Source organism: Pezoporus occidentalis, unplaced genomic scaffold, assembly GCF_034315485.1.
Source record: "Pezoporus occidentalis ecotype Australia unplaced genomic scaffold, CSIRO_AGI_Poc_V1 ctg2, whole genome shotgun sequence".
Classification (NCBI taxonomy): domain Eukaryota; kingdom Metazoa; phylum Chordata; class Aves; order Psittaciformes; family Psittacidae; genus Pezoporus; species Pezoporus occidentalis.
The window spans coordinates 5,448,475-6,601,907 of NW_026913855.1; the positions used below are offsets into that span (position 1 = coordinate 5,448,475).

The following is a 1,153,433-nucleotide window of genomic DNA, read 5'->3' on the forward strand; positions in this document are numbered from 1 at the left end:
CAACATGGAACTTGCGCATAAACTTTGTGTTTCCTAAGCCTTGCTTTGGGGTTTAATGGGATTCTTATAAAAGCATGGGCTGGAAAATGCTAATCAGAGGGATGGACTGAGGAAAGAAAAAAAAAAAAAAGAAGGGCAGTGAATGGAAAGATCTGATGAATGAGATGTGCCATCAAGAATTAATAAGAACACAGTATCTAGAAAAGGGGAAAGTGACTTTCGAAAGAGAAAATATCATTAAAAAAAAGGTATTGGCAGTTAAAATGAGAGTTTCTGCCTGTCATGACATCTGCACTATGCAACATACATTCCTATAATGTAAGGATTTGGTAATGAACAAACTATTTTTGCCAGTTTACTTGCAGACCTGTGAGTTGCTGATACAGACTATCTGAAATTGAGTTGTTGCAGATGGCTGCCTTCAGAGAAAATACAGGTGCCTTTGCACTGAGAAGTACACAGTCTAAATAGCACCCTCTCAATAAAGAAAACATTGTTACACTCTTCCAGGAAAATTTGCAAAAATATTGTTCAACCTTCAGCATTCCTTGTGGAGCTTTTTCTTTTCAGGATTATGTGCTACTAGAACAGACAAGTATGTGACATAATACAATCAAAGAGGCTGCAAAACTATACTTTCTTGATATCCTAATAAGAAATACTTGCTGCTTGTTGAGATACATATTTGCATGTCCCCTTAGCATGTACTAAGCACAGATAGCTGACAGTTTTTTTGTCACCCAGGTATTTATCTTAATTTTTTTTTTCCTAGGCTTTTTATTTACTCACTCAAGTGATTCAAAGAATCAGTTGAGGGTGGAGAAATTCAGGTAAAATCAGAATCATAGAATAGTTAGGGTTGGAAAGGACCTTAAGATCATCTGGTTCCAACCACCCTGACATGGGCAGGGACACCTCACACTAAACCATGTCACCCAAGGCTTTGTCCAACCTGGCCTTGAACACCACCAGGGATGGAGCATTCACAACTTCCCTGGGCAACCCATTGCAGTGCCCCACCACCCTAACAGTAAAGAATTTCTTCCTTATATCCAATCTAAACTTCCCCTGTTTAAGTTTGAACCTGTTACCCCTTGTCCTATCATTACAGTCCCTAATGAATAGTCCCTTCCCAGCATCCCTATAGCTCCCCTTTAGATACCGAAAGGCTGCTATCAGTCTAAAAAAAAAAAATAATCAGTCTAACTTTGAACAAAGCAGACTCAGTTCTGTGAGACTCTGGACATAAAGAGATTGGGTAAATGCAGTAACAAATTTTACAAAAAAACCCAACTTCTTTCTCTAATACCATGCGGAGGACTGGACAGCAGCTGCAGCTAGAGCATTACATTTGCTTAAAAAAATGTAAGTGACCTCTAGAGAGTTTACAACCACATTGCACACCCTTAGAAAGTAAAAATCAAACTCTTGTACTTTTTTTAACACAGAATAATCTTTCTCCGTTGTTTGCCAATATTTTGAATCTGATTTATCTGTGAACTTTCAGTGAAAAAGAGGTCTCAACCCTTACTCCATATGTATATTCCTACTGCATCTTTGGCAGTTAATCTGGGATTTATGAAACGGTTGAGTGAACTGGCTTAGCAATAACAGCCAATGTTTCTTTCATTCCATGGGTTAGTTTTCCATTGCATGATTTGAAATGGCCTCCACTGAACCAACTTATTCTTCTGTCATATTCTTCAATGGAATGCAGAACAGAACAACGTCATGCTCCTGGAACAACACAAGATCATTTCAGTGCCCCTCTACTGTTTGAACCAAACTGAATTGAATTAAATTAAAAGGACCCTCTCTCAGGACTAGGGGACCCTGTCCCATATGTTTATAAAAAAAAAAATAAATTATTTGTTTCACATTCTTCCAAGTGCACTTTTAAGTCATTTTATTGTGCCATGTACTTTTGCCTTTCTGGTAGTAGATGATGATCAGGCAGTGACTGACTCCATGTCATACTGCCTTCCAGTTTCTGAATTTCTGAGACAGCATCTGCTATCTCCCACCATACCTTTTGGCGCATCTGGTAGGTGTGATCTCAGGTAGTCTCTCAGTACATTTCTTACACACCTGTTTTCGGGATTGCAGTCCTCTCAAACTCAGTTAGCTTTCCATTGACCACAGCAGAGTTTTGATAGACAAACTGCCACAGAATTTGCTCTGCAATGTGTTTTCTCTGTCTAATAGGTGTTCTGTGTACACCTGTATGAAATTCTAAGGTTCATCTTAGTTTGCTATAAAATCCCAATCCATAACACAAAACTGTTGACTATCACAGAAATCTTCTGCAATTTAACTTTCAACAGATCTTGTGCCCTTCATCTTTTTATTTATCTTTGGATTGAAAGAGCTAAAAATTTTGTTCTAGTGACTTTTTCCTATTCACATAGTTTTTCTGATGTCTTTCACTTTTGAAAAGAGAATCAACCCGATTCTAAATAGAAAAAGTTGAAGTAAAACAGAATGTTATTTTTCTTTTATTAATGTAAATTACTTTATTTTCTCAATTTGAAAATTAAACCCCAAACCATTTTCAGTTCCTTCTCTTTTTCTGAATTGATACTAAACTGAGATTTCAATAATTCACACAACTCGAGGCTTAAGTAATTTCTTGTGAAGCTTTTATGTTCATTAGGAGACAGTAGTTCCCTACTGTACATAATCTCTCTCCTGTCATTTCTGTGAAAGAAAATCTCTCATCTTCAATCTTCCTACTACAGGATGCTAATCTGTCTATCATCAGCCCTACATACCACATGCTATACACTTGAAAATGCATTTCTGAGCTAGCTGCAGCTGTAGTTAAGACATATGCATTCCATCATCAGGGGAAAGGCTTTCTTATCTAAATGCAGTCTTTTCAGTTGGAGCTTTTCTTGACCTATTTTACTTTGAGGTTTTTTTTTTCATTGTTAATATTAAAGTATAAAAGTTATATGTGTTTATTTCATTCTAGATAAATGACTTAAAAGTATAAATGAGTTTGAATGTTCACATACTTTGACAACTTACTGCTTTAAAAATACTAAAATGAACCAGCAGATGTTGGCAGAATTACAGTAATGTCATTCTGCAGCTTGGACATAAGTTAAGCAAAAGTACCCACTTGATAGCAGACTTCAGTTTACCCAATCCAATAAATCTCCTTAAGTGTTTTGGAGAAATAAAAATCTGAATAACTCCAAGTCAAGAGATTGGATATTAACAGAACAAGGGAGCTTGCAAACTATATGAGATGCAGGTGACAGAAGACGCACGCAACATAAATCTGGGAACAAATCACAGAAAAAAGGATCACCAGACTTGTTTGCATTAAAGTCAAGAGACAACAGAAGTACCTGAAAAACTGTTGGAAGACGAAAGGATAGGACATCTGATTGTAGTTTATTCATAACTGAGGAAAAATGGAGTGAGGGAGTGAGCCATTTGGTCTTTTTTTTTTTTTTTTATGCTTTTGTTTTGATAGATGGAGGAAAAAGATTCATTGTTTATATAAGCATTTTCATCAGTATCTTGACATCATGACCTCAACATTTTTATATTTTCCGCAGATATGTGAAGTCTGCAAATGACGCTTTCTATTACCATGCCATATATTTATTCAACCTAGAGAAATAAAAATTAATTTTTAGAGGCTTCCTACCTCTACTGGCCATTCCATGAAATCCATCTAACTATATTTCCTTGTCTGGTAGGTATTTTGAAGTGTTTCAGAGCTGCAGTGTGTTTTTAAAACAGCACTGTTTAGATGCTGTATTTCTCTTCCCTCCCTGCCATTCTCCCTGAAAAGAAAAAAAAAAACAGAAAAAATCTAGAGTGGGCAGAATTCTCTCAAAAATTCAACCTGAACAGCCATAGTATTTCTACACAGCATAGATAAATTTTAGCTTCGAGGTAGATTCCTAATTTAAATGAAATCTTTTCCCTCAACTGTCATTCTGTAATTCATGTCTTTTTTTATTTTTTTGGCCTGTCCACCTCTTTTACTTTTTATCAGAAGATACATATTTTTCTGAGAAATTCACATTTTTCAGATTTTGCTGACAAGCCAAGCCTCCAAACCTATTGTAAAGATTAGATAGAAGGCCATATTATTCTCTCTGCTTCAATAAAAAAAAGAATTTTAGTGAGATGGGTGAGGAAAAAAGCTTTTCTTTTTTCTAATCACCTTAGCTATGGAACATTTTTTAAGGCAACCAAGTGTCAATATAAGAAGCAAGGGCTGAGTTGTGTGGTTAATTTAAATTTTAAAATAGTCAGAAATCTCCATGACATAATCAGTGAATTTTGTTCATATGGAAAGGTTGCCCTCTTCCTTCCTCTGTCTCACAACTATATCTATCTACACCATTTCTCACTGCATAAATGGCTCTCTGAAATGATCTTTTCAAGGACTTTAGACCAAGTTCATTTCCTGTACAATATTCTCCTCAGTGGCAGTTCTTCAGTTGAAATGCAGGTTGTACTGGGTGCTCTGTGTTTAGCAAGCATCTTTGTGGCACGCAAAAGTGGTTTACTGCCTGAGATGATTGCTGTAATGTGTGCTTTGTTCAGTAAAGATTCAATTGTGATTGATCCCTGCTCAGTCTTAGAAATGAGGAAAGCTCGATCCCTTTATATCCACCTGAAGGCAGAACTGAGATGCATATTAGAGAGCTGCTAAAGTTGCAGGAATATAAGGGAGCTCTTCCCGGTGCTATCTTAGGAGAAGAAACTCTGTGAAGGACTGGTTCATTTTTCAAATCAGAGCTGGCAGAACACAGATAGATGGGTCTGCCACACCCCAGGAAGCTTAATCTAGTCATTTATCCATGGCATTTTATAAACCTTTGGATGTCAAATAACATGGTCTTACAAAAACGCAGATCTTCTGCTCGTCTCCTTGAACTCAATAGGATTTTTCTACATAGTTCAACTAGGCCAAGATTACACCAGTGTTAATGTTTTGGTGTTACTTGAAGGGAAAAAAGTGGTGTTCTTAAGTTCTTTATGCTTTCTCCAGTTAGAAAAAGTAACATGCTGAAATGAATTGCAGCTCTTATAAATGAGAAGCAAGCAAGAATGAACAAAAGAAAAGAGAACTGCAGTTTTCAGTGTCTTTGTCTTTTCTAAGAAGCAAAACTCTCTTCATACAGTGCTGTCCTTGCTCACTGCAGATAGCGGTTGTTAGCTTTTGTAGTTGTGTACCTTAGAACTTTTTCATGGGGTATTTTATTTCACATACTTTGCTAGCAAAGCTAGAAATTTTATTCAAGCTTAGAACACCAGAGATAAATGGACTTTTAAATTAATTTATATATTAACAGTGTGAATATGAGTGGCATTTACAGATCTAATGTGTATAATACTTTGCTTTGGGTGGTAACCCATTATTTCTCTCTTCTAATTCTTTTGTCCTATTTTTCCATTGAAAATGATTGCTAGAGTCTGATAACTCAAAAGCAAAGAATTTTTCACTGTTCTTAGTAACCTGCAAAATACTTTGTCTTTGAAAAGCTTTATATTCTATGTTGTAAAGACTGTAATTCTTTTAAGTTTTCAGATGTGATTCATATTCCAGAATATCTTTATATGTTACCTTCTGCCTTTATCTTTTTTCTTTGCTTTGTGTTACCATCATGACTTTATAGTTATTAGAAACCTACAATCCCTTCTCATATTTTCTTGAAAATAATATCTATCTCAATAGCATAGTATAAATGTGTGTCTGTATACAGAAAACACCACGCATTTGTAATATAGCTATTAAAAGCATCATAAAAAGCCACTTTGAAGAATGAACTTTCTGCATTGTTTCTGAAGGATTTATTGGTAATTCTCTGGTATGTGGAATTGGGCTTCATATCCTGTAACTAGAAAACAGTATTTTAATATTAAGAGTAAAAAACAGTTACTTCAGAGTCTGTAATTTGAACTTTCTTGCTGTATATACAGTATGCTACCCTCTCTTAGGTCCCAAAGTAATGTTCAGATTTCATACATGTAACGCCAGTATTTACTCTCAATTCTAAAATTATTTGACAAGTCTATACTGACCTTAATGGTTCTCTCTGGATACTGCTAACTGTAAAGCAATATTAAGTGATGCAAGGAGCCCTACAGGAACACCTTTTCTGCAAGCTAACTTCAGAGAATTGTGTATCTTGTTTGTGATCCTTCACACAGTCAGTCACTTAGATTCTTTTCCTCTTTGTCAATCCTCTTTCCCAATGACTGAAGTGCAAACCAAATGGATGTTCACTGGCTGTGCTTCAGCACAACCAATGCAGAAATGAGTCCTAAAAGTGGTTTACTATTATTCAAAGGATCCATGAGCCCATACCAAGTAAATGGTTCATGCCTTGGTAATTATATGGAAAAGAATACATGGATGAATGTAGCGGATTTCATTAAACACCAAAGCAATTTCTTCTTTCCATTTTTTGAGTCCAGCCCAGATTCTGAACAAGTACGCTATGTTATGTTTAATACACGGAAGTATTTTAATATTTTATATTCCATTTTGTAATACTAGTGAGGCCTTCTGTTGGGAGTTGCTTAAGTATAAATAAAGATACATTGTGACAGACTTCCTCTTCTCCCCTTTTAGAATAAAAGCAGTAAGCAAGGCTGGGGCAACTTAGAGGCAATTAAAGCTTACTTTTCAGATACAAATCTAGATGAATAAGAAAATTAGGTGTGGCCCTTAGGTTGTGACAGTTTAACAGTACAGAACTTTATTGTACTTAAGGGTGGCTTATTAACAACACATTATTTGTCTTTTCTAAATTGACATCATGTATATGTAACTTTTTCTCTGTTGCATGGTTTTGACAATTCTTATGCTAATTATCCCATTATCTCAGATTCTGCTCTGAAGCAGTATTCACAGAAGGATTCAGAGATTTGTTTGTCAGGAACTCAACCAACTGAAGGAACTGGACCACATTGATCGCGTGAACTTCAACACACATGAATACATAGACTTGTACCTCAGACAGAACAGCTCAGTGAGGTCTGAGGATCCAGATTGTAGGCAGCAGCTATGATAAAGAGAATCTGAGAGTTTTGGTGGATGAATAGGACATGAATATACAATATTTCCTTGTGGCAGTGAATTTCAATCACACACTGGGCTGCAATAACAAGTAAATAGTCACATGGACAATGGCTGTAATTTCTTCCCTTCATTTAGCACTCGTGAAGCTACACTTATTGTTTCTAGCTTTGCATGTATAGCAGGAAAAGAATGTTGAAAAACTGGAGCAGGCTCAGCAGAGTGTCACTATACCTCAGTATCGTCAGCGGGCGGTAGCATGTGACGTACAAGGAACTTCTATGGGAACTATGTTTGTTTAGCCTGGAAAACAAAAGGCTATTAATATCCCATTATAGCTTTTCACTACCAAAAAGATGGCTGTAGAGGTGGAGCCAGACTCTCAGGTCCACAGAGCAAAAGGAAAAGAGGTCAAAATGCCAGAAGTTACAATGGAGGAAATTCCAACAGGACAAGAGGAAAAAAATTTTTGCAATGAGAAGCCCTGGAAGAGAGTCCCAGCGAGTGTGTGGAACCATTATCCTTACAGATTTTCAGAATTCATCTGAACAAGGCCTTGAGCAACCACATCTAAGTTTGTATTTAGTGCTCTTTATGCAAGGGGTTCCACTATACAACAACCAGAGGTGTCTTCAACCTAAATTATACTGTGATCTTTACAAGGAGTTGGTGACCTGTGACCTGGGGACAACATCCATTTCCTGTAGAAGTATTTTGTGTAGGGCAGAAAGTTGCAGGACCAGCCATGGTAGAATAAGGATGTACAGTTCAGAGACAACAGTATAAATAGAGAAAACAAGAGTTTGTCAAGGTCTGACTGAATAAAACCCAGTATCAGAAATATTTTGTTTGTGATCCCAGAGTAAAATTAAAATTCAAATAAGGTCAAGCACAGTAATCAATTGGTTAGTTTATTATAAAAAAATAAATGTTATAAAAAAGGTAGCAATAAGACAGATCAGGAAAAAGGTAGAAATTAAGCAAGAGTTCAGAGTGCAAAGAGAGATAGTCACCACCACGGATCCAGGGCGTCCCAAGGGTCTGTAGTCATCTTCTTTGGTGGTGGGTGTCTCTCAGGGTCCATAGTCACCATCGGACGTGAGTGGCCACAACAGTAATTACCTTTTTCCCCTTTTAGTATGTGTAGGCTTGGTGTTCCAGTTGGATACATCTACAGAGGAAGATAAATTTAGTCAGGAGGACTTGTAAGTGATTGAGATTTTATGAACATGAATAATTAGAGAGTAGAAGACAAAGATGTTCCTGGGAATGCTGAGGGTCTGAATTTCTCTGTCTGATCGTATTGAAAAGTAAAAAAAAAAAAAAATATCAATCAGGTTTGGAATGAAATGACATTCTTTAAATAAACATTTGTGAAGATACATCTAAAATAAATTTTCATTTGATACTGCGAAAGTGTTAGTTTGGGAAGTCATATGAAGTAAGAAAAAGCACTAATGTAAAAAGAACAGACATGGTTCCGTGTGATTGCAAGCCTGACTAACACAATAAAGATATAAACTGTTGTTTTATTAGAATATAAAACAAATATCATTACCCATTTGATCTCTGGTAGCTCTGAAGTCAATCTCTACCGTATTTGTTTCATGCATGTATGATCTGCCATGATACTGGAAGGCACTATAACACTGAATCATCAGCAAATAACACTTAAGAGCCAGTTAATTACTAAAATACTACTTCAGCTACTTGAAGATATCATGTGAAACAAACTTTTTAGTGTTTCTTCAGTACTTAAAAATTTGCAAAGAGTACTTGTTGTGGTTTAACCCTGGTAGGTAGCTAAGCACCACACAACTGCTCACTCACTCACTATCAGCGAGATAGGGGAGAGAATCAGAAGGGCAAAAGCAAAAAAACTCATGTGTTGAGATAAAGACAGTAACCCTACCTCCTCACCACCACCATCACCTAAAAAAAACAAAAAAAAAACAAAACCCCAAACCATAGAAAAACCCAACACCAAACCCAAGAAAAACAGGTGATGAAAAAAACCCAAAACGATTGCTCATCACCAGCTGACCAATGTTCAGTCAGACCCAGCAAACTTAGCTCCCCAGCTTTACATGCTGAGCACTACATCATATGGTATGAAGTACCCCTTTGGTCAGTTGGGTCAGCTATCCCAGCTGTGTGCCCTCCAAACTTCTTGTGCACCCTCAGCCTATTCACTGGTAGGCCAGAGTGAGAAATAGAAAAGGGCTTAAGCCATGATAACTGTGTATGCACTGTTCAGTAATAACTAAACCACCAGTATGTTATCAACACTGTCTTCACCATAAAACACAGCACCATATAAGGTACTAAGAATAAAATTAACTCTAACCCAGCCAAAACCAGTAATTAACTCATAAAAGCTTTAGAACAAAAAGTGTTTCTCGCAATAATAAGCAGATCATACATGATATAGAGAGAAAAAATCAGAGGCATAGCCATCTCAAAGTGCTGACTGCTTCATGGTCCAAGCAAATCTTGAATTAACAATTGCTGAGTTGAGTTGGGTACTTCATTTTTTCTGCTACTGCGATAATAAGAAATGATGTTTTCTATTCTCCTAAACATAGCTGTTATTTTTCTTCAGAGCCTTGGGTGACATGGTTTACTGGGAGGTGTCCCTGCCCACGGCAGGGGGGTTGGAACTAGATGATCTTAAGGTCCTTTCCAACCCTAACTATTCTATGATTTTATGATTCTATGAACTTGTCATTTTGTTCCAAAGTGTGCTGCATGCTAGTGCCTTCAGATAACATGTGAAGCAGGAGTATCAAAGGATGACAGCTTACCTATACTGTAATGGTTATTTCTATTTTAAAGTTTTTACTTCAACTGCACTCCTACCATTTCTTCTTTCTGTGCTTTGTGCAAGCTGAACTTCAGCACTAACTTTGATAGTTCATGTAGTTAAGTAGTGAATAGCTGATTGTAATGTAGGTCAAGGATTATTAACTTCACTTGTTTTTTGACTTTAATCCCTTTTCCAAGTTTAATTACCAGAGGTGGTTATTAGCTACTTCATTAAAAAAAAAAAAAAACAAAACAAAAAGCACAAACCTCTGCAGAGAATGAAAAGCCTTATATTTAAACAGCAGGGTTACAGATCAAGGAACTCCAAGTCAGTTGTCAGCTCCACCACAGTATTATGCTAATGTGAAGTAGTTAACAAAACAAAATACACTGTATATACAAGCCTAGTGCCACATGTTCTTTCTGGAAGGAATGGTTGACTTACAGTAGCAAACCTTTTCTTCTGCCCTTTTATCTTGCATAGGGATTTTACTAATGCAATGAATTCTATCCTCAGCAGTAGTGAATACTACCAGCTGTGCAGATAACTCCTGACTTCAGAAGGGCTGAACTATCCATCATTCTTAATGCTTATTGGTGCATAGTATATATTTCTGCTCCCTAGCTACTGACTCTGATCTAATGCTTTCATCTGCTCCTATTTCATCCCATGCACATTTCCTAAATAGTAGCTCTGCATAGTTCCAGTACCTGCCCACTCATTTTTGGTCTGGTTGGTCTCTAGGAAGTTTTAATAGGTCTTGTTTGTGAAAGATCTGTGCCTCTGGGTCCTACTGACAGCATCACATAACCAAGTTCTCTTTTGTATAGCTGGTTGCAAGCTGTTTGGGAATTTTAGATGAATTCTGTGTTGACCATAGACTCCTTCAGGAAAGGGACTTTTCTAGGTGTTCAGCATCAAGTAAAAAATTAAGTAGTAAACTTAGCTGTTCCCTCAGGTTGCCACTGTATTATAAAACCATGTTCACACAAATTTACTTCGAATCCACAATTTTATGCGATTTATAGTAGTGATGAGTCTGCTAGATGTACAAAATTCAGCACAGATTGTAAGTAAGAGAACTTATACAATTGAACCAAAATACATTTAACAAGCCAACTTCCTTATCATTTAAAAACAAACCAAGTGACAAAGTATAAATTGGTTGATCAGTTTCAATTAGCAAATTGCCACCAGGTGTCTTCAGCTAATTATCAGGAAAGAGTAGTTTTGCGCCTTCCTTTTTCTGTAAGTTAAAAAAAAAAGACAAAGTTCAAGTTTCTGTTCATAGTGTAAGAAAATTCAAACAATATAGTAGATTTGGTTTTGACTGTAATAGAAAATCTGCTTAAAAATATCCTGTTTAAAATATAGTATGGAAGAAAGGTCTGGCCTTCATGAAGTGAGTGAGCTGTAGTCAGGAACCAACAATCAGAAGTTTACTGCCAAAGATATTTGGGAAAGGCATCGTGCAGGTTTGCCCTAGGGCTTAACTTTTAATTTGGAGTATTATATGGTGAATCTGACAGTCAATCTGTCATTTAAGAGTTCAGTGCATGGTGGATAAGATTCTGAACAAAGAATGACAATTTTTAAGAGTGAATCAAAAAGGTTTTCTTGACGGTAGCAGTACTTAAGAAAACATGCAATAGAGTGGCTTTTGTTTTGTAGGTATATCTTCTAACACTGAGCTGTTTTTTTTTTCCTGGTGTTCTGCTAGGCTGTGAAGAGAATTTTTAATTTGTATTTATTTATTTTTTTTTTATTTGATGGTTCAGGGCTGAGAAAAAAAAAATCTGATTTTCTCAGCATGAACTGTGTTTGAAGCTGAGGAGAAATCTGAAGTCAATAGTTATGAACTTCTAACTGCTGTTGTAGTTCTAAGACAATGCAAGAAATTTCATGGGTTTGTGCTTTTAGTTGTATACTTGGACAAAGAACTAAATTTGCTGATGTCTGTGGCTCTAAAACTGATGCAAATACTCAGCCTTACCAATTGACTACTTCTAGGTCTTCATAGAGAAGTTCTGTCTAGTGCAAGCTATATTTAAACTGCTCTTTTTTTTTGTATATTCATGTGCCCTGGTGTCTAAAGTGATTCCCAACTGGCTGTAGCTGTTACACTATCAGTGTATTTGGAAACACATGATTTTAAACAGGAATCTAAAAATTATTCTTTACTAAATGGCTCTGTGGGCCTGAACAAATAGCTTGGTTCTTGATCTAGAAAAAGACTTCTGCAACTGCATACTTGTTGTTTGGTCTTATGGAGGCTAAAGTCATAGTGGTTGATTGGATGAGTTTGGATATATTTGCTAGCACTTGAACTCTGTTATTTGTGAGCTAACTGCCAACCATAAGGCCAATATGCTGAAGCCAGCCATAAAGCCAATATCCTGCCACAGCAGGGTAGCTCCCACAGTTTGGTGCTCAACCCAGTATATAGCAGTTTGTCTTTAATACTGAGAGATGCATCCCTAAGGGAACTTGGTTTTAGGAAAATATGAATTTATAGATTATTTATTGGAGTTATGTTTTAAATCCAGCTGGTAACTAAATACCAAGCACTTCTTGCTCAACTCTCCCCTTTCCCCCAGCCCAGGTGGGAAGGGGAGGAGAATCAAAAGAATGCAAACCTTGCTGGTTGAGATAAGAACAGGTTAATAACTAAAATAAAATGTAATGCTAATAGAAAGAATACCAACCATAACAATAATAATAATACTAGGAAACAACCAGAGAAGAAATGAAAGCTTGGAAAACAGTTATGCACAACACAGTTGCTCACCACCCACTGATCAATACCCTGCCCAACCAAGTAGCTATCAGTCCCTTCTGGCCAATTCCCCCCAATTTATATACTGGGCATGATGTGCTGTGGTATGGAATATCCCTTTGGCTAGTTTGGGTCAGGTGTCCTGTCTACTTCCTCACAGCTTCTTGTGCCCCTCCTCACTCGCAGAGCATGAGAGACCAAAAAGTCCTTGATCGGAGTGAGTGCTACTTAGCAACAACTAAAACATCAGTGTGCTATCAGCATTGCTCTTGGACTGAAGCCAAAACCCAGCACTGCACCAGGACTAGGAAGAAGAAATGTTACAGCTGAAACCAAGACAATTGGAAAATAAGGGAATTTCTTAAGCACTTTGACTAAGCTTCCTGCCATATCCACATATACTTGATGAAAAATTATTTAAATCAAAGACTAATTTTTACTAGACTGTGTGATAATAAACATAATAAAATAATGCACCTTTTAAAAAACATAGTTGTGTGAATGTTCCTGGCATTGTAAATATATGGTCAATCTAGCTGGAGAACTGAGAGGGTTGCTAGAGGTGGATGAGTAGTTATCATTAGCCACAGCTGGTATTTCTTCTCTGCTTTGCCTACTCAACATGTAAAACATCATATATCCACCTGAAACAGAAAAGACATTGGCTGTATTGGAGGATTAAGCTGTGTGGGAGATAGCCACTTTGAAGGGGTTACTGTTGTTTTTTTTAAAGCCATATTTTACTTTATTTTTTTAATCACAAGTTTAACTTCAGTTCATATTGTGATATATTTTACTCTTTAGTAAAAACTTAACTTCAGTCATTCGTTACACATCCTTTTAACACATTCTGATTTTCTACAAGCTCATTTTCCCTTTGCTGTTCTTCAGCAAGTTGGTTTAATTCATCTTCTTTTAACTCTAGGTGAATCCAAGTTCTTAAGTATCTGTCTCTAATTAATCAAACACAACAGTTTGTGCAAAAATTAACACTTGAGCTTTTTTTTTCAGAGCTTTAAAACCTTTGAATTCATTGCTTTCAAACACCATTTGTTATATTATTAATTCTCAAATCCCATGCCACAAGAATGTATTCAAGGGCACCTTGCATGCTGAAGCTCTGCAAAAATCCATGCATTGATGATTTGTGTGATTTGTCAATCACTTTAAATAAACACATCAAAGCTTGTTGTAAATAAATAATCCTAAATTTGCCAATTATTCCTTGGTCTAGCAGTTGCAAAAGTGAGGTAGTGTTTGGCAAAAAACAACAAATAGAACATTTGGATGCAAATTGCAAAGATGAGATAGATGTCTTGGTACATTAACTAGAACCAGTAAGGCTTTAAACATCAGTTTATTCACACAGCGACACTGCCCAGTATTGTAGCTAAAGCAGTCCATTAAGCAGTCTTTGTAACTTGGAAATTAAGCCAGGCTTTTGTGTCAGCTGGTACTGAACATGTAGGTGGTAAGCTTAAGCCCTTACCCACCCTTCAATCTTATAAATGGTAAACTAATACAGGACTATACTCAAAGTTACCAGCAGCATTGCTGCACAATGTTCAAGACTGTGAAGACCATCCAGTTTTCATTTTGAAGTTTATATTTCTCAGTGACAACGGTTCTTCATGGTACATGTGTCCAAAAGTCCTGTTGCACTCATACTGAATATCTGTTGTCATCTGCAGCCTCTATCTTTCAAAAAAGATAAAGCCTTGAGACTGGCACTTTCTGGCTGTGCTGTAAAAGCTGGTATGAAAAGACAGTCTCTCCTAATCACCCTTTTCATCCTTTACTGACTTGAAGATTCTTGTTTGTTGAAGTGCTATTATATTATTAATGTAGTTAAAACTAAACTTTCAATGCTTCTGCAAAATCAAAGTAGAACTTACTAGCACATGGTTCTACCTTCCATTTGCTATCCATGGTGAAGATTTTGTTTTTTTTTCCTTGAACAGCAAAAATCTCTTCCTGTCGTTGGTTACATTCATAGATAAATCACTGTTTTGCACTGAAATCTTTCTCAGTGATTCCATTCTTACTGCATTGACCTTATGCTAGATTCAGTCACATTATGACAAATGGCAGGATCAAATGATATTTCACTGTTCACAAGACCCTGCAGCATTATTAACTTTCTTTCTAATAATGGTTATGGCTTTTGTTAGTATTATCTGTTGGGGTTGACATACACTTCTCTTTTAATCATATATCTAGGGAGTTTTGAGTACTTTACACTGAGGTACTCCAAATCAATCCCTATCTCCTAGAATATGTGCCACCAACTTGAACTCCAAGTTTGTATTTTACCTGATGAACATGTCTCTTTCTGTGCTATTGTGATGCTTTACTTTTTTACTCTCACTCTTTCTTTCTTTGTAATATTTTTCCCAAACAGCTCCTGTATTAATCTTTGTCAATACTTGAATTTGTTTTTTGTTTGGTTTGTTTGGTTTGGGCTTTGTTTGTTTGTTTGTTTTTTTCCCCCTGTGTATTAAAGGTATTTCTCAGGTGGTAAATTAGCAACCAGAACTGTTTTTTGGAAGGAACTTATGTACTTACGCAGGTTTAGGCCTAGTTGGTTTAGTCCAGAAGTCAAGTGGAATGAATTACAGAATCATACACTGCAGCAGCTGAATTTACACTTATGCAGTTCTGTGGTATCACTGCCCTAGGGAAAGGTGGTTTGGAAGGTGTTGGAAGACGCTTTAAACGTCAAAATTACTTCAGTTTGCTGAGTCTGCATTAGCAAAATGTTGTGAGAGGTAAATTGAAAACTGAAGATCTTTCAGGTGGGTGAGGGCAGGAAAGGAGGTGTCAGTTGTTAATGTTACCTGTGACTTAATCTATGCTTTAAGTAATAGTGGTGATCTGGTTTTGTCTCCTGATCTGTGAGGGATGGTACAAGAGTGATTCCTCTCTTATTTCTCTGTTATCATAACTGAAAGGTCACAACTGGAGTTGTACTTTCATATTTGTGCTATTTCCTACCAATATTTATGGATGTTGGATACATGCTCCTTATTGTTCTTTAAATCTTCACCTGGTGCTCAAGGTTACTTTCTTCTGGGGATCAATAACACCCTTTCATGGTTTTGCTTATGTTGGGGCTGGGGTGGACAGAGGGTGGCTTCTATTGCCTTCCTTGCTTTACATTTTTTTGTGCATCCTACAATGTTATTATTACACATAAATATACAGAGGGTGCAAAATTCAGCTTCATATAACTTATCTGGTTGCTCACAGTGTGTCTAAAAGTGTCACTCCTTTATGCAAGAGATTACTGGAGTGCTGGAGTCACCTTGGTGTGTACAAGTTAGGAAGACATTACCTGAAGAGCCAGATGTGTCACATCTGATGAGGGCTTAACCTTAGCAATTTTTTTCATAAATGAGTAGAATGAAAAAAAAAAAATAATTCCTAGAAAATATAGCATAATCGCCAACCTAGCGACATGTGAGTCCTTTTGTTGCTCTGGCTTTTAGCATCCTTGTGCTTGTTTCTTGTCTTTAAATAAAGATGATCATGATAATCTTGGTGTAAGCCACGTTGCAAAGAGAATAAATGTGTTGTGCAAAATGAGTAAACCCATCTGGGGCACTAAGATACTGTTGAGGGCTGTGTGGGAACTGAGGATAAGAGACCTGAATCCTAAAAGCAGTTGAGATGTCTTTTCAATCTACAGTTAAGTGAGAAAATACAGAATCTGCTAACATCATACTTTTTAAAGACAACACTACAGTTTTCTATTAAAATACAATCTTCAACCTCTCTTACTCAAGGAATTCCCCCTGCCCAGGAGGGAAAATATGATTTTGGGGGGGGGGGGGGGGGGTAATAAAATGTTCAATATTATCAGTTTCAATAGGACACATTAAAATCTCACACTTGATCTTTGTGTCAAAGTTTGGAAAATACTGAGAGGTTTCTTGGTGAGCTATGTGTTATGAATTATAGGGTTTTTACCTCACTTTGAGTACCAATTTGCTAATGACTGTACAAACATTTCAGCCAGTGTTTGTATGATGTCTGTGATCCTGTTTCTTGATAGCAATCACAGTAAAAAGGAAACCTTACAGAGTTGTGAAATTCACATTATACTTGTAGTGTGATATCCATGTGCATGGCTTTTGTTGACTGGTGTCACTAAAGGGACTTCTGTGTTTAAAGAAATGTGTCCAATAAGGTCACAGTCTGGCAGAAACAGTAGGGGAAGGGACCAGGCATGTTATAGAATCCTAGAAAGGTTTGGTTTGGAAGGAAACTTCAAACAGAGTTTAAAGTCAGAGTGTCCTGGGTTCAGCGACACTTGGTCAGAGTTACAACTAGGTCAATGAAAATTTTCTGATTTTTGCTTCATTCTATCTTTTTGATTGCTTCCTAAATAAGGATTTCATTCTGCTGACAACTTCATTCTGAAGACAATAAAATTGTTGGTGTTTGTCTCCAAAACTGAAAACAAAAATCCTTAATTTCTAATATTTAAAATTAAGAAACCCTACAACTTTGTGCTGTGGGGTCTAATCTCTGGTGGATTCTTAATAACTTGATAGACCATTTTAAAGGTGCTGATGTCCCGTGACACTTAAATAATCCCTCTTCAAAATAAACTGCTTTCATAATAACATACTTAATTCCATTTAACTAAATCGAAAGAAGCACAAGTTTCCTAACTGCAAATTCAATGTAACTTTACGTCACAGGACTGCATTTCATATCCATTCATTTTTATCTGGCAGTATACTATGGGTTTACATAATTATAATCTTTCCTGACACTGTTTTCACGAATTCTTCTTTCAAAAAATTGCTTTCTATCTGAACAAAAGAAATAGTTTCTGATCATTATTCTCAAAGCAGATAATGCTCCAGACCAGCTAAATTCACCTGGAATTTGTAAAAAAAAAAAAAAAAAAATTGGCAGAAATATCCTTTTAATAGTGATTTCAGTACAGCCTGGATATATAGGTTATGACTTGATTTTTGAAGTTTTTTTGAGTTGCATGAAATCCTCCAAAATATGCAGATATCACCCAGAGAATAAAGGGGCTTTTGTTAGCTAAATTCTTCAAGTTCACTGCAGATGGAGGGAGGATGGGTTTACAAACTTTTAACAAACCCTTGGATGAACTTTATTACTTTTTCAAGTGACAGTCCTTAGGAAACTGTTAAACTGGTTTAAGACCATTGAAATATTAAGTTCCATGGTTTTGTCTAGTTTGACTTCAACATACCTTTAGTAACATATCCTGTACTTGAGTCAATCCTGGTAAGTATAGCTGCAATGAGATCTGACAAGATACTGTATACCTTTGTCTGTTTTATATTATCATTTGACTTTTATCTGCCTCTTTTCCCCACAGAAATTATGTCCAAGCCTCTAGGGGTCTTCACACTTTCAATGGCTATTTTCTTTCCCCAGCTTCTAGATGTTGGAACTGCTTAGTCTATATAAATTTTATAAAATCTTCTTGGATTGAATTATTCAGAATACAGATTGGTGATGTTTTCTTGTGTACTGAAGTTTGCATTTCAGTCCTCATCAAAGGTAGCCAGAGGTAGAGCCAAGAAAACTGGAACATCTCTTGTGCTTCTGAGAACTTAAAATAATGAACATTCCAAGGTATCCTGACTTTAAAGTAAAGCCTCTTGTACTTTGATTTCAGCTGTAATGAAACTAGAAAGGTAACTGCATATGTACAATGTAGTAAAAAGGCTAACTTTTATTGCTGATGTAAAGGGGAAAGACATCCACTCTCTGTTGCATATATAGCTTGCATGAAGTGTATAAAATGAATTCCAAGATAATTTTCACATTTTACTGTTCTCAGCAAACCATTACATAGAAAGCATTTTTAACAACCTCTCCATGTGCTTATGAAGAGGCATGTCTTGCTGTGAAGATTAGCTGAAATATTAATAGAAACATTTTCACTGAAGATACTACTAGTTATTATTTTTTATTTATTAAAAACATGGAACTACAAAAGTTTTTTTTTCTCTTGGTTTTGGGGAAGTGAGGGAATAATCCATCCCTCAAAAGAAATAAATGAAAAGGTGCTTTTAATGAAAAAATGATAAATAAGAACAGCTTTGTACCCTAAAATGTTAATTAAAAAAAAAAATCCTCTTTCTTTCAGTCACTATTCTCCTAAGAATTAGTCTTCTGAACAATTTCAAAATTCCCTAATGCAAGCAAAATCATGACATTATAAACAAAACAACAAAAACCCACAAAAACTCCACCAAAAAAAAACCAAAAGCAACCAAACAAAAAAACCCAAACCTGAAAATATTCCTTCTAACTTCCTTCTTCCTATCTCATTGTTTACACTTGTTCACCAACAGAACATTGCTTTATATACTCTATGCACACACCCATTAAAATACTGCAGCCTCTTGCCTTTACAAAGTAAAGCTTCTCCCCAGAAGAGCCCCAACTAGGGCACAGAGGGCAGGGAAGAACAACAGTGCAACCAGAAGATGCAGAAAGGCCTTAGTCTGCTCTGAACAGGGATCACCAGATAACATACGCGCTGAAGGAGCTCAATTAGCACTGCCATCAGTTAGAATAGGACATTTACTCACACAGCAGCTGCTCAGGTCCACTACAAACCACTCTTTCTAGGACCAGTTAAATCAGATTTCCAGCAGACCTCCTCATGCATTTGCATATGGAAATGATCCTCAGGGACATGCTCCAGAAATTGCTTCAGGCAGCACCTTCATCTTCTTCCTCATACAAGATACGCCAGACAAAGTAACCAGAATTTTTGGTTATGTAGGGTCTCTCCCTACCTTTATTCAATAACACTGTGGGATTAAAAGAATAAAAGCTTCCACCTGATCAGATCAGTAGTTTTATTTCCACCTGGTAAAAATAATGATTGCCTACCAGCAAAGCCCAGCATGGATGGGAAAGACAGACAGACATGAATGCCATTAAATATAGGAAAAAATAAACTATATGCAACAAGAAGAGGTATATTTATATAATGAAGAAAATCTTTATATTCTGTGTCATTTCTTGCCTGTGTGAAACTTCACTGGAACTCCAATATATTCAATATATCTATCTCCTACATTACTTTGGCTGGTTTTTGCAATCATAAGTGTTATATACTGTTCAACAGCAAAGATAGGTAAAGACACCCAGTTGTAGGAGATGGGCTTGTACTGGGCTGCATATGTAGTTTAGATAAAATCACAACTTTCTGCTTTTGATTCATGAACAGCATAAAGACTGCAAGTTATTCAGAAGGAGAGGGATTGCAAGAACTAACAGTGCCCCTTGTTCATGTTTAATGGACATATAGGAAAACCAGGAAATGGGATGTCTGAGTGAACTTCGAGTATTTTGCGTAAAGCAGGACATGCTTATTAAGACAGGCTTGAGAGGATAAGGCAGTGCATGTAAAACTTCAGGTCAAACTTGTGGAGGTGTGATCACTTAGTAGGATGGTCAGGATAATGCTTTGGAGTGATCTGCAGTGTGCAGTTTGGAGGTGGGCAGTTGTCATGAGAGAATTTCAAAATACTGGTTTTCAGGAGCAGAAGCTTTCGACACTCTTTCCTTAGCATTTCAGGTTGGTGGCTAGGATTAAAACGGGGAGAAGGAAAAAAAAAGTGTTCATCACTGTCCTCAATCCTAGTTAATACAAAAGCAAGAATGCTTAACTATTTTCTGCTTACAAAACTCCATCTATCTATCTCCTACGTTACGTTCAAATACTGGTTATCACTGTCTCTTTAAAACAAACAAACCAAACATTTTGCAGGCTGATGCAAATTACTGCATTATGATATACTTGTTTTCATTATGTTTTTTCAAGACTTTCTATTAAAGTTGATTCTAGCTAATAGTCACTCTTCCTCAGAATAGTTTTTTCCTCTGGTGTTTTTTACCTCTGGAGGGGGGCTGGTGGAATTCACATTACTGGCAGGGGATATAAAAATACTCCTTTTTCTAGGCAGAAATAGGTGAAAAAGCAGGCTGATTTAGAGATGCTGAGACATTTTGTGACTACTTGAATACGTACAGAATAGTCTAAAGACTGAATACAGGCTACTCAGTTTAAGTCTAAAGTGTCAATGGTAACCATGGTAAGGTACAAACTGGTCAGACCTCTAGGGAACAGGTTCGTACTGCCTGGGGCTTTGATGGATGGTTTGTTTTAGTAAAATAACCTTTATAGAGAACTTGTGGTTATCTGGCCAAATTTTCATTATCTTTAAAAGCAGGAAGTGAACACAACTCTATCAGTCTGTACAGTGAGGCTTAGATCAGTGTGCAGATTCATTGTTTTAAAAGTTTGTATTAGTTGAGAAAAGACAATAAGAATCTTCAGTTCTTTTTAATAAGCAGAAATGTCACAGACACAACTTCATGGCAGAATGCACTCCATTGCAGATCATACTGAGATATTTGGATAAACTGCTAGGTTGCTAAAACTGGGGGTAATTTGGTTTTATATCAGACTGGAGGAAAAAATACTATAAAAAAAAAACCTCAAAAACGCCAAAACAAACCACCTTGCTGCCTTCCAAAAATGTATTGACATATACTTGTCATCTCAATCATTCTTCTGTGAAATAGTTGATGATAAGCAATTTTAGAACAATAGACTCATTAGCAAAAAACATATTAAGTGATTATAATTGCAGATACAGAGATTAGACTTCATGCATGTTTAACTCAAAATGTAAGGATTAAAAATTCTAATTAGATATTAGGGAATACTCATGCAGTAATATCAGATTAGCTAAGAAATTTATTCAAATCAGATCAACATACAAGGAAAAGACAAAAGGAATACACAAGGGGGGGGCACAAACAAAAAACCTGTTCTTTGCCATAAAATGAGTAAGCAATCCAAACAGGTTTATTTCAAACTTCATTAGACATCTATAATCCATTGGATTACTTTAAATTATATTTATACTTTGAAGAGCTTCTTGGTAACCATATACAACTTTTCTAAAGGCGATTTATATTTGCAGGAAATTATTTTACATTTAAATATTCTTAAAGTGTGCTAGCACTCAAGCATTCTATATATAAGCACACTTTCTAACAGTTTGTTAGCTAAAAACTCCTTATATACAGATTTTTATTTTTTTTTTAAGAATACTCCCCTTAGGAAACTGCCTAAGGTGAAAAAGCACCTGCAGGTGAAAATAGTGCTTATGTAGAGAATACTCTCTTTGAGTTTAGATAGCCACAAGAACATCGGTGAGGTATTCATCACTTTTTCCTCAGGAAAGAGGTATATGAAATCACCTATATTTTATTGTATCAATCATTAGCCTAGTAATTTGGTTTGAAACCTGCTAAGTGGTTTTGTGCTTTTGTTTCTTTAAAACAACAGGAACTTTCCTATTGCTTGTGATGCAAGAAGAAACAGTCCCTTAAGACCTGCAACTTTACTTTTACACAAACACAATTAATATGTTATGCAAACATATGTTATGCCAGCAAAGAGCTGTGCAGGTCACCGTATCTAAGTGTGGAAGTATATACTTGTCTCCTCCTTTGTGCTGAACCTGTTTTGAGGTTTTTTGAGTAGACACCTGGGTCTTCACACGTGTCCCTCAGATGCTTAGCAGCCCAATCTTTCTTGCTATGTTCCTGCATACTTCTACTATGACTTTTGTTGCAGATACCAGAAATTGTACATCACAGAGGAATTCAAAAGGCCATGCTGTGTTATGAAAAGCTCTAATAAGAAGACATATTGCATTATTTTAGCTCTCTTTTATCTGTAGCATGACCAAATTTTTATCTACATGTTAAGCTTGCTGGAAGGTAACCTTCTGAAACTGCAAATGGGTCTAAATATAAGAAAATTAAGGATAATGTATTCAGAAAGTGCCCTAAACATATTTAATGCTGCCCATAATCTTAGATCAGAATTGGCTAAAGACAGCTTCAAGCCTGATTGTACAAAGGACAAAATAACACTTTGTAAACACTGAAGGCTCAAGGTAACTCAGGTGCATGTCTTACCCTTCATAAATAGACTGTTGTGACATAGAGTGTCAAATGGTTCTTATGAGGTAGAAGAATTGTTTTTTAATAGTTATTTACTACAATATTTAGTATTGCTTATCAGAGTTCATCTAGCATCATCTAATTCACCTATGAACACAGGCTGTTGGCTGGAACCTTAAACACTTGAAGTCTTTGCTATGAAAACCAGTAAACCTTGCTTTTTCAATCCTGTTCCCAAGGGAGGGAAAAGATTAATGTACATCTTCGTCATGTACATCTACATCATTCATATTCTGACCTTAGATTCTGCTTTCAGAATTTCAAATGCCTGGCGGCAGGAGTATGGTGTGTGGAACACTACTCTGACAACAGAGCAGTCACTAAATCAAAACTGTTTGTTTTGGGAGTTTCAGTTTGTTTTTTTTTTCTTTTGTTTTGGTAGTTGGTTTGTTGGTTTTTTTTGTTTTTTTTTTCCCACTCCTGCAGTGTCACACTGAAGGATTAAAGTATTATACCTGCTTGTAGCTCAGCAGCATATTATTATAATTAGTATAGCTCTGTTAAAGCAAGATTTAATATACAAGCACAAAATATGTTAAGAACTATCACTGTTGTAAATAGTTATAACTGTATTTTGAAAATACTTTTCTTTCATGCAAGTTCAAGGTAGTTTAATTAGAGTTCAAATGTAGAATACAAGTAATGTTTGAAACACTTGGTAATTGAGTGTGATTCATTTTCTCAGTAGTGCTTTCTTAACAGGAAGGAGACTGGGATTTATGCTGTGTAAGATCTATTGTGAATACTGATGTCTGATTAGCATAATCATTCACTCAGTCACCATTGTTCCAAGCAAGTTCAGTAGAAAATGCTCCTTAATGTCAGCAGAGTGAATAAGGATACTTTGTTAAGAATATATGCAGGATAGGAAGCGGTCAGGCCAAGCATTTCTTCCTTCAGCTACTATTAAATTCAAATTCTGTTCTTGAACAGTCCATCCTTGTGTTAACTTTGCATTTCCTGGTGTTCTCCTACTGTGTGTAGCTCATGTGTAAGAAACATGAAGTGAGTTGTTGCAATGCAAAGTAAGGTTCTTATTCACCAGTGGTTCTGTGTCAGATACAAACACCTAATGGAAAGAACCTAATTGAATTACTCAAGCTCATGCATATTTCTGCACATTCTAACAATATTTGTAAGAGTTTCTAGAGACCAAGTCTCTACACTGCAAAATGAATTCACTTGGATAGCGTGCAAACTAGCAAAAGTTTCAGTCACAGATTTCTAAAGGCTAAACCAGCCTGGAGAGACTGTGGTTACTCCCAGATATAGGCTTGGTCTCGCTCAGAAGGTGATCTGCCTCCTCTATGAAGTTTTCTATCATCTCGGATGACGGTCATTATAAGTACTTCACAATAAAATGATATGAGTGCAAATGCTTTTGGGTTTTCCTGGATTAGAAGAAAAATAAAAAATTTTAACAGGTATCTAAAAGTCAGTGTAATTTTTCATGTGCTTTATGAGATTCTCTTTTCATTAAAAGTAGAGATGGCTTTGAATTCAGGATCCCGGCATCTGGAAATCAGTTACAGTTAAAAATACAAAAATCTGGGCTGGAGGTCAACAAATGAAAGTGACAATAGCCTACTGTCTTTATCGCTCCCTTGGATTTCACAGGTAACCCATGTATATCTCTGTCTGTACACAGCTTGATGCTTTGTAACTTTGGTGTCCTGACTTTCTGCAGCGAAGGTGTTAGATGATTGCTTTTTTTTTCTTTTGTGGCTTCAATAGGCTTGAGCACATGGTTCTGTGATGCCTTGGCAGCAATGGACAATCTGCTGGCTCTTCCCTTCAGAGGGTGGGAATGTTGTAAATATACAACTGAATGTGAAAGCCCCTTTGAAGTTCAGAGCAGTAGTTAAACAATAGAAGTTATAGGAACATTTCTTTTTTTCTTTTTTTTTTTTTTAACCTATCTAAGGCAGTCAATAGAGCATTACAGAAATTACTGAGGTGATACTGCCTTCCTGGAACCCAAAACAGAAGGCTACCTCTGTGAGGTAAGGGATAGAAATGCAATTCTTAAGTTTAGAGTTTTGGTAGGGAAATTGCGTTTGTGTTTTGTTTATTTGTTTTTATTCTTCAGATTTGTATTAAGGAACTATTTGATGCTTGGGTAAATTCAAAATTGTCAGGAACCCTACCACCCTTCTAATGGCTGCTGTTAGGGCATTGCTCTGGCAAATATTTTGTAACTTTGAGGGCTGTGGGCCGAGGATTATTGAAGTGAAAATTTATGCTTTGACTAATTTCAAAATTGCCTCTGGACTTCCTAACAGTTCTCAGTGTCTCTTTCTCCATTGACTTTTTTAGCAGTTCTTTACAGAATACCTGTATAGACCTCGCTATTATAAACTCCCCAAAAGAGACTGAAGGGTTTTCAAGATTAATAAAATTCAGCTTAAAAGTACTATAATACTTTGTAAATGAGGGCAACTCAGCTATTTGGTCAGAGAGAACAGATATTCAGAAGTCAAATAATGTTTTTCATCCACTCACTGTGCCTTTACAGGTGAGTCACTAATTTCAGGCTTGGTTTCAGGCTATGCATTAACTTCTTGATCTGCAGTTAAGTGAAGAATTTCCTTTCTAGTCCCTAGAAAATTATCAGTTGCCTCTGAGATATAGCTGTTTTATTTTCTAAGTGTTTCTATCTTGCTAGCTCCTTGTAAGTAACATACCCTGCCATCTAAATATCTCTCTCTGTGGATACTCATAAGTCCCCCAAGAACAGTCCTCCCTTCTTCCCAAGGGCTCCATTGGACTCATCTCTCATTGTAAAAGGAATGCAATACAAGCTGAGGTAAAATAAACCAGGCAGTACCTGTAGCACCAACCCAAATGTTACCAGTCAGTAATTTTGTTGTGTCAAGGGTGTCTATTTACAGCATAGGTTTAATATATTCCAGTTCATGTTGTCCTCAGTGGGCAAAAGGTAGCTACAGATATTTACTGAAAGTTCTTAATGTCAAATACTTGCCACTCACCTTAGCAGCTGCACTATCCTTTAACAGAGTGGAAGGAGAGGAATGAGTTAGCATGGCAGGTATACAAGGATTAAGATGTAAACTGCATTTTTTATTACATACAAGTTCAGTCATCTGGGTAGGTTATGTGAACGATTGTTAGAACCTGTGATAATCAAGGCTGAATCTGGTTTGGTACTTCTTCTTACAGAAAAATGAAGCTTGATTTAAGCTAAATTGTTATTTTTAGGATAATAAAATTTACCTTTTCTCAAACTGTCTTAATACTACATGACTTGTAAGAAAATGCTATTCACAGCTGATTATTTTCTAGACCTGAACAGTGGAACAAAACCACCCCATTGTCTTTAAAGTGAAAAAAAAGGCTGAATTTTTTATAAAGAACAATTTATTAGATTGACTTATACTATATATATGATCTCAGTAAACTGCTTTCATCCTCTATTTATTATTTTTACAGGACACAAGGAGTATTATATTAAAGTTACATAGTCAGTGCACTTAAAATTTTCCAGCACCAGCACGAGCAGCTTCAGATCTTGTTTTCTTGAAGTGTGGGTGACCATGTATGAAATGACATTTCCTGGGTCTGTGCTCTTCAATAAGAATTTTTGGAAATTATGTTAATTGCTATTCTGCTGAAAGAGTGCATAAAAACAGAATTACAGAATTCCTTGAAGTACAGTTTAAGCTTCCATTGTAAGGTTTAGCGGAGTTACATAATGTCAATTGTTGCACAGCCTTATCTTGTGATAAATTGGTAAATCTAAACCAAGACTTCTTGCAGAGGTGAAGATTGGTTCTATAAGTAAAGACTGTAATATTGGGGTAAAATAATCCTTGGCTTTTGTTATGTAAAGCTTTACAAAAGAAGAAAAGTGTCTTTGCCTTAGAAGTCTCAAGTTAGATTTCTTCCCAAATGTTTTGCAGTAACTTTTACAGCCTTCATTCATGCTGCTAATCCTATAGTATGTTTACCAAGTTAACACTTTGAAACAGAAACAAGAAAAATAACACAGATTGCCTGGATTGTAATGGGGAATGATCTCTATAAAGAGATTACTGACAGAAAGGAATATGTGAGCTACAGGACAGGGGAGGCTGTGTGAGGCACACACTTGGGTATATTAAAGTATGCTGTGTTTTGACACTAAACATAGTCAAGAGCAGAAGCATAAAGATCCTACCAAAATATTTAATATCTTCAGCTATTCTAAATAGAATTTGATACTTGAAAATACCTTCTGAAAAATGTTTGTGGTTTAAACTGAGAGGCACCTGAACACCACACAGCTATTCGTTCAGTCCTCCTCCCCCCACCAGTAGGATGGGGAAGAGAACAGGAAAAATGGCAACTCATGAGTTGAGAACAATACAGAAAAGTCGGGGAAAATAATAACAAAAGAATATACAAAACAAGTGATGCACAACACAATTACTCATGATCTGCTGACTGATGCCCAGCCAATCTCTGAGCAGCAGGCTGTCTACCTTTGCCAGCTCCCTCCAGATTTATTGTTCAGCATGATGTGGAATATTCCTTTGGTCAGCTGTGTCCCCTCCCAGCTTCTTGTGTATTCCCAGGCTCCTTGCTGGCAGAGCTTTATGAGAAGCTGAAAAGACATAGAATCATAGAATCATAGAATAGTTAGGGTTGGAAAGGACCTTAAGATCATCAAGTTCCAACCCCCCTGCCATGGGCAGGGACACCTCCCAGTAAACCATATCACCCAAGGCTTTGTCCAACCTGGCCTTGAACACTGCCAGGGATGGAGCATTCACAACCCCTGGGCAATCTATTCCAGTGCCTCACCCCCCTTCTTCCTTATATCCAATCTAAACTTCCCCTGTTTAAGTTTGAATCTGTTACCCCTTGTCCTGTCACTACAGTCCCTAATGAATAGTCCATCCCGAGCACCCCTATAGGGCCCCTTCAGATACTGGAAGGCTGCTAGGAGGTCTCCACGCAGCCTTCTCTTCTCCAGGCTGAACAGACCCAACTTTCTTAGCCTGTCTTCATATGGGAGGTGCTCCAGTCCCCTGATCATCCTCGTGACCCTCCTCTGGACTTGTTCCAACAGTTCCATGTCCCTTTTTATGTTGAGGACACCAGAACTGCACACAATACTCCAGGTGAGGTCTCACAAGAGCAGAGTAGAGGGGCAGGATCACCTCCTTCAACCTGCTGGTCACACTGCTTTTGATGCAGCCCAGGATACGGTTGGCTTTCTGGGCTGCAAGCGCACACTGCCTGCTCATGTTCATTTTCTTATCAACCAACACCCCCAAGTCTTTCTCTGCAGGGCTGCTCTGAATATCTTCTTTGCCCAACCTGTAGCTGTGCCTGGGATTGCTGCGACCCAGGTGTAAGATCTTGTACTTGGCATGGTTAAACTTCATCAGTTAGTAAGAGCTGTGAAAATATGGGAAATGCAAATGGAATTCCCAATGTTGAAGGAAAAAGTGGAGTGTTTGACTTAAGCTAACTTACATTAATAAGGACTCAGGAGGCTCTATTACTGATGCTGTGTTAACATTATGTCAAAGCAGAAATGGGAATAATTAACTGACCTTTTTTGCCCTTTACCTGCTACTTCGAGAATCCTGTTTTCACTGGACATTTGCAATGATTATGTTTAACTAAAATACTGGCCTGTTACAGGAACAAGCTGGTCTTCAATTCTTGTACAAATTTATTTCTTTGGTGCTGTTATAGGCTTAAACATGTATTAATATAAAAATGGACTCTGTCCTGTGAAACTGATTCCAAATTTATGGTTTCATATTAGTAGGAGAGCTGGTTGGTAGAACTGTAATGAAGGAAAAATGTTGAGATGAAGCACTTCTAATAAATGACAAATGGATGTTCAAGCTACCTTAACAAATGAAGCAACCTTGAATTGGTTATAAATAAGGCACACTGTTCTGTTGCTTTTGTGAGACATGATGTCTTTTCTGTAGAATTATAGAGTGGTTTGGGGTTGGAAGGGTCCTTAATTCCACCTAGTTCCAACCCTCCCATCTTTGAGCACCTTCCCCTAGGCTACATTGTTCAAAGCCCTGTCCAACCTGGCCTTGAACACTGCCAAGGATGGGGCGTCCATAACTTCCCCACGCAACCTGTTCCAGTGTCTCACAACTCTCATAGTAAAGAAGTTCTTCCTTAATGCCTAATCTAAACCTACTCTCTGTCAGATTAAAGCCATTCCTTCTTGTCCTGTTCCTATGTGCCCTTGTAAAAAGTTCCTCTCTAGATTTCTTGTAGGCCCCATTTAGGTACTGGAAGGCTGCTATAAGGTCTTCCCTGAGCCTTCTCTTCTCAAGGCTGAACAAGCCCAGCTTAGTCAGCCTGTTTTGATAGAAGAGGTGCTGCAACTCTCTGATCGCCTTTGTGGCCCTCCTGGACTTGCTCCAGCAAGATCATGTCCCTCTTACATTGAAGTCCCCAGAGCTGAATACAGTACTGCAGGTGCGGTCTCACGGGAGTGGAGTACAGGGGCAGAATCACCTACTTCAGCCTGCTGGTCATGCTTCTTTTGAAGCAGCCCGGCATACAGCTGGCTTTCTGGGCTGTAAGTGCACTGCCAGGTCATGTTGAGCTTCTCATCCACCAACACCCTCCTCAGGGCTGCTCTGAAAACAGTCTCCACCCAGCCTGTATTTGTCCTTGGCTTGTACTTCTTTTTTTTTGTGTGTGTGTGTTTGTACCTTTTCCCTGCCCCACTGCAGGGTCTGCTACATTAATTAACATGAAATTAAATTTTCCCCAGGTCAAGTCTGGTTTGCTGGTGATGGTAATTGGTGAGAGATGTCCTTGTCTTTTCTTAATCCACAAGTTTTCTTCCATCTTATTCTCCCCTTCAGAAGTCCTGTGGAGGAGGGAGAGAGCAGGTAAGTGGGTGTAGAATATTTATCAATTTTACTTTCCATCCAGATTCATTGAACTTAAAATTGACTGAAGGACTGGAAACAAAGAACCATATAGTGACTAAATGTGGGGACCAATTTAAATTGCAAACTGAGAGTTCATTATTCCTTTCAGTAAAGATCTAAACAACCACATGCAAAATGTAGCTTTATAATAACCCTGAGTCTAAATGGCAGTGCAAATAAATCTTCACGTGATGGTAAATCAGAAAAAAAGCACAAGCTATTGATTATTTTGTTGCTTGTGAGAGGGTGAAATTTGCAGTAACTGAAAATGCTTAAATTTTATAGGTGAGTACTCCAAAATGTTTCAAAAAAAAAAAAAATTGGAAAGACAGCAGCTATGCTCTGCCTGTAACATCTGGATTCCCTTTTCTTCATTGAACTGTTATAAAGGAATTCTGAAAATGCCTTTTTTTTTGGGGGGGGGGGGGGGGGGGAGAATAGACAATACAGGAAACACCCCTTACCGAAAGTTTGATGGAAGCTCCTAAAAGCTATCATAAGTTCTTTTATAGGTTGAGAGATTCCTTGTTGACCTCAGAATGTATACATTATTACGGCCTATAAAGCAGCTGTAATTGAGGCACAGCTGTTGGGGGGTTCTAAATTGTTGGGAACATACAAAATCATTAGTGGCACAAGTATGGTTCAGCTGTTTAAGTCTTTGGATGCCTTTCTGTATAATTTGTTTTTTAGAATGCAATATACACTCTCTAGTTAAGCAATAAAACATCTTGAATTAGATATTCTAACATCTTAGGGTGATAGTAAATGTAATAATTACCAGTATACAGCTTAGTACAGGCTCTGGTACTAATAAGGACACTAGATAAGTGCTTAATCAGCTGCAGGTAGATTAAAACCTTGACTGGCTGGTAAATTAATAATTTTTGCTTGATCAGATAAAGAAGTGAGCTGTAAAAGCAGAATATGTTGAAGTTTAACTTAAAAAATAAATACATGAACTGCAATAATAGGCTTGAGGTTTTCATGTGCAGGAAGTCTCATATTACATGAAATTTCAGCATTTGCTTGGTTTAGTATTCATTTAGCAAAAGTAGCACCAAATCTTTCAAATAAAATGAAGATCTTGGACTGTGTGTGAGGTATAATACCACTGCCTCCAGCTTCAGCCGAGATTTCACCAGGCTAGCAGTCAGCTGTGCAATGATCAAACTTCTGGAAAAGACCACACCTGTGGGATAGGCAAAAAATCCTCTCCTATTTTCTATGACTCAAGGCTGTAATAGGCAACAGTGACTAATCAAGAGGAAGCTGAAGAAGAGGGAGCTGAGAGCAACTCCACCCCTTTATTTTTTCTAGGGAACCAAAGGAATTATGATGTTTTTTATTTCTCCAGAGATGAGACTGGAGTGAGCATTGCCTGGCCTGACTTCCAACACAGTCATGGAAAGAAGCAAAAATAACTCCTAGTAGCAAAGGTGAGGGCTGGTAGGTCAGAATTAGTAGGAAGAAGTGTTGTGAAGTTTTATTGAAGGTTAATTTGATGCTGGAAGGAAGAATTACACTCTTTCTGTACTGTTGCTTCTCTCCCAGGAGCAGTAGCTTACCTCTTGCTGACAGTAAATTCGCTTCCTCTAGAGGAAGCATGCAAGAGAAGAATGGCTACTTTAGCCATACTCTCTACAAACAGCCCATACCATATGGGCCCCATACCATATGGGCAGCTTCTATTCATTGTGGGTTTTCAAGGGAGCACTGCAGATCAGTCCCTGTTACACTGTGGTTAGTTACAGTAAGAAGGGGAGTTACTGATAATGCACCCCTGCCAAAGGGAGTGGGAGGAAGAAGGTGACTGAGGGAGAAAAGAGAGGTAAACATGAGGAAATATCCACTCCAGCTGCAACAGCTGCAATTGTCCTCTCCATTAGGGCTATGGAGACTGGAAAGGCAGTTTCAGGATCAATCACCTGTAGGAAAGTTGATTTTATTTTTTAAATCTTTTTAACCAGAAGATGATTTTTTTTTTTTTTAATGTAGTGATATTTCTTACAGTTTTTAGAAAATGTTTCAACTGTTGACATGGAAGTAGCTTAAAATAATTTATCTGATTAGTTTCTCCCTTATACACTTTGACAGCAGATATAACAATGTCCTAATTCATGCTTCCTACTTACTTACTAAGAGGCTTCAAACTCAGCATGCAATGAACCCTACTGATCTGAAACACTGAAAGGGGAAATTATTATTGGTGTTTGAAATATCTGTTTAAATAGTGATCTTATTCACCAGGGATACTTTGTTTTTAGTTTCCTAATTAATATTGCCTTGGTCCTTTTACAACTTTTATTTTTGAATCAGGCCTGAAAATAGTTTTGTGCAAATACGAATGGCTTCTAAGTAAAACAGGGTACTAAAATACTTCTTTGTAGTATCATAGAATCATAGAATAGTTAGGGTTGGAAAGGACCTTAAGATCATCAAGTTCCAACCCCCCTGCTATGGGCAGGGACACCTCCCAGTAAACCCTGTCACCCAAGGCTCTGTCCAACCTGGCCTTGAACACCGCCAGGGATGAGCGTTCTTGAAAAAGTATGTATTTAATTTGCAGGGGGTTTATATGTAACTAGCATATTTCCTTCAGCATAGTTGTCATAGGGTCGTTAGAGGATTTGAAAAGCAGAAGATAACTAAAAAAAAAAGAAAAAGGTTTACAACTAGCTTACATTGATATAAAAGATCCCTTTATCATGGAAAGATTTGTTCTACATCTTAAAGGGCCACCTCAGTCAGTTGTTGGGCCCTGCCATTCCTGGCAATTCTTCAAAATACAACAAAATCTCTGATGGGGCTACATCAGAGCTCTACATACACAGCTCTACTTCAGCATATAACATTTTTAATAGTACTATATTAAGAGAGTTCAATGAGAGTGAATATGGATTAGAAGTATCTTGATGAAATAAGCTTTGTTTAAAATTTAACTCTGACAATAATTATCCATCAAATACATTCCCAGAAAGTAATCTTTAAGCCCAAAACAATCTTCAAGGTTTTTTTCAGATTGGAAAATTATTCACCTAAAGACATGAAAACTGTGTCAAACTTAACCTCACTTTTTCAGCCATATAGCAGACCAGATTTTTGGACAACATAAATTGGAACTATTTTATTGACTGTATGGAGCACACCAATAAAAGTTTGTGCCTAAAAAATAGTGGTGTGTTAACATAAAGCTGTGGAACTGATCAGCCTGACAAATACATTTCTTTGACCATCTTAGTGGATGATGGAAAACTGTGAGTGTTGTCTACCTAGACTTTGGTAAAGCCTTTGACACCATTTCCTACAGCAATCTTCTGGAGAAAATGGCTGCTCATGTCTTGGACAGGCATACTCATTGCCGAGTAAAAAGCTTTCTGGTTGGCCAGGGCCAAAGGCTTGTGGTGAACTGAGATAAATCCAGTTGGCAGCTGGTCACAAGCAGTGTTCCCCAGGGCTCAGTACTGGGGCCCATTCTATTCAATATCTTTTTAAATAGTCTGGACAAGGTCATTGAGTAAACACAAAGTGGGTGGAATGTTGATCTCCTTGAGGACAGAAAGGCTCTACAGAGAGATCTGGACATGCTGGATCGATGGGCTGAGGCCAGTGGTATGAGTTTCAACAAGGCTAAGTGCTGGGTACCCCCATGAAATGGTACAGGCCTGGGGAAGAGTGACTGAAAAGCTGCCTGGTGGCAAAGGATCTGGGGGTATTTTTCTGCAGCTGCCTGAACATGAACCGGCTTGTGCCCAAGAGGGCTAACAGCATCCTAGCTTGTATCAGAAATAGTGTGGCCAGCAGGACCACGGAAGTGATAGTCCCTCTGCACTTGGCACTGGTGAGGCCACACCTCAAATCATGTTGAGTTTGGAGCCTCTCACTACAAAAAAGACATTGAGGAGCTAGAGAGTGTCCAAGGAAGAGTAAGGACACCGGTGAAGGGTCTAGAGAATCTCTTATGAGGAGTGGCTGAGGGAACTGGGGTTGTTCAGCTTGCAGAAAAGGAGGCTCAAGGGAGAGAGACTCCTGAAGTACCTGAAAGGAGGCTGCAGTGAGGTGGGTGTCTTTCTATTCTCCCAAGTGATGAAGTGAAATGGCATCAAGGTTTGCAAGAAAAGGTTTAGATAGGAAATTAGGAAAAATTTCTTCACCAAAAAGTTTATCAAGCATTGGAACAGGCTGTCTAATTAAGTGGTTTAGTCATCAACCCTGGAGGTATTTAAGACTTGTAATTGTGGTGCTTGGGGGCATAGTTTAGTGGTGAACTAGTTAGAGATAGGTTTAAGCTTGGACTCAATGATATTAAAGGTCTTTTCCAACCCAAATAATTCTATTCTATTCAAATATTTGTATTATTCTCACAAACTTATACTTCAACATTAACTGGAATTGTCATGACAGCAAAATCACTCTACTTGGTAGACTCTGATACTGTTATTCATCCATGCAAGATGATTTATACTAATGGAAAAGATACGTATGTATCTGATGGTAACTACTGCATGTAAATACTAACATGATCAGGTGATACAAGAACAAAACTTATCTAATTTTTTTTTATGAAATAAACAAGCAAACTCCTTTTTGGAAGACTAATGAATATTTTTACTGGGATTGACCTTTTATAGTTCTCACTATCATAATAAGAGAAAATATCTTGCATTTTATAATAATAGGTTATGATACATCACTCTGGATACAGGTACATCTTCTGCTCTGGGACTTTATACCTACTGTTTACCAACTAGCCCATTTAAGTTAGAGAACGACATTTGTAGCAGATAATGGAATGTGTCCAGGAATACTAGCCTCCAAGGTATCTGAAGCTAAAACATTGAGTATGAAATATTGGCTGTATTCAACAGAAAATACAGTACTCTGTTGTTGAAATGCAGATTATTTTGCCTTTTCTACGGTTTGGGATTTTAAGTATTTTTATATCATTTTCATATTAAGTATCCTTACACCTGGATGTGACAAATACAGTATGGCCTTTGCCTTGTAAGTAACTATTTTTCATAAAAGTGTTTTCTGCTTTTCTGCTTTTATTCTAAACTTAAGCTAGAACATTCAGATAAAGAACAGAACATGACATTTTTCTTTTGATTTGACTTCTTTTGGTTAAATCTTGGATTTGGGTCATTTAAGGTGGTAAAATAATTCAATAATAAGCATCAAGAGAATACAGCTTGCTGAAGTCTTGTATGTGGGGTTCAAGCACCTTGTAAACTGTTTTCTCATGTTCCTCTAAGTAGGTGCTTCTGTAAGAAATTCATTTTCAGCTCCTTTAAATAACAACAACTTAAAGTAATAAATCTGTGGGATTTCCTAGCAGGAATCCTTGTGAATTATCAGTAGTCTTGTAAGCCTGAATTCCAGAACGGTACTGCATATTCTTCGTAGGAGCTTAACTGTCTTCTCATTGATACAAAATGGCAGAAAGACTAGATTCAGAGGTCACAGGAAGGATATTTGCAGAAATGTTTCTCTTACATTTCAAATACCTTTTTTTCCTTTTTCCCAGCCTTTCCCTCATTATAATAGGATAATTTGTGATATGCATCTGGTAGTTTTTTTCTTTTCTTGAGAAGTCATTATAATGCTTCCATTTCTAACCTTCATTTATGTTCCATTGTGTCCTACTGAAATGATTTCCTATTGCACACATTCCCCAGTTCAGATACTTTTATTATTGTGCCCTTTTCAATTCACTAAGGACACCTTTACAATCTGACAGAAACATAATTCTTCAAAACAGAGGTGACCTAAATCTTAAGGAGAAATGTAGTATCATTTCCCAAGAAGATTTCTATTTCATTCCGTGATCCTGCAAGATCATTCTTAAGTATCACTGATATGAAATTGTTATGAAATGAATTTCCCATGAAAGTGACCTCTTGCCCAGGAGAGATTAAACTTTTGCTTTATATGTATCATCCCTTCTGAGTGAGAATTATGTCACAGTGCGCTGGGAAACAATATTGGGACATATTATTTTACGTTACACTGGGTTGGAAAAAGAACACTAAGACATACTTTAAAATGGATTAAATAATTTCTGCTTCGGTTAGTATTTATGAACATATCTAAAATAATACAAGAAACACTTGGAAATCATTTGACATACAAATATTCCACATTGCTAAAACTGCAATACCAATGCAGACAACAAAAAAATAATAATAAACATAGTTTTGTTTCTTTAGTTGTTTGTTATAATGAAGTTCAGTGCTGTGATCATGGGATCTTATTTTTCCTGTGCATTTCTTTTTTGGTTCACAGAACGAAGTCTTTTCTCAAAGTGGTCTATGTTCAAGTATAACCCTCAACTGCTTTCTGAACACCACTTGCCACTTGCACCCTGTTTGAAAATTGAGTTGAATTTTTTTAGAGTTTTCTGTGATCGCCATGTCTGCTTCCAAACTAACTTGTTAGCAATACCATTCCAAAGTCCAAGTCTTGGTATCCCTATGGCATAGATTACGATACAAGAGGAAATTTAGGTTGGAAACACACCGTAGGCATCTTTGTAGCCATTTTGTTTCAGTCATTTTTCTACCTTGGTTGTTTGGGTTTTTTTTTCAGTATTATGGTGATTACATAGGTTCAGAACACTGCTTTCCCTTGAACTTGACTGAAACAGGGAATGTTTAAAGACTAATGTATAAAAGTGCTGAAGATCAGATCTCATACCAAGAAGAGGCAATACACAAAACAGACTGTTCTTGCTGCCCTCTGAACAGTCACTGAGAACAATTTCTGAGCTGGGTAGCCTCAGACACTTGCTTTTTGCCTGTGGGAATAGGGGTTTATTATGAGTGGGTTAAGTTACTTAACCTACCTTGCATCCGAGTGATCTACTGGAGTATTTTCTTCTTTCAGGAATGAACTGGTTCTTGTGCACTAAGTAAAAGTTCTCTTCTGGGTTCACTTTCCTTGTTCCCTATCAAACTCCATTCAAAGGTTTTCTCTTCTTGCTTTATTGCCTGCTCCTGTTTTAGCCTGACCCTGTAATAGTAGAAGTCAACTGATAGTGGAAAATATTTATGTACACAATGATTGTGGGAGGTCTGCCATGCTTTTCCTCTTCTGCTAGCAGATTTTAAGCCAAAATAAGGTTGCTAAAATTGGTCCTGTTCTTCAGGCAGAATGTGTAAGTTTCTTATACACCTATGCTTCTTCCTAATTCTTCCTTCCCCTAATGGCTCTGCTGTAGTCATTTAATGATCCAAGTGAAATATTTTATCAGTGTTGCAATGGGGTATCAAAGTGTGTGTAAGAGCACAGGAATTAAGGCAACCCTACAGACAAAAAGAGACTTTCATTGGCCAAAGCTTTAGGAAAATTTTTATTAGGTCTTAATTTACCTGATATAGGAGAAGGCAATGGTCTTAAACTGGTGGAGTGAAATGTTAAAAAGTTATAATAGAAGACAAGTCACTGTCACAGTTGTACCAGATAAATACTCTTTATTTAGAAAGCCATAAAATGAAAGCCCCTGTGTACTCAAATGCAAATTTACAAAAATTGAAGAGTGGAACATAAAGAAGATATTTAGTTATAAATTAAAAATGTTAAATTAATACCACACAGGTGGTCCATGCATATTTTTATTTAAAGTAAAAATTCAGTTACCATGCTCTTTCAGTATTGCTTTGCTTTCTTGAACCTAAGCTTTCTCAGAAATGGAAGTTCACTCCTGACCAGTGATGGAGGTGGAAAAGCTCCTTTTGCATGAATGATACTTGGAAATCCTACACTCATGAAGTATTTACTCCAATAGATGTTTTGGCTGTCCCTGTTATGTTTTCATTCTGTTTTGCATAACCACTGCAATTGCATCACAGCTATGTGTATAGGATGTTGAAGCAGGTTTGCTAGTGATAACTAATGTTATACTGATATTTATCTCTGGGGGAGAAGTGATTATTTGAGACAAGCTCCAATGTATGAATGGTTTGTATGTAAGCATTATCATTTTGGTTTCTGTTAGACACCTGTCCTGATTCTGCTGTTGTAATAACTGATGTAGATATGACAACCTAAAACAATATTAGGGGTTTTAAACAAGGTGGTGCTTGAGTTGGAATTAGGCAATTTGAAGAATTTTTTATCAAGGATAATTTGGAGATTATAAAACATAATTATGGAAGTGCTTGTTTTGATACTCCTCACTTGGAGAGGTTACTTATTTCAAATTACTTTGTGCTAGTATTGCTGAATTCAGTTCTGTGTGTACTGGAACTATGTGATTTGAAGGCAGATCACAGTATTGTACTGCTTTTTCTCTCCAAGTGCAGGATTCTGCTTCAGTAAAACTAGAAAGAAAAGTTGGTTATGTTAGAAAAATATTTTTCTCCTTGTTGTATTAATTTAACACTCTAATCACTTTTGGATAGTTTGACATGAATATTTTAAGCTAAAAAGATCCACTAGAAATAAGTAGAATTCAACAAAATTTGGAGATAGATTATGAATACCTGAAACTAGTTGGGTTTCCTCCTACTTGCTTTTACTTATTCCTCTTCTGTTTGCTAAGATCAGTAGTGGTAATGACACTGTTTTTATATCCACTATGAGGAAAAATTTTGTACTGATCACCAAGATGTGAGACTATTGATTTACCAGTTTAAGTTGTTTCTCAAGAAAAAAATCCTCACATGGTAAGAAACTGAGTGAAAGATATAGGTAAATTAAGTTTAGATTTATAAAATTGTTTGATTAATGTTGTCTTAATTTTCTTACTAAATATATGCAAAACATGCACATTTTCTTACCAAGTTCCATATAGACTAAAGGTGCCATGCATTTGATTGAAGTGTTAGATGCAGACATTATTAGAGTATAATTTGGTGCATTCATAGTATTCCAAAATGTTTGTGGATTGTGAAGAAATTGGAACAGCTATGTAATTACATTCATTCAAATTAAGTGGTCCATGCTTTCTGAATGCTTTACATGTAGCTCTAATATAACAGAATTCAGAACTATACAGTACGGGACACTGTTGTGGTTTAAGCCCAGACGGTAACTCAGAACCACGGAGCCACTCCCTCAATCCCTGCCCCTGCTCCCAGAGGGATGGAGAGGAGAATCGAAAGAATGTAACTCCCACGGGTTGAGATAAGAACAGTCCAGTAACTAAGGTATAACACAAACCACTACTGCTACCACCAATAATAATAATGATAAGAGAAATAACAAGGGGAGAATGCAACCGCTCCCTCGCCAACTGATACCCAGCCCAACCTAAGCAGCGATTTAGGCCTTCTGGGTAAATCCCTCCAGTTTATATACTGGTCATGATGTGCTGTGGTGTGGAATACCCCTTTGGTTAGTTTGGGTCAGGTGTCCTGTCTCTGCTTCCTCCCTGCTTCCCCTCCTCCCTGGCAGAGCAGAAAGTCCTTGGTCAGAGTAAACATTACTGAGCAACAACTAAAAACATCAGTGTTATCAGTGTTGTTCCCAGGCTAAAAGTCAAAAACACACTACTACACCTGCTGCTAAGGAGAAAAATGCTGAACCCAGGACAGTATCCACCCCTTATGCCATACCATTTACATCATGCTCAGATCCCACATTTTTCAAAATACCATAGATTTTGTCTCATATGTATATATATATGCATGTATATATGTGTGTTGTTCCCAGGACAGACACAAAGAGTGCTATTTTTTTTATTGTATTCTTTAGAAGTAAACCAGAATTGCTCTTCTCTGATGTGCTCCCTGTTTCATTAGCGGCATTCTTGATGCAGTTGCTGAAGTAGAATTTAAGCCAGATGAAATTAATTAACTGTATAGATATATATGACATCTGAGGAAAAAAATTCTCCTCGCTCATATTTTGGGCAAACTTCAGGACTGTTAAAATGACCATGGAAAAAGGTGAACAAGAAATGGAAATGAATCCTGACACTTATTTTTATGTTGAGCAGCTGTGTAAGAGTCTGCATCTGCCAGTGCATGTTTTGCTGATGGAGGGTTTTTTAAAAACCAAACCAAACCAAACCAAACCCTAAAGAAACAAGCAAAAAAACCCTAGCTCCTCTTACACGTGTTTTCTTTTTCTGGATAAAACCTCAATAATTTTACATCTTTTTGACTCTGCCTTTAAACATTGCTTTACTCTCTATGGTTAGTTAAGTAAAGATGTTAAAAAGAACTGTTGATACCTTTTCACCAAGTTAGCTGGATCCCCTGACCCTGGACTCTTTCCAATTAGTCAACATTTTCTGTGTACTTTGACCCCAGTACTAAGCATTTTTATAGACATAAATTCATAAGCATTGAACAGAGCAGATTCATGTCTGTTCTCTTGCTGTCCTTTATATGGCTAGTGTTTGGCTGCTATTAGGATGAGTTAGAGTTGCATTTGGCTAGCTGTTTTTTACTGATTACTACTCCTCAGCAGAGGACTTTGGTTTTGTTCATTAAATTCTTGTTCACACATATTTCCAGTGTGAGTTTCACCTTTGCTCTCAAGCTGATCAGTTGCTTCCCCTATTTTGGTGTCATGTGCAAAGCCGAAGAGGGTGTAATGAGGTAATTCATTCTGACATCTGGGTTGTAGATGGCATTGATGAAGAGTACTGGTCCCTTGTTAGGGCAAGCATTGAAGCTTGAGGAACACCACTCAGCTGACTGCTAGACAGACACTGAAATGGCTCTCTGAATCTTATGATAGTTCTCTGAACCTTACAATCTCTGTTTCCTCTGCACCTTGTAGTCTGCCTCTGCAATCCATATCTCCTCAGTTTGGCTAAAAGAACACTGTAAGAGATAATATTGAAATATTTTTTTCAAGTCAAAATAAGCAATACAAAGTAAATACCTGCCTTTCACTTATCCAGTTGCTTGTCTTATAAGGCAATAAGGTGAGTCAGATACAGGATTTGTTCACGGTAAATCTGTGTGGATGCTTCCATGTCCTTCATGTGCCTAGAAATGGCTTTGAGGCTGTCTGTAATCTTGGGGATGGAGGTGTGGCTAAGTGATCGTACATTCCAACATTCTTCTCTGTTCTTCAGGAGTCTGGGGTCTTTCTTGTTCTGTTAGTTCCCCTGTCTTTCCTCAAGATCCTAAATTCTTCCATATGCATTTCACAACAGCATAGGTTGTCAGTGGCTGTCACAACATCCCTTACCAGTTCTTTGCATGTAGTAGAGTAGAGCACCTTCTTAGTTGGCTTACACCTACTTTCTTGGGGTGGGGGTGAGGGGAAATGCAAAACTTCTGGATTGCTTCTGCTGCACAGTATTGGTTTCTTAGTAGATATCAGAGTGATTAAAGTCCCCTGTGAGAGCCAAGACATGTGACTGGAACATCTTCCAACTGTCTGAATAATGCTTTGCCTAACTACTTTTTGGACAGCTGCCAGAGCCTTTCATTAACAACAGCTCCCTGTTTGACTTCTCACAGACCCTGTTTCAGATTTATCATGCCACAGGAGAGCGCCACATATTTTTGTTTCCTTATGTAGAATGCAATAATTTGTCTTCCCTTTTTTTCAGAAAATTATGTATCTATCTGTCTCACAACTCCATTAATGAAAAGTACCCTATTTTGCCCTTTTCATTTGCTGTCCCAACTTTGTCAGGTATTATATCTTATCCTTGACATCAGTCTTTTCTTTGAAGGTGATTGTGTATTTGTAGAAGCCAAAGCCCTTTGCCAGCTGCAAAGCCATGTGTTGACTGACAGAATATATCTGGTTCTGCTGTAGCCTTTGATTTCATTGAGACTCTCCCACAGACCCCTGTCCTCTTCACCTGAGTCCTTAGTCATATAACTGCCCTTGACCCTAGCCTTCCTGAGCAGAACTGTTCATGACTATGTGGTTGTAACAGTGGGCAACAGGAAGCAGCAACTTCATAGCTAGCTGAGTTCCAGCAGTCTCTGCAAGGTTGAGGATCCAGGCCCTAGACAAGCACTAAACCTCCTTGAAACAGAAAGTGTGATACGAAGATCAGCTTGTGTGCAAGGCTGCACCTCTTTCTGCATACTGACAAATGCTTACAGCCATTTTTTTTTATATGTACACATTCTTATCAAGCTAAGCCAATTATTTCACTGACCCTAGTGAAAATGAGCCCATTTAGAAGATATAATTTTCCTTGCCATGCCTCCCCAAATAGAAAATGTATTTTCTCCCACGATTCTCCTTAAGGAACCGAATGATGCCTTTCACATGACTGGAGACTTCTCTGACTAGAAATAACTTTATGAAAACTGTTTTTGAGGAAAGATGAGTTGCTTCTTACTGTTTACACTGTTTATATGCCAGTCTTGCAGACAAAATGACATCTTCGGTATTTCAGAGATTGTTGTTTCAATCCAGGACTCCTAAAATGTAATGGCTGTTCTTCTTTCGAATCTTTTTACTTCATTGCAGCTTGTAAAACAGTATAAAAAGCATACTTAATTTCCTGCCACTTCAGTAAAAGTGCAGCTTGGCCTAGACTTTTGAATTAAGAGGTAATTGAGTTTCAGGCATAATAAGTATGAAGGGCCAGTTTTTGTGATTCATATTGGCCCAGACTTCTGTTTGATGTTAGTGGAAGCTTTACGAGATAAAGGACTGAAATTTTAGACCTTGTGCTACTCAGCCATCTGCATTTGAACATTTTGCTGTAAGTAAGTGGTCTTTCAATCTGTTTAGGTAGCAGAATAACTGGACTGAACTTGTCTGCCTATGGAGCTTTGAATTCTCTGCATTTAGGAAAATGTCTGGTTCTTTTAGCAGGTGAAGTAAAGACTTGGTTTCCTATAATTAGGAATCAACCTCAGAGTTTTAGCTCTTGACGCTAAGTAAGTGGCTTAAAAGGCAAGAAAGTAGGAAGTCTTTAAAACTAAACTTTTAATGGGAAAGACTAGAATATTCAGACACTCTGTCCCCATTCTGCTGTCACTGAGGCTGAATTAGGAAAGGGAATCCTTCTGGGAATTGATTAAAAATCAGAAAATTAGTTATGAAAATAATTATTTCAAGAATACTGTTTAGTCACCTTTTTTTTTTTTTTAATTAGGAAAGATGAGGAATAACTATGCTATGCTCTGAAACTCTTTAAACAGCTCTACAAAACCACTCTGGTAGTCTTCAAACACTGAATTATATTCCAGCAACATAACATTTCCACTACAGCTTTGAAAGAAAACTACTCTTGTAAAAACTTTTTCTGTTTTTATACTCAGCTACCTCTGTCAGCTGAGCCAAATACGCTGTAGATAAGCCAGATCATTTCGGCAGTCATGGTACAAGAATGTCTCCCACACTGTTCACTTACAAATATTGTGAGAAAGAATTATCTATAAAAAGAAACCTGAAATCCACAGATTTTCAAATGGAAAGTGAGTGTCAGGACTGATACGTATGCAAAAGCTAACTCTTGTATGAGTCCTGTTAGCTACAGAAGTTGAAGGATGAGCTGGTTGCTCAGGAGATTTCCAGGAATTTGTTTTTTCTACCCAAAGAATCAACCATCGGCATTTTCTTACAGTGTGCAATGGCTATGTGTTTTTTAATTCTAGGTGATTAAGGACTTCAGACCATCAAGATGTTTACTTAATATCTGTAATGTTTTTCTTCTAGTTGACTTAGCTTTTCCCAGAAATATGGCAAGCTTGATCCTGTCTGTTAGAACACTGTTGTCTGTTTAAAACTCTCTTCTAGAAACTGTAGATCATTCTTGCAGTCAGTCACAAAAAGTGAGATCTGAAAGACCTGATACCCACTAGTGTGCAGGTAATAATTGGCCTTTAGTGAATAGTTGTCAATGTAAATACTAAAAACTTTATTAACTTTTATAGGCTAGGTAGTTTGTAGATCTTATTCTTTACCCTGAAAAACTACAGATTACTTCATATGTGATTCTTCCGTTAATTTTTGGGGGGATAACATCTGTGTTCTGTTTGTATATGAATCTTTCATATTATATATGCAAAGTTAAAACTTGATTGGATACGGGGTTTATAGAAATCTTCACTGTCAAGAAGTCCGTTATATACAGTATAGCTAGTGGGACCATATATTTCATGAGGTAGTCTTCAGATGCTATATGTCAGTTCTGTGATATTAAATATTTTTTTTAAATTACTATTTTTAAAGTAATCATCATGAAAGTTAGAAGTAAGTAGGTGTCTGTGTTCTGTGTATGGTTGGAAGTAATTTGCAGGTAGCCAGGAAGCAGGCTAAAAATGTGCCTTTAGCAGTAAAAAATGCCTTTATATGCCAGTTTATTAAGTTGGAGTGTTTCCAGAAGGTTATAATAGCATCTTTCTTAACTACAATGAGGAAGTTTTGATACCTCATTTGAGAGGTTTGGTTATTTTGATATTAAGTTATTGCCAACCTGTGGAATTCTGATAAAATACATCTAAGGGACTCTTCGTTAGAGAATGTAGCAATATGACAGAGGGAAATGGGTTTAAATTTAAACAGGAAAAGTTCAGGTTATTTATAAGGAAGACCTTCTTTACTGTGAGGTTAGTGAAGCACTGGAATAGGTTTCCCAAGGAAGTTGTAAATGCTCCATCCCTGCCAGAGTTCAAGACCAGGTTGGACAGAGCCTTGGGTAACATGATCCCTTGGGTGTGATGCGTCCCTACCCATGGCAGGGGTATTGGAACTAGATGATGTGAAAGTCTTTTCCAACCCTAAGCATTCTATGTGACCATAATATTAACAAACAGAAATTACTTAGATATGAGTGAATTGATTATTCAGCAGTGAAAGACACTTAACGTGCTGTAAAATATATGAATATGTAAGATAGATGACATAAGATATGAAGTACATTTAAGAAATAGGGGGGGTTGAAATTTTTCCATAGAGTGATACCCCTCCATACTTTTCTGCTGTTCTAAGGAGTTTTGTGTAAGATTTGTTATAGAGAATGCTGTCTTGATTTTGGACATTTTTGTTATAATGTCTCTTAGTCTATGACTTGACATTAATTGTTAATAATTTTACAGTGTCACACATACTGAAAGTAACTGTAATGGAGTACTTAAGCCTTATTTAATAAGGCTTGTAGGGAAAGAACAGCAGACAAACCATAGGAATTCTATTTGCTAATCTATCTAATGCATGTACCTCTTGGATGCTAACAACTTGGTTAAATATACTACCAGGCCTGAGAATTTAGTCCTTCCTACAAGATCTATGCTTTGATCTTAAGCTTTGAGTGGTGAGTTTAAGATGATTTAAGATCCAAACATGACTTTTAGTGTTAAAAAGTTTGTGAAAATCAAAGATTAAAGTGGACTGAATAGCTCCTGAATTTTGAAAAATTGCCTTCTGTTAGTTATTCTGGATTTTTTTATTTTAGCAGAATGAGCAGTAGAACTCCAGTCTTAATATAGAAAGGTGGAGATCCAGGAACCAAGAACAACAGCAGGACAGTGATTAAGGAGGAGAGAACTGTCTTGTTTTCTGGCAAATGTTTTCTAGATTGCACACACTCCAGGAAAGCAGTAGAGTCATCGTTTCACAGAATAAAAGCTTCTATTAAAACTTGCGTTTTTCTGTTGAAAACAGTGGAGGTGATGTGGCTTAATAAAGGACTAAAGTGTCTAGATGTGTTATAACTGGAGACAGGATGTCTGATTGGAATGACCAACAAGGAAGCAGACAAAGAGAAAAAAACATTGAATCCCACTGCACCAATCATAACTGACAGGGGAAAAGCTCATTTAGGTCTGCTGAGAAGTCTTTGTGTTTCTTAGGAATGGAAGGAAAATTTTTCTAGTTTGAATGCTAGAAAAAAAATGTTTATTCAGGAAGTATGTTGTAAAGTTAAGATGAATGATCTGATGTATAATTTCTCTTAAGACTCTAAACAGACAAAAAAAATAAATCACAACCTAGGAATTTTCCATTTATACTGAATGAAGACAATTCTTGTGGTACTCTTAATCGTGATAATACCTGAATGATGAATTGTCATAGAACTTGCATAAACTTCAATATAAGAATATATTGAATTATCAAAGCAAAGTCCAAAATATGTCTCCAAAGGGCAGTTAGTCTTTATCTGTATTAAAGTAGATAACATGTTTTTCTCCTTCCTGTCTGAAGGTGAAAAAGGAACTAAGAATGTTTCCAAAACTATATCCAAGACTTAATCTTCCTTGATCTGCTCCCTCATATTTTTTTATTCAGCTTTAGGCAGAGGAGGAAGAGGGCTTGAACTCTCACATTATAGCACTTGTGTGTGTGTGTTTTGGGGGTTTGTTTTTTGTTTTTAAAGAAGAGAAAAGCTGAAGAATCACTGAGGAAACCTGTTTGAAATTGAAATTGAAATTGCTAATGAGAAGTGACCATCTTTGGCACATGAGCCTAAGGGGATTTTGGGACTGTGAGAGACTTAATATGTGAGAGTAAAAGAAGCTGGAGAAAGGAAGAAATCTAGGGGAAGTGGGGGAAGAAGCATGGGAAAATGGAGAGACAGGAGGAAGTAAGATAGGAAGGAAAAGAAGTTCAGTATAAATATCTGGTCAATAAGTCTATCTGGCTAAGTACTGCATTTGATCACCAGAGTCTGTCATATCTGCATGTTAAGTGTTATTCCTGTTTTCCACAGTGAGAAAACCGTCTATTCTTTTTATCTGTGCACTGAGGTCTATATGCCAGTAACCGTAAAGAGTGTGAAAGTTTCCTATGCATGTGTACTTCAGTAGCTAATTTCAAGCCAACTTAGCTGCTGACTAGGATAAGAGGTCTTGGCAGAGAGGTACTGGAGAGGCAGTAGCTTTGAGGTCCATACAGTGGAGAGACGAGCAGAATAAGACTCAGCTATGTAGCTGGCCAGGTGGTCCTTTCAGTTTCTGGGGCAGACTGTCTGACAGTCAGCTTCTGAGAAATCCATGTGTCTGGGCCAACTACGGCGGGGTAAGGGAGGTGTGTAAGTATAAAGAGGAAGTCTGAGTAGCAGCAAGAGGAGTGTGTCTGCAAACCCTGAGTGCTTCTACATCCAGGTGTTAGCAAGTGGAGAGATCAGAGGATCTGGGGTTAGCTACTGAATAAATCTGTTTTCTAAGGCCATCTGCATATATATATTTATACATGTATTATATATATATGTAGAGAGAGGGTCATCTAGCAACATCCATCCTGATCTGTAGAGGAGAAGCATGGTCAAGAATCTGTGCTATTCGGTTTTGAGTGCTGTTTTCAACTCATGCTGTTCTGTGGTTGGTTTTGTGTATGAACATGCCTGCTGGGTGGGATGTATATTGAGCTACAGATACTGACGTTACTTCTACAATCTTCCCACTCATAAGATAGACAGTAATGACAATTAATAGTAGTAAAGAGTAACTGGAAATATAGGAGGGAAAAAATGCACAAACGACTATAGGTTACCACAGCTATTAAATGTAGGTGAATTAAACAGGTTGTGAATACATGTATATTGAATGGCAGAAAGCCTCCTGATAATGGCTTGTGTTCAGAGGTAGTGACGCAACACTCTCCACTGTACAAGGGCTTCAGCTCAGTTATAATGTTCACAAAAAATACAGGAGCCTTGCATAGCTGGTCTGTAGTCAATTTAGAAAAGGGAGTTTATCAGTGTAAAACTTTATCTTCCAGATAAATTAATTTGGCCAGATAGATCCTGTGTGAGGTCAGTGATTTATATTTTTTTTTTATTTCTTTCTTTAGTTGCAACTTTTACTTTCCAAAATCTTATGTATTTATCCTGACTTATGCGAGAACCGAATAAGTCTTATGTTCTAGCTTCTCTCAAGTACTAGAGCACTTCTGGATGCATTGTGCCATGGCAAGGGTGAAAGTAGAATTATAAATCTGCTTCCAAACTATTTCTGTGCCTCAAACTTGTGTTCATAATTACTGAAAGAAACTGATGTTGACACTCCTGTAGCATGAAACTGAATAAATAGATGCATTATCTTCAGACATCTAAAAAAAATATAAAATTAACCTAACTTTTTGTAGTTTTTCTGCCTTATAGTTTTAATTATATCTTCACTCTGTGTCGAATGAACTCCAATCCAGGGAAGGTACCCATACTGTGAAGTAAAATTTTGGTTTGATGAATGTTCCTGCTAACAGACAACAACAGAAGTTAATAGCTGAAGGAACTGCTCAAGCCAGCCAGCTGAAGTTAATGCTTCACATGAACTTCGTCTTCTTTTTGTGTGAACGGAGCTCACACAAAAGACAATTGGGGTGCATCAACAGTGAGCAGACTAGAAAGAGAAAACAAGTTTTTATTTCCCTATTCTGTAATCTTTAAAGTTTCTGACTTACTGTTTGTGTATTGTTGAGCAGGATCTTGGAAGAACAAGGAAATGAATGGCCACAGCCACCATTTGTATTCAAACAAACAGAAAATACTTTTTTTTAAGTGTTCTGAACTGTACCCACACTCCTGCACAAAAAGCAATGCAAAAATGCTTTCTGATTTGCTACAGATAACAGATGGTGTGAAAGAAGTCTGTTATACATAATATTCAGCTTCCAAATCTCTTCTTATAAAAGGATTGAATAAATATCCAGTGCAGATGATATTTTATGAAACAGATAATCTCCCTAAAATAGAATTTTTTAGAGCTTTCTATTTCCTATAAGTATATATATGTAAACAAAGTAAGAAAAAATATTTCAGCTCTATTTTATGGAGCGGGAGTATGTGAGCTACTTTTTTAAGCATTTTTAATTTTTTCTTTAAGTTAAGTAGAAAACATGATGACGATTTAGATGCAACATTAGAATCTTTGAGTTCCGTATTGTTCCTTTCATTACCGACCACTTTTTTTTTTTTACTGTATCTCATAGAACACTGTTTATGGTTTGGTGGGATCTTTTGGTTTCAGGGGGTTTTGTTTGTTTGTTTGTTTTTTGTTGTTGTTGGTTTTGCTAGAGTCTTACTATCTTAAATATTTTTTAATGGGGGTTAAGAAGCTTGTTAGGATGACCAGATTTCTTCAACTGTAGAACAATGGTGCTGGCATAGTTTACGCCATATGATGTTCAGGTTTAATTTGATTTTGGTTTGTTTGGGGGTTTTCTGTGTCTTCAGTTTGGGTTTTGTTGGGGTTTTTTGGGTGTTGGGATTTTTTTTCTCAAATATGAGAATAATTTTGTACAGATTGTTGATAGCAATTAGCCATCTCATTCTCTTTTGTTTTAGTGGTTCACAACTGTCATTCTGATTGCTGTTATCCATGTCTAAACTGTGGTGAGAATGGTAGACCTATATATTCCCAGCAAAATTGTTGAGAGTTTAAACACTCAGCAGTTATCTAGTGTGTCACCCTCCATTGCTTCCACAATATCTGTCTCTTGAATGATAAGTAAGAGGTTTCCTCAACTATTGTAATCAAAACTTCCAGGTTGTGGTTTTGTTGGGTTTGGGTGGTTTGTTGTTTTTTGTTTGTTTGGGGGTTGGTTGGTTTGGTGGGTTTTGGTGTGTTTTGTTTGTTTGGTTGTTGTTTGGTTTTATGTTTGTTTGCTTGTTGTTGTTTTGTTTTGTTTTCCTTGGCAGACGGACTTTGCTTAAGCTACGAATTTAGGATCAGGATTATGTGGTGGGGTTTGATAGGTTTTTTTTTTTCAGCTGTCTATATGGTTGAGTTTTGTAAAAGCAAAACTGTCTTGCAGCTAGCATTTTAGTCTTGTAGGTACACAAGGAAAAAGTATTTTTGCGTCAGTGAGCTGAAAGAATTGTGCTGGACAAGAAGCAGGAATACTCATTTGTTTTTAAATGAGGAATTGTTTGGTGAAATTTGGCAACTGCTCTTTAATAATTATTTCACATCCACAGGTAATCTGAAAGTCCATTGGAGGATCAAATGTCTAAAAACTAAGATCCCTCTTGTCCAGAATTTAACTGTAACATTTTAAAAATAAGAAAAACTTAAATACAGTGCTTTCTCACACCTTGATGGAATATTTGTCACTGATATAAGCTTGTTTATTAAATCTACCTCGTCAATCCCTGTGTGTCATTGGCAGTCCCAACTAGGCATATTTGGCATTAAGGAAATAAACAAATGCTTAGAGCTAATAATAGCACTGCCGAAATCTGATCCTGCTTAACTGAGGATGTCAAATGTGAGCACAGCTGGTTGCTGTAGATAGTACAATATACACTCCAAAAAGCTACTGAAGCAAAAGGTCTTATAAGCTTTTTACAGTTAGTCTTGCATATTGTACAGAGAATAACTGCAGGATGTGATTAGTGAAAAGGAGCTACATATTCTTAAAAGAGCAATCATTTTTCCCACACGAGTCAGAAAGCTGTATCACAGCAAGTAATGCATTATCGTTTTTTAAAAATGCTTGCAGTGAAATTATCTTAATGTTCGTATTCCATGTGGTTTTTTATGCTTCTTGCCATGGTGTGAGCATTCAAATGTACTCACCTGTGATCTGGATGACAAAACACATCTTTTTAATTCTGGACTAAATTATAATGCTCTTGAGGTTAAAATCACATCTTTGTGCCTAGAGAAGCCACATTTTAGACTGTCCCTTTAACTGAAGCCTTCTATAATTTCTTACAGAAAGTTTCTGCTTTAGCTAGATAAAGATAGTTGTCAGGTAGGCTCTACTGCTCCCTGTTTGTCCCTTGAGTGTCCTCCCTTACAGTTTCACAGAGTTCTATACCCTTTATTTTCCTTTTCCAGATTTAAAAGCCAGGTTTTTGTATTTCCAATGAGCTTCATTTCTACTTCCACTGGAGCGAGTGGAACTTCTCATTAAGTAACATAGCTCTTCCCTAATGAAGGAAATTAGAATTTGAATCTGTGAGAGGAAAAGCAAAAGTAGTTCTCTCAAATATGGTAAGTTCTTGTGTGTGCGTTGGGTGTGTTTGGTTGGTTGGTTTATGATATTTTTGGGAGGTTTTGTTTGGTTTCTGAGTTTGCTTTTTTTTCTGGTTTATGGTTTTTGCTAGTTGTGTTTTTTCTCTTAGAAAATTAGAGTGAAGGTTTTCTTTATGTAAAAGGGAATGCAAATTAGTAGGAAAACTGAGGTTTCTTTTTTTTTCTTTTTTTTTTCTTTAATATAGTCTGTCATGGTTTAACCCCAGACAGTAAGTAAATACGCTGCAGCTGTTCGCTCACCCCCACTTTCTCCCCTCCCCAGGTGGGATGGGGAGGAGAATAAAAGGAATGTAACACCCTGTGGATTCAGATAAGAACAGTTTAATAACTGAAATAAAATACTAGATAATAATAATATTAACAACAATAATAATGAGGGAAATATAAAACTATAAGGGAAAAGGGAAAAAAAAAAAAAACAACAAATGATCAACATCAGTGATACACAGTACAATTACTCACCACCTGCTGACTGATACCCAGCCCAACCAGAACAACAATCAGTCCCTTCCAGGTAACTAGCTTCAGATTATACACTGGGCATGACTTGCTGTGATGTGAAACACCCCTTTGGCTAGTTTGGGTCAGGTGTCCTGTCCTCTCCCTCCTGGCTTCTTGTACCCCTCCCACTGACAGGGCATGAGACTGAAAAGTCCTTGATCAGGGTAAGCTCTACTTAGCAACAACTAAACTACTGGTGTGTTATCAGCATTCTCAGACTAAAGCCAAAACACAGCACTGTACCAGCTACTAGCAAGAACATTAACTCTGCCCCAGCTGAAACCAGGACAAGTCTGAGTCACTTTTTAATATTTTATCAATTAAACCTACGTTGAGGGAGAGAGAGCTGAGAAGTAGGTATTTGCTAACTACTTTTGAAGGATGGAGTCGGGAGGATGTACAAAGCTATTTAAATTATCCAAACTTCTAAATAAGGTGTGACTAATAAATCACTCATAACTTCTTGATCAATAACGGGAGAGGAGGGAGAACGCCTTTGCTTTTCATGTAATATTATACATTTCATCTGCATAGATATTGGTAAAATAAAGTGGAAATAATAAAAGCACAGAAAATCTCCAAGTAATCAAAGTATGCTGCTGTCATTTTTTATTAAGATCACAACCTTCAAAGTACCAGTAAAATCTGTAAAACCAGCAGAACAATTCTTAAGTCTTGATCATTTAGTGAGTTTTTTTAGTATTAAGAAAAAAAATGTTTATAGATGGATTTAAGAAAAGTATGCATTTAAAAAAAAAATGACATTATTCATGTGGACAAGTGTGAGAGAGCAAGGAAATGTGCAGTGTCCTATTAATAGAGCATATACATTCATTCAGGCAACATATAAAGGAAAAATAATTTTTAGAGCCTTTATTCACAATTGTGGTAAAGCCAAGCCTTTTCAAAGACTGGTAAGGCCAGATTAGATTGTGCAGGAACCTGTGAGATGTTGACTAATTAGAATAATGCAACCCTCATTTTTACTCCTCAAGGTCTTGGAATTTTCCTTTTAGCCTGCCATCACTTGCTCTAGTTCTTTGCTCTTCATGTTTTCTAGAGAAATAAAAACCTGCCCATGTAGTAGGTCTCCAGAAATGCGATGTCGCATGGTTTTGGTTTTTGGTTTATGTTGGTTTGTTTTTGGTTTTTTTTTTTTAAGTTCAGCAAGACTGCTGTAGGTTTGAACGAGTGCAGTATTTTTATAAAAAGAGAAAATATGTGACTGTAATTTGAAGTCTTGGGACTTGCCACGGCTTCATACATGTGGTGCTTTGAGATTTGTCCCACTGAGGTTCTAAATGGGATTCTTCAGTAGGAAAGGTCCTTCCGAGAATGGGTTATCTGACAGTGGAGGGCTGACAACTAAGCAGCAGGTAAACAGGTAAGACCTCACCTAGTCACTTGCTCTCTCCCTCTCAGCAGGATTCAGGAGAAAATTGAAAGGACAAAGACAAGAAAATCCAGGGGTTGAAATAAAGTTTAATAGGTGGCATAAAGCTGTGTACATAAGCAAAGACAAATGCTGTAAACATATATGTTTCCATATTTTCCTCCTTTCTCTGAGCTCTTATTGCTGAGCACAATGTCATGTTTATGGAAGTCACATGGTATTGCCCAGTTTGGGTCAACTGTCCTGGTTGTGTTCCCTGACAGCTTCTTCATTGCTTCCAGCCTATCTGCTGGGGAGAAATAATGGGCAGGGGTAGAGGGACCCTAGGCACTGTGCACACACTGCTCAGGAGTAGGAAAAACACTGGTGTGTTATCAGTGCTGGGCTTATCACAAATCCAAACCACACTAACATACAGGCTGCTATGAAGAATATGAACTTCCAGACAGATCTGGTATGCTGTCCTGAGATCAGAATGATCTGCCACTGCTAAGCCATCCCTCATTTCTTGCTCAGCTGATGCAGCACTTAGCAGTGATTCCTGAAGTCTATAGTTTTCTGGGAAGTTGAAGGATTCCTGCCTTTAAAATCTGAGACAAGAGATTCCAAAGTTGAGCATGCTGTTTAGTTAGGTTAGCTAGTTGAGCTACCTACCTATGTAGTTAGGTAGATAGAATCATAGAAAGATTTGTGTTGGAAGACATCTTTAAAGGTCACCTAGTCCAACCCTCCTGCAATGGACAGGAACATCTTCAACTAGATCAGGTTGCTCAGAACCCTGTCCAACTTGACCTTGAATGTTTCCAAGGATGGGGTATCTACAGCCTCTCTGGGCAACTTGTTCCAGTGTTTCATCCGTAACCGAAAGTGATGTATGTTTTAGCTTTTTTTTTTCGTTTGCTTGCTTTTATTATGTTTTTTTTACTACTTTTTATAAATGGAATGATTTTACCACATCTATATAGGAAATTATATTAAAAAAATATTTTTAAGTACTACTAATGGATTTTGAGTTTGTCTTCTGAATAATTTGATCTCTTAATGCTGAAGAAAGAATTACTGATGAATACACATGACTTCCTCTTTTGAAATTCATTCTTTTCTCCTTTATCATCTAACTTTCATCTTAGCTGAATCACTGAGTCAGTTCTAATGGTAGACTTCTTCCAAATATGAAAGGAATTACTCATACAGTTCCTCCTATTCCTTTTTGTTTTGAGGATGAGAATGCTGTGGACCAAAATTGTTTGGAAAAAATATTCCCCAAAACCTACAAGCACAAGCTCCTACATGAATTTTCCATTGCATTACTGCTGACACTACTTCATGACTTAATCTGACTAAATACACTGTTGAAGTCCAGTTCAATCTTGTTTCTAAATACTATGCTACACTATAAAGCAACACTAGTTAATTCAGTAACAATTATTTTAATTGGTGTCTTATTTATGGTTTTGATTTTATGACTTACAGTTGTCTGTAGAAAGTTAATTTGAGTTTGTCACAAGTTAGATAAATTTCAAAGAGAATCTTTGTATCATTTTAAGTGAGCTTTACCTATGTTTTCCAGGTTGAAGAGGAATTTTGAATCTTTTTTTTATTTTTAACATTCCGTCTAGGCTTATTCAAAGCACATAAATACATGTGTAAATGTGAATGATCATACCATATTTAAGCATGTATTGAGACAGAAACTTCACCTAGATTCTGCAAACTTCAGCAGTATCTAAGAAGTAGGGCCTTCTCTGATATGTCATTGGTGGCAGTATTGGGTGTCAAATCAAATTTTCTGCCTGTTTGTTTCCTTTGTTAACTTTGTGTCACTGCTGCGTTGTATGTACAGTAACTCTTTTGGATCAATGTTTTCATATTTGATAAAGAGGAAATGTGTTTTTATTAAGTGGACTTAATAATATGCTCTTCCAGCAGGTGCATCAAGCTATTGCATAGTTGCCCTGAAGCTTTCCACTGGGTGTTGAGGAGAGAGAGAGCTGGTAGCTCAGAGAGCTGCTCTGAGTAGCTGAGAGCTGCTGGCCCATGAAGACTGAGGCAACAAAGGCTCTGATCACCCACCTTCACCTTGTTGTGTCCTTCACTGGGCTACCCACCTTGCTCTGATGCAGGACTGTGCTTTCTGTGGTCTTCTTGGTGACTCACATGCTTAAGGAACCCCCTTTTGTTGCCAGATGTGTGCTGTTTGCAATTTTCAAGTTGAGCCAACCTGTAGCAGCTGCTCCAAAGGAACAAAGGACCGGACAAGAGGAAACGGCCTCAAGCTGTGCCAGAGGAGGTTTAGACTGGAGGTTAGGACCAGTTCCTTTCTCAAAGGATGGTCAGGCATTGGAACAGGCAGTGGTGGAGTCACTGTCCCTGGAAGTGTTCACAAATCATGTAAATGAGGCCCTCAGTGACATGTGTTAGTGGTGGCTTTGGCAGTGCTGGGGAACAGTTGGACTTGTTGACCTTAAAGGTCTTTTCCAAGCCACTTGATATTATTCTATGATCTGTGAAGACTGACCAGCTCCTTGAGACATCTTTGTCCTTTGGGACAGACCTGAACAGCATCCATCCTTCCAGTATCTGAGCAGGCTGGAGCACATTTTCCCAAACCTCAGTGTCTGCCTCCTGCTGCTGCCATTCCTTACAGCTCTCTGGGTCTTTAACCTGCACCAATTTCTGGTCCCTGCAGCACTTCCTACCTGCCAAGTGGATGCAGAACAGAACATGTGGGTAGCAGTGGTTAACTGGAGCCATGTCCTTGTTGACTCCAGTCAGTGAGTTAGTCACTATAAGCATCAGTTATTCTGTGCTTTTGATTTATTGGACAATATGTTTGTAAATAGCCCAAATTGTCATTGTAAAAACATGCGACAGAAACAGTTTGTGTGTATAAGTTCTAACACTTTGTTATTTTAGACAAAGGAGAAATCTTGATGATTTCATTTCTCTTGATAGTTTCATCTGCTTTCATTCTGAAACATGTCATTTCTACAGTTCTGGACTCTATTTTTTTTATTATTATTATTTTACTTTTGCAGTCTTACACATTTTTTTTACAAAATGAGTTTTCCTAAAATTGTTTGTTTTTTTTTTGTAGAAGGAGTTAGCGTAGGTGTGGGTGTTTGTTTTATATTTAAACTTAAATCAAAAAGAATGCTCTTGCATTAAGGGAAAATAAAAATCATAAAACTAGGCATGGTTAGAAGATTCAATTATCTGTGTAAGGGAAGTCCAGACCTTAAAAGTGTTAGATAAGCGTAACCCACGTAGTTTATGTAGGATTACATGTGCCATTCTTCCAGTTGTCTTGCCTAACATTTGATAGCATTCTGAAATTAAAATTCCCAGTGCCTTTACAAAGAGAGAAAATAGGAGCTAGAGAAAGCTAAAATCATGTTTAATAATAGCTGTGCTGTTCATTGTGTGACACACCCTGAAGCTAAAAAAGGAAGAGTTGAACATATTTAGCAAAATAAAAACTCAGACTAAAAATATCATGAAACTGGCTTGCACTATGTCCTAGTGATACAGTACAGTTAAGACATATTTTTATGATACAATCTTCAATATATTCTCTTTAAGGCATTTTAACCTTTCAGTGCTTTCTATGAGAATTCCATCAACTGAGACTCAAACTGCTTCCTGCTTCTCCTTGGTTTAGTCCTTATATATATAAGAAGATACTGAAACATATGAAATGCAGCATTACTTTTCTGATACCAAGCTTGCATTTATTTTTTTATCCTTGGCAATTTCTGTGTTATTGATTTTTTTTTATTATTTTTAGTGTGATGTTTGGACACTTTCTTTATTTCCTTTTCAGAAAATGTATAAAATGCATGGTTTCTTTGTGAGAAGAGAACTTTGTAGCAAACAAGAGGTCAGATTGGTGATAACAAACATTCTCTAACGGCAGTATTGTAGTGTGGTCACCCTTGACTTGGGAGAGTTATAAACTAGGCCACATTTCTAGCTAGTGTCAGTCTCAAAGCATGTTTTGTCTTGTTCCTATATTACCAACTGTGGATTGTCAGGTACAAATGATAATACTTTACCTCCATAATGAGTAACTAAGTGTAATGGTTCTGTATGGTATCACCCTTGCAATACCATTGTTTTTATGATGAGTTAATGCTGCCTCTGTTTCCTTTCATTGTTCATTCCTGCAGTACCTTGTAACTCTATTGTGCCTCTGGGGAAGATGAAGACGCTGTCTTCTTCCTGAAGCAGAGGGCTTGGCACATAAGTGTGTGACTTTAAGACCAAGCAGAGTGTCAGGAACTTAATTCTATTTAGAACTGAAGTCCAGCATTTTATCTAACAGCTCTAAGGATCAGTCCTGCTGAATAACACCAGATACATATCTAACATAGATCTCCTTCCCCCTGCCCAACAGGAATCCAATTTAAAAAAGACTTTGAAGCAGATCTACCTACAACTGCAGTGGACTTCCAAATGAGACTGAAAAACTTTTAATTCAGCCATTTTTATTCATATAGAACTTGGAATATTTCTTTTTGCTTGTTTGTTTGCTACCGAAATCTCAAACTGGAGAAGACAAACTTTAAAAACAAATTTTCTAAAATGCAAGCCTATCTCTGCCACCATGCAGCCTGGTACTTTGTTTAGTTCTCCTTCCATTCTATGATATTGTCTTCTTCATCTGAGTCTTTGCTGTGTGTTGTGTGCACCTTGCTGCAGTCCCATAGTCTGAGTAGACTTACTCTCCTAGCTCCTTGTTGTCGATCATCAGCAGATGTTATACCAGCATTTAGCTATAGGAAGTGGCATATCTTGTACCCATCAGCTAATGCATTTGGAAAGTCATGGTTTTGATGGAAAAAAAATAAATTAACTGCTGAATTTTTATAAACAGTCATTTTATAATATTTTGACTCATGGTCAAAATTCAAATGTGTTTAGGTCTATGAAAACAGCAGCTGAGGAAAAATAACCAGCAAGATTCACTTTCTATTTGAATAAAGTGGCCAGGTTTGAATCTCTGTGTAGTTCAGGCTGGTCGCAGGAAAGGTGCATGTTACAGTGCTCTTCTCTAGTATCCTGTATTTAGCTGCCCTTTTGGAGATTGAAGATAGTACAGCACCATGCAGGATTAACCTGTTTTTCCTTATAAAAGCAGAATGTTTTAAAAGGGACGTTAGTTACATTTTTTCTGAACAGTAACCCATTTCCCCTTTTTGTTAATGGTACCAGCAAATCTGGAGGAATTGAGACTAACAAAGAATTCAGGTAGCCAAACTGTAGTTGAAAGAAAGTATGCATGTGTCCTCTAAATCTCATTCTAACCCTAATTTAAGATCCTGCCAAACCTTACATTTTTGGGGTGAGGCATGATCTACATGGGGGAAAAAAAATGACCAACAGAAAAAAAAAAAAGAAACAAAAATGACCTCAGTAAATTGACATTTTCTGTAGTGTCAAAGGAAACTATTTAATAAATTGGCAGATATGCTGAGCATCTGTCGTGGTTTAAACCCAGTCAGGTAATTCGTTCACTCACTTCCCCCCCTTTTCTTGCCCTCCCCCTGCTCTCGGAGGGACGGAGAGGAGAATCGAAAAGAATGCAACTCCCACGGGTTGAGATAAGAACAGTTTAGTAACTAAGGTATAACACAAATCACTACTGCTACCACCAATGATAATAATGATAAAGGAAATAACAAGGGAAGAGAATACATCATCTCACCACCAGCCGACCGATAACTCGGCCCCCCCCAGCCCGACCAAGCTCTGACTGATACCTCCTCCAACCCTGCAGTCTCCCAGCCCTTCCGGCTAACCCCAATTACATCCTGGGCATGACGTGCTGTGGTATGGAATACCTCTTTGGTCAGTTTGGGTCAGGTGTCCTGTCTCTGCTTCCTCCTGGCTTCCCCTCCTCCCTGGCAGAGCATGAGGCTCACAAAGTCCTTGGCCAAACCAAAACATCGCTTGTTATCAGCTCTGTTCCCGAGCTGAAAGTCAAAACATTGCACTGCACCAGCTACCAAGAAGGGGAAAAATGACTGCTACTGCTGAACCCAGGACAGCATCATTACCTAAACTTTTTGCGTGTGCAAGGAATCAGGAGGGATGATCCAAAATTCATAAAACACCTTTCAGTAATAGCAAGGCTGAGGCACAGAGCCAGTTTTAAAAGCTATTTGGATCCATAGTGAAAACTAAATCAAAATTATCATTTCTTATTATGGTATGGAAACTTCTGTGCAGGCACAAAGAAGGTGAACACCATAAGAAACATACACTTTTTGTATGGGTGAAGAAATTTCTGTGAAATTTAGTGCAAAAGCACTAAATCACTGATAAGATCTGAGGTTCCAGGCTTGCTGAAAGTGGATTCCAAAGGTGAGGAATGATCACATACCACCTCAGTGATTTTGGTGAAAACTGAACAAGAGTTTGGCAGGGTAACACTGTGCAGGAATTAATAGCTTCAACTGAATCTGCCTTGGGGTTTTCGTTACAGTTGTAGCAAGATAAACTGCAAGGATATGCTTTCAAAATAAGGCTACTTTTCAAATCATGTCTACGACTGTGACTTAATTACTGACGGTGATAATGTCTAGCCTTCACTGATTTCTTACCTTCTGTTTTAATTCTGAAAGAAAAAATTAAAAAATAAAATACAATTAGAGTCCAATTCATCTCACTTATCCAACTGATCTGTACTCTCAGTGTTTGAAAATTTAGTCATCCTCCCTTTCTTGACCTCAAGAAATCTAACCGGCTTTAAGAAGAGGTAACACTTGTTTAAGAAAATATAAAAAGCTTTATTGGAAAGTAAAAACTTGGTCAGTTCACAAAAGGGCAGTTAAAGTGAAAAAGAGTTAAAGTGATAATTCTATTCTTTTTTTTTTTTCATGTATCTATCTATATTGCATCTAGTAATCTAGCTTTAAATGGTCAGAGTAGAATGTCATTAAGAAAAATAATCAGACTTTTTCATGAATTGGGAAAAATGAGATTATAACAGTGTTTGCTGCTGCTGTAGTACAAGTTGCTTGGCATTTTCATAATAATGTGGGTACAGAAGTTTATAACTGGTTATATTAGATCTTCTTTCAGTCAAAACTTGAAATAGGTCAGATTTAAACTCCCTGCAGAATATTTGTGATGAGATTTTTATTTTTTTTTTCTCATATACACATTTGGAACATGAATCAATATCACGTGTAACTATATCTCATCCCTATTTCACACTTAATGGCTTTTAGAACAGATTTTATAAGAGAAGCTCTGTAGGAACAACTAGTTGGAAATGTCTGTGTGTATTCTTTTTGTTTTTTTTTTTTTTTGCTGTCCTTGCAAGAAATCTCTTCATATTCAAAACCATAGCTGATTCATGGAAAGCTATTTCTCCTGGTGAGGATCTCCACAATATTTTTGATACTCTGAAACTCTTCTGGGCTGCCAGTATCTTGGTTTTAATAAAGTCTTACAAGGAGTCCATTGGTTCCCTCTTCCTTAGATTTCAGTGGATGAATTCATATGCCTTTATATGTGTGGGAATGGATTAACACAAACATTCTCAGTAGATATTAGGATAATGGACCTTGTCTGCAACTAGGCAGGATCTACGCCGACTTATACTGCTTGCTGGCAGATTAGTTCCTCCAGAGTCTGTGATTTAAGTAAGTTATGATTTCATTTGGATAGATTGAAATTTAGTTCTTCTTGTGAGTTTCAGTTTCATGTAAAGATTCCAAGGGCATACTCAATAGATATTCAGTAATTTGGCAGTCCTGCACTTCATGTAGCTGGACCTCAGCCCAAACTAATAAATTCCATTTACTGCATAAGGTAACCTCAGTGTGCTTTATTGGAGACAGAATTTACTAATCTATTAATGGATATTTACTTTTGGAGAAGACAACAGATGTCATATTTTATAGAATAATGGAGGCCATGCTCAGCAACAGTAGTTCTTTGCAAGCCCTTGCAATCTAGACATTGCTGTCTTTTGGGGGTTTGAATTTCATTCTGCTTTTCCTAATTGTTGTGGTTTAAACCCAGTCAGGTAACTCATTCACTCACTTCCCCCCTTCTTGCCCTCCCCCTATTCCCAGAGGGATGGAGAGGAGAATCGAAGAGAATGCAACTCCCACGGGTTGAGATAAGAACAGTTTAGTAACTAAGGTATAACACAAATCACTACTGCTACCACCAATAATAACAATGATAAAGGAAATAACAAGGGAAAAGAATACAACACCTCACCACCAGCTGACCGATAACTTGCCCCCCAAGCCCGACCAAGCCCCGACCCATACCTCCTCCAAACCCACAGTCTCCCAGACCTTCCAGCTAACTCCCAGTTACATCCTGGGAGTGCTGTGGTATGGAATACCTCTTTGGCTAGCTTGGGTCAAGTGTCCTGTCTCTGCTTCCTCCCTCCTGGCTTCCCCTCCTCCCTGGCAGAGCATGAAGCTCACAAAGTCCTTGGCCAAACCAAAACATCGCTATCAGCTCTGTTCCCAGGCCGAAAGTCAAAACACAGCACTGCACCAGCTACCAAGGAGGAGAAAAATGACTGCTACTGCTGAACCCAGGACACTAATTCAGCAACTTCTAGTTGTGTTTTTTCCTGTCTAATAAACTTAATTTAATTTTAGGAAGCAAATGCACCGATTGTTTTTTTTCTGTGTCAGACCACATACTTGTGATTTTGGCAATGATAGTAATCAAAAAGTAATGAAACTTTCACTTGTATTAAGTTGTTTTGGCAATATAAGGGGTTCCTCAAACATATGTGTTGTCTTGAGGCTTCAGCCTATCATTAGCATACTGGAGTCTGACTTTACCAAAAAGCCACAAAGCTTTTCATTTGTGGCTTATTGCTGTGATCAGATTGCTAATTCTGTAACAGAGCAGCAACCTGTAGAACTCCTTAGGCCAGAAGGGTAGTACCCTGTCAACTGTTTGTCTTTGAAGGCAGCTCTCTGTATTTCATTTTTGTGCTTCTCTGTACTTGACTAACAAAGCTTTTTCAACCTCTCAGCAGTTATGAAGCAATCCACTGTAATTTACATGCATCAAGAGTATGAGTAACTGTTGTTAGGAGGTTCACAGAACTTCGGCAGTGGTGAAGGAGTTTGAAAGAGTGAAAGAAATCCTGTTTGTTATCTCACAGGTTGGCTGTGTTCGAAGGTCTTGGAGGTTGATTGCAGTTGAAGGCACATGTGCATGTGCATGTACTGGTAAGACAAGCAGGCAAAAGACTAGGCTCTGCCCTTGAGGGTGAGGTAAATGAATGGACTTTGGGAACCTATTGGGTGTGGTGTGAGACTGCATAACACTGTGAGAAGCTGACATAGCTACTGCTATGAGGAATCACATGATTTCAGTTACATAGGGAATGTCTGAGATTTGGAGATGGTTGTAGGGGAGTATTATGAGACCTTGTGGGAGCACTGTCCTGCAAGAACAGCAGTAAGTAGCTTTACCAGTATTGCCATGAAGGACAAGGTGACCTAGGGAATAGTGTCAGAAATATCACATCTGAGTATGGGTGAAGGCAAACTGGGACTGATGCAGGGGGAAGTAGTTAAGGGCAGGTTGGTTGTCTGGGAAGACACCAAGGCAGAGAAAGGGAAAGATAGGGGGTGGCAGGGAGTGGATGTACAAGCATGAGAAAATGGAAAGAAGATATAACATGTCAGTAACGTGTAAGAGGCTGCCAGTCAGTACATTTGGCTGACAAAGACCCCAGGACCTGGTCACTTCAGTCTATTCTACCTTCTTAATAAACCATGTTCTTAACTGTTTTTCTATGTAAGGTGTTCTGTACATGTGATGAAAGGTCTAAATACAGCAAGTGAAGGGACTGCAATTGTGTGTTGTATAAAGGTTTAACACTGGAGAATTGGCTGTGAGTCACAGGATGGGCAGGTCTACAGCCAGCAACCAATTCAAATTTCCCTAATGAATTGCAATTCTGTGTGCATATGTATGTGTAACATGCTAGCAGATGTCAAATTGGACTCAGGATGATCTGCATCTGGAAAGACTGAAGGTCTGAAGGATGAATACGGAGTCTGTGCTGGTATTTGAGACTGTTGTGGGTTAACCCTGGTAGGCAGCTGAGCCTCACGCAGGCACTTCCTCACTGCCCTGAAGTGGGATGGGGAAGAGAATTGAAAGGTTAAAACTGTGAAAACTTATGGGCTGTGCTAAAGACAGTTTAATATTGAAATCAAAATAAGGATTTCATTCACTATTCCTCATTGGCAGGCAGATGTTTAGCCATATCCAGGGAAGCAGAGCTCCATCATAAGTAACATTTGCAGGAAGATAAATGTCATAACTCAGTGTTGTCCCTCATCTTCCTTCCCTTCAGCTTTATATGCTGATCATGCCATCATGGAATATCTCTTTAGTTGGTTGGGGTCAGCTGTCTCAGCTGTGTTCCCTCTGAGGCTCTTCTGCACCCTTAGCCTACACCTGGTGGGACAGTTTGAAAAACAGAAAAGACCTGGATGCCAGTAAGTATTATTCAGCAGTAAATAAAACTTCCCTATGTTGTCAACGTTGGTTTGGTCACAAATCCAAAACATAACACTATACAAACTACTATGAAAAAAACTAACTCTATCCCAGTGAAAACCAGTACAGATGCACCACAAATGTAGCTACACTCATGAATCATTGGGGGGGGGGAGAGGGAGTCTCTGGGGGAGTGTTTGTATTTTTTCACAGATGGACTTCAACCTTGTTGTGGTTCAAATCCAGCCAGACAGCTCGTTCACTCACTCCCCCCCTTCTTGCCCTCCCCCTACTCCCAGAGGGACGGAGAGGAGAATCAAAAAGAATATAACTCCCACGGGTTAAGATAAGAAGAGTTTAGTAACTAAGGTATAACACAAATCACTACTGCTACCACCAATGATAATAATGATAAAGGAAATAACAAGGGAAGAGAATACAACACCTCCCCACCTGCTGACCGATAACTCGCCCCACCCTGCCTGACCAAGCACCGACTGATACCTTGTCCAACCCTGCAGTGTCTAACCCTTCCAGGTAACTCTCAGTTACATCCTGGGCATAATGTGCTGTGGTATGGAATACTTCTTTGGTCAGTTTGTGTCAGGTGTCCTGTGTCTGCTTCCTCCCAGCTTTCCCCTCCTTCCTGGCAGAGCATGAGGCTCAGAAAGTCCTTGGTCAGACTAAAACATCAGTGTTATCAGCTCTGCTCCCAGGCCAAAAGTCACAACAGCGCTGCACCAGCTACCAAGAAGGAGAAAAAATGACTGCTACTGCTGAACCCAGGACAAACCTTAACAGCTGAAAAGGAAACAAGACTTGATGGTTTTGATTGAAGTATATATTGTTGATGTTTAAGCAGGTGTGGTAAAAGTACTGTCTGTGTTGCTGTCTATGTCAGAACTTTTGAGTGTGTTAGAACTCTTTGTTTGAGCGTCTCTTTGAAATAGGTCCTGCTTCTGGCAAGGAACAAGGGCAGCCACAGAGGGAAAGGAGAGACCTCCCAGGCCTGAGATTTTGTCATATGAAATGTCAGCAGCTGGGGTGAAGGAACAGTCTGGGTCCTGGCATCCACTGGATTCAGATTCTTTTTCTGCAACACCCTCAAGTGACACTACTTTTTTTTTTTTTTTTCACATTCAATGTTCTGAAATAGGAATTCAGTATTTAGGGGAAACAATACTACTGCTGTTAGCTGTGCTTCTGCTGGGGGATGGCATATCATCGCCCAGAGGAACAAATTGTTCAACCTATTCTGCTCAGTACGCTAAAGCAATATTAGCATCAGTGGTTTACAGAGTGGGAAGAAACCTCTTTCTGAGCTTGAATTTTACTGCATGCCTACTTTCAACAGACCTTTAATCTAAAGAAGCCTTTTTTGTTGATCCTGTGAACAGGTGATCCAGTCTTCCTTAAGTATTTACTATCTTTCAGATAAACTTTCTGCTATCACTTTGACAACAGCTACTGAAAATCTGGAAGTATTATCCCATATTATAAAAGAAAGCCATTACTTGCCTTACCAGATTTAGTAGTTGTGTATGAAACAAATTTAGCTTATCCAAACAAAGCCTGCTGTACAAAATAAGGACCTGTAAAAATTCAGACCTGCCAAATTCAGAACAACGAAAAGTAGTTTAGAAAACATTCCAGAAGCTTTAGATAAGGTGCAATCACTGCTGAAAGTCTTGCAGGAATAGAAAATCCATCAGTTAACAACTCCAGATTGTTTTACAGGGTGGCTTTCACTTCTAGAAAAGGGCCATTCAACTGACCTGCAATAAAATCATTTTCACACATTAAAATTTTGTTCTTGCTCTCTTTCTAAGCATGCTAACAAACATTTCTTCCTGCCTCAGCTACACCAAGGAAATGGTACTTGAGTCACAAGCTTGTCCTTGGTTTGGTAGTACCTATATAAATCGCAGTAATGGTCATGTAACAGTGAAGATAGCGTAAGCATTCCCGTCTTGGTATCTTAGAAAGCTCCATTAGAAAAGTAACTGATGAAAGCTCCATTAGAAAAGTAACTAATGAACCAAGCTAGGTAAGCAGAAAACAAAACTTCTTTACAAGTACAAAGGATATGATTGCTAATATGAAAGAATTCTTACTGGAGGAAAGAAAGAAGTCTAGGGAAATAGCTTTTCCAAATACCTGCAGAGGTTTGCCTTGGTTATTCCTTACAGTTTGTCTGATTTCAAGATAGGCTTCTAAATAGCTTACAAACTGAGCTCTAGAGCTTTCTTTCCCTTATGCTGATGTGCCTCAGGGGCTTATACAAATGGTGATGTTTCATAGTACAAGATGGAATATGCTTTCAGAAATCAATTAATTCAAGATATCAAACAGCGTTTGGCTAATTCAAGATATCGGAGTGTTTCTCTCTTACTCTTTTGACTCTTTTCTACCAAGTGTGGTCTTTATGGGTTGATGTTATAGAATTATGTATGGAATTTTGCTACTGTGGATTTTGGACTCATGTTATTTTCTGATCTTTTCAGCATACATCTGTACTGTGTTGAAGCACTGTTGCCTCTGGAAATAAGATATGCCTTTTTGGGAGGTGGGTTAAGCAGATAAATGTCAAAATAATTTAGAATGAACATGTTAGCAATATAACTCAAAAGATCTGAGTGTGTGTAATAGACTTTAGATTTTAAAGATTTTAAAGAGAAATAATATTTTGTTTCTATTTTAAAAGTAGACTTGAAATAATTGCTATTTGTTAAAATGTCATCTTAATAGCCAGAGATGTTACTAACGAATCATTTTTTTGCTGTCCTTAGCATCTTCAGAAAATCTGTCTAAACATCTATGTAATTATTTATGCTACTAATGATTTTCATTTTCACTCTGTTCTTTACAATTTGGCTTAATCACATTAACTTATGTAATGGTATTTTAATGCTCAATTTTTTTTGAGGATTAGAGGTCATACCCTTAGCTCATCATGTACTTAAGAACTGGTTTGTATTTAATGAAAACAAAACCTCCTTCATTTGTTGTTCCTATGGTGGAGACCTTTTTTTAAGAAATCTGTTACATGTTAGATAGCAACCTCCTTAATCTGTACTGAAGGGGTGTGTAAGATTCATAAAAGCAATATCTGAAATATTGCAAATATCCAGAATCATTGCTTATTCTATAATCTCATAACAGCAACAAAAAACATCACCCAGAACATATATTTAGTATATGTATAAAATAATACTTTCAGTCTATGTCTGAATAGTATAAAATAATGGTTTTGTCATAGTTGACATTTATGTTCAAAAACACATTCAAGTGATATTCTGATGTAGCACTGTAATTTATTTGCCCTCGAAATTATTTTCATAGTGTAAGTTGAAAAGCTTCAATCCAGACTTTGATTTATTTAAATTCTGAGAGACCTACAGCTAAATGAAGTAAAATAAAAAACTGAGTCTTTGCTAAAAAATAATGACAGATAAAAAAGCAAGAATGAGTTGAGAGATTAACATTGGAAAACATTCCTGCCTTCAGCCATGTTCCTGTAGTTTGAGTTTATAGGCTTTGAAGGCAAGCATGAGCATCTCAGAAATCAAAGTTCTCAGAGAAATGTTTTGTTTTGTTTAATTAGTGGTGTGTGAAGAACTTGTTATTTTTTGTCATATTTCTGCTGAAAATAGCCCTTAAATGGATATCCTACATCTTAGGATGTACTTAAGAATGTACAACTTAAGATTGTACAACTTAATCAATCAATTTAAGAATGGCTTCATGAAGGAGGAGAATTGCATGAAGGAGATAGAAAACAGGAAATTAGAAAGGGTGGCAAATTGAGGAAGATGGAAAACTGGGGGAAAAAAATTGAAGAGACCATAGCTAATTGCCTTTAGGAAAACAGTTATGTTAAGCAGCAAGCTTATATTGGTTTATGTTTGTTAATAAAAAATGTGTTTTGGTTTGCTCTACTGCTGGTTTTGAAAGTTTTCTAGGTTAGAGAAATTTCTGGAGCTCTTCTTTCTAACTTTATTAGTGCTGCTTTCTTCCAGAAACCTCCCTGCTTCGATTTGTCTAGCTACAAATGTGAATATGTCTCTATTGAGCTTTTGGGTTGAATTAATTTAAGCTAAGATTTCTTTTTAATGTACTTCTTCAGTGAGGTTTTAACTGAAGGTTATAGCTAAATTAACTTCCGTTGAATGACTTTGTTCAACTAACTTTCTACTTCAATAAGTTATTGGCAAGATTGCCTGTGCAGCACCCCAAATGCTTCTCTAGGGCTCCGTCAGAGTGGATTCCGTGTTAGGAACTTGACCATAAGCTCTTTGTAACAGCACAGAAAGCTAAAAGACTCTTAATGGCAAAACCAGCTATCTATTTTAATGGTGATACAAGCTACCATAACTATTATAGTCCTTTAGGGAACTAATATTATCATTAGAGAAAGACATGAATATTGATGTAGGCTGAGTGGGGAAGCAGTGGGGAAGCACTCGTGGGAGGAATAAATATCTGAATAGCAAAATTATGGAAAAAGACTGCTTAAAAAAATAAATGAAACAGCTTTTAATAAGAAAGTGCCATGTTGCCAAAATGAATATATTTTTATGGAGTTATGTGGATAGATATGCACATATACATATATATGGATGTATGTACATATATATGCAAATATATTATGCGTATATAAATATGCATAAAACATGTTTTCTAATAGTGTCAAAGCAATATTAATATTTTATCTGTGTGTACTGTGCAATGGTAACTATTTAATATCATTCTACATTAAGCCATGAGTTGTATATTGCACAACGACAATGTTTTCAAGCTATCAAAATATGTCAGTAACATATATCAATTTTAAAACTTTGCAGTGGAGCTTTTCATGGAATCATATGGAGAAAGTCATTCTTCTGCATTTTTAGGTTGATTTGAAGCAGACAAATTTTCAAATGTCAGAGGTCTTCTGCAAAATGAGCTTGTGTTTTCCAACCACAGTTAAATGAGTTTTGAGTGCTCTGATATTATTGTCTGTGTTTGTTCTAATTATTTATTCCCAGATGGTTTAGAGAGGTCAGGTGCATGACTATATTCTTTTCAGAAAGACATCTGGAAGTATCTCTGAAAGAAGTGACTTGCAATTGAACCAGGGACTGGAAGAAAATGAAATTTTTGCCATTAGTAATAACTACTTCTTTATGTCTTGTTGATTAATATTTTGTTTGTTTTATCCCATTGAAATCTTGTGACTTGTGGTTTTTTGTCTGTTTTTTTTTTTAAAAATTTAACTGGCAGATATGGTTTTAAAAGATGGAACATTTGCCACAATACAAACAAGTTGAGTATTTTAGCATGTTAATGACTGAATTATTTTCTGTGCATTAAAAAAGGGTTACAAAAAGGAATGAAACTTTGTACCCACGATGAGTGATCTCTCCCTGTCCTTATCTTGATCCATGAACATTTTGTTTATTTTTTTCTCTCCCCTGTCCAGCTGAGGAGGGGGTGATAGAGTGGCTTTAGTGAGCACCTGGTGTCAACTGTTGTGTTTTGCTTTTTGGTTTGGGCTTTTTTTTTTTTCGGGGGGGGGTGGGGTGGGGTGGTGGTGGTGTTTGTGTTTTTGTTTTTTTCTCTTCCAGCTCTATGATCTGGAGCTTGCATAGTTTTATAGTAGGTGAATGCTTTACTGATGTTATCTTTAACTTTGAGCAAGCTATGTGGTTTTGTTTGGCAGTCTGGAAACTCTGCATCTGTTTTGGGGTTTTATTATTCTTTCTGCTGGCGATGTGAGAAGAAGAATCCAGACCAAATTATAAAAAATGGGTAAGTAATAGGAGACTGCATATGTACTTCTTTTCCCAGCCTGCAAGGCTTTCTCACAGAATTACCTTGTGTACCTGGAAGGCACGTAGGATTGTACTGAAGAATCACAATACTGTGAATTGAAGACTTGCTTGTTGTTTCCACGACTGTTATAACTTCAAGTTTCACTGTTCCTGAGACTACTTTCATCCCTCTTTCCCTGATACAGGGCACTTGTGTGGACGTGTTCAGAGTCTACTAAGGCCAGTAGCATCTGGTCTTTGGTTTCACTGTTAGAGGTATTGATAAGGTGCTAAAGTAACAACCTGTCCCATCTGCCTATCTACAGTGGAAGATGTTTAGGTTATGTCAAGATCATCATTTTCCCTCCCTAACTTATCTGCTAAGCATGCAAATCTCAACTATATAACACTATGAAGAAGAGCTCTCTGAATTAAAATCTCCTTATGAGGGTGAAAGGCTGAGAGAATATGGTGCCATTTTGCTAACTCCAGGGGGCTTTACATGAATATGTGGAAAAACTTTGAAAACAAAACAATGTATTAGCAATGACTGACTTTAACTAGCACTGTTTTATCAATTGTTCATTTTTATTTCAATGGCTAGTTATAACTTCTTTTTTCCTATTAAGGAACAACAGCAGTAAAAATTCATATGCAAAACTTTAAAAAAATACCCAAATATCTGTAATACTATGTGCATGTTAATTCGTTTATATCTGCAGAAAGACTTATCATAGACTTATCATAGCATAAGATTTTTTTCATATGCAGCTGTTGATTCAATTTTTTTAATGTTGTTGTCTAGTTGCCAATTTTTTTGTTTGAGCTGCCTGTCAACAGTGAAAAGCTTGCAGAAACCCCAAAGAAACAAAACCCCCAAACAAACAAAACCCCCAAACAAACAAAACCCCAAACAAACAAAAGTTGGCTTGCATATAGTGGAGTTATCACATGAACTTGCTTTAAACTTTATTTGACAGTGTTTCATTCTTGACATTAAATTTGTTTTTCCAGCAGAAATTTCTGTTACCCAAGGAAGATAATAGAAGTCCCTATTACACTGTAACCAATCATTTGTTGGGGAGCATGGCCTCTGGTCTCCCTATAGGTTTGACAGTTGAGCACCTCTTTCTTGACCCTGTCTCCTTATCAACATTTAATCTCAGATATCCAAAAGGCCATGCCAGCTAAATAGTAGAGTGGTCTGGGGACAAAAGAAGCTGTTGTGCTTGAGTCTTCCTGAGAAAGTGAGGCATGTATGTTCATTTTTTGGCTCTGCTGATTTTCTGTGTGAAGTAGGGAATAGATGTTCTGTCTGTCTTACCTTTCAATCAAAAAAAAAAAAAAAGAGAAAAAAAGTTCTGTGCCTTTTTGCTACTCTGTAAATTAATATTTATGAAGTGCCTAAAGTGCTATGCTGAGAAAGGGAGGTATGTGAGGTAGTTCTAACAAATGACTGCAGCAAGTGAATGTAGGGTTTGTTGCTGGCTTCTTTTTTTTTTCTCTTGGAATGAAACTCAATGTTTAAACCAAAAACCATACTCTTGAGAATGTGCATTATCACGTAGCTTCAAAAATTTGTATACCTTGGAACCGCAGCAGTTCTGACCCTGAGCTGAAGTGCTTGTAAATTCTTTTATTTCAGAGAAGGTAGATATTTAAACCAAGTAAATTTCAGAAATTTGACACTTCTCTGTGTACATTTCCTGAAAGGCTTTAACTGAAGTTTTTGAAGTGGGCTTGATAGGTCAGGGACACTACAAAAACCAATGGCAGTCTTAAAACTTTCAGGGCAGAGAAAGCAGCATACTTCTTTGCTCTACTTTCATGAGCTAAAAATGTTGAAGTTTCAGTTTGTATTTAGAAAGGCTTTACTATGTTTTATACTGATGCAGAGAGTTGACCAATGTACAGGGGGGTTGTACAGGGGGGGTGTACAAGGGGGTTAGAGGAGTTTCCTTGCTTAAAGAAAAGTATTGTCTGTTGTAAATGCCTGCTAAGCAGAACAAAGGCACCTGGTCCTATTGATAAGGAAGAGCAGACACTTGGTCCTATTGATAAGCAGCTATTGATAAGGAAATGCAGACATTTGATCCTATTGATAAGCAGCTATTGATTAGGAAAAGCAGAAGCCTGAATCTACTGATAAGGGGGAGAAGCGGATGGTTTATGGCTGGGATACCGACCAAACCCTAAGGCCATATGTGAAGACTGAAAGGTGAAAAGTGCAAGAAGAGGAAGACTCATTTACTTCATCTTGAAGACCCCTACCCACAGGAGGAAGACTCAGTTACTTCATCTTGAGACCCCTCCCCATGACCAGAGGGGGCACTGCAGAGGACCTTCTGGCTCATTATAATACGAAGCGGGGATAGGACATGAATATGTATAGGCGTGTTGTACAACCTTATGAATATATATAACTTTAGAGAATAAAAGTAGAGGGAAACAACACTGAGGTACGCATGACTTTGAGGAATTATCCCCGTGCATCTCAGCGCTGAATAAAAAGCATACCTACTTTACAACTTTAAGGAGTTGTGGAGTCAGTCCGCGCATCAATACAATGACTGATTTTATACATTAATTTAATGTAAAATATATCAGATGCCAGACTTCTCACAGTGATGCATTGCAGGAAAAAAATTACAATGGGCACAAGTTGATAAAAAAGATTTAGATTGTCTGTAAAGACATTTTCACCCTGAGCCTGAGTAGGAGAGTCTGTGCAGACTCTATTCTTTAAACTTAACAAGATCAGACTGGAGAAAGCCCTGAACAATCTGGTCTGATCTCAAAGTTGATCCTGCTTTGACTTGGGGGTTGGACTATGGAACTCCTGAGGCCCTCGAGCCTGAATCTGTTATCCATTAAATTCTATCGCATTAAGTTCTCTATCATTTAATCTTTTTTGTTTTGGAATAGGTGGAATGTGAAGAATTTGAGGCTGGAGGATGGTTTGTTTTATTTTGCTGGTGTCTTTTGTTTGTTTGTTTTTACTACCTTGCAAGAAGAAAGGTCCTGTTTCAGTGGGGCACAGTTAACATTACACTGACTTCTTTGACCTATATCCTCTGATATTTCTAAAAGCAATAGCACAGCTTCCTTGAGGCTTTTGTATTATTACATGTTCAGATTTTCACAAACATTTTTCCTTGTGATTAAAGCCTGTAGTGAGACTTCTGGGTGTTGCTTCACTAAGATAGGCTGCAGGCATAGGAGTGCCAAAACTTTTCATAGGGACACTGCTAAATCCTGAGTAAATGAACAGGGAAAAGAGCCTATTTTTAACAAGCATGTGTATGGAATAGTTTCTGTGTTCCTACATACATCCACTTTCCCCCTTCTTCCAATTCTCTTCCCCAGTGCAGAAAGAGCTTAGAATTCACAAAGGACTTAATCTTGTACTATGAGCTGCTATTGGTTTAGACTGAATTCTGCAGCCTGAGACTGGAAATAGAACAGTACAATGAGCTTTAGACTGTATCTCTCCATTTTATAGCAGCCCAGATATCCCTGCCTGGCTGATTGCAACACCCATGCTACTCTGCAAAACAACATCAAGCTATTCCAGAAAGCATAATTGACTTGCCTTATATTTGCTGACATTAAAAAAAGAAAGCATTGCATGATGGAAGAAGTGGTTAAGGAAAAACATCAGTCATGCACACTGCTAAGTGAGAATGTGTTTTTATGCGAAAGGATAGCATAGGCCCAAGTTTTCCTCTCTGCAGCTCCTGGGAGCTTGCGTTAAACATGTATAGCTGAGGATAGATTGGACCTGTGTGACTGCAAAGCAAGTTTAAATGATTCTAAGGAGACAGAGCTCATGTTCAAAACATGATGTGGTAATAGCTGGATTATTTTTCTCCCTGTTCTCCCTTTCTAAGGCTAACTTTTGCACAATTGGTATGTATTTTTCATCAAAATTGTCGGACCAAGATAAAGCCTAGGCTTCTCTAAAGTCTATTTCTTGTCTGGTGAGGAAACAGGGAAGTGAAACTTTACCTATTGGCTGAAATAAAGTACAAATACAGCTCTGACAATTCCTAACAGGGTGCTTGTTTCCTAATCACAGACAGTTCTGAATCTAGGAATGAACCAGGGCTCAGTTCAAGCTGCTGCCTGCCTATATGCTTTTTAAAGATATTGTAAATCAATTTTAGCTCCCTGCGCAGTGCAACTATGTCTACACATATGGTCTCACACTGATCTGATTATTATGCAAGTCATATGTGATTTTGGCACTATTAACAGAGTTCCTGTGGATTTTAGAGTAGCTCAGAAAACTCTGAATCTTACAGCTTCATGTTATTGCTGTAATTGCTTTTGTTGAATTGTGTGTTACGGGCAGCTCAGGCAAGCAAACTCCTCTTTCATTATTCCTTAAGCAAGGATTTGCAGTCTTTGAGGAGAGAAGAAATTAATTTAACTGTTATTCTTAGCTACCTTTCTTTCAACAGTGGTGTTTTTGTATGAGTAATTGACAATTTTATTCTGAAGTAACAATGTTGAATTTTCAACCAAAAATTGTAGAGGCTGGAAACTGAAGTGTGCAAATAGCTCTTCTTCCACAAGTTTCAACCATCTGGTTGCTTTAAAGAAAACAGGAAAAGAAGTGCCTTAGGGGGTGAGAAATTAAAATAAAAATATTTTAGAAAGAAAAACATCAACACTTTAAAATTCAGCTTTTATCTTTTCCTCAGTGTTAAGACATCTCGACTTGTAAGGCCTTTATTTTCTGCTTGCATCTGAACTGAATGTTATCTGTATAGTATACAGTAAATAACATAGTGTGGCACAGGCGATTTACAGCAATGACTTTATCCTCTGTGCAGTCGGCAGGTTTTATTCATTTTCTGCCTCTTCCACAACTTGCTGCAGTGATTCTGCAAAATTGTTACAGTTATAACACAAAACAAGAAAAAACATTTTTATTGTTTTTTATCTCTATTCATTGGGTACTAATTTCATTTCACTGCAACATTAAAACCTATACTGACAACAGAGGAATTCATTCTTCGTTTAGCAAAATGCTGAAAGTACATTAGTATTTGATGTCTGCACCACACTGTTTTCTGTAGTTTTTGTCTTGCAGTTTATATCTTTGAAAGCATTTTTTTTTTTTGCCTCTTAACAATGGAAGACAAATAATGAAAAATCTGATTGGGTTTTGATATTTTCTTTTAAACAATATGTGCACATGAGTAGCTTTTATTCGTATATACCAGCATTTGTGAAACTTAATGCTTAAAACCATTGGTCTAATACAATTAGTGCACACAAAAATCAGCCAGTATACTAAGGTGTTGTAAATCACAAGCTAGATGGATTTGCAGTACCTGAAGACCATAGATAGCTTTCACATGTAGAAAATAGATTTCTGTGTGAAGGGTAGTATATCTCTGTCAATTTCCTACTCATTCTGAGTAAACTAAAACCAAAATATCCTCCTGTTGTGGCGCTAATGAATTAATCTGAAATTTCTTTATTTCCTATCAGTCTACTAGCACATTTCATATTGGCAGAACTTTATCAGGTTTCAGTTAAGTATGTGGTTTGACAGCACCATTTTCAGCATATGCATTTGTATTTAAGCATGTACTGGCAAAGCAGCCTGACTTATGCTAAATACTTGCCAATTAAATCAATTTCTGTATAGTTCCACACATCCAAAATATCTCAATGTAGGAAATGTAAAACAGAAGCTATCTATGTAAACTGTTAGTTTCATTTATAAGGAGCCATAGATAAACTTATGATTATGTAATATGTATAATAATTGGTCATAAGCAGCCATTTCATATTCTAAATAAAGATGCCTTTAGTGTTTTCTTCTATTACTAGTTTTCTGTTTTCTACAATGAAGGAAGAAAACCAGGACATAAAGAACAGCATATTATTTCAAGATGTTGCATAGAGGAAAGCATTTTCTTTCAGTGGTGATAAATGTGTCTGAAAGTAAGCTAGAATAGTAAGCAAAGAAACAGTTATTCACCGGGTATACGTATTTCTTCCATCTGGTGCATTATTTTCCAAGCTCTCTTCATTTGGCTTTCAAATGTTAGTTAACAGATTGTCTAAAATTTTTGTATATTTTCTTTGCAGACATTCATAATGCATATGATTTTCAATATTCTCTGTAACATTTAGTTGGTGATTTTTATTTCAGTTTGCTCATCCTGATTTTCCAAAACAATGAATTTTTTAAATAACTTATTTCTTTTCAAGATCAGGACGTGATGGAATAGAACTTACGTCAGGAACTAGTCAAAAAAGCCCTGATCTGTGCAGACTGAGGTTGAAATAAAAGTAGAACAGATAAGTCTTAGGAAAAGTTCTGTTATCTGACACTGGCACTTTGCACAATACACAGATAAACTATGCAAGCTAGAACATAATGATAGGATCCAAGAATAAATTAGTTTTGAAGGAACTTTTCGTGATCCAAACTCATTCTTTTTTAAGCAAAACTGGCTAAGAACTTGGATATAAGTTAAATAGTGGCGTTGTCCAGTCAGGTTTTTGAGTGTCACTTAGAAAGGTAATTCCACAATGCCTCTGGACACCTAACCAATAATTTGACTGCTCCTTCAGTGGAGTTGTTTTTTGTTTTGTTTTTCTCCTCAGATGAAATTGGAATTTCTCTTGCTGTAATTTATGGTGGTTGTTGGTTTTGGTATTTTTTTTCTCCTCCTCCTGCTCTTTACCCCTTTGGAAGCCTAAGCTTTGTCTTCTCTGTAATCCTTTTCTGCCTTTCTGCAACCCCCAACCCCACACTCATTAGTGGTAGAAGTCTGCAGCTGTTTTTCCCCTTCAGCTTCTGTGTTTGAAGCTAAACAAACCAAGTTGCCTTAGCCTGTCCTTCTGTCTGGTACTCCAACCTCCAGTCACCTTGATGTGTCTTCTGAGCTCTCTGCTTTTAGCTGTCATGGCTCTTGAAAGGGGAAAAAGGGGCATTTGCTACTAAAACCCTAAATAACTAAAAAGTACCACAGCCAGTGACTGTATGCCTATTGTCTGGCAAATGAAGCCTTTTATCACTGCCTATTGTCTGGCAAATGAAACCTTTTATCACTGCAAGGCACACTTCTCAGCTTCTTTACCACAACCCCCAAGTCTTTTTTCTGTAGTATGAAGTGTTGCAAAGCTTATTCTCTCCCACATGCAGGGTCTCCCACATGCAGGGAGAGAATAACCCTTACATTGGCACCTGGAAGTTTGTAAGATTTCTCTTGGTCCATTTTCTCAGTGTATCCACATCCTTCTGCAGAGCTGTTCTCCCCTCCAGTCTGCCGACTGCTCCCCTAATTTGAAAATATCTACAAACCTAGTGAGGGTTTTTCCCTTTGGCTGGGTCACTGAAACAGGAATTAAACTGCATATGCTCAAGTATTGACCCAAATGCAAGTTCGACTGAGTCGCTGGCTGTTGGTCCAGCAAGCCTTTCCTATGCTGCGTAGCCTTGAGTGTGTTTCCATGACATGGCTATGAGGCTGCTCTGGAACACTTCTTTGAAAGCCTTGTTAAAGTTTAGGTAAGCAACAGTCACTGCTCTCTTCCACACTACTAGAATTATTAAGAAAAAGCATCTTTGTATCTTCTTGTGAATTACTTGTTTTGTGTAATTATGAATTCTTTGAACTTTATTCAAGTTGTTCACAACTATGCTTAGGCAATCTAAGTTGTATCTGATTGCTAATTAATCAAGTCAAATTGTTAAATTGTGAAATAGCTAACTGCTGTAAATTGATACAGGCTAATACAATCCAGAAAATCATTGGATTAAAAAGGTGGCTGGATTGTGGTACATAATATATATATATACTTTTTATCATAATACCCAAATGAAAATTCTGTGGGTGTCTGAACTGAAGGAAATGGAATCAAGGCCCTAAATACTGCACTGCCAGTTAGTATGTGATTCGGCTTACTGCGTTCTATCAGAAATACTTGTATGTGCAGTCTGGCATATGAAAACATTTTTGGCATATGAAAATATCCAAACTTTTTTTTCTTTTACTTTAGCTGTCAGGCATGCAAGACAGGATTATTTTTCTTTTAAGTATGGGAAATAACACTTTGTATGAAGTATTTCTTATGCCAAACACAGATGACCCTTAATATTCCTTTAGAGGAAGGAAAGATTGTTGTTCCTGTATTTTATTTCTTTAAAGTTTTCCTTTCAAACACAATTATTACACATGATACTTACCATTTCAGATCATAAAGCAACCAAAGATATATAAACTTTGGATAAATGTTTCAAAATTTGTATAATTATATAATAGTGTATATATTTGTATAATATATAATAGTGACATTTTATGTATGGTGACAATGCAGTATTCAAGAATGTGATCTTTATAATAATTGAATATATATATACACCACATTAATGTGATCTTTAACACTGTGCAGTGATATGTATAATATATGGATGAGTGTCAAGTTCATCTTTTCTCTAAAAACCTTTATTTCCTATATGACTGTATTAAACCAGCAGGTCTTTATTTGCATGTTATTTCTGAGCCCTTTCTGTATGTTTATAATTCAGTAGTATTGATGCTTTCTATTTCTGGTATTTTATTCTACTGCTCACCACTCCCTCTTACTTAAGAGCACTCTACACCATGAACCCCACTCCTGCTGATGCAGCTCTGAAGTACCTGAATGTGCACCACAGTTCCATCTCTAATGCAGTACTTTGTGTATTAACTAAATTATGTATATTACATTCTTCATCTGAAAAGAAGTAAAAGAACTCTGATTTCAGTAAGCAAGCCAGTACTGTAGATATTCCAGTTTTTGTCAGAACTTCAGATGTGGAAGCTTATCTAAAATGCAGAAGAAATTTTGAATATGTAAGTCATCAGGAGTCTGCTCACTTGCACAGTCCCTAGTACTTCTAAACTTTCTGGAAATTCCTTGTTTAGGTTTTAAGGAAGAGGTATTCTTGTTTCCCTGTGGGATTTATTCCACTTGCTAGGAATTCTTCAGCTTTCTATTAACATGTACACGCATACCTTGTTTTCTTGTTCCACAGCTTTCTGTGCTGCTACTCTCTCAATGCCCTAACAGCAGGGGAGTGCTGAAGAAAACATTTTACGATCATATTAGGATTATTTTACAGAACAAAGGGTACTCTTTATTGCTGGTGACCACTGATTTCTGCAGTGCTTTATCTTTGTATTATGGCAATGCTTTATAGCAATCATCAAGACTAGTGGTGGTGTGCTACCAGTAGGCAGTGGGAAGCACATTTGTGAGATACTAAATATTTGGTTTAGCCTCACATAGGAAAACTGGAATTGGCTTTTGCTCAGTGTTTATTCCTTTTCCCTTCACCTTGAAAATTATCTACCTTTTGTAGTAGCAGTGCCAGAAAAGTAGTCTTTCGAAGATGATAGCAGCCTCAAAGCAATGCTGTTTCTTAATGCTCATGAGTCAAATGCTGTCCTACAATCTTGATATTTACCATCTGATCAAGTGATTGTCTTCTCTGTCTTGATTTTGTTTTGTGAGTAATAATTCACTCCATCACTGAGACTGTCACTAAGTACCGTAACAAGTATACTGAGAGTAAGATCTCACCTGTAAAAGCTAAGACAAGAGGGAATTCAGTAATAAAGCTTGTTTGTGTTCTTCCTCCATCACTTGATCTCCTACCTTGATTAGCAGCAAAGGGTTTTCCTTCTTCTTGCTTTGTTTACGGAGTTGTCATAGGAACCTTTCTTGTTTGCAATCACATTCCTAGTTTTCTCCCACTGATCTTTACTTTCCTGCTGTTGATCAGGTTTGTTCGATACTACTGTGTAATTAAACAGTGTTTGCATGATGTAAGATTTTCTTTCTCTACAATTGGATTTATTCTTCCGTGTTCCCACAGCATAGATGAGTGCTTATACCTCTGGGAAGAGGATGGTTTATCATATGTTGTAACCTTTTACAGACAGAGGTTAGGCTCCCTTCTGTAATTTTATTTCATAAAAAGATTTCAATGCTGAACTCTTCTACTAGTTTTGGGGGAAAAAAAAAAAAAAGGAAAAAAAAAAAAAAAGACATGATAAGAATCAGGATTAAAAGTATAAAAGCAAGCAGAAAAATGTGCCAGTTTGGTTCAGAACTAGAGATCAGGACTGAAGACAAGAAAATCTCTCTCATATTGGAGTAATAGTTGTACTGCTGAATGGCAAAATCTACTTAAGACTACTTCCAATATGTTGCAGTCTGCAGTTCCCAGACCTGTAGACTCATTCACTGACAGAAATCCAGCATGTAATATGTTTCCATATGGTAATTTCGATCTCTTATTTTTTTATTTAAGAATGTGAGCTAGTGAGGTGATACAGAAATACATGCAGCTTTGTAGTGTACTTGATGGCCTAAACAGTTCAAAAGCTTGTAATCTCAAAACACTTTCGCACACTTTTTAGACAAGTACTGCAAGAAGCTAAAACCATAGGCAATGGCAAGTTTCAAGCATACTGAGTAGAAAAATGAACATCATGAATTCTCTCTGGATGTAAGTTCTGACCATTTTAATCTCAATTCTGCTTCATTTTTTCCTAGTGCAAGCATTTCATTCCAGTTACTTTCATAAAAAAGAGGATCTGACCATGTGACCAGGTGTTTGGTTTTTTTTTTACTTTTGTTGGGTTTTTTCGTTTGGTTTTGGTTTATTTTTTTCCAAATATCCCTTTGGTTACTGCAAGAGTCACCTCTTGCTCTTTTTGTCAATATCTTTGTCATTACAGAGAACAGATGTCAAATGGTTTTATTTTGGTTTTATGTGAACTAGCTTAACTTGGTAGTCACTGAAAATCTTTATTTTTTTAAATTCTAAAATATAGTGAAGGCATGATAGTTTCATAGAACTCAAAAGGCAACATTTCTGCTTTTGCCTTTTTTATACTTTTATCTCCCATACTATAAATCTTTCACTCTACTGTCTTGTTTCTGGTGTAGTTTTACCCTTATTAATACAGGTATAACTTCAACAAATTTAATAGTCTAAAACTTCTTTAACTGTATCTGTCATTCTAAATTTGAAAACAAGTGATATTTGGGTAGATTGCATAAGCACACAGTTTACTGGAAGAGATGTCATATACCAATGTCTTATCTTTATTCATTTGGTAGAATTCAGAAAGGTTGTCACTGCAATGTGTGATGTAACTAATGTGTCCCTATGGAGGTAGTGTCAGCTATTTATTATTACGCTTCCTATTTCTGCTAATGATATTGACCTGCTATTAAAGTTAAACTGAATAAGGTAGAAACAGTTATATCAACAGCAAGATTCAATCTAACAAAGTTAATAGAATTTTCTGCAGATTTTACAGAACTCAGCATCCTAGATTTTTCTGAATGGTGGTTTGGAGAAAGGCATTAAAGCAAAATAGTATGTAGTTTCATCAGAGTTTCTAGAAAAACTGCCTTCTCCCATACTGTAAAAGGATGTTTGTGGTGCTGTACAAAGAACATACTTGTGCTCTTATAGAGCTAATTATGGGTCTGCCCTATCAAATTTGAATTTCATGTTTTTTTCAGTGAGGTGCTGTTCAAGGTGATTAAGGATGCATAATCTTTTTCAGTACGATGTATAAACTCATTCTGCTTCCACTTCATGCCTCCCTTTTTATGCTTATACGCCAGCAGTGTAACATTAACCTCCCTTTTAATTCTAAAATATTAACGTGTAGCTCTGTGCAGTAAAGAAAACCAAATCATATGCTCAGAAATTGAGACACTGGTCTACAAGTGGGTCAGAAAGACTTCCCAGCTGCAAACAAGGACACACAAGAGATGAATCTTGAAGGTGTCTTGTCACTTTTTATGAAGCACCAGTAGCTGCTGTAGCTGGAAATAGGATCAATTGGTAGCAATCAGATACATTCAGAAGGTTTCAAACTAAAATATAATCACTGCCTAATCATATCAGAGAAAAACAATTGTAGTCTTCCCCTCTTTTTCCTCTGCAATGAGAGGCTGATTTACTAATCATCTAATCAAGTGCAGGACATGGTGCTTGAAATGCCAATAAGACATTTGTATTTCTGAAGACGTGGTGAGATTTAGGAATACACCGTGGATAGTGTCAATGACTTGCACATTAAGTAAAAAAAAAAAAAAGTATAATCTTTGGAAAGTTCTGCATCTGAATGGGATTTCTGAGACCTTCTAAGACATTGTCCTGGGTTCAGCAGTAGCAGTCATTTTTTTTTTCCTTCTTAGTAGCTGGTGCAGTGATGTGGTTTTGACTTTTGGCCTGGGAACAGCGCTGATAACACCAGTGTTTTTAGTTGCTGCTTAGTAACAGTCTGACCAAGAACTTTGTGAGTCTCATGCTCTGCCAGGGAGGAGGGGAAGCTGGGAGGAAGCAGAGACAGGACACCTGACCCAAACTAGCCAAAGAGGTATTCCATACACAGCGCGTCATATGGAGGATGTAAACTGAGAGTTACCTGGAAGGGCTAGTTCACTGCAGGGTTGGGCTGGGTATCAGTCAGCGGGTGGTGAGGTGTTGTATTCTCTTCCCTTGTTATTTCCTTTATCATTATTATTATTGGTGGTAGCAGCAGTGATTTGTGTTATACCTTAGTTACTAGAATGTTCTTGTCTCAACCCGTGGGAGTTACATTCTTTCAATTCTCCTCCCCATCCCTCCAGGAGGTAGGGGGAAGGGGGGAGTAAGGGGGGGGGAGTGAGTGAGTGAGACTGTGTGGCTGACTGAGTTTAAACCACGACAGACACAGAATACAAAAATAAACAAAAAAAAGTCTTCCATGGGTACAAGGGAAATGCAATCTAAGACCTAAATATATGTACAGAAATTAGATCCATGGTCTTCTGCATGTCTGTAGTAAGTGATCAAGATGCTAGTGGAAAGTGACTGGCATTTGTAAAAGTATAGTAAACCTGATTTTTTTCTTTTCTTTTTGGTTTTGTTTTTTTTTTTTTCCTCTCTTCAAACCTTGATTCTCTTGGTTTAGATTTTTCTTCAAATATTCTTTCTAAAGATTTAAACTAAAAATAATTTCCAGTAGTGTAACTGGTTAGAGTTAAAAGGTTTCTGAAGGTATTTTGTAGTCCTTTCATGTGCATTATAGAACCACTATGTTCAGAACTCCACACGCTTTAATGTACCCAAGCATCAGCATTTTTTCCACTTTAGCTTTGAAAATTTAGCCATGTTAAAGATTGGTGCTGAAAAATTTCTCACTGACCTCTGTGATAACTGGTATACAGCAGGATGCTGTCTTTCAAAAAATACCCAGAAATCTTCTTTTTTTAAAATATTGGAAGTTTATATGCCATTTCAAAAGAGACACACACAAATATTTAATAACTATAACTTCTATAACTTTAATTTTTCTTTAAAATGTAAGAAGCTTTTAACTGCATGATCACATACTAGGTTTTAATAGCCTTTTTTCAGTGTGTAGGCTGGGCAGTTTTAAATTAGTAAACATGAAGTGTCCTTATTGCTTAAGTAATGGCCACAGATATCTTCACACAATTCCAATATGATAACAAAGTTATTCCCTTTCATCCATAGATTCCAACTCTTTAACTCATTAATCTAAGACTGAAGGTTTAGTTTAGTCTTCACAACAGTCCTGTGAAGTAAGGCAGGTCTTGTTTCTCTGTTCAGCCTTTTCAAAGCAAGGACAACAAATATAGTTTAAATTTAGATTTAGACATGAGGTTGGAGGCAGAATATTTTTTTCTCTCTAACTACCTAGCATGTATAGAATGTTTCTTTTAAGCATAGTTCAAATTTAAAAAATTCAGTTTTGAACTTTGAAAACACAGATAATTAAGAATCCTAGTGGTGTCTAAACAGTAATGGTTGTAAGAGTTTGAATGTAAGCACAAATTGCTATAAAGTAGTTAAAGGTCTGATGTTACAGGAAGCCAGCTACTTTGAAGTTGTCTTTCTATAGTGAATGTGATATATAATGATATTTCAGGAATACTTTTGTGAAATAGTGATAACACTGTCATAGGCATGTTGTTCCCAGAAACTGACAACTGTGTTAGACAAATTTATAAAAAACCAAGCATAAAATAATATTTGCTGTATCTGCTTATTATTTTTTGCATAAATTTTGTACTTTTTTATAGTTAATATTTCAGTTCTGCTTTAGATAGTAAAAATTTAAATATAAAAATTATCATTATTTGAACTGCGTATTTTTGTGAACTTATGCCAAATGAATGGGTAGGGAGTGCTTGGGGTTTATTTGGTTTGAGTTTTGGGGTTTGTTTTTTTTTTTTAATTGATAAAAATATTACTATGAATGGGAGAAGGAAGGAACTCTCCAAAGCTATGGAAATGTAACTGTCTGGCTTAATATGCATTTCACAAACATTGCTATTTCTACCTTTTTACCTGAAATTATGGATGCCTTGCATTGTGCAGTATTGTTATTGTTTTGTGGGGTTTGTTTGTTGTTTTTTTTTTTGTTTGTTTGTATGTTTGTTGGTTGGTTGGTTTCAGTTGTTTGGTTGCTTTTTTTTCCTCCAACTACCCCCAGAAATTTCATTTGTAACATTTTGATGGTGTGAACACATGCTAGCTAGCAGGAAACTGTGGTGTGAATTGCTGGTCCTTTGGAAATCTGGCAGCTCATTCTCTTACCTAATAATATTAGTAAGTTGTTCTGACAGCCAGATATGGACTGCACTGGATGTGCCAAGAAAGAGGAGAAATACACCCTCCACTGAAGGCTCTGGAGAGGTGAAAGAATTAGAAGAATTGAAGATAGTCTTTTCATGTTTAGACTGTGAATTCTATTAGTGAATAATAATAGAAGTGATAATGGCCACTTACTGCCTGGACGGCCACCTCATTTACATCAATATTGCTTTGCTGGCTGCAGTGTCCCATTCACATAAATGTGTAAATGGAAACTCTTAAGAATAACAGTTTAACTGGCAGTCCCGATGTAGATAGGTTATGAATATTTTCCTCCTCTTATTTTAGATTGCTATAGAATGTCACCAAAAATGTTTTTTGCTGTTACAGATATTTGAATGAGGCCATTAAAAAAAAAAAAAATCTGTCTTGTGATCAGCTGCAGAGGGTAATGCAACTGTAATGATAACCCTTCTTGAAAATAACTATTTGCCATCTAGCTCTTGCTGTGTTAGCTAGCTCCTCTCTGCACTACTGAGAGTGTTCTAGGAGTCAATTTAACAGTTTGTATACTTTTCTGCTGGTGTTAACATATGGTTAATAGGTTTACTGAAATTCACTATGAAGATTTGCATACTGAAAACAATTTTTAATACAAGCAGAGATTATTGCTTAGTAGCATCCTTGGAGTGAGGTCAGGGTGACTCCCCCTGCCTTCAGCTATTTAAGGGGGCAAGAGTGCTGAAAGGAACACCCAAACTATTAATGGGATGGATTACTGTGTAGTCTATGTGAGACTTAATCCTGTCTGTCCTGCAAATCAACTGGACCTAGAGAGAGGAGGTTTTGCATTACTCCCTACACTTAATTCACCTGGTAGCATATCAAAATCTGCTGGGGAAATGAACTAAGTTTAACATCTGAATCAGGGAACCAAACTGTCACATTCTGGGTGAGATAGCTACCTGTGGTCAACAATCAGGGATTAGAGGAAAAGTTCAGGCTGTATATAGACTCTATGGGAGTAATTGTATTTCAGCCAGATGGTTGGACTTTCCTAGTCACAGGTAGTTCATTGTAATGGTTTCCATTTATTCATAATTAAGTAAAAAGTTTATTTTACTGAACTGGGAAGAGTACCAAGGGCAATTCTGCCTGCTTTCTACCTGCCCACCATGTAAAAGTATATAGAGTTTTCCCTGGACTAGCTTCTTCTGACTATGATGAAAATCTAAGGAGTTACTTCATAATTCTTTTACTTCCCCTTTTTGTCCAGAGGTTTGATTCTAACTTCTTTTCATGTACATTGGTGGTAACTCTCTAGGAAGACTCCCACTGAGGACACTACACTGTGTTTGCTGGAGCTGGAAACTCTTCCAACCATGTTTATGTTTTATAAAACATAACTCTAAAATGGGTTGGCTTCCTGGTGATATAAATCAGCATAAAATCAATTTAAATTAATAGAACTTGTTGATCATTAATAATTGATCTGGTCCAGTGGGTCAAGTTTTCAGAAAGTGTTTTCTTTTTTTGTGACCTTGCTCTGGCAGTTGACAAGGTGCTTGTGTGTGTGTGTGTGTTCGTATGTGTGCGTGTATGAATCTATGTGCATATTTACTGGTAGGTGACTGAGGAAAATAGTAGATTGATATCTGTGAATAGACTCTCTGTATTGCATGAGACTCTGCTGTCACAGCAGTTGTCCAGATGAAATCCTATACGTTCCAGATTTATAAGTATGCAAATACATGATTTGATGTCTTCAGTATTTATTTTGCAGAATGTTGAAGTTGTGCGTGTAGTATGGATGGTTAGATTTGTGACTTCTGAATTTAAGTGGCAGAAGATTGTTCATGAGGAAAATTCTAATTACAAGTGAAAGAGGCTATTTTTATAAGCATTAAATATTAGTGGGGGAGGAAAAAAGGGAGAAAACCTTGTTTGGTATGTATCTGTTTCCTGTTTTAGATCTGTTTATGGCTTTTTGATCTTACAGTGCTCCCACATCATCTGCATCATATTTGTGTTGCAAAATTTTGTCTTAGGCATCTATGTAATTTTGGATGTAGGTTTTCAGAGCATTAAGAAGTTTTTTGGTGTTATTTCAGATTAATGAAGTATATACAACTTCAGCACGTTTTCCAGTAGCCATATGAAGGCTACCTCCTTCCCAAGCAAATGCTTGGGACATTACAAACTTACAAAATTAGTACAATTCTATCATTCACTATTCTATCATTCACCATTTTTCTTAAAGGACAAAAGAATTGAACCCTTTTCTAAAACCAACATACTTTCCTATCTTCTAAGGGGTATTTGCTAATTATATAAATATACAAATATACATTATATACAAATAATTTTTTTGTTTTATAAAATGAATTGTTTTTTTTTATAGCATATCCTGGGATGAGAGGGGAAGTTTAGTGGATTTTATTTGGAGGGTTGTTTTTTTGTTTGGTTTGTTGTTTGGTTTTTTTTTTCTCCCTCACAAATCCCTGAAATGCTGACAAGGCACAGTAGTTCCAGAGACAGTTCCTTTGTTCATAACATTCACACATAATGTTAGCTGCCACATTCTTTTTCAAAGTTTTGAATGAAGGGGATAATTTCTGCTGTTTAAATTTCAGGGAACAAGAACTGGATCAATATGACACTGAAAACTGACATTGATACAGCAAACAGACTGCTAACACTTGGCAGATCTGATACTAGCATGCCTATATAAGTTTCATCTGGCATTTCTTTTGTCAGTGTGAAGTCTGCTTAAATGCACAATTTCATGGCTGGACAGTTACTGTCCTTGGCAGAAATTATTTTCAATGGTGGTGAAAAAAATTATTGGTTTACCAGCTGATGCTCAGAGGTTATAACTCTTGACAGAATATACATATTCCATCAGATTCTTAAATTTTCAATCCAGTATCTGTGTTTACTGATAGAGGTTAAATAATGCTACTGGATCAACAGGTAGCTAATTGTGCTTCTGAGATAATTAATTACATGAAAGTGAATTGCAAAGTTTCTTTTACTTCTTTTTTCCTTGAGTGAACAGCCAAGATTTTTTTTTCCCTATGTATATAATGTATATATAAGAAAACTCACTAATGGTTCTTAAATAGCTAATAAAGATGAAAAATTGAGATCCAATGTAGTATTTCATCCTTGTGTCCATTGACCTAATATGATATTAGTGTCTGCTAATAGCCTTACTGGCTCCATGAGAAGTTCCTGTGGCTACCATCTGGGGTTTTGCTGTCTTTTAATCTAAGCTTTTATTCGTGTGAATGCGGCAGAGGATCATGAGTCCTCCTGTTAGGTGTTTGTTTTAGACAAATTTTCCTTGCCACGGAAAGTAGTTTATGGAAAATCTGACTCCTTAAGTTTGTTCTGAACAGAATTTTTTACGTTTTACTGTCAAGATGTAGTAGACATGGTCTTCATCAAACTCATTAGTGATGATACTGATCTAAGATGTTATCTGTTAACTGTATTGAAGATAGGTTTCCATTTTAGTGTTGTCATCACAGTATCACAGTATCACAGTATGCTAGAGATTGGAAGGGACCTCGAAAGATCATCTAGTCCAATCCCCCTGCCGGAGCAGGAACACCTAGATAATGTTACACAGGAATGTGTCCAGGCGGGTTTTGAATGTCTCCAGGGAAGGAGACTCCACAACCTCCCTGGGCAGCCTGTTCCAGTGTTCTGTCACCCTCACCGAGAAGAAGTTTCTTCTCAAGTTTAAGTGGAACCTCTTGTGTTCCAGTTTGTACCCATTACCCCTAGTCCTATCATTGTTTGCCACTGAGTAGAGCCTGGCTCCATCCTCGTGACACTCCCCCTTTATATATTTATAGACACTAATAAGGTCACCCCTCAGTCTCCTCTTCTCCAAACTATAGAGACCCAGCTCCCTCAGTCTTTCCACATAAGGGAGATGCTCCACTCCCTTAATCATCTTAGTTGCCCTGTGCTGGACTCTCTCCAGCAGCTCCCTGTCCTTCTTGAACTGAGGGGCCCAGAACTGGACACAATATTCCAGATGGGGTCACACCAGGGCAGAGTAGAGGGGAAGGAGGACCTCTCTCGACCTACTAACCACCGCCCTTCTAATACACCCCAGGATGCCATTGGCCTTCTTGGCCACAAGGGCACAGTGTTGGCTCATGGTCATCCTGTCGTCCACTAGGACCCCCAGGTCCCTCTCCCCTACACTGCTCTCTAACAGGTCGTTTCCCAACCTATACTGGAACCTGGGGTTGTTCCTGCCCACATGCAGGACTCTGCACTTTCCCTTGTTATATTTCATCCAGTTATTCCCTGCCCAACTCTCCAGCCTGTCCAGGTCTCGCTGGATGGCAGCACAGCCTTCTGGCGTGTCAGCCACTCCTCCCAGCTTAGTGTCATCAGCAAACTTGCTGATAGTACACTCAATTCCCTCATCTAAATCATTGATGAATATATTAAATAATACCGGTCCCAGTACTGATCCTTGAGGCACTCCACTAGTTACAGGCCTCCAACTAGACTCCGCCCCATAGACTACAACTCTCTGGCTTCTCTCCTTCAGCCAGTTCGCAGTCCACCTCACTACCTGATCATCCAGTCCACACTTCCTCAATTTAGCCGTGAGGATGCTGTGGGAGACTGTGTCAAATGCTTTGCTGAAGTCAAGGTAGACCACATTCACCGCTCTGCCATTATCCATCCACCGCATTATTTCCTCATAAAAGGCTAAGAGATTGGTCAAACATGATTTCCCCCTGGTGAAACCATGTTGACTGCCCCTCATAACCCTCTTATCCTTGATGTGCCTTAAGATGGCACCAAGGACAAGGTGTTCCATCACTTTCCCAGGGATGGAGGTGAGGCTGACCGGTCTATAGTTACCCGGGACCTCCTTCTTGCCCTTTGGAACCTCTTGTGTTCCAGTTTGTACCCATTACCCCTTGTTTGAAGACTGGAGTGACATTTGCCTTCCTCCAGTCCATCCTCGTGTCACTCCCCCTCAGGCACCTCTCCCGTCTCTCACCAGGGCAAGACTTGGTAAAGATGATGGCAGGTCCCTCTCCCCTACACTGTGGTTCCCCAACCTATACTGGAACCTGGGGTTGTTCCTGCCCAGATGCAGGACTCTACACTTTCCCTTGTTATATTTCATCAAGTTATTCCCTGCCCAACTCTCCAGCCTGTCCAGGTCTCGCTGGATGGCAGCACAGCCTTCTGGCGTGTCAGCCACTCCTCCCAGCTTAGTGTCATCAGCAAACTTGCTGATAGTACACTCAATTCCCTCATCTAAATCATTGATGAATATATTAAATAATACCGGTCCCAGTACTGACCCTTGAGGCACTCCACTAGTTACAGGCCTCCAACTAGACTCAGCCCCATAGACTACAACTCTCTGGAGCCATGGATTTATGGATGTCACAGATTGCGTGAGGATGCTGTGGGAGACTGTGTCAAAGGCTTTGCTGAAGTCTAACCCATTCCTCATCGACTAAGGCTAAGAGAGTCGATTTCCCAAAAAAAGATGATGGTAAAGATGATGGCGACCTGATTTCATCTCAGCAAGGTCTCAGGGTTACAGAGCTCTTCAGGACTGCTTGCAGCAGAGTAGACAGAGACAAAGAAGGCATTCAGTAACTCTGCCATCTCTGCATCTTCTGTCACCAGGGCACCCATCCCGTTCATCAGTGGGCCTACATTGCCTCTGGTGTTAGTTTTGTCTGCCATATATTTGAAAAAGCTCTTTTTGCTGTCCTTGACCCTTCTTGCCAGGTTTAATTCTAAGGAGGCCTTAGTCCTCCTAGCTGCCTTCCTACATCCTCTAGCAGCAGCCTTATATTCCTCCCAAGTGGCCAGCCCCTCCTTCCATGACCTGTAAACTCTCCTCTTCCACTTGAGCATACCCAGCAATTCCCTATTTAGCCACGCAGGTCTCTTGGCCCTCTTCCTTGACTTCCTACGTGTCGGGATGCTCCGATCTTGAGCTCGGAAAAAGCAGTCCTTGAATATCAACCAACTATCTTGGGCCCCTTTACCTTCAAGCAGCCTTGCCCATGGGATTTCCCCTAGCAATTGCTTGAAAAGGCCAAAGTTTGCCCTGCTAAAGTCCAGGGTTGCAATTCTACTTGGTATTCTACTTGTCCTACCACACAAGATCCTGAACTTCACCATCTTGTGGTCGCTGCAACCAAGGCAGCCCTCAACCCTTACTGCTTCAACCAGATCCTCCTTGTTAGTGAGGATGAGATCCAGCAGCGCTCCTCTCCTGGTCGGCTCATCCACCATTTGCAGGAGGAAGTTATCATCCGTACACTGGAGGAACCTCCTGGACTGCGGCTGGGTTGCTGAGTGGTCCTTCCAGCAAATATCAGGGAAGTTAAAATCCCCCACGACGACCACGGCCTGTGACTGTGAGGCTGCTCTCAGCTGCCTGTAGAAGGCCTCGTCAACTTCCTCACCCTGATCCGGTGGTCTGTAGCAGACACCTACAACAGTATCGCCCCTGCCAGCCTGCCCCTTAATTCTCACCCACAGACTCTCAACTCGCTCGTCATCTGTCCCTGGACAGAACTCGGTGCATTGTAGTTCCTCCCGCACATAAAGAGCAACCCCACCACCCTTCCTGGCTGGCCTGTCTTTCCTGAAAAGGACATAGCCCTCCATGACTATATTCCAGTCATGTGAGCTGTCCCACCACGTCTCTGTAATAGCCACCAGATCATAGTCTCCTGACTTAACACAGGTTTCCAACTCCTCCTGTTTATTTCCCATGCTGCGCGCATTGGTGTACAGACATTTCAGGGAGCGAGCTGAGCACACCGATGTCACCCTAGGATTGTAGGAGGCCTCCCAGTCTTCATTAATTCTGGAGCGCTGCCCCACTGGGGCAAGGCCAGCTACAACCCCATCCCCCTTCGAATCTAGTTTAAAGCTCTCCAAATGAGCCCTGCTAATTCGTGCCCCAGCATCCTTTTGCCTCTGTGAGACAAACCTTTCCCACTTGTCATTGTCCAGACTGGTGCCCTATAAAACCAGCTGTTATCAGAGAATCCAAAGCCCTGCCTGTAGCACCAGTCTCTAAGCCAATCGTTCATGAACTGAATCTTCCCATTCCTTCCCACATCATCAGTGGAAGATGGAAGGAGTGCGGAGAAGATCACTTGAGCCCCAGACTCTTTCACCATCCGCCCCAAGGCCCTGTAGTCTTTCTTCATCCCCCTCAGACTGCGGGAAGCAGCTTCCTCCCCACCTGTCTGGAAGACCAGCAGCGGGTAGTAGTCTGTCGGGTGCACCAGGTTGGGGAGCGCCCTGGTGATATCCCTGATCCGGGCTCCAGGCAGACTACACACTTCCCTATGATGAGGGTCAACTCTGCATATCGGGCCCTCTGTTCCTGTCAGAAGGGAATCCCCTACTACAATGACCCTTCTTTCTTTCTTATCAGAGGCAGTCTTGAGGTGCAATGTCGACCCCCTTTTCCTATGTGGCCTTGTGGGCTGGCCCTGCCCCACATTCTCACCTACCTCTCCTTCAAGATCCAGGGCCTCGAACCTATTACGGAGGGACACCTGGGGAAGCAGGGCAGGAAGGGGGGAGGGTTTCCCACGACGTCGAACCGGAACTCGCTTCCAACCCTCGTCGTCTTTTTGGTCCCCTACCTCTGCGCAACAGCTACAGGGCAGGGGCTGTCTCGGGCCATCCTCCTCTGCCTGAGAAGGCAGGGGATCCTTCCCCTTTTGGGGGGTATCTCCCTGGAACCGTTCCGACTGGCACGCCAGGGAGTTACTCCACCAGTCGATCTCTCTTTCGCACTCCCTGATAGTCCTCAGAGTTTCAACCTCTTCCTTAAGTCTTGCCACCAGGCTAAGCAGATCTTCTACCTGCTCACGCCTCACGCAGGTGGAATGCTGTCCTCCCTCCCCCGGCAGCAGCAGGCTCTGGCACTCCCTGCATCCAGAGACCTGAACAGCCACGGTTTGGGACGGGGTCTCTGTCTGAGTTGCTGTAGTCAGCTTACTGCAAGCTCTCTTCCTGGAGGCAACCATATTGGTCTGCAGTCTGGGACACCAGCAACACGACCTGCTTGTTCCTCCCGGCGCCTGGTGGGCAGCGACCGGTTGCTGCCCTCTCTGAGGTTTTTTCAAGGCAAGCAGCAGGGAGTGGTCACCGTCACCGTGGGAACGCCCCCGCCACGTCAGCCTCTCTCTCGCAAGGGCTGCTGGGGCTTCGGGGATCGGGAGATGTTGGGAGCCGCGATGTCTCTGCGCTATCCCCTCTGATTTTCCTTATCTCCGTTGACCCTCGTGGTCGCTGAAGCGTGCCGGCTGTGGCTCTAGCTAGGCTAGCTCCGATCAGCTGACATGTGTCAGACTTGCCGTTGGAGAGGAAAGGATACAAGGAATGGAGGACATAAAAAGAGAAACCTTGTCTAATACAGAAGATCTTCTTCTCCCTCGCTGTGTAATGCTCCTCCCCTTTTCCCCCCTCCCCAGCAGATAGCTGCTGAATTGGTCTGAAGGGAAAAGAGCTCTCTCAGAAATTAGGGAAAGCTGTCACAGATGTTGAATCCCCATAATCTGCTTGGCTCAGGCATTGACAAAATTGCAGATTTTATGCTGTGTTAACAACGATACAAAACCTGGGGAAAGACCCACTGACTCCGGAATTTTAAGTCTCTCCCTAAAGACTTGCAGTTGGATTTGGATTCAGGCAGCTCTAGAGAATCACAGAACTTTGTTATATCCTATTCTTAATGTGTTCTTTATGCATTCTATTATGAGCTGCTTTTGGTTCTGACTTTTATTCTTTATATTAGCTTTGGGAAGGTGTCCTGGGTTTAGCAGTAGCAGTCAATTTTTCTCCTTCTTGGTAGCTGGTGCAGCGCTGTGTTTTGACTTTCAGCCTGGGAACAGTGCTGATGATACCGATGTTTTTGGTTGTTGCCAAGTAATGTTTACCCTGACCAAGGACTTTGTGAGTCTCATGCTCTGCCAGGGAGGAGGAGGGAAGCTGGGAGGAAGCAGAGACAGGACACCTGACCCAAGCTAGCCAAAGAGGTATTCCATACCACAGCACCTCATGCCCGGGGGGTTAACTGGGAGTTACCCAGAAGGACAGGGGATCTTCTGGGTTGGACTCGTTTCTCAGCGTGTGGTATCATATTCTCTTCCCCTGTTATTTTCTCTTATTGTTGTCATTGGTGGTAGCGGTGGTGATTTGTGTTGTACGTTGGTTGCTGGACTGTTCTTGTCTCAACTCGTGTGAGTTGCACTCTTTCGATCCTCCTCCCCATCCCTCCGGGAGCGGGGAAGGGGAGAGCCCCCAGGGGGGGCGTGCCTCTATTGCTTCCAGCCTGGCACCACTCCCTGGGAGTGAGTGAACGAGCTGTCTGGCTAGGGTTTAAACCATGACAGAAGGATAGTCTGTTTTCTTGTCACAGTTGTTACACTCATGTTTCAAACCCTTTAAAGAAGGATATCAGTGTGACTAACAGGATGTATGCTTCCAATAGCATTTATTAGTATTTGAAATATTGGTAAGGGCTTGGCCAATGCTAAATGCTTAGAAAAATCTTATTTGTAGAATCCTAGAATGGTTTGGGTTGGAAGGAAACTTAAAGATCATTTAGTTCCAATCCCTCTGACACAGACAGGGATTCCTTCCACTATACAAGGTTGCTCAAAGCCCTGTCCAGCCTGGCCTTGAACATTTCCAGGGATGGGGCAGCCACAGTTTTTCTGGGCAACTTTTTCCACTGTCTCACCATATTCATACTAAAGAAGTTCTTGCTAGTGTCTAATGTAAGTCTGCCCTCTGTCAGCTTAAAGACATTGCCCCTTGTCCTGTCACTACATGTCCTTGTAAAAATTCCCTCTCCAGATTTCTCCTAGGCTCCCTTTAGGTACTGGAAAGCTGTTATGAGGTCTCTCTTGAAACGTCTCTTCTCCAGGATGAACAACCCAAACTCTCTCAGCCTGTCTAAAGTTTGTTCAACCAATTACATTTTATTGCCACAATTCCATTTGAATGCCAGGAACAGCTAGAAGAAAAAACTTTAAAGACTGGAAGCTTTCATCTGATCTGAATCTCAGTTTCTTCTGTTAAAGCTTGAATGGGAGAAGATTAATGTAACTTTTTCCTCCACATTTTGAGTCAGATTGGGTGATGAGTAGCTTTTATAGTTAATACTCGAATTAATTGAAACTTTGAAATGAAAATTGAAAGCAAAACTGTATACTATTTAGGAAATACTAATTCTGTTTTAAAATTAAGAACATCATAATATTCTTTAAGAATATTGGAATACCTCAGAGTTACAGAATGAGGGAAATAGCAATGTATTAAAACATGTGCGAGGGAAACAAGCATTCCAATTGCAGTACAAATGAGCTATTACTATTTGTCTTGGATGGCTGTGATATACAGGAAGATTCACTGCATTGTTCAATCCCCAGAAGTAACTAAGACCATGAGCATAGGATTCTCCTCTTAGTGTGCAGTGGGAAAGCATCCAGCTTCAAGTACATATCCTGATTGCACAGTGATTTTTTATTTTTTTATTTTTTTCTTTTTTTTTTAGTAAGATTAAGACCCAGTTCTTCACCAGCCCCAGTCATTTTCTCCTGATGATGCTATGATCACAGCAGAAAGGATGGCAGGGCACCTGTCCCAACTGTTTGAAAGACCAGTACCTCATATGTTCCAGTAGAGTGCTAGCAGCCGAGTTAACACTATCATTTCACCTTCTATCCTTAGCTGTTGCAATTCCCTTCTGCTGCTCCTTTGGATCTTCTCCCTTGTAATTTTCAAATTAGTTGTTTTTTCTTTGGTGTAGCTTATTGTGCCACTCCTGCAATTGACAAGAAGGGGAAAAAGTAAAGGTTTGGAGGTTAAATATGATATAACGTAGTGGTTTTTTTTTTCCCCAGGTGAAAGTAAGTTAAATTTCCTTTTTTTAACTTTCACTAGAAAATATTACATGATTGTGTCTTAAACTAGAAGTTGCAAGAAGCAATGGAGGTTATTAAGAAACAGGATAGGTGGACCACTCGGTGGATAAAGAACTGGCTGGATGGCAGCACGCAAAGAGTTGGGGTCAATGGCTCAATGTCCGGCTGGAGACCAGTAACGAGTGGCGTCCCTCAGGGATTGGTGTTGGGACCGGTCTTGTTCAACATCTTTGTCCATGACATGGACAGTGGGATTGAGTGCGCCCTCAGCAAATTTGCCGATGACACCAAGCTGTGTGGTTCGATTGGTAAGCTGGAGGGAAGGAATGCCATCCAGAGGGACCTCGATTGGTAAGCTGGAGGGAAGGAATGCTATCCAGAGGGACCTTGACACGCTTGTGAGGTGGGCTGATGGCAACCTCATGAAGTTTAACCATACCAAGTGCAAGGTCCTACTCCTGGGTTTGAGCAATCCCAGGCACAGCTACAGGTTGGGCAGAGAAGAGATTCAGAGCAGCCCTGCGGAGAAGGACTTGGGGGTGCTGGCTGATGAGAAAATGAACATGAGCAGGCAGTGTGCACTTGCAGCCCAGAAGGCAAAACATATCCTGGGCTGCATCAAAAGGAGCGTGACCAGCAGGTTGGAGGAGGTGATCCTGCCCCTCTACTCTGCTCTCGTGAGACCTCACCTGGAGTATTGTGTGCAGTTCTGGTGTCTTCAACCTAAAAAGGACATGGAACTATAGGAACAAGTCTAGAGGAGGGCCACAAGGATGATCAGGGGACTGGAGCACCTCCCATATGAAGACAGTCTGAGAAAGTTGAGGCTGCTCAGCCTGGAGAAGAGAAGGCTGCGTGAAGACCTCTTAGCAGCCTTCCAGTATCTGAAGGAGGCCTATAGGGGTGCTGGAGTGGGACTCTTTGTTAGGGACTGTTGTGACAGGACAAGGGGTAACATGTTAAAACTTAAACAGGGGAAGTTTAGATTGGATAGAAGGAGGAAATTCTTTCCTGTTAGGGTGGTGAGGCACTGGAATAGGTTGCCCAGGGAGGCTGTGAATGCTCCATCCCTGGCAGTGTTCAAGGCCAGGTTGGACGAAGCCTTGGGTGAGATGGTTTAGTGTGAGGTATACCTGCCCGTGGCAGGGGGGTTGAACTAGGTGATCTTAAGGTCCTTTCCAACCCTAACTATTCTATGATTCTACGATTTTATAAATATTTGACTAATGCAACTACTTCTCTGAACTAAAAAATATCAACCAAAGTGAAAGCATTAGTGTTTCTCCAGGATTAGCTGTGGGAGTAATTTTCTTAAATGTTTTCATTAATGACCCTTATATTAATAACAGGGAAACATTTTCAGCATCAAAATGAAGTTGGAGGACACAAAAAACAGGCTGATATATTACAGAGAAAATGTTTTGCTATTAAATTCTAGATGTCTGCCATTAGATTTTTGTTTTCTTTTCTTTACTCTTATTCCTGTTGTCATTCAGGTTTTTTTTCCTTCAGAGTTCCTAGAAATGAGGGACTACAAGAAGGTCTTTGAATACTGGTGCAGTGATTAACTGCCATTGTGGTGCATCTGCAAATAGGGAAAAATGCATTCCCTTTGGTGTCTTGACATATTAGAAGAGCTATAGCACCCTTTTTTTTCTTAAAAAAAAAAAAAAAAAAAGGAACAACTGATGTTATTAAGTTCTTGACAAAACAAATTTTAAAACATTATGTTAGAGGAGAAAGAGGAAAACCAAAATCAAGCTGAATTAGCTTCAAGTGCAAAATACAGTCAGAAGAGTAGTGACCCAGCAAATTACCTTGGACTGAAAATTCTTGACTTATTTAATAAACTAAATGCTAAGAAGAGATGTGAGTGAAAGGCATGGGTATATCAGGCATAAATACTGGGAATAAAACAACTAGTAACTATTTAGCTGAAGAGCCATGCTGACACTCAATAAGCAGGTTATGGTTACCCTGAATAAATGTAATTCAGAAATGGGAACATTGCTAGTTTTTTGAGCAAAGAAATTCTAGAATAGTCCCCTACCCAATGTGATTGTCGGGAGGGAAGCTGTAAGTTTAGGGTTTTTTTCCATCATTTTTTTTTAACCCAAGTTGGATTAGATTATGAAAGGGATTTATATGGACCAGTGTGTTCCATAGCAAGAGACTCTGCTTAGGAGCATGAGAGGTCTTTTCCAACTTCGAGATCTCATGATGGTGGTCTTGCTCTTAGTTTCACTATTGTGAGTAGACCAAAGACCGACTGTAGAGGAAGTTTCAGGCAGAATACAGAAAGACATATTAATTGGAATGTTTAAGCGTCTGGGAACGCTGGGAACAGCAATAACATTTCAGACAATATTAATTGGAATTTTTATGTGTCTTAAATACCTGGGAACAGACAATAACAGTTCAAGTCTTACAGATTGACAATTTCAGAAATACACAAGCTAATTCTGCAAAGAGAATTTAACTTCTTCAATTACTTATGTTACTTTTGAAAATGTTTTCATCATGACATTCCTGCTCTGTACAGCAGCAGTGGTTAATGATGGGCTACAGTATGCTTTAAGTTATAAACTGCAAAAAAGTTAAAATGTCTCAAACATTCCAAGCTTCATCGCTAACAACTCTATGTGTGCTCCCTAATTGTTCATGTGCTGCTAGCTACTTATCCCTGTTGGTCGGTATTATGATTTCAGACTAACAGCTCCCTTTTTATCAAAGGAGGAGATTGTGATGCTTTTGATTAAAGAAGCCCTGAATCATTAAAGCGCTTAAGTAAAAACACTTGACCCATGTACTGGGGGAAAGGGTGTTTGTGTTCTGGATTTTTTCCCCTGTATGCATGATGAAGTATGTATTTAACTTTAAATGGATGTCTAATTCCATTTAGCTCAGTTAAACTCATGTTCAGGGTTAAACATCTACTTGTTTGTCTTTCTAGAATATGGTACAAGGTGGTATTTAAAGTGTTAACACATAATGCTACTTCCAACTGTACAATCTGTCATTTAAATGCTAAAATACAGTGCAAGACCTGCAGAAGTGCATATGGGAGCATCATGAATAGCAAATGAATCTATTTTGATCCTTGATGGATGTTTCAATGAATAACAAATGAGTTCACAGTGATTGGACACAGAAAGTGTTAGTGATGTTTTTTTTCCCCTGGCATAATAAAGGAATAATCTTAAAGTGATGGTATGAGACGGTCTGTGTTTAGTTGCCTCCATACTGCTGTTGGGCTATTGACTTTTCTTTAACTGTGCTTCATGCTATTTAAAAAAAAAAAAAATCCTCCATGTTCTATAATGCTCTTCTCTCATTAAGGTTTTTTTTTCTGATATGAAGAAATTAACAGGTATACATTAAATATGCATGCATTATACTACTTTCCAAAGCACTCAAATCCATCAAACTTTATCAGATCTTTAGTTATATGTTCAGACCTTTCTTTTGAAGAAGTAGGGAGTAATGCTTTTACTATTGATCCCCTGCATAAAGCAAAATGTTTTTTAGTTTTCAGAAAAGAGAGAGAGGGTAAAGAGCATAATTTTGTTCTTGGATCTCAAATTGTTTCATTACTATAGCAGAAATATAGCTTGGAGTAGTGTCCAGATATCCCACTGTCTGGCAGTCAGGTATTTAAGTAAAGCGTAGAAGTCTGTGATGGATATGTAGTGATTCTTATCAGAAAGTGCAGTGTTAACTTTTTTGTTCTCTCCTTATTGCCAAATTAATTAGTTGGCTAACTAGTGCATGTGCTTGCTGACTGATTTGCTCATACAAATCTTTCCTTACAGACTTCGCTAGTTGCATATGGAAAATTGTTAGCATATGAGTTTAAATGGTTGATGCTTTATATCCTCACAGTGATTCAAGCTTAATACATTATCTTTGAACACAGTTCTAGTGTTAGTTTCAAATGATTCTATAATTGTTTGCTCTAAGGGACAACTTTTGTAGTCAAAGTTTTCACAGAAATATATTGGTCATTTTGCTGTCCAGGTGCAAAATCCAGCTGCAGCAGCTTCCTTTAATTGCCAAGCAACCAAGAAGGAAATATCTGCTAGTTATGAATACGTTCTGAATTGATAATTGCAACAAAATAATGCTATGCCTGTTCAGCTGAGAAGTAAGTCAGAAGGCTAAAGGCTGTTGCATGTCACTCATATTCACTGCTGATTTATTGCTGCCTGTAAATTCAGGTTACCCATTTTGCCTCAGTAAGACACAATATATAAAATCATTAAAAGGATATAAATTTAAATGTTAGCAGGTGTAAAAAAAGCATATAAATATATCTGTACACTCTTTTTATGAGATCATGAATTGCCATGCACAAAATGACCTTTTTCTACAATTAGATAGCAAATGTAGTACAATGTGTGTTGCATATACATTAAACACTCCTGACCTTTCCAGAGGAGTCAGTTCTGCCTTATTAGATCTACTGAATTTTGCTTTTGCAAATACAAGGACTGATTAGCCTCCTGTTATCTTTATAGCAAGTTAGCTGTATTTCCACTGTACTCAAAATAATCAACATGCTGGAGGGAAAAGATGCCATCCAGAGGCTCCGTAAGGAGCTTGACCAGCAGGTCGAGGGAGGACATTCTTCCCCTCTACCCTGCTCTTGTTAGACTCCACCCTGAGTACTACATTCATTTCTGAGGCTCCCAATATAGGAAGGACATGGACCTGCTGGAGCAAGTCCAGAGGAGGTCCATGAAGATTATTAGAGGGCTGGAGCACCTTTCCTATGAAAACAGGCTGATAGAATTGGGCTTGTTCAGCCTAGAGAAGAGAAGGCTCAAGGGAGCCCTCATAGCAGCCTTTCAGTACAAGGGTGCCTACAAGAAATCTGGACAGGGACTTTTTATGAGGGCATCTAGTAATAGTACAATGGGGAATGACTTTAAACTGAAAAAGTATAGATTTAGATTAGATGTAAGGAAGAAATTATTTACTGTGAGGGTGATGAAGCAATGGAAGAGGTTCCCCTGGGAAGCTGTGGCTGCCCCATCCCTGGAAATGTTCAAGGCCAAGCTGGGTGGGGCTTTGAGCAAACTGATCTAGTGGAAGGTGTTTCTGCCCATGGCAGGCAGCTGGAATTAGATGATCTTTAAGGTCCCTTCCAACCCAAACCATTCTATGATTCTAAAATTGGTCTGAAACTATTGAGTATAAGAACAGATAGCATCAGGATGCATATACTGAACCTTTAGACTTTTCTTCTATTATGAGAAGACAGATTATGTAATTCCAGGATTCTGAGACTCCCTCATTCTCCCACATATTCTGAACCCATAGCCTGACCATGCTATACTGCACAAATGTAGCATATGCTGTGTAGCTGGGGTTTTGTATGTTTCTCCTTTGTACAGAGGGTATGTACGGACTCAATGTAGCTTTGATAACAGTCTCAGGGTATAATTTATGTACCTTTATTCTATGCAGATAAGAAAGTTTACTCACAGTTTATACTTACAAGTAAGTTTAATTTACCTTTTCTGTTTTGGACTCTGAGTTGTCTTCAGCAGGAGGAAAACGGATGTGAGAGAAAAACCACCAAGTCACTTGAAGAAGTGCTTGTGTGAAATGCCTTTAAGCTTGATGAGTTTTGGCCACTCACTTTACTTCAAGTTGTCCTGGGTTCAGCCGTAGCAGTCATTTTTTTCCTTCTTAGTAGCTGGTGCAGTGCTGTATTTTTGATTTTCAGCCTGGGAACAGCGCTGATAACACCAATGTTTTTAGTTACTGCTCAAATGTTTAGTCTGACCAAGGACTTTGTGAGTCTCATGCTCTGCCAAGTAGGAGGGGAAGCTGGGAGGAAGCAGAGACAGGACACCTGACCCAAACTACCCAAAGAGGTATTCCATACTACAGCACATCATGCCCACTATATCAAGTGGGGGCAGTTACCTGGAAGGGCGAGATCGCTGCTCGGTCAGGCTGGGTATCAGTTGGCGGGTGGTTGTATACTCTTCCCTTGTCATTTCCCTTGTCATTATTATTATTGGTGGTAGCAGCAGTGGTTTTGTGTTTAACCTTAGCTACTGGACTGTTCTTATCTCAACCTATGGGAGTTACATTCTTTCGATTCTCCTTCCCATCCCTCCAGGAGCTGGGGGAAGAAGGGAGGGGAGAAGTGAGAGAAAGGTTGTGGGGTTCTGAGTTATGGCTGGGCTTAAACCACAACACAAGTGCTTCTGCTTCCTTCTGTGGTTTAATCACCAGGACTGGCTATATTGCTGCTGTTGTGCTAATATACAGGTTTCATATTTCCTGCTTGGAATCCAGAATTTGTATAGGAGAGGTGTTCCATTTTAACATAGATCAATGTCAAGAGACTTTATTATGACACAGTCTTACATAAACAAAATCAATAAAGATAGGAACTTGTTTCTGGTTGGTAACACCTTATTAAGTGGTTGCCTATATGTCATTATAAATGTTTTCTATACTTTCAGTAAGCCTATGTGAAATATGAGAGCATTTGTTCCGCTAAGGTGATCAGATCAAGAATGATTCTAGTGGCCAGAGAGCCATAAAGAAGAGGGAAAGCTATAAGCAAAATGCAGACGCACAAAAATGTGGATGGCATTTTCTCCATTAGCCATTGTCTCAGACAAAAAATCTCCAGCCACTAATTGACAAATCATTAAGAAACTCCAGGCGTAATCTTGGAGAGGGCCAACCTGGCCCTTGTAAATGGTAAATTACATTGATAGCAGGCAAGAGAGCCCAGAATCAGAGTCATTAGAGAGGCAGAGGGCCCCTGCTGGTGTCTGAGACATCTGCAAATGTGAGTATGCCTGTAAATCTAGAGAGTGAGGGCATGTGTTTTCTATAGTGAACTTCAGTCTCAATAGTCAGAGAGGAGGAAGAAGATTTGGCTGTCTGTACTTTTATGTGAGTTCTGGTGATGTAATATGTGGGTATTGTTAAAATGAAGTGCCTTGTGCAGCCATCTGTGCTAGTGTCTTCTGTGTATATGTGTCCAGGATACATGAGCAGCCTTGCTCCTGACAGAACTGTGCAAAGCAGAAAGCATCAGCTGCATTGTTTTGCCTTGGAAAGAGAGACCTCTGGATGCTCCTGGCTAGGCCCTGGCAGAGGCCTGTGCACACCACGTGCCTGAAATCACTCTGGTAAATTCTGCACCAGGTTACTCACATGCATTCAAGTTCCTGTCACCATGTACATCTTAATTGAAAATATTTACATTCTTGTGGATGATGTTATATTATAATGACAGGAAAACTGAAATATTTGATGAGTGAAATGAAGAAAAGTAAAAGATAATGAGATACAGTAAAACACAGTTGCATTGATATTTCTGTGGAAAAGACAAAATTATCTAATTTAAGTTGGTGATTGACAGATTTGATAAAATAAGCACTGCTGCTACATCCTAATGCATGCAAGATAAGGAATAGCCAGATGCTCCAGAAATTCAAGATCTTGTAAATTTATTTTAGTGCTTCTGTGTTTATAGGACAGGTTTTGTGTACAGCATTGAATAGAAGAATAGTATTCATGTAATTTAACTGACAGCTGAATGATTATTTATTTAACCATTCTGAACAGCTTCCAAGGTTTTAGAGAAAGAATTGTATATTTATGAAGGATTATATAAATGTACAATCTGTTGATACTCAGTTAATTAATACCTTGGAGATGTGGCCTTAACATCTGATAAGTTAAATTCATGATATTAGGTTCTGTAGTATGAAAGCGAACATACTGTACTACATCAGCCTCTGCCAATGGATAATTATCAATAGTGTAGATATTTGATGTAGCTATTCAACAAATGCAGCCTTTGTGCATGTTCAGGAGTTCTCTATTTCTTGCATGGATGCACATCTATCTCTATGCAGATGTACATGTGATTTTAGCTAATAGTTCTTTCTATATAGCTGCTGAAGTTTGGTTTGGGCATTTGAAAATCATTACGTGTTTTTCAGTTAATGATTTCATCTATTTTATTCCAGTTGCCTAAGTCTGTGTAACTGATTTAAATGGCCAGTATGAAACTTACCATAATTTTTCAGTTAATATGTAACTCAAAACTAGGTTTGGATAAATATTTGGATGTTTAAGCTTAAAATTCATTAATCTGAGCATTCATTTCGGTCGGTTTCTAATACTCAAATATTAGAAGCAATTCAGAGTCAGGAACCATGGTCAAGTGAAAAACAGCTTTTCAGATTAAATGTATGTTTGCAAATGCTTTTCTGCTGTCCGCTGCTTGTTGAGGCGTGCTGCTTTAACCCAGTTTACTCCTCCCATTATCACATAGCTGCAGTGTTGCTTTCTCACTCCAGGTGAATTATTTATATTGAATTCATTTCACTTTTTTTTTCTGAAAAAATACTGCCAGGCAAAAAATTTTGCAGCTCAGAGCAGCAAAGGCCTGCATCAAGTCTGCTGTTGTTTTCTTCACAAGTCCCTAGTGTCTAGCATGGGGATAGAAGTTGGATAAACACTAGTTTTAAGACACTGGGGGGAGGGGGGGGGAGTTTCTCTGTAGTTTAGCAGTCTGGTGCTTCCACACTGCTCCTAGCTTCCTATAGGACCCACAGGCATTTCGTATCAAGCCCACACAGTCCTTCAAGTTAGAGCAACTTTCTGTTCACAACAAGCCTCTGGGATGAATGCATGAAAGTACCTACCCAGGTATCTCTGGACAAGATAGCACACAACTTTGTAAGTATGTGAAATGAGCTTTGTTTAAATACACCTTCAAGGTTATGTTATTTGCCCTGTAGTGGGCTTACTGTGGCCAGCAGCCAAACCCCCACAGCCTCTTGCTACCTCTCCTCTCCTGTGGGATGGGGAGAAAATGGAAGCATAGCAAGAAGTCTTATGAACTGAGGTAAAGACAGTGTAATGGTGAAGCAAAAGCTGCACGCACAAACAAAGCAAAGGAGGAATTCACTTGCTGCTTCCCACCAGCAGGCAGATGTCCAGCCACTGACTGGGAAGCAAGGCTTCAGTATTCATAAAGCTTTCTTGGGAAATCAAACACCACAACCATGAATATCTCCCCTTCTTCCTCTTTTTCTTGAGCTTTCATTGATGTACATGATGTCATATGACATGGGATATGTCATATCCCATGACACCTGGGTCGGAGCAATCCCAGGCACAGCTACAGGTTGGGCAGAGAAGAGATTCAGAGCAGCCCTGCGGAGAAGGACTTCAGGGTGCTGGTCGATGAGAAAATGAACATGAGCCGGCTTCAGTGTGCGCTTGCAGCCCAGAAAGCCAACCGTATCCTGGGCTGCATCAAAAGCAGCGTGACCAGCAGGTCGAAGGAGGTGATCCTGCCCCTCTACTCTGCTCTTGTGAGACCTCACCTGGAGTATTGTGTGCAGTTCTGGTGTCCTCAACATAAAAAGGACATGGAACTGTTGGAACAAGTCCAGAGGAGGGCCACGAGGATGATCAGGGGACTGGAGCACCTCCCGTATGAAGACAGGCTGAGGAAGTTGAGGCTGTTCAGCCTGGAGAAGAGAAGGCTGCATGGAGACCTCATAGCAGCCTTCCAGTATCTGAAAGGGGGCCTATAGGGATGCTGGAGAGGGACTCTTCATAATGGACTGTAGTGACAGGACAAGGGGTAACGGGTTAAAACTTAAACAGGGGAAGTTTAGGTTGGCTATAAGAAGGAAATTCTTTCCTGTTAGGGTGGTGAGGCACTGGCATGGGTTTCCCAGGGAGGTTGTGAATGCTCCACCCCTGGCAGTGTTCAAGACCAGGTTGGACGAGGCCTTGCGTTATATGATTTAGCGTAAGGTGTCCCTGCCCACGGCAGGGGGGTTGGAACTAGATGATCTTAAGGTCCTTTCCAACCCTAACGATTCTATGATTCTATGATATGACCCATGGTATGATCCCATGATATATCCCATGATATGATCCCATGACCATAAAAATTGGTCAGTCTGGGTCAGTTGTCTCAACATCTTGCCCACCTCCAGCTTATTCACTGAGGAGGCAGAGTGAGAATCAGGAAAACCCTTGATGCTGTGCAAGCTTTGCTCAGCAATATACTATACGATATACTATACCAAAATACTAGTGTGTTAGTAAGACTTGTTTAGTCACAGGTCCAAAGCACAGCACCATATGGACTTCTATGAAGAAAGTTAACTCCAATCCAGCTAGACCCAGTACAACTTAAATGATCAGGTTTTCAATGTTAGAGTCTATTTCCCCTTTAAGTAATTATATGGAGACCGTTATCATATATGTAGAAGTTAAAAACATGCAAACACCTTCCACACTTTCCACAAAACTGAAGTCAGAAAAGCATTGAATAATGCTGACTTTTATTAGTCATCACCACAATTTTAAGAATGTTAAGTAAAAATATGTATATGAAGTTTTTTAGTTTGTACTTCTGTCCACGTAAAGGCTATACGTGTCACTCAGCAACTCATACTTTGTAAAGCCTTAGCTCTGTTAGATAAAAGTTTAAACTTTGTTCTGCACTTCCTTCACCGAGTTACAGGAGTAACTCAGGTAAAATGCAAACAACAGTTAAAATGTACAGTTAAAATAAACATCAGGCACTGGCACTAATATTTTGTGGAGTTTGTTCTTTTGCATGTGGAAGTTCAGCCCAAACTCTACCTTTTTCTTTGGGCAATATTTGGATTAACTCAGAAACCTTTTTTCATACAAATGAAATGAAACTTCCTATACCAAATTTTGCAAGCAGTCATGGGAAAGCTACAAAAATTGGACTATTCTTGACCTGTAGAGAAGTGACAAGAATGAATTACTATAGTGTGAATTTACTTTCTGTCATCAGGTTACTCATGTGAAACTGCCATTTTGAAACTTGTCAAATTTTTTTCTTGATAATGAGAGAGCCTTAAAAGTTTCATTTCATATTGATGGCTGGAAAGGTTTTGTAGTGGGTTGTTTCAGTTGAGTAGTTCCAGTTTTTTTATGGAGAGCCTAAAGTACAGACTAATATTTTTTTTGCTCTTTAAGAAAGAACAGTTGCAATATAATTGTAAGCATGCGTAAAGAAGGAAGTTTAAAAGTTTGGCTATTTTTCCAAATTTCCTAGAAAGAGGTTGATGTAAAGGTTACCCCTGGACTCCAGCAGCATTTTAAAATGTGATCTCTGATTTGAAACATGTTGACAGTGGTTAATGTGATTGTATGTAAAGTGTAATTTGGTGGAAATATAAAATATAGATTCTCTGTGCAAGTTAAATTCTATTATTTGCATAAGTCAGGTATATATGTCATATGATGGTTGGAGAAAACAGCACTTACTGTATCTAAATAAAATCCTAGAACTCAAGAAATGTGTTGAATCTTTCCAAATACAATTCATAGCGTTTGACAGTTCAAGAAAAAAAAGAAAAAAAAAAAATCTGTCTAATGCTTAATGCCATCTATTTACATAATTCAGAGAAGTTTGGGAAAAAAAAACAACCTTGAAAAACTTGTAATAATAACAAAAATAATAATAAATGTCCAGAAATTATATGTAGAAAATTAGATATAGAGATAAGCTAAAATACAGTCAAACCAGAAAATAGTATTTCACTGGAAATGAATTTTCAGAGACAGGGTAAAAAAGAGAGACAAATACAACTGGGCTCCTATTTTCCTCTCTAAGACTAAAATGGTGTTGACTAAAACATCACAGGCAGGCATGGAGAAATAGAAAAGTAGAGGTATAAAGGAGGATTAACACTGACATTGAAGAGAGGAAAAAACCCACATAAAATTAACAAGATAATGGGTTTTACTGTAGTTATAACATGCAAACAGTTTATGTGTGTATAGTTGAGAGCAGCTACTGCAATAGTACAATTGCTCACCACCCATTGTCCAATACCTAGTGTGTCCTGAACAGCGATCAGTTCCTTATGGGTAACTACCCCCAGTTTCTATACTGAGCATGATGTTCTACAGTGTAGAATATCCTTTTGGCTAATTTGGGTCCGCTGTGCTCTCTCCCAGGTTCTTGTGCACCTCCTCACTGGCAGAGTGTAAGAGACTAAAAAGTCCTTGACATAGGGTAAGCATTTCTTACCACACTGATGTTTTAGTTGTTATAAACATTACTCTCATACTAATGCCAAAACAGACACTGTACCAGCAACTAGGAAGAAAGCTAACTCTACCCAAGCTAAAACCAGGACAGGCAGAAAAGTCTATATTCGGTGCAAATGTGTGAGCCAAATGCTCTGAGCAATTCACAGTTAATTTGTGCTATTCTAATTTTTAATCATGAGCAGCTCTGCTATCTTCCTATAAAGCTAATTTGCTGGATGCTGAGGGTGGAATTGGTATTGACCTAGTGCACCTGGAGACTACTAAACTTCAAACTTTCTTAAAAATTAATCTATCTTGAGAGCTTCTTATCTCCTTATTTCATTATTATTAAGAGAAACAGAAGATAGTAACACTGGTAATAAATTAGAAAACAGACTCAGGTGGGTGTTTAACTCTGTGTATAATTCACTGTCAGTGGCTCATTTCAACGTCCAAGACTTTTGTCAGCATGAAAAGTGTTTCCAGGCATCAGCAATTGCTGCTGAATTTGAAGCAAAGAGCATGCTGCAAATGAGCAAAAGGTGCAATGAACAATGTAACTAGAATTAATATCTGAGCAGACAGTTAAGTTAGCAGAAGAACAGTTAGAAAACACCTGTGGGTATCACCTAAAGAAAGCATCAAAAACTACTTCGGTATCTAAATAGAAAGTGACTCAAACTAATGTATGGACTTTTTACAGAATTTCAAAGACATCAAATAATACAGTTTAATAATGCAATAATGAATTCTTTTAGGAATGTTGTCATAATCCAAATACTAAATCTATTTGGACTTTTGGACTTTTCCATCTTTTCCACCAATGTCATGTGGCCACACTATTGAAGATTAAGGTATTGCTAAGTGCTTTTTGAACTGTCATGAAAATCTGGAGGTGTCATTCTACTACAATCCAACTACAATGTTTACAGAATTATTTTTATTAAAACCCTCTGAAGAACTACCCTTTTCACATAAAATGAGTAAATAAGGCACTGATTATTAAAAAGTAAAAAAAAAAAAAGAAAAAAAAGAAGTCTTAGAAGTCTTGTTTGAGAGTTATTCTGTTGATTTCTCAATCCTTGAATGTTATCTGTAATCTGCCAATGTGTAGAACAGTTAAATTAAATGATGTCAAAAAATAAAAACTGGAAAGGTTTCAAGCTGAGTAATGAACACAACACCAAATTTCTTTCCTGTGTTCCTGGTTTCAGCTGGGATAGAGTTAATTTTCTTCCTAGTAGCTGGTATAGTGCTGTGTTTTGGCTTTAGACTGGGAATGATCCTGATAAGACACAATGTTTTAGTTGTTGATAAGTAACGCTTACCCCAATCAAGAACTTTTCAGTCTCATGCTTCAAGGGATATTCCACCCCATTGCATGTCATGCCCAGTATATAAACTCAGGGGAGTTATCCAGAAGGGTCCAATCACTCCTTGGGTTGGACTGGATATTGGTCAGCAGGTGGTGAACAATTGTGTTGAGAATCAGCTGTGGCGTTGTGTTTTGCTTTTTTTTTCCTTTCCCATTTTGTTTTCTCTCTCCTTGTCGTTTTCCTTATCATCATTATTATTAGTAGTAATATTATATTGTACTTTAGTTATTAAACAGTTCTTATCTCAGCCCACTGGTTTTACATTCTTTTGATTCTCCTCCCCATCCCAGCCAGGGACAGAGTAAGGGAGGGAGTCAGCGAGTGACTGCATGGTACTTGGCTGTCGGCTGGGTTCAACCATGACACTGGATTTATTAACATGACTAAAGAAAATGTTCAGTCAGAAAACACAATGATTATGATGGGTTTGGCTGTGGTAGAGTTACTTTTCTTCATGGCAGTTACTATGAGGCAATGTTTTGGATTTATGCTGAAAACAGTGTTGATAATACAGGGATGTTTTCATTACTGCTGGGCAATGCTTACACAAAGCCAAGGCCTTTTCTGCTTCTCACCTTACCCTATCAGCCAGTAAGCTGGGGATGCACAAGAATTTGGGAGGTGATACAACTGGGACAGCTGACCTCAACTGATCAAAGGGGTATTCCATGCTATATGATGCAATGCATAACACATAAAGCTGGGGAAGAAGAAGTAAGGGGGCAGGCACAATGATGGTGTTTGTCTTCCCAAGTAACTGTTACGCATGATGGAGCCCTGCTTTCCTGGAGATGACTGAACACCTGCGTGTTGATAGGAAATGGTTAATGAATTCCTTGGGTTTGTTTTGCTTACGTGTGTAGCTTTTGCTTTACCTATTAAAATGTCTTTATCTCATCCTTGAGTTTTCTTTTACTCTTTGTCCTGGGTTCAGCAGTAGCAGTCATGTTTCTTCTTCTTGGTAGCTGGTGCAGTGCTGTGTTTTGACTTTTGGCCTGGGAACAGAGCTGATAGCGATGTTTTGGTTTGGCCAAGGACTTTGTGAGCCTCATGCTCTGCCAGGGAGGAGGGGAAGCCAGGAGGAAGCAGAGACAGGACACCTGAGCCAAACTGACCAAAGAGGTATTCCATACCACAGCACGTCATGCCCAGGATATAACTGGGAGAGTTAGCCAGAAGGGCTGGGAGACTGCGGGGTTGGAGGAGGCATGGGTCAGAGCTTGGTTGGGCTTGGGGGGTGAGTTACCGGTTGGCTGGTGGTGAGATGATGTATTCTCTTCCCTTGTTATTTCCTTTATCATTATTATCATTGGTGGTAGCAGTAGTGATTTGTGTTATACCTTAGTTACTAAACTGTTCTTATCTGAACCCGCGGGAGTTGCATTCCTTTCGATTCTCCTCTCTGTCCCTCTGGGAGTAGGGGGAGGGAAAGAAGGGGGGGAGTAAGTGAACAAGTTACCTGACTGGGTTTAAACCACGACACTCTTCTGATTCTCTCCCCCTGCCAATGCAGGCGGAGTGAGCAAGTGATTGTGTGCTGCTTAGTTGCGGCTAGGGTTGTACTACAGAAATTATGTTCCCTGGTTTCTCTTGGTTTTACTGGACAACTAGGACTGCAGTAAAATCAGTATGACTTGTAAGAAAGAAAAAAGTGTTCATCTAGTTATGGAAATGGAAAAAAGCTTCTTCAGCTCAGGTACACAAATCGTTCCTGTGAATTTCTTTACCATCTTGTTCTCAAATGTTAAAATCACAGTTATGACAGTTACATAAAAAAGAAAAAAATACAGACAAAGGGAAATTAAACTTTGCAACTGGAGGTAGGGGCCAAGGGTTCATGTCAATCAGAGCCCAGATGACTCTGGGAAGAGTCACACCTGGAATCGAACATTCTACATAAACTTAAAGAAAATATCAAATATGTTTGAGGTGTTTTCATAGAATCATAGAATCGTTAGGGTTGGAAAGGACCTTAAGATCATCTAGTTCCAACCCCCCTGCCGTGGGCAGGACACCTAACACTAAATCATATAACGCAAGGCCTCGTCCAACCTGGCCTTAAACACTGCCAGGGATGGAGCATTCACAACCTCCCTGGGAAACCCATTCCAGTGCCTCACCACCCTAACAGGAAAGAATTTCCTTCTTATAGCCAACCTAAACTTCCCCTGTTTAAGTTTTAACCTGTTACCCCTTGTCCTGTCACTACAGTCCCTAGCGAAGAGTCCCTCTCCAGCATCCCTGTAGGCCCCCTTCAGATACTGGAAGGCTGCTATGAGGTCTCCACGCAGCCTTCTCTTCTCCAGGCTGAACAGCTCCAACTTTCTCAGTCTGTCTTCATACGGGAGGTGCTCCAGTCCCCTGATCATCCTCGTGGCCCTTCTCTGAACTTGTTCCAACAGTTCCGTGTCCTTTTTATGTTGAGGACACCAGAACTGCACACAATACTCCAGGTGAGGTCTCACAAGAGCAGAGTAGAGGGGCAGGATCACCTCCTTCAACCTGCTGGTCACGCTCCTTTTAATGCAGCCCAGGATACAGTTGGCTTTCTGGGCTGCAAGCGCACACTGAAGCCGGCTCATGTTCATTTTCTCATCGACCAGCACCCTGAAGTCCTTCTCCGCAGGGCTGCTCTGAATCTCTTCTCTGCCCAACCTGTAGCTGTGCCTGGGATTGCTCAAACCCAGGTGTAGGACCTTGCACTTGGCATGGTTAAACCTCATGAGGTTGGCATCAGCCCACCTCACAAGTGTGTCAAGGTCCCTCTGGATGGCATTCCTTCCCTCCAGCATATCAACCGAACCACACAGCTTGGTGTCATCGGCAAACTTGCTGAGGGCACACTCAATCCCACTGTCCATGTCAGCAACGAAGGTGTTAAACTGGTGTCCACCTGGACATTGAGCCATTGACGACAACTCTCTGCGTGCGGCCATCCAGCCAGTTCTTTATCCACTGAGTGGTCCATCCATCAAATTAATGTCGCTCTAATTTAGTGACAAGGTTGTCGTGTGGGACAGTGTCGAATGCTTTGCACAAGTCCAGGTAGATGCTCTACCCCTGTCCATCAGTTCTGTAGCCCCATCATAGAAGGCCACCAAATTGATCAGGCAGGATTTCCCCTTAGTGAAGCCATGCTGGCTGTCACCAAGCCAGCATCTTAAGTTTTCTTAAGATATTTTTTTATGTGTAAGATAAAGATTAACTATTTTCCTTCTATTAAATGACATAGAATATGTAGTGGCATTGTTTGTTTATTCTTGACCCCCAATTATTGGGAATTATTCTACAAATACTGAACTATTCTTCGGTAATGTTGCTGGGGAAACAGAGTATGATTCTAAAGTAATTCATCTACTAAAGTTCACCTTAATTTAATGTATTTGTATAGATAATGAGAATACTGGCTCTGTTCATTAACATTTCAAATCTCATTTAAATGTAAATTGTAATATTCTTTTTTTTATGCAAGAATGGGTAGTTAGTGTCATTCATGAGTAATAAGTAATTTGTTCCTCATTAACCATAAGAACAGATAAAGATATAGATCAAATGTGGATAGCAGATGTAGTTAAAAATGCTCACCTGTCTGGAAAGGGAGTTTAAAACAAGCATTCATTGTTTTTATGTAATTTTATAGTTTTAACTTGGTTCTAATTCAAAATACAGAATATTTTATTAACTGTCTCTTTATTCATGATGAGGGGGTGAAAGTACAAAAATATTTTTTCTGAGTGAATTACGAGATACAGTATGAAGTTTTTAAATATTGTTTTCATTTGATTCAAATTAAGCCCATTTATAATTCAAAGCTCTACTTCCAGATATTCTTCAAAGCACTGTAAGAAATACTTAGAAATAATGAAGGCTGATTATGCAATATCTTTATTGAAAAAAAAAATAAGTCATCCTATTTTGACTGAAAGATGGTCTGATTTCCTATTGATAGGAGAGTTCTTTATTGCTATTTCAAATTCATTTGATAAAAACTTCTTTATAAAACCTATGACACAAATCTGTTGATGGTCTAATCCCTGTTTGTTCCTGAGTGAGTAGCATATGCATATTTTAATTCTTTCCATGCTCTCTTTGAGAAATCTGATCTAATGGAAGATATCCCTGCCCATGGCAGGGAGGTTAGATCTAGAAGTTCTTCAAGATCCCTTCTATTCCAAACCATTCTATGATTCTGTGATCCTTAACACAATTGTTATTGCTCTCAGCTCTTCATCTGGTAAATGCTGGTCAAGAAATGTCTCAAATCACATGGTAACCAAAGCTTTCCATTCATCTGATTATCTTCATAGTCACTCTAAGTTTGTGTCAAAGTAAAAATTAAGTAATTCTTACACTAAGGATGATCAAAAGGTATTCTTATAAGGACAACCAAGAGATACCACATATCACTAGATGATAAGCCTATCACAAGTGCCTTTCATGATGGCATTTATAGTACTCTCTTTCTGCTAGAAATAACTTTTAATATATATATTTGCTTTTTACCTTTCAAACATTTCTTGATAATCTGATATTTCTCCCATAAGATTTTCTAAATTTAAAAGGAGGCTGCCTTTTTTATAATTCTGCATTTCTTCTTTCACTTTTTCAAATGTAGGCATTAAAATTTACTTTTTCTAATCTTAGAATCATAGAACGGATTCATAGAATCATAGAATCGTTAGGGTTGGAAAGGACCTTAAGATCATCTAGTTCCAACCCCCCTGCCATAGGCAGGGACACCTAAACCATATCACCCAAGGCCTCGTCCAACCTGGTCTTGAACACTGCCAGGGATGGAGCATTCACAGCCTCCCTGGGCAACCTATTCCAGTGCCTCACCACCCTAACAGGAAAGAATTTCCTTCTTATAGCCAACCTAAACTTCCCCTGTTTAAGATTTAACCCATTACCCCTTGTTCTATCACTACAGTCCCCAGTGAAGAGTCCCTCCCCAGCACCCCTACAGGCCTCCTTCAGATACTGGAAGGCTGCTGTGAGGTCTCCACGCAGCCTTCTCTTCTCCAGGCTTAACAGCCCCAACTTTCTCAGCTTATCTTTGTATGGGAGGTGCTCCAGTACCCTGATCATCGTTGTGGCCCTCATGAAACTGATCTGGCTTATGTTCCCAGTGTGGTCACCGCCTTTATACTTTGAGAGGTATATAATAAAAGTGCTTAACAGTTACCCATCTTTTTTTCTCCTTCTTGGGTGGTCAAGCTGTGAAGGAGACATACTTTTACCCTCCCAGTCCTCCCCTCAGACCATTTACAGCATCATTTGAGAGTTTTGAAGTTTTTTGAATGGCCTTTTAATGCTGCTGAGACTTGTTTGCTGATTGTGATGGGGATCACCATGTTGGCACGCATACAGAGTGTATTTTGCCCACGACTAATTTCAAGAGTTAAGCAGAGTCAGGTTTGGGTCTTGTCTGGGGTCAGACGACGATATAGGAGTGTCCTGGGTTCAGCAGTAGCAGTCATGTTTTTTTCCTTTGTGTTAGCTGGTGCAGTGCTGTGTTTTGACTTCCAGCCTGAGAACAGTGTTGGTGAAGCCGACGTTTTCAGTTGTTGCTAAGTGATGTTTACCCTGACCAAGGACTTCGTGAGGCTCATGCTCTGCCAGAGAGGAGGGGAAGCTGTGAGGAAGCAGGGACGGGGTGCCTGACCCGGGCTAGCCGGGGAGGTATTCCATACCACAGCACGTCATGCCTGGGGTGAGGGGTAACTGGGAGTTACCCGGAAGGACACGGGCTTCCGGGTGGAACTCGCTTTCTTGGCCGGTGGTATCGTATCCTCTTCCCTTGTTATTTTCCCTTATCAGTGTTGTAGTTGATAGTCGCGGTGGTGATTTGTTGCTGGACTGTTCTTGTCTCAACCCGTAGGAGTTGCACTCTCTCGATCCTCCTCCCTGTTCCTCCGGGAGCGGGGAAGGGGAGAGCCCCGGTGCAGGGCAGGGGGGAACAACACACGGACCTCGATTGTTGTCAGCTCGGCACCACTCACTGGGAGTGAGTGAACAAGTTACCTGACTGGGTTTAAACCACGACAGTTCTTTTTGGCGCCCAAAGTGGGGCACGAGGGGTTGAGATAAGAACAGATCTGACTGGATTGATAGTCACTCGTCACAATGCTGATTTATTGGCTCTCAAGGTTGTTCCTCTTGATCTCACAGTTTCAGTATATGATATCTTACGTCCATCCGGTACTTGCTGTATTAGTGTTTTTCAAGTGTGGGGCTTGGGCTAAGGTTTTTGTCCCATTGTACTTTATGGTAATGACTTGTAATACAATAGAATCATTGATCATGAAACTGATCTGGCTTATGTTCCCAGTGTGGTCACCACCTTTATACTTTGGGAGGTATATGATGGAGGTGCTTAGCAATTACACATCTTTTTTCTCCTTCTCAGGTGCTCAACCTGTGAAGGAGACATCCTTTTACCCTCCTAGTCGTCCCCCCAGACCATTTACATTTGAGAGTTTTGAAGTTTTTGAATGGCCTTTTAATGCTGTTGAGACTTGTTTGCTGATGGTGATGGGAATCAACATGCTAACACGCATACAGAGTGTGTTTTGCCCACTACTGATTTCAAGAGTTAAGCAGAGTCAGGTTTGGGTCTTGTCTGGGGTCAAATGACAATGTAGGAGGACCGAGAGATTTTCCCTGAGGCTGGACAGCCATGAGTGGCAGGGTGTGTGGGATAGTATGGGCAAGTATCTAGGTCAGTGGGCCCCTCCAGTACTTTGGAATTTCACTACCGAACAACTGCAAAATCCAGAAGAATTAGTAAAACACTTAAATGAGGTGTGTGGTCATTCTGGCCATACCAGAGATGGACAAATCATGGCAACGTGCTGGGGCTTGGCCTATGCTTACAGGGCCTTGTTCAACACTATCCAGCACCTTCAAAAGGAAAAGAATATCAGCGGATCTGAGGGCAAAGCGACAGTCGCTACTCAAACTTTGGCTGCAATGAACAATGCAGCTACCCCAGGGGCAAGTACAGCAGCTGCTCAAACTTCAACTGCAGCAGACAGCGCGGTTACCCCAGCTCCAAGCACAGCAGCTACACCACCCCCAGCAACAAGTACAGTCGCTACTCAAACCACAGTGATAATCACTGCAGCCAAACCAGAGGACCAATTCGTACCAATATCGGTTGCCCCTGTACGCAAGAGAACAAGTAAAAAGGAGGCAAAAAGGGTGAAGCGAGATGAAGAACCAATGAATTCACCACCCGGTCCAGAATCTGATCAGGAGTCATCATCACATGACGAAGAAGAAGAGGTAACTTCTCGACCTCGGACCTCAACCGAGCTGCGGAATATGCGAAAAGATTTTACCCGTCAACCAGGGGAGCACATCATCACCTGGTTACTCCGATGCTGGGACAATGGGGCCAATGGTCACGAACTAGAAGGTACAGAAGCCAAGCAGCTGGGATCACTTGCTAGAGAAGGGGGAATTGACAAAGCAATTGCAAGAGAGAAAAAGTCCCTCAGCCTTTGGAGGAGGCTCTTGGCAGCTGTGAAAGAAAGGTTTCCGTACAAGGACGATGTTGCGAGTCGTTCGGCCAAGTGGAATACTATAGACAAAGGCATCCAGTCTCTGAGGGAATTGGCCATCGTAGAGATGCTCTATCACATCAAGCCAAATAACGGGGATACACCTATAGATCCAGATGAAGTTGAATGTACACGACCCATGTGGCGAAAACTTACACGGAATGCACCGTCATCATATGCCCATTCATTGGCAACAGTAACCTGGAATGACATAGTACCACTAACAGTGGATGAAATGGTTCATAAACTCCGAGAGTTCGAAGACAATCTCACCCCTTCCATCATCTCAGCTGTGAAAAAACTGTCCCAGGACCTCGAACAATTGAGGGACGATCTATCTGATTTATCCAGCTCTTCACGTGTACCAACACACGTCTCAGCTATTAACAAAAGGCGTCCTATCGTTCAAGAGAGGAGATACAGAAGGTATACGCCACGGGGTACCCTATGGTTTTACCTGCTGGATCACGGAGAAGACATGACAAAGTGGGATGGAAAACCAACTTCAGCTTTGGAGGAACGGGTGAGTGAACTGAAGAGGGGAGCAAGGGCCAAGACTGATCGTCCCATGAGAGCTACGGCTTCAGTCTCTGGTGAGCAGTTTCCCAGATGGAATGGAAGAGCTGATTTTACTCCAGCTCCTGTGATAACGAAGAATAATCCCTTTCACCATGACTTAAGTGTCCAACGCTGTGACGACCGTTAGAGGGGCCCTGCCTCCAGCCAGGTGGAGGTAGGGGACAATCGGATTTACTGGACTGTGTGGATCAGATGGCCTGGCACATCAGTCCCACAGAAGTATAAGGCTCTAGTAGATACCGGTGCACAGTGTACCCTGATGCCACCAAGCTGTCAAGGGGTGGAACCCATCTATATTTCTGGAGTAACAGGAGGATCCCAAGAGTTGACTGTGCTGGAGGCTGAAATCAGCCTGACTGGGAGGGAGTGGCAAAAGCACCCTATTGTGACTGGTCCAGAGGCTCCATGCATCCTCGGCATAGACTACCTCAAGAGAGGGTACTTCAAAGACCCAAAAGGGTACCGGTGGGCTTTTGGTATTGCTGCTTTGGAGACTGAGGAAATTGAGCAGCTGTCCACCTTGCCTGGTCTCTCAGAAGATCCCTCTGCTGTGGGGTTGCTGAAAGTTGAAGAACAACAAGTGCCAATTGCGACCACAACAGTGCACCGGCGGCAATATCGCACCAAGCGAGACTCCCTGATTCCCATCCATCAGCTGATCCGTAGACTGGAGAGTCAGGGGGTGATCAGCAGGACCCGCTCACCCTTTAATAGCCCCATATGGCCAGTGTGAAAGTCTAATGGAGAATGGAGACTAACAGTAGACTATCGTGGCCTGAATGAAGTCACACCACCATTGAGTGCTGCCGTACCGGACATGCTAGAACTTCAGTATGAACTAGAGTCAAAGGCAGCCAAGTGGTATGCCACGATTGATATTGCCAATGCATTTTTCTCAATTCCTTTGGCAGCAGAGTGCAGGTCACAGTTTGCTTTTACTTGGAGGGGTGTCCAGTTCACTTGGAACCGACTGCCCCAGGGGTGGAAACACAGCCCTACCATTTGCCATGGACTGATCCAGACTGCACTGGAACAGGGGCAAGCACCAGAACACCTGCAATACATTGATGACATTATTGTGTGGGGCGATACAGCAGAAGAAGTCTTTGAGAAAGAGAGGAAAATAATCCAAATCCTGCTGAAAGCTGGTTTTGCCATAAAACGGAGTAAGGTCAAGGGACCTGCACAGGAGATTCAATTTTTGGGAATAAAATGGCAAGATGGACGTAGGCAGATCCCCACAGATGTGATCAACAAGATAACAGCAATGTCTCTACCAACTAATAAGAAAGAAACGCAAGCTTTCTTGGGTGCAGTGGGGTTCTGGAGAATGCACATCCCAAATTACAGTTCAATTGTAAGCCCTCTCTATCATGTGACCCGGAAGAAGAATGATTTTAAATGGGGCCCTGAGCAGCAACAAGCCTTTGAGCAAATTAAACGCGAGATAGTTCATGCAGTAGCCCTTGGACCTGTCCGGACCGGGCCAGATGTAAAAAATGTACTGTACACTGCAGCTGGGGAGAACGGTCCTACCTGGAGCCTCTGGCAGAAAGCTCCAGGGGAGACTCGAGGTCGACCCCTCGGCTTTTGGAGTCGGGGATATAAAGGATCTGAGGCCAGCTATACCCCAACTGAGAAAGAGATACTGGCAGCCTATGAAGGGGTTCGAGCTGCTTCGGAAGTGATTGGCACTGAAGCACAGCTCCTCCTGGCACCCCGGTTGCCCGTGCTGGGCTGGATGTTCAAAGGCAGGGTCTCCTCTACACATCATGCAACTGATGCTACATGGAGTAAATGGGCTGCACTAATTACACAACGAACTTGAATAGGAAATCTCAGTCGTTCAGGCATTCTAGAAGTCATCATGGACTGGCCAGAGGGCAAAGATTTTGGAATGTCACCAGAGGAGGAGGTGGTGCGCGCTGAAGAGGCCCCACCGTATAATAAACTGTCAGAAAGTGAAAAGTTTACTGATGGATCCTGCCGTATTGTGGGAAAGCATCGGAGACGGAAGGCAGCTGTATGGAGTCCTGGACGACAAGTTGCAGAAACTGCTGAAGGACAGGGTGAATCGAGTCAGTTTGCCGAGGTGAAAGCCATCCAGCTGGCCCTGGACATTTCTGAATGAGAAAAGTGGCCAGTACTTTATCTCTATACTAAGCCTCTTTGGTATGGAGGACAATGGTTGAAGTATAAATACGGGGAGGCCTGGCAGATTGACTATATCACACTGCCACCAACCCGCCAAGGCAAGCACCGTGTGCTTACCATGGTGGAAGCAACCACCGGATGGCTGGAAACATACGCTGTGCCCCATGCCACTGCCTAGAACACTATCCTGGGCCTTGAGAAACAGATTTTGTGGCGACACGGCACCCCAGAGAGAATTGAGTCAGACAATGGGACTCATTTCCGGAATAACCTTATAGATATTTGGGCCAAAGAGCATGGCATTGAGTGGGTATATCACATCCCGTACCATGCACCAGCCTCTGGGAAAATCGAACGGTACAATGGGCTGTTAAAAACTATACTGAGAGCAATGGGTGGGGGAACTTTCAAGCATTGGGATACACACTTACCAAACACCACCTGGTTGGTCAACACCAGAGGATCTGCCAACAGGGCTGGCCCAGCCTAGTCAGAACTTTTACATATTATAGAGGGGGACAAAGTTCCCGTGGTGCATATGAAGGATTTGCTGGAGAAGACAGTCGGGGTCATTCCTGCTTGAGGTAAAGGCAAACCCACTCATGGGATTGCTTTTGCTCAGAGACCTGGATATACTTGGTGGGTAATGCGGGAAGATGGGGAAGTCTGATGTATACCTCAAGGGGATTTGATTTTAGGGGAAAACAGCCAATGAACTTAATTGTATGCTGTTGCCTACTGTGTAATACTTTTATAACTCATCAACTAGATGTCTCCAGGTCACCAGCGACTAGCCCTGACTTCCCTCCAGCCATCATCCCAACAGAGAATGAACTTTGATAGAACTGGATGAGTTCCGCAGTAAAGGAACAACGTGCATCAGAAGGCAACGATCCAATAGTGCACACAGCCTTTCCTGCCCTGAAAGATTGTTACAAGAGATGGAACCTGACATCATGGACCAAATGGACTCGGCAGCATTATAGGGATTGGTCCATGCACTAAGAAAATGATCTCTTTCTCTTGGTCTCTGTGTGTGTATGTGGATGTATATATATGGGAGAGCAATGGCATATTGAAATGTGGGATCTGAGCATGATGTGAATAGTATGGAATAAGGGGTGGATACTGTTCTGGGTTTAGCAGTAGCAGTCATTTTTTCTCCTTCTTGGTAGCTGGTGCAGCATTGTGTTTTGACTTCCAGCCTGGGAACAGTGCTGATAATACCGATGTTTTCAGTTGTTGCTAAGTAATGTTTACCCTGACCAAGGACTTTGTGAGGCTCATGCTCTGCCAGGGAGGAGGGGAAGCCAGGAGGAAGCAGAGACAGGACACCTGACCCAAGCTAGCCAAAGAGGTATTCCATACCACAGCACGTCATGCCCAGAGCGGTAACTGGGAGTTACCCAAAGGACACGGGATCTTCGGGGTCGGCCTCGTCTTTCGGCGAGTGGTATCATATTCTCTTCCCTTGTTATTTTCTCTTATCATTGTTGTCGTTGGTGGTAGCGGTGGTGATTTGTGTTGTACATTGGTTGCTGGGCTGTTCTTGTCTCAACCTGTGGGAGTTGCATTCTTTCAATTCTCCTCCCCATTCCTCTGGGAGCAGGGAAGGGGAGAGCCCCTGGGGTGGGGGGACGCGTGCCTCGATTGCTTCCAGCCTGGCACCACTCCCTGGGAGTGAGTGAACAAGCTGTCTGGCTAGGTTTAAACCACAACAGTCAGGCAGGATTTCGCCTTAGTGAAGCCATGCTGGCTGTCACCAACCACCTTGCTGATTTTCATGTGCCTTAGCATGCATTCCAAGAGAATCTGCTGCAAGATTTTGCCAGGCACAGAGGTAAGACTGACTGGTCTGTAATTCCCCAAGTCATCCATTTTCCCCTTCTTGAAAATAAGGGTTATATTTCCCTTTTTCCAGTCATCGGGAACTTCACCTGACTGCCATGATTTTTCAAATATGATGGCTAGCAGCTTCGCAACTTCATTTGCCAGCTCCTTCAGGACCCGTGGATGGATTGCATCAGGTCCCATGGATTTTTGCATGTTCAGATTTTTAAGATGGTCTCAAACCAGTTCCTCTCCTACAGTGGGCCCAGGGCCTTCATTCTCACAGTCCCTGTGTCTGCCTTCCAAGACCTGGGTGGTGCGGTCAGAGCCTTTGCCAGTGAAGACTGAAGCAAAGAAGTCATTCAGAACCTCAGCCTTCTCCAAATCCTGTGTAGCCAGTTCTCCCAAGAGCTTCCTGAGGGGGGCTACATTCTCCCTAGTCTGTTTTTTATTTGCTATGTACTTGTAGAATCCCTTCCTGTTATCCTTAATATCCCTAGCCAAGTTTAATTCTAACTGAGCCTTAGCTTTCCTAACCCGGTCCCTAGCTTCCCAGACAACATCCCTGTACTCTTCCCAGGCTGCCTGTTCTTGCTTCCACTTATTATAAGCCTCTTTTTTCATTTGAATTTTCCTCAGCAGCTCCTTATCCATTCAAGGAGGTCTCCTAGCCCTCCTGCTGCACTTCCTTCTACAACTCTTCTTGTTCCTATTAAATAGGAGAATAATGAAAAATTTCTGAATTTTCTAACAATCATTTTAAGATTAGGTTAGTGATTTCTTTTTAATAAATGCATTTAAATAGTATGATTAACTCACACTCTTGCAATTTTAGTTTTTCAATAAACAATAATATTGAAGAAACTGGAAATCTTTGTTTCAGAAGTGACCAACTTTTTTTCAGCTATCTGTAATAAATAAATCTTCATCTTCTGGAACCCGATGTAGCACTTACATGTTTATGATGATTTCCTCAGAACTTCTTGAGCTCCTACAATCACCATATACTCCATATTTGGAAAACTTTTCCAGATTTGGTCTTGATGGGATCTGTCTGCCACTTGATCTTTATGTTAATACTGTTCATCCTTGAGGCAATACTTTTCTCCCTTGTCTGTAACTCAGACTTTTCAGATCAGTTTGATGAACTGGAGAAAGTTTTCCTGGAGAAAGTTTCCTTTTCCTTTATGATGTATAATAAGGCTTATTTTTTTTCCCACAACACAAATTCTTTTGCCATTAATAAAAATAAAAATAAAATTGTTGCTTTTAGATCTTCGTTTCCTCCTTTTTGCCTGAAGATACTGGCAAGGCCTTTGAAGGAAAGAAACATTAATGTCACATGAGGATACTACCTGAGCCTCAGCCTCTAGAGAAAGGATATTCATTTATATTTGTCATGTATTTAAACTTAATGATTTATGCAATATGCTGGTTTCTTTTGAAATAATTGACAGTTCTAAGATCCCTTGAATTCAGTAGAAAGGTACATAGCTCATCTGAGCTCAGTATATATTGATTTTGCCCATTGTTACCTGAAGGAAACATATAATCTAATTATAGTTTCTATATGTGAGGTAATTGCATTGAAGAATATGGTGGGAACAACAGCTATATAGAAACATGAGTAATAGGCAAAGTGAAAAGGGGGAGTTTGGTGAAGCCGGTCAATTCACCTGCATCTGTGAACTTTGAACAACTGGCACAGTGCTTGCCACAGAAATTCATGATACTGCTTTATGCTGTGCAAGTCATGGTAACATTTTAACAGTTTACAGTAGCTTCAGAATTGCCTTGCATAATATTAGTATTAGCTTTGAGATGTGCCATTGGAATTAGTGGAAATGTGACAGTTTATATCTGAAACAAAGCATTTGTGAACAGGTCTTAAGTTTATTGCAACTGTGATACAGCTGGAATTATATTTTCCAGTAGGTATAATCATATTGCAAAATGGTGTAACATTTGCTAAGCAGTGACATGAGTAGAAGCACATGCTTTGCAATATTGTGTAAGAGGAATACTTAAAAAATTCAATCAGTAGCAATGGTTTTAAGAGGAAAATAATTTTTGGAAATGCTTAAAGAAGCAGTAAAAGTCTTTAAAGTTACAAATACTACATATCTCGGCCTGATGGATTTTTTAATGTGGAGGACATAATCTTGATCATTGAGAAAATACTTCAGACAACAGCAGCCCCAAGTCATGAACAATACCAGAGTAATTTTGTGCAGAAAAGCAGTCTGAGACATAAAATAGGCCTGCTGTTTTTACTTCCTTTCACTGTCGAAATCATCTCCATTTTTGCAGAGTGATGGTGAAGACAGTGTAATAAACTAGCAAATCAAACAAAAGCTAAATTTAAATTGTTACAAAAGATGAATGAGAAAGATAATCCCCATCCCAAGCATATGTGGACACTACCACAATCTGCCAGTTTTGAAAGCAGAACCCTGACTTCCTCAGAGATTGAACCAATGTGCAGAGGGAGGGGAAAAAAGGGCTAGCTCCACCAAAACTAGTGAGTGACTCATTTGTCCGCGCATGCTGGTTTTAATAAACAGGCTTCTGTTAGGAAAGCTTTTGCCTTCTGTTTAACTTCCGTGACTACCTAGCTTGTTTTTGCTGGCAGAGCCTCTTATTTAGCAAGCTGAATACAGAAGAAGTTGTGGTTGAATATCTACTGTACACTGATGAAATGCTTTCTGATGTGTCAGACAAGTGGTGGAACTTCTGGAAAAAAATTTGGGGCAACATGTATTGTTATATATGTATTATTTGTTGTAGGAAACATGATATATGTAGAAATTATTTTATTTAAAATAAAAAGACAGGCCAGGAGGGACAGGTGGGAGATGAAAAAGCCCAAATCCCGTAACTCTACAAATAGTACATTTTGGGGAATTTTTCAAATTGAGCCAATCTGCCATAAGTTTATGGTGCTTCTAAGATGAGTTGAGTAATTTGAAATGAATGACATGCTACAACTGAATATTCTGTATTTATGACTTAGGGAATTAGAGATCTGGGACGTAAACATTTTCAGACTGGCAAATCAGGCCAGTTTTAAGCTTTTAAATGGAACTTTACTACCTTCTCTCATGAAAAACACACTTCTGGTTCGTGGCAGTTCTTGCAGCATATTGGTGGTCATTGCTACATATAAAAAATATATACTTTAAAATATGTGTTTTAAACTAGCTTTGAATGTTCAATAGCATGCAGATGATGCTATGTATTTAGTAATGATGTTTGTGGTTCTTGATGGTCCTTAGTGCAGCGATCTGAGTGATCAGGCTTGAGAGTGTTTTGATGAGAGGAGTCAGAAACGGCATAGGCTTACCTCTTCCTTCTGTTGTATGTCAGATGTTTTTATGCCATTTCTGTCCTCCCCAGAAGGGGAGTCTGCTGATCTCTCCTTTGGTTTGCTTTTGTCTTGCCAATAATTAGAGCAGCATGTTCAACAGGGTGTTATGTTTATTTGTGCTCCCTTTGTTTACCTTGCCTTTGCCTGACAAATGTTGTTACTTGAATGCCTTCTACCTGCAAGTCCATCCATCTGCCTTTACCTCTTTGGTTTGCATACTTACCTAAATTTTTTCTGACTATGCAATCACAGTGTTACAAAATACTTACATGTTATTGTTAGCTACACAATTTTAGTATGCTTGTATTTGGGTTTAAGGCAGCTTTGTATTAATTGTATCCTGATCAGTACATTCATAATTTATAGATGCCACAGGCTTTCTCAATGTATGATTGGAATAAAGCTTTCCCATTTGGAAGAATAAAAGTTTTCTTTAATTCAATAATATTTTGACACTTACAGATGTTGTAACCATATCAGATATCAAATTTTCTGTCATCCTCTAAGCAGGTTTTAAGATCATAGAATAATTCAGTATTAAAAAAAAAACAGACCCAAATGTGCAATGTTTCAAAATATTAAGAGTATTTTTTTTTTTTTTAGTTTACCTTTAAGGCAGAGGGAAGAAGATTTCTATTAGCTGTAAAATAACCTAGTTTTGTTCTTGTCTGCTTACGTTTCTGAAGACACTCTTGTTAATGCAGGTGGTTAATAAATAAATAAATCTCTAATGATATATATCTGGGATGTCTTCAACATCTAGATAGTATATCAACCCTTCCAGCATCTAAAATAGGTCCTTAAATTTGTGCATTGGTGGGTTGGGCAGGGTCTTGATTTTGCTTGGTTTGCTCTGTGGATATCCTCACACATATGCACTAGACAGTTTGAAGTCTAGGATTGTAAGATAAATTGCAGAATCATCCAAGATAATTACTTCAACAGCTCCAAAGTAAGCAGCTTTTCCTTCTCTGTCACTATGTTTCAGTTACATCAGGCACAAACATCCAAAGCAAAACTTAAGTTTCTTATGAGAGCATTTGGAGGATACAAAGCAGTTGCTGTTCTTTCTTTTCTTCACATTGAACCCTAGCTTTATCACCTTTTTATTCCAGATTTGTTTTAATGTTCTGAAATTGTTTGTTCTTATTGTGATGAAGGACTGTTTTGTTGAAGTACTGTGGCTGCTTGGCAGATTGTTTTACTTGTTCCAGCCTTCAGGAATATTAAGAAGTGATAGCTAGATAGAAGGTTAGAGAAAATTCTGGCAAAATAAATATTATTATTTCCTCAGCATAAACTGTCAGATGTGCAACATTACTTTTTTGAGATTAAATGAAAAAAAAAGAGTTTGTAAGTAGTATAGCTCTTTAGGCAAAAGAAAATGTTATTATTAAAGATATTTACAGTCAGCTGATGTTCTCTGAAAAATACCAAACTAGTTCCTCAGTGCTGTCCGTAAATACAACTACATTAACTTCCACAGCCCTGTGTCGGTGCGCTATGTGGTACAGAGAGGCTGTTATGCCATGCAGCTGCTCCCCCTGCTTTTGTCTCAGGGCCTTCACTGTTTCTCATTAAGATTTTACATGGAGATGATACAAAATTGAGGGTAATTAGTATGGGGCTGAGAAAGCAGCTGTATTACTATTTCTGACTTCTGCCTGTTCAGTATAGAATTGAGTATTTCAAACAAGTAATTGCTATGTGGTTGTTTCAAAAGAGCATGAAGAGATATTTAATAGCACATGGTCATTAAATTTTTAGGCCTCTTAGAAACAAATTCAGTATGAGATTTTAAGACCTGAGGATCTTGGAGGACAACAAGTTGTCCATGAGCCACTAATGTGACTTTGTGGGCCTTGAGAGGTTAGGTGTTCATTTAAGCCTTTCAGGAATTCCTCAAACATAACTCATGCTCCCTTAGACAAGAATAAGGCTGTTATTAAAAAAGTCTCTTAATAAACACAGCAAATATGTCTTTCATAACTTCATTTTAGGAACCATATTCTACCTTTTATTTATCAACAATCAGTTTTATGAGTGATGGCAAGAGGAAAAAAATCAAACAAGACCTTTTCTGCTGAGAGGTTTTTAATTTTTCTTGATTCTTGACTCAGCTACAGTTCACACATCCAGAAGATCAATAACCATTCACTAAAGGACAACTGTAGTCTTGTAGGTAAGGTCATGTAGAAGCATCAAACTGGGGATAGGCGTAGTTTGTAGAGATATATTGATATTTTAATGAATAGCTTGTACAATGCCAAAAAGATGGCAGGGGGAGCATACAAACTATGTGATCTGCTTATTTTCTGTCTACGGAGCTTCTATCAACATCTGACTCAGTAGGAATAGCAAAAGTAAGATTAATTACTATAAAATAGTTCTAATAGTAATTGAAGTGAAAGGAGTAGGTCTGTATGTTCACAAAAGTGGTATAATGGTGCACTAACGTACTGAGATTTTTTATAAACACTGTGGACAATTTGGCTGATGCACTGGTAAAGAAGATCGCTACTGGTGCTGCCAGGAAAAAGCGGCGGGTCGTAGTAGTAGGGGGCCCTACTTTGAAAGGCACAGAGACACACATCTGTTGGTCTGACCCAGTCTCAAGGGAGGTGTGTTGCCTAACAGGGCCATGGATCAGGGATGTTGCAGAGAGGCTGCCTGCTCTAGTAAGTCCCACTGACTATTACCCACTTCTAATGATCCGTGTGGGTGTCAGTGCTATAGATAGTAGTAGCCTGGAGAACATAAAGAAGGACTACGAGCCCTGGGAGAGGTGGTTAGGGGCTCTGGAGCTCAGATCGTCTTTTTGTCAATTCTCCAGGATAAAGGGGAGAACCCTAAGAAGGCTACGAGGATTGGCCAGGTTAATAAATGGTTAGAAGGGTGGTGTCATAGTCAGGGGTTTGGGTATCTTGAACATGGGACCCAAGTTAGTAGGCCAGGTCTACTGGGGGCTGGTGAAGCTGGTCTAAGGGGAAGAGCAGCTTTGGTAGAAGGCTTGCCAGACTGGTCAAGGAGGTTTTAAACGAGATGTGTCGGGAGAGGGGGGCATCATTCCATCCTAACACAACAAGTCAGTTGCCAGCACCTATAATAAATGCTTGGAGCAATGAACAGATATTTCAGACGCTCCGGCTAATGAGCCAGCTTCATCTGGAGCTCAGCTCAGATGCCTCTATACAAATGCCCGCAGCATGGGGAACAAACAAGAGGAATTAGGGTTCTGTGCATGTCTACGGGGGTATGATATAATAGGCATCACAGGAATATGGTGGGATGGCTCCTATGACTGGAGTGTTGGAATGGAAGGTTACATGCTCTTTAGAAAAGACAGGCCTGGCACGCGGGGAGGGGGAGTTGCCCTTTATGTTAGGGGTAGGCTGGAGAGTACGGAACTCTGTCTGGGGACAGGTGAGCAGTCAACAGAGGGTTTGTGGATCAGGGTTAAAGGGAGAACAGCGACGGGAGACATTACTGTGGGGATCTGTTACAGACTGCCTGATCAAGGAGAAACTGTGGATGAAGCACTCTATAGACAGATAGGAACAGCCTCACGCTCGCAGGCCCTTGCTCTTGTGGGAGACTTCAACCACCCTGATATCTGTTGGAGAGATGGTACATCCCAGCACAAGCAATCCAGGAGGTTCCTCGATTGTGTAGAAGACAACTTCCTCCTGCAAGTAATAGAGGAGCCGACAAGGAGAGTGACCTCGTGCTCACCAACACGGAAGGGCTAGTTGGAAATGTGATGTTCCAGGGCAGCCTTGGTAGCAGCGATCATGAGATGGTCGAATTTGAGATCGTCAGGTGTCCTGGGTTCAGTAGTAGCAGTCATGTTTCTCCTTCATGGTAGCAGGTGCAGTGCTGTGTTTTGACTTCCAGCCTGGGAACAGTGTTGGCGATATCAATGTTTTTGGTTGTTGCTAAGTGATGTTTACCCTGACCAAGGACTTTGTGAGGCTCATGCTCTGCCAGGGAGGAGGGGAAGCTGTGAGGAAGCAGAGACGGGGCACCTGACCCAGGCTAGCCAAAGAGGTATTCCATACCACAGCACGTCATGCCCGGGGTGGGGAGTAACTGGGAGTTACCCGGCAGGACATGGGCTTCCAGGTGGGACTTTTTTCTTGGCCAGTGGTATTGTATTCTCTTCCCTTGTTATTTTCTCTTATCATTGTTGTCATTGGTGGTAGCGGTGGTGATTTGTTTTGTACATTGGTTGCTGGACTGTTCTTGTCTGAACCCGTAGGAGTTGCACTCTTTCGGTCCTCCTCCCCGTTCCTCCGGGAGCGGGGAAGGGGAGAGCCCCTGGGCCGGGGGGGGGCACTCGATTGTACTCAGCCTGGCACCACTCCCTGGGAGCGAGTGAACAAGCTGTCTGGCTAGGGTTTAAACCATGACATCAGGACAGTGAGAAGAGCGTGCAGCAAGCTCACAGCCCTGGACTTCAAAAGAGCAGGCTTTGGCCTCTTCAGGAACATGCTTAGCAAGGTTCCATGGGATATAGCCCTAGAGGGCAGGGGGGCCCAAGACTCTTGGTTGATATTCATAGAATCATACAATCGTTAGGGTTGGAAAGGACCTTAAGATCATCTAGTTCCAACCCCCCTGCTGTGGGCAGGGACACCTTACGCTAAATCATATCACCCAAGTCCTTGTCCAGCCTGGTCTTGAACACTGCCAGGGATGGAGCATTCACAACCTCCCTGGGCAGCCTATTCCAGTGCCTCACCACCCTAACAGGAAAGAATTTCCTCCTTATATGCAATCTAAACTTCCCCTGTTTACGTTTTAACCTGTTACCCCTTGTCCTGTCACTACAGTCCCTAGCGAAGAGTCCCTCTCCAGCATCCCTATAGGTCCCCTTCAGATACTGGAAGGCTGCTATGAGGTCTCCATGCAGCCTTCTCTTCTCCAGGCTGAACAGCTCCAACTTTCTCAGTCTGTCTTCATACGGGAGGTGCTCCAGTCCCCTGATCATCCTCGTGGCCCTTCTCTGAACTTGTTCCAACAGTTCCGTGTCCTTTTTATGTTGAGGGCACCAGAACTGCACACAATACTCCAGGTGAGGTCTCACGAGAGCAGAGGAGAGGGGCAGGATCACCTCCTTCGACCTGCTGGTCACGCTGCTTTTGACGCAGCCCAGGATACGGTTGGCTTTCTGGGCTGCAAGCGCACACTGCCAGCTCATGTTCATTTTCTCATCAACCAGCACCCCCAAGTCCTTCTCTGCAGGGCTGCTCTGAATCTTTTCTCTGTCCAACCTGTAGCTGTGCCTGGGATTACTCAAACCCAGGTGTAGCACCTTGCACTTGGCATGGTTAAACTTCATGAGGTTGGCATCAGCCCACCTCATAAGTGTGTCAAGGTCCCTCTGGATGGCAGTCCTTCCCTCCAGGGTATCAACCGAACCACACAGCTTGGTGTCATCAGCAAACTTGCTGAGGGCACACTCAATCCCACTGTCCATGTCAGCAACGAAGGTTTTAAGCAAGACCGGTCCCAACACCGATCCCTGAGGGACACCACTCGTTACTGGTCTCCAGCTGGACATTGAGCCATTGACGACAACTCTTTGCGTGCGGCCATCTAGCCAGTTCCTTATCCACCGAGTGGTCCATCCATCAAATTGATGTCGCTCTAATTTAGAGACAAGGATGTTGTGTGGGATAGTGTCGAACACTTTACACAAGTCCAGGTAGATGACATCAACTGCTTTACCCCTGTCCATCAGTTCTGTAGCCCCATCATAGAAGGCCACCAAATTGGTCAGGCAGGATTTCCCCTTAGTGAAGCCATGCTGGCTGTCACCAAGCACCTTGTTGACTTTCATGTGCCTTAGCACGCCTTCCAGGAGAATCTCCTGCCTGTGAAGGTTATTCAAGGATCACCTGCTACAAGCTCAGGAGTGTTGCACCCCAACTAGAAGGAAGTGCAGCAGGAGGGCTAGGAGACCTCCTTGAATGGATAAGGAGCTCCTGAGGAAAATTCAAATGAAACAAGAAGCTTATAAAAGGTGGAAACAAGGACAGGCAGCCTGGGAAGAGTGCATGGATGCTGTCCGGGAAGCTAGGACCAGGTTAGGAAAGCTAAGGCCCAGTTAGAATTAAACTTGCCTCGGTCTTCACTGGCAAAGGCTCTGACCACACCACCCAAGTCTTGGAAGGCAGATACAGGGACTGTGAGAATGAAGACCCTAGGCCCACTGTAGATAGGATCAGGTTTGAGACCATCTTAAGAACCTGAACACGCACAAGCCCATGGGATCTGATGCAATCCATCCGCAGGTCCTGAAGGAGCTGGCAAATGATGTTGCTAAGGCACTGTCCCTCGTATTTGAAAAATTATAGCAGTCAGGTGAAGTTCCCGATATCTGGACAAAGGGAAATATAACCCCCATTTTCAAGAAGGGGAAAATGGATGAGCTGGGGAATTACAGACCAGCCAGTCTCATCTCTGCGCCTGGCAAAATCTTGGAGCAGATTCTGCTGGAAGGCATGTTAAGGCACATGAAAACCAACAAGGTGGTTGGTGACAGCCAGCATGGCTTCACCAAGGGGAAATCCTGCCTGACCAATTTGGTGGCCTTCTATGATGGTGCTACAGAACTGATGGACAGGAGCAAAGCAGTTGACGTCATCTACTTGGATTTGTGCAAAGCATTTGACACTGTCAGCAAGTCATCCTTGTCTCTAAATTGAAGAGACATCAATCTGATGGATGGACCACCCGGCTGATAAAGAACAGGCTGGCTGGCAGCATGCAAAGAGCTGTAGTCAGTGGGTCAATGTCCGGCTGGAGAACAGCAACAAGTGGTGTCCCTCAGGGATCGGTGTTGAGACCGTTCTTGTTTAACATCTTCATTGCTGACATGGACAGTGGGATTGAGTGTGCCCTCAGCAAGTTTGCCGATGACACCAAGCTGTGTGGTTCAGTTGATACCCTGGAGGGAAGGACTGCCATCCAGAGGGACCTTGACACACTTGTGAGGTGGAATGATGCCAATCTCATGAAGTTTAACCATGCCAAGTGCAAGGTGCTACACCTGGGTTTGAGCAATCCCAGGCACAGCTACAGGTTGGGCAGAGAAAAGATTCAGAGCAGCCCTGCAGAGAAGGACTTGGGAGAGTTGGTTGATGAGAAAATGAACATGAGCTGGCAGTGTGCACTTGCCGCAGCCCAGAAAGCCACCTGTATCTTGGGCTGCATCAAAGGGAGCGTGACCAGCAGGTTGAAGGAGGTGATCCTGCCCCTCTCCTCTGCTCTTGTGAGACCTCACCTGGAGTATTGTGTGCAGTTCTGGTGCCCTCAACATAAAAAGGATAGGGAACTGTTGGAACAAGTCCAGAGAAGGGCCACGAGGATGATCAGGGGACTGGAGCACCTCCCATATGAAGACAGACTGAGGAAATTGGGGTTGTTCAGCCTGAAGAAGAGAAGGCTGTGTGGAGACCTAATATCAGCGTTCCAGTATCTGAAGGGGCCTGCAACGATGCTGAAGGGGGACTCTTCGCTAGGGACTGTAGTGACAGGACAAGGGGTAACAGGTTAAAACGTAAACAGGGGAAGTTTAGATTGGATATAAGGCAGAAGTTCTTTACTGTGAGGGTGGTGAGGCACTGGCATGGGTTGTCCGGGAAGTTGTGAATGCCCCATCCCTGGCAGTGTTCACGGCCAGCTTGGACAGAGGCTTGGGCGACATGGTTTATTGGGAGGTATCCCTGCCCATGGCAGGGGGGTTGGAACTAGATGATCTTAAGGTCCTTTCCAACCCTAACTCTTATATGATTCTATGATTCTAATTACAAGTCTAGATTTAAAAACAAGCTTAACCCAATGCCTAACTAAAAATTTAAATATGAAACTCTGTTGTCAAACCAGTTATTATATCGGTTTACTCAGAAACACTTCTATTTGGACAAAAAATTAAATTTGCAGCATCAAACAATGAAAGGGCTTCAAGTAATGAAGAAACTAATATCTTCCTGCAGAAAAAAATTACCTTTGTGAAAAGCTCCAGTGTGTATTATGATAATGCTAATATCTTTGCAAGACGTGGATTTCTTACAATATTCAGTGGACTATCAGCTCAACAGCCCAGTGGCACTTTGTCAGAATTCTTTAATAAGAACAAGCAACACTTCGTAATTATGAGATTAAGGAATGTAGAAAAGAATACAGGTTACGAAGGAAAACGTGATAAATGTACATCCTCATGGGGAGGAAAAATAACAAAAAAGAAGTAGCTACAGTGGTATCATTAAGTGATTCTGTAGCTAAGCTGTCATTTCATTTGCTGAAGACTCAAAAGATGGTCTTGGATAGATCTCTTAATAATGCTGTGTTGTCCAAGGATAAAATCAGGTGGACCCTGATGTAGTCTTTACAGATGTGTAGAAAAGGCATAATCTAAAATAAAAGCAACTCTGGAAGGAACCTGATCTGTCCAGCTTGCTCCTCAGATCTAAAAATAGATTGTTTTAAGCATGTTTACATGGTGGCAAAGTTCATCTTTTCATTTGGAAAATTAACTTTTGTAACACCCTTCCATAATTCACCAGATGACTTCATGGACGCTTTTCTAGCATTTAGTCAAACTCAAGTCTTATAATATTCTTCAGCACAATGGTTATTTCTCTCAGACCTCCTTAGGAACTGCTTTTTGAAATGGTCAACTACTGAAGGCATGAAACATCTTCTACTGCTGTAGTGGATTGTTATATTCTTTGGGGGCTGCCTTCACAAACTGGCTGGAATTTGCTTAGGATAACTTGCATATTTTTGTACTGTCTACCTAGAGCTAAAAGTAGTACCTGAGCAGGCTAATATGGGAAGAGCTGGCAAATCTCATGTGGAACACATAACTGTCACACAGCTCTGCAAAGGCCTAAATGATGAGCAGATTTAACTTCTCAACAACTGTTGGGTTATTAAGGTGTAGAAAAATGTTTATTGACAGTGACTGGAGTATCCTTTCTTGGTATACTGTACGTATTGGAAGAGTTTTGTGTTGTGTGATGATCATAGAATTTACGGGAAAAAAGTCTGTAAGAGGTGGCAAATGTCAAGTTACACTCACATTTTATAATTCTACAGGAAGGTGAGAAAGTAAGGAGCCTTCCAGTATCTGAAGGGGGCCTATAGGAATGCTGAGGAGGGACTCTTCATTAGGGACTGTAGGACAGGACAAGGGGTAATGGGTTAAAACTTAAACAGGGGAAGTTTAGATTGGATATAAGGAAGAAATTTACTGTAAGGGGGATGAGGCACTGGAATGGGTTGCCCAGGGAGTTTGTGAATGCTCCATCTCTGGCAGTGTTCAAGGCCAGGTTGGATGAAGCCTTGGGTGAGATGGTTTAGTGTGAGGTGTCCCTGCTCATGGCAGGTGGTTTGGAACTAGGTGATCTTAAGGTCTTTTCCAACCCTAACTATTCTATGATTCTATGATTCTATATACAAGTAGAAAATAAGCATCAACACAACAATAAAGAAAAATATCCCTTTTATTTGAAAAACTGTGGAGCACAGCATAAGCATATTTCACACACTTGTTTTTTGGTGGACCTGAGGAAGGATTTAAAAAAAAAAAAAAAAGACAAAGCAAAAAGAGTAACATAGCATGTGATGTATTTGTTGCATTAGTTAGAATAGAGGTACTGATTCACAACATTTGATTGCTTAAGAAGTCTAAAAGTATTCTGCTGTCTAGGACCAAATACAGTATATTAACATTCATAGCATTATTTTAGCAGCATATTACTATTATTAACATTATATAATCCATTATTGTAATATTATTAGCAGCTATTCTGCCCTTTGCACAACAGTTTTTCCCCATTCCATTGAGGAATATGAGTATCTAATTATTGAAAATTATAACCATCACCATAACTTTCCTTTATCAAGATAGTATGTTTAGATTGAGTCATTGATGCAACTTGCTTTTCAAGGTCATACCAAGTACCCGTTCTTCAGAAAATTTCTATAATTTACGAATTAAAATTTATTAAGATTTCTTTTTTTCTTTTTCAGTTCCTTCCCCCCCCCCCCCCTTTTTTTTTTTCCTTTATTCTGGAACTGTTTCTTCTTTGTAGTATGGTTATAATATAGTGGGACAGAATTTTCTCTTGGATTCTTATGAGTTCATCAATTGTTAATGAAGGGAAAAAAAAAATCCCACAAAGGTCTAAGGTGAGGAGATATTATAACTGGAATCTTTTAAAAAAAAACAACAAAACAAACAGAAACCAACACAACATTTTGTGTCTATTAACATATATTCTTATTATTTGTCATATTTCAGTTCATGTAGTAACTGAAGAAAATTTATAATCCTGTTATGTAGATCAGATGATTTATTACTCCATGAGACTGTGTAGTTTTGTATAAGAAATGATCAAATAAAAATGACAGATTACCATCTCTAGTATATTCTTAATGTTTTCACTTGGACACTTCTTATGCATCCTTGAAAAAATGAGCGGTGGTTTAGTTCCCTGTACGCATTTGACGCTTCTTATGTTTTGACTGTCATGAAGAGTGTGATGATTGGTCTTTGCCTCCAGTAACTTCCCAAACATCATCTGATCCTATTTACACTAACATTCTTTCCTTCCTCATCTTTATCACTGTGTCCTATTTTATGTTCTTGTATGGTTACAAGGCAGCTTGAAGTGGATATAATATTTCTAATTATTTGGTTGAAGATACAGTTGTATTCTGTAGTGTCTATCTTGAGGATACTGTAATTATATGGGATCCTCTAAATATCCAGCAACCACCAATGCCAAAGACCTGGCTGTGCATTGTATGGAAAATTCAAACATACTCTCCCATAGTGTGTTAGGATAAACTAATGAAAAATTTCTCTTTCTTTGCACTTTCCCATCTTCACATCTCAGACATCCTGAGATGGTATCCAGACACAGTTGTTCTCTCACTTTTCCTTTATCCATCCAATTAACTTTTTTTTAGGGTGGGTGTAAGCGGCGAGGAGAAGCAGACAGGCCAATCCAATATGGGTGATAAGCAACTTCTAGTTTATTTGTGACGCAGTTCACACATATATAGGAGTGGTATTCAGCCACTCCTTCTTGGCATAACAGTATTGGTTAGCCCCCACAGCTTCCTCCACATTCTCCTCCCAGGTCCGGTCTCCAGCCACCTGTGGGGGCCACCCCCTGCCTTGCTTGCACAGTCCTCCAGAACTCTATGGTTCTGCTCTTAGAGTCATTCTGCAACAATTCCCCCCTTTTTCTTTGTGCAAGCAAGGCATTATGGGTTATTCTGTTCACCTGTTTTATCACACAACTATAAACAAGTCTAATAGCTACGATGATTAACCTAACAATGATACATAAGTGCAATACTTTAAACAGCAGTGTTTGACTCAACCTGTAATGCCCTGTGAAGACAACCATCTAGTTATTCTTAGGATATTGCTCATTTACTATTGCTGGGTAAGCTGAGCCAGGGTTCTCAGCTGTGCGTGCATCGAATTAGCATAATCAGAGAGACTCATACAACACATTCCATCAAACTCTTCACATCCATGTCCCTGTTCCAACAACAAAAGGTTCTGCAGTGTTGCATGTCTTACAGAGTCAACATTAAAACAAATCAGGAATTGCCTTCGATGTAGAATTGTCTGCTTAGCAACTCAGCAACCCAGTCTGCTTAGTTGAGCCAAGGCCCCGGCTGAAGCACTTACAGTGATTTGGCATATTATGATTGGATACATGTTTTGAAGACCCTTAGTGACTAACATATAATTGGTTAAACACAGGTGTGAGAACTCAACCTTGAAAGCTTGCCAACAGTCCACAGTTCTCATTAACTTGGTGAATTCCAGCCTCTTATCTTGCTTGCTTAAGCTTCTTCAGGCCTCCCATGGCCTTGCTGTATCTTTCAGGATTATTCAAAGTTTATGTACCAATTATGCATTCTCCTGTGAGAACACTGTCTCCACATCTTCCCCCCTTTTGTTTTATCCAGTAACAAGTTGCTACTAGAGCAAGGCACACATTTACATTAGCAGAGTAACTATTACAGGGTGCAGCAGCATGTTAAGATGCTGATGGCAGTGAAGGACTAGCCAAAGAAATTTCTTACCAGTGGAATTCTCCCCCCCTCTTAATTTGTTCCATCACCTGCTTTATAACACTACCATTGTATTAAAATTTTTCTAGCTTTTGCCTTAGCATTTTCTAGCAGCTACTGCAAATTTCCATACTCTAACATCTCTTTTACAAGTGACAAATCTATACAATACAAGGTGCAGTTTCTTATTAGCAACTAGCTAGTAAATACAGGTGGTTTTATACACAAAATCACAACCTCTAATATAGCTACTTTACAAGCACACATATTTAGGATGTTACTCAGTTGTCCCCAAGTGATGTTTTGCAGTTATTTGTTCTTTCTCTTCCTCTATCTCATTCTGCTTGGGGTAATCACAGTCAGCTCCTGTAGCTGAGGCATCAGGTTTATCCATTCGTCTGTCCAGCTCATGGCAGGGCTTCACAAACTTTGCACAGTCGCCATGGACCTGTAGGCAGGAGGGCACAAATATACCCCCTCCCCCAGGTTATCAGTTCTTCAGTTCTTGAGAAGCAGACAGGTTAAAGTTAAATGTAACATCATTACTCTCTCTCTCCCCCTTTTTTTTTTTTTTTTTTTTTTTTGCCCCTGCAAAAGCCATCATTACTCCCACTACAGTCCCACGTACAGAATGTGGCACAAGGACCCTGTGGAGACTAACAGCAAACCAGCTCCGAGAAGCATCATTGCAGTGCGAGGTGGCAGGCTCAACCTTAGCAGGCGTCCCCGCAGAGGCTCTGCCTCCCCCACATTGTATGAGGCTTGGGCTTTTATACTGACCAAAATGCACACTCATTCCGACACAGGTGGCCAGCCTGTGCTGGAAGAAGTGGCCAGCAGTATCTACAGAGGTCTCCAAGGGTTGATAGAAACCTGGACATACTTATATTTACCAACTTCTAGTACATGAGTATCACAGAGAGACTGTATGGGCTCTCCCTGTCAATTGCAAGAAAAAATCATAACATATACAGCTTGAGTATAAGAGGATTTTAACGCATACGTGGTCACTGTTTGTCAGGCCTCCTTAACTATTTTGAGATCAAGAGCTTCCCACTCTTTAGCCCCCTGCTGTGTAGTAAACACAGGATATGCAGAAATGCCCATTGCAGAAAATTCCCCAGTAATGATCACATATTTGGTTACCCATTGTTACAACTGAGCGTCTCCAGGGCCAGTAAGTCTGAGCAGACCGACCCGGGAGACAAAGAGTCAGGGTCTGGAAGCAGAGGATATAAATCTGGCTCGGATTCGGGGGCTGATCCTGCGCCGAACTCGGGGTCTCCGTTGCTCGCAGCTGTGTCTTTCTTATCAGATGTCTCTCGTTCGGTATGTGGCCATCTGCAGACCTGGCTCCTCCGTGACTGAGTTAAACATTTTTTTCACTCTAAGGCGTAGTGGGTTGGAGAGGCTCGCGGTTCCTTTAAATCTCCCGCTCGCGCATGATCCCTATTTTCTACTGCGTGCTTCACAGTGGCGCCGCAATCGATCCGGCGCCAAGGCACCGCCCTCTTTCTTTCGGATTTCTCGACATTTATCATGCGTATCCCTTCTAATATACTTTCTCTGTCCTTTTCAAAGTCCCTACTTTCGGAACTGGGGTGGTGGGGGAGCAGGGGGTTACACCTCCTCCGCGGCACCTTCTGATGAAGGAGGGGGAGAAAAGGAAGGGGGGGTGGGGGGTGGGAAACCCTGTGCTCCCGCGAGTTGGGTAAAACGAGTTGTAATCTTCCCCCGGTTTCAACCGACCGGGGACGTCTGTTCCTAGTTTCTCCGTTGCTACCGCGGCAGTTTTCTTTTCTGCCTTGTATCTTTTTATACAGTTCATTACTTCCCTCCGTGGTTTACCGAGTTTGCCTTTTTATAATCATTAAGCACAGAGTCAAATAGTTCATCACCAAACTTTTGCCACTCACTCTTCTCAAATATTGCATTAGGATCTGCAAAAGAAATCTCTTAGCCTTCCCTAGCCACTAGACCTGCTAGCTGCTTTAGAGTCTCAGGCTCAATTCCCCGCTTTTATAAAAAGCACTGTAAAAAGTTCAGGGCTCAGTTCCCCGCTTTTATAAAAAGCACTGTAATAAGTCCAGGGCTACCTCTCGGTCCATTTTCATGGCCAGCCTTTTCCGGATCGTCTTCTTCTGGGTCGTCCTGTAACCTCGGTCTCTGGATCGGCCTCCCGACGCAGCAGTGTCTGGTTCGCCCCAGCGGCGGACTTTTTCGGTTAGTCGCAGCACCCGGGTCCGTCACGCCACCGCAGCAGCATTGCCCGCGCTGCCCGGCCGCTGCTGCCGGCGCCGCTCTCTCGCCGTTCCGGGTCCCCGTCGACTGGGGCCCTGTATCCCGGGTCCCCGCTAGTCGGGGCCCTGTATCCGGGTCCCCGCTAATCAGGGCCCTGTATCCTGGGTCCCCGTCGACCGGGGCCCTGTATCCGGGTCCCCGTTAAACCGGGGCCCTGTATCCCGGGTCCCCGTTAAACCGGGGCCCTGTATCCCGGGTCCCCGTCGGCCGGGGCCCTGTATCCCGGGTCCCCGCTAGTCGGGGCCCTGTATCCCGGGTCCCCGTCGGCCGGGGCCCTTTATCCGGGTCCCCGTCGACCGGGGCCCTGTATCCCGGGTCCCCGCTAGTCGGGGCCCTATATCCTGGGTCCCCGCTAGTCGGAGCCCTATAATCCGGGTCCCCAGCGACCAGGGCCCTGTAATCCGCGTCCCTGTTCGGGCGCCATTTGTAAGCGGCGAGGAGAAGCAGACAGGCCAACCCAATATGGGTGATAAGCAACTTCTAGTTTATTTGTGACGCAGTTCACACATATATAGGAGTGGTATTCAGCCACTCCTTCTTGGCATAACAGTATTGGTTAGACCCCACAGCTTCCTCCACATTCTCCTCCCAGGTCCGGTCTCCGGCCACCTGTGGGGGCCACCCCCTGCCTTGCTTGCACAGTCCTCCAGAACTCTATGGTTCTGCTCTTAGAGTCATTCTGCAACAGGTGGGAGGTGAAACACCAACAAAACCGCAAATAAAAACCCCAGCCACCTTCTTCACCTTCTTTATATATTACAATATGTTTAATAAAAAGGTGTGATGGTTATTATAGAATTTACAGCAGAAGTTATGAATTCTTCTCATAAAGCACAGCGCTACTATACCTTTCCTAGGAAATTTTTGTCTAAAATATGCCTTACAGTTTCAAATGATGAATGTAGAGGAGAAAGAACATACATAGAATATATATTTAACATACAAAACCATTGGTAAAGTTAGGGTACACTACTAATGAATTATTGCCATGTTAGCACCTAGGGCATTCAGCTAAAAGCAGTAGTCTTCTCTTTGTTCAACAGTGTTGAGCCATAGAAGGAAGCTTCCTATTGAATCATAGAATCATAGAATCGTTAGGGTTGGAAAGGACCTTAAGATCATCTAGTTCCAACCCCCCCTGCCATGGGAAGGGACACCTTACGCTTCATATCACCCAAGGCCTCGTCCAACCTAGTCTTGAACACTGCCAGGGATGGAGCATTCACAACCTCCCTGGGTAACCTATTTCAGTGCCTCACCACCCTAACAGGAAAGAATTTCCTTCTTATATCCAATCTAAACTTCCCCTGTTTGAGTTTTAACCCATTACCCCTTGTCCTGTCACTACAGTCTCTAATGAAGCATCCCTATAGGCCCCCTTCAGATACTGGAAGGCTGTTATGAGGTCTCCATGCAGCCTTCTCTTCTCCAGGCTGAACAGACCCAACTTCCTCAGCCTGTCTTCATACGGGAGGTGCTCCAGTCCCCTGATAATCCTCGTGGCCCTTCTCTGGACTTGTGCCAACAGTTCCATGTCCTTTTTATGTTGAGGACACCAGAACTGCACACAATACTCCAGGTGAGGTCTCACAAGAGCAGAGTAGAGGGGCAGGATCACCTCCTCCAACCTGCTGGTCACGCTCCCTTTGATGCAGCCCAGGATACTTTCTGGCTTTCTGGGCTGCAAGCGCACACTGCCAGCTCATGTTCATTTTCTCATCAACCAACACTCCCAAGTCCTTCTCTGCAGGGCTGCTCTGAATCTCTTCTCTGCCCAGCCTGTAGCTGTGCCTGGGATTGCTCAGACCCAGGTGTAGCACCTTGCACTTGGCATGGTTAAACTTCATGAGGTTGGCATCAGCCCACCTCACAAGTGCGTCAAGGTCCCTCTGGAATTGTGGATTGCTTAAATAGGAGCTGTTAAACTACATTAAGAAAAAGATGTAAACAGTAACTCAATCAAGATCATATTCCAAGCACTGAAAGAATAGGAAGTAAAAGGCAGATTAAAAAGATATAGATTTATTTTTTGAGACAATAAACCAGCATAACTCTTGCTGCTTCGTTCTAGAATGATCCATTCCAGTACTTTCACTTTTAGCATTGTCTGTTTAATATAAATACTGGAGAAGCTGTATAGTGAAGTGAAAGGAAAAAGAAAATATATGTGGATTCTGCAGTTCCTATAGAATTTACTCTCTGAATTGGCCATGATATTAAATACCAAATAGTCAAGTTTCACTATAAAAGCAATCCTATTTTTCTTGCACCTCTGCTGTCTTAGAGTTCTTTTTTCTTCATTCATCTGCTTATAAAAAGCTTGGTTTTGTTAAACATTGTTGTTTGTCTCCTTGTTTTTCAACCAAGCAAGTTTAATTAAAGAACAATTAACTGTTTTCATGGATTCTTCTGTAGATTTTACTTTCTTTTGGTGTTTTTCTCATATGACTTGATGCTCAAGCTGTAACATATGTCTGTAAATCCTTTTCAGGACTAATTTGAACAGAAAAATAGAAAACAACTTCTAACTTGGAGGTTATATTATTGTAAGCAGAGTACTTTTTTGGTTTGCACTGTTTTTGTGTTTTTGCAGCTTGTCCAAGTTTCAATTACATTAGACAACGCTAGGAACATATTTGAACCAGAAGAGTTTTCTTGTTCAAAATTTAAAAAAAAAAAAAAATAAAAGCACAGTGTAATTAGCACTAAATATTTTCTGTGTTAATTCTAGTTTTCTCCTAATCAAACGGCATAAACAAGTTTCTACTTAATGGGGGATTGCAAGCAAGTAATTGTTACCTACTCCTCTGATCTAATCTGGTAAGCTTCAGTGGATAATCAGACCATCTGCATTTCTCCTTTCAAACACATTTCAGATGTATTTAGCCATATATTGTTCCCCCTATATAACAGTCAGCATAGTCAGAACTGTGTAGAGCAACCTATTTGCACAAGTTTGGAAGCATTACAGAATTCATGCAGCCAGCATGCATCAAAAGTGTGTTTACAACTGTACTTAAAAAAATATGTATCTTACTCTATATGAAGGCAGGCTCCCAGGCCTGTTTCCCTTGCATGATAGGGGACTGTTTTGCAAATGCCAGAATCCACCACTTGAACAAAACAATAGTTACAGCAATGGCTGGCCTGCTTTCCCATGAATACTGCAAAGCTGGAAACTGCTCCTGATTTCAAGTTGTCTATAGCTATGCCCATAAAACACTATATGGAGTGCCAGGGACTTTGTCCAGCATGCTAGCCTCACAGTCCCAGAGAGTAAGGGGCTGAAGACCTAACTTTAAAATGAGAGTCTGAGAGCAACCCAAATATTTGCCATAGCTAAAGCCAGATCATTTGAAAATGGTTTGTTTTTTTACACTTAAAAGCCAGTCTACAGCATTTTGACAATGCTTAAGGCCATTTAAAACTTACAAAATGTTTTCCTGTATAAGTCATATTAATGTCAAGACTACTGTACCTTAGGTGTATAAAAAGGGACATATAATTTATTTTTTTTGTATGGTCTCCACTCTTCCTTGGGGGGGGGGGGGGCACAAAATTACAAAATGGAATATATGTAAACTTTTAAAATCAGTTTTAAGTAATGTTAAGTCTGATGGCTTTGTAATAGCTATGGAAAATTACTTAGGTGCATGAGACACATAAACAAACGTAGAGTACAGCTAGAGAACATACTGAGAACTCTTGTACAAGATAAATCATTATAGTTGACATAGTTTTAAGAAAAACAGTCTAGAAGAACAGGACACAGGGATAAGGAGTATCTGGGAATGGCAGGTGTCCAGGATGAGATACAGTTAAACCAACTGATAAGTAGGAAGACAGGAGGATTATTATGTCTCTGCTGCTAACAAACCAATTAAGTTGGTATATAAGGCTGCCAGAAGTGATGAAGATTGCTGGAAGAAGTAAACAACCCTCAGAGACCACCACCACAATTTTGTACGCATGTGAGGAACTTTCTGGAAAATAATGTAATCCATACGTAACTTCATGAGTATGTATGTATGCCCAGGGACTATATAAGGACAGCTTGTGTAGCAATACGGGGATACACATTAGGAGGAGCTATCCCCCATGTCTCCCAGTGCTGCAATAAAGAACACCTGCTTGTCAGCTTGAAAACTTTGTTGGCAGGTTTGTTCCTGGAGTTTTCTCTGAATCACCTTCCATTGGAACAAGTCAGAAAGCATTCAAAAACAGGTAGGTGCTCTATGCTAGTTGAATTCTGCGTAAAAATAATTAATAGTTGGGGAGGCCCTAAAACAGAAACATGGCTTTTATACAATATAGTCTGCTCTGGTGTAATTCATTGCTGAATAAATACTGAATAGTTCCTTTAAACTTTGTAAAATGTGTTCCTTTATACAAAATATTAATAGAGGTCATTTCAAAGCCAGGGGACTCTTTTCCTTTCTTTTTTGGTGTGGAGCAAGAATTGAAAATGATGTGGAATTATGTTTTACTCATAGCTGGCATTTAGTTCCCAACATGTGGCAAATACTGAATTAGAAATTATTTATAATTTGGAATGAAAACAAACTCCTGGGAAAACATAGAATAGCACTGGAAAGGACCTTAAGATCATCTAGTTCCAACCACCCTGCCATAGGCAGGGATGCCTCACACTAGACCATATTGCCCAAGTTTCTGTCTAACCTGGCCTTGCACACTGCCAAGGATGGAGCATTTACCACTTCTCTGGGCAACTTGCTCCAGTGCTGCACCACCCTTACAGTAAAGAACTTCTTCCTTATATCTAACTTGAAGTTCCCCTGTTTCAGTTTAAATCCACTACCCCTTGTCCTATCGCTACAGTCCCTAGCGAAGAGTCCCTCTCCGGAATCCTTGCAGGCCCCCTTCAGATACTGGAAGGCTGCTATGAGGTCTCCACGCAGCCTTCTCTTCTCCAGGCTGAACAGCCCCAACTTTCTCAGCCTATCTTCATACAGGAGGTGCTCTAGCCCCGTGATCATCCTCGTGGCCCTCCTCTGGACTTGTTCCAACAGTTTCATGTCCTTTTTAAGTTGAGGACACCAGAACTGTACGCAATACGCCAAGCAGGGTCTCATGAGAGCAGAGTAGAGGGGCAGGATTACCTCCTTTGACCTGCTGGTCATGCTTCTTTTAATGCAGTCCAGGATACAGTTGGTTTCTGGCCTGTGAGCACACACTGCTGGCTCACATTCAGTTTCTTAACAATCAACACCTCCCAGATCTCCAGCACCTCCACAAGGCTGCTCTGAATTTCTCCTCCACAAAACCTGTAGCTGTGCCTGGGAGTGCTCCTACCCAGGTGCAGAACCTTGCACTTGACTTGGTTGAACTTCATGAGGTTGGCATTGGCCCACCTCTCAAGAATATCAAGGTCCCTCTGGATAGCATCCCTTCCCTCCAGCGTATCAACCAAACCACATAACTTAGTGTCACCAGCAAATTTGCTGATGGTACACTCAATCCCACTGTCCATGTCAGCGACAAACATGTTGAACAGGATTGGTCCCAGCACCCACCCCTAAGGGACACCACTTGTTACCCATCTCCATTTGGACACTGAGCCATTGACCACAGCTCTCTGTCTGTGGTCATCCAGCCAGTTCTTTATCCACCGAGTGGTCCATCCATCAGATTGATGTCTCTTCAATTTAGAGACAAGGATGACTTGCTGACAGTGTCAAATGCTTTGCACAAATCCAAGTAGATGACGTCAACTGCTTTGCTCCTGTCCATCAGTTCTGTAGCACCATCATAGAAGGCCACCAAATTGGTCAGGCAGGATTTCCCCTTTAGGGAAGCCATGCTGGCTGTCACCAAGCACCTTGTTGATTTTCATGTGCCTTAGCATGCCTTCCAGGAGAATCTGCTCCAAGATTTTGCCAAGCACAGAGGTGAGACTGACTGGTCTGTAATTCCCCGAGTCATCCTAATTTTCCCCATTTTCTTGAAAATGGGGGTTATATTTCCCTTTTTTTCCAGACGTCGGGAGCTTCACCTGACTGCCACGATTTTTCAAATATGATGGCCAGTGGCTTAGCAACTTCATTTGCCAGCTCCTTCAGGACCCACAGATGGATTTCATCAGGTCCCACAGACTTGTGCACATTCAGATTTTTAAGATGGTCCCAAAGCTGATCCTCTCCTACAGTGGGCCTAGGGTCTTCATTCTCCCAGCCCCTGCATTTGTCTTCCAAAACTTCAGCAGCATGGCTAGAGCAAATACTGAAAACAATTTAGGATCAGTCAACATCTTTTGTTGTTGTTTAGTGTTTTCATTTACATTCTTGTTGTAACTGTTTGTAAAATGTTATATATATATAAACTAAAAATAGAAAAGCTGAGGATTAAGCTTTTTTCAGAAAAGCTCACTTCAGGGTTTCTTGCAGGAATGGAGTTTCTGAGCCTTAGAATATATAGCTATATAATTTTCAGTACTTTGTAAAAAAACAATGGACAGAAGCTGACAGCAGAAGCTGCTAGTATATTTAGAAAATGATGTTTGTCCACGGGAAGTTTTGATTTCATTGAAATAGTGCATTTCCTTGTAACATCATTAATATGAAAAAATGTTTAGCATATTATAAATAATATCAGTGTATATTTGATGCTTGTATGTTTCATTAAGACAATGCTAGAAGTGAGGCTTGACCTCTTATCACATTTACCAAGACTGTAAATCACTGAATTGCCCGTGATATGTGCAAGGTTAATAGCACTGTATATGGAAAGGGGAAAAAAAAAAAAAGCCCCCTTCTCTTCAAATTACAACAATTGCATTAGTTTGGTGCTCAGAATAAGTTTGACCTGTGGATAAGGTTGCAGGCTAGGATTTTAAGAAGACCCAAAGGGAGCACAGTGCTTAAACTCAATGTCGTTCAATGAAAGTTGGTATACATTTGAAATTCTTCTCAGCATACAATTTTTTTGTCACAATATTCATGGTATCCACATTAAAATTCAGTCTGAGATAGCTCTGTTACTAGTTTGGAGGTACACTAACACAAAAACACATACACAAAAAAAAGGCTGGTGTATGCCCTGGAAAAAAGGAGGGGTATTTTTGACAGTGTGTTGACCCATGTGTGTTGGTTTTTATCCCATTTAGTTTATGGACTAACAAAACTAGCAAAGGAGTGGAATGTGGGAATAGTAATGCATTCCACTTCACACGAAAGAAGTGATCCTTCCAGTTACACTACTGTCATTTATAAAATAAGGTGTATGTATACTCTATTGGACTTGCCATTTGGTTTTACTGACTGCCACTTGAAGTGTTCATTAATCTATCTGCCTGACATCACCTTTTTCAAGCATCAGATCTCTCGCATATTGTTGCTTTTGCTAATGCTTATCTTTGTGTATTCATTTTTATGGTGATGACGGACATTATGCACATGTGTAGTGCTCTGATAGAGGGCTGCTACCTTGCCATGCAAATGACAGGCTCTTGCCCTTTTTTGATTGGGAATCTCTTGCAGTCATCAGTGTGACAGCTTCTAAAAGCACCAGTGAATCAACTAGAAATTCATTGACCTTGGCTGGAAATAATATTATCAGGGATAATTTCAGATATCACCCAGGTAGCTGTGTGATCTTTCAGAGTATCTGATCTGATAAGCAGTTATGCACATGGATAACTTTACTGATGTGCCCATTTGTTTCAATAGGACTGCCTATCTGAATAAGTAAACCAGACTCTTTTGTGTGGAAAAAGCTGCACATTTCCCATGAACTTTTCATCCAAATTGATGCATTTATGTGTGTTCAATTAATTAATCTTTGCCTAAGTTTTCCCATGCACTGAATAGGAATAATTAATCTTTTCATGCTGAGAATGATGCTTAATGATACTCCCTAAAATTGACATAAAACTACCAGACAAGTGAATTTTATTATTTTTGTTTTAATGCAGGTTTAAATTACTGTAGTACAATTTGATCTTCACGTGGGAGTTTGTGTTCATTTGGCGTTGGGTTGCTGTAGAGCTTATTCAGGTCAAATACCGGTTGTAGTTATCTTGTACCTCTGAACCTGCTGAGGCCCAGATGTAGGGCACAGCGTGTAATAAAGACTTCAGACTAGAGACACAAGTAAAAGCATTCATGCAAGAAGCAAGTTGCTGTGAGGTTCATGCCTTGAAGGAAATGATTGTGGTTTTATATCCAGTTTCACGATTGCTTCCTCACAATACCAATATCTTCAAAAGTAAGATGAGTGAAGATAACACATCCTGTACAGTTCAGAGGGTAGTTTGGATCTGAAATGCTGGCTACACAGGAAAAGCAAGCACTGTGGTCTAAACTGTATTCAAGTCACGTTAGTTAATCTTTTCAAAGCAAGATCCTTTAGTTCTTGAGGGGTCTTAACAGAATTCATAAATAGCTTAGGCTAGTTATCTATTTCTGTGGAATATAGATGTACTGGATATGCCATAAAGTTCTTTCTAAAGCATGAACTGCATTACAAAGCAAAGATACTTCAAATAACACATTCTGAACTCTATTTGGTACAGTTACAATAAATACTATTTTCACTTTTTATCATTAAAGCAGTCTGCTCACCTCCTAAACTCCTTTCCCAGCCATTGCCAAAGCTTCCTTTTTTGGTCCTTTATTGATCTGTGCTGACTCAATTATAATTTGTGCTTCTGTTTGCCCTGTTTTTTCTGGCACTGGCACTGTCATGATGTGTTCATGCCTCCGTTTTTGCTTTTATCACCTGTAACAGCTTGTAGTATTACTCATATTCACATGGTACTCCTGTAAATACTGATGAATAGGGATCTCATGTTCTACAGGTAGTGAGAAAGGAAACGCATATATGTATGCATTTGACTAAAATGCTATTAGCTGATGTAGTATCTATTGTAATAAAAAAAGAGCATAATTCATGATACATCATTTGAGCAAAACAATTTGTGACAACTTGCAATATGCTACTACTTGTCTGCACTATTAATTGTATAGAAATTTGGCAGAAAATAAATCCCTTTGTGTTCCAGCCAGTCCTCAGAGGTCAGAGGGGCTGAGTGCAGCCAGGCTTGATTTCTGATTATAACCAATTCAACACTTTACATCCAGAACTTTAGCAATTACAGACTTGTCAATAGTGCAGTTTATTAAAGCAACAAAAATACAGATACAGAATTGCTGCTGGTAAATTCACTAATTGCATTAGCACTAAAATCCAAAGCTAGCTAATGATTAATTAAGCTCCTATGGAAAAATAGCCACTTGGTATTTCACTAAGCTTAGCTTCACACAGATATTCTCTGACATAGTAAAAAATGCTAATCTTACCAAAGTGGCACGCCTGCTTTAGGGAGAACAAACCCATCTACTTGTCCACAAAGTAAAATCATATTCTCATCTTCTACTATGGAGGAGTTCAAACGCCAACTTTATACTTTTCAGAGAAGCAGAGTTGAGGCTGTAGTGAAATTACCTATTGTTGCTGTCGCAGACGGTGTGGGAGGCAGCCATGTTCTCATTTTGGGTGTTTATTAGGTGTAAATGAGCAATAACTATAGTCTAGGTTACCTTCAGTCAGGCTGCTCAAGGGTTTTGAGTTTTTGCAAGGGCAGAACAGAACCGTGAAACACTAACAGGACTCTCTCTTCCACTCGACTGAGGCAAAATAAAGGGCCATTAGCCTAATGAGCCCCAGCAGCAGCCCATTATTCCCATTCAGGGTGTTGCCGTTAACCCCTTCCCATATCAGGTGTCCTTATTTCCACAAGTACTTTGTGGAGCAGGTTTTGTTAGTCAGGGTGACACATTCTCCCTTAGGGCTGTCACCTCTAGTCCAGAATGGTATTTCATCTGGTGCCTGTACTCGAGCATGTCAGTTCACCAAATCACGTGCTTAAAATCACACACACAGCACGTGGCTGGATGTCGAAGTGGATCCTTCCCTTACCAAAGTTCTGTTTTATTCAAATGAATACTTGTTCTGAGGCATTATGCTCACAAAGTAATGAGCTGCATAAAGAGAACTGAGGATATATCTTTGCTACATTCAACATATATCATTAAAATATACTTTTGCTGAAATTTAACTGATTCTATCTTTAAAATACCAGTTCTCAGCAGCAGAACATTGTAGAAAATTGTTTGCCCTTTTATAGGTATCAAAAATGGTCTAAACATTTCCTGTTTTACATTACAGCCCTTCAGAAGTCACATCGTAGAAAGTACAAATGTGTAGCTTCATAATGGTTTAAAAATGTCAGCTGTTGTGAACTTTATATATCAGAATATGCAGTATGGGCAGGCTGCTCAGTATTCATGTAAAATTTTGTAGCAGTACTAGGCTTCTCAAATTAGGTTTTCTGTGTTCACTTTGCAAGAAAATTCTTGTTTTTGCTTTAAATATAATTGAGGTAAGTTTTCCTCTTGAAGGAACTTATTTTTAATGCAGAGGCTACATCAGGTGCAATCCCAATTTCACCATTCTTTTGGAAACTAGAGTAAGGTTTTACAAACTGTAATCATGCTTATTTAATTACCTGTTTTCTTCAGTGACTTCTGAGTGTTCCCCAGGCAATAAGCACTGCCAATTTATAGTCTTTGTCTCATATTTTTTCATCTTTTCTGTACATTAAAATGTAGCATTCTGCAGTACATGATAGTGATCAACTTCAAAAGAAGTTATCATAACAGGGACAGTTTATTTTATTTGAAGTTGGGAAAAATCTATAGGAAAGCAAAGGCAATTTAATACCTCTGGCTTGAAGTAAGCAGGCACCTATGACACTGTCATAGCATTTCTATTAAAATGGATTTTTTTATTTTTTTATTTTAAGAGATAACCAGGCTTTTTTGAGAAAACTTGATAAAACTGCTTGTATAGTGCAGGTCATTTCTGATGCTTTTCTTTGTTTTGTGTGGAGGTTTTAGTTTTGTTTTAAATGCAGTTTTCAGCTTCAATATACATACATACATGTATACATACAGTATATACACTAGGACATATTACGCAGCAAGAAATTATTAATTTTATTTAAATGAGCATTTAGGGCAAGAATGGACACAATATTAAGAATTTTCTTGGCTTTAGAAATTTCAGTTGTCAGTTGCATTCTTTAGGTCAGCCAGAATTCCATAATTTTCTTGACTCTTGTCTGTGAAAACAAATAATTCTGTAATCTAGTTTTCATGTTAAAAAATGAAAGAATAAAAGACACTGAAAGTGGTATTCTTCTAAGGGCTGGGGTGATAGTTTAATGGTGTTGATTGCTTGTGGAAGAAGATAGGGTTTAGAAACATTTGGAAAATGTTTTTTTGGCTAATATCTAGATGTCCATGAGGAGATGTCAGAACAGGTTTCAGCTGTGGTCTTAAACCAGAATTAATCTTACTTAGCCTGAAACACCAAGGTGAAGTTTAAAGTTTCACCACAGATCTTCCACAGCTGTTTCACAGAGCTGTGTGCTTTACAGTCTGATTTATTTTGTTTGTACTACAGCTCACTGGGGGAGGAATTTTTTATTTTCTTCAATTATATGAGGAGGTTCAGATGACTCAGTGATTAATTTAGTTATCTCCATTCAAAGCTCGGTAAGACTAATCAAGGCTTCCATCATGTGACCTTTCTGACTGCAGCAAGGGTTAAAGCTTTCTTATGTTCCTCAGTTATTTTTACTCGTGATGAATCACTGGAGCAGAAAAGATGATCTTTTTATTTTTTCTGTATTTGGGAAATTCAGCACATAATGGATATAAACAAGGTAGTAACCCAAGTTTCTGAGTGCTTTTTGTAAGGTTACTTTGCTATTTAAGAAAATAACTAGTGTTTTTTTTCCTGGAGCCTGATTTTTACTGATGTTATGCAGTAATGATTTCAGTGGCTTCAATCTCCTTCTTAGTCAAATAACATTAATAAGATGAATAAATCTGAGGGGCTTTTTTAGAAGAGACACACAAACCACAGTTGTATTGTTGGCATTGCAATCATTGCAGCTACAGATCCAAAATAAATAGAAGTAAATCTGTGCGGTCACTGAAGCTGATATTGTTGTCTCACGTATACAGTGAAATCCATGTATCTGGCAAAGTGCATTGTGAAGCCTGAAGTAATCTCATGTGGAGGAATCTGCTTTCAAATAATTTTTCTTACTCATGGTAATTGTGTATTTATTTTGATTGGTCTTCCACTTCACCATTCTACCATATGTTTTCACAGCTAGTGATATTTATTTTTATTTAAAGATTAAGATTATTTTCAAGATAAATTTAACTTTTGGGTCATTTAGGCCTAGACTGTGGTACAGAAAACTCCTAATTCTGCTGAGTTGCTATGGCTTAGACTCCTAAATGGCTTTGGAAATTTTGGTCCATACAGGTAGTATTTTGAACTATTTTGAGTTATATTGTGTTACAAATCTGCAACACAAGCAATGTTTTTCCCCCAAGTCTGTTTTTTTATTTATTTTTTCTTTTGCTACTGACACAATAGCCAAATGGTTCTTCTTGTTGAAATACAATTGATTATTTGTCTGACTGGCCTGAGGAATTAGCTAATTCATCGTGACTAGCATTTGTGTAGCAGCACTGGCTTTTTCTTGGTTTGATTAGCTCAGTCAATATTCATAGTTTTCTTAAATATACTGAAATATATATGCTTTCTGTAAAATGGTGATGAAAGACAGCAAAAGCAATTATATGAAGGTCAACATTCATCTTTTTGTGCTTTTGACTATTTTGGATACCGGTGCAAATACTGGCTTATAGCTGTTCCCTTTGCTGTACTTTGGGAACTGTGTTAACACCCCAGCTCTGTTTTTACAAAGATCGTTTCCTCTTCCATCTGCAGAGATGCATTTGAGGCCTCCAAAGGCAATGATGGTGTCCCGTGGGAGTTCTACAATGTAACAGGTTGTGGTGTCACTGCTTTAATTCTTTCCAGTTATTTCCTATTGTAACTTCATTATTAGACCTTGTTCCATTTTACCAAGTCAAGAACTACTGATTTCCTAACCTCTTTTGAAGCACCATATTCATATAGATCCTCAATTTAGTCACTGTTTTGTTTGTACTCCTGTTATGTGAATGGCCCACATATAAAGGCTAAAAAAGGCACTGAAGATATCTCCTGTCACAAGCAGAATGACTTTTTAGATCTCCAAATCCGAAGAAACAGACTTCATAGCTTTTCTCCTGTTACAGAAACAGTGCACTGTACCCTCTTTTGGGGAATCCTCAGTGTATGAAGTAATGAGTACTTTGATTAAAGTACTTTGGCAAAGACCAGAGAGATATCTCTCTCTAATTTTGGGGAAGTTCAGGGTATCCAGTGCTTAAAGCCTCTGGATACATTGAAAAATAGGTGATTGCCTGGACAATGCTGTTAGCATCTTGAAGTTTCAGGTTTCACATTTTCTTTTAAAACCTGAGCCATAGCTCTTCCATTATTAATTTTCAGGGGCAACATGGTATCTGTCTGAGCAGTGCTAAGAAAAAAATATATTTAAACAAAAGAACACTAAATGGTAAAGGCCTCTGAATTAACATACAGGGAGTCTGTGGGCATTTATGTGTATACAGTCTTATAATCTTTGCAGCACTTGATCATTTCCTACATGAATCTCTTAGGGTGCCTCAACATGGATGAATACAGTTACATATCTAATTCAGCCAGTCAGAAATAAGCTTCAGTCTGTAAGCATTTTAACTGTTAGTGTAGCTCTGTCCTGAACTACTGCACCTATACAGTGGACCCATTAGGTTGGGCTTAAGGCAAAGTCATGTGTTTACTCAGCTCCTGGGACAGTAGTGAAGCTCTTCCAGATGTTGCCGGTCTGGGGAGTTTTAGTGTCTCTTGAACTGAAGTCCAGCTTTGAGTTACTGAGTGGTTCAGAATTTTGCAAACTGTTCCTAGTAGTGGATCTACATTAGTAATTCAGCTTTACCAAGGAGCATCCTACTGAACTTCCTGGATGTTCCCACTTATTGGGCTTTAGTTTTGCCTCACAAAACTATTTGGGTGTGCTTGAACTGTGTTTTCTGTGCTAATTTAAAGCAAAAGAAGTACTTCTGGAGTGAGTTTGGTGGTCTTCAATTGCTGGTGAGTGTTGCTTCCCTGCAGCAAGTCTGGAGCTATTCTGAAGTACTCTTCTCACTCTTCTTCATCCTCCCACCCCTGTATCTATGTACTATTGATTTTTAGATCCTCAGCACTAATAGTTTTTTCCAACACCACTAGCTCATTGCACTGTGCTACTTTGAAATACAGACACAGTCAAAATCATGATTAGAGTTGTTTTATGGCTTTATCACCACAAATATTATAGGGCTATTGGAAAGGCTTGTTTGAAGTGGGGAAGAAGAGAATGTGGAGGAAGGCACTGTTGATTATTTAACTGTAAGTTCCAATTTTGCACCTGGACTTTTTGGTAAGATCTGCCCTTGCTGTGATAGGGAGCCAGATGAACAATGAAATGAGTGCCCTAACTTTAGGATGTAAATTGTAAAGAGTATGCTGTTTCTTATCTGTGGTTCAACCATCAGTTTAACTGGGGTTTGTATAATTTCTGAAATACAGAAAATACCTGACAACTGAGAGTAAGCAGAAAGGACTAGTGGCTGCATATATGTGAACAGACAGTCTCACTGGTCTACATTTTCTAGATTATTTGGGTTCTAATTGGGTTTTGGGGGAAAATATCAATCAGCATGTGTCAGGACTGCATGTGCTTCTTCTGTAATGTTCTCACAAGTATTGATACATTTTCAGTTCCAAAAACAATGTGATTTTTAGCTTTTCATGACTAGAAAATGTGAAGTTCTGTGAGAAGGAGAGTAATGAAAGAATTTAATTTGTTTGAAGCCAATGCCTGCCACAGATTTGCCTCATGGAAACAAGGCATTTTGCTGGAAGCTGAAAGAGATTGTTGTTTACCTCTGGTATCTGTTCCAGAACTGGGAGATTTAGGTAAATCAAGTTAGCCATATAATGTATCTTGTTACTTTTTCTTAACTGTGAGTCCAACAAGCATGGCCCTAAGTAAAATTATTTCTTGTACTAGACAATGAAATATTGCCACATTTTTATGGTGTTAATATTGTAATATTCAGCCAAGAGTCACTGTAGTGAATTGCTTATTCATTAGTATATTTTTAATACTTTATTTTTCTAAAGTCATGGTTTGTACTCTGACATGGATCTTTAATATTATAAAATGTGACAAAGTGGATGTCAAAATACATAGTTGAAATGAAAACTCAGGTTTGACCTACTTATTGTTCTTGTATTGTCTTCCTATTGCTTTTTTCTTCATAATAACACCAAAGTGGTATAAAGATTGAAATTTGTTTTAAAAACATACTAACACACTCACATTATGTATAAATATGTGTCAGTCTAAATAGAGGTAAAGCAAATCATAGAAGGAGGTGATTCTCCTCCTCTTCTTTGCTCTTGTGAGACCCCACCTGGAGTACTGTGTGCAGCTCTGGGGCCCCCAGCATCAGAAGGGCATGGACCTGCTGAAGCAAGTCCAAAGCAGTGCCACAAAGATGACCAGGGGGCTGGAGCACCTCTTCTATGAAGACAGCTTTAGATAGTTGGGCTTGTTCAGCCTGGAGAAAAGAAGACTCCAGGGGAGACCTTAAAGCAGCCTTCAATTACCTAAAGGGGGCCTACAAGAAATCTGGAGAGAGACTTCTTATAAGAGCAAGTAGAGGTAGGACAAGGGGAAATAGCTTTAAATTGAAAAAGGATAGATTTAGATTAGATATAAGGAAGAAATTCTTCATTGTGATGGTGGTGAGGCACTGGTTTCCCAGAGAAGCTGTGGCTGCCACATCCCTGGAAGTGTTCAAGGCCATGTTGGATGGGGCTTTGAGCAGCCTAGTGTAGTGGAGGGTGTCCCTGCCCATGGCAAGGAGGTTGGAACTGAATGATCTTTAAGGCCCCTTGCAAAACAAACTATCCTATGATTCTATGATACATTCCTAAATTTCAGAAGATAAAACTGTTCTCATGTCCTGTAGACTGAAGCAGAGAAGAAACTGAAGAGTTTAACAGTTTTATGGTTGGTTTTTTTTAGGTAAGTTTTGAATAACTGTTTAATTTTACAGGTATTTCTGACCTTTGGTTATATTCCATTTATTTTAACTGCAGTTAAAACCACTTGTTTCCTTTCACTAGGAGGGGAGGGGAGTGTCAAAACAAAATAAAGCCCCCTCCACTTTACAGCTTCATTATTTTATTCAACCAGAAACCCTAAAAATAACATCTTCCTTTGTTTCCAATGAAAATTAAGATCAGTGTAGTGCACAATTTAATTCAGTAGCTAACTTCAAAGGGCTATGTAGCCATCCATTTCCCCTCAATCTCTTGGAACCTTTATTCAAAGTGTTGTAACATTTCTGTAATGCCTATCATGTTTTGGTTTGCTTTACAAAAAAAGAAATAAACAATTCACTGAGTCTGCAATTTATTTTTTTCTGTTTGTTCAAAGTTTGCAATCATCAACTTAAAGAGCCAGTTTGGATGTTGGCATGCTGTAAACTCACATTAAAACAGTAAGTAGAGATTGTAGTTGTAAGTATTGAAACTGAAGATGTAGGCAGGGAAGCTGTTGTTAGAGTTGAAGATGATCTTAGATCAAAGGCGAGCAAATTTTGTCACAATATTTTTGGGAACTTCTAAGGTATAAGGCATTATCTCAGCTGGCATAAGTTGGCACGGCTCAGCTTGCAGATGAGGAAGGAAAGGATCATCAGTGCGTTTCTGCCACTCAATATGGATGATTTATTTAAATGCATGAAGTCACAGGAAAATTATAGGAAGCAAATACCACATAGTAAAATCTGAGGTCCTTCTCATTGGATTAGCCTTGTATGGGAACTCTGGCAATGCGACAAAGCCATTCTGGCTCAGCCGCTCACACAGGAGTCATAAAGTCATAAAGACTAGAGCTCTTCTGGCAGAGCAGATGAATCACTTCTTATCAATTCTAAGACTGCAAAGCAGCAGTCAGTAGCAATGAACAGCAGGTACCAAAGACCAAGAGCCATTTGCTTAAGCGAAAGAGAGAGGGTTGTGATCTAATGACCTAAATAACCTGTGCAGTCAGTGATGGTACACAGATCATCCAGGTGAATTTTTTAAAGAAATGCATTAGTAATTGGGATGCCTATCAGCCACAGATGTGTTAGAGGTGACAACAACTGTAATACTGTGGAAATGGATTTCAACAACTTTGGTTTTGGTTGTCCCTTAGTAAATGAGTTTGCTTTTCTTCTTTGTAAACATCTATTTCCCTTGCAGGCTTTCTGCATTTCATTTTTACTTGTCTTTGACTTAGCAGAAGACTGGCCTGGCCACTGGATTGTCATCTTGCAGAAGTATATCACCAGATAAGAATCCTGCTTCCTTTAGAGGAAGAATATTGGGGTAGTGGCAAAGGCTATCACAAGCTAAAACTGACAGTTTTTCAGTTGCTTTGGAACTTTTTTGTAAGAGTGACCATAAGAGTCTGTTTCATACTTAGGTAAATCATTAAATGCTTTAGATGATCTGGTGTTGTAAAAGCAGAAACATGACCTTTGTGTATTGCTATGTACTGTCCAGTACTCTCTAGTAACCAGACAACTGCAATGAAGTAAGTTGCTGCTTTTTGCTCTCTTCATGAAAGCAAGCTAAAGTATCATTTCTCTCTGGCTTGAGATGGTAATTTTTCCCTTTTACTACCATAAATAAAGAACTGAAGAATCTTCAAGGAAGCTGGATTCAGCACTTGTTGAAATGAATGGGACCATTTCTGTTGACATCTTCACTGGGTTTTGGATCATATAAGTGGTTCTTTTCTGAGATAAAGCATTATTTTAGTCTCTCAGCTTAGCTCACTGGCTCCCCTTTTCTCCTTAATACAAAAATATATCAAGCAGCTCAGAAGCCTATAAAAGATTAATAGGTATATCATCAAAAGTCTGGCAGTTCATGAAGAATGTTTTTTGATCAGTTGAGAATACATGTTTTGCATACCAGGTGATACTTTCAGGAGGGCAGTTGTCAGTTATTTAGTATGGATTTACTCAAATTATCTGTGCTAAGCAGCCCTGGTACTGATGGCTTGTGTCTGTTTTTGGTTCCTTGAACTTTAGTCCTTCTCTACTGTATATTAACTGTAAACAGTTTCCAGATTTTAGTTCAATTTTGTCTCACAAAGTAGCTTTATTGCAAGATCATGAATGTACTCAGTTTTAGTAGTGGACTATATGCAATTACTAATTTTTGCTATAGATGCTAATGAAGTACATTTTATTTCATATACGTGTATCGATTACAGGCCAAATAATAGGATTTGTAGATCACTTTGCCAGTTCAAAATCCATGTAACTCTGAATAACAAGAAGAATCTTAAATGCAGATTAGAACTCTGTATATGTGTGTCTAGGAGTGTTTTTTGCTACATGCCTACACATATTGATTTGACTTTCAATACTGTTTTGTATAAGACATTGTAGATCGTTTTGCAAGAGTTAATTATAGTTGGAAATTTTGCACACATAATTATATTAATCATAGATGTTGACTATTAATCTAGGAGCATATTCATCTACTGAAAGGAAATTCTAAGTTACAAAATGTACATATGTCCTGGGTTCAGCAGTAGCAGTCATTTTTCCCCTTCTTGGTAGCTGGTGCAGTGCAGTGTTTTGACTTTCAGCTCGGGAACAGAGCTGATAACAAGCGATGTTTTGGTTTGGCCAAGGACTTTGTGAGCCTCAAGCTCTGCCAGGGAGGAGGGGAAGCCAGGAGGAAGCAGGGACAGGACACCTGACCCAAACTGACCAAAGAGGTATTCCATACCACAGCACGTCATGCCCAGGAGGTAACTGGGAGTGAGCCGGAAGGGCTGGGAGACGGCAGGGTTGGAGGAGGTATGGGTGAGAGCTTGGTCGGGCTGAGGGGGGGCAAGTTATCGGTCGGCTGGTGCTGAGATGATGTATTCTCTTCTCTTGTTATTTCCTTTATCATTATTATCATTGGTGGTAGCAGTAGTGATTTGTGTTATACCTTAGTTACTAAACTGTTCTTATCTCAACCCGTGGGAGTTGCAGATTCTCCTCTCCGTCCCTCCGAGAGCAGGGGGAGGGCAAGAAAGGGGGGGAAGTGAGCGAACGAATTACCTGACTGGGTTTAAACCACGACAACATAAGAAGCGTACACATTGCAAAATATGCCTGAAGGTTAGTGTAACGTATTAGCAAGTTTATAGCTATTTTGAGGTACTCACCTTCAAGTGGTTTGGTTGTCACAGATTGGGACCTAAAAGTTGTTGGCCTTCTGAGACCTTGCATGTCATATACAATGTTCTGTGGCTGTTTAAAGGGAGAGAAACCATGTCTGAAATTCAGAGATGGGCTGTTTTCTTCCTCAAAAAGCTTTATTTCTGTAAGTATTAATTTCCCTGAGTAAAAAAGTATATGTACATATAATTTAAAATAATATGTATAAAATTTATATAATTGTACAGAACGTCTATATTCTCTAGCAAAGTAAAAATGCTAGCATTAGTAACTAAATAAAATTTAGCAGATTACTAAAGAAGTGGGATTATCTGATATGGTTGGAGCACAATCCCTGTTCCATCCGCTCCATCCCTGGCAGTGTTCAAGGCCAGGTTGGACAGAGCCTTGGGTGACATGGTTTAGTGGGAGGTGTCCTTACCCATGGCAGGGGGGCTGGAACTAGATGATCTTAAGGTCCTTTCCAACCCTAACTATTCGGTGATGTTATAATCTTCCCATTTGTACTTGTGGTGCACTAAAGTTTTTAAAAATAAATTAACACGTAAAACTTGTTTAGTTAGTGGCTTTTCTTGAACCTCATCATCCACTTTTTGCTGCACTCCCACATTAAGACTTCAGGGGGAGTAAGGGAATGCTTAGGTAACTGAAGTACATTGAATGTAGTTAGAATTGCAAGAAAAAATTATAGAACAAGCAAATGAAAAAAGAAGAAAAGAGAAATAAAATTATTCTTATTAGTATGCGTTTATAAAATATAGCAGGCTGTATTATGTATGTGGAATTGGCACCAAGCAACATAATTTAGAGAATAAATGGTATGGGCACTTTACAGTTCCCAGCCAGACAATTCCTCTTTCCTAATACTGCTTTTTATCATTTCTTCTTTCATAGCACAGCAGAGTAAGTAGTTTATTCTCACCATGCTATTTGATGCATGTTACTTGGTTTTGCTTTTGTTGCTTCTACCCTGTGTATAAATATGTGTGGAAGATGCGATACATTTTTGTGGACTAGTTGCAATAACTGCCATAAGAAAGCACAAGAATGGGAACAGATTGATGTAATAAGAAAAAAGGGATCTAATTTGAAAATGTCTTCATCTCTGAACAAGAGAAACCTTGTTTCTTTCAAAGACGATAAATGTACGCCTATTATTGATTGTGATCACAAAAATAATGAGTGTATCTGCCTCCACTACTTTGAGGATTATGGGAAGTGCTTGCAATAAATCAGCAATACTGTTTGTGTTTGAAGCAGCTGAAAATAATACTATGCCACTGACAGAAGTTTCTTATTTCAAAACAGTGCATTATCTCTTTATTAAAAAATAAAACTAAAGTGACCTGAAAGTCCAGATGTTGAAAATCAGTGTAACCCAGACTAATGATAACAGAATATTAAATTTTGGAATTCTCTCAGTTCAAATGCTAATAACGTTATATTGTGATCACAGAATACGAACACGGTGAAAAAAAAATTTTGCTTAAGTGTTAAAAATGAAAAATGTTACTGGCATTACTGTAACTCAGATATAATGGTTAGCACTTAGACAATGTCACAGCAGAATAATGGCCCATAGACAGTTTGCGTGGCTAATGTGTAACCAGCACCATTATCTCACCTTAAACAGTCTGATTCATCTATAGCTGTAATCATAGCTGGAGGATTCTAATTCAACAATTATTTTCCAATTAATAAAACCTGTACCAGGTAGGCATGATAGTCATTGGCATATGCTGATGCTACGGACTTTGTGGTAACTTTAGCATCTTCTTGTTTGCTGTGAATTACTATTTGCACTGCCTTCACTACATTGGATGTGTTTTTCCAGTGGTTTACAATGCTGTACCAGGGAAGTTTTAGATTGGAAATTACGAAACCTTTCTTCACTGAAAGGGTAGTCAGGGATTGGAGTCCTCCCTGCAGGTTCCAGGGAAGTGGAATCACTGTCCTTGGAAGTATCCAAAATCCTTGTAGATGAGGCGCTTAGTGACATTGTTTCGTTGTTGACTTTGCAGTCCTGGGGTAACGATTAGACATGATGATCTTAAAGGCTTTTTTCAACCTTGCTGATTCTGTGATTCTGACACAAGCTTCCAAACCTAAGGAATATTCTTTTCTAAACTATTTGTTTACTAATGTTTCTGCATCAGTGGTGTTAACTATTTATTTTTACTGTCCCTGTCTTCTGACTTTGGCTTTCTGACTGTTGTTTGTGCTCAGATCAATGACCAAAGGCCTGAGCATCAATAGAGTACTATGAAATTATGCATAACTGATTTAAGTTAAAATCTAACTTTAAGAAGCAGCTTTTTCACACAAAATGATAGATACTGCAAGCCAGAAAAAAATACGCTGCAATGTGTTCAAATGCATCACATCCACTCATGACAAGCACATGCTGAAGTGTTTCTTTCACAGTATCTGTAAGCCATTTGTCTTGTATATGTGCACATACAAAATTATACACCAGCCATACTGCAGTTGTCCACAACTGGCAGTTGCACTGATATGATATCCAGTGTTGGATTAATCTTTCAGCCTTGAAAGTTTAATGAAAATAAATCATAGTTTTATAGCTTTCTTGATACAGGAAATTAATATTTTGGTAGAATTATCAGACATTGGCAATTTGTAACTGAGTAAATCATCAATGACATCAGTGTGTAGTGGACAGTAAGATGTGAATTGTCTACTAAAATTAGTGGAGAAGATTTAAAAGACACTGACTTAAGAAATAGCATGATTTACCAGGAAATTGTGGTAAGATCTTTAGCAGAAAGAAATAAACATTTTCTTAACTCAAATCACTGTGTATTGCGTTATTAACTAAAGGATTGTGCTTTCCAGAAAGGCTAGCTTGAAAGAGATTTGTAGTGAATGCTAGAAAATACTGTTACCTTCTGTTTCCTTATTAGTGTAGCCAGCATGATATAGGTGATTTACACAGCCTTCTGTAACCTTGGAATGAAGGTGGAAGGCAAAATACCATTTGGTTTGGGAACGCTTCAATGACATTTTTCCAAGTATTCTGTGTCTTCCCAAATACAAGCACTATATTATGCCTATCTTTTAATAAAGTTTAGTAAGTTTATTATTGTTTCTTCAGTTTTATTTTCACATTATTGACTGCAAATCACTGCAATTTTTTTAGAACTGTGTTGAATACTTTTAAGAATTAAAAATGAAACACAACAGGTTAGAAATGTGTTGCAGCTCCATTTGTACATTAGTGAAGAAAAAACTGAGAATGTTTTATCCCAGCACCAATCAGAAAACAAATAAATAAGTAAAGCAACACAGAAACACCATCACAGCTGTTAAAGATGCTCCATGAAATGCACAGGTTAGGTAATCCATCTCATATAATTCAAAATATTGAACCCTCAAGCAAGATACTGTGAAAATTCACACCCTGTTTACTAGAGACAGCTAAAGAAGGGAACAACTTGCTAGAAAAAAAAATATATGAGCCAAGACAATTGGTGTTAATCCCTTCCTCTAATGGATTTTAAGGAGAATCAGTGGTGTGGAAGGACACTCAGAAACTCTTGTTTAAAAAAAAAAATATTGCAAATACTTAAGGAAATAGATATTTATGTGTATATGTAAGGGAGTGTCTCTCTAGGTATGACTGTACGTAATTTCCTCTGGTACCTATGAATTATATTTTGAGGTTATAAAGTTCAATGGAGAACTTTTACCTGAAATACATAATCGTAGTGATGTTATCTATGCCTGAAAGTTTTTGTTTATTTTTAAACTTGCATTTAATTTTTTCCTGCTTTGTTGAATAATTGAAGAGAGCCCTTTGGATCTTCAAAATTTGCGCTATATTCAAAACTGTAGCTTTAGATTTTCTATTTTCTTTAGATTCCTGCATTTTTCAAGTCACCTAATCAATATTTTACATTGCCTTAATATGTTGCCATTTTACAATACTAATTATCCAGTAACAAGACCAAAATAATAATGAGATTTCTGCTTCCAAATCAAGGAAGTGGAAAATAAACTGACCTAAATCGGAGCAACTGTTAGGTTAAAAATAAATAAATAAAAAGGAAATTTTTATGACTCAATTGACCATGCAGTCATGAAAAAAAACACAAGGATTTGATGAAAAATATTAATACTGAGTTTAAGAACAGAATACATGGATATTTGCCAAATGAATAAATAATAATGATTAAAAAAAAATTTTTTGCTATTTAAGGAAAAGGAAGAAAAGATGGTGTTCAGCAAATTGAAACTGTTCAGGGTTTTTTGTCCTTTTTTTTTTTTTTCAATTGTCTTTGCTCAGTTTAATGAAGGAAAACAGCTCAATTTTATCACAGTTGGATTCCATCCCTTGTGTTTCACTCTGATTACTTTCTGTATAGAAGCAAGTCAGGAGAGTTAAATAATATGATAGAGATACTAGTGAAGGAAGCCAGATGGTGACATCTGCTCCAAACATACTAGAATTTCAGCACTGAAGCTGTTTTTAACAATGCATATATTTCATTTTGTTATATTCTATGTAGCTTGAGAGAGAGAGAACATTTTCATTGCAATCTAAGGTCTGGAGTTTGATGTTATTATCAGATGACATTTTATGTATGAATAGTGCAAGATAAGCCGGTCTTAATAACCTTGAAGACAGGGTTGGCAGCTAGTTTTTAGTGAGAAGTAATGCTCAGTTTACAAATATGGAAGACATAGAATAATATTGAAATGAAATCACTTAACAACAGTCCAGATAACCTTTCTAGCCCATTAATGACTGAAGAATGAAGGGTTTGAACCTTAGGAAATATCTTCACTCAGATACAGAAACCAAACCGCAGGACAAGTTTGAATGGTGTCTTTCTAAAGCACCATGTGGTTGCTTGCCCAGTTTACATGTCTTTCTTAGATATCCCTTCTGCTTTTGAAATTGTCTGCTCAAATAGTTTTGAGTTGAGGGAAAAAAATTACATTACTTAAAATCTACGCATCACAGAATCACAGAATCCTAAGGGTTGGAAGGGACCTCAAAAGATCATCTAGTCCAACCCTCCTGCAAGAGCAGGGTAACCTAGAGTACATCACACAGGAACTTGTCCAGGCGGGCCTTGAATATCTCCAAAGTAGGAGACTCCACAACCCCCCTGGGCAACCTGTTCCAGTGATCTGTCACTCTCACAGTAAAGAAATTTTTCCTGATGTTCACATGGAACCTCCTATGCTCCAGTTTACACCCATTGCCCCTTGTCCTATCACTGGACATCACTGAAAAAAACCTAGCTCCATCATCCTGACACTCACCCTTTACATATTTGTAAACATTGATGAGGTCACCCCTCAGTCTCCTCCAAGCTAAAGAGTCCCAACTCTCTCAGCCTCTCCTCATAAGAGAGATGTTCCATTCCCTTAATCATCTTTGTGGCTCTGCGCTGGACTCTTTCAAGCAATTCCATGTCCTTCTTGAACGGTGGGGCCCAGAACTGGACACAATAATCCAGATGCAGCCTCACCAAGGCAGAGTAGAGGGGGAGGAGAACCTCTCTTGACCTACTAACCACACCCTTTCTAATGCACCCTAGGATGCCATTGGCCTTCTTGGCCACAAGGGCACATTGTTGGCTCAGGGTCATCTTCCTATCCACCAGGACCCCCAGGTCTCTTTCCCCTTCACTGCTGTCCAGCAGGTCAGCCCCCAACCTGTACTGGTACATGGGGTTGTTCTTCCCCAGATGCAAGACTCTACACTTGCCCTTGTGGAATTTCATCAAGTTCCTCTCCGCCCAACTCTCCAGCCTGTCCAGGTCTCGCTGAATGGCAACACAGCCCTCTGGTGTGTCAGCCACTCCTCCCAGCTTAGTGTCACCAGCAAACTTGCTAAGGGTACACTCAGTTCCCTCATCCAGGTCGTTGCTGAAAATATTAAACAGCACTGGTCCCAGCACCGACCCCTGAGGGACTCCACTAGTCACAGACCTCCAGCTAGATTCTGCCCCATTGACCACAACTCTCTGCCTTCTGCCTTCCAACCAGTTCTTGATCCACCTCACTACCTGATCATCAAGCCCACCCTTCCTTAGCTTATCTATGAGGATGGTGTGGGAGACAGTATCAAATGCCTTACTGAAATCAAGAAAAACCACATCTAGCGCTCTACCATCATCCAGCCACCTAGTTACTTGCTCATAGAAGGCTATAAGGTTGGTCAAACATGACTTCCCCTTGGTAAAACCATGTTGGCTGCTCTTAATGACCCCCTCATCCTTGATATGCCTAGAGATGGTGTCAAGAATAAGTTGTTCCATCACCTTTCCAGGGATGGAGGTAAGGCTGACTGGTCTATAATTGCCTGGGTCCTCCTTCTTTCCCTTATTATAGACCGGCGTGACATTCACCATCCTCCAATCCTCAGGCACCTCACCTGTTTCCCACGACTTACCAAAGATGATGGAGAGTGGCTCAGCAATGACCTCCGCCAGCTCCCTCAGCACCTGCGGGTGTATTCCATCCGGACCCTTTGATTTATAGATGTCCAGATTACTTAACTGATCCCTAACCCAATCCCCATCTACCAAAGCACACTCCTCCTTTATCCTGACTCCTTCCGGGGCTATAGGAGTCTGGGTCCCCTGGGGAGAGTCTGCAGGAGTAAAGACAGAGGCAAAGAAGGCATTCAACACCTCTGCCTTCTTTATATCCTCTGTCTCCAGGCCACCCACCTCATTCAGCAGTGGGCCTATACTGTTTCTTGTGTTAGTTTTATTCGCTATGTATTTGAAGAAGTCCTTTCTATTGTCCTTTACCCAACTTGCCAGATTAAGTTCCAAGGAGGCCTTAGTTGTCCTAATTGCTTCCCTACATCCTCTAACAGCTGTCCTATATTCCTCCCAAGTGGCCAGCCCCTCCTTCCATAATCCATAGATTCTCTTTTTCCATACAAGTTTGCCCAGCAGTTCCTTGTTTAACCATGCTGGTCTCCTGGCTCCCCTACTTGACTTCCTACTCACTGGGACACTCTGATCCTGAGCTTTGAAGAAGTGGTTCTTGAATGCTGACCAACTATCTTGAGCCCCTTTACCACCTAGTACCCTTTGCCATGATACTTCCCTTAGCAACTGATTGAAGAGGCCAAAGTTTGCCCTTCGGAAATCCAGAAATGTGGCCTTGCTAAGTATTCTATTCCTCCCACACAAGATCCTAAACTCCACCATCTCATGGTCACTGCAGCCCAGGCTGCCATTGACCGTCACTACTTCAACCAGACCCTCCTTGTTGGTGAGTACCAGATCCAGCAACGCTCCTCTCCTAGTTGGTTCGTCCACCATTTGCATTAAGAACTTATCATCAGTGCACTGGAGGAACCTCCTAGACTGTGAATGACTGGATGTGTAAGTCTTCCAGCAAATATCGGGGTAGTTAAAATCCCCCATGAGGACCAAGGCATGTAGTCGTGAGGCTGCTTTCAATTGCCTGTAGAAAGCCTCATCAACTCCTTCGTCCTGATCAGGAGGTCTATAATAGACCCCCACAGCTGTGTCACCCGTACCAGCCTGTCCCTTAATTCACACCCACAGACTTTCCACTTGGTCCTCATCCCCCCCTGGACAGAACTCAACACATTCCAGTCGCTCTTTCACATAAAGAGTGACTCCACCACCTCGCTTTGCTGATCTATCTTTCCTAAAATGGACATAGCCATCCATAACCACATTCCAGTCATGGGAGCTGTCCCACCATGTCTCTGTAATTGCCACCAGGTCATAACCTTCAGACCGCACACAGACTTCTAACTCCTCCTGTTTATTCCCCATGCTGCGTGCGTTGGTGTACAGGCATTTCAGGGAGCGAGCTGAGCACGCTAGTGGCACCCTTGGAAGGCGGGAGGCCTTCTGGTCTTCATTCATACTAGAACATTGCCCCACTAGTTCAAACCCAGCTACAACCCCCTCGCACTTTGAATCTAACCTAGAGCTCTGTGAGTGAGCTCTATTAACTCTTGCCCAGGTACCCTTTTTCCCCTGCAGGACAGGGTTGAAACAACTACACTTTCCATCAAATGAAACAATAGATTGAGAGTTCTCCCTAGTCTGCCATTCTTCAAGTCCTAGCATGTTTCTCTTGGGCTTGTCCCCAGCAGGCCCAGTTATCTCCCCTTCCCCCTTCCTACCTAGTTTAAAGCCCTGTCAATGAGCACTGCTAACTCCTGCCCCAGAAACCTTCTCCCCCTCTGGGACTGATGTATCCCACCTGCCACCAGAAAACCAGGTGTCTCATATAGCAGCTTATGATTGAAAAACCCAAACCCCTGCCTTTGGCACCAGTCCCGTAGCCATATATTGATCTTCAGTCTCTTGCTATTTATCTCTTCACCTTTGCTTGTAACAGGTATGGAGGCAAACACCACTTGTGCTCCAGACCCTCTAACCAGCCCTCCCAGGGCCCTGAAGTCTCTCTTCATTGCCCTTGCCCTGCTTGTAATAATTTCATCACTGCCAACCTGAAAAACCAGCAGCGGATAGTAGTCAGAGGGCTGCACCAGATCAGAGAGTTTCCTTTTAACATCACCAATCCGAGCCCCAGGTAGGCAGCAGACTTCCCTGTGGGATGGATCAGGTCGACAAATGGGCCTTTCTGTTCCCCTCAGAAGGGAGTCACCCACCACAATTACTCTTCTTTTCTTCTTCATTGAGGAAGTTCTAAGGCATGGGGGTGAGTGCCCTAGGTGACTTACTAGATGGATCAACCCCTCCATCACCATTTACCTGGCCCTGTAGTTCCAAGACCTCATACCTGTTACTCAAGGGCAACTGGGAGGAAGGAAGGGATTGCAAGGGTTTTCACTTACCTCTCCGAGGAGGGAACCTCCCTCCATACTTCCTTGTCCCTTAAGTTTACTCCTTCTGTCTGATGGTAGGAGGGAAGGGGATCTATCACTTGTTCAACCACTTCCCTCTGCCCTTGCCTTAGGGTGTGGCTCCACCAATCAATTTCACTTTCACACTCTCTGATAGCTCTCAACCTTTCAACAGCCTCCCTCAGTTCAACCACCTGCTTTAGCAGGTCATCTACTTGCTGACACCGCACACAAGTGATGTCACTGGCTCTCTCTGATAAAAGTGCCAGGCTCAGGCATTCACTGCAGCCAGAGACCTGCAGGGCCGCATGTCTGCAGGAAGGCTCAGTCTGGGTACCCACGTTATTCCTAACTACAGGTTTTGATCGAGTGGTGACCATGATCTATCTGGTCCATCGGTCCGTCTACGTCTCTCTGCACAAGCAAGCAGTCCTTCCTCCTCCTGCGCTCCAGTCGAGTCCTCTTGATCAGGCGGTCACCCCACTCGCCTGCCCGCGCAAACTGCCTCTCCGCGCAAACTGCCTCTCCGCGCAAACTGCCTTTCCGCACTCCCGTTCGCTCGCGCTCCCTGTGCGGGTTTTTAACCTCTCACAGCTGCCAACGAGCGTGCTGGCTCCGCCCCCGGTGAGTCAGCTGCTCGCGAGAGCTGAGCTGCCGGCTCCTGGGCAAGTCCTGTTGAGGACTTGAGGCTCCCTCCTCAATGGCTTTTGTCGCTCTGAGTTGAGGCTCCTGGACGCTGATCTCTCCCCGCTCCACTCCGGTGTTGCAGGCGTCCTCTCTCAGTCTACTCACCTCAGCAATTCACACGCATGGTAGTGTTTTATGTTTGTCTTCCTGCAGCGAATACTTTCTCTACTTTCTTACATTTCATTTCCTGTATAGTACCTCAGTTCCTCATGATCTTTGAGGTATTCATTCTCACAACACCAAGGTGAAAAAAGATGGTAAAGAAAGTCAGATGATCTGAGGTTTGCACAAAAGTCAGTGGAAAAGAATGAGCTTGATTCCCTGATGTGCAAGTCAGAGTGTTAAATGAACTTTTTTTCCATATTATATAAATATTTTTTTTGAAAAACAAATAGTCCAGACCTTATGTTGTTTAAAAATAATTTTATCTTTTTTTTTTTTCCATTGGTAAAAAAAAAGTAATTTCTTAGAAACAGCCCTTCTAACATTATGCATTGATGGGTTATGTATAAGGTGTCTCACTGAAGTAAGGAACAGCCAGTACATTTGTTTCAGTGGATATTATACAAAATACATAATGCATTATGAATTATTTTGAGGAAAAAAAAATGTGAGTTTCTAAACCAGGTCATTTATCATTGGCTGAGATACAGTTATTTTACAAAGTTAAGTCATGTATAGAGGTGAAATTGTGACCATCCTAAGCATTAAGCTGGCTAGAAAATGCTAACTTTTCCTGGGAGATAGGGAATCAGCAGTGTGGGTCAGTCATACCTTAAAGAGGAAACATTACACAGCTGCAAGTTGGTGATATTATCGTGGGCTCCATATTAGGAGTGCGCAAAAAAGCTGAAGGAAATATTTGAGAAAGTAATGAAGAGATTTCTTCCTTACCTTGGGACTGAGTTATATACCAGAGTGAAATAACAGGCCAAGGAATGAAAATAAAGCCTTATGAAAAGCCAGTTATCTCCTGTTCCTCAAGCTAGCTTTCAGAAACATAGGTCAAAGTTTTGTTACAAATTTTAATTAATTTTCTATGTAAAAGACTTTGCTATAAAACAGGAAAGGACTCAGTTTGAATGACTGTGGTGTGAGAATCAATATATTTATTATAAACAAGTTTTGCCCAATCTAAGAGTTGACTTCCAGGAAGCTTGGGAGGAATGGGCAGGGTAGGGCAGAGAGGGAACCATTGTCAGTGCATGTTCCAGGACGTGATTAAGCTGAATTATACCTAGGTCCTTGCTTTCTAAAAATTAGTGATCTAGATGCTATTTGTAAAAGATTAGAAGAAAAGAGTGGAAGTATCTCTAAATTACACTAAAAATCATCCCTTTCTTTCAGGCAGTGTAGACATCTGCTGCAGGCAATCTATAACTATGGAGTACATGAGAGTGATGGTAGAAAGAAGTAATTCTGTTAATCCTGAACTTTGTGAACAGAATTAATTTTTTGCTTATTCCCTTTTACTGCAACAGAATGATGTGAGTACAGAAGCCATCTGATAACACTTATATTCATAGGAAAAGGTATTGCAGCTTTCATCCATTTCTCCCATTTCAATGGGAGAATGCTGGTTCCTTCAGTAAATAAAAATATATATATAAAAAAGAAACCACCAAAACCACACACACACACGAAACAAAAACCAAAATGAACCAACCACCAAACCCTGCTGACTATAAGCTCAGGAAGGAAACTGACTTCATCCTGAAAAGAAAGCCTTGCTCCTGCTGTATTTGCAGATTTTTTTAGTTTATTTAAATAGGAAAGAAAAAAGATTAAAAAAATAAAATCACAGATTGTGCTATCTTATTTGGAAAATTTCAGTCCTACAGATGTCAAAGGAGCTGCTTCTCTAATTTTACCTTCATTATGAAATGCCTTAAGGCACTAGCTGTGCAGTATCTTCACTGTTGCCTTATGAGCAGCCATTGCTTCTGTGCTGTGGATCTCTTAAGAAAAGGCTGCAGTGACTTGTAAATAATAGATACAGTTGTTTAGTGCTGAACTGAGCAGAAATCTTTCTGAATATTGAAAGCAAAGAGAGATTCAAACACATCATTTTACTTTGGCTTTGTGGAATTTTTGTATGTAATTTTAAAAACTTAAGGGCCACCTTATTAATCCATTGTGCGGTATTTCGCAAACCTCTGCATGCACTTTTCTCAGAAAACAGGGAACATGTATAATTAGACTTTTATGGAAAAAAAAATGTTAAATCAGTGTTCATCAGAACTTGATTTTGGATGCATGTCTGTTTTCTTGGGCTGTTCACACTGGAAGTAGTAAATTGACAAAGAGGAGGGATAGTGAGGGAGGGAGAAGCAGAGGATATGGGTTTGCAGGATTTGACAATAGGGTGCTGGAAAAAAACAAGTGAGTGAGTGAAATGGTATGGAAGTGAATGAAGTTTCTGAAACACTTTACTGGCTCTGGCAAACAAGCTGCATGCACAAGTGCACGATATTCCCAGTCCAACCAATTTCTCTTCTGCCCCCAGGCTCTATCCTCAAAGACAGGCAGGGGAAAGAAAGAACTAATTAAGATACTAAAGAAAGGCAGACAACAATGTGAGTGAAAAAGGATAGCAGCAGTGGAGAGAGAAGAGGTAGAAACAATATTTGTGGTATGATTGCTTCAGCAGAATCTTTCATCCTATGATTTATTGTCTTTATATACTATAAGATTCCTGTAGTAAGAGTAGAAAAAAAGACAAATTTGGGCATTAAAAACTGAGATAAATTAAATATTTTGTCTTCTTAATCAGCAGCAAATATTGTGTTCCCCTTGTTAGCCTTTGGATCACTTGTTTGAAGTACACTGAAATTGATACCAGGTAATCTGTGCTACCTAGATATTTTGCTTCTGGTTAAGGAAAGTGACACAAAACTTTGGGAGTTAAAGAGAAAGTATGTGTAGAAATGCTAAAAACTAAGTTATTTGTTGTTCTTTTTGATATTTTTAATCTGCATTTCAGTTTCATAAGATGTCAGGTATAACAAATCAATGTGAATGTCTTTTTATAGAATTGATATTGTAATGTGTGGGGTTTGTTCATCAAGAAGTTTGGGGGGAGGGAGGCTCTCTGTGGCTGTCATTATGTGAAACAATACTCCTTTTTGATTCTGTAACTGTTGTACCCCGTAAGTAATGGGGGGGAGGTCAGTTGTATTGTTGCACAGGATTGTGAGAGAGAAAAGAGGGGGGTTGGGTGGCTCGAAGTGGTGTCTTGTTGCAACGCTTGTGGGGAGGGGGCTGCAATGGTGAGGAGGCTGGCAGTGGACGCTTCTCGAAGCCTCTGGGAGCTTCTCGAAAATTCCCAAAACTTCTCGGCGATGAGACCCCTGGAACAAAGGGAACCAATGGGGAAGAGCCATGTCAACATCCGAGTGAGGAGGGGCGACAGGATTGGCTGGGGCCTCGAACCGAAAAAAATAAAGGACCACCTCCCAGAGACCGCGTGTGCGTCTTGGGCGGAGAGGAGGACTCCCCGGCGCACCCACCGCTGTTTTACCTGCTATCGCTTACTCAGTTTAATAAAATTTATACTTTAAACTGAAATTGGCTATAACATTGATAACAATATTTTCCATTAACATACGTAACACAATAAATCTCAAAAAAGGTCTTTTATCTGTTCTGACACATTTTTTTTCCTTTAACGTATAGCCTTGCCAGAGAAGGTCAGAAGAAATAGTCCTTTAAAAAATGTGATGTTCATATTACGCACATAAACTACTAATGCTAATGTTGCTGGCAAGGACCTTAAATCAGAACATCATTCTGCTGTTTTCAAGACCATAATTTCAATCTGAAATAGTTATTGTCAAGATGACTAATAATTACTCCTGATACACTGGGAGGAAATCAGTGTTTGAAATAAAGAATGTGGAACATAGACATGTGGAATGGAAGCCAGAGTCTTTTGTTACCTTAATGAAGTGCAGGATGCAGTGGAGTTCTTCATAGAAGCAAATAAAATTATGGGGTCAGAGCTCAGGCAGGAGAGTGTGAAGAGCAGACCTGTGTGCTGCTAGAGAGGGATCTAGTATGCCAGACTGTTATTTCGCTGGTTACTGACGCAATGCTGCAGTCAGGGGATTGGGGGCATTTGTGTAAACCTGCTTGGAGGCAGGGTGTCAAGAGGCAGTGCCAGAGACGCACAGGAATCCCCTCTGCCTGATGGAGAGACTGCCAAGACCTCCACTAAACCATATCACTAAAGGCCTTATCCATGGGTTTTGAACACTTCCAAGGATGGTGACTGCACAGCTTCCTTGGGAAACCTGTTCCAGTGCCTGACTAAACTTTCAGTGAAGAAATTTTTCCTAATATCCAACTTAAACCTCCCCTGGCACAGCTTGAGGCCGTTACCTCTTGTCCTGTTGCTTGTTACTTGGTAGACTGACCCCCACCACACTGCAACCTCAGGCAGTTCTAGAGAGCAGTAAGTTCCCTCCTGAGCCTTCTCCAGACTAAACAACCCCAGTTCCTTCAGCTGTTCCTTATCACACTTGTGCTCCAGGCCCTTCACCAGCTCCCTTGCCCTTCTCTGGACCCACTCCAGCGCCTCAATGTCTTTCTTGCACTGAGGGGCCCAGAACTGCGCACAGTATTTGAAGTGCGGCCTCACCAATGCCAAGTACAGGGGGATGATCGCTGCCCTATCCCTCCTGGCCACACTGTATCTGATACAGGCCAGCATGCATGTGAACAGAGGTCATCCTGAAGTTTTAATCTGGGGACCAGAGAAGAGAAATAGTATTAATTTCCAGAAAACAAACAGAGACTGGATAAACCATATGAGAGAGATCAATACCATATACACTTTCATATAAACTGAGTGGAAAGCTAAGTTTTCAACATGGCAGATAAGTTTTAGCACTGAGCTGGAGTAGGGATCTCATAGTCGGTAAAGTAGATCCCCTGTACTAGACAAACCGCATTCCTGAATAAACCTTCCTTCTTGACAGGCCAGAGTACTCGGTTATCTTCCACAGCTTCTGAAGAAGGTAAAAACTAACCTTTGGGAAAAAGTGCTGAACTCACTCATGAAACAATCCTTTCATCTGCATGGAAGAGACAAACTATCAGCCTAATGTGGAAAATATATTAGGAAGAACATGTACTAATGCATGTATGTGCCTTTTCTAGACATAGTAAAACACATTGCTGTTTTCCTAATAAATAGAATAGTGCTCTTTAAGCCAACGAAGGCTTCAAAGTTTCCCAATCCTAATCTTTCACTTTCAGACAAATTTAAGCACATATCAGTGATGTTTGTCACAGTAAGATACTTGTGTACAGCATTGTGACCCTTGCTGAGTTGTATTGTTTGCACTGTTGTGTTCATGTTTTGATCACAATTTTTGTTTAAGCTGGGCTGTACTGCAGCTTGATCCTGACTGACTCCTTGAGCCTCTGTACAAGGGCAGCGCCTGGCATGCGCTACTTCCACTCACTTCAGTTTTATAGCTTTATTTCCTGCTTCTAATACCAACAATTTTCAAAAATAGGTGGTCCCAGGTGATCATAAGTAATCCTTTGGATTGAGGCAGACAGCTTTATTCTTTTTGCTTGGCATGTTTGCTCCTGTAAAACCTTTGGCAAACCTCAATTAGGAGTTTTGCCTTCTGATGCTTTCAGCTTCAAAAGGGACCTGACTGCATCCTGTCATCATAACAGGGTATGAAACTATGATAACATGTTTACCGAGACAATTACCACTTTCAGCAACAGTTCTTTGTGTCACAGGGCCTTTCTGTCCTTGGCTTATCAGGGTTGCAGTTTCTTTTTTGTGAGATCTGTATTGCCGTGAACTCAAGGACTAATTGATTCTTCAGGACTGCTCAGCATGAATGGATCATGCATATACTGACCCGCATCAGACTGCTTATCTCATCTGTTATTTTTTTAAATTAGAGAAGATAAGGTTATGTTGCTTTACTTTTGCCAAATAAAGTTAAATATGAAAAGGTTATTTATAAAATTAAAGTAAAAACAAGAGAAAAAGGCCACCATGAAGAAAAGTTGCAGTCAAGGAAACAGTGTTATGACTCAGAGCCAAATTAATGGTTTGCTTCAATTGCATCAGTTATGATGAACAGGAACAAAAAAAAGTGATAGCTAAAAACCACTTATGTGACAAGTTAAGGCAGAACTCAGTGCAATTACTATGTTTCAGTTGAAATGGTGTAAACTATTTCTCAAAGAGGGAAATAAATGGTATGTGAAACTGGGTATACAACAAAGAATTAAAAACTCCCAAAAGTCAGCAATAGTACTCCGAGACTCCACAAAGACAAAACCCAGGCATTTTGTTTAAAAAAGAAATAAATTTGTAAATGCCTTTAGTCCTATACAGAACTTTAAAATGATGCTTGAAGGGAAGAATAATTAATGGGTTGAAAGTAAATGAGCTGAAAAATAATGTTTACCTAAATAGATCCAGTGTAACCTGACCTTATCACTGATAACTGGTGTTGTGAATTAGATTGAATATCTGCTCTTTTCGGGCTTCTGAACAGTGCTTTAAGGCCTCATGGGAAGTTACTAGCAAAGATGAAGAATTGAGGAGTTGATATGAAAAATATTTGAAGCAAGAAAGAGACAACTGAAGTAATGACTCTAGTGGCAGGAGAAGTCATAGGCTATAGGGTGATTGCTTGTAGGAGGGGATTTTTGGGGGTTCATTTAAGATATAGTTAAAAAAGTTTTGTCTTTTTTTTTGTCTTTTTTTTCTTTTTTAATTAGGTATTTAAATTTGCATTAGTGTAGGGGAAAAAATAGTATATAAGTGTGCTAACAAAATTTGCTGTTAAAAGAACCTAAGAAGCATTGCAAACGTAAAGATAGAACTGGAATATCACTGAGAGGTGTAGGACCTTGAGAAATTAAGTAATAAAAATAGTGAAAGATGTAAAAATACAAAATACAGAGTCATGCATTTGAGAGCTAATGAGAAGAACATCTGTTATACCGTATTACTTCACAAGGTAGAAATGAAAGGGATGTAATTTCAGTGCTTGGTAGTTAATTTTTGAGTGGTTTTGAGTTGTTGTGATGTGACATGGAAATGGTAAATACAATTCTAGGCATACTAGAGAGGCTTTTTGTAGAGAAAGGAGAGTTTTCAAGCTGTTGTGCAAAGCACTGATGGGACCTCTGGAAGACTGTTTAAAATTCCGGCCACTTCCCTTCATGAGAGATCAGTTTCAAACTAGAATTGATAAAGAAAATGTCACTAAAATAAAAAGAGAATGGGAAGCCCATCCCTTGGGACAACTCTAAAAGAGCTTGGCTTCTTTGTCACAGAAAAACAAAATGTGAAAGTGGATATGATTTATTTCTGTGCACTGAGGAAGGGAAAAACATTAGAAGAGAAAGAGCTTTTGAAGCTTAAAAGGCAGAAATTACTTTAAAGCAAATTAATATAAACAGGCCATGAGTAAAGATATTGTGTAAATGTAAAGACCCCTCAAAGGGTTGAAAGGGTGCAAATATGCCTGGACAATCAGATCTGGAGAGAAATTACCAATGGTTCACCAACAGAATGGAAGGAGTTATCCAGTGCAGTTAAGATTTGATTGTGATTGTACAGGAGTGTAGTCAGTGACCCAAGAAGTCTTTTATTCCTGTGTTTCTCATTACCCAGGTGATATGAATCTGTGAGAAGCCCCTTGAGCTTTTCTGTGCTAATTAACAGTGCTCCAATACTATGCATCTTTCAGCAAATCAGCTTTGCATTTTAGGTAATTAAGTTCAGCTAACCTCACTGCAGTGAGCACTGGCATCTGGGAATCTTTCCTTATGACATTTCTCCCTTTCTCTAAAGTTTTAAAGTATTTTTGGAAAGCTGTCTTTCTTCAACTTTGTGACTATCTAAAGAACATAAGCACATATTCAAAGCAACTAACCTCTTATACATGTATATAATGTAGAAATAATTATACTATAATATCAATGTAGGTGACAAATGCTAAAAATATTGTTCTAAAAAGGTTCACCATGTATATTGTCTAATTACTTTTGGTGTCATTTATTTCAGGCTGCACAAATCTCTTTTTGTGATTATTTCTTACATTTGCTTCACAATGATACTTCTAATTGTGTTACCGGGTTATTTTTTTCCAGTTGTACTTGCCAAGAAAAACTTTTAAAATAAAGTCACTTTTTATTTTCAGAAATATCAGATTTCCTTACAAGCAGACAGAAAGCTGCATGAAGTCTCATAAAATACAAAAGGGAGCTAATATTCAAACCAAGCAGAAAAATGTGTTTATTGTGCTTCTTCCAGAAATCTTGTCATAAAGCACAGAGGTGTGCCTGATCATTGCATTTCACGAGAGGAAGTTGGTCAGAAAATGCTGTAATTCTGCCTCTCAGAATAAGATAATCAATATTGCCAGTTGATGGAAACTTACAGGTCTGAGATTTTAAAGCCTAGTGCTGAAACTGATGTTTCATTCTGGCCTTAGAAACTGGAAACACAATAATTAATGTTTCACACATACATGGTTTGGATCATGAAATTACCTTTTTATCTACATATCAGGCAAGGGCAAGAATGTAGGAGGCAGTGCCATGTCTGGGTACTGCAGGGGACAATGTATTCTGATTCAACAATGCATGTTAAGTAGACAGTGCTCCATCCCATTATTTTTTTTCCTTGTTTGGGGCAGTGGTTGCTCTCTTCTATTTCAGGTTCACTCAGAACATTAGTTCTGCATGCTGCTATAGAGTAAATGGTGAACACTGAATTGAATCCTGCGTTATGTATCTACTTCACTGCACAGCACAAGGAAAGATGCAGCACTGAACACAATGAGCCTGCAAGAAGAGGCACCAAATGGAAAGCACTGCGTGATTTCCCAGCAGGTATACCTGCAGTGAGCTGCCGTGTAACTGTTGATGAAGTAGCCAATTTGACACATGCAAAAGTAAAATCAAATTAGAAGCACATGACTGAAATGTGAGCTTGCTCAGACAAAACAAAAAGCCTGCTGGTTTTCTAGAATACTCTGATTCAGTCGTTAACAGTGAAAAAGTCCATACTAAGAACATTATGTTTCACTCAAAATGTTGAACTCTCTGAAAACAGGGCCTGAGCAAAGCAATGTTATTGGAGTTTTTAAAGAACACTTCTTTTAGAATTAGGAAAGAATTAAGAGCTTTTTCTTGGGAAAAGCATGTGGACAGCTGTAAGAAGTCAGTTGTTCCTGGCTTTACTAGTGTTTATTGTGCTATTAAAATCTGTGTAACCGATTTTGTGAGTACAGCAATCAAGATTTTGGCCCCATATGCCTGCTCTGTAAACATCAGTGTTACAGCAATTAATATAATACTGAGTAGCCAATGGCATGTGAAAGCTTTAGTAAAATTGTGTTTGGAAGGCTGTTCCTTTAAAATGTAAAACAAATGACTCAAAGGAAATGAGAGTTGTAGGTGGCAGAGAGAAAATCAATAAGCCAGAAAACTGTAAATGATGTGGAAATAACTTCTTTATGTTTTTCTGTTTTTTCAATTTATAATTAGCACCAGTACCAGCTCTGTGAGTGGAAAGAAAATAAATCCAAATCTAGAGTGTTGGAATGAGCTACTTTCTCCTCAACAAATTCTAGTTTTTTTTCTATGAAACTTTAGATCATTTTTTTTAGATACTAATGTGAAGGTTAGGGTTTGGATGTTTTATTAATTGTTTATTTTCATGTTTTCTAACTTATCTCTTAATTTATTTCGTTGTCACCAATTTTCAAAAAAAAAAAGTCCACCAATCCTCATGAATTTCCATCCAATATTTCTATTTTAAAGGATGAGATATATTTTTAAAATATGTACTGAAAATCATTCAAATATTGGCAGACTGTTCTGATTTCTTATGAGGACTTTCTGGTGCCTCTATTTTTTTATGTTCTATAACATACTTTAAACAGTCATTCTGCAATCTTTATAATACTGAGAATAGGGAAATTCAGGACTATACTAAAGGCATTAACTTATAAGGGATGCATTTTTAGTCATGACTTCATCAACCTATATAAACCTATGCTGGGTGTCTGTATAATGAAATGATATAGGAAAGTAGTACCTCAAGAGAATTACAGAGACTGTTCCAGTATATGGCTGCTGATACAGAGACGATGGCAAGGAAGATTGGCCCCTTCTTCATAATTTCAGAACAGCAAAGGGTGATCACGAAATGGGCAAGCATGGTAAGTCTACGTTACTAGGTGTAGATCTATGAATGTTTTCTCTCTTCCATAGTTTTCTTGGTTTTCATCTGTATAAAAGGGACTTGCTATGCACATGTGGCTCTGAGAAAGAAGTGAAGAGGAAGTAAAGGGTTTGGGTAAGGGAAGTAGGGGCTGGATGAAAAACAAATTCAGCATTCAGCTTCCTTAATAGTCACTGAGATGAAATGGGCTAGACCTCTCCCAGCTTCCTTCCAGCCCCTTTGTAGGATGCAATCTATCCAATTCTGAGGACAGGTTGATAGGAAGTATTTGTACTGGTATGCAAGAGCAATGCAAAATAATTATTGTGGATGGACTGATGCAGAAAATTGGCTGAGAAGATAAGTAGTAATGCCAGACCTGTTTACTTAACTGTGATTAACAGTGAGGATGCTGGATCATGGGGGCATGGCTATCTGTAGGAATAAAATGTATATGCAATATTAAAAGGTCACCATAGGGTTGTTGCAGGGAGATCACACTCCAATCTGGCTCATCCTGGTTTGCTTATTTCCAAACACACAGGAAAGTGTTTCTCTCACAGACACCACACAAATATCTGCAGTCCCCAGTTCTTTTAAGATTTCTGTGGGAAACCTTCAGAGTGAGGCTCTGGTGTGGTGTGGAAGAAACATAACCTAGTACAGCAAGATTTGGTGGTCAGTGAACCTGCAGAGAGACAATATATTTGTGTTCTGAACCTGTTAATGGAGAATTAGGAATGAATTAACTGGATGAAAAATTTAATTAATTATGTCAAAATGGAGTGCTTGAATAAGCTAATTAACTAGTCAGGGATTTTATTCTTAACAGGAGCAAATATGGGTCTTCTTTTAAGTCTAAAGAATGTGCGAAGTATAGATCAGAAGTTGGAACTTTGAGGTAAATTTAGCTTGCTTCACTAAGCACAAAACATCTGGCAGCAGATCAAAGTCTTCTTATATTTATTCACTTGATAGTCATTGATTTTTGGTTATCTCCATGTTTTAATTCCATAGAACAGCCATAAAGAACTGTATAAGGACAGGTAGAAAGAGATCCTCATTTGTGAAGCTGACTGAAATCGATGAATCTCCAGATATCATCTGAGGCCTCAGCCCACAGGATCCTTCATCTGAAGTGTCATAAGACACTGGTTATAAACCTTTTGGTGTCTTTTTCTGATCTCTGATTAAAGTAGTATGGAGGTGCTTCTGATGTAAATATTCACATTATATTACAAATCTGTGTTTTGAAATTCTGGAGTTCAAATTGTGAACAGACAGCTCAGTTGCAGAGATAGTGGTGAAACTTAAAACAAAAAAGTGATAAAGAATAAAGAGAAAGAAAGAGCATATAATTGCAAACATGTACACTCATTTTTGCTGACTGTTATTCCTGAAGAAGAAACAAAAAAAAGAAACTAAAATGAAAAAGAAACAGGAACTCATTTTATACAACAATAATTCTAGAAATGTTGGTATTAATGGAAAAAGGATGACTGATTTTACAAATAAGCTTCACTTTTGAAGATGTGTTAAGCTGGAAAGTAATTGGAATCTGTGGAGCATAGATAACCAACGAAATGCTACAGTTGCAGTCCTGACCCTACAGAATGGGAATTTTGCCATAGTTTAATTGGGGCTGACATTTTATACAGTGCTTCATCACTATCAGTTCAGAGATCTACAAATGATTGTACCACTTGGAGTTTTTCCATTGCTTTCACAGATCTTTGAATCAGACCCATGCTGCAGATGCATCATTCTTCTGTATGAGGGATAATTTCACACGCAATTTTCAGACCTATCAGAACCTTAAGGGAGGTTGGGAAAGAGCATCTATGTCTGGACAGAGACCTTGAGATATGAGCAGTAAAAGGATTTTGAAAAACACCACTATGATTTTTTCTTGGTCTTAAAATTTATATAAATGTAGTCCCTTATAACTAACTTGCAACAGCCAGCTTGGCTAGAAAAAAAACCAACACTTTTCGAGTGAATTGAGCCACCTCAAGAGTTTTTGCATCAGCCTTATCCTGCATAACTCCTATTAGGCTAAATGTGGCGTATTCCTACTTTCCTTTCATACAGGGAGCATGTGTTATCTATATGGAAGCATCAGTTTTGTAAGAGTCACTGAGCTAAGCTCAGCTGTTTACTTAAACATGCTGAACATGAAGTATCAAAATAATGCCTTGGACTCTGAGAGGCTTTTCCCCTGTAAACAGTTACGTAGAGCTCAGTCATTTGGTGGGATTAGGTCAAGGGTGTTCACTAACTCTCAAGACAGAGGCTAGATACTCAATTTGACTAAATGAAGACTACTTCTTGTAAATCTCAGACTTTAAATATTTGTTCATCCTGGAGAAAAATGAACTACTACTCTGAACCTGGTTGCTAGATTTAGCAATTTGATTCTTTTTAAGACTAGAAAGCAAATGCTGCAAATAGCCAAGAAAAGGTACTGTAACAGCTATTATTGTATATCCTACATTATCACACTGTGAACACCTGCGTTTTTCTTCTGTGACTTCAAATAGATAAAAGATGCCAAAATAAGCTCTCTGGTTTTATGCAGCAAAGTGACTTTAAAATTTATTAACTCTTGGTCTTTTCAATGGATTTTTTTAATGCAGTCACAACATTTAGCCTGAAAATACAATCCTGCTAGTGTCCTCTAAATAGATTAGTTCACAAAGATAAAACACACACACCAAAAAAGTCTTCTAGTTGCTGTTGAGGAAAAAATAATTTAGTTTAATTTTGGATGTCTTCAAATGCTGCCCATCTATCTTTAATTGTATAGCATTATCACTATTCACTATTCAGTCTATTCTTGCATAGAGAATTGAAACATCTTTCAAGTTTCCTCTGAGGATGGATTAACAAGATCTGCTGTGACATGACTTGATTAATTAATGAGACTGGAGTATTCTTTGGTGCTTATGTGCTGTTCTTGAACTTCTTAGATGGGAAAATTCTAACCTTCAATATTTTAGAAGCCAACTGGGTAAAGCAAAACTCCTGTATGACCTTCACTAATAGTAAAACTGAAAATTCGTTATAGAATGTACCTGAATAGTTGTACATACTCAAGGTGACTTTTTCTTAATATTTGAAAAATGAAAATGCACATCATTAAAGTACAACATACAGGAAAAGACTTCATAGACTGTTCATAATTAGATACCTCTTTTCTTTCAGCAGTCTTCTACAAAAATAAATAGCTCTTGTGAGTGCTGCATTGCAAAAAGTCATCTCAGCCTGTGTACACACCTCTAAGGAAATAGAGAAGGTTCTCAAAGTTCAAATACAAGATGACAGCTAGAATACCCCATCCACTGACCCTGCTTTAGAAACTTCTTGTCCATGATTGAGTACCAGGTTAGGTAAGGAAGTGTCAAGAGCCATGTCTGTGATGCACATGTGAGATCCACATTTTAATGCCACCAGGTCTGCCTATCTCACCAAGAGACTGAGACTGGTCTAAGACAATCAGATTACTTCCATTTTGCACATGGCTTAAGGCTATCTTCAGGCACAGCTGACAGAAGTAATAGAGATCTGGGTTTAGAGACCTGAGACTGGTGTAAATTGAATTGTTTATGGAGCTTAGTTGCTTTTGTCATTAAGTCAGCATTTTAGTGGAGGCTCTCAGGATCTCTAGTTTGCATATTGGTGCTAAGATTGGCAGATAGTTTTTCACCTTCTATTCACTCCCTGCTCCCACCAAAGAAATCCTTTGTGAACCTAAGCTCATTGTCCTTACTATCTGTACTCTTCTCAACAAATTGATTCTTGGTATGAGAGTGTAAAAGTTAAAAATATCTTGTGCAGTGAAAAGCAGAGTTGAAAATTAGATTTGTTATCTAATCAAACAGCGATCAAAATAATTGTTGCTATTATATACAAAGGAAGGTGATAACTATGTAGTGTACATTTCCTCCTCAGAGAGCTTTTGAAAAAATTAATAAGATTAACATTGTGGATGCAAGCTGGTTTTGCCTTCGCAGATGCCAGACAGCATTAGCAAAAAGAACCAGATGTAAGTTCTTTAGCTAATATCATTAGACCTCTTCCCTCCTATGTGTCAGCATGAGATTCATTTTAATGAAATTAGACCTGAACACATCCAACAGTCCTAAGTCAGTAGTAGAGCTGGGAAATAATTTATAATAGGTGACAGAGAACAGCTATAAAATGCAAGCTACATCTAGGGAGATGGGAAAAAATGAATTATTAGCAACTGATGGCCACCAGTACTACTGATCTCAGAAGAATAATATTCACTGGCAGGCGTAGCATCAGTGGATGAGTATGCATTGCAAGGACCTCTTTATATGAGTCAGGTCCTTTGTAATATCATGGAAAATCTGAAGTTGTCTTTGCTCCTCTTAAATTTGGAGTATGAGTCATGCACTGCTATTAGCTGGTCTTGATATCCATACTTCAATAAATAGTCCCATATCAGGAACACAAATAGCCCCACAGAAAGTGCTGTTTCACACAGACTGGACAAGTATTGTTACAGTTATTACATATCTCTCTTAAAAAATTTCTTTAGTCCACCAACTTCTAAGCATTTACAGGCAATTTTCCTTCCTTGATGTGGTTTTATGTGAATTTGGGATAAATAATCACTAAAATGTTTCAAACTTATCGAAAATAGGGATGTAGGGATGTCAGGACAGCAGGATTCTAAAACATATTTGTATTTTTATATATTGAAGAGCAAATCCTACCTTTATTTAAAAAAAAAAAAAAGGTTTTAAGGATCAAATGTTCTGAGCTAGAGAAATGGCATTAAATTAGGGATGAGCATGTTGTTATCCCATGAAAATCTACCCTGACTTTAAAAGTGATAGTTTAGACATGATTACTGCTTTAACTATAAAGTTCCTCAAAGGCTGTGCCTAACCTGCATGTTGTTAAGCCTTATACTCAAAAAGATTTCCATTGAAACTATAGCTGTACAGATCTGTGGCTTTGAATGTCTTCATTGAAAACAGTGAACCTCCACCACTTTTAGCCTCCAAGGAGCTTGCTTCTGGGTATGTGCATCGTGGAGGAAAGATGCCATAACAGTTCACTCAGTGACTATCATTCAGGTAACTCTGCATTTTGCCTATTGTTAGAGATCTCTGTACTACAGAAAGAGAAAGAAGCCATCTGTTAAGGCCTTCTTTAACATGAGACCACCTTGCAGTCTTCCACCTTCTCCACTGCATACATTGAAACCTGTTCAGGAGCTTAAAAGCTCTGGGCAAGTGTCCTTTATAATGTAGTCTCATTCTGCCTGATTATGGGCCCACTTTTAGAGTATGTGTTTTATGATGAAAGCTGTTATTATATAGTCACATAAAATCATGAAGGATGGGACCTTAGAAGGATACCTAATCATCTTCCTGCTCCAAGCAGAGGTCTGTTTTTGCAGGCATTGAAATACACAGCAACTTCAAATGGCAAGTACCCATTCCGGTGCTTTATTATTTAGAAGTGAAGAAAAAAACTGAAAAGTGTTTTCTCTAGGTCTGGTACCTACTTCAATTTATTACTGTCCTATCTTCCCACATCACTGCCATACAATGCTACTTCTTAATAGCTGCCTTCATATATTTGAAAACAGTATTATCTTTCCATAATTCTTCTTTTCCTTAGTTTACATAGCCTGATCTATTCAGTCCTTTCTTATAGGCTTCTCTTGGTGTTTTAGACCTTTGATCAGTTTTGTTTTCTCTTTTGGACTTTCTTCACTTGATAAAAAGCCAGAAACTGTGCAAGCCAACTTAATTTGTGCTTTGCCTAATTTTAAATGTTCACACTCACAACCATAAAAGAAAGATTTCAGTAGTTGCCAACAGTGTAAAGAATATTTTGAGTATTAAGCACTGTAAGTTAATGAAATTCACTTCTGTGCTGTTGGACAGCACACAAACTGATGTATCATTTAACCCCCATTTTACCATCTTAGGCAATTCATGTGTGTTTCATGAGAAACCAGCTCTGCTTATGTAATTCAAACCAAACTAGGACTGAAACAGTTTACTTATTTTCTAGTTGTAATTAACTGGCAATCAGGGAAATACATTCAGGATCAGTACCTGTAACACAACAGGCAAGCCATTATATCTGAAACTAACAAAATGTTAATAAAAACCTACAGATTTTTAAGCATCGTTCTGAACATTAAGATTAGCTATAACCTCCAAGTGTTCTAAGCATGAACATGCATATAATCAAATGCATGTTCCTTGCCTGTCTCCAGGCAGTGTATGTTACCAGCACATTCCCCTTTTTGGAGGTATAGAACAGGTTCTCCAACTCTTACGTGGAGATTTTGATGCTCCAGCTCTGTGTGTAGCCCTGATGCTTCCTACGACCTGGTGACACACATGAACACCTCACAGGAACCCACACACCAACTCGGAGGTGTGGGTCTTCACATTCTGTGCCCTACACATGCTGCTCTAACTGTATGCAGGCTGCTTCTGGCACCCTACAGGCAAAGATTGTGATGCTTGTGGGGTGGCTGCCAGCAGTGTCAAATTACAAGCTGACTGCTGCTGTTTCCAGTTCAAACTCTCTTCTCTATGTTATAATTTCCATGCTGCTTATCTATCTTTTCAAGCTGTCTCCACCTTTATTTCTGAAGTCTCTCTGTAATTCCCATGTTATTGTTTTAACTGTCTGGTGTTTGTATTCCAATTTAAAAAGGCTGTTGAGATGCCTTTGTGTTTGATTGACCCATACCACTTACATTCACATTCTTATTTTAAAAATTGCTGTTATCCAGGCCATTTGCCAAGGGTGGACCAGGTGAGCACTCCCATATATATGTTTCTGAATTTCAGACTTACCAATCACTAAATATGCATTATTGGACTAAGGCTCATCTTCTAAATTTGGAAGATGTGAAATTTTAATTTTATTAATTTTTACTTTTATTTCCCCATGCACACTCAAAGTGGTGCAAATTCAAAACATTCTTCCTTAATATTGAACTATGATGCTTCAAATAACTTTCACAGACCCAGGTACTAGGTAGAGAAAGAAAAAATATTTAAGATTGTCAAGATCTTGAGGAACAGAGTAGTTTGTGGTATTTTTTTTTATTATAAAAACAGAATCTGGGCACAATCATGTTACACTGTTAGTATATTCCGATAATGAAATGGCTCCGTGTGTTGTTGACCACTGCTTGGTTCATTCAAACTGTAAGAGGATCACCTTAAACACAGTCTAAGGTGAAACACAGTCCTGGTTGTTGAAGAAAAATGTAAGATTCACAGCCTGTATCAGTACTAGTCACTGTTAAAGGAGGCTTGATTTATTTAGCTCTCAGATCTCTCTTTTCAGTCTCAGAACATATATCATCATCACTAGTTAATTAGACCCGTCTTATCCAAAAAGGAGCATAAGGAATAGCTAAGAATGACGACAATGAAACATGCAAAGACATCTGAGCAGTTACCATTACCAAATAAGCAAGAAAAAAAGAAAAAAGAAGAGCAATAATCAGTCTTTTTATCATTTGTCAGTACCTGGAGAATCACCATGTGCAGGCTGTTCTTTGTGATTGAAAAGTGTGAATACTAAGGAGTGAAATTTTCTCATATTCTCACATTCTGGGAAGTCACATTGCCATGTAGGCTATAGAGGTCTAAAAATGCTTTGGATTTGTAATTTAATAATGGAATTTGGTCTGTGACCTTAGTGTTACAAATGATCTACATGTGTCTGCGATAACATTGCATCTACAGTTAAAATGGATTACAATAACAAAATCTTTAAGTCTTCAAAAACAGGTCTGAAAAGAACAGTGCCAATTTGACTGCATCATTTAGTCCTGATACAAATCTCTTCATTTCTTTTTTTTCCTGGCAGAGGTCTTTGTAGGGTCCCATGTCTTCAGAGCAGGAATGGTGAGGAAGCTAAAGACCATGCATTACGATTACCCTGTCTTGAAGAATTTACAGTATTGAGGACATTAAAGCCTAAGATGAATGGCCTTTTCTTGGAACTCATCAAAGGCTCTTTAATAAAGTATTACAAGAACAACTAACCCTCTGGGGACTTGGTCTTCAGTGGGTATGCACAACCAAGAGAGCTGAAGCCAGTCTGAAGCTACAGAATAGGTGGATGTTAAAATTGCTCAGTCTGAGTGGTTCATTCACAGGTGAAGGGATTTACATTCAGTTTAGAAAAGCAGATTTGGAGAAATCTACCATTTGTTCAGCAATGGATCTCATTGCTACCTGTTCTTTTCCCAAGAGATCCAACAAAATCTTTCCCAAAGAAATATTTTTCATTGAGAAGACCTCTTCCACCAGAATTTCCCAGAGAAGAAAGGGACTGGTTGTCCTACAGTTTGGAATTAGCCTACACAAATCACATGCTTGCTTTAGCAGGTGACTTTTTCCTAATACATGACTAAATAAATAGCAAGTAAAGGTCTTATGCTCTGTGTGATGAATTAAAGATTTCCTAAACAAGATTAATTCATTAATGTAAATTATTATCAATTTTTCTTAAGGAAATTTGCCTGAGTACATAAATCTCAAATATAAAGAGACAATCTTATAAGGCATTGGATATTCTTAGATCCAGATGGGAATGCTCAGTGCTGATGAAAATCAGGCTAGAAGTTGCAAGCTCTGAAGATTATTTAGGTATATCATTATCTAATTATGAAGATGGTATTTAGATAACTTTCAGCATTAAGATCAATATAGTTAATTTTTAACATCCAAAGTTAATATTTTTTAATATTAAATTCTTACACTTTTAGCAACAATAGATGTAGAACACATATTCATATAAACATGTAAAAATTATGTTAGATAGGAGTTAAAGGTCCATTAGTGTTAAGAATTTATGATTGGCCTGCTTCTTTCAATTTTCTTCATTTGAAAAATAGAAATAGTCATATTAAATACAGCCCTGAAATTCAGAAAGTGCACTAAGGTCCCTCAGTATGCTTTTGAATTGGCTGCCCAGTCCCTGCGCAGAATCAGATATTGTTGTTGCTTTGTTTCCTGTTTTAAAGAAAAGTTCTTCATCAAAATGACACACCGATAGCTTCTTTTTCTATCCCAGAGATAGCAAGTTACTATTATTATTATGTATGGAAATACTAAAATACAGATTGAGACACCCAGCCCTCTATTTACAGAAAAAAAAAATGAAAGCAATCACTTCACAAGTTCCTAGTGATAGCACACAACAAAACTCAGTTACTTCATGCAGTTTTGTGCATGTTCAAGTATTTTTTGTGTGTTTTATTGAGCCAGGGTGGAAGGCTTTAAACATCAGTGTTTAAGGTTTTGATTTTATTGCCTCCCAGAGGAATACAATCTCCTTCTCCACTGCTGTGTGGCCTGGAATCCCGTTGCAGCATCAGGAGTGAGGCTTTCATCTCCTGCAGGGGCAGGTGCTAGCCATTTTTCTAGTTCATCAAGGCTTGCAAAAGGACACTGAAAGATGCTGAAAGTTTATCAGCACAGTTAAATGAAGAGTAGCATTAGTTTTTATGGTGTGGATTTGAGACTGAGTAAAAACCCAGATAAAGCCCACTGAAATGAGTCATTGTCCTCCGTGGCTTTCGCCTCACCTTCCTCAGTATTTCAGCATTATGAACAATTGTTGCTTTAATAGCTTTTGTGTAATTTGCATATAGAAATCTATCCCTTGGGCAGTTTTCTTTGATACTGAAGAATAAAGGTGTTTGGTGTCATGGTCATGGGCTAAATGACATCTTGAGTGTGTTATACTATAAGTAAGTAATAGCTGCAATCTTTAAGACAGAAAAATGGTAATTATGACTTAGCCCTATGGGTTAGTGTTCATCATGTCCAGCACTTCAGAACTACTGAACTCTGTTGCAAGTAAAGTAGGAAGGGTAAATTACTTCTGAGACAATTGTTTTATATAAATGTATATCACTATATTTAAAATACTTTCTTACAAGCTGTCTACTCTTGGTAAGGGAAAACTCACTGAAGAGATAAATAGCTGCATAAATGATGGGCAAATGACAACAACTGATGTTTTGTGAATATATCTTCAGTGATAATGGAAGTTAGCTTTTGAGGAGGTAACATAAAATTTATCCTGGCAATGTTCTTGCTATCTTGAGTTGCTGTGAGTGTCCTATGATATATGTGAGTATCCTGAGAGAAGATAATTTCTACTGGCTTGCATGCCTATTTCAGGATACTAGTCCTGTGCACTACTGTAAATCCAATTAGTCAGAGAATCTTGAACCAATAATTTCACTTCTCTGTGCCCATTTCTCATGCCACTTTTTTTCCCTCTGTCTGCATTGTGAGAGCTTTGCTAGAGTATTTATATTATTTAACTGTGACTTAGAAAGTGCCTGAAATAAGAACTCAGCTCAGGTACTGTCTTTGGGCTTGCAAAGGAAAATTAGGATCCTGACTGAAAATAACTATATTTCACCAAGTTCATAAGTGCTTGGTGAAACTGGGCTCTCTTTATTTTGACTTCTTCCTCCACTGATAGCAGAATTGGTGACTGAGGAACTCAGTGATTTTTTTTTTCAAAAACACACTGTGCTTTTCTCAAATTAGTTAATTTTCAGTAACACTAGAGGATGGTTATATGCTTAAAGTCTCTGAAGGAAGGTGAAATTATAATGTAAGAAGAAATAGCCAGTATATTTGCTTTAATTCTGCCTCAGGTTATATATAAGCACCTAGGTACATTTTTGAATCAGACACCCAGAGGAAGGGGACCCAGTCTCCCATCTCACAGTCTTCACTCAAGAAAAACCTTACCATTCTACTTGCCCAGATACAAACTTCCTAGCTGATAGCTGTAGAAAGTGAGAAATGGTAGTATGACTCCTCATAGCTGTAGATTTTGCCTTATGCAATACTATTTCCTAAAGCCATGATTGCCCAAAGGTGTTTGTATACAACTTTACATAAAGAAACAAAGCGATGAAGTCATTCACAGTGCATAAAGCTGGCTATACACGAATTCTGTGCAGAATGTAGGACAGGGTGAATTGCTGTACTGAATGTGCACCAGTCTCTGTGGCTGGTATAAAACAAAACTAATAAAAAAAATTGAAAATATTTTTCAAAACTTTTAATGTCTTTTAATGTATCAGCTGGTTTGTGGCTTATTTTATTTTTTTCAGAGGCATCATCCTTTCTTTCCCCCCCCCTTTGTCTGTAATGTGGAAATCAAAGTTTTATGTAAAAACCTGTAACATTATCAAGGTGCCTCCCAAAAGCACCAGTGCTAGCAACCATTTGTCTCATAGCTTTTACAAGATGTCAGCAAATGTTGGACAACTTTTGGCTCAGTTCTAGTCTTCCATCAGATAATGCCACTGAAGATAGAAAATCTTTAATGTTAGTTTTGATAGCAATTTTAAGCACAAGATCTACAATAACAAAAATAAGTTGCAAATCCACATTTTTTTTAATTTCAAAAAGAAAAATTCTTGTTTAAAAGTATGTTGCAGAAGAGACATCTTCCATCTTCTTTCTTTGTTCCTCTGTATTTCAAATGTGCTGATATATTTCACACCTTTTTAATAAAAGTGTTTGTTCTGCACCTTTACAAAACCATTGAATGGTTCTCAAACAGAGATATGTAAAATTCAATCTATTATTTTTAATACTGCATTTCAGACATGGGCATTATTATCCTGTGAATAAAATAAATGAAGTCCATATTCTATAGATAAGTTCTTTATTCTATTTTTTAAATTAAATAATTTGTGTATTGTCACACTCTCCTTAGACAAATACTGACTGTTAGCTGAGACACAATACAACACTACTAATGAGAAAAAATAACAGTAACTGTACATACTGCTAAATAAGAAGACTGTTTCAAAGTATTTTTGAAGAACCATGATTTTTTTACCTGTATAATCCTGTGAAGAAAAATTAAAAAACTGATAAATTCTTGCAATCTTTTCAGAGATAAGAAGGAACTATGTAGATGGTAATACATCTTCTGATAATGCTGGCAAACTCATTAGTGTACTGTGATATCCATTATACAGAACATCATACAGATGAAAGCTATTAAATGAGAAAATGGTCTTGAGCTGTGTCTCAGTAAAGGAACTGTGATTTATTACTCAAATTGATAAAAGTAAAATGAAGGGTAAATTGTACTTATGATGCATAGTGGGGAAGTTCTAAGCCTTATTTAAGTACAAACCAGCACTCTGCCAGTGCTTCAGTTACAGAGTGACTGTGCCATTGAAAAGTTAGTTTCAGCCTTAGCATGTTTGCTGACTGACAGACTTCTGTTGAACAGGATAAAAATGCAAGCAATGGAGGAAGGAAAGTGCTGGTAAATGGGTCTGCACAAATGACATTAAAAAGTGCCTAACAGTATGATATGCAAAGGTTCACCCTTTAAAGAGCCTTAAAAATTACAAATACAGTACAAGGGCTGTAAAATCAGAAACTGATAAAGTTCTCTTAGCCTGATGTTATTTCCTCTAATCAGGAAACAGTGGGTTTTTTTTTTTCCTTATTTCTTTCCTTATTATCTTACTATCTGGACTTTGGAATGATGTATAGTAATTAAATATCACCAGCTTGTTACTGCCTTTCTTTTATTTTGCATCTTTTCTGCTAACTGCCCTTTCTATTGCTGAGTGATCAGTAGGAAGCATCTGGTACTCAGATTTTCGTCTTCTACTGTGCTGAATCGTGTGCTCCTTTATGCAGTATTAGATACTTGAAAATGTGTCTTTCATTTCCTGAGTATTTTCCAAATGCTTGCCATCTCAAGAAATGCAGCAATAATATACGGTAGCTATGCCATATATTTCACAGAGTACGATGTTGTGTTTTCTCAGTATCAGGTCTAGCATTTCAGTGAATTGTAGAGGTTTGTTCTTTAACCACTCACTTTCCATTTTGCACACCTCATAGTCCATATATATATTGCAACTGACCTGTCAAACCTCACTAGTAGCTGTGTATTCTGTGTTTAGGTTTCAGCTGACCTTCTGTACTCAGGTGTATAGAGTTTATGCTGCTTGTAAGACTAGCTTTAAAATCACTGGGATTGTTGTTCAATGCTCATTTAAACAAAAATCAGTCTTGCACAAGCTCATTTCTCCCACCAAACCTTAATAGAAAGTGATGATTTGTGTCACTTCATTCTTCTGATCTGGTAAATCCTGAAATACAATTTTTATATTTATTTTCCCCTCAGCCTGCACTATTCCACTTCTGATTACTGTTGAATTGTCTGAAGACTTTGATGCAAAGACGTGAAGGTTTTAGTACAGGTTGGTAGGCATCTGTGTGCTACTTGGGAGGCTGTGTCTTGCTTGCTGTATGTGGTATCATTTCTGCCTGTTCAGTTGTCTTATTCTCACCTTGCAGTGCCATGAGTCACAGCAGAAGTGTACAGTCATCATCAGCACTATTTAAAAAGTGTCATTAGAAGTTTTCTAATGGCTTATTATGAGTGCTTATCCATCCCCTTTAATTATGGAATCGTTATGTTAAAAAAATCCGCAGTCAGAAGCTACTCTAGCAGCTGAGTGTTTTCTCCTCTTTAGCTGTCAAGGGTCTAAGCAGCATAGGCTTCTAGCTGTGCTTCAGTACGCTGCTGAAGCATTTTCACATTCTCATTAAAGCAGTTTTTTCTGTATATGGCCTCGGTTAACGTTTCTCTTCACTCTGCCAAATGTCTTCTTGTGGGTTTTTGATCACTTTCCATGCTATTTCAGTGCGCGCACATTATCTCAAAGACTCACAGACCTCAACAGGGCAGGAGCAAAGCAGAGAATGCACTGTTCTCAGAAATCATCGGGCAGCATGTACATTCTTTGGCTTGGCCTTGCTCTTAGAGGTCACAATATTCACAAATTTATCACTAAATATGACAGAACTGCAACCATACATTTGCAGTTGATATATGAATGCCGATTTGACTGCATGTCCTTCTGTCTCCCTCATCCAGGTTCCATATTGATAAATGCAGTTTTCAAGACCAGCCACTGCTGTGCTCAAGCCAAGATAGAGAGGTTAGAACTGGTTTAGTTCTAACTTGGTAGTTACATTTTGCCCATGAAATTTGAAATTTCCTTTTCATAAAAGTATAACTCAGGAAACAAACAAACAAACAAACAAACAAACAAATCCCTCTTCGTAAATTAAAACTTTTTGGTTAGAGAAATCCCTCCCAACAGTTCAGTCAGTCCCTATACAGGCTATGTTTCTTTTTTGTTTGAAAATGATAAATCTCCATCTGTGTATAATAACTGACACACTGAATTACAAACAAATGTTTTTTTTCTCATCAGATTTCTTCATCCCTCAAAAAAAATATTATATCATTTCAGTTTTATTTTAAGTGCTTTGCCAATATCTGGAGCAACAGCAAGATAAAGCTCTCAGAATTTTATACTTTAAGCACAGAATCATTTGAGGTTTAATGCACATTTCTAACATAAAGTAAGGAAAGATAATATTCCTCTGGTTCTTAAATAATCCATGTACATTTCTTTTCAGACTGGAGCCCCTTAATAGCTGAGTAGGACACCATCATGTCTTCAGGCAACTTGTATTATATGTTCAGTGACTGTAGTTTAAGCTAAAACATCAAGATTAAGCTCTCCAAAACATTTTAAGGGATCTAATCTCGTTATATTCAGGATGGAGAATCTCACTGGGATCCGAGTCCCTACCACCCTTAGGTGTGTTTAAAATACTATCCAAATTCCCCATTTTATAAACATCAATTGGGAAAAAATTTACACTAATGGCTTTAAATTTATTGCTTACCTGGTTTCTGGGTCACATTTCGTAACTTGTAATCTGAATTATCTTCTTTCCTTTAATGTCAGTGAACTATTCAATACTTCTTTTTTGCCATCACTAGGAAACCATTCAAAGCAGGTATCCAATAGGCTTACTTGAGATGGACCTAAACTACAGCTCCAACTTAGACACTTTTGCCTTTTGATGATACTTGTAAAATCACTAGAATATAGTTAGGAGAATTATCTTACCTTGATTTGAATTTAATAAAGGTGTTATGTTTAAAATTAGGTTGATTTTTAAATGTTAAATGTGCAAATGTCACTGGAAAGTTGATCATGTCTAAAAGTCAGATATTTTAGTAAGTGAGTAAATGTAAAAGAAAGTACCAGTCCCTAGGTTTTGCTAATGGCACTGTACTATCTCCATACAGTAGAAAATTTTTTAATAAGTATTGTTATCATCTGTCCATGATATTATGGTCTGTATACTGAAAAGACTCCTAGGCTGATATGCTTAATGTTACTTCTCTGAAGGTGAATGTGGACTAGCTTCTGAGGTAAGCAAGAGAGGAGAACAAAACCAATCTGCAGCCCCTACACCTATGGAGGCTGAACCTAGTGAGGTAAGCTCTTAAGCAGGAAACAACTGTATCACATTTCTTTCATCTGAACCACTGAGTTCTTTTATGGTAATGGAATTTGCTAATTCTCCTAGTTTTTCAGTCCCTTAACATCTATAAGTTTTCACCAACATGTCATTAAAAATGCTCCTCTTATAAGCAGGAGTTATTCTGTGGTGGAAAGTTCCTAAATTGTGTAGACAGATGTTTTTGAAGACCTTTTACTTTTTCCAGAAGATAGATTCTGAGCCAAGAAATGTAACATGAACAAAATTTAAGATGCAGAGGAAAACAATTTAAGTAAATATTTGATGAAGTCTTACTCATGCAGGAACATCTAGGCAATAGTAAATGTTAGCATTATTGTGGGATGGAAGACAGATATTAGCTATTAGGTGTGGTTTGGGAATAATCAGATAGGACATATCTTGATGCAAAGATAAAATTTAGGTCACCAGATACACTGTCATTATGCCTGTTTTTAACAGTGCTGCAATCAGTTTTCAAGATGCTCATGCATAAGTAAGTATAGAAGCCTGAACTTTCAGATATATCAGATAGTCCTTTTATGATCTGACAAATTATAACATACTAAAAGTAAATATAATTTGTCATCAAAGGCTCAGACATCAAAGCACAGTGTACTGATATTGAAAATTTACTTATCTTGTATTGCTAAAGGTAATTATCAGAAAATTACACTTCATTTAGTCTGTGTACTGAACAAAAAAGCTTTAAGAGGCATTTTTTTCATACTATATCCTTTTAGCAGCAAGAGAACTGAGTACAACTAACATCATCTCACAAATGATAATGAGTTTTCCAATTTATATGAATAAAAATGTGAAGTTGTAATAAATGCAATTACCTCTCTGACTTAAAAGTCATTTAATATTTGCTGAGCTCTAATTGAAAGGTTTACATTGCTTTCGCTTTTCTTTTTAAAGTAATGCCATTTATGCTAACTATAGAACATTGGTATTTATGCAAAATAAAAAACTAATCAAGTAAAACTTGATCAGACACCCCAAATGAGGTGCTCCACCTTTTTTTTTTTTTTTTTTTCCGAATTAAAGATATTTGCTGACTCTGTTCACATGACACTTAGGACTTGATCCTGGACAATATTTCTCCATATTTTCATGTGGAGAAGTAACAATTGTGGTGTTATAAACGTAGGCACAGTTTTTATGAGAAGAGTGATAAGGCCACAGCTTTTATCCTCATGAAATGGTGATTTTGACACAATAAAATTTCTGTTTTAATAATCCATCACACTAACTGTTAGAATGTTCCATGGTGTTCAATAGTAAGTATTATGGTTCAGCACAAGTGTCTTAAAGGCCAGCTACCTATATGTCTCTCCATTTCTAGGGAAACATGCACTGTGCTGACACTCCAATCTGTTATATCAATAATTGTAAGTCACCTTGTAGCTGATGTCCACTGCTTTCTGAAGTAGTTTCTGAAGCAGTTTCTGAAGCATCACATGCTTTGCTCTCTTTTGCTGTTTTAATCAATACTGTGTGCTGTAGTGTCTTTCCTCCATTTTAGGTCATAGAAACACTGACATGAACATGATTACCTTTAAGCACTTTTAGTGTAATTTATAGCATATTTTTCATGCACTGCAGTCTTATAACTGCCTCACCTTCCCCCCCCCCAGTAGTATATTTTGGTAGTATAATGGTAAATCCAATGCTGTTGATTTCTCTTGAAAATCCTTTCTAGTCACCAGCTACAGTTCTGAAGAATTTAATCTGTTTGTTCCATAATTCTTAGTATTTGCACTTCTTCAGCTTACCCTTTTTTCTTCTTTCTTTCCATTTCTAGGTCCCTTTTTACTTAGTAGTAAATTAGTAGTCACTGGGGTTTATTACAGACGACAGTATTACATATCAGCTCTCTCCTCTGAATCTAGACATCCCACAGGTCTCTCCATCTACTATGAAGCTAAAGTAATTATCATCAAATCAGTCTATTTCTAATCCAATACATATTTAATTATATATGTATCCTGATTTCAGCTGTGATAGAGTTAATATTCTTCCTAGAAGCTGGTATAGTGTTGTGGTTTGGATTTAGGATAAGAATAATGTTGATAACCCACTGATTTTTTTTTATTATTGCTAAGTAGTATTTATACTAAGTCAAGGATTTTTCAGCTTCTCATGCCCTTCCAGCAAGAAGGCCCAAGGGGCACAAGAATGTGGGGGGAGATACAGTCAGGACAACTGACCCAAACTGGCAAAAGGGATATTCCATACCATTGTGGCCTTATGTTCAGTACATAAAGCTGGGGGAAAGGCTGCTGGGGAACACTACTTGGGAACTGCTTGGGCATTGGTCAGCAAGTGGGGAGATATTGCATTGTGCATCATTTGTTTTGTATATTCTAATTATTTTATCATTATTACTGTCATTATTTTCTTCCTTTGATGTCATTAAACTGTCTTTATCTCAACACATACATTTCCTCACTTTTACAATTCTCTACCACATCCCACTGCAGGTAGGGGAGTGAGCAAGCAGGTGTGTGGTGCTGATTTGCCAGCTGGGATTAAACCACAATAATATGCTCACAGAAAATTGCAACAAGGCAGAATTAGAAAAACATCTTCAAAATACTCTGTAGTTTGTTAGTGAGCACATATGCATTAAAGAACCAGATGACTCATACAGAAAAAATATTTGAGCTAGTTTCCCAAACTACTGTGCACTGAACTCCTGGATTAAGCTATACCTTAACATCTCAGCAGATCTTGCTCAGTTTGTATTTTTTCAGTCTGATCCTATAGTTGCTTGGATGTACGTGCAAATCATGAAATCTATCTAACTAGAAGAACTAGTTAACAGTTGTCAGTGAGGTATGAAGGGAACTACAGACCAGCCAGTCTCACCTCTGTGCCTGGCAAAATCTTGGAGCAGATTCTCCTGGATGGCATGCTAAGGCACATGAAAATCAACAAGGTGCTTGGTGACAGCCAGCATGGCTTCACTAAGGGGAAATCCTCCCTGACCAATTTGGCTTTCTATGATGGGGCTACGGAACTGATGGACAGGGGTAGAGCAGTTGACGTCATCTACCTGGACTTGTGTAAAGCGTTTGACACTGTCCCACACGACATCCTTGTCTCTAAATTGGAGAGACATCAATTTGATGGATGGACTACTTGGTGGATAAGGAACTGTCTGGATAGCTGCATGCAAAGAGTCGTGGTCAATGGCTCAATGTCCGGCTGGAGACCAGTAACGAGTGGTGTCCCTCAGGGATCGGTGTTGGGGCCGGTCTTGTTTAACATCTTTGTCAGTGACACAGACAGTGGGATTGAGTGCGCCCTCAGCAAGTTTGCTGATGACACCAAGCTGTGTGGTTCGGTTGATACACTGGAGGGAAGGGATGCCATCCAGAGGGAACTCAACACACTTGTGAGGTGGGCTGATGCCAACCTCATGAAGTTTAACCGTGCCGAGTGCAAGGTCCTACTCCTGGGTCAGAGCAATCCCAGGCATAGCTACAGGTTGGGCAGAGAAGAGATTCGGAACAGCCCTGCAGTGAAGAACTTGGGGGTGTTGGTTGATGAGAAAATGAACATGAGCCAGCAGTATGAGCTCGCAGCCCAGAAAGCCAACCGTATCCTGGGCTGCATCAAAAGCAGCGTGACCAGCAGGTCGAAGGAGGTGATCCTGCCCCTCTACTCTTCTCTCATGAGACCTCACTTTGGAGTACTGTGTGCAGTTCTGATGTCCTCAACATAAAAAGGACATGGAACTGTTGGAACAAGTCCAGAGAAGGGCCACAAGGATGATCAGGGGACTGGAGCATCTCCCCTATGAAGATAGGTTGAGAAAGTTGGGTCTGTTCAGCCTGGAGAAGAGAAGGCTGTGTGGAGACCTCCTAGCAGCCTTCCAGTATCTGAAGGGGGCCTATATGGATGCTGGGGATGGACTCTTCATTAGGGACTGTAGTGACAGGACAAGGGGTAACGGGTTCAAACTTAAACAGGGGAAGTTTAGACTGAATATAAGGAAGAAGTTCTTTCCTGTTAGGGTGGTGAGGCACTGGAATGGGTTGCCCAAGGAAGTTGTGAGTGCTCCATCCCTGGTGGTGTTTAAGGCCAGGTTGAACAGAGCCTTGGGTGAGATGGTTTAGTGTGAGGTGCCCTTGCCCGTGGCAGGGGGTTTGGAACTTGATGATCTTAAGGTCCTTTCCAACCCTAACTATTCTATGATTCTATATAGTCACTCCAGATTTATACAGCTTGGTTTTTAGTGGAAACATAAGGAACTGCTTTTCATAAATGTGAAGGAAGGAGTTACTAAGATCAAAAGCCAATCAGATTACCTTTGAAAAATAGAGTATAAAGATGTATTTTTCCTTGATCTTCATCTTCCTCTCTTTTGCCTTCCCTTCCCCACCCCCCATGCAAATGCTTATTTAAAAATTCTTCTCTGTTAAGTTTCCAAAGATGCATATTTTGACAATGATTCATTTGAGGGACTGAAGTCTTTGTTCGGGTAGTGATTAAATGTTTATCCACTTGACTTCTAAAGTTCACTTACTGACAACATCCATAATCAAAGGAAAGACTGTATATTCATCCATGATATGAAGTGAGTTTCTTAAGCATTAACTTTTGTAACAGCTATACAGCTTACTCCATTTTGTCTAACCAGGCTATGCTTTTACTTGAAGTTAGACAAGAAATTAGGTACTTGGGTGAATCAGGACCATAAATCTTATAAGAAATTTAGTATTGTCATTGGTTAAGCAGCTGATTGTTACCCGACAAGCATTAACTGTATTTTTTATGCTGATGGTGATGCACTTTATGCAGATAATTAAAGAAGAGCTTTGATTTTCATTATAGGCTTAAGTATCTTCTCAATACAGATTCGACTTAATAGAGCTATTTGCATGCACATTTGATTGATTGATTTGGAGGTTTGACTTGCAAACAAATTGACATTGTTAAAGTCATTGATGGAATTACCCTGTATTTCCTTATTTTATTGACCTACTGAAATATTGTCAGCACCATAACAAACCTTTTAGCTAAGTTCTAAACTTGAATCAATAAGTTTATTACTGTACTGTTCATAGAATGATTAAACAATACCAGTTTTAAGTGGTTTTCACTGAATTTATGAATTAGCAGTATGAGATTTTAAATGATAAATTAGGGCTTGAATGTTAAAACAAATAACAAAGTATTTTCTAAATAGATGTGTAAGACCAAAACAAAATACAAAAGCAATTTGTGTTTGAATTTAACAAATAGAATAATTTTTATACCAACAATTTACAATTCTGAGAAACAATTACGCAAAGATTGCATGACAGTAGTTTAAAGAACTGTTCACCCATGTGATAATTTTTTGGTGCAAAAAGTAATAGGGACATATGTACATTTCAGCTGTGCAAAAAGGCTTTAGCACTGGATTTATTCTTACATATGTTAGTGGACTATTTGGCTCTTGTTTTTTAACATATTTTTATTTCTGGTTTATTTGAGTAAAATAGTGAAGATAAAAAGAAAGGCTTGGGCAAGCCCTGGGTAGGAGGATTTACAAATTTATCTAAGCAATGTAAATGTTCAGCACTCAGTAGTCTTTCTGACATGACAAACATTGTTTGTAAGGATCTTGTTGGATTTTTTGAAGAGTATAGCTGATTGATAGAAAAAAGTATGTTGAAATTACTGAGTGATATCCAGGTGAAAAAAGTGAGATCATTCAAACCAAAGGAAACTGAAATAAGGTAATAAGATGCATAAGATAATAAAGACATATATCTCACTAAGGTGCTTTTGCATATTTTCCAAATGCATCTGTATAAATCCCTGAAAGTGATCTGTCCACTTGTCATTTTGTAAAAGCCGTATTTATTTCAAGAACAGAAAGTTGTAAAATGTGAGGAATGTTTCTTTGAACTATTTTACCTAATTAATTGAATAACTCATTCCTCTGAACAAATACAGTAATATGTAGGTGTGAAAGTACCTCTGTGGAATATCTTCATGTTAATCTCCTCAGCAGCATGTTAAAGCAGATTAACATCAAACTTTCAATGAGAAATGGCAAACATTTTTTTTTTTTTAATTTTCCAAAATGCTTTAAAATTAAGGCTTCAACGAAACATGAAATTTTTGTCATTGGGTTCAATGAATGCAGAATTTCATGTATAAATCTGGAAAATAATTCTGAGCATTCAAAAAAATTCAAAACCAAAGAGAACAACAGAGAAAAAGAAAAGTCATAGAATCACAGAATAGTTTGGGTTGGAAGGGATTTTTAAAGGTCATCTAATTCCAACTCCTCCATGCCACATCTAGTCCAGACCCTGTCTGGGAGTAACCTACAACTATAGGCTGCCTTTTCTTCCTCATGCAGGTGGTCATGATACGGGGAGCAGGCCTTTCTGACCTTGGCAACACATCAGGTATAGATGGACTGTCCTCCATATCATCCATTCAGAGCCTCGTTCTTGTACTCTGTACACAAATGGAAGCACCTGGGAAGGAGAGATGGGCAAGGAGAGGGTTCACCTGCTGCCCCAAGAGTGGACTTGCTACCATTAATTCCTTTCTTTTAAGCTACTGACTCCAGCCTGGCTGGGGGAGGACACAGGATCCCCTTGATTTTATTCTCTGGTGGCTTTTCCTGTTTCTATCTCAAGGAGGGCACAGCATGGTTCTACTATTTTATCTCTTTCTCAGACTTCCTGATGCTCCTTAACTTTTCTACTTCCTCTCATAACTCTACTGCCAGGCTGAGCAAATCACTTACTTGATCACACAGCTGTTCTCTCTACTGCCATCTATTACCAGTGAGTCTCTGGCATGCGGTGTAGCCTGAGACCTGGATGGCTGCCTGTTTTCATGGGAGCTCTGTCTGGGTTTCCACATTCATTTTGGTGAATGCAGAGGACATAGGTTTCTGCTGGGTGGATACCATACCTAAGCTCCTCCTGAGAGGGTGATGACTAGCAACTGAACTCACCTCTTGAGTGGATAGATTCACTATGCCCTTCTTGCATATCCTTCCACATAAACTGCCATACAGCCTTCTGCACCACACCCTGGCTGACATAGATTCATGGAATCATAGAACAGTTAGTGTTGGAAAGGACCTTAAGATCACCTAGTTCCATCCCCCCTGCCATGAGCATGGACACCTCACACTAAACCATGTCACCCAAGGCTCTGTTCAACCCAGCCTTGAACACCGCCACGGATGGAGCATTCACAGCTTTCTTGGGCAACCCATTCCAGTGCCTCGCCACCCTTACAGTAAAGAACTTCTTCCTTATGTCTAATCTAAACTTCCCCTGTGTAAGTTTTAACCCGTTACCCCTTGTCTTATCACTACAGTCCCTAATGACATGCCACAACCTGTTTGCCCTCTCTGGTTGGATGGACATTAGATTACTTATAAGAAAAAGCACACACTGTCTTTTCTAGTAATTGCTTGAGGAAAAGTAATATTGAATGCTTTTTTTAGTGTAAATAATACAGAAAATGAAGTAGGTTGAAGATACACATTCACATTTCATTTGAAATACCTTAGCATCACCTTAAAACACTGAGGGGAAAAATTGGTTTGATATGAATGCCATTCTGCGTGGTTTTCCCTACCTGTATGTAATTGAATTGATCTTCATTAAAAAAATGAAAATATATAAAGAATAAAAGTTATTAAAGGCTAAATTCATGTTTACTTGTAATTTCTTCATTTATCCCTTAGAAATCTTTTCTGGTGTAGAAAATGGTTATTCTACACATACTCCAGGCCATGGGCCTGAGCTTTTAAGGCATATTTAGCAGATATAAATTGCACATCAAATGGTTGTCTTTAACAAGTTATATAAATCAGGACACAGATTCTACCAATACCAATAGCACTGAATTACTGTAAATTCACTGCTACATGAGAAGAATCTAATAAAATGGGCATTTGTAATGATTTTATCTGCGTAATAGTAGATGCCTTTGATTGTAAGGGCTGCTAATCCATTTTATATGTGTTTCTTGTTGATTGATTAATGGGCTACTGAGACAACTTTATCAAGAAGACAATAATATTCTCCATGAAAAAATATATGTTGATTTTAACTGTCTTTAAAACATTTTTCTCTGTGGAATAATTCAGAAAAATATAATAAGAACCAAACTGTTTATCGAGCAACAGGTTATCTGTGGTGACTGGATTAAAGGCATATAGATTAAAACTTTTCTTCATTCTCTTTTCTCAGTGTTTTTGCTATTCCAGCACCATTAATAAAAGAGAAGTCACATGCTAAATGTGATGATTTCCTGCCATTATTTTCTTCCTACTGATATTCAAGATAAAATTTTAAAGATGGTCTTGAAAAAGAGAGAAAATTCTGCAATACTCATTAAGAGACAAACGTCACAAATATTAAGTAAATAATATAATGAAGTAATTTTCCTATGCTTATCTTTATTTTTGTGTTTAATTGCCAGGAACATATCAGCAAGCAAGGTTTCCAAAAGCACACATGCACCTTTGAAAGTCAAAGGCCAGATGCTACAAAACATTCCAGTGCTATTCATTTAAATGCAGCTACAAGAGCTTATATTAATCTGAAGATTTTCCAAGAATTTTATGCTCAGAGAAATGTCTTGCGGGGATGTTTAATCAGGGAAAAGAAGCAATTTACTTTGACTTATTGGGTCAGTCATAATCAACAGGTGCATCTCGAAGATGTGCAATCCATAAAGCAAATTTTTTACAAAGACATTTGTTGAATAAATTTTTGTTGAATACATTTGAATAAACAATTCATTACGGAAAACTATGGTCTGCTTACAGATTGTATAAGCAGAAAATGATTTAATCATCTAATAAATAATTTGCTAGAAATTATTCCTTCTTCTATATTACCATCTCAGATTTCCTCAAAAATTAGATTTTGTCAACTTATTTCCACATAATTACTAGTCCCTTGATGGTACACACTATACTGAATTTTAAGTGGTCTTAAAAGATAACTTGAGATATTTACCTTGCATGTGTTGCATTTTATCATTAAAATAATTTACATCTAAATAAAGAAGTTGATGCTGTGTTTTTTTTTTTGTTGTGGATAGGTTCTGTTCAAATACATGCATTTATCATTCAATGTTCAGTTTTAACACCTAGTAAAGGCACTTGAATGTTTGTTGTGTTTTTCCAAAACCTCAGTCATAGACATACATTATAACCCTGATCGAGTCAGTTTAGTCGGACACCAGTATCACAGTGTAAAAATTAAATACTTCACATGCCTAAAAAAAAGAAAAGATAAATAATCAGGCAATAACTTTGGCTGTAGTCATAGGTCTGTCACAGTAAATGGCAAAGCAGACTGTAAAATTTTGTGTTGGCCGTTTATTGAGTAGACAGCGAGTACAAAATGGCATAACAGTATCCATATACCTTCTGTCATCAAATTCCACTAGGCCAAATAGGTTGGATGCCAGCCAAATGATGCCCATACTCATTTTCACTGATAAACAATGTTAAAAAAATATATAAAATTATTTTTAATTTTGTTTTTGTAATGAGCTGGTGATTTTTAGGCTGTCTCTTCCACTTGCAGAGCTAGTTTTGTTTTTTTTTTTCCTTTTCTTCCAGGTTATGTCATCAAAATGACATTTCTCTTTATCTTTGTGGGTTTTTACTAATAATAAGATCCTTGAGGTTATCTTATTTTGGTAGAGATGAGAATATAACCTAATAATAAAGAGATAATAAACTGGCTGCATAAATCTGTTTCCCTAATATGTTTTTCCCTTTTGTGTGATATATTGTGAAGTGATATATTGCCCTCTTAATTCAAACTCTGGAAATATTTAGTGATCTAACTTACCTGCTTCAGTACATAATAGAGGAAAGTTTAAAAAAATATTTATGTTTTCTGAGTCATCTGGAAATCTTAATTAAAGAAAATCCATCAAGCCCACTTCACTCCTCAGAAAGTGATTAAACACACTTTCCACTCTGATAATTATGCTATTCAACGTTTTTAACTGATTAAAGCCCCTTAAAAAAAATATATTATAGACATGTTCTACTATGTTTTAAAGGGAGGGAGGGAGGGAGGCAGGCAGGAAGGAAGGGAGGGAGGGAGGGAGGCAGGCAGGCAGGCAGGAAGGAAGGAAGGGAAGGAAGGGAAGGCAGGAAGGGAAAATAAAATAAGCCTTCAGAAAACTGGGGAAAAACATATTAATATATTTCCAAGTAGATGTGGATTGCAGTATTTTTCTTTTTTTGCCAGCATTCAGGGGGGTGGGATCCATAATACTTATCTTTAGATGTAATTTTATGTCTCATTAGTATCTGTGAGCTACCATCTATTTTTGTATGTATTTGCCTCATATTCATGCTCCCAAGTTCTTATAAGTAGAACTTCTAAAGCCAGGTCACAAAAGAGAAGATGATGTGAAGGCTGGAAGAGATTATGAACCCATTCTGACCCTAATGAAGTCAATAAAAAGCATCTTAGTGACCACAGTAGACTTCGAATCCTTATCTAACACAATTGTGATGCATAATCTAAGCTGCATAATATTTTAAACCTAAAAAAAAAAAAAAAGAAAAAAAAACCAACAACAAAAAAACTCTAAAAAACAGCACATACACAAAAAACTTAGAGAGCATCAGGGTGGCTTATATCTGCCAAAAACCCCAAGATGTAAGTAGGATAAGCACCTTACTGTGACATCCTTGCTGACTCATGTTTAAACAATATGCAAAAGCCCCTGTAAGTCAATACAGGAATGAAATTGACTGAGCTCTTGGTACAAAGTATGTAATGAGAATGAGACTTTAACTACCAGACAATCAAGGTCTAACCCAATTCTCATAAAAATCAATATGAAATTTATGTTTTACCTTATAATTTCCTTTGTTGAATGATGGGGTCTACAGAGCTACAATAATAAGGTTTTGCTTATAATATTGGAAACGAGACTGTAAGTTAATGTCTGTGAAAATGGGCACCACAGTCCTGTGGCAAGAGCTGAGGCTTTTGTACAGTTCCAGAAATCACTATACTGTCTTACAAGGATAGAAAAGTAGTAGATTAATATTACAGGTATTTTTCAAAGTCTTGAGGTCACATGGTCCCCCTTCTAATGGCATTTGTTATGTTTTCTTAAATTACTTATCATTAATTTGATCTTTTAAGTGATCTTTGAAGTGTTTGAAGTTAATTACTCATACCTTTTGATTTATTTTTATATGTTGAAGGGATCATATCTGCAATGCTCTCTCACATTTGAATTGCTTGTGTAAGCATATGAAAACTCTAAAAGTGCCAGATGACAGTTCCTGAATATTTATTTGTGTTAGCTTGTCTCTCTCCCTCTCCTTGCTTCAGTAGCCTTCATAACTTGTAGAAGAGGACTGAGAAAATATATCAGCCTGGACTGAGCCAGCAGTTACAAGAGTATGTTGTTTGTATGTGTGTACACTTACGTTTACACTGCTGGTTGGAATTAGTGAATACACTTAGTGGGACATTTTACTTTTGCAATATAAATATCTTTCCTCCATAGAAACAGTGAGTCACTCAGCTAAGAGAAGGGGACATTATTGTTATCTTAAATTAAAGATACTAAAATAAGCATTGTCTGGTACTTATTATGCAACAAGAGGCTTTTGCAGACTGAAAGCTGGACACAGAGAGGAGTATGTAGTAGGCAGGAAAAAGGGATGGGGTATGAGACTCCTTATTGCCTTTGGTTCTTCCACATCTGTGCTACAGTCCCACTGCTCCTCACTTGCTTATTGTTAAGTGCTATAGGGATTAGTGAGGCATAGAAACCTAGTACAGATACTGGATACAATAACATGACCAGAGACTAATAACATCAGTTGTAGTCTTCAGTGGAAATTGGCAACAATAATGATATTTTCCTAGGCTTGCTTTCACTGACTCATTGAGATTAGTATTGTTAACTCGCAACACAATTTTACAGTAGATGAGAAGGAAAAGTCTAGTAGTCTAGAAATATGGTCTAGTGGTTATAGACTACTTTTGAAAGTGCAGAGAGGAGCGTTTCAGTTCTCTTAGGTAGATGTTCCCATTTTCTGAAAGGGCAGGGGATGCTAGGAAGAGGAGGAAGGAGAATTATATTTGAAAGGAATTTTATATTTCATAAATTCTAGCAGCTAGTGGACAAGGCATTTGGCTTTCTAGTGCTTTCAAGATTGGCAAGATTCTTTTGCTTTCGGTCATACTCTAATTCAAAACACTGTGAAGAATTAGCGGCCCCAATAACTCATCTCCACCAAAGCAGCTTTTGCTGTCAGATTATTTTTTTTTGCCTGTGTAAAGGTGACATCTGGTTTGAAATCCAAGCAAACGTGTAGGGTCTTTAACCGTGCTCCTGAGTGTCAGGAGTTTCATTAATGACTTTAAATCCTATCCTACTGACAGAAAGTTAAACTTAGAAGAAACAAATCAACAGTTTACCTGTTGGCAAATTAGTTTTGCTGCATTATGTTTGATAAAGCATATTGCTCAGCAGTATATCTTGAAAAGTATTGCACATTTGTCTTTAAACAGTTTAAAAACATCAGCTTTCTTTCCTCTTCTTTTTCTGTTCTTTACTGTACTTTTCAAATATCTTTGCAGTTTTCTTTGCTGCCTCAGTGCACACCAATGCAACACCAATTTGATGTTATTATCAAAGTCCTGGAAATAAAAGCTGCAGCAAGCTCTTCGCTGGAGATCTGATCTCTAACAAATAAGCTTGTGTCAGTGCATTTAAAAAAACCCTGACTCCATACTTCTGTTTTCTTCCCAATAGGGTTTTGACAGAGATGCAATTAAAAAGAGAAAATCAATCTGTGCCTTGCTGTCTGTTTTCTGAAGAATGGCACTGAGCTGCCAGGGCGTGAAGGTGTGGTGTTGTAAATACAGAGAAGTCCTCGTTCATCCCACTTTCCTCACTAGTCTGTAAATGAGTCTGATTTATTAAAGCATTAGAATGAGAGGGAGGAAGGCCTGAGAGAAAGGGCAGTGGATTTTGTTTTAGCTGACTCTGATAATTCAAAGCATGTTGTGTATTGTTTCAAAAGTACACTGTAAATAAAAAATACTTACAACCACCAGGGATCACTTATTTTCTGATTTTCAGAAAGGCTGAATACCTGTCACTAGGTAGAAAGCTTTAGAAATTCCAAAACGTGAAAATCAAAACTTTATGTATCTTTTTTTTTCTGTTCTGAATGTGAGTTTTGAAACAAATGTCAAAAATGTTGGTCTGAAACTGATTTTGAGGTTCATGCATTAGGCCAATTATGAGATTCCCAAACCTGTGAAGTACTTTTGGTTCCAGTGCAGCAAATGTTCTTATGTCCACGTGAAGTAACTTTTACCTTTTCAGTACTCCTATTGAGGTCATTGATACATTGCCTTGAGAAACTTACACAACTATGCACGTTTCTGTATAACAACGATTTTTTTTTATTACATAACAGTTAATTCTACACTCATCTATTAGTTTCAGTCCAGAAAATCAAAACCATCACCAAGTTCTGGTAACTATACAGCTGAATTTCCTAATCTTGTGATTTAAAAACAACCATTTTCCCACTTCTTAAAAAGAAAAAACATTCAGAACACTGCTTTTAACAGCACCAGCTAATGACCCATAACAGGGTTCTGTTGCTTCAGCTCCCTTAGGATCTCTGGATTCAGAATTAAGACTTTGAAGGCTTGGGCCCATTGTTGCAATTTTAAAGGGCAGTAACATTCTTAATAAACATACTTAATGCTTTCCAAGTGGATAAGCATGTTGCTAAGTTTAATGCTGTAAGAATCTAAAATAAAGCATACTAAATTGTCCATGTTTCTTCTTTTCAATCCCATTTTATTTAACTGACTCTTTTTTTTTCTTTAGATTGCAGTACGTTTGCACAATGCTGCTTAAGTGTTATTTGGTATGTTGGCACAGATACTTCAGAGTGAAATAACTGTAAAGTCCTCCCTGAGTGTTGCAGCTTGCCGAGTGAGAAGTACCATATGTCTAAATAACTTTTGTGTCCTCCCAACCTCAAGCAAGCCCATGAGCTGTTATACTTAAGACAGCTCTCCTATAGCGTGCCCTGGGAACTGTATAATGGCCCAGAAATTTTATGTTGGTGACCCCCTACCATACACCTCCTTTCTTGCCATGTCCCAGCAGCAGACTGTGGCAGAGCACTCCCTGGTGGTGCAGGCCCAACACCTATGTGCCAGAACAGTGCTTGATGCAGACACAGTCATGCTGTGGCAGTCGGTGCTAGTGGGGATGGGAAGAGGAGCTTAAGGTCCTGTCAGTCTCTTCTTCCTACCTCTCCTCTGTGAGAGGTGAAAGAAGACTGGCTGGGATGAAGGCATGGCTGGTTTCACCATTATTTCCTGCATGCCCTCACCTAGAGGCTCCCATCTCACCTGGAGCAATGATTTGAGATTCCCTTCCTTCTTCTCAAACCCTCCAGCAGCCATAAGAAGGCTCATACAGTGTTTATTGCCTGTAAACACTGCAAAGACATGTTTTTTTAAAAATGTCTACAGTTCCTCCTTTAACTAAGCATCCACACAATTAAAATTCTTATGACAGAATGTCGTAAGTCTACCAGGCAGGTAAAATGATGTAAAATTTTCCTAAATTTAACAACAGTTAAGTTCAAATTTATTTATTTTCCTGTTTATGAGTTAGATATAGTGCAACAGCCAGGCTAAATGAAAGAGACAATCAAAGGAGTGGATTATGCTAGGATAAAGTTGCTGGATGTGTCTTCTTTTTTTCATTGAAACTGCAGTGTCTCTGAAGTTTTTAAACTTGCCAGACACTGCCACTAACATCTGAATGCTTTTTGAAGGCAACATCTAGATATTTACTGGTAACTATCCAAATTAGATCATCAAATATGAAATGTTCTCAGTGTATGCAAGATTGTTTTTTTAAAGTATCATACCTATATATATATATATATACACACACACATCTATATAGAGAGATGTTTTATGCATATATAAGTATACATATATACAAATATGGGTTTATGTGTTTTATATATCCAAACATATGTAAGAAATTATTTAAGAAAGGGGGCAATTCTAAATGTTCAGTTTTACTAAGATTTATGCATTGCTGGCCAAAGCATTAGACAATGTTGTATCTGTGCTTATATGTGCACTCTGACTTCGGGTCTACTGCAGCAGTTTATTTCCTGCACTGAAAGTGATAAAGGGAGTCATACACTGACAATGATTAAAACCAGAAACAACATGATCAGGTCAATAATACCCAATTACATAATTTTTTTGTGCTTCAATATGAAATTTAATTGAAATGCTGTAATTAATATTGAAATAGTATAGCAGAACCTTCAGACAGTCTGAAAACTGAGACAATGTGTTTACATATACTTTTAGTCACATACCAAGTAAATGCTACAAGCTATAGAAAACAAATTTATATTATCCTTCTTCTAAAACAGGAAAATATATACAGATAAGGACTATATTTTATTCTGTTTGTCCATACACAAAATATACATGAAGGTTAATGCCAAACCCATCAGTAATAAATGGCTGTACCTATTGTAGATATTACAGTTTATTTTTATTTGGGATTTAACATTTTAAATTTAAATAGATGACTTTCCATCACAATAAAAAACTTCAAATATGCAAATATAGGAAATCACTTTGGAATTCATCCTTCTGCTGCCCCACTTCCCCTTTTACACACTGATTCTTGACTCTGCTTTCCAAAAGAGTCACAGCCTTAGTCAAATCTTCTGATAACGGTTGCTGAAACTTAAGATCTTACAAAACAATCTTTGGGAAACTTATGACTTAGATTCAAAAAATGCAGGTGACCAGGATATGTCTCAAAGCCTGTAGCTGGACCCTATATCTAGACCTGTGAATGTCAGACCTCATCTGGTTGATGAGTCTAAGTGCAAACCCAGTCAAATCCTATCCCACAGATACCCAGGGTTGCACAGGTAGCAATCCTTCTTGGAGAAGGAAGCCTGCCCTCAAGAGCTGGAAGCAACTATTGAAAAGCTGAAAAAAACATTTTCCTCAGTCTGTTCTCCTAGCTGGGACATCAGCATAGGGCAAAGAGGCAATTACTCCTATAGCTGTGACAGCTATGTAATTGCAATTCTTTTATACATGCTTTTGCATCATAACAGGGAGCTGGAAGCTATCTGAATAAAGAAAGTCTACAACAGTGTTTTATAGAGACAGCTTGTATAGTGTACAATTAATCCCTTCTAGTAATATGAGTATTAAACAAATTTATTCAAGGAAGATTAGCAGCCTGTTGGCAGGACTTTTAATTAAATAATACTAAATAACTTAGACTTATAATTTTCCCTGCATCTATAGTGTATATTTCTCTCTGGGTCAGAGACTGTCCTCTGTGTTCATAGAATGCCTACACAAGATACCATTCCAGTGAGTTCTCTAGACATATATCTTCCATTTCTGCAACCATGTGAGCTCAAAATTTACTTTTCATCCTCACAGTCTTCTGAAAGTAGTTGAAGAAAATAGTATACAGTTAGTTTGGAGTTGTCAATTAAAAGATTCATGCTTCAAGCCATTATTTATTATTCCTCACTTTCCTCCAAGCAAATTTATTGTAAAACTTTAAAATACATATTTAATCTCAGGTTCTGTAAATATAAATAAAATGCATAAAATGTATAAATTAATGTTTGTAAAATTAAGCCCATAAGAATTGCCCTACTGGATGTGATCCACAGCCAATATTCTGTCTGACAGTAGACGGTAGAAGGAGGATACAAGAAACCCTTAAGTAAACAGCTGTGGAACAATCTGTGCACATTAAATCAGTTCCTCATGCCTAGCAGTCAGTAACTGACTTACACACAGTAGCATGATGTGTAAAATTAATTTTGTTATTTGGGGTAGGATCATGCATAATAAGATGTTCTATTGTTTTATGACAAGATGTCAATTGTTTTATGGTTTAATGGCAGTTTTCAATTGCTTTAACTGTTTCATTTTCAACATTCTGATTTATTAACTCCATTTCTGATCAATCCATTTCAATGTTGCTTCAGGACATGCTTTTTTATTATGATGCTGACTGGGTCCTGCTATGCCTTAAGTCTGAGACAGTTTAGGAAAGGTAGACATATGCCTGCCTTCCTGTGAATATTTGCTAAACTGAACTTAAGCTGTGTGTCTTAAGCAAGGTCCTTGTTTCTTTCTTCTCATCATATTCAACTTCACTGTGAACATCAAGTAGCGGAATGAGCCACTGTCCCTTTTGGAATTGCTAGCACAGGTACAGGAGATGGAAAATTTGTCTTCCTTGAGACTCATCTAGCAGTCATGATGGTGTATGTGGCTAACTATACTCAAAAGAAGTAGTGAATATGAAATCCAGAAATATTTGTTGTGACCTTTGCTAGCTAGTGTCAGTTATTCAACAAAATTGATGAAAATCTTTGGTGTATGTCAACACTCTTGTTAAATGTTGCCCTATTCGTAGGGTTTGTGTTGTAACATTAGGATTGCTTGAACTAAATCTGTAAATACTAAAGACTAGCTTCAATGTGGAGATACCAGAGAAGCCTACAGTAAAATGAAAATCCCAAGGGAAATTTAGTCAGAAGCTAATAGGACTTAGGCCAATGCTCTGAGGGACCATTTGAAGATGTGAAACTTTATCCAGTACTATTCATGCACAAGGAGGCTGCTAGAAAAATAGGGATTTCAGAAAACTCCAGACCAGCAAACGAGAACTGGAATACCAAAGGTAAAAAGTTGATACTTTGACTCAAGCACTCAGGTATGTAGATAATATGAGAAGAAGATCCCAGATCAAAAGAGGCAAGCTAAGATCGAGTTACATTTGGCTCAACTTGTCGCAGCAGCAAGTCAACAAAGGGGGCACTGAAGGCAAGAGAGTCAGGTATGGTACAAGACTGTGCCTCAAAATTCAGAGAACTACCAAGGACATCTTCCATGTGGACTTCCAAGAGTATAATTTACACTATGTATGGACATATTTTTAGTTGAAAAAATAGCCCAGTGTGATATTGTATAAAGGCTGTACATCATTTCAGCAGGTCCTGTCAGCTCAGATATGGTGTTCCAAGTGCTGTGGTAATGCTGCTCTTCTCTTGTTCATCCACTTCTGACTACACCATGAAATAGAAACACTCTTTGGGAGGTATTGCAACTTGTGTGTTTGTGAGCTACAGATTGTTCTGAAGTGGTATGAGGTGAGCGAAATGTTAGGAAGATGGCAGCAGTCTAACATCAAGAAGCAAAGTGATTATATTAACTCAATGTTTGGCAGCAGAGTAAAGCAATGGTTCTTGGTGCCTTTCTATCTGTTTGGAGAGACTGATCCAGTTTAACAGCTAGGAAAAATATGCACAGTAAGGAGATTCAGAGGCAGGGGAAGAAGGAAGAAATAAGGCAAAAAAAAAGAATTTAAAGGATGACACTGATTTTCTTTGCACGGAACACAAAGACATGGCAGACTGGTGAATACTTGCAATTGAGCATTACTGTGGACAGAAGGAAAAAAAAGTAAAAAAGGATGAGATTGCAAGACTAAGGAGCTGTAGTGACATTAAAGGGAGTGGCAATAAATTGAAAAGTGTGGATGATTTTATCCCAAAAATGTAAGTATAAGGGACAAAGATTGCTTCAAGAAAATCACAAAGTTGCAGTTGGTATGAATAGCCTAGAGCGAATTGAATCTGTGTCGTGGTTTAAACCCAGTCAGGTAACTCGTTCACTCACTTCCCCCCCTTCCTTGCCCTCCCCCTGCTCCCGGAGGGACAGAGAGGAGAATCGAAAAGAATGCAACTCCCACAGGTTGAGATAAGAACAGTTTAGTAACTAAGGTATAACACAAATCACTGCTGCTACCACCAATGATAATAATGATAAAGGAAATAACAAGGGAAGAGAATAAATCATCTCACCACCAGCCGACCAATAACTCGGCCCCCCAGCCCGATCAAGTTCTGACCGATACCTCCTCCAACCCTGCCGTCTCCCAGCCCTTCCGGCTAACTCCCAGTTACATCCTGGGCATGACGTGCTGTGGTATGGAATACCTCTTTGGTCAGTTTGGCTCAGGTGTCCTGTCTCTGCTTCCCCCTGGCTTCCCCTCCTCCCTGGCAGAGCATGAGGCTCACAAAGTCCTTGGCCAAACCAAAACATCCTTGTTATCAGCTCTGTTCCCGAGCTGAAAGTCAAAACACTGCACTGCACCAGCTACCAAGGAGAAAAATGACTGCTACTGCTGAACCCAGGACAATCTGCCAAGAAAGAATAAGCAATATTTCCAACAGCAGACTGCTCAAGTTGAACGTGTCCTCACACTATTCCATGTGGCAGTCATGAAGGCCAGCATCAAAAGTTAAATATTAAGTCACCCGTGACAAGGATGTTGCAGTTGCCTACATATCAAGTGAAGGACTGTGGGTTTGTAAACATAATATAGTACAGCAGATGCATAGGGAGATCATGATGAAGTGGCATAGTAGAATGGTATGGCATTGATCTGATGTGCTATTATTTTGAATATAAGTATTCTTCAAAATTCCTTTCCTTTTGGTGTCTTTTGTTGAGCTGTCTTCCCAAATGCATAGTTTTTGACAGAGGGAAGCAACGCTATGATCATCCAGTCTTGCCTGTCTAGCGTAGGGTAGAGAATTCCTCTTTCTAGTGGAATACAAGAAAAAAATATCCTTTGTTTTTGCTGAAAAAAAATATGTAAGTCTACCTTCTGATTTACTGGATCACATTAATGTAGGTATTCATACCTTTTGAGGAAATTCCCTCACTAATAAAACAGTTCTGTGCTTTAGCTCAGTCTCTCTGCTAGCACAAAGCAAGATGAATAGAACAAGAGTAAAGGTTTAGTGTAAGGATCTCATTTTCTAACACCAAAGCAAAGAATGCAACAATAATGCACACCAAAGAACTGGCAGTTGTCCCCAGTAAAAATGCTAAATAATGTGTATATTCATATGGGCTTATTTCTTTGGTTACAGTCTGAGAATAAAGCGTAATCACTGAAGGTGAAAAGGCAAACTAGGAAGAAAGGAGATTATCTTGCCTTCAGAAGTTCCCAAATTTTCAAACTGTTTTAAAGTTACAGGGTCTAATTAGTATAATTCATACTTCATATAATCCTTTGTAGCTTCTTCAAAAGATGCTTCACTTGTTGGATTTCCATGCCTTTGAGAAATTTCTGGCAGTTCCAGGAAAGAGAAAAACTATTTATATGAAAAAGCAAATATAAAGGCAGGAAAGAGTTTCATGAACCATCTCGAAGTCTGATGATGATGATGATAAAATCAGAAATAAAGTTGAACTAATAAAGTGAAATAGGAAGGCAGTTGGAGAAGCTATCAAAAGCAAATGAATATTAGCTGTTTGTAGCTCGATGCACAGTAAGTCCCCCAGAATAAGAACTGAGATATGATGATTTATAAAATTCTACATTAAATCTATTATCTTCCTGACCTATTCCAAAAGCCTTTATTTCCTTTCTAAATGGTTTAAAGGCATTATTTTCAAACATTTGCAAATATGCCAACATACACAGTTCTGATTACTTATGAAATTAATGTCTTTTTTTTTTTTACTGCACTGCTGTTTCAGAACAGATCCTACTACCTTGCCACTGTAAAACTATTTTGGTTTATCTCATTAGAATGGAGAGTGGTCTGCTTTTATGTAGTTCAATGGCTGATGCTGATAGCATGAAGTTTAAAAATATAAAGTCTTTATTATGTGTATGGTTATTCATAAAGTAATACTTTTTATATCTCTGATTCTGGAAAGAAGCATGACTACAACCATAAAAATTCTACACACAGAATAAAATGGTTTATTATGTTCAAAAATTAAGTTTCCTAGAGCTTTTTAACTTTAGAATCTATCTCCCTGTTGAAAATGGCATCTTAAGAGAATTCAGAATTGCTCCAGGCTTCCCAGCCTGCATATGGAGATCTGACTCCTCATGAAGAAATCTGTTAGATGATCTGCAACATATTCAGCAGATAAAGTGTTTGCTTTCATCACTGATCTTCCTGACTGGCAGACGATGTGTAAACAGGATGATTCTAGTCTGATGGCTTATTACATATTTACATGAGGATGATCAAGAAGAAAGTTCCCTTTAATTAGACAGTGGGACTGTGGGGGGTCTCCTGCATACTTGATTTCCTCCAGAGCAAGTAATTTAAATCCCATGGATCCTTGAAGCTCAGTAAGCCTGTTGGACCCTGACAAGTGATTCACTGTCCCACAGAGGCTAAAATAAATGTAGTTTGAATGTATTTTTTTTCTCCAAAATGTGAGTGTTATGCAGCTTTCTACCAACATTTCTTATTTCTTTTTCTCAATTTAAGGACCTGTAGATAACATGCACATAGTAAGTAGCTAAAGTGAGGTAAATTTAGTGAACAACAACACTTTGATAACAACTATGATAACTTCTTGACATGGTTTTTTAACATGACTTCAAACAGATATATATGAAGCAATTAGGCATTCAAGATCTGTGAGCCGCAACATTTTCTCATTTATACCTTTGTAAATAATTGTGTGAGTTCTACTATTGTAAACTTGCAGGAGCTACTCAGGGTCTTATAACAATATAACAGCTATCCCACTATTATTCACACTAAAGGATACACTTCTCTCCCCTCCCCCACCCCAAAAGATAAAATATATTCAGTAATATCAATTGATCGGTTCTCAGTAACTAATAATTGAAAGACAGAAATAAAAAGAGTCTCCAGCATACACAGTGCTATGTGGATATTCACTTCAGAAAGCATTTCAGTAGTTATGCAGCACAAGTCATAGAAAGGTGAACAGCAGGTTGTACAATCTCTGCTGCTGAAGATCTCTAAAAATAGATCAGATAAATGTCTCTCAGGATCAACACATGTGACGTTAGAATAGGAAAATGAAGTAAATTGCCTATTGCTATCATTTCTAACCACATTTTTCCATGCTATATATGATTAAACACTCCATTACCTGCAGACCTTCAGAATGGAGGGGAGAGAAAAATCCATAAAGAATCATATGTGAACATAGAGCCACAGACTGTCAGATTTGAGTTCCTGTGCTTGGAACAGCACAGGGACTATTAGTGCCATTTGTCTTAAAGACATATCGGCACTCAAACATGGTCATGGTTTCCCTTAAATTACCACATACCTGTCTAAACAAAACCTCAGTTAATATCCTATAGCTCCCTAAAATATCAGCCACTTAAAATCTCAAATAATGTCTTGATTTGGAAATAATCAAAAATAGCATGGGACAGAAACACCTGGAGGCAGTAAGGATGGAGGGGTAAAATGAAGTGGGGAAATAAAAGTTGGAGAGTCTAAATCTGCTTATTTCGAAGATACTGGAATGAGTAATCAATGAACATTTCAATAAGGAGAAATGCAAATGAAGCCAAATTTTCTATAAGTTAATTTTTCAAAGTTGATCTATTATGCAGATTTTTTAGTGTCAGTGAGGGGTAAGGTCATATTAAAACCTTTCCACAAAAGGGGACACTTCTAGGTCTCATTTCTCTACTCATTTTCCTGTTTTCATTAAACTTGTAGGGTTTGCTGATTAAATAATTTGAATTTGGCTGAAATCTGTAGAATGTAACAGGTGGACACACAGACTGATTGTATGATTGCTCCCTTATGAATTTGGTAGAAAAAAGTACTAGAGTGTATGGCTAAATTATCAAATGAAGTGTATCAGTGGCCATTTACTGAGATGACTTGACATGTAATGGCTCATGTCCAGGCTAACAAACTATCCAAAAGATACTTGTCATAGGTAAGACGTATCCAAAAGCGAAGTACCTCTAAGGGTGTGATAATTCTTTATCCAGGTATTGCCTGGGAGAGTGTAGGTCAAACAATGGCAGGAACTATTTTAACAACTTAGGTAACTGAGTTACGGTGTATAGAAATAACCTTCACATCATTTAATTTGTTAGTGTAGTCATAGGCAGTGCTTCCCTGATGCAAAGGTCCAAACTTTTTCTACATCTTAGGCAATAATTTATTTGAAAAACTTTACTTACTATAAAGCTTTCCCACTGTGTCGTACAGCTTATTCCACTATAAAATTTCTAGGATATACATAAGTCCACAGTTTCTCATTCTGCCTCTTTAATTCCCTCAGTTTACTGATGATAGAACCAGTGATGCCTCCTGCATGAAACTGTATGATATAATCTGTGACTGTCAGCACCTCCCCTAATTCACTTTGTTGATGTTCTGCATTAGAAACATCTCCTTATATATAAGAAAACACTACTTCAGAAGAAATCTGTCTCATTCACTAGGATTTCCAAGACATGGAATGTGTCTTTGATAGTTGTCAGAATTTTGATTAAGCCCAGGCTCTGGAGACCAGGAACTAACCCACTTATTTTATAAAATTATGGCACTTGCTTGTGTAGCAGAACTTTAATTATCCTTGTGCTGGCTTTTGGTGTTTGGTTTTATCATTCTTTAGGATTTGGTCTGTCAGCATGGTGACCCCAAAATATATAAAAACAAGAAAAAAAAAAGTATATAAAATGAGTCTTTGAGAAACATTGATGTGTAGAACTGAGAAAATCAAGGAAAACTGAACTCAAAGTTGCCTAAGTAAAAATAAGGGAGAATAAATAGTAGGGCTTAACAGGCATTTGCACCAATTTATAGAAACTGAGAATATGCCCTTAAAAGACAGACAGGATAGAAAGGATTTCTGTTTTGTTAACGTCAGCAAGCAGTGATTGTCACATTGCCTTTTCATTAGCTTTCTCTAAAAACATTTATAAATGGTAGTAATCATCTGAAAGCATTTCAAAAGCTCTTGATAGAAATATTTTGTCACCAGTTTAGATAAAGAAAGCAATAACTTGAAACACAATGGGCCGACTTCCCAGCTAGTAGAGTTTACTACTGCTCCAATGACTTTCACAAGTACAGTTTGAACAAAGTGCTGTAAGTCCAGTAGTGCTAGGGTTCTCAAAAAATTGTTAAGATTCATTCATGTTGGTTTGGGATTAATATGTACTAATGTGATGCACCTGTTTTCTTAATTAGCTGACATTTTATGCTTTAGGAAAAGAAGGGAAATGACCTTAATGAAAAAGTAAAATAATCACAAACAGTATACTCGAAATGTAAAGTCAATTTTTTATTGCTAAAAAACATGTTAAAGAATATTTTTTTTCCTAATAACTAGAGAGAAACCAAATTCAATAGGAGTCTATAGGAGCTATTTCCCTGAGGTTACCTAACGCACATGACTTCCATTTTTTTTTTTTTTAAACATTTTGATTTTCATGAAGGAAACAGGCTGGATGACATCTGGATCACTCATTTTGTGCAATCATGCATTTCACAGCCCCCAGTCTTGTTTTTTTCATTAAAACAGCCTTCGTCTCTGTAACATGAGGAAAAGTCAGATTTGAGGACTGGTTAGTGGAGGCTTTGAGAACTAAAGACAATCTGTGGAGCTAGCTGGACATGGCTCTGTGATTGGCTGTTTCTCTGTATACTGGCTTTCTGTCATGTATGTAATGACATACAGTAATGATGTCGTGTGTCATAGCATGGTCCATGCATTCTTTGAAACATATTGTTATTTGTTGCCCTGCTAGAAAGCCTAGAGGGATCCAGGGCCACTGATGAGATTTGATTAAACATTTGGGCACTGCTCCTTCCCTGTTCCCTTCTAGGACTCTTTGTAGGTGGGACTTGTTTTAACAAAAGGTAGCAGAGGATATGACAGTGTAGTGATGACTTGAATATGTTACTTTGAATATGTTTGCTAAAGAGCTTCTGTTACTCTCTAATGCTTCAGGTGAAGCCTCAGCTCTTCCAGAGCTAGCAGTATCACTGCAAGTGTTAGTGAAGTCAAGATTTCATTCTCTGGATTATGCATCATCTATATCGTACAATGCCATTGCCTTAAAAACTTTTCTGGTATTTTATAGTATGGGGAGTGTGGATACATATGGATTGTCAAGTATGTAAACAAGATACCATGAACTCTTTCGGTTTGATATGAACTTGTATTTTTAATTTATTTATTTATACATCATTTATTTTTTCTATTAAGGAATCATCACAAAATTAAACAAATTTTTTAAAATTTATCTGTATTGGGAACAAGCTAAGCTACACAAGACTCTGGGTTTTCTTTAAGTCTTGGTAATGCAAATTATATATGAAATGCATTTGTCTTTGTACTCAGACATTCTAAAGCTCAATCAGTGGTAGGCCTTTCCTTACAACAGCCCTGTCCCTTGAGATAGGATACATAAGAAGCTTTGTAAACGATATTTCATTTGACTTGGACAGGGCATTCACCCTCTTGAATTATATTCTGTTGGAAAGAAGATTATGAATTAAATGGAATATACGCACACTTGCTAGCTCTGTTATTAATGCATAGCTGGCTTAGTCCATCATGTCTACTCTTTTACAGGAGATAAGAATGGGCAGAGACCTCCACAGCATAGTTCTGAGCTGCAAAGACAATTCAATAAGCTTTCCTGTCTTTTCTCCCTTCTGGATCTGTTACAGATTCCTTTTATTAATAGAAGGAACTAAAGAAAAATGAATTAAAATTCTATTCCTCCTACTAATATGTAATACAAAGGGGAAATATTGTCTAAAATGTTTCAGCTGTTTATTGAAGGAGACTAGCACATACATACACAAGTGTGTTTCTATATGAAATTCAATATATTATGATGGTTTTAGTAAAAACAATTACCAGATGATTTACAACTCCTACACAGAGTGGCTAAAGCTAGTTGTAACAAAAGATCATAGCTTTGTTAAACACAGCCTGATAAATACTATAACATGATTACAGAATTATTGTCTTTGTCTGGAGTGGAGCAAACTATCATTACAGTCATAAACCTGTACTGGAACAGCGGCAGATTTAAACCGGGCATCACCAACCGTTGCCGGTCAATTGCTGAGGTGAGTAGCTCGAGAGAGGACGCCTTCAGCACCGGAACGGGGGGGGGAGATCAGCGTCCAGGAGCCTCAACTCAGAGCGACAAAAGCCATTGAGGAGGGAGCCTCAAGTCCTCGACAGGACCTGCCCAGGAGCCGGCAGCTCAGCTGACGAGAGCGAGCAGCTGACTCACAGGGGGCGGAGCCTGAAGCAGCGGCACCAGCCCTGAGTGGGTAAAAACCTGACCCAGGGAGCGCGGCGAGGCAGTTTGTGCGGGCAGGCGAGCGGGATGGTGAGTACTCGCCGAATGACCAGGGCCCGGTCTGGGAGCTCTGCTCTGGCTGCCCTGGCGGTGGCCAGCGTAGGCACCCAGACAGAGCCGATGAGAGGGGAGGCTGCAGTGCAGAGCTCGGGGTGTAGAGAGTGCCTGCACTGGTCTGGTGAGGGGAGGGTGCACAATGGGCAGGGCTGCACTCGGTGCGCCCTGGTGGAGGTCCTCCTGCAGCAGGTGGCTGAGCTGCGGGATGCTGTTAATAGACTGCAAGATGTCAGGGAAGCTGAGAGAAAGCAGGAATGCTTGCTCCTGGCCCAAACTGTGCAGGGGCCTCGAGCTTCACCTCTACCTCATGAAGGAAAGAAGAAGGCCATTAACCTGGGAAGCTGGGAATTAGGAGGAAAAGGACAATCAAAAGCAAGGGTCTTCCCCCTAAATCTGTTGTCCCCACGCAGAACCGCTTTGCTGTCCTGCAGGGGGATAATGAGGAAACACACTCGAGCCAGAAGCAGCCGGCTGATGCACTGGTAAAGAAGATCTCTATTGGTGCTGCTAGGAAAAAGTGGCGGGTCGTAGTAGTAGGGGACTCTACACTGAAAGGGACAGAAGCACTCATCTGTCGGCCAGACCCCATCTCAAGGGAGGTGTGTTGCCTACCGGGGGCATGGATCAGGAATGTAGCAGAGAGGCTGCCTGCTCTAGTAAGTCCCAGGGACTATTACCCACTCCTGGTGATACATGTGGGTGTTAGGGATATAGATAGTAGTAGCCTGGGGAACATAAAGAAGGACTACAGAGCCCTGGAGGAGGTGGTTAGGGGCTCTGTAGCTCAGATAGACTTTTTGTCAATTCTCCAGGGTACAGGGAAGGACCTAAAAAAAGCTAGGAGGATTAGGCAGGTTAATAACTAGTTAAAAGTGTGGTGTCATAGTCAGGGGTTTGGGTGCCTTGAACACGGGACCCAAGTTTGTAGGCCAGGTCTAGTGGGGGCTGGTAGAGCTGGTCTGATGATAAGGGAAAGAGGAGTTTTGGTAGGAGGCTTGCCAGACTGGTCAAGGAGGCTTTAAACTAGATGTGTTGGGGGAGGGGGGCATCATTCCATCCCAGCACACCCAGTCAGTTGCCAGCACCTATAATAAATGCTCGGAGCAATGCAGAGATATCCCAGCTGCTCCAGCCAATGAGCCGGCTTCATTTGGAGCTCAGCTCAGATGCCTCTGTACAAATGCCATTAGCATGGGGAACAAACAAGAGGAATTGGAGATGTGTGCACGTCTACGGGGGTATGATATAATAGGCATCACAGAAACATGGTGGGATGGCTCCTATGACTGGAGTGTTGGAATGGAAGGTTACAGGCTTTTTAGAAAAGACAGGCCTGGCACGCGGGGAGGGGGGAGTTGCACTTTATGTTAAGGATAGGCTGGAGAGTATGGAACTCTGTCTGGGGACAGGTGAGCAGTTAACAGAGAGTTTGTGGGTCAGGGTTAAGGGGAATATAGCTATGGGAGACATTACTGTGGGGATCTGTTACAGGCCGCCTGATCAAGGAGAGCCTGAGGGTGAATCACTCTATAGACAGATAGGAAAAGCCTCACGCTCGCAGGCCCTTGTTCTCATGGGTGACTTCAACCACCCTGACATCTGTTGGAAGGATGGTACGGCCCGGCACAAGCAATCCAAGAGGTTCCTCGATTGTGTGGAAGACAACTTCCTTCTGCAAGTAATAGAGGAACCGACAAGGAGAGGTGCCATGCTTGACCTTGTGCTCACCAACAGGGAAGGGATCGTTGGAAGTGTGATGTTCCAGGGCAGCCTTGGATGCAGTGACCATGAGATGCTCGAATTTGAGTTCCTCAGGACAGTGAGAAGAGCGTGCAGCAAGCTCCCTGCCCTGGACTTCAAAAGAGCAGACTTTGGCCTCTTCAGGAACCTGCTTTGGAAGGTTCCATGGGATATAGCCCTGGAGGGCAGGGGGGCCCAAGACTCTTGGTTGATATTCAAGGATCACCTGCTACAAGCTCAGGAGTGTTGCATCCCAACTTCCCTTCTGGAAGTGCAGCAGGAGGGCCAGAAGAGCGCCTTGGATGGATAAGGAGCTCCTGAGGAAAATTCAAATGAAAAAAGAGGCTTATAATAAGTGGAAGCAAGGACAGGCGGCCTGGGAAGAGTACAGGGATGTTGTCCAGGAAGCTAGGGACCAGGTTAGGAAAGCTAAGGCCCAGTTAGAATTAAACTTGGCTAGGGATATTAAGGATAACGGGAAGGGATTCTACAGGTACATAGCAAATAAAAAACAGACTAGGGAGAATGTAGGCCCCCTCAGGAAGCTCTCAGGAGAACTGGCTACACAGGATTTGGAGAAGGCTGAGGTTCTGAATGACTTCTTTGCCTCGGTCTTCACTGGCAAAGGCTCTGACCAAAACACCCAAGTCTTGGAAGGCAGATGCAGGGATTGTGAAAATGAAGACCTTGGGCCCACTGTAGGAGAGGATTTGGTTCGAGACCATCTTAAAAATCTGAATGTGCACAAGTCCATGGGTCCTGAAGAAATCCATCGGTGGGTTCTGAAGGAGCGGCAAATGAAGTTGCTAAGCCATTGGCCATCATATTTGAGAAATCATGGCAGTCAGGTGAAGTTCCCGGCAACTGGAAAAAGGGAAATATAACCCCCATTTTCAAGAAGGGGAAAATGGATGACCTGGGGAATTACAGACCAGTCAGTCTCACCTCTGTGCCTGGCAAAATCTTGGAGCAGATTCTCCTGGAAGGCATGCTAAGGCACATGAAAAACAACAAGGTGCTTGGTGACAGCCAGCATGGTTTCACTAAGGGGAAATCCTGCCTGACCAATTTTTTGGCCTTCTATGATGGGGCTACAGAACTGATGGGCAGGGGTAGAGTAGTTGATGTCATTTACCTGGACTTGTGTAAAGCCTTCGACACTGTCCCCCAAGGACAACATCCTTGTCTCTAAATAGGAGAGACATCAATTTGATGGATGGACCACTCGTTGGATAAAGAACTGGCTGGATGGCTGCACACAAAGAGTCATGGTCAATGGCTCAATGTCCGGCTGGAGACCAGTAACGAGTGGTGTCCCTCGGGGATCGGTGTTGGGACCAGTCTTGTTGAACATCTTCATCACTGACATGGACAGCGGGATTGCGTGCGCCCTCAGCAAGTTTGCTGATGACACCAAGCTATGTGGTTCGGTTGATACACTGGAGGGAAGGGATGCCATCCAGAGGGACCTGGATGTGTGGGGCAAGGGCTCAGAAGGCCTGTGTGTCTCTGTTATCAGTGGCTAGGAAGACCAGGCTGTGTATATATTCTGTGAGTATGTATGTCAAGCTGGGATACTTAGCAAGTAGGATAAGTGTCTTGGGAACCAGTTATTGGAGTGGCCGTAAATCTGGGCTGAATAGCAGGGAGGGTGACATGGTTTGAGAGTAAGCTGCTGGAGGGAATGACTGCCAACAACTGCTGGACAGGCTGAGTGCCTAGGGAAAGCTACTGTCCTCAACAAGTAGAAAATATATGCATATATAATATGTTTATATTCCCACATAATGCATGTATACATTTCTCACTAATGAACCTGCATCCTGAATTGCCACGAAGGGGGACAAGATTTGTCCATTTGAGCCATCTGTGTTTGTATGAGTGCTTGTCTTAATTTGTGTAGCTACCTTTGTATATGTATGTATATTGGGTACAGTCTGACTGTGCCTGTTGTGCTCATGCTCAGCCCTACTACTGACTGGACCTAAGGAAACGGACCTGCAACAGCCTCACTTCTTTCTGCCTAGTGGATTCAGAAACCCCTCAAAAATAGCTTGATGTTAACTGGATGTGTCACATAAATGTGTTTGACATCCATAATATTTTCAGTGAGCAACTGGCTGACAGGTTGGGCTCAAAGAGTTACAGCAAATGGGCCTATATCAGGCTGGGGAGCAGTCACCAGTGGGGTTCCCCAGGGCTCAATTTTGGGCCCAGTGCACTTTAACTTTTTTGCAGATAATCTAGACACGGGAATCAAGTCTACATCAAGTAAGTTCACTGATGGTAGTAAACTGGGAGGAGCTATGGGCTTGCTCAAGAGCAGAGACGCCTTACAGAGAGATCTGGATAAATTAGAGCTGGAAAATTGCCAGTTGTATGAAATCTAACACGAGTAAGTGCAGGATTCTCTTCTTGGGGTGTGGTAATACTGGTTATACGTACAAATGGGGGATGAGAGGCTGGAGAGCAGCTCCACAGACAGAGACCTGGGGGTCTGAGTTGATGGCAAGTTGAATATGAGTCAACAGCATGCCCTGTTAGCCAAAAGAGTCAACTGTACCCTGGGGTGCATAAAGTGCAGCATAGCCAGCCAGCTGAGGCAGCTGGCTGTCTACTCTACAGTTCACTGGTGTGGCTCCACCTCATGTGCTGTGTGCAGTTTGGAGCACAGGAATATAAGAAGGAAGTCAAAATATTAGAGTGTATCCAGAGAAGTAGAAATGGCCTTGGCTATGTGTAAGCATTGCTCAACAATAACTCAAAACATCCATGTATTCTTAACACTGGTTCCAGCACAAATCTAAAACAGCTACTATGAAGAAAATTAACTTTATCCCAGCCAAAACCAGCACAGCAGATTTGTAGCAGTGCTGCACTTTGCACTGGTCTAAATAACCTTCTTCCTTACCTTTGTCAAACATCTGTACCACCAGTCAAACTACTGTTTTGCCAATGTACTTACTATGCCCACATGTGAGAAGCACCTGCTCACCCAGACATGTTTAACAGGAATCAGATTTCTGCATACTCCCAATTGCTGAAACAGGGCTGGCAGGTGCCTGTAGACCTGGCCTGAATCTCTTCAGCCATCTGGTGCATGCTGGTTTTGTAATCCCAGATCACGCCAAGATTTATAACAAAAGGATTGGCTTTACAGATGGAAACAATTGATAGTAGTGGCTTTTTGCACAGGAATGCAAAAATCATAGAGTATAGTTTCTTTCTGCTGACAGCTTCCTCGAGTCCCATCTGGCATTCTGTGTGCTCTGATTAAACCCATATACCATTAGATACAGTGACACATGCTAACAGCTTTTATAGCTTGTGATCCAAATACAACTAGCAAAATCTTTCCTGAATAGTAACTTCTTTCCACTTGAATATCTTCTATTTATCTGTCTGAATCTGAAAGTTTCTTCCCTTTCTGCATTTTAAATACTTTCTTTTATTTTTCTTTTATTTTTCTTCTTTTTTAAACAATTTCATGACGAGTTTAATTACAGCGGACTGTTGAGTTTCAGTAGGACTTCCATTTGTAGACTTTTTAAGTGAGTTACTTTGGACATTGTTTCATTATATTATGTCACTAAAGTGATTATCCTTTGAAGGGGAAAAAACCCATCATCTTCTGGGATTTTTTTTATTTTTCAACCATTTAGACTACAGTTTTACAGATTTTTAACAAAAATTCTGATATCATCATATATACTTCTTCAAGCTTAATCATTACTGAGTACATGGCCTTGGTAACAGATTAGTTTAATTTTTGCAGTATTTATTCAGTCTTGGGTATCTATTATTCTGCAATCTTCCTGATATGAGCGAAAAAGGATTTTTATATTTCTATATATGTCCACTTCTTGATGAACCCCAGATACACTGATGTGTGATTCCTACTTAGGATTAGCCCATTTGTTTCATATGAGAAAGGGTTGAAATTGCCTGACCTATTTTTATTAACTAACTTTCTCACTTAACTGTGAGCAACTTTCCTCCTTTTCTTTATTTCCCTTCACCTTCCTACTCCTCCACATCTAGCTATCGATTTACAACTGCTGCAGGGCCAGCATTTCTCAGAATATATAACAATGGGTGGTGTTTAATCAAAAAGCAAATAATAAAGGGAACAAAGGCTTCAAAATCAAGCTTTTGAGATAAAAGCCAGGTGAAAAAATCCATCATCGTACAGTATAAAATGTAGGTGTTCTGCAGTGTGGATGTTCAATCAGCATTACTCCATGTCTCTTGCAGAGAGGACGGCTTCTACTACAGTGCTGATGCTAACCCCAGGGCCTTCCAGATCTGCCTTCGTGTGTCTGTTTTGACCTTTCCTTCTGTGGCTGCTGGGAAGTCATTTGTCCATTCTCTTTTGCTCACTATGACTGAGGTTTGCTGTTGATGGAGTTTTTTTCATTTAGTTTTGTTTCAATTTTTAAATGGAGAGGAGATAAGTTGGAAAGCAATGCCATGGCCCCACAGTGACAGCTTTTGCTGTTTCTCTGCACTGTGCTGAACACAGTCATTGAGGGGAAGGGAATACTACTTTTCCCTGGCCTCAGACATTTTATTTCATCATCTATGATGGACTTGATACAAACCTTATGCTTTCCAAAAGCCTATAAAAACAGATAATTACAGTAACTTAGAAAACTTAGTCAAATCAAAACATTCTTTAGTCAGCTAAAGCAAGATGCTACAGGGGAAAAAAGGGTTTAAACAAGAAATGGATCTCTCTAACACTGCAGTCTTTCCTGTCAGCCTTCTGTAAATGCACCTTTGCTGAAATGTCTTTGTGTCTATATTGAAGAAACTTCATACTGTTGCTTTAACATGGCTTCTGTGTGCATCTTTCAGTGGTTCTGTAAAAGAACCGGTAAATTTTGAAGGTTTGCAGGATACATTTTAGAAGAATGAATGTAGTGAAATAGTTGTGTTAATATTGGTTTGTGGGATTTGCAAGTACAGTATTTCTGGAGGTCACATCTCAAATGAATTTAATTACTCCAGTAGGGTGTTTTTTTGCAGGTAAATAAGACCAAGTAGCATCAGGATGACAAAGGAAAGTCATGTTGGTATATTATAAGGTATGTCATGGGACAACACTATACAAAATGAGTCTTTTGTCTATGCCTTTTTTTAAGCCCTACATTTGTATTTGCATTTGCATTTAACACAATTATGTGTTTCTCAGGATCAATCACTCCTAATTTAAGGGTGTAACTGGCCAGAGCTGAAGGATATTCAAGGCAGATTGTTGGTATTTGTTGCTAAACTTACAACAGCTTTGAACATAAGTTGCAAAAGTTCAAGTGCTAGAAAAGTGTTAGCCTGCTTTCACTGCTGAGGTTGCAGGATACACAGGATTAATTATCTTAATTTGACTGAAAGCACAGCAGTGGTAACATTATCCCCCAGTAAAATAAGAACATGTTTAACTTATTATTGCTTGACTAAACTGGTATTATAGGCTTTCCCCTCTGCATTTGTTAGAGAAAAGTTATTTGAAATTTTCTTACAGATTTCCACTTGTGTGGAAAAATGTGTATGTAGAGGAATAGCTAAGAGTGCTCTTTCAGAAACAATGGATGGTTTTGTTCAGCTTTCAAAATACATTCAATAATACTGCCTGTGAATATGAAGAACTGAAAATGCACAAACTTCACTGATTTCTATCTTTACCTTATGAAAACCTGGTGTCTGAAATCCATTGCCTATTTTTCTACACATATATAAAGTATGTGCATTAATATATATTGCTACCATATACTGTATTCTTGTAGTGAAAAATATAGATGAATCTTTTGTTTGCATGTTATGCTTTCTGTTGGCTCTATTATTAGTAATATAGATTACAATTTACTCCTTAGATATCCAGAAATGAGGGAGACTTGGGAAGTACAAGAATGCCTGAGTGTGCCCCCAAAAAAATCAAAGCTAGTCATTGAGGTTCATTCATTTAATAGTATTTTCTACTATATATATGATAACTTGAGGAGTCAGTGACTTCTTTCTAAATCTTTGACAACTGGCTACAGACCTACCAGCTGTTAACAGACATCACATCTTAAAATAAGTTCAAGTAAAATTAGTATTCTGCTATGCTTAAAACAGCAGGGTTTCTATCATTTTTTACCAGATGGTGGTTACTTCAAGGGGAAGAAATGAAAGCATGGTATATTGTCTTTTTTATCTACCATACTCTACAGAATCAAAAATGAGCAGTTAGTTGGCAGCAGCTGAAACACAAAAACCTGTTCTTTCCAATTCTTTTGCAGCATGTGTTATTTCAAAGGTGAAATACCATACCAAGCATGAAAAACAAGTTACTAGGGTTACAGAAAAGTGACCATACAGGAATGTCCTTTGACTGAAAAAACCCTAAGTTATGCTGCAGAGGATCCCAGTATTAAGAACAGTATTTGAGAGAGGGCAGCCGAAGTGGAAGGTATGTATCAGTTGATATATAGCATTTCCAACAATATAGGTCATGTACATGATCTTACATTCTGATGATTTACGCACACACACACACACAAAGTGTCATTCAGGCTTTTGCTTATCAGTGTAGGAATAGTAGATAGCTGAATGCACAGCACTGATAAAGACAAATAAAACCACATGGCTTTGGCATGCCACAGAAGTGGTCATCATATTCACTTAGAAAACCCTACCACACACTGAAAACTTACCTTCCGATCAATCCAAATCCAAAAATGAACTGATAGTAATATTTAGAACCAAAATGCTCTTACCATATGTTGTGGTTTAAACCCAGTCAGGTAATTCGTTCGCTCACTTCCCCCCCTTTCTTGCCCTCCCCCTGCTCTCGGAGGGACGGAGAGGAGAATCGAAAAGAATGCAACTCCCACGGGTTGAGATAAGAACAGTTTAGTAACTAAGGTATAACACAAATCACTACTGCTACCACCAATGATAATAATGATAAAGGAAATAACAAGGGAAGAGAATACAACACCTCAGCACCAGCCGACCGATAACTCGCCCCCCAGGCCCAACCAAGCTCCGACCGATACCTCCTCCAACCCTGCAGTCCCCCAGCCCTTCCGGCTCACTCCCAGTTACATCCTGGGCATGACGTGCTGTGGTATGGAATACCTCTTTGGTCAGTTTGGGTCAGGTGTCCTGTCTCTGCTTCCTCCTGGCTCCCCTCCTCCCTGGCAGAGCATGAGGCTCACAAAGTCCTTGGCCAAACCAAAACATCCTTGTTATCAGCTCTGTTCCCGAGCTGAAAGTCAAAACACTGCACTGCACCAGCTACCAAGATGGAGAAACATGACTGCTACTGCTGAACCCAGGACATTATCCACCCCTTATTCCATACCATTCATGTCATGCTCAGATCCCCCATTTTCAATATACTCTTATCTTAGTGCATAGACCAGTCCCTATAAAGCTGCTGAGTCCATCTGGTCCATGATGTTAGGCTCCATCTCTTGTAGCAGTCAGAGCAGGAGAGACTGTGTGCAGTGTTCACACTCGTGAATAACATGGGCAATAGTGTCCATTGCTAAGTCCACCCCTCGATCATGAGTCCATCTCTGTGTTGCATCTCTGCTCTGCTGGCCTGAAGTGCATTGGGCCCACCAGGCTCAAAATAATTCACTGTCCCCTTCAGCAGTTTCTGCAGCTTGTTGCTGGGGACTCCACACAGCTGCCTTCCATCTCCGACGCTTCCAAAGCACTGGAGGGGCCCAGTGGACTAGATACTTGCCCATACTGTCCCACACACCCTGCCACTCATGACTGTACAGCCTTGGGGAAAACCTCTTGGTCCCCCTATATTGTTGTCTAACCCCAGACAAGACCCAAACCTGACTCTGCTTAACTTTTGAGATCAGACAAAATGGTTGTGGGTAGAACACAGCCTGTGTGTGTGCCAACATGCTGATCCCCATCAGAATCAGCAGGCAGGTCCCAAGGATACCCAAAGGCCATTCAAAACCTCCAGAACTCTCAAACGATGCTGCTGTACTTGTCACTGGGGCTGGTGTAGCTGCTGTGCTTGTCACTGGGGCTGGTGTAGCTGCTGTGCTTGTCACTGGGGCTGGTGTAGCTGCTGTACTTGTCGGCTCTCCCACCGCCAGCTTCTCTTTTCCTGAGCCCAGCTCTTCCTCCTCTGCCTTGCTGGGAAGTGCTGCGTGGTCTCCTGCATCCTCCTGGGGCTCGGCGGGCGGCTTCCGGGGTATGCTCTCGGCCGTCGCGGGGCTGGGCTCGGCCGCGGGGCTCGGCTCCTCCGCGGGGCTGGGCTCGGCCGCGGGGCTCGGCTCCTCCGCCGCCTTCTCCCGCTGCTCGGCAGCCGCCTCCTTCCGCTCCTCGACCGCCCCGACCTCCTCCACCGGCAGCCGTCCCCTCGCAGCCTCCGGCCCCGCTCTCGCCGCCGCTTGGTCCCCGGGGCCGCTCTCCCGGGCCGCTTCAGCTGCCGCCTGCTCCCGGGGCCGCTCCCCCCTCGGCTCCCCGCAGCCTCACGAAGATGGAGAGTAGGGTGAGGGCCAGGACGGTGAAGAGCAGCCGGACGGCCAGGTACAAGTCCACGGCCACGTCCGTCCCGCCCTGCTGCTGGAGCCCGCCCGTATTACAAGCCATTGCCATAAAGCACAGTGAGACAAGAACCTTAGCCCAGGCCCCATACTTGATAAACACTATCACAGCAAATACCGGCTCTACGTAAGTTACAACATTCTGAAGCTGTGAGATCAAGCGAAACAACTCTGAGAGCCAATAAATCAGCATTGTGACGAGTGACTATTAATCCAGTCAGATCTGTCGTTATCTCAACCCTTCGTGCCCCACGTTGGGCGCCAAAAACAACTGTTGTGGTTTAAACCCAGTCAGGTAATTCGTTCGCTCACTTCCCCCCCTTTCTTGCCCTCCCCCTGCTCTCGGAGGGACGGAGAGGAGAATCGAAAAGAATGCAACTCCCACGGGTTGAGATAAGAACAGTTTAGTAACTAAGGTATAACACAAATCACTACTGCTACCACCAATGATAATAATGGTAAAGGAAATAACAAGGGAAGAGAATACAACATCTCACCACCAGCCAATTGATAACTCGGCCCCCCAGCCCGACCAAGCTCTGATCGATACCTCCTCCAACCCCTCAGTCCCCTGCAGTCTCCCAGCCCTTCCGGCTAACTCCCAGTTACATCCTGGGCATGACGTGCTGTGGTATGGAATACCTCTTTGGTCAGTTTGGGTCAGGTGTCCTGTCTCTGCTTCCTCCTGGCTCCCCTCCTCCCTGGCAGAGCATGAGGCTCACAAAGTCCTTGGCCAAACCAAAACATCACTTGTTATCAGCTCTGTTCCCGAGCTGAAAGTCAAAACACTGCACTGCACCAGCTACCAAGATGGAGAAACATGACTGCTACTGCTGAACCCAGGACACCATATAAAATCTGTGAGCTAAATCCTTGGGTTTAGCAAATATGTACTCAATCTTTAGTATATATAGTGACGAAGCTAGAAAATGTCACCTTTTAATTTGACCTTTGGGATAAATTTGGGTGCATCATTCTGAAACTTCACTGTTTTAGAAAACTAACATAAGCTAAGAAATCATTTGAACTTGGATTATTTTTTTTTTTTTGTCCTGAGAGAGCACCCATGGGTGCAGAAAGCTGAATATCATGGAAGTACCTGAGGCACAAATATGCATACCAAGAATTTGCTGATAGAGGATTTCAGTAAATCCTCCAGTACTCATGATGTCCTGAGGATATTTTTTTTACTTTTTTGGGTCACTAATTCAGACATGAAAAATGGTTTGGATTAAAATGAGACCATGTCAAAAGTTTGTGCTTAATTATGCCACATTGCAAAATGTACCCGAAGGTGATTGCGTGACTTTAGCAAGATTATAAATAGCCTTACGTGAGACAAAGGTCTTTGAATATAAACAAACTAAAAACTATTAGTGTTTATTATAAACATTAGGTTAAAAAAAATACTACATAGCAATACTCTCATAATTACAACAGTACAATATTTCAAAAACTGTCAAAACAAATGCAAGCACAATTTTTTAAAACAATCATCATGTTTTGGCAAAAACTTGAAGTGATGTATTATGATTGTGAGGCAATCTCATTGTTCCTTAGACTATATTTTCTTGAGAACTTCAGGAAAAATTGCTATATTTTTTCACTGAATCAAATTTTCAGTATCTAAGGGGTGTAGGTTTTTTTTTTTTTTGCTTGTTTGTTGGGGGCTATTGGTTGGAGTTTTTTTTGAGTTATGTTTTGGTTTTCCTCACGTAGTGCTTTACATACCACATTTATGAGAGTGTGCAGTTTAATCTAAAAAAAAAAAAGAATTCTCCAACTAATTTGTAAAAGGAAAATTTTGGAAAAATATAAACAGGAGGCACTCTAGACTGAAGACAGTACAAATGGAGCACTACGTTTTTATTTTTATCTAGCCATTTATGTCACATTTTCTTCTTTATGATTTAGAATACTGTAAAATTAAAATTGAAAAGTTAATAATGTTTTGATTGCAGGAGAGCACAGGAGTGAATGCATGTCTAAAATACCTTCTTTACTTTTCAAGAACATACTTTGTGTTATATAAAGAGACAGAGAATGAGCTAATCAGAAGGTGTACCTTTGTCACTGTCTTCTGTTGTAGCTGAATTCACAGCTCAGAAAGCAAGCTTGATGTATACAGAGCAGATTTCAGCTGCAGAATAAGCATAGCCACAGACAAGCTAGACAAACATATGCCTTCCATACAGTATGAAAGTTATATTTGCCTAAAAAATATGATATCATGTATATTTCACATGTAGTCACCTAATTATCTGCACCTAACACAAATGGGATTCATTCCAGGACAAGGAAATGAAGCAGAATGGTACTTCTGGATGATCCATCCAGTGAACAGAAAATCTGACTAATTAGAAGATCCTACCACCTCTCTTTAAAGGAAAAGAATGATAAAATAGTTTTGGTGCTCCCCTAAAGATCTATCCTTTGTGTTGTAACAGGTCCTTGTATATCTTATTCCTACGCTCCTCACAAGGATCACATATTGATATATTTTTAAAATTAACATGCAACCTTCAGGAGACCTGGGAATGTGCCATGTAAGCCTGCCTGCCTACTACAGTGTGCAGCCACATGATTTACTTCAAGGCTGACCCAGTGTTTGCATGAGATCTGCTCATGAATAAAAAAAATCTGAGCACAGCAAGACAGAAAGAGAGATCAGGACTCTAAAAAGTGACTGTCACTGTGTAGTCTTTTGGGAATTTAAGTTATAGTCTTGCCTTGGTCGCCACCAAAGCTACTCATCTGTGGCTTAGGACACTGAAAAACACTTCCTGCAGGCCAGAGGTCATGAACGGCATGACATCCTTTTATTCAAAGAGAAAGAAGTCATTTTATAAAGAAGATGAAACCTACCAATAGCCAAATTTTCCTAGGACCTAAGGATTGTTACATAAGTTAGCACTTTTTACTCAGATGGGAGGTATGGCTGTTTTTTTAAAAAACTTTACCCTTCTAGCTAAACAGATTGATAGTTACACATGAATTTGAAACAGAAAGCCATATTACAGAAGAAAACACACAAAAGCTCCAAATAAAATAAAAACAAACAAAAAACCACACACGCACAAAAAACAAAAAAACAACACCACAACAAAAAACAAGCAGAAATGTTTTCCAAAAAAACTAATTCAGTAAAGAAAATATACACCTTTCTTTGCTTGGAGATGTTTTAGACATAAAATGTACCCCTTAGCCTATACCTGCAAGAAACAGTCGAGGTTTTTTTAACAGTAGGTAAATTCTAATCCGAAAAGAATAAGATAGAGGGCTCAAAATTTGCCTGATATGTTTAAATGCAATACGATTTGATTGTACTTTTTAAGAAACATCTTTCACTAAACATATAATTTAATAACATGCAATCAGACAGGATTATTGCTGTGATTTCCAGCAAAAAACTTCCATGTAAGTGTTTTTTAAGGCCAAAAGAGACCTTTACCTAGTCTGGTCTGACCTCCTTGGTATCATAGGCCGTTAAATTTGTTAGCATTTTATGTTTGGGCAAAAGTATAGTTCAAAAGACAGTAAAAAGTTCTACATTAATGAACTATGGAGGAGGTCAGTCACTTAAATTGGAGAAAAATGGCTGTAAATATTAAAAATTAAAAAATTAATATCCTGTCTAAAAATAAGAAGACTGAATATAGGCTAAGTCAGCTTCTATTCAGAGTGACATATATCCCAATTTTAAACACTTTCAGGGACAACGATTTTCAATTTCACTTTTTCAGCTTTTTTATACATTCCATAGATTTATTCCATAAGGCTCTAAAATCTTCAGGTTTGGCTTATACTTTCTGTGTTTTATGCTCATGTTGTATGTAGCAAAATTAATCTTACATGAGCAGTAATGTTCAAACTAAGGAATGATAGTTTATAGCTATAATATATAGAAAAATAAGCATTGAGTAATTGTTACATATATTACATGTGGAATCTCTTTAACATGGCATGTATAAAGTCATAATAAAGTTTAATTTTTTTTACATCATCTTCCCTCCCAATTTTTTTCCATAACATTAATATTGATCGACTTTCTCCTATTGAACAATATTAGTATAACTGGTTTACAAAGAAATATCAATCTGATTCACTTCATAACTTTTTCAGGAACCTGTTAATGGGCAGTGTTCCATCTGAACTGTTGAAGTTGCTAGAGAAAAAGGAAACAAATCTTTTAAATATATAAAGGATTTGACATATGTTAAGGGAACTATAGCATGTATATGAACATCCAGGTAGTCACCAAAATGCATGTGAATGAACTCACATTTTCTTATAGATAAGTCATGGCATATCTGATAGCTCAGAACATCTGTATATGCAATCTGTATGTTGTCTGGAAAGCAGATTCATGCCTAGTGTGCAGTAAACCAATGCTACACACTGAGGAGAGACACTGCTTTTATTCTGCACAGGGTGCTCAGTGGTACATTTCCACAAATGAAGCACACTAATGCTGGCTTCATAGATTTACATACAAAAGTTACAAGGCAGTACACTCCCAGTTACAATGATTGGCGGTAATCTACATATAATTATAGTATTTGCAGGGTAATTCCTTCTAACCACTAAGCATGCTCAGAGGAGGCATCTTCACCTATGCCAGGGTCTTTTCGAACTGTGGATGTGATTTTTAATATCACAATGAAGGCAGTTCATTTTAGGACACCTTATAAGTTAGTTCTTTTGCTAAGTTAGGCAACTGAATGGTCACTTTGTCAGATAACTCATCGTTTAGTCTTACCAATGCCAAATGTTCTCCTTTGATATTTTGAACAAGAACAGGATCTGATTGTGCCCATGAGTTCCTTATTGTTTCAAGAGGTTCATTTCATCCTAGGCCCAATCCCAGGCCCATATGTAACTGTGGATACCAATATATCAAGCAATATAATACTAGTTCAGTGGTAAGAGAAACATAAACTAGGCTCTCCCTTTTCCCTTCAAAAAAAAAAAAAACAAACCAAAGCAATCAAAATCCAAAGATGACAGACAAGTTATCAAAATTATGAAACTTGAAATAATTCATGTTGAATTTTGTCTTTTGTTCAGAAGCTTTATGTTCAGTAATTGTTCCATTGTTAAACCTAGAATGTTGTGAAATTCCTGAACTGGGGCCAAAGTTCTTTTATGAATGATTCCTGATAATGATATTCCCAGTACTGGTATTTCTCCTAACTACTTGTTAGTTAGCGCATAGCTTACTTTTTTATGCAACAGCTTATCTCCCTTTGACTCTCAGAAAATACATGGCCTCACAGGCCAGAGGGCTTTTTTTCATAGCTAATGCAATACAAATGAGCATGAACAAAGCCACTCTCAATTTAATCCCTGTAAGTTTCTATTTTAGCTCCTAAGGGAAAAAAACTATCCTGAGTACAAAGCACACAATCTGCATCCTTCATATTCATGGTTCTTAGAGTTACTCTGTGGTTGAAATGGTATATGGATAAAACAATGAAGCAGATCTTTTTGTATTCACCAGAATAAGTTATGTCCCTTGTTGGTCACTGCTATCAGAGCTCTGTGGTAGATATGTTCAAAGTGCTGTGCTGCTGAGATTGTGATTAATGTCAGTTATCAACTTAGACTCTCAAAGTGACATAAAACTGATGGCAATCAGCATGTTTATCTAACCACTGATGTATGACACATAAAAAATGGGGAAAAATGTTAATGCATGCTGAGCTTCATTAGTAGATTAAACTTTAAAAAGCATTTGTGGTATATTTTATTTTGTGATGGGTTAATTATAGTGCTTTAAGCTCCTTTAGCAAGTCATTTGAATATTTTAGCCCCATGTAAATGAGTGGCATTTCATAGCTTAACCTATTACTATGTCAGAGGTTTAAAGTGTACAGTGTGAATAAAAAAAAAAAAGAGCTACTGACCGTAGGAAACACTGAGGACATGGTCACAGAACTTCTTTCTTCACCCCTACCTCTGTCAGTTATCTCATGACAATTGCTAACCTAGAAGCATTTTTTCCTAGTCCAATTTCATTTCCACTCAGGTGTCTGAGCCTGATTTCCCTCATGCTTGCAGGCAAATCTATCTGTTTTCAATTTTAATCAAGGATAAGAAGGAATTGTAAATAAAATGGATGGCTTAGCAAGCAAGGCAAGGGGATTTCTTTTTTTTTATATTGATTTGCAAGATTAATTAGGTACTTTGTAAAATAAAATGAGGCCCAACATAAATGCAAAAAAATATCATCTGTAATTTTTTGAAAAACTGATTGGAAGATAAATCCACAAAATCAAATAAATAATTCCCTGCAAAGTCTATCATCATTCAACTAAAATGATCAAATACGCTAAATAGCAGATGTGCTCTTATTTTCCTCTGTTGAAGTAACAAAATTTGCATTCATTTTGCTTGAAACCAAAATGCTACAAGCTGCACATACAAAAATGGGGTTATACTAGTCCAAAGGCCAGCAAAAAAGTTAACTCTTAATTCAAGATAGAAATTGAAGCACAACAAAAGCATCAGCTATTACAACTGATAGCCCAGGAAGCAGGCCAAATGTCTATGTCCTTGACTACATACAAAAAGAAATCTATACATGATATATGTAAAGATAAAATTACTGTATGCTCAATTGTAGAATTCTGATCCAAGGCAATTTTGCCAGGAAGCACTTTTCAGAATAAATGGATATTTCCGTATCTGAGGGATCAGTCTTGCCGCTGCCATGGAAACAAAAAGAATAAATCCCATGCAAGGTTTTAAAATGCATATTGGTGACATCAGGGATTAAGGAAAAGGTAGAACAAGCTAAACTAATATGTACCAAAGACTTGTGTACGATATGCAAAATGTCACTGAGTCCCTGCTCTGCTCATTTATTCCTTTATTTAGTATGAATTAATTAGTAAATTATTAGAACATTTCTGATTTTAAACACAATGAATGCAGCGCCCCTGCTACTTTGCTTCATGTATTTGACATTTCAGAAGACTGCATACCAGTGCTGAATAAGGGTTAGATTTTCAGAGATGTATGACCTAACATACACAACAGTGGTAACAGCTGATGCTGTTAGTAATGCTTTTAACACTTTTAATGATATTAGCTGTTAGCAGCTAACTATGTTATGTACCCATGAACTCCTGTCCCTAAGCAATCATTTTTCCTTTTTTTTTTTTTCCCACCAAAGCTGACTCTGCAGCAGGGTGATCCCGTGTTGCTCGTTGCAGCTGCTGGTTCCAGGTTCAGGACCCTTTTGCAGATTTGCCCTCCAGCAGCATTCTGTCTCTTCCCATTTAAGAGCAGAGGTTGTCCCTTTTTACTGCATCAGCAAGCATCCTTTTTCAGTGTCACCTGCTTTCCTTCTCCCATCTTTCACTGACAGGCCAAAGGGAGGACCTGTTACCTACTGAAACCATTAGCAGCAGACCTTGACTGCTCAGAGTCCTTTACGGTCTTTTAGAAGCTCAGTGGGTACTATTCAGACAAAAAAAACAGCCATATCAGCTGCCTTCAAGTAGCATGATTGGGTCAGAAAGAAGCAAAAGCAAAGCATCCTCTGAGTGGAAAAGTCATCACTTCTACATATGATAGAACCAAATCCCTGGCTTCTGCCAGGAAGGGTAGGGTAGAATCAGGGTATGGGAGAGGGATGTGGTACTGCAGTCTGAATGATCATGTCATAAGTTGCTGGTGTACATTATCACTTCAGTGGCATGTTACCTCCCCCTGACGTGAATATTAACTTGTCAACAGAGCTGGGAGATGACTAACAGCTCCCTGATAGATAATCACTGTTCTTTGTGTCAAGAAGTTTACAGGTGCAGGAGAGAAACCATTTCTTTTCTGCATTCCCCAGGCAACATATCAGGACAGTACAGGAAGTCAAGGCACTTCAAACACCGTAGTGTTACTGAAGTAAGTTTTTCTTCCCTGACTACTCTCTTGCCCACTGATGCAAAGAACCAGTAACTGCACATAGCGATAGCAAATTATATCTTCCCTGTAGCAAAATGAAGATTCAACCATAGTCAGCAACTTGGTGCAAGGTGGGGTGTGTAGATGTTAGAAAAGCTTCCAGATAGCATTTCCACCTTGAAATCTGTTGCAGCAAATTAGAGGCCCATGTAACTCAATAATGCTGAGCAGCACAATTTCCTTTGTGTGCAGGTATGATTTACATTACCCTGGACAAGACTTTGGTGCAGTTGTTCATGATGTAATCCTGTAGTCTAAACATTAATTGGATGCGTATCTCTAAATTTCTATTCTTTCTTCATTGGCTTTTGATTCAGCAAAGCTATGTGGACTCTATGCATTCAGCATGTACACCTATAATGGTGGCACAATCATTTTGAAAATGGCATTACAGAATTTTGTTCGGTGAGATTTGTGAGCATTTTTTGCTTATCCTTTATAACTGTTAAGATTTGATGTATATAAAAGTTAGTTTTATTCCATTTGGAACCTCTGTCAATCCAGAAAATTACAAAAATGTAAAACTGAGAATAGCTTCGATTGTAATATTGTCAATCCCCCGTACCAGCTAAGACCAAAGTTATCTGTGTCAGATATGTTAGCCTAATGTAGTAGCATTTCCACAAAACTCATACCAGTGTTTTACTGGTATACTGGTATAAGGACTTTTTTTTTTTTTTTTATCTACCCTGAATGATCTTTGTTTCAGTTTAATCCTAAATCTTCCTGTTCTGCTCATCACAGACATGGAACCGTATGTTTATAGAGGGCCATTCAGAAAGGTAGCAGAGGACACCCTTCTTTGCAGGAGCTTGTCATGTATCTGAAAACTGCTATGATGGCTTCTCCTCATGCTCTTCAGTCTGGTCTTTTCTAGACCAAGTAGTTGTTATGAGTTTTATTCCATATTTACCTATGCCACATATTGTCAACGTATGTTTATTTTTATTTCTCTTCTAGTACTCTCTTTAAGTCATCTATTTCTCTCCCAGCCTACAATTTCCAAGGCTGAATGCAGTACTCCCCCCAGTGACCAATATTTTATGAACATCTTAAAATGGAATGTTTTCTGGTTTTCACAGACAATACCTCCCTTGTTTGTATATTTGAGTATTGCCTTTTTTGCCTCTTACAGCATTACCTTCTTGATATCTGCTCAGCTTTGTGACATACTGTAATGTCCAGGTCCTTTTCAGCAGTACAACCAGTTGTCCTACATCCTTTATATTTGCAGGTGATTACTTCCACCTGTATTTTATAGATGTACCTTGAAGATCATAGAATCATATAATCATAGATTAGTTAGGGTTGGAAAGGACCTCCAGATCATCTAGTTTCAGCTGTCTGCTATTGGTTTATTGTTATGCTTTTATCCCTGTCCAGACATCTGTCCCATTTCTTTTGTCCCTCATCTTCACCTTTTCAGTTAGCTCCTTCCAACTAATTGGTGATTGGTTTTTTTCTGTTTTATTTTTATATTAAAACGTCACCACTGATGAGTAACAGGAACTTGCTACATAGCATTTGTCCTTTTATATTTTGATCTTCAGCAGATGCCTCCATAGTTAAGTCTTCTTTAACAATAGGAGGATGAGTCAGGCAGTTTTAAGCTTTTTGAACTATCTGTGATTTCTTGTCAGGGAAATACGAGTTGTATGCTTTAGTATGCAGGCTAGGAAAATCCCTATCTAGTAAATTTGATAAATAAGAGTAAGTCAGTTATCTCAAGACAGGGATCTGTTGCCCTGAAAAAAACAATGCTTTAGATGAATTACTTAATATTTTGAATATGTGCCATATTTATAAAGTCACAAGATTCATAAAATGTGTTCTATTTAATATTCGTCTCACACGAACAGTATGGTTCATGAAACAATGTAACCATATAGGAAGGAGGATAAATACAGTATTATTTGTCTTAAGGTTGGTTCTATAGTTACAAATCCTCCAGGTTCTGCTTCTTAATTAACACTATTATCCTGTTCCGAAAATCACCAGTAAGTCTTGTTCAGCCGATTCTGATTTCAAGTAGCATATTGGCAGCTGTGTTAGTGCTTTCCTTCTGGTATTAGCCAGGCTTTCATCAATCCTAACTTCCTCTGCATTTTGGATTTCAGAGTGAACAGTTACATCCTTGACATGCAAAGGCATAACTTTTTTTTTTTTTAAAGCTACCCTTCCCAAATAGCTCACACCACTTAATACAAAATCACTTTAATTTGAATAATTTCTCTAAATGTCTGTTATGATTATCATCATATTATCATTCTATATTAAAACTTTACTACCTTCTTTTTATTCGACATAAAAGGCACCAGTACACATAGCAGCCAGATGGCCAGAGCTGTTGCTAATCCCAGTCTTCCTTTTTGTTCTTCCTATGATCTTATTGCCAAAATTGTCTGGTTATTTTTCTGTTTGAGTGACTGTTGCACATGCTTATCTATGGTCTTTTACCTCCTGTCACCAGATGCAAAATTAAGCTTCTCTTTACTAGAATACTGGGCTAAGCTGCAGAGAATGTGGTGAAATGAGAGTTCTCTTTTTCCCTTTCTTTTATCTTCCTCAGAGAACAAAGGTGGAGATTAATTGAGATGGTAATGCATCATAACATAGCTAACGTTTAAAAAATAAAGAAAAAAAACAGAAACAACAAAATAAAACAAGGACACATTATCCAAGTAAGACAGGAGCCTAGGACTAATATATTCTTTCTTTGTCTCTATATCATTGTTCAAATAATTTACCAACTAAAAAATCTTTCAAACCAAAACCAACAAACGAAACCACACAAAAAAGACCTTTCTGTTGATTCAGGCCTTTAGTTTTAGTCTGCTATTTTCATTAGGAAATTTTCAGGCAAAAGAAGTTGTTTTTTTTTTTCCCCCTGAAAATTCTTACAATTGCCTTTCTATGGAGAAAAGGCAAAAATTACTCATTGTAAAATTTTAAAAATTACATACTGTTAGAAAAAGTGGTTTCATGCAATAAATCCATATTATTTCATACAAAAAGAACAGAACCAAAATCTGTGTTTCAAAGCGCATTAGTAAAATCTAAGTATTCTGCAGGACCTCTGGACCTCACAAATTAAAGTAACGCTGTTTAACCTCTTGCATATAAAACATTGGACAACCAGAACTTAATAAAAGAAAATAAATTAATTCTGTTGGAAAAATACCTCAAAGTAAAAAAAAAAAAAAAGAAAAGGTCAAAGTGGGAAAATATAAATGACCAGAACCCAATTGGTTTGTTGAAAAATTAGTCTTGCTACATATAATGAAATAAAATTAAATACAAGGTAAAGAAACCAGGAAAAAATGTTGGGAGAAAACGAGAGTATGTGACTGTAAGGGATTTTTTTGTGTTTGCTTTCATTCTGCCTTTTTAGAAAGATCAGTAAGTGAATCTTAGAACCTGTTTTTAATTTTGGTATTGGGTGCAATTTTTCTTTAAGGCTAGGCTATTATTTAATAGTTAGTGCTCTTATAAAAAATACTTGAATTATGTGAATTTTAGTGTTCATTTATAAGTAATCTTTAAAATTGTCATGTTTGAACAAATCAATTATTCTATGCACATGTATGATTTGAACTGTAAGCTGTTCTGAAACTGCATTTTTAGCAATGAGGTAATTATGGATTGTGAACTTTCCAAATGAAGCTTAATGCTATGATAGAGATTTATTTGATTAAAGATACAGTAGTGGGGTTAAATTAATTTCTGATTTATCTAAATGAAAGTGCATTAATGTTAGCAAGAACAGAACCTGGTTCACTATATTTTCAAATACATTCAGCCTATCTCCTTATCATTCTAAGAATTAATATGTAAGCCTCTGCACAAAAATTATTTAAAATATTTTGTAAATTTAATGGTCTTTTTAATCTAATGTTTGTAATCATACACAAGTGTGTCCATATGAGTGCATATTCAAGCATGCACAATATAATAAGAAAATAATATTTAATCTTTTAAATTTATCTATTGGAGTACATATAGAAATTATTATTTCTTACACTTCAAATTTGTAAATTCTAAGTAAAATAAATCACATAAAAAGCATTGCAAAAAAAGAACTTGCATTTTTTTACACACCATAATATATATTTAATTTTTATTATAATGCTGAAGTTGCAATACTATATAGTTGCTGTTGCTGAGAAAACTCTTTCCTTAAAGCTCATGATTTCATGTGTGTTTCATATTTTAATATCCTTTGTCATGAAGTTTCTCATGCCTTTTGTTAATCCATATATTTACTTAAAAATCTAAGTTGTTAGTGTTCCTATCTGGTTATCTTGAGTTTTGAAAAAGAATATGTCCTGTACACACAAGTGTGCTTGTCAAATGGAAAGTAGAATTGCTGAAACAGAATCAAAAGTCTCCATATTTGCTGTTTTTTGGTGCTTCCAGAACAAATTACAGTTAACAAGTAAAATCATGTTTTCGTTCCCTCTGTTCTCTGTTTTTGCTCATCTCTCATCTCTCTTCTTGCTACCACATTCACTTACCTGTTTTGTCTTCACAGAATCATAGTTAGGGTTGGAAAGGACCTTAAGGTCATCTAGTTCCAACCACTCTGCCATTGGAAGGGATGTCTCACCCTAGACCATGTTGCTCAAGTCCAACTTGGCCTTGAACACTGATGGAGCATTCACTACTTCTTTGGGGAACCCATTCCAGTGCCTCACCACCCTCACAGTAAAAAACTTCTTCCTTATGTCTGACTTGAACTTCACCTGTTTAAGTTTGAGCCCATTTCACTACAGTCCCTAATGAAGAGTCCCTCTCTGGCATCCTTGTAGGCCCCCTTCAGATACTGGAAGGCTGCTATGAGGTCTCCACACAGCTTTCTCCAAGCTGAACCGACCTGACTTTCTCAGCCTTCATGCGGGAGGTGATCCAGCCCCCTGATCATCCTCGTGGCCCTACTCTGGACTTGTTTCAACAGTTCCATGTCCTTTTAATGATGAGGACACAAGAACTGGACACAGCACTCTAACTGGGATCTCACAAGAGCAGAGTAGAGGGGCAAAATCACCTCCTTCAACCTGCTGGTCACACTTTTTTGATGCAACACAGCACACATGAGTGCACACTGCCAGCTCCTGTTCAGTTTCTCATTGACCCCAAGTCCTTCTCTGCAAGATACTTCTTAGATTACTTTTATTTTTTAACTTCTGGTACTCATTTTTTAATTTCTGAGTATAAGATATGGAACCTGAGTATTTTTTAACTGCTATTCAACGAATCTTGAGCCTGAAATGCAAGCTTTTCAAGTCTGAATCTCTTTTGAGGAACATTTTTGACTGCTAGTGTCTGGAGGCATATAATTTTTAGATGTGTTTATGGTTTTTTTTCAAATGAAGCAATATAAATATTCATAAAACCTCTGTATTTTCATTGTGTTCAATTTTCTTCTGTTGTGTATTTTATCAGTACAGCATTTTAAAAAATTGTCTATTTTTTATTCTAGACTAAAACTTAACATTAAGTTGAACTCTGAATGGTAAGAGGGGGAGAAAAGTTATAAAACACAAACAGTGCAGGCCTCTAAATATTACCTAAGATTGCTTTCCAGTGTCATGATTTTATAACCCAATATCTGCCAGCCTGCCAGACCTAGGAAGGATTGCCATCTCTCACTGCAAGGGAAGACTTTCCTCTTTCTAATGTGATAAAGCATCCATTCGAAGTCAGATGGCTCATGAAATACTGAAACTTAAATCTGTCATTAATCCAGGATTTAATATTGACTGCATAACAGGACAGTGTAGGTCTCTCATTCCTTCACTTCTTGATCTGAGCTGCAGCTGTACAGAATGGAGAAAGAGAGAGACATTCATATTTGGAGAGAAAGGAAAAACTATTTTATACTGGACTCTGAAATTTCTCATGAAAAATGTTAAAAGTTAATTTCAAACACTATTATTATTATTAGGGATGAGCAGTATGTAGACTCTTCTAAAATTTTCTTCAAAATCAATGTAGGAATTTTGGAGTCTTTTTTTTTTTTACCCTACAGGATAGAGCTAGTTAAAAATAGAAGGATATAAGAAACGCCTCACACTAGAATATGTTGCCCAAGGCTTCTCAGCATTCAGTTATTAAATACTTAGATCTTCTTCTAGCGACGTGTAAGTAAATTCATAAAAACTCAGCATGTACATAATTAAACATATCAAGTGGTCTTTTCATAATCTACTTAACAAAATGTAAAAGACATCCCTGACCTCACATTAGGCTTTAAGTCCGTGGTTATATATCTTTACACTATGTACATAATGAAAAAGTAAAGTTGCAGTACCTTAGATAGGTTTAGCTTTGTTGGTTCTTTTTTGTTTGTTTGTCATGCCATAGGCATTTGAGCATATTAGCCAGGTGGGTTTCTTAATGTATGTATATATCTAAATAATTAAATAAATGATGCTTAGACATTCCTGGGCCTGCTAGGATTATGCTTCAGAGCAAATGCCTGTTGTGTGGCAAAGGTACAATAAAGATTTTGTGTACATCACACTAGTTAAAAGAAGGCATGATTGACATATTCTGCTTGAAGAAGCCTTTGCTTTGGGATTTTTGCACTGCAACACAAACGGAAACAAACAAAAACAACCCTTAAAACCAAAACCAAACAATAGCCTTCTCCCTCATAGCATTTTTACTCAACCACACAAAGAAACACAGTTGTCCTGTGAGGGTGGATGTATATGTGAATATTTAACTGCCAAAACCTCACAGGTTTAGGAAAGCATGTACATACCAGAATGTGTTAATAAAAAACAGGGTGCTTATGTTTGTGTGTATAGAGGAACAACCTGCAGTACCCTTAGCCATTACTTTAGATACTCCATATCTTTTTAATTCAGTGTGGTGACTTTCTGTTACTTAAAGCTCCAGAAAAAAAAAGCTGTCCACTAGGCTCATAAAAGGAAATGTCATTTCACCACCTGATAATGTTTAGTAAGTCTAATGAACAGGTGCCGTAATTTATTAATATAGAATAATTTGCTTTTTTGTAGAATCAATGTCTTCTCTATATTGCAATAGCTGTGGTCTACTTCAGAATTACCAGGGCACCTTCTGCACTCCATTCCAGGGCTCTCCAAACCTGTGACTGTGCACACATACGATAAACCACACCATGTTCCATCTGTACCATTCTGAAAATATTACATTCCTTTCTGTCTCCTTGGTTTTCAGTATACTTATTCCCCTTCTTGCCACTCATTTAACCTTTAACTAGCTCCAAGATACACTGCTTAATTATGATCATAGCAGCAAGTGACCTAAAGGCTCTTCTCTGGTTAAGAGGACTGACTTTTACTTGATTTGTCTGCACCTCACAGTTTTTGACTACTAGTCCTTCTACAGGGGAAGTGAAGAAACTTGTTTTGTTAAAGCAGAGATAAAAGAAATAATAAAATGGTAATAATAAGAATAATGAAAAAGACCAGCTTGGTAAAATTATTTCCTGCTGCCTTTGCAGACTTTGTCAGTTGTACTCACCCTTAATTACTCCCTGCAGGTTGACTGACTGAGCAGCAATAGTGTGAGAAACAGCCCACAGAGTAGAGCGAGGTTGGTGTTTCACGTTTACCAACCACCAGACATGTTATGGCTAGGGAGCCCTTTCAGCTCTGACAAAGTGATGCTGCTTAGTAATATCCAATCTGCTCCATGTCTGGAGATTACACTGGTAAGTACCATTTACAAAGACTAAAGAATTAACTGCAAAAACGAAGAGGACATAACAAATGGAAAGAAAAAAAGAGTACACGTATGGTTTTCCCAAGTAATTTTACTTCTGTACATAGAAGAACTTGGTAAAAGGAATAAAAGAAAAAAAACCCAAACAACAAAACCAACAACAAAAAAACTAGTTCTGTCAGATTGGAGTTCTTTATCAAATTTCACCGTATCAGATTCCACGGGCTGGATGTTCCATTTGGGAAAATGAAAACGGAGAGAAGTTCATGTCCATTTTGCAGGTTCTGGCATAATAGCTTTTCAGTGTACCTAGGTTAATCTCCTAATGTAGAAATTTGTCAGAAATTTTGCATGGTTCATATAATTATTAATCTTTAATGCCAGACACTGAACTTCTGTGATTTGGCTTATATTTCCTGAGTTTAGAATACATTGCCTGCATGTTTTCATGACTGGAAACATTTGCATATTCCTATGTAAAATGTTTAGCAGGCCTACATCCCTAACTGAAGGCAAAGTTTTCCTGAAGAAAAAAAAAATGAACAGATGTCTTAAAAAAACCCCGAAAACTTTAGGAATATCCACCATACTTTCTTTCTTAGCTTGGAAAGCTTTATTGAAAGAGCAGGTGAATTAGCATGAAAGTGTTTACACAAAACAGAAAAGGAGATAGATACAGACATACAATTGCATGCAACTTCAGACAGCATCCTTGGAAGCAGGTCTTTTTTAAATACTGAGAATGCTACCACACTGCTTAGAAGGAAATGGGAAGGCTGAATACTAAGGAACAGTGTTTTAAATTAAAAGTTTTGTACATCAGAACATACAGTGCAACAGAGATTTTAGAGTGGTAAAATGTAATTACATTAATAAAACCATGTCTCTGGGCTAAATGTGCAAGGAGGCTCAGGTTAAACTAACCTATTTAATGTATTCATGATGTGTGTTGACACTTGAACATGAAATAGTAACAGATATGGGGCAAAACATATGGTTCAAGGATACCCTTGAGAAATTGAAGGAGCATTTTTGTCTCCTCTAGGGAATACCCCTAGAAATCTGAACCAGAGCAAAGGATACTGGCACAAGATTGAATGATATCTAATCTTGGTTCATAAATAGTAGTCATAAGAGTTATCTTTTGTTGAAAGCTGTTCTCTACTCTTGCAGTAGTTCTGATTCAATTTTGAGTCATTCTTCTCTGACTCCTACAAATGCTGCTTAACTTAAGAGAACAGAATTAAGTGCCATTAACATCAATCACAGGCGATCCAAAAGGGAAACCTAAAGCAGTATTATGAGTATTGAAATGCTTCAAAAATTGTGAGATTTTCTAAAATAATTACTTTGAGGCCTTTCATTTTCCATAGTTTTTTTGTTTCAGTTTGTTCTAGTTTTTACTTTTAAGGAAAATTTCTGCATCCAAAACCACATGAAATCTCTTAAAGGTCAAGTCCCATCTTAAACATGCACACAAAAAGATATGAAACTTTCATTCTTTAGGAATTCCACCTGCAGTGCTTACTATCCTGCATGTTTTTGATATCATTCCTTCCCCTCTTACATACTCACCTGCAGCATCAGCAGTGCTTCTCTCTAACTCTGTGGTGGGTTGACTTTGACTGGCAAAGCTGCTTTATCACTCCCCTCCTCAATTGGAGAGAAAATATAATAAAAGACTTGCAGGTTGAGATAAGGACAGGGAGAGATCATTCCAGAGTTACCATCACGAGCAAAATAGACTTGACATGGGGAAAAATTTCAATTTATTGCCAAGCAAATCAGAGTAGGATAATGAGAAAATAAACCCAAATTTTAAAACACCTTCTTCCCACCCTTCCCTTCTTTCTGGACTTTACTCCTGATTTCTCTGCCTTCTCCCTGCCAGTGGCACATGGGGACAGGGAATGGGGGTTTTGGTCAGTTCATTGCATGTTTTCTCTGCCACTCCTTCCTCCTCATGGGGAGGATTCCTCATACTCTTCCTTGCTCCAGTGTGGGGTCTCTTCTATGGAAGACAATCTTCTACTAAGATCTCCAACGTGAGTCCTTCCCACAGGCTGCAGTTCTTCATATGGGTCCTTTCTATGGGGTGCAGCCCTTCAGGAACAGACTGCTCTCGTGTGCTCCAGCATGGGCTTCCCACAGGGTCAGAGCCTCCTTTTAAGACCATCCTCCTCCTCATGCATGGGGTCCTCCATGGGCTGCAGGTGGATATCCGCTTCATCACGGACCTCAATGGGTTGCAGGAGGACAGGCTGCCTCACCATAGTCTTCACCATGGGCTGCAGATGAATCTGCTCCGATCCCAGAGCACCTCCTCCCCTCCTTCTTCACCGACCTTGGTGTCTGCAAAAGCTGTTCCTCTTAAATATTCTTACTCCTCTCTCTGCTGCTTCTTCTACAGCTTGTTTTTCCCCTCCCTTCTTAAATACATTATCCCAGGGGCAGTCCCACTGTCGCTGAAGGACTAAGCCCTGGCCAGCAGCAGCTGCATCTTGGAGCCAGATGCCATTGGCTTTATTGGACATGGGGGAAGCTCCCAGCATCTTCTCATAGCTGCCACCCCTGTGGAGCCCCGCTACCAACACTTTGCCATGCAAACCCAATACAAATTCTTAGAGACCCAGTACCTAGTTTGTATTCTCCTCTTCCCCCACCCAGGTCAAAGAGGAAGACCCATTCTGCATATGGTCATAAATGGTCTTAGCATAATTGAAAATCAAAGCAGATAGTAGCATTTTCATTAATTAGAGATGCTAGCAATAATGCGTAAAGTCTGACAGCTTTGCATTACTGTTTCATAAAACAATGAAATACTTTATAATGCATAGGTTTGTGATAAATAGAATAATAACAGCTGTCAGAACTGCTAAAGTATAGTCTCAGATAAATAGGGAAAGCACTCTGCTAAAAATAAGGAAAAGGAGGGAACCGTAATACAAGTATTTTGACTACAAGAGTTGGAAAGAGTAAAACCTATAGCAGGCAGGGGTCAGAAGGGCGGGCAGATGTGAGGTTGGAGTAACCCCCTTCCAACACTTCTGACAGTACAACAAAGAAATGAAAAATTCGGATTCACTGCAATCCTTGAGAAAATCAAAGATTGTCCAAGTGCCCCAGGCAGAGTCAAGTTTTCCAGAATAGTTTAAGTAGAGGGCAGGTTAGAACGAGAGGAAAAAAGGGCACAAGCTTTATTAATTTTTTACCTATGGAGGTGTCAGAATATGAGTTAATATTACTTACATTTAGCTGTTATTTTAGAACATTTTTATTTGCAAGTAAAAATTTTATTTTTCCTAGCTGATGCTCCGAATACTTGGAACAGTTTGTGACAGTCCTTAAACACATTACTGCTGGTAAAAGAGAAGCCTCTAAATAATCCCTAAGCAATTTAATTTGATGTTATTGATCTACAGTTTTTAATTGATTTGAACAGCATTACAAGAGCAGCATTCTGTATTTCGACATTTGAATTACTGTCTTGTTACTGTGCTGAAGTCTAGACACTGTCTCAGTTTCCAAAGGGCATGGGTGTCTCTGATGATGTCTTTCTACAGAACAGTACTGATTGATTCAGAACGAGATATTTTTGCCTGTTCTTTGATAACCTAGTCCGCACAATCACCAACTAAAATTTACCTGCTTATGTAGTGTCTTACATTTACTGCTGTTTTCATGGTGCTTTATCTTTGGAGATGGATGCATGACAAAACCAGGCAACCAGTAGAAGTGGCTCTGGATCATGGTCAGCCCTTTGCTTGCTGGCTAGCCCAAATACAGGGAAGCCTCTGCAGACCATCGGTGATGGTGGGTGCCTGCCCCAAGAAGCCCCAGCCCCACTGTTTTTTCCCAGAGCATTTTACAACCCTATGACTGGACTCAAAACCTGCCTCACCTGACCAGCCAGGAGGAGTCATTTTGGCCTTCAGGTCAGCTCTGCCACAGCATCCAGGAACACATGCAAGTGTTGCCTTTACAGGGATATATGTCATGTGGAATCATGCCTTGGAGCCAAAGTGTAACAAAACTGATGGTTTTCAGGTGGCTCAGTATTATTGCCCTTCATTCCATTTTCATAAAGTCCCTGTGGGTTATAAAAGTGACCAAACTACTAAGATATCTTTATGTTACTAAACATCTGTAATCATTATTCCTTGTACTGGTACACAAAAAATAATGGAATAGGTGATAAGGATTTTAGTACTTTTTTTAAAGTGTTAGTGTGCCTGTATTGCTTGCAACTTTTGTTTCTATTTCTTTTCCCATTCTTATAATAAGTTTTATAAGTTTTTGGTCATTATTTGTTAATATAACCTTTCTTATTTCCAGACACTGCATTTATTTTCCTATTCTTTTTTCTGGACCTCTTCCAAAGTTCCTTAATGGAAAGATTACCATTGCCTTAAATGAGCTTTCAGTATCTGAATCACTTATTATTGACCTTTCATTATCTTCCTACCATTCTTCATTGTCATCTTTTTATATCTGTTTTTTTAATTTTTCTAATTCATGTGTTCCTCTGATTCTTCTGAATAAGAAGGGTATTACACTTGAAAAATATAAGTATTGTGTGTATTATGAAAGACACGTCGCATACAAAACCCCAGAATTCTATTCTTAAGGAAGACACCAAAACCTCAAACCTAATTGAGCCACATGTCGAACAATACTCTTATTATCATTAGTTTTTCCAATCATACTGAGAAAAAAATATAGGAGTAGTATGTAACAGTCAGGAAGGCTTTAAAATCTATACATCTCTGGTGTGGTTAAATGGTTATTTTTACATCAATTTATTTTCACGAGAAAACACCGTTAGATGCATTTGCCAGAATCCAGAGGTTGTTATCTTTACAATGACAACAGAGATTCCCTGGTTAAGGAATTAATTTTTGCTTCCCTTAAATCATCATCCTTTCCATTCCCTTACTGTTCTTTTTGTCTTCCCCTTACTTATCCTTTTTGTCTTCCCCCTTTCCCTTATGACTTCCTTAACCTATTTAACCTTCCTTAACATATTCCTGCCCCTCTACTCTGCTCTTGTGAGACCTCACCTGGAGTATTGTGTACAGTTCTGGTGTCCTCAACATAAAAAGGACATGGAACTGTTGGAACAAGTCCAGAGAAAGGCCACGAGGATGATCGGGGGCTGGAGCACCTCCCATATGAAGACAGGCTGAGCAAGTTGGAACTGTTCAGCCTGAAAGAAGAGAAGGCTGTGTGGAGACCTCAAAGCAGCCTTCCAGTATCTGAAGGGGGCTATAAGGATTCTGGGGAGCAATTCTTCATTAGGGACTGTAGTGATAGGACAAGGAGTAATGGGTGGGTTAAAGCTTAAACAGGGGAAGTTTAGATTGGGTATAAGGAGGAAGTCCCTTACTGTACAGGTGGTGAGGCACTGGAATGGGTTGCCCAAGGAAGTTGCGAGTGCTCCATCCCTGGCAGTGTTCAAGGCCAGGTTGGACAGAGCCTTGGGAGACATGGTTTATTGTGAGGTGTCCCTGCCCATGGCAGGGGGGCTGGAACTGGATGATCTTAAGGTCCTTTCCAACCCTAACTATTCTATGATTCTGTGTATTTAAACCACAATCCTCTGATAAAACTTTTGAAAAAAATATCTTCATGAAGGCAAAGAAAGTTAAAAAAAAAACAACAAAACAACAAAATACAAAAAAGCAACAACTGATGACAGCATGAGAAAAATATGGTAGGATTAGTATCTGTCATAATACTACAATCAGGAAGAATTAGTGCCTCATTTATTGTCAAAATGGAGCATATGGACAGCATAGTGTGTTGTCATCTGAACATGGTGTTAATTAAAGCAAACATTATCTATTTGTAAAATAGATTGCTAGTTGAGAATCAAGGATTTTTCAGAGGTGAATTTAGGACTCATTGTGTGGTCTTTAGCCACATAGGTTAATCAGCAGTTTTCCACAAATAAACATTTTCAGTTCTTTATATTTCATGTTTATCTGAAAAGCCTTTCATGCATATTGGGCTTATCCTGTAAGCTGTTCATTATGTAAGTACTTAGTAAAAGAGTGGTTCATAATAACATGAATAGGCAAATATCTTTTTAAAGGTCTGTTTTTCATGAGTTGGACTTCTTCAGGATCACATTCCAGTGTAAGAAATCAATGAAAAAGATGTAAATAATATTTCTGGGAGGAACTTGCCAACATGAAGAAAAACATTAAACTGTACTACTTAGCTATCACGCTCATATAACAAATATATGACTAATACATTAATATGGAGCTTACAGGGGCTAGCAGAAGGAAAGTCACAACTCATGATTGTGCATTCTGGACAATACCAATACAATCTTCAGTAAATGCATAACAGCAATAGCCTCTGAGGTACTGTTTGAAATAGTGAGGAAGAGAATTACAAATATATTTCAATTAATTCAATAACAATTTCATTAAATTCTGTAGTAATACTAGATGTTCATTTAAGATTATAAATTTCTACTGGGCAGAAATGGCAGAAAGACTATATTTTAGCTTGTGACACACATTTATGGAATTTTGAAGGACAAACAGCTCCTGTTGGTCCTCATGGTCCATAACCTTATTTCAAGTAATGCTGAGCTCAACATAAATTTGAATGTAGCAATCAGTTCTTTATCATTCCAAGTTTTCAGGATTCCCTTCATTTTCCTCTTATAAAAGTTTGCTTTATAAATCATTTTAGCAGCTAGCTGTTTCAATATGGCAACTATACCATCACATGTAGCTTGACAAGCTGTTTGTATCATTGTCATCACATTCTGGAAAGGTATGTCTGGAACATATGTAGAACATTCCATGGGTGTAATTTGTGACTCTGAAATTCAGGGCCATTAGGTTCTGCAGGCAGTTTGGCATTCAGCTGACACTATTGCTCAGGAAATGGAGCACCTCCTTTTTCAGTTCCAGAATATCCATTTGCCTTTTTTATTTGCCTGTAAGAGGGAAAGAGAAATATTTCAGAAATAGATTACTGTATATCTTTATATAAGCCTTAAATCTGGCTTCCTGAGAACTTTGATATGTTCTGTAAAAGATACATTATGTGCCCTATTTATGCTTGTAACTTTAACTCACGCTGTGTAAATTAGAAGACAGACTGTAAAAGACTAAGTGCAAACTGCAGATTTTTTTTCTTTTATTTTTTTATTTTCCAAAGCTGAGCTTGTCTTTAAAGTGTCTTTTTTCATCTTTATCTTGGGGCAGTAGTGCTTATTAGAATATTAGGTCAATCTTCTTATAAATATGCCTTGTCATTTAAACCTTTCTTTTTAATTTTCCTGGTTGGAAACATCACTGTTACCATTTTCTGTTCAGTAATTATTATAGATTCACTTATAAAGACCAATCCTGAATTTTTGATTTGATACAATGCCTGGTCAAAAACAAAAAGAACAGTATTTGTGTTCCCATTTCACCCTCCTCCCCTCTCCCCCAGAATGGGAAATTGTCCCATGGAAGTAGTACATGGAAGCAGTTTTTATAGTTTATTACAAAAAATGGATTTAATAAACAATTTACAATTCTATTATGATCTTTTTGGTGAACATTGGTTCTATGAGAGTCATTTCTTTTAGTAACCATCTCTCACTTTTTCCCATCATCTACTTTTCCTTACAGACTTATTCTTTTCCAAATGTCATCTAGTCTGACCGTTTTCTTAAAACAATTACTAAGGCTTCTGACATGGATCAAAGAAACACAGCCCTTTCTTCTTGCTCCTGTAGTCTCTCAGTGCCCTGTGTGGCTGAAATTTCATTCTCAGTGATGGGCAGGTCTTTGTTTCTCTTGGCTTTTTCAGTGATCTTTACTCTGAGCTATGGAAACTCTTGATCTATTCCTTTTATCTGAAATGCCATCAGAAAGACCTCTCAGAAAAATTGCAGCCATCTTCATCCAATTTCACAATCTGTGTATGTCCATTAGTTAATGAGTGTTTGTGCATTGTAAAAACAAGACTCACCTTGCTTTTTTGTTGTGATTTCATAAAAGATTTAAATAAAGATATTATCAAGTTGTTTTTCTCAGAAAAACTCTTATCTTCCTCTAACACTCTTATTTGTTGCCTTCAAAATTGTATAGCATAAGGGAATATAATGACAGATAAATGATCTAAATAATTAATGTTAAACCTCCTACGCTACATGACTCAACATCTGGTACATTTACAAGAAAACATTAGAATTTTTATGAGAAGAGTCTCTGTTTATTCACTGTAACTAATGTTTAGATCTAAACATACTGACAAGTTTGTTAAGTTCAGCTATTACCCTGTCTCCTCCAGGGCTAGTTCTGTAAAGGAAACATGACTGCATGTCTTTTTTTAAGCTGCAAGGAAAACTTGACCACATGTCTTTATCAAAGATGCATGTTCTCATTGACATATACCATATGGAAATCTATGTATATTTTAGGACCCAGTGTTGTCAAATCAATCTCACTATAAAATAAGCTAATATTTTCTATATTAAGTAATAAGAGAAAATATAATGGGACATGATCAGAAGATACCTTCAAATCCATTCTGCAAATATTATGCTTTCTTGAAAATGTTCTGATAAATAGTGAAACAATAAAACGTCTACAAAATGAAGGGATTTAAAATGCTTAATCAGGTGCTGATGGAAATAGTTGTAATCCTTTTCAACAAATATGAAAATCTACCTGTAAAAGAAAAATTAACACAGGGCCTAAAAATGAAAAGAAAATCACCAGCATAAATTATTTTCTGTGAAGAAATGTAAATTCTAACATATTATAGTTTATTATGGATTTGCTATAAACTGTACAGTGAATGGGTTATTATATACCACTTTCTAACTGAATTTGCCTTTCCCTTGCTATTCTCTGACCAATATTCTAAAGAAAATCTTTAAATACATACAGCACACACTTAGATAACCCTAAAACAAATTTAAAATATCTCAGATTTATTAAAATCTAAGTGTTGTTTTTTTTCTTTAAATATAAACCCCAAAACTGGCAAGCAGATGAGCTACTACAGACACAAATGAAGAACCAAAGTAGGAATCAGAAGGGCAAAGTAAGGACTGTCCACCCTTAACAAAACTCTGACATTCACAGCAACTGATTTCCAAGCACCTTTTCCCTCTCTTTCTCACATACATCCTTCCAGGTGCAATGTGTGGTTTTTTGCTTTAATATGAGTTTAAAGAAGAGGGGAAGCGGGGGAGGGGAGAACCTGCTAAATTGCATACACACATTTACAAATTATAAATATAACTGTTTCCTGTTACTTTTAAAGTACAGATTTGTTTTCATGCTCCTCTGATGCTCACACCAGCAATCACATACCCTCCCTTAACAAAATATCTCTTGTAGCCTGTGTACATTACTAACCATATCAGAGGCATGAGGCATTCAGAGCACTACTGAGTTCTTAAGGGCATTATCTGCTAATGCGTTTGATATAGATGAATCCAAGCCTAAATCATAAATCTTCCACTGTGCATCTTAAAAACGTAGGCACATTTGTATTGACATAATTGCAGATTTTAAAAGATAGTTTAAAACCAGTTTATGCAGATTATACAGAATTTACATACAATGCTTCCTGAAATTTTCTGAACTTTAAGATACTAGAGCATAATATAATGATTTGAATGTGTTTCTCTGCTGGATGGCTAGTCTTGAGATACTTCAGGTCTAATAATTCTGTAGTGATACATAAATTTTTCTTTAGTATTTACCCGTGTAATTTTTCTTAATCCCACTAATCTGTTCACTGCTTTGACATTCAGTTACCAAAAGTGACTAAAATGCTGAGTATGTTAAAAACCGTTGAGAAAGGAAAACTCACTGTCTATCATGCAAAAGAAGAATTTACAGTATTTGGAATCTAGACCATTTTACCAATTTTATTCTATTACAGAAATGTACATACACACGGACACCCCCTCAAAAAAAAAAAAAAATAAAAATTGAAGGTACTCTTAAAGAAAATTCTCCTATTTTCCCCAGAATCTGGAAAAAATAAAGATGACTAATAGGAAAACTGGTGCAGGAAGTGCTCCATCTCTCATGCACATAGGTGAAATATTGTCATGGATTGATAGAGAAGGAAAACATTTATTTCTGCATTTTTTTTCTTTACTCAGCAATAACATTACAGCCAAGTGAGCAGAAAAGTACCCATTTTACATGGAAAATACAGTGCTTCCTTTGCTTGCCTTTCTTCCTAACTGGCTATTAAATGAGAATCTGTAATAAACCTTTCTCAGCATTCTTAACCTCTCGTAGAGGAGCTGTTAGAAATTATACTACTGTACTATATTAACAGGAAATCTAAAGTTTTGTGGTTGCATAATTTTTCCCTGACCTTATATTATAAATGTGTTATTTTGTTAGCTGTAAACATTTGGGGTTCACCTATGTTTCTACTTCATTTTATCAAGTTATAATGGGTTGCTATACTGATTAGAATGAATCACAGAATAAGAGAATTGTTTTTTTCATTTCCGTCACCAGCAATGGAGTCCTAGCTATCTACTGCTAAGTGGTACAAGCCATTTCATTTACATGATGACATATGAGAGCTATAAGCTTTCATTAAAAAGGAAATTATGGAGTACTATAATTTTTTTTTTCTGTGCAAAAGGTGTTCTTATTTAAATAGTTTCAAATTTATAGAATTATGTAGTAGCTCTTCCTCAACTCCAAATACAACCAAAGACAAAGCAAACAGCCCCACAGAAATACAAACCCAACAAAAAAAAAAAATCTAGAATATTGAATGGAGCAAGTTATTGCAGAGGTACAAATGGGTCAAGTTAAATGTACACAACTCCAGTGAAACCTTTCTTAGCTTTTGCAGATTCCCATTTTTCATCAGAGAAATACACGCCATGCTTCTGAAAGAGACTAAATAAGGGACAAAGACCAAAAGAAAATAGTTGTCGTTAACCATTTGAACTTAGAATCACAGTAATAGTGTGAAAACAATTCTGGAAATGTTCCAGCAAGGATGCACAGGAAATTAGTACCTGGAGTAAGATATTTTTCAGGAGAGGTTTACCTGAAAAAAAAATAAAATAAATATGAAAAACATCATTCCCAAAGTAGTCAAGTATGTACTGACGACACAAAAAGAATTGCTTCTGAAATCTGTATCGTTTTACATGCCTTTTGCCACATTAAATATAGGAAAGGGTAAGGTGGATTACCAGCCTGCTTATGTATCATTTCAGTTATTAATACATTATTTTGGCACTTTAGGAAAACAAATATTTCAAATATAAAATATCCTCTTCTGTCAGAAGCTTTCTCAGCTTCACACAAAAGCTTTATCAGCTTCACACAAAAGCTTTCTCAGCTTCAGAGAGGCTGAGTATTAAGCCAACTGAGACTCAGTTAACTGCCTTAGCTCCAGTGGCAGTTCAGAAGTACATGAATGTTAAAAAGTAAAAATACGAACACTGGCCAAATGTGAAGAAAAAAGAAGCAGCAATCAGAAGGGGGGAAAGAGGCTGAGATATTTAAATGGTGATTGGAGCAACCTGGTAAAAGAAGGATCAATCCTATCTGAGGGAGAAAAAGAAAGGAAAAAGGAGCACTGAGTTATTCAGAATTCCTCTTCTGAAGAGAAGCATGGCTGGGAAATAGTCTAATAGAACAAAAAAAAAAAAAGCACTGAATATTCATCCTAAGAGATCAAACAGACTGTGAGGCAAAAAGAAATGTTTCAACACATACTGTAAATTCAGTGATTGATAAAATGGGTTGGGCAGGAAACAAAGTGCTTTATTTCCTTTAAGGAATGTGCTGCTGATTTTTATTAATTTCAGTAAGTCACATGTACTTACTATAATTTCTAAGCATATTATTCAGAGAAAGGGACTTTTAACTTATTATTTCCAAGGTTATAATCTGGAAATGTTTTCCAGCCTCTCCTCAAAGTTAATTTTCACATTTTCAAGATACATTATCCCAGGTGAACTCTCATTTCTGATTCCTATAGGGGATTAGCTCTAAGCAGACAGTTAAAACTCTTGTCCCTTTTGCTACCTCAGTTTCTTCTCCTCCTGTTTTTATGAGAAAATCAGTAGCTATAAGCCTCCCATTACAGAGTGTTGGTCAGCAAGAAAGCCACGTGGACATTAATGTTTATTAGCAAGCTTTTTAGCAGAGTAATAGCTAAAGTGGTCTAAGGTTTAAAACTCTCTAGTGCCAGCTGGAGAATCAGAAAACGTGTATGAGGCTTTAATTAACTATAAAATCTGAAGTGAACGGCACTGCATGATACCTGGGGATTTCAGTGAAGAACATACATATGTTCTCTCTGCTAATTGAAGATGAGATGCATTTTAAGGGATTACATCCCTTGAGGTTGCAGAGCCAGAGAGAGCAGAAGATAGGAGAAGAATTTTAAAGGCCTAAAGTAAACTTTCTGTTAATGGTGTGCCCTTTGCAAGCAAAGTGTATTAACAGTTACTTTTTAAGCTGATTAACTGCATGTTGTGTAAATTTTATATAAAATTGGGAATGTGGCACAAAAAGGATGTTTATATTTTTTCTTCCTAGCCATGAATTATTAAAATTTAAAGTCTTCTTATAGGTCTGTGACAAAGCTCATATTTTCATATTTTGTTTTTTTTTCTTTTTCATTTAGCACTCAGAACTTTTTCTTTTTTTTTTTTCCTCTTAAGATGTTATAGTAGATTAAATGGAAAAGAAACCAATCCTGGCTGTAAACTCATCTAAAACACAGTGGACAATTACAACAATAGCAAATTGTCTATTCCAAACATGCACAACAGCTAGCAGATTGCATGGGGATTTCACTTTGCAGCAGGGACAAATTACAGTACATTGTCTGAAAAGGGGCCTTAAAGCCCTTAATTTTTAGTAAGGGATTCCAGCCCTCTCCTCCTTTCTTCTTCAAGCTTAGCCATTGGCTTTCTGGCAATCAGTTGTAGTACTTTCCCCTCCCAGGCTTTTTGCCACACACTGGGAGATAGATACCTAAAAGAGCAAAGAGTCTTGTCCCTGGATTAAGTAAGATTTTTTGGCTGCTCATTCCTCCACTTACTGCTGCCTTTCTAGGATGAGAAGGAAAGAAAAAGTGAGATGAGCCACTGCCTCACATCTTTTCCTCAGGGTAAGACTGTGCAATCTGGCATCATTCAGACTGTATTATAAAGTGACTTATATTGAAAAAAAAAAACAGAGAAGCAGCTGAAGTGTTATGTAAAAATGCTTCATTTCATTAATTTTAGATTTGATACAATATTATACCACCTCCTGAAGAGTGTTGACATGTTGAGAAGGGCACATTGAAAGAGCAGTGGAATATGCTTTTAGGTGCAACAGAGGAAGTAGAAGTTTTCAGAATATCCATCATGGTTGAATTCCACTGAGGAGCAAAGCCAGTATTGTGGATAGGAAAGCACTAGTATATCAAATTTACAGGAGGAAAAAAAAAAACGCATGAAGGGGCTACAAAAATGTGGGGAAGTGGAGATTAAGTTTAATTAAATCCAGTTTCTCAATTAAATACATTGGTCAGGGATATGGGGGAGAAAGAATTACATGAAAGAACCTAGACAAACATTTCTCCACTGTTTCTCCAAATGGGAGGGTGGCAGGCTTTTTTTTCCTGTTTGTCTTTATCCGTCACTTTTTCCCAAATCTGGTGTATGACTAAGATAAGTAACCACCGAATTTGGGTGTGTACCTACCATGTTGATCCAAGTCTCTCACATGGAAATGGGCTGTAGATATGTAATATTTTGCAAGCTGAATGCAGTTCTAGTGCACAGCTTACACAAGCTGAATGTGCATTTGACATAGTAGTGGTTGCAGTAAGCAAGGCATTGCTCAATGTGCAGCATTTTTTGAAACATCACAGTCAGACCACCTGCATATTTGGAGCCCTTTCTTGTAGCTTCTAGATAGAAACGAAAAAGAATGCAAGATTAATAAATTAGTAAAATAAATGAGCAAATATATTTATTTACAATTCACTGGGAAAATCGAGTAATTAGCATGCCTTCCTTTATGTCATCAAAGCAATTGCAATTTCTCTTATAGTTGAAACAGTTTAGGAAAAAACATAGAAAATATTGCCAACTAAAGTAATATGTGGTTGCTGGAAAAGCAGTAATTCTGTTAGGATATACCAATTTTCCATATTACCTGTTATTTCATACAGTGTTATGTTACAAAAAAAATAATATAAGGAAAGTGGAGAAATTGAGTCTCTCTGTATGTTCAGCACATAAAATATTGAATATCTGAAGGAGAAACTGCTTACATTTCCTTTGTATGAAATGTGTGAGTCATAGAAGTTGAACACATAAAATAGCTCATTTAATATTTAGCATAAGTACTCCTGAGGAGGTTAATGAGCTGACTACTATTAACTTCAGCAATGCTATACAAACACAGGATGTGGTACCTAACCTATAGACTCATAACAAAATTATTTCTGGCCATATTTCTTGCATCCTTAATTCTAAGTGAGAGAGAAATAATATATTCTGGATGCTCACCGTGCACTATGCATTACTGCTTTTATAAACACTGGAGAGTGACAACTATTTGGCTCTTCCTTTTGTCTAGACTTCTTTATGGACATTGAACCTCTGACGTAATTTCTTTTTGCTCAGAATTATTCTTTGCTGTTCATTAGTGCTATTGCTATTTACCTTCTTCCTGTATAATGGTGGCTTGACAGACAAATCCTGTGATAACTGACCCTAACTGGTAGAATTATAAGATTTTCCTTCATAGATTTTATTTTAAATATAATTGACACCTGATGACTGGCTGGCCATGTGATTACTTTTTTCATTTAGGTATTACCTCTGGAGCAGCCTCAAGAGCAGTTAAGTTAAAGTGGGATTTCTGTGGCAGGGGTGCATAACATGACAGCGTAGTGCAGCACATGGGCTTCTGCCTGATTGAAATCCCTGACTATGTGATGACACAAGGCTCTTTTGAAGCTGAAATCAAAAGGTGTTTCAGTGATCAAGGTGTGAGTCCATCCTGCCTCCAGTAATAAAGCACTGAGATCTCCTAGGGAGGTCTCCTATACTTTTTGTTCTCTTCTACCTTTGTACCATTTGCAGGGACCTGTCTGCCCTTGTTAGCTAAAGAATAAATGTTTCATGTTTTTCAGACACGTGGTGACTATGGTATGAAACTTGCATACCATAGTCTTGCAGTTCCAAGAAAACTAGACATTGCTGTATTAGATTACAGTTTGGCAGTTACTGAACTTGGGAGCATTTCATTCTTTGCATCTCATTTGGGTAAGGCAGGATATCCTTTGAGCATCAATGACTCTGTCAGAAACCAGGGGCACATTTACATATCATTTGCATGCTGTAAATAGTTATGTTCTCCTTATGAATCTTACATAAAAACTGCATATCATCTAGCATTATGTGCAAACAAATAAAAAAAATTTTTAAGTTTTATTAAAGATAAGGAATTGGATTAAGTGTTGACATGCTAAACCTTGTTCTACAATCAAAACCGTCTTGATTTGGGTGAATACTTAGATTAAGGTAATGCTGCCATTATAATAAGCAGTTAAACTTTCCAGACACTGAGAAGGTACAATTGTTACTGACTTTGACATCCTAAAACAAAGTTAAAAAAAAGAAATCCTAAAAAGAGTTTTAAAGAAAAGAACATCCAGGAATAGAAATTATAATTCCTAAAATCAAGACAAACCTCTTTTTGAGAAGTAGTAATATATTTTTACTAAGAAGGAAAAATAAAAATAAACTTTCAGATACAAACTGAAAAGGTCTTGTTTTATGGCAGGTCTATACTCATACAAGTATCAAGTTACTGAATGAAAACTTAACTGTGGTATTTTTCTTATTTCAAGATTTTAAATTTGGCCTCTTTTTTAACAATTCCTTAAGGAATTTTTAGCACAATTTGTGTATATTATAAAAAACTGTTATTTTGGAGTTTTTTCTTATTTTTTCTCTCTTTATTCTGTATGTTTAATGGATCCAGTTTAATGGATCCATTTGAATGTTGTCAGATACTAGAAACTAAGTCTTGATGTATTCACTCCGAAGTAGCACATCCAGGCAGTGATTAAATTTAAAATTGCCTATGCAATATTTCAGCTGTGCACCTCTGAAGCAAGTTCCTGATTGAAGCTCTCCACAAAAGTGACCTTCTAGGTTTTTCTATTGCACAAATTACATGACTCACAGTACTCAGAAGACTGCTGTTTGCTGTCTTACCTTACCAACTAACTACATCTTTCTGCTGTAAAGACTCTAGGTGGAACTCCTGAAGGTACATACATAAAGTCTAAGCAGGCTAAGGGCCCCAGTGGCCTATGGCAATAGATTAAAATTAGTTTGCTGAAGCTGATAGCATCACTAAGTGTCTCCCCATTACCCTGCCAAGATACTGCTACTCCAGCACAGTCATAACTGATCTAGCCATTTATTCCAGGGTGGGGTGGTAAGCATTTTCTGCCGTGCAACTTCAGATGACACCCAGTATCTATTAGCATGCTAAGGCTCACAGTAAATAATTAAAAAAAAAACCCAAACAACAACACAAAACAAAAAACCCAACCCAAACAAAACAACAGCTAGAATGATCTGGAGTCTGCATTTTATTGTTTTGTTTTGTTTTTTTTTTCTAGTTAAGCCTATATTAAAGGCCAGATTATTTCTGTCTTACGACAGAGCAGAATTTAGCCCTTTTGGCCACTTCTGCAAAGAACCTATAATTCCAAAATTGTTGACTCTTACATTAATGCTATGAATATCATAAATGTTTGAGTAATTTAAAGAAAATCCTGTGGTTTGTTGTTCTTGTTTTTCATAGTCAATACTCTTCTAAAACGTTTGATGACTTTCTGCATTTACTTCAGTTTTGTCACATGTTAGTATTCTGTAGTTCCAAAAGAGGATAAAGAAAGAAGACAAACTAAAGAAAATATGGTAGATATAAAAAATATTCCTGAAGAATGAAGAATGTTAGGACCAAATTATAATCCATTGTTAGGAAACAGGGAAATGAAACAGCAATATATGAAGAAGACAGCAGTGGGAAGCAAAGCAGTATAAAAGGAAGAATCCTATGCCTTAAGTAATCCAAATTCTGTTAAATTAAGAAAAAATTACATTAAAAAAAAAACACAACAAAACTTTTGGGTTCTGCTCTATCTCTACACTTTTTACTCTTGCCAGGTTCATTCTTTCTTTGCAGCCTAATTGTAGAAATAATATTTAAATAGTAAAATAAAAAAATAAAATAAAATAAAATAAAATAAAATAAAATAAATAAAATTAAATAAAATAAAAAAATTAAATTAAATTAATAAAGTGAAAGCAGATTTTTAGACAGACATTACATTGTAATGCTGGAAGCTTTAAAGAAGGCACAAGTGTCTCAAGGAGAGAGACATAGGTACTGGAGAAAATAAGAGCAGGATCAGGGCTGAGAATTTTAAAGGAAAAAGAGAGTTCTGGAAATTCATTTTGAAAAAAAAAAATAGATGAGGAGCAATATTTCAAAGGTGAGCTAACAGCCCTGACTTGAGCAGGCAGGAGACCTGTTATTGGGAGAGGAAAATAGATTGATACTGGATATTACACTGAAAGTGGGTACCCTAGGTTGTACTAGGAGAGTCCCCCGTGAACTTACAATTTGTTCTCTGTAGTCTTTTGACAGCCCCAGATGCTTGACATCATTCTTTTCCTCTTTTCTGCTGGCATAGTGATTTTTCTGTAAGGGCACATCTTTTCTTTACTTCTTTGCATCTTCTTTGCAACTTTCACCACTTTTCTTTGTAACTCTTAAGAAAGAAAAAGAAGGGCCTGAGTAAAAAGGTTTGGCAAAATGATCTCATGATACTTTAACTCTTCTTCAAAAGACCAATCATTTTTGGAGAACACAGAGCCATCTGCTGTAAGTTTTCTTATGGCAATATTATTGACCAAGTCTCCGCATAAAATCTTGGAGAAACATCCTGGTTCTCTGATGAAGAAAAATGAGAGGAAACTGATGTCCAAACTAATATGTGTAACATTCTGCCCCATTCTGTGCTTCTGCTGAAGACATATAGTGGTTGTATCAAACCAAAACAGTTGCTAAATGCTTTTAGCTTTTTTTTTTTTTACATGCATTTTTGTGTATGCATTTTTAATTCTGCAATCTTGTACTATTCTTATTCACTGAGCAGTAACAAACACAGGTAAAGTATATTTGTTTTAGAAGAGAGATTCTATACTTTGGAATCAATCTCAGGCTGCTCCAGTACTAAGCCCCCTCTGCTACTGCCCACAGCAACAATGTAACACTGGTTTCTTGTAAGATTGCTATTTCTGAGATCTGTCATCAGCTGTAAGGCTCTTGCCCTAACACATCTTTGGAAAACAAGACTATTTTTCTTTTGCTGCTCATCCTGGCATGATGTATTTCAATGATTCTCTATACTCTGGAGGTAGTAACGGCACACTTTGTTTCCTCTGTTTCCTCTGTTTGTTCAGCTCTTAAGTGCAACCTGCGCTCCAGTAAGTACACAGAAGAAGTTTTCACTTCAGGGAGAGCAAATTTTCTTCATTGTCACTACAAAGTGATTGATATTCTTCAAAATACTACAGTCTATGCTGATGACATGCTAAATTTTAACTTACTTTCAAAACAAAGAAAACAGGAATACTCTCATAAAGATAGGGGCAGTATGTTATCTGCTATCACTGTAAGGCCATTACGTTGAACAAGCAGAAAATATACCCTTGATTATAGAAGTTCATTGAAACATTTTTAGCTTCTTTATTTGCATGCAAAACACATCCTCATATTTCAAAGTGACTGAAAAGAGTTAAGAGAAATTCACAAGTCTGGTTTTCCTTATTGATGTGATGGAAATCTTTTAATAAAGTCTTATTTTTTTTTCTAAGAAAACATCTGGATATGACACACAATGATAATAGATAAAGCAACAGCAGATGAAATGGTCATGAACAGAAAGTAAGTGGTTTTGTATTTGTGATGCATGGTTGATTATACGCATGTGTCTGAAGAGTTGATTAGACTTCATAATGTAGCTGGTGCATCAGCATCCAGAATTTAAATATATGATTATATAAATTAGAAAGTGAACAACTCTAAAAAGTCATCTCTGTGATGAAGTCATGAAGGTGAAATCTGTAGCGTGTAAGTTTATCTGTAACAACCAAACCAAGGTCAGAATGCCGGTATTTGCACTTTAGGAAGTTTTCCCTCCTTTGTCCTTGAGGCCCAATTACGGACTACCTCTCCCTTCTCCTCTCTCATGGGACCCGTGTGAGGTGCTGACCTTTCTCTGTCTCATGTCTTCTACTCTCAACATCCTACAGTCCTACAAACTCCTCCTCTTTGACAAACCTGCCTATTTCCCAGAAAAAAATGCAATTTCCTCAAACACCAAGGTCATTCCACAATAGCTGCAGAGTCAGTGATGAGGTTGGCAGGGACTTCTGCAGATTATCTAATCCAGCCTGCTGTTCAGGACTGGGTCCAGCTGGCTTTTGGATGTCTCCAAAAATGGAGAATCTACGGCCTCTCTGGATAACCAGTGCTTGATCACTCTCCTACTGAAAACCTCATGTTTAAAGGAATTTCTTGTATTTCAGTTTGTGCCTATTGCCCCTTTTACTGTCATTGGATGCCACCGAGAAGAGTCTGGCTCCTTATTCTTTACTCCCATCCCTCAGGGATTCTTGCACATTGTCAAATTGGGCCACAAATTCCACTCTTCTAAAAGGGGTATAACACCACTGGGAACAGCTGAGTCAAACATAGCTGCTGTCACAGATCGCTTCAGGTTTTGTTTAGTTTGGTTTATTGTTTTTTGTTTTTTTTTTTCCCCAAGTCCATTAAAACACAGCTATCTTATCTGACAATTTAAAATGCGAAAAATTAATTGTTTCACCAGCAGCCATATGTCTGTCCCCTCAGAGCAAAGCTTTCCATAAGACTTTTACTTCCTGATAAATATCTGTTGCAAGGTACCACTGGGGTGTAACATCCAGTTAGAATTTCTAGACTTCTTCATTCTCAAAGAGACATGCCTACTGCTTGTTTACCAAGGGAGATTATACATAGGTCCCTGGTAGCATATATACTATAATAACCCATAATAATACCATATCAATAGCGTAATATCAGTAATGTCAGTTAGCAGTTCCCTCAGTAATAATCTCCTTGTATAACCAAAGATCACAAAATACCTTTTTGTAGGCTTCTTCTCCCTACACTTCAAACAAATCAAAAGGTCTTTGTTGATGTATATATCACATAGTGGGGCATATATGTCGATGTTCTTCAGCTATTTAATTCCTGATATTGTTTGCTACTTCTCCTAAATATATGACTAGGCAGAAGCAACAACAATCAAACCACTGAAATTGAGCAACAGTATCACAAAATTAAAATCTTGTTACTCCATTTGTTAATTGACATGTCAACAAGCAAAATCAGCTAATATTTCCCCATTTTACACATGTGCAACTCTTAGGAAAAAATATTCAACAGAAGCATTTCAGTGGCTAAGACATAAACATTTATGCCAATATCACAAAGATTTATAGATATGGAGGACTTGGTGAGAGAGGACAAAAAAAAAGTCATGAAAGCAAAAGTTTGGGTTGGTGATCCAAACCTATGGGAGGCTTTCTTATTTGGATGTAGAGACATTAATTTCTGATAATAACCATCTCTTTTTTACTTCAGTATGATGAAATATTTTCTGGACACAAAAACCCCATGGATGTAAAATGTAAAACAGTGTGAATGCTTCCAATTTCAGAACTAGAGAAGAGTTTCCCAAATATGCACAGGTAAACTCAGCTATGCAAATTCAGTTGGAAGTAAGTGAATTTGCAAAAGCTAATATTGACCAGAGATATGATGATATCGTATCAGTTCTTGAGGCCTCTGTAACTATTCCAAATGTAATAGAAATGTGAATTTAAGACAGTTCCAGGTGCATGGTTCTGTTTTCAGCCACGATCAGCTGATTACTCATCATCATCTGTTGCAAGCCAGCTGTCAGCTCACAGGGAGAGCATAGAAGTCAGTTTGGCTGCGCAAACAAGAGTTATTTCTGAACTGAATGTCAATTGATTTCCAAAGCAGTGAAAGTAATAGAAGTGGTGATGTCAGTACCAGCAATCAAGCTGCACTGAGAAGCATTATTTCACTGCCCTAAATCATATTAAACCGTGGCTTTGATTAACAATGAGACAATTTCTGTTCCACAAGTTCAGTCTTCTACTTACATATTAGGATAAAACTGTGTTATTAGTAGATCAGAAACAGAGGGAAACTGATTTCAAGAAATCCAGTATAATGACTTCATTTGTCTACTTTTATTGAAAAAAGCATTACTGGGTTATATTCAGTGTTTCCTTTTCCCAATGTCTTTATATTGGAGGCAGGAGAATGCAAAAATATATCTGTTTGGGAATACCTCAGCAGATATAGGTGTACTTATGCAGTGGTGCATAGGTTCTGTAAATTCTGATTCACTTGGTCTCACATGCCTGTAGATCCTATTCATGAAAGACAGCTCGATTGCTTTGTTTGGGAAAAGCTGATCATAATGGAAATGTACAGAGCAACTGTACATTGCTTGAAAAATAGGTAATTACATCCATGAGACTCATATTTTTGAGAAAGGCACAAGAAAATTTCACAATAAGCAGCTACAGCTGAACTTAATTCTTAGCTAAAGTTTCTTCTCTGAAAATCAGAAGACAAGATACATTCTGAATCATAGGAATTCAAGGTATTAATATTTCAGTCAGTATGATGTAACTATGGAAATTTTCATAAACTCTTATCATGTGTTTCAGTGGTACACTGATATGGGTATACTACTAAATTTTGTTGATCTAATGAAATTTTGAGGCAGAAAAGTTCACAAAATAAGTATGTGCCACAAAGACACATATTTTTAAAACACGTTCTGAAGCATCATGGGATCATAAAATCATAGAATCATAGAGTTGTTTGGGTTGGAAGGGACATTAGAGATCACATAGTTTCAATGCCCCTGCAAAGGGCAAGACTATATAAGCTTAACTGAAAGGTTTTATTATTTCTATTTTCTGACAGCAAGATTGCATTTACATTCTAGGAATGTCTAACTTTTGCCTGTCTTCCTTGTCCTGTTTCAAGTAAAATTATTAAGAATAATCATACTAAATTTTTGTATGTTATCATACTTCTGATGCAATCTGGTTTATTTACATTCAAATATATATCTTTTAAGGTCCATATCAAAGGACAGTATCACAAGTGGGAATATGCTGTTGTTTTTTATCATCTAAATTATGTAAAAATTATTCAGGCATATTTATTTGTTTATCCTTCATTTTAGGTTTTATTTAGTCTTCATTAATCCTTCTGTGGTTCATTTCTAGAACTGCAGTGAGAAAACGTTTTTGCTGAGCAATCTGGAGAGGAATACTTTTGATCTATTTCATATTTGATATGTGAATGTAAATTTTTTTTCTCCTCACTAGATGCTTTCTTGCATTTACAAACAGAAAAATTCACATGCCAGCATTTTGCACACTTCTCCAGCTTTACTGGATCCAATAATATCTTCTGGTTTCTATTAAATGGGATGCATACCAACCAATTTTCATTAGACAAACCAATTTTATGATAATTTTCTGATGATGACACTGAATTATAGCTTACATATATTTTTATATTATGTCTGCATTTATGTGGACTCTTTTTATCAGTGAAAGAATTCCACTCAACTACATCATTACAGGACTCTGAGTAAGTTCAAAGACACTAGTTGATGGCTTTTTGTTCAGTATTTTACCACGTAGTAAAAAAACACAAGTGGATTTTGAAACGAGAGTTCTTTCTTTTTATCATTTACAGAAATAAACATGAGGTAGAGAATGAAGAATGATTTTGGAATGCTAAAAAGGAATTTTTCCAGCTTATTATCTGTCTTGCCAAGGATAAAATGTCATGTTTATTTTCAGCATTTCCACTGAGCTTGGGAACGTTTAACAAGCTAAGCACATAACTCCGGATACCATTGCCCAAACTTCAGGTGCTAACCATGAAACCGTAAGTAATTTTTCTTTTTCTGTCGTTTTCTTTTTTTTTTTTTAAAAAAAAAAAAAAAAAGTTAAAATTACCAGTGAGTCACTGTGTGACTAGCATAGAAAGCAGACATTCTTGAAATTGCTTCTGCAGGCCAGAAAACTGGGTCACAAACTCAGAAATCAAGATGCTACTAGAACTAAAGGCATATGGCATAATTTTCATGCTTTCTAAAAGTTAGTGTGTTAAGAAAAAACTTTTACTCAACACTGATTATTTTACAGCTTAGATGGTTGGCATATTGCAAAACTAACTTATATTGAGATGACTTGTTTCTTAACAAGATTCATGATTCCAGACTACATAGGATAAAAAGTGTTTATGCTGTCTTCAGTCTTGAAAATCTTCACATTGCCAGGAAATAAATAGAGTTCAACTGTTGGGAATAAAGGGAAGATTCTATCTTATCTACGTTTCCATTTCACCTGCTGTATTTCCAATTTGTCATACTTTTCCTAACAGAAGGTACCTATTACTCCTCTTGTGCGGGAAAAAAAAGGTGAGTCATTTGTGTTTGGACAGTGTATGCCTCTGAGTGCAAAGGTATGTGCCTTCTCATTCTATACTGCATGTGTGAGATACCAGATAATTGCTGCCATGGTTACAGTACTATTCACTGGCTCCATTTTTCTGAATATTGTCATCCCATGCTTTGTAGTAGTAAGTGGACTGACTGTTATGGTGCCTTATGCAAGATAGAAAATGGCACTTAGTATTATGCTGCTATGTAAAGAACATTTCAAGTATGTCTACTACTTAAAAGAAAACATCTTAGTCATTTAATCCAGAGGGAGTTCTTTTTTTCAACTTGTACCATTTTTATTGAAACTGATAGTGTCTGTGTAGGCATGAAACAGGCTTGACCTAGGCCCAACCAAACCAAATCAAACCAGACCCTGGAACAATGTCAAAGATCAGAGAAATCATTACTTGTTTATTCTAATTTGGACTGGTAGATGGAGTTTTCCAACAGCACATAGTCTCCCTAGTGCAGCTCAGGGACCCCTGAGTGAAGCATTCATGGACTAACTGCAATCCTATAGGCCAGTAGAAGCCCTGTATAGTATTTCTTGATATTAATTTTCAGGCTATGGCCACACAGCTGCACGCTTTAGTAGCCCCATTATCTTAGATACCACATAATGAAGGGCAAAGTCTTAACTTGTCAGAGAGATAAAAATAAAGAACATAATTGTGAAAAGAAATGTTGAATATATATATCTAAATCTAAAAGAGAACTGTACAACTGAAAAGCTGTATTTGTCGTACAAAGTGTTGTACAAAACCACATTTTCTAAGGTATGTAATTTAACCTAGATGTAATCCTCTTAGTTCTTCCTGCTGATGTTTTCCTTCTATCCTTTTTGTTCTCATGGATTGAAGAAACTAAATTCTCATGTCTATTTCTTCTTTCCTTTGGATTGAGAAAAGGAACCACTTTCTTTCAGTGGCAGACTATTACATTTTAAAACATACATTTCCTTCACTGAGTGCTTTTTGCAGAAAAGCTGAGCCTGCAGGATAAGAAACAGATGGAAAAAAAGTTTGGTAAGCTGTTCCTTCCTTAACATTCAGTAGATATTCAGACAATTTTTGATGAATTTGCACAGCTATAGGGAACAACATATATTATGATGTAAATGCCATCAATATGACATATGCTTAAAGTTCTGTGTATAAATAAATAAAACATATTGAAAAGCCTGCTGCTTACCCCAGCTGTTTATTTCTCACAGTGTATAAATGCCAGAGAAAAAGCAAAAAAAAAAACAAAACCAACCCACCCCACCCTTGCTTTGGCAGTGTTTTTATATTGAGTTTGAATCATAAAGCAATTAAAAATCTTAAATCAAGATTTCTAGCTGCATTCAGGTCATGTACCATAAGTGAATTTTTGCATTTGTGGGTGAAAAAGATGCAGAACCTTTTACACCAAACTGACAGAAAATTACATCTTTCAGGATAGCATCCTGACTGAGAGAAGATATATTTTGCTAGGATCTTTTGAGGAACTCTTGATATTTCTTAGATTAATCAATGTAGCAATTCAATACCTTATTTGGACTAGTGGAAAAAGCTCTTAAAAACTGGTGCAGCTGAGGACTAGTAGTCCCAGAGTCTGTGGTCCAGCACCTGGGGGCTGGTAGAGGCAGTGGTCTCCCTTGCCATTCTCCTTGCATTTCACCGCCAGTGACCAGAAAGAAGGAAATAATCTAATCTGTGATCAATGGACTGTGGCCAAGTATTCAGTGTGACAGGCTATACTGGATAGGTTTTGGAACATTTGCATCTAGAGAAACTCTTCATTATAACAAATCCCCTGGGAAATTGCTACTAAAATTAAACTGGCAAATCACAGAACATAAGTATGCCCAAGATGATATGTTCTGCAGTGTCTGCTGCTAAAATTCCAGTGACAGAATGGTGGTCCTTATCCTCTTTTAACAATATCTTCATCATTTGGATTAATACAGCACAGCTGAAGAGTAAATCATGGCTTACCGTGTCTCAGGAACATATGCATTCACCTAGAACTGGTAAGCATTACTCTTAAAATTTTCAAAAAAAATTATATTCAGTGAAGCTGATACTTTCATTATTGCAAGGCTCCTTTGATGAATTGTCAATTTCCATATTCCATGCATTTAAGAAAAATAAATAGAGCAACTAAACCCTCACTTTATAAATGTGCTCCAGTTTTCTCTGCTCTTTTTAATACTAGTGTCCTGGGTTCAGCAGTAGCAGTCATATTTCTCCTTCTTAGTAGCTGGTGCAGTGCTGTATTTTTGACTTTCAGCCTGGGAACAGTGCTGATAACACCGATGTTTTTAGTTGTTGCTCAGTAATGTTTAGTCTGACCAAGGACTTTCTGAGTCTCATGCTCTGCCAAGGAGGAGGGGAAGCCAGGAGGAAGCAGAGACAGGACACCTGACCCAAACTAGCCAAAGAGGTATTCCATACCACAGGACGTCATGCCTAGTATGTAACTGGGCAGTTACATACAGTAACTGGGGGCAGTTACCCAAAAGGGCTAGATCACTGCTCGGGTCAGGCTGTGTATCGGTTGATGGGTTGTAAGTGGTTGTATTCTCTTCCCTTGTTATTTCCCTTATCATTATTATTATTGGTGGCAGCAGCAGTGATTTGTGTTATACCCTAGTTACTGGACTGTTCTTATCTCAACCCATGGGATTTACATTCTTTTGATTCTCCTCCCCATCCCTCCAGGAGCGGGGGGAGGAAGGGGGGGAGTGAGTGTGCTGTGTGGTTCTGGGTTGACAGGTGGGCTTAAACCACGACACTAGGGTTAGATTCTTGTCAGCTTTTGGGTGTTATTCATAGGTTTGCCATCACCTGACCTGTAAAAAGAGCCATGGCTCTGTGTACATAATGCAAAGAAATAATCAATTTACATTAAAAATTTCATTTGTGTTTACATCTGTAGCATAAACACTAATCTAAGGAACAGGGTAGTTAATACTTGAAAGGTACATTTGGTTTCATGAGACAGTGTTGGAAGGGCTGCGTTTGTTTTTTACTTTATTATTAAAGCCAGAATTTGCACAGTGAAAAGAAACTTTTTTATCTTGTAAGGGATTTGTTTTTCCCACCAACTTCTTTTTCTTTTTTACTGCTTCCTTTCAGCAAATTGTGTGTTTTAAAATTTAAGAGTATTAAAGAATATTAATAAATATAAGAGTATTAAGAATATTAATCAATTCTAGAAGTAGAAAAAAGATCTAGATTTTCTATTTTGAAATGCAGTGACTATAATGTAGAATCATAAGATTAAGAAAGGCCTTAGTTTAGTTCATAATCTTTCAAGGAGTCTGAGCTCCATGGAGACAATGGTGAGCTCTTTATACTAAAATTGGAGGTTGAACAACCTTCTGTAAAAGAGAAAGAGCCTGCTGCCTAAAGTCTGGGAGTTAATGCCTAAGTAAGTTCTTCATGGCTGATTGCCTTCAGAGAAAGATTTGAAGTGGCTGAACTCCTTTTTGCAGAAAAATATTACATTAACAGTTCTTCCTTCATTCCAACTAGAAACATGTGCCTAGCACTACTTTGATCACTTTGCTTATTTTTTTTAGTTTCCTCTTTCTTCTTTGATCATCTTTACTTTTTCAGTGATATACTCATTAGTACCATACTGCTGAGATGGTAAGGAGATTGGAGCATCTGATAGATGAGAAGAAGAAAAGGGAAATGGATCTGTTTAGTGCAGAGGAGGGGTGACTAGGCAGGGATCGAACTGCTATTTTCAACTACCTAATGAGCTACTATAAAGAGAAAGGAACAGACTTCAGACATTAGTTGCAAAAGACAAATTCCAACTAGATAAGTAAATAAACACTATAAAAGTAGATAAGGACTGGAAGAGAAGCCCAGACAGGCCATGAAATCTTAACCCTTGCAGTTTTTTATAATTCAATTGGGCGCAGCCTTCAGCAAACTAAGTGAACTATGAAGTTAGACCTGCTTTGAGCAGGGGATGGACTAGGTGGATCACAGGTGCCTTCTGAACTAGCTTGTGCCATCACGTAAGTAACAATGCAGACACAACCCTGTGGCAAACAAACAAAAAACCACAAACAAACAAGTAAACAAATAAATAAAACTTGATGTCATCATTTCTTCACAGATTTTTTTTTTTCTGAGTTAAAATGGTAACCAAGTGACTAATTTGGAGGATGGAATTTTGATCTTTCTGCAAATAAAGGTTAAAAGAGAACGTTCCAGTCTGCATTTCAATTAGAGTGATTATGACTTTTTTTTACGTGAATTCTAACACAAAATAGGAATTTAGAGCCAGCTTGCTATTCTGAGTCATGAATCCTTGTTCTGGCACATGGGAGAAAGCAAATGGAAGAGTCAGAGGTTGCCCCTTTGGGCAGCAGTGCAAATTCATGCAAAATTAAAGTGGACAGTAGTCATGGCCTATTTTTTAGGCTACTGGTGATATTTTGTATTGGAGTCTCAGAGCAGCTTGTATTATCTTCTCTCAAATGATGACTAAAAAGAATGCATTTCACACAAAAACAATTTATATAAGGCTGATGCCAATTGCATTCAACTGTCAAAAGGATAACTCTTCCTATTCTGAGTTTCTGCCAATTGGGACAACATATGAGCTGTATCAAATGCTGTTATGCATTCATAGTAAGAGATTACAGTTCCAGCCCTTTATCCCTTCTTGATATTATAGGTACCAATTTATAGTCATCTCAGCCTAGAACTCTTAGAGTTCTGAAACCCATGGTAGAATCTGCCAGCACATATCCTGAAAAGGTGAAAAGAATCTGAGTACTTTGATATCTCAGATGAGACACATTGAGTTCTTCTAGTTACTTATGAACATTTGCATGTTTCTTGTATCTGTTTTACAAGCAGTTACCATGTATTTTGTGTATAGAAAATGTAAATTGATGATAGTGTCTTAATTCTTTTCTACAAAGTGAGAAATGTTGAGAGATACAGAAATCCTGAACTAGGTGTTTCAAGAAAGAATAATAAAATGCTAGCCTTATTTAGAAAAGAATCAGCAACACAGGATGTTTTCTTTTAGAAATCTTTGACAAATGCCTTGTAACCATAGCAATGATTTCGGAGACAGCAGGCGTAGCTAAAATAGATTAAATTAATGTGCTAGGCTCACTTTCGCACAGCATGTTTCACTGTAATTGATTACACTATAGGCAAACTTAAATTACTAATATCAGTGCAGATAGAAGAAAATGAATATTTAATAAAATCCATTTGTGCAATTGTAATAAATTAACTTATTTGAATAAACTATAATTTGTGATAAGCATTTAAAGAATTTTTTCTACCTGGAATACATTTTTGTGGAACCCGTAAGTATGAAAATAATAAGACAAAAAATTAACAAAGGAGAAAAAATAATTATGCAAACTTATATTCATCATTTACTTATAAAGATTCAATAATATATTTGATTTGAAAAATAACTGCCACCCAACTAATACTTTAAGCTTGGTCTTGCAGCTGCACAGGCTCTTTAAATGTCTTGCTTTTTAGAGAAGCAAATCACCAAACCAATATCCATTCAGTTTTAACTGTAAAATAGAGAAGAATTCATCAACAAAAAACTGTAACTGTGATTAATGCCTATAGCTGAGCAAAATCTATGGTTCTAGGCAATACAAAACCTTTATTTGCAGGTATTCTTAGTAGAATAAATACATATGTGTCCTGTGATATAATTAGACTTAGAATAATCAATAAAAGAAATAATTTTGATGGGGTAGTTCTAGTGTCCAATCGTGAAAGGAAAACTGGAACACAATATAGAAAACCTGAGTAGATGACAAGTATAAAAAAGCATCCCAGCAACATAGATATTACTAGGAACATGGTATAAACAACAGAGGAAAGAAAGCAGCTTTCTAATAGCAAGAATTTGGATTGACCGTTTTACTTCTTAGAAGCCTATTTCTTATATTCTGCTTTTAAAACACACTTAAATTTTATATCATTTTCCTCTTCTTACTATTTGAGGAAGCTGGTGGACTTACTATAAACTCCCATTGACTTCAACAGATCTGTGATTTAGCTTGGTAAATATTTTGTGCACAAGAGCCTCAGAAAAATCTCTACAATCTGTACACTCAGCCTTTGCTTCAGCTTAATTGTTGGCTCTTTATTTCATTACATTAATTTGAATAATGACTCATCATCAGTTCAGATTTTTCAGTTTTTAAGAGATACTGTTCTTTGCTCGATTAGTCAGTGTAATACCAAGTGAGCACAAAAGAGAGGACCAAGCAGATGAACAACAGATGTTTTACCAGGGTTCTTGAACTTCTCACCAATTTTGCTTGTGTAACAACCCCTTCCTTTGTATTCCTATGTAAGTTAAGAAATAACAGGGTTGAAATTTATGAAACATTATATTGTCAGTACTCACATTCACTGTAACTTAGTACTATTTTTTTCTTTTTTACATAAGCTGATACAGTTCTGCGATCTGTTTGTAAACAGTGCTGTAGGGAAAAAAATAGTTATTTGAACTTTTATAACTTTGTTATTTCAGATAGGGACCACACTGTATGTATTATCCTATCATTCATAATGATTCTGCTCATTTCCATATAGCCTTTTGTAACTGCATGTTTCTTTACCTGTATCATTTGTCCTTAATACAACAGCCGAGACTTGTATATCTATGAGGTAAGAAAAAGTTTCAAGTGAAATATTCTTCAGAAATTTGAAATACTGACAAGACCCCCACTGTAATTTAGAGTTAAGAAAGGGCTTTTAAGATTTCCAGTGAGTTGAGTGATGGTACTCTGTACAAAGACTCCTTTTGATTTTGCAAGGTCTGTTGTATTTATTTAAAAGACTGGTTTAGAAAAAAAAATCCTATGGGAAATAGAGCTGCATGAAGACAAGAACCCCTGTAGTACAAATTTAATTGACTTCCATTATCCAAATAAGCTGGATAATTTAGAAATTTGTATCTGCATGAAATTGCAAAGGAGGTTGATTATAAGGCAGAAACTGAGGAAAATTGAGATAATTTATTTATGCTGAGAAAATCACATTACATTTTATTAAATAAAACCCAAAATAATAGGGGACAAGCTTTGTCCTCCTCAAACAATGGTGTTCTATTAATTCACATATATGTGTTCTTCAAGGGAAGATTTTTTTCTAGTGGCTTCTCAATGCTAAGCATTAAATATCAAAATGAGATATTAAAAAGAGGGAGAAAACCAGGAAAATGTTAGATAACAAAATAAACCCAGATTCCTGAAGTGGAGATGACCAATTAAGTGAGAAGTATTTAAGCTATAAATGAACAGTCACTAATTTCAGCCTCAAGGGAAAGGTCAGACCATTTCTTGAGGTAGAATCAACAATTTAGATTCAAACACTTTTGCTTACGTAAAAATAGTAGGTTTCATTTGCACCTTCTGCCTTTCTTTTGTATAAACAGAATGAAGTCAAAAGCAGTGTAATAAAGGCTGGGCTAGCAAGCCGAGTGGGAAGAAATCGGCACTCTTCCTGTAACAATCAGAACATAGAAGAGTTGCATAATTTCTCATTTCGCATTTACATGCAGGGATGGTGACAATCTTTTTGTGAGAGTGTGTGTGTGTGTGCACGCGCATGTGTGTGTGTGATTTCTGTCACCTGGTAAGACTGCAGGTGTTAGTTTGTGATTACTAGTGATTGCAGTCGAGTTCTGGCTGTGCTTAGATGTGTATTGAGAAGGCATGGTTCGTAGCCTCATTCTGTCAGTCATTGACCTGAAGTTTCAACAAGCCTTAAGAAAACACAGTGTTCTCTTATTAGGTGATGAGTTCATTATTGTTTTAAGTGACCTTTTGTAGCATTGAAGACGGGCAAAAAAAGACTGTCACAATTCCTGGTGCTAGAAGGTTTAGAATGTTAATATTTATGCACAGGTTGAAATTTAAAAGTTCAGTATATTTCTGAATGGATAGTCAAGAAAAAAAAAAGGGTAGAAATGTAAATGAATTGAAAACAAGGGTTGTTCAGACTTTTATTCAGGCAGTTTGCCTAGTTTTCATGAAGATAATGGATTTCAGATAAAGCAAAGTCAATCAAAACAACAGATATAAGTTATCCATCAAAGAAAAATAAGCATATTTCCACAAAGAACAGATGCAGTGCACTTAAAGGCCATAAATATCAAGCTAACTGCTTCAGTTAGCCAAGCTGATACATCATTTTTTACCAGAGAACAAACATAAAAATAAACTTACAGAAGGCATTTATCTTTGCAAAAAGTACTGAAAAGCTAGTATACTGGATAAAAGGCTTGAAGTCCTAGATGAAGGTGGTTGGACCTAGATGATCTTAAGGTCCTTTCCAACCCGAACTATTGTATGATACTATAATTCTAAGTCAATGCCAAAAAAAGTGTCTATTTTCACGACTAGGGCCGGGATTTCACTCGTAAATTCATAAGCTCCAATATACAGACTCACAGAATCCCTGGCACTGGAGGGGATCCAGGCCGGATCGGATAAAGCAGGTCGCCCAGGATCTTGTCATTGAGTTTTGAATACCTCCATGATTGAATACCTCTCTGGACAACCTATTCTAGTGGTTGGTTACGCTCATAGTTTAGGTGTGGAATTTCGTGTGTTTCATCTTGTACCCATTGCCTCCTGTCTGTTCACTGAGTACCACAAAGAAATTTTGGCTCATCCTTCTGCATTCATTTCTACCAGATATGTATACACAGTGATAAGATCCTCCTTAGCCTTCTGTTTTCCAGGCTGAACAGTCCAAGGTCTCTCAGCCTCTCCTTGTATGAAAGATATTCCAGTCTCTGACTATCCCTGTATCGTTTTGCAGGTTAGTCTGAGCGACAGCATATAACTGTAGAGACTCTGTCCCTGAGTTGAAGTATGAGAGTATTAGAAATTTGCCAGGGATTTTGCCAAGGATTTACTGATTCTTTCTGACAATTGTCCTCATCATCACTCTGCAATTTAGAAAGTACATAGAAGAAAAAAAATAAAGTGCAACTGCATATGTTTAGTTGTTTCTGTAGTCTCACCTGCAGTGAGACTTCCTGAAGAATTAGGGATTTTTAGGAACTCACGTGAGTTCCAGTTTGCCATGACCTAAACTGCTTTTGAGATTGCTTTTGATTCACTATCTCTCCTTATACTGAGTAAATACTTATGGTCCAAGAGAACAGTAGGACATAAAGGACACAAGGACACCACTGGTTGTGGCTCAATGTCCAGCTGGAGAACAGCAACGAGTGGTGACCCTCAGGGATCAGTGTTGGGATCGGTCTTGTTTAACATCTTTGTAGGTGACAAGGACAGTGGGATTGAGTGTGCCCTCAGCAAGTTTGCCGATGACACCAAGCTGTGTGGTTCAGTTGATACGCTGGAGGGAAGGAATGACATCCAGACGGACCTTGATACGCTTGTGAGGTGGGCTGATGCCAAGTTTAACCATGACAAGTGCAAGGTCCTACAGCTGGGTCAGAGCAATCCCAGGCACAGCTACAGGTTGGGCAGAGAAGAGATTCAGAGCAGCCCTGCAGAGAAGGACTTGGGGGTGTTGGTCGATGAGAACATGAACATGAGTCCGCAGTGTAAGCTTGCAGCCCAGAAAGCCAGCCGTATCCTGGGCTGCATCAAGAGGAGCGTGACCAGCAGGTTGAAGGAGGTGATCCTGCCCCTCTACTCTGCTCTCGTGAGACCTCGCTTGGAGTACTGTGTGCAGTTCTGGTGTCCTCAACATAAAAAGGACATGAAACTGTTGGAACAAGTCCAGAGAAGGGCCACGAGGATGATCAGGGGACTGGAGCACCTCCTGTATGAAGACAGGCTGAGGAAGTTGGGTCTGTTCAGCCTGGAGAAGAGAGGGCTGCATGGAGACCTCATAGCAGCCTTCCAGTATCTGAAGGGGGCCTATAGGGATGCTGGAGAGGGACTCTTCATTAGGGACTGTAGTGTTTTTAGACAAGGTGTAATGGGTTAAAACTTAAACAGGGGGAGTTTAGATTAGATATAAGGAAGAAGTTCTTTACTGTAAGGGTGGTGATGCACTGGAATGGGTTGCCCAGGGAAGTTGTGAATGCTGCATACCTGGCGGTGTTCAAGGCCAGGTTGAACAGAGCCTTGGGTGACATGGTTTATTGGAAGGTGTCCCTGCCCATGGTAGGGGGGGTGGAACTAGATGATCTTAAGGTCCTTTCCAACGCTAACTATTCTATGATTCTATGATTCTATGATTCTATGACACGTGGAAGTCATAATGCCTTTAAATGCCTTTTAATGCCTTTAGAGGATGAATACTTTTAAAGACATTGTGTGCCACTAGCCCTGTGCAGCTTAGCCCTGTGTAAATCTTTTATAGTCATTTTATACATCTTTTATAGTACAGCTGGGCTGTGCCTAGTTGAAGAGTCAGGGAGGTGGAGAGAAGGGGAGGGGAAGAAGGACTGAGGTCTCAGCTCGTTATGGGTTTTGAACATAGCTGGGCTGTGCAACAGCTGGAATTGGATCTCTGAAGTATTCTTGTGTTTATTGTTTGAATACTTAATATCCTGATTTAATATCCTTTAAATATTTTGAGAATACTTTTGAAACATTTGTGACAAATACTCTGTCTTTAAAGTATGGTTGTAAATGGTGCTTTAAAATACACTGTAAATGATCAAGGAACTCACTTTCTTTAAAATTGATAGAAAACAGGACAGAGCTTATAACGAGAAATTGCTTTCTCTTAAATGACACAGTGAATATTTTTTTCATCAAGGGTAATTTCCATAATTAAAAAGAAAAAAAAAAGAAGTTAAACTTCAGTAGTTTGACACATCTGGGTGATGATCTGCACCTAAGTTTGACTGTCAAATACCCTATCACTAGGAAAAAATGAATGCAAGTTTGCACTTTGCAGAGTAGATCTGTGTTCTTGCTGATGAAGGGGAAATTAATAAAAACAAAGACAAAAAGCAGTCTAACTAATAAGCATTCTTGTTATAGAGGTGATCTGTGGAAGGTACAGGCCGTTTTCTGTAAACTGCAAGCAGAAACTAGAAACCACACAGTATAAAGGCTGCCTTTCATACCCAACTGTCTCCAGTCTTTCATGAAAGTAAGGTTATCTAAAAGAAAACTATTAATTACACTGTATATTTCCACAAATGCCTAACTACCTTGTTTGAAAAAAATATGCCTACAAATCAGGAAACTAAAATGCACACTTTCAAGAAGGAAATGCAGAATTCTTATTTAATGCTAAAAAAAATGTAAAATACTGTGAACAGTCTCCCCTTTTCAAAGAAATCTTTCTTACTTATCAGCTGTAATCCTAGAAGTATGCAGGCTGGATTTACTTTGCTATATAAAGATTTCTACTATATGTAAATTATCATAAATTCAAGTTCTTGCATGTCAGGATCTCTGCCTCCATACAATATTGACATAAGAACAAAATGAGATACAATATCATATATTTATTTGTATACGTTTAATCTTAGTTTAGCTTATTGTCCTGGGTTCAGCAGTAGCAGTCATTTTTCTCCTTCTTGGTAGCTGGTGCAGTGCAGTGTTTTGACTTTCGGCCTGGGAATAGAGCTGATAACAATGATGTTTTGGTTTGGCCAAGGACTTTGTGAGCCTCATGCTCTGCCAGGGAGGAGGGGAAGCCGGGAAGAAGCAGAGACAGGACACCTGACCCAAGCTAGCCAAAGAGGTATTCCATACCACAGCACGTCATGCCCAGCATGTAACTGGGAGTTAGCAGGAAGGACTGATAGACTGTGGGGTTGGAGGAGGTATGGGTCGGGGCTTGGTCTGCCTGGGGGGGGGGGGGCAAGTTATCGGTTGGCTGGTGGTGAGGTGATGTATTCTCTTCCCTTGTTATTTCCTTTATCATTGTTATTATTGGTAGTAGCAATAGTGATTTGTGTTATACCTTAGTTACTAAACTGTTCTTATCTCAACCCGTGGGAGTTGCATTCTTTTTGATTCTCCTCTCCGTCCCTCCAGGAGTAGGGGCAGGGAAAGAAGGGGGGAAGTGAGTGAACAAATTGCCTGACTGGGTTTAAACCATGACACTTATACACATAGTCTTTGTCTTAGAGTAAATTACGACTCAAATTGAAACTGTATGCACCCTATTCCTTCTACCAGGCAGTAACTGAATATATAAAAAAACCCACCACAATTCCTGTGCAATATTTCAGTCTGCCCTGATTAACCATGAGATGTAAACAGAATGCATCAACACTTATGTTGCAAAAATGTAGCTATTTTAAAGCTCTATGACATTAAAATTGCATAATTCTTTTCTTTTTTTTTTTTTTTTTAGGAAAATAACATTTTGGGTGTGTTTTCCTTCCTGGTATTCACAATCATTACACATTTTCTGACTTCTCAGTTGAGATAATCAATTATTCTGCAAATCCCAGAATTTCACTTTTTTAGCACAGTTAAAACCCATCCTTACAGAGTAGAACTAGCCAAAACAGCAGAATTACCTTCCAGGGAAAATTTGCCAACTGGAAGATTAGTTCCACTCCAAAATAGAGTGGAAAGCTGAAATTTTAAGATGTCTCACAAAAATGAAAACAAAAACATTAAACCAATTGCTTTACACATGTAAAATATAGGTTATCATATAGTTTAATAAATTTATTACAATAAGAAGTTAATTTGATACCATCTTATTAAACACATTAAAAGAATAATAACATGACTTATAAAAAAAACTTTCTTGTATGTAATATACAATACAAGTTGAGTCATTAGTGAAAAACTGTCTCAACTTCCTCATACAATCTTATTTTCAAATGGAGAACTGGTCCATTCCTAAAACAGGGGAAAAAATAAAATAAAAAGAACATTTAAAAGAAATATAGCCTTCTTTTCTGGGTATGCATTTGGTTTCTGACCCAGCATTTCCTCAGAGTCCAGTCCCAGTGGGTGTCCTCAACTTCCGCTTAATCAAGAACTGACAGATTACCCCAGCAGATTATGAAGAGCAACCTGTTCATATCTGCTTCATTTTAACAACCTGCTGAAAACTTTGTCTGTAAGTACATGAACAATGAAGACAGGAAGATTTTTGCCCTAGAGTGTTTGCTCTTGGAGCCTCCAAGGTCCAAACTAGGTGGCTTCCCCACCCCCAAACATGACAGCAATTTATGTCACAGTTTCACCTCTCCTTTGTAGATATGCTTTTCAGAGAAGGAAGCAAAGCAAGCTTACTGTCATTAAAAAAAAGAAAAAAAAAAAAAAAGAAGCTAATGAACCAAGGGAATTGTTTTTTGTAGGAAAAGTGTAAATCTGTCTCAGCACAATTTTCACAGAGCCCACCTAAGATAGTATAACAGAATGAGAGGAGGGGCACAACAAATCCTACTAGACTTCCTTTTTGCTGAAAGAAAAAAGAAGCCTACACTTTTATCTACATTAAGGATACGTTTTCAAAGGGTTGTTCAGGGATATAGCTGGAGAACTTCCATTAACATTGCTGGGAGTTGAGAGGCTTTTTCTTTGTGCTCTGCTTCGAAAACAGACCTCTTTGTGGTATAGGCACAGACACTGTTCTATAAATACTGTCTCTCTCTTTCTCACTCTCTCTTTTTTATTATAATAGTCACTGCTAAACAAATAGGCTTTTGATTATGATCTCAAGGAAAATTTAGCTCGTGTCTTCATGTAGTACAATATAACATACGAAGTTAATTAGGGTCAGAGTGCCCAGCTTTTATAATACTAACTATTAAAAAGGTGCCGTAAAGGAGTATCTATTGAATTTTATATGCTGCAAAAATTCACTGTAAAAAAAGATAGTAATAAAAAAATGGAACAGTGCAAATAGTAGAAAGTAAAATATTTTAAGAATCCTTTCTACACAGGTGAAAGCTCCTATCACATTTCAAATACCTCTTAATTAAAAATCAACATTTAATAATCAAGTTATATGAAGCTGATCTTACTGATATTAGCCTAGGGATAATTAACACCATCTTAAAAATGTTTGGTTGTTTTTTTTTCCTCAGCCCTGTTAGAAACATCATAATGTACTCTCAAGCATGTAGATTGAAGGCTAAAATTTAATTTGTCCCTCTGATGAATGTACAAGATACATTGTTTCTGAAAAGTATGAAGAAGGTACACTGAAAGGCAAATCCAAAGGCAATAAAGACCTCACTGATCATATTTCTTCAGAGACCCTAGTCAATTAGATAACTGTGACCTGACAAGCAGTAAAGAGCTGGGATAATTCCACTTTCCTTGCAAGTGAGAGGTGAAATGAGGAAAGAGACAAGGAATCAGTTCACCATTGGTATCTGCCAGGGCCTGCTTTGCTCATGGTTACATGGATCTCATAAGCAGCAAGAGCTTTTGACAATACTTCATGTAGCATATAAAATATGTCATCCTGGAAATCCAGATGCCAGAAGGTGCTGAGCTATTCGAGTAACTGGCAAGGGCCTACAGTAGCAGGAAGACACAATAGTTTAGCTAAGAGATTAGAAAGTGAAATTGTCATATATAAGTATTCTTTTTATTATATAGTGAGCTCTTACACAATTTCTAAACACTGTTAATGAATGCATTTATTCCCCTCCTGTCAAGGAAAGAACTGGCTAACAGGATTGTAGAAAAAAAATGAGCTAAATGGGAAATTAGAATTGCAGCTGTACTTTGGACAAAAACATTTCAGAGCATTTCTGAGTTCTTTTCTCCAGCAACATAAGGGACATTTTTCAAAATGTAACCAATTTAGAATGCAGAGTAAAAGCAAAACATTTTTAAAGGACGATTTTCACATAAATATGCTTTCATACATCTCTCACTGAAAGACATTTACTGTGTAGTAAAACAAGACACAGTGAGGTTTGTTACATTTTCCAGCATACCCAACCTCTTTTTTTCCTGAATTAACTGATTCTTCATGACAAAAATAGCTGGGGGAAACATAATAAGCACTCAAGAAAGTGAATACTTCAAAAGATAGAGATGAAAAGATCTTAAATTATCTTAAAGTTCCACTACTGACATGTGACAGATATAAATCACCTTCTACCACCAACCAAGGGTTTAATTTCAAAATATGTTTATGGCTATCCAGATATACAATTGTAAGGCTAAAATATTTAATCACATGCTTGAGCTGGGATTTTTTCTAAACAGAATGCAGTGACCAGTTTTAATTAACATTCAGTACAGGCACTTCATCTTAATCCCAGAAGAGTTTCAAAGCTCCTTAAAACAAGCAAACAAAAATACAGACACAAGCGTTGAGCCTTCAGAATAAGACTTGTCAGCATTTCTCAAGTTTAAAACTCTAATGAAAATTTTTCATTTGAAGTGTGTGTGTGAGGAATGTTTCATAACATTTTGTGATTAAAATATCAGAAAACTCTTCCTCTTTCCCTCTCTTTCTAACTAATAAATTCTCACCACTTAAGACTTTAAGGACAGGCTTCACTTCAAAGAAAAGACAGTGAATGTGCCCTTGAAAACCTTTAAACTAAATTCAGTTGAAAAAAGGTGGCAGAAAGGGAAGTTCAAAAGCAGGGGGACTCAGGAAATTTAGGAACTTTTTATAATACTCAGAGGAAGCACTAAGACCTGCAATCAAAATAATCATCCAACTTAAACATCTTTCACATATTAGCTTTTCCTCCAGAAAGCTTAATAGATTTGATTCTGTTTAGCTCAAGCCCCTCTTCAAGCTCACAGCATTTTCATTCTGGATATAAAAACCAGTCCTTAATGGAAGCCTTTCATAAATAAAGCATTGAATTCTGAATGCAGCTAACTTATAAGAATCAAAGTTTTGAAAATATTAGCTTCTTTTCTCTATTATTGTACTTCTGTATAAGTATGTAATAATATACTCCTATCATATACTTAAAGCTCAGATATCCTCAGTACTAGTTTCTGTCATAAAAACCCTTCCTCCAGTCCTCTGTTGTTTGGGAGAAGCAAGTCCGCTGTGATATTTCCAAATATGTGCACTGTGCTGTAGGTGGCATCCAAAGGGTTTGCAGAGAGAAGAGGGTTTACAGGCATGGACATGTTTCCTAAGTCTACCCTATTTCTTTTCTGTGATCACGGAAAAACTGGATTTTCTCTAGATCAAGAGAACAAAGGTGATTTGAAAATTATCATATATTTGTAAACTTTTTGTGACATTTATATACATAAGAGACCTACAATTTTGTTTTGTTTTCATAGGGAAAAGTAATCCATATCACTGTAACAACTTGATTAAAGAAAACCAAACCAAACCAAGTTACAAAAAATGTTTTGAAGATCTAGATTCTGCCAGTAATTCTGACATCAGATAATGCAAATTACTCTAATGAATCCTTACTACATAAGTGCAAGGAGAAACTGTACTGGAGCAGATGATATTTAATTCAGTATCCTGGTTTTGATGGCAAAAGACCCAGACACTGCAAAAAGCAGTTTAGAAAACAGAAGTAGATAGTCACTCTAAATCAAAAGGTAGAGAATTTTTTATCTAGAAACCTAAGCTTTAGAGTCCCTTGTTGCCATTGACACAGAACATACAATTTTGTACGTAAGGATAATGAGAAAAATTAAATTGTGGTTCCACAGCTCTACAAGGAAGGAAAACAATTACCTGTGTGCTCTGATACATTCTTCTGTACCCTTATGTTTAGTTTCACTAGTTTGAGTGCAGCATTTTCCCATTTCTGTATCAAAATCATCCATGTTATAAAAAAGTATATACTTTTACAGTTCAGTGATATGCAGATGAGCATGTATGGGTGCAGTTGGTGCTCTTACATATGAAAAATCAAACCTAATATTTACAGGTATCTGGGCTGGTCCCAGAGACCATGGGCTATAATGCTTTGAAAAGAAATTTGCCTCCACATGCTTAAAAGCTTTTGAGGGATAATTGAAGAGATTATTGGTAGGCTTTTAAAGTCCTCTGGTTCAAAATAACACTTGACCATGCTAGGAGCCCCACAAAGTGCTGGTTGCAAATTCCCCCGCTTTCTCAAGGGTTGCATTCTCATATATATGTCTTACCTTTCATAGTAACAAAGGTTTATATACCTCATTTTGACTCAAAGTTCTTCTTAACCACCATCAAAGAACACTAAATTCCCTACCTGCTTCTAAACTGAGTATCATCCCCTTATTCTAGAATGTTCCCATGGGTCATTCCTGAATATCCTGGTTTCACCAGTAACAGTTTTCTTCTTCCTAGTAGCTGGTGCAATACTGTAGTTTGGCTTTAGCCTGAGAACAATGCTGGTAACACACCAATGTTTCAGTTGTTGCTAAGTAATGCTTACCCTGACTTTTTACCCTAAGGACTTTTCAGTCTCTCATGCTCTGCCAGCGAAGAGGGGCACAAGAATCTGGGAGAGAGAAGAGACAGAACACCTGACCCAAACTAGCCAAAGAGGTATTCCACACCACAGCACATCATATATATAAAGTAGGGGGAGTTACTCAGAAGTGGCAGCTTGCTGCCCAGGTTGGGCTGGGTGTCAACAGATTGTGAGCAATTGTATTGTGCATCACTTGTGTGATGCACACAAGTGATCAATAAACTTGTGTTTATGGCACAAAAGTGAATAGTAAACTTTTCCCTTTCCCCTTTTAGTTTTATATTCTCTCCCCAAATTATTTCTGTTAGTAGTAGTAGTAGTTTTACATGATACTTTAGTTATTGGGCTGTTTTTATCTCAATCCTTGGGGTTTACATTCTTTCGATTCTCCTCTCCATCCTGCCCAGAGTGAGTGGGGAGGGGTGGTGTGCGTGAACAAGCTCTGTGGTGCTGAGCTACCAAACGGGCTTAAACCACTGAACCACATGGAGAAAGATGGTATACTAGCTGCTCCTGCTAGGACAGCACTAGGATGTGATGAAACAGTATCTTTACCACATATGTGCATTTTTCATCTAAAGGTACATTTATGCTTGAGATGTCAACATCTCTCAGGGGAAGGAACAGCCAGAAGCAAATAACTGCAGAGTCTTGAGGAAACTGAACTTACCCATGAAACAGAAGATCTAATAAGGCCATAAAAACAAAGTCCTTAAGAACATACACTAACCTGTCACAAGATTGTACTAAGCTTTAATACAGAGACAAGACTATCACAGACAGTTCTTACCTAAAAATTGCAAAGTGCCATGGCCTGAAACGTCTAGTTTACCCCACTTTATATATCTCTAGCATGAGTTGTTTGAAGTAAAAAAAAAACAAAAATTTCAGTGTTTCTTGGGTTTTAGTCAGTGTTTCCTTTTCAGAGTTGCCAGCTCACACCCTACTTAAAAATAAAGGCTTCCAAATGGAAGTTTCTATTGCATAAAGCATTTTATCTTGATAGAAAAACTATTGATTAGATTGGACATGTATTGAGGGGCATTTGTATCATATTTAACAATACATGTGAGAGGCAATTATAAAATATCAGTGTTGGACTTACTGCAGATGTGTAAATGACTAAGGGTCAGCCTCTTTGGATAGATTTTCCCCTAGGTAAGAAATACACTCCAATAACTGTATTAGGCAGTCAAGCAATTGTAAAGAGTGAGTTTCCAGTTGTTCTGATTGGATATTTTCATGTCCTTTTCTCAAAAAGAAGACAGTTTTACTGAAAGATATAATACAGGGGGGAGGGAGAGAGGGACGGAGGGAGGGATGGAGGGAAGTAAAAAAAAGTTGACATTGTAACACAAAAACACATCCAGAAAATACTGTTTCTTTTTGTGTTGCAAAGGTTTTGGTTGGTTGGTTGGTTGGTTGGTTGGTTGGTTGGTTGGTTGGTGTGTGTTGTTGTTGAAGGGGCGTTTGCATACTATTATGAACACCAACTAAACTGCGTCCAAAAGAGTTAAGCACAGAATACAAGGAAAACCAAAAACAAACAAACAAAAAAAAAGCATTGCAAACCATTACTTCCAATCAACAGCTAGAGTATAAAAGTTTCATGTATAACTTTAAATTGCTTTCTCCTTCATTCTTTTGCAGCTGGTGTGTTTTAGTATTCTGCAGTTGGTAACTTTAACATCACACAATACACCCAGCTAACGAGATCGCAAGAACATTGTGCTCCTCCATCATTTTTTTATCAGTGATAGTCCATTAAAAGCGGTAACCCTAAGAAGTGAATTCCAGTCTCAAAACTTTTGCATGGTCTTGCATGGGAAATGGTCTTCCCTAGGCTGTTAATAGATAAGATGGATGCAACATTTTGTGACAGTTCAAGACACTGGCCTCCAAGCACTGTTCTGAAACCAACAACAAACCTATTATCTCCTTTTAGAAAAGGCTTTTTATCCAGCACAATTAAGTGCATTGTGTGCTCTTGCTGGGAGCTCTAAGCTCATCTTCTAGGGTTACATCTATCCTCATGGATACGACACCCTTGTCTTCTAAGATTTAATGAGTTTCTTCTAAGTGAATTCAAAGGTTTTTGAAATGTATTTTTTTTTTAGTCGTATAATAATTTATAGATAGCTGGAGGTACCGAATGAGATCTTCATTCATTAACTCAGAAAAATAGAAAGGTCATATTTAATACTGAAGTTTGTTGTACATTCTTCACTAGAAAAAAAATCTAAGTTTTGAAAATATGGGTCAGATTCTGCCCTCCATGAGCCTACCATGTGTGATATTATTGATTTACATCAGTGAACAGAAGCAGAATTTGCTATAGTTAAAATATATGTGCTACATCATTTAAACAACAAACCATTAAAATCCAACCTAAAATAACTATGCAAGTTAACTTTCTCATTAAATGTACCAAGATTTGACCTATACTGTCTGTCAGAGGGATACCAGGTAGAATCTCAATGAAACAATGGCAAGTAAGCTTAGATAATGAAAAGCTAGGGAAAAGAATCTAACTCATATTTAAGTAAAGCCAAAGTCAGAGCTGGGAATTACAATTCAGGAAAGAGATCTTGGAGCTGTCATTAGCAATTTTCTGAAATCATTAGTTCAGTGTGTTGTGTCAGCCAAAAAAAGAAAAATAAAAAAACAAAATAATTCATAAGATAGACAGTTTGTTGTTTTTTTTTTTTTTTCTTCTGAATAAAACCTGTTTTACCCCTCTCATGAATATGGTGTAGAAGACTATATGTGTCAGGAAAGGATAAACAAAATTATCATAGACTCATAGAATATTTTGAGTTGGAAGGGACCCTAAGATCATGTAGTTCCAACACCCCTGCCACAGGTGGGGATACCTTCCACTACAGCAGGTTGCTCAAAGCTCTATCCAACCTGGCCTTGAACACTTCCAGGGATGAAGCATCCACAACTTCCCTGTGCAACCTCTTCCAGCACCCCTGCACCCTCATAATGAAGAATTTCTTCCTAATAGGTAATCTAAATCTACCTTCTTTCAGTTTAAAGCCATTCCCCTTTGTCCCACCCCTACATGCCCTTTAAATTTAAAGTCCTTCTCTAGCCTTCTTGTAGGCCCCCTTAAGGTACTGGAAAGCTGCTTTAAGGTCTCCCTGGAGCCTTCTCTTCTCCAGGCTGAACAAGCCCAACTCTCTCAGCCTGTCTTCACAGGAGGGCTGCGCCAACCTTCTGATCATCTCTGTGGCCCACTCTAGACTCGCTCAAGCAGGTCCACGTCCCTCTTATGTTGGGGGACCCCGGAGCTGAATGCAGTACTGCAGGTGGGGTCTCATGAGAAAAGAGGGGGAGAATCACCTTCCTCAGCCTATGCAAACACACACTGATGACTCATGTTGAGCTTTTCAGCCAACACCACTAAGTCTTTCTTCTCAGAAAACAGGAGAAATTAATCCATCCTCTCAATCTATTCTCTGCTCTCAATCTGTTCTTTGCCCAGCCTGTATTTGTCCTTGGGTTTGCCTCAACCCACATGCATGATCAAGAGGATGAAGCAGCTGCTTTAGACAGACCAAAATGCTAAGATAGTTTGGAAAGGAGACAGCTGAGAGAGACAGGATTAAGATTTACAAAATCATGAATCAATTGATCGAGTGAAAATTTAACAGTAAAACTAGAGTGCAGTGGAAACTAAAAGGAGATAGTTTTAAAACATAAAAGTAAACACTTTATGTAACAATAAGCAATACTCTGGAACTGGTCAATCGCTGAGGTGAGTAGCTCGAGAGAGGACGCCTTCAACACCAGAGCGGGGGGGGGGGATCAGCGTCCAGGAGCCTTAATTCAGAGCGGGCAGAGCTACCGAGGGAGCCTCAAGTCCTCGACAGGACCTGCCCAGGAGCCGGCAGCTCAGCTGACGAGAGCGAGCACCTGACTCACAGGGGGCGGAGCCTGAAGCAGCGGCACCAGCCCTGACTGGGTAAAAACCTGACCCAGGGAACGCGGCGAGGGAGTTTGCGCGGGCAGGGGGGCGGGATGGTGAGCACTTGCCGTATGACCAGGGCCCGGTCCGGCAGCTCTGCTCTGGCTGCCCCGGCGGTGGCCAGCGTAGGCACCCAGACAGAGCCGATGAGAGTGGAGGCTTGTGGTTTAAACCCAGTCAGGTAACTTGTTCACTCACTCCCAGTGAGTGGTGCCGAGCTGACAGCAATCGAGGTCCGTGTCCCCGTCGTCCCCCCCCCCCCCCCCCCGGGGTTCTCCCCCACTCCCGGAGGAACGGTGAGGAGGATCGAAAAAAAAAGTGCGACTCCCACGGGTTGAGACAAGACCAGTCCAGCAACCAATGTACACAAATCACCACCGCTACTATCAACTACAACAATGATAAGGGAAAATTACAAGGGAAGAGAATACAATACCACCAGCCAAGAGAACGAGTTCCACCCGGAAGCCCGTGTCCTTCCGGGTAACTCCCAGTCACCCCCCACCCCAGCCATGACGTGCTGTGGTATGGAATACCTCCCTGGCTAGCCCGGGTTAGGCGCCCCGTCTCTGCTTTCTCACAGCTTCCCCTCCTCCCTGGCAGAGCATGAGCCTCACAAAGTCCTTGGTCAGGGTAAACATCACTTAGCAACAACTGAAAATATCGACTTCACCAACACTATTCTCAGGCTGGAAGTCAAAACACAGCACTGTACCAGCTACCACAAAGGAAAAACATGACTGCTACTGCTGAACCCAGGACAAGGCTGCAGTGCAGAGCTCGGGGTGTAGAGAGTGCCTGCACTGGTCTGGTGAGGGGAGGGTGCACAATGGGCAGGGCTGCACTCGGTGCTCCCTGGTGGAGGTCCTCCTGCAGCAGGGGCTGAGCTGTGGGATGCTGTCAATAGGCTGCGATATGTCAGGGAAGCTGAGAGGAAGCAGGAATGCTTGCTCCTGGCCCAAACTGTGCAGGGGCCTCAAGCTTCACCTCTACCTCATGAAGGAAAGAAGGAGGCCATTAACCTGGGAAGCTGGGAATTAGTGACAAAAAAAAAAAAAACAACAAAAAAAAAACAAAAAAAGGAAAAGGACAACCAAAAGCAAGGGTCTTCCCCCTAAATCTGTTGTCCCCACGCAGAACCGCTTTGCTGTCCTGCAGGGGGCTAATGAAACACTTGAGCCAGAAGCAGCCGGCTGATGCCCTAGTAAAGAAGATCTCCATTGGTGCCGCTAGGAAAAACCGGCGGGTCATAGTAGTAGGGGACTCCACACTGAAAGAGACAGAAGCACTCGTCTGTCGGCCAGACCCCATCTCAAGGGAGGTGTGTTGCCTACCGGGGGCACGGATCAGGGATGTAGCAGAGAGGCTGCCTGCTCTAGTAAGTCCCATGGACTATTACCCACTCCTGGTGATACATGTGGGTGTTAGGGATATAGATAGTAGTAGCCTGGGGAACATAAAGAAGGACTACAGAGCCCTGGGGGAGGTGGTTAGGGGCTCTGGAGCTCAGATAGACTTTTTGTCAATTCTCCAGGATACAGGGGAGGACCTAAAAAAGCTAGGAGGATTAGGCAGGTTAATAACTGGTTAAAAGGGTGGTGTCATAGTCAGGGGTTTGGGTGCCTTGAACACGGGACCCAAGTTTGTAGGCCAGGTCTAGTGGGGGCTGGTGGAGCTGGTCTAAAGAAGGGAAGGAGCAGTTTTGGTAGGAGGCTTGCCAGACTGGTCAAGGAGGCTTTAAACTAGATGTGTTGAGGGAGGGGGGCATCATTCCATCCCAACACACCCAGTCAGTTGCCAGAGCCTATAATAAATGCTTGGAGTAATGTAGAGATATCCCAGCTGCTCCAGCCAACGAGCCAGCTTCATTTGGAGCTCAGCTCAGATGCCTCTGTACAAATGCCATTAGCATGGGGAACAAACAAGAGGAATTGGAGATGTGTGCACGTCTACGGGGGTATGATATAATAGGCATCACAGAAACATGGTGGGATGACTCCTATGACTGTAGTGTTGGGAATGGAAGATTACAAGCTTTTTAGAAAAGACAGGCCTGGCAGGCGGGGAGGGGGAGTTGCCCTTTATGTTAGGGGTAGGCTGGAGAGTATGGAACTCTGTCTGGGGACAGGTGAGCAGTCAACAGAGAATTTGTAGGTCAGGGTTAAAGGGAATATAGCTATGGGAGACATTACTTTGGGGATCTTTTACAGACCGCTTGATCAAGGAGAACCTGTGGATGAAGCACTCCATAGACAGATAGGAAAAGCCTCACGCTCACAGGCCCTTGTTCTCATGGGTGACTTCAACCACCCTGACATCTGTTGGAAGGATGGTACGGCCCGGCACAAGCAATCCAAGAGGTTCCTCGATTGTGTAGAAGACAACTTCCTTCTGCAAGTAATAGAGGAGCTGACAAGGAAAGGTGCCATGCTTGATCTTGTGCTCACCAACAGGGAAAGGATCGTTGGAAATGTGATATTCCAGGGCAGCCTTGGATGCAGCGATCACGAGATGGTCGAATTTGAGATGTTGGTCGATGAGAACATGAACACGAGCTGGCAGTGTGCGCTTGCAGCCCAGAAAGCCAACTGTATCCTGGGCTGCATCAAAAGGAGCGTGACCAGCAGGTTGAAGGAGGTGATCCTGCCCCTCTACTCTGCTCTTGTGAGACCTCACCTGGAGTATTGTGTGCAGTTCTGGTGTCCTCAACATAAAAAGGACATGGAACTATTGGAACAAGTCCAGAGAAGGGCCACAAGGATGATCAGGGGACTGGAGCACCTCCCGTATGAAGACAGGCTGAGGAAGTTGGGTCTGTTCAGCCTGGAGAAGAGAGGGCTGCATGGAGACCTCATAGCAGCCTTCCAGTATCTGAAGGAGGCCTATAGGGATGCTGGAGAGGGACTCTGCATTAGAGACTGTAGTAATAGGACAAGGGGTAATGGGTTAAAACTTAAACAGTGGAAGTTTAGACTGGATATAAGGAGGAAATTCTTTCCTGTTAGGGTGGTGAGGCACTGGAATAGGTTGCCCAGGGAGGCTCTGAATGCTCCATCCCTGGCAGTGTTCAAGACCAGGTTGGACGAGGCCTTGGGTGATATGATTTAGCATAAGGTGTCCCTGCCCACGGCAGGGGGGTTGGAACTAGGTGATCTTAAGGTCGTTTCCAACCCTAACGATTCTATGATTCTATGATTCTATGATTCTATGAACTTGTTGAAACAGTAAATTTAGAGGTAGACACCATCAGCAAGTTCCACAAGCTTTTAAACAACTGCATGGACATCAGGGACAAGGCAGATATGTATGTGCTCTCTGACATTTCTCATCCAATAACTGAGGATAGTGTTAACAGGCCCTCCAAGCTTGTATGTCTCTGTAGTGACAACTTCTTTGACACTGTTGGAGAGTGAATGTTGAGCCAAATGGACCCCATGTCCAATCCAGTGACATGTCTTCTGGGAGTTCTTCTGGAGTAACAAAGAAAGGAAGGGCTTCCTGCCTGATGTGGGAATAAGCTACAGACCTTCCTTGGAAAGCGGACTGAAAAGAGAACGTTTAACTGGAAGTGACCATTATCGTGCTGAACAGCTCTAGTAATAACTCCTGTTTTCCCCTCAATCTGCTAAAGACTTTTTTGCTTTCCCCACAATATCAGAAAGTTTAAAGAGGTTTAATCACCAGCACATGGTATATACCTATGTTCATTGCATTGACAGCCATGATAACATTGTTCAGTAACAAGCAGTCAAGAAAATCTCCTTGAACTTCAAATGCTAGGTAATAAGTTGAAGAACTTCATTAAGAGCATTTTATAAATACGTCTAACTGAAATAAATATAACATGGAGCTCATATTCAAGAGATATGTTTGAGAAAGGTCATTGCTAGCTTTAGTATAGTTTTTCAATTTGCATGTACTATACTGCTGTGTGTGCATTTCCAGAATGCCCACATGGATAGGGCAATAGCCTTTCATTTTTAAGATAAAGAAGTTAATAAATAGTTTTTTATAAATAATAATATTAAATTATTTTATAATTTAGTATTAATATAAATTATTTTATAAATAATTATATTATTTATATAATATTTAATATATAAATAATTATATATATTAATACAAATAAATAATAGTTTTAATAAATAATAATGTTAAATTATTTTATAAGTTATTGTATAATTTAATCTTAATATAAATTATTTTATAAATAATAATATTTTTTTCCAAGCCATTTATACCTTTGAAAAACAATGCATTTTAATGCTAACTTTCAAAGTGCAAAACAACACAATTATTGATTAAAGCATTAAATACCTTGTAAATACATAGCCTATGTAGTTTTTTATGGAAGATTAAATTCATTCCCATTACTATCTTGTTCTTAGACATATTCACTAATAACTCGCAATGCTGTAAATGAATGAGATTCAACTATGACACTTCACAAGAACATAAAATGCTTTTGCACAAAAAAGCAATTAAGATTCCCCATATTTTCCCCTAAGTTACTCCAGCGAAAAGTCAGAGAATAGGCTGCTTTCTGTGTTCCTGGGGTGTTTCACAGTGCCCTCAGATGAATGCATTCGTCAGCACAGAAGACTATCTCTCAGGGTGTCTTGTAGAACATAATGAAGGAAAATAACACTACTTATCGAAACACTTTTCCTTTAGCTGTCCACATGAACGGTACACAAACCCAAACAAAACATTTCATTTAAAGCAAGTTTTGCCATGTGTTTGTGGAGGCAATATATCAGGTCCCAGGGTTATCTGCCAGTGGGAGCAAGCACAGAGGAAAAGCTAGAAGCAGGAAGTTCTGGAAAGTTTCAAGTAGGATTTATGATTTTTTTTTTTTTCCCTTAAGATAAGGAAGCACGGTATAAATGCCACTGTAGCATGACTAATGTAGCGCATGTGTTCCATATTGATAATGTGGTATCACCCACTTCAGGAGGTCTGGTGAGACTCAGGTTGTTTCAGAGGAGAGCTATGAAACTGAGAAGTAAACACTGAACATTTTTCTGCTGTCTTGATCCTTTCATATTGTGGTGACCGTTTGTTTGCATTAGCAGTTCGAAGACATCTATGGAACTGCCCGGACAGAATACTGAGTGACGATTGCGTGTAACCTTTAACTGGTGCCAGGACAAGCCACACTTCGACACAGCCTCCTTCTTGTGGAATTAACCCAAACAGATTATTTTCATGGACTCAGTTTAGATTATTAGGCCAGAAATCTGAACTCATCAAAGAGGCTTTCTACTATCTCCACAAGTTTAAAACTACAACCAAGTCTAATGCTAACATTGTGAAGGTAGACAGAGAACAAAGTAGTTTTTAAGATATGTTTATTAGTCAAGGAAAAGTGACGGCCTTTTTATTTTACCAACACTGTAGTGAAATATAACAATTTTATATTTTAGACCTGAGACATTGAATAGACATTAACACTTTTTCATTATTCATTGAAGTGAGTTAACCAAACATGCTTTGCATAGCTCCTGTATAAAAATGTCAGGGCAATCATTTTCTGTCACAACCAACAGGAGCTGACACTCTGTGCCTAGCCCTTGTAACTAAACCACCTAGAAATTAAAAGTGTATTCATAAGTATGTGTAAATAATATTAACTTGCTTTTAATCCAATTATAAGTAAACTAAAGTAATTTAACAACAGTATACTCATATTTTGTATCATGGCCTAGCCAGACACAATGTATAAGCATTTTAGTAAGTGAACAAGCATTTTACTAATTATATAAGCAGTATGACCACAAAGATTCAAACAAAGTGGGGTGTGGTGGCATGTAAAGGGCATCCAATTAACACAAAAGTACAAGACAGAGAAAAATACAAAGGAGTGTAAATAGGATGTGCTGGATATACAAAAGGATAACTGGCAACATAAAGGAAACTCAGCAGAATTGGGACAAATTAGACTCCCCTTTCATGGGGGAGAGGAGAATGGCATAAAAACATCAGACATGAGTACAGAAAATCAGAGAAGACAAAACCACTTTGGTTTTGCCCTCTCATCAAAGAACTCTCCAGCCTGATCTCTTGGATGTCAGTGACTAAAAATACCAAGAAGCAGAGCATTTGTTGCCAGCTATACATCATTAGCTCCATGTTATTGAATACCCCCTAGATAATTCAGAACATAGGTATAAAAGACTAACAGTTTTGCATATGTAGTGATCATGTTTAACAATTTTAAGTACAACTGTAGCAAGAAGTGTGCCACTGTAAAATTCAGTAAAGTTTGAAAACTGGCCTGATTTGTCAGTCTTCGGAAGAATCTGATCACAATAATCTCTTGATTACCTAAGTGATATCTATAAATCTAGTTACCCCTGTATTCAGTTGCAATATGGTGATTTTGGAGCTATTTTCTCCGAGTCTTACAATAAAATTTTATTTTGGTACCTGATTTATTTTTATAGGTGGGAAATGGATTATCAGTATGCAAAGTAACACATATCAGTATAATAAGCACGTTGATTTGCAGTTGCCTTGCAGTTTAGACTTTCTGTTGTATCAAACAAATAGATTTGATATAGGGTGCAATTCTTACCTTGTTTTCCCCCAAAAAAAACCCTGTATGTTGTTTCAGAACTACTTTGTATGCAATGAAGTTTGCCAGACTACAACTCAGCAAGAATGGTTGCGATATTGCTTTCATTTTATTACCATTGGCAATGTTAGGGTAATTAACTAATTAATATGGTAATAATATTAGCAAAAACATCAGATGGGGATTAATTAGTCATACTAAATATCTCATATTTCATGAGTTATTTTATGGCCCAAGAGAAAAGGAAATTAAATGAAGGGTTTAAAGCCTGGTTAGTAAGTATTTCTGCTCCTTTCTCTTAAAGTAACACATTAAATGATGTTCCTCCTATATGAAGAGTTGGAAAAAAATAGTTTTTTTTATTATTTAGGGATAAGTACTAATAGAATATAGTTATATATTTATAGAAACCCGTTCTGCAACTGTTTATCTAACTATATATGGTAATCCATCTCTCCACAAAATGGAGTAAAAATAATTGACATTGAAAATGACTGAATGTCACTGAAGAAAACATTTTCAATGGAAAATAATTATCATGTCACTACTAATATAAAAAGGTATTTAAAGAGAATCAGTATCACTGGGTGAACATACATTACAGAGCTTTATGAAATGCGTTTGGAAATTGAAATCAAAATAGAACATGAAAGCTCTTTTTTCATATATCTTTGTGTTTAATAGTAATGAAATATGTGAGACCAAGCTTTGGATGCTGAAGACTCTTATTCAGTAAGTAGGGATAGCACATGCAATGACAGTTCCCTCTGAGTACCTTATCCATAATAACTACGTGCCTGAACTACAGAGAGGGGATGTGGTGCAAAATGGATTCTATGATTATCATGAAAAACCTCAATATTTTATCTTTTATTTGATATAGTGATTGGGATCATTTTGAATTACAGTATTTTACCAGTTTTTTGGTAAGATCAATGGAAACACCCCATGCTGTTTACTGCTTGGCATAAGCCAAAATGAAAATCTTCCAGGAACAAACTCAGCAAATCACTTCAGCATTAAATAAGTTTACTAGAATATAAGCACATGAATCACTTCTTTAGAGCGTACACATCAATGATCCTAACCTCTTTTACTTTGTTTGAATTCTTGATTTTCAACTTTTGCAATGATCTCTGTCATCACTGACTTCATTGCAAGATCATAGCCTAGAACTGCCAAAATTGAATCAGGATTTTTGGGCCATCAGCTTTGTTATGCAGCAACAAAAAATAATATTCAAGACTCTCAAAGCCTTGACAGCACAGTGAAAGAGGTTTCATAATGAGTAACACAGGAATAAGTCAACTGAATTGCTGGTTTTATATTTAATTAATGGTATTTTTGTGGATCGGGGGAAGGGCAGAATATTATTTTCTGGAACTAAAATTCCAGTCTCTGTACTAAAAGGCTAGAGGGAAACACTTGCAGAATTTAAATTAAGATTTTTATCAGTCCTAAATATCATACTGCTAGATTTAAAATCTGCCAAATCAGTCTATTAAGACTAGAAATGTAAAGGACTATAGTAAAAGTAAAGCCCTTAGACAAGGCTGTGGTCCAGGAATGGTGATATAAAGCCTAAAGAGAGGGTTCTTGGATAATACTCTCTTTCCAGTGAAGCAGACATGTTACAGCTGTCTATCAAGCCTAAAATTGAGAGTTCTGGAAGTAGGAAGTTAATAGAAAGAGTTTGGACTGACTGGAGTTTAAAATAATGAATTAAAGAGGTTAAGCATGCTGGCAGCAAGACAAAATATGAGGAATTGGCTGTATCTGCATTCCAGATCTTTGCTTCTACCAAAAAAACCTTTATTTTTCCATGAAGTTTTCCATAAATGTCATCATTATGCAGAATCATTTTTTTTGTATTTTGCATATAATGTGATATAGTTGTTACCTGTAATTGTGCTTCCTAGCAGCCAGTGAGTTGTCAGAGACATTCTGATATGAAATTTCATAATCAATACTTCAATTTCAGTCCAAGTCAAAAAACAGGTCAAATTCAGACAAATAGCAACAACGTCAAATTCCTCTAGATATCCATCAGTAATATCTTGCTGTCCTTTTAAAGGGAAGCAAGAATGAGGAATAACTCTCTCCACTTTGCACAGTTTAAGGCTTCTGCACTTGAAAGGCATGTATCTTTCTTTATAGGGTGGAACAACGTGCCTTGTAGGTGACTGCTGCTGTGCTTAATTTCTTGCTGAGCAGGGCTGTCTACTGTCTGTTGCTAATAAAACCATACAAAAGTAAAATGGCTCTATATTTCTGAAGGAAAAAAAAAACGTAGTGCTAATAAAATTTTAAGTCATATGCAATCTGTCATTGCTGTCTCTCAAGAAGTAAATTGGGAGTAAAATTCTTACTAGCCTAGAGATCTCTTCCCAATCTCAAAAAAGTGTTTCAAGTTAAAAGTTTTTTTTGAAATCTCAAAAGCAAATTAATTCCTCTAATAAGAGAGGGACTCTGGCAAGGCAAATGTTAACCTTTTTCACAGCACATGTGTACACATTTTTTGATTCTTAATATTTGCTTCAGATACCAGAAGTGTCTCTGGAGAGTTTATTACACTTGATTATTCCACTTAAGTATTCATAAATATTTATGCACCAATTGATGTTCTTGATGTAATCTTTCAGTAGCTGGTGCAAATATGTCACTAAAAAGAACAGTGAGAGAATCTGCAATTAGCAATTAGTGATTCAAACATATTGTGAAAAGTTGAAAATCTCACATGTATAAAATAAGTTTCTGCATTAAATATACAGATTTATATGTTTAGTTTCGAAATGGAAATCATCATCAGAGAGCTAAGTCTGTTCTCTCACAACTGAGTTATGAAGCTACCTTAATATGAAAAAGCATAAATGTTCACCTGAATCAGCTTCCAAAACTTTGTTTACCCAAATAATATGCAAATTTTCCATGACTGTTCCTTTCCTTTTAATTTTTAATCCTTTCTTCTGATACATTTATACTTATGTTGACAAGTCTTACACAAACAGCTTTGTATAGTATGCTTGCCAAGCACTTCTATGTTCTTGAAGTATATTATGTCATACAAACTCCTGCCAATGCATTCTGTTTGCTTGATTTAGAATTTTATGAGCTTGTTAATATTTTCATAGAGGTAACAATCAGACATTATCATTCTGCTTTTTTTTTTTTTTTTTGAGAGGAACTTCACATGCAACATGAAAGTAGGTACAAAGTATTACACCATAGTTTCCTTTCTTGTGTCATTTATGATCACATACAGCAGTGAGTTAAGAAGCACTACTCAGGCAGGCCATATGTTATCACATTTTGTCTGGAAGGAAAGCATGTGCAATCATATTTTTTAATCAGTTGTGTAAAATGTATGATTGGATTTTTATTTAAAAAAAAAATATCATAGTATCTAAGGTCCCCTGCAGAGAAGGCCTGGGGGGATCTGATCAGTGTATGTAAGTATCTGAAGGGAGGGTGTCAAGACGATGGTGCCAGACTCCTTGGTGGTGCCAGGCAATAGGAGGCAACAGGCATAAAATAAACCAGAGGAACTTATTTACTGTGAGGGTGATTAAGCACTGGAATAGGTTGCCCAGAGAGGTTGTGGAGTCTCTTTTCCTGGAAATATTCATGAGCCATCTAGACACAATCCTGAATAACGTGTTCTAGGTGATCCTGCTTGAGCAGGAAATTTGGACTAAATGACCTCCAGTGGCCCCTTCCAACCTTAAACAATTCACAGGCTGCCAAGGCTCTGTGGTTCAGTTGAGTGAAGGTCTTCACCCTGAAAATGCACTTACTTTACACAGTTAATGTCCCAATTGTCTGTGACTTGTCCTTGAGTAGATCTTAACTAAATGGATATGTCTTGCTATTATATTGTCTCAAATGTACAGATCCCCTTCAGTTCCAGCTTCAAACACAGGCAAAAGAAGTAGCATTGATTACAGCAAGCTGTCTGCAAGACACCACAAAACAGAAGTTACAAAAACGTTAATGCCAGAGCCTTGAGAGAAAAAAAGGCATGCTGCTACTGCTGTGGTTCTTGTTCCTCAGGGATCTGCAGCTTGTCAGGTGCTCTCCACAGGGAGGCCTGATGGCGCTGGCAGCTCTCCTGTGGGCTCACTTTTCTTGCCTACTGCAGCAAAAGCCTTGAGCTTTTGCAGGGCTGTCACCAACACCACATTGCTCACTCTGTGGCTTTGAGAGTCAAGAAATTCAAAGAGACAGCAGGTCAAAAATATTCTTTCTTTTTTTTTCTTTTTGTCCCCAAGGCAACAGATGTTGCAACTAAGAGTGGTTTCTAGATACATTAGGAAAATCCTGGCTTTATAATAGGTGGGCAGGTAGTTGTAATAGGCCTAAGTCTTTTGTTCAGGCAGTTGCAGTCTTAGCAGGTTGGTAGCCACTAAGACCCCTTTTAGTGATTGTTTTCTTTTGTACTATATAGACAACTTCTCTTACCTCCTATAATTTTTATCACAAAGAAAAATGATGTCTTTTTAAAGTAATATGTTTGGAAGGTGGAAACCAATCATTTAGGACATGGAAAACATATTTGTTGTGAAGTAGAACTGTTCTTCCAAGACAAAACATAATTGGTCCAAACTTTAAAACATCCGTTACCTCAGTGATCACAAACTATCCCCTCATTGCACAGGTGACAAGCCAAGGGGCAAAATACCTTACTTGAACTTTCGTTCTTTCTGGTGCATGATGAAACCATATTTAAGTGCTCACATTCAGATAAGCAGTTTTTCCAGCTTTTTTATACTTCCATAGACCATGAGAAATAAACTGAATTTGAGAATCTCATCCCAGGAATTGTTCAGGAGGAGGATTATTGCATCTGTTAACTTGTTTTGGATTGGATATGTTAATATACTTTCATTATGGTTATACTATTTCTAGCTCTAACTCACTCAGAGCTATAGGCAATGAAGCGATCGTAACAACTATCATTTGAGGTGGCAAACTCTGATTCAGGAAGGATTATTTGTATGTGTTAACAGAGTTTCTATTTCAAATCTGATGTCACAGCAAAAGGGTGGGCTTTTTATTTATTGCTATTCTCTCATTTACATAATGTAAGTTATAATCAATGCAGTATTTTATTGCAGATTTGAAGCATAAGTGTCTCATCTATAAAATTAGACAGTGAAGATCGATCCTATATACATCTTTCAAATGTTCATGAAAGGCATGAATAATTGTCAGAAATTCAGAAGATTCATATGTCAATTGAATGTCACTTTGGGACATAAATTCACGGCATCCTCTTTGGAGATTTACAGTCATATTCCAGTTTGGCATTACATACAACTTCAGCAAGGGACGAATAATCAGTAAGCATATCCATATTAACCAATTTTTGGATACTCTTCTGTCAAAAGGGCAGATATAATATTACACTGACAAGAGAAAGTCAGTGAGGGTCCAAATGATTTAACATAATGGATAGATGTTTTGGCTAAGAAAAGTGAGTACCTAAATGAAAAGAGAAGCAACAAGAACACAGTTAAAGAAAATACTTTATATGCAGGCAGAGATGTACAAATCTATATCATGAAAAAAAGGTAGATGGGTTCATCAACTTACACAGTGAACAGATTGTTGATGAAGAAGCTCTTTCTCATCAAAAGGTACATTTCTGTAACAGCAGTGAAGAAGTAAAAATAACAACAGAAAAAAGAGTGGCGTAATTGATATTATGAGCATTCTGAAAAACACTGTGAAGAAATGGGTTTGTTCATCACAAATATCTTTGCTAGTTTGAAAATATTAAGAATTCGTGACCTCATAGAAGGAGTAATGTTGTTTAGAAAACATGAAATTCAGTGTACTGAAAAAATGTTCAAGAGTCATAAACTAGAAGGAAGGTTACATCTTGTCGGAAAAAACAAAAAAACAAAAGGGAATTTATTGCTTGTCCAAAACGCTTTCTTAAAGACATAAAGATGGAATTGAAATTATCCAAAACAAAACTATCAGGAATGCAAACAATTTTAAGTAAGGCAAGTTTATAGTTGAAAGATGACATTTAAGTGTTAATGAGCCATAGGTTCTTTCCCTCTAAAAACTGACTAAAGATTCAATAAATGTAAATGCTCCAGCTAGAAGCTTTTTTAAACACTATCATAAGGACAGAAGAAGTGCCCAGTTTATTAATCTAGGTATAATATATATTCATATTCCTCATTCAGGATTGTTAATCACAAGTATGAAAAATATTTTGGATTGAACATGCAAAATGTGAACACTCAAGAACATCCTGAACACTCTGAACATTTTTCATGTCATTGAATTATCACAGGGACAGATATAACCATTTAATTCCACAACCAGTATTCAACCTTTTCTATACAGAAAGAATTCCATCTTGGAATAAAATTGACAGATCTGAGGACAGAATGCTGTCTCATATAGAGGAAGTTGTTTGTCTCCTTTTACTAGATCAGCATCCAGAAAGACATTAGCTAGTACTGCAAAAAGAAAGTATGGATTAATCAATGCAACTATATTGTTTCTGTCCTATTAAAATGCTAAGAAAGGATTGAAGTTTCTCCATTTAACATACAGGAAAAGAATACTGTCAGCATAGTGCACATAATAAAGAGAAAAAAGATTGACATACTGTTTTCTATGTCTGTTTGCCTCCACAGCAAACTAATCCCAGACTTGATTTATGAGATAATCCCATGGCTGGTGGTGTTACTTTAGTTAGCTCTGATAAGAAATTCTATCTGTTCTACTGTTCATTCCCCTAAAATAAATCTGCCCTTCATAACCAGCTGTTATGAACCAGTCACTGGAGAACATGTAAGTGCTGAAGTTGTATAAAAAAGACTTCCTAGATTAACACAGAGTGAATTTTCTCCTTGTCTACATGATAATTATATTGCTAATGTTGCCCACTTGGAAGATGCACTTAAATGTATCAGCATTGCTTGATACAACATCTGCTAAGTGCTTTTTGATTAAGTCTTTTATAATTGCTCATTTTCACAAAGCATGTATCTATTTGAAGGGCACCTCAGTTATCAAAGAGAGGATGCTAACAGAAGCTTTTCACTATTTCGGATTTTTTCACACCAATTTGATATTTTGTTTAGGTTTATGAGAACGGAGAAACAAGTTTTGGATTCTCTGTGTGAATCCCACCCATTCCATGATTCTCTGAGTTTTGATATATAATCTCAAATATGTGCTATGTGACTATGCACAGATGATGGATACATTTCTCAGATACTCATCTTGTAAGCTTCTTGTCTCAGACTGGAGAATCTCAATATATCAGATAATAGAAATGACAGCAAACAAAAACTCTCAGACTACAGGTCTTAAGCAGATTTTTTTAATTGGTACTGCTTAATTCCTAAGCAATGAAGAACTTTTATGAGACTGCTGAGAAATCTGACATAACTTAGTAACACCTTAATAATTCCTGTAAATCTCTAGGACTCTGGCATTTGAAAAAACAGAGGACACTTTCAAATCTTGCATGAAGTATTTAAGAAAACTGAATAATCCAGTGAGTAATACCTGAAAGACCTTGCCAGTCTATCAGATGGTAAAATAATCCCACCAGATGTTGTTGATAACTTAATGAAGACACTGGGTCGATAAACGCATCATGATTTTAAAAGAGCCAACTCAAGTGTGAGATGATTCTCATCCTCCTTGCAGATACTGTATAACCAGAGGTCCTTACAATGTTTTCAGATATCAGCTTAAAAAATTAAGCAGTTGTGAATATCTCAGGAAAGAAATTTATATTCAAAACAATCAGGAATGTATTTAGAAACACATTTGCTGGAGCTCAAAGCACATGGTGCGATATTTGAGAAATACTGTAATCTTTTTCTTTAGACATCAACAATATTAGGCAAAACACTGAGAAACAAACATTTTTAGGTAAAGGGATAGTATAGATTGTGAACCATATAGGAACCATCCCCAAGTCCTATATTATATCAGCATCCGGAATGCTAACACAATATAGAACTGTCAGAACACCCCTGGTGACTAGCAGGTCAAGAAAAGGATGTAGGCCAAATAACAAATATAGAACTCAGCATGCACTGGGAAACATTAATAAAAGATGCTACAATATGCAAAAAAGAGCCAGCATAAACACTGTTTTCAAGGAAAAAAGCTGCACATCAAAAGGTCCAGCAATAGTGGAATCATTTGTGCATCTCCACCAACAAATCAGGGTTCAACAAATTATTTGTTGTCAGCTATAGAAAAAAAAACAAGAATACAGAGATAAATTACGTGGCAAGGATCAGTCACATGTAACTTAGAATCATAGAATAGTTAGGGTTGGAAAGGACCTTAAGATCATCAGTTTCCTACCCCCCCTGCCATCAGCAGGTATGCCTCACACTAAGCCATGTCACCCAAAGCTCTGTCCAACGTGGCCTTGAACACCACCAAGGATGGAGCATTTACAGCTTCTATGGGCAACCTGTTCCAATGCCTCACCAACCTCACAATAAAGAACTTCCCCCTTATATTCAATCTGAAATTGCCCTTATATTCAATCTTGAAATTCAAGCTGTTTAAGCTTGAACCCATTACCCTTTGTCCTATCACTACAGTCCCTAATGAAGAGTCCCTCTCCAGCATCCTTATAGGACCCCTTAGGATACTGGAAGGCTGCTATGAGGTCTCCACACAGTCCTCCACAGGGCTTCTCTGAATCTCCTCTCCGCCCAACCTATAGCTGTGCTTGGGATTGCTCTGACCCAGGAGTAGGACCTTGCACTTGGCATGGTTAAACTTCATGAGGCTGGCATCAGCCCACCTTACAAGTGTGTCAGGGTCCCTCTGGATGGCATTCCTTCTCTCCGGCATATCAACTGGCCCACACAGCTTGGTGTCATCAGCAAATTTGCTGAGGGTGCACTTAATGCCACTGTCCATGTCACTGACAAAGATGTTGAACAACTCCAGTCCCAACACTGACCCTTGAGGGACACCACTCGTTACTGGTCTCCAGCTGTACATTGAGCCGTTGGCCACAACTCTTTGTGTGCAGCCATCCACCCAGTTCTTTATCCACCAAGTGGTCCACCTATCAAATTGATGTCTCTCCAATTTAGAGACAAGAACTAATAAAACACTAATCTTGGAAAATTGAAATTTCTGGAATCTTCTTAGTCAGAGAAAAACTTATGTTATTTTGCATGTATAGCGTGACACAAATACTAACACTAAATCAATCATAATCACTGCTTTAAACTTTGAGTGTAGTAATGATGTTGGAACACTGACTCAGACAGGATTTTTACATTAACAAATGAGACAACTTCCTTAGCATCTATATATGCAGAGCACTGACTGGATTGCACTGTTTTCCAGTTTGATACTGAGAGTACTCATGCAGGAAAAAGAAACTTGAGAGTGCACTTCAAAACAGATCTTTCCAAGTTTAGATAACTTCTTGGGGAAGAATTAGGAAATTATTACTCGTTTTTTAATCCTAGAGCTGTACCAATGGGCAAAACCTGATTCGGAGAAAATTCCAGGAACAAACTTGCCAACAAAGTTTTCAAGATGACAAGCAGGTATTCTTTTTGGCGGCGCCGGGAGACACGGGGGATAGCTCCTCCCAACGTGTGTCCCCCCATTGCCACACAAGCCCTCCTTTTATAGCCACTGGGCATACATACATATTCATGAGGCTATGTATGGATTACATAATTTTCCAGAAAGTTCCCCGCATGCGTACAGGATTGTGGTGGTGGTCTCTGAGGGTTGTTTACTTCTTCCAACAATCTTCATCACTTCTGGCAGCCTTTGAAGCATGATAGTCATACCGGTTTAATTGGTTCGTTAGCACCAGAGACATAACAATCCTCCTATTCTCCTACTTATCAGTTAGTTTAACTGTAGCCGATCCTGGACACCTGCGGTTCCCAGATACTCCTTATCCCTGTGTCCTGTTCTTCTAGACTGTTTTTCTTAAACTGTGTCACAACTATAACGATTTATCTTGTGAGAATTCTCAGTATGTTCTCTAGCTGCACTTTATTTTTTTCTCTATGTATCATGCACCTCAGTAATTTTCCATTGCTACTGTTACAAAGCCATCAAACTTAACATTACTTAAAACTAATTATAAAGGTTTCTATATTCTATTTTGTGATTCTGTGCCCCCTTGTTTCAAACCATAAATGACATTCCTAGATTTTCTGTGCAAAAATGGACACAATTGACTTTAGACAATTTCTGACATGTAAAGGGAGTTTGTTTCCACATGTGGATTATCAAGAGGAATCTTGGAAATGAATGCCGTGTGAGCCCATCATACTGATTATTAGAAGTATGTCATGTCTGGAGCCAAAAGAAATGAAGATGTCCAATGGGTAATTGCATCATCAGCATCTAGTGTTCCTGGAACTTATATGTGTCCACTACTAATGAATAATTACGTATTAATAATGTAGTCAAGTGATAGACATATCAAGCTGGAAATGTGTGCCAGCCAAATTAAGAATAATGGAGGCTGCAGATGACTGATTAAGTGAAGATTTGGATAAGAAAGAGAAGGAAAAGAGTAATTATGCCTGAAGTATCCAGTCTTTACAAAATGCCTGTAAGAACAACTAGTATGCTTGCTTTCCTTCTTGATGGTATACTTAAGCAAATAACATATGTTTTCAATTTTAAGTGTTACTTTTTGAACAATTAATATGTAAAGTCTGTCATAATATACAAATATATCAGATGGGACAGTAAGAAAATACTATCTGCTGCTAAGCAGTGATTGAATCAAAGATTTTATTTTAAACAGAGTCTGTTGGCAGATTTCTTTGTAGAACTTTGTTAATTTACCATCTCAGGTAGTGAAATTTCTGTTCTCAAGTTACTAATTTAGGTTTTAAAAATGCTATGTAATGCTATCACTATGTAGTCTAGGTGTTTATTGTAATGCACCTTGCCTGATCACTATGCCTACAGGTGAATCCAGACAGGAAAATCTGATAATGGCATTCATTAATATTGGTGGCAAGGCTCTTATGACATTAAGATAACTCATATTGTTATGAGGCTTCCCATTAGAATCATAGAATAGTTAGGGTTGGAAAGGACCTTAAGATCATCTAGTTCCAACCCCCCTGCTGTGGGCAGGGACACGTTATGCTAAATCATATCACCCAAGGCCTTGTCCAACCTGGTCTTGAACACTGCCAGGGATGGAGCATTCACAACCTCCCTGGGCAACCCATTCCAGTGCCTCACCACCCTAACAGGAAAGAATTTCCTCCTTATATGCAAACTAAACTTCCCCTGTTTAAGTTTTAACCCATTACCCCTTGTCCTATCACTACAGAAAAACAAAGATCTTTCCCTTTCCTCTAAATCGTGGCTTATTATTTAAGTCTTTCTACAGAAAATATTGCCTCAGTTGACAACATGTGAGCTCAAGCAATTTGAAGAAACTTCTGAAGACCAATTTTAAATTGAAGGACCATCTTAGCATATTTTTATATAAACCCTATTACCCAGTCAAACAGTGGTCCTTTCTAACCCAATCCAATAGTATAAAAATTGTTATGCCCTATTACCAAGAGTACTGAAAGAGAGATAATATCCATGCATCCTGGGTATGTGTCATTGTTGTTAATGAAACCTTGATAAACAACATCAAGCAAATTGCAGCTGCTTGCTGCAGCTGCTCTTTACTGTAAGACATTGAAAAGAACTTACCAGATGCCATCCATTAGGGATGTATGTACTTTAGACATATCTGATGACAAGCTGCTTGAAAATTTTTGGCTTCAGATAAGGAGAAGAGAGGAGGAAAGAATGACTCCCAAATTAAAAAAAAAAATCTTGTTTTAACTTACATGAACACAAACCTGTTCTTCTGGTACTTAGGATTGCTGATTATAATGACTTCTCCACTAGGATTTCCTGACTTATATACGTTATCAATTTTGAATGAATGATTGGCTTAAGACAGAAAATGACACATACCTTGAAGATGTGTGTATTATCTACCTGCCTGCCTATGCTCGATATTTCTTTAAAGATACTTTTTAAGAATCCACAGAGTACTGAAAGCTTCAGTCAAAGAGGAACATTTAAAAGCATCTCTTCATGAAATATATAGCTCCTCATGAAGCTGAGAATGCAAATGGCACTAGTACTTTAAAAAAAAAAAAAGAAAAAAGCTATCTCTAGAGTAAAGTCCAAGTAAAATCCAGTGCTTTCTAGAAGATGTGCCATTACAAAGTTCAAGTATTTTTAGGGAGAAAAAAGATGTATCTATCTGTAACTGTGAGAACCAGGAGTGTATGTTGGCCATGGGGACCAGTTTAGTGTGGGAGGAACTCTCCACTGCTGTTATGTATTGTCTGGCCATGACCTGGGTAAGGAAGGGACCGGGAGGATCTGGACCATACTGCAGAGCAATCCCTGCCCTCAGAGTAGCCATATCTGATATGAAGAGTAAGAAAATCTAGTGGCACACAGCTAGCCATAGGCAACATGTAATCCCTTTGCTGGAATCCCAGTGCAAGCTGAATGACCCATCCACTCTGACTAATATCCCAGGTATGACTCAGTGGTTTCAGGAATGCTTTAGCAGAGACGCAATTTCCAGTGTTGTATTAAAACAGTAATACCTCTAATATACATTGTCCTGGGTTCAGCAGTAGCAGTCATTTTTCTCCTTGGCAGCTGGTGCAGTGCTGTGTTTTGACTTTCGGCCTGGGAACAGAGCTGATAACAATGATGTTTTTGTTTGGCCAAGGACTTTGTGAGCCTCATGTTCTGCCAGGGAGGAGGGGAAGCCGGGAGGAAGCAGAGACAGGACACCTGACCCAAACTAGCCAAAGAGGTATTCCATACCACAGCACATCATGCCCAGGATGTAACTCAGCACATCATGCCCAGGATGTAACTGAGAGTTACCCGGAAGGGCTAGGACTGCAGGGTTGGAGGAGGTATGGGTCGGTGCTTGGTTGGGCTGGGGGGGGGAGTTATCAGTTGGCTGGTGGTGAGGTGATGTATTCTCTTCCCTTATTTTCCTTATCATTGTTATTATTGGTAGTAGCAGTAGTGATCTGTGTTATACCTTAGTTACTAAACTGCTTTTATCTCAAACCGTGGGAGTTGCATTCGTTTCGATTCTCCTCTCCGTCCCTCCGGGAGTAGGGGGAGAGCAAGAAGGGGGGGAGTGAGTGAACGAGTTACCTGACTGGGTTTAAACCACAACATACATATATTAAGCAAATAGGCCATTACTTTCTGAAATAAAATAAAGGCAATCTCCTCAGGAATACTGATGAAACATTTGATCTAAGTGCTTAGGATGCAGGATAACAGACCACAAAGTCCATCATTAGCCTTTTAAAATTTAATTTCCATATTAATATGAATCAAATCTTCAGAGATTTACAATTGAGATGTTGGTCAGCATTTCATTGCCAATGCTCCTTGTTGCTCTGAGAACAATAATTGTATCTCAATGGTATGGCAATAATACAAATTATGTTTAAACAAATGATGCTTAAATACAGAAGAACGAAGAGAGCTGATTGTACCTTTTATCTTACTGTTTTTAGTGTTTATTAAATACTTATTAAATGTGTGGTAGTTTTGTCTACTGTGAAGCATTTTTTTAATACATAAATGTTTTCCATTCAGAATTAAACTCTGTATTACAGTGCTCCTTATGATTATGGTCTTATACATTGTCATCAGTTTTAAGGTCTTTGGACTGAGGTCAAGTGCTCTAGGCTGGGGAGTGTGTTACAATGCTTTGTCGGATAGAAGCCAGAGCGCTTAGCATCCTGAGGTTGTCTCTTGACTTGCTTTTCAATGCATGTTTGCCCCAAGGGTCACAACGTCTGATCATTCAGGTCAGCATCCTTTTAAACTGTGTTACAGCTCATCTATGGATTGAATGCAATACTTATCTGAAGTGGAAATTTAGTTGTTGTAAAAGGGGAGTTAGTGGACAGAGACCAACACCACCTTCAAACCTGGGACTAGGAAGCATTGCTGAATGCTTTTAAAAATCCCTGGTTCCATGGTGTGGTGGTTAACGTGGGCTGGCTGCCAGACACCCACAAGTGTGTGTGGTGCAGGGGGATGGTGAACGGGGAACTGCGGTCAGCCCATAGCAGCCCCTCTCTGCCTCTCCTTCCTCCTCACGCTTTTCCCTGCTCCAGCCTGGGGCCTTCCCAGGAGCTGCAGGGAAACCCTGCCCCGCCGGGGTTCCTCCCGGTGCCCCAGGGGGATCTCCACCGGGCCCCCGGAGCCCCTCCTGCCCTCCTCCCACTCTGCCCTCGGGGCTCGCAGGGCTGTTTCTCACCCGGTTCTCCTCAGCCCCGGCTGCCGGGCACCGTTTGCCCTTCCTTACCCAAGGCTTTCCCCTAGGCCTCCGCCCGTGGCTGAGGGGTTCAGCTCTGCCCTGCGGTGGGGCCGCTGGAGCCGGCTGGGACCGGCGGTGTCCGGCACCGGGCGGCACCGGGCAGCACCGGGCACTGCGCGCAGGGGACGCCCGGGCAGCGCCTCAGGGCTGGTAGCGCTGACAGCGCATGGGCACCTGCAGCCGGTACACACGGGTATCTTTCTACAGACTGCAACAGACTAAAATCTTCTTTAAAAATAATTACATAATTACAGGCATCTATGTTTCCAGTCTCCTTTTCAATGTCTGGTAGGGATGTGTGATGGAAGGTGAAATAAGGCATCAATTTCACAATTTTACAATTTCAGGAAAGACTTTTCTGAACTAAATGAAGTGTCATACATTCTATAAAGCACTCAAATCGCATTATTTCTCTCTCTGGTTTTTGGAAGTGGAAACAGTTGTACACTACTTAAACCAGTGTGAGTATCTGACTCCTAGGGCCCTGACTACAGGTGATTCATTTGGCAAATATTGTCACCTAAAATGTTGAAGAAGAAAAAAAAAAAAAAAGAAAATTTAAGGTTTTCAGACTGTTCATCTAAATAACAATAATAGTTGTAATGAGTAAATTCCTGTTTGTTAATCAAATCTTGCTTGCTTAAGAGTTACTGGAAAATTACAGCACTTCGACATTTTGCTTATAGACCACAGGCGTCTGGTAAAGTAAACGATGTATGGGTGGAAGGAGATAAGGAGCCTTCCTCCCCACATCCACCGGGAGGCAGAATGAGACTCCTTACCAATAGGTCACACAGACGCAGAGGACGCCAGGAGGTGACACGTCTATCGGATGAAGAAGAGTATAAAACCAGTGACTTTGGGGAAGTGGGTTGTGCGCCGTTGGCGGAGCAGACTCCCCAGCCGCCCAGCGCTGTTTTGCTTGCTGTCGCTTGCTCAATAAACCAATTTGATTCATTGGTCTGGCTCTCATCAATTTATTTGAGCCACATTCTATAACAATAGAAATACCCCCCACCCTGTTCTCAAAATAATCAGTGACAAATGAAGGTTCCTCAACCAAAGTCTTTATTTTAGGGTTTCTTTTTTTCCACTAAGACATGTATATGTGACAAAAAGACTGCAAGAAAACATGTTGTGCTGCTAATTTTAAAGATGTATTTTAGTAACACAGTACAACTTTACATCTAATAGTGATTCAAGTTTAGTGGTCAGCTTAGATATCGGGTTTTGTTCTAGTTCATGAAGTTAAAAAGTATTTTCCAGCAAAATCAACAACCATCCTTTTGTCAAGCAAATGGGACTGGCATTGTCCTCAGAAAATCCTGTAGAGACTTTTTACAGTTAGTATTTATACAAAGAAGTAAATAAATGGAGAATCTTGGCCTTTGCTTTGGCAAGTATGTAGCCAAAGAATGGTCCACAGCATGCATACAGACCAGTTTCTGATCCACTGTACTCTACTGTCATTAAAGTCCCTTCAGATTGACATTTGGCTCTGTTTCACCCATCAGTACCAGTATAATTCTACTGACATCCAGCACAGAGCAAAACCTGATGCAAGAGACAGACAGAGGTTCTTTCCTCTCTTCAACAGGTTTCATAAATATCTAGCACCACAGTTTCAATCATAGTTTTCAATTTTATTATCCTTTTATATGTAGGTAGTGTAAGCTAAACAGAGAAATTGCACTTAGATAAGTAATAGTAAATGAAGACTTTTCTAAATTGAAGTTTCTCTATGGGAGTAAAAAAATTGGTTTAGATTAATAAATTTGACTCTAATAAGAATATTTTAAAACATCCATTACAGGTTGTTCAATATGTAGCTCTACGTATTGGTGATATCATGGTGCTAAGCATACAATGCTGTTTGGGTTTCCTGTGGTCCCAGACTTTCCTAGACAGGTTCTGACATTAGTAGATGTATTTTCTGATAAAGCCATGTCATACAGAACAAGAAATGGAGAAGAAAAGCATGAAGTATGCCCTTATGCAGTGATGTGGCAACACATCAGTGTTCAGCTGAACACCAAACTCAGTTAAAACAAGGAAGTATGTAATTTCTAAATAATTTTTTTTTTATCTCTCAGAACAGTCTGGCCTATAAAAAAGTTTGACTAGTTGAATTAGACTGACATGAATGCCACTATCTCAGGACTTCCTAAGGGAAGATACAGATAAAAAGATTTCACACGAACTGAATTTTGGTTCTATTTAAATGCAGAGACAATTAAAATTAACAGAGTCCACAAACTGAATCCCTTTTAAAAATGCAAATATAGCCACTTTTTTTTTCTTTTTACTGAAGCAAACCCTTAATTCTGCAGCATGTCACTGAGAATTTGCAATAGCACATGAACTCCACTGAAAAAAAAAAAAATTGCCTTCGTCTTGGATGATTTAATCTGTCCCACACAGTCTATTCTTGCTATTTTAATGACAGAGCAATGACACTTGCTCTTCTCTTTGATATGTCATGCAAATTTAGAATTTCAGCTATGATATCAAATGCAGGGTTTTTTTTTTTTTTCATTAACTCAAAGCTGAAGTAAAGAGCCCTTAGATTTTTACAGACTATTATTTTTTTCAGTTTGGGTACTCGTGACTCCTGTTAGCTGGAAGGTTAGCATTACTTCCTGTAGTGTTGCACATCCCTTTCTGAACTAGCAGATTCTATAACAAACAAGAGATCCTCTTCCAGCATTGCACTTCATGTTCCTTTGAGTATGTTCTTATAACTGAAGTACTTTTATCTTCATATCATGATTTTCTCAGTCTGCTCCATATAAATACACATATTTCTACAAAAGGATTTAATTCCAAGTGGATTATAATGTTAGATTAGTCCCAGCCAAGTGGCAGGGCAAAACACTCCATTTCCTGCAGTCACTTCAATTGTAGAAACCAGGCCTTACTTCTAGAAAAAGGAGCAAGGTTTCTCAGCACAATAGTGTAAGTTGAGTGTTTCTGAAGACATTCTCTTGGCATTGTCAGATTCAGCAATTTCAAGGGCATACATCTCAATTTTAAAATATGTTTGAATAGGTACAGATATGTAAAAACACTGAACTATGCATCCATATAAAGATAGTAAACAGATCTCTCAAAAGCATCGTGTTTGCGAGACTTTCATTTTTTACTTCTAAAACAATATCAACAACTTCTATGGTTTACTCAAAGCTACAATTAAAAATGTTTTCAGAGGGTTTTGGGGGGGGGGGTCTGCTGGGGGGTTGTTTTCGTTGCTTTTGTTACATCAGATTTTATGCAATATGTGAAATAAAAGTTCACTACTGCTGTGAGAAAGTCCATGTCATTACTGGCATTCTGTCAGTACAGAAAAAATTAGAGTCTTGTGCAATATTTATATATGCAGTTATTTAACATCCAAATAAATCGGAGGAAAATGAAGGTCACAGGAAGTTATACTGTATGTGATTTTTTCCGTTGTGGTGTTTTCCATGAAGAGAAGCTCCAGTGATGAAAATAATTTGTAACAAAGGGAACAACTGCCATCTTACAGGATAGCATGCATCCATGTGCACACACCTTTTGCTAACACAGCAAACAGGGACCCACAGCATATGCTGCTCATTCTGCCTTTGTGCTCATGGCAGTACCCCCATGAGCCACAGCAAAGCCATCCACCTCCCTCTGGGCACAGCAAGTTTAAAGGTCCTTGGGAGATCTGGGGAGAGAAGCACTAGAAAAGCTCATCCCCCATGGATTTCTGGGGTAAAGGTTGGACTTGATGATCATACAGGTCTTTTCCAACCTAGCTGATTCTATGACGTGGAAACAAAGCTGGCACTCTGTATAGCTGGGCTCTCTCTTTGCCCTGACTGTGACAAGAGGAGGGAAGTTGAAAAGATTGATTCTATGGCACTCAGAAAAGGAAGGCAAAGTGAAGTGGGCTCCCCTGACCAGTTTTGAGGCAATTCAAAGAAATCAGGCAGTCCCTGGGCACTCCTGGACTGCAGAGGATATCCTCTCCCATTCACTCTTATTCAGGTAGAGTTGAAATACTGATCATTCTACACACTGAAAACAGGTGCTACCACAGCTTACTGAATAGCCTCACATCATTCATGCTTCATTTTGGCACTTTGGACAGGGATGAAATTCACTTTTGTGAATTTTGATTCAATGTGAGAGTCATGTTTTAAAACAGAAGTGAAATATCTGGACATTTAACAGTCAGCTTTTAATATATGTGGAATAGTGCAGATATCATCCTTGAGTGCTTTTTTTTTTTTTCTTCTTAAGTACAAGACATAATCTTATATATGTCCTCGGATTTAAATTCAGGACATATTCCTTCTAAAGTAAATTAGTGTCTCTATGAGATGATGAATGAATTGAAGTAACCCATCTTGACAGAGAAAGATATCAGCTTAATAATTTGATATTTTATGTTCTTTGTTATAATTACTTTTGCTTCAGATTAATGAATTCCATTTACAGTAGCAAGCTAGCAAATGAAAACCACTGAACACAACTATGAAATATAATGGAAAGATGAGACTATCTTGTATGCAAGGAATAAATTGAAGCTTTGAAGAGTCATTATTTACAAAAAAAAAAAAAAAATCATGGTGTAACTTTTGTTAAAAAGAAATCTTTTTCCCTCAGAAGAATCAAATGCACTTACATTCTTGAAGACAATTACCAAACCTACAGAAATGAAAAACTAAGCTTTCAATTTTCTTCTCGAATCACTCCCCTTGTTTCCACTTATTTTTGTGTATTGTGTGTATTATGTCCTTCCTATCTCTCTGTTTTATCTGAAGTGCAATTATTGAAATAAAAAAGAAAAAAACCTCAGTATTTTGAAACAAACTTCTGTTTCTATATAAACCTTTACTTGTTTAGAAATGCATGGCCTCATCTCCTGAGGAATGCATGTCTCTTTCAAATAGGGCCCCCTTGTAACAGCTGTTCTGCAGCCTAAATTGGCTGAGTGCTGCTTAATAAAGACATTATGCTAACAAGTGAAATGGAATGGATCTGTAAGCTGAAAAAGAGCAGTACCAAGGAGCTGGGACACAGGGCTGAGAGTGAAGGCATCAACACGAAAATCAAATGCCACAGGTAGAAGTGGCCAAAGTCAGACATCTCCAGACTAAAAGGCAGCCAGTAACTCCATAGCAACCAGAGTCTGAGAGAGGCAGGTTTCCAGTGAAGAGGAAGCAGACAGCTCCCCAGTTGTGATTCAGCAGGTTCTGAAGTGGAGAAGCAAATAACACAGAAGAATAAGCCTACTGCTGGAAATATCAGAAGTCCAGTCATTTTACCCATTTGTTTGTCCAGATTGAAAAAAAGCAGTGGCTAGAATAGTGAAACTATGATGTATGTGTAAATATGACCTGTGTATGATATCCAAGGTCCTGGGATATCCTTCCAGCCAGCAGCATCTGACCTGAAATTTAATGGGAAAGATCCTAATACTATCTGAGACCCCAATTCATATGTTACTGGAAAGGCTACCCCCCTCAAAAAAACCAAACCAAATCCCAATGGCACTCATCCCCACCACACCCCAAGCAACCAAAAACATTCCAGGGAAAGACTATAGAAATAAACTTTATAACACAAGGCAGAGTGGCAAAGACCAAAGGACAAAGTTTTGTATATGTAGCTAACAAAACGGTATAGAAACAGACTTCATGCTGGTATGGAATTTCACTGTGGCAACAGATGTTAAATACTACCTGTCAGGCTGTAAAAGGGACTAAATCAGATAATATACATTTCTGAATGAGAGAAAGTAGTGGTAGTGTGGAGTTACTCTGTGGACATTAGAAAACTATGTTTTCCCAGTAATATGGGCTCTCAGAACTACAAAAATATACATACTCTGGTCCAAATAGCTGAAAACTCCCTGTGGCTAGGTGAGAAAAGGAGCATCTGACTCCATGCCCCAGAGCTCAGCACACACAGGTGAAAGAGTAGGAGCCGCCAGCACCCAGGACTGCTTTTTTCTTTAATCCACAACTGTTTAATGTGAAGTACATACTATCCTGGGAGCAGTAACCACAAGAATAAGCAACAAGACTGTGTCTGCTTTTCTGATGTTTGTGTTGCTGAAAGCAGTGATATATACGAGGAAAAACAGGGATGTGTGCTATTCATTTTCACCTTTTCTTTAATGTGCCTCATCTTATCATCTGGGAGTATCTCCATTATTTCTGGGATACTGCAAGCACTGTTTTTGTCAGCTTCTCTTTTTTTTCTGTGAAGTTCAGGTACAAAGAGGGGAAGATTTCATTTCAGCATGCTGATGCTCCCTCTCCCTGTGCAATTGGAACAGAGCTTACCATTTCATTCTTATACCTATTTTTTGAACTGTCTTAGCAGTGTACCCATAGGAAACCAAAAGGAAAAAAAAAAGCGGGGGGGGGGGGGGGGGGAAAGAGGAAAAAGAAATAATTTTTCAACCAGATGCTTAACTCCCTTTCCTGCATGGACCTTTTATGACATTACATGCAATCTGACATCGGACACTTCCTTGCTTGTTTACAACAGAAAATGGTGCCAGATTTATGCAGTAAAGTCTACAGTGAAGTGCTATTTCCCTGACATTTAAAGGAGAAGATACAGCATAAGGAAATTTGTGAAAACAGTTATTAACTGTACTGTGGTTTCTTGCAAGGTTTTGGTAGCAAGGGTGGTTTCTGGGAGAAGCTGCTAGAAGCTAGTATTAGCTGGTTCCAAGGTGGACCCACCACTGGCTAGTATCAAGCCCATCAGCAACAGTGGTAGCATCTCTGGGATACCATATTTAAGGTGGGAGAAAAAACCTGCTGTGGAACAGCAGCTGGAGAGAGGAGTGAGAATATGTGAGAGCAACAACTCTGCAGACACCAAGGTCAGTGAAGAAGGAGGTTAGGATGTGCTCCAGGTGCCAGAGCAAAAAGAACCCTGCAGCCCATAATAAAGACCATGGTGAGTCAGGCTGTCCCCTTGCAGCCCATGGAGGTCCACGATGGAGCAAATATCCACCATCAGCCTATGTAGGACCCCATGCCAGAGCAAGGGGATGCCCGAGGGAGACTGACCTTGTGGGAAGCCAACACTGGAGCAGTTTGTGAAGAACTGCAGCCCGTAGGGTGAAAGACCCACTTTTCAGAAGTACATGGGCACTGTCTTCCATGGGAAGGTGCCCATGCTAGAGCATGGGAAGAGTGTGGAAGGAAAAAGGAGCAGCAGAGACAACGTGTGATGAACTAACTACAATCCCCATTCCCCATTCCCCTGTGCCACTGGGGGGAGGAGGTAGAGAAATGAGGAGTGAAGTTAAGCCCAGAAAGAAGGAGCGGGTGGGAGGAAAGTGTCTTAAGATTTAGTTTTTATTTTCTCATGATCTTACTCTTATTTGATTGTTAATAAATTACACTAATTTCCCCAAGTTGAGTATGTTTTACCCGTGACAGTAAGTGGTGAGTGATCTCTCCCTGTCGTTATCTCAACCCATGAGCCTTTTGTTATATTTCCTCTGCTCTGCTCAGTTGATGAAGGAGTTTGATAGAGTAGCTTTGGTGGGCACCTGGTACCCAGCCAGGGTCAAACTACAACATTAACCATGTATGATTCCAAGCTCCTACCAGATCATGAGTGATTTGGAGTGGGGGGGGGTGAGTCATGGTGATACTCCAACACAGTGGCCAAAAAGAAGAAAATCAATCGTGTTCTTTAGAGTCCTAATATGCAAATTTCATCAACAGTAATGTAAGAAGTTTGACTACACAGAAGCCTCGGTTTCTTATAAGCTGTTCTTCAAGGCATATCTTTTCTCCCAGCTTGCTTGCAAAGGGGAGGAGGGAAGGAATTGAATTCAAAATACTATAGCTGTTCAGATGGCAAGTCTTGTTAGGTTTTGGTCATATTTGCTTTGGTAGAACTGTCAGTGGTTAATCGATCGAGCCTGCTTAGTACTACTAAATGTATTTAAGTTGGTCAAGGGCATTGTAGCTTAGGATGGGCTGCCTTTTATGTAGCTATTATAAACCCACTGCCATCAACTTGCAGAATTTTGCAAGTCTCATCCTGTTTCATCATTATCCTAAATCCCCAGCTCTCAATTCCATGTGACAACATGAGAATCTCAGGATTCATTTTAAAAGTAGCATGAGTTTCAGTCCTTGTAGGGCGTGGAGAAAAGTTCTTTCTTGCTCTTTTGAAAAAAAAAAACCAACCCACATTCTGTTATTTTTAAGATCATGATTACTAAGGAAAACTCATCATGGTATTGCTTTTAATTAAGGTTTGACCAAAGTTCTAGTCTAAAAATGTACTTAAACTAAGTATCTATTCAATCAGCATTATATTTTCAATATGAACATATGCTTCTGCTGCTGAAATTCAGTTAACAAGACTGATAAAAAGGAAAAGGGTTTGCATAATGTTTGTGAGAATCATTGCCACAGGAACTCATTGAGGCAAATACTACAGTTACTTTCTAAAGAGGAGTGGATAACTAATAGCATTGCTAAGAATCCATGCCTATGCAAGCTAAGATGATAACAAAGTAATCAGATTTCATGCTTGAGGGTGTTAGCTAATCGCCTGCAGAGTTTTGGCAATGCACAATTGGCTGAGTGCATCTTATTTATTTTTATGCTTGCTCTGAGACATGAGTTATTCACTGCCACTTTCAACCTCTTACTGGACAAGATAAACTAAATGGTTTGTTCCAGCATGATGAACTCTATGTCCTCTAATAAATGTTATCATAAATATAGCAAGCCATCCATTTTAAGACATTGATAAAATGTACATTATAGTGTAATAACTGGTTAGTGGGCACGTGTACTGCTGCCCTCTACTGAATTACAACCATAGGCAAGGGAATGACACTTGTTTTGTGTTTCTGACTCCATGGGGAAAAAAATGTTACCTTTACTACCTGTATGCTACCTTTGTGCTCAAGTAGATGTCAAGAGAAGAGCAGGAAAAGATGTTTGTTTTTCTTTTTTTTCCCCCAGAAGAAAAGGTAAAGAAAAACCACAGAAGATACTCTTATGTTTTAGGCATGAAGGTGAAAAGACTCTTTTCTGACCATATCATCACCTAGTCCCAAAAGCACCTGGTGGAAAAACTTCTGCTTCCTTGTCAGCCATGTCCTTTATAGGCAAAAGAGATGGGACCTCTGATCATTGACACAGAGGGGAATAAACTGTTCCTCACTTTTTGAAGCAGTCATCTCTTCAAAGCCAAAAAATGGTCCTGATCAAGATTAAAGTAAAGGGGAAAATAGAAATCTAAGGGCTTGAGAGTAAAAATTCTGAAATTAAATACCCAGAATTTAAAAAATGAAAAAGGCTTTGAGTAAATAACCTTCTTCCTACAATGTAAAATAAAAGGTGCAAATAAACGTATTTCCCTTCTTGTTATTGCACTTGTTCTAATTCATTCCAGAAAAGTTGGACATAAAAGTGATTTTTTCCTCCCAGCATTTAGCTGCGATGAAGTAAGGCACTCTTAGAGCCCAGGATAGTAAAAACAAACCACTATTGATAGTGCTTGTTCAGTAGACAATACTCAGTAGCACCTAAACAGTGTATAGAGACATGCATTGTAAAGCCAAGAAAGACTGGCGTTAGTTCCCCTAAGGTATAATACCTAACCCTTTTTAGCAGCTTGACATAATCTTTCAAACTCATAGTAAAATGTGTCCTTGATCAGTCACTGTGTGTTAAAACTGAGTTTGACGTAACCTCTTTAGACTATATATCGATGCAGTTTCTTATATGGTATCTTTATGATATAAATTAACATATATTTTGTCTTTCCTGTTGTCCTGCTAACAGATAGCTCATGCAGACTTCACATATTCTAAGACACATTTAGAAATGACAGATAAAAATAAATGGCAGTGTATATTTTTATAGTCTTGCACACTTCACTTTTGTCAGTTATATTTCAACAGGTGGAAGGTACTTCACCCTTTTAACAACATCCATTAACATTTTATTGATTTAATTGTATTCCAAGTCATTAAACAAAATGTCTCTAATTATCATTAGATAATGAGCAAAATACTATGCAAACAGGAACCAAACTGGCTACAGAAACTGGAGTGTTTTCTTTAACCTACAATGTGTTATTCATTAGGTCTCACACAAAGAAAAATTATATTATTGATTTAACAACATGATTGATTTAAAACCCAGGGGACCAAACAACCTTCTGGAGTGCTGTGTATTATCAATCCTTTTATTCTGTGGGTAGCTGCATAAAAACTGCTTCACATTGAGCTTCTCTCATCTGGCAAAACATTAATTTTGAATTCAATCTATACCTAGTTCATTTTTTCCAGCTACTGCTTAGATAGGATATAATACACATTTTCCTGCAATTTAGGACAATTTAGGTGAGTTAAAAAGCCATAGCTGAAGAAACCATTTGAAAATGTTGCTCTTCTTTTCAATAGTGCTCTATTATAATAGGCTGTCAGGTAAAATGTAGAAATGAATATCCCAGAAAAGCACATCAAGCCCAGTAAAAGAATTTTAGCTGCTATCTACCATTTTGTCAACTGTTTGATGATCAAACATAGCTGTCTTTAAAGAAGCTGAATTTAAGGTACTGACAGTCTAGTCCCACAGAATGGACCTGTGTTGTGAAGAATCATAATGCAGGTGTAAGTTGCCTATTCTAAAACATATTTAAAGCAATATGGAAGTTGTTCAAAGTATTTTTCTTTTGCACTGCCACAAGAATGTGCAGGAGAAATGTAATTAATAAATTACATTACTTAAATTTACAAATTAATACACCTCAGTCTGTCAATGTTCTCTTTATCATTTCATTGCTGTTCTTTTACCCTCAGAAGAACCATATGTGTGCAGTTACCAAAGGATACTCAGCTTTCACAGTGGACTCTGTATCAAAACCCGAAGATATTATAAACATGACAAATTATTTTCTAATGGACATAAATCATGCCTTCAGCTGGAGTCAGAAAGCACAGTGGCAAATGGCGAAGGACTTCAGTGCTTTATCAGCTCATGCCTTCAGACACATCTCAGCAAACAGCGCATTCATTCTTGGACCTCTAGCCAAGGCTGAGGTCCACACTACCATCGATACGTGAACTAGCTAGCTTTATTTGCATGTATTTGCACACAAATATTTTACTGCAGCATAGATGCATGCACACATATGCATGGTATTAGCAAGAAGAAACTTGTTGCCTATTTTGCTCAGCAGAGACAGCCTACTTCAGCTGTAACAGCCTACCTGCCACCAGCTGCTGCATGAAGAATGGCTCATTTAACAGCACAACACAAAACAGCTGCTCTTGACTGCTCTTCTGCTGGAGGTGCCATTTATGATTGAAATTACTGGAAAATGAAAGTGCTTGTGTGGCCAGGTTCATCCCTTCAGAAATTCTACTGTAGCCCAGGTACAGTACTGCAGACCCATTTGTATCTTCCTGCGGGACAAAGTGTTAGGCTCAATGCACCTAAATAGTTACAGGCATCTGCAAAGTTGTTTAACTCTTGTATACTTGGCTAACAACTGAGAAAAAGTCAACCAATTAATAAAAAGCAACAAGAAAAGATACAAGCCTCCACAAGGCTTTCTTGGGCATATGAAGTTCCATCCCAAAGACAGCAGAAACAACTTATTCACCACTAATATTCAGCTAAATTCAGCCAAAAATAATGTTGAAAACACAAAAGGACCTGTCAACAGTGGTAGCTATGCATATTCACAATTCTCACTAGAACTGAATGTAGCATCAGTTCTGTCATGCATTTGGTGCACTTGCCTTAGTGCTTTTGAGTGCAGTTACTTAATAGTGACCTTTTAAGCTTCTGAATTCCCACAGCTTGGACTGAGCAGCCTCAGAAAGACTGCTCTTCTATAAGCTACTCTTACTCTTCCCCTAGTTTCAATTGCATCCTACACCATTTCAGAAAAGGCACCTCTTAGGAATGAATTAGTAGCTTTGAGTTTCACTCCCTTTGGAGTCTGTTAGAACCAAAATGGCATACAATTCACAATGCTTTTACAAAACTAGTCATTACATGTATTGATTTTTGCTAACCCATCGCTTAGACACAGAAAGCTGTCCCATAGCAGCCTTTTTTTTTTTCCCTAGGAAAAATAAAAAGCTGCAGAACCCCATGTATTTTACCTTAAAAATTCACTTTTTCAGTCAAGGCCTGAAAGGATAATGATGGGCTAGGGAGACAGTATTTATGAGATAAAGAGGCAAACCAGTCAAGCTGGAATATAGAAGTCTGCATACTTTAGCCCTCACACACTTCACAAAAACTTATCTAGATCTGGATCCAAATTCTGCAGCTCAGTCTCTCTTTTCTCTTCCTTGACTTTAAAAGCCTCTTTTAACTAAAAAAAATTCTGCTGTGATAATAATGCTCCACCTAGTGGAACTAAAACCTTGATATATTGTAACACTACAGTACAAACTTGGAGAACTCTCTCAGTGCCTAAGCAGTCCTTTTTTCCAGTGATAAGAAATAAGTGCTAGTGTGACAATTACAGTATAATGCCAATTTAAGAACACAAAATACTGTCATTTTAAAATATAGTGAACAAAAAGAACAAACCTTTTGGGGAACTGACATAATTATGACTCCGTGGTACCGATATACTTAAAATAACTACCTCCACAAAAACATTTCTTAATCATTGATTATATTTTTTTAAAAGAGTAAGTAGAGAAGATCTGTCAGATCATGTTGTCTAAAACTAATATATTGCAGGTCAGTAAATTTCACCTACTTGTCTCAGTATCTTTTGTTTTATTAAAGCATTTTTGATTTTGTTGTAGTGCCTGAAGACCTCAGGAGGGGATTGATATCCCATTGTTCTTTATGTTGGGAACAAACAATGAAGAACTAATTTTCCCTTCAAAGTTCATAATGTGTTGTGATTTTTCTCATCACACAGGGTGTTCACAACTCTAACAGCAAGGTGGGTGTTTTTCATTCCAGAGGGCATTTCAGATGAAGATGTGTATGGAACAGCAAGAAGCTTTTAGGAGCCTCTGAGGGAGAAGTGTGAGGTAAGGTAGGGAAGAATCATTCATTATGACATCCATTGGAAAAATATCTGCAGTACATAGTGACCTTGTATCTGTGAGAACTTGCACGTACTCTAAATCAGTATCAGGCTCATGAATCTTTTTGATAAATTAAAAAAAAATAAAAACCACAACAAAAAAAATTACTGCAGTGTCTTGGAATTTTAGTACTCCAAGTAGCCTATATGGGATCACAGTGAATAGGTTACACAGCTTTCTATACTGCAGAAAGAGTTTTATTCATCGAGAAGGGTGACAGATCCTGCTGAAAGTCAGTGAGAATTTGTGGTGCTTTCCTCCTCTGAGTATCTCTCTTCACTTCATGTTCCTAGATTCTTACTGTTACACAAGGAAATGCTAAAACCAAACCAAAACAAAAGCTAAGCTAAGAATCTGTAGAACATTATACATATGTATGTATGTATGCCTGTAAACATACATCAACATACTCCATAGTGCAAATCCTGGACAGATTGGTGTCTGGGGTTTGTTCTCATGCTGTGATTTGTTTTCAAACAATGCTTACACAACCAATAAATTACATGACTTCAGGACAAGTGAGATAAAGAATCAGAAACCTGCAGGGATATTCAAAGCTCTCCAGAATAAAATGCTTGTTTTTATTCAAACAGAATGCGTCTTCTCTTCTTTCCCTTCCATGTTCCATTGTCCATCCTTCATCCTCCTCAAAATACCCTCTTCTTCAAGATCTCAAATATCACAACTCCCTGGAGTAGAGGCAAAATTTACAGAAAATATACATAAAAAGCGTTTTTGAGGCAGCAATTTCATTCTTATTAATGATATTTCTAGCCTAGGTTCATATTATATCTATCTCCTTCCATCAAGGTAACTGTCTTCAATATCAGTCATTGAACTTGAAGCTCACACAAGCCTGCTATGGGACTACATAGCAAAGAAGGAAGATTTGACTCTGCATATAGAAATATGCAGGGGAAAAATTACCATGAAGAAAGGTAGGGTATGAGCACTACTTTCTCTGCCCTAAGTCCTCATGCATATATGTATAATATGCAGGAGGGATGAGATAGCCTAGAACTTTCCCATTAAGAGACACCACTGTTGTTGCACAGCATGTCAACAATGTGGTTAATAGTTACTTTTGCTCTGAGGCTCCTGAGGTTTATTTCTACTTGTTCCAAAGAATAATCGTGGTACAAAATCTGCCCAGTACCAATGCAAAGACAGGCAGTTTCTTTATGTGAATGTGGCATTGCTCCATCCCACAAGGTAGAGAGCGAAGTTCAAGAAAAAAAAATGTAGATGTCCTTTATTATAGGAAAACTGTGAACCTCACTTGTGAAACTTTCTGGATCTCTCTGTACCAACCCTTAGCAGGCTGAAATAGCAGCAGTGAACCTCAAGTCCTCAGGTCACATGGCACTATTCTACTCATGTTACATGGATACACGAATGTTACATGGATCTGAACTTCAGTCCCTGTCATACTGATTAAAATGCTGAAATTAACACCTCTTCAGGCTTCCTGTTTCAACAAGAACAACAAGAACAAATAACGTTTTCCTTCTAAACTTTATTTTATAGGGAATGTTGCAGGTGATTTTATATTTATTTACTGGGTTTGCTCCTCATCTAGCCTAGCTGCCATGGTGAATCAGAGGGAACCAAAAGATATATGACTTTGTTTACTCTTAATTCCTCTACATTCAGCAGTAGGGGAAGATAATTATAATATGAAACACTGAAAAAGTGAAACCAAAGACACCAGATGTCCTTTAATTCCCTAGGGTTTTCTTGGCAGAAGACATTATTCCCGGTACATGTGAAAAAATCTTTTCCTACAGTTTAGAGAGATAGAAACCCTCCATTTTGCTTGCATTGACTGGAAATGCCTATCTGTAAACCCAAAGATGACAAAAAGTTTTGTTTCAAAATTGCCTGAAAGCTAAGGTATGAAAGGCCATACTCCTATGGCCTGTTTACAAAGCTAGAAAGTACTGGAGAAAAAAAACAGACACTGGTGTACTCAACCCACAGACAGGGAGCACCACAGATGAAGAAAGCTGAAGGCATGCCAAGTAATTTTACCTTCATGTCACACTTAACAGTGAAGAGTTATTGCTTGGACACTGGCTACTTCAAAATTACTTGCTCTGAACATTCACTACATCTCTTGGGTGAAGTAAGTGCCATTTTGTCCCTGATTAATTTTATGGATTGAGAGAAACTAACTGATTATATAGGTGCCATATTGATTTGTCTGCTGACATGGGTAATGATTTTAATTGTGCCTCTTTGTGCTAATTACTTTTGACTAACAGGGCATCAGTTCACTAGGATCTGTGCTTCACTTACTGTTGCATTTCAACCAAATATTTTAGTTTCTCATTCCGTTAAATTTGAGTGGATTAATGTAAGACATTCAGCAATCAAGAAAGTTCAATAAACTGAGGAAAATGGAAGCAATTTAAGAAAAGCAACTATCTGAAATGAACATGTAGACATCACAATGATTTGCAAACCAAAGCAAAGATGAAATCATCATTCTAATTAAAACACAAAAAAAAATGTGAAATAAACACTAAAAGCAAGATGCATTTTGTGGAAAAAAAACAACAAACAGCAAAACAACCAACTAAAAACAACCAACCAAAAACAACCAACCAACCAAAACCAAGAATCCCAAAATGTCAGGAAGAGATTGGAGATACCAGCAGCAATGATCAGGTTGCTCCCTGCACTTCCATCTTGCCATATTTTCCCCTTCAGCCTCTTCTTTCCTTTCTGATATAAGAACAGCAAGATAAAGTATTGCAGGCAAGGATTATGAACTTTCTTGCTCCTGCAGTTTACTGAGGATTAGAAGGTTGTTAACTTGTGTCTGCAGACTGCTCTACGCACGCTATGAGTCTGCTCTAAGAATTGAGGCGCAATTCTGTGTGTGCTTGCTTCAGTTCAGCCACATGCTGAAGAACTGCTATAGAGGTCAATCTTTTTCCCAGTGTGCAGTCCCTTTCTCACAGCTCTTCCTGTTCTTTGCCAATACCTCTCCCCAGCTGCTGTGACAGTTCCTAGAATTCAGTACCCTTTTCTTCAGGTCTATTGAGATGCTGTCCAAATGAAACTCAGCCTTCACCCACTGAGGCACAATTGCTATCTTCCCACCTGCTCTTTGCCAGCTGTCTGTATTGTGGGTTTTTTTTTCAGTTCTTGAGCTGCATGAAAAATGAAGACATCACTGTTTTTTATCTGCCTAAATGGTGTTCTATCACATTCTTGATAATTCACTCATATTTCAGGTATAAAACTCCTCAAACCTCAGACCTTATTCACCACAGAACAAGACACAGGGATTCACCAGGAATTCATTAGGCAACTTATGTGTTTAGATTTTCTTATTGATGTACCTATGAAAGTTGAGAGGTACTTGATACTCCTACAGTTTCCCTCATAGAGGTTGTCTTCTTTCTATAAACGCAGTGTAGATATTCTTTGTACGACTTAATACATGTGATATGTATGCATTCAGATGTTAAGCTGAATTTATGGCAAAACTCTTTACCAAATACAGTAACACAATAAGAATTTTTACACTAGCGGAAGATATGTTTGCAACTATGGGCATAGTTATTTTTACTAACTTTGTCTAGATCCCCTAAGATTGTAATTATTATCATATATTATTTACTTTCTTGTTGCTGTTATTAACTTTGAATAGATAACTTTACCACTATTCACTCAATTTTATTAGGCCATTATATTTTTATTACTTTCCTAGTCTTTATTGTTATTGCCATCATGCAAATGGCTTGCACTGCAAATGTCTTCATTATCAGTAAAAATTGCAAGGAAACAGAGAGCTCTTTGGTCACCATTTAAAAATAAATAAATCATAAACTATGCTTAGTAACTCAGAAGACTGTATATGATGGACCAAAGCAAATACCTAACTTCCAGCAACCTTGAAAGAACAATCCAGCAACCTGTGGATACTCTGCCTGCAATGTCAAAGAGAAAATTCACAGTAGCCTGATTCCATCCCTTGAGACCACATTCTAATAAGAGAAGGTAATCACCCATCAGACTGGTACGCATTCTGTATCTTTATTATATCCCTTCATGCTCTTCTCTGTATCATTATAGCACCTGTGTCAGCTGACAAAGCACACTGAACACATATTATATAAGAGCTTCTATTTTTATCAGTCGTGCTTTATTAATTTTTATTCGGTCAAGCATGTATCTAATTTTTATTTTTCAAAAACTTAACCTTGGACAGAGAATCTACCATGTTGTAAATACACAGAAACTTCTGAACAGCCATAGCTAAACAGCTATGATTTCATGAAGGGGCTTAATATTCATGTTATGTGGAAGAGGCGAATCAGAACAGTTTTAACTGTCTTTATCTGGAAGGGCTTTCTAATTTTCTTTGAATAGGTAATTGTTTATGCAGGGGTTCCCCACATTGATTAGCTTTTCCTGAAGGCTTACTCTTCTTTGCTTTAATACTGCCACTGACTTGGTTCCTGTTTCCTGACCATAGCCCCTTTTTGTTTGGTTGGTTTTGGTTTGGTTTTACTTTTGGGATTTGTTGGTGTTTTTTTCATTGATGGCAACTCATTCTGTAACATGCTTTTTTCTTTGACAAAGTGTATGTCTTTTATTGCTTAAGCAATAAAGCACACATTGAATTAAATCATGGACCTGTCTAATTCCAATAGATTTTTAGTATTTGAGTCCTCTAGCACATCTTTTCCCTTTTATCAGTTCCTTGAATCTTAGATTGTCATCTACAGATGATCTGATATTTAGAACCAACACACACACATGTCCTGTTAACTCCTATGCAAGACATCTGAGTTTGCAACATAAAGCAGTTTTTGTAATTTCATCTCTACTCATGAAACTCAGAAAGAACTGGGAAATCTATCTTCATACCTTACATATTATTGTTTGTCTGGAACAGTCCATGTATTTAATGTCATGTTTGCAATTTTTCAATAACAAAAGGAAAAAAACGACATATATAAAGCAACTTCAAGCAAAGTAAGAGTGTTCTTTATATATTTTGTCTAGGTAAGAGCTAATGGGATCACACAATGAAGCAGGTTTATCTCTTCTGTTCGATCATCTGTTATACATTCCACAAACTAAAAGCCTTCCTTCTTCAGCTACTTCAAACACCATTTACAGTGTGGAAATTTCAGTTATGTTCCACATTTTTAAAGACAAATGCCACAAAAATCTCCTCCATTTTTTTTAAAAAGCCAAACCATTCTGCAGTGCTGAATAGTGGACCAGCAAAAAAGAAAGCATTTTATACATGCTCTGGTGTCTCAAAACTGATGAAAAGGGCAATCATACTTGCAAATGGAGAGTGGGAGAAGGGCATAAGTGGAGAGAACATTCTACTATGCATATACTACTGTAGCCAGAGAGGGTTTTGGTTCTTTCTGAGATTTTAATATTTAGTTATTTAGTCTGTCTCCAAGGCCTTTCAAGCTGGACTCATATAATAGTGAAGCTTTCCAATAGAAAGGATGTGTGTATAAAGGTCAAAAAAAAAAAAAAAGTTTGAAAAGTTTGAAAGAATTCTAGAAATACCTTCTAATGAAAAAAAAAAGCAAAAACAACAAAAAAAAAAACACCAAAAAAAAACTAAGAGAATGAATAGCATTTTTATGTAGTAGAGTATCACATTTTGAAAAAGACAGAACTCACTTGTGGATTTCCAATTTACAAGGAATATAATTATTTCAAAATGAATGGTTTTGAAAATTTTATACTCTACTACAACCTCTCCATCCATCTATCTTGAATATATATTATTCGCTTACTGTGGATCTTTTTTAAATATATCCCACTAAATTAGTTGGCCTAGTACATCATATATAGAATACAGCACTCAGTATTAAAAGGCCATTACCACCAGAAACAAAACATACAACAGTATCCCGTGTTATTTTCAGGCAGGTTATTTTATTTTGAATATTTTCAAACCTAATAGTTCAGTAAGTTTTGACTGGGATTCACTTATGAAATTTTTTATATCTCAGAAGTACATTAAAGTACTTTTAAAGTATTAAAAGATATTCACTGTCTCATTAAAATTAAAGTATTTTTAATGGTGATACAACTGTTTCTCAGCATTGGCAATTGATCACCCTGAAACACTCACGTAGACACTAACGCACATAAAATAGAATAGAATAGAATAAACTAGAATAGAATAGAATAGCCAGGCTTAGGATAATTCTAGGATGTAATACATTATTTCAGTTGGAAGGGAGCTACAACAATCAGAGACTCCCTTTTTACAGGAGTCACAACGAGGGGTAATGGGCACAAGTTACTCCTGCGGAGATACGACTGGACACAAAAGGAAAATTTTTCACAATAAGAGCAGCAGCCATTGGAATAATTTCCTCAGGGAAGTGATGGATTCTCCAACACTGGACACCTTTAAGATTCAGCTGGACAGGGTGCTGGGACATGTAGTCTAGGTCATGCTTTGCCTAGAAAGGTTGGACCAGATGATCCTTGAGGTCCCCTCCAACATGGTATTCTATGTTTCTATGATCTAGTCCAACTTCCTGACCAATTCAGGGCTGACTAAAAGGTAAAACATATTGTTAATGGCATTGTTCAAATGCCTTTTCAACACTGTTAGGCTTGTGGCATAGAACACTTCTCTAGGAAGCCTGATCCAGTGTTTGATCACCCTCCCAGTAAAGAAGTGCTTCCCAATGTCCAGCCTAAACCTCCCCTGGTACAGCTTTGAACCATTCCCACATGTCCTATCACTAGACACCAGGGAAAAGAGATCTTCAATCAGCATATCCCTCTCCACCTCCTTAGGAAGCTGTTGAAAGCAATGAGGTCACCCCTCAGCCTCCTTTTCTCCAAACTAGACAAGCCCAAAGTCCTCAGCCATTCCTCATAGGACACTGCTTTCAGCCCTTTCACCAGCTTTTTTGCCATCCTTTGAATGCATTCAGGGACCTTCACATCCTCCTTAAATTGTGCTGCTCAGAACTGCGCACAGTATTCAAGATGAGGCCACACCAATGCTGAATGCAGCTGGCCCTAGAATTGAACTCTGAGGAATACTGCTGGTGAGCGGTTGCAAGCCAGATGTAGCCCCATTCACTACAACCCTTTGAGCTCTGCCCTTCAGCCAGTTCTTCATCCAGCACATCATGAACCCACTAATCCCAAAGTTGGACAGCTTTCCCAGAAGGACATTGTGAGGGACAGTATCAAATGCCTTACTAAAATCTAGAAAAACTGCATCCACTGTCTTCTTTTCATCCATGAGGCAGATGACCCTATCATAGAAGTGTATTGGATTAGTTAAAAAGGACTTTCCCTTTGCAAGCCCATACTAGACTGACGATGTAAATTTGTTCAGATAATTTATTAACTATATTTAGTTTTAATTGACATAAAAAGTTATGTACAAGTCCTTCAGCTCTAGTAAAAGAGAAATACATTATCTATATTATCTTTGTTCAGTGCACTCCGGGTTCAATGCAAAACCTATGGAAGGTAATTCAAAATACTCCAATTGCCATCAGCTGGGTTTGGGACTAGTCTCTTAAGTGTGTGCCTATATTTCCTGTTTTTTGTGGGTAGGTTAAATGATGTTACCAGCTTGCTCAAGCTAGAATGGATCTGGCATGCTTTTGCAATTTGTCCCCTAGTGGGTATCAGAATGAACTGTTCTGCTTCTGTTGGAACTGTACTCAGTGTCACGAACTTAAAAGATTCAGACATGAGATGTTGTAACTGGAAAGCTCAAAAGTCATAGGTGTGATTTTCTATCTCATGCTCTATCTCAGCCGTTTGTTTTTGCTGGCCATGAACTCATTAAGAGCTGAATTACCAGAGTGGGAAAACAATTCTGATTGATTTCAGTAGTGATGATATGGCATCAGTCACCTGTAAAGTACTGACACCTGCATATAGGATTAAAATGTTAACCACTGGAGACTGTTTACTGAAGAGAATCACATTAACATAACATTTGACATTCATGCCACAATGATGACAGTCAAAGAAGGCAGAAAGACAAGCAGATCATATTTGATGTCTTTCTCCATATGTTGTCAAATATAAAACCAAGCCATTTATTTCATCTTTTCATTAAGCACAGAGGTGAGTAATGCAGTCATTCGAGCTTTAATTTCTAATCTACATGGCTAGAAAGAGCAAAAAAGATCAGAGAATAATTGGAGTTAGCTCTGTACATAACAGGTGCCAAGGGAAAATTGTTGTAACATAACATTTCTGAAAGGTTTCCTTAAATGTGGCCTTTCCTGGGAGAAAAGAGGGAAATCCAAGAGGTATTCTGAGTACTTCCCCTGAGTGTTACAGTTCAGGTTCCAGAGTGATACACAGAACTTTCCACTCGATAGTCCTATGATTTACACAATCTACCGAATGCTTTGTTCCCGAATTAAGGACAATGCAATCTACAGTATACTATGTGGCAAACATTTTTCTTCTTTTGGAGATACACAGTATGGTAAGGGTACCCTGTTTAACTTCAGTTTAAAATTGTTTCTTTATATGAATCCATAAAGGACCCATCTAGATGAAAAATATCTTTCTTTCTCTAACATTAATAAATAGAGTGAAATGTCAGCTTCAGTACTACTGAGTTGTTTAAAATCAGCTAAGGCCCTGGTTGTCAAATTTTGTTCATTGAGATTTAAATACACCGGTCTGGCCCTGGAAATTATGTTTTATGCTGGTTACAAAACTGCAAGACTGAAATTGCCTTTAAAGCCTGTCAAGGCTAAAGTTAGGGAAAAGTAATGTTTTTAAAGTACAGTAGGTTCAATAGATTTTTTTTTTTTTAATCTATAAGCTTTTCTTTGCATCTATTATTTATGACAATTAAATGACTTATTAATATTGAAAACTAATGCAAACTACTGTATATGGTTCACTTCTTCCGCTAATTAAAGATTTAATTTTTTGAAAGGAAGTAACACTAATGCCAATTGTTACAGTGCAAAGTCCTTTGAGATGAGGCTAGAATAAATGAGTGCTTTGCTTCCATAAAAATAGTTGCCAACAGATTGTTCAATTAATTTGCCACATAACTTTAAATCAGATGGTTTCAGTACTTGTTACAGTTACAGAAAATATCATTGAGCATGTCTGTACTCTCACCCTGAGAATAATCTCAAGGTTATATTTCTTCCCATCCAGACATCAAATCTAGAATCACAGGGACATGGAGCACATAGTTTTCCCATGCCCCAATAAACACTTCAGGATATCATTATTAATGTGTTAAATGTCTTACAATGTTTCCAGTCATGTTCCACAGAGATTTTTCTCTGTTATGCTTACAGGAACTGTGTAAATGAAGTCAGTGGGATGTAAAGCAGGTAAATGTGGGAAGACCCCATATTCCCAGTGTACTGTTTTTGGCTGGGATAGAGTTAATTTTCTTCATAGTAGCTGTTATGATGCTATGCTTTGGATTTGTGACCAGAGTTGATAAATCAGGGATGTTTCAGTTCCTGCTGAGCAGTGCTTATACAGAGCCAAGGCCTTTTCTGTTCCTCAGCCCACCAGTGAGCAAGCTAGGAGTGCACAAAAAGCTGGGAGGGGACACAGCTGGGACAGCTGACCCCAACCGACCAAAGGGATATTTCACACTGTATGATGCAGTGCTCAGCAGTTAAAGCCATGGGGAAGGAGGAAATGGGCTGGATGTTCAGTGTTACAGTATTTGTCTTCTCAAGCAACTATTTCATGTGATGAAGCCCTGGTTTCCCAGGGACGGCTGAACACCTGCCTCCTGATAGGAAGTGGTGAATTAATTCCTTGCTTTGTTTTGCTTGCATGTGCAGCTTTTGCAGTCCCTATTAAGCTTTCTTTATCTCAACCCAAGAGTTTTCCCACTTTTACCCTTCTGATTCTCTCCCTCATCCCACTGCAGGAGGAGTAGGTGGTGCTTAGCTGCCTACAGGGGTTAAACCAGGACACCCAGGTACAGTAATAACTGCTCTTTAACTCAACATTTTTCTGAAGTGTTTCTTGACCTGGGTATACTTATGAGTTGTGTAGAATAGCTGCAGAACAGTGAATGGTGAGCATTAGAAAAGGAAAGAATGAGACTGTGTAACTGAAAAAAGAGGTAATTCATAAAGAAGACAGGAAAGGGCAAACACATAGTAAAAATAAAATAAGTTAAAAAAAAAAAAAGATAAAAAGGTGAAAATACTTCCTGTGGGACAGAAGGTAAATGACAGTAAGGCAAATGAAAGTAAGGCATTGAACTGTTAAGCATCAAAATGGAAATGAGAACTTCAACTCAAGGGGAAAAACCTGTAGCTAAAGATGAAGTAGGCCTCATAGCAGGATGAGGATGGAACTCTAAAAGGCTTGTTAAAATTCTGGTTGATGTCTGAAAGGTCTGAAAGTATAAAAATGCCCCAAGGCGTGGATCCAATTACCCTCTCATGTAAAAGTCTCCTTACAAATTCACCATTTGAATTCTGGCAAGTAGGCATTTTTTCTTGAATGCCCTTTTTTTTTTTTTTCTTTTAATTTAAAGCAGAAAACTGAAGCGTTGTTTTTTACAGATAATGACTTTTGAGCGTTATATCTCTGCATGTGACATATATTTGGGGAAGGTTTGATACAGAGCACTCCAGAAATATGGCCTATAGGAATACTGCACAGCTTGCAAATGTCTCAGGGGGAACCTTCTGTCTCAGAAAGGTAGAATACTTTCAGATTATGTGTATACTGCTTTAGTACCTATTCTTCATTTAGCTTAAACATCTCAGAATAAAATAGTTTAGGTTGATTGCACTCACACTTTCATGAACAGAATATGTTTGCTGAGCGCTCAAGTTTCCCTGCTTGGAGAGATTCAAATGACAATGAAAGTCACAGATGCATAGAGGCAGGTATGGTGGACTCAGTTCAAGCTCAGACCTCAAGACAATGTGAATGTACAGTCTTTGCATTTTCAGGTACCTCACCACTGATGGAATGTTTGCATTTTCATTCTTCTAGGATGTTTGCTTTCTCTAGGCGTTCTTTTGCCTGAACACAAATTTATCACATAACTTTTAGCTCCATACACAAGACTCTGATAGGCCTTTTTCCAAGAGGAAATTGCACAGAAGACTTCATATATGCCACCTCAAGTAAACAAAAAATCTTCATAATTCACTTTTTTTTGTTTTGTATTTTTGCTGTTGGCTGCAAGAGGTGTGGATGGCATTACTAAAACTCAGAAAAAGTTCAATGAAATAAAATACATAAATTATTATTATTGGAAAAGACTGCAAATTGCATTATTATAAACAAACCAAATAAAATTAATAAATACATAGCAGAAACCTGACAGCTTACATTATGCTGTGAAATTCAGCATGCTTATTCCATTAACATAATCATTTTTTAATTCAAAGTAAGCTCACATTCTACCAAAGCCTTTTTAATAATTCCTATTTCTCATTGTAAGTTCCCACAAGAATTACAGCTTCAGATTAAACTTAATATTCTCAGTTCTGTAGATATCATTTGACTACTCCCTCTCCTTTCCCTAGTCTTTCAAACTATTGATTTACCATGATTGCTGCCTTGAAATGGTCAAATGTATGAACTCCCTCATGTAGCACTCACACAAATGCCATTTTCACTGTTCATTGTAAAAAACTTCCTTCAATCAGTGGCTAGACTTTTAACTCAGTTAATGCTCTCTTTCCCAGGTAAAAACATAATTTCCTTTGTGCAGTTTGGAGCTTTATGATGAGATGACTGTGAGGATTTGGGTTTTCAAGATCTCATCAGGACTCCTATGATATCTGCAGACAAAATTCTATAATACTACAGACGGGAATTTCAAAAATCCCCATACAAGTTAGATGTGAACACCAAACCTTGGTAAATATTTCTCTTTCTTCAGCACCTTTGACAATTCCAGCTACAGTTTAAGAAAAATGCTAAAATAAATTCCAGCAGTTAAGCAGAAAATGATGAATTTGGAGTATTTCCTGAATACATAAATACAAATGCACAAAATTTCCCCATTGACTGGACTGCAATTTCGAACTAAACTGCTAGTTTACTCAGCTGGGCCATGCATGACCAGTATTATTATAGTATTGTAATTTGTATATGATTTTTAATTTATTAAAATCAAAGCAGGTTAATTTTATGTGTGCTTTGTTTAAGAAACACTTAAAATGCTGGATTTGAAATTATTTCCATGTTCCAAACAAACATACTGTAATAAATATTCAGAAGGCCATTTAAAGTATTTTTAGTAGAATAAAGATTTGGACAGTCTTTTTGCTTTTAAATGTGCACAATATATTACAAGTTCTATAAGTAGGTTTTTCATAAGCTGTTTATACTCACTCTCCTCTCACCATTAATCCATCTCTAACTTGTGTCACATTGATACCTTCAACGGCATTTATTAGAATACCTTTAGAATTTGTCGTGGTTTAAACCCAGTCAGGTAACTTGTTCACTCACTCCCAATGAGTGGTGCCGAGCTGACAACAATCAAGGGCCGCCCCCCCCCACTGGGGCTCTCCCCTTCCCCGCTCCCAGAGGAACAGGGAGGAGGATCGAAAGAGTGCAACTCCCACGGGTTCAGACAAGAACAGTCCAGCAACCAATGTACAACACAAATCACCACCGCTACTATCAACTACAACAATGATAAGAGAAAATAACAAGGGAAGAGAATACGATACCACCGGCCAAGAAACGAGTCCCACCCGGAAGCCCGTGTCCTTCCGGGTAACTCCCAGTTACCCCCCACCCCGGGCATGACGTGCTGTGGTATGGAATACCTCCCCGGCTAGCCCGGGTCAGGCGCCCCATCTCTGTTTCCTCACAGCTTCCCCTCCTCCCTGGCAGAGCATGAGCGTCACAAAGTCCTTGGTCAGGGTAAACATCACTTAGCAACAACTGAAAACATCGGTATCACCAGCACTGTTCCCAGGCTGGAAGTCAAAACACAGCACTGTACCAGCTACCACAAAGGAAAAACATGACTGCTACTGCTGAACCCAGGACAAATTAAAATCCAATAGAGACAAGTCCTGTTTCTTTCTTTTCCACAAACTTATTTCACTACCCTCACAGTTCTTCTGGAAACCCATCTGAAAGCGGTGTTTCCATTAGGAACAAATTTCAGTTTGAGAAGGACTTTCATGTTTTGTGTTTTATGAGTTTCTGGGATTAAACTTGATTGATTATGGGTTTTGACATGAAAGAAATACTTATTTCCCAGAAAGCAATGCCACAGTTTCCAGAAGACAAGAAGACATCAGATCAATATTCATAATATCTTCCTATATCTTCCTCTCTTAAAAAAATAGAATCCATTTTAGACCATTTAAAAATGTTCTTAACATCTTTCAAGCCCCATAAAACTGAACAGTGTGCTAGGCAAACCCAATACAATCCTGTAATTCCTAAAGTTCATTGTTTTCATCTAAATATCTTTCTGAGATGGTGTTACTACTTTTGAGTCACAAGCTTGACCTCTGCTATGCTGTGAGGGTGTAGTAGTGTGGGTTTGTGCTGGCTCAGGTTAATGCCAGCCAAGGTTAATCTACTACAATCACAGAGACCCCTTTCATACTTGTGGTTTATTTGAATCCATGGTTACCAAGGTATTGGTAAAATCAGCAGACAACAGTGATGAATGTCCAACTGAAGCAAGGTCTTCAGCCATTGTTCACTCTTCTAAAGAGAAAAAAGGAAGAAATTTTAGATACTGTATTGTCTTCTAAAAACTTGCTATTCATGTCAGTTATAAGATACACAATTAATGCCATAAGAGGTAGTACAAGGCATTACATGTATACTTGTTCCCTCTTTCCTTTTTTTATCTCTAGCCTTCCTCTCTTGTACCATTCTCAGAACAATGACTAAGCCTTCTCCAGATTTCTTCCTTTATCTGCAATATAGTACAGACCTCAGGCAGCTTCCAGGAAAACATCTCATTTCTCACATTCCTTGGTTCCGCCTTCTCAGGGTCAGATAAGTCAATGCTTCTACTTTTTCAACAGCTAGGCAGGTTTGCAATGTGGTAAGAGGTAGACAAGTGTTCTTTGTTAGAAAGTGAAAATGCTTCTGTTTTCACCTCTGAAGAATTTTTTTATTCTTCATGAAAGACATTTAGGAGTTACTCTGCAACTGCAGATATTTGTAGTTTCTTTATTGTCATCAGTTATCATTTAGCTTTTCTTCTTCCTGCACGACTTTTTAGATATTCCAAAGTTCTGCATAGAACAGAATGTGGCACCTATTTTTTTTTATTATGTAGTGCACCACTCATTCAAGAATCATATGGATTTTTGCTCTCCTTGAGGCAGTAACTTAAACCACTCAATTCCTGAAATATGTCTGTTCTCTTTACGTAGTGTTATGGTAACTGCAGTCAGCTAATGCACTAAAACCTCTCCACAATTAGAACCTAAACAATCTAAATTTAGATTTGGATAGAAAATAAAGATTTTAGATATTCTGATGTCATTTATTTCTTCTAATAGCCTGAGAGAAACTTGGGTGCCACTGTGCTGCAAGGTGTGATTTTCTTGAGTAATCCCTTTTCTCTGCTTTTGCCTGGACATGTGTCAGGAAAAACAAGAAACAATAAGATAATTTTATGGGTCATGCTGTATCTCTGCTCCAAGCATTAAAGAACGTTCATTGTTTGCAATGACAGCAGCTTTCTCATATGGCCTACTTTAATCTTTTCAGATGGTGTAAAAGTTGATTCAGATTTTGCAACTAGAAACATAGCAAACTACAAAATAATGTGTAGGCATTCAAAAGAGACAAAGTGTTTCGATTATCTTGAACATATTGCTTATATATGTCCTATATATAGACATCTATTCTGAACTAGACTTTAAAAAAATACTTTAAATATGCTCTTAGGAAACTTTCGATCTTTTGTTAGTTTGTTTTCACAAGTACATAGACAGTAGAAGTACATAGACAGTAGAAAAAGAAGACATTCAAGCCATATGCAAAAAATGCTAATGTCAAGCCACGACAAATTCAACTTATGTAAAATGTCATACCCATAGCTAACCCAAACATTTCAATTACTTTGATGGTGACGTTATTGATTCCTGTTTTTTTTTGTTTGTACAGGCAAACTTATAAATACATAAAAAGAGCAATTTGCTGTAAGATGACTTCTCCTTCTTTTATAGAAACAGTTGTAAGTAGAATCATACAATCATACTATCATAGAATAGTTTGGGTTGGAAAGGACCTTAAGATATCTAGTTCCAACCCCAGTGCCATGGGCAGTAGGGCAGGTTCTATTCTCTTTTTGGAAAGTAGAACTCTACAAAAAAGATTAACTGGTTTAAAGCTTCTATCTCTTTATAAAGTTAGTGTATGGTTAACTTTAGTGCTTTTAGATAATTAGCAGATGTTTTTTAGCACTAAGTATTATACATTTTCCTAGTGGAGACATGCTCATTAAGATGAAATGATAGAATTTGTGATTAAATAAAGTAAATAATCAAATTGTTCTTGAAAAAATGCTGGTAGATACAATGAAGAAACATATTATGTGATATTATTGGTACATTTTTTTTTTATTTTACCCTTGTTGTTCTGATTGGTTTAACAGTGCACAAGGACATCTTCTTACTTATTTTAGGCACAAAAATACATTTCAAGGCTAAAAATGTGTTTGTTATTTGAATTTAAGGTGCGTTAATTTGCACATCAGAGAGATAGAGCAGACGTAAAACTGGAAAAAAACTTTTCTAGAAAACTTCACGTATATTTTTTAAAGTCACTAGTGGCACAGTTAATTTATTGTAAAAAAAATTTTACATCATATATATATTTATACATTACACTGTAAAAATGTAATTAATTCAGCCGAAATGTATCACATTTTAATAGATTCAGAATGTAGAAATATGAATCTCTCAGAAGTTATTGCAACCTTTTCAGTGGTGTTTAGGCAGGAACAATATTTATTTTGGTCCTAAGGGGGGATAGTTTTATATCAAATAATGCTGCAAAACATTATTATTCTTATTAATGTAATTTGGAACATGTGATATAAATCATCTCAGTTTCCCAGGTGTACAAATGGAAAACACTGAATTCCTGTGATAATAGAGATCTCGTGTTCAGAGATGAGCAGATCATCTTCAGGAAAAAGCAAGGCAAAATTTGGATTTTCATGTTCCAGAATAAATTCTTTTTTTTTTTTTAAGTTTTTTTTTAAGTTTTGAGTCCTTTTTATCTCCTGCATGTTAATAACTGGAAGCATTCACTCTTTTTTTTGCTGATTTTCTAAGAATTTGAGACAAACACTAATTAAGAAACTGAATCCCACTGGAATGGTTCAAGACGGACCTGTGACATTTTATTTGACCATAGTCCTGCTAGCTACCTTCCCATATTTATTTTCAACCCTGAGTTAATGATCCTGATTTCTAGCTAGCTGTTATCTGTCATCTTCTGTGGTAGCTGCAGCTGGATTGGTACACAGATAAGAGAGACAGGGTTGTACAAAGACAGCTTACCCACTTGATATACGGATACACCAAAGCAGCAAGGTGTACTTGAACACAATCAGTGAAAAAAAGCAGACCAGCAAACAAGTCTCTCCTAATCAGCCATATTACAAGAGATTGCCAAATCCAGTACCACACAAGTAAATGGGAAATCTGAAAGACAGAATAATTGGTAAGAAACCTGTGAAGATAAGTCTCGTACATCAGTGGTTGTTCTACTGTAATTATGCAACATAGGTATCAGTGAAATTTTGCCCCCAGTCAAAACATTTAAAAACATGGTGGTTTTGCCATTATAGCATAGTAAAATGCCTTCCTAGCTTAAACTGCCTTTATGAATTCCGTTTCAGAGTCACAGAATCATACGTTAAAATAAACTGATTTGAATATAAAATTTTCTGCATTATAGCATCTAACATCACTGCAAAAACACAGTATACATCTTTTTATAAAAGTTGTATTCATGATTTTTTCTTAATTTTTTTCATTCTGCTGAATGTGTTCAAGCTGTTTTTATTCAATAAATAATTAATTTATTCAATGTACTAACCAAGGGGGGCTTTATACTAAAAATCTGAGTTTTATCTTAGGAGTTTAGTAGATACAATAGCTTTATAGAAAATGCAAAACAGGAAGAAGACTCTCAATCCCAGGAGCCTTTTTTTGAGCTTTAAGCTATTTAACAGCTGCTCTTGTTTCCTTAGTGGGTACTGGGAGTTCTAACTCTTTGCTTTTCTCATGATCTAGTGCCAATTTAGGGAATGCCTCTCTGTGAACTCCATTTCAGACTGTAACAAAATGAAAACCTCTGTGTCATTGTCTTTTTTTTTTTTTTTTCCTCTCTTTCGCTTTATAAGTCATCATGGTCATTTTTACTTTACTTGGGAATTGAAAAGTTCCTAACTAATACATGTTTGAATATATATAACCTTTTCAATAACTTTTAACACTCAAAGCAAAAATAAACTAACTATCCTCATTTATATTAAGAATTTTCTATGCATATTTGGGGCAGAACTCTTTGTTTAGGCCATGTTGACTCCTGAACTGTTTTTGCAGCTCATCAAATCCAAGTCAAGGATTGGAAGCAAAATGAGTAACTTTTCCTGATATAAAAAAGGAATCTGACATGGTGAGCTGACCTGGATTTTGAATTAATGGAAAAACCTGTATTTTCTCATGTAAATGTCAACAAATATCCAGCTGTTCTGACAGCTTCATAAAAATATATATATATTTTGTACATGCCAGAGTAGAGATTGTCAAAACCCTTCTGGTCTTTTCTCTCCAATACTTCAATGGCCTGTTCTAGCTTTATGATCTACCTGAAGATCGTGGCTAGGAAGGTTTGCAATCTTAAAATGGACTTCAAAAGGCTAGGTGTTCAGCACGAAATCAAGTTGTCTTCCTTCCCTCATTTTGACAGCAAACTCCATTATAACTCTTCCCACATTTTTTGTGCAGACTTAGATGCAGTAACAGAAGCACTTTAGTAATCTTAATGTGAAGGGTATTTATAATTTCAGGGATTATCATTATGCTTGAAGAAATGTTAACTGTTCTGGCAAATTTGACTGTGACTCCCTGTTTTGTGATCTACAACCTGGAAAAAGAAAGCAGAATTTCTCAACAATGTGTTTTAGAAATAACACTTCACTGAATGCAAGTTCCTGGAAAATTTTTTTGTATGCCTATTTAAAGAGTTAGCTTTAGATATGACTCCTGCAATCCCCTAGGAAGGTAAGGTACATTCCTCTGCCACTCCACTGGAACAGAGTGTTCTGATCATGCTTGGGCCTGAGCTAAAGAGTGGTGCTTTCACTCTTAAAAACCCAGTAACAGGTTGTATCCCTCAAGGGTCTGTACTGGAATTGGTGATGTTTAATCTTTACCAATGTTATAGTGGTATAGACCTCTAGTGACAGGACAAGGGACAATCGTATTAACTTGAAAGAGGGTAGATTTAGATTAGATACAAGGAAAAAATATGTTATGATGAGGGTGGATAGTGAGACAATAGAACAGGTTGCCCAGAGAAGTTTTGGAAGCCCGATCCTTGGAAGTGCTCAGTGCCAGGTTGGACAGGGCTTTGAGCAACCTTGTGTAGTGGAAGGTGTCCCTCTCCATATTGGGAGGTATTGACTAGATGATTTTAAAGGTCCCATACAACCCAAACCATTCTATGATTGTATGTTTCTATGAAAACACCATGTGCATTCAGCACCTGTATCCAGCCCAACCACAGTGACAGTAATTGAAACAACTATTTCATGTTTCACTCCTCCATACTTCAGCACATACCTGTGGTAAGCTCCAATGCATTTCCTTAATAGCTTGCCATTCATCTCATACTTTTTCTTATAAGCTGCCTTATATTAGTAGCAGGAGTTCTTAAATTCAAGAACCGACAGTATAATATTTTGTCTTTTTGGGGGGTTAGTGGGGTAAGGGCAGGGGACAGAAATCAGCCTGGTGTCAGATGTTGTCTTCTAAGCTGAGTTAAACCCCCATCATTAAAAACCCTCCTGATCAAAATTACAACCCTTTACATTTTTTGCTGGAACCTATTGAGAAAACCATGCTTGACACCTGTTTCTGAAGGGGGGTTAATTCATTTAGAAAGAAAATCTGTCTCCTGGTATAAAGTAACAGATGCTTCCATGAATTTAAAAAAAATCACATGGGTTTGACCTCTTAATGAGTGGACTTATTTCTTTTGTATCCCATGAAGCTCATTTAAATTTAGTGGCAACTCTGACAGTACTATGAAATCATAAAGTAGATATTGTAATGCATCTTGTTTCTTTACTTCAAGATTATAAAGAAATATATGCATATATGCATAGCAATACATGTTGAATCAGACTACCACTGACAAGTCTTAATGGCTTTAAATATGACTAAAATTATCTTTCATAATAAGCACAAGTTGCTCATTATGCAGTGAAATTCTGTAACACTCTGTTGGTTCCTTACAGCTACTTAATAAGCATAGTTCAGAGCATTTGTCATGTTCATCTCTTTCCAGACATTCCTGACTACCTTTCCTGCCATTTCTGATGCTTCTCAGTAGTAAGTAAGCCAGTTTGTGATCTATTTAAAAACTGACTTTGTGGTTGGAAGTTGAAATTCCCCATTTTTACACGACATTGCTATTAGGAGATTCTTGTTATTAAGTGTAGCTTTGGGTTTCATGCTTGGATACAAAATGTTACTTTGTGGGTGATTGTTCTTTGCTAGTTAGTCAGCCATGTACATCTAGGTTATTGTACAACTTCAGTGAATAAGCAATCGGTGCACACATGTGCACATTTGTGCTAGCCTTTATACTTTTTTTTTTTTTAATGGAAAGAGCACAATAATGTACTTACTTATGCCCTCTACATTTAAGAAAAATGTGTAAAACTACACTGTAAACTGAAAATACCGGCATTTTAGGTTAATAAAGAGCGCACAATTACTTTATTATCTTCAAATTACTTTGCTATGTTTATGTAACTATGATTTAACTATTGAGTTCTCCCAGTTTTATACTGCCTTATACGTCCTGAGTTCAGCTGTAGCAGTCATTTTTCTCCTTCTTAGCACCTGGTGCAGTGCTTTTGGACTACAGTCTGGGAACAGTACTGATAACACAAGGATGTTTTAGTTGTTGCTGAGCAATATTTAATCCAATCAAAGACCAAACTAACCAAAGGGGTATTCCATACCACAGCCCATCATGCCCACTACATAAACTAGGGGGAGTTACCCGGAAGGCCTAGACTGCTGCTCGGGTTGGGCTGGGTATCGGTTGGTGGGTGGTGAGCGGTTGTATTCTCTTCCCTTGTTATTTCCCTTATCATTATTATCCGTGGTAGCAGCAGTGGTTTGTGTTATACCTTAGTTACAGGACTGTTCTTATCTCAACCTGTGGTAGTTACATTCTTTCGATTCTCCTTCCCATCCCTCCAGGAGCAGGGGGAGGAGGAAGGGGAGTGAGTGAGCAGCTCACTCTGGCTGGGCTTAATCTGTGGTGACAGCAATTTGTGGCTCCCAAGGTGGGGCACAAAGGGTTAAGATGACAGATCTGACCAGAGTGTGTCTAATCGTATTTGTGATAAGCATCAACTGTTTTGAATTAATAGTCACTTTCACAATGCTGATTTATTGGCTCTCAAAGTTGTTGCTCTTGATCTCGGAGTTTCAACATGTCGTACCTTACTTACAGTAGGTATTTGCTGTGTTAGTATTTATCAGCTGAGGAGCCTGGGCTAGGGTTCTTGTTTCACCGTACTTCATGATAATGACTTGTAATACAATAGAATCATTGATCATGAAATTGATCTGGCCTGTGTTCCCAGCATGGTCCTCACTTCTGTACTTTGGGAGGTATATAATGGGAATTCTTAGCAATTACACTTTTTTTTTTTTTTAAGGACATTACAGCATTTACGCTTTCATGAAATTTAAAGAGATTAGTAAAATTTATAACTCTCTTGTAGAAAGAGAGGTAGAAAAAAATGCTACTGAGTTTATACATTACAAATGATACAATTAATTCAATATATCACAGACCAGGTCACATGAGGCTGCATTCACTCATAAAATTGCGACTTGGGAATAAAAATTCCAGGAGGTAAGCACCCATATCATATGTCATACTAAGAAGGTGGTGCAAGGTCCTACACCTGGGTCAGAGCAATCCCAGGAACAGCTACAGGCTGGGCAAAGAAGAGATTCAGAGCAGCCCTGCGGAGAAGGACTTGGGGGTGTTGGTTGATGAGAAAATGAACATGAGCCAGCAGTGTGCGCTTGCAGCCCAGAAAGCCAACCGTATCCTGGGCTGCATCAAAAGGAGCGTGACCAGCAGGTCGAAGGAGGTGATCCTGCCCCTCTACTCTGCTCTTGTGAGACCTCACCTGGAGTATTGTGTGCAGTTCTGGTGTCCTCAACATAAAAAGGACATGGAACTGTTGGAACAAGTCCAGAGGAAGGCCATGAGGATGATCAGGGGACTGGAGCACCTCCTGTATGAAGACAGGCTGAGGAAGTTGAGTCTGTTCAGCCTGGAGAAGAGAAGGCTGTGTGGAGACCTCATAGCAGCCTCCCAGTGTCTGAAGGGGGCCTATAGGGATGCTGGGGAGGGACTCTTCATTAGGGACTGTAGTGATAGATACTGGTTAAAACTTAAACAGGGGGAGTTTAGATTAGATATAAGGAAGAAGTTCTTTACTGTACAGGTGGTGAGGCACTGGCATGGGTTGCCCAGGGAAGTTGTGAATGCTCCATCCCTGGCAGGGCTCAAGGCCAGGTTGGAAGGCCTTGGGTGACATGGTTTAGCGTGAGGTGTCCCTGTCCTTTCCAACCCTAACTATTCTATGATTCTAAGATACACTGCAACAGGCTAGATTATACATTTATACTACTTTGAAAATAAAAATAACTATTTCAGTCAAGAATTTAAGAAAAAATCAGGAAAAACATTCAGTGATCTAAGAAAATCTCTTTATAGAAGTCTTCAAAAATACCTTTTGGTATCTGTTATGATTAATCAAGAAATAATATTAGAAAAATCCATTACCTTGAGACACTGTCATCAAAGTGAAAAAAATGAGGCTATCTTGGTGAATTCAAGTACAAATATTGTTTGACATAGTTAGAAATTTCACATCATCTAGCATACTTTCTACAACAAACTGAATCTATGTTTATATCTCATCTCCTATACTTGTCATTAATGCCTTGCTTTCACCGTCATTTAAAAACACTAGGAGAAGGCATGAACTAGGAGAAATTTCTTCTGTAATAATATATTCAAAATGACCTAAAATACAAACACAGAAATAAATACTTTCTTCTACAACATTAACCTAAAACTATTAGCATGTAGTCTTTTGGGTCATATTTAGCAGGATTATTTATGCCACCTATGTAGATACTACAAATGGGAAGAGGGAATGAGGTTGATGGCAATCATAATTAGGATTTGGAACTGCTGAAAAAAACAAGACCTGGAAATAGGGGAGTCCAGTGACAACACTTAAAGGAGAAATAATAAATTGTTAAATAGTTATAATGTACAGTGTCAGGTTTGGAAGGTGTTTTTTTTTGTTTTGGTTGTTATTGTTTTGTTTTTTTTTTCTTTGGAAAATACAGCTTTTAAATGCTTGATCAGTTCTTTATCAGAGCAAGGAAACCTGGACATACTTAGAAAATGCTGTAAAGTACCTTGTATCCCCCAGAACCAAACATAAGAATCATGATGCCTCATTTGTGGAACTTATTTTTCTGTGTTACAGCAACCCTCATACAAAGTAGGAAAAGATGAAACAATGTGCTTTCTTCATCTTTGGCAATGGTGTAACTGTTACAAGCCTGCAAATGTTCACAGTTCAATTGGAATTTTGAAATACTGGAGATAGCTCAGAAGTCCAGAAGAATAATTAAAGTTTTGGTAAATTTGTGACACAGCATATTATAAATCAGCTTTCAACAATGGATTTTATAATCTATCTATTTCTGTTCCCAAGACATCAAGAAGTTAACAAGTAGGAACCAGAAATGCATTTATTTCAACAGCAAATGTTGGCAGGACATGGGGATAGTTCACTGAGAATCAAAGAGTAAGATAAGAACAGCTGTAGATTTTTTTTAATGCAAAGAGCAAGATACAAATATCTGTAGACATTTTCTGATGCTTGAACCTGTCTATTCCCATATTTTGCACTGCCTGTGTCAGTTATTTTGCAAATTTTGAGGAAAAGCAACTAGCGACCATTTTAATAGTCATTGTTCATATTTTTATCACTGCAATGTTATGACAGAAAAAGAGATGGCAAAAAAAATCCCAACAAACTTACAGGGGTGTTTGTCTCAATTTACCAATATCAACACCTTGTTGGCTTATGTTATGCTTATTTTTGCTATTGTTATGTGCATTTACTTACGTTGTCATGGTTGCAATTCATAGGAAGGTTATAAAAATACCTGAATAAAAATTAATTTCCTGAGTAGTCTTTAAGGCTGTTTTGGTAGAACTTAAATAATTTCACTCATCTTTTTCCCCCAGGTCCAAAATATAAATGTAACAACTCATTCATGTGAAACACTGATGCCTGTTGTTCAAAGCATTTTCAAGGGGAAGAACTAACACTGGTAAAAAGTGAGATTTTTTGAAAGACTGGCAAAATACCTATAGGGACTAAAATCCTCTATATGGGTGTTCATAACAAGCATTTATACCAAATGGTTCAGTTTCAAGCCCAGCTCTGTGGTTTTTCTCTTCCAGATCTGGAGACTAAACATTTGTCAACTGCCCAATTTGTGTGAAAATGTTAGCTCTCAAGTGAAATTTTAATGTTTCAAAATGCCTCTTATTGGACTTATTTTGCCACTGCTATAAAATGTGTGCTCTTAAGAACAGACATAAAAGAATCTCAGTGCTTAGCGTCAAATATGTTTTGAAGAAATGAAGGAGAAGAGAATCTGAGAAGCAGATTTTTGTCTGAAAGTGCAAAGCAGTTGATCATTATAGTATCAGTTTTACTGTAGAAAGGAAAAAAAAGCCTCTCTTTTGGCTGATAATGTTTTGCCTGACAATGAAGTTTACCATATTAGTTCTTACCATTACATTACTAATGCCAGAAATTATTAGTGTTTCCTTGTATCACCATACTCTATGTTTAGTCACATAGAACAGTATTGTGAATAACAATGGACATAGCTAAGGTCTTCAGAAAGAATGCATTTATAAGTAGATCATGGAAAGATGATTTATGTCCAGCTCAGTAGTGGTCACAAAGCTCTTTTCATAACTGAAGTTTTTGAACTCCTAGTCCTCATGATACTGGATACAGAGGACAATGTATAGAATGCAATGGGCAGAAAATTGAGCAGGTTAGTTATGCTTTTACCTCAAATCATAATCATCTTTGAGGCATCAAAGTGATCAATTGTTTTGTTATTCTGTAAGATGAAGCATAATTTTTAGATCCAAAATTCAGTATTTTTCATAAAATAGAAAAAAGTCTTAACAAGCAAATCATTAAAATATATATGCAGAAAAAAAATGGCTGAAGATTATGTTTACTGTTCATAGGTACAGCTTCTTAAAAGAAACAAAACATTGTCTCAATTGTATAAGAAAAACAGACTCATTACATGAAATACTAGTTATTGCTCACCATCTGAATTAGGATAATTTATCACTTTGTCTATTTCTATAATGGGAACAAGCCTCTCCTTATATTTTTTTTTTTTGCTTTATTCTAGACTTAATTTTACCTGTTTATAGAAGGGTTATAGGGACTGTTAGTTAAAAGTTGTCCAAGTAAAACCATATTGATCCTTGTATTTAACCTGCACTTACTATCTATCTGCTTGCTGCATAAATTACTTCGGTTTTTGTTTCTTTTTGTATTTTGCTTATGTTTTGGCAGTCCCATATAGTTTCAGTGAATCATTTTCCCTTTCCTTATTATAGTCACCTTGAAATAACTTATAGGCTTTGGTCAAGAACCCTTAAGTCTTTCCATTCCATGTCTGCACTGTGAATATTTATTTTCCTTCAGTTATTTCTAGAACAATTGAGTCATTCTGATTGAGTGTCATTCTGATTTATTCAGCTTTTACATTTCCTTCTTAAATGTACCATATGACTTTTTCTATCTGGCAGCATTTATCTGATGGTAAACCATTAAAATTCATATTCTTCTGCAAATCTATTGTTTGGTTTGTCCATCCCTAAATTAAAGACTTCAATAGCAGAGCATATTGTATATTTCTGAAACACTACTTGCAGAAAAGCAGATATAAGTGCTTGACAAATGATAGAAAGTGGAGTAGCATTTCCTGATTACATTTGGTCCCCACAATATCCCATTACTACCATTGTGTAGTGTAAAGAGTTTTTCTGACATGGCATTATGAATGCTATAATAAAATGAAATTGCACAAGCAGTTTTCTGTGATACAATTGTGTGGCATGTCTGTCTAAGGCAAAACAGAGTTTTCTTCAGTAGTCTTGTTTATTAGCAGAGACCGGTACTAAGAGCAATTGGACAAATTGGATATCACTCTTTTCTGTCACACCAAAACTTTATTAGGGAGCAAGAAGAGTATCTGTGGGGTTGCCCTAAATGAAATGCTTCATTTCAAGCTGATTTTATGTCTTATAATTAAATGCTTTGCCAACTTTGAGTGTATGCACCGTTTGCATTTTTTCTGTCTGAACACACAGTACATGACCCTAATTGCTATGTCCTAAAGCAGAAAAAAACCCAAGTTAGAAATTATGACGTCAGTTAGCTAGAAAAGTGCATTCTTGAGGAAGACATAAGACTCAAAAAAAAAAAAAACAACATGTCTAAAAAGATAAAACAAAAGAAACAAGAGGGACTTGAAAGAGAAAGCAAAGAAAGACAAAGAGAAGAAAAAGATATTCTAATGTTTAGAATAAAAGTTACTTCACAGATGCATAAACTGGGACTGTGCCTACTTACAGCCTTTCCCACCTCCCACAGTTCCACCTGGGACCCACCTGTGGTGACCTTGTTTGCGGGGCTCCAGCTGTCTAGGCTGCAAGTGGCTGCCCTGCACCTGCAGGAACCAAACCTGTTGGGCTCTTCTGAAGAAGGATTGCTGAGTTGCTCCTCAAGGCAAAAGGACTGATACAGAGGTGTCATGATTTAAAACCAGTCACACAGTTTCTACTCCCCCCCTTTTCTTTCCTTCCCCCCCTCCCCCTCCCGGAGGGATGGGGAGGAGAATCAAAAGAACGCAACTCCCATGGGTTGAGATAAGAACAGTCCAGCAACTAATGTATAACACAAATCACTAATGCTATCACCAATGATAATAATCATAAGAGAAAATAACAAGGGAAGAGAATACAATACCACCTGCCAAAATGAGCCCAACCCAGGAGAACAAGTGCCCTTCCGGGTAACTCCCAGTACCTCCCCGGGCATGAGGTGCTGTCGTATGGAATACCTCTTTGGTCAGTTTGGGTCAGGTGTCCTCCCTCTGCTTCCTCCCGGCTTCCCCTCCTCCCTGGCAGAGCATGAGCCTCACAAAGTCCTTGGTCAGGGTAAACATTACTTAGCAGCGACTAAAACCATTGATGTTATCAGCTCTGTTCCCAGACTGAAAGTCAAAACACAACGCTGCCCCAGCTACTAAGAAGGAGAAAAAATGTCTGCTACTGATAAACCCAGGACAAGAGGGGAAAGGTAGTTAGCAAAACTGGCCAGACCAAACTCAAGAAGCAGAACTATGAATCCATTTGTTCACTTAATTACTTCAGTTACTGACATGTGAGGAGGTTCAATTTACCTGGGAATGGTGTACAGCACAACTGCTCAATATCCAAGAGACTCCAATACCAGCTAGATTGTTCATCTCCCAGTGCACACTCTGTGAGGTACTGTCCTGTACTTACTGACCAATACGTAAATAAATTATTCATGATGATAGAGAAGTAGTTCCCATTTTGCACAATATTGTCACGGTCATTCTGAGTTCAAATTCCTTCTGGGTTTGCTGATGCACTGCTTCCCCTTGAATTTGGACCCCAGGCCTGCTTTAGGAGACAATGCAGTTATCATTATTTTCTGACATTTCAGGGGAGAGGGACATGATGAGATTTTTGCCCATGGGAAGACTGAATGCATTTTTCTATGTGTCAGTATCCCCCCTGGTTATTTCCAGCTATATTCGGATGAAGGTAAGCTCACAGTCACTGGTATTTGGGTTTGGTTTTTTTTGTTTGCCTTATTTCCCTGTAGTTGTCAAAATTAAACAAAGCAATTGGTAGGTATTATTTCCTTCTCCATGTAAATAAAAAAAAACCTAATCAGTTCATGGTGATACTCACTGCATGCTTTGTAATAGTAAAGTAAACCATCTAATGCTTTATTTGATTCAAGGGGTGTAAAATATTGGCATGAGCTGTACAAAGTAATTGTTCTTATAGAGTCACTTCACAAAATAAACTTTCTTAAAGTCCAAAAACATCTATACCACAGTTATAAAAAATATTTCTTGAATTCTGTAATTTTGAATTTTAACCTCTGATGACATCCAATATTCGTATTCAATTTTTTGAATGAAAATATGTTTTAAAAAGTTTTTAGAAAATCAGAAACATGCACAATTATGATGTATGTGCAAATTTCTTACTCTTATCAGTATGTATGAGACCTAATGCCAAATCAGCCAAATGTACTCCATGACTGAACAAAATTGTGGTTAAACTATTTGTAAGACCCCTGCCTGAAATAAAAGCTTAGAAAAGAAGCTTCTTGGCTGATACTAGTCCCTAGTATTAAACATTTTCTCAGATAAGTGGAGATTTTTTCAAATACCATAGATTTCAAATATAAGAAATCTGAATGGAAATCATGGAGGCTACTTCTAAACTAGAACTCTAACTCCTTTTTTAAAATGCATGATGCATCTCTTTATTTGCTTAATTAGCATTTAAGCCTATGACACTACAGTTACATTTTTGTGCATTTGTTTAAAAACAGGAGAATTAGAATTACACTCTACTAAAATGACCCAGCAAAATAAACCCAAAACAGGAAGAAAACCCAACTAAAACAAACCAACAAATAAAGTAAAAGTCATATGTAATCACTGCACTTTAAGAACTTGAGCTTGAAACCTAAATAACTAAGTTATCATTTAGCTTGCTGTATAATTACAATAGGGGACAACCCTCTAAAAAATCCTTAGTGCTGTCTTTTTATTCTATAGATATTTGTCTTCTATGCTGCAAAAATACACCTCTCTTTTTAATATCATCTCCATCTAATTGCTGTAGATTAACAGAGCTCCCATACGGGTCATATTTTGTACTATGCTGATGAACCTGACAGATCCTGAAGTAGATGTTCTTTGAAACTGAAGCATTAGAGAACAGATTTGTAAAAGACAAAAATACCTACAGAATGACATGATCCAAGATCTACAGACCTATGTGCTAGTTCTGAGAGTATCAGTTTGTAATGGTTTAAAGAATGTGACACAAATACAGGGCAAGTACAAAGTGATACTTCCCCCAATGTGTACACAGAAGTTCTGGTATTGCTCTACATTTGCACTTACTACGAGTATGCTTACATACATTTTCATCATTATTCATGGCAGTGCATGCAATCAGTACATAAGGACAGGCAGGAGAGTGTTTGTTGATGTTTGCCTACCTTTATACTTTTGTATATATTGTGTTGGATTACAGTAATTTGCGTATTCATGTGTAATTAATCTTAACTTGTTGACATCTTTCCCCATGGACCATGTCTATGACCTGCTGACATAGCCAGTTTGCCTATTGCTGAATGTATTAACATACTGACTGCTTCTTCTGAAACATAATTTGTACTCTTCATTAATGTCATCCATTCGTTTGGATTTACACAGATGTGTACAATGATGTGTTCTTACCTATAATACATCTACTGTTTTGCTGGCATCTGTTCTTCATATGTTCCCCTGGATCATGTTTTGGGTTTGGTTTGTAGCTGATCAGCTTTTTACCTCAATGTTTTGTGCATTTCAAGGATGACTGCTTCATACACTGTTTCCCTGAAATTGTACGTGTTAGCTTAGCCTATGCCCTTTATGAATTATTTTAATGTGCAGTGTTCAGATTTATTAGCCTTCATGGACTTTGATCTCTTTTGAAGGACCTTGCTGAAAGTAAGAGAAGCATCAAGCTTTTAATTTCTTAAAACTTTAACGCCAATAAAATACTGTCTAGAAAAGCACTGAGTACAGGAACATTTTTATATGTCACAGATTTTTGTTCATCATACTTGTGAAAGCAATTAAGTAAACCTTGTGTGAAGGCTAAAGCCTTGGTCCTAGCCCTTTTGTGATATCTGCTTTACCTGACATCCTTATTGAATGTAATGTCTGTATGTTCACAGGCCTTTTCTCCCTGGAGAAGAGAAAGCTTGGGGCAACCTCATCACAATATCCCAGTTCTTAAAAGGTGACAACAAAAAGGCCAGAGACTCCCTCTTCATAAAGAGTCACATGGAGAAAACAAGTGCCCACAGGTACAAGTTGCACCAGAAGTTTTATGTTGACATAAATTTTTTACAGTAAGAACAAGCATTCACTGGAATAACCTGCCCAGGGATGTGGTCAGGGTGCTAGATAATCTCATCCTATCTGATAAAAAGTTAGCCCAGGTGATCTGTCAGGTCCTGGGTTGTTCAATGATTCTAAATATTCTCTCTGGATGAAACATATTAATTTTGTGATATGGAAACAATACACTAAAATTTGTAGCTAATTTTTCAGCTATTTAGAACACAGAAATTTGCCATATATTGAAATATTGTTTGAATATAAGATCATCATTTGTCTAACAGATAATGTTTCACGATTTTTTACTCTTTTCTGAATTACTCTTCTGAATAGTCATGTCTTTAAATTCATTTCACTGTCAAGCAGAGGCATATTCTTGTTTCCCTTCTTGAGCAAAATTCTTCCAGGTACTGACAATTCTGCCTAAAATTGTCAGGTCTTATCAAGGAGTTTGAGGGTGCTCTTCCTTTCACAGGATTAGACATCATCTGAACTAGTAGTATTCCTTCATAGTTGTCACTCTCACTTCTTCCTCAAAATACTTACCTTCTTGTATGGAATCAGACTAAGCCACAGCAGTCAACATCACACAAAACAAAAATTATATTCAGTAGCAGAATTAAAGATTCACAAGGGCTTTTGTTTTCCGAACAACTGCCACGGGTCAGAATTTTGCAGTAACTCCATAATAAAATTTTACCTGACAAGCCGATTTTTTTTTTTTTTTTAATCGCTACAAGTTTACGATGAACATAAATAATTCTGAACTTATTCAGAGAAAAATTCTCAGTTGCTGTGTAACAGACATTTTCTTAATCTTAGCATATTTAGACTGCTCACAGTTGACATAGAAATTTAACTGATATTATAGAAGTTTAGTAATCTGGACACAGCACACACTAGTACTTTTCAATGCCAGGTGCACAAAAATCCTATGTTGCTCCATTATTTTTGTCCTGGGTTTAGCAGTAGCAGTCAGTTTTTCTCCTTTTTGGTAGCTGGTGCAGTGCTGTGTTTTGACTTTCAGCCTGGGAACAGTGCTGGTGATACCAATGTTTTCGGTTGTTGCTAAGTGATGTTTACCCTGACCAAGGACTTTGTGAGGCTCATGCTCTGTCAGGGAGGAGGGGAAGCCGGGAGGAAGCAGAGACGGGGCGCCTGACCCAGGCTAGCCAAAGAGGTATTCCATACCACAGCACCTCATGCCTGGGGTGGGGGTAACTGAGAGTTACCCAGAAGGACACAGGGTCTTCTGGGTCGGACTCGTTTCTTGGCCGGTGGTATTGTATTCTCTTCCCTTGTTATTTTCTCTTATCATTGTTGTCGGTGGTGGTAGTGGTGGTGATTGTACCTTGTTGTACATTGTTTGTTCACTGGGAGTGAGTGAACGAGCTGTCTGGGTAGGGTCTAAACCATGACAATTTTTCAGAAAATATGCTTTTTCTGACAACAGGCAGAAATGGATAAAACACTGTTTGTTGTAGTGATGCTTAAATTCCCTTTACTAGAATGAATCCTAATAAAACTGAAAGTAGCAGCTGGATGCTTGACGAGCAACATACTTTGTAACTTAAAGGTATTTGATCTTAAGCATTCAGGGAGTATGTGGTCCAAAATCTGCAAACTTCTACTAATGCAAATATTGATTAAGAAAAAAAAAAAAAGGAATAATATACACAAATACATGCATGTATTTAATGGCCAGGAATGTAGGAATGTGTTTGCTTGTACTGTGATAGGAAGGCTCTGAATAATACCCATACAACTGATACTTGAATGCATACTAGCTGATACTGAACTCTGTTTTTAAGATAAAAGTCTGGAGGACAGAGGAGGTACTAGGTACGACATTCTGTAAAAAACAGGCTTCTGTGAAAACTGCTATGTGTGTCAGGATTTTGTTAAAAGTGTTTTATTATAAACATACAAGGTTGATCCTTTCAGCATCATTTCAGCTTCCTATCTGTTTCTGTAGCTGTCTCTTTCATTAAGTGTTAATGCTGGGAACTAACATACTGAAATTTCCATTACGTGCATAAGATTATCTCTTTTAATCCCTCTATTGCAATAAGAATATGTAATATGCCAGAATATGTAATGTGCCAATTATTTTGCTGTTCTCTTTATGTATTAAATGCAAGGGAGTGGGTTCAATCCACTGGAAAAGACCAGAAGGTCTTTACCCTTATAGGCTCTGAGTACCCTAGCCATAAGTCAGCAAAGAGCTTTGCTTGCACTGGACTTCTCCCTTATGTTAAATGGTGGGAATCTCTTTACTTCCTCCATAATCTGCCCCTCAAAATCTGGGCTAAAGTGACAGGAATTTCAAAACTACTGAAGACAAGTGCAAAGTCCATTGATGCATGTTGACTTCAAAGGAAGAAGAGGCTTCTGAGGCCTAGGATGGAAGGACAGAGAAGGAGAAACTGAGCAATTTTAGTGTACTGGAGATTGATACTGAACTACTTGCTGGTATGAATCTATTCTCCTCGTCCACTGAAACTGTTGTCCTCTTTTCAGAGAACATGTCATAAGGAAACATCAGCTAGCACATGAGCAGTTTGCTTGTTCAGAAACTAAAACTAATGTATCTTTAATGTGAAGGGACTGTGAGGTCTTTGTAACCAATGGAACTTCTAAAGTTAGCTGGACAGATATTGAGTTTAGTGGAAAAGATTACCCTGCAAGGAGACAGCTGGCAGTGGTGAGATTTGTTTTCACCTGTTTTATTCAGTTCTGCTCACAGAGCTTATCTGAGATTTCCTTACATAAAGAGGTTCTCTGCCCTAATGTATTATTTTGTGTTCCAGTAAAACCCAGCCTTAGAGACTAAACACTCGGTGTGCTCCCATATAAGAAAGAGGTGGAACAGTTCCAAAACTCACAGATACACAATGAGGTAAAACTTGAGCTGCCGTAATCAAATTGTACTGACTGAAGAGAAGAAATAAAAAAAGCCTTTATTTATTTATACTAATGAAAAGACTATAAAATCATTGGTTAATATGCACACAATAGAATGTGAAACAAAGTTTCTGATAAACGGGTGCTTTCATGATCGTAATAGCTGTATTCCAGCAAATGACCTTGGAACCTGCATATACTGTCAACAGCATGTATCAGACTTTTTTTCATCGGTGTCTCTGAGGATTTGAGAGTGGAAATTAATTAAAGCTTACACACGTTTTCCCCTTGAGCTACTCAGTATGCTTAAGTGGCATGATGGGGTACCATCCATTTTTCTAAAGCTGTTCATTAAGTAACTCAATTTGGTTTAAACACACAGCATATTTTTTTTCATAACCAGCTATAATTTCTCTCCTGACTATGTAACCTTACCCCATTAAGAGACTGTTTTGTGCAATTAAATTCTCTCTCTGCCTTCAGTAAGAGGACAATGCGAAAATGTGAATGTACGCTTGTCAGGTTCCATGAAACATAAAGTTATACTGTTCAGAGATTTATCTCAAGGAAAACTGCCAATTTAAAGTATCTCAGGGATTTCTATACTATTCTTACCCAAAGGAAAACAAGCAGTTATTTAGAAATTTTAAATTTCCCGAGTTATGTATTTTGCTATCTGATTAAGGTAGCATAAAAAAGTGCAGATTAATCAATGCTCAAATGTAATACAGTTTTAAAACTAAAGCCTTGATTACACATCTTTATGCTTATTATTATGAATTTGCCATTGTTCAGTATCTTACAGTATTTCATTTGATTAAATGTGTTAATGTCATAATATATGCTGTGCTGAGACTGTGTCGGTTCATGTGAATATACTCATCAGGTATTAACATCATGTATTGTTTCCTGGTGTTTCCTCCATTTCTGCAAATATTCAGGACTCTGGCATTCCATTCTTGGGAATGAGATGAACAGTCTGTCCTATTAGATGTTTCTCACTAATAAGGTGCTCATTTCTGGACAATTATGGCAGAAGTATCTGGCTGCCGTTTTCTAGAAGGGATGCCCTTGCATATAAAGTTGTTTAATAACACTGAGCAGTAGCTAGAAAGCAGAAGAGTGCGAAAGGATAGACATAAAACCAGAATGAGGGTCTTGCATCTGGAAGCATTTATTCCAGCTCTTTAATAACAGAAGTTGTCTGCAGCCTGGCTTTTGCAAATAACTATGTGATTTTGTTTATTTTAATTGGACTACTGAAATCAGGTACTAGTCAAAATGAGTAAGGACATAGTCAGACCCTAGGCAGAGTGATATGGTGATATTAATAAAAATATTGTAGAAAATACCATTTCTCACGTAAGATTCCACCACATCACCCAAAAAAGAGATGACGGGGCAGATACCATGGGGCAGATTGTGACCATCTCCAGGCTCCATGTGTAAGTCTCACAATGCCTGGAAGATAGGTACTTGGTTTCAATACAGTGACTCAGAACATAAGACCCATGGGCTTCCTAGGCTTAGTCAACAGTGAGGGAAGTGCCTCTAAGGAGCAATTCAGAGCCCATAACTGAAACACCTATCTTCCATAGACTATGTGCTTCCACAGGGCTATTTAGTATAGATTATTAGGAAATGTGTGCTCTCAAGTCTGTAATGACTGTGAAGCCAATTAATGAGAGGCCCTTGACTTCACATTGACCTTTACCCTCCCATCCAGCTGGGATTCAGGATTCCTGAATTTCTTCTGAAGTGCAGCTTCTGCTAGCTTATTAACTACACTGGGTCACCATCGGATCTGTTTGCATGACAGTTAGTGCATGTACTTGGGAAACAGAAAACTTGAGCTTCAGGTCAAGAAACTTTAGAACTTCAGAAGCTTTAGATTTTAACAAGGGGAAGTTGCGATGGGTGAGGTGGTAGGCAGAGGAAGGACTGTTTGTATCCAGACTTCAGTTTTCCAATACATCACTCTCTACACCTTAGTAGACAGGGAAAAGCCCATTCTCCTGCTGTGGTTTGCAGTTGTGCACATAAGGATGCACATGTATGTAGCTTAGGGGAGCAAGCAAGAAAGGATGTGATTCTGTAAAATAATGATTAGGAGGATTGCATGTTCCTTGCTTCAAACACATACAACAATTTTTTTTTTTTCTTAAACAGAATATGTTTAAGCAATTCTCAGACTCCAGGAGGAGCCCTCACAGGGAACGTCCTTTCCTCACATACCTAGAATGACGCCTTTTACATTTTGTCTCTTTCTCCCTCTGTCTTTGGCCTTGTAATTCTTCTGTGCTTTTATTTTTGCTATCCTATAAGAGCTTTTTGGATGGTTGGGGGAGGGAGGAAGGTTGGTCTATGAGGCTTTTTGCCTGGTTTTGTTTCTTTGTTTTCTTCTTTTTTCCCCCTTCATTTTTTGGGAAAAAAAATCTTTCTGACATCTTTAAGGAGAAATGGTTTCCTTTTAGATTTGCCAATCAAATTTTAGTTAAGATAATGCTAAAATGCATCTGGAAAAAAAAAACAAAAAACAGTCAGTGACATTTTCTGCTGTGTTCTGTTTCCAAGAGGACTTGAATCTGTAACAGCTTCAGAATATATAAATGATCTATAACAGATTTAAAAAACATAAAGAAGGCATCCACTGACCAGTTCAATGGAATAGGTATTTTTTCCCCTCATCAGCAGTGTTGATTTTTTTTAACAGTAAATTCTGAGCCACTCTGGAAAGGATACTTAATACATAGAATTGTGAAATGCAAATTCTATGCAGCTATCTCACAGAAAGGCATGTCATTTCATAAATATTAAAAACTAAATGGCAGTACCCAATTATAACTGAACACACACACACGCATATCCTTGAAAGAGAGGTAAAAATGCAGTATTGCAAGAAAAAGATGCTGTAATAATACATCTTCTCTTGTAACCTTGACTTTACTGTAATGTAGAGTTTGCCTGAAAATCAGTCTGTTTGGCATTTTTATTACTATTGTGCAAATGGAAAGAGAGCAAATGAACCATTTTCTCCCTTTACTTTCTGTGTAGAGTAGTGCTTTGGTTTTCCATTTGACTGCAGTCTACCCTCTTTTTTTTTTTTTTTAACCACACAGATGCTTACTCTATGGTATCTTTGAGATTGTAATTATTACTTATGGCAGGTTTCTCTACTATGTCCCTGAAACCTTCCTACTGCACTGCAAAAACCACTAAGAGCACATAGCTACCGCACATAAAATTTGGTTTAAAGGGTTAGTAAATACACTATAATGAAACGCTCCATGGCAGTTCAGGAATCCTGAGTTACAGAATGTGCCTTCCTGGTAGAAGGCATAAACAACTGCTATATTGCACAACTATCTGAACAGAAAATTAAGAGATTTGAAAGGAAAAAGAACAAAACACATATAATGTTGGGGGTTTGTACATGTTTAAGGTTAGAGCAGCATCTGTGTTTAGCTATTTTGATCTGTTTTGGGAGGAATTATGTTTACACTTTTTTTTTTTGTGAACCTGAAATCATAATCCATCCCCTGCACACCATGTCTGAAGCAGACAGAAATCTTAATTGGTGTGGTAAAATTGTTCCAAATCTATCTGGACAAACCAAATTAATATTTTCCTTCCAGACATGAGAAATAAGCTAATAGCATTCATCTTTTAATGCAGATGAAAATTATAAACTGATAGAGCTTTGTTAAGAAAATGTATATTGGGATTAAAATACACATCTTCAAGAAATAATTCACTGACCAGTAATCATTCCTGAGTGGTAGCATGTACTCACTGGCTTCTGACTGCAGAATTCCTTCCTCTTTATGTTGGAAAAAGCAGTAATTTAGGAAGGGGTGGATAAGAGTTGTAGGAGGCATAAAAGCCTTAACAGAATTGTTGTGTGATTCAGTGCTGCATTTCAACTCATCTATATTTTCCTTGCATAATGTAATAATAGTATTATACAATAATCAGTATAATATTATAATGATCAGAAATAAGCATAGCATCACAGAATAATTTGTGCTGGAATGGGACCCTGCAGGTCATCTAGTCCAAAATCCCTGCTTGAAGCAAATCCAGTTAGGGCAGTTGTCCAGCACCATGTCTGTTTGAAATAAGAGTATCTCTAACGATACAGACTCCACAGCACCTCTGGGCACCCTGTTACGGTGTCTGATGATTCTCTTAGTGGAATTTTTCCCCTTCTTTCCAGGCTCACCTGTGCTCCTAACACTTCTACCTCCTCCTGAGTGGCACAGGGAGATGGTGCATCAGGGTCAGTTCATAGCACTTCACCTCTGCTGTTCCTTCTGCCTCATGCTCTTCCCTTGGCTCCAGTGTGGTGTTCCTCCCACAGGATAGTCCTTCGTGAGCTTCTCCAATGTGGGTCTTTCCAACAGGCTACGGCTCTTCAAGAACAGCTCCAGCGTGGGTCCTTTCCATGGGGTAGGTTTTAGAAACAGACTGCTCTGTCATGTGTCCCCCATGGGCCACAGATCCGGCCAGCAAACCTGCTCCAGCATGGGCTCCTTTCCATGGACCACAGTTCCTGCTTTGGACCCCGCTCTGGTGTAGGCTCTCCACAGACTGTAACTTTCTTCAGGTCATATTCAATTGCTCTAGCAATTGGTTCCCTACAGCATGGAGTGGATACCCATTCCATTGTGGACCTCCATGGAATGCAGGGAACAGCATACCTCACCACGATTGACACCATGGGCTGCAGGGGAATCTCTGCTTCAGCACCTCAATCACCTCCTGCCTTCCTTCTTCACTGACCTTGTCATCTGCAGAGCTGTTTCTCTCACATTTTCTCACTCCTCTCTTCTGCTGCAGTTGTTCAGTGTTTTTATTTCCCCCTTCTTTGTTATCGCAAAGGCTCCACCAGTATTACTGACTGTCTCAGCTTTTCCCAGATATGGGTCCATCCTGGAACCAGTTGAAACTGGCTATGTCTGACAAAAGAGCAGCTTTTGGTGTCTTTGTACAGAAGCCACCCTTGCGGCCCTTTCCCACACCCCACTACCAAAAACCTTGCCACATAAACCAGATACAGCCACAAGGTCACACGGTTGGCTTGTGTTCAGTTTGCTGTCCACCAGGACTCTCTAGGTTGTTCCCTGCAAAACTGCGTTCTAGCTGGTTAGCTCCCAGCATTTATTGGTGCATGGGGTTTTCCCTCCCCAGGTATGGGAGTTTACCTTTTCCCTTGCTGAACTTCCTAAGTTTCCTGACAGCCTATTTCTCCAGCCTTTTGAGGTCCTTTTGGATGGCAACACAAACCTCTGGCATATCATTAAAATGTCATGACTACATAGGATACAACAGGAATTTATTTGAAACTATGTACGTTTTTGTTGTTAAATTCAACACTCATTATAGAAAATCCTGTTATTAGCTTTTGAATACTAATGAAATAAATTGTTATTTTTATTCCTGAAAACCTGTGACATTTTAGCTGCTTTTTTTCATACAAAACCTCAATTCCAGCCTATGTGCCTGACATGAGGTTAAGCACTTTATAGGCGACAATGCTGCCTTAAAGATAGTATTTATATGTCCTCATTTCTAAGTTAAAAAAAAATAGATCTAGAAGTTCTATTTGAATTTAGGAACTCAGAATTGTTTCTCAAATGGATTAACCATTAGAAAATGTAATTTCCAAACTAGATACCTTCCTTGGGCAAATTAATTCCATTTTATTTATTTACTTTTATTTATTTTGTTGATTGCATACTCTTTATATTTGCTATCATAAATTTCTGATGTTTTCTTTCCTGAGATGAGGTGGAAGCTTTCTCCTCATATGTATTCAGTGTCAGTTAAGGCTGGCCTACAAAATGCAGGTGGAGGAAAAAGCCTTAACATCAGAGAAGGTCTCAAAAGGACTCCAAGGAAATATTTGCATATTCTTCTTAACTGGGATTCTGAGCTGCAGATTTAAGTGATTGAAGTAATGTGGGTTTACATACAACTCCTTTTATTATTTGCAACACCTAATTGCTTCTGAAAAATGAAGAATCTAAAAGAGAGAGAAGATGATTAAAGATTTTTAATTCTTTCAGAAAATGAGACTGGCAAACAAAAAGGCAGCGCTTCAGATTCTTGCTTCCAACAGACCACCAGACAAGGCTAAATTTTACCCAGTTTCCAGAAAACAAAAACAAAACCAAAAAGAAAATTATGATCAGGGTTGGAAGCTACAAACCTCAGCAAATGCAAGGAGATAAATATAAATCGCTTTGGAGAACACTTCCCAGGGGAAGAGCTGGAGTTAGGATTTCAGTGACACCTAGAGAGATGTGGAGATAACAAATTAAAGTTGCCCTCAGAGGTAGGCAAAGAAGACAGCTCAAAGCCTAGATATTCTAAGTTCGTTAGTACATAACAGGTGTTCTACACTCTCAAAGCACTCATGGAGCTAATGAGACTTCTGCGTCATTATACATACACACTCAAAACACTGCACATCCATTATACATACACACCCAAAACCTCTTAAACATACACATTCAATACAAACTTGCATTTAAGTCACTGTATCTTACCTGTCAGTATGACAAGAACATGTTCACCTTTTTCCTGTTGCATTGTCTTGCATTTCATACCCCTTATTAAGACAAACACAAACCTCACTCTCAGTTTCAGTATCTATCTCTAGACCATGCCTTCCCAGGTATTCAATGTGATATACATTTTCACCTCAGAAACACTGAATTACACTTGATATGATAGACCAGGTACTCTGACAGAAATAATCTTTGATAGTTTTTATTTATGTCTTCATGATTTTAACTCCTGACTCCAGGATTATGCAGTTTGCAAGACAATGTTTTAAAGGTGGGACAGCAAATGCACTTTCTGATCTCTCTCTCTCAGGAATAGCTTAGTTCTTCTATAAATGATAAAATTTAAACTATACAGAAATCCAATATATTGCAAGACATACTGCAAGCCTCAGCCCATGCACTTGCAGAAGGAAGCTCTCCAGAAAAGTGGGAGAGAATACCTAAGTATCCTAATTGTCAATAAAAAGCTGCAGGTAGTCAGTCTAACTACATAATAAAGGGATCACTTGTTGTATAGCCAGTATAAATATATTCTATAGCCAGTATAAATATATTCCATGCCTGAATAAAGGCCTTATCAGCTGCACATGAGCTATGAAAATGTTTTACAAATATTTTATTTTGTTATTTTCACTATACCCTGTAAAATGTCTTTGATTTATTTCACAGAATCTACATGTGTATCCACTTCTCTAAGGGAAACTGTTAATTTATACTTGGAGAAAGGCTGGCAGTCATGCTGTGATTGACATTAACGCAGGGAATTACACATGCAGTAGGTGTACCATGAATACTGCAAAAATCGCCAAAGCACCATTCAGCATTTTTCTTCCTGTAGTTAAAAGGTAACCTGAGTGATGATTAACACTGATAAATAAAACCACAGGATTTGCTATACCCAGTTCAGTTTAATAAGTTACATCATATATACCATGTGGTAATGTCCCATAACTGCATAATGTATGGTAGCCAATGTCCTGAAAAAAGTGTTTTTCTTAAGAGTGGGATTATGCTTTCCCACAGAAGTCAAGGACTGACTCCTAGTTTAGCTTTCCTAACCCTCCTTCTCCCCTGCCCCACCCCATGCTTACTGAGAAGTGTTGAACATGTCATTAACAGTACATTTTGCTCTACAGGTCTCACTGTTCTTATCACAAAGTAATTTCTACTTTAAATATAAATTCAGTTCAGTGTCTGCCTATTGCTGGAGACATATTCTGGGAACATTTACTTATATATATTCATACTTACATATATTGATTTCTTTGACTTGAATCAATTGAGTAATTTAGGGCCAGGCTGTACCTGAACCTAATATCACTGGGAATTACAAACCCCTTCAGTATTCTCAAAATATCCTCTCCCATCTTCTATTCTTTCCATGCATTTAGGAGCCGTGTAGGGAATCGACAGAGACAAGGCCTAAGGAAAATATATCTGCATGGCTAAACTGGTAGGTCTGATGAGAACTAATAATGCCAGTTCTCTTATGTCAGAAAGTAACAGAACTTTTGTTTTTGCTTTCCAGGAGAGGGGGCTGTGTGTAGTTTTGCGTGTGGTTGGCTTGTGGGGTTTTTGTGTTTTGTTTTGGTTTGTTTTTTTGTTTGTTGTTTTACTTAAAGATTCCAGCCAGAGAAACGCTCATGACAGGATCACAGCTTTCCCCTTCTCTTGCCTCCTGCATGGCATAGTAACCTGTACATGACTTACATTTCTGTTTCAGGATATCTTGTTCTGGTGGATACAGCCTGGCAACACCAAGGCTGTCATTTGCCCCAGCAGTGGGAAGACCTCTCTCCCAACTCATTGCAGAGGCAAGGCAGCTCTGCAGTAAGCAGAAGACGACCTTACACAGACACCAGTAATGAAGCTTATTAGCTCTTCCTAGACTTGAGAGGAGTAAAACATCTGTCCAGTCTGCCTGACTACAAACAATAGCCTGGATGGGGTTCTGCTTTCTTTCTCCCCGCTGTTGAGTGGAGAGGAGGACTTGTGCCTGCACTCACTTTGGTTTGGGAACTGTTGACTGCCACTGCAGGATGCCTCCAGGGGCTTCTCTGAACTGCCTCCACCCTGCTTCTTTCTGAGAAAGAGCCACCTGCCACTTCAAGCACATCTCTGCTCCACTCTGTCTCTCTTTTCTCCAATTAATTCTTCTTTGATTTGTTTTTATCTTACACTGAAGTCTGGTACTTATTGTTATAATGCTATTATGATGCTGTTGGAGTTTTAAACTCCTGATTTTATGACCAACAGTCTGTATATTGAAGTTTTGACTGCAGTTAATATTGCACAAGATAGATGTCTGTTATTGTTTCATATGGAACATTATGTATTCTCTCCAGTCCTATGCACTATAAAAGAATATGTTTTCTTCCACATGATTTTTTGCTTTAAACTGAGTTTAATTTGCTGATGATTGAAAGATTATTCATCACTGGGAATTGCTTTTTATGTAAACTAACAAAATTATGGCAAAAATGGTTAGCAAAGTTGTTAGCCATCTTACAACAGTTAAATTCAGACACTGAATGAAGGAAATTGTTCTTTGCCTCCATTGCCCTGTATTAAAAAATACATAGCACCAGTAGTAAAACCAAGACAATACCCCAGGTAGTGCGAATGATGTACTTACAACCTCTGTCAAGGTTAAAATTCCCCAGAGATATGTAAAAAAACTGATGTATCTCAGTGAGTGCTGGCAAAGACTGACAGATGCAAAATCTCTACTGATAGATCTGAGACATGATGCTTCTAATAGTTTTCAGTGCGTGTAGGCAGGGGAAGACAACTAAGATATTGTGAGGTGAAATAATAACGTTAATAGTGAAGGCAAAACAAAAGACGATAGACAGTAAATGCATGAAACTTTGGGCTTGCAAGGGTGATCCTATTCCGGATGAGCAAGGATAGGAATTAACTGAATGCATAATATGCAAGGGCATTATTTATGATTCCAGTGAAATGGAATTGTATCTTGTAAAATTAAAGACTCTCAAAAGAAGGAAAAAGGCCAGGTTGTACAGGGCTTTGAGGAACCTGGTCTAGTGGAAGGTGTCCCTGCCCATGGCAGGGGGGTTAGAACCAGGTGATCTTTAAGGCACCTTCCAACCCAAACCATTCTATTATTCTTTGTTTCTTTGATTGTGCTCTTTGAAAATGTAGAGCAATAGAAAAACTGGATTCCTTTTCGGTTCTTCAGGTCTTCAGGAGTCATGAGCATTAACAAACCCCAAAATCATATACTTACTTAACTTTATAGGCAGACATTAAAGTAAAGTTTTTGGAGGACATTCTTCAACAGCTACAATTCAAACAAAAGAGCCAACAGAGTGAATATGCTCCTTAGATGGTGCAACTGTTATCGAACAACGCTGTGAAAGACACGGGAGTAAACCAAGTTTCCAGAATCTAATTCCAGTGCTGTATGTGCCAAAATTCCCTGAAACAGAGAACTTGTATGCTAATATATTGAATCCATGTAAGTGCTTGAAAAGGAATAATATCCCTTTTTCCTTTCATGGAATGTATATTTAATTTTATTGCACATGCTCTGTTAGCTGTCAATGTTGTACTTAATCGTGTCAGAGTCGCAGCATATTAGATGTTTTCTGTATTTTGTATTTCTGTGTCTAGACATGCTACATTGTGTTTTGTTTTAATTAAGGTGATTTACCATGATAAGATTCCTCATGAAACAATTAAGTGTACTGCTGTGTGTCATAAATACAAAGTGACACATCAGAAAAATGGCAATTCATATCAAAAGCATACACATACACTTGCCAAATAACCAGTCTGGCTAAGAGGAGATAGATCCTTTCAATCATTTTTCTCTCTGTTGTTCCACAGACACTGAAAATTTAATGCCAGAAATGACCTGTGATCTAGGTCAAGCACCATCATTCTTGCCCAACAAAAAGAATGGTGATTATGGCAAAAAACAATGAATAAAATGTTACTATTTTGTATTATGAAAGATACTCAGAGTGATTCTGCTTAAACATATCCTGGTGTCTCAACATGTGTCTTGCCATATGCACTGTTTAGATGTTTAGGGGAAATGGCAATAAGATATGATTTTTCTTTTTTTGTTTTTTAGTTAGAGCAAATGTAATACAAAGCCAGCTGTGAAGCTATTTCAGATGTGTATATTTCACCATATGGACTCATTAACAGACAGACATGAACGATCAGCTAGCCGTGTAAGGAGACTCTCTATGGAGAGTAGTGCATGAATCCTGCCCAGTAAATCCAGCACGCAACTGAATTTACAGTTTAGAAAAAATACTTTTATGCATAAAAAATGAAAATAATTACATAATTCAGTTTGAGAGCAAGTAAATTTATCAAATATGCTTACTTCTGTTCTTACTTGACTATATTCCACATTTTACTATTTTGTAAACTTTGATAAGTTTGATCAAAGACCAACAGAAAGTTCACTTTTATTAGTTTATATACTCACTATCCTTATGCTTAAACACATAGAAATAAACAAACCTCTTATGAAAAAATAAATGTCAGAAACATGTTACTTTTTACATATAAATTTATCTAATTATTTAAAAATGAAACCTTTTGTCAAGAAAATAAAATGTACCACAGTAAGCCTTAGTGTCTAAAAATCTTTTTCAGTCTTCTAGACAACCAGAGAAGTCCAAAGTCATCACAGAAGCCTTGAAAAAGCTGAATTTTGCATCAGAGAAGTGAAATAGAAAAGGATTTTGTTAGTAAGATCACTATCCTCGTTAATGAGCACATTCACTGTCATGCAAATTACAGCAATCCAACTGTGATCACAACAATATTGTACACTCTGTTTTTTTCAAAATTTGATTTTAACATGGCTCATGGGTTGAATCAGGTAGAAAAGCAGTAGACTATTTAAAAATACATGTGGAACCTCTTAATAATTCTTGGGTTTGTTTTGGATCTTCTCCGTTTATTTATTTTGGTTTCTTTAAGTTCAGAGTTTTGTGCAGAAAATAAGTTATCCCTCCTTCCTGGATATCCTGAAATATTTCTTAACTCTGAACATTTTGAAGCCTGGGTCTTCTAGGCTTCATTTACTTATCAACCCTGAAATTTACAGTGGCTATTGGTGCACTTCAGTCACAAAGCAAAATGTTGATAGATACTATTTGCTCTTAAAAATAATGTTACCACTCATAATAATAAAATCTTCTGTAGAAAGCAATTTATATTTCCTTATACCAAGTTTATAGCTACAAATCTGCTTTCACATGGTGAAAAGCCCTCCTGGGTGAACAGGATTATGTAATAAAGTGTCCTGGGTTCAGCAGTAGCAGTCATTTTTCTCCTTCTTAGTAGCTGGTGCAGTGCTGTGTTTTTGACTTTCAGCCTGGGAACAGCACTGATAACACTGATGTTTTTAGCTGTTGCTAAGTAATGTTTACCCTGACCAAGGACTTTTTGAGTCTCATGCTCTGCCAGGGAGGAAGGGAAGCTGGGAGGAAGCAGAGACAGGACACCTGACCCAAACTAACCAAAGAGGAATTCCATACCACAGCACGTCATGCCCAGTATATAAACTGGGGTCGGGCTGGTATTGGTCAGCAGGTGGTGATCAGGTGTATTCTCTTCCCTTGTTATTTCCCTTATCATTATTATTATTGGTGGTAGCAGTAGTGATTTGTGTTATACCTTAGTTACTGGGCTGTTCTTATCTCAACCTGTGGTAGTTACACTCTTTCGATTCTCCTCCCCATCCGTCCAGGAGCAGGGGGGAGGAAGGGAGTGAGTGAGTGGCTGCATGGTTCTGAGTTACCGGTTGGGCTTAAACCACAACATAAAGTAACACACCAATAAGCAGGAATTACCCTTTGCGGGGGGGGGGGAACCCAACACATCTCCAACACCCCTCCCCCCTGAAACAATAGCAACAAAGCCCACCAAAAAAAAAACAACTCACCCACCCTGCAAATAAAACCCAACTCTCACTGCAAAACAAACAGCCCCCCCCCCCTCCCCCCCAAACTAACTAGGCATGTAATTATAACATTATGGGCAGACTTCAGATGCAGATGGAAAAGCTGTTTCAGAGAAACAGAAATTGGCAGTATGAATTCTAGAAGCTTCAAATAGAATAACTGGTTTCTAAGCCAAGTATTTCTTACAAAGATTAATTCTACCTGAAAAAAAAACAACTTCCCACCTCAGTAAGACTAGAAGACTTGGAAACTGAAGATTTGAGCCTTGAAAAATCAAATTAAGATTTCTAAGCTCTATTTTCTTACTCCTGATTATAAAATCTGACCTGATTGCTTTGAACTGGTAAAATAATACTATATAAAGAACAGAGTTTATCAAATGTTTCAGGGACACAAGAAATCCTTCCCAAAGCACCAGACACCTATAACAGCAGGGGCTATTAATAAACTAAAAGGATATCTAATATTAACAATAAAAATAGGAGCAGTAAGACATGTACAAGGACTACACTGCCAAAATGTTACTGACTTCCAGCAGAGAATACAGTGACAAGGAAAACGTAATATATCTAATTTATCTGGACTTCAGGCAAGTATCTGAAATGGTTCCTCATGGGAAATTATTAGTTAAATTAAGAGGTTATCAAAATAATTTTAATATGGAATTACCTAGGGGGAGTCCGGTTGTGGTAAAAGGGTAACTTTCCGTGTGGCAGGACATGACCAGGACAATTCCCTCAGTTTTGGCCTTGAAATTTACCATTTTTAGTTTTTTTGTAATAGCTGTGCCACAGAAAAGGAAACAGACTAATAAAATATGCTGACAACATAAGTCTGGGATGCCCTTTCCAGTGGGAAAGGGGATGAGAAAACCGCACATAAAGAACTAGATGACCTTGAAAACTAAAGTAATACAGGTGGGATAAAATTCATAGAATCACTTAGGTGGGAAAAGACCTTTAAGACTGAGTCCAACCATTAACCTAAACTGTGAAGTCCATCAAAATTCAATACTATAATGTAGAAGATTGTGCACAAAGGGACAAAGAAACATTGCTGTTAAATCTCAGAGCTCATCAATTACAAGTGGCAGTTAAGAAAACCCATGAACAATCATTGGCAATAGCAAAATTATAAATCTGAAACACGGTGCAATTATAATTGTATATGGATGTGTATGGATGCATGGATGTATTTTACGTATATATAAAATATGTGTGTATATATATATAAAAATATATAGATAGGAATGAATCAGATGGTATGATTCGAGCATAATAGGATATTATTGATGCCATTGTGCAAGACACTTGTAAAAATTTATATGGACATGAACACATGCAATTTCCAAATTATTGTGAACTGACACACTAAATTTAACCCTTAAAATATTTGCTGTATTATCAGGATAACCACACACAATGCTGAGTTCTTATGTTACTGTTCAAATTAGGACTGCTTACCATTGTGCTGTGTATCACCTGAAGACCTCAGAACACAGGCTGGTATAATTTTGACATATAGTAATGATCATTTATTAGCAAAAAAATAAACTCTTAAGGATACAGAGAAAATTCAGTTTGATCATCAGGGAATAAGGAAGCTATCGTATGAAAATTAGTAAGCAAAACAAAGACTAAAGAGACTAAACCTAACAAATAGATCAGGGCAATAACACTCCAGGGAGAGAGAACTATTTAAGCTGAAGAACAACACTGGTACAGATCAAATAGGAATAAATTTGCCATAAGGAATTTAGGCTGATAACTGGAACATGATTTCAAAACACAAGAGGAATAAATTCCTGTAACAGTGTTCCATGAGGAGGAATGGAATCAAAAAAAGAAAACCAAACATAAAGAACTTTAAAGTTGTAGTTTCACCAGTGTATAGCAAAAATCATACAAGGTGGAAGTCTGAGGATCAAGACACTGTACCTGATGCAAGGCACTCTTCATTTTAGGTTGTTTGCAAATTCAGATCTCAAGACTTAAGTGCTGACTCATCTTTACCTGAAGTCTGGATACTAGGATCCTCATCTCTTAACTTTGCATTTCCAAACTTGTTGCTTAACAGCACAGGACTTCAGTGGATTTGACTATAATAAATGAAAATAGGCTCTGCAAACGAGTCTATACCCCAGGTATTCATATTCTGGTTTTCTGAGCTGATGGTGCTGGGAATCAGCAGTTTACCTTCACCTTATCTGACTTTTAGACAGCACCAAATTCACTACGATCTTTTACTTATGTGACACTTCACCAGCTGTCAAATAATTATTTAAACAGCAGAAAAACAAACCCCTATCTTTAAATTAATTATTAGTTAGGAATTAGAAAGAAGATGCCCCAGTATGTTTGTGCAAGGACTATGACAATTAGCATGTACTAATTGTTAAGACAGGTTAGTTACCACTAGAGAAGCAGGAGTTTAACTAAATGGAGGCTGGCTGGGAATACTACCTAAAGAAGCAGTTGACCTTTCAATACATTGCATGTTCTACACAGGTGTGACCATATTAAGAAATTCAGTCAGATGCTTGCCAGGATAACAATTAGTTGCCAACCACTGATCAACATCTGGAAATTACATCAATTTTTGAGGGTACACTAATCACTTATGCAACATTTATCAGGTATTTCAAATGAGTAGCAACTCATAGGGGTTTTGCCACAGGCCTTGTATTTATTTGTATGCTGAAAGCATTGCAAATACAGCCTTGGCTAATGGTCTAGGTCATGCATACAATGTGAACACTGTGTCCAAGAAGCCTGTTCCAATGCAGCCATCTTGTCTCTTTCGATATATATTGCATAGTTAATGTTACACTAAAAGCAGGTTTTAAGTTGCAATGGCAAGTGTTTAAAAACTGGAAAGCACAGATTTGATTTGTCCTCTTTATTTGCGCAGTATGACAGTGTAGTTTTAGCAACAGGCTGACATACATTTTCTGCATCTTTGTGTTTCATTCAGGGCTCAGGGTACTCTGTGCTTTGGAGATGAAATTGAGATATTTGCTCAGCCCTTAAACATCCAAACTAATCATACTTCTCCTTCTGAAAAAAAAAAAAAAAATGCTTAGCCGTGGTAGAGACAGACATGAAAACCTCTAATTTTCCGCATGTGTAATTCTCCTCTCCAGTATAATTTAATAGCTGATCCCTAAAATTAAATGATGCGAGAATTTGAGTCAGGTAGAGTGAGGTGAAAAAAGCTACTTGCATGTTTAGAGACATATATGTTGTTCTGGTTTAAGCCCAGCTGGTAACTCAGAAGCATGCAGCTGCTCGCCCACTTCCCCCCCCCCCCCCCCCCGTAGGAGGGGTGGAGAGGAGAATAAAAAGAATGTAACTCCCATCCCCATCCCACAGGTTAAGATAAGAACAGCCCAGTAACTAAGGTATAACACAAATCACTACTGCTACCACCAATAATAATAATGATAAGGGAAATAACAAGGGAAGAAAATACAACTGCTCACCACCTGCTGACCGATACCCAGGCCTGACCCAAGCAGTGATCTTGGCCTTCTAGGTAACTCCCCCCAGTTTATATACTGGGCATGAGGTGCTGTGGCATGGAATACCCCTATGGCTAGTTTGGGTCAGGTGTCCTGTCTCTGCTTCCTCCCAGCTTCTTGCGCCCTTCCTCACTGGCAGAGCATAAGACTGAGAAAGTCCTTGATCGGAGTAAACATTGCTTAGCAACAACTAAAAACACCGGTGTTACCAGCATTGTTCTCAGACTAATGTCAAAAACACAGCTGCACCAGCTACTAAGAAGGAGAAAAATGACTGCTACTGCTGAATCCAGGACATGAGCTCAGGATCTAAAGTAATTTATCTACTCTGTTCAGTGAGGCTGAAAGTCACATATGAAGTAAGATCCAGGTTGCATAACAAAAACAGACTTCAGGAGGTATTTTTTCTTTGTTTTTATTTTATTACATTTCAGCATCTAACTATATATTTCATATCGTTTGCCTGGTGTTCAAATAGCATACTGAATTACAGGTTTGTAAGTCGTAAGATCTCTCATAAGATTAAGTCATAAACTGTATCAGTTGAACACACGTATCTAAAAATAAATGATTGCTGTTAGGGTTTTTTAATCAAAAATTTGTATATGAATTAAGTTACACCATGATTTTCCTTACGCTTTTAATTTTAAACACGTCATAAAAAAAAACCCACACTTACAATATGACCTAATTCATTTAGAAGCTGTTTCTTGAAAAAATGTCTACAGCAGCAACAGATGGCAAAAGAACAATATCCTGTTTTGAATATCATCCAATCTGACAAAGAACCAGCTGCTATAATAAGCAGTCTCAACATCCAAAACGTACTTCAAATGAAATTCACTTATATCCATTAAATGAGAAATGCTTTAAGCAAAGTTCTTTGACATAAAAGTTCATGGTATGTTCTCATTTATACGCATGCCACCTACTAATTTCTGTATTATCTGATGACTGTCAACACTTGTCATGCTAGTAAGGACAGATATAAGGAAGAGTGGCCACACCTGCTTTTCCAAACAAAAAGAAGCTGTGTGTGCTGTTTGTAATACAGACAAATTAAAACAAAGCTATAACCAAATTTCATCTCACAACTCCCTTTCTCTAACAACCAATCAGAAAATGTGCTTCAGCTGCTTTTACAACATATTAGCAATGCTTTTCTGCACACCATAGAATCTTCTTGAAGCAGGCATTCAAAACATTATTTTAAAATTTTGCTGTTGGTATTTCTAATGTATTATATTGTATCATCTGATATAATTCTTATTTTTGTTAGCACAGGCTAATACACAGTACATTTTTGCCTTTACACTGGAGTCTGCTGTCTGAATAAAGGAGTTTGCTCTCTGTTAGATTTCATTTTGACATTCCTGGGCTCTTTCAGGATATTGAGTTTGGCTAGAGGGAAATCACGTTCCTTTTAAAATCAAGAATTATGTTATGCCCTTCAAAGTACAGCCTTATACTAGGAGTTCTGTCCCAGAGGAAGCTCAAAAACCATAAAAGGCCTCTAATCAAAAAGCAAAGAGGAAAAGCTCTGCCTAAGCCTGGGAGAAAGATGTCATTGTTCTGTATAGCAACCTGTCACCAGGCAGAAGCGGATCTTCCTGACAAATACACAAAGGCAGTCAAACTCCAAACACGCTAGGTTGCCCTTTACAGTAAGGATCACAAATTCATACTGCAGGTCAGTGATAGAGCTGGAAATACAAGACAGGTCTTTTTGATACTCAGCCTTCACAACCATACAGGATCGACTCTTTATCCCTCCTTGTCTGTTTTGCAGAAGATGATAGTACCAGGACTGTATAGGAAAAGATGCTCTGTTTCCCTCACATGTGTACTGCAGAACGTGGCTTACCCTGAATTTTTCTACAAATTGACAACAGCAATCAAAAAATCCTGCTTTCAGATCTTACTGCAGTCATGGGAATAAATTCCAAAGTCTAAAGGTTTTATATGACATCGTAAAACAAAATTAGTTTTCAAATCAAAAAAACTCACAGAGGAACAAATCAGGCAGAACTACCCATTTTTTTAGGGATTATAGTGAATATTGTCATGGTTTAAGCCAGCCGGTAACTCAGAACCATGCAGCCACTCACTCACTCCCCTCCTTCTTCTTCTCCCCCCTGCAGCTCCTGGAGGGATGGAGAGGAGAATCAAAAGAATGTAACTCCCATGGGTTGAGCTAAGAACAGTCCAGTAACTAGGTATAACACAAATCACTACTGCTACCACCAATAATAATAATGATAAGGGAAATAACAAGGGAAGAGAATACACCTCCTCACCAACCGCCGATAGATACCTAGCCCGACCTGAGCAGCAATCTGGGTCTTCTGGGTTACTCCCCCCAGTTTATATACTGGGCATGAGGTGCTGTGGTATGGAATACCCCTATGGCTAGTTTGGGTCAGGTGTCCTGTCTCTGCTTCTTCCCAGGTTCTTGTGCCCCTTCTCTCTGCCAGAGCATGAGACTGACAAAGTCCTTGATCAGAGTAAACATTACTTAGCAACAACTAAAAACACCGGTGTTATCAGCATTGTTCTCAGACTAACGTCAAAAACACAGCTGCACCAGCTACTAAGAAGGAGAAAAATGACTGCTGAACCCAGGACAGTATGAAAATGAACAAACACCAAAATCAAACAAAAAAAAAAAACCCACAGCAAACCAAAAAGCTTCTATGAAGTAGTAATGTGAGAATGCAGCAGTAATTTTGGAAAATACTGCAAAACTGCATCAAGTGACTGCTATAAAAGATGTTATTTAATTAAAAAATAAAAATGTTACATTTGAAATATCTCAAATTGAATTTACTTAGGCCAAATTTCCTGCAGAACTTCTATGTCAGACTTGCCCACCAGACTCTCTCTAATGCACTGCCTTTAGCACTTCCATGCCTGGGAGCTGTGTATCAGTCATCTACAGTTAGGTTTCTCATGCTTTCTTTGGGTGGAAATGCCTATACTCTCAGGGCAACCTCCATACAATGCCACAGGGTAAGCAGCACACACCTGCAACCGTGTTGTCTCTCAAGGTTTACATGAGGTTGGAAGCACCAAACAAATCACCAACTAAAGGTATCAAGGTGTTCAGGCTCTTTGCTTCAGAAATGGGAAGCTGGAGAGTGGGAAGTCTGGAATGGGCTAGGCTTCAGGTCTGGGAATCAGTCTAAAGCATTTTCTAGGTGAGTTTCGACAGCCTAATTAGTCATTAGCTTTACATTAGTCGAATGACAAAAACCCAATAGATTTGTTCAACAGTCTAGAGGCAGGTATTTTGTTGTCAAACTGTTTTCCAAAAATTCTGTTTAGCAAGAATTTTTTAAAGTTATTCCAAGCAGATTAAATCATTGCCAGTTTTCCCTGTGAATGGAACAATTAAATTTTAGTAATCTGTAAACAAATGTTTCATTCAGCCTAACATACTGCTTTATATACTGTCCTGGGTTCAGCAGTAGCAGTCATTTTTCCCCTTCTTGGTAGCTGGTGCAGTGCAGTGTTTTGACTTTCAGCTTGGGAACAGAGCTGATAACAAGGATGTTTTGGTTTGGCCAAGGACTTTGTGAGCCTCATGCTCTGCCAGGGAGGAGGGGAAGCCAGGAGGAAGCAGAGACAGGACACCTGACCCAAAGTGACCAAAGAGGTATTCCATACCACAGCACGTCATGCCCGGGAGGTAACTGGGAGTTAGCCGGAAGGGCTGGGAGGCTGCAGGGTTGGAGGAGGTATGGGTCAGAGCTTGGTCGGGCTGGGGGGGGGCGAGTTATCAGTTGGCTGGTGGTGAGGTGTTGTATTCTCTTCCCTTGTTATTTCCTTTATCATTATTATCACTGGTGGTAGCAGTAGTGATTTGTGTTATACCTTAGTTACTAAACTGTTCTTATCTCAACCCATGGGAGTTGCATTCTTTTCAATTCTCCTCTCTGTCCCTCCGGGAGTAGGGGGAGGGAAAGAAGGGGGGAAGTGAGTGAACGAGTTACCTGACTGGGTTTAAACCACTACATATACTTATACATACATACCTCTGGGATACGTATCTAATTGGGTAGGAGCAAAAAACCACTTGCACATTATACCTTTACAAGGTATCTTGTAAAGCAAGAGCAGATCTGTTCTTCAAGATAAGAAAAAAGTCTCCATTATTTAGTGTAAAAGGGGAATAAAGAATCTTGAAATAGTACATCATAGGTAATGCAAAGATGTATGATGTGTTGTAGGATAACAGACTGCACTGAGGAAAGAACGAGGAACGCAGAAATTCCTGGACTAATGTTGCCTCAAGTCCACATTATGTCTTTTCAAGATCCAAGTGCAGTCATACCAGATTTTATCTGCACCTCGGAAGGTTCACACATGAAAATGGTCTGGTCACTGCAGAACTTCTGTCACTTCACAGACATTATGGCCATTCAGTGTGAGCAGCTGTCTGGCATTAAGTAGACATCTCTTCAAGTGAACTGTTCTTTAACTTAGTTAGCAAGATAACAGTATGATTTTGGTGCTTGTGAACTCTCTTTTTTGCTTGCTACAATAGCCGTTCAAGTTATAATAAATTGGAATATTTCACCAAGCCCAGGTATGGGTAACTGAAGTATTTGGTTGGTCAGGCAAAGTTTAAAGAAAAGGAAAGGCTACTGCAGAACAGAAAAAAGTGAAACCTCTGCATCAGAGGGAGAACATAATTTTCTCTCTGGTGCATCGTTTATAGTTGCAAACACAGCATCACCCTCTAAGTCAACTCCCAAACTCTCTTAGAGAAGTTGGTGGCTTTCCCTAACAAGCACAAGCGAGACAATACCAGTGGGATTCTTTCAAAGGTGTGAAATCTCTCTTTACTACAGGTACTTGGAGGATTCATTATCAACTTTATGCCTTTCCTCTAACAACAGTCTTCCTTCAGGGGAGGGAAACTTCAATATGTTGTTGAAACAATGCTAGGTCCCTCGGTATTTTAACTATTGACATCCCTACCTGTTTTACAAGAATACTTAAAGGCCCTCATGCGATTGTTTTAGTATTTTATGAAAACACAAGAACAAATGATCTTTACCCTAAACAATGCATGATGGAAAGGTGGGTTATAAAGCCAGGTTCTTAAGCAACAGACTGGACAGAGAACTGGTAAAAGTAGGGTTGTTGCGATTACTCTAATACAGTGAGTCTCACTGTAGGAAAGGCTAGCAGAGCACCTAGAGGTACACAGTGTACAGTCTGCTTGAACCATGATAAAAGCATTTTCTTCAGTGTACTTGTCCAACTCAGTTAGGAGCTGCTAACTGTATGTCTTCCTTCAGAGATGTAAGTAAAGCCCAAACACTTCACTTGAAACCCATGCACCTCTTTCCTCCTTTCATGCAGTAGTGTGTAACAGGCAGAATACCTACTGAGGAAATAAGAGATCTAGGTATAATTGTTGTCTTAAGGTACTTCAAATCTGCATTTACTAACCAGATCTTGGCCTGACTTGCAGGATGTAGTCAATACCGGTTGTTTTATTTCTCTCAGTTTTTTGAAGTCTGGGCTAACATTAAAAAACCCAAACTAACCAAAAAAAAACCAAACAAAAATAAACAAACAAACAAAAAACCTAAACAAACAAAAAAAAAACACCCAAAACCAAACCAAACAAACAAAAACCACAACCCCAAAAAAAAAACCCACAAATTTTAAGAGAAATGGAAGATAGAAAAAAGAATCTTTGTTTCTGATTAGTAAGTTTTCTTCCAACTGAAACTAAGTCTTTGAGCATGTAACCAGTCTTTTAGGCAAAAGGTAGACTGAATCATAACTAGAATTTTGGTGGCACAAAAATATTGACCAAAAATTCATTCTCTGACAGCCTGTCTCCCAAGTGGTTGTTGCAGGACACACTCTAGACTGGCACTCTAGGATAAAGAAATGCCAGGTTTTTCCACTAGGAGGAACCTGGTATTCAGCTACATGGCCTGTGATGCTACAAGGGATGAGCACAAATACAACTAAAATTGCTTAGTGAGCATGAAAGGAAAAAGAAATCGGCAGGTTTTGAAACAGTGACACTGTAAGGCTTGGACTTCAGCCGGGCAGGAGTTTTGAATAAACACGTAACAATGAATATGTTAGATTTGAACTTTTTATAGTATCTGAGAGTAGATTGTGCTGCTCTTTGTTCTTACTTTTCAGTCATTCCACTGAACAAACAGGTTGGTGTTTTGCCAGATTTTGTCATATGATCCAAATGATTCATTTTGTGTTTATCAAATGAAAAGGCATGTTGTGCTTTTCCAAGATAAGAAACCTACTCATTTATTTTACAGTATGCTTGTTTCTTCAATTGGCTTATAAATCCTTTGTTTGAAGATGTCATTTCAGAACATGCATAAAAGCATAGTATTAAAGCAAATGCTTCATTCCAAGACTTGTTGTGAAAAACGAAAAGACATCAATTTTCATATTCTTAGTATTTCAAAAATTATGCTGAACAGCCAGTGGCTGCTATCGCCACACACTTTGAAATAAATCCCCATTTACACAGAAGTTAACCTTAAACAAATTTCAAAAACCCCAAATTATTCTAGTAAGTGATGGTTGAATTTAATCCAACTATTATACCTATATAAAATTATTCAGTTGAAACAACCACCAAACCTCACTGAACATAAATATTAAAAAAAAACGGACAGAAAGAGCGATATAAAGCTATCTAAAGAACAGTTTCATTTGGAATTGTACAAAAATGTACATAAATCACTTAACACTTTTATGTCTTTCAGTTGGTTCTTTTTTTCCTTTTTTTTAATCTTCTTTTTCTTTCACCTCTCCATATTTATATGGGTTGCTTTGAATCAGAATTACCTAAACATACAATACAGGAAAAAGTACACTAATAAATGGGAAGGTCAAGCATTACATGCCAAATTAACCCATTTATTACATTAAAATGATAGCAGAAAACAGTTTATTTTAGAAGCCTGTTAAATTTTAACATACAAATTTTATCTTCTGTGATCTGATCCAGACTTAAAAATTGATGTAAAATTCCTCCCACAGCTTGGCAAACAGGTGGTCAATATAATGTTGAAGCCCAGGACCATAGCCCACAAAGGGAGACTCAGTGTGTCCAATCTATGGGAGCTGGGGACAGCTTTCTGGTCCCCAGTTTAGCACCAGAGCCCAGGTTAATTCTAGTGAGCCCTTTAACTATGCTTTGCACTATTTTAGTCCTGGCCATGCTGTAGACCTGTCGTGGTTCAAATACAGCCAGTAAGTAAAAGCATCATGCATCCATGTGGTTACTACCTTGCCCCCCTCCTCCCCGGACATGATGGGGAGGTGAACTGAAAGAATGTAAAACCCGTGGGTTCAGATAAGAACAGTTTAATATTGTATTTCCACTACTATTAATAGTGATAATAAGGGAAATAATAAGGGGAACAAATATAAAACTAAAAGGAGGAAGGAAAAACCCAATATACCCAGGTGATGTACAATAAAATTGCTCACCACCCACTGACCAATACCCAGCCCAACCTGAGCAGCAACTGGTCCCTTCTAGATGACTCCCCCAGTTCATATACAGGGTGTGACGTGCTGTGATATGAAATATCCCTTCGTCTAGTTTGGGTCAGGTGTCCTGTCTCTGCTCTCTCCTGGCTTCTTGTGCCCCTCCTCACTGGCAGAACATGAGAGACTGGAAAGTCCTTGATCAGGGTAAGTGCTACTTAGGAACAACTAAAACATCGATGTATTATCAGCATCATTCTCATGCTAAACCCAAATCACATCTCTGTACCAGCTGCTAGGAAGAAAATTAACTCCATCCCAGCAGAAACCAGGGCAGGTCCTATGCTCCCAAATATGGAAGTCTCAAAAACAAGAAAGAAGTACAAATATGTATTAAATAGTTGCCCACCACTGCCTATTAGCTTGGGGGGTATGAGAGGGAGGAAAGTTGTGAAGGACATTCAGATGAAAACTGATTAGTTTGATCTGATTACTAAAATTCATTATTTTCTGAGATAGAATCATAGAATCACAGAATCATAGAATCGTTAGGGTTGGAAAGGACCTTAAGATCATCTAGTTCCAACCCCCCTGCTGTGGGCAGGGACACCTTACGCTAAATCATATCACCCAAGGCCTTGTCCAACCTGGTCTTGAACACTGCCATTTTACAAGCAGAATGTGAGTATCAGAGTCATTATCAAATATCCTGTGATAACCTTACCTGTCTAAATTGTGGGAGGAAATCTGTAGGGTAGCATCTTTTTGCTTAGAAAAATCATTTTACTTTAAGGTACTTCCCCTGCATAGATACAGCTGCATGATGAACAGGAGCCCTTCTTACAGTCTCTTCAACTTTATATGCCATCTAGTGCAGTGCTAAGAATTAATTATAGCTATACAAAGAATCATCCATTTTGATTGCAATGCTAAAAAACTAAGTTGCTAAGTACAGCAACCTTTAACCAGTTGTTTTCACAAAAGTAAATGACTATTTATTATATTCTTTATAATTAATGAAGACCAAATTTCTTACTATGATGAATGCCAACAAATACCCTCTAATAAGCAAAAAACTTTTCTCATTTACATTTTAATGAGATTTGAAATGTTAATGAATGGAGTCTAGTAATTACCTTGGTAAGTGTTTCAAATAAAAGTGAACTTTGTCAGATAAATTAATATTAGTTCCTCATTAGGATGTTCTAATAGCTGAAAATAATTAATGTTTTAGCTAATATGGTGAAAATAAATATTTATTTCACAGTGTGACAAATATTTTAAATGATAAACAATAAGCTCATCAGTAATACATATGAACTTTCAAGTGTGTTCTACATGTAAAGCGAGTAATAAGATTCCTAGCACACAACTTTTTAGTATAATATAGATTTTAAAACTGATTTTATATTCTCTGTACTTATTTACTTCCTGTTTGATTGTTTGACAGAAACTGAAATGAATGTCAGTTAAAACTTTAGTATTTTTATTCATGTTTAATATAAATATGAAGATCACTAAAGATAAATATTAGCCTAATTATCTTTCTGTAACAGACTTATGTCATCCAGTAAAAGAACTACTGTCCAGTACAGTTACCTGTTTTCATTAGCATGTATTCTGTGAAAAGTGCACTTTCTGAAGTACTGGTGGTGTCATGTATGCTGCTCTGGACTTACTCCATGCATCCCAGCCAATGTAAGATGAACAAAAGTGGACTCAAACATCTGCACATCAGAACAGCTCACTGTCAAATTGACTTGGAAAGGGAAAAACAGGAAAAAAAAAAAAAAAAAAGAAGAGTACTTTTGTCTGATTCACCCCTTACTCCCTCTTAAGGATTGTTTGTTTGTTTGTTTTTTAAATAAGCAACAGTATTTCCCCATTTGAAAGTGTGGTTTCCAAAAAAAAAATATTTTATGTTGAGAGTCGACAGATTAAAAAGGTACTGGGTTACAATATCTAAGACTGCACATAATACTGGATTAATGTTGTAGGGTACAAATGCTGACACCAAAAAAGCTGGCAAATAAAACTCTCTCAGATTTGTGTTGAGATCTTAGAAAACATGCATTCATTATTGCAGCACTGGAGACACGGGGGATCCTTCCTTCAAACCTGTCTGCCTGGTGTTCTCAAAGCAAGCATTATATGATAGTAATACATACATATTCATTAATTTTCTCAGAAAAATAGTATATATATATTTAAATCATTTCTTGAAACTCATGAATAATGTTTCTCTTTTATCAGTGTTTTATCAACAGGACCTAAGCTGACACCCTTTGTTCCATCTTGCTTACATGGACACCTATTCTACTTAAAAATTTCCTGTCACCAGATCTCATCACAAAAGTATAGAAGGCAGCTCAGTTCATTACCTGTCAGGCTTAGCCCCGTCCATAAAGACTGAACATTTATGGTCTGAGCAAGTTGAGTATCAATGCCATAGACTTCACCTGTTCACATCTCAGTAAGGACTTGGTAAAACCTACACAGATTCCAGAAGGGCTATTTCCTAAAGAAAGTTCAAAACCTAAAGGTCACATTACGAATACATAAAAAAGCTAATTCAGACGTACATTCCAGAAAGAATGTGCAAAATTTACTGCAATGCCAAAATAAAATTTATAACCATTGTGTTAACCATTTATCTTGGCATAACAGTATATTTATAGCCGAACTGTTTAAAATATAAATTGTCCTCCCTTCTCCCCAGAATGAATAAATAAATTAAACATTCAACCTTATATTGCAGGAACAGTTTGCTACAACATCTTGTATACGTACTTCAAATAACTTCTTACTTAACAAGTTGCTGATCCTTAAAATACAGAAACACATGTAGCTCCAAGGAATACATTGATAGGCATATTTGTCATGTTCAGCCTCTGATCCACGGAAGTGAATCCAGTGGGCTTGCAAGGCTTAACATGCTCTGGAGCACTCAATCTCAGTGGCAGTTAACAAATAGTTCTTTCTAAAAGAGTTGTATAGAAAGGTCAAAGTATACCTTTTTTGCTTGTTATGTTAACCTCATAACTTAGTTTGCTTCTGGGCAATGGAACAGGAAATATATATCATTGCACCTGGCTATTTTTCACACTTCAACTTGATTAGATAGCTATGTGTACTGGTATGTGTCCTGCACCCGGTTTGATTATCATACCTCTGGAGTCATGTGGGGCACTTTCAAATTGTGCCACTATGCCCCCAACACAGGTACATAAATCACAAATCTGACATTAACAGGTGCTTTCTCTTATGCGTAGTGTCTCCAGTTGAGTTTATCAAATTAGCCATACTATGTTTGCTGGAAATAAATTTCTGTTTAAATCTGGCCAGACAACACTGAAATTCTAGAAACAGTTTCAGAAGGACACACACAGGGTGCTTCTACTGATCAAAGAAGTGTTTGAAGGTCATTTTGTGTTTTTTTTTTTTTATTATCTCATTAATTTCCTCTGTTCCTGGACTGTGGCTAAAAAAGAGTGTTCCTGAAATGCTGTGTCTGCTCTCCTCTTTCCGGCTAAAACTACTTTGGATTGGCTGCAATGTGTTGTAAAAGGGCTGCTTATGTTTATATTACAAATTTTCAACAAGTTACTCATGAAAGTGGGGTTTTTACCATCCTGAGTGTATCAGGGAGTTGTGACATTGAACAAGTAGATGCAGTCATGTGTGGCTATCAGAATTTCTGTGTAGATTTTACATGGTGGTCATTTTCCCTTCCAGGTGGGGTGCTCCACTTCATGGGCTACATAGTGAGCACAGCATTGGGCCAAGTACTGTGAATGTTCGTTTGCTAATGCTTATCAGTGATGAATGTCATAAGAAGCCATGAGCAAACCAGCTTGCATTTTAACTGTTTATGCTTTGGAAATATCAGTCTTGAACAGATAATTGGGACTGTATGAGTGTGCATTCTGAAAGTATCAGTAACACCTAATATTCAAATATCTTACCAATTAGCAAGAAATTACATCCTATTACCATACTCAGTGCTAAACTTCTTGAATCACTTTTATATAGGATTTTTTTGAATGTCAAAAGAATAGAAAATATGTTAACCTTTGTTACTACCAAAGCTGTTTGGCCATGGAGGAAACCAACCTTAAAGGTGATAGTGGCCTGAGAAACATGCTTATTCCAGCAAGAAAACATAAGTAAACATTCCATGGGCAAAATATGCCAAAGAGCTTGAAGTATTTAAATTAAAAAATAAACCAAACATTTAGCATAATGTAGTAGGGAGGACAAAAACAAAAAGCATGAAAGATGACAAGAAACTGAGATGCAGCAACTGAGACAATAGGACAAGACTAAATAGAGAATTGTATCAGAAAGTTAATAGGTCACATTATTATATTGGGTGAAGATACTTTGCCTTCTTGCTTAACTTTCTTAAGAAACATTACTTGTTACTGTTGATATGCAGAGGTGGGAATAGTACCTAATCTTCTAATTAAGGATTTACAACTTCTTTTTCTCTATGCTCATAAAGGGACAAATGCTTGAAAACAAGAGAAGTGACCTACACATTACAGGATCAGTCTTGACAAATGCCTATACTTAGCAGGCCTATTTCGCTACAAATGCAAATACATAATGCAAAGCATCAAAGACTTACTTACTGATCTAGCAATACAACACTGCTTTAGAAAAATCAATCAAATCAGCTAAAAGGGACCAAAAATTAGCAGTCTGTAACACATTCTGTCACTCTTGTGGTAATGTATACCACTGCCTGCATGACCACAATAAAAAAGGTTTCCTTTTTCTCTGTGTTTTTGGTGTTTGACCTTTTTTCTATTCCAGACACCCAGCTCTCTGCCATTCCACTGAGTGATGAAAAATGCAAATCAAGAGAAAAAAACAACAGCAGGAAAAGCATGACTAGGAAATGCACTGTTCTCCAAACGTCCTCCATTTTTCTTCCCAGACCTTGGATTAACATTAGCCTCTGAATAGAATGAAAAAACTTCCACAATATAATTCCAATATTTGGCTCTTTTTTTTTCTTTTTTTTTTTTTTTAACTTTCTTCTATTCTGGCAGGGCAGAAGAGAAACTCAGGAGAGAAAAAAAGATAAGAAACCCCCCCTTTACGCTCTCAGTAGGGAACCCATCAACAGGACTGCCTCTTCTGTAGGAAAAGACAGCTGCCTTCTTCCTCCTTTCCCTAACCAGGAGGCAAAGGAGACCTTGCCACAAACTTTCACAGGTTTACTCAGGACCCAAGAGAATGAGCTTATTGATATTTTCTTCTATCCTAATACTCAGGCATTAGATGTGGAAAGTCAGGTGGCACAGTCCAGAAATTCATGGCACATTCTGCTTTATGATTTCTGATGTGACTGTTGACTACAAGCATTGTATTTTTTAAAGAATCCATTGTTCCTTTTTCTTCTCCAGGAAGAATCATGTCCATCACCATTTGGTATGAAACCATGACAAATGGTAAGTGCTCTGTTACTCTTTTATTTTGATTGACATGGGTAAGTAGTGAATATGTCATGTCACCAAAACCTTGCTGGAGTTACAAAGGAAGTTATTACATGAAACATTGTTCATACAATTAATACTTTGCTTAATAGTGATCTCTCTTCAGCTGTAACTGAACTATGGGGAAACCAAGCAAAACAAACTTTAAATCAATAGAGAGACAAAGTAAAGCAGTGACACGTAAAAACTCTGCTAAGGAAAAAAAATGTTTTGAGGTATGAACATAATGCAGTATGTCTATAGCCACCTTTTGTATTCCGTAAGTGAGAAACAATTGAATTAGAATAATATCTGAAAAGATATTAAAATTTTCATCTTTTGAGCCCTTTCAAATAACTAAAATGTTTTCTTTTAGATCTATACTACATTGCACATTAATAATTTATAGTGTTATGTTCCAGAATGGTCTATGAAGCATGCAAACAGCATTTTATGTCTTAAAAAAACAAGCAGTAAGTGTATTTGGTTTCTGTTGCCAGTTCACCATTCTTGTTTACAGAACAGACTCAAACGTTGATTCATAGGATGGCTTTCATGCCCTCCATTTCCACTAAAGCAAAAGAGTAGAAGCAGAGGACAACATGTTCAGATTTACTGTGTTTATAAGAAACATATTTTCTCCACAGATTTGCAGTGACTCATGACAGTGAGAGTGCAATTCCATTGCTGGTATTTATGTGGTTAGCATAAAAATCTTTCAATTAAATATACCTCACCAGAGTATAAAGATTGGAAGAGACAATAAATTCCGTCTTGATCACCTTTGCTTTTGAGTTGTTTTCAAAACTAAAGCAGTTATTTCCTTTGCAAGAACCGCTGCTTATGGAACTATGAAACCTAGTATTTCTTGTCTTAGCCACCTGTTTGTAGGAAACCTTGGCATTTTTCTGTAATTCAGAAACAGTCTTCTTTCTGTAATTCCTAATGAAATTTAACATTTCTTAAAGACAGGAAAGGCACACTTACGTGTATGTCTGTTTGTAATATACACAGACATATACAACTCCCAGGCCACAACAAAGGGTATTTTTTTTTCCTCATGTTGTTTTATTCATCTTTAAGGCTTGCCAGAATATCTGTCTATGATTTTGTTGCGAGACCAACTGAGGAAATGCTACTTTTACCTGTAGGAACACAACAGGATTAGCCATGGTAGAAAGCAATGGCCTATTTTGTGTTTCTACAGTGTATTTCACTCATGTTTACATAAAGTTTTGAAAGTGGGATGTGGATTACTAACCCAAGTAATTACCAAGATGTGCTGCTAAGAGCTACAATATACCACATCCTACATATGCTAGATATAGAAAGAAGCTTAAAGTTATAAATATAGATAGTTCAGAATTAAGTCTTCAACATGCCAAAAAATTTCAAATACCATAGTTTTTCAGGTAACGGAGGAGAACTACAGAATATACAGCAAACCCTAAATGAACTGTGTCTATGCCCTCTGAAGTGCTTCTTCTAATACAGTAAATGTATATATATACTATAAGCTAAACATACTAGCCTTCAGTACAGATACACGGATTCTCTTAATCTGTGCTGTGCCTAACCCAAAGCAGTAATCTGCTCACATCTACGACAGTGCACAACTTCTTATTTCATTTCATAACTTAAAGAGTCACCTGTGAAACAAAAATATCTTCAGAAGCCTGTCAGAAACTAAAACCCCTCTTCTCACATAGCAAACATAGTAGGAGAAGAAGTGGCAATGGTAAGAGTTAATTCCTGTGATAAATATGGTAAATCTACCAGTAGTTCATCTGGAACTGTGATTTCACACATTGTCTAAAATTTTAGCAATGTAAATTCTCTAAAAAGAGAAAATGCGTCTCAGAAGAATTGCTTCACACAGGACTTTCAATTATTTTACTTTCAAGTAGAGGTATGGATTTTCTACTAGGAAATACATATCAAAAATAATTTTATTTATTTTTCAAAATGGGAAATTATTCTCATACTTATCCACTCTTACTTTACTTAAATGATTGAGAGCCCTTTCTCTCAGCCAGCCAGTACACTGGAAGCTATGATATATCAAGATGCAGTCTTCTGGATAATACTTTACACACATTAATCACCAGAATTGCTTTTAGCTAGTAGCTATGTAATCTGAATGCTTCAATAGTATCTGTGTTGCCTTGTCCACATGCAACAGGTGATTAATCAGCTTTGTTATTTTCCCTCTGTGCACTATAAGGGCCTATCTCAGATGTTCATACAATGCCACACAGATTATCATTATTTTTAAATTTGACTTTGAACATCCATATCTCCAAAACTGTTGCAAAGAGATGCTATTTTTACTTAGAATATAATTAGAACCCAAGAAAACTATTTTAACTTTCATTTGCACAGTGTATTTTCTCTAACAAACTTTTAAAGTAAGTCCTCCCTCAAGTACAGAAAAAGGAACTATAATTAAAAAAAAAAATGAGTATAAAGGTGGTCTATGTAATTAAAAATACTGTCTACCTCTTCCTCAACAAATATCAAACCAGCTGGCATTACGCTCAACTTCTTATACTTGAAAAAAACCCGTCATGCCATAATTGAAAGCTTCACTTTGAGCTGTTTTGCTTGTAGGCTGTAACTTCAAAGACAATGAACTACATGCTAATGGCATGGTGATGAGCTGATGCTGTCAATAACATGTAACAAAAAGAACTTTAAACTTCTTTCAGATCTGTCCTGATATGTCCCAATGAAGCAAAAGGGAATCTCTAAGAGCGTGATATTGTTCTGTGCTCAGAGAGCTTCCTTACAAAAAAAGGTCTGCCTCTAGGAGCTGCATCATTGTGAAGACATACTCACTAGATGACTCAATATAGCCTCCTATCTCTTCTACATGATAAATGGGTAGGGTGCAGGAGTAGAGTTTAAAACTCAGCTGCAGTTTTAGATAAGAATTCAGGACAAAACAGACCCAAAGGCTTCCTTGGCATGTCAAGACAGCTCCTGTCTGCTGATCCAAGAGGTCTGATACCTTCAATATGCATGCAGGTAGCATATGTCTGTGGCTTTGGTACATTTAGAGATGGGATTCATGCAGGACTTGGTCCAATATGTCATAGCAGCAATAGCAGCACTATCTTTATTATGCAAGAGAGACTATAAAAATACCCCTATGACACACTTACTTCGCAGTAGGGCACATTTAGAGCTATGGTCCTGCTGGTCTTTTCAACACACTGAATTACAAAAAAAGATCATCTTACAGGACTTGTCTCCCAACAGCAAGACCTCATTTGAACAAGAACTTGAAGGACATGGAGATTTAAAATGCAAAGAGTGCAGAACATTGCAATATTGGTGTTAGGCTTCGCAATGCAGTATTGCTCAAACCCTAAGAAGCAATGTGCTCCCACGCAATCCTGCTGAAGTCCACAGGAGCCAAGAACATTGCAGCATCTGGCCTGAAGCACCACAAAATAATGGGTTGACAATCATTTTCAGACTAGCAGCAGAAGTGGGTCTCACAATCTATCAACTTCTAACTGCCCTGACATTTTCATAATTATAGTTAGCTTCCAAGTGACAAGATGAAGAAGGATGGGGAAAAAAGCAGTACAATTTTGAGTAGGAGGTAAAGAAACTAATAGGTTTGTTTTTCTTAACCCAGTGACACTTGCATTCTGAACAGGAACGTTCTAGCTGATATAATCTGCAGATTTTTTGTTCACAGTTTTGCAGCTAAAGACTGTTAAAGCTTTTTCATTATCTGTTTACCTGAGGTTTTGAGAACCAAGAAGCTAATGGATTTTAATGAAAAGGAAATAATACTTGTTATTCAAATGTCCTCAGAAAGTTGGCAGCTTTCACTTTTCAGTTTCAATTAATAGTTCATAAAGCACTGACTGACACAATCATGATTGCTAGCTGTGAAGAATATAACTGTGAAGTTATATTTTTGTTTTGTTTTGAAGAATTAGAAGGCTTCTAACATTATTCTAACTTTCCTGATGGAACTTGCTTGAAGTATAATGAAAAATTCTTCAGTTTAAAAATAGGGCACAAATGGTATTTGTTTGAAATTATTTATATTGTGTTGTTCAGCTCTAGAGGAAAAAAAACCCCACATTTTAATGTTGAGGGTTTAATTTATAATCAAAATTAAGCTCTTTATTAGAAATTAATATAAAAGGTCCCCCCAAAACCACTTACAATATTCTAGATAGCATCTGCATTTCTAACTTTAACTAGTATATATGCTCACAAGCAGTAGAATTTGTTTCTATTTCTCACAGCATACAAATGAGATGCTTAATGATCCATTTTGTTGAAAATCAGCAGTACTGCTACCACATCAACCATGGTAGCGTATGTTCAGTTAAGTGCTCATGTCTTACACTTCATGGACCTTTGTGGATCCCACTGGCAGCTTTACAACCAGCTTCACTGTTCCACACTACTTTTGCTGCTACTTATAAAGTCACACCTCAGGTGCAACTGAGGCTCAAACTAGAGCCAAGAGATGTGCAGACTCCTCCAATATAGTGCAACATTGTAAATGAAAATATTAGAGAAAAAATAATGTAGTTAGTGCATTATAGGGCTTTCCTTTAAAGAATGCCTTCCAGGACACTACAATACGTTTATACAAAGGAATTCTACTTCTTCACTGGGGAGAGTATAGCAATATGAGTTATAGTTACTTATTATACATCCTAGATTTGACTTACTTTGTTAGTCATAATCCAACTGGTGCCAATTTAAATAAAGTCATCTCTTCTCTAATTTAAATATATAAATGCAGAGAAAAAATGCCCTAAAAATAATTATACACAGTTATATATATACACATACTTCAGAAAATCCACGCACCTTAGAATTTCTTAGACAGTCCATACTTTCAGAGAGTAAGTACAAATGTAAACAGGACACAGAAGTCACTGATAAGGAACTTTTGGAGGTAGAACAATGAGGCTATAAAGGTTTTATACCTCAGGATTACTGGGGAGAAAGAAGCACTGAAGTTAAGGTCTGTCTGCATTACCTGAAAATACCTACAGCATCCAAAGCTGCTGAATTTCAAAAGGATTGCTTGGATTTTAAAGATTCATCTGTAAAAGTCATGTGAAAAAATGCATTGCCTTGAATTTCAACAAAGAACATAAAAAACATTTTTGACAGATTTTACTATTTTGTTCTGTTGTATAAAATATTTCTTAACTAGGATGACATCTTAAACTCCAGCCCCACTATTTCTTCTGCAGATTGCCAGTCAGTAAGGAATAAAAATGAGCAGCAGTGACACTAAATAGAGTTTACAATTCCAGACCCAGTGCTGGGACCACATCCTTAAACCAAGCAACCTGGTTTGTACTTTTACATGTAACTGGTTCTAGAAGGTTCACTTGTTTAACTTTTTTTTGAAACCACAGGAGTCTTGGCTCTTGAGATTACTTTCTGGACATTGTTAAAATGTGCAGACAGAATCATTTCTAGCTGATATTATGTACCCCTCAAACATCAACAGCTCAGAGACACCATAATTATTGTATTAATATTGTATTAAATTACTAAGAATCATGGTATTTATCGCCTCTAAATATCACTGTGTGTCAAATAGACTAGAAAAATTATATCCAATGATAACAGTCTCAGTCAAGTAGAAATACTCATATTTAAAAAGAAATACCAAACAACATTTAACTATAATTCAAGAAATGGAATAGCTGTTTTCAATTTATAGGGTATATAAATGGGATATAATGTCAATTTTTAAAGTCTGTAGTCAGAACTCCATTTCATTCTCTGGTTTTGAAATCAATCACGTTAAAATAGCCCCAACATTTAAAGTTTCATCAGACTTTTACTGAAAAGACCAGCTCAGCTAAACAACCAATATTTGCTGTTATTATTGAATCTCTGTAACTGTGAGCAACATTTAGCAAGTTTGCATAATCAATACATCTCCTCTGAGCAGATAGACTTATAAAAAATTTGCCCTGTACTGAAAGGTCTGAAACATTAAGATAAATCCCTGTGAAAGCAGATGCACAAGTGAAAATATTTACCACTCAATAAATTGGATCATACTGTTTTCTGTTGATGAAGTAGGTTACATGCCATACGTAGCCTAAGTGAAATTGCTCTCAGTTTTAAAACATAGTTCAGTTATTTCAAATGAAAAATCTATTCTATGCATTTGTTGATATTAACAGTCCAGCAAAATTGCACATTTCATGTTAAATCATATGCTTTTCAATTTATCTTTCCTATAATCTCTATAATCTGTTCCTAAGTGTTATTCCAAAGGCATTAATTTGCATTTGTATAAAACAAAATGTTACATAGTTTTTGAAATTTCAGATCTGGCTCACTTGGTTCATACTGATGGTCAACCTTTTATATGTTTAGTTATTAATACTTTATGAGATTAGGGTTTTGTGGTTTGTTGTTTTTTTTTACTTTTATGACTCTGAAACAATCTCCTTCTACTTACTGAGGTTATAACAAAACAGGCACTACAATTCAGAGATACATTAAGTTCCAAAAATCTTCTGAACTTTTATCAAACAGTTGTAGCACTTTGAATTACTGACACTGCCAGAAGTATAAGACAGTCTTTTTACTGCAGAGTGGGGCAAAAGCCTGATAACCTGGTTCAGGGTGCCAAGCATGGTCAACAGGAGCTTTCACATCCCTTGAAACTATGAAGTCTCCTCTGCCATATAAGAATGACTGCAAATGTTAAAGATGCACAAAGATTGTCTGACAAGGAAAAGGGATCATAAAGCTTTCAAAAACATACCTCTTCCAAAGCCTGTTTGCTTGTCAACATTTACACTAGGTTTGGGTGAGGGTTTTGTTTGCTGGATTGTTTTCCAGTGGAATGGCTTAACTGCTTTATAAGAGCTTACTTCTCTTCCATTAAATTCTTAATTAGAAAGGTTTCTCAAACCAAAATAAAATTTCAGGACAAAACCACAGAGCCAATTACTGTAAAACCCAATAGCACAGCAGTTATCTGCAGTATCAGTGGCACAGACTGAAATTCATTAAAGTGCTGAGAGTCATCTACAATCATGACTAACTATAATATATCTAGCCCTTTAGAAGTCTTATTCTGAAATGTAACATACTTCAAACTCTTCTGATGTGGAACTTTAAGCTTCCAGTTAAGTCTGAATGAATCAAGCACAAATCCTTTTCTTTCCTAAGAAGATGTTTTCTCCAGTATTTTATTATTATACTTTTGTACTGAAAACATTATAGCTATAAACTCATACTCATTAACAGTCCAATCATGACATCAACCATTAGCTTATAAAATCACCTAGATATATTATTTCATTACAGAAATACTTTTTTCAGTGAGAAAAAGGTTTTGTATTCTGAAAGTCATAATGCAAACACAGTTATTTCCTTTTTAAAGAACTAGCCAGTTCTGTCTAATGCATGGTTTCTCTCAGGAAAACAGGTACGCAAAAGAAAAACAGAAGAGAATAGAAAACTTTCTATGAGATTATACTTTAGAATAGAAAAATCCATAAAATTGATATTTAACCCCTCATAGAGGATTGCTCAAGAAATGCGTAAGGCGACTGTCTTTGATAGACAGTCATGCAGTCGTCCCCCTACCCCTGTACCATATACCGTCAGATTGTCCTGCCCTGTTTCTAATTCCCATTTTACAGATGAGGAAGAGAGGCACCAAACAAAGTAATTTTCACATGAAGAAAGGAACTAATTAATGTCAACAAGTACACTTGTAGCTCCAGTAATTTCTGCGTTTGCCTGCCATATGTATGATCCATAAACCTAAATTATTCTTATGATCCATAAACCTAAATTTCCTTTCATCAACACATGGTGACTACATCAGGTTACAGTTCATCACAGTCAGTAGTATTGAGAGAGGTTCCATCTAAACTACACTGTAGCAAAACTAGGAGACATAGCTATGATTCTGCATACTACTGCTTTCCTGTTGGAATACCTTCCTCTGTGAAACTATCCACAAAGAACTTTATGCTATGAACTTTTCTGTGAGAGGTTCATCTAAACTGAATTTTAAAAACCAAGGGAAGGGGGAATGCATTCATCTAAAGATTCAAAGAATGGAACAGAACAGACTTTGTTGGAGCGGACCTACAGCCATCATCTAGTCCAACTGCCTTACCATTTCCAGGCTGACCAAAAGTTAAAGCATATTGTTATGTGCATTGTCCAAACACTTCTTCAACACTGGTAGGCTTGGGGCAGCAATAGGATCTCCAGTTCTTTAGGAAGCCTATTCCAGTGTTTGACCACACTCTCAGTAAAGAAAGGCTTCCTGAAGTCCAGTCTAAATCTCCACTGGTGCATCTTTGAACAATTCTCAACAGCCTATCGCTGGATACCAGGGAAAATAGATCAGAACCTCCCTCTCCCCTTCCCCTCCTTCAGAAGCTGTAGAGAGCAATGAAGTCACCCCTCAGCCTCCTTTTCACCAAACTAGACAAACACAGAGTTCTCAAACACTTCTCATAGGACATTCCTTCCAGCCCTTTCACCAGCTTTGTTGCCCTCCTCTGGATGCATTCAAGGGACTTCACATCCTCCTTAAGTTGTGGGGCCCAAAACTGTTCACAATATTCAAGGTGAAGCTGCACCAATGCTGAATACAGCACAATAATTACCTCTTTTGACGGGCTGGTTATGCTGCACACTAGGATGCGTTTTGCACTCTTGGATGCCAGGTATTCTGGGTTCAACAGTACCACTTTTCTCCTTCCTAGCAGCTGGCACAGCGCTGTGTTTAGGCTTTAGACAAGAACAAAGCTGGTAGTATACCGACGTTTTAGTTGTTGCTCAGTAGTGCTTAGTCTGATTCAAGACTTTTCAGTCCCACAGTCTGCTAGTGAGAAAAGGCACAAGAAGCTGGGAGGAAGCAGAGAAAGGACACCTGACCCAAACTAGCCAAAGGGGAATTCCATACTACAGCACACCATGCCCAGTACAGAAACTGGGGGGAGTTACCTGGAAGGCAAAGATCACTGCTTGGGTTGGAATTCTCCCAATTTATACTTGTGCCTGGCATTACTCCATCCTAGGTGCAGAATGTGGCACTTTGACTCTTTTGATTTCACCGCATTAACCATAGCCCAATGCTCTAACCTATCTATGGCCCTCCACAAGGCCTCCTGTCCCTCAAGAGAATCAACAGCTCCTCCCTATTGGTACCATTAATAAACTTGTTGATGGTACATTCAACTCCTGTATCCAGACTGTTGATAAATATATTGAACAGAACTGGCCCTAGAACTGAACCCTGAGGAGCACTGGTGGTGAGCAGTTGCCAGCCAGACGTAACCTCGTTCACTGGCCAATTTCAACTTTAATTGAGCTTTGGCTTTTCATATCTGCTCCCTGCATATATGAACTACAGAGCCCCAGAGGCTTTCTTTTGCATCACAGATTGATCGATAAAGATCCCTGAGCACCAGTTAGGGAAAATTGTAGCAGAACCTTAGTTATTTAGGAGAGAATTTAAACCCATGGTGCTTATCTGCAAAAAGTATGTCTGATACTAAGCATAGCTACTCTTTTCTGGGGACAGGGCACTTGTCCTTCCCAGATGATTGCATTTGCTTAATTTGTTAGTTCTGCAGAGCAGTCTGCAGTGGGGGAAGCCATGAGTTCCATTTTAACACATTCCAATCACTGTTCAAGCATTCTTCTCATTGACATGGCACATCCTATCACATAGTGCTTTTTCCAGTTTATATATAAACACTCCTTCGGTACCTTTTCTCCCAACAGGCAGTTGCCTGATCATTCAGACACTTGTACATAATACTGTATTTGCATTGTAATACGTAATACTGTATTTGTATTTTAAAATTAAATTATGTAACAAAATGATTTTGCAGTTTGTCTTGATACCCATCAGCCTCTCAAACAGGCTAGCATTTTGCATCTCTAATAGAATAATAGTAGAGTTATGGGAAAGGTATTTCTTAAATTCTTTGGAGAACAAGAAAATGCAAGACATACGAAAAAAAAATCTGATATTGAAAATTACTCAGTACTAGACAGAAACCTTTCAGGATCAAGTAGATACCAATATGTGCATTTGAAAAAAAAAAAAAATTGTTTTACATTCAGGAGTTACTTTTTTCTTTCCTTTCCTGTAAAAAGCAAGTACATCATGGAGACAGGCCACACACTGAATTTCTGAAGAAATAACAATACAATTAGGTTCCATTCTTCTTGAATACATAATCAGCCATGTAGAAGTAAGAGAAAAGTGAGATAACTGAGGTAGATTTGGCATGGTTTGTTTTTTCATAGATAAATACCTTATAATTTCTTATTAGCACACAGAAATACGATCCCTTTCCCATGACATAAAAGCTGCACAGCTTTTGATGATGTAATGAATCTCCTGTTGATAAAAAAATGATCAAAGCACGAAGATGAAAGCTTTAAACTCTATGATAAAACACTGATAATTGTACTGAAGTATTAAATACTGTGACCCAAATAAGATAGCTTGCGCTTCTGAATTCAACCTTAAAGCTTTATAAAAGCTGTATATAATCTTTTGTACTTCTTCTTCTATCAACAGTTCTATAACTACCAATTATCTGCATAACATTTTGTATGTAACTGCCAATAAAACTTGCAATTCAGACTGCAATTAAGTATTCAATTTAGATTAAGTAGCAAATATAATTAGTTAAATCAATGAGAATTGTTTTAAGCTACCCATAAATGCTTAAAATACTTGAATTAGTGTTGTCCAGGGCTTTTTTCCACATTTTACATCTAATTCTAATTTGCATAATGTGTCAGTAAAATTAGAAAATTCATTAAACAGCCTATAACATGAACTTATGGACAAATGTCAATAAATGTCTATTATACAATTACTTGTTAATATTGCAAGCATTTGTTTGCTTAATTAACCAATTTAATTAATGTAAATACCACACTACTTAAACACTTAATTTTGATGGTACTCTGCCATTCAGCAGTATATATTGGATCAGTTCAATCACAGAACCATGCCACCATAAGAGAAAAAGTGAGCCTTTTTTGATAGCTCACTTTTTTCCTACGCTGCCAAAATTTATTTTATGCTAAATAGAGCTAATCAATCATCTTAATTAACAACCAGAGTTGGGCTGAGGCCTCCCACTGAACTGAACTGTGACTGCTAAGTTTAGTGTCATCTGCTTCAGGGCCAATTCAGCTTATTGAGTTTGGTTGCTGAAAAAGACTCTTGAATATGAAAATACCAACCCTTCTTTGTATACCTGAAGCAGGTCTTTACAAAATGTGGCAGTTTGTTTTGTAAGCAGTTTAATGTTTGTCTTTAAACTCTTGTTTTTGTCACTGTGGATATACCTTTAGGTTTAGACTTCAGGGGTTGAGAAATTAAACACCTGAATCCTATTATTTTCTAAAAGGATTTGAATGCATATATTTGCTCTAAGATGTAATTATAGTTTTTTGCAAATGTAGACCAATTACACAACTTAAAAACCTGCTTTTTCAGGACATAATTGTCAATTTCTCTTTTTCTTAAGAGTGTCATAATTATATCAGAAATTTGCTGTACCTTTTTTTTTTTTTTTTGACTTTGATTTGCATAGTTGAAAAAATACCTCAGGAATCTCAGAATCTCAGGAAGTTCCTAGTCCATCTCTTTGCTTCAACATGAGAAGAAATATAATTATGTGCAAGATGTTTCTTGCCAGTTCTGAAACATTTTCTACCGTGGAGATTTCACAGACTCTGAAACTGGTCTGTTCTAATATATCGTTATGTTTATTATTTCAACATGCACATTAAACTGCTGTTCAAACCTATTAATTACCTATTGTCATAACTATACTAACACAGAGAACTGGCAAGTACTTTCAGCAGTAACTAACATATTCAAATACTCTTAAATCTTCGTTCTTCTTTCGAAGAACCAGTCCCAAATTATAGAGTTTCCCCTCACCAGGAATATTATCCAGGTCTCTGATTGTACTCATTTTTCTCCTCTGAACTATTTGCAGTATGCTGTATAGCTTTTGTGATGGGTACAAATGATCCCCAAAAGAGGAGCTATACTCCAGCTAATGTTTCATATATGATGAACAAAGCAGAAGAATCACATAGCATTTCTTGTGAGCTGTACTTCACTTACATATCACAGCATGATGTACAATGTTCTCCTTTACAGCAGTGTGACACCACTGACTGAGGTATGGCTTATGATTTGCTGAGGATTATTCTCAGATCATTTACTATTGAACTGCTACCTAATCAACTTGTGAAGAACTGCTATCTCTGCATTCAGGCACCTGATTCTACAACCCAGACGCAGAAGCCTGCAGTAACCTTTATTGAATTGAATCATATATTTAAAAATCTTTTTTCCCCTGTTGTTAAAATTACTTTGAGTTATAATGTAGACTTCCAATATGCTTGCAATTTATACCAGGACAGCATAACAAGAGTACTTTCTATTTCATCACCCAGGGTACTAATGAAATATAAACTAGAATTCTAGCAGGATCTACTGAAGAGAAGAAGCTTTACTCAGATGTAAAACTCCTTCCATCAACAGTATCTCTTTCCATCTTGTGATCAGTTTTGCTGTAACACTATGGCAGTCTCATTTACACTGTATCTGTGAAGCTTCCTTATGAAAATACGTGAAACTGTCAGGAGTGTTACTAAGATCATGATAGTGTCTTTTGATTCTCTGCAATACATAAAACCTTAAATCCAAATTAGCTGTAACTTTGTTATCTTTTAAAATCTTACAAATAATTTTATCGTTTCTAACAAAATCTTAGGGGTGAAGAAAGGGTGAAATAGAGCAGAAAACAAAAATAACTTAGCAATAATTTCTGAACTCTTCTTCCCATTCCTCTTTATCCTGGTTTGGCCGAGACAGTTATTTTTTTTCCTAGTAGTTGGTACAGGGCTGTGTTTTGGATTTAGTATGAGAATGATGCTGGTAACACACCAGTGTTTCATTTTTTGCTAAGTACTGCTTATAATAAGTCAGGGACTTTTGAGCTTCTCATTCCCTGCCAATGAGAAGGCTGGAGGAGCAAAGGAAGATGGGAGTGGACATAGCCAGGACAGCTGAACCAAACTAGCTGAAGGGATATTCCATACCATATGACATCAACTAAGGGGCAAACAGCCCAGGGGCTGCTGCTCAGGAACTGGCTGGACATTGTTTGGCAAATGGTTATCAACTACAATGTGCACCACTTGTTTTGCATATTCTGATTTGTTTACCATTATTATTGTCATAATTATTGCTTCCATTTCTGTCCCATTAAACTATCACTATCTCCACACATTAATTTTCTCACTTTTACTCTTCTGAGTCTTTCCCCATACTGCTAGGGGATGAGGGAGTGAGTGAGCAGCTATGTGGTGGTTAGTTGCCGACTGGGCTTAAATCATGATGCAAAAGCATTGTATTTTTCATTTTCCAGCCTTTTAAATATTTCATTCATTCTTCATTCACTCTCAAAAATAACAGCCAACAACCCTGGAATTACTTTAATTAGTTCTTCAAGCAGTTTACAGTAGATATCAACAGGGCTAAAAGATTAAGGAGTGTGACCAGCAGGTCAAAGGAGGTGATCCTGCCCCTCTACTCTGCTCTTGCAAGATCCCACCTGCAGTACTATGCGCGGTTCTGGTGTCCTCAACATAAGAAGGACATGGAGCTGTTGGAGCAAGTCTAGAGGAGGGCCACGAGGATGATCAGGGGAGCTGGAGCACCTCCTGTATGAAAACAGGCTGAGGAAGTTGGAACTGTTCAGCCTGGAGAAGAGAAAGCTGCGTGGAGAACTCATAGCAGCCTTCCAGTATCTGAAGGGGGCCTATAGGGATGCTGGAGAGGGACTCTTCATTAGAGACTGTAGAGACAGGACAAGGGGTAACAGGTTAAAACTTAAACAGGAGAAGTTTAGATTGGATATAAGGAGGAAATTCTTTTCTGTTAGGGTGGTGAGGCACTGGAATAGGTTGCCCAGAGAGGTTGTGAATGCTCCATCCCTGGCAGCGTTCAAGGCCAGGCTGGACAAGGCCTTGGGTGATATGATTTAGCATAAGGTGTCCCTGCCCACGGCAGGGGGGTTGGAACTAGACCTTAAGGTCCTTTCCAACCCTAACTATTCTATGTATCTATGAGTCTATGACTGAATAAAATGATTGCTCAGACACAAACATAGGTTTTGTACGAAACTGACAGGCTAAGCATAGTAGTGTGTGAGGATATTGCATGTTTTCTTATCAGTAAAAGCTACAGCTTGAAAAATTATTCCCTCTTCATAATTTTTCTATGGATATGACTTTTATTTTGTTTTGAATTATCTAATGCATGTATATATGAAATTACTAATCCTTACATGTCACTCAGAATTGCTGAGAAATTACAAACCGCTTCTTAAGTCTGCCAATGGTCTGAAAGGAACTCTACAAATACTATGCAAGCCCACAGTCCTGGATGCCTAGGAATATAACAAGCAGCAGAACTTTTTTTCAATCATTTTTTTTATGGGCATTATGCAGCATAATTAACACATATAAAGTAAGCATATAATGCTCTCAGATCAGACTGGTAACATTTTATTAATGTGTTGCTCAAGCCTTTAATATTCTGAGGATCTCCTGAAATAACTTAGTCATAAGCATCCTGTCTGTTTCAAATTGTAAATTTCATGAACTGACTTCAAGAACATTTCTGGGCTAGTTTCTGTATCACTGGTACCTAAACATGTCTACCCACATCAACGATGCTTTCCTTAATTACTTTTTTAACATGAACAAAAAGTTCCTGACTCCAGCTTCTGAAATCTCTCATGATTACGATTATCATCTCATTCCACTTGATGACCTTACACAACGTTATACAGTATAGAACAAGAGACTTGTAAAAACAAGTCCAGCTGAAAAAGAAAAAAAAACCACACTGTGCATGCTCTGAAATCAAACGCAAGTTTTATTCTAGTGCTAAGCATAAAAAAAAGCAAAACCTAAAACAAACAAACAAACAAAAACAAACAAATTAAAAAAAAAAAAAAAAAAAAAAAACCAAAAAAACCCCCCAAAACACAGATGAAAACTTTTAACTGGGGATGGGGTGGCAGTTCAGCAACTTCCAGATGCTTCTACAACCTGAATTATTCTGTCATTGCTCTTGAAACACAGACTCTGCGCAAGTAGTTTCTTTTACATTCTCTGCAGTAACCAATCAAGTTATGCTTGTAAAACCAAAATAAGATTGTTCAGGTTTTATGAAATACAAATAATTTTTTTTTTTTTTTTTAAATACAACACCCCCCCCCCCCCACCCTCCCCAAATACTGGTTTCCACCGGAGAAGATTTGAACACATATACATACCCTGTATGGAGGAACAGCTCCTCAACCATTAGACCATGGTGTACCCTAACATACATGCTTGTGAAAATGGGGCAGATATACTTTGGTTTTGCTTCAATTTTCATAATCTTCTACTAAATAAATCCAGGCATCCTACCTTTATGTGAATGCCATAGCCATCATCCTAGAGAGCTTCTAAATGTTTTACACAAATGTATTCCCTGCCTCCATGGGGAGCAGAGGCAGATTCAAAGACTATTCTTCAAATACCTATCACACGACTCAACAGAAATGTGTGATGCAGTTGTTTAGGTATCTCTGGAAGAATGGAACCAGGATCTGCCACCTTTAAGTAATGAAGCTGAGAATGAAAGCACCTTGGCTTTGAACAAATCTTCAAACCCTGCTGTTCAGTTTTACCTGTATGGATAAAGGACTCTTAGTTCTCCAACTCTGAACTCCTTACACTTGGAGACTCTGTATCAGCTCTGGTACAGTGATTCAATTAGGTAAATACACTAAAATTAGTGTCCTAAATAGGCTTAGCATGTTTTATTTGAAAGTAAATCACAGTTAATCTGTTAATTAACATTAATTATTGAAACAAACTTGAAATTTAACAACTGCAGTCAGTTTTATTTACACCCTCTTTAACTTTTAGCTGGAATGTGGTTTAGATTTGTGTTTTATTTATTGTCTGACTCAGTTTTAGGTCAATAAGTTCGACAGGATGCAGGTTGAACAATGCTGTGAGCTAGGATATGCATTCATGTTCCTGGTGCTGCCAAGGTCTTTGTATGCAGCTTGTGAAAAGTCACTAAACATCCACTTCTCTCTGAAACAAGTAGAAATAGGACTTCTTTATACTTCTGCATCTTCTCCTGCAGCGTATACATGAATACACTTTCCAACTATGATAAATCATGTCTCTCATTTATTATTTCAGCTGAAAATATATTCATGAGGTTTGAGCTGAGTCACACCTATAGAACCAAAAACAGTGATTATACTGTTCCCAATAAATCCACCCTTTACTGCATCTGAATATAGCAGTGATGGAGAGTTCTTGTATGTCAGGTGTAAAAGTCAAGAAATAAGCTTAATAATTATTATTTTCAATATAGAAATATTGAATTATTTAGTTATGGTTTTAGCAGTTAATGTACCATAATGAAATAAAATAGACAAATTTTGATTCCTTTGATTTTGTGGACTTCTAGTACAGCAGTTTTGCCTAGTTGGAGTGACAGGTTGATACTGACTCTCTTTCGACAGATCTACTGTAATTAATTCCTTCCTTTCAGCCAATTGTTTTTTTAGCACGTCTATGGACACACAATAAACCACCACATTCTCTTACAATTTTTTGCATTTCTCACAAGTTTCTAGGTTATGAGCATGGTAACCAGACATCCTTTTCAACAGGGTACTAATTTAAAAAAATAAATCTATATGTATATAAAATCTTATTTTCAATCTCTTTTGATAAATGCTGTTTCATTTTAATTGTATGTTACAATATTTTTTAAAGCTCTATAAACTAAGATAGTGGGCCTTCCATAGAGACTGGTTCCCCAAATCCCAGGATACATACAGTTGCTATGATTAGACTATGACATCTCTAATACCAAATACTCTACCGTGACTAATGAAGTTAACTAACCGGTAAGTAAAGATCAATTACTCTATTATATTAGAGAGAGTTTTATCATCATTTATAGTAGGATAAGGACATAAGTCTAGATAAACATTTAAAGAGCTGTTGTAGTAAATTCAGTTATATGTATCACTTCATCTCTACATTTATTTGACTGTCCTCTTATTCTAGGTTTTCTTCACAGTGATTACTACAGTGCAGCCTCAATCTACAGCTCTAATTCTTTGACTACATGATGCTGAGAACAGTTTGTCATAAATAATCAGGAATGATATTTTTTTTTTTAAGAATTATCAGCTCCCCTAACACAAACTACACTCAGTTCTACAAAGACTGAAGATACTGCTATAAGCTGCACAGATAACTACTACTTTTTAAAAAAGCTTACGTATGTAACTTTGGGGGGGGGGGGGAAATTCCTTAAAGTTTTTCTAAACTATGAGGGAAGTCAAACATTTTTGTGTTAGACCAAGTTTTAATGAGCACGAATTCCTAAAACATCTATCAAGAACTTCAGGATTCTCTTAGCCCTCCATTCATCACACATGCTCTGGGAATATCTACACTAAATTTTTCTGTTTGCATGACATCTGTGTGCTCTGTCTAGCAGTATGAAAGTAAAATCACATTCTCCTGCAAGCTGGACGAGTTGAAAGTGTTCCAAGTGTTCCAAAAGAGCAAAACAATATAAGAATATGGCAGGATGAGAACTGAGTGGCCAAGCTGAATATGTGTTATGATAAAGATGAATTCCATATTCTCATCACTGTCAATTTCCTGCATCTTGTCTCCAGAGAATTACATGCCATTGGTGGAAAAACACTGCTTTCTGTATTCTGATTAATGGAATGTCATTCACTAAGTGCAGATTCCACATTCATCTTCAAGCAGAAGCATGGTTTATAACATTTAAGTAGAGTAGCCATAAGGAGGCTACACTTACACAGATGGGCAACAAAAGTCTCATTTTTCAGATTTTTTTAATTTTTTTTTGAGATAACAAAATGATAATAAAAAGCTGTAAGAAAATTTAAAGATTTAAGCTTAATAATTTTTAATTTATTCAGACTTATTAAAAATGCTTCAGTTGTTTGATAAAGCTTGAAACTTCCTGGGACATCTCACAGCAGAATATATAACATTTTTACATTTGTTTTTCCTCGCTTGTCTTCCCCAACTTGAAATATATCAAAATAACTCTTAGAATGTATGCATTTCGCTGGGTTTGTTTTTATAAACAGAAGAGGTCTGGGTGTTCTGTGATCTACAGAAATGCATAAAGTTATTTTGAAAACATATTGTCCGGGAAGCTAGGGACCAGGTTAGGAAAGCTAAAGCCCAGTTAGAATTAAACTTAGCTAGAGGTATTAAGGATAACAGAAAGGGATTCTACAAGTACATAGCAAATAAAAAACAGACTAGGGAGAATGTAGGCCCCCTCAGGAAGCTCTCAGGAGAACTGGCAACACAGGATTTGGAGAAGGCTGAGGTTCTGAATGACTTCTTTGCCTCGGACTTCACGGGCAAAGGCTCTGACCAAACCACCCAAGTCTTGGAAGGCAGACGCAGGGACTGTGAGAATGAAGACCTTGTGTCCACTGTAGGAGAGGAATTGGTTCAAGACCATAGTAAAAATCTGAACGTGCACAAGTCCACAAGTCCATGGCTCCTGAAGAGATCCATCCGCACGTCCTGAAGGAGCTGGCAAATGAAGTTGCGAAGACACAGCCCATCATATTTGAGAAATCATCGCAGTCAGGTGAAGTTCCCGATGACTGGAAAAAGGGAAATAAACCCCCCATTTGCAAGAAGGGGAAAATGGATGACCTGGGGAATTACAGACCAGTCAGTCTCACCTCTGTGCCTGGCAAAATCTTGGAGCAGATTCTACTGGATGGCATGCTAAGAACATGAACTGATGGACAGGGGTAGAGCAGTTGATGTCATCTACCTAGACTCGTGTAAAGCGTTTGACAGTCCCACACAACATCCTTGTCTCTAAATTGGAGAGACATCAATTTGATGGATGGACCACTCGGTGGATAAAGAACTGGCTGGATGGCTGCATGCAAAGAGTTGTCGTCAATGGCTCAATGTCCGGCTGGAGACCAGTAACAAGTGGTGACCCTCGTGGATCAGTGTTGGGACTGGTCTTGTTGAACATCTTTGTCGCTGACATGGACAGTGGGATTGAGTGCGCCCTCAGCAAGTTTGCCGATGACACCAAGCTGTGTGGTTTGGTTGACGCGCTGGAGGGAAGGAATGCCATGCAGAGGGACCTTGACAGTGTCTGGCAGTGTGCGCTTGCAGCCCAGAAAGACAACCGTATCCTGGGCTGCATCAAAAGGAGTGTGACCAGCAGGTGGAAGGAGGTGATCCTGCCCTTCTACTCTGCTCTTGCAAGATCCCACCTGGAGTATTGTGTGCAGTTCTGGTGTCCTCAACATAAAAAGGACATGGAACTGTTGGAACAAGTCCAGAGAAGGGACACGAGGATGATCAGGGGACTGGAGCACCTCCCGTATGAAGACAGGCTGAGGAAGTTGGGGCTGTTCAGCCTGGAGAAGAGAAGGCTGCGTGGAGACCTACTAGCAGCCTTCCAGTATCTGAAGGGGGCCTATAGGGATGCTGGGGAGGGACTTTTCATTAGAGAGTGTAGTGATAGGACAAGGGGTAATGGGTTAAAACTTAAACAGGGGAAGTTTAGATTGGATATAAGGAGGAAATTCTTTCCTGTTAGGGTGGTGAGGCACTGGAATAGGTTGCCCAGGGAGGTTGTGAATGCTCCATCCCTGGCAGTGTTCAAGACCAGGTTGCACAAGGCCTTGGGTGATATGATTTAGCATAAGGTGTCCCTGCCCACAGCCGGGGGGTTGGAACTAGATGATCTTAAGGTCCTTTCCAACCCTAATTATTCTATGATTCTATGATTTATTTCATTTTAAACACTCTGACAGAAGTATTTTGTCAGTTATTCTACCTTCCGTCCTAGAATCTTAAGGCCTTCTATTGGTTTGCTCATTATGTAGAATAAAGGAGAAAGGACAGGTTGGTAAATTATGTTTTTCACTCTTTACATCAGTCTCTGACACTGACTGTGCTTTGTAGAGTGATGGGAAGATCACTCAAGTTAGTTGGCCCTTGACATCAGCTTTCCTGCAAACCATTTCTGAGCAACTAAGACTTTTTCTAAGACAAAGACTACTACAGAAATCATGAAATTTCATTTTCCTCACCTTTTGCAAGCTCTTACCAATTAATCTGAAAGATGCCAAATTCTCCACTGTATGGCACTTAGTTATGATATTGGCATTATTTACAAACTGCTCAATTGCAGACTTTGTCTCCAACACCAAGATTCTGTTAAAAATTCCTTTATGCTCTTTTAGAGACATAACACCCTCAAATACTTCCCTCATCTTCCCTCATCAGCATTTGAAAAATGCTTGGCTTGTTCCTATGGAATTTTAAAAAGAACAAAAATGAAAGTGTTCCGGGGCCTGCAGCCATGGATGTTTGGGTGTAGCATTCCATGTTTGACCAGAAAAGAATACCGTTTCAGCCACCACCTATCAGATCTTTTAAAAGGCAAATGTATACTCCAAGGTATATACTTACATTTATAAAGTAGACACATCATTATATTAACAGGAAAACAGTGAGTTGCCAATAAAAAATCCAAGCATGATTCTTGTAAAAATCAATGAATTCTGACTTTTTGATTCATAGAATCATAGAATGAATTTTGAATTCTTCTATTTTGAACCCCTTGCCATGGGCAGGAACACCTTACACTAGACCATGTCGCCCAAGTCTCGGTCCAACCTGGCCTTAAACACTGTTTCTGGGTGGAAGTAGAACCACTCAGGACACGTTCTCATAGAAATAGGTGACAACAGAGAAGAATCATATTAACTAGTGTGAAGCAAGTACTGTCCAGTATTAAAAGGTTAGAGACAGATGCACACAAACAAAAACATCACCATAATGTTATGACAAAAGGAGCACAGTCCCCAAAAGCAAAAATAACATCAGAACTTCACATTCTGAGACTCACTCATTGTGGTGCAATACTCACAATAACATTGACTAAAGCAAATAGTAAGTTTTCCATGACCTGAGTCCATGTTGGGTGTTGGCCATTCAAAGATTGTTTTCTTTGAAGTAAAATAGATAAAGTGTTATATAGAATCATAGTATCATAGAGTCATAGAATAGTTAGGATTGGAAAGGACCTTAACATCATGTACTTCTAACTCCCCTGCCATGAGCAGGGGCACCTCACACTAAACCATGTCACCCAAGACTGTGCAACCTGCCCCTCAAGACCACCAAGGATGGAACATTCACAGCTTCCCTGGGCACCCCATTCCAGTGCCTCACCACCCTTACTTCTTCCTTATATCCAATCTAAACTTTCCCTGTGTAAGCTTTAACCCATTACCCCTTGTCCTGTCACTACAGTCCCTAATGAGAAGTCCCTCCCCAGCATCCCTATAGGCCCCCTTCAGATACTGGAAGGCTGTCAGGAGGTCTTCATGCAGCCTTCTCTTCTCCAGGCTGAACAGCCCCAACTTTCTCAGCCGATCTTCATACGAGAGGTGCTCCAGCCCCCCGATCATCCTCATGGCCCTTCTCTGGACTTGTTCCACCAGTTCCATGTCTTTTTTATGTTGAGGACACCAGAACTGCACACAGCACTCCAAGTGAGGTCTCACAAGAGCACATATGTTTGAAAGCATTTAAAGGAAGTACACTGGAAAATTAAAAAAAAAAAAAAAAAGTTGTACAAATCATAAGAAATACAAAGTCATGGGTGAAGAAAAATAAAAAAGAACCACATATATTTCAATGGGGAAAGCATTTATCAAAGCAGTTAGCTCAAGCACCTGTGGAAGTTGTGATCTTTACACTTGTTTTTCTTTTGTATAACTATACTGTCAATATTTAGGAACTTACTGAAAATTCAGTAAGATTAGTCTTTGAAGATATTTAAAGGTATTTTTAAACCTATTGCACATTATAGAATATTAAGAATTTTTTCAGGTTATGTACAGTAAAATTCATTCTCACTTTCCTAATATTCCTTAATTTCCTGATACCATTCTTGTCACATACAATCACAATTTGCCCTTGCAAAACCTTACAATTTAATTTTCCATTGTTCCTATTTACTTCTTTCCACTGATTGTTCTTTTATGCACTGTCTCATGCAGACTGCAAAAATAACATACTACATTAAATAATTAACTGAAACCATGATCTGTGTATGTTCTAGGTGTTTTAGTTGGGTTTTTTACTCATGCATTTATCATAAGTCAGCCAACACAATCAGAGGTACTGAAACACTCTTCATGGAACCACAGTACTTGTAATGCTAGAGTGTACAGCTCACAACAAGCTGACTAAAGGTTTATGCACCTTTCTGGGAAGTGGTGTATTATTAGTACTTCTTGCTAAGTAGTAAATATATATAAGAGGTAGCAGCTGAACTCATTTGCATTTCTTACACAGTAAGCACCTAATTTGTCAAGTCCAGATTCTCACACACAGCTGTGCAGCAGATTTTAACAGGGTTAAAAATCTCATCACTGCCTCTACAACACTAACAAATGCTTTGCTAGTGATTATAAAGGTTTCAACGCTATCCAGCTCTTGCATACATACACAAGCTACATCTAAAAATACATCTACGCAGCAGAAAATTCTTACCTATTCTGATCTTTGTGTCATTGTTTTGAAGTGACAATGTCTCTATACTCTTCTACAAACAGTTCTAGTCCCACAGCTACATGCACACAACCTCCACTTAGTGGTGTGGTCTACCAGAACACCTCTTGACTAGGCAACACTGTGGATTCCCTGACTGCACACCACTCCTATGGGACACATGAGTGCTCCAGCTGTGTGTGTACTTCTGCTGCTTCCCAGCACCTGTTAATGCACATGCTTGTGACAGAGCACTTCATAAGTGCCCCCACACACCTTCTTGAAGTGTGGGTCCTTGCTTGCTGCACCCCACACTCCTTGTCCTAGGTGGGTGCACACTGCTCTAGGCAACCCATGGGGAGATTATGCCATCAGCCCCAGGCAGAGACTGCCATACATGTGGGATGGCAGCCAGCAGTGTCAAACCATAGGCTGACTCTTGCTCTGTTAGCCTCTTCTCTCTCACCTCCCATTACAAATTATCCTGTTTCTTTTATGCTACTTTTCAAGCTGACAGGAAATGTTATAAGAGTCAATCACCTTGGCATGTACAGAACAACCTGTATCAGGCCCAGTCTGCACAGTTTATGAAAGGCAGGTCCTGCTTAACTAACCTGATCTTCTACAAGATGACCTGCTTAGTGGATGAAGGAAGGGCTGTGAATGTTGTCTACCTAGACTTTAGTACCTGGTTTCCCACAGCATTCTCCTGAGGAAACTGGTTGCTTGGCTTGGATGTGTGTGCTTGTGTGTACTCTTTGCTGTCTGAAAAACTGGCTGGATGGCAGAGCCCAAAGAGTAGTAGTGGTGAATGGAGTTAAATTCAGTTGGCAGCTGGTCAGAAGTGGTGTTTCCCAGGGCTCAGTACTGGGGCCAGTTTTGTTTAATATCTTTACCAATGATCTGCATGAGATTATAGGGTGCACCTTCAACATATTTGCAGATGACACCAAACTGGGTAGGACTGCTGTACTTGAGGATAGAAAGGCTCTACAGAGGTATCTGGACAGCCTGGACTGATGGACTGAGGCCAACTGTATGAGATTCAACAGGGCAAAGTGCTGGGTCCTGCCCTTGGGTCACAACAACCCCGCAAAACACTATGGTCTTTGGGAAGAGTGGCTGGAAAACTGCCTGGTGGAAAAGTACCTGGCAGTATTTGTCAACAGCCAGTTGAATATGAGCCAGCTTGTGCCCAGGTGGCCAAGGCAAATAGCATCCTGGCTTGCATCAGAAATAGTGTGGCAAGCAAGGCCTAGGAAGTGACTGTTCCCCTGTACTCAACACTGGTGAGGCTGCACCTCGACTACTCAGTCAGCTGATCGGAGCTAGCCTAGCTAGAGCCACAGCCGGCACGCTTCAGCGACCTCGAGGGTCAACGGAGATTAGGAAAATCAGAGAGGAGAGCGCAGAGACATCGCGATTCCCGACATCTCCCGATCCCCGAAGCCACAGCAGCCCCTGCGAGAGAGAGGCTGACGTGGCGGGGGGCGTTCCCACGGTGACGGCGGGAGATTTAAAAGCGGCTTAAACTCGCTACTAGCATTCAGTCAGCTGATCGGAGCTAGCCTAGCTAGAGCCACAGCCGGCACGCTTCAGCGACCTCGAGGGTCAACGGAGATTAGGAAAATCAGAGAGGAGAGCGCAGAGACATCGCGATTCCCGACATCTCCCAATCCCCGAAGCCACAGCAGCCCTTGCGAGAGAGAGGCTGACGTGGCGGGGGGCGTTCCCACGGTGACGGTGACCACTCCCTACTGCTTGCCTTGAAAAAGCCTCAGAGAGGGCAGACCTGTCGCTGCCCACCGGGTGCAGGGAGGAACAAACAGGTCGTGTTGCTGGTGTCCCAGACTGCAGACCAATATGGTTGTCTCCAGAAAGAGAGCTTGCAGTAAGACGACTACAGCAACTCAGACGGAGACCCCGTCCCAAACCGTGGCTGTTCAGGTCTCTGGGTGCAGGGAGTGCCAGAGCCTGATGCTGCCGGGGGAGGGAGGACAGCATTCCACCTGCGTGAGGTGTGAGCAGGTAGAAGATCTGCTTAGCCTGGTGGCAAGACTTAAGGAGGAGATCGAGACACTGAGGACTATCAGGGAGTGTGAAAGGGAGATCGACTGGTGGAGTAACTCCCTGGCGTGCCGGTCGGAACGGTTCCAGGGAGATACCCCCCAAAAGGGGAAGGACCCCCTGCCTTCTCAGGCAGAGGGGGATGGCCCGAGACAGCCCCTGCCCTGTAGCTGTAGCGCAGAGGTAGGGGACCAGAAAGACGACGAGGGTTGGAAGCGAGTTCCGGTTCGACGTCGGGGGAAACCCTCCCCCCTTCCTGCCCTGCTTCCCCAGGTGTCCGTCCGTAATAGGTTCGAGGCCCTGGATCTTGAAGGAGAGGTAAGTGAGAATGTGGGGCAAGGCCAGCCCACAAGGCCACATAGGAAAAGGGGGTCGACTTTGCACCTCAGGACTGCCTCTGTTAAGAAAGAAAGAAGGGTCATTGTAGTAGGGGATTCCCTTCTGAGAGGAACAGAGGGCCCGATATGCAGAGTTGACCCTCATCATAGGGAAGTGTGTAGTCTGCCTGGAGCCCGGATCAGGGATATCACCAGGGCGCTCCCCAGCCTGGTGCACCCGACAGACTACTACCCGCTGCTGGTCTTCCAGACAGGTGGGGAGGAAGCTGCTTCCCACAGTCTGAGGGGGATGAAGAAAGACTACAGGGCCTTGGGGAGGATGGTGAAAGAGTCTGGGGCTCAAGTGATCTTCTCCGCACTCCTTCCATCTTCCACTGATGATGTGGGAAGGAATGGGAAGATTCAGTACATGAACAATTGGCTACGAGACTGGTGCTACAGGCAGGGCTTTGGATTCTTTGATAATGGCTGGTTTTATAGGGCACCAGTCTGGACAATGTCAAGTGAGAAAGGTTTGTCTCACAGAGGCAAAAGGATACTGGGGCACGAATTAGCAGGGCTCATTTGGAGAGCTTTAAACTAGATTCGAAGGGGGATGGGGTTGTTGCTGGGCTTGCCCCAGTGGGGCAGCGCTCCAGAATTGATGAAGACTGGGAGGCCTCCTATAATCCTAGGGCGAAATCGGTGTGCTCAGCTCGCTCCCTGAAATGTCTGTACACCAATGCGCGCAGCATGGGAAATAAACAGGAGGAGTTGGAAACCTGTGTTAAGTCAGGAGACTATGATCTGGTGGCAATTACAGAGACTTGGTGGGACAGCTCACATGACTGGAATATAGTCATGGAGGGCTATGTCCTTTTCAGGAAAGACAGGCCAGCCAGGAGGGGTGGTGGGGTTGCTCTTTATGTGCGGGAGGAACTACAATGCACCGAGTTCTGTCTGGGGACAGATGATGAGCGAGTTGAGAGTCTGTGGGTGAGAATTAAGGGGCAGGCTGGCAGGGGGGATACTGTTGTAGGTGTCTGTTACAGACCACCAGGTCAGGGTGAGGAAGTTGACGAGGCCTTCTACAGGCAGCTGAGAGAGGCCTCACAGTCACAGGCTGTGGTCATCGTGGGGGATTTTAACTTCCCTGATGTTTGCTGGAAGGACCACTCGGCAACCCAGCCGCAGTCCAGGAGGTTCCTCCAGTGTGTGGATGATAACTTCCTCCTGCAAATGGTGGATGAGCCGACCAGGAGAGGAGCGCTGCTGGATCTCATCCTCACTAACAAGGAGGGTCTGGTTGAAGCAGTAAGGGTAGAGGGCTGCCTTGGTTGCAGCGACCACGAGATGGTGAAGTTCAGGATCTTGTGTGGTAGGACTAGTAGAATACCAAGTAGAATTGCAACCCTGGACTTTAGCAGGGCAAACTTTGGCCTTTTCAAGCAATTGCTAGGGGAAATCCCATGGGCAAGGCTGCTTGAAGGAAAAGGGGCCCAAGATAGTTGGTTGACATTCAAGGACCGCTTTTTCCGTGCTCAAGATCGGAGCATCCCGACATGTAGGAAGTCAAGGAAGAGGGCCAAGAGACCTGTGTGGCTAAATAGGGAATTGCTGGGTATGCTCAAGTGGAAGAGGAGAGTTTACAGGTCATGGAAGGAGGGGCTGGCCACTTGGGAGGAATATAAGGCTGCTGCTAGGGGATGTAGGAAGGCAGCTAGGAGGACTAAGGCTTCCTTAGAATTAAACCTGGCAAGAAGGGTCAAGGACAGCAAAAAGAGCTTTTTCAAGTACATGGCAGACAAAACTAACACCAGAGGCAATGTAGGCCCACTGATGAACGGGATGGGTGCCCTGGTGACAGAAGATGCAGAGATGGCAGAGTTACTGAATGCCTTCTTTGTCTCTGTCTACTCTGCTGCAGGCAGTCCTGAAGAGCCCTATACCCCTGAGACCTTAGATGAAGTCAGGTCGACGGAGCGACTTGCCTTAGTCGATGAGGAATGGGTTAGAGATCAGTTGAGCAATCTGGACATCCATAAATCCATGGGTCCAGATGGGATGCACCCGCGGGTGCTGAGGGAACTGGCGGAAGTCATTGCTAGACCACTCGCCATCATCTTTACCAAGTCTTGGGAAACGGGAGAGGTGCCTGAGGACTGGAGGAAGGCAAATGTCACTCCGGTCTTCAAAAAGGGCAAGAAGGAGGACCCGGGTAACTATAGACCGGTCAGCCTCACCTCCATCCCTGGGAAAGTGATGGAACGCCTTATCCTTGGTGCCATCTTAAGGCATATCAAGGATAAGAGGGTTATGAGGGGCAGTCAACATGGCTTCACCAGGGGGAAATCATGTTTGACCAATCTCTTAGCCTTTTATGAGGAAATAACACGGTGGATGGATGATGGCAGAGCGGTGGATGTGGTCTACCTTGACTTCAGCAAAGCCTTTGACACAGTCTCCCACAGCATCCTCACAGCTAAATTGAGGAAGTGTGGACTGGATGACCAGGTAGTGAGGTGGACTGCGAACTGGCTGAAGGAGAGAAGCCAGAGAGTTGTAGTCTATGGGGCTGAGTCTAGTTGGAGGCCTGTAACTAGTGGAGTGCCTCAAGGGTCAGTACTGGGACCGGTATTATTTAATATATTCATCAATGATTTAGATGAGGGAATTGAGTGTACTATCAGCAAGTTTGCTGATGACACTAAGCTGGGAGGAGTGGCTGACATGCCAGAAGGCTGTGCTGCCATCCAGCGAGACCTGGACAGGCTGGAGAGTTGGGCAGGGAATAACTGGATGAAATATAACAAGGGGAAGTGTAGAGTCCTGCATCTGGGCAGGAACAACCCCAGGTTCCAGTATAGGTTGGGGAACGACCTGCTAGAGAGCAGTGTAGGAGAGAGGGACCTGGGGGTCCTAGTGGACGACAGGATGACCATGAGCCAACACTGTGCCCTTGTGGCTAAGAAGGCCAATGGCATCCTGGGATGTATTAGAAGGGCGGTGGTTAGTAGGTCGAGAGAGGTCCTCCTTCCCCTCTACTCTGCCCTGGTGAGACCCCATCTGGAATATTGTGTCCAGTTCTGGGCCCCTCAGTTCACGAAGGACAGGGAGCTGCTGGAGAGAGTCCAGCGCAGGGCAACCAAGATGATTAAGGGAGTGGAGCATCTCCCTTATGAGGAAAGACTGAGGGAGCTGGGTCTCTATAGTTTAGAGAAGAGGAGACTGAGGGGTGACCTTATAAGTGTCTATAAATATATAAAGGGGGAGTGTCACGAGGATGGAGCCAGGCTCTACTCAGTGGCAAACAATGATAGGACGAGGGGTAATGGGTACAAACTGGAACACAAGAGGTTCCACTTAAACTTGAGAAGGAACTTCTTCTCAGTGAGGGAGACGGAACACTGGAACAGGCTGCCCAGGGAGGTTGTGGAGTCTCCTTCCCTGGAGACATTCAAAGCCCGCCTGGACACATTCCTGTGTAACGTTATCTAGGTGTTCCTGCTCCGGCAGGGGGATTGGACTAGATGATCTTTTGAGGTCCCTTCCAATCTCCAGCATACTGTGATACTGTGATTGGTTCTGGGCCCCTCACTATGGGAAAGACACTGAGGTGCTGGAGTGTGTCCAAGATCAACAACAAAGCCAGAGAGGGTCTGGAGACCAAGTCTTACAAGGGATCTGAGGTTGTTCAACATGGAGAAAAGGAGGTTACTCACTCTCTACAACTACCTGAAAGGACATGGTTGAGAGGTAGGAGTCAAGTCTCTTCTCCCAAGTAGCAAGCAATAGCACAAAAGGAAACAACCTCAAGTTTCACTGGGGGAGGTTTCGACTGGATATTAGGAAGAATTAGGAAAAATTTCTTCACTGAAAGCATTGTAACAGGCTGCCCAGGGAAGCGGCTGAGTTACTACCCCTGGAGGTATTTAGAAGGTGTGTACACGTGCTCTTAGGGACATGGTTTAATGGTGGGCTTGACAGTGTTAGGTTTAAGGCTTAATTTGATGATCTTAAAGGTCTTTTATAACCCAAATGATTCTACGATTCATTTATTTTAATCTTTCATCCAATGAGGAAAATTCAGCACAGATGGAACATATAAATGTATCTTAATGTTGCCCTTTTCCAGTGAATGCATTACAGCAAAATTAAGATGGGTCTTCTTTGCTTTTCAGATCTTAAAATACACATTTTATCAAGCTTAAAAATAAAACCCCTTTCACTTCCCACTGAAAGTGATTTGACTGAATATTCTTTTAATGGCTAAGTGTAATTTCTTGACTGCATATTTTTACATGGATGGTTATTTCTCCCTTTTAAGAGGACAATGATATATTGGAATATCTGCAGAATACTGAAAACTGGTGGCCTATATCTTAAATAAAAAAATAAAAATAAAACAAAAAGGATTACAGGATTACACCACCACCTGTCACCTATTTTTTTACCAAACTGAAATAGCAGGAACTTTGAAGAGCAAGCAGAAGCATGATAGAGACAGCAATATCTTAACCTTTCTTTAACTATTTATCCATGAAAGGCACTTCACTGTCAAATTTATAATTCTGTGTTGATACTACTTTTTCAATTTGCATTAAATGACATTTTGATTATAGTATTCAAATGCATGAGCCCTTAAAACTTTGCCATTTATTTTGTATGCAAAAATCTTCCAGCTAAATGTCCCCATTTCCATTTTCCTCTGGATTCCACAGAGACTATATAGGAAAGAATAGCTAAGTTTCTTTCCAACCCCCAAAAAAGTCTTGTCAGGTGAAAGAAATTCAAATTATAACAAGCATATTATGCATCAGCTCTTTGACTTTCAGCTCCAAATTACAGTGTTGAACAAATTATTATTTCTTTTGATAAAATGAGATTTAATTTTTTGTTTTAAATTTTAGTCCCTAATAACTCAGGAAAACTCCAGGTTGACATACTTAGACAAAGCAAGTGTGTGTGCTTATTATGTAAATTTCCTGACCATGCCTTTGAACCATAACCTTTTCAAACTATTGGGAGCTTCAACACAAACAATTAGACACATTCAGTGAGGGAAAGAAAATTACTAATGATATTAAAATAGCAACAGGGACATGACCTCACAAAGTTCTTAGTCAGAAAGTGCTTGCATCTGCACAACTGGGACTTGGGAAACTTATGACTATGCAGATGCCCTGTCTCTTTCCTTAGGCATCTACCACTGACCACTGTCAGTGATAAAAAAATTAAAATAATCATCTGTGTGAGCAGAATTAAGCATGTGTTGATATTAAGACTGACTTTTTTTTCTTTAAACCAGATGGAGCACATTTTTGCTTCCACTAAAATGGCTCCTTGCAATTAAAAAACAAGATCAGATCATAATCTCTGAGTTTACATTTTGTAAAGTGTTTTCCATCTGCAATGAAACAGCATCTGAAATTCTTCAGTCAGCCACATGATTTTCCTAAAACTTCACTGTACCAAACAAAAGCAAAATGCAAAACAGAACTATATTTGCCAACGTCATGGTGAACCCAAGGGGCACAGATGAAGAAAATTAAGATTTAAAAGCATATCCAAGATGCCTATTAACTTTTAAAATATATTTTTTCCCCATTTGAATATAAAAACAGTGTTTCAAAACCATACGGTGAGTACCGTGTTTAAAAATCAAATCAAACTGCTTGGCAACAAAGTATTACCACAAGCAAAGAATATTAAAGTATTAGATAATGTAAAGTTTTAAGAGTTTTACAGTTACTGGAACTCAAAGCAACACAGAATGTAAACATTTTTTTATTTTTTTTTTTTAAATGAGCAAATCTAGTGTCTTAACCATCTACCTAAACTCTTAGCTAGACCCAGGTGAGACTGTTCACTGTCCTTCAAAATCAAGTTCAAAACATGGTTAGGACATGATCTAATGAGCTGTGCTGAGGCACAGCTCTGTGCTTTCTCATAGTTCAGAAAGGGAGACATGAATTTAGCTTGGGTGTATCACACACAGTCAGTTGTACAAAATAGTGAAAAAATCCTGAAAACCTTTTACTACAAATATTATAGTAGTAGAACTGTCTGCATCTTACCAGACTATTATTTTGCACTTAGTTTGAGAGAACAGTAAAAAAACAAAACAAAACAAACAAAAAAAACCCAACCCCCCAAAACCAACAAAACACCCCCCCCCCAAAAAAAACCACCCCAACAAACAAAAAAGCCCCAAACAAACACAACTGAGGATGAGTGTTGGCTCTAATGTCAATGAAGTAAAAATGTCAAGGTTTTGTCTTTCACTTTTACAGGAAAGAAATAGTTCAACATTGTATTCCATACAACCGAAGAAGTACTCAGATGAAGTAGTTAAGTTTTTCTGAACAATAATTTTGGAAAATTCTAAGATAAACCTTCTAGTACTAACTGCAGTTGTTCAAGTTTTTATCCACTTTTTATTGCCAATATTTTAACTAAACCTAATTTGGAATGTTTTACTTGCTTAAAGAAAAGAAAACATGGAAGGTCCTGACTGACATGATAATAGGTTTGCTATTAAGATGTGTAAATCAATCAAATTACTTCACAGGTGAACATTTCTGCAGGAAGATTAAAGCTAAGCATATTTAACTTAAAGATGTCAGTTTTCAAAGATCTAAATAAGGTGGGTTTTTTTTTTCAAGAGCTCTACATTAGCATTGCTAAAGAACTTCCTGTTACAAATTTGCTGCACTATGAAGAAGTTGAACTCAAAATAGAATTAATATACAATTTCTGTATAGGCATAAACATCTTTATTATCATTTCCCTCTAGGAACATTAGCTCAATTGTGTCTGTTTACATAGTCACAGCCATGAAGAGCAGTAAAAAAACAAAGGTAAGTCAAGACATAAGCCAATAGGTAGGAAGAGGTCGTTGTGTGTACTAAGGGAGGTAGCTCAGTAACCACTCGTAAAAGGTTATGGACTGTCTGCTACACAGAGTTCAGGGCGTCAGGACTTGTCACGACTGTGCCTTTCTGCAGTACCCCCTTCAGGCAGCTGAAACAAATACAGATGGTTCCTGAAGCAGTACTGGCCTTAACATACATCTTTCACCATTCCCCCACACATTTTGCTCCTCCTTTTCATTCGCACATAAAATCCTTCTACAAAAACACTGTCACAAATTATATACCACCTATTCATTTAGAACACCATTTCACTGCCAGTCAGGGACAGGCCCCAAATTATTTCCCCACCCTAGGCCTGGGTAATTGATACTGTATCTTGTCAAACTCTTTAAAAAAATTCATACCAGCACAAGGTTGTCAACACCTACTAAAATTTACACATGGGGATAAGTGCATAAAAAAACAGTGTTACACTCAGACCAGTCGAGTAAGGAAGCCCCTACATTCCTGACCTGACAGTACTGCTGAGAGATTGTCAATGAAAAAATCTGGCAGTCACTTGTGCCTGCATCTAGGGTTCACTTTTAAATCGCACATGGCTAACAACCACCTACCTTCAAGCCTTTTACAGTTCCCCATAGATCAGGTAAGTATTGATGCTAGCAGTGGCCATTTTATTTCCCACTTCATCTACAGAATATGAAAGCAAAGGGAAAAGGAGCAGTGGAGGTCTTGCTGTAATCATAAAATCATAGAATGGTTTGGTTTGGAAGGGACTTTAAAGCTAGTTCCAATGTCCCTGACACAGCTCATACTAGGCCAGGTTGCTCAAAGTCCCATTCAGCCTGGCCTTGAACGTTTCTGGGAATGGGGCAGCCACAACTTCCCTGGGCAACCTGCGCCAGTGTCTCACCCCTGTCATAGCGAATAATTTTTTCCTACTATCTAATCTACATCATACCTTCTGCCACCTATCCCACAGAGAGCCTGACATGTGCCAGTATGTGTTCCCCTGGCCAATGCTGTGCAGATCTATCATGACTGCTAAAAGTCTTTGGAAGAACTGACTCATGAGGGGACCAAGGAGAAATAAGCCAGTATCCATAACCCTGTGAAACAATTCCTTGATTGAACTTTCTGCTTGGAAGATAAATATAGGCAGAACCTCTTGTAAGGATAAAACCAGTAGCACAAGAAATACCTGCCAATCCTAACATGACACCAGCAGTTTGACTACTGGCCACAAGAGCAAATTATTGGCTTGTTACTGCAACATATCCCACTTCACCAAGGACACCTGTGTGAGCACTGCTGAGTAGCGAAGCATTTACAGGTTCTCCCAGCCCTGGAAGCGGTTTAGTTTGTTTGATCAGGGAGTTAAGCAGGATGGAAAAGCTTATCAAGGGTCAAAATAAATACAGACAGATCCATTATCAGTTATCACTGCAGGCAAAACAGACTTGACTTGGGAAACATTATCATCAAGTTGGATAGTGAGAAAAAAAAATACAATAATTAAAATATCTCCCCCACCCTCCCCTTCTTCTCAGTTTCAACTTCACTCCTTCATCCACAACTCCTTTACCCCCTAGCCCCAACCGCCTGCCCCGAACGGCACAGGAGGGTGGGGAATGGGGGACTGTGGTCAGCCCATAACTGCTCCTCTCTGCCGCTCCTTCCTCCTCACGCTTTTCCCGGCTCCAGCCTGGGGCCTTCGCACCGGCTGCACGTAAAACCCTGCCCCACCGGGATCCCTCCCAGTGCCGCAGGGGCATCTGTGCCGGACACCTGGAGCCCCTCCTGCCCTCCTCCCGCTCTGCCCTCGGGGCTCGCAGGGCTGTTTCTCACCCGGTTCCCCTCAGCCCTGGCTGCCGGGCACCTTTTGCCCTTCCTTACCCAGGCTTTCCCCGAGGAGCCCGCCCGTGGCTGAGGGGCTCAGCTCTGCCCTGCCGGCTGGGACCGGCTGTGCGCGGCACCGGGCAGCACCGGCCGCTGCGCACGGAGGACGCCCGGGCAGCGCCCCGCTGCTGCTAATAACAAGACCTGTACTAGGCCCAAGTTGCGGTCTTTATGGACTGGGGCACAGTGGAGATGAGTAGATCCTGACAAACGTAGTAATCATCAGAGAGATAAGGTTGTATAATATTTTGTAGCCACCAGTCACCTATTAAGTCACTTCAGCTAGAGACATTTAGCTTAGTAACTACTGCTGATTCCTTTGACTTCTCAGGAACTTCAACCCACACAATTTGTAGGACTGCAACTATCTGTGAGATCTAATGCAATTAACATTACACCTAGAGTAGAAGTAATATCTAATAATTGCCAGTAATAATATAATCATATTTACTCCTAAGCAATTGAAAATGAAAAAGATTTAATTTAATCTTCTTACAGAATCATGACTACGTAAGTCTAATTCATCTTGCATTACCGCAGAAAACACCAACTAATTACAATTAAACTATATCATAGACTTAAAGGAGTATTTTAAATACAAGCATTCATACTTAGTGCTCCGACATAAGCTTAGTGCAGATGACTCCTATACATATGCTATAAGAAGAGTTAATAGTGAAAGATATATATATGAAGAGAAAGAGATTTTCTCTAAGAGCCAAAATAGAAAATCAGCTTTCTTCTTATGTATATAATTAGAGTCTCCATTATAGGCACACTGGCATTTTATTTTGACGACTGACAACCATGAAATTTTAAGTGACACTTTGAGAACTCTGTCCTTTATTTTCCTGCTGTCCAGCTGCATTTAAGTAACTGTCCTTCGATTTCTTGATACATTTCAACATTAGCTAATGTATCATTCCTGACATCTATTCACCTTCAGCATTGGGTTAAAAAACTCAATAAATTTAAAACAAAGTCAGGGGGCAGTTTACAACACTAGACTACAATACTAACAAAAAATGCTCTAATGCCAATAGCATGAAATACACATAAGGATGAAAGTTATACTGCTTCCAAGTATCTACTCCCTTTTGAGTTGTAATGTTAAGTTGTATCAAGGTTTATCCTTATTTTAAGGACAGTGCTGCAGTACATTATGTATCCATACATCATTACACACTCCAAAGCTTCTGAAAGTACATCCAATATTCCTTCAGAGTACACTCTTACTTCAGCCAGCAAAACTGTCTTTATTGTCACCACCTGCTTTAAAAAGATTAAATTCACAGTCTGGTACTAAGTGTTTAATTTTCCTCCATTATATAGATTTTTGTGCTTATCCTACTTTAAAATATTAAGCACATCACACATTCTCAAAAAACTACACGTGAATATCTGTTCAAAATATTACACATGCACGCACAAGGCTGGCAAATCATAGAAATTAAGTCATTATATGGAATGTTTGCTTTATGAGATATGTGCTATAAGGTAGACCTTCGGAAAGCAGAAGTTAATTACAAATAAAATGCAGATAAATTTAAGAGAGACATCTGTAGCAAAGCTTGTATTATTCATAAGCATTATGTAAGAATTAAGCTTGAGCTGCTGCTGTGGCCTATTCAAACCATCCTAATCTCTATTACTTCTGGGCTTCCGGTCTCAGATGTGATCTCCTTTGCTATTGGCAAATCATTTCTCTTCCTTCCTATGTAGTAAGTGACATTCATTGATTCCCCTTTGACTAATATCTTTGTGCTATTGAGATTTTTACAATGAGAACTATCAGCCATTGGAATAATATCCCCAGGGAAGTGGTGGATTACGCAACACTGGATACTTTCAAGATCCAGCTGGACAGCATGCTGGGATATCTAGTCTAGGTCATGTTTTGCCTAGAAAGGTTGGACCAGATGATCCTCAAGGTCCCTTCCAACCTGGCAGTCTATGATTCTGTGATTCTTTGCTTGGTCTTTGGAGCACATTTCCTGCATCCCAAACTGGGAGACAGCCAGGCTATCCGTTTAGGTCAAAATCTGGAGGCGGAGTTAGGTACCTCAGATCATTTGTGAGTCATGGAATTATGCCCCCATTTTCCATATTTTTAACCAGGTAAAAATCACAGAGTGAACACTGATTTTGCTTTGCTACGGTTTTACAAAAAAGTTACTAACTTTCTCAAAGCACTTTGATGGCAGTGTTGCTTAAAAGACTATCTGATCTAACTGATATAATCGAAGTTTTACACAACAGTATCCCCTACCACAAAAGCACTTTGGTTCAATTCCTATTCTTCCTACTGTCTTGTCTGTTTTACCATTACAGACAGTTGTGATGAGGCTCATTGTTACAACAATCCACGGGTAACATTTTCTTCTGTACTACCAGCCACAATTGCCATTTGCGTTCAGGACAGATAGGCATGTTATCTAGAACATCCTCTTATTCCTAACTTTTATATATATTTTTTTTAATTAAAATGTAATAATTTTACAACACAATCATTTTATACATACATATGAAAAAAAAATATATCAGGTCTAGTCAGGCCTAGTGTAAATTAAGTGGCCATATGCCACCTAAATATTCTTGTTTACATGAGATGTGAAAATAAATGAGGTTGCAGTTGGATTTTCTGAATGCTTTTTTATCCTTATTTTCATTACAAAATAATTCATTTCCAAAAACCTATAAAATCAATAGTTCTTTTTAATGTCTTCTGTAGACTGTATGCTTAAAGGAAAATTAACTGCTATGGGAAGAATAATTTTGTATTTCAGGTGTATCACCAATAGTGAAGACTATGTAGAAAGACATCCAAGCCATAAATCAAAACATAGTCAAGAAAAGGGTAAAAAGTAGAAAAGTCAGCTTATTAACCCTAAGATTCCCTTGCTTATAGGTTTAGACATGCTGGTTTGACTTTCACCTGACCTGAACTTTGGTGCAAAGAGAAACAGGAATACTGTTAGAGAAAATTGGAACTTTGTACTCAATCATCTTTGTATTCAAGACTGGTATCTGGACAGATACTGAAAAATTTCGTATCATCTGCTCTACTCAGCAAGCAGTGCAGCACCAAATGAGCAACAGTTAGTATGTGCAAAGAGAAATGAGCTAGATTATTGATGGCACAGAAATTACCATGAGAATGTGTTTTGGAGATATTACATTGTATTAATGAAGCCAATTTTCTCAGTTTCGTACCTTCCAAACTGATTCAGCTCTCCGTACAGGTGGCTCCACTGATTTAAGAACCAGCTTCTCAAAAAAAGAAATAAAAAAAAAAAAGAAGAAAGGAAGAAACAACACTTCTGCTTTACGTATAACCCTGGTGCATCTTACGGCTTTTCTATTTGAAAAGACAACAGTCCTAGACAGAGCAGGGGTGGAATGGGAGTGAAGGGTAGGGAGGGCGGAAATATCAAGATGGTTTTGTGATCCAAATGTTAGAGGTGAGGCTAATCAAAACTTAACAAGGTGTTGTGCCATGGCAAAATTGACAAACCATTTAGCATTCTTTTTTACTAACTAGTGTGAATTTTATCTGGTGGTAGTTAAGTCAGATAAAGTATTTAGTATAACTGGTGGTATGGGGCACATTAATCAAATGAGAAGCAGTTAGATGTTCCTTGCTTAGTAAATTATAATAAATAAATGGCATTCTTGCTTGTTATTTATCTACCTTCAAACTTTAATGAATATTTCTAGTGCTAATTGCTGATTTTCTATATTTAGAGAGAACAGGCACATATGGAGATAATAGCACAATGTGATATTTATGAGGTGCCAGTTCCCTTATAAATATAGAAATTGAGTAATTAACACCAGAAATATTCATTGAAATTTCAATGCACACTTTGGGATTTGAAATTAAATTGAGCTAAAGTTGATGATCCTTGTCATAAATTAATATTTGGGGATTTGGAATTTAACTCACTAGTGGTATGCCTTCAACTACTGAATAATTTAAGTAAAAGTAACATTGGACATAGCAAGCACGTTGGTGAATGGAAAGGCATCAAAGGTCAATTACAGCTCTTTGACAGTGTAGGACTGTTGTCATCACAGCTTTTAATACATTTCTTATTTCCCACTGTATCAGTCTATTTCACTCTTCTACTGTCTCTAGTAGAAGATAAGTGATTTAAAGGCAGTGGGAATTTTAAGTTTTCCAGGTCAAATCAGTACCTACAGAGGTATGATAACACAGTTATAAATTACACTATATGAACAAAATGCTTCACTGACATAGATTGATTTTGATCTATTGTTTAAAACAACTAAGGATATTTTAAATAATAATAATAATACCAAAAATATAGTTGCTTATTCAGATTTAAAGCTGGGTTTGCTAACTTGTGCCTTCTGAAAGTGTCACACGCAACAAAACCTAAATTTTTAAAAATTCAATGACAAGTTACCTCAGATTCAAATGATTGAAAATGAGGGGAAAAAAAATGCCTGCACAATATTGACTGATTTTGGCACAAAGCATAGACAATGGCAAGTCCTCTAGATGCTTCTTTTGGGTGCTGACATACCAAAGCAGATCCAGTGCAAGACCACTGAAACATGTTAAAAGGATCTGAGCATCTGGTACATGAGGAAAGGTTAAGAGATCTGGGACTATTCAAGAAAAGGTTTGACGAAATCTCATTAATGCATTTGTATCAGTTGGGGGAGGGAAAAGAAAACAGAGACAGACTCTTCTCAGTGATACCTAGTGAAAGAGCAAGAGACGCTGGGAACAAACTGAAATACAAAAAATTCCCTCTAAACAGAGGAAAACATTTTTACTAGAAGAGTGGTCAGACACTGGAACAGGTTGTCCAGAGGTTTGGAGACTCCATCCTTTGAGATGCTTTGACAAAGCACGGTCCTGAGCAATGTACTCCCTAGTTGGCCCTACTATGAGCAGGAAGGTTTGACTGGATGATCTCTAGAGGTGCCTTCCAAACTTAGCAACCATTCTGTGACTGTGAAATCTCTAGGGAATAATTTATATTAAGCTTTCCAGTTAACATACAGTGCCTCTATGAAATGTGAAGTTGTTATACGTAGGAGCATGCAAACAAGGAACACCTTCAGCCACCACAAGCATGGTTTTCTGTAGGAGGTGGATGCCTTTCAGATGTTTCAAGCTGGCTTTTAATATATCACATACCCATGAGAACAAATTACTTGGCCAAATTTCTTATTTTTGCGCTCCAGGTACTAGCATAGCTTCTCTAAATGGATGTGACTGTTTCTATTTTATTTCATAATATCTATTATTCCAGTACAGTTACCTGCTTTTATCTATTAATTTATTTTTAAGAATAAGGGAGAAGACTGGTTGGAGTTTGTGACTGTATTATGAAAAATAATTGCAACAGTCAATGTAAGAATATATTGGTTTTTTTTAAATGCAAAAATATTTACTTTGCAAAGAAATTAAAGTTAAGAACTTAAATTAATCACTTCTTGAGTTGCTTCCTTAACTAAGCAAAAGTGCAATAAATCATAACATAAATCATTATTTATGCTAAGTAGCTTGGGTTTTATAAGAAGCTCATTAAGTTACTCCTTATATAAGTTAAATGTTTGGGAGCCTTACTTTCATTAAGTATTATCTACAATCACATGAACAAATTCATACATAAATTCCTATTAATCACTTTAAAATCGATTTTAATAAAAGCACTAAACAATCTGAATGAGCAAATGCTTTTAGTATATAGAGTAGACTTTTAACTGATTAATATTACTGTTCCTAAATGATAATGGATTAATAAGCTTTAAAACTAAATTCATAAAACCAAATGAATGGAAGTTTTGAAGGTTCTTTGTCATGAAAATTGGAACTGGACTTTAAGGGGGTTTGCTAATTAAAGTGAAATTAACAGCCTGTAGTTCATACATGATACTTTAGGATCTAAGTAGTGGTCTTAAATAATCATGCAATTGTGTAGGAGAATCACATGTTTCTAACAATTTTGAAAACATCATTACCAGAAAAGCATGTCATACCTTAATTGCAGAGATTTTGACTGCAACTTAAAGCAGCAGCACATACTCTCAGAATGAAGATCTCAAAACCTGACACATTAATATGCCTTCCATTTCATCATTAACTTCCATGTTTACAACCCTTCCATATTAATTGAGCATTTGGCAACAGTATTCAAAAGAAGATCTGAAGTCCACTACAAGTGAATTAATACTATGGCATTTTGTACTGTTTCCTGATTTATGGGAAAAGAGCTCATCTATATGTAATTCAAAGTGAATACAGAGATAGAGCACACCATTGAAAACTGCACTAAAATTCCTCATTTACAGATTGTGATGAGTGCTAACACAATTAGAAAAGCTCACTTAGCTCTACGACCACTTCTGACATAGTATGCTGTTAAACAGATAAATAGTTCTCAACGGACACTTACTAGCTTTCTAAAGCAGAATATTATTTTACATTTCCCCTGCTTTCGGCAGACAATGATGTAAAAAAAAAAAAAAAGCATAAAGAGACCATGAGATCTTGAGTAAATAGATAAATTTACAGAACAGTTTTCCAAACGATGGGAAAAGTATCAAGTGCCAGACCTGCATTGTCACAGATAATACTTTAATTCCTAATATTTGTGTGTATACCACATAGTCTCCCAAATCAGCTTCTGAATTTAAAATTTAATCTGGCTACTGCTTCCCCTCTATAAGGTAAAAATGAATCCATCCAAAGTATTTGATAGTCAGCTGTTAAATACATCAGAAAAGTGCAAGAGGAAACGAATATTGAGAGCTGAGTCTGAACAAAGTAGACTAATGCAGGAATAAAACCTAAGCAAGGAGAAAACAGCCAGCAGGAACCCACGTAGATTGCTTCTACATACACTGCATATCCTGCACAGTCAGTCAGGAACAACAGAAACTCTTAATGTGACATTATGTTAAAACACATTGTCGTGGTTTAAACCCAGTCAGGTAACTCGTTCACTCACTTCCCCCCCTTTCTTGCCCTCCCCCTGCTCCCGGAGGGACAGAGAGGAGAATCGAAAAGAATGCAACTCCCACGGGTTGAGATAAGAACAGTTTAGTAACTAAGGTATAACACAAATCACTACTGCTACCACCAATGATAATAATGATAAAGGAAATAACAAGGGAAGAGAATACAACACCTCAGCACCAACCGACCGATAACTCGCCCCCCAAGCCCGACCAAGCTCCGACCGATACCTCCTCCAACCCTGCAGTCCCCCAGTCCTTCCAGCTAACTCCCAGTTACATCCTGGGCATGACGTGCTGTGGTATGGAATACCTCTTTGGTCAGTTTGGGTCAGGTGTCCTGTCTCTGCTTCCTCCCGGCTTCCCCTCCTCCCTGGCAGAGCATGAGGCTCACAAAGTCCTTGGCCAAACCAAAACATTGCTATCAGCTCTGTTCCCAAGCTGAAAGTCAAAACACTGCACTGCACCAGCTACCAAGAAGGAGAAAAATGACTGCTACTGCTGAACCCAGGACACACATGCAAGTTTTAATCAGATTATTAAGCTGGCAAAATCACTTCCCAGTTTGGATGTCTGACTTAAATACATTTGGTTTTACGTAAGGTATTTATTTAAAAAAATCTTGGCATAAATGTTTTTGACATGTTTCAATTAGGTAGATTCTCAGGAATAATTGATCATGAAGAAGCTAAGAACATTTAGATACTCGGAACTAAATCCTCTAAGGACACAGGGTAGGGGATCATAATGAAAGAGTCTCACTGTTTGCACGAGCTGCGCAGCATATGGAAACTGGAAACATTTTTTAATAATAACTGTTACATTATTTCTGGTATCAAGGAAATGCTGAGGCAGTGGCATTAGGAGGTAGCACTTCTTACGCCTTTTTCAGTACTCCTTTGCTGTAGCCTGTCCTTGGCTCTAGCCTTTACCTCCCATTTACATCTAATTTTTTCCCTTCCAGCATCTCATACCCATTGCTATTCCACTCACTCGCTTCTCCCAGCACCTCCCAGGCTGTAGTTTCATGACCACAGTAAGTAGGTGGAAGACATGCAGCAATCTTAACACCTCATTCCTTCTCTGTGTTTTTCATTTCCACTCCCACTGTGTCTCGTACTGTGTGAAAATGAAGCCTGTTTTTGGCAAGTTAATGGAGTGGAGAGCAGGAAGAGTGTGTGAAGATTATCAGACAATGATGAGAACTACAGTGAGATCATATTTTCAGCAACAGCACTAATTTATGCCCATTTTAAAATAACTCCTTGCTTCCATAAAGTCCTAGTATTTCTCAATCAGTGCTGGTCCCTCTCCCTCATACATTTTCCTGGCTATCTCACTCCCTGGCTCCTTTGTCTCCTCTATTGCTTCCAGTGCCTCTTGCCTCTCAGCTCTAATTACCCTGGTTTCCTCTCCTTCTTAGAGCACTTTTTGAAAAGGACAGCAGGGAGAAAGCAAGCTGCCTCTGCTCTAATTCCTATAACAACACCTTGTCACCTTTACTTCCATCATGCTATCAGCAGCCATAACCAGCCTGTTTCCTATAAATCCTGTTTGCATCTTCAGTACAAACTTCTGGCTAATGTGGACTGAAAACTCAAAAGATCTGCTTATCAGCTTTGACTGCTTGTATGCAGCAGGTTTTCATAGGCTTACATATTAAATAATTTTATTATCTTTTATTTGGAAAAAGAGGAAAAGAAAAAAAAAAAGCCAAAGTTCACACGAAGATAACTACATTTTATGTCCTTGTTTCTATGTGTAAAACTTTTTTTATAAGGTATGGGCAAGATTAATTTCTGGGCAGAGACTATTATTCTTCACATTTCATGACAAATCAAACGTCAACCTGGCAAAGCCACCTTATCCAAAAGGCTCCATGCAAAACAGTTAAATATGACAAACACAAGAAAATTAAGAACCACAGTGCTACTTTAGGCAATTCTGGACATTCCTAAAAGCTATACATTAAAAAAAACAAACAAACAAACAAACAAAAAAAACAAACCAAAACAAAACCCTCATATTTATATAATAAACACAGAACTGTGAAATGTAATACTGTCTGTCAACATGCTTCAATTTTTTTTTAGATAGAAGAGCCAACCTTTGAGTCCCATATAAAACCAAACTGAGTATAAGGACAAAATCAACCCCAAGGACTTGTCTTTACCCTCAGAGCACTGTTAGCCCTGTCTCTGCCCAGCCCCACAGGACTCCCCTAACACTGCTCACAGCCCAAGACCCCATGTCAGCCCCCTGGGGCTGCAAGTCCCTGCCTGGCAATGCCACAGCAGAGCCAGTCTCCAGTTCCCTACAATCCTGCCCAGCCATAGACCCCACTGTGCCAGGCCCACTCATGGGCCAACGTTGGCCTGGCCTCAGTCCACCCTTGTCCCCAAGGAGGTGCCTGATACCAGGGGCTGGGGCTGCCCCAGTGCCCCCGGCTTCCCTGCTCCTGCCTGGGGTGGTGGGACAGGCCCTGCCCTGACCAATCTGGTGGAGTCCCTGACACTCACTCAGTCAAGGCCACAGGGAATCGCTGTCCCCCCTGGTGCCCTGAGAGGCTTTTAGTGTCTGGACACACGTGAATTAACTCACCATTATTTCCATTTCACTATTAATTAAATGAAAATAGTTTTCATTACCAGCACTGGTGAAGCCATACCTGGAGTCCCGTGTCCAGGTCTGAGGTCCCCATTTCAAGAGAGACATGGACATACTGGAGAGAGTCCAGTGAAAGGCCACAAAGAGATGGAAGGACTGGAGCATCTCTCCTGTAGGAAAGACTGAGAGAACTGAGACACTTCTCAGTTTGGAGATGAAAAGGCTCAGCAGGATCTCATCTATGTATACAAATACCTGAAGGAAAGTTGCAAAGAGGGCAGAACCTTCTCAGTGGTTCTCAGTGGTATGACCAGAGGCAATGGGCATGAACTGAAACACAGAAGGTTTCTTCTGAACATCAGGAAAGAATTTTTTACATAGAGAGTGACTGAGCACTGGCTGCCCAGAGAGATTGTGGAATTTCCTTCCCAGGAACTATTGAAAAGCTGGCTGGACATGGTCCTGGCAATCAACTTTAGGTGGCACTGCTTGAGCAGGAGGGGCTGGACAAGGTGATCTCCAGAAGTCCCTTCTAACCTCAACCATAATATGATTCTGTGATACAAAGGAATTAGGGTACCAAAATTGATCTTAAGTGTATGGCTTGCTTGGCCACATGTCTCCAGCAGGCTATATGATGGAGAAAACTCAGAGAAAACCAACTTCCTCCATCCCCTCTACTGACAAACAAAAATTAGAGTTCCTTATATTGACTCTCAGGACCACAGAACAAGACCACATAGTCTTAAGTTCTGTCTGTCAGACAGTAAGACTTCCAGCACACTCTATGAAAAGCCTTATTTACTCAAAAAAAGAAGGAGGGTAAGAGGGCAGAAAAAGAAGGAGGGTGGGGGAAGCACAACCCCAATCCATACATAGGCTGATCTCACTAAGGAGGGTGGGAAATCTGTGACATCATGCACATCTCCAGTTCTTCTTGGTCACTACAGAAAAGTATTTCAACATCTAATAAATTGCTGTCAGTGTGTCTTTCCTGGTGAATGGAGAAACATATGAAAAGGTAATTAGGTCATGTTGTCTAGCTGTACAAGGCAAGCTGAGAAATTTAAATGGTGAAAGCTCTCTAATAGGTATCATGAGCAGCACAGACTTTCCTGATGCCCTGGAACAGCTGAAGCTCCAGAGGTATTCCTCTCCTAGCTTAACATTTAATGTTAATAAAAGTTTTCATTGCTTCCACTTAACTGTTTTTGGAATTGAAGCTACAGAAAATCTGAAATAGGCACCCAGTGGTCAAACCTAATTCAAGGTCATAAAATCTATTCCACCCACCAGAAAACACAAGAGCAGCAGCAGCTGATACATTTTGCACAAGGAAGCAGCTTTAATCGTCATGCTTAACAAATTAAAAGCAGTCAGTATATAGGAAGGCTTAAAGTAACTCTCAATTTCTTGTTTGAGCTAAGAGAAAAACAAATCACTGCTACTCACAACCCTGACTTTAGCAGAAATTGATTCTCACCTGAAGGACTAAGGCTTGCTAAGAGACTCTCAAAGGAATTCACCTAACCTCAATCAAGACAAAATTAATGAAGAAGCAGAGATCTCCTGGCACATCTTGTCAGATAACCTCAACAGGAATCTCTCTGTCTCAACATTTTCACTGAAATTAATTTAATTAAAGGATCCATTAATAATGAATGATCTACAAGCTTGAAAATAACCATAGATAATTGGTTTTGACTAGAATTTTCCAGAATGGAAAAACAGAAATGGGTATTTTCATTCATTTTCATTACACAGAAATGGGTATTTTCACTCCAGGGCAGCTTTATGATATTAAAACAATCTTAAGTTGGGGCATAGTATGCTGGAGTTAATAAAAATCTTACATATTCAATACCAAAGTAGAAAAATATATGTTTGTTCTTCCAGACATGAAAATGGGAATGATATTATAGCATATCTATCAGGTCATTAAATCATATGTTTTAGTTTACCTTGTCACAGGCTGAGGGATTATGAATCCGTGTTAGATCTACTACAAATTATCAGAAACTCAGCAGCTCTCATGATAACCAAATAGAAACCTCAAATCTCTTGCTTGATGTAAGATTAATCCCAGTGGCCCTGAAAGATGTTAATGGAAATAAATATTTCATAGAGCATTTATGAGTAAATCTGAAAGGAAGGTTAACAATCAAATTCATAGCACTCGAACAGAAAGCTATATTATTTATAGCTAATATTTGGTAAAAGGGACGTCAACAAACTCATCTGTATCAAAACAACAAACTAATAACACTTTAAATGTGAAAAGAAATATTTTAATTACTAATTTACTGCTAATTCATCTCCCTCCCATTACTGGTGTCTAAATAATGTACTCCAGATTGTTAAAGCCTATTCTGAGTATTGCCAGGCATTGATTTAATTTTTCCTCTTTCAGGAATTCTCCTGCAAGTTGACTAAGACTGTCTTTGCATCTGACTGCAATTAATTGTTGTGACAGATTGTGATCAGTCTCTATCACACTGGGAACTTCATTTGGCATAAACCATTCATTTTGAACTTCATGATAAAAACATATTAAGTCCGAACAACAGAGATTTACATTGTCCACTATTGCTGATAACCTACCTTCAACACTATTTACTGGGAAAATAACAATTTATATAGTACCTCAGCAATTTCTCTTGTCTACAAACCCATAGCACCATAGACATTCTGACTTCTTCAAAGCCCAAAGACATAACAAGGAGATGCGCAAACCATCCAGAGGAGGAAGATTAGGACACAGCTCTTGAAAGGAAAGACAGTTCTGTCATCAAATAGAAGCAGCACATTATCAATTTATTGACACGAACTGTGTTATCAGGAGCTCGAGGAATTTATCAAAAGAATCATAGAATCATAGAATAGTGATGGTTGGAAAGGACCTTAAGATCACCTAGTTCCAACCCCCCTGCCATGGGCAGGGACACCTCACACTAAACCATGTCAACCAAGGCTCTGTCCAACCTGGTCTTGAACACTGCCAGGGATGGAGAATGCACAACTTCCTTGGGCAACCCATTCCAGTGCCTCACCACCCTAACAGGAAAGAATTTCCTCCTTATATCCAATCTAAACTTCCCCTGTGTAAGCTTTAACCCATTACGCCTTGTCCTATCACTACAGTCCCTAATGAAGAGTCCCTCCCCAGCATCCCTATAGGCCCCCTTCAGATACTGGAAGGCTGCTAGGAGGTCTCCATGCAGCCTTCTCTTCTCCAGGCTGAACAGACCCAACTTCCTCAGCCTGTCTTCATACGGGAGGTGTTCCAGTCCCCTGATCATCCTCGTGGCCCTTCTCTGGACTTGTTCCAACAGTTCCATGTCCTTTTTATGTTGAGGACACCAGAACTGCACACAGTACTCCAAGCGAGGTCTCACGAGAGCAGAGTAGAGGGGCAGGATCACCTCCTTCAACCTGCTGGTCACGCTCGTTTTGATGCAGCCCAGGATACGGTTGGCTTTCTGGGCTGCAAGCACACACTGACGCCGACTCATGTTCATTTTCTCATTGACCAACACCCCCAAGTCCTTTTTCACAGGGCTGCTCTGAATCTCTTCTCTGCCCAACCTGTAGCTATGCCTAGGATTGCTCTGACCCAGGAGTAAGACCTTGCACTTGGCCAAACTTCATGAGGTTGGCATCAGCCCACCTCACAAACATGTCAAGGTCCCTCTGGATGGCATTCCTTCCCTCCAGCATACCAATTGAACCACACAGCTTGGTGTCATTGGCAAACTTGCTGAGGGCGCACTCAATCCCACTGTTCATGTTGCTGACAAAGATGTCGAGCAAGACCAGTTCCAACACCGATCCCTGAGGGACACCAGTTGTTACTGATCTCCAGAATATTTTTACTGCCTTTCCCATTTTCTTTTTACTTCCATTTCTTTTCATGCGCATGCTTTTGTATCATTCTTTCCATGTTTTCTACCCTTGCATACTTGTTATGGTCTATATTAGGAGCAGCACTCTCTAGATCTCAAGCAGGAGGTAGGACACCCTCACCTCCTTCAACATCAGCTCTATCTGAAAACCAGGAGCAGGTGATGCAGCACGGGTGATGAAGAAGCTCTCCAAATAAATACTTTCAAAGAAATATTTTCAAAATGTTCTGAAAGTATTATATAATACAGCAAATGACCGGACAATAGTCTTGGAAGGCAGATACAGCGACTGTGAGAATGAAGACCTTGTGCCCACTGTAGGAGAGGAAATGGCTCGAGACCGTCTTAAAAATCTGAACATGCACAAGTCCATGGGTCCTGAAGAGATCCATCCTCAGGTCCTGAAGGAGCTGGCAAATGAAGTTGCAAAGGCATTGGCCATCATATTTGAAAAATCGTGGCAGTCAGGTGAAGTTCTCGATGACTGGAAAAAGGGAAATATAACCCCCATTTGCAAGAAGGGGAAAATGGATGACCTGGGGAATTACAGACCAGTCAGTCTCACTTCTGTGCCTGGCAAAATCTTGGAGCAGATTCTACTGGATGGCATGCTAAGGCACATGAAAATCAACAAGGTGCTTGGTGACAGCCAGCATGGCTTCACTGAGGGGAAATCCTGCCTGATCAACTTGGTGGCCTTCTATGATGGGGCTACGGAACTGATGGACAGGGGTAGAACAGTTGATGTCATCTACCTGGACTCGTGTAAAGCGTTTGACACTGTCCCACATGACATCCTTGTCTCTAAATTGGAGAGACATCAATTTGATGGATGGGCCACTCGGTGGATAAAGAACTGGCTGGATGGCCGCATGCAAAGAGTTGTCGTCAATGGCTCAATGTCTGGCTGGAGACCAGTTACGAGTGGTGTCCCTCAGGGATTGGTGTTGGGACCGGTCTTGTTTAACATCTTTGTTGCTGACATGGACAGTGGGATTGAGTGCGCCCTCAGCAAGTTTGCCGATGACACCAAGCTGTGTGGTTCAATTGGTATGCTGGAGGGAAGGAATGCCATCCAGAGGGACCTTGACATGTTTGTGAGGTGGGCTGATGCCAACCTCATGAAGTTTGGCCAAGTGCAAGGTCCTACTCCTGGGTCAGAGCAATCCTAGGCATAGCTACAGGTTGGGCAGAGAAGAGATTCAGAGCAGCCCTGTGGAGAAGGACTTGGGGGTGTTGGTTGATGAGAAAATGAACATGGGCCAGCAGTGTGCGCTTGCAGCCCAGAAAGCCAACCGTATCCTGGGCTGCATCAAAACGAGTGTGACCAGCAGGTGGAAGGAGGTGATCCTGCCCTTCTACTCTGCTCTTGTGAGACCTCACCTGGAGTATTGTGTGCAGTTCTGGTGTCCTCAACATAAAAAGGACATGGAACTGTTGGAACAAGTCCAGAGAAGGGCCACGAGGATGATCAGGGGACTGGAACACCTCCCGTATGAAGACAGGCTGAGGAAGTTGGGTCTGTTCAGCCTGGAGAAGAGAAGGCTGCATGGAGACCTCCTAGCAGCCTTCCAGTATCTGAAGGGGGCCTATAGGGTTGCTGGGGAGGGACTCTTCATTAGGGACTGTAGTGATAGGACAAGGCGTAATGGGTTAAAGCTTACACAGGGGAAGTTTAGATTGGATATAAGGAGGAAATTCTTTCCTGTTAGGGTGGTGAGGCACTGGAATGGGTTGCCCAGGGAGGTTGTGAATGCTCCATCCCTGGCAGTGTTCAAGACCAGGTTGGACGAAGCCTTGGGTGATATGACTTAGTGTTAAGGTGTCCCTGACCATGGCAGGGGGGGTTGGAACTAGGTGATCTTAAGGTCCTTTCCAACCCTAACTATTCTATGATTCTATGAATAGAACAGAAAGAAAGGATTCCTAAAGCTAAGTTCTGAAAACCACATATTGAAGACTTCTTTCTTAAGTCTTAACCCAGCATTTAGATGTTAACATGCAAAACATTAAGGATAACATCACTTCTTCATGTGTAAACCTTGGTGTGAATTTGAGGAACATGGTGTCAGTTATGCTTTTATACAAATCACGAAAATAAGTCTGCTTTAATATTGAATGGAAAATAGCTGTCTCTAACCTGTTGAACCTTTTTTGGGCTTATCCAAATTTTTACCAATTTTTAGTCTAATTTTATAAACAGGTTGTTTTCTAAAGTAGTCTGGGGTTTTTGTTTTTTTTTTTTTTTTGTGTTTGTTCGTTTTTTTTTTTTTTTTGTCTGCAGTTAATTTGATCTATTTCAGTCAAAAGGGTGTTCCTTTTACAACTTCTTAGTTAACACTTCCTTTCATTCTTACCCAAATATCTTTTTGGTCTCCATTTCAAGTAAACAGTTTCATTTATCTCCAAAGTATAAAATACAAGATCCTTCTTACAAAGCATCCAAACCCAAGTAAAAAGTCTACTAAAGCCTGTTAGCTCTTTGGCTCTTTACCTGGTTTTGTGGTATAGAAATAACCTTTTATATCTATGTTTTTACAGCACATTGTGCAATACAGCACTGGTTCACAGCTTGGGTTGCTGGGTGGTACAGCAGAAAGCTACATCATGAGATTCCTGTCTGAAGTGCAATGCTGAGAAAACTGAGAAACAGGAGGAATCAGTCAGTTGGCAAACACTCAAGAGATTAAAGTGGAATGTTTAAGTGATGAAAAGTTTCTTTTGCTAAGTTTTTGTTCCTTGCTTTCTGCCATGTTATATCAGGATTAAAGAAGTCTGGAGTACCCAAAAGTTGGCTGGATGGTTGAGAAAGTCATGGTAAATTACTGGAGAGAGAAGGGAAGGTTGTAGGTTTTTGTGCTCTGGAAGGTTAGAGAGATTGCAGAAGAGAGATTTCTCATCCCTAGAAAAGGCATTGCTTTACACTGTATCTAACAGTGTATCTCAAGACCCAGAAACAGACAAAATGATTAGCTTCCAATCCAAGGCATGTAACTTAAAAACACTTGAAATTACACTGCTTTCTTTAGTGTGAAGGAAGATGAGGAATAGTTGGATAAAAATGGTCAGATATACAGCTAAAACTCAAATTTGTTTTCAGACAGAGATAAAAGGAATGTAAATTTGTTTTAAAATGTAATAAATATTGACCTGAGATCTAAGACAGATGTTCCCACTGTTCTCAGACCAAACAAACAGAAAAAAAAAAAGCCAGCCTCTTCACTACTGCTCATTAGCATTCTCTGTAATGCATAAAGCTTGGTCAATGCTTTGCATGTTACTTCAATTTTGAGAAAACCAGAAAAGCACGCACAGAAATACACCAATATGAATTCCTGTCCAGCAGAGGACAAGTTTAATTGAAATAAACAGGCAAATACAGGCATTAATAACACCACTGTCATCTTTCAGGTGTTAGGTAGAGTGTTTTGGTACAAAATGAAACACTTTTTGATTCCTTTTTTTGCTTGTTTCTTGCAAACTACAGCAATAGCAGAATTGTCATTAACTGAAGATATCTACTCTTTCTACTTTTCATGCTCTCTCTGTCAATTTATTATTTTTCTCATTTATGTCCAGTGTATGACTCTGTGGAAATTCAGGGTGTACTTGCCTTGATTTTATTAAAGCCAGTTTGACCGAGGAAGCTGCACTTTAAGAACTTGAAACTTCTGCTTATTACTTGCATTAAAAACATCCTTCAGAAGGGAATGAAAGGAGAATATGCTTTGTTCATAATTCATAATGCTGTCAAGTAGTAGATTTATTAGTATCTTAAAATTTTATGACATTTGCAAAAGGACATTATAAAAATACTTAGAAAATCTGACTTTATTGCACTTCATAAACTCAACTTACATTTGGACTTAACTAATAAGTAGCATTTTTACTGGCACTGAGCTACTGGAGTTAGATATCAGATATAGCAATTTCAAAAGTTCAGCAGCAGTCAAAATTATAATTTAAACTTCAGGAAACTATTAAAGCTAGAATCATGTGCAACCCAGTGAAGCGGTATGCCTAAAACACCAGCCTGTTAACTAAATTAAACCAGCTACCCAGTGCATTGAGAAGATGCAACACATGCAGGTGCAACTGCCCCAGGATACTATTTGCGTAGTAAAGGGTCCAAACGTAGCCTGTTCTGAGTTTTCAGCAGTAATCAAGGCAAGACTGTAGCTAGACTCTCTCAAGGAAAAGCTATTAGTTTTGCAATGAACACTTCCTTTCCTTGCCTAACCCTTATTTTTGCCAAACTTATTACTTGTCATGATATTGGATAAATGTCTATTTCCATCTTTTCAGGGGTATATAGACAATTTCAATTGTTGGGGAGATTTCCTCAACTTACTTCAAAGACCCTGGATGGTTATTCATAAGGAGAAGAGTACATGCTTGGAGTTTTTTGGTGATTTTAAGATTCTCTAAGACAATATTTGCTAGGAATTTACATGCCTAAAGACATGGAGAGATTTTTGAAAAACTCTTACCTCACAGACATTCTGGTAAAAGTTAACTAGCTAGGTCCTGTTCATAGGATTTCTCTGCAAGTCTACCCGTTCTTCCAAAATCTCTAAAGGGAGCAGGATTCACCAGCTATTTTAATGGGAATGAAAGAGGTTAGTGATTTGCAAAAGACCCAGATATATTACCTCTCAGATCTGGATTGGCAGCAATTTAGCCTAAGCTCAAAAGAAAAGCCTACTGTCAAAACAGTGGCTTAAATCTCCACCCAGAAGCCAAGGAAAACTTAAGCTAAACCTGCTGGTAATTGGTGAGCTAGTTTTCTCTATTCACAAATACTAATCCATTAGCTTATTTAGGTATGTCAGATCCATTTCTCTGTTTCCTTTAAAAGTCCATAAATGCAGAAGACCACTGAGGAAAATGTTCTGACTTTTTTTTTTTCCTAAATGCTTTTTTGAGAAAATTCCAGCAGGTGCTATCTAGAATAGTTTCTATACTTTCCTTATATATTGATAGTGTGAAAAAAACCTTAAATTATGTATTTTTTAAGATGATGCTTGGTAGGTTTGTGAAAAGGAGCATATACTCAGGTCTCTTTGCTCCTTTTACTCATGTCTTTTTGTCACAGGCTCAAATCTAGGGCATTAAACTTTGAGCATCCACAAAATCACTGTTGAGGTTAGAAGGCACCACTGAAGATCATCTTAGTCCAACGTCCATCTTCAAAGCAGGGCCAGCTAGAAGTAATGCAGGACCATGTCCAGTCAGGTGTTCAACATCTCTGAGGACAAACTCCACAACCTCCCTGGACAACCTGTTAAAGTGTTCGAACAAACTCACCATTTAAAAAAAAAGTTTCTTTGTATGTTTAAATGAAATTTCTTGTATTTCAGTTAGTTCCCATTTCCTCTTCTCCTGTCACTGGGCACCACTGAGAAGAATCTATTTTTCTTGTTCTCCCCATCATTTATTTGTATACATTGGAAAGACTCCCCCTGAGCCTTCTCTTCTCCAGGCTGAACAAACAGTCCCAGCACTTTCAGCCTCCTACCATTTGTCAGATGCTCCAGACCTTTAATCACTTTTGTAGTGCTTCACTGGACTCATTCCAGAAGCCTGTATCTATCTTGACAGGGATGTTACTGTTCTCTGCAGCTCCTGTTGTAATTTTTCTGAATTTAATATCCAACCTGCCAGTTTTGAAATCTTTTAAAATCCTTTGTACACTGAAGACCTGGCATGATATCTCACTATTCATAGCAGTGATAAACTGATTACTTGTAAACCACAAAGAGTTAGTAGGTTGAAGACAGTCCTTTAAAATGTATCTAGATTATATTTTTCCTTCTATGTAAAAGATAAATTAATGTTAAACATAGAAATACTAATATAAAACCAAGTTAAAGTTCATTAACTGTAGTGCTTTTAGAAGTGAACAACGAAGGTGCTAAGGAGTTTCACTTCAGAGTGACCCAGTTTCACTACTTAAAAGCAAGTATCTTAACTCATTTTAGTCTCAGATACAATATTGTACATCTTCACTTTTATTGACTGAAATACTTGTGAACCACTACTCTCCACCACCCCTACCCACCACTACCACCAATAAAACCTACTTAATCTGTCGATCTGTAAATCTGTTGAACTCAAGAGTCACAGGGGAATTTGCATCACTTGTTCTTTATTTTGTATGGTTTGAAAACAACACTTTTAATCACTAGAGGGGAGAAAAATAGTATTATGACAGCTCTGAATTTCTGCTACTTTTCAGAGTTTTTCAAGAGTAGAAGAAAAAAACCCTCAGATTTAAGAGCTAAAAAAACTGGGAGGCATCACAGCTGGACTACAGCCCTTGAACCCTGACCAACAAACCAGGAGTATGTCTCCTTGAACTCTCTAAACCTCACTTCAACTAATATCCTTATAAACACATGCACATACTTCTGCAGAGCAAGGATCATAGAAGCCTTGCAAGGTCCACCTGTTTTGCAACTGTGGAAAGGCTTTTATATAGCCTTTCAACCAAGCTAGGAAGAAACTCAGCAGCTGCAACACCCTTAAATTCCTCAGGCTTCTCTGTTTTCTGGAAGTTCACATATTAATTACATGCTATGGTCCCCAAAAAGTCAATGAAAAAATTTTCTGTGTGAACTCTATGTTGAAGAGAGAATGAATCTTCATTTGAGTACACGGACACCTTCTCTTATTTGCTTTTTACCTTAAAGATAAAAGTTTTTTAATCCAAAACTCACTAATAATCTCTCTTCATAGCATGAATAGTCCTAAAGTATAAGACAGTTTTGAAAGTGTAAGATACATTGTAAGAACCTAAAACAACACTGCTGCCATTACTGGACATTTCTTTCTAAATCTCTTGAATTTAGTGCATTTTAAAATCTGAGTTTTACAAATTAAGCTTTACTTAAAAATATTTTCCTCAAGATTACTAAAAAAAATCTGAAACTATGAGGTCTAAAGAGCAGAAATATTTTAAAAAATCCAGTTATGGGTTTTGATCTAAAAACAATTTTTAATTAATCTTCTAAGACTGTACATTCTTACCTAACAATACCGGAATTTTAACACTCCCAGTAACAGAAACTTGCCTTGTTTTTCCCACTTCAAAATTACATTTCCTATAGTCCTCATAGTGACCTTATTTTTATTTCACTTCTAAAGTTAACAAGTTGTAGCTGACATATATTTAGTTGATTTAAGATAAGTATTTCTACAAAGTGAGAACCAAGAGTTATGTTTTAATATACCATTTAATAACAATAATTAAAAAGTCAACGGTTTTCAATAACTACTATTTAATAATTAAATGCTTTAAAAAAAAAAAAAAGGCACTGAATAGCAAAGTCCAAACATTCACCAGACTACATCTCATTCAATGGCACTTGAATGAAGTTTTTCTTACCCTGTTCTCCATTTTTTACTACAAATTTAAAAGATTAGCAGCTCACGTACTTCTACAATACTGCTTTTGCAGCACAGTCTCTGACATGGAACAGGATTGCATTGCTTTGATGTGATGTGGGAAACAATCTTCTCTTTTCCCACCTCTTAAAATAAAACAAACAAAAAAAAATCTAGTTTTCCTATCACACGGCTAGGAAGAAAACCCCTCCTTTTGTTGTTTATGAAGAGCCAAGAAGTTAGATATCACTGACTGTGATGTGGAATATGGATCTGATTCCTCCAGATACGTAGCAAGGCTTTCACCACCTGCAACAGTGCTATTATCACTATCAGCATCTATACACCTACATGTAAGCATCTGTTAAAGATTGCTACTAGAAGCATAGAACAAGAGCAGGCCAGCCATTGGACTGATCTGTTGGGGCTTTTTAATCTGTGGGTTTTGTCAAATTTGAAACTTCTTGATATTGTTAGCTGCTCAGTGAAAGTTATTTCCTTGTGGATTTTCTGTGAGGACCAAAAAAGTGAAATGGGTGACAGTGGAGAGCTGATTGTGCCTGAAGAAAAAATACTAGGCACTGGAGTGCAGAAAATCAAGAGGCTAAGTTATTTTCTTTGGAATGACCACGTGGATTTAGCAAAAGGTCACTGCACCAAAAATGTTTCAGTATTTCCAAGATCACTTTTTGCTGAAAAGATGTGCAGTGAATTTCACACTGGAGTTTAAAATCCAAAGAAATGTCAGGATTTAAGAACCAACATGGATGGCTTATCTTTATGTTCCTTCTTTTGCCTGAAGAGGCACAGGAAACTGACAAAATAGAGCAGACTTCTGTTTAAAAAAGGATCAAGTTCCAGTTATGTATACCTAAGCAGCATGTCAGAATCAGATAGTCATGGAGTTTTAAACTATCTTTTTACAGTACAAAAATTGACACTCCTGTTACAAAAAAGAAGACTAAACTACTTCATAGGCAAGCAGCTTATGCACTCCATCAGTTTTCTGGAAAAGTTCTTTCTGTTCAGTACACTGGGCAATTTAAATGACCAACTCAATTTCTAATGCACTGAGGAAGAGCAGAATCTGGATAGGATACATATTCTCCAAAGAAGCATTTAATAAATCCATTTAACTAAGATTAACAATGAAAAATATGTTGCAAGCCAACAGAATTTAATTAAAAATATACTTTAATTAAAGAATTAAAGTACTTACACTGTCAAATTAGAAAATAAATTAGAAAATGTAAGATGTAATTGAAAATCCCCTTTTCATGCTTTTGAAGAGGAGAAATGAAGGCAGCTATCCTACTCAGAATCAGGTAACACCTATATTCCCGATCTTATCTATTAAAGTTTGCAATACATATATTATGAATGTCTTTTTAAACCTCTATCATACCTATGTTCCTTATCTCAATGCAGACACAGTGATGACAGCATGCAAGTGTGTTGCATGTACCAAGAGCCTCCATTTGTTTTATATAGGAAAGCATGAAAAAGATAGGTGCCCTGAAAGGTTACCTACCCCACTTCCCTATCTGTCCTGGTTTCAGCTGGGACAAGAGTTTATTTTCTCCCTAGCATCTGTTGCAGTGCTGTGTTCTTTGTTGTTGTTAAGCAGTGCCTACACTTAAGTCAGGACCTCTTCTTCTCACCTCACCCCACCAATAGGCAGACTGGGGGTGCACAAGAAGTTGGGAAGGGACACTGTCAGGACAACTGACTCCAGCTGACCAAGGTGATATTCCATACCATATGATGTCATGTTCAGCATATAATAATACGAGAATATACATATGGGTAAAGCTGGTCAACGGCCACTGCTTCAGAACTGGCTCACCACCACGGTCGGCAGGTGGTTAGAAATTGCATTGTGCACCCCTGCTAATAGGAAGTAGCGAATGGATTGCTTGGTTTGCTCTGCTTGCCCACACAGTTTTGCTTTATGAGTTAAACTGTTTAACCTCAACCCACAAGTTCTCAGTTCTACTCTTCCAGTTCTCTTCCCCATCCCATGGTGCTGGAAGGAGTGAGTGTGCACGTGGGTGGTCCTTAGCACTCAACTGGGGCTACACCATGATGCTGTCACATGGCAAAACACATTACACATTCCCCAAATAACTTAGTGAGAATTACTTATGTGAAGGGGATAATATAAACCAGGTGTGTGAATACCTCTGGGTACTGTATAATGTTAGACAAGAACTCTAACCTGAGGTCATGATAAAATGACCCTGTATGTATTAGGCCAAAAAAACCTATATAGTTGTAGCTTTCATCATACTGACTGGCAGGGTTTCTGACTTTCAGCAGTTTGGCTGCCTCTATCATACCCTGTCAGTATAGTTTAGGGTTGCTGAGGGTATTTTGGTTCTCTACTTGCTTATTTTTAGGTAGTTGTCAGAGAATAAAGCTAGCACAGAGGTGGCCTTGTTCTCTCCTTAGACTATGATAACTCTGCTGAACTCAGCAAGGATTGTCCCGTTTACAACAGAGAGAGAGAATGAAATAACAATCTAAAAAGAAACAGGCTTGATTGACTGCTGTGAAAATTGTTGAACATTTAGGCCTGACATAGAATAAAAGGAGGTGATCCTGCCCCTTTACTCTGCTCTTGTGAGACCTCACCTGGAGTATTGTGTGAGGTTCTGGTGTCCTCAACATTAAAAGGACATGGAACTGTTGGAACAAGTCCAGAGGAGGGCCACGAGGATGATCAGGGGACTGGAACACCTCCTGTATGAAGACAGGCTGAGGAAGTTGGGTCTGTTCAGCCTGGAGAAGAGAAGGCTGCGTGAACACGTCCTAGCAGTATTCCAGTATCTGAAGGGGGCCTATAGGGATGCTGGGGAGGGACTCTGCATTAGAGACTGTAGTGATAGGACAAGGGGTAACGGGTTAAAACTTAAACAGGGGAAGTTTAGATTGGATATAAGGAGGAAATTCTTTCCTGTTTGGGTGGTGAGGCACTGGAATGTGCTGCCCAGGGAGGCTGTGAATGCTCCATCCCTGGCAGTGTTCAAGTCCAGGTTGGACAGAGCCTTGGGTGACATGGTTTAGTGTGAGGTGTCCCTGCCCACGGCAGGGGGGTTGGAAATAGATGATCTTAAGGTCCTTTCCAACCCTAACTATTCTATAATTCTATAAAATTACTGAAGCTCCATCTCATATCACTGAATCATTAGAAACATGCCACTGGTTTTCACTGAACCTTATTTGCTGGTGTACAAGCAGATTCAAGTTTGATGCACTCGGTGGTGAAAGAAAAGCATCACATTATTTTTACTACAGTAACTGCAAATACAGGTATATTTCAAGACACGTTATGTCCATAGGAAAAATAATTGCATTTCATCACTAATGCAGTGGGAAGCAATGTTTAATGCAGTGGATCTGACATTCCTCAAGAGAACTTTCTTCAAAACACTTAGGCAGTGGATGTTTCCTTATCAGTGTCGAAGTGAGAGTAGGTACAGACTGAAGTGACCGTTTTAATTGTTTCTGAACACAGCCTTAAGTTCCTTGGCTAAATGTTCCTCTCAGAACTGAATATTTATGTACTCCCTACGCCCAGGTTTTGAGACTGCAATTTTTTAAGTGGCCAAATCATCACAAATTCTCTGAAAAATTGGGAGCATAGGAGAGGATGGGAAAAAAAATGAAACAAACCAAAACCAACCAAACTACCCACAGCTTTAAGTTATTTACAGTAATATCCGTACTCTCTCAACTTTAAAAAAAACAAAACAAACCAAACAAAACAAACATGCTGGTGAGGTTACTCCAGCATTTTGACTTACATGTATTTTCAGAATGTAATATCACATTTCTATTTGCCAGGTTTGATTACTTCCAACTTAATCAGAGTGAGAGAGTTAGATCTGCAGCTGCTGCCCAAATCAGGAGTCTCACCAAAGACAAAAAGCACCTTGTGAAAGAAGCTGCTAGTCTAAGAAAGAATGAGAAAAAAAGACCACAGTTGCTTGGAGCAGGGAGAAAATGAACATAAATGGTAAAGGGTATCAACCTGAACTCATGGTAGAGGAAAATATGACATATTTGCTCCAAAACTGCTGTATGAAACAACCATTATGGGACTTGTTAGAGGAGGAAAAGGATAGTCTAGGAAGAACTAATGAACTCAAAGATAAATTTGGAGAGTGTGATGGTGACACTGGAGTTCTGGTTTTGCCTGTGGCCCAAGCTCTTTAAGGAGAAAGGACAGATTTACCTCTGGGATAGGAGGCACTACTGGCACACAGGAGATTTTTCTGCAAAGCCCTGTATGTTCAACCCGTCCTCCTTCTTCCAAACACCCCTCAAACAACCTAAGCAAATGCAACTGCCCATAGGCAACAAAGTTTGAGAAGAATCCTGTGGCACACCCCAGGTTGTGGAAAATGACATGTCAAAGATACCCACTGTGAGAGCTACTCAGAAGATCATATAAAATGATCTTATGATCAGAAGATCAAAGATGGATCTCCTTGAGGATATTTAATACATGTTCCTAAATGTAATTTCTTTTGCAAGAATTACTTTCTAGGGATGCAACTACTACTGTTTTCCAAAACACACTTTTGACTGGCATGACAGTGGAATTTTCAAAAGCAGAGGCTCAATTACTCAGTATCTATCTATATATATTTATAACAGAATGCAAAAAAACCCACTACAATAAACACCACACTGGAAACCCCTTTTGATGCAATATTTGTGTGAAATCACCAAAAAATATTTTGCCAAGATGTTCTGTAGTGTTAGAGAGCTGATTTTATATCCTCGTACAGTACATGAATAGTCAGTTGAGATGACAGCTGAAGGGCAAACACTTCTGGTTGAAAGCTTGTGCAATAATATTACTTCTTTTTTTTTTTGAGCAATGTGTACCTTATACTTAAAATGACAGTCTTACTGTATCTTTTCACCTCATCAAATCTCATTTCCTAACCTGGCTTAAAGTGTTTTTTTCCTTCCTAATTTCTACTTCTCAATTTCTATCTCCCTTTGCTATATTTTCCCACTGAGTTTGGCAATTGCATCATCTGGAATTTGGTTTGTATGCAAAATTCCCTATAGAACACTTTATTTAATCTGTCCCTACCTTCATGAATGAAGCCCCAAACTCACTTCTAAAATAAACTCAAGGAGGTAAACATTAGAGTATGAAAATCCCCTAACTTAGCAAAGTTCTGAAAGTTTTCCACTACAGCTTGTTGATCAGCTGGTAACAGCCTTTATCCTACTGGTCTATAACTGACAGAAGCTTTTGGACAGACTGGATGTGCACGAACAGCCAAAAAAAAAAAAAAAAACCCAACAAACCAAACAAAAAAACAAAACAAAAACCCTCTCACTAAAAATATCTGGAGGGTTTGAGGAGCACTAAAAACTAGATGCTTGCCACTTGGGGACTTGTCTTTCAGTAAAGCTAACTGGTGAAACACAGGGACTAAAATCCTCTTCAGTCTAACTATGTGAGAATCTGCTGCTGCTGCAGAATTCCTGTGTCACTTAAGTCTCATTAGCCAATTATAAATGCCAACACTTTGTGCCTTCTCTTGTTTTTCTTTGAATTCTCAGCTCAGCATTGTACAAACTTGATTCAAGCTGCTGTATAATCCTGTTATAAATTCATTATGTTTTCATTTAAAGCCTCCGCTTTATTTCTTTCCTGTGTGGATCTGTCAATTCATTCACACTGAGTAGCCACGCAAGGGCTTTATTTCTGGCTTTTTAATGTGCCAGTCACGGACAGACACAAGATCCAACCTCAGCATCTCAAGTGAGTTTCTACAGTACAAATGTTCACACAACTGCAAGAGACAAACTTCATTTCATCTGGTGAAGCTTTTGGCTGACACTAAGATTAAAAGCTTAACAAATGCAATGGTCTGCTCTAACCATTTGAGAGTTTACTGCTTCACTGCGCTATGAAAGAGAAATGAAGGACTGCCTGTCTAACATCTTCTCAAGTGTTATATATGATTAAAAGGCAGACGGGGTGAGGAGGTTTGGGATCAGTCACACAAATATCCAAATCTGCACCCACAGGAACATTGTCCTTTGGCCAGCAAAGTGTCTTCCTTTCAGACTGCAGCTAAAAATCATCCACTTTTTCTGAACCTGATAGAAAACAGAAAATGCTAAGTAAATGTGGCAGTAAATGAATTTGAGTATACTGGAAATTGTTCTGCTTTTTTCTTTTTGTGACTTTTTTTTCACACCCCCCCCCCCTTTCTTTCTTGTCCTAGGATTTAACACCCTTATACCTAATTTTATTTGGTTTTCATCTTTTGGGAGCACTTCTGTTTTTACTTCCTACCCCTGATATTGTATTTCATCTGAAAAAAAAAAAAAAATCTTTGCCATTTTTTCTTCTTCTTTTGTGAAAAAAAAAAAAACCACTGTGTTTTTAGGTTGCTGATAAAGATAAAAAAATACCCTTAAAGGCCTACAGTGAAGTGCAATAATTTAAACAACAGGATACAACTCCTTTGATAGAAGATGAAAACACCATGTCCATAGGAGTAAAAAAAATATTTCTGGTCTTACCTGTGATTATGATGATTATTATTATTAAACTGCCACATCACATCAATGAGTAAGCCAACAGATACATCTAAATCATATTTACTATTGTGACAGCTGTAAATACTGCAGTAATGACTCTCCTGCGGGCAACAGAACAGGTACAAAAATGACTGAAGCTTCATGGGTTTACGACACATTTACAGGCAATTGTGCAACAAGTAGTCAGTCTCTTAAGTAGGAACAGCCTGCCTGCCTCAGAGGTAATACAGTGTCTAAAGAGCAGTCTGAGCTGTATGCTATTGAGCTCTCATCAGCAACATAACATTCAGTTTTAATAGTTTTATGGGGGGAGAAGGCAAATGAAGTAGCCAGAATGAAAGTAGTTCTTCAAAGGCCATCTTTAAAGGGAGAAAAACTTCCCATCTCTACTTTGGTTTTGATGTAGAGTTTGAGTCATTTTTTACAGGGTGGACGGTGTTTGCTTTGTTTAAGAAAAGGTTGCTTGCCTTTCAAAATTTCATGAATACCAAATGCAGGTTTCCTTTCCTGCATACACCAGGAGAAATAGGAAGAACAAAGATGCGTCCCTATATACTTAGTATTCATTCACAAGCCTTCCCAGTTCTTCATCTTTCTGCTTGCTATCTCAACAAACACCATGCAAGAAGGTAATAATATGTGCCCTCTGTTCAAATTACTAGGGGTGATGGTTTCTGAGAATACTATTAGAAGTCATGCCCTGGAGAGGCCCAAATAGATGAAGAGAAAACAACTTTTTTATGCTTGCTGACCAGTGCTGCAAAAAAAGAAAATGTCAATAATGCTTGAACCTTACAATCTTCATCAGTTAATTATGGTTCTGGCTTGCTTCGAAGATCCACAAAGACAAACCACAAAATGAAATAAAATGATGAAATGTGAAATGAAATAATGAAATAAAATGATGAATGACTATTCATTAGAGACTGTAGTGATAGGACAAGGGGTAATGGTTTAAAACTTAAACAGGGGAAGTTTAGATTGGGTATAAGGAGGAAATTCTTTACTGTAAGGGTGGTGAGGCACTGGAATGGGCTGCCCAAGGAAGTTGTGAATGCTCCATCCCTGATGGTGTTCAAGGCCAGGTTGGACAGAGCCTTGGTTGACATGGTTTAGTGTGAGGTGTCCCTGCCCATGGCAGGGGGGTTCGAACTAGATGACCTTAAGCTCTTTTCCAACCCTAACTATTCTATGATTCTATTCTATGATGTTGTGAAGCAGCGGAATGAATTCCATTTGGGGGGTGTACTTTTTAGTTTCTTAACTTTGTTTCTGATGTTCTTGTAAATCTGCTTCTGAACCCAATGGGCTTCATTTAAATAATTTAATGGAAATTGATATTTCAGTATCAAAGGTTTTAAAGCTTTATATTAAACAAAAGAAATACCTGAATGCATCCTTTTTTATTAAAATACATTGGGAAGAGATTTCCTAAGTGCTGTGATTTGACATATGGGTGCTGCTGAAGTGCCTTTTACTACTTTTTGCAAATTACCTAGAGGACTAGGCTGTTTTTTAAAGTCACAGTTATTTAAGGATGCATAGGAGGATACTCATATCCATAGCAGTTTATAGCAGCATTTTGACTAAGAGAAAAAGAGAACCTCTTGGTTTTTTTTGCATTCAATGTCAATATATGGTATATCATGAAGGAGCAATTATTAATGAATGTTGATTCTTGAGATAATTTGTATAAGACTTTTGTGCAATTTCATATTGCATATTATTAAAAAGGATTATAAGTAACTATTTATTCCTGAACCATGAAGGATCAGAAGTTATAAGAGCAGACAAAAAAAATGTCTGCAACGTACTATTTTTTGGAAATAATATGATTTCCACAGTATGGAAAGCTTTTGAGAAAGAAAGAGGCAAAAAGGATTTTTTTCTAATTCAAAGTGTCTAAATATTGTATTCTGACTTATATTTGTATTACCATATTTTTATTAATATGAAATATGTATGTATTAAAGTCCTCACTTAATCTTTGAGCTATATAAACATGTTTTCAGCAGCAGAGTGCAAAAGGCAACCTGAAGCATTTAAATTAATCATGAACCAGAATATTTTGGAATTTCAATACAAAAAATATTCGGTACAAAATTTAGAATTGTTTAAAAAGAAAATAAAACACTTGAAATAATGAGAATATGTGTCCTACACTTTTTAGCTTGTCAGGTAAAGCATAGTGGCATGCAGTTACGTATAGTTTATCGCTCCATACACATACAGAGGAAGGTGCTTTACATTAGTTTCACAATGCTACTTGACTTGGAGAAGCTACTGCTTATTTTCACATGCCTTGCAGTCACATCAGTTCCTTCAGTGTTAACTAAACACTTACTCTTCCATATACAAATGTGTACATACCTGAATATGGAATTTATTCTTTAATTTTCGTGCTATTTTTCACTGACATTCCTCAGATATTAATTCTACCAGTTCATACAAAACATCAGCCTTTGCTACCTCAAACCCTGCCTACAAGAGGTGCACCAAGGCTGCTTTTGCAGTGCTCAACCCACCATGCTCATCCGCTTTCCTCCAGATTTCCTCTCATGCAGCAGCAGCTCCTGCCAGTCAATTCATCTGCCTCTGCTATTACAACTAGGTTTAACTGAATAATTGAACTTCTTTAGTTATGTAAATCTTTTTTTTTCCCCTTCAGTTAAGAAGTAAGTAATAGCATTAAATCACCTGTACTATATTCATCATTCTTACAGCAGTAACGATGTACAGGGAAGAGGAGTGAAATCACTGGGGCTATGGCAAGGTTAAGGCCAGTTGTTCACTGCCTGTGTAAGAAACAAATCAGTGGTACTATTTTTATTTTTTTTTTTGCTAGTGCTGCCATTATTAATTAATCTCTTTAGGACTCAGTTAGTTATTGGATAGATTTGATCATACCAATGCAACAACATCCTGAAACTGCACACTCCAGGTTAGCTTCTTCTCACTTCCACCACAATGCCCCAGCAGAATATATAGAAATCAATACTGGAGTAAAACTTTACTGCTCAAGGATATAAGCAATGGTGATGCTCACTTCCAGGACTCCAAAGGCAAGGCCAACCACAGACTCTCAGCAGCACCCAAGAGAATTTTTGTGCTACCACTGCTTAGAAATCCAGTGATGGGGAGTAGCATCAAGCAGCTGGATTTAATTTAGATAATCTGATATTAACTGAACACTTATCTTCTCAGGTACCTGTTCAACTGTAATGTACACTGCCCTTGTAGGTTTTCTTTCTAACATTTCCCACAAGTGAGATTATTTCCATCATATGTGGTGTTTTGAAGCCGGATCCAGTCACCTGTATTTGATGTAAGCCATTCTCAACCATTTAAGAGCTAGGCTACATATGTTAGCTGAGGATGTTCCCCTTTATGTATAAACTTCTTGGCCATTCTCTATGTGAACCCTTCTTGAGTGTACCCATCCCTCTGAGCAGGTCTTACTCCCAGGGTAGAAGGGTTCCTAGCATGCTGCTGGTGTTGCACAGGGAAGAGACACGCTACCTCCAGCACTGAATCCCTAATCAGGAAGTCAGCTGGTCCTGTTCTCTGGGTGCTGGGTATAGGGACTGAAGGTGGTATATGCGACTGGTGCATTTCCCTGCTATCACATGGAGAATGAGCTGAGGGTCACTAATACAGGGACAACAGGGAGTCAGCGGTGATAATCAGGGCTGGGGGCCGCAAGGTGAGGAAGGCACCAGGGAGGCCAGGGGACCATGCAGGGTCACACATTACTGCTGTGTAAGGCCTACCCCTAGGTAGCAAACACAAGCCCTGCATGATCCCAGCCTAGGGACTGCCCTGAAACCCTCCTGGGCACTACATGCTGGTTCCTCTGTCCTTCCCTGCTTCTGCAGGCATGTTGCTTCACTCCTGGCTCCACGGGCTGCTGCTTTGCACAAACTGCAGCAGACCTGTGTGTGCCTGTCGTGGGGTAATGGCTGGACGTTCCCTTTCTTGAAATCCTCTCTTCTGTGTTTCAACCTGCCTCTGCTGTCTTCAAACTCATTAGAACTCCCACCTCAAGGATGAAAGTGCACAGAAATGTTAATCTGGATCCTACCCAAGTGTGCCAGACTGTCTGCAATGAGGATTGGTCCTTGACACATGGCTGTAAGAGGACATCTGTTCAAAATTTTACATGAACAGTAGAAAGGCTTCACGCCCAGCATGGCTCAGGTCTCCACTCACCATCCCTACGTGAAGCAAATTGATTTCTGACTGTGAAGAAAGCGATCAGGCCGAGGACTGGTCCTTGCTAACCTATGTTTGCAATTGCTTTGTGCCAACAGATTACAAAGGAGAGAAGTGACTGGCAGCTGAATGGGATACAGCCCAGGGAACTCAGAAAAAGAGCTGTCAGAGGCACTGCAAGGTTATGGGCTGCAAGGAGTGCTGTGCCAAAAGTTAGCCACCTCCTGATGTGTAGAGCAAGGAAAGTAGAGCTCTAAAGCTCAGATTAGACTGAAGTGGTGACATTCATCAGAACATACAATAAAGGTCCTTCAGTATTGCTTTTCCAGAATATTTAAAACTGCCAGAGAGTTCATGGAAAAACTGGACTGTATTTTTCAATACAGTCAAGTGAGGGAATAATGTGAAAGTCATACAGCTGTGTAGATGGCACAGTTCTCACAGAAGAAACGGTGACACACCATATCAAAATTAAGAACATACTCTTTCGTGTCTGATGATTTAGATGAAAAGCAGCACTCTATAGACAACTTTGCCCTCTTAAGCAGTGAAAGGAAGCTCATGAAGTTGACACAGCAGAACTATGCTATTGTTTTCTAGTATTAAGAAAAGAAACATTCATGCTATCCAAAAGATGAGAGAAATAATTCTGTATCAGTATGTCTGGGATATGCACTTACGTATAGATGATGGTTTTCTACTGAAGAATTACCAGGCTAAAGCAACATTAGTCCTGGGAAACTAGGACTCGTCTTGAGTGTCCTAGTTACTGAAGTGCAAGGTAGACTTTCACCTTCTGAACTGCACGATTTCTCCACTATGGAAGTCACGTGCCATCTTAAATAAAGTCACTCTAACAGCATTTTCTGGGAGCCCTGTCTGAGTAAATTCTGCTAGACATCCTTTGAATGCACTGACTAGATACTCTCAGGAGACTTAGGCTTCATTTCATCTGGTTCCTGGATTTCAACATCAGAGAATGTATCTCATTGCTCACACTGAGGCAGTTTAGGGCAAGTGAAAAAAATTTGCTAACTTCCAGAGAATACACAAAAGGTGAAAATAAGATGTGTACATATTTTGGATACTTTCAGGTATCTGAAAAAATAAGGCTAATTTACCAAGAAAATTAAATCAAGAGTTTACTAAGAGTCACTTTTTAAATAAATATGGGAATTTAAAGTCTAGATTGTTCTTCTGGCTTTACTACATGACTGTACAGCCAGAGTAGAATAGCACCATGCATAATGCAGAAGGCATAAAGCTACTTACATTCCCATCAATAAGTGACAGATTTTGATGTAATATCATAAATTCATATAATAAATATTACATGATTAGAATGTTAATAATCACAATTAACTGTTAACATTTTTATTGATAGTAAATCAATATAATTAAGTATTTACCATTTTCATCTTTTATAATTGTCCTGGGTTCAGCAGTAGCAGTCATTTTTCTCCTTCTTGGTAGCTGATGCAGTGCTGTGTTTTGACTTTCTGCCTGGGAACAGAGCTGATAACAAGGATGTTTTGGTCTGGCCAAGGACTTTGTGAGCCTCATGCTCTGCCAGGGAGGAGGGGAAGCCAGGAGGAAGCAGAGACAGGACATCTGACCCAAACTGACCAAAGAGGTACTCCATACCACAGCACATCATGCCCAGGAGGTAACTGGGAGTTAGCCGGAAGGGCTGTGAGATTGCAGGGTTGGAGGAGGTATCGATCAGTGCTTGGTCGGGCTGAGGGGGGCAAGTTATCGGTCGGCTGGTGGTGAGGTGTTGTATTCTCTTCCCTTGTTATTTCCTTTATCATTATTACTATTGGTGGTAGCAGTAGTGATTTGTGTTATACCTTAGTTACTAAACTGTTCTTATCTCAACCCGTGGGAGTTGCATTCTTTTCGATTCTCCTCTCTGTCCCTCCAGGAGTAGGGGGAGGGCAAGAAGGGGGGGAAGTGAGCGAACGAATTACCTGACTGGGTTTAAACCACGACAATAATACCATGACTGAACGTTTGATTTTAGTCCTGATCTATTTATACTTCCTACATGCACATCTTAACCAGAAGATACCAGTTACTAGCACTGCTGTCCAGCTACACTTCAGTCAGATTGCTTGTTACGAAATCTGCTGCCCTGTTCAAGGGGAATCAAGCCCCAGTAATATCTGAATACAGATACACACTACTGTATGTTCCCCCCACTAATTTGGCTCTACTCCTACTGCTAAGTAACAGATTTTTTTGACTTCTTATGTAGAGGATCCTCAAGTGCAAGCCTGAAGGTTTATCATTAGATGCAGGGGATCATGCTGAGTTTTTTGACCATGTTTTAGATGGAAGTATACTTTAGGAAATTGTGGATCATCTTTACAAAGGCTTGATTTACATAGATTGTTAGGTTGTCCTGTATGCCCTTTTTCTTTATTCACAGATGAAATTAGTCTTCACTGACCATGACATTCCCATAATAGAACCAGATGTGATCCTGTCAAAGTAAGGACAGGAGTAGTTTGTTTGGATCTTTTGCAGTATTTAATAATTTTGTGCTGAAACCATAACCTCAACTGAATTTCCAAGTTTGGTTTTAAATGTTTTTAAATTTGTCTGTAAAAGCTGTGATTGTTTCAGTTCTGCATCATAAACTTCCACTGAAAGTTCCAGCATACCTTCTAACAACATCAAGACAACTTACTTGACTAAGTTGTTCAGGTTTTCTGGATGACACATACTCTTGAACTATATAGCTGAGCTGGGAAAAACTAATCTATTGTAAAATGGCCAAAAAATAAAAATAAAAATCAAAGTAACAGAAAGATGCTTTAAAACTACTCCCAGAAATGTTACTGATACTGAATTAAAAGCACTTTAGTTTGAATTTTGTTTTTCATCTTTCTTCATATTACTTCTGCCTTCTGTGATTCTTAGCATGATTCAGAGTAAGAACAGTTGCTCATTAAGTTGCAATGTATTGCTGTCTTCATGCACACACTACTACTATCAGCTTTGAAGTGGAGAATCAGGCACTGAAATTCAAACTGCTTGTTAGTCATAACAACTATATCAAATCAAGATGCATACAGAAGGTAAACGAATCACATTACCACATTAACTTCAGCTCGATACAGAAAAGGACTATAAAATGAAAAAGAAGTGGGCTCAAATATTCTTATTTATAAATAGTTACTATTTGTAATTATTCTAGATAAACATTTCTGCAATGTCCTGTTCATTCATAGAATCACAGAATCATAGAATAGTTAGGGTTGGAAAGGACCTTAAGATCATCTAGTTCCAACCCCCCTGCTGTGGGCAGGGACACCTTACGCTAAATCATATCACCCAAGGCCTCGTCCAACCTGGTCTTGAACACTGCCAGGGATGTGTCCTGGGTTCAGCAGTAGCAGTCATTTTTTCCCTTCTTGGTAGCTGGTGCAGTGCAATGTTTTGACTTTCAGCTCGGGAACAGAGCTGATAACAAGCGATGTTTTGGTTTGGCCAAGGACTTTGTGAGCCTCATGCTCTGCCAGGGAGGAGGGGAAGCCAGGAGGAAGCAGAGACAGGACACCTGACCCAAACTGACCAAAGAGGTATTCCATACCACAGCACGTCATGCCCAGGATGTAACTGGGAGTTAGCCGGAAGGGCCTGACGACGGCAGGGTTGGAGGAGGTATCGGTCAGAGCTTGGTCGGGCTGAGGGGGCAAGTTATCGGTCGGCTGGTGCTGAGGTGCTGTATTCTCTTCCCTTGTTATTTCCTTTATCATTATTATTATTGATGGTAGCAGTAGTGATGTGTGTTAGACCTTAGTTACTCAACTGTTCTTATCTCAACCCATGGGAGTTGCATTCTTTTCAATTCTCCTCTCCGTCCTCTGGGAGTAGGGGGCGGGAAAGAAGGGCAGGAGTGAGTGAACGAGTTACCTGACTGGTTTTAAACCACGACAGCTCTTTTTGGCGACTAACCTGAGGCGCAAGGGTTTGAGATAACGACAGATCTGACCGGATTAATAGTCACTCATCACAATGCTGATTTATTGGCTCTCAGAGTTGTTTCGCTTGATCTCACAGCTTCAGAATGTTGTAACTTACGTAGAGCCGGTATTTGCTGTGATAGCGTTTATCAAGTGTGCGGCCTGGGCTAAGGTTCTTGTCTCACTGTGCTTTATGGCAATGGCTTGTAATACGGGCGGGCTCCAGCAGCAGGGCGGGACGGACGTGGCCGTGGACTTGTACCTGGCCGTCCGGCTGCTCTTCACCGTCCTGGCCCTCACCCTGCTCTCCATCTTCGTGAGGCTGCGGGGAGCCGAGGGGGAGCGGCCCCGGGAGCCGGCGGCTGCTGAAGCGGCCCGGGAGAGCGGCCCCGGGGACCAAGCGGCGGCGGGAGCGGGGCCGGAGGCCGCGAGGGGACGGCTGCCGGTGGAGGAGGTCGGGGCGGTCGAGGAGCAGAAGGAAGGGGCTGCCGAGCAGCGGGAGAAGGCGGCGGAGGAGCCGAGCCCCGCGGAAGAGCCGAACCCCGCGGCCGAGCCGAGCCCCGCGGAGGAGCCGAGCCCCGCGGAGGAGCCCAGCCCCGCGGAGGAGCCCAGCCCCGCGACGGCCGAGAGCGTTTCCCGGAAGCCGCCCGCCGAGCCCCAGGAGGATGCAGGAGACCACGCAGCATTTCCCAGCAAGGCGGAGGAGGAAGAGCTGGACTCCGGAAAAGAGAAGCTGGCGGTGGGAGAGCCGGCAAGCACAGCAGCTACACCAGCCCCAGTGACAAGCACAGCAGCATCAACTGAGAGTTCTGAAGGTTTTGAATGGCCTTTGGGTATCCTTGGGACCTGCCTGCTGACTGTGATGGGGATCAGCATGTTGGCACACACACAGACTGTGTTCTACCCACAACCATTTTGTCTGATCTCAAAAGTTAAGCAGAGTCGGGTTTGGGTCTTGTCTGGGGTTAGACGACAATACAGGGGGACCAAGAGGTTTTCCCCAAGGCTGCACAGCCAGGAGTGGCAGGGTGTGTGTGACAGTATGGGCAAGTATCTAGTCCACTGGGCCCCTCCAGTGCTTTGGAAGCACCGGAGATGGAAGGCAGCTGTATGGAGTCCCCAGCAACAAGCTGCAGAAACTGCTTAAGGGGACAGTGAATTATTTTATGCCTGGTGGGCCCATGACACTTCAAGCCATCAGGGCAGAGATGCAACATAGAGATGGACTCATGATCGAGGGGTGGACTTAGCAATGGACACTATTGCCCAGGTTATTCACGAGTGTGAACACTGCACACAGTCTCTCCTGCTCTGGAAGACTGTTACAAGAGATGGAGCCTGACATCATGGACCAGATGGACTCAGCAGCTTTATAGGGACTGGTCCATGCACTAAGATAAGAGCGCACTGAGATAAGAGTGATGGTATATTGAAAATGTGGGATCTGAGCATGACGTGAATGGTATGGAATAAGGGGTGGATAATGTCCTGGGTTCAGCAGTAGCAGTCATTTTTTCCCTTCTTGGTAGCTGGTGCAGTGCAATGTTTTGACTTTCAGCTCGGGAACAGAGCTGATAACAAGCGATGTTTTGGTTTGGCCAAGGACTTTGTGAGCCTCATGCTCTGCCAGGGAGGAGGGGAAGCCAGGAGGAAGCAGAGACAGGACACCTGACCCAAACTGACCAAAGAGGTATTCCATACCACAGCACGTCATGCCCAGGATGTAACTGGGAGTTAGCCGGAAGGGCCGGACGACGGCAGGGTTGGAGGAGGTATCGGTCAGAGCTTGGTCGGGCTGAGGGGGCAAGTTATCGGTCGGCTGGTGCTGAGGTGTTGTATTCTCTTCCCTTGTTATTTCCTTTATCATTATTATCATTGGTGGTAGCAGTAGTGATTTGTGTTATACCTTAGTTACTAAACTGTTCTTATCTCAACCCGTGGGAGTTGCATTCTTTTTTCGATTCTCCTCTCCGTCCCTCCGGGAGCAGGGGGAGGGCAAGAAAGGGGGGGAGTGAGTGAACGAGTTACCTGACTGGGTTTAAACCACGACAGGATGGAACATTCACAACCTCCCTGGGCAACCCATTCCAGTGCCTCACCACCCTAACAGGAAAGAATTTCCTCCTTATATCCAAACTAAACTTCCCCTGTTTAAGTTTGAATCAGTTACCCCTTGTCCTATCACTACAGTCCCTAATGAAGAGTCCCTCTCCAGCATCCCTGTAGGCCCCCTTCAGATACTGGAAAGCTGCTATGAGGTCTCCACGCAGCCTTCTCTTCTCCAGGATGAACAGCCCCAACTTCCTCAGCCTGTCTTCATATAGGAGGTGCTCCAGTCCCCTGATAGTCCTCGTGGCCCTTCTCTGGACTTGTTCCAGCAGTTCCATGTCCTTTTAATGTTGAGGACACCAGAACTGCACACAATACGCCAGGTGAGGTCTCACAAGAGCAGAGTAGAAGGGCAGGATCTCCTCCTTCGACCTGCATACTGTAGGCATAAGAACCCATTTGCATGAGTTCATTAGTAGTTGACTATCAAAATGACTTTACTATAGACTACAGTGGGTTTGCATGGCAACATTTTGGTAGCAGGGACACTGCACTGGTGGTGTCTATGAAAAGGTGTTGGAAGCTTCCCACATGTTCGGAAGATCCAGTGCCAGCCAGCTCCAAGACAGACCTGCTGATGGCTAAGGCTGAGCCCATCAGCAATGCCTCTGGGAAAATATATTTAAGAAGGGGGAGGAAAATAAAACCAACACTGCACAACTGCAGCTGGAGCGGAGCAAGAGTATGTGAGAGAAACAGCTCTTCAGGCACCAAGGTCAGTGAAGGAGGGGGTGGAGGTGTTCCAGGTGCCAGAGCAGAGATCCTCCTGCAGCCCATGGTAAGGCAGGCTGTGCCCCTGCAGCCCATGGAGTACCCTGATGGAGCAAGGGGATGCCGGAGGGAGGCTGTGACCCTGTGGGAAACCTGCACTGAAGCGGGCTCCTTGCAGGAGCTGTGGACCTGTGGGGGACCCACACTGGTGCGGGTCATGAAGTAATGTAGCCCACAGGAAGGGCAAGAAGGACTCACACTGGAGAAGTTTGTAGAGGACTGTGTCCCATAGGAGGGATCCCACACTGCAGCAGTGAAAGATTGTGGGGAGTCCTCCCCCAAGAAAGAAAGAGCAGCAGAGACAACGTGTAATGAACTGACTGCAACCCCCATTCCTCATCCCTCTGTGCCATGCAGGGGAGGGAAAAGAAGTAGACAAAACTGAGAACAAAGTTAAGTCCAGGAAGAAGGGAAAGGCAAGGCAAAGGTGTTTTAAGATTTAGTCTTGATTTCTGATTATCCTACTCTGATTTGATTGTTAATGAATTAGATGCATTTGGCCCAAGCTGAATCTGGTTTGCCCATGAAGGTAATTGACAGGTTTTCTCTCCCTGACCTTATCTTTGTCCATGAGCCTTCTATTATTATTGTCTCTCCCCTGTCCAGCTTAAGGGACAGAGTGGTAGAGCAGCTTTGGTGGGAACCTGTCATCAACCCAGGATCAACTCACTACATACACCTATATAGATTCTATGATTTGGCTAATACAGAACACACACTCCTACTTTTAATTTAGCATTTTATCAAGGAGATAGAAGTCACATTTAAAAAAAAAAACAAAAAAAAATAGTAGCTGTCATTGTCTAGAATGGCAACATGCATCAAGCTATTTGTACTCCTATAAAAGCTGGATGTGAAACACGAATCCCAGTGTTCTCTTAAGACTGTTTTTAAGGCGACATAACTAAGCATGTGGCAAGTCAAAAATACAGATGCTGTAAAGCTACAACCTTAGACAGCTTTCTGAAATACTGTCTCTGAAACTTGGTATCACTCTTACATTAGATGCAAGACCCTGGAATGTTCATTCCTCTGATCTTCGAGTTATAGAAAGTATATTATAGTACAGTGGGTTATAGCAGAATGATAGATTGCTACATTTATCCTGTGTATTAAATTTGCTGATTAACTATGATCCAATATATTTCAGATTCTAACCATCTGTTAGAAAAAGCTTGGAAGCTTCATTATTAGGTAATTGTTTCATAATTATTGAGAAGATGTCTAATGTAAATTTTCTCATTTAAATTATAATTTATCTGAGAAGTTTTTAATCTACTTGTTTTTTGCCTGTTTTCAGCCAACATCTGCCATTAATGAAAAGCTATAAAAATATATATAAAGCTTCAAATGCACCAAGGTTCTTCTCAGTATTCAGTAAACACAATAAATGTCCAGTAACAGTTGGTATCCACACAGAAAAAGATGTTAACCATATTGAATAGCCTCTTCCAGCTGTTGATGCAGAGATTTAGCTTAGGGAGCTGTTTGCAAATGTATTTGGCCATTTTACCAGCTGGCATGTACCAATTCTGGGTACTTCCTAGTCATGTAACTCATCAAAATCAAGTCTATAGGAACTAATTCCAGAGGCATAGCTGGGATCAATTATGTTAGTCAAATGGTAAGAATTTGAGGCTCTTTAAAAAATATAAAATACTGAAACTTAGCAGAAAGATTCAAGTCCCTTTGGGAACTATCTTTTCTGAAATTAAACATTTTTTTCTTCCCTGTGAAACATTTGGTCTCCTTGCTCCAAAAGGAATCTTATTGCTTAAAGCTTTCAGCCTTCAGGTAAACATTTGCTCTTAAATGTAACCATTCACCATTTATTTAAAAGGGATTTAAAAATTTCTTCAAATAAATCTTGACAATAGAGTCAGATGGTAGGAAAAGAACTGCTGAAGAATGTGAAGAAGGGATGTATATTTAACCTAGCTTGACTACATATGTGACATTTTAGAAATCACTAAAATCCTCTAAAGCAGGCACCGGCTTCAACTACTTACAAGAAGAAAAGTAAAAAAAAACCCAACAAAAAAACAACTTAGAAAAGAGAATAAATTTAAAGGTAAGAATTACATAAGGCTATGAGAAAAACATTTTTTCTTTTAAGTATAATGGGTACCCGAGTTTCTTCAACATTCTTATATGCTGGAGACATTTCAGTTATGAAAGATGTAGCAAGAAGCACATGGAAGAAACAGATGAGTGCTAGGGTAAAATAAGAAAGACCAATATATTCCTGTAAGAAACGAGATGAAGCAGTTGGCTTTTCAGTGCAAACAGTAGTTATAAATAAAATATGGTGTAGCATGGAACTTAAAAAAGGAAGTTAATTCAAAGCAGTATTTCCGTTTGTGAAACCATCCTAGAGAGTGAGCTGGCACATCCATGTGTCTTGTGAGTATTGGACAGATAGTTCATTAGAAAGGTGATAGAATGTTGAATAGTGAAAGGGAGACTGGAAACTAGAAATTTTGCAATATGGCTGTTATTATAGGAATACCAGTTTTTGTTGTGGAACAGGGAAATAGGAGCATTTGAAAGGAATTAGTGACAGGATTGTTTCTATACTATTTCACTAATACTAATATTTTTGCTAGTCATGCTGTTATATTTAGAAACTTAAGAATAAAAAGAATTAATTACTGTGTATGTGTGATTTTTTTGCATCTAATAGATTAAGCTCTACTAATCTGTAACAGTACTGTCAAAACCAGAAATGACTGGGGCAAAAATCCTGAGATGTTCACAGGAAAACTTGGGGCTGGGAACTGTGCTATCTTGTGGATGCATATATAGTTTAAGATACAGAAACCAGGACACAGGCACAATCTCTATTTTCTTGGGAAGAAATCGCTGCCACCATCCTGCCTCTAGTATATATCTGCTTCCACCATTGCATAGATATTTGAACATGACCAAACAGCTTAGAAGATAACAATGCAATAAACTGTGCCAAGTAGACTTTGTCAAGCTTTACCAGTTCAATGTTTGTTGGTTTGGTTTTCAGCCTTTTTGGTAAGGCTTTCCTCAACAGACAAATTAGATATTTAAGCTTTCTACAGCAGTACTTCTGGGTGTCTTTACTCCCCTGGAAACATAAGCATGCAGTCTTTATTAGATCTGAAATATATATTGGATCAATTTCTAAAGTAAAGTTTAATCTCCTTCAAGGTAAAAGATTAATACAAATAATCTTTATTCTTATAAGGGCTTGTAACATGAAAATAATTGCATATGGGGAGAAGTTTCCCTTTACTGCTCTGAAGTTGCCAACTGATTCTGACACCTAAGAGATAAACTGTGGCAGTTTCTTCAGTTGTTACCACGGTAAAATGAACTTATAAATATCTATGGTCACGAGCATCGCAACATCTGAAGACACTGGATTTTGTTATTTGCTACACAAATGCGTTAAGTTTGGACAGCCCCACAAGTAAATCCCCACTATACAGCTATAAGCACTTTCAAAACTTCCACTTGAAGAAGAAAATTCATTTATTTGACACTAAAGACAGGAAAGATTTAGTCCTAAACTAGTAAAGTTCCCGTGGATGAAGTAGTAATTTTCATTCAGATGCTCAGCAGTCTTACATGTTCCTACCAAATGACTTTTATGCCAAGAGAAATGTTAAAATTAGAATTAAATTAGAATTAGGAGTATATCATTATTTTGGACAAAACCAAGAACATTAGATTCCAAAAGAAAATTTTCTTCATGGGTCATTAATATAACCTCAAGGCAAGGTTCCTACTAGAACTGACATAAGCCTAACTGCAGAGCTTCTATACATGTCTATTTAAAACCTCTCTTCCACTACACCAACACATCTATTATTAATAAGGCATGAAGAGAAAGTTGCCAGTTTACCAGTGTGATAACACTCACACAAATCCTGTCCTGGTAGAAACTGAGAAGAAAAGATGTACAAATAGTTAATGTACTGGTTTTAGGATCATCTATATGGTTCATTTCAATTCAGCTGACAAATGTGGCAAAAATTTCTTTGTCTTCAGGTTTCTTTAATAATCAACTTAATAGTATTTGTTATTGCAACTTGGAAGTCTCATAAACTCCCAGTAATGTTTTAATGGCAAAAGTATGTGCTAAGACTTCAGTTTTATTTCATACTGGATGGACTATAGCTTTTTAGCCATCAAAATATACCTATTTTTAATATGACAAAGAAGAGGCTACAGTATTGTTGTTTAAAACTGAAAGACTTAACATTAGACAGATTAAAAGCCAAACTATGAAGCCTATAAGCATGTGCTTAAGAAAAATATTCTGAACAGAGCCAAAAATTACTGACACTTGTCATAACAAGCCTAAGATCAGAACCCAGGCTTGTTCCAGCCCACCATCTTTTCTACAAAACCACTTTTCTTATGTGCATAAAGCAAGGTCCACAGTCATCTAAACATTGCTTAACTCACTGAATGCGTATTAAGTCAGCTTTGAAGTCTCTTGTATTTAGTAGTCTAAGTAACTATGTAAGACATACTAAATTAAGACACTAAATAGCACCTGTTTGTTCCATCGTGCACCACTCGTTCCCTGCTTTCTCACTTGTGAATAGTTTAGTCATCCGAAGCATAGTCTAACTAAAACACCTTCATGCAAACATATTCTGTATCTCATTTTAAGGTAACTCCACCTTTTCATCTCCGAATTTAAAAAATAACCAGCATTTATATTTGTGAGTCACACTGAAAACCAATGCAGCAGCTTCCCCTGCTGGCTACTGAGGAGATTAACTAACAGATATGCTTCACCTCGCCTGGTATGAGGCTGTTGCTACAGAAATGCACAGAAATAAGAGAGCTACATGAGGCTAGTAGTCAACAGATCAGCATTTTTCACAGAACAGTTTGTCAGTAAATACTGAGATGCTTAGTACCTGTCAGAAGAAAAGTAAGTATAACAGTTGAAATGCTATTTATATCTGCTCTGAGGTATTCTATACAGTTGCAGCCATTTTAATATAGTGGCTACTTGCATGCGTTTGCTGGCACATGCCAGATTTTTAGCTATGTGACTAGTTATAACAGACCTGTTTCATTGTAGGGTCAGAGAAATTGTGCTAAAGGACCTAAAAGTGTCCATGTTTTTATGCTTTGTTTCATTAATAAAATCATTCTAATGCCTTTTCGGAGTCATTTATTAAGGCTATGTACTTCCTACCAAAATTAATGGGAATCATACAATGCTCTCTACTGTGTAACTTGGAAAGTATCATTGTACCCTTGCATGGATAAGCTTCGATATTGCTGTCTGCAGGACAACACCCTCTCAACTATGTTGTCTTCTGCAATTAAGCACACAGCAAATCACCTGTAGGGCAAAAAATAATGGACCCAATGGTGCAAACTGTGATGGTCAAGACTCTCATTTAGCTTAATGGAAAACCACAGGACCTTACCAGCCCACAGGAATGGCACTGTGTAGTATCTCACACAAGGTCAGGCGAAACATTTCACAGAGACCAGGAATTCAGCTGCTATGAGATTTTTGAAGCTTTGTGTAATCATATAATCAGCTGTTTATTCCTCATCAACAGACTAGTAACCGATTATGATTATTCTACAGGGTCAGAAAGTGTCCACTTTAATCAGATGATTACCCAACAGCTTCTACTATTAAATTTTATGTTTATTAGTGTATCTTTATGACCCTATTCATTTAAAGCTGCAGAAGATGAGGAGGGAAATGACAGAGCCAGTTATCTGAGTTTCCTGCTGATAAAGTAAAAGGAAGGAGAAAATTACATTTTTCTATTTTTTTTTACAGTATCATTTTTACTTCAGAGTGGTGAAGTCCTCTGACGCCTTGTTGCTGGCAATACTATTTCAAAGCTACTTTGGAAGTAGGAAGGTCCTTGTATTCCCCTCAATCAGCCAAAAGCAATGAAGCATTACAAGTCTCTGCCTGTTCTATTAATAGACTTGCAACTGAAGCAGGAAGAAATTCAAGGACTTTTCTTTCCTGACACATTTTACAGTATCTCATAGCAACATAGCACAAATCAAGGTACAAAGCTTACATGTCTTTTCTCATGAACTAGAACATTTGTTTAAGAAGCTGAAAATTAATGGCATGTATTTCCCAATTCCCTTGGTAATGTCCAAGTAACACTGTCTCAAACATTGCAGCACTTCCGCAGCGCACTAAGGATCCCATTCAGTGCCAGAAAAAAAACATAGCAACAGTTCTTTTCCTCAAAATTAATGTGGTCATGGTTCACACCTAAGTGCCAGGATTTTCTTCTGCAAGAACAAGCAGAATTAAGTGCTAAGGTATGGGAATCTCAGAATGTAGCTTAAGAAAATAGAAATAATGGTGGCTTGCCAACAGGAAGTCTCGTGGAACCAGTTTCCTGGTTTTGTTAGATATATTTCTTAGACACAAGTTCTGTATTTCCTATCTATACATTATATACATTTATCCACGCTTGTGACACCAATTATGACTTTTTATATTAAAGTATTTCTTGTGGTATGCAGAAGATTCATCCAGGACCTCACGGTAATCTTGTATACAACCAAAAACACTCCCGACACCTTCCGGTCTGTTTTGCTTTTTGCCCCATCTGTTTTAAACAAGACTGAAATCAGTATCTCCATTTGCTCTCAGAAACTGAGCAAATAATTATGCTTTATGTGACAGATTTCGGAGTTTGTTCCATTTCTCTTTCTAGTTAGACATCTCAGTTAAAGATGGATTTTGGGGCAAGATTATGGATGACTCCAGAGATTCTTACTGGTTTCCAATATCCCAAAGGTTTGAAAAGCTGTGCTGTTTTGCTATTGATATTATACATAAAATGCCAGATCTATACGCAATTTTGAACTTGGAATAGGTAAACACATTTTTATTTAGACCAGGGTAATCCACAAGGGTTTGGCAATCTGAATGAAATTTGTAGGAATGAATACAGTTGGTAGAGGAAATACCTTGGAGAAAGTATCAAGAGACCAGTTTATAAGCATGCTTAAATCCCAGTTAATATTTCAGTATCCCTGAAAATAATTTTTAATAACAAGACATTTTAATTACACAACAAAGCAGTCCTCCCACAGTGCTATGTAAAGTATAACAAGCTGACACTTAATTGAAATCAAATCAAGATTTACTTTCTTGATGTTATCCTTTTCTACATTAAGCTCTTTTCCTTAAGCACCTAGAAAAAAGTAAACACTTAAGATAAATTACATTCTGCACCGTCTCTAGGAAGCATCTGAATTAAATCCTAGTCATAGCATTATCATTGCAGTGACGGCATAGACAGATGCATACATCGTTTTTTTTTCACTTGGAAAATGATCTTGGCTTTGTACCAGAAAAGAAAGAACAAAGTATGTTAATATATATTTTCTGGTCTTAAACCACAATTACAGTTAAATACTTTAGCTTGGATCTTTTTTCAGTTAAGCAAGATTACCTTTACCAGTAGATTAAAAATATAGTACACTACCAGTTCACATGCAGTGAAGGACCCTTGTCAACTAGTCAGTCTTAAAAAAAAAAAATAAAATTTGGCTTTGGATACACTATTCTCTCTTCTTGACAATACTTTGAGAACTTGACAGTGACATACAGATGTAACTGAAGACAAAATTTAAAACCAAAGAGTTTATGGGAATTAGCCCCTGTTAAAATTAATGAATGTTGTGTGGTTAAATCTTCAGGTCATGTTTTAAGATTTCAATCACAACCCAAGTACCTGATGGGAAAGTAGCAATCTTACCCTCCATTAAATCAGAGAAAGGCCATGGCCTCTGCACATTGTTAGTATTTGGACAAATAAGCCTAACAAAACCTACCTCTTCACATACCAACCATTCCCTCTTTCAGACTACTTTAGCAAGCACAGGTGACAAGAGTCCCAACTCCTTTCTCAATAGCTAGAGATGCAATAGTGAAACAGTAGTGAATGTCAAATCTCAGGAATAGTTGGGCCAGAACAAATGGGATGTGCAAAGTAAGGCTGAGCAAAACTGTCAGTGTGTTCTAATGTCTGAGTCACAGATGAGAAAATAAAATTAATAAAGAAAGAAAAATTAATAAAAAAACATTAAAAATACAGCTAAGTAGAAAAGGTGGAGGGAGAGGGGACAGCAAGGTCTTAAGACTCATTTCAGTAAACTACTCAGGCTGACTGATACTTTCTTACTTGACAGGAGTCAACTGGTCTGGTTGAGAGAGGAAATAAATTAGTAAATAGGGGCAGAAACTCCAGAACCCCACCCAGAGCAGAAAACAGCCACGTGTGGAAGGGGAAAATAAGACAAAGTGTCAGAGTACCACAAGCTTCGACTAATCATTATCCGAACCTGGTGAATGCTAGCAGAGTTCTGGTGAAAAATAGGTACCATGGGCAAATATTATTGGACATCAGATTAAATCTCAAACCTCCTACTTTTCATGTGAAACAGCTGTACTTTCATGAAGGAGAACATGACATAGGACATGGGTCCTGCTTTTTGACTTTAATTTGCTGTTGCCCAAGTATAAAGAGTAATTATTTTCCTCTTTGCCTGCCCTTTAGTAAAAATTTCAGACTCAAAGGTGCAAACCAGGCCAACCTGAGTCTGATTCAGTATTTGCACATAGAATTTTCAGAATAATCAAAGCACTCTTGACCATTTACATTCTCCAGATACAGTGTGTTTGTTAAGTGCCTTTGAGCTTGAGCACTGAGCATTTGGAAACAATTCTGTCTGCACCACCTCTGCCTGATCTCGCTGCCAGAAGCAGTATCACTGCGCCTTCTCAGTGTTAATAATGAAATGTACACAGCTTTTAGACCTCATGATTTTCCAAAGAAATAGTGGTGTGAAATGGGATGTGCCAGTACCATTTAGTCTGGTTTTGCTTATCTAGCTTATGAAAAGGTAATTCTGCAAAAGCTACAGCAGACATTCTTGTACAGCACATCATGGGAAACAGCACTAAATGCTTTATTCATTAGATCCTATTACAACCCCTGCCTTATTAAAGCATTTATGTCTCAAAAGGGTTTACAAAAGCTGTAACTGAAAAAAAAAAACCTTCACTCCCATCAAAAGCACTAGGAATTGAGAAATGTAAATAAAAGCTTCCACTCTGAGAGGAGCATGATAGCATATATTTAATCACCTTCCAAAGTTTCCTGATAAAGTGTAGAGAGATGAAGTGCTCTGCACTAATACAGAAAACCACTAAGAAATTAGACACTGTTAGACATTTCTCAATTGTATCAGCTATAGTTGTTAAAGCTGTACACTAAGTTAAACAGAACTGTAGTTGATTAAGAACCAAAGGAAAAGAGTACAGGAAAGCATCTAAATTATTCTGTGATTCTGTCTCTAGCACACAGGTTTTGCTTGTCTGCTATTAGCACTTGCAGCCGGTGAGCCTGATGATCACATCTGTGGTAGCTCCACTGAGCATCACTGGAAGTTACGCAGCCTAGGCATACCCATCAAATGGCAATGGGTAGCAAAAGCATAGGACTATCACTTTATTCCTTTCAAATGAAGCAGAGATGCGTGAAGGCCTATCACTTAAAGTTGCATTTGGCACTGGTAGAAAATTGGAGAAAACATTTCAAGTGCTTCACTGGGAACATCCTATATGGGAGTCCTGCTGGCTTTTTGCAGCCTGTCTCCATGCCTACAGAAATTCAAAGGCAGCTAGTCAACAAAATCTGCTCTCTTACTTTCCCTTTTATTCAGTTACGAAGCAAGCATTTTCCTGAAAGCCCTTTCCCACCGTTATATTAAGGCACCTTTTACTGGTGTTTGGTTAGGGTTTTTTTTCAATCTTTGTAATTCTTCTTACATAGATGTTAAAAAACACTGGATCATAGTTTGATTGTCCTTATTCTCAGGAATTTGTATCATTAGGAGTCTTTCAAAAAAAAGTTTTTTGTACCTACCACTATTTTATTACTATTTATCAATATGTATGTAAGTACCACTATACAAATAAGTACTATTGGTGACACATTTTGGTTTTTCCCCCCATTGTTCACATACTACAGTGAAGAAATCTCTTCAGTTCCCAATTTCCCCAACCTTTTCCTTTCTTCTCACCCACCCAGTGGCAATTTGTGGAGCTGATCTTTTATCACACTGCACAGTTCACAGGAGAAACCACAAGCCCTCCACAGGTTAGAAACGAAAGAACAACAGATTTTATTGTAAACTTCCCTGAACTGTTGGCAGGAGCAACAGAAGTCTTGGCAATTTTCTAATCTTAAAGAATCCAAAAGAGAAAGAGGGAAAGAAGAAAGGAAAGAAAGAAGAACAAAAAAAAAAAAAGAACAAGAAATAGTCTTACCACCACAAGGATGCAGTGATGACTTCTCAGACAGCAAACTGAAGTACTCTCACTTTTAGTCCTTTCAGCCAGTAACTCCTGCAGGCTCCCCAGTGAACAACCACTCAGCTGAATGCTGGTTGCCTGTTTATATAGGGTCAGGGTCTCTTGGACCCCTCCCACAGGCCCAGACCCATTTGCTGCCCGCACACATGCTGTGAGATGCTCTGGAAGGTTCTAGCCTGTGCTAGGGGTCTCTGGTGAGCCCCACCCCTAGTTCCCGCTCTGCTCTGCGAGCTGCAGCATGGTGTCAGGCAGCCACAGGGGCTGTGCTGTTGTCTGCGGGCAGATTCTTTCTGGAGCAGTTGATGCTCATGGTTTCAGGGCAGACAACACTGGAAACGATCCCGACCTTCGTGGAGCGTGGCCCCTGCTCTGCCCCTGACCACCAACACACTGCTCACCATCAACAGGCACTTAGCCTCCCTCAGCTCCTGTCTGTTGTTTTGAGACACACACAAAAAGGGTCTCTTGACCATCACAGATTTGCATTTCTCCTTATCCCAACCTAGGGCTGCATACAGTACCTTATTTCCCACATTTACATTGCTTGTTTTCCTCCTCACTCTGTTCTTTATCATAGAGATAGGATAACTGAAGTGTCAAATACCTTATCAACCCATTAACTCATACCATCAGGAGGCAACTGTAAGGAATAGATGAAGAAACAGATATTGTCATAATAGAGGTCATTCATGTGCACCTTCAGTTGTTTCACCTACAACAAAATTCTCAAAAACACAGTTCTGCTAAATGCAGGAGAAAGACTACATATTTTTTCATTTTACTTCTTGCTGCTGCAATTTCTCTCATATGAGGAGGTTCCTATCAAATAATACCATAAAACCTTTTAATTTTTTTATTAATTTTGTTTTTAAAAACTTCTGATCCAAGTTTTTCTGGTATCTACAGACAGAACATCTGACAGCCTCTTGCAAATATACATGACTATACTTGAGACTGTAAGACAGGTCTCTCAGCAGAGTTCCTCTTAGTGGAGAGGAAATAACATGCTTCTGTTTGTCCTGCCAGCTCAGCTGTACTGCCTTCCTGCAAGAGCACAGACAGTTACGCTCTGCATTAATCAAGGCTGCACTGACTTCAAGAGTTTTAAAGGTACAGATAGATACATTAAGTACAGCTTACGCTTTCTTTCCTCACACCTTTGTCATCTTGGCAGAACTCAACAATGGAGAGCAGTTTTACTGGCAGTAGTAGATAAATACCAACATGCCCTGATGCAACTATGGCTTGCCCACACATCACTAACAGCAGCTCTTCTAGCAAAGGCAGCAGAAGGGTAATTGTATCTTACCCACTGCTAAGCCTGCTGTTTTAGTTCAAACACACAATCATCTATGGCTTAGTTTAGACACTGAAAAGAAAACCTGAAATGGCTCAGGCACAACCTTTTGCACCTTCCGTGATGCAGATAATAATTTTCAGTTGTGAGAAAGGCCAGGCAAAGCGGAACTATAACACCTCTAACTTGCAGCAAGATTTACTGGAGCATGGTCTATATTTGTGGGATCCTCAGTCAGAGCAGGTAAACTCAAAATAGTTGTTCCACACCATTCTGAAATGTCTGACTCTCAGGGTGGCTGAGTTCTCCCTCCATCTTTTCACTCACCTCACTAATAAGTATCAAAGGATGTCTTCATATTTCACAAAGAGAAAGAGGTCTTGAGAGATTTCAGAAATGAGCTTTAAAACTAGAGTGCTTGTAAAAATACAGTTTAGGTATCAGTTGAAATAAGGATTATTAATCACTGGATGACGCCTATATATTGCAAGAAAATCACTACGTTTCATGTCAGATATAGCTTAAGGAGGTTGTTATAGGCCTTTTTATATCCATTTGCAATAAATTTCACAGTAAACATATGGAACATATATTCATAGAACTATGTAAGTATAGATAGAAATTTCAGTTCCATAAAGCTTACAGTGGAATAAAGAATTAAGATATCATAAAATAATGATATATGAAAAACCTAGAGAAAAGTGCATAAGCATATGCAGTCATGAAAGATCGACTCCTTAGTCTAGCCCTGGAAATAGTTTCCCCATTAAAAAAACAGAATCATTCATTAAGAGGGAAGAAAAGCAATTGTTGACTGTCAACAGGGAAATCAAATTAGACCAACTCATTACTTAAATATTTTGATTTAAAGGCAAAGCTGTTAATGAGCCACCAAGAGCTATAATTATCTGTGTGTCCAATTTCAGCAACAAAATTAAAATCCTGCATTAGATTAGCAAAACAAAACAAAACAACATGCAAAGAATTTAAATATCAGAATATTTGCATTTGCTCAACTGTTGGAGGGTTGGTTTTTGGTGTAGAAGGATTGTTTTCTTGTTCTGCTATTGTTGATTTACCATCTGTACAACAAAAGGAAAGGATTTTCAAAGGCTAAGAGGCATTTCCCCAGAAATAAGATATTAGGGTGAGCCCTGCTGCATCTAGCCATGTACAATAGTGAGGGCAATTTTGAACAGCTTTTTAAGCAGCTAGGGGAAAGATTCTGAAATAGCTTGCATATGGATTGAATGGAATGGCAGAGAGAACCAGGGTCAATTTCAAGATTACAAGGGTGCACTGTGTCCCAAAGGGGACATCTTGTTACTAGTTCAAATATCTTGCTGCATGCAAGGATGAGGAGTAAAATGTGTCTCTGACAGAGCTATAGCAGTGATACGCTCATTAAGCTGCCTGTACTTGTAAATTCATTGTCCCCTATTATAAGCAACCAAAATGGTCTAATTGTCAGATAGGCAGCATTTTGTGAGCTAATTGCAAGTAGTGGAGTTGGAGTTCTATTAAAAGAGCAAATAGTTGGACTGGAGCAAATAAAACAGAAGTGCAAGAGATTAACAGTTTCAAAGGTATAGCTCATCATGGCACTGTTAAAAACTAATATGTCATTATAACACTGTAAATTTAGATGCCTGTGACACCAATTGTGAGGTATGGATATTACTACATTGCTGCATCCTTTGTAGCAATACTAGTGCTGTGTCTTGCTCTACACAGTCCAGGGCATTTGAACTTAGTCCTTCTCATCTCCTGTTTACTTAATAATGCTCCAATATCCATAACCTGTGTCCAAACCAGCAGCAATAATACTGATGCTTGCTTTGCCTCTCTACTGAAGAGGGGAAAAGTTGGAAGCAGACTGCATTTTAGCCCCACACCACACAGCCTGTAGGGTGCTCATGCCTCTCAGGAAAATGCCAGAAAAGAGCTCCTGTGGATTTCAGAAGAGTAAAAGACAAAGAGAAGGTTCTCTGAACATAGCAGCACTTGAAGCACAATGAAGTACAAGCATGGTCAAGTGTTAGTTTTGCTATAGCCTCTTCCAGGTAACAACATTTGACAGAAGCGGAGGTTCTGCCCAACCATTGTAAGATGGATATTAATAAAAGCAGTAAAAGAGACTCTTGCCCTCAACAGAAGTATTATTAAATCCCGCAGATGGCTTGTCAAAAAGGTTTAATACTATTGCAGTATGGGTGATACTATAATAATTCGTTTTTTGTCAGCAGTAACTCAAAAGATCTGAACTCTCACCTGAAGGAACCATATCCTAAAGCTAACAGCATAATACACCATTAAATCTTTTGGCCTTGTCTCCAGTGAACCTTTCTCCTTAGGGATGAACTATTTGATATAGCCATTCGAAAGTATATTCTGTAATATTAAGGAAGGAAGAGAATTTTACACAGTTTGCTTAAAGTAACTAGACTTACATTGCCCATAAACCAATTAAGACAGATTTCAAATAGCATGCTTGTAGATCAGCTACAGAGCTGTAGTCGCATTTTAACAAAGATACAGACACAACTGGAGCAAGAGTGAGAAAGATGAAAGCAAAAGAACAGACTCAAACACACTGCACAACTAGTCAGCCTGATTGCTACATCTCAGCATATTAGGGAAGCTGGGTTGTTCTTAGCAAAACAAACTCATAAAGCATTCATTCATTATGCGCCTGTCCACACATTGCTCTTGAAGTTAAACCTTCCGGCTTGGAAGAATTACTTTCTTTTTCCTAAAGTTGAAAGAAATTTCCCTCATGCACTTTATTTATTAAATAGTCACTTATAACCAGGCCATTGTCCATCTGTCTCAATTATTATCAAATCCTCATCTGAGATATATAATTGTACTGTGTGTGCAAGACCATGTGGGACCCACGCTGAAGAAAATGGTTTTCCTCTCCCTTAAGTTATTACACTGATGATAATGAATTTGCATAAAATGCATTATTATGGTGTTGAAAATAGTGTTTCATCAAGTAATAAATATTGTGTCATATTTATGAAAATGAACACTTTCTCTCTGTTCTTTGTAATTAGGCCAACAAGTTTTCGTCTTCTAACACAAAAAAAATGCAGAGTCCTTTATTGGATTCTATATTCAAGAAAGATTCATAGGAAAGTAAAATACTCAGATCTTTACCCTGCTGAAAAGCTAGGAGTGCTATTATTGACTTTAATACAATCAACAGAGTCTAGAAATTAATACAAAAAGCAAGTGGATTCTTATACTTGCTCTGAACTCTTTATGCCACGTGAAAAGACGATGCTTAGCAGAACACCTATAATACAAAGTACAAGCATTGCCAAAAAGAACCTCACAGTTTCTAATACAGGATATTTCTTAAACTTCCCTTGTGCTGCAGTCCTGCTCCCTTGGAATTACTTCTGTTTCTTGCAAATTCTCTGTATGCTTTAGATGTTGCAGTACTGTTGGGAATGTCTCACCACAGATTTCCACTGGACAGATGAGTAGATAGTCCCATGAGTAGTGTTGGAGTCTCCCCAATCCCTGAAACAGGATTTGCTTGCTAATAGGAAGGATTACAGGTAGTAAAGCTTTTCTTAAATTATAAATTCCAGACAGGTCTTTTCAGAAAACTTCACACTAGTTCAAATCAGATTTTTTGTGAGCAAATTTAACATTGACATGAATGTGATAAATAGAGTTTGTCAGACAGGAAAAAATTCTGTTTCACTGAAGCTGAAACATTCTGTTTTCATGACGTTTTCATGAAGTCTTGGTCAGAAGGAGGCAAAAAAGAAACTATTAATCGTTGAATTCTTAAGCACTGCTACAATAACCTGGTTTGAGGAGTCCCATGGAGATCTAGCATTGTGTTCCCTCTATGACTGATTAACAGCCATCTGAAATGAGAAACTCTGTTCAACAGGAAATGAACTATGGCACCAGAATTCTCTATACAATATTAAAAGTGGAAAATTGTGCCCCAGAAAGTGTGCTTTGACAAAGGCTTGCTTTATACTTTTTTTTTCAGAGCTATTGTTTTTTATTAACTTTGTATGAAACTTGTCACAATTGGCCCTCCACCCCATCTGAAGTACCAAACCACTTCTATGTGTGAACATTTAATAATAGCACTTCCCAGATAAGCTCTGTTTATTCTCAGTTATTTGTGAAACCTTGTAACACATTCTGTCCTGGGTTCAGCAGTAGCAGTCATTTTTCTCCTTAGCAGCTGGTGCAGTGCTGTGGTTTTCACTTTCAGCCTGGGAACAATGCTGATAACACTGATGTTTTTAGTTGTTGCTAAGTCATGTTTAGTCTGACCAAGGACCTTCTGAGTCTCATGCTCTGCCAGGGAGGAGGGGAAGCCAGGAGGAAGCAGAGACAGGACACCTGACCCAAACTGACCAAAAAGATATTCCATACCACAGCATGTCATGCCCAGGATGTAAAACTGGGGGCAGTTACCCAGAAAGGCTAGATCACTGCTCAGGTCGGGCTGGGTATTATCAGTCGGTGGGTGGTGAGCAGTTGTATCCTTTTCCCTTGGTATTTCCCTTTTCATTATTATTATTGGTGGTAGCAGCAGTGCTTTTGTGCTATACCTTAGTTACTCGACTGTTCTTATCTCAACCTCTGGGAGTTACATTCTTTCAATTCTCCTCCCCATCCCTCTGGGAGCAGGCGGAGGAAGGGGTGCGGAGTGAGCAGCAGCTGCGTGGTTCTGATCTACAGCTGGGCTTAAATCAGGACAATTCAAACATCTCTAGCACACCAGCTAGCAACCAAAACACTGACTGGCTTTATCCTTTTCCCTCAGAGTTCAAAAGGGTCTGATTCCTTCTGAAAATCAGAATTTGCCAACACTGCTTGCAACCCATAGACCCTTTTTTTAAATTATTATTATTATTACTATTATTAGTACAAAGAACTTCAGCAGTGAGAAAAGTCTCATGCTGTTTCTTAAAAAGAACTGGTGCTCATACCACCTTCTTTGCTACTCAAACCACAGTGATAATTACTGCAGCCAAACCAGAGGACCAATTCGCACCAATATCGGTTGCCCCTGTACGCAAGAGAACAAGCAAAAAAGAGGCAAGAAGGGTGAAGCAAGATGAAGAAACAATGAGTTCACCACCCGGTCTAGCATCTGATCGGGAGTCATCATCACATGATGAAGAAGAAGAGGTAACTTCTCGACCTCGGACCTCAACCGAGCTGTGGAATATGCGAAAAGATTTTACCCGTCAACCAGGGGAGCACATCATCACCTGGTTACTCCGATGCTGGGACAATGGGGCTGATGGTCACGAACTAGAAGGTACAGAAGCCAAGCAGCTGGGATCACTTGCTAGAGAAGGGGGAATTGACAAAGCAATTGCAAGAGAGAAAAAGTCCCTCAGTCTTTGGAGGCGGCTCTTGGCAGCTATGAAAGAAAGGTTTCCATACAAGGATGACGTTATGAGTCATTTGGCCAAGTGGACTACTATAGACAAAGGCATCCAGTCTCTGAGGGAATCAGCCATTGTAGAGATGATATATCTAAGCCGAATAACAGGGATACACCCATAGATCCAGATGAAATTGAATGTACACGACCCATGTGGCGAAAACTTACACAGAATGCACTGTCATCATATGCCCATTCATTGGCAACAGTAACCTGGAATGACATAGTACCACTAACAGTGGATGAAATGGTTCATAAACTCCGAGAGTTCAAAGACAATCTCACCCCTTCCATCATCTCAGCTGTGGAAAAACTGTCCCAGGACCTCAAACAATTGAGGGACGATCTATCTGATTTATCCAGCTCCTCACGTGTACCAACACACGTCTCAGCTATTAACAAAAGGCAGCCTATTGTTTGAGAGAGGAGATACAGGAGGTATACGCCACTGGGTACCCTATGGTTTTACCTGCGGGATCACGGAGAAGACAAGACAAAGTGCGATGGAAAACCTACTTCAGCTTTGGAGGAACGGGTGAGTGAACTGAAGAGGGGAGCAAGGGCTAAGACTGATCGTCCCATGAGAGCTACAGCTTCAGTCTCTGGTGAGCAGTTTCCCAGATGGAGTGGAAGAGCTGATTTTACTCCAGCTCCTGTGATAATGAAGAATAATCTCTTTTACCACGACTTGAGTGTCTAATGCTGTGATGACCATTAGAGGGGCCCTGCCTTCAGCCAGGTGGAGGTAGGGGACAATCGGATTTACTGGACTGTGTGGATCAGATGGCCTGGCACATCAGTCCCACAGAAGTATAAGGCTCTAGTAGATACCGGTGCACAGTGTACCCTGATGCCATCAAGCTGCCAAGGGGTGGAACCCATCTATATTGCTGGAGTGACAGGAGGATCCCAAGAGTTGACTGTGCTGGAGGCTGAAATCAGCCTGACTGGGAGGGAATGGCAAAAGCACCCTATTGTGACTGGTCCAGAGGCTCCATGCATCCTCGGCATAGACTACCTCAAGAGAGGGTGCTTCAAAGACGCAAAAGGGTACCGATGGGCTTTTGGTATTGCTGCTTTGGAGACTGAGGAAATTGAGCAGCTGTCCACCTTGCCTGGTCTCTCAGAAGATCCCTCTGCTGTGGGGTTGCTGAAAGTCGAAGAACAACAAGTGCCAGTTGTGACCACAACAGTGCACCGGCGGCAATATCGCACCAAGCGAGACTCCCTGATTCCCATCCATCAGCTGATCCGTAGACTGGAGAGTCAGGGGGTGATCAGCAGGACCTGCTCGCCCTTTAATAGCCTTATATGGCCAGTGCGAATGTCTAATGGAGAATGGAGACTAACAGTAGACTATCGTGGCCTGAATGAAGTCACACCACCATTGAGTGCTGCCGTACCGGACATGCTAGAACTTCAGTATGAACTAGAGTCAAAGGCAGCCAAGTGGTATGCCACGATTGATATTGCCAATGCATTTTTCTCAATCCCTTTGGCAGCAGAGTGCAGGCCACAGTTTGCTTTTACTTGGAGGGGTGTCCAGTGCACTTGGAACTGACTGCCCCAGGGGTGGAAACACAGCCCTACCATTTGCCATGGACTGATCCAGACTGCGCTGGAACAGGGGCAAGCTCCAGAACACCTGCAATACATTGATGACATTATTGTGTGGGGTGATACAGCGGAAGAAGTCTTTGAGAAAGGGAGGAAAATAATCCAAATCCTGCTGAAAGCTGGTTTTGCCATAAAACGGAGTAAGGTCAAGGGACCTGCATAGGAGATTCAATTTTTGGAAATAAAATGGCAAGATGGACGTAGACAGATCCCCACAGATGTGATCAACAAGATAACACCAACTAATAAGAAAGAAACACAAGCTTTCTTGGGTGCAGTGGGGTTCTGGAGAATGCACATCCCAAATTACAGTTTGATTGTAAGCCCTCTCTATCATGTGACCCGGAAGAAGAATGATCTTAAATGGGGCCCTGAGCAACAACAAGCCTTTGAGCAAATTAAACGCGAGATAGTTCATGCAGTAGCCCTTGGACATGTCCGGACCGGACCAGATGTAAAAAATGTACTGTACACTGCAGCTGGGGAGAACGGTCCTACCTGAAGCCTCTGGCAGAAAGCTCCAGGGGAGACTTGAGGTCAACCCCTTGGGTTTTGGAGTTGGGGATACAAAGAATCTGAGGCCAGCTATACCCCAACTGAGAAAGAGATACTGGCAGCCTATGAAGGGGTTCGAGCTGCTTCGGAAGTGATTGGCACTGAAGCACAGCTCCTCCTGGCACCCCGGTTGCCCGTGCTGGGCTGGATGTTCAAAGGCAGGGGCTCCTCTACACATCATGCAACTGATGCTACATGGAGTAAATGGGCTGCACTAATTACACAACAAACTCGAATAGGAAATCTCAGTTGTTCAGGCATTCTAGAAGTCATCATGGACTGGCCAGAGGGCAAAGATTTTGGAATGTCACCAAAGGAGGAGGTGGTGCGTGCTGAGGAGGCCCCACCATATAATAAACTGTCAGAAAGTGAAAAGCAGTATGCCTTGTTTACTGATGGGCCTTGCCGTATTGTGGGAAAGCATTGGAGATGGAAGGCAGCTGTATGGAGTCCTGGACGACAAGTTGCAGAAACTGCTGACGGAGAGGGTGAATCGAGTCAGTTTGCCGAGGTGAAAGCCATCCAGCTGGCCCTGGACATTGCTGAATGAGAAAAGTGGCCAGTACTTTATCTCTGTACTGACTCATGGATAGTAGCAAATGCCCTGTGGGGGTGGTTGCAGCAATGGAAGCAGAGCAACTGGCAACGCAGAGGTAAACCCATCTGGGCTGCTGCACTGTGGAAAGATATTGCTGCCCGGGTGCAGAACCTGGGGTGAAGGTACGTCATGTAGATGCCCATGTACCCAAGAGTCGGGCCACTGAGGAACACCAGAACAACCAACAAGTGGATAAAGCAGCTAAGATTGAAGTGGCTCAGATGGACTTAGATTTACAACATAAAGGTGAATTATTTTTGGCCCGGTGGGCCCATGACACTTCAGGCCATCAGGGCAGAGATGCAACATATAGATGGGCTCATGATCGAGGGGTGGACTTAACAATGGACACTATTGCCCAGGTTATTCATGAGTGTGAAACGTGCTGCAATTAAACAAGCCAAGTGGTTAAAGCCTCTTTGGTATGGAGGACGATGGTTGAAGTATAACTATGGGGAGGCCTGGCAGATTGACTATATCACACTGCCACCAACCTGCCAAGGCAAGCGCCATGTGCTTACCATGGTGGAAGCAACCACCGGGTGGCTGGAAACATACGCTGTGCCCCATGCCACTGCCCGGAACACTATCCTGGGCCTTGAGAAACAGATTTTGTGGCGACACGGCACCCCAGAGAGAATTGAGTCAGACAATGGGACTCATTTCCGGAATAAACTTATAGATATTTGGGCCAAAGAGCATGGCATTGAGTGGGTATATCACATCCCCCACCATGCACCAGCCTCTGGGAAAATCGAACGGTACAATGGGCTGTTAAAAACTACACTGAGAGCAATGGGTGGGGGAACTTTCAAGCATTGGGATACACTTACCAAAGGCCACCTGGTTGGTCAACACCAGAGGATCTGCCAACAGGGCCGGCCCAGCCCAGTCAGAACTGTTACATATTGTAGAGGGGGACAAAGTCCCCGTGGTGCATATGAAGAATTTGCTGGGGAAGACAGTCTGGGTTATTCCTGCTTCAGGTAAAGGCAAACCCACTCGTGGGATTGCTTTTGCTCAGGGACCTGGATATACTTGGTGGGTAATGCGGGAAGATGGGGAAGTCCGATGTATACCTCAAGGGGATTTGATTTTAGGGGAAAACAGCCAGTGAACTCAATTGTATGTTGTTGCCTGCTGTGTAATACTTTTATAGCCCATCAACTAGATCCAGGTCACCAGCGACTGGCCCTGACTTCCCTCCAGCCATCATCCCAACAGAGAATGAACTTTGAACATCATGGACCGAATGGACTCGGCAGCATTATAGGGATTGGTCCATGCACTAAGAAAATGATCTTTTCCTCTTGGTCTGTATGTATATGGATGTATATATGTGGGAGAGCGATGGTGTATTGAAAATGTGGGATCTGAGCACAACGTGAATGGTATGGAATAAGGGGTGGATAATGTCCTGGGTTCAGCAGTAGCAGTCATGTTTTTCCTTTGTGTTAGCTGGGGTGCAGTGCTGTGTTTTGACTTCCAGCCTGGGAAGTGTTGGTGAAGCCAATGTTTTTGGTTGTTGCTAAGTGATGTTTACCCTGACCAAGGACTTTGTGAGGCTCATGATCTGCCAGGGAGGAGGGGAAGCTGTGAGGAAGCAGAGACGGGGCGCCTGACCCGGGCTAGCCAAAAAGGTATTCCATACCATAGCACGTCATGCCCAGGGTGGGGGGTAACTGGGAGTTACCCGGAAGGACATGGGCTTCCGGGCGGGACTCGTTTCTTGGCCGGTGGTATCGTATTCTCTCCCCTTGTTACTTTCTCTTATCATTGTTGTAGTTGGTAGTGGCAGTGGTGATTTGTGTTGTACATTGGTTGCTGGACTGTTCTTGTCTCAACCTGTAGGAGTTGCACTCTTTCGATCCTCCTCCCTGTTCCTCTGGGAGCTGGGAAGGGGAGAGCCCCAGTGGGGGGGGGGGGGGGGGCGGGCCTTGATTGTTGTCAACCCGGCACCACTCACTGGGAGTGAGTGACCAAGCTGTCTGGCTAGGGTTTAAACCACGACGTGCCTATAAATTAGGCATGTTGTCATTGCTCTAGACTTCTTTAGTGTCAGTGAAAGAAGTTTATTACATCAAAAATATAATTTCACCTATTCTAAGACAATGATAGTACATCTTTATGTACTTACATTTTTATTCATCGAGAGTATGTCTGTTCATGTTACCTGTATTGGAAGCCTAAACCATTAATGTAAACACGATACTGAACTTTTATCAACCTGAAAACCGATAAGAGGCACTCTATTCTCGCATTCTGATTGTATTGCCTATTTTTAAAGGAATTTTTTTTTGTGGGAAAACATTCTGATTTCCAGTTGTATATTAGTAACTCTCTAGCTGCAAATCTTGGCTGCTTCTCAGTCAAAATTTCTGATAATTCCCATTTACCAGGCTTTGGTTCACTGTAGAGACAGCTTTAAGCCAAAAAAGTACTTGAGGAGTGCATTTTATGCTACTTAATGGAACCAGTCTACAACTAATCTGAGGGTTAAAAACATAAAATCAAACAAAGAAAGCATTTAAAATGTGTATAGCATGCATGTCAGATCCTCAGCATCAGATTTTGCCGTCTGTAGTAGACAGCTACAGCACAGACATCAGTTTCTCAGCATCAGTGTTTGTGCTAAAACCTTACTTCTGCTTATCCAAACTGTTTGTTACTGTGTCATAGTCAGAGAACTGGAGGTCACAGTAGCTCTCCTCATTTCCAAACCACGTTTTTGCCCTACTTGCACTCTGGTATTTATAAAGAAGAAATCTTTGTGTGTGTCAAAAGAGTATGCCAGGGGCATATGCCCTGATCAACTCGGGTAATGTTGTGGCACACAACTGCTATTCAGTTTGGATACATGGTCATTTGCAGGCTCACTTTTCCACACCATCACTTCTTCAAATAAGTGATACAAAACACATATTACAAAACAATGTGTTTGATTTACAGAAATAAAAGTAGATGTATTTGTATGATGCACTCACATATGAACAGGGATTTCCATAGGGTTGCTTGTGGAAAATCAAATGCATGAAAATTGGGAACATCATTTCAATGCATGGTCATGCCCATAGCATGTTATTTCCCTTGCCTCGTTCTAGAACAGTTTCTGGTACACTTTGCTGCTCTTGCTCACAGAGTGTCTAACTGACACTGTCTAACTGTCAGAACTGTTCTGTCTAACTGACAGAACAGCCAGAGTTACTGCTGGGTCTTGTAGGAAGGGCTGTGGCTCAGCTACTTGGAGGAGAAACCTCACACACTAAATAGCCCACAGTGTCGTTTCAACAGGAGTGGCAGAGACCTGCTGTGTAACTTTTTAATGACACTGCTTGCCTCATACTGAGAGAAAACTGCGTGCAAAGTTAACTCAGGCTGAGCACAAACATGAGAAGTAATACTGCTAAATTTACCAATATTAGTCATGACTGTAAGTCTAGTTGCAGGCTATGGCACCAAAATGTGGTATTTCTTGCGTTATAGCTTACAATCGATGTGCTTTTGCCAGTAACTATTATTCCAATAGTAAGTAACTTTCTCCTACTTCCAGTTTTGAATTGGAATGGGACAACAAGGCAGCTTCTGTGCACTTCAGAATATGAGAATTTGAATTTTAAAAATGTGAACTTTATAAAACTTTTTATGTTTAAAACATACAAATCATCCCTTTTCCGATCAATCAAATACAACACAGTAGACTTTGTGCATGAATGATACAATGAAATTATTAAGCAGCTCCGATTCGCATTTTTCTAATCAAGAAAAAAGAAATAAACCAGAACTGCTTTGAAGTATTCTACCTCATCTATTATTTTATGGGTTAAACATTTATTAAATTTACAAATGATTTACTGCAGAATTTTTCCCTAAGGTGTTTGCAAATTTGATGTCACTGTGGAAGATTAATGTGTGTTTAAGCAAACTGTAATTTAATTAGTTAGAACAATACTTAAATAACGCTTTACTGACTGCTCAGCAATTAAATACATTGCCTTAAGAAAGACAAACTAATATGTGATGTTGTGAATCTCATCTGAGAAGAACACATTTATTTTCATTCTCGTCATTTACTTTTAAAAGCTTCAGGTGTACATTATAGTTAGTTTGAGTTTCTAAGGCCCAGTTAGAATTAAACTTAGCTAGAGGTATTAAAGATAACAGGAAGGGATTCTACAAGTACATAGCAAATAAAAAACAGACTAGGGAGAATGTAGGCCCCCTCAGGAAGCTCTCAGGAGAACTGGCTACGCAGGATTTGGAGAAGGCTGTGGTTCTGAATGACTTCTTTGCCTCGGTCTTCACTGGCAAAGGCTCTGACCAAACCACCCAAGTCTTGGAAGGCAGACGCAGTGACTGTGAGAATGAAGACCTTGTGTCCACTGTAGGAGAGGAAATGGTTCGAGGCCATCTTAAAAATCTGAACGTGCACAAGTCCGTGGATCCTGATGAGATCCATCTGCAGGTCCTGAAGGAGCTGGCAAATGAAGTTGCGAAGCCGCTGGCCATCACATTTGAGAAATCATGGCAGTCAGGTGAAGTTCCCGGCAACTGGAAAAAGGGAAATATAACCCCCATTTTCAAGAAGGGGAAAATGGATGACCCAGGGAATTACAGACCAGTCAGTCTCACCTCTGTGCCTGGCAAAATCTTGGAGCAGATTCTCCTGGAAGGCATGCTAAAGCACATGAAAATCAACAAGGTGCTTGGTGACAGCCAGCATGGCTTCACTAAGGGGAAATCCTGCCTGACCAATTTCATGGCCTTCTATGATGGGGCTACGGAACTGATGGACAGGGGTAGAGCAGCTGATGTCATCTACCTGGACTGTGTAAAGCATTTGACACTGTCCCACATGACATCCTTGTCTCTAAATTGGAGCAACATCAATTTGATGGGTGGACCACTCGGTGGATAAAGAACTGTCTGGACGGCCACACACAAAGAGTCGTGGTCAATGGCTCAGTGTCCGGCTACAGATCAGTAACAAGTGGTGTCCCTCAGGGATCAGTGTTGGGACCGGTCTTGCTCAACATCTTCGTCGCTGACACGGACAGTGGGATTGAGTGCGCCCTCAGCAAGTTTGCCGATGACACCAAGTTGTGTGGTTCAGTTCATACCCTGGAGGGAAGGAATGCCATCCAGAGGGACCTGAACATGCTTGTGAGGTGGGCTGATGCCAACCTCGTGAAGTTTAACCATGCCAAGTGCAAGGTCCTACACCTGGGTCGGAGCAATCCCAGGCACAGCTACAGGTTGGGCAGAGAAGAGATTCAGAGCAGCCCTGTGGAGGACTTCGGGGTGCTGGTTGATGAGAAAATGAACATGGGCTGGCAGTGTGCACTTTGCAGCCCAGAAAGACAATTGTATCCTGGGCTGCATCAAAAGGAGCGTGACCAGCAGGTCGAAGGTGGTGATCCTGCCCCTCTACTCTGCTCTTGTGAGACCTCACCTGGAGTATTGTGTGCAGTTCTGGTGTCCTCAACATAAAATGGACACAGAACTCTTGAAACAAGTCCAGAGGAGGGCCACGAGGATGATCAGGGGACTGGAGCACCTCCCATATGAAGACAGGCTGAGGAAGTTGGGGCTGTTCATCCTGGAGAAGAGAAGGCTGCGTGGAGACCTCCTAGCAGCCTTCCAGTATCTGAAGGGGGCCTATAGGGATGCTGGAGAGGGACTCTTCATTAGAGACTGTAGTGATAAGACAAGGGGTAATGGGTTCAAACTTAAACAGAAGAAGTTTAGATTGGATATAAGAAGGAAATTCTTTCCTGTTAGGGTGGTGAGGCACTGGAATAGGTTGCCCAAGGAGGTTGTGAATGCTCCATCCCTGGCAGTGTTCAAGATCAGGCTGGACGAGGCCTTGGGTGATATGGTTTAGCGTTAAGGTGTCCCTGCCCACGGCAGGGGGGTTGGAACTAGATGATCTTAAGGCCCTTTCCAAGTCTAACAATTCTATGATTCTATGAGATTTAGGAAAGGGGTATGTGTGTGTGAACAGATGTATATCTGATGTGAGGAACTACTGAAATGAAGGCACAGAATATTGAGATTTTTGAGGGGCTGGTAGAAATAATGGTGAATTGATTTGCATGTGGCCAGATACTGAAATCCTATCATGGCAATGAGGGGGGCAGCAGCTCCCTGGAACCACAAGCATTAGGGGCTCTGCTGGGCAGGGCAGGGCAAGGCCTGGCTGCCAGGGCCGACCCACCACCCCAGCCATGGGCAGGGCAGCCAGAGGCACTGGGGCAGCCAACAAGCCAAGGCCAGGCTGTGAGCCTGCAGGACAGCCCAGTCTGGGGAGCCCATGTCCAGGCAGGGCAAGGCTGTGGGGAGCAAGAGACAAGCCACAGCTATTGCATCACTGGGGCAGGGGCTCATGGCCCCAGGGTCCCAACATGGGGTCCTGGACCTTGGGCAGGAGAGGGTTGCGGGGGAAGCTGCAGGCAGGGAAGGTCAGGGGTGGTGGTAACCTCAGGGCCAAGACATAGAATTCAGAGACAATAATGCAGTGAAAAGTCTACTGATCTTAATACAATGGCAGATAAAGCTAATTATCAGTATCTTTCAACTTAGTTTTAATATGGAACAAAACTGTAGCTGTGGCCATAAAAACTTCAAACAACAAATCTACTGGTGCTGTTTTGTTACTCTCCCTAACAAAGGTTCCTCCGGTAGTCACCATCAGAAAAAACACAAACTCAGTTCCTGACACTAACTATATTCCTTTTGAATTGTCCAGCTATTGTGGCTATAGGGACTGAGCTAAATATATTCCATTAGTATTGAGCAAAACCACCACTCTGTTTACTCACTAACCCCTGGAAAAATTATTGGGTATCTTGGATAGCGTTTAGCCTGTACATTGCACTTGACAGCTATATAACACAGTCTTGGTTACACTTGCAAGAATTTTAGATGCAAAAAGTGAAATTTCTCCAACTTGCTACAGGACAATGTACATGGAAATGGTCAGCCTAACTGGCCCTTTACAGACAGTAGAAAGATGCACCAAGAGGGTGTGTATCATACATTAAACTCTTCTGATTATCAAGTAGTCTGTTTTGGGGGCCAACATCTGCACCATAGAAAGGACCAGATAAATATTCCATTAAAGTAACACTTTTCCATTGCAAATGGCATTTTACTGCATGTTGCACAAGACACTGAATTACTGCTTTATTGCCCACTCAAAGAGCAAAAAATTGTTACATCTATTCATCCATGGATGAACGTACATTAATACAATGCTGCTAATAGCTTTCTTTGTGTGAATGGTTTCAACATACTTTCCAATGAAAAAAAAATCAAGCTCCATTTAGTATTTCCATTAGATTTTGTTTGCCACATCTATTTATTTATATCTGGAAATTTTACATCTTTTACATTAAGATATTTTTCAAGTGCTGTGTAGAGAAATTTCTGTTCCATCTGAACCCAATTCTGAATATGTTATTGATTTCAGTTTCACAAAACCTTGCTATTGTTTATTCAGGAGATACTTTTTTTTCTCAACAGGACATTATATACAGTCCAGAGAAGGTGTAGCATTCTGTTTGCATTTAATAAAAAGTTTAGGAGTTTGTCGAATCTGTATGGTGTAGGCAGTCTAAAGCCATAACAATATTAGAATACAAAGAACATCGAAGTGACTAGGAATGAAAACAAATCATTTCTGAAAGCATCTGATATATTTGTCATTAAAAAATGGGTTAAGAGGATCAGAAAGTGATTTTAGACAATTAATACTGTCATCTGGGACACAGAAACAACTGGAGAAGAGTTACAATATAGTATTACCTGTTTTGATATTTATTTTTTAAAAAAAAAGACATACAGCAAAATCATGTAATTCATGTATGTGTGAAAATCTGACCTGTGCATTCAGATTTCTTTGCTGGTTCCTTCTCCACATCTAATTTATTGAATACCTCTACTATGAAAATTTTAATATACTGACTGTATCAAAGCTCAGTCTCATCAGCTACTCTTCAAGTATTCACCATTCAGAAAGACACAGCTATACTCCTCTGGTCTGACATGCTGGAAAGTCCAGTTGAGCAGAAGTAGTGGTGAGTTGTTGACAGGATACACAAAGCGAAAAATGCAGGGAGGTCATTTAATTTGCAAGAACTCACAATATAGCAAACTTTATCTATGTATTTTCAAGATACTTGTCAGAACTTCCTTGTTTGGCAAACCCTTCTACTCCAGCCAATTTGTAGAAAGAGCCTGTGAGAATTAAAAAAGCCCTATCAATACTTCTACCAGATCTATCTTCCTTCAGCTTTCAATCTACTAATTCAAGGGGAGTACATCAATGTACTTCCAGAGCAGTGTTAACTGCTCTAACTTATAAAGCTAATATTCTGTATCACTTTGTAACTGAAAGTAGGCACTACCAAAACTACAGGAAAAAATGCTCTGTGGTATGGATACACAAATGGTATTGAATTAGGGCTGGGCAATTAAAAAAAAAAAAAAAAAGAAAAAAAAGATTAAAAAAAAAAAAGTTGAGAATTTACTTTGAATAATTTATCCAGATTTTTCTAGAAAATAATGATGAAACTGTAAAGTATTCAATTCTTCCTCTAAGGCTTCCAACTTATTTCTCAAAAAAACCACTACTTTTTATTTCTGCCTTCTTTAGTAATAAGAAAATACAAAAATTTCTCTTATTTTCTTCCTCAGCAGAAACATGGGATTTGTAATAAATGAACAACTGGCAATTCTTACAGTTTCACAACCACATACAGGAATATTAACACTGAGGGTGCATGCTCACAACATGCATCAGCAATTTGTTTTAAAGATATGGAAGCACATTTTGTTCAAACTAGACATTTCAGTATATCAGACAATTAACAGAGCCAGCCTGGGTCACTGTTTTCTGCTGAACAGCTCAAACCCAAATAGCTGTGTCACAACAACCATATCTAATAAAAATTCAGGAACTGGGTATCTGGAGCAGCAGGGCACCCTTCATCATGCCAGAAGACTTTAGAGGGAAGCAGTGGTTAAGTACAGAGAAGAAATAAAAGATTCACTTGAGATTAACCAGCACTTTTTTGGCAAGGGAGAGATGACCAAAAAAAAAAAAACCCTTGCAAATTAAAAATTGTCAGAGTGACGAAATGGATGTCAATCAGACCTAAAAAAAAATATGGAAATTTTATAGTGTGTTAGCACACTAAGTTGGTTGCAAGAGAACAAATAGATATTCAAAGAGAGTGAAGCTTTGTCAGAGCCGTACTAGCTATGTTATTCTGAGTTCCTGAGTATTGGCTCAAATTCTGAGGAAAATTTATTGAAGATCTTGACTTTGGCAGAAAATTATGTCTATCTGTTCTGCTTCAAGACACTAAGAAACAGTTTATGAAATGATTCAGAGACAGCCATTAATGGGGGTTGGAGTGATGAATCTAGAGATATAAACCAGAACCAGAGTTTGTACCTGTAAGCTCCAGTACCCCAAGCGTGCATAAAAAAAACCCACTTTAAAAACTGTCTATAAACTGTTATTTAAGGATGTGTATTTCTCTGCATTAGTATGCAAAGAATAAAAATGAAGATACTGCATGGCATCAAGATTGTTCGTATTAAACACAGTGGTTTGAAAGAAAACTGCAGCCTTAAGCTATGACTGTATGGAAGCAGGAGATGACTTAGCTTGAGTTCTGAGCAGACCATTTCCACATTGTGGAAGACTTGTCCCAAGAACAAAGAATAATACTTGTCCTCTATCACCTTCTTTAGTAGTCTGTTTTCCCAAATGTGTATTTTATCAGTGCAATGTTTTGTCAGTAGTATGAAATAATTTGTAAACTTGGTTCTATTGTTAGTTATGTTTTCAATCAGCAGTCAGGCTTAACTGTGAAGGTCTGCACTTGACCTGGAAAGCCTGGCCAGGGATTGTGATGATTCAGAAAAATGCTTTATTTATAAAAAAATCCTGCCTCCACCTGTGAGCCCTTTACAAAAGTCCCTTTTGGTTCTGCAGCTCTGTCAGGAAGCCTAATATTGGTCTTCACTGCCTTTTTTGTAGTATTTTGCCCCAAACTTTTTGTTGCTACTAACAAGACTTAAGTGGGCTATATATGTATCTAGCAGTACCTTCAGCTAGAAGTATGCCATGTTCTTTACCAGGAAAGTATCTAAAAATAGTTCTCCCAAGTAAAAATTATGGTGGGGAAAAAAATAAAAAATAAATAATAAAAAGTCATGACATTTTGAAGGCATACATTGTTACTGAATATGTTACAAGAGAGAAATACTTGTTTTAACTCAAGCCATTACTGGCCCAGCTGGAACCAAGCGCTCACAAAGCTAACACCGCTTAATATCACACCCCACATCTTCAGCATAGGTTTCATTATGTAGTATCTTGATTCAGCTGATTTTCAAAGTCAAAGAAGATCAAAACTTTCCTGTTTGTATTCAGGAGGCTAAGTAGGGGACAGGCTCAAAAAGACCTGTACATGATGTCTTCATCCGTTATGGCAGCCTGCAGGCCTGTGGTACCAGCTCTTAAACAGCCAGTAGAAGACGGTATCAACTAAATGGCTCTGTGAAGCCTTGTATCTGACTTTTCAATCTACAAACTGTATGTAAAAAAAGAAAACAAATTTGAAACTACCACGTGCAGGCGCCCATGTCCTGTCAGCACCACCAGCACTGCCCGGACGTCCTCTGCGCGCAGCGGCCGGTGCTGCCCGGTGCCGGACACAGCCGGTCCCAGCCGGCTCCAACGGCCCCACCGCAGGGCAGAGCTGAGCCCCTCAGCCACGGGCGGGCGCCTAGGGGAAAGCCTGGGTAAGGAAGGGCAAACGGTGCCCGGCAGCCAGGGCTGAGGGGAACCGGGTGAGAAACAGCCCTGCAAGCCCCGAGGGCAGAGCGAGAGGAGGGCAGGAGGGGCTCCGGCCGCCCGGCAGAGATGCCCCTGAGGCACCGGGAGGGCGGACGTGACCCGCAGGAAGCTGCAGCCCAGGGAGAGCCCACGCTAGAGCACGTTTATCCTGAAGGACTGCAGCAAGTGAAATACCCCAGGTTTCGACAGGGAAATGTGCGAGGAGGGAAGAGCTGCAGAGAGGAGCTGTGATACACTGACCGCAACCCCACATTGCCGATCTATCTGTACTGCTCAGGGTGGGAGGGGATAGAGAAGTCAGGAATGAAGAAGTGAAGTTGAACCCAGAAAGTCAGGGGTAAGTGGTTTTATGTTTGCCTTTGCTTCTCACCGTAAGATTCTCTTTTAATTGACAATAAATTGATGTTTCCTCAAGTTAAATCTGTTTTGCCGGTGACGGTAATTGGTAAGGGATCTCCCTGACTTTATCTCATGAGCCTTTAATCTTAATTTATTCCCCTAACGGTTTGAAGAGGGGAAGTGAGAGAGTGACTAGTTCGGTGTTTTCACAGCCAGCCAAGGCCAACCCACCACAGAAACTAAATCAGAGTAACCAAGCTGAAATTAAATTATAGTATTTCCTTAAAGTCCATACTAGGTTCAAAATCCAGGATGTAAAATCTAGCCAATACCATGTTCTGTATTGAAGGACCGTTTTGTTCTGTAAAACTCAAGAGTAACTCTTCTCTAGCATTAAGCACTACTTTGGATTGGATTCACAAATGCTTAGTATCAGTTTTGTAAGTAGTGGTATACATAACCAGGTAATCCAGCGTGGCTCATAAGCACTGGACTTGCCAGCATTTGATGGAAATATGCAATTTCTGCAGTAGTAATCACAATATACCACATGTGAGAGAGAAACTGTTTGCCTAAACCTTTATTTAAAAAAGCATAACAAAGCAGGAGCCTGCCATGCTGTGCTGGAAGTACATTAAATCCTTAGTGCAAGTTTAAAGATTTTCTTTTCAACAGAATTATAGTTACTTTTATCTATTGTACAGGCATTAACAATTGTATTTCTACTATGTATTGAGTTGCACTTCCAGGGAGCAGTGCAAATTAGTTTTATATCTCAGTAGTTCCTCACATTGTGTAATTTCTGTGGTCTGGTTTGATCTGCTAATTCAAAGCAGCATTAAGCACCCATGTTTCACACACGTCCAGCAGAAGGTCCTAAGAGAAGGTTCTGTATTGTTAACAACTGCAGTGAAGCCCACACATTAGTTCATTAATTTTAGTTGAGGTATAGCCTGGGGTTTCACAGGCATGCTTTGTTAGCTTAGTGAACTGGTATAAATATCTTAAATATCCTGTTGGGGCTTGGTATTCTCTTATTTCAGGTTTGAGCATAATTCTGATACAGTCTGATAAACTGAAGCCTATGCAAGCAGTCAAGCTTCTAGGTACAAGCCCTTACTTTCTAAAAAAAATCCATTTGATTAAGTCCACTAAAAACATCTCATTACAAATGGTGTATCTGGTGAAGATGGTCCTGGTGAGGTATAATTCTGTTTTGCAGGTGCCACTGCATTGAAGTGCCACTTACAGGAATACTTTCAAAAGGTGATTATTAGACTACTTAGGAGTGGTCATTTCTCTTGGAGAGCTCTCAGAATGCTGCCTCATTCTCTGACGTGAATTTTTACATGCGCCACATCTTATATACCTGCAGTGACTTTGCATCCTATTAGTTCTCTTGATAGCCTTTCAGTTTTTTTTTTTTTTTCATGATATGTTCCTTGTGCAGGTGGTACACTGAGGAGCATCTTTTTATAACTCTAGTGAGGAGCAGGGTAGTGAAAGCATTTACCAGCAGTTACTTACTGCAGTCCAGCTGGCAAGTATGTCTAATACACTGCGCATATTTAGAGCTAGGATTATCCATGTATCGCTGCCCTGGGGTATCAATGCTGTACTATTTCAAAAGTACCTATTACTGTTCTTCTAGGCTAACGTACATTTTGACCAATGTTTCTCTTTTCTACTGTATTTACTAAGAAAACTCTTTTCACTGATCGTCAGTCAATATATTAAACTCCCATATTCCATGTGTCAAGCATTACTTTTTACAGCAGTGCTCATACTTCTGGCATGATTTTCCATGTCTTGACAGGCTTTCTATATCTTCAGGAACAGCTGAATGTCTCCTTCTTTATCCCATCTGCTGTAAAATGTTCTTTTATGACACCAACTGTGACATAAAATTATTTTTTCCCCTAAATTTAAAGATTCTAAGGATTTCAGACTATTAGTTTTGGGTGGAAATTTAGATTTTTTATTGTCCCTACACTTAACAAAGTATTTCCTCTGTCAGAATAGTTGGCCTTTCTAGTTTTCCCATCTTGCTCCTGAAGATAGTGTTGCTTCAGTGCCATGAGTAGGACTTACCTTGTTTATTCATGCTACAGCATCAATTTCTGTATTAATAGACTTGTTGGTTAGTTCTCTGTTACTTACATAACCAGAATGAAAACTCTGGTGTTTAACTCACCCTTTAAAGCGTTTTTGAGGTTTAAATCTTTTTCTCTGTGAGAGAAGGGAAAGCAGAGAAGCACAGCACGTCTCTAAACTTGTAAATCATTGGATTCAGTATGCCTCTTAAGTTTTCTAAAATTTGGGGAGGGGGGTACCCTATCATTAAATTGTTTTCTAGTGGTGTTTTTCTTTGTGTATTTCAGATGTGAGCTGTTTAAATTCCTGCCCTGTAAAAGTGGTTCTTAATATCAGCAGTAACTGATTACCCTTCATCATTTGCCTCAGTAGGTTTCAGGTTTCCCTCAAAATTTTTTTTTTTTCTTTTCATAAACAGCTTAATCCTTAGAAAAAATATCCCTCAAATATCCCTCAAAATATATCCCTCAAACAGCAAAACTGTGTTTTTCCCTTTTGCTTAAATAAGCTTGGCATTTATATCTTTTTTCACTGTATATTAGAAAATGTGTGGCTTTTTGTAGGCAGTAGGTCATTTGTCTAGCTGAGGTCCTGTAAAGTTTCAGCCCTATTAGCTGCTTCTGCTTATTCAAGGTTTCTCAGATTTGCACATTGATTTCAAAGCGCATGAAGTAATCAATTTTTTTTTTTTAGTTCTGAGACCCTAGTTTGAGTTCACTTAAGCTGCTAAAATAACAGAATATCCTGTTATTAATGATTTTAAAACATTCTCAGCAGCTCAACTGCAAGAGCCATAATAAAAGTGGAAAAACCTGCAGCTGGTGCTGTAGTTTTACAGACAAAACAGCATGCCTATGTGAGACACATGATGTATTTATATGTTGCTAATCAGTTTGCTAATGGTTTTATTGCTTATTTTCTTACTTCAATCAAATAATGAAACACTAAAATGCATATAAGAAAATATCCAGTATACAAATTTTCATTTTAGTATTAAAATCCCTGTGTATATGTGATCTGCTCTAAGAGTTGTAGTCATGCACAAAGGAAACCAGAATTTGGTTACAGTCAACTCTGTCTCATTCCATATTGTACCCAATTTTGGTTGAAAGTATAAATTTTATTAAACTGAGTAAGCGATAGCAGATAAAACAGCGCTGGGTGCGCCGGGGAGCCCTCCTCTCAGCCCAAGACGCACACGCGGTCTCTGGGAGGTGGTCCTTTATTTTTTTTCGGTTCAAGGCCCCAGCCAATCCTGTCGCCCCTCCTCACTCGGATGTTGACATGGCTCTTCCCCATTGGTTCCCTTTGTTGCAGGGGTCTCATTACCGAGAAGTTTCAGGAAGTTTCGAGAAACTCCCAGAGGCTTCGAGAAGCGTCCACTGCCAGCCTCCTCACCGTCGCAGCCCCCTCCCCTCAAGCGTTGCAACAAGACACTACTTCGAGCCACCCAGCCCCCCTTTTCTCTCTCACAATCCTGTGCAGCAATACAACTGACCTCCCCCCCATTACTTACAGAGTACAACAGTTACAGAGTCAAAAAGGAGTATTGTTTCACATAACGACAGCCCCAGAGAGCCTCCCTCCCCCCAAACTTCTTGATGAACAAACCCCACACATTACACCATCTGTATCCACAATGAAGGGACACTGGCATCTTCTTCAGGACAAGGCATTTCAGGGTTAATCCTCTCCAACTTCCTTTACTGTTTTAGAGGGAAGACTCAGACATACTATAAATGCAGTGGAAGAACTACATGACTATGTATTCTAGCAAGGTTCTTGGGGAGAGATTTGGTCCTTTAGGCATGTCAATAGAGGTTGTAGGCTAAAACTGAGCACAAGTAAATATTATAACACTTCTTTTTTTAATTAGGTCACTATTTCATTTCACTACTTGTGTTAATTTATTTCAAATTCTGTATTTCTGTATTGAATTTGTCTTTAAATAATACCATATATGATCCAAAAACTTTTAAATTTCAACTACACTTGAATCTTACCACTAGATACAAAACCAATCCTTTCTTCTTTTCTTTCAGTTCCTATATTCATTTGTTGCCTCTCATCAAAGGAGTGGCTCTAGTTTGGATGTAGCCAAACTCTAGTAAGAATCAGACACAGGAGAAATCCAGGATGGAAACCTACTATTAGGCTATGTACTTAGTAGTGCCTGACTGCAAGTTGTCTTTTTGGACAAATTTAATATTTCTCAAAATATACTAACATGACAAGTTCTTGAGAGTGTTCAGTTTAGCTTTTGATTGCTCAATGTATCAGATGTTCTTCCTCCCCAGAAATCGCCTATTATCCCTTTCACTTTATCTCACTTACAACACACTAAAAAGCCCCTCAGGTAAAGGCTCAAACTAGTTTTCTGAACAGCACCAAGTTCTAGTATAGTTCTTGCCTGACCAGCACTACATTTTCAGTCAGTCATCCTTTGACTGACAAGCTCCTTTATTTCCTTTCCAAGAATCCAGGAGTAGCTAACTGAAGGACTCCCCTTCTGGCTCCTTCCCTGTTTGCCTCTAACTGAAGATCTGATTCTTCATGCTGAATAGTTCCTTGTACTCTGTACTGCCTGTTAATTATCTTTTGGTTGACTCCCAGCTCTGCCAGCCACTCTTCTCCATTCACTCTTTCAAAACTTCAGCTTATATAAAACTCTTTCATTAATGACTGTCGCTGTCTCTATGCAGGCAGCTTGTCAAAGCTCGTCTTAGACTTCATCACGTGTACATGCCTCAAATGAATTTAATTCCCATTTGAGATCTTGCCAAGAGGATACGGAATATTTCTGAGTTGCTGTGGACACAAGCCATTATTTCAAATGGAAATAGTCATTTGCTTTACTATATCCTTTAATTAGTATGCAATTAACCTGGATCCGTCATCACTACATAGCTATTATTATTAATTATTCTATGATAGCCAGGGCAGCTGGATTTCCTCAAATAGTGCTAACAGTGGATTTCCAAGCACGTCAAAAAGACAGACTGTTCCCAGATTGTTGATGTTCTCTGACCCTTGGGGAAGCCTAATTAGAATAGTTGGAGAATTTCAAATGGGAAGAAAGAGGGTAGCAATTTATAATTAAGCATAAACACTTGGCTCCAGAAAGAGTTCAAAGGAAGTTTGATTAGAATTCCTTGGTGGTGATTTACCATGCACTGCACCAAAATGCTCTATACATTGAAGATAAATCCATTAGAATATAATATATAATAAAGAAAATGGGAGTCACAACCCTGAAAAGGCATCCTAACAGCAGATTCTGTATTGCACCAATGATCACTCACTATTTGCCCCTTTTCACATTGAGTACTTTGGTTTCAGAGGCAAAGTGTTCAGAAGCAAGAGGGAATCAGCAACGCTTTGGTTCTCTCTTGGATCCATATCTTGTCTGTGGGAAGAGGTTAGAAAAGTTGCTGTTTGGCTCCATATTTAAATTATATCTTATATATCACTGAAATAATTATGCGGAATACCAAATCTATATCTTGATCCAGATGTGGAGCTTTGGTCTGAAATTATCATTGTGGAAACTTAAACACTATCTCTACTTCCCTAGATACGTTTAGTAGGAAATAATGAATTGCTGACTATTCAGAATAATTTCCTTACACTGTACATAAGTACACAACAGGAAAACAGCAAATACATGGAACTGGCGTGCAAGAGAGAGGTGGGGAGGGAAAGAGGAGGGGATGAAAGTTTCTAATGCTGTCTCTGTCATTTTCATCCACAGGGAAGGATCTGTGTCTCGGACCTTTGGCTTTGAGTTTAAGGGTTCGTAGTCAGAAAAAGCAGGTTGAGACTGTGAGAATATCACAAGGCTGTGAACGCAGCAGTGTGCAGTTATACCTTGAGTTAGCTTTAGCTATTAGCTCCTGAGCTGAAAGCATTACAGCCATATTAGTCTCATGCTCTACCCACACTTGCTAGTCCTTCTCAGAGGCAGGCACAATTAACCTAGCTTTAACCTCGTTCCTTAGAGAGCCCTACCTCTGCACTGCACCTCATTGTGGATATGTGCCCTCTCTCCAGCAGTGAGCTCATATATCCCTGACACAACATTGCCTGAGTGTGGAGACATGCTTAGCTGCCATTAGTTACCATTTCCAGCACACTGTTCATTTTTTTGCTTACTGGTCATGTCAGTTAACAGTCTGCAGAGGTCCCTTCATTAGTGATGTTTCTTCTTTTTGTCATCTCCAGCATAGGGCTAAGAAGAATGAAAGAAAAAATCGGTGCAAGTTCAGCAACATAACAGGGGCTCCTCTTCCCACTTTTTGAAGCATGGATTCATCCAATTTATTCTCCTAAATTAAGACAGTAAGTGAGAAAAGCAGGTTTTCCAGCTGAACTAGGACTGGACTGGCTCTAAACGTCTCAGCACATCAATGTGTAATGATGCTCAAGTTTTTATGAAACAAAAACTGTGAGAAGCAGTGACTAAGCTTCAAAACAGCTATTACGAGCATAGCAGCATTAATGCTATGCAGATGGGATATGTATCCAACCAATTAATTACACTGAGAAGCAGTTGTTAAGACGTTCAGTTGTTTTATTAAGAAATTGAAGGCATTATATATCACTACATTAATAAAATATTATAATTTTTGGTTTGAAGACATAGACTTCTTTTTTTTTTTAATAAACAGCAGGAAATGAAGCAAGAATTGGACAATACCCTGGGAAAAAGTTCTATACTGAAGATGTTTTTTTCTGGAAAGAAGTGTCAATTCTTGCTACTCTCTTTGTTGGCCGAGGAGACAGGTTGCTTAACATGAGAATCTGTGCTTCAAATGGTACTGAGAACATGTTTTTCATTTTACCATTTTTATAAACATGAGGACATAGGAAAGGGAGAAAAATAATAATTTACAGTTCCTGCATTGCCATTTTAAACTATTAGAACTGTGTGCTAAGTAAATGCAAGTTAAAGCCCTAAGATATTTTCGTTTGCAAGTCAGAAAGCCAGGTATTGAATATGGAAGATATATGCAAAAAACCTGACACAGTATGATAACCTGTATGAATTCTGGTCTCTTTTTTGTTCACATTGCTGTACTGGTCTATTTTCTAAAGAATTACTACTGCCTTTCAAATAAGTCCATGAGGTATGTTTGAAAGAAAAACAAAAAAAAGGAAACAAAACAGAAACCAACAAAACTAGTTGACACTTTTTTTTTCCTCATTTTTCTGGATGACTATGGTATGAGAAACATGTTTTTAATTATTTTTTTTCCCAAATAGTTTCTTTTAATTTGCCTCACTATTTAAGCAAAGCTTCCATTCAAAACATGGAAAAAGAATGAGGAAGGGGTTCAAGAATGTGCTTTTAAAAAGTCAGTCATTTAGCATGAATCTGCTTTAAAAAAAATATATTTAAATGTTTCAGCAAAAGTGTGTTTTTTATTTATAGAAATACTTTTTCTTCCAGAACCTGTATAGCTCTTTCCAGTTATATTCCAAGGTCATGTTTAGCTGCCAGGATCTGATTTCACATCTTAATGGACATGTTTTTGATCGCAAATCCCTGAAGAGAAGCACTGGCATTTTGTATCAGTGTTGAAATTAGAGGATAGTGTGTTATTTTTCTCTTGCAGTTTCTGATAAACCTGGCAACAAAGCATTTAACTCCATCTAAATCTCTAGAGTGTTGTATCCTCAGAGACAGAACCACAACACAGGAGATTCCCTTTTGGCAGAAAAAGATAATAACAGGTAAACAAAAATCCATAATTCAGCTTTGAAAGTAATATTACAATATGATCTTAGGAAGAAGCCTTGCAAATCTGCTTACCTGCTAAGTCATTGTTGTTTTTTTTTCTGAAAGGGGATTTATTATCTGATTTGTCTCATTACCTAATGTTCTTTCATGACTCAATGGTCAAAACCCAGATCATTCTGCTTTCATGAAAGCACCAAAAAGAGTGTGGGAGAGGGGACGTTCTGAGAAAAGTGCATGCTCATGTACAAAATAATTTGCTTGTTCTAGAGCATCAAATGTGTTTTTACCTGTTTTTACCTGGCCTTTTAGTTCACCTTCAAAATGCTAAATGTGACAAGAGACTTGAGCTGCCTCTTGGGATGTATTTCTTGTTTTCATTTTACCAGCTCTCCCTTTAAGTGTTCTTAGCAGTGTAGTTCCATACAAAGTTTGCTGTCAAGGCCATAAGGTGGCAATGTTTTTACCTTGAAGTTGACCCGTCTTCAACCTATACCATCTCTGTCCCTTTTAGTGCATGGATTCCAGACTCAGGAATCTCTTCCTAATCTCTTGTTTCTTCAGAGCATCTTGTTGACAAACATTGATGGAAGGGAATAGTAGGTTACTCTGATCTAGGCAGTCCACATTGGAAAGGAAGTTTCTGTGGCCTCCTGCCCCATAGTTGTGTTTCCATCCTTGGAAAAGGATTCTCTTTCTTAGAATTCTTATTTTTGAAAAAGTTGATTGTGCTTGCTTGTTTGTTGAAGAGGTGCTTTATTTTTAGATGTGTACTCAGAATACTAGCTAACAGCATGTTAAGTATAGAGCCAGTTAACTAAGAGCCAGTATAAATCTAGAATAACTGTACATGCTTAGTCATTCATAACTGTACTTCTCATTTATTCATAATTCTAATGAAGCTTCATCTCTAACCACAGCATGGGAAGGATCAAATTCTCGGTTTTATATTGATAATATTCACAGGCTGGAAAAATATCCTGTGAAGCCTAACCCAGGTACATCTCCATTGCCCACCTTGGATCTAAGATTTAAAGCCATCTGCAAAAACTCGAATTTGAAGATACTTTTAGGCAATGATTTGTGAGCCATAGAATCAGTAGTATTATAGAAGTTATATAGGAAAAAAAGGGCAAACAAAATCTTATTTTCTGATTCTGGTTTAGACTTTAATAAAGTAGTTTATATCTCTTATTTCCCTCACTGGCTGTTATATTTCTGGTTCAAATTTTTATGATTCAGCTATGTGAAGATAATGCATTTTTGATTCAAGGCACTGTAATATTAATGACACAGTTAGCAATATTCTTCCATAAAGATGCATATAGCCCCTTCCTTACATGTTAGAATAACATCCACAAAAATGGTAGCAGGGTTCTGATGTTCTGTTAATTAGAGTCTGAAATGCTATCAACATTTATTAAAAATACATTTGATTGAGAAGTAATATACTCAAATGATTGCTGATATTTTTTGACATGCAGCTAATTATTGCTAATTACTTCAGAAGGAATTATAATACTGACATGTTTATATTGATTAGTATGCATCAAAGTGTAAATGGTCATTCTGAGGGCTTAATTTATAGTTCTGCAAAACGGAAAATACACAGGCAAATACACACAGACAAATGTGGTCTTGAAAAAGAAATAAAATCCATGAACAGAAGTATTTCTGCATGTAATGATACACTTCAGATTGCTCATTGAAATAGGGCAGTATGCAATGTACTAGAAGCAAGAAAAACAGCAGCAGTTGCAATTCTTTTGCTGTAAGCCTGAGCAGTTTTGTTGGCCTTACATGATTTAGCCTTCATAATGTTCTTCCCATGTTTTCCTTGGGAAAAGTGTAACAAACTTGCATAAGATTTTTGGGAAAAAAAAATAATTGTAATTTATCTTGGTAGAGTTTTTTCCGTTTTTTGTTTGGTTAGAGCAATACAAAGCTTTCCTTTAGACTAGTGCAAAGTTTCTGTCAGGATAAGAGAAATAAATATTTGAGTGTCTGTGGCTGCATATACTCAGATAAATCAAAATATATATGAGGCAGCATGTTCAGCTAGAATGCATGAGAAAAAACATCCCTTTATCCTCTTATGCTTTTTTGATTGTGTTTGCGCAAGAGGTCATGGCAAGGATTGAGCTAAAACCCAGCATGCTTTCTGTCTATGATCTTCATGTCCCATTTCAAGGTACAGGACTGCATGATACAACCACAGTGCTGTAAGAGTCATTGAAACTTCAATTGCTTTTTAGTATTACTAGCATTGCAGTAAGATGGTTGAAAAGCTTTGCTGCACCAGTATGTCTGCCCATGGCTGCATGCAAAGAATGGAATAAATATTCACCAATTGCAAGTAACTTGCTTGATTTTGAATATTTATCCATGGAAACATATTCTGGTGTTCATCTCAAGTCTCTAAACGGACATAGAATCATAGAATAGTTAGGGTTGGAAAGGTCCTTAAGATCGTCTAGTTCCAGCTCCCTGCCATGAGCAGGGACAGCTCACACTAAACCATGTCACCCAAGGCTTTGTCCAGCCTGGCCTTGAACACTGCCAGGGATGGAGCATTCACAGCTTCCCTGGGCAGCCAATTCCACTGCCTCACCACCCTCACAGGAAAGAATTTCCTCCTTATATCCAATCTAAACTTCCCCTGTTTAAGTTTGAACCCGCTACCCCTTCTCCTATCAATTTAGTCCCTAATGAAAAGTCCCTCCCCAGAATCCTTAGAGGCCCCTTTCAGATACTGGAAGGCTGCTAGTAGGTCTCCACACAGCCTTCTCTTCTCCAGGCTGAACAGACCCAACTTTCTCAGCCTGTCTTCATACAGGAGGTGTTCCAGTCCCCTGATCATCCTCGTGGCCCTCCTCTGGACTTGTTCCAACAGTTCCATGTCCTTTTTATGTTGAGGACACCAGAATTGCATACAATACTCCAAGTGAGGTCTCACGAGAGCAGAGTAGAGGGGCAGGATCACCTCCTTCGACCTGCTGGTCACACTCCTTTTGATGCAGCCCAGGATACGGTTGGCTTTCTAGGCTGCAAGCGCACACTGCCGGCTCATGTTCATTTTCTCATCAACCAACACCCCCAAGTCCTTCTCCACAGGGCTGTTCTGAATCTCTTCTTTCCCCAACCTGTAGCTGTGCCTGGGACTGCTCTGACCCAGGTGTAGGACCTTGCGCTTGGCATGGTTAAAACTTCATGAGGTTGGCATCAGCCCACCTCACAAGCGTGTCAGGGTCCCTCTGGATGGCATTCCTTCCCTCCAGCGTATCAACTGAACCACACAGCTTGGTTTCTTTGGCAAACTTGCTGAAGGTGCTCTCAATCCCACTGTCCATGTCAGCGATGAAGATGTTGAACAAGACCGGTCCCAACACCTATCCCCTGAGGGACACCACTCGTTACTGGTCTCCAGCTGGACATTGAGCCATTGACCACAACTCTTTGCATGCTGCCATCCTGCCTTCCAGGAGAATCTGCTCCAAGATTTTGCCAGGCACAGAGGTGAGACTGACTGGTCTGTAATTCCCCGAGTCATCCATTTTCCCCATCTTTAAAATGGGGGTTGTATTTCCCTTTTTCCAGTCATCGGGAACTTCCCCTGACTGCCATGATTTTTCAAATATGATGGACAGTGGCTTAGCAACTTCATTTGCAGCTCCTTCAGGACCTGTCCTGTCCTGGGTTCAGCAGTAGCAGTCTTTTTTCTCCTTCTTAGTAGCTGGAGCAGCACTGTGTTTTTTGGCTTTTGGTCTGGGAACTGAGCTTATAACACCGATGTTTTTAGTTTCTGCTCAGATGTTTATTCTGACCAAGGAATTTGTGAGCCTCATGCTCTGCCAGGGAGGAGGGGAAGCCAGGAGGAAGCAGAGACAGGACACCTGACCCAAACTGACCAAAGAAGTATTCCATACCACAGCACGTCATGCCCAGGATGTAACTGGGAGTTAGCCGGAAGGGCCAGTACACTGCAGGGTTGGACAGTGTATTGGTCGGTGCTCGGTCAGGCTGGGTATTATCAGTCGGCAAGTGGTATTATATTCTCTTCCCTTGTTATTTCCTTTATCATTATTATTGGTGGTAGCAGTAGCGATTTGTGTTATATCTTAGTTACTAAACTGTTCTTATCTCAACCAGTGGGAGTTACCTTCTTTCGATTCTCCTTCTCATCCCTTCTGGAGAGGTGGGAAGAAAACGGGGGGAGTGAGAGAGAGACTGCATGGCTGATTTATGGCTGACCAGGTTTAAACCACGACAGTTCTTTTTGGTGCCCAATGTGGGGCTCGAAGGGTTGAGATAACAACAGATCTGACCGGATTGTCACTTGTCACAATGCTGATTTATTGGCTCTCAATTTTGTTGCTCTTGATCTCACAGTTTCAGCATGTTGTGCCTTACTTGCAGCTGGTATTTGCTGTGTTAGTGTTTATTGGCTGGGAGCCTTGGGCTAAGGTTGTTGTCTCATTGTACTTTATGGTAATTACTTTTAATACGGGTGGGCTCCAGCAGCAGGGCGGGACGGACGTGGCCGTGGACTTGTATCTGGCCGTCCGGCTGCTCTTCACCGTCCTGGCCCTCGTCCTCGCCTCTATCTTCATGAGGCTGAGGGGAGCCAAGGGGGAGCGGCCCCAGCAGCCGGTGGTGGCCGAAGCGGCCCGGGAGAGCGGCCCTGGGGACCAAACAGCAGCGGGAGTGGGGCCGGAGGTCGGGAAGGAGGCGGCTGCTGAGCAGTGGGAGGAGGTGGCCGAGGAGCCAAGCCCTGCTGGCGAGCCCAGCCCTGCGGTGGCCAAGAGCATTCCCCCGCAGCCGCCTGCGGAGCCCGGCGAGCCCGAGCCCCAGGAGGATGCAGAGAGCAAGATACCACCTTTGGGAGCCTCAGCTGGGTCCAGCCTCAGGCACCCAGAACAAGTGGAGGATGCAGGAGACCACGCAGCATTTCCCAGCAAGGCAGAGGAGGAAGATCTGGACTCAGAAAAAGAGAAGCTGGTGGTGGGAGAGCCGGCAAGCACAGCAGCTACACCAGCCCCAGTGACAAGTACAGCAGCATTGTTTGAGAGTTCTGAGGGTTTTGAATGGCCTTTGGGTACCCTTGGGACCTGCCTGCTGATTGTGATGGGGATCAGCATGTTGGCACACACACAGAGTGTGTTTTACTCACGACCATTTTGTCTGATCTCGAGAGTTAAGCAGAGTCGGGTTTGGGTCTTGTCTGGGATTAGACGACAATATAGGAAGACTAGGAGATTTTCCACAGGGCTCGTGAGTGGCAGGGTGTGTGGGACAGTATGGGTGAGTATCTAGTTCACTGGGCCCCTCCAGTGCTTTGGAAGCATCGGAGATGGAAAGCAGCTGTATGGAGTCCCCAGTGACAAGCTGCAGAAACTGCTGAAGGGGAGGGTGAATTATTTTGAGCCTGGTGGGCCCATGGCACTTCAGGCCATCAGAGCAGAGATGCAACATAGAAATGGACTCATGATCGAGGGGTGGACTTAGCAATGGACACTGTTGCCCAGGTTATTCACAAGTGTGGACAATGCACACAGCCTCTCGTGCTCCGGAGGACTGTTACAAGAGATGGAACCCGACATCATGGACTGAATAGACTCAGCAGGTTTATAGGGATTGGTCCATGCATTAAGGAATGATCTCTCTCTCTCTGTGGAGGTATATATATGTATATATATATGAGGCTGTTTCTATCTATCTGTAGAGCGCTTCATCCAGAGAGTCCTCTTGCTCTGGCGGTCTGTAACAGATTCCCACAGTAATGTCCCCCGTACCTGTTCTCCCTTTAACCTTGACCCACAGACTCTCTGTTAACTGATCGCCTGTCCCCAGACAGAGTTTCATATTCTCCAGCCTATGAGTAAACATAGAATAATATCCATGCAGCAGATTCTTAAATTGAGTTCAATCTACCCAGCAGGTCTTGAATGCAGGTTTTGGCCTGCATTCAAAGCACTGGAGATACATCTATTAGAAATGCATCTTTTGACTTAGTGGCGTATTATGAAAATGCAGTACAGAATGCCATTTGAGTTGTCACAGTGACATGCAATTTCTTTCGAAAGGCAACAAAGGCTGACTGAGAGCCTGTTTGCTGAGAGTTTGGAATCTGATCAATTTAAAACAAAATAGTTTTCCTATAGGGGTTGGATTTTTCAACCGATTGCTAAAAATTAATACTCCTTCAAGAATGAGACAATTTTAAAAGAAAAAACTAGAAACAACTCAATTCACTGCAAGTTTCTTGGCTAAAGGCAAAGATTCTTGGACAAAGTTTTCTACCTTTATTATTCAGAAGAGCAAATTCAGTGATCTAACATAGTCATGAGTTGGCATTGGGAGGAAGGGGCTGCTTATTAGAAAAAGCACATATTGCATAGTGTGATCACACAGTTGCGCAGCTCTTCAGAGGCTTTATTCAAACTTCATCTAATGAGTGGCCTTAAAACAGTTGTCTGGAGTGCTCTGTAGAGTCCTGTCAGCTGCATTACAGCTACCCCACAGGTGTATTTGATCTGGGTTTTCTTATAACCAGAAGAATTATAAACGAGTAACTTTCTGACTTTTCAACAAGGCACATCTGGCTGGTATTAGTTAAACAAGAAAATATTGCTTCCTAAGCAGATCCAATACAGTAAAAGAAAAAACAAAAAAAAGCCAAACAAACAAAAAAAAAACCAAACCCACCAAAACACCAACAACAGTAAGACAACTTTTGTAATTCCTATGCATGTTTTATAAACTTTTTTTTCCAGCTGCAATTAGATAAATAGTGCTTATTCATGATTTATATTTATCAGCTTATTATGTCATGAGTTATTGCCCAAGTTCACCATATATCAAAACCATGCTATTGGTGCAACAAAGTGGGGGGCAATAGATCTTCACCTCATCTCATTATGAGGTGCTCAGAAAGCACAGTGTAGGCATATCCTGGCATTTAGGAGTTAACTAGATTTAACAGCATTTGAAATAACTAATACAAAATGAGGAAACTAGCCTTTGATAGAGAAGATGAAATCAAAAATAGTTTTACAATATCTAAAAGTATACGTATGGTATTGTGCCATATTTCTTTTTACACTGGTTTTGAGATATCATTTGAGATGCAAGGCTGTAAATGTATGTCAATGCAACTGTACCTTTAATTCAAGTTAAAATACATGCTTTCTGCATTTCAGCCACTGCCGTGCCAGCCAGAAGGAAAACAACTAAAAAACAAAAATCAAGTTGGCTAGCCTGTCTTCATGGAACATGGTGGCTTTTTACTTTTCTGCATTACCAGTTAAAACTAATTTAATTTATTAATCCTTTTTTTAAATGTACAGTCATATCATGGAACAGTTTATTATTCCATGTGCATGTAAAGTTCGTAGCACCTTCCACAAACTTAAGATTAATTTCTCCTCAGAGTAATTCTCAAACAGTTTATTCCTATACATGCTTTATTTTTTATTTCCTTTTTTTTTTTTTTTTTTCTGCATATATTTCTCTCACCTGCTGTAAACATTGCCCCACAGTTGGATACACAAAATTAAACCACTTAATGGGTTTGTGGTTCAGTTGATTGAAGTCCCTGGGTCTCTCTGCACTCCTGGCAGCCATCTTATTTGGTCTGTTACTGTCACTCACTGTCGTTTCCACTTGGCTGGTGTCTGTGAGAGGTCAGATTACAGGATGTGCTCAAAATATGATATGAAAGAGAGGACTGTGATTCTGATACTGATGGATAGTGCTCTACTTGCAAAAGCTATCTGAGGAGATCTTGGTAAATGCAGTTTCCTCAGGCTGTTTGGGGAATCAGTGGAAGAAATAATGGTAAATAGAGAGGTCATCTATCTACATTTAGTGATAAGGCTATGCTTTCTGAAATCTGTTTCCACTCCATGGGTATTGTTAAAGCTAGGAGCTGGTTTACTGGCACATTTATTTGAACAGAATTAGCATTTTTAAGCTTAGACCAAATTGTACACCTTTACGTCTATCTGTTACTTTTCTTCTGTTCATTTAAACAGTTTCATGTTTCAGGGTGCTAGATTTAATTGTTCAGACTGTCTCTACTTTCCCTACCAGAAATGCCCCATTTTCTCACACAACAGCTACATTATTTAGAGAAGATGCCAAGGGATTTTTTTCATAATCACTTAGTACATTAGCTCAAAATATTTAAAAACATGTGCTATTAAAGGACTTGACAGCTTGTAGAAGTTGGAACATTTCAGACGTAGTAGCTCTCTGATTCAGAAGCACATACCCCGATGTATTTCACTGACTGCAGTGTATGCAACTGCAGTCAGTGCATTATTGTGACTCTAAACATATGCAAACAAAAGAAAAAGATGTTGTGCTAATAATAAAAGAAAACACAACCTAGTTCTGGATTAAACTAGAATTGTAAATAGAATAGTGACATCTCAAGGGGTAAGTACTGGTCTGCTTTTGTTCTCTAGTAGAACTTAAGAAAAAAAAAATAGAAAGAATAGGTGTTTCTGTAGAAAAGATCTCTGAGCCTCTATGGGACTTGGTAGCTCATTTCATCCAAAATCATGAAGCCATACTTACTGACAAAGCAGCATAAAATGTCTATTGGGATGAAGTTGGCCTATCTGCCTTCGATGTCAGAGTAGTCAGTAAATAACATACCATGCCACTCCTGCCGGTTCTGTGTTCTGAAGTTTTGTTGTAATCTAGAACAATAGCTTAGTATGGCATAATAAAGTATTTTACTCTCCTCAGTTTTGTAAGGAGGATCATATCTGTACACCCCTTCCCTTTTTAAGAACTTAGTGTGGATACTTCTGATCTAAAGGTTACAGCTTGTGCCATTTTAATTTTAAAAAGGAATGTGTTTTGATAATAAAAAACAATAAAAAACAATTAGCTTTTCTTTTACATCCACATATGTTTATAATGCTGATATGATTTCTAAAACCATTTCTATGCTCTCCTTGCACAGTTATAATGTATAAGATACCAAAATGTCATTTCATCAAGTACCTAAATTTCTTCTAAAATAATTATTTGGGAAGGACTGAAAAGTACTGCAGAGGTCATGCAGAGGCTCATTTTCCATTATAAACAGCAAACTATGAAGTATTTCAGGGAAACTTCTGCTTGTTTGGGTTCAACATTTAAAGTGTTGCAAAAAACTGCGTAGCTTGTGGCACTGAAGACTTAGCTGAAGTCTAGCAAAAGACTTTAACACATTTTTTTTTGCTGATGGTTTGGGCTCGGAAAGGTAATGGAAGAGCCATGAACCAAAAAAAAATCTGATGTGGCTGATAACTAACAGGAAAAAATGAGAATAATATGTGAATGATAAAATAATTGTGAAGAAAACTATATTGAAGGCATCTGTAAAGACTGCTTTGAAAAGAACAATAATAAAAGTGGTATTTTTCTTAACTTGTTATGACCCAATATGAAGGATGATTTTTCTCTTCAGAAAGCTTCTAAATATTTCTTACGCATGATGGGTTTTTTTCTCCGTTCAGATCATGTCTTTTCTAGCCTCATGGGATCATCCTGGGCTCTGGAGAATATGAATCTCCTCGCTGATGCTTCTGCCTCAGAGAAGAAGTGCTGATGAGTATCTCTGAGACTCTATTAATATATAGCTTCTTTCAGATGTGATATAGGAATGTGAAGAGAATTTAAAGGAGAAGAGTTTGTTCCACTGACACATTTCCACATCCCACTGAGCTCTCGTTGTCCATAGAGTCAAAATTCAGAATGGCAACTGACAGACCCTAGAGGAGAACTTACGGTATATGACATCCTCTAGGGTATGTACTGGAGACCTTGAGCTGTCCCTTAATTTTACCTCAGAAGGTCCTCCACAACCTCTTTGCTCCCTTTAAAAATAGAGGACTTAGAGAAGGACAGTATGGTGTCTTCTCGTGGCATCTTCATCCCTTAAAACTCCTTCTACATCTAGCAGGAGAAGCGCAGTAGCATTTGGTAAGATTTTGGCAGAAGGCAAGAAGTAAAGGGGTTCTTCACAGACCAAACCAGAGATCATTCTTTTAGGTATCAGGTATGAATTAATGAGTTTTTCAAAGCAAGTAGATTTGGGTAAATGCTGTGTTATTAGTGTCATGTCACCTGCCTACATGAAGCTTTTCACCTGCATTTCATGTACTATAATATGATGAGTTGCAGCAGAAATTCAAATGGCAGTCATATCTGCTCCCCTCTGGTACGGTACATCATAGAAGTCTGAAACAGTGTGTCAGCATTACTAAACAGCAAATTGATACTTACAAGAAGACAGTAATTTCATTATTGGTAATCTCTTTTCTAAGGCAGAAAATTCACTTTTCACTTCTCTGTCTTGCATTAAAGATGAAACAGAATTGTATTTTTACAATTATTGTAGTGAGAGAAAATTAATAAGAGCCTTCTCTGCTAAAAATTCAAACCCTTTATTTTTCTCTTTCAAATCTTGCAGGAATGTTTTACCAATGACTTCAAAGGGGGTAAAAAATATTATTATAATTAAATAGTTTATGCTACATGAATGCTCAGAACTTAAAAAAGCATCTAAGTTATTCAGTTACTTTCTGTATAACAGAAGCAGCCCTTTATTATACTGTTTCATTTATAACTCAGTAGAATAACACACTTTAAAGGTTTGCTAAAATTGTGATTTCCTTCTGCGAATAAAAGTTTAAATTAAGAATCCCACTGCAAGCCACACTCTGCCCTTCTATGCATATGCCTTCCAGGCCATCATCAAAAGAGGCACTTGTTTTAAATAAGAGTACTCTTTTCTGGAGTTTTATGTACTCGAAAAAAACACAAAGTTTAAGTGCTATGAAAGGTCAGGTTCTACAGAAGGGTTTAATAATTTTAGGATTAGCACTGCAAGTTTTAGGAGCCATACACTAACCCAGCTCACTTGACAAAAAACACCTAGATTCTGCTGCAATTTTTACTCGGTGAGAGGCAGATTTCTGTTCAATGGAATGCCATCATCAGCCACACCTCTGTCTGAGTCACTATGTTACAAAGTAAGAAAAAGTGTTTACACTGTCTCCCTTAATGACAGTTGGAAGACAGGGTGCAAGTGGGGAGCGCAACTCTGCACCTGCTTGCACTAGGAAATAAAACAGATCCCAGGCTGGAAACCGTGTGTTGGGAAGCTGCTACACCTGTGCCTGGAAATGCTGCAGCCCAACTAGCTAGCACTTTCCCAAACCGGCACCAGTCTAGAGTCAGCATGGCTGAGTGACTGTTCTTACCAGACACTTTGCATCTAGCCATCTAATTTTCCATTCTGGGATAGCTAATGGCATGTATGTATAGTATCTTGTGCTAATTGTCCTCAGTGCTAAGGAATGGTCCCAGGCACATTTAATATACTTGTATGGATATAGCCCCCAGTCCTCATATATACCATGGCTGAATTTAATGTGAAACCCAGAAATTCTTTCCTTAAAGTTATTTCCTCATTCAAAGAAAGCTGGTTGGAAATTTCTATGACTGAGCAAGTATTGTTACATATGCTAAATATGGAAGACACAAAGAAGTAAAAACAGACCACAACAACAGTTCAGTTGCCAACTAGCCACAACTGACACCTGGTGGTTTTCTTTACCATTTCTTGTAAATTTTCTGCAGACTGTAAAAGGAAAGTGTGCAAACTGTGGAATTTAAAACATTTTGTATTTGTTTTATTGACTCACAGATGGAATGCAATACCACTGCAATAGCCTGTGCTACCTCAAGTCCTTGGTTAATGTCTATAGAACTTCGTAGTAACACAGTTATTTAGTGCATAATATGGCCTTCCCATCATTTAGCCCTAAACTTGCTCTTACTAACTGTACAGAATCACTTTACACAATATACTTGTGGGAAGTAAATGGTATTAAGCTTTCTGCTTTCTGTCTATGCAGAGATGAGTGCATTTGGACAGTTTACAGTCATGTGGAGCATCATGTAAACTCAGTTTAAGTAAAAGTCGTTATTGTGTGATTTCCCCCCCCCCCCCCACCAGATTATAAAGAAATGGATGGAGGGGAAAAAATCTGTCATTACCTCCAAGCTCCCTTTAATTGTAAGAAGCTGTGGTGACAAGTCACAGAGCTTGCACAGTGCTGTAGTAGTAATGTCTCTAGCCTCTTTTTGGACAACACACCTAAATCTTTCTGACAATCTTAAGTTTTTGTTTTTTCCCCTCTTTCTCTGTCAGTTTAATATTCAGCTGTCTTCTCCAGGCTTATAACCTTTTTCTCTCTCATTTTGCTTAAAAATAGCATCCTCCCTTCCTTGTACCATTTCCACTTTAAAAACTTTAATAAATACGTAAGGCCCTTTAATTACATCTAGAGCAAGTTATCAGATGAGAAAAAAAAAATCTGTTTTTTGCAATTCTTCTATCCAATTTTCCTTTGCTTGTAAAAGTATGCTCACAGTTCTTTGAGACTGTTAAATATGCCAGACTTAATAATATTTGCTTGAGTTTTTAACACCCAATTAAATTTTACTTTTTGACAATATTTCATAGAATTGCCAGTTCATTTCTCTTAATGTGGCAGCTGGTGGAACATAGAACAAGTTGTATAGCCTTTTGTTCTGTCACTCTGTTAAATGGTGGTTTGGTTTTTTTTTTATATCCAGGGAAAAGAATTTCCTTAGTTCTGCTTTTACACATTTGTCTTAGTAGACAGTATCTTGTATGAAAGCAGGTGCAAAATTGTTCTTGGCCAGTGATAGTTATGAATGTATGTTCATTACTTTGGAAAAGAAAATTAAAATGGTTTGTGGCACAATGGTCATTACAGAAATGCAGTTTTGCCAGAAACATGTTTCTCTTCCATGCCAAACATGGAACATATTCCCAAAATTATCATTTTGATGCATCATCAAAAAATCCTCCCGATGCTGTACCTCAGAATTTCTTGATGTAGGAGAGGAGCCCTTTGACAAGTCCACTTACATGTGTGCCATGTCAGTTATCTTACTACATGTCAGCAGAAAACTTTCATTGAAATGCTGGAAATGTATCATTCAATATATTCATACATCATATGAAAGTGGAGTTAAAAGTATATCAGCCTTCTATTAGCTTCTTATAATCATTACTGTAAATCCTGGACCTACAAATTAATGCAAATGAACATCTTTGCATTTGTAAAAATGATAAATTCAAAGAACCTAGTCATTTTTGAATGCCTTAATATGAGGCCAGTATAGCAAATCATGCAGTCAAAATTTTTAGCTGAAATGTAGTAGAAGAAGCAGCTCACAATCTGTCCCATTTTCTACCCTAGATTTTAAGCTGTGCAAACTAGGTTGGGCCATCAGAAATTCTTTATTTCCTCATTCAGTGAAGGAACAATCACTGGTGCTGGTAATTACTCCCAGTACCAGCTCTGTCCTATGTCTAATAGCATAGAAAATAAAAATTCATATCACTGTATTTCCCTGTGTGAGCTGGTGTTTAGTTTTATTCTAGTAAAACTGGAAATTGTGAACAAAGGCACCAAAACTTTGGGCCCAGTATAATTCTGTAAAAGTCCATCTAATTCATGGCAGTTCAAAACAGTGGTTCAAAACAGAAGAATCTCATTAGCATAGGACTTTGTTTTATTTCCTTTTATTTCTTCCTTTTTATTTTTGTAGGCTTACTAGAAGTGAAAAAAAAACAAAACCCCAGCTTTTTCTTCTCATTTCCCTTCCGCCAAAAGAAAAACTTCCTTTGTTCAAATTTCTGATCCTCCCATGTAACACTTCATTGTACTTGCAGCCATCAATACCTTCAGTTACGGCAATACTATATTTTGCAATAAGATTATTAATGAAATTATTAAATCATAGGATCATAGAATAGTTAGGGTTGGAAAGGACCTTAAGATCATCTAGTTCCAACCCCCCTCCTATGGCAGGGACACCTGCCACTAAACAATGCCACCCAAGGCTCTGTCCAACCTGGCCTCTTGGCTCTGGCCAACCTGGCTCTGGCCAACTCTGTTCATTCAGCTTCTATAATGATTCACAAAAAAATTTACCAGTAATGGCCTTCAGGGAATTTTTGTTTCTATATATTGATTTTGCCAAAATATTATTTACAAATATTAAACACTACTTTTTCCACCTTAAATAATTTATTTTCCACCTTATATTTAAATACCTGTTGTAACAGGTTCTTTATTGAAATGTACTAGACCTGCTTTATTGTCCTTTCAAAATTTGCTCTTAGTGTAATCAGAGTAATATAAAAGGTTTCAAATGTAGAACACCCATGTTACATTTTATCTTCCTTTGCTTTTACTTTCTGATCTTTACTCATTCCATCAGAATGTATTCCACAATATAACATAATGCTCACCTTGTTTTTTGTTTTTTTTTAATTTTTATTTTAATTTCTTCTAGGTATCTGTAGATATTTTTGTTTCTGGTCAGTAATTTGCCAAGACTAAACTGAAGAGCAAAACAAGGCACCATAACAAGGTACAGCTTTATTATACTTCAGCATGTCAGACTTCAAATACATCCTTTCTCAGTGAATTGTTCACTTTCATCAAGGGACGTTTTCATTCTCAGAAGTAAGGATGGGAGACAAATCCAACAAATTTCTAGTAAATATATATATGTCTGACATCATAAAACTAATATGCAAAAAGCCACATAAACATTTAAAAAATTAATGTTGCTACATTTTCTCATTCACGGTACAATGTGTTTTGTGCTGTCTTGAGCTCACTTTTTGGAACTTTAAAATGTGTTTTTCAAACTAGCGTGATGTTCTTTCCTTTCTCCACTAGTCTTTTTTAAACAACTGAGGAATATTTAAATTTTCACAGTTTTTTTTAAATGTTAACGATTACTATTATGTACCTGACAGGATAAAACAAAAGTCTTAGAATACTAAGTCCATACACAAATTGGTTTTACTCTAGCAATACTAAAATACACGCTCTGTGAAATCTTTAGTAAGTGCTTCCACTCAGACAAAAATCTCAATTTATTCCTGCAGTTCAAAGATTATAGCTAGCAAGGATAGGGGAAAGAACTCATCTAAAAAGCAGCACATGGCATTTTAGGAAATTTAAAGGAAATCTAGGAAATTGGGGATTGAGGTGGGAAACAGTGTATTTTAGAGTATCTAGAGATGACCATCAGAGCTGGTACTGTAACTGCAGCTGAGTTTTTCTGACAGATTTTCATAATATGAACATCACGCACTGAGTTTAATGTGTGCTGAAAAACTGACATATCTCACAGATTCATAACATAATAAAGGTCTAGCCTATTGAATCATGTGTTACTTATTGTTCTCAGAGAAAGGAGCAGGAATTTTTGTATTACCTCCTTAATGTATGTTTCCAATAACCCCATAATGTTCTACAATGAGGATGTTTAACTTTGAAGTCACTCTCACTTTATATTTGTATCAAACCTTGAGCAGAAGCTCACCTTGTTTCTAGAGCCTGCTCTAACTGCAGGTGAAGGTGATGAAAGCTCATAGCAGCTACAACAGGAATGCAGACGCATGCAAGCGTAGCCACTTGCAGATCAGAGCTTCTGTTCAGTCTATCCCACTTCTCCCCTGCTGCTTCCTTTGAGATATTAATGGCTGAATAAGCCATGCTGGCATAAAGAGTGAAGAGAAGTAAAAGGAATAGAAGCATTCACTCTTCTCATTCCCTGCTTCCCCTTCCTCCTTTGCCAAAATGTCCAATTGACAGGGTCAAGTGTGACTAGACATCTCCTGACCATTTTTGTCTCTACTGATGCTATAATGATGGCCCCTCACAAAGAAGTGAAGATCTGACTTTGGTTGTATAAATTTCTTTCATGTACTTTCAAAATCAGTTGTTCATATTTCATACACTTGGTATATCATAGAAATGTAGCCTGTAAGGTGCTTTCTAGTCCTTCCTGTATTTCCTTTCTGAGCAACATTTCATCTGCTCTTTCAAATTTCCAGTGAACAGAATTCTTGATTCCTCATATGCCAGTGCTAATCCTAATATTGTACAATATTTAGTATGGTATGTACTTGTCAATCTGAATAGCAGTCATTAGAACACTCACATAAACTTATGCTTACATAAATAATGCACACAGGTCCACATATTCAGAGTGTTAGATATGGTATGTAAAAATCTGTATGCTTAAAAAATATGCAAGAGGTTGAATTTTCTTCCTTTTTTTTTTCTGCTATTGCCACTGTAAAATACTTTCAGCGTTTACATTCTGCTGCTCAGATTTAGGACCAATGACATTTGGCAAGACTTAGCAGGTTTGCTGAAAGTTTGCAGATTGACCAGTACCTTCTAACTTTATAATTCAAACCTGAATGAAAATAAATAAATAAATCATTGCCTATCCTTGATATTTTTCTTATTTCTTTTCCTGTCATTTTCTGCTTCATTACAACAGAAATACAATGTTACAAAAAACACGAGCTTGAATCCTCTGAATTCCCTTGCCAAAATTGTGCTAAATAATCAATTTATTTCTGACATTTAAGTGACATTATAAATCCTAATTCAAGCACAGCTGCTTTTTTGTACTGAAAAATACAGACTCAGATGTTCACAAAACAACATAATTTATCTTAATGGTGGCATAGTTGATGCATTACTGTACAGCGCAAAGGGAGCAACACTCCCACGGTTAGCTGATGTATAACTTCAGTCACAGGGAACACAGACCTTGAAAGCTAGAGAACAACAGACAGATAACAGGACAGGAAATATTTCACAGGTCAGTGTCAATAAACTGACACTGGCCTGTGGTCTGAATTGTATATCTCCAGGTAGAATTGTAATAGAGAGCACATAAAGCTTTCTTTTTTCACTAAGCACTCAAAAGGGAAAACTAAAGAAATGTCAGCTAGATGGATTAAGTGAATAACTGTCTTTTAATTACATTTTTTACTAAAGGTAAAGCTGCCATTTAGGAAAAAAAAGTGAAACTACAGCACATGGAAGGGGGAAGAGAAGAATAAGATACACCCAGCTGGCATAAATGAACATAAATGAAATTAAGTTGCCTGAACAGCAGGAAATACAATTTCTGCCGGAAACTGTCAGGCTGATCTCATCCATCTCTCAAACAAGACTATCAATCACTGTCTCATCCCTGTCTTCAGCATGGTTTTTCTTATCTCCAGCTGGCTGTGAAGTACAGCAGTGGAGTCATGTTAGCTAAAATTCATTGCTTCTCTTTGCTTATCTTTTATTCTTCAGTATTTCAACTATTTCTGCATACCCTGGAAAGGTATTATTCTGCCTATATAACTGAACAATAAGCAAATCATGGGCAGGAAGGGGGGTCCATGCTTAGTGAGTACAGCTGTAGACTGACACTCAAGAAATCTAGAGTTCATTCCTACCTCTGCAGTGAACATTGAAAATCTATGCTTCTGTGCTTAATTTTCTTCCATCTGTGAGATCACTGTTTGCATAGTGAAGCTTTATTAATTATTAATCTCTGTCTCATGATCTATATATTTCCTGTGTATTCATACATGCCATACTTAAAATAAAGGCTTAACATTCTATGCCATATATTTTGGGTTTCAGTAATCTGGGAAAAGACAAAGAATACTTCTTTAGAGATAAAATGAAGTGTTTTGCTACTGTGCATATGTATACAATATGCAATTGCATGATTGTCCTCTGTTTGGAATCTTAAATTATTAGACTACAATACAAGAGTGAAGAATCAGGGAGCACCAACAGCTTTCTGCTCCATAAGGAAGGCAAACTGGGAGCCAAGGGTGACAGCATGGCAGGCAGGGCAGTGGCCTCACTGACAAGGGCACAGCACCAAAGCACCCAGACTACAGGAGAGCAGAGCAGTAACCAGGGCCAGATGACTGGCCAGGGATTGCCTGGCAAATTCATGGTGATGATGGAGGTCTGAAATCAAGCCAGGGGTCTTCACATCAGCAAGATACATGGCAAGCAGAGGCATGGGTGCAATGTGGCTCAGGCAGGAACCACAGTGGAGAGGCTCAGGATAACTACAACTCCTGAATCAGAGGGGGCAAGCCCCTGCCAGGGCTTCTCAAACATCCCTGTATCAAACAACATCGATGCCAGGTAGCTACTCTATTACAGCTGGCCTTGAGCCATCACTGCCCAGTCCCCAGGATGACTGCAGAATTCACTCAGGGCTTGGACATTTACTGAGTAAGTAATGTAAGTTATAACCTACTTGGGTTTGTCTGTGGAACATACTTCATTGCACAAATATATAAAATTGTATTGAACAGTGTACACTAAAATAAGTGGAACAACCTAAGTAGTGAGTTTTGGGTGTTTCTCAAATTACAACTAAAAAGAATGTCAGACTGACTTCTTTTCTGTTCCAAATATTCTTAAAGCTGCTTAATTTTCATGGAGTTCTTTGTTAGAAAACTCACAAACACAAGACTTTCAAAATACTTCTTCATCAGGTATTCTATCCAGGAAATTATCTATTGATTCATAGCTAAAAATTACTCAACCCCAGAAGTAGCTACTAAATCAATTCAGGAAGATTACCTTTGACTTTAATAGTAATTCCATGCATGAATCGTCTAAATGATCAGTCTGGCAAGATACCATATTTGCTTACCATTTAGAAATTCCTGTATGACTAACAGCTATGATCTATGAAATAGCTCCAGAAGCTTTCTGCCACTATGTCTCATACTTTGGTTGTTCTGATTAGACCAAACGAATTTCTAGATTCTAAATTGCAATGAATTTTGCTATGACTTTGACCTTTCAAAGCTAATGACCTTAAATTCAGAGTATGGAAGACACTGACACATCATTTTTCAAATTGGGAGATTTTCCTAAAACTGCACTTCATCAGAGATCCAGGACAGCATGACATTGATAACAGAATTGCTTCAAAAAGACATATTGCTTACAAAAAGCACTTTCACTGTGCATGCATTGTTAGGTGAAAACATTTGAGGTGAGGTAGGAATACTCTGAAACTGTCTGGTTTGTACGCATAGTAACTACTTCCAAATACAATTTTATCATCACCATGCAACTTCAGTAACGCCTTATGAGAAATTGGAACTACCCCCTAGAGATTTCTTTCACATCTTGGATATCAAAACAATAACACTACCGCAGTGTACCTCAAGGAAGATAGTACAACTGAGTGTATCTTGAAGACTGGTAGTCAGAAATTAATGAATAAAGAAACATTCAATATTATTGATGGGATGTCTCAAACCAAGAGCATGGAAGCTGTCTTCTCTGATGTCAGTAGCTTATGATGACTACTGACTTACCTTTTTGATTTAACGAACGCCACTAATGCATTTTTCAGAACCTTTTAAATATTTGATCAAGGATAAAGTAGATTATACATCATACTTACTTGGAACAGTGCTGTAAGATGCAAATACTGAATAGAAAGTTTGTAAAAATTTTTATTGCTGTTAAAACAGAGATTACGATTGTAATAATCCATCAGATTTCCATTAGGATTTTGGAAAAGTAGACCACATGTGTATCTGTTTTATGGAACTCTAATTAAGATATCATAATTATGGATAGACAGAAGATGTGAAAACCACACTCTATTGTCTCCCCACCTACTCTGTGCCCTGCTATGCTGCAAAGAAAGTGGACAGCCTCTAAAACATAATCTAAGATTATGTCAGGAACAAAACCATGACCAAATAAATGTTAAATGTGTGTTTAATGTTGAGGGTGCATTGTAGGATCACATTAGCATCATGTATTTGGTATGGCTTCTTGAGAAGGAAAAAAATAGCTTTCACCAGCTGTGAAAAAATACCAACAATGGTTATGCCTATATTGGTTTTTTTTAGATAAACGTATTGCATAAATGCAAATTGGCATTGTTACAGTCATGTGAGATAGCAGAATTAGATTTATTCTTAGTATATGCATTTCTTCATACTCAGTGATTGCACAAAGACAGCCAGATAAAGTCTAAGTTTTAGAGCCTTTGCCTATCAAATTTTCTCTTGATATGCAGCAGAAAAGTAAATGTTCATTCACAGTTGTGGAGAAGCTTTGATTACTTTTATTCAGGTATAGTAGCCTAACTTAACCAACATGAATATTTGTTTCGATGCAAATCACCATGAGGTTTATATTGCAAGTAAAACACATGATTTTCAAAGGGATCAACCAGTCTTTTTATACAGTAAAGTCTCTTGAAAGATGTTCATGGTTTCTGTAAATTACAACTAGCTCACATTTCTCTGTACTTTAAAACACAAAGTCTTAATTTGGTCATGATAAAATGGTAAAAAGTTAATGTTACTATTCCTGTTACGATTTTTTTTTCTCATGTAAGAATGGATACAGTTTCTTCTTCCCCCTTAAGCAGAATATTGGTTTCTGTTGTTACTGTTAACATTATAAAATGAAGATGTAGATCTAATACAGGACTGCATCAGGAATCTCACTGACAACACAAGTGACAGTGTCATTATAACAATCAAATACAAAGAATAATAAAAAAAAAGAAACGATGAAAGAAATCTCCCATTCTTATACAATGCAAAACCTCACTGAGTTGCCCATATTACAGTGATTTAAGTGACCACTTATATTAAGTTGTTATATTACTTGAGGGAAACGTAATGTCAAAGTAAGCATGTAAAACAATGCTCCCTGACAAAACAAAGATATTGTAACTCATTCTTAAATTGTAACATAAGTCTCTCAGATTTCTTCTGTCATTAATATATGAAAATGCGTGGCTTGTATTTAAGCCAAGATAACAGATCACTGATCTGAATTTACTTAGTCAAAAAAGGGCTTTACACCAACACATTTTCACACTGTGATTCCTCTTGTCCATAAATGCAGCGGCCAGGTGAAGGGGAGCAAACACCGACACGATGTACATTTGCAAAAAGCTCCGTTTATTGCTTACAAGGCTGCTATTAATATACTGCTTTGAGCTCCCTTACACGCGATCACGCACTACCTGATTGGCTGCCCCGCTTCGTCCATGAGGTGTCCACGCGCCGCTATTCTTTTTATGATTGGGCCTAGGTGTTTGTGTTAGCTTGGCATTATAACCTGTTTTGCGGTTACTGGTATCCTGTTATTGCATTCCTATTTTGCTGATTTTGACATTGCTTCTCCTGACTCGGAGCTTGCTGTAGACCTGTCCGACTGTCCATGCTCGACCCCCAACATCTCCCCCTCTTTTTTCAAATAAGACATTAGTTATTTGTTGTACACGCTGCATGATACATTGCAAGATACAGGGAATAATCATTAAGCATAAAAATGTAAATACAAATATCATTAAAACACCCTTGATAATATCTTTGATCCATCCCGTAATTCCCCAGCCACTCAGCCATGTATCCAAACCCCAATCATTAACAGCTAATTTCATAGTTAAGTCATCTAACCTTTTTATCGCTTTATGAATTGATTCTGAGTGATTAGACAGATTCATACAACACATTCCATCAAAATCTTCACATCCATGTCCCTGTTCCAACAACAAAAGGTTCTGCAGTGTTGCATGTCTTACAGAGTCAACATTAAAACAAATCAGAAATTGCCTTCGATGTAGAATTGTCTGCTTAGCAACTCAGCAACCCAGTCTGCTTAGTTGAGCCAAGGCCCTGGCTGAAGCACTTACAGTGATTTGGCATATTATGTTTGGATACATGTTTTGAAGACCCTTAGTGACTAACATATAATTGGTTAAACACAGGTGTGAGAACTCAACCTTGAAAGCTTGCCAACAGTCCACAGTTCTCATTAACTTGGTGAATTCCAGCCTCTTATCTTGCTTGCTTAAGCTTCTTCGGGCCTCTCATGGCCTTGCTGTATCTTTCAGGACTGTTCAAAGTTTATGTACCAATTATGCATTCTCCTGTGAGAACACTGTCTCCACATCTTCCCCCTTTTGTTTTATCCAGTAACAAGTCGCTACTACAGCAAGGCACACACAAATTTACATTAGCAGAGTAACTATTACAGGGTGCAGCAGCATGCTGAAAATGCTGATGGCAGTGAAGGACTAGCCAAAGAAATTTCTTACCAGTGGAATTCTCCCCCCCTCTTAATTTGTTCCATCACCTGCTTCATAACACTACCATTGTATTAAAATTTTTCTAGCTTTTGCCTTAGCATTTTCTAGCAGCTACTGCAAATTTCCATACTCTAACATCTCTTTTACAAGTGACAAATCTATACAATACAAGGTGCAGTTTCTTATTAGCAACTAGCTAGTAAATACAGGTGGTTTTATGCACAAAATCACAACCTCTAATATAGCTACTTTACAAGCACACATATTCAGGATGTTACTTTTCAGTTGTCCCCAAGTGATGTTTTGCAGTTATTTGTTCTTTCTCTTCCTCTATCTCATTCTGCTTGGGGTATTCACGGTCAGCTCCTGTAGCTGAGGCATCAGGTTTATCCATTCGTCTGTCCAGCTCATGGCAGGGCTTCACAAACTTTGCACAGTCGCCATGGACCTGTAGGCAGGAGGGCACAAATATACCCCCTCCCCCAGGTTATCAGTTCTTCAGAAGTAGACAGGTTAGACAGGTTAAAGTTAAATGTAACATCATTACTCTCTCTCTCCCCCCCTTTTTTTTTTTTTTTTTAGTCCCTGCAAAAGCCATCATTACTCCCACTACAGTCCCACGTACAGAACAAAGCACAAGGACCCTGTGGAGACTAACAGCAAACCAGCTCCGAGAAGCATCATTGCAGTGCGAGGTGGCAGGCTCAACCTTAGCGGGCGTCCCCGCAGAGGCTCTGCCTCCCCCACATTGTATGAGGCTTGGGCTTTTATACTGACCAAAATGCACACTCATTCTGACACAGGTGGCCAGCCTGTGCTGGAAGAAGTGGCCAGCAGTATCTACAGAGGTCTCCAAGGGTTGATAGAAACCTGGACATACTTATATTTACCAACTTCTAGTACATGAGTATCACAGAGAAACTGTATGGGCTCTCCCTGTCAATTGCAAGAAAAAATCATAACATATACAGCTTGAGTATAAGAGGATTTTAACACATACGTGGTCACTGTCAGGCCTCCTTAACTATTTTGAGATCAAGAGCTTCCCACTCTTTAGCCCCCTGCTGTGTAGTAAACACAGGATATGCAGAAATGCCCATTGCAGAAAATTCCCCAGTAATGATCACATCTTTGGTTACCCATTGTTACAACTGAGCGTCTCCAGGGCTGTGTCTTTGTTATCAGATGTCTCCCGTTCGGTATGTGGCCATCTGCAGACCTGGCTCCTCCGTGACTGAGTTAAAAATTTTTTTCACTCTAGGGCGTAGTGGGTTGGAGAGGCTCGCGGTTCCTTTAAATCTCCCGCTCGCGCATGATCCCTATTTTCTACTGTGTGCTTCACAGTGGCGCCGCAATCGATCCGGCGCCGAGGCACCGCCCTCTTTCTTTCGGATTTCTCGACATTTATCATGCGTATACCTTCTAATATACTTTCTCTGTCCTTTTCAAAGTCCCTACTTTCGGAACTGGGGTGGTGGGGGAGCAGGGGGTTACACCTCCTCCGCGGCACCTTCTGATGGAGGGGGAGAAAAGGAAGGGGGGGGGGGGGTGGGAAACCCTGTGCTCCCGCGAGTTGGGCGGGGGGGAGCGAGTTGTAATCTTCCCCCGGTTTCAACCGACCGGGGACGTCTGTTCCTAGTTTCTCCGTTGCTACCGCGGCAGTTTTCTTTTCTGCCTTGTATCTTTTTACACAGTTCATTACTTCCCTCCGTGGTTTACCGAGTTTCTTTGCCTTTTTATAATCATTAAGCACTGAGTCAAATAGTTCATCACCAAACTTTCGCCACTCACTCTCCTCAAATATTGTATTAGGATCTGCAAAAAAAATCTCTTAGCTTTCCCTAGCCACTAGACCTGCTAGCTGCTTTAGAGTCTCAGGCTCAATTCCCCGCTTTTATAAAAAGCACTGTAAAAAGTTCAGGGCTCAGTTCCCCGCTTTTATAAAAAGCACTGTAATAAGTCCAGGGCTACCTCTCGGTCCATTTTCATGGCCAGCCTTTTCCGGATCGTCTTCTTCTGGGTCGTCCTGTAATCTCGGTCTCCGGATTGGCCTCCCGATGCAGCAGTGTCTGGTATACCCCAGCGGCGGATTTTTTTTTTTTTTTTTTTTTTTTTTTTTTTGGTTAAGTCGCAGCACCCGGGTCCGTCCCGCCACTGCAGCAGCATTGCCCGCGCTTCCCGGTCGCTGCTGCCGGCGCCGCTCACTCGCCGTTCCGGGTCCCCGTCGACCGGGGCCCTGAAGAACCCCACTCGATTAAATCCGAGCCCTTTAAGTCGGAGTTTTTCATGCTCCCACTCAACGCATCCTGCAATGCAGCCGCAATTTCTGCATCTGCATGCGCCTGGTCGATCATGAGCTTAACAGAGCAATAAGTGCGTGCTAGCTTCTTTGCCCCCTTGTGCCCCGTCTGAACGCTCTTCCCATAATTCTTCCCCTATTTTGCGCCATTGATCCTTCGAAAATAACTGTCCTGTAGACTCTAGCAACCCCCTTCGCCTGCACCAAAAAAGAAAGTCCACAAGCTCCTGCCGGGGTATCGAATACCCTGTCTTCTTTGCTACGCTTAACAGTCCCTCTATCGTAGCCTTTTTTATCGCTGATACAGCGGAATCCATCCCGAACCAGACCGCAGTCTGCCTGACTCACCGGTCAGCCGTGGCCACGTAACTCAACTTATTTGCCTGCTTCTCTCGAGCAGCCGGGATCTTCACCTTCTCTCGTCCGCTTCTCCTCTGCTGGTATCACGTCGGGGTCACCAGAATGCAGCGGCCAGGTGAAGGGGAGCAAACACCGACACGATGTACATTTGCAAAAAGCTCCGTTTATTGCTTACAAGGCTGCTATTAATATACTGCTTTGAGCTCCCTTACACGCGATCACGCACTACTTGATTGGCTGCCCCGCTTCGTCCATGAGGTGTCCACGCGCCGCTATTCTTTTTATGATTGGGCCTAGGTGTTTGTGTTAGCTTGGCATTATAACCTGTTTTGCGGTTACTGGTATCCTGTTATTGCATTCCTATTTTGCTGATTTTGACATTGCTTCTTCTCCTGACTCGGGGTTATAAGTTCATATTCTCACAGCTTGCTGTAGACCTGTCCGACTGTCCATGCTCGACCCCCAACACATAAAAGTTGATGAAGCTTAATCCCCAAAATAAGAAAGTCAGATCATTTTCAGTTAAAAGTTCTTTGTGTTTCTTACTTAGCCATGTACTTAGAAATGCATCTAAAGGTAAGCATGAGTGACTTCACAGAACACCGAAATATGTGTGAACAGGCCCGCAAAAAGCAATGGCATGTCCTTACTGAACTGGAGTCAGGGAACCCACGGGGTTTGAATTTTTAATCTACTTTTTTGCAAAACAGTTGTATGAGATTGATCCTATGCTGGTATACTGCAAATGTAATTTCCATGCAAAGTAGCATGAATATTTAAAATATGTTATCATAAGTATCTGTTTGGAAGTTCTCAAATAACACACCTGTATTCCACACATTACTTTTACATTAATCCAAGTTTGATCCACTGCATCTTTCTAACAGCCTCAAGATCAACTTGCTAGAATATCGCACATGTTAAACAAATGGGACCACCAGAATTTTACAAACTATTATGCCAAAAGGGAATCCTTCAACTGTCCTACAGAAATTTACAGTATAGAGAAAAAGAAAGCTATGGAAGACAGTAAAAAAGAAATTAATGTTACATCAGTCTCTTTTTGTTTAGTTGTAGGGCTGGGATTTTTTACTGATGGCACAAGTTGCTTACCCATACTGGTATTTATTGTAGTTCATAGAATTAAACAACACTGATAGATAGGAGTGTGTCATGGGTATTTATTTATTTGAATAAGGGGCCAAATTAAGCCAAAAAAGCTCTGTAATATGCAAATGTCACCCTATGTTAAATCAGAATTCTTACACTTGATTTTAATGAACTGGATTTTCCTTCCATACATCTATTTGTATATACATATATAGATATTTAGTTGATTAGCTTTCTTTAATTTTTCTACTTCGTTTTTTTGTTTTTTTTTTTTTTTTGTGTTTTTTTTTTTTTTTGTGTGTGAGGACTCCAGGCTTTGTTTGTTAGTATGGTTATCCTAACTCATTTTACTACAGATTCAAAAGCAACAATCACAGCATCAGTATTAGGATCTTGATTTTTTTACCCCAGTGGAAAATTCCCATGAAAGTTGTGCTACATTTTTGAACTCCAATACTATGTAGTTTCGGCCTGCCACTGCTGTAATTAAACAAGACTGAAGAATACAATGAAAATTAAAAAAAGTAGATATAATGCACGTTCTGATCTCCTAATGAGTCAAAAGTTGTACACTGTTCTAATCATGAAGCAATAGAATCAGAATCACAGAATTGGTTGGAAGGGACCTCAAAAGATCATGTAGTCCAACCCTCCTGCAAGAGCAGGGTAACCTAGAGTACATCACACAGGAAATAAAGCAATACTCAGCAAAGTCTTGGGCTAAATGCAGAATCCTAGGGAGTTCTATTGTGCTTCTCAGTAGGTGAGAATTTACTGATTTACTATTAAAAAGGTGAGCTGTTGTAGTGCTGTTCTCAAAGTAACAGATGCTATTAATCTGTTCAGTTTGTTCTAGGAATTTTTTTTTAGCAACACCTCTACTCTTTCTTGGGCTTCTGCGGAGTTTTGCCTAGACTGACATGCTTTGCTTTTTGAAACTTGAACATGTGTTGAAATCACGTGATGGCTTAGGGCTTTTTTCCTCTCACTCTTCAGAGTAAAAAAGAATGGAAAAGAGGGCTTGCTAATGGCAGGATTTTTATGGAAATGTGTGTCTTGGTACACATTAGAGAAGGTAAAATGCCCAGCTTGCACTTGGAATAGGAGTAAATTGGTCATATTTTTCAAGATAGTTCCTATTTGTTAACTTACAAGAATGATACAGCCATTATTTTATTCTAAATAAATGAAAGTCTGCATACTCTATGCCAGAGTATTCCATGGCATCTCTGTGGTACAGGACTTAGGGATTTTCTGACACTCAGGTTACTAAGTGGGTAGTTTATAATAGTTAGTCAATTGAATGGAAAATTTTCTTTTTATAAATGCTTGGGCTGTTCCTGGAGGTATTGTCCTCCTGATTTTGAAATGCTTTTTAAAAAATCAGAATTTTCCTTTAAAAATGGAAGCTACCCAAAATCCTTGCATTTATTATTCATCTTTTCAGGTGGAATTCTAGCAGCTGATCAGTGTTTCTAGGATGCATTTTCTCATACATCACCTCAACAGCCTTTATTTATAACCTGAACTCTCACCTGTTAACAGAGGTTCCTTTTCTTATCTGTCTTTTATATTGCTTGATACTTACAACCCTGCCCTGGATTAAGGAAAATAGAGGAGACCAGAAATGCTGTAATGTATTTTTATGTTCTGTCTATTCACATTTGCTGCTTCTTCTTTTATGGCTTTATAATATTTCCATCTATCTTTCAGGTTTCCTTGCCCAACTCTGAAAGATTTACCACAAGTCATGAAGTCTTTTAGCACTTCACTCACTATCTTTGCCTACTATGGTGTCCCCCGTCAGGCAAAGTTTGAGTTCTCTAGACCTGTTCCTTTAGAGAGACATGCCATTCCTGCTTTTTCATTTTTTTTTCTGCTTTTTCCAGGTACTGCTAATATTTCTATGCAGCCTGATTATTTTATTAAATCTCAAGACATAATGTGTCTAACACTACATTTATTAAAATGCTAGCACAGTTATATTGGTGTGTAAAAACACCAACATAATTAAAAATTATAAAAGCAATCATAATTTTCCCTACATACAACAGGATTTACTACTAGTGTGTTACCTATTAACAAGAAAAATACAGTTAACAGCTCATCATGCGTCTTTCTGCTTATGGATAAATCAGGTCTCTATGGTTTTGCCTTTATGTTCAGTGATTAGCTTACAATAAAGTAGTCCTCAGACAGTGCGCTACAGTACTGTTGAGTAGCTACCCATAGATGTAACATAGCCTTGTTACATGCTGCATCCAAATCATGATGTAATCTTGGAAATATGCTTCATAATCACCATGTTACTAAAAACAACCACTGGGGTGTCATCAGGCCAAATTGTGTATTGCAATAACACAACTGATAGATCTTCAGTATTCACAGGCCCTTCAGTTTGGGTGGGTTGTTGTTTAAGGGGATTGGGTTTTTAAGTTTAGAGAATTTTTGCTACCTGTAAATTTCAACAATTCTAACCTGCAGCACTAAATAACTTTTATAAAACATTTTAGAAAGTTTAATCAAAGTAAGAAAATAAGTCCTCTTCATTAAGCTTTTCAAACTTAAAATTGAAAGCTTCCAAGCCGATACCAAATGACTTTGAATCCTCAAAAAGCACTTTTTCTCCTTCTTCATTCACATCTGTATATAATTGTGCACACCTATGGTCCTCTTATTGTAAAAGCTTCCTTGAAGTTTTAGTCCCTACTAAGCTTTCTTGTAACTGACAGAAAGGCGTGCTCTTCTCCACACCCCAGAAAGTGCAGGTATCATAGATAAATGCCACCAGTGTCCCAGACATTGTGACAGTGCTGCCTACTGCTACTAGCCTGGCTGTGGAGTTGTTTTATATCACTAATCTCTCTTGTGCTAAGCCAAAGCACTGATACGGTCTGATACTGTATAAGGTAAAACAGGTGAGCAAAGTTCTTTATCTAGGTAACAGCTTATCCAGCCGAGTTGTTGGCAAAGTTAACATTTACAAAAGATTAACATCTTTACATCTTTAGAAAATAGGTATGTTCCCCTGCCCAGAGATTCAGTAGCTACAGAAAAGTGGAGCCAACTAAGGGATTTTAAACATAAATTGATTTTCTACAGTACAGATATTAACTGAAGCTCAGTAAGTGAAAGTATTTACAACCCTTTGGGAATAGGTAGGGGAATACCTTCATTAAATTGTTCTCCATTTCATTAATCCCATGATAAACCATCAGTTAAGCCTGTACTGAACCTATGAATCCTTGGAAACTTGCCCACTTTTCAAAAACAACACAGTTTAAGACTTGCTTCATGGTAATTCCTAAAAGACAATAAAAAATAAATAATTAAAATATCATTCCCTCCAGTTTATTTCAAATAGTACTCTCATTCCTAAACCAAACCTTTTTTATTGCCATCATATTTTCATTTTGGAATGTCCTTTTTTTGAGAACCAAGTTACTGACATCTGGACGTATTTCCCCTGCTTCAATGTAATTTATTACTTCTTTGTAAACAGCATGTTTGGTTTTTTGTTTGTTTGTTGTTTTTTTTTTTTTTGTTCTTTTTGTTATTATTTAGTTGAATTAGGAATGCACAAAGAATATTTAATGCTCAACATTTGAACTTTCCAGACAGTAGTGACTGCCACTCATGTCAGATATTGGTCCTGTTTCATTCAAAATAAGGTTAAGAAGCCTTTACAGTTTGAAAACATATGGAAGAAACAATATGGAATGAACTGTAAGATCCAAAACAATCTGAATATGTTTTAGAAAGATCTGAACTCCTCAAATTTAATATGGGCACTGGTTTAACATAGAATGATACCAGTAAAACCTAAACAATAATGGAAAGCCTCAAATTCTCAGTTTCCATAAATAGTCATTAATACACACAAAAATAATATAAATTCTAGAGGACTGAACATATTCCTTCTTTTTTTCATATATTAGCATATATTAACTTTTAATTGAAGCAATTTCTCATAGCTTTAAACATGAACAAGGAAAGCATTCCCTTAATTAGGGTAAGGGTATGTGATAAAAGAATGCCAATTCAGCAAGATTGTGTATAACTGAAAATTATTTTGTTTCAAAAAAATTCAAGTTTGCAATTTTGATATATTTTCTATATTGTCTTCGTACATGCAATATTTTAAAGAAAACAAGGGTGCATTAGATTTCATGATTGAATAATTTGTCTTTTAATGAGGACACAATAATTTCCTGGTTTGGACAACATTACTATCATTATTTGTTCCTGTATTAACAGTTTAGAGAGGTGTTCTCATTCCTCTGTTTCCTCACTCTGTTTCCTCACATCCAATACTATGTATATATCATGATCCTATACATAGTATTACTTTAATTTCTATTAGAGTGCCCATGTTTAAATTTTCCTGTGCATGGAGTTTGTTATGCACACATGTCATTGAATAGCTACATTCTCAAAAGATATGAATGCCAATAGGACTATTTTTCCTCATTGTTCAGGATCTAACCACAAATGCGATTAATAGAGCTGTCTTTTTAAGTTGATATTGTGTAAATTTGTTGCTGTACTTTTTTGCTTTTAGGGAAAACATTTCTAAGCCAAAGCTTATGTATGAAGTATAAATTGAAATTTAACTAGAAAGCTTTCTCTAAACTTAGGGTTTTTTCATCCATTAAAATGCAGCTGGGTACCCCATAGTAAACAAACACAGAAAGGAAATCCAACAAGGATGCTAATGAAGCATGGAATTATTTGACATTGCAACAATTAAGATTTTTTCATCATTATTTAGATGTCCATCTTTGTCCATCCTCCAAGTCCCAGTTTAGCTTCTTCTGTGAAGTACTTTACAACATATCCAGATTTGGTTCATGCCCACTAGCTTTATCAGCCTTCACCTCATGTCCAGTCATCACAGACTGCCTGTGTATCTCCTTTCCTCTACCAGTGTGAGATTGCACCTCTTCATTCTCTTCATCATTCATGTTTAGGATTCTCTCTTCTCATAGTCAAGCACCACTGAAGGAAAGACCAAGAACAAAGAAAATCCTCTGGTTTCCTACTTCAGCACCATTGTGGCCACTTCCATACCCCATTCCTCTGTAAGTTTCCTGAGAAGAGCAGCTGCTATGCAAATTTTGGTTTGTTTCCATTTTTAGGGATAGGTCATACTCCCGTTTTATCTCTCTACAGGGTATCTGCATGCCCTAAACACAGTATCTAGGCCACTACTGGGCGTATACAAAATGAAGTTTTCAGAGATAGCAACTCACATGAAAATTTTGTAGAATGGCAGAATTCACCCCTCTCCCCAGAACAAGACAGCTTGCTGATTTTCATGTCCATGGCACAAAGCTGATGTGTTTCTTTAAAATGGAACAGAATATTCTTGTTCTTCTTTTGATGAAAAACAATGTGATTTTCTTAAACTAATTAGAAAAAGCCTTTTGATCATCTTGCAGAAACTTTCTAAAAAGCTAGCCTGAGGAAGCAAATCAGCCTTCAAATTCCTCCCAAACAATTACATTTTGGCAGTCTTGTAAACAGTTTATAAACAACTGAAAACTTTTCTAATAAAGTAGCCTTGTTTTGTCTTGCTTGCAGGCAGTTACTATATAATTATATATGTGTATGATTTATATATCACATATGCTGTATGTGTATGTTTTTAAAAACAAGACTAACTGGTCCTGTAATATATGTAGAACATGAGTTTTTCTTTGATCTTCCTTTGATTTCCTTTAAACCCTGTATCATCTTAATAATTTTAGTCTTACCAATTATATGACACTAAATCTTCAAAACAACTTACAGAAAATGGTGATATTTTTTCTATATACTGAGAGCCAAGTCTGCAGTCATCTGTTCTTTGATCAAGGACAACAGGAAGAAAAGTATTACAAGTAATGTGCAATATCACCACTGAAGCTGTGAGCTAGATTTTGCCAAAAGTTCTAGCAGGTTCTCACAAAAGCAAAACAGCTGCTTCTAGTCTGTTTTAGAAGAATAGCCTGCTTGAAGCTATCAAGATATATGTTATTAACTGTAGAGAGGTGGAAAAAATAGGAACTTTTAACTGGTTTACTATTTGCAAACTTTATTGCAACATGAATGTACATTCATTTTCTGTACCTTACTCTTAATATGTAAAAATACATGAATAATGATTACATCATCATATATAAGAGGAGGCAATCATACTATAATTGACTGACACTTCTGGTGGGTTGACCCTGGCTGGACACCAAAGCAGTTCTGTTGCACCCCTCCTCAGCTGGACAGGGGAGAGAAAATATAACAAAAGGCTTGTAGGCTGAGACAAGAACAGGGAGAAATCACTCACCGGTTACTGTCACAGGCAACCAGACTGGACCTGGGGAGATTAGTTTATTACCAATCAAATCAGAGTAGGATAAGGAGAAATAAACCCAGAACTTAAAAACACCTTCCCCCACCCCTCTCTTCTTCCCAGGCTTTACTTTACTTGTCTCTCACACTCTTCCCCACTCCAGTGTGGGTACCCCACAGGGTCACAATTCCTCCCAGCAAGTCTGCTCCAGCCTGGGCTCCTGTCTCCATGGGGCCACAGGTCATGCCAGGAGCCTGCTCCAGTGTGGGCTTCTCACGGAGTCACAGCCTCCTTCAGGCATCCCCCTGCTCTGGCATGTGGTCCTTCCAGGGCTGCAGGTGGATATCTGCTCCATCATGGACCTCCATGTTCTGCAGATAGCAGACTGTCTCACTGTGCCCTGCACTGTGGGCTGCCAGGGATTCTGCTCTGGTGCAGGTCTGTATTGGAATCAGCTGGTATTGGCTCTATCAGACATAGGGGAAGCTTCCAGTAGCTTCTCACAGAAGCCACCCCTATTGTCCCCCACTACCAAAACTCAGCATGCAAATCCAATAAAATAAAAATAAAATAAAGCAAGATAAAATAAAAACACACTTTACCAAAATGTATTTATCTTATTCTGTGTATCTGCAATCATTTTCACATTTTGGAAAGGGATCTAGGCTAACTGAACAGGAAAATGCTCCTGTTCTCTCACCAAAGCTTTTAGTGCCTTCAAAAAATAGTCACTCTCTTGGAAATATATTGATCTGTGTGTGAAGCTCATTGTAGAACCTTGCTAAAGTTCATGTCAAGTCATTTTCTATGTTTGTTATTTACTTCTAATAACATTGACAAAGCCATTAGGTGCTGACAGTTATACAGTTTTTCAGATTAGAAATCCTGGCCCTTTCTCATGGTAGAAAAAGGTTACAAGACCCCTTTAATGAGATTCATTTGATTTCTAATTAGTAACAAATGCAAAACTCAAGTACATTTGACAAAAAAGAAATGAAGTCATTAACTCAGTCATCAGTATGATAAAAAAAGCTGGCTGCAGACTTGAAAGGTCAAACAATATGGAAACAGAATGCTGGATAGACTCTTTGAATAACAATTTTAATACAACACTGAGCAAGGAGGCAAGACAAAAGAGTAAGTCTTTCCAGTTATTGATCTTTAAGAGTTAGTATTATATTCATCAACACGCAGGTGGATTTTACAAGGCATCCCAAGGTATCACATTTAAATTTCCATACTGTTTCTGGAAATCAGTTGTGAATTAAAGAGACAGAGAATGTGACCTCAGATTAAAAAAAAATGTAACTGTCTCTTGTGTTTTGCTAACTAAACCCACTCATGCTTGAGGCTTAGTTCTGAGGCTTTGATTCTTTCTTATTTTGTTTTTTGGTTGTTTTTTCAAGCAGCAGATATTTTTTGCTGTGTCTGAGGGATTGAAGTAAAAAAACATTCCTTTCCTGCCTCATTCATTTTAGAATGGAATTACAGAAAACTATCTTTTGAAACTTCTCATAAGGACATGAGTGAACCTCATTAAAATTTCTGAGCAGCATTTTTAGCTCAGAAAAAAGTCCAAATGAAGGTAACTGCAAAGATCACCTTAATACTATGGTTCAATACATAGCTGCAGTCGCACCAATAAATAAGAACTAGAAAAAAAGTTAAGTAAGATAATTAGATGCACAATAACCCTTCAAAAATAAAACATGAAACAAATAAGAGGTAGAATTATATTTTAAGAGCTCATGTTTATTTCTGGGCAAGAGGAAAAAAAGGAAGATAAAGTATGTGTTGGTTTTTGATTTAACAGTCTTTCTGTTACATACAAAACTACACTTAAAGGCATGTAATATTCTGCTTTTTGTATAATTTACAATTTGTGATAATATATAGTAACAAACAGTAATTATTTAGAATCTTAGAATCAGCTAGGTTGGAAAAGAACTTTAAGATAACCAAGTCCAACCATTACCCCAGCACTGCCAAGACCACCACTAAAATATATCACTGAGGGAGGGCCTCATCTAAATGCTTTTTGAATACTTCCAGGGACAATGATTCCACTACTTCCTTGGGAAGCCTGTTCCAATGCTTGATCACTCTCTCAGTAAAGAAACTTTTCCTAATATCCAATCAAAACCTCCCCTGGCACAGCTTTAAGCCGTTACCTCTTGTCCTATTGTTTGTTACTTAGGAGAAGAGACCAACCCCCACCACACTGCAACCTCCTTTCAGGCAGTTTTAGAGAACATAAGGTCACCCAAGCCTTCTGTTTTTCAGACTAAACAGCCCCAGTTCCCTCAGCCAGTTGTCACGAGACTTATGCTCCAGACACTTCACCAGCTTTCTTGCTGCTCTTGGACACACTCCAGCACCTCAATATCTCTCTTGTAGTGAGGTGCCCAGAACTGAACACAAGATTCAAGGTGTGGCCTCACCATTGCCAAGTACAGGGGGATGATGACTGCCCTGGCCCTGCTGGTGACACTATTTCTGATACAGAAAGTTTGAGTTGATTTAAATTCTAATCTTGGTCACTTATTTTAAAATGTGAACATAAAAGCTCCTTTAGTTGTTGTACCATATTACAATTCTGTCATAAATATACACAAAGTTGTGGAATACAAAAATTCTTATTGTCTTTACACATTGATACACTAAATAGTATCACAGCAATAATACAGTGCACTAAGGTTGACAGTGTATGCACATGACTTCATCAACCTTTGCTGAACCAAGAATAACACTGCAAATCAGTCTTCCATGTACACAGTGAGACACAATATTACACCAATAGTTTGGCCTGCATACAGAAATAGCTCCACATAATGAAAGTGTCACTATATGATATTGCAGGGGACCCCTCTACACGCTCCACCAGGTGGAATTCAGAAGAACTTAACGATCCATTGTTTCTCTCAGTAGATTTCAAAATGCAAATTGACTTATTATGTTTCTTTAAGGCAGCCAAAAACCCCATCATAATACGTTTGCTGTTTCATGAGACATTATTTTTATACTCAACTGGAAGCAAAGCACATATTCGTGCATATAAGCAAATGTCTCTTAATCCTACAAAAGGCATAGCACCTTTATGCATTATGCTTCATCATTCTCATTGTACAATCATCTTGAGATTCACAAAAAATAATGAGAATATTTTAAGAAAATGTCATCAAGACCAGAAAGTAAATTTGGTTCATTATCCATATCAAGAAAAAAAGTCACCCCAGAAAAACTGTATGAGGTTTTATTGCAGCCAATATAATGGGTTTTAAATAATTCACATGGATTTGCCTTTTATTTTTAACCCCAAAGCAAAAGTTCCATTTAAGGTATAAGATATATTTGTCTAGAAAGCGGCTCAGGTGACTTAGAAAACAAGTGACATATAATAACTGCTTGCTGGGGGAAAAATAAAAGGATGATCAAAGTTGCTCTTCTGAAGGACTGGGACAATTGTTATATATGATGGGGGGGGGAAGGAGAAGGAATAATTTAAATTATTTAAATGCATGCTGCACACTGTACTGCAGCCTCTGTCAGTGTTTTCCTTCTTTCTTATTGGCATATAATCTTGTTTGCTCCTGAGTATTCTGGTTTTTAAATGAAGTACAATCAATTTCTGGCTTAAACCTCCTCCATAGTGCGCATCTGGGAAAACTTGATCCCATTATCATTTATTTTGGGTCATTGCTGCACAGAAGGTAGAGGGAAATACAGGAATGTGAAACTGGAAGTTAAAAAGTGGTTTGAAGCAATAGGTAATGGGGCTTTGTTTGGTCTGTTTTCACAGTAGAGTCCTGATCCAAAACCCCTTCATAAAATTTCTTTACAACTCTCAAGATTAAAAAAAGTCATCTCTTCTGCTAAAGGTGTCTTAGGTCTCCCAAATAATGTTTAATTTTAGCTGTGAGAGAGGTCCTAAATGGAAGCCTATGTTTAGCAGATTAGGTATATACAGCAGAGCAATCATGTGCCTTGGCTACAGATAAAGTAGAAGATCAGAGTTTGGATGAAAATAAGACTAGTGCACAAATGCCAGACACCACTACTCCTGTTTCTGTTGCCACCCTAAAACAATCTTTGAGGTTGCAGCCTGGTTTCTGGCTAACTACTACTGCTTTCATTCTTTCAGTTCTACAAAATTGTGCCATTTGGGCTGACAGAGTGCAAAAAAATGTTGAGGCAGAATGATACTGACATCCAGGGCAGAAACAGGTCACAAACATATTCTAACATAAGTGAAGAGCAAGAGATATGGAAGAAATTCTCTCTTCCCACTTCACTCAATATTGTTTCATTCAGGGACTTCAAATGTGGTTTTAATTTTTAATTATTTTTCCATTTCTAGCTTCTAATATTCCAGACACTGTATCTATTTCAGGCTCACTTAAACGGGTAGCAAAATAACATAGCGCATCTTTTGGAAAGATTTACTAATACTTGGCTGATACCCCTAGTAGGTATTTTGCCTAAAATTACCTACAAGGGCATTATCTAGTACCTAAGGGTTTATATATATATATATATATATATATGTATCTGTATATTTCCTGCAAGTTAATCTTCAAGATTTGGGATGTCTGAATCTGTTTGTAACCCACCTTTTTCATTGCTTTTCTTTTCCACATAATTCACACATATAAGCAACTACATAAAGGGCTGCCATTAGTAAGAAAGCAATCAGCTGTCGTATGAATACTGGTTTGAGAATTTGGCAGCCAAATATACATTATTCAATTCAGCCTTTTAGAAGACTTGAAGAATAGGAACAGTTGCAATGGTGGAAGTAGAAGTGAAGCAACTTTCATCTTTTTGGCTCATTAGCTCTGAAATGAGGAGGGACCATGATTGGTCATAAAGGTGCTTCAGAGAATCTAAAAGCTTCAAGGAAACAACTGTAATTAGTTTCCTTTCCAGTTTTTTCTTTTATTTCCTCTTTTGCTTCAGGAAAAAAAAAAAAAAGCCAAGAAGATTATATGATAAAACTGTAAATGTATCTAAATTACAAATACAGCTTAAGAATACTGGTAATTTTTTTTCAGTTATATGAAACATAAATGTAATTTTAACTGAGTGTTCTATTATCCTATTGTCTTAATTGGATAGCTATACTACATTTTAAAGCACCAATTATGACATATAGGCAGGTCTGATAATTGTATATCTTATCAATACTTAACTGCTGGCAACACTGCAGTTACCAGCCAAGACTGATGCAACAAAAAATTAAGGAAAATAGGGAATGATCCCATGTTCACACCACAGGCATAAGAAAATACCTGCACCTTGAAATTTTCAAAGGGTTTGAAGGCCCAGGGAAGAGCTAATTTCATGATCAAGTCTGCTCCTGGAAAGTGTCCGATCCATTAAAATTGAGGACCCCAGACTGAGCTTCTCCACTAACTACAGTTGCATTTACAGCACTTAGAATGTGCAAAAAAGCCAGATTCTTGAAAGGAGTAAACCCAAATCAGCTAGAGATTTGAAGCTTATGACCAATGAACACTTACAAACATTAGAAAAGGCCAATTTTCAAATCTTGGCATCCTCACAGTCTCATACTTTCAATTTTGGAAAACTTAGTGCAAACTTACACATTAAGCAAAACCATGAATTTTGATGTTGTTTTACAAAGTGCATGGGGAAAATGTTGACTCAAATGAGCCACACACATTTATATTAATTTTTAAAAAGATGTTTTATGCAAAGATGGTTGCCAAAAACATTTTGAGTACCCTTTACACTACTTTATTAATCAAAACCCTACCTTACAAACCCAAGTAATAAAATGTGTTCAGGAACGCTTATGTGCCTCAGTGATCTAGGCAATATGAATGCCTTTGTGCTCTTCAGCCCCTAATGAAGGCTAACATAAGAATGAGATAAAGAACTGAACTGCATCAGCACAGCAGAGTCCCAGATACCCAGAAAAATCTCTTGACAGCTTCATGTATGCAGTGCAAAGCAGGACAGACCAAGAAAGCACTGTAAAAATTAACAGAAAAAAATCACCTTAAGAGAAATACTTTATCTCGTGGGAATACTCAGGAAGAAAGTCTTCAGAGGTGATCTGTTTGGTTCAGGAGAAGTATAAGAATGTTGACTGGGGTCAATGTCAAAAGTGACACACTCTGACTGTAACTGAGACAGCTGGAAAAAAGCACTTACCACTTCAGGACTGGACAAGCTGTGAAGAAAAAAAAAAAAAAATCCTTAATTTTCCAAGAAGCCTCTTTAAAGATTGATTCCATAATTTAAGATATTCAAACTAATGAGCTGGTAAAGCACTGTTTCATGGTTTGACGCAATCTGGGAGATTTTCTTATGACTGTTGCTTTCATTCTTGTGGTTTCACATGCTCTCTTAGAATATTCATTATTATTACAAAAGCTGCAGCATCTGAAATGAAAAGAATATAAGGTTTCATTTAAGAGAACTAATGTTTCAAGATGCTGTTAATTTCTGGAACAAGGGGGAAGAAATTAGTTAATAATGCCTATTCAAAACCAAACTTAACATACACAGTTATGCATCAGGCCTAAATGCCAGACGTTCTTTTAGTAAAGTGGTGGAGGATTTGTTTGTTTTTTTAATTGGTCATCTCTAGAAACACAGAACTGCCAGCATTAGAAGGGACCTCTGGAGATCGTCTAGTCCAACCAACACAGAAGCAAAGAAATCTGAAGGTAAAGAAACAGAAACGCCAGCATACACCTATGTGCATTAGTACAGTTGCTACTTGAGGCACAATCACAGCTGTCTTTAAACGATGTATTGAGTTTATACATAATGATGAGAATTCAGAAATGTTTATATGAAACCTGGGACTGTCTGAATGCTTATGCATGCCCACCACTTGAAAAATCATGCATTTAAAGCCTGTCAAACCTTTTTAAAATTCATTATATTTTGAATTATTACAAACAATAAAAAGCAGAAACTGTAAATAGATTTTATTCGAACATGAAAAAGATTTTATTCTGTATGCATTGCCATACAAAGATGCAATTTCTCTTAATTTCTTTAAAGAGTATTTGAACATGAAAAATTAGTATTTCTATGAAAAAAACTAGATGCACAAATCCCATCTTTAACTGTGAAGAATCACTAAACTTGGTGTAGACCACCGTAAGTCACTGCAGTATGTCTGTTACAAATCATGAAGGCTGCAGCACGCCTGAGAAACCCTTAATATCTCACTATGTAACGACTGACAGCTTTAACTCAAAGTAGTCTTTCTGTTGTTGTTTTGTCTAGATATGAGTATTATTTAAAAGTAGTACAAGTGATGATGTGACAGAAGAAATACACGTTCTTGTACTTTGTTCAGAAGAAAAAAGGGCTCATTTAAATATATATTTTTAGTGACTTCTGGAGAAGAACAAGAAGCTGACAAGAATCTTTATTTCTGTCTTCAAAAATGACCTCCACCCTCCCCCTCTCTTGATCCCTTTGTATCTTCAGTCTTGGCTTACACTTCTTGTTTTTAAATCAAACACTACTTTCACATCAGAAGATAACTAAACATTTGAACTGAAGTCTTGTAGAAAAAATAAAAATAAAAAATCTAACATCTTCCTGATTGGACTTAAGAATCCCATGACGCCCAGAACATTACCTCTGCTGATGATCAAATCTGCTGCAGTACTGAGGTAGTAGCATATCACCGTGCCAATAGCTTGACAGGCCCAAACACAACAGACCATCTCAGAGTGTGACTGGACCAGTCTACACCAGCAGAGGGGATGGCTGAGCTCTTCCACAGAGCAGTTTTGACTAAACAATCCAGGCAGTTCCCTATTCAGACAGATAGTGACTTGCAGTCCCTAACCCTGATTCAAGATTTAACATAGATTTTTTACTGGAATAATAAACCTCAAAAGTAAACGGTTTTCTCATTATACTTATCTTCTAGGTGGGTAGCACATCTGATTTCAGAAAACTGGTCTTTCTGTTCTGTGTTACCAAGCAGCAAGCTTAATAGAAGTGCCATGTACACATGCCACCACATGACAGGATTGATGACAACCTTCTATCAGAATGTTTGTGAGGAGAGAAAGAAGCATATTACACATTAAATCATCACCTAGTAAACTGCTTATCTAAGTAGGAGCCTTAAGAATAGTTACTTTTAAATTATTTTTGCTACTAATAAGGAAAAGTTAATTAAATGCTATAGAAAGAGACAGTCAATCTTATAATTGTTTGACTTAATTTCTGAATACAGAATAAGCGGTATAATTCAAAGTAGCTACAAAACCTAATCAGAATCTTACACTCTGCCAAGAGAACCTTTATCTTGGGTCTAACATACCAGAGGTACAAATCCTTTCTTTTTCCTAAGTGCTATGTGTTTCTGTTTCCAGCCTTAAAAATCAATTATATTTGGCAGTGAGTAATTAAACCAACTAATGAAATGTTATTTTAAATTAAAATCTACTTTCTTTGAACTGTTTCTGCACTAAACCTTAACTACCATATCTGGATTAGTCTGATCCCTTTATAGCTTCACAAACTTGTTTTTTAATGTGGGTTGCCTTCAGCTAAATATCACCTGCAGTCAAGCTAAGAAGTAATTAAGTATTTTCAATTGCAGGTTTCCAAGACCCAAACCAAACCAAATAAAATGAAGGTCCATTCTATAAAATGAAAGTTACCTAATGCTACTGCATCACTAAAATACAGCTAGCTATAGTGCGTGGATTCCAGTCATGTAAGAAACGGCCTACTGCAGTTAACTTCAGCAGTCAGGTTAATTGCATTGCTTTCATCTAAGTACACTATTGAGTGTGCTGTAAAGTCATTTAAACGGGTTGCTGACCCATTTCTGCATTTTCTTTTTCCGATGGTGGTAGTAAAATGATAGTGTCTGAAGTGCGTGCACCATAAGGCTTAGATTTTCTCTTGTGGGGTTTGCTGCATTGTTTTCAAAACATCTAGAACATTTAATGTATATAATGTTGGACCAAGTAACAAAGAAGATTTATGCAAGGTGAGAATGTGGGGAATAAATGTCAGATACCTTCTAAGCAATTACATTTATGTTGTTTTATGAGATAGTAATATGAATAAATGGTTCCTTTAACATCCATCTCTCCTTGTCTATTCCTTGCATCTTGCTATGCTTTCTGCAAACAGGACATTTATTAATATCATCAGCTTTGCACATCCTCTCCCTATCAACACATCGAGAGACATTTTTGAAAACATCCTACCCCATTCAGCAATACAGCATGAGTAGCCATTCTCCTGCTATCACCATCATTGAGAATCTAGTGTTGGAGGGTTCTGGGCAAAGCATTTACACAGACACTTTTATGCCTATGGCTATGCATTTTGCCCTCTGGTCTCACCTTAACCTCCCTCATGTCATGCTACAACCCACACTCTGAACTGGTAGGGGACAGCTAAACTCCACAGGACACAAAGTCATGTTTCTGAGGAGCAATCCCTCCTTTTAATTTTACCTTGCATTCAGCAGAGCCGTAGGAACCCATTCTCCCACTCTGGAGTACAACCAGCCCCTAATCTTTCACACAGAACTGTTCTTTCTCTCATTTGGAAGCAGAGGCCTCAGGGACCCCTGAAAGCATGTACAGTATTTCCAGTTCCAAATGACAGGTCCAGCTCTCTTTTCTTTCTAGCCTGCATCTTTCTCTACAAACTTCAAAGCCACTTTGTTGATTTCTGCCAACACGCTAAAATAAAGGGCCACAAAGGAACAGGAATCAGAAGAGGGCTTGTGTCTGCTTGGCATGAACAGCTGTTCCTCTGTCACTCACCTCAAGAGACTGAAACAGAATATTCCCTTCAGTATCCCTGACTTTTTTGGTGAACCTAATCCCTATGCTGTCCACTGTGTCCCATTACTTGCGTGTCCAATACCATCAGAACAAGAAAGAGTCTTTGCAGCTTCTTCTTCTGGCCTCTGCTGGGAGGTAGGCTCAGTAAGCACACCCTCCCTCTGCTTTTTCCTGACCTTGCACAGAGAATGGAAACCCACAGGGTATTTCCTCAAGGTGCTAGTCTTCCCTGTGGGACTCTATTGAAACACAGGGTTTCCACCAATGCAGCAACAGTTGCCTATAGAGAAAGCAAAGAGAAAGGAAGAACAGCTTTCTGGGAAGGAAGATATGGCTTTAAGGGTCAAGAGAAATTCCCATTTCTTTAGCGGGAGTTTAGATGTCCAAAAAGGAATAAACATTAAAGGCTGTAATGATCGGATGTAATCAGTAATGATTAATGCAAACAGAAGCATGTTCATGAAATGGAGTCCAAAAAAAGAAAATCTTCATTTTAATACATTTTTAAATCTGTACCAGTTTTGTGCTTCTGGATGAAAACACACTGCATTTGCAAGGGATAAACATGTTCACAACAAACTTGGGGGAGAGGGGCAAAATCACAGATTATTTATCATTGTTTATTGAAATCATTCATAAGTCATCCCATCTCCAAATGGGATGTCTCCCCCTATTCTCTGTGCTCCCACCCTGTAAATAAGCAATAAATGGCTTAAAAGCCAGAAGCTGGTTAGAATACATCTACACTGATAGGCACAGACAGTCTGAAAGTCACTTTGCTAATTTGAATTGAACTGAATCTACTGTTTTACAAAATTCAAAGTCATGCCACATCCAAGCTAATACCTCCTGCCTATCTCCAGTTTTCCAGCACAAATCTGAGTTGTTAATAAGGGTTTCAAGATCTGTCCTGTGACTTGTATCTTTGTGTGAAACATAATGAAAGCTGGCTTATCTATGCAGGACTCCTAAAGTACTAAAGATCTACTGCAATTAGACCTTGAATTGTGTGTTCTGCTATTCCAAAAGTATCAGATTTCATAGATACTTGTGTAGTTGTCCTGGGTTTAGCAGTAGCAGTCAATTTTTCTCCTTGGTAGCTGGTGCAGCGCTGTGTTTTGACTTCAGCCTGGGAAACCTAACCTTTACTTTTCAGATGACAGCCACAGTCTTATCAGTTCTTGTCACTCCTAATGAACTTTGTTATTGTGTAAGAGGTCTTTAATACCTATCAATATCTATCTAGGTCTGGCTGACAGATACTTGACGCAAAGTCTTCAGCCTTATGCCTACCCCAGGTGGAATTCTGGTAACACGTGCTGAGGTTTAGGTATATTTTCAAACATCAGAAACTGAATCCAAATTACTGCAGAGGAAATGATTGAATATGCCCCTAGAATTTAAATAAGAAGGTGCAATAACTGCCTCCTCTTGGTTTGCAAAGCCCGTCTTTCAAAACATATTTATTTCTCCTCCAAGAAAGCTTTCTACCATAACATCACTGTTCAAGCTTTCCGGACAAGCTGTCTATATAAAACAAACGAGGTAAGTGTCATCCTTCACTGATGCTAAAGGCTAGTTCAAATACCATTCTTCAGTAGGAATGCAGACAGATTAGCCTATACTCAAGTCACCTCATGTCACCTCAAGTCTGCCTCAAAAAATGTTAAATTAAATTATAATCACCTTTCTTAAAAATTCCATTGCCATAGCCTCCTTTCTCTCCTCAATATTTCTTCACCAGAAATCAAGGCTAATTAGGTCCATGCAGAATCTCTGAAAACATTTCTCTAACTTATATTCAACTTGGTATTCTTTGTGTCTTTCTGAAATCTCAAAACATATGACTTGGTGCTCTCTGGTACTAAAATCTGCAGAAATGAGTAATAATTACTGCTTGTCCTTTGAATGAACACATCTGGATATGAAAAAGAAAAACACCACCACAACAAGAACAACAACAAAAACCAACAACTCAAAACCATGGAGAAGTTATAGGTCTATTTGCCTAGTACTCCTTAATTAAATACATTTATTTTTGCATCATCTGCCTTACTAAAGGAAAGACAGCAGGTAACAAGTGCTTTTAAAAGCAGCTTAAGCTTTTTAATCATGACACTGTCTTGACTGGCTTTGATACATCTTTGAGGCAATTTTTAGATTTAGTTTGGACTGAATCTTAACAACCTTAAATTTGCTCAGATAAAATGAAACATTTTAGAGGTAAGAAGCTCCATCTGCTGGATATTCAGTTGTACATTCCAACTTTTTCTGTTTTTTTTTTTATAATCTTATTACTAACATCTTTATTAACTGTCTCCCACTAATGAAAATCTCATTCTTTTACATTATTGGAAGTAAGTAATTTACCAATATTATTATTTACCCAACAAAATACATTAGCATATAGTAACAGTATTTACTGGTAGGAAATATAATATGGAATATGTGGGTTACTGCCTCACTTGCTTCACTTTCCACTTGACTTAGTTCCAAGCAATTTTATTTCACAGAAATAATTTAATGAAGTCCTGAAATTCTTTTGGGCCACAATCGAAGTTAATGCTTAAAAGTATGACTGCAAGGCCTGATACACAACCCTGGCTTCTACATCAGATCCAACTGGGGGAAAAAAAAACCAAAACAACAAAAAAAAAACAAAGAGCATTCATATAGCTTTTGCACAATATGGACCATTTTTCAACATCATGAGCGTGACACACAGTGTAGATGTTTCCCCTTCCATGATTAAGAATGTTCCAACTATTTTTCAGAAAGTTATTTTATTTGAAAGAAGGTTAGTATCAATCTTTTCAGCTACAGTTGTGTTACAAACAGCAGCTGCCCATGATGGAAGAACGGTGCAAGCACCAGTGCCAAATGATGACAGCTTTGACAGAGAATACGGGTAATATTATTGCTATTTGCTCTACCTCACTTTTACCTGTGCTGCAATATCTTAAGTACAAATATTCAGATCAGTGCAAAATGTATTTACAAATCATGCCCCACATCATCTATGAAAAGATGATCACCACTAGAAATATTTTTCAAATTAAAATTGATCTTGAAGGAAAACAAATGTTTACAGAGATTTACTTAAGTCTGACAGATTTGATTTATGTTTCTGAAAGTTTAACTCAGCTCCACTTAGCATTTCAAGTGACTGATAAATTTACTAGCACTCTTTCCTCACCTTCTCTTCCTTTGTTATATTTTTTTATGCTTTGGGTTTTTTTTGTTATGAAAAAAAATCAAAATCATAGTCTTTGAAAATGTTAATGGGCTGTACATTATTCTAATGCTGACTGCCAAGATCAAGAAGCAACACTGCCTTTCATCCTACACCTGGCACCATTTTATATGCATGTTTGATAAAAAACATTTACAGACTGTTTTAGGAACAATCGGCATCTTTAATTCATTGAGTTTGCACTATTATTTTAATGAGGTACAGGTATAAAGTTTTCTGGACTTGCCAACGCAGAAACCTTTAATTTTAAAATCAGTAAAATATTTCACATTGGATCCAGATATAAAACTACCCTTCTTTTCCACAGGGAAGTGAAAATGTCTTGCACTAAAACACAACAGGAAAGAGGGAGAGAGGATTTCTCTTTTCAGTTTCCACAGTCCCATGGCAAAGGCACTGCAAAGCTTAAGGGGTGGAAGGATTTTATCGCTATCTTCATTGTTTTTTCTTGTCAAGTGCACTCCTTCAAACACTGTGGGTGAGCTTAGCAGAGATAAGACACTGCTGGTTCTGTCTGTTGGCTGTACTGTACACACAACGTCAAGTCAAGAAAGTATTATTGAGTGGCGGATGCACATTTGTTGCTTTGTTCTCTACATGTATTTCCTTGTTGAAAAAAAAGACCCGACAGTAAACCACTCCCATCCAAACACACACAATTTCACAGCCCCAAAATTCCCATGAGATGTGAAGTAGTTTTCCCAGGACAGTGCTTCTAAGTGACTGCTACAATTTCTAGAACTTCTGCTGTGAAGAAGGCATGATTCTTATCCACTACCAGTTTTAAGTCAGTCTTCTAAGAAAGATATGCATATGTTGATACACTTTCTTGTCCATGACTTGTCTCTTATTTCCTTACATCTCTATCCCTATATGTAACAGATGAAAGAAATACAGATCTTGTATATATTCCAGTAAGTATTGTTAACATCACAGGTCTATATCCTCCAACCCTGATGCCTTTAAAGCTCTTACTAAACTATATGTGCATTTTGCCTGCACACACAATTGCACAGATGAGTTCTTTGGAGACCACATGGTGATTGGCAACCGATATAAACTATCCACCAACAACAAAAAATGAAAGCACAACTTTCCTTTTTTAGAATACTTTTTCTCAGTTTATCACAACACAGCCATTCAAACGTGGAATGTACTCATAGGTACTTATTTAGTGTAAATATAATTCTTTCCGAAACAGAAGTTTAAAAGGTTCCTTAAATACATAGGTAATTCATATGGATATATATCATGTAAGAGAAAAATCACATTGTTTAGAATGTAAAGCATGGAAATATGAAGGAGAATACAAAGCAACTACTGAGAAAGTGGCAGACAGAGACGAAAAGGAAACAAGAGAGAGGATATTTAGAATGCAATAAAAATTTGCAAATAAAAAGATTTACATATGAATATACATTACTTTTTGGAAATCCTAACCAAAAAAAAAAATCTTTCAAGTACCTAAAAGTAAGTAGGAAGAAAGAATATTTTTCCCTTTCCTCTTCTTTTTAGCCAGTTGGGAACAAATACCTGGATAAAAAGGAAGAGATAAGCCCCAAGTAGTGCAAATAGAGAAGAAACTGAAAAGACCAGGAAAGACACATCAGCAAGAATCAGAGATGGACAAGCAACAGTTATCAGGAGAAGGACTGAAATTGTCACTACATATTGTGTAAAAATCTTTGAATCATTCCAGAGTTAGCTTACTGAAGCCTGAGCAGCTTTCTTTTTGGTGATTTTGCAGAATGTCCTTGGACTCTACTATGAGCCTCTTTTGTATTCAATCTCTGTATTACAGTTTAAGGACCACATTTTTTAAAGTATATCAAGATCTACAGTAAACAACTGTCTTGGTTTTTTGTCCAAATTATAAGCTAAATTGGTTTTAAAGCATTTGAAATCTCTGTTTTGTTTGTGTGCAGCTCTTGATGACATCTATACACACTGCAAGAAGATCAGAGACCTTCCTAAATCAGCAACAGCTTGAAAGTGTTAGTGAAATCAAATTTTAGTGAGGTCATGTGCAGCCTGAATCCCACACAACTAGATCTAGAGTACAAAATACCTCTGAAGTAAATGTCTCTGAAGACAAATACGAGTGCACTTTTAAAACTGCAAGTTACACTTATTTGATTACACATATCAATATCTACTTAGCTAACAGAATATATCTTGAGAATATCAGAGAATATCTTGAAGAGAGAGATCCTGAAGAGAAGCCCTCCTTCTGTTTGGAGGCATGCAAAAGCAGTAGTTACTTACAAAATCTTGGTCATGTATCACACAAACTAACCCTCAAATCAAATGTCAGATTTCTAATCAGTAGCTGATACAAGTTCAACATGTTGTATATACTACTGCCAAGATTATTAATGTTCTTTCAACAGCATTAGAACTCTCATCTTAGTTTTTGTCTCTGGTAGAAAACAGAGCATATCTACAATTAAAATATTTTTGATGCAGACCTTGTTTCTAATGAAGATTGTCAACTTCCAGTTGAGAAAATTGGTAATTATTGCTTTGGCTAAACATCAAATCCATTTTGCATTAATGCCATTTTAAAGACAATTTTTTTCTCTTGTGGCCCACTGCCTCATTTAGACTTTAGCATCTGCAGAGTTGGCCCAGCGCTTCTAGCATCTGGGGTGTCTCACAGGACTACTGGTCCCTTATTTAAAGAAAGCACAACTGCAATTGTGTCATAAAATCAAGCAAATGCTCAGAATTTCTGATCCCTCAGAAGCAATTTGCTGGTGCTGGCTTTTTTTAGTCATTTGGTTGGGTTTTCGGGGTTTTTTTTCTGCCTAGATTAAAGAAAAAGCTTTAAATTATTGGCAATCCTCCCTAGAAAGAAGCTGTAATTTGTATTCAATTCTACGTTTTACCCTAGACTTTGAACGCATCTTTACTTATGCTGAAGTTGCATGAGCATTTACTGTGCCAGCAGTTCCACTGAACTCAATCCTATTAAGCTTACCCTTATAAAGTTAACGAGAAGTTGAAATGTTAATTGGCAGTTCAGGTGACAGTCTAGAAAAATGTCACATAAGATGCTAAGCAATGGACATACTAGTGCATTGGGCAGTCTTTTCTGACACTTTGTTAGAGCTTAAGAAGAGATTTGGATTTAAATTCACAAAGTTATCTTGATACTGAAGTGGGGATACATAAAGAAAAAGGCCTCTGACCAACACAGTAAACACAACAATAGGCCTTCCCAGCTCAAAGTTATAGCTGTGCTTTCAGATTATTTATGATAAACTTCAAGTTTATCAACGCATGCATTCATGGGAATTGTATCATTAAAATGGATTTTAAGTGAATGCAAAAGATTGTATGGACGTAATGCTTTAGGAATAAAAGTGGCTTATTTGGGTTTAGGTAAATCTAATCCCAAATGATTTACACTAAACTGAGATAAGAAAGCTGTTTTATTGTGCCTGTTCAGAGATATTATACTGGTTATTGGTTATGCTACCTCAGTTTAAATTTGTACCTTAAATCACAGCAGCAAAACTTCATGAGGAAAAAAAACCACTACAACACAACCAAAAAACTCTGACAGACTGAAACCTCTCTGTGCTACAGTTTTCCATCTGTGAAATTTAGTGAGTTCTTCATTTCTTCTAGTCTTTGTCAGTCTTTTGTGCTGAGACCACAAGCTCCTAAGGGAAAGATCTATCTTTTGTATGTTAGTACCATGCTTAGCACAATAAGGAACTAATTTCAGAAAGGGCCTCCAGGTGTTCTGTAATACAAATTAGCATTACTAATATGTAATTGTAACACTATAACCATCCGTATAAGCAGTGAAGAGCCATAATTTTCTTACCTGCTTTCAACATGTCTCTGAAAGTGAAATGGAGTCATATAATTCTAAAGAACATGTTAATACTCATGATAAGAAAGGAAGAAATTCTAGGGGGATTAAATCTTCCTTTTTACAGAATGAGCACAGTAAGAGATGCTGTTTCTACAGGAACAGGGAGGTAGACTAATGCTGAAAATCCTCAAATCCTTCTGAATCCTAAGTTAATTAAAATGAAATTTTTTGATCATGCTAGCAAAGCTTTAGTTAAACTACTAGGAGAATGTATCAGTTACTCTTAGTCACAGCACATGATTTTAGATTTCCACTGGAAAACATAATCCTAACACTGAGGCTTACATGCACCAAGCCGGAGGAGCTAGTAAGCCTTTTAGCATTTTGCAGAGGAACATTTCGCAGTTTTCTGTACAAGTAATGTATTTTAAAACAGAGGTATCCCTCTCCCCAGTCCTAATACAACTGATCTTATTCCAAAAAATTCCTTTCAGATTCTTGAATTGTCATTTTCTCACATTTTTTACAGCTAAATTAAAAACGAATACCTCAGATTATTTTTTTTCAATTCTGATTACTAGGCATATTCTAAATGTATTACTTAAAAATTCTACTGTCTGAACATAACCTACATGACTGCTTTATTGGTTAGCGTTAAAAAACACAGAAAAAAAAGGTCCTTAGGATTTTATGCAGTAAGATTGTGATGCTATTCTAAGATTTAGTCACAGAAATACGATCCCAGTTTCAGAGGCAACTAGAAAATACCTTGGGCCTCATTTTGTAAAGATGTTGTGCTAGGTTGACCTGAGATGGAAGCCAGGTGCCCACCAAGTTGCTCCTGTCTCATCCCCCTCAGCAGCAGTGTGTGGAGCTGATCTTTTACCATGCTGTGCTGTTCGTGGGAGAAACCACAGGCTTTCCAGAGGCTGGAAGAACAACAACTGATTTTATTGTAAACTTCCCTGAAACTGGGTCAAGAGGAGGAAAAAAAAAAAATGTGGCTGTTCAGCCTAGAGAAGAGAAGGCTGCATGGAGACTTCCTAGCAGCCTTCCAGTGTCTGAAGGGGGCCTATAGGGATGCTGGGGAGGGACAACAGGGTCCCTGGTGAATGAGCACTCAGCTGAATGTCAGTTGCCTGTTTATAGAATCAGGATCTCTTGGACCTCTCCCACAGGCCCAGTCCCATTTCCTGCCTGCAGGAGCTGCTCTGGAAGGTTCCAGCCGGTGCCAGGGGTCTCTGAGGGCCCCAGCCCCAGTTCCTGCTGTGTCCTGAGAGCTGCAGAGTGGTGCCAGGCAGCTGCTAGGGCTGTGCTTCTGTCTCTGGGGAGGTTCTTGCTGGGGCAGTTGATGTTCGCAGTCTCAGGACAGGCAACAAGGGGAAACGATCCCCCACCTTCGTGAAACACGGTCCCTGCTCTGCCCCAACCACCAACACGCTGCTCAACCATCAACAGGTGCTCAGCCTCCCTTAGCTCCTTCTGTCTATTGAGCTGTTTTGAGACACACACAAAAACCAGCTGTTGACCATCACACCTCCTCTGCAGGACAGGGAGGAAACAATATGGAAAAAAACCCTCCTTGTGGGTTAAGATAAAAACAGTTTAATGAAGTAAAATGTGCATAGAAACAAAGAAAACCAAAAGATTTTATTCTCTACTTCCCATCAGCAGGTGATGTCTGGCCACCTTCCAGGAAGAAGTATGTGTAGCAATTGCTCCAGAAGACAAAGGTTGCAAATAATGAATTCCCCCCCTGCTTTATCTTAGCTTTCATTGCTGAGCAGATGTCGTATCATATGGAATATCTCTTTGTCCAGTTTGGGTCAGCTGTCCTGGCTGTGTCCCCTTCCCACATCTTGCCCATCCCCAACCTACTGGTGAGGGGGTAGTTGGAGAGACAGCCATGATGTTTTATGAGCACTGCTCAGCAGTAACCAAACACTGTGTGTTATCAGCAACTTTCTAGCTACCAATACAAAGCAGAGCACCATCAGGTCTGCTATAAGGAAAATTGACTTTTCTCAGCCAGACCCAATGTAGATGTGTACAACAATATCCTTCACGTGACTTGTTTGTAACTAAACACGGCTTCTCAAAACTTGAAGCTGATTTCCAGGGAAGCTCTATTTTATTTCTTTCTTTTAATTCAAATGGAGATTTTAGTTTTAAAATTTTCAGCAAAATTCAACTCAACTTTCAAAGTCTCCTTCAAATGGCTCACATTTCAAAATAATTCCCAGAATTTGTATTAATATTTGTCTAAAATGTTTCAGCTTTCAGAAGCAGCAGAGTGAATACCATTCTTTGATAAACGTTCAGTCCACTTGAAGTATTTATGTTGAGCTTGCTATCTCATGTTATGACATAGCAAGCTCAAAGAACTTTGAGGAATTATAGGAAGCAAAAGCTTCCTATAATCCATTCAAAATCATACCTGCAACTCTGACTAAGCTGGTATCTTATATACATGCCCAAATCAATATTTGAGAATTTGGGTGAAACATGCTGCATTTAGGTACAATGTTATGTAAGCTGCTAACCTAAAGTTCTATTCTACACTGCTTATTTATACTCTACGATCAATTAGAAAAAAAGGCTTTCTGAATGCTACTTGTCAGATTCACACATTACCCCTAGAATGACCTTAATTAATTTTTACCATGTCAGAAAAGGAAAAATCTTCCAGTTTTTGCACTATGTTTATGGTATAATACCTCAATCTGTTTCATGAACATGAAGTGACAGAGTGGCTGTATTCATTATGCTTGTTTGACAGGATGACAGAAGCCAAGAAAATTTCTATTCTGTGACTTAACTACGATGAAATTTGTTTTCTTCACTGAGTTTGTTGGAGAGCTGATTACATTTATTTCAGAAACAGATTGTCTCACATAGATGGAAATGTGCTTTGACCACAAAATGAAGTATGAGGTCTGACAGAAGACACTTCAGCCAGGAAAAGTGATGGGTTCTCATTTTTCACTGTTGATATGGCTGATTTTCAAAACTAACATATGTTATGATAGTTTTGGAAATCATCATCTGGATGTTTTTTTGACCTTGACTAGCAAAGACTCACTGACAACTCATCACATGTTGGAAAGCAAGGCTGGCCAGAACCCAGGGGAGATAGAATCAACCACTCATAGTCCAAGGCTACTGGGAAGGTGGAGGTGGATGAGATACCCAGAATAAGCCGATCAGCAGCTTCTTGTATGGCCTATGTAAACTACTGATACATATTTGATTATTAACTGACTATTCCCTTCACATTATAGCCTTTCCCTCTTTCAGCACAGTCCCACAAGCAAAAAGTTGCAGAGGCTTTTTTGTGCACTTGGCAAATAATTACTGTAGAGTAAAAGCCTTTCAACCTTTGATCACTATTGTTAATCTTCCTGTAAAAGTATGAACCTCAGTCATACTTTATTAACTATGTAGCAGGACTGGGAGGGTTTGTGAAGCTCACACTGAACTCAGTGTTACTGCACTTAAACTGCTTAGTGGTAGCCTGAAATAAGTTTGCATATGCCTTCCTGGGCTGTGATTTAGTAATGATTGCCAAAGACTAGAATCTGAAGTCAGTATTAAGGATGGATGTAGTGATACTAGTAGAGAAAGCAAATGTCATCAAGAACCTTGAAGAAAGACTATCACACAGCATTAGAGATATCTTCCAATAATTCAAGACTTTTTTTTTTTTTCATTTTAGGGTTTTAATTTAAATAATTCACTCATCACTGCAAATTTCATGTACTCCTAATAGTTCCCTATATGCTTGTTATCAGCTGAACAAGATTACAAAAAATATATTGATTTCTGATTTTTCCTCAAGTAAAATGGTTATGTAACAACATTTGTTAACTCTAATTTTACAATTCAGCAAAATATATAAGCATTGAACATATTTCCATGCAATGATACTGTTTGGGCAGAAGGCTGCAGTAGAAGATCAGGTTGAAATGCCCCTGGAGATACATAGTTTTTGTTTGTGGGTTGTTTTGGTTTTGTTTTTTTACTTACTTCATCTTTGCTAGTTAGAGTAACAATTATGAAAAATATTTATAAATTTGAACAAGTTTTGGAAGCATAGAAGATGTTATTGGAGTCTCCCATCATTAATTGCAGCTGGGCTGATCATCTGCATCACATAAAGGTTTATCAAGACCAAGTGTAAAGAAAAACATTTCTATTAATTATATATTCCCACATGGACAGTGGGATTGAGTGCACCTTCAGCAAGTGCGCCTGCAACACCAAGCTGTGTGGTGTGGTCAACACACTGGAGGGAACAGATGCCATCCAGAGGGACCTTGGAAGGCTTGAGAGGTGGGCCAGTGCCAACCTCATGAAGTTCAACAAGGCCAAGTGCAAGGTCCTTCACCTGGGTCAGGGCAATCCCAAGCACAAATAGAGGCTGGGCAGAGAATGAATTGAGAGCAGCCCTGAGGAGAAGTGCTTTGGGATGCTTTGTGAGAAGCAAAACATGAACCAGCAGTGTGCGCTTGCAGCCCAGAAAGCCAACCTTGTACTGGGCTGTGTCAAAAGGAGCGTGACCAGCAGGTCTAAGGAGGTGATCCTGCCCCTCTGCTCTCATGAGACCCAACCTGTTCAGCTCTGCGGTTCCCAACGCAAGAGGGACATGGACCTGTTGGAGTGAGTCCAGAGGAGGGCCACAAGGATGATCAGAGTGCTGGAGCACTTCCTCTATGAAGACAGGCTGAGGAAGTTGGTGCTGTTCAGCCTGGAGAAGAGAAGGCTCCAGGGAGATCTTATAGCACTCTTCCAGTACCTAAAGGATTGCCACAGACCAGAATAGTTGCACTTCATTTGTATCTGTATGGAAGTTCAGTTCCTACTACAACAGCAATTTAAAGCTCCCTTTCATAGTAATGATATTGAACTAATTGAAACATTACTGCTAATAATTCCACTCCTTTCTTCTTCAGTTTCACCTTTCATCAGATTATCTCAAACTGATTCTAAGCCACTAACTGTGGGGGGCAGCCATTTTTATGCACTTTGTACAGGGAATGATGCAGATGAGGGGGGAAAACAAAGGCTTTAATGGGCACACAGTGGGTAAGTAGCAGGAGCAATTGTATTAATTGCGATATGCTGCTCTGTTCCCTGGAAATTTCCCCAGTGCCAGGTGCTATACAGATATAAAGGTTTCATCTTTCTTTATTTATGCTTGTGACTAAAAACATAAATAAAAATTGAACAATACCAGAAATTCTTTCTTGAATACATAACAGACCAAGGAGCTGAATGAACAAGAGGAATAACAACAAAAAAAAACCCAAGCAATTAAATGAATATACAAGTTCATGTTCTTAGCCCTGTTTTTGGAAGTTCAGAAAGATACAGTGCATCATGACGAAGCCTGGTGTAGAATCATGATGCATCATAATGTAGCCTGGTGTAAAGCTTAAATATTTCCTGTATTGCACTAGAGGGGCAAGGTCTTTGAGGTTTCTGGGGCTTTATGCCCTACTCCTGAACTAAGCGTTGACATGTTTTTAGCACTGACATGTATTTTGTGTTGATGAAGCCTCACTGTCACTACTGTGTGCAGTTCTGAGCCCCACAATTTAAAAAGGATGTCAATGTACTTGAATGCATCCAGAGGAGGGCTATAAAGCTGATGAAAGGGCTGGAAGGAATGTCTGTGAGAAGCATCTGAGGACTCTGGGTTTGTCTAGTTTGGTAAAAAGGAGTCTGAGGTGCAACCTCATTGCTCTCTACAGCTTCCTGAGGAGTAGAAGGGGAGAGGGAGGTGCTGATCTCTTCTGCCTGGTATCCAGTGATAGGACATGTAAGGATGGTTCAAAGTCACATCAGGGGGGTCTCAGACCTGACATTAAGAAGCAACTCTTTACAGAGGGTGGTCAAATACTGGAACAGGCTTTCTGGAGAGGTAGCAGATGCCCCAAGCCTGCCAGTGTTGAAAAGGCATTTGGACAATGCCCTTAATAACATGCTTTAAATTTTGGTCAGCCCTGAAGAGTCCCTTTCAACTATTCTATTCTATTAGATTCTCTGCTATACTACACTTTGTTGTGAGGTTTCTCCTAGCAAACAGAGCGCTAGAAAATGTACTTAAATACCTTTACAGTACTTTGTAAAAAAAATACTTAGTGCAGTATTTTCCCTACAAATATTTTCTTTCAGAAAATAAAGAATGCTAAAAGGGAAATGCTTTACCAGAGCAAGCTAGTAGAGGTTTCTAATGCATGCCAATCTGATTTTCTACCCTTTTTATGCTCTGAAAATTTGCCTGGTCTAAGCTACAGACCGGTTCACCTCTGTGACTATGCAGGAGGATGGATGAGAGATTCTAGGAAGAAATGGATGTTTTGAGACTTCTCTATCTTAGGAAATTGCCCTACATAGTTCATTGCTTAAATTAGAAAAACAAACAAGCATTAATTTTTGTTGATCAGAAAATTCCAGTTCCTACATAGCTTTTCAAGAAAAAAAAAAAAAAAAGAAGTAAAAAAAAGGTATAAAAGGTATCAGATGTTCAAAGTATCATGAATGACAAAGGAATCAAAAAACCTGGGGAGGGGAGTGGTTTGCTTGCTTGCTTGCTTCTATCTGCTATATAAAAAAAGCAAAAGCAGACAGACTAATAGGGATTATCAGGAAGAAAATGGAGCATAAACGAGCATAAATTAACAATGTAAACCCCTCATGTGGCCACATCATGCATATTGAATGCAGTTCTGGTCTCCCTATCTCACGAAGAATGTAGTTGAACTGGAGCAGGAACAGAGAAGAGAAACAGTAATGGCTTATATACAGTTACAGAGACAAGAACTCTAACTGGAAAAAGAGCAACCAAGGAGGCATATTATGGCTATTAATAGTATTGTAACTGACTTAGAAAAGTTGAATATGAAATTTTTGTTCACAGTGTTTTCCAGAGCAAGAAGTAGTCAGTTTCAGATAAAACTAAATGTACCTAATCCAAAACAGAAATGTACATTTATATTTGCAATTCATCTGCACAGGGAATTTCAAATGTTTCAAGGTTGATTAGACTACCTTTTGGAAGAAAACTCTGCTGTGGCTCAAAACCACAAATAACTTGAGCCACAAAGAGCCCAAAACTGAAAGTATTCAGGAGACACAACTACATACTGCCTACTGCTTCATACTGAAAAGGCAACCAAACAGGGGTTTGACCCAGTTCAGCCACTTTTATGCTTGTATTCATCATTTGCACAAGAAAAATGCCAATGCGCAAGCAGTTGGGGCAGCAATTTTAAGAACAAGGGTCTCCTTAATATATTCCTTACTGCACATCCAGATTTCCTCTGCGACTGAACAGCCCTTTTGTCCACTGTCTTTATCTGTCCTCCAGTCATAAAAAGGAGGTTTTTTCTGTATCATAGCACTTTAAAACCAAATAGAATAATAGAATCATAGAAATACATTTGTAGTTGTTAATTACTATCATGATACAGGTCAGTACAGGTCTACAAAAATCCCAACTCCAGAGGAAAAAGAAAGCCTTGTAAAATTTTAAAATCTCCGTATTCCTATAACATATAAATACCGGATAGAGAAAATCATTCAAGAAAACAATAGCAGGTCTTCATTGACCATTTAGGTTTAGATCCTGTCTTTCTGTCACTGAAGGAAATAGCAAAGCACTTTATGACACTTTATTGTAGATTCTTCTTTAAAAGGGACAAAAGAACTGAAAAAAGTATTTTCTCTGGCATTCCTGCTTCTACCTTTTGTGTTTCTAATGAAATACTTTTAGCACTAGTACACATGGGAAGAAGTACAATTAGCAGAACAGCTGCTTATACTCACTCTGGCACATAAGCTGTCATTTATCTCAGAATTTAAATAAGTCTAGTGGTACAAAACCCTTGCTCTTTCTGTGGTTTCTTTGATCCTCTGTCTCTTGTTTTTGTTTGCTTTATCTATGATTCTCACTTGCCTTTTCTTAATTAGGTTGTCAGTTCACTGAGAAACTTTTCCACAATAGCCACAAAATTGTGGTCTAACACTAATCTGGCATATGGGGAATATAAAGGATAAATATGGTAAAGGCTGGCTATTATCCCCAGTCAAAATGCAACTTTAACACCATTAAAACATGCCCTTTCCTAGAAATAGTCTCCTATCCCACACACATGTTCTAGAAACAGCTGTCAGACTAAAGTCTTGGTTTACTTTTCAACTTATTTATTAAATTTCCTATCAGAGTATGCTTCAGGATGTAAAATCTAGGCCACTTCAAGGGCACATTTTCTTCATAAAGTATTGCTTACTATTTTCATAGCTTCTGTTCTAAATGGGTGACAGAGTCAAATCTAAACCAGCAGCAGCTACTGAAGGCAGTTGACCTCTAAATGTTTGTTTCTTGCAAATGAACTGGGATGCCTGCCCAGAATAAAGGAGCATGTGAGGAACTGTATAGACTTTGATGGAACACATAGGCTCGGGGTGGCAAAGACAATTGCACACTGAACTGTTAAACAGGATTCAGAGTTTTGAATATAGGTCTCAGCTGGCTAGGTTCTAGTTACAGGTACCATGAAAGATGGGAAAAACCGTTAAAGCTTGCAATACAAAATACTTTGGTGTTTATTTTGACAGTGTCTTTCACTTTCTTTTCCTCACTACTTCAGTGAAGCTGCAGAGGGAAAAACAGTTTGGTGGTGTATTAGAGCTAAAGATGAAAACAACTACCCTTTTTGATGCAAAGAAGTAAGGTGAGATGAGGTGCACTTCTGCTGAAAAAAGAATCCTGCTGCTTTGAAGACAAATGCACAGGGAAGTGCAAAAAGCAAAATAAATAGAGAAGCAAAATGCCATTTGTGTCTGTGATGCTTACTGCTGTTTGTAACCTTGCTGCTTTCAAGAGGCAGCCACTAGCCTCTTCTCACTTCAACAGCCATAAGCAAAATCATATCTCTGTCAGGTTATTTATGACAGTGTGTGCAGTTATTTTTCTGGTCACAACCCACAACAGTTTTTACTGAATATATCAGTTCCTCTTAAACAGAAAACAAAGAAATAGGAAAGAAGAAAAAGATGGTAAGGTTGATAAAATGTTGTGAGAAGACAAGAGTTAGACAGGAGAGGCTACATGTTCAGCACATGACCTTAAGCTTTAGCTAGCAGCAGTTCAATGTATCAGCCAGACCCTTTATGTTTTTCTCATGGTATCTTCCCGGACTATTATAGAGAAGGTGACATTTCTTACATGAGTTCCCCCAGAGTGATGGAAGTGACAGCTGTTATTTGAAAGTTTATTTACTATTGCCCATAAGATACTGGTTTTTACCAGGACCAGTTTTAAATTAGGGACACAAAAAAAACTGATTTCCATCTTCACACTTCTGTGGTTCATCAGAATTGTGAGTTTCCATATTTTTGCTTGGATTCATGTATTTTTAACTTTTAAGATTTTTGCTTGCTTTCAATGAAACATGTTAGAAAACAAGTTGGTCTTGTTACTTTGGAGAGCTTGTAACAGGCATATTAACAATATGGCAAGGAGTAAAAAGGTTAGGGAAAAAAGGAAGAGGCAAACAGAATTGATAGAAGAAGAGTAGAATTATAGGGACTGATAACTGCCTATTTATTATCTATCTATCTGACACTTCGAGAAAAATAAGTTTAAATCAATGAGCTATTGCTTTGGTGTAAAATGTCTTTCTTGATCCTTTCCAAGCACCAGTAGCTGGAAGATGGCTAATGTAACGTCTGATAAGCTTTTTCCGAGGAGCTCTACGGAACTACTGAACATTGCCTGCACCAGGAAACTTGCTAGAAGCTATAATAAGGAGAAGAATTTAATGGATGGATATGATACACTGAGAAAAAGTTAGCATGTTTTTGTAAGACACATCAAAGTCATCAAAGACCTAGTGGGGTTCCTTGAAAAAGTCAGTGCATGAATAAGGGAAATCTATTTGTTATAGCCTACTTGGTTTTCCAAGGAGTTTTCAACATGATTTATCATCAATAATTCTGGAAGAAGCTAAATGGCCAAGGAACAGCAAGCTTTAACAATGTCTAAACAGTGATTGAAAGATAAAAGCCACAGAACAAATGATAATTTTCCATGACACAGAAAAGTCACCAGTGGAATTACGATAAGGTGTACTCTGTATTATCTTCATAATTGATATGGAAATATCAGAGAGGTAGCAAAGGTTGTTAGCAATACAAATCAATCATGATAAAGAAGACAAAAGCTGATTGCAAAGAACTGCAGGAATGACATTCATGATACTAACTAGGCAAAAATGAGAAGCCAAAATTCAGTGTAGAAAAATATAAGGTGATGCACACTGAAAAAAACATTTCCATTTTATCTGTGCAATGATGTGCTCAGAGCTTCTGAAATATCAGGAAAAAGAGAGTTCTTTGAGTTATAATAGGCAGTCAAATGACAGGAGAATCTAAGTTCACTAGAGGTAAAAATATTCAATGCTATAAGCTCTTAAAAAAGAATGGGGAAAAGTAAACATCATTGTATCACTGTGTAAACCCATGGCTCATCAAATCTTGAATATTATATGTGTTTCCAGTCCTTTTTTCTCAGAGGGTAAAGGTTGGCAAGGATGGCAAGCTATGAACAGTTCATACAAACAAAAGCTAAATAGGTGAGGTTTATGCCCTTGTTGCTGTAAGGGTAATTTAATATAATTTTGTAAGAAGGTGCCCTCTCATCTAAGTTGATAAAGGCCCAAAAGATGAATGAAAGGAAAACAGAAGACAATGACACGTCCCATGAAGCAATTTAAAAAATATTTGTCCAGTACATCCAGTCATCAATGATTTTGCAGTCATTCACTTTTTGCTGGCCATAATGTGATTATGAATAGTAATATATTGACATTATTATTATTCCAAGCAGGACAGCTATCAACAATATCCCCCAAAGTTCTCTCTAAACTTACAATTTGTAGCAATTTGGTACAGTTCTCATAATACTCTGAATCTGTTCATGATGTCCGGCATCCCGCCTGCTAACAGAGCTTTCCTTCCCTGCCAATCCAAGACATATAACTAAAATAAACTCACTAGTTTTCCTAGTCACACTTTCTCAGTTTTAAACTGTGACTTCTAATCCACTCAGAGCCCCATGTGAGACATGGGAATACAACTTCCTGTCCCAGCTGACTCCACAAATAGGAAGGATTTTGAATCATACATCCCAGATCATAGCAAAACTCTTGTGCTATTTGTAGTTGTAGAACTGCAGTTAAAGGTATTTTTAGAAGTGTAGCTTCTATAAAGAAATCCTGTAGATGATAAGCACTGTATTAGAGTTATTAGGCAAGTTCCTATAGAAAAGATTTTACATAGAATCATAGAACAGTTAGGGTTGGAAAGGACCTTAAGATCATCAAGTTCCAACCCCCCTGCCATGGGCAGGGACACCTCACACTAAAACATAACACGCATCTTCTCAGTGCCTGAAGCTGACTTCAGTCAGGGAACAATGAATTCTCGACTCACTCTCATTCTGTGTGATTTTGTCCCTCCCCTATAGCAAGAGGAGGATATAAACAGGGTAGGAGAGTATATGGTGAGAAGTAGTTTGCATTAATAGTTTCAACACTACTTGGTACCACCTTCTTTCACACAGTCTGGTAAAGTTCCGTTGATACCACTTTTGTGCAAAATTGAGATAAAAATCTGCATTTATGTAGTCTCAATCTTTAGAAGAATTATTCCTCTTGTACTCTTGCTATGACACTGTTTAATTGTACAAAAATGACTCTTGCTAAGACATTTTACCTTTTTTATGTTGGTCTAATCCAACTGTAAGCGTGCAGTAACTCTTAAGAAATTGCTTTTGATTTTTTGGTATTGAACTCGAGAAGCATTAAACAGATTTGCTCCTACCTTTCGGAGGCAGAATGCCTCTAGGTGGCCAAGCAGACAAAGCCCAAGGTATGTGAAATTAAAACAATCTTAGCCTGGAATTCTTGGGAAAGCAGTGCAGTATTTTACAAAACCTCACATCATCAGTCTAGTCCTTGTCACAGGATTTATAATGCCTTCAACTTACATTGATACTATTTCTCTTCAAACTATCACATCGTAAGCATTGGTTCAATGCACGTGGTTGACTGTGTAGAGCTAACTGTCTTTTATTGTCACTTGTGGCATAGTGAGTGTACTGAAAAATCAACTTATTGAGCTGTAAGCATGGCGCTGTAGCTATATTTATAAAGACTCATTCTAAAAAAGAGTTTGCTATCAATTTTATAGTGTTCTGCTATTTGTGTTTGTTGTTTGTTTTTAAAGCAAGATCATTTATCATAGATTGGGAGATTGAAAAAAATAAATTATTTAGTATATATTTTTTTCTTACCAATCTGTTCACTGTGCAGAGTAGTAAATGTTTTTTGTAAGCAATCACATACAGCAATTATCCAGGAAACAAATAGTCAAGATTTTTAAAATGAAGGCACACAGAGTTATTAAGTGAATTTATCCTTGCTCTAAAATGTCCACAAAAAAGATAACACATTGAGACATGTTTAAACAAATTTGCAAAGCATATACATAATAACATTAAAAAATCTCTGAGGCGATGGTTAACATATTGTTAGAAAGAAATGTGTGCTCCTGTTCTCTGTTAATATAAATAATTCTGCCTTTTTATAGGTGTAATGCCATAAAGCACAAATAGAATTTGTATAGAAGACATCAGGTACATAGTGCACTTTATCTGTAGAGAGCTACAAATCATTTTAATCCTTTGAGTGCCAGAAAATCCCTGAACATTGTAAATAAAAACCTAAAATCCTTGTTTCTAGTCCATACATAGTAATTTTTAACTTGAATACCAGAAGCAATAAAACTAGACTAACTGACTTTCAGGAAACTCTAGGAATATTTAAGCATAATTTTATTACTTTGAAAATAGTGTAAAACTCAGGAATAGCTTTGCCCATATCTTTGGCTGTCAATGACTAAATAACTCTATAAAGTAAAGCTTCCCTGCATGCAGACTTACATATAGCGCTTAATTCTAGCAGCTCCTTAGTCATTTTTATAACTATTTACCCTTGGAGTATTAGGATTATTTGTGTATATTTTTTTTTAGTTAACTATATACAACCAGTAGGCAATACTGAACAACACTGAAATATTCATTGGGTAATGTATGAGACTTTTCTTTGCAACACTGTTTCACCATTGATTTCCCAAGTCAGGGTTTGAAACAGCATTTGTGTTTTGCTGATACAGTGTGAAAGCTGTGATAAACTATTGTCCAGAAATTCAAATGATACAGTAAGACCTGTTAGCACAGCAACTCCTGCTTTGCAGAAGTTCTTAGAGTAAGGAAATCAATGAAAGGTAATCCCCACTCTACTGCACAACAGTAAAAGACTTGAGCATTCTTTCACGTGGAAGTAGAAGAAAACTCAAGAGGTAAAGACTGAAATTCTTAAATTTTAGTAACTAATCCTGAGAAACAAAAGAGGCATTTAAAACCCAGATGAAACAACAATAATTGTAATTCTATTGAAGGAAACTGAACACCAATATCATGTCTGCGTACCTTACAGCTAAATTAAGAAAAGCTATTGCAGTCTACAAAAGAAAGGATGGAGCATGACAGTTTCATCTCTTTCACAGACACACACAGTAAAAACAAAGTGAAGACAATGACAAGTCTCAACATTTTTCTTTTGCAGGGAAGAAAATGGAAGTTGTTACACATTTCTTACTGAAGAGAACACTGACTGAGTGTGATAAAGTAACAGCCCTGTTAAAAGCTCCAAAAAGACAAAAGCCCTCAAATACTCTTATATTCATATTTGAGCTCAGAAAAACAAATAAACAATCAAAACCCAACACATCTATGGCTTCTTTCTCTTGTTAACAAACAACTCATAGGATACATAAAAGCATGTGTTAGGAATTACTTGGCCCATAATCCAAATAATAATTTTCACCAGATTTTCCATGAAAAATAGAAAAGACAAATGAATACATTCTTCCTCAGATCACTGAACAAATTAAAGAAAATGAAAAATCATGTCAGATTAATAGTAACTTCACAGGAATAAAATATTACTCCAGATCTGCTTTTCTTCTTGCTATTCAGTATTCCTTTCCTCTGAGGATAAAAAAAAAAAAAAAAAAAAAGTCATTTATTTATGAAAGTTTAGCTATAATAAGTTCCACATTCTTATAAATTAAGTATTGTTCAGGAATGTAGAGGTTCAACTAGAACAAGATATCTTGCTTTGCTAGAGGCCGTATGTGCTCCCAATATAAATCTTTACACTTCACAAGGTGAATATAAAAGGTATTAGTCCTACAAGTAAAAATGTACTATCACAACCGATCACATTTCTTGAAGAATTTCCAAGTCATAGAATATTGTATCTGAATCTGGTTAAAATGTCATAGAGATCTTGACCCGAAGACCATTGTACAATGAGGACTTAACAGATCCACATAACAGTTTGCGAGAACAGTACTCCAGGCCTGTGCTGCACAAATACCTCATCTGCAGGATAAACTCAGCCAGCTCAGAAACACAGTATCACAGAATGGTTGAGCTTGGAAGGGACCTCTGGAAGTCATCTGGCCCAACTCTCCTCAAGCACGGCCACTTAAAGCATGTTGCCCAGGACCAGGTCCAGGCAGCTTTTGAGTGTTTACAAGCATGGAGACTCCACAACCTCTCTGAGCAACTTGGTAAGATTCTCCTGAGCTTTCTCTTCTCCACGCTGAGCATGCACACATCAATCAGCCTTTCCTCACAGGAGAGATGCTCCATTTCCTTCCTCATCTTTGTGACCCTTTGCTGGACTCTTTCCACTATGTCCATACCTCTTTCGACGTGGGAAGCCCAAAACTGTACAGAGGACTCCAGCTATGGCCTCACTACGGCTGAGCAGAGAGGAAGGATCATTTCCCCAACCTGCTGGCAATACTTTACCTAATGCAAACCAGGATACCATTAGCCACCTTTACCACAAGGCTGCTGTTCAACTTGATGTCCATCAGGATTCCTTAGGTCCTTTTCTGAAAAGCTGTTCTCCAGCTGGGTAGCCCTGGGTGGCCCCCAGCATATATTTGGGCATGGGGTTGTTCCTTCTGAGGTGCAGGACTTTGTACTTACAGAATGGTTTGGGGACCTTAAAGATCATCTAGTTCCACCCTCCCTGCTATGGGCAGGGACACCTTCCACTAGACCAGGCTGAACAGTCCTGGTTGAGTTTCACAAGGTTTCTGTTAGAACATCTGTGCAGCCTGTCGAGGTCCCTCTGAGAGGCAGTATGACCTTCTGGCATATCATTTCAGCAATAAATGTTCATATGAATGCCCTTTTTTTAGTTGACAGCTGAAATAATTAATACAGCTGTTTGCTTGTGAGAAAAATCTTGTGGTACCTCAAATTACTAAAATAGGGGAAACACTTGAACAAGGTCTGCACAGCTTACTGAGCACTGATTAGAGGCCCACTAAATGCTGCACAACTTGGGGTCCCAAGGATTTGAAGAGACATAAAATTGTCTCCACTACTCTCTTTTACTTTACAGCATTAGCTCTAACAAACACTATTTGAACGAACACTTTGCGGAGTCTGAGTGACTTTCATACTAGGATCATAATGAACCAGCACCTCCTAGTGCAACACAGTGATGAAAACTTCTGAATGTCAGAGAATCCACTTGATTCAGAGGTAGGTTATTTTTCAGCATTATAATATGCTTTCATTTTTAATCCTTAAATAATATATGGAGTAAACATCAGCAACATTTGTTTCAAAGCAAATATACTAATAAAACAAACAAACAAAAAATACCCTCCTTTCTTTATCAATGGTTGTGTAACTTACTTTTAAGTCATTCTTCAAAGGAAAAGAACTAAATGGCAACGCAAAGACAGTACATAGCAAATGAGAAAGGTCACCAATATTAGATTTGTCACTAAAGCTCAGTTTTCTGCATACTGCCTGGGTGTTCGGTATAAAATGGCAGTTGTGATTATATCCTGCTGCTGACAACTGTGATTGATTTAGCATTACAGACTAACATATACAGCATGTGAAAGAATCCTGGGGGGAAATCCGTCTTGGGAAGACTTTTGTCCACAAGGTCGTCAATCAGGTGGCTGATTTCACTTGCGCTTAACAAGAAAAAACACTTTTATTTCTTCTCTGTGGGATAAAATTTCCGGGTCAAGTGCAGAGATGATTGCAAAGGCCTTGCTGTGCTTTCCTTTGGTGGAGAAACTAATATCCAAGCCCTCAGGAAGGTTACTTCATTAGCTGCAATCCAGGAACTTTTATCAGCAGGCAAAGAAGGAAGGTGACTCTGTTTACCTGGTGAAGTTGAAGTACTTTGCATCTGCAAGTAAACGGTGTGACCATGAATAAAGTACTATCTGTTGGTATGAAAATTTAAAATTAAAATTTATTGTGAAGCCCAAACCCAGGCAGCACTGTGAGCATCTGTTGTTATGGACTCCTGCAGCACAGACACGCACAAATGCATGATGAGAAACTTCAGAAACTGTATGTCTTGCTCACCAGTAGTCTTATTCAAAACCCAGCTGATTCAGTGGAGGCCAAGCCTTCCTTGTGACCCTCTCCTATGATTTTGTTGTTTCCAAGGTAAGGTTACCATCCATCTCAAGCTATGGACAGGACATAGAGAAAAAACTATACACACAGAGAAAACCTAGTTCAAACCAAAACAAACCTCACAAACCCATGTATGTCACTATAATAACAAGCAGGATGTCTTTGAAAAGCAGCATTTGAGAACATAAGAAATACAGCTCCGAGTCATTCACTGTTCCATTTACTGCTATGAGGATGCAACACATTTGGGAACTGTCTAAAAATCAAGACAGCCTGAGAAGCCTTCAGCTAAAGCTAGTCACCTGCCTCAGCCCTAATTTTATAAAGAAGTAAGCCTCTCAGTAAAGAGAATTTCTCTATCTCTGATCAAAACTGAGGTTTGGTGCTCCTGGTATAGCTGAGCAGATCTGAACACATTATTCTTATACTGACACATCCTTCTGTGTTTGAAAGGAGGGAACTTGACAACACCTTTGTTGTACTTACTTTTTTCTGCTTCAGTTACTTTTCAATCTCAAATTCCTCTGACCATGGCTATAAGTGCTAGTCAGTGTAACCACATTAGTTCACAGGAAGTGCCAGATACTCTGTAAACAAAGCCTCTCCTAAGACAGAAGGTTACTTCTTCTATTCAAGCTTGATTTTAATTCATTAATGTGTTTGCTCATGTTCTGCCTATGTATCTATCTGCAAACTTACCAGCAAGAGGTATTTTTATCCCTAAAATGCGTGCTTTCAAAGCATGCACTCACTCATCCTGACTTTGGCATCTCAATGGGGAAAGCAGAGACATGAGCTCACATAACTCATTCTTTATTGAATTTGGTCGAAGAAATCTAGTAAGTAAGACAGCTGCATAGGCTGCTATCTTTATCATTATACATCTCAGGAAGGGTTTGGGTTTTGATTTTTTTGTTGTTGTTGTTGTTGGTGTGTTGGGTTTTTTTTTGCTTCTGGGTTTTTGTTTTTTTTTGTTTGTTTGCTTTTGTTTTTTATTCAGCACAGAAAATAATGAAAAGAAACAATATTTTGTATTTGTCATAACATTTCAGAAGCCTGTTTTCCTGCAACACACAATTCAGTAGCTAGGAACTCTTCTGTTCTAAATAGGAAGCCAGGGTACTGATGAGGGCACCAGACTCCTTAGCAGAATTAAATTTAATCTAAACCCAAATAAAAATATGTTTTTTATTCTTTTTTTTAGTAAATATTTAATCTAGATCTCTCTGGCCTTTGGCAGGGACAAAACTAGAAGAAGTCTTATGCTCTTTAGATATTTGACATTAAGATGCAGAAGAAGTAAAAGGTAAGGCACAGAAGTAACTGGGAAATTTTTTGTTTTGGAGACTGGTGAATAAGATTTAAGTTTAACTCAAACCAAATGTCAGATGCCTTACTTCTTATGGTGAAAAAACTACTAGAAAAATATTTTGAATCAAACACATTTTGTTTCCTTTTGACCTATTGAGGAAAAGAATGTAATGGTGTAACCTGAGAACAAAGCTGTCCCCCCAGATCCTCTGTCTCTTCAGGAGGATAGCTAATGTCAGGATTACTCTATTTCAGAAGCTAGTAAACAGGTAATTATCATATCTTAAGCATGTTTTTTAATTTACAGATTGACCCAAAACACAGGCACTTCACAAAGAAGACTCAAGGCAGCTGTGGTCTCATGGCAGCCTGAACTAACATAAATACCTTCTTTTGCAATCAAACCTTCTATAACCTTGAGAAGTTGCCTCTCTTCACTTGCCTCCATGGAAACATCCTACCTTTAACCCTCCAAACCACTCACTCCCATCACTCAACCTACTCTGCTCTAAACCTACTCAAAACTTTACAGGAGTCATTTCTGCTCATTGACAAATAATCTGTACTTTCCTGCTAATGAGTGGATTAAAATAGCTCTAAAAAGTCTTGGATGGCAAGGTTTTGGTAGTGGGAGGCTACTAGTGGAAGCTTCCCCTGTGTCTGATAGAGCCAATGCCAGACAGCTCCAAGAAGACCTTCTGCTGAGCCCATCAGTGGTGGTGTTAGCACCTCTGTGATAACATATTTAAGAACTAGGAGAAAAGTTACTGCACAGGAGCAATTGCAACAGAAGAGAGGAGTGAGAATATGTGGGAGCAGCAACTCTGCAGACACCAAGGTTAGCGAAGGAGGGAAGGAGATGTTCCAGGCACCAGACCAGAGTCCCCTGAAGCCCATGGTGCAGCCCATAGCGAGGCAGGCTGTACACCTGCAGCCCATGGAGGTCCAAGATGGAGCAGATATACACCTGCGGCCCTGGAAGGACCGCACACTGGAGCAGGGGGATGCCCGAACAAGGCTGTGACTCAGTGGGAAGCCCACACTGGAGCAGGTTTGCTGCAGGACCTGTGGCCCCATGGAGAGAGAAGCCCACGTTGAAGCAGGTTTGCTACAGGGCTTGTGACCCCACAGAGGACCCACAATGGAGCAGCCTGTTCCTGAAGGACTGCACCCCATGGAAGGGACCCACACTGGAGCAGTTAATGAAGAACTGCAGTCCATGGGAAGGAGTCGTATTGGGTCATTTAGTAGAAAACTGTCTCCTGTGGGAGGGACCCCATGCTGGAGCAGGGGAAGGAACAGAGTGAGGAGTCCTTTACCTAAGGATGAGAGACAGTGTGTGATGATCAAGAGAAAACATTTTACAAACTACCTAAATCTCAGGGACCCTTCATCTGACATGTTCTTACCCCTTTCTTGCATTCATACTCATGTGACTGCTCTTGTAGCTGGTTCATCGACAAATCTAACCAAAAAGTTACTATGCAAAAGAAAGAAAATACTGGGGAAAAAAAAACAAAACAAAATCCAAGCCTCTTCCTCCAAGCCTGTTAGCTACTAATCAAGTACTTAGATAGTAAGAGTTAATAAAGGCAAGAGAGATATTGACTCCACATCTGGAGAAGCAGTTTTATACCCCATCGTACCTTATTTCAACTTCTATTTTAAACCAGTTGATTAGCCTGCTGATAAATACAGTCCCTGTCTGACTGGAACTAGTGCAAGGAACTATAACATCCACGTAAAAAAATCCTGAAATGTAAATGATTCCAAAGAATTACATCTCTCAGTGTAATATAAGTCACACTGGATCTTCCCTCCAAGCCTACCTCGAGCAGTACATTGTCATTTCTATGTGTTTTTCAGACATGTCTTAGTCTAATAGTGTTTACAAATAGTTCTAATTAGGAAACTAGTTTACAAATAAGTAAAACTATTTCACAAAAGAATGAATTTCAGTAAAGAAGTACTATATATAATCCATTTTTCATTAAAAGAAACTGAATGGATTTTGTAACAGCTGAAAGCTAGACAGATGCAAGGGAATAGAAACTGTAATCACTTGTTCATTTTTAATAAGTATTTGAGTTACAATATTGAAAAATGGCTGGTTGGCATTTTAATTGTAATTGATTACATTTCCACAGATCACAAACTCATTTTGTTTACTTCTACAAAGTCCCATATGGATGTATCAGTAAGTTTTTACTTGCATTTACTTTATTGTTTGTTTCCTTCAGAACATGGAGATACATAAAAGGAGGAGAATGGAGAAAAAGGAGAAAAAGGAGAAAAAGGAAAAAAGGAAAAAAGACAGATTTTGAAAAATGCAGACAACTAAGAATAGTGTAGGAATAGGAAAAAAAGGGTAGACAGAATGTGGAATGGAGAAACAGTGTGGAATACTACTACCACCACTAACAACAGTAATATAAACACATTGAAAGAAGACACAAACCAAACGTACTGAAAAAAAAAAGACAGATATGCCTAAGAAAAAACATTCCTATTTCTGACAGATTTCTAACATTCAAAAATGAGTGTGCAAAACAGATGCGAATTTTTTGCTGTCCTGTCCTCTCTGCCAAAAGCACAAGAGCATTGTATATGATAAAAGAGCAACTGAGAGCACATCATGGCACTTTCCTAGCAGAAGGGTTTTGATGTTCAAGTCTTACTTCTATCCAGTTAGAATGGACAATCTGCTTGAATACTGTCCTAGGTTATAGGACAAACCTCTTTGCAAGTGCTTCGCTTTTTTTCCCTTTGGAACAGTAATTATTAAATAGCTTTACCTGAAGCTCAAACTCAAAAGAGGCAGGAGTTTAATAAAACTCTCACGGAACTCCTATGAGAGTTTCAGATTTCACTATGCTGTGCTAGTTTTTTCTTACTTGCCCATCTTCCTTCCCTTCTCTCTCTGACAAACATTCCCTATTCATACTCCACTAAAACTGGCAAGTTGATAACAGCAACACATTTTAATGAAACTACAATTTTTCAGTGGAAAAAAAGAATGTCTTGGAAATGTTTTCAGTAACCTCTTCTGAGGCTGTGGTTTCACAAGACAGAGGGAAGCAAACAGCCCAGTGATGCTGCAAAAAGGAAGGCTCCAGAGATACAGGGCCACCATGACAATTCTGGTACAAGAAGGCCCCTTGAAGGCTCATATCCTGGAGTCCTGGCTGCTGCTTGATGACACTGATCTTCCTGTGAGGTTAACAAATACAGTTAGCAGTGACCAGGAATGTCAGTTTTGGTAATATGATTGCAAGGAATAATGGGAATTCTTTGTTGCAGAAGCAATATATTTTCAAAAGGGAGTTTGTCTGTGTATTGCTCTTGCTGGCTTGTGAAATCTGGAAGCTTTTGGTTGCGGTACTGTTAGGATTCAAATACTGGAAAAAAGGCTCAGCTCCCACTAACTGAATGCCTGCCTTTTTCTTCCAGCTCAATCACTATTTTTAGAGCCTGTAACAGCTCTTTTTCAGAGAACAATCCCCTGAGATTATCTGAATCCTGAAAATGAGCTCTCTCATGAAATGTGCATACTTTATAATCCTCTGTTTGCAAGAAATAAGGACAGAAGGGACTAACTATCCTCCCGTCTTTCAGAAGTGATAGGATACGAATATTTATACACACATACAGTCTCTGAAAAAAATCACCTGAATGCAGCTGAAATATCAAGCATAACCAATTTTCTGCTTTCCTTATGTCTGGAACAAATTTGATTATTCCATGCATAATTCCAAACAGATCTTCACATTGTGATGCACTCTGCACATCATGTAGCAACCTAATATTCTAGCCACCTTCACAGAACTCCTTACTTTACTGTGCCTAATGCTACCAAATATTAGAAGTTTGCAAATGAGTGCATAACTAATGCTGAACATGAAAAGCAGTGCCTTTCTGAAAGCTTAATTTAAGTGTGTTATCTTACTCTGTTCCATCTTTGCTAAAAGCTGACTGATGCTATTGAAAAGTGCCAGATGCTACTCAGACTTTCAACCTGACATTTTCTTGACACTGAAAATTTGAAAGACTTAGGCCAGGAAAAGGAAAGGACTGTGAGAAAGAGCTAACAAGCAGAAGTTCAGATGCCTTCCCATGTGACAGTAGCTGAACATTCCTTAAAAAGAAGAGAGAGTAAAGGAAATATTAGATCCACCAGAACAATTGCTGTTTCAGAAAATTATTACAGAATAATCTAAAAGCAGACATTCATTTAGAGTCACTAAGTTTCTTGCCAAATATGGACTGAAGCAAAATATTTATCAGTGAGTTATATGGTATAAATTTGGACTAATTCCAGTGTAAATGTAAAAAAGAAGCACTGCTTCACTCTCATTACACAAGTCAGTTTTTACAATGCTATAGAAAAATTTCTTCTCATAATTTATTCATTTATATTATGGTTATAGATTTTTTTTACAAATATATGTATGTATACATATGCAGATCTGTTAACACAACTAGAATATACAAGCAAATATTTACGAAGGGAAGTGAGGGAAGATACAGAACATAGATAATTTGTCAATATTCCTTTTTAAAATCATTTGTTTGCATAGAAATCATGACCTAATTTGGCTGTTCTACACATAAACTCTTTAGAGAGAGTTATACCTGAAGTTGAGTATAAAAGAATATTCTAATTTTATTTCCTATCCTAATTTAATTTTGTTTTAAAACTGTAGTAAGTAAACTAGAATTCACAATTTCACAATAAATGGAATATAAAATAACATTCTTTAAGATTGTTTAACATACCAATAAGACTAGCAGTGTAACAGAATAAACATGAGACAGTTAAAGAGGATTATTTTCAGTTCATGCCATTGCTAAATAGGCAAGGATTCATTCATGGACACTTAATGATTTTCTTCTCCTGTATAGTCTATTAGTATTGCAAAATTTCTGAGATAGATGAAACATTATGCACGTTAGTTCCACATCACATCTCAAAGGAACAAGTTTCTCATTATTTCACTGAAATGATTTCTTGCCTATTAGCCAGTTCTTTGCTTCTGTATATAGTGTCCCACCATCTCACTTTACCTTTAATTGTACCCATGGGAGAGCATTAGTGTCACTAAGTTTAATAAGGGACCTCTGATACCCTCTAGTTGCCTTTCCTTCTGCCAGTGCTTCCTCTTTTTTTTCAGTCAGGCAGGATAAAATAGCTTTCATTGAGATTAGTATTTTAAACACATAGCAAAATCAAATTAGCCTATCATAGATGTGCAAGCACTCAGCTAAGTTTCTGTAGTGCAGGGATTAGACACAATCTAAGCAAGTGATAATGTCGTTTTCTGAGTTATCTGTTTGCTATACAGAATAATGGGGCTTTTCCCTGCAGGGCTATTTTCAGTTTGGATAAGAAACAAACATGGACTGAGCTCTTACATACCTTGCCATTACAATGGAAGCAGTAAACCTTAATTTAATACCATGACTTCCACGACAAAATATCCCTGAAACTTAGAACAGTTACATATCACAGAATAATGAACATGAGCAGGCAGTGTGCGCTTGTAGCCCAGAAAGCCAACCGTATCCTGGGCTGCATCAAAAGCATGACCAGCAGGATGAAGGAGGTGATCTTGCCCCTCTACTCTGCTCTTGTGAGACCTCACCTGGAGTATTCTGTACATTTTTGGTGTCCTCAACATAAAAAGGACATGGAACTGTTGAAACAAGTCCAGAGAAGGGCCACAAGGATGATCAGGGGACTGGAGCACCTCCCGTATGAAGACAGGCTGAGGAAGTTGGGGCTGTTCATTCTGGAGAAGAGAAGGCTGCATGGAGACCTCCTAGCAGCCTTCCAGTACCTGAAGGGGGCCTATAGGGATGCTGGGGAGGGACTCTTCGATAGGGCCTGTAGTGATATGACAAGGGGTAACGGGTTCAAACTTGAATAGGGGAAATTTAGATTAGATATAAGGAGGAAATTCTTTCCTGTTAGGGTAGTGAGGCACTCGAATAGGTTGCCCAGGGAGGTTGTGAATGCTCCATCCCTGGCAGCGTTCAAGACCAGGTTGGACGAAGCCTTGGGTGATATGGCTTAGTGTGAGATGTCCCTGCCCATGGCAGGGGGGTTGGAACTAGATGATCCTAAGGTCCTTTCCAACCGTCACTAGTCTATGATTCTATGATAATAAGATTTACTAAAATATTTTTAGCTCCCTGACAGCAGAAAGTAGGATACAAAGAGGTGTATTTTAAATCTTTCTTTTCTTCAGAAGCAAAAAAGAAGAAACTTTTTTACTTAACTGCAAAAAGGTATTTCTGCCTCTGTAAGATTACACCTCCCATCTTTCTCCTGAAGCTAGGCCTTGAACACCTACAAAGCAGTGTAATGACTGATGAAGCCTCCTTTCAAAATTAAGTGCAAAAGTAGAATAAAATATCCTAGTTTTCACTTATTTCTAGATGAAATGCTGCCTCTCAAGGTCAATATTGGCAAGCACTGAACAATTATCAACAATCACTCTGCATTTAAAACAGCAGTTTCACTGGTGACTTGAAAATAGAAAACAATGTATTATTTCTCTTTAAGCTGTGTCATAATGAATCTTTCTCAGAAACATAGCAATTCTGTGGTTCAAGTCATCACTGACCTTTGAGACATAAACTAGATGTTTAAACTGATTTTTAATTGCTTTCTCAAACAAAACCTACTAAATAATCAGATGTACGGAGCTATGGCAACATGTGAGAAAGAAAACATCTACAGCCTTTGCTGAGACAATCAGATGATCCACATGAATTATTACAAAGTATGACACATTTCTGATACCACTGCAGCAGTTACCTTGATGTTTCATGTAACTTCATAGTCTTTACTGAAAAAAAATCAAAACTTTCTGCCTATGAATTGTATTCATATGAATATGAATTATAGAATTATTTTCTGATCTTTTAAATTTACATGATTACTTACTTCACACAATCGTGAGAACCTGAAAACCTATAAAAACTACAGTAAACTTCAGTGCCTACTCTTACCCTTACTAACCCAATAAAAATTAGTTTTTTACTCACACAAATCAGAAACTTTTTTAGGATGTGTACCCTGGCCTCATGATGGAATGTTTCACAGACACTGTCACAGTCACAATATGCCTTGAAGGTGCAACTTGACAAAACTAAAAACTGCACAGGCAAGTCTTAGGTTCAGTATTAGACCATGATAGTCTGTGAACTGTGAAGTCTCAGCAAGTTTGGACAATAGTTCCCAGACACCGAGTTATATTTTAGCCATAAATCAGCCTATTGTAAAATTTATTGATTAAAGTGATCTTTGGAATTCAAAGGACATTGCATATACATTTCATATATATATATTATTACTCATTTACATGTATATATATGTATAAATCAGCCTATTGTAAAATTTATTGATTAAAGTGATCTTTGGAATTCAAAGGACATTGCATATACATTTCATATATATATATTATTACTAATTTACATGTACATATATGTATATGTATGATATCTAGTATGAAACCCTTCAGGCAGGTAAAATAGTAAAGATATTTTTCAAGTATATATTAAAATAATTTTAGAGAAGTTTAGTGATAATTGAAATAATTTCTATCTAAAGTCTAGAAGGAAAACTAGAGATTTATTTTTAAAGGTGCTTCATAAATATAAGGTATATTTGCCTGGGCTGAAGTATGAAAGACTTGATCTGAAAAAAATGGTATTCCTGAGCTCTTTCCTGAAGGCAATTAACTTTACTTATCTCATTTATTTTAGCTACCTAGGAGTCCTTCGTGGGAGTTGAGGGCTGAAATATATTCAACTCCTATTTCAAGCAGGTTCGTAAGTCAGAAGTACCAATCTTGGAACTGAGCAGTCTTCACTCCTTAAAAAGCTTTTCATATGAGTTCTCTGTTGACAGCTTCACCTTATTTTTGTCCCTGAGATACAAAGAAAACCTTTTATCTTTCCAAATCTATGCAATAGGTTATTGAACTCTTTCTATGTCACTACTCGTGACATACACCAGAAGTACCAAAATGCCTTAACAGAGCCTGGACTTAAAACTTTGAAGCCTATCTGGTAAGTATGTCTGCAGACAATCTCCAGACTTGCATGAAAGAGCTGGCTTCATACCAAGTCCCAAGGCCTAAGAGCCCATACTGAATTCTTCCAATAAACTTTACTAGTGTCCATATATGACAAATATATACAACCTATACAACCATTATTAAATATTTAAAAATATTTTGATTCCTCATAGGACTTTTTCTTAGCAGAATAGTAACTGCAAAAGCAAAGGCCTGAGATAATAGCATGTTTTAACAGGCAGAATTGCAAGCAGTTACATGCCTGTTTTCAGTTCAGGTGTGCAACTCAATATATTCTTTCAGCACTGCAGAAAGCAATATTTCTTCCTTGTGCTTGCGTTTGTTGTTATTTTTTTATAAAAAAAATAAAACTTATTTGGGTGAACTCTACACTCAAAGTTTAATAAAATCTTACATTAGTAAGGACTGCTCTGAAAAGACTAGAAATGGAATTTTTTTTTTACTAAACTTAGTAAGCCTTTTTTCTTTTTATATACATTTTTAAAGTACTTTGCTTGAATGATAATGACTATAAACACACTAGTATTCCTGTATTCTAAAGTAAAACTTAACAAAAGTCAAGAATAAAAAAATTCTGTTTTTTTTTTCTTGGACTGTTGGCTTGAAGTGAGTCTATGTATCGTAGTCCCCCATAACTTCTTTTTCAGTTAATTCACTGTTTTTACTGGGGAAAAAAATGTAATCCTAATTGTCATCAGGAAAAAAAAAGGGTTATTTTCTCAGTTTGATCAAATCCTTTCGTCTTTTCCTACAGCTATGCACAGCACACAGGACAGAATGGGGACAAGAACTTGTGGCTGAGGATCAGCGAATTTTCATAGTTTAAGAAATATTCTGGGAAGAAGTTCTGCCTGATTCAGTCATACTGATCCACTGTGTACAAGTATTTCATTTTGCTACACATAAAAGGGCTGTATTTTTGGACTTTTCACCATCTTTCTGCCATGGAATACCTCTCTTCCTCACTGGCTGTAAATCCTCTCTGACTGCAGCTTCCTGTCTTCACCATAGAACCATAGAATCATAGAATTGTTAGAGTTGGAAAGGACCTTAAGATCATCTAGTTCCATCCCCCCTGCCAAGGGCAGGGACACCTCACACTAAACCATGTCACCCAAGGCTTTGTCCAACCTGGCCTTGAACGCCGCCAGGGATGGAGAATTTACCACTTCCTTGGTTAACCCATTACAGTGCCTCACCACCCTCACAGTGAAGAACTTCTTCCTTGCATCTAACATCCCCTCTTGAAGTTTAAACTTCCTGTTTATATCCAATCTAAACTTCCCCTGTTTAAGTTTGAACCCTTTACTCTTGTCCTATCACTACAGTCCCTAATGAAGAGTCCCTCTCCGGCATCTTTATAGCCCCCCTTCAGATACTGGAAGGCTCCTATGAGGTCTCCACGCAGCCTTCTCTTCTCCAGGATGAACAGACCCAACTTTCTCATCCTATCTTCATACGGGAGGTGCTCCAGTCCCCTGATCATCCTTGTGGCCCTCCTCTGGACTTGTTCCAACAGTTCCATGTCCTTTTTATGTTGACACCAGAACTGCACACAATACTCCAGGTGAGGTCTCACAAGAGCAGAGTAGAGGGGCAGGATCACTTTCTTTGATTTACTGATCGCGCTCTTTTTGATGTAGCTCAGGATATGGTTCGATTTCTGGGCTACGAGTGCACACTGCAGCCGGCTCATGTTCATTTTCTTATCGACCAGCACCCCGAAGTCCTTCTCTGCAGGGCTGCTCTGAATCTCTTCTCTGCCCAACCTGTAGCTGTGCCTGGGATTGCTCTGACACAGGTGTAGGACCTTGCACTTGGCATGGTTAAACATCATTAAGTTGGCATCAGCCCATCTCACAAGCGTGTCAAGGCCCGTCTGGATGGTATTCCTTCCCTCCAGCGTATTAACGGAACCACAGCTTGGTGTCATTGGCAAACTTGCTGAGGGCGCACTCAATCCCACTGTCCATGTCACCAACAAAGATTCTGAACAAGACTGCTCCCAACACCAATCCCTGAGGGATGCCACTCGTTACTGGTCTCCAGCTGAGCCATTGACTACAACCCTTTGTGTGCAGCCATCCAGCCAGTTCTTTATCCACCAAGTGGTCCCCCTATCAAATTGATGTCTCTTCAATTTAGAGACAAAGATGTTGTGTGGGACAGTGTCAAACGCTTTGCACAAGTCCAGGTAGATGATGTCAGCTGCTCTACCCCTTGTCCATCAGTTCTGTTGCCCCATCATAGAAGGCCACCAAATTGGTCAGGCAGGATTTCCCCTTAGTGAAGCCATGTTGGCTGTCACCAACCACCTTGTTGTTTTTCATGTGCTTTAGCATGCCTTCCAGGAGAATCTGCTCCAAGATTTTGCCAGGCACAGAGGTGAGACTGACTGGTCTGTAATTCCACGGGTCATCCATTTTCCCCTTTTTGAAAATGGGGGGTATATTTCCCTTTTTCCAGTCATTGGGAACTTCACCTGACTGCCATGATTTCTCAAATATGATGGCCAGTGGCTTCGCAACTTCATTTGCCAGCTCCTTCGGGACCTGCGGATGGATTTCATCAGGACCCATGGACTTGTGCACATTCAGTTCTTAAGATGGTCTCAAACCAGATCTTCTTCTACAGTTGGCCTGAGGTCTCCATTCTCACAGTCCCTGCATCTGCCTTCCAAGACCTGGGTGGTTTGGTCAGAGCCTTTGCCAGTGAAAACTGAGGCAAAGAAGTCATTAAGAACCTCAGCCTTCTCCAAATCCAGGTTAGAAATCCATCCATCCATCCATCCATCCATCCATCCATCCATCCATCCATCCATCCATCCATCCATCCATCCATCCATCTTCTCATTCATTTTGGCACATTGACTGCTTTGTGAGGACACACAGTGTGAAGTATTTAGTCATTCTGTTCATGTTCATTCTCAATCTCCATGTTCTTCCAGGAAATGCAATGTACCTGAAGGTTTGGATTCATCCTGTGCAATACTGAATGGCCTGTAGCTTGAGAACCTTGTTGTGGCTCCATTAATTACATTTAATATTTTTTTAGTGCTATTATTGTTTATCCATAGGAAAATAGTTCCCACTCTCTAAGGAACTGTAAACCACTAAAATTGTCTTCATTCTAGAAGTGGTTGCACCACTTTAGTGGTATTAATAGCATCAAGAAATGCAATTTGTACAATTCTAGTGTATAAATAAGGGCCTAAGGATCAAACCCAACATGCTTTATGGTTACTTTTTCGAGTTTTAATCAAGAAATGCCATTCTCTTCCCCAGTGACCTTCAAGGTGAACAGTATTAAAATACTTTATACAAATATCCCAAACAACACAATAAAGACTTTGCCACTTTAGTACTGAAGAAATGTATGCTCATTGACCTAAAGAAGTTCTGAAAATGACTGAGGTATTCAAAAAGCCCACGATAATGACAATTATGATCTACTCCATCACTGAATTATAGTGATATGGATCTACCTGGCAGAAGCTTCTGTTTTAAAACAAATTTTGATAATTTTCCCCCTAAGATGTTGTATGCTTTTCATTTAACAGCACTGTTTCATGCACCATACTAATTCAAATTATAAGTGAAAAAAAATAGCACATTCACTTATAGCAACTGATGTAAATCATAAAAATCAGGAATTCAAGAGAAAATATTAGATTCTGCAATTCTAATACAGATTTTTATTTTTCCCATGACACACTTCATGGTGCTTTAGGGCACACAAAGCTCACCACTTCACTAAGAAATTATTTTGATGTCTGACTGCTTTCAGCCTCACAAAAATGTGTCTATTATCCAGCTGGTTCTTTTCTTTACTTTTTAAAGACACTACTCTTAGTTATCACAGTTTACATAATACTGTTTCATCCCTTTCCCATATACTCCCATCTCTCCTTTGCCCTTTCCTGCCTTCAGGCATTGCTTACCCAATCAACACATTATAAGATAATGCCTCCACCTCCCTTATTTAATAATTTGTTGCAATTCCATTTAGATACTTATCTGTCAATACATCTCTTGCAAAGAAAAAAAACAACAAAAACCCAAACAAACAGTATATTCCAGGTGTGTTCATATCAAAGTCACATAAATGGAATTATTACTGTGTCTTCATGCTGTGTTTTCATGAAGAAAACAAGAACCACAAAACAACTTCAGATTTCTTTCCACATGTGTGAAACCACCTTTATCAAATTATCTACTGCTACCTTAAAATTCATTATAATTTCTAGTCAGCCTCCTGATCCTCACTTCCGTGGAAAATGTTTCATATTATTAAAACTACCACTATTAATTTTTCCAAGCCCCCCCCCCCCCCGACATGATATTCTTGTTTATTCTCAATTTACCTTCTGGATATTCATCTATTTTTATCAGTATTTAGATAATTCAACGAGGAGGTAGATAAAAATGTTGTCTATTCCATCTTCCAGATCATTAATGAAGATATCAAGTAAGAAAAGATTCAATAGGTGTTACTGTAGCGTCCTCAGGAAGTTTGCATTTTGCTTGTCATGCTTCAGAACAATTGCCACATTTCACTTGATGCATATATCACACTTCACTTGATGCCTATTTCACTTGCATCTTCCTTCTATAATGTAAGTCAGCACTTGTTCCATTCCATACCTTGATTTGAGCCTGGGGCTTATCACCTCAATACATTAAATACTGCCCATCATCTTAATTTCAAATATTAGCATTTCTCATGCTGCTGCCTAAATTTCTAGTTTCAAATTCGAGATCAAAATGTAAGACAGCATTGGCTGGTTTTCAACTTGCTATGCAGGTATTCATGTTCCTATTTCATATTAAATTAATTTCAAGATGACTGTTCAAATGAAAACTGAACAGTTGAAGATAGACTTCCAACTTACAAAGCAACTCTAATGTAATAAACAAAGATAAAAAACAAATCTAAACTATATTGCATTGCCTGACTGATATGGAAATGAAAAGTTAACACTTTCTTTTTCTCCTTGTATCTTAAAACCAATTCTGTCTATTTCAGGTGCATTTTTGCTTCAATTGCCACATAATGATCATTAACAATTGCTGTAGGGTAAAGAATGTATTCACAATGAGGTGTACAAAAATACTTCATAAGTTATAAGCAGAATGTTTCAACTAGAGGTGTTGACAATCACAAAATATCCATTGCGTATAAATAGGAGGGAGTGCTTATGGGCTGGTTCTACAGACTTTAAAATAGGCTGCTGTAGCAGAGTTTCTTACTATGTGTAACCTCTGGGGTCTCACAGTAGGAACAGAAGCCAATTTTTGCTTCCCAATCATAGCATTCATTACCAGCAATTTTTTCAGGGAGCTACAGAAACAAAACCATTTAAAACTGCCTCTAGCATTACGAAGATGAGTTTTGCAAGAAAGCATTTTCAAAATTTATAAAAGTATTCATTTTCTTGAAAAAATAGTTGTTTTTTTTTTTTTTTCCTTGATGATATTTTGAATCTAAAGGGTTGAAAGTGACTGTCCCATAAGATTCATGCGCTTGTTGTGCATGGATTGCACCACACCAAAGAATATTTTTGCAGGAATTTCTTACAGTTATCTTTGTCAGCCCTGAGATAATCAAAACGGCTTGAAGTCTCTCCTATAAAACAAAATAAAGCTGAGCTGTCTTTCATGAATAAATAATAGCTATGACAAAACTAGAGGTATTTATGGGGAAACCATAGGTATAGAAATGTAAAGGGAGAAAAGTAGCTCTGTATTGTTACTCATGTTTCCCTTCTCATTGTGTATACTAGGGCTCTTCAGTTATGGAGAAAAAGATAAAAAGCTGGGGAAGAACAAGGATGTGGGTCATAACAGAAGTTAGCCATTGATAATATCCTTGCACCATGAATGTCCTGTGCACAGTATTATGGTTGTTTAGTACTTTGTGAAGCCATACAGAGTCTTCACAACATAGAAGTTCATTCACTTTCAAATACCATATTCCCCAGCACTGTTTCTTCTGAAATGCTTAGGCATAGCTGGCTTTACTACTAAGGCAAGCTAAACTCAGATCTTTTTGTGGTTTATTGACATGAAATTTCATAGGAAAAAAAAAACACAAAAGTTTTATTTTCCTGGTGTTCTAACAGGAAACTGAAAATACTCCTTAGAGCTTTTATTTTCTGTGATGCCCACCAATAACACCTTTAAAAATTATTAGGTTAGGCTTAAAGAGATAAGAAAAAGTCTAAGCATGATGTTAGGAATTACAGCTTGGACTTAATTAATTTTTCACTCTGAAAAGGGTAGATGTTTTGGTTTCATTGCCTTTGTTTCCTCTCTGATCACAAATGCACACTGCACTGTGAAGGGCAAAAAAAAGGGCTTTTTAAAATATGTTAGCAGTAAAAGATCAGAGATAACAATGGACTCTTGTTTGATGAAGTCAGTCAGTCACCCCACAAAGATAGAGACAAAGAAGAGACATTTAATGCATTCTTTACCTCTGACTTTAATACTGAGCCAGCAATAGCACCTGGCCTGCCAAAGTAATGCTAGCATTTAAAGAGGAGAGGATGGATAAAAATTGGTGAGAGAGACTCTTGGTGCCACCTCAGTAATCAGTAAAATATGTAGAAAGGTGGAATTGAATGGTGTATGATGCAAGAAAAAGACTGGATATAAAAGCTAACATCCCTCTCTAATCCAGGATTCTCTCCTGCAGAGACTGAGCACAGTACTGAATCTCTCACCATGTTGAAAAATAAGCTTGTTATCTGGACTGAAAAATTATTTGGATTTGATCTTAATATAAACAATTTAAGCATTCCTTTCTTTCAATTTCACTACTTGGGTCTTTACAAACCCTTCGTAAGTTTTTTGACTACTCACTTTACTGACTGGGTAATTTTCTCCAGAACATCGTAATGGTAAACAGACACCTTTCCACCTATCCAGAAAGCAAACTGGAGAACTGGTAATACAAGAGTGGGAGAGAACTTATTTTTCTCTCTGGTCATCTTTACTTATGGAAACCTCTGCTTTATTGCAATAGTTGGGAGCACACAGGAATAGAAGAATTTAGAATAGCACAGATGTCAGTTTGTTAAAAAGTAGAAAAAATGTTAGCATGCATCTTCTTATACAGCCAGTATAAGAATACCGTTCTGTCACCAGCTCAAATTTTGGGGAGCATGTAATTTCTGACTGTATATACTATGACTACTTCATACAATAGAAAGCTGCATGCAAGTCTTTCCTCACATTCATCCCATGGATTAATTTTGCATGCCCAAACCAGCACTCTAGAGTATCATGAACATTCTTCTCTCTGGCCTAATTAATTTTTCATTCTCTTCTGCCTAGCTACACAGCCTCAGCAGGGCTGAACAGTTTGTAAGGTAAGTGTCTTTCTTGGGAAATAACAGAATGTGTTTGAAGTTCCTTAGGCAGGCAGGAAATTAAACCTCAGTCTCCTACCGTCTGGCCAAGTCTCTGACCAACACACTGTTAAAAAAATGGGAAGGAAAACTTCCCTTGTCATATTTGAAGAAGTATGAGCCCAGGTGTGTTTTATGGAAGAAATTAAAACAGCAGACAACTGTTAGGCCTTGTACCCCACATGGCAGATACATCCCTGTGGTGTCCAGTGAGGCATGAAAGACAAAATACAAAAGATGAATCCTGATAAATCTTCAGAATTTCTGTACTAGCTACAAAGAGCTGAACAATGATTACTTACCTGGCTCTTGCTTCTTGTGAAATCCATCCTGAGATATCTATCTCTGTGTTAACACATGCTTCAGGCTTCCATCCTGGATGCTGATATCTAAGACTCATGTTTCTGTAGCCCAGGGATCCTTCACTTGTACAAGTTTTACGTATTAAGAAAAAAAAAAAACACCAAAATGATGACGGTACTATGCCACTACACTAATGTGCTGTCATTTTAAATGCTTCAAAGATTTTAGAAATGCTTGAATTTGTAGAGGAAAGAGACACATAACTGCATATGAGTCATAAGTATTATTTATTTAGTGAAAGAAAGGGACTTTTATCAGATGACTTATCTGCACTCCAGATGAACAAATTCACAGGTGAACTCCCACAAAACCATTTATGTTTTCTCACTGCTGCTTTCAGAGGAACAGTTCTGTGCATGAACTTTGTAAGTGCTAAGCTCATTGTTCTAGAACAGAAAATCAATTTCATGCAATACTTGAACTCAGATACACCCTGTATATGTAATTTATTCATAGTTAAATGAAACTAAATATAATTAGGATGCTTCTGTAACTAAGAGTTTGCTATTATTAACACTGGCATTTTTCTGTTTCTGTGAACAGCTTTCTACAAGAATTATTAATCTTAGTAGTAGAGATTCATTATTAGTAAGATACTGAATTATTGCACAATAAATCTGACAAAATGAGCTGTTGACACATAAGAAAAAGATGCCATTAGCTACTTTTAATGGAAGACAGCATAACAATAAAAATGTGTTCAAAAGCTGCATAATTGAGTAATATAATCACTAATTTTAGCAGATGACTGCTTTAAATGGAAGACAAAATATACCGGGGAGAGGAAGGCAAATAGAGGACAGCAAGATCTTTTGGTATAGCAATTAAGACAAGTTAGCTTTGAAATATTTCCTGTTACCATAGTACTGGAATTCCAGCCAAATAGTATTCTATAACTGAATAAAAGACCCTAAATTAAATGTTTGGTCTTGTTTCTATATTATGCATTAGCACCTTTTAGATAAGAATCTCTGAATGCCATAGGAATGCCTTAATGAACTAATGTTTGGGAAAGTATCATTGCCCTCTAAAACCTAAAATAAGAATTATGCTGTTACTTCCTAGTAACTGTATACTGCTAAGTAGCAAATGTCCTTCAAATTAAGGTTATTATTGCGTTTGCTTCTCCTGTGGAAGGATAAAATTCTCCTTATTCTGTTAACTTTGATTTTTATTTGTTAAAGATGCCACTGTATAATTACATTTAAACATAAGATAATTCTCAGCAAATATTGTCGCCTATGATCACCTCCTCCTCCTTATAGCCCTAATTCCCACAGGAAAGGTAGAGTTCCAGTGCTTACACTGTATTTACAGGTTCAGCATTCTACAGTGTCTTACTTCCAATTTCAAATAGACAGCATCTTATAAATCTGTGGGTTTCTCTCAGCAACGTCCATTCTAGCCTAAAGGTGCTGTTAGATATGAATAAACAGAAACATATTATAATTCTTCTCACAGACGCTAATAAATAGTATCTTGCCATGAAGCCACCTATTGGGGCTATTTCAAAATGAAAGAATTTGGAAGGGACTTCTAAATTCTCAGGCAGTGTTTTGGCAACCCATCTTATATCAGGAACTTAAATTTTATGTTAGGACACAAGAAAAGAAACATTCCCTCTGGCAGCAAAATAAGAGTATGATTGTACTGTGGCTACATTTCTTGCTTTCACAGTGAAAAAACACTACCACAGACTTCACCATGAGCTATATACCCAATATTTGTAGTACAGGGAAGATCAGTAAAGAACCAGTAAAAAATATATTTTACCCAGTTTTAATGTTATTTTTTATGTAAGAATGTGTATTGCAGAGAATTTTTTTTTTTTTACGGCTGAGAAATAAGATTAAGGAGAATGTTATTTCGATAGCATACTTTTTATTTCTCGTAATATACCGTGGCTCAGCAGAAGCTCCAGAAAAGGAGGGCACATGTTTTTGATAGTGTGTGGCAGAATATGCATAAAGATAAAACATGAGTTGGCCAGAATCACTCATATAGCTTTCTTAAATTTCTGAGGAATATCATTGCTTGTGTATCCTTGAGTACAAAACGCTCTTGAAAGGTTTAATTTGCTTTCACTATGCCAAAGCCTGCCGTATCAGTGGAAGACCACTAAAAGTATATCAGACCACACAGGCTTGTTTTTATTTCAACAGTTTGCTTGGTACACAGCTATTTCAGCCTTTTAGTAAATAGTGTCTTTATCTTAGGATGACAGGACATCGTGCAGGTTCCTACTTCTCCTCCCCCATTTAAAGTTCATCAGTTTCGTTGTTTGCATGTTTTTTTTTAAAGTACCTGTTTCCATAGTTAAGCAAATATTGATCTTAAAAACCTACCTCAAATGATTTTGGGAAGCTCTAAGAGGCAAAAAACTGAGAAAGCAAAGGAGTTGAAAAGAAGCACAGACTGATTAATAATTAGCTAAAATTTATTTAAAAGAAATTGCTCTCAGATTTTTTCACCACTGTTCTTTGGCATGGCTACATGACAGCAACACACTCATTATGTTTCTACCAGAACAATGGCCCTTGTCCCTTCTCCAGCAGACCCTGCACCAGCAGGGTGTTGAGGCCTGACTTGTTGAGCAGCTTCCCAAGGAGTTCTGACACCTCCATGGAAATGAGTGCCCCCTTGCTGGAGCAGATGGACTCCATGGCACCTGGCAGGCTATCTCTAGCAGTGGTGCCATCCCCTCAGGGCTGGCTGGAACCACCGGATAAGGAGGTTTGATGCACACATGTGCACCCCACTGCTGGGCAAAATTTTAGTTCCCAGCTGTGACATCCATCCCTTAAATATTCAACTCCTCACTGCTGCAAAACACATTTTTAAGGCCACGATACGTACAGCAGTCTGAACATATGCTGATTACAGGGCCCTGCTACAACGCCTGACAACATACCCAAGATAGAGGCAGAAGATGACTTCCTTTTATTGACATACAACAAATACAAAGAGGATTATTTCTTTTCCACAGGGAATATATAATTTACCTGTACTGTCAGTAGGATGTTCACCTCTTTCGCACCAATATTTTGAGCCAAAGAATATGGTGAAAATTTGTAATTGCAATAAAATGATTGTAAACAAGCTGCTTTCTTGGAAAGGCAGGCCACCAGGACAGTACAAGGCTCTACCTCAACACTGCGGAGTGGCTGTGTGGGGTGTAGGAGAGTGGGAGAAGGTGAAGGGAAAGGAGGCTGACACAAAACATCAACTTTCTTCAGGTAAGCCTGAAGCACAGATATATAAATATGTGTACCAGCTTGAACGTAACAGGTAAATAAAAGGGATCTGTTAAAGACAAGCAAAGGCAGCTTCAGTGAGGGAATGTAGTAAAAATAAGGGATCTTGTGGTTTCCATCTACATCTAGCTGAAAGTAAAATGCTTGTAACTCTGGAACTAAGATGCACGGGAAGTTTTGAAAGGTGAATGTAAAATGTCTTTATGTATTTTAAAAACAAATATGTCTGTCAAGAGCTCTAGAACAAACACAGGGTAATGAGATAGCTATTCTGATGACAGAAGATGAACTGTTTAACCACAAAGCAAAAATTAGAGATGGCTAATACGAAAGAAATAATGACTTGTTACAATCACATAAATCTGCACTTAGCTCTCATTTGGTGGTAGAAGTAGGTGAGTAAAACTGGAGGTTAAACTTATGTTAGGCAGCTGAGGACAATCTGTGTGTTATTCTGTGTGTTATTCAAGAGCTATCAGGTGTAAGCAAAAGCTATGCTTACAAAAAAACACATTGAAACTAATTCTGGTTTTGCAAAAGAAATATTAAGAGGGAACCCCCAGCCCCTCTTCCCCTCCCCCACCCCCCTTGCTCCCTTCCCCCATTTCTTACTGTCCTTCTGATCATTTGGGATAGGAAATGTTGTCGTAATTGCATAGCTTTTGCAGGCGAGTAAGTCTTCAATGTTCTCTACAGAGGACAAGCATAAGCAATATATACCAAATTTTGCCAGGAAGATGCCTCTGGCTGTAGCTGCATTGGAGGTTTCTACTCTGAGACCTACAGCTTCACTGTCTGAAGGAAGTTCATTACTGGCAGCTGCACGTCAGTAAGCATGTTTATAACCCACTTCCCCAGTTGTACTGTAGCAGCATTACAGGAAGGTAAGGGAACAGAGTGAAGACAAGTAATTCTTCTAGGTAAACCTCTTTCCTGATAAGGTAATTCCAACTTCTATTAAAATATCCCATGCTTAACATTTCAATATCAACCCCCAAATCTTGCAAGCCTTGCATAATTTTTACAGGTTCAAAAAATCCTGCCCCTCCATCTTTTTCAGATTAAAAAGAAACAACGTTTCAGACTGAGAATGAGACATAAAACATTCTGAAGTAGCCAGACAAATTAAAAGAAAAATTAAACTAGCAAAGGCATGCAAAAGAGATGAAAGCACTGCTGTATTCTAGGCAGTGAGTTTGTATTGACTTAGTTAGAGATGAGGACATTCTGACCACGGCGCTTATAAAAGAAAATGCTCATGTAATGAACTTTCTGTCTTCACTGCCAAGGCTTGCAACTGTGATCATGGTGAATGTTATCAATATTGTAGCCAATTTTGGTTGAAAGTATACATTTTATTAAACTGAGTAAGCGATAGCAGATAAAACAGCGCTGGGGGCGCCGGGGAGTCCTCCGCTCCGCCCAAGACGCGCACACGCGGTCCCTGGGAGGCGGTCCTTTATCTTCTCCGGTTCAAGGCCCCGGCCAATCCTGTCGCCCCTCCTCACTCGGATGTTGACATGGCTCTTCCCCATTGGTTCCCTTTGTTGCAGAGGTCTGTCTCATTACCGAGAAGTTTTGGGAAGTTTCGAGAAGCTGCCAGAGGCTTCGAGAAGCGTCCACTGCCAGCCTCCTCACCGCCGCAGTTCCCTCCCCTCGAGCGTTGCAACAAGACACCACTTCGAGCCACCCAGCCCCCCTTTTCTCTCTCACAATCCCGCGCAACAATACAACTGACCTCCCCCCATTACCTACAGAGTACAACAGTTACAGAGTCAAAAGGAGTATTGTTTCACATAACGACAGCCCCAGAGAGCCTCCCTCCCCCCAAACTTCTTGATGAACAAACCCCACGCATTACAGTGAATTTACCAAGGGAGAAAAAGAAGGTAACGCATCTTAGATTGACAGTAAGTTCTCCAGGCTAAGAGAGACAGACTGCTTAAAAATAGATATTGAAAGCTGGTTGGCCTCACTGCTTCATTTGGACTTCCAGAACGCACATAATATTTTCCCAATGGTGGGCTTTTAATATGGTATAAGCATACTGAGTGGATTTTAATAACAGGTAAATGAAGCAAATTAAATGAAATTTTAAGAGAGCAAAGCTCATGAAATATTAAAAGAGTAGATTTTTAGATGCCAGGGCTTTCTGAAACTATCTTTTGACCTGTGACTGGTACCTTGTTTCACAGATAGGTTCTGTACCGGGTGTAGGTGTACATGTGCTGTCAGCACCACCAGCACTGAGGCGCTGCCTGGGCTCTCCCTGTGTGCCGCGGCCGGTGCTGCCCGGGGCCGGACACAGCCGGTCCCAGCCGGCTCCAGCGGCCCCACCGCAGGGCAGAGCTGAGCCCCTCAGCCACGGGCGGGCGCCTAGGAGAAAGCCTGGGTAAGGAAGGGCAAACGGTGCCCGGCAGCCAGGGCTGAGGGCCCTGAGGGTGAGAAACAGCCCTGCGAGCCCCCAGGGCAGAGCGGGAGGAGGGCAGGAGGGGCTCCGGGCGCCCGGCACAGATGCCCCTACAGCACAAGGAGGAACCCCGGCGGGGCAGGGTTTCCCTGCAGCTCCTGGGACGGCCCCAGGCTGGAGCAGGGAAAAGCGTGAGGAGGAAGGAGAGGCAGAGAGTCTCCATTCCCATCCGCCTGTGCCACGTGGAAGGAAGAGGTAAAAGAGCCAGCAATAAAAGTAAAGGTGATCCTGTGGAAGGAAGAGGTAAAAGAGCCAGCAATAAAAGTAAAGGTGATCCTGGGAATAAAGAGGGGGGTGTGAGTGTGTGTAATTTGTCTTTTTTTTTTCCTACCATTCAACTCTGGGTTTAATTAAAATAAAGTAAATTTCCCCAAATCTTACATGTTTTGCCTGTGATGGTAATTGGTAAAGGATCTCGCTGTGCCTGTGCCAACTCATGAGTTTTGTCACAGTATTTTCTCCACCCTTCTTGTTGAGGAAGAGCAACGAGAGAGTGCCTGGATGCCCATCTGACAGCTGGCTAAGGTCAACCTAACACAGGTTTAAATAAACTAGACCCTTACAGCTTATAGTCTTCAACTTGATATCCATGTAAACCAGCTTTTCATCGTAAATGCTGCTTTGTTTTAAGATTCATATGTGATCATCACGTTTCTGGTTTGTGAGTGAACACCCTTGGGGACCTCACCATGAGAGTATCAAAAGGGTAAAAGTTTAGAGGGGAAGGGCGCAGATTAGGAAACACATCTAGAATTGAGAAATCTGAAAATACTACTCTGTTAAAGAGCAAAGTTGATTTGTAGGTGCTCCATTTAAAATGTGTTTCTTAAACTTAACGTGATTTATTTTGAATTTCTTTATATTGAATTAATACAGTTCAGTGTCCACCTGGAGATGGGTAATGAGTGGTGTTCCTCAGGGATTGGTGTCAGGACCAATCCTGTTCAACATCTTCGCCAGTGACGTGGACAGTGGCATTAAGTGCACCCTCAGCAAGTTTGCTGATGACATCAAGCTGTGTGGTTCGGTTGATACGCTGGAGGGAAGGAATGCCATCCAGAGGGACCTTGACATACTTGTAGGGTGGGCTGATGCCAACCTCGTGTTTAACCATGCCAAGTGCAAGGTCCTACACCTGGGTCAGAGCAGTCCCAGGCACAGCTACAGGTTGGGCAGAGAAGAGATTCAGAGCTGTCCTGCACAAAAGGACTTGGGGGTGTTGGTCGATGAGAAACTTAACATGAGCCAGTAGTGTGCACTCAAGGCCAGAAAGCCAACCCTATCCTGGGCTCAAAAGAAGCGTGACCAGCAGGAGACCAGTAACGAGTGCTGTCCCTCAGGGATCAGTGTTGGGACTGCTCTTGTTCAAAATCTTTGTTGGTGGCATGGACAGTGGGATTGAGTGTGCCCCCAGCAAGTTTGCCAATGACACAAGCTGTGTAGTTTGGTTGATATGCTGGAGGGAAGGAATGCCATCCAGAGGGACCTTGACACGCTTGTGAGGTGGGCTGTTGCCAACCTCATGAAGTTTAACCATGCCAAGTGCAAGGTACTACACCTGGGTCAGAGCAATCCCAGGCACAGCTACAGGTTGGGCAGAGAAGAGATTCAGAGCAGCCCTGCAGAGAAGAACTTGGGGGTGCTGGTCGATGAGAAAATGAACATGAGCTGGCTGCAGTGTGTGCTTGTAGCCCAGAAATCCAACCGTATCCTGAGCTACATCAAAAAGAGCGTGACCAGTAGGTCAAAGGAAGTGATCCTGCCCCTCTACACTGCTCTTGTGAGACTTCACTTGGAATACTGTGTGCAGCTCTGGTGTCCTCAACATAAAAAGAACACGGAACTGTTGGAACAAGTCCAGAGGAGGGCCATGAGGATGATCAGGGGACCGGAGCACCTCCCATGTGAAGACAGGCTGAGGAAGTTGGGTCTGTTCAGCCTGGAGAAGAGAAGGCTGCATGGAGACCCCATAGCAGCCTTCCAGTATCTAAAGGGGGCCTATAGGGATGCTGGGGAGGGATTCTTCATTAGGGACTGTAGTGACAGGACAAGGGGTAATGGGTTAAAACTTAAACAGGGGAAGTTTAGATTGGATATAAGGAAGAAGTTCTTTCCTGTTAGGGTGGTGGGGCACTGGAATGGGTTGCCCAGGGGAGTTGTGAATGCTCCATCCCTGGCAGTGTTCAAGGATGACAGACATGGTTTAGTGTGAGATGTCCCTGCCCATGGCAGGGGGGGTTGGAACTAGATGATCTTAAGGTCCTTTCCAACCCTAACTATTCTATGATTCTATGAATTTTGGAGAATAACTGCTCATGTAGTTCAGGCACACTTACATAAACAAGAGGAAATAACTTCATGAAAAAAAAAAATACAGCAATCAGCTTTGATAGTGCTTGATGTACGAAAGGAAGCAACTAGGTTGTGGTACCTGGTCTGTTCTGGACTAGTGGCAGAAAGGTAGCTTTCTTAACAGCCTTAAGAGGACACCAGAAACTTAATTTTATGCCTTTCCAGTCAAATGGCATGTAACATTTTCACAATCATTAGCTCCATAAATATACCGAGAAATACATTTATTTCTTGAACTCTGATTTTTGAGCTCAGTTTTCCTGAAAACTGGGATTATGTATTAAACAGATACACCTAACTGGAAAAGAAAACACTTGTGTCTCCCTCACCTTCCAGCAGTGATTCCTTGCCTGGAATTCTTTAAAGCTGAAGATCTTAAGAGTAACACTGTTGTCGTGGTTTAAACCCAGTCAGGTAATTCGTTTGCTCACTTCCCCCCCTTTCTTGCCCTCCCCCTGCTCTCGGAGGGACGGAGAGGAGAATCGAAAAGAATGCAACTCCCACGGGTTGAGATAAGAACAGTTTAGTAACTAAGGTATAACACAAATCACTACTGCTGCCACCAATAATAACAATGATAAAGGAAATAGCAAGGGAAGAGAATACAACACCTCACCACCAGCCAACCGATAACTTGCCCCCCCCCGGCCCGACCAAGCACCGACCGATACCTCCTCCAACCCTGCAGACTCCCAGCCCTTCCGGCTAACTCCCAGTTACATCCTGGGCATGAAGTGCTGTGGTATGGAATACCTCTTTGGTCAGTTTGGGTCAGGTGTCCTGTCTCTGCTTCCTCCTGGCTTCCCTTCCTCCCGGCTTCCCTTCCTCCCTGGCAGAGCATAAGGCTCACAAAGTCCTTGGCCAAACCACAACATTACTATCAGCTCTGTTCCCAGGCCGAAAGTCAAAACACTGCACTGCACCAGCTACCAAGAAGGGGAAAAATGACTGCTATTGCTGAAACCAGGACACACTGTCCAAATTAATCAGCAATTATAGTACCCCTAAAAATGCCTATTTCTCTCAACTGACCATAAACAGAGCTTTGAATAATATGATGACCTGTAATGCCTATGCTGTTTCCATACATTTTCCTTTCTTTTGTCCTTGTTTACATTGTTTGCTTGGGCTTTCTTTTTTTCTGTTTTTCTAAACCCGTTCCCATCTTAAATCCCCTCTTCTAAGCCTTTTCTTTGCTGCCCCTGTCTGACATAAGCAAGTTTATCCTACAGCTAACTCCTATTTTTTTGTCCTGTAATACAAGGACTGAATGAATTCTGAAATGCTTGGCAGTGAGCATAGGCATTTTTCTCACAATATTAGAAACAGGGTTTCATCTTTTTATCATACCATATTTGCTTCACAGGAGTACCATAGGAAAGAGGAGGAAGGTATTTTAATTAATGGAAACAAAACATCAGACCTCATTCATTTAATTACTCTGTTTTGTTTCCATTATTGCAGTATAAGCATTTTACACATGGAAATCTTTCTTTACATAAAAATGAATTCCAGGCGCTATCCACAGTAAAAGTAATAAATGAAATTATCCAATAAACAGCAAAGCTGGTGTAGCATCCTTGCTGATCTCTCAAGTTAAGAAGTGTTATTTCCCCCACACACACACACTGAAATATGAAATATGTGACCTTTAAAAGCAGTGGCAGATGATTTAGAAGAGGAAAAATAGTAGGTGTAATGTGTAAAGTTTGTTTTGCTGATAGAACTGCTTTTTATATTGTGCAATCTGTCACAATCATGTTAAGATGGTTGAAAGAAGTCAGTGCAACATTTTTGCTGGAAAATGCTGTTTTGTCAGTATTTGTCAGCATGTAAAACAGGAAAAAAAATTCAAAATACTCTAACTGGCATGGGTATTTTTTTTAATTCTTGTGTCATGCTAATAAAACTATTACTTAGTTTTAAAATCAAATGCATCTGCTAAAAAATATTTTGACATTGCTGTAATTAAGCATTTATTGTAATTTCCCTAACAAATGACTAATGAATTTTAGATCTGTATTAAATTTTAGATTAGATTTTTATTTCTTTCATTTTACCAGTTAAACATAATTAAAATTCATGAAGTTGAGTGCTGGATGGTGACCACTCTTGCTTTGCATTGGTCTGTATAAAGCAATTTTCAAGAGTGATTAATTTCATAACCTGAGCCTACCAAGCTCACAACTTGAACAACTTCTCACAGAAGCCAGGTAATTGAAGAGGAAACAGAGAGTTTTGAAGCTCCCCACCAAGATTAAATAACTGGCCCTGTTCAGAACAGAGACAACCAAGGTGTAATGTGAGTTTTTCCATTGTGCAAAATGATTACAAATGGCAATAACAGGTTTGTCTCATCTGGCAGAAGATAAATCATAATTGGCTTAATTTGTAATAAAGGTGATTTAGTTTGTTTATTAAAAAAAAAGCATATTACAAGACTGGCAAGCATAAGAAGGTGTTACCTAAAACAAGTCACCAGAGGTTTACAACCCTGTAAGTCAAAAATCCTGTTAATTATGCTTGACGCTGCTTCAGCATGGGAACGTGAAATAGATCTTAAAAACTTCTGAAGATACGGTGTACATTACTGTAGCAAAAATATTTTTGAATGTGGGAAACCCTTCTACTTTCAACTTCCCCCTCTCTGGACTACTTCTAGTCTGACTCTGCTACCATCATTTCTATTGTTTGGTGGTGGCAGCAAGAGCAACAGAGATCAGGCATTTTTGCCTATTAAAGTCAATACCTGAAGGGAACTTTGTACAAGTACCCATCTTAATGAATCCTTTTGCTACTTCATTTACAAGGGGAGAATTTTAATTTAGTTCCTAGGATGCCCTTTGCGATTCATCTTCCTAAGATGTTGAGCTGTTATAATACAAAGTAGTTCTGCTCTTTTACACTTCTCTATGAATTCTCCACTGTTTCAAGAAATAGGTTGAAAAGAGCTGTGAGCCTGTGTAAGTGCTTCTGAAGTTCAGTTGGAGTAGAATGTGCTGCTAGTGCAATTCACCGAATTTTTATGATTTTGCTTTCACCTAATTTCATGAAAGGAGGAAAATGTGCAGTTTTCTGCCTTAGCTGGATGCGAAACCAGCTGTTACTCTTTCACTTGATTAGGACCTTTATCAGTCATCTCTACAGGCATTTTACAAATGTACAAGTTCTCCACACTTCTATTGATAGATGTGTGTGTACACTAGTACAGAAGTTTTTTTTTTAATCTATTTTCACTTCTGCTGTAGCAGAAAGTTTTAATTCCTCTTTTTTATCAGTCTGTCTTTAGTTTCACTGGGGATCTGCCCAGAGTTAAGAAGTCTGTTTTCCACTAAGATGAACTACTATATTACTTTTTTAAAAAAATGAGTCAATTTCTATTTAGAATATGGCCTTAAAATATTCTTAGAATCTTTCATGTCTATTTAAGAAAGCCTTGTCTCTTTCTTAATGGTTTCTAAGAAAGTAATGCCTCTTTTCCTGAAATTGTTTGAGTCAATAAATATTAATTTAATTCCAATAAAAGACAGAGGTATGAATCTGAAAAGGAGACAAGTGACTTGAAAGTTTGACATCTACAGTTATCTTTGATATAGTGAGTATTTTAAAAATAACTTTTACAGGAAAGCTAAGATGGTGTGTTAAAACATACTTAAAAAAATCAAGAACTATCTTAAAATAATATCTTAAAATAATTTAAATTAATAAAATTATCTTCAGTGGCTGAAGCTGCTTACATCAGCAGATCACATCACCAGGACGTAAAACTGTATTTATTCAAGGCGGTTTTGGATGTGTGGTAGGTTGATTCCAGCTGTCAGTTATGCTCCACCCAGTTGGTTGCTCACACCCTCTCAGTAGAATGGGAGAGAGAATGGGAGGGGCAAAAGCAAGAAAAACCTCTTGGGTCAAGATAAAAACTTTAATGATAAAAGGAGCAAGAAAAACAGCTGCTGCTAGAGCAGTCAGTCACTCCCCATCTGTCAAAAAATGAGCGGTTTAGTGTCACTCAAAGAAAAATAATCATGTATTAGCAAGAGTAGTTTGAATTTCTGAAAGTGTGGCTTAACTAAGTTTGATGTCAAGCCTCACTCTACATGGATGAAGCATACAAAGGAATGCTAGTACTACCTTTGCTAGTATAAGAATGGACAAAAAAAGCCAAACAAACAACTGTAATGCTTCAAACCATGTTGCAGTGTTTCTTTTAAGGAAGTGTTTCTTTTAAGGAAGACAGATAATTGGAAGCACTTCTAAAGAGCCCAAGTTAGATGAACACAACCCAGACCTTTAATAAAAGATTTTCCAAAAGTAAATTTGTCTCTTACTTTAAGAACTCTTAGAATATTTTAGAATTTTAATAAAAACATTTATGAGCCCAAGTTAGATGAACACAACCCAGATCTTTAATAAAAGATTTTCCGAAAGTAAATTTGTCTCTTACTTTAAGAACTCTTAGAATATTTTAGAATTTTAATAAAAACATTTATGGCATGTGAATCTGAGGAAGACATGAGAGCGAGTACAGAAGGCCTTCTTTTGTGATACTGTTTTTGTCCTCTGACAAATGTTTCTTGGCATCATTCCTTTTTGTTCATGAATCGAGTGAATTTTTACAGTCTGAAAACAAATGGCACATAAATTGGCTTGGGAGATAGTATTATACCTGTACCGACTGGTGTCTTGTTCTTGAAAATGACAGCTGTATGGCTCTTCTATTTTTATATGAAAATAGTCTTTGAATATATGACCTGCCACATGCACTGTATTTGTAACAAACAGCTAGAGAATTAAATCTGTTGTACAGAGCACAAATCACAATAGCTAGTGCTATTACTACGCATTTGAAAGCACAGAGTCTATGGCAAGCAAAAGCAAAAAGGGGGGGATTATAAAAGCTGCATTATGAAGTGTGTACACATCAGAGTAATAAACATGGGTTTTCATTCAAAGCATAATTTTCTTGACATGTTGCTCTTCCCTTAGGAAAAAAGTATTGGAAAATCTTTAGTAAGCTTGTTCATCCTTACTAAAGGTAGCAATAGAAAACATAAATACTCTGGTGTTTTTTTTTTCCTAGCACCATGCATGAAAATAGCCGTTTTAATTCACTGAGGGCACAGATAAAGTAGTTAACAACCATTGCACATTGATCATTTTTACCACCTTTGAAATCCCATCCACTGATCTGTATGATCTCAGGGAAGTGAATGGTGTTCTTGTGTTTTATACACGGAAAGTTTTAAGATGCCTTATTTTAATTCCATGAATTAAAATGAAGCCCAAAGTATGTACTTGTTTTTCAGGAAGAAGTAGTCATAATGAGAGTGATTTAAAATGCTCTTCTGCAACTCTTAGACGTTAGAAGGCAGGAATATTACTTTTGTCATGGTGATTTCTCAGGAATTCTGGGCAGTTGTTTCTCAATAGAATAACAGTTTAATGTCAAGCAAGTGATAAGCTAAGTACTCTATAAATCACTGAGCTGTCATTTTGTCTTGTTTTCAGTTGATCACCTTGACTGTTTCTATCATGAAGAACTTTCAAATTCAGAATAAGACAAAATACTTCTTAGTGTAGCTTAATTGCTCCACTTGAAGTTAAAAACTAGGGTAATTTTTTTTTTTCTGTTAAATCATTGATAGTTATTAGTGTTATGATATCTGTTTTGCAGAATTAAGAACTTCTTATACTGCTCAGAATATAATTGTGTCTTATGCTTGGCAATGGTGAACACCCTTGCAAAGATTAAGTTATCATCTCAACATTGTCATGTTGCTGAAAAGCAGTAGTCATTGGCTTAAAGGACACAAAAAGAGGTAACAAAGCTAAGATGTTCATAGCATAGGTTCTGTCCCTATCTGTCAAATAAAAATCTAGGTTTGCATTTAGGTTTTTGGAATCGCCTGTCTTCAGCTTTCTGATAACACATAGGCATAATTCACTGCCAGGGGATATTTTGATTAGAAATTGGTTTGAATAATCAGTTCTATTTATAGTTCCCATGGATTTACTTTCCACTAGACTCCAGCCCAAGTAAACTGTCAAAGGTTTACACTATTCTCAACGCAGGTAAGTTGTTAGATGTTTCTTCATTTTGTAATGGGTCGGTGAGATCTCCTCTGCAGGGACTCATTCTGTGCTAGTAACAAGACAGCTTGCTTAAGGCATGAGCTGGTAAGTTAAGTGAAAGTACTGTAGGTGGCTAGGGGAAGCTAAGCTGGAGGAGTTTCCTTCACATTTGTATTCATAGGTTTCTTAGCCATAACTCCACATGGACTTGATGATCTTAAAGGTCTTTTTCAACCTACACAATTCTATAATTCTGTGTTCTCAATTTTGCACAAGCCGGAGTGCTTTCTGAACGTGAGCTAGAAAGAAGTTCAACTGTCATCATACTTTCAGGTGTGAGTATTGTAAGTCTAAGTTTGAAGCTAGCCAAGATCAAACTAAAAGAATGTGGAGAAGAGATTCTACCTGCCCATAGTGAATGTTGGGTTACTTAAAGTGGGTTTTGATCCTATTCAATTTGTGCTAGTATTTGCAGAATTTGATTCATCCGCTCCTTTAGGTTGCATGCTGACAACCTTCTTAAAATTGCCATTCTTCCTTTATTATATAACGGTCTCTTTCAAAGCCTATAGTACCTCAGCGTAATTGTCTCAGCTCACTGGGCTCATCCTCCTCACTGGATGTTAGCTATCCTGCTGATTCCTTTCCCCTTCTGAAAGGTCTTGTTTTGTATTTCTGCCAGCAAGCTATAGAACTGGAATGACAGAGAGACTTTTGACATACTGACCTTTTTGTCTCTATCGTTCCCTGTGTTGCTGCTGTGCTTCAAGCTGCACTTCCTACTTGTTTAAGAAATGCTTTTACTCTTCCGTTTGATTCTATACATATTGCAAACTCACAGACTGGTTGTGCTGTTGTCACTCATTTTTATAGAGTGCCTCCAGTCTGCTTCTGCCCTTCTGCTGTACTAAATGTTCATGCTATCTGTCCCCACCTCTGAATTTCCTGTTTGTGTATTCTGAAAAAAAATGAGTGCAGACTAGCCTTCTACTACAGTACTGCTTTCTTACATATTACTTGATTTTCTTCTCACTCTTAGTAGAAAACCCCCAACATTCTCCTTTTAAGAAACATAAACTGCCTGTATATTTGAAGCCACTGTTCTTCGTTGCTTCCAATTCAAAGGCTGCTACAATGCTTTCTTGCTAGAATTTAATTTTGTCTCCTTTTATTCCACTGTCCCTGAATTTTCTTGTTCATCCATTTGTGGTTGATACTTGAATGTAGCAGAATGATCCATGCACTGGGAAATCCAGAGGGACAGGGTATTAATGTTGTAACTCTTCCAGCAGTTTCCTGTTGAAATATCAAAGATTCCACTGTATTCCTTTACTTGACTTATGCTGAGGCTGAAATGGTAGGTTTTCTACCATCACATCTATCTCTCTCCATTTTTACACTAAGTATTTCTGTCAGGTTTTTAAGAGCATTCATAATGGTCTGCCCAAGCACCACTGAAAACCATCATTTATTGACACCTATGTGAATTAATACGAGTAGCTGCCCCTAACCAGAAGATGGCAACAATTTCTGAGCTGTCAAAAATGAAAGCAGATCCTGATCTGAAAAAAGTTTTTACTTCAGTAACATGTCTACCTTTTTGAAAATCCCTACAGATTAAATACATTTTGGAGCATGTTTGGAATATCATAAAATGAGAGGTATTTCAGATGAGCTGGGGAACAGCCCAACATCTACATACTGAGCTTTTTTAAAGACCTTTCTCTTATTATGAAACTTTCTTTCCTAACCATGTCTGTGACAATTACTGAGAAGTAGCTGTCAGAAGTAATTGCATGGCCTCTGGCCTTGCTAGGTGAGAGCAGCTTTTTCATGCCATGACCTTATTGCTTGTCAGAATATCTTGTTGACAGCAGCAGATTCCTCATGTTAAAGGCTACTCAGTGGTCAGTCTCTGAATGTTTTCTTTTGGCCAGGCAAACTGGCTTAGGTCTGGTCACTGAGCTTGTCAGATACTAGCTTTCAATTGGTCTTTAAAGGTGCTTTACATGTTTGCTTTGGCAAGGATTTGTTCAAGAACTGACTTTATTTTGCATCTTGAGATAGAGATTTCAGTGATGAGAGTTTTCAGAAAATCTTCTAAATTTTGACTGTTACATAAGGTACTAAATCAATTTATGATACATATTGTCACCTGTTCTTACTTCACTGTGTCCCTATCTTTATTTGAGCCACTGATGTTTTATGGTCATGTCTAAACGTCATGCTTGTATCTCATAATTTTGTTCAGTGGGAATGTGAATGCAGCTTAGGTATAGCAAATATTTTCTTCCTGTAAAGATGCAACATTTTAAATGGCACTTACACTGATCTGGACTGGAGGGAATTGCATTCTCCCATTAAAAGCTATATTTGCACAAGCTGAAAACTTTCACCAAGTTTTATTGTTAGCTATGGATATTATTCTTGCAAAACCTCACTTAAATTATCACTTTTTGTTTCTGATTTCACTTTCAGCATAGCAATTTTCACACTCAAAGTGTAAGGTTCTTGTTCTAATTTATACCTCTCAAAATTCATTAACGAAAATATATATGCAAGTTTCAGTTATATTGATAATACCTGTTGAACTATGCGACATACTATATCTAGCTAAAGGAATAGGACAAAAGACACTTTTTTTCCTCTAATTATGCAGGCTTTCAGGCCTGCTTTATAATGAAGGATAAGACTGTAAATCCTGAAGAAACTTTATTCTCCACTACTGCCTCTGCTGGAGTAGGGTACCTATTTGCTGACCAAGCTAATAACAAATGTTTGGTAACTACTCAATTTTGTCTGAGAAGCCTCAGAAAGATCTCTTGGGACACTTCCACCTAGGCCTACGAACAATATCCCTCCTTCCTCAGAGGGATCCTTTTGTGTTAGTATTATATTAAACAGAATGAATGAGTCCTGAAGTTACTTTCTGCTAAAGTGTTCGATATAAATAGAATTAATATCTAGATAGCGTTTGTGTCTTACTGTCAGTTTATCATGTGTGTCAGCTGCAGGGCCAAAATTAGTTTTAAAACCACCTGGATTACTGTTACTGCTCACTTTTGTCATTTTATTTTATAAATATGTTGAGACAAACTGGAACAGGGCAGATAAGGTTAAAATCGCACAGTAGAGATCATGTTACATTATGCAGTAAGGGCTTGTAGATAGCAAACAGGCAAGGAGAGCACCCAAAAATATATAGACAGGAAGGAGTACATGGGTTGAAGCCAGCTCAACCCCATTGTTTTCCCATATAGTCTATGTTGGTGCTGAATCATGTGTTCACCCCACCCCTCCATAATAGCCTGGCTAACTTGGGGAGACATTCACTCTTTTAGTGAACTCAAGGAACCACCTGTTGATCCACTCAGTTGTTGACTAGAGTTTACGTAAAATAAAGGCCACACTCTGGTCCCCTCTGTGTTGAGATAAAGTCAACTTATTTGCAAAAGCTGTAGTTTGACATGCCCTGCTCCCTGAGGTATCCCCTGAGCTTCATAGACATGTCGCCCTTTCCTGTCCTCTCCCAGACTTCTTCCATTGGTAGGGTTTTATTGGTCAAGTCACATGGGTTGAGGCACGAAACTGAAATCGGATGTACTTGTGAACTGTAAAGCTGCAAAATATATTGGGTCAACATAAATTCTTAATTTTGAGAATTTTCACAATGGTTCATTTTAATGGTGATCTTTTTGATTATTTTTAATATAAATTCCGTGAAAATTAAAGGAAAAAGGTCACACTGAATTTTTATTTTTTTTTTAACTTTAAGATATGTCAAAGCAAATGACTTAGATTATTGCCAGATATATTCTTCTGATGCTATATTTTAAAGTAGAAATGTAGTCTTTTCTAAAAAATTGTTTTGCTTATGTCCAATCAGAAATTTATTTCTAGTTGTCCTATCCTCCTGACATTTGAAAATAATAGCCAGCTGAATTTAGAGCTAAAATGAGAAAATATGCTGCTGGTACACATTGAAAAGAGTCAGTTTAGGCCAGTTATTTAATCAAAATTAATCAAATTCTGTTTAAGAAATGCACAGCAATGATAATTTTTCTTCTTATGTTATCAATATATATTATCTTTTTTAAGTTGAGGAGTTTGATGCAATTGACTGATATAGTAGACTTTAATTGAAATTGTCTTTCTGGCATCTACCCTGATTCTAATAAAGTAACTAGAGTCTCATATCTTATTCTCTTGTGCATCATATTTTCCACTGTTGGCATGATGGGGAAAAGCAGAACTTCATCTAACATGAAACATAGGCAGATCTCACTAGCTTCAATTTGTAAAATGGCACACAAACATTAATGCTGTCACTGTGACTGTCTCATTTTCTGAGAACCCTTCCATGATGTATCAGCATTCCAGTGAAAGCTGTAAGCTTTGTATTGAAAAGTGGCAGAGATCCTTGTGATGAGCCTGTCTGTAGAGAAGGTCATCAAATGCCCCAAAGAAACATAGATCATCATGTAGATAATACTGATCCAGAATGCACATACTCTCTGTTCAGTAAGAAAAAGAGAGTTGTAGAGCATTTTGCAGACAAATAGAGTTTTTCTGTGGTGGGAACTGACTTCACCAAAATCAAACTTCTGTCACCCTCATAAACAACTACAGAAAATGTCAAATGCCTGATAACATCAAGAGAGTTGCCTGCTGTTACAATGTGCATACATGATAAATGGCAGTTCAGTTAATATACTGGAAATCTTCCCTTGATTAATCTGTGGTATATAGATCAGATTAATCAGGAAGTCTTTTTACCATGTTTAATTTTATAGGTGTTGTACTGTCAGAAGAGTTTATTAATGGGTATGTGTGTCCTTGATTATCACAAATGCTCTCAAGACCAAGCTGGAAAGGTAACAGATTCTTTCTCTTTCATGTTAGATTTTTTGACCTTCTGGCTGTACTCAAGAAACATCAGCGTTAGACTTTGAGAGTGAAGGACATAGTCTCATTGAAAGAATGGGTAAAAATTTACTTGCCGTGCCAGCTGGCTCTTAAGTAGCACTCTTCATTGCATTAGGCTGCTGTATAATATGTTAGGTGACTAAATGATTGTTGTGGGGATATGTAGGACTTTTCTGTAAATGCTTTTACTCTAAAACAGTAGATAGAATTCCTGTAGTAATTTGCATCATGTACTATGACCAAGAACAGTATTTTTCTTGCTTTGGAAAGTACTGTATTTCTAACTGTTTAGTATACTTATAACCCAATATCACCATTTCACACTAGAAGGTATATGTAGTCTTATGTATGCCCTTTTCGTGCAAATACTTAACTAAGCATTATTTTCAATTGTAGTTTTAATTACTAGATATGGTATTAATCACAGGGTTGTAGAAAAATCTGAGCATAAAATGGATCTCTTCTTTTGCCTGTTCTACTTTTTAATGGAAGATTTGCTACTCTGTCTCTCAAAGATTGGTGTCGATTTAGTTGCTCAAATCATAGAATCATAGAATGGTTTGGGTTGGAAGGGACCTTAAAGATCATCTAGTTCTAAACTCCTTGCCATGAGCAGGGGCACCTCATATGAGACCAGGTTGCTCAAAGCCCCATCCAATTTGGCCTTGGTTCCAACCCCTTCCAGAGGTGGGGCATCCTTAGCTTCTCTGGGCAACCTGTTCCAGTGCCTCACTACCGTCATAGTGAAGAATTTTTTTTTTCCTAATATCTAAAGCTAAATTAGTTTTAGTTTTAAATCTCTACTGGTTATAGTTTTCATTAATATCTGAAATACAGACATTTGGACCATTTCCAAGGATTGCATCTGGCACAGATACCGCCTCCATAGTATAAGCACTGTAGTCCATTTTCAGGTGATCTAAATGCCACTGTGATGCCAGGGTCTTGTGCTGGTCCTTACATTTTGTTCATCCATGTCATGGTTTAAACCCAGCCAGACAGCTTGTTCACTCACTTCCCTGCCTTCTTGCCCTCCCCCTACTCCCGGGGGAACGGAAAGGAGAACCAAAAAGAATGCAACTCCCCCGGGTTGAGATAAGAACAGTTTAGTAACTAAGGCATAACACAAATCACTACTGCTACCACCAATAATAATTATAATAAAGGGAATAACAAGGGAAGAGAATACAACGCCTCAGCACCAGCCAACTGATAACTCACTCCCCCCAGCTCGACCAAGTTCTGACCGATAGCTCCTCCAACCCTGCAGTCCTAGCCCTTCCAGGTAACTCTCAGTTACATCCTGGGCATGACATGCTGTGGTATGGAATACCTCTTTTGTCAGTTTGGGTCAACTGTCCAGTCTCTGCTTCTTCCTGGCTTTCCCTCCTCCCTGTCAGAGCATGAGGCTCACGAAGTCCTTGGCCAAACCAAAATATCATTGTTATCAGCTCTGTTCCCAGGCCGAAAGTCAAAACACAGCACTGCACCAGCTACCAAGAAGGAGAAAAATGACTGCTACTGCTGAACCCAGGACAATCTGTAAAGGACATGGGAACTTAGCTGACACAACATGAGTACATCAGTTTCATTGCTGAACCTGCACTCTTCTTTTCTACCAGTACTCAGAACATTTTGTGTCAAGGTAAACTTATATTCTCTACTTTACTGTAAAAAAACTTTCCTAAGTGGAATATGGAGTTTCATAGTCCTTTATCTTAGGTAAAGGAAACAGTAAAAGTTCAAAAAGATCAAGGCCAGTTTGGATGGGGCTTTGAGTAACCTGATCTAATGGAAGGTGTCCTTGCCTATGGCAGGGGGGGTTGGAACTAGATGATCTTCCAACCCAAACCATTCTATGATTCTATGATTTAGTGAAAATTGAAGGGAGCCAAACTTTTGACAGTTGAGTCTAGCTTTCACAAGTATTTTAGCTGTTGAAGTTTACCAGGCAGGTTTTAAAACTTCAGTCTTGAACGCTGAATGTGAATTTTGCATTTTCCTCTTAAGATTTATGGATCTCCTATGCAGGCTGCTTTGTCACCGTCATATAGTTAAAGAAGCCACATGTGACTTTCATAACTAACAAAAATCAGTCAGATAAGAACTAATCATAATGCTTAGCAGAGATCTGCATACCAAAATCTGTTTATTCAGATATGACAACTTGGCATATTCCAGGAAGACGATTTGAAATGCATGTGTTTTATTTTCCTTAAGGAGTATTTTTAAAGTGCATGTGCTTCAAGATTGAGGCAGTTAAGGACATTATGGTTTGAAGCCTTGGAAGCAGCTTCCAGTTACTCAAAATTGATCAGTAGGAGTGATTTAATAAAATCTAAAAAACCCACACTAAAATATCTGAGCATTCATTTGGGTGAAAACCAACCAAAGAAACAAACAACTCCCAAACCAAACAAATAACCCACCCTGTAATCTCTGTTCTGCCGTGCTTCCACCATAGTGAATAAAATAAACAAAAAAATACAATACAGATGTTTTACCATGCTTTAGCATTTTGGAAGATCCTTTATTCATATCAAACCTTGTTTTGGAAAAAGCAAAATTCTTGAAAAGGCTGGATCCCAGTGCACACAGGATATTATTTAAGTCTCCTTATCTTTTATCACCTTATTGGTGGTGCTTTAGAAGCAAGCTTGGTATGGGTCAGAGCACTGCAGCTTTTAAGGTGAATACTAGAGAAGCTTAATAGCAAAAGAGCCTTAAGCATGCCTGCAGGGAGATTTATTTGTGCACAGAGAATAAGAACCTTCCACAGTGATATTTTACAGTTCACAATGTTGTTCTATCACAGGGGATCAAATCAGGAGTGGTTTCATTGAAGACAGCAAGCAAAACTGTAAGTGACATTTGATGAGGGTACTTATTTTGTCCCAGGATTTGGTTCGATGTATGTATTTACACGCTTATTTTAAAACTAACATCTTGCTCCTTTTCTGAAGCTAACCAGGCAAACAGTTTTTTTTCTGACCTTAAAAAGGTTACAGCCAGGCAGTGTAACCTCTCAAATGTGGTGGACATTTCAGGTGAATACAAACGACAGCTCCTGTGTGCTCTCACAATGCAATGGTGATCTGTTGAACCAGGACAGAAGTGAGTTATTCACATATGCTGTTGCCCAAAGGCAAGCAGGAGCAATGAAAGTAGGGGACCAGCTCTCCTAATGTTGCCTCCAATATTGTCAGTTTTTTCCATTTCATACCTTCTTTCTGAGCACCACTTCAACACAAGGCAGGTCAGTATCACACTCTCTTCCAGTGTAAAAAGCAATGAGAGGAGACAGAACCTTGTTTCAAGCAGAGCTGAAAATATAGGCTCCTTTCAAAAATTTGTTAGGCTCCTTTCAAAACGAGCCTAACAAATGCATAGCTTGGATCCCCTCCCTTACTCACTCTTAGTAGATACTTCCACATATGATTGAAATGCTCATACTTTGATCCCTTCCCTCACAGATGAAAGAAGCCTTAACCTCATACTACACAGGACAAAGTTCCAGTATGTAAATATAGACAATGCATGTTCCAAACAGCCTGCATTAAGGAAATCTGTTTTCTGTTTTTCTGTTTATATTGACTTAATAGACAATGTTAAGGCATTCAAGACAGTCTCATAAGAACAAATCTATCAAGAGTGAAATGGCATTTATACAATTGATAGAGGTATCTCATTTGTTGTATCATCACACTGACTGCATCTTTCAACCTTTTGATCAGACTGGTTCATTGGAAAATCATAGCTCTTGACCGTGGATGGTAATAAAAAAATAACCCTCAAAACAAACCTTTTGCAAAGGTGTGATATCAGTCTGGCTGAGAACAGTTTCTTGCTTAAAAAAAAAAAAAAAAAAAAAGGAATAGAACAATCTTAGGGAAACCCTTTAGGAAAGTATTTTAGTAAGAACCAATTACATTTTTTAACCATAAAAGTGGAAGTTCATACCATGATATTTACTCTTGAGCTTGATTATGCTAGCAATTGCTCAGTGTCACTATTCTGCCAGTTGCTATGTCCCCACAGTCACTGTGAAGACAGGTGGTATGTTTGCATTCGGATAAATACTGTCATTGTCAAGACAGTAGAGCAGCTTACCCAGTCTGGTTCTAACTGATCTCAGCCCTGACAGCAGGGGATTCACTATGCAGACTACTTAATTAGGACAGTGCTAAATTATCATTTAGAGGAGACCAGGACAGTGGTCTCATCATCCAGCAGCTTCATTGTAAAGAAAGTAATCATCTTTAAAAAGCCCAGATATAATCATCTTTAAAATAATCATCTTTAAAAAGCCCAGAAAGTCAACTATATCCTGAGCTGTATCAAAAGGAGCGTGACCAGCAGGTCAAAGGAGGTGATCCTGCCCCTCTACTCTGCTCTTGTGAGACCTCACCTGGAGTACTGTGTGCAGTTCTGGTGTCCTCAACATAAAAAGGACATGGAACTGTTGGAACAAGTCCAGAGGAGGGCCACGAGGATGATCAGGGGGGTGGAGCATGTCCCCTGTGAAGACAGGCTGAAGAAGTTGGGTCTGTTCAGCCTGGAGAAGACAAAGCTGTGTAGAGACCTCCTAGCAGCCTTCCAGTATCTGAAGGGGGCCTGTAGGGATACTGGAGAGGGACTGTTTATTAGGGACTGTAGTGATAGGACAAGGGGTAACAGGTTAAAACTTAATCAGGGGAAGTTTAGATTGGATATAAGGAAGAAGTTCTTCACTGTGAGGGTGGTGAGGCACTGGACTGGGTTGCCAAGGGAAGCTGTGAATGCTCCATCCCTGGCGGTGTTCAAGGCCAGGCTGGACAGAGCCTTGGGTGACATGGTTTAGTGTGAGGTGTCCCTGCCCATGGCAGGGGGGGTTGGAACTAGATGATCTTAAGGTCCTTTCCAACCCTAACTATTCTATGATTCTATGGTCTTCCTTTACAAGAATTTAGTGAGTTCTCATACATTGTTATAACATCCCTTTACTGGTTTTCATCCTGTAAGACAAATAGCAGTTAAAAAAAGAGTGTAACAACTATTATCATCAATTCACCAAATTCTCACACTCCCATCATTAAGAAAAATCTCATGTTCAGTTCCTGCTTTATTTACTTTTTAAAGACCCTTTTAAAGTGTTTTCCAGTCTGTAGAAAGGTAATTTGTGTGAGTTTTCAGCAGTTTTTTGATGGACCACACACATTTGTTCTCACTAGTCTTTTAATTTGATAAGCATTGTATCTTGGTATAGGGTCTTTGTACAGTATTTCTGTATAAATTCTATGTAAATTTTAGAGCTGTACTTTTGTTATACAGCTACAATACTTCATATATTGTATATTGAATTCAGTACCTCTTCTTTAGAGCATTTTCTCACTATCTGTAGTGCAAAGCATAAAATTTTGGAGAATTGTGTGCTATAATAATGTGTTATTAATGATTTTTAAACAGCAACATGGATATGGCTCATACTTAAGTATTGAATGCTACTCACTGGAATGCTAATACAATATATTTGTTTGTTTGTTTTGTTGGCATATACCTTAAGAAAGTAACATTAGGGATTAATATAATTGATGAATAGTCTGCATGAGGATTACTTGACTAGTACTGAATTATGCCTGGTCTGAAGTCACAGCCAAAGTAAGCAGAATACATCCTTTCCAATGAAGACATTCACAGTTATCTCAAATAAGGGAGATATTTGTTATACAATGCTTGAAATTCATTATTGCAGTCTGTCTACTGAAGATCTCCAAATCACAACAATGCTGTCTTTTTTCAGGCACATTTCCTAAGACTCAAAATGATCTTTGTTCAAAAAATTATCATTTAACAGTGAATAATAAGGGGTCTGTAGGAAGATACACTGACTTGCTACATTTTAATGTCAGTGGGAGGTATTTAAACCTACTGTGTTTACACATCTCAGCTGAAGCTGTTATCTTCATCTGATGTCCCTTAAAATAGTTCATAGTAGTTTGTTCAAAGAAGAGCTAGTATTTTTGCTATTATGGACACACTGTAGGAACGTGTATTTGAGAAAATGCCTGGACCTGGTAGAATGCCCCAAACTACATCAAATAGCATACTGCTTATCAGAAGAATATTGCTATTCTGAGTGCTTAAATATGTATTACTTGAAAAAGCAACACCACCACCCCCCCCTTAATTTATAGTAATCTGAGACAAAGTTTCTAGTTTGTATTTTAAAAAAATGTATTTGACATCTAACATGACACTTCCACTTTCATTGTTCTTAATTGGTATTCAGCACACTTGCCAAACCTAAGACAGGAAATACACATTTTCCTTAAGACCATAATTTTATTTTTCAGATACATTTCCTTTTGACAAACCTGCATTCTGATAGTAATAGTTATTCCTATAATTTCTTTCATGTATCTGATTCTGTAAATGAAGCTGGACTTTTACATTTTTTTGTCTTCACAGTAGATACTTTTCTCCCCTGCTGTTTTCTCAAATTCTCATATTGGACACATCTCTCCCTTTAATAGAAGATCTAACATAAGTTGAAGTAGATATGTAAATAAAACAGAATTTGTCATTGAATACAGCTATTTTCTCATCTGCTGGTGCAATAATATGCCTTTTTCTGATTTTCTGCTTTGTCTGTCCCAAAACACACTGTGGCTTATTCTGTGAGGGATTGAAAATGATTTAAACACCTCCTTCCATTCTCAGCTTTCTTCCCCCTCCAGTGAACACATTCAAATAACTCATCATCTAAAAGTTACTGTGCTCACTTAGAAGCATGTTCTGGAAAGCTATCACAGAAATGAAAACCATCGTTTTTATCTATTGCATACAAACTTACAAAATGCTTATTCTACTAATACTGAATGGCTATAGGAAGGAAACAACAAGTTCAAATACGCATGAGAACTTTGGGGGTGAGGAAAGTATTAAAAATATGTAATAAATTAAAAGTTGAACTAATAAAATAATTAAAAATCTTTATCTCTTTTTTTGACACCTTATATATTGCAGAAGACAGTTAAATGTAACAACATGTTTGCAGTGAATATTTCAGTTTCTAAAATTTTGTAGACAGTTCTCTGTGAGGATGGAGGCATGGACCCATGCCCAGGTAGAGTGCAAGCTGGATCGTTTATTGAAAAGATTACACAATATTTATATGCTTCCAAGCAATTAGCAAAGCACATCTGTGTTTGCCTTGCGGTTACATCAGGTGAAAGGTCTATCTGATTTTCTTATCGACATCCTCTTTCCAGTTCTGACGTCCTTGTTCCTTGCCAGTTACAACATCTTCCAAGTACCAGTCAGGGACAGGTCACTCTTAGTTGCCTGCTGCAGCTCCTCCTTCTCATGGTCACTCTTAATTTCCAGCTGTAGTTTCTCCTTCCCATGGTCTCTGACAGCTTTGATACATTCCCCACAATTCTCAGCTGCTGCTTCTGTAACATGTCCCTGGTAGAAAGGAAACTCTGACAGCTAGTGAAGTAGACTATACGTACTCTAAATATACCCAAGAAAGCTCAAGAAACTGAATTCCCCCAAACTGAGAAAGTGAGAAGCTGTGTATCAGACTGAGTCGTTATAGCTGTGTTTTTCATTATAAGAGCCTGGATTCTGTTTTCTGAGTTTTGCTGCCCCACACTGGGGTTAAAAGAAATTACTTCATAAAAATCTAACTGAAAGGCAAAGAGCAGTAGGAAAACAAAGTGAAAGTATATGAAAACCATGCATTTTGTAACAGTTTCATGTAGTTTCTATAATTCCACCATATTTTCTGTAATTGTAGCACAGCCATGCTAATAGTTTTTGCACTTGTGTATATGTGTTTTTAACTGCTTATGTTTTTATTTAGTTCCTAACACCTCTTTTTTGCTATTCCCATTTTCTCATGTACAATGAAAACTTAATCATTTTTGTTTCAGTTACTTTTAAAATATTGTGGGTTTTGGATTATTTAATTAATTTTAGTCCTAATTTACACAGTCTTGCACTCAGTCCTGTAGTTCTGTATTCATTCTGAATTGTCTGTGTAAGTAGTTTAAGTAGATCCAGCACTATTAGTTACGTTCTCTATTTTGTTATACTCTGGTTGCACAAGAATTTTTGCATAGGATTGATGGCGTGAGAAATACTCAGCTGTTCTGACAAACTGGGAAAGAAAGATTGAAGGAAACTAATGTGTTTCTATACAACATAACTCATTCCTTCTCTGTCAAATAATACTTGCTCTCTAATTTGGATTTTCCTGTCTTTCTCATTTCCAGAGCACAGGATGTTGTAAAAATACTCCAAAGATTAGTTTTGTTAATGGATAGGTGCTACTATAAAATTAATTGTACCCCTGAAAATATAGATTTTTTAATTTGTCAAAGTATTGGCAGTATTTTCTGAGCAAGGTACTACTAGCTAGGCATTCCTTAAGACATGTAAGCTTAGGAGCCTATTGGATGCATCAATGTGTTTGTTTTATGGGCTCACATTAGACATTGTGCTGTCAACAGTTGTCCAGACTTTAACCACTTTTCTACAGGACTCTGTCCCCAGAACAGTGCTTGTACCACTGATAAAGTTAAGCCTCAGTTTGTGTTCCGTTCATGATTAAGGTGAATCTTAGCTCTCAGTCAGTCCACTTCTAATGTGACCTGCATTGTAGCTCAGTCCTTGAATTATGATGATGATGGCCAAATCTCTTGACTGGATGAAAGGTCAAAATTGAGAGCTGGAGTTCCAGAAGACTTTTATGTTTGGTCAAAGCAAGTATAATAGAAACAGTAACAGCACAGTGCTGAGCCACAGGGCTGGATGTTTTCCTCAACAGCTCTCACAGGCGCTACTTACTGTAATTGTTCAGAATTCACAGTTATGGCCAAAACACCCTGCTCAAGTGTTCAGTCTGAACAGTTGGTTTCCTCTGATTAAATTGCAGGTTGGGTTAATGATGAAGGCTAATTGACTGAATCAAAATCCAGACACAACTGATGGACTGGTGTTAATGCAATAAAGAAATTTAAGTACTTGAAAGTTAAGGGAAGGATTGCATCTTTTTCAAAAAGTGAGATTCTGAGATAATTACCTTCTGTCAAGTTCGGATTTATCTAACGGGATTCCTTCTCAGCTCTCAGTGATCATTACCAGGGGAAACAGTGGCCAAGATACACACTTGTGCTTAACTAGAAGGCTGTAAAAGTATTTCCATTTAGAATTTGGCAATGTCGTTGATATATTTATCTCTGGCATTAGAACATCAATATCCTTCATGTAGAGTTTGAATCAATGTGCAGATGGTCAGGAGTGTTGCATCCCAACCAGAAGGAAGTGCAGCAGGAGGGCCAGGAGACATCCTTGGATGGATAAGGAGCTCCTGAGGAAAATTCAAATGAAAAAAGAGGCTTATAATAAGTGGAAGCAAGGACAGGTGGCCTGGGAAGAGTACACGGATGTTGTCCGGGAAGCTAGGGACCAGGTTAGGAAAGCTAAGGCCCAGTTAGAATTAAACTTAGCTAGAGCTATGAAAGATAACAGGAAGGGATGCTACAAGTACATAGCAAATAAAAAACAGGCTAGGGAAAACGTAGGCCCCCTCAGGGAGCTCTCAGGAGAACTGGCTACGCAGGATTTGGAGAAGGCTGAGGTTCTGAATGACTTCTTTGACTCGGTCTTCACTGCCAAAGGCTCTGACCACACACCCAAGTCTTGGAAGGCAGACACAGGGACTGTGAGAATGAAGACCTTGGCCCCACTGTAGGAGAGGAACTGGTTCAAGACCATCCTAAAAATCTGAATGTGCACAAGTCCATGGGTCCTGATGAGATCCATCCATGAGTCCTGAAGGAGCTGGCAAATGAAGTTGCGAAGCCACTGGCCGTCATATTTGAGAAATCATGGCAGTCAGGTGAAGTTCCCGATGACTGGGAAAAGGGAAATATACCCCCCATTTTCAAGAAGGGGAAAATGGATGACCCAGGGAATTACAGACCAGTCAGTCTCACCTCTGTGCCTGGAAAAATCTTGGAGCAGATTCTCCTGGAAGGCATGCTAAAGCACATGAAAATCAACAAGGTGCTTGGTGACAGCCAGCATGGCTTCACTAAGGGGAAATCCTACCTGACCAATTTGGTGGCCTTTTATGATGGGGCTACAGAACTGATGGACAGGGGTAGAGCAGCTGATGTCATCTACCTGGAATTGTGTAAAGCATTTGACACTGTAAGCGGCGAGGAGAAGCAGACAGGCCAACCCAATATGGGTGATAAGCAACTTCTACTTTATTTGTGATGCAGTTCACACATATATAGGAGTGGTATTCAGCCACTCCTTCTTGGCATAACAGTATTGGTTAGCCCCCACAGCTTCCTCCACATTCTCCTCCCAGGTCCGGTCTCCGGCCACCTGTGGGGGCCACCCCCTGCCTTGCTTGCACAGTCCTCCAGAACTCTATGGTTCTGCTCTTAGAGTCATTCTGCAACAATTCCCCCCTTTTTCTTTGTGCAAGCAAGGCATTATGGGTTATTCTGTTCACCTGTTTTATCACACAACTATAAGCAAGTCTAATAGCTACGATGATTAACCTAACAATGATACATAAGTGCAATACTTCAAACAACAGTGTTTGACTCAACCTGTAATGCCCAGTGAAGACAACCATCTAGTTATTCTTAGGATATTGCTCATTTACTATTCCTGGGTAAGCTGAGCCAGGGTTCTCAGCTGTGCGTACATCGAATTAGCATAATCAGAGAGACTCATACAACACATTCCATCAAACTCTTCAAATCCATGTCCCTGTTCCAACAACAAAAGGTTCTGCAGTGTTGCATGTCTTACAGAGTCAACATTAAAATAAATCAGGAATTGCCTTCGATGTAGAATTGTCTGCTTAGCAACTTAGCAACTCAGCAACCCAGTCTGCTTAGTTGAGCCAAGGCCCCGGCTGAGGCACTTACAGTGATTTGACATATTATGATTGGATACATGTTTTGAAGACCCTTAGTGACTAACATAATTGGTTAAGCACAGGTGTGAGAACTCAACCTTGAAAGCTTGCCAACAGTCCACAGTTCTCATTAACTTGGTGAATTCCAGCCTCTTATCTTGCTTGCTTAAGCTTCTTCGGGCCTCTCATGGCCTTGCTGTATCTTTCAGGACTATTCAAAGTTTATGTACTAATTATGCATTCTCCTGTGAGAACACTGTTTCCACATCTCCCCCTTTTTGTTTTATGTATGTTTTGGGTGACCCTACTTGAGCAGGGGATTTGGGCTAGATTATATCTCCAACATATGCCAACTACAGGCTTCTGGGCCTGCCCCTTTTTTCTGCTGTATGGCTCTCTGGTAACAGGGGAGGCTATCCTTCACATCAAGGTCTGGCATGGCTTGTGTCCCCACCGCTCCACGCCTGCTGGGTTGCAGCCAACAGCAGAGCTAAAGTTTCTTCTTGGTGGCAAACACAGAGGCCAACCCAGTCTTGCCCTTGATTGTGGTAGCAGGCATTTTGTCAGCCTCAGTCCTTGCACCTTGCTGTCAATGCAGTTTCACCTGCTTCATCCAGTAACAAGTCGCTACTACAGCAAGGCACACACAAATTTACATTAGCAGAGTAACTATTACAGGGTGCAGCAGCATGTTGAAGATGCTGATGGCAGTGAAGGACTAGCCAAAGAAATTTCTTACCAGTGGAATTCTCCACCCCTCTTAATTTGTTCCATCACCTGCTTTATAACACTACCATTGTATTAAAATTTTTCTAGCTTTTGCCTTAGCATTTTCTAGCAGCTACTACAAATTTCCATACTCTAACATCTCTTTTACAAGTGACAAATCTATACAATACGAGGTGCAGTTTCTTATTAGCAACTAGCTAGTAAATACACAAAATCACAACCTCTAATAATAGCTACTTTACAAGCACACATATTCAGGATGTTACTTTTCAACTGCCCCCAAGTGATGTTTTGCAGTTATTTGTTCTTTCTCTTCCTCTATCTCATTCTCCTTGGGGTAATCACGGTCAGCTCCTGTAGCTGAGGCATCAGGTTTATCCATTCGTCTGTCCAGCTCATGGCAAGGCTTGACAAACTGCAGGCAGTCACCATGGACCTGTAGGCAGGAGGACACAAATATACCCCCTCCCCCAGGTTATCAGTTCTTCAGAAGTAGACAGGTTAGACAGGTTAAAGTTAAATGTAACATCATTACTCTCTCTTCCCCCCCCCCTTTTTTTTTTTTTTTTTTTTTTTGAGTCCCTACAAAAGCCATCATTACTCCCACTACAGTCCCACATACAGAATGTGGCACAAGGACCCTGTGGAGACTAACAGCAAACCAGCTCCGAGAAGCATCATGGCAGTGCGAGGTGGCAGGCTCAACCTTAGCGGGCGTCCCCGCAGAGGCTCTGCCTCCCCCACATCGTATGAGGCTTGGGCTTTTATACTGACCAAAATGCACACTCATTCCGACACAGGTGGCCAGCCTGTGCTGGAAGAAGTGGCCAGCAGTATCTACAGAGGTCTCCAAGGGTTGACAGAAACCTGGACATACTTATATTTACCAACTTCTAATACATGAGTATCACAGAGAAACTGTATGGGCTCCCCCTGTCAATTGCAAGAAAAAATCATAACATATACAGCTTGAGTATAAGAGAATTTTAACCCATACGTGGTCACTGTTTGTCAGGCCTCCTTAACTATTTTGAGATCAAGAGCTTCCCACTCTTTTAGCCCCCTGCTGTGTAGTAAACACAGGATATGCAGAGATGCCCATTGCAGAAAATTCCCCAGTAATGATCACATATTTGGTTACCCATTGTTACAACTAAGCGTCTCCAGGGCCAGCAAGTCTGAGCAGACCGACCCGGGAGACAGAGAGTCAGGGTCTGGAAGCAGAGGATATAAATCTGGCTCGGATTCAGGGGATTCGGGGGCTGATCCTGCGCCGAACTCGGGGTCTCCGTTGCTCGCAGCTGTGTCTTTCTTATCAGATGTCTCCTGTTCGGTATGTAGCCATCTGCAAACCTGGCTCCTCCGTGACTGAGTTAAAAATTTTTTCACTCTAGGGCGTAGTGGGTTGGAGAGGCTCGCGGTTCCTTTAAATCTCCCGCTCGCGCATGATCCCTATTTTTTACTGCGTGCTTCACAGTGGCACCGCAATCGATCCGGCGCCGAGGCACCGCCCTCTTTCTTTTGGATTTCTCGAAATTTATCGTGCGTATCCCTTCTAATATACATTCTCTGTCCTTTTCAAAGTCCCTACTTTCGGAACTGGGGTGGTGGGGTAGCAGGGGGCTACACCTCCTCCGCGGCACCTTCTGATGGAGGGGGAGAAAAGGAAGGGGGGGGTAGGAAACCCTGTGCTCCGGCGAGTTGGGGGGGGGGAACGAGTTGTAATCTTCCCCCGGTTTCAGCCGACCGGGGACGTCTGTTCCTAGTTTCTCCGTTGCTACCGCGGCAGTTTTCTTTTCTGCCTTGTATCTTTTTACACAGTTCATTACTTCCCTCCGTGGTTTACCGAGTTTCTTTGCCTTTTTATAATCATTAAGCACTGGGTCAAATAGTTCATCACCAAACTTTCGCCACTCACTCTCCTCAAATATTGTATTAGGATCTGCAAAAAAAATCTCTTAGCCTTCCCTACAGGCAGTAGACCTGCTAGCTGCTTTAGAGTCTCAGGCTCAATTCCCCGCTTTTATAAAAAGCACTGTAAAAAGTTCAGGGCTCAGTTCCCCGCTTTTATAAAAAGCACTGTAATAAGTCCAGGGCTACCTCTCGGTCCATTTTCATGGCCAGCCTTTTCCGGATCGTCTTCTTCTGGGTCGTCCTGTAACCTCGGTCTCTGGATCGGCCTCCCGACACAGCAGTGTCTGGTTCGCCCCAGCGGCGGATTCTTTCGGTTAGTCCAAGCACCCGGGTCCGTCACGCCACTGCAGCAGCATTGCCCGCGCTTCCCGGCCGCTGCCGCCGGCACCACTCACTCGCCGTTCCGGGTCTCCGTCGACCGGGGCCCTGTATCCCGGGTCCCCGCTAGTCGGGGCCCTGTATCCCGGGTCCCTGTCGACTGGGGCCCTGTATCCGGGTCCCCGTTAAACCGGGGCCCTGTATGCCGGGTCCCCGTTAAACCGGGTCCCTGTATTCCGGGTCCCCGTTAAACCGGGTCCCTGTATTCCGGGTCCCCGTCGGCCGGGGCCCTGTATCCGGGTCCCCGTCGACCGGGGCCCTGTATCCCGGGTCCCCGCTAGTCGGGGCCCTGTATCCCGGGTCCCTGTTGACTGGGGCCCTGTATCCCGGGTCCCCGCTAGTCGGGGCCCTGTATCCCGGGTCCCCGCTAGTCGGGGCCCTGTAATCCGGGTCCCTGTCGACCGGGGCCCTGTAATCCGGGTCCCCGTTGACCGGGGCCCTGTATCCGGGTCCCCGTCGACCGGGGCCCTGTATCCCGGGTCCCCGCTAGTCGGGGCCCTGTAATCCGGGTCCCCGCTAGTCGGGGCCCTGTAATCCGGGTCCCCAGCGACCAGGGCCCTGTAGTCCGCGTCCCTGTTCGGGCGCCATTTGTAAGCGGCGAGGAGAAGCTGACAGGCCAACCCAATATGGGTGATAAGCAACTTCTACTTTATTTGTGACGCAGTTCACACATATATAGGAGTGGTATTCAGCCACTCCTTCTTGGCATAACAGTATTGGTTTGCCCCCACAGCTTCCTCCCCATTCTCCTCCCAGGTCCGGTCTCCAGCCACCTGTGGGGGCCACCCCCTGCCTTGCTTGCACAGTCCTCCAGAACTCTATGGTTCTGCTCTTAGAGTCATTCTGCAACATGACACTGTCGAACACAACAGCCTTGTCTCTGAATTGGAGCGACATCAATTTGATGGATGGACCACTCGATGGATAAAGAACTGGCTAGATGGCAGCACACAAAGAGTTGTGGTCAATGGCTCAATGTCCAGCTGGAGACCAGTAACGAGTGCTGTCCCTCAGGGATCGGTGTTGGGACTGGTCTTGTTCAACATCTTCGTCGCTGACATGGACAGTGGGATTGAGTGTGCCCACAGCAAGTTTGCCGATGACACCAAGCTGTGTGGTTCGGTTGATACCCTGGAGGGAAGAAATGCCATCCAGAGGGACCTCGACACGCTTGTGAGGTGGGCTGATGCCAACCTCATGAAGTTTAACCATGCCAAGTGCAAGGTCCTACACCTGGGTCCGAGCAATCCAAGGCACAGCTACAGGTTGGGCAGAGAAGAGATTCAGAGCAGCCCTGCGGAGAAGGACCTGGGTGTGTTGGTCGATGAGAAAATGAACATGAGCCGGCTGCAGTGTGTGCTTGCAGCCCAGAAAGCCAACCGTATCCTGGGCTGCATCAAAAGGAGCGTGACCAGCAGGTTGAAGGAAGTGATCCTGCCCCTCTACTCTGTTCTTGTGAGACCTCACGTGGAGTATTGTGTGCAGTTCTGGTGTCCTCAACATAAAATGGACACAGAACTGTTGAAACAAGTCCAGAGGAGGGCCACGAGGATGATCAGGGGACCGGAGCACCTCCCATGTGAAGACAGGCTGAAGAAGTTGGGTCTGTTCATCCTGGAGAAGAGAAGGCTGCATGGAGACCTCCTAGCAGCCTTCCAGTATCTGAAGGGAGCCTATAGGGATGCTGGAGAGGGACTCTTCATTAGGGACTGTAGTGATGGGACAAGGGGTAACGGGTTCAAACTTGAATAGGGGAAATTTAGATTAGATATAAGGAGGAAATTCTTTCCTGTTAGGGTGGTGAGGCACTGGAATAGGTTGCCCAGGGAGGTTGTGAATGCTCCATCCCTGGCAGTGTTCAAGCCAGGTTGGACGAGGCCTTGGGTGATATGATTTCGAGTAAGGTTTCCCTGCCCATGTCAGGGGGGTTGGAACTAGATGATCTTACGGTCCTTTCCAACCCTAGCTATTCTATTATTCTATTCTATGATTCGATGAGAAGTAGTGGTAGTTCCCTTGTTATGTAAATGTCGCATCCAGAATACTCATCAGTCCTCTCTGATCCTTCTACCAAATGGTGAAATAGGGTGGGTAGGGACCTGCTTATTTGTGAGACTGTCTTTTAGGGCATCTTAATTAAAGTATTAAATTGTTGTTGAAATGAGAGGAAGACTGTATCTGTCTGTCCATGTATTTTTATGTAAGCTTTCTCTTTTTCATCTGTTGGTTTTGGCTGGTATAGAGCTACTTTTCTTCATGGTAGATAAGATGGAGCTATGTTTTGGATTTGTGCTGGAAACACAAATGATACACAAACACAAACAGTGCTGATAATACAGGGATGTTTTCCTTATCGTTGAGCAGTGCTTACACAGTGTCAAGGGTTTTCTGCCTCTCACCTCACCCCACCTATGAGTAAGCTGAACGTGGAAGAATTTGATGTCGTCTTCAGCATATAAGGCTGGGGGAAGGATAAGGAAAGGGGTGGACATTTGGAATAATGGCATTTGTCTTTCCAAATGATCATTATGTGTCCCTGCAAAAAGGCACCTTGATAATCATGCTTCTAATGCCTAGATCAATGGAATAAAGTATATTCGTCTATTGCATTACTTATATAATCCTACTTCACATCTCTGGATTTGCTTTGCCATCAGTTCCATTGCTGTTCGCTAGTACATCAGGAATACCTTTTCTTGCCAGTGCAGGTGTCTGACCTTTGTTATATTTTGAACTTTCCATTCCATAAGTGGGGCTTGGTTTTCACCCGTAGACTTGCTGGTCAGTTTCTCAGTTGCTTCTGTTGTGAAATGAGCAGTCCTTGGAAGGAGAGGTGCTTGTCCTCCTTGGCCATTCCTGGAGTTGCTGCAGCTACCTCTGCAGCACATTCTCCACTGAGCCTGCCTGAAACCTTTTGGATTTTACTGATTCTCGTTTTCTTTAATCCTCTCGTATTTCAAAGGTATCAGAATGACCATGTCCCCAGTCTTAAATTTCACCGGTTTCTCTGACAGATGTGACACTCCACTTTCTTAGATGGTCTTCTACAAATATATTTTAAAATAAAACTTGTAAAATGCATGTCTTTATTATCAGGGACATATGTTGATGGGACTCAACTTTCACAGTCTTAAGGAATTTTTTACCTTTTAAAATTTCCTTGGCTTTTAGCCTGGTTTCTTTCTGTGCTCTGGAGAAATGAAAACAATTATTTGGATGCAGTAGAAATGAGTTTATTCACTCAGTCTGAGAAATTATATGTTTTGGTTTGTTGTTTGTTTGGTTGGTTTTTTATCACTGCAGTTAGTAATCCTGTGTATTAACTTTCCATATATATGATAAGAATTTAATTTCTCTCTGCTAACTGAACAGGGGAGGGAGCAAAAGTACTGTTCTGATTTCCTTCATCATTAATTCACAGTGACCTAATACATGGGAAAAGTCAGCTCAGGATTTCTATTTAGACCCACTTTGAAAAGAAACCAAGTTCTTCTTGCTCACCAGCATCTGTTTCTGCTTAGAATTCAGGCATCATCTTTCCCAGCAAGCTAAAATAGTTTCAGTTTAAAGAACTTAAGACTTCTTTGGATTTATACCTCTATTTTTTTTTTAATTATTATTTTTTTTTAATCACAGGAACAAGCTTATCAATTTGACTGTATAATACCAGTGGTCCAAATCTTTGTCCTCATGACTCGCAGTAAAGTTTTGAATGCTGGCCTTTGCAATAAAGCTCCAACTTTTACAGGCTGATAAACATCTACACTTTCCAGTCACTTGCAAAATCTTATGTTTGGTATTTGGAGTATAACAATCTAGGCAGGGAAGAGATGTTTCTTGATTGCTGCTCAGAAGACAGTTGTTTAGCTAATGTTGAACTTGACTGGGCTATAAGATGAAGAAGATAGGCTAATTGTGCATGTTGCATACTGTACATATCAGGAAGGATATTTTTAAAGGAATTTTTGCCTCCTTATAAATTGAAATCCCAATTAGAATTAGTGTAAGATATCCCATAAATAATGTGGGGAACAAAGCTGATAACTTTGTAATGTTAATACAATGACATAAGCAAGCCTATGTATAAGCATTTCATGTAAGTATGAGCAACATGACCTTGAAAGGGGCAAACAGTAACGTGCATAGTTTCACTTGAATGCAACTCAAATGCAGCTAAGTAGTAAAAATTTGTAAGGTAAAGGACAAGGTAAACACAAGTGTAATGGGAAGAATATTTTTGCTGAATACAAAACCAGAGTGGTTGGCAAAACCATAAACAAGATAAGCAAATATTGTGCATGAGAATAGAAATGAAAGGACAAGCTTGCTTCAGTACAGACTTCTCTTGTTCAAGATATCTCAGGTTTAATTACTTAAACTGCTGCAGGTGAGGTCACCAAAGACAGTGTCTGTCATTGCTAACTGGCATCAGCTCTGTGACATCAGCTCTGTGGTCTTTGTATGCTCACAGTTAGTTTATATTCTAGGTGCTAAAGACAAACAGTTTCGTACATAGAGTGAATATGTGTTGGTGCTGTTTAAGAAATAAATATTACCATGAAGTGCGTTTATAATTAATTAATATAGTAAATTTTTGGTTTTAAATTTAAAACTCATGTGATTTATCAGTCTCTAAAAGCTCCCATCACATGGATCTGTAAATACCCACTAGATAAATACATATATGCAAAAAAAAAAAAAAGATGCAGAAGATCTGTAAACAAGCATAAGGTGTCACTAAGCTAACCTTTAAAATCCTGTGGCTTTTTAGAACATTATTTTCTTAAAGGCTTCTAACAAGTGAGCTGGAGAACAAATTACTCTAGTCAGTAAGTGAAAGCTAATTTAAGAAGTTTATAAACTGGGAAAATGCTCCCATCTTTTGCTTCTGAGAATTATAGTTGCTATTTGAGTACCATTTCTGACCTGACAAAATACTGAAGATCATAATTTTGCAGTGTGTTTGTACTATCTCAAAAATCACGCTGAAATGTTCTATAGCAAGGCAATTCTCAGATATCAAGCTGTCAGTATCATAGCAGTTTTTTACTATATATAGTTGCCTATTACTAACAAGTAGAGCCAACAAAACTTTACAGTCTACAGTGTTTCCACAAACTTTCTTGGATGACAGAGATAAAAACTCAGCTACAAGGTTGTCATTAGGGTTTTATTTCTCCTCTTTATAACAGGCACTCTCTGGGAGAAGCCACCTCCATTCTGTCATTTGTGTAAAATGGAAGTCTGTCTTACTCCTGTGTATCACTTTGAAACTGCTTCTAAAATCATTTAGGTGTCCTGGTTTGAAAGTCCTCTGCATCACAGGGGGGATGATAGCAGTGGTGGTGGTGACAGTGAGCAAGAGAGCTGGTGGAAAGATCTTTCTGGATCTCAGTAAGAAAAGCTGAACAAAAAAACGGCTTAATAAGATAACTGTTGCAGATGTCATTTGTGGAGTGAAGCTCTCCCTTTTGGTCTCTCTCATCTACCATGTAAGACCCTTACAACAAGACAACTTTATTTCTGAAAAGTATGCTCTCATGAGGACTTCTTTCTGTGCAGTTAGATGAAGGCAAGGCCAGGCAAGTCGTGTAATCATAGGTGCCAAGTGGGAGCTGCCTTCAGGCTTCTCAGTTAAAAGGAGCTGGATGAATTTGCCTTGCAGTCAAGGGGCTGTGCAGTATAGCACAGCCTGAAGCCATTCTGGGCAGGCAGCCCAGCCCAGGCCTGTGCCTGATCAGTCTAACTGTCCTGTGGATCATTGACTCCTAAAAATGCAATCAGTTCTCAGTCAGGATCAATACGCTGCTGGAGTGGAATAATACAAAGGGCTGATTTCTGTCAATGTACATTGCAATTTATTAATGGGCCAAATTAAGAAGAAAAGTTGTGTATCTGTCTTAAGCACAATTTAAGCAGAAAATACTAAATACTTCAGTGCATATGTTTTTTCCATAAACCTAAAATCACTTTTCCAGAAACCAGGTATTAAAATATCTTGGCGTTGGTAGGGACGGTTCTAGGCATGATCAGTAGAAGGACTTAAGGTACTTAAGCTTTTACTGTTTTGAAATAGGAGGTGTCAAACTAAGGGGCTTAGTCCTACAAAAGTGCTAAAAAACATTCATAGCACTGGCTTCAGCACAAAGGACCAAAGATATATAAATTCAGAAACAAGGAGAGGAGGAAACTAATTCAAGAATACTACCACTTTTGTTTTTCCTTTGTACCATTTTTTTAATTTGTCCATCTCTAACAAAAAACTATGTGATAGTGAATTAACTGTTTTCAGAGTGTGCATCTAAGGCAGGTGTCTAAGTCTGATGGAGAGAAGATTTTTCAGTCTATATTTTCTCCAAATTTATCCATTGGATGGCACGGGCATTCTCCCTGCTTAATATCATCTGAATGTTAAAAATCCTAGTCAGAGGTATTGAAAGTTGTATGTAGCACTGTGTTTCTCAGACAGGTAATAACTTTCTGCCTGTATTTCAAGCTACATGTTACAAGCCAGCTCTTAAAGTGTGTAACTGTGAGTTGCAGCTATTTTGTGCTGGAGCTGAAAATCCCTGGTGGGAAGATAAAATGATAATATAGCTTTAGAAGTGAAGCTCATTTGTACCTGGGTAGTGTGGAGGTAGACAGAACAGTCTTGCATTTGTTTGTGAATCATTCTGTGATTTTGCAGTTACTGAGCTATGCTAGCCTTTCTAACAGCTTGTTTCCATAGTGTTTCCAAATCTCTTTTCTGCTCTTTCTTCCCTGCTCCTCGCCACACAGTCCTACACCTTCACTATGCTACTCTGGAGCTTGCTGGATCCCTCAGTCATCTGTCCACTTTGTGCTAAATTAGTCTTTTTTCTAGTTTGTTGAAGCATCTCTCAGGAGATCCAAAACAAGGTAAAAGGAAACAACAAGGCAGAAGATGGATGGAAACACGGGAAGGGTGCATGACCCTTCCAGTGTGGTAGTGAGTTTAGTCATCAAACTTGTATTTAAGAATGTTGGTCCTAGAGCCACGTACTACCAGTCTAACATGGCTGCCACTAGTATCTTGCCCCAAATATTTACCATAAATGCAAGGAGCTTATGTTTTATTAGTAAAAAAAAAAAAGTCAGGAGACGTGGCTTTTGAGGATGGCTTCCCAAAGAGTCAGAAGACATCTGCTGTCCTTGGTGAGGGGGGTGGACAATACAAGACACTGATTATTTGAAGTCAGTGTATTTATTTACACTTTGTAAAAGATGTTTTAAACTATCCATGCCAGGTGCATATAGTACCTACATATTTTCCCTCCTTTTCTAAGGTGGAATACAACTATAGAGGAATTAAATCAGTCCTATTAATATAGGATTATCTCAAGCCTTTTGTCAAGCCCTAGCACCAAAGATGATGTAAAGGCCCACTGCAACTGAAAGAAGCTTCTTTTCTATTGTTTCTTCCCCTCTGCATCTTATGCTGATGAGCTTTTCTTTTTTGTCAGATCAAGAACTTAACCAAACAATTTGTTTACAGTATTAACTCATTTAATTGGCAGTAGAGCTACTTTTTATCTTTTTGTGGCACACTAACTTTCTGTCATCTTAATTAATTAAATATACCGTCATGCACCTTGTTTTTTAAGTAACATAAATGTGTTTGTGAGTGGCCTGCACAGAGTGACATTCCTTACAAGTACTAATGCTTTTGAGTTAATAACAAGATTTTCAGTGCAAATGCTGGTGCTTAAGCACTTAAATTGGTGTCCTGTTTTTGAAAGTTTTGAATGCTTATCATATTCCAGTTTCTATTAAAAATGTCTCCCTTCCCTCAAATACAGCAACATAAAATAATTTTTCACCCTTTCTCTTCACTTCACATTGTTACTGGCTCTAGAGCTTCTCATTCCTGTGGTGTTAGACTTCGGCATAGGAGGTGTCATTCACTATCTGTTCCATAAAGCCAGAATGACTGAAGCTCTCTCCTTGTCTCCAGAACCTGACAGATTGATCCATTTAAATCTATACAAAAAATCAGCTTTCTCCCCCCCCCCCTTACTTTATTAATCTATGCTTCACTCGTCTTAACATCTAGAAAGCTATACTGAGTTCTCAAAATGTCTCAGTCAGGCACTGCTGAAATTGTCAACAGCCACCACCATTGATCTTAGGAATTCATACAGTGTGGTTTATTGTCAGACCTTGGAAATCAAATTCTTTTGCAGATGTTAAAGGTTCCATAGCATTTAATGGGACCACTACCTGAGTTGTCCCACCGTCCTTGGCCATAACTCTTGTGTCTCTTAACTGTGTATACTTTTCAATGCATCAACTAATGCCCAGCCTGTTTAGAGGTGGCTGAATGTCACTGGTGATATATTGGTTTACATATAGCTGGAAAGGACTTAAAACTGCTTTTAGTAGTAAGGAGTTTTATAAATATGAAATGTCACTTGTGACTATTGTTTTCAGTTTGCATACAGATTTGCAAGCCTAACTGTTTTCAGTGTATCGATCTGTAAATGTAGCCATTTATTACCTATCTTTTAATTAAAAGGAAAGGTGGGAAAATCGTGGTAAACTAGTTTACAGAACACAGAAACAAGCAATTATTTTGTAATGACATGGTACATGGAAGATGCAAGAAGGTCCTTTTTACGATTTCTCCAATAAAATTTTCATGCAATTTTCAGAAAGTAAATCACCATGCCATTAAAATAATTACATTGCTATTGTCAAAATAAACATTAAAAACTTTTTTTTTTCCTTCCTGATTACTCTAAGGCCTCTTCTGAAAGGACTAATGCAAAAGAAATAATAACAATAGAAAAGATCCACTATTAAAACCTGAATTACACGGGAAAAATGGGCAACTTACAAACAGAGGTGACAAAAATGAATAGGTTTGTGTCTGTGTACTTGTGTAAGAGTCAGAATATATTTTTGAAGTGCATTATAATCTGAAAATATTTTTCTTCTCCAGTGTATGTGGAATCATAGCTATTCATCTGAGTGTCTCTTTGCAGGAAGATTCTTATTTACATTCACTGAGTAGTTACGTTTTCATTACTTTGTGGTTGTACAGTTTTCTACTTCTGGTCTGCATAGAACTTCTCTGAGATCTGCAAATATGACAAGGATGCTTAACGGGCTTAGGGTAGATGTGGATCTGCTATCATTACAGAGTTTTTTTTAAGAGCCTATCCTGAAATGCACTATTTAGAGAAATATGCACCTGGCCATTTATATTTACTTGAGCTTGGTGAAAACTATACATATGATTTCATCACAGCTGGCTGTCAAATCAAAGATCAGTTTTGCTTTGTGAACACCCGCAAACACCTGCTATGTAACAGACTTGAAATAGGTGCGTGTATGCTGGGTGGATCATATTATGAAGGATATCTAAAGGGCTTGATTTTCTGTTACCATTGCGAGTGATGAAAAATCAGTCATTGTCTTTCAGTATTAGGTTATCTGGTAGGGTTGGAGCTCTCCCAGTTTAGCAGACACTGTAACTCAAAAAGGTGGTAACAAAGCACTGGCTAACAATAGAAACAGCTGCCTTTCTGTGACTTGCACTTAAGCAGTTAGCTTTTTGAATACTGTTTAAAGACTCGCTGAGTTGCAAAGACTGTTTCTGACCATCCAAACACCAGGGAAGAATAATGCTGTGACCTGTACAAAAGAAAACAGGTGGATGGATTCTTCTTCTCTGATTTTTTTTTTAAACAAATAAATAAATAAATATTAAACCAAATCAAAAAACTGATTTCTTCTGTGTTTCACACTTAAAAGAAAAAAAATAAAGAAACTTGCATAGATATGGTGCTGTGTAATTACCTTGTCATTCCTGTTGCTGTACACGTGTCGTCTCTTCCTCCACACCCGTTCCTTCCCAAAACCAGATTTTTATTAGCCTAGCACTGTTCCCCTTGCTACTTTGTTACTCTGGTTCCCCTGTGACTCTTAGGATGAATTTCCTCTTCCCTCTTCTGACAGGAAGGTGCCCTGTTTTACTTTCTGACAGAGGAAGAAGCACCTCACACTGGCACAGTCTAACTGTGCATAACGTTCTCAAGGTTTGAATTTGTCACTTGAGTCTTGGTAGAGTATGCTACTAATTTTAAAACTTGCTGCTTTCTGTTTAGCAAAGAAATGCTCAAGTAGCTCCTTTAAAGGTAGATTGTCACTGTACAAGGTGGTAGACTTAATATTAGTAATTATCCTTTAGGAATTATTCTAGTAAAACAGGGAAAAATCTACGCTCTTGTCTGCCTTCACTGGAGCCTTTAAATATGCAGAAGACTACCTTCATCTTCCTTTTTCTGATTTAGTGACTAGGTTTAATTAATCTTTGAATGCAAAACTAAAATGAATCCTGAGTTCAAACTGCTGTGCCTGTTTTTATGAGGAATAGTGTCGTACTAACAGGAAAGCTGAGGTGTTATATATTGTTTAGACAATGTCGAACATACAAGCTCATCTGTGGAAGCAAATGTTCTTTAGACTATTTCTTAAGAAACTAAGGCTTAGAAAATCATATAATCATATAATTTCTCCCTGTACATCTTGACTCTCTTGGGCTAATTTCAAAGGAATTTGATGGAAGAATATTAGTCCCAAGTAACTTGAGTTCCTGCAGGCTCTCTAAAAATAGCTGATGAAAGGAAAAGGAAAGAAATCAGTAGCATCAGGGTAACTCTAACAGATAACCGATCACACAGCTGGGTAAAACCTATCATCATAGAAATACTTGTCCACTGGTATGAAATGGTGCCCCCGAGTTAGCTGCTACTTGCGCAGCCAGTGATAGACATTTTGAGAGACAGAAAATTCCATAAGGCTTTGGAAGTCACAGGGCAACTGAAAGAAGAACCTAGGAATATCACACATGAATCCAAATCTCCCCAGGCTTTATTTAGTTCTGCACTCCATGGAGTAACAATATGTTGTACAAATTTCTAGGGAAAAGTTACTTCAAGTAACTTTGAAAGTATTTCAAGAATAGTTACCCCATTTTGGGTATTTTTTGTTGGTAAAAGCATGTGTTATTCTGAAGCTATGATCTTTTATTGACTCTAATGTGAACTGAACTTCTTGCTCTTTCTTATGCTTTGCATAGATACTTCAGAGCTATTTCTGCTGAAAGGCAGGCTCTTCTTTTCATGTTAAAGAAAAAAAAAAAAAAACAGAAAAAAATAGAGTATCCAAAGTGTCTCATTGCTGCTAGTTGCCAAATCTAAGCACACTTTCATTATCCAATTGAAATCTACCTTTTTTTTTTTTTTTTTTTTTAACAGAGAAGATTTCGGACATATTTCTGAAAAAGAGAGACAAGGTAGTAATGCATTTATGAATTAATATCTAAAAAGAACTGGTTGGAAATGAGTCTGTTCTATACACTTTCTTCCTCTGAAACAAGTTTTCCACACACAGTTAAGTTAGAGGAAAAACTATTTTTTTTTACAGTGGAGCAAAGGATTAAACTACAAATTTCCCTAACCAGGGGAGGTGATTTTTGTTATGTTCATGGTGACTATAATAATATTGACAAATGTCTGTTTTCATTTCCTGTTGTGTAGAAGCTGAGGAAGACATATCATTGTGCTATCAGATAGAAGATAGGAGACTTAAATGATTTTCCTTATTCCTTCTAGGTTTGTTATACATTTTTATGCCAATTTCCTTAATCACTCTGGAAAGCAACTAAGTATGAATTTGTCCACACTGCATGCCTGATTGGCAATTTCATGTGACTACAGTATGATTTGGAATCTTGTTTACTAAGTCATGACTCTGGCACATTTAGTTATGCTTTCTGCATAGCTGGCCTGAAATGAAGTGTGACTTCCCTTTATCAGAAAGGATTCTAGATCTAAAGAATTCACTATCACATGTAAGTACAAATAACAATGAGGTCTTTCCCTGCATGTGCTTTCAAAGTATGTTTTTGAGGGAAGTAGATAAACTTTGCTGCTGTTGTAGAAATTAGTCATAGTTCTGTTAGCCAGTTAGATTTCTTTGTAAACACTTATGCTGATGTTTTCATATGTCAATGATAAACATAATGAAGGAGTTAATTTGTTTTAGATGAGGGACAAAGAAAATAAGTTTATTTCTCCTAACTGACATTAAGCACTAGCTTACTGCTATAGGCCTAGAGCCAATATGAGCTTTTGCTTGGTTTATTTATGTAATATATATGAATATATCAGATAATAGAGGGTTGTACAACATAGGTTGCTTTTAAATAATTTTAAAAAGATTCTATTCTCTACTTATGTTGCTGCATATAATAATTTTCCTGTGATTCACTGTAAATGAAATAAAATGTTTGGATGCCTGATATATTGCTGAATAGCTAACTTACCATGATCTTATAAAAAAAGCCATTAAACATTGCAGTGAATTACTCCTGAGTAACCTGGCAAATTCTAAATTATTGGTGCTTTCTATCAGGGTGTGAGAAATGCAGTTGCTAATCCTTCTATCTTCATGAATAGAAACCAGGATCAGATGAGTCAGAGGGTGTTGCAGAATGACTCTAAGAGCAGGACCATAGAGTTCTGGAGGACTGTGCAAGCAGGGCAGGGGGTGGCCCCCACAGGTGGACAGAGACCGGACCTGGGAGGAGAATGTGGAGGAAGCTGTGGGGGCTAACCAATACTGTTACACCAAGAAGGAGTGGCTGAATACTACCACTCCTATATATGTGTGAACTGCGTCACAAATAAATCAGAAGTTGCTTATCACCCATATTGGGTTGGCCTGTCTGCTTCTTCTCGCCACTTACAAATGGTGCCCGAACAGGGACGCGGATTACAGGGCCCTGGTCGCTGGGGACCCGGATTATAGGGCTCCGACTAGCGGCGACCCAGGATATAAGGCCCCGGCCGACGGGGACCCGGGATACAGGGCCCCGACTAGCGGGGACACGGGATACAGGGCCCCGGTCGATGGGGACCCGGATAAAGGGCCCTGGCCGACGGGGACCCGGGATACAGGGACCCGGTTTAACGGGGACCCGGGATACAGGGACCCGGTTTAACGGGGACCCGGGATACAGGGCCCCGGTTTAATGGGGACCCGGATACAGGGCCCCGGTCGACGGGGACCCGGGATACAGGGCCCCGACTAGCGGGGACCCGGGATACAGGGCCCCAGTCAACGGGGACCCGGAACGGCGAGAGAGCGGCGCCGGCGGCAGCGGCCGGGCAGCGCGGGCAATGCTGCTGCGGTGGCGTGACGGACCCGGGTGCTGCGACTAGCCGAAAAAGTCCGCCGCTGGGGTGAACCAGACACTGCTGCGTCGGGAGGCCGATCCGGAGACCGAGATTACAGGACGACCCAGAAGAAGACGATCCGGAAAAGGCTGGCCATGAAAATGGACCGAGAAGTAGCCCTGGACTTATTACAGTGCTTTTTATAAAAGCGGGGAACTGAGCCCTGAACTTTTTACAGTGCTTTTTATAAAAGCGGGGAATTGAGCCTGAGACTCTAAAGCAGCTAGCAGGTCTACTGCCTGTAGGGAAGGCTAAGAGATTTTTTTTGCAGATCCTAATACAATATTTGAGAAGAGTGAGTGGCAAAAGTTTGGTGATGAACTATTTGATTCTGTGCTTAATGATTATAAAAAGGCAAACTCAGTAAGCCACGGAGGGAAGTAATGAACTGTATAAAAAGATACAAGGCAGAAAAGAAAACTGCCGCGGTAGCAACGGAGAAACTAGGAACAGACGTCCCCGGTCGGTTGAAACCGGGGGAAGATTACAACTCGTTCCCCCCCCCCCCCCCCCCAACTCGCGGGAGCACAGGGTTTCCCCCCCCCCCCCCCTTCCTTTTCTCCCCCTCCATCAGAAGGTGCCGCGGAGGAGGTGTAACCCCCTGCTCCCCCACCACCCCAGTTCCGAAAGTAGGGACTTTGAAAAGGACAGAGAAAGTATATTAGAAGGGATACGCATGATAAATGTCGAGGAATCCGAAAGAAAGAGGGCGGTGCCTCGGCGCCGGATCGATTGCGGCGCCACTGTGAAGCACGCAGTAGAAAATAGGGATCATGCGCGAGCGGGAGATTTAAAGGAACCGCGAGCCTCTCCAACCCACTACGCCTTAGAGTGAAAAAATTTTTAACTCAGTCACGGAGGAGCCAGGTCTGCAGATGGCCACATACCGAACGAGAGACATCTGATAAGAAAGACACAGCTGCGAGCAACGGAGACCCCGAGTTCGGCGCAGGATCAGCCCCTGAATCCGAGCCAGATTTATATCCTCTGCTTCCAGACCCTGACTCTTTGTCTCCCGGGTCGGTCTGCTCAGACTTGCTGGCCCTGGAGACGCTCAGTTGTAACAATGGGTAACCAAATATGTGATCATTACTGGGGAATTTTCTGCAATGGGCATTTCTGCATATCCTGTGTTTACTACACAGCAGGGGGCTAAAGAGTGGGAAGCTCTTGATCTCAAAATAGTTAAGGAGGCCTGACAAACAGTGACCACGTATGCGTTAAAATCCTCTTATACTCAAGCTGTATACGTTATGATTTTTTCTTGCAATTGACAGGGAGAGCCCATACAGTTTCTCTGTGATACTCATGTACTAGAAGTTGGTAAATATAAGTATGTCCAGGTTTCTATCAACCCTTGGAGACCTCTGTAGATACTGCTGGCCACTTCTTCCAGCACAGGCTGGCCACCTGTGTCGGAATGAGTGTGCATTTTGGTCAGTATAAAAGCCCAAGCCTCATACAATGTGGGGGAGGCAGAGCCTCTGCGGGGACGCCCGCTAAGGTTGAGCCTGCCACCTCGCACTGCAATGATGCTTCTCGGAGCTGGTTTGCTGTTAGTCTCCACAGGGTCCTTGTGCCACATTCTGTACGTGGGACTGTAGTGGGAGTAATGATGGCTTTTGCAGGGACTCAAAAAAAAAAAAAAAAAAAAAAAAAAAGGGGGGGGGGGGGAGAGAGAGAGTAATGATATTACATTTAACTTTAACCTGTCTACTTCTCAAGAACTGAAGAACTGATAACCTGGGGGAGGGGGTATATTTGTGCCCTCCTGCCTACAGGTCCATGGCGACTGTGCAAAGTTTGTGAAGCCCTGCCATGAGCTGGACAGACGAATGGATAAACCTGATGCCTCAGCTACAGGAGCTGACTGTGATTACCCCAAGCAGAATGAGATAGAGGAAGAGAAAGAACAAATAACTGCAAAACATCACTTGGGGACAACTGAAAAGTAACATCCTGAATATGTGTGCTTGTAAAGTAGCTATATTAGAGGTTGTGATTTTGTGTATAAAACCACCTGTATTTACTAGCTAGTTGCTAATAAGAAACTGCACCTTGTATTGTATAGATTTGTCACTTGTAAAAGAGATGTTAGAGTATGGAAATTTGCAGTAGCTGCTAGAAAATGCTAAGGCAAAAGCTAGAAAAATTTTAATACAATGGTAGTGTTATAAAGCAGGTGATGGAACAAATTTAAGAGGGGGGAGAATTCCACTGGTAAGAAATTTCTTTGGCTAGTCCTTCACTGCCATCAGCATCTTCAACATGCTGCTGCACCCTGTAATAGTTACTCTGCTAATGTAAATTTGTGTGTGCCTTGCTGTAGTAGCAACTTGTTACTGGATAAAACAAAAGGGGGAAGATGTGGAGACAGTGTTCTCACAGGAGAATGCATAATTGGTACATAAACTTTGGGTGGTCCTGAGGGATGCAGCAGGGCCATGGGAGGCCTGAAGAAGCTTAAGCAAGGAAGATAAGAGGCTGGAGTTCACCGGGTTAGTGGGAACTGTGGACTGTTGGCGGGCTTTCGAGGTTGAGTTCTCAAACCTGTGTTTGACCGGATGTGTGTTGGTCCCTGGGGGTCTTCAAGGCATGTATCCAATCATGATATGCCAAATCACTGTAAGTGCTTCAGCCGGGGCCTTGGCTCAACTAAGCAGACTGGGTTGCTGAGTTGCTAAGCAGACAATTCTACATCGAAGGCAATTCCTGATTTGTTTTAATGTTGACTCTGTAAGACATGCAACACTGCAGAACCTTTTGTTGTTGGAACAGGGACATGGATGTGAAGAGTTTGATGGAATGTGTTGTATGAGTCTCTCTGATTATGCTAATTCGATGCACGCACAGCTGAGAACCCTGGCTCAGCTTACCCAGCAATAATAAATGAGCAATATCCTAAGAATAACTAGATGGTTGTCTTCACTGGGCATTACAGGTTGAGTCAAACACTGCTGTTTGAAGTATTGCACTTATGTATCATTGTTTGGTTAATTATCGTAGCTATTAGACTTGTTTATAGTTGTGTGATATAACAGGTGAACAGAATAACCCATAATGCCTTGCTTGCACAAAGAAAAAGGGGGGAATTGTTGCAGAATGACTCTAAGAGCAGGACCATAGAGTTCTGGAGGACTGTGCAAGCAGGGCAGGGGGTGGCCCCCACAGGTGGACAGAGACCGGACCTGGGAGGAGAATGTGGAGGAAGCTGTGGGGGCTAACCAATACTGTTACACCAAGAAGGAGTGGCTGAATACTACCACTCCTATATATGTGTGAACTGCGTCACAAATAAATCAGAAGTTGCTTATCACCCATATTGGGTTGGCCTGTCTGCTTCTCCTCGCCGCTTACAAGAGGGCTGCGCAGAAGCATATCTAGAGTTGCGGGTTTCTTCCATTCAGTCAAAGGAGCAAGACAGGAAGCCAGAAAGCAAAAAAAGAAGGTGATATTCTTGAACAGCTGTTTTCAGGATAAGTAAGAAAATGGCCCAAGCACTGTAGCAGTTTATTTAGGTGAGATAATATGGGTCAATAAACCTGCACACAATACTAACAGAACCAAGCTCTTTGACACAGAAGAAATATAGGTTTATGTGTTTATATTAATAAATAACTGCTGTAAAATAACTTCCTCACTCAAGTACTGCCATCTTAATACAACTCTGTATTAGACTGATTTTGTGTGAACAGAGGCCAAATACATACAATACAGTTGTTCAGTGGGTTATGTCCAAAATGACTACTCAGAAGGCTGGAAGTTTATCTTACAGAAAATAGTTAGCAGTAGTATTAATATTTAAAAAAATTTAAACCAGTAACTGTAATGAATAAAATGTAATTTCATCTCTTAAAATCAGATTAAAATACCAAAGTACAGTGGATAAGTAATGAGAATTTGTAAAAGGGAACTAATCTTCCCAAAGTAATTCTGAGAAATAAACTGCATTAAAGACTTCCAGTTAATTTCTTATACTCTGCCTGTAATTACAGGCGCATGATAATATTTCATGTTTTACCCAAGACTCCTATCATTTGCTGATTATCTGGACAAAAAAAAAAAAAAAAAGCACTAATCTAGAGAAATACTTAAGGATGTTCCTCATTTTCTTCTACTTAATATAAAACTAGGTATTTAGATGTTTAAGCCATCACACATGCCATGTAATAATTAGACTAGATACTTCAGAAGTGTTGCTTTGTAAATGCCTATAAGTATTTCTTTTAAATAAGGATGGAATAAAATCTTTAAATAAGGCAAGCTTTCTGAAAACATATGACCCAACGAAGATTCAATAAAGCATCAGTTGCTATGTCTCTACTTGCACTCACAAGTAGTCTTGCTTATAAGGCTTTTTGTTTGGAAAACTTCCCTGGTTTGCAGAAATCTCCCGTATTTGTGGTAGAAAAGGAATTCCTCTTGTTACTGATTTTCTGTTATCTTGGGGTATTTCAAAGACACTTAATTTCTCCTTTGTGTAATAATTTGGACTTTTTGTCTTTATCGTATGCAGTATCCATCTGACTTGCATTTGTTTCTAATATCAAGATGACTGTCATTAGTGTAAGTAAGTGACTTCGTCTCCTCTTCCTTATGGAGCTCAGACAATAAATGGTGCAGGCCAGCAGTTACTGGGCAGGAATATGCAAGGCCCTTGAGGAAGAAAAACATTGAGGGAAAGATGAAGGAATGTAAAATTGTATGGTTGATAGAAGAATGAGTAATTTAGTAATGCATAGGGCATGGTTCAGAGGTAATTGGAAGGCTAAAAAGCAAGAGAGTGTGTGGAGAAAAGCTCTTCATTTACTTATAAGAAAAAGTAGCAAGGTGCAACAGGATTGTGGTGGTAGAGAAGCAAGAAAGAGGGAAGCCTCTTCTGTTTGTGTGTTTTGTTCATTGAAAGTGACATTTTAAAACAAACTGATGAACTGGAAATTTAAGATTAATATTGCATGAGCAATAAAGCATTTTAAAAGAATGTAACTCTTTTTGAAACCAACTGCACACAAATGAATCAGTCACAATGCAGGCTGTATAGTGGTGGTTGGCAGAGAGTCATTTTAGCAAAAAAAAAAAAATAAAAAGATCAGAGAGCAGTGGATCCCCACAGTACGTGTTTTACTTTTCAAGCTAACCATGTGGAAAATCTCACCTACCTATAAAGACTGTTTAAATTATTTTTTAATGTGTATACAAAAAATTACATGCTCTTAGGGGACAGGGAATTTGATTTAAATGATAGATGTAAAGATCTGCTGCTCAGCTACCACTTCTATACAAAATGAACCTCCAATTCTAGGCACTCTTATCATCTTACACTTCATCAGGGACTGTAGCGACAGGACAAGGGGGAACGGGTTAAAACTTAAACAGGGGAAGTTCAGGTTAGATATAAGGAAGAAGTTCTTTACTGTGAGGGTGGTGAGGCACTGGAACAGGCTACCCAAAGATGTGGTAAATGCTCCATCCCTGGCAGTGCTCAAGGCCAGGATGGACAGAGCCTTGGGTGACATGGTTTAGTGTGAGGTGTCCCTGACCGTGGCAGGGGGGGTTGGAACTAGATGATCTTGAAGGTCCTTTACTTCTATGATTTGGGGGGACTTCCCTTCCCTTCCCTCCCCTCCCCCCTCCCCCTCCCCTTCCCTTCCTTCCTCCCTCCTTCCCTCCCCACTCCCCCCCTCCCTCCCTCCCGCCTGCCTTGCTGCCTTCCTGCCTACCTTCTTGCCTGCCTGCCTTCTTGGCCACCTGTTTGCCTGCCTCAGTAATTCCTTTCCTTCTTTCTAGTTTTTAAACTTTAAGAACTGCTTGGATCACACATTTTCTTTTTGCTTCATACCTTTGCTCCAGGATGTGATGCTTATGGAAACAGACCAATTACCTTGAAACACTTGACAGAGTCACTAGAACTGACAGCACTGATACTAGGTAGCATATTAGAAATGACAGTCATTGACATAGTACTGGAGTTTTTCTGTACATTCCAATAAAATGTTATTTTGGGAGGTATTGCCAAGTGCTTCTACCACAACATTTGTGCTTTTTCATTTTTATTGTGTTTGAATAGCCTCTCCAGTGCCTGTGAGGACTGCATTAGGGCATTCTGTTAGAAAATAAGTGTACTGGCTGAAACTGGAAAGGAAACTCTCAACAGTGCAGTGCAGTTTCTTTAAATATGTGAAATGAAATAAAAAAAGCTGAATACAAAACCTGGTAAATTTTTATACTCTGTATTTTCTAGGACCTGAAATATCAAAGCTGGCTAACACTTAGAAAGGTTATCTTAAATAAAATGTGAACATTTAAATAAAAGAACTTATACATGGTTACTGAATATTAATGTTAATACAGATAATGGGTCAAGAAAGGAATAGTTGAATAAAGAGTTTCAAATGTTTGACAAAAACATGGCTGTTGGAAAATAACTTCTATAATATTAATTTTGGTTTTCTTATCTTCTACTCTGACTCTGGACTATAGTGATCTGGTCCAGTTCCATGCTGAGGTCAATGGTACATCACAGCAATACTACACATATTTTAAATAATTTTGATGCAGAATGAGATGAAAAAAAAATCAGGTTACAGAATAATCCTTTAGGGCAAAAGACTTGGAATCATTGACTTTGACTGTATAATCTGCAAGAGATTGATTGCATCATTAAAACCCAGTTTACTGTTGATTTCAAACAGACTATACTTACTTTTCTATCACATGACTTAGCAGTCCTAGAATGACCTTGATCAAACACACTGATATTGTGAGGATTACTTTTCTCTTACTTTTTCTTTTTTTTAATGTACAATTTAATTTTATAATTCTATTAGGTTTTACCTAAACATGATTTTAAAACTAAGGGTCTACAGCACCTCTGAGCTTAACATCATCAGCAAACTTGCCAATGATGCATTCAACTCCTGTATCCAGATCATCAAGAAGAAGATTGAACAGACTGGAGGTGGTGTAAACGCCTTTATGGATAGAGTCCAACCATAAGGATTAATTTCCAGGGCCACCCAGCAGCGGTGCAAAGTGTGTGGCCGCCATGGGCAGGGACATTCCACTGGGCATCCTGGGCACAGTCACTTCCTCAAGGCCAGACCCCAAAGATGTTTCTCCAAGGCATGCTGGGCAAAGGGGCAGCAGCAGCAGCAGCAGCAGCAGCAGGGCTGCTGTGGGCAGGGCTGCGGTGGGCAGAGCTGCGGGGGCCCCGTCACCCGCGTGTCATAGTGCCGGCACGCGCCAACACAGCATCACAATGCCCTGGGGCAGTATAAGGCCAGTGCCCTCCACCAGCGCTTTGGAGCTGCAGTGCCAGGCACTCCAAGGGCTCTTGCTCCCAGGGCACATGAGGCCAGCGGCATTTTGCTGTTGTGGGAAGTCCCTGAGACGGGTCCGGGTGGAGGCAGAAAAGGCAGGTCCAGTGTCCCCTTGGAGGCATAACCAGCCCGTGGACCAGGAGCAGGTCTTGCTGCCGTGCTCAGGGAGTAGCTGATTGCCAGCGCTGGGGTCAGGAAGGTTGGCACTGGCCCCGAGGTTTTTTTGCCTTCCTCTGAGCACTGAGCGTGACCACTTGTCAAGGCTCCTGTGGTCCTGGTGCTCTGGGTTATCGCCTGGTGCTCATGCACCATGAAGGTGGCCCCTCGTGTCCTGCAGCTGGGGGGGGGAAGGCTTTTTTGCCCCCAGGCTGGACTAGCAAGTGTCCCCGGGTTTTTTTTGCCTCCTCTGCAGCTGAGCACAGCCCCTTCACGGGGCTCCTTTGGGTCATTGCGGCCCAAAGGCAGCGGCTCGTGCTCCACATAGCTGGCCCTCGTGCCCCGCATCCAGGGGGGAGGCAGCCTTCAGCACTCCCAGGCTGGCCCCAGCGTGGCCCCAGGACTCCCAGGCTGGCCCCAGCGTGGCCCCGGGACTTGCTGCTGTCCTCTGTAGCATTGAGCACCACCCCGAGCCAGGTCTTCCCTGGCCCTTTCTGGCTGGGTTCTCCCACTGCTCTTGCCCCACCACGGCACCGCTCCTGCCCCGGCTTTCCTCTCTCAGCCTGCAAGGGAGGCCTTTTTCTAGAGAAACTGAAGGATGCGTCAGCCTGATGCTGGCTACACATGTGCATCGGGTTAAGGCTTGTGAGCACCAGCTCTGACAGATTTAGGAAGAGGAAATAGAATCTAAGCTAAACTGCACTAAAATTAACTCAACTAAACTGAGATGAATAAGAAAACTTGATTTATATATAAATAAAATACTCATTCAACTCTTGTATCCAGATCATCTATAAGAAGATTGAACAGACTATACCTGGCATAAACTCCTTTATGTATAGAGTCTGACCATAGGGATTAGTTTCTAGGGTCACCCAGCAATGGTGTCAAGTCTGTGGCTGCTACTGGCTGGGACATCCCCCTGAACTAAGTGCCATCTCTTTCCAGCTTGTTGTATTAATGCTTGCCTGGGTATTAATTAGGTTTATGTAACAGTGTTCACTCTATTTTTAAATCCAGAATCATAGACGCAGAGAATATAATAGTTTTGGTTGGAAGGAACTTGTAAAGTTCTTTTATCCCAAACCCCCTGCAATGAGCCATGCCATCTTCAAGTAGATCTGGTCACTCAAATCCCTGTCCAACATGCCATTGATTGTGTCCAGGAATAGGGCTTCTATTTCTCTGGGCTACTTGTTTCACCATTTTCATTGTAAAATATCTCTTCCTAATCTGAATGTCCCTCTTTTAGTTTAAAATCTTTATTCCTTGTCCTATTGCAACAGGGCCTGTAAATTGTCCTGCTTGACAGAATAAAGCCTAGCATAGTGAGAGCTTTTCTTTCTGTAGCACTTAGTTAAGCATGCTTTGGTGCACCTAATAAGCGCAACAATTTTGTGAAGTTGATAACCTCAGAAATATAAGGTCACTTGAGTTAACATTTATAAATGTAAATTGGATGTTTTAACAACAGTGCATAATACGTTGATGGATTATATGCTGTATCAAGCGATGCTGTGCCTCTTCAATCTATTGCCATAAAGGAAAATTATTGCTGCAGGAGCACAGAAGCACTTAATTTTTTCAGGTGGCATCATATGCCTGGTGTGTCAAAACAACAGTGGTAGTGTATCAGATAGAAGAATACAGTGTCAAGAGAAGGCTGAAATTCAGAAAGGGAGGAGAAACTACTATTTTTGAAACTTATCAATGCAGACAGTACAATGCAGAGTTAAAATGAAAAGTCAAACAAGGCTGTGAAGCTTTTTTTTGAAAGAAATCTGAGCTATAAGAGCCTCTGAAGTTAAATTTGCATAAATATCTTCATCATAGCCTAACAAACACATTTCATTGATCACAACATGAAAAATGTGTGTATGTGTGTATGCTGAAACTTTTCATGCGTTGTCTCTGCTCTGTTTGGGCTTATTTTGAAAAGTCTGCAGGATTTGTAAAGTAGTTCTTCCATACTGCTAAGCAAGATTAAAGTCTCAGATGGAATACTCTGTTTGTTTTAGACACTGCACTTTGAGGAAGATATGGATCAAATGTAAAGAGTCCCAGGGAGATCAAAGAGAATAATCAGGGGTTTAGAATGTATGGAATCACTATAAAATGTGAAATAGCTAGGATAGATTGAGAAGCCCAGGCATCAGGATGGAACAGAGGGCATAGTTATGAATGGGGTGTTGAATTTATTGACACTTTGGGATGCATTTAAAACTACTGACAGCAAGCAGCAAAAGGAAATAAATCAGTTTATCTAAAACTTATGTACAAGGACTAATGAAGTTAACATAATCAAGGAAGTTTCACATTAGACAAACAGAAATTTCTAATGTCAACAACATAAAGACACTGACACTAGTATTTTGGGAGGTTTTAGAATATCCACCACTGTATACAGACCAATATTGGTTGGAGATAATTTTGAATAGCAGGTGGTCCTTTGGCGAGGGGGAAGAAGGATAAGACAGACTGTCGACCGTTCCTCCAGCCATCTCAGTCCCTCTGACGATATTCCTTCCCTTAAGCATGTTCTTCTTCCTCCAAATGAGTATCACATGCAAATGTGACAACAGTGCAATCTGCTACTCCTCTGAGGACAGACTTCTGTGGCACTCCACTTCTTGCTGATCTTCATATACCATTATACCATTAACCACTATCCTCTGAGCCTGATTGTCCAACTACATTTTTGCTGATCAGGTTGTTCACCTGTCCAGGTCATAATGTCCTAACTTGTCTACTGTCCCTAAATTATACATTCAGCAACAAACCCACCTTTTCTTTGCAGACGCTTTTGTTGCTACTGATGTCCTCAATTCCTTTTTTTTTGTTAGTGAGGAATAAAATTCTAACCATTTGGAAATTTGACTCAGTGGGTGGCACAGGATCCTAAATACGGATGCATGCTGGATGAAAGAATGTGTTATAGTTGGATTCATTGAGAAAAGCTATTCAGAATAAAAGTATGACTGTTCCTTAAACTGTATTCATAATGAGACTACATCTGTTGTCATCATTTAATTGCTGCAAGCAATAAATTTTCCTCTCTTAAAACTTTATGGGAGTAATTACAGTTTTTTTATGAACCCATTAGTATTGCATGGGTAAGAAAAAACATGTTTTCTGCTATATTTCACACAGCTGGAAAACTGTTGTGAGCATATTGTTTTTTATTAAAAACTTATCCAGAGACAGAAATGACTGAGAAAAGGTATTTTCTGTCAACTTATGTTATCTGGTATCAGCTTCTAAAGCTGAGTGAAAATGTACTAGAAACACATGAATAGATAGAAAAGTCAATTTATGACAAATAAGACTTCTTGGCAAAATTTGACATTTCAATTGAGTTTACAGTCATGTTTTTGTTCTTCAGCATTATTGGGTTCGTATTTCCTCCTCGTCCTTTCTTCTCTTAATGCCCCTTTCTTCCCCCTCCCTAAGTTAGTCTTAGGTCTCAATTCAGAGTGAAAAGCAATTTCTAGTCAATTTTCAAGAAAAAGAAAAAAGTTTTTATTCCTTCTCCTTCACTTTCCTGCCTTTTGCAGCTATTGCTTTCCAATCTGCTGCTATTTTACTTTATTTTTAATTTATATACAAACTGGTAACTTTCTATTCATCTTAAAAATAGCTATATTGTTCAAGTATTTAAAGGATTCTTATGTTGTGTATTTATAAACAAGAAAGTGCCAAATGAGTGAAGGCTTTGTGTTCTATTTTTAAGATGAATTATTAAGATTGCCTGAATAATATTTTTTAAGGAGTAATATACTTGCATACCGGATATGGCAGGGGAAATAATCTTTTTATAATTTTCTTTTTTTAATGGCTCCTGCTTTGGCTTTGGAAACAGTAGGGGAAACTCCAATTCTTCCTGAAAATACCCTAGAATTTAAAATACCAATTATAAAGTATCGACAAATGTATCAGTTTATCTGATGAAGTGACTAAAATACTTCAGTTATCTATGGTTGTATCAGTAAACATTGTCTGTATGTTTTCTGATAAGAACCCTTTAGGGGTACAGGGCTTTTGCTTTCATTTACATTTATTTGCTTTACAACTTTGAGAATATTATGGAAAAAATAAAGGAAATCTCTCTTTACAGGATTTTTTCTTTTTTTTTTTAATAGGAAACAGTTGATTACATTTAGAAGTGAGTTGGAGCAACTGTAAAATCAGATCCTTCTTCTCCATTCTAGATGTTGACAAGTTAAAGAAACTGTCTTGGTTCTACACATAAATTAATCTACATGTGCAGTAAATGGATCTTCTGGCAGTACAAACATATGTAAATACGCAAGAAAAAAAATCTACAGGGCAGAGTAATAGTTTTGATCTCTTTCCTACTGCCTCCATTGTTTTCAGTTGACAATGCTTGCTTTTGTTTCTCATTGTCTGTTTCTACAGCTTCTCTTGTCTTTGTTTTAGTAGAGGTGCATTTTTGCCTTTAGAATGCTATGAAAGCAATGATCTTGCTTCAAAAAAAATAAATCAATATTCAATCAAAAAGATAAAATGATGACAATTGTCCTGGGTTCAGCAGTAGCAGTCATGTTTCTCCTTCGTGGTAGCTGGTGCAGTGCTGTGTTTTGACTTCCAGCCTGGGAATAGTGCTGGTGATACCGATGTTTTCGGTTGTTGCTAAGTGATGTTTACCCTGACCAAGGACTTTGTGAGGCTCATGCTCTGCCAGGGGGGAGGGGAAGCCGTGAGGAAGCAGAGACGGGGCGCCTGACCCAGGCTAACCAAAGAGGTATTCCATACCACAGCACGTCATGCCCGGGGTGGGGGTAACTGGGAGTTACCTGGAAGGACACGGGCTTCTGGCTGGGACTTGTTTCTTGGCCGGTGGTATTGTATTCTCTTCCCTTGTTATTTTCCCTTACCATTGTTGTCATTGGTGGTAGCGGTGGTGATTTGTGTTGTACATTGGTTGCTGGACTGTTCTTGTCTCAACCCGTGGGAGTTGCACTCTTTCGATCCTCCTCCCCGTTCCTCCGGGAGCGGGGAAGGGGAGAGCCCCGGTGGGGGGGAGGTGGGGGGGAGGGGGCGGCCCTCGATTGCTTCCAGCCTGACACCACTCACTGGGAGTGAGTGAACAAGCTGTCTGGCTGGGGTTTAAACCACGACAACAATTTTTAGAAATAAGGAGAAAAAGTAATTCTGACTCTGAAACCCAAGTGGTTATCATGTTTCCTTTCCTATCAATAAGAGAGAACTTTGAGGATCCTTCTGTAGGGATAGGTCAGGGACAAGTGCAGGAATTTCAATTTTAACCCTCCCATGGCCTGGCCTACAGAATGGAAGGCTGTCCTAATTAAAAAATAGGGTGTTGTGCTACTGTGTCATTGTACTTGAGCATTAACACTGTGTTATGAAGCCAGAACTGGCTTTTATCTGGGCAAAACAAGGAAAGTAGTTGCTCATTTGTTATGCCTTTGCCAGTAACCATCTTGTATCAATAGCAAGCAGTGTCCCATTATTATTGTTTTTCTGGGGACCCAAAACCTCCCATTTTTGCCCATTAGCTGCAAAGATTTGCACAAGAGCCTGTTTTCAGATGCTGTTTTTCCAGGAGTCGTATCAGGCTACCCCAAAATAATGTTCAACTTGAAGCAGGCCTGATCAGTCAGGTTCCTACATTTAGCTGTTATATCAGGTAATAATCAGCCCATCACAGTATTTTCTTAATCATCTTACAGTGTGAATACTGATCTATGATTCTCTTTCTGTACATTTGTTTTCTTCACATTGAATTATGTTGTAGTTGATGGTCAATAAAGTTGCCATATGTTACATAAGGGGTTTAATATTTCATCGTGCTAAGCCTGCAAATGTTATTAATGACACTCAGGACCTGGTTAATGCTGTATTTAGGTGTTTCCTGCTGCATACATTTATTTCTCAGTAATTTTTATACAGCTGAAACAAGCTGGATGGTAGTTAACCTGTCAGCTACCTTGCCTGCTTTTTTTGTGACTGTTAAGATTGTGTATTCAGTTCACGTAAATTCCTATGTGCGATATTACTTGATCTGCATGCATTTATCTTTCAGTAGCATCTGTTTGACTAAAAAACACAGGACTACATATATCCTGTCATGACTAACCTGGGCTTAGCTGCCTGCATTTCTAAAGTAACTTGAGTGCAGGTAAACTGTTCTCCAGATACCTGCTTCTGAGCTGCACACCTTGTCAGCTGTCCCACTTATGCGCTACGGCTAAGACAGCTGGGCTGTTTTTCTAGCTTTCGAGATGACTCACCAGCATAAATGTCAGCCTTAACTTTGTTATTATACTGTTTGTACGTGTCTACATAGAATTACTGATCATATAGGCATATGCTCCTGAAGCAAATATTGTTGCATAACTTTTATGGATATTAATGTCAATTCCTTAGTGTTGATTGGTATTTCAGTAGCTTCTTTTCCAATATATATGAACAATTATCAAGAGAAAGATAGGAATTGTCCAGGTACGATTAGTGAATCAGGGGAAAAAAGCCCTCAATAAGGTACTTAGGTCACAGCACCTACGGAAAAACTGTCTTGTGTATGCCTGTCACAGGGCCAGGGAATGAACAAATGTGACTTCTCAGCTGTGTGATATGATTTTTGCAGCTATGATTCATCAACGTTCACCTTTCTCTTTCATGATTCAGTCCTATTTATTTTTCCATCAAAAATTACAGGCACAAATTTCGAAACAATGGAGAATAGGGGCTCGGTGCTGCCTATGAAGTAAGGTAGGTACTTCGTGCTGTCTTGGGTGTGTAGATTAAATGATCTAGATGAAACAGAAGGCTTGTCTTTTTGTATAACCTGAAAGGTCCAGGACTTACTTTTAGTAAAATATTCAGGCAGCCATCAAGTGTCAAGCAGAAAAGAACAAGGAGAAAACTGTGTTCTGGTCTATTTCAAGCCTGCACATGAATACTGCAGAATCTGTATGTGACTTTTAGTCACATAGGACTGTAAGCACAAAAGTAATCTGAAAATTGCCACCTCAGCTAGTACATCTTGAATGTTTCTAAAATATTGAGACTGCTGTGATTTTGTGTAAAATGTCTTAGCACTACAAGGTCTAATTTAGAGCCTGCACAGAATTTCTCCTCCTATGCCAGGACAGATGAGCAAGCTGGCCCTTATTCCATGGACTTTTTTCTGTGCTGCAGCACAAAATGATTTTAAAACACTAATCTGAGCTGTAGGATTTCAGAACTTCAAACAGTAGCCCAGCTGAAGTGAATTTGTATCAGGTACTTGTTAAATCTGTGACTAGAATGCCTTGTCTCTCTATTTCCACCTTTTATATGCTTGTTGAATCTACAGGGTATCATGCTTAATCTGGTTTAATATATATTTTACTATAGAGAGTGAGACAAATTCATCAGTGGAAACTGGAGTAACTGCATTGATTTCACATGGTCATAACCCAGAAGCTGAGCATGCTTCTGTGGAAGATAGAATTTTACATTCCCATCCAACACAGAAAAGGAATCCTATCTTTCCATAATCCATTCCCAATACATTATAATGTTTAATGGTGGCAGAGAGATCACTACCTTTTCTGGTGTTACAACTAGGAGGATAAATGGGGAAAATCTGTACCAATTTTAAAGAATACTTTTGGTTATAAATACTGTTTGGTCTAAATGTTGAATTTGAGGGGCTATGGTTCTAGCAGCTAAGTATTATTAAGAACATGGGCTGCATCAAAAAGAGCATGACCAGCAGGTTGAAGGAGGTGATCCTGCCCCTCTACTCTGCTCTTGTGAGACCTCACCTGGAGTATTGTGTGCAGTTCTGGTGTCCTCAACATAAAAAGGACATGGAACTGTTGGAACAAGTCCAGAGGAGGGCCACGAGGATGATCAGGGGACTGGAGCACCTCCCATATGAAGACAGGCTGAAGAAGTTGGGTCTGTTCATCCTGGAGAAGAGAAGGCTGCATGGAGACCTCCTAGCAGCCTTCCGGTACCTGAAGGGGGCCTATGGGGATGCTGGGGAGGGACTCTTCATTAGAGACTGTAGTGATAGGACAAGGGGTAACGGGTTAAAACTTAAACAGGGGAGGCTTAGATTGGATATAAAGAAGAAATTCTTTCCTGTTAGGGTGGTGAGGCACTGGAGTAGGTTGCCCAGGGAGGTTGTGAATGCTCCATCCCTGGCAGTGTTCAAGACCAGGTTAGACGGAGCCTTGGGTTGCATGGTTTAGTGTGAGGTGTCCCTGCCCATGTCAGGGGGGTTGGAACTAGATGATCTTAAGGTCCTTTCCAACCCTAACTATTCTATGATTCTATGATTCTAATGATATTGAAGTTTTGAAAGATTGTGTGGAGTGATTTCTGTCTCCCTGTTGGCTCTTCAAACTTGTGGAAAGATTGTAGCTTCTTTATGACTCTCTTGACAGTAACTAACAATCATGACGCTGGCAGCTTTCCAAGGCAACATGGAGAACTTAGGGACTTGTCACACTTCCAGTGTGTTGGAAAGTGCCAACTCAACTGTGGTTCACTGCTGATTGCTTTTGCTATCACACAATCTTTTAAGGTTTCAAGCCTTTGGGGAAATCTCACAGATTATGCTTGGCAGGATGTCAGGTGTTAACTAATGCATCTTGTAACAGGTTAGATAATAATTTGGTAAAAGCCAGGTTGTTTCTGTTTTTTTAATATTTTGTTCTGAACCATTTTTGCACTTTTTTTTTTTAATTAAAATTAATAATGGTGCTGGTTTTTGAAATGAAACAACTTCAACAATTTCTGTAAGAAACTGCTGATACTTTATATTCGTTGAGTTAGCTACCTGAAAAACTGGGACCATGCTGGGGCAAACATAATTTAAGAAAAATCTTTGGGTAAACCAGCAGGATCCTGAGGGAGTTTTATTAGTTGCTAAAAGTTTTGTGTTTAGAAGAAACGTTTTTTTACCTCTTGTGTCTGTTTATTGGGTCATATTTGGACATACTGACAAAGATTTTGGTTCAAATTTCAGTGGTGTAAAGCCGAAGGCATACAGTTGTCTAAATTACGGGATTGACAGTTACATAGCTGAGAATGTAATTCACTGCTGTATAAATATTCTATGACTTAAAAAAATGCGGTGCGCATTTATAATAAGTTCCAGTGAACTATTGGGCTAAGTTTTATTATAGAAGCTGATAGTAACTTCCTAAACATTTTTAACCTATGTCTTTGAAACATACCTTCATTTAAAGCTATTGGTCTCTATAATCTGTGAGAAAGTTTTAACATTAATAAAAGGATGATTTTTATTCTGTACTAGTCATTGTGTAATACTTTGCCATGTACACATGCAACAAAACAAACAGTAAATTGTTAGTTCCAAATATTCTGATTAATAATTGGTTAATTGGGATAAAGGTGGAGTAGTTCACAATTTTTAAACATGATAACATTTTTCAAAGACAGATGATTTTTTGTTCTGTTGCCCAGTACTCTCTGCTCAGGCACTGACATTAAGCAGTTATTAGATATTGAAAAAGCTTTGAGAGAAAAAGCTTACAGAAGATACAATATTGTTTCAATCTGTCTTCCTAAATGTCACATGATTTTATTTAAAAACTCTAAACCTGTTCTTTTGGCAGAAGCGATAGGTGATTTAGTATCACCAACTGTAATAATATTTTAAATATTTTAAGTAAATATCTGAAAGAGGAATGAATGTTTTGGGCATGACTGGGCACCCCTCTTTTGTAGGTTCTAGTAGGAAAAAAATTATTGATTCTGCATGTCTCTTCTGGCATTAAGGCTTTCTCCCATAGTCTGTTATTTCCCCACAGTAAAAATCCCTACGTAGGCTTTGATTTAACAATCATAATCATATGTTTGCGATAAAGTGACTGGTCTACTGTTAGAACGCCTCCTCCACTTCCAGGCATACAACCACAGCTTCATAGAGTTTTAGGCCGGGCCTGAAAAAAAAATCTAACAATATTTGTTGCATAAAATAAGATGATGAGATGCAAAGCAGGAAAAGAAGTAACCTGAGGAAATACGTAAGTTGTCTGGATGACTGATTGTTATCTCTGCCTTAAGGGACAAGAATAATACCCTGAACAGAAACCTGTTTAGCTGGGAAGGTCACATAACTATTCTCTGAATTTGGAGTTCTCATTCTTTTTTAGAAGCAATAAGCAACTCTGTATTCCCCAGGTCAATCATGGATTGTTTTTAAGCCATCACCTTGGAAACAAAGGCTTGAGAAATACAGTCTGTCTGTCAGCAGAGGAAAGCTGTGGACTAAGCAGTGAGAAGAAAATGAAGGTTAGTTAAAGTCTTGTCAGATAAATGTAAGTATGAACATGTTATCTGTCAAAGTGAACATGAGAGTATTATGTATTGTTTGTTAAGGTGAATTTTGTTATGAATTGATATAGAAAAATCATTATTCATTCAGAAGAAGCTGAAATACATGTTAAGAATCTTGAGTTATAAAGACCCTGTTGTTTTTCATCAAGGTATAAAGTGTACAACAGCATAACTGCTTTGTGCTTGTTTCTGCAGTGCCGTATATAGGCCAAAATCTTTTCCCCTAAAATCATCATCTTTTATCTTAAAAATATAATGTTCTGTTGAAAATAATAGTATTTTTTCCAAACTAAGGGGAAAATGGTCATGACAACAGGCATTGATGGATTAGCATGTTATGTTTCCATGTTTTAATACTAATCTGAGCTTGATCAGCAGCTTCATGCTTTCATTTAAATTGTGAAAAAATCACATAGGTATGTATTTAGAATCTGCTTTTGCTCTAAAACTTAAGTTGGTGTTAACAGGGACATCTAGTGAGATGAACTGAAACAAATTTGTTAGACTGGTATCAGCCCTAAACTATAAAGTAGATACTTGGCTCACTGACAGCAGCCAGAGTTCTACCTGAGTCATGCTACCAAACTTGGATCTTAACCTTTTACTTTACTGTACTGGTTTTGGCTGGGATAGAGTCAATTTTCTTCATAGTAGCCAGTATGGGGTTATGTTTTGGATTTGTGCTGGAAATAGTATTGGTATAACAGGGATGTTTTTGTTGTTGTTGAGCAGTGCGTACACAGAGTCAAGGCCTTTACTGCTTCTTGCGTCACCCCACCTATTCACCACCATTCCCAGGGAGTAGCCTGGGAATGCACAAGAAGTTGGGAGGGGGAACAGTTGACCCTTCTATTTCCACTTTTATGCTTCTGATTCTCTCCCTCATCCCACCAGGGGTGAGTGAACAAGTGACTGTGTGATGCTTAGTTTTTGTCTGGGATTAAATCATGATGATTACTTTTATTTTTCATCCTAACCTTGTGTGTGTTCTAACCAATGAGGTCTTAGCAGGAGGAAACTTTTAACAGATCCAAGAAAGCTGTTAAGTCACCAACCCTTAAAAGACATGGTTTAAGCTTCCTTAAATTAGTCCATCTGTTTCTCCCAGACATAATTTAGTGTTGGCATAGGCAACTTGTCCACTTTATAGCTGAACATGAGTTGAGGTAAGGTTTAAGCCCATAAGATGTAGTAAGACAGAAGAAACTCAGGAAGAAGCTTTAGCTCTGGTTTGACAGTTTCATGGGCTGCAGTTAGTTGCTGTGTAAGTAGGGATTGATTGGAACAATGTAGTTCTCTATTCTACAGTGAGGATTAGGCTACAGATTAAGATTAGATGTGGTTCAACTAGACAGTTGTTGCTGAAACATAGTTGGACTCTAAATCATATAGATGAGGGGGAGGGGGAAGGGTAAGGGGAGAAAGGAGAAGCTACAAATTTTGACCATCATGACTCATTTGTTTATGTTAAGCGATAACGCTGCTACCCGTGTAACCCGTAGAAGAAGCTCCGGAGAACGGAGAAGCTACAAATTTTGACCATCATGACTCATTTGTTTATGTTAAGCGATAACGCTGCTACCCGTGTAACCCGTGATAACCCGTGTCCTTGACTTCTGGGTAATATGAATCTTTATACACAAGATGACTATAAAGATATATCTGATTTGAATTGAGGGGGCCATTTGGAATAGCTTTTAGGTTGGTGTCAAAACAATCCACAAGGATATGCTCATTTTTACACTCTGAGGACTTTACCGGACTAAAATTTATCCTGTTATTCATTTCAGGACTAGTTTTGTAGAGACTGCTTTAAAAGACTAAGGCCTGGACTGAGATGTCTGTTATGTCAGGCACCCTGTTATGATTGCATCATCATCATGAGCCTGCCTCACAGCTGTCTTCAGCTTGAGGCTGTTATAGATGTCTTTGGTAAGACTTAAATCTAGAGTTAATCTGAGGTTTTGGCTGAGATCAATGTGAAGGAGGAAGGACAAGAGAGTTAATAGAAATTGTCAGTGTGCAATGCTGACTAATAATCTGAACTTGGATATGCAATACAAAATAGCAGTTACCTAAGGAAACTCTCTTTAATAACTGTATCTGTTGCTTAAACCAATGAAATGTTTTTCGCTATTACACTGTTAATTTCATTTATAGAATGTGAGATCAGGTCTTTCAAGTAATCTATCAAAGACTGCTTGTCCTTTTTGGGGACTGAAATAGAGGAAAGAGTTTGTGGTTTGTATATTATTTACAGTTTTATAACTTATCTTTGTCTACAAATATATCTTGCTTTTAAAGAGGGCTGATTCATGAAGAAACCAGTTATAGTGACTGAATTTTCTGATGCAACTTCTGAAATTAATTTTTGTCATCTGAATGTATAAAGGCTGAGGAAGGAAAAAAATCAGCACTTAACAGATCATGACTTTTGTGACAAAATGGATCTTGTTTACAAGACTGAGTTTTGATAGAAACATTCTTTAAACATGGTATGGATAGCCAACACAATGAATTACAGCTACACAAGTTTGTCAGTTTAGTGGTGAACAGTTACACATCTATGCAGACCTAATCACCATTCAAAAACCCAGTATTTTTGCAACCTCACTGAATATGCTGTAGTGAAAGATCAGTCAGCATTCCCACTCTAACATCACTTTCCAAGAGTTCAGGGGCTCAGAAAGAAGGTTCCCGTCTGGCCTTTTCCTGTCAGTAGATAATCCCAGACTAGAGGCCTGAAGAAACTGGCTGCCACTTTATTGAATTATTTGTTGGCATCTTCTGTGTCTGAAACCAGGCTTGAATTTATTGGCCTCTAATTTTTCTGAAGTTAATATAGACATTGATAATGGTGAGTGTGGTCTAGATGATGATGACTTTCTCACCTCTTTATAAAGTGGGACTTCCTAAAGGGAAGAGACAGAGTTTAACTTCACATTTCTTGAGAAACCTTAACTTTTATACTAAGCTGGTATGACTTGTAAGTTCTTTTGCTTAAATTCATTCTGAATTAATTCAAATGATAGTTGTCACATTTAGATTATGTTCAGTTCCAAATTTCATATTGCAGACCCTCTAATGTAGGTCTTAGCTAGGCTTAAGCTTAGCTTTGGTCAAGGTATTTTGAACTTCTAAAATAATTTAAGTAGAAATATTACATTAGATTAATTGAAATGGAATGGAGTCACCTGGCTTTTGGGAAGATTGTATTCATGTAGCTTTACACTATTTCCAATAATACTAATTTTTAATGGAAATATTTATCATTTTTATAGCATTTTCCATCTCAAAGGAGCTAAACTATTTCATATACTTTATTTTATAAATGGCATGCCTTATCCACTAATGCAAGTCAGTCTGAAAACACAGCACTAACAAAGACAAAGGATTTTTTTTCCTCTTTTCAGTTTTTATGTTGCCAGCCATACTTTCTAACAGTGGAATTATATTTTCTGGAGACACATGCATGTCTCTGTAGCATGGCACTGACGTTAATGGAAATAAATTAGAGTTGTACTAATCAGTAGGATATTAATTATTACAGAAGAAGATAAGAACAAAAAGCATACCAAGAAAAATATAAATATTTGGTCATTGTTACTGAGGAAAATTGTGAAATAATCTGTGGGAAGTACTCTAATTCTTGGTTGTGGGTTTTTTTTTCCAACCAGTAATCAATATGCACTTGCAGATGAAAAATTAGCAACCACAAGATATTTCCCTGTGAAACTGAAATTGTAGAAAACCCCAAATATCCTTGATGTCTGAGTTTTAAATGTTTTTGAAACATGTCCATATTTGTAGGAAAGGCTCAGGAGCTACTTTCAGGGAACATTTCAGGATAAATATTCTGTGATTAGGAAACAGAAGATACCCTGCATTAGGCTTAACTTTTTCTCTTCTCAAGTAATATTGTACTTAACTTTTGCTTAAGTTAAATCCAGTGATGATCTCATTGCTTTTCAATTATGAAGAACATTTAAATATTTAATTTAAAGGAATGATTAGTAATTTTTATGAGTTGGAAAGATGACTTGCAACTCAGATATTTTAAACCATACAGTCTAGTTTTATTTGCCTTTTTGCACATCCTTGTAGTGAATACTGTGGATATTTTGAAATGTGACAATACTGTGTCATCATATTTAATGTGTATGTTTTTTCCCCATATGTTTTCTGCTATAGTATAAGAAACTGGCAGGAACTAAAAGCCCCACAAAACTCTTTCTGCAAAATGTGCACTTTTTTGGAGGAGAAATACATCCTAGTCATCTTGATAATGGCTATGATAAAACATAACATATTTCATCACTTGCTAAAAGCATTAGCAGTTTAAAAAGATGTTAGCTACTCTTATTCAAATCTTTGAATTATAAACTTATGCCCTCATTCCTTATTCCTTTCTTTTCTCAAACTATTTCTAGAAAGGGAGAGGTTCATATGGAGTGATGATTGTTAGAATATATTAGGCATACTATCTATAGCTTATTATGGGATATCTAGGGTAAATCAGTGATATTTGCCAATACACGTCACACAAATGTACATGTGTACATATGCATTCAGATTTTTATCTAAATATACTAGAGGAAGCTAGTATATGAGGAAATAACACGGTGGATGGATGATGGCAGAGCGGTGGATGTGGTCTACCTTGACTTCAGCAAAGCATTTGACACAGTCTCCCACAGCATCCTCACAGCTAAATTGAGGAAGTGTGGACTGGATGATCAGTTAGTGAGGTGGACTGCGAACTGGCTGAAGGAGAGAAGCCAGAGAGTTGTAGTCTATGGGGCGGAGTCTAGTTGGAGGCCTGTAACTAGTGGAGTGCCTCAAGGGTCAGTACTGGGACCGGTATTATTTAATATATTCATCAACGATTTAGATGAGGGAATTGAGTGTACTATCAGCAAGTTTGCTGATGACACTAAGCTGGGAGGAGTGGCTGACACGCCAGAAGGCTGTGCTGCCATCCAGTGAGACCTGGACAGGCTGGAGATTTGGGCAGGGAATAACTTGATGAAATATAACAAGGGAAAGTGTAGAGTCCTGCATCTGGGCAGGAACAACCCCAGGTTCCAGTATAGGTTGGGAAACGACTTGTTAAGAGAGCAGTGTAGGGGAGAGGGACCTGGGGGTCCTAGTGGATGACAGGATGACCATGAGCCAACACTGTGCCCTTGTGGCTAAGAAGGCCAATGGCATCCTGAGGTGTATTAGAAGGGGGGTGGTTAGTAGGTCGAGAGAGGTCCTCCTTCCCCTCTACTCTGCCCTGGTGAGACCCCATCTGGAATATTGTGTCCAGTTCTGGGCCCTTCAGTTCAAGAAGGACAGGGAGCTGCTGCAGAGAGTCGAGTGCAGGGCAACAAAGATGATTAAGGGAGTGGAGCATCTCCCTTATGAGGAAAGACTGAGGGAGCTGGGTCTCTATAGTTTGGAGAAGAGGAGACTGAGGGGTGACCTTATAAGTGTCTATAAATATATAAAGGGGGAGTGTCACGAGGATGGAGCCAGGCTCTACTCAGTGGCAAACAATGGTGTAATGGGTACAAACTGGAACACAAGAGGTTCCACTTAAACTTGAGAAGAAACTTCTTCTCAGTAAGGGTGACGGAACACTGGAACAGGCTGCCCAGGGAGGTTGTGGGGTCTCCTTCCCTGGAGACATTCAAAACCTGCCTGGACACATTCCTGTGTAACATTATCTAGGTGTTCCTGCTCCGGCAGGGGGATTGGACTAGATGATCTTTCGAGGTCCCTTCCAATCTCTAGCATACTGTGATACTGTGAAGCTAGCAAGTAAACTAAAACCTAGTGAATCCAGTTCAATATATTGACCTTACCTTAGTGAGCCATAACCACAGAAATCAGGAGCATTTCTTAATACTGTTATGATAGCTAATGCAAAGGTAAATTTTTGTTTGCATGCTCACATGAATTTTGAAGGTGACTACTGACTCATCTCTCACCAACTTTACCTGTTTCTTCAATGCCAGCTAGTCAAGAGATGATCTCAAATTTGTAAAATATAACTTAGTTCTCATATCAAACATGGTGTTCTTAAAGATATAAATTTCATTTGTATGATACGGCAAAATTGGCATTTCTCTATGAGGCATGAATCTTGCAGATTCCTACTGTTGGCATAGTTTAAAGCCAGTGTAATTAAATGCTATTTCTGTACTTGAAATGTCTATTCAGGCTTTGCTAGGTCTCACATGATTAGGTTTTAACATTTTCAGATTTGTCTGTATAGTTTTGCTTATAACGTTTCCATTTCATAAACAGATATATACTATATATAATCCTTTGCTAATAAAAGCTTTTTGAAGCTGTTTCTAATATTGAAGACTGCAGACTTTTCTCTTCTCTGTGCTTTCCCTGTTCCCTCCCCGCTCCCCCAATAGCTAATTTTAACAATTTTTAATGTAGTTTTTCCAAATGCAGCTGTAGCTTTCCTCCTCACTCTAATGTCTTTGGGACAGGCTATTAATGTATATATGATGGAAGATGGAACACATCCTCTTTATGGTTTTGTTATCATAAATTACTGCTGAATTACAGAATAAAAGCACTATACGTTTGGAAACCATTGAAATATTTTTTTTTTGTTAGTGGTTGGTTGGCAGTTTTTGAGCTCTTCCAGTACAGGCAAGTTACATACACCATTCTCTTCAGTGACTGTGAGTGAAAAAGGCATAGTTTCTGAGGGAGACTAACTGTAGAGTATGGAGTACATAGTGACTTCAGTACCAGTGTCCTTCTCAAATCTCCTTTGAACAGTGTGTACTTGATTGCCCATTTCAAAAAGGAAGCCCATATGGCAGAAGAATGAGATAGCTACTGTTGTACTATGGAAAACCATTGAGAACTAAACATGTGCCTTTACTACTTTTCCCCTAATGCCAATTAATTGCAGCTTCCTCTTATTAGAGTAGCTCTCATGCAGGACTGAGATCATTTTGTGGTCCTTATTGTTAAGAATTAAACGAAACTTAGTGGGACTGACTGCATTTATATGGTTTTGAAAGCTTACACTGATAAATATTTAATTCCTAGAATTCAATAAAGAAGAATTGCAAACTAGTAAAAACCTAAGCAACTTTTTCCAGAGTCCATCACTGAAAATATGATAACACAGTTGGTCAATAGCAGCAAAACATGCACGTCTAGGAGATATTTTACTGGCCATCAGTGCCACAATATAATTTGCTTCAATCACATTTATGGATCAAGAAATTAGGTAATATGTAAACTTCTCTGAATCCATGAGACAGAAAAGATGGACCTGAGCTGTTTTCATTTATGTTTTAGCTTCCTTAATTTAGGCAGAAATCATCAAATGCCATGTGCCCTCTTCTTAAAACAGCTGTGCTATCCCACCTGTTGCACAGAGGCCACACATTGCTGGGACCATAGCAAACAAATATATAATTTAGAAGTTCTAGTAATAGTTATTGGTCACAACATAGACATTCTTTGGAAGCTTCCTCTGTTCCCAGAAAGAAGTATCATACAAAAGGTAATAGAATAAAAGGCAGGGAAGAGATACATGTAACAATTTTTTCATGCGTATTCTTTAACAAACTTAATACTTTAGTGAACTATATAATGCTCTGAACAATTCACATAATTCTTAAACAAAGTTTTAGGGTAGAAGTTTCCCCTGTGAATTGGTATCACAAGGCTTTTTGTGTTTGGGGGTGTTTTTTTGGATGTGGGTTTTTTGTTTGTTTTTTTTTGTTGTTGTTGTTGTTGTTGTTTGTTTTTTATGACTGCTTCTGTTCCATGTTGTGCTGGTTTGGCCTGGGATAGTGGGATAGACTTAATTTTCTTCATAGTAGCTGGTGCAGTGCTGTGTTTTGGATTTGTGTTGGAAACAGTGTTGGTAATAGAGATTGTTTCATTAATGCTGAGCAGTGCTTATATGCAGCCAAGGGCTTTTCTGCTTCTTACTTCACACCACCAGTGGGCAGGCTGGGGGTGCACAAGAAGTGGGGAGGGGACACAGATGGTACAGCTGACCCCAACTGACCAAAGGGATATTCCATAACATGTGATGTCATGTTCCACATATAAAGCTGGGGAAAGTAGAAGGAAGTGGGTGAATGTTTGGGGAAAGAAGAAGGAAGTGGGTGAATGTTTGGAGTAATGGACCCCTGCTTTCGTGGAGATGCCTGAACACCTGCCTGATGGTGGAAATAGTGAATAAATTCTTTGTCTTGCTTTACGTGTGCACACACAGCTTTTGCTTTACCTATAAAACTGTCTTTTTCTCAAACCATGAGTTTTCTCACTTTTACCCTTCCAATTCTCTCCCCATCCTGCCGGGGGGGGGGTGTGGGGGGGTGTGTGAGTGAGCAGCTGTGGTGTTTAGTTGATGGCTAGCGTTAAACCATGTCAATTACTTTTAGCATACACCTCTCTTCCCAGACTTTTTTCCGTAAGTGTTTTTTCTATTCAGTACTTCTAGTATGACTGAGCTGTTACTGCCACTTTTGTAGTTAAAAATCATCTCACGTGTGGTGATTGGTGTACTTGTTTTGTACTTAACTACTAGAGTAATTAGTATTCAAGTCCATCTTATCAAATTAAAATACTATTGTGAATATTCTCATGTGATTTTTCTTAGCTCCTGTGTGTTATCATTCTTGTTTAAAGTTTGAAATTTAAAGAAAATAAATAGGTTAACAAAATGGAAACAGTGAAATAAACAGAAAGAATAAAGTTATTTTAGGAATGAGATGCTAGGATTTTTGATACTTCTCTGTTGTTTCCAAAAGACTTAACATGCTGCAATGTTGATACTATTTATCAATTTAATTGTCTTTATTGGACCGTAGAGGTAATTTGTAACTAGGTGTGACTGTTAAGCAATCAGTGTGAATTAAGGAGACAGTATTTGAAATGAAGATGGCTTCTTAGTCTAACAGGTTTCATTCTGATAGCCTGCTTGGCTTTCTGCACGTATAATTGTCTGTGTACTGCCTGTCAAAGTGACAGGGCTAATGTCATTAGTTTCTTCATCTTACCCATGTCAGGCAGAAAGGCAGTTTTAGCTGTGGAAAGAAACAGTCAAGTGTGTCTTTTTTTTTCGTTTTTGTTTTTTTTTTATTTTTATTTTGTTATTGCTCCCTTGACTTTCAAGACCACCTTGTGCTCTTCAACAGCATGAAGTGTCAAGTGGGAGGGCAGAGGCTGCACAGAGCACATGGTTGGGTTTCTGCAGTGTGGGGGGGTGTGGGCCATGACCCAGTCTAATGATGTCAGGAAGTTGTTTATTCAGTTCTGTAATGCTGGGTTGCCTGATCAAAGTAGCAAGCCGTGTTCAAAGCAGAAACTAGACTACAAACCCAGGCAATACTTTTTGCTAGTCATGTAAAAGCTAGGCAGAATCTAAGGAGACTCGAGTTAGCATTCTAACTCGGTGAACTATGTTAGGAAACCTAGGTAAAGATTTTACCTTTATTTTTAATATATTTATATAGACTGCAGGGTACATATGTATGATTCAGAAACAAATTCATCTTGTTGAACTAAGCCATTCAACATAGAAGATTAGTCACCTTAGGTCTTCCTCTGGTCATTGAAGAGATCTGCATACTATGTGACTGAGATTTACAGTGGGTAAATTGCTTTCTGTGGGTATTGTCTTGACTGGTTCTAAAGTTTTAGGCAGGTTGGTTAGATGTCTTAGACTAATCTAGAGTCTTAAGTACAAGCTCAAGTTTTTGTTTTAAAAAAATAATGTCCATTTTTTGCTAGAGCTGAAAACTTTTTGCAAGGCAAAGGTAAACAAGGTGAACAATATTAAATGTCTCTACTAGTAACAGTTATAAAATATTTTTAGAAATTATGAAAGACAAAAATCAGATGAATCATAAATGAACTAACATATTTTTTTTACTTACCAGGAAGCTGTGTGAAATGTTATGTAAGTTAGAACAGCTGAGGACATCCTGTTTTCTGCCAGACTTAAAAGGGAACCATAAAAACCCCATATATAGTCAGTCAAAAATATTTCTTTCAAGTTGTCTTTTTTAGAAATTGAAATAATAATAAAAAAATCTATCTGTCTTTTAGACAACATCGCCAAATTCCAGTTTAATAAAGGTTTCAATTTTGACCAAACAATCTTGTGTAGTTTAGAGAGCAGAATCTGTGAACTCCAGACTGTGAACTCAGAGCTTTCGAGGGGAAGTGAGGTTTTACTCAAACAGCAAAGGTAGATGTGAAAAACAGAGTCCACCACCAAGCTGTTCTGAGGCAAGGCTAAAAGAAGAGGAAAGAGGCATAAAATCTGCTAGCTTGGCTAGTCAAGGGTGTGAAAGTTAGAGGCATGAGCAAAGAACATGTCAGAATTGCAGTTCCAATTTAACAGTAAAAAAAGCATACAGGCCAATGAATTTAAGACATAAAAGCAGACATTTGACAGATGATTTTTTTTTTTTTTTTGGTTGCATTATTTAATAGATGCTAAGTGTCTATGGGCAATTTAGCATAGCCAGATTTAAGAAGATTTATGTGCTGCCTCTAGAGATGCTCTGAAATTGTATAGCACACCTTTTTTTTTTGGGGGGGGGGAGCTATTTAACTGTAGAAATATATTAATGTGCCTCTTATGAAATTTATTTGTCAGAAAAAAAATATATACAATATTTTGTATTTTGTACTACAGAGTTTATAGGAATAAATGCATTGTTATGATTCAAATCTTTCTTGTATGTCTGATATGAATCCACACTAGTGGTAATTTATTATTAAATTTGTAGCATCAATTTTATTACATCGTTCAATATAACTTTTTTTTTTAACTAGTGCTTTTATTTATAATGGAAATGTAATTTAGCTTTTTTGTGAAAGCCCTCAAAATATCCATAAAACCATTCAACTGTTTCTTTCTTTCACAACTATTGCCACATTCACTTTTAAAGGTCAAAGATACTTTTTTACAGGCCAGATGGTAATGCTTGCACATTTGTGTCTCAGACTTTCATGTTGTTTCTCATTCCCATTGAAATTAGAAGGAACTGGCCGTCTTGCATGAGTTCATAGTGTGTTACTAAGGCACATATTAGAGACTGGAGGTTGTTCTCCCTTCACATTAGTAATGCCATTCCTATTTGTTTTGGTGCCTGTGCCAGAATACTGTATTTCCTTACAAAAAGTAGATTTCAAGCAGCTGTCTCTTGCCTTTTCAAACAGAGGAGTGAGAGGAGCATGGATAGAGAGTTGGTATGTCTCTTCAGTTTTATGTTGCATTCAAAACTTAGTTTTAACAGTACTTTATTACTCAAATGTTTAGGCTCCTGCATCTTTGGACTAAGTCCAAATAATTAAAATATATCCAAATTTTTGGCATTTTTAAGACTTCTGTATATTTTTATTCATATGGTAAAATTTATATTTTGAAATTGTGTTAAAATTAAAATATACTAGCATTTGTGTGGATTTTTAAGAATTTACTTATTTTGCAAGTTTTTCTGTGTATTTGCTATGAGGCATATCTGTTGTACCAGTGGTAATTTTTGTCTCTTCCAGCTTTTGGTCCTTGAGGGATAACAAAGCCAGGGCAGCAAAATTTACTATGGTGAAAACATCTCAGAAATACACAGACAAAATGCTTTAAAATTAACAGGTGTTGAAATATTCTTTATAATTGATCACTGACATTTCCAGTCTCCTTTGACTGCATTTTAGCATATATTTTAAACAGACATTTAATTTTGGTTTTTATTATAGATGAGAATTTGATTAAGCTACAAGACTCTGAGATGCCAATTTTTTATAAGTCATGTTTTACCGTTAGCAGTCCATATTCCGTGGGACATTTTTATCAAGTTCCTTAAAAAATGAAGGAATTTGATTAATTTATGGAGAAATGAAGGAAATGATTCATTTAATTTTCAGCTGCTGAGGCTCTTCATAAATCATCAGTTGGACTGGTATTTCTTGGAAATCAACATGATTCCAGGTATGATTCCGGGCCAGAGTTGATCTGTATTGGTCCCAGGTGCCTTCCTCTGGCTGCAGTTTCCAAGTCCCTCTAGCTTAGCTGAGTCCACCTTGCAATTCCATGCAATTCCCACCATGTACAGTGACTCAGGGAAGATCTTGTGCAGCTGACAGAAGTTACAGTAGGCAGCATCCTTTGCTTACCATACTCTTGCCAAAAGCTACATTAACTGAATAAAAAGCACAGAAAGTTCTCCCCATTCTGTGGGAAATTTTTAGAAATTCCTAGCTTTGGCTGTGTTGCCTCAAAGCAACAGCAGAGAATGAATAAGAGTACCAGTCCACATACTTTCCTGCACAGGAAATCAAGACTGAACTTCTTATGTTTTAAGAAAAAGCCTGGAACAAGTCCAGGTCAAAACACATCGAATGTTACTTCAAAGAGCTCTGAATTCGACTTTACCTGGGACTTTACTTATTACAGTATCTATTTGCTTATTTATACAGATATTTACTTGTGGTTTGTTCTTCGTCTTGATTTGTCTACTGGATCTTTAGAAAGTAGTGAGAGAGTATTTTTTAATAAATATGTTTCCTATCAGCATCTCATACAAGTTCTAACTGCAGGTTGATAAGCTGTGATTCCAAATTGATGATGTTAGTGGAAGTCTACCTTATGCGGGTGTTTTGTGTTATCGATGCTAGGATGGACTTACAGGACTTGAGAGCAAAATAAAGTTATAGGAGTCTGCAAATACTGTACAAGTTAGAGAAAACATTTTCAGATATGCTTGCCATATTTTAACATTTTAAAAAATGTTTATCTGTTGAAAGTTTATGTGACTGTGTTCAAGCTACATTTTAACTAAATCGTGAGTTTCCACTTAGAATCACAGAATCATAGAATCGTTAGGGTTGGAAAGGACCTTAAGATCATCTAGTTCCAACCCCCCTGCCGTGGACAGGGACACCTTACGCTAAATCATATCACCCAAGGCCTCGTCCAACCTGGCCTTGAACACTGCCAGGGATGGAGCATTCACAGCCTCCCTGGGCAACCTATTCCAGTGCCTCACCACCCTAACAGGAAAGAATTTCCTTCTTATATCCAACCTAAACTTCCCCTGTTTAAGTTTTAGCCCGTTACCCCTCGTCCTGTTGCTACAGTCTCTAATGAAGAGTCCCTCACCAGCATCCCTTAGTTTTAAGAACGCAGAGGATTAATAGATGTGATCCACTATTAATGCTAGGTTATCCAACAATCCACATGACATCTTTGTCTCTAAATTGAAGAGACATCAATCTGATAGGTGGACCACTCAGTGGATAAAGAACTGGCTGGATGGCTGCACACAAAGGGTTGTGGTCAATGGCTCAATGTCCAGCTGGAGACCAGTAACGAGTGCTGTCCCTCAGGGATCGGTGTTGGTACCGGTCTTGTTCAAAATCTTTGTTGGTGACATGGACAGTGGGATTGAGTGTGCCCCCAGCAAGTTTGCCGATGACACAAGCTGTGTAGTTTGGTTGATATGCTGGAGGGAAGGAATGCCATCCAGAGGGACCTCGACACGCTTGTGAGGTGGGATGATGCCAACCTCATGAAGTTTAACTATGCCAAGTGCAAGGTCCTACACCTGGGTCAGAGCAATCCCAGGCACAGCTACAGGTTGGGCAGAGAAGAGATTCAGAGCAGCCCTGCAGAGAAGAACTTGGGGGTGCTGGTCGATGAGAAAATGAACATGAGCTGGCTGCAGTGTGTGCTTGTAGCCCAGAAATCCAACCGTATCCTGAGCTACATCAAAAAGAGCGTGACCAGTAGGTCAAAGGAAGTGATCCTGCCCCTCTACTCTGCTCTTGTGAGACTTCACTTGGAATACTGTGTGCAGCTCTGGTGTCCTCAACATAAAAAGAACATGGAACTGTTGGAACAAGTCCAGAGGAGGGCCACGAGGATGATCTGGGGACCGGAGCACCTCCCATGTGGAGACAGGCTGAAGAAGTTGGGTCTGTTCATCCTGGAGAAGAGAAGGCTTCATGGAGACCCCATAGCAGTATCTAAAGGGGGCCTATAGGGATGCTGGGGAGGGACTCTTCATTAGAGACTGTAGTGACAGGACAAGGGGTAACGGGTTAAAACTTAAACAGGGGAAGTTTAGATTTGATATAAGGAAGAAATTCTTTACTGTAGGGGTGATGAGGCACCGGAATGGGTTGCCCAAGGAAATTGTGAATGCTTCATCCCTGGTGGTGTTCAAGACCAGGTAAGACAGTGCTTTGGGTGAGATGGTTTTGTTTGAGATGTCCCTGCCCACAGCAGGGGGGTTGGAACTAGATGATCTTAGGTCCCTTCCAACCCTAACTATTCTATGATTCTATGATTCTATCCAACAATTCCCAAAGAGTTAACTGGGAGGACTATGAATCCTGCAAATAGCCTATGACTTTCTGTGCCTAAATCCAAAGCTGCTGTCTGACACTGAACAAGATTTGGTTTAGAATTCCTGACTAGATTATAAACTATTAGATAGATTAATAATAGATTATTATCTTAATAGATAATACTAATAGATCAGAAAGTACCCAAGAAAGTATCCATCTGTAGTCATATCTCTCTTTATTCTAATTGTCCTCAAATATTTGGGTTTTTTACCTCTAAATAAAATGTAGCTGTAACTTTGCATATTCAGGGATTGAGAAGCTGTGGTTTTAATACTTTTGAGTCTGATGCCAATGTAATAACAGAAAACATTGTGATGCTTTAGTACTCTGATTATTTGTCTATCTAACAACTTGCACATAAAACTTGTGAAATTACTGATGCTTTTGATATAATGTGCTTAAAAAATATATCAAAGTATATTAGCTTTTTTCTAAATGTTTCATTCTGTGGGTAATGAAATTACCTTTCAAAACTACCAAATACCACCCCCAACAGAATTTTTGATTTCCCAGCAAGCCCTTAGTTAAAAGTCAAAATTGATTGAAACATACAAAGGCCTAATTTTTATGTCAATCACTGCCCTAATAGAAGTGCTCATTATGATGGCATTAACAGTTTATGTAGAAGATTGTGTGTGCCTACGTGTGCAAATACATTCGTTGCAAACTTTTCTATTTTATTTTTTGCTCTTCCACAGCTGTTGCTACATAAATTTCTGCTACGGTAATGAAAGAAAAGTCACTGCCAAGTGAGCCTGGATCTGCAGTTGTAAATTAGGCCTCTAAGGAATCACAGAATCACCACTTTAATTTTCAGAATTTCTAAGGAAAGATACATAACAGACTTCCTAGGTCGTATCCCAATGCATTGCAATGCCACACTGATCAACAAAAGAGAATCATCCCATGAAAGATAAAATCCCTTCATCTGGTTTGACTTCCAAAGTATTTAAAACTACAATCGAGATAAAAATTACAAAAAGAAATGGTTGTTATTATATTTGTTATCATGCTGGTTAGCCACCTGCTAACCAATCTATCCCTCTTTAGTTGAAATATTTTCTCCTCCAGTAAAGTATGCATTAAGCCTGAGGGCCTATCCATATTTACCTTTGTGGGGTTATAACTTTGCTATAAGCTGCACTCAGCTGTGGGAAAGAGAAACTGTTCTGCAGTGTACTCTGTCTGCCATTGTGATAAGTTACTGGCTATGTAAAAGCCATCTAGGGAGTAACAAGTACTCATATTTATTTTATAATAACATTTTATTCACACTCTCCTCTTGGTTAAATGTGAAAACTTAAAAATGTTAACAGAGGTTTTTCTCTTTTCATGTCAAACATTTAATGTTCTTTTTATAGAATTTGGGGTTAACCAGCTTCGGAAGTTTCATACTTTTATAAGGCCAAGTGGCTTATCTGTTTTGTATATCCTTCAAATTAAAAAATATAACATCAGTTCTGTCAACATAAAGCACTTAGCTGTCTATGAGCTACTCGATTATCTAATCACAAATGCCTTGTGCAAAGAATAGATCAAAAAAAACCCTTGTAAACTATTGTAGTGTTACTTCCTTTTTTGTTTTTTTTTCTCTCAATAACTCACTAAGATTTCTTCCCAATATGAGGTGAGCAGCTTGTACATAGTAAAATGCATAAGATTTCTTTCATCACAGTGAGGGTATAGAGAAAGCTAAATAAATATTTAAAAGCTCCATCTGCCACAGTAAACTAGCACAGGTAAAGCTTCCATGTCCTCTGGAAGTATTTAGCTCAGCATATTCCACAGTAAGTCACAGCTTTAGGAAGATGTATCCTGGCTCTATATTAGAATAAACTGAGTTTGGCAAGGCAATCAGTTATGAATTATATGCTTCTTTGGCAATAAGGTCATCATAAAGAACACATTTATCTTGGTAGTATGAATAAAGTGGCAAAGATGAACAAATGATTATTTTCTTTTTTAATTTTCTCTGATTCTGTTTGTGTAGAAAACTATTGCCTGTGTAATTAGCACAGCAGGTTATGATGCTGGGGTTAATTCCACCTAGGAATGAATCTAAGGTTTCTAGAAAATGTTGTGTGTGAGGTTAATAATGTGGCATAACAGCTCCTTGAGAAATCTTATTGTGATATAGCCAGCTCTGACAAAGAATGGCTATATTTGTCACTTTGCATTCTTGTTCAAGCAGTATCTTTTATACTTCAGTTTGTTCCTTAGGGGATCACTGAAATCTTGAGTGTATTTGGAAGGATTAGACTATCAAAGGGTAAAGTTACAATTCACATGAATGTCATTCTTCATAGGTTATATAAAATGTGAAATACATCAGGCAGCCCAGAGTGGAAAGAATCCATAGAGATATTTTTTCCACCAGCAAAGGATGGTTGTTTTGCTTTCCAGAATGCCAATGAAGGCATCAAGAGTTGCTGTTCTAGCAGGTCTTCTTCAAAGCACCTTTAAAAACAGAATGGTGGGAAGAGGCTTTTTTTGTAGTCTTTTAAAAGCCATAATAAAGATGTACTTGTCCTTTTTCATATTATTTCATTTTACATTCAGATTTGAATATAGAAATAGTTAAACGAAATTGCCAATAATCTTACATTAAAATCATAGTTCATACTTCTGAGTTGTAAAACTTAGTTTAAAATTTTATAGCATAGAGATTTTGTTTTTACCTTCATCTAGTGCACTTGCTGAGATGGCCTGAAGTTAGATGAAAAACTTATTGACTGCATGATTCTCCATCTTTTAATGTGCTACGTTCAATCAGGATTTTTTGTCTGTCTTATCAATTTAAGCAGAAGTGATAAATGGGATAGACAATGCACCCCTTCATCCAGTTAATGACCTGAGGAAAGAAATATGTGAATGTCCTGGGTTCAGCAGTAGCAGTCATTTTTCCCCTTCTTGGTAGCTGATGCAGTGCAGTGTTTTGACTTTCGGCCTGGGAACAGAGCTGATAGCAATGTTTTGGTTTGGCCAAGGATTTTGTGAGCCTCATGCTCTGCCAGGGAGGAGGGGAAGCCAGGAGGAGGCAGAGACAGGACACCTGACCCAAACTGACCAAAGAGGTATTCCATACCACAGCACGTCATGCCCAGGATGTAACTGGGAGTTAGCCGGAAGGGCTGGGAGACTGCAGGGTTGGAGGAGGTATCGGTCAGAGCTTGGTCGGGCTTGGGGGGCGAGTTATTGGTCAGCTGGTGCTGAGGTGTTGTATTCTTTTCCCTTGTCATTTCCTTTATCATTATTATCATTGGTGGTAGCAGTAGTGATCTGTGTTATACCTTAGTTACTAAACTGTTCTTATCTCAACCCGTGGGAGTTGCATTCTTTTCGATTCTCCTCTCCGTCCCTCCGGGAGTAGGGGGAGGGAAGGAAGGGGGGGGGGTGAGTTAACGAGTTACATGACTGGGTTTAAACCACGACAGTGAATAATTTTTAAATGTGTTGGAAGCTCTCATTTGTCTCTGGGTTTCCAGGACTGAAAGTATGGAGTGAAATCTCAGTAAGGCTCCTCCCCATGTGATTCTGGCAGATACATTGGCAAAGCATAAACTTAATTCTTACTATTTCTACATTTCTTTTTTTTTTTCTAATTTTTTGTGATATGTTTTCAGATTATCTTGAGCAAAACTCTGGCTCAGCAGCCCTTCAACTGCAGTCAAAAATTGAGGTTAGAGGAAATCTTAACACTATTTCATTCTTCCCACAGTACTCCTCCCTCCCCCACACTGAGCTGCAGAATAAATATGTTCTAATGCCAGTGTCATTTGTGCCTCACCAAGAGATCCCTGCAAGATCAGCATCCCTGGGGGACCTGGTAGGCACTGTTCAGAATACTTTGTAATGACTGAGGTTTCATTACAGCACTTTAACATGGTTAAGAATGTGCAACTTGAGTTATGCTAAGGTACTTATGGTTTCTTTGAGGTTTGGGGCTTTTTTTAACTCGATGTTCTGCAAGTATTCAGTTTATTTAAAAGAAAAAAGGACATTATGTCTTTTATGAAAATATTAATTGAAAGCTATTATTTTCATTTAAAAGTTGTGATTATTTACTCCAGTTAAGATGCAATGATTTTTATATTGAGCGTTTTTTCAGTTTCTGACCATTGCATATATTTTCTGCTTTGGATTTAGGGCCTTGCAGAGCTGAAGTGGCCCAAGAAATCAAGATATTAACAAAAGTTGCCATCTAAACATAGTAGGGGACAGTGAATAATTTTTTTTGATATATTATCCACTCTCACAGAAGTTCATCCTTGTGATTGATTTGGCTTCTTTGCAACATGCTGAGGAAGATTAAATACCTTGCACCTCCTAAATAAATAAAAAGGTTCAGAGATTCAATATATTCCCTAACATTTGGTCATTTGAGACATCTATGGAGCAGGTGGTAGAAAAATCTATACCTGTCTTAACCTAGAGGGAAAAATCAAATTAAATTGGATTTAAAAGGTGTATCCAATAAACTAGTGGAGAATGATGTCATAAACTAGAGGCATTGGAGAATAAGTTCAGAGCCCACAAGTCCTAAAAGGCTCGGTGATGAAGAATGAGAGTATTTATTCTCTTTGACAGAGTGTATGAAGACCAGAGTGAACAATTCAATTTTAATATGTTTATTTAGAAGGCACTTGGAGAGTCTCCCACTTACGCCAGATGAATTCAAGAGATTATCAAAAGATAAGCAGACATTTACTTGGTATGCCACAAAGAATTTTTTAAAACCACCTGAAGATTTCTCAGCAGGCCTGGAGCTAGCTAAAGAATTGCTTGCTGCTGATTTTGGTTTTATTGAAGTTATTGAAATATTTTATAGTTATTAAAGCAATTGAGCTTTAATAATCACACAGTAATAGTGTGATTAATGTATATATATAAAAAATCTACTTAGCCTTGGAAATTTATTTCCTTTCTGATGTTAACAGCAAGAGATGATAGTGATTTCACTCAGGGTGTCAAAAGGTAAGATTTCTGTTCTGCTGAAAAATGTGAGTTGCACTGGGCAAATTTACTATTTTTTCACTATAGGTACTGATTGGGTTCAGAGGCTGAAGTACAAGTGGTATTTTTCCACTGTCCTGGAGCAAAGTTTAGTATACAGAATACATTTTTATCAACAACATGGATTCTTCTGATGCAATATAGCAATAAAATGCTGTTCATGTATATATGGTACTTATTATGACCGTTATGCAGATACGGATGCATTTGCATTAGGAGTGATCATACTGCACTATTAGTGTAGGATGGTTGGCTAAGCTGCTTAGTATGTGATACTAATAATTTTATGGCTGTGGCTATAACTCACAAGCTGATCATAATCTGTTATCCACTACCATATCTATTTATTAGATACCTAGCTTTTCAAATCTGAGACCAGAACAATCTCTAGAAATGTTTTTGTTTTGATGAGATGTTTTAAATTTTTCTTTATAGGTCAAAATACATGAACTTGTGACTTGATATAACATTTAAAATTCTTAAGATCAGACCCTTTAGAGTGAGTTGTAACTTTTTTTTTTTGTTTAGCATATAAAATTCTTTGCATTTCTATAGGTTTCAGACTTAAAAAATTCAGTGCACTTGTTGCATAATACTGTCTGTTAGCAGTGATATTTCACAGTGTACAGGAATTAAGAAATCCTTTTTAGTAGCTGGGTGAGCCAGCTAAATTCCTTAATATATTTTCTGAAGCTTACATCAAGGGATCATACATCTGAGGAATTTATTAATGTCACATGCAGAAGTGAAATCACTGTCACTCTTAAACCAGATGTGAATATGAAGTTTTAGGCATTAGTTTTGTGGTGTCCTTATTTTCCATACACAGTTTTTAAAATTTAACTGCAACTCTGCTCCAGGCTAAAGTCCATCTCAATGGCTTATCTTCATCAATGGCAATTCAAAATGCCAAGTAAAACCACAGAAGAAGCTGTAAACACAAGTATATCCTGGGCTGCATCAAAAGGAGCATGACCAGCAGGGCGAAGGAAGTGATCTTGCCCCTCTCCTCTGTGCTCGTGAGACCTCACTTGCAGTATTGTGTGCAGTTCTGGTGTCCTCAACATAAAAAGGACATGGAACTGTTGGAACAAGTCCAGAGGAGGACCACGAGTGTGATCGGGGGACTGGAGCACCTCCTGTATGAAGACAGGCTGAGAAAGTTGTGTCTGTTCAGCCTGGAGAAGAGAAGGCTGCGTGGAGACCTCATAGCAGCCTTTCAGTATCTGAAGGGCCCCTATAGGGTTGCTGGGGAGGGACTCTTCATTAGGGACTGTAGCAACAGGACAAGGGGCACCAGGTTAAAACTTAAACAGGGGAAGTTTAGATTGGATATAAGGAGGAAGTTCTCTACTGTAAGGGGGATGAGGCACTGGAATGTGTTGCCCAAGGAAACTGTGAATGCTCTATCCCTGGCAGTGTTCAAGACCAGGTAGGACAGTGCTTTGGATGACAGACATGATTTAGTGTGAGGTGTCCCTGCCCTGGCAGGGGGGTTGGAACTAGATGATCTTAAGGTCCTTTCCAACCCTAACTATTCTATGATTCTATGATTCTATGACTATATGTATGGTGATCAGTAGTTTATTGGAGATTCCCGAGCTATGCATTTTACATGAGTTATTATTCTCAATATTAATTTTTGATATGTTTTGTGACTTTACCTAATCCCTTTCTGATAGCTATTATCTTGGTAGTTTTCACAGGAAATACGTGGAAGGGTATCAACAGAGTTAATAATCTCTTTTCACTGTGAAAATTTCCGTTTATTCCAGTCCTTTGCTTTCTATCTTTTAAATCAGTATTCATTTAGAATTTGACTTTCTTTTATATCTGTAGTAGCTGCTACAACTCCTGTCAGATAGGGTGGTGTGAAATTAGGTTTTCATACCAGCACTTGCAGTTTTATCTCTGAAACTATGCTTAAATACCAATGTAGTATTTGCTATCCTTCGTTCCTCTGACGCTGAGTTAGCTTTACACATAGAAATTGATATTTTACAAGGTGTTATGACTGAACACATACATCAAATTGCTGCAGAACTGTCTGACCTATTGACTGTTGATGAAGTTATAGAGATTTGATTTGTTTTTTATGGGTTTTTGTTGTTTTAAAGTCTCTGAGACTTTTTTTCTGACAGTGTTTGGTGTGAGAACTGTCTTACCACCACTAGAAATACCAATGCCAATACAAATAGTTTAGCCTTTCTATAATAGCCTAGGTCTCACTGATAGGTCCTTTTATCTCTTTATCAGATCTTCTGGCTTTCTGCTTTATAGGCTTTGATATGGGAACCTTTTATTAATAAAGGCATAAAAACTAGTAAGTTGCTAGGGAGGAAGTGAAAGAAAGTGGTAAAGGGGGAAGCATGAGTCAATATCTGTCTAGGTATTATGTCTTTATCTCCATGATATCTGTAGGCTTTTTACCTATTTAACTATTTATTTATTTGTTTACTTCTGAGTTACTTTTTTGTGTAGTTTCTCTAAGTTACAACCTCCTTGCCATGGGCAGAGACACCTTCCACTAGACCAGTTGATCAAAGCTCTGTCCAACCTGGCCTTAAAACCTTCCAGGGGTTGTGCATCTACAACTTCTCTGGGCAACCCGTGTCAGTGTCTCACCACTCTCAGTAAAGAATTTCTTCCTAATGTCTAATCTAAATCTACCCTTGACCATTTGTCATCTTTTCATATGGTTGAATATTTGTTTTAGGCAGAAGGACCACAAACTCTTGCTCTAAATTATCTTATCATTCTTTATTCCATCTACATTTACTAAGTCATCTCCTTCATCCTTTTCTTTAGCATAACAAATTGCCATATGTTCCAATCTTTTTCCCTCAGATCCTTGATAATTTCTATCACTTTTCACTGAAAGTTTTATTGTTTGACTTTCTTTTAAAAACCTGTAAAAATATCATACAATAAAATCTGAAGAAACTGCTGCAAATTAAATAACAGAAAGATATTCCCATCTAATGGGGAAGCCACAACAAAAAAAAGAGGATATAAACACAAAAATATCTAACTCTTTGTGATATCTGCCACTTTTAGGCTACATGCTTTGCTTAGTCAAAAGCTCCTCTGTTGGGAGCCTGCCTTTTTCCAGTTACTACATAAATTCATAGATTAGGAATCTCACACCTTTAAATTAAAAGCCTAAAATAAAATTACCTGAGTCTCACTTTCCCAGACAGACTAATAAAAGGGGTTTTTAGGTATTCAAATCACTAGTTGGTATCACTAGAATACCTGTAAAATTCTAGCTTTGATTTGCTCAAGATTAAATAGGACATCTGAAGCCAATTAGGAAATTGAATCCAGGTTGTCTTTGTTCAAAGCTAGCATTGCAATAACTATCCCATTTCTCAATCCCATAAAATATGTAAATTCGAGGATTCTTATTCTGGCTTTCATTTTTGTTGTATTATTTAATTATGTAGGGGGAAATATAAACAACAGAGACTTTTCAGAAATAATCCTTTATTCACATAATTACAGATAGATAATGCTTGCAGGATTTTTATACTAATGTCCCATTCATTGAAAAGACACCAAATCTATTTATTATTAGGGCTATTTTTTCTTTTTCTCTCTTTGTGCATAAAATTTCCCTTCCTTTCATAATGTTTTTCATTTTGGGCCGCCATTTCTGTGAAATCCATGTAAATAACTGTTTGTTTGGGCTGTTTTTTTTTTGTAATGAAAAATGGTTTCTATAGAAGAAGGAAAACAAACCAGAAATGTTTGTACTTAATATTCATAAAAGCTTGATTTGCTTTTCTCCCAAAATCTATTTTTGGGTCTAATTAAAGTTGAAATGTCCTCCCTTAGCTATTAAATTCCTTACAGCCTCTTTTTAGTTCTGATGTGCCATTTCATTGACATTTTGGAATTAGTTCAGAGATCACAACAGCCAAAGCCCTTTGATCACACAGAGCTGGGCCCTCCCGCTACTGGTGCTGTTCAGAGCATCTCGGCTACAGCTACTCAAAACGAGATCAGCCAGCTTATTCTCTGGGCTCTCTGCAAGCTTGCTCCTATAGCTGCTGTGCTTCCACCTGCTCCACCCTGAGTAAGGCATTCATACTGCATGAATATACAAGGACCAAAAAAGCACCAAATGAGGTGCCCTGGCTTGTGCCTTCGCCTCAGAGCAGATGCAGTGACCAATTCAGCACCCAGTCAGCAGCATCACATCGCTGTCAATGTCTGAGTTTCCTTTTCATCTGGGAGCTGGGCATAGGGGCAATCTGTTCAATTACTGATTTACTGTTATGTATTTAGTAAAAAAAAGTCTGCTTTGTGTCCATTCTACTGCTCCTTTTTCCTGCCTAACATAATAAGAACTTTTTTACTAACTGCAATATTTTAATAACTTATATATGATAAATGAATGATTAATTGATGTCCTAAGCTTGTTTTGCACTTGAGGTATATTTATTTAAGGGGTGATATTTATTACTAATGGTAATAAGCAAATTAGTATGTACCTATCAAGTTATGTTTATGCAAAAGTATATGAAAGCAAATATCTCCTGAATTTAACAAAACAATGAGTTACTGAACAATTTAACAACCATATGTAAATTATCTCTAAATAAACCCTTAACGTAAAACCAAACTAAACATTACATTGGAAGTTTTATAGTAAATTTCTGCAATTAGGTTTATGTGGCATGATTTATGTCATACACTCCTGACATACATTTTTCTTTTATTTTACCCCAAATTAATCCTTCTAAATTTCAACCCCTGTAACAGTTTAAAAAAAAACAATCATCAGAGCAGAGTTTGGAGTGAAATTCTACCAAATACACTACATCACATAGGAGGATTTGAAATATCTGCAGTACTAATGGTTCAGCTGCTTGATGAGCAGTTACTGCCATCCCTGGATGTAGCCTATTATCATCCAGTACTGATACTTATCCTACAACAGTTCATTTATTTTATGCTTGTGCTAGTTAATTTGTTTGTTTTGATGTGAATTTAGTGCTGTGGGCTATGAACAATAACAGAGGCCCAGCACCATTAGTGTGCAATTTATGAAAGACTCTCTAACCACTGTTTCAGGAACTTCAGATTCCTGTATGTGCTATTTCTACCCCTCTCTCTTTCACATTGTCCTAGGTTCATATTTATGTTGCCAGATAATCTAATAATTTAAATTCACATTTCAATAGCTACTTGTTTCTAGTTTAGTTATTTTAACTCATTCTTTCTAATTTAATTTCTCTAGAGTTAAAGAATGCATCAAATACAAAACCCTGCAATTGTTTTCAACAGGCAGTAATATAATACTTCCATCCATGAGATATGTTTCATCTGTCTGATGATTCTGTATATTCTTATATTTTTTTTGTCAAAGCTATTTTCTTGTGTTACCTTTGCTCTCCTAACCTGGCTTTTTTTTTTTTTTTTTTACTGCCTCCTTTTATACTCTATATGTGCTCCAAAGCTAAGTGTAGTCCATGTTTAACTCATGAGAACATGAGCAGTGATGTTAATTTTTTAGACTTTATTTCTTTGCACATGCTTCATTTCAGACCAATACTAAACCGTCAGTACTCAGTGATGGCCGCTGAGAAGCTTGTTTGCCATAATTTATTTCAGAGAATAAAGGAATTTCCTAAAGTTATTAGGAGAAAGTTTTTGGAGTGAGACTATCAAGGAGATGGCCTCTTCATTCTCTTAAGTGTGCATTAGAGCCATTATTTTAAGAAGTTTATCTAAAGAAATAAAATGGGGAATAAAGAAATCAAAACTGTTAATAATAACTTGGACAACTAATACAGATATGTTTAATAGACATATATGACATGAGTGACTGGCATTTCTCATTGACACATGATAAGCTACTTTCTTTGTATACAGTCTTCGTATTTTAACTTTTTGATATGCCCTTCAAAAGAAAACCATAGATTCTTGCATTGGATGTAGGTAAGGACTTCAGGGTTGCAATTTGATTTGTATGGTGCAATATTTACTTTATATTTTCATTATTAAGATTCTGAGGTACTTTGCTACACTCTATACCTAAATAACATTGCAATTAGATGAGAAAATTTCACTGTATTTATTTGGTGCAATGCATGCAAGGAAACTAAGGCATTTTAAGTAAGTAACCAAAGTAAGCAATCAAAATCCCAGAAGGTGGAGTATGTATCAAAAATATTTCTGTATGCAGAACTCTGCTGCTGTTTTTGTTATTGTTTGACTGGTTGGGTGGGTTTTGATGTTTTATTTGGTGACAGAAGAAAAAAATTGTAAAAATCAGAGAATGAAAGCTGAAAAATGTGCAGGGAGTATGCATCTCACCCTATAGGTTGCCAGCCTACTAGTATTTGCAGCTGTTAGCTTCCAGTAGTAGCTGGTGAAGGAGAAGGTTTTGTTGCAAGAACTGTTGCACCCAGAGCCCTGTAGCATGGGCAACCAATGCAAGGGACTGCTCCCAAGCAGAGGTTTCCTCCACAAAAACACATCTTTGCTTTATGAAAAAGCAGACGGTTTAAAAGTTTCATCATCTGTGGGGGAAGTAGCACCTTCATTACCTGCAACAAAAGTTAGAAGAAATTGAATGGGACAAAAGGACTATGCTGGGGAATAGTTTATTGTTAATAGGGAAAAGAAAAAGAAGAGGAAAATACTTGTGACTTAATGAAGGAAACTTTTTAGCAGTGAAATAGGGACACCTCAGCTTTGACTCAAAAGGGCGTCCATAAGAATATAATTATGTAAATGTCAAGAAGGCTAGAAGTGGTTCTAATGTTGTACATTAAGATATATATTAGTAATATGATGGAATTGGGAACTGAAAAGCCATACTAAATATCATGAAAAACGTTCTGACAGGAAGATACATTAGGCTGTGGAATAGTTTTCCATAGGGAAGCCATCACTTAAGGGCTTTTTCTTCCATCAGTAAGTTCCCCAATTCAATGAAGATTCATATTCAGCTCTTCATGTCCAAATAGCAAATTAAACAAGAGAGATAATTTCAGCAGGTCCCTAAATCCCTCAGTAATTTTAAGAAAATTCAGTTCCATCCTCTTGTCAAAATATTCCTTGTTGGGGTTAAGAATAGACCCCTCTCTCTATTTTTTATCAAGTTATGTTAAAAAAATAAAACTGAATAAAAAAGTGCAGATCTTTCTCCAAGTTTTGATCTTAGTCTTTTTTTTTGTGAGTTTTCAGTCACATACTTTGTCCTGCAAAATCTGGGGGCTGTTGGCTGTATCTGGTAAAGAACAGAGGTGCACAATTTTTATTAAATTTGAAATCCAGTGGAAAGTGCATGTTGCATGGACTTTTAGAATTCATGGCTCAAAAGATGTCATTGCAGACATACAACTGCATATCCAGGTTGACAGTATCTGTGATCTGTGTGAGGTAGAAGGCAAACTCAGCCCCAAGTCTGACACTGAATCTGAGTTCCAGCCTTGAAGACAAAGTGTCTGTTTCTATTATTATGATTAAAATGTTGGCATTTGAAGTAATGAGGCATAGCCAGAGGTATGGAGACTTCAGGGTAAAAAGTGGGCTTTTGCCAGAAATTTAAGAGTTTTGAACATCAACTCACCCTGAAATTTTTGTTAACTTTTGTGGGATTTTTTTTTTTTTAACCTCCTGTAACCTTTTTGAGGAATTATTTTTATTCGTTGTTTCTGTTTTCAAATAAAGCATAAAAGCATGAGGAGTATTTTCTTGGTTTTATTTTCTTATATCCTTATGGTTTGGTGTAAGACAGCTTTTGAAATCTATTATTGTTTTCTTTCAACTATGAGAGAAAGAGTATTCTGTTGTGCTGGCCTTGGTCTGGAAAATGAGAATGTAATTCACTTCTTTGTCATAAATTACCTATATGGGATTACACAGCCTGAGATACATTTGTCAGTAATATGCACATGGACTGAAAGGTGGAAGACAACACTTTGAGATTGACCTTCTTAAGCATTCAGAGAAATATAACGTGATATACCTTTTTTGGATGGTCGTCCCATGTTCTATGAAATCTTGAGTAACTTACTCAAATCTTACTATATGGAAAGGATATTTAATGAGAGTTTTCATCCACCTATCTCAAACAGTTGGACAATTTGATATGTCACCGTAGCAACTGAAATACAAAAAGAAAAAGTTTTTCTCTTTAATCAGACAAATACAAACTTGCACGCTTTGCTGAAGAGGAATGTAGTATTTCATACTGTTGGTGAATTTTATGGGTTTGTAACAACCACATTATGTTAGCCCAACAGACGTGTTTGTTTTTTATATTGATGCCATGTATTTTAATTACTTTTTGTTCAGTTCATTGTAAAAAATGTAGGTCTCATCTTTTAGATTGTTTTGAGTGCACTAGGTTTTCTGGTAAAAAGGTGTTTCCTATGGCAATGGCTGTGGATATTAGTTTCCTAACTATTGATAAAAGAGCACACCAAATGCTCACATTAAAACATTACATAAATACCCGTCTCCATTAACTGCCTTGTTTTGCTTATTTTTTTTTGGCAATCCAGAAGGTATTTTGTATATTCCTCTGTGTCCATACAGAGTTTTCACTGCATAGTATGTGCTACCACTTAAATGAATTAATAAATATTAAGTAAAATAAACAAGTTTAACTTCTCTGAAAAACTGAATTGCGTTGAACTGCAGACGTGAGAGTTTCAGTGAACTTTTTCTCATCAATAAGTCTGCAATCCTTTGCTAAGAAGCTTTGCCTGTGAAACCCTCTTGGGGTTCACTAAATGAATTTAAAGCAATACAGATACCTTCCAAATCCCATAACAGAACTCACAAGTAAGCCAAATAAGCTGGAAAAAAAATCTGTATGTAGGGAATGGTAGTTCTTGTTGAATTAATGAAAACTGGGAAGGAAAAAAAAAATAAATAAAGACTTCTCAGGTTGCTTTTAGCCTGACTAATAGTCTGAACAAGTAACTTAGAAAAGTGGGCTGGCCAGCTGTCAAATGTCAGCCTACTACAGTAAATTAAGTAGTACAATTACTTTTTAAATATTCTAAAGTAACAAACTCTGAAATAAGGTACTTCAACCTGGAAGCAAACTGTAAGGGCCAAAAAAAAAAAAAAATTTAAGGTGCCTAAATGTTTGTGATTCTTTTACTGAAAACAAGATCATCATTTTCCTTACTGCTTATAACCTATAAAGGAAAGATGTGAACTAAGTTTCAAAACTTAATGATCTGAAATGTAGGGGTGGGACCCAGAATCCAAGGCTATGTTTGAATCAGGGATGTACAATTTGGCCTTTTTTATTTATCAGTACATGAAAGAGTATTGAAGGACTATCATTGTTGAGCTTGGACACCAAAGACCCTCAAAAACCTTGAAAATGTAAGTCTATTCATGCTGCATCTGGGAAACAAATATTTAAAAAAAAAAAATGATATCTTGCAATCTGTGTTGAAAAAATCAGATGTTGTCTGATATTGATATCGTCGGATAACTATTAATGAAGTCTCTATCCATATAGTGACTGCATCTAATTGTCCACGTGCATGTACATTCCTTGGTTACCCTGAACAGATATTGTAAAGAACTGTGGAAAAGAAATCCAGAGCTGAAAGTAACAGAATCATTAGAAATAGAAACAAATATGTACAATAAGAATGGAGAGTATACAGTGTTTGATGAGCTACCCCAACAGTATCCGAAACTTTAGGTATATGTATTTGAGCAAAGTAATGTAGTAGTAAGATAAGATAGATACATTCTCCCACAGTTTTTTTTATTTGTTACAGAGTAGGAAGAATACCTCTGTTTAATTAATTTGCATTTGAAATGATGGACTAATTTAAATCTATATTTTTGTAAGATTTAATGTTTCTTCTAGGAATATTGCTGAGAATTTTTCACCTAGTCCAATTGTTTTTTGCGTCTGGCTCTTTGTGATGTTTTTGCAGTGCCTAACAGAACTGCCAAGGTTTTGCTGAGAATACAGCAAAAATTCAATGATCATGTTGGTATAGTACACCTAATTTCACAGAGTAGGAGTTCCTCTCTTAAATATGAGTCAGAAATAAATGAAACCAAAAATGTTACATTCATTGCTCCTTTTAACCTTGCCCCCTTGGGTTTTTTTTTATTTTAAATCTAAAGTTGTTGATGCTGATTCTAATCAAAGATGAATTTACAAGAGACCAAATAGTATTCAGATAGATCACCAAATATACCTCCCGTTTCTATAAGTTTCAAATATTCTCCCTTTATTTCTCCTTTGCCTTGAGGATAGTCAAGATTTTATAGAATAATCAACATTTTTTTCTGGACATATTTAATATTTATTTGACAAAATCAATTACCTTCCCAAAGCTAATCTTCAAGTTTTAGCTACCTAAATGCATTCCTGAGAAGTAAAAATTCATGTTCTTTTGAGACAGTTAATAATACAAGAAGAGGCAGTATCTATGCTTGCTGTTTGTCTTAAATATAGCTTGCAAGGTAAGTTTTTGTCCAAAAGCAAGATTGTGTCATAATTTAAAATGGGCTTTTAAAGAAAACTAATACTGTTGCCGATACTGGCCTAATTTTTCTGTTTAGTTATTTGAACAATTTTGGCCTTCACAAAGTAGATTATGAGTAATTTTTTTGTTTTATTTTTCTTGAAAATGAAAAACACTGTGGTTTTCTTCGTTGTAGACAGATTTGTTCTGTCCACTATGATGCTGAAAAGCCTTAAGGAAAGACATTTCTTTTTTGTTTCATTTTGGATATTCAGATGACACTATAGAATCATAGAATCACAGACTGGTTTGGGTTGGAAGGGACCTTAAACATCCTGGCTAGGGGCAGGGACATCTTCTACTAGAGCAGGTTGCTCAAAACCCCATGCAACTTGGCCTTGAAAACTTCCAGGAGCATCTTGTTCATCCACACTGGCCTCCTGATGTTTTTGCCTGACTTCCTTTTTGTCAGGGTACATCGCTCCTGAACTTAGAGGAGGTGATCCTTGAATATTAACCCATTGTCTTTCACATTTATTTATGTATATTTCCTCTAATTGCAGTGGAAAAAAGCCTTCTGTAACATAAACACAGACATGACTTTAATGAGAATTAGCTGTGCTCTGAGAGGTAGAAGAAGACTGACAGGAAGAGCTGACAAGTTTGAAAGAAAAATGGAAGAGCTGAAGAGATTTAATTTCCTAGCTGTCCTGGGTTCAGCTGGACCATGAGACTAGCAAATAAATATCTTCAGGTTGTTCAGACTTGCTTAAAAAAATAGTTTAAAAATCAAACCAGAAAAAAAAAAAAAGGGTATCATTTCAGCATAAGTAACAATAATTGAAGTCCATATATATACACAAGCCAGGAGCCTCCATAGGAAGACAGCTCTGACTGGCCTTGCTCTCATCAGCACCAAAAGTAGTAAACATCTCAATTTTTTACCAACTCGTATCCTTTATGAACTCAAATGCATTAAAGGAATATATAGAATAAAGGTTTAAACTTGTTTATGACTCCATTGTGTAGCAATGTCTCCTTTTTTGAAGACTCTATGATTTTGAGCAAGAAAAATATTCACTCTTGTCCATTATTTACATTATCAGTTATACAGCAATGCATATGAAATACACCTATGTTTCTCTTCATAATGAAAGGTTGTTTCTATCATAAGTCTAATTTCAACCAGTTAGACAAACTAGTAACAGACATAGTTTGCACTTATTTTGAGATGTTTCCCTTGTGTCTTCAGGCCTTGTCAAAAAGATTTCCTTTTCTTTTTTATAATTATTGTTTTGTTATTTTTGTAATTTAGGTGTTTACATGTACACACATGGATAACTGGATAAATATGCATTTCCATATATACATAGTAAAATGATTGCTGCTTCACAGACAACAGAAAATTACAATCAGAATATAGATATATCCAACAGCCTCTTGCTCCTGGACAAAGAGAAGTGGCTTTACACTGAAAGAGGGTAGATTTACATTATCTATAAGGAAGAACACTGTGAGGGTTGTGAGGCACTGGAACAGGTTTACTAGAGAAGTTGTGAAAGCCCCATCCCTGGAAGTGTCCAGTGCCAGGTTGGATGGTGCTGTGATCAACCTGGTCTAGTGGAAGGTGTACCTGCCTGTAGCAGGGGGTTTGGAACTGGATGATCTTTGGAGGTCCCTTCCAACTCAAACCATTCTGTGATTCTATAATGATTCTGATTCCCCTCTGATTTAATGTCATTTGCAAATGTTGAAAATTGCAATGAGTTAAATTATCTCTGTTTTATTAAGGTCCCAGGAAGAACTAGAATAAAATTTGTATCAATTAAGACCCCCTTTTTTTATCATACCCATGCAAAAACTTATGCAATATAACACTTGAATCTTTTTATTTTTTTTTTGTGTATTCATTTAGGGGCTTTGGTTTGGTTTGGTTTGTTTTTTTTGTTTTTATACAAAGCAGAAACAATTTTTGTGATGCCTTGAATGTAAACTGATTAAGTAGAAACATGATACATGTAAAAAGCCTTTGCGTCTGGTGCTTGAAATCAATAGATTTATTCTGTTAGCTAGAATAAGGACAAGTAATTTAGACCATTGCTTGCCATGTTCATTATACTTCAAAAAGCTGTATAAGACATCAGTACTCTTCTTTTGTATGAAAAAAGAGTTTTGATATCCAGAATATTTTTATTTTTTTTTCAATGAATCACATTTATCTGCAGCTACTCTGTTAATTCTCTTTCTGTATCACATTTTCTGGCCTTAACATTAAATGATATCTTGTGTTTAGCATAAACTGATCTCTACTGAAAGAAAATAAAATACAGGAAGTGAGAGAAATTTTGAGTTTCAACTCTGCATATTTGAGAAGTACTAGAGACATAATTAGGACACAAATCGTCAAACTGTTCTGCTGCTTACTGCTGCAGCTTCTTTCCTATTTGTTAGTGAAATATTGACTCATCTTGCTGTGGTGCTGTAAGTAGTTCCAAAATCCTTGTGAAATCCAGCTTTCTCCAGTGTAACTAGTCACTTGTAGTAGATTAAATTGACTGGCTTTGATTTTTAGCCACAGGCCCTTGTTTTTTTGTGATTGTTTGTCCATGTAAGCATGGGGTATAATTATTAAATCACCTCATCAGTCTTACCTGTGAAGATGATGATTGCTGGTGCCAATTTGTTCAGCTTTTAAATGCATACATTGGCAACAGTTTTTGTCCCTTTCCTATTTTCAGCACAGTTTTTCAGCAGTAGGCTCAAGGAGGTGATCCTTTCCCTCTACTCTGCTCTTGTGAGACTTAACTTGAAGTACTGCGTACAGTTCTAGTGTCCTCAACACAAGAAGGACATAGAACTGCTGGAGCAAGTCCAGAGGAGGGCCACGAGGATGATCAGGGCGTATGAAGACAGGCTGAGAAAATCAGAAAAGAGAAGGCTGTGTGAAGACCTCATAGCAGCCTTCCAACATCTGAAGAGGGCCTACAAGGATGCTGGAGAAGGACTTTTATACCAGGGACTGTAGCGATATGACAAGGGGTAATGGGCTTAAACTTAGGGGAATTTCAGGTTGGATGTAAGGAAGTTCTTTACTGTGAGAGTGGTGAGGCACTGGAACAGGTTATTCAAAGAAGTTGTTAATGCTCCATCCCTGGCAATGTTCAAGGCCAGGTTGGACGGGGCTTTGAATGACAATATAGTGTGAGGCATCCCTGCCCATGACAAGTGGGTTGGAACTAGATGATCTTAAGACCCTTTCCAACCCAAACTATTCTACGATTCTATGACTTCACTTCTCTCTCTTTCTTCACTCTTCCACATTCCTGCAATCCCCCCAGTTACTGTTAATATTCAGCAGTGTAACTGAAAAGAGAATAAAATCTGCATTGAAAGTAGAATAATGAGCATGTATCTGATACAATCAAAGCAATGTTGGGACACATTTTCATCACATTCTGTTATAAATCAAACCAGCACTGTATGTGTTTCATCCCAAAGGTAATTAAAATCTTGTCATGTAATTTAGTAGATCTGTTGAAAAAATACAGTTGTTGAAGATTAAAGTTAACCATATCTTTGAATAGCCCTGGTTGTGATACATTGGGAAGAATACATGGGATATGGTCCTCCAGAGAAGCACATACAGAAGTTACTGTTAGAAAGCAAAACAATAGATCTTCTCTCCCTGAAGTTTCCAAAGTGTGGTTACTTTGGTGGGTCTAATATCAGCATGGGTATAATACTGCAGTAGAGAAAGCTTCATAAGTGTATGGAGATTGGTCTAGTCAAAATAAATTTGAAACTGTGTTTTTCAAGCAAATAACTTAGTCAACTACAATATAAGTGCTATGAATATTTTATCAACAAAACAAAAAAGCTTTACCCTAACACTCTGTAAAAGGTTAAATAGTTTGAGTTTTGGTTGTTGTCAGTGTCATAAGTGGATTAAAAAAAAATCTTTCAATCACAGATAAGTAGTTTGTTCATTTGTTTTTATAGCCAAATTCTTTAACAATGGTCTTAATATCATATTGTGTTCCTTTTATACTCAGTGTGGTGTCACAGTATTTCAAATGGTATTGTTACTTTTCTAGGTTTCATTTTGTTCTGTCATCTCTGAATAACAGGGTTTTTTTTCCCTTCAGTCAGGAAATTCTGGTAAAATCTGTTATACAAATCCTTCTTTGTATGATTTGTGTCAGGTCAAATTTGGACCTGACTGAAATCAATATATATTATATTACTTTCCTAATTTGAATACAGAAATAAGGTTCGGTTCAGAGATAAATATTTTCCTTTCCTCCATGATTTGATTAATGTTTATATCATGTGATGAGTTGTATACAGCCGTCCAGAGAAGGGCCACGAGGATGATCAGGGGACTGGAACACCTCCCATATGAAGACAGGCTGAGGAAGTTGGGGCTGTTCATCCTGGAGAAGAGAAGGCTGCGTGGAGACCTCATAGCAGCCTTCCAGTATCTAAAGGGGGCCTATAGGGATGCTGGGGAGGGACTCTTCATTAGAGACTGTAGTGACAGGACAAGGGGTAAACAGGGGAAGTTTAGGTTGAATATAAGAAGGAAATTCTTTCCTGTTAGGGTGGTGAGGCACTGGAATGGGTTGCCCAGGGAGGCTGTAAATGCTCCATCCCTGACTGTGTTCAAGGCCAGGTTGGACGAGGCCTTGAGTGATACGATTTAGCGTAAGGTGTCCCTGCCCATGTCAGGGGGGTTGGAACTTGACGATCTTAAGGTCCTTTCCAACCCTAACAATTCTATGATTCTATGCTTCTATGATTCTATGTTATTAATGTAATTTTATTAAGACTAAGAAACATTATTCTGTTCCTCCCAAAGACAGCCACAAGAGTAAAATAACAATTGGACCTAACAATTAAAAATATTATAAAAATAAAATGATTACCTTGGGCTGTGACTCTAAAAATCTGTGTTATGACTTATGGAAATTCTTTCTGCCACATTAGTCCAGTCAGATCTACTCACTGTCATATAAAGAATTGATTTCAGCTGATACACGTATTTTGCTAACCAGATAGGGAGTCAGCAGATAAGACACGAGGCTAAGGAAAAATCCCTTCTATGATTGAGATTTTTGGCAGATAATTTAGAAAAAAGTGGCTAGAACAACTTGTTAGTTCATGCTTTGGTGGTTATACGTTCTTCTTTCAATATTAAGTTTTAGTAAATACGGATGATGTGACCTAGTAGTACATTAAAAAGTTTTGGCTATCATCGATATGTGCTGCAATAGCAAAATAAAACCAATAGATATATATTTTTTGCTATAAAAAAGTATATTTTTGAAAGATATATGGAATACCTGAAATGTTACTCATTGTTACTTTCAACATGCATTATTTTTCTAGCATACAATTAAGATTGTACCAAATACTTTCAATGCAAATAGGCAAAAAAGATTTTTTACTACTCAAGCAAAGAATACCTTCCAGTCCTTTCCTTTTGACAGGCAAGGTATTCTAGAATAAATTTATAAAGTACTCAAATCATTCAGATCGTTCTCAACTAAATTTAAAGTTCAAGTGATTAATCAATAACAGAGTAATAGAATTTTAGATGTAAACTAGATGGATACAGATTTTGCAGCATTATGTCATTATGAATAAGAGTGAACATTCACCTTAGTCTATGCAGTAATGCATTTTTCTTTTTAATATATTTATATCCCAGTAAGTCTTGTTACTTATGGAATCTTATCCATAGGAAGACAAATGTTCAAAAGCTTTGAATGATTGGTGAAGGTTAGTTAATCTCTACAGCATGATTTATAATGCCAGCTTGAACAGTCAGATGCAATATCCCTACTTCCTGAGCAAGGAAGAAATGCACTTTTCACTCTTTTAATTTCTTGAGTTGGTGCAGAGTTTTCATACAGCCTCATTTACATTTTCTTTTGTATGACTTGAAGTACAAAGCAGTGGAACTCTGCTACAGGAGTAGGTTTTCAACAACAAGGTCACTTGACAAGACTTCTACCAACGGTTGTTAAGAATAGTTTGTGCCATTCCTGCTTGCTGAATGTTTTATACTTTCACAATTAGTTTGTAAATCAAATTGTTTTCTGTGTAACTAGAAAATTCTGTCATTACTCTTCAGTTAGACGAATCAAGACTAAATGGTTTCATTTTAGGCATTAGTTGTCCTTTTCCCATAGAAGTCCCTGTGGTCCATTGACCTTGGCTGCCCAAATACCCGCTCAGGTGTTCTCTCACTTTTCTTCCTCCTCAGCATGGACAGGGGGGGAAATAAAATGGAAAAACTCATGGGTTGAGATAAAGACAGGGAGATCCCTTACAAATTACTGTTATGGTTAAAACACACTCAAACCTGGGAAAATTAATTTAATTTATTACCAATTAAAATAGAGTGGGACATTGAGACTGTCAAACACTCTAACGAGGTTCTTTTAGCTATTCCCCTTGTGGAGGGTATAATGTTTAATATCAGATATACTTATTTGAAGATATTTGATGTTACACAGGATTTTTGATCAGCTGAGTGACACAAATATACTCAAAACACAATGTATGCGTAAGAAGTTACACTTAGCGAAATACAGCAATTGCAATACACAGTTCAAACACAATACTAACATATTTTCCATTACTGGTCTCTATTGACACACTCACCATTACGATGGTGGGCATCCCTACATGCCAGGAGGCAGTAGGTAGGTTGAAAACAGCTCAAGCTCATTAATCTCTTGGAAATTCTTTTGCTAGTTGTCTACTAGTTTTTGTACACTTATGTGGGGCAGAAGCAGTATTCATTGACCCCATACTTGCCTGGCTAACTCAGGGAGGTATTTACACCTCCAGTTAATCCACTCAACTGTTGATAGCTGATCATCTAAAACAAAGGCTGCCCTTTGTGTTGAGATAGAAGTCACCTTCTTTGCATCATTCTATGGGCTTCATGGGCACACTGCCCTTGCCCTTCCTTTCCCAGGCTTTCCTGGAGGTGCCCACCTGCCCGCCCTTCCGTGGCTGAGGGACTCAGCTCTGCCTTACGGTGGGGCTGTTGGAGCCGGCTGGGACCAGCTGTGTCTGGCACTTGGCAGCACCAGCTACTCTGGGCAGTGCTACTCTGATGCTGGTGATGACACATGCACTGGTGTCGCGGTTTAAACCCAGCCAGGCAGGTCATTCACTCATTCACCCTCCCCACTTTTCCTCCCTCTTTCTTTCCTTCCCCTCCCTCCCTTCCCCACTCCCAGAGGGATGGGGAGGAGGATCGAAAGAATGCAACTCCGACGGGTTGAGACAAGAACAGCCCAGCAACCAATGTACACCACAAATCACCACCGCTACCACCAACGACAACAATGATAAGAGAAAATAACAAGGGAAGAGAATACGATACCACCTGCCGAAAAACGAGTCCAACCCAGAAGATCCCATGTCCTTCCAGGTAACTCCTAGTTACCCCCCCGCCCCGAGCATGATGTGCTGTGGTATGGAATACCTCTTTGGCTAGCTTGGGTCAAGTTTCTTGTCTCTGCTTCCTCCCAGCTTCCCCTCCTCCCTGGCAGAGCATGAGACTCACAAAGTCCTTGGTTAGGGTAAACATTACTTAGCAACAACTAAAAACATCGGTGTTATCAGCATTGTTCCCAGGCTGAAAGTCAAAACACAGCACTGCACCAGCTACCAAGGAGAAAAATTGACTGCTACTGCTAAACCCAGGACAACTGGGTAGAGTCCCAAATAAATAAAACCTCTGTATTCAGTATAATCCCTATTTCTAAGATTTATCTAGGCATACACTTAAGTCCTATTTGTTTTAATAAGATTTTAACTGTTGGTTGAGCTAATCCACAAATTGCAATTGCAACTGGAAAGCTGCAACAGGATGTGAAGGTGGACATTTTTTCCCCTCATTTTTGTAAAGAATAGATCCCAATATTCTTAAGAGTTAAAATATTTAAGACTATAAAAACATAAGTTTATGTGTATTTATATATAAATACATAAAGTACTTAAAAAAACCTGTAACATTATAAAATGTCCACTGTGCCCAATTGAACCATATGGGACAGTGTAAATAGGTAATTACTTCATTTACTTTAGTTTTACTATTAGGAAATTATTTGCAATTATAGAGGTAGTGAATTGTATTTAGTTTCACTCAGACAGCAATGCATTTAAATGTATCATTCACTGGGTTGGAACATACTTTGCATATTCATATCCCTCAATTGTACAAGGTACTTGTTATTTTTAAAAAAACATATGTGCAGGTGCAGGGACCTGTGTGAAGGGTACTAAAACAATGTTCTACTTAAAGAAGTACCTGCTCAGCTGTTTTGGTAGAAGCTGTGTGATTTGACAGTTATCTAAATATGATTTGTGGATCTGTGTTTTATTTCTGGTGCCTGTTTCCCTTATCCATCTATTTTCATCTCAGGCAGTCAGTCTGTCTATACCAGAATTGAGATGCTCCCAAAAAAGGGAGCATTGCTTATCTGATGGTGTAAATTGATATTGAAATAGAAATGTTTTGAATACATTGTACTTATGATTAATTGTAATTAACACCAACTATACTTAAAAGCCTTAAAGAAGAAGAACTCCTTTCCAGTGAGCTCAACATCTTTCCTAACAAAGCAACAGCTGGGCATAGCATTTGTGAGCACATTTTCAGAAAACTGTTACTCCTGCTTGGTTTTAAACTGCTGCACCACTGCAGTAGGGTGAAATATCTGTCAGTTTCTCTGATACAGCGTTGCATGGCAGCTGTGCTCAGGCAGAAAGGCCTAGGCTGTATATTTCTATCTCAACTTCAGGTAGACACAAAAAAATGGAAGTTTCCATTCCAAGTATGTGTATGTAATTGCTTGCTTTCCATAACCACAATTTGCTCTAGGCATCCATGGAAATTAAGTGTCAAGATAGATATTTGGTCATAGGTAAGTAAAATGATACTTATATCGCTTCCTTTTTCCTATCTGGCCTGTTTCTTTAGTTCTATGACTTATAGTTCTATAGGATTTTATGGTCAGCTGTGTTACTAAATGCTCATAGAGTAATGAGGTAATGCATGTGTGTGAAAAGTTTGACTAGGTAGCCTTATAGGTAGTTTACAAATATCGATTTAACTCTTCACATGGATGACTTACATTACAGTTCTGGAGAACAGATTCTTTTACATAGCCCACTGAAACTTGATAAAATGAGGTGTTAAAGTATGTTTTGTTATTACTGGTTTTAATGTTGCTGTTCTCAAGATTGATATTTTCCAGTTGGATAGGTCAAGTTAAAGTTATGGTGTATTACAAAATACATCATTTAACAACTTCCTTTTTAAGTCTTCTCAATATTGTCGATACTTTTAATGGATAAAAATCAAGTTAAAACCCTGTAAACCTTTCTTAGTCTTACATAATTGTGATATCTTATATGGGTGAATGGCATGCTGTTGATGTCTACAAGATATCAAGTAGGTAAAAATATTCAAGCCATTTTAAAAAGAGTGTGTTTGGGGTTTTGTTTGATTTTAAGTTAACTGCAAAAATAAGATTGTTTACAAAAATAGAATGCTGCTCCCCTAATTTAAGAAGCCAGGGTATGGTTTACTTTGAAGATTAACTTAGATTAATATAAAACAAAGTTGGTATGTAGATTTGCTTGGGCATTAGTTTTTAATAGTTATCATAGTCTAAAAATTATACAAAGAAAGAGGTGTTAAGGATACAGAATTCTTATATAATTTGTAATGTTTAATATGTGATAAACTGTTAAAAGACTGCCATGGTTTAAGCCCAGTCAGACATGCAGCTTGCCTGCTCCCTCCCCTCCTTCCTCCATCCTGCCCCGCTCCTGGAGGAATGGGGAGGAGAATCAAAGGATTGCAACTCCCACAGACTGAGATAAGAGCAGTCCAGTAACTAAGGTATAACACAAAACCACTGCTGCTACCATCAGTAATAGATAAGGAAAATAACAAGGGAAGAGAATACACCTGCTCAACCCCTGCTGACTGAGACCCAGCCCGACCGGAGCACTGATCTAGCTCTTCTGGGTAACTTTCCCCAGTTCTACATCCTGGGCATGAAGTGCTGTGGTATGGAATACCTCTTTGTCTAGTTTGGGTCAGGTGTCCTGTCTCTGCTTCCTCCCAGCTTCCCCTCCTCCCTGGCAGAGCATGAGGCTCACAAAGTCCTTGGTCAGGGTAAACATTACTGAGCAACAACTAAAAACATCAGTATTATCAGCACTGTTCCCAGGCTGAGAGTCAAAACCACAGCACTGCACCAGCTACTAAGGAGAAAAATGACTGCTATTGCTGAACCCAGGACATAGACTCTCCATGTAACATACACAGACAACTAAAGAGTGATCTAAAGGTAGGGTTGCTTAGACTGTGAAACACTACCTCATACTTTCTTAGATTTTGAGTAACCCTGTCACAAAAGAAGTATTAATTTAGGAGCTATAATAAGAGTAGGTTGATATTTCATCTCAAAAATAAAACATTATATTTGATTTCTGATCTTACAATAGTATATAGCATCAGTAAAAATAACTGCTTTTAATCTCTGTCTCGCAGAAGTAAAATTAATTTCCTCAGCCTATGCCTGATCCTTGTAGTGAACAGTGTAATCAGAGTGATTTTGATTGATAGCTGGAGCTGCCACTTAAGAATCATCGCCTAAATGAAATTCTAGTCACTATTCACTGAACCATTCAATGTGCAGGTTGCATATGGCTTTGTTAGCAATTATATTTATTTTAAATGGAGAGAATTACTTGGAAAACACTGTTCACCGAAGATTCAAAAAGACCAAAGGCCTTAGTTTAAAATTATCAGATGATAGTTTCACTATAAATTTTCATCTACCTGATCTCTGGTGACTCCTGACTTATTTCTAATAAATATTCACCTTTTCTCACTAATACCAGTATGAGCTTTTAGGTAAAAAAAAAAAGGGAAGGAAAAAAAGGGGATAAGTTCTATTGAGCTTTGTTCTGATGACAAAAGCTGGAGGGTGTTCAGGGGTTGCTTCTTCCGGGCACTTTAGTAGTAGAGATCTTAGAATATTTCAATCTGATGGAGTCCATAAACATGGTCAAGTAGCTGTAGTGTCTGCCATTATTAATTGTGACTCCCTCAATACATGTACAAGGCAACTTTAATGACCTTAAGTTACTCCTCTTCCAAGTTACTGAATCAGTCCTAATGTATTTTTGAACAAATGTAATGGATTTGGAGATCCCTTGATTAGATGTCCCTTGGTGGTTCCTCATAAAACAGCTATTTTCTAAAACCATGTGTCGTGGTTTAAAGCCACAAAGCTCGTTCACTCACTCCCCCCACTTCCTCCCTCTTTCTTTCCTCCCTGCCTCCCGTCACCGCTCCCGGAGGGATGGGGAGGAGAGTCTGAAAAATGTAACTCCCACAGGCTGAGATAAGAACGGTCCAGTAACTAAGTTATAACACAAACCACTGCTGCTACCACCAATAATAATAATGATAAGGGACATAACAAGGGAAGAGAATATGATACCACTCGCCAAAGCAAGCCTGACCCCCAAAAGAGAGCCCCTACCCTTCCGGGTAACTCCCAGTTACCTCCCTGGGCATGACATGCTGTGGTATGGAATACCTCTTTGGCTAGCCTGGGTCAGGTGTCCTGTCTCTGCTTCCTCCCGGCCTCCCCTCCTCCCTGGCAAAGCATGAGACTCACAAAGTCCTTGGTCAGAGTAAACATTACTTAGCAACAACTAAAAACATCGGTATTATCAGCTCTATTCCCAGGCTGAAAGTCAAAACACAAGGCTGCACCAGCTACTAAGAAGGAGAAAAATTGATTGCTACTGCTGAACCCAGGACACCATGACAAGAAATATGAAAGCAGGCAGAATTTACTGGTTTGGGAAGCAGGTAACAGAAGAAAATTTAATTACTATTTTTATCAATCACACCCAATATAGCTTCCATTGTAACACTTGTTAACTCCCAGTTTAATTATTTTGGTCAAAAAAATACTGAGTTTCAATCTTTGTATGTCAGTATGGACATTGCACTTTTGCATATTCCTTGCAAAAGTTTTTCTGGTTTTACTTCCAGTAATTCTGTAATTGGTTTAAATCCACAAACTAAAGATGGGAAGTGTCATTTTGGTTAGAAAGCATGAGGAATTAATGCTATAATATACCAGATTCATTGTAAAAAAATTAACTTCTCTTTCTAATTTTCATTCTGGTTGGTGATTTCAGTGCAATTCTAACAAATGAAAGTGAAAGCAGTTTAATTGATCTTATATTTAACAATTGCTCTAAAGTGATGAAAGGGCAAGTAAGACTATAGTTTCATTAAAATTATAATATAATAGACTTTAAAAAATATGGACTAGCTATAAATCCTGAAGGATAATTTTCTGTGGTCAGTACATTGAATAATTTGTTTTTATTTGCACCTATAGGATGAAGAAAAGCTTGAAATATGTACTTGAGGGGAAAAAAGTGTGAATTAGAAAGCCATCTCTTTAGAAATTTTTGGCCAAAATACATTAGCAATGCATTCAATATCATTCAGAGAGATTATAAATTCAGTAATTGGAACACAAATTATGCATGCTTTTTATTTATAAAATTTTAAGTATTGCTTTTCATCAGGAAATATAAATGGCATTTCAAGCAATTAATTATTCAGACTGGCGAAAATGGAAAAGTTGGCAAAGCACTTTACCATCCCTGAAGTGAAACTAAATAAATTGAGAAAACTAATTACTTACGCTCTTCAGGTTTAATGTAGCAGGTTAAGTTACTGGGTTGAAAAACTAGATGTAATTCTGAATTGTTAAAAGTATGATGCTAATGTGATCTTGTTTATGAGAAGGAATTCTTTTTGAATTCATAATGTATTTGTATTGGATCACTAGGGCATTTTACCCCTTTGTTTTAGAAGGGGCTTTGTTTTAATAAATAGGCTTATAAAATAAGGCAGGAGGGGGAAATGTTATTGCCTTTGAAGCAAATTTATCTCTTTTTCTCCTTCCTTTCTTTCACTCCTGAAAGACAGATACTAGAAAAGATGTGAAATTAGAAGAACAAATAACATCTGACACCTTCTGGTAACATGTACGTTTAAACAGATGTTCATCAGGACATAGTGGAAATGTCCAGGCCAGTTTATCAACATCTCTAGGAATATATCATGAATGTTGTTATTTAAGTTGAATTTCTAAAGATTTTGGGATTGTTTGCTCAGTGGTGTCAAATAGTTTTAGGGTTCTTTTGCCTTGAATCTATACTGTTGTATTCTCTCTTCTCCCCCCACCCCTGGAGCATGTAAAATTTCTGTAGAGTTCAGGAAAGTCAGGGAAATGATCTTTGTAAGTCATCAGAAGATTTAATGTAATATCGTGTAGACAGTGACATGAGGATAGTCCAAGAGTTAATCAGATTTTCCAGATTTATAAATGGGGAAATTAGGAGGATAATGAACTGATAAATCAGTAATAAACCTATTCTAAAGAGTAAGACATTTTTGGCTCTCTTCATTAAGATTTGTATCTCCTAAAGGAAAAGTGATTTCTTAATGCTAAGCCTTCTAGAAGACACTGTGACCTATTTCTGAGAATAAAATTAAAAAGATAAACTTTCCTTTGAAATTCATAGGTAGGACAGAGGAATCACAAAGGGAATGTAAACTACTTTCTGCAGATAGATTTCCTGCTGTTTCACAAAAGGCAACTGCACTAGAACTGTCATTGATTCACATATCATAAATCCCACTGTAACTGGTGTTCTTGCACATCTGTGATTCAATAATAATTAGGGACTGTAGTGATAGTAGAAGGGATAACGGGTTCAAACTTAAACAGGGAAGTTCAGGTTAGATATAAGGAAGAAGTTCTTTACTGTCAGGGTGGTGAGGCACTGGAACAGGCTGCCCAAAGAGATTGTGAATGCTCTGTTGCTGGCAGTGTTCAAGGCCAGGCTGGACAGAGCCCTGGGTGACATGGTTTAGTGTGAGGTGTCCTTGCCCATGGCAGAGGCATTGGAACTAGATGATCTTAAGGTCATTTGTAACCCTAACTATTCTATGATTTGTGATTCTATAAAAGATTAATTCTAAAGAAAAGATTCAATTCTGTAGTATGAAATGAGAATCTCAGCAACATGTATGAAAATGCAAATTCATTGCCTAATTCTTCTGGGCTTAAAACATTTATTCATTTGCACCCAATTACTTTCCTCACACAAACTGTCAAAGATGTATGCAAACTTTATTAAAAAAGCATAACCAAAATTTCTGAGGTTTTTTTTTTGATGGGAAAAGTGCTTTTTGCTATCATCTAATTTACCGTGCATTCCAGATCTTTCTGCAGCAAGTTAAAAATTCCTTGGAACTTCAGTAGGCAGGATTCATTTGAAATTATTAGTCTTCGTATTTGTAAAGTTTAATATAAGGACTTGTTTTGTTTTGTTTTACTGCTTTTGGAAGTTCAATGGTTGAGTACTCATAAATGTGTGTAGTATATGTGTGATAATCAGTTTTATTTGTTGAGCAGCTCTGCCAATAATAACAGAACTGTAGAAGTAATGGTGCAGGAAAAGACCTGCAGTGTTGTCTTCTTTAAATCACCTACTGATATAAATACTCAAGGTACTGGTAACTTAAAACTGACTGGGAAAAAATAAGTCTAGAAATCTGTACAATCATATCAGACTTTTTTTTTTTAAATAAAGAGGAAAAAACCTGGATGTGACATTTCCTATGAGTTTAGAAAAAGGTCAGTTGTATTCAAACAAAAAAAAAAATTAAAATATAATAATATAATTCAGTGTATAATGAAATGAAATTTATTATAGAATAATAGACTTGTTAACTAATTTTCCTGGTTAACATTCAGACCAGTTAGATGCATGAGCTCTAGCCTGCTGATGTAAGCCAATATTAACAGCATGTAACAAGGTGTATTTGATATCAAAAACTAAACAGAAAATCTACTGTAATACAAGTTTTACAACATAGTAGTAATCCATGTTAAAAGCATTTTTTTCAGTGAAATAAAAAAAGCCAGCTAGGTAACACTTCTTAAAATGTCCAAGATGGCTTGTGCAGCTAAAGAAAAGGCTTCCAAAACAACCTTTAATGTGACCCTGAATTAATGTCTGTAATTCAGATCTGGAGTAAAAGAGCAAACACTTTCTCTGTGGCTATTGAATGACATTACTTATATTTGAATGCAAAAGAAATGCATTTTTTAATTATTTTTAAGGAGACTTAATTTTATAAATAAAACGGAAAAGATGAGGTCAAACTTGGTCATTCATCAGTTCTTGATTTTTTTTTCTTCCTCATTGTGTATTTTCTAGTCTAATTTTTCCTAACAGCAGAGATAAAATTTTGTACTTATTTCTGAAACTTTTATTGCTATGTTTTTCTCCATGCTGTTCAGTAAGATGGTTATTTCATCCATCAAACATTCGTGTTTTCTTTTTTTTTGTAAAAATGTCCTCTGTTCCTATTGTCTGTAAGTTTCTTTTTCCTCCCTCATAACTCCTCATGTGAAGAAATTCTTTAACTCTGTTACTCTACTGCAAAAACATCTCAGATATTGGAAAAAAATTGCTTATCACTTATCAAATCCTTAGTAGATATTTATGAGATCTGTGAGTAAATGATGTAGCCAAAAGTACAGACAGATACACTTGGAAAACACAGTTACATCTATTGGGGCTATGTTTGAATGTTGATGATGTTTTGTAATAACATTTGAAATAACTCCAGGCAAATTTCTTATTTTCTGCTTGCCCACCGTTTAGCCCTGAGTATCTAAAGCCAAGAGATCCCACAAGCAAGTTGCAACAAAATAGAACAGTGAGACAGGTGTGGGAAACATGAAGTAGTGTTGCTGCAGATGCACACACAACTTCATATAACGCTAAAGGCAGGGGTAGAGGGAGTGCTTTGGTGTTTACATTCCTTTCAGTTCTGCCCCTTCTTCTATCTGTAAACCTGATCCCATTTAATGAGCAAGTCAGTTAAAATAGCGAAGCAAGAAGCAGTCCAAAACAGAGGATAAGTCATTTCCTGTCATAAACTTAGCTCCACTCCCAAAACTGTATATGCACCATGCAGAGTTGATGACTTGTATGATAAAAAAAGAGCACTTCTTCTGGTAAGTCAAGTCACAGTTCTTCCAGCCTATACATTTATCTGAGAAAATTATATAAATTACATACGACTATATCCATGAAGTCAGCATTATTTCTGTTGGAAGAGTAGCTTTCCTCCTGCATAGAAGGAGGATTAGCTCATAGTGTCAATACAGAAAGATGCAAGGCACCTGGTGAACATCTCAAGACATCAGACTTCATGCCATTATTTCAGTATGAATAGATTTTAGTAGCCCACATCTGGCTATTAATCGATCTCCCTTTCATACTGTCTGCAATATGGGCATGTATTTTGTTATTTTATTCCATGTGATACCATGAGGCAAATTCACACTTGTTTGTCTTTTTCCTCATTCAGAAGTTTAAAAAAACCATCCCATCTCTTTGCAGGGATTTGGGTGCAGACCTGTTGGAAAGGCCTAAGCCTCCCAACAAACTGTTGTGTAAACAGATAAGCAGAGTTTCTGGAAGCTGAGGGAAATGTCATATTCCTCTCTTGCCAGGAACAGATGCATGTGCTATATATTCTCAGCCGCTCTCAGCCTACTCTTTGTTTCTACATTTCATTTCTTATATTTCCTAATGCAACTTTCAGGCCAAGAGCTAGCAGACAGAGACCTTGCAGTTTGTGCATGGATGTCTGTCAGAACAAGATAGGACAGTGTAACCAATATAAGAGGATTGTGTTTGTCTGGGTGAGAGAATGGTGGGAGAACATGAACAGACATAGTAGAAACAGAGAAGAACAGAGCCAATTTTGTTCTGTTCAGTGAAAGAGATGGAAGAACAGCAGTGGTGAAACAGCTGAGATCCTCTCACTAAGATTTTACTATGCAGTGTAGTTGTACTGACCACCTAAAAATGATAATGTTGCAGAACTCTAGAGTTCTCTTACAATTTCACTACGAGTCAATGATTTGATTCCTTAAAGAGGAAAAATGTGGTAACAAAGGGTTGTCCCCAGCTGTGGATGACATTGACAGTGTCAACTTAAAATGCCTTGGGTCTCTTTTCCTCATCTAAGAAAGGGATAATGTTCATCTTCTGAACAAGGGTGTTGAAGTTTATTTTGGTGTGGCTTAAATTTTCTGTAGTGTTCTAACTCTACTTCCAACAAGCTGAAATAAATTTCCTGATCTTATGTGTAATAGAGGCCATTCACTGATGAACTGTGTAAACATCAATATGTCTCTCATTCTCTGGAGTTTGAGCCATATCAAATGATTTTTAAAGGCACTTTTCTTTTTGGGGTTCTTTGCAAAATTAAATCTATGGAGTGAAATGTTTAGTTTCTTTGTTTCTTACAAATTAGTGTCTGACAAGGAGGTTGCAGTGCCAGCTTACATTTTTTGTTTCGTCTTGAAACAAAAATTTTCATATGAACTAGGATTTACCTAAGTTTCCCCACTATCTGAACAGAGTCACCTGATCTGCAGTCATAGAGCTGGTATTGCTTTTTCTGCAGTCCACTTAAGAAAAAAGTTGTACTGCAGGAAAGAGGTTAATCTACCATGTATTGAACAAATTAAAGTTTTTAAACCTAAAGCACTTTCTTGCTTATCCCAAATAGAATTTGCTCCTCCTCACAGACCTTAGGAAGAGTCTCATGGTATTGGTTTTAATTGAAAAAAATCCATAAGGGTATCCATAGAAGATATCTCATCATCTGCATGTACTTCACTCTTTCAGCCAGGGAATTCACAAGGATTCTGTATTTCTAATGTTACTACACATGGGGCTGAGAAAGCTGCTGGGAATGTGAAAGACCTCAGCTAATAAAAATGGATTCCAACCGTATGGATAGCATTTTTTAGGCTGAGGTTCATCAAGATCTCTGCAGTACAACAGTTCAGTATTCTACAAGCAACAGATGGATTTGAATCAGAAATGGAGAGAGAAAATGGAGAGAGAAATGCTAAATACATATACTTCTCCAGGGTAGGAACTGTCGTTGAAAAGGCCTGCTTGCCTCCAAAGGTTAGACTGAAATCAGCTAGCTTAAGTTCTTATCCAGGACATGACTAATCAAAATTGAATTATTCCTGGCTGCAAAACCATTCTGCAACATACTGGTAATGCAGTCATTAAAAAGAGAATTGTGCCCCTAGGTTTTTTTTTACATTTCCATTTCATACAGTTAATGCACTTCCTTAAGAAATGTTTTATTATAATGACAAACTGAAAATAACTGAAAGAAAAACTTGAAAAATATAATGAAACTGATCCTGACTCAGAGGAAATCTAAAATACATGTATTCTATAATCTCATTGTATTTGCTGTTTCTAATTATGTAAATAGTGATTTCAGATATGTTTACATGTTGAAATTGCTCATTTTCCCCTTTTAAACCTAGGGGAATTTAGAAGTTGCAATTGGGGAAGCAGGAAACAAAATACACACCAGCACCCACCATCACTATCCTAAAACCCCAAAAAGAACAAAACCCAACAAACAAAACAAACCCCGCCCAAAACAAACAAAACCCCCCAAACAAACAAAACCTGCCACATAAACTCAAGTCTAAAGTAAAGGCTCTAGAAATATAAGCATATCAGGCATATAAATTAGTCCAGCTGGAGCTAGTTATTTTTGTAGCTCTTCAAAAAGTGTATTGTTTAAAAACATAAACCTGTTTTTTAAAATTAATAATAATAGTTAATTGTTACCACTCTGTTTTATGTTTAGCAGTGAAAATAATTTGAGTTTGCTTGTGAAATGCCCTGGAACAAGATCAAAATTAATTGCTTTCATGATATTATTATTAAAAAAATCATATTTTAATGCCAACATCATTCACTAATATATAATAGCTTGCGATTGCAGTAAGAAATAGGGTTTTTACCACAAACCTAAGTATGTACATTTACCAAAAAAATGAAACAAAGTCACAACTACCTCAAATATGTGTTAATAAAATGTGAAGATTAAGAACTATAATCAGAATCTAAGAAGAAAATTTTCATTAACTTCAAATACTAGAACCTGTACTTCTTGGATAGGGGAAGCCTCCTGGAGTTTTCAGATATCAGAGAACCTTCTTCTGGAATTTACAACATAGAATTTATTAAAAAATGGTAATCCACTGGTTAGGAGTGTGAACAGTTGTGCATTTCCAGCTCCTGACAAAGCTTAGTTGCCAAAAGGACTATGTAAGTATTCCTCTTCAAAGCTGATGAGTTATTGCAGATCTAATTCATCTTCTTTTTAAGGCAACATGCATAAGTTACCCAAAAACATAATCATAAGAGATTGTGACATTCTTTTTGTGTGCCAGATTGGGATGGTGCAAATAGCTGAAGTAAGGAATGGAGAAAAGACGTCAGTAGTTTCTTGATGGGATCTCTTAAAAAGTGGGAGCTCAGCCCTAGTGTAGAGCACACTGAAGAGAAAATTAACCTCAGGATCCTGGCTGACCAGACAAGTTTAAGCTGAACTGTATACTGCCATTTACAGTGAAGAACTGATAGGAAAAAGCTTCTTGTTTTTTTCCACCTTAATTTACCATGAATGTATATTTAGTACAGTATTTAGTACAATAATACTACAGTAATAACTAGAAAATTACATCAACAGTGTCAGCATTCTACATCCATATTTTTCAAGCTTCAGAAGATGGTGAACTCAAGATGTCTGTTAGAAATGGGGTGGAAAACATTATTAAAGTTTACATTTGAAATGTGGTGTAGAAAAGTTGGAATAGGATCTGATTTTACACATTTGAAGCCAGCCTTTAACGCTAGCAACTGGAACAGCTGACTATGGATGAAACTAATTAATGGGGCTTGCCTCTGATAGTAAAGGGCTGGACTTGATACAGAAAATTATCTTACTGAGATTGGTTTCTGTGGAGGGCCTGAAAATGAAGAAAATAGGGGCAGAAAATAAAGAGAAATATGTATGAATGATTGAATATGATGGGTGTGTGAAGGTCGGTGTATATTTAATGAAAACAAAACTTGAAATTAATCTTACTGATTTGTCTTCACTTTATGCTCCATTTGTTATTGACAAGAATTTATATAATACTATAAATAATCACATATTTGAGTTATGTTCAGACCCACCTTTGTTATCTAGAAATCTTCCATTAAAAATAAGCATTTAAGGAAGATGCATAGAGCGAGCTTTCCTCAGTAGGCTGTCTTTTTTTAAAGAGATTTATTAGAACAGAATCCTAAAATCATAGGATCAGCCAGGTTGGAACAGATCTTTAAGATCATCAAGTCCAACCATTACCCCAGGACTGCCAAGACCACCACTAATAAATATCATTTAGGGCTTCATCTATATATTTTTGAAAAAAAAACCCCACAGCTTGATTGCAGAAGAAAGCATGTCCCGGAGAAGCTGAGCTGCCAATTTGAATAAACTCTTCCACAGTGCCCACATTAAGATGTGTAACAAAATTATTGAAGTAACTTCATTGTCTACTGCATAGTGTAACAGTAATAAAATACACATGTTCTTTCAGAAGGTGTGAATTCTCTGTGCGACAAATATGAAAACTGAAAGCTACTGCTTCGCTGTGAAAACTCAGATTTTTGTACTTCAGTGCAACAACAAACATAATAATGATACTAGTTCAATGGAATGGTTTTTAGAAGTACTGCTTTTCTTCTTGTTCCTTTTGTGTATGCTAAATATAATAAAAAATTAAAAAAAAAAAAAAATTCTATTCCCTAGTAATTTTTTTGGCAACTGTCTTTCTAGTTAGCTACAAGTACATAAATATTTATATGTATTTATAAACCTATCTTTCACATCTTGCTATAAATATTTTATTGATGTACCATTTGCCTTTATTAAAAATTATGCAACTTCAATGTACTGTTTGTGCAAAAGGATTCCAGTCCTTCATAGAGCAATGTAGCAGAACTTTGGGAGGGTTTTTTACTTATAATTTTTGTTAGGTGAGGATGTCATTTCGCATGTACTTTCTGTATGGGATTTACAGAAAAGCACTGTGCTCCCCTAAAGGTGTTTAAGAACATAATATAGTTTTGCTAACCTTTTGATATATACTTCCATATGTTTGAAAAGTATAAAACTGCATTATTCAGAGCATATGGAATTATTTGTAATAGACTTTCATGTCATGGGGAAGGGAATAAAATTAGAACATGGAAGGAGATTGGGTGATTCTTGGGGAAATGGTGCAAGATTTTTTTCTGCTGAAACCACATAATTATACTTCCAAAGAGGCAGTCAGTAGTCTGTACATCTAAATTCTGTCTAAAATAGCTATGTTATCCTGATTAAACAGAAACTGCTTGAAAACAAACAAAGCAGAATTTTTCACTGTTGTTTTATGCATATTGCATTATGATAAAGTACATGTTACCTAAGTAGAGATTTAGTGCAAGGAAAAGTGATTGCTAAAATGGAAAAGTATAAACTTAAATTCCACTTAGATTCTATTTTGAAGCCTGCATTTATAGGACATACCAGCATAGTTTTCCTGAGCAAACCTTTTCAGAAGTACCTCTATGAGATGCCTTTCATGGTATTCTGCATTTAAAGTGATCTTGCAATTTATGGTCATATTTGACATAGAAACTTATGTTCAGCAGCTATAGTGCTGCTAGTGAGGGTGCTTATCAGGTGACTAACGAAGCTCTAAAAGCTCTGACAAACAGGTGCAAGACTTAACACGTTGAAGCTAGTTGTCTTTTTTAGTCTGGAAAATATGCAACATTACTTCTCAGGGTCATTCACATGGCTCTCAGTCTCACATAAGGAAGGGAATGCAGCAGTGGAGGCCTGTAGACAGAGTTCAGTGTCAGGCTTTTGCAGTATTTGGGACTCTAAAGCAGCTGTTTCCACAGCGTTTCTACAGTACTGTATAAATTTTGCATAGCTTCAAAGTAATGCCTTAGGCGAGACTAGAAATCAAATTTTAAAAAGGCAGAATTTCAGCAGATTTTTACATCTGGTGCCAAAACACAAAAGTTTTCTGATATCTAGTACAATTTACCTCATTCACATATATATACTAAACTAGCTTTTTAATTAAGCCCTTTATTCCACAGGCTACTTTCAGAGGTGGTAAGACGCAGTTTGGTGATATACTCTTACAGAAAGCTATTTAGTGTTAGTCTAGCCTCCAATGAACCTAAATCTTTCAGCTTGCAGTGCATGATTGTGGAGTATATTTCCCATTGTGATTTGTCCCTGGACGCAAGGTGATAAAAAGTAAATTGAAAGAGAGGGAATGTTAGCAACATTAAAACTAGTGGCATTTACACCAACTCATCATATTTGACAATAATGGATATTCCTATATAAATGCAATTCTTATAAAGCTGCAATTACATTAACTAAGCAAAAATCTTACACATATCCATGACTGTCACATATTCCGATTTTGAAATGTCTGATATGACACTTTTTTCATACTCCAGTTTATGCCAATACATGTTATGTCCAACTGTCTCAGTTGGTGGCATCACGAAGGCTGAGTCTGCAGATATCTGATGAGATTTTTTTTTTTATACTTTTTTTTTCCAATTTAAGGGGACAGGATAGAGGAGGAATCCTCATATGCAGGTGTAGAGAACCTATGCACCATTTTAACAAGCAAACTCAAGCAGAACTCTAACGTACAAATGCAAGAGGTGATTGACATTCAAAGATGTTATAGGAAAATTTCTGCAGAATTTTGGGATGAACAATCTGAATCTCAATTATTGCTGGATTTTGAGCTATAGAGCACAAAGCTCTTACAGGTTAAAAAAGAATTTATATTTCCATTTCCTGGGAAAAAAAGTGTCATATCAGACATTTCAAAATTAGAGTAAGTGACAGTCATGGATATGTATAAGATTTTTGCTTAGTTAATGTAATTGGAGCTTCATAGTAATTCTCCAGATGTTAACCAGGACACACGAATAAATTCCTTGATTAAGCATCCAAATAATATTCAGAAAAGAAGACAAAAAGAGGCCTGAATTATTCATTACGCATGCAAAGTTACTTTCAGCAAAAGTAGTGTTAATGCATGTAATGCTTGACCCAGAGATGTTCTAATATGCTTCAATAAAATTGAAACCAATATTTATGCATTGTTTCTTTTACCTTTCTTATTTTATCTCATCAGAGCTTCCTCTGAAACAATTGGGGAAAAAAAAAAAGAACAAAATTTTGTACATGAAATGAAACTGTGGATCTTATTTTCAGTCTTACTATTCAGCAAGTCAGAAAGGTTCATTTTTCAGCTAAATGAAACATTTTTCATTTAAATCTTAATCTCTGCAATGTTTTGCTATGTCATTGGCATTTGTATTCTATATCAGGGTATTAATGGCCAAAGAATAAAAAAGGGAGTTAAGATATATTTTGTGTCAGTAAATGTTAAATAATGCAAAGCACCAGATTAGAATACAGATACTTTTGATAATTGATATATTGCCCTCGCCATCTTGCTAAGTGATAATTCTTTTGATTAAGTATTCATCAGCATGCAGAACTGTAGTCTACACACAGTGCTGACTTCTATTACTAGTTAAACGTAATGAATTGTGCCTAGCTGCTTATCCCTGTTATTTAAAGTTCTGGATAGGAAATGAAAAGTGATCCTTTTTAATTTAAATTTCATGAAAAGAAAAATAGGAGAAAATTTTACTGCATCAGCATAGATAGAATTATTGTTGGTTTGGGGTGGCAATTATTGAAATATTTTTTGAACTGTTTCATGGGAAGCAATTTATAGCGATGAGTACTGTTCTACTGAGTACTATGAAAAGTCTGATTTGATTGTGTTTTCTGTATAACTGATATTGATATATACCTTTCTTCAAACTCTTCCTTTCTAAAGAAACTATTTAGGGAGAGGAGGACTAAGGGGGTCTGAAAAGGGAAGAATTAAGTGAAGTGAGCATTTTCATCTCTCATTTTTGCACAAAATTTACTTTTCATGACATAGCACAAAGCTGTGAATGTCATTAGTTGAAATCTTAAAGAATTATCATGCATAGTCTTGAGACAACAAAAACATACATTGATTTTTCCAAGAAGAATATGTCATCATTGAGACCATCCCACCTATGGGCTGGACAATACGCTTTTAAAATTTGCTTGCAAACAAAAAAACCCCATTCTTTAAATTGATGTATAGTGAGCATATGGTTTTTTAGCTGGGTTCATGCCTAACTGACAGGAGTAGAAGTGTATCTTTATGAAAAGATTTACTGTATGTAAAATTTCAAATGGTACAACAGATGAATGCGTACTTTAAGTATGGGTACTGAGTTATATTTTTCTGTCATTCTCCCTGCAGTAATTCTTTCAAAACGTATACAACCTTTTCATCTCTACTCTTTCTCTTACAAGCCAACACAAGAAGGTAAAATAGATATAATAGAGATTTACACCCCCATATTAACTTAGTCATTTTGTTGTAATTCCATGAAGATAGTTATGGCATCTGCCAGGTTGTGTAGTATAGCTTTCTAAGAAATAATGCTGGGATACAAATGAAATAAAATGCCTCCCCCAAAAAAGAAAAACAAATTAAAAACCCCTAAACCCATTTAAAACACTGTACTGAGAATAATGTTTAAATAAAATATTAAGGAAGATGGACATATGTAGTTTGGTAATGTAAGAAATTACATTGTACCACTGGTTTGTATAAAGAATACATAATTGTACAAGAGTATAGTATTACAAATAAGTAGAATGTTGATTGGATATGTTTGTGTTATATGTGTTAACATTTTTAGCATATTGAAATAGATAATTTTATATGAAATTAAATATTTGATTTTTTGAGTAGAATTTTTCAGAGTTCAGATGACAAATTTAATTTTCCACAAACTGTACAAGTATAAACTTCAAATTCTTGACGGTAGTAATAAAAAGAAACTAGACCATTTTCAGGTCACATTTAGAGTTTTTGGCATTTATATGTTCATGAACGTTACTGTCTATGCTCATAGATACAGTTCTGTATGACTGTGTCTGAAGTATCACTGTAGGTATCTGCAAGTTCTCATAACAGATGGATAAGGTGTAAAAATTTGTTAGAGATTTTCAGAAACAGATCTATGTGCAGCATATTTCTCTACTCTGGATGAATATATGGGAGCTGATGAGTGGGATTTTTTACCCACTTGCTATTAAAAGAACAAACAAACAAAACAGACTGTAAAAGATAATGGCCTGTGCCCCATAGCTGCTGCATCCTTTCTGCTCAATGTACCTACAGCAACCTTCCCAGCTTCAACTTGTGCCACTTCCAAAGTGCCTGCCTTTATACTGTCTTAGTCTAAGAAGTCTCAAATTATTCTTCACCCTGGTTAGCTTAGAATGAAATGTTTATTTGAAAGATTGGTTTTGTCTCTTCAGTAAACACTGATTATGGTGTTCACAAAACTGAAAAGTGTTTGCAATACAGTGCACCACAAAAAGTGAGGAAATAAGTGAAACAGGGGTCCTAATTTCCTTCTTTTACTTCTCTTGATGTATTTGTGAGTTTGGTTTGCTTTGGTTTAAGTAAAAATTTTTCCTGTGATAAAAAGTATGCTGAAACCCCTTTTGTGGAATCTGGAAGGAAGGCCAGGTCAAGTCTTCAAACATAGCTTCTCTTCCATGATTTGTATGTTGCTGATGCAGAAAATCGTCATTTAATTTTTCTGCACACTTTTTTCGGCTTGAACCACTGTCCACCTGTATTTTGTTATTTTCTCAGAGTTTTCAAACTTTGTGATCTTGATCTTTATTAAAACTTCAAATCTAGTGGGTATTAGGTTTAATTAAACCATTGTAGCAGAGCTGTGTGGTGATATTATAGTTACTATGAGTTGAAGACTAATTACTTTAACTTAATACCTAAAGATCTAATGATGTGATATTGTTTTCATTTGCATTCCTTTTGATAATCTTTATTGCTTGGGATTGCTGTGTCCCCAGATTTACTACAGAGTTTAAAAGGGTAAGAGCCAGTTTCACTTTTCCATTTAAGTTAAACCAAGAAACCCCCTCTTACATCAGCAGGGCTTAATACTGAGACTGCACTGTTCTAACCCCTGCTCATAATTTTATTCAGTTTTCTATACTACAGAAGAAAACCAGAATAAAACAATAACAATCCTCATCTGACAATAAGCTTTTCAAACAGTACCAACTGAAATCTGTTACAAAAGTTATAAGACTTACCAGATTGGTAAGTAGATATTTCCAGCTGTTTATGGCTTAGTACTTTCAGTAAGGTAAATCTTACTAGACATAGTAATTTTTGTGTTTGTTGAATATTTAATTGAAGAAGGAGCACAGTCAGATGTCTGGGAGGAGAGGAGAAATGCTCCTTTTGTTAATTATAGTATGCCAGCCACCAGGTAGTTTAGGACTAGTTATATTTTTAAAACTAAAAAATTATTAAGATTATTTTTTTCACTATGCATTTCTACAGGGGTTTAGGGATTACCTCTAGCAGCATTTACAGAGGGTGAGGTGATGATGTGGTAGTTGACATGGGGCTGATTTCATTCACCTTCTGCAGCCTAAGTAGGTGTAACTGAGGCTAGAGGCTTGATGCACTGTGGTACTGTGCTTGGTACTGTGATAGTGGTTATTACTTGTTTTCATTGCAAAGCTGCCTAGCTTTTCAAGGCTGGAGGCTACAGTCCCAGAGTGCTAAACAGTGGGCAAACTATTTAACAGATTATCCTTGCCAAGAGAACTTGTGGCCTTTGAAAATAAGACACAGACAAACACAAGGAAATAAAAATAGGGTATATTGTCCATATGATCATCTGGAGCCACAGCTGCCACCTGTTTAGCCATTGCTAAGGGTTTTTTAAGCTTTATATGAAGAAAAGTTTTCATGGAGATTTTTGAAGAAGGGCTGAGAATTGGCTTTATGGAAGAGTTTTTCCAGGGTGAGAGCACAGGTAAAGGTAGAAAATCACATATTCAAAAATGCAATGAATGGATAATGAGGGCCTAAATAATTGACAGATTAGAAATGGAAATCAACACTATGAGGCAATATCTAAGCACTCAGTTCTCAGAGGGACCAGCTGTTTTTAGTACAATGTTGTTATTCATCTGTCCTATGCTTGTGTAGTCATCATCAACCTCTGGGAATAAGGTGGGGTGTTAGCTTATTTCTTCTACCCCTTTTACAATTTGACACTTAATACTTCTTTCTCCTTCTCTCTTTTGATAATTTGTCCCTAAAGCTTCTTGGGCAATACCCTTTGGGACCCTGAAGTGAATTAATCCCTGACATGAACAATATCCGTAATATTTCATATACTGTGCAGTGATGATTTCTACCTGGCTGTCAGTTACCAGCTAGAGAACTGCTATTCCTTTAAAAAGGAGTCTCTGGATCAGGTGAAACCCTGGTAGGAGGAAGAGACTACCCAGCTCTTTGGGAGCAGCTGAGCCTCCCTGGGTAGACTAGGTTTTAGCCTGAGGGTGTGCTGGTAAGAAGTGGGAAGAGTCACAGTGATGAACTCTAACCCTGCAAATCAACTGAAATCATAAAATAGTTTGGGTTGGAAGAGACCTTTAGAAGTCATCTAGTCTAAACCTCCTACAATCAGAAGCAACATCTTCAACTGCAGGTTGCCCAGAGCCCTGCCCAATGTTTCTGGGGAGGGGCATCCACCACCTCTCTGGGCGACATATTGCAGTGTCTCACCACCCTCACAGTAAAGAACTTCTTCCTTATACCTAGTCTCAATCTACCCTCTTTCAGTTTAAAGCCATTACCCCTTGTCCAGTTCAATTTATGCCCTTGTAAAAAGTCCTTCTCCAGATTTCTTGTAGCCCCGCCTTAGGCACTGGAAGGTTGCTATATGGTCTTCCCTGAGCTCTGTTTTTAGAAGCTGGAAGAATTGAGCTGTCCTGTGCCAAGAGCTAATACAGTACTTGTTAATGAATCAGAACACTGTATTACACATGACTGCAGTAGAATATAGAAATTATTTTTCTTAAAAATCATTCAAGCGAGAATGTAATTAGAGGGTCATAAGAAGCCTATGAAGAGGAATACTCTAATATAACCTGAACTGTTCATAATTACGTGCCACATTATTAAGCCTGACCTACTAAGCCTGCCTCCTGAATACAGCATACTTCCTCAATGCTTGTCTAAGTATCACTAGAGACTGCTGGAGACTCTGTGTAGTGGAATGCCTTCCTGCCTATATATATGCTCCATTTCCCAGTAGCTAATCCCTTTTCTAGCCCCAGTCCTTATTGGTAGAAAGAGAAGCTGGTTATCTTCAATACAAAGGAGAATATGTCATAGCGTCTTTCTAGGCTTGTCAGGAAAGTGTTTAAGGAGGTTCACAGAAAGTGGAGTTTGCTTGGGACTGACTGTGTTCTAGAGTAAATTTTGTGTTATTTCCCACTTTAACTTTGGACTTTGCACCTTCTGCTACAGTCCATGAGGTGATCAGATCTGAGAGGAGGAGCCATCCCTCTTTGAAAGACACAATACATCTCCCTGTTCAAGATGTCAGGCTCAACCTGGCATCATAGCACTTGTTTCTCAGTGATGCATTTATAAGTTCATTGGAATAAATTGAGTCACAGTTTTTTTTGAGAATTTGGGCAAGTGGAAAAGGGTGGGAGGAGAGCAATATGCCTAAGTGGTGACAGCCTTTTCAAATACCTGATTGCAAGGTGGGGAGAAAAGGCAGAGCCTTAATGTCTGAAATGTGAAGTCTGTTGGAGTGAGATACTTTGAAAAAACTTCAAAATGAGCCCTGGGTAGGTTTTGCTGCAAATGAGTAACAGTTTAAGATTTTCCTCTTGATGCTGGAGTGAAAAGCTCATGCCTGTAGGTATGTCAGAAGGCTTTGAATTTTCCCTGTCTACAAAGTGAAAGATTAAAACATTCTCCCCCTTTCAAATCCTACATTTTTCCTTCTAGGGGTCTTTATGTGCTGTGAGGTAACAATCCTCCCCAGGAAATTTCCTAATGTTCTAGTCTCTGAAGCTCTGTTCAGAGTGTTTCACAGACCTGGGACAGGCTACTCAGGTGATCGTAACATAGCTATTGGCCTTAACTGTAAGTACAGCCAGATTTTATGCATTTTTTTTCTTCATTTTCCCCTTCCAGATCATATTCTGTCAAATCTTTTTTTTTTTCTGCTATCTTAAACTTTTAAAACCTGTGACTTTCTTCTATGATCTCTCCTCCTTTATTCCCCTTTCTGGGCTTACAATAATAAAAAAAAAACAAAAACAAACCAGGCTGCTGTTGGCTTCTCAGACACAGGAATGGATGTGTTACTCATTATGGATGGACAAAGATGTGTAAGAGGCTTTCAGTGATGTCTCATGCAATTCTAGGGACCTAATGCATTCCTCATTCATTTAGTACATGAATGTATTAAGTGGCAAGTAATTATCAAATGGCATTTTTCTGTTTCGTCTTGACTCTGCATGATTTTCTCTCAGTCTTAGAGCCTGAAACTGCTGCTGTGCAGGGCCTTTTAAGAGTAAGTGTATACCTTTTAGGGAGATGTTGATATTCTTGGGTGGGAGGAGAAAGAGATTTCTGTTGATCTCTCTTCCCACACCCCAATTTCCTTGCATTTGGATCACACCACCCATGATAGACATCTTTGGTCTTTTCCATAAAAGTTTTATTGCTTAATGTTTTTGGCTGAATACTGAATATTTTAAGTTGGGTTTATTTTTGTTTTTTGTTTTTTCTTTTATTTTTATTTTTATTTCTTGTTATGCTTTGAAAAGGATGAGTATCCCTTTGCTAGAAAGAGTACCTTTTAATTGTGTTAAAGATTAGGAACTAAAATCATGAGTCCCCTAGGACTCTTAGTCTCATACATTTGTTCATAGCTGGTGATCTTTAAATAGAGCTGTTTTCTTACTACTACTAGTGACAATGGTACTAGTGTGATAATATAATTGCTGTGGATTCTAGAAGCATGAACTGGGTTAAGGGTCAGGGGTTGGTTTCTTTTAAAAGAAACCAACTGGGTGTTTGTTTTTTTTTTTTGTCATGTACTTCCATTTTGCTCACTATTAAGTGGGATATTTTTATTAGGAAAAATCCTTGCCTGAATATAATGCAAGGTAGCTTTGCAAGTAAACAGTTAAGGCAGAAGAAAGAAACAACAAAGGAGAAAAAAAAAAGTTAAACCAAAATCTTTCTACCCTTTAGCTTTCCCTCTTTTCCAATATGTTCTGTTATTCTGTTTTGACGAGATTTTGATATAGTTAAGAATGCCATGGGGTAAACTGTGAGGGAACATATGCAGAATGGATGTGTACTGCTTGCTCTGTAACAATTGCAAGAGTTGTTATTAGTGAGTTAGCACTTATTAGGAAACGTGAAAAAGCAGCATTGAACCCTGAGGGTATTTCTACACCGTGCAGCAGAGCACAGCACAAACAATCCCCAGCTAACTCCAAGCAGGCTGAAGCATCAGCATGGCACAGTGCAGCAACATCTGAATGTCAACAGCAAAATGGCTGTGCTGGCATGGCAGTTCTCAGCAGTACTAATGAGCACCAGTGCACCAGTGCCACAGATTATTCCTCTTAAAGCTTTGTTTTGCCATCTTTGCACCTCCCTCCCCTCCCCTTCCTTTTTTTTCTACAACACTTTTGTGGACCTTATACAGGCAATTTTATTTCATCTTGTAAGCTGACAGAAAAGCACTTGCATGTATGTATTTAACACATGCTTATATTTAATGCAGAATGATAAGTATCAAGTGATGCAGATTTTATTCCCTGCAAAAGCTCATCTTAAAAGCAATGTGTTAAAGAAGGAAAAAAAAACAAACCAACAAACAAAACCCCTTTGTTAACATAGAGCATGTACATGTGATTCCAAACAGCAGCAACTTCGTTACACAGTGTTTTCTACCATGGCAGTGTTCAAGGCCAGGTTGGACGAGGCCTTGGGTGATATGATTTAGCGTAAGGTGTCCCTGCCCACGGCAGGGGGGTTGGAACTAGATGATCTTAAGGTCCTTTCCAACCCTAACGATTCTATGATTCTGTGATTCTATTCAAACTTCTCTTTGATTTGCTTTTTCATGCAAGTAGCCAGTGGTGATTATAAGCAGTTTTTTATTGCTGCTGTGCATTGATTTCTATTTTGCTGGTTTGGACCCTTTGCAATATCCATGACTGATGACTTTTATCTGGCGCACATACATCAAGGTCTCTGACACCCACGCTAACTGGGCACCAGTTGTGGCTCCAGCTGCATGCTATGCACATTACATCAGCCTGCTAAACTGAGCAGAGACATTCACCATACCCTATTTCTTAGCACTCTTGCGTAGTGGGGGGCAGAACTTAAGGATGTCTTGGGAGAAGGGGAGAAGGGAGAGTTACTCGCATAATGCTCATTCTAGTGAAAAATACAGGAAAAGAAAAACCAAGAAGGATGTTTGTATTACTGCAGTGTGCGCCAAAGTGTTCCGCAAAGGAGCAAATACGGTAATCTAGTATCCAAGCTAACAAAAGTGAGCAAAGCATCTAAAAATGCTGATATTTAAACATCTATTTATACATGTTTAGGGACATTTATTTATGCAGTTTTTAGTTAATGCTTGTGGTTGGTTTACCTTAGCTGGCTGCCAGAATCCCACCCAGCTGCCCTGTGATGCCCCACAACAGCACTAAGGGAGAAATACGATAAAAAAGATCCTGGGTCAAGAGACAAGGTGATCTCTTACCAATTACCAACACAGGAAAAAAGACCTGACTTGGGGAAAATTAATTTAATATATTGCACCATAAAACAGAGTTGCATAGTGAGTAACAAAGACGATATTAAATTTATTGTTAAAAGAATGTGAAAGGCTTGGTGTGAGAATTTTATAAATCAGTAATTCCACAATGGTTGTGTTTGTCTCTTTTCCCATTCATCATCTCTGTCCTTATTTCACTCATGAGAGTCATGTTGTTAAAACCCATTTAGGTAAAACCAAAAAAATGTTAAAGAGTGCATGCATATGTATATGTGTAGGCACAAAAAAATACATGGGGTCTAAACCAGTTGCTAAAATATTGAAAAGTAAAATGTTGCTTTACAGAGAAATACTAGTGGCTTTTGTACAGCTACTTTTAAATTACAAGAATGGCTTTAATTTTAATTTTCTAAAATGACAGAAACATAGTGAATTCTGCCAAATAATTTCAAAATGGAAGCGTTAATCAGGGATTCTGATATGACATAGATTATTATTGTTGTTTTAAATTATTTGAGAAATTCAGAGCTCAAAAAACCTATTTATTCCTCAGCAGCACCTTTTCTTCACAGGTACTAAAATTATCACATACTTTCTTCTGTCTACCAGTATAAATATTATCTGCCATTACATGTCCCTCACTGCATCCTGGTTTGGCTAAGTTTTGCATGCAACTTCATAAAGACTTACTGCTCAAAAGAATCTTTCCCAAAGTAAGTTTCTGGTGTTTAATCTACTGCTACTTGCTACTTGCTAGCCACTGCTATCTGTCAAAGTTAGTCTTGGAAAAATGCTGAAAAATTCTGCTCTTTCTTCAGTCCACAGAATTTGGTGATGATGTGTTTAACCAAAAAGACAAGCTTTATCAAATTATGTGCTTTGGGATCTAGATTGTAACTTGTAACTAAGAAAGAGTAGGTGCACAGGTAACCTGAATATTCGAAAATCCATATAGACAGGAGAGTGGAGGTTTTTCATTTTCTTTCTAGATGATCATATTTATCCAATCCGTAGACATAGCATACTGTGTCAATTAAATCCAGAAGCAGTCTCTGCATTTTTGTCAAATTGTTTGCATTTCTTGTATGCTTTTACATAGTACAAACTGTTATCTATATCTATAATGAGGTAATTCACAGTATAGATATATAGTTATAGAATCGTAGAATCATAGAATAGATAGGGTTGGAAAGGACCTTAAGATCATCTTGTTCCAACCCCTCTGCCCCTGGCAGGGACACATCCAACTAAACAGTGTCATCCAGGGTCTGTCCATCCCAGCCTTGGACACCGCCAGAGATGAAGCATTGCCAGTTTCCTTGGGCAAAACATTTTGTTGCCTCACCACCCTTACAGTAAAGAACTTCTTCCTCATGTCTAATCTAAACTTCCCTATTTAAGTTTGAACCCATTACCCCTTGTCCTATCACTACAGTCCCTAAAGAAGAGTCCCTCCTCAGCATTCTGGTGGGCCACCTTCAGATACTGGAAGGCTGCTAGGAGGTCTCCACGCAGCTTTCTCTTCTCCAGGATGAACAGACCCAACATTCTCAGCCTGTCTTCATACGGGAGGTGCTCCAGTCCCCTGATCATCCTCATGGCCCTCCTCTGGACTTGTTCCAACAGTTCCATGTCCTTTCTATGCTGAGGATACCAGAACGGTACACAGTATCCAGCTGAGGTCTCATGAGAGCAGAGTAGAGGGGCAGGATCACCTCCTTTGACCTGCTGGTCACACTTCTTTTGATGCAGCCCAGGATACGGTTGGCTTTCTGGGCTGCGAGAGTACACTGAAGCCAACTCATGTTCATTTTCTCATCAACCGACACCCCCAAGTCCTTCTCTGCAGGACTGGTCTGAATCTCTTCTTTGCCCAACCTGTAGCTGTGCCTGGGATTGCTCCGACCCAGGTGTAGGACCTTGCACTTGGCATGGTTACTTGACACCTCACAAGTGTGTCAAGGTCCCTCTGGATGGCATTTCTTCCCTCCAGCATATCAACTGAACCACACAGCTTGGTGTCATCGGGAAACTTGCTGAGGGCGCACTCAATCCCACTGTCCATGTCAGCGATGAAGATGCTGAACAAGACCAGTCCCAACACCAATCCATAAGAGACACCACTTGTTACTGGTGTCCAGCCAGACATTGAGACATTGACCACAACTCTTTGCGTGCAGCCATCCAGCCAGTTCTTTATCCACTGAGTGGGCCATCCATCAAATTGATGTCTCTCCAATTTAGAGACAAGGCTGTCGTGTGGGACAGTGTCGAACACTTTGCAGAAGTCCAGGTAGATGACATCAACTGCTCTACCCCTGTCCATCAGTTCTGTAGCCCCATCATAGAAGGCCACCAAATTGGTCAGGCAGGATTTCCCCTTAGTGAAGCCATGCTGGCTGTCACCAACCACCTTGTTGTTTTTCATGAGTTCTGATAACTGTAACCAAAACTTTCTTTTTGTGCATATGTGCAAACATTGATTATTCAGGTTTCTTTTTACTGCCTAATCCTTTTGAATATGAAGTCACAAATTTTCATGCAATTTTTGTTTACTGATAGATCAGCTTAATCTCACCTTGTCAGAAATGATCTTAACTGATTTTTTTTTTTTTTGGTCATGAATAGGTTACTGGATATAGATTATGAAAAACAGGTTGGTTACTCTGTTATAGAACCAATCCTCAAATAACATTAGTAGAACTTTGTGTTTTTTGGTATTATGTTATATCACTGTGTGCAGAACCAGATGGGAAGGGAAATGAGAAAAGTCCCTTGGTACAAATACCATCTGACAAGAAGAAATAAAACCACCTGTTATGCTGTGCAAAGGCACAGTTAAGGCTTCGTAAGACAGATGAAGTTTTTCACTTTTTTTCTTTCTGGCCCATGTAGACCCATGATTTCATTCTTACATTTTATTGGAATTATTAATTGTATTCCTGAAGCCACAGATCAAAATGCACAAGTTATTCAGTGGTGAAATCATGCCTCTTTTTGAGTAATTAGCAGTTCTTGTACCCCTTTTATGCTCTCTTTCTTTCCCTTATACATACTCATTATCATAGTTTGTCAATTATCTTCCAAACTGTATTTAAAAAAGGTAACTCTCTAACATTAGCAGTTGCTCAGAAGTTGCTAATAGCTCTCATGAGAGCACTTGTCTCACCCCATATTTCCCACCTTATCAAAAGGTCACATTAATTACAGGACCCTTGCTGGGAATAAATCAATGTGTCAATCAGAGACCCACAATTGTGCATCAGTTGGAAAGTAAAAATTCCAGAACAAGGCTATATTTAAGGGCTTTATTCTTGTTTTGTTTTAATATTATATTTGTGAGTAAACCTAAGAACAAAGAATAACGGCAGCATATTGATGATCAAGGTGTATGTGTATTTTAAAATAAAAATTTTTATTTTCAACTTTATTATCAATTTTTCATCTACTTCTTAGAATTATAATACACTACTCTTATTTGTAAGATCTCCAAAATCATTGCCTTCAGATAAAAAGAAAACGAAGGCAATTTTGAATTCAAGATATGTTCAGTTTTTCTGACAAACATTTCTGTATTTCTATCTTTAGCCATTTAACTGAATATTTTAATGCTGACTCATAAAACAATCACAGCTGTAATAACAAGCATTTCCTTATTTTATCTCTATAGATCTAGGTGTGTTCACAGTGTGAGACTGTTTAGGATATTAATATTTGTAGGGCTGATTGTTTTGTTTTATTATATGTTGAAATGAAGATAGTTTCAAACTTAAATGGCAGTAGATGAGAAACTGCATGAACAAATAAGAAAAAAAAATGGTTAGTTTATCCAGTGCTCACTCATTTTTTTCTCCCTGTCTGGTTTAGCTATATTAAGCTGGTTTCCAGTGGTGATAGACTACACACAAACTCTTCCACTGACTCCTGTTAAATTTCAGATTTAGGTCAAATTCTCATACATTGTTATTACCACCAGCCTAATTCTTCAAGATTCTAATTGTGTGCTAACTACTCAAGCAGGTTACCATAAAATTTAATTTGTGCCCATCAGCTTGAGGTTACAGCACTGTGTAATAAACTTGATTTATAAACTTCTAATTTTGCTGGTCATTAAATAAAAAATAATTTATGTGTGCATATGTTAATATTGGAGAAACAGTCTAATAATTTTCTAAATACAGTTGGATTGCTTATGTTACATCCATTTGAGGTGGTGTAGTTATAACTCAGATTACAGAACATAGTACTATATGAAAGAAGAAGTAATTCCCTTGAATAATTCCTGATAGAATTCACGTTAAGTGAACATGTATACTTCAATTTCACTTAGGTAAGAGTAATGAGTTTGATCAGATATCTAAGAAATGCTCTCATGAGTGTGTCCCATCATAGGCGGCCACTAGAACAGTCAGGCACAATTTATCCATGGTGAATTCATGTTGGGTGTTGATATATTACACTGCACCTCAAGTTACCTGAATTTAGTTTCTCCTCAAGAGGGCTTCTTTTTTGCTTGAAATCTCTGCTCAAATGTATTCCAGGAAGTAGTGAGATTTCTGTATAAACTGCATAGCTGTACAGTGCATGGTAAATTGGACACATCCAGGATGTATTGAACATATTACTCATAAACAAAATAGCATGTGAAGTGCTGCAAAACGTAAAGCCTGTGGAAGGTGTAGTATGTTGTTATCTCATGATTTGTCACAGAAAGTAAGGTGTTTCCCAGATGCACTTGATTTATTCGGCATGTACAGCGGGCATGTTTATGCACAAGGTATTAATTCAGTGTCAGGCTCGCTATTAGGCAAATATTAGGAGGAAGCATGGCAGCTTTGTTCAGATCTGAAGAAAGTTTAGTAATTTGTTAATATCTGTGAAATGGTCTTGTGCAGTGATGATAAGCAGAATATTAATAAAAAAGTTTTTGAATGAATAATTATTGCTCATTCTGAAGCCACAAGGTGTTTTTTCTTCTTAAAATTAAATCAGTATTTAAGAATATATGGTCATGAACAAGAATGCCAGATGTTCTTTGATATGCTGAAGTATTATGCTAAATAAGGCATCAGAACTATTCTAATTTTATTTTTGTTCTCTATTTTTTTTTCAGTTCCTATTGTCAATATAACATAGGCACAAAGAGATTAAGCTTAATTACGTTCCAGTTATAAAACTGTACTGATTATTTGATCTTGCAAAGTACAAAATATTTTGGTTTCTTTTCCCTAAGATGCTCTACCATCTGAGTCTGAGTACAGTACACAATAAACTTAGTTTCTAAATAGCGTTACTTGTATATTTTAAAAGAAAGGTAGGTTTAAGTGCTTTACAGACCATGAATTTTCCACATCCTGCACATCCTGTTAGTAAAATGTATTCTAAGGCTTCTAAAGCCAGGCTATATGCAAGTATGGTTTGTAGAGGATGATGAGTTATGTTCTGCTGCAGTCTGATGAGTAGCCTACTTTCCTACCTCTGAGGGATTCCAGAAACAATGCAAAAATTGTCGTGCAGAGAAAGGGACAAAAACAGCGAAGCTGCGATTACAGTTACTAAGGAACATATTCACTTGCTAAATTGTTCTGGTATGCAAGTGGGTACGCACTTGAGACACATGTACTTTAAAAAAATCCTATTAAGCCTTATTATCAGAGGTATTATAATCACACATCAATTGAAAATTGGGCTAGATTGTAACACTTTTATATTACTGCTCAATTATCAGTTCATTAGAAAGATAGCTACTCCTTTCTTTTTTCAATCAATCCTTTCCTTGTCTGCTTGTCATTGAGATGATCAAGGAAACATCAATATATGTTATAGTGTAGTGATAATTCTGAGCTCTTTTAGTATTATAAAATTTAGCATTTTTAGTATTTACGGCAACTTTGGCATGTCATTCCATAAAAAATCTTACAGATCATTAATTTCAAGATGTATTAACACACTTTCCATTTGTGTTCCTCTGGATGCATTTTTAAATTTGCTTTTACTATTTTAATTTACTTGTAATTTTTCATAGTAAGTGTTTGTAGAATTTTTTTTAAATAGCGCATTAATAGCTTTTTTTTTCTACAATTAAGGAACAAAGGACAGTCTAAAAAATCAAATCTCTTAATATTTTTTTTCTTCCTTTACAGAGCTAATTGATTGACTGGCTTTATTCATTAACTGAAAAACTCATTTACCTATGACCAGTACATTTTTTTCTTAGGACATTATAGTAATTATTAGATAATACCTCATTAGCTACATTGATTTTTTTTTTTTGACAATAACTAATCACGAATCGACTAAAATATAGAAAAATAATACCTTAATGTTTTATAGCATATATTAATTTTGCCCATCTACCCTGACTGCTAATACTCTTTCAGATGCAAATCTTTAAACATTTCAGATAGTTAAAACTAAGTTCTCTATCTATCTAGATTCTTTGAAAATACTACAAGTTTTAGAAAAGGCTTCAGGTTTATATTGATGGTTCCCTTTTCAATATCACTTTGAGCCATCATCTGACTAATGGAGGTGGAGGCAGAAGGTGCAGACCCTAAATTTCTGCTCCTGAGAATTCATAAGATGCTGTTTTTTCCTGTATTTCTAACAAAAGGCTGTATTGAACTAGTGAAAAGTGCTGCTGGTCACTGGGAAAAAGTACTATATTTCTAGACTTAACAGCTTTAGACATTAAGACTAAATTATAATTTTTTATGTTGTTGACATTTTTTCAATCAAAGAATGCAGGAAGGCAGATTTGAGCCCTAATGGTTTTTAGAAAATCTAAGGCTGCCTTCAATACATATTTTTAAAGATAAGTTTAAATCAATACATTTAGGTCTTTCTTCCAAGTGAAGGAGCAAAAAAAACTTTTCAGAACACTTGAAGAAAATATGGGCTCTTAATTTTTATGCCAGACTGTTTTCTGAAGCAAAAGACAGGGACCATTAAAGTAGTTTCATGTTCTGCCAAGGCATTCCTAATGCAAGCAAAAGGAAAAAAAATATTAGCATAAAATAGAAGTGCCCATCAAAGCTGCATGAGAATATTTGACAAGCAATTTAGCTGTCTAGCAGTAGAGTGTTTATTACAGGCAGATAGGACATATGTCTTTAAAATTTTTGGATTCCTCTTGTGTGAAGTTAGACACTATAATTAAATGTAACTGTGTTATTGTATTGCAATATAGTAATATGGAGCGAGGTATAGAGGAAACTTAAAAATTTCATCTATATAATATTTTAAAATAATTGAGTATTCCTGCAATGAAGTTAGCTTGAACAGTAGTTTTAACATAGGTAAGTTAATCATATTTAATAAGAACCAAACTAAGTTTATAAATCTAATGTCAAAGGACTGTGTTTTTTTTTGATGGATTTTTTTTTTTTTAATTAAACTTTTTTCAAAAGGATGGTAAATTATTTTTCATAGCATTTCAGCTTGATATCTAATCTTCCATGTTCTGGCCAGGAACCATCATGAAAGGCTACTGTTACTATATTCTTGGCCCAACTCTGAAACAACTAAGTTTCCATGAAGAATGATTTTCTTGCAGTTTTATAATTCTTGACTGTTAGACATCCAGGGAAAGGTTTATTACTAAAATATAAGAGCTATCAGAGGAAACCACTCCTGATATATCCTGATATGTCCCATTTAAAAATGTTGATTTTAAAAGTAAACAATTAAGCTGTTCATTTATTGATAGTTAACCATACCAGACGCTTAGGCAACTTAACTTAGGAATACCTCCATATACTGAGAATATTTTGTACACCTCTTCAAATACATTCATGCCTCATGACAGAAAAATTATGGCTTTTGCAGGTTATTGTGTTATTTCTACTGTATTTGCCTTTTAAAGGTCTAAGACTAGCTGTAGTAACTCGCGTAAGACAGTAGTTTAGTTTCTTGTTTGTTAGAAAATAAAGTATTAACTTCCATCAAACATTATTGAGAATGTGCCTGAAATTCCTCTTCTTCTGAATGACAACCCTCCTCAGTTCTGGATCAGATGGTGAATCGAAAATTCTGGGTGAAATTAGCGCAGAGGTGAGCAGTGATGGAAGGCCGAGTGTGCCTTTTCTACACTTGAAGAGAGAGGCATGGAAACTTCTGCTTGTTGGTCAAAAAATTCAGGTAGGATGATGCAGCTACAGGATTGAGAAATGCAACATGACTCTGGAATCTAATAAAGAGGATAGCTGTCTTCTGCACCTTACAGTAAGCAATGTGTATATTTACTACAGTGAATACCTCAATGTACATTTATAGAGGTCAGTCTGAGGCTACCTGTAAAAAGACACAAGCCTAGGACATGACTGTTGGATAGGGTTAAATTACTTCAATTAATGCAACTTTTACCCAGTCTTGCAATGGCTTCCTACATGTGTATCTTTGTGGTTTTTTTCTCCCCCCCACCCCCCTATCTACAGCCAAAAAAGGAACAAAAATGTCTGATTTCCCCCCATTATATTCCATAACTTGTATATGGTGAAGAATGTTCCATTTATAAAGCAGAGGGAAATACAGTAGTGCTAACAAAGCAAAAACTGAAACAATTTTTTTTTTTTTTTCGTAAAATCTATAAACACCATATACCACAGATCACAATTAACGGTTTGTTACAGTTTGTTGTATTTACAGTTAAATACGTCAGAACTTCATATTGTATTTACAAATGTGTTTCATATAATTTAATTTGTGGCTGATGCAGTGTTATACATTTTATAAAAAAAGCAGAGATACACAAGTGTGCTACAGAAAAGTTCTTTAAAATATAGTTCATGCCAGGGTCAAAAGACTGTTTAATTCTCTTGGTTCTGGAAATTATTTTTTTCATCCAAGATGGGTAATTCAAAAATAATTAAATTCCTTATTGCCCGCAGGCATCTTTATTATTTAACTTTATTATTTTTGTAACTGCATGGATTCTAAGCCAGCATGATAGATCTGTAATTGTTTTCATTTCTTTATCTGCCATGTTTAGTTTGTCCCCTACCCTCTGTCTATAGCAGGCACTGTCTTCATCTTGTTTATTATTTTCAGCATGCTGTTGGTATGCAACAGGCAATAAATACTAATCACAGTCATCGGCCACATTCTGTAATCCTTAGGGCTTGATGTAAAACCTGCCAGAGCTGAGAGGTATCTTTCATACATAGCATGATAGAGCTACACAGTCAGAATGTCGTGATTCTTACTGTGGTCCTAAGGTTGACCTACTGCATGAATTTGTGCAGATCTCTTTACCTTTCTGTATTACAAACAGGTAATATGTAGATGTACAATTTTCCTTATTCAGATGTCAAACTCTCCAACACAGGTGCTGCTGCTCAGACTAAGTTTGTCCTCTTATTAAAAATCTATGACCAGATTTTGGAAAGTCTAGGTGTGAGTTCAAATTTTACAATGTCATTCTCCAGCTAGAGATTAGAAATGAATATGGAACATCTGATAAAAGCCACCTCCTGCCTCACATTTATAGCTTATATTTCCTATTTCTCTCTGAGTCTATGAATAAAGAATGCTTTTTATTCTAGAAGTCAGATATCATCAGGCAGTTGGTATCAGAAAGCAGCTAATGTTACTAAATAATGCTTCATTCAATGCAAATTAGTAACTTTGTTCCTTAAAAATGTATATTTGTGATGATCATGGTGTAGCACATTTTCAAGGGAGCCATCACGCCAACAGAAAATCTACCATGATTACTTATAGTATAAATATACATTCAGCTTTATTATTGGTGTAGAATGATATTGCAACTTGCCTAGGGCTATCATTTGGGAATACAACTGTCTGTGAGTGCTCTTTCAGTAAAGTCTTGCTCCAAACACTGTGTTGACTCAATACTTGAAATGACAGTGAAGGGAAAGCAGCATTATTGTCCTACTTGAAGGAAGTATCACATAATTTTGTTAAAAAGTGAAGTGTACGCAGCAAAGCAAATGTCATTTACTTGTCAGGAGGCATCGTACTATTTCAGAAATTCAAGGCAGTGTGTAGTAAGCTATTTTTAATTTGGAGGCATAAATTCAGTTGCTAATATCTCTCTCAGAAAAAAATACTCTAACCAAAATAGATTTCTTGTCTTATTACAGAAATCATAAGTAAGCGAAGTTTACTGTCTCTGTATCATGTAGGGATCAGTACTGGATCCTGAAACACTGATTCAAAACTTTTTTCTCCTCCACATCTCAGTTTTCTAGAGTGTCGAGTCTTTTAGGGGAGCTGGCCCCAGGTGCCTACCACATTGCCTGGACCCTATGCTTCCGGCTGTCAGCTCCGGAGCTGATGTAGCAGCCGTATATTTGAGCAGCTGTAGTACTGGGAAAGTTGGCCTACAGAGTGAGAGGATGCCCAGGCTTCTGGCAGAATGGCCAGGTGAACTCACAGGACATGGGCACAAGATTTCAACTTTGCAACTCAGCAATAGTCTCTTTCACCAGACCAGCAACTCTTCAGTTGCAGCAATCACTTTGCTTTTAATGGAGGTTTGGCTCCTGTCAACAGCCACCATTGAAGCCCTGAAGATATAGCTGGACAGTTTTCTAGGTAGCAGTCATATGAAACTGAAATACGCCTAAGATCTAAAGCAGAGCAGGGTCCTTTCTAAACTTGTGCTCCCATTGTGGGCAATGTTGCAATCTATTTTTAATCCAGAAACATCTCTCACTTACCTTGTCTCAAAAAGCTTCCAAACTGAACATAGAATGAAAGAACAGACTCTTAGAAATCAGATATTTTGCACAGAACAAATTGAAAGTAGCCAATATATTAGGGTTTTTTTAAACTTAAGCAAATTTCTCTACTGAGACTCAGAGAAGTGCCCTAACCAGCTTGGTTATGGAGTACAGTTTAGTTTCCACAGATATTTGAAGTGGGAGAGAGATGTTATTTTATGAAAAAATATTGATTTTCAAAAATCCAACTCTTGTTATTCAAAAGAACACTGCCATGTTCTTTTTACCATTTCTGTAGAAGGTATGTAACACAATGCAAACTGATGAAATAGCAAAGACTCCTGAAGCAGCTTAAATAACAGTTTTTTACAAGTGAATTACTAGACTGCCTCCAATTGGGAGCATCCAAGTAACTAGCTTAGTCACAATATTACACCTAAAGTAAAAAAAGGTGTTATTCTGAAACATTAAATTCTGTGGTATACACAATCCATCAGAAAAAAAATAAAAAATCCAGTTGTCTTACTCTAAGTTCTATAAGGAAATTAAAAAAAAAGAAAAACAAAACGAATGACTATTATTGTGGCAGCAATAATTAAAAAAAAAATTGAAAATTATCAGCACTTCCTGTCAAAATCTTTTTAATATTTCCATTTCAAAAAATGTTAATGTTTTATCTAATACACTGTTTTGAAATTATTACATAATACATTTTTCTGTGGGGCAGTTCCTCAACTTTACCCCCCACTTCTTGTTCTTGATATGTTTTGCCTAACAAATTTTTCCATAATTTTCACATAAGTTTAGAGGTTTTATGTGTGAGGAAATTCTACATACTAAATGCACCGAATGATGTTGTGTTGTAATTTTCAAAAATTCTGAATTGCTACTTTAAATACCTTATTTATCAAGTGGAAGACCAAATATGTTGAAGCTGTTTTGTTGCACTGTGGCAAAATAAGTTTAATCGTTAAATACTTGTTTCTTTGAAAAACATTGAAAAAGAGTGTTACTTGAAAGAGAATTTGAGAGAAAACTATTAAACAGAAAAATAAGTAGTTTCCATTTCAGTGAAAGAGTGGAGAGTTAATTATTTTACCTTGTGTACATGCCAGGTTCTAGGCTTATTCATATATTATCAGTCTAGTGCTGCAACTTTTTATATATATATATATAGGTCACATAGCAGTATTATGGGAACATTTGTTAACCGAATGAAGACATGAGTAATATCACAATAAGAAAGATTAGGTCATCTTTGGCATGCATGATACTTATTTTTTATAAAAGTTAACTTTTTTGCTTTTCCATTTGTGTGATAGCTGGGTCATGAGGGAATATTGAAGTAGTCCTGTGACAGATTTTGTTCCCTTGGTTTCATCAGGGAGGTATTCCACTTGTTAAAATAGAAACAAAAAACAACCTTCACTGCTCCCAAAATCCTCTCATAAGGTGCTTAAGGATGTTGTGCCAAAACCAGGGAACATTGATTTGAAAGGGCAAGGAGAAGTGGATTGGGGTGGGGAGGAAATAAAATTAAGTGTTATGGGGGATTTTTACTTTGAATTGTGTATTTGAAACATATTTATCCATATGTACTAACGTTAAAACAGTTCGGGTGAACTTTTGTATTTGAAAATCTTTTTTGTCTGTCCTCCTTTGACAGGGTATTACTGGTTGGTATGCTGAAAGGAAAATCTTGCACAGTCTTTGCAGACTATCATGTAAGAAATTATTTTCCACTTCTAATTGATATCAGAACCTCTTTATATTTTTAAAGCCATCCAAACTTCAGTTCTCAGAAATGCTGTTTCTACAGACTAGAATGCAACTAGTTTTATATACAGGTTGTCTTGAGGAAAAATGTGAACAGTTGTTACATGTACAGGCTAGGCTGGCTGAATTCAGTCCTGCATTTGGAATGGTCTCAGGAGAGATTTCTCCTCCTGTATATGTATAGGAGGAGGAATTTGTGTGTATATATATATGTACAGTAAGCGCAATAAATAACAATGTACCCTATATAATTTCAAGAATCAACAGGAATGCCTTAGTAATGTGTGTTTTCATAAATCATGGATGCTTCATTGCTTGGAGTTTATTTTTTGTTGTTGGTTGGTTTGGATTTTTTGTTGTTTGCTTTTTTTTTTTTTTTTTATGTGCAGGATAAAACCTAAAAATGTGTGTAAAGCTGTGGCAATAGTACGAAATCACATGATTCAGGATTATGAAAATCACTGGGAATTAGTCTTCACAGGCACTTATTGCTGTACTTAAATATAATACAGACTGATGTGATATGAGGTATAAACTATATCCCTACGTTCAAGATTTATACCTAGTGAAATCCATAAAATAAAGATATTGATTTTCTCCATCACTCCTTTCCTATTTTCTGTGAGTTGAAGAAGGTTTCTTGATGTACCTGGAACAGTGAAAGTGTTAAAAAAATGAAATGGAATTTGAGAAAATGCAAAATGTTTTATGTTTGGTTATACCTTTATTTAGAGATAAAAGCAGATAAAGCAGTTTTGCTCACACACAACATTTACTGGAACAAAAATGTAAATATATTATTTATTTCAGAGAATAGCTGTAGGGAGGCACTTGATTATTACACTATGTGCTGAAGTGAAGCTTATATAAGGAGATGGAAGAGGCTCTTCAACAATGAGTCTGACAAAACCTACTAAAGCAATATGAAGTATGAGCTTCTTGAAGCCTCTAATTTATGCAACTCCTAACAAGTTACATAAGTACCTTAGATTAGTTTATTAGTTTATTGCAGTTTGCAAGTGAATGCTTTAAAAGGTACAAAAGTGTTCAGCTTTCAAAACCGTTTACATCAAAAAAGTGACAGATCTACGCAGATTTTCCCCATGGGATAAATTCTCCTTAACACTGAAATTTGTTTGCTTATTCAATTGTGCAATGGGTTATTTCTTCACGAATAAGGCTGCTTTCTTAAATAAGTTCTTATAATGAGCTCTGACATTGCTGGAGATTAAAAGCAGTCAGGATCCCTCACACACTATGTTGATCTTTTTCGGAACATACTGTAAAGCTGAACTCCCTGGTCACTTTCAGGGACAGAACACTTCTATGAGATAATGATTAATGCATCCATGAACAAAAATACAAGGAGTGCAAAAAAACCCCAAATTGGATTTTTTTCTTCATGTTAACATAGTGTATACACGCTTTTTATCGAAATAAGAATGAGAAATACATGTAGAGATCTATGTTGGTTATTGATGTTAGAGAGAAGGAATCCAAGGGTACAAACCTAAAAAGGATCTTTAAAGATTTCACTTGATTTTAGAAAGATAACATAAGGGCATACATGCTCCTTATTGAGTACATGACTCTGTCTTGCAGTAATTTCCTCTTCATCCTCATTCCATCTATTCCACCTGCATCTGTCTGGGTAAAAGAAAAATGACAAAGCCCAAAACTGCATTCTTGCTAACATTGCAGCTGGTAGAGGGCTTCAGTTTATGCAGAAACTATAAATGACTCTGCACTTCTTCTTTCTGTAGTAGCAACACCACAAGATCATGAAATTAACTCCCTGGACCTCTTTCTGAATGGCTGGCAAATCCGCATATTGGACTATGCATTATGCAATATGGATATGTAGAAAATGGGATAATGTGAGTGATGGGTTCCATTAAGAGTCTACAGATTTTTTTATTTCTTTTACTTTTATTTTATATGAAATTAAATTGTCTTGACTAAATGAGTCATAACCATACCTGAACATTTTCCTTTGTGAGGGACAGTAGTGCTTTGCCCCAAAGCTATATTTTCTAGACACTTAATATTTTTTCTTCCAGAGAGAAGCTTTGAGTAAAGGTTACCATCATTTCCATTTCAATGTGAATTGAAGTGAATTATAATTGCATTCACAATTCACATAATTGTGAAGATTTTTTTTTCTATAGTGTGGGTTTTGTCTTTTTTTTTTTTTCCTCTTTTGATTTGTATCATATTTCATTAAGAAATGCTTCTAAAAAGTTACAAAGGTGTTATTATTTTATTCTGGATTGCTTACTCGCATTCTGAATTACTGCTGCCTACCTGTATTTCACATTATTTTGCTAACTTGGTACAGTGATACTGAAGGATATATTTTTTCTTTTATTTTTTTCTAGAAGCAACTTCTCAAATGTATTAGTTTTACTCTTATGATACAGCTTACTGCTTTAAGAACACTTCAGTTGCTCTGCACTATCAAAGAGCATCCAATTAAATTAAGTTCATATCAAAAAATATGTTGTGCTCCTGCAAAAGGAAACACTCTCACAACTTATGGAGAAATCTTAATGTCAATGATCACTTTGCTTACGTATTTATCCTAATTATTAAACATTTTCTTTTTTTTTTAAGTGAATCTTACATAATATTTAAAGTGGCTGTTCTACATCTCAAATTGAAGTCTTCTCTTCAATGTGGTTTTGAATCTATAATAGGCAAAACCATAAAAGGATTCTACATATGGAATTGTAGAGTGTTTCAAGATGCATATTTTGAATTTTCTTTTGTTTGCTTTGAAAATCTAACCTTGTTGTATATTAAGTCATATTCTCTAGCCTCATGGATGTATGCCCTAATTACTGGGTGAAAGTTCTAATGTTCTATCCTTATTGTTCTGTTTCTACTGTAGTTTACAAGGAGATAAATATTTAGGACATTAGTGTAAGAAGTATTTAGAGTGTTTTCTTAATCAAGCTGTAACAGGGTAGATAAACTAGTAAATAGAATTATTGTAAAAATATGGACAAGATGAACTAGATGAATAAATTGCATTTAGGAGAAAAATTGAATGAAAAAAAAATACCAAGCAATTGTCTTTCACTTGCCTGGCTAGAAAATTTTAATTTGAAATGTAAAATATAAAACACTTTTACTAAATGGTGTTCCATCTCACTAGAATTATACTCGATTCATTTAAATCTGTATTGAGTATGCATTTCTTAATTATGCTGCATTGTTCAAGTTTCAGATTACATTTTCTGAATCCCAAAAGAAAGCACTGATTCTGAAGTTCAAAAGATCGCACTAGTCTGAACCATTTCCTCTATTGATATGAAAGCCTTGATAATTACATAGCTCAAAGCAGTAGCCCTTGAAAAAAGTCAGTAACAAAACATTTCTATAATCTACAGTTTGTGGTAGTTAAAGGGAGTGAAGTTCATCCTGCCTTTTTAGAACAAAGACATATTTAATTTAAAGAAGAGCTTTCATCATAACATCTGTTTGAAAATGAGCCCTATAAAGGTGTAAACCTATAGTCAGAGAAACATTAGAGATACTCATACATTTCAAATTATCAGAAATTTAGGGGCAAGACAAAGGACTGATGATCTAGCATCTGTAATGTTTCATCTTCAACCGCCCTTCTGTGGGGGAAAGCCTTTGTACTCAGTTTGTCACTGTTGAGGCTGGTCTAGCGTTGCATTCTTTTTGACCTGTCTAGTCACAGAGTATCAAAAGAGTATACGACATAATATATCCACAAAACCACTGCAGATTTTTGTTTTATCAGCTTTGGATGTAGTGCTCGGCATCACAGCACTGAAAATTGTGCTTTGTCTAAGTATGTCTGCATTATTGGAAGCATCAATTCATACAGAGTAGATATGAACAGTGTCCTAGGAAGTAACTCATTCTGTTCCCCTAACATTTCACAAAAGGAAGCCCACTATTTTGTGTTGTTTTTTTTTTTTATATTTTATTTTTCTTTCCTGAAATGGTTACTAATTGAACTATTGTGGACCTCTACAGATTTTTAAATTCTAAATGACTTGATATACATTTTTTTGAATGATGAAAATAATGGCTGTAGCATGTAAAAATCTGCAGAAAATCTCTCTTGGATCCACTGGTTTTGAGTAATGCTGTTAAGGAACTGAATGACGGAATAGATGGGTTGTTGATTACATTCAAGGCAACAGAAAAATGGTTGGTACCATCAGGTGTGTTGAAGCCTGGGTTAAAATGAAAAATAAATTTGCAGTCTCTTCTTTAATTTGTCATTTCCATAAGTAAGAACACTTTAGAGAAAAAGATGCAAGAACTATAAAGGATGGCATGGTGAATATGACCTAATAACATCATGACAATGTTTGCTTTATATGCAAAAGACAAAATTTATGTCTATGAAAGAAATGCTTTCACTTGACTCAACACTAGTCAGGTTGTGTCTGCTAGTAAATTAAAGATGCTAGGGACTGTCATGAAAAACAACTGGCTCATATCATACCATTTTACCAGTTCAAAAAAGGATGATTAGATCTAGAACACCTGGTGGGAAATGTTCCTTTCGTGTCCTTGAGAATTGTCTTGGAAAAGATTAATTTGTGTGGGCCAAAATATGACAGCCATTCTAGCAATTTAGCTGTATCAAGAAACTGTTTCACAGTCTGAAAGTGTCCTGTGGAAGTATTTATTTTATTAATGCAAACATAGGTGTGGGCTGCTATTTACAGCCATAGTAATCTCAGGCAAGGTATATAACACTGAAGAGTCTTAGGCAGAACCAAAATTATAATTAGATATCTAATGAAATGTCTTATAAGGAAAGATTTTAATAAATTGCTATATTCTAAAGAGCTGATTGTGGTTCTATCTCATTTCCTTCCTTTTTGCTTCCCATTCCATAAGTAAATAAGTAAAAGTATTGCACTGTTTTCATCCATAAAAGTGGAATAATTTCTATTGTGACCATGACAAATAGGACAAGAGGTGTCAAGTCTAAATTTTTGCAAGGAATCCTTGGATAAGACAGGCAGAAAGAATTCTATTATTAAAGAACAGAGTGTTAAAATAGATTTCTGAAGGAAATTATAGAGCTCCAATCCTTGGAAGTCTTAGATTATCCTTGGAAGAGCTATAGAAATATTCCTTTAAAATTGCATTAGTATAGGTCTTGGGAATTAAGGGAGATTAAATGAGTTTTCCTGCCTTGGTTTTCTATGATTGTCTTGAAACAATTGCACATTGTTGAATGTATTTATAAAAGATCATCATGTCCTAGAATCATAGAATAGTTGGGGTTGGAAAGGACCTTAAGATCATCTAGTTCCAACCCCTCTGCCATGGGCCGGGACACCTCACACTAAACCATCTCACCCAAGGCTTCGTCCAACCTGGCCTTGAACACTGCCAGGGATGGAGCATTCACAACCTCCCTGGGAAACCCATCCCAGTACCTCACCACCCTAACAGGAAAGAATTTCCTCCTTATATCCAGTCTAAACTTCCCCTGTTTAAGTTTTAACCCGTTACCCCTCTACCTATCACTACACTCTCTAATGAAGAGTCCCTCCTCAGCATCCCTATAGGCCCCCTTCAGATACTGAAAGGCTGCTATGAGATCTCCATGCAGCCTTCTCTTCTCCAGGCTGAACAGACCCAACTTTCTCAGCCTGTCTTCATACGGGAGGTGCTCCAGTCCCCTGATCATCCTCGTGGCCCTCCTCTGGACTTGTTCCAACAGTTCCATGTCCTTTCTATGCTGAGGATACCAGAACTGCACACAATACTCCAGATGAGGTCTCATGAGAGCAGAGTACAGGGGCAGGATCACCTCCTTCGACCTGCTGGTCACACTTCTTTTGATGCAGCGCAGGATAAGGTTGGATTTCTGACCTGCGAGCGCACACTGAAACCAGCTCATGTTAAGTTTCTCATCGACCAGCACCCCCAGGTCCTTCTCCGCAGGGCTGGTCTGAATCTCTTCTTTGCCCAACCTGTAGCTGTGCCTGGGATTGCTCCAACCCAGCTGTAGGACCTTGCACTTGGCATAGTTAAGCTTCACAAGGCTGGCATCAGCCCACCTTACAAGCGCGTTGAGGTCCCTCTGGATGGCGTTCCTTCCCTCCAGCTTATCAACTGAACCACACATCTTGGTGTCACTGGCAAACTATTACATTTGGCTATACTCTAGTATAAAAAGAGATCAGTCTCCATTATTTTTGGTGTTCTTTTATTTGTGATTAACTTTTTTTTTTTTTCCAATGCAGCTATATCTGATTTTACATATGCAGAAAAAAGTAATGTTTCTCTACTTTGTAATATTTCTAGTTATTTATCAACAGAATGTTTATTCAGTCATAATAATACAGCAAATTCTTTAGTTTCTCACACCATAAGTGCTTTTTCCTCTTGTTTTCATACATTGCTGTCAAGGAATATTCATCTGGGCTGTGTTTATCACCTGTCTCTTAATATACTGTTGCTCTTTATTTAATAATAAAGCAATTGCACTGAAGGCAAGCTGTTATTCCAAAACACCAAAATATGTGTGTAGGTTAGGTTTGGAATCCTCTTGTTTGTTTGTTTGTTCTTTTTTAAAAAACTGGCTGTAAAAATAAAAGATAAATAAATAAATAAATGAAAGGAGTTACTTCATATCTTCCAGTATGCACTTAATGAAACTATTGAATTATAACAGTAAGTCCCAGTGCTGATCTCTGCGGTACTCCACTTGATGTACTTTTCTCCACATGGAGGTCAAAATCACAATTATGGAATTTTACAATAAACTAGGTTGGAAAAGACCTTTATAACAGAGTCTAAACTCATTTTTTATGAAATGAGAAACAGCTAAGCTGAAAAACAGCTGACGTAAAAGCTCAATCACTATATTCAGCTTCTTCACTGCATTGCTAGCCTAAATTCTGCATATGCTGACAAGTCATTCATTTCAACAAGAGGTGACATTTTGTTTATTTCCACTCATCAAATGCTGTTGGGATCAGACAATAGTCTGGTTTATACTGTGACCAACAACCCCAGATATTTCTTAGCTTTTCCTCCAATAGTTACCATTTTAACAAATACTTGTCAAGCATTATTAAATGCTTGATAATGTTCTTCCTTAGTCCGTGTGCCATGTCCCATGTGCTGGTTTCTTGAATTATCGTTTATTGCTTTGTTTCAAGGTTTCATTTCTAAGGATAGAAATTTGCACGCGATGTAGATGGTGGAAGACACAAGTTTTGTTATTCTTACTTTGTTTTCCAAGTCTCATTTGTATATCTTACATATTTGTAAATACATATATTTTATTGAGGTGTGTATATTTGCATCTACTACATTTAGTTAGTCTATACTTCTATTTTATGAGTGAAAATACTATATTTGCCTCCAACAGTAATAATTTTTAAAGTATTTTCTGGGTTTCAGTCCTTTCTGAAGTTTGGTATATGTTTGATTTCTAGGCTTGTCAATTTTGAAACTTTTTGCTCATGTTCTGGAAAAACTATTTATAGGTGAATTTTACTTTCCAGGTGGCTTAATTAATTTTTATTTAAGTAAAGAAATATTTCTTTGCTAAAATTAGGCTGAATTTATATCCTAGTTTCCATTAGCACTTTTTTCCGGTTTTCCATTTATTTTTTAAAGGATTTATTTGCCTCCTTTATATTTTGTTATGACATAAACACTTTAATTACTTAAGGCTGTTGTTTTTCATATGTATGCTAAAAGAAATGAGTTAAACCTCAAAACTTATAAAAATTGGACATTCAAGTAGCCATATAATGAAGTGGAAATAGTAGAATACACAGGGTGGTTTTACTTTAATAAACACAATGAAACCCACTGTATTATGCTTTATAATGCCATTATTTATGCTAGTAAGATGATGTTTCTGTTGTTTTTTTTTTACTTCAGTCATTTTATAGTTTAGCTTTTTCTTTTCTTATACTTACATACTTTTAAAATAGCAGCTTTCTAAGATGAATGCAATGCAGCAGACTGCCATATGATGACACCACCTGAAAGCTCTGTACTGATCGATCTTTGTGTTACCTTTCCTGCTAAGCTCTATATATTACTGGAGCTGGAATTTAAGGAGGTAAGTGTGATATAGGTATCTGCAATAATTCAAAAAACTTGCTTAGAAAATATCTCAGAGCACACAGGACTTTTGATACATGAGAAGGAAAACAATGCAAGATACCACCTTCTAAGCAGTGAAATCTTTTTAATCGTACAGAAGAAAAAATTGAAGAACTCTTTACAGCTTGAAGAATTTTGTGTTTAATCTCAGGGGCCCAACTCTAGCATATTCAAATACTAGTTTTATGCATAGCATTGTATGTGTGCTGATTGGAATATAATGAGCTGTATACACTTGCATCTATCAGTAAGCTTTTGGACATATTGAAGGCCAGAAAAGTACTAAATAAGTTTATTTTGTAACTCTCTTATTCATTTTTAATTCTGATTTCTCAGAATGTGATATTATTTTTTACTGTTTATATATGTTATATACCAGGAAAAAGACAAAAGCAGCTGCACAGGCAGAAAGCCAATGAACAGCCTTTTACACATGTGAGTTTCTGTGTGTAAACAATACTGCAAACCAAATGTATTATGTTTTAAAGACATAGCTTTCTGCATGCAATGAAAACAACAAAATGGGAAAGAAAGTTGATGGGGAGCAGCCAATATACAGTTAATTACCTGGGAGGTGATATTTAGCATCATGATTTTATGTGGTCTGTTCATTTGGTTAAACAGTGCTACAGAATCCTCTCGACCCATTCAAGTAGAATGTGTGGTGGCTGTTGTGAGCATGAATGAAAATTAACTGCTGTGGTTCTGAAAGTGGATCATTCAGCGCAGAACATAATCATTATGCAGAAGAAGAAAAACAAGAAAGTTAGACTTGAGAACCAAAGTAATACGTACCCTTTTGAAAATGATTATAAATGTTGTCAGAAAAAAATATGGGATGGGATGGGATTGGGGGAGTCTAAGAATTCTTAGTATAATTTCATGTGTAATTCAGAATTCAATAATGTTATCCTTTTAATTAGCAGTCCTGATAATACTAGCTATTTGCACAAGGATTTCTGAAGCCCATGGAAAAGCACTGAACCACACAGCACAGAAAAGAACCTTCTCCAATGGGAGTCAAATAAGAATGATAAGTGCATTAAAATAAACTAGAAATGTTCAGGAGGGGTTTTGAATTTGTTAATGTCCATGTAATCTTAATCCAGCCCCTGAGTGCCTCTATCCTGCAATCTCCATGAAGTGGAGCTTTGTTTATAAGAGCATAAGGGAAATCAAGTGAGTAAATGTATATGTAAGTAGGAAGTTGGTCATGATACAATGGGACTGTAGAGTTTAGCATTGTATCATTCTTCATGAGCACTAGGAGGTCATATTAATGATCAGTGGTAAAATGGCACCTGCTTATTTGCCTGCAATCTAAATATTAAAGTGTGTTCTATAACTCTGAAATGATTTTTCTATTATTAAGAAAAAAAAACAGAAAAGAAAAACCCACCCCCAAAAAACCTTGTTATTTCCCAGAAAAGATTCTATCTCATGAATCGATTTTATTACCAAATTTAAAAAGCATGCTGTCATCAGTATCACTGCCACGAACTGCGGAATTTTGTATTTTGAGTTAAAGTGTAAAAGAATTTAAATAATGGACCTGGTTTTGTTTTTTTTAATTATGTATCAAATATGATTTTGAAGTAATAAAAAACCTGTTTGAAATACACCAAATACCTTACTGCAATTACAGCAGTATTAACCCTGTGGAAATGGCAGTCACTAGGAAAACAATAAGGTACCACGGGAGCCAAGAAGTTCTCCAAATTACTATACAGTTTTATTAAAAAGGGAAAATCGCAAAAAGCAAACTAGGAGTTGATCTTCTCATGCTTTAAAATGCAGTTTGCTCTTAAGTTGGAAGATGTTACCAGGCGCTAGCCCAAGGCTCATCCATCAGCTTGGCTTTTCAGAGATAGATGTCAAAGGTCTTAATAGATGTTTCACAAGCTTTCAAATATTATTTAGCATTTTTTTTTAATGAAGAAAATTATTATCCATTTTTTTCACACAGAATTCATACCAGTTTTTTTGGTAGTGCCAAATTTATTTGCTTATTTTCAGTAGAGATGTATTTAGTTATTACTTACTGACACTGTTGCTAGATCTAAATTGTCAAACATCTCTTCAGGAGGCGCATGGATTTCTTCTATATGCACACATGATAACAACTTGCTTCTGTTAAAAATTGTGTTCAGCTTTGTAAAACCATAAAATATGTAAGATGTGAACAATCAAAAGCTTTATCCTCAAGTGGAAGAGCTTTTGAGAAAGGGTTGAATAATGCCTTTCATTTTCCCCATATTCCCTGCCATTCATTGTACCCACACACACACTTCAGATGACACCTTATCTATAAATAATAGGTTGCTGTTGTGATATCTCCTAATGCTGTCCTCACAGATGCAAAACTATGCCAAAATTTAAATAATTCTCACTTCCTGGAAGTGATTAACATAACTCAACTGATTTGCTTCCATCTGTCAGGTGGCAAAAGATTAACCAACAGAGCTAAAGCATGTAATTTGTGGTGGTTTACTGTCATGAGAAACAAAAGTCTCTTAATTGGAAATTGACAGCTCTGGCACTCATCTGAGCTAAGCTTTTGCTTGCATTAGCTCTTGAGTCACTTTGTTCAATCTATTGATAGTCATTAAAACACCATGAAGGTTCTCTCTGCAGGTACGTAAAGCCAGCTCCTTGCCTGTGGCAGACTTAATTAAGGTAACAGCTGGATATTCAATCTTCACATAAAAAGAGGAAAATGAAAGTGATGTTAATGCTTCTCAAAGCACCGTGAAAGGAAAGGATAGGATTGCATGAGCAGGGAGTGATCTTGTCATGACAGTATTATCATATAAATAGTGAAAAAGAGAATTTAAATTTTGGGGGGGAGAGGGGGAAGACTAATTTGTGTCAGACATCAACTCAAACAATGACTAAACTATAACAACTATGTAAAATGATCACACTATATGGGCAAATGGCTTCATTTCAAAACCAAACATCTGCAGGCTTGAAGTGTTAGGATATGGTTGTGAATTTAAATGAGCTAAAGATTTTTGTAATGTAATTTCATTAGGAATAGGAATAATTATTTATGGAGATTCTTCTCTGCAAACAGAAGAGGAAAAAAAAAATTACAACTTGCGAGAGATCACTGTCTATGTGCAATATATGTCCTACAATTTTTTACCTTAACATGTTTAGAAGACTATGTAGATATGTAATCAGGACACATTCCTGGAAGTGGAAAAAGGAGAAAGGTATAGACAATTTTTTTATTGTACTTACTAGTTCTTGTACAATGATTATTATTTTTTTTCCCCTGTTCAAGTGTCCTTGAAACAATACCATTTAGGCTTATATAAGGTTGTCCATTCTATGGAGATTGTTCTTGCAGTCACTTCTCAAACCTTTGTGTTATATGATCAATGTTCTGTTTCTGAATTGGTGCGATAGTTAATTTTTGCTTGCTATTGGAAAGCATTGGAAGAATCCTGTATATCTGCTGTCTGGAAGTTTCCTAAAGTCAGCCTAAGAAGTTTCCTAAAGTCAGCCTAAAAAGTTTCCTAAAGTCAGCCTAAAAAAAAAAAAGACTGGAATAGAGAAGATAAAGGTTTGTACTTATGCTTCATTTACATTGCTCATTTTCATTTGTACCTTTATTGAATTTTAATAATCTTGTTATCAGTATTTTCTTTCACAAATTGTAGGAATCAGAAAAAGGCAAGACAGTTTTTAATTAGGTTACAAAAAGATAAATTGTTTAACTTTTTTGCCTATTTAAACATAGCAAGAAAGGTGAAAAAGAAACTAGTAAATTCTAGACAGCAATGTGAGTTGTCAGTTTAGGGATGACTCATGCTGAAGTAGGGTTATATAGATGGATCACTGGTAGATTTCCATAAGGATTCATATTTCAGGGCTGACAGTCACAGTAGGCTAAAAAATAATGACACCTTCAAAAACTCCCAAATATTTAAAAAGCAATCAAAGCGGGTTCTTTGTGTTACAATAGCTGAGACTCTAATGTAGCTTCAGGAAGTTAATAAAGCTGAACTAAAGACAAAGCTGTTGTAATCTCTGTCAGTTTTAAATATATGTTTTTCAAATTCATATCATGAGCTTTTCTCCAGTCTTTACTTTGCCTTTACATGTTGTAATCTTTTACTGCATCCTGCTCAGTGCTATAAAGGGACCTTTTTACATTCATATTAAGCTTACTTATTCAGGATTCTCACAGCAGCTACTCTACTTGCAGGAAAACAGTGGCAAAGATGTGAAAAATATACAGATGGAAGTATGGGGAGTGATGTGAATGAAGTGTGTTAAATCCTACAGCTAGCCATCATTAAAGGAAGTAGATAGATGCTGAAAGGCATATTGCTTAAGCTAATGAGCAAGAAAAACAGGTAACAAGAAGGAAGCACTGAAATTCTAACAGATTAAAAAATATTAAATGCTATTTTAGGTATGTAGCTTGGAAAAAGCTATATTATGACTTCCTCAGAAAACTGTTGGCTCAGAGAGAGTGCTATAATATAGCAAGAACAAAATTCTTTGGTTTTGGTTGACTGAAATTGCAAATATTAAAGTTTTACTTTTTCCTTTCTTATTTCTGGTGCTACTATGTAATCAAAATTGCAAGGAATCAGTGCAAGGAACGAAGACATGAAATCTATGCCTATTTAATACTCTTCAAACTTTTTATTCATCAAGTACATTGCAGTTAAACTGTAATATTTGATTATTTAATATTTCAAATATTTCAAAGCTCCTTTTCCTCTTTTTCAAGACTTCAAAAAATACATTTTTATGGAGATTTTAAAAAATTGTGTTGCTGAGATACTGTCTTCTGGTGACAAAAATCTGAGACATCTGAATGAGCAGAGACACAACAAATAGCTGCACCATTCTGAAAGCCAGAAAGAACTCCAGGCCAGGTGGGTTATCCTGAAGTGGTGCTAGACATCTGTATTCATATAACTGGATTTCATACAAATCTATTTCCTCTTTTTGCTTAAAAAGAAAAAAAAAAATACGTTTGGTCTTGAAAATATAGGTGTTTTCTGTCTACTGTGGATATGTTTAATTTAAAGTATCTAAAAAGCACTTGACTATAAATGTTCAGGCAAGTGAATCCCACCAATGTTACTTCCATATAGAATATCACCTTTATCAGGTGCTGAAAATGCTTTTGAATTAACTGTAGAGGTGGGTTTTTTTGTTGTTGGTTTAAGAATGAAAGCTCATAAAAGTTGGCATAACAGGTGACAATAGTGCATATCTCCTTGTCAGACTCTTGTCTCAAACTGCATAGGAAGGAAGGGATGCCATCCAGAGGGACCTTGACACACTTGTGGGGTGGGCTGATGCCAGCCTTGTGAAGTTTAACCATGCCAAGTGCAAGGTCCTACACCTGGGTTGGAGCAATCCCAGGCACAGCTACAGGTTGGGCAAAGAAGAGATTCAGACCAGCCCTGCGGAGGAGGACTTGGGGGTGTTGGTTGATGAGAAAATGAACATGCACTGGCATCAGTGTGTGCTCGCAGCCCAGAAAGCCAACCGTATCCTGCGCTGCATCAAAAGAAGTGTGACCAGCAGGTTGAAGGAGATGATCCTGCCCCTCTACTCTGCTCTCATGAGACCTCAGCTGGAGTATTGTGTGCAGTTCTGGTGTCCTCAACATAAAAAAGAACATGGAACTGTTGGAACAAGTCCAGAGGAGGGCCATGAGGATCAGCAGGGAGCTGGAGCATCTCCCTTATGAAGATAGGCTGAGAAAGTTGGGTCTGTTCATCCTGGAGAAGAGAAAGCTGCGTGGAGACCCCATAGCAGCCTTCCAGTATCTGAAGGGGGCCTATAAGAATGCTGGAGAGGGATTCTTCGCTAGGGACGTAGTGATAGGTAGAGGGGTAATGGGTTCAAACTTAAACAGGGGAAGTTTAGATTGGATATAAAGAGGAAGCTCTTTACTGTGAGGGTGGTGAGGCACAGGGATGGGTTGCCCAGGGAGGTTGTGAATGCTGCATCCCTGGCGGTGTTCAAGGCCAGGTTGGACAGAGCCTTGAGTGACATTGTTTACAGTGTGGTGTCCCTGCCAGTGGCAGGGGGTTGGAACTAGATAATCTTAAGGCCCTTTCCAACCCTAACTATTCTATGATTCTAAGGAGGAGCAAGAAACTTTGCATAAGACAGTGCTGGAACTTGGATGTTGGCTCTTACCTTGAAACTTGAATGACATCTAATGTACTTTTACAGTAAAATTTATTACCAGTGGAAATCGTCTTTAAGTTTCATGAGCAAAAGGCCCTTCAGAACAATAAATCCACAAAATGGTTTAGTTTTGCAAGGCCTATAAAGACTTTTATTACAAAAACAGTTGTTGAAATATCTTACGCATGACCTTCTTTATTAAAGGAAAAATTGTTCTTTTCCTTTTGTTAATAAGGCTATACTTCATTTTTATTAAAGCCAGCATATACTGAATGAGTGCTGCTCTATGAACAGAGAGAGGCTTCAGGAAGGAAGTCAATCTGCACCAGAAAAATATGCATCTTTTCCTTGTTCTGATTGCAGGAGTGTCTAACATACTTGCTACATCTTTCACTGAGCCTTATTCATTGTATTGGTAACAAATATAGATTATATGGAAAATCTGGAACACTCAGGTCAAATTTCTTAAATTATATTTGCCGAGATTTGATTCCAAATAGTTAATATGTAGAAGGGCAGATGATTGATGGAAACTATTATTGTGATATTTATTTTAGAAAAATATCCAGAAATATCCTCATGTTTTTAAAACATACCTTATTAACAATTCCAGAATATATTTTTTACTTTTTGGTCTTTTGAGTATGTGTTGCATTTACACACAAACATTTAGAAAAATAAAGTACTAAAAAAGAGGCCCTATTTTTGTGTCTGTGTGTAATTATTTCTGCAGCCAATTCAAGAAGCTTAATATGAGAGTAATGCCAGTCTTGCAGATCCCTTCCTAATGTATGAGTTTTTTTCATTAAATAGTATGACATGAATATAACATAAGACAATCTTGTTTCTCATTATGTTAGTTGGGATTGTTAAAGTTTCAACATTGTGTCTAGCTTCATCCATGTTAAATGAAGGCTAGAAACCATTCAGATACCCAATTCTCTAGAAATTTAACCACCTCACTTATTATGTTTTCCCCAGATCTTTTTAAAGATTGCTAAATTACAGGTCATTTGCATTGCTTCTCATGTATAGATGTCCAGGGTCATTAACTTCATGTATTTTGTATTTATAAAGACATTAATCAAAATAAATCAATGATTTATTCTGGTAAGCAAAAGCACAGGGGGGGGGAAAGCTTTCATTAGTATAAGATAATAACATTTTCTACTCTCAGTATTACCATTTTTGTATAATGAAGAGTTGGACAAAATTTTGCTTTAACAATGTTCATTTTAAAAAAATGAAACTTCAAAAATAAGTAAATAACAGTTATATTGATGATGGATGAAATTTAAAACATTGAAAGCTCTGTTTTAACATATACTGAAAAAATCTCGTAGCTATTGCTTTTTGACATTGTGTTTTCCCATTTAATTCACATGTTCTGAGCATGACAACACTGGAAAAGGTAAAATAAAATGTGATGGAGGTGATTTTTTGTTAGGGGTAGTATGAAGGAAAGAAAAACCTGATGCCAGTAGACAGAAACAGAAAGAAAAAGAACCTAAATAGCTGAGAACCTACTGGCCTGACACTCCTATACTACAATATTTTGTTTGACAGCAGAAATGATTGCCAGACACCAAGAATAACTGCCAAACACCAGTCCATCTACTGTATGTAATCAGGGAATACTACCAAGAGAGTCCTTGAGAATATGCATTTGCAATCTACTTGTTCTTAAAAACTAATGAAGATGAGCTTTGTCACAGGTTCTCAGGTTCATTACCTGACACTAGGATTTTCAGGTAAATGAATATTCTGACAGCGTAATATATGTCACATCCTTCTGTTGTGTTGAATGTTACAGATTTCTTTGGTTCCAGATTGTGGCCTGTTTGTTAGCAATGATATGTTATGTACAGTTTACTGTACAAAGATAATAATAATCCAGACAGGGTAAGAAAAATTATTTAATGCAGCATGAGTGACATGAGACTTTACAAGAAACTCTAGAAAACAGAGTTAGGTTTCATAATACAAAACAATTCACATCTTGATAAAAAATGGGAATAAATTTATATAGGTAATAAAAAGACCAGTAATTTTCAACAAAATATGCAATGATTAATTTTGCCTATGGAAACAATTTTGTTCTGGGAGCCTTACAGTGTACAAGTCATGGTATTATTTCTTTACCTTCATTCTTTGCAGCCTCTGGGCTGGAACTAGGTTTCGTTCTGTACCTGGATTTTTTTTGGTCAGAAGGATAACTACCTTTTTCTCAAATTTCAGGTGGTACATTCAATGTCCACTGTACCACTATGCGATGTTGATTAATTGATCATTCAAATAATTTGCTTTGCACATGATAGATCACCAGTTTTTCAGAAAACCAGGGATTTTCATGTAGCTGTGAGTTCATCAGTTACCATGAAGAAAAGTAACTTTCTGGTATTTATAGACCTGATCTCAGTGAAACAGTAGAATGACTTTCATAAATTTTAATATGCCTGGAACAGGACGAAGGGAAATGATGGACACTTGGGGTGAAGGTTACCTTTAGTTATTTCCAGGTAACTTCCAGTAATCTCAAGTGAAGCCGCATGTGTGGACAAAGACAATATTCATTCTCTTTTGGCTTGATTCGTTTAATTACATGTTGGTTTTTTTTATGTAGCCCATTCAGCTCCCAAGTGATCAGTTAACTGGGATTGGTAGTAAACCTGGACTACATGAGATAAACTTAATTATTATAATTCACTTTTACCACAAAATACAACACAAAGCAAACAAGTGTAGCTCTAACTTGGTCTGATTAAAAGAGTTGAATGAGTAATATTGTACATATTAGAGTAATACACATGTGATATTAATACTGCATATATAATAACTACATATAATATACTAATGGCATATGTGTGTCCTGGTTTCATCTGGGAGAGAGATAATGGTCTTCCTAGTAGCTGGTATAATGCTGTGCTTTGGCTTTGGTCTGAGAAAAATGTTGATAACATACCAGCATTTTAATTGGTGCTAATGCTTACCCTGATCAAGGACTTTTCTGTTTTCCTGATCTGCCAGTGAGGGGCACAAGGAGCTGGGAGGGAGTATGGCCAGGACAGGTGAACTGAACTAGCCAAAGGATTGAGATAGCAACAAGTACAGAACCCAGAAAAACTAGTAAAATACTTGGAAAATAAACATGTTGTCAATTTGGCTCAGGACTAGGTAGTTTTGAATAGCAGGGTATGGGCGATAGTATGGGCAAGTGCCTAGGACACTGAGCACCTCTAGTGTTTTACAGAAATCACTGTAATGTGCTGGGGCCTGGCCTATGTCTGTTGGGCCTGGCCTATGTGTACTGAGCCCTGTTCAACACTGCTCAATAACCTCAAAGGAAATGAAGGTCTCTGGATCTGACAACAAAACAACAGGCATTGCAGCTGAGCCAGAGAGCCAACCTGTGTTGCTGTCAGTTGCCCCTATACACAAGAAGAAATGGACATGAAAGTCAGCTTGTTCAGTGAAGTAGAATGAACCAGGACCATCAAAAGAACAGGAGGAAGATGCAAAACAAGAGGTAACTTCTTGATGCCTCTCCCTGAGTGAACTGTAGGACACACGAAGATTTCAGCCATTGCCCAGGTGAGAACACCAACACCTGGCTGCTTTGATGTTGAGATAACAGAGCTAGCAGTTTGGAATTAGAAGGAAGAGAAGCCAAGCACCTGGGATCACTTTCTAGGGAAGGGGGCATTGACAAGGAGAAAGACACAAGTCCTCAGCCTCTGGAGGCAACTTCTGTCAAGTGTGAAAGGATGGCATCCCTTCTAGGAAGATGTTGTCAACCAGGCAAGTGGATGGCAATGGAGAGAGGTATCCAGTACCTGAAGGAATTAGCTGCACTAGAGATGGTTTACTTTGATCTGAACAGCATGCAGTTGCCCACAGATCCAGATGAAGTCTGATGCACATGACTCAGGTGGTGGAGATTTGCACAGAGTGAGTCATTGTCATATGCCAGTTTATTGGCAGCAGTGGGCTGAAGAGACTAAGTACCACCAATGCTGGGTGAAGTGGCTTGCCAACTCTGGGAATATGGAGACAATATCTCTTCCTCCTTCACCTCAGTTGTGAAGAAACAGGTCTAGTGTACCACTAATAAACTTCATATGATGACAATTCAAAATTAAGAAATACAACTCAAAAGTAAAATGTTGGATTTAAAAACAAAGCCAAAGACTCCTTAAATTAAAAGACTTATAGTTAGAAAGAAAAATGAAAACCAGAGAAAATTATCGCTTTCTTTATCCAGTGCTTTTATGAGCAGCAATTTAGTTTTAATAGTGATTGATTGCTAAGTATTCTAATCTTTGATGAAAAATGGTAATTCATAAAGCAGAAGATAAGTAGAAGATACAAAATTACAGGAGTTTATGGTTTAGTGTTTTGTCTTTTTCATGAAAGCTACCATGGTTATTAACACTCCTTCCAAGTTTCCTATACTTATGTCTAAACTTCTTAAAAGATGTGATTTTGTTTTGGAAGTGTTCTTACTGTTTTCATCAGGGAATGAACTTTTTTCCTTCTCAGTGTGTATCTTTGCCCTGTAAGGATTTCTTGACACATGAGAGAGGAGGGAAAAGCTTTTTCCATGCAACTTGATAATACACATCCCAGCAACAGTTCCTGGAAGACCGGAGTATGGCTGAATCCAGAGATTTGCTGCGTTTCCTCAGGGAATACACTAAGATCAGCAGAAGTAAGTCAGTAAGAAAGTTTACTATCACCAGAGTATGTTCAGACTGGGGAAGGGAGAATCAGTAATTGATTTGATTAGCATTTATTAGATTGTGAAAATGTGTTATGAGTGTTAAATACATGCTTTTTCAGCTGTATGATATCTTGGGGTCCAGCAACAATGGGGTCCAGCAACAATAGAATTTTTCACTGCGAACAACTTCTAGACAAATAAGTCATCTGATTGTGATCTGGTTTACCTTATTTTCCTTTTGCTTTTTCACTGACCTCTGTCACCTGACCATGAAGAACAATTTGAACAAACTGCATTTCTTTCTTTTTTTTTTTTTTTTTTGTATTCTTGTATCCAATTTGGTGGCCTTCTATGATGGAGCTATGGAACTGATGGACAGGGGTAGAGCAGTTGATGTCATCTACCTGGACTTCTGCAAAGTGTTCAACACTGTCCCACATGACATCCTTGTCTCTAAATTGGAGAGACATCAATTTGATGGATGGCCCACTCGGTGGATAAAGAACTGGCTGGATGGACATATGTAAAGAGTTGTGGTCGATGGCTCAATGTCCGCCTGGAGACCTGTAACGAGTGGTGTCCCTCGTGGATCGGCATTGGGACCGGTCTTGTTTAACATCTTTGTCACTGACATGAACAGTGGGATTGAGTGCGCCCTCAGCAAGTTTGCCGATGACACCAAGCTGTGTGATTTCGTTGAAACACTGGAGGGAAGGAATGCCATCCAGAGGGACCTTGACACACTTGTGAGGTAGGCTGGTACCAGCCTTGTGAAGTTTAACCATGCCAAGTGCAAGGTCCTACACCTGGGTCGGAGCAATCCCAGGCACAGCTACAGGTTGGGCAAAGAAGAGATTCAGAGCAGCCCTGCCGAGAAGGACTTGGGGGTGTTGGTCGATGAGAAAATGAACATGAACTGGCATCAGTGTGCACTCGCAGCCTGGAAAGCCAACTATATCCTGGGCTGCATCAAGAAGAATGTGACCAGCAGGTAGAAGGAGGTGATCCTGCCCCTCTACTCTGCTCTCATGAGACCTCACCTGAAGTATTGTGTGCAGTTCTGGTGTCCTCAACATAAAAAGGACATGGAACTGTTGGAACAAGTCCAGAGGAGGGCCACGAGGATGATCAGGGAGCTGGAGCACCTCCCGTATGAAGACAGGCTGAGAAAGTTGGGTCTGTTCATCCTGGAGAAGAGAAGGCTGCGTGGAGACCTCCTAGCAGCCTTCCAGTATCTGAAGGGGGCCTATAGGGATGCTGGAGAGGGACTCTTCTTTAGAGACTGTAGTGACAGGACAAGGGGTAATGGGTCAAAAATTAAACAGGGGAAGTTTAGATTGGATATAAGGCAGATGTTCTTTACTGTAAGGGTGGTGAGGCACTGGAATGAGTTGCCCCGGGAAGCTGTGAATGCTGCATCCCTGGCAGTGTTCAAGGCCAGGTTGGACAGAGCCTTGAGTGACACGGTTTAGTGTGAGGTGTCCCTGCCCGGGGCAGAGGGGTTGGAACTAGATGAACTTAAGGTCCTTTCCCACCCTTACTGTGCTATGATTCTATGATTCTAACATCACTGGTTGATTAAAGGCATTTTGGAGCTTCCTTCTGGTCAGCATCTTTTGCTGAGATACTTGCACAGAGTACATGGGGACCATTTGTTTCTAATTACAGAAAGGATCTTTCCCTACAAATCTTGACAGTCATTGCTGGCAGTTGTTATTGAGTTTCAGAACTGCTTGTTTTCTAGCCAAATGTCAGTTTCTGTCTCTGAATATTCTTTAGCTCTGCTTCTGCATATGTGACACTGTGCTTTTTCCACTATACAAATTATACCCTAGGAAGTGTAATGTGAATGGCTGAATGATGGCATGATATTTGAATGATTTCAAAAGTGTATCAAGACTCTTCCATTCTGATAATTATATTTCTTACTGGATTGAGTGACTTAGAAAATAATCCCTTTGGAGAACTTTCCAAGTCCCCTAGTTTCTGTTTCCCCTCTGGAAGACATTAAACTTACATCTGGTATTCTAAATCTACACAAATAGCTTACATGTGATGTGGTGTCCTTGGAAGGAATATGTTCATAGTGACTGAAAATTGACACTTTGAATTTAAAATTAAACCTGGTTGTCTAAGATTCTTAACTTAAAAATTCAGATTTCTTCTGCTAAGCATAAGCTTTTGCAGCTAAGAAAATATTGCTTTATAAGCACTGAATCGTGATTATCATCAAAACTGCTCCCAAATTTATGAATGCAGACCTGTTATCAAGAAAGGAACATATGGTATACCTTCAAGCATTATCCCTGCATCTTATTGCAAATAATGTATGATATAACTTACCCATACCTTTAATTGAGAAATGTTGTTTTAAAGGTTTTTTTTTATGTAGTAAAATATAGAATATACTGGTATGTCTTTATGCTCATTTGCAATCTTTTGTTCCCCAATGTGGGTATGTTGGTTTTAAGGGAAGAAAATAAATTAAAATCTTGGTCTAAGAAACAAGAAGAGAGGGGCATGGAGTCTAAAAGGAGGTTATAGCTTATGTTTAATGGTCAAACTGAGGATTAGTTTAACAGAACCCAAGAAACTAATCTAACAATCATTTGCTTTTTATAAAAATTCTCTGTTGGAACAGTCTTTAAAGTAGTATTATTGTGCTGCACAAGACACTGCAGAAGAGAAATATTGACAAGCTACAGCTTTGATTATTTGCCACATTTTAAAAATATTTTATAATCTTCCATAAATAAGAACTATTTACATAATACAAGCAGTTTTTATTAGATTACCAAAGAAAAAATTAATTGCTGTATTGGTTTATTTTTTGTTTTACACTGGCACATAGGAATATTCAGTGTCATTTTTATCTGCTTTTCTTATCTCTTGTCAGTTTAACTGAAACCTTTTATCTCATTTAAATATCTGCTTTGTGCTGCCTCCATTTCTGACCGTCAATAAAATGAACAGATATGTCCCTAAATTGCTCTTGAGTAAGGGGAAACATTGTCATTTTTTGGACCCTGTAAGCCAATAATTTTTTTTCTCTATGGAGGTGACAGTGATTGCTGACATTACTATGTGTACCTACAGCAATTTCTGTATTATGGAAGGAAAATATGTTTCTTCCTTTTAACTGTTTAATTTTTTAATTAGGGTGGTAACACCAGTGTGTCCCTTGTGTGTTCTTTCTTTTTGCACTGTTCAATCTAGGTATCCTGGGTTCAGCAGTAGCAGTCATTTTTCTCCTTCTTAGGAGCTGGTGCAGTGCTGTGGTTTTGACTTTCAGCCTGGGAACAGCACTGATAACAATGATGTTTTTAGTTGTTGCCCAGTAATGTTTAGTCTGACCAAGGACTTTCTGAGGCTCATGCTCCGCCAGGGAGGAGGAGAAGCCAGGAGGAAGCAGAGACAGGACACCTCACTCAAACTATCCAAAGAGGCATTCCATACCATAGCACATCATGCCCAGGATGTAGAACTGGGGTCACTTACCCAGAAGGGCTAGTTCTCTGCTGGGTTGGGATAAGTTTCTGTTGGTGATCAGTTGTATTCTCTTCCCTTATTATTTCCCTTATCATTATTATTATTGATGGTAGCAGTAGTGGTTTGTGTTATACCTTAGTTACTGCACTGCTTTTATCTCAATCCATGGGAGTTACATTCTTTCAATTCTCCTCCCCATCCCTCTGGGAGCAGGGATGGGAGGATAGGTGGGGAGTGAGAGAGTGACTGCATGATTTATGACTGAGCTTAAACCACAACACTAGGTCGTACTTTCTGCACCTTTCTGCACAGCACAGTAAAAATCAGACAAGGTTAGTGACAAGCGATAGGCTAAAATACCTAGAAATAATTTCAATAGTTATTGACCTTAAAGCTATGAATATCCTGCAAGGATTTACACTTGAACTCTGATTTCAGGTTCAGTTCTACAGCACATTAATTCATTTACAGCCCTTAGTTCATTAATGCAATAGTTTTGTCCTGGGCTTCCTAACACTACATTAGATAATGTTTACATATATGAATGATTGTAAACTCTTGTTTGTTTGTTGTTTTTTTTTGTTTTGTACCCCCCCCCCCCCTTTCCCATCCCAAACAATATAACAATGGAAAAGAAGATATATTTATGTGGTGGTTATTTAAATGGTCACAATTTTGAAACAAAGCTCAAGTGATTAAGTTTTCCCTTTGTTTCCCTTTCATTATAAAGTTTATATTTGTTTCAGAATCTAGAACCTTCATAAACTGGCTTTGATTGCCTACACTGTATGCAGAGGAAACCAATAAACAAATGCTGCTACAGGAAAACATCCTTTTGCAATGTTCTGACATCAAAGACGAAAGGGTGAGTTAACAAAAAAATCCAATCATTGTGTTGAACAATTATTAAATTAGGGCAGCAATGCTTATGTAATCAATTATCCATGATTTCAGTGAAGAGGGCTGGGGGTGCGGGAAAGCACTAAGCACCAAGTCTTGTGTGATAGCTGTCTCCCTCTAGAGAACGTGAGCTTTTCTATTTAAAATATCTAGGTCTAGCACCCATCAGAAACAGCAGAACAAAGGGGTTGTTTAATTTGAAAAAGGACAAAGGGAGGATATTATAAAATATGTTCAAAACTGATTAAGAAAAAACTAATTGCGCCCTTAGTTGGGGCATAGAAATAATAGGCTTAAACAGTAGTGAGAAAGCTTTAAGTTAGGCACAAGGAATTAAACAGCTTCTCTGAAGTAATGATTGTAAGGCATTGGTTAAGTACAGTTTTTAAGATTAAGCCATGATGATTCTGATCATCAATATGATAGCAGGTACAACTGATCCTGCCTTAAAACAGATTTGTGGTATAATTACCCTTGAAGTTTCTTGTAGCCATGGCACTTCAGCTGCTATTGAAATATGAAAACAAAAAACACCACCATGAAGAACTTGATTAAGCGGGATGATAGCAATGTTGCTCTCCCCCTCACAGAGAGGTTTAAGCTGGAGGGGACCTTTGAAGATCATCTAGTATAAACTGTTGTTGAAAGCAGGATCTTAGATTAGGTTATCCAGAGTTCTGTCTAGCCAAGTCTTGAGTATTTCCAGCAGGGGACACTGAATCGCTGCTCTGGGCTACCTATCCCAATGTTTTAATTTTTCTCATGGTGAGATATTATTTTTTTATTAGATGCAAACAGAAATTACCCTGAATCAATTTACGCTTATTGCCTCTTGTCCTATCAATGTCCATTCCTGTGGAAAAAGAATCTTCGTCTTCTCCATGACAAATTTTGCATTCTGGAAGTGGAGTGATAAGATTGTCACTGTTGCCAAAGTGTATTTCTAGTGAGGTGAAAAAAACAGCCAAAGTTGGATACATATCTGACTTTCCCCTGAGATCTCTTGCTAGTTTGGCCTTCTTCTCAAAATAAAACCAAGCAAAGGAACACAGAAAACCAAAACCATTTGGTGCACAGATAACAGACATGCACATAGGTGTGCTTGTTCCTATCTTCCCAAAGGCTAGAAAACTTATCTGGGAAACTTGAGAGATCTGTTCTCAAGTTTCTCAGTATGTTCAGGGTCTCCGCTCAATGACTTCTTAACTGAAAACCTCTAACTCACTGAATATTCTTCCAGTTAAGCATTTCCTAAGATGTCACTATTACCAATAAGAGAGAGGTTGTTATGGTTTACAGTCAGGTCTTTCAATCAGCTTTCAGAAAAGTGTGGCAGACAGTAAGCTTCTAAGAGATTCAACTGATTTTAACAAATAACAGCTTTCAAATATGGCATTTTTATATTGGAAGGATAATATTATGCTTTGATACTGTTTTGGTTTTTTTTTTTATGTTCTGTGTTTGCTTTTATTAATTAAACAAGTGAGCAGAGAAAAAAATCCTTAAAAGAAAGAAAAACTTACCTGACTACTATTCATAGATCAAATGGAATATAGTGGAGCTATCCTAAAGTACCTTTAAGATTGCTTAAAGCATGATTGTAGTTCTGAATTAGTTTTATGGTAGTGTAGTCCTGGTTTCAGTTGAATATCTTGCATCTTATGCCATTATCAGAGAGAATAATGCAAAAAGGTTTTGGGAGTCGTATTCACTTATGTCATGTTTTTTCTAAGAATTTAAATAAACATAATAGGCAATGTTTACCAGATTATTTAACACACCCACAACGTAGTTGTTTTTTTATATTTTTGCTTCAATATACCACTGTAATAGTTAAGAGCTGTTTCTCTCAGCTCTAATGTTAGCATATTTTGATGCATAAACTGATTCTACAAAATGAATGTGCTTAAGGATAATTCCTAGCTTTCAGTATTGAGGAATCAGTGAACACAGTAACCTGAAATCTGTTTTTGTAAGCAGTTGTTATTCTTTTCAACTTCTTGAAGGCTATTCTAAACTGTAATTAAGCATGAGGAACTAGCTAAAATCTATTCTGCAGCTGGAAAGCCAAACTTCCCTCCATCTCACTTTAACTTGCTGAACTGCCACAACCCTTGACATTTCAAATGCATTGAATATTTTATTATTCCGTTCCTATGGATATGTTTTGTTTAGACATAATTCAAAGTAGCAGATTCAGAAACAGAAGAGTTTTGTTTTATTTTAAAGTTGACTTGCTGTGTCACACCTCATTTGTCATGCCATTCTGTGTCTTGTAAACAACCAAATACAATGATATGCTCCATAAAGTATGAGTTATGCCTCCAAGACTCTATACAGGTTATTTCAATTTCCAATGGCAATACAGGTACATGTCCTTCTTCATATTCAGCTGGAGGATCTTTACTTATAATTTCTGGAAACAGGAAAATAGCAAATGGCAAATAGTATTTGTGACAGGAATTCTGTCTCTTGAAGAAATATATAGTCACTTTTCAGTCTTCGATTTTATTGCTTTGTGGTTTGGTTGGTTTGTTTCGGGTTTTTTTTGTGACTAAATTGTAAGGCATTTTGCAAGTACTGTGATTTTCAGAAGGTGGGTATTTAGCATTTCTAAAAGGCAAGCTACTTGTGTTACCAAAGTTTGAATATGATACTTATGATGATCTGGGGCACTTACATGTAAAACAGAACTTTGGCAGGAAAGCCATCATGCAACACATTGGTCATTTGAAAAAAAAATTGGCTATGAAAACAAACTGGTTGTCTACAGTCCAAATCCTTCTGTTCATGCAGTCCACTTTGAGTTGCACGAGAAATTAGTATAATATAAGGGTTTCAGAAATAATGTCAACTGCTTGGTCTTTATGCTGACAGTATGCAGAATTAGAGCCTCTGGAGGAAGAATTTTACTGCTTTGAATCAGAAAAACTACTTTCTTGGGTACCAAAGCAGACAAAACAAGTAAACAGTGTGAACCTAATTCAAAGTTCATTGATGTCAATGAATTTCATTCCTTTGACTTCTGTAAGTTCTGAACAAAGTCCTAGGGGAACACAACTATAAATGTATTGATGTTATTGCTAATCAGACTTAAATTCTATAGATTACATATTGTCTGACATTCAAGGCATAATTGCATAAATCTGCTCCATATATTTGCTGTTGTTTTTATAGATGTTTCATTCACTTAGAAAACAAACACGCAATGTTCTGTTTGCTTTAGTATGCGAGAGATCTGAGTGCTTAAGAAGTGTGTTTACATTCATTGTTGCCTGCAAAGATGTCATTTGTGTGCAAACTCAGTGAGAGGTGTGATAAAGCCAACTTCAGTTCTCAAATGATAAGAAAATATCATTCCTAAATCCGTTTCATAAGGTAATTTAAAAAAATGAGGAAGAAAGAAGGTGAAGATACTAGATGGCAGATTCCCAGAGGCAAAGTGATATATAGCCCGAGTAAAGCCATAGGGAAGATAATTCCAATCAGACAGTTAAAATGAGGTAAGCCAGATAGATATGATCAAAACTGGTTTTAGCTTTAGGAAATCAAAAAAGAAAAAAAAGCATAAAATTAGGGAGGTGTTGGAACTATATAATTTAAAGCCCTTATTGTGAAAAAGAGAAGAGGTAGAGGTAGCAACATTTGGAGGGTTATTTCAGCAGTCTATTTGACTCCTCAGAGTCTTTTTGTTTTAAATTGCCTTTTTGTTTAAAAGGCAGTTACAACTAGTCTAGAAATGCAGTTCTCAACTGCTTCAGGTTGCTAAGGGCTCAGCATGCATTTTGATTTGACTGTTTCTTTTTCTGAGCTGTGCATATGACAATTTGAGTCTGTGATGAAAAACAGATGTTCTTTAAGGGACAGGTGGAAAGGGAGGGAGAAGGGACATTGAATTCTCTTTCTCCGACATAAACAGAAAATGAAGGCAAATAATAAACTCAATTTTTGTGGCATTTGAGAATTTTCTACTCATAAGGGATGTTTTCTGTGATAAGAGATGTGATTCTCATTATGCATTTCTTGAGGTGAACAACAACTCAGCTTCATAATTCCTTCAAACAGATCTAAAGATATATAGATAGACCTGATAGGTCCACTTTCTGAAAAAATATATCCCAGTCTCAATACTTCATCTAATCCCATCATCCCTCCCTTGGGTATTAAGGCCATCTGAAGACAGTGAGATGTCTGCACTTGTTTTTCTTTTCAGCCAGCAGCAAGAGCCCAGGCACTAGAACTAGTCTGTGTGCAGGAGTTAGTTATCTTTTCAATATTTGAATGCAACTGGCAACTTAAACACTTGCCTTTCCTGAAGAGAAGGGAGTGCATCAATGGAAGAGAAGTCTTCTGTGTCTGGAGTTGGTCTACAATACTGTGGCTTTTTCCACAGTATTTTCTAGGCAAATCTCCATTTTCCCAGTAATTCTCCTGGTAGATCTCCCAGCAGACTGCACACTTCTTAAAGTCAGTAGTAAAAAGTTTTGGCAGCATTTTTATTTTATTTCTGGTCTGTCATGGTTTAAGCCCAGCCAGTAACTCAGAACCCCACAGCCTCTTGCTCATCCACCCTCTCCTTCCTCCCCCAGCTCCCGTAGTGATGGGGAGGAGAATCAAAAGAATGTAACTCCCACGAGTTAAGAACAGTCCAGTAACTAAGGTATAACACAAAACAACTACAGCTGCCATCAATAATAATAATGATAAGGGAAATAACAAGTGAAGAGAATACACCTGCTCACCACCTGCCAACTGACACCCAGCCCCACCAGAGCAGTGATATAACCCTTCAGGGTAACTGCCCCCCAGTTTGTATAACTGGGCATGATGTGCTGTGGTATGGAATATCTCTTTGGCTAGTTTGGGTCAAGTGTCTTGTCTCTGCTTCCTTCTGGCTTCCCCTCCTTCCTGGCAGAGCATGAGGCTCACAAAGTCCTTGACCAAACCAAAACATCGGTGTTATCAACGCTGTTCCCAGGCTGAAAGTTAAAACCACAGCACTGCACCAGCTACTAAGAAGAAGAAAAATGACTGCTACTGCTGAACCCAAGACATGGTCAAAAAGTTATAATTAAGGTCTGTCGTGGTTTAAACCCTAGCAAGACAGCTTGTTCACTCACTCCCACTGAGTGGTGCTGGGCTGAGAGCAATCGAGCCCCCCCCCCCCCCCCCCCCGGGGTCTCCCCTTCCCCGCCCCTGGAGGAACAGGGAGGAGGATCGAGACAGTGCAACTCCCACGAGTTGAGACAAGAACAGTCCAGCAACCAATGTACAACACAAATCACCACCGCTACCACCAACGACAACGATACGAGAAAATAACAGGGGAAGAGAATACAATACCACCAGCCAAGAAACGAGTCTGACCCAGAAGCCCGTGTCCTTCCGGCTAACTCCCAGTCACCCCCCCACCCCCAGGCATGACGTGCTGTGGTATGGAATACCTCTTTGGCTAGCTTGAGTCAGGTGTCCTGTCTCTGCTTCCTCCTGGCTTCCCCTCCCCCCTGGCAGAGCATGAGCCTCACAAAGTCCTTGGTCAGGGTAAACATCACTTAGCAACAACCAAAAACATCGGTATCACCAGCACTGTTCCCAGGCTGGAAGTCAAAACACAGCACTGCACCAGCTACCACAAAGGAGAAACATGGCTCCAGGACAAGGTCCTACTAACAACTTTGGCAAAGGATCATTTCTTTGAACATTCTAACTTCAAAAACAACATTATGACTTTGTCCTCTACTTTTGTAGCTTGAAAGTCTTTGGGATTAGCGTTGCAAATTAAAAAAAATTTTTTTTTTCTTTTTCCCTGGTTTATCTTCAAATAAAGAAGAGTTTTTTTATAGAAAGTGTGTATGAAGGTGGATATTCAGAGGGAACTTCATTAAACCTTACTTCAAATTACCTGTGTGCAATATTAAAGAAAATAATCATAGATCATAAAATCATAGAATGGTTAGGGTTGGAAAGGACCTTAAGATCATCTAGTTCCAACCCCCCTGCCATGGGCAGGGACACCTCACGCTAAATCATATCACCCAAGGCCTCGTCCAACCTGGTCTTGAGCACTGCCAGGGATGGAGCATTCACAACCTCCCTGGGCAACCCATTCCAGTGCCTTACCACCCTGACAGTAAAGAATTTCCTCCTTATATCCAATCTAAACTTCCCCTGTTTAAGATTTAACCCATTACCCCTTGTCCTTTCACTACAGTCTCTAACGAAGAGTCCCTCTCCAGTATCCCTACAGGCCCCCTTCAGATACTGGAAAGCTGCTATGAGGTCTCCATGCAGCCTTCTCTTCTCCAGGCTGAACAGACCCAACTTCTTCAGCCTGTCTTCATACGGGAGGTGCTCCAGTTCCCTGATCATCCTTTTGGCCCTTCTTTAGACTTATTCCAACAGGTCCATGTCCCTTTTATGCTGAGGATACCAAAACTGCACACAATACTCCAGGTGAGGTCTCACAAGAGCAGAGTAGAGGGGCAGGATCACCTCCTTCGACCTGCTGGTCACACCTCTTTTGATGCAGCCCAGGATACGGTTTTTGGGCTGCAAGCGCACACTGCCGGCTCATGTTTATTTTCTCATCAACCAACATCCCCAAGTCCTTCTCGGCAGGGCTGCTCTGAATCTCTTCTTTGCCCAACCTGTAGCTGTGCCTGGCATTGCTCCAACCCAGGTGTAGGACCTTGCACGTGGCATGGTTAAACCTCATAAGGTTGGCATCAGCCCACCTCACAAGTGTGTCAAGGTCCCTCTGGATGGTATTCCTTCCCTCCAGGGTATCAACCAAACCAGACAGCTTGGTGTCATCGGCAAATTTGCTGAGGGCGCACTCAATCCCACTGTCCATGTCAGCAACAAAGGTGTTAAACTGGTGTCCAGTCAGACATTGAGCCATTGACCACAACTCTTTGCGTGCGGCCATGCAGCCAGTTCTTTATCCACCAAGTGGTCCATCCATCAAATTGATATCTCTCCAGTGTAGAGATAAGGATGTCGTGTGGGACAGTGTCGAATGCTTTACACAAGTCCAGGTAGATGACATCAGTTGCTATACCACTGTCCATCAGTGCTGTAGCCCCATCATAGAAGGCCACCAGATTGGTCAGGCAGGATTTCCCCTTAGTGAAGCCATGCTGGCTGTCACCAAGCACCTTGTTGTTTTTGATGTGCCTTAGCATGCCATCCAGGAGAATCTGTTCCAAGATTTTGCCAGGCACAGAGGTGAGACTGACTGGTCTGTAATTCCCTGGGTCATCCATTTTCCCCTTCTTGAAAATGGGGGTTATATTTCCCTTTTTCCAGTCTTTGGGAACTTCACCTGACTGCCATGAGTTTTTCAAATATGATGAACAGTGGCTTAGCAACTTCATTTGCCAGCTCCTTCAGGACCCACAGATGGATTTCATCAGGACCCATGGACTTGCGCACATTCAGATTTTTAAGATGGTCTCGAACCAGTTCCTCTCCTACAGTGGGAGCAAGGTCTTCATTCTCACAGTCCCTGCATCTGCCTTCCAAGGCTTGGGTGGTTTGGTCAGAGACTTTGCCAGTGAAGACCGAGTCAAAGAAGTCATTCAGAACCTCAGCCTTTTCCAAATCCTGTGTAGCCAGTTCTCCCAAGAGCTTCCTGAGGGGGCCTACATTCTCCCTAGTTTGTCTTTTATTTGCTATGTACCTGTAGAATCCCTTCCTGTTATCCTTAATACCCCTAGCCAAGTTTAATTCTAACTGGGCCTTAGCATTCCTAACCTGGTCCCTAGCTTCCCGGACAACATCCCTGTACTCTTCCCAGGCCGCCTGTTCTTGCTTCCACTTATTATAAGCTTCTTTTTTCATTTGAATTTTCCTCAGGAGCTCCTTATCCATCCAAGGATGTCTCCTGGCCCTCCTGCTGCACTTCCAGAAGGGAAGTTGGGATGCAACACTCCTGAGCTTGTAGCAGGTGATCCTTGAATATCAACCAACAGTCTTGGGCCCCCCTGCCCTCTAGGGCTGTATCCCATGGAACCTTACTAAGCACGTTCCTGAAGAGGCCAAATTCTGCTCTCCTGAAGTCCAGGGCAGTGAGCTTGCTGTATGCTCTTCTCACTGTCCTGAGGATCTCAAATTCGAGCATCTCATGGTCACTGCATCCAAGGCTGCCCTGGAGCATCATATTTCCAATGAGCCCTTCCCTGTTAGTGAGCGCGAGGTCAAGCATGGCACCTCTCCTTGTCAGCTCCTCTATTACTTGCAGAAGGAAGCTGTCTGATATGAATAGAATACTCTGACTGAAATAATCATTTAGCTGTATCTAAAGAGTGATTATAAACATGGGATTATTCTTTATATTTTAATTTGTCATCTGTCCTTCTGGGGAAAAAAAAAAAAAATTAAGTTTGTTAAGACATAATCTCTTTATCAGCACGAGCATGACTGGCTATATAACAGTGTACGTAAAATTAGCTGGGCAAAATTCAGGACCTAAGCATGGATATTGTTAAAATTTAAATCTACAACTAACTTTGCTAAACAAAGATCATCAATAACTGCTCATTTGCTATCTTTAGGTCTTGGATTCATCTGACTGAGAACAGAAGTGAGCCATAAAGTGAACTACAGTGATTACAACTTCATTTCAAGTGGCAGTTACAAAAGACCTGTGCCCTTTGGGTAGTCAGTGTTAAAATGTTGGTGAGCAGCAAATGTCAGTGAGCTTCCTCAATACAAATACATACACATTTATTCTTCTCTACACTTACCAGCATCTGCTACCCCAAGCTTAGGTTGCAAGTTACAAACAGTAAAGTTTTCAACAAATTCAACTTGACTGACAAAATGATGTAAGACTGGTCTCAGCTAGCTTGAATATTAGCATAATGTTTACATTATATCTTGCCTTATGTTTAAATGACAAATTGTCTGGAACATGGACCTTGATTTTGGTCTTGGTACATACGATGTCTGATACAAAGAGGTCTATGACTGAAACTTGTTAGCAGTAAGGTAAATGTATCTTGTAAGTTTATGGAAAGAACAGCTGAAATAAGAGCATTTATGCATAGAATAATTTTCTCAAGTATTTCAGAAGAACTAAAGCTGTTTATGTCATTAAACAGAGATTAGAGTTGTCACATATGAACCTCTGACTACAAAAAATCATTCTAATTCAACCCTAGATCAGAGCTTGAGCATAATATACATGAAAATCACAGAACTTAACTTTTATGTTTATGAAAGCTTAAGAAAAATGGTGCATTAAGACTAGCTTCCACTTCAGTCTCAAAAACTTACAAAATATAAGGATACTGGGGTGACAGCTGGAATGCACAAAGTGATCTCTGTGGACTTACAAATGTATGCCATGGTTTGGTATGTGTGGGGAGGTATAGTTTGTGTGCACAAAGACAAATTATGTTAAATCACTTGTCAAGTTTTTATTTAATTATAGGCAGAGAAGCTCCTGTATATTAAAAAGCTTTGTTTAACTGTTGTTTACATATGTAGTGCAACTGAATTTGGTGGACTTGCATTATGATTTATAATAGTAAAATATGATAGCACTTTAGAGTATTTTTAATGGTCCAATTCCTGCGGCTTTTATTGCATGCATATCGTGTGATTCTTCTGTGTGTAGTACACATTTTTTATCAAAAGAAGAAAAATACTCTTTATGCTGTTTCAATTAACTAATTAAGCTAATTAAGCTTACCTGTTTAGCTGTATGCAAAGGCATCATTAAATACTTCAGTCCTGCTTTTAAAAATCTTACATATTACATTTGCTAAAATTTATCAGTTTGTGTCATTAGTATGCAAGTTAAAGATCTGAGATAGCTCATCTGGCTCTTTGCCATGGTTTAAGCCCAGCCAGTAACTCAGAACCACGCAGCTGCTCGCCCACTCCCTCTACACCTTTTTCTTCCCCCTGCTCCCGGATGGGTCTGGTGGAGAATTGAAAGAATGTAACTCCCAAGGGTTGAGATAACAACAGTCCAGTAACTAAGGCATAACACAAAACCACTACTGCTGCCATCAATAATAATAATTATAAGGGAAATAACAAGGGAAGACAAGAAACCTGCTCACCACCTGTCAACAAATACCCAGCCCAACCTGATCAGTAATCTAGCTCTTCCAGGTAACTATCCCCCTGCTTACATCCTGGGCATGACATGCTGTGATATGGAATACCTCTTTGATTAGTTTTGGGTCAGGTGTCCTGTCTCTGTTTCTTCCCGGCTTCCCTTCCTCCCTGGCAGAGCATGAGATTCACAAAGTCCTTGGTCAGAGTAAACATTACTGAGCAACAACTAAAAATAACAGCGTTATCAGTGCTGTTCCCAGGCTGAAAGTCAAAACCACAGCACTGCACCAGCTCTTAAGAATGAGAAAAATGCCTGCTACTGCTGAACTCAGGACAGTCTTGTAAAGGAAAGAATTACTTGAGGGCTACATATACCAGTATGAAATGAGCAGAATATGAATTTATGAATGGAACCAGAAAAAAAAAAAAAAAATCTTTTCAGGCTTCCTTATTATAGAACCTGACATCTACCACCTCTGGCAAAGGTTAAAAAGAATACTGGGAAGAAAATATGAAAAATGTCACAATAGGAAAATATTGTGACACAGAATCATAGAATAGTTTGGGTTGGAAAGGACCTTAAGATCATCTAGTTCCAACCCCCCTGCCCCGGGCAGGGACACCTCACGCTAAACCATGTCGCCCAAGGCTCTGTCCCACTTGGCCTTGGACACCGCCAGGGATGGAGCCTTCACAACTTCCCTGGGCAACCTATTCCAGTGCCTCATCACCCTGACAGTCAAGAACTTCTTCCTTATATCCAATCTAAACTTCCCCTGTTTAAGTTTGAACCCATTACCCCTTGTCCTTTCACTACAGTCCCTAGTGAAGAGTCCCTCTCCAGCATCCTTATAGGTCCCCTTCAGATACTGGAAGGCTGCTATGGGGTCTCCATGCAGCCTTCTCTTCTCCAGGATGAACAGACCCAACTTCCTCAGTCTGTCTTCATACGGGAGGTGCTCCAGTCCCCTGCTGATCCTCATGGCCCTCCTCTGGACTTGTTCCAACAGTTCCATGTCCTTTTTTATGTTGAGGACACCAGAACTGCACACAATGCTTCAGGTGAGGTCTCACGAGAGCAGAGTAGAGGGGCTGGATCACCTCCCTCAACCTGCTGGTCTCATTCTTCTTGATGCAGCCCAGGATATGGTTGGCTTTCCGGGCTGCGAGTGCACACTGATGCCAGTTCATGTTCATTTTCTCATCAACCAACACCCCCAAGTCCTTCTCTGCAGGGTTGCTCTGAATGTCTTCTCTGCCCATCCTGTAGCTGTGACATGGTTTAGTGTGAGGTGTCCCTGCTCATGGCAGGGGGGGATGGAACTAGATGATCTTAAGGTCCTTTCCAACCCTAACTATTCTATGATTCTATGTGTCTATGATTCTATGAATATAAGAGACAAGTGGTAAAAGCTATATGTAGACTTTTGGCAGTGGATGCAGGGAAAAAACAAAGCTTGTTTAAGAAAAATTCAGGTGGTATTTTTACTGATTGGTTTCTTACTCCTTGTTCAAAAATCTGACAATAGTGTGAGAAACACTTTTTGCAAAATCATACTGAAACCTTCCATATCAGTGTGAAACATCTGAAAAGGAATGGCAGTATGGATTTGGGGGGTGAGGGGGGGGGGGAGTAATTTCATCAGAATTTTAGGAAGGTGGAATTGAAAATCTTTGGAGAGGATAGCAATGCTTGATTGATATAGTCTTTAAGATGTAAATTATGCATTTTTAAGGCATAGAAATGTTATTTCAGCACAAACTGTTTGAGCAGAAGAAACTTTTAGCTATAGCTTAGGTTTTTGGTTTGTGGCAGTTAACCTGACTGGAGAGAGAATGTAAGGCATAAATTGTTGAGATAAGTCTGAGACTATAATATCATTGAAACTACCATTGGTGGAATATTCAATATATCCTTCTAAAATGATAAAGTCACACAAATATTGTTTCTTTCAAAGCTTTTTTTTTTTTTTCAAAAACCGGTTCCAGATTTACCCTTATGTGCTTCTCTGTCTGCCTATACTGTGGACACATTTCTCACAGCATGATAAAACCCTGAATTTTTACTATCTGTTCCAAAATAACTAGGTAAAAAGAGTTTATCATATATATGAAATATACTCTCTTGTAATTAAAACCAAAACAGTACTCCCCTGCTGAAAGGACCACTAAGTGAGTCCGTACATTGTATTTGATTATTTATCATTTTGCAATGCAGTAATCAACTTGGGTACATGGACAAACTTGTTTTTTTGTGATATTTTTTTGAGACATTCTTGGCTCTGATAATGCTCTTTGTATTTTTCTTCCTTTAGTCCAGGCTATATACTTTTGGAAAGATGGTCTATTTTCTGTAATATAGAAGTCACTAAGAAAATGTGGTGTTTGAAGATTTCCTTTTGTCCAGAGCCAAGCCAAACAGTTAATATATTCACAAAATAGAAACCAGAATTGGAAGATTCAGTAAAGGTATAATAAAAGAACAGCACCAGAAAGTTAATTTTTATGAGGTTGTTTCACTCTGCTATCTGATAATCCTATTTAATAATATAATTGAGTTTAACTATTTTATTCACATAAATGTTTGGCCTGAAAGTGAAGTAAAAATTCAGTGGAGTTAAAAGAAATATTTCCTTTAGATCTTGAAACCCTGAAAAATTGGTGCTTCCAGCAAAGAGTTTATTTTTTATAGCACTGTCTATTTTGATGGAAAACTGATCATTTTGATCATATTTTAGTCATCCCTGGTTGTAAGCTTATCAGTAAACAAGCAGTGCAAACAGATGTTGCTAACAGACATGGTGGTTTGTACAGCAGTGTGTGCACTATGCTTTCAGATGTTCTGTGAACTTCTGGGGGTCTCAGAGTGTGTGCTGCCACTGGTATGTGTTGGTGCTGCTGCTGGTATGTATGGGTACCTCTGCTGGTATTTATTGGTGCAGCTGCTAGTGCTGCTATGTAGCTTGTGACAGCTTTTGCTTCAGTTAGCAAAACTGTATTTTCTAATAGTATCCATCAGATACTGCGGGTCAAAGGGAGGATCTTATTAATGTATTATAAACACATGATGGAGAGGATAAAGACAGAGCCACACACTTCACAGTGATGCCCCATGACACTACAAAAGGCAATAACCACTATTTGAAATACAGAAAGTTATATTTAAACATAAGAAGAAACTTCTTTGTGGTAAGGGTGATCAAGTAATGGGTTGCCTGGAGAAGTTATGCAATTTGAATATCCATCCTTAGAGATGTTCAAAACCCAAGTGGACATGGTCCTGGGCAAACTGCTGTAGCTGACTGTGAGTTGAGCAGGGAGGTTACCAGAGGTGTATTCCAGCCTCAGTGATTCTGTGGGCTTCTGTGGAAAAATATTTCAGCTGGATAAAAGGAAAATCTTTTCTTTCTGTGGACAATCAGCAGTGAAGAAGGCTGCATGGAAAGGTTATGCGATCTCCCGTCCTTAACACACTCAACACCAGATTTATTAAACCCCTGGGAAATTAAACTGATCTGATCTTGAAAAGCAGATTCAGGGACTGTGAGAATGAAGTCCTTAGACCAACTGTAGGACAGAATCAGGTTCAAGACCATCTTAAGAAACTGAAAGTGCACAAGTCCATGGGTCCTGATGAAATCCATTCGCAGGTCCTGAAGGAGCTGGCAAATGAAGTTGCAAAGACGCTGGCCATCATATTTGAGAAATCATGGCAATCAGGTGAAGTTCCCGATGACTGGAAAAAGGGAAATATAACCCCCATTTTCAAGAAGGGGAAAATGGATAATCCAGGGAACTACAGACCAGCCAGTGTCACCTCTGTGCCTGGCAAAACCTTGGGGCAGATTCTCCTGGAAGGCATGCTAAGGCACATGAAAGACAACAAGGTGCTTGGTGACAGCCTGACCAATTTGGTGGCCTTCTATGATGGGGCTACAGAACTGATGGACAGGGGTAGAGCAGTTGATGTCATGTGCCTGGACTTGTGCAAAGCGTTTGACACTGTCCCACACGACACCCTTGTCTCTAAATTGGAGACATTAATTTGATAGGTGGACCACTCGGTGGATGAAGAACTGGCTGGATGACCACACACAAAGAGTTATGGTCAATGGCTCAATGTCCAGCTGGAGACCAGTTGTGTCTGGAGAACGAGTGGTGTCCCTCAGGAATCGGTGTTGGGACTGGTCTTGTTTAACATCTTCGTGGCTGACATGGACAGTGGGATTGAGTGTGCCCTCAGCAAGTTTGCCGATGACACCAAGCTGTGTGGTTTGGTTGATACACTGGGAGGAATGAATGCCATCCAGACGGACCTTGACACGCTTGTGAGGTGGGCTGATGCCAACCTTATGAAGTTAAACCGTGCCAAGTGCAAGGTCCTACACCTGGGTTGGAGCAATCCCAGGCACAACTACAAGTTGGGCAAAGAAGAAATTCAGAGCAGTCCTGCTGAGAAGGACTTGGTGGTGTTGGTTGATGAGAAAATGAACGTGAGCCGGCAGTGTGTGCTCGCAGCCCAGAAAGCCAACTGTATCCTGGGCTGCATCAAAAGGAGCGTGACCAGCAGGTCGAAGGAGGTGATTCTGCCCCTCTACTCTGCTCTTGTGAGACCTCACTTGCAGTATTGTGTGCAGTTCTGGTGTCCTCAACATAAAAAGGACATGGAACTGTTGGAACAAGTCCAGAGGAGGGCTATGAGGATCAGCAGGGGACTGGAGCACCTCCCGTATGAAGACAGGCTGAGGAAGTTGGGTCTGTTCAGCCTGGAGAAGAGAAGGCTGCATGGAGACCCCACAGCAGCCTTCCAGTATCTGAAGGGGGCCTATAGGGATGCTGGGGAGGGACCATTCATTAGGGACTGTAATGAAAGGACAAGGGGTAATGGGTTAAATCTTAAACAGGGGATGTTTTGATTGGATACAAGGACGAAGTTCTTGACTGTCAGGGTGGTGAGGCACTGGAATGGGTCGCCCATTTGACAGATATTGAGATATGTCACCCCATTGATCACCAGGGTTGGTTCGGCTGACCTGGTTGGCTAGGCGGGTGTCCCCTTCCTCCCTCACCACTCCACGTGCATCCCTCCCGAAGTTGCACTCTCAGTCAATGAGGATGACATTCCCTGATACAGGCGGTACCATTCATCGGTCACGGGTATACGGTAGCTGCGCTCCCCTCCTAGAACCTCCAAACAAGCTCAAGGTCCAGTTGCAGGAGAACGTTGGGTTGTCAAGCTTCCAGGACCGCGGGTTTTTTATTATTTTTATTTTTTTTTAGGGACTGTAGTGACAGGACAAGGGTTAATGGGTTCAAACTTAAACAGGGGAAGTTTAGATTGGATATAAGGAGGAAGTTCTTTACTTTAAGGGTGGTGAGGCCCAAGGAAGTTGTGAATGCTCCATCCCTGGCAGTGTTCAAGGCCAGGTTGGACAGAGCCTTGGGTGAGATGGTTTAGTGTGAGGTATCCCTGCCCATGGCAGGGGGGTTGCAACAAGATGATCTTAAGGTCCTTTCCAACCCTAACTATTCTATGATCCTAAGATCTCAGGGCTAAAGTGTTTCAATTAGGAGTTTGGCCTAGAGGGCTCCTGAAGTCCCTTCCCACCTGAATTATCCTCTGAACTTTGCAGTTATTATACATCATCTGCTGAATAGCCTGTTGAAAGAGGGAAGATGAAAGTTGGTAGCTGCATACGGACTTGGTTTCACACAGTCTCTGCATTAGCAATATCTTCTTTTGCTAGGCCATTAGGTTGATTCCTCATCTTTCTTTTTTTGCTTATAAAGCTTATAAAGGCTTTGGTTTACCCACCTGCAAGATTAGGATATTTTAGTGCTGATTTCCTTGTTTTCTGCTTCTAATTCTGTTGTCAGCTGAAGACAGTACAGAATTTGGGAGCAGGGGACATTTATGAGAGACAAAACACAACTTCTGAGCTGCTAGGTGCAGAGGTCAGGTATCTGAAACTATTACGCAACACTACTTTAAATATATCTGTCACCTCAAAGTTCTGAGTTAAAAAAAGTCTGAGGTCACATACTCTGAATGATGATACCATATGAAGTCGTCCATCTGCTTACAAATATTCCTGGGTTACTTTTTCACTGACAGGCTCCTTCTGGTACTGTGAGTCTTGCAGCATGAGGACAGCATCACATAAGCTCTCTATTTCATCTTCAGGTTGTTCCAACACAAGTGGCACAAATGCTGGCAAACCATGAGTAACAAATTTGTACTGAAGATCTAGCAGCACTAATCATGGCATCATGACCTGATCACATAGCAGAAAGAATGATAAGCAGATTTTTAATATTTTTGTTTGATCGGTTAGTTGGTTTGTTGTTTGGTTTTTGTTTTTTGGTTTTTTTTCTTTTTTCTGGTGGATACAGCATTCTATAGAAATTCAGAAAGAGAAGTTGCTGTGTAGATTTCTGATGTACCAGTAATGTATGACAAAATCATGTAAAGAATAGTCAGAAATAATCTTATTAAATAATCATTTAATCTATGTGTATTTATACATGGACATGCAGAATGAAATATTGTCTGAAAAATAGCAAGTGATTTGTACCTTTTTGTACCAGAAACTTAGCCTAGAATTTTCTGTTTGTTAGACTGTATCCATCTAGGAATGAAATTTGTTAGCCTTGACTCCAGATTAACATGTTTTATTGTTCTGCTTTTAGAAGTCTTTTAGGAAAATCCTCCTTTATTTTCAGATGTAAAACTACTAGTAATACAATGAACACATTTACAGCTTAAGGCTTTTTTTCTTTAATTCTGTCAAGTGGGAATTTTATACGTATCTTCACGAAGAGATTGATTTGAGAATCTCCTTACGGCCTCTCTTAGGTCTTGTCCATCAACAGTTTCTATGGAGATTTTTATTTTCAAATCATCTTTTGCTTGCAGCTATAAATAACTTAGCAGAGAAGATTTGAAACTGATTTTTTTTTTTTGAGATTCAACACTAATATGAAGTATTAATGTGGACCTCGTGTGCTTACATCAACAGATTGGCATTTCTGACTGTCACACATTCCAGGTCGCTGGGAATTGCTAAGGTTGCTCTTAAGGCTGAGAAAGTGAGTTTGGAAGTTTGAGACTGCTTTTTGAAGTAGAATGGAAAAGCTTGTCATGTCTTTCTGTACACAATTATTGAAACAGCTTACCACAAAATATTAGGGAAGAATACATGGACGTTTCTTGAAGTTGTTTCCATTACAGAGTTTGTGAGAGCTTGAGGCTGCCTTCACCAAACTAAATGTTTCTAGCTTGTTCTTAACTTAAGCACTTAAGTTAGAGTATGCTTATTTCAATAGTTATCTTTCTTGGTGATCTATTTCCATTTAAACACTACAACTATAACCTTTTATCATCCATTCCATGAAAGAGGAAAGGGTAATAGGAGTAGTCATAGAGCAGTTATAAGGAAGAGATGCAGCAAGTAACAATCAAATGCCCAGAATGTACTTAAGAAGTGCAGCACCATATACCTGCCAAGTTCAAATGGAAGCTTTTATGAAGGAAAAAAGGACCAGAAACAGCCACACAAAAGTACAACAATGGTTTGTACATTCAGCAGAGATTGAGAAATTTTTTTAGTTATCAGTGCAAAATAAAATGCCAAGCTGAAAGACTTTGAAAACATTTTAAGATAATATCTTGTAATGTGCCAGAATTTTTAGGGATAAATCGAGTTTTAAGAAATACTAAGGAAAAGATGAAAGCATTTAATTATTTGAGAATTTAAGTGAGAAACAGAACGGCAGCAATTCTTTGGCTAGTCAACTTCTGTTTATTTGAAGATGGTAAAAAAATGTTTATGTTTGACAACCAGATCAAGGGTATTTTTTATCCCAGTAGCATTACATGGACTACTAAAATTCTTAAAAAACTAAGACTAGGGATCTTGCAGACAACAAAATCTTTCATTTGCTTGGCTTTTCAGATAGTTTAAGATATGTTTTGGAATTGTGGAACTTTTAAATTGCCCCTATACTGTTCTTACCAGATTTAGACTGTAATTCCTACATCTACTGCTATACTGGGTTTCTTCTGTTGTGTAAGCCGTGTCTGTTTTTTCCCAGTGCTGTACCAGTGTTATTCGATCATCAGCATCAACTGTCATAAGTTTTAGTGTGAGCCCTTATGTAAAGCCAACACAGTCTACATGGAAACCTCAGAGATGAATGACCAAAAGCAATATTGCAGAGAACATGCACAGCTTTAATTTTTGGGTTTTGGCATTTTGTTGTTTTGGTTTTTTTTTCTCATTTTTATTTCTCAGAACCTATTATTTTCACCATTTTCAATAAATCATCATGAAAGTTACAATGTGAATTTTGTGTGCCATGTTTAGACTTCTGCTTAAGGCCCTCCTTGATGAAAGGAACAACTTTTTAATAGTGTGAGTTTCTTTTAACATGATCAAAAATGTGTATTTTGCACCAACCTTTTTTGCAGAGAAATTACATTAACTTGAGGTCTTACTGTGCTGTGTTTTCTGAATAGTTAAGTAGAGAAAAAATTAACATATTTTTCCATAAGATCGCACATATATGATGAATTTTGATGTTTCTGAATTCTTAGATTAAAAAAATTAATGCATCTAACATTTTGAGACAAATTTAATATGAACTTTCAGTGACACAAAATTATATGACCACTCATATCAGTTCAAGGAAGTGCATTTTTCAACAGACAGCAGAAGCTGTGTGTATTTTTTTCCTCCATCACATATTCTGTGGTGCCCTCTTACATAGTAATGATTTACACTGCATTTGTAGATGTAGAACAAAACTTACAAAAAGGGAAGGCAACAAAGCTATTGGCAAAACACATTGGTGTGTATGTGTAATATTTGATTTAAATTATTCATGGAAAGGCTAATCTTTGTTTTCTGACTAATTTTAAATGCATATTATAATTGCCTTGGGTATTTGATTAACACCAGCAATTAAATAGTATGCTATAGAAAAATAATGAAATTGTAGAACCGTCCATTAAATTTCACTGATTTTACTGGCAATGCCAGTACTATTTTTTCAGGAGAATAGAAGTAGGTCAGAATGTATTATCTGCTGCAGATAAAACTACAGAAAAAGAGAGTCTGCAGTAAATTTATTGACAATAATGACAGACAGGAAAAATGGAACTTTTCCAAGAAATACTATGGAAGTTCGCAAGCTGTATGTCAGATGTTGGGTAACATACTCAGTGCTTGTTGCCAAATGAAAAACTTCAGTAAAGGACAGCACCATTTCTCATTGTTTAATAAGCAAACAAAAGGAAAAAACAGGCTATTCAACATATGCACAAAGTATTGTGCAGAGACATCTGGATTGCATTTGAATATGTAATTAAATAAAGTTTTCAAATATAAACAACGATTCTACTTTATTGCTTATCACATGGAAGTAGATATGGCCAAACTATTTGCTGAAACAACATATATGACATTTTCGTTTTTTTTTTTCTATAAGAACGATATGTTTGGATTAAATTCATTGTCAACTGAAGTAACAAGAACATGGTGAATTCCACCATGAGTAATTACAGACATTTGATTTTGAGTGTGTGCATTACTTTTTCTCACTTAAAAAGTACTGTATGCTACCTAGCTTACTGAAAATGAAGTCTCTTTTATTATATGATGTAATAAAGACTGATGAGGAGATTTCAGTACATTGATTTAGTCATGAGACTGTGTGAAATACATTGTACTGTCATCACCACTGAACTTAAAATGTCAACCTTTTTACTTAGGTGATTAATCTCAAGTGAAATGTGATAACCAACTACATTGTGCTGCAAATAACATCAAAAGTAGACAATTTAAGCAAATCCACTTGACTTTGAATCTGTGGTAGGTCAAAAAGATGATTGTGGTCATTTTACATGTTTTATTGGAAATGTTATTAAGATGTAGCAGCACCTTTTATTTCAAATGCAGTATACATAAACACAATTAACTGAGTTATAGAATCATAGAACAATTTGGGTTGTAAATGACCTTACTATCATATAGTTTCAACCCCATTGACATGGGCAGGAACACCTCTCACTAGACCAGGTTACTCAAGGCTCCATTCAACCTGGCCTTGAACACTACCAGGAAAGGAGCATTTACCACTTCCTTGGGCAGCCTGTGCCAGTCTCACCACTCTCAAGAAAAGAACTTTTTCCTTATATCTAAACTCAGCCTCCTCTGTTTAAGTTTTAAACCACTGCACCTTTTCCCGTTGCTACAGTTAGAATGGATACAAAGAAGAAGCTCTTTACTGTAAGGGTAGTGAGGCACTGGAATGGGCTGCCCAGGGAAGTTGTGAATGCTCCATCCCTGGCAGTGCTAGCATAAGAACTGACACATAACCACCGGAATGGTTATATGAGGTGCTTTATTGCAGCGCTGGTGTCCTGGGTTCAGCAGTAGCAGTCATTTTTCTCCTTCTTGGTAGCTGGTAAAGTGCAGTGTTTTGACTTTCGGCTCAGGAACAGAGCTGATAGCGATGTTTTGGTTTGGCCAAGGACTTTGTGAGCCTCATGCTCTGCCAGGGAGGAGGGGAAGCCGGGAGGAGGCAGAGACAGGACACCTGACCCAAACTGACCAAAGAGGTATTCCATACCACAGCACGTCATGCCCAGGATGTAACTGGGAGTTAGCCGGAAGGGCTGGGAGACTGCGGGGTTGGAGGAGGTACCGGTCAGAGCTTGGTCGGGCTGAGGGGGCGAGTTATCGGTTGGCTGGTGGTGAGGTGATGTATTCTCTTCCCTTGTTATTTCCTTTATCATTATTATAATTGGTGGTAGTAGTAGTGATTTGTGTTATACCTTAGTTACTAAACTGTTCTTATCTGAACCCGGGGGAGTTGCATTCTTTTTGACTCTCCTCTCCATCGCTCCGGAGCAGGGGGAGGGCAAGAAGGGGGAGGAAGTGAGTGAACGAATTGCCTGACTGGGTTTAAACCACAACAGCTGGGAAACCAGGGGCACGTGCCCAAATCTGGCTTCGACCCCGTCACATTGCGTTCGTAATTTATACACTAAAATATACATATGCATCAAGGATTACTTCATTGGTCCATTATGACATCAGCCTCTTCTGCGCTTGCGCAGCCCCCTCTGGTGGTCGTCCCCATGAAGTAAGGAGTCTTCCTCATTCTTTTCACCTTTCTGTTCTTTGGACAGGCCCCAACCATTATGTGGATGTCAGCATTCTCACTTCCTCGCTTGGCTTGTCCTTTTATGTTGCTATGATTTCACAAAGCTACCAATATTTCAGAGATGAAGTTTTCTGCTGCTTAAGATACATGGTTTCCATTTCTAGACAAAGCTTCCTTGTAAGCAATACAAAAATCTGTATTATCAAGACACACAGTTAGACAAAGCTTCCCTGTTCCAAACTGCAAGGTCTTAGGCCAGGCAACCTGTGTCCTTCTTGTTGTTACATTAGTTTCTACTGCTGAGGCTGCCACAGGAAAGTTACAATATTCTTTTAATATACAGAAGTCTACTACTGATTCGAAAACTTTTCAAATATAGTCATTTCTATTGCTCTATATAATCATTTTAATGTAAAATTTCACTCTTTTTCTAACAGCAGTGTTCAAGGCTGGGTTGGACAGAGCCTTGGGTGACATGGTTTAGTGTGATGTGTCCCTGCCCATGGCAGGGGGGTCAGAACTGGATGATCTTAAGGCCCTTTCCAACCCTAACTATTCTATGATTCTATAGCTCCTGATGAATTTCCACCCACATTTCTGTCAGCAACCTGTTCTGCTGATCTCCCAGAGAAGCTTGCTGTGTCTTTTCTCTTTACCTTTTTTTTACTATGAACTTTTCTCTTAAAGCTTGTTTGCACAGTTCCTAAGATAATAGCATCTTAATCTTTACAGGGCTTCCTATGCATTACTGTAAAGAGCTTACTGTGATTGAAAAACCATTAAAATGTTCATCTGCCTTGCAAAGATGTCCTAAGAATTCACTGACTCAATGGCAAACATTCACTTGTCTGCTTCACACTGAAGGGAGAGGAAAAATATATTTTACCTGGAGTATTATTTTAATGACTGCATAATTTTAGAAGCCTGGCACAAAATTCTTCTGCTTGATCATAGGAATTAACATTACACAGCTTTTGCATTGTAGCATTGAGAGGAAGTGAATACCATAGTTAATTTAAAGAAGACACTCAAGCTATAAAGTTCTGGTCTATTTTATGCCACTGAGCAAAGGAGAAAAAGCAAAAATGAAACAACAATGTAGTAAGTTTTTTATGGAAAATTTGTCCTTTCTCACAAAAAAACTGGGGAAATCTAAAACGTCTCAGGAAATAAAATAATCCGTGCTCTTATTTACATCCACTGCTAATACATGCATTTGCTAATTTAGGAGAAAAAGCTAGGTTTACTCAGTTTTGTCTAAAATATTGCCTGTTTTAATGTACCCATTAAGTACAGTATGGAGAAGGTGGCAAAGAAACAGTGACATACAGTCATTTTAAATGCCAGAATGTTCTTTCAGCTTGAACCTACCAGAAGTGCCTTTTTGTTCTAAACCTCCAATCTCCATTTACAAACTTGCTTCAATGAATGCACAGTATGGATTGAATTCTCTTCTTTCAGTGAACACATCTGTTCTATCTGTGAAACTGTGTGAGCACAGTGTTAAGAGTTCGGCTTAGCTTTTACCTAGAAACTCACAATAGATATGCTTCCCAGGGTGCTTTCCTTTTCTTACCTCTGAATGACTAGTCTTTCTGCATCAAGGAACCTTTTGGAGCATGACTATGGTATAAATTAGTATTTATGTATTCTGAATGAAATGTTCATTTTAATACCGATATATTAGTCAGGTACTTTAGAAATTGTGACTCTGAAAGTTTTCATGCTGTCTTAAAAATGTCAGTTTAAAAAGGCTACTTTCACTTTTTAGTGGATGAAGTTATGACAATATATAAGCTAATTAGTGATGCCTATTTGGGAGATAAAAGCTTTATCACATTGCAGGTAACAAGATAAAGAAATCCCTTTAAATAAAGATCCCTTCATTTGAAGCAGAAGACTTAAAATAGAAGGTATTGATAAAATATCTAAATGTGAAATGGCACAGTTTCATAAATTTTCTGTTAAGAAGCATCATGCACCTTTCTGATCCTGATGTGTAGAGTCTTAGACACCTACCTGATCCCTAGCTCTTGCCATTAGGAGCTTAGGGAGTGTGAAGGAGGCCCTTATGAATGTGCTTTTCACCAAGATCCTTATCTTTCCTATTTCTATACTGCATCATCAGTGTATTAGACTGAAGGTGGAAGAAGTAGGAGCCATCTTATGTTATTTATATATTTTTTCCTGTGCAAAACAAACACATCAATTATATTTTAAACATTCTCCCTATTTTTTCGTATCAGGAGTGGAACTAATATACACATACAGTTCATGTAATATTGTGAAACCTTGATCAGGAGTAAGAAGGAAACTAATTTGAGGGTGATGCTGAGTAATTGATAATGTGCAATATGTCTTAAACAAAGTGGAATGCACACCAATTTGTAAACATCTGTCCCATTAGATTTTAAGTTAACAAATTTAAGATGAAGGTGTTTAGTTTAGTCCTGTTTAATGCATATTCCACAAACAATGCATATTCCACAAACATTGCATATTGTATTTCTGCAGCAGAGCCAATACTCAACTTAATGCTGTGTTTGTCCTTTATTTTCAGTTGAAAGCACAAAAATACGGAGTAGAATGTGTTTTAATATGTAATCTTCTTTAAATAACTGCCAGGAAATTATTCATAATCATATATAGTAGTTATGAAGAGGTTTTTTGTTTTATTTTCTTATGTTTGTTGGCTTTTGGAGTGCAGTGAAAAGTATTTGCATTTAGGCTCCCAGCTGAGTATTTGATGACTGTGCTACCTGATACAGCCAGCAATTCCAAGTGATGGTCTTTGGATTATTTGGGGAACCAGAAACAGGGAAATATGTTTTGTTTAATTGTATGTTTTGAATTCATGGGACATAATATATTCTTTGGTGAAGAATGTCAAACAGAAGTAGCTACTTGCTTAATTGTGCTCCAAGACATTATATTTGTTCTCTTAGACAGCTTTACAGAAAGATTCTGCATTCTGGCTCCTGGAGTTCCTGGTATTCAGAGAGAATATGAACATTGCTATATAGTTTGCGACCTCAGAGACTGCCAGTTTGGACTCGTTGTTTCATAAAGCTATTTTCTGCTGTGAGATTAACATTCACGATGTACACAAAGATCACAATAGAGCCTTTAAAACAACTTATTTATTTATTTATTTATTGGTTGGTTTCTTTGTTTAGTGTGTGGCTTGTCTTTTTTTTTAACGATTTGGTCGTCAGGCCTGAAAATCATCTACCTTTTTCCAATGACAATGAGACAAATGCAAAGCCTCACATCTAGTACCTAAATCTGTGTTCTATTTTACAAATTCCTCCCAAAATGACATATTCATAAATGCATTCACTACATAAGGACACATCACCACATCAATTTTGTTCTTTATTTTCTGATTTCTTCTGCTGCTCTGTATTTGTGTCTGAGAGAATCCTGTCAAAAACTGAGATACTTGCTGGAGTATCTAGTGTGAGATAACACATACCAAAACAATCACAAACTCAGTATTGCTTTCTCTGCTTCTGCCTTGCCCAGTCAACTTGGAAAATATTAGGGAGCTTAATAAAAGCATGCAGGAAGACCAAAGAGTTGGTATCCCTCTAAAATTGCAAAGGATTTCGGCTAAGATTTGAGACAACAGTATAAACTTAAATTTCTAACCTGAAATTATCAGGCTTCTTCTCATACACAGGAGTGAAGGATGTTGATGTACACCCTGTTTCTAAGCAACAGACTTAGCGCTGAATAGTACGTTTGGTATTGCTTGCCCAGAGAAAACACCCCACATATTAAGAGAGTCTAAGATGCTTGGGACCATGGTTTGAATCCTTGCAATGAGTATAAATGACTTTTGTGTTGTTAAAGGGAAGGAGTATGATATTCTTGAAGAACTGCTTACATAATCCCACATTTGTTTCCCTTACCTGAATTATCACCAGGTATATTGCATTTCAAGAATATATTCAGGCTCTAACAGATTTACTCAGGTGCATCTCAGATTGGTGAGACACCTTTTCCCCCAACACTGTGCCTCCCTATGCTGGAACGGGGGTGGAAAGGAGCATCATTGCTGGTCTGCACTGGGTGAAGGCAAGCAGTGTCTGATCACACACACTTCTGCCTGCTACTCCTGCTTTTTCAAGGGAGTAAGAGAAGCTTTTTGAGGGGAGCCTGAATGAGAAGCTGTGAGGTGTGTGACTGCCTCTGATTATTTGAGCTTGACAGCTGGGAATATATTAATGATAGGTATAAGTACAACTTCTAAGTATATCCCATCACAGTCATCTCTTTCCTATGCTTTGTTAATAACCAAGATATACTATGTTATCTAGATTGCTTGTGTCAAAACATGCATAGTTAAAACTATGCTTTTAAACTGCTACTGGCCAAGTAGTTTTATATTCTTTGTCACTGCAGCTTCTTTTATACCCAACAGGGGTAAGCTGAATGCTTTACTGACAGTAGAACAGTCAAATGCACATAAAATATTTTCAAATATTAGTCAACATTTAGTCAATAACTAAATAATATAGGTAAATGTAGCCAAGCTGAAACATAAAGCTTTTCATAACAAATGAATTTCTGGGTCATTGTATCTATAAAAACTACAGTATTCATAACAGCCTATTAAAAATATACACTGTGCAGCTTTGCGTGAATTAAATTTTAACCACTATGCTTCAGAAATACTTACACAAAAAGATATGGATAGGCTTTGGAAGATATGTCCAGGAATGTTTAGCAATTTACTTCTGAATCTTATTGTTCAATGACTTAAGGCCTTATTCTGGTGGGCTATGCACATCATGTGTATGTAATTTGAGCACAGATAAGGTAAAACACTGTTGTTTAGGTTACATACACCCCAAATACTCTCTCAACAGAATTTATACTTATTATCCAAAAACTCCATTAGAATCTGAGGATGCAAGTTCAGTGGAGCAAAGGGAGATATTGGTGTCTACGCAGAACTTTTCCAATGACCAAAGTTGCGCTTGTTTATCGGTATATTATTTAGAAATATTGCAAAATGTCATATGAAGCTGATATTACTCAGTCTTTCGATCTTTTATTTAGAAACATCACTCAAATTAGCCAACCTTCTGTGCCAAAGTGTCTAGTGACATTTCTGAGAGGCTATTTTGTAACACAGCTATTTCTCTCATTTCAAAGAAGCTAACCTCATCAGCAGAAAGTCAGTGAAGATTTATCGGTACTGTCTGGATTCCCAAATGTGCTGGAAGTCTTTGACTCTGCTCATGCCAATGGCATCTACTGGAGATAATAAAAGAATCTATGGGAACGGATTGAGCATGAAGATGATACACACACCATTGCCACAATATTATGACAAATTTCTGATTTATGTAAACTTGTTCAAATGATAGTTCTTATAGGTTGTTGTTTTTTTTTTTCCCTGCAACTCAAATATCTCTTGAAACTGATCACAAAGTAAGGTTGTTAAGGTGACAGAAATGTATTTTATAGAAAAAATGAAAGGAAAACATAGAGGTCTTATTTACAAATGCGAATGATCTAAATAAAGCACAGATGAAATTTGTTTAGTAATGGTCACTCAAGCCTTATCTCTGGTATCTCAGATTCCAGCACTGCTCTGTGATCATCTGCTGCTAATCACATGTTCTTGAGATGCCAACTTGAAATGGAGCTGAGAAAACCCCATCAGGTATGGCTAGGTACAAAACATCCCAGTGATGTTGTTTTCCTATAGCTGTATGCAAGTGATAAGAAAGATTTTTGTTTTGTTGTTTTTTTTTTAAAGCACTTTTCTATTAGGAATCTACTTTCACACCATCACATTTTGTCCTGACTAGGATATCCCCACTTTAATAGTTGCAATCTGCTGGCAGGGTACAGCCCTAAGCAGCTGTAGCAGATCAAAGAATATGTCTCAGAAGCATAACTTTTCTGTGCCTATAGATTCACACACATGGACATATCTTCTGCAGCTCTGAAAGACCAGAATCCCAGGCTTGGCACTGTAGAAATAAATGGCTGTTTTACAATGGCTGCAGAATGCCTCCTGTTGTTGAATTGCAGTAAGTTAAGGGTGAGTTGAGAGTGACACATGTAGGCTTTCACATTCAAAACTAAGCAGAATAATGAGAAGGGCATGAGCCACTGTCTGTCCCCCAGTCTTTTATCCTGATGACAGATCAGAACCTGGAAATTATCAACATTTTTTATATCGGCACCCACTGCAGAGGATTCATGCTCTTTTTTTTAGGCTAATTAATAGTCACAATCAACTTCAGAATTAAAACAAAAATTAAAGTAATGGCTAAAAAAAACTAAATAACCATTCCTATAGTTTTTAAGCACATTATTTGAATCATCAGCTCTAGACATTTAAATAGAGATGCATTAAACTGGTTAATGTGCAGAATGATAACTAAACATCTGACCACCTGGTTGATTAGCATTTAGAAAGAAATTATACAACTGAGAAATAGAAACCAATTACAGACCTTAAGAAAGACTACGAAAGTCACATATCTTGTAAATATGAATCTGAGGAACTTAATAAAAATACATTTTTGCCAGATGTTTCCAGATTTGCTAAATCAAAGTAAATGAGTTTTAAAAGCCACCTAGCAGATGGAAGGAAAATGTTCACATTTCCTAAAGTGTTAATGAAATTTAGTTATAGCAAAATTGGAAAAAACAAAGAATAGATATGCAGATTTTAATGGTTATGTGAAACCAACAGCTGTCACAGGAAGGTACTGAAATCTAAAAAATATAATAAAATTAAAAGAAAATTAAGGTTTTCTGACAAAAACTGGCAAAAGAAAAACTGAAAATGAGAAAATAATAGATTTTTCTTTTTCAGATCTGTGCTAGTGAGTGCAATTGTTTTTATTAGGTAGTGGTTATAATGCAGTCCAGCTAACTCATAAATACAGTACTACTGAGACTGGTAATGATTCAAATCATAAGACATAAATCCATTCAAATTGGTAGTTAGAGCATTGATAAAGAAGGCCAACAGTCTGAAACATTGTAAGTAAGTGTTCATTTCAAAAGTTTTAGTGCAAAGAAATTTATTTCCCTACAGGGATCTTCATGCAGTTCTTATTAGGTACTTACATGTAAGATTCAGAAAGTAAGGCAGAGACAACAGCATCTCTGAAGCATAGTAGCAGAATTTAAGTAGTAGCTAAGCTACCTATTAAGGGGCTTTATTCTCCTCATTATTCATGGAAATAAACATCCTAAAGATAAAATTGCTTATGGTGCTGGGCAGGAGAAAAGCAGAATAATGAAAGGCTTCTACATTTGCATGAGGGCACACTGAACAGTTTCTGGTTTGTGTCGCCTTTTAGAAAAAAAAAAAACCAAAACTGTAACATTAAATTCAAATGAAATGAAGTTCATGCATCCTACAGGATAATAAGAGCTGTCTAAAATAGTTTTGATTAAACATTTTTAACAACAACAAAAAAAGACCTTTGATAGTTTTATAATTTCATTTGTTCACTTTGATCACCAGTTGTGCAACACATTACAACACGTTTCTCACCTGTTTTCTTACCCACTGCTTTATGGGTCCTTTGCCTTTCTTTCTGACTTTCTATTTCAAAAGCTCTGATCTTCAGGTTGTGGTAGTTCTTTAGACTTCTTGTGAACATATTTCTTGTCACAAAATCTACCTAGCAAAAAGCCATTATTGTCTCCTAAGAACAGTTATCAATTTACCTATATTTGAGGGAAAAGTGACAGAATGAAGTGTATATATATATATATATATAAAGACTTTTTTAGAGCATCAGTGAAAAATGAAAAAATGTAGGTGTCTGATTACAATACAAAGACATCTAGCATGACTCCTTTGCACTTTTGTCTCATTGTTTCTCATGATAAATACAGACAGTAAATTCTTGGAGTTGAGAGTTGCTCATACGTAATTTCTAAGGTGGCATACATGTTTTGTAATAGTGGTAAAAACTTGATAATAATTCAAAAAAAAAAGTGTCATAGCTTGCTTTTTTAAATGATAAAAATATTTTCCCCCATATTAAAATATTTCACAGAAAAATACTAATTATAACTAAGCTTAGATTTTTAATCTTCAGAATACATTATGTGACTTGTTTCAGTATTGCTTAAATTTTCCATTTTAATGGAAAATAGTTTTATTTTGTTGTTTTAATTTTAATTCTACTGTCTCCTAGCATAAATAAAATTGAATGGAACTGTAATTTTTCAGAATTGTTGGTTTACACATATTAATATATTTCTAAAAGTTTAAATTTCAGATTTTTCTTTGAAATCATACTGAAAGAAGCTTAAATAAATAGTGGATTTTCCTTTTGAAAGAATAAGTTCTTTCTGATTTCCTGTGTTAATATGTCAACCTCTGTTAGTTAAAAAAAAGTTTAACATAATTTGAGAAGTATGTTGGGAATTATCAACAACGTGTTATGTGATTGGAAAACAAACAATTCTGAGGAAACTGTCATCAGGATAGTTTCTTAGATAAAATGGCATATGAGAATTATCAATAGCATACTGGACAATGTGTTATTCATTTGAAATGTAGGCTAAATTTCTAGAATCTTGAACTCAGCCATCTGTCTCTTCACAGATGTGCTGTAAGTACATCTTAGTATAAGCTTCTGGCATGTATTTCTCTTTTCTGAGGAAAAAACTTTTTAAGATTTTAGTTAATCATGAAGAGTCGAGGACAGTAGCTTTTGAAATCACATACATTTCTGCCAGCTGGATATTAAAAGACTTGTTTTTCCTAGCCTCAGTTCTGAAGTACCTGTGATATGTTATTACCACTACAAATAAACTTGTATCATTAAGGGGCTCTCTAAACTTGTACCACTCTTTTTGTGTTTGTTTGAATTCTGAGATGTCATGAGGCTTCTTATTTAACTTTTAAAATTTTTAATTCATTAATTCTAATAAAAAGTAGTAATGGATTATTATAAAGATATAAAATTGTCCTTCATTCATCTATGATTTTTCCCCATAAGTTAATAAATGTTGGAGAATTCCCATGGTAGGGTTGCTCACTACAATATCCCTGCACTAGTAAGGGCTCTAATAGTGCTATTCTTCTTGTGTTTATATTGACACCCTGGAAGACTCAACAATTTTAGCACAACTTGCAACCCATACTCACCCCAACATCCACTCAGGTCTTGGAGAAGAGATGTCTTATGGAAGGAGTTAAAACGACTTCAGTGGAATCACTGTCTCACGTTAAAATCAATGCAGATTTGCATGAAAAATTCCATAATTTCTAATGACCTTTTTAATTCTGCCTTGCCATCAAAGTCTTCACAATGATAAAAAAGGGTGTAGTACATTTTCCAAACTTCCTACTCTTCTACAACTATATTCAGAATACTTTCAGTGTACTTGCAGAAATTGCTGGATTTCCTTCAGCCTTCAGAGAAACTTATGTAAAAATGCGTCAAAAGGAGCGTGACCAGCAGGTTGAAGGAGGTGATTCTGCCCCTCTACTCTGCTCTTGTGAGACCTCACTTGGAGTATTGTGTACAGTTCTGGTGTCCTCAACATAAAAAGGACATGGAACTGTTGGAACAAGTCCAGAGGAGGGCAACAGGGATGATCAGGGGGCTGGAGCACCCCCCATATGAAGATAGGTTGAGAAATCTGGGGCTGTTCAGCCTGGAGAAGGCTGCATGGAGACCCCATAGCAGCCTTCCAGTATCTGAAGGGGGCCTATAAGGATGCTGGGGAGGGACTCTTCACTAGGGACTGTAATGGTAGGACAAGGGGTAATGGGTTCAAACTTAAACAGGGGAAGTTTAGATTGGATATAAGGCGGATGTTCTTTACTGTAAGGATGGTGAGGCACTAGAACGGTTACCCAGGGAAGTTGCAAATGCTCCATCCCCGGCAGTGCTCAAGGCCAGGTTGGACAGAGCCTTGGGTGACGGTTTTGCATCCCTGCCCATGGCAGGGGGGTTAGAACTAGATGATCTTAAGGCCCTTTTCAGCCTTAACTGTTCTATGATTCTATGTTGGTGCTAACAACACCTTAACATCTTTATTGTCCCCTCCCCTTACCCCCCACACTCTGCTTTCTTAAATAGCATTTCTTTTAAACACAAAATTTTGGCTTCACATTCAGGTTTTCCCATCAGCTAGGCTAGAATTAGATTTGAACAAGTGTTAATCTAGTTCTGATGCAAATTAATGATAAAATTAAGGAGCTTCCAAGTCTTGCACCACACATTGGTACTCTGATGGTATAATGCAAATATTAGTTTTCAAGAACATTTCTTTGATAATAAAAGCTTCAGAGTATTTCATCCTTTTGAATCCAGATCCAGGAAAGTTAATGAAATGAGTTCATTCTGATGCATTTAGTGCCATATAATGACAGGTATATACTGTGAACATAATGTATGTGACTCTGGGGCAAGATAACTGCATTTATGATTCTCATGAACCAATTTCATGTTGAGTGCTTGTCAGTCAGCCAAGAGCTTTCCTTCACAGAAGTCCTCATAGCTGAACACTGCCTGTGTGAAGGAGGTGAGCAATATGTTGATTACAGCATTTTGCAGCTATATATGTACTTCAATTAAATCAAAACTAAACATTATTATGTAAAGATTTACGCCTCTGGGGCTCAGGGAAGAGTGAAACAAACTCATGTATAAGTGTGCATAAGTACTTCATGATAAAATTGGTAATATATTTCAGTATCAATAGATGATGAATAAAGTGATGTACACTTTACCTATGGTCAACATATGGTGGGTAGGATGGGAAGTATTGTACCTAATGCAATAGCAGTATATTCAGCCTCAGTCTGATTTGAGCATGGAGTAAGTAATTGTGTAGCCACCATGGTGTCACTTTACCAAGCCCTGTGTTTCTCTCAAAAAAAATCAAAATCACAAAGACGTTTTGACAAGCTATTTACTCTAACCAGACACAATTTACTTTTTTTTTCCTCTTCTGAACTTTTAGTACAGCTGCAAAACCAGAACTCTGTTACTCATACAGTCCTGATAGCCACTCATATTGAAAGCATTTTTAGTAGAGGAGCCACAAACCTGTACTTATTGTGCCTTTCAAGTTGATTGTTTTCAAAAATGGAATCAATGTAGGCATGTAGAAAAACAAGTGTGAAAAGCATATTTTATCTTCTATAGGACTGTATAAGTATATATTTTGGTAAGCCACAGCATCCTTTGTAGTTGTCTCCCTTTTTTTTTCTTAATAGCCACTGTTTTCAAGTTTAGCAGGTGCTCATTTTACCAGTATGTTTGTATGAACAGTGTAATATAGAAATTGTAGTCATATTTGTTGTTCTGTGCAGACAGGAAAAAGTTTTTGATAGGAACAGATTTAAGAGTAGTGATGCCTCTATTGATGCATAACGTAGTATCTTAAAAGTCCTGTGCTTAGGTATATAAATGTGCATGTATTCATATAATTCTTCTAGAAACTTCTACAGATTTTTTTCAACTCCATTACAGGGACCTGATACAGTTCAGCTGATGGCAGTGAGTTTCTTTCACGTACAGCCTCTTAGCAGGATATCAAGATAGATTAAAACTAGCTGCCAAGCTCATAAAAGGAAATAGAAGTAATAAAATAAGTTAAAAAAACCAAACCAAAACAAAACCCAAACCAGGTCCACAGTCTGGATACATGAAGTCATGAAGCAGGTTGAAATGAGTACAGTACCAAAGCTGAGGTTAAGAACAATCATGTGGATGAGAAATTAAATATTTTCAAGATAAAACTATTATTTCTCAAACCAGCATGCCTTTTGAAATTAAAGTAAATGCTTGAAAAACGTTCATATGACTTTCCAGGAGGAAATATACTCCTTCTCTACCAGGAAAATCTAATTTATGCTGTGTTTTTTTCTTTCCTAGTCTTCAGAAGTGTGTCACTAACAAGTCTACAGTTGATCAGGAATCATTTGGTCATTATCTCTGACTCCCTGTCTATATAGATGCTGTCTTTTAAATAGAGGAAGTATTTTTGTTCTGTCTGATGTGTTGTTTTTTTTTTCCTATGGTATAATACAAAACCACTATTGATGCCAACAATAATAATAATGATAATGGAAATAACAAGGGAAGAGAATATAACTGCTCACCAACCTCTGGCTGATACTCAGGCCAACCCAAGCAGTGATCTGGGACTTCTGGGTAATTCCTCCCAGTTTATATCCTGGGCATGACATGCTGTGGTATGAAATACCCCTTTGGTTATTTTGGGTCAGGTGTCCTGTCTCTGCTTCCTCCCAGCTTCTTGTGCTCCTCCTCACTGGCTGAGCGTGAGAGACTGACTGAGCTAGCTGGGCTATGAGCTGACTTACCTTTTGATGAATTTTTAAAAGATTTTATGGCTTACCTGATATTTATTTTCCAGATTTTTTTTTTAATATGATGATGAAATTATTGTGAAAGCTATGTTCAGGTGAGTTTTTAATAGGCTTAACCTGTAGATTAAACTGGTGTCCTGTGTTCAGCAGTAGCAGTCATTTTTCACCTTCTTAGCGGCTGGCGCAGTGCTGTGATTTTCACTTTCAGCCTGGGAACAGTGTTGATAACACCAATGTTTTTAGTTCTTGCTAAGTAATGTTTAGTCTGACTAAGGACTTTCTGAGTCTCATGCCCTGCCAGGGAGAAGGGGAGGCTGGGAGGAAACAGAGACAGGACACCTGACCCAAACTAACCAAAGAGGTATTCCATACCACAGCATGTCATGCCCACCATATAAACTTGGGGCAGTTACCTGGAAGAGCTGGATCACTGCTCAGCTGGGCTAGGTATCAGTCAGCGAGTGGCGAGCGGCTGTATTCTCTTCCCTTGTCATTTCCCTTATCATTATTATTATTGCTGGTAGCAGTAGTGGTTTTGTGTTATACCTTAGTTACTGGACTGTTCTTATCTCTGGGAGTTGCACTTTTTCAATTCTCCTTCCCATCCCTCTGGGAGTGTTGGAGGGGGGGGAAGATGGATGGGGGAGTGAGAGACCGGCTCTGTGGGTTTGATTTACAGCTGGGCTTGAACCACGACAATCCTTTTTGGAACCCAAGAGGGGGTACAAAGGGTTGAGATAATAACAGATCTGACTGGAGTGTGTCTAATCATGATTGTGATAAGCATTCATTGTTTCAGATTGTCACTCATCACAGTGATGATTTATTGGTTCTCAAGGACAACTGAGTCAGACAATGGGACTCATTTCCGGAAGAGCCTTATAGACATTTGGGCCAAAGAGCATGGCATTGAGTGGGTATATCACATCCCCTACCATGCACCAGCCTCTGGGAAAATTGAACAGTACAATGGGCTGTTAAAAACTACACTGAGAGCAATGGGTGGTGGGACTTTCAAACACTGGGATACACACTTACCAAAGGCCACCTGGTTGGTCAACACCAGAGGAACTGCCAACAGGGTTGGCCCAGCTCAGTCAGAACTTTTGCATACTGTAGAAGGGGACAAAGTTCCTGTGGTGCACATAAAGAATTTGCTGGGAAACACAGTCTGGGTTATTCCTGCTTCAGGTAAAGGCAAATCCACTCATGGTATTCCTTTTGCTCAGGTACCTGGATATACTTGGTGGGTAATGCGGGAAGATGGGGAAGCCCGATGTATACCTCAAGGGAATTTGATTTTAGGGGAAAACAGCTAATGAACTCAATTGTATGCTGTTGCCTGTTATGTAGCACTTTTATAGCCCACCAACAAAATGTCTTCAGGTCACCGGCCACTGGCCCTGACTTCCCTCTGACCATCATCCCAACAAAGAATGAACTTTGATGTAACCAGATGAGTTCTGCAGTAAAGGAGCAATCAGCATCAGCAGGCAACGATCCAACACTGCACACAGCCTCTCCTGCCCCAAAAGACTGTTACAAGAGACGGAGCCAGACATCATGGACTGAATGGACTCAGCAGCTTTATAGGGATTGGTCCATGCACTAAGGAATGATCTTTCTCTCTCGCTTTGGGTGGATGTATATATATGTATATATATGAGATAAGAGTGATGGTATATTGAAAATGTGGGATCTGAGCATGATGTGAACGGTATGGAATAAGGAGTGGATAATGTCCTGGGTTCAGCAGCAGCAGTCATTTTTCTCCTTCTTAGTAGCTGGTGTAGTGCTGTGGTTTTGATTTTCAGCCTGGGAACAGCACTGATAACACCGATGTTTTTAGTTGCTGCTCAGTAATGTTTACTCTGACCAAGGACTTTGTGAGTCTCATGCTCTGCCAGGGAGGACGGGGAGCTGGGAGGAAGCAGAGACAGGACACCTGACCCAAACTGACCAAAGAGGTATTCCATACTACAGCACATCATGCACATGAGGTAGAACCGGGGGCCCAGAAGGGCTAGATCACTACTCGGTCAGGTCGGGTGTCGGTCGGCAGGTGGCGAGCTGTTGTATTCTCTTCCCTTGTTATGCCCCTTATCATTATTATTATTGGTGGTAGCAGCAGTGGTTTGTGTTATACCTTAGTTACAGGACTGTTCTTATCGCAACCTGTAGGAGTTACATTCTTTCGATTCTTCTCCCTATCCCTCAGGGAGGTGGGGGTGTGGAGACAGGGGGGGAAATGAGAGAGCAGCTGCGTGGTTCTGAGTTACTGGCTGGGATTAAACCACGACAACTGTAAAGTAAGATATAAATGGCTCTTGTATTTTTTTGCTTTTTTTTCTGAAAGAAGAAATGAAGATGTCATTTCTATGATGAGTATTTTATATTAATTCTTGTGCTGCTGCAGGTTGGATGTCTGTACAGAATAGATCGGCTTGGATTTAACTTGTTTTGTGCAAAAGTAGACCTAATAAGGGCCAAAATAACTAACTTGTTTTTACTTTTGTTGGTTTTTGTATTTGGATGGTACTGAGTTGCCTCATAATCAGGAAAAATGAAAGGTAAAAGGTGGAAACTCCAACTGAATTTTGGAAAGAAAAGAGAATAATGCATAGATTTCACTCAATTTCTTGGAATTCTTTAGTACTTATAGTTTATTCCATTCACACTGTTCCCATCTGCAGCACCAGCTTGCTTTTCTTCCCTTAGGATTGCTGGGTGTTTTAATAATAGGCCTTCAAGACCCCCATAGCAACAAGAAGTCTGATAAAATAAAGAGAAAAAGGAGATGAAGTGATCCCTAGAGAAGGAAAACATATTTTCCACTTTTCATTTCCATTTCACAACAGAATGATAGGCTGAACTAATAAAAGCCCATTGGCATTCCAACAGACCCAAACAGAGTTTGTCTTTTGGGTAGTAATTATGTGTTCCAAGTATGTACATACATAATTAAGTTGTGTTCTGTTTCTTTAAATAAACATAATCACACAGAAGCCAAAATAGTCAAATGATATCTTCATTCTTATTTGGACTAGAGAATAATAAGAAAAGTTTTTGAGTAATTTTTTTTTTCCTGCCTATTCTCATTTCTAAACTCAGTTGACTTACAGAAATTAATTCAGTTGACATCAGCAATCTTAGGATATTAATTTTTGAAACACATGATTATAATTTGGCTGGAGCTGAAACCATGCTAATTCTTACCCTAACCAACTCAGAAGAATTTGGCTCTAATCTGTTTAAGTTTTGCTGGCCATTAACTGCATATATGTCAGAAAGACAGAATTGTAGTTGGGGGACCTGTAAGAAATGTCCTGCCTACCCTCTTGCTTCTCATCTGCCAACTTTTCCAGCATTTCCAAATGATTATCCTTCCCTGAGCAAGGATTCTTTGCCAGCCAACCTTGTGTTGCTCTTTTAGGTTGCCTGCACAGTGCATTGCTTTTTCTGTGACAACATGTTTAGAGCACAGGTCTTATGGGGAATGGCTGAGGGAACTGGGTTGTTTAGTCTGGAGAAAAGGATCTTATCACTCACTACAGCTACCTGAAAGGAATATGAGGCAAAGAGGTAGCTGGTCTCTTTTTTCAAGTAACAAGTGATAAGACAAGAGGTAACATCCTTAAGCAGCAATGGTGTGTGTGTGTGGTGAGGGGATTAGATTTGCTACAGGGAAAAATTTCTTCACTGAAAGGATAGTCAGGCATTGGAACAGGCTTCCCAGGTGGAATCACCACCCCTGGAAGTATTCAAAAAAAGTGTAGATGAGGCCCATGGTGACATGGTTTAGCAGTGGATTTGGCAGTCCTGATGTAAAGATTGATGATCTTAAAGGTCTTTTTCAACCTAGTTGATTCCATAATTTTATGAAAACATGTTGGACACACAGAAGAGGCTCAGTCCTGGCTGAACTCATCTGGATTGGTAAATTGTACCACAATAGCTGCTGGACAGCAGCATCACAACAAAGAGCAGGGGTATGAGACAAATAGCTTTGTAAACATTCCGGGCACATGTGACAGCAAGTTTTCTAATTCCAGAAAATTAGCCATTTTTTTTTATATTTGTTCCATTAATATTGTCATTTTAGGAAGGAGATATAAGCTCATTGTTTAATCCAGTGGGGATATGTGGAGACATAAAGTTTCGTAGGCTTGTGGCTACAAGTATTCTGAGAAGATGAGGTATTCCTCAGGCACTGTTGTTGATTAGTTAGATGCAACAGCATCTCTGACTCCTGATCATAAGCATTCCCTGTCATGTTATGTGCCATTTGCATATTTGAATACTTCCCTTTCCTCTTTCTTACTGGTTTATTACCTCAGATAGCTTTTAATGCACATAGAAAACAGTAAAACACAGGATAGGGGAAAGGATTACCTCACACACACATACACACACAGCAGTCTGCCCCCCCCAGGTAATTCTGTATTCTGAGCATGCTGACAATCTAGTTAGTGTTCTGTTTCTTGTACACAGTGACAAAAGTGGGTCTACCAGTGTGTACAAGAAGCTTTTTCTGGTGCATCATGAGAAAAATACTGTTGGGTTTAGAAAGTGTCTGCTTAGAATATGACCACTTGGAAGGTGTAGCTTGGATACAAAATGGGTGATAGTACAGTTACCAAGGCACATGCATTTATGACTCTGGATACATATGTGCAGGGCTAATCTTATTTGTCGAAGCTACAGAAAAGAATAATACTTTAAGTGAGACATGGTATCACCATGACCCTACCACCACGACCCATGGAGAACTCCACCACCGTGGACAGGCAGTACAGAGAGACCACATCTCTAAGAATCTTACATGGAAAGATTTTCTGCTCAGCACCTCTGCAATGGTGTGACTTCACACATGTTAGTAAGATGGGGCTGGCTTAGAATTTGAAGAGCCCCTCAGATGAACTCAAGGCAGCATAAGAAAATCCCGTTAGTGTTATAGAAGATAAAATAATTTGATATCAGTATTCCTCAGTGAATCCAGAGAGCTGTGTGCTAGCTTCAGGTTTGTGAAGAAATCCTATAATTAAAAACTATTGAGAAGCAGCACTGGGCCATGTTTTTAGCTAAGGAATTACCATCAGGCAGACTTTTTAAAAGACCATGATTGTTACTTATTGTACTTTGAGAAGCTTTTAATATGACTATATTTCAGCAAAGGTGTTGTTTGTGAGCTGCTTATTAATGATACTCTGATTTCAGAGTGATTTCAAAGTTTTAATTAATCATCTGGGATTGGTCACCAAGGCAATATAGTACTGTGTCTTTCCTTGGCTATATCTCTTAAAATAGAAAGAATAAAATTAAAAATTCAAGACAGCCAATCAGAAATTGTGCTGTGTGTCTTTGTTCATATCTGTAGTTATTATCCTCAAGAGCTTTGGTTTGTGTTCTAAAATACTATCAGGACAGCAGAATGCCTATAATTGTTGTGGGTTTTTGGTTTGTTTTTGTTTTTGTTACTAGAAACAGAATGTAAAGATAGTTTTGAAAATAAAATTATTTTCAGGTTTTTATTTGATTTGAAGAAGTGGTTAAATATATGTTTCTCATGAAATTCTCTTAAAGTGGCCTCTAGATCCACCACATTTCTGAAAATTTGCAATTAACATTAACACAAATGAGAATATGTATTAAAAGTCCTTTTCCTTTTGCTTTCTTCAGAGGTTGTGTCTATCACTACCCATTTTGATGAAGGGAGTGTTATTAAGCAATCTTTCAGGAGATCAAAAGTTGATTAAGATTTGTCTTCTCTTTTTAGTTTCACAGTTGAAAATGTAATGCAGATAACATGGAAAAGGGGAGAAGAATGTTGGTTGCTGTCATCAAAATATTGCTTATCGATTCTGTTTGCATGTAATCAGTGGTTGTGGAAAAATAAACTTGCACCATTTGTTAAACCCCCATGTCTGTTGGCATTGCATAACAGTCACATAAAACATTTCTTGCCTGAGAGAGTATAAGGGAGAATGATCCTACAATTACATCAGTTCCCTGTTTTCCATTGACATGTACTACTGGACTTTTTTTTGCCATAGCTCCTTGTAGTTTCAACATTTTTATTTGCAATTTTTTTTTTTTTTTTTTTTTTTAAAGTGACAAGAGCCATTCCAGCCAAACTCTGGCTAAAGCACTTCTAAATTCGTAATAAAATTAGTGACATTATGATAAGTTCTTTACTATAGCATAAAGGACTATCATTTAACACATGCGATGTTGAATCCTCCATGTGACTTCATGTTTTTAAGACATTGTTTCAAGACAGTATTCCCAGGAAAAAGGACCCAGGGATGGATGAAGTTGTCTTCAGGTTAGCATTTGAGAGAATCTTTGTTGCACAGAGGAACTCCAAGAATCAGTGACATTAAGTTCATTATTATAATTTATTGGGGTCACATGTTTGAACGGGGACATAAAACTGAAATTCTGAAACACTACTCTTGGGGCCTTCATGAAAGAAGAATGTTAATATTAGACTTTGGACAAACTCCAAGTCAGGTAATTACATTTTACGTCTCTAGAAGTTGTAATAAATTTCATTAGATACATTATTCCAACTTGTAGAACTCAGCTGCTATGTTGTCTTCCTGCTGAACATAAGGGTAGTTATTTGTAGAGCTTTGAAAAACAAAGGATTTTGTTCAGGGAAAGAAAAATTTTTTTTTTCTGAAGAGCTGAAATTGGTTATTATGAATACTTGCATTTCACTTGGAATAACTTAGAGGAAAAGTTAAAACTTCAATATTAAGCCTTTCAAAATTAATAAATTTGGGGCTGATGCCATGTGAAAACAGTAAGAATTTCCACTGCTCTTAATGAACAAGAGCCTATAGAGCAACAAAGCATAGGTAAACCAAACAGCTATTATAGAAAAACTATTAGTGTTATTGTGATTCTTCCCTTTATTAATAAGGGAGATTTATATTTATATTGCTATTTTAACGTATCTCCTGTTTTTCATGTTTTAGTCCAGAGGAGAAATACCAATTATTCATGATAATTACAATTCTATTCTGCAGACCTAGGAGATGCCAAGGGAAATCAAATAATTACCTAACCTATTGGCTGATTATTTGGAGTGCCACTATTATGCATAAGTACTTATAGTCTGGGGTGGAGGAATAACTATACCTTCATAAATAGACACAGAGGAAATTAATAGGAATTCCTATGGTTTTAATTTCCTTCTCTACACAGCAGATGCATATGAACACACTGAAGTGGAAACTATACTGCAGGAATAAATGACCTATTCTCCCCCTTGAATAGACCAGTGGTTAGGGAATGAAGCTGCACGTTAAGAGACTTGGCTGCTGTTTCCTATTGTATCATTTACTTGCTTATTAGCACTACATGAAAGATGGACTTCTCCGTTTCAATTTTCTCACTGTCACAATGGGGCTAATGAAATTAGCTCTCCTTTCAGATATGCTACAAAACTTAGAACTAGTGAAACGCACTGTGTACAAGACTCACTACAACTTCAAAGCATGGTTTTAAGATTATTTTGTTTTATAACCGTGTTTCTATATTGTTACTCTCTTATCATTACTCTGATTACTCTTTCAGTGCATGTTGAGAATATATGAAGAATCTAACAATCTTCTGAGCTGTTATGACAGCGTTTTTTGCCTTATTGTAAAGAGCATCCTACTTTTACTTCGCTGTGTGATACATAGTGGAGACAAACACCTCAAGCTGGCTAAGCCAAAGCATTCAAGCTGATATCTATGAGGAGCATAAAAAACTAGACATCTGTTGCTAAAATATCTGCTGTTGCAGTTGGCTCTTCTGCTGTCGCTGCTCCAAGTCTGTGGCCCCCAGGGCCTAAGCGACACTGATCAGGGTTTGCCTAAGCCAGGAAGATGAAGCCAATTTTTGTAATGAGAAAACTGAACTACTAGTGCAGAAGATTAGTACCCCCCTGCTGCTCACTGTAGGGTGATGGGGCCTTGGTGAAGGAGCGCTTGGTAAAACAACAACACAGTATCAGTAAACACGGAAGCTTCTGACTGAAAACAAAGCCATTAGTTTGGCATCTTGGCTAAGTGGCATCGAAATACTTTCAACATCTAATTAGATTACAGTTTAAATGAACCCACAATAAATGCATGATGTCATTAATCCAGCATCAGAAAACATAAGCAAAAGCAACCAGATGTTCCACTTTGACAGATTAAACTTTTTTTTTTTCCTCCTCCCTAATGAAATGTCCTGCTGCCTTGGTGATTTTGCTGGCTGAAATGTGATATGCTCCAATAACTGTTTATGTAAGAGCAGAGGCCATGATCTACAGTTTCATTGGCCCAAGGGTGTTATATGTCCATTCGGCTAAAGAGTCATACTGTTTTTTGCTCTAGGTTTGTGTCCGTCTTTCCATCCAAGCATCTAATTATTTCACAAAATGTGGAATAGTTTCAATAAAAAAAAGTTAAATTACATCCTTTCCTGACCAGCAAGGTCTATACTGTTGATTCAGGAACCTGAAGAGCAGGAAATGGGGCTTTAAATCCCCAATCCAGGACATAGAAACTGTGACTTATAGCACCTCATGTATTGGTGTATTGTAATCACTGAACTATCAAATACAGGAAGGCAGATACTCTTACTGCATCCTGTTTCAGATATATTTTGAAAGAAAACAAGAAAAAGAAAAAAAAAAGGGTCTTCCTCACTAGGGAAGACCTAGTTGTCTAATTTTCCAGGACGACTCAGGATATTTCTAGGACTAGTAGAAAAAGGCGCTGCTCTGCTGCCCTGGTAAGCATGCTTGAGCTAAGGAAGGGATAGGATTCATTTCTTTCAGGTCACAACCCTGTTTGAATTGTTTCTGTCCCCTGCTTTACCGACCCCTTTTTTTCAGCATTTTGGATGCTTTGAATCCCCACTCTGAAACCAGTAGTTCCTCTGTGACACTCAGACAGAACCTCTTCATTTTGCTGATGTACCCAGATGTCCAAAAGCCTACCAGTGTTAAGGGTGGTGTCTGGGTTTTAAGGCATAGATAGATCTTTGCCATACAAAGAGTACAACTGTTGTAATCCTGTCTCTAGCTGATAGTTTGTGCTCTGGGGACTCCTGTTTCTCTTTGTTGATATTGAAAGCAGCTGTCAACTACAAGACCCCTCAGTTAACAACCCAGAATGAAGTGGGTTTGAATGTAGACCATTGATGCTGTACAAGCTCTCTTAAGACATTTGTAGCTCAATTGGGATGCAGTTGCTTGTGTCCCAGCAGTTCTCTGTTTTCTGCTATCTTATTCCACGTGCAAATTTTTCACATTCCTTAAAAGGAGTAGGACTGTACATGAAAACATGGAAATATGTCACAGGATAACAAAATTGCAGTCAAGGATTCAGAAATGCCCTTATGCTCTTGAATTTCAGGCTTTACCTCCATCTACAGTGTACATTTGTGATTTTGTGGGCACTGTATTACGTGTTTCATTGTGGGAGGCACATACTGTCATAGCAAAGTTTACTCAAGGTGTAAATACCTTGTAAATGTCTTCTTCCCTTTCCATCCTGTTTAAGCTCTGCTGATAACGCACTGGTTTCTTACAATGGTATTAGGTCTGTCAAAATCCTATTTTTTCATGTATTTGTTGTTGCTAAATGTAGAAATGAAGAAAATGAGCTAGACAAAGATGAGGTTAGTGCAAAAGAAGAGTTATGCTAAATACTGTCTAGTAATCATCTAAGGTCTGGGGACATAATGTGGCCTATTTCACATTACCAAGGCTTATATACCCTTTTTGTCAAGTGAAAGATTAAAATCAAATCTAGCAAGTGTGTACTCTGACAGAGGAAGGCTTACATGCCTGCCACATGGTTGAAGAATATGCCAGTAATTTAAAGAACATGAAAGTAGAATTTGATGGAAAAGCTATGCAGTTTGAAGCATCAATTGGGAAGCACTGATTCTTTATCAGTAGGAAATTATCAAAGCCCAATTTCTACAGGCATTAACTTGGAGTTTTATCTTTTAATCACAGTCTGAGCAATAAAGTGTTTTGGTTTTTTTTGTAAATCACCTCTGAGATGACACTAAGCCAGAGGTCTATGCTGTGTACAATACTTCCAAAATGTACAAAGCAAAGAAATCTGACTCAGCTTCCAGCATTTTGCATTCTTGGGGCAGTGACCATCCAGTGAATGTTTGTCTTGATGATGTAATACTTTTAACTTTACGTTGAGTAGGTGAAAAGATTGACCCATCATAAAGATTAATTCAACATGAAAAATAAGTCAAGCTACTGCTACACTTGATACTTCTACAAATATATTTCAGACTCTATTAAAGCTGAATCTCTGGCAGTATAAAAAAATAAAATGAGATAAAAACAGCAAATAAAGAAAGATTGAAGTAGTGTATAAAGATAGAATTTTGTTTCTTCTTACTCCACACACCTCTAATTTTATATTCACCTAGTGAAGGGACAGAGGCTTTCCATCAGTCATCCTGCTTCTGCTTACAGAATGCACATGTTATACTGACCCTTTAAACCTTCCTTTCAATAAGAACTTTAGTAGTCTGTCACTTTCCATTTCAAGTCAGTATCATAGTAAATTGTCAATTTGTATGTGTTATTATACCCTTTACATTTTATTTTCTTTTAACAGTAAAGTCCTTGACCCAGTTAATTACAGAGGACTGATTGTTGTCCTGCCATTTCATAACATTTTAAAAAAACATGAATGGTCTCTCCAATGCAGCACATTTCCTTGCTTCCATACGCATATTTTCATGGTTTGTTTAATATGGCTAACAAAAGTAGCTTAATATTTTATTATAAAACAAAATCAAAAGAAACCCATATGATTTTCACTGTAGAATATCTACCTATTTATTTTTTATTTATTTATCTATTCCTCTATTTATCTATTCAGTGAAATGTAATTTTCACACAGAGGGTGTAATAGGGAAATCACAGCGAAACTAGTCAAGAATGCAGTCATCCTCACTTCATATAGTGAGAAAGAGCTGTAAAATGACGCGCCCAAGGCAGTGTGGCCAGAGTTCAGGAGTGCAGGTCTTGGAGTCCATGCTCTCTTCCATGAAACACCACTGCTTTGCTCTTTGTTAAAGCAAAAGTTTCTCAGAAATGAGGTTTCTTGGCAGAATAGGTGCCAGAAGGTAGCAATCTACAGCTTGTTCTAAGGCTTATGAAAGCCTCTTCATCTTTTTGAAACATACTGTAGACTGAAAACAGAGTTCAGAAGCATGATATTGTTAGTGCAAGCTTTCTCTTGATGAACATAAACCAAAATGATAACCTTAGAAGGTATCACTGTTTATGGAAGGCACTGTTATTGTATTCAGACTTTTGAAAGTATCGCATACGACACAACCCTCGGACTGTGTGCAGAAGCCTCAGCAGGTTTGACTTTGTGTGGAAATGATCATATTTGTAACTTTTTTTTTTTTTTGAAAGGGCAAAGCACTCCATCTGCTCAATTATATAACAGTTTTGCTTTAACAGCAATATTAATGCTTTTCCCCTATGAACTGGCCAGCTTTGCCTTCTCTAGACATTTTGATATCTTTTCTCCCTTACTGCCAAAAAACAGGTGTCACTTGAAGGGGGAGGGGGGGGGGGGTCGATTTTCTCAACCACTAGTGTTTGATGTGTCTATCAGCACCCCAGGAAAGCCGAGACCCTCATGCCTAACCAGTCTGTCAGCATCCCATTATAGGGACCCTTCAATATAGAATCCTAATGGTTTGGAGGGTGATTTGTTTGACTTGTTCAGCATAAGGGGGTCTCCTCAGCAGGTCTTCCCACTTTATTCAAATATGTAACCCACTGCTGGTGACTGCTAGTGCCCACAAAAAGCTAACACCAACAGCTTATGGAATAACCCTCTTTATGAATATAAAATTGTGACAAATTAAGGTTCATGATTGCTGGTGATAGTGACTGCCTGAAGCTTCAAGTGATATGCAGTGACAGCAAGTGTGAATTAGTTATTTGATGCGCATAAGATGAAGTTCTTAACCAATAGGTGTCCCTGTGGGAAAGAAGACAGATTCAGCCCATCGACTGATCCCAGAAGTTACAATGGAGTTTTCCCAATACCACCCTACCCCGATTCACTTTTATACTTTTTTTTACTCTCAGGTGGAACTTGAGTGACTCCAGTCATGCATTCTTCTGTTATTGATTAGTGTAAAATTCTCTCGCTTCTTGTTTAAAGATATAGCTGATAAAAAAAATAAAGTGCAGAGTGATCGTATCTTGGAGGTGGAACTTTGGAATGGAGGTGTATGTTACTATTATAATGAGATTATAATGAACAAGGTTCACCTATGGAAAGTGATTTTGCCACAGTTGTTGGTTTAGCAACAGACATCTCTTATATTTCTGATTTGACAGCTGCTATGCAGCTCATCAGCTGCACGGTACCATCAAGTTCCCAATCCTGCAGGGACTACAACAGAGCCTGGCTGCCGTGTCTCCACTCCGCACCACCCTTCCTTGCTCCTGTAGGCTAACAAGTTGTGTTGCCTAGGGAACCATGGTGGAGTAGATTCCGTGCATACCAACCGTCATGAAAGTGGCAACTATTTTACCCTAGGAAGGTTTCTATAATATTAAAACTTCTGTTAGATCCCAGTTTTCTTTCATTTCCTCCCCCAGTGGTGATTTTCCCACAACAGGGCATTAACATCTGCAAAGCAGAGATTAGAGTCATACATCATATTGATTTTTATTTTTTTTTTTGAGTGCTGGTATTGCTTCAAAAATTGCTCCCTTGTGACACACTGCACGAAGAAACTGACAAGTCTGCAGGCAGCAAACAACCTTGAAGCACTTCCACTGCTGTTCAGAAGTAATTAATGATAATGTCTTCTACTCTCACCCCACACTTCCTACAGATACGCATTTTTGCTCTTGTGCTACGAGATATGAAGCTCTTGTTCTACAGAGATAATCATGCAGAAGGATTTTATTTTATTGAAAATTATTTACCTGAGTCCTTATTGATCAAGACTGACACCTTCATCAAACAGACAGAGAAATATTTTTTGCTATAGTCATTGAAATGCTCATAGTTCAGAACCATCTTTAGAAAATCTATTTTGAATGGATTATGTAGAATTGGAATTTAGCTTGATCTACTGGTTTCTTATTCTGAACATTATGATTTGTTTTACTTATATTTTAAATATTTTAGCAATATAATATACTGATATTAATTTGAAGACAATTATTTTTACTGAACATTAGAACTTTTTTGATTATTTGAAAATGAGTTGTCTGTCTTTTATTAGCACCTTAAACTTTTGCTGTATAATTAAATTATTAAACAGCAAAAGTTTATAGTTTAGCAAAATGCATTCTTTTACGTTATGCTAAATGTGTGAAAGCAACAATTATTTGCAGTGAGAGTTTAATACATAGTTTCAAAACTATTTAGATGTCATTTCAGGAAGATAGTTCAAAAGCAGACTGTACATAAATAATTTGAAAAAGATTTAATCACTCAACCACATAGAACATAAGTCAGAGAAGTCAGTGATAGAATGTATTGACAATGATTGTGTATCCTTTAAGAAAAATATAACTAAATGCTCAATATCCTAAACAAATATATCCTAAGACTAAACTCCACTCTCTGTGGGTAAGTCACAGTAGTTGCTACGTATGAATCGGACATTAAAAAGGAAGTACAATGTTAGCTTCTCATTCCTGGGTGAAAAATTATTTGGACTCATTCACAATATTGCTGGTCTCCTAGAAGAATTAGTTTTGCTTATTGATTGATTGATTTTGTAAGAAAATTGGTTGTTTACTTATGTGCCATAAAAGATGAATTTTGAATCATATTTTGGTAATCTGTAAAGCTGGAATGAACAAAGGACAGTTTCTGCTTTGCATAATTCTGGACAGCTACTACTCTCTATTATTTCTCAGATCCCATTCCCATTCAGCTGTGGCTTTGTTTTCCTTTTGGAAATTTTCTTATTGTGCAAGGAATCAGGAGGCATGGCTGAACTTAATCCAATTTGTTTGTATATTAACAATAGTGAAGCTACAGCAGTCTCAAATCCAATGTTTTGTGTCCCATTTGGGACACTCAGAACTTTATGGATGAATTTCTTAACAGAATTGTTTCACCTCCTGGTAAACCAAGTAGCTAGAGAAAAGCAAGCCTAAGGGATACCTAGAAAAATCTAACTGCGGTGCAGACATACTCTGTGTGGTGGTGACATTGCTCACAAAGTTATTAGATACCTTTATCTCATTTCCTGCTGATGACATCCACCAGTAGTGATAGCAAACTTCTAGTCAAAAGATATTGTAGACACTACAAGTTTTTGTTGATCCAAAGGGAAACTGTAGGAGCTGACAAAAGAAATCCTGTAAGAGCTGCAGAATAACAAAGATGGCGTAGGAAGTCTCTACACAAGGTAGAAGCATGAGAACAATGGGTACAAACTGGAACACAAGAGGTTACACTTAAACTTGAGAAGGAACTTCTTCTCAGTGAGGGTGACGGAACACTGGAACAGGCTGCCCAGGGAGGTTGTGGAGTCTCCTTCCCTGGAGACATTCAAGACCCGCCTGGACACATTCCTGTGTAACATTATCTAGGTGTTCCTGCTCCGGCAGGGGGATTGGACTAGATGATCTTTCGAGGTCCCTTCCAATCTCTAGCATACTGTGATACTGTGAACATACTAGGAGGAAGTATAACATAATCCTATCATGTTCTCGCCTTCTTGCCTAGGCACCCATTCACAGCCAAAGAAAATAATTTAGAGCCAGGGAGAGATTTGTAGTGCATTTTCAGAAAAGGAATCTTAGCTAGGGTGGATTAGTCAATTATATCACCTTATCTGAGATAATCTTTTTTTGGAGGTGTTTTCAGGAAAATAGGAGGAAGGTAGCATTTTCTGCATAACAAAGTTACGCCCCTGAAATTACATCTATTACTAATAAACTGTCTATCTGTGTGCTAGTCTGTCTAGGAAACTGTGTATTAAGTAAATAAAATAATGGTTGCAATTATAAGATTCTGTCTTAGAAGTTAAGTTGGATATTGTAATTGGGGATTTGAAGTTGCCCCTCCCCAGAACATGAAGGAGAAAAATTAACACCTGTTTCCTTCTGAACAACCCAGTGAGGTGAAAAGTGGTAAAGGGAATGCATTAATTCCCCACAAGCCATCTACCTATTCCTAATTGCTTTGAGTGTTTTTTGTAGTTCATAATACCTGCACATACTCCCTAGGTCATATACTATAAGAACATCTAAAAAATATCCTAAGAAACAACTAACTTCCACTACTAGAACCTAACTGTCTTCACTGTCCAGTTTTTATGTACAATGTCTCCCAAGTGTTTAGAAAGGAAGCACTGAATTGCGGTTTTCTTTGGAAAGATAAACTGAATAGAATCACAATCAAGGGAGAGTGGATTAGGTCCTTAAAAAGATAGGCATATGTTTTTGGTGATGGTCCGGACCATGTCAGTTCACAGCAGTAAATCGCTTTGTATAGTTTACTAATTTGGAATGAATGGCAGCTAGAAGTGTCTAACGTATATTTGGAATTGAAGGTCAACTCATACATTATTGTAAAGGCATATTCCCATAGATTTTCAATGAAGTTTGATGTATAGCTTTGATTCTGTTTTAATATACCTGTTTCTTTAATGACTACTTACATTAATTTGCTTTATAAAAGGAAGAAATATATCCCAAGTGGTTCTGATGTGCTAATACTTAATCCTGCTAAACTGCCTTCAGCCTTGGTCTATATTATATGTGTGACTTTTTTGTTCAGTGATGCCAAGAAATTCTTGGATGTAAAACTGACAAACTCCCATGCAGAGAAAGGTGAAAGAGTATTTATCAATGGATAATGCTATAAAAAAAAAACATACTTTTGTTGCCAGGTCTCTAATTAAATTACCTTATATTGCCCTTTTATTTGGATTTATTTATCTTCTTTAAACTTTATCTTGCCTCATAAGCAAGACTTAAGATCTAAATGTAGCTGTCCTTCAGCTGTTCTTCAGCTAAATACTCCCTAAAAATCACCACCCTTTTTAAGTTTGGAAAAATAAAATGGTGCTTAAAAGGATACAGAACTGCCATGATATAAAATGAATGATACCACAGAGTAGGATTTTCAAAGAAACATTGCCTAGAAGCTCAAATCCCCTCAAAATCAGATTTTGGAACAGATACAAAGGCTATTGATGTCTAAAGTATTACCTACATGTATGTGTCCAAGTGACACATAAGGCTAGCTCAAAATCTGCCTCACAGCTTAGTCTTCAGATCATCCATACACATCAATACTTTAATCTTTTTAATTCCCTAGATATTTATAATTCTTATGAGTACATGTCCAGGTTGCTTGATCTGAGAAACAGACTGTCTGACACAGCAGCTTGTATGTGATCTACTTGTTATGGCTCTCTCCCAGCTGCATTTTCTGTGAAGCTCAATCTGCTGTATGTTCACACCACATTTTATACAACCCAGCAACATTCAGATTAACAGAAGACATAGCTGCCATTACTGCTTTCATTTAAGATACGGGGTGGTATCGGCCACTAAACAATTGCAGCATATTTTCCTTGAGCAAGAGACTTCCGTTCAAAAACCTTTATTGTCATATGAAGCTCTGCTCTCTACATACGACCTGCTGGGTCCTGCTGAATAAGCAAACTAGCATGCATATTGGATGAAAATAAGGAGAACCAGCAATATGCATAGATGTGAAGAGAGCAAGGAGACATTTGCTAAAAAGATGAGGGAGATGCTTCCTGTTAAAATCATTTAAACAGATTTGATGCATGGTAGCTGAAAATGGATGATGGTGATGGTTATTTAAAGCAATGGTTACTTACATTATTATAGGAGGATGGCTTTAAACACTGTGTAATGCAATAAGGAAAACATTCTGAATTATATTGAAGAACTAAGTGATATCTGAGAGGCAAAGGGAAACTCCTGAAATAATCTTAGCGTGTTTTCTACCGGTTTGACAGAGAGGTTCATATTGCTTCATTTAGTTCAGCAGCTCCCTGCACACCACAAGGGCTCTACAGTGATTGATGTTTTAATAATGTGAAGGTGGCACCTAGTATAGGCCATCCAATGAGGGACTTCAATATCTGTTTGTATCTGCTCTAATCACTGGCTGCCATGTGGGAGGATAGCAACATGGACAATATTGTCAGCCTTGTATAATGTCAAGACAAGAAGAAATTCAGAAATATACTAAATTCCTGAAGAAAAATGACTGGGGACAAAAGCAACAATGGGATACATTCTGGCTGCACAGATTGATTGGTCACAGGCTAACAAAAAATAGTTTGGATTAAAATATTAGAAGCAGAAACATGTAATATGCAAAAATGTCCATTACAAGATTATAAATTCCCTTTTTATTTATTTTTTTTTTCTCTGCTTTCTATACATCAGTGGTCAGATTCAGGATTTGAGTGGAACACTGGAAGACTGGTTTCTACACTATGTATTACTGTAGTTTCTAGTGATCAGAAAGAGTGGTATCCGTAACAGTTGTGGTGCTGAGATATTTCCTAAGATATTCCCATGTTGCATGTATTCCCATAGCTGCACTGTATCGTTATTTGGGGGTCATTAAACAATAAGACTGATGAAGTAAAAATCAGCACAGGAAATACTAAAGCCTTAATTTAATTAAAAAAATTAGAGTAATTGGTTGCAAGCAATATTCTGTGCAATGCAAGTAAGAGCTGCATATGAGCTAATTAATATTTTTGGGATAGTCAGATGCATTTTAGAAGTTTAAGATTATAGCAGAGAAGCAAAATGCCTCAAAAAATTAAAACCATTTCATTTTTTGATATAAAATACACAGACACTCAGTAAGCATAACCCTTTACAATAAAATACTGTAACACAACAAAGAATAGCCAAGCACTGTGACACCTGGTTTATTAGCTTTAAAACATAAATTAATCTGTTGTAAAATTAGGAACATGTTATGGGGCATATGAGTGATTGCAAAAACCCAGAAGTTCCAAATACAAATCTAAAACCATTCAGGCTGGTGTGCTCCTAGCCTCACTAAATCAGGTAAAATGAGTTTCCAATCCACCAGATGGGAAAATGTTCAAATACTACAAAATGTTGATCAGATTTATTTGAAAAGCAAGCTGTAACCATATGCATAAGACAGGAAGTAAAATGGATTTTCAGATACATGGTGACTGCTGTCAAGCTTGCAGCTGTACGAATTTAATGCTGTATTGCTGTTTCTACAGTAGACTTCCTTGATTTCGCTTACCTATTTGTCAGCTACTGTTATTAATATTGATTCAGTTTTACAAGCAATTAAATTGAAAAAAAACATAAACAATCTTTCTACTGGCTTTTCACCAGACAGTACCACATATCTGAATTTTTGACAAGAGGGGTCTCTGAGACATATTAATATTGCAGCTTCCAGAATATATGGGCACAAACAGACCACACAGATATCATGGAATCTTTACAACTCTGGGATTTATTATTTTTAAATCTCAGATTAAAATAATTTAGTACTAGCCTACTGCACTGACTTCAGTTCATTTGCTGGAGTCAGAAGAGGGTATATAAATAGTTATACCTGCTTAATTGATAATGGATGCAATTTTCTGTTATATTTGTTGAATCTGATATGAATTCTAAAATTAATCTGAAATAGAGATGAAAGGGATTTGAACGTGTGGTTCACTCCTATCGAAACAATGTTTAATAGATAACATAAATCTTTGTTTCATAAATATTTTTTTTAATGCAAATCGTTAGATGTAATGCAATTTTTTTTGTAATCTTGTATTGTTTTTATTGGAAAATTTCAGAAGCCACTGTTGATTTTAAATTACATGGTTAAATGTCCTTTTCATAGCATATTTTTGAATGCAAAAGTTGAGGCTATGAAAAAAAAAATCCAAGTGCTTTAAAAACATGTCTAATTGGGACCAAAATTTCTAGCCACTGAGGAAAAGCTGGATATGAAAAAAACATTTGTGCTTTTTTAGTGCTCTCAAAGCTTTGTCTTCTCTCTTTGTCCAAGATATTATATTAGGTCCAGTGAGTACAGAGTATGAAATCATTCTCCTGAATTGTTAGACTACAAACTTCTGTGTTTTATTAGCTCCTCATCAAGTTGCTGCTATTTTGGAGACAGCCATTGCCAGTGTTGCGCTTCTGTTCATTTTCAGTTATCAGGAAGTTTAATACATTTTTAGAAATTTCCTACGTTCCGGACTTTGTCAAATTAAGGTTGCATTGTTGCATTATGATAAACTGAGTTTTTAAACTCCAGCAAGTTGTATCTGGTGGGTTGTTAAAAGCACAATTCCCTGTATGAAATGTCTTCCACACTGGATATGAATGAGTTACGTGTCAGTCGGCGGGTGAGATTTCAGTGCTGACCTTATGCAGGATCCTGACTCCTTCAATAGCAATCTCAGCCTTCAGGTTAGACTATCTTGTAGCAGTTAACAGCTCCTTTGTGTTGTTAAGCGAAGCAGAGGATAAATGATCATATTTTGTATTGAGTTCTCATCCACCATCCACCTGCATGCACTCTACATATAGTGCAACAACTAAACACTTCTTCCAGCTTGCTATTAGGGAAGTGGGTTTGATTAGTGATCTGAAACAAATATAAAGAAAGAAGGAACATCAAGAAGACCCAACAGACATGCAAGGGTTGTTTGTTTTGTTTTTTTTTACTTTTTCTACCTCCTTCCCACTTTCTATTTATTTCTAGTTCTATTTTTATTTCTATTATTTTTATTTCTTCCATCATTCTCTTTAGATTTGAGTTCATTGGAAACTGAAATGTGTTAAATACTGTGCAGTGTCTGTCAGAGTGTGACATTTCAATTGGTTGGAATACCTTGGAGCTATCAAAATAAACTTTAAATACCAACCAGGTTAGATAGAAGAGATCCTGGTTTTGAACTAGAATTTTTAATTGGTGACTAGGTATTGGCATTAATACTTTTTATGATGAAAAATGCATAGAGTTATATCAACCCCAGAACCCAAAGAACAAATCAAAGAAAGAAGTGTCAGCTATGTCATTGGTAACTCCATGATGTGCAGAAAAAAAAAAAAAAAATCTAATAAAATCTGGGACATTACAAATTTTGTTTTGCTTTAAAATGGATCAGATGTGAACCAGAGATTTTTAAATGAATGACTGTACTATATGCCAAGATAATAGTAAGATAAATTTCTTACGTTCAGCTGGAAATTATTTTAGTTTATCCCTCCCAAGATTGAGAAACCTCAGCTCTCTTTGCCCTGCTTAGTTTCCTTACCTTTACACAGAAGGGGTGCTGGGACAGTTTTTAGCCCTCTCTTCCAGTTACAGAAAGGAGGACTGTTCCTAACCCACTGTCCTCTCAATGGATCAGTGATCTACAGCAGGGTACACAAAGCTGATACATGAGAACTCTGCCTTTCTCAGCCAACTCTGACAGCCTTGCCAAACAGCTGTACAGCAAGAATTGACCAGTTCTGCACATATTAATTGATTCACAGCACATTCCACGCAGGTCCTGCTGCAGTTACCACTCTGTTGATGAGAATAATCTGACCAGCCATTCACTTTTAAGGAGACTTGACTCCACGACACAACAAAAACTCTTCTGTAAAACTAGAAGAGGTTCAAAGCGATGAACTTTCTTGTAGGCACCAGCTGGTTTCACATGTATACTTCTGAGTTATCATAGAATACTTGAGGTTCTTGGGAAAATTTTACTTTTTTTGTGTTAGTTTCTCATTGACTGCTCATAACTAAGAGGTATTGCTGCACTGGTCTGCTCAGACTCTGCTAAGATAGTCAACTTATTAAACATACATTTCATTTTGCAAGAAACACACAAACCCTGGGTTCAGTAACCTACACCTCAGGTTTTCAGAGCAGAGGTACATACGCTTTCATGACTGATTCTCACAATTTTATATCCAGAATTAGCATAATTTTACGGGTGTTTCTGAATTTCAAAACTCTTAAATAAAGTTTATAAGAGAGAGTACTTTTTAGAATTAACTTTAAGGTAGAATGTGTTGATTAGAGAAAAAAGTTGAGAGTTCTACCTTGAACTTTTAAAATATGAGAGAGAAAAATGCTTTTCCCTCTCCATCTTTTTGATATCTGTTCTTAAAGATGCATTTTAAAGATCTTGGTAATGCAATCTTTATTTTCTTTTTAAAAAAGGGTTGGTTTTGTTTGTTTTGTTTTCTTTTCTTTTTTTTAACCTCAGAAGGCATAAATAAGAAAGCTTCCATGTCTGTCAAGTTTACTGGATGTTTAAATGACATGATATGTGCATTAATTTATTCTGCAAAAACAACCACACTGTCGGTGTACACTGATGGACACTGATGCAGAAGGATGATATCAAAAGTTTTAAATGCAAATTCTCATAAATTGGGAAGACCAGCGGGGGGGGGGGGGGGGGGGGGGGGGGGAAGGTTTGTTCAAGATTAAAGTGGAGAGTAAGAATTTCAATGGTCTCTGGTATTTTTTTCTTTCCCCACCAGTTTCAAGCCAGATTTCCATATTGATACTGACTGTTATCTACTTGGGTTCTAGAGTCTCTACAATATTTTCTTCAGTTTTAAGGAGATTATAAATACTAAGATCATTGTAAAATAAGAGACTCTGACTGTGCCATCAATGTATCCTATGCAGTTTCTTCAGTTCGATTCTGCTTTACCTTGGGCATTTGGGGCATAACACAGAAAACCAATTTGTTACCACATATGAAAAACAGAAAAAGTGACGTGTAAGAACCCAGCAGTCCAAATTATGCTCTAACTGCTTTTCCTGTGACCATTAAATAAAGAGGAGGAACATGCTGTAATTCCCAGGTAGAAATGAATACAAGCTGTGACATAGTAATGAAGTGCATGTGAAACCTTGATGGGATTTTTTGGAATCACACAGGCATATGATGCTCTGGTCATACTGCCAGAAGCCAGAGATATTGAGTTGAAGCACTTTTTTTCCCCCCTTTTTTACTTTTTCCTGTAAGGTCAATGCTCCTGAGATTACTCTTTCATCTGGTCGTATGTCTGCCTCATTCCCTGGCTGTGCACTAAGTCAGCTGTTGGTAACTGTAACATGACAAAAACCCTCTTAAGTTATCAAAGCCGCAAGCTTGCCTTCTGGTACACATAAAAAAGCAGAGATTAGTGGCAGCACCAGCTTCTGATTTCCAAAGAGGAAAGTAGGTTGACAACAAAGCTCATTCATGTCTGCCTTTAAAGGTTTGGATACTCTTTGCCTTATTAAGTAGTCAACATTTCAAGCCTCTGAAATCCTGAGCTGAAAGACTGATTAGATATTACCCTGACTGTGCTGTTTGCTCTAATTTAGATTTATGACTATGTCAGTTTAAGGAATGAATCTCTCATAGAAGTCACAGAAGGATTCGTTTGTTTTTTCCTATGGAATACAATATTTCATTCATTGGCAAATTTCCCAGACCTTTAATATGATGGGAATAAACTATGTACATTTACCTGACACTTTTGTGAATTCTTAACTGAGGAATGGCAACCATGATCTGAAACGGAGCATTTTATATACTAAGAATAAATCCATTAGACCCTAAAAATAGCAACATTTAGCAAGAATGATAGATTTGCGTTTGCTTTTAATTTTCTTCCATTGTGTTAAAAAGCCCTTTAACCTTTGTGTGTTGATGAGGAGCAAAACGTGAACAAATTCTACTTGCTGGAGTGGTAAACTGTTCATTTTGGCAATTTTAGAGCAGCGTATCTAAGCTTGTTAAACAAAAAACAAACAAACAAACCCAAACAAACAAAAAAGGCAAAGTAATACAGCATTCTTTACAGTAGCAGAGTGGCATAGTTCTGGTCAGTGCAAAAATTAAATGTGCAGCGGCCTTTTATAATTCCAGCTATTATACACAGAGAATTAATATACCAAACTGTCCTGGGTTCAGCAGTAGCAGCCATGTTTCTCCTTCTTGGTAGCTGATGCAGTGCAGTGTTTTGACTTTCGGCCTGGGAACAGAGCTGATAACAAGGATGTTTTGGTTTGGCCAAGGACTTTGTGAGCCTCATGCTCTGCCAGGGAGGAGGGGAAGCCGGGAGGAAGCAGAGACAGGACACCTGACCCAAACTGACCAAAGAGGTATTCCATACCACAGCACGTCATGCCCAGGATGTAACTGGGAGTGAGCCAGAAGGGCTGGGAGTCTGCAGGGTTGGAGGAGGTATGAGTCAGTGCTTGGTCGGGCTGGGGGGGCGAGTTATCGGTTGGCTGGTGGTGAGGTGATGTATTCTCTTCCCTTGTTATTTCCTTTATCATTATTATCATTGGTGGTAGCAGTAGTGATCAGTGTTATACCTTAGTTACTAAACTGTTCTTATCTCAACCCGTGGGAGTTGCATTCTTTTCGATGCTCCTCTCCGTCCCTCCGGGAGTAGGGGGAGGGAAAGAAGAGGGGAGTGAGTGAATGAGTTACCTGACTGGGTTTAAACCATGACACCAAACTCTTCTTGTAGTTCTCATGAGTGTTGTTTCTGGTGTTTCAGAGAGAAGAAAAATATTTCACTCTACTCTGCTAGTACTATAGAACACCACTTTATTAAAATTCCTGTTACATTTACCACCATCAAAAGGAAAAAGTCTTTAGTTGCAGCTCAGTGAAAGCATCTGGTCTTAAGCATGGATAGAATGAAATACCTACTAGGCAGCTGTAATTTTAATGCATCCTAATTGGTGCATATCTTGACAGAAATTTTCACAGTAGATCTGTGTGCATGCATGTGTGTACACACACTTATAATAAGGAGGAGAGATAAGTGAATATAAAGAACATGAGGAATAGAAGTTTTCCACTATCAGGATACTACTAACAAGATGAAACTACTCAGTCACTATATACCAGAAATCAGAAAAAAAATGGCTGTTACTTTTTAAGGGGCCTTCTCACTAACATCCTGTGGCCCTGTCTAATGGTCAGCCTAAGCTGCCCCATGACTGAATCTGAGAATTTGAGCATAACAAGCAAAATCTGGGCTAACAGCTACCATGTAGATGCATGAACACATGAGGTATCTGCAATGTGTTTAGGTGTGAGTAAAAAATACATAAGTGGAAACTTGTTACACAGTGTACCAAGATGTAACATTATCGTGCAGCTGCTGTATGCATTATCGTGCAGCTGCTGTATGCCACCGTTAGGAGTCACAAGGTAGAACTTGAACAAGGTTATAAAATTTCTGGTGGGGATCCATCCCCTGATACCTAAAGCAAGAGCCAAACCTGGAATCAGTATTTTTCAGCCAAGACAGGAGCATCAAGCCTCTGATTATTTTGGAAGACTCTTTCCAGCTCCTTCCACTCTAACTCCAGGCTCTCCATCTCAGCTCTTGCCACAAAGTTTGGCTGAACCAGACAGAGGTCAGGGACCCCACTCTCTCCAGAGAGAGTTCTCCTCTTCCTCAGAGGAGAACCTGAATATCAGCCTTGTCTATCCTGACTAGGGATGGGAACATACTTCCCACACCTTCTATGACAACAACTGTGGAAATTTGATTTCTCTCAGCCTTAACTCAAACACCAATGTGAGTCCACCAGTGGACTCACAGCCAAGGCACCCCAGCCCTTCACTACTAAAAGTCCTCAGCACAGAGAGTTTTTATACCCCTTCATTTCCCCTGACAGTTTATTTCCAGCTCTACTCCAAAGAAAACCCCAGGCTCTCAAATAGAATACTAGTCAAATCTATGGACAGACAACTATTAAAGTTTTAAATTTTGAAAAACAGATAAAATGGCCACTACCTCATAGAAGACTTTATAACTGTTATCTTCTCTCACAGTAAAGAGCTTCTTCATTATATCTCCTGTTTAAGTTTTAACCCATTACCCCTATCAGTACAGTCCTAATGAAGAGTCCTTCCCCAGCATCCCTATAACCCCCCTTCAGATACTGGAAGGCTGCTATGAGGTCTCCATGCAACCTTCTCTTCTCCAGGCTGAACAGACCCAACTTCCTCAGCCTGTCTTCATATGGGAGGTATTCCAGCCCCCTGGTCATCTTCGTGGCCCTCCCCTGGACTTGCTCTGACAGCTCCATGTCCTTCTTTATTGAGGGCATCAGAGCTGCACACAGTAGTCCAAATAGGGTCTCATGAGAGCAGAGTAGAGGGGCAGGATCACCTCCTTCCACTTGCTGGTCACACTCTCTTTGATGCAGCCCAGGATATGGTTGGCTTTCTGGGCTGCGAGCACACACTGCCAGCTCATGTTCATTTTCTCATCGACCAACACGCCCAAGTCCTTCTCCACAGGGCTGCTCTCAATCTCTTCTCCACCTAAACTGTAGCTGTGCCTGGGATTGCTCTGACCCAGGTGTAGGACCTTGCACTTCACATTGTTCATGAAGTTGGCACTGGCCCACCTCTCAATTGTGTCAAGGTTCCCATTTTCTATTCTCAGCCTAAATCACAGCACACCTTTATTTCTGCAAGACTGAGAATGTTCAGTGAAAAACCCACTGAAGGCTACTCTGTGGGGCACAAATGCACCACAAATCCACAATGTTGAAAAAAATACATGGACATGGAAATTTTCTACTAAAAATTTTCCATGAGTTTAAAGCTGTTGCACTGCACCCTATTGCTAAAGTACATCATTGTAGGTCATTATTAAGATGGAATAAAAGGAAAGGTTTTTCAAAATGTAAATATTGGAGATGAAGCCTGCTTTTCCTAAGGTGTTGCTTGATATTTCAGAGTACAAACATCTTGGACTGCAGAAAAAAGTGAGAAATCTGATAAGATGTGCAAAAAAATGTTTATAGTAGTGCATGTAAAAACTCTTTCACCATTTAAAGTTACCTTTATACTTAAAAATTGCAGTTATCATACTAAAATTAATAAAGGTTAGTGACCAGTAAAGTATATGAAGAAGAATATGTGCAATTCAATATACTTGAATGTGCAATTGCAACTCAATATGCAGTTCATACAGATCACAGGGAAACTAAAGAACACATAAAAGTACTCAGGTGCTGTAAGGACAGACAATTAAGGTGCTGTATGGTCAGACAATGAAGAAATGCTGAAACAAAATACATTTCAAGCTTTGCAAAATTGTGATTTAGACTGAAATATAATTATTTACATATTAGGAGGATGTAACTGTGAAATGAAAGCATGGATTTGTTTTAAGAAGCAGAAAAAATAGCATAGTGAAATGCTAGAGCAGAAGTGATGCATGTGAAGAGCCAAATGTTAGAACAGAAGTAAAATTAGGTTAAAAATTTGAAGAAAATCTATAAAGAAAGCTGAGTGCTCTAAAAAAGGTAGTGAAATTTGTTTCTTAAGTTTGAAATTAAAGGAAAGTTTGGAAGTTAAATTATAGAGAACTCTCTCCTATTGCAGGGGGCTGGGCTAGACTGAGATTACTCTTCTACGGTTTTTGAACTAAAAACTCTTTCAGGAAATCTAAAGCAAAATGAAAAATAGGAATAAAATATGAATGGTGAAAAAATACAGAGGCCAAGACAGTGTTCATATGCAAACCCATGCATGTTCAACAAGGTGGCATGTACCAGAAAATGCACAGAAATCAAAATAAGATGTCCCTTAAGCTTTCTTACTGATGAAATAGTTGATGCACACTATATAAACAAAAAAAATAATTTCTTGGGGGAGTGTGTAATGTGTGCTGTAAATGCATGCTGGACTTGCTTCTAACTCTGCACAGAGATATTTCATCTTGTGCTGGGCCGGAGTTTCCTACAGTGCCACATCCACTCAACTGGAAAACATAAATGTCCCTTTTTCTCATTTGGTAAACAAAAAACCTATTCCCTTCCCTTCCTACCCATCTTTGAATCCACATTACAAAGATACATTCCTTCTCAAAGCTAGTATACTTGCACAAACACATGCCCAATGGCTCATGTTTTAGACATACAAATAACTTCTCATTGTTGTGTCCTTTTTTGACTCTTCCCAAATGATTTCTTTTAAAAATATTACAAAAATTCTATTTCTTTTGCTTTGGTTTACAGGTAAAGGGGACAAGAGTGAATACTATTTAGCAGCTATCTAGATGTGGCTTTGCAAAGGTAGACATCTAAGTAGTCACATCACTGAAAATACTGCAATAGTATATAAGAACATATCACAGTGGTATTTATGAACTTACTGACTCATGCCAAAAACAAAAAAAACAAAACCAAACCTAACTCATTCATCATTTGTTGTTCCAGTATTTGTATTTCTGATACTTAAAAGTATGTTAAATGCTTGAAAGGAGAGTTTGGGGAAATGTTATCTTATGTGTGCCAAACTTTCAGAGGCATTAGTTTGTTTTAGGTCGCAGAGCTCAACTGTGGCTGCTGCTTCTGCAAAGTGAAGTGGGGCAGAGCTGAGAAGTGCAAATAAATGCCACAAGCTGCCTTATGCTGAAGGCCCTGAGCACAACTTATGCTCATGGATCATGAGTTAGGTCTCACAGCTTATAAATTGCTCTTCTCTGTGCATGCACCGCAAGTCCAGTGACTCAAATGTTTTGTGAGACACAGTAGATAAGAACTATCCCCATTTTGATGAGTTGTCCATGTCTGTTGGGACTCTTTCAATCTGTGAACTAGGTCATGGATCCTGTGGGACCACTCTGTAAGATAATGTTGGTCAGAAACCAAGATGTGCAGTAGATAGTGGAAAATATGCTAACCCTATGAAAACCTAAAATACACATGCACAAAGAATTTACCGCAGTAATTTGGATATCAGGCTGTGTGGAAAAAAAATGGGCTAAGCAATCTGTTGATTCTCTTGCATGTTAGGGTCTTGTCATTAATTTCTAGAACATATTCAATTATTTGCTTTGATGCAAACTCCAGTTTTAAAAGTGATTAATCATTAAGAAACAAAGCTGTACTGATTTTGAATTAAACTTAGAAAATAATTTAGGTATTTTTAAAAAATTTGCAAAAGCTATTTTATGATTCAACGTTGGATAAACAGTATTATTTTCTTTTATGCTGTATTTTTTCTTGATGACTTAATGTGTGAGTTTTAGCATACCCTGTAATTATGTTCTTACTGTAAAATGTCAATAGTATAAGTATTAAAGATATAAACTAAATATGACAACTTTTAAGAGGTCCGGCTTCTGATGAAATATATAAAAATTACTAAAGGTTTGTAACTCAGTTTTCTGAACTAAATTATTCTCTTTGCTTTCTAAGAAATAAAGTTTAGATAAACTCTTTTCTACTGCTGTTACTGCACATCTTACTATAATATACTTATCAGCTAGACTGGTATGGAGGAATCAGCACAAAATATCAGTCTCAGTGTTAGACAGTCCTAGCCATTGTCAAACCTGATGTTGATCGGGTATGTAGATTATCTTCATCCTGTGATATTAAAGTTCCACATCAAGTACTTTATGAAATGATAGGAAAACATCTTTTTCATTTTTCTGTTTTATTCATGCTGTGCTTCAGAAGAATGAAGTTCTCTTCTGCAGAATTTTTTTTTGTTTACCTCAAGGAGGCCTGACTAATCACGTGCATGGAAAAATCTTACATAACTGAAGAGAAGTAAACATAACTGAAGCCACATAAATTACTTCTAAAATTTATAGAATCAAAAGGTTAATGAGATCTTTGTGATAAATGTTTTGAGCATGCTATTAATAAAGTGTTCTAATTAATTGCAACCCAAAAGCTGACAACACTTTCTACAATCCTCTTAGATTTCTTTAAATAAAAAACCCCACAAACAAACAAACAAAAACCAACAGAAAAAATAAACTCCTGAAGTTCATCATCAATCTATTTGGAGCATGATTTTAATTATCATTGAATTACTTAGCACTCTTTTTCTGTATTTCTTTTCAGCAGACAATTTGCCATATAGAAATGTGAAATCTCAGATGATGGCAAGTGTCTTCAAAGTTACCTGTTAAAACTTGGTACATTGTAGTGTTTCTAAATTTACAGGACTCAGAACTTTGTATCCCTGCAGCAGTCATTAGGAATGGAAAGGCTCATTTCATTGATTGCATTGTGAGAAGGCTGCTCAGGTTCAGATAGATGGAGCAGAAAGGTTAGTGGAATATAAGTTAAATGCTTCAGTGGTCTGTAACAAATCTTCAGTCATACTCTTATCATAGCTGATGAATTTAACTTTTGAAAAGTTTTAAAACTGAGTACATCCTTGTACTTTTCAAGGCTGTAGAAACAGTTAATGTTGCAGAATGACTCTAAGAGCAGGACCATAGAGTTCTGGAGGACTGTGCAAGCAAGGCAGGGGGTGGCCCCCACAGGTGGCCGGAGACCAGACCTGGGAGGAGAATGTGGAGGAAGCTGTGGGGGCTAACCAATACTGTTATGCCAAGAAGGAGTGGCTGAATACCACTCCTATATATGTGTGAACTGCGTCACAAATAAAGTAGAAGTTGCATATCACCCATATTGGGTTGGCTTGTCTGCTTCTCCTCGCCGCTTACAAATGGCGCCCGAACAGGGACACGGACTACAGGGCCCTGGTCGCTGGGGACCCGGAACACAGGGCCCCGACTAGCGGGGACCCGGATACAGGGCCCCGGCCGACGGGGACCCGGAATACAGGGCCCCGGTTTAACGGGGACCCGGGATACAGGGCCCCGGTCGACGGGGACCCGGGATACAGGGCCCCGATCGACACGGACCCGGATACAGGGCCCCGACTAGCAGGGACCCGGGATACAGGGCCCCGGTGGACGGGGACCCGGAACGGCGAGTGAGCGGCGCCGGCAGCAGCGGCCAGGAAGCGCGGGCAATGCTGCTGCGGTGGCGTGACGGACCCGGGTGCTTGGACTAACCGAAAGAATCCACCGCTGGGGCGAGCCAGACACTGCTGCGTCGGGAGGCCGATCCGGAGACCGAGGTTACAGGACGACCCAGAAGAAGACGATCCGGAAAAGGCTGGCCATGAAAATGGACCGAGAGGTAGCCCTGGACTTATTACAGTGCTTTTTATAAAAGCGGGGAACTGAGCCCTGAACTTTTTACAGTGCTTTTTATAAAAGCGGGGAATTGAGCCTGAGACTCTAAAGCAGCTAGCAGGTCTAGTGGCTAGGGAAAGCTAAGAGATTTTTTTTTGCAGATCCTAATACAATATTTGAGGAGAGTGAGTGGCGAAAGTTTGGTGATGAACTATTTGACTCAGTGCTTAATGATTATAAAAAGGCAAAGAAACTCGGTAAACCACGGAGGGAAGTAATGAACTGTGTAAAAAGATACAAGGCAGAAAAGAAAACTGCCGCGGTAGCAACGGAGAAACTAGGAACAGACGTCCCCGGTCGGTTGAAACCGGGGGAAGATTACAATTCGTTCACCCCCCCCCCCCCCAACTCGCGGGAGCACAGGGTTTCCCACCCCCACCCCTCCCACCCCGCACCCCCCCCCTTTCCTTTTCTCCCCCTCCATCAGAAGGTGCCGCGGAGGAGGTGTAACCCCTGCTCCCCCACCACCCCAGTTCCGAAAGTAGGGACTTTGAAAAGGACAGAGAAAGTATATTAGAAGGGATACGCATGATAAATGTCGAGAAATCCGAAAGAAAAAGGGCGGTGCCTCGGCGCCGGATCGATTGCGGCGCCACTGTGAAGCACGCAGTAAAAAATAGGGATCATGCGCGAGCGGGAGATTTAAAGGAACCGCGAGCCTCTCCAACCCACTACGCCTTAGAGTGAAAAAATTTTTAACTCAGTCACGGAGGAGCCAGGTCTGCAGATGGCTACATACCGAAAGAGATACATCTGATAAGAAAGACACAGCTGCGAGCAACGGAGACCCCGAGTTCGGCGCAGGATCAGCCCCCGAATCCCCTGAATCAGAGCCAGATTTATATCCTCTGCTTCCAGACCCTGACTCTTTGTCTCCCGGGTCGGTCTGCTCAGACTTGCTGGCCCTGGAGACGCTCAGTTGTAACAATGGGTAACCAAATATGTGATCATTACTGGGGAATTTTCTGCAATGGGCATTTCTGCATATCCTGTGTTTACTACACAGCAGGGGGCTAAAGAGTGGGAAGCTCTTGATCTCAAAATAGTTAAGGAGGCCTGACAAACAGTGACCACGTATGCGTTAAAATCCTCTTATACTCAAGCTGTATATATTATGATTTTTTCTTGCAATTGACAGGGGGAGCCCATACAGTTTCTCTGTGATACTCATGTACTAGAAGTTGGTAAATATAAGTATGTCCAGGTTTCTGTCAACCCTTGGAGACCCCTGTAGATACTGCTGGCCACTTCTTCCAGCACAGGCTGGCCACCTGTGTTGGAATGAGTGTGCATTTTGGTCAGTTTAAAAGCCCAAGCCTCATACAATGTGGGGGAGGCAGAGCCTCTGCGGGGACGTCCGCTAAGGTTGAGCCTGCCACCTCGCACTGCAATGATGCTTCTCGGAGCTGGTTTGCTGTTAGTCTCCACAGGGTCCTTGTGCCACGTTCTGTACGTGGGACTGTAGTGGGAGTAATGATGGCTTTTGCAGGGACTAAAAAAAAAAAAAGGGGGGGGGGGGGGGAGAGAGTAATGATGCTGCACTTAACCTGTCTAACCTGTCTACTTCTCAAGAACTGAAGAACTGATAACCTGGGGGAGGGGGTGTATTTGTGTCCTCCTGCCTACAGGTCCATGGTGACTGCCTGCAAAGTTTGTGAAGCCTTTGAAGCCTTGCCATGAGCTGGACAGACGAATGGAAAAACCTGATGCCTCAGCTACAGGAGCTGACCGTGATTACCCCAAGCAGAATGAGATAGAGAAAGAACAAATAACTGCGAAACATCACTTGGGGACAACTGAAAAGTAACATCCTGAATATGTGTGCTTGTAAAGTAGCTATATTAGCGGTTGTGATTTTGTGTATAAAAGCACCTGTATTTACTAGCTAGTTGCTAGTAAGAAACTGCACCTTGTATTGTATAGATTTGTCACTTGTAAAAGAGATGTTAGAGTGTGGAAATTTGCAGTAGCTGCTAGAAAATGCTAAGGCAAAAGCTAGAAAAAATTTAATACAATGGTAGTGTTATAAAGCAGGTGATGGAACAAATTAAGAGGGGGGAGAATTCCACTGGTAAGAAATTTCTTTGGCTAGTCCTTCACTGCCATCAGCATCTTCAACATGCTGCTGCACCCTGTAATAGTTACTCTGCTAATGTAAATGTGTGTGTGCCTTGCTGTAGTAGCGACTTGTTACTGGATAAAACAAAAGGGGGGAGATGTGGAGACAGTGTTCTCACAGGAGAATGCATAATTGGTACATAAACTTTGAATAGTCCTGAAAGATACAGCAAGGCCATGAGAGGCCTGAAGAAGCTTAAGCAAGCAAGATAAGAGGCTGGAATTCACCAAGTTAATGAGAACTGTGGACTGTTGGCAAGCTTTCAAGGTTGAGTTCTCACACCTGTGTGTAACCAATTATATGTTAGTCAGTAAGGGTCTTCAAAACATGTATCCAAACATAATATGCCAAATCACTGTAAGTGCTTCAGCCGGGGCCTTGGCTCAACTAAGCAGACTGGGTTGCTGAGTTGCTAAGCAGACAATTCTACATCGAAGGCAATTCCTGATTTGTTTTAATGTTGACTCTGTAAGACATGCAACACTGCAGAACCTTTTGTTGTTGGAACAGGGACATGGATGTGAAGAGTTTGATGGAATGTGTTGTATGAGTCTCTCTGATTATGCTAATTCGATGCACGCACAGCTGAGAGCCCTGGCTCAGCTTACCCAGCAATAGTAAATGAGCAATATCCTAAGAATAACTAGATGGTTGTCTTCACAGGGCATTACAGGTTGAGTCAAACACTGTTTAAAAGTATTGCACTTATGTACCATTGATTAGGTTAATCATCGTAGCTATTAGACTTGTTTATAGTTGTGTGATAAAACAGGTGAACAGAATAACCCATAATGCCTTGCTTGCACAAAGAAAAAGGGGGGAACTGTTACAGAATGACTCTAAGAGCAGGACCATAGAGTTCTGGAGGACTGTGCAAGCAAGGCAGGGGGTGGCCCCCACAGGTGGCCGAAGACCGGACCTGGGAGGAGAATGTGGAGGAAGCTGTGGGGGCTAACCAATACTGTTATGCCAAGAAGGAGTGGCTGAATACCACTCCTATATATGTGTGAACTGCGTCACAAATAAACTAGAAGTTGCTTATCACCCATATTGGGTTGGCCTGTCTGCTTCTCCTCGCCGCTTACAAGTTAAATATACACAAACCAGTAATTTAAATAATAGCAATCTCCTTGCATTTATATGGAAACTATGTGAAATCAGTCAGTGAAAATTCACAGACCGTCCCACCAAAAAGTTTATGATCAAATATTTTTTCTCTGGTTTTATTGGATGAAACTCTGCCAATAAGCATTTCCCTATGTATTCTAGGCTGTGATAGCCAAGTCATATACTGTAAGTGGGTATCATAAAATGAGATATTAACATATGAAGGTAAGGCACCAGCTGTGAAAGTATGCACAGCAATAGCAGGTCATTTTTATTTTAAATATTTGCACAATATTTTTAAATGATCTTTCCCCCCACATATTGGCATGATTCTTTTAACTGGGTTTCAGGAAACAGCTCTTAATTTGCTAGTATAAGTTTTACTCATTTCAACTATGCAGCTCTTTTGTTTTACAACATCTGCTTCCAATGGGAAAAAACTTTTAGAATGCTTCTTTTGGGTTTGTTTGTTGTTTTTTGTCAGAAATTACAACTTGAAAATGAACCTTTAAGTGGTCAAAAGTATCTAGCTTAAAAAAATCTGAATTAGATATTTCGAAAAAGTATTTCTGTAGTATTCCTTAGTTTACATAAGGGATTATAACCAAACATATATGCCTATGAGTTAAAAACACAAAACCCAAACAAAACCAAAAAAACAAACACACGCACACAAAAACCCTCACCCTCCAAACAAAGCCAGAAAGACAAAACAACAACAAACAAAATGCACAAAAAAAAAAATACAACAAACCCTCCCCCCTCCCCCAAGAAAAAAAACCAAAAAAAAAAACCAAAACCCAACACTTGTCCCATCCCGTCCCCCCCCCCCCAAAAAAAAAAACAACAACACAATAACAAACCAAAACAAAAAAAGCCCAAAACAACATATCAGGGGCAAATTTATTTTATTTTAACTAATTATAAACCCGTATTATGAGTTATACCTGCTGACTGCGTGAAGTCATTGCCTGTTCTACTGTCTTCAATCAGATTTGGGACAAGTCATATCTCCAAATTGAAAACTGGCCAAGAAATAGGATTTCTGATTTGCTAGCATTTGACATATTTTAGGCCAAGGATTGTTTAAAATTGTTTCAGGTAGGCAAGCAAAATGAGTTAAACATTTACATTGTCTTTTAAAGTTGAAGTATTTTAATGAAATATGAAATAGTTTAATTGCTGAATTTTAACTAAAAGATGCATCAATACATTGACTAACTAAACAAATGAAAAAAGATAATTTTAGCACATTGAAAGGAGCCATTTTGGTTTTGAGATATTTTCATTTGAGGTATTAAAATTAACAAATTGTTTAGAATTGGTAATTGTTTGAAAATACTGTGCATGGTGGGTTTATTATTTTTTTTACCCAGCTCTAGTTCTGGCTGAAACTTTCATCCCTGGGGGACTGAATTTTTATAACCCCTAAAAAATCTAATCAAAATATGTGTTTTAAAGTGGATTTGCATTTAACAGTAAGAAGAGAGTCTAAGTACAATATAAGTTACAAAAATATTTCACCGTTCCCATTGTACCTCTGAGAGGAACTCAACAGACTGTTGTAAGCTTTGTCAAGTATTTGGTGCTTGTTTAAATACCAAGAAGTAAGTAGGTGACTACAGGAGGATTCTTTCAGTTTTAAGGTCATCTCAAAGCATTATGTACAATTAGAAAACATAGCAAAATCTATAGAGCTTCTGTATGACTAATCTAGGCCAATTCTTTAACATCCTACCAACAAAGTTCAAGTTTCTAGCTATGCAAAGGTCTGAGCACATCTCTGAAATTAACATGACAGAACATGAAGGGAAGTTTGGAGATGATGTTTAATGTCTGTAAGCTACATTAATGTTAATGAAACTATGACAAAACTATAGGAAATTACTGTCCCCCTGGCCCTTTTAAAGGTAATCACATCTAATTTCTCATCTGACCAGGAATTAAAACTGTAATCACAGATTTGCTATGCAAAGTATTCTTGTCTTTATCTTCTCACTGCTTTCAATGATACCCAGTCTTGGTTATATACTGAGAGGTGTGACTAAAACTTAAAACCAGTCTTTGTTTGTGTACCCCTGTGCATTAGAATACAATTAATCTAAAATCCTGTTCACCAGCCTAAGAAAAAAGAAGTGTCTGCTTGGATGTAATGCTTACTTCTATGTAATATTAGTCAAGGTTAAAATGTTATGAAGTGTTTAATTTCTAATAACAATTGGCAACACTGTATTTTTTTTAACCTCAGAAAAAAAATAATGTTGAAGGAACATTTTTAGTGTTGTCATGCAGAAAATAAATGATGCGAATGTTCTTTGCTGCATTTTGTACGACATTTTGTTCTATGAGGTGTGACGAGCTATCATGAAGTGCATTTTGGCATTGTGGTATTGATGGCAAATCAATAAAAAAAAATCCCCAAATATTCAGTTGACTAAGCAATTGACACTTTGCAAGATTTCAAACAGTATTTGTCACAACTGCCATTAGTCTTCTATGATTGAGACCAAACTGGAAGAACTTTATATCATACTTCATAACTAGACATAAAATAAAATTTGAAAGGACAATGTGGAAAATGTTCTATGATTATATAGCATCCCGAAACGTAAGACCTGTAGAGTTTTGTGAATGGGAAACAAACAGGAAAAAATATCAGATGCAAATCAACTAAAAAAAAGTAATCCTTGGTAATGCAAGAAAACATGCCTTTGCCTTTGATGATATGCCTCTAGGATAGAGTAAGATGAAGGAGAAGAGGGCACTGATGCCATTAACTGGCTACATGTCCATAATGTGCTAAAAAGCACTTTGCATGATATGGATGATACTTTATAACAAAAATCATTACTGAAGAATGAAAATCTAGTTTAATCAAATCACACCCTAAGCAACTTAATGTAAAACAGATATTCCTGAATGAGAGGGATAACATCAGAACATCAGGGTTTGATAGACACTTGCCACAGAGGAAAGGAATCTGCATTCTTCTTCATGATTCAGGGCTTAAGAAAGCAGTGACTAGATGCCAAAGTGCTCTGGTTCTCTCCTTTTATTGGCTGTTTCAGTAAATTGTTAATTTGATACAAAAGTTTTACTTAAGTCAGCCATAATTGTTTAGTTGTTTGATTTTCTTTACTTCTGCAAAACATTTTGCAAATAATCTTAACAATAAATCTTAATTCTTTGCAGACTTCTTCGCAGACTTCTTCAGTTATATTTTGATCTGGAGACATTCAAAACCCGCCTGGACACATTCCTGTGTAACATTATCTAGGTGTTCCTGCTCCAGCAGGGGGATTGGACCAGATGATCTTTCGAGGTCCCTTCCAATCTCTAGCATACTCTGTGTGTGTGTGTGATATACAATAATGACGATTAAAGGACAAAGTTGGCCTCACAATTTTCAGTAACATCTCTAAATAAACTTTACTTTTACATTTAAACTTGCCTTTAAAACTGTGAGTTTCCTAGCAGTGTTAGCAAGACAGGAACTGAAGTGTCAAGATAAGCGCCTCAGCATTAAATGGCTGTTGAAAAAAGAAATGAAAGACTTTTCTGTTTGCTGTGTTTAGTATAAATCAGGTATGACATTCATATTTGTCTTTTGAATAAGTTTGACTAAATCTCTCAATATTTAAGAGGCAAACTAATTTGTAAATAGTACCATTATGGCATATTTCTGTAGCTGGCACTAGAGAAAGGTAGTCTTATAAAGGTCTGGGACAATATGCAATGGAGGAATTATAAAAGTCAGTCCGTGGTCATCAAAAGTGTCTGAATCCTAGCTTAAAGAAATAGTTGGGCATCTGTGACTGGTAGTTTTTTCTTCTTCTTACATATAATGTTTCCCTTATCCAGGAAGTGCTTACTGCCCACCCTTTGCTACATGTCTGTTTTCTTTTGTTAAATTTCGTGTCTGTGATTGTCCACCATAAATTCATACAATTATTTGGTGTCCTGGGTTCAGCAGTAGCAGTCATTTTCCCCCTTCTTGGTAGCTGGTGTAGTGCAGTGTTTTGACTTTCAGCTCGGGAGCAGAGCTGATAACAAGGATGTTTTGGTTTGGCCAAGGACTTTGTGAACCTCATGCTCTGCCAGGGAGGAGGGGGAGCCAGGAGGAAGCAGAGACAGGACACCTGACCCAAACTGACCAAAGAAGTATTCCATACCACAGCACGTCATGCCCAGGATGTAACTGGGAGTTAGCCGGAAGGGCTGGGAGACTGCAGGGTTGGAGGAGGTATCGGTCGGTGCTTGGTTGGGCTGAGGGGGGCGAGTTATCGGTCAGCTGGTGGTGAGATGATGTATTCTCTTCCCTTGTTATTTCCTTTATCATTATTATCACTGGTGGTAGCAGTAGTGATTTGTGTTATACCTTCGTTACTAAACTGTTCTTATCTCAACCCGTGGGAGTTGCATTCTTTTTGATTCTCCTCTCCGTCCCTCCGAGAGCAGGGGGAGGGCAAGAAAGGGGGGGGGAGTGAGCGAACGAATTACCTGACTGGGTTTAAACCACGACATTTGGGTTGGAAGGGACCTTAAAGATCATATAGTTCCACCCATCCTGGCACAGGAGGAGATGCCTTCCACTAGACTCAAAGCCCCATACAACCTCACCATGAACATTTTCAGAGATGGGGCATCCACAGCTTCTCCTTAAGATTTCCTTAAGAAAACTTCAGGATTTGATCCATTATTCCTGATCTAACATTCCAGCATTAACTAAAATCAAAGAAGTAAAAAGAAACAAGCTAAGCCCATATTGCTCAAAAGTCATGTTTCATTCATTTGTAAAGAAAAAAAAAAGGAATAAAACCAACAGTAGCATACGCAATAGTATGTACTATGTCACTTGAAGGGTTTGACTACTGTCAAAATTCTGAATTTACTGCATTTCCTTCAAAGAAAATTATAGCATGCATTGTGCATCCTAGGAAAGAAATACTGAATGGTGTGATTCCATCCACTAGCTCATGAGCAAATACCTCAAAATACCTTACTTCTGTCAGAGATTGTCAGAGTCAAGTTCTCATTTGTGAAATGTTGTATACAAGTATACCCCAGAAGAATTAAATGCTGCAACATCTGTGGGAAAGCTGTTGCTCTCTTCTTTATGTGGAATAACTGTGTAGCTCAGCTGAACCCTAAACATGCATACACGTGCAGTAGTTGATAGCACAATGAAATTATTCTGTCAGAGAAAAATTCAGCCCTCTTGGAGGGCCTCAATCTTGCTGATACTTGTATCAATTTTTAGTGATTTATAGGAACCATGTGCACAATCAAGTATTTGCTTCTTCCAGCACACTGTTGATACCAGTGATGCTAGAGGAAACCCTCCTGATTTCAAAGGATAAATACTAGTGTTTTATTCATTATAATCAGACTTTCATCTGCCCATATTCCAAGCTGACTGATAAGGTACATGTCTGTGACTAACAGAAAGGCTACTGAGTGCCTCTGAGTTGCCACAAGCCCTCTGCAATCATCTTTTAGGGTGACTGGACTTCGGTGGGTTGATCTGTTCTGCATTAGCTGTGAAGTCGTTACAGAATTCAGCTGTTACAATAAAGTTGTAAGAAAACTTCAATTCAATCTGCCATTACTATTTTGTATGTATGAGATATTTCATATCTCTAAATATTTGTAAAGTCCAGTAGAAGCAGAAAGCATTAAGGTTAGACTGGCATATATGGAGAAAGTGTAGTAGCATTGATTCTTATTCCTACACACATAGGTAGCAGGACAGTAGCCTTTTCAAAAGTGTGATAAAAAGCAGTGAACAATTACATGCTGTTATTTTGATGTGACCAGCTCAAATAGAATGGCAGCCAGAATCTGGTACTAAGTGCATTCTGTACTCTGTTCTCCAAAATACTGCTTTTGACAAGTGTGCTATTTCTTTAGATAATGATGGGTTAAATGTAAGTATTTGACCTTTGCTCTTATCGTAGCTATATGAAAATTGTATTTATTTCATAGCAGTTCAGAATAGACAGGAGACATCACAACTTTCTGACATGCGGTTGTGAATTTGTAAGGAGTGCATTCATTAGGAAACCAACATTTCTTTATTTTCTTCTGTGAACCTCGTGGTTTCACCACCATTGTATAATATTTTTGGTGAGATTTTCCTGTCTTTTAAGTGCTTTGCAGATGCATGCTCTGTTAAGCACTCCATCATTGTTTTAACATCTTTCAGAAATTTAGGATTTTATTGGAAGTCTTATTTTCAAATAGCAATTTGTGTCTGCCTACTCTGTTATAAAAGCTGACACTATCAGAGCCTAAGGCAGTATGACTGCAGGGAGAAGCTGTGTTATATTGAAGTCTGAAAGAAAAGATGCCTTTAGATCTTATATTGCCTAGTATGGACCAAGGATAAGGTATTTTTTAGTAGGGATTTGCATTAATAAAAATTAAAGCTTTAGGATTTCACTTCAAAGGGAAATGCCAATGAAAGCATATCCTCTTTTAGTTGCATTGGTAGCAGAATATTAACATCACTAATGTAAAAGTTTATATAGCTAGAGGCTGCAGTTTCTGTCTCTCAGTAAAGAAAAAAACAATTCTTAGACTATATCAGAAGACTGCAGCACTCAAAATACTAAGATAAAGAAATGAGGATTGTCCTTTTTTTTCAGGAGCAGTAAGTACACAGAGCACACTGATTTTGAAATTAGAGTATCTATTATTAAAATGGTTAATTTTTAATGTAAGAATTCTAGACAGGCATTGATATAAAAATAAATATATTAGTCATCATGTGCTAGCTTTTGCAAGCTTTACTGCTGCTAAATATTTTGTGCTACAAACACAATCATTGATTCCAGCAAAACAGCTTTACAGCGTAAATTGCTGCTTGAGGGACAGAAAAATCTGTGTGAAGTATAACTTACCAAATACAATTGTACAGAAAAATGGATTATTTCATTGATACTAGCCCATAAGAAGATCCAATTTTCAAATAGCGGAGAGATTTTTGAATGCAGAAAGTCCTTTTTACTTGAAAGGAGGAAAAATGGATTGTCAGGTTTTTGGAACAAAGCACAGGCAGAAGATGTATGTATTTTTTTATTACTGTCCCAAATATTTAAGGGATTTTACTACTTCCATTGCAAGTAGTATAAGCAAATAAAAGTATCATTCACCTATTCGATGAGAAGTTCAGTAACAGAAATTCTGAGCCAGGAATTGCTCAAACATTTAAAGCATTCATTAGTCTTCCCAAATCTTGAAAAGTATTGTTAAAAAGCCTGATGTTTTAGGAGTATTATCTGGAGATCTTGTACAAGAGCTGAAGCATTTCAACTTTCTCTTACTTTAACCAGGAATGCTAACAATTTAGCTTTGAATACAATCTCAGATTATTAGTTATTAACTTGTATCAAGTTTCAGTACTCAAGGAACATGACAGGTGCATTTGTATACTTATGAGTAAGGGTAATATTGTCAGCATATATGAGGATATTGTTTAATTGTTTCTTTGTTTTTGTTGAAGTTAGGAAAAAGCCCCACGGCCTAGGAATCGAAAAAGTAACTTTTTCTAAAGTAGTCTAAAACTGTTTCTCACTCTCTCTAGATCCCTCACAAATCTAGTTCCATCATCAGTCTGATGAGTCAAGCAGGCTGAATAAAGCTATCCATTTCTCATGAACTCCCATAAATCTTATTAAAAGATTTTCTGAATCTAGCAACCATTAACAGTTGATCAGCCTCCCTAGCAAAGAAAGAGCAGCTTCTTTACAACAGACTTTCTGACAAGAGGAGTCTTGAGAGACTACTGAAGCTACTTTTCATGACAAACACAGAACTTTCTACATGATTCTGGCAGTTTAAAAAAAGAATTATTGTAGGTGGTTTGAGTTTTGTTTTTTTTTTTGGGTTTTGTTTGATTTTTGTTTTTATTGGGTTTCTGTTTGTGTGAATAAACAATCATTGTGAAGAAGACAAGTAGTCACACACCTATTCAGTAGGATGTGCTAGAGCTGCTGATGTGTTTTGATGGGTTGATTTGACTGTGTGTGCTTGTTTTGGCTGGGATAGAGTTAATTTTCTTTCTAGTAGGTGGTACAGTGCTGTGGTTTTTGCTTTAGTCTGAGAATAATACTGATAACACACCAGCGTTTTAGTTGTTGCTAGGTAGTGCTTACCCTAAATCTAGGACTTCGGGTAAGCTGGGAGGGAGCTAGGAAGAAGTTGTGAGGAAGCACAGACAGGATACTTGATCCAAGCTAGGCAAAGGGCTATCCATACCACAGCACATCATGCTCAGTATATAAACTGTGGGAGTTTGCTGGGAGGAGCCAGTCACTACTTGGGGATGGGCTGGGTATTGGTCAGTGAATGATTGTAGAGAGTGAAGGCAGTAAGTGTTGCATGAAAAACAGTCTGGGAATGAGCTCTGAGGCCTTGATGCTTAACAAGCCCTGGGGCAATAAGTTGGAATGTTGAAGGACAGGAAATGTCAAAAAACAAGCCTTGGGGGGATAGACCAGGATGTTGTTGTGGGGGGAATCTCAGTTGGACCCAGATGATGTGGGGAGTTGTGAGAAGGTCTGAGACAGTGGATTGAAGCAGTCACCGTCTGGACAATGTGTGCTCAGCATTGTGATCGGACTGTTTACCTGGAGATTTTTAAAAGGGCCAATGAGATTGAATGTGGCATGTTTGTGCAGGTTGGGAAAGCACCGAACAAGGGGATAAAAAGGGCTTTATTGTAATAAAGTTGGATTTGAGTCTCCTCATCAACTTGAGTCTGTGTCGTGAAACGCCACAAGTGGTGAATAGCAATAATAATTGCCTTTTATTTCAGTTATTAAGTTGTTTTTGCCTCAACCCATGGGATTTTACCTTTTGTCTGATTCTCCTCCCCATTCCATGGAGTTGGCTGGAGTAGGAAGGGAGGGGAAGCAAGCAGCTGCATGATAGTTAGTTGCCAGCTGGACTTAAACCACAGCACTGTGATTAAAGTTTCCATGAAGAATATATATTCTTAAATGAGACGGAAACTTCAAGTTTACAGGATAACTCACTGACCTGTAGAAGATAGCATTTTCCAAAACACTTTATAAATGAGGCTTTCTAGCCTTTTAAGTGGTTTTAAACAATCACTCCTACAATTATATTTAAATGAACCAGAAGATGTTGTTCCCTGATTGCATCCCATTCTTTCACAAGACCTGATGGTGAGGCCCCAAGAAAAAAGAACACAGAAGCCTAAAGAGAATTTTTAAAAGAATTCAGTTACTGTGTCCAAAATTAAGGTTAAAATGCCTTGCCCAACAACCACTGAGAAAGATCTAAATTGTATTTCATTTTCATCACCAAAGTTTTCCAGGCTTCTTAGGTCTTTTAGGCTCCTGTTACCTTCCAGAATTACTAGAATTGTTCTTGTATTGAGTAGCTGAAGTGTTACCTCACACCTAAAGTATGTCAGGGTTTAAATATTCCTGCAAACAAGTGCAGAAAGATGACACTGATACCTTTGGAATTTCCCTTACCTTCTGTCATGCAGTGACTTAGTAATTCACTCAGCTATACACACAGTGTGACTTGGTTCCCTTTCTGCTTCGAGAAGATTTGGTCCAGTATTCACAGAATATGTGCAATATGCTAACTGGAGTGAGGAGAGATGCTGACACCCACAACTCACCACTTCTCAGAAAGTTTTCTGACCAGAATGACAGAGATTCAAAGCCCCTTTTGACACTAGGTATTTATGTATGTATTTATGTATTTATTTATTTATTTTTTATCATTTGGCACAGCTTCAGCGGGAGAAATCCTGACTTCTGAGTAGATCGCTAACGTTTTTTACTTATTCTAAAACTAACAATATTTCTCTGATGTATAAATTACACTTATTTTACTATGAATAAAATCTCATTCTGTTTTCACTTGAGAGTATACCTGTGGGGTATATGAGTCTTTTGCTTCTGAGTGTATATCATTCAATGGTGAATCTAGGTGTAATAACTGGGTTTAACAGCTCTACATATAACTGCGATGACATAACAACTGCTTCTCAACAAACCCAGTCTTCTTAGCATGGCTCAGCTGTAAGCCCGATCAACGACACTGAAGATTAGGCCTTCCACGCACTTCTCTTTTAATGATATCAAGTGAAAGGAATAAATTCACAGACACTGGAGATTTTGAATGTGCTGGTTTCGCAAGTAAAATATAGTAAATGTCTTGTATTCAATTGTGGATGTGGAATGAGTTTATTGATCTGACAGCCTGCATTCCATTTAATTCTAAATTTATAAGAATGCTTTTTTAGAGTTATACACAGAAAGGATTTGATGCTACAGCTTTGAACTACTGTACTGCTGCTACTGATGAAGAAATTATGATTGGGAAAAATCTGAGATGCAGTTTTCTCAATTACACGGGCAGGACTTATTAACATATTTCAGGCCAGTACAAAAAGTCTGAAGTAAAGCTTATTAAAAAAAAAAAACAAACACCTCAGTGAAGGCTTTATTTTTGCTACCTCATTAAAGAAAAATCTGATTTATCAAACGTGAACTTTCCAATTCCCCTTAGTTTCTTCAGACTCCTTTTTCCATTGCCTTGAATTCATATTATTTGTCAAGCACATTTCTATAACAAACTTTTCAAATTTTTTTTTTCTGCGAAACCCTTAATTTTATTCAGGATTTGAAAGAAATATGATTTAAAGATTAGGAATTCTTTCAAAATTTGTCATTCCATTCAAATTTGCTTTCAATATGTATATCACTTAAATTCATGCACCAAAGAATTAGCATATACTGAAAAATTGTCACTGAACAGCATTATCAGACAGAACATGTCTGTCTTTAGATATCATTCTTAATGTCTACAGATGTATCTGTCCTAATTATGCATTAAACAGTTTAGATGACAATATTCAGATTACACGTAAATTGCAAATACCTTTGACAATTCAGTGCATGTGAATGGATATATGATAATGTTTCTGTTCCTCAACTATATTATTTTTAAGTAACAAGTAATAATAAAATGCTAATATGAATTCATGACACTTTAAAAATTACTGATATTTTCATGAATACTAGCAGCTGTTGAAATATTCCTAATTACAAATATCACTTATCAAGAGTAGCATATTGAAGATGAGTGGTTTGTATGCAAGCACATTCATAAAGCCATTATGTGCTATTTTTCTCTCTTCAATCTCGAACTAGGTTTACTTTTTATTAATATGCATAATACTGGACTTGAAATAGTTTAAACTGCTATCAATACACAGCAGTCTAATAAAATGTCTTTATACAAGAGATTCAGAAGAGCAAAGAAGCTGTAGAATTAAACTTTTGCCTTACTGAATTAGATTTATTGTCTGTCACAGCAGGTATGTCATGTATTATGTGAGAGATACTGGATCAAATAAATTACTTATTACATCAAATAAATCATCTGGTAAAACTTACTATATTAATATTAAATCAAATATGCTTAAGGATTCTGCATCCTACAGGTAGTTAGAAAGATAGTCTTTTCTAAGTCTCTTTTTAAATTCAATTCACTAAACGTGCAAGGTGTGCAGCATCTGGTAAAAGGCAGAAACATCACTTTGACAGGTTTCTATTTTTTTGTATATTAGACTGCTTTATGAACTCTGATACTGAAATAGCAGATTGACGATATACTCAGCACTAGTAAAGTTTTCTTACACTTTTTAATTGTGGATGAAAAGGCTTTTTTAATGAGGAGTCTTATAAGGCAAACATTTATACGACTATGATGTGGATCATTGCCACACCTTTTTGTTAGAACTCTTAATAAAAGGCAGCTTCCTATTACAAATGCATGGAAGTCTGCTTTTGACTGTCACTGAAACTTTTCTTATTTTAAGTTGCACAATATCTGTGTAGAATTTATGTTGTCACACAGATATAATAGTAAATTTTTAGCAGTCCCAGTCTTTTGCTATGTCTGTCAAGTTTTAAAAATTGTTTTTATTTGCTTTTCCACTGAAAAAAGTTTGGGGCTTTTTTCCTTGCTCTGTTTTTTAGTGTCTGGACAAGCTATCATATGTTCTGGACATTGATCTTCAAGACATTCACATATTATATATATGGAAACTACTTAGTTATTAGATAACAATTTAGCAATAGGTCTTACTGGGCATTCTGGTCCAAATATGACACAATACAAAGTCCTGTGCCTAGTTATATTAATGGGGGATTTGCACCTGATTCATGCTTTTTAATGGCTCCCAGAGCAAGGAAGTGTGTCATTAAGATCTGAGCATGTGGTAGTCCTAAAAAGACTGGACAGGGATTGAGAGAAAGGTCCACTTGGCTGTTTCCCCACATTTTTTTCATCCATTAGCAGCCAGCTTTCTTCCTATTCCAACTTAGGTAGGATGTTAGCTTAGTCAATGGAGTTCCAGTGAGGCTTTTTTCTATCAAGGTTGTGACCCCACAGAGTCAGGTGTAACATCTCTTGTGATTTCAGGATTCAACTTTGTACAGACTGATTTCTTGAGAAACATAATATGACTGTGTGAGGAGCAATAACAGAACTGTGCAAATAAAATTTAAAATGTGGATTTTAAAAATAACCTAAAGCAGCTTGTATTATTTTGCTACAAAAGGGAAGAAGGCAATATAGAGGAATATTTGGAAGTAAATGAGCGCTGAAAGAAGAGGCAAAATGTGTTTCTTGAAGAGCTGTTTGTAAAATTCTTGTTTCCTTTTCAGTTCTGATTGTCTTTTACATGACTTCAAGTACATTACAGTTAGTGATGTACAAAAAATCTTCTTATGTAGGCAGTTTCCATCATTAAGGGAATACAAGATACCTTCCATGTTATGCAGTGCACCTAATGTGATTCAGTTTGGGAGTTGAGAGGAGGAATTGCATAGCCAGGTATGCACTCTATCATTTCTGATTACAATTTTTCAAATGTCTCAGCATTTACAAACAAAAAATAAATAAAATAATTTAGCCTTTGTTAACTACTTATTTGTGCTTTACCACCACATCATCAGATCCTAACTGTTGTGCTGCTGACACAGAACCATTTGCGTAAATTGAGCTGACATATACATAACAAAATAGAAACAGTATTCAAATAAGTAACATTTTTAGATGTTTATCACATTTATAGATTTTGCCTTGCTAAAGAGTTACATAAAAGTATCTTAGATAAATTTTAAATACACTTAATGACTATTTTTAAAATGTATATCTTTTGATGTCAATGAAAATTTCATTATTCAGGCTGAAGAGAATTCTACAATATAGTATTTTTTCTACAGTTATAGGAAGTTCTTAAGCTACTGTTACCTACTCATGACATTTCTCAGTGGGCTGAATCCTTTCCTGCATCAATGAGAAGCAAAAGAGGACCTCTATATTGATATGATATCAGAAGATATCAGAAGAAAAACTTCCTCCTATTGCATGAAAAGTTCAGAAAAGCATCACTGTTGAGCTGCCAGAGATAAGCAGAGAAACGAGCAGCACCTCTCATGTGATTTTTCTGCACTATCTCAGCTCATTTAACTGGGAGCTGTACAGTTACAGCTGGGGGGAAAGGGGAGAGCCCCATTAAAAGGTGAGTTCAGCAGAAAGTATGGGAGAAAGCATTGTAGTAGTTGCTGCTGTTGGCAAAGTAAGAAGTACAAGGTGCCCGAAGTAAGTAGTGCATCTAACAGCACTGCCAGTACCTATTATGTACAGGACTGCTGCTGATCAATTTATGGAGGGACATTTGGCTTCTGGATAATATCTCCAGGTTATTTAATATCAAGATATGATAATACAGGTAACTGAAAAGTTTTCAGGGTCAGTTCTGCGTTAATTAGGATGCCTTTATCATCTTTCAGATGGTATCCTTCAGCTCTGTTTCCTTTTGGAATGTGATGTACCTACTCTTGTACAGCATTAGCAATGTACAAGCAATGTACACTGATCTATAAAGCAGCAGTGTTTGCTTTGTCCCTTTCTAGGCCATCTCACAAAGCATCCAAGCTACATAATGAAAACCAAAATACAAACCCTTTCATGTCAGACAACAGAACTAATGAGTCTAACATACAGCAAGCAGTACTTGAACAGCAAATGTACGAAAGTCTGTGACAGATATTATGACAAGTCAAGCTCACAAAAACAGAATCAATGCTGTGCTCATATGAATAGCAAGTTAAATAAATAATAGCAAAAGCAAGATACATATTCTACAACAACCTTGAACAGTTTCTTCTCTTGTAGGCAATTTTCTTTGCTTGTTTGTTTGGAGTTGGTTGGTTCATTTTAGATTAAAATATTTTTACAAGTTCTGAAAGACACTGTGAAAAACAAAATGTGTATAATTTTATTACCTTTTTGTAAAATGTCAAAAACATACTTCTTCACGAGAAACTGTTCAGCTGAATTATTCTTATGGAGATATATTGTTAATAGCATATAAGGCTATTTCTTCTATGTCTTAAATAAATTCAAGTGGCAGCAATTTGATTTTCCATTCCCTTTCTCAGCCACTGACATAGAGACAAATCAGTATCACTTGAATTTATTTCATTTGGAGAAGGGGTGAGGGGAAGAGAGAAAATCTTGATCTCTTAAGACCAATGAATTCAAAGACAATATTGTCTTATGGAAGCAGCATGAAGAGCAAAGAATAATCTGAGACTAGGATCTGACAAAAGCTTCATGTGAATCAAATCATAAGTATGGTTGGCACAAACACACCATCTGTGTGGAATCTTTATAAACTGTGACAGAAGAGATTTGTAGCAGGTCACAGTTTCATTAATTTCAAATGTAATCAATGGCAGGTATAATTAACATTTTTATATGGTAAATATGGCTAACGGCTAACATTTAAGGCATGATATGGAAATAAAATGGGAAATTCATATAACCAGAAGGCATCTATTCCTGAACTTCCCTGTGCTAGATAACTGATAAAATCATTAAGTACATCCTGTCCAAAATTTGAAACATTTCAGTTTTTCTCCTCAAGTGCAGCTTCATAAGCTGTGGCATACAACAGTATACACATCTAGTGTTTCACATAATCCTGAAAATTGATTCATTGACTGCAAAATAATTAGTTATCATTTCCTTTGTTGTAAAGACATAGTGATGGTCACAAGGTAAAGCCTGGACTAAAGCAGGTGCAAGAAATAGGCATGAAGTGGTAAGCAGATATCTAGATTCACATATTTGCCAGTTTGTCACAAAGTTTCTGATGCTTTTCTGCTTTTTAGGGCCTGTTGAACACTCTTTTTTCCCTTTTCCTATAAAAAAGGGTTTCAACAGACATACTTTTTCAGAATTGTTGACTGAGGAATAGGAAAAGGAAAATTAGCCAAATAGGAAAGGAAAAAAAAAAAAAAAAAAAGCAAGGGAACTCCTGAATTACAGCCTAGGTGAAAGAAGCTTTTCCAGGAATTTATTATTTTCTCTCTAAATCAAGCAGAAGAAAACTTTGAGCCCTAGATTTTGATGCTGCAGGTAGATGTACTCTCCACAGTGTTAAAATCGAAGGAGGCACATAACATTGCCACAACCATACTTTATACACTTGATTCTAAATAAATAATTTTTATTCTGGAGTTAAAGAGGGAGTTGTTTGCTTGTTTTTTAAATTTAAGTAGCTGAGATGCAACACCAGCTTTTGGGTGCCTAAATGTTTGTGAAGTGTATGTCATCATGACTAACATATACTTGCCAAAGGTAAATTTGAAAACTACATAGAATCATAAAATGCTTGGGGTTGGAAGGGACCTTAAAGACCATGTAGTTCCAACTGCCCTGGCCATGGGCAGGGACACCTTCCACTAGACCAGATTACTCAAAGCACCATCCAACCTTGCCTCAGGGAGGGGTCAGCCACAACCTCTCTGGGAAATCTGTTCCAGTGCCTCACCATCCTCACAGTAAGTAATATCTTCCTAATATCTAAAGCTCTTCTGTCAGCTTTAGGTGCCCTAATCATTTCACTTGCCCCTTTCATTTGCCCCTCTCCAGCTTTGTTGTAGGCCCCTTTTAGGAACTGGAAGGCTGCTGTATAGTGTACTCTAGGCCTTCTCTTCTCTAGGCTGAATAAACCCAACTATTTCAGCGGGTCTTTATAGGTGAGTTACTTCAGCCCTCTGATCATCTTCATGGCTCTCCTCTGGACTTGATCAAAAAGATCCACATCCTTCTTGTGTTGGGAGCCCCAGAGCTGAACGCAGTACTCCAGAGGGGTTTTCATGAGAACTGAGTAGAGGGGTAGTATCACCTTCCTCGACCTGCTGGTCACACTTCTTTTGATACAGCCTAGCATACGATTGGCTTTCTGAGATGCAAGCACACATTGCCAGGTCATGTTGAGCTTCTCATCAACTGGACACGCAAGTCCTTCTCCTCAGGGCTGCAGTGTCTTCCCAGACTGTATTTGTACTTGGGATTGCCCTGACCCAGGTGCAGGACCTTACTTTGTTAAAGTTTTTAAAAGCTTAACTACTTCAAAAACTCCCACTTCCAAACAGCTGCTCTATGAAGAAAGAATTTTACTTTCAAGCATTTGACATTTGAAACAAAACAAAATAATTTGATATGTCAAAGATAGGCATGGATCAGATCTTCACTGGTTATGCTGAAGCTACTTCATTTTCAGTAACATTATAGAAATCAATATCTGCTGGGTAATTCATCTATCATTTATCCAACACAATTTTCTCTTCCAGTCATAGATAATAGGTGGCCTAATTGCTCTATGGTATTAACACAAAAGATGTTGAAAACCTTCTATATTATTTGCATCATGAACACTTTTTTACTAATGACCTAAAATAAAAAATCCTAAATCTGTCAGATGATGTTGGGCACTCCAATATACAGGATTTATTATGTGTGTAAATTAATTTACAAGCATTTTCATTTGTTTCACTAATATTTTTTTAATAAATATTTTTCTAAAGATTTAGCATGACACAATGGCTTTATCTGTTATCTTCATTTTACAGTCAAAGAACTAAATGAAATATCTTTGATGATGAAATATAATCTAGGAATGTGGCACTCGGCATTTGTCCTTTAATCAGTCACAGCAGACATATCTTACTATACTACATCAAACAAATAGCACTTCTTATTTAATATGAATCTAGTGAGGCTGAAGAAAATACATTTTTTTCTCCTCACTGTATGGCTGGTAATGATCAAACGGATAACCAGATGGCATAATTTCTGTAAAATTTCCAAGACACATACTGTAGCATATACAAAGACACATTCATAAAGTGTCCTATCTTTCTGCATGTATCTCAATTCATTCAAGTAAAAACTGGCACAGAAGCTACTGTTTTTCCACATAATTTGACTCTTAAAACATATAAATAGCAAATCTCAGAATGAAAAATAACACCTTTAACTATAAATGCAACTAGTTTTGTTTTTTTCTCTGTTCTTCCTAATTATTTTATAGCAGAAGGTTCTTTAGAAGACATAACAAAATGTAAATATTTGAAGATGTATAAGTTTACAAATGGACTTTGTTAACTTTAGTCAAAGTAAATTAATTCTAAGTTATACTTATTCAAATAACACTTATTTCAGGAGGAAATTAAGGCTTCCACAGTAAGCCTGTACAAGGCATCTGAATTATTTAAATCCTTTATAAGGGAAAGCAGTAGTCAGCCTTCAGCAAACCCTTGTCTACATAGGTGAATCTCTAGTTTTGCTTATATATATATATATATATATACACACACACTTCTTGTGGTATAGAAAGCTTGGGGATTTTGGTGCTGACAAAGTTTTGGGGAGTTTTACTGTTGTTGTTTAGGTTTGGGTTTTTTTTGGGGTGTGGTTTTTTTGTTTGGTTAGTTGGTTTTCGTGGGGTTTTCTGGGTGTGGTTTTTTGTTTGGTTAGTTGGTTTTCGTGTTTTTTTTTGTATTTTGGGGGGGGGTGATTATTTTTTTTTTTTGTGCAGATACCCATGGTCTTCAGTGTTGTTGTTGCTAAAAAATATTAATTTATTGAAATCTTTGCCATTTGCATAGTAGATCAGATCTTCTGAACAGAGTGGTCTGCCCCTGTCCAGATGATGATGGGAATCTCCCTGGGCAAAATCTTTGGAATAATATCTTCAGCTGGATCTGGTCAGACACCCTGAACTGCCACTCTAGCAGTTTTAATAATATATCTGAGCCAAGGGCTTGTACAACCACTTCAGCATATAAATTATCTACTTGCTATTGATTATCTATGTACAAAACACTCCCTGCCATGTAATAATTACTGTAACTGTAGGTACAATTTCTTTGGAATGATTGCAATTAGCTCACCTATATACAGTTCAGTAAATCCTGTGCAAAGAGCTGCCTATGGGAGTCTCTGGGATGGGCAGATTCTCCACCCACGCTAGTAGTTGAAGCATACATTGAAACACACGTTATGTCTGACATGATTTAGGCACGGCATGAGCTGCCTGAAGGAATTTCTGAGACTGAAATTTCCACCTAGAGAGCTCCTCTAAAAATTTGGCAGATGCTTTTCTGAAGCATTCTGGCTGAAGACAGCTAGAAATTCAGTCACCCAAGGTACGAATGACTAAGTGTGCTGCACATGTACAGCAGGCACAATATATGTTGTCTCATACAACATATGACAGGTTGATATGACCAATCATATCAATCTGTTCAGGACAGGACAGGTCTAAGTAATGTGGGTGTATATGTTTATGCATACATTTATTGTGTTATTTAAATGAGAGGTGAGTAACAATATTTTATAACTGCCTTTCAGACATTTGCAATTTCTGCTGTTTATGTTGGCATTGTGAAATGAAGGAGGATCATAGGATCATAGAATTGTAAGATCACAGAAATACAGAATCTTATAGAACGGTTAGGGTTGAAAGGGACCTTAATGATTACCTGGTTTCAAGCCCCCTACCACAGGTAGAGGCACATTACATTAGAACAAGTTGATCAAAGCACCATCCAACCTCGCCTTGAACACTTCCAGGGATGTGGCAGTCACAACTTCTTTGGACAACCGGTGCCAGTGTCTCACTACCCTCACAATAAAGAACTTCTTCCTAATATCTAGTCTAAATATACCATCTTCCAGTTTAAAGCTATTACCCCTTGTCCTATCCCTACCTGCCCTTGTAAAAAGTCCCTCTCCAGCTTTCTTGTAGGACCCCTTTCCTTGGATTTTCTGTTGTTACAAGTCATTGCCACTATGTATGAGCTATCATTTCCTGCTTCTTACCTGGTGACTGTGCCTGCAAGCATAATTACTTTTCTACACAGGAGCTTGACTGATCCAGGCAGGAACCTGGATGAAGTTGTGTCAATCTGCACTTGTCCCTGTACACAAGTATTGAGTACACTTATCAGGTAGGATTTAGTTCCTCAGTAACACACTTAGATGTAGGAAACCAAGCATCTATGATAGCCACTAGAGATCTAGTTGATAGCACCAGAGGAGATACTCATCTCAATATAGTTATCTATGTTTGGCCAGCTACCTTGTTTTCCAGACCCCATTGACTACATTGCTTTTATCTCCATTGACTTAGGCATCCACTTCAAAATAGACACCTACTTCTAGATGGATGGAGCTGCAACAAAATAATACTCATATTCTTTAATTTTCTAGCAATTTTCTTCAACACTTTTAAAGATATAATCAACAGTTTGTGCTCAACAACAGTCATCTCTTGTACACCCTAATCATAATAGAGAGTTTTTAAAGTGATATCTACAAAAAAGGTAATCCATTGATTTAGGTGGTCTTCTTTTCAAAATCCCTAAGGAAATTTAGATATTTGATTAAACAAAAAAGAGAACAATTCTGTATTCTGATCTCTTTGCAAACCATTTTTATTCAAGTAGAGAAAGACTCCCTTAAAACATTACATTACTTTCTATTCCAATTGCTGCTGCAATGTAAAACCTTTTCATTTTTCCCAGCAGAGGGTGGGTAAGGAAAATGTTAAGAATTCCTTGTGGTCATTTTTCATTTAAACTACAAGCTTTCCACTAAAAAAAAAATCTTTTTCCTCTTAGAAAGGTGTCCTGGGTTCAGCAGTAGCAGTCATGTTTCTCCTTCGTGGTAGCAGGTGCAGTGCTGTGTTGTGACTTCCAGCCTGGGAACAGTGCTGGTGATACTGATGTTTTCGGTTGTTGCTAAGTGATGTTTACCCTGACCAAGGACTTTGTGAGGCTCATGCTCTGCCAGGGAGGAGGGGAAGCCAGGAGGAAGCAGAGACGGGGCGCCTGACCCAGGCTAGCCAAAGAGGTATTCCATACCACAGCACGTCATGCCCAGGGTGGGGAGTAACTGGGAGTTAGCCGGAAGGACATGGGCTTCTGGGTCAGACTAGTTGCTTGGCCGGTGGTATTGTATTCTCTTCCCTTGTTATTTTTTCTTATCATTATTGTCGCTGGTAGTAGTGGTGGTGATTTGTGTTGTACATTGATTGCTGGATTGTTCTTGTCTCAACCTGTGGGAGTTGCACTCTTTCGATCCTCCTCCCCATTCCTCTGGGAGCGGGGAAGGGGAGAGCCCCGGGGGGGAGGGGTTGAGATAACAACAGATCTGTCCGGATTAATAGTCACTCCTCAGAATGCTGATTTATTGGCTCTCAAGGTTGTTCCTCTTGATCTCACAGTTTCAGTATATCGTATCTTATTTCCGTCCGGTTATTTGCTGTATTAGTGTTTTTTAAGCGTGCGGCTTGGGCTAAGGTTTTTGTCTCATTGTACTTTATGGTAATGACTTGTAATACAATAGAATCATTGATCATGAAACTGATCTGGCTTATGTCCCCAGTATGGTCACCACCTTTATACTTTGGGAGGTATATAATAGAAGTGCTTAGCAATTACACATCTTTTTTCTCCTTCTCAGGTGCTCAACCTGTGAAGGAGACATCCTTTTACCCTCCCAGTCCTCCCCCCAGGCCATTTACATTTGAGAGGTCTGAAGTTTTTGAATGGCCTTTTAATGCTTTTGAGACTTGTTTGCTGATCATGATGGGAATCACCATACTAGCAGGCATACAGAGTGTGTTTTGCCCACGACTGATTTCAAGAGTTAAGCAGAGTCAGGTTTGGGTCTTGTCTGGGGTCAAACGATGATGTAGGAGGACCAAGAGATTTTTCCCTGAGGCTGGACAGTCATGAGTGGCAGGGTGTGTGTGATAGTATGGGCAAATATCTAGGTCAGTGGGCCCCTCCAGTACTTTGGAATTTCACTACCGAACAACTGCAAAATCCAGAAGAATTAGTAAAACACTTAAATGAAGTGTGTGGTCATTCTGGCCATACCAGAGATGGACAAATCATGGCAACGTGCTGGGGCTTGGCCTACGCTTACAGGGCCTTGTTCAACACTATCCAGCACCTTCAAAAGGAAAAGAATGTTGGTGGATCTGAGGACAAAGCAACAGTCAGCGCAGCTACTCCAGTTCCAAGCACAGCAGCTTCACCACCCCAAGCTACAAGTACAGTCGCTACTCAAACACTGGCTGCAATGAACAGCGCAGCTAGCCCAGTGGCAAGTACAGCAGCTACTCAAACTTCAACTGCAACAGACAGCGCGGTTACCCCAGCTCCAAGCACAGCAGCTACACCACCCCCAGCAACAAGTACAGCTGCTACTCAAACCACAGTGATAATCACTGCAGCCAAACCAGAGGACCAATTCGTACTAATATTGGTTGCCCCTGTATGCAAGAGAAAAAGCAAAAAAGAGGCAAGAAGAGTGAAGCAAGATGAAGAAACAATGAATTCACCACCCGGTCTAGCATCTGATCCGGAGTCATCATCACATGATGAAGAAGAAGAAGAAGAGGTAACTTCTCAACCTCAGACCTCAAGCGAGCTACGGAATATGCGAAAAGATTTTACTCATCAACCAGGGGAGCACATCATCACCTGGCTGCTCCGATGCTGGGACAATGGGGCCGATGGTCACGAACTAGAAGGTACAGAAGCCAAGCAGCTGGGATCACTTGCTAGAGAAGGGGGAATTGACAAAGCAATTGCAAGAGAGAAAGTCCCTCAGCCTTTGGAGGCGGCTCTTGGCAGCTGTGAAAGAAAGGTTTCCATACAAGGATGACGTTATGAGTCGTTCGGCCAAGTGGACTACTATAGACAAAGGCATCCAGTCTCTGAGGGAATCAGCCATCGTAGAGATGATCTATCACATCAAGCCGAATAACGGGGATATACCCACAGATCCAGATGAAGTTGAATGTACATGACCCATGTGGCGAAAACTGACACGGAATGCACCGTCATCATATGCCCATTCATTGGCAACAGTAACCTGGAATGACATAGTACCACTAACAGTGGATGAAATGGTTCATAAACTCCGAGAGTTCAAAGACAATCTCACCCCTTCCATCATCTCAGCTGTGGAAAATCTGTCCCTGGGCCTCAAACAATTGAGGGACGATCTATCTGATTTATCCAGCTCCTCATGTGTACCAACACACGTCTCAGCTATTAACAAAAGGCACCCTATTGTTCGAGAGAGGAGATACAGGAGGTATACGCCACGGGGTACCCTATGGTTTTACCTGCGGGATCACAGAGAAGACATGACAAAGTGGGATGGAAAACCGACTTCAGCTTTGGAGGACCAGGTGAGTGAATTGAAGAAGGGAGCAAGGGCCAAGACTGATCGTCCCATGAGAGCTACGGCTTCAGTCTCTGGTGAGCAGTTTCCCAGATGGAGTGGAAGAGCTGATTTTACTCCAGCTCCTGTGATAACAAAGAATAATCCATTTTACCATGATTTAAGTGCCCAATGCTGTGATGACCATTAGAGGGGCCCTGCCTCCAGCCAGGTGGAGGTAGGGGACAATCAGATTTACTGGACTGTGTGGATCAGATGGCCTGGCACATCAGTCCCACAGAAGTATAAGGCTCTAGTAGATACCGGTGCACAGTGTACCCTGATGCCATCAAGCTGCCAAGGGGTGGAACCCATCTGTATTTCTGGAGTGACAGGAGGATCCCAAGAGTTGACTGTGTTGGAGGCTGAAATCAGCCTGACTGGGAGGGAATGGCAAAAGCACCCTATTGTGACTGGTCCAGAGGCTCCATGCATCCTCGGCATAGACTACCTCAAGAGAGGGTGCTTCAAAGACGCAAAAGGGTACAGATGGGCTTTTGGTATTGCTGCTTTGGAGACTGAGGAAATTGAGCAGCTGTCCACCTTGCCTGGTCTCTCAGAAGATCCCTCTGCTGTGGGGTTGCTGAAAGTCGAAGAACAACAAGTGCCAATTGTGACCACAACAGTGCACCGGCGGCAATATCGCACCAAGCGAGACTCCCTGATTCCCATCCATCAGCTGATCCGTAGACTGGAGAGTCAGGGGGTGATCAGCAAGACCCACTCACCCTTCAATAGTCCTATATGGCCAGTGCGAAAGTCTAATGGAGAATGGAGACTAACAGTAGACTATCGTGGCCTGAATGAAGTCACACCACCATTGAGTGCTGCCGTACCGGACATGCTAGAACTTCAGTATGAACTAGAGTCAAAGGCAGCCAAGTGGTATGCCACAATTGATATTGCCAATGCATTTTTCTCAATTCCTTTGGCAGCAGAGTGCAGGCCACAGTTTGCTTTTACTTGGAGGGGTGTCCAGTGCACTTGGAACCGACTGCCCCAGGGGTGGAAACACAGCCCTACCATTTGCCATGGACTGATCCAGACTGCACTGGAACAGGGGCAAGCTCCAGAACACCTGCAATACATTGATGACATTATTGTGTGGGGCGATACAGCAGAAGAAGTCTTTGAGAAAGGGAGGAAAATAATCCAAATCCTGCTGAAAGCCGGTTTTGCCATAAAACGGAGTAAGGTCAAGGGACCTGCACAGGAGATTCAATTTTTGGAAATAAAATGGCAAGATGGATGTAGACAGATCCCCACAGATGTGATCAACAAGATAACAGCAATGTCTCCACCAACTAATAAGAAAGAAACGCAAGCTTTCTTGGGTGCAGTGGGGTTCTGGAGAATGCACATCCCAAATTACAGTGCGATTGTAAGCCCTCTCTACCATGTGATCCAGAAGAAGAATGATTTTAAATGGGGCCCTGAGCAACAACAAGCCTTTGAGCAAATTAAACGCGAGATAGTTCATGCAGTAGCCCTTGGACCAGTCCGGACCGGGCCAGATGTAAAAAATGTACTGTACACTGCAGCTGGGGAGAACGGTCCTACCTGAAGCCTCTGGCAGAAAGCTCCAGGGGAGATTCGAGGTCGACCCCTTGGCTTTTGGAGTTGGGGATACAAAGGATCTGAGGCCAGCTATACCCCAACTGAGAAAGAGATACTGGCAGCCTATGAAGGGGTTTGAGCTGCTTCGGAAGTGATTGGCACTGAAGCACAGCTCCTTCTGGCACCCCGGTTGCCCGTGCTGGGCTGGATGTTCAAAGGCAGGGTCTCCTCTACACATCATGCAACTGATGCTACATGGTGTAAATGGGCTGCACTAATTACACAACGAACTCGAATAGGAAATCTCAGTCGTCCAGGCATTCTAGAAGTCATCATGGACTGGCCAGAGGGCAAAGATTTCGGAATGTCACCAGAGGAGGAGGTGGTGCATGCTGAAGAGGCCCCACCATATAATAAACTGTCAGAAAGTGAAAAGCAGTATGCCTTGTTTACTGATGGCTCTTGCCATATTGTGGGAAAGCATTGGAGATGGAAGGCAGCTGTATGGAGTCCTGGACGACAAGTTGAAGAAACTGCTGACGGAGAGGGTGAATCGAGTCAGTTTGCCGAGGTGAAAGCCATCCAGCTGGCCCTGGACATTGCTGAACAAGAAAAGTGGCCAGTACTTTACCTCTATACTGACTCATGGATGGTGGCAAATGCCCTGTGGGGGTGGTTGAAGCAATGGAAGCAGAGCAACTGGCAACGCAGAGGTAAACTCATCTGGGCTGCTGCACTGTGGAAAGATATTGCTGCCCGGGTGCAGAACCTGGTGGTGAAGGTACGTCATGTAGATGCCCATGTACCCAAGAGTAGGGCCACTGAGGAACACCAGAACAACCAACAAGTGGATAAAGCGGCTAAGATTGAAGTGGCTCAGATGGACTTAGATTGGCAACATAAAGGTGAATTATTTTTGGCCCGGTGGGCCCATGACACTTCAGACCATGAGGGCAGAGATGCAACATACAGATGGGCTCGTGATCGAGGGGTGGACTTAACAATGGACACTACTGCCCGGGTTATTCATGAGTGTGAAACATGTGCTGCAATTAAACAAGCCAAGCGGTTAAAGCCTCTTTGGTATGGAGGACGATGGTTGAAGTATAAATATGGGGAGGCCTGGCAGATTGACTATATCACACTGCCGACAACCCGCCAAGGCAAGCACTGTGTGCTTACCGTGGTGGAAGCAACCACTGGGTGGCTGGAAACATACGCTGTGCCCCATGCCACTGCCCGGAACACTATCCTGGGCCTTGAGAAACAGATTTTGTGGCGACACGGCACCCCAGAGAGAATTGAGTCAGACAATGGGACTCATTTCCAGAATAACCCTATAGGTATTTGGGCCAAAGAGCATGGCATTGAGTGGGTATATCACATCCCCTACCACGCACCAGCCTCTGGGAAAATCGAACGGTACAATGAGCTGTTAAAAACTACCCTGAGAGCAATGGGTGAGGGAACTTTCAAGCATTGGAATACACACTTACCAAAGGCCACCTGGTTGGTCAACATCAGAGGATCTGCCAACAGGGCCGGCCCAGCCCAGTCAGAACTTTTACATATTGTAGAGGGGGACAAAGTTCCCGTGGTGCATATGAAGGATTTGCTGGAGAAGACAGTCTGGGTTATTCCTGCTTCAGGTAAAGGCAAACCCACTTGTGGGATTGCTTTTGCTCAGGGACCTGGATATACTTGGTGGGTAATGCGGGAAGATGGGGAAGTCCAATGTATACCTCAAGAAGATTTGATTTTAGGGGAAAACAGCCAATGAACTTAATTGTATGCTGTTGCCTGCTGTGTAATACTTTTATAGCCCATCAACTAGATGTCTCCAGGTCACCAGCTACTAGCCCTGACTTCCCTCCAACCATCATCCCAACAGAGAATGAAATTTGATAGAACCGGGTGAGTAAAGGAACGACCAGCATCAGCAGGCAATGATCCAATACTGCACACAGCCTTTCCTGCCCTGAAAGATTGTTACAAGAGATGGAACCTGACATCATGGACCAAATGGACTTGGCAGCGTTATAGGGATTGGTCCATGCACTAAGAAAATGATCTCTTTCTCTTGGTCTGTGTGTATATGGATGTATATACGTGGGAGAGCGATGGTGTATTGAAAATGTGGGATCTGAGCATGACGTGAATGGTATGGAATAAGGGGTGGATAATGTCCTGGGTTCAGCAGTATCAGTCATGTTTTTCCTTCATAGTAGCAGGTGTAGTACTGTGTTTTGACTTCCAGCCTGGGAACAGTGCTGGTGATACCAATGTTTTCAGTTGTTGGTCAGTAATGTTTACCCTGACCAAGGACTTTGTGAGGCTCATGCTCTGCCAAGGAGGAGGGGAAGCCATGAGGAAGCAGAGACGGCGTGCCTGACCCAGGCTAGCCAAAGAGGTATTCCATACCACAGCACATCATGCCCGGGGTGGGGGGTAACTGGGAGTTAGCCAGAAGGACATGGGCTTCTGTGTCAGACTCATTTCTTGGCCGGTGGTATTGTATTCTCTTCCCTTGTTATTTTCTCTTATCATTGTTGTCGTTGGTGGTAGCGGTGGTGATTTGTGTTGTACATTGATTGCTGGACTGTTCTTGTCTCAACCCGTGGGAGTTGCACTCTTTCGATCCTCCTCCCTGTTCCTCCGGGAGCGGGGGAGAGCCCCGGAGTGGGTGGGGCCCTCGATTGCTCTCAGCCCAGCACCACTCACTGGGAGTGAGTGAACAAGCTGTCTGGCTAGGGTTTAAACCACAACCAAAGGTCACCACAATCTAAGAACTATGAACTATAAAGTTACAGGTATATGTAAAGGCTAAAACTATATTTTAAGCTTTTCTTGAACTGTTGACAATTATTCTTTAGTTTTTGAATCAGTACTGCACAGGTTTGATATTCGAAGTCTCTGTGAAAATGACTTAGCGAGCCAGCATTCTGCAAAATGATAGAGTGGCTTGATGACAACTATAGACACAGAAAATCCAGCAGGATGTCCAAGGTTTCTTAGAAGTAATGCTCCAAACAGAACCACAGTCTTGGCGTATGAAAATATATGAAACTTTCTCAGTATAACAAATCTGGTTTGAGCAAGATTTAAAATTAATTAAGTAGCCTACTTTCCTCTGTAATGTATACTATGACAATTTTTTGTAAATTTTCTTTCACCTGCACCATTGGTAATGAACACTAAAGGGGCAGTTGCCTGCACCAAGGCTGGCTGATTTAGAATGTAATTATCAGATCTCATTAGTAGTATATATTTGGAAAACGAAAAGCAAGGAGTTTCTTATTTGTTGTGGGTTTTTTTTCAATGCTGAAAAAGATCTATTTTCAGATGTGTCAGATTTCAGCATTATGCACAATTCACAGAGTTTCATATTACCAAACTTCAGGGTTTGCAAGTAATGCTTTTCCACTTCCACTCCAATTTTTCTCACACTCCAGACATAGTAGATTGACTTACTGAGAAATTTAACCTAATTCATGGAGGAGGAGCAGGGTGTAGCATCTAGGAGAGAATGCAGTCTCCAGAGAGAACCTGTACTCATGCCGTGTCATGATTTATGGTTCCTACCACGTGCCCTGACCTGTGGGAAACTCTATATCATGGTGTCTGTCGTGGTTTAAACCCAGTCAGGTAACTCGTTCACTCACTTCCCCCCCTTTCTTGCCCTCCCCCTGCTCCCAGAGGGACAGAGAGGAGAATCGAAAAGAATGCAACTCCCACGGGTTGAGATAAGAACAGTTTAGTAATTAAGGTATAACACAAATCACTACTGCTACCACCAATGATAATAATGATGATAAAGGAAATAACAAGGGAAGAAAGTACAACACCTCAACACCAGCCGACCGATAACTCGCCCCCCAAGCCCGACCAAGCTCTGACCCATACCTCCTCTAATCCCGCAGACTCCCAGCCCTTCCGGCTAACTCCCAGTTACATCCTGGGCATGACGTGCTGTGGTATGGAATACCTCTTTGGTCACTTTGGGTCAGGTGTCCTGTCTCTGCTTCCTCCTGGCTCCCCCTCCTCCCTGGCAGAGCATGAGGCTCACAAAGTCCTTGGCCAAACCAAAACATCCTTGTTATCAGCTCTGTTCCCGAGCTGAAAGTCAAAACACTGCACTGCACCAGCTACCAAGAAGGGGAAAAATGACTGCTACTGCTGAACCCAGGACATTATCCACCCCTTATTCCATACCATTCACATCATGCTCAGATCCCACATTTTCAATATACCATCACTCTTATCTAAGTGCATGGACCAGTAGCTATAAAGCTGCTGAGTCCATCTGGTCCATGATGTCAGGCTCCATCTCTTGTAACAGTCTTCCAGAGTGTCGTGGTTTAAACCCAGTCAGGTAACTCGTTCGCTCACTTCCCCCCCTTTCTTGCCCTCCCCCTGCTCTCGGAGGGACGGAGAGGAGAATCGAAAAAAGAATGCAACTCCCACGGGTTGAGATAAGAACAGTTTAGTAACTAAGGTATAACACAAATCACTACTGCTACCACCAATGATAATAATGATAAAGGAAATAACAAGGGAAGAGAATACATCATCTCACCACCAGCCGACCGATAACTCGCCCCCCCCCAGCCCAACCAAGCTCCGACCGATACCTCCTCCAACCCCTCAGTCTCCCAGCTCTTCCGGCTAACTCCCAGTTACCTCCTGGGCATGACGTGCTGTGGTATGGAATACCTCTTTGGTCAGTTTGGGTCAGGTGTCCTGTCTCTGCTTCCTCCTGGCCTCCCCTCCTCCCTGGCAGAGCATGAGGCTCACAAAGCCCTTGGCCAAACCAAAACATCCTTGTTATCAGCTCTGTTCCCGAGCTGAAAGTCAAAACACTGCACTGCACCAGCTACCAAGAAGGAGAAACATGACTGCTACTGCTGAACCCAGGACACAGAGCAGGAGAGACTGTGTGCAGTGTTCACACTCGTGAATAACCTGGGCAATAGTGTCCATTGCTAAGTCCACCCCTCGATCATGAGTCCATCTCTATGTTGCATCTCTGCTCTGATGGCCTGAAGTGCTATGGGCCCACCAGGCTTAAAATAATTCACTGTCCCCTTCAGCAGTTTCTGCAGCTTGTTGCTGGGGACTCCATACAGCTGCCTTCCATCTCCGATGCTTCCAAAGCACTGGAGGGGCCCAGTGGACTAGATACTTGCCCATACTGTCACACACACCCTGCCACTCCTGACCGTCCAGCCTTGGGGAAAATCTCTTGGTCCCCCCATATCGTCGTCTAACCCCAGACAAGACCCAAACCTGACTCTGCTTAACTTTTGAGATCAGACAAAATGGTTGTGGGTAGAACACAGTCTGTGTGTGTGCCAACATGCTGATCCCCATCACAGTCAGCAGGCAGGTCCCAAGGATGCCCAAAGGCCATTCAAAACCTTCAGAACTCTCACACGATGCTGCTGTACTTGTCACTGGGGCTGGTGTAGCTGCTGTGCTTGTCACTGGGGCTGGTGCAGCTGCTGTGCTTGCCGGCTCTCCCACCGCCAGCTTCTCTTTTCCTGAGTCCAGCTCTTCCTCCTCTGCCTTGCTGGGAAATGCTGCGTGGTCTCCTGCATCCTCCTGGGGCTCTGCGGGCGGCTTCCGGGAAACGCTCTCGGCCGTCGCGGGGCTGGGCTCCTCCGCGGGGCTCGGCTCCTCCGCGGGGCTCGGCTCTTCCGCGGGGCTCGGCTCTTCCGCGGGGCTCGGCTCCTCCGCGGGGCTCGGCTCCTCCGCCGCCTTCTCCCGCTGCTCGGCAGCCCCTTCCTTCTGCTCCTCGACCGCCCCGACCTCCTCCACCCGCAGCCGTCCCCTCGCGGCCTCCGGCCCCGCTCCCGCCGCCGCTTGGTCCCCGGGGCCGCTCTCCCGGGCCGGTTCGGCTGCCGCCGGCTCCCGGGGCCGCTCCCCCTCGGCTCCCCGCAGCCTCACGAAGATGGAGAGTAGGGTGAGGGCCAGGACGGTGAAGAGCAGCCGGACGGCCAGGTACAAGTCCACGGCCACGTCCGTCCCGCCCTGCTGCTGGAGTCCGCCCGTATTACAAGCCATTGCCATAAAGTACAGTGAGACAAGAACTTTAGCCCAGGCCGCACACTTGATAAACACTAACACAGCAAATACCGGCTCTACGTAAGTTACAACATTCTGAAGCTGTGAGATCAAGAGAAACAACTCTGAGAGCCAATAAATCGTCATTGTGATGAGTGACTATTAATCCAGTCAAATCTGTTGTTATCTCAACCCTTCGTGCCCCACGTTGGGCGCCAAAAAGAACTGTCGTGGTTTAAACCCAGTCAGGTAACTCGTTCACTCACTTCCCCCCCTTTCTTGCCCTCCCCCTGCTCCCAGAGGGACAGAGAGGAGAATCGAAAAGAATGCAACTCCCACGGGTTGAGATAAGAACAGTTTAGTAATTAAGGTATAACACAAATCACTACTGCTACCACCAATGATAATAATGATAAAGGAAATAACAAGGGAAGAAAGTACAACACCTCAGCACCAGCCGACCGATAACTCGCCCCCCAAGCCCGACCAAGCTCCGACCCATACCTCCTCTAATCCTGCAGTCTCCCAGCCCTTCCGGCTAACTCCCAGTTACATCCTGGGCATGACGTGCTGTGGTATGGAATACCTCTTTGGTCACTTTGGGTCAGGTGTCCTGTCTCTGCTTCCTCCTGGCTCCCCCTCCTCCCTGGCAGAGCATGAGGCTCACAAAGTCCTTGGCCAAACCAAAACATCCTTGTTATCAGCTCTGTTCCTGAGCTGAAAGTCAAAACACTGCACTGCACCAGCTACCAAGAAGGGGAAAAATGACTGCTACTGCTGAACCTAGGACAGTGTCTCAGCCTGTGAATCCCAGTTGTCACAAGATCCAATCTACAGCATCTCTTGAACTTCATCAGAATGTAATACAACTGACTGATTCATTATACTGTTTTCTTCAATTTAGCTTGAATTCAGTTTTCCTGTACTGTCTTCCAACATAAAAGTATGAAAATTTTCTGCACCCATGGTGACATTTTGTTGTTTCACTGCACTTGGTTGATCTCTCAGATGTCAAAAACTTTGTTCTACCAAAAACTAAAAGTGCAATGTAATCTTTGAATGTGACTTTATCTCCTCCTGGTATTGCCAGAATCCAAATTCCTTATCTGGTAAAACCAGAAGCATTTTAAAAGACTGGTAATCATAGATAAATACTATGTGCATTTTTTTTGCTTCACTGTTTCCTGCTCAGCAGGATCCTCTTGGCTCATGTGGATTTCTCCAGGAGCCCAAGGCCTTGGGTCTCCATATACGGATGCTTTGTTGAGAGGTCAACCTCTCATGCCTCTGCAAACGGTTTCCTCCTATTGCAAAAGTTTCCCTCCTGATGCAAAACGCATCAGGGCCCCCTTACCTTCTAACAAAAAGCCTTCTGTTTACCACAAAACTTCTGTTGGTTTTCACCTAATAATTCATCACTTGGAGGAGTGGAACCAGTTGTCACATGAGCTGTTGCCTACCTCCCAAAAGCACCTATAAAAGGAATTTTCTTCCTTGAGCCATAAAGAAAATGTCATTTCACTTTTTTTTTTCCTGCCACTAAAATCCGTCTTAAAGTATCCCTATCATCCTCGGTCACTCATTTTTGCTCTAATTGCTTTCTTTAATCACTCCTGTTGCAGTTCAACTTTTATAATAATTGAACTAGTTGCTTCACAGTAAATTGCACAGTAAACCTGAACATTTTTCATTTAAAACAATGCAGGAGGGTGGGGGATTTCAAAACTGATTTCAACTTGTTATAGTTAAAGGGAATCAGGTGGAACTATACACTGACTTGATGTCTTGGCTAGAAAACACTAGGTTGTTGTCAGTGATCTTTGATTGTCTACTGTGCCAACACAAATATGCCAGTATAACACGTGCACTGGTATCCATTGCTTGTCTCTTCCACAGTGAAAAGAGATCTTTTCTGAACTAAAAGAAACAATTAAATTGGCTCTATTAAACAGGTAAACGAGTTACAAGATTTAAAAAAAATAATGTAGAAATCTTCCACTGTCCAGTTGATATGTTCTAAGTGCTTGAACCTATCCAACCAAGGAATATTACATTTAATAATTTTTAGTGTAAGAATGATTTTGAATGACAAGTATTTCAAATGATTCATACCAGTCTGTTTCCATGATGAGGAATTAACATTCAGTTTCCAGTAATGACTTTGATATCAGTATGGCATGGCTGAATTTATTTTCCCTATTTCTGAAGTCAGCATTTCAAGTCTGTCCTTCATCTGCCATTTACTGTATATAACTGATTTCATGTCAAATACAAGAATTACTCAACTGGAATAAGAGTAGTTTATGATAGAGGTACTAGCAAAGTTTTGGTCATACATTCTGTTTTCATTTTTGATTGTTAACTGAAAACATTGTGTAGTCTTTGCACATCTGTGCTTCCATTATCCTGTACTTACAAATTTTATGATATTTTTCTGCTAAGACCTGAAGTATTTTCTTAAAAAGGTAAAGCAACCAGGTAGTTTGAGTTGAGAAAAATTATATTTTCTCCCTTTAAAGATCTAAATGGATTTTGATTAAATATTCTAGTGCTGAGCAATCATTTACATTTGATGAGGTTTACATTCTTAGGTGTCGTCCTGTATTTGGACAAATTGGATTGGATTCTCTCTGTTGTACTTATTCTTTCACAATAAAATTTTACCTACCTTATCTGCTCATAGTGATCCCTTTGACTACATCCACTCAGGCATTTCTGGAGTGTGAAGATTTTATCCTGGCTAGGAAAGAGTTCTGTCTTCTCAATGCAACAACGTAATGCAGAGATCAAATCAGGCCTTTAAATATTCATCATAAATTTTCACTCCATTGAACTCTGTTTTCTGTCTGTTTAAATAAATTTATAGCATCAGTATGTTATCAGGTGCAGGGCATCAGTTCTTGCTACAAGTTCAGTTATTATATACAAATATATATCTAGTGTACTCTTTTTCTTGGTACAATGAACACAAATTTTTCAACACATTTTTTCTTTTAAGATTGCATTTCTTAGTAAGCATTCATAATTCCAAAGTGCTAGGCAGATATTAACTAGTCCTGCATATACTAAAGCACCCATTAGTATATGTTGGATAAGATTTTCAAAAGTGTTAATTGAATCAATGAAAGAAACCCAATCTGGGCTTTTTTTCCATACAGTAGTAATAATATTTTCACTGATATTTAAAGAAATAATTATCAAGTGTGTTAAACCTAAGCAATGCTTACACCAGAGCTTGAAATGAAATGCACACTTTATTAACAGAGTTTACATATTTATGCTCATGACATTTAATTTGAATATTAAAAACTAATATGAATTTGACCTTGATTTCCGGGAGATAAATTTGTGAGTCAGTAATCACATTTCTTTAGGGTTCTTCATTTCAGTGTAAATTTTGTATTGCAAACAGTCTCATCTGGGTAGATGTTAAAAGAACTATGACAATCAATTTGTAGATACTGGTAGCAAAAATGTTAGATCCTTATAAAACAAACTGCTGAATATTTTACCTAAGTTGAGGATGTTATTCAACTGCAATTAGTATATGCAGTGAGTTAACTTCTGATTGAAGTACAAGGAAGTACAAGCTTCCACCATATGCAAGCTGTGCATTCATGACAAGGTTTTTCATATCATCCCTGAAAAATCGTATTTTAGTGCATCAGAGTCCAATACTAGGCTGAGTCAACAGTAACACCTATGTTCTTACTACAGAATAGACAAAAAAAAGTTAGTTTTTAAGTGACTTATAGACTAGCCAAACACAGTTTCTTATACCATGAAGACCATTTCTTAGTTTTGAGATACTATGGAGCAATTTTAAGGCTGGAGGTTTCTTGGTAAGTGTTCTGTCACGTACTAATTCCTCCTCTCTCATTCTCTAATGTAATCTAACAATATTTTGGGGGGGAACTGGTAAGTTACTGGCTAAATTCCATGGAGTAGAGTTTTTGCTTTTTAAAGATGCTTCATAAAGCCGTATGTAAACATTCAGTGTATCTTTGCAAATCTAGCCAAGTGGTGCTCCTTTTACAACACATTCTGTGCTGCCCTGGTTAAATTCCAGTGCTAGTAGATGAGTTCAGGTCTAAATGTCCTTTGCTGACTATTTGACTGGTATTCAAGGATGTAAGAAGGTAGATTCCTGCTATAAAATCTGCTATAAGTAGTGTTAGGAGTGGAGAAACCTGTCATAGTCAATGCTGGACAAAGTGAAGTGCTACAACATAAAATGCCATGTGCTGAATCCCTAGTACAAAGTAGCACAAGTCTGACAGAAGAGACTGTGATTGCAAGACATACACTGGCTCAGGAGCTGGATATTCTTTTTTTCTTCGTTAATGTTGTCTACACTACTCCATATTAACATCATAAATTGTGTTATCAAGATATTCTGAGAACATGTATTTTCTGAGTTGTCTATATACCTTCTGCAGTCAGTTTGCTATACGGCCCCACAGATGTGTAACAGCCAAACAGCGATAGGATTGAGAGGGTCAAGGTTGGATGAGAACTACAGCTGCATACAACCCCACAAGCAGTAGCAGTCATTTAGCTACAACCTGGTTGTGGTACCTGTATAACATGAGTATCCTTCATACACCACTAAGGTACAACAGTGAAATCATGGTTCTGGAAATAGAACTTTCAGTTTTTGCTTGTAAAAATCAAATAATCACCTGTCCTGCAGTCTCCTGGAGGAGTCTGTGGCATTTCTTCATTTTTAATTCTGAAGTCTGTTTTTTATCAGTTTTAACTCAGTAAAGCATTTGTTCATACTCTGTTCATTTTGAACAAAGTTAAATAAAGGTCTGCTTTTAGCTTGTAGAGGCAAAGCAATTTTAGCTTACATCTAGCTAGCCTTGGTGTCAGGAGCATCCAAGATGTGACTCAGACTCCTGCATGAAATGTTTAAAATCACTGGCCTGTACTCAGAGACATAGGCAAACCCAGCATTTTTGTTAGTACTGTTATTAAAGTAGATCATGTCCTTTGCCACAAGTTTCATAGAGTAATCTTTTTAATCAGCAAGATGTGAGCAGATGCTGATTATCAAGCAGATTTTTAACTGTTTTGCTAGTCTAAGGTGTAGATTCAGGACACTGAGCTGAAATGTGCAGGACAAGTGCCATAGTTTGGAACAGCTGCTGAGGAAAACAGCTGCTGCAGGGCACAATTTGCCCTTGCAGTGGAGCCCCTCCTGCTCTCGGGGCTCGCAGGGCTGTTTCTCACCCTGTTCCCCTCAGCCCTGGCTGCCGGGCACCGTTTGCCCTTCCTTACCCAGGCTTTCCCTGAGGCCCCCACCTGTGGCTGAGGGGCTCAGACCTACCCTGCAGTGGGGCCGTTGGAGCTGGCTGGGACCATCTGTGTCCAGCACCGCTCCACACAGGGGACACCGAGGCAGCACCCATAGCACCTACACTCAACATACTAGCAAAACTAATGTATTCATAAGCATAATATATAGGTTTTCTTCAACTGCAACAACACCTAAATGCTGCCCAAATTAAACTACAAACACAAAATACAGAATCTGCACAGAACATATTCATCCAGCCATCTACATTCAAAACCACATATGTGAATATAGAAATAATAGTCATCATCTTTAAAGGTTTTATGTTATTTTCCTGCTTTCCAAACCTATTGAATTAGGTTGCCAAGACCTCATCTCCCATCTGGTATGCTGTGTCTTCTCACATGAGTGATCATAAACAAGGTAATGTTACTGAAAATGCCATCAATGTGATAAAGTACACCAAATCAAGTATTTCAAATTACACATCTGCAGATAAGTGTAGGTCCCTTTCCACAAAGGTCTGATACTTACTGTCTCACTGACTTCTAGGAAGCTGATAGTTTGGACTTTCCTCAGATATTTTCTGTGTTTGTTAGGAAGGTTCCTTCTAAATCACTCCTCACGCATCAATAGTTTTAAGAGTCTACAGAGATGTTATTAAGTCTTCTGTATAGTAGTCTGTGGGGTTTTGTTACCTCTCATTCAGAGTTTGTTGATTGCTGGGGTGGAAGAGTCAAAAGTCTTGACTGCTGATGAATAGGTTTCCTCAGCAGCCTGCATACACAATAGGTAGAAATCACATTGGAATTTCAGCTATTTTATTCACAAGAATAAAATAAACTCTCTACTGTCCATACCACTGGAACTCAATCATAACATACTGAGAGTAATAATCCCTTGCAACTACCTCTGGCAAACTACCTTTGTGACAAAGCTTTTAAAAAACTGGTATATCCCAGGTTTTGTTATGAAGAAAATAATATTTACTATTAATGAATTATACTAGAAAATCTCTACTTTTCTGGGAAGAACCCAGGACTATGTATCTACTTTGTTTGAAGGGCAGTTAGCCTGATTTTCAATAATGCGGTAAAGATGTGTTAGTTTGCAGGCTGCTACAGAATATTTTGTCTAAAAAAAATGACCTTTGATGTTAAAACTTAAAAATAGTTAAAAATACTTTCAAAGATACTTGATTATAGTTGTTTTGATGAAATATTTATTGCAAGTCATTAAAACTAGAAATTATGGAATTGCAATAATTTCGCCCAAAAATATCTAATTTATGTATTTAGTCACCTTTTTTTGTCTTGCTATAAACTTGAAAATTATGTGATAACTTGTCAGACATCAACAAAATAGATACTATTAGTGCACACAGTGATAGAAACTACTTTACTTGTGTGTATCTGTTATAGCCTCTCCATCCTACAACCAAAGATTTACTTTGTAAATCATAACATCTACACACAGTGTCTTAGAATATATTGCTGCCTGTCACTCCAGCCTGCAGTTGTTTCACCTTAGACATTGATATACAGTTTTAGTGGGTTGGATACGAATGAGAAAATTATATTACTTCACTAAAGCCTTTTTGTCTTTACCCATGTAACTAAACTTACTGTTCATACTGCTCCTTCTAATTGTATCTTGCTTTTTTACAACACACTTTCTACAGTACAAGCAAAAAAAACTGTCCACACACATTCACTCAGTTTGCTGATGCAAAGATAGTTTTCTTGAGCTGTTACTTTGGGCCATGTCAAAACTTCCTCTGGAACCATTCGCTAATTCCTCTTCTATAGTCAGTAAAGATTCATCTCTGTTCTTCCTAGCTTAGTGTTATTTTTTTTGCCCATCTCTCAGTCCTCTTTCATTCATAGGGAGGAATCCTTTTTCCAGTATGCCTACCTTTTCCAAGCAAATTTCTTCTTTTTTTACCATGCATGTCACCTTCCACTTTTGAATAGGCCTCTGATCTACAGATTTCAAATTATTCTCTTTCAAATTCTTCCCCAAAACTTTTCCATTATCATACAAAATTTGTAAAGTTTCAGGCTGTTCTATGTGTTGCAATGAACATGCATTATGGTGAAGAATTGTTCTGTATTGTAACTTTATATTTTCCTGTCTATCTATATTTATACTGTCTTCTCTTAGACTAGTCTTTCAACTTTTTACATGCACTGCACAATACCCATAACTGTAGTTCACAGACATTATGTTAATATGATTAATAATGATAAACAATGATTTTTTTCTTATTTATCTGGGCACAAATGCTGAGGAAGACTGATTAGATCACAGGCTTGGGGAGGAGCCCGCTACAGTGAAATACATTGGGGTCAAGGTTGTGTTGTTCTTGATCCTGGTGGGGAAGGCTCAAGTAGGAAGGTAGGAAGGAATGCATTCTGCACATCAATTCCTGTCTGGTACTGCAGGCTATGCTTTGGGCTTTATGACAACATGATCCTCCTCAGGGAAGAAGATCTCCTGGATAGTGTTGGGATCCTTCACACAAAGTTGTGTGAGAACATCTTCAGAAAAAAAGCTTGCTTACCAGCTGCGGAAAATTTTGAACTAGGTACCTCAGGGGATGGAGTCTAAGCATAGAGGCAAGTCTGAGAAAAGGATATCCAGATATTCTCACATTTTCCTCTCAGAAAGTCATGAATGGAGCACCATCTCAAATATCACAGTATCACAGTATCACAGTATGCTAGAGATTGGAAGGGATCTCAAAAGATCATCTAGTCCAATCCCCCTGCCAGAGCAGGAACACCTAGATGTTGTGTCCAGGAATGTGTCCAGGCGGGTTTTGAATGTCTCCAGGGAAGGAGACTCCACAACCTCCCTGGGCAGCCTGTTCCAGTGTTCCGTCACCCTCACTGAGAAGAAGTTTCTTCTCAAGTTTAAGTGGAACCTCTTGTGTTCCAGTTTGTATCTATTACCCCTTGTCCTATCATTGTTTGCCACTGTGTAGAGCCTGGCTCCATCCTCGTGACACTCCCCCTTTATATATTTATATACACTAATAAGGTCACCCCTCAGTCTCCTCCAAACTATAGAGACCCAGCTCCCTCAGTCTTTCCTCATAAGGGAGATGCTCCACTCCCTTAATCATCTTTGTTGCCCTTCGCTGGACTCTCTCCAGCAGCTCCCTGTCCTTCTTGAACTGAGGGGCCCAGAACTGGACACAATATTCCAGATGGGGTCTCACCAGGGCAGAGTAGAGGGGAAGGAGGACCTCTCTCGACCTACTAACCACCCCCCTTCTAATACACCCCAGGATGCCATTGGCCTTCTTGGCCACAAGGGCACAGTGTTGGCTCATGGTCATCCTGTCGTCCACCAGGACCCCAGGTCCCTCTCCCCAACACTGCTCTCTAACAGGTCGTTTCCCAACCTATACTGGAACCTGGGGTTGTTCCTGCCCAGATGCAGGACTCTACACTTTCCCTTGTTATATTTCATCCAGTTATTCCCTGCCCAACTCTCCAGCCTGTCCAGGTCTTGCTGTATGGCAGCACAGCCTTCTGGCGTGTCAGCCACTCCTCCCAGCTTAGTGTCATCAGCAAACTTGCTGATAGTACACTCAATTCCCTCATCTAAATCGTTGATGAATATATTAAATAATACTGGTCCCAGTACTGACCCTTGAGGCACTCCACTAGTTACAGGCCTCCAACTAGACTGCCCCATAGACTACAACTCTCTGGCTTCTCTCCTTCAGCCAGTTCACAGTCCACCTCACTACCTGATCATCCAGACCACACTTCCCCAATTTAGCTGTGAGGATGCTGTGAGAGACTGTGTCAAATGCTTTGCTGAAGTCAAGGTAGACCACATCCACCGCTCTGCCATCATCCATCCACCATGTTATTTCCTCATAAAAGGCTAAGAGATTGGTCAAGCATGATTTCCCCTTGGTGAAGCTATGTTGACTGCCCCTCATAACCCTCTTATCCTTGATATGCCTTAAGATGGCACCAAGGATAAGGCGTTCCATCACTTTCCCGGGGATGGAGGTGAGGCTGAGCAGTCTATAGTTACCCGGGTCCTCCTTCTTGCCCTTTTTGAAGACTGGAGTGACATTTGCTTTCCTCCAGTCCTCAGGCACCTCTCCCGTTTCCCAAGACTTGGTAAAGATGATGGAGAGTGGTCTAGCAATGACTCCCACCAGTTCCCTCAGCACCTGCGGGTGCATCCCATCTGGACCCATGGATTTATGGATGTCCACGTTGCTCAACTGGTCTCTAACCCATTCCTCATCGACTAAAGCAAACCGCTCCATTAACCTGACCTCATCTAAGGTCTCAGGGGTACAGGGCTCTTCAGGACTGCCTGCAGCAGAGTAGACAGAGACAAAGAAGGCATTCAGTAACTCTGCCATCTCTGTATCTTCTGACACCAGGGCACCCATCCCGTTCATCAGTGGGCCTACATTGCCTCTGGTGTTAGTTTTATCTGCCATGTATTTGAAAAAGCTCTTTTTGCTGTCCTTGACCCTTCTCGCCAGGTTTAATTCTAAGGAGGTCTTATTCATCCTAGCTGCCTTCCTACATCCTCTAGCAGCAGCCTTATATTCCTCCCAAGTGGCCAGCCCCTCCTTCCATGACCTGTAAACTCTTCTCTTCCACTTGAGCATACCCAGCAATTCCCTATTTAGCCACGCAGGTCTCCTGGCTCTCTTCCTTGACTTCCTATGTGTCAGGATGCCCTGATCTTGAGCTCGGAAAAAGCAGTCCTTGAATGCCAACCAACTATCTTGGGCCCCTTTACCTTCAAGCAGCCTTGCCCATAGGATTTCCCCTAGCAATTGCTTGAAAAGGCCAAAGTTTGCCTTGCTAAAGTCCAGGGTTGCAATTCTACTTGCTATTCTTCTGGTCCTACCACACAAGATCCTGAATTCCACCATCTCGTGGTCGCTGCAACCAAGGCAGCCCTCAACCCTTACTGCTTCGACCAGATCCTCCTTGTTAGTGAGGATGAGATCCAGCAGCGCTCCTCTCCTGGTTGGCTCATCCACCATTTGCAGGAGGAAGTTATCATCCATACACTGGAGGAACCTCCTGGATTGTGGCTGGGTTGCTGAGTGGTCCTTCCAGCAAACATCAGGGAAGTTAAAATCCCCCACGATGACCACAGCCTGTGACTGTGAGGCTGCTCTCAGCTGCCTGTAGAAGGCCTCATCAATTTCCTCACCCTGATCTGGTGGTCTGTAACAGACACCCACAACAGTATCGCCCCTGTGTTCTTCAAACTGAATGATTTTGAAATGTTTTACATACTCTACAAGTTCAGATAATGACCCTTGCTAAACACTTCATGGGAAAATTAAGGGCTTATCCGCATTTCCTTGAACAAAGGGAGGAAGCTTCTGTTGGGTTTTAAAACCATTTTCCTGATTAGAAAAGAGAGAAAGCAAGTTTTTGTTTATTTATTCCACAGAGCATGGACAATGTGGGGGCCATATTGTTTCTGATTCCTAATTTTCCTTTGATCTCAAGGACATCACTACTGTACTGTCCACTATTCACACCAACATACAGGCTAATAGTCTAGCTCATTATAATATATTTGACACATTTATTTCTCATCCTGAATATCGCTACCACCATGTTTTTGCATATAAATGATTTAGAACACAGATAGAATCATATAGTTAGGGTTGGAAAAGACCTTAAGGTCATCTAGTTCCAACCCCCCTGCCATGGGCAGGGACATCTCACACTAAACCATGTCACCCGAGGCTCTGTCCAGCCTGGCCTTGAACACCACCCAGGATGGAGCATCTATGGAGATTTATGGTATTCTATAATATTATTTTATACAGGACCTATACAATATTGAAACTATACAAATTTGTCCTATAGCTTCATTGGACGATCTACATAAGCAACATTTGCAATAAGGTAAATAACCAAGGTTTTTTTCCACAAAATATTATGTAAAAAAGTGCTGAAAAGGTCAAAGGTGGCTAAGGCCCAGTTTAAATTCTACCTCAATGAAAAACTATAATTTAAACTCAATAGAATATGAAAATTTAAAATAGGCATATTTGCAAAGCTTATTCGGATTCAGAAAATATATCTTTAGCACAGTGCACGGATTATTTCTGTAAATAGATGAAAATGGAAATAACTTTCTAATTTCAACCATTGTGGAAGATGTAAGATTTTAGAAATATGCTATGTAATCTTGATTTATTTGTGAGAAAAGGAAAACTCCAGTACTTTCCCGTATTTAAGCGATTATTAACGTACATGTTATTGATTATTAATATTACTAATAATACTAATTGCCTGCCAATATTAATATTCTAGAACTATTAATTATAGAGTCATATGAACTTTATGTTTAAAGTAAAAAAAGTTTAGAAAGTGAGAAAAACCTAGACATCTTCCTCAAACAGCATCTTTTGAATACATGGGGACTATTCTATGAATTACAGTATTAATAAATTAAGCTACTATACAGCATATTTGAGTGACCTATGGACAGTGGTTGAGCTATGCTGGTTAGTTTTTAATAAGAATGCTCCATAACACTGGTCGTTGACATCATGCTCAGCCCTGTTTGTAGTCATGGCATATCAGTTGGGGAGGTTTTCACTTGAAGCTTGTTTTTATTGAGTCCTGTGAAAAGAAAGCTTCATGGATAAGATGAAAATGGTGAGTAAAGCATATTTTTAAACAGTTAAGTGTTCTTAATTACAGAAAAGACTTATAAAGCATGCTGAAAGATGCCCATTGAGATTTTGAGCATTGTACTGCTTTGACTGTAGAAAACACTGTGTGTGTATTAAACCCCATAGAATTTAGAAGACATTGAGGATGCACAGTTAAACATTTCATAATACCTCCTTACAGAGCTCAAAGAGTTAGAAATCCTCTACTTCATAAATTGTACAGTCAAAAGAGCCCTGCAAATAGTAGAGTTTAGACCAGGTAGGGTGCAACAGCCATTAGTACATTCTGAACACCCAGTAAAGTAGCTAGAGGAAGGAAATTACTTAGGGTGAAACTTAGGAGCTAAGAAGATACAAGTTGCAGTAGCATACAGGAGAAAATAAGCAGTTAGTCTCTTAAAATCTGAGACCAGAAACTTGGTGAAGTCAGATCACTGAGATTGATTTGATAAAATTGCCCCGACTTTTCGTGTTAGCTCAGAAAATCACCTGAGCTGCCAAGCCAGCAGCAGCAGATGCAGCAGATACCATGGCAGGAATACACCTATCAGGAGCAGGAAGCAAAAGGATTGAGAGGCTCAGCCTGGAAATGCAGGCTGCGTTCTGAGTTATGGAAACCTAGATTGAGGGTTAGATAATTGGTGCAATGTTGATAACATCGGTTTTGAAAATTATATGTGTCTAGGTTATATTTGTGGTCTGAAATGGGATCAGGTGTCTAAAGAGCCATTTAAGGCCCTGGATTACACTGATACTGTAGAGATTCATTGGACTGTTAGGGTAATTAGTCTAAACATCACAGATACAAATGCATTTTATCTAGCACTTTCTCCTTTGATCCTGTTAGTTTCGACTTAAGATATGATTTTGAGTTTAAAAAACCTCAAACAATCTATTCCTCTTTAAATTATATCAAAAAAAAGCTACTACATCCTCAGATAAATTCCATTAATTTCTTAACTTCTCTCTTATTTTCTTTAAGAAGTCCAAGCTCATAAAATAATTGAGGGTAGATTTAAAGTAACTGCTATGAGCAGCAAACAGTTACAGCTGTAAAACTACTGGTAGACATAAATGCAGAGATAATGCTTAATTTGTTTTTAATGCATTATGTAGGCTGTGTTTAAGTGGTCTTTTTATAACCTCAAATTTTTTATTCATTTAATTGGTTTTCCCTGTGATTATACACACTTTCACATCCCTAAACTCTAGTTTCATACAGCTACTTCATGGTTTTATTAATTTAGACCACTTCTGACTACTAAGCCTTCTTTCTGTATGTATTTTCCATCAATTTATGTGTTTTTTACTGTTGAGTACAGTATCTAATAACACGACTGGAACACACTTATTTAAGGCTATGTGATATTCAGGAATGAATAATGAAAGCTGGGATGGTAGCATAGCATTGTTGGTTAATGAAGTGATAAATTGTAAACAAAATCAGCATGAAGAAAAGAGAAACTTATTTTTATCAAAATTACTTTGGGGAAAGGTGATAAAAGCAGTTTTATTTTGATAGTTTTATGAGAGTTCTTCACAAGCTTCAAGGGTTGAAGATATAGATGCCTGTATTTTACTGGAGAGGCTAACTGTACTAGAAATTGCAACATTATTGGTAATTATTTACCCACTATATACTGGTGAAAAAAAAGTGCTGGAAATACTGGTGTCTAGATATTCTTGGTCATTGTAACTAATGAACTTCTTTGTGATAACTGTAATAAAACAATGAGTGGTTGTAACATTTGAAACACGGGAACATTATAAAAGAGCTCTACAAACAGATCACATAGAATAATAAGAAAAATGGGTTAGAACTCAAATTCTTGATTTAAAAAAAAACTTTATTTTCATGAAGAAAGATAACTACTTATGGTATGCTTACAAATACTCTGTCTTACAGATTTTTTTACCCCGATTACATTATGCGTGTATATATTTATTGGGAAATAAGCTTGACTAAGATACTAACAAACAACTGTAAAAGATGCCTGAATTTCTCTGAATCAGGTCTGCTAATACAGAGGAATTTGTATTTCAGGGAATTGGTGAAACATCTGACACAACTGGTAAGTGAGACAACTAGGGAAGGTGCTCCACTGGACCTGTTGTATGTGAGCAGAGAAGGACTTGTGGGTGATGTGGTGTTTGGAGGCTGTATTGGGCATAGCAATCATGAAATGATAGATTTTGCTTCTCAGAGGAATAAGGATGGCTCAGCAAAACTGCCACCTTGGACTTCCAGAAGGCAGACTTTGGCTGGACATTCCTCAAGAAGACAATCCTGAAGGTGAAGGAGCAGGATGTCCCCATGTGCTGAAAGATGAACTGATGGGGAAGAAGGGTTTTGGTTGGAACTCAGGAAAGAAAGGATAGTTTATGACCTTTGGAAGAAGGGGCAGACAACTCAGGAGGACTTCAGGGATGTCATGAGTTTACGCAGGGAGAAAATTAGAGAGGCCAAAGCCCACCAAAACTTAATTTTGCTACTGCTGCAAGACAATACATTCACAACAGAAGGAGGATTTAAGGAGAATATCCATCCTTTTTGGATGCAGGAGGGAAACAGAGTTACAAAGGATGAAGAAAATTTTGCCTCAGGCTTTAATATTTTGACCAGTTTTTCTCCAGTGTACCCAGCCCCCTGAGCTGGAAGGCAGGGATAGAGAGCAGAATGAAGCCCCCAGAATCAAAGGGGAAATGGTCAGCAACCTGCTACACCACTTAGACACATACTAATCTATGGGGCAAGATGGGATCTATCAAAGGGCACTGAGAGAACTGGCTGAAGTGCTCACCAAAGTGTTTTTAATCATTTATCAGAAGTGCTAACAAACTGTTGGAGGTCCCACTTGACTGGAGGTTAGAAAATATATGATATATGAGCTGTTAGTGTGCCCAGGTGCCTAAGGCAAATAGCATCCTTGCTTGTATCAGCAATAGTGTGGCCAGCAGGACTAAGGAAGTGATCACCCTCCCCCCGTATTCATCACTGGTGAGGCTGCACCTTGAATATTGTGTTCAGTTCTGGGCCTCTCACTAGAAGAAAGACATTGAGGTGCTGAAGGGAGTCCAAAGAAGGGCAACAAAGATCTTGAAGGGTCTCAACAGCAAGTCTTAAGAGGAGCAGTTGAGGGAACTGCAGTTGTTTAGTCTGGACAAAAGGAGGGAAGACCTTATCGCTTTTTAAGACTACCCAAGAGGATGTTGTAATGAAGTGTGTGACGATCTCTTCTTCTAAGTAATAAGTGATAGGACAAAAGGAAATGGACTTGGGTTGTGCCAGGAGAGGTTTAGGTTACATATTTGAAAAAGTTTCTTCACTAAAAAAAGTTGTCAAGCTTTGGAACAGGCTGCCCAGGGAAGTGATTGAGTCACCATTTCTGGAGGTATTTAAAACACATGTAGTTGTGGCTTTTAGGAATATGGTTTAATGGTGGACTTGGCTGTGCTAGGTTTACAGTCAGACTTGATCTTAAAGGTCTTTTCCAACCTATTTTATTCTATCCCATCTTATACTATCCTATATTTTAGGGTCTTTTAGGGAATAGTGGTATGTTGTTATTATTTAAATTATTATGGAACAAATAAAGACTTGAAGAAAAAAAATATATGTATTGTATTGTAATACAATAATAATACAATACAGTAATTATACTGGTTGAATGGAAAAGAAAAGAAAGGAAAGAAAATGACTGTGGCAGCTACAAATCTTCCAGAATGACCTTAGCTATGCAATTAGAATAAATCTTTGAGGAAATAATTATTATAGTAATTGAGTCAAATGAAAAAGCCTTCACATGTGTGTGATACGCATTAGCAAAATAGTATTAGATTGACTTTACATCTTTGTTAAAGAAGATTTCACAGTCATCTTATCTGTTAGAGCTTCCATAAAGTATTTGCCATGATGATGACTAAGAAGTTATTTTTAAACAAGAAGAGTGATAGGAGAAGCTTATAAAGTAGGCAGACATAAAAGGAAGATAGCAACAGGTGCCAGTGAATGTAAGAATCAACTCAGAATGATGTTAATGGAGAAATCTTCAAAAGGTGAATAACAGAAAAGAGGTGAAATTCAACTGTACAAATGCAACATCATGTACTTAACTAGGAAAAATGTTTCTATTAAAATATAACTATCCTCAGTTAATGTAAAAAAGCAGGAAGTAGATATATTAATTGGCCATAGGATTGTTATGCAAAAATGCTATAAAAAAGTAAGATATGATTCAGGAAAATCTAAGTCTAGTTGTACCTTCAGAACAAGAACAAATAGTTCTACTTTAGGATCATATCATAGAATCGGAGGATCATAGGATGTTTGAATCATAGGATCATTTATGTTGGAAAAGACTTTTAAGATCATAGAGTCCAACCATTACCCCAGAACTGGCAAGTCCACCATCAAACCGTGTCCCTAAGTGCCACATCTACACATCTTTTCAATATCACCAGGGACAGTGACTCAACCACTTCCCTAGGCAGCCTGTTCCAATGCTTGACAACCCTTCTGAGGAAGGAATTTTTCCTAATACTGAATCTAAAACATGCCGGGTGCAGTTTGAGGCCATTTCCTGTTGTTTTTACCTTGGAGAAAAGACCAACCCCACCTCACTACAGCCTACTTTCAGGTAGTTGCAGAGAGTGATAAGGTGCCTCTCCAAACTAAATCTTCAGCCATTCCTCATAAGACCTGTTCTCCAATCCCTTCACCAGCTTCGTTGCCATTTAGAAGTCACTAAGCTGATTTAATCTAACACGTGTGATTTTTGTTACATGCATATTTCTACAGGTTACATTTAAAAAATCAGTGTAGGACTTACTGATCTGCATAGGCTAATCTTAGTACCCCTGCAAACAGAATAGATACACAACCCAGCAGGCTTTAGTCTAACACAATCTGCACAGAATGGTTCTGACTGTTCTTCATTAAACTAGCTCATTTTCCTACTTCACACTTATCACTTCACCTTATTTACCACTATACGATGTTAGGCAAGAGATCAAATGGTAAAAACAGGACTGTGAATTAAATAAGGATGAGAAATAAAAGGCAATTTATAACAAAAAGCTCTGTGATGGTTTTGAGTAAAACAGCAATAGCAGGATCAAGAGGCCTAAATACGTTTTAAATGACGCTTGATAAGTTTATGAAAGGGATTACATGACACGGTTGTATGTAATGGCAGTTGCTGCATCCAGCCGGTTCATCATAGGAACAAAGAAACAGGATTAGGAAAAAATTATTGCAATAATCTTATCTGCAGTTCTCAGATATGTGTCCTATGGTTAGGAGGTGTGGAACAATGAAGCAATCTGCTCAGACTAGTGGCAAGAAAAATCAGCTGTAGTCAGCTTCATTCCCTTTGTTATAATCCTTAGTTCTACTCATTTAATTTGATGACTTGTTTAGATTTTGTCTGCCTTTAATGACAAGGTTGACAAAACAGTTATTTGGAGAGTATTTAAGAAAAATATTGTTAGATTTACAAATACAGAGAGCTAAGGGGTCAATATAACTGGAACAGAAATAGTAGGTGCTGATGATGATTATCTGCAGGTGAAAAAAAGGAAGCAGTGTGTGACAAATTAAAATCTAAGAAACAGTAGCTCTTCACAGATCTCATGTATCCTTAGACTCCCAACTGAATTTTCTATGGCTTGAAGGAGGAATAATCTCTGTTGTGCCATGCTGTCAAAATTTTGAGCACTGCTACTGTTGATGTTGAACGTGTTGCTCTAGTATTTAAAAGATGATTCTGGGCTGCAATACCGATCAGCAGTATTCTTTAGAAATGTCAATAGCTAGCATATTAGCACTTCAAATCTATATCCCTTATAAATGGGGAGCACTTGACATTCATTCTGTACCACACAGCAATACTTAGATGGTGCTACTATAGAAGAGAGGGAAGAGAGAACAAGTATAAACTTTGAATTTAGAAAGTGCAGAAGGATTTCTGGAGTTGATAGTTTCTAAATCTAACAGGCAAAGAGTATCAGAACAGAGTTTTGGACCCAGTGAAATCTGAAGGAGCTTTGCTACTGCATTCAAAGGGATCCAGGTTTCATAATTAACATGGTAACTAAGAAAGTACTAGTTCTAGAGTATGTACTTCAGGAATATGAATTTTCCTTCGACCTTGGTATTCAAAGTAGGAATGAGTCACAAAATAAGAATAACTTTCTTTTTCTTAACTACTTAGACTGTAATTTTTCTTAAGAATTTGCTATTGTGTTAGCACTCTGAAACAACAGATTCCATCTTTTATTAGATGCTTTAGTGTTATCATATACTGTAAACTCTTGGCTCAGAACGTTAATGATACTAGTAATTAAATTGTTCCCTATGGTTAGTATCATATTAATATTGGTCAAAGCAATGTGGGTCAAAACTACTATAATACTGCTTATAATATAATGAAGCACAGATTCTTTACTCAAACAGGTGACATTGCTTAAAACAACAAAACATTCCCCTGCCTCTGTCCCTCACACTAATTGCTTTTTGGCAGGTGAATATCTAACATCCATTCCACACCTTATAACTATATCAAAGCCAGTCAATAATGCAACATTATTAAGGAAAAACACATTAAAATACAAATAAACAAAAAAACAAACAAAACCCAAAAGTGTAAGAAAACTGACTCACAGTTCTCATAACAAAAAATACCCGCAGTAGTCGGACTGTGCAAAGAACTTTACTATGCAAAACACCTAGCTACTACTATCACCAATGCATAAATTAGGATTTGTCCACAGTACAGTCAAAGGTTTAATTTATATGGAAATAACTAAACCACATTTATGTTAGCCAGATTATATACTGGCTGATTGGTTTTCCCATGTCAGTACCCTCATAGATCTGGAAGCAGTTTTGTCAGGTTTGGTAGATCTATTCCATCAAGCAGCATCTCAAGTAAGTTATACTTTTAAATAGTTCTAAGTTGCTCTCAGGAGTTGTGCTCCTGTGCTTACCTCATGAAGTGACCATGCCTTGTGTCATTCAGGCTCATCTTCCTGTAAAGCGGGAGACATTGCCTAATGGCTTCGTGTTCCCGTCCCAAACTCCAGTCTCCCTGTCTCTGTGCAGTGTGGCTGCATGCACTTGATATCACTGTAGCTTACCTACATGATGTTTAGTCACTTGCTCCAATGGCTTTGTGGTCCATCCTGAGCTGAGATACAAATATATTTTTATTGGTATCCAAGCATTTTCACAACATCTGCATAAACTGGAGGCCAGACTGCAGCAAGTTGAAAACAAATCATGAAGTTATCTCAGAACAGTGGTTGTACATGACCATTTAAGACCAATGGTCCTAAAACAGTCTCAGTGCTTAAATTAGCCTTTCACGTCAACTTTTATCTTGCTCTTATTTCTTCAGCAGCTTTTACAATCAGTTTTGATTTGTCTATCCTACATATTTTCACCTATTTGACACCATTCCCAAGGTATTTGAATGAACTGCATTTTAATGAACCATACTGGAAAATCCATTTGCCATCAGTTCTGCCATTTTTGCTCACATCTATAATCAGCTAATATAATTAAAAAGATTAGCCCAAGGATGAAGCACTGCATAACGTAATGGTTACTCTGATGGTCCCTAAGGAACGAAGCTAAAACTTAACACAGTGATTCCACAAATGGCCAACACTAGATTCAGGGAACCTGCTTCTCCCTTGATTCAAACAAATAGACTGGGCTTGTAGGAAAAGCTTAAATGGGCAGATTCATCACTGGTATCATCAGTGCACTGATGAAAATAAAGAGCTTCCTGGTGACTTTTGGTTAAAGAATTTGGATAAAGGCATCTTAGTTAAAACATCGTAATCGATTTTCTAGACCACCCTCATGATTTTTATTACAGCTCTTGTTCAAAGATGTTACCCTTTAATACAGAAGAACAAAGCATTAATGTTCAGTGTCCCTAAACATATTTTTAGTTTTCTCCAAATTATATTCATCAGTTATGGATGCAACTCATACAGAATATGAAATGCAGATTGACAGAAAGACATAAGGAACAGCAAATACAGAGAGAGACACTCTAACAAAACCCCAAAAATATTAGTGGAATGGAACTCAGTAGGTCATGAAAGTGGATCAAGACTTATTAGCTATGAAATACTGCAAGGAATATAGCAGACTCATGAGGGAAGAACTTCATGTCAGTGAGATGAAATTTTTGAGGATTAATTCCTGTGACTGTCAGTAGAAGTATGCGTCAATTTTCTCACAACATGAACATGAGCTACTTACTGTTGATCATTTCAGATCACATGTTCAGCTAAATGTTGCTAGTACTTTGAATAAGAAAGGGCTGTTAATTCAGAAACTGAGCATCCTTTTAATATGAATGATAAAGTTATTAAGAGATTATATTTTGAAATATTTGTTTAGGGTAAATGACTCAGAAAAATGAAATATACATGTTTAAAATGGCCTAATTTACTGAATTACAAATCACATATTCATAATTTTGTTTTAATGGTGTGATTTATTCTTTTGAGTTCCACTGAGATAAGTGTAATAGTAGACTTGGGCACAGATTGTAGGTCTTCAGGAATACTGCATCTGTGTGCTGTTTCAAATCACCTGAAATCTTAGATTTTTTTGGAGGGCAGAAGTATCTCAAATTAAGAAAACAGGTTGCCAGAGTACACCAATTTGGATTCTTGCACTGAGTGCTATTTCTGCCGCTTTCAGAACCCTTCAAGCGGAAAAGATAACAAGGTCTTCCTAAATTTCCTTTGTAGCACAGCATTTTTCACATATTCCAGGTAAAAGAACTGTCTGCCACCAGTCCCAGGAGTGGTATCTGACTTGGGTACTTGTTGAACTACTTAGTGACTATCTAGAAATACAGCCAGCCATCTGATCAAAATCAGATTAAGGTAACTTCCGTTATAGGTCATGGTGGTATGTCTCGGTCTATAGCTAATAGGGTAAAAAAGTGTTCATGTGACAAGTATTGTGTCTGGTTTGTCCTGTAAGTACAGAGGCTTACTGAGGGTCTACAGACATTACAGCTGTAAATGTATGATATCTGTATTCTGGGCTGAGATAAGCAGAGTTTGGTTCCTGTTATCAAACACATTCTAAGTTCTGCCAATTAAATACTGTCAAGGACATCACCTCTTTGCATTACCCAGAAAAGTTTATGAATCTTGCAGTAGATGAGATATATTTTCCTGTTTTTAAAACTGAAGTATTTCCATTGTTGAGAATTTTATTTCTTCCAGAATTTCTCTAACTTTATATAAAGAGTTGTCCTATATCAACAATATACAAACAAATCACCTCCCAGCCAAATAGCCTTCCTTGCTTTTTAACTATCTCCATTGCATACATCAAAGCATCACATTAGCTATAGTCAACAATAATTAGCATACCTCCTTTGACTTTTCCAGGGCAATGTCTGTTTTCATTTTGCCAGTATTGAAAACTCAGGTTTCTCGTTCCCTTTAGAAAGAGCAGGATGTACTGAGTACAGATGCGCAGATATATGTTTGATGTTCCACTAATATTCATGAAGTAAGGTACAGTTTCTCTGAGAAAAACAGGTATCTATGGGAGGCACTGCACATTGTGCGTGTGTGTGTGTGTGTGTGTGTGTGTGTGTGTCTGGTGAGTGTCAGGCAGGAACATGGCCTTCTTCAACTAGAGGTACAGTCTACCTATATGAACTGATATTTCATATAGAGACTGTTGCTTAAAGTTGTTGCAATCTGCTAGCTGTGACCTTACAAAGAGACAGTTAGATTTGCCTTTGGTTAAAGACATAAATTCAAGGACCTTGAATATTTTATCTACAAGGATACAGGCATCTTTCAAACCATACTTTAAAGAGATCAGAGTTGGGTTTGTGAATTGGTGTCATTTTACCCAATCTAAAGGTGAATCTGTAAGCTATGCCAAATCAAACTTAATTGACCTTAGCATTTGTACTGCCTTTCCTGAGAGGCAAGTTCTGCGATCTAGCAACTAATTTGCTACAGAGCTGAAAGGAACTTTACTGGGTAGGTACTTAAGCACTATATAAGGACAGGGTAATAAACCTTTCTGCTGGAATTAATTGAAGGTGGGCATCTGGAAATGCACACATCTCTGAAGGTTTCTGATTTTATCTGTCAGGAATTACCCAGCTCATCTCAGAGCAGAATAACAATTTCCTCTTGGTTGGTGAATAAATATGCTATAAAATGACTAATGATCTATTTAATTGTCCTATTAAAAAGAGCATGGTTGTGACTAATGTGCAAAATAAACCAACTTCGGAAACTGATGAAATCTATACTTGATCCTAACTACTCTCTGTCATTCATGTCAAAATTTTCTTCTCAAGAAATTAAATGTTCTTGCAAGAATGTTCAGCACATGAATGACTTTGATTTTTTCAATACAAATCACTGATTTTGCCCTGAAACATTATTTGTTCAAGTCTCAAGTGCAACATTTTCCCAGTGTGTCAGTAGTGAGGGTAATGTAGTTGCAGAATGACGTATTTAATTACAACATTAGAAACCCTAAAGTAAATAATAACCCTTTGTTTGTGTTTCAGTAGTGCATAAAATTGCAGAGTTCAAATGTTCTTAGTTCCCTTTGCTAGTACATGTATCTATTAAAATCAGCCTCAGCTAACAGAGAAATGCATAGCACAGCTACCAGTTCACATGCAGCTTTGTTTGGAGTCAGTGTGCTTAGTACAAGCACATTGCTAGTAGTATATGTGTAAGTGCAGAATCAGGCTACACAGCAAATAAACCTGAAAGTTAATCCTGTCTGCTGTCTGTCTGGCATCCTAAGAGTGTGTGAATTAGCAAGCAGTTTTCAGGGACTATGTTGCTGAAATTAACACCAGTTGATACTTTTATTAGCAGCCTTAAGAATAAGACTAAGTTCTTTTAGGTCCTAATTGAATGATACCTTAAAAGTTATGTTTAAATTACATCCACGACAATTTATAATTAAGATGTTAGCATTTGGCTGGCTACTAACTGCTTTTATTTGTACCTGCTGAATTCATGAACAGAATTTGCAAAACAGGAAAGACACATGATGGTGAAATCCATGCTCTGTGTGTTCTGTAAGCAAAAGTTCATGTGCAAGGTTTTACAGCTCTTAGGGAGCCTGAATTAAAATGAAACATTTGAAAGGGAAAGAACAAAAAAATTCAGTAGCAAGAAATATGGTCAGTAAATGCAAGTTATTACGATGTTCAAAACCATATGTCATTTACAAAAAAAAAAAAAAAAAGAGTTTCACAGAATTGCACATGGCTAAAAAAACCCTAACCCAAACCAAAACATCTCTCCCTATCCTCAGTCTTAAATGTGATATGGTACATTTTTAGATATTGGAAAACATCAAGTGAAAACATATGTTTTTAATTAATCATCTTAGTGAACCACTTTTTGTACACATTGTGTGCACAACTGTTAGAGCTATTTTGACTCGCTGTTACTTTCTCTGATAATCAGCAAGTAGAAAAATAGATAGAAATTACTTCTAATCAAATTGTTATAGGCTCTGTTATCAGGTATGGCATTCTGAATACACTTCCCAACATACTTTTCAGGTATCAAAGTACTTGAGCTATTTGGATGCTACCCTATCACCATGGAATGTGGCTGAAGTTCACAGCTATGGCAGCTGACAGGGCCTTATCTGTTGTGTGCAATAATAACAGCAGATTGATAGCCCTGGTGACATTAATCCGTTACTTTCCATAAGTGTGAAGCTGACTGAAAATGACTTTTGAAAAAGTAGCAAATAGAAATAAGTTTTATTTAAACAAAATTCAAACATTTGCCGGTTCCTGTTGCTACGCAGTGTCACTAGTGTCACTGCTAACTGCAAAATATCCATCACCCCCCCCCCTTCATAAAGTGATATATACTACAGTAGTTCAGAATATTTTGCTCATGGTTTGTAATGTCTGAAGAAAAGACATGTCTCCAGTAATCAAGTTCAGTTTAAGTAATGATATATAATTTCTTGCTTTCTGGTTTGGATTCTTTAAACTTCTGACATTGTTTCCAGCAATTTGTTTTCTTTTCCATTTATCTCTGCCTTTTCTATGACATACAGGTAGCCTTTGTTCAAACAGGTAGTATATACTTTTTGATCTCTTTTCCTCCCATTTCCACTATCTGCAGCTATTGTCACCATCAGATTTACAGGTTAAACCTTTAAACTTCCATGTGACCTTTTCTCAGTCCTTTGTGAAGAAAGCTTTGTGAAATGCTTGCAGAATAGTGTCCAGCTACAGCAGTCAGAGATCGTGTGCAACCATCACACAACTGCTCTTTCTTGAAACTGCAAGCAGAATGTATGCTTTGGCAGAGCCCCATAAACAAAGCTGAAGAGGATTCAAGGAAGAATTTAGAGAATTCTTTTAGTAAGGTAGGGCACTTGTCTGGATTAATGGCCATAGGAAAGGGTTTGCAGTAGGGATGTCTCATATCTGTCCTATTTCCTTTTGCCAGATCTATTTCCTCAAGGCTTCCAAATACATTACTGTTGAACGGAAATTTTGACCAATATATTCATCATCATTGATCAAACTAACTTTGAGGGTGTCCTTCAGGTGCTTCTGACAGTGATTTGAAACAAGTGCCACTTCCTGGCTGTCGTGTGGCGTTTTTTTATGGCTCCTAGTGAACATCAATAATATGAATTTCATTTTAATTCTTCTATAAGGGATCTTATTTATAGAGCAATTTCTTGTGCAGTGCCTTGTCTCTATGAAATGATTGCCAACTCAGGCAGCAGTTAAAGTTTACTGCTTAGGCCTTCCTTCAAGGTACAATATGGATATTATTTTCTAAAATTAATTTAGACTACAATGCACTAAGAACATTTTAACTCTTTGCAAGCTGCCCATCCGTGCTAGAATGCTGGCTGATTTTATGAACTGATCTAACTTAATTTAACATCTCAACAACTTTTCATATTCTCCTTCTTCATACATGTGGTTGACATTTAAATCCGATCATTAAAACAGTTTCAAGTACTATTTAGCATTAACATTTTTGTGACTTAAAATATGTCATTATGTTTTGGCAGTATGTTACTCTTTATGTGTGCTTGGGCAATAACCAGCTATTTATTGACTGCTTCCATGTCCAAAGTAAAATGTTATTAAAGAAAGAAAAAGCCATCAAAGAAACTCAAATTTTTGAAACTTCATGAGCAATCCAAATAAATAATAATGTAGGAAGCAGGTTACAATACTTGATGTTTCAGTAAAGAAAATGAAGAACTATACTAACACACAGTTTCTAGATTAATCTCTTTTAATGTTTCATGGTAGAAGTTTGTTTCCAAGCCTACAAGTCAGTGGTATGTTCATGCAAAAAGTAATGGTCCCTATAGCTCTTTTATCCTATTAATGGAACATTTAGCATTTACCAACCTTTCTCTAGAACAGAGAAAATAATAATTTGGAATATAATAAAAATTATTTATAAAGGCAAATAAATTAAATTGAGGAAATCTCGACAATGGTTGCATGTGAACGTATATTTTTTCCCTGACTTAAGCAAGCTTTGAGGGTTGGGGAGAGGAAGAAATCAAGGAAACTCAGACTCAAAGCTTTTCTTCGCGAATATCCTGTGAAAGACAAGAATACATTTAAAGAATGTTACCTCACGGAGAAACAGACTGATGTTCTCTGGAACAAATGAAGAGGATGCCATACATTTGGGAACAAAGTCCAAGTTTAACATGTTTGCACGTAATCTGTTCACAGATAATACTAGGGAGCTGGTACTTGCTTTTTAATAGGAAAGAAATGGCATTTATATAAAATTTCAAAACTTCTGTGCACTGCCTTCCTAATGTGTCTCCTTCAAAGCTTTTTACCTAAAGAAGTGAAGGATTGTTTCTTGTTTTTTGTTTTTTATTTTTTCTTGTCTTGCCTTTTGTCTTTTTGTATGCTTTGCAAAATAGTGAGAAATGGATATTGGTCCTGAGTATTCAAGAGTCTTGAGTGGTGTCTTACAATCTGCCTTGTTATCTATTACAGGCATACAGGTAAATTACTTTCATTTTATGTGCTGCTGGTGTAGTATAAAAGAAGATGTATGAAGATTTTCTTTAAAAACTAATATGCTGGAGGGAAACTTCCGATCAACTTAAAACAGTTTTTAAAAAATGAAAGCCTCTCAAAGCCATTGTGTTTTTTTTAAAGTCACAACTGTTTCTAATAATACAATGTCAAATTCACTCTCTAGACAAACTCAGAGAAATCTGTATTATTCTGTTATTTTACTTCCTTTTAGATATGAAAGTGAAAAAAATAATTTTTTTCTCTGTTTTTTTCTTCTAGCATAATTCAATCAAGTAAAGATGTAAAGGATTTTAGACATGATGAACATAGGAAATATCTAAGACTTTTCATGGGAAATCTCTTTCTGTGGAATAGGCCAGTCACCTTTTCATTGCTTATTGCTATGATTTTTCTATTCTCAAGTAGCTTATTTAACAGTGATGAGCATCTAGGTCATCTTGTTACCACTCTGCCATTTTGTGACTTTCTTCCCTCCTGTTGCCTGAAAAATGAGATTTAGGTAGTTTTTACTGTGCGTATAAACAAGTGATTTACATTAATTTACATATAATTGCTGTGTTTGTAAACATTACATAAAAGTGTAGAAATGAATCCTTTAAGACTGATTTTATGTAATTTGCAGGAAAAAATCAAACAGAACAGACTAAGAAGGGAACTGGTTATTGCAAGTACTCCAGGTTTAGTAGGGCAGAACTAAGGTGTTATAATAGGTTTTTCTGCAGAACATGCAAATGTACCATGATATGATCCAAGTTCTAATTTTTACTCAAAAAGGAACAAATTTTGCCATCTGAATCTTGGAAAGTACACTACTCTGAAATGAGGTTGTTGAAACAGCCTGTAGTGCAAAATATTGCTTACTGTGAATACTCAAATTAGAAAAAGTTGTTTTTGTTGCCATACAGATTATAATGTTTAAACACCAGTCATAGAGATGTGCATGCAAGAACTTTATGTGATTTGGGCGTTTAATGTAGCAAAGTTTCAAAGACAGGTAATGAATAGACCCATACATATTCTTTTTGTTGGGGATGTAATACATGATTTCTTGTTAGGGCACCTTCAGAGTACCTTGAACGGACTTTATAATAGCAGATCTGATACAATGGAGCATCTTCCCTCTTACTGTCATTATGACAACCTGAGGTGCAATTTTCCTGTCTGGATTTTAGTGGGAGTTTTGCCACTTGCTGTGTTCATTGGCCAGTAAGGTTTTCATCAAAGGAAGACATAGTCTCCAACAGATCATTGATAGATCATTGCATTAGGTTGAAAGGTTATACAGAAACATTATTTGTCTGAAAACATACTTAAAATGCTTCTCCTGAAATTGCCTATTTAACCGTTGAATAGAATAACAGAAGGATCGATCTGTCTGGCTTTTTGGGTTTTAAGCAGGAGGTGTCAGAAAAGTTACCACAGGGATAACTGGCTTGTGGCAGCCAAGTGTTCATAGCGACATCGCTTTTTGATCCTTCAATGTTGGCTCTTCCTATCATTGTGAAACAAAATTCACCAAGCATTGGATTGTTCACCCACTAATAGGGAATGTGAGGTGGGATTAGATCGTTGTGAGACAGTTTTACCTACTGATGATGTGTTGTTGCAATAGTAATCCTGCTCAGTACGAGAGGAACCGTAGGTTCAGACCCCTAGTGCGTGCGCTTGGCTGAGGAGCCACTGGCGCGAGGCTACCATCTGCATGCTTATGACCGAACGCATCTAAGAACCCGCCTAGACACTTGTGCTATTGCGTCATCAGTCGCTTGTGATTGACCCAGGAGATGACAGTCTTGTTCAGAATGCATGGGTAAAGGTCTTCCCGAATCTTCGTCAGCGATTCCGGGCCTTCTTCATAGGAGAAGGAAAACTCCTATCTTCAAACCTGAGCTGATGGAGCTTGTCTAGCCTTGTATGGTCTTCCATCGAAGAGAAGGACACTCTTACAAAACCTATGACCTATGGACTTCGCTGTCACCATCCTAGCTAACTAGGCCGTGGCAATTAAACCTCAGGTGTAAAGGGTGGGGCCCGTTCTGTGCAAGCTGCGCTTCACCTAAAAAACCCACTGCGCAGGGTGGAAAGGCTTACTCTCACTTGTCTGTATGGACAGGTGAGGGTCGAAACGGCAGGTGACAAGGTGCATGGGTAGCTGCAGATCCAACGTTGCATGTGGGCGGACCAGCGCATGGGTAGCTTGAGTTAGCTCAGGAGTTGACAGTCATGGTTGGACACTTCCTGATTGCCAAAGCAGCCTTTCTTCCAACATGATTTGCATATCACACATGCCCTTGGTCATCGTGCTTGTAGTAAGCATGGTTAAAGCCCTTCCCAAATCTTCGCTCGCGAAGCCAAGCCATCAGAATAACAGCAGCTTGTGTAAGGTTCTATGATATGAAAGAGTTCTGTATTAGAAAAGAACCATTGGTTAAAGAATAGTGAATTAGGTAATGATTTAAATCACAGAAAAGGTGGAATGATAAAACTTGAAAAAGCGTAATAAAAAAAATGTGGAAAAAAAAGAGCTCAAATTCAGTCAGCTGATCGGAGCTAGCCTAGCTAGAGCCACAGCCGGCACGCTTCAGCGACCGCGAGGGTCAACGGAGATTAGGAAAATCAGAGGGGATAGCGCAGAGACATTGCGATTCCCGACATCTCCCGATCCCCGAAGCCCCAGCAGCCCTTGCGAGAGAGAGGCTGACGTGGCGGGGGGCGTTCCCACGGTGACAGTGACCACTCCCTGCTGCTTGCCTTGAAAAAGCCTTTGAGAGGCGACAATGTCGCTGCCCACCGGGTGCAGAGAGGAACAAGCAGGTCGTGTTGCTGGTGTCCCAGACTGCGGACCAATATGGTTGCCTCCAGGAAGAGAGCTTGCAGTAAGGTGACTACAGCAACTCAGACAGAGACCCCGTCCCAAACCGTGGCTGTTCAGGTCTCTGGGTGCAGGGAGTGCCAGAGCCTGCTGCTGCCAGGGGAGGGAGGACAGCATTCCACCTGTGTGAGGTGTGAGCAGGTAGAAGACCTGCTTAGCCTGGTGGCAAGACTTAAGGAGGAGGTTGAAACGCTGAGGACTATCAGGGAGTGTGAAAGGGAGATCGACTGGTGGAGTAACTCCCTGGCGTGCCAGTCGGAACGGTTCCATGGAGATACCCCCCAAAAGGGGAAGGACCCCCTGCCTTCTCAGGCAGAGGGGGATGGCCCGAGACAGCCTCTGCCCTGTAGCTGTTGCGCAGAGGTAGGGGACCAAAAAGACGACGAGGGTTGGAAGCGAGTTCCAGTTTGACGTCGTGGGAAACCATCCCCCCTTCCTGCCATGCTTCCCCGGGTGTCCCTCCGTAATAGGTTCGAGGCCCTGGATCTTGAAGGAGAGGTAGGTGAGGATGTGGGGCAAGGCCAGCCCACAAGGCCACATAGGAAAAGGGGGTCGACTTTGCACCTCAAGACTGCCTCTGTTAAGAAAGAAAGAAGGGTCATTGTAGTAGGGGATTCCCTTCTGAGAGGAACAGAGGGCCCGATATGCAGAGTTGACCCTCATCATAGGGAAGTGTGTAGTCTGCCTGGAGCCCGGATCAGGGATATCACCAGGGCGCTCCCCAACCTGGTGCACCCGACAGACTACTACCCACTGCTGGTCTTCCAGACAGGTGGGGAGGAAGCTGCTTCCCGCAGTCTGAGGGGGATGAAGAAAGACTACAGGGCCTTGGGGCGGATGGTGAAAGAGTCTGGGGCTCAAGTGATCTTCTCCTCACTACTTCCATCTTCCACTGATGATGTGGGAAGGAATGGGAAGATTCAGTTCATGAACGATTGGCTTCGAGACTGGTGCTACAGGCAGGGCTTTGGATTCTTTGATAACAGCTGGTTTTATAGGGCACCAGTCTGGACAATGACATGTGGGAAAGGTTTGTCTCACAGAGGCAAAAGGATGCTGGGGCACGAATTAGCAGAGCTCATTTGCAGAGCTTTAAACTAGATTCGAAGGGGGATGGGGTTGTTGCTGGGCTTGCCCCAGTGGGGCAGCGCTCCAGAATTAATGAAGACTGGGAGGCCTCCTATAATCCTAGGGTGAAATCGGTGTGCTCAGCTCGCTCCCTGAAATGTCTGTACACCAATGCGTGCAGCATGGGAAATAAACAGGAGGAGTTGGAAACCTATGTTAAGTCAGGAGACTATGATCTGGTGGCTATTACAGAGACGTGGTGGGACAGCTCACATGACTGGAATATAGTCATGGAGGGCTATGTCCTTTTCAGGAAAGACAGGCCAGCCAGGAAGGGTGGTGGGGTTGCTCTTTATGTGCGGGAGCAACTACAATGAACCGAGTTCTGTCCAGGGACAGATGACGACCGAGTTGAGAGTCTGTGGGCGAGAATTAAGGGGCAGGCTGGCAGGGGCGATGCTGTTGTGGGTGTCTGTTACAGACCACCGGATCAGGGTGAGGAAGTTGATGAGGTCTTCTACAGGCAGCTGAGAGCGGCCTCACAGTCACAGGCCGTGGTCATCGTGGGGGATTTTAACTTCCCTGATGTTTGCTGGAAGGACCACTCGGCAACCCAGCCGCAGTCCAGGAGGTTCCTCCAGTGTATGGATGATAACTTCCTCCTGCAAATGGTGGATGAGCCAACCAGGAGAGGAGCGCTGCTGGATCTCATCCTCACTAACAAGGAGGATCTGGTCGAAGCAGTAAGGGTTGAGGGCTGCCTTGGTTGCAGCGACCACGAGATGGTGAAGTTCAGGATCTTGTGTGGTAGGACCAGAAGAATAGCAAGTAGAATTGCAACCCTGGACTTTAGCAGGGCAAACTTTGGCCTTTTCAAGCAATTGCTAGGGGAAATCCCATGGGCTAGGCTGCTTGAAGGTAAAGGGGCCCAAGATAGTTGGTTGATATTCAAGGACTGCTTTTTCCGTGCTCAAGATCGGAGCATCCCGACACGTAGGAAGTCAAGGAAGAGGGCCAAGAGACCTGCGTGGCTAAATAGGGAATTGCTGGGTATGCTCAAGTGGAAGAGGAGAGTTTACAGGTCATGGAAGGAGGGGCTGGCCACTTGGGAGGAATATAAGGCTGATGCTAGAGGATGTAGGAAGGCAGCTAGGACGACTAAGGCATCCTTAGAATTAAACCTGGCAAGAAGGGTCAAGGACAGCAAAAAGAGCTTTTTCAAATATATGGCAGACAAAACTAACACCAGAGGCAATGTAGGCCCACTGATGAACGGGATGGGTGCCCTGGTGACAGAAGATGCAGAGATGGCAGAGTTACTGAATGCCTTCTTTGTCTCTGTCTACTCTGCTGCAGGCAGTCCTGAAGAGCTCTGTACCCCTGAGACCTTAGATGAAGTCAGGTCGACGGAGCAACTTGCCTTAGTCGATGAGGAATGGGTTAGAGATCAGTTGAGCAATCTGGACATCCATAAATCCATGGGTCCAGATGGGATGCACCCGCAGGTGCTGAGGGAACTGGCGGAAGTCATTGCTAGACCACTCTCCATCATCTTTACCAAGTCTTGGGAGACGGGAGAGGTGCCTGAGGACTGGAGGAAAGCAAATGTCACTCCAGTCTTCAAAAAGGGCAAGAAGGAGGACCCGGGTAACTATAGACTGGTCAGCCTCACCTCCATCCCTGAGAAAGTGATGGAACACCTTGTCCTTGGTGCCATCTTAAGGCATATCAAGGATAAGAGGGTTATGAGGGGCAGTCAACATGGCTTCACCAGGGGAAATCATGTTTGACCAATCTCTTAGCCTTTTATGAGGAAATAACGCGGTGGATAGATGATGGCAGAGCGGTGGATGTGGTCTACCTTGACTTCAGCAAAGCATTTGACACAGTCTCCCACAGCATCCTCACGGCTAAATTGAGGAAGTGTGGACTGGATGATCAGGTAGTGAGGTGGACTGCGAACTGGCTGAAGGAGAGAAGCCAGAGAGTTGTAGTCTATGGGGCTGAGTCTAGTTGGAGGCCTGTAACTAGTGGAGTGCCTCAAGGGTCAGTACTGGGACCGGTATTATTTAATATATTCATCAACGATTTAGATGAGGGAATTGAGTGTACTATCAGCAAGTTTCCTGATGACACTAAGCTGGGAGGAGTGGCTGACACGCCAGAAGACTGTGCTGCCATCCAGCGAGACCTGGACAGGCTGGAGAGTTGGGCAGGGAATAACTGGATGAAATATAACAAGGGAAAGTGTAGAGTCCTCCATCTGGGCAGGAACAACCCCAGGTTCCAGTATAGGTTGGGAAACGACCTGTTAGAGAGCAGTGTAGGGGAGAGGGACCTGGGGGTCCTAGTGGACGACAGGATGACCATGAGCCAACACTGTGCCCTTGTGGCTAAGAAGGCCAATGGCATCCTGGGATGTATTAGAAGGGGGGTGGTTAGTAGGTCGAGAGAGGTCCTCCTTCCCCTCTACTCTGCCCTGGTGAGACCCCATCTGGAATATTGTGTCCAGTTCTGGGCCCCTCAGTTCAAGAAGGACAGGGACCTGCTGGAGAGAGTCCAGCGCAGGGCAACTAAGATGATTAAGGGAGTGGAGCATCTCCCTTATGAGGAAAGACTGAGGGAGCTGGGTCTCTATAGTTTGGAGGAGACTGAGGGGTGACCTTATTAGTGTCTATAAATATATAAAGGGGGAGTGTCACGAGGATGGAGCCAGGCTCTACTCAGTGGCAAACAATGATAGGACAAGGGGTAATGGGTACAAACTGGAACACAAGAGGTTCCACTTAAACTTGAGAAGAAACTTCTTCTCAGTGAGGGTGACGGAACACTGGAACAGGCTGCCCAGGGAGGTTGTGGAGTCTCCTTCCCTGGAGACATTCAAAACCCGCCTGGACACATTCCTGTGTAACATTATCTAGGTGTTCCTGCTCCGGCAGGGGGATTGGACTAGATGATCTTTTGAGGTCCCTTCCAATCTCTAGCATACTGTGATACTGTGAAACCCTAGATAATGAAGTTGTGGTTTATTTCCTTTTAAGGACATCACTTTATAATATTTTTTTGAGTAGACTGCATCTCTAAAGTATCCCATTTTTAATTATCTAATTTTCTGATTATCAGTATTCTGTTGGGGAGCAATAGAAATACATAGACTTTGTCTGTAGCTCTTATATATTTAACTATCATTCTGCAGAATTTGCTGAAAAATGTATCAGAGATTGTATGGCAATTCAATGTTTTTCCATGGCAATGTTTTGGTAGCAAGGGGGTTGCAGTGGTGGTTTCTGTGAGACGAAGCTTCCCTTATGTCTGCTAGCACCACTGCCAGCCAGCTCCAAGACAGAAGTGCTGCTGGCCAAGCCAGAGCCCATCAGTGACTCTAGTAACACCTCTGTCATAACACCTCTGCACAACAGCAGCCAGAAGAGGGGAGTGAGATTATTTGAGAGAAACAACTCTGAAAGCACCATGGTCAGTGAAGAAGGAGCGGAGAAGGTGCTCCAGGCACAGAAGCAGAGATCCCCTGGCAGACCATGGTGCAGATCATGGTGAGGCAGACTGTCCCCTGCAGTCCATGGATGATAGTGGAGCAGATATCCACCTGCAGCCCATAGAGAAGCCCCTGCCAAAACACGTGGATGTGCCTGAAGGAGACTGTGACCCTCTGGAGCTGAGCCATTTCTCATTATCTTCCTCTGACTTTTGATTGGCAATAAATTAAATTGATTTTCACCTAGTCAAGTCTGTTTTGCCCATGACAATAATTGCTGAGTGATCTCGGTGTCCTTATCTCAACCCACAGGCCTTTTGTAATATTTTCTCTCCCTTGTCCTACTGAGAAGGGGAGTGATAGAACTGCTTGGTGGGCACCTGGAGGCCATCCAAGGTCAGTCCACCACAGACATCATTTCCATTCTTTTCTAAAGCAGAATGAATTACCACAGAGTCAGAGCCAGGTCTGATCCTTGGCCTTTTTGAAATAATCAAAGTGAAAAGTAAGACACAGAAAAATATGACATGAAAGTTTAGAAAGAAATACATTATTGATTCTAGTAAAACTTAGGTGTTTAATTAATAATGAAATACAAATGCACATCATCTTCTGAGTCAAATTATGTTGTACTGTATATCTTGAGTTGAATTGCAACTGAAGCCAATTGAAGAAAGGTTTTTTTGAAATAAATTGCCAATTTTTAGGATACTGTAACATTCTACATCTTTGGAAATGTACAAGTCTTTGCCGCCTAGTAGTGCTTCACTTGCACTTTCCTTACTTCACTTTTCCCACATAGTTCTAAAGAGACGTACTCTACACACCATGAGCATAAAAATATCACTATTACGTTCTGATGGATACTTATGCTTATTGTAAGATTACGATATGACATCTGAATTACAGTGATGTGGTCATTGCATGTACCACTGAAGTAACTTAAGGATGTTCCATCCTAAAGCTTTACCTCTGAAAACAAAGTGAAAAAAGATGGTGTGTTGCACATGTTCCACTCCTTGCAAATGTCATTTCCATTATGACCTCCATCAAAAGATGGCAATCGAAGTCTACAAAAGATTTTGTTTTCTCTATGCATGGCAGCATCTTGGATGTCTACAAACTTCTTCTCTAATCACTTAATTGTTTTGATCTCTTTTTGGCCAGGCTTTTGTTGGTGGACGGTTGATGAAAATTATCATCAATGAATCTGTTATCAAAAGATGGCAGTAATGAATTTGCTTTCACTTCAGTGCCACTTTTACTACCATAGAAGATTGTATCAAAATTAAAAAGAAGGCTCCTTAAATTCTTCCCGAAGTCAGGTATGACTCTGCTCTAAATGAACTTCTCTAGTCTCTCTATCCCTTTCCTATGGTCACATCTGCCTTTTCCTTTAAGCATTTCTAATGGAGGCTCTGGAGGAGATGGTCTGGTAGAGAAGGAGGGCTTTTTTAGGCAGACAAGTAAATAATTGCTTTGTCTCAGCTAGAACAGGATGTGTGTGCTGAACAAGAATGTCAATTTACTCTTAATTACCCTACCCATCTTCCTCCTCTCTTTGGAGATTTGTACCATTAGTAACCATTTCTGATATGCATTGCTAATTACAATGGTGCTGTGTCCTCTTTCTCCTCCTCTCATATAGGCTTGACTATTTTTTCTAGCTATTGACTGCTACAATAAATATTTCTCTAAAACACCTTTTTTCTTCTTATCACTATCACTGGCCAGCAAAGTGTCCGTTTTAATGTCGTTTTGTCATAATAATTGAACAAATATTGAACAGATACTGGATGATGTTTCAGGCATGTTCTATGCCTCTAGTCTTCAAACTTCATTCTCATTCCTCCCTCTGTTTTTATCTTTACCTAGTTCTTATTAAATCAGATATCTGGGAACATTCTGGCCAACTGCATTGTAATTGACACCCTAAAGGTATAAGTTGACTTTATCTCCACTGCAATAAATGCCTAAAAACAGACACCACCATAAACCATCCCAAAACTCATTGTCATGTTGCTGTTCTCAACTATTTGTGTCTTGTCTGTTCTCCACTAACTCCCTGAAAAAGTCATACAACAATATAGTATAAAGTTTCTCTGTAGCATGAATTATTACATTGAGAAGTTAGGTTCAAATACTTTTTTTTCCAAAATATAATAGCAAGTACTTTATTTTCTCACTGAATGTTTTATTTATGCGTACAAAAAATCCTACATATGTGAAACTATAATATATTAAACTTACATTCAGTTTTGCATTACTGAATGCTTCTCTTCAGACCAAAATAATATGCAGATGTTTCACGTATTGCCTGAAATATAAATAATGAACACCACTAGCTGCATTTTAATTCCAAAAGAGAAAAGGTGTTATTTTTTTGATAAAATTGTCTCGTAATACATATTTAATGAACATCTTCCTTTTCTGATGTTTTAGTGAACATTAAAATAAATTAACTCAATTTTTTCCTTGGTTATGTTCCTATTTTTGTGTCTTCATTTTTTTCTTTTACTAAGTTCCTTCTTTAGCAGTCAGCATGAAGCGCTTAATACATGCTCCAATTTTGAGTTACATAAATGAAAGTCACAGTGTTGACCTGCCTTAATGTTTTTTCAATCTGCAGTGAATATACAGGCCCTTCTATCTGTAAATATCATCTTTAAATGGCTAGTCCTAATCCTACTTAGTGAATTATTATGGACTCTTTTTCTGCTCAGTACATGCTTTGATATGAAGCCTTGAATATATTTCAGAGTACATGGACTAAAGCAACTAAAACTGTGGGCATGAAACTTTATTATGGCTTACCAACAGCCCTGAGTTAGCTTTGGTAAGTTCCTTCTTAAAAAAAAAAAAGAGAATTGTCACTGGTTCAATCAGATTCTTGTAAATTAGTTAGCAGTGACCACCCTTCATTTTCATTGCCTACTTCTGCACCATGTAAACTCAGACTTTTCACTAGGCATATTCTGATTCCTTCACCTCCTTGCTCTTTCACCAGTATCCTTTGTCACTTCAGTTAGACTTCTTCCTGTGTGCTGAGTTACCACATCTTCCTCAATCAATAACTTCAAGCCCCATTTCTCTGTTTAAGTCCTATTGTCTGTCCTGATTCAGTTCACCAGTTCACCCTTACTATCCTAATCAATTTCTCTGTATGAAATTTAAATCTAAGGGAATTTACAGTATCTCGGTGGCAACAGGACTTTTTTTTTCATTAAGGTATCTATTTTACCTAAACATACAGAAACATAAATTAGAAGTCCAAATTGTGCTTGAGACTTGGTCCTCCTCCACAGAGAAAATTTATGATTACTGAGAAATGAGTAGATATGCAGATTTCCCCTGTATATGGAGGTTATTTACTGTGGGACAGAGTATAGGCCTGCACTGTAGAGAAAGCATATAACTTGCCCAGGGAAGCTGTGAATGCTCCATCCCTGGCAGTGTTCAAGGCCAGGCTGGAGAGAGCCTTGGGTGACACGGTTTAGTGTGAGGTGGTCCTGCTCATGGCAGAGGTATTGGAACTTCATGATCTTAAGGTCCTTTCCAACCCTAACTATTCTATGATACTAATTCCCAAAAAGGAATTATGAAGCTCTTTTAGGAATATCATTTTGAAACATTGTCAAAGAAGTCCAGAAGAGAAGTATTAGACTATCATGACAAGAAAGAAATTATTTATTTGTATTTATTTTGGAATATTTTTTTTTATATATATATGAAGAAATGAAGATTCATGTTATTACTAGACTAAGAGGCTCCATTCACCAGCTGAGCATCTTGGAACTTGAAATGAATAAATAAAGAAGCTAGCAATATTGAAGAAAGAAGCAAATGGAAAAGAAGAAAGGCTGCTTAGGCTTTAGAGGTAGTCTCAGGATCTTTTTTTGGTCTTGTTTAAATGGACCATTTTCTTATCTCTAAAACCTCCATTACCCTGAATTGCAGAAGGTGTAGATAAAATTGCAGTCAGATCCATTTAGTTTAATAAATTTTCAGCATTCAGTGAAAAACTTTGAAGGCACAGTGTTCACAGGTTCATCCAGGGTGAATCTTTATTTGGTCTTTCCCCTCTATCCTCCTCTAAAATAGTTTCAAATATCTCTGAAAATTTTAAATATGATTTTAAGAAATCTGACTTGAGTTAAAAAATATTCTTTCAAAACAGTCTTTATGTTGATCTTTGTTTCTAACACAAAATTGGGGAAAATGGAAAAAAAAAAAGAAAAAAGAAAGAAGAAAACATGCCTTTGGCTTGTGCACTGATTAGCAGTGTCCAAGCACTAGATTTAGATGCCTCTTCTCATAGGTGTAACAATGGCAATAGCAATCATGATTACATCTGCAGATTGTGAAATTCTACATAAAGTTTTTTGAGAAAGCTTCAAAGTATCAGTAGTCTTTATAATTCTACTCTAAGACTGTAAAGAGAATGAAAATGAAAACTTTTGACATTACAGAGAAAAATCTTATCTTCTGATTACTGGCTGCAGCATGTCTAGTTCAAAGTTTTTCCTCTCAGGTTATTTATACAATAAATTTGGGTCATTACAAGTTGCAGCTCTGACAATTTTCTAGAAAGAAGCAGAGGTCTGGATAAAGACCTAAACATAAAAAGTCATATTACAAAGGTAATGTGGCATGGGTATAGTGGAAAAATTATGTTGAAGTTTATTCCTGGGTATAGAGTCATAAATGCCAGAGCTGTCAGATATATTACTAGCAAAATCCAGCAAACAAATGCCTGGATAACAGAATCTGACCAACATAAACAGTGCTAGCTGAAACTTCACGCAGAAGTTGATGAACTGAAAATGATGATAAGGAAGGTCAGATGATCTCTCTGTCACAATGTCAGCATCTGAATAATTCTTTATTAGTACCGTATTAGAAAATTCATAGCACAACTAGCTTTCAATATTTTCTCTCATGCTCCTTCTCTATATTTTCCATTCACCTTTTCTAATGAAATATGGAATTTACATAATAAAATAAGTTATACACTAGAGCATAAAAAAGAGAAAATAAAATGTTATAAAAGTAGATACATTCTAAATGATAAAACATGAAATCACCTTTTCTGAATAACATCTATAGTTCATTGGTATACTACCAATGGGAACATGAAGGGGTTTATTTGTTGTGGTTTTTTTTTTCTGAAGCAGTGCAATTTTTCTCTTCACTTTGATTATGTTCAGTATCGATTAAAATGTTTTGCATAGTTTTTCTTAGTAGTGACTCTTAGAAAATTGGGCAAAAGCACAGTGTCTGATAGTGAATAATGTCTTTGCAACCATCAATATGAGACAAAAGCAGTCAAGTACAAATCATCATAATTAAATAAATTAACATGCAGAGATAACATTGTGTTGAAACAACTGCTACTTCCTAATCAGGGACCTTATTCTGAGCTTAGAGTACATTCAGTCTTCCTAGCTATACTGGAATCCATTTTACTGTTTGTAGAAACACAGAATAGGAATTTAAATCTGATTTCAGAGGGTTGTTTTTTTTTTCTTTTAGGGTCAAAGTATTGACAATCCATAAAAGGATTTCTTTCTCTGACATTACTGCCCACAGTGCTATTGAAATTATATATGAAATAATAGAATTGTTAATGTGAATTCTGGCTCCTCCCAGAAGCAGAACCAGCGTGCTAGTGATGTAATAGAACAGAAATAGCAAACAACTCATAACATGACTGTTGTATAAGCAGCTTGTTTGCCTGTCTTCTCATTCTGATGGAAATAGAGATTACTTTGAATTCAGTTATAAACTTGATAGCATGTTAGGCAGTTGGAAAGGGGGGGATTTGACTGGACTGCAGCAGGACTGATATGTGGTTTGCACAAAACCAAATTTGATTTCTTTTTGCTTTCAAAATTGAAGCTTTTAAATGCTCATAAAGGGGAAGAATTAGAGTGCAAATACAATGTCTGTGTGCATCCATATATGTAGGGATAGTAAAGCGAGAAAAGTAATTCTCTTTTTTTGATGTTTGCCTGTCAAGTATGCATGCTTAGCTCTTGAGAATAAAGAAAACTACCCATAACAAAATATAAATTGTTCAAGTACATCCAACTCCAGATCATAATATGGAGTTCATAGCCAATCTTTACCTTTACATTCCTTAACAAAATGAAAAATGTATGTGTAATAAACCACATTTGTTCTTATTAACTTTAGCAGGGTATATATGCATAGCAAGTAACAGAAAAAAATCAGTCTTGACGTGTGTACATTCACATAAAAAGACATTTCATTTGTGGCTGTGTATTTTTACAGCATGTGTTTCTCTTCCAGATTGAAAAGGTGAATTATTTACTAGAGTGTATGAGATATAACAAATTGATTCTACTCCGCTTTACAACAAAACTTCCAAATGCTGTAATTCTTTGTGAAGGAGAATTAATCATCCTGTATCGCTTCTTCCCAGGAGCCAGGGTTTCTCATAATCTCTGGAAACACAGACAACTGAGAAGCTGCAAGACAGGGAGAGAGGGAGGGAAACAACCAAGGCCTCAGGCTTCCAGGGCAATGGGCCTCCTGAGTAGCTTGCAGCAGAGCCAGCAACCTAGGACCTTATGCAGGCAGGCTGGCAGGCAGCAACACCAATGCCCAGTGTAACTTGTTCTATTGGTGTCTGTTTTCCAGCAGATGACTCCTAAGGTATAGGTAACCCCACAGAAGGCTTTCATTTTCACAAATTAGAAAATTCAGGAAAATAACTGTTTTGTATAATGTATTCCTTTCTTAGTTTCTGGTTTCTCCAGTGTCTTGGCATACGTATGTGTATTCTCACACCTCCAGATAATTTCTGCTAAATCCAGCAACTGAAGTTAAACTTTGGGGTTAACTGTAAATATCATAAATTCTTTCTTTAACTATGCCTCATATAAACCTACTTAAATAACTCAGAGATTTAATAATTTTATTTCAAAATGCACACCAGACCAGGATTTGGCCTTATAATAGATATATTAAACTGTTGTTTAAATATACTTGAAATCTCAAGGGAAAATAAGTCATTAAGGATTTCCCAGAATTTCAATAATATGAATGTTGCTTTGGGTCCTTAAAATAAATCTTTTCCTTAATAATCACTGAAGCAATGAAAAAGTAGCTTATTAAAGCTTGTAAAAAGAGAAACCAAAGCAATTCTCATCTTCAAGAGACAGAAGAGAAGTTGGGAAGGAGTTAGCTTTTTCATGGCAAGCATAGAGAAAAAGAGTGGGGGTTACCTGTGCTGCTGGATGCTATATGTGCTATACATGGGAGGGTGCTGCTATTACCTTCCTGTATTGAAGTTCTAGGATGAAAATTTGAGATGCAGATGCCTTGGACTTCTGGAGAGAAGGTCTTTGAACAACTCATATAAGAAAAATGGACTAACCTGACATTCTGTAGAACTACTGTTCTCGGACAGTGCTGTCATTGCCATAATGATCCTACAGAATTGCAAATAAGAAGCAAAGTCCACATGGCCATAAATCAGAGATCAGTTCATGAAGTTATTTCATGAACATTTTGGGATAATATATGAAGTTATATTATCCCAAATATGTTGTAGATTTTTTTTAATGCAGAATTTTCATAAGGTAAGTTATGTTGTTAAGAGGTTTTACAGATTTCTAGTGGCAAAAGATTTCTGCTTGAAATAATTTCACCTAAGTTTGGTGTTCAAGGCAGGGTTGGACAGAGCCTTCGGTGACATGGTTTAGTGTGAGGTGTACCTCCCCATGGCACGGGGGCTGGAACTAGATGATCTTCAGGTCCTTTCTAACCCTAACTACTCTGTGATTCCATGATTCTTGCTTTGCAAAGACTATTGTATAGAAAGGCTAATAAACAGAACATTGATCTCAGAAGTATGTCAAAGGCAGATGTTTAAATTAATGTACAATTCATTTGACTGCATATCTAATTTCTTACAAATCATGAAAAATTCCTTCTCTATGTAGTCATTTATACAGACTATTAGAGCTAGTTCTAAATCATTAACCCCTCCAAGCTGCAGCTATTCATAATGTATAATGCATATTTCTTCTACATTTCCCTTTCATGGTAGGTTTATACATGTTCATTTTACTTTTAAAAAATTTAGTAAAATAAAACAGAAGTCATTACTAAACACAAAACCTGAGCTCTTGAATTTACGTACATAGGGGAACCTGCTTATTAGTGTTGCTATCCTTTCCCAGAGTTATTTATGTACGCTGAACAAAAGAAGGAAATTCTCAATTACCTTTTGTAAGTCAATCAAAGCCCTTTTGAAGAACATAAGCCAATCTGCAGGGAATTCAGGTATTTTCCTGTGTTAGCAACTTACTCTATTACAGAGAACTCAAACCTGCATTTTACCTGAAAGGCTGCTTTACTTTGTCTTACTGCCACCAGCTGTGAAGAATTATGCAGTAGAATTGAAGATGAGATATGACATACTGCATGTTTTGTGCATGTCTATTTACGTGGAGTTGGCATTCTTCATATAACCAACTATGTTAATTTATTTCTTTATTGTTGTTGTAGAACTTCGTTGGTTTGATTTCCTTCAGAAAGGGGTCACTGAAGGCCTACAACCTCTCTACTTCCCAAAATGTAACTAGCATGCCCTGCTGTTGCAAACCAGTTTATTCATTACACAGCCCCACAATAGGCACCTCTGCTCCTCTCTTTGCGAAAGATACATGCCCCCATTTTGTAAAATTCGTGAGGGAAAGAGCTTTGTTGTCAGTATGATTGCAGGCTTAAGCACAATCCCAAAGATAGAGCACACTGTTAACACTTTATCTGGGAAAACCCTGTCACTGATTTACTTCAGATCTTTGTGACAAAGAGTACATTAGAGAATAATCATTAAGCTCAGATCCTCACTGTTTTTCTTGTTTATTTCTGTAACAAGTTAGAAAAAAAAATTTTTTTGAAATCCTACTGTGATCCTGAGGAGCGTCAGACACATAATCCTGCCATTCACATCTGTGAAGCACAGAAGTACAGCTCCAGCTGTATGTCATTACTTTTCTGAGCTGTTAGCATGTACAGGGAGAGTAAGATGGCTGCACTGTATATGGGATGCCAATATAGGTCAATGCAAATATCACTACAAGTTAATACAACAACATATTGTGACTGCAATGTATGCAAGAAAATGTTTCTTTCTGGTTTACCTAGATAAATAACAATATGAAATATTCACAGAACTGGAATGCTTTAAGAAAATTCCCAGTAAAACTCTAGACTTTGTGTTGTTATTAACATTCTGCACCATATTTTTTCATGGCATGTTTCAATAAAGGAGGAGGAGGATTAGTAGCTGCTGTGTTGTGTACCACAGGCAGCAAGGTTATAGTAATTCCTTTCTTTCACCAAAATGGAGTGGCCTGAGAAAGTACACCAGTAAGGACTAATTTTGTTCAAAGGACAAAAATATGAGAATGATCTCATTATTACATCATATCTTTAAATAATGAGGTATCTTGGCTCAGTGTGAACTCTGACCTGGAGTTTTCTTTATAATTTTAAACACCTTGCATCTATGTCCGTCTTTTTCTTCTTTTTCTTTTCCTTTTCCTTTTTCTTCTTTTTCCTTTTCTTCTTCTTTTTTTTCTTTTTCGTATTTTTATTTTCCCAATGAAGGGCAAGTTATAATTATAGCTTACTTCACTTTAATGAATATGGATTGAAAGTTCTTCAGAACCCCAACTGAAACACAAATCTTCTTACAAATTCCTTGCTTTCTTTCTTGGCAAAACTACTGATACAAGACATAGTTTTTTTTTCTCTTATTTTAAAAGTTTTCTTATGTTCTTTCCAGATCTGATGAACACAGTTCCTACTTTCATTAATTTCCTTTACCTCTCTTTTATCTGCACCCATTGCCACTTCAGAAGAAAAGTTTATACAGCCTCCTGAAATTTCTTCATAGTAAATACATTTCAAGTAAAGGAAAGAACACTCAGCCTTGCTAATTTGAAGGCAGAGGTGGCTGTAGGATCACCCTTTTTGGGTGAACTTTTCACCAAACTGCAAATTAGGCTGAGCTGTAAATAACATGAAACAGCACCCTTAGGATGCAGTTCTTTGCTGCAGGTTGAGGTGAGGCTTTTCCCATGGCCCACCTTCAGCATTAGCCTTCCTAAACTGCAGCTTTATCTCACTCTTTCAGCAAGAGAGTAATTTGTGAGTAGAGAGCGAGCTACTTGTCTTATCTAGCAGTGGCCTGTTATGATGCTCTTTTGACCATAGAAAAAGGTCTCAGGCTACTATGACAAGGCATGTTTTTTGCTTTCATTACTTGACAAACAACACATTTTTAATAGTTGGAATACTGTAAGCGAGCTTAAATGTGATTCTTAAGGAAACTGGAAAGTAATATAACATTCCCAATACAAGGATGTATAGGCATTACACCTTTCAGGACAGAAAAGTGTAATAAGGTCTCTTGCTTCCCTGTGCAATCTCAAGAGTGTTCAGAGGGTGAAAGAACATGGCCACTTGTTAACTATATAAAGCAAGGAAAGATTTTTACCTTTCTTTGTGAGTCTGCCCCTTCACTTGGCTTTTGATACTTAAACTGAGCTACATTTGAATGCTTTAGGAAAAATACTAACTTGGTTTTGTGGTTAAAGTTGGGCTTTTTTTAGGGGGATGGGAGAGGAATGAAATCTCTTTGCAGCAGACTAATTTACTCACAGAAGCAGAACTGCAAATCTCAAATATAATTTTTATTTATTTTTTCTGTAATATATGGCATCCTGGAAGTTTCTCTTAAGGACGGACTGAAATAAAAAAGTTAGCTAGACAACAGATATGTTTTACTGCAACATAGTAAGAATGCTTATGAGAATTTAAGCTTGAGTACAGGGATATACATGAAACCAATGGAAGTGTAGGATCTGTTATTCAAGCAAGCCTCTTTAATAACAATAAAGATTGCCAAAGTCAACAAGTCCAAATACTGCCTGGGAAAACCAAAAACCTGTCAGCTGAATGAAACCACACTGGGAATTGTATCTCAAGGTAAATAACATGTACAGCTTAAATAAACTGTAATCAGCTAATTAAATAATTTGAAAAACATTACAAAGGCTAAGGTGACATTATTTAATTTTACCTACAGAATCCAAATTCTCCCTGCAGCATCAAATAATGTCATATTCTAATTAAATTCCCCCCCTGAACTAATAGAAATCCTTTAAAATTATGATGATAAAAACAGTTAGCTAATTAGAATTAGCAAATATCATTGAAAAAAATTAATAAACTAAAAATACCCCTGGTTAATATTAATGATGGCATCTTTCTTTTGATACTTAAACTAAAATTTCCTGCTCAAAAGAAATAAATAAGGTTCCATTATCAGCTTTCTTGAGTAGCATATTACAGTAACTGGCTCCACACAGATTGCTGCATTACAATCCCAGCTGTGAATGCATGACATGCTCAATGGACAGTCAAGGAAACAGACACTGACATTTTGTATGGGGAAAAGGATGTGAGGTGCCTGGTGACTGAGGAAAAGTAACAATAATTAAAGATCATCAGAAGTGGATTTGAGTCACCCATAAATCCCTTGCTTTGCAAGAAGAAAGTGCTAAGTGCTTCTGTCACTTTCTGCCTTCCTTTTTTTTTGAAATTAGGCTCATTTTTCATTCTTTGTGTGGACAGGGGGCCTCACAAAACAGAGATGGTACAAACATAGACTCATAAAACACTATGTTGCATTTCTACCTAGGTCTTCAAAAGCAGATGGTGCCCGGACTTTTTTATATAAGGCACAAGCCAAGGCAAGGCATGTAACTCAGAGAAAAATAATCTTTTCGGCTAAGTACCTGTCACGGTTTAAGCCAGGGTTACTTACCTGGCAGGGGAGACACCATCATCAGGCAGGTGGTTTTCCCAGGGCAAGGCTCATCCCCTGCACTCCGGGTGTGATTTCCCTAAATGCAGGAAACTCAACTGCTAAGGCTGGCATCAATATGGTAAGCCCTAGGGAGCCAGGGCACGCAAGGTTGACTAAGGAGGAGAAAATAACTGTTACAGCTGAACCCAGGCCAGTACTATTAGGGGTCAACCCAGTGCCCAATGACATAAACAAAAACTTTCCTAATTATCAGTGGACAGGAGTGAGCTTATTACTAATTTTTGAAGCCAAGTGATCTAGCTCTTTCTCCCAGCTGAATCAATTTATTCAATCCAATCTTTTGCTGCCCACCTGTTCCAAGGAGGGAGTTAAGCCAGTATATAGCCAGATCTGTCTCAAGACATCTACTGCACTAAAAGAAAAATTGAATTGTTGCTATCACAAATATGAAGGGTGCAGATTGGGTTGTCCTGATATCAGAGAGATGGAGAAACAAAAGGGGGTAAAAGTGAGTCAGGGAAAGTTTTGAAGAAAAGAATTGGTCTTAATCCAGCAGTAGCATCTTCTGCTTCTGGCTGATCTAAATTCTCCTCCTCCACCTAACAAAGGTTTTTTGTTTTATCCCCCATGCTCCCTGATTTCTGTCTGGGTGGTAAAAATAAGCCTATCTTTGCAGACCTCTGATATATACAAACCAGCCAGCAGGGCCACAGCTATTTTGTCACTTGGTTAAGTCTAGTGTTTGGGACCCTTAAGTGGGAAAGCTAATAACCCTCTTCCCTCCCTGCTGTCTGGCTCATCCGGTGTGACAGCTACTCTCCCAGAGCTGACGTGAAAGTAGTTCTGCTTATGTAGAACTTCTGTTTATGCCTAAAAGACCCTGCCCCAAGCAGTCCAACTAAAAACTGTGCCTGTGCTTAAGTAAGCATTTAAATAATATAATTTTATACCTATTTCCTGTTGTACCTTAATTTGACTGGCACTTGTCCTACAATTTCAATCCTGTATTCTTTCAGCATATTTCAGTCTGATAAAGTAAAATTTGCTCTGAGCAGGAAGTTTCTTATGTTTTTCTGTTTCTCTGTTCATTGTGTCTGTGTATGCAGTTTTTCCATTCAGAAGATGGTAGCTTACCTATCTGTATACCTGCATTTACTATCTGAGAATGTCAAAAGGTATCAGGTCACTGAAAAATAAAATATTTCCAACTATGGATCAGTTAAAATAAAATTCCTTTTTTTTACAGGTATTTAGTTTGAAGGGGAAATATACAAGTATTAAAAAAATTTATAAATGCAAAAGTAATTACAGGCCAATATTGGAAAGTTTTGATGGACCTAGCTTAAATGTTCTTGGAAACTAAGAGTTTTTATAAATAGAAAGTTATTTTCAGTTGGTTATGTTTTGGTTTTGTTTTTCTTTTTCATTTTATACAGCATCACATTACAGTGTTAGCTGTGAATCCAACTTTGCTCTTAACCATATGTGTTTAAATCTGTCATCTTCTAGTGTATTGAATCTACATGATAAGACTGATGAATCTAGCACACACTTTATATCATCAACAAAAAAAAATTTCAACCTTAGGTTGAAAAATATAAACCTTAGACTGAAAGTGAATTGTGTTTGGTGCACAGTGATGAAAAATAAAAATACATGTATTATGAGCAAGAAGTAATTTTCCACAGAAAGCTTCTCTTTTACAAGATAAATAATTCTAGGTGATTACATAAAGGAATATTTTACAAAACACAAAATTCCAAGGCAAAGTATCACTTTGACATCCTGTGTGACACTGAAAAAATAATTTTGGTTAGTGGTTTCAAAAGTATCTATGTCCCTTCCCCAAAGTCAACGGAAATTCAGACTCATAAAGGACTTAGATACTTTTGTTCCTAATTACCATAGTATTTTTTTCTATAGCATTTTCTTTTTTTCTATAGCATTTTCCTTTTTTTCTGAGAATACAATAATATTAAAAACCTAAAAATAGAGATAATAAATAAAATAAAAAGTTTCTTTTAGAAATTTTATGATGTTTAAGTCGGCTGAAATCAATGTTACAATAGCCCTGATATATTAAGGTAATTTTAACAACATTTGGACCCTTTAACAAATAACTAGAAGGGGGATAACTATTGTCACTCTTTTCTAACTTTGGAATATTTTCATTTTTTTTCATTTTTGAGTTATCAGGCAGATTACAGTGGATTTCTACGTAAGGTAGTACTAATGGTGTTAAACTTTATGAGACAGACATAGATAAAAGTAACTGACTGGTATCCTAGGAAAAAAGCTCAAATACAAACCATAGGATATTCTACCTGAAACGGGTCAAAAGGAGGTGAAAAGCTCTCTGACATGTCCACCCAAGGGAGTTGCAAGTTTGCTAGACCGTGGGGTTTTTTCACTACCCCCTTGTGTCTATTATCAGCAGCTGAATGCTTGCCACTGAATTAAGTGCATGCCTCCTTCGGCACTAGGGGATGTCCCCTGCTAACCTCTTTCCCAAAGGGATTTTACTTTGAAGGTAAGCTGGCAGGTAGAAGAACTGTTCTTCCTTGCCCTCACAGAACAACAAAGTGACAGAGAGCCTTGCCTCTTCAAACCTCAGTCTTTTACCACACATAAATTCAGGTATTGTGGAAAACAATGCCTTCAGTAGAGGCACTCACTCCTAAAAAGTGAGAACCTTCCTAGCTCTAATTGCAAGATGACCCTCCCCACTTTTTGGGCTACACGGAAATTCTGCATCTTCGCCAGGCTGAACATGCAGTTCTGTTTTGTTATATTCTTGTGACATAGTAGCTAACATTACAGAATCTGTATTTTATTGGATGAAGTCTACTGATTTTACTGCATAAATCTTATTACCCAAAGCAAAACACAGTGATTTGAAATTTCTGCTCAATATTCTCCTTTTTTTCTTTTTCTATAAGCTGTAGCAGGGATAGGAAGACAGACTAGTCTCTGGGATATATGGTCAATAGCTTGTTCACACATCAGTCAAAAAAGTAACCCCATTGCAATGACACTGAAGCAGATGCACTAAAAACTCAGAGAAATTCTGGCCACACTCAACTACTTTTACACCTCAGGAGCATGGAAGCTGAATATCTGCCGAACAGCTGTGACCCAGTGCGTTCAAGAACATTAATTTACATACAAACACATTAATTGGCCTATGACAGCTGGCAATGAAGATGCTCTCCAGAACACACCTGTTTCTCCCATTATCCCCAAAAGTATTTATGCTAAATATTGTGCTCTGCTTTAGCCAAAATCCAGGGATAATACAGAATTTGTTTGAAGAAGGTATGAAAATTACATCAGATGGTCAAATTTCATTTTTATGTATGTTTTCTAAAGGTATTCATTGAGCAGGTGTCTGGACAACTCTCCAAAAAGAGAAAATACTTCTAGCACTGCTGTATGTTATTTATGTTTATAGCTGTTATAAACTTTGTGTCTGTTAATTATATTCTGGAAATATTGTCAGTCCAATGTTGCTAGAGCATTTAAGTCTGCTATAATTAAAACCACTATTGAAAAAACCCTATTGATGAACTTTCTTAATCCTCAGTTAAAAGTTTGTAGCTTTCATTTAATGAAACTCTTTGGAATGAGAAAAATACAGCTGTTTTTCTTCTCTTTGAAAGCTGAAGCTTATATTCCTCTCTTTCTTAAACTCCTTTTCACCAAAAATTTAACATAGTATTTTTAATGAAGAAATCCTTCTTGTGGTTTTGTTGCTTTGGTCCTTTACTTTGTTTGAGGAAACTACTTAGGCATGGGAGTTGTAAGGCAACAGTACCATGGTATAGTTACAGGCTTAATGTGCTGCATTTTGCTTGAGAGAATGTCAAGATAACATTTGCACAACAGTAAAATTGCAAACACATCAGAAACCAGAGTGGAATGGAAGCAGAACTGAAAGAGACCCTAATATCCCAGAGAGCAACAGACTTAGTATAAGAGAAAATGAGATTGTATTGTCAAAGACATCAGGGAAGGAATATCAAATGTGTTTTCTTGGCTGGTATGTGCTCATCCAATGATTAAATTTTCTGAGTGAAGTCAGTTTAGAGAAATGTTCAGGTAACTTTCAGATTTAGGCAGGTTTTCTTTAGTTCCCACAGAAAACACAATATTCTAAAACCTCTATTTGTTTTCTACTCTGTAATTTCTACTCTGGACATCTTAGGTTGAATGGTTGCTTGTCACTGCCAGGCAGATAAAGAATGATTTTGTGTGTCTCACATGTAACACCTGCTGAAGCCTGAGCAGAAACCTTTGTTAAAACAGAAAGCAAAGTGAGTATTGCTGATAAGACATGATATTTTAGGTCTTGTGCTAAAACTGACTGTCCTGGGTTCAGCAGTAGCAGTCATTTTTCCCCTTCTTGGTAGCTGGTGCAGTGCAGTGTTTTGACTTTCAGCTCGGGAACAGAGCTGATAACAAGCGATGTTTTGGTTTGGCCAAGGACTTTGTGAGCCTCATGCTCTGCCAGGGAGGAGGGGGAGCCAGGAGGAAGCAGAGACAGGACACCTGACCCAAGTTAGCCAAAGAGGTATTCCATACCACAGCACGTCATGCCCAGGATGTGACTGGGAGTTAGCCGGAAGGGCCGGGGACTGCAGGGTTGGAGGAGGTATCGGTCCGAGCTTGGTCGGGCTGGGGGGGGCGAGTTATCAGTCGGCTGGTGGTGAGATGATGTATTCTCTTCCCTTGTTATTTCCTTTATCATTATTATCATTGGTGGTAGCAGTAGTGATTTGTGTTATACCTTAGTTACTAAACTGTTCTTATCTCAACCCGTGGGAGTTGCATTCTTTTCGATTCTCCTCTCCGTCCCTCCGAGAGCAGGGGGAGGGCAAGAAAAAGGGGGGGAAGTGAGCGAACGAATTACCTGACTGGGTTTAAACCACGACAGTTCTTTTTTGGCGCCCAACGTGGGGCATCGAGGGGTTGAGATAACGACAGATCTGACTGGATTAATAGTCACTTGTCACAATGCTGATTTATTGGCTCTCAGAGTTGTTCTTGTTGATCTCACAGCTTCAGAATGTTGTAACTTACGTAGAGCCGGTATTTGCTGTGATAGTGTTTATCAAGTATGGGGCCTGGGCTAAGGTTCTTGTCTCACTGTGCTTTATGGCAATGGCTAGTAATACGGGCGGGCTCCAGCAGCAGGGCGGGACCGACGTGGCCGTGGACTTGTACCTGGCCGTCCGGCTGCTCTTCACCGTCCTGGCCCTCACCCTACTCTCCATCTTCGTGAGGCTGCGGGGAGCCGAGGGGGAGCGGCCCCGGGAGCCGGCGGCAGCCGAACCGGGCCGGGAGAGCGGCCCCGGGGACCAAGCGGCGGCGGGAGCGGGGCCGGAGGCCGCGAGGGGACGGCTGCCGGTGGAGGAGGTCGGGGCGGTCGAGGAGAGGAAGGAAGGGGCTGCCGAGCAGCGGGAGAAGGCGGCGGAGGAGCCGAGCCCCGCGGAGGAGCCGAGCCCCGCGGAAGAGCCGAGCCCCGCGGAGGAGCCGAGCCCCGCGGCCGAGCCCAGCCCCGCGACGGCCGAGAGCGTTTCCCGGCAGCCGCCCGCCGAGCCCCAGGAGGATGCAGGAGACCACGCAGCATTTCCCAGCAAGGCAGAGGAGGAAGAGCTGGACTCGGGAAAAGAGAAGCTGGCGGTGGGAGAGCCGGCAAGCACAGCAGCTGCACCAGCCCCAGTGACAAGTACAGCAGCATCGTTAGAGAGTTCTGAAGGTTTTGAATGGCCTTTGGGTGTCCTTGGTACCTGCCTGCTGATTGTGATGGGGATCAGCATGTTGGCACACACACAGACTGTGTTCTACCCACGACCATTTTGTCTGATCTCAAAAGTTAAGCAGAGTCAGGTTTGGGTCTTGTCTGGGGTTAGACGAGGATATGGGGGGACCAAGAGGTTTTCCCCAAGGCTGGACAGCCAGGAGTGGCAGGGTGTGTGGGACAGTATGGGCAAGTATCTAGTCCACTGGGCCCCTCCAGTGCTTTGGAAGCATTGGAGATGGAAGGCAGCTGTATGGAGTCCCCAGCAACAAGCTGCAGAAACTGCTGAAGGGGACAGTGAATTATTTTGAGCCTGGTGGGCCCAATGCACTTCAGGCCATCAGAGCAGAGATGCAACACAGAGATGGACTCATTATCGAGGGGTGGATTTAGCAATGGACACTATTGCCCAGGTTATTCACGAGTGTGAACACTGCACACAGTCTCTCCTGCTCTGGAAGACTGTTACAAGAGATGGAGCCTGACATCATGGACCAGATGGACTCAGCAGCTTTATAGGGACTGGTCCATGCACTAAGATAAGAGTGCACTGAGATAAGAGTGATGGTATATTGAAAATGTGGGATCTGAGCATGACGTGAATGGTATGGAATAAGGGGTGGATAATGTCCTGGGTTCAGCAGTAGCAGTCATTTTTCCCCTTCTTGGTAGCTGGTGCAGTGCAGTGTTTTGACTTTCAGCTCGGGAACAGAGCTGATAACAAGCGATGTTTTGGTTTGGCCAAGGACTTTGTGAGCCTCATGCTCTGCCAGGGAGGAGGGGGAGCCAGGAGGAAGCAGAGACAGGACACCTGACCCAAGTTAGCCAAAGAGGTATTCCATACCACAGCACGTCATGCCCAGGATGTGACTGGGAGTTAGCCGGAAGGGCCGGGGACTGCAGGGTTGGAGGAGGTATCGGTCCGAGCTTGGTCGGGCTGGGGGGGCGAGTTATCGGTCGGCTGGTGGTGAGATGATGTATTCTCTTCCCTTGTTATTTCCTTTATCATTATTATCATTGGTGGTAGCAGTAGTGATTTGTGTTATACCTTAGTTACTAAACTGTTCTTATCTCAACCCGTGGGAGTTGCATTCTTTTCGATTCTCCTCTCCGTCCCTCCGAGAGCAGGGGGAGGGCAAGAAAAAGGGGGGGAAGTGAGCGAACGAATTACCTGACTGGGTTTAAACCACGACACTGACAAAAAGGAAATACCTGCTTAGGAAATTCAGATCCTGTTTTCTTCCATCAGTAAGTGTACAATTTGAGTTGTCCAAAGCTACTAAGCTTCCAGTGTCTTCAGATCTCACAGTTTTTCTAGAAGTCTCTTTTCCTGATATTACATGTCTATATGAAATTCCCAAGTACTGTGATGTGGAATAATCCTTAACCTTTTTTTCCGCTTTGTTTTTTAATTGTTGATGAAAGCTTTTAGGCCTCATGTCTACAGATCAAAGTTTTACTTCTATGTGCACTGGTTGCTGATAATGAGAAACCATATGGAAAAATAAAATAAAAAAAAACCAAAAAGCAGAAGAAACCCCAAAACTGTATTCTCGTGTTGGAATCACATGACTTATAATATGACTTTTGAGATGACTGCCACTAATGGTGTTTATATATCAAAGTCTGACTTGTTGCAGTTTCAGTTTGATTTTATACATGTCAGGTTCAGGATTTAAGAGATGAATGTGGATCCTGAATGTACCATGCTGTCATTTTATAATGCTGCTGTAATGGAAATGATCAGCTTTATGCATGCTGTGACTAATCATGTGGGTTCAAAAGCATTCTGCTAAACGCATTATTTGTGATTGGGCACAGAAATTGTATTTACATATTGATTGCAGGTGGCAATATTGTCATTCGTAATGTAGCTATTGTTTTTGTTGATGGTTGTATCAGTTTCCTTTTGAAAGAGAGATATTTTCCCCATGCCATTGTTTTATTTACAAATTTTAGGATGAATCTGTTTTATTGATCTCCTCTTTCATGTGGTCTTTTCATTGCCTTCAATATTTTACAATGAAAATACTGTAGTATAATAACAGTAATAACAATATTATTTATAAATGAAAAAAAAAAAGGAATAACTACAGCTTTGTAATTCTGAACGCAGAAACTTTGTTTAGAGATTTTATCAGTAGGTCCAAGATGTTACCGGAATCTTTCCTCTACCTATCTCCCAAGACACCTGCTTCCTGTAAAGCAGAATAATCTTATTTCTTGGTTTTGTATTTGTACCGGCTGCAGGTGCCCATGTGCTGTCAGCACCAGCAGCAACGAGGCGCTGCCCAGGGGTCCCCTCTGCGCAGCGGCCGGGGCTGCCCGGTGCCGGACACAGCCGGTCCCAGCGGCCCCACTGCAGGGCAGAGCTGAGCCCCTCAGCCACGGGCGGGCGCCTCGGGGAAAGCCTGGGTAAGGAAGGGCAAACGGTGCCCGGCAGCCAGGGCTGAGGGGAATCGGGTGAGAAACAGCCCTGCGAGCCCCGAGGGCAGAGCGGGAGGAGGGCAGGAGGGGCTCCGGGCGCCGGGTGGAGATGCCCCTGAGGCACCGGGAGGGACGCCGGCGGGGCAGGGATGATGGCCTCGAGGAAGCAGCAGCCAGTGAAGAGTCCGCACTGGAGCAGGTTTATCCTGAAGTTTTGCAGCACGTGGCAAGGCCCCACATTGGAGTAGAAGAGGAGGAAGGTGCAGCAGAGAGGGGCTGACCGCGGACTCACGTTGCCCATCTTCTTCCGCTGCTCAAATGCGAGGAGGTAGAGAAGTGAGGAATGGAGCGGTGAATCTGAGCCTGGGAAAAAAAAAAAAGGGGGGGAATTGAAAGGTGTTCTAGTTTTCTCTTTCTTTTTTTCCTTGTTTTTCTCAACATCTGATTCTGGTCTATTTGGCAATAAATCAAATCAATTTTCCCTATGTTGAGTCTGTTTTGCCTGTGAAGTAATTTGTAAATGTCACCATTTTTATCTTGACCCATGAGTTTTTCCATCTGTCCTTTCCAGTTGAGTGGCTGGGTGGGTGGCTGACAGCTAGCCAAAGTGAACATACCACAGATTTGTCAGGAAGATGGTGAGATTTCCCTTGTAACAGCATGGGCATGATGGGAATAGGGTTTTGAATGACATAATGACTTAAGGATTACACCTCTTCATTAATTGAAATACCTTTAAATTGGCAACAAAAATACATTTTCTTCCAGGAGTGCTGAGTTTTGCTAATTTGCAAGTTAATATTAACTTAGCAGTTAATATTTTAAGAACTGAATGTAGACTAGATTATATAAATACTCCTGACATTTTCTCTTTGAAGAGTAAAATCACTCTTTTTGAGACAGACAACATGGCAACAGGCAGCAGGCACACAAATCACTGGAAATGTAAATAAACATCTGTGAATGATTACTATCCCTTCAGATTACTGGGCTCCTAAATATTCTTTTCTATGGCAGTGTTGGTTTCCACTTGTTCTTCCCTGCAGATGTACAGGCTTGAGACAAAAGAGAGAGGTTGTGGCACTTGCTGTTTGCAAACCAGCATCATTAATCTGTGACTCCCTACCCCTCCCATACTAGGCTTTTCAGACCAAAACCTTAGCAGTCCTGCAGATTCCCTGGGGAACTCAAGAGATTCTTCCCTTCTGTGTGTGGGCCTCATCCTCCTACTCTCAGGGTCACCAGGTGTTGTTTGTCAGCTGTTTTCAATCCTTTTATAGATTCTCCAGCATCCATCTCACATTAGTTAGATGCAGCTTATATATTTGGATCAAAATCTTCCCTTAACCTTATTTTCTCTGCCTGTATTAGTTCAGTATATTTTATGTTCTGCTGAGTGCTTTCTCATACTTTCTGCAAACAGTTCACATATAGTAGGAAAGTATCTCTTGATAGGTGCTGTCCCTGTGCTTACATACTATTGTGCAATGCTGTGCAATCACAGGGATGAAAATGTCCTTCAAAAACTATCATCTCATTTCTTGCAGAAAGATCTGCCACCTCAGAGCAGCCTCTTTTTCCCTAGGATGTTGGCTTTGGGGAGCTATATATTCCTTCCACGTCTTGGAGAGGAAGATCTGTGAGGACAGGATTACACATTTTTTATCTTGCTCTGTATTCACATAACCACTATGTACTTTCTTAATTTGTATCTTAATTATCAGGGGGTGAACTGGCTGTGTTTTGAGAATTTCATTTCAGCTGAAGAGATGATGATCCTAGACTTAGAAAGAAAGGAAAACCAAAACAAAGCAAAAAACTCCATAAACCAAATTCCTATATGATTTACAGGAAATCATTACAAGAAACAAGACCTTTAGGGTATCAGAAACACTGAAATCTGAGCTTCTAAGGGAAAATGAAAGTGATTTTTAATATTATAGAATGAAAATTATGCAGAGGTTTTCATGTTGGCTCTTGTTTAACCACTTCAGATGCCTTGTTTTCCTGTTGTTTTAACATAAGGAAAATATATAAAAAACTTTCTTAGTCCTGCTGCTGTCTGAAATGACCACTGTGGGTCAGACGCAGCCAGAGGTTTAATTCAGGTTGCTGTTTAAGCCATTTATTTTTTTCACCGTCAAAATGGAAATTCTGTTGAACATCATCACTAGCACTCGCCATTCCTGAAGTCTTTTAACAGTGAGAAATTTACTGCATTGATTTTCTGTATAAGTCTTGTTCCTCCACTCTTTCATGTGATCTCTTTCTAAAGAAAAACAGTCTGCTTCATAGCTCTCTTGCTGATATTTTTATACAAAATAAACTATCAAATCTTGGGGAACTTTATTTTATCTCACTTTGTATTTTCCATAGTAGGATGTCAACGACATCAAACAATGTACTAAAGCATATGGCCCATATGTAAGTTACTTGTGTCTTGCGTTCAGCAGTAGCAGTCATTTTTCTCCTTAGTAGCTGGTGCAGTGCTGTGGTTTTGACTTTCAGCCTGGGAACAGCACTGATAACACCGATGTTTTTAGTTGCTGCTTAGTAACGCTTAGTCTGACCAAGGACTTTCTGAGTCTCATGCTCTGTCAGGGAGGAGGGGAAGCCAGGAGGAAGCAGAGACAGGACACCTGACCCAAGCTAGCCAAAGAGGTGTTCCATACCACAGCATGTCATGCCCAGGATGTAACTGGGGGCAGTTACCTGGAAGGGCTAGATCACTGCTCGGGTCAGGCTGGGTATTACTGGTCGGCAGGTGGTGAGCAGTTGTATTCTCTTCCCTTGTTATGTCCCTTATCATTAATATTATTGGTGGTAGAAGCAGTAGTTTGTGTTATACCTTAGTTACTCTTAGTTATCTCAACCTGTGGGAGTTACATTCTTTCAATTCTCCTCCCCATCCATCCAGGAGTTGGGGGAGGAAGGGGGGGTGGGGGGGGTGGGGGGAGGGAGTGGGCGAGCGGCTGCATGGTTTTGAGTTGCTGTCTGCGCTTAAACCACGACAACTTCTTACACCACTGTAACAATTTTTGAAATGCAATAAACTTCTCGTAAGAGATTAGTTGTCCTTGTAGGGGAATTGTAACAAGGATTTTCAGGACCAATGCCAGTAGCACTCAGAAGGACTTTAATGACTGTTTTCTTTTTTTACTGGTGTTCAAATCAGCGTGTTGAGAGGGAAAAGCAACATTTTTGTTTCTTATTTGTTTGAGGAAAAGAGTAGGATTCCATTCAGAGACTGAGAGGGAAAAAAGTAAAAGACTGGCAATGGTGGCATTTGTGATGTTGTCAAGACCTCTGCGCTTTGAGTAAAACAGCCTAGATTTTCTTAGCCTGTGCCTTCTAAAATCAACCAAGATGCTTTCAAACAATACAAAAGAAGAAAGAATTAGAATTTAAAGTGGAATATTTACATTCTAAATAGCAAAATGTCATAGTGACCAGGTGAGAAGAGACATATAATGGGTTTCTGCTAGCTCTTTCCTTGCCCGCTGTGTCCATGTTGTCTAACTTGAGGTCAGCTATACATTTAGAGATATATTTAGCAACATATGTTTTGAAATGCCAAAAACAATAAGGAAGTCTGGAAATCTGAAATTCAAATTGAAAGGATTTCTAATAAAACTGTATGATCTATCTCATAAGTCATACATAAACTTTCTTTAACATCATATCTACGGGAATATACACAGGAATGCTAAAGAGGGTTCCGTTAAAATCTGGGCAAGATGTGTAGTGTTAACTGCATTTTAGTGTCAAGTTGTATTGATATCAGTGGAAGGCAAAAGTTCATCTACCACAATAAATGAATAGTTCATTGCAAGTGACCTATTATTGTTACTGTTATTTTTCTTATTATGGTTTTGTTGTTATTATTATTCCACACTTTGCCTAAGAACTTATTTTACTTATGATTTATGGTGCTCTCTCTTTTTAGTTTCTTTTCTTCAGTGGTAATTAGGACATATATAGTATAGGAGGGTCTTACTAAAATCTTACACCTATGGCATATCATGAATGGCAGATGTAACAATGGCAGGGAAGTACCACTGCTAAAATATCAATTTCCATATTTAGTATGATGAATATGAACACTCGGGTTACTGTACATTATGCTCTTAATCTTTTAGCAAATCTCTTACTCCTACTTTTTAAAATAACAAAAAAAAAAAATTGTGACTGATGAAGTTGTTTAGGTTCTGTATAATCAAATGCTCTTGCTGTTTTATGGCTAGATTGTATGGAAGTTACAATATTTTATTTGAGACATAGTCTCAACTCAAACTCACCAGAAAGCACCGCTGTTAGGTTTCTGTCTCATAAAAAGTTGTTTCCTTTTAGTTATACCCACTGAGTGTACTGGCTTTGGAGAAGCACCCAGAGGGGATCTCAGAGACTGTTCTCTACTGTTAACCCTTGTGGAATAGCTTCAAAAACCAATTCTGCATTGCATCCATCTTTATTAGCCTTTTATGTTAACATCGTTTTGCAAATCTCTGTGGAGCTAACCCTGTTTTGCCCCAATGCACTTGAAGAAAAATGGGTCAATTATTTCATGCACATTTTCATTTACTTTAAGAGATAGCCAATAAGCACAGGATAATAATATTTTTGATTGTAAGGTGATCTTAGTCTGTGATATATAAACACAAAGGAACAAAGAAAATCCTTAATTTGTACAACACTATAAAAATGGTGGGTGCTAGGGAACTGCACTAAAAGGTTAGGAAAGAGGCCAGTTGCTTTTGACATGTGTTTGTAGGAAGAAGTCAATATGAATGAAATATATCTACAGTTCAACTTAAGAAGGGATGTCAAAGGCATTCTCACAAAAACATGCTAAGGAACCTACTGAAATGATGTTTTTTATTAAAAATGGGGTGGCAGAATAAAGTAGGCCTAAATTCACGGAAAATATGGCTTCACTGAGGCTTAAAATTACCTTGAAAGCCAGCGTTCAGCATCTGATGAATAAAACAAAATCTGATTCAAAGAGCTGTTTTATGTAGCTTGTTCTCAGCAGTTCTCAGTCCTAAATAATGGCAGTAAATTTTCCGAAAAGTAGTAACACAAGTTTTCTACAAGGTAGTGTGATATAGTCAGGATGCCCATTTATTCTTTTAGTGTTTGTTATTCCACAGTTTTAATCAACAGCAGATCAGACATATTGGCTATAGCCATATCAATTTAAGTGACAGTAGCAGAAATTTAAAATCTCAACAGAGTATCTTCTTTTGAGGTTTTCTTATGCTTTTTCAGCACCTGCTGGTGTATGTGGCAGAAGTAATCCAGTAGCTCTTTGTAAGCAAAAAAGGGACATGAAAGTGTTAAAACTTGTGCTGTTCTTGCCTTTACCAGTCTGCGCTGATGTCACACTCAGTATCTCTTTGATGTGTTTTTAAAAGGAATATCCTGTAGTTACATTTATTTGCCTAGACAAAATGACATCCAATCTCTGGACTTTTAAGCTTGTCATTAAATTCATACTCAGGTTTAATTAATTCCATATGGTCAACAAGCATGCCCCAAAAATGTTTGCTTTTTAGCTTTGTGGTATTGTACAGTATAAAAATAATGTCAGCTAAAATAGATTTATCTGCTAAACTCGTGTTGAATGCACAGCCTAATCAAATATTGTTGACGTGTTGTCACTTTAGTGCTTTATGTCTCAGGTTACCCACTTATAAAATGGGAGAAATGATAGTGATACTATGAAATGTGTGTAAGAAAAGTTTACTATTGTTATTTTTCATAAGGCAAAGTGTAATTTGTGATCATATTCTTATAACACTGTCCTCCTTGCTGTTCCCTTTATTTTTTGCTAACCATATTCCATTCAACATACACTTTGGAAGACCAGGATCACCGAGCATGGCATTATATTCAGTGGCAAATAAGCAATGACCAATGTTACTTCTCTGCTTCCATTGCTCAGTATCTGACATCATACTTTTTATGTGACTTAACAAAACAAGTACGTTTAATTTATGGTGTATTGAACACAACACTTACAAGAGTTTTGTTCATTTCTTATATACACTGAATACAAACCCTATGCCATCAATAAAGGTATTTTGCAGACACTCTGAATTCCATCTTTATTTGCACTACCCAAGCTGCTTAGTGAAGTTTTAACCAACCAGCAGATGGAGAGATGACAAACCAAATGTTACGATGCTTCTACATATAAAGAGTTTGCTGATTCACAGGCTCAGCTGATTTCATCTCAGTCAGGTGCAAGCACAGCTGAAATATTTTCATTGCAGAAAGTTTCAGTCTTGCAGTATTTTATCTTGAAGTAATTTCTTTTTCTTGATGTGAGATTTGTTTTAAAAATAGAATTGCTGACAGCTTATGATGTCAACAGAACAGTATAAGGAGAAAAAGAGAAAACCAAAACTTTCCACCTATGTTAACCCCTGGTAATCTGATTATCTAAAGTCACAGCAAAAAAAAAAAAAAAAAAAAAAATAAAACAAAAATAAAGAAAATAAAACAAAAAACCACATTTCACCTTTTCCCTGTATGTGTGTACTTTCATGCTTTTAAGAGTCAAAGCAAGAATCTATTGATGGAGTTTAAGGAGTCTGCCACTTACTCAGGTAATTTTCCTGACAGGACTTACTGCCTGTATCGCTGATCAGCTAGAAATAGAAATATGATTTGTCTATTATACCAGACTTCAATCCATCAAGAATACAGTTCAGTTTCTAATAGGAATTAGTGCTGGGTAATTCTGAAGGCTTCTTCCCTCTTTGTCAGGATCCCTTTTTGTAAACCAATAGTACATGAATTAACTAACATAATTTTTGTTAATACACCTTGGAGTGAAGTCTAACCTAACTCTTGAATATTTGAGTTACATTTGGAAACTGATAACTGATTTCTTTTGTTTCCAAAATGGAAATTATAAACCAGTAAGATAACCTTCATCATAGCTGAAACCCAAATGAGAATGTTGTCTATTTTAGTGTAAGTTCTAGCATAAAAGCCAAATCAAGTAAAAAGCTAGCTGCCAAAAGCATATCTGGTCACTCCTGTTCTCTAAAACAGACAAAAAATGTTTTGCATTGCTATAACAGAATGGAAATGTTCTCAGTGTTCAGTACTTGGCTGTCTGCTGCAAGAGCCTAGATAGACACTAGCCACACTAGCACATGGCTAGTATAAGTGAGCATGTTGCATGCTCACAGCCACAAGCTGTCATGCTGGGGCTTACAAATGTGGGAAACTGGGAAGGTCCTTAGTCCTGAAGCTTTCTGATAATGGCAGGTACTCATAGCCCAGTAATAAAAAGGAGGAGACAGGACAGTTTAGCTCTTTAAAATGTTTTATTTATAGGGAAACTGGAAAGCACAAGTTAACTGCCTCCTGCCTCTTAACTTGGCTGTAAAAAGCACATCAGAGCTTACTATCTGAGATGTCTACTGAGCAGCCAGCAGCAATGGTGGCTTTTAATGAAACTGTAAAGCAATTTAAGTTAGTGGCATTTGAAAATAAGTGTCACTTCCACATAAAAGTGTTCCCTAAGACAGCACACAGGAATGAATAATGGTGATAATAAATGTGCTTCAGTGGAGAGGCAGAGGCTGTTATTTCTGGCAAAATAAACAGCACTTAATTTTCTTTCCAATGCAAACCATATTCCATTCATAGGTATGACCAACCCTTTATTCTACATAATACATTATTGAAAACTATTAATCCAGAGAAGTATTTTCTTTAAGAGACACAGAGGCCTGGCTAAAAGAAAGAAATATTTGTGAAATATTTGGAAGTTACTAGTATCAAAACAATTGCTTTTCTGATTAGAATTAATTTTGCATCAGATTATCATAAATATATGCTACTGGGAAGCTTATGCCAAATCCCATTTTGTATTAACATTTGTTCAGCCACAATCTATTTAGAAGTTGTCCAAGAAAAGTGAAAACAGAAGCACAAATGTTTTTCTCTTTTCCTTTCCAGAGCACCAAAATGAGCTGTTCTTAACTTCTAACTCTTCCTCTAAACTATCTTTGCTAGCTGGTTCTCTACCATATGAATTTATTGAGTTCTGTAAAAAAACGAGCAGGTAGTTGTTTTCCAAGATGCATCAGCTGAGGAAGTCAAAGTGAAAGATAATATTTTATATAGAAAAAGGTAAAATTTATGGTTTGTAATATTTTTATTTATTAGGGAGGAGATAACAAATATTTTGAAACATACATGAAATCTGGACAACATCCATCAGAAATATGTAACTGTAGCTGACCCTGCTTTGGGAACACAGAAGAGCTAGGTGATATTTTTTAGTCCCTCCCACCCTATTTCTCTATGATTTTAGGAACCTGGAGTCAAGCTTCAAGGGTTGTCTGGAACATTGTGGCAATTTCTCCATTATTCGCCCTTTTAAGTTTTGTGGAAGAAGGTGATGTCTATATGTCCTAGACCTTTTGTCTTTATAAAGACTTAGAATAGATAGCAAAAGTTATAGCAGGCCGTAAAAATACTGTAATAATCTGTTTTAATCATCCAAAACACTGAAGCTTGCAGGGAAATAACTGCAGCATTTTAAACTATTCTAGTAGAATATTGTATGCTTTCTAAATAAAGTGCTATAAAGCACAACCCATATCTTTCCCTAGAGTAGATTTTCCAGTGCTATGCCCAATCCTGTTTTAATGACACGTTAATGAAAATACTAAAGGGAAATAGTAAACTTGACAGGAAATATGCATTAGACAGAATAGAGGAAGCAAGATGAGCACTTACAGAAAACAACATTCTTGGTTTATCACTATTAAACAAGAGATTCAAAAACTTTGGATGAGTTTTCACCACAAGAGGAGACCAAAATACTTCCACGTTTCCCTTCCTGAGATTAATGCTTGGAGATAAATATTTTGGGCTTCCTATGGCAATTTTTTTTTTTTTTCAAAATTGACATGAAACTTCATTGGGTATACATATGAAGATTTTTTATAAAAACATCCCAATTTATAGTATTTATCGGAAGATTGAGGGAGGCGCAGAAATGTGAGGACGTTCAAATAATTTAAATTTGGTAAAACTTTTGTTAAAGGAAGAGTTGTAAACTGTGCTGATATTACAGCAATAAAAAAAAAAAGGTATCATCTGGGGTAATTGCAACTATATAAGTCTAGTTCTGTGTATGTTTTTGCTTGACTGAAAAGGTATCATCTGGGGTAATTGCAACTATATAAGTCTAGTTCTGTGTATGTTTTTGCTTGACTGAAAAGGTGAAGCCACATTTTTAGGAGGACCTTAATAATTTCATGTTAATAAGTCACATTTCTTGGTCCTTATGTTCATAACTGAAGCCAATAGTTTAATGGCCATATGTTGGCTTACACATCAAAGCTAGTTGTTGCATGGTGTAGTGGGGGTGCTGGGATACAGCGGAAAGCTGAAGCAAAAATTGATGCTAAATAGCTAACATTTCCCTAGATAGAAGACCAAATGGCAGGGTGATGCAGATGTAATTATAATAAATAAGCCGTACTCACACACAGTTTCTTTCACTAGGGAATAGAAGCCATGTCCCTCCTACTTTTGCCTTTATGTAAGTGGAGTTCTAGGGAAAGAAATTAGTAAACTGCGATGAAAATATAATACAATAGCTACATACAGAATTCTGACATCCTTCTCCAGCCTCTCAGATCCCCATTCACTTACTCAGCAGTCCTGTTGATGTGTGAAAAAAATTAATACCTCTTGGGGTTTTCATATGAGATAACCAACATCAGCATTTCTGCTCCTACACATCCTAGGTAGCCTCAGTCTTGACAGTATTGTATAGCTTCCTCTTTATTTTATTTCTAGACAATTGCAAAGCCAAAACCCAACATATTCTGCCACCTATCTTCCTTGAAGTATTTGATTTGGTACTTTCAAAACACAAGGTTACCTGATGTGCACTTGTCCCAAATACCTGTGCAGGACAAAGTTTCAGACCCATTGTCACCTCTTTCTTCTTTTCATTTAGGTGTGGGCTTTTCAGGAAGCATTAATTTTACATGGAACTAAAGACCATGCTTCAGTGAATATTTCTGATACAACTACATGTCCACTTTTTGGCTTCTGTATTGTCTACCTTTGAAGAGTCCACATAGATGATACAGTTTTGACCTCTGTTGAGATCTGCTATAAACCTGTTTCTCATGTTTTGCTTCCTCAGCAAAATTATAACCAGTTACCTGAGAGAAGGCATAGCAAATGTAAGAAATGGGAGTGTTTTCTGTGGCCTTTCTTACCATTTCTGTGGCCACTGAATACTTAAAAATCAACATATTTTATTATTATTTGTCATGGTTTAAACCCAGCTGGTAACCACCAAGCAGCTGCTCTCTCGCTGTCCCCTTTTCCCTCCTGGGCAGGATGGGGAGGAGAATCAAAAGAATGGAAACCCCGCAGGTTGAGTTAAGAACAGTTTAATAACTGAAATAAAGTAAAATATAGTGATAATAGAAATAATACCAACAATAACAATACTGAGAGTAATAATATGAAACAAGAAAAATTCAGAAAACACAAATGACGCACAGTGCAATTGGTCACTACCCACCGAACGATACCCAGCCTGACCCGAGCAATGATTGGTCCCTTTCAGGTAACTCCCCCCAGTTTATATACTGGGCATAATGTGCTGTGGTATGGAATACCCCTTTGCCTAGTTTGGGTATCCTGTCTCTGCTACCTCCTGGCTTCTTGCCTCCCTCCTCACTGGAAGAGCATTAGAGACTGAAAAGTCCTTGATAAAGTAACTACTGGTGTGTTATCAGCATTGTTTTCAAGCTAAAGCCAAAACACAGCACTGCACAAGCTACTAGGAAGAAAAATAACTTTGTCCAAGCTGAAACCAGGACATTATTCTAATAAGCAACACAAAGAATAGAGTAAAACACTTCAACGGAAAAGTGACTGCTTTTAAAGCTTTTTGTTTGTATAGACAACTACAGTTCTAAATTTGTAAAAAAATATCCAGATTGAGGGCATCTCCCTCAGTACTGCCCTTAATGCTTTTCCAGTATATGAAATAGTGTAGTGCAGGCTCTGCTTGTCCCTACATTCAGTTGTGTTCTGTCTACCTTGTCTGTCAAAAATGTTTTTCTTCTGAACCAGACATTTAACATAGACAAGGTTTGTCTCAGGGAAGTAGATTTTGTCACAGTTTTACTGTTTCCCTTTTCCTTTACTGTGTCCATCCCATTTTTTAATCTTGATGTGTCTAGCAAAGAACAAAGAAATGCAGAGATACCAGAAATTCTTCTGCCTTCAATGACAAAATCAGATTTTTTCAAAACATGATTCAGTCTGCACATGGTTCAGTTTTGAGTCTAAACACTCAAGATCTCATTTTTATTCAATTGAGTTCATCTGTGTAGTTTGTATTCTTGCTGCATTTCCTATTGCTCAAGTGTGCAAGTACTAAATTACGGGATATACTGACACACATATTTGCCATGAGTACTTGGTCTTGTAATTGATATAAAGGTTACTGTTGTATTTAATGTTCCCTCTTCTATCTTTTGTCAATCAATCACAGGCCTAACCCAATGACAGAATTGTCTAAGAATTGTTTGGCAGCATAACTGATCTTTTAATTTTTTTCTCCCTTTTTAACAAGGTGCTTCAGCATGATCATCGAATGTGCAAATTATTTCTTCTCTGATGGACTAAAAGTACCTGCTTTGTTAAGACCCTTCCTCTCTACCTGATATGATGGATGGGTGAAAGGAGGAATTTGAAAACTTTCTGGGCAAAGAATAAAGCTTTACTCAAGAGTTTAGAGAGTCATTTGTATGAATCTAATTGTTTTGTTATAGCCTTGTCCTTAAGCTCTGCTGTGTGAATGCTTCAAAATGTAATCTCATTGTCTGGAAAACCAAAATCAATATAAAAGGAAGTGAAGCAGCTAAGATGTGAAAGGAAGAATTTTTCAAGTTAGAAATTAGCATGTCATCTTTCCATTTGCTGTATTAGGCTGTATTAGAACTAAATGATTTTTAGGTAAAATATATTTACCATCTCTTTAGCCCATCAATATCCATTTAATAATAAATAAAACTCATTGCAGTAGTTCAGTAGAACTTTTTAATCTTTCCTTCCTGAGGGTTTTTAAGTAATGTAGCATTTAGAATGATGCAGAGATTACACATAAGTGTATTTCAAAACTAGACTTACCTTCACAAAGACACAAAAGACCCTAGTCTGCTATCTTCTTCACCAAAATACTTGCAGTATTAGATGTTTCAATACAAGAAATGTCTTGGTGGAACATTAGCATGTAATCTGTCCCTAAAGGGCATGATGAGAGTTGTTATTTTTACCTGTAAAGATTTAAATTTCCTAAGTTGGAATGCTGGAGTGCCAGCCTTAGATTTAGGAAGCCTGCACTCGCATTCCCACTATGACAGAGGTTTGTAGACTTTGCATGAAAAAAACAGGTAAAAAGTGTCTGACCATATAGCATCATTTCCTCTCTTGGTTAAGTGGATGCAACCACAAAGAGATGGCAGGAAGGTGATGTACTGTGCATGGTGTGGTACATAGGCAGATGGAAATGCCATACTGATGTGTTCTTACTCATTGTACCTTTCTAAACTCCCACACAGGACACCTGTCCCTAAACTGTTTCACGTATGGGCACCCACACATCTCTTTTCTCACAAAACATGTTTCATCCTTCTACATTATGCATATGTTCAGTAGTTGAGCTTTTAATTGTATTTAAAGTAAATAAGGGAGCTGTTTTTTTTTCTCTCTGCCTTGTCTTTCAGGTGCATGATGCAATTAATCTCTCTGATGCTGCAATACCCACAGTGCTCCCCATCCCTTCAGCAAGAGGGGACTCACTACCACTATGCCTGTGTCTCCATTGTCTACCAGATCACAAAAGAAAGGGGGGATTAAATTACACGTTCTTTATCCTGCAGCCCATGTGTCAACATTGTTGGCTATAGGATGCCTGCGGCTGAGATGAGACACTTTTGCTTTTTTCTAAGGACAGTGATATTCAGCCAGCAATGTCACCAAACAATTAGTGTGTGGCTTCTCAGTCACTGTGACTGAATTGCTTGCTCAGTTGTTGGATTCATACCACCGTTGATGTCTTGACAGATGCTTCTGGGTGTCCCTTGACAAAAGCCATAATCTGGCGCTGAAATCACTGAGGATTTCATTTCAGAATGAGGATCTAGTTTTGTGACCCTTTGCACATGAGTGCCCACCTGCAGAATGGGAGATTACAGATCTACACTAACCCACAAGTTGTTGTATAATGACGCTCCAGCTCCACAGTAAGTGACATACTTAGCCTATGTAAACATAGTAACATAGAACTTTAAATAATTTAGCCCCACCTTTTACTGAAACTAGATACACAAAATGGGTGTAATATGTAATGTTTTTAAGCACCGTGTTCTTTTTAATATATGAGCAGAGAGTCAGTTCTTTATCTTTTTTTATTCTAATAATTCTATGAAATAAAATGATCTGTGGTTTTCCTCTTCATTGTATATCTTTTTATTTTCATATTAAGAAAAAAAGGAAAGCAGTACAACCCAGACTGGCTTGTCTGTATCCCTTATTATTTTTTATAACAGTATCGTGTATTGCTTGAAAAAAAATAAACTATTTACATGGAAATTTCTTAATACATGTAATTATTAATGTCACTGCACCACATAAACTTTTTATTACAGCCTTCTAACATAGTGGTGTACTGTTTTATTACAGCTGAGGAAAATAATTTCGTGCTATGTAATGGCTTCTCTATATTGTCCAAGGCAATTGTCCTCAAAGACAATGTGAGTTTAAGCACAGTGGAGAGGGGGCACTTGCTTTCCTTCTATTGATGTGCAGCTGTATCAGCATTAACTTGTAATCAGCAAAAATTTGCAACTGGCAAAGTATGTGCTTCTTCAAACTTCACGATAGGAGACCAGTTAAAACACAGTATATCAACCCCAGCTACTAAAAGTACTAACTTCTAGTTGTTGGGGATGCCCGATTTGCATTAAATTTAAAACTTTTTTTACACCATCCCAGAAGTCTTGAAGGGGATTAAACATATTATATTGGTGCATTTTTTAATATATCTTTACAGTGTTAGTGAGGCTGTAAAAATGGTCTAGTGTACATTCAGATGGTGAAACCCTGACTCCAGTCAGCAGCAAAATTCACACTGATTTTAATGGAACTAAATTTCATTCAGCTTTTAGGGCTGAAAGAAGACAAAATAAACATCTAGTTGGAACTACAGCATAATACAAAACAGAATTCTTTCAAGTGTTTCCCACATAAAGTCTATAATTTCTACTTGAGTTATTAAATATCTTTGAGGAATACACAATTTTCATTTAAAGTTCACAATGATGAAGAGCCAACTATTTCCCTTGGTAAATAGTCCACATAGTTGATTAGATTCACTGATAAAAGTATGCACCTAGTCTAATATCAATCATCTAGCTTCCACCTTCAAATACTGAATCTCGTTATGCTTCATCTGTTAAATTAAAGGGCTATTTGCAATCAGAAATCTCACTGTAAGTAATTGTAGGCTGTAATCAAGTCACCTCTTACACTTTCCCTGGATATACTAGAAACTCTGCAAACTACCTTTTTCAAACCTCAGGTTATTCAACTAGTGTGTTTTATGAAGCTTTCTGTTTGTCTGTTGCTTGTTTAAGGTGTGGACACCAAAAAAAAGATGTACCATTCTAAAAGGTGATATTTAACGCCAGGATGTAAAGGGCAGGGGCCCAAGACTGCTGATTGATACTCAAGGATCACGTGCTCCAAGCTCAGGAGCATTGAGTCCCAAAAAGAAGGGAGTGGGACAAGAAGTCCTCCATAGATGCATAAGGATCTGCCGAGGAAACTTAGAAGGAGAAAAGAAGCTTATAGAAAGCAAGGACAGGTGGCCTGGGAAGAATACAGGAACATTGTCTGGGAAGCTAGGGATCAGGTCAAAAAAGCTAAGGCCCAGATAAAACTGAGTTTGGCCAGGGATGTCAAGGGTAACAGGAAGGGAATCTATAGGCATGCTGCCACCAAAAGAAAGGCTAGGGATAAGATGGGCCTTCTCTGGAAGCTATCGGGAGAACTGGCTATCCTGTATTTGGAGAAGGCTGAGGTTCTCAGTGACTTCTTTGCCTCAGTCTTCACCAGCAAGTGCTCTGGCCACGCCACTCAAGTCTTGGAAAACTAATACAGGGGGCTGTGAGAATGAAGACTTTATGCCCTCTTTAGAAGGATCAGGTTCAAGATCATCTGAGGAACCTGAATGTTCACAAGTCCATGGGACCTGAAGAAATCCATCCACAGGCCCTGAAGGAGCTGGCAAATGACAATGCTAAGCCACTGTCCATCATATTTGAAAAATCATGGCAGTCAGGTGAAGTTCCCAATGACTGGCAAAGGGAAATATAACCCCCATTTTCAAGAAGGCGATAACAGAAGACCCAGGAAACTACAGACCAGTCTTTGCCTGGTAAAATCTTGGAGCAGATTCTCCTGGAAGCCATCCTGAAGCACATGAATATATGGAGTATTGTATTTGCAAACCACTTGAGATAAAAGTGCCTATGCCCATAGCATGGAAATTAGTTATGTACAGCTTGGCATATTTTACATTTGGCTAATTATTTTCAAAGCTCAGAGTCTAAAATAGAAAAGGATTTAAATGTTAAAAATTTTGGTTGGGAAAGATGGAATGTTGTCAGCACACTGCAAGTAGAGCACAGACTGAGTAGAAGACCCAAGGTCTGCAGCCATTAGTCTCATTCCTTACATGGAGAGGGAAATTTAGCCATATCCAGGCATCAATAGGTATTGGGACAACTTTTTTCCTCTTTTAAGAAAGTCCCCATATTTGGCACTTCAACCTTGTAACTATTCATTCCTGTCACTTTTTTTTTTTTAAAAAAAGATGAACAAATGTGCACGGAGTACTTTAAATGTCCTGCCAGCTTCTTACTCGCTGGCGGGACTGTTTCTTTAATGTCACTTAAAATATGACATCCTTATTCACATGATTGCATTACACTATTGGCTCATTCTGTAATCAGCCACATTAATTTCCATTTTGGGGGTCTTCATATGTAAGCACTGACTCTGTCAATCTTAATCACCCTTTTAAAGAAATAAAGCTCATATAACTTTCACTCTCATTTATCTGCATAATCATGGTCAGCTGATTCTACAGGAACTCTCTGAGAGGTCCTGCTGTGAGAGAAAGTGTATGGATGTGAGTGCATTTTACACCGCAAAATGGTGAAAATTATAAAAAGAATATGGGAAAACAGCCTATGGAATATCAACTATTTATGGAACAGATAGTCTGCCAGTGTCTGAGGTTCTTCAGACTGGAACTAAACTTACCGGGGGCAGAGCCAGCAGGCTCGGCGGCAGATTTAAAGCGGCCATCATCGACCATTCCTGGTCAATTGCTGAGGTGAGTAGATTGGGAGAGGACGCCTGCAACACCGGAGTGGAGCGGGGAAAGATCAGCGTCCAAGAGCCTCAACTCAGAGCGACAAAAGCCATTGAGGAGGGAGCCTTCAGTCCTCAACAGGACTTGCCCAGCAGCGGGCAGCTCAGCTCTCGCGAGCAGCTGACTCACCGGGGGCGGGGCCAGCAGGCTCGTTGGCAGCTGTGAGAGGTTAAAAACCTGCCCGGGGAGCGCGGAGAGGCAGTTTGCGTGGGCAGGCGAGTGGGGTGACCGCCTGATCAAGAGGACTCGACTGGAGCGCAGGAGGAGGAAGGACTGCTTGCTTGTGCAGAGAGACGTAGACGGACCGATGGACCAGATAGATCATGGTCACCACTCGATCAAAACCTGTAGTTAGGAATAACGTGGGTACCCAGACTGAGCCTTCCCGCAGACATGCGGCCCTGCAGGTCTCTGGCTGCAGTGAATGCCTGAGCCTGGCACTTGTATCAGAGAGAGCCAGTGACACCGCTTGTGTGCGGTGTCAGCAAGTAGATGACCTGCTAAAGCAGGTGGTTGAACTGAGGGAGGCTGTTGAAAGGTTGAGAGCTATCAGAGAGTGTGAAAGTGAAATTGATTGGTGGAGCCACACCCTAAGGCAAGGGCAGAGGGAAGTGGTTGAACAAGTGATAGATCCCCTTCCCTCCTACCATCAGACAGAAGGAGTAAACTTAAGGGACAAGGAAGCATGGAGGGAGGTCCCTCCTCAGAGAGGTAAGCGAAAACCCTTGCAATCCCTTCCTTCCTCCCAGTTGCCCTTGAGTAACAGGTATGAGGTCTTGGAACTACAGGGCCAGGTAAATGGAGATGGAGGGGTAGATCCATCTAGTGAGTCATCTAGGGCTTGTCACTCACCCCCATGCCTTAGAACTTCCTCAATGAAGAAGAAAAGAAGAGTAATTGTGGTGGGTGACTCCCTTCTGAGGGGAACAGAAAGGCCCATTTGTCGACCTGATCCATCCCACAGGGAAGTCTGCTGCCTACCTGGGGCTCGGATTGGTGATGTTAAAAGGAAACTCTCTGATCTGGTGCAGCCCTCTGACTACTATCCACTGCTGGTTTTTCAGGTTGGCAGTGATGAAATTATTACAAGCAGGGCAAGGGCAATGAAGAGAGACTTCAGGGCCCTGGGAGGGCTGGTTAGAGGGTCTGGAGCACAAGTGGTGTTTGCCTCCATACCTGTTACAAGCAAAGGTGAAGAGATAAATAGGAAAAGACTGCAGATCAATGTATGGCTACGGGACTGGTGCCAAAGGCAGGGGTTTGGGTTTTTCAATCATAGGCTGCTATATGAGACACCTGGTTTTCTGGTGGCAGGTGGGATACATCAGTCCCAGAGGGGGAGAAGGTTTCTGGGGCAGGAGTTAGCAGGGCTCATTGACAGGGCTTTAAACTAGGTAGGAAGGGGAGATAACTGGGCCTGTTGGGGACAAGGCCAAGAGAAACATGCTAGGACTTGAAGAATGGCAGACTAGGGAGAACTCTCAATCTATTGTTTCATTTGAGGGAAAGTGTAGTTGTTTCAACCCTGTCCTGCAGGGGAAAAAGGGAACCTGGGCAAGAGTTAATAGAGCTCACTCACAGAGCTCTAGGTTAGATTCGAAGTGCAAGGGGGTTATAGCTGGGTTTGAACTAGTGGGGCAATGTTCTAGTATGAATGAAGACCAGAAGGCCTCCCACCTTCCAAAGGTGCTGCTAGCATGCTCAGCTCGCTCCCTGAAATGCCTGTGCACCAATGCACTCAGCATGGGGAATAAACAGGAGGAGTTAGAAGTCTGTGTGTGGTCTGAAGGTTATGACCTGGTGGCAATTACAGAGACATGGTGGGACAGCTCCCATGACTGGAATGTGGTTATGGATGGCTGTGTCCATTTTAGGAAAGATAGATCAGCAAAGCGAGGTGGTGGAGTTGCTCTTTATGTGAAAGAGCGACTGGAATGTATTGAGTTCTGTCCAGGGGCGGATGAGGACCAAGTGGAAAGTCTGTGGGTGTGAATTAAGGGACAAGCTGGTACGGGTGGCACAGTTGTGGGGGTTTATTATAGACCTCCTGATCAGGACGAAGGAGTTGATGAGGCTTTCTACAGGCAATTGAAAGCAGCCTCACGACTACATGCCTTGGTCCTCATGGGGGATTTTAACTACCCTGATATTTGCTGGAAGACTTACACAGCCAGTCATTCACAGTCTAGGAGGTTCCTCCAGTGCATTGATGATAACTTCTTAATGCAAATGGTGGACGAACCAACTAGGAGAGGAGCGCTGCTGGATCTGGTACTCGCCAACAAGGAGGGTCTGGTTGAAGTAGTGACGGTCAATGGCAGCCTGGGCTGCAGTGACCATGAGATGGTGGAGTGTAGGATCTTGTGTGGGAGGAGTAGAATACCTAGCAAGGCCACATTTCTGGATTTCCGAAGGGCAAACTTTGGCCTCTTCAATCAGTTGCTAAGGGAAGTATCATGGCAAAGGGTACTAGGTGGTAAAGGGGCTCAAGATAGTTGGTCAGCATTCAAGAACCACTTCTTCAAAGCTCAGGATCAGAGTGTCCCAATGAGTAGGAAGTCAAGTAGGGGAGCCAGGAGACCAGCATGGTTAAACAAGGAACTGCTGGGCAAACTTGTACGGAAAAAGAGAATCTATGGATTATGGAAGGAGGGGCTGGCCACTTGGGAGGAATATAGGACAGCTGTTAGAGGATGTAGGGCAGCAATTAGGACAGCTAAGGCCTCCTTGGAACTTAATCTGGCAAGTCGGGTCAAACAGAAAGGGCTTCTTCAAATACATAGCGAATAAAACTAACACAAGAAGCAGTATAGGCCCACTGCTGAATGAGGTGGGTGCCCTGGAGACAGAGGATATAAAGAAGGCAGAGGTGTTGAATGCCTTCTTTGCCTCTGTCTTTACTCCTGCAGACTCTCCCTGGGGGACCCAGATTCCTATAGCCCCAGAAGGAGTCAGCATAAAGGAGGAGTTTGCTTTGGTGGATGAGGATTGGGTTAGGGATCAGTTAAGTAATCTGGACATCTATGAATCAAAGGGTCCGGATGGAATACATCCACGGGTGCTGAGGGAGCTGGCGGAGGTCATTGCTGAGCCACTCTCCATCATCTTTGGTAAGTCGTGGGAAACAGGTGAGGTGCCTGAGGATTGGAGGATGGCAAATGTCATGCCAGTCTATAAGAAGGGAAAGAAGGAGGACCTGAGTAATTATAGACCGGTCAGCCTTACCTCCATCCCTGGAAAGGTGATGGAGCAACTTATTCTTGACACCATCTCTAGGCATATCAAGGATGAGGGGGTCATTAAGAGCAGCCAGCATGGCTTTACCAAGGGGAAGTCATGTTTGACCAACCTTATAGCCTTCTATGAGTAAGTAACTAGGTGGATGGATGATGGTAGAGCGCTAGATGTGGTTTTTCTTGATTTCAGTAAGGCATTTGATACTGTCTCCCACAGCATCCTCATAGATAAGCTAAGGAAGTGTGGCTTGATGATCAGGTAGTGAGGTGGATCAAGAACTGGTTGGAAGGAAGAAGGCAGAGAGTTGTGGTCAATGGGGCAGAATCTAGCTGGAGGTCTGTGACTAGTGGAGTCCCTCAGAGGTCGGTCCTGGGACCAGTGCTGTTTAATATTTTCATCAACGACCTGGATGAGGGAACTGAAGGTACCCTCAGCAAGTTTGCTGATGATACTAAACTGGGAGGAGTGGCTGACACACCAGAGGGCTGTGTTGCCATTCAGCGAGACCTGGACAGGCTGGAGAGTTGGGCGGAGAGGAACTTGATGAAATTCCACAAAGGCAAGTGTAGAGTCTTGCATCTGGGGAAGAACAACCCCATGTACCAGTCCAGGTTGGGGGCTGACCTGCTGGACAGTAGTGAAGGTGAAAGGGACCTGGGGGTCCTGGTGGATAGGAGGATGACCATGAGCCAGCAATGTGCCCTTGTGGCCAAGGGTGTATTAGAAAGGGTGTGGTTAGTAGGTCAAGAGAGGTTCTCCTCACCCTCTACTCTGCCTTGATGAGGCTGCATCTGGATTATTGTGTCCAGTTCTGGGCCCCACAGTTCAAGAAGGATAGGGAATTGCTTGAAAGAGTCCAGCACAGAGCTACAAAGATGATTAAGGGAATGGAACATCTCTCTTACGAGGAGAGGCTGAGGAAGCTGGGACTCTTTAGCTTGGAGAAGAGGAGACTGAGGGGTGACCTCATCAATGTTTACAAATATGTAAAGGGTGAGTGTCAGGATGATGGAGCTAGGTTTTTTTCAGTGATGTCCAGTGATAGGACAAGGGGCAATGGGTGTAAACTGGAGCATAGGAGGTTCCATGTGAACATCAGGAAAAATTTCTTTACTGTGAGAGTGACAGATCACCGGAACAGGTTGCCCGGGGGGTTGTGAAGTCTCCTACGTTGGAGATACTCAAGGCCCTCCTGGACAAGTTCCTGTGTGATGTACTCTAGGTTACCCTGCTCTTGCAGGGGGGTTGGACTAGATGATCTTTTGAGGTCCCTTCCAGCCCTTGGGATTCTGTGATTCTGTGATATTGAAAATGTCTGCCATCTTTCTCAATAGGTAATAATAAAACTGTATATTTGAGTTGAAATGCAATTATAGGTAGGACTCCTACATGCTCAGTAGGTGCTCTCACCCACAGGCTCCCTAGCCCCTCTGAAGTTCTTTGTAATGATGTACAAAAGGTAAGTCTCCTGTTGGATCCTGCTCCTGACACACTTAACTATCTCCAATACATTAAGCTCAAGTCAAATTAATAAGGTCTTTTGCAGCTGTTCAAACAGGGTCTACTTTATTATTCATGCTCTATCTTAGCTGCATGATCTCAATCTCCCCTTCCATCAATCCCTTTATGCTTTTCAAAACATAAGAGACTATAATGTTTCTCCCACCACTGTGCAAGAAGAATAATAAACATCAAGCCTAAATTTGTGTACGTGTGTATTGGTGCTGCTGAGGTAGGAAAGACTTGGATAGAATGCTAGAAAGCTGTTGTTATTGTAAGATCAGAGCTAGTGTTAAGAGTTACAGTGCTTTTTCTAAAAGTGATTACTTGCAAGAGTATATAAGGTAGGTATAGAAAATGAAATGTCAAACGTCTTATTATAGTGCATATTTTTAAGCTATTGCAAGGTGTATATCAAGTTTAACTATCACACATTATAGTTTATATCCAACAAGATTAAATACATTTAATAAGTACGTAAGATGGTATATGGAATTTATAAATTTAAATTTATGCCTTACAGACATTTCAAACACAATTATTTTAGGTTTTTCTCCAAAATTCTCTGAATCATTGACTCTTTGATGTTAGAACATCCCATGAGGCTGAATTTTTAAACTATAACCTCCATTCCTAAGTGAAAGAAATGGAAGCCTGTATATACTGTTGGGAGTTTTGTTTGTCCATCTTTGGATTTAGTTTCTGTGTCAGATAGACATAGATTTTAGGAGGCTGTTGCTTTGTCTCCTGTTCGACACCAAATTCATCCCAGATTGCTGAGGGCTTTATCCAGCTGGGTCTTAGAAACCCCCAAGGATGCAGACTGCACAGTCTCTCTGGGCAGCCTGTTCCACTGCTGAACTACGTGCATAGTGAATTTTTTCTCCCTTTTACCTGTTGGAGCCTGCATACGTTCCAAACCCATCTTCCATTTTAATGGATTTTTCTGTGAACATGGCACCCAAGTAGCGTCACTGGATTCTTGAAACCATCCTTGTGCTTTTCTGTAGCTGGATTCAGCAAAAGAGTGCATTTCATGCCAAGAAAACCAAACATTTTATATTTCATACGTAACAAAATGCTGTGTGGTTTGGGCTTTTTTTTTTTTTAATGCTTATTCTATGGGAAAATGCACACTTTAGAACTTTCTTTTTTCTCTGGAAAAGAAGAAACATCAGCGTGTGAAAACTGTGATTTTTTTTTTTTTTTTTGCCAGTATTAATTCTCAGTTTGGATTTTCACTATTGGTTTGATATCCTGCTTGAAAACTAGAGTTTTGGCATAACTGTTTTCCAAATCTTTCAAGTGTAAATGTGATTTCCTAAGAGATAGTGAAGACATGCCATAGTTAAGGAGGCAAAGTAGGTTTCTTTCAACGAGTACTTGAAGAAGGAGAAGAAATATTTGAATGGGTAGAATGTGCCAAAACCAGTTGCTAGAAAAGAATATGAAATAAAATAAGACACATGAGTCAGGAAAGAAAGATTTTATAACTTGGCAATGTCTGTTCTATTATCAAGTATAATGCAAGATAATGGTATTAACAGCATCACCTCATAGAGCTGCACCATTCCTGTGCAACATACTGTGTTTGTATCCCAACTAGCACAAGTTTTCATGTGTAAAAAGGAAAGAAAAAGAAAGATAAGTGCAATACAGTTATCCAGCTCAACATAAAGATTCAGTAAGACTCACTAAAGCCTTGGGGATTATTCCCATATTCAGAATGCAGCATGTGCAAAGAATTGGTAAAAGCAAGACTGACTTGTGTGAAAATATAAAATAGCTTCATTAAGGTGCTTTGAAATGAAAGTCAGTCTTGTAGCCAGACATACATCCACTAACATGGATTGTTGCCAACATATTCACTTTTATATGTCCTGTCATATTTGATTATACTGAAATTCCTCTAAGTCGTTTAGCTGAATTACAAATTATGTCTTTATTTGGAAACAAATATGCCCACAAAGGTATTATGTACCTCTTATGTGCAGTGTATGGTGTTACTGACTACAGAGATAGAGTAAAATACTTTGGACATTTCTGCTTCCAGTCAGATAATTGCATGTGACAGCTTCAATGCAGTTGCCACTGGAAAACAATGAAATTCATTGAATGCGTTTTAGATCATCATAAAGGAATAGAAGACAAATTCCATCTGGAAGAAGAGAGAGGATGAATGCATGCTTATACATATATATATTCTATGTAAACTGCACAGAGTATTCAAGTATTTCGTGTTTATAGTCAGTGCAGGTATGTTTCTACAAACCGATAAATAATACACACCATGTGATTCATCACAATACCTCTTGCACTTCTTAATACTTTGAAATCCATGCAAGGGTAGCAAATAATGGGATGTTTTTCCTAATTTTTTTTTTTCATAAAATTTGTCCTGGGAGCTGAAAGTCCTTCCCACTCTTTTATTTCAAATATATTTTTCTATTTCAAGTTAGTTTAAAATAATAGTCAGTCGACATACATGAGCAGTTTTGTTGTGACTATGGAATACCTGCTGATTTACATGATACTGGATGGTTTCTCAAAAGAACTTTGGGGAAAAATATGCTTAATCTCATGGATTTTTGTGTAATAGTAATCTAGGTAAGCAGTAACTAACTACCATGACTGAGAGGTTTGTATAGTAAGACTAGGAAAATCCTGTGAAATTATGCCACATTCATTCTCTTGAGTATCTCACTTGCACATCACTGACATCACCAAGGCATTGTCATTTAAAAGTCAAGTGAATGATTTCTACTGATTTGTATTGATTTGACCTTTGCTATTCATTTGCTGACTAGCTATGTTTACTGATTTTTTTTTTTAATGACATTTCATAAAGATGCTAGGTGAGAATTCACTGCTTCATCAGGCATTCCTGTCTGAACATATTCACAAAAAAAATCTGTAATTACAAAAAGTTAATTTCCATTAGATAATCTTATTTGCTCAATGTTTTTGTCAAGCTCTACATGTAAACTTCTTCACATCTCCACACCCTTCTCATTACAAAACTGAAAGAAAAACTTTTTCTGTAGTGTAATAACTTTCTGTCTTAATTTCAAAAATGTTATGATTCATGAGTTGGTGTTACCATATATCATCTGCATATAATTCTGCAATTGAGAAAATGAATAGCGAATATCTGTGTTTTGAAACTAAAAAGCATGCTTTATATGTTTTGAAGCCAGCCAATGCAGCACAAATAGCAGAAATACTAAACAGGGAGTAATTATTCCAGTCCACTCTGCCTTTAAATCATGCTCCTCTGACTTCACCTTGGACCAGGCACAATGCGTGAGTTTGCACTGCTCTCTGCCTTTTGAAACGTGTTTGACTCATTATTCTTCCTCTTGCTAAATGAAAATAATCTGCTGTTTAATTGCTTGCAAGCAATCACTTGCTAAGCTGATATGCTTGGCAAATTTCCTTTTTAGAACTGTCAGGTATATGCACAACAGGAATTTGCCATGTTCTACTGCTAGATCATGTAGGGGGTCACAAGCTAGGACAGAGTTAAGCTGCTGCTATGTGGGTTCACAGAAATTATCTCAAAGTTAACATCAGGTCTTTCTTTCTGGATGTCCATAAGATAATTACAGCAAATGGCTACTGACAGGCTAGATCACAGGAAAATGCTCTATCCAGCCCTATTCTTTCTAACAACTACTGTTATCAGTCATTAAGCCTACCTATTTTCTGTGCTGCAACTGAGGTAAACTGCTCTGATATCTGTTTTTTTGACCCTTGTCTGTTGATTTGCTGACAGTTGTATCTAAATTCTGCAAATTAGGTATGTATCTGTTTCCTCTTTTTTATAATAACAGTAGCAATATTCTAGAAGTGCTCAAAGGATTCAACTGAGATTGGCTTCATCTTGTAGTAGACACTGTGCAGGTGCATCTTTCTCATAAAAGGAGTAACACAAAAGATTTTATGAATCCAGTATACTTTTGATGTCCCTTCCCTGCCTTACCTAGTAATCTTTAAAAAAGTGCTGACACATGTAGACTGTTATTTCCAATAATAATAATAATAATAACAACAATAATCCTCTCCAGCCAGTAAGAGTAATGATGCACATGTAGTTTATTAACTGTATACTTAACACCTAAATACCACTAGGAAGCTGAGCACCACACAGCCTCTTGCTGACCCTCCCTTCAGTGGGACAGGGGGAAGAACTGGAAGTGCAAAAGTGAGAAAATTCAGGAGTCAATATTGACACAGTTAATAATTAAAAGAGGAAAACAAAAAAAGCCAAAACCAAACCATAACCAACCAAAAAAAAACCAGCAAACCCAAACAAAACAACTCTTTAGATTCAGACTTAAATTGTAAAATTAAAAAAAAAAAAAGGTGTTGTAAAAGCAATTATTCACAAGCAGCTGTTGGATGCCCAGCCAGTCACCAAGCCATGGCAAACCCTAACAAACTCCCGACCATGGTTTTATTGCTGAGGATAGACTAGCCATCCTTTTGGTCAAGCTGGGTCACCATTCCCAGCTGTGTTCCCTCTCAGCTTCTTGTCTGCCCCAAACTGTTCGGGGGGGTGGGGCAGAGTGAGAAATGGACAAAGCCTTGATGCTCTGTAAGCACTGCTCAGTAATAGCTAAAACTTGGTTTAACATCAGTGTTATCAACACTTTTGTTCGCAAACCCAAAATTTAGCACCCTAGAGGCTGCTATGAAAAGAATTAACTCAAACCCAGCCAAAACCAGTACAGGGGCTATGCATGCATGGTATCAAATGCTGTCTTAATATATACACACTTCCACTTTTATCTGTGTTGCTTCAAAGAGCAAACAGCTCAATTCTTAATTTCTTCCTCACTGCTAGAAGACTTATTTTCCTACATAGCAAAGGCATATGTTTTTATTAATGAAGATCTTGGAGCAGCAATCTGCTGCTGTGCTCTTTGAAAGTTTATGCACCAGAATGTCTGATAACAATGTTAAGAGTAGGCATATTAGGTATCCTCAGGGAAAAAATATGCAACAAAAACTACAATAGAAAATTAATTACTGTGATGGGACTGCAGTACGAAATCTATACTACAATATAACTGTATGTGGTTGCACTACCATGAACACAGATTAAAGATGTCAGGATTTATAACAGAACTTAATATTGATAGTACTCTGATTCAAAACACCATGTTTTTAAAGAGACAACTCTTAAGATTCAGACTTAAATCAGAGATTTATTTTGAAAATATATAATTAGACCATTTAGATTATAACCTTTTCCCCCCTTTTTTTTCATTGTGTATGTTTTAAACAGTCACAGAATACTGCTATTCATGGATGTGTGAGTACAGATTTCAAAAGGAGGACTGCTGACCTGTGTCAGGCTATGGCCTGACCACTTGCTATTCTCTCCTGACAGAGTTGTAAGGAGGAAAACATAGGCTCTACATTTTTAAGACTGTGTTTTCCAAGGAGGTATTGCCACAGAATGATTAAAGCTGCTACCCTAGCCCTGGGCAGTGCAGTTGTAACAGCATGGCCCCATCATTAGTATCTTTGCAGAGATGTATATGTGAAAGCAGTGCATAAATTCCCATTTCATAGTTTTGGAAGCTTTTCCAGGCATCTGAATCCCCTCTGTTTTTAATGGGAAACTAAAAAAAAAAAAAAAAACAAAAACAAAACAAAACTCAAAAAAACAAAAACCAAAAACCAACCAAAACCAGAACAAACCCCAAACTAAATCACAACCTAATCCTTTTATATCCATCCGATATTTTAGATAATATATATCAGGATTTTTAAAGAAATCCAGAACAATCTCCTCTTTCTTAAAAGTTATGTCCTTATTCACATAAATAGCTCATCTGATTTCAGGGGGATTTGATTTACTTTTGAGGTGAGCAAAGGTTTGGCTCAAGGCACTTTATTTTTACTATTAAGGGGTATTTTTCTTCTTTGGATCTGTACACATGCTCCTACTGCTACACTTTCAGTTGAAGAATGTTTTTGGCAAGTTCTGCAATGTCAGTCAGGTAAGAAAGGAATCACTGGGTATAAAAGCTAACGATTTTTTTGCAGGCTTCTCATGAATTAGGCCCATTTTTCGTAGTGCAAAAAGAAAATTAAATTCCTACTTAAGTATTTTCTAAGAATTTGTAATTTTAGACTGACTATTTTCTATTTGTTTCATTAAGAAAGCCAAGCAAAAACTCAGAAAAACAGGAAATGGTAATATGCATCCATAAAAAAGATCCTTCTTCCACATAAATCTGATATTACCTGGAAACGAAAGAGTTCCTCCCAGTATGAAAAAGGTTGATATACATGTTAGATTTTTAAGCAAAACCAAATTATATTACATTTACTAATTAAGATTTTGTTACATGCATTTGTTTCTTCTTAATTAGATGAAAGAAAATCTTTGTTTACAGTTATATTAATTTGCCTGGAAGGTAAACTGCAGCTAGTGTGTAAACCTCTACATTTTCTTTTGAGTCCTACTGTTCTGAAAGGATCACATTTTCCTCCTCTTCCTCTATCTCAGACATGGAAGCACTGTATAAAACCATTAAATTACCCCATTTGAAAGGAAATAGATAGGCCTCAATTTCCCTTAAAATGGGTTTGTTAACTTCTAAACTTTCCCTTAGTAATTTTCAGACATGGTATAGTGCCAGTCTCTCAGTACTTTCACCACTCAAAGTTTCTCTCACTAAGGCTGGTTTTAATGTGTTCACTCCTTAGTTGTTCAGAGTAATATAAGCTTGTTTAAAATATTATTTCTATCAGTCATTTACATTGCTTACACTTACTATACATCATATTTCAAAAGAATTTTGACTATCTTGTCTTGACCTTACAAAGTGAGAGAACAATTAGAAGACATATTTTTATACCTATTTAGTACTGTATACTTTGTGTGCAAAAGCATGCCTGAGCTGAATTTTAGCAAGGCTAGACTTTAGTTAGAGAAACTCGGAAACAGGAGTCCAAATCTTGAAAGTTACTCTGCACATAGATGTCTGTTGTGGTTTAAACCCAGTCAGGTAACTCGTTCACTCACTCTCCCCCTTCTTTCCCTCCCCCTACTCCCAGAGGGACGGAGAGGAGAATCGAAAAGAATGCCACTCCCACGGGTTGAGATAAGAACAGTTTAGTAACTAAGGTATAACACAAATCACTACTGCTACCACCAATAATAATGATAAAGGAAATAACAAGGGAAGAGAATACATCACCTCACCACCAACCGACTGATAACTCGCCCCCCCCAGCCCGACCAAGCACTGACCGATACCTCCTCCAACCCTGCAGTCCCCCAGCCCTTCCAGCTAACTCCCAGTTACATCCTGGGCATGACGTGCTGTGCTATGGAATACCTCTTTGGCTAGTTTGGGTCAGGGGTCCTGTCTCTGCTTCCTCCCGGCTTCCCCTCCTCCCTGGCAGAGCATGAGGCTCACAAAGTCCTTGACTAAACCAAAACATCCTTGTTATCAGCTCTGTTCCCGAGCTGAAAGTCAAAACACTGCACTGCACCAGCTACCAAGAAGGAGAAAAATGACTGCTACTGCTGAACCCAGGACAATGTCCTTTAATATTGACATCTGTCTTGGATCTGGCCAAGCATAGTAACAGAAATATTTATTTCGGAAAATTGCCTACATGGATAAAGAAATTTTTTTACATGTGCAACTTAAAGTATTTTTCTTGCTTCAGTTTGCATAATATTTGAGCACTGTGCTCTCCATTACTTTTACTTTTTTGAGACCTCAATACAGAGAAGTATTATTATGTTTTCCAGATAGTGCATAAAGGTCAAGATTTTTCTTGCCCACACTGTGTGAAAGCCAGGTGTTTAACTTAAACCAGAACTATGGGATGTCTCCAAAGCTAATGCAGATACCTTGTAGTTTCTGGAGTGACATATACAATCTATGATCCGCAAGGCAATTTTAAAGCAGGTCAGCCATGTAAATCATCTTCATATACTTAACTTGTAACTGAGGGAGTTTGTGTGACTAGCTGCAACAATAAAACTAAATTTACATATCCAGATTAGGCAAAATCAAGTAGTAAGGAAGCTAAGGAAAACTTTTCTTTTTTTTTAATTAAATAAGGAGGGACTGAACTTGCTACTAATATTGATAGCCATAGAAAGGGGTAATGAATAGTGGATTAAACAATTGGATGTTCAGCTGGGTTCCAGGAATCCTTAAAGGGAATTTAGTTTTCTGTCAGGGATGTATTGCAAGTTATTGATCACCTTCTTAAAGAAAGTTACTTAAAGCTTTGCTGCTTGAGTCGTCACATTCTGCACTGGAAGAAAGTCGTAAAATGTGATGAAGAAAGATGGTGTGAATAACTTCTCTCCCTGTAGTCTTTGCCTATATGTCTAACCCCCCAGATAGCTGGCCAGCAGTGTTGTATATAGAAAGTGCTTCTCCCACCCCCAGAAAGTCCCGTCCTCCATATAGGAAAATATTCTTTACAACGAGGGTGGTAAAATACCGTAACATGTTGCCCAGAGAGGTGGTGGATGCACCATCCCTGAAGACATTCAAGGCCAGGCTGGATGTGATTCTGGGCAACCTGATCTAGTTGAAGGTGTCCCTGTTCATTGCAGGGGGGGTTGACTAGATGACCTTTTGTCCTAGGTTTAGCAGTAGCAGTCATTTTTTCTCTTTCTTAGTAGCTGGTGCAGTACTGTGTTGTTGACTTTCAGCCTGGGAACAACACTGATAAGACCAATGTTTTTAGTTACTGCTCAAATGTTTGGTCTGGCCAAGGACTTTGTGAGTCTCATGCTCTGTCAGGGAGGAGGGTAAGCCAGGAGGAAGCAGACAGGACCCCTGATCCAAACTAACCAAAGAGGTATTCCATAGCACAGCACGTCATGCCCAGGATGTAACTGAGAGTTAGCTGGAAGTGCTGGGGCACTGCGGGGTTGGACTACATATTGGTCAGTACTAGGTCAAGTAGGGTGGGGCGAGTTACCGTCGGTTGGTGGTGAGGTGTTGTATTCTCTTCCCTTGTTATTTCCCTTATCATTATTATTTTTCGGGGTAGCAGTAGTGATTTGTGTTATACCTTAGTTACTGGACTGTTCTTACCTCAACCCGTGGAAGTTGCATTCTTTTGATTCTCCTCCCCATCCCTCTGGGAGCACGGGGAGGGCAAGAAGGCAGGGGGTGAGAGAGAGACTGCGTGGCTGACTTGCCGACAGGGTTTAAACCAGGACACCTTTGAAAGTCCCTTCCAACCCAAAATATTCTATGGTTCTATGATTAAGAGGATAGTAATTTCCCTAATAAACTGGTAGGCAAACATCTCTGTTATCAAAAGTGTTTTGGTCACAGAGCCAAGACATATCTCTATACCGGATGCTATGAATAAAATTAATTCAAAAACCAGAATGATGAGAAAAAATACTGGACATGTTTCTTCAATCTGTTCTCACTTTCTCACTTAGATACTTATCCAGATGTTGACAAAAAAATGCTGCTATAGGACAACACAGCCTCCTCAGGCATTGTTTCTTCTGTTTAAAAAGAAAAAAGACTGCATCTTCAGGTGTTGCTTATTCATCCACTTTTTCCCATCAGTTATTCCTCTATCCCACAGATTTTTAACAGCCAAGTTGTCCTGTCTTTTAATTGCACTTCTGTTGAATTTAGAATATGGTAGGTCATGTGCAACCATGATGTTTGCTCCTTATCTGAGTGCTTAACTTCAATAGAAGGTAAATATATGTTTGATCGTGCTGTAGAATAAAATCTGCCCCTACATAAATAAAACTGCAGATAGAATAACTTGCCACCAATACGGAAGTATCTGTCATTCAGAAATTTGCCTATATTTGGTTAGATTGAATATTATCTTCTGCTAGAATATAACATATGGAGGATGTTGTGTGGCATCAAAAGTAGTGAGCTTTACAGCATCTTCCTTTGCCCTGCACTAAACTACACTGCAGCAAGTATTTACAATGCTTAGAGCTGTTAGAAGCCATGACTCCTGGTGAAAACCCAGAATTATATTTGTACTGTGCTTAGAAAACGGTTCTGTAGCACAAGTGACAGGAGAAAGAATATCAGGTTGAAGAGAGAAAAGATATAAAGGATATAAAAGTTATGATTTTGGGTATAAACCTTACATTATCATCTTTCAAGTAATAAACCTGGGAAAATGCACAAGTTTTGGATCTCATGAAGACAGAAACTGTAACATAACTATATAACAAGGAAATATACAGCTCTTCATTTATACTTTTCTCAAGTATCTCTTCTAATTCAAGAGAGATTGTTTTCCACTAGCGGTGTTTATTCCAACTCCAAAGAATATAATTGTTTAAAAATTATCAGATCACAGGCACAAAGCATGTGCTGCTTCTGTGCTGGTGATGAACACATTCATGTAATAAATAGTGTACTTCAGGATTCTTCAGATTTCTATTTTGATTTTATTTCACAACAAGCTCTTCCTAATCTTTAACTTTTCTTATTTTTCCTTCATATCTTCACATTTTTATTTTTTTTTCTTCAGCTGAAGTTACTTATCCCCCTGCCAGTTTTCTTTGGCATGCATTTGAGTAATTACTTTCAATATCTGCAGACGTGGAAATGTTCATATATGTGAAATGCATGGAATTAATTTTCTAATATTAACATTTAAACAACAATAAAAAAAATTGGGGCACACTGTTGATGTTATTTGTTCTATTTTCCCCAATGTTTTCTATTCTTTAGAGGTAGAGTTGCAGAGTGTGCCATTCTAACCTTCACAGTTGACATTTGGCGGATTTTGTCCTTCAAGTTTTTGCTCCAGAAAGTTAAAACACTGATTATTATGGTGTGTCAAAACTGCCCACCAATAAATCAGACAGTTATGTATGAGAAAGGCCACTTTCTTTAGACTATGGAAAAATGATTTTACTTAAATATTTTTCTGGTATGGAAACAGGAAAAGAAATGGCAAACAAATGGAAAAGAGTTGTTAAAATGTTACAGTTTGTGACTTGAAAGAATTCTGTTTCCATATGCTACAGTTTGTTTCTCATGTACACAATTTGTCTGAAAGTGTATGAATATTAAAACCAAAATGGGACATATGAACTTATGCATAAGACAGAACAGATTGTTTGAAGTTATAGCTTCTGAGTTATAAAAACGGCATTTGATCTTGATGCAGTAATTTCAAATCAGGAAAAAAAAATCTAGTCATTTATGTAAGCAGCTTTTTAATAGTTAATTATTTGTACTATTATAAATTTGCTATTTTTTTTTCTAGTCTGGCTGTATTCAGCTTCCAACTATTGTGTCTTATTACATTTTTTTTCCTGCATCGAAATTAGAGTCATCTACTTTCAAAAATATGTTCCCTGAGTTGGTACTTCAAGGCTAAGATAAAAACACCTCTTAACCTTCTCATTGGGTAAATTAAGCAAATAGAATTCTAAGTTTTTCACTAGATGGCAAATTTTCTCTCTCTCTCAAGTTATTCAGGACCCTCTTTTATAATTGATGTCAAAACTGAAATATCTTAATCATTGCTGCTTTTTTCACAGACTTTTCCATGGAAAGTTGCTCCTTTTTCTTATTCAACACTACTCTATCTGGGTATCTATGCATTACATTCACCCTTTAATCTGAAGTGAAATGCCATCAGCTAGAAATTGGTTTTGAGTCTTTTCGCTGAAGTTGTGTGGTGCTGTCTTCTACTTTTACCTATAGGAGCTGGATTTTCTTCCTAGATGTGTGAGCTCACTTTTGGCAGTATGAAAAATTTAGTAGTATTCTACACATTTTTACTTAAACTATAGATAAAAATAGCATAAGGACAAGAATTGATTCCTGTGGAACTCTATTAACATTATCATTGCTCCTCATTAAGATTACCATTGAGATCTAATATTAAACTGTTCTAAAAATAATTCATAAGTTTTCCATTGATAGTATATGATGTGAATTTCATTCAGGCTGTTATGTGAGTCTAAGTCAAATGCCATATAGAAGCTTATTATACCAAAGTTACTTTTATAAATCAACTTTGCAGAAACAATTAAAGCCAGTATGAGATTGTTTATTTTTCAAATGTTTCCAGAAGCTATGCGGAATGGTATATTAACATCCTCTAAATCTTTACCAGTTGCATCTCCTATCAGCCTGTGAATTGGCCTGAGAGATATGTACCGGTAACTGAATTTTGGCTACCTGTCTTTTTTTAATGTTTGGAAATGCAGATCAGCACCTAGCAGACCTAAAGACACTCAGTTAGGCAACAGGCAAGTTACTGATTATGGTGTCCAACCTCTTGAAGATAGTGAATATGCCCACCAATATTTGAAAGCATTCTGAGGCAGAACCTGGCAGCTTCCACCTGCATAACACAGACCGTGATGCTCAGCTTTGTTTTTTCTGGGAAGAATTGTAAGAATTGATGCAAAGAATAGAACTGGTAGCTTCTTTAGAGTCAGAACTCACAAATCTATGGGAGTCCTGCAAAGGGAGCATTGAGCCTGTGCACAAAAGTTGATATGACGTCCTTTGATTTCCAAAGGCAATCGACAAAATCCCTCAGCAAAGGCTCTTAAAGAAACTAAGCTGCCATGAGATAAGAAAGCAAGTTTCCACATGGATAAATAACTTATTAAAAGATAAGAAACAAAGCACTGATTTTTTTAGGTGGAGACTACAGGGCTATGTATATATTTTCAGGCTCTTTGGTCAGTAGCAAAGAAACGGTCAAATGACGAAGCTTGTTGATTCTAACAGGTACTATAGAGTGGTAAAGGTGAAGGCCAGTTGCACAGCCTAGGTGACAGAATCATAGATGAAGTTTAGTATAGACAAACATAAGCCATGCATATGGAAATATGCAAAGCTTGGATGGGATCTACACTGTTAGCACTCAGGACTGATATTTTGGGTTTATGATAGATAGTTCTGTCAAAATATCAGTTCATTGCTCATGAACAGTAAGAAAAGAAAAGTGAGGGTTTGGAATTCAGAAAGGAAAACAGGCTTTTTCTGTTCCCAGAAAGGTGGTGTATGAACAGGCTGAAGTAGTAGATTTGGATCCAACATACAAAACTCTTTCTGTTTCAGTGGGTGGACATGATCTTGAGGTGTGATAAGCATGTTTCTGCATCACAATGCTTGCACATGAAATTTTGCTTTTGATCTTCTGATCGGATAATGAAGCTGAAAAGATAGTTAGCAAAAGCACAACATATAGATATGCATTAAAAAAAAGTCATCTCTAGCTGATACACAATATGAAGGAACACCCTTAGCTAGAATAAATAATGGTTAAAGAAATGAGTAACCTAATAAGAAATATCTCTTGTGATTTGGTATTTGTGGGAAGAGCTGAACAAGAAGTGCACTAGGGAAAAGTACAGAGACAAAATTATGAAAGAAGCAAAATGAAACATTTAGTTTTTATCTGGTATATCTGTGCCACTCCCTGGAACAGAGGAATTGGAAATTACTTGCAAACTACTTAATGCACCAGAGAATACAGTGTTAGGAATGCAATATTCCATGTGTCAAAGACAGATGAAACATTCTAAGAGTAAAAGGATCTATATTTTCTTATTCTAGAAATTTTCAACTGTATTTGTTAACATCAAGGCTTTCTAATAGCATCAAGTTATGAGCATTCTAAATTCATCTCTGATATGGGCACTGTCCACAACTCTACATAAAAATTGTTTTCCTATGTATTCTCATAGTTGTCACAAATGATAGGCATGAACAGAGACAGTGGCATAGCACTGTGTTTCTATTTAGTTAATTAAGACCTGTAAATATATTAAAGATGAAAACCACCATCTAAGTGCTGTGTTGTGATTTTGTTGTATCTCATTAGCTTCTACTGGGATTGCTACAATTCCTATGTAAGCTCTGAGAAAATCTTTGCATATCTTAATTCCATAGGCAAATCTGAAAATAAATGCACAATTTGGAGAACCCTTTCACACTGTTCTAAATATTTCGGTAATCATTTTAAAAACAAACAAGTAAACAAAAAGGTCCGCTTGCCTATTCAGTTTTGGTTGCTTTAATATATTACACAGTCAATAAAAAGACCAAACTGAAAACCTGAGCTGGAGGTGTGAGAAACACAGCTCTAAGCTCTTTGTCATATGGGATGAGAAGACTGCTACACCAAAGCTCTTGGGAGTCATCTGTCAAACTGATCAGGAAAAAACGTACTCTCATAAATTACATCTTGTAGGTATGGAATTAAAGTAGCCAACCTATCGTACCCTAATACTGCCCTTAATTCTTAGCTATTTAAATAATTAGTAATCAGGAAATGTTTATTAGCAAAAGTGCAGGGTTTAACATATATATGAAATTGAGTAGAGGCAGTCACAAAGAGAACAAAATAATTTTGGGTTTGCATTTTTTTTAATAGGAAAATTATTCTCTGATTACTGTTTGTATTGCCAAGCTTTCATCTTTATTTAAAATGTATTCACTCGTGTAAAACCCTGTGACAATGGAAACCCTCCCATTTGCTTTTTCACTGCTCTTTCACTTCTGCTTTAATCTCAATAAAAATTATTCTATTTGCAAAGACCATTATAATCTTCCAGTTTAGTTTATGAGATAGGGAAAGGATTTGAACCATCATCTCGTGTTGTGATCTACAGAGTTAACTTCATAGCTATCTGTCAATCCCAGCAATATAAATTAACATACTACAAGATGACAAAGTATTTTCTTCCGTACTAGTATTTCCTACAAACATTCACCCTCAGAATTTTTCTATGTGTGCACCTGAGAGATGAGTTTTTTCCCAGCTGGTAAGTTCAGTTCCACACTATCCAGTACTCAACACTTGGATTTTTTAAATTTGATTTTATTTTTTTTTCAGGAGTGGATGGCAATGATCAAGACTTTTGTTTAGAGAGAATGGATTACTTGGTTATTGTAACAAAATCTCTTCCTCTATGAAGTGAAAATCAGAAACTGTTTCGATTTACATTCTTCCCACATTTTGCGAACTTTCTAGTTGCTCTTCCACTGTGTATTTAGGTACAGAGAATTAATTCATGGCCACTTAGGCAAGCCAGGTAATATCATTAATATGTACATTTCTTGCTTAGAGTAACCAGAAAACTTTCCCAGCTGTACAGCTCCAGTGCCTTGTTTCTGCATTCATTCCATATGCTGTATGTTACCAGCTGTGGTCTTGCTCCTGGTGGGTGAGACATATCACTGATCTTAATCACTATTGTGTTCTCTGACATGCACAAGTTCTGCATGTCTTTTGGCTCCATGTCTCCTCTGCAGGCTTCCAGGACTCAACTTGATTCAGGATACCTACAAATCCCATCTGTTCTGCTAGCAGATTATCTGTTGTGGTCCTGGTTGGAAGGATACAGACCTGTCCTCATTGACCCTCTTTGCAAGGCTAGGTAGAGTAGCCTAGATCTGACAGCAGAGAGCACAGACTCTTTAACTTAGCATCTCCTTGTATTTGCTTGTCCTGAGTTCAGCTGTAACAGTTAACTTTTCTCCTTCTTAGTAGCTGGTGAAGTGCTGTGTTTTGGCTTTAGTCTGAGAGCAATGCTGATAACACCGGTGTTCTAGTTGTTACTAAGTAGTGTTTACTCTGATGTAGGACTTTCCAGTTTCTCATATTCTGCCAGTGAGGAGGGGCACGGGAAACTGGGAGGAAGCAGAGGCAGGACATCTGACTGAAACTGGCCGAAGGGATATTGCATAGCACAGCACATCATGCCCAGTATATAAACTGGGGACAGTCAATCAAAAGGCCCTGCTCTCTGCTTGGGTCAGGCTGGGTATAGGTCGACAGGTAGTGAGACTTGTATTGTGCATCATTTGTGTTTATTGTTGGTTTTTTTATTCCTTCCCTTATTAATTTTATGTTCTCTCACTTATCATTATTTTTAGTGTTGTAGCAGTAGTTTTGTATTATACTGTAGTTGCCAGACTGTTCTTATCTCATCCCATCTTTTGATTTTCCTCCCCATCTTATCGGGAGCAAGAGGGGGAAAAGGTGGGGAGTGAGGGAGAGGCTGTGTGGTTCTGAGTTACTAGATGGGCTTAAACCACAGCATTGCTCCAAGGTGCAGATTACATAAAAAGGCATTCACGGAGAGTAGAATACATAAATTAAATGAACTGGCAGAAGATATGAATTCAAGCTGGTCTGTGCTCTGTAGGCACACCCAATAAGACTGAATATGTCTATGTCTGAGTTTAAAACTGCTTTGCTTACAGAGGGTCTTAAACATTATTGGGATAGAATGTTGTTGGTTTACAGGGGGAGCATACAGTACTCCAAGTAAGGTCTCACGAGAGCAGAGCAAAGGGGCAGGATCACCTCCATCGACCTGCTGGTCACACTCCTTTTGATGCAGCCCAGGATATGGTTGGCTTTCTGGGAAGCGAGTGCACACTGAAGCTGAGGGCGTGCTGAGTCCCACTGTCCATGTCATTGACAAAGATGTTGAACAGGACCAGTTCCAACAATAGCCCCTGAAGGACACCAGTTCTTACCTGTCTCCAGTTGACCACAACACTGAGCTGTTGACCGCAACTCTCTGCGTGCGGCCATCCAGCCATTTCTTTATCCACCAAATGGTCCATCTATCAAATTGATGTCTCTCCAATTTAGAGACAAGGATGTCATGCGGGAGAATGTCGAACTCTTTACACAAGTCCAGGTAGATGACGTCAACTGCTCTGCCCCTGTCCATCAGTTCCGTAGCCCCATCATAGAAGGCCACCAAATTGGTCAGGCAGGATTTCCCCTTAGTGAAACTATGTGGCTATCACGAACCATCTTGTGTCTTTCATGTGCCTTATCATGCTTTCCAGGAGAATCTGCTCCAAGATTTTGCCAGGCAGAGCTGAGACTTGACTGGACTGCAGTTCCCTGGATCATCCATTTTCCACTTCTTGAAAATGTGGGTTATATTTCCCTTTTTCCAGTCATTGGGAACTTCACCTGACTGCCATGCTATTTCAAATATGATGGCCAGTGGCTTAGCAACTTCATTCACCAGCTCCTTCAGGACCCTTGGATGGATTTCATCAGGTCCCATGGAGTTGGGCACATGCAGTTTCCTAAGATGATCTCAAATCAGATCCTCTCCTACAATGGGCTTAAAGTCTTCATTCTCACAATCCCTGTATCTGCCTTCTAAGACATTCTAAAACGTGCATTTATATAAAAACAAATATAAGCATACATAGACATTTTTTCATGAAACCTAAGAAATTTTTACTGCATTTCATTCACATAATGAATAAGAAATTAGTTACATAGTGAATCTGTGGACCCTAGAGGATCTTTGAATTGTCATTGTTTTACTTGCATCTTTGACATTACAAAATTAACTCCTTAGAGCTTTCAGAAATCAAAGGTCTCTTAAATAACTAGAAACAATTTTAGGGGCCATTGCACTTGTGGTACTGAATGGTCTATAAACCAAGAAAGCTTCTCTTTGATTGCTTTTCTTTACAACTGTTAAGGGTTGTGGTTTTGTGAGAGGTACATGTATAATTTTTTTTTCAATTTTTATATTTCATTTCTTTTCCTGTTTTTTAGCTCATCTTTATCCTGGTGTTTCTCTAAGGTGATAAATCTAAGAAACTTCATTGCTAAGATGAGATTTTTAATACGACAAGGTCCAAGCAGATATGCTAATACAACTTTCTGAATTTTTTCATCTGCTGCTAAAAGACAGTGTGTCCTCTACTGTTTTATAGTCACTGGGCAAATGCTGGCACTGTTGTACAGCTAAGAAATAAAAAAGCAAAAGAGTTGTAGGCCACTGATTTTTATTTGATTCAAAAGGCAATTAAACCCTATAATTAAAATGCATGATGAGGGTCAGCCATATTGCGCTCTTTCTCTCTCAGGTAATTATTTATCGGTCAGCTGTGGCCAATTTTGCCAACATCATCTTCATTCTCATTTACGACACATACTTCCCAATCAAACAAATTTTATGGTCTGAAATAGACAGGTCCTTCTCTATAATTATTTTGAGAAAAACTCCTATAGGAAAACTTAGTGAAGTACATTTAGATGCAGTTAATTCTGAACTAGGGCTAACAATTTAACACTACCATCCTGCCAACCAAACCGAACCAAACCAAACCAAGAAACCCAACCAACAAAAAAAAACAAAACAACTGTGCTTTTTTTTTTCCCCTAACTGCTTAGAGTGCAAGCCCTGTTTTATGGCATGGCAGTTCAATTGGGATTTATTATTTCTGTAAAATGTACCACTATAATTATCTGAGCACCACACAACCAGTAAAGAGCTGTAGCTTCACAATACTTTGTAAAAAGACAAGTAAGTGTTAAAGACACGTCTGCCTTACTCTGATACCACATTTGCAAGGCTGAAGTGTACATTAAAATAATATGCCCAAAACTGCAGAGAAAATTAATGAATGATCAAAGTTTATGAGGTCCAGAACGCTACGCTTTTATTAACTTTTACTTATCCTTTGTACAGCCCACTGGCAAAAAGGCATCCTCACATACAGCTATGCAGTCTTCCACTACCATGCATTTTTATTCTAATGTATACACAAGTGAACTATCTTGATGATATACACTGAGACAAGCAGTCTCTGATGCCACAGAGACAGAGGTGACACTGTCAAAATACAATAGTTCTTCTGCTATCTTTTGATATAGAATTAAAAAGAAGCTACAAACAGCTTTCCCCATGGATTACTGTGCACAGTTGTGATGTACTCAACATAAGAACATGGAGCTGTAGGAGCAAGTCCAGAGGAGGGCCACAAGGATGGTCAGGGGGCTGGAGAACCTCCAGCCTATAAGGATGCTGGGGAGGGACTCTTCATTAAGGAATGTAGTGATATGACAATGGGTAATGTGTTCAAACTTAAACAGGGGAAGTTCAGGTTGCATGTAAGAAACTTCTTCACTGTGAGGGTGGTGAGGCACTGGAACAGGTTGCCCAAGAAGTTGTGACTGCTCCATCCCTGGGAGTGTTCAAGGACAGGTTAGACAGAGCCTTGGGCAGCATGAGCTACTGTGAGATGTTCCTGCCTATGACAGGGGGTTTGGAACCATATGATCTTAAAGTCCTTTCCAACCCTAACTATTCTATGATTCTGTGATTCTATGGGTCCATTGCAAACTTCTCACTTTACAAACTACTTTCCAGTTTATCCAGGATATCAGGCTCCATTGACATTTAAAGCATACTGAAAGACATATTTACTCAGACTCTTTATGACAGGGCAGAAGTGGTAGAATTTGCTCTCCAGTTTTTCCCCTCTATACAGTTGTACTTTCACTATATGAGTAAAGTGATTACATTGTTACACCACATTTAGACTATTATTGGACATTAAGACAGAGTATTGCAGAAAGGAAAATTGGGAAATATTCTTTTGAAGTGCAGGCGATGATACATTCTGCTATGCCATGCCATGCCTTTAGCTTCCCTTCTCTGATCAGTACTGAGTAGTACTGATCAGTAGTCTCTCTCTCCACTACCCTGGCTTTCAACTGAGCTGCTATAAATGTGGCTCAAATAAATTGACGAGAGCCAGACCAATGAATCAAATTGGTTTATTGAGCAAGCGACAGCAAGCAAAACAGCGCTGGGTGGCCGGGGAGCTTCCGCTCTGCCAACAGCGCACAACCCACTTCCCCAAAGTCACTGGTTTTATACTCTTCTTTATCCGATATACGTGTCACCTCCTGGCGTCCTCTGCGTCTGTGTGACCTGTAGATAAGGGGTCTCATTCTGTCTCCTGGTGGGTGTTAGATAAGGGGTCTCATTCTGTCTCCTGGTGGGTGTGGGGAGAAAGACTCCTTATCTCCTTCCGGGTTTCATTCTGTCTCCCAGTGGGTGTGGGGAGGAAGGCTCCTTAACTCCTTCCCCATACATTGTTTACTTTAACGGATACCCATGGTCTATAAGCAACATGTCAAAGCACCGTAATTTTCCAGTAACTATTAAGTAACTCTAAGCAAGTAACTCCTAAGCAAGCAAGATTTGATTACCAAACAGGAATTTACTCATTACATGAGCTAGTCTTCTTTTTAACTTTCACATTATTATTTCTTGCTGTTTGAGTTTTTTCATGACTTTGAAATTCATTCTTGATTGGAATTAGGTTTATATGAGTTTTATTTTTATTTTTCTTTCCCTTTTTTCTTAAAAAAAAAAAAAAAGCTTAATGAATTTGAGTGTGGTTTCTTGAATCTTCCACTTTGGAAGAAAAATGTAAAGTGTTATTAAGCACACACACACCCCCCCCCAAAAAAAGGAAAAAAAAATAAAAAAAGTTGTGCCTCCTCACAGTCAACACAAAATGTTTAGTTTAAGTACTGCTGTAATAATGTGAAAACAACTCAGAATTAGGCAGCCCCTTACCAGCCTTCCATTCATTCAGGACTTCTAATCTTGTCTCATTAAAGACTAGTAGGCACATCATGTGAATAACAGTTAGAGTTCTTTTCTCATCATGTTCAGAATAATGTTCTTGCTTTCTCTGTTTACAGATTTAACTTGGAAATAGAACAGATGACAAAAATGTCACTTCAACTAATACACTCCATGATGTACCTCTTCAGCATCTAAATGGAAATAAATGGTAAGTATTCAGAATTCATTACACAGTGAATGAAACTTAAAAGCTCTGGTACCAAAAGCAGGAAGACATACCTAAGAGAAAACACATAATTTTACATCATTTTGAAGGATTGAGATATATTTTTATCAGCGTTGTTTTAATTAATTTCTTCAAAGAAAAAAATATAAATATTTTCTTTAAATATATATAATTATTTCTCTTATCCTATCCTCTCTCTGAAAAAAAAAACCAAACAACCTCCCCCCAAAAAGAAAAAAAAAACAACCCCACAAAAAATAGCAGAAACTAAGTCTAATAATAGATTTTTAACATTTCAGAATTGGTGTCTTATTCTGAGGCAAAGATAATGATAATGGCAATGATAAACCATGCTTATGATTTCACTAATGGGTTTGAAGGAGAGGGGTCTTTGATTAAAAGAAAAGTAAGACATGTAAACAGCAGAAATAGTGCACTTTTTTCTAAGATAACATATAAGCTTGGGGAGGATAAGAACAAGAAACAGCATAAATAAAACAAAAAACAAACCACCCTCTTATCAGTATGGTATTAGAATGTCAAAATAATAGATGTTGGGGAAAGGCTGGCTGTGGGAGAAGATGGAGAGGCAGAGTGAACTTCTGGAGCAACTTTTTGTCCACTTGGAGCTTTTAGGGGGTTTTTCACTATCAGTTTCAAGAACCCTAAAAAAAATATTGTTGGCCCTTTTTCCAGAAAAGAGCCAGAATGTTAGCTACTACAAAAGCTGCTGAACCTAACATGAATGGCAAATTGATTTAGTTGGAAAGGAGAAACATTTTGCCATGTTACGATATTTACATGTATCCTGAAGTGTAAAAATCTGCCCCAGTTTTAGAACATGAAATATGCCTGACCACTGCATAACAATTGGACAAGTAACTAAACCCCACAAAGTTCTTATGTGTATATTGTGTTGTTTGCATATTTAAACACATATGGGACTCTCTAAATATTGCAACCAGGGATAATTTAACCATAAAAATAGTTTGGTACATGTTCATCATAACTCTCCAGTCCTCAGAGAAATCTGAATATTATCTCCCTCACACATCCTTTAAGCAGGGATGGAGCACATGCTAGCACTGAGCCCAGCTCCACAACATACCAGCACAAAGTATATACCACCAGCAAAAGTATACTGTATGTGCTTGTGAATGTGGATTACTCACCAGCTAGAAAGTGTTAGAGATTAAACTGATCACAGCACACATAATTTTAAGTATGTCAAAAGTCTGTTTATCGTATGCTTAAAGACAGTCAGGTGCTTAATGATCTTTGCAAAAACTGATAGCCCAGAGCTGAAAAAACAGAGGGACTCTTCAGCTTTGATAAAGTACGGGGTCATTACAGGGCTACTAAAAAGGGCTGAAATGATTTTTCTTGATTCAAATTAATGTTATTGATGCAGAAATGACCATGACTTGCACAAATTCTGTTTCTGTAAGACTGCAATAGCAGATACAAAAGTAGACTTCAGCAGTTTTGTATTCAGGCTTCTAGTCATTCCTCAAATTCGTTATCTACAAACAAGAACAGAAACATACCTGGTTGTTCCAGCCTCCGGTCATTTTGAATTATATGTCAGAGATTTCTGTGGTGTAACATATTTTCTATTGCATATTTGTTCTGCTTTGTCTTGCTCCCACCAGGATGCTAAGGCTAATAAATGTGTCCTTTTAAAAATGGACTGTTGGTAAGCCAGAACTTTGAGGAGTACTGTCTTTTGCATGTCACCTTTTAACATATTTCCCACTGAGCTGTTGTTTCCATTCCTCTTATCACCTTAGCAAATGCAAATAAAGTAGTTATCTAGTTAAATTCTGAACAGGCATGATTCGTTTGAGAAACTTACTTTGTAGTGCTAAGGAAGCATTTTTTCCCCCACCTTTGGCACTTTACAATAAACTCATTCTGATCTAAATTGATTGCTCTGGGATTATCTTGGAGTCATTAAAATAATGCTGTATTGACATTCACTAATGTCTTTAATTCGCAATTTCAAATTCCAACATTTTGAATAAAACATGCACAGGTATAGATTATTTTAGCTGTATATAATTTTTATGTGATTTTGAGTGAAATTTTATTTTGGATGTTATATAATTGGTCTCAGAAGTGTTTTTTTGCTGGAATAAAAGTGATGGCAGCAAGGAGGGGATGAGCACCCCACAGCTGATGAGATAGGGAAACAAGCTCTGAGAAGAGAAGAAAATGGCCAGTCTTCCAGGAGTGACTTACCTACAGAAGTGTTGGGACTGACAATTTGAAATTATTCATTAATATCTCATGTTACACCTCAGATATCAGGTTGATTTTTCAGCCAGTTTGTATTTATACACATAGCAACTGAAGGCAAGAATATTATTTTTATATACAATTAGTAAGAAGGTTTAAGGTTTTATGTGGAGAGAGGTCTTGTAAAATTCTACGTGAAGGCCTATTTTGGCAGTTAGTAATAAAATTGGTGTGTAAAATTTCAGGTTATTAGATTGATTTAGGAAATATTTTACAGTTTTAATCTTCTTTTGTTAACCTAGCAGATAAGAACAATTCTAAAATCTTTTGGGTTGGCTTTCTGGTAATCTTAAATTTGCAGAGAGATTTAACTCTATGAGATTGTTTTCTCCTTTTCTGTTTCTATATCATTTTAATTGGTTAGTCTTTGTGTAAGAATGTAAGGTGTGCTACAAAACCATCACATTAATCTATGATTTCTTCATGTCCTTGTTAACACCCACTTTTTCATGGATTCTTCTGCTACCTCTGACACTAGAAATGTTTTATATTCTCTCCGGACTTTGAAAGCATTCTGGACATGGTCCTGAGCAACTGGATCTAGGTGGACCTGCTTGAGCAGGGGAGTTGGACTAGGTGGTCTCCAGAGGTAATTTCCAACATCAGCCGTTCTGGGATTTGTAAAATCATGAGTGTATGAGGAAGGGTTTGAAGGTGATCTTGTTGCTGATAGAAGTAATTAATACAGTTTTAGCTACTGTTGAATTATTTTAGTTTGTTAGCTTGTCACAGGAATTTCTGACATGTTGGCAAATGGATAACTAGCAAGATTACACCACCATACTTGATTAAGACATTGTCGTGGTTTAAACCCAGCCACACAACTTGTTCACTCACTCCCCCCCTTCTTGCCCTCCCCCTACTCCCAGAGGGACAGAGAGGAGAATTGAAAAGAATGCAACTCCCATGGGTTGAGATAAGAACAGTTTAGTAACTAAGGGTACACAAATCACAACCGCTACCACCAGTAATAACAAGGGAAGAGAATATAACACCTCACCACCTGCCGACTGATAACTCGCCCCACCCTGCCTGACCCAGAACCATACGATACCTAGTCCAACCCCACAGTGCCCTAGCCCTTCCAGGTCACTCTCAGTTACATCCTGGGCATGACATGCTGTGGTATGGAACACCTCTTTGGTCAGTTTGGCTCAGGTGTCCTGTCTCTGCTTCCTCCTGGCCTCTCCTCCTCCCTGGCAGAGCATGAGGCTCACAAAGTCCTTGGCCAGACTAAAACATTTGAGTGGTAACTAAAAACATCGGTGCTATCAGCACCGTTCCCAGGCCGAAGGTCGAAAGCACAGCACTGCAGCAGCTACTAAGAAGGAGAAAAAAATGACTGCTACTGCTAAACCCAGGACAGACATGTTGAGCTGTGACAGCTGTTGCGTAGAGCTTTTCTTCAAGAAAATGTTTTGTCATGTGACGATGAATGGTAGTCTTCTGCTTTCTTAGTGCATCAGCAACATAAGTTTCATCTAATAGATACGCATTTGCTTAGTGAAAAGTAGTTAACCAGATGTTCAATAGATGTGAAAATGTATGCGTTTCAAATAAGACATAGTTAATATACAGAAGTTCACAGTCAAAAAAGAAAGGCCTTTTCCTCAGATTGTTGCTGTTATTAAATGTAATGAAGATTACTGAGTAAAATTCAATGAACAAGAAATTACATCTCTCCTCCTTTCCCCTTTTAGAATGTAACAGTTTAATGGCTTCTGTGATTGCTAATGGTATACATTGTGTGTAAACTACCCAAAATGTCTTATAAGTAGGCTTGTTTGAATAGTTAAAGATCCAGTAACATTAATAGTTTGAATAAACAGTAATTAAAAAAAAAATATTTTAGTGTGTGTTTTTTTTTGTTTGTGAGGTTTTTTTGTTTGTGTTTGTAGCAAACAGGAAACTGAACAGGTTAACTTAGATGGCAGTGCCTAACTTGGATTGGAAATAATTTGTGCTATTGAACTTTCAATTTAAGTTGGGGCAAAAATGCATATCCGTTCATCATAAACCATTGTATAACCTGTATGCATGCATTTATGTACTTCAGGAGCTTGATTGAGGTTGACTTTGAAAAGGAAATGCACGTAAAGGGTGGGAGAGCGAGATGGGCTCTTCCCCTTGCATTATACTAAAAATGTCAATGCTTCTCAACTGCCTCATTAATGGCTTTTCATGATCTTCTTATAGACTTTGATCTGAATATGGAGAGACAATTGGTTAGCAAAGATCAGGTTAACAATGGAATCAGAAAAAGGCAGATGCCTACACATTTTACTATTGCTGTGAAATTAAAAAATGTAGGAAATAGTCAATATTTGGATGTTCTCACAAACTGGAAAAACCTGAAGTATAAGAGAGTTCTGGAGACAAGGGACACTTAGTGTCATCCACTGTCTCAGATTTTATAGGTGCTGCTTACTTGTTTTTAAAAAGGGGCATGTGATTACCTTTTAGTTAGTTTTTTTTTTCTCTATATTGCTCCTTTACTCTTCTCACTTGCTATCATTGCATAATGGAATGGAAAATAAATGGAGTAATGAAGGTAGCTCTGTTTTACCAGGCATGTTTCCCATAGAACAAAACTTGAATTTGAGGGCAAGAAAGTGTTTTCTTTTGCTTTTGTGTTGTATTCAGAAGTGTCTATACATCTAAGAAGCAAAATTTTAAAGTGAGTATGAAGATGTGAAACATAGTTTTGGCACAACTTGTACTGATGAATCTTTGTGTATGCAATCTGCCCAGTGATTACAAAAAGTGTTCAGAACTGGAACTTTAAAAATGTAATGCATCAGAATTTTAGATTTACAGGTAGAAATGTATTAAAAAGAATTTTATCCATCCTGTGAATTTACTTTTCTAAAATTTCAAATACCCTAACAGTAATGGACATATAAATCAAAATATTGAATTTTATTATGATTTTATATGAAATATAAGTTAAGAAAAATTTCATTAAAATACTTGCTTTTATTGAGAAGATTTTATTTAAAGTACCAATTTATATTTCAAAACATGAATAAGTTGAAATTGAAAGCATTTTTAATATGGAAAACAAAATGCTTTTTTACTTTATTGAGTTATTTAAGCTTTTCTAAAAAAAAATAGTTTAGACAGAGGATTTAAATGACTTCTTATTTCAAAGGATTAATGGATTAACAAATGTTGCCTTCAAGAATGCAGCTGAATTCATAAAACAGGGAATTACCAGAGCCATCCTTTTTTATTGAAAATAATAATAGTTCTGAGAGCCTGAACCCATTGGGGAACAGTATTTGACCACTGCCAATCTTTGGTTATTATCATGGACACCCTTTTGTTGTAAGTTAGGAATATTTATATCTTTTAAAATTGTTACTATTACTTGAAATAAAATAGGTGCTATCGACTCCAGGAGCATCAGACTTTTACCAAAGTCCAGGCTACCTAACATTTTTTATTACATTTCCAATACTTCCATACTTTTTGTCATAGAAATCAAAGGATAAAATCAAGGTTAATCCCAACAAGGACATTTGAAATGCTCTCTTTAGTACCCCAGCAGTCTGTTCCACTCTCCCTTGCCCTGCTCACTCTTTCTCAATAATTTCAATGGGAATGGTTATTTATTCAGCCAGAGGTTCTCACTGTTGATTGTGAGCAGTGGCAATTTCTCAATAGCAGCATTCATTATAATTTTCATATTTTTATAGTTATGTTTTTAATTTAAAGGTAAGATCAATTAATTGAATATAAAATGTAATGAACTAGCAAATAGTCACTCAATAGTGATCTTCTCCTCACTCCTTCCATCTTCCATTGATGATGTGGGATGGAATGGGAAAATTCAGTCCATAAACGATTGGCTTCGAGACTGGTGCTGCAGGCAGGGCTTTGGATTCTTTGATAACGGCTGGTTTTATAGAGCACCACTCTGGTCAATGGCATGTGGGAAAGGTTTATCTGACAGATGCAAAAGGATGCTGGGGCACGAATTAGCAGGGCTCATTTAGAGAGCTTTAAACTAGAGTCGAAGGGGGATGGGGTTGTAGCTGGGCTTGCCCCAGTGGAGCAGCACTCCAGAATTGATGAAGACTGGGAGGCCTCCTATAATCCTAGGGTGAAATCGGTGTGCTCAGCTCGCTCCCTGAAATGTCTGTACACCAATGCGTGCAGCATGGGAAATAAGCAGGAGGAGTTGGAAACCTGTGTTAAGTCAGGAGACTATGATCTGGTGGCAATTTCAGAGACGTGGTGGGACAGCTCACATGACTGGAATATAGTCATGGGGGGCTATGTCCTTTTCAGGAAAGACAGGCCAGCCAGGAAGGGTGGTGGGGTTGCTCTTTATGTGCGAGAGCAGCTACAATGCACTGAATTCTGTCCAGGGACAGATGACGACCGAGTTGAGAGTCTGTGGGTGAGAATTAAGGGGCAGGCTGGCAGGGGCGATGCTGCTGTGGGTGTCTGTTACAGACCACCGGATCAGGATGAGGAAGTTGACGAGGCCTTCTACAGTCAGCTGAGAGCAGCCTCACAGTCACAGGCCGTGGTCATCGTGGGGGATTTTAACTTCCCTGATGTTTGCTGGAACGACTGCTCAGCAACCCAGCCACAGTCCAGGAGGTTCCTCCAGTGTATGGATGATAACTTCCTCCTGCAAATGGTGGATGAGCCAACCAGGAGAGGAGCGCTGCTGGATCTCATCCTCACTAACAAGGAGGATCTGGTTGAAGCAGTAAGGGTTGAGGGCTGCCTTGGTTGCAGCGACCACGAGATGGTGGAGTTCAGGATCTTGTGTGGTAGGACTAGTAGAATACAAGTAGAATTGCAACCCTGGGCTTTAGCAGGGCAAACTTTGGCCTTTTCAAGCAATTGCTAGGGGAAATCCCATGGGCAAGGCTGCTTGAAGGTAAAGGGGCCCAAGATAGTTGGTTGGCATTCAAGGATTGCTTTTTCCGAGCTCAAGATCGGAGCGTCCCGACACATAGGAAGTCAAGGAAGAGGGCCAGGAGACCTACGTGCCTAAATAGGGAATTGCTGGGTATGCTCAAGTGGAAGAGGAGAGTTTACAGGTCATGGAAGGAGGAGGTGGCCACTTGGGAGGAATATAAGGATGCTGCTAGAGGATGTAGGAAGGCAGCTAGGATGATTAAGGCCTCCTTAGAATTAAAGCTGACGAGAGGGGTCAAGGACAGCAGAAAGAGCTTTTTCAAATACATGGCAGATAAAACTAACACCAGAGGCAATGTAGGCCCACTGATGAATGGGATGGGTGCCCTGGTGACAGAAGATACAGAGATGGCAGAGTTACTGAATGCCTTCTTTGTCTCTGTCTACTCTGCTGCAGGCAGTCCTGAAGAGCCCTGTACCCCTGAGACCTTAGATGAAGTCAGGTTAATGGAGCGGTTTGCCTTAGTCGATGAGGAATGGGTTAGAGACCAGTTGAGCAATGTGGACATCCATAAATCCATGGGTCCAGATGGGATGCACCCGCGGGTGCTGAGGGAACTGGTGGAAGTCATTGCTAGACCACTCTCCATCATCTTTACCAAGTCTTGGGAAATGGGATAGGTGCCTGAGGACTGGAGGAAAGCAAACGTCACTCCAGTCTTCAAAAAGGGCAAGAAGGAGGACCCGGGTAACTATAGACCGGTCAGCCTCACCTCCATCCCTGGGAAAGTGATGGAACACCTTATCCTTGGTGCCATCTTAAGGCATATCAAGGATAAGAGGGTTATGAGGGGCAGTCAACATGGCTTCACCAAAGGGAAGTCATGCTTGACCAATCTCATAGTCTTTTATGAGGAAATAACACGGTGGATGGATGATGGCAGAGCGGTGGATGTGGTCTACCTTGACTTCAGCAAAGCATTTGACACAGTCTCCCACAGCATCCTCACAGCTAAATTGGGGAAGTGTGGTCTGGATGATCAGGTAGTGAGGTGGACTGTAAACTGGCTGAAGGAGAGAAGCCAGAGAGTTGTAGTCTATGGGGCGGAGTCTATTTGGAGGCCTGTAACTAGTGGAGTGCCTCAAGGGCCAGTACTGGGACCAGTATTATTTAATATATTCATCAACGATTTAGATGAGGGAATTGAGTGTACTATCAGCAAGTTTGCTGATGACACTAAGCTGGGAGGAGTGGCTGACACGCCAGAAGGCTGTGCTGCCATCCAGTGAGACCTGGACAGGCTGGAGAGTTGGGCAGGGAATAACTTGATGAAATATAACAAGGGAAAGTGTAGAGTCCTGCATCTGGGCAGGAACAACCCCAGGTTCCAGTATAGGTTGGGAAACGACCTGTTAGAGAGCAGTGTAGGGGAGAGGGACCTGGGGGTCCTAGTGGACCACAGGATGACCATGAGCCAACACTGTGCCCTTGTGGCCAAGAAGGCCAATGGCATCCTGGGGTGTATTAGAAGGGGGGTGGTTAGTAGGTCGAGAGAGGTCCTCCTTCCCCTCTACTCTGCCCTGGTGAGACCCCATCTGGAATATTGTGTCCAGTTCTGGGCCCCTCAGTTCAAGAAGGACAGGGAGCTGCTGGAGAGAGTCCAGCGCAGGGCAGCTAAGATGATTAAGGGAGTGGAGCATCTCCCTTATGAGGAAAGACTGAGGGAGCTGGGTCTCTATAGTTTGGAGGAGACTGAGGGGTGACCTTATTAGTGTATATAAATATATAAAGGGGGAGTGTCACAAGGATGGAGCCAGGCTCTACACAGTGGCAAACAATGATAGGAGAAGGGGTAATGGGTACAAACTGGAACACAAGAGGTTCCACTTAAACTTGAGAAGAAACTTCTTCTCAGTGAGGGTGACGGAACACTGGAACAGGCTGCCCAGGGAGGTTGTGGAGTCTCCTTCCCTGGAGACATTCAAAACCCGCCTGGACACATTCCTGGACACAACATCTAGGTGTTCCTGCTCTGGCAGGGGGATTGGACTAGATGATCTTTTGAGATCCCTTCCAATCTCTAGCATACTGTGATACCCTGATACTGTATTTCCTAAGACTTTAATGATTAAATTAATAAAACTTTTTGGTTCAAGAACTTTGCTGTTTTCTGATTCCACAGAAAGAGCAGGAGCAAGTATCATCCTGATTGCATATCTATACTTTCTTTCTTTCATGAACATGGATTACTGAAAATAACAGTTGAAAAATCTGTTATAAATCAGCTCTGCACTCCTTGCCGTTATGTGTTTCAGTTCTTCAGCATTCTCTAGTCCTCAGGGCTGCCCAGGAATGCTCATAAGGTAAATGATCAGGTGCTACATTGTCATTAAGACAGAAAAAGCTTTGTTCTGGAAGTTAAAAACGAACAAATGAACAAACAAGTTGCTTCTTGTTTATATGAGTGATCACCACAAGTCATTTTCTAGGTAAAAACACCTTACATTAAGGTAACAATGGTGCCAAAGGTGAAAAATCTTGATTTCATTTTACATTTACATTTTTACCTTGATTCACTTGCTTTCACGTCCATGCTGACCTTGGGTGGTTTTATAATAAAAAGGAATCTACCTGTTTTCATAGATAGGCAGATTCTGTGAGATCCGTAACATGGTTTTGTTAGAATCATAGAATAGAATCATAGAATAATTAGGGTTGGAAAGGACCTTAAGATCATCTAGTTCCAAACCCCCTGCCGTGGGTAGGGACACCTTATGCTAAATCATATCACCCAAGGCCTCGCCCAACCTAGTCTTGAACACTGCCAGGGATGGAGCATTCACAACCTCCCTGGGAAACCCATTCCAGTGCCTCAACCACCCTCACAGGAAAGAATTTCCTCCTTATATCCAACCTAAACTTCCCGTTTCAGTTTGAACCCATTACTCTTTGTCCTATCACTACAGTACCTAATGAAGAGTCCCTCCCCAGCATCCATATAGGGCCCCTTCAGATACTGGAAGGCTGCTAAGAGGTCTCCACGCAGCCTTCTCTTCTCCAGGCTGAACAGCCCCAACTTCCTCAGCCTGTCTTCATATGGGAGGTGCTCCAGTCCCCTGATCAGCCTCGTGGCCCTTCTCTGGACTTGTTCCAACAGTTCCATGTCCTTTTTATGTTGAAGACACCAGAACTGCACACAATACTACAGGTGAGGTCTCACAAGAGCAGAGTAGAGGGGCAGGATCACCTCCTTCAACCTGCTGGTCACGTTCCTTTTGATGCAGCCCAGGATACTTTCTGGCTTTCTGGGCTGCCAGTGCACACTGCTGGCTCATGTTCATTTTCTCATCAACCAACACCCCCAAGTCCTTCTCGGCAGGGCTGCTCTGAATCTCTTCTCTGCCCAACCTGTAGCTGTGCCTGGGATTGCTCCGACCCAGGTGTAGGACCTTGCACTTGACATGGTTATACTTCATGAGGTTGGCATCAGCCAACCTCACAAGCATGTCAAGTCCCTCTGGATGGCATTCCTTCCCTCCAGGGTATCAGCTGAACCACACAGCTTGGTGTCATCGGCAAACTTGCTGAGGGCGCACTCAATCCCACTGTCCATGTCAGTGACAAAGATGTTAAGACCAGTCCCAACACCAATCCCTGAGGGACGCCACTAGTCACGGGTCTCCAGCCGGACATTGAGCCATTGACCACAACTCTTTGTGTGCGGCCATCCATCAAATTGATGTTTCTCCAATTTAGAGACAACGATGTTGTGTGGGACAGTGTCGAACACTTTACACAAGTCCAGGTAGATGACATCAACTGCTCTGCCCCTGTCCATCAGTTCCGTAGCCCCATCATAGAAGGCCACCAAATTGGTCCGGCAGGATTTCCCCTTAGTGAAGCCATGCTGGATGTCACCAAGCACCTTGTTGATTTTCATGTGCCTTAGCATGCCATCCAGGAGAGTCTGCTTCAAGATTTTGCCAGGTACAGAGGTGAGACTGACTGGTCTGTAATTCCCCGGGTCATCCATTTTCCCATTCTTGAAAACGGAGGTTATATTTCCCTTTTTCCAGTTGTTGGGAACTTGACCTGACTGCAATGATTTCTCAAATATGATGGCCAGCAGCTTCGCAACTTCATTCGCCAGCTCCTTCAGGACCCACAGATGGATTTCATCAGGACGCATGGACTTGTGCACGTTCAGATTTTTAAGATGGTCTCGAACCAGTTCCTCTCCTACAGTGGGCGCAAGGTCTTCATTCTCACAGTCCCTGCATCTGCCTTCCAAGACTTGGGTGGTTTGGTCAGAGCCTTTGCCAGTGAAGACTGAGACAAAGAAGTCATTCAGAACCTCAGCCTTCTCCAAATCCTGTGTAGCCATTTCTCCCGAGAGCTTCCTGAGGGGGCCTACATTCTCCCTAGTCTGTTTTTTATTTGATATGTACTTGTATAGTCCCTTCCTGTTACCTTTCATAACTCTGGCTAAGTTTAATTCTAACTGGGCCTTAGCTTTCCTAACCTGGTCCCTAGCTTCCCGGATAACATCCCTGTACTCTTCCCATGTCACCTGTCCTTGCTTCCACTTATCATAAGCCTCTTTTCTCATTTGAATTTTCCTCAGCAGCTCCTTATCCATCCAAGGAGGTCTCCTGGCCCTCCTGCTGCACTTCCAGAAGGGAAGTTGGGATGCAACACTCCTGAGCTTGTAGCAGGTGATCCTTGAATATCAACCAACAGTCTTGGGCCCCCCTGCCCTCTAGGGCTGTATCCCATGGAACCTTACTAAGCACGTTCCTGAAGAGGCCAAATTCTGCTCTCCTGAAGTCCAGGGCAGTGAGTTTGCCGCATTCTTTTCTCACTGTCCTGAGGATCTCAAATTCGACCATCTCCTGATCGCTGCTACCAAGGCTGCCCTGGAACATCACATTTCCAACAAGCCCTTCCCTGTTGGTGAGCAGGAGGTCGCTCTCCTTGTCGGCTCCTCTATTACTTGCAGAAAGAAGTTGTCTTCTACACAATCGAGGAACCTCCTGGATTGCTTGTGCCGGGCCGTACCGGCCTTTTGTTGATAGACTGTATATATAGAGTATATGGATATAGTAGGTTGTATTAAAATGTGATTTCTCTCCCTTTTCTCTGCATGTTTTTATCAAGAATAGAATTGAGTAGTTTATCCATCCTTTCCCTCTGCAATGATTTGCTGGCACTTCAGGGCAAATTCTACATACAGCTCATCAAAGAACAATTTTGGTTGGCTGTGGTTCATCCATATAAATCTAGCACTTCAAAGATTTTTCTTACTTTGACCTGCATCTCAAAATCCCTGCAGGAAACTGAATCATACAAAAAAACAGAGTGATCAGGGTGAATAATCTGGGGCCATATGAGGAATAGAAAGGCTCAGAACTGATGTTTCATTGTTGTTTGCTTATCTATACCTGCTAGTTCACATGCTGGACCACTACTCCAGAAGAAGCAACTTTCTGCCAAATTTAATGTAAGATGCAGGCCTTAAGGTCAAATTGATGTTATATGACACAATTAATGTGCCACCTGCATCAGAATCTACAGATTAGAAATACACTTCCCAGGAAGTAGAGTTGTACATACAGGGATACATATATGCATATGCTTATGATGGCTGTGAAGGAAAGAGCTACCTGATGCAGAGTGATGCAGCTGTGTAGGAACCCGTGAGTCTACTTAATGTCACAGACAATTTGATCTTACATATATGAGAAATAAACATAGCTGTATAGCATATGTGTTTTAATGGTCTTACTGTATGGAAAATAGAACACAGAAAGAGGTTTTAAAGTGTTTTTTTTTTATATAGAACTAGTGATGCTTGAAATATGTGTTTTAAAAGTCCCTTGGAAACTGCTATATTAACTAAAAAAAATTGCAAGAACTGTTTTCATCTAAGTGCTTCTGTAAAATTACTAGAATAACATCTATGCAATAAAAATCAGACTTATAAGGGCAAAAAAGTAAATTATTTCTACTACTTGATAACAAATGTGTTAAAAAAAATTGCGTAACACAAAAAAAACCTAAATTTGGCTTTCACTGCAATCCAGCATGAAACTAAAATTTAAGACTTCATTCTTTCTCATGGGGTGTGATTTAATTTTTTTCAGTTTCTTATTATTATACTTACTTGTAACTGGCTGAAACCTTTTTTTCTGAATGTTAAGTGAGAAGAATTATATGTAAAAGGTGAAATCTACTAAAATTTCCCAAACATATCTATTTGTAAATTAGGCTACTAAAATTTTAATGTAAATATTAATGTCTTTTAAAACATCACTGGATTTCATCCCTCAACAGTACACACTGGGAACATACCTCATACTGGCTCAGTCCTGATGCAGAATTCATAGGTTTAAGTGGAAGATTTTCTTTTATTACATCCTCTATATGATAACTCTCCAGGTCTATGTTTCAGGACTTAGTTTTAAACCAAATCCTTGATCTAATTATTTCAGCAGGGGATTTTTCTAAGCAGTGAATGACAGGCTTACATAGAGATAAGTAATGTTCTACAGTAAGTTTCACTTGAGCATTTTCATAGCAGTTTATTCATTTTCATATAATTAAAAGCATTTCCAGTATCAATTGTCTTGATTTGAAGCACTGCTTCTCTAAATTTGTAATTTCACTGCAAATTATTGTTGCAAGTGACACTCTTCCATTAGCACAGAATTGATAGCATGGAATTTGTGATTCAGTAATTTTCAGAGAAAAAAAAAAGTGATTTTTTATTGACACAGCTTTAATGAAACAACTTAAAAAAAAACATGTTCTGTCACTTGTCAACATTTTTCTGAGTCTTTTACTTGCTAATAACAATCAATGTAACTCTCTAGGCATATGTTTTATAAAGGGAAAAACTGCCATTCTGAGTTTCTGCTTTGAAATGAGTTTTGTTTATTTTAACATTAAGGAAAGCCCTGACACTATCCAAAACACTCCTAAGAAATATTTAAACTAATAAATTTTATTTTTTAGGAAAAGTAATTTAATTTAAAAAAAAAACAAACCTATTCTTAGACCACCAGTTTACCTACCTATTTGATCACCTTACGTAATATACATAAAATCAATTGGCAAATAAGCACTGTCCTGGTAGAATATACAGACTTGTAGTCTTTCCTCCTAGGAAGAGGCTATGGCAAGGGACAAGAGGAAATGTTTTGCTTCATTCGTTGGTGGCTTTTACCTTTTTTTTTTTTTGTTTGTTTGTTTTTTCCTCTTGATTTAAAAGAAAGAACCTGGATGGGGAAAAGTGGGTAAGTGCTTTGAAGGTCATTCCTGTGGTGCTGAAAAAAATCCACTGGAGTCATACAGTTTTGTGGTGTTTTCTAAAATGGTATACTGATTTGTTTAATAAACTCTAGAAAGACACTGCATGGCTAGATCTCTTTCTGTCTACTAAGATTTCTTTTCCCAGCTGTCAAGTGCTTCTTCCTGGGTTTTATAATCTTTGTTGTCCCAAAGGACTACAACTGTCTTATTGGTTCAAAGGCTTCTATGTTATCTTTAATGTAGCTAGGGCTTGAACCATTAATTAAAATCTCTTTAGAGCACTGAAATAAATACATGGTTAGAAAAAACAAAGTCACAGTGACACTAGCTTTGAGGCTGCAAGCTTGGGCAAATCAAATAATTCAAATTATTTAATCTGAAATTTTAACTTTCCCTCCTGCGTGTATTAAAATCAATGAATTCCACTGTGGGTAAATCCTATTCATATTACTCTGGAGTTCTCAAAATCAGTGGAAGGATTGTGTGTGCATGTGTAAAAACTGGTAACTCGAAGCAGTTTACTCGGTGGGTCCTTTAGAGGAACAGGTATCCTTCTCAGATAAACTGTGTGGTTTAGACATTATTTTAATAATTTAAGTCAAGTAGATTTGTTTTCCACAAGATGGAACCAAAATCCTCATTTTCTTTTTTTTTTTTTTTTTTTAAGTTTGGAGATTATTACCTTTTTTTGACTATTTAAAATGACTATTCGTATAAATAGAATTGGGATGCTTGGCTGAAGTTTACACAGTTCTGCCAGGGATGAATTTTACAGTTCTATCCATCTAGAAACCTGTATGTTAGGTTCTGTCAAGAGCTGATCATAGCTGTCATAGCACAACTACTTGAATATCAACTGACTGTAAAGAAATCTATTCATGGTCCTATAACTGTAGAAGAGGAAAAACTAAAAAATCATTTATGCAAGCACACAGTAATGGATCCTGTACCCTCCACATCTTTCCTTTCCTTTCTTCCTCCACTCCCTTTCCTATTTTCTTCATATAAAGCCAGGTAATTACTCAAGACAGGGAGTTTTCTGACAAGGGAACACATTTTTGTTCTGTGTTTGTATAGTGTGCTGTATGCTTTAGATGAGGACTATCAGTGACATACAAACAAGAAAGTAATTCTTTCCTAAGCAGAAGTTTGGTAGCCTGATTTCTTAAATATTAGTGTCCTGTGGTTAAACTCACTGCTGTGTATAACATAGTGGACTTCTATTGAAATTTTCCTTTGGTTTGAGCATTTATAATAGCTTTCTTCTGTGTTGGTCTCTAATGTTTAAAAAGACTTGAACTCATCCTACTTCTCAGTGAAGGCTTTAATAAAGTCTCTGTTTATACAGTTTCCTATTTTTGCAATGCTTACCTGATCAACATAAAAAGGACATGGAACTGTTGGAACAAGTCCAGAGGAGGGCCAGGAGGATGATCAGGGAGCTGGAGCACCTCCCATATGAAGACAGGCTGAGGAAGCTGGGGCTGTTCAGCCTGGAGAAGAGAAGGCTGCGTAGAGACCTCATAGCAGCCTTCCAGGATCTGAAAGGGGCCTATAAGGATGCTGGGGAGGGACTCTTCATTAGGGACTGTAGTGATAGGATGAGGGGTAATGGGTTCAAACTTAAACAGGCCTAGTTTATACTGGGTATAAGGAAGAAGTTCTTTACTGTGAGGGTGGTGAGGTACTGGAATGGGTTACCCAAGAAGCTGTGACTGCTCCATCCCTGGTGGTGGTGAAGACCAGGCTGGACAGAGCATTGGGTGTCATGGTTTAGTGTAAGGTGTCCCTACCCATGGCAGGGGGGTTGGAAATGGATGATCTTAAGGTCCTTTCCAACCCTAACTGTTCTATGATTCTATGATTCTGTAAGTCATGTTGCAGAGACCTCTTTTGGACGTGATGAAAATTGACCAACAAGTTCCAAGATTTTCAGAACATGACAGAAAATAAATGTTAATTTCTTGGGAAACCAGACTACAGACATAGTATAATAATGATGTAAAAACTATCCTGCTTCCTATGCTTGCAAAGCAGAGAGATAGAGATTATTGCCAGGGAAATGAAACTTCTTTAAGTAAGAAAGGACAATATTCATCTAGAACCCACTTCACTGGATGGTAGCCAAGCCTGGAACATAAGGAATAACCAAGAGGCAAATAATTTTGAAGCAAAGCAAGCCTATACTTTTGCTAACAGGATTTCTCATCATTATCTTCTGTGGTAGTCTCTAACTCCTGAAAACCATGGAGTTAGAGAGAATATAAGGTGGCAGGCATATTGGTTTTTCTTCCCTTGGGTGGCCTTTGGTCACCCCTGCCAATTCCATTTGATCTCAGTACCAGCTGCACCCTTCAGGGACTATGGAGTCCTCTCACTGTACTTGCTAGTAGCACAGATTTTCAGTTTGCTGAAAATTTTATCCACAGTGATACAGTGTGGATCATTGAAATTTTTATGTCACATATTTTCTTCATGTTTCACAGGAGGAAGAACTCAGGCTTAAGGAGACATAAACCTGACTGATTTATTTCACAGAGAATCAGGTGTATGAACACTTTTGAGATGTTGGATTTATGTGTCTAATTTAAGCCAGCTCCTAGCAAACTGTCCTCTCTCTCTCATTAGGTAGGGTATAAGTAATAGGGAAGATTGTGTTGTCAATTTGCTCTGTCAGTTCACTCTATTTAGAAAATAGACTGCCAAACCACAGCTAACACCTGCTTCTACCTCGCTTAGTTCTCTCCTCTGTGACCCCCCTATTATCTCCTTCATTCTGTACCGTCATTCAGGCTGCGTTTCTTCCCTCCTTTTGTACAACATGTCATCTGTGGTCTGTAATTGTTTATCCCACCATTACATACACCTCAAGCTTTGCACACAGTGAAATGGCTGTTCTGGGTAAAGAAGGAACTGCAAAAACAAAGTTTAAAAGCTTGTGATGTATGACAGTAGACAGAGTGAAAAGCATATGGATTTTATGTCTCCAAGTGCTTATTGTAAGGAAAGGACAGTGTCTGACTGTCTATAAATTAATTGGAAGAGTGGTTAAGCAACTATTGTCTTACATATGCAATTTGGTCAACCCAGAGTAAAATTCAGCATTAATTAATGTAACTGATTCTTTTTTGAAATGACAGAAATAAGGACGAAGGCAGAACATGGCCTGTAGCTTCTAAGGATTCAGTGTTTCCATGAAGATTCTTTATTTGTATTAAAATTTTGATACAAAATCCTATGTCAGATTTTGTTGACCACCAAATCTTAGTAAATATTTAGCAAACTGACTTTTTAAATGAAAGCCAGTCACAACTAGTTTCAAATCAAGCTAGTTGTGTGGCTTCTCTGAGAACAGATTGGAGCCAGCAGCGGGGCAGGCCAGCTGACTGCCACGTGTCCCATTCACAGGGCAGTGGCTGAGGTGGCTGTCCCATGCTGATGTCCTACTGCAGGCTGCACCGATCCACTGCATGCTTTTCTTGAGGGAGCTGATCCTTTCCTGCAGCCACGCTGCTCCCCCCTGGCCTCTGCTGCTCCTGTCCCCACAGAAGTGGGGCCACTTCTGTCTGGCTGGTGGCCCTGTGGCGGTTATGGCAAGTACACCGGTGGCCACTGGTGCTTCTGGGCCCTTACAAGTCACTTGTTTGACCGTGTCATGGAGGGGACACAATGCCTCTTTGCCACAGGGACCTTTTCTGCTGCAGAGCAGAAGAGTCCCCCACGCACCCACAAGTAGCAACGTGTGCATTCTAGCCCTGCAAGAAGCAGAGACATCGTGTTTTATCTTGTCTCCTGCACAAAACAAGATTCCCTTTCCAATTCATAGATGTCTCAGGCTATCCACTGAGAGTCTTATCACAATCACTAAATGCACTGACACACCATTTTATCAAGATTGGTAACAAAAATCAAGTATTTATCCACACAAAGTTGAAAAGTTGCCAGTTTTATTGTTAGTTTTTGTATAAAGCATCTGTGTTCCTTTTTGGCTGACCTATATTTTCTGATGCATTTGGATCTATGTTGCTGAATTGGTAGTTTCTCTGTGTCCTGGGTTCCGCAGTAGCAGTCATGTTTTTCCTTTGTGTTAACTGGTACAGTGCAGTGTTTTGACTTTCAGCTCGGGAACAGAGCTGATAACAAGGATATTTTGGTTTGGCCAAGGACTTTGTGAGGCTCATGCTCTGCCAGGGAGGAGGGGAGGCTGTGAGGAAGCAGAGACGGGGCGCCTGACCCGGGCTAGCCAGGGAGGTATTCCATACCACAGCACGTCATGCCCGGGGTGAGGGGTAACTGGGAGTTACCCGGAAGGACAGGGGCTTCCGGTGTGGAACTCGTTTTCTTGGCCGGTTGTATCGTATTCTCTTCCCTTGGTATTTTCCCTTATCATTGTTTTAGCTGATAGTAGCGGTGGTGATTTGTTGCTGGACTGTTTTTGTCTCAACCCGTAGGAGTTGCACTCTCTCGATCCTCCTCCCCGTTCCTCCGGGAGCGGGGAAGGGGAGAGCCCCGGTGCGGGGAGGTTGGGGGGGAGACGGACACGGACCTCGGTTGTTGTCAGCTCGGCACCACTCACTGGGAGTGAGTGAACAAGCTACCTGACTGGGTTTAAACCACGACACTCTGCAAAGCTCTGCAAGTAAAAAAATAATGTCCTGTCTCTTCCCCTCACCCCACTCCCCAGTAAGTGTAACTCAATAACTCAATATTCCCATGTATCCTTGAAACCAGATACTGGTATTAAAAAGAAAATATTTACTGTGCAACTTCAGACCATATTGCAAGAGCTGTCAAGGTGCAACACAGTGAAAATAGCATCTTAGAGGACAAATTAAGGATGACATCTCCAAGAAACTAGACAACAGGTTTTTTCCCCGTTTATGAAACATGCATTGAGGACTATAGATTTCTACTCTTTGGTGTTCTACTCTTAGATTCAGTCTTAGATGTTCATAAACAAACTTCTGAATAGTTGTTGAGACTTTTAATTTGTGCTAATACTAGTTACACTGCTGACATTCAACCTCATTTCTTGAATTGGTTTTATTTTGAATTGTAATTGTAAGAATGCACACTGAACTGTAAAAAGCCATACGTATCTGTCCAAGATACTGTAATTTTGGTTTGGTTGGTTTGTTTTTTCTCTGTAAGGGGCCAGAAGGGTACAATATTTTTAAATAGGAAGTATTTTCCTACTTCTGTTCTTGAAAGAAACATCCAGGTATTTTCTCGATGATGTCTAATTCATCCTAGCTGAACTAATGGAGGTTTGGTTATGCCATGTGGGTCTAATTCTGGTAGCGTTTGTTCTGTATGAGTTAGTTTTCTTTTTCCATCTAATGAATGTAAAACCCTTTCTCTCTACTGTTAGATTCTTTCAATACAAATCTTTCTGGTTTGCACTAGAAGTGTATTGACAAATCATTCTATGTTATTTAAACTAACTTAAAAACCTCAAAGAAACATTTAATTTTAGGAGTGTAATTTGTTCCATTTTATAATTTGCACCAAGTAAATTGATTTAGAACAAAATATTACAATGCAAGTCTTGGAACCTACAGCATCTAATAATGTGTTTTATATCACATGCAGCTACATTTTCATAATCATTTTCTGTTTTGCTTTGATTATTTCGTTGAACATAGTACATAATTCCAACCATACAATGTCACTTATATAATTCTTCAACCACATCAAAAATACCACTTGAAAAAAAAAAATAAAGCAATAAATGCAGTAGAGCTTGCATCTTTTCTATGGATATTTCTGAGGATGCTGGGTGTTACTCATTTGTCTCATTGGTCTATGGCTTATATTTTTGAAGAATAAAAGTGATGCTACCCTATTTGGAGTGTTAGTATAATTGAAAATTCAGATCAGAATTTAGAACTGAAAGATATGCAGTGTAGTACTCTGCCCAGATGAGGGGTCACTACAAAATGGGTCATCATCACTGGTAAAACAACAGTTTTATTGTCAGGAAAGCAAATTTGATGGTGAATTCAGAACTCTTTGGTATTTTAAGATAATTTAAAAACCATTCATTAAAATGGTGCAGAAGTATGGATTTGAAATAAATCTGTACTTTGTTTAAGGAATGGCTTATTTGAATATATAAAAGCCTAATATGAACTATGTTTTAGCAAGTTTTCCTTTCTAAAGTTAAGTTCAACTTCTTTCTTAGAAAGGTCACATGATCAGGTTTGCAAATGCATCATTATTAAAGAAAATTATTTTTCATGACATTTTTCTCATATATTTATGGTTGGAGATTAGTCACAAATACAGACTAAAGTCATTAGCACACTGCCTTCTTAGTCCTATGCAAATTCTCTAAACAGATTAAAAATTACAGATCCAATGTTTTTCTGTCATTCATTCATCTGGTTTCTTTAATAAGAAGAAAGGTTCATTCCAGATTAAGAGAAGACCAAATCAGAACCATCTAACTTTATGGTAAAGATATGGTGATTTTGGAAGAGTTATCCCAATCATTCATTTTTTCTCAGATTTCAGACAACACCCCCTCATCCCCCCACCCCAAACAGTGAGGAAATAGCAACAGTGAGGAAACTATGTCTGTTAATCATTAAATGAAAGATAAATGTGTTTAAAACTGATATACCAAAGATACACATATATTTCATATTAACAATGGGGGACAAGCTATTGTTACGCATAAAATATGCATGTCCCTGGGGGATAAAGCAAAGTGTGAAATTCCATAATTCAGTAATTTAATATATGATACAATCCTGGAAGCAATTGCATAATAGTTATGAGTGAGAGATCAATTTTTAGGAGTACTTTCAATAGGGCTTCACACCTCCAGAGAAACTATTCGCACTGGAGTAAATAGCTGAATCTTTCAATTCTTGATTTGGTTTCTGAAACACATACAGATCCAGAGCAGGGCTGAAGAAAAAAATAGGTTATGTGCTTGATTCTCCATCTGAAATGAGTTGAAACAGTATAAAAGAAGCAAGCAGTTGAATAATCAAGCCACACCCTTTCAGAATTACTACTACACAGGGTATGGGATTTCCTTTTTTTTGCTTGGTTATTTGTTTTTTTTTTTACAGAGAGCTCTGGGAGACTTGATCAGGTTTATTGTTTAAATAGGAAGAAAATGCCTGTGCTATTTGTTTTGTTAAGAACCTCAGTAGGAGAAAAACCTCTCAATTCCTCTATGGATTTCCAGTTGAGACTGCACTACACAGAAAGGAACATTACTATTTCAACTTCTCATAGTAGAGGGAAGAGATTCCCCAAAGACTCTAAGCCTCCTGTGGTTTCTGCTGTAACCAAGCTGTCTGAATAACACTGCAAATCTAATTTGTGCCCCAGACTGATTTTTTGCTCAGTGTAAATTTTTCACAGAAGAGAACATATTTATATTTTTTGAGAACATGCACCAAAGAGTTGGAGATTACAAGTCTCACTTAAAAAAAAAAAAAAAATGTTTCACAGCTTGTAATAATTGCCTTATACAAGAAGGTGCAAAATTCTGTGATTTTGAATTGAGATTTGTCTACATTAATTTGAAGGTAGTGTAAATTTGACAATAATGATTGTCCAGATGTAAAGCAAAGGAGAAATATATCTGCATTGTCCTTACATAGCTTTAGCAGTGAACAACCTTTGTGTCTTTTTATGTTTCTGTAAACTTGGACTAAGGTAATGTTACACATAAATTGCAAATTAAAACCCTGTAGATTAATGAACAAATTTATGGCAGTTGTTTAAACTCTTTGCTCTATTACAGCAAGCATATACTCTTTGGTAAAAACATTTTTTCCTGCCTCACTGAACTGCAAATCTTGACCAGTCTACAGTCAATACAGATTCTGATTACAGCACTTGACTTGCTCAGGGAGATGAGATATTATGAAAATTTATATATTTTAACATTATTTTGTTCTGTTCACTCTGGTGGTTTGTACTATCAGCCATGAACCACTGCACAAGTATGAAACACTTTCATAAACTTGTATTTACTTCTCTTGCATTGTTTTTAGAATTTTCCTTCCTGTTCCTAAAACATCTTGTTAGAGCTTAGCACTATGTCAACCTTCATTTCATTGAAGTGATGTCAAAATTACCTTCTGTGCAGTTAAGCGCAGAAAATGGACAGACAACCTTTACATGGCCATTTCTCATTATCACTTTTAGCAAGCTACTACATGAATTATATAAACAATAAGAATCACCAGATAGTCCAGTAATAAATTAATGCTGTTTTCTCTTTTTTCTAATAATTGGAAAATTATATTCTCGCTCGTCTTCATTGCAAGAAGAAAATGCAGCAACAAGATCAGTCTGATGGCCTTCCTTATCTGTTAGTAATGCCTATTTCATGTACAGCTTCTTTCCTAAGAAGATCTTAAAACAGGTTACAAAGGATATAGTAATGTTTTCATAGTTATGCAGAGAAAGAAACCAAATATAGAAAATGATCGCATAGGTTCCCCATATAGTTCATATTTCTTGGTAGGTCTCTTCAGCCTCAGTTAAGTGCTTTATTTCTAAAAAGTAATCAAGAAGTTGCGGATATAATATATCTAATTGGAGTTTTGAAAGTTTGAAGGCCTTATGCGATTGTTAGGCTGCTTTTATTTCCGTGTTGCTTAAAATCAGATGTCCTACATGAGATTTTAAAATTGTGCTCTGTAAAGAAAGAGAAAAAGACTGTTGCATCCTTTGAAAACATTGTTAAAGTCAATATTTTGTTACAGATGTGAAGAAATATATAATTGTAATAATGTTTATCTTTAGTGAGTAACAGTCCTTTTCTATCATGCCACATTATTTATCTGTAGGAAAGATTTCTTTACATAGCTAAAAAATGCTTTTGTAATCTCTTTTGGTAATCACTGAGTTTTAAATAAGATATGTCTTATCACTACCAGACAAAATGTATCAACCTTTATTTACTTTCAGAGATGGCAGTATTTCAAAGAGATCAGTCTGAAGTGCACTTAAGTCATGGTTCACTTCTGCTGTTAGGTAGTACTGTGTAAAAAGAATGTTTATGTGACAACTGATCCTCTTCTGAAACTGCTACTTCTTGTTTTGAAAGAAGGAAGCTGAGCTTTGAATATAAATAATGTGTTAAATCCTGTTAAACTGCCCGTTAAATTCAGGTGCTTCTCATTTTAAGCACAAGCCCACAAAATGTTGAATGGTCTTGGAAGCGCTGAGAAAAAAAAGAAAGCTTTGCATACTGATTACATAGGGAATGCATTCTTTTTTTCATCTCCATCTTTAATTTAAAAAATTTCTTGTAAATATTTTATACAACTCCCTCCCCACCAAAGCTTTGAGTCTTCTATCAAATATTCTAAGGGATTATTTTCCTGAAAAGCTAACTGTATTTTCCTTCATGCTTTAAGAAATGTGGTGATGATTTTGCTTTGGGGTAACTTTTCATTTAAGTAGTGTCTTTTCATTTAAGTGAAATCGAATGATTTAGGATAGAGTCTAAAAGACCTATGAAGGTATAATTAACACCTGTGAGGCTCCAGTGAGGTTTGTTTTCTCCAAATTTGCTTCAGCAAAAAAACACAACATGTTTGAGTTTCCTCTCACCAAGGCAGTCGAAATAAAACAATTTTTATAAGGAAACAATCAAGTCTGCTTCAGAGGGAGTATCTGTGTACACATAATCTGTATTCTGCACATACTAATGGATGCAATGGGAACAGTTTTCTTTGCTGATTTTGTGTGTCTCTGCACTTATTTTCCCAACTTTTTTTCTTTGCTTTTCCTCTTTGTTCAGAGAGCTAAACCTTTATCTGGCGTTAGAGGCACTTGTTTAGCTGACTGAAAGCTGCATGCACTTCAGCTGCTTTGGGCAGTGATCTAATTGGCAGTCTGCAGGCTTGGTCACTTGAATGCTGACAGTCTTTCAGTGCCTTTTCAAAGGGACATACAGGGTGGTGGACAAGTTCTTTGGTGCATGCAGCTGAGAAAGAATCCTAAAATACATCTGATAGAAACAGAAGAAACACCTGTAGGCCCATATGGATAAGTACATGTAGAGTAAAGAAACAGTAGACTGGGATGTGATACACCACCATGGATGTCTGGAGTTGAAAAGGGATTTTTTTGGATCAATTGAGCAGAATCTAAGCATAGCTCATTTGAACTGCCTCCCTAAAAAGTTATCTTTTGTAGAAATTGCTTGATGTTTTCCAGTGATTAATAAGCACTTCCCAAGCCTATAGAGAATTGCTGTATTTTTTTTATTTCTGAAATTGCATTAAAAAAAATAAATAGTTTTTCATTGGTAACTCAATCACATGTAATTTGGAAACCACTCTGTTTCCTGGTTTGGATATCAATTTAACATAAATTGGAAGCAAAAGCACCAGTATTTCTGGGGTTTTGCAGCAATCAGATATAACTAAAATACAAAGAGAAGGCAGGAAATTTAGATCACATTGTGACATTCAGAAGCTGTTTGTGCAGCAAAGTTTATCCATAAAAATACATATTTCTATTGCCTCCAGATATATTGATTTTGAACTATGAATAATATGTGGTTGTTTTGTAATACCTAGATTATTTTTCAACATACTTTGATGTCTTAGTGCCAGAGCTCTGTATGAATATAATTTCATACAGCTTCTGTATATTTACCTACAGGGTTTCCAGCATCTGTGCAATTCTCCACGGGGTTTCCAGTAAAACATTTGCAAATTCATTGTCTTCCATTCAGTTTTATCCTTTCATTGACCTAATACTCCATCATAAAAGGCATTCTCAGCACTAATGACATTTGTCGAGTTCAATCACATTTGCTCAACTACCAAATAATGTTGACTATATTTAGTGTCTGCCAAATCCTTGACTTGGGATTTTAAGAAAAAACTGGTTTACCACTGCACAGAATCCTGTTTCTTATGCAACCATATTTCAAAGACCTGTCAACAAGTGAATTGCAAAATTATTTTGTATTTATGTCTCACCCTTTCTCCTCACAAAGGACTACTTTTTTTTTTTTATTTCCTGAAATTTAATGCACAGGAAGTTTTTTTGAATGATTCTGTCAGTTATTTCACCTTGCTTGCTGGCCAAGATCCGAGTCTTCACTCTTGGTTAGCCATCATCTTGAACCACTGCTCTTCCTATATACAAATTAGAGGACAACAAGCGCATATTTGATGTTAGTCACAAAGGAAACTCATGAAACTGCCTGCTGATATGCCCATGCCTGTCAGCCCTCAGTTGAATTGGAGCCTATCTGAACATGTCTGCTGGCAATCAGTACATTTCATCCAGAAGGCAGTAGCTGCTGTTGCCTTTCACCCATCTCCCAGAACAACCTGTCAGGGTGCATGTTTCTGTCTGAGCTACCCTGCCAGTGTACAGATGGTTCGAGTACAGTGTGGAGAACATAATCAAGCCCTTGTCCCAGATACCAGTTTACATATGAGACTTGCCACCAGTCAATGCCTGAGATCGAGCCCCACTTATGCTGTGGTGTCCATTCCCTATTCAACCACGTTACTTTCAGTCACTGGTTGAATAATGACAGTGGAAGAAGTTAAACCTTTCAGCTAGCCCCTGCTATGGTTTGGAAGGATGCTTTTGGATATGCTTAATAGCTGAGTATCGTGTCTGGTTCTGTGAGCTCTTCCCATATGCTGTTTTGAATTAAAAATAAGCTGAATGTAGCCTACTTAATTTTATGCTCCAACAGAATCAAAGGAAATACTCACAGGGGTTTTGTCTTGGTACAGTAGCAACTAAACACCTTATATACATTTCTCTAAGGATTTAATATCAGATGAAAGGGGTTCAGATCAAGGCCAGAAGACTTTTCTCTTTGAATAGCCCTACATTTAAGGTCAATTTCAATTAAAATATGAGTTTGGCAACAGTAACTTAGCAGAACTGTCTTTTAAATGTTTATTTCAAAATGTACTTCAGGAATGTCCTTTTCATTTTAGTGTTAGACCATCGTGTATAGCCTTTTCTCTTGTTACTCTGTGTAATCCATCAGTCAACTTGTAATAACATTCAGTTTCTGAATCACTATAAATTGAAAATTGTCCCCTACACTTTTTTCCCATTTAAATTGATAACCTTGCAGATTGTCAGTTATAATTATGTCCTAATAGTGAGAAAGCATTTATATATCCTATCTTTCTGTAGTAATTAAAAAATGAGTGTAAATCCGAAGAGAGTGCTTAACATTCTTGAAAGTCTATAAAGGCCTGCACTTTGAATACTCCTTGAAGGAAGGCAGGACTTTGCATCAGCACATGCATAATCAGAAGTCCCTTCTGATTATCCGTGGTAATGGTAGCTGTTGGCAGCAGATGCAAATAAGAAACTGGTTTTCAATACAGCAAGAGTTCTTGAGATTGGAAAAGTAAATCAGGTTGAAAAGTAAATTTTTTGTAAGGGTCACATATGCCTTTTAACAACCATCCACTGCTTAAGAGCAACATACATTTTAAAGAATAGGAATTTCATCTCTCCAAGCTCAACTTCTTACTCTAAGTAAAGGTCAAAATGGGTAATTTAAAAAATTTCTAAGTCTTCTTTTTCTATGTTCTGAAAACCAAGAAATGTATCACAACAACCCCCTCCCCAAAAAACAAAAGGAGAGAAATCTTTTCCACAAGTTGTTTCAATTAACTACCATTTTCTATGAAAAATAACTTAGTAAAAATTCTGTCTTTGACATGAGCGGTAATTGACAAGCCAGCTGTCTGATTTCTCCTTTTCCTTTCCCTCACAACTTTAGATTTATGATTTAAACATATGGCTGAATTTTTTGAAATCCTGTCCCTTTTTTTACGAGTATGAAACGTGACTGTTATTGATATAGCATGTTTCGTTGGTGTTTCACTAGTATGTGAGGATATTTCCATCTCAAACTAATTTTCATGTAACCCTTTTGATATAGGTTTTCTTGATTTATTTTTATTTTTATTTTTTAAGCACTATTTCAAAGACTTATCAGGGTTTATTTATTTCAATTTAAAAAAACTCAAATTCCCTTCTGATTTTTAGGACAAGTGTGTGTTTTTATAGAATCATAGAATAGTTAGAGTTGGAAAGGACCTTAAGATCACCTAGTTCCAACCCCCTGCCATAGGCAGAGACACCTCACGCTAAACCATGTCACTCAAGGCTCTGTCCAACCTGGCCTTAAACACTGCCAGGGATGGAGCATTCACAACTTCTCTGGGCAACCCATCCCAGTGCCTCACCACCCTTACAGTAAAGAACTTCTTCCTTATATCCAATCTAAACTTCGCCTGTTTAAGTTTGAAACCATTACCCCTCGTCCTATCACTACAGTCTCTAATGAAGAGTCCCTCCTCAGCATCCTTATAGGCCCCTTTCAGATCCTGGAAGACTGCTATGAGGTCTCCACGCAGCCTTCTCCAGGATGAACAGCCCCAACTTTCTCAGCCTGTCTTCATATGGGAGGTGCTTCACCCCCCGATCATCCTCGTGGCCCTCCTCTGGACTTGTTCCAACAGTTCCATGTCCTTTTTATGTTGAGGACACCAGAACTGCACACAATGCTCCAAGTGAGGTCTCACAAGAGCAGAGTAGAGGGGCCGAATCACCTCCTTCGACCTGCTGGTCACGCTCCTTTTGATGCAGCCCAAGATACTTTCTGGCTTTCTGGGCTGCAAGTGCACACTGCTGGCTCATGTTCATTTTCTCGTCGACCAACACCCCCAAGTCCTTCTCGGCAGGGCTGCTCTGAATCTCTTCTCTGCCCAACCTGTAGCTGTGAGGATTGTGGGCTTGCTGCAAGCCAAGTGTAGGACCTTGCACTTTTCATGGTTAAACTTCATGAGGTTGGCATCAGCTCACCTCACGAGCATTTCAAGGTCCCTCTGGATGGCATTCTTTCCCTCCAGCGTATCAACCGAACTACACAGCCTGGTGTCATTGGCAAACTTGCTGAGGGTGCAGCTAATCCCACTGTCCATGTCACCAACAAAGATGTTGTATAAGACCGGTCCCAACACCGATCCCTGAGGGACACTACTCATTTTTGGCTAAGCAAATAAGAGGCAATTTAAAACATTTACTTTTTTTTCTAGTGGGCTTTAATTCTCAGGATTTTTGGAGCTTAAGTCATGATTTTCGAATGCATGTGATTGCTGAATAAATGATTGCATGACTCTAGTGGAGCAGTAATAAATATCTGTCGTGGTTTAAACGCAGTCAGGTAACTTGTTCACTCACTCCCAGTGAGTGGTGCCGAGCTGACAACAATCGAGGTCCGTATCCCCCCCCCCACCGGGGTTCTCCCCCACTCCCGGAGGAACGGGGAGGAGGATCGAAAAAGTGCAACTCCCACGGGTTGAGACAAGAACAGTCCAGCAACCAGTGTACAACACAAATCACCACCGCTACTATCAACTACAACAATGATAAGGGAAAATAACAAGGGAAGAGAATACGATACCACCGGCCAAGCAAACGAGTTCCACCCGGAAGCCCGTGTCCTTCCAGGTAACTCCCAGTCACCCCCCACCCCGGCCATGACGTGCTGTGGTATGGAATACCTCCCCGGCTAGCCCGGGTCAGGCGCCCCGTCTCTGCTTCCTCCCGGCTTCCCCTCCTCCCTGGCAGAGCATGAGCCTCACAAAGTCCTTGGTCAGGGTAAACATCACTTAGTAACAACTGAAAACATCGACTTCACCAACACTGTTCTCAGGCTGGAAGTCAAAACACAGCACTGCACCAGCTACCACAAAGGAAAAAAAACATGACTGCTACTGCTGAACCCAGGACAATATCAAATATTGTGTGAAGAAAATTTTACTTAAAATTACAGAAATGGAGGTGTTTTCAGAAGATCATATCATGTCCAAGCTGAAATGAGCTATACCTGTGTCACTGCTGATTGATATTTATCTAGTACATTCTTAAAATATCCAATGATTGTTTGTAAGAATCTCTCTGAGACAGTGTCAAAAACCTTATTAAAATCAAGATATATAACATCTTTCCTGTCTACAAAACTCCTCATGTAATCATATTGCAAAAAGAGGGTAGATTGGTCTGACTTAATTTGTCCTACTTATTGCAGGGAGGTTTGGAGTAGATGACTTTTGGGGGGTCCCTTCAAACCCAAACTACTCTATAATTCTATGATTTTATGAGTTTTGGTATCCATATTGACTTTGATTAGTCTCCTTGTTATCTAAAAGGTATTTACAGAGCTAGGTGATGGTTTTCTAGGAATTAAAATTGGGTTCTCTGGACTTTTTTTCATCTTTGCGACTCCCTTACCCATATTAAAAGGAAGGCATTATTTTTCCTTTCTGTAGTATTTTGGAAAGTACTCATCCTCTATACAGTCTCAGAAATAAGCAGCAACATAAACTTTTTTTTAATTTGTACTTACATGTTCCGATTTTGCCCTTACATGTTTATGGCATATTTTTTCTCTATGCCATTAGTAACCTCACTGGATTTTCCACTTCCTTTATGCCTGCTTATGCTTGAGCTCAATGAAGAGCTCACATATCCCTAATCAATAAGGAAAAAGTGACTGAATTAGATTTCAAAGACTCTTGCTTTGTGAATATCATATAGGGGAAGTTGCTTCCAGCACACTCCAGAAAACTGTTGAACATCCTGTGTGTTCATGTAGTTGTTTCTCTTGTTAATTCTAGTTTATGGGTGCTGGCTGATTCTGCTAATTACTTTTTAAAAAAGTTGTCTTATCACAAGATACATCTGTAATGTCAGTGGAATTTCAAATGCAGTGACAATTTGAGTATTTTCTCTACTCAATAATTTCTTCAATTTAAAGCTTAATATAATACAAAAATAAAAGGCTGCTACCCAGTCATATCTGAAGAAAGTGATGGCCTACAATTTTTGAACAAAATATGAAACCATGTTGTTCAACTACCAAATGTAAAGGAAGTAATGTAAATGTGGTCAGTCTAAACACCTTCATTTTAAAGAAAGAAGAAAAAGTCAAAGAGCATTGCAGTAGAAATTACCTACCTTGTGGTTATGGTTAGTGATCTGACTTCCTGACTGAGAAGTATGGATCCTCAGTAAGGTACCTAAGGGATAAATATGGACTTATCGTCAGTCAAAGTATGAAATCAAACGGACTCTGGATACTTTGATACATGCTAATTAGAGAAAAATTTTGGAGTGTAATGTTGCCATCAAGTGCTGTAATTCTGTCAGATCTCACAAGTGAAGTGTAATTGGGGCATGATAGCATTGGGTAAGCTGCATGAAGGAAAAAATGTAGTCAGGAAGAGCAGTTTCATAGTTTTCCTTTTAGTCTGAGGTTAATACTTCACTTGTCTTTCACTCAGAAAGGTAAAAACATTCTCATTTTAAAAGCCTACCAAATCAGCCTGTTGTTTCCATTCCAGATAAATGAATGTACTTTTCCAGAAGTGTAGTCTTTTGAAGAAAATAAAAAGCCTTATACACCTGTAAGACAAAAATCATACAATCCTTTAGGAATTCTGGTGTTTATAGGTATGCTCTGCACTTCCCTGAAGCATTTGAGAAAGCAGTAACAGCTGTTTTGGTTTATGCACCTTCTATGATGGCATACAGTGCAAAGAATCAGTGGATCTGTTAAAATGTCTCAGCACCCCGTTTTTAGATTCCTCTGCTGATGTGAGGTAATGATTATGCGTGCACATATATATATGTGCACTTGCAGAAGTATATGTTTATATGATATATGTATATAATACGCAATAGTCTTTTCTATGTATAAATGTTTATTATAAAAGGTATGGATGAGGAAAAAAAGTAAAGCAACACTTGCACTGCTTTCACTAAGATCAATAAATCTTTTTCTCCTTATCCGATTCACTTCAGATTCTTTTCCTGACCAGCCTCCTCAGGATCTTCATCTTCATTCACTCAATTTTTCAAAGACTGTCTTGTAAATATGGTGGACAATCCATTTCTTTTTTGGAGTCCTCCAGGTTTCCTTTCAAATTCAGTCTTTCTCTGTCAAAGCCTCTTCATGGAAATGCATCTTTGGAAACAGGGTTTCCATCACTTCTACTTGGCCGGCCTATTAGCAATTCCCTGATTAAGTGAGGAATAGGTACCCACACTCCTTGGTGAGTCAATGCCTGTATCTTAAAAAGAAACCATATCACACAAAAACCATTCTTTATAACTAAAATAAGATGATTGATGAATTCTGCCAACTGCTGTGGGACAAGACACAAACACATTGAGTGGATCAGATAGATAGATGAAGTTTTAAATGCTTTTGAGCATTCAGATGTCATTTTGATAAATACACAGGCAAAGACAGATATATAGATACAGGTGATATATGTATGTATAGGTACAGACAGATAAAGATATAGGTACAGACATAAAACAGTGATGCTTATACAGACCTTTACAGACCTTACTGACCTTTACAGACCTTATATGCTTATACAGACCTTATACTGACCTTTATCTGATTTCTTTGGAATGCAGCACAAGGCTAAATAGCTGATCTATTTACCAGCATAATATTCTATTCATGTCTTACAGTAAATATGAATACCATATGCAGACCCTCCTAAAAAGGCAGTTGCATGAAGCATTCCTTATTTTCCTTATTCTGTCTACAGATGCTCATTGTTACTCATTGTTTTTTTTTTTTCCTTTTCTTATTTCATAAATGATGACACATTTTTCTGTAGAGAAAATGAGTGGTTTATGTTGTTCATACACTATTAGACTCAAGTGCAAAAGTACCAATTTTATACTTCTTTATTCTCTTTAATGTATGTTTTTAACATGATTTGGTAGGCTTCTATGCAGCACTGTTTTTTTTTACAAATTGTCACTCCATCTTTAAACTATGAAAGATTTATTATTATATTCTTATAGAACACAGTGTTATGAAAGATGTTCTTCTGCAAGATGTGTCAAACAGATGTGAAATAATCTGAAGACAGTTAGTATTTCCTCAGCTGTATTTTTAACAAAAAAGGTCTTCCCTGATTGACTTCAGTTTTATCAAAATATTTTATTCAACTTTAAAGGGATTATGTTTCTCTCAATTCCTGAACATGGTAACTAGTAAAGCAAATCCTATAACTAAAATTCAGTTTACAATTTTTATGATAACCATGATAGGGTAACATTAATTTACCTTTTCTGTTTTAAGTTTTCAGTGCTAAAAAGTGTAAAAGCTTTATCCTGCTGTCATTAAAATAAGCAGATACAATCCTAGAAGCAGTGCATTGCATAAAAAGGTGTAATTTTTAAACAGTAAGTTTTATGATTATCACATATCTCATTATTACTCTCTGTAAGGATAAGCACAGATTAAGAGACTGAGCACAAGAGAAAGCACTGAACAGTGTAACATTTCTATGCAATTTAATATGATCTAATCTCTACCTTTGGTGTCTACAAATAAAAAGTTCCATACCTTTAAAATCATGCCCTTGTAATCTGCCTTTTAACTAAAGTATGGGTTTGGTTCACCGGACATTATTTTATCCTGAAAACTGATTATTTTCATGTTAATTAGGTTCTAAATGCATCCCTGTATTATCAGCACTTTTTAGCACAAATAGAAAACATTGCCCCATATCAGCTACTGTAAAAAAAATTATCCCAGCCAAAATAAGCACGGGCTTTTGACTTCCACTTTCAGACCTGTCAAGCCTGAGACACCCCCCACCTCATTCAAATCAGTGAAAGTAAGAGGTAAGTATTGAAATTAGGAGTACAGAAGGAGGTTTCTAGTAGTGACCATAGGGACTGTGATTGTAAGTAAGGAGATCATAAAAGGAACTTAAAAGACTTTTAAAGGAATTTTAATTTTTCCATAAGGGAAAAGGGTGAGTGAGAAGAATATTTTTTGAGATGGTGAATATTTTCTTACAAAAATACTGACAGTTCAGCTTCGTATCTGCTGTAATAAACAAGATCATTTTGTCTAAAATAAGACTGAATAACAAGAAGTTTTTGTAGTGTCTCCATTCCTCTAGTAATTCACAGGAGCTTAACAGCTATGTTATCTGAGATGTAACAGGCTTTTTGATTAGGTGATATTTTTCCACTTCACTTGGGTTTCATACTGTTGAAAAAAGTTCTGAATTCTTTCATTAGCATCATTTCTAATGCTTCTACAAATATGTCTGTAATTTGTGATTGAAAAATGTTTTAAAATTGGTCAGAAGTCATGTTCTACATCTGTAGAACTGATGGCCAAATGCTTGTCCCACTTAATGAAACAGGTTTTTGTATGGAAGCTCATGAAAACCATTCATATGAAAAAAAATAGGAATTATATGACAGAGACTATGTATTTTTATGTTATGCTATGTTCTTCCTGTACTGGGAGCTGATGGCTGTTCTGGTTTTGAAATTTGGACTTCATCAGCAAAGGGTAATGAATCTTGACAGTTAATCATATTGGGTTTTGTGTTTCTGAACATGTCTATGTCTTTATATACAGAGAGGGAATATAATGTTTATTACATGATAATAATACAGTACACAGTGCTACCTACAACTACACTGTTTGGATAAAAGATAAATTTAAAGATAAAATGTTCAAAAAGTTATAAGCATTTTTCATGAAGTTAGTTGTTGAGCACCAAAACTTTGAACAATGGCAAATACTGTTCCTGCCCATGGTAATTCCTTTATAAAATTTTCTGATGGTGAAAAATTAAGTCCTCTAGTTCACTGTATAGGTATAATCCTAGTGTTTATGAAGGAAAGAAGTAAGTCATCTTTGACCTATTACCTCTAAATATAATTCTGGAAAATTTCCAGATGGCTCATTGAAAATCAGTTGGCTAGATATGCTCAGACTTGACTACTTTTACCTAAAAAATTAGTGCACACTCAATATTTTATAAAATATTGTGGCCAGAAAGAGAGCTTCCTTGTTTTTTGTTTTTTTGTTTTTTTTTGACAAGAAGAATCGCATCTGAGATAGAAATAAATGATTCTTAGCCACATAAGGCTGTTGGTTTCATTGATCCAAGTGAAATTAAGTTTAGAAAACTGCTGAGAGAAGTGTTCACTCTACAGTTGGATCCTGGAGCATGAGTTTATAGAGGCGATTGAGCACTCTTCATGTTCTAGAGTACTGTTGCTGAGATACACTGTAAGTAGGAGGGCAGCTCTTCTAAAAGATGCATTTTGAGTCATTACAGTATGCATATTTATATTTAGTGCACTGGATACGTGTGTGAGCTAGAAAACTAACAAGAATGACGAATGAATGAGTTCTGTCATTTGGACATATCCTATGTTTTCTCTGCCCCCAAAAGTATGAAAGAAGTAAGTAAATATCATAATTTCTCTTTATTGCATTCCGCAGAGTAGTCCAGTGTAACAATAGAAATCCATAAATCAGAAGGTGGGATGGTATCATATTGACATCGACAATAAAGGTCTACACAGTTGAAGAACTGAACAAAATCACAGTGTTCTGAAACCAAAAAGAATAAAACTCAGCATTTGGATAAACAACGTACAACAGGTATTAGAATGTCACAAGATTTTAAATGGCTTCATTTTCTTCAAAGGAAAAAAACTTGTTAAAAAAAAAGCAAACAAAAAACCACAACTTTAAAATCTATTACTAAGACCATATGAACAACAGCGTACTTTCAAAGCCATACAGGTACCCTTTTGTATCTTTTTGATTCAGATAATTTCTTAAGCTGTGATCTTGCAAATACATCAGAAATATCCTGGAAAAGAGAATGCGCTTCTTTCCCCAACTCCCAAATACCTTTTATACCATATTACCTTCCATTCCAGCTTTTCTTGATGCATCTTGGTATTATCTTCCCACAGTTGGAAAAATTAATCAGAATAAATTGTTAAAGGTAACAATAGAAGTATAATTAAATATAAAAGCAAAATATAAAAACAAAATAGATAAGGTTTTTAAAGTTGTACTGATTTATGATGTACCTTTTCAGATGTTTACCTAAAGCTGCCAAAGAGTAGCAACTCCTGTTGCATTTATTTAAAAAAAATGGTTTTAAGTTAATCATCTTCCAGTTAGTACAATAATCCATGTCTCATTATAATGATACTTAGTCTTAAACAAAACCAACCATGGAGCTTAAGATTCTACACTGTTGCTTTTAGGATGTATTTATAAATACTTTAGTAGTCTGTTGTAAAACGAAGTAGCAAGCTATGATAACACAACCTCCTAATATTAACAAGTGAGAAGGGACAAACTGATAGCAAATTTGTCATCTCTATTAGTATCATACTGTGTGCAGACTGAAATACTCAAGGTGATCCACAGGTTATATATTTAATTAATGATTGTACAGTGAATAACTCTTTAGTATTGTAACATTATAAACCAATGTAGTGAGGTAGGGAAGTGATAGGGAAGACAGATCCATGTGCATTCACATTTGTGCTTGCATGTGTACTTGAACAGAAAGTGTGAATCCTTATGCCGTTGCATGCCAAAGGTGCACGTAGTTGACAAATGACCTGGGATGTGAGTTTTAGAATGAACGGGAGATTGCATGTGTTAAAAAAAAAGGAGACTTGAAAAGGCCCTTCAGGCAAGCAGAAATAGCTTTTGGTGTGAAGTTGTTAGCTTTTCCAGTATTTTGGAATAAAACTCAAGTTGAGAAAGCAAGTTGGTGTAAGTTGCTTTCAACATTTCTACAAGAAATTTCAACCTCCAAGAGATTCCTAAATTATATTCTCTAAAAGGCAGCACTTTGGAGCTGGGCACTGCACAATTCTTTGTGAAAAGCCTCAGAGATCTGTAAGTGACAGTGAGAAGGGGCTCATGGCAGGTCTAGCCTTTGTCTGCATTTTTTTTTTTTTCTGTGACTTTCTTTTGCCACTTTGCTTTCAGTTTAGTAAACAACAGTTTAACCTCTGCTTTGCCAGAATAAATTCACTATTCTCATTTTTATGCTTGCTTATCATTCAAAGCATTGCAAAAACCACCTGGCAAACCGGAGATGCTTTTGTTTCTGCAGCAGTAATCAATCTAAAAAAACACTTTGGGTGCCTGAAATGAAATATAAATTTGGGAATCTCAGAGGCAAGTTTGATATCAGGATTAAAGTTCTGCTTGACATGAGGCAGGCAGGCTAGGGAGAAAAATCTCCCTCAAAAATTAGCTCCTAGCTCCTGTTAGGAGCCAGCATTTGAAAGTGCGATTTTACAAAACCCCATGCAAGCTTCAAAGCTCTAGCTAGTTTCTGCCCAGTGTCAGCATGAAGATATAAAGCAAAACCAAGCATTTAAGTGCTGATTAGAATCAAGTCTCTTTGTATCAGTTCTTCCCCCGAAAATGTAGAGGTTTAGTCTATTTGTTACCAATAATCAGAAGAGAAAAAAAATTACAAATTGCCCGGTTATTATTAAATGGTGGGTGAATATGTATAATTCAGAGATTAATTCATCTTATTTGACATTGTTTGCCTTGACAGGATACTTAACATCTGCATCTAGGGCTGTTAAAGTTGGTTGCATTTGTATTTTACTGTTTTGGTTTGGCTTTGTTTGTTTGTTCGTTTGTTTGTTTTCAAAATGTATTTACCTGCAACTTGATTTCATATCTCTGTGTCTGTATATATTGTATGCCAGTGATGTGGAAGGTAGAATTATGTTAAAAGCGTAGGTGGGTGAACAAACCTTCCTGCTTGGCATGCTGTCCCAAAATGTTACTATGGAAACTATCAAATTCTGTCTTTCTACCAAGTATATAAGCACATTTAAGGAAAAATAAAAAAAAAAAAACAACAACAAAAAAACCTAAAACCCTTCAGTTTTTGCTAGTTTATTTTCATGTTGGTAAGAATTAAGTTTCTGCTGCAGAAAATCCTTTCACTTGGCATAAATGAAATTCAATCAACAGTGAACACTAGTAGTTAAAGATGGTCAATAGATAAATTACACTTGCTATAACCAATTGTCCTATGTTCAGCCTTACATATTTGGGTCAATAGATTGCTTAATCATAAAAGAAGTAAGCTTTGAACACAAGACAAAGTTTTTGACAGCTTCTCAGGGCCTATGGAATGTTAAACTCTGGGCAAACAGAACAGAACAAAAGCACAGAAACATTTGAAACTTTGAACAACTTTTTTTTTTTTTATCATATTTTATATCTTTATATTTCTAAACCTGCACCTTCTTAACTCTGTTCAACCTAAAAATTTGCTCCCCACATTTCAAGAAGTATCTTTGCAAGATATATTTCTCCTACCTCCATTTTATTGTAATCACCAGATATTTAATGGCTCTTTTTATGCTATACCCTCTACACAATATATAGAGTTATAACTACAGTTCAAGTATGTTTTAAGTAAATATTGCTCCGTATCTGAGAAATTAAGATCCATGAGAAAGCAGAAGGTGGGGGGGGGGGGAGGAACCCAAACACTGTAATATTTTCTTTGTGCTGTACAAAGAGTTGGGGAAAGAGAAAACTCTTCTTCTGATGCTTCCTAAGGATTCTAGTGTCACTATCTCATTATCCTGATTGTTAATGAAAATGTTAAACAATATTGGCCACAATATCAACCCCTGGGGCACACCACTAATGAGTAGCCTCCAGCTAGACTGTGGCACTTCTCACAACCATTTGGGCTGTCAGTTGAACCAGATTTCATTCAACTCCCTCTCCGCTTATCTAGCCTGTGCTATACATGTTGTTAATGAGGATGTTATGGGAGACAGTGACAGGTTGGTCCTCAGCCTCTTTCTGTAGAAAGGTGGCATTTAGCATTCCTAACAATGAAGCTGTGGCTGAATGGAACCAGGTAAAGGTCTTGGGTTTACAGTATTACTTCAAAGTTATTAATCTAGCACCTTCAAAATTTTGCTCATGTGACTGTTAAACCAAAATTAATTTAAATGGTAGCTACATCAGTTAAATAGAAGTTATTACAATGATATTATATACAAAGTACTCCCTTACTGCAAAGCTTGAGTCACTGCAATAGTTCATAAAAACACAATTAAAGCAGAGAAAATATGGAATAAAAAAAATCTTCATTAAAATTTCAAGTTTACTTTTTTTAAACAACATATAAAATGTAATGTGTAATATGTAACATAATTCCTTATATGCAATTTATTATATAATATGCCATATATACATATATATAAAACACCCGTATGTGTAAATGAAAATGTGTAGGCTGGTGAACAGGATATACAAGGTCAGAAACAAAACCACAGTGCTTGGGACTGTCACTCACATAATTTATTTAATCAATTACAGGTTTGTTTTCTATTTCTACTTTGAAGTACTTTCACCTGCACTGCCACTGTGTAACTTGAAATTGCAAGTGTAAATCTGTCAGTGTGACACGTAGACCACAACAGAGCATCCCCACCACTATAAAGCCAATCCAAAATCCAGTGCAACCAACACTTCCTGAAATTTTTGAATTAGACTTTTTTGGGATACTTGGTCTGTGATACTTCTTACCATACTTGTGGTGACAGAGGAGAAATTAGTTTCTTCTTTGAACTTTTTTTTTTTTTTTTTCCCACTGTAGGAGGCATTTTTCATTTTTCATTTGGGACAGGGATTGATTTCAGTAGTTTTCTTATTACAGTGTACAAAATTTTCCACAGAACTCCAATGCTTTTACAGTAAAAGAAAAACGTATTTCCCACAACTGGTTAGAACTGTGTGAAACTCAGCAGTTTCTATTCAGACACTAGTGTCAAATGTTTTATACATGGGATTTTTATTAGTATTTTCAGTTCCTGGTGTAATGCAAATATAATAATCATCATCATCATCATCATCATAAAAGGCCAAACAAGAAAATGCCTGTTAATTTCACATTATTTTATCCCTAAACTATAGATCAGTTATTTAGGCATACTATTAGCTAAATCTAGCCCACATTCAAGATTAGTAATTAAAACTTTGTGGAGTTTTATTGTTGGGGTTGTTCTTCAACTGATTGTAATACGGTACTGCTTTGACATTTCTATATCTAATTTTCCAAAAGGAATAAACACTATAGGTCTGATCTAGTACACTAGATCAAACTGAAAATTACCACTGAAGGTAGTATTATCACTGATCATAGATGAAAACCTATGTTCATCAATTGTTAGCCTAGGAAATCTAATACTTGTGAAACTTCAGCAAACTATTTTGAGCTAGTAAAAAAATTCTACAGAGCATTGCCAAATCTTACTTTGAGGAGTCTGTACTTCCTTCAAAAACATATACAAAGTGCATTTGTCCTCGCTCCCCCATCTTTTCCTTTAGTGAGTAAAGATTCATAAATGCATTCTTCCTTAGAACATATCTCTTACACTTTTATACCAAAAGTTTCATACTGTCAGAAAGGCTTTCATACTGAATGGATAGCTCTGCTCTAACCCTGTGTGTCTGTGTCTTAGAGTGCTGAGTAGCTATTTAGTATTTTAAAGAAAATATTCCTAATGTGACCAGATTTTATGAAAAGACAAACAGATGAATTTCATATTAGGGAACAATGTTGTGGAACAAGGCTATACCATGAAGTTACACGAAGAATCATAAAATCTCAGACAGCAGCTGCTGTATAGGAAGGCGCAAGCTGTCATTGATGAGAGCTGAGATATTGCTGTTGACTCTGTTTTCTACAGTGACTTAAGAAATCTTAAACAATGTAAATGTGCAGTTTAACTGATATTCTGTTAAGGTATTACGGTTAAAAATTTCTTCAAAAGATCATCTAAAATACAGTAAATCAGCTAAAATGTTGGTCACAAAGATGTTCAGCCATGAAAATCCACAGAAAAGCGACATGACCTATGAATATACAAAATGGCATACACCTTAATTTTTAGCTTCACTCCCCAAGGCTAAATGACTAACAGCTTAAGTATCATGTAAAAGAAGAATTTACTTCTCAACATATTTGATTAAACATAGTTACATCCTGATGTTTTTTTTCTAACATTTCTGATCTTTTTTGAGTTTTTTTTTTCTTTTTAAAAGAGTATAAAATGGAATGTTTCAACATGAGTTTTCTCTTAAGATGTCTTAACTTCCTTTCCTCAAAAATGTCTATTTTGCTTCTGTCAAATGGAATATCACCACTAATTCTTGAAAGCCACCTTTAGTGTCACTCTACTGTGCATCTTGATTTATTTAATTTTTGCATTAACAGCAAAAACCTTGGATCAAGTGTATTATTTTATAATTTCTATGTTTCAAATCAACCTGTTTTCTGTGCACATCCTGGCAGGAGTAGAAACATTGGATGCTGTGTCTATCAAGGAGTTAATAAGATTTGAATTCCATTTTTAGGTAGTTATAATGATTTGATGTTTTGATAATTAGAGGGATGTCTAGTACAAAGCAAATATTTACTAACTATTACTTTGAAGCTTCATTAGATTCACTAGTACACAGCCATGATCTGCAGGAATTTGTTCAGGTGTTAATTTCATTTTGGCTCTTGTCCTTTTAGTCACATAATCAAATTATATTTTAGAAGATTGCACTTTCAGACCAAACAAACAAAAAAATAGGAGATATACATCAGCATAAATAGCAAGAATAGTAAGAATCTTTGTGCACACAAGCATAGTTCATCATTTCAATTATATTTCAAAGTGAAATATTTGAAAATTAAATACTGTTAGAGCTAAGTGTTAACAAGAATAATTCTTAAATATCTTGAAAAATATTTGGTTTTCTTTCTGAAAAGAAAAAAAGTTCTACCTCTACAGTTACTTAAAAAAAAACTGTATGGAAATTAAGTTGAAGTTTAAAAGTAAAAAGAGAGAAATCTCTTTCTTAAAGCCAGTCAATGGGGTACCTTATCCCTTGCATAATTTTACCTTTATGATTATTTCTGCTGTAGTTTAATATGTATCATTGCGTAAATAGAGTGTGAAAACACTCAAATAATTTGTGGGACTGGTAAAGAACCAACTTTTCACAAACAGAAGTATAGGCCAAATGAATTTTCTCAAAGAAACATTCTAAATTAATAACTAAAAGAAATATGAGTTTGGAAATCTTTTTCCACAAAATGTTCCATGAAAATAAGAAAAATATTTCTTTGCATTTTCTGTATATATATATATATATTATTCTTGAAAATATCTTGATACGGGGTGTAAAATAATCTTTTATATTTTTAAACAGGTAGCTATCAAGAGGATAGCGAAAGTCCTTTTGAAGCTTTTTTAAGAGTTTAACTTAGAAATTAAATGAATTTTTTTTTGTGGGTTTTTTGATAAGAAACTTAGTTTCTTCATGCTCTAATTATATTAATGAAGATTTTTCTATTACTACCTGGCTTGCATTTTTGTTTTTCATTTGGTTCACTTTATCTTGCAACAAAGATGTCTTCTTATCCATTGCTGCACATCTACAAGCTAATCAACTTGTTCATTTGTAGCCTTTAGACTGATTTTCTCTTCTACTGATTTTGTATAAAGGCATAGAATTATATAGGTGTGACTTTTAAATGGATACAGCAGAATGTTTCTGAGGCTTGGCAGTTTGCATTTTCTAGTCAAAACCACTAATGTTGCAAGCAAAAAAACCCAACATATATAGTAATCTTCCTTTAAAATTGACATGCTCCTGAAAAATGTCACTGCAGCTTTACTTTTAAAATGTGGGTAAAGTAAAAAGTGGGCTAAATCAAGAGTTCTGTTTCCATCATACTGTATAAATTTTGATGACAAAACCACTGTGATGTCTGGTGTTTGGAATAATGAAATGCAGATGACTCAGTCTAGATAACCAGAGTGCTTTCTATTCTTCTAATGTTACTGTTCTGTTGTTTTATTTACAGATTGTCAGTGACAATCTAAAAGATGTTTGTTAGTCCTTTTGGCTGTACAGCTATACTTCAAGTCTCCATCTTAAACTCATGTTGGAATTTTTTTTTTTTAATTACATTTGTAGGAATTGGGAGTAGAGTCACAAAACAAAGGTATGTATTATTTACCATTTCTTCATTTATTTAGTATACAAGTTTTATTCGAAAGATGTTGAATTCATTATACAAAAAAAAAATAAAATTCTTCAGGTAAGGTACACCTATACAGATGCTACTGATGGGAGACAACCCTGGAAAAGTACAAATAATAATACCAGCAATGTTAGGAGAATACAGTTTAGTACACACTAAAAAATTAAACAACTTTTAGTGTTTATGTCCATACTGCTAAAAAGTGCCTTAGCTAGCTAGCTGAATGACAACCTATTTTCAACTACAAAACACCACTGTCATAGTAGGGGAAACGTTGGGGATCTGCATAGGTCTCAAAATAGAAATATCCTTACAGAATAAATCAGCTTTAATGTTGGTATGCTAATAAACTGCCTGACAACACATACTTTCTTACTTCCACTAGTGTAGAAATCTGGATGAATATTATAAAATAATAAAAAGAAAACCTCAAAAAAGAAAGGAAAACAGTGATTTTAGTCTAATTTTTTTGGGCTAAGGTTACTTAATTGGGCTTATTCTCAATGAATATTACTGCAAGTGGTCTTAAAGGAAGAAAAAATCACTGAAAAGATGGATAATTTAAGGAAATGTTATAAAGCCTGATTAAAAGTGAGGCCCTAGAAGTGTAAGCTATTCTGCGCAGGCAATTTTCAGAATAGCTGCAATGATTCAACAGTGGTGGCAACATATGAATTCTTTTGTAGAGTAAAGGTCTACAGGCAAAAATTGTTATCTGTGATAATTCCAGACATGCAGACTTTAGCAGATGCACTAACCCAAACAGAAATATACCATTTAACCTGTGTCCAACTAGAAAAGTAAAACAGAGCTAATATTAAATACCAGACATAGTAGGTGACCATTATGTCTATGTAGTCTAGAGCTGATTTCTGAACATTTTTGTGGAAGTAGAATTTCAGTAGATGTTGAATGTTAAGCTACTTAATGCAGAAAAAGCCCGCATTCAGTGCTTTGTGGCCAGCTGTAAAAGTGTCTCAGTGACAATACGTTGTTCTTATCAATGATTCTTTGGGCTTAGGAGTCTATAAGAAAAAAAAAGGAGAAAAAAGAACACAAGGTACTAGAATTAAAAACAAAAAAATGCAAGTGAAATTGAAATGCAAACAAAAAAAATCAATGTTACTATTGTTTTAAGCAATTGCTATTATGTTCACATAAGGGTACCTTATGTTTTTCTATTCGTAACACTTAAATATGGTTTGATTCTCAGACTAAGGCTTTTACAAGAATACGTGACAGGTATTTAATTCCCCTTAAATTCACTAATATTTGATGGCTTCATTGTCACATATTGTAGGTAACTCTGGCAATCCACACCTTAGGGACTATACAATACAAGCTAAAATAACTTCTCTTTCCTGACATGACAACCCAGTTGTGCTTGTGGGGCATAATGGGAATGAAACACCATTCTCTCCAACTTCTTCCTCTTGTCATTTTCATGCACAACTTCTGTAACAGACACATAATGATATGAGGTACTCCCAAACCATAATACAAGCATTACCTTTTCTTCTTAAACAACATCACAAGCAGAGGAGTAATACGAATATGTACAAAAAAGCTGAATTCAATTTATGCTTGTGCTCTTGTTGGTATAATGGGCTTCTAAGTCTGTATCAGAATCCACTTCTATTATTATGTGGTTTTCAAAAACCAGAAAATGTCAGAAAGAGATAGCTACTTCTTTGCACAAAATTATTCTCTAGAACTGACTTCTGAAAACCACTACATACAATGTCTTATGAGGGTATTCTGGTATTTATGTAAGGAATGGTGAAGATTTATTTCTTGCAATGAAACAGATTGTTACCTGGGCTTCTGAGAAGGGATACATATTTAAACTAAACTGTTTTGGACAAAATGAGAAACAGAATGAAAAAATTATTCCCGAGTTTATTTGAGATTTATTTTCACTTTCCTATTAGCCAGTCATTCACTCTATTAAATATTCTGCAGTTTAATTTCTCTTCTCCAATCTTTTGTTGTGAGTGAGCTTTGCTTTGGGGGTTTAGTTTTCTAATGCGTTTGGTTTTTATCTTCTTTAACTTCAACTCTTACAAATTTATCTCCAGCAAACGTTCTTTTTTTTTGGCTATTGCTGTTCTTTTCTAACTGTTGCTACGCCTCTTCCTTCAGGTTTCTGCATTCTTATTCTATTCTCTAATATTTGTTTTTTGAAATCCTGTTGTTATTTTTCTGCTGCTCATATTTACTGTCCTTCATTTTTAAGTATTATTACATTCCTTCTTTTCAAGATGTTTTCTCCAATATTTTGTTCTTTAAATATTTTTCTTCAAGGTAGTACTAAAAAATATATGATCATCTTCCTGCAACAAATCCTATGGGAATACACAGGCAGTGACTACTTTTTAATTCTGCATTGAATTTCTCCTTGCCTTCTCTTTTCTCTTTTTTTTCCTTGATGAAAACAATAGTTGTTATTTGTTTTTTTTGGTGTTTGTTTTTTTTTTTTAACTAATTTTCCTATGGCGGTTATTACTTTCTACAGTTTTTAGAAAAGCTGTCTCCTTAGAAGATATTTTGACAAACCATATTCTTTAAAACAGCTTCTAGATTCCTACTATGTCCACACAGCTGTGGACAGTATACTGTCCTGCTTTTTTGACTAGAGCATCTTGACAATTGAATCCTTTTAGACATACAACATCTAAAGAACAATTTGTGTTTCATTATGGGGTTACAGAAAAGGAAAACCTACCTAATTTATATGGGCTTTATATTCTACTGATGGAAGGTATTTAAACCTAATAGTTAAGCAGTCATTAACTGGCTCACTATCCTGCTCTTTTATTAAACTTTGACCTAGCAAAGACAACTTTTAACGTTCTGGATATTGCTGAGTTTGCAGGTTATAAATTTGAACTCCGTGACTCCCTTCTACTCAAACATTATTAAGAATGCCATCAGGTACAGCTAAATGATAAAGTCTTCCTCTGGAACTGAGGTCATAGTATCACAGCAATAAATTTGTTGTACACAAAACATCATTGTTTACACGAAATACTCAGATATTTGCAGGGTGGATAATGATTACTTATTTTACTTTCACCAGTACCAAAAATGAAGGTCAAGGGTCTGTATTTTGATCCTTTGGCTTAGCTTTGTAAAGTGCAAGATGTCTCATAATTAACTTAGTTATGACTCAGGTGCAAATTACTTCTGGAATTTAAGTGGGAATTAATTACCCAATTTAGCCATTTCTGAAAATCTCTGAAGGTCTTGATATTCATACTCTGAGCATTGCAAAGACAATGCTCAGACACATACTTAGAAGTTTATGCTCAAATTTATTTATGCCTTTGATGATCAATGTGTATTTAAAGATTTTGCTACATATCGACTTTAGCATGTACTAAACTGCTTTGTTGAACTAGGGTCAACTTGAAGCATTTTAGCGATTTGCTATATGGAGTGGGATTATTCATTTAGCTTCTGCACTTAAATAGGTGTAAAATTGAGCTGCTACTTATATTTAGGTCTAGAGAACTTTAATTTATTTTACTGTGAATCTCAGCAAGTAAATAACAAAAAAACCCCAACACTCTGATTTTATATATATAGGGCTTTTTTTTAACCCTGATTTCACTGTGAACACGCATAGGACCAAAGTAACCAAAATCCCAGTAAGACTGTTTCAGAGAAGCATTGTAAAATATTGCATTGGAAGTAAAATATCCCCCTCTCAGTGAACTTCCATTTCTGTCTCTCACACATGAATTACCTCATGTTAAAGTGGTGCATCTGCATTGATATCAGTTTGAATTTAAGTATCTACTATCTAGCAGGTTTGGGGTTTTTTTGGCAGTTCAGCAATTGTTTTTTCTTGGCATAGCCCATGCTATGTATTTTTGTATACTTAGTGAATAACCTTTCATAAATTATGAGGTGGTTGTAAACATTTTACAATTACCTTTATTATGAAAGATGTCTTTATTCTTCTGCATTAAAATTGTCAGTAGAAGAAAGACTAAAGTTTGCAATACTCTTTATCATTTGCACCCCAGAATAATAATTATGGTATAATGTAGAAAGCTTACCACTTAGGTGGACCGGTAATAAAAGTACTTTTGTTTGCAGTACAAAAGCTTAATTTTGTTCTGTATTTAAAAGAGAAATAATTCAGAAGCTTCATATTCTTACTGGCTCTTCTGAATAAGTGTTAGTCATACTGTTATTTAGGGCAATTAATTATTTTCCTGAAAAAAAATTTGGTCAGTGATAATAAATAACAGATAATAAATACAGTGTTTGATATCTTTTCAGTGCTTGGTATACATAAAAGAGGGGTTTTTAACAATCAAACAACAGAATAAGTACAAAGAGATCAAAGAACCCAAATAAAGCATTATAGTACTAATGATGTTGCTCTTCATGTGGCAACTTTGTAAGGCTTTCCAAACGACTGTGTGAACTTTGCCAATAACACTGAATTGTGCAAAGTGTTTGACAGTGTCCTGTATGAGATCCTTGTCTCTAAATTGGAGAAACATCAATTTGATAGGTGGACCACTCGGTGGATAAAGAATTGGCAGGATGGCCACAAGCAGAGAGTTATGGTCAACAGCTCAATGTCCAACTGGACACAGGCAAACAAGTGGTGTCCCTTATGTGTTGTTGTTGGGAAAGATCCTGTTCAACATCTTTGTCTGTGACATGGTCAGTGGAATTGAGTGCCCCCTCAGCAAGTCTGCCAAAGACACTAAGCTTTGTGGTTTGGTTTACATACTGGAGGGAAGGGCTGCCATCAAGAAGGACCTTGATAATGGTGGGTCTATGCCAAACTCATAAAGTTAACAATGTGAAGTGCAAGGTCCTACACCTGGGTGTCATGGTTTAAGCCGAGACAGTAACTCAGAACCATACAGCCTCTTGCTTACTGCTCCCCTTCTTCCCCCTCCCTGCTCCTGGTAGGAGAATCAAAAGAATGCAAATCTCACGGGTTGAGATAAGAACAGTCCAATAACTAAGGTATAATATAACTGTTACTACTACTAATAATGAGGGAAATAACAAGGAGAGAGAATATAAAACTACAAAGGGGAAGGATGATCAGGGGAGACTGGAGCACCTCCCATATGAAGACAGGCTAGCAAATTTGGGGCTTTTCAGCCTGGAGAAGGCTGCATGAAAACCTCTTAGCAGCCTTCCACTATCTGAAAGGGGCCTACAGGGACACCAGAGAGAGACTCTTCATCAAGGACTGTAATGATAGGACAAGGAGTAATGGGTTTTAACAGAGGAAGTTCAAGTTAGATACAAGGAAAAAGTTCTTTAGGGAAGGTGGTGAGGTATTGGAACAGGTTACCCAAAGAGGTGGTAAATGCTCCATCTCAGGCTAATGTTCAAATCAAACTCTAAATCTAAGATGATACTGAATATATCCTTAGGGGAAAGTAAAATTTTTTCTGAATGGCACACATTTACACAGCATACCAGAAATAGAGAAGTTCATACAGTCACAACTAACCAATAATGTTGTTTTAATTTTTTTCAATCAAATAATGCATTAAAAAAATAGGTATTCTTAAACAAATAAAAACCCTTCAGAAAAAATATAATACTGTATTTTAGGAAACATACTAAATAAAACAAAGAAATAAGAAAAAATGTGTTTTGAAGACAGTGAAGTTATTAGAAGTGAGAGAAAATTGTATATCCTTCTCTGTAGTTGCTAACAAAGTTAATTAATTTTATTTTAATCAAGAAAAGTGATGGCTATGTGACTCTACAGAAGCTTATGTTGGTCTCCACACCTAGTCTCACAGCAGTTAACACCTTCTGTTCAGAGAACCCTTTGCAGAAATTATGACTTATCTTCAGCCAAGAAGCCCATACCTTATTATTAACAATAGAATAATTTTGTATGCATATATCTAACACTACAGCTGAAAATCAGGGACACACATTTTGTCTCACCCACTCATTATTTTTGATGTCATCATAATCATTGGACTTCATTGTGAGTCTGGTGCTGTAATAGTGTTACATGCCATTACACTCTATGATTCCTTCAGACAATAGGGGTAAAGAAAATGGTCTGAGTTAGGTGAACATTGCGAGAATTAGTATCAGACACTGAAATTATTAAGTCTTATAATTGCTGCTTTGTTATTAGAATACATAGCTATCTGGTTATTTATTTGCTTGCATGCATGATTTATGAACTAGTACCACTTTCTGTAGACTGTTGTCTAATGTTTCATTGTTTACCTGATAGCTTTTCAAAAGCATTGATCTTCGGACTGATAACTGAAGTCATTCGTCATTATGCATTTATCTAGCTAGAGCAATACATGCACTGAGCATTCTAGCAAATGATCAGATAAGATAAGCAAAAATCTAATACTCTACCAAGAAAACTTAATATTGAAGATCTTATGCTTTGGATAAAGCAAACCTTTCAATTTCTAGTAAGTGGGGTTGAAAAAGGATTGGGCATGGGTCAGGAGAAAAAGTTGAGCATAAACGTTTCATTTGCAATGAACTTGTACCTTGTAAATGACTTTTTGTTATGACTTTTTAAAACACCTCCACATAAATAAAAGCTACTCATTTAGGACCTATCTCTTCTGAATATGCTATCTACAGACAAAGATATATGGCATTTAATATATTTTAAAGCTATCCCATGAAAAGCAATCTATCTTTCTAAAAGCATGTTTATGTAAAAATTAAAGCTAGATAAAAAACTTTCCATAGAGCTGTCTCTGCCCCATTTTACAAAGCCAATCTATTTCTGTGAATCAAAACAAACAGCTTCAAGGGATTCTCCAAAGTCCACTTCTAAGAAAAAATTTAGAAAAAAAGAAAAAAAATCCAGACAGCAATCAAGGAACAAGTACGTATTTATCAGCAGAGTAGCTATGGATGAAGATTCAATCTTTGCTTAACTATGACCTTTAAAATCTACTAGTCTATTCAAAGCACTATGTACATATTTATGAGACATAAGCTTATCATCAGCTTGCCACCTGCATTACTTTCACCCAGAAATGCAACTAATTTTTGTATGTTTTAAGTGCTCCCTGTAGGCAAGAAAAAAGAAGGGGGATTCTGATGAAACAAAGTGCTGCTCTGCTAACACCTGTCCCTAGTTAGAGTATCATGCTTTTTCTTGTTCCTAAGAACAGTCAGGGAAGCACCATAGTATGTCATAGGATCTTCTGAGTGTTCAGCAACCAAGGGCTTTCCCTTTCATATAAACTGCATTTGTAGCCTCCGTTCCAGCAGAATCTAAGTTCCAGAAACTCATTCAAGCAGCAGTTAGACCTCTACAACTACCACATTCAATATTTGAGCACACAGAGTTAATGGCTTTGAATTGTTGTGCTATCACCCTAATTCTGTTCTCAACCTCTAGATGAATGAAGCAAGTTGATGAAATATAGCATAAGATGAAACAGTATGACTGTGCACAACAATTCAAAATGTTTCTTCATTCTGTTGTTACTCTCAGAAATTCTTTCTAGATGATGTGATCATAAAAACATCACTTTTTCTCCATGGAATAAAAAACATCCAGTAACTACTGACGTGGCAGTATACTGGCAATAAAACTGACTTCAAATCTTGATTTCTTAGGTTGATAAGGTCACTGACTGCCTGTTATCTGCATTCCCAAGATTTTCCTGTTCAGAAGAGGCTTTAAATTGAGGGTTTCAACTGACAACATGTGCTGCTCATTAGCTCTGCTACTGGCACACCTATGCTCTTCTCCCATTTCTAACAGGCCTTTGCTTAGCCCATGTTCCTAGAAATTATATTTGCTGTTGCAGTGACTAGAGGATTTTTATGCTGTTCTACTTTTTTTCTTCTCCTAAAATTTTAGGAAGTTAGAGATGACTGACTCGATGATGAGACAAGGAGGTACAAAAGTACAAAATGTAATCAGTTCTAAGTAATGTTAAGTTTGATGGCTTTGTAATGGAACATAACTGCGGTGCTTGAAGGTAGTTGACATAGTTTCAGGCCCTCAGTTACTTTAGTACAAAAGGTGTGAGAAAAGCAGAATAGAAAGACAGGATCTGGGGATGAGGAGTATCTGGGACTAGCAGATGTCCAGGGTGGGCACAGATAAACTAACTGACAAGTAGAAGGACAGGATGATTGCTATGTTTGTAATGTTAATTAAGCTTGTTGGGAAAAGTAAACGACCCTTAAAGACCACCTATTTTTGTACGCATGCTGGAAACTTTTTGGAAAATTATGTAATATGCTCAGTAACCATATAAAGATGACCTGTATAGCAACTCGGGGGCACACGTTAGGGGGAGCTATCCCCCGTGTCTCCCGGCGCCGCAATAAAGAATACCTGCTTGTCAGCTTGAAACACTGTTGGCGAGTTTGTTCCTGGAGTTTTCTCGGAATCAATGAGCAGAAGAAAAAGTTTGTTAACCTAAACGGTGATGAAAAAGACTTCTTTGCAACTAGGTTAACTTTCAAGAGCTGCTATTGTTTTAAAAGAGGCATCTCCTATGAAAGCTTTGTGAAAATTCAGTTAGGGACTGTGTGTTTTGTTTTCAAGTTGCCTGGATTAAAGAGAACTGCTTCATTTCCTAGTTCTGAGAGTGTCTGCATTTTTTATCTGCGCTTTTGGCTTGCAATATAGTTGCTAATAATTTAGGCTTGCCTGTGGTCTGATTGCTTATGTTTTGAAAGTAAATTGGTATATTGAACACTATAGTGTTCTAGGTGTTGAAGCTTAGATATTTAGACTGTGTAGTCAATGAGTATGTACCTCTCTAGATGTTCATTTACCCTGTCCTGAAGAAGGTGTTTGAATCTGACAGTATGTACAGTTTAAACAATCAGCTCAAATGAGACAACTTATTTATAGACAGGTCTGATGAACTTGGTGTAAGGCATCTATGAACTTTTAGGTTATCTTTTAGGAGTGAGGGGTGGGGGGAGAAGGAAGAATATCTTGATATAAGACTGTCTTTGGCTGTTCCTTTTGGGGAATAAAAGGAATTTTTAGTAACATTAATAGAGGTTTTATGTTTTAGTTCTGCCAGCCATTCAGCAGCAGTGCTTAGTTTCTTCTGAATTATTGTTATGCTATATTTAGCTTCCCTCTTTTATGCTTCCTCTTTCTCAAGGGCTGAAAGAGAAGGGTGAATATTTCAAAATAACAAAGTTGCTTTCTTTTTCTTCCTCAAGGTACTCCTTGAATTTTTAAAATTGAGTTTCCTAAAACACTCAGGAAAAAGATTATCATCAGCAAAACTTGCCATCAGGATGGAAATCTTATTGTTAGTAATGGGTAAAATTATATGTCAAATAATCATATGAAATAAAGGAGATAATTATATTTGAAAAATCTGTTAATCAGTGGAAGGGTTTTTATATATTAGAAAAGTTAAGAAGTAGTTGAAATTTTGCTATTGTGACTCTTAGTTACTCTATAACTAAACATTACAATGATAGCCACAGTAATAAAACTAACATAGCCATATATGGAAAAGGGTATATGAAGTAGATTTAGGAGAGTATTGTGAAACTCTACCGAAGCAGAACTCACGAACATACCCGGAGTAGTCAAGTGAAAATAAGAGAATGCTGGCATCCACACAATGGTTGGGACATGTCCAAGGAACAGAAAGGAGAACAGGACAAGCTGAGGAAGACTCCTTACTTCATCAGGATGACCACCAGAGGGGGCTGCGCAAGCGCAGAAGAGGCTGATGTCATAATAGACTGACGTGGCAATCCTTGATGCATATGTATTAGTTAATGATGTAATCTATATTGAATATGTATTAGTTGCAAAATTCTCAGTGTATAAATTGCGAACGGGATGTGATGAGGTTGGAATCAGATTTGGGTGTATACCCCTGATTCCCGGTGCCTTAATAAAGCACGTCATATAACCATCCCAGTGGTTATGTGTATATCTCCATGCTAACACTATGGCTGTAGGATATAGATGGCCTGTACAGTTTAGGATGGAAATCAAACCAGTACTTCCAGTGAGAGGCTATTCCATAAAGTTAGATATTTAATTAACTTCTTGAGAAACTACAGAGAAAATAACCATAAAAATCGTACGTGAGCTGATGCAATAACTTTTGCTGTACAAAAAGTCTTTTGGGATAATAAAATTGGTCTTTAGGTAATGGTAAATTAGTTGCAAGGCTGGAGATAAGACTGTTCAAAGTAACTGTATGGGGAAATAAGGTGCAGTGTTCTACAGAGATGTGAGTACTTAACTGAAATAATTTACTCTGAAAAATCTGGTTCTAGATATCTGAATTCCTAAACGTCTTTTTCTTTTCCTCAGTTCTATGTCTCTAAAATGGGATAAATATTTTGTCATGTCATGATGTTTTTTTCATTTCACGAGTGTTTGTAGCCATTATTATTTGTTGTAAAGCACTTGGGTGGCAGAATAATGAAAGCTATAGAAAAAAATTATTAAGGGAATTAATAAATCTGTCTTTGTATGAGAACGTGAACAGCAGGTAGTAAAGAAAGTCTGGGGTCAAAAACTGAGTGATGAATAGGAAACAAAATATTGTCTAGTCAACCAAGAAGCTTTTGCTGTCTTTTAAGAGTTTCTGATTTAAGGAGGGATCTTGTGGAAAATAAATAATTTGTAATTAAAAATTGTGTCATAACATACATACGGAAGGAAAATAAGGATTAAAAGCTGTCTGGTTGTTTTGAAGTCCTGAAGGATTCTCATTGTAATCCTACATCTACTGCATGTGGCTTGAAGTACAAATCTGTTTACATCAAGCAAATAATTTTTGCAGAGAGTACCCTCCTTGCTGTAGTTATATATTGCCCTGTTGCATAGCTCTTGCATTTGAAAGCAGTCAGGAAAGCATAGTTTGACAGAGCGGAACAATGCTGTGACAACAAGAAGATCAAGTGCTTTTGTTCAAACTCATGGAAAGTAACTGATTGATAGGTAACATGGGTAATCTGCTGCTAAGAGTTGACTCATGTCTGTTTGTGACAACAAAAACACAGCTGTTCAGCTCTAGCTAGGGTAGTGGTTCCTTGGCAAGGCTTGTTTGTGCGGCGTTGTAACAGCCTTTGAAATATTTGAGTCAGATTTGTATACATTTCAAGTGGACTTGATGTTGTTTTTCCCTTGTCAAATGTTTCCATAAATATACAGAATAAATAATTTACTTGTTTGCTATAATTGACCTTGTCATAGGAAATTCATGGAGCTGAAATCTAACTGAAGATATTTGGTCTACCACTCCTGATCTGTGCAAATCATGAGTTCACATTCTACAGGTATTATTACTCTTAGTCTAATTAGAATTCAGGGGTGTATTTTTAATACCTCTTCATTCTTCTATTAATTTCCTGCATATCTAAGGATATTTCTATCCCTCTTTCCCTCACCACTGTTTTTCTGTTCTGTTGTTCTTACTGTGCTTTTCTGTACTTGTTTACCCTCTGTCATAGTTGAAAATTCCAGATCAACCTTTAGTATCTGAACCTCATGCACATTCAGCCTGCTTGTCTGCATCCACAGGCTTCAATGAAAGAAACAAGCTGTGTCAGAAAGGAAACCTAAGTTGGTTTCATTCCACAGCATAGCTTCAGTAGGTCAGGTACAGGTGTATGCCCTTTGCCAGGCCTGCCACCATGCATTGTGTCTTGCAGAGACATTATGTAGGCAATACATTTGAGGTAATTTGGCTGAATGATCCTTTTTATGGGGTCTGACACCATGAGCAACAATAGCAAGGGTGTCTGTGGTACATAAGTTCCAGCTGCCTTGAGATCAGGTGGTCGTGATGCACAGAGGATTTATTGGCAGAAATATTTATGTAGAGTGGAAGCTACCAAATCCTGTTCTTGAAATACTTCTTCTACCACAAGAATATCAGAAATACTTCTATTTCTATAGCCTACCAAACTATGCAGGCATTGCCATCAGATGCAAGGAAAAATAATACGGAGAAGTGATTACATTTACATAATGCAGGTAGGTAGGTGATAAGAGGGTCAGAAAATAAAAACTTGGTTACCGAGATGGTTCTAACGGTGAACCTTTGTTCACTATTCCCTTTGTATAGAAGGGTGATGTCTACATATACTGCTAGAGGCTCTCAAGGAGAGCTTCGGAGCTCTGCCGTGCTCCTTGACAGTGAGAAGTGTTCCTGGCCTAGGTTCCCAGTGATGAGTTTTCAGTTAAGGCTTTAGATTAAATGTGTAATTCTTCTGCAGTAACTGCATACCTGAAAATGTTACTGAGACTGTAAAGTGAAATATGAGGGCAATATAAAAAGAGACACATATTTTATTTCAATGAGTTGTTTAATTGGATATTTGGCTGGATGTGCAATTTATCAGGGAAACTGGAGTTTTTTAAGTACTTGAGCATTATCTCCCATTTTATTATTTGGGATGGGGAATTAACTGAATTTGGCAAACTCTAAGTTGTCACTAAATCTCTTGCTTCTGCTTCCTGAAGTACTATTCAGTTCTCACCTACCCTTTCAGGAATATATCTGATGCTCACTTTAACCAATATTCTGTTCTCTGCTGCCATCTGAGACAGCAAAACATATTTTCTTGTAAATCTTCATGTACGCCTCTCAGAAAGGTGAGGGCACATGATGTCTAATAAACATTTCTAGATTTATAATGAGTCTTTCTGGGTCTTTGGGTCTTCCACTTCTCCATCTCACTAATTTCCAAATTTCCAAATATAAGACCTGCAAATAGAGCTCCAGTTTCTGGAACTGTAGTGACAGGACAAGGGGTAATGGGTTAAAACTTAAACAGGGGAAATTTAGGTTGGATATAAGAAGGAAATTCTTTCCTGTTAGGGTGGTGAGGCACTGGAATAGGTTGCCCAGGGAGGTTGTGAATGCTCCATCCCTGGCAGTGTTCAAGACCAGGTTGGATGAGGCCTTGGGTGATATGATTTAGCGTAAGGTGTCCCTACCCATGGCAGGGGGGTTGGAACTAGATGATCTTAAGATCCTTTCCAACCCTAACGATTCTATGATTCTATGATTCTATGAATTGGTTGTATACACAGGAGAAAGTGACCATAGAATGATTTTCAGTATAATAAACTTTATTGAAGGTGAAGGTTTTGTTGTTTGTTTTTGTTTGTTTGTTGCTTCGTGTTTTTTTTTGGGGGGGGTGTTTTTGTGTGGGTTTGTTTGTTTGTTTTGTTCTGTTTTTTTAAAGAAAGGTATGAAGAGGCAGAAGACTCTGCCTAGCTGAAGGAGGAAAAGGTTGAAAAAGTTGGCATAGGACCTTTGTAAGTGCCTTCATTCTGCATGTTTATACTGTTGAGAGAAATGGGACTTTGAGCATGTGTCTGTAAATAAATGAATTACTCTGAGAATAGCTCTGTTATTTTTTTTTCCCCACAATTTCCAATTCAAATCAAAGCAACCCAAAACCCTAAAATTTTTGTAGCAAGCGGTAATTACCAGAAATAAACAGCATGCAAAAGAACAGTAAAGTTGCAAAGCCAAACAATAAAAGGCCAGAAAAAATGAAAAAGTGATGTTGCATTATGTAAATAATCGTAATTCTCTCCTGTTATGTGTATACATAATGATATAATCTATGATAACACCAGTGCTAATCTTGTTAGGATCTTTTTATTTTTCCATTGGATATATTTTTATTTTCTGCACAGATGTTGAGAGATGCTAAAGACTATCAGCTGCATACTTGAACAATCTTTTTTCTAAAAGAGAAAATTAAATAGTTGCATCCACTTTCATTTTTAGACATGATTGACTGATTTTTGGCTTAAGCTTCCTTAAACTACCTTTTCTACACTGCCAATATAGAAAACTTCACCAGAAAAATGGAAACACAAACACAGTTAAAAAACAACTAGAAATGGGATACAAGTATTGTTTAGTGAACCTCATTGAGAGGACAGATAACATGCTAGCTGTAGTCACTGGAAATGGAGAAATCCTGATATACGAACTGTAATGAAACTAGCTGTAGAAGACAATGGTAACACAAAAAGTAGTTTCTAACTGGATTAAACCAACGAAATGACTGAATGCCTCTAAGTCAGAATCCCGCCTAGATGTTTGATGTTGTGCTGTTGTGTCTTTGGTTGCTCAAGATTGACCCAGGGGCTGACAGTCTTATTCAGAATGCACGGTTAAAGCCCTTCCTGAAGCTTTGTTAGCGAAGACAAGCCATCCTCATAGGAGAAGGAAAACTCCTAACTTCGAACCTGGGCAGATGAAGCTCATCTAACCTTGTATGGTCTTCCATCTAAGAGAAGGACAATATTACAAAATTTATGACCTGAGTACTTTGCTGTCACCATCCTAGCTTGCTAGGCCGTGGCAGGTAAACCTCAGGTGTAAAAGGTGGGGCCAGTCCTGCTCATGCTGTGCCTCACCAAAAAAATCTACTGCACAGGCTAGAAGGGTTTACTCTCACTTGGCTGTAGCGACAGGCGAGAGTCGAAACGGCAGGTGACAAGGTTCATTGTAGGCTGCAGAACCAACCTTGCATGCGGGCGGATCAGGATTTTGGTTGCTCAAGATTGCCTCAGGAGATGTCAGTCCTGGTCGGAAACTTCCTGATTGCCTAGGCAGCCTTTTTTCCAAGCAGATTTTCCTATCCCACATGCCCTTGGTCACCATGCTTGTAGTAAGCGTGGGTAAAGCCCTTCTCAAATCTTCGCTCACGAATCCAAGCCATCAATCAATCAAACCTACCAGAAATAACAAGCAGTTTGTTTCAGTGAAGAATTTAACTTATGTTACTTATCCAGTGCTTTTAAGTGTACAAACAAAGTACGACAGTATCCTATTGGTGGGTATACAGACAATTACTGGTTTCTTCTTCAGGTGTTCTTGTCTAAGAAGCTGCACTCCTTTCTTTTCATTCTGTACAGTTTCCCAAACTTAAATTCAAATTGATAGCCGTTTTAGCTCAAGTATCCTTCTTGGACATCTGAACAAGATATTAGTGAAACAATTTATTTCATGTGAAAACAACCAAACAACTGAAATACAGAGCTGAAATAGAGAGTGGCCAAAAGACACTATATCACAGAAGTAACCTACCACTATAGGTTGATTAACAGTCACTTGATTCCATGCCACCCACAATATTAGACATGCTTAGAGGCAAGGAACAAAAGAAGCTTAATCTGAATCCAGATGCAGAGTTTGATTATACCATGTGATCCATCATTGTTTATTCTTATGTGCATGAAGGAAAGAGGATTGCTGGTAACAGTGTTAGACACTGCTTGCTAGATAGCAAAACAGAGTATTTGGCATATTTTGCCTCAGTTTCTCCTAGCCAAGACCTTTCCCTTTCCTGGAGAAAGGAAGATATTCTCAAAGCTTCTCAAAAGCCCCTTCGTCACCAGCAGTGTGAGTACCCCTTGTGTCAGTGATGGATGCATAAGTTTGGGGGATGTAAAAGTTTCCTGGCAGTTTTAGTAGGATATGATTTTAAGTCAGCTTCTGCTACTTTTGCATAATTCTTAATTCTGACTTTTAAATTTTATTTTAATGCATGCAGTCAGATTTTTCTCTCTGCTAAGAAAACAGGTGGGGTCTAGGTAGTTTCGTTGGTGCTTTTTTAAACTACTTTACTGTTAATCCAAAGGAAAATGATAAAATATTCTGTGTGTTAAGATGATAATTCTGAGGGGGTGTGGGTTTTTTTTTTTTTTTTCATTTATTCTTTCTTTCTTTGCTCAATAAGCTCAACTTTGAACACCAGTTTTGTGTTCTGGAATGGATACTTGTCATACCAGATTTCAAACAAAAGTCACAGAAGAGTTGAGCTATACAGGAGTCATTGAGGAATCTGATTGAATTGTAAAGGGCACTCAGATTTCTTTGTTTTGCAGGTTTCTTCAGTTATTTTAAGAGCTGTAACAACCTGAGGCTGGGCTGAAGACTTTAAAAGATGAAACTTATCAGAACTCATGTTTATGGAAGTTACTTTGATATCAGGATATTACTGATGCTTCAACAGCAGAAAATATTAGAATAACCTTTTGGATATGCCATATAGCTTGGATTGGGCTTTCAGCTTTGCTTATGCTTTATTTTTCCCTGAGCATTCTAGTTCTTGAGACTGGGGCAGGCAATGGCTACTGCTTCAGTGGAGATTGATTTGACTCTCAGGAATACACTCTCCTGCTGTTTTATTTTCCTATTGGTTAACTATTATTAGAGTTAACTAGGCAGGAATGGAAAACTGGTAGGAAAGCCCAGCTCTAAGTTGACTTTTAGTTGTCAGCTCAAATTTCTCTAGTTAGAGATTTGGGCAGCAATTTTATGACCCACACCTGCTGCTATTTTTCCTTTGCCTGTTAATGAATCCCTGCAAAGAGGATTAATAGCAAATTAATTGATACTTACTAGTGACTTCCTCTTCCTGTCTAGAGAAACTGCATTCCCAGTGTTTCTTCTAATCTTGTTCCTTCCTGCAGGCTTTCAGTCTACAGGTAAAATATTAAAGACTCAGAGCTGTTATTGTTGTGTTTGTTCAGAAGTTTTATTTCCAACTCTCATCTCTGTTTTAGAAACACATTAAAGAAGGTATTTTGCAAGATGTTCTGATCTTAACTCTTTTATAAATCTCAAAAGAGGTTTTAATATTACAGATCGTATTTATAGGGATGTTTTTAATTAAACAAAATCCCATTTCTTTACATTAGAAAACACATCCTTTACATTAGCAATACATTTCTTTGTTCTTACAAAGGAGAAAAAAGAAAACAGATATTTGACAATTGTACTGTAACTGAAAGAATTCATATAGAATCATAGAACAGTTAGGGATGGAAAGGACCTTAAGATCATCCAGTTCCAACCCCCCTGCCCCGGGCAGGGACACCTCACGCTAAACCATGTCACTGAAGGCTCTGTCCAACCTGCCCTTGAACACTGCCAGGGATGGAGCATTGACAACTTCCTTGGGCAACCCATTCCAGTGCCTCGCCATCCTTACAGTAAAGAACTTCCTCCTTATATCTAATCTAAACTTCCCCTGTTTAAGTTTTAACCCATTACCCCTTGTCCTGTCACTACAGTCCCTCCCCAGAATCCCTATAGCCCCCCTTCAGATACTGGAAGGCTGCTATAAGGTCTCCATGCAGCTTTCTCTTTTAGAGCAAAACCACAAAAGGGAGTACATAATTAGTTGTTTTGTTTACTTTGATTTTTGGTAGAAATTGTAGAGTACTCAGGCTGTCTAAAATTACATTTCTATATTTATCCCAGCAATAGCTATTCACAAGAGAGAGAAATCATGAAGCTGAGCCACAAAAAGGAGGATGTTTAAAACTATTTGTGTACTATTTGGCCATTTAAAATTATTGGTTTTATATTGACCACTTGTTCTTATTTATTCCACTACAATTAAGCTTCTCAATCTCTTTTAAGTAAAACTATAGGATCAGTACTTTTTTTTTGCTCATTTGTTTAAATATACCTCTTTTCAAAAGTATTTTCTAAAAGTGCACTCTTGCAACTTTTTATTTAAATTTTTTTTAAGATTTTAGCTAGGTTAACAGAATAACTGTCAAATTTGATGGCTTGATAAATATTTATTGTACTACAGAAGCCAAGCTTTTAGTGGAGGGTAACAAAGTTAGCTCAGATAATTAAAAAAAAAAAAAAGGCTTTTTTTTTTTTTTTTAATTTTCCTTTTTTAAGTAAGCAAATCAATGAACTAAAATAGGGAACAGAAAGATAGAATGAAAAGTAGACTTGTTTTAAATTTATGAATTTCAAATACTTTGAAATATTAATTAATTCCCTTTTCTCTCCCCACTGTACTTCTACATTTGCCAGTTCCTTCCCAGTTGCTTTCTGTGGAGAATCAGAACACAGACTTCATCGTATCTGCCCCACACTTTATAAACTTTCTTCTACCGAAGTATTCTACCTTTTGGAAATAACAGGATAACTTAATCTGTGGGTTTAATCTGTTTTTTTCTTGAAAGAAAGCTGCAGAGTCTGACTTGTACTAATTATTGAATTTTTTGTAGGCATGTCTGTATGGTTAAATCACTGCTCAGCTGTACCGTTAAGCAGGCAAGCCTAGGCTGTGTTAAATTTCATTCTTTGGAAAACCTTAAAACCTGAGAGAAGTCTGTTGTCCTTTAAGTGCTTGAAGTCTCTGTTATTCAGTATGGTAAAACGTTGGACTGGGAGTCAAAAATGGATTCCTGGGTGCAACAAGAAACACCTGAGAAAGAGTAAGTTCTTGAATAGTCTCTCTGCTATAATTTGCAGCTAGTCCTTTTTCACAAAAATCACTGCTACAGATGCTTTCAATGAATTGTAAGTAAATGGCTGCTAAAGTAGATGAGTGTTCACCCAGTCAGATATAACTGATGGATGACTGAACAAGCTGTTTTGTATTGCTACTGTATTGTCAGTTGTCATCTCCAGCTGAGATGCTGTTTGTGGCTGCTTGATGATTTGCACATTACAGCAGCAGGTAGGGATGCTTACAAGTTAAAGCTGTGGATCAGGCCCAGGCCAAATGTGTTGGAAGCACATTCTGTGTGATCTGATTACTGTTGTAAATAGGCCTGCTTCAATAACCTACTGTGTGCATGTATATGCCTAAGTTCATACAAAGTAACCACCAGCACTCTCATGTTGACTTGTTTTTCTCCCGTGTCTCCAAATACAGAAAGTCAATGTAAAGATCATGAGAAACAGGATGGTATGGTTGTCTTGGTCAGCAGTTTCCTCTTAAATATACAATATAGGGTGCAGGTTGCTGCTCAAGTCTTAATGTGAAATTTCTTCTGTTGGGATACCCAGCTAAGGTTAGCTAAAATTTATGAAGCTGATCTCCCAAGATGTAAGGAAAAGAGCAAAGTCTGCAGGTTTTTTGGCATCTATGCTTCTACATCTTTCTGAACTATTGGTAGTTATCTTAAGGGAATAATAATATTCACCATCAAAAGAGAATCTAATATGTATTAGTCCACAACAATTTTAAATAATAAAAACACCTCCAAGAAGTAGGCAGGAGACCCCCAGTAGTGCAGGGCTTACCTACTTTGTTACAAAGTGCAGCATGTATAATGACTGATCTATGGGCAGCTTTTGTATTTGTTGACACAATGCAAGGATCCCCCAGTACCAAGCTTGTGCTTTTTGTAGAGTCATAGAATGGCTTGGAAAGGGCTTAGACTTTGCTGAATTTAATCAAATTAGGGAAACAAAGAGGCTCTTTCAGGTGGCTGACAGGAAAGCTGTAGGATAGCCTTACCTCTGTAATTGCAGTCCTAGCGCTATACAAAAGGACCAGGTCTCCAAGACTGAGAACATTCTACTGACAAGGAGTTTTTGGGATGAGATTTATGCTCCAGCTGAGATCAATGTCCTCCTGAGGAAACAGCAGAGATCTGGTCACAAGGAAGAAACAGGTGGTAGTAAGGGAAAATTCAGTAATACATAGGTACATGGACTTTTTTGACATCCAGTAAGACTGCAGCAGTAACTTGCGAGCTGGGCATGAAAGTGATGGACATGAGATTTCTATTCAGGAATGCCAGGGAACAGACAGTAATTATCATCTGTGTTGGTGCCAGTAACACAGGCATGACAAAGATATAGGAGAGGTGTTTAGGCATCTAACTTGGCTGTTTAGCAGAGACCAAGGTCCACAACCTTCATAGGATCATCTCTGCTATTACCCCACATGCCTGACAGAGATTTTAAGTCTCAATGTGTGGAAGAGGCAAAAGACATAAAAATGATTACATGATAGAAAGATGAAATTTAGTTATTGTCATGGTTTAAACCCAGCCAGGTACAAGTTATATTAAGAAAATTTCTAGACAAGTGGAAACAATGGAAAAGATGGGCTACATGTTAATTATAATCTAGTCAGGCTAATGAGACTGATTTAAAAACTGATGGTACTGAAGTAAAAATTGAAGCTTAAAAATCTGGGGAAAGCTGAGAGGCAAAGAAGGTCATATGGTTGTGTTTGAAGGAAAGAAGGAGACCAATTGAGATTGGTAGTACCAAAGGATGAGTTATAGCTTGGCGAAGTGACCATTTGGTTACCTAACTTGGCAATGAAACTAACTTTTACGGTGCTCTGAAGTGAACTGCCTTCATTATAATACTAAAAATCATATGCAGAGGTCAAAAAGACCCTGGTCCACATGAAGACCCCTCCTCTGAGCATGCGTAGTGATTAGAAGGAATGATCCAGCAAATATTATAATGACATGTAGATTACAACAGATCATTGTAACTGGGAGTGCACTGCCTTGTACCTTTTGTGCATAAATCTAGCAAAGAAGCCAGCATTAGTGTGCCTGATTTGTGAAAGCGCACCACTGACCACACTGTGCAGAATAAACACAATATCTCTCCTAAACATGTGGAAGTGGTTTACTGCGCAGCAGGCATGAATCCACTTTTTGGACAATGACAGGACTTGCCTCAGTATTGCAGTTGAACTGTATATTGCAGTTCCTATATTTTGCTAATTCTAACTTAGATGTGCTATGTGCTTTCAGTACATTTTTGTATTACTCTGCTAAATCAGTAAGTAAGTAAATTTGATATTAAGCATTATACACTTTAGATATGGACTATCTAGAAGAATGTGGACAGAGTATATTGACCTCTGACATATGGCTTTAGGGGAAGGCCTTTCTTGTACTGAAAGTTTGTTAATGGAGAATGGTAGGGTTTAGCAATCATAATTTTGGAATAAGGGAGGGGGGATGGGAAAGCAGTCCTGCAGGATTGATGATGGGACTGATTTTATTTCACGTCATTAGTGACCTACAAAAGAGAATGAGCAGTGAACCTTCCAAGTTTGTAGATGATAGACAGGAACCTCTAAAGACCAAAAGCATGCTAATGGTAAGGAAGTCTTAAAGAGCCTTACAAAACTGAGAAAAAAAAGCAGCAGATGAGCTTCTATTTTTCTCTACCAATGGGTAACAATATTTGGGAGAAGTAATCTCATAGCTGCAAAACAGTCTGATAAAAGTTTTGTCAAAACGTCCTAAACAACTGTTCATATCCTGACAAATCTTCATGTTTCCCTATCTCCTATTCCACTAAGCTGTTGCATAAGTATGACTTTTCTTTTTTTCCCCTGCATTTGTCATTAATATTTTGTTGTATTTCTTAAGGTTTAAGAGATATACTGTAACAAAGTTTGAAGGGAAAGATTTTGGCTTCTTGTGGACCAGCTAATATAACCAGAAGAAAGCAAGCTTTCACATATACCAGTTCTTCCAGCCATAGGAATTCGTATTAGTATTTACAGCGCTTACCCTCAGTCTTTTATCTATACATCTATGAAATACTCAACAGACGAATGGAGAAAACAATCAAAAAAAAAAATCTTCCCACCCCAAATGCCCAAGATTATCAGTTCAAGACCTGTTCTCCCCAATAACTATTTTCTCCTCATATGAATATTAGCTTCATAAAAAAAAACAACAAACAAACAAACAAACCTACAAAAAAACCCCAGAGCATTTACAATCCTTGTTGAAGTATAAATCAGTAAATATATCTAGAAAGAAAAATGATGTTGAGGAAAAAATACTGGAAAAATGCCCTAAATTACAATACGCTATCTTCACATCTTCTAAAGGCAAATCCACAACTAAATTTTGGTGATAATGAGAAAACATGTGAGTTAAACCTCCTCAGAAAATAACTAATGCTGTGTTGTTTAAGGTGAAATCTCTTTCTGTGCAAGGAAATGGCAAACAGCATATTCACTGTTTTAGACCTTACTTTGAAATGGAGGGGGAGAGAGGAGGTTGGGTGAAGCTTTTAAAGATAAATCTTTTAGTATTTCATCCTTAAAGTACTGAAGAAATACACCCATTTGAGAAAAGGCAAAATTAGCATAAGCTTTTTGTTTCTAAGTTGAAGTCTGGATAATAATCTTGTTAGGTTTATACACTGCTTTTCAATTGCACAAAAGGTCGGCTGTTGTTTTGTATGACATTGTTAATATAGTAATATTTCACAGCTGGTAACTTGCAGCCAGTAATAGCCAGATGGTGCTTTTTCTAAGGTGAATTTAGGGCATTTTGAGTAGCTGTAAATGTGAGACTTGTAACAGGAAAAAAAGCCCAGAGTATTCTAGAGCTCTGTCTTTCTGGATTCAGTAACATGCCTGATCACAGCCAAGATTAGACATGTTTTACATGGTAGCCTGCAATAACAGACCTATGATAATCAGGCGTAATTAAATTGCTTTATTTCTGACCTGTGTCAGATTTAAATTTCAACTCAGAGAGCTCATTGCTCTCCTGCTCTCCTGAGAATGCTTATTTTGAGGTTTTCTGTGTTTTTTGTAGCTATTTTGGCAGACTTTATTTTAAATCACTTCCTCATTATGCCACGTATCCCTTGTGCCTGTGCAAAACATTTCATTTTACCAGAAGCTAGTGTTATGAGATGTTTTGGAGAGCTGAAAAAGAAGATAAAGGTGTGGATCTGAAAACATGTATATCTTGACTAAAACTGGTAAAAAAGTAAAAAAAAAATAAAAAAAATGTGGAGGGATGGCTAACTTGTTTATCTTATGTGTGTTTACCACACATTCATGCAGCAAATCTATGTAATCCTAATTTTTAAGGAAAGCTGCTTATGAAGAGTGAAATTTTGTTACCATATTCGTTTCTAAGCCTGAAGTGTTTACAGTGGGCAAGGGAATGGTAAACAATGAACTTCATAGTTTTCTTGCCAGTTGATAGTAATTTCTGAACATTATTTAAGAGAATGCCTTGACATACTAATCTGCCTTCAGACCATTTTAGGGCAAAGCAGACCTGAAACTAGGCAGCCTTTCAGCTCTCTATCCTTTGGAAACCTTGTCAAGATGTATATACATTATTAAGATATGATGTTGAAGAGAGTTAAGTGAAATAATGTTGTTACTCTTGGATTTCTTGGCAAAAATCTTTGTGCTGGTGAAATACAGTAGAGTTGTTTTTACTGTTTGGTTTGGTGTGGTTTGGTTTTTTTTTGTGTAGTGAGTGATGAATTTACCTATATTCATTGGTAAACTTTCCTTGCAATTGAGCTAATGATATGTTCAGTGGCAAGAAGACAAAACACTGGACTACTAGGATCTCGTTGGCTATGGAGTCCAATCTCTCCCAGCTGCAGGCAATGAATCTCATGTATTCTCTCACTTACTGGGAGAATATGAATACCAAGGAGAGAAAGAACTGCCTTTTCATCTCCAGCAGGACAGAAGTGAACAAATTAAGCAAAATATCTAAGCAGAGGATTATGAAAATGATGAGTTTAGGGTGGGTCTTTTTGGTTTGTTTGTTATTTTGCCATTTTTTTGTTGTTTTGTTTTTTTTGGGGGGGAATTTTGTTTGTTGTTGGTACTTTTTTTGTTTGGTTTGGTTTTTTTTCTTTTTTAAGAAGGTAAAACTGCACTGGAATTCCTAGTGGGAAACAAGGAATATTTGTTATATCTAAAAGTATATTGTACTCTTATGGTTAACTGAAAGACAAGCTTTATATATGATAAGGAGATTTTTTTTCTTACAATCATTTTGTACACATTCATAATATCTGTACCTCTGTAATTCATATTTTACTCAGTTGGAGGAACTTTCTGAATTGTACTTTTGGCTAAATGGGTTAAAGCTTTCACCCAAGGAGGGTTATTATTTGCATGAGGAGACTACAACTCTGTGCCTGCTATCCAAAAGCCCTGAAGTTAGCACACTTGATGTGCCCTCTTGAATTAACAGGGAGCACAACTCCTTAAGTAGTCAGAGTGCTGCATCTAAAATTTTGAATTTATGGTGCCTCTGCCTTCCTGGGAAGATGTCAGCCTAAGTGGAATAAGACAGAAAACATCGTAAGAGGTCTTTTTGTTTGTTTGAGGTTTTTTTTTTTGTCTGTTTGTTCTTTTGGTTGGGGAGGGGAGTTATTAATTTATTTTTAGAATCTGCCTATAAGCAATCTTGTTATCGGTGTTTCTTTCCTTCCTGATTTTAAACTTTAAATAGTTATATACAGAAAATCTGTCTTGTTTTTGCTAGCCACAGGAATCTTCTGTTTGAAACACAAGGTGGATGTCAGTGAGGCAGGCAAACATTTTAAATCTGTATCAACAAATTCCTCCACATATATAGAGCCACAAAGGGAGTTCACTGCATGATTGCGCTCAGGGGAAGCCTGTGTTCTTGCAAGCTGGGTCAGTTGCAGTCTAGATGTACTTTTAGAATTTACCTAAATGAGTAATTATATGTTTCAGCATTCTGAGCTTCTTTTGATGAGTGGCTGCATATTTTGCTTGGAAATGTGTAAGGGTATCTTTCCTACAGAAAATAAGTTTCCAATAAATTGCCAAGTGCTGAATAAATATACTCTTTCCTTACACAGAATATCAAACCGAGGTCTTATATTCCTCTGTTTTAGCATCTGATAAAATTATACTGTGTCATTTTTTTTTTGTGCCAGAAATGTGTGCTTCCAGCCCAGAATGCCAAACGTATCCTGGGCTGCATCAAAAGAAGAGTGATGAGCAGCAGGTTGAGGGAGATGATTCTCCCCCTCTATTCTGCTCTTGTGAGACCCCTCTGGGAGCACTGCATCCAGCTCTGGGGCCCCCAACATAAGAAGGACATGAACCTGTTAGAGACAACCCAAAGGAGGGCCATGAAGATGATCAGAAAGCTGAAGCACCTCTCCTCTGAAGACAGGCTAAGAATTGAGCTTGTTCAGCTTGGATAAGGGAAAGCTCTGGGAAGACCTTATAACAGAGTCCCAGTGCCTAAGGGGAACCTACAAGAAAACTGGAGAGGGACATTTTACAAGGGCATGTAGGGATAGGACAAGGGGGAATGGCTTTAACTGAAGGAGGGTAGATTCAGATTAGATATGAGGAAGAATTTCTTCACTATGAGAGTGGTGAGACATGGGCACAGTTTGCCCAGAGAACTCGTGGCTGCCCCATCCCTGGAAGTGCTCAAGACCAGTTTGAATGGTGCTTTGAGCAACCTGGTCTATTGGATGGTGTCCCTGCTCATGGCCAGGGGTTTGGAACTAGATGATTTTTAAGATCCTTTCCAACCCAAACCATTCTATGATTCTGTGACTTTGCAACTGATTGCTGTTGGAACGTGCCAATAAATCAGGTCATGTCATCCTAACTACATTTAAATGCTGTGTGTAAGAGTGGAGCAAAGATGAAAAAGTTACTAGAAAAATGTGGTTTCCCAGGTGAATATGCAATGGTGGTGTTTTGTATGACACTTTTATTATGTATAGCTTGGTTTTGTTTGGTTTTGTTTGTTTGCCTGTGCGTGTGTGTGTGTGCTTAGACACTGCTGAATGACTGTTTACTGCAACACTGAGGCGCAAGGAAGAAATACATGGCTGAAGGACAATAATTTATAAGCCAAAAGCTGCAGGGAACTTTGTGGTGCTGTAAGTATATGTCTAGCCTTGTGGCACCCCATGGAGGGTTAGACCTTTGAGGTGACGTAGCCATCAGAATGAAGTGGGTTAGCCTACAGGATATATAGGACAGAGAGAGTGATTACCAGCAGGAAAGAAACAAAATCTGTTTGTGCCTCCAGGACACGTTATTTGATTTGATCCATTTGTGCTTCTAAAAGGTTGCTTAAAACCCTAATTAGCACCAGGAAATTAGAAGGACTTGAACTAAACTCCATTGTTTTGTTTAATGTAGAATGTGGTGAATCTTGCTGAAAGTGTCAAAGACTGCTGTAGGAAAGGTGCTCATTCTGTGTACAGCAAAGTGATATATGTGTTGCTCTTAACCTTAGCTTCTCCCCCAAGTTTTTAACTTAAAGAACTAATTTGAACAAGGCAGAATTCATTCATTTCACCTAACTATAGCCAAGAAGGAAGTTGGGCAAAATTGCTAATAACCATGTCTCTAAATCTGGAGCTGCTATTTGTACGAAGACTGCCCGAGCAGAATTGTGTTCTGCGACACACTTGTTAACTAGAGAGGACAAAATCCAGTGAGTGAATAATACAGGCTACTGTATGCTTTAATCTTTAACAAAGGTAACAGTATTACCTGGATGTGAAAACTGACTGTGACTGATCAGCAGACATCAGAGAGGATTTTATATACTGATTGTTCACAAATGTTTGGTTAAGAAATCAGATAGATGGTAGAAAGACAAAAATACAAGTTGTTGGTACAGACTACTAAAAATCTTATTTCTGCTATAAAGAACTTACCAAGTATTGAATCACCTTGAAATTACTTTTATTTGATTAACAGACACTTAAAAATTCATACTGCAGATTTTGAAAATGTGTATATGTAGGAGGACCAAAGATATTAATACTTGAAGAAAGAATCTATGACTATGGAAAACTGTAGAAGACAGTCCTTTACTTTTATTTCATCCAGTGGTTGTGTTGGTTTTAATTGTTTGGGGTTTGTGGTTTGTTTTGGTGTTTGTTTGTTTTTCTTGGGGGGGGGGGTGTTGGTTTTTTTTGTACATTTTTACTTTTATTTTGTGAGGATTGGTTGGAGAGTTTGGAGATATATATATCTATAACTATATATAGAAATAAAAATTGAATGAATGCTTGGTCCTTAAGTCTGAATCCTACATGCTGCCCTTATTCTGCAAAGGAGGTGCACTGTAGGTAACATCAGCTAGATGAAATGTTATATAGTACTTGGATTCATACACATTAGGAGCAGTGAGAGTGAAGCTGGAAGGTAGCCTGATTTCTATAAACAAAAACACGTCAGTGGCATTTTGCAACAGTATTGCAACATCACACTCAGTTTTAATGTTTCCTTGCTAAGAAGTAGGGAAAAATAAATAGACTAGAGGTAAAGTTTACACCCTTATGGTAGTTGATGAGGCATAGTTAGGTCCAGTGCAAATTGCCCAAGGGCCCACAGTATCTACTACAGTATGCCATGCAATCCAAGCAGAAAAATCAGATGCAGTAGGAGGGTTATGTAATATTATTTCATGCATAATTTCCTATTTCCTGCTGGTTTATTTTCCCATTTTCCTAAGACTAGCTATTAGATTTATTATGAATTATTGCTTTAATATCTGCTGTGTACTTATCAGACTTTTTTTTTCTTTTCTACTATGTCCACATTTTTATCTTTCCTATAGTTGGGATAGAATTTTTTGAAAATATTTTAATTATGATACTTCAGTATTTGCAGATATTTCTCTCTTCTGAATTTTTATTTGTAAACAAGTGCTTCACTCAGCATCAGAATACTTCTCCTGTTCTGCTGAAGTTTTGTGTACAAATTCTTGCTGAAATCTGTGAAGGAAAATTCAGCTTTCTCTGGTTCTCTTGGAAGAGATTATTCCTTTTCTGATTTTAGACAGGAGGCTGTATTATGGTACTACTTGAGAAATAAAGGCAGCATAGAAGAGTTAATTGCATGTGTCTAAATTGATATATACTGCAAACTGTTGACAAAAACCCTATTTAGAATAGTTTAAATATTCCCATTAGAAAAGCTCTCCTCCCTGAAGTATTGTGATCCTACATGCATCTTTAAAAAGGTAGAAATATGCATTCCTTGTTACTTTGACTAATGTTAAGGTATTACTGAAAGAAATCAAGGGCTGGAGACATGAAGTGAGACAAAGTACAGAATCTTTTAAAAAGTTCTTTTTTCAGACTTCAGTAGTTAAATGCTACTGGCTTTTTCCAAGTCTTACTTCACTCTAGTGACATCCTAGTTTCACTATTATCCCATTGGCACAATTCTGGTTTTAAAGTAAGCAATTAATAGGATTAGTATCAACATTTTAAAAAGCCTCCAACCCTCTGTTTTGATGAACTTTGACAACCTTTGTCTTTTATACTCTATGAAGATAATTTTAATTTAAAATAGAATCTGGCATCTTTGAAAGACTGTTGAAGGTGTTGGGCTTTTCCTCCTACTTCTGTTACTTCAGCCCTTCCTGTTACACTACCTCATTCTGTTTGTTCCTTTGAGTTGGACTTCATATTTCTCCCAGATGACTCTCTATTCAGTCCCTCATGCACCCTGCCTGTGACTTTCCTACCTTTATCACCATGAGTTCTGTCACAGTATCAAAGTCCCATTAACAAAGATGTCTGTTTCCTTGATCTTTATCTTTCATTGATACTCAACCATAGATTATGGGTTTGCTTTAAATCCTTCAGACAGCTGCAGTATGTGGTGCTGCACTCCTTATCAAATCCACTGCAAGTTTTGTTTTTCTTCTATCTTAATATTAGATTTCCTATTCTGAGGTCTTTGGAGAAGGGACCATCTTACTTGTTTGTAATGGACTGTAGTCTGTAGCTCTGGCACAGATGCAAATGACTGGTGAAATCTTCAGGTGGCTACTTTAAAGCATTATGATCCATTGAAGCTCAGAATAAGGGAGGGCTCATTACATTCAAGTGTTTTAACTGTGCAGAAATACAAGTAGGGAAAACTTAGGCAGCTTGCTTGGCATACAGAAATTGCATTGTTAATAACACAAACTAAATGTGAAAGGTTATACTGACCTTGTGATTTAGAAATTAAATTGCAGATAGTACATTTCTGTTAATGTAGAGTCGTAAGCTACAATTATTTTTTTTAACTAATTAACCTTAAGACAGATTGGTAACAATAATCATTATAATAAGTAATGGATTTTTCTGATGCAACTCCAACAAAGTTATTTGAGACCAATAGCAATCATAAGTAGCTATGGTAATCAATACAGTTAAGTGGTGCTTTACAATCAATGTACAGCGGATAAAATAAGCCATAAAGACTTGTTAAAATGATACTTCTTTAGTTGCGTTTCTGGCTAACATGCAACCCTGCTTCTGCTATGTAGTATTCAAATGTGTGCTTGCTTTGAATTGCACAAGAAATTTATGTTAGCTCTGTCTCTGGATTTCTGATTAAGTAAACCTGCACTCTTTTCTTTTTGTGAGTGTTAATATGACCGATGGAAAAAAAAAAAAATAAGGAATTGCCCTGGTTTCAGGAGTAGCAGTCATATATATAGCATAAGTATATAAGATGGTGTCTTCTGTAGCCAGAAATGTGATCTCCTGCTAGTAATGTTCTGGCAAAAGAAGTTTTTAACCTCAGAGGCAAATAGATTAGTAAAATAGCTTTTTATAATAAGATAGAAACAAAAGAAGACATATATAGGGAATGAATATTATATAAGATGCTGGGTACCTTATGTTCATGCATCATCAGCCAGATCACAGATATACTTCCCAGGGCAGGCTGCAGAGATCCAGTCCAAGGAGAAAGGATCCTCCTTTGATCTGTTATATATAATTTTCTTACAAGTAACTCTACTTATAAAGGATGTTCTCATGAGAAATTCTTGCTGTGTTTCTAGATAAAGGTGTGGCCATGAAGGTGGTGTAATTGTCCATGCTAAGTGGGAGCTGCCTGCAAGCTTCTCTGTTACAAGAGCTGGCTGAGTTTGCCTTGCAGCCAAGTGTTTTGTGCTTCACAACCTGAAGTTGTGCTGGACAGGCAGCCCAGCACAGAACAGGTCTGCCAGTGCCCATGTTAACTTTGATGTGGATCACCAATGGCCTCCTGGTCAGAATGAGTATGTTGCACCCTTTAATCCACATAGACTTTACTGTTCCTAAACATATTTTAAATTGCAACTTATATTGGAAGTTGTTCAGCTAACAAAGTTTCTTGATAGGGTGGGGTGTTATCTCTCTCATAACGCTGAGGTTCCCCTGCAGCACTGCTCATGCTATCATAAAGATCTGCTAAAGCCCATAGTACAAGGCCCAGTAGAGAAGACATGACCTGTTCAAGGTCACTTACTCATCAGCACAATGTCTTCCACAGGGCTCTCAACACAGAGGGCAAGGAAAATATCAAGAGTGGCAAGCTAACCTCAAAAATATTTCTTTTGCTTTCTCTTTTTATTAAGATAATTGCTTATCTAGCAAAGACTTGCAAGTTTGCTGATAGGTAGACCAAAATATAGACAATACACAAAATTTTCATTAAACCACATTTTATAAGGCAGCTAACCTAGCATCATAAAAGACTAAAAAGTCAATCAATGTCATCTTTCACTGTTCAATAATCTAATTTGCTTTAATATTTTAATATTTATCCTTTCCAGTTTATTTTTATCTTCTTTCCCAAATCCATGAAATTATCTAACTGGGAGTTAGGTGAAATCTTTATTGATCTTTTTATTTCTTTTGCGTTACTAGTATGGCACATCAGATGAGATATGAAGTGTGCCAAATTTCAAGGGCAATTTTATGATGTTTAATAGTCTTCCCAGTGGCTAACCACAGCACCCTTTCATTAACAAACAAGCAATCCTCATTTTCATTTTTTTCTTCAGTCGTTAACATGGTAAATGAAATAAATAGCTTGTTAATGCTGGATTGAGAGAGCTTCTTGAGACCTAGCTTGCTGAAAAGAACAAATTAATACTCCTACTGCTGTCTTTGTGTGTGGCTCACAAATGATACACTTGAATCTGATTTGCTGCAAAGCATTGCAGATTCATGTAAAATAGGCCATACAGATAACAGACAAGCACTAAAAATAAAAATACATTTATAAAAAGGCTTTGTGTAGCCTGTTAAAAGGCAAAAGAATTTGCATTACTCCATACATTGCAGCTTTTTAAAAAAGATAACTCCATGCTCAGCCTATCAGTCAAAAACATTGAAAAGGCAAGAACAATTTATCTGGGAAATATATTTGACAATAAAATCCTAGAGCTGTAATTACAATTGGCAAATTCAAGTCTGCTATTGGTGGCAGCAATCTTCCTAAGGGAAAAAAAGATACATAATTTTTGTGATGTTCTATTTGCATCAGGCTATGTTAATCTTAGATGTGGTATGCTTCACTGGAGATGGACTGAAACTGCATAAAAATTGCTGTTGTAATTTGCTAAAATAATCAAATTCACAGTTTGTTTTAAGGGGAGTAGAAAGAGCCTAGAAACAAAAGGAGTAGGAAAAGAGTATTATTGATTTGCATTATGGAAGCCACTTCAAGCAGACACTGGAAATCTTTCAAGGGTTGTGTGCTGGCTTGTATTTTCCTTTCCCAAAGTGGAGGTTAAGCATTTTACTTGAAATTCCCTGGGGGCTAGAAATGTAACCCCTCAAAAATACAAGCCATTACTGCTAAGGGTTTTTCTTTCTTATGTGAATAATTTTCTTCTTTGCTCCTGCATCTCTTGAAGCCTAAACCCAGAAGGAGTCTGACCTCCACATGCTGTCCTCTAGATGTTGCATGTCTCCCTTTACCCTGCTCCAAATGTCTCCTGTACTCAAAATTGCTAATTTCAATTGGGAACTTTTTAACCAAGATTGTTCACATGTGGCAGTGTCATCACATAGCATAAAACAGCAACCTTGGAAGAGTTTAGTCTGTGCATTTGAAGCAGCATAAACAGGGAATGAAATTCATAAGGGGATTAAATCCTTTGTTCAAGACTGTGTAACATACTGGGGAGAGCCCTGAAGAGGGCCTAGTATCTCTAGGTCTGGTCCAGACAGTGCTTCAAGAGCTGCAAATGTGTTTCTCCAACTCTATTGACGAGCTGGAGTAAGCATTTATCCCTGCAGGTAACATGAATGCTCCTTTTGTGCCTGCACTTGTCCATGGCTTGGGCAGCTCTGCCCCAGGTCTGTTAGGAGTCTATGCTAGGAGCTTTGCTGAGATATTTACAGTTCCTCTCTCATAGGTTCTCTGTTCCCCTGCTTTTACTTAAAGGTTTACTTTATCAATAAACTTCATTTCAGAGGTCTGAGTAGTTATAATCTCACAACATTCAACTTTACCTGACTAGTGTAAACCAAATCTCTTTAGCTCTTCTTGAAATAGACAAAATTATTCTGCATTAAGGAACTTGTAATGATTGATTGCTAATTTGATATGACTTGATTTTAATCATGGTAGTAGATGGTAATATGGATTTATTTTACTTTTTTAATTAAAGGTAAAATTAAAAAATATGCTTCTTCACTGAAGAAGCTGCTTTGAGCTTGCAGGTTCTTGCTTTTTCATTGTCTCTGTTGCAAATCATCTCTTAGGCTGCTTGATGGCCTTACAGGTTGCCTGACTTTGTGTATCCCTATAGCTACTTTCATTTTCTCCATTCTTTTGACTGCTTTTTCCAGAAGTATCATATGCCTGGTCAGGCTATGCATGTTTGCTGAGTTCACAAGTCACATAGCCATCTGGGACAATATTACAGAAGATTGTGTGCTCTCTCAAGGGCTTTTTGAAAAGACAAGAAAATCCACTTTCATGCTGTTGAGGGCCTTTATTCATAATTCAGTTGCTGTCTTTATGTACTGTTTTGGCACTAAATTAAACTAGAAAGTTGTTGGGTTTTTTTGTTTGTTTGGGGTTTTTTTGTTGTTTTTTTTTGTTAGTTTTGATTCTTATTGACAGGGGGACATACTTGTCAGTCGTTTAGCAAAAATATCTTTCTCTCTTGCTTTCTTCTTTCTTATCTCTCTTCCTGTTTCAATATTTCAAATTATATTTTTTTCCAAAGGGAAAGAGTATTGCATTTGAGCTCAGTCAATTCTCTTCTGTCTCAGTTTCAGCCTGTGTATATTACAAAGTGCCTTAGTCCTGTTACTTTTATTAACTCATGTTTCAGTAGCTCTTGAATTTTATTCTGAGCCAGCTCTGATCATATTGAAGGTTTGCCGTTTGTTTGTTGCCTTTTGGGGGTTTTATCCCTCCTCAACTGTTTTTCCTGTCTTTCTATTAATCAGAAAACTATTTAGGACTTTTAGGTTTATGATGAAAAGAGAGCTGCATGGGCAAGCATCATTAATCTCGTGACCTTTAGAGTTTTATTCATTGCAATTTGAAATTCTGGCAAGCATTCCTCTGCCCACTATAATTAATAATTATTACTTATAGATCTTGAAATTCAGTGATGAAACAACTTATTTGTTTCAGAATGGGGATGGTTGTGATCTTTTCTTCATTGTGGTTAAGACATTTTTATGTAACAGAATGCTGGAGGGAAGACATGCCTCTCCCATCTTCAAATACAGTGGGAGCGATCTAGAAAATAAGTGAACATCTCGGTTTGAAAAGTATAACTTAAAATAATAATGCGAAGGAAAGTGCTCCTCTAGTCGAAGGGGATGCATATTAATAGCCTTCATGTGGTGTGAAAAATGGTGTGTAATTTTAAGGCATCTGAGGAATTGAATTCAGAAGTTTTCAAGTTATCTAAGGCTCATTGTTTGTGTTGGGCTGATCTTTAGGAGGAAATGCTCAACAGTTTGTCACACAACATGTCCAGAAAATGACAGTGTTTATTCATTCTGTAGTAATATCCATATATGCCCTTGGAGAGAGTCAAAGAACTTCTTACTTAGAAAGCATGCGTAAAAGTGTACTACACTTTTGTGTTATTTTGAAATGTATTATTAAAGAACATAGGGGTGTGTAGTTCCTGAATTCTTGAAAATATTCAAATGTACAAGAAATCATAAGTTATATATCTCTATTAGGTATTTCCTATTACCAGAGTAAATGTCAGAGGCTTCAGGGAAAATTAGGGAAGACAAACTAGTTTAATTTTTTTTTTTAATGTTTTTATTGTTTCCAGTTAAAAAAAATGTGTCTTCTAAGGCTCTTTTACATAGATAGTTATAATAGCTGTGCCTTTAATAGGTTTGAGGTTGTATCCATTGTAAAAGTGTTTGAGCTATTATTTGGAACATAATTATCGTTAAACCGGAAAGATAATATTTTTTTTATTATTTATACCAAGTGCTAGTAGCTGAAAGAATTATGGATTATAGCCCTTTTAAATTGCATCTTTACTTTTGGCTGTGTACTGGGACAGTTTTCTTCATCTGTGCACTGCTTTTCTTAGCAGTACATTTAAAGTAAGCCTAGTTCTTCACAGCACAGTGAGCAGGTTGGTTCTGATTGAAGTGGAGTGCTTGCACAAACTTTTTATGAGCATGATGAATTCCATGAATGTTAGCTTCTTTGGGATTCATTTCTACCTTTTCAGTTTTATAGATACTTAAAATATATAACTTATAGATAAGTTTTAAAAAATATATTCAAACTCAAAGTTTAAGCAAATAACATGATATATACATTCACTCATGACTCTTTCCCTGTCAGCCAATAAAATGTTCAATAACTTTATTTAATTTCTCAATAAAATTTCAATAGATATTATTACTACTTGGTAAGTTAAATATAAGATAATATCTAAAATTTGTAACTTGGGCTGTTTGGTGGGGGTCATTCAAATCTTATTGCATAAATAGCAGCTAAATGAGTAATCTGGCTTGTTCAACATAAACTCCTCCACTGGCACACAAAAACATTCAAGCGCAAAAAAAAGAAAAAAAAAAAAAAGTTGTTCAGCACCAAGCAGTTGTGCATTAGCAGTTTTTGATCTGAGAATTACGCTGATGGGCACTAATATATTCTGGGCAGGTTGTTAAGACTGACAGGTAAGAATGTTTTGCCCCCTCAGCTCCTTTGAGGTTGCAAATGATCGACAAAAATCCTTGAATGAGGTTTACATCAGGGACACAAGGATGCAGAGGTAGATTTTTATACCTACTTAGACTTAGTTGAAACTATTTACCCTATTCTGTATTTGAATAAAGTGAGACACAGCTACATCATTTCCTAAAAGTGTTTGTTTGTTTTTCTTCTTTGAGATTATAGTTCTTTTTATTCTTCCTTTTTCACTTTCTAACAGCTTTCCAAGGCACCACTGGCCAGCTCAGTTACATGTCTTGCTTTAGGCCTTAGCATTGAGTGGATAACGAATCTAAGTGATTGGTTATTGTCTAGGAACAAATTATCTATTTCCTTCAGATCAGTTCCTGTAATACCTTCAAATACTTTGAGGTTTCAAATGATTGGTATTTCTCAGGTGCAAACATTCTAACTGAGCCAAATTCATTGTTCCTAGGAAAGTAATTTGGATGTTGTATGGGCGTGTGTATGTACTTATATACGTATATATGCAAAGGTTTGAGTGCATAAGTGTTTTTACATGCATATATTCTCATTTTAAAAGTATGCTATAGATCACATAAGAAAAACTGAAAGTTGTTACAATTCTAAAATATAATTTGACACGTTTTATGCTAGCACAGGGCTGTAGAACTATAGATGCTTGAAACGGTCATGGATAAGAGGTGGAAATAGCATAATTTCTCAGAGATCGCCTGGTCAATAACACTGTGTCTGCATCTGTATAGGAAATTTGCAGATGAGCACAGTTTTCTATTATCAGAATCACAGTAGGGAGAATTAAAGTGATCTAGATATTGTGCTGATCTGTCATGACTCGGGTAAAGGCAGATTTAACGAGATCACTGGCATTGCTTTGCCCCTGTTCTGTAGCTCACTATTCAGGAAAGTTGTGAGAATTTCAGGAATCAAAAAAATATGCAGAAAGTTTGAAGACTTGCTGGAGCAGGCAGTCAGTGACTTGGTTTCTGTTTTGTCCTGTGCATCCCCTATGTCATAAGGAACAGCTGATGCCTGATAACTACATCAGCTGATAAAACAATGCTGAAAGTTATTTGGAGGAACTGATGTTTTGTTTCTGCCCTGCTGTGGCTGATCAAATCAAGTTTCTAGCTTGAATCTCAGGTTTGCTTAATAGTCTTTGGTCTTAAATTCCTTTGTTAATTGTTTTTCATAAAAATAAAATAATAGATTAGGCGATCATATCTTTTAACACTGAAACTTCATGATTTTCATGTGAATAGGTTCCTTTATCTAAACATAAATATGAATGTATGCTTCATTTCCCTAATTCAAATTAATTATATATTTTCCTGGCATCTAGAAGTTCTTTACAAACTCTTGGAGAGGGAAAAACAAGATGCAGGAAAATTTCCTTACATGCACTTTTGAGTTGTTTCCCAGGTGACCTACTAACTTGTTTCGTCACTGTGTCCAGTCATTTCACTGGTATGTCCCTATGCTTCAGTCCAGTTTTCAGGCTGACTTCTACATTGCCACACAGTACTGTATTGTAATGAATTAGAAGGCTGAATTGTAATCCCACCTGTTTTGAACTCCTGTATTAAATAAACACTTTCAGATACAGGAAAAATCAGATCTGGTCCAGAGAATTTGTGCTGGTGTGAAGAATGCCTTGGAAAAAAATAGCTGTAATAGTACAATAGTCAAAGGTAGGTCATTAAGAGTTACTGTTCATTTCCCATCTCTCCTCTCACTCTTCACAATGGAAACTGCTGCTTGTTACATTGTGATTAGTAAAAATAATATTTCTACTTTCACCTTCCATTTGGTTTTTTTTTTTTTTCTGTATCAGAGATGATACTACTATTTTAGCCAAGTGATAGTGTGTTTACATTATATATATGAAAGTATTCTCAATAAGGCCTGCCAAGGAAGTGGTGGGTTGGTTGGTTAGTTTGTTTTCCAGGATGCTTATCCATTAAAAATGGACTTCTTGTTTTTGCCAGATTTTTCCTTTTTCATTTTTTTTTTTCACCAGAAGTAATTTCAGTGTTTCAGTGTTTCAGATAATCAAAATTACATATTTCACAGTACTTAGTTCATTTATTATTCCAAAAGTGCTTTTCACTACAAAATTTTAAAAAACTTTTAAATAAAATGTTATACATCTGTATTACACAAGTTTGCACAGGGTTTAACTTTCAAAATAAAAACTTCTATATTATTAAATCACAGGTTTATGAAAAGCTGACATGATTTTCAATTGTCTGTGTGCTACTTCCGAATTTTTCAGATCATGACTTCATGAGCCAGGCTGAGAACAATATTCAGTATCTCAAAATTTCAGTGGATGATGGAGAAGGATGAACTCATTGGTAAAAATAATTATTAAGAAAGAAACTTAAACAAGTCATGCTTATAATTTATTTCTTTAGGTCTTCAACTGAAAGTGATTTGAATGCTTGTTGCTATGACGAAGGCAACAAAGCTAGACAGAAGACAACTGTTTCACATCACTTACCTACATTTCTATTTTTGTGGATTCACATGCATTCATAATTTACCTGATGCATTTTCTGTATTAACAAGTATGCTATCTTGAGGTTCTGCCCTAATAAGCATGTTTTCCATGGAGAAGTTGCCTTTTCTTTGAACTATACCCAGTGCCCCATTGGAGTCAAAGAGTATGTTTCACTGTCCTGTCCATAGTGGAGTCTGTCAGATATAGTTAATTCCTGATTAATAGTTTACAGTGTTGAGAAAAAAAAGATTTTGTTTGGGTGTTTTGGGGTTGTTTTTTTTTTGGTTGTTTGGTTTGTTTTTTGGTGGTTTTTTTTTGTTTTTTTTTTTTTTTATATCAATACACTTAACTGGATTCTTACATAGATTCAGATTTTCTTTTTTGTGTCTCTGAATTTTTCAGCCTGTCTCCTCTTTTTTTTTATCATCATATTTAGTATCATCTCATTGTTATGAGTGACACTGGCAGCAGAATATCATTTTTCAGGTCAAAAGTTACTTTCTGTTTTTTTTTTTTTTTTAATGCTCCTTGGTTTTGCGTCAACAGTTGACCTTTTTTTGATGTGATTGGACTTAATTTTATAAAAAGATTTCCTGAAGGAAGGGTAATTGACAATTACCAGTTTCATTTTACACTCTTTTCTAATTCTATAGTATCTTCAAGTAGCCTCTTCCATAGTACTCTTCAAGAGGTCAATAGCTGGGCAGAACCATGGCTGGTCCATATGGCAATTCTGATAAAAGTTCTATTACCAAGTTCTAATTTGAGAGTTAATTGTTTGACAGGATTGATATTATGGAAATGAATGAGGTGAGGAAATTATCTGACTGCTCTTCAGGTGTATTCTTTAAGAAAAAGAATGAAGTAGGTTGTAAGGTATGAGAATAATAGAAGCATGGATGCAAATTAACTGTGGAGTAATTCCTGACTCCTAAACAATTGTACTTCTAAGTGATTTGGTTCAAGATGTTAATCCTAAACTCCAACATAGAATCATAGAATAGTTAGGGTTGGAAAGGACCTTAAGATCATTTAGTTCCAAGCCCCCTGCCATGGGCAAGGACACCTCACACTAAACCATGCCACCCAAGGCTCTGTTCAACCTGGCCTTGAGCACTCCCAGGGGTGGAGCATTCACAACTTCCCTGGACAGCCCATTCCAGGGCCTCACTACCCTTACAGTAAAGAGCTTCTTCCTTATATCCAATGTAAACTTCCTCTGTTTAAGTTTTAACCCGTTACCCCTTGTCCTATCACTACAGTCCCTAGTGAAGAGTCCCTCCCCAGCATCCTTGTAGGCCCCCTTCAGATACTGGAAGGCTACTGTGAGGTCTCCACGCAGCCTTCTCTTCTCCAGGATGAACAGCCCCAAACATTAAAAAGTGTGTTAGAGCAATTTTTATATTCTGATTTAATTTACCTTAACAGGAGTTTTACTTGAGTGGAAAAATGCCATTGTATCTTGCTTTGTCAATGATTTGGAGCCCCGTTTTCTTAAAATGCAATTAAAACTGTTCTAATACAACAGACGCATGGCTATGGAAGAATTGTGTGCTTAGTGTTTCTCTTTTTTTAATAATAATGTGAGTATAGCTATTTGAAGAAAAAAAAAAAGAGAAAGAACTTCTGCAAGATCTTGGAATGCCTGCAACTTTAGAGCAAAATTATTTTTAAATAGTCGGTTTGCTTCTTGTGTCAGGAGATTAAAATCAGGCACTCTGGAGACATAGTCATACCAAAGTGCTGCACTATGGTAAATTTCCTGAATGGTGTTCATTTTGATTGTTGACATACTGATTTCAGTTTTAGTTGTCCTAATACTGTTCTAGTTTCCACCACCCCCCCCCCCAAAAAAAAAAAGTTTTCTCACCAGACAGGTTTAATCTTTGTGTGGAAATAAATTAATTTGAATTTGAATATTAAAAAATGGATTTCCCACAATAGTGTCTAAGGCTGTTACTTTTTCTTCTGTACCACAAACTTTCCTTTTTCTTTCTTTTCTTTTCTTTTCTTTTCTTTTCTTTTCTTTTCTTTTCTTTTCTTTTCTTTTCTTTTCTTTTCTTTTCTTTTCTTTTCTTTTCTTTTCTTTTCTTTTCTTTTCTTTTCTTTTCTTTTCTTTTCTTTTCTTTTTTTTTCTTTTCTTCTTTTCTTTTCTTTTCTTTTCTTTCTTTTCTTTTACTTTTCTTTTCTTTTCTTTTCTTTCTTTTCTTTTCTTTCTTTTCTTTTTTTCTTTTCTTTTCTTTTCTTCTTTTCTTTTCTTTTCTTTTCTTTTCTTTTCTTTTCTTTTCTTTTCTTTTCTTTTCTTTTCTTTTTTTCTTTTTTCTTTCTTTTCTCTTTTCTTTTCCTTTTCTTTTCTTTTTGTAACACAGCTTTTTATTTATTTTATTTTTCACACTGCTAGATGTGGTACAATACTGTAAGAGACAGATATCAAAGGAAACCATTCACTTAGGTCTTTCTTTTGCACCGTGACAAGCATATTGCCAAGACATTAAAATGCAAGCTCCTTATTCTTGTTTTTTATATGAAAGTGCTAGGGACAGGAGTACTAAAAGACCTGTAATAGAATAAGCATAAGAATGAACAGAAGATCATAATGGTAATTCTTTATGACTTAATTTCCGAAATGTGAAGGATATCTCCTATTCTCTATGATGCTTAAACTGTCTTCTTAAAAACAGAATTGCTTTACTTTTGTGGTCTAAACTGAGGTTTATTTTTCAAAGGAATGAAAATTCTTGTTTCACTTATACAATCATGACAATTGCAAGACTGAAATGAAACTCTACAACTGGGCAAAACTTGGTGCTTGAAACTGCATAATAATAATAATAATAAAAATAAATGAATAATAATTATAATGCAGTTCATAAGCAGTAGGAGAGAATTTGACCACAGATTATATGAGACTATATTGACACTTCAGGGAAATTGGATGCTTTCTTAGGTTAAAAAGTATGTATTTCAAAATAATATTTGCTATTCCATATATAAATATTCCTAAAGATAAGTAGGGTGTCTGAAGAAGATGCACTGGGTTTATTTAACTCAGCTGAGACTTTAGTCTGTATTATCAAAATAAATTTTTAATAGTTTATTTTAGTGTCAACTATATGCTTCTCTTTTGGTAGAGGGTTGTCAATGTGCAAGTGAAGTTAGAGTGGGGAAAAAGCCTCATGATAAATCAAAAACATTTCTTCTTTTCCCTCAGAATGTTTCTCATTTTAACAGCTATCTGTACATCCCATTGTGCCTGCATTGTCAAAAGTGAGAGTGTTTGCCTTAAAGACAAAAGTTTTCCCCTCTTGCTCAGTGGCTTTCCCGTCTCAAATACCTTACACAGAGAAATAGAGGAGAGGATAATAACATTCCCTTCTCAGTTTCTTCCAGCAGTTCACCTGGGGTAAAATTCTTTCCTCATGTTCAAGATAGTTGCTTTATTTGTCTTTCTTTCCATTGTGCTGAAGACTTTTCCTTTACTATAAGTTTCTGTATTTCTCACAGGAAAAAGTGTGAGTTTTTTAAAACAGCTCCTTAAAATGCGTATTAGTAATTCACAGAAGCGGTTCTGTAGCTTAATTTGAAGCTAGATAGTAAAGTCACTAATCTACAAGAATGGCACTGCTCATGTTAGCAAAAAAAAAAAAAACAAGTCCAATCTTTAACTGTGAGATGACACCACCCTCACCAGACTCCCTTATCATATCTTTCTGCATAGGGCCTATATGAGCGGGCAGCTACACTCCTCAAACTGGCAAAGTTTCTGTATTTACTCATAGGTCGGTGCGGGAAGAGTAAAACTCCCTGGCTGCAGCTTATCTGGGGAGAGAAACCCTTGATCTGACCTGCTGGGGACCTTCAAGCCCAGACAGGAAAGGTTTGAATGAGTCTGCTCCACCTCTTCTGCTCAGCTAAATTAAAGGAAAAATGCACTAAACTTTTGGTACTGACAGCATGCATGCTGTGACTCCTGCATGGCATATATTCCTTTAGTTTCCTTACCTTTTATTTTGGTAAGGAAGTTGTCAGACATCTTCTGCAGTGGCACCTCAATTATAGGTTGTGCTTGTCAGATCCCTCAGTTCTGTCACCTGTTCTGTTGCTATCTTGTGACATGAGCTGCTCTTGCTTTGCACTTGGTGTAAGAGCTTTTGCTTGCCTGTTCTACTGTTATATGTCTTTTGACAACACTGTAGATCACTATGGACCCTTTGGAAATCTCTGTCCATTTGATTTTTCCATTCCTAGCAACCATACTTATAGTACTCGGGCTTTCCATAGATTTTTTTATTACAGATTTTAGAAGAGCTACAAAGTCTTTTGCTTCAAGGAGTAAAAATATAAGTACGTTTAAACCAAGCGTTTTTTCAATCACCTCCAAACCTGCAAATCTCAAACCATGGGTTTGCAATCTACTTCCTTTGCTTTGGGTGACTGTTTACCTTGAACTCACTTAGTCCTATTTTTATAGCAACACAACATTTTTCATGGTCCCACAGTTGTAAACTTTTTCTCACTTTGTGACATGTTTTCCAAACACAACAACCACAACCACCTCCCCATCCTTCCCACCCCAATTTGTCATGGTTTTGATCTTTGCCATGGTGCTATTAAGTCATAGCTATCCTATCTGCGAGATGTCAACAATACTTCCCCATAGAGCTTCCCCGGGACAGAGGAGCCAAGTTGCTGCTTTTTGTGGGGTTTGGCCACAAGTCTCATTTAAATCGTGTCCTTGCACAATCTTTTTTTAGGTATCACCAGACAGGTACTGCTTGAAATCAGTTTCTCTAAGAATAAATATATGGAAACCACTAGGAAGTGCGCCTGTTCACCCTAGAAATGTGGAGTGAATATAGGGCCTTCCTCACTGTGCCACTCTCAGTACTCCCTTCAAATCCAGTTCCCCTTACAGGTGGGGTTAGGATGGAGATCGAGGCAGTACACCTCGAAGCATGGTGGAAAGAGGAAAAAGAAGTTCTAACAGTTCCAGGAGACCAATATGTACAGTTATTTGTCATTTGTGGCCAGAGTAGATGAAGAAGGATTTGCAAATTTTTTCACCTACATACATATTCTTACATGTCGATGAGTTCATGTAACTTCTGTGCTACCTAACTTCTGTGAATAAAATAAAAAAGTTCTCTGTGTAAGTTGGTTTTGTGCTTTCCTTGTCACAAAAGGAAATTAATTGTGATTCTTCCATCACAATTAAGTTTTGTTTGGAAACATAGGGTATTCTATTATCACCTGATGTTTTTTTCTTAGCCCCTATTTCTTGTCTTAAAAAAAGTGTTGACCTTTGTCATCAACTTGAGATGACAGTTTCCTTTTTCAGCACATGAATAGGTATCAAAAAATCAGAATCAAAAGCAGAATAATTATAATGGCATTAGATGAATATCAACTGTGAAAAAAAATCATAGTAATATTACTGATGATAAACACAGCATGTGGACGCCAAGTCCAAATTAACATAGAAAATTCAAATTTATTTCTAAGCCCATCAGAATATTCATGCTTAGTTTTTAAAATATGAATGTTTGAAAACCAGGGATTAAATTATACTCCTTGCAAGGAAAGGGTGTGTTAGAAAACGTATGAACTCAATATGCTTTTGTTTTGATCAGTAGCCATTTTCACAAATGTATAATGAAAACAAAGAATACTGCTTCTGCTTTGAAAATGCATTCTTAATTGTGTGGATTTCACTGTCACTAAATATTTTCAATCAAATGACAAAATACTGTTTTTCTTTTTGCTCCCTTTCCTCTTCCAGTCCCTAATTCAGGGATTACACAGTGCAAAAAATGGCTCAAATGTTTTGCATTCCCATTCTGTTCCCTGCCTGAACACACAGCAAACCAAACATATGTCACCAAAGACGTGGCTGCCAGCCTTTGCTTTGAGCAGCCTGTAGATTTGGCCACTAGGTGTTTTGGAGATCAGGACTGAGATAAGTTGGCACAAGCATGGAGTGAAATCAGCTTAAAATCCTTTACTGCCATTTGAAGCAGGTTTTGCTGTTTTCCTCACACAAGTTCAAGATGGACTCACTGTTTTAAAATAGCAAGGAAGTTTTGAATGTGGTTATTACCACTGTGTTTTGAAGCCATGTGATTGAAGAGTTTGGAAAGATTATCATTGTATTAAATTAGATCTCTGATAATGCCAGTGGTAAAACCATCATGGGTTCATTAATGCTGACAGCAATATATCTTTTCCGAAGCAATTTGTCTACATGTTTCTGCTCTAAGTTTGATTCCTAAGCAATAGGTGATTTATCTAACTTAATTTAGTTGTTAGTTTACATTGGTAAAAATTATCAACTAAGCGAAATTAAGTATCTATGCATTTCTGCACTTTTTACAAAAATCAGATCTTAAAGCACAAGCTGCTGTACTGTTTGATGTTCTCACAGGTTAAAACTTTGAGGATTTTTAACGTAAACGGATATGCTTTAATACCTTTTTCCTGATATAATGCTAGCATTTTCTTTTACCTACTAGAAGGTTTGCTTCATACCATTTTGAAACTGCTCTCTGATCAAATGTTAACATGGTTTATGATTTATTTATATATATTTACTCATGTATTTTTTTCTTTTCTGAATAAAATACCTGTGGAGATTTATTTTCCATAACAGAAGATGTATGATAGTTCTTATTAAACTCAGCACTAATGTGTGGTTTAGACTAATTTTTATGAATTCTTATTAGTGTTTTATCTCTTTGCACCACTCTTGTATTTGCATATAAATTTTACATATTAAAAGTGATTGCCAAGTAGGTAAATATCCTTAAGCTGTGTTCTAATATGCCTATCCCCGCAAAGTTATTGGTTATGGTAAAAATAATATTTAATAGCATATATAAAATGTAGATAATATGGTAATGTCTCACAATGCTAAATTTTGATTTAGTATATGAAAACAAGGAATCTGAAATTACATGTGATTCTCAAATTTTAGCTCTTGGTAAGTTAATCACTGGCATATGTTTTACTGTGTGATTAGCTGTTAGGTTTATATAACCAATGCATTATTCTCCTAAACAGAAATCCTTTGGGCAGGATAAAATTATAAAAGACACTTTATGGATATCTTATTTTATATTCTTAATGCATACTCTTGGAATAAATGAGGTACACAGTTTTAAATATCATTATAAGAAAAATTCTGTTGTTATATCACTGAGACCCTGAGACACTGTGCTTTGTAAAAACAAAACCAAACCATGAGCTGCACACAAAGTTCAAAGCAAATTTGTTAATCTCTGTACCTTAGATTGTTCCACCTGTAAAACAAAAGAACAATACTTCCCTATCTTGTTGGTATGCTATGTAGATAAGACTGTGACATGTGCAGTGTACAGGTGTCATGGTTTTGTATTAATTTTTTGTCTTTGTGTGTGCATGTTGGTCTGGCTCTTTCATAATCTGAATAATTCTCTGTTATAACTTTTGCCTTTTGATATTTGCTTTAATTAGTCATCCTTTATGGGATGGAGTGGGTTCATCATGCTAAAAATAAGGGTCTAGATATTCCTAGTTTTTCTAAGTCTTATTAATCTACTTTTTTCACATAGAAAAGTGTTCCATAAACTGTGAGTTTATTATGTGGTTACTGCAGAAACTGTCTCTTTTACTCAGTACAACATCTTTTCCATTTTTACGTCAGCATGCATAGTAAAATAAAATGAACTAATTGTGTGTATTAAGTGCTTAAACAGTTTAATACACACTTTCAGCAGTGTATTTTCCAGTCATTCTAGGATGAGACCATGAATTTAGGATAGGTCTTCTTCTTTGAGTCCAGCATCTGTCAGAGAAGACTCTCTTGGATTTCTGCTTTCTAATGAATTTTTGCTCACTGAGGGATCCCTGCTCCCATTTGCTTCTTCAGCTTGATTAGAGACGATGACTACAGAAGTGGACGGCGTCTATGACAATGTCCTTCCTGACAGGAAGTCATCTTACATTTTGGAGTGGCAGCCCTCTTACAGAATTTCATATTTGGAAAGTCTCTAGGGGAAAATCTCAAAGCATTTAGTGAAGATAATCAAATATTGCTAGCTCAGGGACATAGTTCAGTTGAAGATGCCTACAGTAACAGACTGACCAAGGCAACTGCACTTCAAATACACAGTAGCATTTGTTCCCACCTGTTTTCATCTGTTGGCTCAATGTAGTGTTCACTTGGGTCAAGCTGTGAAGTGTGCACCAGAAGCGTGCCTCAGCTAACCTGGTGTCACTTTTGAAATGTCTCTTCAGATGAATTATCAAATACTGGTCAGCAGCTCTTCTTGCCACTAAACAACTCTGTTGTACTTTACATTGATATCACATCAGAAGTTGACTTCAAAAGCACAAAGACGTAGTTAGTTGTATATTTAGATTTAATTTTTCTATTCGGCTTCTGGTCATTCTTCTCCTCTAGAGGAATATGAAATTTGCATATGCTGTTTAAAGCTAACACTACTTTCCCAACAGAATCTATTTAACAGAGTGGTTAAAAACCTTTTGGGCTTCAAACCAAAGAAAGCACAATGTTCTGTGAAATAATTCACTGTACACAGATTTTTATTTTTCCAGAGTACCAACTGCTAGACGGATTTCTGGTTTCTCCTTTAAAAAGTGAAAAGCTTCCAAGATGCCCAAGCAGTTGATTTCCCCCTGCAAAGAGGTGAAAAGAATATTTTCATGAGGGATATGCTCTTGCCAAATGTTCGAGCAAAGTTTTATTATCTAGGAAAGATCAAACATCTAAATATCATGAAAAAGAAGGGGGAACTGTTTTGAGAGAGTTGTGACATGGTAGTGCATGGTAACATTATTTTGCTTGGGTAGTGGAGATGGCAAGATCAGTTCTTTCAAGATATGGAAGGAGTGAATTTGTGAGTCCTGTACACAGCTGGCAGAAGTAAAGGATCAAGTAATTGTCTTGACTGGCTCTTACAATGCAATTGTACACAAAGTCACTGTTTTCTCAACATTGAGAGAAGGCTTGATTTCCTTACAATAAGGAGCTTTTTTATCTTCTCCCTACCCTCTTTCCCTCCTCTCCCCCGGCTTTTCTTCACTGTCATGTGATTCTCTTTTTCACCACCTGGAAAAGTGAGACTGAAGTAATTAACTTTTTATTTGCATGAACATCTAGATTCAGACAGGATACATTGCTTTACATTTTGTGGAAAAGAATTTGGCAATTAAAAATGCTAGGAACTATAAAGTCACTGTGGTTATAAGGATGAGAAGATATTTTCAAAGATTCTTAAAATCCATAATGAATAATTACACGGTAAAAAGCACTAATAAGTTTTTTTTTTTTTTACTGCTAATTATTAGAAATTGACTAACATTTAGACCTGAAGGGAAAAGAGACCTGTATCCCTTACTATAATACCCAATTTACTGTGTCTATGGTGGATCCCTTTATCTGCATGCTCATTTTTTTCTGAGTTGTATGAAGTCTCTGAACACCATCTTTCATAATGTATTTACATTAATAAATTTTATATTTCTTTCTATTCAGTATTTACTGAGGGTTTTCTGAATGAAGATGGTTGACTTGGCCTGACTCTGTTTTGTTTGACACTCATTTAATGCCTCTAATTGTTTCAGATGGCTCTGCACAAAGTCAGGATGTAATACCCCTTCTAATTTGTTTCAATTCTAAATTATACTTTACCTGTCTCTGAAGGAATTTCCAAATCCATCTGCAGCCCTCTAGTCTTTTGCATTATTTCACTTTGAGTTGGAGTATATAGCATGCAACCTGATAATATCTAGGAAAACATAATTGGTATTCCTCCAGCAAAATATTTTCCATTATTTTCTGTCCATTTTTTCACCCACCTTATAATTATTATAATTATATAAATAATTATATAATTATTATAGCTGTTTCAGCATTATTAGTGTTTTCAGTGGGCTCCCTTGCAGTGACATGTCAAGACTTTTGCCTGAGTAGACACAGTTAATTTAAAACTCAACAATGTGTACAAGTAATGCAAATTTTCACTGCATGCCTTGACTTGCCCAATTTTAATCTGACATTGTGCTGACAAATTGCAGTCCTCTGGACTTCACTGATTTGAAAGACTAGTGTCATTATCAAATTTTGCAGAATTGCTGTATATCCTGCTGTCCAGATTGCAAACAAAATCAGCTGTGGATTAAAAACCATGAGATTTCTCTATGATGACTATTGACAGCTTATTCCATTTATTTCCATTTATCTTAGAATATTTTAGCACATAGTGTTTTAGGAATGTTAACTAACTGCCTGTCTAGCACTGTATTCTCTCATGCATCTGGGGAGACTAGTGTTATCTCTGTTCTGCATGTAAGGAAACTAAGACAGACAAACCAGAATAAACGAGACATCCCACAGTGGGATTTTATATAAAAAAAGAGAGTAGCAATTCTTTAATTTGCGGAAGCTTGCCTTACCACTTTTGAACTAAGTTTTGGGAATAGGTTCTGAGCAGGAATCTTGTACTCTGCAGGACATTGCTTAAAAGAGTACACAATGACCTTCATGTCAGCCCTCATCATAACTTGGAGTCCTGTTGCAGTTGTGCATCTTATATTTCTACAGTAACCATCTTGGAAGTACCTACAAGTAAGTTCACAGAGATTCCTGTCCTGTGTAGCCTTTAAAATTAAAACATAAATGCGTACATAAAATCACTGCACTGTTCACAGCTCTTCACGTGTTTTAGTATTTGCAATTTTGCTCATATAGAAACTATATACATTGAAAATGGAGATTTTTCTCTCTATAGGGTTAGTTCCAAGAAGTCAGTGCATAAGGTTGAACATTCCCATATCTCAGGTTCTGCTGTAGTTTACTGTATTTGTTGATACTGTGGACATGAGGATGTGAGGCAACATGCCAAAACTTGCTGACATAGTCTAGACAATCTACATATGCTGGAAAGTCATATGTAAGCTGCCTTTTTTCCATCTACACCAAACCAATTCATATTCTGCAAAAGCAAGGAGTCTTCTGTTATATAGCCAGCAACAAGGAATTGCTCTGTCTGTTTGTAGTTTACTTAATTAATCCAATCCTTTTTTTTTGTTTGTCTTTCCCCCCACCCCCCCCCCCCAGATGTAATACTCCTCAGGTCCAGTTTGTAAGATCTATTTCTCCTCACAGTCAAGTTTGGTGGACTACTGTTTAAATTCAGTCCTTCCATCTCTTTCAGGTCAGCTCAAGCAGGTTGAACATGCTCTGTAGTTATTAAGGACTGCTATATATAGAATAGAATAGACCATGTAATATGGTTATCATTGACTGCATCATACCTGTGAAAATGAGTTAATAGGAGAATGGTAATCTTGGATGATCAAATTTCTTCATCTTATAGATATCAACAGTTATTAAATAACAGGAATATTTTTACCTAGTGATGCATGATTTTTTTTTTTTAAAGTATCTGTTTCCTAACTTCAATGATTTTTGATACTGAGGGTTTCTAGGCAATATATCAAGAACAGTGTTTTTCTCCATTGGGATATTTTTGTGAATCCTTTCAGTTTTATTTTGTATTCAGTTCTTTTGGTATTATAATACTGCCTGAACTGAAGTACCTTATTAATATTCACCGTACTTATGACAATAGTAAATTGGGAAACATTCTATGAAAGATTATGGGATTATACTGCTATGAAATTAATCTGAATGGGAAGAGAACTTTGCTTGATATTTATTGTGTTTCCTTAATTAATTCTCTCATCTGAATGTTTTGAAGCATATACTTCCATTTGAATTACAATAGATTCTTTTCTTTGAAACAGTTTCTCTTCCCAAGGAAAATATTAAATATCTTAGACTCCCCTCATCAGCAATTTATAAAATTGTGCAGCCTGAAATTTGTAACCTAAAGAGTAACAAAAGGTTGATCTGAAATACATCTGTCTCTTCTCTCTTACACAGCTTATAGAGCTAAGATTTTAATAATGAAGTTTAAGATTTTCTGTTTTATTAACACCTCTCTACCCCAACAATGATAATAACAGCACTTGTGTAGTAATTATTTGATCAGTGGGTGGTTGAAGAGGTTTTTTTATGTTCTACCTGTGTTCTACTTTTTAATTTGATTGCACTTTTAACATTAGCTTCCCAAATAAAATAGGTATATTTATCTTTTTGCCAATTATGGAATAATATTCACTGAAGGTATAAGGAGAAACAGGTAGGCTTGTTTGCTTCATTGTTAGTACAAATTTTTGTGAGAAAGGTTTAGCTGGTTGGTGAATGAGAATGTAGTGTCACAAGCCTGTTTTGTCAAAAAACAGTGTCTGAAAATGTATCTAAAGAGGTTGTTAAAACCATAATTTGTCGCTAATTTATTATCTGAAATCTGTACCTCATCCTGTAAGAGTTCTGTTTAAAAACCCAGGTGTAGTACGATCTATTCTGCGAGACAAAAATCTCAAAATGTTAGAAACTTTGTAAAATATTTTTGCTGTTAATCTGGTTGTATCTGAGGTATGTCATGGAACAAAATGGCAGAGCTCTGTGCTTGCATTATCTTGGGACATACCATTCGAGTAGGTATAAAAGGGCTGATGTGGTATAGTGACCAAGTAGTTGTCCTTATATGATGGGAAGATTTTAAATTTAGGTTCTTATTATCCTGTGTTTACTGCATTTTCACCTTGAATGAATGTCTGAATAAAATTTTATAATGCTCTACATTTTCAGCAGAGGAATGAATGCCAAATTGCTTGTCTTTCTGTCTCCAGCCTTGCAGCTTATAAAACAATACAAAACAAAACAAAACAAAAAAATAAAAAAAGAGTGAGGGGACAATATCATCTTCTGTTTTAATTATAGTATATATTTTTATTTTCTTTTTGGGGTAGGAGGGAATCTAGTACAATGGTTCTGCAAAACTATAAAGGTTTTCAGTTGTTCTACTTTGCCATTAGTTTTCCAGTGGATCAGTGCATCTGGATGAACCTTCTTATCTATGATGGTCAAAGGCAATGTTTCTGTAATGAAGCCTTAACTATGATGGTCAAAGGCAATGTTTCTGTAATGAAGCCTTAACTATGTAAAGTGACCCAGACTTTAAGGAAGTGGATTTTTGTGTGTGTGTGTTAAATTGCTGCTACATCTTTAAATTACTTTTATTATTAACAAGAAATGTTATAAATTATGTTCAAAGGAGGATAAAAATGAATATAAAATGCCATCTTACCTAGATGAAGTGAGCATTCAGTGGCATTTATTCCTAGCACTAGGAATATCTATTATATTTTGTCTTGATAATTTCCTCAGATAATTACAAAATTCCTTCATTTTCTCATCTCAGAAGCAGCATATATCTCAATGTGGAACTTTCTTACTTCTATCTAGGAATTAAGTGGACGTATGAGGATTCCCACCATCTATTTTAGTTTATTTTTACCCTTTACTGTAAAAGGTATATTTTCTACATCCATTTAGTAAGCTAAAATATGTGTCATGTGTAGGCAGACAGGATATAGAGAATGAAATGGTTCTTGTCTCTGGAATTGCTGTTTTGGCTCAAAGAAAGATCAAAAACTTCTGTTAAACAAAATTCAGAGTCCTAAAACAGACCGTCTGTAATTATAGTACCCAAAAGAGGTGTCTCTAATACAAATATGTTCTGTAAAAGACCTGCCTTTTGAAATATCTTTTCTCTAAATCTCAATAAAACAGTCTTATCATTATGTTGAGAAATCACAATTTCATGAACTTAGTTTAGCAAAGCAAACCTTGCTTATTATTAGAAATATTGAAAGGTCTTTTTCTGTGAAAATAAAATCAGATTGAAATCTTAGAAGTACTGTCACAGCTAGAATGAGTGAGAGTGCTGTGCATGAGAAAAATAAAAAGCCATAAATGTCAAAAGCAGACTTTTATGCTTTTTTTCCAATGACAGTTTAACAATGAAAAATATATGCTCTATATTTCAAGAAAGAAAACAAAGAAGAAAGAATACAGATAGATATTACTGTGTTTGGTACAAGTTCTCCATGTAGCTGTATGGTACAATTACTTTCATCACATTTTATGAAGAGCACAAATAGGTTAGGAAGAAAGCTCATATCCTTCAGCATGTCACTGTTCTAGTGTGTTGTACTTGAACACCACTCATCCTTGGGCTGCATTGCAGTGTTAGAGAGTGAGGGAAGGCTCTGCCTTTTTCCGCTTCACCAGCAACCACCGCAGATACTTCCTTCTGGTCTGAAGTATGCGTGCTCTTAAAGTTTGGTTCAATGTCTTCTTCAGGCAGCCACTGTACCAACAGAAAAGGTTATGGATTTTAACTCACCTGGCACAGCTTTTCACTGTTTTGCTGCCAAAATTCACCGCTGTAATCCCATTTAGTCAAAATAAACTGAAATAGCAAAGACTGTGTAATCTATTTACTTAATTTTGTTAAAAACAAGCTAAAGAGTGTTCAGAGAAGTAGTTTGGAAGGTAGATCTGAGGAGGTGAAGATAATATGGATAGATTAAGTGGCATGTAGCTGCTAAGATGGGCTGAGAGTAATGTTCTGTCAATTCTTTAGCCAAAAGAAGATACATGAACAAGTCTTAGTTCAGTATCCAGTTCTCACCACAATCTTATAATCTAGAGTCCATTTTTTTGTTCCAACATTATAGATCTCATTTCTGACTGTGTACTTTTTCTTGTCTTGATACAAATCATCAGCATTTCAAACAAGAAGATTGCATTGGAGGAAACATGATGCATGCCCATGTATTTGTATATTTTCTTGGACAGAAAATCTTAAATCAGTATGTAAAGGCTAGGAGCATGTAAGACTAAGAAACATTCATCATGAAATCATATAGCTGTGGATGTTTTGCAATCTGTATTTTTCATAAGGATAATACTGGCTCGAATGTAATGATTTAAAAATGAAATATTTGAGATGTACATTGGTATCTTTGGCAGCATGTTATAACTCAGTAGCAATATCAGAATCTCTTTTTCTTCTCAAAAATACATATTTTAGTAAAATTATAATAGCAGTTTGTCTTAATTAATTTAGCTTAAAATAATATGGTGGAAGAGCTGCTGATGCAATGGGAAAGTTGAAAATAGGAATCCAAATTTGTTTAACCTGTAGAGAATTAATGATGTGATGACAATAAGATGGAGTAATTGCTTTTGGTTGGTAATTTACATAGTTTAAACAGGACAGCCTCTAGACTTTATATCAGTAGAATTAGCACATCATCTGCTTTCTAAAAGTGGAAGGTTCTAAAACTCACAAAGCATGTTAATTTTGCAAGAGTAGCATAAATTATTTTTGGCAGTCTTTCAAAGATTACCTTCTATGAGCTTAATTATGTTAAGTCTGTATTAATATGTGTTTCATATAGATCTCTTTCTATTTTTTCTCAGCAAAGGAAATAAGAATAGATATAATTATTGCATTAATAAAAAGAGAGTTGATGTGATCTTACAACATATATATTTCTGAAAATGCTGTCCAGTATGTAATGAACTAAAGTATTCCTTTGAGTTATATCTTTCACAGCCAATGATTGCCTACCCCACAATGATCTACAAAGCTACATTTAAGCTCTGACTCATTTTAAAGACTTATATAAAAGTTGGGCTTTCTGAAGTGCAACTTTTCTTGCATTTTTTTGCCTCTTCAAGGATCCTTCAAATAAACCAACTAAATTTGATAGTTTAGTTGGTCAGGTTTTATGAGGAATATAATGTATATATTATATTTGGTTTGAAAGCTTCATTTTTGAACAAAACTTGTCTATCACAGCTATATTAATTTTTTTGATGCTATCATCTGACATAGGGTTGTGAATCTGGCACTTCTGAAAACTCAGTCTGGGAAGTTTCCTTACTGTCACTGTATTCTCCACTGGAGGGTGTGAGCTTTGTTTTGTTTTGGTTTATTTTATTTTTTTTTATTTTTTATTTTTCTTTTTGTACTAGAAAAGTATGAAAATTGCTTTAATCAGAGTATGCTGTTATTGAAATACCTGCAGCTTTAGAGCTGGCTGGCTAGTCATTATAAAATGGATCAACCAAACCAGGACAAATAATCAGGTGCAAAGTAGGTAAATTATTCTGGCAATTTGTCATAAAATCATTACATTGATTTCTTCTTTGATACTTCACTGAGATTGAATGACTTTTATAGCAAATGAAGCATGAAGCAGTTTCAAAGCTTCAGTAGCCCCAAATATGGTGAAATTATTATTCATTTATTTATTTATTTATTTTTCATTTCAAAGGTTAAGTACTTCCATGTGTTTCCAAAATCCTGAATTATCTCTGTACTGCCTGTTATTTTTTCAAGGGACTTCGGTTTAATGCTTTTTCCAAAATGACTTTTCCTCCTATTGACCCTTTTAGCTGTGTTATGGCTTGTTGAAGAAGTAAATTTTTAGAAGCAGAGTCCTAGAAAAATAAAAAAGGCTGTACTTTGTCAAATGCAAATAGAGATTTTCTTAAACCTTTTATGTATGTTTGTGTATGTGTGAGTGTATAAGTATGTGTATAGGCAACAATTTTCTGATTAAAAAGTGACTCCAAAATAGATTCATAGAATCAGCTAGGTTGGAAAGGACCTTTAAGATCATCAGGTTTAATCATTACTCTAGGACTGCCAAGACCGCCACAGAACCGTAGGGTTGTTTCTCTCAATTTTGTTTGTAATTACTGTATTATAGAACTATCGCTGTGGAAGTGAAAGAGGCACTGATGAAAATTGTGATGGCCATTAGTCCAGTAGATCTTGTAGACTGATCAACAGTTTGTTATTCTTTTTCTCTTGTCTCACTAACTTGTATGTAGAAACCAGGAGAAAGCTTATTAAAAGATACACAAAGGTTTTAGTAGGAAATCCATTAGAAAATTTCAAGCTATGTCATTAATAGTTCATGATAATAACTGCTTACCTCTTTAAGAGTTTAAAATATTTTTTCCAGTAGATATTTGGGCTCTGCTAAGTTCAACTTTATATGAAATACTTAAAAATCCTGCTGGTCTTCATTGTTCAAAAATGACATTGTAACCAGAGATCAAATTAAGTTGTTTGATGCAAATTGTGACTTCTAAGTGATTTTGCTTGTGTATTATATAGGCTAAGAAGACTCTGCCTTGGGATTGGATCCATGGGATGCCAGAGCTCTAGAAATAGTTCTAGATAGCAAGCATATTTTTTCCAACCACCCATTCACCTCTTTATATGATATATACGAATGATTAATTTAATTTTTAAAAGTGGTAATTTATACCTAGATGAATGTGTTTTTTGATATAGATGTACCTAAACAAGACAGGTAAGTTTCTGATAAAAATTTTTAAGACAATTTTAACTTCAAGGATAGGTATTTTCCTCAAGAAAGGGAAAGAGGTCATTATAAGAAGTTCATCTGTTACAAGATATTTTGCAGCTTGTTTTACTGTTAATGTCTTTTCTTACCTGCTTAGTGGTGGTGGTAGCAGTAGTAGTAGTTGTTGTTGTTGTTGTTTGTCTTGAATACAGTGTTTTAGGTATGGGCATTTGCTTTTTTATCTTTTGCCTTTAAAACAAATTGATATGTGGGTGATCTGCAAAGACTGAACGCGTGATGTGTACCATGCCTACCTGTTTACATTTTGTGTATTTGAATTTCTGTGTTACATAACGGCAAGTGATTTAATTACATCAAAAAAGTAGAAGGTACAAAAGTCATGACTACCTGGTTGACATGGGAAGATGAAAAAAATTCTAATTTAAGCTGCTTATCTGAATAGGAGAAGAAGTGGATTAAGGTCATTGTGTAATTACAGGTTTTAGACCAGGCACTGCAGCATGGAAAACAAATATGTCCAGTCTGTTTTGCCAAAGACATTCTCTAGACCTAGAAAGAGTTATTTGAAAAAGAACTGCTGTTTGAATAATTATTTTTAATACTATATTCTACAAAAGAAAGTATAGTGGTTAAATGTGTGGTAATTCATTAAAAGAATTGGACAATTGTGTCTGCAAACATGCAACAAAGCTACATCCAAACAAGTCCACAGAGTTCAAGGGTTAAGTCATTTCAAAAGCAGCAGAACTGTAACTGAGCAAGTTACTGTTAACATGTTAGAGGAAGCTATAAGTTAAAGGGTCCATATTGTTCTCAGTAGAGAAGAATGTAAGGAGCTCTGGATAGGATGCTTTTTAATTTACCTGTTCCGTATTTTCTGAATCACCAGAATGGTATGTGTTTTAATATGCCATTTTTAATAGCCCCATACAACTAGTTGAGATTTCTGGCTTAGTGGATTTTGGATGCAATGGAAACAAAACCACTTGTTACTATCTTTGTTTATAATAATGCATCTATCATAGTGTTTGGGTCTGACATGCAAATTTAGAGAACTAAATTCACTCAAAACTGTTAAATTAGAAATTTTAATGATCTCTGTTTCACAGATCAGAAACTTAAATGCAAACAGACTAAAGCCAAAGAGTAAGGCATTTCAGTGTTGAGGTAGGACAGCAAGTGTTTTCCAAAATCACCATTAAATAATCATTTATGCTGTATAGGATTCAGTGCATTTATTTAAGGTTGCAGTTCATATAGCAGTAAAAGGTGTAATTAATTTTCTGAAGGTGAGTGGTAAATGCAAGGTGATATTCTCCACAGTGAAACTGGTAGCATGTAGATAGTTCAAGGAACGTATTAGAATGTTTTAGATCAACCCATAATGTAAAGAAAACTGAAAACAAGCCCAACGGTAATAGATTTCTGTTCAAACCCATTGCAGATGCCTGTATATATATGTGACATTGTAAGGTATTACCTACAACTTAAATGAATACTTGGTGACAAAAAAAAAAATTGTTCTCAAAACAAGATTGAAAACTAAATTGACCATTTTATTTCAATATGTTAGGCAAATAGGTTACCAATTTTTCTGTACTGCATAAGATACATATTTCTACTTTCTGCTTCCTGCATTCTCATAGGGTGTTCTGTAACAGACTAATCCTTTCTAAGGCTCACTGTCCGCTCAGTAACTCTACCTCTTATTCTGGTAAAAACCATAAATTATTGTTAGAGGTTGTTGAGGCGAATAGAGGCTTGGACAGTGGATAGTGACACGTCCCTGGGGGAGATGTCAAACGGGACAATGACTCTACGATTTTTGATAGATAATGGTTTCCAAGAAAAAAATCTATAAGCTCTGTTATGTGAGCTCCATAGAAATCATTAACCCTAATTGATCTTCATTATAAATTATGACAAGATGTACTGGTTAGTAATATCAGCAGCTAATATCTTTTTATTTTAGACTAATTAATTATTTTGTATTATGCAAAGAAATTAAGTAATCTGGATTGGCTTGCATCTATCCATAAAGTTTTGCTTTAAACATGAACCTTGATTTTGAGCTCTACTTTTTACAACAATCCAGGTGTCTCTCCAGACTTCCTCAAAATGTCATTTCAGTTGTCCTCCATTGGGGTGTGTTAGTATCAAATTCCACTACTTACAGAGAACTTTGGAAATGAGATTATAGAAAACTTTTTAGTACTTTGAAGATTCACAGCTAAGACTGTTTCCACAAGAAATGTGGCATGGAAGTGAGGCATGGAAGAAATACATCTTAATAAAAGAAAATTACTAAACTGAATCAATACAGTGAAATTCTGCTGCCAGTTGCTATAAAAAGTTGGCATAAAATCTCAACTTTTCTCTCAATTAGTTCATGAGGTTTTTGTTTTTTTTTTCTGCATCTTTCCAGTACTAGTTAGAATAATTACCACGTCTACAGCCTAGTTGGCAGCATTGAATTCTACCTGTTAGTGTATGGTCCTTTCTTTTATTCAGAGTTCAATTGCTGTAAATACATAAAAGGCTTTAAGAAATCTTAAATTTTCCATGTAACAAAGAAAAAAGATGAGCAAAGATGGGTGTAGTAATATCAAAAACCAGCATAGTTACTGAACACTGGTGCACTTTATTAATATCTACTATGGAATTCAAAATCACTTCTTAAGGACATATTCCTGTCCTGGATTCAGCAGTAGCTGTCATTTTTCTCCTTCTTAGTAGCTGGTACAGTGCTGTGGTTTTGACTTTCAGCCTGGGAGCAGCGCTGATAACACCGATGTTTTAGTTGCTGCTCAGTAATGTTTACTCTGACCAAGGACTTCCTGAATCTCATGCTCTGCCAGAGAGGAGGGGAAACCGCGAGGAAGCAGAGACAGGACACCTGACCCAAACTAACCAAAAAGGTACTCTATACCACAGCATGTCATGCCCAGTATATAAACTGGGGGCAGTTACCCAGAAGGGTTAGATCACTGCTCGGGTCAGGCTGGGTATTGGTCGGCGGGTGGTGAGCAATTGTATTCTCTTCCCTTGTTATTTCCCTTACCATTATTATTATTGGTGGTAGCAGTAGTGATTTGAGTTATACCTGAGCCACTGGACTGTTCTTATCTCAACCTGTGGGAGTTACATTCCTTAGATTCTCCTCCCCATCCCTCCGGGAGCAGAGGGAGTAAGTGGGGAGAGTGAGAGAGCAGCTGCATGGTTCTGGGCTGCTGGCTGGGCTTAAACCACGACAATCCCATAGACATTTGCAAAGAATTTGTTTTCTGTTCAGGTGTTCCTTCATATAAGAAGTGTTAAAGAAGCTGCTGAAGACTTGGTGATTCTCTGAAAGAATACTAGGATTTCTAGTTCTGTGTTGTTCTATTGACTACATTTCTATCTCATAGAATCATAGAATAATAGACTCATTGAATAGTTAGGGTTAGAAAGGACCTTAAGAACATCTAGTTCCAAGCCCCCTGCCATGGGCAGGGACACCTCTCACTAAACCATGTCACCCAAGGCTCTGTCCAGTCCAGCCTTGAACATCTCCAAGGTTGGAGTATTCACAACTTCCTTGGGCAACCCATTCCAGTGCCTCACCACCCAAAATTGTTCTGAATATGCAGGAGTTATGATTAACAGCTGTCAGCATGGTTATTATAGCATTATATAAATGCTACCATCTTACAAACATTGTAGCTTCTGATATACATGTCCATAAAGTCAAATGGCAAGCCAAGCATTTCATTAGAAGTCTAACGGGGAGGCAATGTAATATATAATTTTAATGATTTAAAAAACAGATGTAGTGACTCTTTATAATTAGTGCTAATATCTTTATTTTGAATCTTTTTATCTGTTCCAATCATAATTAATATAGTGACTCACTGAGTTTCCTTTTTGAAAATGCACTGGAAAAGCTATTTCATTATACTAATGGTTTTCTCTTGATGAAAATTATTATGAGAAATTTAATTTTAAAAAGATAAATTTAGTTCCATTTAATGCATTTTTTTTTAATTAAGAAAAAGAATTTTCTGTTTTGTTTCCTTTGGTTTTGTGTGTTCTATATTTGCTTTCCATTTAAAACACTTTCTAGTAACTGCTACCTCTTTTTGAATTTCTGAAAACATGTACAACATCACAAATAAATGTTTGATTTATAGTCATCCTCTTTCATTTCTATTTGATAAAAAGTATAATTCTGAACTGTACGGTCTTGCAAGTTTTTGGTTCTCTTCAGTCTTTAAGTTATGAGAGAGGTATCACTACTTACACGTTCATTTAGAAGTACAAAGACTAAAATAATGCCTGAACACCAAGTTACACTTGTTTTTAAAATTTTCTACTAAAATTACCTGTGAGAAAAAATATATCTCTCTGATGTAACTTTTTATGAGTTGCATATTGGAAGATTTCTAAATTTTATATTAATGTGTGGTCAGCATTTGAGAAACAGGCACCTCTGCAAGAAGGTACTTCAGCATACTAACACAGAATAGGTCAAAATGTAAAGAACACCCACAATTATGAGAATGAATATTTGTCACAAGTATATATTTATAAAAAAAATAGTCTAAAAAGAGCAGAAAAAAAAGCTACATCAGGAATAACTACTTTATAATCCTGTATTTAGAGAGTTTTAATCTGAAAGTTGACATAGTTACACTGTAGGATAATGAAAATTCATAGGATTACAGCATAAAAGATGGAGGTGGAGAGTTGTAGGGAAAGGATGAATACTTTAAAAGCTCAAGACACTGACAACAAATCCAAGAGCTAATAATATGTATATGTTATAAATAAGTATATGTTTAGGAGTCACAAGCCCAGATTCTGTGACTAATTCATGTGACATTATACAAACTGCTTAATGCATTTGGGCTTTGTTTATTAATGTTTGAAGTGGAAATAAGAGCTTTCCTTGTCTTTCTGAAGCAATTCTAGGCTCAGAATGACAGTTTTTGTGTCTATGTGCTGCTGCTAAAGTAGGAACATTTTATTCTCAATATTGCTATCAATAATGTGTGTAATGTACAAAACAGGAATATTTTTTTTTGATCGATGAGAAAATGAACATGAGCCGGCAGTGTGTGCTCACAGAGCAGAAAGCCAACCATATCCTGGGCTGCATCAAAAAGAGCGTGACCAGCAGGTTGAAGGAGGTGATCCTGCCCCTCTACTCTGCTCTTGAGAGACCTCACTTGGAGCATTGAGTGCAATTCTGGTGTCCTCAACATAAAAAGGACATGGAACTGTTGGAACAAGTCCAGAGGAGGGCCACGAGGATGATCAGGGGACTGGAGCAGCACCCGTATGATGATAGGCTGAGGAAGCTGGGGCTGCTCGGCCTGGAGAAGGCTGCTTGGAGACCTCATAGCAGCCTTCCAGTATTTGAAGGAGGCTTATAAGGATGCTGGGGAGGGACTCTTCATTAGGGACTGTCGTGACAGGACAAGAGGTAACAGGTTAAAACTTAAACAGGGGAAGTTTAGATTGGATATAAGGAAGAAGTTCTTCACTGTGAGGGTGGTGAGGCACTGGAATGGGCTGTCCAGGGAGGTTGTGAATGCTCCATCCTTGGCGGTGTTCAAGGCCAGGTTGGACAGAGCCTTGGGTGACATGGTTTAGTGTCAGGAGTCTCTGCCCATTGCAGAGGGTTTGGAACTAGATGATCTTAAGATCCTTTCCAGCCCTAATTATTCTATGATTCTATGAATTTTCTGGTTTCCTTTGGCATAGGAAACAAAGTGATATATTATAACATGTATTTATGGTTTCTAGGCCAAACATTGTCTGCTTTTTTCTCTGATGCTCATCATTACTTAGAGAGTGGTACATGAAATACCAAATGGAAAGTATAGCAACAGACATATAATTGTTCACTCATAGTTATGCTTGCAGCAATACATTCACTTGGCTTTGTGGAGTCCTAAACAGTAAATTTTTTTGTGATTTAAAATTTGATGCTTAACACCTGAAAGTTATTATAGTTTTTGCTTCTACATTAGGTAAAGCAAGAAAAACCTCAATATTAAAGCAGGGGTGGACTTTGTCTTGTCCTGGAGAGGGAATGAAAGGAGAACCCTTGGCTGTCATGATCACTCCCTCTGCACACTTTTAATTCCCAGCATTACCTATCCAGTAATGCAATAAGAGGACATGGAAATATGTCTTCCTCTTCATCAAAGGAAAGCAGCATAATACTTGGTTAACTAATGAACTAATTTGAATAATCCATACCATAAATAATTACATCTCTTTCTGTTGCCAGATACTATACACACCAATTTATTTACAATAACCACAGGTTCTAAAAGCAAACACATATTCCCCAAATATTTCTTAAGCATGTACAAACACACACTAGCTAAAATAAAAGGCAAAAAAATAGGCTTCATATTTCAAAATTAGGGCGTATTTTAAATAGCAGTACATCCTGCTGGTGAGATTAGAGCATTCCCTCTCTGACATAATTTTCACTGGGTATTAATTACTATGGAGGTTTAAACTTGAAAAAGTAGAATCAATGAAGCTGTGAAAGTTTAGACAGACAAAAGCATCATCTGCCCTCTGCCCTGTTCAGAATTGCTAGTCATCACACCATTCAATTTATGCTACACTAAACCCACAAAAATCAAATCTCCTAATGGACTTCCTTACAGAAAACTGTGTTAATTAAATGCACTTTTTTAAAAAAATCTTGTTTCTTCGTAATGGTTTTCTTCATTTTATTGTCAAAACATGAACATGTGAACGTACCAAAAGAACACCTGAATTTCACTATGGGAAAAATTAAAGCTCTGCATCATGTAGTAACATTTTAGATGTTATGGTAGCTTTCAAATCGAATTAAAAGCAAACAAATGGAAACAAAAGCAACAAATCAAAATGGAAAAAAATCCCACAACTCACACATCAAAAAAAGAAAAAGAGGGTCAAAAGAGAAGGGGAAAAGAGGGAAGGGAAAATAAAAAAAAGAAACATCTAGAAATGACCAAGATTTCTCTTTAAATTTTATGCAGAAAATAACATTTTGTCGTGGTTTAAGCCCAGCCTGTAACTAAGAACAATGCCAGTATCGGTTGCCCCTCTAAGCAAGGCGAAAAACAAATGAGCGCCACAAAAAGCAGCCTGTGCAGTGAAGGAAAATGAAGACCCAATGCGTGCAGTAGAGGGGACGCCATCTGAATGACAGTTATTGCTACAGGAATTAGAGGAAGAGGTAATTTCTCGGTCCCGGACCTCGACCGAGCTGTGGAATATGAAAAATATGTCACCTGTCTTCCGGAGCACATCATCACCTGGGTGCTCTGATGCGGAGCCAATGGGGCCAGTGGTCACTAACTAGAAGGTAGGGAAGCCAAGCAGCTGGGATCACTTGCTAGGGAAAGAGGAATTGACAAATCAATTGCAAATGAGAAAAGGGCCCTCAGCCTTTGGAGGCTGCTATCAGCAGCTGCAAACAAAAGATTTCCCTACAAGGACAATGTTACGTGTGACTCAGCCAATTGCCCACCATAGAGAGAGGCATCCAGTCCCTGAGGGAATCAGCCATTCTAGAGATGATCTATCATAGGCCAGATGCCATGAATGCACCTGTAGATCCAGATGAATTTGAAGGTACATGACCCATGTGGTGGAAACTTACGTGGAGTGCACCATCATCATATGCCCACTTATTGGCACCGGTGACCTGGAGCGAGGCAGCGCCACCAACAGTAGATGAAATGTTTCATCAGCTCCAAGAGTTAGAAGACAATCTCACCTCTTCCATCACTTCAGCTGTGGAAAAACTGTCTCAGTTCAAACAATTGAGTGATGATCTACCCGATCTATCCAGCTCCCCACATGTACCAACACACATCTCAGCTATTAACAGAAGTTGTCTTATTGCCCAAGACAGAAGATATAGGAGGTATAAATGACAGACCACCCTATGGTTTTATCTACAGGATCATGGAGAAGACATGAGAAAGTGGGATTGCTTTTGCTCAGGGACCCTGATATACTTCTTGGGTAATGCAGGAAGATGGAGAAATTCGATGTGTACTTCAAGGGGATATGATTTTGGAGGAAAACAGCCAATGAACGTAATTATATGCTGTTGCCTGCTATATAACACTTCTATAGCCCATCAGCTAGATGCCCATCTCCACCACTCTGGTTTCTGAAAATAATATATGTGCTGTCATGATCATCAGCAGAGAATAAAGTCATGGGAAAAGCCAGCAGCAACAGAATTGTCCTCAGGTCACCATCAACTGACCCTGACTTCCCTCCCTTCATCACCCCAACAAAGAATGAACTGTGGGGAGTTACCCAGAAGGCCCAGATCACTGCTCGGGTCAGGCTGGGTATTGGTCGGTGGGTGGTGAGCAGTTGTATTCTTTCCCCTTGTTTTCCCTTATCATTATTATTACTGGTGGTAGCAGTAGTAGTTTTGTGTTATACCTTAGTTTCTGGACTGTTATTATCTCAACCCATGGGATTTCCATTCTTTTGATTCTCCTCCCCAACCCTCTAGGAGTAGAAGGAGAAGAAAGGTGGGGAGTGTGAGCGGCTGTGCGGTTCTGAGTTACCTCGTGGGCTTAAACCACCACATATATCTAGGCTTTTCATTATTCAGCTCTAAAGCAAAAATATATATAACTTGGTATGCTAAAAGAATTATAGATTCCAGATTCTCCACCCTAGAAGAAAACAGAGATACAAGACAGTATTGAAGTTATGGTTGTAAATATCAGTGACTGAGTTATGTGAATGACAATCTAAACATCACTACTGAACTGAAATTCTAGTGCTTAATTGAGAACAGAGGGGATTAGAATGCTGACTCAGGACGAAGCTGAGATCCAAAATTCGTTCCCTTTTTCACCTGGTTACCAAGGACAAGTTGCATGCATGTAATTTTATCTGTGAGGATCATAGTGCTGAATTGATGCTTAAGTGGTGGATGCAACTAGGGGATGCCCTGATCTGTTGGCTCCCATACTCCAAAGCATACAATCAGGCTGTCTAGCATTTTGGATGGTGTGTGCTCCATACAAAAAGCCTTCAAGGACCCAGCATGAAAGGAGCTGCAGCCATGTATCATCAGATTTCAGTTCCTGGGTTAGGAGACTCTCCACTTGGCCTTGTATCCTGGTGACTAACGAAGTAATGGAAGTAAAACATTATGGTCTTACGTAACTTCAGCCACTCCGAAAGCTAAGGATGAAGGCCTAGTAACCATATATAATAATATTTAATAGCATTTAAAGGACAAGGATTAGAAAAAACATGTAATTCAATTCAAGAGGTAGTAGTTAACATATTTTCTAATCCATACCTATGTCTTGCCTAATTTTATAAAATGGATTAAAGGATCTAAACATAATTCTGAGTGCTCAGTTAGTTTGTAGCATCCACACCTTTAACTACTCACTCATAAGAATTTATAGAAACCACTCAAAGTTTTGTCATTGTGCCAGCAGCTTCCCAGAAGCACCCTTGCAACATTTGCAGTATTGGGGGTGAGACATGACACGTTCTCTGCTTTCCATTTGAAAAGGAATTTATCCAGTCAGTAATTTTTAATCCAACTGTCTTTTCATGTTAAAAACATTTATCGGTGTGGTCATTTTCTGGCCAGTATCTTAAACTGTTGTGCCTCTTCCTAACCACTATGACTACCTCGGAGAACTGCCTTTCCCAGCAGTGATTCTGGTGTTAGCAATGGCAGAGAATTGCACCATAATCTCTGCTGGCTTTTGTAATGGCAAGCTGATTAGTGTGCTGCTTCTGTCAAGGAGCAGGTGATCAGCCTCTTGGAAGCTAGGTTTTCTTAGAAAGGGGTAGACAGCTGATTTCTAGTGGTTTAGCTGAGCGCAGAATCCAAGAGGTAAAATGTGCATGTAGTATGTTGAATAATAAATATCTGTGTTTCTATAGGAATGTTGATGAACAGCAAATCACATGAATTTCTTCCATACTCAGCAACTCCTAGAAAAGATCTGTAAAAATAATTATATGTATACAGTAATAACTGTGTAGTCCAGTAAATATTAAATCTTTCCTCAAAAGCTATTGCTCATCTGCTTTTAATGGACTTTTATTATAATTATTCAAATAATTACTCCTCATTGACATGAAAATCAGGTAATTTTCTTGTGGCTTTTTTTTTTTTTTTACCAATGTAGGGATTAAGAAATGAATTTGAAGAGTTGCAAAATTCTAGGGAAACAATTTATGTATATAAGTACATGTACATAAATAGATGTATTTATGTATATGGTATTGAGCCAATAAAAAACAAACAAGTTAATCTTCAGAGAGAATTACAAAAAATAATATCCCTCTATGTCAATCACCATATTTTCAAAAACAAACGCAACAACCAAGTTACAAATTAGTATGTAACAGTTTTGTAAATCAGCTCCACTTACTTTACAATGCAAACCAGGCTCTAAGAGCAGCCTAATTTTATACAAAATTTTCCCAAAAATTTCATTTTTTAACTTCATAGCACAGAAAGGGATTGAGGATCTTAGATTTCTAGGTCACATGACCTCAACAAGCCTATCTGCGGAATTATAGTGATACAGAAATACAGGATACTTAAGATTTGGAAAATAATCTGAAAAGTAGATGAAGGTTGCAAGTCCTTATGTAAATTGGATTACTATTTTGTAGAGTGTCTCTTCATGGAAAGTTTTCTTAAATGTATGTGGCATCTTAACAGGTCAGCATTACCTTGTGTTTTTTTGGTAACTTGGCAGTAGAGCATGAAATAGTATTTCCTTAGAGGCCATGCAGACTTAAATATTATTCAAAATCAAAGTTGTACATCTTGAAAAACTGAGTTATAACAATAAAAGACAAGCACCTGACATACTAAATCTGGGTTATGTCATTTGGTTATAGTTCAGTGGTATTTGCTCTACTATAACTCAGCTATTGATACCTAAATAGTTCCTTTCTGTTATAAAATATGGTTCTCAGAATTACATGTCATGTGCCAAGTGGATATATGTCCACGATTTTTATGAACATACAAATTCTGTGTATCCTTTCTGTTCTTCTCAAAAAAGAATAAAGAAGTTCTGCACTCTGTTTCTTAAAGGTGATTTAAAATCAAAATATATTTTATGTATTTAAGGTTTCACATACTGTTCTTCACCTATGTTCTCTCTCAGACTCCTCCCTATATAGATGTAAGGCAGTTATTTGCATAGCAGAATTGAGACACACAAAAGATTAACTCCCAAAATTTTTGTGTTTACTTGTTGCATCAGTTTATGATACTAGCTTGGAGAATCCTTGGCATGATAAATTTTATTAAACACTAACAAAAACCTTGTCTTGTTTCAGCCATTCTACTATTGACCCATGTTTTTACAAATAAAACTGTAAACCAATATGAAAGTGTTCCCTACTTGCAAGTTTGCTGCATTATTTTTTAAATATTCAGCATGCTAAACAATTTTTCTGAAGAAAAATTTCTCCATGTAGGTCCTTAGCCCTCCTTTGTCAATGCTGTAATCAGTGAAGGATTCCTTATAATCTTGTAGGATTTATTTGTGCCACTATTTCTCAATGATCTTAGCTATTCTAAATAGCTAGTTATAATTTACATTTTCACTGTCTGAATGTGCATAATATGCTGCACCAGATCAAAGGCTCATTCAGCACTGAACCTTCTCTCCATCAGTTAGAGTGCTTCTCTGCTCACTGGCAGATACTGGAGAAAATAGTATGAGAAAGTGAACAAATAGAGCATTTTAGGAATTATTAATGAACAAAAAGAAAACAAGCCAGAAGACAGAACTGTTTCCTCATATCTTGAGGATTTTGTGTTTGTTGCCTTCTTTTGTCTATGTGTTAATTCATAGTGTATATACAAATGCATTTAACATATTGTATATGAAGGTATTGGCTGAAAATATCTGAATCAATTAACATCCTGGTTCTGCATAAATGGAAAATAAAGGAAAGAGAAAATCAGGCTTGGGGCAGTTTTTCTGCTATGATTTGGGAACACAAACATTTGACAAAAATGTAACTCAAATTTGTGGTTAGTTTTATCCAGTAGATGTCAGACAGTTGTTAGAGGAGTTAATGATCTCTGTACAATCAGAACATTTCAGAAATTCTCTTGGGATAGTACTGGCTACAGAAAAAAATGCACTTAATTTTCTTAATGTATTTATTTTAAGATCATGCCTTTGGCTTAACCTTTGTCTGTCCTTTTGAGTTGGGTATCCTTCAGAGAGAATATATTCTTTTGACTTTGTCTAGATTTCCTATGCAGTCCTGGTGACAAATAAATCTATTTTCTCATTTGAAATAAAAATATTTCTTTATTCAGAAACTGTGTTAAACAACTTCAAAAAGATTTTTGACTGGTGTTTTTTTCTTCACTTATTTCTATTTTTGTATACATCATTACTTTACCTTTTTAAAGTTTGACTGATCTAGAGAAAAAACAATTTCATCGTGCTTCCAATATCAGAATTACAAATTTTCCTATTAAATCTTTGGTTTTGCTTCCAAACATATTACAGATTTTCTCTATTCCCAGGGCAAAAAGGTGTCTGAAAGCATATAGCTAAAACATTGACAAGATGAAAAAAAAAAACACACTGCATATCTATCATCTCTTTCTAAACTTTTTTATCTGTCACCAGTGTGAGAAAAGAATTAGGCTGCTGTAGGTGCGGTCAGCAAGAGAATAGGACTCACACTAGAGAAAAATCTTTCTAAGGTGTATTTAATTTCATTCTAAGATTGGGGTATGATTTGTTATTGTTTTTATTCACAGGGACTTGAGCGTTGCAAAACCAAGGTGACATCCATGACATCAGATAATAAACAAGATGAAAATAGCTGTGCTTCCTCACCAAGTCATATGAGTGACAGTAAAGTCTTTCATGCACATGTCAGTTAAAGAATGAGTGAAATGGCCTGAGAAATAGAGAGGTATGCAGGAAAACTATCATGTTCCAGGCAGAAACTCATAAAAAATAGAAACCTGAGGGCTTCTTTGGCATCCTAAATCTTTTCAGTTCCAGTCCTGCAATTCCATTTCCTCTGATTGCCATGTTTATGGGAATTAACAATGCTGTTTTGGCTTGTCTGGATATTTATTCATCATTCATAAAAATGTTGTGTAATTTTCATCTGCAAAATATTCAGAGAATTCTAGATAAGACATTTAGTTACTGAAAAAAATGTTAAAGATTTTTTTTCCTCATTCCCCACTTCAGAACATCTCCTTTACGAGGCTTGCTTCCATCTGTTATTAGGTAAAAATTAGGTTTTTTAGTTTCTTTTCATTTTGGTGATGCAGTGGTTTTAATTACATTCACAACTAAACAAGCATTAAAGTAGATTGTGTTTAGGTAAAATTGTTATCACAGGTAGTTACTTCTAGCACTGCATTCCAGCATTCAAAGCCACCATTTAGCAAATGTCACTAATAAATCTGACAATTTCCAAGTCTGGGTATATAGAGATTACTTATTTTCACTATCTGTGATAATAATTTAATTCCCTGATGGACAAGAATATTAAAATAACATTTCCAGACAATGAACAGTAGCTTATTCTTTTGTTATCTGCTACTCTGGGGTTATATTCTTTTGTTTTGTTTTATTCTTCATTTCAGCACCAGAAGAGAATTCTTCTGTATCACACAGCATGGGTTTCATTTGTTCAGATGTTCTGTGCTGCTGCCAGAGTTGTCTTACAGCTGTTTCTAGCAGCTTTGTCTCAAACATCTTTCAACTATATTGTATGTTTGTTTACTAATAATTTTTGATCTTTTAACTCCACCATTCCAGATATCTGAAAACTCTTACCTGCAAGTTTTAAAAAATTATTTTTTTTCTTTTATCCCCACTGTTTGTTTACCTTTCTTATCCCTCTGCAAAGTTCCCACCTTTCTCTAACAACCTCTGGATCTTAATAATTAGCTCAAAAAATATGCCTAAAAAGCAAATAGAAGCCCTATTAACTCCCAAACGTATCGCTTGTTTGACAAGTTTTCTTAAAATACAATGGATTTATTTTTTTCTTTATACTGAAGCAGTGCTATTCTCTGATTTAATGGCTACCTAGAGGATTAATTATAGAGGAGTTAAGCCTCATATACAGTAAGTGATTGGAATTACAACATTTTCCTCCCACTCTTTGTATGTTCAAAACAAACAGATATTACACACTATATTAGAAAAACCCAGTATGTATCTTATTAATGTAAAAGAGACTGAAAAAGCTGGTTCAAATTCAGAAGTAGTGCATGAAGTAGTATGAGCTAGGCTCACGTTTGTTTGTATTCCCTTGACAGTTCTGTGTACTTCATAGCTATAGGTCTACATTGACTTAATATATTGCACTAAAAGTAGCACAGCACTTAATCTGTCATTAGCATGGCTGCTAGTGACTTTGGTGTTATGTATTTACCTGCAGTTTTTCATAGGGGAGTGTATATCGGGTGAGGACAGTAGCATGCATGCAGCCAGGAAGTATGGATCAATGACGTAAGTGCTGTGTCTCTTAAATTCATGTTTTGCAGAGTATCAAAGAGAGGATACCTTCAGATATGAGAAAGAATTATAAACAATTGAATGAAATCTGGAAGAGGAGGAAGTAAACTGTTTTCTTGCTATAATAGCAAGAATAAGGTGAGGATACCTTTAGATATGAGGAAGCACGTCTGCTGATCTTGGAGAAAGTGATACTTGAGTATTAACCAGCTTTCTTTGGCATCTCTTCCTTTCAGGCCTTTATTCCATGGTACTCCAGCAAGCAGATCCCTCAAGAGGCTAAAATCTGCTCTCCTAAAGTCCAGTCTAGTCCAGCATAGAGACCTTGCTGTGTGCCCTCCTCTCTGCCTTAAGGGACCTTCTAGCACCTCTCCTAGCTGGATCCTATCACTTGGAAGATATCATCAACACATTCCAAGAACCTCCTGGATTGCTTATGCTTTGCTGTTAAGCTCAATATCTCCAACAGATACTATGTTTGTTGAAGTCCCACATGAGGACCAGGGTTTGTGAATGCGATGCTGTTCTTATCTGTGTACAAAAGACCTCATCTACTCTGCCTTCCTAGCTGGGTGGCCTGTAGCAGGCTTCCACTATAGCATTACCTGCCCCTGCCCCCCTTTAATCCTGACCCATCCTTTCCCAGGCAAAGCTCCATGCACAGCAGCTGGTCATTAACACAGGGTGACACCCCCTTCTCTTCTTCTCTCTCTGCCCTTCCTGAAGAGCCTGTGTCATTCCATTCCAACACACTAATCATAAGAGCCATCCCACCACATCTCTGTGAGGCCAGTAAGATCACAGACCTGCAGGTATGTGTACATCTCTAACTGCTCTTGTTTATTCCCCACGCTATTTGGGGTTGCATAGAGTCATTTAAGCTGATCCTCTTATGAAGATGACTGAATGGCTGGAGTGGCTGAAATTCCTTTATGCTGTTTTTTGTGTGCTTCCCTGCTGACCTGCAATCCCTCTCTAGGCTCTAGCCACCTCTTGCTGGCATCAGCATCAAATTGGTAGGAGTGAGATGGATTGTAGGCTCCACTCCCCCAGCAACTTTAGTTGAAAGCCCTCTTCTTAGCTTTGGAAACCTATGACCAAAGATGTTCTTCCCCTTCTCTGACAGTTGGACCCTATTAGCCCCTCCATAATAACTATTCCCCCATGCATAAAAGGGTTATTTCCCGTGCATAATAAGGTTATTAATGTTAAAATATGTTCTAAGGGTCAATCTAGAAGCAAACTTGGTTTTGCAAACCCTAGCTTTTCAAGAAGAACTGGGATATTGCATTCACTTTTTTTTTCCCCCCTTTTTTTTCCGAAAGACTGAAACAGACTTGGTGGGAAGCAACTGCTATGAAAATACACACATAAAATCTCCAAAGAATCCCTCTGTTTAATAATGATGTTACAAAATATGGGGCCAATGCATACCTTCAGAACAGCTTTAGTCAGATATCCCCTGGCCTTTCCTTCCAACTTTTGAAAATATTTGCTCATTAACTTGTTTTTGCAGTGTCATAAACACATATTTTTTTCCTCAAAGGATAACGTCCTGTAGAAAAATGTATAAATAACAAAGAGTTTGTATATTCAGCCACACAGATCTCAAATTAATTCTTTGATTTACCTTGCAGAATGGATTTTTTTTTCATGTTGCACATTGTGAAAAGTAATCTTCAAAATGGTTGTAACTTCAGTTCAAATATCACCTTGAGAACAAGATGATTATCCAAACTATCTACATCTCTTGATGTGGAATTTAAATCTCACAAGAACAGAGAGGTTAATGAAATTTCTGGGGCTTTCTTCTCAGAGGTTAGAGATACTGTAGTAACATTTTATCATTATATTTGATACTTCTATTCCACTTGGATCTGAAATTATAGTGGAAAACACAAATGAAATCTTATGTAAAGGCAAAAAAAAAAAAAGTTGACCTTCACTTTTTTAAGCATCAAAAAGCTCCCTTCAAGTTCAGATAATTCTCATTTTATTGGAACTGGTTTAATTATTTTTTCTCAAACAGCTTTATGAATTCTTACACTTTTTAATCACTTATAACAGATGTTTTAGGAGCCATGAAAAAATTAGATCAGGAACCTCGAAAGATGTTTACAAAGAAGTTGCCAGACAGGTCATTTCTTGTAATACCAGAAAATCTTCTTGTAATGAGATGCCTTGAAAAAGAAGAAACTAAAAGCATGCTACATGAAAATTTCTACAACCTACAGATATTTACCTGAAAGCTCCTCAAAAAGAAAGTGATTAAGCATCCTGAAAGACTGAATTTGGCACCTGTGGAAAGCAGTTTAATAAAAATTAATAAGATAAAGATTTTGAGATTTCAAAAACCTCTGTTTTAAACAAGAGCTAAAATGTGAATGTCTGTATTTGCTATCATCATGTAGAAGATGTGATAATATTCAATCAACCAAAATGTGTTTTTTGTCTTATTTAATATTTTTATTATTATTTTAAAATAGTTTTCTATGAATCTAAAGCAAAAGAGATATAAAAGAGTTTGGTTTTTTTTTAGCTCAAAAAAAATCACTGATTTTTTGGCATGTTTTCAGAATCATCAATGCATTCAAAAAACTGTTAGAGACAACACTATATCAATACACTCTAATGCTGATACACCTGAAGTTTTGGTTGAAAATTGGTTCTATCTTTTCAATTACACCTTTTCTTTTACAACTGACTATGATTCTTCTGCTATGTTAAACTTACTTAGAGAGAACTTACTTACTTACGTAGAGAAAATTCAGTGTTGCAAATACATTTTGAATTAGATTTGACCTTTCAGGTCAAATTTGAATTAGATTTGACCTTTCAGGTCAAATTTGGTAAAAGTTGTAATGAACCTGGACAAGATTTTGAGAGTTAATGTTGTTAACTTAAAATGACATCCTTATTTTCATGGCATTTCCTGATATGTTATGTACAAAATTTTTTCATTTAGTGAATAAAACCCAAACTGATTTTTCCTATATATTGTGAAGAAACTGAATGTGGAGTAATTGGTGAAGAAGTCAGAAACAGAAAAGAATCAGCTTTATTTTATGAACATACCTGATTTCATTTCTGTTATGTGCAACCTTCCAGCTGCAATCCTTGGCCTAGTTAGTGAACTTCTTAATCACATACTTAATTAGCAAGCAGTGAGATAAGTGAAGGTGCCTAACTGTATGTGTAAGGACCTGATGAATTGAGGTCTGTTTTATATTGAAAATATGCACAAATGTCATCATTGCATCAAGGCTATGCTCTTGCAAGAATACTCAAATTATTTGTCTACTAACTATGCTTTATGTGGAAGCAATCCCATAGTCCCTATTTCAACAGAAAATGGTGATTGTAAGATTAAAAACTGCAGTTGGATACCTCCAGTTGGTGTTAATTTATTTTTGAAGGCAAGTCAGTGTAGGTTGAGTTAAAAAGAACAGAAAAAATAAATAGAGGATGAGAAAGTGACTAAAAAAATCTAAGGGAAATGACATGCTTACACAGAAATGCTTCTGTTCTCTTCCTTTAAACATCGAGTTTCAGGAAGGTGATTCATTAAAAATGGAGATTATTTCACTGAATTTATTATAATACTGTACCTTTTAGAAGTTTAAAGAAACAGAAATCTGATAGTGACTTGCTTATTATCTTCTAGTATGACAGACAGGGGCACTAGGTCTAGCTCTGAAGATGGAGAGAGAGTGGAGAGAGGGACTAAAAAGAATTTCATTTACATTTTTCATTAGAATTAGAATGTAAATAGCTCTCAGAGCATAAGACAAAATTAGATAGTTGTATTTACACACCAGCTATTTAGCTGTAACTGATACTGTATGATAATAAATGTATTGTGTCTAACAAGGAAAAATTTCATTCGAGTACCTTAAGAGAATAACATAAACCCATAATGTATTTTTATTTTTGATTATGAATATATGTTAAACAACTGAAGCTACACATGAAACTTTGATTTGTATAGTAATAAATGTAAGTAAACTTGTACTTTAAAATTACACATATTATGAAATGCGGTATGTGTATTCATTTATCTATTAGAAAAAAAAAACATTTATTCTGTCTTCTAAGAGATCAAAAACATCAAAAGTAAGTATGCTGAGAAAGTACCAGGAAAAGTTGTTCAATCTTAAAAGGAAATCTGGTTAAGAATTTCCTGTCAGTAAAAGGAGTTTTATCAGTTCTTGCTGTCCATTCTCTAATTAATTGTCTCTAAATTATCCAACTGCCCTTTAAGACATAGAGGTGAATTTTCACATTCTAGCTAAAACATACTTGATTAGTTTTCTTTCACATAACTTACATCTCAAACAATTTTTGCTGTAATTGAGGATGACAGATATAGAGATATCTAATACTAATATTTACATAGACTGTGCAAATACTTTTCAAGAAAGAGGTGCAATTATAATAATTTATTTAATATCTTACTTCTAGAAGGATTGCCTTAGTAAGCCACATAAAACGTTTGTAGCAGCACATATGGATAAAAATATTTGAACAATTTAAAATACTTTATGGTATCTGAGTTCCAAGATAATGGTAATCCACTTCTGTTTCTTTAATAGATTAACAGTGATATATAGGTAGCAAAAAATAGATCAGCACTGAAGGTAAGCATTATGTATTTCCATATAAAATGTTTCTAAGTGTCTGTCATTGTTACATTGAATTATGTGTAAGAAAATAGTGGTGAAAAAAATTAAGAAAATAATTGAGCTTATTGTTAACACTTCCATGATTCAGTGGATATTTAATATATCCATAAAGTTCTGAAAATTTTAAGTTTTATTTATTTATAAACTCGTTTTTCTTTTATGCTTTCCATTTCAGCTTGGCCACACTTCTTAGTACAGCTGCAGATTCAGGTCATGAGCACTGTTATTTTGCTTATATCTGGTGGATGAAATGAAATGAGACATGCTGTTTCTGTAATCTTGTGATTGCTAGGACAAGGCCAAGCAGCTGGGGATAGCAATAAGAATCTGGGTGGTATGTAAATAAATGTGCTTGAAGATATAGTTGATGATGCTACTTTAAATGTGATTCACTCTTTCAGTTTGCCTTTATTTCCCATTTTCTGCTGAAATGCTTGAAAAAATTAAAAATATCAAAATTAACAGAATTTGATTCACTTTTAACACTTGTGAGTAGGATCTGAAGCTTGGGGGCAGACGTATGATGTAAGATGGCACCACCTACAGTGTGCATGCTGCACAAGGACTTCCAGAGCAGGCCTTCCAGCTGCCTATGTGCTTTTATCGGGGAATCTTCCTTAACTCACAGCAGAAAATTGCACATTGCTCTGGTCCTTTCTTGAAGGTTAACTGTCCAAGGGTTGATGTCTCATCCTACAGATTGAAGATGCACTTATAAATGCCTTGCTGACAAGATCTTCTTACAGTTGTATTTTAGCTTCTACGTAATGACATGGGTATTAACAGGATTTTATCAGCACATAATGTTAAACAAATGTGTGTTTAAAGATTCAGTGTTGGAAATATTACAAAAGATAATGCACTTTCTATATAAAATACTGAAGAGGTTGTAAACAAAGCATGGAAGAGGTGAAGGAAAAAGAGTTATTTGAATCCATTACTCTTTAAGTGCTTGATGTTGCATTTCCTAGGCCAACAGAGTGGGTGGACTTTTTTTCTAGTATATCTAATTAAGTATTACATGATTACAAGCACATATTTCAAAAAATGCAATTACACACTGTATTTTATTTGGTGATAAACCTGGGTTAAAAAAACTATTAAAAAAGGAAAAGAATTCCTAGCCTGACTCTAACTCAGGGTTATACCTCCTGTCACAATTGGATCTTTCCTTCCCTCTGTTTTTTTCCCATGTAGCTGTTTGTGCGACTGTGCAGCAAACCAAGTCACTGAAGTTGACCAAATTAAACATATGTGGTTTTGGTAGCATCTTCCTGTGTATATGCATGTGTGTGAGTTCAACAAAACTGTTTTAGTGACTGTGTTTGAAGAGTGCCCTACAAGCTGCTGTGCTGGGAAAACTGTGTGTAATACCCTGAAGCACAGAGAGAAGTGGAAGTGCAACACTGTACTTCTCATCCATGCTGCTGGAGATGCCCTCAGGACGGCACAGGGTCAGCTCTGCCACCCTGACCTTCCTCAGCTCCTGCAGTTCTTGCCACCTATACTTGCCATCCTGCATAAAAGAGAGATGAAATGTAATATAGCTCCAGTGTTCAAAGCCAAAAAATAGCACGTACAACATACTACTGTGGTGTTACTGCTGAGTCCTGATCTGGTCTAAATCATTAGAAGACAGTGCCTAATATTATGAGATTATATATTATATTAAATTTGGATAGTAGGTATATGCTTATTAATTCACCTCGGGAATTACAGACCAGTCAGTCTCACCTCTGTGCCTGCAAAATCCTGGAGCAGATTCTCCTGGAAAGCATGCTAAGGCACATGAAAATCAACAAGGTGCTTGGTGACAGCCAGCATGGCTTCACTAAGGAGAAATCCTGCCGGACCAATTTGGTGGCCTTCTATGATGGGGCTACAGCACTGATGGACAGGGGTAGAACAGTTGGTATCATCTACTTGGACTTGTGTAAAGTGTTTGACACTGTCCCACCCGACATCCTTGTCTCTAAATTGGAGAGACATCAATTTGATGGATGGACCACTCGGTGGATAAAGAACTGGCTGGATGGCCACACACAAAGAGTTGTGGTCAATGGCTCAATGTCCGGCTACAGACCAGTAACAAGTGGTGTCCCTCAAGGGTCAGTGTTAGGACCGGTCTTGTTCAACATCTTCATCGCTGACAGGGACAGTGGGATTGAGGGCACCCTTAGCAAGTCTGCCGATGACTCCAAGCTGTGTGGTTCAGTTGATACACTGGGAGGAACGAATGCCATCCAGAGGGACCTGAACACGCTTGTGAGGTGGGCTGATGCCAACCTCATGAAGTTTAACCATGCCAAGTGCAAGGTCCTACACCTGGGTCGGAGCAATCCTAGGCACAGCTACAGGTTGGGCAAAGAAGAGATTCAGAGCAGCCCTGCAGAGGAGGACTTGGGGGTGCTGGTTGATGAGAAAATGAACATGGGCCAGCAGTGTGCGCTTGCAGCCCAGAAAGTCAACTGTATCCTGGGCTGCATCAAAAGAATTGTGACCAGCAGGCTGAAGGAGATGATCCTGCGCCTCTACTCTGCTCTTGAGAGACCTCACTTGGAGCGTTGTGTGCAGTTCTGGTGTCCTCAACATCAAAAGGACATGGAACTGTTGGAACAAGTCCAGAGAAGGGCCACCAGGATGATCAGGCGACTGGAGCACCTCCCGTATGAAGAAGAGAAGGCTGTGTGGAGACCTCCTAGCAGCCTTGCAGTATCTGAAGGGGGCCTATAGGGATGCTGGGGAGGGACTCTTCATTAGGGACTGTAGTGATAGGACAAGGGGTAGCGGGTTAAAACTTAAACAGGGGAAGTTTAGATTGGATATAAGGAGGAAATTCTTTCCTGTTAGGGTGGTGAGGCACTGGAATAGGTTGCCCAGGGAGGCTGTGAATGCTCCATCCCTGGCAGTGTTCAAGAATAGGTTGGACGAGGCCTCGGGTGATATGGTTTAGTGTGAGGTGTCCCTGCCCACGGCAAGAGTGTTGGAACTTCATGATCTTAAGGTCCTTTCCAACCCTAACAATTCTATGATTCTATGATGATGCATATACCAATAGCATGTACACACAAACTAATTTTAGTATTAGAAAAAGATATAGCAAGGAGGCGTGGGGAACAGTTTAGAAGGTCTAAAGAAAAGAGGGTTGTTAGGAGTATCAAATTGGGTTGCTGTTAATACTCTGAGATTCAGAGCTGCAGTTTTTTTAGTTGTATTATAAATTCCCTTAATTCTGAAGAGCAATATAATTTTATATGATTGATCTGACTCCTTGATTTGTAAAAGGCTTAGGAACCTTTAACTTCTAGTAACCTTAAGGACCTACATATTTTTTGTTTCTGTAAGGTGATTTATTAATTCTTTACATTAACCATCTCGTATGATGTCTCTTTTGGAGAGGTTGGTGGGTTTTTTGTTTTTAAAACAATGTACAGTTAATTCCAAGTTTTCCATAATTTACCATGCAATAAAAAATTTGACCATATATACCTTAAACAGACCGAGTTTTTCCAGTTTATTAAAATAGTAACTATAGTAGTGACATGACCCTTTCAGTCTATTTCTCTTTAAACTGAGAGTTGATTTGGTCCCAGATTCAACTTTCTTTTATATCTGATGTAGCTAACATACTTTCCCTAAAGATTTTGTGTCTTTGTTATGTGCAACGCATTTCACCAACAGTTATAATACCACACTACTCAAAAAAGATAGGCTAGTTCTATTGGAAAAAACAGTTAAATAATCCTTTTAAGACCTGGCAAGACCCACAAACATATAAAATTATTTCAAAGATGGTAATAATCCATTCCATAGTATAACTTTGGGTACATCAAAACATTTAATTTGCATAATACAAACACGAGAGCTTATATTGTCTTTTTGCATGTTACAGTCATGGTTTTCCCCTCCCCAAAATCTATGCACAAGCACACTATCATCTTTTTCTTTCCCACTCAATTTGTACCCTTCATTACAAAATATCATCTTTAGCCTGCCACACAGTCATTTCTCTGCTCTGACAGCACAGAAGAAAGAGCAAAGGGGTAACCAGCTAAGGAAATCCCTGACACCAGTCAACTGGCTCAATAGAGTTCTGCTTGCAGAGAGCACCAAAGAAGATGAATTGTTTGCACAGAAGGAATCGACAGAAAAGGTCAGAGAAGCTGCAGAAAACTCACTAGACTTTGTCCTCTCAAAGCTGGATGAGAACTGCTATGCAGATCTTTGAGGACATAAATCTGTAAGGCACCAAGGCAACAGCTTTCAGAGGCAGACTAAGCCATAAATTTTACAGGACCCCTTATCTATCAAACACTAGGGAAATAAAAAAGGGACAGAGAACATGTGTGTGCTATAGAAGCAGTGCATAAGGTCTGGTGCTTACTCTCAGGATACTGAGTTTTCAACTGTGTGAGAAAACGTTCTTCTGGATATTTCTCTTGGCAAAGCAAAGCACAGCTCTATAGGACTGATAATAATGTGCAATGCAGCTAAAATAATTTCACTGGATGAAAAGTTGGAAGAGTCAAGAGGGCAGTAGTATTATCATTTCACAGACAGCACTCTAGACATTTTGTAACCTTTTTATTAAAAAAAATGTTACATCAAATACAAACCAGGCAACATGACACTTGTTGATCTGTTAACTGTATGGGAAAAAAATAAAAAAAAATCAAGAAGTCAAATGAAAATGCCTGTTGTTTAATTAGCATTGGATAAAGCTGGTTTGCAGGTAATTAAAACTCTCTGAGATAACTTTTTGTTTTTGTTGTTGTCCTTACGTGGAGAAATTCTTATAAATAATTTGTCAGAAAAAGAGTTCTGTCCAAAATATCTGTTCTAGTTTCAAAATATTTACCTGTTAGTGATAGGGGAAACTACAAATTCTTTTTAGGTTTTGTCTTTGACAAAGGTTTAGGTTTGTTCTTTGTCTTTGAAAAGACAATAGGATAAAGATCTAGAGGAATCTGCCTGGTTGCAATGAACATTTGTATTTAATGAGTAGTTTCTTGTAGTTTCTTGCTGTAAACAACACTGTATAGCATTTGGGTTACTGTTTCTTTATTTCTAAGAAACCAGAAATTAACATTTCAAGCCACGTTGGACAGAGCCTTCAGCGATGGTCTAGTGTGAAGCAACACTTCAAGCAGCCAGGACACAAACTGGCAGGGTACCTAATACTGCTTGACACAGTCTGCATATGCTTTGTGTCCACCATGCCAAGGGTGGTGATGTAGCTGGCTTATACTGCCCTACATTTATATGGGGAAATACAGTCATGCAGATCTTGTATACCTACTTGCTTCTCTGGTAGAAGTATCAGCTACCATATCTAAGCTTCCTTAAGGTTAGAAATGCCAAACTAAGCTTTCCCAATAACTCAGACACCCACAGCTGATAATAAGAGAGATATTTATTAATGAATTAAGCTAAGCACAGTATTTAACAACATGAACTACTTTAATGTTTCAGAGTAAACCTTTGTTTACATTAAATTATATTATACATTCCATTCTTCATTGCTTTTGAAACATTATTTTTTATTCTCTATGGCTTCGGTACTTGTAATAGTGATGACCTTGAATCGTGTCTTGCTTGTTTCAGAAAACTGCACATGCAACCTAGTTAATGGGTATTGGCGCAGACGTCAGGGTGTTTCAGATGTCACTTTACTGTGATATGGATTAACTCAGCAATCAGCATTCAACAATGCATAATAAGTGCTGTAACAATGCTGGCAAATTGGCTTTGAAAAAAAAAGTAACACACTAATGTGATTATTAATCAGAAATTTCTAGGCATACTTCACATGTTGTAATTACTGAATGTCTTGTATGTGTGGCTGTTTCCATAAGACAGTTTGTCACACTTCAACACATTCTAAGCAAATGCCAAGTTTGGCACCAAACACTAGTACAGTAAAAAATGATGTTTCTCTCCTGCTAAAAATTGCATTTCCTAACTCTCAGAACATATTCCCATTGAAATTTCCTTTGTTTTATGTGCAGCATCTTATTACCGAATGATTAGCAGATGTTGTTAACAGTCCTTGCTAGTTGTGTATTTAAGAGCCTAGTCATAAAAGAGACATGTACGGGTATGCTGACTTTCTGGGGAAGTATGTCACTTTCCAAGGATTGTAAGAATTTCAGAGGCAAGAACAGAATAGACCTGAGGCTGACATGCAACAGAAAATAGGAAAAATGACATATAAAAGTGAGGAGGTGTCTAGTGAATTTCAGTAGATCTTAGTCTAAACTTAGTGGCTGCTACAGAAGTAGCAAAACTACTTATATCAAAACAGTGCTTAGATATAAGCATTTCACAGTCATTGTCTTGCAGCAAATTTTGTTTCAGTTATCAGGTTCCAGGTTTAACACAAACGTTCCCCACTTGGGAAAGAAAACTGCACTGCAAGTAATTCTTGGCCAATTCATAGACACTGAATGCCTTCCTCAGGCTCTAGTCCCTGTGTCTTCCTTCAAGGTGCTGCAAATTATTTTCTCTAAGTTTCATTCAGTCTGAAACATTTAATGTTTCAGTAAGTGGGTTAGCATTTGCCTGCATTCTGGGACCAAAAATTATTATTGCACAGCTAATGATACTTGTAGGGGTACGACATTTACCATCAAACCACAGAGGCCTATTAGTTGCCATCATACTTAACTTTTAAGGTTCTTGTTTCCAGGTTGTTTTTTTTCTCCATATTCTGTACTGCTTCCATACCTTCATTTTATTTCTCTCCCAGCTTTTGGTAATTTCCACATCGTCATGGTTCCTCTCTCACCTTTATATTCCTTCATATTCCTGGCATCTTGGAACATCTGTTATTGTTTTGCCTCGTTTAACTTCAGCATGTGTATTTCTTCTGCTGCTGAAATTAATCTAAAAATTAATGTCTTGATCACAACCCTACTGAGGGTATGTGGAATTGTACCAGAAGCATATCTTTAAAAGTAGGCCTGTTCATTTTCCAATATTTTTAAAACTGGCTTCCCTTATTAAATACGAAATTTATTTTTTTATAAGGGATTGTTCAATATGTCTAGAGTAGAATATAAGGTTTTTTAGCTTTGTTCCAGCTCCAGTTTCTCAGTTATTAATTCTAGTAAATAATTCTACCAGTGTATGGTCTTATTCTATATCTGTAGTCACTATGTTTTGAACACTTGTTTCTGGCAAAATGTCTTAGCATGTTCTTCTAAGAATAACATTTTGGTTGCAGGTCATGTGCTACTGAAATTACTTTTATGGGGGTTGTGCAGCACTCCCATTTTTCCCTACTGTTTGATGCATTTCTATGTGTTGTTAGCCTTTCCTTAATCTTTGCTTTTATTTGAAATTTGAGTGTTATAACAGTAGCAGATATAGCTTTTTTTCAAATGATTACCTCAAAATGATAGGATTATAGCCTCAAAGAATTTTATAATGGGATTAGAGGGTATGTACCCTGACAGTTATCATACAGCATCTGCTTTGTACTTGCTATATTTGATGTGTGGCTTAGCCCTAGGCCTAGCCTTAGGTGAGTGGTGGAGGGGGCACTCCTGTGGGAGATAAGACGTATGAATTTCAGCTCATTTTGCATGAAGAGGGCACTGACTTCGGTTTCCTTAGAAACTGCTGTAATCTCTAGTCTATTTTAACATTTCTTTCTCCTCCTTTGACAGGTTTTAAGTGAAAAGAGTGAACCAATTTCCCATAATCAAAGGAGTTTAAGGGCTGATGGAAGGCTGTGAATTCCACTTTCACATAAGCACATAATTTGGACTGCACTTAGGGACATAAAAGAAGGAGGCAACATTGCTGATCTGTGAAATTTTTTATTGGCTGGCCTATGCACTTCCCTGTTTTGGAAGCTGATTACTGTGAATCCTACCCCTGGGCACTCATGTTTCTGTTCATTTTACATTGTAGTGAGGCATCCAGCTCTGGTTCATAAACTACCTTCACATGCCTGGAAGCTGAAAAAAAATAACAAACCCCATCATCAATACACGTAGTTACTTTTGAGGATCTGAGATTTTTTTTATTTGGCCTGTTGGAAGTGCAGACAGGACTTAATATGTATATATTTAGGATCTAACTGTCCCCGATCAAATTAGGAGGTATAATACATTGAAAATCTAGTTAGTGCCCAACCAACTTCAGCAGTCCATGTGTTAGGAGTTCAGTCCTCATTTAGCAGAGATGCTAGGCTTTCACTTACCAGTGTGTTCTTGCATAATAAAGAGGAAATTTTAAAACCACCTAGACATTTCCAAAATGAAATTAAAATTAGCTGCTTTTTTTTCCTAATTTTTTTTCCTAAAATTATTATTTTTTTTTTAGTTACTACTTCTAAAGAAATCTCTCTTTTTAGGAACTGATGGGATACTTCCTCAAAAATATGCGTTTTGACAGCTACCTCCAAGTAATAGCAGTATTTGCAGATAATTTCTAGATACTTTCTATTTGCTATCTGGTTTAATGGAGCTCTTGTACATTACCTTTTACACTGCATGATGATCTGTTGTGATAGGGGTAAGTGAAGACTAATTTCATTCCCTTAGATTCTGAAATTTATCCAAGTTGGCTTCACAAAGGCCTCTGTAGGGCTGCACTTACTTGGTTAGTAAATGACTGTTTTCCTCAAATTTTGGGAAGCTCGCTGAAAGTCAGTTTGCAAACTTGCCTGTTGTGTACCTAGAATGCTTCTCAAACACAAAGTAATGCCCTGATTTTAATCCCCCCCTCACAGAGATATTTTAAACCTGACCCCTTCTTCTGTGACCCAGTTCACGATCAGCAGGGAAATAGTAATATCACCTTTAGAAGTGAAAGAGAAAAATCCAGCTACTATATTTGTGCAATCTCAACGCCAGGTAGCAAATCACAAGGAATCATTGTTCCTTCTGTATTGTGTTGTTTCCTCAGTTGCAATCCCAGGTAAAATTTTCTTAATTGCCTCAAATGTTTAAGCATATAAATCCCACTTTTCAACATGGAATAAAAAGTTAATCTCTTTCCGTTCTTTCCCTAAGCATGTAAGAGAGATCACAATTCTCCTGTTTATCAACTTTTAGATTGTGATTTTTATCATGTATTTGTAAGTATTTGGCGTAATGAGAAATGAACTTTCATTGGGGCCTCAGGCACTGTTTTAATACAGGTAATAAGCAATAATTATTGTAACAGATGTTGCCAGCTTTTAATTCTATTCTCAGGGAACTTCAAACTCCTTTATTTGAGAATGCAATTCTTCATCAGGAGTTTTTATTTATTTGTCTCCAATAAGCATTTGGCTCCTTTTTGACAGCAGATATTACACCACACAATTTTTATTCCTTTAATGTTTCAATCTGACCACTTTTTTTTTCTTTTTTTTTTTTGAGACACTTCTTTACTTTTTTCACAGTTTTCTAAATATTGGTCTCCTTTCAAGCTATATCACCCTGGTCGCCTTCATGCTAGCATGTTCTCAGAACTGCATTTTCTCCCCCTTGGGACCTCTCAGCGTCTCAAAGATGCAGCAATAACAAATTATTTGAAAACATCCATCAATTAATTATACTTACTTATAAAATAGATTCAGACATTTCATCTACTTCCTAAAACTTATTTTTCAAATCCTATTGAAATAACCCAGCTTTCTCTTTGAACTTTGCTAAACTGGTTCTTTAATGTCACACCTATTAATTTGATTTCTCATAATGCACCACCTTCTTTGGATGCATACTCCTTGCTGATATTAAAGCTACAGCATTCTAGGCTGCTTTGTGAATGTATTGTGTTATTTCTCAGTTTAAACTGCACCTTATTGCATGTCCACTTCTGTTTTTTCTTACACTTCCCTGGCCCTTCATTTGACATCAAAATGTTATGAATTTTGCATTGACTCTTGACCCTCAGTGGCTTCTTACGGCAGATGAGTAATGAGAGTAAATAAAAACTAATTTACTACAGATTGGACCTTTATTTTGTCCCAAGTTTTCCCTCAAATATACAAGTGTAACTAACTCCTAGACACTGCAACAGGATTAGTAAAAGAGTCACTGAGGAGGGAATATTGCTATTGTGGTGAACGTGAGATTCAACTCTTGCCTCTGAAAATAATCATGCATACGAGTAAGTAGCTGGGTATTGGCAGATGTGGCCTCAAAGAAGGTCATATTTAGTTTTCTCCTTGCTTTTGTTTTGGAAAGAATGAGGAAATATTTAATTATTTTTTTCTGCAGTGGTTCACTTGCGCTTGGCGTAATATGTATGGACACTGCACCAAGATCAGAAAGCAAGTGGGTTGTGTTAAAAATAACATAAGGAAAACTATCAGCACAGTTAAGAGTGGATAACTGCAGAAGTCAAATGAATAGATTTTTTTGTTATCCTAAGCTTTCAGAAGTTTTTTGTGGAGGTGTGCACTATATATAATGTAACTCTTGGATCACTACATTGTAAATTCCATAAACATTTAATAAGGTATTGAGAAAGTATGTTGGGAGCTACTGGACCAATAATAAGAAGAGAGAATGAGCTAGAAGTACTGGCCAAAAAATCAGTTTGACTAAAAAGATTTTGATTAAGAGAACAACCTTTTAGATATATTAGATTGGTTTTTGGAATTACAACTTTATTTTCATTGCTTGTTCTACAAGTTGGTCATATGCATTTGTTTTTACATAGAAGGCTGTAATTCCTTATGCTCATGTGTGCGGCCAGTTTTGAAAGACACAGTGTTGTGTTTAGGTAGAATGTTGAATGTTTAATGGTTTCATCTAATACAACTTTTAATAATAAGAATTCATCATAGAATCAGTGTTCAAGCAAAACGGGAATAAAATTAAAAATATTACTTCATTTATAGAATACTAGAAATAACATTTGTGATTTTGTCCTTTTGCTTTGAGTAATTCCCTATCCATTGCTTTCTGATTTCTCAGTCTTTTTAGTGAGATTGTATTGAATTCTCTAACCAATGTATACCACTATCTTAATCCATAGAAGAAAACATTGGAGGCTGGCAAAGAAACATACAAACAGGTTAAAACTGAAAGTGTATGCTAGGACAGACTTTTCTTAACTTAAAATGAGCATGATAAAATCATAGAATAGTTAGGGTTGGAAAGGACCTTAAGATCATCAAGTTCCAACCCCCCTGCCATGGGCAGGGACATGTCACACTAAACCATGCCACTCAAGGCTCTGTCCAACCTGGCCTTTAACACCGCCAGGGATGGAGCATTCACAACTTCCTTGGTCAACCCATCCCAGTGCCTCACGACCCTCACAGTAAAGAAATTCTTCCTTATATCCAATTTAAACTTCCCCTGTTTAAGTTTTAACCCGTTACCCCTTGTCCTATCACTACAGTCCCTAATGAAGAGTCCCTCTCCAGCATCCTTATAAGCCCCTTTCAGATACTGGAAGGCTGCTGTGAGGTCTCCATGCATCCTTCTCTTCAGGCTGAACAGCTACAACTTTCTCAGCCTGTCTTCATAACGGAGGTGCTCCAGCCCCCTGATCATCCTCGTGGCCCTCCTCTGGACTTGTTCCAACAGTTCCATGTCCTTTTCATGTTGAGGATGAGAGAACTGTACACAATACTCCAAGTAATACAAGCAGTATAAAATAGTATCAGCTAAAAATATATGCCATTCAGAAAAAATCCCAAACAAACCAACAACTAGATTTACAGATTTTGACCCTATGATACACAAATAATGTATTTTTATTATACTTATACTAGGGTGCCATTCTAATGAAAGATTTTACTTATAAAAAAATGCATGTAGAAATCAAGAATTACTCTTTCTTCCCATCCATTGAGGATGTCTATTAACATTCACTGAAATTAGTCCTTGTCTAACACTAGATTAAGTAGGAACTGAATCCCGAATAGTTTTTCATTTCTGAAACCTTCAGTTTCATAAAAAATGCCACTTAGCAGACTTTTTTGTTCTTTATCTCTCATGTATGCTTCTCTGTATTCTGCCACATGCAGATGCATGATGGGGCACTGAGATCGTCTGTCAGGAAAGTTTAAGTAGCTGGTGATGTCTAGTTTGTTTTTTCCCCTCGTTCCTTCCAGCCTTCCTTCTCATCTCCCTTTTCCATCAACGGCTGATACTGAATATAGTTCTCCAAGAAGGACAAAAGGAAAATGCTCTGTTTGAACCCTAAACTATAAGCAAGATGAGTGGTCTATACAGGATGTCCTGAATGCTGGGGCTAAGAAGAAGTTACCTCTAAGAGCTAATTTACATGAGAAAAGATCATCACTGCTTTCCTCTGGAAGAGTATAATGCAGCCATCTCTAAACTAGAGATCTAGGATTTGTTATTTGTGGTTGGGATGGCATTCAAATGGATAAATTTGTCTAATATTATCTCTGTTTAACAAACTTAAATTGCTCTAATGGTATAGAAAGTCATCCTTCCCCTGGTAATTTGTTGCTCAATGAAGCCAAAAAAAATGGTTTGTGCCATGACCGCTTTTGAAGGAGAAGACAAAATATCATTGAGGTTATGTCACCGAGGGCGGAAAAACACTGGACATACTGTGACCTTTCCATTCTTCATTCCTTGGTAGCTCTCCTTAGAAAGTATTTGGTGGGTGAGTGATTATAGGTACAAACTATGAAATCGGAGGGAGGCAAATAAAATCAGCAGTCTTCAACTGAAATATATGTTACTACTAGTAAAATCCCCTAAACTACAGGCAGCTTGAAGTATGTTTATGTTCAGATTATAGATTTATGACTTACTCTTTCCAATATTCATGAATGCAGAGGGTGCCTTAGGCATGTTATTGTAACAAAGACTTGAAAGTGGCAATAATTGCTTAACACTCTGAACAACATAATTATATATTTTTGAGCATTTTAGCAATTGATTTAAGGATGTACATGTACATTAAAAAAAGCAAGTATGGTCTTTTCAAAGAGTAGAACTGCTCTTTCATCATTTTAATTTGAAAGCTGGTTTGCCTCCAAACAAACCACATTGCTTTCATTTTACATACATAGACATTTTACATGTCTTATTGTTAATAAGCCCCATGTAGTATAAGCTTAAAAGTTTAATCAAACTAAAAACCGTGGTCCACTGATGTTCTATAGACATGCTGGGTTTAGAGCTGTTACAAGAAGAAATGTTCCCTTTGCATCCACAGAAAGTCAAATTAATTATCATGCAGTGAGTCCTTCTCAAGAATGGAATTGCTTGGGCAGGCTTTAAATATGTTGTGCAACTGTAGTACCATCACTTGATGATTTTTGTTTTGATTTGGTCTTTTTAACTGCCTTTGTCCAGTCTTCTTTGTCAAGACACTGCAGCGAGTATTTTATATATATCAAAGATGAGTATTTTTGAAATAAAAAATAATTCCTCAGGCTTTGGTGTAAATCAAACTTTTATTTATAGATTATTTAAGAATGGCAAATGTTCATGGAAAGGTTTGAAAATATTTGACGTTAATAGACTATGTTTATGAAAATTTTTGTAAATGTTTGGCCTACATTATTGATGGTTCAGTTCTTCCTCAGTAAAAAAAAAAAAAAGCATCGGATAAGAAGCAGATATTAAGTGTGGTTCTGATAGTTTCTAATTATTGGGAGAAGCATATTATGATGCAGATTAGCAGTGGATAGGGAAGGAAGGAAGACTACAACATAATAATGTACCTAGTTTAGGGATATTGAAAAACTTTGTAACTATCATATTTAGTTCTGTACTTTTAACCTGAAATAAAATATTTAGGAATGCAAGGGGAGGGTAATAGCTGTATCTTTCTATGAGGGTTATTTACTGTTGTAGGGGTAAGGAATATATGCTACATTCTAGGAAGGTAGGGGTAAGGAAAATGAATGAGGTTTCAATGTTGAAAGCTTTAAGCAGGAAAACAGTTTTTCTTTCTGCATAACTTTCCAATAGCTGTAACTTTAGCATCTCTGGAACTAGTAAATTGTTGTACAGGTTCCTGTGTAGACTGGCTGACTTCTGCCAGCCACTTATACAAACACACACGCAACACACACACACGGATGCGTGTGTACAGGCACATAATACCAGGGGCCTAGAAAAAACTATCCATGTCCTCCAGTTTTTAAAATGGTCTATGGAAAGAGAATCCATTCAAATAAATGGCACCGTAAATATTTCTGAAAAAAAGTTCAGCAAAAAGAAATGTTGTTTTCAGTAACCAAAATACCTTGAAATTTCAAGTTAAATAACTTGAAAGAGTTATATGAAATGGGATATTTTCCTCAACTCCTGTGCATGCTGGTAGATACGAAAACATCCCATTCCTAACCCCTTGGATTCTTAAAATATATGTTAAAGCTAAGTGGTAAATCTTATGTATCTCAGTGCCATCTTGATAAACTCTTATTGCTAAAGGGTTTAATAATAATGTAGATTGTAACAGCTGTTAAATTCAGTATTCTTTCCAAGTTCAGATGATTAATTTTTCAAATTTTATTTCTAAAGGTTTCCAGTTAATTGTTATGTGCTTTAATTGGGCTTCAGTATGTTCATCGTTTGATCACACTGCAAGCAGCAAACCATGCTTGGATAAGTCTTGAGTGTGTCTGTATCTTGATGGATTGTATCTATGACTGTCACTCCCTTTTTCAGTTATTAGGATGGTGCAAACCGCAAACAAACAGAACCTAACAGTGCTTCTCCAGATCTATGCTGTGTCATAGCTTAAGCACAGTCTTGAAAAAATGGAAAGAAATAATAACCCCATTGCCCTGATATCATTTAGTCATTAGTCACCTAGGTAAAAGCTGAAGCTGAAAAACAATGGTGTTGAAGTTAATTTGCATTCTCAAGGTGTTTCATGAGATAATTATATCCAGTTCATATGCCTTCTAAAAATTAGATGGATCTTTTTTTCGCATGCCTGTTTTCAAACTCAGAATAAAAGTAGGAAAATTATTGCACCTTCTAGCTTGCAATAATATGAACATGTTAGATTAGCTACTTAATCTTTTATGCAGTGCTGGTATTGTGAGATTATTCTGAACAATGTTTTCCTCATTTAATCATCTTTGTTGTAGACCCTATTATGGTCATACTTGTTCAATTTATTATTAGTCATTATATTAACATGTTAGCACCCTTACCATTAAAATGAACTCCATATAACTGAATGTGGAGTTGTTTTTTTTTTTCTAATTTCTGAAAAAGTCTACAGCTTTCAGTATACTTTGGGAAATCAGAAATATCAGTGCAATAGCCTACTATAGAAGAGTTTGCTATAGCGTATGACTTTCTAAACCCACACATTAATCTTGCCCTGATTATTTATATACCATAACAGTGGTTATTCTATCCATATAAATGCTTCTCCTTTACTTATGTTTAATTTATGTGTCCAATCACTCAATCTAAGTGATATATAAGGAAAGGATTATTTCTGATTATTTGTGATTAAAAAGATTGCTTTAAATAATTTTAAAATCTATCTCTTTGGTGTTAGCTAGTAGCTCCTTGCTCCGGCATTACAAGAAAAGGGAACAGTTGCTCATTATTGAGCTTTTAATTTATTTTATTATTGACTAATAATTATTCCTCTTTTTTGTCATCTTCTATTTGTACTTCTGCAATCTTTTCAGTCCTCCATTCTGCTCGAGCAACTCCATGTGTTTATCTATTTTTGCAACCATTAATTGAAGTTTTTATTTCTGACACTTTTTTGACATGTTTTTTTTGTGTTGGTAAATCTATTTCAGTAAATTGCACATGCATGCATATCAAGATACATATACACCGACAAAACAGAAGTATATATGGTTACACATACAAACACTGCATATGTGTATTCACATACATGTGCATATATAAAAATATGTCTGTATACATGTGTGTGTGCATACACATATACATGTAAATGCACATATACAAAATATACATGTATATCATATACTTTTAAAATACGTTAACATATTTGATGCTATGTATTATAATGCTGTAAACACTTGGTTTTTTTTTGTCTTTTATCTTACACAAAAATGTTATTCTCCCTTAATTTCTTTTTCTTGAAATGCAATTCTTTTGTAAGAAAGATACATGTATCTCAGGAAATGACATTATTGATACAATAGAAAGCATTTCTAGGATTTCTGCAGAATACATAGTTAGTCACATGCAGCTTATGTTATAGACTATCCAGAAGTTTATTCGGCCTTTCAGAAAGCAAAAATACTGCTGAGGTGAATTAAAAAAATTAAATTTGAACTATTTTATTCTAAAAAAATAATCTGTCATATAGCACTTTTTGTTCAATTTCATCTCAACAAAAGTGTGTAGAGATTTATTGAGATTAAACAAAAATTAAAAGTAGTTTAATATTTGAAAGACAATCCTTAACCTGTAAGAGTAAAGCTTCCTTATTTCTAGCTTACCAATAACTCAAAGTTTACACTATTAAATTGTACCTCACCATAATTTTGATCTAAATTTAGTTTTGCAAGGGCAGTTGGATCTTTCTCAGTAAAAAAAACAGTCTTCTGAAAAGAAAGCTTTCATCTCATCTTAAAAAAATGATACTGGAGAAAGATTCCTAGAGAATTTGATCATCCTAGTATTTGACATAGCTTTGAAAATCTCAGCCTGTATATACGTTATTATGTATATACAGTTCTGTATATACATTATTATTGATTTTACTGTTAGGTGGGTGGTTTTTTTGCTTAAGATTCTGATAAAACTGCAGCAGATATGTTCACCAGATAATATCTTTACGTAACAAAAGGCAAACAATGTTGATTTTATACTAAAATTAAAATTAAAATTAAAATCAAAATCAAACAACTATGTTTTAATATTTATATTTTATGCATTTTTTCAATATCACATACAGTACTCATTCATGATTTATCATGTATTTCTGTTGTTAAAAACTACTGGAGAGTTGAAATATATTCATAAACACAGATGCATGTAAGCACAGAATAATGTGTATGTATAAATATATTTGCATATGAATATATAATAGAGGTTGTGAAACAAGTTACTTTGGTCATGAATTTGCGTTGTGAAATGAGTTATTTTGGTCATGAATTTTCTGTCTTTGTTGCCTGTCACATCTACTGTCACTAATATAATGTGCTTTGTGTAATTTTTAGTTGAATGTAATTGCATCCATTGTCACTGTGTTTCATGCCAAAGCCTTGTCCGTGCTCCTAAGAAGCTTACTTTCTGACCACTTTAAGGGAGCAATAAGTAGAATATAGTCTATGTAACAGCCTTAAATACAGAGATTAACTGAGAAGTCAGAAGACACTAGAGTTACTAAAAGATCCATTCTTATCAAGGGCAGTATTGATTCAGGGTGTCTCAGTTTCTGTAGTAATATATATAAAGGATTTATAGCCAGATATTGTATTAAATCTTATTTGTTAGCTTTATAAAGCTACTCTGTGTACCCTTTGTGTATATATACCCTGTGTATGTGTATACATATACTCTGTGTATGTGTCAGAATAAAAACAGGGGTACAGTCTGCATGAAGTAGATAAAGAAAGTTCCCACTGTGGCCACACCTTGTCCTATATACTGTTATAATTTACACATACATGAGTTATAACTCTTTTGAACCTTCTAACGTATTTTTACTTTTGACAGAAAAAATCTTATTAATATTTCTGATATTCATATTAGCTATTTTTAAGTTACATATTTAAATATCTATGTGTTGTGGTTTAAACCCAGACAGACAGCTTGTTCACTCACTCCCCCCCTTTCCTCCCTCTTTCTTTCCTTCCCCCTACTCCTGGAGGGATGGAGAGAAGAACTGAAAATAATGCAACTCCCACGGATTGAGATAAGAACTAAGGTATAATACAAATCACTACTGCTACCACCAATAATAATAATGATAAAGGAAATAACAAGGGAAGAGAATACAACACCTCAGCACCAGCCGACTGATAACTCACCCCCCCCAGCCCGACCAAGCACCGACTGATACCTCCTTCAACCCTGCAGTCCTAGCCGTTCCAGGTAACTCTCAGTTACATCCTGGGCATGACATGCTGTGGTACGGAATACCTCTTTGGCCAGTTTGGGTCAGGTGTCCTGTCTCTGCTTCCTCCCGGCTTCCCCTCCTCGCTGGAAGAGCATGAGGTTCAGAAAGTCCTTGGCCAGACCAAAACATCGCTATCAGCTCTGTTCCCAGGCCGAAAGTCAAAGCACAGCACTGCACCAGCTACCGAGAAGGAGAAAAAATGACTGCTGAACCCAGGACAGTATCCACCCCTTATTCCATACCATTCACATCATGCTCAAATCTCACATTTTCAATATACCATCACTTTTATCTAAGTGCACTCTTATCTTAGTGCATGGACCAGTCCTTATAAAGATGCTGAGTCCATCTGGTCCATGATGCCAGGCTCCATCTGTTGTAACAGTCTTTCAGAGCAGGAGAGACTGTGTGCAGTGTTCACACTCGTGAATAATCTGGGCAATAGTGTCCATTGCTAAGTCCACCCCTTGATCATGAGTCCATCTCTGTGTTGCATCTCTGCTCTGATGGCCTGAAGTGTCATGGGCCCACCAGGCTTAAAATAATTCACCATCCCCTTCAGCAGTTTCTGCAACTTGTCACTGGGGACTCCATACAGCTGCCTTCCATCTCCGACAGTCTCAGAGCACTGGAGGGGCCCAGTGGACTAGATACTTGCCCATACTGTCCCACACACTCTGCTGCTCATGACTGTCCAGCCTTGGGGAAAATCTCCTGGTCCTCCTATATCCTCGTCTAACCTCAGACAAGACCTAAACCCAACTCTGCTTAACTTTTGAAATCAGACAAAATGGTCGTGAGTAAAACACACTCTGTGTGTGTGCCAACATGCTGATCCCCATCACAATCAGCAGGCAGGTCCCAAGGGTACCCAAAGGCCATTCAAATCCTTCAGAACTCTCAGTTGATGCTGCTGTACTTGTCACTGGGGCTGGTGTAGCCGCTGTGCTTGCCGGCTCTCCCACCGCCAGCTTCTCTTTTCCTGAGTCCAGCTCTTCCTCCTCTGCCTTGCCGGGAAATGCTGTGTGGTCTCCTGCGTCCTCCTGGGGCTCGGCGGGCAGCTGCCGGGGAATGCTCTCGGCCGTAGCAGGGCTGGGCTCTGCCGCGGGGCTCGGCTCCTCCGCCGCCTTCTCCCTCTGCTTGGCAGCCCCCTTCTTCTGCTCCTCGACCGCCCCGACCTCCTCCACTGGCAGCCGTTCCCTCGCGGCCTCCAGCCCCACTCCCACCGCCGTTTGGGCCCCGGGGGCGCTCTCCCAGGACTGGTTCCCCTCGGCTTCCTGCAGCCGCACGAAGACGGAGTCAAGGACGAGGGCCAGGACGGTGAAGAGCAGCCGGACGGCCAGGTACAAGTCCACGGCCACGTCCGTCCCACCCTGCTGCTGGAGCCCTCCCGTATTACAAGTCATTACCATAAAGCACAGTGAGACAAGAACCTTAGCCCAGGCCCCACACTTGATAAACACACAGCAAACACCGTCTCTAAGTAATTTACTACTGAAACTGTGAGATCAAGAGGAGCAACTCTTGAGAGCCAATAAATCAGCATTGTGATGAGTGACTATTAATCCGGACATAACTGTCATTATTTCAACCCCTTGTGCCCCACGTTGGGCGCCAGAAAAAGACCTGTCATGGTTTAAACCCAGAAAGACAGCTTGTTCCCTCATTCCCCCCCTTTCCTCCCTCTTTCTTTCCTTCCCCCTACTCCTGGAGGGACGGAGAGAAGAACCGAAAATAATGCAACTCCCACGGGTTGAGATAAGCACAGTTTAGTAACTAAGGTATAACACAAATCACTACTGCTACCAGCAATAATAATAATGATGATAAAGGAAATAACAAGGGAAGAGAATACAACACCTCAGCACCAGCCAACTGATAACTCACCCCCCCAGCCCGACCAAGCACCGACTGATACCTCCTCCAACCCTGCAGTCTCCCAGCCCTTCCAGGTAACTCTCAGTTACATCCTGGGTATGACGTGCTGTGGTATGGAATACCTCTTCGGCCAGTTTGAGTCAGGTGTCCTGTCTTTGATTCCTCCCAGCTTCCCGTCTTCCTGGCAGAGCATGAGACTCACAAAGTCCCTGGCCAAACCAAAACATCATTGTTATCAGCTCTGTTCCCAGGCCGAAAGTCAAAGCACAGCACTGCACCAGCTACCAAGGAGGAGAAAAATGACTGCTACTGCTGAACCCAGGACACTATGTGAAAATATTTTTACCAAAGAGAATATTTTTACCACAGAAAATATTTTTACCAAATCTTTGAAATAGTGTCTTTATGAGTCCAGCAGTAAACAAACGTGCAGTGAGTATTTGAAATCATCAACACTTTTTCTTTCCTGGAATCTTCTATCTGTCGACTTCCGTTTTTTTCTTGTAATATATATATATATATACATATATTTGTAATTTCTTGTTGGATGTTTAAATGAAGCAATGCTTCATCTCCCATCACATAGTTAAAATTCTGCTGTCTGTAGTAGTAGCCCCTGTCACTTTCTTTTAAGCTTGCCCACAGCATTGGGTTTCTTCATTCCCACCTTTGTGTAACCAGCATAAATATATTCCAGTTGGGTAATACATTGAAGATGGGACTAAACGATGATCCTGATTTTTCATTCCAATTTTTAATGTATAAAAATACTTACACAATCACTTTATTTAAGAAATTACTTTTATTAGATTTTTATTAGAGTTTATTACATTATTTTGCACTTTATACAACAGAAAACCTTTTTGCTTTCCCTTAGGAAGGAGTCTGCAGGAATCAAAGTTATCCCTATCTGATTCCTTGAGACTGTAAAGCTCATTACAAAAAAGACAGTAAAACAGTGCATCCCTTCCACTTGTTCTTGTTGGTTATAGATACTTACCTGTTACTTTCTGCAAGATTAATGTTATCTATCCTGAATTCAGGAATGCTATTCATTTTATTGTTTGGGACAGAAATATTGCATAGTTATTAGGTTTAAATCTGAAATAATAATAAAAAAATAATCCTAATTCAGGCATTTAATCTCAATGTTATATCTTCATCGGAAGAATATGGTCCATGCCTGTTTACATTTGCATCTTAGAATTTAGAGCTAAACCCAGAACTGAACTGCTTATCTTAGCTACACTATTGTCTTTAATAGAGGGACAAGATACACTTTTCAAGATATGGATTTCTGGTTTGTTTATGAGCCAAATAACTTTCAAGAAACATAAGGGAAAAAATACCTAAATGTAACAGTGCTCACACAGTGTACCTTTGTCTTAAAAAGTGATTAATTTTGAAAAGCAATTTTTTTCTTTTTTTTTTTGTAAATTGCGTATATGTTTGAGCCAAACTCCATCCTCAGTATGCCCTATGCAAAGCAGCAGGCTGTAAAGTGGAGCACTGTGAATGTGCAACGAGAAGGACCAAGAGCCTTAGACCATTTCCATTTGTTAGGAAATAAAATCATCTGGAGTTGAGTTCAGACAGTTTTTTTGATCAGTTGTCCAGAAGCTACTCACAGCTAACCTGTAATATTCAGAGCAATTCCAATGACTTGTCTTCCTGCAGATACATTCTGCATAGACCATATGAAACAGTCATTCATTTTCTGTTGCTTGCCTCTTATCTGACATTATAAATAAAAGAAAATTAATTTGTACATGTTTTAGTAGCAGTTCTTGCCACTTTGATAAATGTCATTATAAATGATAAATGACTAATGGCAACCTTACATGTAGCTAGAAAAATTAACCTCATGCCCCTCATATGGAACTGAATAAAGAGAAGTTATTTGAAAACATGCTGGTGGGAATTAACCTAGCACATCACTAGGGCAAGTATTTCCTGTATGAGCAGAAAAACAGTCCAATAGCTAAGCTGTTTTCATTTATTAAGCTATTATCATTTATTCCTCCAGACAAGCAGCCTTACCTCTCTCTTTGGAGTAGATGTCAGAAATTACCTTCTCACACTCAGATTTTGGTGTATACACATAATGGATTTATTTCAGTTACTGCTCCCATGTTGCACTGCTCTTTTCATACCACCACACCTCCCTTGCCCACCTGTCACTTAGGCAAAATGTCTACATGTCAAGCACAGGAGTTACAGAGGTTGACAGGAGAAATAGTCTAGAATCATACTGACATCATCAAAAGTACTGCAGATTCATGGAGGAAATGAGCCTAGGTTATGATAGAGCACAGCCATCTAACCTGGTATCAGGCTGTCTCCCTGCTGAGACCATCACACTTGCATCAAGTCTCTATTGCCTCAGCTGAAGTGGCATACGTTTCCTTCAGCTGTATTATTTTCTTTACTGTTTTAAACCTCCTAAGTTAGTTTTACATCCCTCCCTTCCCCTGCTAGACTTTTTTTTTTCTCTCTCTTTTTTTTTTTTTGTCTTCCTATTTTGTTGAAAAATAGTTACTAAAACTGTTAGTGGTGATTGATACAGAGTGTTTCTGAATGCTGGAAACATATTTAGTAATTACACTGTTCAGACATGAAGATTGTATTACCTCAAATTGCCTGGAATGATGTCAATTTATCAAACTTCCTGTGAGAAATTCATCTCTGCTGTAAAACAATCACTTCTCTCTCTGTTACCCTGCTTTATCTAATACAGGGGGTCCAGAGGGGATTTATCCACTTTCTTTTTCAATCTCATCCTCCTTTGGATTCTGCCAGACCAATGGGGAAAAAATGGGTGTATGTTTTGTGACTGCCTTGTTTATTTTATCATCTTTTAGTGCAGTAGAGGGAGAGGAGGCATAATTTGATTTGAAAGCCCAAGACAGTTAAGCAACAGGGCTTTGACAGAGCAGCAGTAATCATGTCTGCTTACTGAGGTAAAACATGGTCTGGTTGTATTCCAGACAGAAGATTTCAATTATGCTTGTTTAAGACTAACAGATTAAAAAGGATAAAGATTCATTTCCTGTTAAGTACTGTTTTGGTGAGTCTCTAATGCAAGTATCAATGTCTATTTCCTGGATGTTTTCCTGTCTCTTTGATACTGTCAGAAGGAAGACAAAATGTTTGTACCATTTGTCTGCCCATTAGCAATCAAACAGTACCCTACAAAGTTATTTTTACCCTTTGGAATATCAATAAAATAATAATTTACTTAAAGTTAGGTATGCAAATCTAGCATTTTTAACCTTTTTTTTCTGTGGCATTATTCCAGAGCTTTCAGATTAGCTGACAAAAAAAAAAAGACTTGCCTTACTTAGCAGTTACTCAGCAACAACTATTAGCACTCACAGACTAAAATAAAGCATGAGTTCTTAATAACCTGAATTAATATTTTTTTATGTGTTTGTTTTAGTCTTCTGATGTGTTTTTATATGATTCCCCCACCCATCATTAATATCTAAGTTCTGTGTTTTGTGAAGTAGGTGATTTCCCAGTGTAGACAGTCTCTCATTAAGATGTGATCCAAACCTCAAATTTTTAATATTTTTTTTCTTTGTTCTACACTTCTATATAAGTACTAAATAATTTTAAGAATGCCATGGTCACACAGGCAGAGAAATCAAGTTAAGGAACAGTAAGTACTTAACTAAAAAAATAGTTTTGGAATTTCTTATCTGTTTACAAGGGTCTTGTTAGCCAAAAGAACACTGACAGCAGTCACCAGCTAAATTCCCTTAAGACATCTTTACCTTCAAAGAAGAAGCATAAACAGAGTTGTTCTAGTGCCTCCAGAACCCCATCCATTTTTCCCTCTTATGAATGGAACCGAACTGTCTTTAAGATTTGGAGTTTTATCTGGACTTATGTGTTTCCAGTATTTCAGCTCAAGGAGAAACTCCCAGCTGGGAGATTAAAAAAGCCTTTGGGGGCTTTATTAGCATTACTTAGAATAAAAGGATTGGTTCTTGGATTTTTATTTTACAAAAACATCCAGGCACTTGAAACCTTGAGGTAGCACATCCCTGTGATTTAACTAATTAGGCAACCCCAATGATCTACCACTGAGTAAGTCTGGCAAAACTTCCTACCCTGGATGTGTAGTTCTGAGAACCAGTGAAATAATACAGTGAGTGCACTCATCAAAGGTCCTGTTAACAAGGAAGGAAATAAGTGCTAAATAAAATTCAACCCAGGTTTAGTATCCTTTGGTAATACTTCATCTTGTAATTTTCATACTACATTGCTGTTATTTCTGTATCCTACACTCGCTATATTTTTTATACTATCATTAGGCTTACATTCTTGAGTGATTTTATATTCATAACATTTTTTTTCACAGAGCAAGTCAGGGAATAACTCCTGGAATTCCTGAATTACCTTAAAAATGTGGAACCTTAATTCCAGGTTTGATTTAAACTTAATGTTTTCTTTTTATTATATTTACATGGGCAATTACAGTGATTTCATGTCCATGTCTCTTATGAGTCATTTTAATGATTCTAGTCCACAATGTTACCCATTGCTTCCATCTTCACCAAACAATTTAAAGACTATTTCATCAATTAATGTCTGGATTTTTTTTTGCGTATGTTTTTATTATTTCTTTTTAATGACCTAATGGAGAACTTCAGACATCCCCCGTGCAGACGGCCATGCCAGATAGAAAACCTGCTGTTACTGTGCCTGCTGTCACTATTAGATTGCATAGCATAAAAATTACTGTCCACTGAGGAAGATCATGTTGTCAGACTGTCTGTCAAAGAGACACTGAACAATTTAGGCCCAATCTCCCACTGTGCTGTACTCCAGGAAGGCATTCAAGGAAAATAAAAAGACCATAACTTGCTGACAGGCTGGAGAATGTGTTCTGTAAAATATGCCATGAATAATTCTCTTTTTCCCCATTTCTTTTTGTCTCTAAGTCTCCTGGGGAAAGATTTGTGTAATTTGACAGTATTTTGCTATTGTGAAATAAGAATCTTAGCTCTATTGTCAAATTGTGTGCATGAATATCTGCTAATGTACCTTTTTTAAAAATAAGTATAGGAAAACTTTGAGTCCCTAATCACAAAAAAAAAAATGTTAACAAAGACCTGTGCCTTGCCTGTACATAGCATCTCTGTACCTACTGTTACTTGCAACTGAAATTGTTTTCTAACTTTGTACAATTAAAACATCTTAGACCTGTATTTGGACATGACAAAGATGCTAATCTTGGAAAAAAAAACTACACATACATTTAATTTTATGCATACAGCCAAAGTCTGGTCACTAGTGAGATTTCTGATATCACATTAAGTAATAATGTATTGAAAAATCTATCCCAAAATATTTTTAAATACACATACCTTTAAGGAAGGTACAATCTTTAGTTTTCTTTTTATAGTTGTTGTTGTTGTTCATAACATCTTTACAGTACAGATTGGCTTTTAATGTAGTTGGTTTGAATGTTATAATGTATTTCAGACTAAAGCTTTTTTTCAGTGCAATGAATGTGTTCAAATTCCTGAAGGAGTTCTTTCAAGGGGCAAGGGTCATTACAAGGTAGTTTTGATACAGCGATTGGAAACATGACACTGCTAACTTGAGGGAAGTCTTTACTCCAAGTTGTGTCACTTCCCCATCTCCCAGTTTCAGTAGGATTCAGCTTGAAGAGCATAACTGGCTCTCTGCACATAGAGATTCCTCACAGGCAAAAAAGTCATGGGGCATTCAGCTCCTTAATAATAAGAACTGGTTCGCACAAAAGAGGTTTTGGTTTGTTGAAATATTAGTTATGGCTGTTTTCTTGGTATTTCAGCATGGCATAATTCACTCATTTTTACATTGAGATGTTTATCTCTAGAATTAAGATTAGTGATACAAAATGTAAGCTCCTAATTAAGTGAGTGGTAGGGCAGGAAATAAGGAAAATGATAATATGATTCCTCTTTCATTGAGGTAAGTGATGGCAGCAGCAAAACTTTTTCTAACACAAGCACAGTACTTAAAGTCCTTTTTCCATGGTAGATACCCAAATAGGCAGCTCAAGGGATTCAACACTATGTATAAAATCAATTTAACAGCGGAATATAGTAGTAAGGGAGAGGGTGAAGGTTTTAGGATAGTAGGGCAAGGGGGGCAAGTAGCTGAGAAAAATGGAGAAGTATTGGCAGAGGTTGTGAGGAAGGCATGAGAATCAAGGGACTCATGAGGAATTTAGAAGTGAGAGAAGTCGTTTTTTGTTTGTTCTCTCACCCCCCATCCACTTCCTAATGTAGCCTGTAACCCCTTTGCTGATCTGGTTTTGAAGATATAATTCAAAGGTGTACTTCAGGTTGCTCTTCCCTTCTGTTCCTGACTGATGCCTGTTTAGGTATCTGAAGCTCCAATGCTGCTCATGCATGACTGGAAGGAAAGAGAGAAGGAGGAAGGGAGGGACAGAGTGAGGGAGAGAGGAAGAAAGGAAGAGAGGAATAAAAAGAGGGAGAAAGTGGGAAATGGCGTCGACAAAAATGAAGGCAAGAAAGGGGAAGGGAGTGTATGCGAAAGAAGCTGTAAATGTGACAGGGTAGTGACTGATGTTTGTGGGAAAGGGCTCCTTTTCTCTTTCACCACACTACCAGCAGCTGTCCTTGCTGTGTCTCCTATGATGACAGCAGTACCTAAGTGTTACCTCCAGTGCAAGGTGTATTTAAATTTAATGCAAGGGTTTAGAATTGCTATAGTGTGGTCTGGTACAGTAAGTGTACCTGTTTGAAGCATTTAGACAAATGTGATGTGATTCTGAGCTTCAAAACTCTTGCCAAATTTGTAAATAAACAAAAAAGAGGAAAATCACCCTATTGTGGCTTTCCCACCAAACATTTGCAGAAAGAAGGGAGGCATGAATGGTAGGAAGATTTTGTTTTTTTTCTTCTTTAGCATGAAACTGAAGAATGAAGTCTTTGCAGTATGTAAATATTTGGTGAAGAGAGAAAGAATTGTTTTTAATGAGAAGGTTTTACAGTTATAACTAGCCAGTACCACTGAGTGTTTAGTACATGACATAAAGCAAGACCCAGTAACAGGTAAATAGCTCCTGGGGAAGGAGGGAGAAACAAGAAGGAGCAGTGGGGAATCAGTGAATCTTTGTGGTGACATTCTCATCATATGGGCTGGAAACTGGAAGCTTGAAACAGTCTTTGCACCTTGAGACATCAATAATTTTCAAACGTCATCCTCAATAAAACATGTAGGCCTGACGGATGGTGATACAGTGTTTATTTTAAGTCTCCTCTTGGCTGAATTGCTTGCTGGTGCTGATATACCAGAAAAAAAAATTAAGTGTCCTCTGCACCCCCACCCTATTTTTTTAACCAGTAAGTATTCTAGTGTGAAGATTTTAAATATTTTATATCTAGAGTGCCTTTTTCATTAAGAATACACTTTTATTTTTTGACATTGAGAAAATGGATCAGGATCAACTCTTGAAAAATTTTGTTTAAATGCAGAATTTGAATGGCTGCCAGGACTGAATAAAAAATCCCTTCAGAACAAACACTATAAAAATCAATAGTGTTCTTTCCTGGGAGGTATATTTATCTAGTCATGTCTCTTTGCATTTTGCTGTAGTCCTTTTTGTGGTTTTAAGCCTTTTTTTCTTTCATAAAAGCCATGCCTTGTACCTGGTAAAGCTAAAAAAAGAACTGTCGCATTCTGTGGAGCTTAAATAAATAAGTGATCTTCATAGCTAAGCAGGCAATTCTTGAGGATCTATTTAATTTCCCATTTTCTATATTGCAAGGGAGAATTCAAATCACCTTTAAATCTGTTTTTTAACATGTAGTTGGCTCACACATACATATATGAATAGAACCACTGCACAACCTCAGATTTCTCTGCATTCCCCTGATTCTTCTTTTTTGTTGTTTTTATGAGTGAAGGAAAACTAGTTGAAATGAAGAATTAATTTTGATTGAGAGGCTTGACAGAGTGTTGTGTTTAACCTGTACCTTCTGGACTGATATTTGCATCCAACCAGACCTGACCTCATCCTGCTCCTTGAGACAATTCATTCAGATCTTCCAGTTGAGATGTTCTTGTGATCACTCATTGTTTCAGATGGAAAGACCAACAGTTTAAGCATTGTAAACTAGTTTAACTAATTTTCACTGAAAAAAATCACTGGTATTTCAAAAATTTTAAACATCGTGTCTAAAGTATGTATAAATGTCAGCAATTAAAAAAAAATCTAAAGAAAAGGAGCTATGAAAGTTCTATGTGAATATAAATAATAATAATGATAAAAATGTTGTCTGGTTCTGAATTGGTTCAGAAAATGCATAGTTAAAGAAACAGACCAGAAATACTTCCTTCCACACATGGTTTGTAAAAGCCTCATTACTTGCAAGTGAAGATTTTTCAGCAATGACCTCTGAGTCTTCTGACCACTGCACAATCTTTGCAAGGGAGAAAGGAGTGGTTTTGTCACAGTGGATGTACCAGATCAAGTGTTCCTGTGGTCTTCTGTAATTGTTGAAAAATGATTCTTGAGTAAGTGAAGAACAAAAAAAAAGATACCATTTCCACCATAGCCATTTCTTCTCCAAATAAAAAAACTTGCAATGCCAGAGATAAAATATAATAGAATTCCTAAGCTATTACTAAGATGCCCTGTCATGAAACTGACATTGCTCTTTTGAGTTTTATAAATGATGCACTTCTGCCAGCTCAGATGCAGACTGAGAGTCTTGCCTATTGTTAAGTTTTGCCAAAGCACTTTAAAGTGCTGCAAGTATGCTCTGCATCAAACAGGAACATATTTTAAAATCAAAGACTGAGTTTGACTGCTCCCTAATTATTTTTTGATCAGTTCCTATGAAGTAAATGCAAAAAACTTGTTGGATCATTCTTAAGTATTTCAAATTTGTGTTGAAAGTCATATTGTCAATATTAAATGCTAGAAGAAATGGTAGGCTTTATGATTTTTTGTCATTATTTATATTTCTACTTCTACTTCATCCTCTAGGCTTAGCCAAATACTTTTATACATGGAATCCAAATAGTGAAAGAAAAGCTTTGAGTCTGTTCTAGCATCCTGATTGTGAACGCTACTTCGGTGAAATGAAATTGCTGGAGCATGACAGCAATGTCATTAGTTTATTATGTTTTGGAGACATTCCCAAATATATTTTAGCTATTTTGTTTTGTTTGTTTCTCCTTTCCTCTATTCTCTCCCCACCTCAAATTCATGCTTCCTGGCAGGATTCTTTATTTTAGGCAGGATAAAATTCATGCTACACTGTGATCAGTGTCCCCTTGAGGCTTAGCACAAATGACCAAGTGTTTATAGCTCATAGACAAAACCAAAAGTGAAGGCATACAGAGCTATTGCAAGCAAAGGGAGCAAGTCAAAACTTGCTGGGCTTTGGTCTTTGGCATGAAAGCAAATTCTGCTGCAGCTTATATCCTTCCCAGTTCAACTGCAAACCCACAATCATAGGTCAAGAGAGATTGTAGCTCATAACTTACAAGGAAATGCATCTTTTGACCATTTAATCCTAACCTTTGTATGGTTTAAGGGTGACAGATTGAACAGTGCATGCTTCCTTTAGGCATGAGACAGAAATGTCTCAAAGAAAAGGTAGTTCCTGCCTCCTCTGCTGCATGAATGTTACTCCTTATTAGATAGGCAACAGACTGTCTCAATGAACCAAAAAAAAAACCAAGTTATTCTTAACAAAGATCAGTTTAGTAGTCATGTTTATCATGTAGATCCCCAGAAGCTGTGGTGGCACAGCCAAACAAAGTAATAGAGGCAAAAAATGGTACTGGTATGTTACACCGTACCTCCAGAAAGCATAGCTATTACTAGAAACACAAGTTTTCTTTCCTTTAATGGAATGCTTAGGTAAATTTGAAACTAGTAGCCTCAGGCAACAAAACAACATCCTGTAAACAACTGCAATTCAGTGTTCTTGAGTTTATTCTTGAGATGCAGGCACTAAAGGCTGACACTAACAAAACAGAAAAATCAGACCTTTAAATGTCAGGCTTTTGGTTTTGGAATACTTTTCTGGTGTCAGTTGCTCCATATTTTTTGTTAGTTTTTGATAAGTCTGCACCTCAGTAACCCTGTTAGGTGGATTGCAGCTATCAGGACACTAATACATCAGTCTGGGATACAGGTTTCTGATCTAACACAGGACAAAGTTGATGAGAATCTCAGTACCAATCAAAATTTAAAATCACCACTATTCTCATTTGAAAATAGATTTATTAAGACAATTCTAGTGCAAAAAAAAAAGCTTTTTTGTAAAATAAATTTTAAAAAAGTAATTAAAAATAGAAGGAGGACTCTATTATGACAGGATTTTTAAAGAAAGGAAATTCTGAAAGTTTCTCTGACAGCTCCCGTAATAATCCTAACTCTGCTGGCATAGTGGTGATGAATCCTTCTGTTCTCACCAAGACTGTCTTTTCAGGCATTCTGCCATGGAAATTGGCATTGTTAAAATGCAGGCGCTATGATGGCACTTTTCTCCTCTTACCCTCACATTAAATTGATCCCTATGTAAAAGCAAACTCAATGGTCCTGGACAAACACTAAAGCAACAATGGTGATGGCATCTAATCTGTGCTTTTTGTATGTAAGAGTCTAACCTGCAGTTTTAGCTTCACTTATGTACACTGGAAAACCAATTAATGTTTCTAAAACAAATGTTTTGTAAGTTAATTTCAGTCTAAATGACTTGTTTACCTTACCCTTTTTGGTAAAGTTTATGATTCATGATTTTGAAGGTTAAGGGAATCCAGGCTTATTTGCATGCCACTAATTAAAGCCATCAGTATACAATTCATGACTCTGCTTTCACACAGTGGAAAAAAGGATGCTGTCATTTTTGCTGTCCTTTGCAGGCTGGGGTTGATATGTAACAGCAGGTGCTTTTGAAAGAAATGTTGTTGGTACTTGTAAAGGCAGACTGCCCAAAGCTGCATCTTTTTTTCTTTAGGGAAAGGCCATTGTTTCTTTTGTCACCAGTCGGTCAAGGCAAATCTTTGCAGAAGAGCTCAGGCAGATTAAATGCCACAAAAGGTTTAAGAAACATGCCTGCACATAAGGGTTCATGGACATTACAGGTCACTGGTCATATTTAAATATACTCATACTTGAATAACGTTTCCATGATTGTCTAAAATCCTGAAATTTTAAGATAAACTTCATCTTTAGTACTGGTTTTGCTGGCATTTGGGTTTTTTGTAAATAACTATTCTTTCTTACCTTTTTCAGTGCCTAGAAGTATGAAACACAGGGTTTTTTATGTAGAAAGTCTCATGCAATAATCAACAGTCATGGTGAAGCAGATGGAAAAGAAGAATGTAGTCTGAAAGAGTTAACTCTAGGAATCTGTAATGCCAGATATTTCAGTACCCTTTTTTAAAATTGAAGTTTTGGAAACAAGGTAATGTGCATCTCCAGTGAAAATCTGTATGATTGTGTAACATTGATCTCACATTTTATAATCAGAGTTAAACTCTGTGCCATTTCATATAAAGCTTAATTACACTCTCACATACACTATAAACCTTTAGATAAATTAGATAAATTTCAAGATTATCAAATGTTACATTTTGTGGAGTTTTCTGTATTGAAGGTGGTGTTGTTAAGCAAGCTTCAAGGTAATTACTAATTTTAATTGCTAAATCAGCAAATAGTGCTATTCAGTCTTCTAGGTTGCATCAGTTAGAAGGAAGTCTGCATGCAGGATTTGAAAACACTAATAGTGAAGTAATATTGTTGTTGATATTTTGTAGTGGTGTCACAGAATTTAGTTCAATAAAAACCTTTCAGTTCTTCATGACTTTTCAAATGTGCTAAATTATGAATTTAGTTCAATAAAAACCTTTCAGTTCTTCACGACTTTTCAAATGTGCTAAATTATGACACTAAATTTAAACTATAGTCAAATGCAAAACATCAAATTGATACAAAGGCAATTAAATATTTCAATCTTATGAAAATGAAATGTTGTAATACTTAAAAAAAAAGAGATGCTAGATTTTTCTCATTGCTGTTTTTTTCTTTAGAATTAGCACATTTTGACAATATATAATATTTCAGCAACACTGAGCAGAATTTGTATGTTTTTGGTTTGTAGCTTGTTATCTAAATTATTTAAGCACCATCAGTCCTAGTTTTTTCAGATTTTATCCTGTTGTCTGAGCCTTCTGCCCGCCATTCCTTTCATATCTTTCTACATTTGAAATAGCATTGAAATAGGACACCAGTTATAAATTACTCTAGTCTTAAGCAAAATATCCAAAGCCAAATCACAGCAGAGGACGGTCTCATTGCGTTGAAAGGAGAATGCAGCACATAGCTCTTTTTTTTCCTCTAGATTTTTTTCTGAATGGATCAGGCGATAGTTTTAAACATTATTATTTGTAGAAAGACTTATTCCTCTTGCACTGCTGCTGAGCTGCCTCTAACACAAAACTAAACAAAGCAACCTCATATTTTCCATATTCAGGTGGAAAGTCAAAGGTTCAGGGAGAGGGTGAAGTACTTATTGGAAATGAAATTGTCAGAAGTTTTTGACATCTCTATTTCAACAACACTGAAGTGACTTGGGAGACCACTTCAGGAAGAAGAATATTTTTTTTTTTTAAGAAAAAGCCTTAATCTAAATAAATCCTCCTTGTACTCCTCATTTGAATAATGAAAGGAGGGATAATCACGAGAAATATTAAATTTGCATTTGATTTGACTAGCTGCAACTTGCAACAGTAAGTGCTCTGTGCTTCCATTCAATATTTTAATTGTCAGCAGATGTTCAAAGGGAAGTGCAGTTCCCTGTACATTATAACTTACATCAGGGAGTATGTTCATAGTTATGTAGAATAATATACAAGAAAATGACATACTGTGATTGCAAGTTTCCTATCATTGCACAACATCAGAGTTCGGAAGGTGCCACATTTGCTTGCTGCTATATTATACCTCTCTAAACAAGCTGGGAAAGTGTGAGAAGTAGGTTGTCCAGTATAGATCCCAGGACACAAAAGAAAAGTAAGCTGGGAGGTGTTCAGATATCCTTCTTTTCCTGCAAGAGCTAGCAGAGCATTTAAGATTCTTTTTGGCACAAGTTTTTTGTTAGTCACAGTAAAACCTTTCCTAAAACTAACTTTTCTACTGAAAAACTGGAACACTGTTGTTTTCTTGTGTAACAGCTGCTCACAGGTTGGGGTATTTTGCATAATCAGAATCAGGCAACAGATTACTATAATTTTAAGACAAATTAATGTAATAGCTACATCCTATATCTGAGTGTGAGAAAGGAGAAAAGCAGTGAGTGGAGAAAACCTGTCCCTGGGACAGAAAAAGCACAGCGCAATCTGTAAGATAAACTAACCCAGCTCAAACCACCCACATTTTTACTGGGGTTCTCATTTTCACTGTTTTGTGTTGTATACTAGAATATGTGTTGTAACCTAACGGAAGATGTGTTTCTGTAATTGGTTGTCTTTCTGTAGTCAAAGAAGGCATTCTGGTGAAACAGAAGTCAGAACTGATTCAGACCTGGTATTTTAAGGATTTGGAAGTTGACAACCCCCTGGAATTCAACCTGAAGTGCTCAGTACACAAGAAGCACTCCTGCTGCATGCTTCACTGCACAGCAGCTTGGCATGATGATGATCAAGGCAAACAGACACAGGGGATGGATTAAACAGTATTGTACCTATAAAGTGAAAACATAGCAAAACATTTCGACACATACTTTGGGATCATTTTACGTGGCAGCAGTAAAGAGCCCAATCAGATTACTCAAACAAGGGTCTGAGATGTCTAATCTGTTCCTGAGCTCAGCCTCGGCTCTGATTATATACTTTTTCTGTGGGCACTCAGCTGGCTGTGGTGGATCTGCCATCACACAATAGCTTTAAGTACTGAATACCTGAAGAAAGTCCTGGTCTGCAGTTAGGATAGGGCCCTGTGTTGTAGTCAGAATATTCTTCCCCAGTAAACTCCCAGACTAGGTCTAGTCTTGACACTGAGGATATTTACTGTGTGGCTATCAAGACTGTTTCAATTAAAGAAAACAAACAACATAGTGAGAACTACAATTTCTTATCTAGCCAGTTAATGAATTCAGAGCCTTTTTGTGAATAGACCTAAATTGTGACATCCTTGAGTTAAAAGATTTCTTCATGTAAAAGAAAGCTTTCTTTACCCTTGCCAGTACTTGAAAATTTGAGGCATCATCTGTTACATTGTTTTGCCTTCCAGATGTCACTTTTGAATTTTTTTTTTTCATAGTATGTGAGGTAGTATGAAAATCTATATACTTGGAGTAGTATACATTCTCATGCTTTCTAGCTCATGGTAAAGGCAAGACATCAATGAAGTATATACCAGACCACCAAGAGATAAATGGAGAAGGAGGAAGGGTGAAGACAAAGTGCTTCCCACTGCATTGCCAACTGCAACTGTGTTCTCTCAGTACAATTTTTTGACACTTCGAATGCCATGGTAAGTGTAGCACTATGTAAAAAGTAAGTGTAAAAATATAGTTTATTTATAAAATAAATATGTTTAAATATAGAAAATGCAATAGGGAGTAAGAAGAGGAAACTTGTATATTGCTCCTTTTTTCAAAAATTAGGAAGCTGTTCATCCTGTGTACTCTCTGAAAGGCATTCTGTCTGTGGTTTTTAGTATAGCTCCAGCACTAGTGATTTGCTTTTTGTGTGAGCATCACAAATTTAAATGTTTTGTCACTGAAGAGGTCGTTGATTTACACATTCATATAATCACTTATATTGAATAGAACTTGAGTTTTTAGTCAGGTTAGATCATCTTTTTCACCAAACTGTTAGGACTTCTTTTTATTCTTAATTTAATTAAAAATTTCTAATACCCATTCTCTGACCCCTATTAGCTCGTTATTATATTACAAATCTATTTGAAAATGATGAGCTATTTTGAGACAAAATAGTATTTTTTGCCTCTTATAGCAATACTTACACTTTTGTACAGCTCTTTTTCTGACACTGAGCCTTACACTTCTGTTAGAATGCAGCTTGATTACCCTTTATTGAGCCATATAAATGTGAATCATACACACAGCTTATTAACTACGTGTCAGCTGAGACCAGAGGAACTAGCCATTGATCAGTTTGGACAGATGAAAAATTTGGGATAACTAGTTTGAAAAACAGCTTCTGAGAGACACCACTACGATGACATTTCTTAGTGTTGGTCATCTTAATAATGAAGTAGAGTGGTTTTCTTAATCCTGCAGAAGGAAAGTAGAACCAAACAACCCGTTCTCTAATGAAATTTCTACAGTATGTTAGTTATGAAAACCAACGTCAATTACAGGCTTTGCCAAATTATTGTATTTTTGTTATGGAATGTAGCAGCCATATTTCTTTACAGTCAATTCAATATTTTTGTTCAAATTTAAATTGATTACTTGGAAAATGAATGAAAAACATTTTTTTAATTGAATTTCAAGGCAGCTGGCTGCTTAGCAGGAAAACTGAGTAGCAGACTAGTACTGCTTGAGAGGTTCTCCAGAATCTTGAAAGCATTCAAAAGTATGATGATTAAAAATTTTTATAAGTTTTGTGTAATTATGCATGGCATTTAGTAGAAATCTTCAAAAGTGGTTTGCTGGAGCTTATCTGAGCTCAAGTTAAATTAACTGTTAGAGTACTCTTCAAAAAGAAAACCTTGTTTTGCACATCTGATATTGTAACAGTAATTTTGACAAAGACAAACTGTAACTAAAATGAGCTGTGAAAATATAAGCTATTTTTTTTAATTAGTTATTTGGAAGTTTAGTTCTGTTCTACTTTTTAATCCTCATTTTGCCTTTCTGAAATTAGTCTTTGGTGCAGGTGCTCTGTCTTTTCACCATTCTCTTAATGTTTTTATTTCTAAGCCTTTGCTGCATTAAATCATGTTGGTTTGATTACGTCATTTTAAATAAAGAAACTATATTTTTCAGTCTTCATTAGTTTGATGCCTGAATGACAATGGAGCAGAGTGAGAGTCTACAGAAACATGTAGCCAAATTCCCATGAGGTATTTTAAGAAAGATCTGTCTTTATCATGAAAAAAAATAATTTCACCTCAGACAGGGCCTATCATTTAATGACACAAAGATGCTATGTAAATTTAAACAAAGTGCCAAAACCAGAAATAGTAAAGTACTTTTTATTGATGTCATTGTTTTATCTATTTGAAGCAGAGATTGTGCACAAGAAAACATTAGCCCGCATTGAGTATGTGAAGATTCTGCATAACCTTCTGTTCTGTTACAGTAGAACAAGCTAAACTATTGAAAGCTTTCCTATCCTCTTTCACCTAACATTCCCATGGCAAATTCTAAACCTAATTACACAGTGTAAATTGTTTATTACAACCCTCAATCCTTATTGAATTTGAACAGTAAAAGAAAAAAAAAAGAAAGTTAAATAATCTAACTTCATTTTTCTATTAGAAAGCTTATTACCATTGTCTCTTTAACATCAGCAGTAAAGTTTATGTCAGCAGTTGGAAAATGCAGGAGTATTAATAGTGGGAGAGGTTTGAAGGTTCACAGAACGGTTTTGGAAAAAAGTCAGAGTATATTTTATGAAATAATGACTAGCAATGCTAAATGCTTTGTCGTGAGTCATTAATGGAACATATTTTTGGTAATTATGTATTTGCACTAGTGAAGAGTACAATTGTGCAATTAGAATAGTTCTTATGTGCATAATCACTATTTTTTTCTTAGGTCTATTAATATCAGTGTTAATGACAGCTGACCCAGCTAGGCTTCCAAGTCTCGTGGTGGGGCAATCTGTGTTTGTGTGGGCCTGCACATGCATTCGAATTGAGGAACTGAGAGTGCACGCCAAGTGTAATGGGACTGCAGGGTAAGATTGTCTGCAGAACTCTTCTGTTTCAGGGGATCTTGTTTCTGTGAAACTGTTCTTCTGGCTATTTTATCTATCTACCATGAGAATGTGTTGCAAATTTCAGTTGTGATTGCTCCTTCTTAAAGTTCTTGCACTGTAATTTTCTGTAACAGCAACTATGCCTAAGACCAGAAGTTTTCTCAGGTCCTGTAAAAGTGAGTGATCCTCATTTTCCTCAGGAAGTCTAGAACTCACATAGAAAACATCATTAATTTCCAATTCAGCATTACCTTGTCTTACCAGCCCCCTCTCAAAGTGAAGCACATGGGGAGTGTGGTTATTTTCTTATTCTGAGAAGCTGTTCTTTTACATTTTCAGGTGTAGAGCCAGAAGGACCTGAAAATATGAATTAGTTCATTTGCCTCAAGCAGTACTGTCAACAGGCCTGAAGAAGTTCCTTCTAAACTCATGCTCAGGACTTTAGAGGCAGTAAAAACATGCTTCTGAAACAGTTCATCCAAGGTTCTTAAATGCCCTGTATGAGCTCGAGAACAAAGTTGAAAGATTAAGTAGCATCGTATGTATACTAAAGCAGCACGGTTCACAAGTATCTCAAATGAACACTTACAACTTTAAGGTACTGCAAATTATTAAAATTTAACAGCTACTGCTAGTAAATACTAAGTAATTTGACTTAAATTATTCATGAAATACACGGACATAAGTCCCAGCTCTTTTATTTGGGCCATGCTTGTGTTATGGTGAAGCTTAGCCTTCCAGCTGTGGCAAATATTGTGATTGGTGGGTATTTTTCCACAAGTCAAACGTTTTAAGTTAATGTAATATTATACTTACACACTGAAAATTCCTTCTATGTGGAAGCTGTTATTCCTTTGAAATAATGTGTGCAAATATAAAAGCTAAACCAAGTTTCATATTTTACAGTCATGTTTATCTACTTTGTGTTTGAGTAGACTTAGGGTTGGAAGAAGACCCTAAATAAAGAAAGCAATGCTGACATTTTAATGTCAGCTGATATGCAGTGCAATACAGCTAACTCTAATTGGAAAACGTAGCTCCCACCATATTTCATTAACTGTAAAACTGAAAGCTTTATAAATATCAAAATTTAAAATTCAAAATTGCAAGGTATCTGCACACTAAGATTGTGCGTGCGGCAGAGTTCTAGGGGAGGCTATATATGTGGAAAGAGGGGTTTGAAAGCAGGAAGGTCCAATTCTGTATGAAACACCACCCTTCTTTGGTAATATTGAAATGTATTCTATTTTCTGTCCTAAATATATTCATTCTTTTGAATGAATGGATGAACTGATTTAATGCATCCTATCACACACCAGGTTTTCTAGGTTAATTGACTCATGATCTTTTGGGCTCCTCTTGCAAAAAAAGCTCTCTAATCTGATTATCATCAGTGTGACTCGACTCTGCTCCCAGGTGGTGCTTACACAGCCTTGTTCAAACAGTGACTGCACTTTGGACATAATCTCCAATCAAACCATCTTTGTAAAGGAAAAAGAGAAGGATGATGCTGGGAATAAGTAATTCAACCTCACAGCTCATATCAGTGTCTGACTGGGAACTTGCAGCAGTGATAAGTAGGTGTGTTAGCAGTGAGTTCAGGTTTAACATTCAGCGGAAATATACCTGACTTTCAGTGCATCTTCCTCAAACATGATGGACCTGTATTATATGCAGCATTCCAGGTGATATATTAGGAGTGCCTGCTCCAATGACATTAAGACTTCCATATTTCTTTGTGAAATACCTTGCCTGAAAAATCCTAGGATTGCTTTTGACATTTTCATGGCTACTTCACAGAGATGGTTCATAGTAATCTTATAATTGACTAATACACCTAGATCTTGCTCTTCCTCTGACATTTCCAACTAATGACTTTCCATGTGAAGGAGGAAACTTGTTATTAATCCCAAAATACATGACCTTGCACTTTGATGTGAAATCTCATGCCATTTCCAGTCCCCAAGGTCCTTTTAGTTTTGTTGTTTTGTTTTGTTTTTTTTATTTTACAGAGTAAGATTTTGATCTTCTCCTGTATTCACAGTATCTCTATATAATTAACAGAATGATCAGGCTGAATTTAGCACTAGGGTCTTGAATGAGAAAGTTTAAGTCAGAACCTAAGACCAACCCTTCAGAAACTTTGCAACTGCCTTTGAGACTGATATGTCACCTTTAAATGTGAGCTAGTGTTGTCTCCTATTTAGTTTGCTCTCTTCCTAAGTTAAATAGGTTTTCCTAGTCTAGCAAATCCTTATCAAAGAAATATCCTTGATTTTTTCAAAGAAAGATATCAGATAAATGTCACAACCTTCATGTGCTGAAACCATGTTTGGTTTTTGTTCTGCTTGTCATTTACTGATTCTTACTTTCAACATTTATTCTGCATTTCTGGATACTCAATAAAGAACTTTGTAACATCCAAGATCATTTATTTGCCCTTTCTAAAACATTTTGTTCTGAGAATGTAAGATGCCACCCACAGTGTGATTTGTTCTCTAAAAATCTTTGCTGTTAAGTTTTGCACAGATGAGTGTTGAGAAAGAGAAGGTACCAAACTGTCCTGCAGATTGATGGCACCAAAGGTTACTTTTGTGCAGAAGTCAGACCAGCCCACAAAACTTGTGTCTTTACTTTTAAAGGTAAAGACACACCCGTGCTCAAGCAGTTGTGGCACTTTGCAAGCTTTTGGAGGTGGTGTAAGCAAACTGCTCTTCTTCTTACTCCTGGGTGGGTAACTGAAGAGCTCCCTTTGCTTAGGATGTTTAGGAACTCCCATGTGGAAAAATACTTTTATACTCACAACATGAGGGCCAATTAAAATTCAATAGAATATTCAGCTCTTTTAAGAGACTTGGATGCTCTTGATAACTACATTCATTATGCATGCAGTTCCTACATATGCCCAAAGGATACGTCTTTATGGCAATGAGATTCTTGACCATTCACATCTTTGTTTTACAGTCAAAGGAAAGGGAAACTCTGGTCTTAGTCTTAACACATAGAGGTCAAGTTAATTGGTCCCCAGATGATATTTCACTATTCAAGATGAAGTGGAGCTTGTTGGTACTGCAGCTCATTTGGAATCATAATATTTGTATGAAGTGAACCTGAAAAGCTAGGTGAAATGTACAGATTGTGAACTTCAGCTAGCAAGCTCTAGATCTTCAGCATACAGCAGCCCTGTGGGGAAGGCTTGGGGATGTTGGTCTATGAGAAAATGAACATGAGCCAGCAGTGTGCACCTGCAGCCCAGAAAGCCAACCATATGCTGGTTTGAATCAAAAGGAGCGTGACCAGCAGGTCAAAGGAGATAATCCTGCCCCTCCGCTCTGCTCTTTTGTGACCTCACTAGGAGTATTATGTACAGTTCTGATGTCTTCAACATAAAGAGGAGATGGAGATGTTCGAGCAGGTCCAGAGGAGGGCCACGAGGATGATCAGGGGACTGGAGCACCTCCCGTATGAAGACAGGCTCAGAAAGTTGGGGCTGTTCAGCCTGGAGAAGAGAAGGCTGCATGGAGACCTGATAGCAGCCTTCCAGCATCTGAAGGGGGCCTACAAGGATGCTGGGGAGGGACTCTTCATCAGGGACTGTAGTGATAGAAGGGGAAATCGGTTTAAACTTAAACAGGGCAAGTTCAGGTTCTGTTCTGTTTTGCTCTGCTCTATTCTGTTCTTATATGTACCTTACCAGCATCAGTTGAAGACATGTATCACATTCAGTTATATTAGACAGAGAACTTACTATGATGCTGATTGGAAATGTCTGTACGCTATATTTGCTTTGGTGGGGAAAAAAAATTCTCTGTATTCTTCTGCAAATGATCTTTGTCATAAACAATAAAAGTGCTTTACAATAAAATTCTGAAGAGACATTATTTGTGAAGTGTAATTAGACAGAAACAGCTATTAAAAACATTCTGTCCACTGATGATAAGGCACCAGCTAGGGAGGGGGCGTAAAGAAAAAAAGAAAAACCATACCTCTTCTGGAACCAGTCAGCTATATAGCATGCTTCTTTAGAACTTATATTGGTTCTCTCTGAGGTAAAATTTCTGAACAGAAAATGAAAGACGAGTTATCACTAGTTATGGTTTGGTATTTAAGTCATTTAAATATCTAAGCCGCTTTTGTGGTTTAATATGACTTTTTTGGTAGATAGTATATTCTTTCTCTAATCATTGCAGTGATATTTTTAAAACATGAGTTTTTAACATAAGAAATGCAGTAGAATAGGGCATATTTCTTTAATGGTTTAGGATATTAAGAAAATAAATCTCTAGCTATATTCATGCAGTGAAAAAAGGCCCTTGCTTTACATAAAAGTACAGCCTGTTCAGGATTTCTACTGAGTAGCTTTGAAATATTTTTTGTTTTTTATTTATTACTGTTGGCTGTGAAGCTTTTGTTAAACATCTCAGAAACATAAATGTACACCCTCTACTCCCCCACTCACTCAAAAGTATCTACAGTTTTTTTCAGGCAGATATTAGGATTATAGAGAAAGACTAAGAAAAGTAATTAAAATTTGTATGTACACCAAGGGTCGCAATTTACAGCCTGTCAGGTTCAGAATATTTTCCTTTAGTTCATAACATGTTCCACATGTGTGTTAAATTTCAAGAAAATTAGTCTCAGCCCTACATATTATATTTCACTTTTTTCATTAAAAAGTTGCATAAATGTTTTCATTAAGTGGAACATTTATTTAGACATTAAAGGAAATTATGTTGAATATGTAAATGATCAATTTGACACCAAAAGGGGAAAGAGGCAGTAACAATTTTAATTAAAAATTCAATCCTAACAGGGTTTGCCCTCGTCAGCTTAGAAATATTGTGCAGGCACTTTATTAAATCACAAAGTATCTGGTTAAAAGCTATTCACTATGTTATGTGCTAAATCATCCTTCTCCACCCTAGATCCAGTTTTTACAAAAGTCAGTGGCAAAACTGACTCTAGAAGGTAACATATTGGATTTATGATTCCACAGAAGTTTCCTCAATAGGACAAAATGATGTGGCTGGGCTTGGTTTAGATCTGGCTACATGGATGTACAAGTTAAAAAAGAGGAATGTGACATACACAGACACACCTCTTGCCTTCTGTGCCGATCTCTGGCTGTCCCTATCAAAAGTAAACACAGGACACATCTAATTTTTTTCCCTCTTCAGAGCAGATAAAGACAGAAAACTGAGCAGCTAAAGCACTCGTATTATTTTCTGTCTCTGCTGTAGTGTGTTTCTTTTGCCTGTCTTGTTTTAGAGGAAGGATAATACTTTCTTCCTGGAAAAAGCTATCAGCAGCATACTAATTTGGAGTTAGAAGAAGAAGGGGGAGGAAACTGAAGAAGCTGTGGTTACATTTGGAGGTGTGAAACAAAGAAAGAAATACAAAATGAAGTATAATCTTTTGTAAATAAGTGAAATCAGTTCTTCTTTGTGAGTAAGTAATGTTGAGTTTAGTAGCTCTGCAACAATAGCAATAGGTAAGAGCTTTGTGGTAAATGACAGTGAAGAAGTATCTTAGGTAAATGTTTTACAATAACCAGCTAGAACCAAACTAGTGTTTGCTAGCATGACAACAGGACTTTCCAAACCTAAAGTTCAGCCAAAGGATGAAGTGAGGAAGAAGAATGAGGAAGAAAGAGCCACTGGGGTCCCAGAGACAACTACCATATTATTGGCTCATGGAGGAGGAATCTTCTAGAAGAATGATGCCTTGTATAAGTAGCTTTATGAATACGCATGCAGTGTAATGAATATGTATGTTTGATGACTAGGTAATCAGGGCTTGTTTGGTGCTTGAGCAAAATATGCTTGAAGGAGCTACCCCTCGTGTCTCCTGGTACCTGCTTGTCAACTTAAACTTTGTTGGTGGGTTCTTAGAGTTTTACAAATCAACGTTTGAGATTTCAGGGTTAAAAGACAATTACTAATTGAGGCAGGAAGAGATCTCTGTTCCTGCTTATGTTCATGTGTAGCAAAATCGATCGGGCTCAGTGTGAGTCTCTCATGGGTAAGACTTAAAAAGATAGTTCTCTCCCCCTGTTTCTGCTGTTGACCTTGGAGCATGGTCTTGTGTAAGTGCTTTCACCTCTGAGTGTATTTTTTTCCTTTTTTTTTTTTTCCTTAGTCTTTATCTTTCTTTGTATTTGAACTGTAGGGCTTAAGAGCAGGAGTGTCTCATGGTAGGTGTATTTAGACTGCACAACAAAATCCTCTTATTATCTAGGACCTGCATATGGAACTGTAATACCGATAATTATTAATAAGCAACCTTGGATCATGAACTGTGTCTGATTTCTGATTCAGTAGAACTAAAATTTGTCCTAACTTTAACTGGATCCTGAGATCCCTGCAGACAGGCCATACAAACCTACTTACATTCCTACCAGCCATTTGACTAGTTCATATTATGATTTGATTTAATCTTTTCAGAACTAAATGACCTTGTGCACATCAGCAAAGGAAATAGATTGACATCAGCAAAACTAGGGCAGTATGAGCTGGTAAAATACTGTCTGAGGAATTCTTAATTCATGTAGCAGTTTGTAATGCAGTATAAATTGAATAAAATTGTCATAGGACATGAAAGTGACTTTCCTTTTTGTACTTTGAAAGGATGACCCATTCCTTCTGTATTCAAACAGCCTTAATACATGGGTCTAATGCTTATTTTTGTTCTAAACTTCTTAACAGTAAATCCAAAATCTAGGAAACAGTGGAAAGGAGGGAAAATGTGGATGTCTGAATCAGGACACCTGCCTGAAACTCTGGGTCTTGACTTGGGGAAAATGAATTTAATTCTTTTCCAATTAATATAGTGGGATTTTCCAATTAAAATAGTGGGAAATCTGTCCCCTTCCCCTTTTCCCAGGTTCCCAGCTCTCAGGGCTGTTTCTCACCTAGTTCCCTCAGCCCTGGCTGCCAGGCACCATTTACCCTTCCTTACCCAGGCTTTTTCCGAGGCACCTGCCTGTGGCTGAGGGGCTCTGCCGTGCTGCCATGGGGCTGTTGGAGCCGGCTGGGACCGTGTCCAGCACTGGCTGCTCCACACAGGGGACGCCCGGGCAGCACCTCAGTGCTGCTGGTGCTGACAGCACATTTTCTGCCTGCACCTTGCAGAAAAAAAGGGGAAACTCACTCTTGTCTGTCAACGTATGTTGGGTAATCACCTCAAATTTCAGATGGTTATGTTTAATAAAATACCACATTGTGGGTTTGGAGACCTGTGCTGTGTCTTGTTTTCTTTCTTTTCTGTGGGCTGTTATTAAAATACAAGTCCTTTCTCTTTTCCTTCTTACTGGTTTTCCTTTGATCTTACTCTGTGAAAGGTTTTAACATTAGAGGAGTCTTTTTATCTCAAGGAAAGGGCAACATGAAAAAGTATGTATTTTTTTCTTTGAGCAGAGCCTGTGCTATGAGAATCTGTGCCATTTGGGAGATAACCCTGTCTTTGCTTCTTAAGCTCCATCTGAAGGGACAAAGTAAAAGTCTTTGTTTCTGTGTGAACCGAGAGTGGGCAGCCAGGGAATATACTGTGCGGGAACTGCCCGCATGCCTCATTGGCATTGTGGTAGCGTAATAGCGTAGTTGGAGACCTAGTTACTACCTTGAACAAATGTGCGTCTTTTGTTGTACTTATTAAACTTGTCCTGTCAGAAGAAATTCTGAGGTGACTGGTTTTGTTTTCCTCAGAAGTGTAACATGTAAGCAAAGCATGAAACGCACACAGAAAATAAAAATAAAAACCTGCAAACAAACAAAAAAAAAACATCCAAAACCCACAGAGCCTGACTCCCCACTATGCCATATTTTTGGCAATAATTTACATTGATGCACTGTGGTTTTAAATTTTAGGATCTCAAAGCAAGTGAGTTTCTAAGTAAGCATCTGTAGGTCTCCTTTGCCTAAGATTTTTCAAAACCAGAGCCAAAAGAGAGAAAAACAATAACCCTTAATACTGTACATTTACTTTGTAGTACTTTTCAGTAGCTGCAGGTGCTGTGCATAATAAAACTCAGAGATCATTAAGACTTGTGCTTATTTGTGTTAATTCAGACTGGGGGAAGTGGTTAATGTTACTACCACTGTTTTTCTTTACAATTTGTTAAGTTGCATTGTGAAAAAAGCTTCTAAGTTTGATATATTTCTGAGTTTACCAAAATTCAGACCAGGAGAAAAAGCAGGAAAACTAGCTTAGCTAAAATAGTAAAATTTTCCTCCAGCAGTTAATAAAAATATGAAGATCTTATACCCTAGTAACCAAACAGATATCCTAGTATTTATATTATTTATAGCCTAATTGAAAGAATCAATCCAAACTAAGACTTTTACAAAATATGTTTACTCCTGTAATATTTGTTTACAGAACTGGGATATCTGGAAATAAAAAAAATAAATTTCTGACTCTTGTTCTGCATGAAAACACCACTGAAATTCTGAGAGTTTATTAGAGCTGGTCAGACGCTTGAAAATGTTCAAGCACATTTAGCTGCTATTGTTCAGTCTTTTCATAACTCCCACTTTAACGTTTCAAAAATTAATTTTCATTATGAACTAGAATGAAAAGTCAACATTTGTTCAGAAAAGTTCAGAAAAACATTTGCTGAAGGCATGAAGAATTTCCATTTGTGTCATGCTTAAACCTTGTTATTTATTTATATAGCATTGTATATTAATGCATTGAACTTTTACTAGAATAAAAGTTAAAATGTAAGTAATCTAATCTGTAGCATTAACTCAACAGATTTGGCACTAATCAAGAAAAAGAAAAAAATCATTATTATTCATTTGGAGTATTTTCCATACTCCAAATTTTCATTTTCCAAATTAAAAAATTTGGAAAATGCTCCAAATGAATAATTCTGATCTTTTACTTCAAAGTGATGGTGCAAGAAACATTTCCATGTGAGACAACTGCACTGTTCAACTGTTTCTTCAAGAACATTCAAGTTGCACAAGCACACAAGTAGCACTTGAGGATGAAAATGGCTTGGCCTGTGGGAAACATCTTGTCTCATGTTATTGAAGCAACACTGGGAAACTAATGTCTCTCTCAGCAGTAACTGATTCAGCAATATGTGCTGTAAATGAAGTAGAAGGGGGAAGGGAGTATATGCCATGTATTGTATTGATTGCACTTTTGTGTCGTGATTCATTTTAACCTCTGTGATGAAACCAACATATATGAAATCTCCCAATAATGAAATGGATTTTTACATCCAAGCCTGATATACAATTATAACAGTTCAACTCCATTAAGAAAACTTTTTTTAACTTAAGGAAGGAGTTAAAAAAAAAGTTTCAAACTGATTTAATTGCACTTACATTCAAGAAAGAGCTAGAGAAAATTGTAAGGAAATGTTGATGTCAAAGAGGCGTTTAGGAGAGGTTAAGGTTTATTCTGCTGTCAATAATTAGCTAACAATTTTGCATGTTTAGGAGTATCCAAGCAGTAAATCTATTATTCAGGAACACTCAGTGAATTTAGTAAGTTAGATTTTTTAAGGCTTTTTCTTTTGTGTCATATGGGCTCAAAAACATTGTAGTCATTCTAGTCATGAATGTTTTTTATAAGGCACCAAACAACGAGAAAGCTGTACCTGCACAGTCCTTTGCATGCTGATATGCATAGTCTAGCGCTTTCCAGTGCAGATGAATGTGAGCCAACTCAAAATCCAAAGCCATAAGACAACATTAGAAAGATAGAGGCTGGTTAGTCTGGCTGTTTCTGCCCAGACGTTTTGTGCTTATTGAGTCTATAGACAACTTGGTCCCTCTGTCTTTCCTGGGAGCAGCAGATTGGGGATGATTGTGGAAGGGGAGATAACTCAGAGTATTCCAGCCTTTCTTTGTTCTTCAGTATCTATCTTTTTAAGACTGGCTGTGTCTTGTGCTGTTATTTACAACTATACTGTCTAGTCCTTCCACATATGCAAAGTTAACTATGTATTGAACTCATGCCAGCAGAAAGAAGAGTGCACACAAAGGCAGCTGAAAGCCCTGTTTAATTCTCCTTCGCCATTCTATTGATCTGAAAGGGGTAGAATAAAATAAATGCAGTTACGACCACTGCATGATCTTCAATTGTTTTGAGTGAAGCAATGAAAAACACCACTGCCAAAAAAGTGAACACCTAAAAAGTTATTTTAAGTTTTTGACTAACAGACATGGAGACAAGGTGAGGGGTTTGCCCTCTATGCCATTGACTGGCTGGAGTGCACAGAGGTCTGCCTGGGGATGGAAGAGGGTCAGGATTAAAAGGAGGGCTGGAACAGGTCACAGTATAGTGGGGGGGCTGCTGCAGGCAGTTCACATAGGAAGACCAAGTAGATGGGGCCCTCTACAAACAGATAGGAGCAGCCTCATGTTAACCAGCCCTAGTCATCATGGGGGACTTCAAGCACCTCAATATCTCTTGGAGGGACAACACACCAGGGCATAAGCAATCCAGGAGGTTCTTGATTGTATTGATGGTGGTTTCCTTGTCCAAGTGACAGAGGAGCCAGTGAGGAGAAGTACTATACTGTACCTTGTTCTCATCCACAAGGAGAAACAGGAGGGGAATGTGAAGCTCGAGGGCAGCCTTGGCTGCAGTGGCCATGAAATGGTTCTGTTCAAGACCCTTAAGGCAGAGAGGAGGACACACAGCAAGCTCAATAGCATAGACTTAAGATTTTGGCCTCTTGAGGGATCTCCTTGGTAGAGTACCATGGGATAAAGACCTGGAGGGAAGAGGGGCCAGAGAAAGCTAGTTAATACTCAAAGATCAAATCCTCCAAGATCAGCAGAGATGCATTCCAACAAAGAGGAAGTCAGATACAAATGTCAAGAGCCCTGCATGAATGAACAATGGGCTCCTGGACAAACTTCAACACAAAAAAGGAAGCCTAGAAAGGGTGGAAGCCAAAGACAGGTAGCCTGGGACAAATACAGAGAAATTGTCCATGCAGTCAAGGATCAGGGTAGGAAAGCCAAAGCCCTGATAGAATTAGATCTGCCAGGGACATCAAGGGCAACAAGAAAGCTTCTGTACGCATGTCAGTTATAAATGGAAGACAAGGGAAAATACGGAAATTCTCTAGAAGGGGACAGGAAACTTGGTCATCTGAGATGTGGAGGCCAAGGTCCTTAATGACTTTTTTGCCTTGATTTTTATCGGCAAGTGTTCCAGCCACACTACTCATGCAACAGAAGGCAAAGGCAGAGACTGGGATAACAATCAGGTCTAACACCATCTAAGGAACCTGAAGGTGCACAAGTCCATGTGACCTGATGAGATGCATCTGCTGGTCCTGAGGGAACTGGTGGATGAAGTTGCCAAGCCATTACCCATTATATTTCAGAAGTCAGAGAAGTCGGGTAAAGTCCTCCAATGAATGGAAAAGAGGAAATATAACCCCCACTTGTAAAAGGGGGGAAAAAAATGAAGACCTGGGGTACTACAGGCCAGTCAGTCACCTCAGTGACCAGCAAGATGATGGAGCAGATCCTCCTGGAAACTATGCTAAAATACATGGAAAAGAAGGAAGGGATTGGAGACAGCCAACATGGATTCACTAATGACAAATCACGCCTGAAAAATTTGGTGGCCTTCTATGATGAAGTTGAAAGATTGGTGGATAAAGGAAGAGCAAATGATGTCATCTACCTGGACTTAGGCAACGAATTTGACAATGACCCTCACAATAACCTTGTTTCTAAACAAGAGAGGCATGGATTTGATGAATGGACCACTTGGTGGATAAAGAATTCCCTAGATGGTCACACTCAAAGAGTTGTGATCAACAGCTAGATGTCCAAGTGGAGGTCAGTATTGGCACAGCACTGTTTAATATCTGTTGGCAACATGGACAGTGGGATTGAGTGCACCCTCAGTAAGTTTGCTGACAACACCAAGCTATGTGATGCCATCCAAGGGAGACCTTGACAGGCTTGAGAAGTGGGCCTGTGTGAACTTCATGAACTTCAACAAGGCCAAGTGTAAGGTCCTGCACTTGGGGTCAGGGCAATCCCAAGCAGAAATACATACTGGCAGAGATTGGATTGAGAGCAGCCCTGAGGAGGAAGGCTTGGAAGTGTTTTTGACGAGAAGCTCAACAAGAGCTGACAGTGTGTGCTTGCAGCCCAGAAAATCCAGCTGTATTCTGGGCTGCCTCAAAAGGACCATAGCCAACACGTCGAGGGAGGTGATTCTCTCCCTCTACTCCACTCTTATGAGACCCCACCTGGAATACTGCATTCAGCTCTGGGGACCCCAACATAAGAAGAACATGGATGGAGGGCAAGTCCAGATGAACAGAGACCTGGAGGACCTCTGTTTTGAAGACAGGCTGAGAGAGCTGGGCTTCTTCATCCTGAAGAAGAGAAGGCTCAAACTGAGTCTGCTCCATCCCTGGAAGTGATCAAGGCCAGTTTAGATGGTGCTTTGAGCAGCCTGGTCTAGTGGAAGGTGTCTTTGCCCCATGGCAATGGGGTTGGAAGTGGGTGGTCTTTAAGGTCCCTTCCAACACAAGCCATTCTATGAGTCATTAAATTTTAGGCATGTTAATGTTGCTTAATATAATTTAAAATAATGCAGTTGTATAATCAAGCACCTTATTTCTATGCCATTAGATTCTCTGTCTATGCCTTTATCATTAGCAACAATATTTCACTCTCATAGAGAATGTAGGCGAAATGTTTGAAAAGCCCTGTCATTTTTATGTTATTTTTTAGATTATTTTGAACCTGAACATAGGAATGCATGTATTTATGTTCAATAGGAATATTGATTTTCTTTCCTTTTGTCTAAGCCAATTCTGTAATCAGCTGACTCATACATATTTCTTTCTTCTCGTAAGTCTAATGAAGACAAAACTCTTTTTTTAATTTCATGCATGCTTACACTTGTCCCTGTCTCAATATTTATTTCTCCCTCAAGTTTTTGTCCATAAAGAAATATATTACTTCTATGACCTTCATTGTCATTCAGGTTTTTATTTTGTCTCTGTGCATTTACTTCTGACATTTGTTCTGCTTGGTACTTCTGCTGTTCTATTTTCTTTGTTCTTTGGCCCTCTTTATATCTGTATGGTTTTACTGCTCTGGAGAAATGCTCTTCTGCTCCATTCCTAAAGCTTATACTGAAGCTGCAGTTCCTTTACCTTTGAGATTTTATGAGTTTAAATATTTCTAGGAGGGGTTTTTTAAAGCATTTCTCCAATTTCTTTTTCCCATGTCCCATTAGCAGCTGTCCTCCTGTTTCTGGATCCCCACTCATTTTGTTAAATTGAATTTATTTCTTTTTTATCCTCACTACATAGCTTCTTTCAGTTGCTTCCCATGTCTCACTTATCTATTCTCATTAATTCTGAACTTTCTTTCAATTATATTAGATTCTAAAAATACCATTCTATAATTTCACTGCCTTGGATAAAAATATTAAATGATTTGAAATTATTATGTATTAAGAGGAAAGGATGATAAACTGCTGTCCTAGATAGAAACTTAGTACCATAGTAATATAATGTTAGGCAGTGGATGATGTGTTTTTATGTATATAACAATTTTCCTAATACCTTCTTGTAGATGTTCAGTAGACTAGGTAGGAACATTTGTGTTCATGTGTGTAAATGTATGAGGAGTTATATCAGTATAGTTACAATGTAGTTTCATATCTGAACAAATAAGTTTATCTTTCAGCATTTATATGAAAGCAGATTTCCATCTGATGAAAATTATTTCTTTTGTGTAGATTTTTTCTCTTTTTTTTCTAAACAAAAGAACAAATATTAAAAAGAAAGACACAAAAAAAAACACCCAAGAAACCAAAACCAACCCCAAAAACAAAAGTGTGAGGCACAGTAAGCAATGGTCCCAATGCTTTTTCTATGCCTGATAATCCATGGTATTTCAGCCGGATTATCCACTGTGCTCTAATGAAGACACAGGAGTCCTGAAACCTGGGAGAAAAGTGTGCCAACATTTTGTCTTAACCTTCACAGTGCCCTCGTCTCTGTCATGAAACACTACATAGTATTAGTAAATCATGGGTGTGGGCAAGTTTGCCTCATGGAATACAGTTTTCCCATTGATGTTAACTATGAAAATAAAATGTGCTGGCTGTCTACATCAGGTGAGGACCATATACAGCTGTGTGAATGAAACTGCTGTGACAGAGAGGAAACCGTGCAGGAAAAAGAAGCTGTCCCTGTCTCTTTGCATGGGATAGCAATTAGCACACATTAAACTGAACTAGTTTCTTTCAGATTCTGGAAGATTTATTCCAGTTAAAATAACATTATTACACTACCAAAAATATTTTTATCACAGATGCAAACTGTTTCATTCCCTAGCATACTACATTTATACATCCAAGGCCTTGCAGCATATTTTTCCATCATTATTTTAAAGTGTGACTGACTCCTTAAAGAATAGAGCTAAATTCTTGGTATGATCAAAACACTGGACATTGAACTCTTATATTTATCCTTGGGCTTACTAGAGATGGCAGGGAAGTTCGGAACATCTCTATCCTACCCATAATTCAAACCTCATCTGTAGGGATTGTCTTTTCTTTCTGAGTGAGAGATAATTCAGTCTGCAGAATTGAGCTTGACAGATATTGTTTTTTTTTTTGTCAATTATTTATGAAGTTTTGAGATACAGAATTCTATCCACTAAGGAGCATGGATAAAACCCACAAAATTCAATTGCTTTAAGGATCTTTAAGACCTCAAATATTGGACTGTATTCTTTTCTATTGAAAGCCTGAAACTTCATCCAAGGAGGTAGCTCAATTCACATCTGTATTACAAGTGATTTACTATGACAAAAGTATTTTTCTTTTTTTTTTTTTTTCATGAAAGACTAAGGATCAAGTCCTCTGGTTGTTTCTGGAGTTATTAACCACTTCTTCCAGCAGGACCTTGATTATTTGGAGTTTTTCCAACTTGTTGACTTGAGTATCAGACCCCTTTCTTTATTCTTTCCTTGGTGCAGGAAGATGTTAGCCATCAGTAAAGTCTTTAGCTTACAGCCCAGGAGATATCTATTTCTAGTGTGAATACAATCACAAACATGGTAGAAACTCAAGCAAAATACAGATTCTTTGATAAGAGTCTTTTGCAGCCCATGCATTCTTGTGTTCCTGCTGTGGCAACTGTGGAGGGACTATATTTTCTTGCATTAACTTTTATTGAAAAGTAGATGGATCTTCACATTATTTTCCCCTTCACTGACATTTTAATAATACAAAGCAAACTAAATAAGAATGTCTATTTTGGGCATGAAATGTTAGCAAGAAATAACTCCTCTCTGTGTATGATCAAAGTGGTAGGAAAGCACAGCAGAACAAAGGTTATGAAAACCCTTACACTTTTTGAGCTTCCAAATCAATCATGGAGAGACAGTCACAAACAGCAGGTTAAAGTAAATGAATAACAAAAAACAAGTTAAGCTCTGACCTTTCATACAAAACCTCCCTAACATGCAAGGACTCAAGCTGAGTCAGGAGGTAAACTGGTACAGTCCAAGGATATGCTTTGTAGCCCTGTCTTCTTAACTACAGCAGTGTCAGTTCAATGGTTCTGGGAATACAAAAAAAGAAAAAGTTTTTTTTTTCCTTTTTTTCCTTTTTCCCAAGTTAACTGACGTATCATCTTCCTTGGCCTGTTTACCTTCAGCACAGAAAAATATGTTGGGGACTTCATGAAGTGTGTAACATTTTGATGCTTTTATCAGACTGCTGTACACACAACTAAATTCTCTTGAGTGTAGTGTGAATGTAGTGCTCTAACAAAACAATATTTACTATGCCTGTAAATATGTGTGTGTATGTGTAGATAAGCATATGCATGCATATGTATATGTTGTCTTTACAATTTCAATATCTTTAATTTTCCTTTTATTTCTTGCATCTTAAACCAGCTCATATATTCTGGATCACTATCTAGAAAGTCAAGTCTTCTTATGTGGCACCTCTCAGGTTTTCGTTGGCATGGGTTTTTTAAATTATATATGAACTTTTAGAGTAACTCAAGACTGGTGCATGAACTCCAGGTTTCACCACTACCAATTTATCATTTATATGCAATTTCTGCAGGTTAGTCCCCTGACACATTGCTTAAACAGAATCTTCATGAAAGCTTCTGTGTAGAAAGATAACAATAAATAAAGATGAGAATATTTCAGTTTATTGTATACTAAGGGAGAGAAAACAGTTAATATTCACCTTCCACATCCACCCCTGTTGCTCTGCCTGGTGCCTGGAGGTACTGAGGAAGTTTACAGTTGAAAGTGTTCCTAAAAGCGGTAATGAACATACGATCTAGAAAGACCACAGTCATGACACCTCAGCATTTTTTCAGCTGCATTCCTTGGCATTGGTATATGGTCAATATGAAGTTCACAAATAGATTTCAAATAGTATTATATGTGTTTAAATTGAACAAAGATTAGAAAGGGGTCTAAGATAAAGCCTTATTAATCCTACTGTGAAAATCAGGATAATCTATTAAATAGTTAATGATGAGCTGAGACTTTCAGTATTAGCAGTTTATTCCTCTTTAGCTAAAATACAAGTCTTTCATGTCTGAAATAAGTAGTAGACTTTTATAATCTTATGCTTGATCAGTAAAGACAGACATTGTGTAATACAGTAGTATCTATTAATAATATTATTAGCATCACAGATGCTCATTAAATAATGTATATGGGTAAATATACTTGGAAAGAACTTCACACACAGCTTGCATCTAAGCCTACACAGGTTATCACAGTGTGATACCTTATATTAGAAAATATTTTTCTGTAATTGAGACTTTAGTTAATTTAATTAAGTGTCAAAACCATCAAAATTCATGCTCTAATTCTTTATATATATGTTAAATTTAAATATAAAAACTAAATAAAATGCAAGTATTGTAACCATGGCCAAACTAAGATATATTTAGAATTGTATGAATAAAGAATAAGAACAGTTTTTTATCTGTTTACATGAATACTCTATATTTCAAAGAGCAAAATGTTTTCCATCTTCAATATAGTTATCTTTGCAAAACTGAAGAACAGAATCAAATAAAATGCTGATTTGCACCAACTAACAAAGAGTGGTCATGTTAAGGTGTCGTGGTTTAAACCTAGCCAGACAGCTTGTTCACTCACTCCCAGTGAGTGGTGCCAGGCTGGAAGCAATCGAGTCCTGCATCCCCCCCGGGGGTCTCTCCCCTTCCCTGCTCCTGGAGGAATGGGGAGGAGAATTGGAAGAATGCAACTCCCATGGGTTGAGACAAGAACAGTCCAGCAACCAATGTACAGCACAAATCACTACCGCTACTACCAACGACAACAATGATAAGAGAAAATAACAAGGGAAGAGAATATGATACCACTCGCCGAAAGACGAGTCCAACCCAGAAGACCCCTTGTCCTTCTGGGTAACTGCCAGTTACCCCCCTGGGCATGATGTGCTGTGGTATGGAATACCTCTTTGGCTAGCTTGAGTCAGGTGTCCTGTCTCTGCTTCCTCCTGGCTTCCCCTCCTCCCTGGCAGAGCATGAGGCTCACAAAGTCCTTGGTGAGGGTAAACATCACTTAGCGACAACCGAAAACATCGGTATTATCAGCACTGTTCCCAGGCTGGAAGTCAAAACACAATGCTGCACCAGCTACCAAGAAGGAGAAAAAATGACTGCTACTGCTAAACCCAGGATATAAGGAACTATTAACTTGTCTTTCTATTTGTGTCCTTTGTATCTGGTAAAGTCACACAGCAGTTACCTCAGAAATACCTTTTGCAGTTGGCTGCTGTTTTCTACTTAATAAACATTTATCTGTCGATTATGTTTTCTTTCTTTTGCACCTCAGGAAGATGATAATTGTAATACCCTAAAATGGACTGGCATGTGTCTTAGAGTTAACATTACTGTTTACGGAATTTTGTAAAATTATAAGCAGTAATCCTTTGGTTTTGTTAGTAACAAATTACTTATGCTGGGACATTTTAATAGCTTTGTATTACCTTCTGACATGAAAACCATTAAGATGTCATAGCTGACATCTTTCTTCCACCTCACTTTGTTTTTTTATGGAGGTGAAAGATATTGGTTCAGGTGCACTTCCAAAGTATGGGATACACTTGTTATTATTGGCACAGTCACAGAAGACATTTCATTCTTTGCTTGATCTTCAGCCTATTGAGGTCACTAGAAAAACTTTTATTGACTCAAGTGGTGCTGGATCAAGCTCTCAGAGAGATGATAAATGTTATCTAGTCCTTGTCAACACTAAAAAAGGAAAAAAAAGTGTGAGTTACAAAAACCTGAACTACTTCTGTCTGCAAAGAAAATGTCTACTTCCAAACTGTTTACAGCAGAGAAAGATTCAGCAACCAGCAACAACTAGGGAATAATAATAAGGAAATACTTTTTTCTTTATTATTTTCTCTTCTTACTGTTTCTCATTGAACAGTTTTCATTGTTTCTTTTCTTTGTCACTTCCCAGTCTCTTCAGCTACCTTTCAGGCTCCTAAATATGTCATTTGTATTTTTCAGCCTTTACAGAAGGGTATGCTACCCTCCCACAGTGGCCCTACTCTCCATATAAAAATATTTTTGTTGTGTTTTTTTGGTTGGTTGGGTCGGTGGGTGGGTGTTTTGTTTGTTTTTATTTGTTTTTTGGTTTGTTTTTTTTTTATGACCTCTGTCCCATCTGCTTCTACTGCTAGTTTTGTTTTAAATTGGCTGTCCTTTCTGTCTCAGTGGTTACATCAGGTCTCAGGAGTGAAATATCTTTGGAACACTGAATTTTTCAAATAAATTTCATAAGGAACTTAAGAGTCTTGCAACTTCCACTCACTACTAAATAATTTCCCCAAACAATTACGGGACATAATAATCAGCATCCTTTTCTAGTGATCCCATGAAAAGGAGGCATCCAGAAACTAAGAAATATTAAGAACAAATTGCTTCTTGTCTTACCAAAATAAATGACCTTTTGGTTCTGTGATAATGTATCCAACTTAGCATTGTAACTATTAGCTATGAAAGTGAATTAGCTTGTCTACTCCCATTACAATTTAGTTTATAGTAAAACATTCTTATATCTTCTGTTTAGTCTAACCTAATTTCCAATGAAAACTTGAGTTGTACCCTTAACCTGAGAGATTTTTTATGTCTGCAGTAGATACTTTGTGTTTCAGTATCTACTGAAATGTCTGAATGAGTATTATAGCCCTGTAACTCAAGTATACTATACATAACAAATGAATCCACAGTGTTTAACTGTGGGGTTCTAAGAATTATTTTGTAATACACAGATAATTGTCCACAAGTTAAACTGGAGGATGGTCAAGAGACAACCTAGTGCAAATAGTTTTGTGTTCTTGCAGCCACAGGCCATTTGCTTCCAAAGAAAACCAGCAATACTTAAAAGGATACCATTACAAGATCAGCATGAAAATCCTATTAAATCGCACAACATGTAAAGATTGTGTGAAGGTTACCAAGGTGCATGTTATAATTTTCTACAAACAAGCACACACACAGATGCAGAGGCAGATACATGCATTTGTTTTTTAAGCACTTTTTTTCTATACTAAACAAAAAGGATAGAATAGGAAAATCTCCTTCTACATCAGAACCTGTAACTTTCTCCATTACCTGCCATCACAAAATGGCAACTGGGCTTTTACATTGAGCTAGGTTACCTAACTTTGGATGCCACATATCAAAACAAAAGTGTATGACAGTAAGAGCCAGGTTGCTCAAATATTGTGCTGTTGTGGTGTGGGAACACTTCACAGTCATTGATTTATCTGTCTTCAGTAAGTATTAACATCTGTAGATGGTTGCCTAGCTACAGGAAAATTAAGTTTTGGTTTATGCTGAGTACCAGGTGTGTACCATGGCCCATGAAAGAGCCTTGGCTCCTGAAGGATCCATACTGAGAAGCTGTCAGAGGACACTGCAGTTCCTTTCCAGGCTTGACAGGCTTTCCTTTCCACTTCTCAAACCAAGTTACAGGGCTATAAAGGGGGGAGAAGAGCAGGAAATTGCATGTCTGGGCTCTCACTTTACCTATAAACCTAGGTATAAATTGGGGATTCAAATCAGATTACACAAGACATGTTGAGTATATGATAGGAAATTGGATGGTTCTCAATTACACAGCTAGCCTTCCTACTTCAACTCGTGTCATTCTCTGTAATGTTCTAATAGTAAAAAATACTTTAGTGAATGAACAACAGAGTACAATCTTAGTTACTTTTATCTTTCTATACACAGGAGAAATTACTCAAACTACCTGGCTACTTTAAGATAAGTCTCCTCTTAAAATGATTCAACAGTGCAATATGTAACCATCTTATGAAACTCACTTAACACTGTTGTCCATGGACACAAAATGAATTTCAATCATGTAGATGAATGAATTAATTTTTAGCTGTTGCCATGATTACAGATCTAGCTGCACAGCTGCTGTCCTTTTGGTCTTTGTATGTGAAGTACCAATTTTCAGGCTTTTACCAGTCATAGACCAGAAATTATCTGAAACGTAGTGCATATAAATCTATTATACTTACTCACATGAAGAGGCCTTTGAGAAACAGTAAGTACAGAAATCAGCCAAATTTTTGTAACCAAACAGTTATTTGTTTAAGTTAACAAAGAGTACAGATAAAAATGACTTTAAAGAAGTAGGCAGCATACAAGACCCTTTAGAATGTTGATTCTTTTATAGTGACCTAGACTGGATCAGAATTAAAAAAAAAAAAAAAAGTTAAAAAGCTTTGTGGGTGGATGCCAGTATTTCTTTCTATTAATTATCTGCTTGGGAAAAAGGGAGATGCCTTTAAATTTCAACAGTGCTTTTGTTTTCACTTTTCTGGGGCAGCAAGTGGGACAACAGGTTGGTGGATGGATGGAAAAGATGACTTAAAATTGTGAAAGCTAAGAAATCAGCTTTGTTTGAATAAATCAATTTGCTTAAATTTTTTTGCTTACCTCAGCACAATTGAGGATTTTTCCTGTTAGCTTCCATATATCTCAAATTAAACTACCTCAATAATTTGACCAGAAGATGGCTTTCGTAAACTTATATGGGGTACACTTAATTTAGAAGAAAATAGGTCATATTCTTCAATGTTTTTTAACTTGATCCCAAAACAGTTGTTTTTTTCAGGGTAGGTGGTAACCATTGAAATGCTAATAGAATGTTGTATATTATTCCTCTAAAAATATCTGCTGCTGTTTTAGAATATTGCTGCGATGTTCTATCCAATATGGATAGAAATTGATGAGGCTGAACTCTCTTCAAAGGACCGCTGATTTTATTTTTTTTTAGATTCTCTGATCCTCAAAAGACTTAGGTACATGCTTAACTTTCACTTTTATGGCCATGTCCTTTCAAGTATGTAGGACTACAAAGTGGATACATTTAAACATAGGATTTTTTGTCCATGTAGTGGGGCCTTGTTTTTCCTGGGACCCAGGACAGAAACTTTGGTTTATTATTCTATAATCTAATGAAAGCACTGATCAGAAGCGTCCAAGTAAAGAATGAAATATTGCTTAGTTAAATCAATTTCCATGTGTCTTGATTTTTGTCATGTTTGGCAGTTAGGTTATCAAAGCTATTTACTTGTCAGCAAAGATTTGTTTCCTCATGACCTGTTTTATCCTATTATATGACTTGGAAAGGAATGCATAATACTGAATTACTTTGGGCTGTGATGTTCAAAAGAGCAGGATTAGAGCTGGACTACAAGATTGAGCAGGAAGAGAAGCTGGGCTGAGAAACAGTGTATTATATTGAAATATCAATACTGCAGAAACAAAGAGCAGAGAATCATAGGATCATAGAATCATCTAGGTTGGAAAAAAATCTTTAAGATTATCAAGTCTAAATGTAAACACTGCCAAGTCCACCACTAAATGATGACCCTGACTGCTACATCTACATGTCATTTAAATACCTCCAAGGACAGTGACTCAAACACTTCCCTTAGCAGCCTGTTCCGGTTCTGATATTTCTGCTATTTCTGATACAGGCCAGGATTCTACTGGCATTCGTGGCCACCTGGGCACACTGCCAGTCTAATATTCAGCCGTCTATTGACCAACACCCTGAAATCCTTTTCCACTGCGCAGCTCTCCATCCACTCTTCCCCAAGCCTGTAGTGGTGCATGGGATTATTGTGACCCAAGTGCAGGACCTGGCACTTTGCTTTATTGAACCTCACACTATTGCCCACAGCCCATCAATCCAGCCTGTCCAGACCCCTCTGAAGTTTTCTTATCCTCCAGCAGGTAGACACTCCCACCCAACTTGTAGTTGTCTGCAAATTTACTGAGGGTGCACTCAATCCCCTCATCCAGATCGTTGATAAAGATGTTGAACAGAACTGGTCCCAATACTGAGCCCTGTGGAACACCACTTGTGACTGGCTGCTAATTGGATTTAACCCCATTCACAACCTCTCTCTGAGCCTGCCCATCCAGGCAGCCTTTTACCCAGGAAAGACTAAAGAGAAGATGCATACACCATGTGTGGAGCTGAATATAAGGGGAAATTTATTTTGTGGGGTTTGAATTTTCTGAATAAATCCACAGAGCTCAGGAGGCAGCTGCATAATGCACATGTCAGTGTGTACCTGCCACCACTGTTCCTGCCAGAGAATGTGACTCTTACTGCAGTTATACCAGAGACCCTGTCTTTTCAGCTTCAGACTCATAGTTTCATCCCGTGAAGTCTTCCATTGTTAAGCCTTGGTATCATTAAAGTGGATAACAATTAAAACAATAGTACCCTAAAGAAATATTTTAAAGACTGTGACATGGTAGGTGCTTGTTTCTAAAACACACTCTGGATGCTATTGTTGAGAAGACTCAGTGTGTATGAGGGTGTGTGCTTGTGTGGGAGAGTGTATGTATGTGGTGTGTGTGTATGTGCATACACATGCACGGAAAATTTAAAAAGGGCTGAGTCTCTAGCTGTCCTTTTTGTGTGAGAACCAGAAGAGCAGAAGTTGGGGCATGAGAGAAGTGTGAGGGAAAAATCTCAATACTACTCACTATTCAGAACTTTCAGGAGACATTTTGCACCAAATTTAAATTGACAATATTAGATATAAATTAATGGAAGAAGTTACTAATTCATATTTATGGTAATTAAACTACATGACTCAGCAGCTATTGAGAAAAGGAAAAGTTTCTTGAACGACCACCTTTCTTCACTCTTTCGGCATATTTGCAGATCAGGGGATGACAGATTTGCTCATTCTTATCCCCACAGAATTTCTATTCAATATTTTAATAATTAGGCTGTGGGCAAAAGGTGAGTGAATGTCATCATTATTTCAAATAGGCAAACACAAGGGAGGAAACAAAAGGCAAAATTTCAACTGTAATACAAGTAGCTCAGAGGAGAACTTGTCATAAATTTGTAGCTACTTGGTATGATGTTACCCTCAATTTTTTGTAATTAAAATAAAGTAAAAATACATGAACTAATAAAATTGTTTTGCACAGTTGTCATGGTTTAAGCTCAGCCGGTAATTCAGAACCATGCAGCTGCTCGCTCACTTGCTTCACCCCCTGCTCCCAGAAGGATGGTGAGGAGAATGGAGAGAATGTAACTCCCACAGGAGAACAATCCATTAACTAAGGTATAACACAAACCATTGCTGCTACCACCAATAATAATAATGATAAGGGAAATAACAAGGGAAGAGAATACACCTGCTCACCACCCACCAACCGATAACCAGCCTGACCTCAGCAGAGATCTAAACCTTCCAGGTAACTGCCCCTAGTTTATACACTGGGTATGATGTGCTGTGTTATGGCATACCCCTTCGGCTAGTTTGGGTCAGGTGTGCAGTCCCTGCTTCCTCTCAGCTTCTTGTACCCCTCCTCACTGGCAGAGCATGAGACTGAAAAAGTCCTTCATGGGAGTTAACATTGCTTAGCAACAACTAAAAAATGTTTGTTATCAGCAGTGTTCTCAGACTAAAGTCAAAACACAGCACTGCACCAGCTACCAATGTTGTGGTTTAAACCCAGTCAGGCAACTGAAGGAGAAAAATGACTGCTACTGCTGAACCCAGGACAACAGTTTAGATGCTGTGCAAATTTCTGTACTTGTACGTGTAGCCATGCGTTGATCCAAACTTGGGAAAAATGCTCAGATCAAAAAACATAGCAAAAGCAGAGAGGAGCAAGAGGAAAGTTAGTCCATCTCACTTTTCTCTTCCCCTTTCTAGTGCTAGCCAAACTCATCCATTCCTGAGTCATATAGTTATGGAGCCTGCCTTCATCCAGTCATCCACTCTGGCAGTTCACATTCTCATAACTGTAATCACGAGAAAATTAAGTCTTCCCATCTGAAACTTTAGGCTATGTGCTCCACAGAAGACAATAAAAAAAAAAGGGCAGTACACATTTGTGGATATGGATAGATGCGTGATCTGACAGTTGCTACTGACAACTTTATCATTCTACAGAATCTTCTAGGACACTGTAATTTTCTGCCTATTGATTGGAAAACTGAATCTATAATACATATACTTCTGTTTTTTTTTTGTAATTGTGAAGCAATGCAGAAGCTTCACTACTGCTTGTGCTAGGTTATATTTTTCAGACTGCTCACAGACTTCTGATTAAAAGCTCCAGAAATTTTCTGTAATTTTCATATCACAACTTCTGCAAAATTTCCTAAGTGGTAGCTAGTTATTACAAAAATTCTGTTTCAAAGAATAAGACTAACATCAGCCAGTGTCCATAGAAACTGAATACACTTTTTCAAAAAAATCATTCTCAATTCCTTTGTACAATAAAGATGTGAAATAACCATAGAATTTTTAAGCTAACCTGTAGATCTTTGTGGATTAATAAAATTCGGCTATAGTGTTCAAGAGTTTAAAAGTATTTATCTTGTCAGTAGTTTCTGTAGTAACATTTTCTGTAAGCAAAGCATTTGGCAGGCCCTCAATTTAGCAGTATTAAAGATCAAAGTTATCCTTTCTATTTAAATATTAGGGTGTGGGGTTTATGTTTTGTTTGTTGCTTTATTTTTTATTTTGCTATTTGTTTTGTTTTGGAGGTGGTGACAGGTGGGGGAAGGGGGGGTGTCTTTTCCTGGACTGGATTCAATCAGTTTTAAACCTGAAAGACATAGGGTAGGGTTTTTTAATTCCTTCCTGCTTAGTGCTTCTTTTGGAATTGGTACTGCTTTCTTAGAAGGCTGTAAAGCTACAGTTAGAAAATACCTAATATAAAATAGATGCATGAGTGCATCTTGGGATGGCGATGTTATCAATGGAGAGCTGTCATCACATTCTCCACAATTATATTATCATGTGCTCCTGTGGTGTACACCTGTGGCTTGTTGGCAAGGCATTTAATTCTAAGGACTATTGAATGCCATGCATTTTCATAGTGAATCAGCACACTTATTTAGCACAGGTGTTTCTGTAATTGAGATACATTGGGAGATTCACTGTGTTCAGTAGACTTTAAAATTATAACTTCCACCTGTGCGGTGAAGTAGTTTAACAATACCTAACTGATATCATTAATAAGCTGTTTTGTGTTAAAGTTAGGAATCTGTGTGCATTTAGGCTGTAACATTCATGTTACAATAGAATTCCACCGGTTTGTTTCAATAAAATATTCCCAACTATTTGTTCTCTTAAAACCCCCAATACCTAGGAGCCTATTAAATGAGTCTTTTAATTTTCTTTTAGAAGGATGTTGTCAATCCTCTTGGCTGTGGACTTTAAGAAGTCTAACAAATTTTACAACATTCAAGAAATATTGTATCATGAAACATAAGGGTGACTTTAATTATCTATAAAAATAAATATTTTGACATGTATGTAATTATGGATTAGAAAAGCATCAGCAGTGCTGTGACTGGATGTGCTTATGATGGCTAAGTGACACTTTTTTTAGCTTTTCTTTTTTTGACATAAACATGAGGCTCTTTCCACTTGAAATACCAACAGCAGTTCAATCAGATCCTCAGCTTTGCAAAGGAGAAAACAAGTGCTTCTCCTGAGATCCACCAGGCATTGCAGAGTGACCAGTTCAGATGGCAGACAGGATCTGTGAGAAACAGGGTCCCAGTGCATCAGTACCTAGGTTGGTAGCTCATCTCTCACCTGCCAGGAAAATTAGACAGAGGGAACTACGTTCTTCAGTAGGCCCTTGCTTTTGCAGAAAACTATGCTGGTTAGCCATGCCTTGCTCCTGTGTAATGTGCTAGATTCTAGTACCCATGTGTTTGGAAACATATATACCTTGAGCTTTTCCTTGTGTCTGTTATGTAGCTTTTGCTTGGCATTCACACTGGAAGAGACAGCCTGAATGATGAGTTCTGGTATCTACCATTCTGTCACTGGCAGTTGTTTTTTTTGTTTTTCTTTACAGGATCTGAATGGATATCAGAGGGATCAGTAAAACTGACATCTGATAAACCTATTGTATATCTAACCACACTTGTGCTAAGCTTTTCAAAGGGAAGTTTTCATGAATTCCTTTGGGGGGGGGGGGGGGGAGAAAACATGCTTTGCTGTGCATGTGTTTTCTTTTCTATTCCCCCCTCTCCCCTCCCCAACCTTATCCTAGAAGCAGCCAAATTGAAGCATCCCCAAAACTTTCACCAGAAGTTGAAATGTTGGAGGTTTGGCAAAGATCTGTTTTACTAAGCACTAGCCCATGAGAAGTGTCAGGCTGTTATAAGAGGTGGTGCTAAGCTGATTTGTGGTTGTGTCACTCCTATTTCACAGTTTTGTAACATTATTGATTTACGTGTATCTATCACTGAAATTAAAATGAAATAAAAAAATAATTGAAACCAAAAGGAAATTGAAACATACTATCAAGAGCTCAAATTTCAAAGTTTTGCAGAGTGTCATGTCCAATATGAGAGCTGATATTTCAAGGACTATCACAGCAAGCATGGCAGAAATCCAGCGTGGATCAGCAAGGAACACCTCATTGAGCTCAATTGGATAAAGGAAGAACACAAAAGGTGGAAGCAGGGATGAAGTAACTGCTAGGAATACTGAAGCATTGCTCAAGCATGCAGGGATGGAGCTAGGAAAGCCAAAGCTCAGCTGGAGCTGGAACTAGTGAGGAATGTGAAGGGCAGCTAGAAGAACTTCTGTAAGCAAACTCACACCAAATGAAAGTGAAAGAAATGTGGAAACACTTCTCAATGGGGCTGGTAAACTGATGATAAATGACACGTGAAAGCCAGGTCACCCAATATTGTTTTACCTGTTTCTTTTTTACCGGTTAGGTTTGTCCACATGCCTCCTAGGTCATCAAGTCTGTTAGCAGAGTCTCTGGGAGAAAAGCATTATCAAAAATACAGGTAAAATCAAGTGAAGGTGCACTTAAACTATATGGACTTACATGAAGGCAAGGGGTCAGACAGAATGTATGCAAGGGTGTTAGGGGAATTAGCTGCTATCTTTGCAAGGTTGCTGATAATTTGAAAAAGAGAAATGATACCACCATCTTGAAGACGGGATAGGAGGAGGATCCACAGAACTATAGGCCTGTCAGTCTCACCTGGTCTCCTGGGAAGTCTTCACTAACAAACTGGATGCTTATATGGAGTGCACTTTCTGTACATTTCTGGGCGCTAGCAACCTGAAGAAAGGCTGGAGGGTGGGAGTGATGTTCAAGAGACCACACAGCCAGAGAAAAGGGATGACAAGAACTGAATTAAGTTCAGATTTGGTAAATATAGATTCCTACACCTGGGATTGAATAAACTCATGCAGGACTACAGTCTTGATGCCAGCTGGCTAGAATGCAGCTTTGCAGAATGTAGGAGTTGAACTGGAGGAGTCGGCAACACACCCTTGCAGCAATGAAGGCCATCTGCATACTTGACTAAATTAGCAACAAGACAGCCAACAGTTCAGGCAAAGTGATCTTGTCACTACTCAGCTCTTGTAAGATCAAATATGAAGCACTGTATCAAGTCTGGGGCTCCCCAGTACAATACCACTAGGACAATATAGAAAGATGGAGCCAGGCTGTTCCCAGAGGTGGATGATGGAAATAGACGCAAGCTGAAACATGGGGAAATTCTGACTAGATACAGGGAAAACATTTTCATCATAACAACGGTCAAAAGGTGGAGCAGTTGCCCGGAGAGTCTGCGGGATGTCTGCTCTTGGAGATACTTGAACTTAGCTGGACACTATCCTCAGCAACCTGATTAGGCTGTGTGTGGGAGTAATCAGCCCTGAGTAGGAAGCTAGACTGGATGGTCTCTGGAGGTCCTTTCACACCTATGTTTTTCTGTGATTCTGTAGAAATGTTCAAGGCAAACCTTATATTCTATGGAAACCGGTGGTGGGGGAAATTGTGCTCACAGCACCAAGGCTGAAGATTTACATTAATTCTGTTGTAACATTTATCTGCTGTATATTTTACAGGTAGTAAAAAATAGATCTTAATCCTCTTGAGCAGAATGCATCTCTTGAACTCCTAGATAGTGTGAAATCTGTATGGTACTAAGGTCTGATAAGTTTTCCAGAATGCTAGCCATCAAAAAGCTAGTTTCCATGCAGATTATATTTTTTAAAATACGCTGTGTGATTTTTTTTAAATAAGGCTTTACCAAATAGAAAGAGAAAATTAAGAAATTTAAATTTAGAAGAAAAAAATAAAAAAGGTACACTTATCTAGTCTTAAATGATGTTTTACTAAAAAAAAAAAAAAAAAAGCAGGAGCCATAACAAGGAAGCAGAGTGATAAATGAAGCCTAAAATACAGAGCTACTGACAATAGTGTTAAACTAAATAAAAAATAATTTAGCCTAAACCAATGCCAAACATCTTACGCCTTTTGGGGCAAGAAGGGAAAAAGTCAAGGAGTGTATTTTTCATAGGAATGAGACTTATTACACACCATTTATTCAAGTTCTTAAAAGTTCATGAATATAAACATAGTCCTCTAAGATCAGAATTAATCTTGATGTAGTCCAGTTGAAGGTCCTAAAGTTGCATCAAGGAAAAATGGAACAACGGGTACATTCTTATAGCATACCATCCAATTGTTGCTTTTCTAATTTCTTCAGCCTGTTAAAAAAAACAATCCTGACTCCTGAGCCTCCTCTAGTGTCCTAAAAATAAAAGCAAGTCATGCATATTCATATCAAAGCAAAGTACAGAATCATTGATGAAATGTGCATCTTGACAAAGTGGTATTCTTAAGCTTATGGCTTTTGTTGGGTTTTTCTTAAATTTCTTCTTAATTTTCATGGTGCAAAATGAAACGTTACAGTTGAATTCACATTCCCACATGTTGTCCTGTATTTCTGGCTGATAAAAGGTGCAATACCTCAGTGCTGCTGTTTCACAAGCAACTGTGCTTGAAACTACAAGAAGGAGGCAGATTCTCCACTCTACTTTTCTAGCCCTTAGCAATTAGCTAGTTACATTTATCTTGTGCATGCCCATGTAGCAAAATTGAAGAAACCAATTATTAAGGAAGTTTATAGTTTTACCTGACTTCATCTGGTAAATAGATAATGTAATACTCTAGTGATACCACATGTTTTTAGGCAATTATTTCAATGAGTAATCTGTCTGATTTTTCCAAATACCTTAAAAGTGTATCACACTGCATCATCACATAATTTCTATCCAACTTTATTATAAATCTCATCAATGTTTTGAATATTTTTTCCAGTAAGTTGTGTGTGCAGTAACAACAGTATTTATTCAATACATCCCATACACATTTTATTGCTAACTGTAAATCTAATTCCCACCATTTCTTTCTTTTTTTTTTTTTACTTTTTAATTTTTCAGCATATGACTTCAGTAGGAAAGCACTCATAGTTTCTTAGGTCAGCATTAAGCTACAGATGTACATATCTTGAAGTCATAAAGAATTGACATGGTAATTACATTTGTTGCTTGCTTATTTTTAGTCTTAGTGACATAAGGTAGAAAATAGGAGAGACATTTTTTCTTGGAAAATAAGGTTCATACACTGCCATGAGCCCTATGTAGTTCTAAGGGCTTCATTTGGATGAGGACTTCTTTAAAAATCCATCAAAGTTAACAAAAATACTTTTTGCTACGTTCTTTAATTTTCATTTTAGACACCACAATACATGTCAGTTTGGAGTCTTTATGACTTATTTAACTATAAGATTTTACTCATCTAGGCACAGAGGAAGGAAATAGAATTTTGCCTTAATTTGAATTTAGAAGAAATTAACCCCCTTCTCAAATCCCAAATCCAACTAAGAAATAGCATAATTATAGAGCTATTCTCCCTTGCTGTACAGTGGGGAAATCAGTATTAACACTACTGAAGTCTTTTCACCCAAACCAAAGCAGGAGTAATACCATGTAACATGTAATTAAACAATCATACATTCATATTTTTCATTACAAAGTTACAACTTATCAAGGCATGAATTTGGAGGGGTTTAAGTCTTTTTTCTTCTCCTTATATGATGATATTAATAAATCTAAACATCTACTTTTAATCATAGAATCGTAGAAACATAGAATAGTTAGGGTTGGAAAGGACCTTAAGATCATCTAGTTCCAACCCCCCTGCCATGGGCAGGGACACCTCACACTAAACCATGTCACCCAAAGCCTCGTCCAACCTGGCCTTGAACACTGCCAGGGGTAGAACATTCACAACCTCCCTGGGCAACCCATTCCAGTGCCTCACCACCCTAACAGGAAAGAATTTCCTCCTTATATCCAATCTAAACTTCCCCTGTTTAAGTTTGAACCCGTTACCCCTTGTCCTGTCACTACAGTCCATAATGAAGAGTCCCTCTCCAGCATCCCTATAGGCCCCCTTCAGATACTGGAAGGCTGCTAGGAGGTCTCCACGCAGCCTTCTCTTCTCCAGGCTGAACAGCCCCAACTTCCTCAGCCTGTCTTCATACAGAAGGTGCTCCAGTCACCTGATCATCCTCGTGGCCCTTCTCTGGACTTGTTCCAACAGTTCCATGTCCTTTTTATGTTGAGGACACCAGAACTGCACACAATACTCCAGGTGAGGTCTCACAAGAGCAGAGTAGAGCGGCAGGATCACCTCCTTCGACCTGCTGGTCACGTTCCTTTTGATGCAGCCCAGGCTTTCTGGGCTGCAAGTGCACACTGCTAGCCCATGTTCATTTTCTCATCAACCAACACCCCCAAGTCCTTCTCCACAGGGCTGCTCTGAATCTCTTCTCTGCCCAACCTGTAGCTGTGCCTGGGATTGCTCCGACCCAGGTGTAGGACCTTGCACTTGGCATGGTTAAACTTCATAAGGTTGCCATCAGCCCACCTCACAAGTATGTCGAGGTCCCTCTGGATGGCATTCCTTCCCTCCAGGGTATCAACCGAACCACACAGCTTGGTGTCATCGGCAAGCTTGCTGAGGGCACACTCAATCCCACTGTCCCTGTCAGCGATGAAGATGTTAAACAAGACCGGTCCCAACACTGATCCCCGAGGGACACCACTCGTTACTGGTCTCAAGCCAGACATTGAGCCATTGACCACAACTCTTTGTGTGCAGCCATCTAGCCAGTTCTTTATCCACTGAGTGGTCCATCCATAAAATTGATGTTGCTCCAATTTACTTCCATGTAATAACTGAATCCCAAAACTCACATTTAGTAAGAAATAACAAGTGTATAATCTTTTTTCCAGGGAAAAGGAGTGAGGAAGAAACATGTTCATTAAGAACTGCTGCTTTGATATGAAAAGGCATCTGAACTGAAAATAGGTCATGGTTAATGAAATGTGTAGCCAAGGTCAGAGTAATGCTGTCTTTTGAGTTTTAACTATGATGAATTTGCTCCTTTCCATCTACCCCATAAAAGTCAGAAAAGGTCTTACATAACCTTGATGTAGCAGTGGGGGTTAGCTTTAAAATACCAAATTCAAATGTTCTCTGTTTTGTCTGAATTTCAGGCTAGGTGGTCAAAAATATAATATGGCACCTTTAGGAAAGAATTTCCTACTCCTTCATGCTTTATGAGTTGATTCATTGACTCCTCCATAAAAGCTGACAGGTTAAACGGGAACAATGCTGGGAAAAAAAAATAAAAATAGAAAAATAGCAGAAGTAGAAAAGGCATTTTTATACAACACAGTGCCATATCAAACAGAAGGGCCAGGTTCCCAACCTTAAATCCTGATGAGCCTAGGGAGGGCTGAGGTTTTATACTTTGGGAAAGAGTCTCAGACCTATGACGGAGCCATGATATCTTGCACCTGTCTCCAGAGAGAAGTCAGGGAGTCTAAGTGCCATGCAATTTCATAGTCATGATCTGTCTGATTTACAGATTTAAAACTGAGTGTTCTCTTTCAGTGTCTAATGCTTTCCAAAATCTGGCAGATTTTTTAAGTATACTTTGTAAATTTTTAAGCACTGTGTAAAACTTTCCACTGCAGCTGGAAAATAAAGAAACAGTTTTTACTTAAGGTATTCAAGTTAGCAAATTACAAACACAACAAATTCATCAGAATTTATATGAGATAAGGAAATTAACTTTCTTTGATTATGCTCAGCAAATTCAGAGACAAATTTGATGTTAGTATGGTTATTGATCAAAACCAGGTTTTCACATCTGTGTTTCTCTTTTGTCTCACAGAGGCAAAAGGATGCTGGGGCACGAATTAGCAGGGCTCATTTGGAGAGCTTTAAACTAGATTCGAAGGGGGATGGGGTTGTAGCTGGGCTTGCCCCAGTGGGGCAGCGCTCCAGAATTAATGAAGACTGGGAGGCCTCCTGTAATCCTAGGGTGAAATCGGTGTGCTCAGCTCGCTCCCTGAAATGTCTGTACACCAATGCGCGCAGCATGGGAAATAAGCAGGAGGAGTTGGAAACCTGTGTTAAGTCAGGAGACTATGATCTGGTGGCAATTACAGAGACATGGTGGGACAGCTCACATGACTGGAATATAGTCATGGAGGGCTATGTCCTTTTCAGGAAAGACAGGCCAGCCAGGAAGGGTGGTGGGGTTGCTCTTTATGTGCGGGAGGAACTACAATGCACCGAGTTCTGTCCAGGGACAGATGATGAGCGAGTTGAGAGTCTGTGGGTGAGAATTAAGGGGCAGGCTGGCAGGGGGGATACTGTTGTAGGTGTCTGTTACAGACCACCAGATCAGGGTGAGGAAGTTGACGAGGCCTTCTACAGGCAGCTGAGAGCGGCCTCACAGTCACAGGCCGTGGTCATCGTGGGGGATTTTAACTTCCCTGATGTTTGCTGGAAGGACCACTCGGCAACCCAGCCGCAGTCCAGGAGGTTCCTCCAGTGTACGGATGATAACTTCCTCCTGCAAATGGTGGATGAGCCGACCAGGAGAGGAGCGCTGCTGGATCTCATCCTCACTAACAAGGAGGATCTGGTTGAAGCAGTAAGGGTTGAGGGCTGCCTTGGTTGCAGCGACCACGAGATGGTGGAGTTCAGGATCTTGTGTGGTAGGACTAGTAGAATAGCAAGTAGAATTGCAACCCTGGACTTTAGCAGGGCAAACTTTGGCCTTTTCAAGCAATTGCTAGGGGAAATCCCATGGGCAAGGCTGCTTGAAGGAAAAGGGGCCCAAGATAGTTGGTTGACATTCAAGGATTGCTTTTTCCGTGCTCAAGATCGGAGCATCCCGACACGTAGGAAGTCAAGGAAGAGGGCCAAGAGACCTGCGTGGCTAAATAGGGAATTGCTGGGTATGCTCAAGTGGAAGAGGAGAGTTTACAGGTCATGGAAGGAGGGGCTGGCCACTTGGGAGGAATATAAGGCTGATGCTAGAGGATGTAGGAAGGCAGCTAGGACGACTAAGGCATCCTTAGAATTAAACCTGGCAAGAAGGGTCAAGGACAGCAAAAGGAGCTTTTTCAAATACATGGCAGACAAAACTAACACCAGAGGCAATGTAGGCCCACTGATGAACGGGATGGGTGCCCTGGTGACAGAAGATGCAGAGATGGCAGAGTTACTGAATGCCTTCTTTGTCTGTCTACTCTGCTGCAGGCAGTCCTGAAGAGCCCTGTACCCCTGAGACCTTAGATGAAGTCAGGTCAACGGAGCGGTTTGCCTTAGTCGATGAGGAATGGGTTAGAGATCAGTTGAGCAATCTGGACATCCATAAATCCATGGGTCCAGATGGGATGCACCCGTGAGTGCTGGGGGAACTGGCGGAAGTCATTGCTAGACCACTCTCCATCATCTTTACCAAGTCTTGGGAAACGGGAGAGGTGCTTGAGGACTGGAGGAAGGCAAATGTCACTCCAGTCTTCAAAAAGGGCAAGAAGGAGGACCCGGGTAACTATAGACCGGTCAGCCTCACCTCCATCCCTGGGAAAGTGATGGAACACCTTGTCCTTGGTGCCATCTTAAGGCATATCAAGGATAAGAGGGTTATGAGGGGCAGTCAACATGGCTTCACCAGGGGGAAATCATGTTTGACCAATCTCTTAGCCTTTTATGAGGAAATAACACGATGGATGGATGATGGCAGAGCGGTGGATGTGGTCTACCTTGACTTCAGCAAAGCATTTGACACAGTCTCCCACAGCATCCTCACGGCTAAATTGAGGAAGTGTGGACTGGATGATCAGGTAGTGAGGTGGACTGTGAACTGGCTGAAGGAGAGAAGCCAGAGAGTTGTAGTCTATGGGGCGGAGCCTAGTTGGAGGCCTGTAACTGGGACCGGTATTATTTAATATATTCATCAACGATTTAGATGAGGGAATCGAGTGTACTATCAGCAAGTTTGCTGATGACACTAAGCTGGGAGGAGTGGCTGACACGCCAGAAGGCTGTGCTGCCATCCAGCGAGACCTGGACAGGCTGGAGAGTTGGGCAGGGAATAACTGGATGAAATATAACAAGGGAAAGTGTAGAGTCCTGCATCTGGGCAGGAACAACCCCAGGTTCCAGTATAGGTTGGGGAACGACCTGTTAGAGAGCAGTGTAGGGGAGAGGGACCGTGGACGACAGGATGACCATGAGCCAACACTGTGCCCTTGTGGCTAAGAAGGCCAATGGCATCCTGGGGTGTATCAGAAGGGGGGTGGTTAGTAGGTTGAGAGAAGTCCTCCTTCCCCTCTACTCTGCCCTGGTGAGACCCCATCTGGAATATTGTGTCCAGTTCTGGGCCCCTCAGTTCAAGAAGGACAGGGACCTGCTGGAGAGAGTCCAGCGCAGGGCAACAAAGATGATTAAGGGAGTGGAGCATCTCCCTTATGAGGAAGGACTGAGGGAGCTGGGTCTCTATAGTTTGGAGAAGAGGAGACTGAGGGGTGACCTTATTAGTGTCTATAAATATATAAAGGGGGAGTGTCACGAGAATGGAGCCAGGCTCTACTCAGTGGCAAACAATGATAGGACAAGGGGTAATGGGTACAAACTGGAACACAAGAGGTTCCACTTAAACTTGAGAAGAAACTTCTTCTCAGTGAGGGTGACGGAACACTGGAACAGGCTGCCCAGGGAGGTTGTGGAGTCTCCTTCCCTGGAGACATTCAAAACCCGCCTGGACACATTCCTGTGTAACATTATCTAGGTGTTCCTGCTCCGGCAGGGGGATTGGACTAGATGATCTTTCGAGGTCCCTTCCAATCTCTAGCATACTGTGATACTGTGATACTGTGATACATATGGCTCACAAAAACTGGCCCAATTTTCATCCCAGAATAATGTTTATTATTTGTTGCATTGTGTACTATCATGCCATTCATTTCAAGTGATTTTTGGCTGCTTTTTGTTGTTTTGTTATGGAAGTAAATCTTTAGCAGTGGAATAAGAAATAGCAATATTGAGTAGAAACTGTGTATTTCCAGCATGAAATTTATGAAACTTTAGAGAACTAGTAGTAACACTAGTTTGAAAATGCTAGGTAACTGAATGATCATCCAAAATGATTTGTTGGTCAAAGCATGCAAATCAAGAGAAATGGATCTGAGCAAATTATTCCGCTTTTCTGTTGTTTCCCCCGTTACAAGATAAAGCAGACAACAGAGAAGTGACCCAATGTATGCGATATGCATATTTGCTAATGTACCTGAGAACTGAAGAATGAAAGAAAATCTACAGCTCTTATCAGTGTCAATCATATGAAACAGACTGTTTGTTCTACTACATCTCAGTAGGTATTGATAAATTCTGGAGCTGCTGTGAACCTTTTTCTGCAAACTTGTGAGCATGCACATTGTTCCTACTTTGTACCAGTGGAATACGGAATTCCAGCCATCTGCTTCCACAGCTATTTCCTAAACTGCCACAGTGAATACAAATCACCAAAGACAAGTTCTGAGAACTTTCTGTGTCTTCATTCCATTTTTTTCTTTCTCCTCCTTGATTTCCTTTATTAATTGCTGGAAAATAACTTACTTTTCCTGGGTTTAGTAGAGGAAAAACGGTGACAATAGAAACTGGAGCAATGAAGCCCATCTTTGCTGCTGGGGAAGTAAAAGAAAGCAAAGGCATGAGTATGAATTTCTTCAATACAGTTGTGGAAAATACCTTCTCACCCCACTCTGCATATGTGGTCATCTCCACCAGTGAGGAAATCAGTGAAATGTAGTTAATGGGATACTGGAAGGGAAGGAAGAGGTAACTAATAAGTTACTGTAGGCAAAATACTTCATTTTAATATCAATGGGAAAGTTAGAATAGACTACTTCAGTAAGAAGGGACCTACAGCAATCATCTAGTCCAACTGCCTGACCAAATCAAGGCTGACCAAAACTTAAAGCATGTTGTTTAAGGGAAATTGTCCAAATGCCTCTTAGATGCTGACAGGCCTTGGGTATTGACCATCTCTCTAGGAAGTGTGTTCCAGTGTTTGACCACCCTCTTGGTAAAGAAATACTTCCTAGTGTAAAGTCTGAACCTCCCCTAGCTCAGCTGTGAGCCATTCCCATGCATCCTATCACTGGATACCAGGAAGAAGAGATCAGCACCTCCCTCTCAACTACCCTTCCTCAGGAAGCTGTAAAGAGCAATGAGGTCATCCCTTAGCCTTCTTTCTTTCCAAATGAGACAAACCTGAAGTCCTTAGCCATTCCTCATAGGGCATTCCTTCCAGCCATTCACCAGCTTTGTTGTTCTTCTCTTGATGCCTTTGAGTACTTTAACGTCTTTCTTAAATTGTGGGGCCCAGAACTGTTCACAGTATTCAAGGTGAAGCTGCACCAATGCTGAATACAGCACAATAATTACCTCTTTTGACTGTCTGGTTTTGCTGTGTTTGATAAACCCCTGGGTGCAGTTTGCCCTCTTGGCTGCCAGGGAACACTGAAGGCTCATATTAAGCCTGCTGCTGACCAGCAGTGGGGACCTCCCTAGACTCCCAAGACCTTTGGAAGATGATTGAGAGAGGTCTTGCCATAACATCTGCTATCTCCTTCAGTACTGTAGGAAGAATCCCATCAGGCCCAATGGAATTGTGAACATTCAGCTGATACAGCTGGTCTCTTACAATTTCAGTGTCCAAAAATGGGAAGTCACTGTTCCCACATCTGTGGCCCTCCAACTCAGGGGACCAGACAGCCCACGGTTTATTACTAAAGACTAAGGCAAAAACCACATTGAATGCCTTCACTTTTTTTTCATCCATATTGGTCAGGTGACCATCTTTAACAAGTATCAGTCCACTGGGTTGTTTTTTTTTTTTAGACCTCCTCTTGCTGTTTATATACTCAAGAAAGTATGTAAAAGCTTTGTTATCTGAAACAATACTGGCCAGTTTCAGCTCTTAACTGAGCTTTGGCTGTTTTGTCTTCTCTCCATAAATGAACCACAGCTCTATACTTTTCCCACGAAGCCTGACCCGCTTCCATAGATCATAGTTTCTTTTTCCTCTTGAGCTCTCTGAGTTCCCTGTTCAGCCAAGCTAGTCTTCTGCCCTGATTGTTTGATTTACGTTACAGTGGAATTGCCTGCTCCTGTGTGTCTAAAAGATGTTCTTAAAGACTGACAAGTACTCTTGGACCCCTAAGCCCCCAAAAGCAAATTCCTAGAGTACTCTGTTAAATAGCTCCCTGAATAGCTTACAGTTTGCTCTCCTGAAGTCTGGGGTAGCAACTCTGCTGTCCTTTTTTCTCATTACACTGACAACTTTTAGCTCAAACATTCAATGATTTGCTGTGGCCAAGACAGCCACCTATCATCATATCCCCTATGAGTTTTTCTCTATTCACAAATAGCAAGTCTAGGAGGGCAGCATTCCTAGTTGGCTCACTGAGTACCTGTGACAAGAAGTTATCTTCTATGAACTGCAAGAATTTCCAAGACCTACTCATCAGAGCCTTATGCTTTTTGCAGTTGATGTCTCGGATGTTGAAATCTCCCATAAGGACAAGGGCTTCAGATACAAAAATTTACCCTGATTGCCAATAGAATAATTCATCAATGCTTACCTCCTGGCTGCGTGACTGGTAGTAGACACCCACTACACCTTTGTTTCCACAGCTCTTATCCTTATTCAGAACCACATCATTACTAATGGTAAGGGTTGTGCAACTAAACTGCTCCCTTACATATAGTGAAACACCTCTGCTTCCCCTGCCTTTCTTATTCCTCCTGAACAGCCTGTAACCCTTCATCACAGAACTCCAATTTCACCAAGTCTCACTAATACCAATGATATCACAGCTCTGGGATCGGATCAAAGCTTTCTTTTACTTATAACTGTTTCTTATACTGCATGTGCTGCTCAACAAACATTTCAGATATGCTTCTGAGCCCTCTGTACTCCCAGGAGCAGTGTAAATGTTCCTAGAAGAAGTGTTCCACCCTTAGGTGATGCCATGTCAAATCTTGATTTACCTACTGCAATCCCATTGGTATTCTATTTCCCTGTCAATTCTAGTTTAAAGCTCTCTCAATCAGCCTTGCTAGCTTACACTTAAAGAGCCCTTTTTCCCCACTGGGACAGGTGGATCCCATCAGATCCCAGCATACCTCATCTCTCGAAAGCTCTTCCATAGTTTAAACCCCAAAGATTTGGTGGAGCCAAATTTCATGTCCTTCAACGTCATCTACTGTAGTAACAGGTGCTGATGACTTCAGCTTTCAAATAGAAAGGTAAGACCTCAGCAGATAGGAATATTATAACTGGATAAGAAAAGTAACAATGCTTTTCATTTCAGGTGAAATGCTGGGATGAGACTGTGGAGAGTGTGTTAGCCTATTGCATTTGACAAAGCAAAGAACTTCCATTATTTAACTAAAACTACGTTTTCTGTATCTATGAAATCCTGTCACCTGCAAAGATACATACTATTTGTGCTGTTTCAAAGTGCTATCCAAACTTTGGCCTTTTGTAATGGAAAAGGCAGATTATTAAATAATTAGATTTAACCAGTCTTTTTGTACGTGAACTGAGAGTAAGAAGCTATACTCACATTGCCCAGTTACAGGAAAGTTTAGCTGAAGGTTGCCTCTGTTGTTTAAGCAGTGCTTGGCATTCTTTTCTTACACTCTCTCTGTTCCATAAATCATTGCACACAGAAAGGTCAGGAACAGAAAGAAGGTAAGATACCAGCTAAATAAGGAGAAAAAGATTCCTCTCCTCCTGGAAACTGTCAGAGCAGAAAGGGAACTTCTAGAATATTTTTGGCATATGAAAGAAGACCAGAGATAGTTGAAATGTTTGGATTACACACTATACAATTCAACTGATTGGATTCAGCTCTCCTCCTTGTATAAATAAAGGAATTAACTTGGTGTAAAGCCACCCAAAGTCACTGAATAGTTACAGCTGATTTTTTTTTTTTTAATCTGTGCTTATTTCTACTTACAGCATGTGGATTTTTCCTCCCTGCTCCTTTTTTCTTTATTCAACCTAATCTTTACTTGTGTTCTTGACTATGGGAAAGGACAGAAGTGAACTGAAAAAAAAGGTGATTGTTAACATTTTCTTCACCTGCACAATAATTCTAAATTGAGTATTTTTAGACTTGCAGCTTCTTCAAAAATACTGAGCTAAAATTAACTCTGTTTCCTATATAGTGGCAAAAGGACGTATTCAGAAAAGTGTGGAAAAGAGATTTTCTTTGTCTCCTTACTCATTCTGGTTAGATATTTCAGGTAGTGAAAAGTTTGCTAAATAACGTTGGAGAGTTCAAAATAGAAATTGATTCCAAAATCAGGATGAATTCACTGAAGTTGTGAGCCTAAAACATTTTGCTCATACAAATTGGGCAGCTTCCTTTACATTTTTACAGTGTTGAGAGGAATCTGGCTAACTTCCTGACTTTTTTACCTCACACACAGTTCCACAATTCTATGAATAATACCAAAGTAGTCAGATAAAAACAACTTTATTTGTTAAAAATAAAATAAAAATAAAATAAAATAAAAATAAAAACAGCTGAGATGTTGTGTCTCATCTGTGCTTTTGTGAAAGAATACACTACTTTATATGTCTAATTTAGATGTAGCCATAGCCTTTTCACAGTGAATTTTAACTCACATCTAGCAAATACCAGTGTATTTGCCCTATAGATATTCATAAGCGAAAGTACAGGGACTTGTAATTCTTGATTCATGTTTTTATACCTTTTTGTCATGGAGTATCTTAAACACTGCTCAAAGAATTTATGTGGTGGAGGAAGGAAACCATTTTTTATATAACTTTAATATGGCTAGACTCTCTCTGATGGTAGGGTTGGAAGTAATGAATGACTTCTCTTCTTCACACCACTATGTCAAGTGACCTATTTTATTGTTTTGGTAAGATCTGAAACACTGAATAGTCCTGGTGAGAGGCACTGTGATGACTTCTTTTTATTTGCAAGTAGGACAGAAGCCTGATTTATAATAAGCCTGATAAATACAGTTTATTTTAATGATAAATTAATATGAATATTTATTAAAACCTTTTTTCTTCAACTTCAGCAAAATAATTATTGTTACTTCAGAATATAAATAGCTTGTAAGAGTCCAAATTTGGAACCTACTATGCTCAGTGCTGAACAAATATACAATGTAAAAAATGTTTAGGAGGGAACAGCTAAAACACAGAAAGTAAATGTTTCCAATGGAAGATTTTAAGACCTTTCCAAAATGAGGCCTGCAGAGGTCTTCTCATAGAACTGGTCCAATTGTGCATGTTCTTACCGAAAACATACATGCAAACGAAGTATTTTTAATATATACATATACAGATTGGTAAAATATTTTAAGATACTTTCTAGGTAAATTTAAAACTGGCACTGATGAATACACATTGTTTCAGAAGAGTGAAATGGCTTTGGAATTTATTTTCTTGGTCTTTCTCCTTAGAAGAACTTCCTTAAAACACACCAACAACTTGTAAACAAGCAACCGAAACCACAGGTTTCATCAAAACTTAAGCTGGAATATTTAAATTCTTACACTGAGAAAACTCAAAATAAGTAGATGAAGCAGAGCAGAAAAAAATTGAAAAAGAAAACTTGCAAAACAGTATTTTCTTTTGCTCTTTCTCCTTGCAAGTCAGGTTCTTTCTTTCAGACTTAACACACAAGAATTTCCAGATTGCATCAAAACTTCCCAGTGCTCCATACCCCCAGAAAAAAATCTCTTTCCATCCCCTTCAAGATGTAGTTGTGATCCCCTTGCCAAGTCTATGGGCACAGGACTCATAGGGCCTAGATGACACTAGTTTTTAATATTCAACACCTCTCAAAGCTGGAAGGTCCTCTCCCAGAAAAGCCTTTGTCTACCTACCCATCCTCAGCGGCATAACTGCAGGCGCATCTACCAATATTCTGTTGAGAAAAAAACTGAGAATAAAGAATCATTCACTAATATGTTCCACTGTAGACACAAACGTATTTAGAAAATTATTTCCTTACTTTCTCCTGGAACACAAATTTAGAAGAATCAAGTAATGTGCACAGTTTACCTTCTCCTAGAGAGGCAATCCTTTCTTAAAGGCATGTCAAATCCAAACTGAAATGAACTGTTCCTTGTGCCAAGTGTTTAACAGGCTGAGAAAAAGTTAACTTCCCTTTTTGCAGAACATGCTTAGTGAGTATCATGAACAAAATACTTTGTTCATTGCTGTTTACTCTATGTGTTCTGTGAGAAGAACTCTGGTTTTGTAGCAACATTCCACCTAAGCAGCAAATCTACTAATACTTCCTTTCAGGTATCTTTCCTTTCTTTTCAACAAGAAAGTTTCACAGGCACTGAAGTAGTCATAATACTATTCTGGGCAAATTTTATTTGTTGCTTTGTTTGTTTCACTCGCAAGAAATTATTTAACTGGTAAGATATTCTGCAGAATATAAAATAGTGCAAAAATTCTGGAGAAGCACAGATGCCAGTGCTGTGGGGAAAGTATAGTGATTATCAGGTACTAAGCTTAGCATATATTAAATGGTCATTCTGCTAACAAAAAAAGCCAAATTATAGTCCCTATATTTTGACTGAAAAAAATAGAAATAGCTAAGTGTAAAAGTTGGAAGAAAGCTTTGCAGTTGCTATGTCCAACATTGTTTTTATTTTTCTGCTTCTTATAGCTGTAAAATATGAAAATCCTTTGAACAGCAAAGTGTGCGTGACTGCTCATATTGTGGGGAAAGAGGATGCAACAGTTAGGTAACTCATTTTAACCTTCTATGCTAAGATCCTTTACACAAAGCCCTTGCTTAAAATGAATTTTCAAGCCTGGATATTTAAAGATTAGCAGTAGTTTAAAATTACAGAGCTGGCATAGCACTGGCTGCAGAGAGCACATGAATGATGGTATAAATAAAAGTAGGGGAAAGTGAAAGCATTCAAAGGACTCTTAAACCAAACCAGAAGAAATTACAGTTTGAAAAGTTGGGAAGTGTGTTTTAGTAAGTGTCATTTAACATGACTGGTCTTTTTTGTTTTTTTTTTTGTTTACACAGTGCAGTGTCTTGCTTTTCCTGTGCTGTTGATGACAGAACAAAAAGCCAACTCAGAAGCATGGCATAGCTCCCAGTAACCTGACTGCTACCTTAAGCTCCATAAGAGCTAAGACTGATTCAGTAAGTCACAGAATCACAGCGTAGTTTGGGTTGGAATGGACCTTAAAGATCATACAGTTCCAACCCCCCTGCCATGGGCAGGGACAAATCAATCACCTCCTTCTAGTTTCTTTGCACACTCACATATCTTACACCAAAGATCTAGTGTAGGAGAAAATGTTCTCTGTTCCATTTTATTACCTCATCTGCTCCAGGTGGTACAGGTAAAACATTTGCACACTGACAACCCCTTACACTTTTGCATGGTGAGAGGACACTAAAGTTATGTTAATACATGCAGACTTGCACAGGCTAGGTTTCATTTCTGTGACTATGCTGTGGCAGGGCTTTTCTGAGGTAAGCTTTATCAAATGAAGGGTTAATTTGAGAAGAGCAGTGGCATTACATATTTGATACAAATCAGTGATGTTTTATATATTTTAAAGGGAAATTTGACTTAGCTCACCTTTGGAGCAATCTGAAAATCTTTGGTGTTTATAGTGGGCTTCCTTCGAGTTGAAGAGAGACTAGAATTACAGCTAAAGAAAGTTTGAAAGCTGAATTTGGCTTTGTGAATTATTTTATTTACTTTCTTTAAAATCTATTATTGAAATTTGAAGAATTTTAAAATATATCCATGAAAATATAAGAAACAGGGTTTTTTTTTGGTTGGTTTGTTTTTTTTGTATTTTCACATAGAGAAGTTAAAAGAAGGACTGTTCTATTCATTCTGATTCCATTTGATCTTCAACTTTAATTCCCTCTAGCAAAAAAAGAAAATACCCCAAACAAAACCCAAAACAAAACCCTCCAAAACCCCCTGGTGTTTCCAAGGGGAACAAAAGCTTAAAAAGAAGCAGCAACAAGCTGGTAATAAAAAAATTTACCATATTCCAGGTTGTGGGAGTGCAAGAAAAATAATTTCTTTTATAAACTGCACATCATCTCTTGTGAATGGCAGCTCAGGAGACTGCATATGTTCCTCTTTTACCTCACAGGAATTATCAAACAGATACAAATGAAAGTAATTTTGATAACTAACCTAATAAAATCCAAAAAGTAGAGGTGAGCAGCTCAAGCTGACATTTTAAGATATCAGGGAGGAGGGTAATGGGTGGAAGAAGGAGAATGTCAATTTTGCTACAGACAGAAAATTAATTTCTTTAGTTTGGAAGAAGTCCAAGCAGACCTAAGGCATTTTTACAATCCTTCTATTTCTTACACAAAGCAAACAGTTTGCTTCTGTTCACTTAAGCACAATAAAACAAAAAAAAATCCAGAGGCTTACAAGAATACAGCTGTCTGCTCTTCAAATACTGGTTCTTCAAATACCTTTGATGAAAGGTAGTGTTGTTTGCTTTCTGTGGATTGCAGGTTAAAATGAATCAGGTTGTTAGCAGGACATAATTTCTCTAGGGATGGTGCTTCCTGGCTGAATTAAAAGTTAAATAAAAATGCACAGTTCATTTAATTTATTTTTCCTGTTTCCTAATGCTTTCCTATTTTGTCTAAATCGGGGCTTGAGTCCAGAGACCTTTAAATCAGGCAATATGATTCTTCAAAATTGTAACTTATTAAGAGTCAGTTTATGGAAGTTTAAGGCCTCTCTTAATTTACTATCTCTACATGTTTTAAAGGCCTAATCATTACTTTTAGCAGTCGTCATCATCCAAGCGTGCAGTCCCGATGTAGATGGTTTTAATTCATGCCACCATTTCCGGTGTCCTCGTTAAGATTACTTGACCAATTAAGAACCGCTTACATGAATAGGGCTTGTTCGATGAGCTTGTGTCACTCACCTCCCTGTTTCTTCCTTCTACGCTCTTTGTCTTCCCTATCCACAAGCAATTCTGTCTCAATTCGCATGGGAATGAATTCAGCAGAGTCCTTTGCAGCACTGTTTATCCATCTCTACAGCCTGGACTGTTAGATATAAGGAAGATATATTTTACTATGAGGGTCTTGAGACAGTGCAACAGGTTGCCCAGAGAAAGTTGTGGGTGCCCCATCACTGGAAGTGATCAAGGTTCAGGTCGGATGGGATTTTAAGCAACCTCGTGTAGTGGAAAGTCTCCATGACCATGACAGCAGGGTTGGACTATATGATCTTTGAAGGTCCTTTCCAACCAAAACCATTCTCAGATTTTATTTGGGCAGCTCAAGACCTGTGCAAGGTAATCTTAAATGAGAATGGTCTGGCATTTGTATAGAATATAGTACTTATTCCTGCTGAAATTAAATGGGAGAAAGACTAACCTGTCCAAACTGGCCCATGTTTGTGATCTTGCAGAAAAGCTTATGTGTCTTCAGGTGAACAAATGACAGCTTGATGTATGGATGTAACTATGCAGTTCAAATAAACCTTATTGCCAAAGAGACTAAGCACCCAACAAACAGATCTAGTTTTTCATGGTTCTCTAGGGCTCTTTGGAAAAAACATTAATGTTAACGGGGGTGTGCATATCCCATACTTCCCTCCTCTCCTCAGCTGCCATAAGAAATTCTCTTCAGTTGAGTAGATGTGGATACTTCATGCCTCAAAGCCCTGTGTTCATAGATAGCTTTGGTATAGGAAAGCAGAGGGAATGGATGAGGTAAAGTGTGTAATGTAATATCAGAATTTGGAAGTACTGTCATTTTGTATTATTTGTATAACACATGCACCTACTTATAAACAGACCTACACAGATATTAACATATATATCGAAGGTATAAATTTAAGAAGAGTGCGTGTGAGACATAAAATCCCATTTTTTTTTTAAAGTTATGTAACAAATACTGCACTTAGTTCTTTGTACCATTCATCAACGATTTTTTTTGTTGGGGACTGGTGAGTCTGAGCCAGCCATCTGTGCACTTGTTGTGCCTATGTCAAGTTATGCTAGTCCTAGGAACTGAACTTTTGGAGAATATTGGCATTCAAGTTCAGCAGCCATGCTTTGCTTTACACTAAAGAAAAAGTAAACCAAAGTAGAGATTCTACAGTCTCCTCAGAAAGTCTGTTACTGATGTCCTCAGAACATCTAAACACCCTTTTTGACCAGCAGGTGTGAAGGACATGTTGTGGAGCATATGTGTGGAACAGTATTTATACCTAAAAATGCTACGTAGACTGTATTGATGTAAAGAGAAAGACTGTCTCTACAGTTATAATATCATTATATTTTCTGATCAGGTTATAATGCAAATATTATCAAAGCATCTCAGCTTATCTGTAATATTGATGTTCCCAATATTGACATTCTCAGGTCAATATACTAAAATTATAATACATTTCCTGTGAGTTAAGAATTAAATTACCATACATTTTATACATAAAACCTCAAAAAAGAAAAAAGGAATATAAAATATAACTCTTCAGAAAAGCAGTACTTGAAACAAGTCCCTGAATAACATGTATCCTCACATACTTGCAAAGAATTGGCAATACCAGGTTCCTTGTTATAGAGGAAGAAGTCTGAGAATATCTGTGACTGAGAGAAGACCTGCAAGAAAAAAAACAAACTATTTGATGGGGGTAAATTTGTGATACATTTCCTTTTTCTGTAGGTGTTTTCAAAAACATATAAGGCATACTGCTTCTGAGTTAGTTTTTTTTGTTGTTTTGGTTTTTTTTTTAGTATAACAGTCCTTAATAAATCTTGCTAATACTTCCCCATCTCTAAAAAGGGCAAGACGAAGAATCCAGAGGGCTTCTGGCTGGTCAGCTAACCACATTTCCTAGTGAGATTCTAGAGCAAATAGTCTTCAGAAGCTGTGCCTAGACTTATGAAAGATATGATGGTGGTTTAGAACAGCTAGCAAGGATTAAACAAGGACAAATTGGGTCAATTGCTGAGGTGAGTAGCTTGAGAGAAGATGCCTTCAACACCTGCGCGGGGGGAAGTTCAGCATCCAGGAGCCTCAACTCGGAGCAGCGAGAGCCACTGAAGGAGCCTCAAGGCCTCGACAGCACTTCCCCTGAAACCGGCAGCTCAGCTGACGCGAGCAGGGACTCACAGGGGACGGAGCCAGGAGGAGCGGCACCAGCCCTGACTGGGTAAAAACCTGACCCAGGGAGCACGGTGACCAAGGCGGGTCGAGGGAGTTTGCGCGGCAGTTCGCGCGGGCAGGTGAGCAGAGTGGTGAGCACTCGGCATATGACCAGGGCCCGGTCCAGGAGCTCTGCTCTGGCTGCCTCGGCAGTGGCCAGCATCGGCGCCCATACAGAGCCGTTGAGAGGGGAGGCTGCAGTGCAGAGCTCGGGGTGTAGAGAGTGCCTGCACTGGTTTGGTGAGGGAAAGGTGCACAATGGGCAGGGCTGCACTCAGTGCTCCCTGGTGGAGGTCCTCCTGCAGCAGGTGGCTGAGCTGCAGGATGCTATTAACAGGCTGCAAGATGTCAGGGAAGCTGAGAGGAAGCAGGAATGCTTGCTCCTGGCCCAAACTGTGCAGGGGCCTCAAGCGTCTGCTGTAGCTCATGGAGGAAAGAAGGCCGTTAACACAGGAAGCTGGGAAACAGCAACAAAACAAAACAAACAAACAAAAAAGAAAAACCCACACAAAAAAAAAAAAAAAAAAATTAAAAGCAAGGGGCTTCCTCCTAAATTTGTTGTCCCCACCCAGAACCACTTTGCTGTCCTGCAGGGGGCTGATGAGGAAACACCCTTGCACCAGAAACAACCAGCTGGTGGACTGGTAAATATCTCTACTGGTGCTGTCAGAAAAAATCTGTGGGTCATAATAGTAGGGGACTCTGCTTTGAAAGGGACAGAAGCACTCGTCTCTCGGCCTGACCCAGTCTCAAGGGAGGTGTGTTGCCTACCAGGGGCTCACATAAGGGATATTGCAGAGTGGCTGCCTGCTTTAGTAAGTCCTGCTGACTATTACCCACTTCTAGTGATCCATGTGAGTGCTAGTGCTATTAGACAGCAGTAGCCTGGAGAGCATAAAGAAGGACTACAGAGCCCTGGAGAGCTGGTTAAGGGCCCTGGAGCTCAAACAGTCTTTTCGTCATTTCTCCAGGATACAGGGTAACACCCTAAAAAGGCTAGCAGGATTGGCCAGGTTGATAAAGGTTAAAAGGTTGATATGGTTAAAAGGTTGGTGCCATAGTCAGGGGTTTTGGTATCTTGAACGTGGGACCCAAGTTAGTAGGCCAGGTCTACTGGGGGCTGGTGGAGCTGGTCTGGCAACAGTTTTGGTAGGAGGCTTGCCAGACTGGTCAAGGATGCTTTAAACTAGATGTGTTGGGGGAAGCCGACATCATTCCATCCCAACACACCCAGTCAGTTGCCAGCACCTATAAATAAATGCTCAGAGCAATATAGAGATATTCCAGCTGCTTCAGCCAATGAGCCGGCTTCATTTGGAGCTTGGCTCAGATGACTCTAATACAAACGCCCACAGCATGGGGAACAAACAAGAGGAATTAGAGATGTGTGCACATCTACACGGTGGGATGGCTCCTATGACTGGAGTGTTGGAATGGAAGGTTACAGGCTCTTAAGAAAAGACAGGCCTGTCAGGCAGGGAGAGGGAGTTGCTATTTATGTTAGGGATAGGCTGGAGAGTACAGAACTCTGGGGACAGGTGAGCAGTCAACAGAGAGTTTGTGGGTCAAGGTTAAAGGAAGAACAGCTATGGGGGATATTATTGTGAGGATCTGTTACAGACCGCCTGACCAAGAGGAACCTGTGGATGAAGCACTCTACAGACAGACAGGAGCAGCCTCACACTCATAGGCCCTTGTTCTCATGGCAGACTGCAACCACCCTGATACCTATTGGAGTGATGGTATGGCCCGGCACAAGCAATCCAGGAAGTTTCTCAATTGTGTGGAAGACAACTTCCTTCTCCAACCAGTAGAGGAACTGACAAGGAGAGGTGCCATGCTTGACCTCATGCTCACCAACAGGGAAGGGCTCGTAGGAAATGTGGCACTCCAGGGCAGCCTTGGATGCAGCGATCACGAGATGGTCGAATTTGAGATCCTCAGGACAGTGAGAAGAGCAAGCAGCAAACTCACTGCTCTGGACTTCAGGAGAGCAGACTTTGGCCTCTTCAGGAACTTGCTTTGTAAGGTTCCATGGGATACAGCCCTAGAGGGCAGGGGAGCCCCAAGGCTCTTTGCTGATATTCAAGGATCACCTGCTACAAGCTCAGGAGTGTTGCATCCCAACTAGAAGGAAGTGTGGCAGGAGGACCCGGAGACCTACTTGGATAGATAAGATGCTGCTGAGGAAACTTTGAAGGAAAAAGGAGTCTTATGAAAGGTGGAAGCAAGGACAGGCAGCCTGGGAAGAATACAGTGATGTTGTCTGGGAAGCTAGGGACCAGGTTAGGAAAGCTAAGGCCCAGTTAGAATTAAACTTGGCTAGGGAGGTTAAGGATAACAGGAAGGGATTCTATAATTACATTACAAATAAAAGACAGACTAGGGACAATGCAGGCCATCTCCGGAACCTATCAGGAGAACTGGCTACCCTGGATTTGGAGAAGGCTGAGGTTCTGAATGACTTCTTTGCCTCAGTCTTCATTGGCAAAGGTTCTGAACACACCACCCAAGTCTTGGAAGGCAGACACAGGGACTATGAGAATGAAGACCCTAGACCCACTCTAGGAGAGGATCTGGTTCAAGACCATCTTGAGAACCTGAATGTACACAAGTCCATGGGACTTGATGAAATCCATCTGCAGGTCCTGAAGAAGCTGGCGAATGAAGTTGCTAAGCCACTGTCCATCGTATTTGAAAACTCACGGCAGTCAGGTGAAGATGCCGATGACTGGAGAAAGGGAACTATAACCCCCATTTTCAAGAAGGGGAAAGTGGATGATCCAGGGAACTACAGGCCAGTCACTCTCACCTCTGTGCCAGAGAAAATCTTTGGAGCAGATTCTCCTGGAAGACATGCTAAGGCACATGAAAAACAACAGGGTGCTTGGTGACAGCCAGCATGGCTTCACTAAGGGGAAATCCTGCCTGACCAATTTGGTGGCCTTCTATGATGGGGCTACAGAACTGTTGGACAGGGGTAGAGCAGTTGATGTCATCTACCTGGACTTGTGCAAAGCGTTTGACACTGTCCCACACAACATCGTTGTCTGTAAATTTGAGAGACATCAATTTGATATGTGGACCACTTGCTGGATAAAGAACTAGCTGGATGGCCACACGCAAAGAATTGTGGTCAATGGCTCAATATCTGGCTGAAGACCAGTAACGAGTTGTGTCCCTCAGGGATCAGTGTTGGGACCGGTCTTGTTGAACATCTTTGTTGCTGACATGAACAGTGGGATTGAGTGTGCCCTCAGCAAGTTTGCCTATGACACCAAGCTGTGTGGTTTGGTTGATACACTGGAGGGAAGGAATGTCATCCAGAGGGACCTTGACACGCTTGTGAGGTGGGCTGATGGCAACCTTATGAAGTTTAACCATGAAAAGTGCAAGGTCCTACGCCTGGGTCAGAGCAATCCCAGGCACAGCTACAGGTTGGGCAGAGAAGAGATTCAGAGCAGCCCTGCGGAGAAGGACTTGGGGGTGTTGGTCGATGAGAAAATGAACATGAGCTGGCAGTGTGCACTCGAAGCCCAGAAAGCCAACCATATCGTGGGCTGCATCAAAAAGAGCATGACCAGCAGACCGAAGGAAGTGATCCTGCCTCTTTACTCTGCTCTCGTGAGACCTCACTTGGAGTATTGTGTGCAGTTCTGATGTCCTCAACATAAAAAGGATATGGAACTGTTGGAATAAGTCCAGAGGAGGGCCACAAGGATGACCAGGGGACTGGAGCACCTCCCATATGAAGATATGTTGAGAAAGTTGGGGCTGTTCATCCTGGAGAAGAGAAGGCTGCATGGACACCTCATAGCAGCCTTTCAGTGTCTGAAGGGGGGGCTACAAGGGTACTGGAAAGGGACTCTTTGCTAGGGACTTTAGTGATAGGAGAAGGGGTAATGGGTTCAAACTTAATCGGGGAAGTTTAGATTGGATACAAGGAAGAAGTTCTTTGCTGTGAGGGTGGTGAAGCACTGGAATGAGTTGTGCAGGGAAGTTGTGAATGCTCCATCCTTGGTGGTGTTCAAGGCCAGGTTGGACAGAGCCTTGGGTGACATGGTTTAGTGTGAGGTGTCCCTGCCCATGGCAGGGTTGTTGGAACTAGATGATCTTAAGGTCCTTTTCAACCCTAACTATTCTATAATTCTGTAATTCCGGTAATGGTGACTTACCAACCTAAATGTTGTCTCTAATGAGATGACTGACTGTGTGGATGAGGAAAGAACACTGGCTGTTGCTTAACTTGTGTTGGGAGCATCTAATTTGCTGCTTTTGGGACTGCACTAGGTCCCACAGTCAGGGAAGAAAAGCGGGAACGTGGGGTAAAGTCAGAACAGATTTATTGCCCTGGTGCAGGCCAGACTGGTCAGGTGCACTGCTCTTCAGTGGCTCATAAAGGCGTGGAGTGCACCAATGTTTTTTGCAACCTTTTTCTTCCTCTGTCCTCCTGGTGTTTTGGCTGCCAGTGCACAAGGTCAACTCTTGATTTACCGAGTCTGTGGGATCTTGGTTCAGACTTTTTGGAAAGAAATAAATGACAAAGACTAGAGAGAATCAAGGTCTTAGCCTCCCTGTATTTGGGAGCAACATTGAAGGGTCCTTGACCAATCTATATTGCTGATATGTCTGTGCCTGGTTATGTGCCATGTTGATCCTCAGCCTGACTCACAGACTTGATCTTCCAGTTTGACCTTGGACCTGCCTTGTCACTATGAACATGTCTGATGATGCAGACCCCTGGCTTTCTTTGGTTACCATCCCCAGTCTTGCTTTGCTCTTCTTGTTCAGGTATTGTGATACTACCTTTTTTGGTAAGGGCATGATCCTGCCTGCCTTCTTGTCTCAGCTCCCCTTCCCCTCCCTTATGCAGCAGTACCACCCTTGCTTTTCCTTAACAGCACTCTCGAACAGGCCTATCAAATTATTTACCTTTCCTATATTCCTTTTTCTTTTCCTCCTGTTTCTGAATGGACAACCTGTCCTGTTTACTCTTTCTTTGCTCAACTGATTTTGCAGATTTTTTACGCTCATAGGGTAGTTTTGGTTTTAGACATTGACCCTGGTAAACCTGTGCTTCCCTGTCTTTTGACATCTTTCACCTAGAAGCAGTCCTGGTATTTCTCTTTCACCTTTTGTAGTGTGCTGTAGTTTCTTACATTCATTCTTACTTGCTTAGCCTCAAGTCAGGGTACACCAACCTCTTTCCCATTTTTGGGTTTTGCAGCGCCCAGGAGTTTCTCACATTGCTATCACACTTGTTTGATTTGGGACTGTAGTGGGACCTCAACCTGTATACTTTAATAACTTGCTTAAGAAAGGATTTCAACATAACCTACAACAGTGTACTTAGAGTCAAATTTGTGAGATATAAGATGGGCTGAAAATTGGCTCCATTTATGGGATCAAACTGTGGTGATCTGCAGTAGAAAATTCTACTGTGGGTAGAATTACTTAGTTGTTGTGCTCTCTCCAGTAGATACTGAGGCCACTTCTGTTTAATGTTTTTTTTCTTAATGACTGAATGAGAGAATACACAGCACTTTGCATGTTTCCAGACGGTATCAAATTGCTAATCACCAGAGGGCAGGGCTGACATGAGGGATATAAACAAGGTGGGAAGATGGGCCAAAGAGAACCTCATGGATTTCAAAGGGAAATGCCAGCACCTCCACTTGGGGAGGAACAACCCTATACAACAGCAGAGTTTAGGGGCCAAGTAGCTAGAAAACAGCTTTGTAGAAAATGGCTGGGGGGTCCATAAACCTAAGCTGTCCATATGCCAGCAACACACTGTTGCAACAAAGCAGTCCAACAGCATCCTGGTCTGCATTAGGAAGGGCATTTAAAGCAGGTCAAGCGAGGTGATACTTCCCCTCTGATCAGCCTTGGAGTGCTGCACCCTTTTCTGGGCTCCCCAAAACAAAAGTGACATGGACATATTAGCGGTGACCACAAGGGCAGTCAGGGGACGGGCTGAAGCACATGGCATATGAGGAGATGCTGGGAGATCCGAGTTTATCCAGCCTGAAGTAGAGAAAAACTGAGGAGGATCTTATTGCTGTCTAGTAAGATATAATAGGAGAGTATAGAGGAAACCAAGCCAACATTTTCTCAGAGGTACACAACAGAAGAATGAGAGGCAATGAACACAGGTTGAAACATGCTAAAAAGAACAAGATAAATGTTTCTCACCATAATGAGGGTTAGACACTGCAAGAGAGGCAGTGATATTGTCATGCTTGGAGATAGTCAAACTTCATTTAGTATGGCCTTTAGCAACTTCTCTGAATGGACCTAATCTGAACAGAAGGGATTGGATCATATAATCTCTAGTGGTCTTTTCCAGCCTATCTGTTTGCATAAGTATGTCTTATTAAAGGCTATGGACCAACTTATGGTTTCTAAGAATCAGTATCTCACCCAAATGACCCAAAATCATGTTTCTTTAACATATTTTTATGTTGGTTAATTTAAAACCAGGAGACCTTCATTTTGATCATCCTAGCAGTATGAATTTTTTAACAAAATACTGATGATAATAATATGTGCATAAATGTAAGCATCTGTGATATCTTATTCCATTGCAACATAGAGTATATTTAAATCATTATGTATTAAAACTTGAGCCTGCAAATATTTATGCACTTGTGTAATTAGTAGTCTTTCACTTACCACTTCAGCAATAACCTTCCAAAAATATGGTTCTTTTTCTCAGTCTGAAGTTGGCAGTTTCTTATTTGCTGGGTATTTTCAGGACAGTACTTAAGCAGAATTACGGCAACCTATATATTGGCTTATGTGTAGTTCAATAATACTGCTCAACAAATGTCTGATTTAATTATAGGCACCTCATACACATTTTCATTGGAGTCATGAACTCTGTGGTCTCAGCATTTCTAAGCAATGTTGCAGTCACCTAATGCAGAAGAATTGCTTAAAACATCAGTTTTCTTCCACACTCTCCTCTCCCTTCCCTTTCCCCCTCCGAAAAGCAGTAATACAATACCATACCTTGCCTTATTAGCTAGTCAGTTGTTCATCCTTGTAACCTCGTTCCAAAATACTTTTGCTGTGTGGTTAAAGGGAAGTCATGTTTCACTGAAATAGTGGTTGCATTTCACTACTGGATCAGTTGTTGTTAACATATTTAATTTTAGCTGAGTCACTATGTAGATGAGGCTTCCAGTGAGAACATTAATAATTTTGTCTGCATTAAGTTTTCAAGATGCTGTACATCCAAAACCATAGTGAATTGCATTGTCAGTGTTATTCTGTGAGCAGGGCACTAAGGTGGGAATGGAGAAACTGAGGCATTGTGTTTTCTATTGTACCTTGAAAAAGGAGTATTAGTGTCTCAGGTTTTGAATTTGTAAAATGAACACTAAATACTTGTCTTTCTCCAAAAAAGTCTTGGATACTAATGGAGTAATGTAATGTATTCAGTAATAAACCAGTAACTCGGAATACTTCACTATCTGGTATTCTGAGTTACACTTTAGTAGCTACTCTCTTCATACCAGGTAACACTCCATATTCTAAAATGCTTCAGGGGAAGAACAGAGCAGTGTGCTTCCATGGGCATCACATAATCATGAGAGAACTACTGAAAGAGATTTCAATACCAGAGAAAAATAAAATACTCATTATTCAGGGAAAAATAAAAAAACAACACTAATACTGCAAAGATGGTGGAGGCTGAGAGGGGAAGAATAAATTCCTTTTAAGTCCATTTTCTTCAGTTCTGGATAAGCAGATTGAGATTCTGAGCAGTATGTAAATCTGTATTTTGTCCTGACTCAAAGTGTTGTACTGAAACAGTAGAAAGGACAAAAAGAAAGCAAAATAAATATGAGGGAAAGTTTACTAAGAGAACTAGTATTTAATATATATGTAGTATTTGGAGCAAGAATTGTGAAGGCCAGAATCTGGGTGGCATGAGAGCATGAGAATATGAGCGGTTCTTTTCCTTCCCATCCTGTACCCTCTTATTTAATCCTCTTTGTGCCTGTGTAGTAGTCTGCAAAGAAGAAGTGTCTTAATTGGGTAAAGTGACTGCAGCATGAGATAATAAAAAGCTAAAGTGCAGTATGGCGCAGTCATGTCTGCCACAAATACTCCATGTGAGTCAGGCAATTCTTTGACATAGATTCCCCTTAAATAAAAAAGTTTTCCCTGCATTTTCTTTTCTGTTACTTGTCCATGTGAATGTGAGCTCTTCCAGTCCAAGACTCTCCTGTGGCCATTCAAGGTGCTTTAAATGAGTTCTTTCTTTTTCTTAGAGAAACTTTGCACACAAATCAAGGAAGACCACAAGTTATTATTCCATGTACTGCAACTTATCCCTGTACCAGCAATTACAAGACAGCAGTGATGATATGTGTTGTGCACTTCGCAATTCAGAGGAAAATTGCACCAAAATGAAGCATTTATTAGACGTAGACAAGGATATACATTTAGGCAGAAGAATCAGGAAAGATAAAAGGTTGCTTATACCTTATCCCTAAAGATTTATTTTGCTTTCACTTTAGTGCTTGAAGGTTGTAGAAGTGTGTTTATGTGTCCACTTAGACCACTGGGTTAAAACAAAATAAAGTAAAAATGGTATCTTGCACCCGGCACTGAGCAACAAGGAATTTGGTTAATTGAATTTGTAGGTCAGACTCTTTTTGCACTCAAGTCAATTCCCCATTGATCACAGTAAAGTGGGGAAGAGAGCATTGGGAAACTTTTACATTCAGAGTTGTGTGGAGCTCTTTCCACCCATATTAAACTGGGTCTCAAAAGTGGCAATTTGTATGCATGAGACCAACACAAAGTGCATATTCTGCCTCAGGATTAAAGCATCTAGTTTTTCAAGAGGGAACACTTCATTGATCAATGCTTTACACCCACATTTCTCATTTTGATAGAGCTTTGACTGTGAACTCTCATTAGATGTCCTGATTCCAACTTCAAACTTAAATTTGATTTCACCTCCAGCAGTAAGATGTCATGAAGGAAACAGATTGTTCCATATATTCGTCAAAATACAGGTCAAAGCTAGGTATATATCAAGAGTATTTAGTCATCAATAATGTGTACCACCAAGATGAATTGATGTTGAGGGCTGTAATTTCTAACCACTTGGTATGTTTGCAATTAATTATATGTACAGCTAAGTGTATTTATCTGAGTTTATTTGCAAAGGCAATTTTGCTAAACCAAACAATTTTACTGTTAAACAGAGACACTGCAAAAGTTGTGCCCATTAACAGGGCTAGTTTTACATGTTTAATTTATGGTCTCACAGTTAACCAGTCTCGTAATTTAATTTCATGGTGCAACTACTCTGTGTTGAATATTTGATGTAAGTCATATTAAAGGTTTGACATTAGAAGGCTTGCCTCCCCATGACATATTTCACCTTCCCGATCATCTTCTGCCATAGCAGTACAAAATGGCATTTTCCAGTAATTTTTTTCAATTCAGTGCTCCAGTCAATTTACTGAAAAAAAAAAACCAACAAAAAAACCAAACTAAAACCAACCAACCACCATAAAAACCACACACTTGAAAATTTCCAAAATAGTTAAAGGGTTTTTCATCAGACAACTCTTAGTGATTTAATAGCTACTGTGTGGCTAAATTCTTACATAGGTCTAAATGCACTCCCTTCATTTGCATGCCCTTTTAACAATTTCCTGCCAAATCTGATGTGAATAAATTATCAAGCTATGGTTCAGAAACTAATTTGCACTCACTATTTTCATGAGTTACAGTGTATGCCAATTTCACCCTTCAGCAGATGTGTATTTAGATTAGTTTCAGAGCACATTCTAATCTAAATCCCAAATCTCTCACTAATAAACACTAAAATATGCTTAATGTACCCAATATTTATATTTCTGCAGTTAGAAGCTGCCTGCCATATTCTCAAAGTTTTGGACATGTTCCCAGAGTAATACTCTCAGTTCTGCAATGAACTGCTGCTATGTGCTGCAGCTTACCCATGAGGTTCTTTCAGGTTTTGTACCTGACACCCACAACATTTCAGAGACACCAGCTTTGAACTCACTCTGACTGAAGTTATTAATCTTGATTTGTTTTAATATAAAGCACAATGTTAAAAATAAGCTACATATGAACAATTTTGTAGAAGGTTAAATAGTGTAAATAGATCTGTATTTTTAGGACAACAGCACTACATCATCAGAAATATTCTGACAAATAAAAAGCTCTTAGTCCACCAAAACTGTAAGGAGATCATGATTAATAAACACCTCTGAAAGGTCTGCATCAAAGTCAAGGCTTTTCTGTGATAAATGTAAACACTCAGACCCTACTTTACCAAAAGATGTGTCTTCCAGTTACCTAGCTCTCCTGATTGATTTGTTCATTACTGTAATAAATAATTTATCACCTTGAAGAGGACAATTCATTATACAGGTAGGATGAGCAAGTAACTTTAAACAGCCAAATCTTTAGAAGAATTAGTAGTGTTAACATGCCATGAAACCTGTTTCTGATGCAGAATTCAGACTGACATAAAAATTGCTATGAAAACAGATGATTTCAGATAACCTCCAAGCAATGGCTCATGTGAATTCACAATGAAGATCTATCAAAAATCTGATGTGTCAGAATCTCTTTAGGTTCTTTTAACTACACTGTATTAGAAGTTATGGTAAGCTACAAGCAGCCTTCTTAATAGTAGGCACAGAATTAAATTACAGTTTGTAATATATCTCATTTCCTAAATTAGGGAGAAGTCTGTAATATTTGCAGTGCTGGTTATTTCATTCTTCTCTTTCCAAAGTGCCTATAAGATTTTGTATATTAACATGTGATGGAAAAAAATCATACAGAAATTAGGCAGAATGTGTCATTTCCCTAAGTGTAGGAAATATCATTGCAAGAACTAAGTTGTAACACATACCAGAGAATTGCTTCTGCATTAAAAGGTGAAAAAGGTGGAGATCAGCACATTTGCATCATGGCAACATGGTAGGGGATAAAGTAGACACCATTATTCATCATACTTTCCCCTAACAGGAACAAAAGGGGTTATTATTATATGGCTTTTTTTTTTTTTTTACCTTTAAATGGATGTAAGAGTCTTTTTGCTAGAGAAAAATCCCTAGAAATATGTCTTTTTTGTAATTAAGTGTGTAATGTCTGCCTAACAAATGAGATTGTTCTACATCATTCATAAAACTAATAGCATCACAATTCAAAGTAATTTAACTAAGCTTCCTCCCTCAGCAATGTACAAGGAAAGTTTTTCTTTGACATTAGAACATTTACTCTTTTTTTAAACACTGTTTTATTTTATTTTCCCAAGCAATATAAATATAATACAGCTTATGCACCCTACTGCAAATGAGGAAACTGGGAGCACTCGAGGGAATGATCTGCTGTGTTTCACCCGTAATGAAAGTCCCTGTTTTCCTGGGAATTACTATCTACAATAACAAGCACATCAGCAGTCTTGGAATACCAGCCTGCTCCCAGAAGTCTAGTTTAGAATAACAAAGTGGACACTTTTTCTCTCATTACTTACATACTGTATTCCTGAGTCTAACAGAGATTTCCTCGAAGCGTTATCTCTATTACAGCATTTAATAGTATTCCACATTGCAACACCTATGACTGTGATAATTAAAGATTGTGTCAGGGTCTTTGACTCCTTTTTTTTTTTTTTTTTCTGAATCATTGATCTGGCCTGAGGAAGCAGGGGACAGTGAGTACTCCTTTTTCTGCTTTGTCTGTTGTTACCCTAGAATTTGATCTTATCCAGGGTTCAGCAGTAGCAGTAATTTTTTCTCCTTCTTAGTAGCTGGTGCAGCTCTGTGTTTTTGACTTTCAGCCTGGGAACAGAGCTGATAACACTGATGTTTTTAGTTAATGTTCAAATGTTTAGACTGACCAAGGACTTTGTGAGCCTCATGCTCTGCCAGGGAGGAGGGGAGGCCAGGAGGAAACAGAGACAGGACACCTGACCCAAACTGGCTAAAGAGGTATTCCATACCGCAGCACGTCATGCCCATGATGTAACTGAGAGTTACCTGGAAGGGCTAGGGCACTGCAGGGTTGGACTAGGTATCGGTCAGTGCTCGGTAAGGCAGGGTGGGGCAAGTTATCAGTCGGCGGGTGGTGAGGTGTTATATTCTCTTCTCTTGTTATTATTGGTGTTAGCAGTAGTGATTTGTGTTATACCCTAGTTACTAAACTATTCTTACCTGAACCTGTGGGAGTTGCATTCTTTTGATTCTCCTCCCCATCCCTCCGGGAGCAGGGGAGGGCAAGAACGGGGCAGGGAGAGAGAGACTGCGTGATTTATGGCTGACTGGGTTTAAACCACGACAGATCTGCATGTTGAAGTGCACTGTATTCCTTTCTTTTCCTGTTGTAGAAACTGACAAGGTAGTTGATGCATACTCAAAACAGTAGTGGAATGACCCAAACCTAGGATACCTCATACAGAGTTACCGATGCCATTCATACGACTTCTGTTGGTATTCAGGGAGCCTTACAAAGGCTATGCTTCAAAAGAAGATGCTGTAGCAGCATGATTTGCATAGGATCCACAATAATGAAGTCAGAAGAAAACTAGGGAAAGCAGGTGGTAAGCTGATGGTCTCTTTCACATCCTATGGAAACTTGGACTTTAGGGAACTGAATCTGCCTTTTGATACAGGGTTGAGTAACTTATATGACAGAATTATTCCAGAAACCTTTTAACCCAGAGAACCACGTTTTGCCGGAATGAAAGCTAAGACACTTACTTCTCTCATGTATCCTTATGGAAAATGTAGGCTCCAGGGATGATGGAACCCATTTGTTTGTGTGCAGCTTCATATACTCTATAAATTTCAATAGGTAGGTATAGTGCACTAGGCAGGATCTTAAAAGAAGGAAAATTTATTTGGTGGCAATATTAGAAAGAAAAGCAACAAACCAACAAAAAGCTATTCATTATATGAGATAGCTATATTTCCTCTGATGTCCAGTAATTAATTAAATAGAAGAGTTAACATTTTTTCTATTCTGACAAAACACTTCTGAGTTTGCAGTAATAAAATGAAACTGTATTTGCTAGGTAGATGTAGTGCACCAGCAACACAAATTCCTCTTTCACAGTGTTTTATTCCAATATGCTACTCCTTGCTTATTTTATAAATACATATATATATATAAATAACTTTATAACCAGGGGATGTGACCATGGAATGAGCAGAACAAATTAAAGTTTGAACAAAGGTTTCCTCCAAATAAGTCACAGTGCAAGGAATCACAAGAAGAAGTGGGATACAGTTGATAAGCAGAAAGCTTGCTTTATTGATTTTTTTCCCTCTCCCCCAATTAGGTTAGGTAGATTCTATTCATCTGCTCACTTAAGTAGATATGAATGTGAACTTTCTGAGGTATTCCTAAGAAGTTTTCTGTAAAAATGTTTCCATATCACTGCATTAAGAGGGTTTGGAGGTAGCTGACAGCTGTGGGTACATAAATTAAATGGAAAATTATTGATGTATTTGAAAAAAGCAAACAAAAAAACACCAACCCAAAACTAAATCCAACATGTTCTTTTACTCAAACTTTAGCTTTTTAAAATAGCTCAATGATGTAAAACCAACATTGTTTAATTCTCTGTAGCCCTAGATTTATGACAATGTGACTGGTTTTAACTCTACAAAGTAAAAGTTATTTGCCTTTAGAGTGATAACACATATTGTGTTCACAGTATCACATCCATACAGCAGGTATCTGAAAACCTGTCTCTCCAAATAAGGGATAGTGAGCTTTTTGGATACAGTGAGTTTGTTCCTGAACCCAAAGAGGCAACTAGCCATAAAAAAATGTTATGGTCATCTTTGGAGATGGGAAGATCTGATCAAGGAAGTTCTGATCCTACAAGGGACGGTTGAGGAGCCTCAAGTGTTTGGTGCTGTTTTTACAGAACAGGGCATTAATTTCCTTCTGAGGTAAGGAAGCTCAATAACAGCTACTGTTGTACTTTTTTCTTGGTGAAAATAACAGAAATTGGTGTCCGAAGAAGTGCTCCAATAACAAAGTTCTTTACAGTGAGAAAGGGTGAGTCACAGTTTCTGCATGTAATATTTACACAGGTGCCCTGAACAGCAGAAAGAGGCAAAATGCTGCTCTCAGCTATGCCAGTGTATGTGTGAAGACAGCTCTGAGACTTGGCTCAGGCTGGTTTAGGTCTAAGTAGGAGGAGACAGTGAGTTGGGCAAGGTGGCCCAGTGAAAGCCAATCATGGTCTGGAAGTTAGGGATTACCAGGTCAACTGCAATTGCTTTATGCAGTCAGGTAGCCAGTGGAACTGGAAGGGGGGTCTCCTCAGCCCCTCAGAGTCATGATATTGGGAATATAATTAAGTTAGGGAGGAATAAAAATGTCTGAACACTATCCTTAACTGGAATGGAAATGAAACAAAAGGACTTCCACAATGAAAGACAATATGAGCCTTTGAAAAATTAATCGATGTCATTTTAGAAGTGTGGTCATGGGAACTTTGCCTCTAGGACATAAAAGAAACTTCACTATAGTAAATTCCACAGGGGAGAGTGCAGTCTATGTCTGAGCAGATAATTGCCTGCTGAGCTGTACTGGGAAAGCACCTCACCTTGTAGAGGTATAGAAATTTCATACAGCATAATGGAAAAATGGAGGACAACAAGAATTAGTTGAGAGAATTCCTGCTCTGATCTCCTAAACTACTAGTTTCCTCTGTTTTACATCAGTTCATATCACCTTGTCTGAGGGTCCCTTAAACTCTGCCCTGGTCAGGCTGTAGGAGTGACTATGGGAGGACTGAAATGTAATCCGTAACGCGCACTATCATTTGCTTTTCTGTATGATGAAGTATTAAATCAAAAGAATGACTCTTCAGTTCTTGTCTGTAATAACTTTTAATAACCTATTAATAATAACAATGATATGATAACAGCAGACATAGCTTTTACTATTTTCATAGACAAAACAGCTAACTAGAGCTAGGTGATCATCATTACAAACCACACCAGTTTGCAACACACAACTCTAATGTCATTTCAGCAACACCAGTGGTGTTATATAGCATACTTACATACTTAACATTCACATAGACAAACCAATACATGTCTGCTTATTTATTTTGCAGGAATTGTTAACATTCAGTATAAAGGGGATCTTTTTCCTTTGGTTTGGGTAAGGCTTAGGGGCTTGAAAAGGGCTGTGTGTTAATTCTGCATGCTTACTAAATTAACTTTGAAACCAAGGATGCAGTATTATTACAGCAAGTTTGCTGGTGAAATGTGATAAAAGAAATGCTGTTCTCCCAGTTATCTGTCAAGGAAGGACTCTGGACAGTAAGAACATGCCTGATGTGTTGTTGCAGAGGCTTAGCAAAAAAAAATAGCAGTTTTGGTTTTTAGAAATATTTGTTTTAACTCAATGGTTTACACAGCTTGTGGAAATCACAAAGGTTGTATTCCTTGATGTTCTTCCATCTCTCAAATATGCTCAAAGGCCCTTTCCTTTCCTTTCCTTTCCTTTCCTTTCCTTTCCTTTCCTTTCCTTTCCTTTCCTTTCCTTTCCTTTCCTTTCCTTTCCTTTCCTTTCCTTTCCTTTCCTTTCCTTTCCTTTCCTTTCCTTTCCTTTCCTTTCCTTTCCTTTCCTTTCCTTTCCTTTCCTTTCCTTTCCTTTCCTTTCCTTTCCTTTCCTTTCCTTTCCTTTCCTTTCCTTTCCTTTCCTTTCCTTTCCTTTCCTTTCCTTTCCTTTCCTTCCCTTCCCTTCCCTTCCCTTCCCTTCCCTTCCCTTCCCTTCCCTTCCCTTCCCTTCCCTTCTTTCCTTTCCTTTCGAGGCATCAATAATGGACACCCAGAGAGTGTCTATTATAATCAAAAAACAATTCATTTAATTTAATATATTTGGGTCTGTAAGCATTTTTATTTGCTATATTATAATCATGCTTATTATAAATGGATCACACTGCAATTAGATTTACATTTACCAACCGCTTCCGTTGAACGAGAGACAATAGAGGTCACTGCATTGCAACCTCTGGGTATTTTAAACATCTGGCACTGTGTTATTAGAACTGCCACAGAGAACTAGAGAGCCTTGAGAACCTATCATCATTCATGTAGGTTACGACTGATAAGATGATCTGTGAGTGGGTTTACACAAATCTTCATCTTTTTTTTTCCCCTGAAATAATGCAGTGCTATAAACAATGTGTACTTTTCCTGTCAATAAAATATTTGAAATTAGACAGGCTTAGAACATAAGGAGCTTAATCCCTAAATGTTAATAGTACACCATGAGTTATCTGCTGGGGTTTTCTAGGGTGACTCAATGAATTTTAAAACTGCATCAAGTGAGCACAATGAAATAAGATTTTCTTTTTTTACCTTATTGCACAGGTTTTAATAACCCCAGAAGACTTTACTCCTATAGGCAGTATAGAACCTTTAAAATGTAGCAATACATATGTATGTATATTTTTCTTCTTTTTTTATTTTTCACGTGCGCATGTCCATGGGGCCTGATGAAATCCATTCACAGGTCCTGAAGGAGCTGGCAAATGAAGTTGCTAAGGCACTGCCTGTCATATTTGATAAATCATGGCAGTCAGATGAAGTTCCCAATGACTGGAAAAATAGTAATATGACCCCCATTTTCCAGAATGGGAATGGCTTAACTAAGGGGAAATTCTGCCTGACCAATTTGGTAGCCTTCTATGATGGGGCTACGGAACTGATGGATAGGGGCAAAACAGCTGACATCATCTACCTGGACTTGTGCAAAGCACTCTACACTGTCCTGCACAACATCCTCTGAACCACTTCTCTGCCCAACCTGTAGCTGTGCCTGGGATTGCTCTGACCCAGGCGTAGGACCTTGCACTTTTCATGGTTAAACTTCATAAGGTTGCCATCAGCCCACCTCACAAGCATGTCAAGGTCCCTCTGGATGACATTCCTTCCCTCCAGTGTATCAACCAAACCACACAGCTTGGTGTCATAGGCAAACTTGCTGAGGGCGCACTCAATCCCACTGTTCATGTCAGCAACAAAGATGTTCAACAAGACCGGTCCCAACACTGATCCCTGAGGGACACAACTCGTTACTGGTCTTCAGCCGGATATTGAGCCATTGACCACAATTCTTTGCGTGTGGCCATCCAGCTAGTTCTTTATCCAGCAAGTGGTCCACATATCAAATTGATGTCTCTCAAATTTACAGACAACGATGTTGTGTGGGACAGTGTCAAACGCTTTGCACAAGTCCAGGTAGATGACATCAACTGCTCTACCCCTGTCCAACAGTTCTGTAGCCCCATCATAGAAGGCCACCAAATTGGTCAGGCAGGATTTCCCCTTAGTGAAGCCATGCTGGCTGTCACCAAGCACCCTGTTGTTTTTCATGTGCCTTAGCATGTCTTCCAGGAGAATCTGCTCCAAAGATTTTCTCTGGCACAGAGGTGAGAGTGACTGGCCTGTAGTTCCCTGGATCATCCATTTTCCCCTTCTTGAAAATGGGGGTTATATTTCCCTTTCTCCAGTCATCGGGATCTTCACCTGACTGCCGTGAGTTTTCAAATATGATGGACAGTGGCTTAGCAACTTCATTCGCCAGCTTCTTCAGGACCTGCAGATGGATTTCATCAAGTCCCATGGACTTGTGTACGTTCAGGTTCTCAAGATGGCTCAAACCAGATCCTCTCCTAGAGTGGGTCTAGGGTCTTCATTCTCACAGTCCCTGTGTCTGCCTTCCAAGACTTGGGTGGTGTGTTCAGAACCTTTGCCAATGAAGACTGAGGCAAAGAAGTCATTCAGAACCTCAGCCTTCTCCAAATCCAGGGTAGCCAGTTCTCCTGATAGGTTCCGGAGAGGGCCCACCTTGACCCTAGTCTGTCTTTTATTTGCAATGTAATTATAGAATCCCTTCCTGTTATCCTTAACCTCCCTAGCCAAGTTTAATTCTAACTGGACTTTTGCTTTCCTAACCTGGTCCCTAGCTTCCCAGACAACATCACTGTATTCTTCCCAGGACTGCATGTCCTTGATTCCACCTTCTATAAGACTTTTTTCTTTCAGAGTTTCCTCAGCAGCATCTTATCCATCCAAGTAGGTCTCCTGGCCCTCCTGCCACACTTCCTTCTAGTTGGGATGCAACACTCCTGAGCTTGTAGCAGGTGATCCTTGAACATCAACCAAGAGTCTTGGGCCCCTCTGCCCTCTAGGGCTGTATGCCATGGAACCTTACAAAGCAGGTTCCTGAAGAGGCCAAAGTCTGCTCTCCTGAAATCCAGAGCAGTGAGTTTGCTGCTTGCTCTTTCTCACTGTCCTGAGGATCTCGAGCTCTATACAAATACAAATGAAGAGGAGAAAAAAAGAGATTAAAAAGGTTGAGAGAAAAACATATCTATTTATTTCTCTATGTTTAGAGTTTTATTTGTGTGCTTGTTTAGAAAAACCCAACCTGTTTAATTGCATTTTTAGCTAGTAAGAAATCTTAATATATATATATTAACGATTAACTAAATATAAACGATTTAGATACCAGTGAAGGGGACAACAGAGTTGTGTTTATGCCACTGAATTTTTGTTGTGTGCTATCTTCAGTCTCTGAAACCTTTCTGTATCTTTATTATAATCATATGATATATGCAATATATCATAAAAGACTGTGTTTTTGTTGGAGTATGGGGAGGTTAGGGAAAAGAAAGTAAACAGAACTCCTTGTCTATTCCACATGATTTTTTCTTATTCATTCTGAAAACATAACACAACAGTGCCCAACTTTTTCTCCAGTGGAAAAAAAAAAACAAACAGGTTAGGTTATCTGTAAGTTACAGATATTACAGGGCTACCTACCAGACCATAGTCTGTGTTTATGGATATTGTGTGTAGTTGGCACAGGCTTGTGACAGATTAAGAACCTCAAGATCAAGGGCCAACAATGTGTTGCCAAATCCAAACAGCAAACCAGAGGACAGGGATATTTGAAAAATAGCTCATTGTGTCATATCTGCAACAAATTATCTTCTATTGGGTCTTACTCCACAGCTCAGTAAAATCACTGCACAGGGCTTGAAGTCAGCATTGGTTTCTCCAAATCGTTCTTAGAATACAGTGTATCAAGAGATGGAAGGTAGTTCACTGAATACAGAACAAGGTTGAGAGGCCAGGAAATGATCTTTTATTTTATTTATGTAAGATTAAAAAAGTCTACTTTCTGTTAGAAGTAGCTTTGATGAGGTTTCAAAAACCAGTACTCACAAGCTCACTTATTTCTTATGGAGCAAATGGGATCATGAAAAGAATAAACATGGTCAGAAACAAATGGGCCACCCTGCACAGGTGTGCAAGGCGATCAGGAAGTGCAGGGGCAGACACGACAGGACAGCTGGGTGCAGTGTCTTGGTAAAGGAAGGAAACTCGTCATTAGGCATAGGTTGTGCTGCAGACTTCCTAACTCACAAAGCAGGGAGAAATTGTCAGGTAAAATGTGTCTCGTGAGTGCTGTTAGCCAACAAAGACTGTTATGTTGCAGTATTAAGCCCATGTGAGGTCTTATGTGGATGCTTCTGGGCCTTTAAACTGTAAATTACATGAGCATACTAAACTGGTGTGTCTCTACACAGATAGTTTCACTTAATTTAACTGTCAATCTAAATCATTTTAACATCATGCCTTTAGTTAAGACATTCATTCTGGGCAGCCTGCCTTTAAGACCTATGCTTGCAATGAGTCCCTGAAGGATCCTAGTTGAAGCTAATGTAGTTGTAGGGTAGCAATTGCATAAAATTCATTAAAAGGATGGGGTTTATTTGGGTAAGGCTAGCTCTGATACTTATATTAATTTTTATGCAAGAATTATTCCTCTTGATTTCAGAGGGACAATTTACAGGATGAAGTATAGCTCAGCAAGATTTTGTTTACAGTTAGGCATAGATGTTAGTTACTTTGCTCATTCATCTCATCTCACTGAAATCAAAGTGACTACTAGCGCCTGTGGGTTACTTGAATGGTGAAGGGTTTGCAGAAGCGAGAATGTTATTTTGCTATGTGAATATGAGACATTTGTTTTCAGAATAAAAGAATGCCAACTATAGAAAAAAAGCAACTTAGATATTATAATAATGTTAGAAGATAAATAGATATGAGAGAGAGAAAAAGGAAAAAAAAAAAAAGAAAAAAAAAAAAACACTGTCATGTACCTTGGTAGTATTCCTACAAAGACTGGGAA

The 1,153,433-nt window shown here is 38.5% G+C and overlaps 1 protein-coding gene and 1 long non-coding RNA gene across 2 annotated transcripts; both read left to right on the forward strand.

Moving 5' to 3' along the window:
• The first annotated feature begins 29,419 nt into the window (after positions 1 to 29,419).
• On the forward strand, positions 29,420 to 503,639 carry LOC134163134 (uncharacterized). Its single transcript, XR_009964585.1, has 3 exons — positions 29,420 to 29,480; positions 496,753 to 496,837; positions 503,438 to 503,639. It is a non-coding gene; the product is annotated as an uncharacterized LOC134163134 (long non-coding RNA).
• LOC134163383 (uncharacterized) lies at positions 500,616 to 501,551 on the forward strand. The gene has a single exon (XM_062618212.1). It carries the CDS (start codon positions 500,724 to 500,726, stop codon positions 501,549 to 501,551), a length of 828 nt encoding a protein of 275 aa, XP_062474196.1. The 5' UTR covers positions 500,616 to 500,723.
• Positions 503,640 to 1,153,433: the final 649,794 nt, after the last annotated feature.

What these genes read in the sequence shown, in the direction of transcription:
- LOC134163383 (XM_062618212.1), top strand. Translation starts at nt 500,724, where the DNA reads ATGGTAATTACTTTTAATACGGGTGGGCTCCAGCAGCAGGGCGGGACG.